General features: G+C 33.1%; 2 protein-coding genes across 4 annotated transcripts; both read right to left on the bottom strand.

Moving 5' to 3' along the window:
• Positions 1-264,775: 264,775 nt before the first annotated feature.
• On the bottom strand, positions 264,776-979,388 carry LOC118183273 (adhesion molecule nephrin-like). Of its 3 annotated transcripts, XM_085818852.1 has the most exons (15): positions 845,840-845,999; positions 823,747-824,011; positions 665,939-665,989; positions 571,385-571,720; positions 526,185-526,295; positions 512,682-512,885; positions 503,142-503,435; positions 471,661-471,951; positions 442,860-443,156; positions 421,311-421,607; positions 383,969-384,100; positions 371,337-371,367; positions 297,124-297,197; positions 293,426-293,541; positions 264,776-264,981 (listed from the first exon to the last, which is right to left on the bottom strand). In XM_085818852.1, the coding sequence occupies exons 2-15, from the start codon at positions 823,784-823,786 to the stop codon at positions 264,943-264,945; spliced, it is 2,313 nt and encodes a 770-aa protein (XP_085674978.1). In that variant the 5' UTR covers positions 823,787-824,011; positions 845,840-845,999; the 3' UTR covers positions 264,776-264,942. The 3 variants fall into 3 exon arrangements, with proteins under 3 accessions (XP_085674978.1, XP_085674977.1, XP_085674979.1); XM_085818851.1 differs by lacking the exons at positions 823,747-824,011; positions 845,840-845,999 and adding an exon at positions 979,022-979,386; XM_085818853.1 differs by lacking the exons at positions 264,776-264,981; positions 293,426-293,541; positions 297,124-297,197; positions 823,747-824,011; positions 845,840-845,999 and adding exons at positions 353,440-353,566; positions 979,022-979,388.
• LOC118200235 (uncharacterized) lies at positions 494,223-497,330 on the bottom strand. Its single transcript, XM_035372176.2, has 2 exons — positions 495,167-497,330; positions 494,223-495,072 (listed from the first exon to the last, which is right to left on the bottom strand). Exons 1-2 carry the CDS (start codon positions 495,281-495,283, stop codon positions 494,719-494,721), a joined length of 471 nt encoding a protein of 156 aa, XP_035228067.2. The 5' UTR covers positions 495,284-497,330; the 3' UTR covers positions 494,223-494,718.
• Positions 979,389-991,262: the final 11,874 nt, after the last annotated feature.

The raw sequence follows: 991,262 nt of genomic DNA, 5'->3' as shown, positions 1-991,262 counted from the left end.
GAAACGAAAGTGCGCTAAGGTATATATTGGCGAGAGAAAGTAAAGCTCGTGTGCAATGCAGAATATTTGATTTTCACCCTAGCTACTTGTACCTGGCCAAAGGTCTAATCCAGTAGTACTTTCTTCTCTATCAGGTACTAAGGCAAAGTATATTCCGGTTTATTTTTCTTATTGCCTCATATAGGTAAGCCTCGTGATTTAGGACTGATGATGATTCTCTGTAAGTTATTCTTTTGAATACTTCAATTTTAATGTCCTTGAACATTATTACTTTTGTTATGCTTAAGTTAAGCAAAATTATCCTATTAAATAAAGATTTCGTAGTTAATCTTTTTGACTTATGATTCTTTAATTCTGTGCTTGAGGAAACGTAACGCCTTCAGTGCTAATGCACAACCAACAAACAATAAAAATGAATTCACGTCTAGTGGTCAAAGATGGTCGTCAACGTATGTTTGTGATGGTTTTTTTCGGGTAGAATTTTTTGCTCGCTGCCATCTCATTCAGCCAATAGCGAGAGAGACACAAAGAATAGCCGTTCATCTTCGTTAGAGCTTAAGATGTCAGGAAACGCACCTCAGGGTGCGGCATCAAAACAATGCAACTCGAAAAGTTTTCCTTATTCTAAGACTCTTTCGGGAGTCACCCAAGAATGATTTATAAGACAGAGAAACTTTTGCTCTCTTCTTTGTCTTCTTTTTTTTTTTTTTTTTTTTTTTTTTTTTTTACGGAAACTAACAAGACGATAAGTACATGGTTTAACAAACAAGAAATTGAATTTTTTTAAAACTGAAATGTACATTTTTAAATTTTCTAAATAATAGTATTTATTGATTTCAGAAAAGGATTTCAAGTTTAATGAAAGTGTTTATGCAGTTTACCAACTAGCAATGTCAATACGAACAAGATTTGAGTAGAAACTTTTCCTTGTGCTTTCGGAGCAAACTGCCGTTGAGTTTTGTTTCAATTAATAACCCATGAAATGGCTGTATTTGCATATTGAATAGTTATTTTCCTGCTTTGCCTGAATGTTAATAAGTCTAGATGGTTACATTAGTAAACAGCTCTTCTGAATTTATGGAATATTTTTCCTAACTGTTAAAGGTATTTATGACATAAAATATCGATAAACCAAATATAGCATAAAGTTCTTTCTCTCTGTTTCATCTCTGTTTACAGAATTTTTATCTTTGTACTATCGGACAATGAATAGACATTTTAACCACATAATCGTGGTTTAGTTAATATAGCAATATATAGAAGTATGCAGTAAACATAGTTTGCCACATTTTTTAACCACATATTCACATGTCATTAACATCGGGGGGATAAAACCTCACGTGTATAATCCGTCATACTAGCGTTATGTATTAATTGCTATTATTTTCAAGCTTAAGTTACTAATTCAGTTTTGATCAGTAATTGAAGCTCTTAATTTTTTTTTTTTGCTTTAGTTGTGTAAAATTGGTCGTAAATTTAAACTGTAACTTTTGTAAATTTTAAATTTAGGTTTGGTTGCTTTAAAAGTTTTCTTAAGTTGTTTAGTTTTTATTTGAGTTTAGGGACTTAAGTTTACTTGGTTTTTGTACTTTTTTGTTTTTGACCCTTAAGGTTGTTTAACTTTTAACTTTAAAGTTTTGTTTTGCTGAACTTTTGATGTGTTAATTTTTTTTACTTAACTTAATTTTTACCCTTCCTTTTATTAAAGTTGTCGAATACATATTTTCTGACTGGTGGTAAGGTAAATCAATAGTAATTGAAACTCAATCTGGTTAATGAGTGTGTATACTTAAAATGCTGCTGAAGAAACAATTTATATAGTGCTGACATTTTTCATGAGTTATATTGTTATGTAATAGTTTAAGTTTTAATGTCCCAAATTCGTTTGTGTTGAATAACTATTCACTAGTTCAGAAAATTTTCTCATCCCAACCGTCGGCTTAGAATTCTTTCTCAGAATCCCTCATCAGAGGAGTACTGCACCCCGAAATTCTTTCGCTCAAGCATGAAAATACATGTAATGTTTGCCCACAGATGTTCACTATCAGCGCTTCGTCAGTTTTACTTCTAACCGGGTCCTCGGCTTCGGTGACATCTCTAGCAGGGCAAGGTTCTACAGCGAGCTATTTATGAGCGGGGAATAGTCGTTGGATAGGAATCTCTCCATGTTGGTTTGTACCTCGAGCGAGGCTAGTTCCCCCCCTTGTTTTCGTCTCCGGAGAGTTGTTGACCCAGCGGATTGGCCTTGGAGGCCGAATGGTTGAACTGCGCTGACTGGCTCTTCTGGTAGACGGGAAACACCTTCCCGTGAAGACCTCTCTGTTTGGGTTGCTGTGCTTGGCTTCCTGCTGATCACCTTCTTGGCCCAATTTTTCAAAAGCCCGGCAGCTATTAAAGTGGCTGCGCTGTTCATATGAAATGAAGAAAATAAAGGAATTTTATCTCATTTTGCTTAACTCGGCAAAAATTTCTCTTTTCCAGCAGCTCTTGGGGTCAGTACTCGGGAGGGTGACCTCCCACGTGATTGGCCTCGACGAACCACGTTAAAAACTTCAAGTGAGGAGGAGCCTAAACTTTTGATGAGGAAAAACAGCTTGACCTCGAGGCTTTCGCCACCAGACCATCCTTCGTCTTCGGACGCGGTGCATAAGATGCACCTTTGATTTTTTAAAAACCTCATGAGCGGCCAATGGCTTACCTGATTTATTGGTAAAAACTCTTTCTATTTGGGACCATTAATTGAAACAGACGATTCAAGATTGCTGAGGGGAGAGACGAAGAAAAGATTTTCAAAAAAGACTTTTTTTTTCTTGACGGAGCTGCAGCGACACGATGATACCTACTTCTATCTTCTGCCTGGCAGAACCCCAAGAGCTTCAGAGAAATAGGTCGGATACCATATGTTAAGACGGATCCATCATCCACTCAGAAATGGCCTATGGAAGGTAGACGTACCGAACCATCCTGATGGAATTGCTGCATTGGGCGGAAAACTGGAGCCAGACCTCGTCGTTGATGTTATCTTTCGTTGATTTTATTTATCGCTTATCTTTTTTTTTCCTTTCAACAGATATGCTGAATGAATAAGGAAACCGATAATTCTCTGCTTAGAGCTAACTACAATGTATTTTCAAGATTTTGTGTGAATAGGTCCATTTTACTCCCTGAAGGTTGTGGGGGCCCTTTCTGACCATGTTTTTAAAGGTATGTTTATTTGCTTTGTGCTCTTCAGCTAAAGTTGTTAACCAGCCACCTCTTAATAACTGTAATGAAAATTGTGAGTATCATGACTCTATCAGCAATGTAACCAAATATCCTTATCGCCATAAATAAACGTTAGTTTGATTTTACCTACCTTGTTTGTAATTATTTTAATTAATTCTTTTACACTGGACCTTAGTCATAGAATAGGTTATAAGTAATCACAACGCAAACTTATTTGTAATTTAGAATTGTTTTATTGTTTATGTTTCACTCTGATATTTACACGTATTGTTATTTAATTTGATTGATACAGAATAGGTTTGTAAAAATGTCTTCTGCTGTTGTACATACCCACACATTTACCTACTACAATATAGGTATTAACATGATTATTCAATTACACAGAAATGATGTTAAGAAGTAAATAATACATTTGTAATATCTTATGTTATATTGTTCTAATTGCTCAATAGTTTAATTATATAACACTAGTAGGTTGAATACAGATAATTTGTCGCAGAGAGATAATGTCATTTACCACTTCTCGTCGTCGAGATGACATCCGGCCTAAGGCTGTGATGCCTAACGGATTAATGTCATCCCGACCCCCCCCAAAGCTGAGAGGTTTCAGATTTTAAATTACATCCAAAGGGGTTTTTGTGTGTTACCTTTACTTATTAAATATCATGTTCTAGCGATATCGCAAAATAATTTTAAAATGAGCATATCTTTAGAATTTCCGATAAAAATGTATGAGCGCTGGAAATAAAAATATTTTTTCCGTCCATTGCTCGCTTTGAAATCATTTAGATTATAAATCAAAAATTCGCTGAAGTGTTACAAATATGAAATCGATAATAACACAAATTCAAATTAGAGCTTCCACATGCCCATATTCTATGGAAGATTACGTTATTCAAGTTTTGATGGCTCTAGGTACCGTTGTTTTATCACAATGCGAGAAACATACATATATTCATACAGATTCTTCATTATTTAATTTTTTTAAATACAATTTTTAAATACAAATTTAATTTGGTGAGAACAATTTAAAAAGTGAAACAACGCTTATCATGAATCAACGCAAAATGCCAAAACGAAATTAATAGTCCTTCTGGGTAAATTACTCCTTTGGACCAAAGAAAGCCACCGGCAGACACACATTTTCTGATTCAAGTGTTGTAAGTTACATACTGTTAAATTACATAAAATATTACATGGTGCACATGCAGACTATTATATTCATAATTCGCAGTGATTGTTTCTAGCATTGTAGATTACACACAATTATGTTACATAAAACATTACATGCTACTCAAATTCGTGCTTCTTTAGGCTTTTGCATTGTTCACAATGGTGTTTCCTGCTACTCTGTTCGTTTAGAATATTACAACATTTAATGTTTGAAGGGAGTATACATACATATATATATATATATATTAAAACAACAAGAAAAAGGGGGAAGAAGAAGAAAATATTATAACAGAGGAAGGGAGAGAGTTTGATTAAGTAATATACTAAAAGGAAATAGCAATAAGAATAGTGAGAAAACATATATATAAAACGTTGAGAGGTAAGTCCTCAAATAAATTCGTTACAGTTTATTGGTCAACCAGTGGTATCTGCAAAGTCATGTATCTACGAATTTTCATCACTGATGTTTATCGCAGTTATCGTATAATTTACAGATTCTAGTATTTATTTGCTCATTATAAGTTAGATCTCTATCTGTACCTAGCAACTAGGGAACATTTATGCTGTCGAGACACCGACTGGCAGTGAACGAGATTCTTTGCCAAATTTGCTAGTATAATTCTGTTTTTTAGAATGGCACTGAGCCATGCTGGCCAGTTTGCATCAACTGGTTCAGTGAGGTGGAAATCTTTAGCTTCCGGACATTCAAAGGTATAATGTTCTGTATCTCCCAACTTGCCACAGTTAAATAGATCTGTTTTACTAATTTGAAAACAATGAAGATAGGTTAGAAAAGGACCATGTTCAGTGAGGAACCACGTTATCCAATTCGTTTTGCCCAGCAAATTTGTCGATACTCTTGGAAATATTTTGAAAGTTCTTCTTCCAGTTAAAGTTGTTTCTTATCTCGTTTGCCATTGCTGCATCAAAGATTGCCATGTAGAGTCTTTGAGGTGACATATCAGCAGTGAGACTTGTGTCTCTTGTGCAAATGTGGAAACAGCCAGTTTCTTCGAACGTATAATAAGCTTCAGTATTCCAGAACACGGTATGGGGTACGGGATGTGGGGTCTTCAGTCTTTTCGCCATGCGAAGTTTTTTCAACGCAACAGGTGCTGACTCGCAGTTGAAATAGAACTTCAACAAACGCACGCTCGGGTAATTATAACATTCTGAAAACGAGTGAGAAATCCTCCTGTATCACAGTTTTTTATTGCAAGATTAATTAGCCCAATTCTGCTGAATCGCTGGCATGTCAGCGCCTCTACCGGTGACATTTTTAACTAATTTTGTTTTGCTGCTAAAAAAAGACTTCCTTGTGAGTCCTTTCTTGCAAACCGCTCTTCTTTATCACAATTTCTTCCTTTTTAATGAATTTATAAAGTTTTAGCTAAATTTTGGCTCTCGCTGTATATAGACATACGTAAAATTAATATAAAATTTAAAACTGAGGAGGGGAGTAGTTAAACAGAAAATAAGTAAATTAAATTAAATTGTAATCAGAGAATATTATATTACAGTGTATCATATTACAGCTTTATAATACAGTACATCGAATAATTTACCATTAAAGTTTTAAATAAATAAATAAATAAAGAGATGAATCAAAAGTAAATAAAAATAAAACTTACAAAAAAGAAATCTAAATGTTCTAAGTTTCAAAATGTACACTGATTCCAGTTTCAAATGTAAAATTATTTTTAGTTAAACATTTCCTATTAGCATACTAGTTTATGAATTATTCTCTTCATCACTTCAAGATATAGAATTTCAAATCATATATTTAACATGAACTTTTATAAATGGCAGTGCCAAATGGTAGGCAAAATGGAAAAATAAAATTGCTGTAATTCTATTTCATCATACATTATCGCACAGTAGAAATCTATGCAATTATTTAATAAAGACTAGATTTAATTATTAAAATACATTTATTTCTCTGTATCTTTTATAATAAACATTGCGAAACCTGTTTTGTGTATTGAAAGTAATAAATACCGTGCAAGAAGTTTCTTTCAAATTGTTCGAAATGCCACTTTGATTGGTGTACATTTTATGTAAATTGGTGTAGCTTTTATGTATTTGCAATTTCGAAGGCGACTGATATAAATATCCCTTCCTTAAAGATTAAAAATATTGTAAATATAATATCTGCTAACTAGTCTAAGTTATGTCTAGCTAGTCTGTTTATCTTATCAGACTGCTAACTAGTCTGTTTATCTTATCAGACTGCTAACTAGTCTGTTTATCTTTAATTTTATTTTGTTTAAAACATGTGTGAAAAGTGAAATAAGAAGTTAAAATATTGCGACGAATCTTAATAAAAAAAATGTGAGATATACAAGAAAGTAAGTTCATTTCCCTGAATAAAAATTAAAATACTCCTCCATTCACCGAGCATATTCATTGTGAACAGCAGTTTAACAATAATAATCTATTAAATATCTCAGAATCAATTGTAAAATTAAAAAAAAAAAATCTATGATAGACTATAGAAGTAAAGGAAACTGAGAATACTCTTAAACAAACAGAAGTGCTAATTACAACCTGTACCTAAGAAATCCAGTTTCACGTCATATAATCGCAACTGTACAACGGTTTTTATAAGCATATTGCTTCAATAAGTTAGTTGTTAACTAAACATAATGTGTTTTATCTACAAAAACTGATTATCAGATTGTTATGGTGTTTTTGAAATTACCTTTAAATTTTTCCAAAGTTACCAAAAGGTACCCTACAAGTTGACCATAACATATAAAATAAACTCAATTCAGCAATAAGATACTAGTAACAATAAGGTTGAAAATTTTGCGTTCTGTTTATTACGAATTAACCCTTAAAATCCATTTGAGTAAAGACTGGTAAAAATCATGAACACACAAAATAAATTTAACCATTGAATGATCTAGAAAGAAGCTTATTTATTTAACTATTAAAGCAAAAGACTGATATATCCATTAGTAAAAAAAATCTAAATATATTCAACAAAAGTTGTACTATTGTTTTCACACATCCAACATTTCTGAGTAATTACTTTTTCTTTTTATGTATAACACCCTTGTAGTTATTATTAAATTTAATATTGCAAAAACTGGTAAAACATACCAAAAAAAATATACTATAAATTTAAGAACAGTACCCTCCCCGGGGAGCAAAAAGATAAAATAAATAAATTTAACAAGTTACACTTTCCACTTCACACCTAATTCTTCAATACAAAAATAATATTTCATAATATTGCACTCAATACCATCATTTAAACACTATTAAAGCTAATTTTTAACCTCTCTCTCTCTATTTTTTTTGATTAATTAAATATGGTTTTACAGGATAAAGATATGTAGTGAGACATTTACACTTTTACAAACAGGTTAGCACTGAGAGCAGCAAGAATGCTCTAATACAGGCACTATTACTAATCAACCCCAGCAATGAGAAATACAAACAAAAATTCAATTAAATAATTCCTGAAAAACATCTTTCACAAAACTATTAAGTTAAGTTACCAAAATTTTAATAAGGCAATAGTTCTTTATTAAATTCAATGCCTTTATTTAATCGATATACCAAGGAAAAATATGATTTCTATAGAGTTAGGATAAAATTATCACTTACAAAAATTTAGGTTCAACAAATTAAATTAATTCAATCTTTTTTTTACTGCAGAAATCTATAATACTTGACTAACCAAGCATAAAACAAAAAAGAAAGGAGAACTTATCTGTAATTGATTAGAAGAAGAGACAACCCAAAAACAAATGTCCATTGAAGCTCATGAGGACTGCTGCTGTTGAAAGAAAAAAAAATGTTCGTCGAATGTATGGAGTCGTTGAATTTCTTGTAAATATTGCAGTTCCGGAATGGGAGATTTATGAAGAACGAAGAGGATCAAACGGCCAAATCAGTTGATCAGTCCCGTCTTGGAGAGACGTAAAGAATTATGATGAACAATTTCTTCAGACAACTTCGGACATCCTCAGAGGGAAACGACGAGTCAACATCTAGGAGATCTCAGGAACATTGGTGGTAAAAATCTTTGTTTTCAATTCAGAGTATAGCGCCAACCAGACGGTTGAGAACTGGGAGCAGTCATCACCCCCCCTTTTTTTTCGTAGATCATGTAAGGATTTAAATTTTTTTATGCACACATGAAAGAAAATAAATTGTTGAAGGAAAATTTTCAATTATTGAAGAGACAAAATGCCAAACCTACGCCCCGCGATCAAGGCGATTAGCCAGGGGACCCGTAGGTCCCACGGGAGTTCCATCCATTTCTCGGCGGAATAGGCTGCCGCCTCGGACCGCATCAGAAAGCAATCCAAAAAGAACAGAAAACGCGTCAAAAAGTGTGCTCGTCCCCCAAAACAACCCGTTAAAAGGGAGGACACTGGACTACCAGTTGGCACAACCCACTCTTCGCCAAAAGTTAAAATAGTTGCAACAACAGCAATCCCTCATGTTAGCAAACTCGCCAAATCCACCACTTTGAAACCTCAACAAAAATTCTATTTCGCCAAAACCTCGCCAAAAATAACCACGCCTTGTGGAAGGGGAATCTGGAATTTCAACAACCCTGCAAGCGGTCCCAACGTAAGAATGCTGAAACTCGCAAAAAGTGACTTTTCAACCGGAAAATGGCATTTCATCCCCCATTACCGAAATGACGAGCAAACGAAAAAAATCTACTAATTAAAGCTCATAACTGAAATGCAATTAAAGTTAGAAAAACGAAAGTTATGTCAAATTAAGGAGCGAATTTTTCTGCAACTAATGATATTAAATACTAAGAAATCAAATTAATTTTTGACATGAGAAACTGAGTTTATTACGTGAAAGAATTCACCTAAATCCATTGTTTGCTTGTACAAGATTGAAGACGCAGTTCGCGTAAACTCGATAAGCCAAGCTATATTACACTAGAATTAATAAGCCAAAAAAGAATATAACCAAACTTGTGTAGTTCAAATTTTGAATAATTACAAATTAAAATTTTTATTTTTATGAATCACTTAAATAAATTAAATTCGCCACACAACATCCCTCAAATTTGGTTCAAAGAGTCACGGCACAAAAAATGTTATGTGCTAAAATTGGTTCGAAGAGTGACGGCACCAAAAATGTTATGTGCTAAAATGGGTTCGAAGAGTCACGACACCAAAAATGTTATGTTGTTTTTGAAATTACCTTTAAATTTTTCCAAAGTTACCAAAAGTTACCTTACAAGTTGACCATAACATATAAAATAAACTCAATTCAGCAATAAGACACTAGTAACAATAAGGTTGAAAATTTCGCGTTGTGTTTATTACGGATTAACCCTTAAAATCCATTTGAGTAAAGACTGGTAAAAATCATGAACACACAAAATAAATTTAACCATTGAATGATCTAGAAAGAAGCTTCTTTATTTAACTATTAAAGCAAAAGACTGATATATCCATTAGTAAAAAAAATCTAAATATATTCAACAAAAGTTGTACTATTGTTTTCACACATCCAACATTTCTGAGTAATTACTTTTTCTTTTTATGTATAACACCCTTGTAGTTATTATTAAATTTAATATTGCAAAAACTGGTAAAACATACCAAAAAAAATATACTATAAATTTAATAACAGTACCCTCCCCGGGGAGCAAAAAGATAAAATAAATAAATTTAACAAGTTACACTTTCCACTTCACACCTAATTCTTCAATACAAAAATAATATTTCATAATATTGCACTCAATACCATCATTTAAACACTACTAAAGCTAGTTCTTAACCTCTCTCTCTCTCTATTTTTTTGATTAATTAAATATGGTTTTACCGGATAAAGATATGTAGTGAGACCTTTACACTTTTACTAACAGGTTAGCACTGAGAGGAGCAAGAATGCTCTAATACAGGCACTATTACTAATCAACCCCAGCAATGAGAAATACAAACAAAAATTCAATTAAATAATTCCTGAAAAACTTCTTTCACAAAACTATTAAGTTATCAAAATTTTAATAAGGCAATAGTTCTTTATTAAATTTAATGCCTTTACTTAATCGATATACCAAGGAAAAATATGATTTCTATAGAGTTAGGATAAAATTATCACTTACAACAATTTAGGTTCAACAAATTAAATTAATTCAATCTTTTTTTTACTGCAGAAATCTATAATACTTGACTAACCAAGCATAAAACAAAAAAGAAAGGAGAACTTATCTGTAATTGATTAGAAGAAGAGACAACCCAAAAACAAATGTCCATTGAAGCTCATGAGGACTGCTGCTGTTGAAAGAAAAAAAAATGTTCGTCGAATGTATGGAGTCGTTGAATTTCTTGTAAATATTGCAGTTCCGGAATGGGAGATTTATGAAGAACGAAGAGGATCAAACGGCCAAATCAGTTGATCAGTCCCGTCTTGGAGAGACGTAAAGAATTATGATGAACAATTTCTTCAGACAACTTCGGACATCCTCAGAGGGAAACGACGAGTCAACATCTAGGAGATCTCAGGAACATTGGTGGTAAAAATCTTTGTTTTCAATTCAGAGTATAGCGCCAACCAGACGGTTGAGAACTGGGAGCAGTCATCACCCCCCCTTTTTTTTCGTAGATCATGTAAGGATTTAAATTTTTTTATGCACACATGAAAGAAAATAAATTGTTGAAGGAAAATTTTCAATTATTGAAGAGACAAAATGCCAAACCTACGCCCCGCGATCAAGGCGATTAGCCAGGGGACCCGTAGGTCCCACGGGAGTTCCATCCATTTCTCGGCGGAATAGGCTGCCGCCTCGGACCGCATCAGAAAGCAATCCAAAAAGAACAGAAAACGCGTCAAAAAGTGTGCTCGTCCCCCAAAACAACCCGTTAAAAGGGAGGACACTGGACTACCAGTTGGCACAACCCACTCTTCGCCAAAAGTTAAAATAGTTGCAACAACAGCAATCCCTCATGTTAGCAAACTCGCCAAATCCACCACTTTGAAACCTCAACAAAAATTCTATTTCGCCAAAACCTCGCCAAAAATAACCACGCCTTGTGGAAGGGGAATCTGGAATTTCAACAACCCTGCAAGCGGTCCCAACGTAAGAATGCTGAAACTCGCAAAAAGTGACTTTTCAACCGGAAAATGGCATTTCATCCCCCATTACCGAAATGACGAGCAAACGAAAAAAATCTACTAATTAAAGCTCATAACTGAAATGCAATTAAAGTTAGAAAAACGAAAGTTATGTCAAATTAAGGAGCGAATTTTTCTGCAACTAATGATATTAAATACTAAGAAATCAAATTAATTTTTGACATGAGAAACTGAGTTTATTACGTGAAAGAATTCACCTAAATCCATTGTTTGCTTGTACAAGATTGAAGACGCAGTTCGCGTAAACTCGATAAGCCAAGCTATATTACACTAGAATTAATAAGCCAAAAAAGAATATAACCAAACTTGTGTAGTTCAAATTTTGAATAATTACAAATTAAAATTTTTATTTTTATGAATCACTTAAATAAATTAAATTCGCCACACAACATCCCTCAAATTTGGTTCAAAGAGTCACGGCACAAAAAATGTTATGTGCTAAAATTGGTTCGAAGAGTGACGGCACCAAAAATGTTATGTGCTAAAATGGGTTCGAAGAGTCACGACACCAAAAATGTTATGTTGTTTTTGAAATTACCTTTAAATTTTTCCAAAGTTACCAAAAGTTACCTTACAAGTTGACCATAACATATAAAATAAACTCAATTCAGCAATAAGACACTAGTAACAATAAGGTTGAAAATTTCGCGTTGTGTTTATTACGGATTAACCCTTAAAATCCATTTGAGTAAAGACTGGTAAAAATCATGAACACACAAAATAAATTTAACCATTGAATGATCTAGAAAGAAGCTTCTTTATTTAACTATTAAAGCAAAAGACTGATATATCCATTAGTAAAAAAAATCTAAATATATTCAACAAAAGTTGTACTATTGTTTTCACACATCCAACATTTCTGAGTAATTACTTTTTCTTTTTATGTATAACACCCTTGTAGTTATTATTAAATTTAATATTGCAAAAACTGGTAAAACATACCAAAAAAAATATACTATAAATTTAATAACAGTACCCTCCCCGGGGAGCAAAAAGATAAAATAAATAAATTTAACAAGTTACACTTTCCACTTCACACCTAATTCTTCAATACAAAAATAATATTTCATAATATTGCACTCAATACCATCATTTAAACACTACTAAAGCTAGTTCTTAACCTCTCTCTCTCTCTATTTTTTTGATTAATTAAATATGGTTTTACCGGATAAAGATATGTAGTGAGACCTTTACACTTTTACTAACAGGTTAGCACTGAGAGGAGCAAGAATGCTCTAATACAGGCACTATTACTAATCAACCCCAGCAATGAGAAATACAAACAAAAATTCAATTAAATAATTCCTGAAAAACTTCTTTCACAAAACTATTAAGTTATCAAAATTTTAATAAGGCAATAGTTCTTTATTAAATTTAATGCCTTTACTTAATCGATATACCAAGGAAAAATATGATTTCTATAGAGTTAGGATAAAATTATCACTTACAACAATTTAGGTTCAACAAATTAAATTAATTCAATCTTTTTTTTACTGCAGAAATCTATAATACTTGACTAACCAAGCATAAAACAAAAAAGAAAGGAGAACTTATCTGTAATTGATTAGAAGAAGAGACAACCCAAAAACAAATGTCCATTGAAGCTCATGAGGACTGCTGCTGTTGAAAGAAAAAAAAATGTTCGTCGAATGTATGGAGTCGTTGAATTTCTTGTAAATATTGCAGTTCCGGAATGGGAGATTTATGAAGAACGAAGAGGATCAAACGGCCAAATCAGTTGATCAGTCCCGTCTTGGAGAGACGTAAAGAATTATGATGAATAATTTCTTCAGATAACTTCGGACATCCTCAGAGGGAAACGAGACTTAACATCTAGGAGATCTCAGGAACATTGGTGGTAAAAATTTTTGTTTTCAATTCAGAGTATAGCGCCAACCAGACGGTTGAGAACTGGGAGCAGTCATCACCTCCCTTTTTTTCGTAGATCATGTAAGGATTTAAATTTTTTTTATGCACACATGAAAGAAAATAAATTGTTGAAGGAAAATTTTCAATTATTGAAGAGACAAAATGCCAAACCTACGCCCCGCGATCAACGCGATTAGCCAGGGGACCCGTAGGTCCCACGGGAGTTCCATCCATTTCTCGGCGGAATAGGCTGCCGCCTCGGACCGCATCAGAAAGCAATCCAAAAAGAACAGAAAACGTGTCAAAAAGTGTGCTCGTCCCCCAAAACAACCCGTTAAAAGGGAGGACGCTGGACTGCTAGTTGGCACAACCCACTCTTCGCCAAAAGTTAAAATAGTTGCAGCAACAGCAATCCCTCATGTTAGCAAACTCGCCAAATCCACCACTTTGAAACCTCAACAAGAATTCTATGTCGCCAAAAATAACCACGCCTTGTGGAAGGGGAATCTGGAATTTCAACAACCCTGCAAGCGGTCCCAACGAAAGAATGCTGAAACTCGCAAAAAGTGACTTTTCAACCGGAAAAAGAGCATTTCATCCCCCATTACCGAAATCACAAGCAAACGAAAAAAACTCTACTAATTAAAGCTCATAACTGAAATGCAATTAAAGTTAGAAAAACGAAAGTTATGTCAAATTTAGGAGCGAATTTTTCTGCAACTAATGATATTAAATACTAAGAAATCAAATTAATTTTTGACATGAGAAACTGAGTTTATTACGTGAAAGAATTCACCTAAATCCATTGTTTGCTTGTACAAGATTGAAGACGCAGTTCGCGTAAACTCGATAAGCCAAGCTATATTACACTAGAATTAATAAGCCAAAAAAGAATATAACCAAACTTGTGTAGTTCAAATTTTGAATAATTACAAATTAAAATTTTTATTTTTATGAATCACTTAAATAAATTAAATTCGCTACACAACATCCCTCAAAATTGGTTCGAAGAGTCACGGCACCAAAAAGGTTATGTGCTAAAATTGGTTCGAAAAGTCACGGTACCAAAAATGTTATGTGCTAAAATGGATTCGAAGAGTCACGGCACCAAAAATGTTATGTTGTTTTTGAAATTACCTTTAAATTTTTCCAAAGTTACCAAAAGGTACCTTACAAGTTGCCCATAACATATAAAATAAACTCAATTCAGCAATAAGATACTAGTAACAATAAGGTTGAAAATTTTGCGTTCTGTTTATTACGAATTAACCCTTAAAATCCATTTGAGTAAAGACTGGTAAAAATCATGAACACACAAAATAAATTTAACCATTGAATGATCTAGAAAGAAGCTTATTTATTTAACTATTAAAGCAAAAGACTGATATATCCATTAGTAAAAAAAATCTAAATATATTCAACAAAAGTTGTACTATTGTTTTCACACATCCAACATTTCTGAGTAATTACTTTTTCTTTTTATGTATAACACCCTTGTAGTTATTATTAAATTTAATATTGCAAAAACTGGTAAAACATACCAAAAAAAATATACTATAAATTTAAGAACAGTACCCTCCCCGGGGAGCAAAAAGATAAAATAAATAAATTTAACAAGTTACACTTTCCACTTCACACCTAATTCTTCAATACAAAAATAATATTTCATAATATTGCACTCAATACCATCATTTAAACACTATTAAAGCTAATTTTTAACCTCTCTCTCTCTATTTTTTTGATTAATTAAATATGGTTTTACAGGATAAAGATATGTAGTGAGACATTTACACTTTTACAAACAGGTTAGCACTGAGAGCAGCAAGAATGCTCTAATACAGGCACTATTACTAATCAACCCCAGCAATGAGAAATACAAACAAAAATTCAATTAAATAATTCCTGAAAAACATCTTTCACAAAACTATTAAGTTAAGTTACCAAAATTTTAATAAGGCAATAGTTCTTTATTAAATTCAATGCCTTTATTTAATCGATATACCAAGGAAAAATATGATTTCTATAGAGTTAGGATAAAATTATCACTTACAAAAATTTAGGTTCAACAAATTAAATTAATTCAATCTTTTTTTTACTGCAGAAATCTATAATACTTGACTAACCAAGCATAAAACAAAAAAGAAAGGAGAACTTATCTGTAATTGATTAGAAGAAGAGACAACCCAAAAACAAATGTCCATTGAAGCTCATGAGGACTGCTGCTGTTGAAAGAAAAAAAAATGTTCGTCGAATGTATGGAGTCGTTGAATTTCTTGTAAATATTGCAGTTCCGGAATGGGAGATTTATGAAGAACGAAGAGGATCAAACGGCCAAATCAGTTGATCAGTCCCGTCTTGGAGAGACGTAAAGAATTATGATGAACAATTTCTTCAGACAACTTCGGACAACCTCAGAGGGAAACGACGAGTCAACATCTAGGAGATCTCAGGAACATTGGTGGTAAAAATCTTTGTTTTCAATTCAGAGTATAGCGCCAACCAGACGGTTGAGAACTGGGAGCAGTCATCACCCCCCCTTTTTTTTCGTAGATCATGTAAGGATTTAAATTTTTTTATGCACACATGAAAGAAAATAAATTGTTGAAGGAAAATTTTCAATTATTGAAGAGACAAAATGCCAAACCTACGCCCCGCGATCAAGGCGATTAGCCAGGGGACCCGTAGGTCCCACGGGAGTTCCATCCATTTCTCGGCGGAATAGGCTGCCGCCTCGGACCGCATCAGAAAGCAATCCAAAAAGAACAGAAAACGCGTCAAAAAGTGTGCTCGTCCCCCAAAACAACCCGTTAAAAGGGAGGACACTGGACTACCAGTTGGCACAACCCACTCTTCGCCAAAAGTTAAAATAGTTGCAACAACAGCAATCCCTCATGTTAGCAAACTCGCCAAATCCACCACTTTGAAACCTCAACAAAAATTCTATTTCGCCAAAACCTCGCCAAAAATAACCACGCCTTGTGGAAGGGGAATCTGGAATTTCAACAACCCTGCAAGCGGTCCCAACGTAAGAATGCTGAAACTCGCAAAAAGTGACTTTTCAACCGGAAAATGGCATTTCATCCCCCATTACCGAAATGACGAGCAAACGAAAAAAATCTACTAATTAAAGCTCATAACTGAAATGCAATTAAAGTTAGAAAAACGAAAGTTATGTCAAATTAAGGAGCGAATTTTTCTGCAACTAATGATATTAAATACTAAGAAATCAAATTAATTTTTGACATGAGAAACTGAGTTTATTACGTGAAAGAATTCACCTAAATCCATTGTTTGCTTGTACAAGATTGAAGACGCAGTTCGCGTAAACTCGATAAGCCAAGCTATATTACACTAGAATTAATAAGCCAAAAAAGAATATAACCAAACTTGTGTAGTTCAAATTTTGAATAATTACAAATTAAAATTTTTATTTTTATGAATCACTTAAATAAATTAAATTCGCTACACAACATCCCTCAAAATTGGTTCGAAGAGTCACGGCACCAAAAAGGTTATGTGCTAAAATTGGTTCGAAAAGTCACGGTACCAAAAATGTTATGTGCTAAAATGGATTCGAAGAGTCACGGCACCAAAAATGTTATGTTGTTTTTGAAATTACCTTTAAATTTTTCCAAAGTTACCAAAAGGTACCTTACAAGTTGCCCATAACATATAAAATAAACTCAATTCAGCAATAAGATACTAGTAACAATAAGGTTGAAAATTTTGCGTTCTGTTTATTACGAATTAACCCTTAAAATCCATTTGAGTAAAGACTGGTAAAAATCATGAACACACAAAATAAATTTAACCATTGAATGATCTAGAAAGAAGCTTATTTATTTAACTATTAAAGCAAAAGACTGATATATCCATTAGTAAAAAAAATCTAAATATATTCAACAAAAGTTGTACTATTGTTTTCACACATCCAACATTTCTGAGTAATTACTTTTTCTTTTTATGTATAACACCCTTGTAGTTATTATTAAATTTAATATTGCAAAAACTGGTAAAACATACCAAAAAAAATATACTATAAATTTAAGAACAGTACCCTCCCCGGGGAGCAAAAAGATAAAATAAATAAATTTAACAAGTTACACTTTCCACTTCACACCTAATTCTTCAATACAAAAATAATATTTCATAATATTGCACTCAATACCATCATTTAAACACTATTAAAGCTAATTTTTAACCTCTCTCTCTCTATTTTTTTGATTAATTAAATATGGTTTTACAGGATAAAGATATGTAGTGAGACATTTACACTTTTACAAACAGGTTAGCACTGAGAGCAGCAAGAATGCTCTAATACAGGCACTATTACTAATCAACCCCAGCAATGAGAAATACAAACAAAAATTCAATTAAATAATTCCTGAAAAACATCTTTCACAAAACTATTAAGTTAAGTTACCAAAATTTTAATAAGGCAATAGTTCTTTATTAAATTCAATGCCTTTATTTAATCGATATACCAAGGAAAAATATGATTTCTATAGAGTTAGGATAAAATTATCACTTACAAAAATTTAGGTTCAACAAATTAAATTAATTCAATCTTTTTTTTACTGCAGAAATCTATAATACTTGACTAACCAAGCATAAAACAAAAAAGAAAGGAGAACTTATCTGTAATTGATTAGAAGAAGAGACAACCCAAAAACAAATGTCCATTGAAGCTCATGAGGACTGCTGCTGTTGAAAGAAAAAAAAATGTTCGTCGAATGTATGGAGTCGTTGAATTTCTTGTAAATATTGCAGTTCCGGAATGGGAGATTTATGAAGAACGAAGAGGATCAAACGGCCAAATCAGTTGATCAGTCCCGTCTTGGAGAGACGTAAAGAATTATGATGAACAATTTCTTCAGACAACTTCGGACATCCTCAGAGGGAAACGACGAGTCAACATCTAGGAGATCTCAGGAACATTGGTGGTAAAAATCTTTGTTTTCAATTCAGAGTATAGCGCCAACCAGACGGTTGAGAACTGGGAGCAGTCATCACCCCCCCTTTTTTTTCGTAGATCATGTAAGGATTTAAATTTTTTTATGCACACATGAAAGAAAATAAATTGTTGAAGGAAAATTTTCAATTATTGAAGAGACAAAATGCCAAACCTACGCCCCGCGATCAAGGCGATTAGCCAGGGGACCCGTAGGTCCCACGGGAGTTCCATCCATTTCTCGGCGGAATAGGCTGCCGCCTCGGACCGCATCAGAAAGCAATCCAAAAAGAACAGAAAACGCGTCAAAAAGTGTGCTCGTCCCCCAAAACAACCCGTTAAAAGGGAGGACACTGGACTACCAGTTGGCACAACCCACTCTTCGCCAAAAGTTAAAATAGTTGCAACAACAGCAATCCCTCATGTTAGCAAACTCGCCAAATCCACCACTTTGAAACCTCAACAAAAATTCTATTTCGCCAAAACCTCGCCAAAAATAACCACGCCTTGTGGAAGGGGAATCTGGAATTTCAACAACCCTGCAAGCGGTCCCAACGTAAGAATGCTGAAACTCGCAAAAAGTGACTTTTCAACCGGAAAATGGCATTTCATCCCCCATTACCGAAATGACGAGCAAACGAAAAAAATCTACTAATTAAAGCTCATAACTGAAATGCAATTAAAGTTAGAAAAACGAAAGTTATGTCAAATTAAGGAGCGAATTTTTCTGCAACTAATGATATTAAATACTAAGAAATCAAATTAATTTTTGACATGAGAAACTGAGTTTATTACGTGAAAGAATTCACCTAAATCCATTGTTTGCTTGTACAAGATTGAAGACGCAGTTCGCGTAAACTCGATAAGCCAAGCTATATTACACTAGAATTAATAAGCCAAAAAAGAACATAACCAAACTTGTGTAGTTCAAATTTTGAATAATTACAAATTAAAATTTTTATTTTTATGAATCACTTAAATAAATTAAATTCGCCACACAACATCCCTCAAATTTGGTTCAAAGAGTCACGGCACAAAAAATGTTATGTGCTAAAATTGGTTCGAAGAGTGACGGCACCAAAAATGTTATGTGCTAAAATGGGTTCGAAGAGTCACGACACCAAAAATGTTATGTTGTTTTTGAAATTACCTTTAAATTTTTCCAAAGTTACCAAAAGTTACCTTACAAGTTGACCATAACATATAAAATAAACTCAATTCAGCAATAAGACACTAGTAACAATAAGGTTGAAAATTTCGCGTTGTGTTTATTACGGATTAACCCTTAAAATCCATTTGAGTAAAGACTGGTAAAAATCATGAACACACAAAATAAATTTAACCATTGAATGATCTAGAAAGAAGCTTCTTTATTTAACTATTAAAGCAAAAGACTGATATATCCATTAGTAAAAAAAATCTAAATATATTCAACAAAAGTTGTACTATTGTTTTCACACATCCAACATTTCTGAGTAATTACTTTTTCTTTTTATGTATAACACCCTTGTAGTTATTATTAAATTTAATATTGCAAAAACTGGTAAAACATACCAAAAAAAATATACTATAAATTTAATAACAGTACCCTCCCCGGGGAGCAAAAAGATAAAATAAATAAATTTAACAAGTTACACTTTCCACTTCACACCTAATTCTTCAATACAAAAATAATATTTCATAATATTGCACTCAATACCATCATTTAAACACTACTAAAGCTAGTTCTTAACCTCTCTCTCTCTCTATTTTTTTGATTAATTAAATATGGTTTTACCGGATAAAGATATGTAGTGAGACCTTTACACTTTTACTAACAGGTTAGCACTGAGAGGAGCAAGAATGCTCTAATACAGGCACTATTACTAATCAACCCCAGCAATGAGAAATACAAACAAAAATTCAATTAAATAATTCCTGAAAAACTTCTTTCACAAAACTATTAAGTTATCAAAATTTTAATAAGGCAATAGTTCTTTATTAAATTTAATGCCTTTACTTAATCGATATACCAAGGAAAAATATGATTTCTATAGAGTTAGGATAAAATTATCACTTACAACAATTTAGGTTCAACAAATTAAATTAATTTAATCTTTTTTTTACTGCAGAAATCTATAATACTTGACTAACCAAGCATAAAACAAAAAAGAAAGGAGAACTTATCTGTAATTGATTAGAAGAAGAGACAACCCAAAAACAAATGTCCATTGAAGCTCATGAGGACTGCTGCTGTTGAAAGAAAAAAAAATGTTCGTCGAATGTATGGAGTCGTTGAATTTCTTGTAAATATTGCAGTTCCGGAATGGGAGATTTATGAAGAACGAAGAGGATCAAACGGCCAAATCAGTTGATCAGTCCCGTCTTGGAGAGACGTAAAGAATTATGATGAACAATTTCTTCAGACAACTTCGGACATCCTCAGAGGGAAACGACGAGTCAACATCTAGGAGATCTCAGGAACATTGGTGGTAAAAATCTTTGTTTTCAATTCAGAGTATAGCGCCAACCAGACGGTTGAGAACTGGGAGCAGTCATCACCCCCCCTTTTTTTTCGTAGATCATGTAAGGATTTAAATTTTTTTATGCACACATGAAAGAAAATAAATTGTTGAAGGAAAATTTTCAATTATTGAAGAGACAAAATGCCAAACCTACGCCCCGCGATCAAGGCGATTAGCCAGGGGACCCGTAGGTCCCACGGGAGTTCCATCCATTTCTCGGCGGAATAGGCTGCCGCCTCGGACCGCATCAGAAAGCAATCCAAAAAGAACAGAAAACGCGTCAAAAAGTGTGCTCGTCCCCCAAAACAACCCGTTAAAAGGGAGGACACTGGACTACCAGTTGGCACAACCCACTCTTCGCCAAAAGTTAAAATAGTTGCAACAACAGCAATCCCTCATGTTAGCAAACTCGCCAAATCCACCACTTTGAAACCTCAACAAAAATTCTATTTCGCCAAAACCTCGCCAAAAATAACCACGCCTTGTGGAAGGGGAATCTGGAATTTCAACAACCCTGCAAGCGGTCCCAACGTAAGAATGCTGAAACTCGCAAAAAGTGACTTTTCAACCGGAAAATGGCATTTCATCCCCCATTACCGAAATGACGAGCAAACGAAAAAAATCTACTAATTAAAGCTCATAACTGAAATGCAATTAAAGTTAGAAAAACGAAAGTTATGTCAAATTAAGGAGCGAATTTTTCTGCAACTAATGATATTAAATACTAAGAAATCAAATTAATTTTTGACATGAGAAACTGAGTTTATTACGTGAAAGAATTCACCTAAATCCATTGTTTGCTTGTACAAGATTGAAGACGCAGTTCGCGTAAACTCGATAAGCCAAGCTATATTACACTAGAATTAATAAGCCAAAAAAGAATATAACCAAACTTGTGTAGTTCAAATTTTGAATAATTACAAATTAAAATTTTTATTTTTATGAATCACTTAAATAAATTAAATTCGCCACACAACATCCCTCAAATTTGGTTCAAAGAGTCACGGCACAAAAAATGTTATGTGCTAAAATTGGTTCGAAGAGTGACGGCACCAAAAATGTTATGTGCTAAAATGGGTTCGAAGAGTCACGACACCAAAAATGTTATGTTGTTTTTGAAATTACCTTTAAATTTTTCCAAAGTTACCAAAAGTTACCTTACAAGTTGACCATAACATATAAAATAAACTCAATTCAGCAATAAGACACTAGTAACAATAAGGTTGAAAATTTCGCGTTGTGTTTATTACGGATTAACCCTTAAAATCCATTTGAGTAAAGACTGGTAAAAATCATGAACACACAAAATAAATTTAACCATTGAATGATCTAGAAAGAAGCTTCTTTATTTAACTATTAAAGCAAAAGACTGATATATCCATTAGTAAAAAAAATCTAAATATATTCAACAAAAGTTGTACTATTGTTTTCACACATCCAACATTTCTGAGTAATTACTTTTTCTTTTTATGTATAACACCCTTGTAGTTATTATTAAATTTAATATTGCAAAAACTGGTAAAACATACCAAAAAAAATATACTATAAATTTAATAACAGTACCCTCCCCGGGGAGCAAAAAGATAAAATAAATAAATTTAACAAGTTACACTTTCCACTTCACACCTAATTCTTCAATACAAAAATAATATTTCATAATATTGCACTCAATACCATCATTTAAACACTACTAAAGCTAGTTCTTAACCTCTCTCTCTCTCTATTTTTTTGATTAATTAAATATGGTTTTACCGGATAAAGATATGTAGTGAGACCTTTACACTTTTACTAACAGGTTAGCACTGAGAGGAGCAAGAATGCTCTAATACAGGCACTATTACTAATCAACCCCAGCAATGAGAAATACAAACAAAAATTCAATTAAATAATTCCTGAAAAACTTCTTTCACAAAACTATTAAGTTATCAAAATTTTAATAAGGCAATAGTTCTTTATTAAATTTAATGCCTTTACTTAATCGATATACCAAGGAAAAATATGATTTCTATAGAGTTAGGATAAAATTATCACTTACAACAATTTAGGTTCAACAAATTAAATTAATTCAACCTTTTTTTTAATGCAGAAATCTATAATACTTGACTAACCAAGCATAAAACAAAAAAGAAAGGAGAACTTATCTGTAATTGATTAGAAGGCAAGACAACCCAAAAACAAATGTCCATTGAAGCTCATGAGGACTGCTGCAGTTGAAAGAAAAAAAAATGTTCGTCGAATGTATGGAGTCGTTGAATTTCTTGTAAATATTGCAGTTCCGGATGGGGAGAATACGAGGAGATTTATGAAGAACGAAGAGGATCAAACGGCCAAATCAGTTGATCAGTCCCGTATTGGAGACACGTAGAGAATTATGATGAATAATTTCTTCAGATAACTTCGGACATCCTCAGAGGGAAACGAGACTTAACATCTAGGAGATCTCAGGAACATTGGTGGTAAAAATTTTTGTTTTCAATTCAGAGTATAGCGCCAACCAGACGGTTGAGAACTGGGAGCAGTCATCACCTCCCTTTTTTTCGTAGATCATGTAAGGATTTAAATTTTTTTTATGCACACATGAAAGAAAATAAATTGTTGAAGGAAAATTTTCAATTATTGAAGAGACAAAATGCCAAACCTACGCCCCGCGATCAACGCGATTAGCCAGGGGACCCGTAGGTCCCACGGGAGTTCCATCCATTTCTCGGCGGAATAGGCTGCCGCCTCGGACCGCATCAGAAAGCAATCCAAAAAGAACAGAAAACGTGTCAAAAAGTGTGCTCGTCCCCCAAAACAACCCGTTAAAAGGGAGGACGCTGGACTGCTAGTTGGCACAACCCACTCTTCGCCAAAAGTTAAAATAGTTGCAGCAACAGCAATCCCTCATGTTAGCAAACTCGCCAAATCCACCACTTTGAAACCTCAACAAGAATTCTATGTCGCCAAAAATAACCACGCCTTGTGGAAGGGGAATCTGGAATTTCAACAACCCTGCAAGCGGTCCCAACGAAAGAATGCTGAAACTCGCAAAAAGTGACTTTTCAACCGGAAAAAGAGCATTTCATCCCCCATTACCGAAATCACAAGCAAACGAAAAAAACTCTACTAATTAAAGCTCATAACTGAAATGCAATTAAAGTTAGAAAAACGAAAGTTATGTCAAATTTAGGAGCGAATTTTTCTGCAACTAATGATATTAAATACTAAGAAATCAAATTAATTTTTGACATGAGAAACTGAGTTTATTACGTGAAAGAATTCACCTAAATCCATTGTTTGCTTGTACAAGATTGAAGACGCAGTTCGCGTAAACTCGATAAGCCAAGCTATATTACACTAGAATTAATAAGCCAAAAAAGAATATAACCAAACTTGTGTAGTTCAAATTTTGAATAATTACAAATTAAAATTTTTATTTTTATGAATCACTTAAATAAATTAAATTCGCCACACAACATCCCTCAAATTTGGTTCAAAGAGTCACGGCACAAAAAATGTTATGTGCTAAAATTGGTTCGAAGAGTGACGGCACCAAAAATGTTATGTGCTAAAATGGGTTCGAAGAGTCACGACACCAAAAATGTTATGTTGTTTTTGAAATTACCTTTAAATTTTTCCAAAGTTACCAAAAGTTACCTTACAAGTTGACCATAACATATAAAATAAACTCAATTCAGCAATAAGACACTAGTAACAATAAGGTTGAAAATTTCGCGTTGTGTTTATTACGGATTAACCCTTAAAATCCATTTGAGTAAAGACTGGTAAAAATCATGAACACACAAAATAAATTTAACCATTGAATGATCTAGAAAGAAGCTTCTTTATTTAACTATTAAAGCAAAAGACTGATATATCCATTAGTAAAAAAAATCTAAATATATTCAACAAAAGTTGTACTATTGTTTTCACACATCCAACATTTCTGAGTAATTACTTTTTCTTTTTATGTATAACACCCTTGTAGTTATTATTAAATTTAATATTGCAAAAACTGGTAAAACATACCAAAAAAAATATACTATAAATTTAATAACAGTACCCTCCCCGGGGAGCAAAAAGATAAAATAAATAAATTTAACAAGTTACACTTTCCACTTCACACCTAATTCTTCAATACAAAAATAATATTTCATAATATTGCACTCAATACCATCATTTAAACACTACTAAAGCTAGTTCTTAACCTCTCTCTCTCTCTATTTTTTTGATTAATTAAATATGGTTTTACCGGATAAAGATATGTAGTGAGACCTTTACACTTTTACTAACAGGTTAGCACTGAGAGGAGCAAGAATGCTCTAATACAGGCACTATTACTAATCAACCCCAGCAATGAGAAATACAAACAAAAATTCAATTAAATAATTCCTGAAAAACTTCTTTCACAAAACTATTAAGTTATCAAAATTTTAATAAGGCAATAGTTCTTTATTAAATTTAATGCCTTTACTTAATCGATATACCAAGGAAAAATATGATTTCTATAGAGTTAGGATAAAATTATCACTTACAACAATTTAGGTTCAACAAATTAAATTAATTCAACCTTTTTTTTAATGCAGAAATCTATAATACTTGACTAACCAAGCATAAAACAAAAAAGAAAGGAGAACTTATCTGTAATTGATTAGAAGGCAAGACAACCCAAAAACAAATGTCCATTGAAGCTCATGAGGACTGCTGCTGTTGAAAGAAAAAAAAATGTTCGTCGAATGTATGGAGTCGTTGAATTTCTTGTAAATATTGCAGTTCCGGAATGGGGAGAATACGAGGAGATTTATGAAGAACGAAGAGGATCAAACGGCCAAATCAGTTGATCAGTCCCGTATTGGAGAGACGTAGAGAATTATGATGAATAATTTCTTCAGATAACTTCGGACATCCTCAGAGGGAAACGAGACTTAACATCTAGGAGATCTCAGGAACATTGGTGGTAAAAATTTTTGTTTTCAATTCAGAGTATAGCGCCAACCAGACGGTTGAGAACTGGGAGCAGTCATCACCTCCCTTTTTTTCGTAGATCATGTAAGGATTTAAATTTTTTTTATGCACACATGAAAGAAAATAAATTGTTGAAGGAAAATTTTCAATTATTGAAGAGACAAAATGCCAAACCTACGCCCCGCGATCAACGCGATTAGCCAGGGGACCCGTAGGTCCCACGGGAGTTCCATCCATTTCTCGGCGGAATAGGCTGCCGCCTCGGACCGCATCAGAAAGCAATCCAAAAAGAACAGAAAACGTGTCAAAAAGTGTGCTCGTCCCCCAAAACAACCCGTTAAAAGGGAGGACGCTGGACTGCTAGTTGGCACAACCCACTCTTCGCCAAAAGTTAAAATAGTTGCAGCAACAGCAATCCCTCATGTTAGCAAACTCGCCAAATCCACCACTTTGAAACCTCAACAAGAATTCTATGTCGCCAAAAATAACCACGCCTTGTGGAAGGGGAATCTGGAATTTCAACAACCCTGCAAGCGGTCCCAACGAAAGAATGCTGAAACTCGCAAAAAGTGACTTTTCAACCGGAAAAAGAGCATTTCATCCCCCATTACCGAAATCACAAGCAAACGAAAAAAACTCTACTAATTAAAGCTCATAACTGAAATGCAATTAAAGTTAGAAAAACGAAAGTTATGTCAAATTTAGGAGCGAATTTTTCTGCAACTAATGATATTAAATACTAAGAAATCAAATTAATTTTTGACATGAGAAACTGAGTTTATTACGTGAAAGAATTCACCTAAATCCATTGTTTGCTTGTACAAGATTGAAGACGCAGTTCGCGTAAACTCGATAAGCCAAGCTATATTACACTAGAATTAATAAGCCAAAAAAGAATATAACCAAACTTGTGTAGTTCAAATTTTGAATAATTACAAATTAAAATTTTTATTTTTATGAATCACTTAAATAAATTAAATTCGCCACACAACATCCCTCAAATTTGGTTCAAAGAGTCACGGCACAAAAAATGTTATGTGCTAAAATTGGTTCGAAGAGTGACGGCACCAAAAATGTTATGTGCTAAAATGGGTTCGAAGAGTCACGACACCAAAAATGTTATGTTGTTTTTGAAATTACCTTTAAATTTTTCCAAAGTTACCAAAAGTTACCTTACAAGTTGACCATAACATATAAAATAAACTCAATTCAGCAATAAAACACTAGTAACAATAAGGTTGAAAATTTCGCGTTGTGTTTATTACGGATTAACCCTTAAAATCCATTTGAGTAAAGACTGGTAAAAATCATGAACACACAAAATAAATTTAACCATTGAATGATCTAGAAAAAAGCTTATTTATTTAACTATTAAAGCAAAAGACTGATATATCCATTAGTAAAAAAAGTCTAAATATATTCAACAATAGTTGTACTATTGTTTTCACACATTCAACATTTCTGAGTAATTACTTTTTCTTTTTATGTATAACACCCTTGTAGTTATTATTAAATTTAATATTGCAAAAACTGGTAAAACATACCAAGAAAAAATTATACTAACCACCAATTATATATACCAACGAAAAAAAAATCTAATTTAAGAACAGTACCCTCCCCGGGGAGCAAAAAGATAAAATAAATAAATTTAACAAGTTACACTTTCCACTTCACACCTAATTGCTCAATACAAAAATAATATTTCATAATATTGCACTCAATACCATCATTTAAACACTATTAAAGCTAATTTTTAACCTCTCTCTCTCTATTTTTTTTGATTAATTAAATATGGTTTTACAGGATAAAGATATGTAGTGAGACATTTACACTTTTACAAACAGGTTAGCACTGAGAGCAGCAAGAATGCTCTAATACAGGCACTATTACTAATCAACCCCAGCAATGAGAAATACAAACAAAAATTCAATTAAATAATTCCTGAAAAACTTCTTTCACAAAACTATTAAGTTAAGTTACCAAAATTTTAATATGGCAATAGTTCTTTATTAAATTCAATGCCTTTATTTAATCGATATACCAAGGAAAAATATGATTTCTATAGAGTTAGGATAAAATTATCACTTACAAAAATTTAGGTTCAACAAATTAAATTAATTCAATCTTTTTTTTACTGCAGAAATCTATAATACTTGACTAACCAAGCATAAAACAAAAAAGAAAGGAGAACTTATCTGTAATTGATTAGAAGACAAGACAACCCAAAAACAAATGTCCATTGAAGCTCATGAGGACTGCTGCTGTTGAAAGAAAAAAAAATGTTCGTCGAATGTATGGAGTCGTTGAATTTCTTGTAAATATTGCAGTTCCGGAATGGGAGATTTATGAAGAACGAAGAGGATCAAACGGCCAAATCAGTTGATCAGTCCCGTCTTGGAGAGACGTAAAGAATTATGATGAACAATTTCTTCAGACAACTTCGGACATCCTCAGAGGGAAACGACGAGTCAACATCTAGGAGATCTCAGGAACATTGGTGGTAAAAATCTTTGTTTTCAATTCAGAGTATAGCGCCAACCAGACGGTTGAGAACTGGGAGCAGTCATCACCCCCCCTTTTTTTTCGTAGATCATGTAAGGATTTAAATTTTTTTATGCACACATGAAAGAAAATAAATTGTTGAAGGAAAATTTTCAATTATTGAAGAGACAAAATGCCAAACCTACGCCCCGCGATCAAGGCGATTAGCCAGGGGACCCGTAGGTCCCACGGGAGTTCCATCCATTTCTCGGCGGAATAGGCTGCCGCCTCGGACCGCATCAGAAAGCAATCCAAAAAGAACAGAAAACGCGTCAAAAAGTGTGCTCGTCCCCCAAAACAACCCGTTAAAAGGGAGGACACTGGACTACCAGTTGGCACAACCCACTCTTCGCCAAAAGTTAAAATAGTTGCAACAACAGCAATCCCTCATGTTAGCAAACTCGCCAAATCCACCACTTTGAAACCTCAACAAAAATTCTATTTCGCCAAAACCTCGCCAAAAATAACCACGCCTTGTGGAAGGGGAATCTGGTATTTCAACAACCCTGCAAGCGGTCCCAACGTAAGAATGCTGAAACTCGCAAAAAGTGACTTTTCAACCGGAAAATGGCATTTCATCCCCCATTACCGAAATGACGAGCAAACGAAAAAAATCTACTAATTAAAGCTAATAACTCAAATGCAATTAAAGTTAGAAAAACGAATGTTATGTCAAATTAAGGAGCTAATTTTTCTGCAACTACTGATATTAAATACGAAGAAACCAAATTAATTTTTGACATGAAAAACTGAGTTTATTACGTGAAAGAATTCACCTAAATCCATTGTTTGCGTGTACAAGATTGAAGACGCAGTTCGCGTAAATTTGAAAAGCCAAACTATATTACACTAGAATTAATAAGCCAAAAAAGAATATAACCAAACTTGTGTAGCTCAAATTTTGAATAATTACAAATTAAAATTTTTATTTTTATGAATCACTTAAATAAATTAAATTCGCTACACAACATCCCTCAAAATTGGTTCGAAGAGTCACGGCACCAAAAAGGTTATGTGCTAAAATTGGTTCGAAAAGTCACGGTACCAAAAATGTTATGTGCTAAAATATATTCGAAGAGTCACGGCACCAAAAATGTTATGTTGTTTTTGAAATTACCTTTAAATTTTTCCAAAGTTACCAAAAGGTACCTTACAAGTTGCCCATAACATATAAAATAAACTCAATTCAGCAATAAGATACTAGTAACAATAAGGCTGAAAATTTTGCGTTCTGTTTATTACGAATTAACCCTTAAAATCCATTTGAGTAAAGACTGGTAAAAATCATGAACACACAAAATAAATTTAACCATTGAATGATCTAGAAAGAAACTTATTTATTTAACTATTAAAGCAAAAGACTGATATATCCATTAGTAAAAAAAAATCTAAATATATTCAAAAAAAGTTGTACTATTGTTTTCACACATCCAACATTTCTGAGTAATTACTTTTTCTTTTTATGTATAACATCCTTGTAGTTATTATTAAATTTAATATTGCAAAAACTGGTAAAACATACCAAAAAAAATATACTATAAATTTAATAACAGTACCCTCCCCGGGGAGCAAAAAGATAAAATAAATAAATTTAACAAGTTACACTTTCCACTTCACACCTAATTCTTTAATACAAAAATAATATTTCATAATATTGCACTCAATACCATCATTTAAACACTACTAAAGCTAGTTCTTAACCTCTCTCTCTATATATTTTTTTGATTAATTAAAAATGGTTTTACCGGATAAAGATATGTAGTGAGACCTTTACACTTTTACTAACAGGTTAGCACTGAGAGGAGCAAGAATGCTCTAATACAGGCACTATTACTAATCAACCCCAGCAATGAGAAATACAAACAAAAATTCAATTAAATAATTCCTGAAAAACTTCTTTCACAAAACTATTAAGTTATCAAAATTTTAATAAGGCAATAGTTCTTTATTAAATTTAATGCCTTTACTTAATCGATATACCAAGGAAAAATATGATTTCTATAGAGTTAGGATAAAATTATCACTTACAACAATTTAGGTTCAACAAATTAAATTAATTCAACCTTTTTTTTAATGCAGAAATCTATAATACTTGACTAACCAAGCATAAAACAAAAAAGAAAGGAGAACTTATCTGTAATTGATTAGAAGGCAAGACAACCCAAAAACAAATGTCCATTGAAGCTCATGAGGACTGCTGCTGTTGAAAGAAAAAAAAATGTTCGTCGAATGTATGGAGTCGTTGAATTTCTTGTAAATATTGCAGTTCCGGATGGGGAGAATACGAGGAGATTTATGAAGAACGAAGAGGATCAAACGGCCAAATCAGTTGATCAGTCCCGTATTGGAGAGACGTAGAGAATTATGATGAATAATTTCTTCAGATAACTTCGGACATCCTCAAAGGGAAACGAGACTTAACATCTAGGAGATCTCAGGAACATTGGTGGTAAAAATTTTTGTTTTCAATTCAGAGTATAGCGCCAACCAGACGGTTGAGAACTGGGAGCAGTCATCACCTCCCTTTTTTTCGTAGATCATGTAAGGATTTAAATTTTTTTTATGCACACATGAAAGAAAATAAATTGTTGAAGGAAAATTTTCAATTATTGAAGAGACAAAATGCCAAACCTACGCCCCGCGATCAACGCGATTAGCCAGGGGACCCGTAGGTCCCACGGGAGTTCCATCCATTTCTCGGCGGAATAGGCTGCCGCCTCGGACCGCATCAGAAAGCAATCCAAAAAGAACAGAAAACGTGTCAAAAAGTGTGCTCGTCCCCCAAAACAACCCGTTAAAAGGGAGGACGCTGGACTGCTAGTTGGCACAACCCACTCTTCGCCAAAAGTTAAAATAGTTGCAGCAACAGCAATCCCTCATGTTAGCAAACTCGCCAAATCCACCACTTTGAAACCTCAACAAGAATTCTATGTCGCCAAAAATAACCACGCCTTGTGGAAGGGGAATCTGGAATTTCAACAACCCTGCAAGCGGTCCCAACGAAAGAATGCTGAAACTCGCAAAAAGTGACTTTTCAACCGGAAAAAGAGCATTTCATCCCCCATTACCGAAATCACAAGCAAACGAAAAAAACTCTACTAATTAAAGCTCATAACTGAAATGCAATTAAAGTTAGAAAAACGAAAGTTATGTCAAATTTAGGAGCGAATTTTTCTGCAACTAATGATATTAAATACTAAGAAATCAAATTAATTTTTGACATGAGAAACTGAGTTTATTACGTGAAAGAATTCACCTAAATCCATTGTTTGCTTGTACAAGATTGAAGACGCAGTTCGCGTAAACTCGATAAGCCAAGCTATATTACACTAGAATTAATAAGCCAAAAAAGAATATAACCAAACTTGTGTAGTTCAAATTTTGAATAATTACAAATTAAAATTTTTATTTTTATGAATCACTTAAATAAATTAAATTCGCCACACAACATCCCTCAAATTTGGTTCAAAGAGTCACGGCACAAAAAATGTTATGTGCTAAAATTGGTTCGAAGAGTGACGGCACCAAAAATGTTATGTGCTAAAATGGGTTCGAAGAGTCACGACACCAAAAATGTTATGTTGTTTTTGAAATTACCTTTAAATTTTTCCAAAGTTACCAAAAGTTACCTTACAAGTTGACCATAACATATAAAATAAACTCAATTCAGCAATAAGACACTAGTAACAATAAGGTTGAAAATTTCGCGTTGTGTTTATTACGGATTAACCCTTAAAATCCATTTGAGTAAAGACTGGTAAAAATCATGAACACACAAAATAAATTTAACCATTGAATGATCTAGAAAAAAGCTTATTTATTTAACTATTAAAGCAAAAGACTGATATATCCATTAGTAAAAAAAGTCTAAATATATTCAACAAAAGTTGTACTATTGTTTTCACACATTCAACATTTCTGAGTAATTACTTTTTCTTTTTATGTATAACACCCTTGTAGTTATTATTAAATTTAATATTGCAAAAACTGGTAAAACATACCAAGAAAAAATTATACTAACCACCAATTATATATACCAACGAAAAAAAAATCTAATTTAAGAACAGTACCCTCCCCGGGGAGCAAAAAGATAAAATAAATAAATTTAACAAGTTACACTTTCCACTTCACACCTAATTGCTCAATACAAAAATAATATTTCATAATATTGCACTCAATACCATCATTTAAACACTACTAAAGCTAGTTCTTAACCTCTCTCTCTATTTTTTTTGATTAATTAAATATGGTTTTACCGGATAAAGATATGTAGTGAGACCTTTACACTTTTACTAACAGGTTAGCACTGAGAGGAGCAAGAATGCTCTAATACAGGCACTATTACTAATCAACCCCAGCAATGAGAAATACAAACAAAAATTCAATTAAATAATTCCTGAAAAACTTCTTTCACAAAACTATTAAGTTATCAAAATTTTAATAAGGCAATAGTTCTTTATTAAATTTAATGCCTTTACTTAATCGATATACCAAGGAAAAATATGATTTCTATAGAGTTAGGATAAAATTATCACTTACAACAATTTAGGTTCAACAAATTAAATTAATTCAACCTTTTTTTAATGCAGAAATCTATAATACTTGACTAACCAAGCATAAAACAAAAAAGAAAGGAGAACTTATCTGTAATTGAGTAGAAGTCAAGACAACCCAAAAACAAATGTCCATTGAAGCTCATGAGGACAGCTGCTGTTGAAAGAAAAAAAAATTGTACGTCGAATGTATGGCGTCGTTGAATTTCTTGTAAATATTGCAGTTCCGGATGGGGAGAATACGAGGAGACTTATGAAGAACGAAGAGGATCAAACGGCCAAATCAGTTGATCAGTCCCATATTGGAGAGACGAGGAGAATTGTGATGAACAAATTCTTCAGTCTACTTCGGACATACCCAGAGGCAAACGGCGAGTCAACATCTAGGAGATCTCAGGAACTTTGGTGGTAAAAAATTTTTGTTTTCAATTCAGAGTATAGCGGCAACCAGACGGTTGAGAACTGGGCGCAGTCATCACCTCCCTTTTTTCGTAGATCATGTAAGGATTTAATTTTTTTTTATGCACACATGAAAGAAAATAAATTGTTGAAGGAAAATTTTCAATTATTGAAGAGACAAAATGCCAAACCTACGCCCCGCGATCAAGGCGATTAGCCAGGGGACCCGTAGGTCCCACGGGAGTTCCATCCATTTCTCGGCGGAATAGGCTGCCGCCTCGGACCGCATCAGGAAGCAATCCAAAAAGAACAGAAAACGCGTCAAAAAGTGTGCTCGTCCCCCAAAACAACCCGTTAAAAGGGAGGACACTGGACTACCAGTTGGCACAACCCACTCTTCGCCAAAAGTTAAAATAGTTGCAACAACAGCAATCCCTCATGTTAGCAAACTCGCCAAATCCACCACTTTGAAACCTCAACAAAAATTCTATTTCGCCAGAACCTCGCCAAAAATAACCACGCCTTGTGGAAGGGGAATCTGGAATTTCAACAACCCTGCAAGCGGTCCCAACGTAAGAATGCTGAAACTCGCTAAAAGTGACTTTTCAACCGGAAAATGGCATTTCATCCCCCATTACCGAAATGACGAGCAAACGAAAAAAAATCTACTAATTAAAGCTAATAACTCAAATGCAATTAAAGTTAGAAAAACGAATGTTATGTCAAATTAAGGAGCTAATTTTTCTGCAACTACTGATATTAAATACGAAGAAACCAAATTAATTTTTGACATGAAAAACTGAGTTTATTACGTGAAAGAATTCACCTAAATCCATTGTTTGCGTGTACAAGATTGAAGACGCAGTTCGCGTAAATTTGAAAAGCCAAACTATATTACACTAGAATTAATAAGCCAAAAAAGAATATAACCAAACTTGTGTAGCTCAAATTTTGAATAATTACAAATTAAAATTTTTATTTTTATGAATCACTTAAATAAATTAAATTCGCTACACAACATCCCTCAAAATTGGTTCGAAGAGTCACGGCACCAAAAAGGTTATGTGCTAAAATTGGTTCGAAAAGTCACGGTACCAAAAATGTTATGTGCTAAAATGGATTCGAAGAGTCACGGCACCAAAAATGTTATGTTGTTTTTGAAATTACCTTTAAATTTTTCCAAAGTTACCAAAAGGTACCTTACAAGTTGCCCATAACATATAAAATAAACTCAATTCAGCAATAAGATACTAGTAACAATAAGGTTGAAAATTTTGCGTTCTGTTTATTACGAATTAACCCTTAAAATCCATTTGAGTAAAGACTGGTAAAAATCATGAACACACAAAATAAATTTAACCATTGAATGATCTAGAAAGAAGCTTATTTATTTAACTATTAAAGCAAAAGACTGATATATCCATTAGTAAAAAAAATCTAAATATATTCAACAAAAGTTGTACTATTGTTTTCACACATCCAACATTTCTGAGTAATTACTTTTTCTTTTTATGTATAACACCCTTGTAGTTATTATTAAATTTAATATTGCAAAAACTGGTAAAACATACCAAAAAAAATATACTATAAATTTAAGAACAGTACCCTCCCCGGGGAGCAAAAAGATAAAATAAATAAATTTAACAAGTTACACTTTCCACTTCACACCTAATTCTTCAATACAAAAATAATATTTCATAATATTGCACTCAATACCATCATTTAAACACTATTAAAGCTAATTTTTAACCTCTCTCTCTCTATTTTTTTTGATTAATTAAATATGGTTTTACAGGATAAAGATATGTAGTGAGACATTTACACTTTTACAAACAGGTTAGCACTGAGAGCAGCAAGAATGCTCTAATACAGGCACTATTACTAATCAACCCCAGCAATGAGAAATACAAACAAAAATTCAATTAAATAATTCCTGAAAAACTTCTTTCACAAAACTATTAAGTTAAGTTACCAAAATTTTAATAAGGCAATAGTTCTTTATTAAATTCAATGCCTTTATTTAATCGATATACCAAGGAAAAATATGATTTCTATAGAGTTAGGATAAAATTATCACTTACAAAAATTTAGGTTCAACAAATTAAATTAATTCAATCTTTTTTTTACTGCAGAAATCTATAATACTTGACTAACCAAGCATAAAACAAAAAAGAAAGGAGAACTTATCTGTAATTGATTAGAAGAAGAGACAACCCAAAAACAAATGTCCATTGAAGCTCATGAGGACTGCTGCTGTTGAAAGAAAAAAAAATGTTCGTCGAATGTATGGAGTCGTTGAATTTCTTGTAAATATTGCAGTTCCGGAATGGGAGATTTATGAAGAACGCAGAGGATCAAACGGCCAAATCAGTTGATCAGTCCCGTCTTGGAGAGACGTAAAGAATTATGATGAACAATTTCTTCAGACAACTTCGGACATCCTCAGAGGGAAACGACGAGTCAACATCTAGGAGATCTCAGGAACATTGGTGGTAAAAATCTTTGTTTTCAATTCAGAGTATAGCGCCAACCAGACGGTTGAGAACTGGGAGCAGTCATCACCCCCCCTTTTTTTTCGTAGATCATGTAAGGATTTAAATTTTTTTATGCACACATGAAAGAAAATAAATTGTTGAAGGAAAATTTTCAATTATTGAAGAGACAAAATGCCAAACCTACGCCCCGCGATCAAGGCGATTAGCCAGGGGACCCGTAGGTCCCACGGGAGTTCCATCCATTTCTCGGCGGAATAGGCTGCCGCCTCGGACCGCATCAGAAAGCAATCCAAAAAGAACAGAAAACGCGTCAAAAAGTGTGCTCGTCCCCCAAAACAACCCGTTAAAAGGGAGGACACTGGACTACCAGTTGGCACAACCCACTCTTCGCCAAAAGTTAAAATAGTTGCAACAACAGCAATCCCTCATGTTAGCAAACTCGCCAAATCCACCACTTTGAAACCTCAACAAAAATTCTATTTCGCCAAAACCTCGCCAAAAATAACCACGCCTTGTGGAAGGGGAATCTGGAATTTCAACAACCCTGCAAGCGGTCCCAACGTAAGAATGCTGAAACTCGCAAAAAGTGACTTTTCAACCGGAAAATGGCATTTCATCCCCCATTACCGAAATGACGAGCAAACGAAAAAAATCTACTAATTAAAGCTAATAACTCAAATGCAATTAAAGTTAGAAAAACGAATGTTATGTCAAATTAAGGAGCTAATTTTTCTGCAACTACTGATATTAAATACGAAGAAACCAAATTAATTTTTGACATGAAAAACTGAGTTTATTACGTGAAAGAATTCACCTAAATCCATTGTTTGCGTGTACAAGATTGAAGACGCAGTTCGCGTAAATTTGAAAAGCCAAACTATATTACACTAGAATTAATAAGCCAAAAAAGAATATAACCAAACTTGTGTAGCTCAAATTTTGAATAATTACAAATTAAAATTTTTATTTTTATGAATCACTTAAATAAATTAAATTCGCTACACAACATCCCTCAAAATTGGTTCGAAGAGTCACGGCACCAAAAAGGTTATGTGCTAAAATTGGTTCGAAAAGTCACGGTACCAAAAATGTTATGTGCTAAAATGGATTCGAAGAGTCACGGCACCAAAAATGTTATGTTGTTTTTGAAATTACCTTTAAATTTTTCCAAAGTTACCAAAAGGTACCTTACAAGTTGCCCATAACATATAAAATAAACTCAATTCAGCAATAAGATACTAGTAACAATAAGGTTGAAAATTTTGCGTTCTGTTTATTACGGATTAACCCTTAAAATCCATTTGAGTAAAGCCTGGTAAAAATCATGAACACACAAAATAAATTTAACCATTGAATGATCTAGAAAGAAACTTATTTATTTAACTATTAAAGCAAAAGACTGATATATCCATTAGTAAAAAAAAATCTAAATATATTCAAAAAAAGTTGTACTATTGTTTTCACACATCCAACATTTCTGAGTAATTACTTTTTCTTTTTATGTATAACATCCTTGTAGTTATTATTAAATTTAATATTGCAAAAACTGGTAAAACATACCAAAAAAAATATACTATAAATTTAATAACAGTACCCTCCCCGGGGAGCAAAAAGATAAAATAAATAAATTTAACAAGTTACACTTTCCACTTCACACCTAATTCTTCAATACAAAAATAATATTTCATAATATTGCACTCAATACCATCATTTAAACACTACTAAAGCTAGTTCTTACCCTCTCTCTCTCTCTATTTTTTTGATTAATTAAATATGGTTTTACCGGATAAAGATATGTAGTGAGACCTTTACACTTTTACTAACAGGTTAGCACTGAGAGGAGCAAGAATGCTCTAATACAGGCACTATTACTAATCAACCCCAGCAATGAGAAATATAAACAAAAATTCAATTAAATAATTCCTGAAAAACTTCTTTCACAAAACTATTAAGTTAAGTTACCAAAATTTTAATAAGGCAATAGTTCTTTATTAAATTCAATGCCTTTATTTAATCGATATACCAAGGAAAAATATGATTTCTATAGAGTTAGGATAAAATTATCACTTACAAAAATTTAGGTTCAACAAATTAAATTAATTCAATCTTTTTTTACTGCAGAAATCTATAATACTTGACTAACCAAGCATAAAACAAAAAAGAAAGGAGAACTTATCTGTAATTGATTAGAAGAAGAGACAACCCCAAAACAAATGTCCATTGAAGCTCATGAGGACTGCTGCTGTTGAAAGAAAAAAAAAATGTTCGTCGAATGTATGGAGTCGTTGAATTTCTTGTAAATATTGCAGTTCCGGAATGGGAGATTTATGAAGAACGAAGAGGATCAAACGGCCAAATCAGTTGATCAGTCCCGTCTTGGAGAGACGTAAAGAATTATGATGAACAATTTCTTCAGACAACTTCGGACATCCTCAGAGGGAAACGACGAGTCAACATCTAGGAGATCTCAGGAACATTGGTGGTAAAAATCTTTGTTTTCAATTCAGAGTATAGCGCCAACCAGACGGTTGAGAACTGGGAGCAGTCATCACCCCCCCTTTTTTTTCGTAGATCATGTAAGGATTTAAATTTTTTTATGCACACATGAAAGAAAATAAATTGTTGAAGGAAAATTTTCAATTATTGAAGAAACAAAATGCCAAACCTACGCCCCGCGATCAAGGCGATTAGCCAGGGGACCCGTAGGTCCCAAGGGAGTTCCATCCATTTCTCGGCGGAATAGGCTGCCGCCTCGGACCGCATCAGAAAGCAATCCAAAAAGAACAGAAAACGCGTCAAAAAGTGTGCTCGTCCCCCAAAACAACCCGTTAAAAGGGAGGACACTGGACTACCAGTTGGCACAACCCACTCTTCGCCAAAAGTTAAAATAGTTGCAACAACAGCAATCCCTCATGTTAGCAAACTCGCCAAATCCACCACTTTGAAACCTCAACAAAAATTCTATTTCGCCAAAACCTCGCCAAAAATAACCACGCCTTGTGGAAGGGGAATCTGGAATTTCAACAACCCTGCAAGCGGTCCCAACGTAAGAATGCTGAAACTCGCAAAAAGTGACTTTTCAACCGGAAAATGGCATTTCATCCCCCATTACCGAAATGACGAGCAAACGAAAAAAATCTACTAATTAAAGCTAATAACTCAAATGCAATTAAAGTTAGAAAAACGAATGTTATGTCAAATTAAGGAGCTAATTTTTCTGCAACTACTGATATTAAATACGAAGAAACCAAATTAATTTTTGACATGAAAAACTGAGTTTATTACGTGAAAGAATTCACCTAAATCCATTGTTTGCGTGTACAAGATTGAAGACGCAGTTCGCGTAAATTTGAAAAGCCAAACTATATTACACTAGAATTAATAAGCCAAAAAAGAATATAACCAAACTTGTGTAGCTCAAATTTTGAATAATTACAAATTAAAATTTTTATTTTTATGAATCACTTAAATAAATTAAATTCGCTACACAACATCCCTCAAAATTGGTTCGAAGAGTCACGGCACCAAAAAGGTTATGTGCTAAAATTGGTTCGAAAAGTCACGGTACCAAAAATGTTATGTGCTAAAATGGATTCGAAGAGTCACGGCACCAAAAATGTTATGTTGTTTTTGAAATTACCTTTAAATTTTTCCAAAGTTACCAAAAGGTACCTTACAAGTTGCCCATAACATATAAAATAAACTCAATTCAGCAATAAGATACTAGTAACAATAAGGTTGAAAATTTTGCGTTCTGTTTATTACGAATTAACCCTTAAAATCCATTTGAGTAAAGCCTGGGAAAAATCATGAACACACAAAATAAATTTAACCATTGAATGATCTAGAAAGAAACTTATTTATTTAACTATTAAAGCAAAAGACTGATATATCCATTAGTAAAAAAAAATCTAAATATATTCAAAAAAAGTTGTACTATTGTTTTCACACATCCAACATTTCTGAGTAATTACTTTTTCTTTTTATGTATAACATCCTTGTAGTTATTATTAAATTTAATATTGCAAAAACTGGTAAAACATACCAAAAAAAATATACTATAAATTTAATAACAGTACCCTCCCCGGGGAGCAAAAAGATAAAATAAATAAATTTAACAAGTTACACTTTCCACTTCACACCTAATTCTTCAATACAAAAATAATATTTCATAATATTGCACTCAATACCATCATTTAAACACTACTAAAGCTAGTTCTTACCCTCTCTCTCTCTCTATTTTTTTGATTAATTAAATATGGTTTTACCGGATAAAGATATGTAGTGAGACCTTTACACTTTTACTAACAGGTTAGCACTGAGAGGAGCAAGAATGCTCTAATACAGGCACTATTACTAATCAACCCCAGCAATGAGAAATATAAACAAAAATTCAATTAAATAATTCCTGAAAAACTTCTTTCACAAAACTATTAAGTTAAGTTACCAAAATTTTAATAAGGCAATAGTTCTTTATTAAATTCAATGCCTTTATTTAATCGATATACCAAGGAAAAATATGATTTCTATAGAGTTAGGATAAAATTATCACTTACAAAAATTTAGGTTCAACAAATTAAATTAATTCAATCTTTTTTTACTGCAGAAATCTATAATACTTGACTAACCAAGCATAAAACAAAAAAGAAAGGAGAACTTATCTGTAATTGATTAGAAGAAGAGACAACCCCAAAACAAATGTCCATTGAAGCTCATGAGGACTGCTGCTGTTGAAAGAAAAAAAAAATGTTCGTCGAATGTATGGAGTCGTTGAATTTCTTGTAAATATTGCAGTTCCGGAATGGGAGATTTATGAAGAACGAAGAGGATCAAACGGCCAAATCAGTTGATCAGTCCCGTCTTGGAGAGACGTAAAGAATTATGATGAACAATTTCTTCAGACAACTTCGGACATCCTCAGAGGGAAACGACGAGTCAACATCTAGGAGATCTCAGGAACATTGGTGGTAAAAATCTTTGTTTTCAATTCAGAGTATAGCGCCAACCAGACGGTTGAGAACTGGGAGCAGTCATCACCCCCCCTTTTTTTTCGTAGATCATGTAAGGATTTAAATTTTTTTATGCACACATGAAAGAAAATAAATTGTTGAAGGAAAATTTTCAATTATTGAAGAAACAAAATGCCAAACCTACGCCCCGCGATCAAGGCGATTAGCCAGGGGACCCGTAGGTCCCAAGGGAGTTCCATCCATTTCTCGGCGGAATAGGCTGCCGCCTCGGACCGCATCAGAAAGCAATCCAAAAAGAACAGAAAACGCGTCAAAAAGTGTGCTCGTCCCCCAAAACAACCCGTTAAAAGGGAGGACACTGGACTACCAGTTGGCACAACCCACTCTTCGCCAAAAGTTAAAATAGTTGCAACAACAGCAATCCCTCATGTTAGCAAACTCGCCAAATCCACCACTTTGAAACCTCAACAAAAATTCTATTTCGCCAAAACCTCGCCAAAAATAACCACGCCTTGTGGAAGGGGAATCTGGAATTTCAACAACCCTGCAAGCGGTCCCAACGTAAGAATGCTGAAACTCGCAAAAAGTGACTTTTCAACCGGAAAATGGCATTTCATCCCCCATTACCGAAATGACGAGCAAACGAAAAAAATCTACTAATTAAAGCTAATAACTCAAATGCAATTAAAGTTAGAAAAACGAATGTTATGTCAAATTAAGGAGCTAATTTTTCTGCAACTACTGATATTAAATACGAAGAAACCAAATTAATTTTTGACATGAAAAACTGAGTTTATTACGTGAAAGAATTCACCTAAATCCATTGTTTGCGTGTACAAGATTGAAGACGCAGTTCGCGTAAATTTGAAAAGCCAAACTATATTACACTAGAATTAATAAGCCAAAAAAGAATATAACCAAACTTGTGTAGCTCAAATTTTGAATAATTACAAATTAAAATTTTTATTTTTATGAATCACTTAAATAAATTAAATTCGCTACACAACATCCCTCAAAATTGGTTCGAAGAGTCACGGCACCAAAAAGGTTATGTGCTAAAATTGGTTCGAAAAGTCACGGTACCAAAAATGTTATGTGCTAAAATGGATTCGAAGAGTCACGGCACCAAAAATGTTATGTTGTTTTTGAAATTACCTTTAAATTTTTCCAAAGTTACCAAAAGGTACCTTACAAGTTGCCCATAACATATAAAATAAACTCAATTCAGCAATAAGATACTAGTAACAATAAGGTTGAAAATTTTGCGTTCTGTTTATTACGGATTAACCCTTAAAATCCATTTGAGTAAAGCCTGGTAAAAATCATGAACACACAAAATAAATTTAACCATTGAATGATCTAGAAAGAAACTTATTTATTTAACTATTAAAGCAAAAGACTGATATATCCATTAGTAAAAAAAAATCTAAATATATTCAAAAAAAGTTGTACTATTGTTTTCACACATCCAACATTTCTGAGTAATTACTTTTTCTTTTTATGTATAACATCCTTGTAGTTATTATTAAATTTAATATTGCAAAAACTGGTAAAACATACCAAAAAAAATATACTATAAATTTAATAACAGTACCCTCCCCGGGGAGCAAAAAGATAAAATAAATAAATTTAACAAGTTACACTTTCCACTTCACACCTAATTCTTCAATACAAAAATAATATTTCATAATATTGCACTCAATACCATCATTTAAACACTACTAAAGCAAGTTCTTAACCTCTCTCTCTCTCTATTTTTTTGATTAATTAAATATGGTTTTACCGGATAAAGATATGTAGTGAGACCTTTACACTTTTACTAACAGGTTAGCACTGAGAGGAGCAAGAATGCTCTAATACAGGCACTATTACTAATCAACCCCAGCAATGAGAAATACAAACAAAAATTCAATTAAATAATTCCTGAAAAACTTCTTTCACAAAACTATTAAGTTATCAAAATTTTAATAAGGCAATAGTTCTTTATTAAATTTAATGCCTTTACTTAATCGATATACCAAGGAAAAATATGATTTCTATAGAGTTAGGATAAAATTATCACTTACAACAATTTAGGTTCAACAAATTAAATTAATTCAACCTTTTTTTTAATGCAGAAATCTATAATACTTGACTAACCAAGCATAAAACAAAAAAGAAAGGAGAACTTATCTGTAATTGATTAGAAGGCAAGACAACCCAAAAACAAATGTCCATTGAAGCTCATGAGGACTGCTGCTGTTGAAAGAAAAAAAAATGTTCGTCGAATGTATGGAGTCGTTGAATTTCTTGTAAATATTGCAGTTCCGGATGGGGAGAATACGAGGAGATTTATGAAGAACGAAGAGGATCAAACGGCCAAATCAGTTGATCAGTCCCGTATTGGAGAGACGTAGAGAATTATGATGAATAATTTCTTCAGATAACTTCGGACATCCTCAGAGGGAAACGAGACTTAACATCTAGGAGATCTCAGGAACATTGGTGGTAAAAATTTTTGTTTTCAATTCAGAGTATAGCGCCAACCAGACGGTTGAGAACTGGGAGCAGTCATCACCCCCCTTTTTTTCGTAGATCATGTAAGGATTTAAATTTTTGTTATGCACACATGAAAGAAAATAAATTGTTGAAGGAAAATTTTCAATTTTTGAAGAGACAAAATGCCAAACCTACGCCCCGCGATCAACGCGATTAGCCAGGGGACCCGTAGGTCCCACGGGAGTTCCATCCATTTCTCGGCGGAATAGGCTGCCGCCTCGGACCGCATCAGAAAGCAATCCAAAAAGAACAGAAAACGTGTCAAAAAGTGTGCTCGTCCCCCAAAACAACCCGTTAAAAGGGAGGACGCTGGACTGCTAGTTGGCACAACCCACTCTTCGCCAAAAGTTAAAATAGTTGCAGCAACAGCAATCCCTCATGTTAGCAAACTCGCCAAATCCACCACTTTGAAACCTCAACAAGAATTCTATGTCGCCAAAAATAACCACGCCTTGTGGAAGGGGAATCTGGAATTTCAACAACCCTGCAAGCGGTCCCAACGAAAGAATGCTGAAACTCGCAAAAAGTGACTTTTCAACCGGAAAAAGAGCATTTCATCCCCCATTACCGAAATCACAAGCAAACGAAAAAAACTCTACTAATTAAAGCTCATAACTGAAATGCAATTAAAGTTAGAAAAACGAAAGTTATGTCAAATTTAGGAGCGAATTTTTCTGCAACTAATGATATTAAATACTAAGAAATCAAATTAATTTTTGACATGAGAAACTGAGTTTATTACGTGAAAGAATTCACCTAAATCCATTGTTTGCTTGTACAAGATTGAAGACGCAGTTCGCGTAAACTCGATAAGCCAAGCTATATTACACTAGAATTAATAAGCCAAAAAAGAATATAACCAAACTTGTGTAGTTCAAATTTTGAATAATTACAAATTAAAATTTTTATTTTTATGAATCACTTAAATAAATTAAATTCGCCACACAACATCCCTCAAATTTGGTTCAAAGAGTCACGGCACAAAAAATGTTATGTGCTAAAATTGGTTCGAAGAGTGACGGCACCAAAAATGTTATGTGCTAAAATGGGTTCGAAGAGTCACGACACCAAAAATGTTATGTTGTTTTTGAAATTACCTTTAAATTTTTCCAAAGTTAACAAAAGTTCCCTTACAAGTTGACCATAACATATAAAATAAACTCAATTCAGCAATAAGACACTAGTAACAATAAGGTTGAAAATTTCGCGTTGTGTTTATTACGGATTAACCCTTAAAATCCATTTGAGTAAAGACTGGTAAAAATCATGAACACACAAAATAAATTTAACCATTGAATGATCTAGAAAAAAGCTTATTTATTTAACTATTAAAGCAAAAGACTGATATATCCATTAGTAAAAAAAGTCTAAATATATTCAACAAAAGTTGTACTATTGTTTTCACACATTCAACATTTCTGAGTAATTACTTTTTCTTTTTATGTATAACACCCTTGTAGTTATTATTAAATTTAATATTGCAAAAACTGGTAAAACATACCAAGAAAAAATTATACTAACCACCAATTATATATACCAACGAAAAAAAAATCTAATTTAAGAACAGTACCCTCCCCGGGGAGCAAAAAGATAAAATAAATAAATTTAACAAGTTACACTTTCCACTTCACACCTAATTGCTCAATACAAAAATAATATTTCATAATATTGCACTCAATACCATCATTTAAACACTACTAAAACTAGTTCTTAACCTCTCTCTCTATTTTTTTTGATTAATTAAATATGGTTTTACCGGATAAAGATATGTAGTGAGACCTTTACACTTTTACTAACAGGTTAGCACTGAGAGGAGCAAGAATGCTCTAATACAGGCACTATTACTAATCAACCCCAGCAATGAGAAATACAAACAAAAATTCAATTAAATAATTCCTGAAAAACTTCTTTCACAAAACTATTAAGTTATCAAAATTTTAATAAGGCAATAGTTCTTTATTAAATTTAATGCCTTTACTTAATCGATATACCAAGGAAAAATATGATTTCTATAGAGTTAGGATAAAATTATCACTTACAACAATTTAGGTTCAACAAATTAAATTAATTCAACCTTTTTTTAATGCAGAAATCTATAATACTTGACTAACCAAGCATAAAACAAAAAAGAAAGGAGAACTTATCTGTAATTGAGTAGAAGTCAAGACAACCCAAAAACAAATGTCCATTGAAGCTCATGAGGACAGCTGCTGTTGAAAGAAAAAAAAATTGTACGTCGAATGTATGGCGTCGTTGAATTTCTTGTAAATATTGCAGTTCCGGATGGGGAGAATACGAGGAGACTTATGAAGAACGAAGAGGATCAAACGGCCAAATCAGTTGATCAGTCCCATATTGGAGAGACGAGGAGAATTATGATGAACAAATTCTTCAGTCTACTTCGGACATACCCAGAGGCTAACGGCGAGTCAACATCTAGGAGATCTCAGGAACTTTGGTGGTAAAAAATTTTTGTTTTCAATTCAGAGTATAGCGGCAACCAGACGGTTGAGAACTGGGCGCAGTCATCACCTCCCTTTTTTCGTAGATCATGTAAGGATTTAATTTTTTTTATGCACACATGAAAGAAAATAAATTGAAGAAGGAAAATTTTGAATTATTGAAGAGACAAAATGCCAAACCTACGCCCCGCGCTCAAGGCGCTTAGCCAGGGAGCCCGTAGGTCCCACGGGAGTTCCATCCATTTCTCGGCGGAATAGGCTGCCGCCTCGGACCGCATCAGAAAGCAATTCAAAAAGAACAGAAGACGTGTCAAAAAGTGTGCTCGTCCCCCAAAACAACCCGTTAAAAGGGAGGACGCTGGACTGCTAGTTGGCACAACCCACTCTTCGCCAAAAGTTAAAATAGTTGCAACGACAGCAATCCCTCATGTTAGCAAACTCACCAAATCCACCACTTTGAAACCTCAACGATAATTCTATGTCGCCAAACCCTCGCCAAAAATAACCACGCCTTGTGAAAATGGAATCTATAATTTCAACAACCCTGCAAGCGGTCCCAACGAAAGAATGGTGAAACTCCCAAAAAGTCACTTTTCAACCGGAAAAAGAGCATTTCATCCCCCATTATCGAAATCACGAGCAAACGAAAAAAACTCTACTAATTAAAGCTCATAACTGAAATGCAATTAAAGTTAGAAAAACGAAAGTTATGTCAAATTAAGGAGCTAATTTTACTGCAACTAATGATATTAAATACTAAGAAATCAAATTAATTTTTGACATGAGAAACTGAGTTTATTACGTGTAAGAATTCACCTAAATCCATTGTTTGCGTGTACAAGATTGAAGACGCAGTTCGCGTAAACTCGATAAGCCAAACTATATTACACTAGAATTAATAAGCCAAAAAAGAATGTGAACAAACTTGTGTAGCTCAAATTTTGTATAATTACAAATTAAAATTTTTATTTTTATGAATCACTTAAATAAATTAAATTTGCTACACAACATCCCTCATAATTGGTTCGAAGAATCACGGCACAAAAAATGTTATGTGCTAAAATTGGTTCGAAGAGTCACGGCACCAAAATTGTCATGTTGTTTTTGAAATTACCTTTAAATTTTTCCAAAGTTACCAAAAGGTACCTTACAATTTGACCATAACATATAAAATAAACTCAATTCAGCAATAAGATACTAGTAACAATAAGGTTGAAAATTTTGCGTTGTGTTTATTACGGATTAACCCTTAAAATCCATTTGAGCAAAGACTGGTAAAAATCATGAACACACAAAATAAATTTAACCATTGAATGATCTAGAAAAAAACATATTTTTCTAGATCATTCAATGGTTAAATTTATTTAACTATTAAAGCAAAAGACTGATATATCCATTAGTAAAAAAAATCTAAATATATTCAACAAAAGTTGTACTATTGTTTTCACACATCCAACATTTCTGAGTAATTACTTTTTCTTTTTATATATAACATCCTTGTAGTTATTATTAAATTTAATATTGCAAAAACTGGTAAAACATACCAAAAAAAATATACTATAAATTTAAGAACAGTACCCTCTCCGGGGAGCAAAAAGATAAAATAAATAAATTTAAGAAGTTACACTTTCCACTTCACACCTAATTCTTCAATACAAAAATAATATTTCATAATATTGCACTCAATACCATCATTTAAACACTATTAAAGCTAATTTTTAACCTCTCTCTCTCTATTTTTTTTGATTAATTAAATATGGTTTTACCGGATAAAGATATGTAGTGACACCTTTACAGTTTTACAAACAGGTTAGTACTGAGAGGAGCAAGAATGCTCTAATAGAGGCACTATTACTAATCAACCTCACCAATGAGAAATACAAACAAAAATTCAATTAAATAATTCCTGATGAACTTCTTTCACAAAACTATTACGTTAAGTTACCAAAATTTTAATAAGGGTATTAGTTCTTTATTAAATTTAATGCCTTTATTTAATCGATATACCAAGGAAAATATGATTTCTATAGAGTTAGGATAAAATTATCACTTACAACAATTTAGGTTCAACAAATTAAATTAATTCAATCTCTTTTTTTTAATGCAGAAATCTATAATACTTGACTAACCAAGCATAAAACAAAAAGGAAAGAAGAACTTATCTGTAATTGAGTAGAAGGCAAGACAACGCAAAAACAAATGTCCATTTAAGCTCATGAGGATTGCTGCTGTCGAAAGAAAAAAATGTTCGTGGAATGTATGGAGTCGTTGAATTTCTTGTAAATATTGCAGTTCCGGAATGTGAGATTTATGAAGAACGAAGAGGATCAAATGGCCAAATCAGTTGATCAGTCCCGTCTTGGAGAGACGTAAAGAATTATGATGAACAATTTCTTCAGACAACTTCGGACATCCTCAGAGGGAAACGACGAGTCAACATCTAGGAGATCTCAGGAACATTGGTGGTAAAAATTTTTGTTTTCAATTCAGAGTATAGCGGCAACCAGACGGTTGAGAACTGGGCGCAGTCATCACCTCCCTTTTTTCGTAGATCATGTAACGATTTAATTTTTTTATGCACACATGAAAGAAAATAAATTGAAGAAGGAAAATTTTCAATTATTGAAGACACAAAATGCCAAACCTACGCTCCGCACTCAAGGCGCTTAGCCAGGGAGCCCGTAGGTCCCACGGGAGTTCCATCCATTTCTCGGCGGAATAGGCTGCCGCCTCGGACCGCATCAGAAAGCAATTCAAAAAGAACAGAAGACGTGTCAAAATGTGTGCTAGTCCCCAAAACAACCCGTTAAAAGGGAGGACGCTGGACTGCCAGTTGGCACAACCCACTCTTCGCCAAAAGTTAAAATATTTGCAACAAGAGCAATCCCTCATGTTAGCAAACTCGCCAAATCCACCACTTTGAAACCTCAACGGAAATTCTATGTCGCCAAACCCTCCCCAAAAATAACCACGCCTTGTGGAAGGGGAATCTGGAATTTCAACAACCCTGCAAGCGGTCCCAACGAAAGAATGCTGAAACTCGCAAAAAGTCACTTTTCAACCGGAAAAAGAGCATTTCATCCCCCATAACCGAAATCACAAGCAAACGAAAAAAACTCTACTAATTAAAGCTCATAACTGAAATGCAATTAAAGTTAGAAAAACGAAAGTTATGTCAAATTAAGGAGCGAATTTTTCTGCAACTAATGATATTAAATACTAAGAAATCAAATTAATTTTTGACATGAGAAACTGAGTTTATTACGTGAAAGAATTCACCTAAATCCATTGTTTGCTTGTACAAGATTGAAGACGCAGTTCGCGTAAACTCGATAAGCCAAACTATATTACACTAGAATTAATAAGCCAAAAAAGAATGTGACCAAACTTGTGTAGCTCAAATTTTGAATAATTACAAATTAAAATTTTTATTTTTATGAATCACTTAAATAAATTAAATTCGCCACACAACATCCCTCAAATTTGGTTCAAAGAGTCACGGCACCAAAAATGTTATGTGCTAAAATTGGTTCGAAGACTGACGGCACCAAAAATGTTATGTGCTAAAATGGGTTCGAAGAGTCACGACACCAAAAATGTTATGTTGTTTTTGAAATTACCTTTAAATTTTTCCAAAGTTACCAAAAGTTACCTTACAAGTTGACCATAACATATAAAATAAACTCAATTCAGCAATAAGACACTAGTAACAATAAGGTTGAAAATTTCGCGTTGTGTTTATTACGGATTAACCCTTAAAATCCATTTGAGTAAAGACTGGTAAAAATCATGAACACACAAAATAAATTTAACCATTGAATGATCTAGAAAAAAGCTTATTTATTTAACTATTAAAGCAAAAGACTGATATATCCATTAGTAAAAAAATCTAAATATATTCAACAAAAGTTGTACTATTGTTTTCACACATTCAACATTTCTGAGTAATTACTTTTTCTTTTTATGTATAACACCCTTGTAGTTATTATTAAATTTAATATTGCAAAAACTGGTAAAACATACCAAGAAAAAATTATACTAACCACCAATTATATATACCAACGAAAAAAAAATCTAATTTAAGAACAGTACCCTCCCCGGGGAGCAAAAAGATAAAATAAATAAATTTAACAAGTTACACTTTCCACTTCACACCTAATTGCTCAATACAAAAATAATATTTCATAATATTGCACTCAATACCATCATTTAAACACTACTAAAGCTAGTTCTTAACCTCTCTCTCTCTCTATTTTTTTTGATTAATTAAATATGGTTTTACCGGATAAAGATATGTAGTGAGACCTTTACACTTTTACTAACAGGTTAGCACTGAGAGGAGCAAGAATGCTCTAATACAGGCACTATTACTAATCAACCCCAGCAATGAGAAATACAAACAAAAATTCAATTAAATAATTCCTGAAAAACTTCTTTCACAAAACTATTAAGTTATCAAAATTTTAATAAGGCAATAGTTCTTTATTAAATTTAATGCCTTTACTTAATCGATATACCGAGGAAAAATATGATTTCTATAGAGTTAGGATAAAATTATCACTTACAAAAATTTAGGTTCAACAAATTAAATTAATTCAATCTTTTTTTTTACTGCAGAAATCTATAATACTTGACTAACCAAGCATAAAACAAAAAAGAAAGGAGAACTTATCTGTAATTGATTAGAAGGCAAGACAACCCAAAAACAAATGTCCATTAAAGCTCATGAGGACTGCTGCTGTTGAAAGAAAAAAAAATGTTCGTCGAATGTATGGAGTCGTTGAATTTCTTGTAAATATTGCAGTTCTGGATGGGGAGAATACGAGGAGATTTATGAAGAACGAAGAGGATCAAACGGCCAAATCAGTTGATCAGTCCCGTATTGGAGAGACGTAGAGAATTATGATGAATAATTTCTTCAGATAACTTCGGACATCCTCAGAGGGAAACGAGACTCAACATCTAGGAGATCTCAGGAACATTGGTGGTAAAAATTTTTGTTTTCAATTCAGAGTATAGCGCCAACCAGACGGTTGAGAACTGGGAGCAGTCATCACCCCCCTTTTTTTCGTAGATCATGTAAGGATTTAAATTTTTTTTATGCACACATGAAAGAAAATAAATTGTTGAAGGAAAATTTTCAATTATTGAAGAGACAAAATGCCAAACGTACGCCCCGCGATCAAGGCGATTAGCCAGGGGACCCGTAGGTCCCACGGGAGTTCCATCCATTTCTCGGCGGAATAGGCTGCCGCCTCAGACCGCATCAGAAAGCAATCCAAAAAGAACAGAAAACGTGTCAAAAAGTGTGCTCGTCCCCCAAAACAACCCGTTAAAAGGGAGGACGCTGGACTGCTAGTTGGCACAACCCACTCTTCGCCAAAAGTTAAAATAGTTGCAACAACAGCAATCCCTCATGTTAGCAAACTCGCCAAATCCACCACTTTGAAACCTCAACAAGAATTCTATGTCGCCAAAAATAACCACTCCTTGTGGAAGGGGAATCTGGAATTTCAACAAACCTGCAAGCGGTCCCAACGAAAGAATGCTGAAACTCGCAAAAAGTGACTTTTCAACCGGAAAAACAGCATTTCATCCGCCATTACCGAAATCACAAGCAAACGAAAAAACTCTACTAATTAAAGCTCATAACTGAAATGCAATTAAAGTTAGAAAAACGAAAGTTATGTCAAATTAAGGAGCGAATTTTTCTGCAACTAATGATATTAAATACTAAGAAATCAAATTAATTTTTGACATGAGAAACTGAGTTTATTACGTGAAAGAATTCACCTAAATCCATTGTTTGCTTGTACAAGATTGAAGACGCAGTTCGCGTAAACTCGATAAGCCAAGCTATATTACACTAGAATTAATAAGCCAAAAAAGAATATAACCAAACTTGTGTAGTTCAAATTTTGAATAATTACAAATTAAAATTTTTATTTTTATGAATCACTTAAATAAATTAAATTCGCCACACAACATCCCTCAAATTTGGTTCAAAGCGTCACGGCACCAAAAATGTTATGTGCTAAAATTGGTTCGAAGAGTGACGGCACCAAAAATGTTATGTGCTAAAATGGGTTCGAAGAGTCACGACACCAAAAATGTTATGTTGTTTTTGAAATTACCTTTAAATTTTTCCAAAGTTAACAAAAGTTACCTTACAAGTTGACCATAACATATAAAATAAACTTAATTCAGCAATAAGACACTAGTAACAATAAGGTTGAAAATTTCGCGTTGTGTTTATTACGGATTAACCCTTAAAATCCATTTGAGTAAAGACTGGTAAAAATCATGAACACACAAAATAAATTTAACCATTGAATGATCTAGAAAAAAGCTTATTTATTTAACTATTAAAGCAAAAGACTGATATATCCATTAGTAAAAAAAGTCTAAATATATTCAACAAATGTTGTACTATTGTTTTCACACATTCAACATTTCTGAGTAATTACTTTTTCTTTTTATGTATAACACCCTTGTAGTTATTATTAAATTTAATATTGCAAAAACTGGTAAAACATACCAAGAAAAAATTATACTAACCACCAATTATATATACCAACGAAAAAAAAAATCTAATTTAAGAACAGTACCCTTCCCGGGGAGCAAAAAGATAAAATAAATAAATTTAACAAGTTACACTTTCCACTTCACACCTAATTGCTCAATACAAAAATAATATTTCATAATATTGCACTCAATACCATCATTTAAACACTACAAAACTAGTTCTTAACCTCTCTCTCTCTCTATTTTTTTGATTAATTAAATATGGTTTTACCGGATAAAGATATGTAGTGAGACCTTTACACTTTTACTAACAGGTTAGCACTGAGAGGAGCAAGAATGCTCTAATACAGGCACTATTACTAATCAACCCCAGCAATGAGAAATACAAACAAAAATTCAATTAAATAATTCCTGAAAAACTTCTTTCACAAAACTATTAAGTTATCAAAATTTGAATAAGGCAATAGTTCTTTATTAAATTTAATGCCTTTACTTAATCGATATACCAAGGAAAAATATGATTTCTATAGAGTTAGGATAAAATTATCACTTACAACAATTTAGGTTCAACAAATTAAATTAATTCAACCTTTTTTTAAATGGAGAAATCTATAATACTTGACTAACCAAGCATAAAACAAAAAAGAAAGGAGAACTTATCTGTAATTGAGTAGAAGTCAAGACAACCCAAAAACAAATGTCCATTGAAGCTCATGAGGACAGCTGCTGTTGAAAGAAAAAAAATTGTACGTCGAATGTATGGCGTCGTTGAATTTCTTGTAAATATTGCAGTTCCGGATGGGGAGAATACGAGGAGACTTATGAAGAACGAAGAGGATCAAACGGCCAAATCAGTTGATCAGTCCCATATTGGAGAGACGAGGAGAATTATGATGAACAAATTCTTCAGTCTACTTCGGACATACCCAGAGGCAAACGGCGAGTCAACATCTAGGAGATCTCAGGAACTTGGGTGGTAAAAAATTTTTGTTTTCAATTCAGAGTATAGCGGCAACCAGACGGTTGAGAACTGGGCGCAGTCATCACCTCCCTTTTTTCGTAGATCATGTAAGGATTTAAATTTTTTTTATGCACACATGAAAGAAAATAAATTGAAGAAGGAAAATTTTGAATTATTGAAGAGACAAAATGCCAAACCTACGCTCCGCGCTCAAGGCGCTTAGCCAGGGAGCCCGTAGGTCCCACGGGAGTTCCATCCATTTCTCGGCGGAATAGGCTGCCGCCTCGGACCGCATCAGAAAGCAATTCAAAAAGAACAGAAGACGTGTCAAAAAGTGTGCTCGTACCCCAAAACAACCCGTTAAAAGGGAGGACGCTGGACTACCAGTTGGCACAACCCACTCTTCGCCAAAAGTTAAAATATTTGCAACAAGAGCAATCCCTCATGTTAGCAAACTCGCCAAATCCACCACTTTGAAACCTCAACGGAAATTCTATGTCGCCAAACCCTCCCCAAAAATAACCACGCCTTGTGGAAGGGGAATCTGGAATTTCAACAACCCTGCAAGCGGTCCCAACGAAAGAATGCTGAAACTCGCAAAAAGTCACTTTTCAACCGGAAAAAGAGCATTTCATCCCCCATAACCGAAATCACAAGCAAACGAAAAAAACTCTACTAATTAAAGCTCATAACTGAAATGCAATTAAAGTTAGAAAAACGAAAGTTATGTCAAATTAAGGAGCGAATTTTTCTGCAACTAATGATATTAAATACTAAGAAATCAAATTAATTTTTGACATGAGAAACTGAGTTTATTACGTGAAAGAATTCACCTAAATCCATTGTTTGCTTGTACAAGATTGAAGACGCAGTTCGCGTAAACTCGATAAGCCAAACTATATTACACTAGAATTAATAAGCCAAAAAAGAATGTGACCAAACTTGTGTAGCTCAAATTTTGAATAATTACAAATTAAAATTTTTATTTTTATGAATCACTTAAATAAATTAAATTCGCCACACAACATCCCTCAAATTTGGTTCAAAGAGTCACGGCACCAAAAATGTTATGTGCTAAAATTGGTTCGAAGACTGACGGCACCAAAAATGTTATGTGCTAAAATGGGTTCGAAGAGTCACGACACCAAAAATGTTATGTTGTTTTTGAAATTACCTTTAAATTTTTCCAAAGTTACCAAAAGTTACCTTACAAGTTGACCATAACATATAAAATAAACTCAATTCAGCAATAAGACACTAGTAACAATAAGGTTGAAAATTTCGCGTTGTGTTTATTACGGATTAACCCTTAAAATCCATTTGAGTAAAGACTGGTAAAAATCATGAACACACAAAATAAATTTAACCATTGAATGATCTAGAAAAAAGCTTATTTATTTAACTATTAAAGCAAAAGACTGATATATCCATTAGTAAAAAAATCTAAATATATTCAACAAAAGTTGTACTATTGTTTTCACACATTCAACATTTCTGAGTAATTACTTTTTCTTTTTATGTATAACACCCTTGTAGTTATTATTAAATTTAATATTGCAAAAACTGGTAAAACATACCAAGAAAAAATTATACTAACCACCAATTATATATACCAACGAAAAAAAAATCTAATTTAAGAACAGTACCCTCCCCGGGGAGCAAAAAGATAAAATAAATAAATTTAACAAGTTACACTTTCCACTTCACACCTAATTGCTCAATACAAAAATAATATTTCATAATATTGCACTCAATACCATCATTTAAACACTACTAAAGCTAGTTCTTAACCTCTCTCTCTCTCTATTTTTTTTGATTAATTAAATATGGTTTTACCGGATAAAGATATGTAGTGAGACCTTTACACTTTTACTAACAGGTTAGCACTGAGAGGAGCAAGAATGCTCTAATACAGGCACTATTACTAATCAACCCCAGCAATGAGAAATACAAACAAAAATTCAATTAAATAATTCCTGAAAAACTTCTTTCACAAAACTATTAAGTTATCAAAATTTTAATAAGGCAATAGTTCTTTATTAAATTTAATGCCTTTACTTAATCGATATACCGAGGAAAAATATGATTTCTATAGAGTTAGGATAAAATTATCACTTACAAAAATTTAGGTTCAACAAATTAAATTAATTCAATCTTTTTTTTTACTGCAGAAATCTATAATACTTGACTAACCAAGCATAAAACAAAAAAGAAAGGAGAACTTATCTGTAATTGATTAGAAGGCAAGACAACCCAAAAACAAATGTCCATTGAAGCTCATGAGGACTGCTGCTGTTGAAAGAAAAAAAAATGTTCGTCGAATGTATGGAGTCGTTGAATTTCTTGTAAATATTGCAGTTCTGGATGGGGAGAATACGAGGAGATTTATGAAGAACGAAGAGGATCAAACGGCCAAATCAGTTGATCAGTCCCGTATTGGAGAGACGTAGAGAATTATGATGAATAATTTCTTCAGATAACTTCGGACATCCTCAGAGGGAAACGAGACTCAACATCTAGGAGATCTCAGGAACATTGGTGGTAAAAATTTTTGTTTTCAATTCAGAGTATAGCGCCAACCAGACGGTTGAGAACTGGGAGCAGTCATCACCCCCCTTTTTTTCGTAGATCATGTAAGGATTTAAATTTTTTTTATGCACACATGAAAGAAAATAAATTGTTGAAGGAAAATTTTCAATTATTGAAGAGACAAAATGCCAAACGTACGCCCCGCGATCAAGGCGATTAGCCAGGGGACCCGTAGGTCCCACGGGAGTTCCATCCATTTCTCGGCGGAATAGGCTGCCGCCTCAGACCGCATCAGAAAGCAATCCAAAAAGAACAGAAAACGTGTCAAAAAGTGTGCTCGTCCCCCAAAACAACCCGTTAAAAGGGAGGACGCTGGACTGCTAGTTGGCACAACCCACTCTTCGCCAAAAGTTAAAATAGTTGCAACAACAGCAATCCCTCATGTTAGCAAACTCGCCAAATCCACCACTTTGAAACCTCAACAAGAATTCTATGTCGCCAAAAATAACCACTCCTTGTGGAAGGGGAATCTGGAATTTCAACAAACCTGCAAGCGGTCCCAACGAAAGAATGCTGAAACTCGCAAAAAGTGACTTTTCAACCGGAAAAACAGCATTTCATCCGCCATTACCGAAATCACAAGCAAACGAAAAAACTCTACTAATTAAAGCTCATAACTGAAATGCAATTAAAGTTAGAAAAACGAAAGTTATGTCAAATTAAGGAGCGAATTTTTCTGCAACTAATGATATTAAATACTAAGAAATCAAATTAATTTTTGACATGAGAAACTGAGTTTATTACGTGAAAGAATTCACCTAAATCCATTGTTTGCTTGTACAAGATTGAAGACGCAGTTCGCGTAAACTCGATAAGCCAAGCTATATTACACTAGAATTAATAAGCCAAAAAAGAATATAACCAAACTTGTGTAGTTCAAATTTTGAATAATTACAAATTAAAATTTTTATTTTTATGAATCACTTAAATAAATTAAATTCGCCACACAACATCCCTCAAATTTGGTTCAAAGCGTCACGGCACCAAAAATGTTATGTGCTAAAATTGGTTCGAAGAGTGACGGCACCAAAAATGTTATGTGCTAAAATGGGTTCGAAGAGTCACGACACCAAAAATGTTATGTTGTTTTTGAAATTACCTTTAAATTTTTCCAAAGTTAACAAAAGTTACCTTACAAGTTGACCATAACATATAAAATAAACTCAATTCAGCAATAAGACACTAGTAACAATAAGGTTGAAAATTTCGCGTTGTGTTTATTACGGATTAACCCTTAAAATCCATTTGAGTAAAGACTGGTAAAAATCATGAACACACAAAATAAATTTAACCATTGAATGATCTAGAAAAAAGCTTATTTATTTAACTATTAAAGCAAAAGACTGATATATCCATTAGTAAAAAAAGTCTAAATATATTCAACAAATGTTGTACTATTGTTTTCACACATTCAACATTTCTGAGTAATTACTTTTTCTTTTTATGTATAACACCCTTGTAGTTATTATTAAATTTAATATTGCAAAAACTGGTAAAACATACCAAGAAAAAATTATACTAACCACCAATTATATATACCAACGAAGAAAAAAATCTAATTTAAGAACAGTACCCTTCCCGGGGAGCAAAAAGATAAAATAAATAAATTTAACAAGTTACACTTTCCACTTCACACCTAATTGCTCAATACAAAAATAATATTTCATAATATTGCACTCAATACCATCATTTAAACACTACAAAACTAGTTCTTAACCTCTCTCTCTCTATTTTTTTTTGATTAATTAAATATGGTTTTACCGGATAAAGATATGTAGTGAGACCTTTACACTTTTACTAACAGGTTAGCACTGAGAGGAGCAAGAATGCTCTAATACAGGCACTATTACTAATCAACCCCAGCAATGAGAAATACAAACAAAAATTCAATTAAATAATTCCTGAAAAACTTCTTTCACAAAACTATTAAGTTATCAAAATTTGAATAAGGCAATAGTTCTTTATTAAATTTAATGCCTTTACTTAATCGATATACCAAGGAAAAATATGATTTCTATAGAGTTAGGATAAAATTATCACTTACAACAATTTAGGTTCAACAAATTAAATTAATTCAACCTTTTTTTAAATGGAGAAATCTATAATACTTGACTAACCAAGCATAAAACAAAAAAGAAAGGAGAACTTATCTGTAATTGAGTAGAAGTCAAGACAACCCAAAAACAAATGTCCATTGAAGCTCATGAGGACAGCTGCTGTTGAAAGAAAAAAAAATTGTACGTCGAATGTATGGCGTCGTTGAATTTCTTGTAAATATTGCAGTTCCGGATGGGGAGAATACGAGGAGACTTATGAAGAACGAAGAGGATCAAACGGCCAAATCAGTTGATCAGTCCCATATTGGAGAGACGAGGAGAATTATGATGAACAAATTCTTCAGTCTACTTCGGACATACCCAGAGGCAAACGGCGAGTCAACATCTAGGAGATCTCAGGAACTTGGGTGGTAAAAAATTTTTGTTTTCAATTCAGAGTATAGCGGCAACCAGACGGTTGAGAACTGGGCGCAGTCATCACCTCCCTTTTTTCGTAGATCATGTAAGGATTTAAATTTTTTTTATGCACACATGAAAGAAAATAAATTGAAGAAGGAAAATTTTGAATTATTGAAGAGACAAAATGCCAAACCTACGCTCCGCGCTCAAGGCGCTTAGCCAGGGAGCCCGTAGGTCCCACGGGAGTTCCATCCATTTCTCGGCGGAATAGGCTGCCGCCTCGGACCGCATCAGAAAGCAATTCAAAAAGAACAGAAGACGTGTCAAAAAGTGTGCTCGTACCCCAAAACAACCCGTTAAAAGGGAGGACGCTGGACTACCAGTTGGCTCAACCCACTCTTCGCCAAAAGTTAAAATAGTTGCAACGACAGCAATCCCTCATGTTAGCAAACTCGCCAAATCCACCACTTTGAAACCTCAACGGAAATTCTATGTCGCCAAACCCTCGCCAAAAATAACCACGCCTTGTGAAAATGGAATCTATAATTTCAACAACCCTGCAAGCGGTCCCAACGAAAGAATGGTGAAACTCCCAAAAAGTGACTTTTCAACCGGAAAAAGAGCATTTCATCCCCCATTATCGAAATCACGAGCAAACGAAAAAAACTCTACTAATTAAAGCTCATAAGTGAAATGCAATTAAAGTTAGAAAAACGAAAGTTATGTCAAATTAAGGAGCTAATTTTACTGCAACTAATGATATTAAATACTAAGAAATCAAATTAATTTTTGACATGAGAAACTGAGTTTATTACGTGAAAGAATTCACCTAAATCCATTGTTTGCGTGTACAAGATTGAAGACGCAGTTCGCGTAAACTCGATAAGCCAAACTATATTACACTAGAATTAATAAGCCAAAAAAGAATGTGACCAAACTTGTGTAGCTCAAATTTTGTATAATTACAAATTAAAATTTTTATTTTTATGAATCACTTAAATAAATTAAATTTGCTACACAACATCCCTCATAATTGGTTCGAAGAATCACTGCACAAAAAATGTTATGTGCTAAAATTGGTTCGAAGAGTCACGGCACCAAAATTGTCATGTTGTTTTTGAAATTACCTTTAAATTTTTCCAAAGTTACCAAAAGGTACCTTACAAGTTGACCATAACATATAAAATAAACTCAATTCAGCAATAAGATACTAGTAACAATAAGGTTGAAAATTTTGCGTTGTGTTTATTACGGATTAACCCTTAAAATCCATTTGAGCAAAGACTGGTAAAAATCATGAACACACAAAATAAATTTAACCATTGAATGATCTAGAAAAAAACTTATTTTTCTAGATCATTCAATGGTTAAATTTATTTAACTATTAAAGCAAAAGACTGATATATCCATTAGTAAAAAAAATCTAAATATATTCAACAAAAGTTGTACTATTGTTTTCACACATCCAACATTTCTGAGTAATTACTTTTTCTTTTTATATATAACATCCTTGTAGTTATTATTAAATTTAATATTGCAAAAACTGGTAAAACATACCAAAAAAAATATACTATAAATTTAAGAACAGTACCCTCCCCGGGGAGCAAAAAGATAAAATAAATAAATTTAACAAGTTACACTTTCCACTTCACACCTAATTCTTCAATACAAAAATAATATTTCATAATATTGCACTCAATACCATCATTTAAACACTATTAAAGCTAATTTTTAACCTCTCTCTCTCTATTTTTTTGATTAATTAAATATGGTTTTACCGGATAAAGATATGTAGTGACACCTTTACAGTTTTACAAACAGGTTAGTACTGAGAGGAGCAAGAATGCTCTAATAGAGGCACTATTACTAATCAACCTCTCCAATGAGAAATACAAACAAAAATTCAATTAAATAATTCCTGATGAACTTCTTTCACAAAACTATTACGTTAAGTTACCAAAATTTTAATAAGGGTATTAGTTCTTTATTAAATTTAATGCCTTTATTTAATCGATATACCAAGGAAAATATGATTTCTATAGAGTTAGGATAAAATTATCACTTACAACAATTTAGGTTCAACAAATTAAATTAATTCAATCTTTTTTTTTTACTGCAGAAATCTATAATACTTGACTAACCAAGCATAAAACAAAAAGGAAAGAAGAACTTATCTGTAATTGAGTAGAAGGCAAGACAACCCAAAAACAAATGTCCATTGAAGCTCATGAGGATTGCTGCTGTCGAAAGAAAAAAATGTTCGTGGAATGTATGGAGTCGTTGAATTTCTTGTAAATATTGCAGTTCCGGAATGGGGAGAATACGAGGAGACTTATGAAGAACGAAGAGGATCAAACGGCCAAATCAGTTGATCAGTCCCATATTGGAGAGACGAGGAGAATTATGATGAACAAATTCTTCAGTCTACTTCCGACATACCCAGAGGCAAACGGCGAGTCAACATCTAGGAGATCTCAGGAACTTTGGTGGTAAAAATTTTTGTTTTCAATTCAGAGTATAGCGGCAACCAGACGGTCGAGAACTGGGCGCAGTCATCACCTCCCTTTTTTTCGTAGATCATGTAACGATTTAATTCTTTTTTATGCACACATGAAAGAAAATAAATTGAAGAAGGAAAATTTTGAATTATTGAAGACACAAAATGCCAAACCTACGCTCCGCACTCAAGGCGCTTAGCCAGGGAGCCCGTAGGTCCCACGGGAGTTCCATCCATTTCTCGGCGGAATAGGCTGCCGCCTCGTACCGCATCAGAAAGCAATCCAAAAAGAACAGAAAACGCGTCAAAAAGTGTGCTCGTCCCCCAAAACAACCCGTTAAAAGGGAGGACACTGGACTGCCAGTTGGCACAACCCACTCTTCGCCAAAAGTTAAAATAGTTGCAACAACAGCAATCCCTCATGTTAGCAAACTCGCCAAATCCACCACATTGAAACCTCAACAAAAATTCTATTTCGCCAAACCCTCGCCAAAAATAACCACGCCTTGTGGAAGGGGAATCTGGAATTTCAACAACCCTGCAAGCGGTCCCAACGTAAGAATGCTGAAACTCGCAAAAAGTGACTTTTCAACCGGAAAATGGCATTTCATCCCCCATTACCGAAATGACGAGCAAACGAAAAAAAATCTACTAATTAAAGCTAATAACTCAAATGCAATTAAAGTTAGAAAAACGAATGTTATGTCAAATTAAGGAGCTTTTTTTTCTGCAACTACTGATATTAAATACGAAGAAACCAAATTAATTTTTGACATGAAAAACTGAGTTTATTACGTGAAAGAATTCACCTAAATCCATTGTTTGCGTGTACAAGATTGAAGACGCAGTTCGCGTAAATTTGAAAAGCCAAACTATATTACACTAGAATTAATAAGCCAAAAAAGAATATAACCAAACTTGTGTAGCTCAAATTTTGAATAATTACAAATTAAAATTTTTATTTTTATGAATCACTTATATAAATTAAATTCGCTACACAACATCCCTCAAAATTGGTTCGAAGAGTCACGGCACCAAAAATGTTATGTGCTAAAATTGGTTCGAAAAGTCACGGTACCAAAAATGTTATGTGCTAAAATGGATTCGAAGAGTCACGACACCAAAAATGTTATGTTGTTTTTGAAATTACCTTTAAATTTTTCCAAAGTTACCAAAAGGTACCTTACAAGTTGCCCATAACATATAAAATAAACTCAATTCAGCAATAAGATACTAGTAACAATAAGGTTGAAAATTTTGCGTTCTGTTTATTACGAATTAACCCTTAAAATCCATTTGAGTAAAGACTGGTAAAAATCATGGACACACAAAATAAATTTAACCATTGAATGATCTAGAAAGAAACTTATTTATTTAACTTTTAAAGCAAAAGACTGATATATCCATTAGTAAAAAAAATCTAAATATATTCAAAAAAAGTTGTACTATTGTTTTCACACATCCAACATTTCTGAGTAATTACTTTTTCTTTTTATGTATAACATCCTTGTAGTTATTATTAAATTTAATATTGCAAAAACTGGTAAAACATACCAAAAAAAATATACTATAAATTTAAGAACAGTACCCTCCCCGGGGAGCAAAAAGATAAAATAAATAAATTTAACAAGTTACACTTTCCACTTCACACCTAATTCTTCAATACAAAAATAATATTTCATAATATTGCACTCAATACCATCATTTAAACACTACTAAAGCTAGTTCTTAACCTCTCTCTCTCTCTATTTTTTTTGATTAATTAAATATGGTTTTTCCGGATAAAGATATGTAGTGAAACCTTTACACTTTTACTAACAGGTTAGCACTGAGAGGAGCAAGAATGCTCTAATACAGGCACTATTACTAATCAACCCCAGCAATGAGAAATACAAACAAAAATTCAATTAAATAATTCCTGAAAAACTTCTTTCACAAAACTATTAAGTTATCAAAATTTTAATAAGGCAATAGTTCTTTATTAAATTTAATGCCTTTACTTAATCGATATACCAAGGAAAAATATGATTTCTATAGAGTTAGGATAAAATTATCACTTACAAAAATTTAGGTTCAACAAATTAAATTAATTCAATCTTTTTTTTACTGCAGAAATCTATAATACTTGACTAACCAAGCATAAAACAAAAAAGAAAGGAGAACTTATCTGTAATTGATTAGAAGACAAGACAACCCAAAAACAAATGTCCATTGAAGCTCATGAGGACTGCTGCTGTTGAAAGAAAAAAAAAATGTTCGTCGAATGTATGGAGTCGTTGAATTTCTTGTAAATATTGCAGTTCCGGATGGGGAGAATACGAGGAGATTTATGAAGAACGAAGAGGATCAAACGGCCAAATCAGTTGATCAGTCCCGTATTGGAGAGACGTAGAGAATTATGATGAATAATTTCTTCAGATAACTTCGGACATCCTCAGAGGGAAACGAGACTCAACATCTAGGAGATCTCAGGAACATTGGTGGTAAAAATTTTTGTTTTCAATTCAGAGTATAGCGCCAACCAGACGGTTGAGAACTGGGAGCAGTCATCACCCCCCTTTTTTTCGTAGATCATGTAAGGATTTAAATTTTTTTTATGCACACATGAAAGAAAATAAATTGTTGAAGGAAAATTTTCAGTTATTGAAGAGACAAAATGCCAAACCTACGCCCCGCGATCAAGGCGATTAGCCAGGGGACCCGTAGGTCCCACGGGAGTTCCATCCATTTCTCGGCGGAATAGGCTGCCGCCTCAGACCGCATCAGAAAGCAATCCAAAAAGAACAGAAAACGTGTCAAAAAGTGTGCTCGTCCCCCAAAACAACCCGTTAAAAGGGAGGACGCTGGACTGCTAGTTGGCACAACCCACTCTTCGCCAAAAGTTAAAATAGTTGCAACAACAGCAATCCCTCATGTTAGCAAACTCGCCAAATCCACCACTTTGAAACCTCAACAAGAATTCTATGTCGCCAAAAATAACCACGCCTTGTGGAAGGGGAATCTGGAATTTCAACAACCCTGCAAGCGGTCCCAACGAAAGAATGCTGAAACTCGCAAAAAGTGACTTTTCAACCAGAAAAAGAGCATTTCATCCGCCATTACCGAAATCACAAGCAAACGAAAAAACTCTACTAATTAAAGCTCATAACTGAAATGCAATTAAAGTTAGAAAAACGAAAGTTATGTCAAATTAAGGAGCGAATTTTTCTGCAACTAATGATATTAAATACTAAGAAATCAAATTAATTTTTGACATGAGAAACTGAGTTTATTACGTGAAAGAATTCACCTAAATCCATTGTTTGCTTGTACAAGATTGAAGACGCAGTTCGCGTAAACTCGATAAGCCAAGCTATATTACACTAGAATTAATAAGCCAAAAAAGAATATAACCAAACTTGTGTAGTTCAAATTTTGAATAATTACAAATTAAAATTTTTATTTTTATGAATCACTTAAATAAATTAAATTCGCCACACAACATCCCTCAAATTTGGTTTAAAGCGTCACGGCACCAAAAATGTTATGTGCTAAAATTGGTTCGAAGAGTGACGGCACCAAAAATGTTATGTGCTAAAATGGGTTCGAAGAGTCACGACACCAAAAATGTTATGTTGTTTTTGAAATTACCTTTAAATTTTTCCAAAGTTAACAAAAGTTACCTTACAAGTTGACCATAACATATAAAATAAACTCAATTCAGCAATAAGACACTAGTAACAATAAGGTTGAAAATTTCGCGTTGTGTTTATTACGGATTAACCCTTAAAATCCATTTGAGTAAAGACTGGTAAAAATCATGAACACACAAAATAAATTTAACCATTGAATGATCTAGAAAAAAGCTTATTTATTTAACTATTAAAGCAAAAGACTGATATATCCATTAGTAAAAAAAGTCTAAATATATTCAACAAATGTTGTACTATTGTTTTCACACATTAAACATTTCTGAGTAATTACTTTTTCTTTTTATGTATAACACCCTTGTAGTTATTATTAAATTTAATATTGCAAAAACTGGTAAAACATACCAAGAAAAAATTATACTAACCACCAATTATATATACCAACGAAAAAAAAAATCTAATTTAAGAACAGTACCCTTCCCGGGGAGCAAAAAGATAAAATAAATAAATTTAACAAGTTACACTTTCCACTTCACACCTAATTGCTCAATACAAAAATAATATTTCATAATATTGCACTCAATACCATCATTTAAACACTACTAAAGCTAGTTCTTAACCTCTCTCTCTCTCTATTTTTTTTGATTAATTAAATATGGTTTTACCGGATAAAGATATGTAGTGAGACCTTTACACTTTTACTAACAGGTTAGCACTGAGAGGAGCAAGAATGCTCTAATACAGGCACTATTACTAATCAACCCCAGCAATGAGAAATACAAACAAAAATTCAATTAAATAATTCCTGAAAAACTTCTTTCACAAAACTATTAAGTTATCAAAATTTGAATAAGGCAATAGTTCTTTATTAAATTTAATGCCTTTACTTAATCGATATACCAAGGAAAAATATGATTTCTATAGAGTTAGGATAAAATTATCACTTACAACAATTTAGGTTCAACAAATTAAATTAATTCAACCTTTTTTTAAATGCAGAAATCTATAATACTTGACTAACCAAGCATAAAACAAAAAAGAAAGGAGAACTTATCTGTAATTGAGTAGAAGTCAAGACAACCCAAAAACAAATGTCCATTGAAGCTCATGAGGACAGCTGCTGTTGAAAGAAAAAAAAATTGTACGTCGAATGTATGGCGTCGTTGAATTTCTTGTAAATATTGCAGTTCCGGATGGGGAGAATACGAGGAGACTTATGAAGAACGAAGAGGATCAAACGGCCAAATCAGTTGATCAGTCCCATATTGGAGAGACGAGGAGAATTATGATGAACAAATTCTTCAGTCTACTTCGGACATACCCAGAGGCAAACGGCGAGTCAACATCTAGGAGATCTCAGGAACTTGGGTGGTAAAAAATTTTTGTTTTCAATTCAGAGTATAGCGGCAACCAGACGGTTGAGAACTGGGCGCAGTCATCACCTCCCTTTTTTCGTAGATCATGTAAGGATTTAAATTTTTTTTATGCACACATGAAAGAAAATAAATTGAAGAAGGAAAATTTTGAATTATTGAAGAGACAAAATGCCAAACCTACGCTCCGCGCTCAAGGCGCTTAGCCAGGGAGCCCGTAGGTCCCACGGGAGTTCCATCCATTTCTCGGCGGAATAGGCTGCCGCCTCGGACCGCATCAGAAAGCAATTCAAAAAGAACAGAAGACATGTCAAAAAGTGTGCTCGTACCCCAAAACAACCCGTTAAAAGGGAGGACGCTGGACTACCAGTTGGCACAACCCACTCTTCGCCAAAAGTTAAAATAGTTGCAACGACAGCAATCCCTCATGTTAGCAAACTCGCCAAATCCACCACTTTGAAACCTCAACGGAAATTCTATGTCGCCAAACCCTCGCCAAAAATAACCACGCCTTGTGAAAATGGAATCTATAATTTCAACAACCCTGCAAGCGGTCCCAACGAAAGAATGGTGAAACTCCCAAAAAGTGACTTTTCAACCGGAAAAAGAGCATTTCATCCCCCATTATCGAAATCACGAGCAAACGAAAAAAACTCTACTAATTAAAGCTCATAACTGAAATGCAATTAAAGTTAGAAAAACGAAAGTTATGTCAAATTAAGGAGCTAATTTTACTGCAACTAATGATATTAAATACTAAGAAATCAAATTAATTTTTGACATGAGAAACTGAGTTTATTACGTGAAAGAATTCACCTAAATCCATTGTTTGCGTGTACAAGATTGAAGACGCAGTTCGCGTAAACTCGATAAGCCAAACTATATTACACTAGAATTAATAAGCCAAAAAAGAATGTGACCAAACTTGTGTAGCTCAAATTTTGTATAATTACAAATTAAAGTTTTTATTTTTATGAATCACTTAAATAAATTAAATTTGCTACACAACATCCCTCATAATTGGTTCGAAGAATCACTGCACAAAAAATGTTATGTGCTAAAATTGGTTCGAAGAGTCACGGCACCAAAATTGTCATGTTGTTTTTGAAATTACCTTTAAATTTTTCCAAAGTTACCAAAAGGTACCTTACAAGTTGACCATAACATATAAAATAAACTCAATTCAGCAATAAGATACTAGTAACAATAAGGTTGAAAATTTTGCGTTGTGTTTATTACGGATTAACCCTTAAAATCCATTTGAGCAAAGACTGGTAAAAATCATGAACACACAAAATAAATTTAACCATTGAATGATCTAGAAAAAAACTTATTTTTCTAGATCATTCAATGGTTAAATTTATTTAACTATTAAAGCAAAAGACTGATATATCCATTAGTAAAAAAAATCTAAATATATTCAACAAAAGTTGTACTATTGTTTTCACACATCCAACATTTCTGAGTAATTACTTTTTCTTTTTATATATAACATCCTTGTAGTTATTATTAAATTTAATATTGCAAAAACTGGTAAAACATACCAAAAAAAAATATACTATAAATTTAAGAACAGTACCCTCCCCGGGGAGCAAAAAGATAAAATAAATAAATTTAACAAGTTACACTTTCCACTTCACACCTAATTCTTCAATACAAAAATAATATTTCATAATATTGCACTCAATACCATCATTTAAACACTATTAAAGCTAATTTTTAACCTCTCTCTCTCTATTTTTTTTGATTAATTAAATATGGTTTTACCGGATAAAGATATGTAGTGACACCTTTACAGTTTTACAAACAGGTTAGTACTGAGAGGAGCAAGAATGCTCTAATAGAGGCACTATTACTAATCAACCTCTCCAATGAGAAATACAAACAAAAATTCAATTAAATAATTCCTGATGAACTTCTTTCACAAAACTATTACGTTAAGTTACCAAAATTTTAATAAGGGTATTAGTTCTTTATTAAATTTAATGCCTTTATTTAATCGATATACCAAGGAAAATATGATTTCTATAGAGTTAGGATAAAATTATCACTTACAACAATTTAGGTTCAACAAATTAAATTAATTCAATCTTTTTTTTTACTGCAGAAATCTATAATACTTGACTAACCAAGCATAAAACAAAAAGGAAAGAAGAACTTATCTGTAATTGAGTAGAAGGCAAGACAACCCAAAAACAAATGTCCATTGAAGCTCATGAGGATTGCTGCTGTCGAAAGAAAAAAATGTTCGTGGAATGTATGGAGTCGTTGAATTTCTTGTAAATATTGCAGTTCCGGAATGGGGAGAATACGAGGAGACTTATGAAGAACGAAGAGGATCAAACGGCCAAATCAGTTGATCAGTCCCATATTGGAGAGACGAGGAGAATTATGATGAACAAATTCTTCAGTCTACTTCGGACATACCCAGAGGCAAACGGCGAGTCAACATCTAGGAGATCTCAGGAACTTTGGTGGTAAAAATTTTTGTTTTCAATTCAGAGTATAGCGGCAACCAGACGGTCGAGAACTGGGCGCAGTCATCACCTCCCTTTTTTTCGTAGATCATGTAACGATTTAATTCTTTTTTATGCACACATGAAAGAAAATAAATTGAAGAAGGAAAATTTTGAATTATTGAAGACACAAAATGCCAAACCTACGCTCCGCACTCAAGGCGCTTAGCCAGGGAGCCCGTAGGTCCCACGGGAGTTCCATCCATTTCTCGGCGGAATAGGCTGCCGCCTCGTACCGCATCAGAAAGCAATCCAAAAAGAACAGAAAACGCGTCAAAAAGTGTGCTCGTCCCCCAAAACAACCCGTTAAAAGGGAGGACACTGGACTGCCAGTTGGCACAACCCACTCTTCGCCAAAAGTTAAAATAGTTGCAACAACAGCAATCCCTCATGTTAGCAAACTCGCCAAATCCACCACATTGAAACCTCAACAAAAATTCTATTTCGCCAAACCCTCGCCAAAAATAACCACGCCTTGTGGAAGGGGAATCTGGAATTTCAACAACCCTGCAAGCGGTCCCAACGTAAGAATGCTGAAACTCGCAAAAAGTGACTTTTCAACCGGAAAATGGCATTTCATCCCCCATTACCGAAATGACGAGCAAACGAAAAAAAATCTACTAATTAAAGCTAATAACTCAAATGCAATTAAAGTTAGAAAAACGAATGTTATGTCAAATTAAGGAGCTTTTTTTTCTGCAACTACTGATATTAAATACGAAGAAACCAAATTAATTTTTGACATGAAAAACTGAGTTTATTACGTGAAAGAATTCACCTAAATCCATTGTTTGCGTGTACAAGATTGAAGACGCAGTTCGCGTAAATTTGAAAAGCCAAACTATATTACACTAGAATTAATAAGCCAAAAAAGAATATAACCAAACTTGTGTAGCTCAAATTTTGAATAATTACAAATTAAAATTTTTATTTTTATGAATCACTTAAATAAATTAAATTCGCTACACAACATCCCTCAAAATTGGTTCGAAGAGTCACGGCACCAAAAATGTTATGTGCTAAAATTGGTTCGAAAAGTCACGGTACCAAAAATGTTATGTGCTAAAATGGATTCGAAGAGTCACGACACCAAAAATGTTATGTTGTTTTTGAAATTACCTTTAAATTTTTCCAAAGTTACCAAAAGGTACCTTACAAGTTGCCCATAACATATAAAATAAACTCAATTCAGCAATAAGATACTAGTAACAATAAGGTTGAAAATTTTGCGTTCTGTTTATTACGAATTAACCCTTAAAATCCATTTGAGTAAAGACTGGTAAAAATCATGAACACACAAAATAAATTTAACCATTGAATGATCTAGAAAGAAACTTATTTATTTAACTTTTAAAGCAAAAGACTGATATATCCATTAGTAAAAAAATCTAAATATATTCAAAAAAAGTTGTACTATTGTTTTCACACATCCAACATTTCTGAGTAATTACTTTTTCTTTTTATGTATAACATCCTTGTAGTTATTATTAAATTTAATATTGCAAAAACTGGTAAAACATACCAAAAAAAATATACTATAAATTTAAGAACAGTACCCTCCCCGGGGAGCAAAAAGATAAAATAAATAAATTTAACAAGTTACACTTTCCACTTCACACCTAATTCTTCAATACAAAAATAATATTTCATAATATTGCACTCAATACCATCATTTAAACACTACTAAAGCTAGTTCTTAACCTCTCTCTCTCTCTATTTTTTTTGATTAATTAAATATGGTTTTTCCGGATAAAGATATGTAGTGATACCTTTACACTTTTACTAACAGGTTAGCACTGAGAGGAGCAAGAATGCTCTAATACAGGCACTATTACTAATCAACCCCAGCAATGAGAAATACAAACAAAAATTCAATTAAATAATTCCTGAAAAACTTCTTTCACAAAACTATTAAGTTATCAAAATTTTAATAAGGCAATAGTTCTTTATTAAATTTAATGCCTTTACTTAATCGATATACCAAGGAAAAATATGATTTCTATAGAGTTAGGATAAAATTATCACTTACAAAAATTTAGGTTCAACAAATTAAATTAATTCAATCTTTTTTTTACTGCAGAAATCTATAATACTTGACTAACCAAGCATAAAACAAAAAAGAAAGGAGAACTTATCTGTAATTGATTAGAAGACAAGACAACCGAAAAACAAATGTCCATTGAAGCTCATGAGGACTGCTGCTGTTGAAAGAAAAAAAAATGTTCGTCGAATGTATGGAGTCGTTGAATTTCTTGTAAATATTGCAGTTCCGGATGGGGAGAATACGAGGAGATTTATGAAGAACGAAGAGGATCAAACGGCCAAATCAGTTGATCAGTCCCGTATTGGAGAGACGTAGAGAATTATGATGAATAATTTCTTCAGATAACTTCGGACATCCTCAGAGGGAAACGAGACTCAACATCTAGGAGATCTCAGGAACATTGGTGGTAAAAATTTTTGTATTCAATTCAGAGTATAGCGCCAACCAGACGGTTGAGAACTGGGAGCAGTCATCACCCCCCTTTTTTTCGTAGATCATGTAAGGATTTAAATTTTTTTTATGCACACATGAAAGAAAATAAATTGTTGAAGGAAAATTTTCAATTATTGAAGAGACAAAATGCCAAACGTACGCCCCGCGATCAAGGCGATTAGCCAGGGGACCCGTAGGTCCCACGGGAGTTCCATCCATTTCTCGGCGGAATAGGCTGCCGCCTCGGACCGCATCAGAAAGCAATCCAAAAAGAACAGAAAACGTGTCAAAAAGTGTGCTCGTCCCCCAAAACAACCCGTTAAAAGGGAGGACGCTGGACTGCTAGTTGGCACAACCCACTCTTCGCCAAAAGTTAAAATAGTTGCAACAACAGCAATCCCTCATGTTAGCAAACTCGCCAAATCCATTACTTTGAAACCTCAACAAGAATTTTATGTCGCCAAAAATAACCACGCCTTGTGGAAGGGGAATCTGGAATTTCATCAACCCTGCAAGCGGTCCCAACGAAAGAATGCTGAAACTCGCAAAAAGTGACTTTTCAACCGGAAAAAGAGCATTTCATCCCCCATTACCGAAATCACAAGCAAACGAAAAAAACTCTACTAATTAAAGCTCATAACTGAAATGCAATTAAAGTTAGAAAAACGAAAGTTATGTCAAATTAAGGAGCGAATTTTTCTGCAACTAATGATATTAAATACTAAGAAATCAAATTAATTTTTGACATGAGAAACTGAGTTTATTACGTGAAAGAATTCACCTAAATCCATTGTTTGCTAGTACAAGATTGAAGACGCAGTTCGCGTAAACTCGATAAGCCAAACTATATTACACTAGAATTAATAAGCCAAAAAAGAATGTGACCAAACTTGTGTAGCTCAAATTTTGAATAATTACAAATTAAAATTTTTATTTTTATGAATCACTTAAATAAATTAAATTCGCCACACAACATCCCTCAAATTTGGTTCAAAGAGTCACGGCACCAAAAATGTTATGTGCTAAAATTGGTTCGAAGAGTGACGGCACCAAAAATGTTATGTGCTAAAATGGGTTCGAAGAGTCACGACACCAAAAATGTTATGTTGTTTTTGAAATTACCTTTAAATTTTTCCAAAGTTACCAAAAGTTACCTTACAAGTTGACCATAACATATAAAATAAACTCAATTCAGCAATAAGACACTAGTAACAATAAGGTTGAAAATTTCGCGTTGTGTTTATTACGGATTAACCCTTAAAATCCATTTGAGAAAAGACTGGTAAAAATCATGAACACACAAAATAAATTTAACCATTGAATGATCTAGAAAAAAGCTTATTTATTTAACTATTAAAGCAAAAGACTGATATATCCATTAGTAAAAAAAGTCTAAATATATTCAACAAAAGTTGTACTATTGTTTTCACACATTCAACATTTCTGAGTAATTACTTTTTCTTTTTATATATAACATCCTTGTAGTTATTATTAAATTTAATATTGCAAAAACTGGTAAAATATACCAAAAAAAATATACTATAAATTTAAGAACAGTACCCTCCCCGGGGAGCAAAAAGATAAAATAAATAAATTTAACAAGTTACACTTTCCACTTCACACCTAATTCTTCAATACAAAAATAATATTTCATAATATTGCACTCAATACCATCATTTAAACACTATTAAAGCTAATTTTTAACCTCTCTCTCTCTATTTTTTTTTGATTAATTAAATATGGTTTTACCGGATAAAGATATGTAGTGACACCTTTACAGTTTTACAAACAGGTTAGTACTGAGAGGAGCAAGAATGCTCTAATAGAGGCACTATTACTAATCAACCTCTCCAATGAGAAATACAAACAAAAATTCAATTAAATAATTCCTGATGAACTTCTTTCACAAAACTATTACGTTAAGTTACCAAAATTTTAATAAGGGTATTAGTTCTTTATTAAATTTAATGCCTTTATTTAATCGATATACCAAGGAAAATATGATTTCTATAGAGTTAGGATAAAATTATCACTTACAACAATTTAGGTTCAACAAATTAAATTAATTCAATCTTTTTTTTACTGCAGAAATCTATAATACTTGACTAACCAAGCATAAAACAAAAAGGAAAGAAGAACTTATCTGTAATTGAGTAGAAGGCAAGACAACCCAAAAACAAATGTCCATTGAAGCTCATGAGGATTGCTGCTGTCGAAAGAAAAAAATGTTCGTGGAATGTATGGAGTCGTTGAATTTCTTGTAAATATTGCAGTTCCGGAATGGGGAGAATACGAGGAGACTTATGAAGAACGAAGAGGATCAAACGGCCAAATCAGTTGATCAGTCCCATATTGGAGAGACGAGGAGAATTATGATGAACAAATTCTTCAGTCTACTTCGGACATACCCAGAGGCAAACGGCGAGTCAACATCTAGGACATCTCAGGAACTTTGGTGGTAAAAATTTTTGTTTTCAATTCAGAGTATAGCGGCAACCAGACGGTCGAGAACTGGGCGCAGTCATCACCTCCCTTTTTTTCGTAGATCATGTAACGATTTAATTCTTTTTTATGCACACATGAAAGAAAATAAATTGAAGAAGGAAAATTTTGAATTATTGAAGACACAAAATGCCAAACCTACGCTCCGCACTCAAGGCGCTTAGCCAGGGAGCCCGTAGGTCCCACGGGAGTTCCATCCATTTCTCGGCGGAATAGGCTGCCGCCTCGTACCGCATCAGAAAGCAATCCAAAAAGAACAGAAAACGCGTCAAAAAGTGTGCTCGTCCCCCAAAACAACCCGTTAAAAGGGAGGACACTGGACTGCCAGTTGGCACAACCCACTCTTCGCCAAAAGTTAAAATAGTTGCAACAACAGCAATCCCTCATGTTAGCAAACTCGCCAAATCCACCACATTGAAACCTCAACAAAAATTCTATTTCGCCAAACCCTCGCCAAAAATAACCACGCCTTGTGGAAGGGGAATCTGGAATTTCAACAACACTGCAAGCGGTCCCAACGTAAGAATGCTGAAACTCGCAAAAAGTGACTTTTCAACCGGAAAATGGCATTTCATCCCCCATTACCGAAATGACGAGCAAACGAAAAAAAATCTACTAATTAAAGCTAATAACTCAAATGCAATTAAAGTTAGAAAAACGAATGTTATGTCAAATTAAGGAGCTTTTTTTTCTGCAACTACTGATATTAAATACGAAGAAACCAAATTAATTTTTGACATGAAAAACTGAGTTTATTACGTGAAAGAATTCACCTAAATCCATTGTTTGCGTGTACAAGATTGAAGACGCAGTTCGCGTAAATTTGAAAAGCCAAACTATAATACACTAGAATTAATAAGCCAAAAAAGAATATAACCAAACTTGTGTAGCTCAAATTTTGAATAATTACAAATTAAAATTTTTATTTTTATGAATCACTTAAATAAATTAAATTCGCTACACAACATCCCTCAAAATTGGTTCGAAGAGTCACGGCACCAAAAATGTTATGTGCTAAAATTGGTTCGAAAAGTCACGGTACCAAAAATGTTATGTGCTAAAATGGATTCGAAGAGTCACGACACCAAAAATGTTATGTTGTTTTTGAAATTACCTTTAAATTTTTCCAAAGTTACCAAAAGGTACCTTACAAGTTGCCCATAACATATAAAATAAACTCAATTCAGCAATAAGATACTAGTAACAATAAGGTTGAAAATTTTGCGTTCTGTTTATTACGAATTAACCCTTAAAATCCATTTGAGTAAAGACTGGTAAAAATCATGAACACACAAAATAAATTTAACCATTGAATGATCTAGAAAGAAACTTATTTATTTAACTTTTAAAGCAAAAGACTGATATATCCATTAGTAAAAAAAATCTAAATATATTCAAAAAAAGTTGTACTATTGTTTTCACACATCCAACATTTCTGAGTAATTACTTTTTCTTTTTATGTATAACATCCTTGTAGTTATTATTAAATTTAATATTGCAAAAACTGGTAAAACATACCAAAAAAAATATACTATAAATTTAAGAACAGTACCCTCCCCGGGGAGCAAAAAGATAAAATAAATAAATTTAACAAGTTACACTTTCCACTTCACACCTAATTCTTCAATACAAAAATAATATTTCATAATATTGCACTCAATACCATCATTTAAACACTACTAAAGCTAGTTCTTAACCTCTCTCTCTCTCTATTTTTTTTGATTAATTAAATATGGTTTTTCCGGATAAAGATATGTAGTGAAACCTTTACACTTTTACTAACAGGTTAGCACTGAGAGGAGCAAGAATGCTCTAATACAGGCACTATTACTAATCAACCCCAGCAATGAGAAATACAAACAAAAATTCAATTAAATAATTCCTGAAAAACTTCTTTCACAAAACTATTAAGTTATCAAAATTTTAATAAGGCAATAGTTCTTTATTAAATTTAATGCCTTTACTTAATCGATATACCAAGGAAAAATATGATTTCTATAGAGTTAGGATAAAATTATCACTTACAAAAATTTAGGTTCAACAAATTAAATTAATTCAATCTTTTTTTTACTGCAGAAATCTATAATACTTGACTAACCAAGCATAAAACAAAAAAGAAAGGAGAACTTATCTGTAATTGATTAGAAGACAAGACAACCCAAAAACAAATGTCCATTGAAGCTCATGAGGACTGCTGCTGTTGAAAGAAAAAAAAAATGTTCGTCGAATGTATGGAGTCGTTGAATTTCTTGTAAATATTGCATTTCCGGATGGGGAGAATACGAGGAGATTTATGAAGAACGAAGAGGATCAAACGGCCAAATCAGTTGATCAGTCCCGTATTGGAGAGACGTAGAGAATTATGATGAATAATTTCTTCAGATAACTTCGGACATCCTCAGAGGGAAACGAGACTCAACATCTAGGAGATCTCAGGAACATTTGTGGTAAAAATTTTTGTATTCAATTCAGAGTATAGCGCCAACCAGACGGTTGAGAACTGGGAGCAGTCATCACCCCCCTTTTTTTCGTAGATCATGTAAGGATTTAAATTTTTTTATGCACACATGAAAGAAAATAAATTGTTGAAGGAAAATTTTCAATTATTGAAGAGACAAAATGCCAAACCTACGCCCCGCGATCAAGGCGATTAGCCAGGGGACCCGTAGGTCCCACGGGAGTTCCATCCATTTCTCGGCGGAATAGGCTGCCGCCTCGGACCGCATCAGAAAGCAATCCAAAAAGAACAGAAAACGTGTCAAAAAGTGTGCTCGTCCCCCAAAACAACCCGTTAAAAGGGAGGACGCTGGACTGCTAGTTGGCACAACCCACTCTTCGCCAAAAGTTATATTAGTTGCAACAACAGCAATCCCTCATGTTAGCAAACTCGCCAAATCCATTACTTTGAAACCTCAACAAGAATTTTATGTCGCCAAAAATAACCACGCCTTGTGGAAGGGGAATCTGGAATTTCATCAACCCTGCAAGCGGTCCCAACGAAAGAATGCTGAAACTCGCAAAAAGTGACTTTTCAACCGGAAAAAGAGCATTTCATCCCCCATTACCGAAATCACAAGCAAACGAAAAAAACTCTACTAATTAAAGCTCATAACTGAAATGCAATTAAAGTTAGAAAAACGAAAGTTATGTCAAATTAAGGAGCGAATTTTTCTGCAACTAATGATATTAAATACTAAGAAATCAAATTAATTTTTGACATGAGAAACTGAGTTTATTACGTGAAAGAATTCACCTAAATCCATTGTTTGCTAGTACAAGATTGAAGACGCAGTTCGCGTAAACTCGATAAGCCAAACTATATTACACTAGAATTAATAAGCCAAAAAAGAATGTGACCAAACTTGTGTAGCTCAAATTTTGAATAATTACAAATTAAAATTTTTATTTTTATGAATCACTTAAATAAATTAAATTCGCCACACAACATCCCTCAAATTTGGTTCAAAGAGTCACGGCACCAAAAATGTTATGTGCTAAAATTGGTTCGAAGAGTGACGGCACCAAAAATGTTATGTGCTAAAATGGGTTCGAAGAGTCACGACACCAAAAATGTTATGTTGTTTTTGAAATTACCTTTAAATTTTTCCAAAGTTACCAAAAGTTACCTTACAAGTTGACCATAACATATAAAATAAACTCAATTCAGCAATAAGACACTAGTAACAATAAGGTTGAAAATTTCGCGTTGTGTTTATTACGGATTAACCCTTAAAATCCATTTGAGAAAAGACTGGTAAAAATCATGAACACACAAAATAAATTTAACCATTGAATGATCTAGAAAGAAACTTATTTATTTAACTATAAAGCAAAAGACTGATATATCCATTAGTCAAAAAAAATCTAAATATATTCAAAAAAAGTTGTACTATTGTTTTCACGCATCCAAAATTTCTGAGTAATTACTTTTTCTTTTTATGTATAACATCCTTGTAGTTATTATTAAATTTAATATTGCAAAAATTGGTAAAACATACCAAAAAAAAATTATACTGACCACCAATTATATATACCAACGAAAAAAAAAATCTAATTTAAGAACAGTACCCTCCCCGGGGAGCAAAAAGATAAAATAAATAAATTTAACAAGTTACACTTTCCACTTCAGACCTAATTGCTCAATACAAAAAAAATATTTCATAATATTGCACTCAATGCCATCATTTAAACACTATTAAAGCTAATTTTTAACCTCTCTTTCTCTATTTTTTTATTAATTAAATATGGTTTTACCGGATAAAGATATGTAGTGACACCTTTACACTTTTACAAACAGGTTAGTACTGAGAGGAGCAAGAATGCTCTAATACAGGCACAATTTCTAATCAACCTCACCAATGAGAAATACAAAAAAAAATTAAATTAAATAATTTCTGAAAAACTTCTTTCACAAAATTATTGAGTTAAGTTACCGAAATTTTAATAAGGCAATAATTATTTATTAAATTTAATGCCTTTATTTAATCGATATACCAAGGAAAAATATGATTTCTATAGAGTTAGGATAAAATTATCACTTACAACAATTTAGGTTCAACAAATTAAATTAATTCAACCTTTTTTTTGTAGAAATCTATAATACTTGACTAACCAAGCATAAAACAAAAAAGAAAGGAGAACTTATCTGTAATTGAGTAGAAGTCAAGACAACCCAAAAACAAATGTCCATTGAAGCTCATGAGGACTGCTGCTGTTGAAAAAAAAAATGTTCGTCGAATGTATGGCGTCGTTGAATTTCTTGTAAATATTGCAGTTCCGGATGGGGAGAATACGAGGAGATTTATGAAGAACGAAGAAGATCAAACGGCCAAATCAGTTGATCAGTCCCGTATTGGAGAGACGAGGAGAATTATGATGAACAAATTCTGCAGACTACTTCGGACATCCTCAGAGGCAAACGGCGAGTCAACATCTAGGACATCTCAGGAACTTTGGTGGTAAAAAAAATTAGTTTTCAATTCAGAGTATAGCGGCAACCAGACGGTTGAGAACTGGGAGCAGTCATCACCCCCCTTTTTTCGTATATCATGTAAGGATTTAAATTTTTTTTATGCACACATGAAAGAAAATAAATTGAAGAAGGAAAATTTTGAATTATTGAAGAGACAAAATGGCAAACCTAGGCTCCGCGCTGAAGGCACTTAGCCAGGGGGCCCTTAGGTCCCACGGGAGTTCCATCCATTTCTCGGCGGAATCCGCTTCCGCCTCGGACCGCATCAGAAAGCAATTCAAAAAAAACAGAAGACGTGTCAAAAAGTGTGCTCGTCCCCCAAAACAACCCGTTAAAAGGGAGGATGCTGGACTGCTAGTTGGCACAACCCACTCTTCGCCAAAAGTTCAAATAGTTGCAACAGCAGCAATTCCTCATGTTAGCAAACTCGCCAAATCCACCACTTGTAAACCTCAAAGGAAATTCTATGTCGCCAAACCCTCGCCAAAAACAACCACTCCTTGTGGAAGGGGAATCTGGAATTTCAAGAACCCTGCAAGCGGTCGCAACGAAAGAATGCTGAAACTCGCAAAAAGTCACTTTTCAACCGGAAAAAGAGCATTTCATCCCCCATTATCGAAATCACGAGCAAACGAAAAAAACTCTACTAATCAAAGCTCATAACTGAAATGTAATTAAAGTTAGAAAAACGAAAGTTATGTCAAATTAGGGAGCTAATTTTACTGCAACTAATGATATTAAATACTAAGAAATCAAATTAATTTTTGACATGAAAAACGGAGTTTATTACGTGATAAAATTCACCTAAATCCATTGTTTGCGTGTACAAGATTGAAGACGCAGTTCGCGTAAACTCGTAAAGCCAAACTATATTACACTAGAATTAATAAGCCAAAAAGTTATATAACCAAACTTGTGTAGCTCAAATTTTGAATAATTACAAATTAAAATTTTTATTTTTATGAATCACTTAAATAAATTAAACTCGCTACACAACAAGATGCATCAGAATTGCTTTGATCGGAACATAAAATAGCAAAGTAAAACATTCGTCAGCAGAAATGAAAATTTTAAGTCGTTGATAAAATGCTATATTTTAAAATTTACTTTTAATTATTTATTAAAAATTTTCCTCTTAAGAGAACTAATATTTAATTTATTAAGTAAAGATTTATTCTTGTAAATTATTGTATTTTATTTCAATTATACTACAATTATAAAAAGTAAAGTTTTCGAATGAAAAGTATCATAAATATTTGATGTTTGAGGAAATAAATTGTTTTACTGCTGAAATGTTGTTAATTTTAAGCATAAATCAGTTTTCTCAGAAAGGAACAATCAGCTTATTTAGTTCTGCTATATACTTTCCTGGTTAATTTATTTAAATTTAATCCTGAAGCAGATTTAATTATACATAGCATTTTCCTGCTAATAATGAGATGAAGAAAACATTCTAACTTCCCATAGCAAAATAACATTTTTAAATTAATAATTCATTTTTTTGCTTTGAAAAGGGTGAAGTGGAAGAGAATTTTAGCGACGAATGGCGGTTGCGTTTTGTTAACACAGAATATATTTTCGAAATGAAAACATTTATTCTAATGTCATACATTTAAACTTGAAAGGAAAGGGAGAATTAATCCGAAAATATTAAACGTTTTTACAGTTAATCCAAGCAAAGACAAAATAACGTAATTCATTTACTTAGTGCGCAGCTTTTATATAGTTTTTAAAAGCATAGCTGCTCAGAAAGCATTCATACTCTTAGCCAGAAAATAAAACAACTGGCTGTCGGAGGACGAGAAAATAAAATGCTCATCCACCGGTTGAGAAAGTTCTGGATCCAACCTCCGTACGTTTATTTGGAGACGCATAAATAATGTAAGCAAAAGTTGAGCTTTTGAAGTTGATCAGTCAATCTCTATCACTTGAAACAACAAATGGAAGAGATACTAATAGAAATAGAGTTTCCAGAGATACTGACAATAGTACCAATGACACACTTCGTTACAAAATAAAAGTTTGGAAAGGGAGCAGAGTCAAATTATAGTAAGATTACCCTACAAGGAGCGGAAGGTTGCTCAAGTCTTATAACTGCCTAAATTGGACCACTGTCAATATTTTAAATAAAGAGCTAAAGACACCACTTTTCGCGACGTTGTGATGCGCCATTGAGTCTCTCATATTGTGTTACGTCGCGAACTGTAGGTGTATTCATGTTTGTTTTAAGTTATCATTAATCCAGTATTTTTATTTGTATTCATTTGTATTTGAAACTGTAAAAAGAGTTTCGTAAATTGTTAAGAGCTTTATTTAGCTGGTTATTCTTGCAACGGTAGATTTTGTAACAGAAACAGGAAACTTTTCTTTTGAGCATTTCGTTGAACGGAAGTGACTTCTGCGTTATGGCTTCTTAGTAACAGTAGAACTGAAGGCAGTTAGTGTGAATGTAGAATTTCTTCGCTGGAGCCCTTACTAATGAGGCAGTTAAGGAAATCGTAAATCGACTTTTTTGTTTTCACTTGCTTTCTCGCTTTGTTATAATGCAATGGTTTTATTTCAGCTTTCCTTCCGAACAGTGGGTGTTCTGTAAGTTTAGGCAATTTGATTCTTATCGTTAGTTTCCGTCGTCAGCATGGAGGTGTCGAGTTGTATTTCCTACGTTTTCCCGAGTACAGATGTACGGTTGTTTTGTCAAATTGTCTTGTTTTTGATTCATTGTGTGGATGTAGTTTTCTGTTAACTGATAAAAGTGAAAGTCTGGGATTGGTGAAATTTAATTTTTTTAAGCCTATGAACTTATGGGGGCGGAGAGACCGAGTTTTCTTGGAAGGTTGCATGAGAGGAGAAGTCATTCAGATTTGAACTTGCAAAGAAGAACGTAGAGGAGAAAGAAATGTGGAGGCTTGACCTCTTGAGGGTCTTGCTCTCGTGGGTTTAGCGGAGTCAGATTTGAAGTGAATGATTTCACAGAAAAGATCGGGGCGCTTGCTCTGTGGCTGGCTTGCCTGCTGCGGGCGGCGTGAACCAGCGGGTGCGGATATGATTTTCTCTCTGCGTTTAGCTGAAGAGAATTTGCTACTGAGATCGTGGGAAGTTTGTTCTGCTGCAAATTTGTCTTACCACCTATGTTTTTATGCTTTGTCGGGCTAGAGGTAGAAAATTTGTGCAATTTGTTTGGTATCCAAAAGGGACATTCCTCAAGTTGTTATTCTAGGAATTTTAGATGCTCGCCGTCTCTCCTTGTAGTTGAAATTACCAGTGTTTCCGGCCGCTATACTACCTGCTTTACGGTCGTGCAGTCTTTGTCGATTCTTCTACCAGTATTACTCCAGAATTCGTGATTGTAGGGACTACTTCATTAGTGTTTTCAACGAGAGGTCATCCTTAGATCCGAAAGAATTGTCTCTTTCCTAAAATGCTGATTTTATGACGTAAGACCAACAGACTTATGACGATGTTTGTTCTAGGAAATAGACTTCCTCAGTGAGTAGAAATTTGGGACTCTCGATAAGAATTATACGGTCCGAAAAATCTGTGAGTGATAATTTAAATTTTCTACCTCTCTATCTTCTCTAATTCCATAGAAGTAATAATCATTTATATTATATACGTAAACCTAGAGGTGATCAGAGAATTTTTTGAGTAAATTACTAGTTATTTTAAGTCTGCTAATGAAGGAGTGTTTGTTTCGCCACCTTAAATTGTGAATTAGAAATTTTAAATTTAATAACTGTGCGCATGTAGTTTTTAATGACATATATGTTATTTTGCCTCGGAAGGATAATGTGGTTGGATACTGATCAGTTTACTTAGTTATCATATGTTTGAATTAATTATGAAATTTAATAAATGTGTTTGTTTAAAATTTTAATTGCATTTTGTTAATTTGTGTGTTTTTACCTTGGTCTACCCAGTCACTCCAATTGTTTGAGCCGGGAGGCCTTGAAGAAACATGGAGCGTATATTTAATTTGTGTTATTGTGTTAGTTATCCTATTTTTGGACTTCACAGCGCTCCTTTTGTAGTAACCATGTATACAATTAATGATTGATTGTGTTTTGGGTTTAATGATAATTGATACTTAGGAGCTAGGATTGAAATTAAGATGACTGATTTTTCATAAGAACTGCTTTGTGTTTAGGGATAGTTCTTCTCTGGTGTTTGAGAGGTTTTGATTTAATGAAAATGAATAAATTGTTCTCAATTTAAAAATTGAAACGATTGAATATGTAGTTTAAGTGCATTTAAGAGATTTTTGTGTTTGAGAGTTACTATTCCTTTTACCCGACCACCAGGGAGATTTATTCCTTCTTAGTTTTTTTCAGGTTAAATTTTATTTAAAGAGTGAGAAGTTAAATTGATTAATATAATTGATCTTTAAGATATGTTTATTTTAAATGTATTAAAGTTAGATCACCAAACAGTTCCTCCACTACACAGTTCAGGTTTAATAAGGGTATCTTTATTATGTTTATTTTTGAGTTAAACTCAAAGTTTAAAACTTTATAAGTTAAAAACCCCAAATTTTCAGCATCGCAACAATTGTTTTCGACTGGTCATCAAAAGTAAACATCTGGTTTCTATAAATGCCGCTAAAAAGTAAGTTTTTACTGCATTCTCTATAATTTTCTTGATACATTATATAACTTTTATAATAAGTATATGACTTGTTGGGGCAAATATGTTTTTGGATATTCATTCTATAGTAACTAAAAAGCTATTTGGTTAAAACCAGCGCCTTATGCACTTATCTTGGGTTGCTTGCATTCGTTGGAAATGCAACTAGTGTAGCATTTTAAATTGCACCAACATCAGGTTCATAACTCGTACCTGGTACGATTTACGATTTATTACAATTTAAGAAATATTTGGGCACAAATTAAGTAACTACCGCAGTTTGGTACTATGTGATATCACGTTCAAGGAAAAACTGTGTTTTAATTTTTCTGTTATAAAGTCAAACAATTTAGAATAGTTGGAAGAAAGAAGAAATGTTTGAGACATTAAGCGAATTGCACAAGAGTAAATGAAGATTTAATGAGAAGTATAGGCAGCATGGAGTTTCTAAACCGACTCTCCGAAGTCAGATTCAAGGATTAAACTCGCTCGTCATATTTGGCAGGCCAAAAGATATGACCGAAGAAATGGAATGAGTGGTGATTAACCATATTCTTACATTAGAAACGTTTTTTAATTGCAACAACTGATCTAAGGAAGTTGGTTTGGCTTGAATTAGCTGAAAAACAAAAATGTCCACTTCGTTCTAACTTGGAAAAATGAATTTCGGGGTAAAAATGATACTACAAGTTTATGAAAACCATTCGTCCTTGTCTTTACGCACTCCACAGGCCAACTCAGTGGCAAGAGCTAGACGTTTAATGAAGAACAAGTTTATGAGTTTATAAATTCATTGATAATTAAGAAGTAATGAGCACAAATTTGTTGCTCATTAAATGTGTAATGCTGATAAAGCTGGTCTTTCGACGGTCCATAAACTATCAAAAATAATTACAGTTAAAAATAAGTTCACAAAAACAAAGGTAAGTGGACTGTAATATCAGTTATTTATTTTACATAACACTTTCAAATAGAAGGAATGCCGTCTACGTGACGACAGAGCACACTTCACTCTTAGCACTGAAGCAATTAAAAAAAAGAGAAAAAAAGAATAGAATACAAATCACATAAGTTATGAGTTGAAAGCTCATTACCATAGCAACCAGAATTGAATCATCAGGCAGCAGCGCCATCTATTGTTACAAAGACACACTAGTAATTCGTTTGGTAACAAAAAGTACTAAACATAGCCCCCAGCCTTGAAGCCTTCTAAGGGTTCAAAAAAAGACAAATAGTTAAAGCATACATAATAACATTAACAAAAATAATTAATTGAAAATATAACTAAAATTAAAGTTCAATAATATGATAAAGTCAATAGTTCATATTAGTCATGATTGGGGATAAGACACAACTTAGTAACAGCTCATTTGAAATCACCAGCGGCAGTATGGATTGTAGCCACCCGAACCTTTTTATCAATACCTGGATGAATTAAGGCAATTCTACCAATTTTCCATTGGTTTGGAGGCAGTTGTTCGTTTTCGATCAGAACTAAATCACCACATTTTAGATTTGGAGACGCGCGAAACCACTTAGCACGTTGTTGAAGTTATGTTAAATATTCTGCACACCATCGTTTCCAAAAATGTTGCACAGTCTGTTGAACTAGAGACCAACGTTTAAGTCTTGAAGATTTCACATTACTCAAGTCAGAATCCGGAATGGCAAGCAAAGGGGCTCCAGTCAGAAAATGACCTGGAGTCAATGCACTAAAGTCGTTTGGATCACTAGACATCGCACAAAGAGGACGGGAATTCATACACGCTTTCCACTTGTGTAAGCACTGTTAAAAATTCCTCGTAAGTTAGAAGTGTGGATCCTAATACTCGTTTAAGATGAAATTTCATGGATTTCACATTAAATTCCCAAAAGCCACCGTAGTGAGGAGATGTCGGAGGATTAAATAACCAAGTTATACCTTCTGAGCTAATGTAGTCACATAATTTACTGTTTTTCTCAATGCGAGCTGCATTTTTATAAATCTCCTTCAGTTCCTTACTAGCACCTTTGAAGTTAGTAGCACAGTCACTCGAAATTTTAGATGGTTTGCCTCGTAGGGCGATAAATCTTTTTAGAGCTGCTGAAAACGTTGAAGTTGATAAATCACTGACTATCTCCAAGTGTACAGCTTTTGTTGAGAAACACACAAAAATGGATACGTAACACTTGAAAGTTTTTGTTCTTCTCCCAACTTGGGACTTAATAGAATATGGACCAGCATAATCAACACCGGTGATTGCAAAAGGTCTTGATGGTTGAACTCTGGGCGAGGGTAAATCACCCATTATCTGGGTCACAGTCTTGCCTCGATTTCTAGGAATCAAGGAATACATCTGTGAATAATCTCTCTCACTACGATTCTCACCGCAAGAATCCAAAACTGCATTCGTAAAGTGCTTATTAATAACTCTTGACTAGCATGCAAATAATTGACATGGTAATGAGTTACGATGAGATTAGTGACATGTCCTTCCTTTGGAAGCAAAATAGGATGTTTGCTATTTTCAATAATGTTTGCATTTTTGAAGCGACCACCTACTCGAATGACGCCTTCTTCATCAAGGAAGGGAGTTAATTGTATTACTCGGCTGCTCACACCTTTTAATTCTCTCGATGTTTTTAAATAAGAGAGCTCTTGAGGAAAATATGACTCTTGGACATTTTTTATCACTCTTTTTGTAGCTAATCGAAGCTCATCGGTTGTCAGAAAACCTCTCAAACGATTTTCGGAGAAGTTTCAACAGTTGTAAATAAATCTTAGGCATAAAGTAACTATACGACGTAATTTTGTCCAAGATGAATACCGTTTAAAAATGTCATTTTCCTTTACCGCACAAGATAATGAAATGCAAGTTTTTCTTTCTTCTCTACGAACTCCTTCATAATCTACATCAGCAAGATGTTCACTGTCAGGACATGGTTCGAAATCTTGTGAATATAACCAATTAGGTCAAATGAACCATCGCTCACACTTCAAAAATTCTGCTGGAAACATTCCTCTTGTACCTGAATCAGCAGGGTTCCGCTTTCCATTGATATGATTCCACCTTACATTAGGAATTGTATTCTGTATTTTAGCAACGCGGTTTGCAACAAGGGGAACCCAACGATATGGTTCTGCAGAAATCCAGGACAGTACAACAGTTGAATCTGTCCAGGCCAAAACTTTACGCATAGGAAACTCTAAATGTTCTAACTCTGATTTAAGCAAATTCACTAACAAAACTGCGGCGCATAACTCTAATCGAGGTAATGATTGCACTTTCAGAGGGGCAACTCTTGTTTTTGATGTTAAGAGTATTACTTTGATGTCCAAATTACGTGACACTGAACGCAAATAAATTGCTGCACAGTAGCCTTTCTCGGAGGCATCACAAAAAGCACAGATATCAATATAGTTCACTTCAGGAATCAAAACAAATCTCGGTATTTTTAATTGTTGAATAAGATGTAAATCATTTCGGAAAATCTTCCATTTGTTAGCAATCTCATCAATAACAGGTTCATCCCACTATAAAGAGTTTCCACATGTCTTGTATCAAGATTTTGACATAAATAATACAAGAAGCAAGCCAACCCAATGGGTCAAATATTTTCGCTAAATCAGAAAGGATATCTCTTTTAGAGTATTTAAACTTTTCACCAGAAATGGATACGGAAAAGTTAAAGTAGTCTTCATGGGGTTCCAATTAATTCTTAAAACTTTGATTGAACTATCGTCTTGAATTTTCATAGCCTCAGAATCATTTCTCAACTCCTGGGGTATATTCTCTAACACTGACAAGTCATTGGATGACCATTTACGCAGAAGAAATCCTCCACGTTCCAACATTTGCAAGAGTTGATTTACTAGATTTTTGCACTCTTCAGTGTTTTGACCACCCACCAAACAATCATCTACAAAAACGTTTTGAAGTACAGCCTTCGAAGCTAAAGGATAGCTATTCTGCTCATCGTATGCAAGTTGGTATAAAGCACGAGTAGCCAAATATGGAGACGAGGCAGCGCCGTATGTGACACTATTAAGTCGAAATTCTTGAATAGGATCACTTGGACTGTCCCGCCAACATATCCTTTGAAGTTTCTATCCTTTGAAGTTTGAAGTTTCTATCCTTTGAAGTTTGAAGTTTCTATCCTCTTCATTAACTATAATTTGTCTAAATAGTTTCATGATATCAGCCGTGACAACTATTGGGTAACATCTGAATTTGACCAAAACTGGAAACAGCTCTTGTTGTATTCTGAGACCTGTCATCAATATGTCGTTAAGAGATAGTCCTGATGAAGACTTACTAGTAGAATTAAATACCCCACGTATTTTACTCGTAGAGCTAGATTCCTTAATTACTGCATGATGTGGCATATAGTATGCCTGACTTGGGGACTCTGAACTACTGATTGGTTCCATGTGCCCGAGATCCAAGTATTCCTTCATGAAATGTTTATACATATCATATGTATCAGGAGATCTTAAAAAATTTCTCTCTAAAGATTTAAATCTTTGTAAAGCAAGATCTTTATAATTACCCAACCTTGAAGGGTTATCTTTAAATGGAAGTTTCACTACATAACGACCATTTTGATCACGGAAGTGTGTTGTTTTAAAGAACTCTTCACATTTTTATCTTCACTTGAAATACGTTTGACTTCAGAAATGGAGTCTAAAGACCAAAATCTTTCAACTAATTCGTTTGTATTCAACTGAAGATTATTCACTGTAAAAGTGTTAGTTAGATTCGAATCATCAGTAATAGTATTCCCGGAAATGATCCAACCCAACTGAGAACAAATTGCAAAGGGTAGTGATTCTCCTCTCTTTATGATGTCTTCCTTAAGCATAGTAAAAAATACATGTACACCTAACAAAATATCTATAGGTTTTCGTTCATAGAACTTAGGATCAGCTAAGACTAGATCGTCAAAATGATTCGCAATTTTAGAAGGAAGCGACCCGTTAGGCACATCTGAAGTTACCCTTGGAATCACGAATGCCTATATTCGAAATCTGGAATTTGACTCAAAGTGCGGGGTAAAAATTAATTCCACTTCTCCACTTGTTACAGTGTTGAACGAACCAAGACACGACACTTCAATTTTTTTGTTAAATCTACCTAACTTTAGTTTTCTGACACACTCTTCACTTATAAAGCTGGCTTCACTGCCACAGTCTAGTAAAGCCCTGCAAGGGATGGCTTTACCATTGGAATCACTAACTTTAATAAGAGCAGTACACAGTAATACACGTTTTGCTTCACATTTAGAATAACTGAATTGTCCTGTACATGTTGTGGCATTTGTAACGACTTCATTCTTTGGTAAAAACACTTCGGCTCTGGGGGAGATTGAGGACGTTTATTTTGGTTTCTCATTTTCACTAGTTTTGATATTTCGATCAAAATGAAGAACAGTATGATGTGGTAACTTACAAAATCATACATTTATGTAAACTACGACAGTTTTTCACTAAATGAGGCTGAGAAGATAAACAATTAAAACAAAGTTTGTGTTTCTTAACAAATTCGATTCTTTTTTGGACACTTAAGTTTAAAAACTTACCACATTTGTGAAGAGAATGATCTTCCTTGCATATTATACAACTGTTTTTACTCGGCACTAAAGGAGTTACTTTGGAATTAGAAAATTTTCTAAAATCTTTAGATTGGTTTCTACTATTCTGAAGGGTTCTAGAGTGGTCTTTCAGAAACTCGAGTAAATTACCTAAAGTACCTAATTCATCTTTTTTCAAAGTTCTTTCCCACCAAAATTTTATGTTTTTATCTAATTTCTCAGTTAACAGATAAACAAAAAGAGCATCAGAAAGATCAGAAACTTCTAGCTTAAGAGTTCTTAAAGAACGCACACATTCATTTACTACATTAACACAATGTAAAATAGCTTGAGCTGAATCAGAAACATTTGGCAAATTAAACATTTTACGGATTAATGCATTAGTTAATTCTCTTTTATTAGAATAACGTTCCTGTAAAAGTTGCAACGCTATATCATAATTATCATCAGAAATAGGAATTGAGTCAATAATAGACAGAGCCTTTTTTTACAAGAAGCCTTTAAATATTGAAACTCCTGACATTTAGAAATATTCGGATTGTTATCTACACTAGCCTTAAAAAGATCATAGAAACTAATCCACTCTTCTATATTTTCTCCTGTAAAGGTAGGAAGTTCTAATTTTGGTAATCGAACGTCAGACGAATTTACTTTTGCTACACTACTTGTTTCGATAACAGAGTCACTGGAAGGTTTCTGTAACTTTTTATTTATAGTTTCCATAATTCATTTAAAGTTTCTTGTATTGTTTGTTGTTCCGTAATGAATGTATCACAATCTCTTTCAGGACACAACAAAAATATTTCCTCATAAATAGAACGAAGCTCACTGTTAAAAGAATTTAGTTTCGTTTCGAACAATTTTACCTCTAAAATTACTGCTTGTTCTAAATTCGAATTTATCTTGCCTTTAAACGTTGTATTGCTTTTTAGAACCTTCTTTTTAGTTAAAACTGGTTTCAAGTCAGCCATTATGAACAACAATAAATATTATACTAACAATTCTAGCAAAAGAAGATGAAATATTGGAACGTACTCACACCAATGTTGAGGTTTCTACGCTACACCATGCCCCGGGTATATTTCACAAATCGAAACTGATTTCACCACAGATGCCACATGCATACTCCACAAATCGAATCGAATGTACACTAAGCTGATTATTAATCCACAAATCGAAAGTGATTTAACTTGCTAATATTTGAATAAATCACATCATATCCAAAGCTCGCTAACTCTTCTCTCCGGCTCGACGGACCAAAAATGTTAAGAATAAGTTCACAAAAACAAAGGTAAGCGGACTGTAATATCTCTTATTTATTTTACATAACACTTTCATATAGAAGGAAGGCCGTCAACGTGACGACACAGCACACTTTACTCTTAGCACTGAAGCAAAAGAATAGAATACAAATCACATAAGTTATGAGTTGAAAGTTCGTTACCATAGCAACCAGAATTGAATCATCAGGCAGCAGCGTCATCTGTTGTTGCAAAGACACAGTAGTAATTCGTTTGGTAACAAAAAATACTAAACAATTACTGTGAAAGGAATGACCAACGTGAGTGAGCTTAGGTTTACAGAAAGGGACCTCACAATGACATGCATATGCTGCATGAAAGCTGCTGGTGTGACGCTTAAATGTTGACATTGAAAAGCATAAGCATGAATGACTGCTTGACACAAGGAGCTCCAACAGGATTTAGGTGCTTTTAAGAATGGGTTGATAACAACAGAACATTTTATTCATGGCACTCACGGTCGGTAATGCCATGCCGACGAAAAATATCGACGCGTTCGCCTAGCACATGAGTATGGCATAATACTGATATTTTTTCCTGAACATACAGCTTACCGTCTTCAACCTTTGAATAGATCTTTTATAAATCGCTTAAAACTACTATAATGAAGCATTATCTGTTTGCTAACAAACAGGTCCGGGCGGCAGTAGGATGAGATAAACTACCGTTTCGAGATTGGCGTTGCATATCCTAAAGCCATTCGTATGGATATCGCTTGCTTTAAGCGGTTTCCGATCTAAAGATTTATGGCCATGCAAGAACACTTATTTCAGGATAAAGAGCTTTTCGCTAATCGATGAAAGTACATTATGCGGTGAATTAGCTCAACATGAGACGTTACCAACTATTGAAATCACTCCAACTGGCACAATTCCCTCTAGGGCCTATCCATCCAGAGGAAACGGTGGCTACTGATGTATTGCTCAACTCGTTTTCTTGATAACCCATCGCATCATCATCTACGTTGAGTCAAAATAAAAAAGAGAGGACTTGAATGTTTTATATCCTATTTCACGTTTGACAGATGTTAGTCAACATTTTCGCAAAGATACGCGCTCATTTATAGGGATAAAATCTTCCCTGCATAAAGTTGAGTTAGAAATGCAATCTAAAAGTCAACGGGCAGTTAAAAGGAAGTCAAAAGTTACAAAAAAGAAATCTGGAAAATTAAAAGCAATTAGCCTTATCCAGATTTCTGGCGAAGACCGTGAAGAAATTAGGATTCAGTACCTGAAACGTGGTAGAATGATCTATACTGATGAGAAAAAATTAAGGACGAGACGGTTTTTTCAGTATAACTTTGTACAAAAGCTTTCCAAATCAACACATTTAATACCGTAAGATCCCCAATACGTAAGGACATGAGTGATGTAAGCAACACTTACTAAAGGAGAAATCGGACGGATAAAAAGAAGATTTATTGAAAAAGTAGCATGGAGCGCAATGCGACTGAAGGCCGAAACATCCCTGTGATGGGTGTCCAGCAAGAAACATCCGGTCTTTGATAGGGGATATAATCTCCCCTGACTGCTAGGCAGGTCTCACAGCGTCTGCCCATGCTGAGAATGAGGATGTCAATGAGTTGTTGAGGCATTGCTGCCCATTGGTCTTGCAGCGCCAATCGAAGCTCCGGAATCGTTACTGGTGGTAAGATACGAGCTGCCAAGCGTCTGCCTAGAAAATTCCATACATGCTCGATGGGATTGAGATCCGGAGATCGTGCCGGACAATCCATACGTTTATTATCCTCACTCTCTAAAAGCTGTTCGGCAGCTACTGTGCAATGACATGGTGCATTGTCGTCCATGAAAAGGAACTGCGGACCCATAGCGCCTCTAAAAAGACGCACATATGGAAGAAGAATCTCGTTACAATAACGGGTCCCGTTGACTGAACCTGCGTCGAAGATGTGAAGGTCTGTACGACTACCAAGCATGATGCCTCCCCAAGCGAGAACACCGCCACCTCCATACCTGTCCCTTTCAATGATGTTCGAGGGATGATTGCGGCTTCCCCGCTCTCTCCAGATGAGTATGCGATGAGAATCGCTACTCAGACTGAATCTGCTCTCATCTGTAAAGAGTACTCGTCCCCATTCATTGTCTCTCCAATTCCGGTGTTCCCGGCACCACAGAGAACGCCTTCTCCGATGGGCAGGCGTTAGAGGTACACACCGTACAGGGCGTCGTGCAAACAGACCACCACCGTGCAGTCTTCTGGCCACGGTAAAACGCGATATCGGTCGTCCAGTCGCCTGTGTCGTGTGTCTAGCGATTTCTCCCACTGTCTTCCGCCTGTTTCTTCTGGACTGTAAGGCAATATGCCGGTCATCTGCGGGTGTGGTTCCTCGTGGACGACCACTACTAAACCCCCGGATAGCTGTTCCTGTAGTTTGAAATTGTCTCCAAAGTCGAGAAACGATGCTGTGAGCAATTCCGAACTCTGCAGCCACACTTGTCACACTGCGGCCTTCCTCCAACTTCCCAATGATTCGACCTCGGTTAAAAGCATCCAGATGTCGTCTAACAGATTGATTATTCGCCATTTCTCGCTGAGGCAGCAACTCGGTGTGATTTAAACTGCTATACGGCATGCAATCTCTTTGCCAGAAATACTGATCTTACACCGACAACATGCTTTATACTACTCAGACACTCCCCCATTACGTCTACCTGCATATCTGCGCATGTGCTACCGTACATCACCTTACTTAATCTCCTGATTGGTCTTTCTGTCCGCTCTGCCTCTTCGTTCAGCTGATATGCTAATTTTTCGACTTCGTCCTTAATTTTTGCACACCAGTGTATATGCTAGTAGGGACAAAAACAAGCCAAACTTATAAAAATATATGGCCGTCCTTCTGGCCTTATATTTTTACTTATAAAAATACATGGCCTTTATTTTCGCAATCAAATTTCGTATTCAAATACTTTCAGCCACAGAATTGATTTAAATGAGGAAAATGCTCATATTTTGCCAATGCCAAGTTTAAAAAAATTATTATTTTCAACAAATAACGAAATCTAACTTTTAATGCGATCTTCCGGTACGACTTATATTTGAGAAAGTTTTGTACTCGTCGTGAAAAATTAAATTATAAGAAGTTTGACTCCTGTACGACAAAAATTGACTGGAACATATAATATCAGAATGTGCAATTTTTGATGTCATATTCAACTTTCTTTGAGGAATCATTTTATTTAGGATAATTCGACGAAATACGTTTAAATGAAATGCATAAAAAATGTGCATAATTTAATAAACCGAACAGGGAAATCATGTGGTGTCCACTTGAGATTTTAATATTTTTAATTTTGTTAAATTTGCATCAGATTCAAATCATTTCTATCTAATCTGAGTCCTAGAAACGTACTGTATAGTCAGTTCTGAAGGATTATTTTCACGTGACATGCAGACGAAAAGGCTGCTTCTGGAAGCACGTTGTGTAGTTTAATCAAGTGAAAGAAAAGCGGAATATCATGAAAATTCTCTTTCATCAATGTTAAAACATAACGAATTTCTGTCCTTTGTGTATGAATAAACCTATTGTTTCTCTTAGTCTTTAACTATATAAGTAAAGTTCTCAGAGAAGTTGCGGAAGAAGAGAAATTTTAAACTATCATCAAATAAACATGGCAAGAAACTGACTTCATAACGTTATACGGTTTCGATAACGCAAACGTAGCTCCCCCCCGGGCCAAAAGAAAGGTTGTGTGACGGTACTGAAGCCTATGTTATAAAGTGGCAGTCAAATAAAACACAAATTAAAATTGGATTAGTGGCTGACACCTTTCTCATATTGCACATGAATTCGAACACGTAGCACCTGATAAAGGTAAAATGCAAATGTGTTCTCAGATCAAGTATTTGACGGTGCAATGGTTATTTGTTGAAGAGAAATATGCCTTTTATAAGTTGAATAGCTTTTGGGACAGATGGCTAGTATTCACATTGTGCTTGGGGAAAACCACAAGTCATCCACAGATCTTCACTATCTGTTATTTCTGTGACTTAGGGAGGGCACATGTTATTTAGTTAGAATATTGTTCAGCCTGGCCCGCCTAGTGAATCTAAATTCACTTTATAGACAAAAATGGGCTGTCGGGATAGAGAGTGCACATGTATACAAAAATAGGTTTAAGACTACTACATTTTGAGCTGTTTGCGGTTTTTGATCGAAAAACAAAGGACATAAATTTGTTTCACCCCAGAGCCATTACGCGTGCTTACATCTTATCGCAACCATATTAGTAGTAGTTACCAATATTCAGAATGTACCACACTCTGGTAACCATGCGCATAACCAATCTTCAGCATAGCAATGTCGCCATTTTCACATGCGTTCTTCTTCTTGTATTCCAAATGTCAATAGTTTTTATAAGAAAACCGTGATATTTTTGCCTTAAACTTAATTTTAAAATATGTATGTGCTTGCAGGATTTGACAGCAATGGAAGAAATTTCGGTAAACTTTCTGCAGGAATACAGAGCTTTGCCTCAAAATCTCTACAGGGAACAACGAAGAGATGCGTTTTGTGGATAGGGAGTTGGTGAGAGGTTTGCGTTATGAGTCTGCCATTTTCTGATGTTTTTTAAAGCGAAAACAGATCGCTGTGCGTTTGGGGAAAGGAATATCGCAAGTGTTTTATTTTTTATGTGTTCATATGTTGATAATGCTTGTCGACTAAGCTAAATATCGATAGTTTGGGAACCTTTTTAAAATGTGTGATGATAATCACTAACTTATACCTGCTGATCGTACTAATCTATAACAACTGCCAAACTACGCCAAGATAGTTGCATTAATACGTAAGTATCCCATTACGAATATTACGTTTTGTATTGCAGATACGATGAATTTGAGAGCATTCCTATCAAGCTAGCTGGAAGAAATTCTTAATATCTTCATCGGATTAATACAACATCTTTTCATAATAACTTAAATGAATAGAAATTTTTTATTTGTGAAATAGGAAATTTTTTAAACTATTTTGTGAAACTGAAAATAATTCATTTTATTAATATTATTACTCTTATAATGCGAGAAAAAACTGTTTGAATTATTGGCTTGTTTCTGTATAAATAAACAATCGTAATTATAGTATAGTATTTCATTTAGGGAATTTTAACTTCATGGCTCGTTCGCTAATTGGAAAGTTTAATGCATAAGCTAGCTATCTAATGACTGATTGTATCAGGATTACAATTCAAAGCCAAATTATCGCCTATTTAGTTAAATATATGTTTTTTTCCCTGATTCAGCCGTTAAAATTGTTTCAGTGGCTGTCTGGATTGAACAGATTGCGGATAAAAAAGGTCTTAATGAGGTCTTACTCGTTTCCACAGCCCCATCATCTAAAATTGCTTAAAAGATTGTAAAGTATTTCTCCCGTCTTCTTAGCGTGGCTTCGTGATGTAGTGGTCTGCACGCTGAGCCGGTATTCCAGAGGTCCGTGGTTAGATTTCCGGCGAAGGCGATTGCTCATTTTTCATCTTGCCTGCTTCAAAAAATTACCTAAAGTTTCTACAGTGGGGAAAGAACTAAAAGGGTGTTGGATGATGATTCTCCTCACCCAAGATTTGGCTACTGAATCCCCTAAAAACCCCAGTCGCCCTTTAAAAGGGGGTGCATATAATGCATTTCTCCCGCCTTCCTAACGTGCCTTCGTGATGTAGTGGTTCTGAACGCTGGGCCGGTATTCCAGAGGTCCGTGGTGCGATTCCGGCTAAGGCGATTGCTCATTTTTCATTTTGCCTGCTTCAAAAAATACCTACTGTCTCTACAAGGCTATTTAATCTTTAAAATTTAAAGTTTTGTTTTTACACAAGTTAGTGTGTTAATTTAATAAGTTTGTTTAACGTTTACGCCTCTTTGTGGTAAAGTTTTAGAAATACATATTTTCTGACTCTGCTGGTAAGGTCGATTTAAGTGCTGAAGAAACATAATTTTAGAAATGATTACTCATTCGTATTTCAACTGTAAAACATTTTTATTGTGTGTGTGTATTTTGATTGAATTGAGTATGTGAAATATTAGTGCTTAAAACAGTACCTATGAATTGTTTAATTATATAATTAGAGTTAATTTTCGAGAATATTTGTTGGAAAGGAATCCATGTTCTCAGAATTTCCGTATCTCGTGCAGACAGCGTCCCTAAATTCCTTTGCCAAGCGATGTGCTGTTTAGAATATTCTGCACCTCTTATTGCAGAGATATTTAGTATGCATTTGTTCTAAGAGGGATGGTTTCTTATGGGGGTGGAGTTTGTGGCTTTCATCCATGTTAGAATCGCACTCTGATGCGAGGCTAGTTTTTTACGCCGCATTTCAGTGGAGGCGTTTCTGACCTCTCGCCATAGCCTTGAGGAGCAGCAATTCAGATCAAGTGATTATCCGCCAACTTTTGGAAGCGGGCGAAGACCTTTCACACGGTGAATCTCTGGTGCGCAATGTGTGGGCTGCCAAAATTCGGTGACCATTGCATCTTCACATATCGTCAAGTTCAAGGTTTCTGCCAATGAAGAAAAAGCAACTGCAGCATTGTTCGAGAGCAAGCGGCAGACTGACATAGAAATTGTGACCGCTAGCTGAGAAGGAAGGGGAGTTCTGAACTGCGTCGTATATCCTTATCAAAGAAAATGGCCTGCAGAACTATTGAAGGTTGCAACCCTCCGGACGGAAGTGCAGTCCAAGGCGGAAAATTGGAGCTCGGCCCTGGCTTCTTAAGTCGACTTATTTATACTTACCCATTTCTTTTATTTTTGTAGATATGCTGAATGCCCGTTTTCCACGAAAGAGGGAAGTCAGTGATACTCTGCCGAAAACACAATGTAATTCACTAGTTCCGTACTCGAAGAGATAATTTCTTATAGTGCAAGTAATGTTGTGGGGCCCCCACGTGTAATAATTTTTAAAGGTATGTCTTTTTGTTTTTTTGTTTCTTTTTCCCGGTTCACTGTATTAACTTGCCACCACCTTTCTTTTCTCTCAAAATGTAATTATGTTCACCTTATTTGTTAACCAAAATAAACGTTAGATGTTTCTCAATATACTTGTTTGTTTAATTTTGAAATATTTTAGAACACTGGGCCATTTTTAACTATTTGAATGGGTTATATTGTTATTCAATTTCACAACGCTATATTTTTGTGTAATAGGGCGACCGTAAAGTAATGTCGTTTCTGCGCATGTCGACAACAACATGCTAAGGGCAGAAGTGGAAGCAAATCCATGTCGAACACTCTTAACCAACCTTGGTCGACCATCCAAGAACATTTAAAGCAGAATGGAAAAATAAGCAAAGCAGGTGTTTGAGTCCGCAATAATCTGTCCGAAAAGAACAAAGCCAAACTATCCGTCACATGCAACGTATTGCTTCAAGGGCACCATACAGAACCACTTTTTGATCGTTGGATTAGTGGAGGCAAAAAAAAAAGTCCTATATGATAATCCAAAACTCAAAAGGCAGTTTTAATAGGGTTGCGAAGGGTTTACATCCCGAAAAGGCGCTTTTGGGTGTTTGATGGAGTATTCGCGGAGTATAATTTTGAATTGCTAACACCTGGAAAAACCGTTAATGTAGACCCTTAGTGTGAACAATTGGATCTAGTGAACGAATCTTTAATCGAAAAATATCTGGCGATTGTCAACGGAAAAGGTGTCATTCTGCAACAGGACAGTGCAAGACGAACACTGAAAAAATATAATGAATTGGGATGGGAGGTACTGCCTCACTCACCATATTCGCCCGCTATCGCACCCTCGGATTTCCATTTATTCCGATCTCTACAACATTTTCTTAGTGACAAAAAATTTGAAAATTTGGATGATGTGTAAAATATCATCTTGAGACATTTTACTCAAAAACCAATTGATTTTTATCGGTCTGGGATTGAAACCGGCATATTAGATGGCAAAAGGTTGATGATAAGGATGGTGATTATATTATTGATTATAAATAAAAACGTGTTCAAATCTATTCGTTTGAATTTAATGTAAGAAAGCGACATTACTTTCCGGTTCCCCTATTATGAATACTGAGTTCTGTTAAATTGAGTTACTTTATATGCGCCTACACCTCACACCTTGTTCAGCGCATTATTGTATTCCCATGATACACTCTAGCTATGTTCTTGAATTGTATTTACACTAGATTTATAACACTCTACAATTTCATAAGTAACTGAAGAATGTTATTGTTAATATATATATCTAATATTGATGAGCTAACAGGAAACGATAATTGGCAAATAAATAGGTTAAGTAGATATGTAAAATGAAATAATACTTAACTAATTACCTAAAAATAAACACTTATAATCAACTTTACTAGCTGGTTTTTAACGAATAGTAGCTGATTAATTACAAATATCTCATTTTCCACTTAGTATGCTTCATTTTAATCAGCCTAATTTACAATATGCGAAACACAATCTAGATAGAAAGAACGCAGTGTATGCTTCCAAAATCGGTAAGGAACATACTCTTTCTCGAAAAAAAAAAACGTAGCATGTGGTTCCAAACTCAAGTCAAATCCAGTTAAATTTAGCTTTTTCTTATATACTTGTGGTCACTTCGAGCTAATAGTTTGCGTGGTTTTCTGAAATGAGCGCTGGTGCATATAGTTACAAGTTACGGGCTCAATGGTGTATCTTTAAATAATCACTGTAGGCCAAAAGAAAGAAATTTTAATGTTTTGTGCATTAACATAAGGCATTAGCATAAGGCGTTTTTAGTGTGATATCCCCTATTTAGCGCTGTTTCAACGAAGAATCATAAGTAAAAACAACGGTGAAATCTTTATTTAAAAATAACATAGTTTTGCTTAATTAACAATCTTCAGAGACATTTAAAATTGAAATCATGAAGAAGAATTTGCATAGATTCATTCGTCATTCGTACATATTTCCAGGCTTATCTGTTTAGGCGATAACTGAAGGAATACTTCCCAAGACGAAAGGCAAAATGTCTGAAAGAAAGAAAAAAACTGAGTGACTGAAGCTCTGTCTGAGGTACAAGGCAGGGTGAATCCTCTCGCTCATTACATATCTTGGTGTACGTTTGAATTCCTCTGACCTGTTTCATTATGCAAAAGAGACATAAATTTATTCTAAAAAAATCAGCATTTTATTTGAATAAATAAGGACACATAGCAAAATAAATAACTGTTAATACCTCAAAGAGAACGCTGATATTTAACCATTTATCCTTAGCGCACGAAATATAAAGTACATTCCAAAAATCACTCACAACGTAAACCTTAAACCGATGTTCAATTGACTCACAGCTGATTAACAACTGAGAACTTCTGCCAGTTGGAGCCGAATTTATATGACATTGTACGGGTTTTTGAAGCTTCGGGAGACAGAAGACCACAAAATGAGCTTCTGCACCATATTGGAGACTTTTCAGCATTGATATTCATTGCGTGAAACTATCTACTATCCACTACACTCTGCAAAAGGTGAGGCCTGCAGCCCTGAGGCATTTATTATTTAAAAAATCTAATTTTACATGCAATTCGTTTTACATACATTTTGCACACAGTGCCATAATAGCTTTTTAAACAATTTAAACCTACAATACGAAAGAGGAAGAAATACAGTCTATGAGTCTTTTGTTGTTAAGTCTTTTGAACTGCATTTAGGCTGCTTTGAGGCATTTACGAGGGTTGAAACTTTAATAGTGGCAACTATTTATTTACAAGGAATACAAAAGTGATTCATGTCACCATGTTTTACAGTCCTTCAATATAGTCGCCAACATTGTGTACAACCCGTTTCCAACGATGTGGAAGTCGCAGAATACCTGTAGCAGCGCCTGTTTTGTTGATAGTTTGAATGGACCGGTCTACTGCCGCAAGAATCTCAGGAACAGATTGGAAGCGAGTGCCACGAAGTGGTTCCTTCATCTTAGGAATAGTCACAAGGGCTTGGATCTAGGGAGTATGGTGGATGGTAAAGCACTTCCCAGCCCCATCGCTTGAACAAATCAGTCACAGCTTGCGCTGCATGCGGCCGAGCATTGTCATGCAAAATGAGAGGAGCCTTCTGCAGAAAGTGTCGCCGTTTTTTTCTCAAAGCTGGTCGGAGATTGTGCTCCGAAAATGAGCAGTAATACTGCGCAGTGACGGTCTGCTGTGGGGGAACGGATGACACCATCACAGTCGTACACGAGAATCACCATAACTTTCACATTGCTGGGGTTCTGACGGAATTTCGAACGTCGTGGTGACGCCATTCGTTTGATTGGCGTTTCAGTTCTGGCTGGTACGATCGGGCCCAAGTCTCATCCAGCGTAATATTACGGTGTAAAAAAGCATCTCCTTCGCGCTCATAGCGCTCCAGGTGGGTTCGGGCAGCATCGTATCGTAGCCATTTCTGCATTTCCGTCAATTGATGTGGAACCCATCGTGAAGCAATTTTTCTCATGTACAGGCGTTCCTTCAGAATGTGCAGCACAGTCGTATGCGCTAATCCCGTTTGTCCGGCCAGCTGACGAATCGTTTGGCGATGATCACTGTCCATTATTGCGGCAACAGCTTGCACACCAGCATCGCTGACCTGGTCGCAGCATGTCTGCCACGTTTTGGCGTCCTTCATTGAATGCTTTCACCCATCTTGCTACGATTCTGTAAGGCAATGCAGATTCCCCGCAAGCCTCTTGAAGCCCTTGATGACACTGTCGTGCTGTACGACCTCTGGCACATTCAATTTTTATCCAACATCGTTGTTCTTGTTTTGAAAACATCCTGACAACACTTATTTTAGACCGCTAGATAATACAAGGATCCGTTCTTCGCGTTGCAACACAAATTATCGCCGAAGACCATAAGGAACGTAGACAGTTATATACAATAGACGTAACCATAAATGTAACTACAAACAAAATAAACCTTAAAACTGTTAATATAAAAGCAAAACAAATAACTAAATAAAGCAATACACAATGTTACAACAATACATAAAAACAACTCTGCAGTCAAACGGATTTTAAATATTTACAGATATTTACAGCAATAGGTATTTAGAAACGACGGTATTTTAGAACATAACTAACTAAGAAGAAGTTGGCATAAAATTAAATTGTTAAGAAATGCTTAAATTTATAAAATTAATATTCTAAAACTTATCGTTTTTAAGTAATTTTTACATATAATAAAAGAAAGAGTTTTGTGTGTCCTTTCGTTTGTCCTGCACGTAAGCTAATGGACCCAGGGCTATGGTGGTACATAGGCGGTATATAGGTGCATCTAGAAAAGATATAGTGCACCTCGAAGCGATTTTTTTTTAAATTTGAATCAGATTTTTTTTATTTAATATTTTCGATTTTATTGCATCATTTTGAATAGTTTTATTCTTTTAAAGATGTGGTTTTGGCGAAAGTTTTTCATTCAATTGCATACTGGACTGCTGACTGTTGAAAATCAGCACTGTTGCCATTTGGAAAAATGAGAGCGATAATTCTGTTCAGTTTTTAAATTTAATATTTTTTTTTGGATACTGGGCGTCTGTTGAGAGAAGACAACGAGAAGTTGGTTAATTTAATTATTAGAATAATTAATATTTGTATTAAGGGATATTGCTTATTTCATTGTAATTTTTTTATATGTAATGCATTTTTGTTTTTAATATTTTTTGGGGGTGAAGTTGTTTTGCAGAGTAAAATTCTGCCCAGTTTTTATATTTAACTTCTTGTGATCCCTTCAGCCATTTTTCGGTACATTTAAATGTCAGACGAAGGTTGCCATTTAAATGTACCGAAAAGTACCGAAAAGCTAGTACTATATATTACAGTCTATAATTCGCGGTTGATAAATTTTGTTTTGCACGTCTTAGCAGCAAAATATTTTAGAGTATTTTTAATGCCATCATATCTGAGCAATCAGGAAATCAAGAGTTATTTAGACTTCAGGTACTTTCGTGGCGCCATGTAATGTTCTTTAAAAGGGGTTTTTTAATGAAAATCAATAAAACTAAATGCAGCTTTTTATGCAAATTAGTGTGCATATTTTGTGCATATATTGTACTTATTCCCATTGCAAAAACAAGTTTAATTCTGTCTGATTTCTGATAAATACCATGCGAGCTGTTGTGTTTTCCATATGAAGAAACAAGAATATATAAGCTGAAAAATAACAGTAGAGATAAGAACTGTGGAAACTATTAGTTTAATTTCTGGTTCCTTATCTTTTCCTGTATTTGTAAAAATAAGTCACTTTTACTTACAACAACTGATCCAAGGCAGATCAGAATAATTTGATTTGATGTCTGGCCACTTATCTATATTAAAATAACCACACTGTTAGCCAAAATGATTGTAGCTTGTATCTTGATTTACTTGTATCTGGTATTCATCGAAAGCACGGAAACTTCATTTAACTTCAGTACACCCATTTAATTATGAAATCCAGATCAAATTCTGAAGCCACATTTAAAAAGGTGATTTTTATATATATATATATATATGTGTAGGCATCATATTTTATCACAATGATGATGGTGATCGCTCACTTTGACTGGTATGTATATTAAAGGTATCGGTAGTTATATATCTATCCCGGAGTATAACATCTTTGCGGCATGAGGTCTTTAAAATACCGTCGAGACGTAAATCCTCTGGAGAGGTTGTGGTAGGAGAAGAGGGTAGGTAGGAGACCGTTAGATATGTTCCTTGGGGATCTCTCCATCAAAATTAGGACGGAAAAGGGAAATGTCGGACTAGCGTTTGTAGAATCATTGGGTGGGTTAGTAGAGGTGAAAATATGCAATATCCTCGCAGACTAGCATTTGGACCTCTCGAATACGCCTCGAGTATGCTTCCAGTTACACCATGAAGGCATGCTGGAAAGGAGGAAGAAAATACCTTATATATTTATATGAAACACAAGCTGTTGTCTAACGAAAGGCGCTTCCTTCTTCTTACACATGGTGAATTCATGGACCTAGCCGGAACGGATTAGGAGGTTAAATTGCAGCAGAAACACATAATTTATGTATATAAAATCATATTAAATAAAATTATCTTCCTAACTTGCACCTTATAATGATGAATCTTTATCATCGTTAAAATACTCTATCTTATGTAAGAACACTTGACCAAATAAAAAGAAATCCGCTGAAGATTAAATGAATCATTTTGAGCAAGAAAGAAGTAAAAAGTGATGACGTAAATAGAAAAATACTTAATTATATTTCCCTGAAGGCATTTTTGAGCAATATTAGCTATATCACTTAATTAAAAAAGTATGTGCAGTCAAATATATATATATAATATTTTTTCACAATATAACTTACACGGCTGCCTTTTTCTCTTCTTTTCAATGATAAAATTCTTCTCGCAATGCTTCAAGTGCAAAAAGTAAATAGAAATTACAGAATGGAGTATAAAAGAAGATTCGTATTTTGTTTTCTGCATTATTTCATTCTGAGCAGATTGTCATTAAAAAGTAGAAGTTCTAATAAAAAAAAGTTAAAAAAATTACATAGATCTATCTTAGCGTCTTCTTCCTGTAGTTTAAATTCAAGAAGACGTGTTTTATAAAAACAAAACGAAAAAAATTTGAAATCATTCTTAACAAAAAATACGAAATTATAAACTTCTTTTAGATTACCGAAAAACGAGGGAAATAGCTTTTTCCCATTAACTCAAATTATCTTTTTTTTTTTTTTTTTTTTTTGCGAGTCGTTCGTCCATATCCAACATGCTCATTATATTTCATAAACAGAAAGAAATCTCCGTTTCCCTTTTTTTCCCAACTGAAAAGCATACTTATATTTTCATTCGAAATGTAAGCACTCAGAAACTAAAATCTGTGCCTTTCTTTCTACCACATAATAAAAACATAAATTGTTGCATGCTTTATAATTTGAGAATTTTGATTTTTCGTAGCTATAATACTTTTGGAATAGTTGTATTAATTAAACCGTTTACACTCAAAAGTCGTTGACAGAAAGTGAGATTAAATTTTAAAATATTTTGCAGGAATATGAGAGGGGAAATTAGAAATTAAATATGGAGAAGAACTCAAAATGGAATTCACACTTTTAAGGTATTTAAACATAAACAGTGAACGTCAGCTAGATATAAGTTAATTTGTTTGTTTAAGCAGGGCTTTACAAATTGGTCGCAAGAGTTTTTAAACAGCATGTAAGTATTCGACTGTAGCAGGTCACAAAACCTACATGCATGAAATTATATGTAATTTGTCATAGAAATATTCCCTAAAATTAAAGTTGCTTTTTAGGGTAACTTTTAACATAATTTAATTAAAACATTGAGGCATTTTAAGGCGACTAAAATTGGAGAAAACCGCTAAGCACTGGTGGTTTGGTGGGTACGATTCCAACGAACAGGCTGCATGGGCGGTTTCATGGCTTTCCTGAAGTAAATGTGAACCAATTTCGCTTACGTGGGGTCTCTGTGAAGACATGCGTGCATTAGCAAATAGCCCTCATGTGTTTTTCGGAGTCTCTGGACATAGCTATACATTCACTAACAAATCGTTTTTAAACGAATATAAAAAGTGTGATATCTTAGCGATTAAAATTGAAATATTTAGTTTCAAAGACGGTCATCACATTTAGAAGTAGTAGACAAATCGAAGAACGAAGTGTTTGCATTTGTACTTAAATAAAAAATAAAATATCCGTTTAGGTAAGTGTTTTCCGATATTGACAGATGATAATTTATATATATATGTAGAATTTGACTTAACTCAGAGAATTGAGAGCACGGATATTTAATATTGGTTTATTTAATAGAAAGAAATACATTAAGAAAAGTAAATGAAGTAAAGATGAAGTTAACGGTATGCAGGATTAACATAATGATGCAGTCCTTTTACACAAACATTCGAGCATAGCTTTAAACAGTATGATAATCTAAAATCATCACAGCTAAAGGCATAACATCAAAAGCACAATCTAAGTTCATAAACTCTTGAAGACGCGTGAGCCGTCTGCTCACGTCTGCCATGTTGCTACTTATGATCTTTTTTCTTATTCTTATTATTTACATTTTAACAACATCGATAAGTGAAATTTTGCTTACCTTTCTTAATGAATATCCACAGGAACGCTTGGAATTCCTTTTCATTTTTATCACACAGAAGCTTTATTTACAGCTATGTACAAGAAATGTATGCTTACATTAGAACATTCATCATGTCTTTTTTGTTGCCACTACATCTATCTCAAAAATCCGCAATGCCGTAAGAAAAATATAACAAGCTAAAAGTAAAAAACGCTGCGCCCTCTCGTGGCCAGCTACATAAACTGTAACATCCTCCCCCTCGATGAACTCTTGGTTCATCAAAGGATTGGATTCTGAAGTTATCTTAAACACTGAATGTTTTTAATGTTCTACAAGTTTAAATGTTCATACATGCAGTGTTCGCAATTTAAGTTCATTGTATTCAGTTCAAAGAGTTCAAGTCATTTCTAATGGGTACAATAACTGCACAGGACGACGAAGATGAGTTCCATTAGCTAAACGGACAGTGGAAGCCCTTATTTTCCCATCTCGCCCTGGATGACACTCCTGTACAACTCCCATCTTCCATAATAATCTTGGTAATTTTTCTTCATGTACTAGAACTACAGAGCCTTTCAAAAGATCTGTTACGGCATTACCTCTCTGAATTTGTTTTACATTTCTAATTTCAAGCAAGTATTCTGTTTTCCATCTTTTCCAAAACTCATCTAATAACCTTAACCGGTATTTATATCGCCTTGTTAAATTTTCTTTAGTTGAATCAGGTTCAAGAATTTTGCCAGATGGTAAGGATGTCAGTCTTCGTCCAACTAGAAAATAAGCTGGCGTCAGCGGTTCTGGTTCTCCAACTTCACTATAAACATACGTCAGTGGACGCGAATTCAATATCGCCTCAATTTCAATTAAAACTGTTTCCAGCTCTTCAAATTTAAGTGAAGCCTTCATGAGTATTTTCTTCAAACATGACTTGATAGATCTAATAAGCCTTTCCCAGAAACCGCCCCACCAAGCCGCCTTCTCGACATTGAATTTCCACTCAATACCTTTATTACCAAAATAATTTGGAACTTCCGTGTCCTTGATGGTATTCCATAGTTTTTGTAAATCCTTGTCTGCTCTTTTGAAGGTTTTTGCATTGTCTGAATATATTATTCGACATACTCCTCTTCTTGAAATAAATCTTCTAAAGGATAGAAGAAAATTGTTTGCTGTTTGGATAGAAACAAGTTCCAGATGCACTGCTCTGGTTACAGCGCATGTATACAGAGCAATATAAGCTTTCCCAGTTTCATCCTTTGTACTTATAGGACCAGCAAAATCAAGTCCTAGAATTTCGAAGGGATTTGCCTCTGTTATTCTTTCAATTGGTAAAGGAGCGATATCCTGACTTAGTGGCTTAGCTTTAAATCTGTAGCAAATCACACACTTGTTAATATTACTCTTTACACGCTGTCGAGCCTTAAGTATCCAAAATTTTTCCCTAATTTGAGTTAAAGTTTCAGCTACACCAGCGTGTGCTTGCATTTCGTGACAATCTTTAATGCTATGATCTGTGAAATGAGACTTCTCAGGTAGTATTGCTGGGTATGTTTGATTATAGCTTAACCCAGCATTTTGAAGCCTTCCTCCTACTCTGAGTATTCCATTTGAGTCTACAAATGGATTTAATGTAAATATTTTCGAACTATGTATGCTTAGTTTCATCTTTAATTTCCTTATTTCTTCTCTAAAATTTTCTTCCTGAGTTTTCTTGATCCAGAAATTCTCTGCTTCATTCATCTCTTCAGCCTTAACCGGTCCAATTCTTCTTAGTTTTGGGTTTTTCAAATTATTGATAAATCTGAAAACATAAGATGTTATTCTATATACTTTTTTTATGTCACTAAAGTTCTCGATAGGAATGATATTTTCAACAATACAGTTTGCTGTTAAAATTTCTTGCTTCTTTCCTTTTCGTTTCTCAGAATTTGTTATTTTATCATCTTCCTTAAAATTTCTCGAAGATCTGGGCCAAACGCTGTTATCTTTGACAAGCCAAGGTGGGCCATACCACCACAGCTCATTTTTTGAAAGGGTTTCTACCTTCTGTCCTCTCGTCAATAAGTCCGATCGATTCTCATGGCTGGGACAATAATTCCACCAATCTGGATGAGTTTTCTCTTGTATTTCTAGACACCTATTTCGTACAAATTGTTTCCATTTTGTCGGATCAGCCTTGACCCAATGTAATACAATTTCTGAATCTGTCCACATATAAATCTTCATTTCTATGTTTTTCAACGAATGTCGGATGTATGTGATGAGTCGAGCTCCTATGACTGCTCCTAAAAGCTCCAGTCGAGGTAACGTAACCCTTTTTATGGGAGCAACTCTTGCTTTGGACATAACAAATGATGTTTTTGTTAACTCATTTTCATTGTATCTCAAATATACAACGGCACCATATCCCTTTTGGCTACTATCTGTAAAACAGTGCAATTGAATATTCGACAGATTTCCTTTTGACAGATTATTGAAATAATGTCTTGGAATTTCAACATTTTTTAATTTAGGAATTTCATTATACCAGGTTTTAAATCGATTCTGCAATCCTTGATCAAGTGGTGCATCCTATTGGTAACCTCTTTGCCAACATTCTTGCATCATCATTTTAGCTGCAACAACAAAGGGAGATATGAAACCGATGGGATCGTATAGTTCGCCCGCAACATGAAGAATCTTCCGTTTTGTTATTTCCTCAGTCGGATCCTTGAGTAATTAATCTTTGATTCGAAATTTCAGTTTATCTGCTTCATGGTTCCAAATATATCCTAACAAAGTGCTATTCATTCCGTCTCCATTAAACTTCGTATTTTCAGCTGCATTCCAAATCGCATGTAATTGGGCGTTATTGCTCCTCCACTTTCTCATATTGAAACTAGCAAGCATCATAATTCTTTTCACGTCTTCATAAATTTCTGCAGCTTCTTCTTCATCATCTGTACCATGAATCAAATCATCTACGTAAAAATTTTCTTCAAGAAGCTGACAGATCTTCGAATATTGTGCTTTCAACTTTCTTGCGTGATGCTTTATAGTTGCTGCTAGTAAAAAGGGGCTATAGGTTGCTCCGAATATTACACGCGTCATTCTTAAATCGTTGCTCCTTTTCCTTTTCCTTTCCTTTTCTTTTTTTTCTTATTCGTTGCTCCTTTTCCTTTGAAGTCCAAAGAAATCTTACTGCATTTCTGTCCTCAGGCTTCAACAGAATTCGTAGAAAAGCAGCTTCGATATCTGCAGCAAATGCTATTTTGTGTTGAGGAAATTTAATTAGCAAATCTAATAATTCAGGGTTTAAATTTGGTCCTGAATGTAAGCAATCATTTAAAGATAGACTGTCATGAGTATGCGAGGAAGCATCAAATACGACCTTTAATTTCGTAGAATCGTGATCTTCTCTGATTACACAATGGTGTGGCAAATAATAGATATTTTCTTCAGAATTCTTCGGAGCCTTTTCAGCTATTCTTTTATTTAGATAATCTTCAATTACCCTTGAATACTTGTCATAAATTTCAGGATTTTTCTTAAACCTTCTAAGTAAACTGTTCCATCTGTTTAAGGCGATGTTATAATTACTACCCATTTTGTTCATATTGTCCTTCCAAGGTAATGAAACTTCATAACGATTGGTTTTATATTCAATAGTTTCTTCAAATCTACGCATAACTTCAGTGTCATTTTCATTTGCTGAATAGTCATGTATTCCAATTGCATCTAAATCCCATAGCCTTTTTAGAGCTGCACTAATTTCCAAATCATGTGGATGTGAAGTATTCTCAACAACATTCATTACCGTAATTCCGGAATGAAGTGTAGAAACATTACTTAATGCTTCAGTTCCGCTTATAGTGTAACCAAATAAGGTTTCAGAGGCAACAAGACCCTTTGATAATCTTTTAACCTTCCCAGTGACTATTTTCTAGTAATAATCATTACTAATTAATACTGATACTTGAGAGTTATGGACACCTATATCTGTAGCATCAGCAAGTCTTATCGAATTTTCCTTGCAATAATTAAGTATTTCCTTTCCTGGTATACAAATAAGAGCTTGATTAATTTCTGGGGTTTCAAGAGCTTCAATTATTATTTTCACAGGTCCACATATATCTTTAAGAATAACCTTAACCTTTTTTAGCCTTTTAACTGTAGGCTCAGTAGAGCCGAAGGTGTAGATCTGAAGTTCTTCTTCCCCCACAACACTTAATTTTAATTGTTTTGATACTTCTGTCAGGATGAAAGATTTATGAGAGGCAGAATCGAAAATGAGTCTTACATTTTTTCTCCTATTCTGACCTAAAGCTATTGCATTTGCAGTTTGCAAATAAACCCTATTTTTGTTATCTCTTTCCGAAATTGACGCCACCACTGTGTCTGTTTTAAGCTCACCTTTATTTTCCCGTTTATTTTCAAATTTATTATCATGTTAAATAGTATTATGCCTTAATGAACATAAATCACAGCGTATATTCGAGCTGCAACGGGCAGATGTATGAGACCTACGAAAGCATAAATAGCATCTGTTAGCCAATTTTAGATTTTTTCTTTTTTCCTCAATTGGAATTGCGCAATTTGAAAAAGAATGTTTCAAAGATTCATTTTCTATCTTCCCACAAAATATACAATCGGCTGTTGATGTATTCGTATTCAACGACGCAACTGCTGGAACAAAATGTTTGTTTTTGAAGGCAGTATGATATTTTTCACTTTTAATAAGGTCTCGGGATTGATGTTTATGTTGTTCGGTTCTAATGTTAAACTCGGAATAGTTTGGCGATGTTTGGAAAAACGTACGCTCTCTGCTTTCAACTTCCTTCTTCAGAAATTCCAAAATGTTAGTCACTGTGGTTTCTGTGTCAGGGGTTAAAGATCGATTAAACTCTAAAACCAATTCGCTAGGAAGTATTCTCATTAACAGTGGGCATAACAAATAGCTGTAAGAATTCGAAGTAACGTTAAGGGAATCAAGGCTTCTAATTTCAATTTCTAAGCTATCATATAAGTTACGTAATGTTTTAATATCATCGATTTTTTTAACTGGCTTTAAATTCAGCAGACGATTCATATGTGCATTTATTAAAATGTCCTTTCTACCAAACCTTTCTTTCAGAATATTTATTGCCTTAGTATAATTTTTGGCAACTAACGGTAATCCCTTTATTGACATTAAAGCTGTGTCCGTTAGTAAAGATGTGAGGTAATTAAATTTGTCTACATCCTTTAAAGCAGAGTTATTATGTATAGCAGATTCGTAATGAGCCCAAAAACTTTGAAATTCACATATTTCGCCTTTAAATTTATTTATGGTTAGTTTCGGAAGTTTAGCGCCATTTGTATTTGTGTTCTCTACCGTATCTATAGTAGCAGAATTAGATGTCAACTCATTTAATTTAACACATTTTCTATTTCTAAATATTCTACTGATCTTCGATTTACACAAGGTAATTTTATTTTTATATTCCAAGCTATCCTGTATTTCAGTTTCGTACTCTTTTTCATCTGTTAGGATAGATTCGATTTCAGAGTTCAATATTAGTATATCGTTTTCATTTTCATTTAAGATGGATATATAATCTTCTAATAAATCAAATTTAATATTATCCGATTCTGTTTCCTTTTCCATTTTAGCTATTAATCTTGTTACTGATGCTCTTAACATTCCTCGCTTCTTTTTTAGTGCTTTTAACTTATCCATCTTAATAATCAATATTCAATCACTAATCGAACAATAATAAATACTTAAATCACAATATATCTAAAGATCACTGTTATCTCGGAATTTCGGCACCATGTGGCAACTTATGATCTTTTTTTTATTCTTATTATTTACATTTAATCACCATCGATAAGTGAAATTTTGCTTACCTTTCTTAATGAATATCCACAGGAACGCTTGGAATTCCTTTTCATTTTTATCACACAGAAGCTTTATTTACAGCTATGTACAAGAAATGTATGCTTACATTAGAACATTCATCATGTTTTTTTTGTTACCACTATATCTATCTCAAAAATCCGCAATGCCGTAAGAAAAATATAACATAAAATAGCTAAAAGTAAAAAACGCTGCGCCCTCTCGTGGCCAGCTACATAAACTGTAACATGCCATCCGCTCTCGACCAGGTCTCAACGCTGTCTGGGATGATTCTTACTGCGCTGGGCTGTGATGGTGACGTCATCTGGTATTCTAGTTCAGCAGTGGATATTGATGACTCCCACAGCTTCGCCCAGCCTGAAGAGGCATCGTTCTCGATGTCTGTTGAATGGACATCACCATCATGTACCTGCAAAAAGAATAAAAAAAAAAAAAAAAAAAAAAAAAAAAAGAGTATCAGGTCCTTAGGTTTTGAGCTGATACAAACATCAAATCAATTTGACCATGGCTTCATATGGTCAGCCGCAGTAGATGTCAAATTCGGTCCTTCATGGCATCCTACTTTCTCGACTTCATATCTGTCATTTGATCGAACAGCTATGATTTTATACGGTCCATGAAACTTAGGTCGTAGTTTCAAACCAGTCCCATATTGAGTTCTTTGAATGGCTACCAAGTCGCCAATCTTGTATAGTTTCGGTTTCTTACGTTTCTTGTTGAGTTGTTTACGATTCTCTTCTTGAATCTTCAAAATGTTGTTTTTCGCATCTTCTCTCATTTCATTACGTTCTTGTATCAATTGCTTTAGATATTCTTCATTCAATATTTCACTAATTCTCAAATCTTCCTTATTCTTCATTTTCGTGCCTATGAGAAGCTCAAACGGTGAATATTTCGTACTTCTCGTAGTCGTACTGTTGATGATTCTCTGAACATCTGGAACATACTTAAACCATTTCGATGAATCTTCATGTGATAATTTTGACAAAACAGGAATCAAAATTCTATGAATTCGCTCAATTTGTCCGTTACCTCTGGGAATACCGGTAGTCATTTTGACATGTTCTATACCTTCTTCAGTACAATACGCTGAAAGTTCTTTCGATGTAAAGGCACTATTTCGATCTGAAATGATTCTGGCTGGATTTCCAAATACAGTCTGTTGTTGCTTCAATTTTGAAATAACTTCTTGCGTAGTTGGTGATTTCACTGGATACAACCAAGTAAATTTCGTAAAAGCGTCGACAACAGTTAGAATGTGTTGATATCTCTTGTTCGTTGATGGAAGAGGTCCAATAAAGTCGATATGATACGTACTCAAGGGAACGTTTGCTTTCGGTACAGGATGAAGAAATCCTTCTGCTTTTCCTTGCTTCTTGTTGTACAGTATATATTCTATACAGTTAGCAATTACTTTTTCAACTTTGCATTTCAGTCTGGGAATACAGAATTCTTGCTCTACAGCATTCACAGTTTTATCTACAGCAAAGTGACCTTTTTTTATGTACCTTCTGTATGATTTCGTTCTGTAAGGATTCCGGCACTACTAGAAGATCTTTACCATTTTCAAATTTGTACAAAATATCATTTCTCACGAAGAATCCATTTTATTCTCCCTTCTCAACTAAATTCTTGATTAATTTCGCATGTTCATCTTCATTCTGTTGTTGTGCTAACCGAATCTTCTCAGTTACATCGGAGGTGTATGATGTCAAAATTAAAGCATTTCTACTTAGAGCATCAGCATGTTTAATTTGGCTTCCTGACCGATGTACAATTTCGTAATCGAATTCTTCAATAAACATTGCCCATCTCGCAATTTTAGGAGTTAAATCTTTCTTATCTAAAGTTTTCTGAAAAGCATTACAATCAGTTACAATTTTGAATTTAGTCCCTAACAAATAGTTTCGAAATTTCTTCAGAGCTCCTATTACCACAAGGGCTTCTAATTCGTAACTACAGAGTTTCTCTTGCTGCGGCGAAGTCTTCTTATTCATATACTGGATTGGGTGATAATTACCATCATCAGACAATTGGAGTAATACCGCACCAAAGCCTTGACTACTAGCATCAGTATGAAGTTCTAATGGATATCCTTGCCTAAATATATGTAGAACAGGTGCCTGAGAGAGAATTTCTTTCAATCTGCAGAAAGCTTCCTGTTGTTCGGATTCGAACTTAAAACCAATACCTTTTCTAAGCAAGTCACTAAGAGGTTTAGTTATTTTAGCATACTGAGGAATGAATTTACGAAAATATCCCGCTAGTCCTAAAAAGCTTTGTAGTTGTTTACAGTTACGCGGTTGTGGAAAGTTTCGAACAGCAACAGTTTTGGAAAGCGATGGTCGAATAGTTCCGTTTTCAATTACATGTCCCAAAAATTCAATTTTACGTTTTAAGAATTGGCACTTTTTGAAATTTATTTGTAATCCATACTCCGAAGCAGTTTTGAGTACTCTTTCTAATTTGTCTAAACATTCAGCTTCATCATTAGCCGGTATGACTATATCATCCATATAAATAATTAGTACACCCTCATTTAACAAGTCACGAAATACAGAATAAATATACCTTTGAAAAACATTTGGACTAATACATAAACCAAAAGGAGCTTTAAGAAATTCATAGATACCATTATGTGTTACAAAGCGGTATATTTGGTGCAATTTTCATCTATGTCTACATGGAAAAAGCCATTTTTCAAATCTAGTGTCGTGAAGACCTTTGACTGCTCTAAACGATCAAGTACTTCCGGAATTAAAGGCAGTGGAAATTTGTCTTTAATAATCTTCTTATTTAATTTCCGATAGTCTATACATAAACGTTTCGAATTATCACGCTTGTTACACAAAACAATAGGCGCCGAATAATTAGAATTTCTAGGCTTTATTATGCCCTCTTTCAACCATTCCTTAATTTGATCGTCAACAATTTTTTGTTCCGCGAAAGACATGTATCTTCTATTTTGACAGACAGGAATATCATCGCATAAATTTATTTGCATCTTGAAGTCAGATTGTCTATTTTTCCGAGGCTGGTACGAATTAATTAAATTACACAGTCTTTCTTTATGTTCTGCATCCGAAATATGCGATAAATCAATCTCGTTGACAGAAATAACATTCACCAGATGTGAAAGGTAATTAAACGTCGAGCTACTTCCACTTTCGGGAATTTTGTTTACATTAACAGAGACGCCAGACGATTGCGAAGGATCATAAACATTCTTCAATGACATAGCAATATTAAAATTTCCCATAACGCAACGAACGTTAGAATTTGGAGATGACTCAGCAGTTATCAAGTTCAGATTACTTTTATTCCGATGAGAAGTTATTTGAAGGCCATTGTCGGTAAAAGAGAAGTTAAACTGATTCAATACATCCAAACCTAATACAATTTGATTACATAATGACTTAACAACATAAATTTTCGTACGAAGTAAAAAACCATCAATTGAAATATCAGAAATAAAAAAGCCGATGGGGTACGTTTGCTTTGATTCAATTCCGTTTAATGTGATATCACTACAATTTAAATTAGGAGAACCAATCTGCTTGTGTAACTCTACGCTGCATATCGTTACATCTGAACCAGTGTCAACTAGACTATCAACTAAATGATTATTTATTTCTACAGTCTTCATAATTCTATCCTTGTCACAAATTCGTTGAATTAAAGCTGCTTGTTTCTCGGGGGTCTGCTCTGGACAGTTCGTTGAATAATGCCCGAACTTCTTACATTTTATACATTTTACACCCTTTGATTTGTTTACACAATGCTTTGAATAATGCCCAAATTCCTAGCAATTAAAACATTTGACCTTATTAACGTTAGATTGATTTCGGTTTGATGACGAAAGCTTACTTCTATCTTTAACTTGAGTGTCTACTTTCGGTTTCGGATTTTTAAACTTATCATTGTCCGATCTCATTTTATCATAAATTTTAAGCCTTTGTTTAAATTCAGTTATTGTTTCGCAACCATATAATATAGTTTTCCTCACTACAGAATCGGGAATACCATCAATAACATATTTAATTAATGAAGCATCTTCAATGTTATCTCGCGAACACATTTCTTTGATTTTCAAAAAATACTCATCTAAGGATTCATTAGGCATTAATTTACGTTTACATAACATTTCATGCAAATCAGCAGAATTAAAAGCTTTACCATATTCAGATTTCAAAAGCTTTTTTAACTTACACCAGTCATTAACTTTAGGTTCACTCTGAATAAATAGTTTCGCTTTACCTTTTAATGAACTTTTAGCAAAAACTAATTTATGCAAATCACTCAATTTCAAAGAATTTATAACATCTTCAAATTCATCAATCCATTTATCAACATTTTCATATGCATTACCAGAAAAAGGATTAACAATACTTTCAATATCAGAAAAACTAAGATGAGGTTTAAAATTATCTTGAATTGGAAGTTGCATACTGTTATTTACTTGAGACTCGTTAAAACCAGGATTGTCTCTTTGATTATCATCAAGCATTACTTTAGAAATTTTATTAATAGTTTCATCTTCAATATCACTAATTTCTTCATGCAAAATATTTTCAAATAATACAGATAAATCACATAGGAAAGAGACAATTCGGGTTACGACTTCCGTTTTTAAACCTTCTGAATTTATGCACAATACATTGCAAACTTTAATTAACTCATTCAAAGTAAAACTATTCTGCACTGCATCTATTTTCTTATTAAATTCTTCAGAATCTGGTTTAAATATAAAGCCAGAAAATTCACGTAATCTTTTCCGGTTATTTCGATCTCCATCAGTATTAAAAATAAGCTTATGCAAACTTTTGATTTCAGAACTTTTACTGTTCTTTAAAGCTGCTTCCAATTCTGGAATTTCTGCTAACTTCATATTGGAAAGAAAGTTTTGTACTCACCCGACAAATGATCGTCGTCAATTGGGTAATCCACACCTTATACGAGTAATCCAAAAAATCGAATAAGTTGTGAGAACAGTTCACTCAGTTCACAGTTCAAAGCACAGTTCTACTACTCGCACATTTTGGAATTCGAGGCCGCACGATTGGTCGCCATATTTTTTTGCAGAATTTGACTTAACTCAGAGAATTGAGAGCACGGATATTTAATATTGGTTTATTTAATAGAAAGAAATAAAATAAGAAAAGTAAATGAAGTAAAGATGAAGTTAACGGTATGCAGGATAAACATAATGATGCAGTCCTTTTACACAAACATTCGAGCATAGCTTTAAACAGTATGATAATCTAAAATCATCACAGCTAAAGGCATAACATCAAAAGCACAATCTAAGTTCATAAACTCTTGAAGACGCGTGAGCCGTCTGCTCACGTCTGCCATCCGCTCTCGACCAGGTCTCAACGCTGTCTGGGATGATTCTTACTGCGCTGGGATGTGATGGTGACGTCATCTGGTATTCTAGTTCAGCATTGGATGTTGATGACTCCCATATATATATATATATATATATATATATATATATATTCGAGAAAAGTATTGAACAATGTAACGTTTATGAAATAAAATATCTACTTCGAGTACTTCTGTGTAAAGTTCCAGAATTGTAAAGTGTTTCCTTTCTGAAAATAGATTTTATCAAGCTCTGTGCGTATTTATTCCATTACAACCCCCTGCGCGCGTAACAGTATCGTATGCTTTTAATCTAACCATGCAATATTATGTAAAGCAATTGTTAAGGTTGAAAAATAAGAAGTATCTAGAGGATCTGCAGTTTAGAGGGCAGAAGTAATTTTTTTTGCTCTAACACTTTTTACATTAAAACAGAGATTTAAGCCAATTATTGGATAGTTAGAACTTCAAGATAACCATTGGGAAATCTCTTCACAAACGATTACGTAGTATAATCATTGCCTCTCTTAGACGTATTAGCAGAGCATAGCTTTACCATTAGCAAGGAATGGTAATAATCTCATTGCATGATAATAAAAGATAGACTGGAACCTCAACCTCAAATAGTTAGTTACTTAAACAGCTCTTTTAATAACATATAAAACGTTACGTTGAAACCTAATACGTTACTCTCCTTTAGAAGAAGTTATGTGCTTTTTTCCCTTATGTTTATGAGGAGAAATTAGAAATGTGATTAAAAGTGTTTTAAGAAGGAAGCATGAAATCTGTTCCGAAGCCCTGGTTTATGTACAGTAAACCCCTAAAGACGTGACTCTTAATGTACATATAACAGCTAGAGCATTAAAAGAGCACAGGAAAACAACATTTAAAGTAAACGATCACACTAAATATTGACAGATGATAATTTATGTATATATATATATATTGTCGAGAAAAGTATTGAACAATGTAACGTTTATCAAATAAAATATCTACTTCGAGTACTTCTTCCTTACGATGCTTCAGTCCCCGATTCGGCCAAGCGATGAAAATCTGTCATTGGTCGAGAATATGCAATCTTTCCTCCAACTAAAGAACAATGCCTCGCCTTTACAGCCTCAGTAACAAATCTTAGTTATCAGAAAGTATTAAGTGCAAGTTAAACTAGATTGTAAAGTGACTCTCTTTGTAAAGCAAGTCCTGCTTGTACATTGAGCTAAATACTTAGGTGGTGGTGTATTTAATTATGGAAAAGCACACTAGGGCTATCTGCCTAAGGGGAGGGATGACTTCTTGGAGGACTTTCTAAGGGGAACTGACTCGTATACACCTAAATACTTAGGACTTTGGTTCAACAGATCATTCACTTGGTGTGTACATATTAACCGTGTACGTGAAACGACATACGTTATCAATCGCAAACTTTTGCAATTACTGTCAAGTGACTCAGGACTCAATTTTGCATATTAGTTGCGTTTAAATGCTATCATTCCCACGATCTTTACTTAGCCTGGGCAAATGCGAAAGAAAAAGAAATGAAAGAAGTTGCAAGTCCTGCAAAACAAGATGTTGCGTATTTACTTATGCCCCTTTTCTCATACGAAATGAAAATGAAAATTTGAACCGTGGTTTGAAAACTGACGCGATAAAGAAATACCTACGCAAGCTTAGTGTGAAATTCTACCACAAGACAACAAGGCTATTGCAAACTTCGTTGTAAATTTAAATTATGAAATCTTAGCAGACGTTTTTTTTTCATTCACTCGTATGCTGAGCATCTTTTACGGTAAGAAGGATTTGTCACCTGACATGCGGTTTCACCCTTCACTTACACACAGCCGAACTGCCTGTTAAAGTTTGAAATACTGAATACTTTCCTTTCGTGTGTTGCTTGATTGGACACCGTCAGCTGCAAGATGACGTTTTCTGACAGTTCGGAATAAATAGGTTGCCAGCCACCTGCTGGATTTCCTACTAATGCTATAGATGACAGCAGATATGTGAGGACGCTCGCTACTACAGAGCCGAAGCGCTTCTTTTCTCAGTCCAAGAAAACCTGCAAGGGACACACTTCACCTACAATTCATTCTACAGCTTCGTAAGGAGTTGAGTAATTTGCTCTGACAAGTAAACCTTCTCTCCTTTGATACCGGTATTCCGGAAACCCATTTATTTTCTGAAAGCTTAATATCACAAGTAGAAAAACTGTGAAGTCTTAGGGGCAGAGGGACAAGCGTTTAGGAGCTATAGAACTCACAAAGTATCATTGAAGTGTGTTTAAATAGACATATTTCCGTAATGGCGTCTCTATTTCTTGTATGTTCATGCATTGTCTTCTTCCGAAGTACCTGATGGTAAAGTCCTACGAAAAGAGCTGGTACCTGAAGGATCCAGCCTCTAGATATTTATTTTTTCAGACACTACATATCTCTTCTTCGTTACATAACGGGCACAATCATTATCGACACACAGAAACATCACGATAGTTTTCGCGATTTGGCATCGCGATAGTTTTCTGCCCCTGCAATCCTTTTCACTATATTAATTCAGTATTACTCGCTTTAAGAACTTGATTAAACATGCTTTTTAAGAGGGCAGATACTTGGACGATGAACCTTAAATGTGAATGGCGCCAAATTATTACTGCTTCGATTCATGACAAATAATGAGGGAGCAAAGTGTGAGGCTATCGCTTTTGTACAATGTGCCCATTAAACTGTCTTTATGCCTGTCTCACTGTTTATTTAATGAATAGTTGATTTTCTCTTGAAATAGATTTTGTTTGAAGTCAATAACAAGTCACATTTCAACATCCCAACGTATAATGTTTCTTTCTTACGAGTTGTTTCTTCCTTCATATTGAGATCCACACCTTCGTACCATATTATTAGGTCATATTTTCCTAAGCTTTAATATCTTTATTTAACTAAACAGACATTAGTTAAATATAGATCATTTGTCTTTTTTTATATTTATGTGACAGAGGAGACTATTTTAGTTGTAAACTCATTTGTATTTGCTTTTAGTTTTAGTGTTATATTTATTGTTATAAAAATTGAAAAGCACATACAGGCAATATATATATTTGTATATATAAATACAAAATGTAAATGTATCTATCTTCCTAAGCAAGCATATTGGTTAACGCATTAAACTCGAGATCGTCAGATGCCAGGATCAAATGTCGCTAACTGTTGTTAATTTTTTCAAAATTTTAATATGTTAAAAATATTTTTTCCTCCCTTTTTTCTCCTCCTTTTTCACCTCCTTTTCTTTCTTCACGTTGATATTCTTTTATATTTTTCCTTAGCATTCCTCCTTTCATTTTTTCATGGATTCTTTTCTTCCTAATTCTGCTCTCCATTTAATTTTTATGATGTGGAGATAATTGGTACTATATCATTGGCACTCACAAAATTAATTCTTGGAACATTTACACACACACTGACGTATTTCTACAATTTCTTTCAGGCATATTCCTAATACTGAAGAAAACGGTTTTAAATATCTTGCTGAAAATCTTATGTTTCTAATATGCAACCAATAGTAATACACCCCTAATCGATGCTCTTAAAATGTAACATGGAAATATAGAATTACATTTTAAAACAAACATCACTAAATTTTAAAACAAAAATCGCAAAACTTACCGATCATTTTGTTAATGATGTTTTTAATGGTTATACATCTAATACTGAAATTTTACAAGTTGAAAAATAAGAAACTACTCAATCTTTTGTACTTAAAAAATCATAATATATAATATGAATCGTTCAATCTACACTCATGTCCATTATTTAAGGATAATTCGGAGTCACGCGGAAATCAAACTCTATACAATGTATTAACAATCATACCAACCATGTAATATTGTTTTTTTGTAAATACTTTTTTTTTGTAATTTGCTTCAGGGATTAAAAAATCGCTAAATGTTTTAATAATATCAAACATATAGCATTTGTTTTGCTCTTTACCTTTTGTTTAATAAATAAGCTTTACAAATAAGTCAAATTTGTTTTGCTTCTAACTCTTCCTTTGCCTGATTTTGCATTATCCTTAATTTATGGACATGAGTGTAAATTAAACGAATTCATAATTATGCACCTGAGATAACACACAAAAGGAATAATAAAATTTGCAGATGCATTGCAATTTAATAATAGAATGTTAGGTGGAATTAAATTACAAATTTATAAATTTTTGACAATGAGCGATGTCTGACCAGTTTCTCGTTCCTTTCTACGAGCAAAGGACCGAAAGTGTACAAAGAAAATTCTGAGCATTATTCTGCGTTCAACGTGGAATCCAGAAAAATTTTGAAAAGGTTTTATAACAAAACCTGATATAGTGCTTGAGTTTGTTGGGAACATGCATAATCTCCTCTGATGTAACATCAACCTCTTTACGTCAATTAAATTAAACCTGTTTTAGCTGCTCTGAAACTTTTAAAAACAAACTGAAAAATTATAATACAATAAAAGCAAAAAGAGTTAAAAAATTCTACTGCAGATTTTTAACAACAGCTCAACAAAGCTTACATTCCTTGAATATATTATCGAAACACTTGATCACAGACTTCAAAATACAACATTGAGACACTGGTTTGTGTAAAAGCCTAAAAAAGACTTCAAAAGATCTTGAATGATATAAATACTTAATTGATCTATGTGAACAAGTGCCTCTCTGCACTGTTGTCTATAAAACATAAAATAAAGTAATGTATTCATCGGTATCTACTTCCATGTTTGTTCATCCTCTCACCTCAAAAGTCCTTGGTATTGGTCTAAACTAGCAGACATGTGGCACGTTCATTGCTCAATGTCATAGTCATTTTGGATTTTCAGGATTGGATTTTATTCTCAGATCTCCAACGAGTGAGAGTACAAAAATATTTCGTTATCATATTACATCTGTATCAAGGAACTTCCGAAGGAGTTGAATTTGATCTTTAGGTCAGTTTTGAAGTAAAGAATACTCACACTTCTTTTACTAATTACGTCACATTTAGATGATATCAGTTTAATTAGGTTTTCGACGATACAGCATTTGATTGTGTAACTAAATTTGCGTTTTCATAATGGGCAGTGCCTGCCAGTGGCATAACAATAAATCATCTGAACAGTGGTAGTTCGATGTTAGTTCAAATCCCAGAGAGGGCTGTCTGTCTGAGAGCTTTAGGGATGTGCAACATTAATGCGAACTACTTTTTTTCTTGTAAAGTCATTCCTCACCTTAGGCAGATAGCCCTTGCTCGACTTGTCAAAATTCATATTATCCAAATTCTCCGCAAAAGATTGCGGTTTACTTCAAAAAGTAAGTTTTACTTTTTGAAGTACTTTTATGAGAAAATGATAGATCCATTTGATGACTCAGTTTAATTTAATTTAATTCCTTTAACTACGCATAAATGAATAAACATTATTATTTGCCATTGTGATATAACTTAAGAGCTTCAATGATGACGCTTCAATTTAATTCAAATGCTTGATAATATTGTCCATATCAAAAGTTAATTCAAACGTATAGTGATATAATATATATATGCAAACATATAGTTTAAATTATTTGAAAATATTTCTAGTTAAGTATTTTACACTTTCTTTATGTGTAAAATATTTACTTTTATTAAAGAAGTATGGAATGTGTAATTCGAATATTGTCCATTAAAATGTAAAACTGTACATTTGCTTCACAGTTTAAAACAAAAATAAATTCACACGAAATTTTATTGCGTTATCATAAAACTACATCTGCAAATAAAAGTTTCATGCCGATCAACTTGAAGAGAAGAAGTTCGACAAAGTTAAGGTGGAATGTCTTAATTTAATACTACTGTGACGAATTCTATGGAAAGGTAGCCAAAAAGATTAAATTGCAGAACTATCTGTTTTCAACTTTTGAAACTATTTTAGCGTTTATATGTTCTATTAATCTTCTTTATTTGTAAATACTAAGTTGTTCTAAATTTCCAGCGCCTTTCATATCGATAAATGTTATATATTATCTCTTCTAGATTTCCTAATTCACTGCTCGTCAGGAAAAGTGCAGTACCATGACGGATTAGAGTGAATGACAGACCAGCTGCCAGGTCATTAGGTTGGGGTACAACACACCTTCGAAGCATAAATGCAAATTTAATGTGTGAGTCATATCTTTAGGACTGCTTCTGAAATGGATAAAATATGCTCTATAGAGAAGAAATTCTCTCTGTGGGGTGAAAGAAGGGCAGGAAGCGTATTCAGTTTGTAAATGTTTTGCGGAATGAGAAAAAACAGGCTTCGGTTACATTTACAGGACAGGCACGTTTCTTAACATGCTTCAGATGTAGCAGCATTTCCAGTATAGCCACTCTTAGAATTTATTTCGGAATCTATTGTTTGGTTTTTGAGAAGGATGAGCCCACTTCCTCTATTCCCTGGGAAAAGATCTTAGAACAAGTGTTTCTACGCTGCACCAAAAGGATTTTCCTATGCATATCCGTAGTAAGTCTAAAGAATGAAAAATATCTTTAATGAGAGATTCTCTGCTTTCCGATTTTATCATACAAATAGTTACAATAGCCATTTCTTTAACAGACATACTACTATTGTCGACAGAAAGGAAAAAGTAATAATTAAGACATGAATTTGACAGCAGAAAGAACTGTGCAGCGATGTGTAAGACAAAAAGAGCAGCAATTAATTTTTGGAACGCTACAGAAAAGATATAGGCTTGGCCGACACTTTCGTTACTGGACTAGAAGCTTTGCTTTAGAGTGTCAGAAGACAAAAGAACAAAAATTCTAGAAAAAAAAGTAAGTTTCTCTATGCGATAAATTCCTTAATGTTCTCGGTGACAAAGTCGTAAAGTAGTGTAATATTCGTAAATCGTCATTAAACATATATCTGTGTCCACATCTGTCAACATTTTCTTTGATACAGTGACGGAACATTACGTTTCGAACAACCCTTGTACGTAAAAATATTTAGAAAGAGGCAGAAAATTTACATTTTTTTAAACAATGGTCGAAAGTACAAACTCAGTTGAAGGGGAAAACTTATCACAATAGTCCAAAGTATTACATAAATCGTCCTCATGGCATGCAGTGCAAAAGTTCTAGAAATAAAGACAGTAACAGCAACTAGGGGACTTAATTGATTAAATATCTTCCTCAGTAGAAAAGTTATTACTATTGCTGATAATAAGGCAAAATTCTTTCATGCGCGAAATACTTTCATAGCAATATAAATAAAGCAAACTACATTAATAATATCATGCATCAAAAATGCAGAATATTTTATTCATGTATTATGTAATGATATTGACCTTGCGAGTGGCAGAGTGGCTAAGATGCTGAATACTGATATTTCGAACCGGGTTCGAACCAAGGCTTCACTCTAGCTGCATGGTTGATTTCAATGGTTTTACCCATGTGTAACATCAATACTACGAGCAAGGTTTCCGAAGAAAGTTCTCAAATAATGTATCCCACCATTTCGAGCCTTTTTTGTTATCTTCAAATAACATATCTAATGCTAAACGAGATCTGTGATAATAATAGTAGTGTGTAATACTACTAGTTAAAAGCATTACTTGAATTTTTTACGATATATTATGCCAGATTACAAAACAAATTAGGACTGATTCTATGTGGCGTGATTTGATGTTAACGAATTTCTCTAAACTCGAAATATGAGAGTTATCTTCTGGCATGAATGAACATCGTCACCCATAATGAAAATTTTGGGTAATGGGACAAGACAAGTGACTGGTAACTTACATCTACTTAATTTTATTCATATTTCCTATCGTTCTCTAATTTGTTTTGCAAATAATGTTAAGAAACGGAGATTCGGGAATATTCTTAGTATAATAAGCAACATGTGTTCGCTAATTGATGTATACTTATTCCAAGTTGCTTGATACTGAGGCACTAGGTTTTCTTTGCACAGATAAGCAATGCCTATCTGTAAGAAATATGTTTGAATATCACTGCTCTTCAAAAATTCGTAAAGTAAATAATACATGCTTACAAATAGACATCGGTTATTTGTAAACATGTATTATTTCGTGTATGGAAAAATCATTTATCTGTAAATACTTATTATACATGTGGCTGGTGCACGAATTCATAAAGGTTTTCTTGTTTCAAATTTGGCCTCGGACAACTTTTAGAAACGTTTGAGAGATATCAAATTGAATAAACTTTGGAGCATTCATGGAAGCATATATTACACAGCTTAACAACATTATCTTATCTCGATAAATTTATAAATTATACATGAATGCACTCATTATTTATATAGTATGTATGCGTTTGTGTCAAATGTTTAATACCAACAAATTTTGTTTTCATTTAAAAATTAGAAAGAGACAGATCACTCCGGGCATTATCTAAAATAAGCACACAATAATCTATTACTAGCATATTCAATACAGCTGATCTTAGATTGATATTGATAATAATGAAAGATAGCTGACGCAAAACATCTTACTGCCCGGTAATAAAACTTTATACCTGATTAAAGAAGTAGGTGAATTTTACGGCAAGGTTTGGTGAAAGAATTAAGGAACTCGTCTTGCGGCCTAATAGTATCTAGTATGCTAAGCGTTACTTATTTCCAGGGAATCAAGAATTTTATTTTATTTTGCTATCCAACTTCCAACACGTAGTTCTGCTTTTTAACTTGGGCTCTTTTAGTTTGCATCTGCAATTACAAACTAAATAGTAATAAAGCTGGTTTAATCAGTGTATTTAGTTTTATAAACAGCTAATGTATTTAGTTTGTGAAAGCAACCTTAGCTTACCGTAGAATTTGAATAAATCTTAATCTACTTCAGAGGCGACTGAACATACTATATCCTTCTACTTCTGCGAACGGGCTGGCTGCATGGGCGTTTTCGTGGTTTCCCCCATGTGTAACGTGTATACGAGCCAGTTTTCCTTAGAAAGTCCTCCACGAAGGCATCCCTCCCTTTAGGCAGATAGCCCTCGTGTGCTTTGCCATAACTGAATAATCTCCCTAATCCCTTCTTCTTCAGTAGAAAAGGTTGTTTCTCTATCCGTAATCTACTCTAAATTAGGATTGCTTTTATGCCTAATTTTAAATATTACATTGATTTTCATTCTAAACTTTTTATATTCTGAGCCCGTTAAGGAAATTTGATGCATTCAATAGATTAGAAGCAATAATAAGATAACGGTTACTATAGATGAGTTACTAGGCAAAATATTCTTCTCAAAGTACCTTGCGTTTTCTAGGAGAAATCAGTTTACCATAGATTTCTAGGTTTAAATATATTTTAATAAATTTTTGATGGAATGACAAACAAGATCCCCTGGTGTTTTCTGCACATTACCCGAGGCAGAACAAATTAGTATAAAAATATTATAGCACTTTCAACATTTGTAACACACTTAACCATTGAAATGCTGACAATTTTTGAGAATGGAAAATGAAACGCGTAATGTTTTAATTCCTAAACAATGAAAGAATCGGCTGACTAAAATTTGTAATAGTATAGTCTTTCCCCCTAACATATCAGCTAAATAAATAAATAAGCGCTCATATTAAAAGAGATAAAGTACTCGCAGAAATGAAGCCCTGCATTTTGCAAATTAAACCTCAGCAATTACCTGTGATTAGTATTATTATCGAAATAATGGGCTAGTTAAGAAGCGGAGAATATTTTCTTATAATCGTTAAAATCACGATGAGTTTAATAAAGGGAATTCATCGCAAGGAAGAACTTTTATGACAATTGAATTAATCTTTAAGCAGCAAATTCTAGGACTCCAAAGGGCTACTATAAATGCAGGTAAAAAAGACGCAAAAAAATTCTTATATATCTCCTCAATTCATCTTAAAAGACTGACGTTAAATTTCATCACACGAGATTATAATTAAGAGACACTAGAGAGAAAAATGATTAAAAGTTGAAGTGGTGATAAAATTTGATTACTTGAAGATTAACAGGATAAATTCTTCGATGTTTCTGCATTTAATACAACTTTAAAATTCTTTAATCAACCGAAATTTGTATGAGAGGGGAACTTCTATGCCGTACGAAATGTATTCAGTTTAAACAGAAATGTGAAACCTTTCGTAAGATCTATTTTAAAACTTGTGCAAAATTCAATAGCATTTAAATTATGAAATTTTAATACCGAGTCGGTTACCGGTGAAATATTTGAAATATTTTAATTTAGCTTATAAATTTAATTATAAGTGAAAATTCCATTAATTTACTCGGCATTATTCGTCTGATGTTATAAGGTATTTCTTCCACTTCCCTAGCGTGCCTTCGTAGTGTAACGGTAGCACGCTGGGCCGGTATTCCAGAGTCCGTGGTTCGATTACCGGCGAATTATTAATATTACATTGGTTGGTTATTTTTCATCTTTTGGAAGGCGGTTGCATGTATTTCATCTTTCCTGCTTCCAATTAACCTAATGACTCTACAATGTTTACATTTAAAGATGATGTAAATGAAGTAGCATATGTACGTGTACAGACTTCACGAACAAAATCTCTCCTGAATCCATTTCAAATCCATTTTACAATTCGTTTTGGAAAAAAGAGTCCTTTATTCTGTCCATACGTACAGATGTCACTCAAGAATATCGTTCAAATAGATTCAAGAGCGGTAGAAATCGTCATTTTCGTTGAAGATATCCGAAATTTTTCGTGATTCAAAATGTTTTGCGATTTTGCTATCTGGCATACAAAATCTTTTTTCTCAATACAATAAAAGCTTTAATGTTCTCAATGACAACGTCGGAAAGTACTATAATGTTCAAAAATCGTTATTAAACAGGTATCTTTGTCCACACCTGTCTCTATTTTCTTTGATACAGTGACAGAACTTTATTTTCTAAACAACCCTGGCAAATAAAAGTATTTCAGATTGAATAGAAAAATTTATTTTTATAAACAATAGCCAAAGGTCTAACCTTATTTGAAGGGTAAATCCTATCACAATAGTCCTAAGTATTACATAAATCGTCCTCATAGTATGCAGTATAGAATTTCTGGAAACAAAGATAGAAACGGCAACTGGGATCGTATTCTATTAAATACCTTTCCTCTGTTATTATTACTGTTGCTGGTGATAAAGCAAAATCCTGGTCATATTCTAAAAGTTTAGTAAAACAATTTTTCTTAACATGTCTGATACGTACGTATATATCCGTCCCGATCATACAGGCTCCGATAATCTGAAAATCCATAAAATACTACGAATTTAAAATTTTAGTGCTAGTAACTGCCTTCGAGAATTTCGAAGCGAAACATTTGATGCTTTAAGGAAAAAAATCTCAATTCTTGTGAACTTTTGCTCTTTAAATTCTGATACTCGCAAAAAAATGTGCTAGAAAAATCATAAATTAAAAAAAAGAGTTCTTGAAATCTTCTCGGATTTCTCCTTGAAATTATTTTACAATTTTTACATTTTGAAATAAAAATGCATATTCCTTATTTTAACCCAGTAAACAAATAGAAATGTTATTGTTAATATTTATTTTCGGTTCATTTTTTATGTATTATTCAGGTGCTCGTTTCATATTTATATTTTATTTTTATATATTATATATTGTTTTAGAAATACAAATGGGTCGCTTGTAATCACGGAATGGGTCACTCGTGACCCGCAGGTCATAGGTTGCCGAAGCCTGTTTTATACTAACTGAAGGTATCCGACCTCGTACAAAAGATGATTTTCGGTCAAAATTTCGATTTTTACTTTATTACATTATCTTAAAGAATACATCTTTGGCTATCAAATACAAGTTTCGGCTTGTTGATAGGTTAATTAGAACTGAAGTTATAAGCATTTTTCTTTAACGGAATAAACCGGAAGTTCCATTATTATGGGCCGGAGGTGAGCGTTTAAATAGATATACCTATTAAGAAACATTATTTATTATCAAGATTTTGTAAATTATAAACCTTCGTACTAAGTTTAGATATTTTGTAATACATTTAAGAATCTGGCGATAGTAATTTCCCTTAATTTCGTAATTAGTTTGGTGCGGAGGATATTGGACGTTGAATGGATGTGTTGCTGCTTTGTCGATTAGCGTTGACAAAGTGCTTGATTTGAAAGCTGTGTCAAATTTTTGCATCATTTGCAACAAAATAAATAGAATAGAATGCAATCTTCAGCACGACATATGTAAAGCGTAACATAATTGTTCTGCAAATTATAAAGAAGCAGCCTCGGGTATGGGAGCAATTTGTGCTTATGCGCTTTTTGAATGACTTATTACATTACGAAAACTGAAGTACACGGAATGTTATGAGGATGGGGATTCTAAGGGGTTTTTAACTGTGAAAGATATATATGGGAAAGGTTCGGTCAAGAAACTGGAATGCATTGGACATGTATAGAAAAGGGTTGGTAGTAGACTACGAAAAGTAAAACTGCATAATTAGGAATTGCAACTAGAAGTAATGTGAAAACTTAATTGAGATGCAGCAGGTTGTACTAGCTGCTCGTTCCATTGTAGTTCTTTGAAGATAATGCTCTCCACAATTAATGAAATGGAATGTGCGATTGCAGAAATCAGGAAAAAATCAGGAAGAAAAAAAAAATCAGGCAAAAATCTCTGGTATATCAACATATATTTTGATTAAACCTACATAGCGAACATTAATGTTTGGAACAAATATAAGTGTTGTGTTATTTAATGATGGATGTATAAGTTTGCTTGAAGTATTTTCAAGGTTAGGTATGTATCCTGAATTTTACACTGAGCAGGGAATTCGAAAACTTGATAAAGTGCAAAATCATGACTCTTGGCGGCATTCCACAAGTTTTACAAAAACCCAAAGAAAAATTTACGCTTTGTTCGAAAGAAAAAGTGCAAAGTGTGTGAAGAAAAAATAAGGTGTCAGTTACAAAGCAGGCGAAGTTTAATTATCAGAGATGCTTCTTTCACTAAGAAATTGTTTTATGAAAACTTTAAACTTGTTTTCTGAAAAATGATTTTTCTGTAAATATTGCCAATAGTAACAGCCATAAGTCAAAATTTTATCGATAAAACTAAATGATGCTTTCTACACATGTCATATAATCTGATGCATGCTCTGAAGTGGAAGATTTTAGAAATATTAATTAGAAGTTGAATTGTTACTTTTTATTTTTAGATTTTGGATGCAATTATAGGAAAATATACAGTAAATACTATACATTTTGACATATTCTCAAAAATATATGAATATTTCTTAATTATTTTGCTTCATTGCATACAAAACAAGTGTAAATATAAATACAAATTAAAAAAACTGCATATTTATATAGAAATTTTTCACCGTGGTTGTTGCCGTAAAGGCAAAATTTAAGGAAAAATTATCCTTTTTTTCATTATTTTTCAAAATTAAAACTACTCAACCTTACGTTTTAAGTTGTTTTCATTAATTAATATGCTTATCTTCAAATTAATATGTTTATAGTTAAAATAAAAACCATTTTTAAAAAAATGGTACCCGAACGAGGTCGGATACCCGAAGTGACTCTCATAAATATCGCCTCTAGTGCAGCCGTTTAAGGGGTTACACAAGGAGGGGGAGGTTAAATACATCTTTAAGGTTAAAAAAATCCCTTTCAATGCTTCAAGAAACTAAAATAAAGACTATTTTCGTATTTTTAAACTTCTATATTGTCACGCCAAATGTTGCTAACTAGGTGATCAAAATTATCTTAAAAAGTCGGTAAGAGGTGATTTTGCCTGTATCTCTGATTCTAACTGAGATATCTTTACAATTCAAACATCAACCGACTCAGAACAAAAATATCTATAATGAGCAGATAACGATTAAAATATAAAATAATTGGTCACAAATTCGATATAAGAATACGCAATGGAATCATTGCGTAACATTTTCTATATAAATAAATAAAAAAAAAAATAGAAAGCACTATAGAAATACATAAAGGCTAAATGACGTTATTAAATAAATTATATTATTACATAAACAAACGTAAAATAAAATAAAACGTAGATATTTAAATAATTTGCAACAATATTGCAGAAATTTTGCTCCAAAATGGAGTCAGGCTCAGCAGTTTAGAATCTCCTATAACAATCTCCTATCTCAAACTTTTGTGATAAGGGGGAAGAAAAAGCATATAAGAAACTAAGAACAGGGAAAAAAATAGTATTCTAGAGAATGTGTCATCAAAAACTGAGTTTTGATGCCGTGTCTGTTAACTGACGAGGTACATGATGAAAAAAGTGTGGAGATTCGCCTAGACAGATTGAAACAAAAAAATTGGTGAAATGTTAGAAAAAGCATAAAAAATCAGCCACTGCTGATTTGCTGCTCTTGAAAAAGTATATTTTGATGTTTGTTCGCTTTGTGGTGTCTATGCAGCGGAAAAGATTTAAAAAAAAGATTTTATTTATTTTTTTTTTCGGACTTGGGATATTTTTATTTGTATTGATTTCACAGCTAAAATAAATGACTCAGAGATAATAGATCATTGAAAAGCAACTGAGTATATTTAAAGAATTGCATTTTGCTTATTTTATTTGGACAATGAAACATTTTTGTTGCTTTATAATATGTTAAAAATGGCTTCCAATATTTTGATTGATAAGCTTCCTTAAAATTATATTGCATAAATAAATCATATACTATGTAAAAAGACATATCGACCCGTTTGATGCTCGAAGTATTTTGATATGCGCATATTAAATAAATTTAACATATGAGTAGTCTTATGTCTATCTCTCACAGCATGCGAGTGTGTTATATACTTTCATTTTTTGAGTTAATTTGAATGGCATGAAACACAATGATATATTGCGGGCATTTTTGTGTTTTATGATGGTCCCATTTTAATAGTCATCTCTTTTGTCTATGTTTATTTAATAAACCCAACTAATATTCTCGTGCATAGATATTCTATTGGCCTATTTTATAATATTCCTTGTTTGTAAAGGATTGATGTTTTTTACTTCCTTGTACGAAGTAAAGGAAGTATTGTAATTTTGAAAAAATTTACATGACAAATTTCAGCGAAACTACCCATTTCGACCACTCTCGAATCTATTTGAACGATGTCTTTGTGTGACATCTACGTATGGACTGAATAAAGCACTGTTTCTGCTAAACCAGATCGTAAAATGGATTTAAAATAGATTCAGAAAGATTTTATCTTGACAAATGTTCGTACGTACGAATGAATCTATCTCGCATAACTCAAAAACGAGTAGCCGTAGAATGTTGGAATTTTGTATATGGAACTGCAATAACATATAGTTGTGCCCCTCTCTTTTTCATTGCAATCGACAGCACCTAACATATATAAATATGTTTGTGTATTCCAAATTTTCTACCCGGCTCGGTGAGCTTAATGTTTTTTTTATATATATTGGTAAATTGAGCCTTTTTTTTCTTTAAAAGTGATTGAATGATTTTTTTAAAGTTTTGATTAATGTTCTTATGCCTTTAATTAATCTGCATGCAATAGTTTTAGAATTATCAACACTTTAGAAGTTTAACTGGCGAGTTAAGCCTAATGACGCTGTCATTTGCTTGCATTTTAAATTCTTAGTAGAAGAGTAGATTAAGTCAGTTTGTTCATCAACTTCAGTGTCTTTCTGCGCAGCAAGATCAACAGTTAACTTTCAGTTTTGTGCACCGGAAAGTTTGTCTTCCTACCCGCTGGCCGGAAATTATTTGTTTTCACGCAGAAACTAATTTTGATTGCAATTTTTTTAAAACTGTTTCTAACTTTATTTGTTGTTTTAGATTTTTCTGTATTTGACAATTTTTGATGAAGATGCTTTGGGTTTTTATGTATTTTTGCCTTGCTGCGAAGTGAGAACGAAATGAAGCAAAAGTTTTTTATTCCCTCAAAAGTTTTGATTTCAATTGAAATCCGATTCCCTAATTCCCTAAAGCATATCTGCCATTGTAAGAATGTATAACAAGTGTTTTTTGACATGACGCAGTTTGGATGATACACTGTAAGCAGTTGAAAGTTTTAGGACAGAAAGGTTAAATATTTAGATTAAAATGAACAACGAAAGGTGCTATTGCCAATTAAAATCAGGAGTTTACTTTACATACTTTTTATCTTACATATATAGGCAGCGAATAAAATAAAAATATCACCTATTGAACATTTTTGTATCACGCAGGTTGCTAGGGAAGGTGCAATTTTAAACTGAAAGTTAAATTAAAGACCTTATGGCGAGTGAGATGACAGATCTCCGGAACTGAAAATTTGGCCTTGTGGATTATAAATGAGCTGCTACTGTAACATAATGCAACTTTACACAAAAGAATGGATAAACTAGCTGAGAGAAATTTCTAATGTCAAAACGGTTACGTTGTATAATTAACTGAGGCAAGCAGTAAACATAATGATCACTGTATAGAGTTTGGTATGTATCGCAGTCGTCCAAACTGTTGGCAGACGTTACGGAATTAATAAGTCTAAAAGCATAACTGGAACTTGAGAAGGGAGTGAAAAACCCTTTTATTTAAATCTAAGAAGACCAGAGGGCACACCTTGTGCTTACAGATCAGCCAAATCTTCAAATCTTCTGGTGATGTAACTTAAAGCAACAGTTAGTCAAATATAAAATTTAAATTAAATAAACTATATTACAAACGCTAAACGCATTAATTTACGCGAAATTAGGTTAAAATCTAACCTGAGTGGAGATTCAATATCGGGGTCTATAATGCAAGGCCGAAGACTAGAAATCTTATCTGAGCTGCAACCTAGTAACGTGGCTTCGAGAGGCCGATCACACTTTATCTTATAATCTGAAGTACTCGTCTTAAATACATGCGAACTAATTTGCATTCTGATGAGAAAAGGGAAGGAAAAAGTGACAGTAAACGTCTAAAGCATAAAATAACTAGCTAATTAACATAAAACATCTTCACAACGTTTTCTAAAATAACAAACTCTAGCTTTTCCCTTTCCTGCTGAAGTTTCAATTATATATGATGAATCTTATTTAAAAATCATGCGTCAATAATATAACCGTTCTTAATAATATAATTTTGACGTATTATAACCGTTATTAACATTATAATTGTGATTATAACCGTCATATAACAACCGTTATTAACATTACAATTTTGACATGATGGTTCTTACCATATTACATTCAGGATACTTTTCAGGATACTTTTAACCGTTATTAACATTATAATTCTGACAAAGTCTTCTAATGTAAAAACTGTTATATTGTATATTTAACCGCGGCACGCAGCAAACAAAATGATCACTGTTGTTAAAATAACAAACTTTAGCTTATTCCTTTACCGTTGAATTATTTTTGCTCTTTAAGCCATTTGAAAGTTTGGAGTCCTCAAAAGAACAAATGCAGGAGGAAAAGAAAGGTTTATTGTTCTGTTCCCAATATGTGTATTTATGCTATGTGCCTAGAGTCCGGAAAATATTTCGAGTTAAATTTAAGTATAAAGAAGCAAGAAATGAAAATTTAAATAAAAGCCTTTGCATCGGAAAAGTTAACTTCCCTTTTGTGTAAACACAATGAAGTTTTACCTTTATAAAAATGAAGAAATAAATTTATGCGGGCAGTGTTTTTAGGATCTCAATTATTACCGAGAACTGAATAATAAATTAGTGGCTTTCTTGAAGCACCTCAAATCGATATCAAAATGCTGGAGGGAGAATCTCTGAATTCTAATTTCTCGCTGTTTGGAATACAAAATCCATTTTTCAGTGATGCAATCAAGGAAGAATTTTATCAGGTTTACAATGCTGAGAACATAAGTTCAGAATAAATTTTTCATCGGCATTTTTGTATCCTGAGATTATTAAAATTTCTGAACCGTTCTTCGTTTGTTTACAAACCGGTTTATATGTAAATTAGATTTTTAAAAATGACAAGCATCTTATCGTTATTTATTGAACAAAACTGTATTTGTCTGAATAATATTTTTCTAAAAGAGTCCAGTATTAGACGAATTGCTAGTACTGAATGCAATTGCGAACTTTATGAGCGATAAAATGCAAATTATCCGTAGTCCTTTTACAAAAATCAATATTTTTATAAATTAGACTTTAATTTAGTATATCTGGTTAAATAAAAATTGGAGAATGAGCGTGATTACAGCTTAAATTAAGTTTAAATAACTTCCATTTAAATCTAAATAAATAAATGAAATTTAACAAAAGAATTTGTGCAATGTAAATAAAAAAATTTTCAATTACAATAAGTAAATTATTCAATCTAAAAAAAGATAAATTTATATCTAAAAATTAAGTTATCTTTAAAAACTTCCATTTGCCGAAGGATGTTTTCATCTGTATTTATAAAGGCTGTACTGATGAAATATTTCATGCAGTGTTACTAATTTTTTTAATTAAACTTGTTTACGATCATGTTATAGAAAATTTATCTACTTCGAGTTCGTTTGGTTTTGTTTCGGTTTATTGAGATTACTTCAAAGCTATCTGCTAAGGGAACGGATGCCTTCGTGGAGAAAATTCTAATGGAAAATGGCCCGTATAACACTTTATACTTGCGATAAACTACGAAAATGCCAAATGCCCATGCAGCCACCCGTCCGCCTGGTATTGAACCCAAGCTAAAACTACCTGTGTTCAGCGACTTTACCGCTCGGCCGCTGGTGGGTCTACTTAGAGTTGATCAATGAGTAATGAAGAATTTCTAGGGCAGATATTTTAATAAATGCAAGACGTGATTCTAATCTGAAATACGTTTATTAATTACATTGTTAATCATAATTAAATTAAACACTTCAAAAGTTCATAATAAATAAATTAAGTAAATAATTACAAAATTTATTATATTAAAATAAACTCATTTTTTTCATACATTAAAAACATTCAGTATGTCCGTACATCCAGATATATTGTAAAGCTGACTGATGTCGCATTTGAAATGAGAACGGTGATTATTACTTCTTTCAATAAGAAAACTATTCTTCATGCTAACATGGAAGCGATTCCATTATTTGCGAGATCACCTCATTTAGAATTTGCCGCAAAGACTATTGCGATAGCATCTCAACCAAACTTTTTCCGATGGCCATCTGTTGTTAGTGTGTCTCAAAAAACACGTCTGAAAAAAAAAAAAAAAAAAAAAAAAAAAACTGGATCCTATCAAGGATACTGCATTTTTTTTTATACTTACCGCTTATTTTCAGGAATTTCGCAACCGTGTCACTGATACTGTAACACTGGTTTACCATAATATATATTGGCCGTGGGAAACACGAGTTATCCCTCAGGCGTCTACCATATTCAGCGAAAGGGCAACTCTAACACAGCAATTTAGACCAAATCATTGATTTTTTATATCTCATAATAGCAACGTTTTCTCAAAATCCTTACCTTCTTTATGTACTTATTAGCAATTAAATTGCAGTTATTTTTATACTTTTTGCCAGCTGATTTTTGAAACCTGAAGTAATGATTTGCAACCCAGAGTTTCTTTACAAGATTTTCTTCCAAAATTTAAGTTACTCTTGGTAATTATTATTATTATTATTATTCCTACTGCAGCTTCAAATATAGCTTTCTATATTACTTCTATAGAAATGGGGTTTTCATCTTTAATTTGTTCCTCAGAGGCTACAAAATGCATTAGATATAATGATAATTTTATATTACAGTTGTTACTGCTTAGCTAGAATAGTAAGAATAATCTGAAGTCAACAATATGAAAATCGCTTTACTATAATTTGTGGGAACATTATTCTAAAAAGTAATCACGCATATGCTGATAGTTACTCAAGACCAAAGATATTTCATCTGACAGTTGAAGTAAAAGACATGCAGCTTTCTGGTAACGGAATCTTGCTTAAGAATTTTTGATTAGCTATTTCTGATCTGTAAACATTACATTTCTTTATGTTTGGATTAAGTTTCTATTAATTTGTTGTATGTCTATTAATGCCAAGGAAGAACTAAGAAACGTGCAATGCTGTTGCATATTCAAGTGATGCAATCCAAAATTGCTCTCAGATTCCGGAAGTGCTGAACTCTATCCTGGATATTTTAATAGAAATAGCCAAATACTTGGAGAATAATCGAATATCAGATCCTGAAAGTTAGTTTAATCTTTATATTACAAACACATAATAACTTTAAAAGCACTTTAGAATATCGGAAACATTATTCCAGTTAGAAAAGATGATAAATTTTACAAAACTGAAGAATTTAATGTGTTGTGAAAGTGCATCTGAAGTAATGATCCTATTCAAAATTATTTTTGGCTTTCCTCAAAATGAAAATTTTGTACTCTCTTTGCTGTAAACATCATAACTTGAAAATGTTAAAGTTGAAATGCCTTAAAATTTCGCAGGTACATTTATATAAAAAAAACAGCAGACTGAACGTCCTATTAAAATTTAATAAATTATTTGTTAATGCGTTTTGCAAGTAAATACTTTGGTACTTGTATTTGGTGCTTTGGTACTTGTATTTTTGTTTTCATTTTATGAAACTGGGAATGGATTAAAAACTTAATTTGTAACACTTGTAAAAAATTCATGTCTGAAAGCAAGAAGGCTAACTTCAAGAGCTGTATTCCTCATAGATAAGTGCGACGCTTAATAGGTATCAACCTGCTGAACTTATAGACCTAAATATAATGCAGAGGGGAGAAAAAAAAAAAAAAAAAAAAAAAAAAAAAGGTATTTTAGCTATACAATCTAAAACTTTACTATTCGCTTCTCCGGACGCGAAGCCATAGTATATAATTACCCGTGGGATACCTGCGAAATGAAGCACTTTGGTTCATATTGATGACTCCCTAGTTTAACATACAAAGATGCATATGGTTGAAAAGATAACTGCATAAACAAAGATGCTTTTGCATTTCATGCGAATCGCGGAAACTCATCTGCAGAACTGGCCACAATGATTTCTTAAAACAAAGTTTCAAAAGCCGTAAGAACCCTTTTTCATGCTAAAATATAGTATGAGGCTACCCATATTACACATTTAAATTTCTCGACTTCAAGGAACAAGGTATTGATCTACTAGATAAGTTTTCATGAAATAGCATTCGCAAGCATAAAAAGTTATATGGTTGTATACATTGTTATTTAATAATATGTTACGGTCTGTTACTCATTTTTACTCAGTAATGCTTTAACTTAGCAATGCCTTTACTAGTAATCGTTCATAATATTTGTTGTTAGGTTTCTAGAAGAAAGAAGCAGGAAAAATGAGCAGTGCTTTTGAAGAGATTCGAACTTCAGACCTCCCGACTGCTGGACGGACGTGCTTCTAATTACACCACGAAGACATAGGGTAAGGAGGAAAAAATACTTATATTATCTCCGACTAAAGAGAGCTCTGGTGAGGCGAGCACCCAATCTCCAAATCCTGGAAACGAATTACGTATACCATATTTTCGAAAATAACGTGCATGTTTTATTCGTAAAATAAATTATTAATTTAGCGGTAAAATTATTTATCAGTATATTTCAATGTTTTATTATTTTTCAATATATTATGTATATTTATTATTAGCCCAAAAGGCATTAGCCCTAATAATTTCGTTTTGGCATTTTGCATCGAATACTTTAAAAGTCTGAATCAGTTTTCAAATTTTTGCAACCAAACATTATTGTCCTGTATTATATTTAAAGAAATTAAATAATGAAGAATCTGCATAAATGTATGCATGTTTCTCGTAATGTGATAAAACAACGGTACCTAGATCCCTAAAATTTTGAATAACATAATCCTCCACCGAATATGGGCATCTGGAAGCCCTAATTTGGAATTTGTTTTATGATCTATTTCATATTTTGTAAAGCATTTATGAGTTTTTGATTTAGAAACTCAACGATTTAAAAGCGAGCAATGGCAACACTTTACAGAAGAAACAAGTGCGCGAGACTGTGTATCGAAAATTCTAAAGATATGCTCTTTTTAAATTATTTTGTGATATTGCTGTTTAATTGAATTACATGATTTAAGTGCTGAAAACATTATATTTAATAAAAAAAGACACAAAACTTTAAAAAAACGCCCCTTTGGGCGTAATATAAAATCTGAAAGCTTTCAGAATTTTTTTGACCTGAATAGCGCTTGTTATTTTAGCTCAATCTGTTTTAAAGTAATATATTTAACAGAAAAAGAATTTTGATCTCGATCTCAGTGTGTGAAGTTACCAGTACTGGAGCTTTAATAGCTCGAAGTATGTTTGTTTTTACACTGTTCTAATCTAAACCTTTTTTTTTGGCACTGATAGCTGGACTGTAGATTAAAAATAGATAAACTTCAGTGAAAAAAACAGCACTAGCATCATGTATAATTTATTGATCCGTCCCCCCTAGGTACCTGGAAACTGTAGTTTATCTATAACAGCGCCTACTTTGTTGACGGCTCAAATGGAGTTCTTTGGAGTCATTAGATGCTTGTCGGAGCAGGAAACATTTAAGCAGCAGTTCCTTCGCCGGGACTTTGAACTTTCGACATGTTTTTCAATTATATTAAGGAGGCATGCGTTAGTTGAAAAGGCAAATTTCTTGCATTCTCCCACACTTAAAAGACGAAAGCGAAGGAAGGGCCTCTGGTAGTGACGATTTGTCGTCCACTAAACGTTCTACTTCGGGAATCACTTGTACGGTCATTTAGAACTTTCGGAAGCCGAGAAACATAAAGGATCAGAATTATCGTTACAGGGTTCGTCTTCGAATTTCCCAATTACTAGCTGGACGTGCTTCCTCGAAGGAACGCGATACGGAGGGAGGAAATACTTTACATTGAACCCATTGAATCTCTAGAAAGAAGTTTCGCTGAGACCCAGTTTTAAAGCGAATAGCACAATTTTTTTTTTTCCATTTTAGGAATGAATTCATAGTCACAGAGGTTTAAGATATAGGGAAAATGGTGAATGGCTCCAATTTTATCAGGCTAATAAACCATTTAAAGCTACTTCGTGTGAGCAACAAATGATGCAACAGCAGCTAAATTGACCAATAACATATGAATTTAGGTTAGGCGGACTAAGCAAGCAAAGCCTATATGACTTTTATGTATTATATACTTATACATATGTATACAAAGAGAGATATCTTCGTGGAGGAACTTCGAAGGAAAAGACCTTGTTTTTACGTTATACGGGGGGGGGGGAGGAAACAAAAATTCTATGCAGCCAGTCTGTGGACCTCAGTGATCAGCGGTTTTACCGCTTGGTCACTGATGGGTATCAATAATACAGAACAAGAAGAAAGAAAAGGAGACAGCATTTACCGATTTTGAGTTAATAAAATGTGAAAAATCAATAAATACCATTGGGGTTATTATTGTTAGAGTTGCGTTCTTTTTAGTTGTTTGTTCTAGCTCATGAACATTTGTAGCCTCCAAGTCCAACATACCTATTAATATTCTACGAAAAGTTTAATGATTAGTAATAACATCATTGATAATATAAATAACGCATTAATAATCAAGAATTATTCTTACTGAATTATTCAGTGCACGATAAAAGGTAAAGAGAGTTAAATATCTATATTCTGCGAATACGGAGTTCTTGGAAGCAGACCAGCACTGAAAAGTTTTCTGTAGCTGAGTGTTTCAGAACATTTCATGGGCTTGCTTTTTGTGGTACACTTTGAGGACTAAATTTCCTATGCCCTTGTAGATTTATTTTATATTCTAATTCCTCTCACATGCTGTGGTTGAAAGCAATAGCAAAGAAAATGAGGAATCATTGATCGATTTCCCTAACATCGAGAAGAATTAGTGAACTCATTTCAGATCTGTAATTTCATTTGGCACTGGTCGTGATGTCAAGAATTTTGTACAGCTGAATATGCGTAGAGAATGCTTACTCCTGTAATATCAGAGCATTCGTCTCACACCTGTAAGTAGGTTCAACGTTTTGACATCTTTCTTTAGACTGCGATTTCTGTAGCAAACACACATAAATGTTCTTATCTTCATTTCGAAAAAAGCATTTTCTGAAGTATAAGAGATCCAGTTTTAGCTCGCATTTACTTTCGCACTTGTAAAAACTCCTTTCTTTAGTAAGGTTACAAAGAACTACGCTACTGCTGTCTCAGTGTCTTTAAGGCTAGGTAATGACATTGGGATTGAATTGAGGTGTGTAAGGTAGAAACAAAATATCGTATCGCCAATATAAAAAATGCACGTTTGCCTTCTCTACAATATTTGTATGAAATTCCTGAATATTTGTATGAACTTAGATTAGTCATCGAAGTGTTTCACAATCTACTGGTAGCATAATGCGAAACTAAAGGACGATGGTCACGTTTGAGTCCATGCCATGCGTGTGGCTACATGTCTCGTCTATTGCATCGGTAGGCTGTGACCTCAATGCGTGGTAGTGTCTGGTTTTGCCCCTTCTTGCTCTGTGGTGCTAGGCGAGTGAACAGTTAATCATTTTCTGCATTCGTGCGGAGGTGCGTGTCCTTGTCACGTCTGTGGTCACCAAGGTAAAGAAACTGACGTTTTCTGTCTTTTGCTGCCGCAGTATAATGGGGCCGCAAGCTAGTTTTGCTGATGCACTGTTGCCTCTGCTGTGCCTTTAAAGGTCGTAAACGAACTTGAGTGTCGAATTTACGACTGCGGCGTTGAAGTCAAATACAGGAGCATTGAGGAAAAAAAAACATATTTCTGCCTCCCTTCCATTATTTGAATCATCCGCTTCTTGTTGCGAGTAATGACTGCTCACTGTTCCCTCCATTCCTCTCAGAATTTAGATATAGTTTTGTATATGAATGTATTGTAATATATTTTGCAGTAATTTACAAACAGAAAATCTTCTTAGTAGAACATAAATTTTATTCTTGTTCACGGTGATAGACAAATTTTATACAATTCTTAAGTGGCAAAAGTTTTATACTACTCCTAGCTGGCAAAATCTTCAGAATCCTAATCTTTTTTTAAAACAATATCTCACGTTACTGAGTAACGGTTTAATACAAATATCGCGTTGCCACTTCAACAATAATTATATTTATTTATTAAATAACAAGATATTACAACCTCTCCCCACTTGCGGTTTTTTTTAAACAACAATATCAGCACAATACAGAATTGAAATACAAGATATAACATAATAAGATACACTGAGGAAGAGAGGAAGGAGCAAAATATTTTTTATCTATACAGAGAAACAAATTATTTAATCAGGCCAGGGAGTACGACTTAATGCGTCTACATTTTTAAGGTTTTTACCACTTCGATGAACGATTGTGTAATTGTAGGGTTGTAGTACTAGTGCCCATCTCATAAGTCGTGGATTTAAACTCACATTATTTTTGAGCCAAACTAAGGGATTGTGATCGGTCATGATGAGGAATTTAGTATGCCCGTCTAATTAACATTGAACTTTCTTTACAGCAAATATTATGGCGGCGCATTCCTTTTCTGTGGTAGAGTACTTTTTTTTCAGTTTCTGTAAACTTCTTACTGAGGTATAATACTGGATGTTCATTGTCTCGTTCATCTTTTTGAGCTGATATGACACCCATACCAGAGTTTGAAGCATCAGTTTGCAAAATAAACTCCTTATTGAAATCAGGTGCATGTAGTATAGGCCTTTGAGACAGTTTCTCATTTAGCTCTTCAAATGCTTTTGTGCACTCTTCTGTCCAATTTATTTTCTTTTCCCTTAAGTTTCTTTTCAAAGTTTCTGTTAAAGGTGCTGTGATAGATGAGAACATGGGAATGTAATGATTATAATATCCCGCTAATCCTAAAAATGCTCTGACTTGACTTTTTGTGGATGGCACTGGAAAATCAAGAATAGCTTTTACTTTCACTTCACTTGGCATTCTTATACCACGACCTACAATATGTCCTAGATATTTTACTCTGTCTTGAACAAATTTACATTTTATTGGTTTAATAGTTAAACCAGCGTCCTTTATTTTGGACAAAACGGCTTTCAGGTGGCTTAGATGTTCTTCCCAGGTGTTTGAAAAGATTGCCACGTCATCTAAATATGAAACAGCAAAGTTTTCACAACCGTGAAGGATTTCGGCCATCATTTTACTAAATGAAAATGGTACATTTTTAAGTCCGAAAGGCATCCGTAGAGGTTTAATGTGCCAAAATTTGTAACAAAAGTGGCTAATCTTTGAGCATTAGGTGTTAAAGGTATTTGCCAGTATCCCTTTGTTAAATCCAAAAGAGTTATATACAGTATTTTGCGCCTGCTACCGTTTCTACTCGTTGTTCGATGTTAGGCAAGGGGAAGAATTGTGTTTTAGTCAGTTTATTCAATTTTCTATAGTCGATACAAAGTCTTGGATCCCTCCCTGCTACTTCTACTAAAATCATAGGAGAAGTGTAATCTGAATCTCTTATTTCAATTATTTTATGCTGAAGTATTTTATCGATTTCTGTTTTTAATATATCCGTTTGTCTAGAAGACATTCTGTATGGTTTACAGTGGATTGGGGTGTTTTCTGTCAATTGAATATCATGCGTTATTAAATGAGATTTTCCATGTTTATTAGAAAAGATTTTTGAAAACTTCAGCAGCATATCATGCAATTCTTGAATCTGTTGTTCATTTAGCTTATCACTTAAGGAACTGTTTTCTTTAATGTTCTCAAATTCGAACAATGTTGGTTCAGAGTCAATTGTTGGGAAATTTTCCTCCGTATCATCAATTTCAGATTGATCTTCTGTAATCATAAGGTTAACCGATTCTCCTCGCCTATGATAAGGCTTTAGCATGTTAACATGGTAGACTTGGTTAAAGTCATTTTTTCCTTCGAAACTAACAACATAATTAGTTTCGGATAATTTCTTCTCAACCTTCCCAGGACCTTTCCATTCAACTGCTAGTCTGTTTGGTTTATTCGTTGATACAACTAATACTAAATCTCCTTCAGAGAATTCTCTTTTGATAGCTCTACGATCGTACCACACTTTTCGTTTGGTTTGCATTTCCAGCATTTTATCTGTAGCCAGCTCTTTGCATCTTTTTAACCGATTTATTATTTGAAAAACGTATTCAACAACATTATTTCCTTCGTCTTCAGGATTCATCCATTGTTCATATAATAATGTTACAGGTGTTCTAAGATTTCGACCATATACTAATTCTGCAGGTGTAAATCCCGTACTCTCGTGCGTTATTGTTCTTAAAGCAAATAAAGCTGCGGGAACTTGCTTCTCCCACTCAGGGGCTGCTTCGATACATAAATCTTTTAAAATTCGTTTGATTGTTCGGTGAAATCTTTGAACAAGGTTGCTCTGCGGATGGTGTACTGAGCTTCTAGTTACTTTTATTCCAAATTTTTCTACAAATTCAATGGCTAGATTGCTGATAAAGGAGGTCCCTTGATCAGTTTGTATTTCTTTCCGGAAACCCATTCTGCTAAATATTTGTAACATGGCTTCAATTACTGAAGTTGTGCCAATATTAGGAACAGGTACAGCATCTGGATATTTTGAAGCTACACTATTGTAATAGCTGTAATTAAATATCTATTGCCCTTCGGTGTTATTGGTACAGGACCACATGCGTCAAAGTTAATTTTTGAAAATACTTCTGCAATAATTGGTACTAAAGTCAAAGGTGCTTTGGCTTTATCATTAGATTTTTCCACTCTTTGACATGGATCGCAAGTTTTAACATATTCTTCTATTTTTTTATAGCAATTAGGCCAATAAAAGTATCTTGTTAATCTATCTTTAGTTTTGACGACGCCTAAATGTCCAGATGTGCTATCATGACATAATGACATAATGATTTGATCCCTATATTTTTCAGGAATAACAATTAATTCCCTTTCATTTCCATTTTTATCTATTTTCCTTTTCACCAACAATCCGTTTTCTTTTACTTTGAAATCATTTGTCTTGCTGGAATTTTCATTTTTATCTTCGTTAAGCAATGACGCTAGATCTCTGCTTTGATGCTGAGATTCAATTAATTCCTTTGAATTAACATTAATCACTTTCTTAATTTCCTTGTCTTCCTCATAAGCTTGCGGTAAAATATCTTTGTGTCAATAAACGTCAGTTCTTCTAGTTTCTCCATTTCGGTTTCTCTATTTCGATCTTCTTCACGAGATCGTTTTGCTTGAGATCGTGTCAAAACTGCATTTGTTTTTTCTAAATTTAAGAATGATTTATTTTTGAACAATTGAGCAGTTTTGTTACCCAATACATATCTGCCTGGATCATTTGTAACAACAGCAGCCTTTGTCTTTATATGACCAAGTTCGCAATTAATTTCAACTTCCGCTAACGGTAGACACACTAAATAGTCATTTAAAAGATATTGTACCCAGACATGTTCTCCAGTCATTTTTGGGTTATCTATGTATTTCCGAGAAATAACATCAACAGTGGCTCCTGTGTCTCGAAGAATAGGCATTTCATGCCCATTAACTAAACCGTTAATTGTATATGTCTCTAACAAATCATCATTCGAAGATATTGTTATGATCATGTTGACACAAGTTACCTTTATTATGCTTCCTTTTGAAATTGAATTTAAAAGATCGTACTTGTACTAAAAATGTATAATTTCTGGCGAGACTTAATTTCTCAAATACGAAATTCACACTAACCAATTGGAGAGAATTATTTAAAAAACTTTGCCAGGTTGGCAAAAAATACTATAATACTACGTCGGGTTGACGTTTTAACTCACTATTCACAAGCCTCGTTAGCTATAACTATATAAACAGCTTTGCCAGTTAGCCAATACAATGGAATTTTACCCACGGCAGTTTAACGACCTTACTATCTATCTCCACGCCTGGTTGGCGATAACAAAAACGATTTTTGCCAGTTTGGCAATACAACTTTTAGAATATACAATCTGTAATACGGCGGAATGATGTTACTATCGGCTAAATCGCAGAATAGGCTGCATCATTCGATGCTGTGTTTACTTCCCTTGCGCGTGGACACGCCTTTTTATGACGTAATATTGGTTACGCCTCTTCTTAAAAACAAGTTCTAAGTATGCTATAGCTTCGTATTTGAAGAAAACTTAAATTATATTTTAACTGAGTTGAAATGGTAGATTTATAATGTTCTGCGCGAGATTTTTTTAAATTATAAATCTACTTTTGTGTGTTGTGTGGTAGTGTTAGCATTTAATGCAACGAATTATCTCTCACAAATCTATTATTAAGATACCAAACGATTGAAAACGATCATTACCAAACGATTGAAAATATTGAATGCATGCGTTAAAAATTATAACGGTAACTTCTGAAAATACAGAAGAGAATTCTTTTGCTTAAAGAATGTTTTTTTAATTGATGAGTGTGTCAAAATCGGTGCTTACTGCAGAATGGATGAGTATCTGAATCTGGATTTTTTTTTTATCAGTTGGATTAAAGAGGTAAAAAGAGCGTTATTGAGTGGTGTATGCAGAAAAGTTTGATTGCAATATCGTATAAGTGCCCAATTTGTGGAACAAATATGAAACTAGTAGAGCGAAAAAACCGTATAGACGGTTTTGAGTGGTGCGCAATGCCGAGTTTGTGCAATACTGGGATTTTTTTTAAGTGAAAATAGATCGATGTGCACATGGGCACATCTAATGCTAATGTGGTGCGCAATGCCGAGCTTGTCCGCGATGCCTAGTTTGTGCAATTCTGAGATTTTTTTAAGTGAAAATAGATCAATGTGGTGCGCAATGCCGAGGTTGTGCGCGATGCCGAGTTTGTGCAATTCTGGGATGTTTTTTTTTAAGTGAATGTTGATCCATGTGTACATGGGCAACGCCAATGTGGTGCGCAATGCCGAGGTTGTGCGCGATGCCGAGTTCGTGCAATTCTGGGATGTTTTTTTAAGTGAAAATAGATCGATGTGCACATGGGCAAAGCCAATGTGGTGCGCAATGCCGATGTTGTGCAATTCTGGGATGTTTTTAAGTGAAAACAGATCGGTGTGCACATGGGCAAAGCCAATGGGGTGCGCAATGCCAAGTTTGTGCAATTCCGGGATGTTTTTTAAGTGAAATTAGATCGATGTGCACATGCGCAAGGCCAATGTGGTGGGCAATGCCGAGTTTGTGCAATTCTCGGATGTTTTTTTAAGTGAAAACTGATTGATGTGCACATGGGCAAAGCCAATAGGGTGCGCAATGCCGAGTTTGTGCAACTCTGGGATGCTTTTAAGTGAAAATAGATCGATGTGCGCATGGCCAAAGTCAATGTGGTGCGCAATGCCGAGTTTGAGCAATTATCTGATTTTTCTTTAAGTGAAAATAGATGGATGAGCACATGGACACCGAGTTTGTGGAATTGTTTGATGTTTTTGGAGCGAATACTGATCTTTATGTAAAAGGGAAAACGAGGTTTTGTGTGATGCCGAGCAGTAATGTAACTTTATTTATGTGCAATGTTTAACATATCGTTTGTGTATTTTAAATTTGTATTGTTGTTTTTATTGTGAATTATATTTAACACATCATTTTTCATTTAAATTGTATTTTTAATTTTTTGGTTTTGATATGTTTATTACTCTTTCCGACTTACGATATATATCAATAGCCCGACGATCTACTCAACAGTATTAAAACTGTCTTGAAGTCATATTTTAATACGTAGTGTTTGGTATCGTAATTTCACTTGATAATATCAGTTCATTGATAATATGTGTGTGTGTATGTATGAAGAGCATTGCTTAGTGTTCCAAGTTTGTAGTATTTATTTTATTATATTATTTTCTTTCATTCTGAGAAGTTAGTTTTTTTTACTTATTAATGCGTAGAATTCTAGTATGCTTACAGAGAATATGGCGTGATTTAGGAATTTTAGAAACTGATATGAAAGTTGTGTAATGATGGTTATATGCAATAAAAATATTCTTTTTTATTATTAATGTAAGGTTTAAAATTTTCAGAAAATAATGAAAATTGTCTAATTATTGGTATGTAAGGAATTATGTCGTTACGTAGCAAGAAGTTAATTTGTAAAAATGATAAAATTGAAATGTTCCACAATATGAATTAAAATTATTTTTTTTATTTGCATAAATGCTTTAATAAAAATCTTTGAAAATATTGAAGCTCTACAAGTATTAGAGACCGCGATGTTGTTTATCGTTCTAATAACTGGTAGAATTCAAGGAGGTTATTCTAACCTTCTTGGTAGAATTCGCTCACTGTATCACGGTAATTTTATATATAAACAATTTATTATACTTATTATCAGTAACGTCTAAGCTTAAATGTTATAAATGTAAATTAAAAATTAAGAATTTGATATTAATTTACAATAATAAATTGTTTATTATTGTTATTTTTAAGAGAAAGTACGCTTAGTGTAAATGCAAGACTGGAGACTCACGGACCTTATAAGAAATAGACTAACCCAAACGGGTTTTCTCCCTCGTCTGAGGCGTTGCCGGTTGTCACCTTGATTACATCAGGAGGAGTAGGGACGACTTGCAGAAATTTAACATTGGTTGCCTATTGCAGCGTGTATAATTGTCAAGAAAAAGTTGGTTGTAGCACCTCATTTCACAAATCAGAATTTCTACATATTTTTATTTTTGAAATTGAGATTGATTTTTAAAAATTTAGCATATTTATCAAGCATAATTAACGTTCCAAATAATTATGAAGCTATTGCATGCTTTCAGGGTAGGATATTTTTTTAGCTTTTCCTATGCCGTAAAGAAATTTGTAACTACTACTTTTAGAAAATAATATTTTAAATCTGAACTAATAGAAAATTTCAAACAAGCAATTTTCTCTTGCAATTTTTGTGCTTTTTATTGTGTAAATAAGTAAAAAATATTAAATCTTTAAAAATGAATTTTAGAAAGTTTTGTTTAAATTTCTAAATTGTGCTGCTTTCTTAAAATTGTAGATAAGTATTACAGCACAATTTCTATAAAGGAATTTTATTTCAATTATATTTCATAATACATCATAATGATAAACACTTTTGACTCCTTAAAAATTTTATATACATTTAATTCTAATATTAAAATTGTATTTAACCGTAACAATTGATTTTGCTTGTATTTTATAGTGCTTATTTTTTTAAATTTATTTTTAGTTCTGCATAAGATATTTTTTTATACTGTTAATTTAATTTATTAGCCCAAAACGGTGGTAGCCAAGAAAGGCTGATAGTTTCGAAGCGGCATTTTGCGCTGTTTTGCTATAAATGTCCATGTCTCCTTGCAAATTGTTGTTACCAAATATTATCGTCCTGTATTATATGAAAAAAAATTAAATAATGAAGAATCTGCATGAATACATGTACGTTTCTTGCACTGTGACAAAAACGACAGTATCTGGAGCCATCAAATTTTAAATAATATAATCCTCCAGTCGAAAATGGGCATCTGGACGGCCAAATTTCGAATTTGTTTTAATCTATTTCATATTTTGTAAAACTTTAACGAATTTTTGATTTACAAGCTCAGCGCGTTCAGAGCGAACACTGTACGGAAAATAACAAGTTTATCTCCAGTGCGGAAATTCGAAAGATATTTTGTTTCCAAATGTATGCGGTTTACGGGCGAAGAGCATGATGTTCAATAAATATAGGTAACACACAAAGCTTTAAAAAAAGTTCCCTTTGGGCGTAATATAAAATCTGAGTTCTTCTACTTTTTATTTTATCTTTTTTTTAACTTCATTACGCTTAGAAAATTTTATGCTCCGAATTTTATGAATAATTAAGTTACTAATCCACTTTAATGTTAATAATTTAATGATCATATAATCAAATAAATATAATCGTTTTGTAATGTTATTATAGTTTGGAAAATCACTGCCTGAAAATGTTCATTAAATTAAAAAAAAAAAAGTTATCAGATCTTGTTTAATTTTAGCTTATTTATTCCAAAGTATCACGTACTATCAATCTTATTTAATTTTACTTTATTTTTACGCAAAATTAAGTTCATAAATTTTGTGCTTAGAGTTTTTATCGTTTTACCAAACTAAAGATGTTTGTACAAGAATTACTCGTGAAAAAAAATGCGCGAAAATGCAGTAAACAGTGCTCTAATGAGATATATTAAATCCTATTTGGAAAAAGCTGTGACTTTCATAATCTCATCACTATAGAATGTATCACATTTAATAATTAAAAAGATTTATGTGATACAAACGCTATAGGTTTCAGTGTTAAAGTAAACCAGATCGTCCCTACTCTTTCTTGCCGACATGTCGGTGACGCGCGCCCCGCCCACTCGGTTAGTCTATTTCTTACAAGGTCCATGTGGAGACTACCGTGAAGTCACAAGCTTAGTCCCACCCATTTATGTACGTCACACAGCTCCTCCTACTGAACTTTGTTGATGCAGCCTATTCTGTGCTTTTACCTTACTATCTATCACACTCCTGGAGGGCGAGAACTAAGAAAACATCTTTGCCAATTCAGCAGTATAATCAAATCACACTACGTCAGTTTGACGTTATTACTTATTTTTCACGCGCCTGCTTAGCAACAAATTCAAAACTCAGCTAGCAGTTCCTTTTTTTTTTTTTATAAACGCCGAGATGGCTTACACATATCAATTTTCAACATAAAATTTCAATACAAATAAAAGTAAAGCATAAATAATAATTTTAAAATACTGCTTTACCACAAATATCAGTTATAAATTTAAGCTGAATATTTTTAGTGTCAGTTATTTTAAACAAAATCTTACACGATAAACTACAATTCTGAAACAAAGTATTAAAATTCACTAAAGTCTTTTTTAAGGAAACCAAAATTTAATCTTATCTTCAGAGACCAGCAATATCCTATTTTTGACAGTTTTTCCTCGGACGCAAATTATAGAAGCACAGAAGATAAACTTTGAATGATCCGCTTCAAATCTGGCTTTAAAACGGCAGACTTCTTACATCCATTTATCCTTGAAATAAACAAACTTGGCAATTTCTATTAGCTTGTTCTACAAAATTCAGTAAACTTCTGAGATTAGGAGACCAGCACCATCGAAATTGATAATTGCACTCCTAATATCCAGTATCTCAGTGGAACCTCTAATTAATTAAGACTGTAATGTATTTTGCAGTAATTTACAAACAGACAATCTTCTTAGTAGAACATAAATTTTATTTCTAGTTCACTGTGATAGACAAATTTTATACAATTCTTAAGTGGCAAAATTTTCATACTACTCCTAGCTGGCAAAATCTTCAGAATCCTAATCTTCTTTTAAAACAATATCTCACGTTACTGAGTAACGGTTTAATACAAATATGGCGTTGCCACTTCAACAATAATTATATTTATTTATTAAATAACAAGATATTACAGTATATTGTTCCAGCGAGTTAATGCAGGAACATTCAGAAAGATCTGCAGGAAATTCCGTGAGATGAAGAAAACTGCGCAGTCAGCAGAAAGTGAATTCTCGATGTAGAGTGCATGTATGCTAGAAAGACTGACACACTTGCACTAAGCGTCAGAATCCTTACAGTAAAGAAATCTTTGCTTATGTAGCTTTAGCACCCATATTAAGAATGTTGAAGTGAAAAGAAAATATAGGGTCACTTTGATTGTTTCTAGTCAAAAAGTATTAATTTATTCTGTTTGCAGTGTTCCTCCCTTTTATCTATTAATTTGGTGTAGAGGAACCTAGTGAACTACTAAGCGAATAATAGCTTATGTCCAGAAACAGAAACGTAAAACTCAAGAAGGGTTAATTATCCTTTTTTGCTCAAACTATTGATGTAGAGACGGTTCCTTTCTCAGGACGTACAACAAAGGCTGCATTTGTGCTTAAACACAAAAAATAAGAAATAAGAACTTAACTAATAACCAACTAAAGAGATTCCGCCGAAGCTATCGTATTTCTAAACTAGTTGGCCCCTAAATATCGAATTAGTTAGCAAAGCTATCAAGGGCCCGTAATACGGCTGAGCATAATAACAGGTTAGAGAGACGAGGTCAAAAAGCAAACGCGCGCTAGTCAGAAACTCTGATTCTCTCTCTCGAAGTCAGTGGAACTTCGCCTTAAACATTACTCCTTCTCATTTGCATCAAACGCGATTCTAAAAACTCATTCTGGTAGGAATGAGTATAATAATAATAAATAACTGTTATAAACTTAGGATAAAACTTACATGTTTAGAAAATTCATATACCCTTCTTTTTTTTAAAAGCTAATTGTATAAAATTATTATCTTTTACGATAGGCGGATAGTAAGAATGCTTCTAGAATTTCTTGTATAATTTTCAATGCAAAGGATTAGTAATAATTCCTGGCTATCACCCAGGAGGTTCGGGTTCAATTCTCGGCATAGGAAGGCAGTTTCCATAGTGTAATAATTTACATACTGAATATCAAATCGGATTGAAAACTGAGTGGAAACATAATGCTTGGTTTTTTTAGTTTTTAAAATTAATAGATTTTCAGTTTTCTAAATCATTTTACACTCAGATTAAGCAGTTATATTCTAATAACTACTTCTAATATGCTGAGGGAAAAAATCTTTTATTAACAAACTAAAGAAAAATACATTGTTTTTTAATATTTCGAAAGGATTTTTTTCTTGGAAGTTTCATTGTAAAGGAAGTATCTTGTAGTAAAAATGAACTGAAACATAAATGTGTCGCATTAAATTCCAATTCCAATAAAGCGTAGCTTAATGAGAACTGTGCGTGCAATTAACGTACTAGCAGGTATCTGAAACTGAAAATATTAGGTTACCATTGAGTTTATGAAGCTTCTATCTGAAGCTCTACCATTTGTTAACGAACTAGCGAACTGCTTAATTAATTGGATTGACTAACGAGCATCTCTTAATTTAGATCAACAATGAACAGCCGAAGAATTCGAAAGTGAGCCAAAGAATGAGATAATGAGCCAGGGGTAGACTGCCCTTTAAAGAAAATCAAACGAAACGAAATAAAATATAACTTTCAAATTACGAAACAAAAACGGTTTTGATGATTATTCTCAGTTCGATGGACATGCACAGAATTATTTGCGATATGATGAATGATCTTTACTTAAAACAGTACACCTGTGCAGATAAATAATCGAAAACATTCATTGTATTTAACTGTAAATGTAATTATAAAACCTGAAAGTATTCTGAAAGACAAATTGGTTTCTTTTATAGTATTAAATTACTTTCACAGAAGTAACTGTCTTGGTTGCTAGTTTATGATAAATAGCAAGCTATAGTATTTATCAAAAATTTTGATCTCTTTCATCTGGAATGAGCTTGTAGAAACGCTGATTTTAGCCAATCATATTGCAGAATTTCAATACGGGGTGGTAATAATTAAAGTAAATTGACCTATTTAGACTTGCGTAGAGCCAGTTCTGGTAGACCTATTTCATTAAAAAGTGGTACATACATTATACAGACCCCGATGAGAAAACAATTACAATAAAATTAATAGCTCAAATTTTACCTGACAGATGGTGCTTTTCATACGGTTACAGCATAAAACATCACGGACGAAAACGTCGAGGATGAAACAACGCAAGGCGAAAACGAAGTGGTACAAAACATAGTGGAAGAAAAGGAAACAAAGAGAAAACATCGCTGTTCTGAAACATCATGGTACAAAATATCGTGGTCGAAAATAAAGCGGTTCGAAAACTTCGCAGTGAAACATCGTCGTCGAAAATAGCGTGGTAAAAAATAAAGTACCTACAAATCACCGCATGACGACAACATCACACATATGCGTTTTTCAGATTTTCAAAATTGTAACTTAATTCCTAACTTTCAAAATTGTAACATAATGAATTGGGAGTGCAAGAAGGAAAGAGGGTGAAAATGTTAACGACACTTCAAGAATAAAAAGAAACAAAATAATATATAGTTTTCACTAACACAAATAACAGATTAACAAACGCGAAAGAAAATAATTTGATGGTTAACTAAGCAATTTGTTATACATCTAACCTCATGCAGTTATTTGTCTTCCTTTTTCTAAAAATTTTAGACTGTATTTTTCAAGAAAAATTATCAGTAAAACTTTATGAAAAATACTAATTTATTAATAACCTTTGTTACAATGTTTTTAAACTACGAGTACGTAACTATACAAATTAAAAATTCTATTAAATGCTATAAGTTGCTTTAAATATTACGATATTTTGTGCCATTATGTTTCAGAACTGCGATGAACTCTTTGCTTTCTTTTCTCCCACGATGTTTTGACCACAACGTTTTTACCTTTTTGGCGGACACCTTTTCATACAATGTAGGAAGAATGTTACGAAAATCTGGTGAGTTTTAAAAAGCCAGTAGTCAGTGTGATAAACTCATTAGAAAAGCCTATGGTACAGCCAGGCAACTCTCTATACTTCTAAACAATTACTCTGGAATGTCTTTCAGCAAAAATAGAAAGATATGTCTGTACATTCTAAAGTCAACTCTATATTGCACATCTGCAAACCTGGACATCAGACTCAAAGGCAGACTTCCACGAACTTAACGAAACACAAGATAATAAGATTTTGAGAACAATTGTAAATGCTCATTACTTGATAGGAAATAAGCTGATCAATAATGACTTGAAAATCGTCCCTGCAGTGCAACTCATTACTAAAAAGGTTTTTCTTCAAAACTCAGCTGTGATGCTACAAAGTTTTCAGAAGTTTTTAGTTACCAAATCATTCCAGATGATGATTTGGTCAGACCATTTGATTCTCAAATACTTAGATATTACAAATGCCGAATTAATTTATTTTCTTCCGCGGTGTGACTTTCATATCTCGTCGCTTTCAATCTGATTGGCACACATGCAAGTAAGAAGAAAATAGTATATCCCACTTTTATTTTGTTGACCGTTCTTGGAGTTTCACCTGCTTCTCGTCAAAGTGACGCGCCTTCAGAGATTTAATAATTTTATCTAGCTTATTAATGCCCTTTTGGGGACCACATAAGCAACTTTATAATCCATATCCGTATAGGTAAAATCACTCTTCGCCATGCTTTCACAGAAGAAAGATCGAGTTTTACTGATCAAATTTTTTTATCAGAAGGACAGCAACCTTTCAACTACACTGCCAGAATACTAAAGCTTGAAAGGCTTATGTAAAGTACCTAAGACGAGGTAAGATATGAAAAAGATGATTACTAAATTTGGAAAGACTGGGGAGTTGTGCTGAGTAAAAGAGGCTGCAAATGGATTTCAAATAAAGTAGTGGAAGAAGTTCCTCTTGCCGTGACGAAAGAGCGTCCGCTTCTCAATAGGCTTCGACAAGTGCTCGAGCGGTAACACGCGATTTGTCCGTCACTTAGTTGACAGTAAGAAAAGTTCTGTAATCAGTTGTAAATTGGTACCCATACAAGATTCGTGTTCTGCAAGAACTGCATCCTGCAGACTCGAACAAACGCACTGATTTTGCTAGCCATCCTTTGACCAGAATAATAGTAGGCAAAGCAGGGTCTTAGAACTTTTTGGGGTCAAACGAGTCGCAGTTTTCCTTACGTCGAACAGTTAACAATCAAACTGTCGCATATGGTGTGCTGCAAGTCCTAACTTTGCGGATGAACGATCTCTGCATCCTGATTACAGTACTGTGTGGCGTTGTTTTACTGCTGACTTCATTTTTGATCTCTATTTCTTCGGACAGAACACTCTTTAAGATTTATAAGGGTGTTCCATTATGGGCACCTCTTACTACAACCTTTTTGAGCAATATGTTGTTCCTGCCTTGCAAGAATGAGAATGTTTAGAAACTACTATCATGCAAGATGGTACAACATCTCACACTGTCGGGCAAGTGAAGACACTACTTATGGTTGCTTTGAAGACGATCAGAAATTTTCGAGACTTTTTCCAACTGCCTTGTTTCTGGACTTGAATGCCTGCATCTTATGCTTGTAGGGATTTCTAAATGATCGTGTCTATAGAGAAAGCATACAGACTTTGTCTGAATTGAAGCATAACATTCCATGTTGCTACAGGTAATCGAGAAACACTTCGGGCTACTATTGAGCACGCGACAGCATACTTGTGTTTGATGCAAATGAATGCACACTCAATAAATGCTGTGATTAAATAAATTTTTGTGTTTCTAATTGGTACTTTTTCTCCTTCATGGCCGACTTCTCAGCTACTGGTCGAAATTGGAATTATTATTTTTGTTGAAGTTTTTTTTTTTCTCAGTGGTATATGTAAAGTATTTACCACGTTTCAACAATATAAGTATCAGAAGTATAGTATGTGTATCAGAATAGGCTCTATATAGGTCTAAATAGGTTAACTTTAATTATAACCAGCTTGCGTATTTTTCATGTACTGTAACGAGAAATTTAAAAATAACTTTTGTATGTACTGAAAAGTAAAATATTTCAAGCTGAGTTGGCAGTATATTTCGAAATAATTTAAATACCAAATGGTATCTGTCGATTAAACGACTAATTACAAGTAACCACAGTGTTTGTCTCATGCAAGACGGAAATCTCATGCCAATGAAATGACAACACATTTTGATTTCGTCAGGAGACTAATTCCCTACCTAAATGAGTATGTACAGTTTCACGTAATGAGAATTTTTTGCCTTAAAATATTTACAATAATTTAGCTTCATTAGGGCTATTTAAATTTTTCTTTAGCTTTAATTAATCATAATTAATTGTTAATTACTATAATTCAGCATTACATATTATAAACGTAGTAAAATAAAAAGCATTTTAAATCCTGTATCTAAAATAATGGTCATAAGCTGTACTAGGTAGATTTTTCTGGACATGTGTTAAACTATTTCCTTAATAAACATATAAAAACATATGCTTTTGAAGATTTTCTCTGTAAATGACTTTTTATCTGGAATCATTTGCAATATTTTACATATAATTATAAGTTGGGATATCGAGAATACTTAACGGAATAAATTGTTATCACCAACCGAAACCTACCGTTTGATTTAACGGAAAAGATTCATTTATTCCCCTGAAATTAATTCTAATGCAGATGCATCAGAAGTAATGTCGGTAATGTGTAAGTTTATTCCATTTCTGAATTACCGTGCTTCCTTCTGCATGAAAGCTATGCTTACAGTCGCCGGAAGCAATGTTCTATTACGCTGTTTGAGACAGAAGCGAAGTCTTTAATCTTCGCATTTACATAGTGTAGGAATAGAACTGCATTGAAGACTTATCATCTTTCGAAGTTTTAGAATGAGGAAGTTCCTAAATATTGGTATTTAACATACCAATATTTAGGACTGTACGGGAATCCTTTATTTCAGACTGTACGGGAATGAATAAATAGGTATCATTATTTTGCAGCAAATAAGTTACTATATCCTGTTCTTGCGTCCTCTCTGATATTTCTAAATGTACACTGAAATTAAGATATTCGGGCTTTAATAAGTTCCTAGATTATTGAATTAAGGAAGATACGGTTCTTGTAAACAAGAGAATTAATTAGATTTAAATTTAAAATAGTTGCTGACTGTGCCATTAGTGTAAAGGGTGTAAGCATATATTAGTTTGATGTTAGATTAATTTAATGTTTAATTGATGTTAGATTAATTAATTAGGCTAATTTTAATGTTTCTTTGAAAGGAATAAAAAGCGTTAATCTGGTAATCCGAAACTCTCGAATTTTCATAAAAGCACGATCTGTTTTTCTAACATAGCCTTGCCAGCATTAATGTTCTTCTGCGCAACATTTTGTAATCTGAATTTGATGATAACAAGCTGCCATTGGGAGATGGAAAATATAGAAGGCCGTGTTTTAGACAAGAGAGAAAGAAATAATGGAACTAGCGATTCATGGTTAGTATGATTCTGTCTCGGTGGGTATCAATTAACCTACAATATTTTCATACTATCACAACCAGTTTACATCTATTCATTTCCGGAGAGGAGTTCTTTTATCGCATTTAGAAATAAATCTTGAAAATCTGCTTAAATATATTTGCACTTCGAACACATTTTCTTTAACTGCACAAAGTTGACAAAATCAGTTTCTTATTTCTATTTCTCATGAAACAGAAGAAATGATTAGTTTTCTTTTTACCCCGGTCAGAAAACAAGCAGGTATTAATGATAGTTTTAAGTGATCTAAAAGAAAGAATGGAGTACATTTGTTTCATTTACTTAAAGTTTAATTAAATATGTTTAATATTCACGTACTTGAATTTAATGATAAGTAATATCTGGTAAAAATAAAAATGCAGATAGAGGTGACTGAAATGAGCACATTCAGTAATGAAATGCATTCGCTAAAAGGGCACAGAGCACTGCTGATCAGAAGATAAAAAGGCGCTGAGCTGACCTAAATTGTGATTCCATATGCAGCGTTTGAGCATATACACTGCTAAACGTACCCGAATCTCACTAGGAATGATAATTCACGACAGCAGAACACTTTCATTTCTCGCTCAATAACATCCTGCTCTATCTCAAAGCACTATTTAGCATACATGTTCCAATGATCAGGCCTATAGAGGTGACATCCTTGGTGCTTGTGTGTGCCCTAGAAGTAGGTGTTAATTTCTTGCCACAGGACGACAAAACGTGACCGCACAGGGTTCGCATCGTGAATGATTATGTCCAGCAAAAATTATTTCAGCGCATGGAGTGGCCAGCTGAATCACCGGACATGAACCCTATCGAATATGTTTGGGATGCTTTAAGAAGACGTATAGTGATTCTCAATTTTCCTCTTCAGACCTTTGCCACATTTGCAACTGCTTTGCAAGGCCAATATCTCTCACTTTCTACGGAACTGATGGACTGCATATTAAAATCATCGCACATCGCTGTATGTGTTGTATTACTACTAGGGAAGATCGTACTCCATGTTGAAGATTTTTTCTTAGACCAAACTGACACATCCGATTTATTCATTTTACACAGATTCCAATTTCTATAACACTACAATTATTTGGTATTTTCTTTTGATATTATTTTATACTTTACTATATGTTTCATACTGTGGGTTAGTTTCATTAAATTCTACATGTAACATTTTGTGTAATCGGAATTTTTTTGAGTTTTCCTTGATTAATGATAACCACTGTATATATATATATATATATATATACAGTAGAATTCTCGGTTTCGAGATACGTAATTGTGCTTATACGCATTATCTTAATTGATTTCATTTGATTTGATCCAATGCTAGAATTTCAATTACATACAGTTCAGTGTTTTTCCATCAAGTCTGAATGATTTGTAGGGTTAGTTCTGGCTGAAGTTATCAATAGTTTTAAAGGATTTGCATCTACTGAGAATGAGACCAAAGAAATCGTAAAAACTGCAAAAGCAGTTGAAGACTAAAGAGGTTCATACATGGAAAGAAGGAGAAATCAAATAATTAATTGACAAATGACTGATGAAGGTATGGAGAATGAAGTTGCTTTAGGATAATGGTTTTATAACACCATCTGACTGTGACAGCAATGGTAACGAAGCAGAAGCAAAATGTTTTTAACTTTCAAGAAGTTTAACGATGTGGAAAAAGCATATGAACTGTCCGAGTTTGTGATTAAGACTGACTCAAATGAAGAAAGAAGACAAAATTTTATGAGAGGCATTAAAAACCTCTGCGCTACTTACGCCATAAATTTTAAAGAGATGCATCATATATTGTACCCCTTAAAATCAACAGCTTTTTTTTAGGAAAATAATTGTATCATGTACGTATTCAACAGCAATAAAAATCTTTTCCATTAACTTTTATCTCGTTTTACCTTTTTAATTACAACAATATTTAGGTTTGCTTAAATTATACACGCTTTCTTAACTTGAGTTACCTTTAACACATTTTTCTCACATAAAAATAACATTTCAAAACGGAATTTTCCATATGTCAGTGTACTAATCCCGTTACTCACGCTTTCGCAAATATTTCCTGCATATAAGGTAAAATTTAGTTTAAAATAAAGTTTTTGAAGTGTGTGATTCCAGATTTAAAGACCATAATCATTATTTCTGGCATATCGAAACGTTCGTACTTGCATAACGGCAGAAGTGAAAGTAACATCTTTATCCAATAGTATTAAAAACCCAAACGTTTAGGAATCAACTGTATAAGAGATAGTATATCCCTTTGCTGAGAAATAAAATAATTAAAAAATTTCTGATTATTTACAGTGACAAAATCTTCTTTGTCGCAACGCCAGCTTTTAGTGGAGGTATTAAGGTAAAAAGCATCAGTACAATATTTGTAAATCTGCGGGACTAGATTCCAAAGTTTAAATGCAAAACAAGCTTCTTCAGTTGCAGAAGTGCAAATGAGTAAAAAGAAGCCTGTGATTTGGCGAAACAGCTAGAGGAAGAACGTCAAGCTACTGGAGCCATGTATTGATAAAAATGGGGAAAAAATAAAAATTAAATTAAAATAAAATAAAATAAAAAACTAAAAAACAATTTCCTTAAAAGCTAAGGGTAAAGATGGATTAGAATTATAAGTGCTAATTAGAGCTGAAAGATTTTTATGAATGTGAAACTCCTTTAGAAAATCTAATTCACAAGCGGAAGATGCTTTTGAATAATTTTATAGTTGCTTAAAAACTGAAAGTGCGATTTTCTGACCAACAGTTAATTTATGTTTCTTTTTTCCTAAATAATGGCTCGTGTTCCTTAGCTCGAAATTGTAAGGCTCTCTTAGTTTCTAGTAAACTATACCACATTGACAAGGAATCTTGTATATACTTGCCCTTAATCTTTATTAAATATAGAGTATATTAATGTTATAAATTTAATTAATTTGAACAAAAACAAATTAAGTGCCAATTAAGTGCCAAATTAAGTGTTGATTTTATACACTCAAACATTAATGCGCTAACTCTAGCCGAAATTGAATGCTAGTGTTATTTTTAGACTTCTAAGGGAAAAATAAATTATTTCATTGCTAAGTAGAACTTTCATGGAGTTTCAACCACAATATTATTTTCTGTTTTAAATTTATTACAAAAGGATAAATTATTAGCATAGTAGAAACATAAAGCTTAAATCATGTTTTAAAAGGATGGAACATTATTTTCTTAAATTGAAACTTTCATGAGATTATGAATGTTTCGTACAGAGTGTTTGAGGACAATCAGAGGAAAAGGCATAAGAATTCCAATTTCAGTAAATAATATACATACATTATCTGTAAATTTCAGTTTTTGAAAGCTTTTTTGAAAAAAAAACTATTTTATTACAGCGTATTTATTGTGAAAAAAGACTAGATAGTATTTGGTCCTAAAGATGTGTCAAGAAGATACATTTACATAAATTTCTGGCATCGTTGAAAACATTCTAGTTATTCTAAATTCCTCTGTTTAATATGCATCAAAGCAAAATAAATGTTACATAAATACAGGAGAAATGTGCTTTATTTTTTTCTTTGGTAATGATATTTCGGAGTAAATGAGCAAAAATTTATCCTTTTGATTGCGACAAAATAGGAGGATATGGAGAAAATATTTTCTTCGGGAGAATTGTTTGAAAACAAAACTTTTTAAGTTAACTGCATACATATTAAAATTCAAGCATACATACATGCTTAAAACGATTTAATTTCTAAACGTGTTTTTCCTACTCGCCATAGAATACGTTATTGTTTTCTACATATATACAGAACAGGATTTATTAAGGCAAGGATATCTTCGTACCAATTAATGCTCTTTGCCTTATTCCATCTTTTACCGAATGCCTTCGAAATCCATATTTATCTATTAACAGAGGCTGTTCACCCCAGGTTCGTTTTCCTGTGACTGAAATAGCTGGATGCAAAAAGGTTTCCTTATTTTCAGGCTTTTATGAAGAATGTAAAAGGAATGAGTCTGACGCGACACTATGTGATGTCTAAGACGTATATCGCAACTAACTCGTAGTCCATTCTGAGCGTGAATGCGCGTAGATTGTGAATTTATGAAACATTTACTCATGTGTCATGAGAAAAAAATGGTGGAGGTTTAACTAAAAGAAAAATGTTAACACTGCCTTATAGCCGTACAACCGCTATCTGTCTCCCTGTGACATCGTTTTGTTTGCTCGGGTAAAAAGAGACATGAAAGAAAAGCCATTCTTGATCGTTAAAACTATTCAAGAGGCCGTATCGAGGAACCTCTGCAATATCCTGGAACGGTTGTTCCTGGAGGTGTACCTGTAACAATAGCAGAAATTGTTGGTAATGCTGTGTGGATTCCTAAGGCGACTATTTAAAAAATAGTAAACATATTTGCTCATACAGATATTTTCAATACATTAATTTCTCCAATATCAGTCTGGTTAGTAAAAAGACAAAAAATAATATGACACCCTGCATAATCACAAATACGAATTTAGTTACTTAGGAAATCCTTTAGGATAGCATGTAGTTACTAAAAGATAGCGTTATTGCAATTCCCCATATCAAAAATTCCATTCCATCTATTACCAACCTATTCGATTCCAGACGAACAAGATGGCTGCATGGGCGTTTTTGTGGTTTTTCCCAAATGTAAAGTGCATGCGAGCCAGTTTCCTTTGAAGTCCTCCACGAACGCATCCCCTCCACTTAGATGGTTAGCTCTTGCTTGCTTTGTCATAATTGAATAAACCAAAACAATCCAACAAATGGCTGAGTGATAAAAACCTCTAAACACTGGCAGCTTAGATCAAATTCAAATCCTGGAAATTGGGCTGGTAATATTCGTGGTATTTTCCCATGAGTAAGGTGAATATGAAGCGGTTTACGACGGAAAAGTTCTTCATAAAGATATTTCACTTCATAGATATATCCCTGGAGTTCCTTCCTATAATCAGTTAAAGTAAAAGAAAAGTATTTCATACCTTTATGTGCGAAATTCTAAAATATTTACGCAAATTTATTTTTGTTGAGCTGCAAATTTAGTACCAATGATAAACTAGAATAAAGCAGTGTTTGTGCTGGAATGGAAACTGGAACCAGACACAGTCCGAAGGCTTTAATAGTTTCATGCAGAATATTCACAATTCTCATTAAGGAAGTGGTAAACTAAATGTTTAGGGAAATAAACGTTATGAGATGGGCAGACCTACACTACAACGGCGGATTCCACGATACTGAAATGTACCCCAACCTATATCGCCAGCTTATATGCATTTCTGAGAAGACATCCTCAAGTCATAGATGTGTAATTCTACGACCTGTTATTACTAAATGTATTTCTGAGGTTATACTATAACATCTGCATTCATAGCAGCAACAATGCATCAATGCCTTTCGCCTCCAAAGCGTCCGTAAGAAAACCCTTTGGTATTCGGCTTATGAATTATGGTTTTATTTGGATCGCTTGATAGGAGAATTCCTGCATGGAGCAGGAATGATCCTGTTAGAGTCCTGCTTGAAGTTATTAAAGCTACTCGTTCGTGTGTAATGATTGACAGTCTTGCTGAAAATATTAATGCACTTGAAAAGAAGGAGATTTAGTCAAAGCTTTTACAACTAATGTAGCAATAAGACACCGTAAAAAGACACCAACAAAGACAAAAATAACACAATAATAACACCTGTAATAAGAACTTTAGTGGTACAGATAAACTATTGCTGCGATTAGATGTTGGTCCAACTGTTTCTTCAGTTAAGATGAATTTCAAACAAAGTCAGATTCTTGTAAAAAGAGTTTTCATAAGGTTAAATCTGAAAGTACGGTCTTTTTTTTTTTTTTTTTTTTTCGTTAAAAAAAATAGACTGATCAAGTACCGATTTTGAGCTGGTTGGTCAGGTTCATAATATACTTTTAATTCATCAAAGTGGTGCTCAATTAGATTGATAACAAAAATCTGTAAACTTGTGTCAAGCCCTTCCATGCTCATGATGTAAAATCATACTGCTCAAGTCTTAACTTGTGAAAGGAGGGTTTATCATATAGATAAATACTTGAACAGAGATTCAACAGCTTCTATAAAATATGCGACACAGAATTGTCAACAATGATATATAAGCTCGGAATTCCAAGATTGTTCCACGAAAACCATGAAGTCCGTTCTAGTCCAAGAGACATAAGCCCACAGAGTGATTAAATGTAATAAATGGCATAACGAAGTAAACCACGTAACATCTGCTGCATTTTGTCAAAAGTAGTCTAAGCGTTTTGTACCCGAAACCTTCGGTAAGCATTGGAGATCATTCATTTGTTCATAGGTAGACATTTTACAGTAATCCATGCATTTCAGCTCCCTGTGAACATCTGATTAGCTGTTCAACTACACTAAGTTAACCGTCATTTGCTTTAAAGGATTTCCGTATTCGCACCTAACAGAAATCAAAACTTCTAGGAAACAGGCAAGAACTCAAACTAAATTAAATTTTTTAATAGATCTGCGTCCTGTAATATAACGAAATTTTAAAAATAATTAACCATCGCTATTTATAAGAGCCCCAAAATTCAAATATTCAGAATTAGATGTTAATTTTAGCTTCTAATTACTCAGGAGCAATTAATATGGTGTCTAGTCCTGAACGCGCTAGCAGAACAGACTCACCAGAAACATATATTGGCAGCAGGCTGCAAGTTGTTCATTGGTGAGCTACAGTTCTCTCTCTAAGCTACAGATTCAATAGCTAATTAAGATCAGTCTAATTTACATTCTAATGGTGACAGCGAAAGAGGTTTAAGAAAGGAATGAACATAAAAATAATATTAGTTAAAATAAACTTTGCAAATCTAGGTTTTACTTCATGGATTAAGAAGCACATGGGCATTTTTTATGGGTTCTAGCAACGGAAGCAAACCAATTTTTACTGACGATTCCTTGCTATAATGACCGACATATATCCGCAGTTTTATGAAGCTATATTATCAAAATATATTACGGTTAATGCTTCATTCCATTTTTGCTCATTCATACACTGAACTTGAATCTTTCAGACACGTATAAACCTTTCAACGGATACGTTTGATGTCTAAATACAAACAGTTTGATAATAATTTTTTAATATGATATAAGCTTATACGATACCTTGCAGAAAACAAACTTGCATTGTTTTAGAGGCAGAGTAAGCCCTAATAATGTGTAATGCTTGATCACATACTTCCATTAAATGGTTAATATACGTAGAATATGGTGTGCTTTAGCAGAGTTTACTTCCCCCCACCATGATATAACCACCCAAGTCGAGCAATGATAATCTGAATTTCAGACCGCATTACGGCCTATTGAAGTTCCGAAATTAAACGTTAGGAATGCTCTCTAGAGCGTCGAAGAGCGTAATTTTGGACGTATGACTGTGTGACCATACGTTACATGTAAATGCTGTGAATGGCGCAACAAACTATGCTGGCTATATTGCCAGTGAGCTCCTAGCATGTTAAACTCGATGTTATATTTTGTATGCGTTATTAGAATGCGGTGGAACGTAAGTGCATTAGGCAAATGTACCTAGCGAGTGTTTTGTATATAACTGCAATATTAAAATTAGCGTAAATGATGACAGAAAAAATTTAAAAGTTTATTTTCATATGCTTCGTATGAACTGTAAACAAATATTATTAAAAAAAACCATTGAAATAACAATTGCAATAAAATATAAATATAAAATATTATTAATCTTTATTAGACCAAATGGGCGTCAGCACGGAAGAGCTTTTAGTCTCAAAACGGCATCTTGCGTCGAACCGCTTTAAATATCCGAATCACTTTTCAGATTGTTGCCACCAAATATATTGCCATGTATTATATTTAAACAAACTGAATAATGAAGAATCTACATGAATGCATGTATGTTTTTCGCACTGTGAAAAAACAGCGGGACCTAGATTCATCAAATTATGAATAGCGTAATCCTCCAACCGAACAAGGGCACCTGGAAGCCCGAATTTGGAATTTCGAAAATTTTTATTGTCTATTTCATATTTTCAAAATTCTAACAAATTTTTGATTAAAAATCTCAACAGTTCCAAAGCAAGCAGTGGCAATATTTTGTAGGGAACAACACATTTTCCTCTCCAGCGCCCGAGACTGCCTTTTGGAAATTCTAAAGATGTGTTGTTTTAAATATTTTTAGGTCAATGGGCCGTTAGTCCAAATACTCTCCAAACTTTAATGTGCCCGTAAATAAAATACTCCCCTTTGGGAGTAATATTAAATCTGAAAGCTTTCAGATATTTGTCTTGTTTCATTTTTATTCGTTTTATTTACATATAGCGGAAAAGCTTTATGCATTGAATGCATTGTGACATAAAGCTGGTACATCAAAAAAATTAGTATCCTTTGTCATTACAAGCTTTAGTTGCATTTGAGTAAATTTATGATCATCAATATCATTCATACAAAGCAGGAACTAGAAGTAATAAATGCTCGTTTTAATTCGTACGAATGCTTATTTACATTAAAATAGATTTATTAACCTTCCTGATATCAACTATTTTACCTTTGCTATGAAAAAATAAAATTTATCCTTATTTTCAAATCTAAAGAGAAATAAACTAACAGGATATTTGGAAATCCTTGGATGATACTTTCCTTTTCAAATATAAAAAACTGTTCTATACTATTATTGTTCAATCCTATGGAAAACAAAAAGACCGTTACTGTAGATTTTAGCTTGAAAATTTGAAAAATCTAAACAGAAGAGAAACACGGCAAAGTAAAACATAAAATTAGACAAAAGAAAAACTCATCAACTTCTGAAAATGAGAGAATCCAGCAACCACGTGAAATAGCGAAGCAGAAACTTTAATGGCGAGAATGAGCAAACAACTTAAACAGACGAGAAACATGCCAAAGTAAAATATAAAAATTATCAAAAATTGCTAATTTTAGCAGTTTGTATTATAAACTCGTATATTTGTAGTTTGAAATACGACAGTCGAACACAACTGATAAATGACCATACATAGTCTGAGAAAGGTTAAATTATAAATATTCATAATTAATACGCGGTCGAAAATCTGTTTCGCTCCATATCCTGTCAGTACTTCTGCCATTATCTTGGTTGCAGACTTCATTAAATTTCGCCAATGGTTTCCGTTGCACTACATTTCGCAATTAGTAAAAGCGATACGAAGTTTCTAGTATTTTTTTATTTTCACCACCTGTCAAACCCTGTATTAAGTTTCGAGACTGATTTAAATCCTTAAGTTTATTTTAAAAACATTCTCTGGGTTTATCTTTTTAGTAAATATTGCGCTTTAAATTTTATGGTTTCATGCTTTCGGTTACTAGATTTTCAAAACAAATGACGCAAAGTGGAATAAGCTCATTTTCACTTACAGTCCATGAGAATCCAAACTTAAGATATTCTTTGTCGTACTTGCGAGTTTTTCTTGTTTGTTTCTTAAGAGGTTCTTTTAGAATTGAAGTTGATTCGTCGTTAATTTCATTATTTTCTGTTAGTTGTTTGCTACTAGTATAATCATTACTTTCTTTCGGTGTAGTAATTACAGATTACTAGCGATCCACAACATATGTTAGGGTTAAAAATTATATTTTATAAAAATAATCAAAATCAGTAGGACTTACTAAAGCACATAAAAACATTTCCTTTAAGAAAAATCGCACAAAAGCTTAAAATACACAGGCGCCTGGAGAAGCCAATAATTACAATATTAACGAAGTAAGTTGTCTCTGTAACGAAGTGGGGTATATTCCTACCGTGTCACACCAGACCATCTCATGTCTCACAAGACTGTCTTAAGTTGACTCATGAGAACGTAGAATTAGGCTCACCTAAGCACGGTGCAGTGCATATCCCCACCAAACTCTTCCCGTAGCTCTGGGGGAACCACATTTGGTGAAACACTGCTCTACATTAATGTTTTCTTGGTGGTGGGATTGTGTTCCCTTCAGTGTAGATGAAATCCGAAAGTTTGGAAGATTTTTAAAGAGATGTAGAAGCATTTTCACGAGTAGTGAAGAAAGACAAAGCCAAGGTATGGAACATGCATAAAATAACATTGTAAGTATACATAATTGAAATTCTTTTAATTATAATGATGGGCATTTGTTTAAGCCAGTCTCGGAAATGCAAGAGATTCGCTCCAGGATGTATCAGTTTTTTACAAGCATCTACCGGTACCTAAAATGAAACTGAAACATTATGCGTGTACGTATTTCGGTATTTTCAAGGAAAAATCAAAATTCAACCCTTTTATTCCATCGTCTGAAAATCAATAGAAAAGAAGATTAATAGCAAGCTACGTGCTTTAATTTAAACTAAATAACTATTAAATTTCAAATAATTATAGACGGATTATTTCTTTTTATTATTAAATAGCCGCCACGCGGCCAGCCTCCGTCTGTCTTTTAAATGCGTCAGAAAAATGTCTAAAGCGAACACCAAACATTAAATTTAAAAACTGCACACAATTTTACTCTGCAGAACAACTTTATTAAAAAACAAACAAAAAAAAAACACAAATTTCATTAAAAATGCATTACCTATAAGAGAAATTACAATGAAACAACAATATCCTTTAATACAAATATTAATTATCCAATTATCCTAATAAATAACTTAACCAACTCCCGATACCTTCTCTCGACAAACGTCTAGTGTCCAAGAGAAACAATAAATTTAAAAATTGCACAAAATTATTGCTGTCATTTTTCCGAGTGGCAACAGTACTGATATCAACAACAACGGCAACAGTCATATATCAGCAACAATGGCTACGTGCCATTGTTGCTGTTGAATTATCGATTTGATGCGATTTCATCAAAAAAGTGTACAATAAAACAAAATTCATTCAAAATATAAAAACATTGCTTCGAGGTGGGCTGGCCCTCGTCTAGATGCACCTATGTACCAAATTTCGTAGCCTTGGATCTATTACGTTATGCACAGCACGAACGAAAGGCACACACACATAGACACACAGACTCTTCTATATATATATATACACTCACTTCCAAAAGTTAAGCACGAACATGTTAAAATAGAAAAAAATCAACAAATACTGCTTTGACTGACATAAAATTTGGCAGGGAAGTAGCATATATATTTATACATAAAACAAAATCAATAATTATATACAGAAATGAAAACAATATTAAATTTTTGTAAGTTATCAGATAATGACATACTGGATGAGACTTAAACATAATTATGGATAAAGTGAAAATAAAAGCATAAAATGAAAAAACGGACATTAATGGGGTATGTAATCCCCCTCATTAGTATACAAAGTTTACAATTTGTGACCATGCTTTCAATTAGGTGGTCAACCACCGCAGAATTAAACAGTCGCCATTCTTCTTGTAGAGCAGTTTTCGGCTCAATAAGAGTGGTTGGAAGTGGGAAACGTGAGGATACAGCACGGCCGAGAGCATCCCAAAGATTTTCAATGGGATTAAGCTCGGGCGAATATGCTGGCCACGCCATACGCGCATTCCCTTCACTCTCCAGGTAGTCATCGACGATGTCAGCTCTATGGGGACGTGCGTTATCGTCCATAAAAACAAAAGTAGGGACAACCGCTTCAGCGTACAATTTCACAATGGGTTCTACGACTTCATCTCGATACCGGACAGCCGTCGAAGAACCCCGTTTAAAGATGTGCAGGTCGGTGCGGTATCCTAATGAAATCCCTGCCCACATCATAATGCATCCGCCTCGGAGTGAGTGATGTTCGGTGATGTTTTGGGACTGATTGCGTGTTCGTTGTTCACGCCATATCCTTATATGTCATATCCTTATCGTCATCTGGCTCTAGAGAAAATCTTAACTCATCAGTAAACATGACATTGCCCTAGTCAGACACATTCCAATTGACATGTTCCCGGCACCACTGTAATCGTGTCCCTCTTGACTGGATGGAAAGAGGAGCACAAACTCGAGGTACCCGGGCGTACAGTCCACTCATATGTAATCTCCGGCGTACATTAGCTGCAGATTTCGCCTTACCAATGGATGCTGTAACTATAGATGTCACACGTGTGGAGGTCGCTCTGCGATTCCGCTTGGCTACAATAGCAATATATCGATCTTCCGCCTGGGTTGTAACCCTTGGGTGACCGGCTACGGGCCTTCGAACAACTGTCTGTGTGGTTTGGAATTGTTTCCATAAACGTGAAATTACAGAATGATGAACGTCGAAGAAAAGAGCAACGTCTGTGATCGACTGTCCTGCTTCAGTGCGCCTCACAGCACGCCAGCGCTCAGAATCTTTCATTCGTCTTCTGGAAGACATAGAAACACGCATGTCTTGAAAACAAATTGTACGAAAGTTTTCAACACCTTCTATCAGCACTTAATTTCAACTTCTGTAACACTACATAAAGCTGTTTTCTTATAAGACTGCCATTTTTGCATATTTCTTGACATGAAAGCGCGATTGGCTGTTACCTAACATATTTGCATACTTCCATCTATCTCTGCAGCGAATTGCATCCTCTAAATTCAGATAGGCCTTTCGGAAATTAGCATTTTTCTCTCCGTGCTTAACTTTTGGGAGTGAGTGTATATAAGATTTGTAACCACAATTGCCAACTGAGGAGCTGTTTTAGAAATAAATACACTTGTAGAATAAAAAGGTAGTGGTTGTATCTCTGATTGTGATATTATGTAGGATATTTCTGTCAAACGAGGAATTTTCCGTTCAATTATATATTAGCTGAAGTGTTTTATGTGTAGAATAGAAATTTATTCCTTATTGTATACGAAAGATAGCTCCCAGTTTAAAACTTCTATAAAATAATGAAATATTCAATTCATTTGGATGTAAAAAAAAGCATAAATTGAAGACACATGTGTCTTGTGAAACCACATGCGAGCAGTTGTAAATGGAAATTTTGAAGCATCTTTCAAACGTTCCATTAATTTCAAACTTAAAGTCAAGTAGATCTTTTTGAAGTTAATGCAATTTTAAATTAAATACCTTGCATAGATTTAAAATATCAGCATTACGAGAAGTTGCGATTAAAAAATGGGTACTTGGTAAGTGGTGACAAATGCTTGTATGGTTTGATGAATTTCCTTACGAATGTCTCTGGCGTTCAGTTTAGCGAATATAACCGAAGCTATACTCATTTCATATTTGTAAAGATGTATGTAGATAATTTTACACTTTAGAACGATTTATTTTAAAATAAATTATATTACACGCAAACAAAGCAGTTGCGTATAATAAGATTTTTGCACTGTAAAATAAAGAAATATAGTTCCTAGTTAGCAGATAATTTATTTATTTTAAAATGATTAAAAATTTGAAAAAATATTTTGGAAAATTAACGAAAAGACAGAGTGAAATAATCAGTCGAGAAATTCATTCACTTAAATCCGAAAGATCTCTTTAATGATCGCTGAAAGAAAGGGAGAACTAGGAGGAAATTATACTCTATTCTTTATAACTAATTTACTCTTAATAGAAGAACTTTAAATAACAGGTTGAAATCAGCTGTTCAGGAGTTCACGAAATTGCATAAAAGCTATTTATTTAATGTACAATAAAAGAATAAGAGTTTTCCATTGATACATGATTCCTAATAGGAGGACTATGAGTCAGAGATCAGTTATGAAAAAGCAGTAGTCTCAATATTCGGCAATAAAGAAATACTTGTATATACGCCGCAAAATGAAAGATTCAAACCGTATCTGATTGTTTAAATGCTAAAAGCACTTTGTATCCAAAATAGTTTTGGAATTTTTAACGAATATTCCTTCACAAAATATGCAAGATGTTTCGCTTTATATATATATAAATAGTATTATGATATTGACTTTAGAAATGATTACAGTTGTAGTTTCTCCTTTTTTCGAGGCAGATACTTTTTATCAGCATACGAAACTTCAGCTTGGGAAATGGACTTTTCTTAGTATAAAATTTTCGATACAACTTTCATCCAGTAATTTAAACTAATCAACAATGAAATAAAACAAAATTCAGTCATTTTAAAGACAAAATGCTTCTTTTCTCATAATTTTATATTCATTTTTCTAATAATAAATATAACCGTTGTAAATTATAATATATCTAATTCAGATATTTTTTATAAACATTATAAATAAGTGTATAATAAAAAATGAGGTTGTAATGAATTATCGCATTCATACAAGCGAATGTTTTCATGATGAAAAATGGTTAATACTTCCAGCTAACAAGCGAAAATTCGGTAATATGAAACTGTCTCTAAACGTCATTGATAACATATGATTTTAATGCCTCGGCTTGGTTAAGTAATATTCAAATTCTCGTTGTCGATATCTATATGAATGTAAAGTCACTTTCAAGGAGCACGAATTAAATTATTATAGATTATAAAGGACCATATCTTAGCCACTTTTACATGTAAATGGGAATGCTGAAGTAATATCTATTTAACAATGAAAACACAATGAAATTGAGGTTTCAATAATATAATATATCATCTTTGGCAATAGAAGCTAGTTAGTGTTATAACACGACAAGATATTCTAGTTATATTATTAAGAAAGATAGACGACGATACGTTTTGTTAGACAGTTGTTTCCATATTGAAACAAATGTGTTCAAAGATCTTTAATGTAGAAAGTGCGGGAATTTAGAATCGTGACTCTTTATTCAAATGTGTTGAAGAGCTTATATGTCAGTAGCAGATAATAATTGAGTTCTTTTTAAATTACAAACCGTTCTTCATTTTTCAATTTGTTCATGGGAATTTCAAAATGAGAAACAGACCCCTCCAAAGATTTTCTTTGCTGAGGTTTTTTACTCTCTCTACAATGTGGGTAAGAAAATGTGGTAAAAATAATAGGAAATCTAATTCTTTTACGATGAAAAGAAAGGTTCGTGCAAATACAAAAAGGAGCCCGTTAATACCATCTGTTTTACGGTAGGACTGCAGTTTTGTTCTTTTACCAAACGGAATGATATTCCGAGATTTTCCTGCGGTTTTGACAGATGTTGGATAAGGAGACAAGAAACCTCTAGGCATTTATAAAAACGTCCAATTTATAGTTCAGCAAACCTTTTTAGATTTTCTTCTACTCTTTCGTGCATTTAATTTTAAAGTCTTTAGAAAGCAATAGGAAAAGCTTCTAACATTGACAGCAGTTTCTATTACAAAATGAAAGAAGTTAGAAATGATTTTAAAAAAAATTAAATTTCTTTAGATGGCCTTTCTCTCCGTAAATTTTTACATAAAATATTTTAGCAATGACATTTTTTTACAAATTCAAATGTTTTGTACGAGTAAATTTATATTGTTTTTCATATTTAAAATATGTAGAGCAAATTAATAAGTTTTTTATTTTTCTCTAAGATATACCTGTTTTTGCATTGCTTTTAAACAAAAATGTGAGCACCCTATATTATTTAGTTTTTTTAAATTTATCACGTTCTCCTTCATTAGGCATTACACTGAAGAGAAGAGATACCCGTGGAGGTCTTTGTAAGAAAACTGGCCCGTGTGTACGTTACACATGGCGAAAAATAGAAAAATGCCCTTGCAGCCGGTACGTCTTACCCTTATCGAACTACCCGTATTCAGCTGCTATTACTGCTATGACGGTGATGAGTCACTCTCCAATATTGTTTTTTGATTTCTGCCATATATTTAACTATTGTTATAAACAGAATGGAATCTGTATTTAAATTTAACAATTAGTACTAAAATAATTTCAATAGAGGGAAACTACTGGCAATGATAGCGAAGTAGCAATCCGAAATGATAAACATGTGAAAAAAACAACAGGTTGGGAGTGTGGCATTTTGTAATCGTTCTATACCCTGCAATAAGACGCATTAAATAGCGTGAGCTTCTTTAATATTCGAAGCCATAGATTGACAAACATAATGTATCCATATATATATATATATATATATATATATATATATATCATATATATATACATACCTATATATATATGTGTACCCCATGTGTGTGTATATATGTGTATGTGTGTGTGTATTGGCCAATGATTGCTACTTCGTGTTACACTGCAATCCTTGTCACAAGAAACGTGACTATACGCCCCTTTTTATTTGGTTCTGTGTTGTATTTTTAGGTAGCTGCTGATAAAGGATGTTGTAAATATTTCCCCAGGTAAATGCTTCTCAGTGGTTCTAAAGTTCATTGTGCCCGTATTCTGTATCGCACTACTTGAGAAAGAGTTTCTGCTGTTCATGCATTTACCTTATCTTACAGCCATATGAAAATTCACTCATACATTTGCGAGTCATTACTGTAGACATGTGCGCCAGTTTAGGCGCTCTGTTACAGGTTTTGCCAGCGATTGCGCAATGCAACATTTTTCATGTAATATTTGTAACATGCTTTGTCACACCTGAATGTTTCAGGGATTATGTTCAGGATTTCAGGGATCCTGAAATCCAATACTCCCTATGAGCTCGTTGTTTAAATTTTATTAAATATAGGAGATAATCCTTGAGCTGTTTAAAAATTTTAAAAAATTAAATTCATTCAATTAAATAGTATATTTAATACGAAATTTAACTAGTAATGAATTTAATTTAAAAATGAAGTTTTCATCTAATACTTAGTATGGAGCACATCCAAATAAAGTGAGTTTAACTTAAAATAAATGCAAACAACGCATCAGTGGATCTTTGAAATAAATACAATGCTTAAATAATTTAGAAATCTTTTATATTAATCTGTTAAATAGTGGTAATTGCTAAAATTAACAATTTAGGTTAGTTACTAGTTGAACAAGATAAGTTTTCAAATAAAAGAGGTTACAAGGTTTAGATTTCCAATAAACCAAAAGTCGTTTTTAGAAAACCATTAGCATATATTTTTTCATACTACATAAGAAATAAACACATGAGGCAATACTTTGCGATGATGGGGTTCCATACAAGTCCTTGATCACAGATAGTTTTAATTATTAAAATTAACATAGAGCGAGATATGCGGATCCTAATCCCGAAAGAGAAAGTTGAAATTTTGTATTAACTTTGGAAATTAATCCGTAGTATTATAAACAGAGGAATAGTCCATGATGAGGCGCACCAGAAGTTCTTCTCAGTGGTTTCATTCTGTCAGAAACTAACCCTCGTATGCAGAGGAAACAGTAGCCTGATCCTAAAAATTACGTTCGAACCGTGAGGAGAGGAAATCTTATCTTTTTCCCGAAATGAGCTAAGCAAGCTCAATTCTTCGTTTCACTTCCAGGCCGAGGTCCCATCCTCCTTCACAACATCGCCTCCTTTTTCCAGTCGCTCGTCTTCTGTCGCATCCATGGAGGTAAGAAAGGAAGGAGTGGCCAACCGGCACTAGAAGTGAAGCTTTGTTTCGAACCTTCGGTCACCAGATGGGGTGTTCTTTGTTTACATTCAGAAGCTCGCTTGACAGTGTTCTGATAGTATTTCGACACACGACGGTTCCATACAAATCGAAAAAGGGACACTTTCACATGAAAGAAACATTCATAGTGTGTTAGATAATAACAATTTGTATAGTTTAGTGACATTTACGCAAAAATCATATCTTGGTTATTTTTCGATAACTAACAACAGCGATTTTGATTATGAATTTGTTTTATAAAATTCTAAGCTGTTGAACTACAAAAATGTAAATTTTAACAAAAATGTTATGCTTAAAGAATGAAAAATACCTTACGGTACCTTTAAAATTGTATACGTCTTTCAATACCCTTGATAGAGTATTCGCGACTTTTATTTTATGTTCCAAACGCAAAAATGTTTTAAATAAAATAAATTTTTTTCACATCCATATATTATTGTAACATGTACCTTTTAAAATTTTTTAGAGGAGAGGTTTTACTGTTGCTCATTTTAAACTCATCATTTTAATTTCATATATCTGAAAAGTAATCCCTTTGGGCTTACACGTTTTACTTATTTGTGTTAATTAAAAATAAAGTATAGTGAATGCACAGAAATTAAAGAATTGCACATGCCGGAAATGAAAAATATGAAATATGTATGGGTATTTATGCATGTGCTTGCAAAAAGCATGTATCTGCCTTTAACAAAATACATAAATATTCATTAAATTATTTATAAATGTATTTGAAATGAAGAATTTATTCATTTATAAACAACTGGGAAGAAATCTAGTTATTAAATGTATCTAATTTATAATGATTATAAATGTTATCTAAATATGTAATAACTTTAATATTGAATTGTAAGCATAAATTGAAATCCTGTTCACAAATACATTATAAAACTATTTAAGCAAGAATAGTTCGTACTGGAAAGCAATCTGTTAAAAGGCATTGTAAAGCATATGCTATGAGATGCGCACTTAAGAAAGTAATAAAGAGTTTTCAAATATGTATTGTTGAAATTAATGGTAAAAAAATCTGATAAGTATAATTAAAAGAATTATTCCCCTTACATTTTATAATAACTCAGTTACAAGTTTAAATAATACTTTAAAAAAAGCATTATTTTATTCCCTTTCAGAAATGTTCAGAGAAAGTTAAATACTATTTAAAGTCTTTCGCTAATTTCTAATAATTCTCTAATTTAAAATGAACCGAATAGAGCATTAATTATAAATTGACTTATATTTTTCGATTTAAAAGATGCCTCGGAAGTCAAAAAATCATGTCATATTTAAGAAAGTATTTTAGGAAGAAGCTCTATAAATAGAAAAGAAATAATGCATAATTTTAATATTAATAATACAATAAACTTTGATCTTAATTTTTGTAACTTAACCGAATAAAAACGAATTACCTTAATTTTTTTTCTAATGTAATTAACGAAAACTTGTGAAAATATTTCATTCAAATTAAACCATTCTGAGAAAACTGTTCTGTGAAAAGTATAGCCTTTAATTCCGTTCAGAATGAAATGCGGTTTTAAAATATGTTGTTTTCATATACTTAGGACTCTGAAGTATTGTAGAAAAAGAAAATATATACATTTATATGTATATTTACGACGTAATTACAAAATATTTACATACGATTGCGTCAAAATCCATTGAACTTAATGGTAAATGACCCAATGTTTTGGTCACCACGTAGGGATCGCCGGTGCTTCAGAGCAGGGTACGGGAGAAACCTGTTTAGGGCTACTCCATCTTACTTCCTACCTTCATGGTCGCATCATATCGCAGAAAAGATAATATTTGGGATCATGACCTCCCAACCATTTCATTTTCTCCTCCTCGTTCTCACATGACCGTTGTTGTTCGTCCACATTTCTCTGTATTCTCTCGGCAATCACTCTAAAGGAGTTTGTTCGTCATTTTGCCCCTATGTCCAACTAATGCAACACGCTTCGTCCAAGGCTCCTCTGTAACAGCGTAGGGCGAATTTGTTTTCCTTAAAAGAGTATCAACTCTCCGTTATCGAAGGTTCTGCATTCACTAGATGGGGATTGCACTTTCTTCCCTTCCCCCAAAATGAAATCTTAAATCATTCTTTGTCTTTCTCTCCCCTTCTAAAATGTTCACTCATGTTCTTTGCATAGCTTCAATTGGGTATTGTAATCCTTATTTGCTTTTACAATTATATGTAAACAATTAGAAATCTGTTCTTCCAATTAAAATTTTTAAATAACTACGAAATTATAAATCTATCTTATAATTAGAAGAAATGACACAACAGCTTTCGGTGAGAAACTAAAGCAATATTGCGCTCACAAAAAGAGGGAGAGAACTAAGAATTACCTGTGATTTATCTAGGAGTCCAGTGGGTTTCTTTAATAGTCATAAAAATTGTACTAGCAAGTGAGAGAAGTCAATGAAATGACAAGTTCAGGTTTAGCGAATAAAAGAAATTTAAATAATGTTGTTATATACTTTATACACATGAATCTCATTAAAAGCAAAATAGCATGATATCCATCATGATATCCTGGATATCCTCAATGATACTTCGCATTTCTGTGAAATTCGTCATGTCTGATACTCTTATTTCTACAAGGCGCTTTCCAAGACTGAAACTTTTATATGCATTTCTGACTCTCAGAAAAGAATTGCAGAAACTCATTTCTGTTAATTTTTTTAAGTTTCGTCTTTGGTAAATCTTCGAAGGTAAAAATCTAATTACAAGACAACGTACTCGATTATATATATCTCTTCCTGTAAAAATTCAAGTGTTACTTCGACCAGGGAAAGCTTCAGCCTCATATAGTGAACATCGTACCTAACACCTTTCCTGTCCTAAATTTATTAATAAGTCGTCGAAAAATGCGCAGGAATTGCGCAAACCATTCCCAAAAATGAAAGTACCAAATGGGCAAACAAAGTAGACATGCACTTCAGGGATTTTGTTAGCTTCTGTTAGCAAATCATCCATTCTGAGTAACAGATAAGTATCTGCAATGGTTCTGGAGTTCAACTTCCGATAAGCTATACACAGTCAGATGGAACCATTAAGTTTAATGACCAACATAGGAGACTGGAATAAGGTGATTCATTCCTCAAAGATAATCTGAACTAGTAAGGAATTTAACTCTATTTTCAACAACTCTTTCTTCGTAGGTGTAATTCTGTGTTCAGGTTCCTGCAGCAGGTAACCTACTTCCAGTCTGGATTAAGTGTTAAATATAAGAAAAGGGATCTCTCTCTGGCTGAAAACGAGATTCATATTCTTCTAATAATGAGCTTAATTTATTTCGTTGTTCAGTCGTCAAATGTTTTCCCTCATCTTCTGCCAACTGCATGGAATCAATTTTTTTCCGGGATTGCAATAAGACTGTCAGGAGACTCTGTTATGTCTGGTGATATTACTTTCTGACATGTTATTACTTTTGGATTCACTTTAGTTTCAGATGGTTCTTTGGTTTAAGCCATATTGTTTCAGTGAATTATTAATAAAATACTAAGTGCCACTCTGGATGTTCATCATTAGTTCCTCAGCATGTAGAAAATCAATTTCAAGTAACGTCCTGTTACCTTTTACTTCTGGCAAAGCAATAAATTTCGTACGGACTACATTCCTTTAATATTACGATTTTCAATCGTAGTCAAAGCTTGTACATTCCATTTCTTGGCATCTGCTAGTACCATCGACGCTTGGCTTAAAGAGTGGATATTGCAGGTAGAGATACACCCTGATGGCCGAGAAAAGAAACAAATGAGTACTGCAAAAGGACTGTGGCAACTCAAGCAGATGACGTTCGGCAGCAGATGTACATCCTTGTAGTTAAACATCGCTTTATTTGTAAATTGGTTTGGTTTTGTTTGGTTTATTTAATTACGGCAAACCACACTACGGCTATCTGCCTAAGGGCGTATATCAAACGGAAATACAGAGTAATTGTCAGAGAGGTTTCTTTAATATGTCAGAAAGGTTATTATATTTGTATATTATTGCATCAAAAATTATTTTTATTAACTGATAGTTAAATTAAACTATCAATAAATCTCTGGATAAACTATTTTTCGTTCAAAATAGAGCGTCAGAATTTCACACGGCGGTCATTCGAAAACAACGTTGTGAAGCATTTGGATATGACTAAGGAGGAGCAAATGCTTTATTTTGATAAGAAATAGAGTTATTTTTTTTAATTTAAGGTAGGAGATAAAGCGTTAAAAATGGAACATTCTGTTTCATACGCCCCTCAGGATAAAGTAAGGAAGGTTTGCTCTAAATTTGAAGGCCCGTTCTTCATTGAGCGAATACGAGTGACAATAGTATACATTAAATCAAAAAAATGGGGAGGTAGTGGATAACTTTGATCAGATAAAACGATATGATGAGCGTGCTAATATGGCCATGTTCAAAGATATTTTGAAGAAACCACCTTCAGGAAGAAGTGAACAACCAGGAGGAGCCCGACAGCACAACAGTAAGCCCATAACAATGAAATTCGAAGTTAGTCAGTGGAGGTTTTTCAGCATTGAACAGTAAAGGAACAGTAAAGCGGTTGGCATCTGCAGTATTTCTCCAACTGATTAGAAATCAACACGAACTTGGGAAATTCCACGGAAAACGAATTTGTCAGAGTATGCAGAATAGAAGCCTCGTCGGCAGTGAGGATTCAGTCGCCGAAGTTGACGAATGAGGATACACTCGCTGAGGATCCAACTCTCCACTTCTGATGTAAAATGCAAACTGAGCAATATTTTTTAAAGTGAAAATCGATTGTAAATATTTCTTGAAATAGCTAATTTTGTAAATGTAATTTTTTGTGGTAACGTGTGTACATTCAAACGCAATTACTTGCATACTTGTAAAAGTTGAATTATTAACTATTGCATGAAATTCTTAAGTGCAAGTTAGCAAGTTAAGATTAGCTTGAAATAAAAGCCAGTAGTATGAATACACGTAGTTAAAGTTAGGCTGTCCAACTAACAGAGGACTTGGCCCCCTTCCCCGTCAACGCTGTACGACGTGTTTTCGCGAGCTCGCTTTTAGCCTTATTATTTTAAGTTAGTTTTGATAGTTTACACAAGAGTTATATAAATTTAAAGTTCTTCAAAAGCTGAGCAATTTGATATACATCTGGAGCGATTCCGTTTATTAGTGGTGGATTAATTAAGTCTTTAAAGCAGAAGTCATTGTTCGTATCGCGACCTCGTGATATTTGCTGAGGGTTACCGTGACCCCGTGAAGTGCCGTTTTGTGGTGTTTACATCTATTAAGATTTTTCTGGCACCAACAGGCATCCAATTTCAATCCTAGTACCATTGGAAAGTGGAAGATATGATCTCTTCATTGATACCAGTGCTGTGATTGTGAAGTGTTTGTGCGATTTATTACAGTGTTTTTATTGTGCGACATAAAAGTGCCATACTTCTGGATTAATCTGTCCTTATCTCCGGTCTAAGTGGGAATATCGACACCATTCTTAGACGATAAGGTAGGCTTTTAGATTACCTTTCTTTTAGTGTATCATTCGTCCTGCTAGCTTAATTAGTGACTGAGCGCCGTAAGATTTAATTGCAATTTCCTGTGTGACCTTGTTCTTTCCCCGGTATCCTCACCCGGCTCGTTTTTACGACACACCTGTGAAGGGTCGGTCCAGCAGGACAGGTCGCCTTTTGAACTTGTCGGACAACTCCTTGTCAAGCTCTTCTAGCGCATGCGCGCATAGTAGAGTGCAGTTGCTAGAAGTCTTGCACGTGCTTTTGTTTACAATTTGAACTTAGCTGCACGGTACTTAGCCAGCCTTTAGTACACCCAAATTTTTAACCATGCTCTAGTTTTTCACTGTGCATTTAACTTTTATTATATTCTATTTATTTTTTTTATTACTTTATCATCATTGTTATAATTTTTATACTTATTTAATTTCATCTTCCTGTAAATTTTTGTTTGTGCTTATTTACTGATAGCCATCTATTGTACTCTGTTTCCATACCTTGTTAAGTTCGTTTAGATTTTATTTCTGTATATGCAATTATTCTGTGTATTGTATACATTGTATGAGAAATAGGCTCTGTGGCTGGTTTCTTCACAGCATTCAGTTCCGTACATTTAGCATTTGTGACGGAAATTAATGAGTTTTCTGTAAATTCCATTCACTTCTCATTTACTTGTCACTTTGTACCCGTGCACGCTAACTGTTGGCAGCGCTTTCATTGCGCGCACTTATATTTAATTGTATTGCCTTAGATTATGTAACTGTACGCTTTTTATTGTAATTCTGCATATTAACTGTCATTGTCTGCATTCATCCTAATTAATTAGACAAGCTTTAATTAGCTATAACTGATTCCCTTATATTTCGCTAAACATAACAACGCTACTTCTCTCTTTTTTCGGCGAATATTCAGTAGACACTTAAATTTTGCAATTTAAATTCAGTTGTCTATACATAGTATATATATAATGTAAGAAAGGCATACTAACTTAACTTAAAAGAAACTTCACATTAAAATAATAACTACTACATGCTGCTATTTTTTTGGTTTATACTATAGTATTATAATAATATGTATAGTGTAGTATTAGTGCTATGGTGTTTAGTATAGATATATAATAATATACATCTGTATGTAACCTCTGTACACGCATTGTAATATTTGGTTTATAATAATAGTATATACATTATAGTATTTGTGCTGTGGTGTGTATTATTATAGTGTATATATTGTAGTATTTGTGCTATATTTTAGTATACATATGTGTTATATTTAGTAATTTCGTGTGACACTCTGTGATTTGTGCCTTTACTTAACACTCTCCTACCTTGCACATGTGCCACTCGGAACTGTGAATCAGCGTAAGTACTCATTACCTGGTGAAAATAAGTGATTAATCACCTAGCGAATTAGTGGCCTATTGACGAACTCTGATCTAGTGACAGTAACACAGATCTTCGCAGTGCTACTTTTCAGTGATTTAGTGTAAATTCGGCTGACAATGATTAATACAGATACCTCTGCAGTTCTAAATACATCCAACCTCGATTCTCTAGTAAATTCCAGTGTCGTGTCTCACGAAGAAAAGATTGAAACATTGCACGCAGAGTGCACTCGTATAGCGCAAGTAAAACGAGGAGGGAAACCTCTGCTTCCCTTATACATACGGAGTAGCTTACTGGAAACACTACAGGCCCTTAAGTCTCTGGCACTAGAAGGTCCCTTCTGTAGGGTATCACCACAAATCAAGGAAGCCTCAACCAATACGGATCACGTGGTTACTAAGAACGCAGAAGTTGCTGTCAACTCAGACACACTGCAAGAAACATCTCATATTTCTTCTCCTCATCCTACCTTTGCTGAAATCCTCAAACAAAGAAGTCCCTCATTAAGACAGACCAAACAGCCCAGCTTGCTGATTGCGCCAAAGAAGAACATTTCACACATTGAGCTAAGAGAAGAATTACGCGCAAAGGCGCCGATTTCTAAACTTCCAGTGGCTGTGGAAAAGATTGTAGTGCACAAGAAGGGCGGCTTCGAGGTGTTCTGTAAATCCTCGGATGACCTCACACTCCTGGAACCACAATTACAAAGAGCGGAAATTCCGGCAGACTTTCAACACCCTGCAAGACGAAAGCCACGTTGTACAGTACACAATGTTGCAGAGGACACGAAGCCAGAGGAACTCGTGGATGAACTCAGTACAGCCACGGCAGCCCCAAGAAACACCTTTAGACCGCTCTTCAAGATCAAGGAACGTAAGGAAAAGAACGTCAAATGGGTCTTTGAATGTGACCCTCATAGCTTCGCAGCAGCTTTCCGAATCAGACATGTATACACAGGATGGCATGCACACACCATCCGCGAATATCTCGGGATCAAGCGCTGCTTTAAATGTCAACAGCTTGGCCACCTACAAGTCTCGTGTCCTTACAAATACCGTACTGTGCAGGTCCCCACCACGTGCGAGACTGTCACGCACGAAAACCAGCATGCATCAATTGTGGGGACGCAAATCTTAAGCACGGAATGCAGTACGATACCAGGCACCCAGCTTACCACCATGCCTGTCCTGAGTATCAGAGAACAGCAAAACGAGTCAGAGATGCCACGGAATATTAACACAGACAATAATGTCAACGCCCAGACGCAAGACACGTCTGTTGGTCATTTCCCTACACGAGCAGATCCAATGACTGATTTCAACATACGACACATTGACCAAAGTGCACTAAAAATAGTTCAGATTAACCAGCAAAGAGCTAGAGCAGCAACGGCGCAAGTCATTCAGTACGCCATGGAAACGGAAACAGACTTCATCTTAGCCCAGGAACCTTACCTTTACGACAACAGAGTGTCCGATTTTCCTCTCTCGTGGACTGTATTTCAGGGCAATACTGCCGAAGGCCCGCGAACGGCAATAATATGCTGCCAACAGAAATGGTCTCCCACCATCGTTCTAGCCTCACGCGATGTAATAACTATAGCTGTAGAGACATTAAACTTCAATGTGCTTATCACGGATGTTTACCTTTCACCATCTGAAGACATGACACACTCCTTGGAACTAATTCAGAGAACTCTTGTACAATATCCCAGTGCGTCACATCTGCTTTCAGGTGACTTTAATGCGCACTCGAAAGTTTGGAACTACCCAAGCACAGACGCAAGAGGGAGAACCATAGAAGATTTCGTGGCCAGCAATGATTTAACTTTGCACAACACTGAAGACAGTCCTCCAACGCATGAAACGGTTCATGGTAGGGGTTGGCCTGATCTGACCTTGACCTCAGCTTCATTGGCCCCATTTATCCAACAATGGACGGTGCAAGACTTACCATCCAACTCTGATCATTTGTATGTTACTTACAATATTTGCCATCCACATACGAGAATGACCCTCAAGCGCTATAAGCTTACAAAGCGAAAGAATGCACAATTCATAAACAAAGTTCGTTTTTCCCTTAGAAGCGCAGAGGAAGATCTCACAGCATGCACTACATCCCAGGACCTGGAGTCGTTCACCAGCTCTCTGATCTCCACAATACAGGACATCTGCAACAGTACGTTTTCCCTGAAGACACGGAAAACGCTGCATATGCCGAACTGGTGGACGAAAGATCTCCGAGCGCAGCGCAGTAAAACACGCGCAATGAGAAGGCGCATGAAAGCAGAATACGACCAGGAAGCTAGGCTGGCACTCAGTATCTCATACCGAAAGGCGCAAGCGGAATTTAAAAGAGCAATTCTTAATGCAAAGCTTGCGTGTTGGAGAAACTTTTGCACTAATAACACTGATATTTATGGTGCGCTATTCAAAATAGCACGAGGTAGTGTCTTTAAACCGCCACAGCTTCGCCTTTTTGACAGTTCACCACCCGAGCAAGAGACTACAAAGGAGGCAGTACTCTCCAAAATCCTGGATGCAGTCTTTCCCAACGACAGTCAGGAGGAATTCACAGAAAATTCTCACCTGGCATACCAGCTCTTCACGACGGCAACTGACGATCCTCCCTTTCAGGATCCGGAAGTCAAAGCTATCATGCGTATTCTGCCCAAGCGAAAAGCACCAGGCCCTGACTCGCTTGATTACAGCATAGTCAAAGCTGTACACAAGGCGAAACCCGGATTCCTTTGCAAGTATTTCAACACATTGCTGGAGCACAGGTATTTTCCAGTGGCATTCAAAACGGGGCAAGTAGTCCTCTTTGCCAAACCTGAGAAGCATCCGAATGACCCTACCTCCTTCCGCCCGATATGCTTGTTGTCGGCAATAGGGAAGGTTTTAGAAAAACTTGCAGTCACCAGACTAAAGCATCACCTCACCCAGAAAACATTCTTGTAGCAGCTACAGTTCGGTTTCAGGGAAAGCATATCAACGGTCCATGCCCTTGATCTTCTTCAGAAAGAAATCACGGAAGCTCGCAGTAACAATCAACACGTAGCAGCACTAAGTTTAGATCTCCAAAGTGCATTTGATTCCCTGTGGTGGCCTGCTGTGCTCGAAGCCCTGCACACAGCTGATATTCCAAACAATCTTTTACAGTTTTTTAAAAGTTACCTCAGCAACAAAAAATTCATCGTTGTGCACGACGGAGGAATCATTACCAGAAAACAGACCAGGGGCTGTCCACAGGGATCATGCGCTGGTCCTGTCCTATTGAACATGACTTTCAATTCGATCTTGTGCACTCAGTGGCCGGAAGGAGCGAAGACATTTGCATTTGCAGATGATGCTACATTGATCGTCAGAAAACACAGCAGGCACGTTCTCGAAGCCCGCTGCAATGACGTTATCTCGCTGTTTGACATGCTCTGCAACCAAAAGAAGCTACGAATCTCGGAGCTGAAGTCGAAATATATAATATTCCATAAACCTGGCCAGACAATTTTTCGCAATCCATGTATTAACCTTAGACAAAAGAGAGTAAAACGAGTGAAAGAACTAAAGCTTCTCGGTTTATTAATCGATGAAAAACTCTCCTGGCTCCCTCATCTGCGACCTCAACGCATTAAAGCTCATAGAATAGCCTCCCTAATAAAGGGCATGCAAGGCTCAGACTGGGGGCTCCGGCCCCACATCCTAAAGATAATATACAGCACAGTGGTAGAAAAAATACTTATCTATGGAGCGGCCATATGGGCACTTCCAATGACTACAAGGAAGCAACAAATTTTGAACAGCGTTCAACGCCCATTTGTTTTGGCCATCACGAGGGCCTACAAGACCACAGCGACTGCAGCAGCCACAGTGCTGGCTGGACTTATTCCACTGCACATACGGGCCCAAATGGAAGCGGTCATCGCAAAAGTTACTCTCCTTAAGCAATCTGCTCAATACCAGAACCTCCATTTCTCACCGGAGGACTTTGAGAACAATCTACAAGTTGCGGAAGTACACCCGGCCCTTTTCTGAAAGAATATCCATGCTTATACAACGATGCTTGAAGACAACAACGATCACTCTAATGCCCTTAAGATTTATACAGATGGCTCCCAGGTGAATGGAACGACAGGCTGTAGCTATACCATCAAACGAAATGGAAGCACCTTAAGGTCTTGGAAAGGCTTTCTGGGCGCAGGCAACTCGGTCTTTCAGGCGGAAGCCGAAGCCATACGCCAGGCAATCCTAGCAGCAAGTCAATTTAGCTACTCCACCGCAGAAATACACACCGACAGCCTGTCAGCAATTCATGCAATTCGGAAACCTTTTCACAGGTCGCCCATCATAGGGCGCATTCAGCAAACCCTGCACCAGTACGAAGGACGCATCCTCATCTTCTGGATTAAAGCACACGCTGGACACCAGGGGAATGAGGAGGCAGATTTACTAGCCAAAGAAGCCGCGAGCAATCTCGATGCGGGACAACTGGCAATAAAATTACCAAAATCCTATGTAAAGAAGGCTGTTCTAAACGCCGCACTCAAGCAATGGCAGGAAGAGTGGAGTTTTATTCCGCAAGGAAGAAGGACCTACGAATTCGCTCACAAAGTCAGCCTTGAGAGACAGATATCTCAGCCACACATCACCAGATTTATAACGGGTCATGGTCCATTCCCCGATTATTTTCTAGAGCGAAGAATAACAAACACCAACATCTGTGTGTGTGGCCAGCCAGGTAGCCCGGACCATTATGTCACCTTCTGCCCACTAACACGAGAGTGGCACATGCCGTTTTACAACACAGATCCAGCCTATAAAAGATTCTTCATTCGCCAACCAGCGGTACTTAAAAAACTCAAAAGTATTATGGACAGACTGCAAGCATTAGGCCAGGACTTGTGTGATTCGGCTTAACCACAACCCTATCCTTTCCACATAACCAACCTTTATATCCAGTGTACCTATGGCAATGTGCTTATGTATCGTGCCTTCATTAATTGTCACTCATTCTTACCTATGTTATTAATTTTCATTCAATATTTCATTAACCACCAGTGCATCTCCAATAATTGTTGCATACCATTACTTTAGTTTTAACTATCTAGATCAACGCACTTTTGTATCCAACGCACATCATTCGTTTAAGTGTACCATCCCTGTCTATGTATGTAAAGCCATGTAGAATAACACAGGATTTTGTGTTATGACTAATCGTCATGTATCGTTTTACTGTACAAGTACCATTTTCAGTGCAACTCCTGTAGTAATGTATCAGTGTTTAAGCGTATCATTTCTACTAATGTCTATATTGCCATGTAGGATAACACACGAGTATGTATAATCATTAATTGTCATTTTTCGCATTAATACACAATTCAGTAAATCAGTTTTATTAATGTATAGGTGTTAAAGGTTTCATTTCTAATAATGTATACATAGCTATGTAGGATAATTTATGTTCATGTATTTTTATCAATCGTCATCTTTCATATTTATCCACAAGTACCATCTTCAGTGTGTCATTTCTAGTATTAATGTTTAAGTGTAGCACTTCTACTAATGTATATATAGCCACGTAGGACGATATGCGATTATGTGTAAATATTAATTGTCATCTCTCGCAATGATGCACAGGCATTACACTCAGTGCAACATTTCTGTCAACTTACAGGTGCATAAAATGTCTTATTTCTATTCATGTACGCATAGCGCAGTAGGATAATACATGATTATGTGTTATCATTACTTGTCATCTTTCGTATTAATGTGAAAATATCATTGTCAGTGTACCATTTCTATTAATGTATAAATGCATCATTTACCATGTTATAAATGTATATTAATGTATAAGTGTATCATTTCTATTACTGTATGTATAGCCACTTAGGATGATACACGATTACGTGTTACCATTATTCTTCATCTATCGTATAATGTATAAGTGTCATTTTCAGTATTTCATTTCCATTAATGTATAAGTGTTTAAGTGTATCATTTGTACTAATATATATGTATAGCCAAGTAAGGTAATACACGAATATGTGTAACCTTTAATTATCATCGTTCACACTGATACACAATTTTCATTCTCAGTGTATCATTTCTGTCAACGTATAGGTGTGTATGTATCATTTTTATTGATGTGTGTATAGTCCAGTAGAATAATGTATGATTATGTGTTTTCATTTATCGCATCATTTGTATGTGTTTATGCATATCATTTCTAGTAGTTTATGTATAGTCACATAGGATGACACACGATTACATGTATTCATTAATTGTCATCTTCTGCATTATTGCGCCAGTTGCGTCAGTGTTTCATTTCTTTTAATGTATAAGTGTTTACTGTTTGCCTATCTCATTAACCCCTTAGACCAATATACATATGTATCCAATGTACCTATACCACCAATGTACCTATGTATGAAACTTTTTATTAATTGTATACTGAAGCATATATATGCACACGCCCTTGTTTGGCCACGTCAATACCACAAATTCTCCATTTATATATTTCCGATGCAGCCCTTTCAGGAAGTCGCCAGGGTTGTGTTGTTCTAAATAGGTGCGGGTACCGGACGACACCCGATTTGTCATATTAAGCCGTCCGGGTGTCCGGGCCCTGCATTCACCTGTCACCTGTCCAACTAACACTAAAGTATAGTAAACTATTTGCTGTAGAAATAATTCTGAAAATTAAAGTTTTCTTTGAGGTCTAATGTGTTCAAGTTATTAACATGTAGCATTTGGGTCAGGTGGGAATGTTGAAATACTTAAACCATTGTCACGCGCTCTGACATACAGGACATTTTCTGAAAGCCAGGCGGAGAATTAAATACTATAAAGTATACGTAGAGTAAAATTTCTGCATGTTAAGTGAATGAGAAAGAACCTTTCGCAATCGAGATATAGTGTCAATTGTATTAATTGTGAAAGCTTAATTCGTAAACTATTTTCCTTCCAGATACCTGGAAGAACAGGTGTTTTATTTTATAAAATGTCAGTTGCTCTATAAAATACGTTTTGTGGTCATCTTCAGTAATTTACATTTTACTTACCTTGTAAGATATTGATTGTAAAAGTTGGCTTAGTTTCAATGTTAGAATTTAGAATCAGACCAAAAGTTCATTAAAGACGTTTGTTCTTTCTACTTAAATTCTGGTAGGGAAAACTGTGGAGTTATTATTATTGTTTTTCATCAGGCGGTTATTTTAAGTTTTGAATCTTTAATGTCACTTTTCGTTTCCCTACCAGAATGTAAATAAGGAAGAAAAAAATAACAGTTAAAGGAGTTTTTTGAGAGTTTAAGTCAGATTCAAGGTCATGCTACTAGGTTAACTAGTTCGGAAAAGATTGTATTATTAGATATGTTTAAATTGCTATGCCGGTAGGAAGTTTTGATCCAACTTCTCGTTAAGTCCTCTGCGTAATTCTTGGCTAATAGTCTTAGTTTAAATTTTAATTTGAAGTTATTGTTACTTTAAGTCATATCTCACACAAGTGGCTGGCTGAACTGTAAGCAGGAATCATACATTTTTGTTCCAGTTCTGACCGTAGTACTGTCCAGAATAACGATAGGATAGCGATAGTTAACGTCTCTTAGGATACTTAATACTAATTTATGCTTCCAAAGCAAGTCAAACATCATAAATTCGTTATCTGTTCATCGATTTTTATGTCTTAAATTATTGGTATATGCCAAAATTTTATCATTTTGAGTTAGCGAATATGACTAAGCATGTATAACTCCTTTAATATTAACGATGGAAAGGATATCTAAATAAAAAAGTCTCATTAAAAGATTTTAAAAAATATGAAGATTTAAATTAGTATTTTAATGCAAACGCTTGGAAATCTTTTTTGTCCTTTACGGTTTGTGATGTTTCAAAGCAGAATGTTTGCCATTAGAGAGAAATGTGTGCTCGAACCCTCAGTGCAAGTGATCCATGAATTAAATGCAGAACTACATCTTAAGTAATTAAAGACATTTATTTATTACTTTAAATGCACAAGTCTTTACGTTAGTTTATAGTGAAAGAATCTCAGAGCATTGTTCTGTAACTGTTTAGCGTTACTATTTCGAAAGTCTGGTTTTAAATGTAAGATTTTATATTTTACATTCTTAATGTCTGCCCAAAAATTCTTAACTAGTAAGAATATTGTACTAGTTTTGGTTAAAATTCTTTCGCTTGTTAAACTGACTCCACTCCACTGAGATTAATTATTTTTAATCTTTTGACTTTTATAATTTAAAATTTTTAAATTCTTTCTTAACTTTTGAAAATTTAACTGTACACAGTTCGAGATAATAGATTGTAATCTAAAGTTTTCACAACGCAATTTTATAATAATTTGTTAAATTTAAAATATGAAGTTATTTCGAAGTCATATGTGTTGATTTCTTTTATACGTCTAATTATAATAATTTAATTTATTAAATGTGCAGTTACATAATATATAAGATGTTATCTTACCACTTAGTTGAACCCAATTCTAAGAACAATTTATGTAAGTTATAAGGTATTTCTGCCTGCTTTTCCCAACGTTTTTGGTGTAACTGGAAGCACAATCGGCCCGTATTCAGGAGGTCCGGAGTTCGAATCCCGGGCAGGGCACTGCAGATTTCTTCAATTTCCTGACTCGGAGAAAAATTATAAATAACTCTGCAGCTGCGCCCGAACTGGAAGGTTGTGGTCAATAGCACGTCACTCCCAGAATTTGGCGACTGTGTCCCCTAATTTCTAGTCGTTCTTTAAAAGGCCCTTTAAAAATTATTTCCTCCCATGTTTCCGCAAGCCTCCGTGGTGTAACTGAAAGCACATTCGACCCGTATTCGGAATCCCTGGAATCCCGGCGAGTGCAATGCACATTTTTTTCACGTTCGTGCATCGATAGAACCTAATTACCCTTTAGAGACATTAGGCTGTTTGGAAGCTAAGATGTGTAAAATGAGCAACGTCTTCGCTGGGAATCGAACCACGGACCTCTGGAATACGTGCCCAGCGTGCAGACCACCACTCCACAAAGGCATGCTAAGAAGGCGGGAGAAATACCTTATAACCCTACAAAGTAAATAATTTATCTGGAAGTCAACTGAAAAGTATACTTTTCCTATAACGTATGGAAACTAATGTCATTGCAGTTGTATTAAGAAACAGAGACTAATGCTACGTGTAAAACTAACAGTTCGTTCGTTTTGGCTGTCATTGATGCAGTTATATGCATAAAACATTTTAACTCCTGATGCTGGAAGGAAAATATTATTTGCGGTCAAATAAAGATATCTGAATTAATTCTAAAAGTATTCTCGATGATATTTTTCTACGGTTAATGTGAAAATTTTTGCATACTTACTTATATTATTAATTTTACAATGGAATTGGTATTGTTTATAAAGAATTTTACTTCTAACGTATTTCCAGTAATTATGATGTAAAGCGGTATGAAATGAGGCACAAGAAACTGTTTATTCATTGAAGTATCATTAATCACAGACTGTAAGAACATTACCAGCTATAAATTGTGCCTTTATTCATCTAATTCACCAGCTTCACCATATTATTACGTGCAGAAGGAAAATGTATGGAAGGTATTAATTTTGCAATATGTGAAACCAAATTCCCACATCTAGAGTTTTAAAAAAGCCGGGTTACACGTACTGTGCTTGAGACCAAATGCAGAGCCAATTCTATGAAGCGATGATTAATGTGGTCTTCCTTCGGCGAATACAAGGCGCTAGTTGTTTGAACATCACGTTACAAGGTGGCTTAAGCAGATAAGCAAATTAAGCTCCGTAGAGGGGGGGGCATTTACTCTCAAATAATCGATCGCTAACCCCTCAAGAACCGCAGGAACACTTGATAAAGAAGCTGAGAAGATATTTTACTAAATATCACTTTAGAAAGCTATACTTAAGAAACATAAATGCTGAGTTTAAGATTGTACGTCATCTCCGTCAGTTATACTTCCTATTCAATAATAAAAATAGGTATGTAAAATGAAATACTACTCTTTAATCAGAGCTTCACGTACATAAATGGTAAAAGAGTGCTTAATGTAATTACCTTTTATAGTCATATAGTATTTATTTAGTACATACAGATGAAATTTGTCATTAATTTAGCAAATACAGATGCAATTGTATATCATTTACTTAAAAAAAATATGGACGAAATTATATAGTGCTTATCCCCCAAGAATTAAAGTCAGAAATATAATTTGTCCGATATTTCTTAAACCACTCTGACAAGATATACTTTGTCAGTGTGGTTTGAGATATATCGGCCACACTAAGAGAGAGTTCAAGTTTCCATCAAGGAACACGAATTTTATGCAAAAAATGGCGAAATTAACAAGTCTTTGACAGCTAATTATAGTTGAAAATTTAACCGTAATTTTATTCAGAATGTTTGCTTTGCTAACGCATTAAATTATTCCGTTGTATTATATATTGTACTATATTGCCCGTCTCTTAAATGAGAGATATATTTCATTTGTTAATAAAAAATCTCAGAATATTTAATTTGTAATAAAGAATTACATAAATTATTTTAAATCAATTGGTGAATTAAAAGATATTGGCCAAAAATTATTCTTGCTTTAACAAACGATGTAGAAAGTGAGATCTTTAAAACAAAAGTTTCATTTTGAGAAATGAATATACTGTTTCTATAACGCCTGATGAAGTTTGATTCTATAGTTAGATGAAACGAAAGATACGCTTCCTAAAGCAAGCTGTTACAATAAATGTATGATTACAAAATCCATATTAGTTAACTAACGTTCAGACAGAAAATTAATAATCCACTTATAAAAAATTAATTTTCTTCTGTTCTGAAATTGAGCTAGAAATGAACATTTTAAAAACGGTTCGCATTAGTTATAAACTAAATGAAATTTTTATTTCAGGATGCATGTAATTTAAAACAAAATAAACATTGTATATAAAATTTAAATATAAAAAAAGTGAATTTATTTTTAATATATGTCTTGAAAACATATTTTTTTCAATTTTTATCAAATAAAGATTAAACATTTTTAATGAAATATGGATGAAATTTTCAGCCAATGCAAAGTACTTATAATAACAAGAAATATCAAAATAACTGAATATTAATTTCAATATTAAAAAATCTTATTGAAAGAGGAGAGCATGAAAATAGCATTTTACAATAAAAATTTAATACAGAAAACAGATATTCTTAAAACTAAATAAAGTCGTAGACTGTTTCTTTACTTTTAATGGAAGAGAACAGCCGTCCACTTAACTCTATTGAATTAATTTTAGTGAACGTTTAAATGCATATTAGGTATAAGACTTTTTTTAAATAAATTTAAAGAAAAAATCAGTAAATGTAATAGAAATGTTTAAAAAAAATATACATATGCAGGTATTTCCGTTTGAAAAGGTGGTTCAAAAGGGTGATTTACACAGGGGGATTCAAAAGCATCTGAACAAAATATATAGATAGGTACAGAAGGACCGCAGCAGATTTTGCAGTGGAATGTGTTAGCGGAATTGGCACTTTGAAGTGTTACAGCTAGCAATTGAACGATAGATAAAAGTTGTTCGCTGTGGTAAATCATCCTTCTTCGTGCGGTATTCAAGTGGTATGTATCGCTACATGAACATAGAGCTCGATGATATGCATTTTATATATGGGAAATTTTATATGCATTTCATATGCTGCGAAAGGAATGGAGCAGTTGCTCAAAGGAGTGACTCGGGAACGGTTCTCTGTATTTGGTTTGAACAGCTACTCCTTTTCAGCAGCAGCATAGATAAAATATTTATAGGTGAGCTCCACTTTCATATAGCAATCGTTTGGTGCACACTGCTCGAAATTTACAATGGGAATGAAGATTTAAGTCAACAGTATGCTTTTACCTACCTGTCAGCAAAGACCTATTCCACTACAGTGCGTTTGCAAATGAGTTGATGAACTTTGCAATTGGAAACAGAACAATATTTGTAATTTTGTTTTGATTATTTTAACTGTATTTTTGTTTTAATGTGTTAGGTGTGCTGCGTTAACCATGAGCCTGATTATTATCGGCCAGGAGGGTTGCAGCTCACTAGTGCATTACATTACCACTACAATACCCCCTTTCCGCGCACATATTCCATTGCAAAATTTGCCTAATTCCGTCTCCTTTACCTGCAAAAATACCTCTTTTACCTGCATTTTTGGAAATATTTTTAATGATCCTATAATCGTAAAATTTCTAATTTGCCGAAAACTTTGCAGAGAATCTGAAATGATTTCAGTGAACCTACTATTGAATTTTAGTTAAATCGGGAGGTTAAATAATCAAATTAATGCGGCATAATGTTTCGTATCATTTATTGTATTTGGTTTAAAATATTAAAATTGCTGCTGGAAATGAAATGGTATTTCAAAAGGATTTTGTTTGTACTGCGCTTTCATAAAATATTATGTAGACATTCAAGAGAGAAAATGGAACGAAATAAAAATGGTAAGACTGCTAAGAAGATGGCAATTTGAAATTAATGAGGAAACAAAAACTTTCCTTCAGGTATTCGCTATTTATAAATACCAGTAAAACACTAAAAGAAAAGTATTAAGAAATTAATATTTTACTTGAAATGAATTTATTTGCGAATATTGCATCTGCGTCGTTTTAATTTTTATTTATATGTCAGTCAGGCTAAAGAAGTAATTTTATAATTATCATTTTATATTGAAATTAAACGTAGCTAAGTATTTTCTTAAAACGCGAACAGTAGTAAACACACATAGAATTAGATTTTCGCATAGAAAACACACAGACACATACAATTAGACACACAAAATTTCGAATTAGGATTTTCCATGTGAAGCTGTTACACTTGTCTAGTTAGATTAGATTATTAGAATTTAGTATATGTTAGAAGTTATTTCGCCGCATGCCATTTTATTTTTATATGGTAACGTTGATAGTATTCCGAATCATCTTCAGAGAAGTCTCAAAAACTTGAAAACGTGACCTCTGAAGATATATTTAATTTTTTTCTGATCAAAATAAATAACTGTGGGAAAATTCAACATGATATCTGTTTTGAAGATGAAATAAGCGATGTCAAGGTGATTTCATTTTTCCAATTTGAAGTCTTTTGTAAATCTTTGTTCCGGTCAGGTAAAAGTTACCTGACGTACCTGTTATTTAACGCTAAAAATAATTTGTATAAATTTCGATAACAGTTAAGTGGACATTAAAAAAAACATGCAACTGTTAACATTAATGCATTTGGTACATTTCAGAAGCCTGTTTTAAGCAGATTGATATTACACGGCCATTAGATTTTTATAACTGAGACTGGAAATTGGCAGATTATTTAATATGATATGGTCAAAGCTATTATCAGTAAAGGAGCTGACATTTGGAAAAAAAATTAATTCCGAAAGTAATAAATTATACTTACGAAATAAAACCAATGAATAGTCGTATCTAATGTTTCCATATCATTTAGTTTATGTATAAGCTAGCTTTTAATGTCTTACACGTAATGAATATCATGAGTTTAAGTTTTAAAGGTTGGTTCTAATAATAAAGTGTAAAAAAGACACCCTGAAAGTAACAAATTTCACAAAATTAACGGTCAGATTTTAAATGTTTTTGAAATGATCGGCATGCTCAATACATCATATGTTGCACAAAAATGTAATAAAATGTACTTCCTATGAAATAACATTCACCCCATTTTTTCTAGCCGTAAACTGCAAATATTAAGATTTAATATATTTTTTGTATAACTTTGCTTGTTATATGTAAGCAGAGTTACTTATAACTTTTAACATTTAAAAAGTTAGAAATTGTCAACCAGTTTTACAATAATTCTCTTTTATGATAAATTTATTCGACGGGAAATCTTTTAAACGGACTTAGTTTATAAAAATTGGACACAGTTATGTGAAAGAGATAAAATTTTCTTCTTATCGATTTTATTTTTCACTTTGGTGCGAAGTGTTTAATGAAAAGGAATAATTTCTAATAAGTTTGAGAATTTCGTGCTCTTTTAAAGACTCAGCCGTTTTTCATTTAATTTTTGAAGTCTCTGTCGATCAATAGATTCCGTTTGATTTTGGAATTCCATTGAAGTCTGGAATTCAGTTTGAAGAGTAAGCAGAAAAGAGGTGCATACATAAAGTGCACGCAAAGAGTGTCGTCATTCATTTCGGCAATCCCGGAAACCATGAATAATGCATTCCTCGTTGAACACTTGTTCCAGTGAAAGGGTTAAAAAAAGAACCTTCTGCTGAGGTAGTCTACCGTTCAAGTCAAAAAGGAAAAAAACATTTTTTTCCCAATAATTCTGAAAGTTCAAAAATTGAACAAGAAAATCAAAATTGACTGGCTGAGTACTAGTTCAAGATTTACACGATGGAAATAAGCTGTAACGTTTAGGGAAATAGGACAAAGTATGTCTGCTAAATGATGGAATTTGAATCTTTGAAATACTATACATCTAAACTAGCGTATCTTTCTAGTTGTCTCATTCAAAATATTCATTAATGGGTATAACACCAATGCAGCTGAGTTTAGATTCAAATTCCTAATAAAGCATTTATTAAGAATAAATCGAACTCCTAGTAAACTGGAAATGGCAGAAAGATACTGGGAGTCGGCGGCATCATTGCTGCACTTAAAATCTGTCTGCATGAAACGTAATAAATAAACGTAACGCACAAAACGTTAAAAAAATGTCCCTTTGGGCGTAATATAAAATCTGAAAACATTCAGATTTCTTTTTTTGGAGGGGGGGAGGTGTAATTTTTTATTTTTATTTTTATTTTTTTTTAATTAAGGAGTGTATTCGGAATAATAAGTAGAAATGAAAAACTGAAAATTTTGATTTCAATAAGCTACAGATGTACATCTTGCACAATAAATAAATAAATAAATAAATAAATAAATAAAAATGGGGCAATTCTATATCAATCCGATCTACTGGGTCTATTGACGAAATTTAACTTGCATATTTTATTTCTCGAAAGTGCGACTTATATACTCGTGCATTAGATTTTTGTGTAGCATTGTTCTAACATAGATATTTTGACAAAAAATCTAATATTTTTTTTTAAAAATAAACAGAAATATTTTTCACATATTTCTGTTCTACAACTCAAATTATACTAAAGCATCAAGTTTTATGAAAATCACACGAGTAGTTTTTTTAAAAACTTAAGTCTCAAAATTTTCGCTTTTCAGTGTTAATTGAATCTGGTATGTATTTATTAATATATCTTTTTATTAAAATTGCTTGATTCCTTGTTTCAAAATTCGAAATTTTATTTAAATCCAAGTTAATTTCGCAGTGTTAGTGATTTGTTTATAAAATTTTTAATTTTTTTTTAAATTTTAGAAATTAAAAAAAAAATTGTATTATAACTTGCCAAATTTTATTAGTATTATTTCTTTATTACAATACTTTTCATGCTTTGAGAAATATAAAACAGATGTTACGTTCATGGCTCGAAGTCCTTTGATTTAGACATAGTTTCTGGGCCTTTTGGATTTGCGTGTCATTAAGTTGCCTCTTCAGGGCTGTGATCAAGTAGTGCTCAGATAAATATACATTAATGATTCAGGAAAATTTGATGCTCAAAGAATGTTTAAAAAGTTCTTTCCAACTGAATAAGAAGGGAAAAATCAGCAAATGATAATGTTGATGACCAGTTTAACACGTTACTTTACATTGGGAAGATAAAATAAACTTTACTGCAAATCAAATGTTGACGCATATGAGAAATTTTATAGCAGAAAATATGCCAGTACCTAGTATGGCTGGAGGGAACACGTCTCAGCAAAAGTGACAGTTCTTCCACATAACTCAATCATGAAGCTGTTAGAAAACGTTGGGTTAGCCAAATATACATTCGTTATTCACATTGATCTGCTATAGCTCCTTATTCATCAGATTATATGAACTATAATGGTGGACAGTGCGAACATTTACACTAAGCAGAATCAAAAAAAGAGGATTAGGCATTCAGTAAATGAAGATACCCGAGATGAACAAATTTATCAATTTTCTATATTATTGAAAACTTCACAAATAGTCACAAACAGATCTGCGATTTCTCTGATCACTCACGTTACAGCTATACCGACGTTAGATATAACTTACGATGTGATTTTTTGCAGATAACAGTATTATCAAAATATACAGCAATTAGTATAATCTATATGTGCTTGCCTTTAACGCCAATCTACAGTTTAATTCTGATCTTTATCAAACTTGTTATGGTTGACCTTCAAAAGAAGAGGAAGGTCACTGGCTATGTAAGATTTCTTAAACCCAGCTATGGAGTCAGCTTTATTTATATACATATATTTTACGCTATTTTAACGAACTTTTGATTAAAAATTCAGAGATTAAAAAGCACTGCGTTGCCACTCTGCAGTGTGTAAGATATATATGTTCCAAATTTAATCAGAAACTCATCATATAAAAAATTGTGTTCCTACTCGGAAAAACGCAATTAGATTAATTATCTGGAATTTAATAAACAAACTTTGCTGTTTAAGAGAAATATGTTGCCGCTCCCCAAATTAAAAATATCTTTAAGTAAGTCATCATACAGTAAACCAATATATATTTAATTTTAATTGCATTAAAATGCTTGTTATTGCTTCACACGCATTTTTTTTTTAAAGTGAATTTGTAATAGTCGTCACAAAACATAACTTTTGATGTGAAATCAATTATGCCAGCAAAACGCAAATTGATTGCTCGAAGCGTGAAAGAAAAAGACATCACGAACTTCAGAAACAAGCGAGCAACCGGAAGCAAAACTGAAGAACGTTCGAGTACGCACTGCTCGATCGAGACGAACACTGAACCTCTGATTTAAATCATGATGCATTCCATTAAAATGCTAATTATGATTACAGTCTTAATCCAAGTGTGATCTTTGGATATGGATAAATTGTGCATATGCGGCACAGCCCTCAAATGTAAGAATGAAGCACCAGGAATGTGATACGCAGGTGGAAAAGTGAAAGTGGCAGTATTAAATTCACAACCAGAATCATTATTGACCTTGCTATCAGGTGACAGGAGACCATCAATAGAGCAGCCACACCATCATTTTGACTTTCAGCTTTTGTGCTGTATTAATGGAAACTATCTACCATCCATTATCAGCGGTATTTATTTGAAATAAAATTTTAAAGTTACAATGGTTGTACATACCTACATATGACATAGGTATAAGGTGACACATGCCAATTGAAACATGAAAAATGCACACACGGGAAAAATTTTGAAACATAATTAAAGCACAAACACTGTATTTCCTTTAAGTAGAATTGCAATGCATGCTGAGTAACAGCTATTAAAATATATTTTTGAAGCTTTACTTAACGAAGGTACACTGCTCAAAAAAAAAAAAAAAAAAAAAAAAAAAAAAATGGGACAGTGCTATATCTCCCGTTCTACTGGGCCGATTGACAAAATTCAAACTGCGTTTTTCATGTCTCGAAAGCGTGACTTAGGATATATATTAGATTTATATATAGCACTATTCTAACATAGGTATTTTGACACAAAATCGGACTTTATCTGAAATAACATACCAATTTTTTTCCATATTTCGATTCTACGACTCAAATTATGCCAGAAAACCAAGTTTTGTAAAAATCGTATGACTAGTTTTTAAAATATTAGCTCTCAAAATTTGAGCTCCTCAATGTTAATTGAATTTGGCAAATATTTATTAATAACTCTTTTTTTATTAAACGTTTTTGATTTTTTCTCTCACATTTCGAAATTTAGGTTCATTCCAAATAAAATTTACCCATTTTTTTGTGTTTTATTTTTTAAATTTCTATTTTTAAATAATTTTTATAAATTTTTCGAAAAACATTTTGAATTATAACCTATAACATTTTTACCATCATCATAAAGTAGGTGTATTTTTAAGCATATCTGCAAAAAATTAGACTTTTTTATTAAAAATTTTCTAAGATATACACGAAATTACATATTTTCGCGTTTTGAAATTTGGCATCTTTTTTTTTGAGCGATAATAACGCCAAATGTGGTCTATGGATTTTTGTTACACTGAATTGCCACAGCTATTTTTAACCTTAAATTTCAAGTAAAATTTTACGGAGAATTAATTATATGAATTTTTTTCCCTCAATAAGGCGTAATAAATATTTATTAATACTATATGAAAATCTCTTTTTTAAATTCTAGATGATATTATTCAAATTTTTAACAATTTTTTTAAATTTCTCTCTTTCTTCCTTTTTTTAAAAAAATAAGAGTACATTTTTCTAAGAGTAAATTTTTACCTTCGGCGTTTTATCGTCTGCTACTTTACTTCGTTTAAATCCAATTGTCTAAAACTGAGAATTTTCGTTTAATGTTTATTTGAATTTTATGACATTAATTGCATAATTTATTTCTAAACAAACTGTTGCTTTTGAAGTGGCTGTATGAGCGGCAGATACTACCATCCATATTTTTAAAGCACAGTATATTTTTATAGAAACATAAGATTTAGAATAATAATTTATATAAGTCAAATTATGATATAAACATGCAACCCTCTAGAGACTGAATTAGTGGAAGTTCAGTGGTTATGTAGAAATGATCTGCAGCTACTTAATGGCTGGATAAGTCAGCAGCTTCTGTAGACAAGTAAGAATAATTATATAAACGACACACAATATTCTGGATTCAATTAACAACGAGAATATAATGTTTATTAAATGAATTAAAGAAGTTTCAACACATGAAAAAACCAACTCATTTTTTATCCTAAAATGTATTTTTGTTCGCAGCGTATTTTCATTATATCCTTAAAATTCAAATTTAGAATGTAATTGTCAAGAACTGAATCCTAATCATCAGTAATATAATAAGTAATCATTACGGTTATTAATAATCCTTCTTATAAAGTAATTGCAAATATTTCAAAAAACTTTCTGTCTGAATGCAAATATTTTTCTATGAAAAATTTTTAATTTTATTTTAATCAAGAGTGCACACGATATTATTTATTTGCACTTCAATTTTTACCGTCAGCTCTAGTAGAAATTACAAATCAATTATATTTAATTAAGGATTGGATTGGATTATTTAATTATGGCAAAGCACACGAGGGCTATAAGCCTAAAGGGAGGGACGACTTCGTGGAAGACTTTCTAAGGTAAACTGGCTCGTATACACGTTACATATGGGGAAAACCACGAAAACGCCCAAGCAGCCAGCCCGTTCGCGGGATTCGAACTTCAGACCGAACTACCAGTGCTCTTTACCGCTCGGCCGCTGGTGGGATATTTAATTAAGGAATGACCATATAAATTTAGAAACAGCGTACCGTAACAGCAATTCAAGTATTGGCGCCGTATCTTTCATGTTACTCCCGATTGGCAAGCTACATGATTTTTAATGAGTATTCGGGTTTTGCTAGTAACTTCATTTGGAAATCGCGCTTAAACTAGGTTAGTTGGTTATTTGAACATAGAAAGAACATGGGAGCTATTTGAATAAGATGCTTTCATACAGAACCTTTGTAAAGAGAACCTAGAAAACTACGAAAACCAACCATGCAGCCTGGATTAGACTTCGCAACAAACAATTAGTATTTAACAATCTTCAAATGCTAGGCAACTGGTGAGGCTCCAATTAAATCTCCAATTTAATATTTTATTTGTAAATATTTAAAATATTGTTGTATACTTAGACACAAAAAGCAGAATTTAAGTTTTCTTAACTCGTTAATAAACTACCAAGCCGTAGTGCAAATTAATATCAATTTCTTTTGCAATAATAGTATTCACTTAATATTCTTGGAATATGAGCTAAAGAAGGAACGTTCTCGGAAGATTAAAGAAGTGTTTAAATCCAGTGATATAAGGTTTGTTTTAGAAGTTCAGGATCAAAACGATTCTGCAATTGCCCCAATAGTTGACTTGTAAATGGCTGTGAATTAAGCAGATGACTTTTAATCTTACGTTTTCAGTCAGACAACGTATTCCAAATGTTTTGTATTGCATGATAATGCATCTTTTCATTATTCAATAACCAGTCGGAGAACCGCTTGTGTTCCGAAAATAAGTATGTGTACTCAATCGTCCTGCATGTTTTTCAAATTTGTCTTCTTGTGATTTTTTTTCTTTCCCCAAAACTAAAGTTGCCTCTCAAAGGAAAGTTTTTTTTATATTGAAGAGACAAAAGGAGTATGACATCTACTTTTAGATGCATGTCAAAAACAAATCTCTACAAGCCTTCTCTTCCATTACATGTTGTGCAGCCAGACAAAAAGTTGCATCAGCGTAAATTCTATAATTTATTTTTATTACACTCTGATTACTTTACTAACATACAGTGAATATATACTAAATATTTTACTTCAGCTTAAGTAATTCGGAATTTTTGACGGAATTGTCGGAACTAGGACTTAGAAGATAAGTCAAATTAAATATTTCGATAACCCAATAAATTCAAGGTCGAATTTCAAAATTTTATTTTCGAAGGAAGGGGAAATTTTTTCAGTTTTGGTCCATTATCCTAAGTATATTTGCTTCGATTCTTTATTTTTCCATAAAAGCGAAAGATTTACGTATGGTATACATATAACGCATAGCTTCAAATGAAAATTTAATAATATACGGAGTGGTTATAATTAAAGTTCCGCATTGAAACGGTCATAAAACGAAAACTACTGGATCAAATGTTATCAAGCTTGGTAATCGTGTAAAGGAGGTCATAGGAATTTATTTTCCGGGAAAAAAAGGAAGTTCCAAACCTCACCACCAGGGAGGAAATGGCGCTGTATACAATATTGTTAAACGAAATATGGGTCGGAATCTAACTTAACCTTTTGTTACACGGGTTTAATATGTTGTATACACTTAAGAAACTTTGAAGTAAGCAAATTAGTATTTAAGGGCGTTAAATTCAATAAACGCTGAGTGCGCCATCTGTGTAAGTGAGAAATTCGTCCGTGGAAACCACGAATTAGCGATTAGAAAATGTGAGATCGCAAATCACTCGCATAAGTCCGTACAATCTGGAAATCATTTTCTTACAGATCGCTAATTTGTAATTTTTGAAGCTTGAATTCGGCCCTAAAACATGAAGATACTGATTCAAAACGCTTTTAATCGATTTGGGCCAAAGAAATCCCTCATGTTATCTATCTAGTTCCATTGCATTCTCCTACTGCATTCGATTGCATAGCAGTCATTCCACACCGTTTAGTGTAGAATAACAGCTACTTTTATAACTGAACCATTTTTCTCTGAAGAGCAGTCGACAGCTGGACCACTGTGATTTCAGCTCACTTAGTCAATGTTAAAATGTTTCGTGATACATGAACTGCAGTAACATGGCATTTTAGATACTACGATTTTTATGCAGGGCTGGGCCCCACCTCACGTGTGTCGCACAGTTACTTAGGCAACATTTCACGAATGAACGTCTTATAGGCCAACACTTCCCCTCTTCTCACCAGTCCTCAACCTCTGTGACTTTTAGCTATGGGGTTTTCTCAAAAGCACTGTTTGTGGTGATAATCTAAACAATTTGGCAGAAATGAAAAATGTGATACACTGACATGTCCGTAACATTCCTCCTGATATGCTAAGAGCTGCTGTTGAGAATGCAGTAACAGGATTTAACTTGCTTTCAGAAAATGCTGGACGCTACATTGAACATGCTTTATAACACGTTTCGGAAAATATTAAACATATTTTAAACAGATGTTTTCGTGTCTTATTTCATTTATCAATCTTGTATACAGCGCCATCTTCCCCCTGGTGGTGAGTTTTTGAACTCTTTTTTTATTTTCCGCGGAAAATAAATTCTCATAACCTCCTTTACACGATTCCCAAGTTTGATAACCTTTGGTACGGTAATTTTCCTTTTATGGCCATTTCAAATTGGAACTTTAATTATAACCACCATGTAAATTAAACTTTAAAAATTTGACAGTTTGGTTCAAGTCCCAGCTTTAAAAAATATATATATAAATATAATCTTTAATATTAATCCTCTTAGAAAGAATGTTTTAAGAAGCTAATTTTTCTCTCGTTATGGATTGTATAAAAAAACATGATCTTTAATATGATTTAGATTGTTTCAGCCGATATAAGAATCGGGTCACTCGGTGGTACAGAATAAACCCTGCTGGACTGTTTTATTTCTTTGTCAATTAGCAAAAATCTTTTAATTAAAATATTTATCCTTTGGACTTCGCTTTAAACTTTATTTATAGTTAAAATGACAAGAAAATGAAAAGCTGTCTTCAGCTGAAACGCAATTCATGTAATTGGATATTTGATATTTTTAAAAATTGACAAGAATGCAAAATTTATGGAAGTCTAACAATCGAAAAATCTTAATTTTCTTGTGTGTGCACTGAAAATAACTGTAGAAGGAAAGAAGAAAATTAGGGAGAAAAGTAAGCAAAAATTTGCAGGGAAATTTGGCTTTCAGACATACCAAGATGTTTCAAAAAGTTGGACGCTTTTGAATATACTTTCAGGATATTTCAAAGAATTTAGGTGTTTAAAGAAAACACACTTGGACGTGTACATCAGCAAATACTATCAATTGAGCTTGTGGTTAACAGAAAAGACAAAAACGATATCATTACAGATTAAAGTGAAGAGCGACTGGTTTTAGACTATATGGTTGTATAAATTTAAATTACGTAATAGAACATCATATCGTATCATAAATTGAGAATCCCATGATTTTCTCATTCGAATTATTTGAAGATTTAGGGATTTATCGAGCATTGTATGTGAATGTCACCTAAAGGCGTTTTTTTTCCTCCTGATGAAACAGCGGCCGAGCGGTAAAGTCGCTGAACACTGGTAGTTCAGTCCGAGGTTCAAATCCCGCGAACGGCCTGGCTGCATGGGCGTTTTCGTGGTTTTCCCCATGTGTAACGTGTATGCGAGCCCGTTTTACTTAGAAAGTCCTCCACGAAGGCATACCTCCCCTTAGGCAGATAGCCCTAGTGTGCTTTGTCATAATTAAATAAACCAAAATCTCTTGATGAAACCAGTCTTTCCTTTCATCTCATACCTTCAAAATGTTTAGCCTCTAAAGACTGATAAAGGCTCTGACCAAATATTGATGAAATGGATTGAATCGGATTATTAACCCATTAACCGCTGGTGTTGCTTTGACGCAACGGTCAAAATAAATGCGTATATAAATCTAACTACCTAAGATATTTTATACCAGCAGATGATTTTGTGTAGGGAATATTATGAGGATTATTTCTGTAAAAAAATATTTGCCTTCAACAATCATTTTGTTTATAATAATTAATCTCATACTTTAAGCAAAATTTAAGCAAAATTTTCGACCGGGTATTTTTGCTGAAAATATTTAACGAAAGATTCGCCGTCTTTATGAGTGATCTATTTTTAGTCAAGGTCTCCGTTTATCAGAACATTACAACAGTCAGGTGTTTAGATTTGTGTTGGGAAGGGATGGAAAACAGGTATTGCGTTGAACGAGGTATCTTACATTAGAAGAAGCCCTTCAAAGATTTTTTGATGAGAAAACATATGGTGATAATGTTAATAATGACCAGAATGAAACTGATATTGTTGTTGTTCCTCCAGAAATTGCAGAGGCTAGTGACGAAGAAGAAAGGAATGGCAATGTTTTAAATAATGATAATGATATTTTACCAAATGATACTGCTGGGGAAGTTGAAATTCACGTAAGAAGTAAGTTTCAGCCTTCTAAAAGCAGTTATAGTCGTACTAAAAAGTTTAAAAAGCAGAGGACTGAAATCTTGAAGTGGATAAAAAAGAAACTGTTAGTTATGGCTCAGTAAAAACATGAAGAAAGAGATAAAAGAGAAATTACAAAAGACAAAACACAAGGTAAAACTAGTGCACAGATTTTCAATTTTCTTTTTCTTTTAGGCATTTGCTCTATTCTCATTGATCAGTGAACAGACAAATATATACACTCAGAAAAAAAAAAAAAAAAAAAAAAAAAAAAACCAGAATTTATTGCATCTGAAGCCTATATGAGAAGATTTATTGGAATATTATTGCTTACAGGATATCATTCTTTACCTCAAGAAAAAAGCTATTGGTCTTTTGATAAGAACATTTCTGTTCCTGTTGTACGAGAATTGATATCACGCTTGCAGTACAGTAATATGAACAGAATTTGCATTTGACATTAGTCAAATTGACAATACTGATAAATTATATGAGGTGAGACCGTATCTAAACTTACTAAATATCACCACTTTTCACTACTGGAAATATAAAGTCTCTTTTAGATTTCAGACGCGAGAATGCAACTCCTATTGAATGCAACTCCTTTTGCAAACTCCTATTGAGAGTGTAGAATTAGCCAGAAATAGATCAGCAGCAGGAAGAACAAAAGACGTTGTTGTAAAGAGTACCATAGCCAGAGTGTTTATAGATGCAAAGTATGTAATGTAAGCTTTACAACATGATTGTAATCAAGCTTTTTATGCTTGAATCTTTCAATTGAAATAATCTGCACTTGTAAAAGAAATACAATGTATATTTTAACATTAAATTAATTACAAGTAAGGTGATTAGTAGATTTATAAAACGTTATACAGCTAAAAAGTAATCCTGCACTCCCCTCAAAAAAACATTACACGAGTACAAGCCTACTCACTAAACATCCGTAGTCTTATTCCGCTGACGTTGCGCGAGCGCAACACTCGCTTTATCCACAGGTAAGAGCATTTTTTTTTAAATTTTCAATGTAAATTTATGTTATAAATGCCTAATTTAATATTTTTTATTATTTTCATGAGAAAAGAAACATTTTTTGTAGTTTTGGCGGTTAATGGGTTAAGTTACGTCAAAGCAGAGCTATCTGCATAAAAGGAAGGATGCCTTTGTGAAGAACTTTCTAAGGGAAACCAGCTGGCATACACGGTACACATGAGAAAATCCACGAAAACTCCCATGCAACCAGCCCGTTTACCGGGATTCGAACCCCGAAGTGAACTACCAGTGTTCAGCGACTTTACCGCTCGGCCGTTTGTGGTCCTTTATGAAATGGAAGACGATAACTTTATTTAAAATGATTGTCAGAAATATCAAGATATTTCGAAAAGTTGATTTTTGCATATAAAAGAGAAGACATATGTCAAGATGCTATCACATCTGTATAAATACCTCTTATTCTACAACTTGCAAAAATAATGCAAGATTTCAGAAATATTGCAAGTGTCTGAAACAGGCTAAATATGGTATAAATAGTTTTTATAAAATAGTTACATTAAGAATTTGGACTGTATTAGTGTAATAATTAAATCATTAATTAAAAAATAATATAAATAATATACGACTCTATTAGATATATTAGTGTAAATGTAAGTATTATGTGATTTTCTAATGTATATTTTCTGTATTTATGATACATTAATTTACAAAAATAATAATGTAAGACTCATAAGACTCTCAGTGCTGATGCATTTGTGTGTAACAAGTTAAAAAAATGAAAGGAAATGTATTAATAAGAGAATTCGCCTTAGTAATTCAACTAAATATGATAAAATGGGAAAAAAAAAAAAAAAAAAAAAAGAAAAAAAAAATTCTTCAATTAGCTCCTTAAAATTATGTTTATTTTAATTCGATGTAACTAGATATACTAATGTAAATATATTGTTTGTATGAAGTACAATGTACAATGAAAGTTTGTATGTATGTTCGAAGTAATTATGTTATTTCAATCTGCCATAATCCAACTTTTGTTAATAGGTTAATTTCTTTGCAATAATTGTATACTATGTCTTTGTAATTGTATATTCAATACGTAAGTCTAATATTAATGTAAAATTACTATGTAAATGTCTTGGTAAGCTAGCATCCGATGCGGGCCATCTAAAAGCCCAGCGGGGTACAGTAGTGCGGCGGAGCAACACCTGTAAAAGTCACTGACGAAGTTCTGGTGCTCCGTCCACTTTTCCCTGTCCCTGTCCCTGCTTTTTAATATACTTGCGGAATGTCTAAAGAAAAAGAGCAAGAATAAAGTAGAATGCCTGAAGAAAAAGAGAAGAAAAAAAAATTTTGGGGGTAAAATTTAGTATTTGTATTGTTTTTTAATTTAAAACTTTTTAATCTTATGATAATTGATTCTTACGATTTCAAAAATAAAATATTTGACTAAAATATGAATAACATTTAAGAAACCAAATGTAGGATAAAATTGTGTAAAGCAATGGGCACTATGATAAAACTGTTTAAAGCAGTGTATGCAAGTCATCCTAAGTTAAAATGTCGGTTATACATCTCTCTTATTTATATATATCTTTTCTGAACGGAACATTGAAAGGCGTGTTAACTGTGCCTTACTGTATTTTCTCTTTTAATATATGCAGTTTTCAAACGCATCGCAGTTTGGGTTACAAAGTATTCCTCCGAAAGAAACGCAATTCAAATAAATAAAATCAAATTCTGGAAAATTTATATTAATAAATATATTTAAAATGCTCAGTTCGAAGGAATAAATAGAAAATTTTAAAACAATTATCCGAAGAGACAATGCAACACAAACAATTAAAATAAAAGTATAAAAATTTAAAAATTACCTAAAATAATAACTATGACAGAAAATATATATAAAGAAAACTATTTGAAAAAAAATAAACCCTGCACCTTTATTTACGCAGTTCGAATAGGTAAATAGAAAATTTTAAAACAGTTGTTCGAAAAAAACCATGCAACTTAAACAATTAAAATGGAATTCGAAAAAGAAAAAATTACTTAAAATAATAAGTTATAATTAAAAATATAATATAAAGAATATTATTTGGAAAAAAGGAACGATGGTGACTTTTTTCCCTCTCACGGAAAAGGAAACTAGGTTGCCATATATTAAGATGTTCGCCAAGTGAACTATTCTTGGCGCGAACTGACAAAAAAGTGGCAACATAAATTTGTGAAATTCTCCGTAAATTTCGCTTCAAAATTTACAAAATTTCATATTTAGGCGTAATTTGAGTCGTAGAATCCAAATATGTAAAAAAATTGGTATGTTATTTCAGAAAAGTCCGATTTTGTGTCAAAATACCTATGTTAGAATAGTGCTGTATATAAATCTAATATATATACTAAGTCGCGCTTTCGAGACATGAAGAACGCAATTTGAATTGTGTCAATCGGCCCAGTAGATCGGGAGATATAGGATTGTCCCATTTTTTTTTTTTTTTTTTTTTTTTTTTTTTTTTTTTTTTTTTGAGCAGTGTACATTCCAGACCTTACAGATCATCCTATCCGATTTAATTATGGCTTGATATTGGATTAAAATGTCATATAAAATACTCATACGAAATAAAAACATGGTTACATTTATAAAATATTATTTGAGAAATCATGAATATTGGAAAAGATTGCGGTTGAGATGTTCGAACAATACTTTCGCTGCCGAAACATAATAAGATCTTTCAAACTTAACGTGTTGAGCACATTTCATAACTTTTCTCTTCTGGGAATCTCGTTTGATGTATATTTATATAAAGTGCCGTTAGGGCAACATTTTTATTGAGCGGGACACATTATGAAATTCGCGGACGAGGCGTAACCTTACCGATACCGATATATGGTGTTGAATAAACGTTATCAAAAGAACAAGAGTTTTACTAATACATTCGTGCTACTAATACATACAAAAACAAGGAACAGACACTAAAGAATAGGTACGAATAAAAAAAGGGGAAATAAAACATACAATTTATATATGAGGTAAAGGATGCATTGCCAAATGCAAATATGCAACCAAAATTAGTATAAAACGCAATTCCGCAAACCACCACAAAGTCTTAAATTCGGGCATTTTGGATCTATGCGTTATTTCTCAAGTAGCGATAGTTCCATTTAATCCGAGATAGCTAAAGTAGGAGCCGAAGACGCCATTTTCAGGATGAAATATGTTAGACGATTGTCGAGATGTTGCAACCTGGTGCAAGACAAACCGCTGTTGCGAGAGAGCTGAATGTACATCGTAGTGCCATCAATAGACTGGAGAATCGTTATCAGAGGGATCAAAACCTCTGTAGAAGACGTGGGTCTGGACACCGCAGGATTACTACAAAGGCAGACGAACGCTTCCTGTTGCTATTTGCCTTACGCCGTAGATCACTATCAGTACTACATCTGGCGTCGTACCTCTCTGTTGTTGCAGGACGGCCCACATCCTGCCAATCTGTGTCGCGTCGATTGCATGAAGGTGGATGTGCGCTCGATGACCTGTGGTTTGTGTTCCTTAGCCCCACCGCATGTCAGAATTAAGACTGAATATCGCAGTTCGACACCAGAATAATGGAACCATGAACGTTTTACGGATAAGTCCCGATTTAACATCTAGAGCTTTCATGAAGAACAATGATATGGCGAGAGTCAGGCCTGGCATAGCAACGAACAGCCGTTAGACCTCTACGTGATTCTCGACGGTACCGTCACAGCTATCCGATATCGCAATGAAATTCCCCACCCTTTTGTGCATTCACTTCGTAATCAGAAAGGTGGGGAGCACTCCAGCAATGTTACCCTCTTGTGCATCCGTTAATCGCTGCATTTGGTACTGACGCGATATTTCTGGACGATAATTCCAGCCCTGTATAGAACTCGTGTGGTGCAGAGTTATCTGGAGAGTGAAAAGCCATTCCACATCTGCCGTGGCTTGCTAAATCACCGGACCTGAATTTCATAGAGCATTGCCGGACCTAAATTCCATACGGCATGTATGGGACATATTGGAATGATGGATAGCAAGTGAAACGAACTTCGACGAGCTTTACTAAGGAATGAGCTCTACTCTTACAACAAGGAATCAACGGCAGTATTTCCAGCTTGCCTCCCTGTATCAAGCATGCATTTCAGCTAGAGGGTATCATACTCGTTATTAGCATAATATTTCCCCTGCACATTCTTCCGAGCCATTTGATCGCAAGGTGATGGACGAAATGCATAAGTTTTTGTATCTATTTTTCTTCATTGTTTGCTATGTAATCTAGTAATGCCACACCAACCTGTTGGAATAATTTCACGCATATCCATTAAATAGTTTCTTTTATTCTATGTCTTACTTTTGTTGCTAATATTTTGAACAGGAGTGTACACGAAGAATCATTATCAAAAGAAAGATTATTATTAACTAGAGTTAGCTACTTAAATTATTATAAAAAATATGTCCACACTTCATTATCGGAAAATATTTTAATGTAAGGTAAGTAATAACTCATGGCATTATGTGCAGTCTTCCATTGAAAATTAATCAGTAAAAATAATATCAAAATATTAATAGAAGAAATTGAGCCTTTGTAATTATCTCTTACATCGTGAAAAATAAATTCTACTTAATTGCTTTCCCAGTCTCAATTAAAATTCTACCTAAAGGAACTTTCAATATGTGTTGCTAAAAGGAAATTTTATTTTTTTTCAGTACAGTGTTTACTTGCGTGTTTCTCCTTAACATTTTAGCATCATATTCTAAAAATTTTCCAATATTCACAGTGTTCTTCAACATGTTCAGAAAGCGAACTTCCTTAAATTTTAAAATGGAATTTCGTCCTAGTAGTGACTGGTTTCGTGTTACTAACAGATACGCTCATGGAATTCGGGTGCATGGGCTTTGATTGATTAAGGAGTAATAACGAAGAGTTTCAAGAAAACCTAATAATATTCTTGATGGCTGAAGAACATTATGCGTATGACGAAGACGATGATAATGGTGACGATGGCGACGTCTTGCAGTCTCAGAGGGAATGAGACTGCAAGACTTCGCCATCGTCACCATTGCCCTCTGCGACTGCAAGACGTCGCCATCGTCACCATTATCATCATCTTCGTCTTTGCACAGTCGCAGAGGGCATTACTTAAGCACTTCAATAATTGGCAGTGCTTAAGTAGTGGATAGTAATAACATGCGATATTCAAGACAAAGAGAAGTATAGAAGAGAAGATATATTATTGATCAATTCAATATTAATGTTACAATGCTTTCTTATTAGATTGCAGGTTATATTAAATAAGTAATATTATGATAGTAATCGCAATTTACTCACGAATAATTTTTATTTGTTTATACTATAAACACATCCTTCGGAAATTAAATTATTCGCATAATTTTCCCCTCTAGATTTTCGTACTATAAAATTAGTAAAAAATGGGGAAAAATACGTGAGTAAATACGCTAAATCTGAAACCATTTTGAATGGTAAAGTTTCTTGCCTGCTAACTGAGATACATTATTCCAAAGAAACTAAAAATTAAGTTTAAGCTCGATCATATCGTATCAAAATAAATCACCATGCAAGCTCTGAATTGAATAGGGTACTTTTTTCGTCCATTTAATTAAATCGAAATAAGCGATTTGTTTATTGTTGGGTTTTGCAGATATTTGAGCAAAAATTAGATGTCTGCCTTTAATTAATTTTGATAAAATATGGATACGGAATCCTATTCTTCAATGAAAACTTTATTAGCAAGTTTTACGATCATTGCTTTTATATGGAAAATATGGATACGGAATCCTATTCTTCAATGAAAACTTTATTAGCAAGTTTTACGATCATTGCTTTTATAAATTATTTTTTTCTTTCTTTCTCTTCCAAAGGGTTGGACCCTTGCTCGAAAGCATTTGTTGGTAATATCTGAATCCATATGTAATTTAGCCATTTCTCCATCGTTATCCAGGTAGTACCTAAACTGATACATACTCTTTCAAAGGGGAAGGAATACGTATATCACATACTATCCTCTATTCGTTGATCACTGGTAGTTCAACCTAGGATCGAATTTTGACTAATGTCTGGCTACATGGTTGTTCTTGTAGTTTTGTTCTGTGAAGCTTGACTCAACACGGTTTCCCTTCAAACTTCCTTCAACAAATCATACGTCCCTGTAGTCAGATAGTTCTGGAGTTGCTTCGCTCTAATGAATCAACATAAGAACACATATTTGCTTCCACGCCTTATGGAGACTAACCCGCATTGTTGGTTTCGAGCTAGCAGTCACCCTCAGATAACCACTGTACCGCCTACGGTGGCTTTATATGAAAGTTTTAGGTAAGATTTATACTAATTAACCTATTATATTATTATTGTATCTGTTCTGTCTCTTCTACTTCTGTCAGCTCATATCAAACAGAATTCTTGAAAGTTAGGAGAAAGCTTTGACAGTCGTTGTGATATTTCTCATCCATCTCTGAGAATTACATTAAGCCGGTGTTAACATTTTTGCCGAGTTGGCTCGTGTATTTAGAATAGTTTGAGTCCAAACTCGATAAGCTCTTGCATTTTTTGTACTTGGTAAGTTTAAAACGTTAATAAAGATGTTATTTCACAACATTAGAGACCATGTTTTGTTAAATAAGTGAGCGGTTTCGTTACAATCTCGATACAAAGCGATTTTATTGTAAAGTAAGATTCCCTTGCTTAAAAGTACATTCAAAAATATTATAAAAAATCTTGCCTTTCGAGGTTTAGGTTTTGCGGGAGAGAAAGATTTAATATGGAATTAAAATGCTGACGAAGGAAGGAATAAGTAACCTTCCTTCGTCATCAGTAATAAGTAACTGTAGTAATAGAATGGGCTTAAGAGTCGTTCGGCAGTCTTACTAGAGAGCATATTTAGGTAAATAAGTGAGTGGCTTTACTACAATCTCAAGCGATTTTATTGTAGAGTAAGATACGCTTGCTAATTAGTATAAGCAAACATATTCAGAAGCAATATTAAGAAAGTTACTGCCCTGTTACAGTTAATTTTTTTTTTCAGCGAATGAATAAAAAATGCTAAATAACAATGAAGAAGTAAGCTAGAATTTGTCTAAAAATTTTCTTTTCATAGAGTTTATTTAACAAACATTCATATCAAGCCTAAATATATTAATTAGAGACATGTTTCTTTCCTTTGATTAAAAAATAATTTCTTTATTTCTATAAATAGGATATATTATACACTCTTGAGCAAATTGAAGAGAATTTGCACATTATATCAAGTTTCTGAAAAATTAATTAACAGATTTTATAAAATTTGGTACGTGTATACATTAATAACAGAGAAAGAGATGTACTGTTCATAAGTTATTTTATGTACGTATGAATATCAGTAAAACTCAAAGTGCAGAGATGTCCAAAATCCGCGTTGTAATATCGAACGGAAAATGAGTCTAAGATGAGATATGGTCCTAATTCACAGCCATACAGATCGACTAGCGTCAAAGCATACTGGGCAGAAAGTAGCTAAGGAGTCCCTGTAGCAGTCGATCTCACAACTCCAGCAAGGCAGTTTACAACACCTGGAAGTTTTTTGGAGGGAAAGGCGAGGTGAAATCGATCGCCTCAAAACGCTTAAGACAACCTTTTTAGAGTTAAGATCAGGTGATTAGGATGGTCAATCCATGCAGAGAATATCCTCACTTTCTAGCTAATTGACAAACAGCTGAGCTCTATGTGGCCGAGCGTTTTCGTCCATTAACAGGAACACAGGAGCAACAGCGCATCTGAAAAGTCGAACATAGCGTTCTAAAATCTCCTGTCTATGCTTCATAGCAGTAGGGGAGCCTTTGTCAAGCACATGCAGGGGTTGCGGCCGTCCAACATAATGCTTACCCAAAGCATTACAACTCCACCCCCGCAATGATCCTTTTCTCTTATGAGGGAGGTATGGTATTCTTCTCTAAGATATTTCCAGATATAGGTACACCGACAATCAGCTACCAGGCAGAATGTCGACTCATCTGTAAAAGGCATGGCGTTCCGTCAGCGTCTGGTCCAAGGTACATGTTGTCTTCACCATGCTAAACGTTCTCCGCTTCGGAGAGCTGGACGCAAACGGCTTGTCTTCTAACATACAGCCCTACTTCATAAGGCGTCGGGCAGCTGTGGACACTGAAACTCAGATCAGATCACAGAGGCAGCATACAGCTTACATGAGAACTGTGAAGCTGTAGCAGTCCTGTGCCTCAGATCTGAAGATGCCAAATAACGATCCTCATTCTCGCTATATATAATATTCGCTATGTGTATATTCGTCACTTTGTCGCTTGTCACTGGTCTGTCTCCAATCTACCAACAGTTCCTCATCTCATTCGGTCATCCATATGTTTGCATATTTATTTGCCGCCATGCAACCTTTGGTTCAATACTTTTCGTAGAAATAGACATAGTTTGTAAATTGTCTTAAATTTGCAGACGAATGTATTTTGACTTCACTAATTAGAGGAAGAAGATGTGTTGTACGTTTTTTTCTGGAGTATGCAAAATTCTTCAAGTAGAATTTTCAAACTGCATCACATAGTGTTATAATTATGCAGCGAAATCTCCTTAGTTTAAAATCGGATATTTCAAATATGAATAGACGTTATGTGAGTTCGATTCTGAATTACACGTAAAAGAACGCCATTTTAAGAATTTTATATATTGGATCCAAAATTCTTAATATTTCATGGTAAACGATATATCAGGCGTGGGGAAGAATAGGTATGCTTGCATATGTAAGCAATAATACATTTATTTTGCAAGAAAACAACATACATTAAGAAACATTCTTTTATAATACACTGGAGATTTATACGATTAAGAAATGTATTTAATATTTCATGGTAAACGATATATCAGGCGTGGGGAAGAATAAGTATGCTTGCATATGTAAGCAATAATACATTTATTTTACAAGAAAACAACAGACATTAAGAAACATTCTTTTATAATACACTGGGGATTTATACGATTAAGAAATGTAAACTCTACGAAGCAGTTCGAGAGTTCTGGATGTTTATTATGAGTCATTTAAAAAGCAATTCTGCAAGTTCAAACTAAAGCTGAAGTTACAAAAAAAATCTCAATAAAAATACACTTAAGAGCCAAATTATTACGAAGACCTACTCAAGTACCGCGTTCCACGAAATGTTGTCCCTGAAATAGCTGCAACCTAGGCTTGTCATGGATAACACAAGTTCTTGGCAGATGACTGGAGACAAGAAACAAGTGTCTAAGCAGCGGTCATGCAAAGTGAATGTATTCCCACATGATGGTGTTTTTAGCTCTGAGTTGCCGTTCCGTGACATCCAGAATGTGCTCTATCGGGCTAAGATTAAGCGAGATAGGTGGCGAAAACATTAATAATAATGTTTATTGTTAATCTTTGTATAATTTGGTTCGAATTCATCCTTATGTTTCTTGAACTACTCCAACATTATTCGAGCCTTGTGACATGCGGCGTCATCTTGCTGGGGAATTAGATTTCAATTTGGGAAGGCAGACGCCATGTAAGGGTGCAACTGATCTGCAATTATGATCGGGCAGTGCGCAGCTTTCTTCGTCTGTTCTACCACAAATAAGGGTGCGAAAGCCGCCCATGAGAGCGTCGCCAAAGCATAATACCGCCATGTAGAGGTGCAACTGCTGTAGAGATGCAACTGTTCACCTGGAAGACAATCACGGAAGACGTTCACGGAAGACGGCGTACCCTGACAGGACTATCGACAGGACTATGAGAAATAATGGTTTATTCAACCAGGCAACTGCTTTTCACTTTATTCATGGTCGAGTCTCTATGTTCCTGGGCCCATTATAGGCGTAGTTTACAATGACGCTTAGTCAACATAAACACGCGAGTGGGACATTTGCTACGCAGACTTATATCCAACATCTGAACTTTATGTTCCGAAACCCTTGCGGTTAGACCTGCACTGTATTGGACTGTCAGCTGAGCCACTATATGGGGCCCCAACTTTGCTGTATCAAGCTGGACCATCTCCGTCCTCTTTTATAACACGTGGACGTCCAACACCTTAGCGTCTACAGCTGGTTTCCCCATCATTTTTCCTCTTTGAATAAATACCAACAACGGCAGATCGTGGGCAACCTACCAGTCGTGCAGTTTTGGGGATATTGTTTCGAGCCTTCGGGCCATTACAATCTAACTTCTATCAAATTCACTTAGATCAACAGCCTTTCCCATCACTCGTAAAAGTAAGTACAAGAGCGATTCCTTGCCTTCTCCAGCAGGAGTTACATACTATTTCTAATTAATTCCGTCTCTTCCACGTCATGCAGATGAGTTCTTTAAAAAGTGTGGGGATGGTTAAAATGTTTTACTTGCTAGTGTATAAGTATTAATAAATTTATTTAGTTCATTAGTTAGTTATTCTCACATTTTTAGTGTGTATGTGCTCTACATTTTTCATCAAAACTACCAATAAAACTTCGTAAATGAGAATATTAAATAATGACTTTCAGTAATTAAGTACATAAATTTAGAATTCGTTTAACTATTATACGCAGGATTAATATTTTAATAATTAATAAGCATTTTCATATATTGAATGCTTCAGTTTCCTTCTTGTGTTCTAGCAAAATATTATTAATTAATCCAAAAATATATAAAATAGAGAGTTCTCATACATTCTTGCACTCACAAATTATTATGCGAATATATATTTACAAGTTTAAAATTCTGAAATTACATGCCTGAGTTACTTTTTATTTATTTATTTATCTTCATTTATGCAGGCTTCTGACCTAAGGTGTATATCAAACAGAATAGTGATACCTGGATATCATTAATTACTTTGTACCACCTGTTAAAGTAATTTTCAAAATTTTGGTCTACATAACAACAGTTAACTCTCAGAAAATGGTAGAACATATCTTGCGGTACTTCAACTCATATTCAGAATCATTATAGCATTATTCTTTTAATAACATTAACAGCCTTGATTCAACGTAAGGATCATGGATTTATTAAACAAAAATTGAATAAAATGTAGAAATTCATTTATGTTATTATTCATTTATTATTTATTAAAATTATGGTATTAAACCCAGTAAAAATATTCTAAATTTTATATCTCCTGTTGCTTAGAAACTATGCAACCAACACACCAGTACAAAAGTAGTAAGGAAGATACTTTCTACTAACTGGAACTTGTGGAAAATCCTCAATAAGACTGTAAGAATTGAGACTCAATAAGACAGTTAATCAGTGAGAGAATTTTCAAGTGATTTGTTTTCACGATGCAAGACAGTCTCATAAAAATATACTTCAGGTCCATATGAGCAAACTGTTATTGATCACACGTTTTATTATGTCTCCAAAGACATGGGAAATGAGTTTATGACGTTAAACTAATTTATAGTATTTAACGGGAGGTTTGTAAGCGACTTATCGCTATGTCTGAGACAAGACAGAAACTTAAGAAGGGTGCAAAATACCTTTGGTTTAAAACTGATTAAGTTGAACAGAAATCAACCAACCACCAGTTACAAATCAACCACCAGTTACAGCCAGGACACAAAGTAGAATTCTAAATTTAAAACTAAATCTAAAGGTCAGGTAGGCAGAGGCTACGCAGAGTAATTTAAACGCGAAAGTTGACTCTTAAGCTTATACCGGCGTGGAAACACTATCGGCAAAAATAAAGCAACACCTTAGACATGATCATAGAACAGGAAACTAGTAACGTGGTTTTTAAGCAAGGATGACACGGTCTGCCTAAAACACATCAAACCCTATCTTAATAACGAGCGAACTAATTTACATTCTGGCAGGAAAACAGAAACAGAGAAGTGAAAGTATAGGTCCAGAACATAAAATAACTGGTTGACTAACATACATAAACCTCACAAATTTCTAAAAAAATTTCGGCCAAGTGATGTGAAGCAAAATTTCGTTGGAGAGGGCGAAAATATTGATTATCCAGTCCCAATCACTCGAATTATGAAAATAGATGAAGATCTTCCTTCGAACAATACATTAATAATGCTTTAAACAAATAACTGATAATTTGGACATGATAAAAATGAGGCAAATGTGGAAAAGTTAAGTGACGACGTAATTGCTCAGATTGAGATAAATATGGTGTTATCAAAAGAAACGATTAGAGATAGAAAAGAAGATAATTCAAGCAAGATGACTTTTCATCACTCTAATGAAGTTTTAGTTAAACACATATGTGCATTCAACAAAAAAATGCGGTAACGGAGAAATATTGAATATTCATATAAGAAATTACTCTTTTTTTTAAAAAAGGGGGGTCTATGAAGCAGAGAACAACTTCTTCTTCGTTTTCTTCTTCTATGCATTAAGTCGAAAGTCTTGATGGAGCTAAGCGAGGTCTTGCTATGTCCAGTAAGAAAAGAAAGAACATACGAAGGGTAAAGACTATATTATTAAAATTCAGTAATTTAACAGAAGGCACTTCCTATGCTTACAAAACCAGCCAGCATTTATGGTGTAACTCAAAAGACAGAATTTCAAATTAAGCTTAAGTCGTAAGTTAACTCAAAGTGTATACAGGAATAATAGCGCGCAAGTTGGTTCAAACCTAAACCAGCGTGACAAGCCCTGTTGGTAAGAATAAAGATAAATCATATCTAAGAATTTCAACTAATAACGTGGTTTTCAGCAAGAGGGACACGCTCTGTCTAAGCAATCTGAAACCTTCCGTTAAATACTATTCCTTTATGCTTCACTTGAATGCACGCGAACTAAAATTTGCATTCTGTCAGAAAAGCGGAAGGGGAGAATGACAACAAAGATACTTAATATAAAATATTTAGATAGCTAAAATAAATAAATATCTGACAAACTTTATTTGAAAAGTCTTCACAAACTGGCTAGAAGCTGCTTCGGAGTTATAATCTTGGAAATTTATGCATATTACGTTGATTGGCGCTATGGTCCTCAATATTTGTTATTCGAAGTGTTCCTTTATAATAATTTTCTAGGATGTTTTCTGATGCTTTATTTGGTGCCAAAAGAGAAAGATTTATGCTCTCTGTGATAGGTGTATATAAGTATTACTAAAAAATTTTAAAATACGATTTGAATAAAATTACATCTTTACAGAATTATATAACGCGAAATTCCGCTCCGGGTATCTTTCAATCAATCCAGTGCCTAATGTGCGAGTATATGGAACAGAAATAAAAGTTAGGACATCAATTTCAAATTACACCAGTATTCTTTCAACTCATCTCATTCATCTTTAAGTTAACATACAACAGCTAATGTGGTCTGTCCTCGCATTTACCTTCAAAATGCTACACGTGCTTCCTGTAGCTGAACGGAAATATCTAGATGGCGGATGCATAATTCAAATGGATAGAGGAGCCATGAATGACGTATCCATTTCATCCTTCCATTATATCTGCCAAGCAACAAGAAGCTTTAGAAATATGCGTGCATATCGATTCTATAATGTCAACACGATTATAAATAAGTGAACTGAGTTTGGAAAGCGTGAAATGTTGCAAATATCAAATGCAAAGTAAGGAAATATCTTGAAGTTGGATACATAAAATATATAAATGAAAGCGGAATTCAAAGCCATTTCAAAAAATAAATTTTTTCTCTTAGGCTATTTCATTTACGTTTAAAGTAACATTTTGATGTGATTGGTAACGCGTTATTTCATGGGAAATATAAAATGCTGTAAATACGTTAGGATTTTTAGTCGCAAAGTACATTGAAGTCACTTATTTTTATCACTATCTAATCAAGAATTTAAAAAAAAAAAAAAAAAAAAAAAAAAAAAAAAAACTTGGGACAATGAATTTATATTTATACACAAAAATGCATTTTTAAAGGTTTTTGAAATTCGTGCTCGATAATATATCAACAAAAAATAAATGTTCTGAAATCAGAGAGTCAGAAAGTCCAGAAATCCACTAAAATGTGAATAGTTCACGTGGAACAAATTTAGTTTTCAAAATTCTGCGTAGGTGTTTTTTTGCAAAAGTACGTTTTCTTTTCTTTTTCTTTTCGCAAAGTGACTGGTTAAATCTTACATCAGTACTACGGTTTCGCGTAAACCTTCATCGATTTGCCTTCCACCACACTTTAAATCATGTCATCCGACTAAACAAAAGTTAGCTTCATTTTATTCCCATGTTTTCCGTGCCCTTCAAGTAAACATTCCTTTGATGAAGAACTAAATTATTTAAAAGCAACAGCTGTTGACAGGGACTTTTCACCCAACATTATTAATCAACCAGTTAAAAATTTCTCATCTCAACACACTAAAAAGCACACTCTTGTTTTAGAAGATTATAAAAATTAAGTTGTCATTCCCTTCTTTCCATCAATTAGCTATAAATTTGCACATATTTTGCAGAAATTTCACTTTGGGGTCGTTTATTCTCCCATCAATAAAATTCCGTTTTCCATACTCAAAAACCCCATTCCGGATATGAATTCCTGGGGTATTTATAGGATTCATTGCCAGTGTGGTTTAATTTACATTGGTCAAACTAACAGAGCCTTAAAATTTCGCGTCAAGGACATGAGGCATATGTTAGAAAAAAGGAAACACAGAAGTCTTCTGTTGCCCAACATTGTTGGTCCGAAAATCACACTTTCAATTTTTTTGCTGCTAAAATTATTCAAAAACATCTTCCATCGGAGAACTGGATTTTAAAGGCATTTCACATTCAAAAAATCTTTCTTTCTAGTTAACGATCCTTATTCCAATCCATCTTTGCCTTCGGCCTTTAAGGAAATTATATTTTAGTTCTAGTTTCATCAACAGAGGGCGCCACTAGCTTATTTTCTGTTCAGGATTTCTTATCTTATCTGATCACTATATCCTATCTTGTTCATTTGCGCTTTTCCAGCTGAATATGGTGGTTAATTAAATCCATCGAAACTAAAGCTGTGAAAATTTGAAAATATAATGCTGATTTTTGTTGTTTGAATTCTGAATTAATTTGAAAGCTGTTTAAGGGCGGTTAAGCCTAATTTTTATATAACATGGCCACATATACGTTTATATTTGAAACAGCAGAATAGTAGATCTGTTGCAAATCTAGAGAGACTAAGTTTCGCAACAATAAAGATAATGCCTTCATTTATTATTGCGAATTAAATCATGCTTAATCGTTTCTGGAATCTTTTCGAGAAAATCAGTGTTTAAGATTTAGTTCGTAATTTTTATATAGATATTTTGATTTTTCATGTATTTTTGCATTGTCGCGAACTGAGAATTGAATTAATTGAATGAGAAATACGGAATCGTCTGTGAAAATCTTTTTCTTTGTTTTGTTTGTTTAATTTCTTTTATACATCGTTCCAGATTTATTATACTATTTGAATAGAACATGTGACAACGATTAGATAATTCTTCAAATGATATAAATTTTGTGCATTCTGAATTATAATATGAACGAAATATAACGCTGTTAAGTGAACCTAGAGCCAGATTGTCTCTATGGTAAACAAATATAGTGCATTTTAAAGAAGGCATTTATTCTATTATGGTTTATGTGTTAACAACGAGTAGATTTAATGTAATCCAATAAGTTTAAATGAAATGCAAGAAAAATGCGTATAATTTAATATTCCGTGCAAGGAAATCATGTGGTGTACAAATCAGATATTTTAGTTCCTTGTACGAAGTAAAAAGAAAGTATTGTAATCCCAAAAAATTTCGGGTATCATATTTGAAAGAAAATATCGATTTTGACCGCTATCGAATGCAATTTAAGTATGTTTTTACGTGACATGTGTACCTAAGGACAGAATAAAGGACTGTTTTTCCCCAAAAAATTGAAAACTGATTTAAAATGGATTTCGAAGACATTTTTTCGTGGCGTCTGTACATATGTCTACGTACGTATCTATGTATCTCGCATAACTCTAAAACGAGTAGCCTAGGAAAGTTGAAATTTTGTATATAGGACTTCTATAACATGTAGATGTGCACCTACTATTTTGGTTGCAATCGGCAGCACCAAAAGTACTATATGAATATATGTATATATATATATATATTCACTCTGTTACTCAGCTCAGTGAGCTCAGTTTCTTTATTCTTATATGTTTGTCAGTTGCGCATTTTTTGCTTTAAAAATGATTGAATTGTGTTTTCTTATCTTCCCGTTAAGGTTTTTTAGTAAATCTGTGTGCAATATTTGTGGAGGTTGCAACAATTTAAAAGTTGTTTAATTGCAGCGAAGCCTAATTATTTTTGCGATGGCGGACATGTTTGTTTACATTTCAAGCTTGGCAAAATCGCGAATTTGTTGCCAATCTAGAGAAACTAAGCTTTGCAACAACAAAGATAACGACTTCTTTTATTATTGCGAATTAAATCACGCTTAATCTTTTCTGGAATTTTTTCGAGGAAATAATTGTTTAAGATTTACTTCGTAATTTTTAATATAGATATTTTGAGTTTCTATGTATTTTTCCTTGTCCGGAAATGTGAACTGAATTAACTGATTGAGAAATACTGAATCGTCTGGGAAAAACTGTTTCGTTTTTGTTTTGTTTGCTTAATTTTTTTTATACATCGTTTTAGATTTATTATAGTATTGGAATAGAACATGTGGCAACGATTAGATAATTTTTCAAATGATATAAATTTATATGCGTGCTGAGTTATAATATGAAAGAAATGTAACGCTGTTAAGTGAAACTAGCGCCACAGTTTCGCTATTGTAAACAAATATAGTGAATTTTGAGGATTGCATTTATTTTATAGTGGTTTATGCGCTATCGGCGAAGTAGATTTAATTCAATACAATAAATTTTAAAAGAAATGGAAGAAAAATGCGTATAATTTAATATTGTGCACAAGGAAGTCATATGTGGTGTATACATAATTTTTTTTATTATTAAAAGGAAAAACATCTGAAAACATTTGGAGCACTTTCCTAGAATAACAATGAATATAAGTTAATTATGATTGCAATACGTAATTTTCTAATAAATATCTCTCATTAATTAAACAATTTTAGATACTTACGTTTTATAGAGATCTAATTATTAAATTTAAATTAGCTGCAGTCAGACAAAAAATATCTCGGATTTTACAATAAACGTAAGAATCTGATTATTATTTGCTTTTTCTGTTAACACTTCTTTTTTCCACTTCTTTCTTCTTTTTTCCACTTCTTTCTTCTGTCTTGCGCAAAAAATTTACGCATGTTAAAACAACTTCATTATTTGGAATTTAAATTATAATTTGTAATTTTTTGCGTAACTTCAATATTCCTCTGATTAAGAAATCATTCGAAAAACTAGAAACCGACTGAATAAACGTTATTTTTAGTCACCGGTACTTGAAACAAATAATATTTTTTATAGCAGGGTTTATTTGTAGAATATTTCAAGCTGGATATTTTTACTGAAAATGATGAAAACGTTCTAAACAGAAACAGAAAATAAAAGCTTCCTCGAAAATACTTAGAGAAAATTTTTAGAAGAAGATTTCATCGGAAAAAGCAAAATTGCATAGAAAAGCTGTTTGCTAAAAGTTTTATAATGCGTTTTTTATTTTCTCTTTGATTCAGTTGATGGCGATATAATCAATGATTCATCAATTTGTTATTTGAATGGAACTGCTTTAGATGTTAAGATTACAGCCATACGCATAACTTCCAACTCCAATGTTACCTTGACATGTTTCTCATGCTCTCGGATTCCAAATTTGCTGTTCAAGTAATTTATTCTTTTGAATCTTCAAAATAAGAAATGCTTGTTCATATTTTAAAATGTCAGCAATTACTAAACAACTTAGCTCAGGACCGTGAAGAAGTTGTCATGCAGTGGATACCATCGTATTGCAGTCTTCATGAAATTGAAAAGGCAGATTCGTTGGCAAAGAAATGAGTCAATATTCTCTAAATAACTGATAACCACATCCCGTTTTACACTGATAAATCTTCCAACAAAAACAAAAAATAAAAAAGGAAAAGTGAAAATATGCATTTAAGCTAATATCAGTATTGCCAAAATGACTTCTCTCTCTTCTCTTTTTTGTACAGCTGTGTGTGCGTAGTGTATGGGTGTAATATGTCCTTGCTTGCGATTATATGTTTTACTTCGTTTTTCTTAGTATTTGTTTACTTTCTTTCCTCCCCCCTCTCTTCAATGCTCTCTCGGTCGCAACCCATTTTTGGCTGCAAAATGGCTAGCTCACACTACACTTGTTTTCGTTTCGCTTCGCTTATTCTTTCTATATGAAATCGTTTCGCTCTTCCGACTGCTTAAATTTTCTTCTTTACTTCTGAAATACATAGATATAGGTCTGATTACTTTTTAAACTGATTTCAAAACTTATGACGAAATCAGTTTGCTTTTCAGTCTAATTTTAAAAGTCATAGTTTCTTTAACATTCACTAAAGTAAAAAATGTGGTACATACTTATAAACCTTTTCACTAGGTACCCTGGAAACATTCTTTCTTTCAGATAAATATGAACAAATGTTGCTAAAAGACTGTCGGTTAAGTGTCCTGTCCTCTAAATGTCCGTGTCTTCTAAATGCAGCTTCGGTTAACTGGCATGTCAACTAAATATCCTGTCCGCAAACTGTTCGTGTCGGCTAAACGTTCTGTCGGCTAACTGTCCGTATCGGCTAAATGTCTGTATCTGCTTAACGTCCTCTCGACTAACTGCTATCAGAGTAAGTGTCTCGTGGGTTGTCGAATAAGTGTGGTGATTGTCGGCTAAGTGTCCGCGACAGGGTTGATTTAGTTAGGGTTGACATTTTTTTTATGTATTCGTGTTAATGCCTGAAAATCTTCCTTTCTTAAGTTGCGAGTTGTGCTAAATTTCGGAGACTCCTTATTTTAGTGAAGTTCGTGCAGTGATGTGACGAATTACGGGAAAGGAAGCGTGGCCAGTTTTTTTCTGACAAATTATAGGAAGGCTCATTTTTTCCCCAGTCTTCTGAAAAACCTCAGCAGTTTGCTTCGAAGGAAAGTCCAGTGGGATGGGCACATCACAAAGATCAATATCTTTTTAAAAAAAGTGTTGAATGAATCGTATTCTTGAAATATCTGGTTTTACAGAGCGCGTTCGGGTGTCTCATTACCACCTCGACCTTTGCATACCTATTCTATTCGTTTTTATTCTCTTACCTCTTCCTCCGTTTAAAATTTGTTCTTTTCGAATCTGGAGAAGAGCTCAATCTGCGTTATCTCCAAAAATTAATAACAATGCATTCAAACAGGGAACTTTTGCAGTGATGTTATTTCTATTACGACAGCGAAGTGTTTATTATGATTCTGTCGTAGAAGACTTTCAAATAATTAATTGTTTATTAATATAAATTTTCTACATGTGGAAAAATTCATTATTTAAAAAAATGAGATTTGAGAAGTTCTTTTCCGGTGAATAAATATATACTATGGAATGAAGTGTGATTTCATGCGATTTCATTCATCTTATAAACTATTTTCACTTTTAAAAATATGTCTTCATTAAAAATTATTTTATATAATTTTCATGAATATGTCTGTACCTTAGGAAGCCCTCAGGAACCTGTCTGTACCCCAGAAAGATTTAGATTTTGCAATAATTATAAAATATAAGTTATCATTATTCGAAATCTAAATTTTGAATGTAGGTTCAGGTACATTTTTTATTGATCCGATTTATTTGTATAAATTAAGACTTAATGCATCCTGGAATTGAATGTAAATATTTTAGTTAATATTTAAATAATGGAAGATTTGTGCATTTAAATTACTGTGCGTAATTTGAAAAAATTTATTTGCCAAATAGCTGTATTATGCATGATTTATGCTTACTAGTAACACTTCTTATTGCGTTACAGATCTGGAAAAATTTAGTATACAGTCTCTTTTGAATATTTACGTAAAATACCTAAGGTTTGTCCTTCAAGTTTTGAAGAATTTTTGAATAGATTAGCTAGACTAAAATGAACATTTCCGGTAATAAATTATATCACTGATATTATATTTTTGGGCAACACTGTCCATGCTTCAAAAGCACAGATAATTTCTTCAGCATCATGAAGATGATGAAGTGAATAATGCTAGCTCCTTCGAAATAAGGTAATCTCCTTTGACAAAAGATATATAAGGGTATTTAATTCCAATTATCCGAGATGTAAAACGAGCAATTAGAATTAAAAAAAAGCAATTAACATTATCCTTCAAAACATTCAAAATCAAGCTGTTGTTTGGAGTAACTGAAATTTTGAATTATCTGTTTTCTAACTAAGGTTTCACTATGTATGTGTAAGTGTTAACACAGACATAGATACTACGATATGTTATGATAACGCATTGCTACTGATGATTTTATCATCCGCGTAGAAGCATATTAAAGATTGTTCAGGTTGTCGTTTACGGGGTGAATGTAGACTTTAGGAAGGTATATCAAATACTAATGAGTGGCATGTTATCTTTTGCTACTTATTACACATATTGAAACTGGATATGATTATTCCATTGCTGTAATCGGGTTATTTTCAAGTCTTATAATTTTTTAACTTCACTATTATCACTTTATGATATGTTGTTGGCTTTTAAAAATATTAAGATATTTCGTTTTGCAAGGAAAGCAAGAAAGCATAAATACTGTGAAATTATGTTTGTTTATTCAATTCATAGCTTTTTATGAGATTTTCTTTAAACGTGTATGCAACAGTACACTTCTTTCATGGCAAGGGCTATATCTGGAAAAAATAAGTGCATACATTGGTCTCAAGACTTGTAATCCAGAATTACAAACACTAAATTGGCAATATTGCGAGGAAAATGGCCAACCGACATGTGAAATATTTCAAAACCCAACTTAGTTACACTTTCTGCCGCTGTAAAATTCCAATTGGATATGTTAGATGGACAACCGTTTGTAAGAAGACGGGTTTCCAAAAGAAGTCACATCTATTATAGGCTATAATTTATATGAAATTGACAAGCCACCTGCTTGTGCTTTGTACAAAATTGACCGTGATTTATGTCCTTAAAACTTGTTGCATAGAAGAAACCTTTTAAACATCTGAAAATAATACAGAGGAAGGGCGAGAAATTTTTCAAACGGTTTTGAAATTCAAATGTTGAAGATATTGCAGCAGCAAGAATCAACTAGAATCAGTTGCATAGATTAGCAGGACTAATTGTGAAAGTTAAACAGAGTCTTCCCCTTAAGCTGCAGAATTCAAACTTTTTCTCTTCTACTACTGAAGAACATGGTGGTGGTACATCAGTACGTTAATTAGTTAAATTAAACATGAATTGATTTCGTCTCTGAAAGTGAGAAATATGTTTGGTTACACAACTTATTAGCTATTACTGCTACATTTGCTATAATATTTTATTGCAAAGAGCATTGTCCCCCCCCCAAAAAAAAGAAGGAGATACGAATTTCTACTGTATTTTAACATAAAATCGTTTCGTATATATAATGCAGTTGTGTCTTTAGATATATGTTTTTATAGTTTTTCCATTAAAATGGAAATTTTAAAGAGAAACTTTCATTTTTGATTTAGATACCACCGCAAATACTGTCGTTATTATTCATAAATTTTTAACTGCAATGGAACAGCAATGCAATAGCATGAAAAGTAAACAAACTCGCTGTTGTTACCAAATAGGGAGATTTCAAATTTACTCCGAGCTCAGTTTTTGAAACTAGATTTTTTGTTGTTTTTTATTAATATATGCTTAATTTCTGTTATACATATACAGCAATTTTGAATGTTATTTAATAATTTGCTGTTAATTAAATTTTAGATGCATAGAGAGCGAAGAAACACTTTTAAAGTAAGAATATACATTTGTTGGAAGAAATGCTTAAGATCTCAGATAGGATATTTTTGAGAATTCTCATAACACAGATCATATTCAAGGATGTATCACCATCAAAAGCAATGTTATTGTGAAAAAAAGAAAAATAATATAGTCATAGCAGTTTTATTTTTAATCCTGGAGCTCTGACTATAACAAAAATAAAGCATTTCCTGATATGAACTAGATACAAAACATGAAACAGAAATTTAGATAAGTTTAAAACATAATTTAATGAATAACAAATGACGAAAATAAAACGAAATTTGCATAATTAAGCCTTAAATTGGCTTATGTAACAGTAATCAAACTAAGCTATGACACTGTGAGCATCCTTCCAGTCTATAGATGACTACCACGATTAATTAACAGTTGCATCTTTATTTTAATGCAAATTATCCAATTATTTCATATGCTTCTCAAGTTATTCAACTACTGCTAGCGTTTTCTTTAGCAAGTAATAAGAGGTAATTATATTTATCAGCTAATCATAAAGAGATATAACATAGTGGTTTTTATTTAGTTATATAATATATATGCGTATTATAATATTGTTACGTTTTTTTTTCTGACACCAGTTGTTACGTTATTTTCTTCCTTCACGTTCGTACGGAGTTCGTGTGGATATGGAGTGAATAACGACGACACTTGATGAAGTATCGAAACACACTTTATTGGCCAGTATTATCAGGACAGCTCCAAAACACTCCAAAACTCCAATAGTCGAAGATCTACTATAAACACGCTGAAACGATCAGCAACACAACCTTCAGGTTATCAGGCTATCACGGTGGAGACTGCAAAGCACCAGATTATAGCTCCCGACTCTGCTCGGTCGTTCTCGGAACTCCAGTAGCGTCGAGATTCTCCACGCTACAACTCGCGATGCACTCAACGACGCACAGAGCACGGCTCTCGACCCTTCGGTTCAGTCGTTCCCGGAGCTCAACACGCTCTCTCGACGATACACTAACCGCGATACGCTAAGAGACCCCTTCGGTGAACTCGACGACCCACACGGCAGTCGTTGGCCAGCAGTTAAATCGATCAACTCCGCAGGGATTGACTCGCTAGACGAGACACCAACTCGATACTAACTGGCAGTCTAGACGAGGCACACACACTGTCGCCCTCTCGACGAGACACAGACTAACTGACTGCAAACCAGCGGCGTTTCTATAGCTTTTGGCTTGTGTTCGAGAACATTCTGGGCTAAACAGTTAAGAATTCGTTCCTGAAGGTTCTCCATTCATCCATAGTATATCGCCAATTTTGTAGCCCAATATCGCCAAATGGGTGATTTCTCGCCAAATGTGGCAACCCTGTCCTACCTTGCCATTTTATGACTGCTTTGCGGGGAAGCCATCTTACCGCGCCTGTACATTTCGTAACAATATTATTAGCCTAAAGGGCGTTAGCCCAGAAGGACTATTAATTTTCGTTTTAACATTTTGTGTTGGGTCGCTATAAATATCGGTTCACTTTTCAAATTGATGCCACTAAATATTAAAGCCCTCTGTTATATTTAAAGAAATTAAATAACGAAGAATCTGCAGAAATGTATGTATGTTTCTCACATTGCGATAAAGCAACGGTGAGTGTATAAACTATTTCTCCCTCCTTTTTAGTCTGCCTTCGTGGTGTAGTGGTCAGCACGCCCGATGCGAATTCGAAAGGTCCATGGTTCGAGTTCCGGCTAGGGCATTGCTCAGTTTCATCAATTCTGCTTTCAAAAACTGCTAATGTCTCTACAGTGGCGCCCAAACTAAAAGGTGGTGAATGATTCTTGTTCACCACCAGGATTTGGCAATTGGGTTCCCTAAAAAACCACACGCCTTTTAAAAGGAGAAATATATAAGGTATTTCTCCCGCCTGCTTAGCATGCCTTTAGCCGCTTCAGTGGTCAGCACGCTCGACGCGAATACGAGAGGTTCATGGATCGAGTCTCGGCGAGGGTATTGCTCATTTGTCATCTCTCCTGCTTCGAAATAACCTGACGTCTCTACACGTAGAGCCATCAAATTTTGAATAACGTAATCTTTCACTGAATATGGAAATTTGGAAGCCCTAATTTAGAATTTGAAATTAGTTTTGTTACCTACTACCAGCTACTCGGCCAGCCTTCGTCTGGCTTTTAAATGTACCTGAAAATGCCTGAAGGGAACATCAAACGTTAAATTCAAAAACTGCGCAGAATTTTGCGCTGCAGAACAACATCAAAAAATAAATAAATAAATATTTTTTTCAAGTTAAAAAATTAAATTCTTACATGTAAGAAAATTACAATGAAGTAAGCAATATCCCTTAATACAAATATTAAATATCCTAATAAATAAAATAAACAACTTCCCGTTGCCTTCTCTCAACAAACGTCCGGTATCCAAGAGAAATATTAAATTTAAGAACTGCACAGAATTATCGCCCTCCTTTTTCCAAATATCAACAAAGCTGAATTTCAACAGACAGCAGTCCAGTATACAATTGAATGAAAAACTGTTTCCCAAACTATATTTTTAAAAGAATGAAACTATTCAAAATGATCTGTTAAAATCAAAAAGATAAAATTAAAAAAAATCTGATTCGAATTTTCAAAAACTCGCTTCGAGGTGGACTGGCTCTTGTCTAGATGCACCTATGTGCCAAATTTCGTAGCCCTGGGTATATTAGCTTAACGCGCAGCATGAACGAAAGGCATTCAGACTCTTTCTATTATTATATGTGGCGATTTCATATTTTGTTGTAAAACTTTAATGAATTTTTGATTAACAAACTCAATGATTTCAAAGCGAGCAATGGCAATATTGTACGGTGCACGGAAAAAAAATTGTATCTCCAGCGCCCGAGACAGTGTATCTGAAATTCTAAATATATGCGCATTTTAAAATTATTTTGCGACATTGCTGTTGAATTGAATTTTATGGTTTAAATGCAAAGAGCATGATATTTAATAAATAAAGGCGGCACACAAAATGATAAAACAACACTGCTTTGGGTGTAATGCAAAATCTGAAAGTTTATTTATTTATTTATTTATTTTTTTATTTGTTCTGTTATTTATAGACATAAAAGAGTTTAGCTCTAAAATCTTACATATTCAGTATTTAAGTGTACAAAACATTACGTGAAAAATAAAATTTTGAAAGAACTTGCAAATTGAAAAACCAATCTGTCCGCCCGATTCAAAATGAATTAAAATGCTATAAAGAGAATTTCTTTAAATTGTGATACTAAGTTTAAGAAAAATGGTTTATTTACATTTATTAAGTAATATTACATAATAAAAAGTCTGAAAGCTTTCAGATTTAAGATTACGCCCAAAGGGGTGTTTTTTTAACGTTTTGTGTGCTACCTTTGTTTATTAAATATCATGCTCTTCGCACTTAAACCATAATATTCCGATCAAGAGCAATATCGCAAAATAATGTTAAATTGAGCATATGTTTGGAGTTTCCGATACACAGTCTCACGCTCAGGAGATAAAAATGTTTTTTTTCTGTACAATGTTCTCATTGCTCGCTTTGAAATCCTTGAATTTGATAATAAAAAATTCGTTAATGTTTTACAAAATATGAAATCGATAATCAAACAAATTTCAAATTTCAAATTAGGGCTTCCAAGTGCCCATATTCAGTGGAAGATTACGTTATTCAAAATGTGATGTCTCTAGGTACCGATGATGCCTCTAGGTACTCTCTATAGGAGAAACATACATACGTTTATGCAGATTCTTCATTATTAAATTTCTTTAAATTCTCTGACACATTAATTCTTTAACACAGGGCTCTATTATTTGGTGGCAACAATTTGAAAAGTGAACCATCACAAATTGACAAAACGAAATTAATAGCTCTTCTGGGCTAACACGGTTTGGGGCAACAAGATTGCGATGTTGAAATTGCAGAATAAACCGAAAGGTATTATTTACGTACCTCGTATTAGAATAGCACCGACATGGATGACGCAGTTTCGACTTTAAACATACTTAATAAATTCAATCACTCTCGGTCTATTTCAACCAAACTGAATACATTTAATAATAAAACATTCACACGTAAACATTTAGTAATAATTCAGAAGTACAGATAAGCATAAAATAATAATTACAACCGTTACAGGCCAGCTACGCTTTTAGCGACCGAATCCTACGAACGACAAATCTCAAAAGCGTGTTGCCAACGCAGGGCAACGAAGAGGTAGAAATTAATTCGATAGGCGTGGCAGTGAACATACTCCCACCCTATCAGGTTTAGTCCTGATACACAGGCAAAGGTGAAAGTTTATTAATTCCTCTCTTGAAAACACCAGTTTTAGTTTTGACAGTGGCTACGCGAGCTAAGCCGTCCTTGCCCGGATGGACATCGATGATACGTCCTATAGGCCAAGTTAGCGGTGGAGATCCATCTTCGATGATAAGAACCACGGTGTCGATTTTTAGATTGGGTCTGTTGTACTGCCACTTGGATCTCTGCTGAGGCGAAGTCAATTATTCCTTTTTCCATCGCTTCCAGAATCCCAGACGTAGATTCTCTACAAGTTCCCACCTATAACTCCTTGTGCGTAAATTCTGATGGGTCTCTGGAAAGGAAGTTAAAGTATCACCTGTAATGAAATGAGAAGGGGTTAAAACATTAATACAGTCAATATCAGTATCGTTCACGTAATTAAGTGGACGTGAATTCAAAATAGCCTCGATCTGGGTAAGTAGCGTTGACAACTCTTCGTAGGTTAAAAGAGTCTCTTTCAATACCCTTCTCAGATGAAATTTCGCTGAGCGAATGCCGCCTTCCCATATTCCTTCGAAGTGGGACGAAGCAGGCGGTATAAAATGCCATTCAATAGATGACTTAGTTAGTTCTCGGGAAACCGATTCTGTTGCATACAAGGAAGACCAAATCTGATTTAGTTCCTGTACTTTTCGGCATGCTCCCACATAATTGGTACCGTTGTCACTGTAAATGTGCCGTGGTGCACCGCGACGTGAAATGAAACGTCTAAGTGCCGCGATAAACGAGTCTGCCGTCAGGTCACTGACTGCTTCTATATGCACAGCTTTAGTCGACAAGCAAACAAACAGAGCTATATAGCCTTTCGTTGGTTTAGAGCCACGACCCTTATTAAATTTCATGGTAATAGGACCAGCGTAATCCACACCAGATGCGTAAAAAAGTCGTTCCAAAGTCACACGATGTTCAGGTAAGTCACCCATCAATTGCGGATTTGAAGCAGCTTTAAATCGATGACATATTAAGCAATGGTTGACACAACTTCATATCAGTTTCTTTCCTCCAATTATCCAGTAAGATTGTCTGATGAGGTGTGATAATAAAGAAGGACCAGCATGAAGGTAAGTAATATGAAGTTCTTTCACTAGTAATTCGCTAAATTTATGTCGAGAAGGAAGTATGGAAGAATGATGTTAAATGCTAAAGATGAATTTCGAAGACGTCCTCCCACCCGTAAGAGACCATCTTTATCTACGAAGGGATATAGAGAACGTAGTTGGCTCTTCTTGGGTAAAGGTTTCTCTTCTTTAATACATTGTAAATCATCTTTGAAATAATGATTCTGAATCCAACGAATAATGAAATTTTCTGCTACTCGAATCTCTAGAAATGTTAGCGGCATAAGGCAGCTGGAGTTAATGCCACTACGTGAAATGTTCTGAGTAACATGATGCTTCTTGCAATTAGTAATAAATGTTTTGCAGTAAGCCAGAATACGAACAATTTTACAACGCGAAGAGTAATGCGAACAAATTAGCTAATAAATCATTCGATTCACGTATATGAGAAATAAAAATAGGATCAGATTTTGTTCGGCCTTTACTTTAGCATCATCTTCAGCTTTTAATTCATATTTAGGCCATTTTTCCTCTTCCTGACGCAACCATGGTAGACCATTCCACCACAAAGTACAATTTGGTAGGAGTTGAGGTTCAATACCACGAGAAGCAATGTCTGCAGGATTCTGTTTAGAGGGAACATGATTCCAATGTTTAATATGTATCACTTCTATGATTTGAGATGTTCTGTTTGCCACAAAAGGTTTCCACTTACGTGGATGAGCTGATAGCCAAGACAAAACTACCTTGGAATCCGTCCACGCAAAGATTTCAAAATCAAACTTCTTTAAAATTTTCAATAGAGATCGCATTAATCTGGTCAACAAATACGCAGCACAGAGTTCTAATCGAGGAATGGATACTTGCTTTATAGGCGCGAATTTAGTCTTTGATACCAAAAGATTAACCTTAACCGTACCATTGCCCCTTTGGCGACAGTAAATGGCTGCTGCATAAGCCTGCGAAGATGCATCAGAAAATCCATGTAGTTGGATAACAATGTCCGTTGTAAGTATGACACATCTCGGAATTTCACAATTATTGATTTGACTGAATGTCTCTTGAAATTTAAACCAATCATCTGAGATATGCTGGGGAACAACTGAATCCCAGTCGTCTTTAACTAACCATAGTTTTTGATAGAATATTTTAATAAATATAGTGCAAGGAGATAAGAGACCTAAAGGATCGAAAATGCGAGCAGATTCTGCTAATATGCGTCTTTTTGTTATAGGTGCGTTGATGTGCAGTGTAGCTTTAAAACTGAAGGTATCAGTAGTTGAATTCCAAAAACGTCCTAAGACTTTCGAACTCGAATTAGGATATATCTCAAAATCAGAATTCAATGAACAATGTTCCTTAAATTTAGTTAAGAATTCTACAGAATTTGAATTCCACTTCCTCAAATCAAAACCACGTGCATGTAAAATTGAAGATATTTTCTTGCAGACAAATACTGCATCATCAACTGTATTTGCACCCGACAATAAGTCGTCCTTATACATATCCTCTTGCGATATACGAGATACATCTGATTCCTCTTTAGACTCCAAAGCTACCTGCTTCAGACATCGAGTTGCTAAAAATGAAGCAGAGGAAAGACCATAAGTAACTGTTTTCAACTTGTACGTGCGCATTTTATCACTGGAATTGTATCGCCAAAGTATCAATTGATAATTCTGATCTCCAGGGGCTACCATCACCTGACGATACATCTTCTGCACATCGGCTGTGAAAACAATTTTAGGAAATCGAAAATTAATCAAAATCTCAAAAATATCTCTTTGTAATTTCGGACCTACCCCTAAAAGAGAATTCAATGATATACCATTTTCAGATTTGCAGGATGCATCAAAAACTACTCTTAATTTTGTCGTTGTGCTAGAAGGTTTAATAACCGCATGATGAGGAAGATAAAACTTTTCTGTATCCGACCTGTTAGATAAATCATCATTAATCACAGTCATATGTCCTAACTGTTCATATTTACGTATGAAATCTTTATACTGTTTTTCAAATTCCGGATTATCTTTGAATTTTCGTTCCATGGAACGCAACCTAGAAATTGCTGCCGGTTTTGAATCACCCAACTTCAAATGCGATTTATAAAATGGAAGTTTTACAACAAATCTCCCATCTGAATTAACAGCATGAGTGTTTTGAAAATGTGATTCACAGAATTGTTCCTCAGGTGTCAGAAATTCCTTCTTCCCAACATCGACAACATCCTCCATTTCCCAGAAACTTTTAAGTTCGTAATCAATATTTATATTATCTTCTAATTTTATGAAGTGTGCATTTGCTGTTTTTGGGCCTTCCATATTATTTCCGACCTTCCCAGCAATCACCCAACCGAAAATTGTATTTTGAGCTACAGGCTCATTTTTCGAACCGTATATTTGGCCACATCTTAAAACTGAGCAAAAATAATCAGCTCCTAAAATCAAATCAGTTTCTCTGGGTTGACAAAATTCGGATCCGCTAACGGAATAGATTTAATGTATTCTATATGCTTTACGTTAATCACTTGTTCCGGCAATGGCAAAGTTAACCTATCCAAAATGTATGCGTTAACATCAATTACTTGATTATTTATCTTTGACCGAACTTTAAAATCAACAGAACCACGAGTTTGGGAAGCTGGCACTCCTACAATTCCACGCAAAAGTAACCTTTGATTTGTTCTTTTTAATCCTAATCTTCGAACAGCTCGTTCAGAAATAAACGAACTTTCACTTCCGGAATCCAGCAATAATTTAATTTCGATAGCTTCGCCACTGGATGAAAATTCGAGTGCGAGAACTGTAGGCAAAATCGCCGAGTTGCAATTTCGAATCGTATTACTTACTTACAACTACCTGACCTTGAACCTCGCATGATTCTTTCGAAATTCTCTCTGGAGTGCTTTCGTTTTCATTTGGCGCTTTTAAATCACCAAGAGCTTTTAAACCTCTGATAACTTCATCGGAAGTATCAGCTAATTGCCGTAAATTAACATTATCAACCTGTGAAATACATTTTTCATCCATAAATGTTTTAATTAACGATTGTACGATTTGTTTCTTTTTATCGTACCTAACGAGCAATTTTGCCCATGCTTCTTCATAAGAATTATTTGATAACGGAATATGTTAAATTATAGAAGCTGGTTCATCAGCAAGTGATCCGATTAAATACTGAAATTTCTGTATATTCGATAAAGAAGTATTATGCGCTGTTGCAACAAACAAATCTTTAAAATTCATCCAGTCATTAAAGTTACCCGAAAAAATAGGAATATTCAACTTAGGTAACTTAAAGTTACTAATATTAGAATTTCCTGTAACATTTGGCACATTAGCCACATTTAATACATCTAATAAATTTTGATACTGAAGTTTCAAACCAAAATACCTCGATTCAAAATCTTCAATTTCTGACTGTTCTTCTGGTAATTGGGCATCAAATTTATCAAAATCTGAATAAATCCTTTCTAAGCGCTCCAGATGCAAAATTACTTCATTTTTAGATAAATTGGAAGAAATAGTATTCTGAAGCCTTGTGAAGGCCGCTTTTGCCCTACCACGCAATCTAATGACAGTAGCTTGATCCATAATAAGTAATCGAAGTATTCAAGTTCAAAATCAAAATCAATACAAAATAGATATAGAACTTCAAGAATCAAATTTAGATGTAAATCGAACTAAAAAATCACTTATCTGTACTTGAACTGCTGACGAATTCCACCTGAATCTCGCCGCCGTGCCTCCAGAATGATGTTTACGTACCTCGTATTAGAATGACGCTGACATGGATGACGCAGTTTCGACTTTAAACATACTTAATAAATTCAGTCACTCTAGGTCTATTTCAACCAAACTGAATACATTTAATAATAAAACATTCACACGTAAACATTTAGTAATAATTCAGAAGTACAGATAAGCATAAAATAATAATTACAACCGTTACAGGCCAGCTACGCTTTTAGCGACCGAATCCTACGAACGACAAATCTCAAAAGCGTGTTGCCAACGCAGGGCAACGAAAAGGCAGAAATTAATTCGATAGGCGTGGCAGTGAACAGGTATTAATTTTATTTTTATCATATAATCAGCGGACAGGATCGATTTCTGTAACTTACATTATTATTATATTTTATTACACTGAGAGAAACTTTGAGGTATATCTCGAAAGCAGGAAACTAATTAACTAGATTCACTTTCGGATAATTAACATTAATTACTGTGATTTTATTCTTGAAGACATATTAGTATCAGCATAAAATATATTGTGCCTATAAGGTTATTTTCTTCCTCCTCTCCGCGTGCCTTCGTGGTTGTAACTGAAAGAACGCTCAACGCTTTCAGTTAGGTAGGTCAGGAGCTCGAGTCCCTGCAACGGTATTGCACATTTTTCACGTCTCCAATATCAACGCGTACTCGGGATGTCCGGATTTCGAATCCTGGCGAAGGCAATGCACATTCTTCACGTTCCAGCACCGATATAACTTAATGACTCTCCATGCCAAAATCAATTCTGTTTTGAGATATATCATGCGATTATAAGAAACAAAAAAGAAAACTTACGGTTATTTTGTTCGGTGGATGGAATTTGGTCTTCAAATCTATAGTTTAAAAAGAATGCCCTATAATTAAATTTGCAGATATATATTTTGAAAATTCAGATAGCTAATTTTCAAAACTATAGAATATGGCTGAAAAATAGTTAAATTTTCAGATATGTGTTTGAAAAATTCAGCTAACTAATTTTAAAAACTGAATATAATATGGTTGAAAAGCAAATGTGATTATGTTCATCTTCGCTCAAGTATTCATCTTCTATTAAATATTTTTCGTGCACAGCACATAAAATATTTTGATAATTTCAAAAATCAGTACGGCATAAAATTTTTAAAATTAAAGAAACTAAATTTAATAATAAATTCTCACTGTAAATTATACAAAATTTATTTCTATATAATTCTCAAAGTTCATCATTCTCTAAGGATAATACATTTCGAAGGTAAAAAGTAAATTGATGAAATTTGCGCTAAGTTCCTTTCACTGTTAATTTAATAACATTTAATCGAAGTTCCTTCCGTTTTGAAATTTTTTCTTTAGACTTCTATGGAGTATATGAGAAGTCCATTAAAGATATGCATTATTTATTTGAAAGCTGTCAAATCGAAACATATTATCACAGTTTAAAAGAAATAATCTCTGAAAATTGCTTCTCTAATTATCAGGTATTCCAAGATGTCTGAGACGACACTATTGATTTAATTTGTCCTCTCATCATATTGGGAAAAAAGACAAACGAATTAAATCTGGTATTTCTGATCAATAAATTAATTCAAGATATGCAATAAATGAGCAAAATGTTTTATCTTCTTATCTTTCCTATTGATCCATTATTTTTTCTAATCGCATCAGCTAGAAGACCTGAAATTACTCAATGAATTGATAAAAATATAAAGCTAGTAGATCCGCTTGACATATCGAAAATTATTTACTGTAAAGCATTTTGAACTTCCAGTTCGTGCTATAAATGAACAAAATGCTTAAGATCAAACACTGGAGGACATTTAAAAAAGAGATTAGAAGCTAAGGTAAATATTTTGAAATGAAGATATAATTTAAAATAATGTTGTTAGAAGTCAGCCTCAGCTGACAACAGTGAGAACTGAAAAGATTTAATGATTTAGTTTTAAACAAATAACAGTATCAGGAAAACTGAAGGACGCTTAAGAGGGGGATATTTTAATTTTTCTTTTAATTAATTTTTATTTAATTTATTTTTATTTAATTTAGCATTCAATTACTACAGGATACTTAAATGAATAATCTGCATGATGAACCTTCAGGATGAAATCATGATGGATAATTATTATGATTGGTAGGACATTGTCCAAAACTGACAAAGATGATTGGTTAATTTTAAAAAGCAAATCTGGGTTATAAAGGTAATACAGATCTTAATGATTCCAATACAAACACTACGTGACTAAATTCTACACTGGCTTCCAAAAGCTAATTACGCAATGCAGATTAGTAATTTTCGAAAGAATATTTGAATTTGAATGGCTGAAAATTACTGCACTGCGTGTCAGAATAGCAGTATGCAAATACCGCATTTCAAAACTCTTCAAACATGCTCTAAATTCATAAATAATTGCTTGTTTGGGACCTTTGTAGGGGCCAGATAGTTAATGTACCGAGGCACTGCAATCTTTGTATATAGCAATGTTACATCCTACGTCACGTGGTAAGACAATATCTGCCAGGTACTGTATGCTGAAGATTTCACGTGAAAGGATTTTAGGCCTGACCAAGTGTTTGTAACCACTAGCATTCCAGTTCAGAAGGAATAACTAGGCAGTATTTGAAATGTTTTGAAGTGTTTTCGTCAGCATTTCAATTGAACTATCTAAAATTGGAGGAATCTCCTGTTAACGTACAAATCCAGATTTGCCTCGAAATAAGGTGATATGCGTGTAAGAGTCTAGATAGAATGAGACACATGAATCAGGCCCAAAATATTATTTAAGATCAATTCTTCAAAGATGGCAATATCATGGTGGGGGTTTGAATTTGTATGGGATATAGCATCCATCTGGTCACCTTCAAAAACTGTTCTGTAACGACTACTCGGCATCGTAATAAAGACCTATACCCTATTATGTATCTCTATAATGCAGCAGGTGGTCCTGATTTCCTCTTTATGGACAATAATGCCTGTGAGCATCGAGCTAATATCGTTAACAAGCACCTAAAGACTAAAGTCATTTCTCGTATGGTGTGGAAATCATATCGCTTTCACCAAAATCTTTAGGTAATTCACATTACCTAACATCACCACTGGAACTGATGTTTACCAGGCAAGAAAGCCCCATCATAAAGTTTAAAACAAGCAATCGCTGAAATCAAACGAGCAGCATCAAACCTTTCTTTCTGCCTATTTCCAACAACTGCCAAAGATCTAACACACCAGAAAGTAACAGAAGTTACTTTCACAGCGGTGACACGACGAAGACAGAAATCCTCACTACCTTCAAGTGCTCCCCTAGCATATTACCAGCTGTCAGAACACGTACTCATCATCAAATCCAAGGACACTAGTCGCACGCCAAACAGCAAACCACAACTCATAGCTAATATCAACTCAATGGAGCTTGGCATTACTATTCCGCAGGTACGGTCCAGCAGTATTCACGAATTACTTGTACCCTGCAAAGAAAAAGGCAGAACTGCAAAAACCAAAAAGAGGAGATAGACGGAATATTTTCTCTCAATTATTTCATCTAACTTAGAAAGTATAGATCGGAAAGTTTCAGTGTGTAAAACCGAGCTGAAGAAAGCCTGGACATCTTCATGTCCTACGCAAAAGAGCATAAACTCTCAGTCTCAGCAGGTAAAACTCAGAACTAGATAAGATGGTATTTGACACTATTGCTGCATATTGTGCTTGAAGGAACTTCAGTGCGAGGCTAAAATTCTGTCCCATTGCATTGAGGCAGAACTTCCATTCTGTGTAGGGTCCACATCCGTTCACCATATGCAGAGCATATTACACAACTTCAGGGGGTAGCGCTTCAAGTTCTTTCAGACTTGGTAGTAAAAAGGGAGACTTTAGACTTTAGACTTGGTAGTAAAAAGGGAGATTAACATCAAATCTGTCATCCGACTTGACGGAACTTGGGATCTCTGGGGTCAGATATAAATACATTCGAATTATAAAAATGCAAACGTCATATACTTTGTCATCCTGCGCACGAAGCGCTCAAGCAAAATATGAGTATTGACCCTTTGGCATGCGCTGAGATAGCAAACGCCATTGACACAGATAGATTCGATATGGAACATGGTACTGGCAGTCGCTTTTCCAATCTGCAGAATAACATAATTCAATAGAAGTGGACACACAGACTTGGATTCCATAATTCAGTTTACTAATTGACACTAATTGCTCTGCATGCAATTTCCTAGGCAATCGGACATTCGTCGAGGGATATGAACTTTAACTCTAACTTTAACTTCACTGAAAGTATCTGAAACAGCGGTATACCTTCCCCCATACGAAGTAGAATACTACAACGCTAATAATAACCTACTCAAGTAAATCGAAACTTATGTCTTGGAATCTTCACATGCTTTCACCACTGTGTGCCGTTTACCCTTAGGAAAGGTTGCAACTTCGGCCATCAGTAGCAAAACATTGACGCGAAACGAAGGAGAAGGAAGGTGCATTAAAATAACAGAACTACTTTTAGTACCATCAAAAGAATGATTGGCATGCCATTTAACAGCATCCAAAAGCAATGAGTCAGCACCAGGCAAAAAATAATTCAGGCATTCGGGCGACCTGCCAATGTCTGAATGGTCGGGCGTTTTAGGCGGCTTCGATGTAAAAGAGTTAATGACTCGGCTCCTAGCCTTCTGGCCATATCGGAGCACATGTAGCAGAAGCCCATTGGTACATGCCATTCGCCACCTAATGTTCCGAATTCCTTCTCCTAACAGGCCAGTCGCATTTGAGTTCCATCCCTCAAAAGTATGAATGGAAATGAACTGACTGATGACCTTATGCAGACTAAGCGGTAGGGGAGGAATTGTGGAACACTTTGTATTTGATTGCCCACAGATTTCAGGATACCACCTTAAAAACCTATTTCCACAAGCTGGTCAGAGTGGGCCGGTAATACTAGCAATAACACATCTGCACAAAATTAAAATTGGCTCAGTCATTTTATATTTCGCTTGCCTACTCAGCCCTGTTAGGCTACATAAATCCAGCTCCAAACACGTACCTTGCGTAAGTTTGTTACAGTAATAGGAAAAATGTAACATACTCCTCTTTCATACTCAACACTGTTACCCATATTCAGCTTTGTACATAGTAACTTTGTATTAATATGTATATTTGTAATTTGAATATTTATTTATCAACGACCCATATATTTAAATGATATGCCCTCCTACATTTGCTTACACCCTAGCTGCAATTTAATTTTCTTTATATAAACACGTGTTGTCTTTTACTGATTACTGAAAGCGATGTGTGTGCTCAAGTCTTCTACAAATAAAAGTTTCATGTCATCTTTAACAAGTTCCAAGCTATATTTGGTCAGGTCAACGGAATTCATCTCATTACCACAGCCCTTTGTCATCTAAACTCCGTACGGCTAACATTCCGGTAAGAGGCCAACTCGAGCGGTGTTTAGTTATTTTGATTTGTTCATTCTCGACTTAAGATTTTCGATAAATTTTCATTATGCCGTAAAGGAGTACTCCGTCAGCTTACGAAAGTTTCGTGTTTTCCACTTGCATTGTTTTTGTATATCATTTAAATCATCTAACCGAGGGTTCGGGATATTTTGTACATTTCGAACAATTGCAATTTTATTACATCCTGTAAAATTATTACATATTTGCAATGAAGGTCCTTGTTGCAAATTCATGCCAGAACCATTGTTACAAATTATCTATCCCAGATTTCTTATCTCAGTATCGCAACGAAATTTTCAGGCTTCGTCATTCGCAAGAGCACAAAGCTTTTCATTCTGTCGCAAATGACGTATTTCGATTGCAGCACCACTAATTTGCATACTGCAGTTTTACTCAGCAATTCTTATTTAATAACATTTTCAAATTTTATGCCAGTTGGCTTATGTTTGAACGAGTTACAGCTATTTTTGTGATTTTTCCTTAATTTTTGGAATCTAGTATACTTTCTCCATAAGTAAAAATGTTTTTAGACAATAAAACAATGCTGCTATAAAAATATGTTTTTTGGAGAGTAAGATTACAATGGGTTGGATATGAATAAAAAAACAAAGAAATATGAAATATTGAATGATTCAATATCAGTGACATATTTAATTCAGGAGAAGCAGACATATTTTATCACGTACTGCCGATAAAACTTATCGAATGCCAGAGAAACGATTAACTGTCATTGCTTCTGAGCTCCTTTGAGAAAAACAAAAACCTCATTGTGTACCTTGGTAGAAAATGATCAATACACAGTAAAGAACTCACATGAATACTATTCAAAAGCTATTATTTAGTCTTAATTAGTTAAATAAATTTATTTAAGTGAAAAATATTTTAATTAATAGGAAAGAATTTTGCAATAATGACAGATATTACCAGTCATTTATTTTTGTCAATTCATTTTCCCGATGACAATATCCATGCCAGTTTTAAATAGCTCGTACATTACTTTGTAATACATTCAATGTTATGATGCACTAAATTATGTTACTTCTGGAAAGTTTCAAAGAACTCCATTTCACTAGCTGAAGAAGTGTTTTGGATAATTCTGGCGAAGGAAAAACTGAATTGGTGGTTTGAAGTCCAGCAATGCTTCCTTTTCTCGTTTATTACAGAATGCGTCTTGGTTAGTTAAACAATAAGCTAAGGAAAATTCATTATTCTCTCTTTTTATTTGTGATGTTGATTTCCGTCTAGTTGCGATGGTTGAATAGCTGAAAGCGCTTGAGTGAAATTAAATCTGCAATTGTCAATGATATTTTTCTTACAGTCAGTATAATTTGACGTGACCTTCACCATCGCAAATTTGAATTTCTTCGCAAATTAGGAAAATAAATTGCATATGTAAAAAATAAATTATAGAGTAAATTATAACTTTGTATAAAAATAAAAAGGAGAACGAAATTTTAAAATAGCTATTGAAAATTCTGAATGACGACAAATTTCCGAAATTAATTTTGTATTGTTTCTGCGTATTTGGAGCCTTGGATGGTAGAAAGAGAAAAATGATAGATAAGTCGCTATATTACCATATGCCATAAGCATGCACTCAGTTAACAGTCCACTCATGTTGGCCAAATAAGGCATAACGTTTATGAGGCAGACCTTATTTATGTCATTTGGTTCCTGTATGATTTTTTTTTTGTTAAACTAATTTCAAATGCTACTGAAGAGGTAAAAAATAATTTGGGCTAAAAAAATTCTCAATCTACAAGGTCTTGATGAGCGTGTGTAAGGTGAGGAAATGGATGAATACCGTTTTTTTTAAAGGCCTCCATGTTTGTTACTTTTAGGCCCTTATAGATTGTATCAGTGTCTACCCTAATTCATTTCTCTCAATCCTATACTATTTCTCACAGCCCTTGAAATGCCTTCTCAACAACATGTTCCAACTTACACAGTACTTGAATTTAGAATTTCAAGCAAACTCCTTATAGTACGTCCCACAAATGTCGAAAGATTGGGCTCAATTGTGTGTAGCGATAGTTAAGTCCCATCGGAATCTGCGATAACGCTGACCTTGGGATACTTTTACCTGTATACCAATTCCATTGGACTTCATTTAATTAGTACCTTTTTTATAGTTAATGCTTAAATTTTTACAGCACTGTTTTAATTGTTTAAAGATCATTTGCATTCATCTAGAACATGACGTTTGTTATAAAGCATTATCTGTGCATTATACACAGTGGTTAATTAGTTAGAAATATAAAGAGTGTTTTAGCCTCAATCATCAGTTTAATAAAGTTCTATGTATTCACTGATAAATTTTTACCCTTAGAATTCCTCAAAGTATACTTAACTTTACAGTGATATAGCAGAAAACAATGCGAGTATTGATTGCATTTGAAATTCTAATATTCAGGACGCTGTCATAAATGTTTCGGTCTGCTACAGTTACTATTTCAAGATAATTTATATTAAAACATATTTTTCGGTAGTTACCATGCGACCAATACAGAATGCTATTTTCAGTTATAAAACTGTTCATTAATCGAAGTTACATTCAACTATAATACTCTTCCATGCCAAAGTTTTCTTTATTGCAAACGTACTTGAGTACATATCATTGGATGCCATGCATGAAAGATCCATGAGATTGGAGAATGAGAAAAAATACAAAACTTTTATTGCAGAAAGACAAAACAGTAATTAACCTCATTAAAATAAGAATTACTATACCGAAACTGGAAATTGAAAATTTAGTCATAGGATAACAACTGCACCAACTCTCTAGCCCTCCAGTATCGACTATATAGATTTTCTCTCTACAAAGATGAACATTTTAGCAAGTGATCTCTGCCTATCTCAAAATTATGGTTGCACAAAGTGCCCAAGGTGCTTTATATATACCAATGCGGTGCAGATGTATAGCGAGACAATCATGTCCGGTCTCCAAACGGAACGCTGCAACTGCAATGGATCTGGGAGAACCCGGGATGTTACGAATTGAATCTCTTCCATTCTTATTTTTAATTTCTTAAAGTCATTTATCATCAAAAGTATTCCTCATAGCATTTTTACTATAGTTTCATTTATGTAAATGGTATATATTATTATTTTATTGAAAAATGTCACTCCCTTTTTCAGCCCAATTGTTGCTAGTTATTCCAACATGAGCCGGGATCCATTATAAAACAACAGTCATCGCTTTTGAGACTAGAAGAAAAGGAGTTCTTCTGCAAGATTCAATAATTTTTTATTCCGTGACACTGCGTGCAGAAATCTCTCGAACTGTTGAATGGAAAAGTAAAAAATAACAATATTTTTGATTGGGATTGTTCTAACGATAATTTGCTCAGTCTTCACAGAATTTTGTGGGAAATAGACCAAGAAAAGAATAGAATGCAAAATGCTCTGATCTCCAACTTTGGGAAGCATTTTCGATTTATCATTATATACGTGAAGCCAATTAATCTTTAGATAGAGGGAGTAAATTGTATCCATAGCAACTGCTTTTAGTTCACCGTCGATTGATAATGACTTCGTTTTAGCATACATCAAATAACATTTAATTCTAATACATCTTAGGCGGACAGGACTTATAGTTTTCAATAGTTCTTCTGTGGGAATATCTAGGAGGGAGTAGTCTGATTTTAGTGTTAAAAGTATCTGGAAAAATTCATTCTGAATCTTCTATCTTCTAGGGCTAGAGATATCATAATATCTACATTACTCTGTCGAAGTAAATATGATTAATTTTTCATGTAGCATTTATTAAAGTTATTTCCTAAATAAATTCTTCCAATGTTTTATTGCCTGCGACGGCAAGCATTGCCTGTATTGGAGTGGTTTTATAGCCCCAGGTTCTCCAAGATTCAGGTCCACATTTTGAAAGACTTCAAGGTTTGAGGTATTTACATTGCTATAATTAATCACAGGACTTCACAGCAATAGCGAATAATGGCTCGATGTATAAATTATATGTTTTATTTAAATTTTCTCTTCCACAACAGCATTTACCCCTGCGAGTCTTTTAATAGCCGTTAGCACTTTTAGAGCTCAACGACGTTATTAGAATGTTTCTGACAAGAGAACATTTTGTCAAATTTTACTCCTAAATAAATAGCTGAATCTTTTCCCAGATGATGTCGATTCAGAGTAAACGTGTGGTATATGGTCTTTTCAAAACTCAGTTCCAATTGATTTTCTGTAGACAATTCACGTAATGCTTGCAGAGCCTGATTGGTTACAGCCGAAAACATCGCGGCAAAAACATCGCGGACGAAAACGTCGTGGAGAAAACAACGCAAGGCAAAAACGTCGTGCTACAAAACATCGTGGGAGAAAACATCGCGGTTCTAAAACATCGTGGTACAAAACATCCTCGTCGAAAATAAAGCGGTTCAAAAACTTCGCAGTTTAAAAACATCGTCGTTGAAAATATCGTGGTAAAAAATAAAGTGTCTACAAATCATCGCATGACGATAACATCGCAGCCATGCTTTTTTTCAGGTTTTAATAATTGTAAATGGATATTCCCATAATAATTTGTGAGCGCAAGATGTGAAGAAGGATAATTTTTACTTTTACATTTTTTTATAAACTAAGAAATTTTTGCTGAGAAAATAAGAAAACTTAAGCATAGAAACTTAATGCAACTTATAAGCACTTAATAGAATTTTAAAGCGACATTGTTAACTAAAAAAGGCCATTAATAAATCATTTTTATAAAGTTTTTATTGATAATTTTTCATGAAAAGTATAATCTATAAGTTGCATTTAATTTTCAATGCTTAAGTTTTCTTCTTACATTTTTAAGCAAAAATTTATTAATTAATAAAAAAATGTGAAAGTAAAAATTATCCTCCTTCACATCTTGTGCTCATAAATCATTATGGGAATATCCATTTACAATTATTAAAACCTGAAAAAGCATGTCTGCGATGTTATAGTCATGTTGTAGACACTTTATATTTTACGACGATATTTTCGCGACGATGTTTTTAAACTGCGAAGTTTTTGAACCGCATTATTTTTGACGACGATGTTTTGTACCATGATGTTTTCTCCCACGAAGTTTTTGCCTTGCGTTGTTTTCTCCGCAACGTTTTCGTCCGCGATGTTTTTGCCGAGATGTTATCGGCGGACACCGCCTGATTAATTCTGGGCACCATTTTATCGGGTATTATGCTTGTGTTCGAGTTATTATGTGTGTATATTGAACCATTATATCTTCTAGGCACTTAAGTCCGTAGTACTAAATCATCACCGGACAGAGCACCTTCAATGTCTAATATTTTATCAGTTCTGTCAGAAATATCATTAATATATGCATAAAAAAGACTTATGCTAATCATATCTCCCTGCGATAAACCACAACATATTTGTTTGTTTTCTGCCAAAGTAGACTGTTCTTTTAATTTAATGTAAATTAAGTAATGCACATAGTTGATTAGTATATATTTCGTTTGGGACTCCCGATTTGGAACGCAGCTGGAGGATACCTATCAGAGTCTCTGTGGCAAAATCATATCATTAGCAAATGGCAAAAGCAGATCCCATTTCCAACGTCGTTCTTTTATTTTAATCGATTTATCTCCTTTAAAAAGAAATAGTCTTCTTCAGAAATTGGAAGAAATAGCTGGCAAAATTTAACTGAAAAATACTTATACAGACAGAAATGATAATTTAGGTACTATCCTTTTAAAGAAGCATGCTGTTTGAACTATTTCAAGAGGCTTAGTTTAATACTTTACTTTATATAGAAAAAGGAACAAAAAATTTCCACAAAGTTTATCAGGACTTGTGTTCCTCTTTACTTGCCTTGGAAACATGAACTGTCCTGACTCAACAGGGAGCTTACTAAAGCTATGTTCAATAAATTGTGAAGAAGACAATACACATAGGAAGGGTATACGAAACCCTTTATTTTTATATCTTTACAGAGATTTCCGGACCTTCGGAATACAGAGACCAACCACTTGTGGTCTGAACAGAAGAATATAAAAAATACTAACTAAAAGCTCTAACTAAAACTAACTTTGGATTAATATACAAGTGCCTAACTTCAAGACTGGCCGTTACTTAACAAAATCCATATGTAGTACAGAGAGCTGCTAAAACTACTATACGTTTAAAATTATCAAGAGGATTAAACCTCTGGCCTTGAAGGCAACCAGCAACAGAGTAAAACTACTATGGAAAGCGGCCTGCTTCTAACAACTCCTTCCTCTCTCTTGCTTGGCAAAAAGCCACAACTTAAGTACTTGGCGTTAGCAAGACAAATTTGCATAAATAAGTTAAAGCTTTAATTCTGGCCGGAAGTAGAAAATAAGAAGTGATAGTAAAGATTTAAAATAAAATAAACGTTAGTAAAACTAAGGATCCTTACATACTTCCCGCCAGAGTTAATTAGTTTGAAACTGAGGTCTAAAACAACTTTGTTGAAAACTTTTAGCTCTAGAATATAACGCGAGGCCAATCTTTCACAAACATTTCTCACTAGAAACTAGAAATTAAAAAAAAAAAAGTCGTTTTTACATTATCAACTCCATGGACAAGATTTTGGATCTGTACTGCATCTATAAACAGGAGTTTCTTAGTTGAAATCTGGTTCTTTCCAGAGATCTGGAAGGAAAACTAGTTTAATGAAATGTTACACAATTAAATGGCAAGTAACATGAATACTTATATTGCTCTTTTAACATTCTTATTTCATTCATGACGTTATTTAATTATCTCCCCGTGCTCTCTGACATGTGTTGCAAAGAAAAACGCCAAATACGAGCGTGTCTATGTACAAGTGTTCAACACTACCGCTTGCAATCAAAACACTAACGTGTTAAAATTCAACATAACAAGACCTCAGAACACACCTTATATTCATCTCTAAACCCTGAGGTACTATTCTGAAAAGTGGCTAACTCTGAAGTGTAGCGTCAGAGAGCCTAATTACATTCATTCAGCCTTTAACACATATTCACAATAATTTGCTCTTTTTACAGTCACACGAATAACGAAAAAATTTTTCTGGCATTAGTCTAATATTTTCACTTTTAACATACCACAGTATTTCTTAACTTTTAAAATAACAGTTCACATTGTATATAAGGACATATTAACATGCCATTAATTTTACGCATTTTAAAACATACATTAGTAGTACATTGTTAATTTCTTTTGTTTTCCAAGCAAGTGCCAATTCTTCTACATTGAAATACTACATTTCAAAAGGCCTTCAGATTAAAACTTCTTTCTTGCCAGAATCTTTTAAATAAAATTTTATACAATAACTTTTACAATTTTCTAAAGGTACCTTTCTCAAAGATTATCAATGCTTTTACAATATTCAAGTGTTTACACATTCCTATTATACATTAATTTTAGTTTTACTCGCGAGTAATTGAAGAACAATACCAAAATAGGTAACAACTCATTTCTCGCCTTTTTGGCGATAAAGTTAGGCCTCACATGAGGTAAAACTTCTTGAATTCTGCCACTTGCAGTAAGAATGAAAAATTAACTTAAGGTTTCAAAGTAACATAAAGTTTTACTTATCTTTGTGATATTCAGACATCCTTTTTTCTGCCCAGGCTTGGAAAGTGACGAAGACTACAGTCTGGTTGATTTTCCGTCTTGTACGGGTTCGCCCTTCTGTTCCTTCCTCCATAAACTTTCTTTTACTTCCAGTTCGGTCACCCTTGAAGACCTTCCTTTTAGCCTCTGCCTGTGGTCTCGGCCGTTTGATGGCAGCTGGTCTTGGCGGAACCGGGACAACTGTCTCTCGTTCTTGCCTGGATCTCGTTGCTGGCTGTTCAAATTTTTCTTGTTTCTTTGCCTCCGCAGCTGGTGTTCCTTCATCAATTCGTCGACATTTGCTGCGTAGACTCCTATCCGATGGGTAGATCTTCCGTTTAGGAGCCGGGTTATAGTTGCAGTCATTTCTCCTGGCTCTCTTTGCATTCGTCGTACTTCTCCCTTCTTCATTCTGGGGGTGGTCGTGCCCTCTCTTTTCTGGTTGGTGGAACGGCTTCTTTTTCTTGTTACCTTCAGTTTTCCAACGGGGGAACTTTCTTTTCAATTTCTCCTGCCTCCTAATGGCTTGCCCTTGTGATTGTCGTTGTTAAACCTCTGGAGCTTGTGCCTGCCGTGCCGGATTCTGCTAAAGATCTCGAAATATTGGCATTTTATTACGATTATAAAATGGTTTTATCTGGTCAATGTTTGCGGAGCATGTTTCACCATTCCTGGCTTTTAACACCCTACAGCCTGAGCTATTTTTCTATGATATATGGTCCTTCAAATCGTGATAAAATTTGGCAGTTTTATCTTCTGGTGCTGAAGAAAGTGAATGCTTAATTTTTAACACTTCATCCCCTACTTTAGAAGTTACTCCCCGTCGTTTCATATCGTAATAGAGCTTCTGTTTTCTTTGTGCTACTTCAGTGTTCTTTTTTGCTTCTTTAATTAACTTTTCTATATTTTAAATTCTGGGGCTCTTTGTTGAACATAAAATAATTTATCTAACGGAGTTATAATCTTTCTGCCTAAAAATAACTCAGCAGGAGTTTTGCCCGTCGTATCATGTTTTGGGGTCCTAAGGGCGAACGCTAATTCATTGACATAGTTATCCCAGCTTTTATGAAACATTTTAACATAAATACGGATAATTTTCACTATATTTCTATTGACCCGTTCCGCTATATTTGATTGCGGCCGATACGGTACCATTTTTAAATGACGTATGCCCAGTTTTTGGCACATGTCTTCAAATATATTACTTACAAATTGAGGACCATTATCCGATATAACTTTTAGGAGCGCCCCGTATTTTAAAATATATTTATTTAAAATAGAATCAGTAACTAATTTCGCGGAGGCACGTTTTAAGGGAACAATTTCGGTCCACTTACTAAAATGATCAACCATCACAAGGAGATACCGACTTTTATTTAACTGACTTTTTGGGAAAGGGATAATTTATAATTATAATTCGATGCCATTTATTTTATTTGGAAATTCGGATTTAATGCTATTTAGAAACCCGGCCGGGCGGAAATTAATATAATTAACTGCTTGACATGTTGGGCAGGACTGGACATACGGCCTTGTTAACTTTTGCTGCTCAAGAAAATAAACTGCTTCGCGTACGCGTTGGATGGTTTTTCGAATACCAGCACGAGAAGCTAAAGGGGAGTCGTGTAACTCCTGCAGTATATTTAATCTAAGACTAGCTGGGATAACAGGCCGAAATTCGTTGTTGGAATTCGTAGTTTTTGTATAAAATAATAGACCATCTATTAGTTCGTAATGGGCCGCCCTATTTCTTATCGCCACAATATCTTGGTGGCTAAAATTTTCAGGATCCTTTAAATACTCATAAATATTTTTAAATTCAGGATCTTTACCCAGTTCGGTTATTACAGTTTCTCGGGAATGAATCGTACATGCTGTGAGCATTGCCACCTTTACAGTATTACCTTCTTCATCTGTTTTTATTCTGGATAGGGCATCTGCTACGATACTTTCCTTTCCGGGTGTGTGCTTGATTACCAGATTATACTCTTGTAACTTGAGTGCCCATCTTATTAACCTTGTCGATAAGTTTTTCTTTGAGTACAATCTAGTTACCGCCGCATGATCAGAATACACTGTTATTGGCGCCCTTCCAAAATAGACTCAACTTTTGCACTGCTAACAGAACTGCAAGTGCCTCTCTCTCAGTCGCGGAATAATTTCTTTGTGTTTGATTTAACCCTTTAACTGCTTAAGGCGTGTTTAAACGTTTTTGGAATTTCTTTAAGAATGCTTAAGACGTCTTTACACGAATTTCAAATCGCACGAAAAATGCTTAAAACGTGTATACACGAAGCCCGAATTTCGCGAAGATTGCTTAAGACGTGTTTAGACGACGCGATCTGGTCTTCCTTCCCCCATCTTTCTGCAGGCGGCTGTCAGTTGACACAAAAGTCTTAATAGGGTGTGAAGTCTCTTTGAAAAGAGCACTTTAGGAAAAAGTCCTTAGAGTGAAGTATCTTTGTCAGACAGCAGGTATGTATTATCTGTGTGCCGACTAAAAGTTTGCGAAAGAAGATAAATCGTTTTACAACTGTTTGCCTTGTGGTACTTTATACAAATGAAAGCCAAACAGGATCCGACGTTGTTATAGTACATTGCCGAATTTTAGTAGAAACAAGAAAAAATAAGAATTGTAACGGAGGACACCTTTATGCCTATATGTTATAGAATCAAATATTTTATTTTTGTATTGAAAAATGATTACAATTTCTGATTCGTCAGGAAAAATATAAAATGTTGGAACCAGCTTTCTTGTTTGCCTTCGTATTTCAAATGCGCGTTATTATAATGTTATATTCTTCTTTTTACATTCTTAAATGTTAAAACTGTGCTTTCAGCATGCCTGAGTTTTGTACTCGTATGTGTGGCTCTATGCTCCGTAGAAATGGCGAACTGACATATAAAAATTATATGAATGTTGAAAGGAAGATATTCTACTGGAAACTTCAACTAAATGGAATAAATGAATACGCCGAAAGAATTTCTAGAAATATTTGTTTTAAAAATTTTATTATTAAGATTTTAAATCCAAAATGTTTTGGAATCTAAAGAAAAAATATGTAATCCTTGAAACATTTTTGGAAAGAAACCTATCGATATAAAATCTCTTAAAATTAATGGAGTGTAAATTAATTAAAACAGTTAGTGTATGGAAGGGTTAGATATACTACGCACAAAAAATTACAGTCAGAAGATCAATTATTTAAAGATATCAATTAATTACATTAAAATAATTTAAAATAAATTAACATCTGTCCAAATGTCAATGCTAACAGCAATAGCACGAATGAAAGTTATTCTTTAAATTCCGAACTTAGTTCATCCGTCGATACGCAATGATTGTGTCTTTGCGATTACTTTTCTTATAGATACTACAAAAGGCCGCCAACGAAGTAGCGGTAAAATCGTTGAATACTAATAGTTTGAAGCGGGTTCAAATCCTGATGAATAAATTTCCTGCATACCAGTTTTAGCGAATGTTTGTTGCGCATGTTTAATGTGAATATGAGACAATTTTAGTTAGCTTTTCATGATGACGTGCCTTGACTACGAGTCCTCGCTCGGGTTGTGTTGTTAAGAGAAGCGATTACAAGAATGTTTAATTATTTTATTTAGTTTGTCATAAGCTAAATAAAATAATTAAACATTCTTGAAATCTCTTCACATTACTGAAATGGCAATAAATTCGAATTATACTATGCTACCACTTTTCCTCTAATTTTGAACTTTTCCGTTATCGGACAGCCCACCAGCGACTGAGCGGAGTCTAACGAAACAACTGGTGGTTCTGTCCGGGGTTCGAATCCCGGCAAACGGGCTGGTTGCCAGGATGATATTCTTAGTTTTCCATATCTGTAACATGTATGCAAGCCAATTTCCGTTAGGCAGTCCTCGAACGAAGGCATCCTTCACCTTAGGCAAATAACCATCGAGTACTTTGCCATAATCAAATAAACCTTTATCCATAACATGCTTCAAATATTTTTATGTTGAAAAGTTCATGCGCCAAAGTTGGCCCCCTTTGAATGAAATATGTTGCTTAATTTTTCTTTGTTTTTTATAACAACAATTTTCTTGTTTTCAGAATCTGAATTATCAATAAAATTCTTTGAATAATATGCGATTTTATTTATTTATTTATTTATTTAATTTTTTTGTTTAATGAAAAATTAATTTAAGCGACAAATCTCTTACATTTAGAAAAATTTTCGATTTCCGAAACGAGTTGCTGTCAAAAGCGCATCTTCTCGTTGCTGCATATATTTATTTAAAGCAAACTGCTTGGCGCGTGTGCTTTTATATTTGAAAAGATTCAGAGAATTTTGAACAGGGAAATAAAGTTATTAATTTTACTGAATTTTGTGGATTTTTTGTGTTTGGAGGTAAAAGTCAAACCATCAGATATGTGATAACCTTAAAATAAGGGTATATATAATCAGGATTTTGAGGCCAGACATTCCCAGCGAAATACATTACGAAAAATTATCTATGTAGAATTAATGTATATTCCGTTTAGTATTTTAATTTATCAGTGTTATTACACATCAATTTATCAGTGTAAGTTATGTCGAGTTTTAGTTGTGTTCGATATAAGAATTTTATTTGTTTTATATAAATCCGATTCGTTTAATAATATTATATTTATTAAATACTATTTATTAGGTTTCCAAATCTGTCAAACCCAGTCAATGGCCTCCTGGCTAAGATATCTGATTATTGCTATTTCGATTCGTATTCAAACCCAAACAAACGGACTGGTTGAATTTTGTTATTTCCCCTATGTGTAACATGAACATGAGTACGTTTTACTTAAATTAGGAAAATATAATAATATATAAATAAAATAAATAAGAAAAATAAGAAATAAAGGAAAATTAATTGTAAGTCGTCCATGGAGACATTCAAAGCCTTCGGCTGATAGATCTCGTTTCCTTTGCCATACTCAAAAAATCTAAAAATTTTTCAAAAACACTAACAGATGCATATAACAAAATAAAATTAAGTAAATGCATATAAGAAAATAAATTAAGTAAATGCATATAAAAAAACTGAAGTAAATGTATATAACGAAAAAAAAAAATGAGGTAAAAACAAATTTTCATTAATTTTTCAATACAGTAGTTTTTAAATTGCTTGTTTTCAAATTTTATTTCATTTTTATGTATGTACTAATATACAGTGTATGTGTGCGAAAGTGTGATTGTTCGGCATATCCATATATATTAATTAAATAAACCTGATTTGAAAATGCATGCACTAACGCGCTATTCTCGTAATTTGAACAACACTAAAGTATTATCTGAGAAAAATATTTATAAGGAAAATTACATTTCGTCTCCTTACTCGGTGCTGTGTAAAAAACTTAAATAAGCTTATTAATTTTTTCTTCTTTATTGAAAACAAATTAGTTTCTTTTCATCTGTATATGAAAAATAACAAAATCTTGCTGTCAGAATGGAAATTCTTAAAAATATAAAACTCGTTTTCTTCGAACAAAAGTTTCTGAGAAATTTCTCTAGGTCAGCAGGTAGTAACAGGACCACTGACTGCTTTGTTTGAAAAACTCGATGAAGTGGATGATTTTACCCCCAAAAGGTTTTTTTTAACAAAGCAGATGCGGTCCAAATGGCTTTGCTGAGAAGCGTTCGTATTTGAATAGCTTGAAGCTTGAAAGCTTGAGTTGGAGGACTTATTGTTTCCGAAGCAATCACTCAAATAGCAATAAAATTTGTTATAGATATTTCTCTCTCTCTGTGAGTTCTTGAAATCTTTTAATGGGTGAAAGTTTATTTTGTTTTACATATATAAGGAAATTGCATGTAAAGCAAACTAATTCAAGGCACATACTGTATGTTAATCATTGTACGTCCCCTCAGCTCTTCGGTTGGGTATTAAGAAAAGAAATTCCTATACTGCATTTGTATTACTTGTATATTGAAAGATTTGAAAAAAAAAAACTTCATATGAAAAGTTTTTCTCCGATGAACGAATACAGCTGAAACATGTTTCTGTCTTCAAGTATATCCACAACACATGAAATAGTATTGTACTCTTTTGTATTCTATTGCCTTTTTATATTACTTCGTGGTAAACTTTTTGTTTCTTAAATTTATCTCTCTCTTTTCTTATAATACACAAGTACTCTTTCAAATATGGCTGACCTATGAACCTAAATTTTTATACTATAAAATTTTATATAAAAATTAGCCGTAATCATTAGACACAGCTTTGTGTATATTATATTCATGAATACATGCTAAAAACCGATTTGAATCTTTTTTTCATTATAGGGTAACATGAGCCAAACAATTTTCGTTAGAAATATACAATTATGCTAACTTGACACATCAGATAGAAAATATTTTATTGTCATCATCGGCTATGATAAAAGATTTTTACGCTTAAGATTTTGGATTATGATAAAGCACACAGGAGGTATTTGTCTAAGGGAAAGGAAGTCTTCGGGTTAGATTTTTTTTTGTGGGAAACAAACTGTTAATTTACAATCAATTGTACTTATGAAAAACCCCTAAACCCCCCATGCAGCCGCTAGAATTTACCGGTCTGAATTTGACTATTTGCATAAAAAACGAGCAAAATAAAATGACACATTGTAAATAGTACATTTTACTGAAATCAAACTTTCTCTGAAAAAGGAAAATTAATTGTAAGGAATAAGATGGATGCATTTAATTAAACGGCGGGCAATAACAGCGCTGATCATATGTTTCGTACAGGAAATCATTTTCTTCGTGTTATCGTATAACGGAAAATATCCACAGATTATATTTTACAGTTTTTAAGAAGTCATGGGTTATCTGCTTTAAGAGAACAGCTTCGTGGGCAATTTTCTAAATAAAATTGGCTTGAATTCACGTTACGCATCGGGAAAATCATAAATACCACAAGCAGCTAACATGTTCGGTTGCCAACAACAAAATACCAACATCCAGGAATCTTATTCACTCAACTATAGTGAACTTAAACTAATGTTTGTATATTATTAGTAGTATTAAAATAACGAAAATATTTATTCTAATAAAAATTTTTGTTTGAATATCCTCCCTAGTAAGGTATTTCCTTTGGTTGGAGATTTGTCAACAATAAATGCTATGTTTAAACAAGACATTTATTTAGAGCATAATGCTTCAAAAATGTATGTTGGGATGCCTAGAAAAAAAAATATTGCCGGGAAATATATCTCCGAAAAAATATTCAATTATTTATATTCTTATGATTAATTATTAAATAATTAATAAAATTTTAATTATTAAATGAAATGCTTATTTATACTTTACCAAATGTACAGCAACACTCTTTCTTTACAAAAATACCATATTGAATAAATTATATTGTAAGCTAATAAGTAACAACATTGCTTTGTTTAATTAAGATACAATAACAAGCCTAACAAACACTAAATTGGAAGTCAAACAACAAAAATCAGTGTTATATTTTCAAATTTTCATACTCTAATTTTCATTATATCTTATCTCGTTCGTTTGCGCTTTTGCAGCTGAAGATGCTGGTTCGAAAAAACCATCGAAACTAGTCCTGTGAAAATTTGAAAATATAACGTTGATTTTTGTTCTTTGACTTCCAAATTAATTGCTTTGTTTGTTATTAATATGTCTCATCTTTCCTATTTCAGATAAAGTTTACTAGTGTTTCTTGGACAGGAAAACAAGAATTTTTAATTTGAATCAATAAATTTATGATACACTGAAAACGGTTTCATGTTATAATTCCCTTTGTGAATGTCTTGAATGTATATGAGAAAGTAAAATGCAAATTTAATATTAATATTACCACCCTTAAAAACACCCAAATATTTCGTTTATTACTCTCTTAAAACTACGTAATAATCAAGGAAAAAAGAAATTATTTAAAATAATCATTAGTTGCCTGCAGATGAAGAATATAGGAAAATGCTGAAGGTTTTAAAGATTTTTAATTAATGACAAAAATACAGAAAATCGGAAATAATACGAAATGTTTCAGCAATATCTCAGAAGGAATAAAAATTGCACCAGATATTTGTCAGAATATAATTTTAGTGATAGCAGTTTAATCAGTCTGCATTGAAATTCCGGTGATAATCAGTGACATACATCTTATTATCTATTTTTAACCTATTCTATCTATTATTCTATATTATTATCTATTTTTAACCTAAGTTGTGACATACAACTTAGGTTAAAAATGCGTAATAATTTAAAATTTAATTGGGTAAATTTTAAAACCAATTTATTTGAAAACTATCAGCTTCGCTGCGAGCCTTCGTTTGGCTTTTAAATGTACCGGAAAAATGGCTGAAGGGAACTCCAAACGTTAAATTTAAAAACTGCGTAGGATTTTACTCTGCAGAACAACTTTATAAAAAAAGTTATTACGTATAACAAAATTACAATGAAATAAGCAATGTCCCTTAATACAAATATTAATTATCCTAATAAATAAATTAACCAAATTCCCTTTGCAAAATCTTAAGAACTCAAATGGTATAAAGGAGGTTAATAACTTTGTTTCCTAAAAAAATCAGTCAAAACTTTTCAATATCTTAAAAACAGTGAAATGAGCAATAAATAAAATAAAGGAATGCAAAAAACAAAAAATTCTGAAAAGCAAAGTATAATTAATGATATTTTATCTTATGTTTTCAAGGGAAAAAATTGCAATGAAATAAGCTATACTTAATACAATATTAATTATCCTAATTAAAAAATTAACCAACTTTCCGTAGAAGAACAAAAATCATGCAAAACTTTTCAATATCTTATAAACAAAAAAATGACATGAAAGCAACTCAACATAAAATTCAGCGCAGAATTTTACTCCACAGAACAACTTTATCAAAAAAAAAAAAAAAAAAAAAATCAATAAAAGAATATTATATTTATTTAAAAATGACAATGAAATATGCCAATCTCTTAAAAACAGTGACATAAGAAATACGATGAAAAATTGCTGCCAAACCCATATTTCTAAAAGAATGAATGAATTCAAAATGATGCGATTTCATCAAAAATCTATCAACAACAATAAGGCAGGAAAATTGTTGCCAAAATCACATTTTTAAAGATGTGAGATGTGAGAAATGTACTCGGAAGCTTCATTTAAAAAATCTTTTAAAAATACAAAATATTATCATTTTTCCAAAATTCTTTTTGGTAAATTTCTCCAAAATTCTTGTAAAAGCATTCGCAAGGATGAAAGTTTAACGTGTCCAAAAATCAAAGAAAAATAAACTGTACATTTTTAAAAGTAAACTTTTTTAGAAAAAATCCCATTGAAAAAGTGTTAAGCTCCCTTTGTTAAATAAATTCGTATTTAATCGATTTATTGAAACACGAAATTTATTTTAAGTGCGTAAAATAGCTAAGTGCCTACGTTTCATGACGATGTGAAAATGGAGTGTGTAGAGTAAAATCTCGCTTTCCTAGAGCCCATTACGTTTCAAAATGACACGATTTCGTCACAAAATATGAAATAAAAAAAATTCGAATTCGAATTTCGAAAAAATCGCTTCGAAGTGCACTGGCTCTTGTGTAGATGTACCTATGTACCAAATTTCGTAGCCGTGGGTCTATTAGCTTACGCGCAGCGCGAACGAAAGACGCACTTTCGAACTGTCAACACAGACAGACTCTTTCTTTTATTATATGTAGAGAAGATATGTAGAGATAAGATTGTTTAAGGGAAGGAAACTTTCAAGTTTCGCAGCTGTATCCTGCGGCATTAAGACGATCTTCAGGGAGAGTCTTGCCTTTTGCAATTCTCTTGAGAGCTCACAGCTACCGAACAATATATAGCAATCAATCTCACTTAGCGGAATCATTGAAGTAAAATTCTGGGAGGGATGGGAAATAACAAAAGAACTGCTTGACAATTTTCAGAGGTTTAGGGTTATTTTCGCGACATTTTACGGGAAGTTCGGTCCAAAACTAGCGACAGTTTCAAAGAGATTCGCAGATAATCACTCGACAGGCTAAGGGTGAAAGTTCTACTAAAAATGCCACGGGCTGCTGATTTTGCGAAAGTACCGCTCCTACCGCATAATCCGAAGCATCCGCTGAAATTTCTAAATTCTCATCATTTTCAGGAAATTTCAAAACAGGGGCTTGCGTTAATGCTTGCTTTAATTTTTCGAAAGCACTATTGGTTTCGGCCGTCCACGAGAATCTTGCCTTTTTCTTTTTTAATTTTAACAATGGTTCAGCAATAGCTGCAAAATCTTTTATAAAGGACCTATAATATGAACAATGTCGTAGAAAAGAAGAGAGCTTCTTCGCCGTATTTGGCGGCGGATACTTTTGCACAGCGATTATTTTTGATTCGTCCGTCTCGTTTCCTTTCTGAGATATTTTGTAACCTATGTATTTTAATTCAGGGGCTGCAAATTTGCACTTTTCGACATTAACTTTTAGACCGGCCTCATTTAATAATGAAAACACCTCTTTTAAATCCTGTACATGTTGGTCCAGATTATCACTAGTAATAATGATATCGTCTAAATAGATAAATGTGGTCTTTCCTAGAACAGGCCTTAGCACAATGTCCATACATCGCTGAAATGTTGCCGGTGCCCCTGAAAGGCCAAACGGCATACGCAAGAATGCATAAGTGCCAGACTTGGTTATAAAAGCAGTCTTAGGCACATCTTCCGGTTTAATCCCTATTTAAAAATAACCAGTCGGTAAGTCTAACGTAGTCATATATTTATTAGAAGTTATGTTCCTTAGAATTTCTTCAATAATAGGTAACGGATGTACTGGATACTTAGTCATGGAGTTTAATTTACGATAGTCAATTGCAAAACGCCACCTTTTCGGATGTGTTACCGGATAGTCATTATTTTTCTTACATAACACAACCGGGCTAGCATAACTACTTGAGATGGGCGTTATAATCTTTTTACGTAGCATATCGGTGATATGCCATTCTATAATTTTTTCTTTATTCTTATAATACCGATATGGTTTGTGGCGAACTGCCAGTGAATCTCCGGTGTCGATACTATGGTTAGTGAATTGAGTAAATCCGGGAATATGACTAAATAACGAATTCACTTACCACTTGTCGAATTTTTTGTTGCTCTCCCTTAGGCAGGTGGTCGAGGTTTAACGTCAGTGGTTCTCTTTTTCCTTCTCGAACTGGTTTCATCGTTAGCTTAAGGGACGCTTCGTTAAAATCCAGCGTTGCTTCTGCCTCTGAAAGAAAATCTATCCCTAAAATGACATGTGCTTGTAAATTTTTTACGATAAAAAACATGATCTTTACTTGCTCGTCCTTGATACGAATATATAATGGTATTTTACCTATGCATTTGCATCTTTCTCCCTGCGCAGCTAACACTGTCGTATTATCCGAATTATATATGCGGTATCTACGGAAATACTTCCTAAAAAAATCTTCTGCCACACAGGAACACTGCGCGCCTGTATCCAGGAGTGCGGTGGCTGGGATGTTGTTCACCAGAACTTCAATCTTTGGAAGAGTCAAATTTTTCACAATAACTGTATTTAACTTGAAGGAAGAGGGGTTTTCTTGGCCTTCTGATTTCCGCACCCTCCCGTCAGCAGAAATCCGTTTTAGTTTAAATTTTCTGTCTTCCTTTCCCTGCCTTCCTTCTTTTTTCGCTGGCCTTCAGACTTTTTTTCTGGCTTACTATTGAACTTCGACGTTCGCCGGTTGTTTTTGGATACTCAGGTTTCTTTGCCCACTGATTCGATTTGCTTCCGTAGCCGTGTTCTTGCCTTTGCTATAGTCTTGGCGCACCAAATTGGCTTCGTTGCTCATACTGGCGTCTTCTTTCAATGTCCGCCGTTCTTCTACTTTGAAACTGGATTGCTAGCTCAAATAACTTTTCCAGTGTAGTCGGATTCCTTAATTCAATTCTTGGGGAACGCCGAGGTTACTTCCCCAAGTACAAGACTTACTTGGGTTACTTCCCCAAGTATGTCTTGTACTTGGGGAAGTAACCTCGGCAAAATCACTTGGATTATCTCAGGATCTGGACGGCTTCCATACAAGAGTTTAAAGAAGTGAATTTTTCTTAAAATAAAGCTTGAGAGATTTTCAATTTGTTTCTGGTATATGCTGAAGAGTTCCACTTCTAATTTGAAACGATTTCTTACTACAGGAAAGGCTTTTACTAAGGCAGTCTTGAAATTTTCGTAAGTATAGGTGGGACTTCCCGCTTGACCCAAGAGGCTTCTGCCTATACATTTGAACCAATTAAGCGCTTGGCTCCTCAAAGCGCTGGTAGCTAAGGTGACTTTCTGAAGTTCATGGACTGGGTACAGCATGAAGTGGTCATCCAATTTTTCCAAAAAACTGGTTACTGGTGAGTTTCCATTAAATGTTGCTTCTGTTTTCATCGATGCGCGCATGGTCTGGACGATGTAACCAAATCCTTCCAGGGCGGCAGCTGGCATTTCTGGATTCCGAGCCGCTTCTGCAGGCACCACAGATTCTTCTTGAAACTCGGCCATGGTTAATCTTCTTCGTTGGGCGCCACTATCAGGCCTTGTGTACCTCTTTACTTGCTTTGGAAACATGAACTGTCCTGACTCGGAACAGGGAGCTTACTAAAGCTATGTTCAATAAACTGTGAAGCAGACAATACTCATAGGAAGGGTATACGAAACCCTTTATTTTTCTATCTTTACAGAGATTTCCGGACCTTCGGAATACAGAGACCAACCACTTGTGGTCTGAACGTAAGAATATACAAAATACTAACTAAAAGCTCTAACTAAAACTAACTTTGGATTAAGATATAAGTGCCTAACTTCAAGATTGGCCGTTATTTAACAAAATCCATATGTAGTACAGAGAGCTGCTAAAACTACGATACGTTTAAAATTATCAAGAGGATTAAACCTCTGGCCTTGAAGGCAACCAGCAACCGAGTAAAACTACTATGGCAAGCGGCCTGCTTCTAATAACTCCTTCCTCTCTCTTGCTTGGCAAAATGTCACAACTTAAGTACTTGGCGTTAGCAAGACAAATTTGCATAAATAATTTAAAGCTTTAATTCTGGCCGGAAGTAGAAAATAAGAAGTGATAGTAAAGATTTAAAATAAAATAAACGTTAGTAAAACTTAGAATCCTTACAAGTTTAAAAAAGTGGACAAGAAAAGCTGGCAGGAGTGAGTAAAACAAGAGATGGCAATATATAAGTATTTTGTATGTTCATTAAAGGCTTTATAATATCGCATGCTTTCCGCTTATTTAAATTTTAAAAAACGTCTCATAAATTCCTCCTATATTTAGCTAAATTTAGATTTTAATCTGCAGCATATAACATACTGGTTTTCTAAGATTAGATAAGGTGATGAAACTTGTATTGCTGTGTCAAAGAAGAAAACTCATTAGAAACTATACATTACAGATTTGAGATTCTATTAAAATGTGTATATAATTTGTGATTTCATCCTTAATAGTTGAAGAGAGATTTAGGAACATATAAAGCAGCCTAAGGGTAAGTTAAGCTAACTAAGACTAAAGCTAGCTAAGTTAATATTATAAACACACTTAAACTGAAAAGACGTGCAAATATGCATCTTTCGTATATGAAACAACTAGGAAAGCCGTTTCTTTTTTCTATATTTATTTCAATAAATGAAAACATTGTAGCATCGCATAAATTAGTGCAAGGTAATAGCTAAGAAATAAAATAATGAGAAATGTATATATACTGAATATTTATTGTAAGAAGGATAGGGGAGGAAAGAGAAAAATTACGATATATATACATAGCATATTTTTTTTCGTAATTAATTTTACGAATATAATGCTATTAGGTACATATTTATTGAATATTTGAGCAAATTTCAAATAAATTAAATTGATTTTTTATTAATAGACATTTATTTTTAGTCCAAAGGGACAATTGGCTTTGAAGGATTATTAATTTCATTTTAGCGTTTTGCGTTGGTTCACTATAAATGTCGGTTCACCTTTCAAATTGTTGCCACCAAAAATTATCACCCTGTGTTATATTAAAAGAAATTAATAATAAAAAATCTCGAATCTCCTTAAATGTATTTATGTTTTTTGCATTGGGATAAAACAACGGTACCTACAGTCATCAAATTTTGAACAACGTAAGCTTCTACCGAATATGGTCATCTAGAAGTCCAAATTTGAAATTTGTTTTCTTATCCATTTCATATTTTGTAACACTTTAACAAATTTTTATTAACAAACTCAACGACTTCAAAGCGAACAATGGCAAAACTGTTATGAAAAAAAAAAAAAAAAAAAAAAAAAAAAAGCATTTTTAGTACCAGCGCGCGAGACTGTGTATCGGGAATTCTAAAGCTTTGCTCATTTTAAGATTAATTTGCGATATTGCTGTTGAATTGAATTATATGGTTTAAGTGCAAAGAACATGATATTTAATAAATAAAGCTAACACACAAAACGTTAAAGAAAACCCCCTTTATAAAATCTAAAAGCTTTCTGATTTTTTTATAATTAAATTAGTTTTAAACGTGTTTAAGTTACATTAATATAAATTAAATAACTAAATATGGCATCCAGTAGCTTGTAAATGTATTATTATTCTAATAATTTCGTATAATACGAATAAAACATTACATAGAATTGAGCGAGTAAGGAATTAATAATTTTCGTAAGTTCTATAAGATATGTCTGAGAAGTAACAAGACTATATGATAAGATGTTAGATAGTATTTCTACAAGATATGTCTGAGAAGTAACAAGACTATATGATAAGATGTTAGATAGTATTTCTACAAGATATGTCTGAGAAGTCTATGATTTCATTAAATGAAAAGAAATTGGATTACGTCAAATTATGTTTAAGTACTTTATGCACGGAATGACGCACTAGCTTTCTTTCAAACATTAATATTTGTGACAATCGCATTCTGTTTCTGAAAAGGTGACTATGAAACATACAACAGACTTAGGAAAAGTACAAAGAGAAATTAGTTATTAGAAACTGGGAAAGATATCGCACAAACTGACAATTCATAATTACTGTTTGTTGAATACAAATTTAAAATGAATATATTATAGTTCCTCAAAGGAATAGTTATGAAATAATTTTCAAGATTTACGTCATAATGACTAAATTAGTTTTGTTCATTTTTCTTATCAATGTACGTTTGAATTTTATTCTTAGTAGAAATGATCCTGGGAGTTATGTTTAAAGCTAAGTTAGTGTAAAAATGTTTCTGTTTCACAAACATTCAAAACGGTATATTCAAACATTTATTTATCATGGATTGTTACAAAAATATTTCTTTACACAATAATTTATATATAGTACAGAAAAGACAATGTTTTACGTTCCACAGAATTCAGACGCTGAAATCTTTCCGGCTGAAACTGCAATTACTGTAACCTGCAGTATAATGTGTGCTTTCATTCATTGATGTTAGTGCAATTTCTGGTTTTCAACATCTGTAAAGATAAGAAATGAAGAAAAATTATTTTTTATGAGGATAAACTAAAATTCATAAACAAAGTAATTAATTTGCTCTGCCTTTGTCCAGTAATAATGATCAGAAAACAAATCTTCAGGTATAATGTGGAATTAGTTTATATGTTGAAAGTTTCGAAGACATTTTGTCATACAGAAATTTTTCAACAACTTGGAAATGAGGCCGTGTTATTTAAAAAGCTTTCTGAGTATAAAGTACCTAAGCCATTAACTGCTGTGAGGTTATTAAAAACTGTGAAAGACTTCTAGGATATAGTGATTGCACTTCATATACTAAGCCTGCAATGGAAAAGTCAGTGGATGTATTGTAGACACATCTTTAGAAAATACATTATTAACAGCAATGATTTGAAAGACATTCCATTTATTTATTATATGTTTATTTTGCTTAAATTGCATTTAAGTTTACTGAATATTAAATAATTTTACAATACGTTAATTAACTTTTCTTTCGTTTTATTTTTCGTTTTCATTCCCTTAACTTCGTTTAGCTAATGGGTTTAGAAATACTGCTTTAAAAAACAAATAAATACTTAATTATTTATCAGTTACTCCAGCAATAAATACCATGCTTTCGTATTCTATCCGGAAATAATCGCTTTAGAACTTCTAACGTAATTATTAATTTAAGAATATTTTAGCAACTAAAAGGATGATATTCAATATCAAGCAATGCTTATTAATTTATCAAGAAATATTGCTTTCCGATCTTCGTAATTTAGTTATCTCTAATAATATTACACAATACTTGTATACGCATACACTATAATCGAATGTTAAAAGTGATATTTATCTTTATTTACTAATTGAATATATCATCCATTTATCTATATGTATTAACTTTCTTAACTTCGTAATGTATACTAACAGAAGTATTTCATTTTAATTCGAATTATTCAGAGGAAGAGTCCTAATTTATTAAATTTGGTGCAACTTAAGTTTGTATTTATGAATATGTGAAATGCATTTGACTAATTAATATTTGTGTTCTAAACAGAAATTAATTTGCTTTCAATGCTATAAATATGTGTATTTTAATATCTTTTAGATGATTCAAGAGGCAGAAACATTTGCGTTTTCTGCAGGAAATTTTCATATTTTCAGTTAAAAATAAATTTATTTTATGTATATTCATAAAATATTCTTTACTCCGACTCTAAAGTTCATGGTCTGCCCACCACACAAAACAGATTTACACCAAGACGTAACCTTTCAAGAAAGTAAGTAAGATGACAAAGTTACAAATATAGCACAAAGAAAGCTCGCATAACCTTCAAAGTCTGAAGTGCTCCTCAAATTCTTTTTGAAGAAGGGTCGATGACCATAGTAATATTTGAGACTTACACTCAGTATCAATAAAGACACTTGACGTTGTTCTTTACTCCATTTTGGACAAGTAAACATGCGTTACTACATTTTGTGAAGGCTGCTTTCCAAGGTAAAATAAAAGTAACTCAGTAAATAATTAATAAAATTCTAATTTAGTTTCAAGTTAGTAACAAGCAGAAAAATGGGCGGCTTTCTTAGAACCAGAAGTGAACAGTTTAGAAATGCAACGCGAATTTAATTGCATTAATAACTCCACCTTCTAGGCCTAATGGTAGGAAAGACAGAAAGCTTTGGACCGCATTTCAATCTTGAAGAAGATATGGCATGTTTGTAGTCCTTTAGTTAGGATGCTGATTGTAGTTCTTTAGTTTGGTATCGATTATTTTTAGTATTTTCCCCTTTCCTTCCGCCTTTCCCCCTTCTGATATATAATATCGATTTATTCTCCACAGTGCTCAAATTGTAAAAATGGCTTAAAAATAGTAATAAATAGGGAAATAATATTCATAAAATTGTAGAGTTGTATAATGTTTGCTCAGAGAGAATCGAAAACAATTAACTGTGCCTCTGACTGGAATTTGAGGCACGGAACTTTAAGTTGCTGATTACACGTGATGTCAGTTACTGTACGAGACCCACGGGGGCAAGGTAATATTTATTCCCTACATTTTACTGCCCTACTTAACCCCTTGGACCAGCGCTGGGAGAACGAAGCGCAGTCATGGGACCGGACCGACTGAAATGGATCGTCGCCACCGGCCCGCGCATTTTCAGCAGTTAAGCCTAATTAAAAAAAAAAAAAAAAAAAAAAAAAAAAAAAAAAAAAAAAAAAAGAATCTTATAAATTCAGCACTTTGATATTATGACTTCAATTTTTTAAGTTGCGTATTTAATGTACTTGTTTTTAATGTGTATTTATATAAAGAATATCGCATTAATAGAAATAAATTAAATAAATTAACTGTAGTGCATTTTGTGAAAAATTTTTAAGTTTTTAAGTAAGGTCTCTTAGCCATGGCTAACTGAATGAAACTGAATATAACCCCGACACATGTCCCAAAACTTCTCCTCAAACCCTGTGTGACATCAGGCTTATATTACATAACTTCCTGTTTTTCTAAATCGAAAACAGCGTCCACTTTGACCGGAAAGTGATCAAGGAAAGATCCCCACTGGCGGGATAACCGTTACTGATCACTTCAATATATACATTATATTTATATAATTACATTATATGTAAAGTAAATACATTATATACCAAAATATAAGCCTGTGTCATTATACATAACGGCCATTCAAGGCATTATATATAATAACCTCTTTCCTGAGAAATGCGAGCAAGACGCATTACGCGTCGAGAAAGCTGGTAGTCTTTCTCCTTCTGTAATAATGTTGTAATGTTACTTTTTAATTAATCAACAAAGCTTATGTTAAGTTTTTAAAAAAAATAGAAAAAAAATCCTAACGAAATAATAAAAACGCCTGTGCCCCTTTAATTCACAGGCGCACTTATAAAGAGCCGCGATTTCCAGTTTGCTTATTTCAATAAATATTTAAAAATCAGAAGCACAAAACAGAAACTAATGCCAGTGCATGAAGGTCAAATGCCGTATGAATCATTCCATGTGAAAACAATAACCACTTAGCTCTATTTAGTGGCTTTTAAAAATTCAAATAAATCGTTCCGTTTTAACGTCACGTACATGCGACGCTGGACTCGTAGGAGCAGAATCGTTGCGTCGCGTATACAGGACGCTGGGCTCGTAGGAGTGAAATCGCTGCGTCGCGTATACTCGACTCTGATCTTGAACGGGTTAAAAAGCGACTGTAGAGAAGACGAGACCCAGATGACCAAATTAGACGAATTATCACCGACCACATTATGGTTCAGGCGCCACTTTAGAAATATTATAATTTTTCAGATCAGCGTTAAACCTGATAAATCAGTTATGCTTTCTCCGAGATTCGAAACTGGAATTTTTCTGATTACAAAGTGGACATACTGATATTTACCAAAGAAAGCAAGCACAGGGAAAAGGATAATTCCTTAGAAAAGCATGTAAATATTTCAAAAGATTGGGAAACAAAATTTATTGAAAAGGGAACAGAATAAGTACTGAATAAAGTAGTTTTACTACTGGAAAAGAATAAGTACTGAATAAAGTAGTTTTGCTACTCGAAAAGAATAAGTACTGAATAAAGTAGTTTTACTACTCGAAAAGAATAAGTACTGAATAAAGTAGTTTTACTACTAGAAAAGAATAAGATTTAAAGATTAGAAAATGTAATTGAATTTTTGAATTTTGATGTTAGAGATATTTTTGTCAAATAAGTGTCTGATTTCATTATTCACTGTATATGGACATACATTAAACTAATTACCATTAGTAAAATTTATACATTTCTGAGAACTTTGAAGAAAGAAATAAGTAATATATAACTTAGGTGATTATTTTTAATGCTAAAATAAAAGGAATTAATCTTCGAATACAGTAGAAATTACTTTTAATAAGTACTGAATGAAGTAGTTTTCCTTTAATAAAGTTTAATCAATTATGCATATACAAGCACGCACATACACACACACACACATATATATATATATGCATACATATATAAAGTTTTCTCAAGTAAAGAGAAAATATTAAAATTGTATATTATTTATTGCTGTTTTCGTGAAAATAATCAGGCTGATGTTTCAAGAATACTTAGCTTTGATACAGTCATCAATAATTAAGTAAATTCGAGTTGTGTTTTGTCTTCCAATACTACTTGAGTGAAATTCGATTTTAAAGATTTAACAAAAATTCAATTTTAAAGATTTAATAACTGCCTAAATAAAATATTAATTCAATTCAAGTCTCAAGTAATTAAAAAAAATTCGGACATGATTCAGAGGTCGCTCTGAGGTAAATTTAATTAATTTTAATTGAGTATTAATTTTTGTTAATGAAAATCCAAATTTGCGAACTTTTACTTAACGTTTTATTTGAATATACAGGGTGAACAGCGCATAAGCCCTGATTTCAAAATTAAATATATCTACAAGAAAGATCGATAGAATTATGCTTTAAACTGTACGTTTATTAGCAAAACTATAAAAATGGTGCACAAAAGTTTAGAAAATTTAGTTACGAAAGTCGTTAACAGATGGCGATCTAATCGCAATGACCTATCAATAGCCTTTAAAAATGGGCTTCAAATTCGAAAATGATCAGAACCATCGCTGTATCCCAAATTTAAACGGGATTCGTCGGAAAAAACGATGCCAGACTCGTCTGAAAAAGATGATCTGATGCTAATGGGATCGTTTTTCTCAGAACTGATCTGATGCCATCAGTGGCTGTGTTGGTGATCCAACATTAGAAGATCACAGTGCAGAAGTTTTACATGAAGTTAATCCTGAGAAAAGGAACTGAAAGTACAGCAGACTGTAGCGAACTGTTGAAGCTGGCAGTGACATATCTGTAGCAACGTTACAGCACAGTGCCAGCTATCGAGATGAAGGCACACTGTGCGTCACCACTATGCAAATCCATCATCCTGTGCTACTTGTATCAATTTGTAAGCCACTGCTAGGCTTGCATTTCGTCTGGCTCTCTTGAGCCCACTGCTTTCACACATGCATCACTGACAACATTTTATGTTTCATATGAACTGATATTTCACAATAAAAATATTTATCTTTACAAGCCACTCGTTTACTGTTGTTCAAGCGGCGTAACGTTTTTGGCCTTTATAATTAAAGAGGTATAATGATTTTGAATGAAAAGGTTAACGCTGGAAAGTAAAGAAATGCTACTTTTAAATATTCTGTGAAAACTCCCTAATTAGTTGGTCAACAAGAGAGTTTAGATAGAGCTGCTCAGTTCACACAATTGAACTATCATAATTAAATTCTCATCATTTAGATAATCATAATCGACTTCGTATTCGCTGCAAATTTCAGTTTCCTCTCATGATTTCTTCATGGTATATTGAAGTTCATAAACCTTCGAGAGTTACGGGTTTAGCCCTTAAATTTCAAAGTTCCTAGAAATGTCATGAATAAATAGTAGTTTGATGATTATAATTAAAAAATGACTCTCTCACTTTGTTCTTTGATCACATTTCTTAAAATATACATCCAACCCAAAATCGGATACATTAAAAGCTGGCGGAAATTTCTACTTGTAATTGATTAAGAAAGTTACCCTTCTGTACGGAATTTTACGTCCATATCGCTGAGAGGAAGAAATTTAAATTTCTGAGATCTGTAAAACGGCAAGACCTGGTTATTTTTAAAATTGCAATTGCTTTTCAAGACGTAGCTTTAAATAAACTTGTTATTTAAAAGTTTGTTTCTCATCCGTGTTCTTGAAATTTAAGTAAGTGGATGGAAATTTAATTAAAGAAGGTAATAATGGCCAGGAATAATTGAAATGCAAATAAGGCTTTATGTTTTTATCAGAAATAATAAGAGCTTTTCTTTAATTACAGCATGATTATCATACGGAGATATCTTTATAATCAGTGTGTATGTAATTATTACTACTATGCTAACAATATTAATCTATAAGATAAATTCCAAACCGGTTAAGAATTTGTGTGTAATGAGCAATCCAAATCTTCAAGAGTGCATTCTGATTATTCATTCCCTTGTGGAACTTCAATTTAGCTAAGTTTACTTATTTTTATATACGTTCGAGGAAACTATTAACTTAAAAAATTATCAAATGTTAAATGAGTTTAATTTGAAATAAAAACTTCGTTTGAAATTTTGATATTCCATTTTCTATTTTAAATTACTCACATAGAATTTCAAGACACTGATACGGTTCGTCGATTTTAGAATAGAGTAAAAACGCGCTGTTGAGAAAACCATTCCAAGACAATTTTCAGAATTTCGCTTGAGCTTTTTTCTTAAGAACTAACTATATTTCAAAATGTTTAGGCAAATATTTTTTTAATTCGAAGATTTACGTCATTTATTCTGAACGTGAAACTGAATATCTCATTTAAAAGTGATTTTATTTAACATTTTACCATAGAAAGCTATCACCACTTACTGAATGAAGACCAAAATAATCCAAAATTCTTATAAATGCTGTCATCTTATAGCTGCATGTCAAGAAGACGAAACCATGTTGACAGATATTTAAAAAATGGTCAGTGTTTTGGTATTTGGATTATCAAACAATGTAAGATAAACTATAATAAATAACTTCCCATACTTCCAAGAAAAATGATATTCATCGTAACTAAATTGCTTAAATAGTTCAAAGTGACTGGAATGAAAATATTATTTATCTATATCAATGATTGTGACAATAAAAGTAAAAGAATGATTAAAAAAGTCTGTAGATAAAATCTTCTGTTCTTAGAGGAATAAATTTGGAATTCGTATTTTTCAGTTTATAAAAATTTCATGGGATATTTTAGAATCAGAATAGAAATTTATTCAGCAAAAACACTTCCTCTTTATCATAATTATTGAACACGTGTTTGCTAAAAACTAAACATTGTGTTCAAACTAAATTTTCGAAACTGTACAAGTCATATACAATCATGTCCATAAATTAAGGATAATTCGGAGTCACACGGAAATCGAACTCTAAAATAAATAAATCCCCTGTAAAATCTTCAAGAATCATATGCAAATTTTAGGAAGTAACCAGATGACACTGATGGTACGTCACAATGACGAGAGTGTGAGAGAGGGATATATAAGGTATACACGCAAAGAAGTCAAATTGTTCGCAGGCACTTTATAAGCATTTCAGTGCAATAACCGAATAGTTATAACACAAATGACGCATTTGGATGATTTTTTACGTGGTAGAATTATCGGCCGTCTGGAATGTGGGCGTACCCAACTGGAAGTATCAGACGAACTTGTAATTGCCCAGAGCGTCATCTCCAGACTTTGGCAACGATTCCAAGATGATGGTAATGTGAGTAGACGTTACAGCACAAGTCGTCCCAGAGTTACAACGCCTAATGAGGACCGGTATTTGGCAGTTACTGCCAAAAGAAACAGGCGGAGCACAGCCTCAGACCTGTCTCGTCAGCTCTCTTCAGCCACTGGTACGACAATTTCAAGGCAGGCCGTGTACATACGCTTAGGGCAGATTGGTTTATATGCTCGTAGACCTGTGAGATTCGTTCCACTTACTGCAACGCACTGTCGCCTGCGGTTAGCCTGGAGTAGAGGGCATGCGTAGTGGACACCGCGACAGTGGGCTTGTGTGATGTTTTCCGACGAGTCCAGGTTTAGCTTGCAGTCTGATTCTCACCGGACGTTCATATCGAGAGCTCCAGGTACCCGTTACCACCAAGAAAACATCATTGAACGACACCGTTACGGTGGTGCAGGAGTGCTCCTTTGGGGTGGAATTATTCTGGGTTCCACAACTGACCTGCATGTTCAAATTGGAACCATGACAAGCCAAATCTATCGGGACGTCATTCTGGAACAACATGTACGTTTGTTTCAGGCCGCCATGGGCACACAATTTGTGTTTATGGATGACATCGCCCGTCCTCACCGTGAAAACATCGTAAGCGAATGCCTTCAATCGGAGGATATCACCCGTATGGACTGCCAGTATTCTCACCAGACTTGAATCCAGTAGAGCACGTGTGGGACATGTTTGTCCGAAGAGTTGCAACCCGTCAACCTCTTCCTACATGTCTACCGAAACTTCGGAGAGCATTGCTTTTTGAGTGGTGTAATATTCCCCAAGATCAGATCGATAATTTGATACTCAGCATGCCTAGGCGTTGTACGGAATGTATTGCATCGTCTGGGAGACATACAATGTATTAACAATCATACCAACCATGTAATATTCGTTTTTTGTAAATAGTTTTTTTATAGTCAAATTAGTCAAATTTGTTTTGCTTCTAACACTTCCTTTGCCTGATTTTGCATTATCCTTAATTTATGGACAGGAGTGTATTATGCAGCAAATTCTACAAGATTGTTAAACACTTTTTCAAACACACAAATGTGTATGATTTAATGGAATTATTATAACTGCATTTATATATTAGTACTTTCTAATATATAAATGCGTTTTTATATAACGCTTCAAAAGGTTTTCAAAAACAAAATATTTTTTCCCTACTTTTCTTGTGCACTGGTGGACGACTGCTAAGGACAGATAACAGTAGCCGCGATAGCAATCGGAAAATGGAAGGGAGGTAAATATCGAAATTAGTATAAGTGCGGGATACAGTAAGACGAGTTGTGCGTGTGCTAAGTTTGGATTGCCTAAGTTGTTCATCACGTGATGAGCTGATAAAGAAGATAAAGGATTTTACGCGTATTGACCTTTGTTCAAAAGTAAAATTTAACGGAAAGAATCAATTGACGAACATGAAATTTTCGATGTGTGTTTCCGACATCAATTAGATTATTGTACGTATGGTCGTATTATTGGCAAGTTTGAAGAAGGGCAAAAAATAACAGTTGTTCGACATCAACTGCAATGTTGTTTTTTGCTTTGTAAATCTTTTCAAATAAATGGAGTGAGTAGCTAATGTCTCGTAGGAGGTCGTATTCTCAGAAAGGTACCTGCAGAAAATAGATACATAGTGTTATCGACAAAAAAGGAACTGGCGCTAGACAGCTGCTGAGGTAACACATCAGTAATTTGCTGCTATTAGCAAGGGAATCGCCCAAAAAATGTAGCCAGACATTTGCATCAAGGAGGACTGTACCCCATCTGACCTTTTGTATGCATTCCATTGTCTAGATGTCATTATTCCGTCCGTTTGCAAAGGTGTCGTCAACATCGCAATTGGAAGGAAGGCGACTGGTTTTGTGTGATATTCATAGATGAAAGTAGGATCAGACGCTTGTCAGATTATGGAATACTGATAAAGCGTGGAAGTGTTACTGCATATAGTCCGGCAAACATACAGTAAAGGGACCCATATCCTTCATGTAGCATCATTGTACGGGCTGAGCTCATGATCAACAGCCGCATGTTGCTTTCGGCTGGGACAATGACTGGTTAACGATGCATAATGATGTTCTGCTACTTCATGTTCGCATATTCCGTGGTACTGTCGATGATAAATTTCTTTTCATGGATGACAACGCAACATGTAATCGAACGGTCGCTGTCCAGAAGTGTCTAGAGAGCGAGGATATTAAACGCATCGTATGCCCAGCACTTTATCCAGATATGAATTAAACTGAAAATGTTTGGGATGCTTTGGGCAGGAGTCCTGCTGGTCGATAATGCTCTCCAACGAACAAGGGTACCCACATCCGTGCACTGACAGAGGAACGGGATAAATTACCATAACAGATGTTGATAATGTTGTGCAAAGTATGACAGGGCGTGTGGAATCGTACATCGTTCTCCATGATGACCATATCCCGAATCGACTTCTTACGCCAGAATGTCTGCGGAAGATAATTGCATTTTTTTCACTTTTACGTTGTAGGTTTCTCCACTGTGTATTTCTAAGTTACACTTGAAAGTGAAGAATCTTAAGAACTAGTAAGCGAATAATCGCTTGAGTTCGTGAGAAAGAAAACAACAAATGAGAAGGGTGAAATAACATTTTATTATTCCAACTAAAGTTTAACAAAACTCCGTCTTGGAGTTGTACAATAAAGCCGACACTTGGGCTTGAACTTAAGAGACTAAGAATTAAACTAAACTAATCTTAAACTAAAAAGAGATATAGCAGAAGCTATCAAAATTCTAACAGAGTTGACCCCTTATCGCTAATTTACTGCGAAGCTATCAAGGGTCTAAAGTACGGCCAAGCGTAATAATAGCTTAAGAGAGAGTAGCCTAAAAAGGCGGACGCATGCTGACCAGAATATCTGGTATCTCTCTGACTAAGGCAGTAGAACTTTCCAAATTTTATGTTTAAGACAATTACCATGTTACAACTTTATGTACTTATAATTCATGTATATTTTTCAAAATTCATTAATAAATGTAGCGGATGGTAGATGGTTCCACCAGTTAAGCAATAAAGCTCAAAAGTCGTAACGGCGATACAGCTGGCTTAACTGATGGTCTCCAGTAGAACTTCGCGGTTAAATTTCGTTCTTCTTAATTAGCATTCAGACGTGATTCGAAAACTACATTTTGGCCGGAAGTGGTAAGTTCAAATTAAGAAGAGATAAGAAAGGAATTTTAACTCAAAATTGTTTTTATAAATAAAATTAACATAATCCTTACAACGTATTGAACACAATATGACCATTCCGTCCCTTGAATACTTTTCAAAAACTTTCTAAATTTCAGAGCACAATAAATTATTGTTATTGTTATGTGCTAGTATTTATAGTAGCCCTTTATTGTTATATCCTTGTGGCTCATTATTTTATTTCACTTACCATTGAAACAAACTTACTCTTTAACGTGCTGTATAGCCGTCTGTGATCTGCTCTTAGCAATTGTTCATCAGTGTATTTACAAAGGTGTTAATTTACATAAGGGTCATACATTTATTGAGCAAAATTATTCATAAGTAGTGAAAATACGCTTAACAAATTATGAAATGTAAAAGTAATATATGTAAAACAAAACATTTGTCGAGCTTTTAACCACTTTTAACCTATTAACTGAGTGCAGTTTAACACACAAAGAGTACTGGAAAATTAAATAAAGGAACAAAATCCTCATTTTTTTGTCCCGCTGTCTAAGCTCTATCCTCAAGAGTGATTAATGACTGAAATAAAAAATTTATTCCGCTAATGAATAGATAGTTTGCAGCTGTAAGATGAAGAGAGCTTAAGAATAAAGTAGTTGTGAGATTAGGCAAATATCGATGTAACAAATTCTGCATTTCATAATGTCTTTTATTGTAAAGCATAGAGCTCAAAGATGGTAGTAATTTGCTGTTCAGAAATTAAATCTGCAACATGTATTTAATTAATTGTTAAATTATTTAATACATACAAATGAAATAAAATTAACAATTTCATTCTAAATATTACTTGATCCCTCTCTTAATGCAATATTTGCAAGATTCTTCACTATTCTCTTATTAAATGATAGCGCCTAGTACGCATTTAATATTGAGAAATGTAATATGATAGCAGTATCCTCTTAACTTGAATTTATAGACTTTTGATTCAAAATTATTTTCCACTAGCATAAGGAAATATCAGCTTTGTCTAAGATAAATTTCTCAGAATTTGAATTGCAGCTTTTTAAGTAAAATTTCATTTCTTCATTATTAACTTCTATGAACTCCGTACGCTTAGATGCATAAAAGTAAATTTTAACTTGCTATCTGCTATTATATTCATTAACTGTACACTCAATATCGGCAGAGAATTTTATTCCGTTGGATTGCATAATCATGAGGCTGATTCTAATCTTCATTTCATTGCCTCTAAGAGCTAGCAGTTGATATGATGCAAAGAACGTCTTTCCTAGACATTAATTGAAATGAAGACAGCTTCTACCGACTGATGATCCATTCTTATTTTCAAGTTTTCAAGATTAGATACTGCTCTACTTTTAATGTAAGCCTACATTATGTCTTAGGAGAACGGCATTTTGTTTGGATAAATGAAACTACTATCTGTGAAGTTTACCTTGCCAATTATTCCTTACCAACTGTACTGCAGTATTACCGTGGTGATTTTGACAAGACGAAATGACGGTTACAAGATGATATATGAAAAATATGAAGTTCGGATGAATGACTTGCTGCAGGGCAAGAGCTGGTGGGGGCGTTACAGCGATCTTGAAGTAGGTTATTATCCTTGAATGGTAAAATCTAGTCAAAACCTTATCTCTAAATAATGCAGCCAGAATTAACTAATCAGTGTTCTGGTTTAACTTAATAACTTACATGCTTCGCATTTGGCGACTGCATAAAGAAACCTTACACAATAAAGGTGTAACATATTTGAGCAAAGAAATAATATTTTGGTTATAGGTTTAGTTTATCCTGGTCTTGTATTTGCTTTATGTAGCATTTTTATATACGTTTTATCAACGCTTTTTACACGTTGGCTTACTGCTAACAACAATTGGGCCCACCAGCGGCCGAGCGGTAAAGTCGCTGAACACTGGGTTCGGTCCGAGGTTCGAATCCCGCGAACGGGCTGGTTGAATGGGCGTTTTCGTGGCTTTCCCCATGTGCAACGTGTATACGAGCCAGTTTTCCTTAGAAAGTCCTCCACGAAGGCATCCCTCCCCTTAGGAAGATAGTCCTCGAGGCTTTGCCGTAATTAAATTAAATAATCTACTGCTAACAACAAGCATACGAGGGGGGAAACTCCTGTAAGATTGTACCTTCTTAGATAACATAAAGTGATTTTAGGAGATAACTTAGACACTAACACAGACGTAAAAGAATACCAGAATAGAAGAAGGCTAAAATAACCCCTTATTAATTTGTCACACTCTTAACATAAAATGCACGCACTTCGTACTTAGATTAACATCCATGACATGCGGTGGAACTTAAGAATAGTTCACTTTAAATTCAAAGATATGGAATAGTGCTGGACTAACAGCTTAATGCTAATGAAGCTGACTCAACAGCCCACCCGGCGATGCACTTTTTAAATGGCCAAAATGCGTACCAGAAATTCCATGTAACAACAATGACAACTCGTAACGTACGCTTGCGCTGGCTGTCAAAATTACGCTCTGAATAAACTACAAGATTCGTCCGTTTAAGTACTCACTTCACTTAACATTAAATTTGCATCCTGGCGAGGAAATGCTAGGGTAAAATGAGAGCTTTAGGAAAGGAGCAACTTAAAATAATTTTTCATGCAAAATAAGGGAAATCCTATACTCCTTGTCACATTATACGAAAATTAGTCAAAGTGAAATGGCTCAAGTATAGCATTTAAGAAGTCATTCAGAGATAGTTGAATATCGGATATTTCAGCTGACTGACAATTAGCACAACATGCACAACGCGACTGGGCGAACTACCTCTCTTCCCTTTCAGCAAAGCTCCGTCTGGAAGGCGACTGCAAAATTAAAGAGATGCTACACCAACATATCGCCCTTAAACAGCCAACAGAAAATTGCCGCCACCGAAATTGAGAAAGCTGAGTCACTATCTGATCACTATGCCTCTCAATTCCGCACAAACAACATCTCCCACCCTCCAACAGAATACTTGGTTAACGGTACACTAACAGAATTCCTCTCAAAGCCACGCACGAACAACATTACACTTGTCAAACCTTCAGAAGTCTACGGCTACATCGAGAGTTGTTGTCAACAAGAGTCCAGGACTGGACAAGATCTCAAATAAGATGATCATGTGTATGGGGATCCTCATGCTACTCAAACTGGTTGCTATCATCAACGACATGCTTCGCCTGGACCACTACCCTACGCCATAGAAGACAGCCATCATAACACCAAAGCCTGGAAAATCACCTACAGAGCCAGCTTCTTACAGACCCATCAGCCTCCTATCTTCGCTCAGCAAGGTAGCCGAACAAATAATTCTCCAGAGAACCCTTGCTTATACTGAGCTTAATAACATCATTATTCCACAGCAGCATGGGTTTCGTAAGAAGCACTCAACTGTCCACCAGCTCTACAGAGTCACTGAAATAATCTCGCAAGGACTTCAGGAACGGCAAACTACAGGTGTCATCTTCCTCGATGTAGCTAAAGCCTTTGATCGGGTTTGGCTGGAGGGTCTTTTGTACAAAATCGTCACCCTGGATTTCCCAGAGTACATCACAGCCATCACCTACTCCTATCTTAAGGATAGACACTTTATCGTTCGTGTGAACAACACACACTCTACCCCACGGGCTATCAGGGCTAGCATCCCGCAAGGGAGCCTCCTTGGGCCCATTTGCTATAATATCTACACGAACAATATCCCACAATCACCAGCACACACCACCCTGGCAATGTACGCCGATGACACGGCAATCCTCTCAAAAAATGCATCTCCTGGCCCGGTTATAAAAACACTCCAAACACACATCCACACACTTCAGTCCTGGCTTAACGCCTGGAAAGTCAAGATCAACGTAGAAAAGTCTGAGGCCATTTGGTTCACAAAAAGGACCAGTATCGATAATAAAGAATGTATTTATATGTACGACACCCCTATTCAGTGTACTAAGCATGCCCGATACATTGGTATTACTTTGGATATGCGACTCACCTAGACCCCACACATTACACAGATTATTGTCAAATTCAGTGGGCGTAAACGAATAATTACCCCCTTAATTGGCCGGAACTCAGTTCTCTCTATAGATAACAAATTGCTCATTTACAAGACCCTTTTGCGTCACATACTCTCTTATGCCTGCCCTGTTTGGAGATATGCGAGTATAACCAATGTAAAGAAGATCCAAATACTACAAAATATAATACTCCGACAAGCGGTGAACTGTCGATGGTTCATTAGAAACACGGCAGTTCACGAGGAGCTTGAGATTCCTACTATTTATGCTTACTTTGCTCTCCTTTCAGAAAAATTTTACAATAACATACCTAATGTCAACAATAGCACCATTCCAGTGCTCAAATATGACTTCAATGCTGTAATAAATAGAAAACGACCGGTCTTTATAACGGTAGCCAACTAATGAAGAACGTTTGGGGGGATAGGGGCATTAATCTGACCTTAACCTTTTGAGGTCGGGGCTTTGGTAGCAGTAAAGGCTACCAAAGGACGGGGAATCTTGAACCGAATGCTTTTCCCCCCTTTAAGAAATCACCTCCTATTTGCAATAGATATTCTTGTGTGTAGTGTAATGGATTCTCAGAGGGGTGCATCTATGTCGCAAAAGGAAGACCTTTGAAAGAGATAAGTGGTTAAAACCACAGGGACGTCAAATTTGACATTTCACCCCACTTTTCAGCCTGGAAAATGGGGGAAAAGACATGGCCACTAAAGTGGACAACCCCGTCGTTTCAAAGAGAGAACTCTATGGCCACAATAATGGCCATCCCGTCTTCGAAAGGTTAAGGGGAACACGTCCCGCTTCAAATAGAAAAGGATGGATGTGTGACGGGCCACTAATGACTTTATAAATATATAGACGATCACATTATGGACAAATTTATAAATAACTATAAAATCATTTGACTCTAATGGCTAAAAGGAAATTATGTGGACCTGCCAAACTGTATCAAATACCTCAGCTATATGAATTGAAACAAAGACATCATAGGTTCTGTCTGCAGATAAAGCTTTGCTTATTTATTCACTGTACCTAGTTCCGCATCATTTCGGGCGGGGTGTTACTCAAGCAATATAGTTCCGTAGTGTACGGAACATAATTTACTTAACAATAAATTGGTTCTTAAAATCTACGCATAAGAATCAGTTAATAGTATAATTCCAAATTAAGTGAAATATTTCGGAGCTATCTTCCTAATTTAGCATTTTGGAATGTTTTATATCTGTATTATTTATATAAATCCTAAACTGCTACAAATTAAGCACTTTTACTGAAAAGCCTATGTTTTTTTATTAGTTACGTTTAACTTTTGTAAACTGATTCTTCCTTTCTCTATACCCGTATGCCAACATATTCTTAAAATGTGCCCTTCATTTTGTTATTTTTGCATCGTGCAAAATTTGTTTGAATATTGTTGGATTTAGATTGCTGTCTTAATGCTAACTGAATCATTTGCGTTCATGTAAATTTAGCCAAATAGTACACTACTCGAACATGAGGTTATCTATGCAAATCGATCTTGTTTTATTACCAAAATGCTTAGTACTGTCTTGTTTTAAAGTTCTTTAGTTGAATAGAATTGCTATGTGCCAGCAGTTTCACATTTGTTTGCATTATTTTGAGTGAAAACAGAAATAAAACCATATGTGTAATTGTGAAGTTTGTAAATAAAAATTAATTTCATTGTTTTGTTTCAGTGAAAGCAGGAAATAGGTGTAAGTGATACTAATAAATATACTTTAGTTTTCAATATAGTCTAAAAGTACTTTAAACTTTTTTTATGAAAATATAAGTGTTAGTTAAAATTTTTTAAATGAATAATCGTTCCGGAACACGAGACACAAAACCATTAAATTACCTCTTCTGCATTACTCTAACTTCTTACTTAGTTTACAGGAAAAAACGACTATCCTGTGACTATCCGTGTGTTTTAAAATCTGAATTAGTCTGGAAATTTGAGACCCTGCTATAACATCTAAAATATTAATTGACATAATTTTTCATGAAGTAAGTAAATAATTTAGTAACGATTTTTTCATCATAAGATTAAAACAAATTCATTTTAATAAATTATATCTGACATTTTTAAATTTGTTCTCTGGGAACTCATCGTTTTCCTACATTTATTAACGATTTTTTCTTCATAAGATTAAAGCAAATTCATTTTAATAAATTGTAACTGATATTTTTAAATTTGTTCTCTGGGAACTCATCGTTTTCCTACATTTTAATGAGAAATCACAAGGACAACAGCAAAATGAATGCTTGGATAAATCTATTACTTTTGTGTACTTTTTGTGCCAATTCATCTTTTTTGAGAAATACATCACGATTAAATAATTAAACTAGCTAATGTGTAGTATTTCAAGAGCAGATTAAAAAACTTAATGACACTGCGATACTGTAAATTAAAAAATAAAAAAAGTCTAATTGCTTTGAAGTATTTTGCCGTGTTTGAAAATATTTCAGAAATTAAGTTAAGTGGGTTCTTAATATTTATGCTAACTGAAACGCATTGTGTAATTTAAGCGAAAATGCTTGCTATTAAAATAATTGTCGATTAAGTTTCACAGAAACACTCCAGTGAATTGGATTGCTTAAGGAAATTTTAAATGTGTTCGTGTGAGTTAATTAAAGCTGTGATGTGTAGGGAAGAAAGCAGTTAGAATGCGAAATATTCTGCAGTTTTTAGACTAGAATGTATTGCATAAAATTATGATTTTAAATATAGATCATGAAAATGTAATGCGTGTTTCAATCTGTGAGATTACGAACGCTATTATTTGAGAAGGAATTTATTTCTTTAAATTGTGTTATAAATTTACAGAGTAAAGCAATGTCTGTATGCCTTTTAAAGGACTATTCAAAAGCGCCTTTTGAATGAAAACGTTACATAACTGAAACTTTAGTTTAAGATATTATATAAATTTTAGTCAAGGAATTTGAGGGGCTTTACTTTATTGTTACATTTCTTCAAACATAATTTTAACATTTTAGTTTTACTTAAATATTTCATTTTCAAAGTTGTAAAAGCTGATATTTTATGACTTTAGCAACAGTATCTTTAATTCAGATATATTTTGCTCTATTCTACCATAAGCTAAATAAGATTTTTTTCAATGCATACACAAGCATAACTGCCGATTTAATATGTTGTTACTTATGGCTTTATTGGAAATATTAGTTCAAACATATAAAATAGCTCAAGTATCACATAAGAACAAGGGTATATAATAAAAAAAGAACAAACATTTAAAGTAAGAACTAGAACAAATGAACATAAGAACAAAAGTAAAAAGTTAAAAATTTAAGCAACAAGGAAAGGAACATAAGAGATATAGCCCTATTAAGAAGTTCATGAACGTTCTGGCATTCCACTATAGTTTGCTTATTTCATCACCTTTCTGACACTCTTTATCTAATTCTGAGTATATAAGAACCTTTATGAACCAGGCATTATGAACCTCTGCATTCATAATGCCCGAATTACAAATATGGCATATACTAGATGGAAGGATGGCAATTTTATTAAGATGATGTGTTATGCAATCGTGGCCTGTTTGCAGTCTGAAGTTTGCCACAGCCTCTTTACAAGGTTTGATAAGACTGTTTTCTAAGTGTCATGAATGTTAGCCCAGGATTTGCCTGTTGATTTTGCTGTCTGGTCATATTTAAGAGTACCCATTAATTTTTCAAAAATATGTTTTTTAAGTGACTCTGTAGGAAGTGGTTTGCTGTCTTGTGTCACAAATATTACTCACTTAGCTAGTGAGTCTGCTTTATCATTATCGTCAGTACCTATATATGAAGGTATCCACTGAAAAACTGTTGTATTTATAAAGAAAGTTCAATGTTTGTCTTATTTCTGAGATAATCTGAGTATCTTTGTCATGATTGATAACTACAGCCTGGATGGCTACTTTGGAATCGACTAGGATAACTGCTTTAGATTAGCAATCAATCTTTACCTTGAGATTTTATACAGCTAGTGAGATTGTAAGGATCTCTGCATCAAAATTCGACATGAAGTACTCCACAGGAGTACATTGGGAAACGAATTTATTGTACACACCAGCCCCAGTGTTATCTTGTATTTTAGAGCCATCAGTGCATTCAGGCTCAGGGTATTGTTCATGTACCATGCATAACGTGTTTGCTTTCCCAAGTCATTAATAGCTAGTTGGTATTTGATATCAGTATATTCAATGGGATTAACCATGACCTTGTCACAATTCATCGGCTTATTTTCATCTGTTTCTTGTAATAATTTCTCACAAGCCTCTAGCTCCTCTAGACATTTGGGTTTTCATGGTACTTGGTTTGCATTCTTTCATCCATTGCTCTCTATGCGGCCTTTAGACTCGAAACAAGATTTTGTGTTTTTCGCTTTAAGATATTGTTTCACTTTTCATTGGAGTCTGTTGTCGTTCAAAAAAGCAAAAGAATTATTCTCCCCTATCCAATTTGTGCGTTTCTTATTGACAAACTAAACTATTTAAAAGCCATAGATAAAATTCTTAAAAATATGAGATTTCACATTTTAACCTGATTTAACCTTAAGTAAAAATGCATTTAATTCGCACTACATTTAATTAAAAATATTAAATATTTTTATAGAATCGCATTCAATTTTTTTTTTACTTTTTAATATATAGAATAAATATAATATTCCCATGTTAGTCTAAATGCATATTCATCTCATATCCAATAAAATGTTTTGCTGCTCTAACTAGGCCATCTCTATCGATAATCTCTATTGATAAACCATGTTAAACTAAAAAGGGTCCTGGGAGATCGTTAAAATCTGAATACTTTCGTATTTTATTAGCCTAAAGGAGAGTTTAACCCATAAGAGTCTTATTAGTCTGTTATTAGTCTGAAAACGGCATTTTGCATCGAATAACTTTTCAAATATTTGAAACCAAATACTATCCCTGTATTATATTTAAAGAAGTTAAATAAAGAAGAACCTGCACGTATGTATGCATGTTTCTAGCCCTGTGATGAAAACAGCGGTACGCAGAGCGATCAATTATGGGTAACGTAGTTCTCCACCTGAACATGAGCACATGGAAGTTTGAATTTTGAATTTCAAATTTATTTTATTACCTATCATATTTTGCAGTACTTAAAGGAATTTTTAATTAGTAAACTCAACGATTTCAAAGAGAGAGTTGGCAACACCATAAGGAAAAAAAAATATCTTCAGTAGACGATATAGTCTATCGAAAATTCTACATATATTCTATTTTTAAATATTTTCAGTCCGAAGGAGCGTTAGCCCAGATGCTTTTAAATCGTGAATGAGTGTGTATAAAAGAAAAAAAAACTGCCACTTTGGGAGTAAAACAAAATCTGAAAGCTTTAAGATTTTTTCTTTCTTATTTTTCTTTCTTTCTTTCTTTCTTTATTATTATTTTTAATGAAGAATCTGCCTTCATCGTTTAGTATCACTTAAATTTTAAGAACTTACTGTGAACAGAAGTGAATCGAGATTAGAGGTATCACAACCATAGCCTAACTGCTTTTATTTAACTAGTTCGAGTAATAATGTTCCGAAAGGCGGTTTGATATCATTTTATAGAACACTTTCAAATATTTTAATGTAGTCATGTTTAAAGATTGCAGTACACTTGCGAAGTTTGGTAAGAAAAGAGAAAGTCACTTTTATATAAAAAAAATGTCAGTCAGTCAGTGACTTCGAATGTGTATTATATTGTTTCATGAATAACGAAATTTTGTGATTTTTTACGTTTTAACAATATTGCCTATTTTGCCGAGACATTCTGTAAACATTTTCGAGATCATCCAAGTATTTTTATTCATTTCATATAATGGCAAAATTTAAATAGGCTACATTACATGTCCGTGGTCGAAAACCATCATAGCGGTGCACTCACTCACTCACTCACTCACAATTGTTATCTGAATTAAATGTAAAATTTGAACTTATCAATTGCATCTGAAGAACATTTATTCATCTGTTCATTAAAAAACTTAATATACACAGATTTATATTTTGAGACCTACACGCACTGAAACCATTTTCGCTTAAAGTACTTCAATCGATGAATGAAATTATTTGAAAGTATATACCAACAACTAACAACGAACTCTTCTTCAGTTATCATCATTTAACTATGAAACAAAATTTTAAATTCATAAGATTTTCAAATTAGAAATATAGGTACGATGATTATGAATGAGAAAGTTAATGAATGGACGATGATTATGAATGAGAAAGTTATTCGGAGATAAATATTAAAGATACGTTAGTCGCAGAACCTCCAAGATGTCCATTGAGATTTTTTACGGTATTTTCTAAACTGAAGCATTTTTAATTTACAGTTAATAAACTTCTTTAGTAAATTCACCCCTTCTATTATTCTCATTGAACAATGATATTGAAGTAACGACATTTAAGCATTAATATCTGCAACTGGTCGGTGACACAGAAGTTATTTTTTAATTTTAAATTTAAAAAAGGAATAGATGAATACAAAGGATTATTTTAGATTATTATTAATTAAAATATGTATTAAATATTATAGATTAAAATTAGGCAACACAACTGTTGAATATTGTGATAGTGATACTTTCAATCTAAATTTGCTTTTTCAGATTATTTCTCGATACCTGAAAGTTTTAAAACAATCCTAAATATTTCTAATATGTGTGAATTATTCGTATATACTTCTAAATTTTCCTAAAAGTTAAGAAAAATTGCGTTTTGTAAACCGATTATATCACCTGTTTAATAGAAGCAGTGCTCAGAGATGGCTTTGGAAGGAATATTTACATCTATGATCGTATAATATAAGCCGTCACATAATGTCTTCAATTTGCTTTCCAGGAAAACGTTGTAGCATGTAATCACCTCACAAGCACTTTCACTTTTCATTTTCTGCGTTTAGCCAAACGGAAAGTGCATTCCACGGATGTTATGTCAGTGTAGTTTCGTTGTGATGCAATAGTAAAATTATCTCAGATAATGGGTAAAAATAACTGTTAAAAACTGTTTTCAGAGATATATGCTTTTTTCTCATTTTGAAAACAAAAATGACTCAATGTGGCGTAGAAATTTTGAATCTCTGTCTAAAGTATTTAATTACAATATTTTCCTTTGTAATGCTTTTCTAGACGGATATCCTGCAAGAGTTATGGGCTTCTGAGAGTGTGTAACAGCAAATTCCCTAAATTAAGTTAAATTATAAGGTATTTCTTCCACCGTCTTAGCATGTCTTCGTGGTGTAGTGATCAGCCCATTCGGCGCGTATTCGAGAAGTCCAAGGTTCGAATCGCAGAGAGGTAATTGCTCATTTTTCATATCTCTTTCTAAATACAGTATTCGTCTCTGCAAAATTAGTGTGTGAATGGTTCGTACTGTATCTGCTCAGCAAATTTGCACCGGAGTAAAAAAATAAGAATTTTGAATAAAATGTGGGGTTTTCTATGAGAGTACATAATATAGTAACTGTCTAGAAGACAGCGAATTTCCTGTTCAGATTTATGACGTAACTACAAGCAATCTCTTTCGATATTTAGTTCTCAACACTGTTTACAAGCATGCTGTGGTAATGACATTAAAATGTAAAATAGAAAATTATAAATAAAAATAATAACATTAACTAAAGTGAAATATTAAATTTAGTGTTGTAAAACGTTTTGCTACCTAAACATATTCCTTAATTATTTTGCAAATAATTGAGACATTTCGTAAACTTTAGCGTTCGTTCTAATATTTAAAAGCTTGTAAAAACGTACATCATTTAAAAGAATATATGTATATATATATAGATAGATAGATATATAGATATATAGGTAATTTATTTCCTAAACAATATTCATTAATTGATTATATTAATATATATATGCGTATATATATAAAGCGAGATAGATAGGTAGACACATAGATATTTACCTCTTCAGCTAATTAAGAAAATGTAAATAAATGATGAAATAACATAAATTTATTGTATCTTTTTCTGTAATCATTTCCAAAAACGTTTTATATAGCTGCATACACAAGTTTCGGGTTTGTGATCTGCTAGCGAAGATTTATTCCACATTTTTAATGTTGTAAAAATTTATTCAAGCAATAATATTTTTAGAAATCTATAAATTGAAGTTGTACTATCCTCGTCGCAGAGGCGTTTCGGATTGGATCATTCGAATTCTTCAAAAATTGAGAAAATATAAGTTCCTTGTAGAAGCGAATGAAACGTGACTCAGCAAGAAAAGCATCACAATAGATCAGTTACTCAATTTCGCTAAGATTTCGCAAGAGTTTCCAATTCCCAGGAGAGATGAATTTGATATCGCAGTGGTAGTCGATTGATTTGAGGAAGCCAGACAATTGCAGGAAAACAAAATATTGTAAGCTTAAAAAGTATTTCTGTTTTTTTTTTTTTTTTTTTTTTTTTTCTATTTCTTTTATATATCTATATTTCAAAACTGTAGCTTGCATTTACATTTCAAAAATATCCCTTAAATTCGCTTTATTTTATATCGATCTCTGAAACACATAAGTTTTCTATTCTTCTTCATCTTCTCAGAAAGAAGAGTATTCGTAAAATTATTTTAGTGTTCGCAACAAAAATAAGAAACTAAAGGCAATAACCAGATCAGCAGGAAGATAAATATATGATGTATCACCATACACAGAAGTAAAACTTGAAATGAAAGAGCATATATTTTGATCCTGCAAATATAATTTTAATTACAGCGAAAGTATGTAATAAAAAATTATAATATCAAAATGATGAGCAAATGAAAATATTTCAAAATATTAGCAATGCTTTAAATTTAAACTATTACAGATTAGATATAGCTTTTGTTTTAAAATTACAGTCATACGATCAGCATTCTGTACAATTAAGATTCAAATAAGAAATCAATATGATACTATCTACATATGCTATATTCGAATGCGACCTCATAAAACCATTATTTATCGCCAAAAATATGAATGAAGAAGCATTTATACATATTATTTTTCATTTCTGAAAATACTCCATTATTCTTTGGCATTATTCCATTTCAGGGGCCGTATAAATATAATTTCATTTTTATACGGTCCCTAAAGATAGAATTACGATAAAAAGTGTGTTTTACCATAATTTTATTTTCACTATCTATTTTTATGGGTCAAAATTGGATTAAATCATATTATTTTTATTTAATCAGATTATTTAGGTTAATTTTGTTCATTAGAAAACTATTTTTGAACGACTTTTGCTAGGATAAACAACTTACTAATCAGATCATTTCTTGTAGAGGAAAGGAATGGTGTTAAATGTTAAAATTTGCATACTTTTACTAGAAAGTGGTTGTCGTTGTGGAAAGCCAAATTTATTTTATTAATTTCCCAAACGGGAATCTTGTGCCTATCACCAGTTTCTCAAGACATATTTAATGGCGCATTTTTGAAAATTTAGGCACAGGATAGCTCTATAAGTACTAAGTTATTTTAATATTAATAATACAATAACTTTTGATCTTAATTTTTGTACCTTAACCGAATAAAATCGAATTACCTTAATTTTTTTTCTGATGTAATTAAAGAAAACTTGTGAAAATATTTCATTCAAATTAAACTATTCTGAGAAAACTGTTCTGCGAAAAGTATAGCATTTAATTCCGTTCAGAATGAAATGTTGTTTAAAAATATGTTGTTTTCACAGGACTCTGAAGTGTTGTAGGAAAAGAAAATATATACATTTATATGTATATTTACGACGTAATTACAAAATATTTACATCTGATCGCGTCAAAACCCATTGAACTTAATTGTACACTGGTGTGCAAAACTTAAGCAACAATGAAAATTTTAATCAGATAACCATGCAGTTGCAGAAAAGGGGTTCTTTCTACCTGTGCAATTTCTACGCAATTCAGTAGAAAGGTAATGCATATGCAAATGTCCGGAAAAAAACATCCCAGGCTACGTGATCGTACGGCAAAACGCGTGTGCTCCACTCGAGATTACCATAAAAGGAAGGACGAAGACGCAATTAAAGACATTCGCTGCAAGTAACAGGTGAAATCTTTCGTGAAATATGGCTAGAAGAAATCATCTGGATGACTTCACGAGTGGAAGAATGATCGGGAAGCTGGAGGAGGAGCGTAGTGTGACCAGTGTGGCTTAAGATTTCGAAGTCAACAATAGTGTCGTTTCGCGGACTTGGAAAGCCTTCCAAACCATAAGGACAGCTATTAGAAAGGTTGGTGGTGGCCGCTTCAGGACAACAACTGCAGCAGATAACCGATATATCGTCCTACAGGCGAAAAGAGCCCAAAACCAGTCAGCAAGCTCCACAGCTCAGCAAATGTGTACAGCAACCGGCGACAAATGTCATGGTTTACTGTGTTCAGACACCTTCACAAAGATAACCTATTCGCCCGCCGTCCTGAACGCTGCGTCCCTTTGAAAGTTGGCCATCGGCCCCACCGTTTAGAGTGGTGCAAGGAGCGCAAAATCTAGGCATCTCATCAATGGAGTCGTGTCCTCCTTACGAATGAGAGTCGTTTTAGTGCCCCAAGCGATTCTCAACGCCAACTTATTTGGGGAGAGGTAAGGATACAGTTTAATCTCAGTAACAACACGGAAAGAGACCATTACGGTGTCCTGGAGATCTAGTCTGGGGAGGCATTATGCTGAACGGGCGGACAGAGCTCCACGTTTTCGACAGAAGTTCTGTAACCGGAGATCGCTATTGTCAGGAGGTGATCCTTCCCTACGTGCGTCTGTTCCGAGGTGCAATTGGACCAGACTTCGTTTTTATGGATGACAATGCACGGCCACACCGAACTCCTGCTGTTCAGAAGCTACTGAAAAGTGAACATATCACTCGAATGGATTGGCCAACGTACTCCCCTGATTTAAATCCCATAGAACATGCGTGGGATGCTTTGGGGAGACGCCTTGAGGCACGATTACATCCTCCGGCGAACACCCAACAACTGAAAAAGATGCTGATTGAGGAATGAGCACTCTCACCTCAAGATCTGTTGGACAATCTGGTGCTGAGTATGGGGAGACGGTGAGAAACAACCATTGCAGTAAGGAAAGGGCATATTCCATACTAAGGAACATCTGCTTGTTGTTCTTCCCTTTATACAGACAATCATATGTAACGATACTATGAGTTCAATAAAGCCTGTTTTTGTTTAATTCCATACTGTATGCATTGCATTCATTTTTACGGAATTATGCTTTCGTCATCGTTTAAATACATAATGCTGTCTGTTATTTCTGAATTTCATGCCTCTCAGATGATATCTCGTGAATTTATGTCAAAAAGAACACCTGTTGCTTAAGTTTTGCACACCAGTGTAAATGACCCTATGTTTTGGTCACCACGTAGGGATCGCCAATGCTTCAGAGCAGGGTACGGGAGAAACCTGTTTAGGGCTACTCCATCTTACTTCCTACCTCCATGGGCCACGCCAGTGGGGAGTACTGCGTCATTCAGTGAACACGTTCAACTGAAGTCTGCCGAAAAAATGGCTAATGTAAAAACCGAACAGCAAATCAGCATCAAATTTCTTGTGAAACTTAATCAGCTCCGGAGGAAACATTTTAAATGTTAGCCGAGGTTTATGGAGATGAAACTTTGTCTCAAGCACGTGTGTTTGAATGGCACTACCGGTTTTCAGGGGAAAGGGACGGTGTGGAAGATGATGAACGTGTTGGGCCGTGGGCGACATGGGGCGCCATCCCCGTTTTAATGGGAAATTGCAAGTTTGGAGCTATGTGGGGGATACGACATCACTTCCACCCAGCACGTTCTACATGACTGAATGGGTTACCAGTGGTCAGACTGTTAGTCAGCACTATTACATTGAAGTACTAAAAATACTTCGTGAAAAAATTACGAAACAAAAGGCCTCAGTTGTGGAGTGATGGATGACTGTTGCACTAGGACAATGCACCCGCTCACTCGGCCCTATCTGTCAAGCAGTTTCTGACCAGCAAAACGGTACTGTTATGGGGCATCCTCCTTATCCACCTAATTTGGCTCCATGCAACATTTTTTAATTTCCTAACGTTAAATCTTAATTAAGGGGAACCCATTTTACTTCAGATGAAGAGGTTCAGGTAAAAGCGGAGAATCTCCTGAAGGGCCTTCCAAAAACCTCGTTCCAGAACTGTCACCAACAATGGCAGCACTGAATGCAGAAGCGTGTGATTGCTGAAAGGAAGTATTTTGATACTTAAGGGAAGTTGATAATGTCACGGAGAACTGCTTCTGTAAGTAGTGTGATTTGTTGGACCAGTCTCGTTTCCTTTTTGTATGTCATACCTTGTATGTTTAACATATATTAAAGAAAATGGAAACTTTAAAATAATATGATACGGTAATACACAACGTTGTAAAGAGCCAAAAAGTAAAACATGACGTATTTACTCAAGTATGTACCTAAGTTTTACCTTGACATATAAAGTATATGTTCACTGTCGAAAATTTCACACTTTTAATATTTTCCAGAAGCGATTCCTTGAATTAACACTCATGTTAATACTTGAAGAATTTTATACCTTTGTTTAATTGTGATAACACACGTAATACCATTGTTTTTTTTTTTTTTTTTTTTTTTTTTTTTTTTTTTTTTCAGCACTAGATATTGTAAACAGTATAATGCAAGATTAACTTGAAGTTTTTTCCGCTCAGACAAACCAGCAACTGAAGATGGTTTTCCGAATAGTTTTTGATTTTTTTATAGTTTAAAATTATTTCATACACAATTTAAAGAAATCTAATGGTTCTTTTCTGTCTGAAGATATTTGTGGTCCCGCGGCTCTTTCGCCGGCTACAAGTGGTACATTTTGCGGTATTTTCTCAGAGTCTGCGCACTTTACGTACTATGAATTTTCTCTCTCTTCTGGTGAATCATTATCACTTTAATATTCACTACCTATTACCCTGATTTTTCGCCTTCGTACATGTCTCATTTCTGTTTTCATCACTGCTTTCCTCCTCTCCATCTTCAAGTAGTCTATGGCACACGTAGTTTCGTTCTTCATCAACAAAAAATCGAACTCATCTGAACTGAATTGATGCCTTCACGGTATTCCATGCTTACTGGGCTATGTAACTTGAAACTAATATTCCTATTTCCCCGACTGTCGAGTTCGAAGTAACGTCGAAGAAATCGAAAAAATGTATTTAAGCCTGGCAGTTGTTTTATACGCATGCATCATTCAATATACTATAAAAAGATATTGTCAATATACCAAACCTAAATAAATATTGTCACCGTTCAAAATATGGCGTCAAATCAAGAGTCATCTCCCGAGATACTGCATCAAATCAAGTGGTGACAGAGCGTCACTTCTCGAGTTACCGCAGTAAATCAAATGGTGACGGACAGTCACTACTCCAGTGCAAAGTGTTAAATAACAGTTATTCCCAGAGGTTATAAAATCAATTGAGATCCTTTCTTTAATACAATTTTTTAACCAGTGGAATGCAGATTTCAGATGGCAAAAAAACAATAGAATTCTTCTTGTAGTATTAATGTCGATGAACGGGCATTAATATTGAAAATAATATCCGATAATTTTGAAAAGTCAAATTGCAAGCCATGCAAAAATTTCTAACCAAAAAAAAATTTAAATGAATGGTAACTGTCTTTGAATTGTAACCTTTGAATTGTATAAAAGAATGTAACCTATTTGGTAATGTCTTTGTTACGGAAGTGTGTTTGAATTTGAGAAAATCAATCTATGTTTTCTCTGACAGCATGAATATACATGCTACATGTTATATCATAATCGCTTCTGGTTTAAATCACAAATCGTTTCTGTTATTATATAAAGGGTGAAACAGAATAGTAGCTATTATGCTAACAAATAACAGAAAATCTAAAACTTCAGATGATTTTAGGTTACGTTCAGCAAATTAAAACCAATAAGAACATACTTCTTCTGTTAGAGCATGGGCCTTGAGGAGGACATCTTCGTATGTTTTTGCATTTCCTTCCATCAAGCTTTCAAACAAGCATTCTGGGGCTGATTTGGGGGTGAGATGAACATAATCTGAAATATAAAATAATGATTCAAAAATTAAATTTATAACTTCAGCATTTAATACTTTGCCGTCAATTTTCCTATTCCTATAATAGTATTAAAATAGTCTGAAATATTCTAGGTCACTAAATTTTAAGAAACGCGTTACAAGATTACAACTTTCTATTTTAACAACTATCACTAAGATACTGCATAGTGTCGGTTCAAAGTATAACTTGGACTTCGCAAGTGTCTTTCTGTAATATAAATTGTAATTCGTGTCCTGTATTTGAAACTGGTAATTTGCGTTAGGATCGGATTATTAATCCTTTTTGGCACAGTGTGTCCGGTCTGGAAACACCTAAAAATTTCCTTCTGTACGCACAAAAAAAAAATTGAATGAAAAATGATTTATAGATTACTATATAAGTTACTCTGAACCTTCTTTATTTATAGTAGATGACAGCTCAACACAAACCAGATATTTTAGCCATGTTTAGTTTTTAAAGAACCTCATTTTTCAAAGAAATCTTCCAGACCTTTTTTAGGGTATAAAAGGAATTGTTTGAAAAGAAATTTCTATGTTCTTTTTTTGACTGTATGCTAATCTCCTTATTCTATATTAGTTTTAAATTTTTACCTTGAAATCTTGCCTAAAATCAAACGGTGAACCCTAGCTGTGCCCAAACCGGGCTAACCGATAATCACCGATAACTGAGAGTTTGTATTCTTCGTTTCTCGCATCTCATCGGTCAGTTCATTGACAACAAAGCTCATTTCAGCGCACTTTTCGAAGCTCCATTCAATCAGTGTGCTGTCTTCGGGTACACCCACAGAAATAAAAGATAAGTGCTATCTTCACAAAATTTTACTTGTGTACTCCTCTAGGCCTAATTAGACTGCCTACCTTTTTTTTTTAATCAAAACTCCAACTTTAAAAGTAGCGTGCCGGAAAGGGTTAAGTGTGAGAGGGGAAGCACAGGCAATCTGTTTAAGCTAGAAATACCTCTGTAGGATACTTTGAAAGAGAAACTATATTGTACTTCCAGTACATATAGGTAAAAGAATAGAGAATTCATCCAAATAGTCAGTTCAGACTCTAAGAATTAAATCAAAGGTGAGGTTTCAGTGCGCCGCTGCATTATAACCTCTTGGTCATTAACTAGATCTTTACAAGCGTTTCTACAGAATGCCAAAAGACTACTAGTAGTGGAAATTTGATGCTTGTTGATTTCGTTTCCAAACGCATGCACTAGTAAATACAAAGAAGATTTTTCTTATAAGTTGCTTAAGCGCTTGGTTTTATAATTTGAAATGATAATTTTATTGCTTTTATTTGTGTGTATATATATAAATATCAAAACGTAATAAACTTTAATATAAAGATAAACTTAAATACATATATCTGAAAACTTAAAATTTATAAATTAATAATAATTAGAAGTAATACATTATACTGTCCTACGAAAATACTCTGAATTGAATTAAAAGTACCAAATTCAAACAAGATTAATATTATTAACTATTCATAATTTAATTATTCACATTTTAATTCTCCAAATTGGCTTTTCAAGGGGCAATAATTTAAAACATTGAAACCTTAATAATTTAGAAGTACTGAACTCACATTTTGTTCCACTTGACCTTATGAGCAAAATTATTAAAAGGATAAATAAATAAAAACTATTTCCATTCAATATTTATATTCAATCTCAAAATGTCAACCGATTTCCTAGACGGGAAATTTGGTGTCAACAACAACAGAATTGCATTATATCATATTGCAATTCCAAAATGTAAAATGCATATAAAATCTCGTTTAAAATATACTTTTAAACGTCTTTAAATTTTTTTAATATAACCTATTTACCGAATGGCCAAGAGACTAAAAAGCAAATTTGTAGAAAAAGACATAGACATTATCTAAAACTTTTAAATTCCACTTCCATATAATATAACATAACTCCCATATGTCTCCATATAAGGCTGTGAGTGTGCATGCATGTAATGAATGCTTCTTTGCAGATAATAATACCTTAGAAGATTATTAAAAAATGTGCGCTTAAAGGAGATCGGCAGCTTTGAAGTTAGATATTAATCGTACTATTTTCTGGTTAAAAATAAAATTAAAAAAAAATGCAACTTTCTGATTGAAAATATCTTTTAACGGAAAGTTTAGCATAGATTTTTGATAGAAAATGTAATGTGCACTTTCTAATGTGAAGTTAAAAACGCACTTTATATTAGACAATCGGAAGCAAACCCATGTTTCAAACATCCCAAGAAATTTAAAAATTACACATAACAATATTTAAAATTTATTTGTCTTTAATGTTATACACTTTTAAAAATGAATAGCTTAATTCTAAATCATGTGCATCCATTTGTACACATAACCCCATCCCTCGAGAGCAACTTTTTTTTTCCCAAAAATCCGCCGTTTCAACTATATGCTTAAATATAATATTGTTCTAAAAATGCATATTTTGCTGCTTATATTGAATGATAATTACAGATATATTACCATAAATTTGAAATAAAAGAAATGCAATAAATGAGTTTCTTTAGGTTGAGAAAGTATTTCATGCAGCATGTACAGAATTAAAATTTGGTAATTTCTCTGCTATCGGGACCGGATTCAGAAATGTTAAGTATGCATGTATGTGTTCATGTATGCATATATATGGACGTATGTATGTATGTGTATACATAAGCATATACTATATGCACATGAAGACATATGCATTTGCATACATGCATACATTTCTGAGTTCGATACTGATAATAGAAGAGTACCGAAAATTTTGGAAATGTTTTAAAAATCTCAGGTTAAAATAAATTTACCAAGAATCTTAAGCTTCAAAAATATGAAAAACATGTAAATACATAAAATTGAGTTAAATATATATATATCACTTGATATCTATTGAAAAGTTTCCTTAAAATAATAATGCGAAATTATCCTCTTAAAACCATATAATGCGTGGCTGTGAAATGTTATTAAAACTATATCTTAAGCAATCAACTGATTTTTACTTATAATGAATGTTATAAGTCAATGTACAATCCTGTCAAACGACAGCCTCCTTCACCATACATTCTTTAGTCAAAGAAAGCAGTAGGTACTCGTCATAGCACACTGCCGCTGCTGATTGCAGCTCTGATGCTGTCTTTCGATTCCAGTAGAGTTGGCACAGGGTTACCTCAAGTATTGAAATACTCTATAAGAAACAATGGAGTCCTTTTTTTTTAAACCGCAGAAAAAGGGAATAATAAAAATAGAATGACAGAATCATTTTTCATAAAATAATATTTCAAAGCGAAAGGAAGATGTTCAGCAGTCCAATTCTTCCATGTTCAATCCGGAAACAAAATGACAGTTCATTAGCCAAGGAATACCATTTTATCTGCCACACATTGATGCATGACAGCCGTTATACTGAGGCAGTCAAAATGCATTATGTAAACTGCTGTACGTTATATATTCATTTTAATTCCTCAGATAATTTAAATGTGATTGTATATGAAATAAATTTTTAATATTTTAGTGTAAACACACACTTGTTTAAAAATAATTAATTTTAATTCATACTAACTAATTTCTCATCTTACCTGTTGAGACTTCTGTGGGATGGAAAATGTAAGGATTGCTATCCTCGAAACTGTGTTTTGTTGACTTCGGAATTCTGTGCAAAAAAAGAGACATATTAAAATGCTGTGTTTAATAAACGTAATATTTATCAGAGTAAAATTAAACTAAAAGAAGTAATTATAAGAGAAAATTTGCCAGACAGGTTACTTTTTGAACTGTTTAATGAGAATGTATATTTTTAATAAATTAAAGATTCTACATTATATACATCTAAGAGTACAAATATTTTAATATTTTATATAACTATTTATTTAAAGTCACTCTCTATAGGAGTTATAATAAAAAAATTCAAATATAAATATTTTGTCGTGTATAATAAAATTTAGGTAAAATCCTAGTGTACGTCTTTGACGTGATTTAGAAAATTGTCGCCAACACCAAAATGACGTGTCTCGAATTTCGCCAAATCTCGTGTGCACTGTATACTATGGTTAAACCTGAAAAACCTTTTTAAAAATGAAAATTTAATATTGTTCGAGATTTGCAAAAACTATCCGTTCTTCTTTGTCTTAATAAACTTCAAGTAGAATAATTTTATAGCTACTATTCAAAATCGTCATGTTTGTTTTATTTTCAGAAATTAGCAGAAATATCCTTCACAGAAAAAAAAAAAAAAAAAAAAATGTTGCAACTTTTACAATGTCAAACTATGAATGAAAGACAGTAGTGGAGGCTTGGTGCTAACAGATGTATGATCCTAACTTCGTTTCACTTACATTTTGCATTACCAGAATAAGGTGAATTTAATTTCTGAATAGCATTTAAATAATTATATTGTTTTTATTCAGATAGAATATGACTTCTCAACATCATACATACATTTCAAACTCATCTGCATAAAGGTAACTGGACGAAGATTTCAAATTGAAGATAAAAATTGAATATTTTGCAGTCGTTACGCTTGCAAAACTAAGCATACAGCAAATATGAATTTCTGGTTGTATAAAAAATACAATTCTACCAACATATGCTGCTACAATATTGTTGCTCTATTATCTAATGTTTTAAGAAACGAAAAGAAGCTGCAGTTTTTTAATAACCGATAAACTTTGTCTTTAGCCTTTTCAGATATAGACCATCGTCAGTTTTGTGCTTTTATTAGTGTATAACTGTGTGCGCTTCGTATTTTGCTTAGGGTACATTGTGTGACAATATACTGAGCCTAAAAATCAAATCCTGCCGGAAAGTCCTTAACTCAGAGCGTGTGTTCAAACTCAAAATGAATATTTAATTTCCATTTTGGATTTGTTTTGCATTCTACTTGAATAATTTCAAGTAGAATACAATTCAAGGTTCAATTTAGGGTTCATATCTTTTGAAATTGCGTTTCTGGCACCAATATGGCATGATGTAAAATAAAAACACCGAATGCAAAGAATTAAGCTTTAGGGAATATCGCGCTCTTCGTAACAGGTAAACTGAAACATCGTGCTCATTTTTTGCCAAGATTCATAACTACGGAATTTTTTACTGCTAACTGGATGCAATAATTTTTTATATTAGAAAAGCATACACGGAGGACTTTTGCCATTTCTTAGAAAGAGGCGGTAGTAGGAAACTTCGCATAGGCTCCTACAAAATCTCACAAAATTACAAGTAAATCTTCGTAGAAGAAAGATTTTCGGTAGAACTTATACATCGACAGTTTTCAGTGCAATGCATGGACCCAGGTGAGTTTCAATGATGTCCGTAAGCAACCATACCTCAAAAGCCTGCTTTTAACAATTCGAATAACTGAATCTTGCGATAATACCGATTTACTGCAAACTTTCATGGTTCCTTAAGGAAAAAAAAAATATATATTTATACTTTATTTACTCCAAAACCATTTACTGTAGCCAGTGCACAGTACTAAGTAGCAAAAATAATAACGAAACTCGTTTTTTTGTAATTTTTTGTAATATGTTTTGTCGCTATTGTATTGACAAAATCATTGTATAGATGTTTAATTTTAATTTCAAAGCGCTGAGATAAATAAAGATTACATATGTGCCTAATAATAAAGACTTTCTAAAAGCAGCTGGCTCATATTCACGTTACACTGGGATAACATTGCTGAGAAAGCTAACCATTCAGCCAGCGACCTTGGCGGTCGTTTTATAATATTTGTTACAGTTAATATGACAGAATTTCTGAATCGGATGTCTCATGAAAGTACATTTCAAATATCTCAGGGAGTGCAGTAATGCTTCTCCTTTTCCCAAACACAGAGAAAGCATTTTAATGCATATGTACCGTTCTCAAGATTAAAAGAACATTCTTGGGTAAGAGTAGTTTAAAATTATCCAGACCATGCTGCAATTGTCGCTGCTGAGTGAAACTCATGAACTGAAATGAACTGAGGACTAAAATAAAACCAGAGAGACTTAGAACGAGGAGAACGAAGGGGAAGCAACCATTGCTGCTTACGCGTTACGTGTTTGTAATTTTATGTGCTGTGAGAACAAAGAATTCAACAACAAAGAATTCTCACAGTGAACACGGTGGCATTATCGATTCTTGAATCGTTATCGTGCCCTACCACGTGTGTCGCAGTGGATAAAAACTGGAAGGACTGGTTTTGTCTCTCTCTTTCTGCCTGTCGTCGTGTTAACGAGTGTGTGGGCCTTAGGGCCACACACACAGCTCTCGCCATCGTCCACGGTAAAACATCATGTAATCGAGCTGATATTCCTTTGCATAAGATGAAGGAGAAAATATGTTCTTGTACGAAGAAAGCTGCATAAATGAGCAATAAGAACTCCAGTAAACTTTACTGGTTATGCTGCGAGGTAAAATGGTTCCTGTGCTGTGATTCCACGTGTATATCCTGATAACTGGAATTTTCGAAGTGACGACCATGTGCGCCAAATTCAAGCACATCTACAAGAAATCTTCTGTTTTCTCTCGCGAATAAGTGCACCGCCTATTAATTAAGCTTCTTGCAAGATGCTGATACGTAGTGTGTCATCGATGCTTTAGGATTAAGAATTACAGTACGAACATATACAGTAAGAAATGAACGCTGTGAGAGTCCCGTAGGACTAACGAGTAGGACATGCTGAAAAGCATTCATGAATGTTGTTTTTGTTTTGTAACGTATATAATCTAGGCTAATCAAGAAAATTTTGTTTTGTGATTTAATAAATGTATATTTAAAAGAGAGCTACTGACTCATGCATGCCTTATTGGGTAAGTCATTTTATTCTTATTAATAAAGATCATGCAATGTACTAACCCCTAAGTTTTAGTTTAACTATTTTACGCGGAATTAATTCGCATTTGATACTCTTAGTATTGTTACTTTGATACGATCACGGCCAACAACACCACATGTGTTTCTATCGTTTAATTTCTTTTAAAACTACTAATAAAGTAAGTTTGTTTTGTGAGAGGAAGCCTCCCATTTTTGGACTGGATTATTTCATTTTAAGCTGGATTTCTTCATATGTTTAGAGGAGTTCTTCAAGCCGCCAACCACGAAGAATACAAAAGGTTAAGTTTACCTTTTAACATATTTTACAGATCTTCTAAAATATTTAATGGCGGCCCCGGGTGGGCGGGTTTGAAGGATTTATTCATTGTATTATTGTACGTTTATTTATAAGCTCTAAAAAAGGAACCTCTAAAGAAATTACGTACTCCTTTAAGAAGTGTTTTTACAAGAATATCTAATAAATCGGAAGATTGTTTAGGAGAACAATCACACGATACAGAAGAAATCGAAATTCTAATGACGCAGTTAGACGAAAAATGGTCGGAGCTCCAGTGGTGAAGTTAAGGAATGGTTGGACGTTTGGGGTCAATTTAAGAAAATTCATGATGATCCAGAAATTTCACCTGAAGAGAAATTTCAATATTTATTTCAAGCCACTGTTGAACGTTCGCTTGCAAGAGATATCGTTGATTCCCCCCCCCGTCGGCTGGCATTTATTACCAAGTGTATCGAATTCGAATGTCTTAAAGCTCAATTCAGAAGAACTCCTCATAGAAGAACTCCTTACAGAGGATCTCCTCATAGAAGTGAGTATATGTGAGAGAATTGTTGAGCTTAGTTTTGAATAATTCCTTGAACGGAAACAAAGCAACACGACTCGCGAAGCTCGTAAAACTGAAACTCATTTGAGAACAGTGGAGACATTAAAAGTCACGTCTGACAAATACGCATGTATTTTATACCCTCTCGTTGAATCTTCCATGCCGGAAGATGGTATTAGAGTAACAAAACGCGTAGAAACAAGCGTAGGTTTACGTGAAACTATTAAATCATGAACTAAACGTACTGCTTTAATGAACTTCCTACAATCCGAAGTAGAGGGCGAAGAGAAAATATAGCTGGCAAAGCAAAGTTTCGGTTTCGAAAGTAAGGTAAAACATTCTACTCCCCCCCGATCTGCTAGTGTCTTTTCGACGCTACAGACACTGCGAAAAATAAACGAACTGTCTGCTTTTTTTGCTGAAAGAGTCGTGATTTACGAGCATGTGAGGCTGCATTAAAATGCAACTAGATGATAGGAAAAACGTATTATCGAAGAAATCATGTGCTTTGCAGAATCGGGCATAGGGCGCGAGACTGTAGGTCTAAAATTATTTGCGAAAACCGCCGCGGCAGCCATTGCAGAGTTATGTGCAATGAAGAAAAATTGAAGGAATGTAAAGAACAAAAGGAAAATACTTCGGAAGTAAAATTGTGATTTGTGAAACAGCGTTAAGTAACAGAATATGTACGTGTAAAGTCACATTGCATGGGAGATTACGAGGCACAAATGGAAAAATAATTCGTGGAAATGGTGCAAATGGAGGAAAAATAATCCGTGCACTCATCGATACAGGCTCCATACGATCTTATTTAACTAAGCATGTCATGAGGGAAATGTAGTGCCAGAAAATATTAAAGAGGAAAATGTTATTCATAATTTATTTGGTGGTAAAGAACATTCTGAGAAACATTTTCGATATCGGGTATACTTAAGCAGTGTAAATGAGAATTACCACTGCAATTTTGAAATCCTTGACCAACAAGAAATTTGTTCAGATATTCCTATTCCGAGACTAGAACCATTTGCTACAGAACTTCTGATAATAGTATTGTTATGACAGATGAACTAATCCTTGGGAAAAATAAATCATCAGAAATTGATCTGTTAATAGGGCCTGTCGTAGCGGATAAACTCTGGCATTTTTCTTGCGGACTGGTGGTTATCGGAACACTGTTATGACGGACATTAATGGGAAGGATACCTCATATTGTAGATACTGATAATAATTCTGCAATGATCGTGACAAATTTACTTGTTAATAATTCCACTTCTGGAACAGAAAGCCCAGCTAAGCCACCATCAAGAGTTTGCACCGCCAAAATTACTTTTGGCAGTTAGATGATGGGAGGGCCCCGATTGGCCGAAGAAAAATCACTAAGAATGGCCAAAATCAAATTTGCTCTATAATCATGAAAATATAACTCATGAAAGAAGGAAAAGCCTAATGATGACTCATTTAAACATAGAAACTGAATGTAATCTTCCATAGAATTTCATCGTACGGAAAACTCATTAGAATAGTCACTTGGATTTTTAGATTTTACTTTAATATAAGATTAGAGTAGTCGTCATGCTCTGTAAATGAAATCAGCGAAGCGGAACTCATCGTCTTGAAAACTGTCCAACGAGAATTTCTTGATGGAATAACTGACCAGCGAATAAAACCTTTTCGTCCAGTACTTGACGAAAAGGGATTGATAAGAGTACGACCATAGATCTTCAGCAGAAAAGATAAGAAACATTTTCGGTTACCAATAATAGTGCCATCAAAGCATGGAATTTTGCATATGCTTATCGCATATAAACATACGGAACTTGGACATTCAGAGTAGCAAATATTAATGAAATACCTTTGAGAAAATTACTGAAGTTTTCAAAGTCACAAAACGATTCGGCAAGTTATCTTTAAATGTGTTCGATGTAGACTATTCACTATGACTCATCCAGAACCGAAAGACACTTTCCTGCTTGAAGATCGAGTAAACGATGCTGCTGTATTTGAAATCACAGGTGTGGATCTCGCAGGGCCACTGTATTTGAAGGATATAACAGAGGTCTGAATAGTTCTATTCATATGCGCCGTGTATCGGGTAGTGCATATGGAACTAATAACATCTTTAATAGCGGAACCTTCCTGCTCTCACTGAGAAGATTTATCTCGTAGCACGCAGAGGGAGACCGACTGTTATTTACTACGATAATGGAAGTAATTTTGTGAAAGCTCACAACAAACAAATTTTAGGCTTCCCTGCCTCGTGTTGTGTAGCGAATTTAATTTAATTAAAGTGATTCATAAAAATCAAAATTTTAATTGGTAATTATTCAAAATTTGAGCTACATAACAAGTTTGGTTATATTTTTTTTGGCTTATTAATTCTAGTGTAATATATTTTGGCTTTCCGAGTTTACGCGAACTGCGTCTTCAATCTTGTACACGCAAACAATGGATAAGTATTTTTTTCTACGTAATAAACTCAGTTTTTCATGTCAAAAATTAATTTGATTTCTTAGTATTTAATATCATTAGTTGCAGAAAAATTAGCTCTTTAATTTGGCATAACTTTCGTTTTTCTAACTTTAATTGCATTTCAGTTATGAGCTTTAATTTCTGAAGCCGGTTGGTACAGCAGTTGTACCAGGAGAATGACTTTCTCAGACGCCGGCATTGGTACAACTGTCGTACCATCCATGCCCTCCCCATTTTAGAGAATCGCCTATCTGTAGACCTCTGGGTGGTCCATTGTCGCTGCTCAGAGTAGCCGCTGGCTACGCATTATTTCCCTCTTCTTATCAGTTTGGCTACATTTTGGCAAAAACTGCAGGTTTCGTCTCGCGCCAATATACTTGAAAATAAGATAGAGGCCATCTCTTTCTCAATCTGTCTCAATTTTAATGCTAATTTTTTTAGTACTGACTTTTGCTATGATTAAAACGTCAGCGATTTTGCACGCTCTTTAAGCTTACCATATTTAATGTTTTTTAATCATAACAAATAAAAATAGATTAATATTTTAGATTTAATGCCCTTCTAGAAAATAGGTAAAACCGCTTTTATCGTTTACTTCTTTTTCATACTTATGAATAATAAGATTTTATTTTGACATTTTTTTGTGGAGTGCATAAAACCCTTAAGAACTGTTAACTCTTTCAAAGTGCTTCTATTATGTAGGCAATTTTGTCTGATTTATCAGGAGATAAATAAGAGACAATTGTATGCATAATAGTTTTTGTGATTTTCATTCATTCAGTGATTGCTTTCAATGATTTTCATTTATTGTAAATTAAATAAAATCAATTTATCTTTAGACCCTCTTTTAGGATGAGATCTGCCAAAAAGTATTTAAATATCAGTAAAGCTCACGTTACTTCTAAATTGAATCAAAACATCAGTTACATTGTATAAAATTTCGGCCAGTTTTATTTGCTGAAATTCTTATACTCCTCAAGAGATAAAGGGAATTCAGACAAGTTAATAAAAAAATATCTTTAAAAAAGGTTGTTATTTTGTCTGTAATAAGGTGTATGTCAACTTACTATTAAATGTATGAAAATTAGGATTGGATTAAGGAAACGCACGCGAACGCTATCTGCTTAAGGGGATGGATGCTTTCGTGTAAACCTTTATAAGAGAAAATTGCTCGCATTTACGTTCCTGGTGGAAAACTCCACATGTAATCAACCCGTTCTTCGGTATTGATTGGATTAATTTTGTTCGCTTACTGAATTACATCAAAGCACACAACAATTACCTGTATAAAGGAAGTTATGCTTTCGCGGAGGACTTTCTAAGAGAAGCTGGCTTGCATTTACGTTACACAAAAACTGTGAATCCAACTATTTAGCCAGGATTCAAACCCAAGTGAGCTACAAGTGTTCAGCCACCTTTACCGCTGTATTGAAGAGCCCGTAAAAATATTGATAAAGAAAAAGTATTGAAATAACCGGTTTAATTTACTAACCTATATTTCTCAATCGACAGTACATAAATTACGCATATGAGGGGGATTATTTATGAATAAATAAACTGTATTGCTCTTTTCTACATTATTTCATATTACGATGGAATTATTGCATTTCAAAGTTATTTCTCATGATTTAATTTTGCTCCGTTCATGGTTTTTGATATTTTCAAAGAGAAAATTCCACACTTTAAATAAAAAAATACACGAGAAGATACTTTATGCAAAATTTGGCGTAAACGGTTTTCAATTTTGCTTTGAAAATATTCCAGGGTAATCGTTTCCATTACTGGAAGAAATAGGAAAAACAGATTTACTACATTGTGTCAACACCCAGTATATCCTTATTCTTTTGAAAACGTGAAAGATTACTCTTTCTAAAATAAATTAGAACATATATTATGTGCAAATAGAATATTCGTTGAAAATGAAATAGACTTCAACCTTTGGATATAACGATGGTTTTAGACGAAATTTCTACCTATGAAAAGAAAATGACGTATAATTAATTCTTCATGAACATTTAAAACTGTTCTCAAAATTCTTTTGATGATTGCATGTATAAGTCAAGGGTTTTTTTCTCTGCTAACATAAACAAAAGCCAATTTTACAAAGAAAAATTCTCGTTAAAGATATACCTTCTTTGCCTGATAGTCCAATGTAATATTTGTTAAAGTTAAATGATTAAACGCAACCAATGTATCTCGGATATTGATTTTTATATTATAATAACAAAATTATCGAAAAAAACAGATTTAAATCTCTGTTATTGTTATGTAAAGCTTTATTATTGCTGTAAGTTCATCTCAAAATCTAATTGTATTCAATCTCATTCTAATCATATAATGGTAATAAATATTATTATTATTATTGTTTCATTAAATTAGTCATTACCATTATTTTATTAATGAAAATATGTTATTAAAAATCGCATTCCAGCCTGCAGACTTAAAAATCTAGTCGGCATTTACTATATTTTGTTAAATTTTTTTCTCGCTTTCTAATTTCTAATACGAAAATACGCGGATATAAATGAAGAGCGAAAACAAAGTTAAAAAATTCACAAATTATTTGCGAGATTGATTAGAAATAGTGAGTGAAATATAAACATTGCATACATTTTGTTCTAAATAAATTGTGCACTGGATATGCATCCAGTACTGCATATTTCTTTATGCACTATTTATTTAGAACTTCATTTAAATGAAAGCAAAATAATCATCGAAAAAATTGCAAATCTAGCAACCCCTCTACTATCGGACGTAAGCGTCCGACAAATTAGTAAATTTTACTTCATCCATGGAGCAGGACTAACGACTGTTCTCATTAGGAAAATGTCAAAGAGGGGGTAAAACTGTTTCGGATCGCGCCGGTCTGAAGGCTATATTATGAGAATTTCGAGCCGGTTTTAGAAGGTTAATTAGTAGATTTTTTCCGTTGTGCATTCTGATTTCTGTTGTGGGGGAAGAAATGCCCTTTTCCGGTAGAATAGTCACTTTTTTCGAGTTTCAGCGTTTCTTTCGTTGGGATTGCTTGCAGGGTTGTTGAAATTCCAAGTTTCCCTTCCCACGAGGAATGGTTTTTTTTTTTTTTTGGCGAGTTTGCTAACATGAGGGAATGCTGTTTTTGCAACTATTTTAAATTTTGGCGAAGAGTGAGTTGTGCCAACTTGGCAGTCTAGCGTCCTCCCTTTTAACGGGTTGTTTTGGGAGACGAGCACACCTTTTGACACATCTTTTGCCTTTTTGAATTGCTTTCTGATGCGGTCCGAGGCGACAGCTGATTCCGCCGGGAAAATGGATGGAACTCCCGTGGGACCTACGGCCCCCTTGGCTAAGCGCCTTGAGCGCGGGCCGTAGGTTTGGCAACTATGTCTTCTTCAATAATTCAAAATTCCTTCTTCAATTTATTTTCTTTCATGTGTGTTTGAGTTTTCAAGAAAAAAAAAGAAAATTTATAGCCTAAAACGATCTATGAAAAATGATGAGTGCTCCCAGTTCTCAACCGTCTGATTGCCGCTATACTCTGAATTGGAAAAAAATTACCAACATTGTTTTTGGGACCTCCTAGATGCTGACTCGTCGTTTCCCTCTGAGAATGTCCGAAGTTGTCTGAACATTTGTTCATCATAATTCTACTCATATCTCCAATCCGGGACTGATTTGGCCGTTTTTGATCCTCAATAGTTCATCGTAATTCTCCTCGTATTCTCCACATCCGGAACTGTAATATTTACAAAAAATTCAATGACTCCATACGAAATTTTTTTTCTCCATTCAACAGCAGCATCCCTCATGTGCTTCAATGGACATTGGTTTTTTGGGTTGTCTTGCATGCTACTCAATTACAGATAAGTTCTCCTTTCTTTTTGTTTAATGCTTGGTTAGTTTATCAGGTTCATTGTTTCTTCTAACCTTCTTCGGAAACATACAATGACCTGACTAGAACAGAGAGCTTACTAAAGCTATGTTCACTAATTGTAGTAAGTAGACAGGATACAGACGAAGGGTATACAAAACCCTTTTATTTTTTTTTCTTTATATACAATGACTTCCGTACTTCGGAATACAATGACCCTCCACTCGGGGTCTAACTTAAAAGATATCAAAATAAAACTAAACTCTAATTTAACTTTAGAATAAGATTGGCCTTATAATAACAGGAAGCGTATGTAGCACAGAGACTGTGAACACTACAATACGTTTAATTTATCAAGAGGATTAAAACCTCTGGCCTGGAAGGCAAAGTAGCAACTGCGTAACTTCTAAGGTAAGCGGCCTGCTTCGAACTCACGGCTTCCTCTCTTCTGCTTGGCAAAAAGGCCACACTTAAATACTTGGCGTTCGCCAGACAACTTTGCATAAACTCCTTCACGCTTATAATTCTGGCCGGAAGTAGAAAATAAGAAGTGATAGTAAAGATTTAAAATAAAATAAACGTTAGTAAAACTTAAGATCCTTACATACTTCCCGCCAGAGTTAATTAGTTTGAAACTGAGGTCTAAAACGACCTTGTTGAAAACTTTTAGCTCTAGAAACTAACGCGAGGCCAACCTTTAACAATCATAACTTAGCTAGAAACTAGAAAATTTTAAAAGAAAGAAATTTGTTACAATAGCAGCTCCCGGAATATACAACAATCTTTTTCTTTTTCATCTGTACTGCATCAAAACAGGAGCTTTATTCAATTCTGGTTCCTTCCAGAGATCTGGAAGGAAAACTAGTTTAATGAAATGTTACAGAATGACATTGCAAATAACATATAGAATATACTTTTCTTAACATTCTTATTTCATTCATGACTATTTTAATTATCTCTCCCCGTGCTCTCTGACATGTGTTGTAAAAACACCAAACACGAATGTGTTCAACACTTCCTCCTACAATCAAAACACTAACGTGTTAAAATTCAACATACGAGACCTCTTAACACACCCTAATTTCAACTCTGGACCCTGAGGTACTATTCTGAAAGTGGCTAACTCTAAAGTGTAGCGTCAGAGAGCCTAACTACATCATTCAACCTTTAACACATATTCACCATGATTTAATCTTTACAGTCACACGAATAACAAATTTTTAACATTACTTTCACTTTTACCATATCACGGTATTTCTAAACATTCAAAATAACAGTTCACATGTATACAAGAACATATCAAGATGCCGTTAATTTTACACATTTGAAAACATACATTAGTAGTACATTGTTAACTTCTATTCTTTTCAAAGCAAGTGCCAATTCTTTCTACATTGAAATAATACTACATTTCAAAAAGTCTTTCAGACTAAAACTTCTTTCTTGTTAGAATGATTTAAATAAAATTTATACAATAACTTTTTACAATATTTAAGTCTTTACACAACGCTATTATACATCAACTTTAGTTTTACGCGCGAGTAATTGAAAAACATAATAAGAAAATCGGTCACAACTCATTTCTCGCCCTTTTGGCGATAAAGGTAGACCTCGCATGAGGTAAAACTTCTTGAAATCTGCCACTTGCAGTAAGAATGAAAGATTAACTTAAGTTTGTAAAGTAACATAAAATTTTACTTATCTTTGTAATATTCAGACATCCTTTTCTGGGCCCAATCTTTAAAGGTGCTGCAGACCGTAGCTTGGTTGATCCTCCTTCTTGTACGGGCTCGCCCTTCAGTGCTTTCCTCTGGAAGCTTCCGTTTTTCACCACTACGGCCACCCTTGAACATCTTCCTTCTGTCCTCTGCTTGTGGTCTTGGCCGTTTGAAGGCAGCTGGTCTTGGTGGAACCAGGAAACTTCTGTCGTGATCCTCTTGGACCTCGTTGTTGGCCGTTCAAATTTTTCTTGTACATTTTCCTCCGCCGCTGATGGCCCTTCCGCAGTTCGGCGACTTTTGCTGCGGAGAGTTCTGTCGGATGAGTCAATCTTCCGTTTCACAGCCGGGTTATAGTTGCCGTCCTTTCTCCCGGTCTTTTCCACATACGTCGTCCTTCTCCCTTCTTCATTCTGGGGGTGTTCGTGAACTCTGTTTTTTGGACGGTGGAACGGCTTCTTTTTCTTTGTACCTTCAATTTTTCTGCGGGGCAATTTTCTTTTCACTTGCTTCTGTCTCTCATTGGCTTGCCCTTGTACTTGTCGTTTTCCCACCTCTGGAACTTGTACCTGCGGTGTCTGCCGTACCGGATCCTGCAAAAGATCTGAAAAGATTTGCATTTTATTACGGTCATAGAATGGTTTTATCTGGTCAATGTTTGCGGAACAGGTTTCACCATTTCTTGCCTTTAACACTACAACAGCGTGAGTTATTTTTTCTATAACATACGGTCCTTCAAAGCGTGGAAAAAATTTGGCAGTTTTATCTTCTGGTGCTGAAGAAAGTGAATGCTTAATTTTTAGTACTTCATCCCCTACTTTATAAGTTACTCCCCGTCGTTTCAAGTCATAATACAATTTTTGTTTTCTTTGTGCTACTTCCGTATTCTTTTTTGCTTCTTTTATTAGTTTTTCTATATCACCCATTTTAAATTCTGGGGCTCTTTGTTGCACGTAAAATAGTTTATCTAACGGTGTTATAACCTTTCTGCCTAGAAATAACTCAGCAGGAGTTTTGCCCGTTGTATCATGTTTTGCGGTCCTAAGGGCGAAAGCAAATTCATTGACATAGTTATCCCAGCTTTTATGAAAATTTTTAACATAACTACGGATAATTTTCACTATATTTCTGTTGACCCGTTCCGCTATATTTGATTGCGGCCGATACGGGACCATTTTTAAATGACGTATGCCCAGTTTTTGGCACATGTCTTCAAATATATTACTTACAAATTGAGGACCATTATCCGATATAACTTTTAGGGGCGCCCCGTATTTTAAAATATATTTATTTAAAATAGAATCGGTAACTAATTTCGCGGAGGCTCGTTTTAAGGGAACAATTTCGGTCCATTTACTAAAATGATCAACTATAACAAGGAGATAGCGACTTTTGTTTAACTGACTTTTTGGGAAAGGGCCCAATAAATCGATGCCGATTATTTCATTTGGAAATTCGGATTTAATACTATTTAGAAACCCGGCCGGGCGGAAATTAATATAATTAACGGCTTGACATGTTGGGCAGGACTGGACATACGCCCTTGTTAACTTTTGCAGTTCAGGAAAGTAGACTGCCTCGCGTACGCGTTGAGTAGTTTTTCGATTACCAGCATGAGAAGCTAAAGGGCTGTCATGGAGCTCTTGCAGGATATTTAATCTAAGACTAGCTGGGATAACAGGTCGAAATTCGTTGTTGGAATTCGTAGTTTTTGTATAAAATAATAGACCATCTATTAGTTCGTAATGGGCCGCCCTATTTCTTATCGCCACAATATCTTGGTGGCTAAAATTTTCAGGATCCTTCAAATACTCATAAATACTTCCAAACTCAGGATCCTTACCCAGTTCGGTTATTACAGTTTCTCGGGAATTTATTGTACACGCTGTCAGCATTGCAACTTTTACGGTATTACCCTGTTCGTCTAATTTAATTCGTGACAGGGCATCTGCTACGATATTTTCCTTTCCGGGGGTATGCTTGATTACCAGATTATATTCTTGCAGCTTGAGTGCCCATCTTATTAACCTTGGGGATAAATTTTTTCCAGAGTACAATCTAGTTACCGCCGCATGATCAGAATATACTGTTATCGGCGCCTTTCCAAAATAGACTCGGAACTTTTGCACTGCTAACAGAACTGCAAGTGCCTCTCTCTCGGTCGGGGAATAGTTTCTTTGTGTTTGATTTAAAGTTCGGCTAAAAAATGCTACTGGCTGCTGATTTTGCGAAAGTACCGCTCCTACCGCATAATCCGAAGCATCCGCTGAAATTTCTAAATTTTCATCCTTTTCAGGAAATTTCAACACAGGGGCTTGCGTTAATGCTTGTTTTAATTTTTCGAAAGCACTATTGGCTTCGGCCGTCCACGAGAATCTTACCTTTTTCCTTTTTAATTTTAACAACGGCTCAGCGATAGCCGCAAAATCTTTTATAAAGGACCTATAATATGAACAAAGTCCTAGAAAAGAAGAGAGCTTCTTTGCCGTGTTTGGAGTCGGATACTTTTGTACAGCGATTATTTTTGATTCATCTGTCTCGATCCCTTTTTGCGATATTTTGTAACCTAAATATTTTAATTCAGGGGCTGCAAATTTGCACTTTTCGACATTAACTTTTAGACCGGCCTCATTTAATAAAGAAAACACCTGTCTTAAATCCTGTACATGTTGGTCTAGATTATCACTAGTAATAATGATATCGTCTAAATAGATAAATGTGGACTTTCCGAGAACAGGTCTTAACACAATGTCCATGCATCGCTGAAATGTTGCTGGGGCGCCTGAAAGGCCAAACGGCATTCGCAAAAATGCATAAGTGCCAGACTTGGTTATAAAAGCAGTCTTAGGCACGTCCTCAGGCCTGATCCCTATTTGAAAATAACCATTCGTTAAGTCTAAAGTTGTCATAAATTTGGTTGATTTTATGTTCCTTAAAATTTCTTCTATAATCGGTAACGGATATACCGGATATTTCGTTATGGAATTTAATTTACGGTAATCAATAGCGAATCTCCACCTTTTTGGATGCTCCAAAGGATAATCATTATTTTTCTTACATAAAACCACCGGACTAGCATAACTACTTGAGATAGGCGTTACGATCTTTTTACGTAGCATATCGGTAATATGCCATTCTATAATTTTTTCCTTATTCTTATCAGACCGGTATGGTTTTTGACGAACCGGCAATGCATCTCCGGTGTCAATACTATGGTTAGTAACCTGGGTAAATCCTGGAATATCACTAAATAAGGAAGCAAATTCACTTTCCACTTGTCGGATTCTATCTTGCTCGTCATTAGGCAGGTGGTCAAGATTTAACCTCGGCGGTTCAACCTTTTCTACACGCACTGGTTTCATCGTCAGCTTAAGAGACGCTTCATTAAAATCCAGTGTAGCTTGTGCGTCTGAAAGAAAGTCTATTCCTAGTATTAAGTGTGCTTGCAAATTCTTTACTATAAAAAACATCACCTTTACTTGTTCGTCCTTGATACGGATGTACAAAGGTACTTTACCTACGCACTTACATTGTTCTCCTTGCGCCGCTAATACTGTTGTATTATCCGCATTATATATGCGGTATTTGCGAAAATACTTTCTAAAAAAGACTTCTGCCACACAGGAACACTGCGCGCCGGTATCCAGGAGTGCGGTGGCCGGGATATTATTTACCAAGACTTCAATCTTCGGAAGAGTTAAATTTTTCACCATTACTGTATTTAACTTGTAGGAAGAGGGGTTTTCGTGGCCTTCGGATTTCCGCACCCTCTCGTCAGCAGAAATCCGTTTTAGTTTAAATTATTTTTTCTTTCGGTGCTTTCCTTCTTTCTCCACTGGCCTTGAGACTTTTTTCCTGGGTTGCTATTGAACTGTCGACGTTCGCTGGCTGTTTTTGAATGCTCGGGTTTCCTTGCCCACTGATTCGCTTTTTCTCCGTAGCCATGTGCTTGAGTTTGCTGTAGTCTTGGCGTACCAAATTGGTTTCGCTGTTGATATTGGCGTCTTCTTTCGACGTCCGCCGTTCTTCTACTTTCAAACTGGATTGCTAGCTCAAATAATTTTTCCAGTGTAGTCGGATTTCTCAATTCAATAAAGTCTTGCACTTGGGGTAGTAGCCTCGGCAAAATCACTTGAATTATTTCAGGATCCGGACGGTTTCCATACAAGAGCTTGAAAACGTGAATTTTTCTTAAAATAAAACTCGAGATGTTTTCCATTCTTTGTTGATATATACTGAAAAGTTCTGTTTCTAATTTCGCACGATCCCTTACAACAGGGAAGGCTTTTAGTAGGGCAGTCTTGAAATTTTCGTAGGTATAGGTGGGACTTCCTGCTTGACCCAAGAGACTTCTGCCGATACATTTGAACCAGTTAAGCGCTTGGCCCCTCAAAGCGCTGGTAGCTAAGGTAACTGTTTGAAACTCGTGCACGGGGTAAAGCATGAAGTGGTCATCCAATTTTTCCAAAAAACTGGTTACCTGTGAGTTTCCATTAAACGTTGCTTCTGGTTTCATCGAAGCGCGCATGGTCTGGACAATATACCCAAATCCTTCCAGGGCGGCAGCTGGCATTTCTGGATTCTGAGCTGTTTCTGCAGGCAGCACAGGTTCTTCTTGAAAGTCGGCCATGGTTATTCTTCGTCGGGCGCCACTATCAGGTTCAATGTTTCTTCTAACCTTCTTCGGAAACATACAATGACCTGACTAGAACAGAGAGCTTACTAAAGCTATGTTCACTAATTGTAGTAAGTAGACAGGATACAGACGAAGGGTATACAAAACCCTTTATTTTTTTTCTTTATATACAATGACTTCCGTACTTCGGAATACAATGACCCTCTACTCGGGGTCTAACTTAAAAGATATCAAAATAAAACTAAACTCTAATTTAACTTTAGAATAAGATTGGCCTTATAATAACAGGAAGCGTATGTAGCACAGAGACTGTGAACACTACAATACGTTTAATTTATCAAGAGGATTAAAACCTCTGGCCTGGAAGGCAAAGTAGCAACTGCGTAACTTCTAAGGTAAGCGGCCTGCTTCGAACTCACGGCTTCCTCTCTTCTGCTTGGCAAAAAGGCCACACTTAAATACTTGGCGTTCGCCAGACAACTTTGCATAAACTCCTTCACGCTTATAATTCTGGCCGGAAGTAGAAAATAAGAAGTGATAGTAAAGATTTAAAATAAAATAAACGTTAGTAAAACTTAAGATCCTTACAAGTTAAGTATTATAGATTTCTGCAGTAAAAAAAAAAAAGAGATTGAATTAATTTAATTTGTTGAACCTTAATTTCTGTAAGTGATAATTTTTTCCTCTCTATAGTAATCATATTTTTCTTCCTTTTAACGGTATATCGATAAAATAAAGGCATTAAATTTAATAAAGAATTATAGCCTTATTAAAATTATTGTAACTTAATAGTTATGAGAATGAAGTTCTTCAGGAATTATTTAATTGAATTTTTGCTTGTATTACTCATTGGTGAGGTTGATTAGTAACAGTGCCTGTGTTAGAGCATTCTTGCTCCTCTCAGGACGAACCTGTTTGTAGAAGTGTAAAGGTGTCACTACATATCTTTATCCGGTAAAACCGTATTTAATTAATCAAAAAAATAGAGGTTAAAAACTAGCAATAATAGTATTTAAATGATGGTATTGGGTGCAATATTATGCAATATTATTTTTGTATTGATCAATTCGGTGTGAAGTGGAAAGTATAACTTGTTAAATTTATTTATTTTTATTATTTTTCTCCCCGGGGAGGGTACTGTTCTTAAATTTTTAGTATGTTTTTTTTGGTATGTTTTACCAGTTTTTGCATTATTAAATTTAATAGTAATTATAAGGATGTTATAAAAAATAATTACTCAGAAATGTTGGATGTGTAAAAACAATAGTACAACTTTTGTTGAATATATTTAGATTTTTTTTAACTAATGGATATATACATAATTTTCTTTAACCCTTAGCCTGTCGAGTGATTTTCTGAGAATCCCTTTAAAACTGTCGCTAGTTTTGGACCGAACTTCCCGTAAAATGTCGCGAAAATAACCCTAAACCTCTGAAAATTGTCAAGCAGTTCTTTTGTTATTTCCCATCCCTCCCAGAATTTTACTTCAATGATTCCGCTAAGTGAGATTGATTACACTAGATATTGTTCGGAAGATATGAGCTCTCAAGAGAATTGCAAAAGGCTAGACTTAAGGGACTTGATGACCGTCTTAAGGGTCAGGGTACAGCTGCGAAACTTAAAAGTTTCCTTCCCTCAAACAATCTTATCTCTACATATCTTCTCTACATATAATAAAAGAAAGAGTCTGTCTGTGTGTGTGCCTTTCGTTCGCGCTGCGCGAAAGCTAATAGACCCACGGCTACGAAATTTGGTACATAGGTACATCTACACAAGAGCCAGTGCACTTCGAAGCGATTTTTTCGAATTCGAATTTTTTTTATTTCACGTTTTGTGACGAAATCGTGTCATTTTGAAACATAATGGGCTATAGGAAAGCGAGATTTTACTCTACACACTCCATTTTTACATCGTCATGAAACGTAGGCACTTAGCTATTTTACGAACTTAAAATAAATTTCATGTTTCAATAAATCGATTAAATACGAATTTATTTAACAAAGGGAGCTTAACACTTTTTCAATGGGATTTTTTCTAAAAAAGTTTACTTTTAAAAATGTACAGTTTATTTTTCTTTGATTTTTGGACACGTTAAACTTTCATCCTTGCGAATGCTTTTACAAGAATTTTGGAGAAATTTACCAAAAAGAATTTTGGAAAAATGATAATATTTTGTATTTTTAAAAGATTTTTTAAATGAAGCTTCCGAGTACACTTCTCACATCTCACATCTTTAAAAATGTGATTTTTTCAACAATTTTCCTGTCTTATTGTTGTTGATAGATTTTTGATGAAATCGCATTATTTTGAATAGTTTCATTCTTTTAGAAATATGGGTTTGGCAACAATTTTTCATCGTATTTCTTATGTCACTGTTTTTAAGAGATTGGTATATTTCATTTTCATTTTTATATAAATATAATATATTTTTATTGATTTTTTTTTATAAAGTTGTTCTGTGGAGTAAAATTCCGCTCGGAATTTTATGTTTTTTGAGTTGCTTTCATGTTATTTTTTTGCTTATTTCCCTGTTTATAAGATATTGAAAAGTTTTGCATGATTTTTGTTCTACGGAAAGTTGGTTAATTTTTTAAATTAGGATAATTAATATTTGTATTAAGAGATATAGCTTATTTCATTGTAATTTTTTCCCTTGAAAACATAAGATAAAATATCATTAATTATACTTTGCTTTTCAGAATTTTTTGTTTTTTGCATTTTTTTTATTTTATTTATTGCTCATTTCACTGTTTTTAAGATATTGAAAAGTTTTGACTGATTTTTTTAGGAAACAAAGTTCTTAACCTTCTTTATACCATTTGAGTTCTTAAGATTTTGCAAAGAGAATTTGGTTAGTTTATTTATTAGGATAATTAATATTTGTATTAAGGAATATTGCTTATTTCATTGTAATTTTGTTATACGTAATAACTTTTTTTATGAAGTTGTTCTGCAGAGTAAAATCCTACGCAGTTCTTAAATTTAACGTTTGGAGTTCCCTTTAGCCATTTTTCCGGTACATTTAAAAGCCAGACGAAGGCTCGCAGCGAAGCTGCTGGTTTTCAAATAAATTGGTTTTAAAATTTACCAGGTTATATTTTAAATCATTACGCATTTTTAACCTAAGTAACATAAATCTATATGTCACTGATTATCACCGGAATTTCAATGCAGACTGATTAAACTGCTATCACTAAAATTATATTCTGACAAATATTTAGTGCAACTTTCATTCCTTCTGAGATATTGCTGAAACATTTCGTATTATTTCCGATTTTGTGTATTTTTGTCATTAATTAAAAATTTTTAAAACCTTCAGCATTTTCCTATATTCTTCAACTGCATGCAACTAATAATTATTTTAAATACTTTCTTTTCTCCTTAATTATTACGTAGTTTTGAGAGAGTAATAAGCGAAACATTTGGGTGTTTTTAAGGGTGATAAAATTAATATTAAATTTGCATTTTACTTTCTCATATACATTCAAGACATTCAGAAAGGGAATTATAACTTGAAACCGTTTTCAGTGTATCATAAATTTATTGATTCAAATTAAAAATTCTTGCTTTCCTGTCCAAGAAACACTAGAAAATTTTATCTGAAATAGGAAAGATGAGACATATTAATAACAAACAAAGCAATTAATTTGGAAGTCAAAGAACAAAAATCAGCGTTATATTTTCAAATTTTTACAGGACTAGTTTCGATGGTTTTACCGAACCATCATCTTCAGCTGCAAAAGCGCAAATGAACGAGATAAGATATAATGAAAATTAGATTGTGAAAATTTGAAAATATAACGCTGATTTTTGTTGTTTGACTTCCAATTTAATGTTTGTTCGGCTTGTTATTGTATCTTAATTAAATAAAGCAATGTTGTTACTTATTAGCTTACAATATAATTTATTCAATATGGTATTTTTGTAAAGAAAGAGTGTTGCTGTACATTTGGTAAAGTAAAAATAAGCATTTCATTTAATAATTATAAAAGTTATTAATTATTTAATAATTAATCATAAGAATATGAATAATTAAATATTTTTTCGGAGATATATTTTCCGGCGATATTTTTTTTCTAGGGATCCCAGCATACATTTTTGAAGCATTATGCTCTAAATAAATGTCTTGTTTGAACATAGCATTTATTGTTGACAAATCTGCAACGAAAGGAAATGCCTTACTAGGGAGGATATTCAAACAAAAATTTTTATTAGAATAAATATTTTCGTTATTTTAATACTACTAATAATATACAAACATTAGTTTAAGTTCACTATAGCTGAGTGAATAAGATTGCTGGATGTTGGTAGTTTGTTGTTGGCAACCGAACAGTTTAGCTGCTTGTGGTCTTTATGATTTTCCCGATGCGTAACGTGAATTCAAGCTAATTTAATTTAGAAAATTGCCCACGAAGGTGTTGTTCTCTTAATGCAGATAACCCATGACTTCTTAAAAACTGTAAAATATAATCTGTGGATATTTTCCGTTATACGATAACACGAAGAAAATGATTTCCTATACGAAACATATGATCAGCGCTGTTATTGCGCGCCGTTTAATTAAATGCATCCATCTTATTCCTTACAATTAATTTTCCTTTTTCAAAGAAAGTTTGATTTCAGTAAAATGTACTATTTACAATGTGTCATTTTATTTTGCTCGTTTTTTATGCAAATAGTCAAATTCAGATAGATATTGCGTAAGTTCAGAAAGCCAACTATTCTCCAAACGGTAAGATAGCTGAGCACCGGTAAATTCTAGCGGCTGCGTGAGAGGCTTAGGGGTTTTTCATAAGTACAATTGATTGTGAATTAACAGTTTGTTTCCCACAAAAAAAATCTACCCTGAAGATTTCCTTTTCCTTAGACAAATACCTCCTGTGTGCTTTATCATAATCCAAAATCTTAAGCGTAAAAATCTTTTATCATAGCCGATGATGACGATAAAATACTTTCTATCTGATGTGTCAAGTTAGTATAATTGTATATTTCTAACGAAAATTGTTTGGCTCATGTTACCCTATAATGAAAAAAAGATTCAAATCGGTTTTTAGCTTAAACAGTATTTTCATTATTAATTATATCACGAATTTTGTCAATAGTATTCTTAGTATTAATTGCAGGCATGTATTCAAGAATGTAATATACACAAAGCTGTGTCTAATGATTACGGCTAATTTTTATATAAAATTTTATAGTATAAAAATTTAGGTTCATAGGTCAGCCATATTTGAAAGAGTACTTGTGTATTATAAGAAAAGAGAGAGAGAAATTTAAGAATGAAAAAATTTACCACGAAGTAATATAAAAATGCACTAGAATACAAAAGAGTACACTAATATTTCATGTGTTGTGGATATACTTGAAGACAGAAACATGTTTCAGCTGTATTCGTTCATCGGAGAAAAACTTTTCATATGAAGCTATTTTTTTTTCAAATCTTTCACTATACAAGTAATACAAAAGCAGTATAGGAATTTCTTTTCTTAATAATCAACCGAAGAGCTGAGGGGACGTACAATGATTAACATACAATGGGTGCCTTGAATTATTTTGCGTTACATGCAGTTTTCTTATATATGTAAAACAAAATAAACCTTCACCCATTCCAAGATTTCAAGAACTCACAGAGAGAGAGAAATATCTATAACAAATTTTATTGCTGTTTGGCTGATTGCTTCGGGAACGTCTTCCAACTCAAGCTTTCAAGCTCCAAGCTATTCAAATACGAACGCTTCTCAGCAAAGCCATTTGGACCGCCTCTGCTTTGCTAAAGAAAACCTTTTGGGGGTAAAATCATCCACTTCATCGGGTTTTTCAAACAAAGCAGTTAGTGCTCCTGTTACTACCTGCTGACCTAGAGAAATTTCTCAGAACCTTTTGTTCGAAAAAAAAACGAGTTTTATATTTTTAAGAATTTCCATTCTGGCAGCAAGATTTTGTTATTTTTCATATATAGATGAAAAGAAACTAATTTGTTTTTAATAAATAAGAAAAAATTAATAAGCTTATTTAAATTTTTTACACAGCACCGAGAAAGGAGACGAAATTTAATTTTCTTTATAAATATTTTTCTCAGACAATACTTTAGTGTTTTTCAAATTACGAGAATAGTGCGTTAGTGCATGCATTTTCAAATCAGATTTATTTAATTAATATATATGGATATGCCGAACAAGCAGACTTTCGCACACATACACTGTATATTAGTACATACATAAAAATGAAATAAAATTCGAAAACAAGCAATTTGAAAACTACTGTATTGAAAAATTATTGAAAATTTGTTTTTACCTCATTTTTTTTTCGTTATATACATTTACTTCAGTTTTTTTATATGCATTTACTTAATTTTATTTTCTTATATGCATTTACTTAATTTTATTTTGTTATATGCATCTGTTAGTCTTTTTGAAAAATTTTTAGATTTTTTGAGTATGGCAAAGGAAACGAGATCTATCAGCCGAAGGCAATGAATGTCTCCATGGACGACTTTCTAAGTAAAACGTACTCATGTTCATGTTACACATAGGGGAAATCACAAAATTCAACCAGTTCGTTTGTTTGGGTTCGAATATGAGTCGAAATAGCGATAATCAGATATCTTAGCCAGGAGACCATTGATTGGGTTTGACAGATTTGGAAACCTAATAAATAGTATTTAATAAATATAATATTATTAAACGAATCGGATTTATATAAACCAAATAAAATTCTTATATCGAACACAACTAAAACTCGATATAACTTACACTGATAAACTGATGTGTAATAACACTGATAAATTAAAATACTAAACGGAATATACATTAATTCTACATAGATAATTTTTTGTAATGTATTTCGCTGGGAATGTCTGGCCGCAAAATCCTGAGTATATATACCCTTATTTTAAGGTTGTCACATATCTGATGGTTTGACTTTTACCTCAAAACACAAAGAATTCACAAAATTCAGTAAAATTAATAACTTTATTTCCCTGTTGAAAATTCTCTGAATCTTTTCAAATATAAAAGCACACGCGCCAAGCAGTTTGCTTTAAATAAATATATGCAGCAACAAGAAGCTGCGCTTTTGATTTCGAAAATCCAAAATGTTTCTAAATGTAAGAGATTTGTCGCTTAAATTAATTTTTCATTAAAAAAAATAGAATCGCGTATTATTAAAAGAATTTTATTGATAATTCAGATTCTGAAAACAAGAACATTGTTGTTATAAAAAACAAAGAAAAAATAAACAACATACTTCATTCAACGGGGGCCAACTTTGGCGCATTAACTTTTCAACATAAAAATATTTGAAGCATGTTATGGATAAAGGTTTATTTGATTATGGCAAAGTACTCGATGGTTATTTGCCTAAGGTGAAGGATGCCTTCGTTCGAGGACTGCCTAACGGAAATTGGCTTGCATACATGTTACAGATATGGAAAACTAAGAATATCATCCTGGCAACCAGCCCGTTTGCCGAGATTCGAACCCCGGACAGAACCACCAGTTGTTTCGTTAGACTCCGCTCAGTCGCTGGTGGGCTGTCCGATAACGGAAAAGTTCAAAATTTCATATTAGAGGAAAAGTGGTAGCATAGTATAATTCGAAGTTATTGTCATTTCAGTAATGTGAAGAGATTTCAAGAATGTTTAATTATTTTATTTAGCTTATGACAAACTAAATAAAATAATTAAACATTCTTGAAATCGCTTCTCTTAACATACTGGTAGTTTGACCTGCATTCAAACCCCCATGAACAAGCTGATCGCATGGGCGTTTTTATGGTTTTGTAGTGCGAGATTGTTTCCCATAGAAAATCTGTCATGAAAGCATACCTTCCCTTAGACAGATCGCCTTCACGTGCTTAATAATCTAACAAGCCAAACCAAACACAACTCGAGCGAGGACTCGTAGTCAAGGCACGTCATCATGAAAAGCTAACTAAAATTGGCTCATATTCACATTAAACATGGGCAGCAAAAATTCGCTAAAACTGGTATGCAGGCAATCCATTCGTCAGGATTTGAACCCGCTTCAAACTATTAGTATTCAACGATTTTACCGCTACTTCGTTGGCGGCCTTTTGTAGTATCTATAAGAAAAGTAATCGCAAAGACACAATCATTGCGTACCGACGGATGAACTAAGTTCGGAATTTAAAGAATAACTTTCATTCGTGCTATTGCTGTTAGCATTGATATTTGGACAGATGTTAATTTATTTTAAATTATTTTAATGTAATTAATTGATATCTTTAAATAATTGATCTTCTGACTGTAATTTTTTGTGCGTAGTATATCTAACCCTTCCGTACACTAACTGTTTTAATTAATTTACATTCCATTAATTTTAAGAGATTTTATATCGATAGGTTTCTTTCCAAAAATGTTTCAAGGATTACATATTTTTTCTTTAGATTCCAAAACATTTTGGATTTAAAATCTTAATAATAAAATTTTTAAAACAAATATTTCTAGAAATTCTTTCGGCGTATTCATTTATTCCATTTAGTTGAAGTTTCGAGTAGAATATCTTCCTTTCAACATTCATATAATTTTTATATGTCAGTTCGCCATTTCTACGGAGCATAGAGCCACACATACGAGTACAAAACTCAGGCATGCTGAAAGCACAGTTTTAACATTTAAGAATGTAAAAAGAAGAATATAACATTATAATAACGCGCATTTGAAATACGAAGGCAAACAAGAAAGCTGGTTGCAACATTTTATATTTTTCCTGACGAATCAGAAATTGTAATCATTTTTCAATACAAAAATAAAATATTTGATTCTATAACATATAGGCATAAAGGTGTCCTCCGTTACAATTCTTATTTTTTCTTGTTTCTACTAAAATTCGGCAATGTACTATAACAACGTCGGATCCTGTTTGGCTTTCATTTGTATAAAGTACCACAAGGCAAACAGTTGTAAAACGATTTATCTTCTTTCGCAAACTTTTAGTCGGCACACAGATAATACATACCTGCTGTCTGACAAAGATACTTCACTCTAAGGACTTTTTCCTAAAGTGCTCTTTTCAAAGAGACTTCACACCCTATTAAGACCTTCGTGTCAACTGACAGCCGCCTGCAGAAAGGTAGGGGAAGGAAGACCAGATCGCGTCGTCTAAACACGTCTTAAGCAATCTTCGCGAAATTCGGGCTTCGTGTATACACGTCTTAAGCATTTTTCGTGAGATTTGAAATTCGTGTAAAGACGTCTTAAGCATTTTTAAAGAATTCCGAAAACCTTTAAACACATCTTAAGCAGTTAAAGGGTTAATAGCAGAAATCTATAATACATAACTAACCAAGCATTAAACAAAAAGAATGGAGAACTTATCTGTAATTGAGTAGCAAGCAAGACAACCCAAAAAAAACCAATGTTCATTGAAGCACATGAGGAATGCTGCTGTTGAATGGAGAAAAAAAAATGTTCGTCGAATGTATGGAGTCATTGAATTTTTTGTAAATATTACAGTTCCGGGTGTGGAGAATACGAGGAGAATTACGATGAACTATTGAGGATCAAAAACGGCCAAATCAGTGAATCAGTCCCGGATTGGAGATATGAGTAGAATTATGATGAACAAATCTTCAGACAACTTCGGACATCCTCAGAGGAAAACGACGAGTCAACATCTAGGAGGTCCCAAAAACAATAGTGGTAATTTATTTTTCCAATTCAGAGTATAGCGGCAATCAGACGGTTGAGAACTGGGAGCACTCATCATTTTTCATAGATCGTTTTAGGCTATAAATTTTCTTTTTTTTTCTTGAAAACTCAAACACACATGAAAGAAAATAAATTGAAGAAGGAATTTTTAATTATTGAAGAAGACATAGTTGCCAAACCTACGGCCCGCGCTCAAGGCGCTTAGCCAAGGGGGCCGTAGGTCCCACGTGAGTTCCATCCATTTTCCCGGCGGAATCGGCTGTCGCCTCGGACCGCATCAGAAAGCAATTCAAAAAGGCAAAAGACGTGTCAAAAGGTGTGCTCGTCCCCCAAAACAACCCGTTAAAAGGGAGGACGCTGGACTGCCAAGTTGGCGCAACTCACTCTTCGCCAAAAGTTAAAATAGTTGCAACAACAGCATTCCCTCATGTTAGCAAACTCGCCAAATCCACCACTTTGAAACCTCAACGGAAATTCTATGTCGCCAACCCCTCGCCAAAAAAACCACGCCTCGTGGAAGGGGAAACTTGGAATTTCAACAACCCTGCAAGCAATTCCAAAGAAAGAAACGCTGAAACTCAAAAAAAGTGACTATACTACCGGAAAAGGGCATTTCTTCCCCCCCCCCAACAGAAATCAGAATGCACAACGGAAAAAATCTACTAATTAAAGCTCATAACTGAAATGCAATTAAAGTTAGAAAAACGAAAGTTATGTCAAATTAAGGAGCTAATTTTTCTGCAACTAATGATATTAAATACTAAGAAATCAAATTAATTTTTGACATGAAAAACTGAGTTTATTACGTGAAAAGTTCACCTAAATCCATTGTTTGTGTGTACAAGATTGAAGACGCAGTTCGCGTAAACTCGGAAAGCCAAAATATATTACACTAGAATTAATAAGCCAAAAAAAATATAACAAAACTAGTTGTGTAGCTCAAATTTTGAATAATTACAAATTAAAATTTTGATTTTTATGAATCACTTTAATTAACTTAAATTCGCTACACAAATGCTGTTTAGGAGATGCAAAAGTTTTGTGATTCTGTGGGAGCAACAAGCGTCGCAAATGCAACTGCAATCCTTCGATAAACACGGGCAGAAGTAAATCCTGCCTCAGTGCTTCTGCTGCAGGGTCACTGCCTCTTTCCACTGGTACAGTTTTGTACGAAAAAGCCTCTATACGTGCTGCAAATTGTCGCACTGACTCGTGTGGTTTCTGAAAAGCCTGAATAAGAGCACGGATGTTAGAGTGCAAATTGTGCCTGAACTAAACCTCTGTTTCAACTCTTTCACGACATAGTCAAGACTGTCTTTTTTCCTTAACCTAGGATTATTCCTAATTAATTCAGCAGCCTCACCTGCCACCTTGACTCTGATCACTGTTAACTTGTATTCATCTGACCAACCCACATGAGTGGCAATGAGATCAATCCTATCTAAGAAGTCATTCAGACTAATTTCCTTGTCTGCACCTGAGAACAGAGGAACAGAATGCAGAGGATCAGAACTGATAGAGCCATTACTCTTGACTCTCCTCCCAGTCTATTGCACTATTACTACCCGCTCTGGCTGCTCGTTTTGACACTTTCTTTGGCATTTTAAACTGCAATCAGCAATTGCCAGTAGTAAAGTACGGTTGCCAGTAGCCAGTAGCAAAAGTAGGGATGTATCCCAATGTGTGATTAACACACGTGCCTTTTAACCTTATGTTGCAAACATACAGTTGCAAAAATGTGAAACAGTAATCCTCAAAATCAATATGTAAAAATGCAATACAAAATTTTGCACAAAAAGAAAATACTTAACTAAACAGGTACTGCGTGAAAATCTTTGTGTTTGGATACAGTAGTTTCAAAGTCCAAATGTGTATCAGTAGTACATATCTGGTATGCAACTTCAAGTAATAAGTATAAAATAAGCACAGTAATACGACCACTGTATAGGCCTGTTACTGTAACTAACTAAAGAGTAGGCTTTCAGTAAAAAGCCTAGACATGTGGAAGAAAACTTTTACATAAATATGCAATAGTACACATGACAATCACCAGTCTCAAGTCAAAATTAAGTTCAATTATAAGAGCAAGCCAAAAGGTGGTGCAAAAATCACAGCACAAAAAAAAATGTTAAGTGCTAAAATGGTTCGAAGAGTCACGGCACCAAAAATGTTATGGCGTTTTTGAATTTACCTTTAATTTTCCAAAGTTACCAAAAGGTACCCTACAGGTTGACCATAACATTTAAAATAAAACTCAATTCAGCAATAAGATACTAGTAACAATAAAGTTGAAAATTTTGCGTTGCGTTTCTTCCGGATTAACCCTTAAATCAATTTGAGTAAAAGACTGGTAAAAATCATGAACACATAAAATAAATTTGACCATTGAATGATCTAGAAAAACTTATTTATTTAACTATTAAAGCAAATTATGTATATATTCATTAGTTAAAAAAATCTAAATATATTCAACAAAAGTTGTACTATTGTTTTTACACATCCAACATTTCTGAGTAATTATTTTTTTATAACATCCTTGTAATTACTCTTAAATTTAATATTGCAAAAACTGGTAAAACATACCAAAAAAAAAATAATTACTCAGAAATTTTGGATGTGTAAAAACAATAGTACAACTTTTGTTGAATATATTTAGATTTTTTAACTAATGGATATATACATAATTTGCTTTAATAGTTAAATAAATAAGTTTTTCTAGATCATTCAATGGTTAAATTTATTTTTTGTGTTCATGATTTTTACCAGTCTGTTACTCAAATTGATTTAAGGATTAATCCGGAAGAAAAAAGAAACACAACACAAAATTTTCATCTTTATTGTTACTAGTATCTTATTGCTGAATTGAGTTTTATTTTAAATGTTATGGTCAACTTGCAGGGTACCTTTTGGTAACTTTGGAAAATTTAAAGGTAAATTCAAAAACGTCATAACACTCGTGAACCCAATCACACAACAGGTCCACTCCCCCTTTGGGCACTTCGTGGAGGTTCAACCTCCACTATTACCCTTCCAAGGGAGCAGCGCACCACCTGGATAAGACACCAGGCAGCACCGGTCGTCAAGTTGCTCCTACCAGTCGCATGGGCGAGCCCGTCGCAGTGGGCCGTTACCCAGCAAAGCGAGGGGAACTAGCCTTCCGGCTACGGTTCCACACCCCTCAGGGCATGCCAGTCCCCGAGGCCGGCTAATAAGTGACCTTTCCCGGGGGCTTCGGAACCACCAAGTTCATAAATTTTATCCCCCGTGGCCGAGACTGCCTAGGTACAGATCCTAGCCGGTAGCTTCGCAGAGTTCTGTACGTCGACCACCGGGGGGTGTGAAAGCTCACAGTAAATTCTCCAAAGTTGACTGGAAAAAAAATAGAAGCTGAATCTACACTGACAAAGATAACATGGAAAATAATTACCCCATCGGCTGCTTGGTGGGGCGGATGGTGGGAGCGATTGATCGGCATGGTTAAACAGATTTTGCGAAGAGTATTAGGTCAAGCTTCTTTAAATTATGAAGAACTGAATAGAGTGTTGTGCGATACTGAATGTCTGATAAATTCAAGACCTTTGACGTACTTGTCTGAAGATGCTAACGACTTAGTTGTTCTCACTCCTACGATGTTTTTTCAGGAGAACAAAGAAATTGAAGTACCAGACATTGATAACATTGATGCTACTTAGTATATGAGTAAAAGTCATCTTTACTTGCAGAGGATACGTGGAGATCTACGAAAACGTTTTCGACTAGAATATCTTGGACATCTAAAACACCCTTATCATTCTGAAAGAATTTACAAACCAATTTCTATTGGAGATATAGTACTCATCAGTTCTGATAACCTGAAGCGTCTGCAATGGCCAATAGCACATGTTGTCGAAATCATACCTGGAAAAGATGGTACTGTGAGAAATGTCCCAAATAGCACATTACTTAACGTTGCAAACTGGTCCGAAAGACTGCAAAATGGTTGTGGTAACTTTACAACGCCATACAACGCAGCAAAAACGTAAGATATTTGCGGTTGCATCTTGGCAATTTATCGACGTTGCTGAAACGTCGTAATGTGACTGCTTTTAGGCTTGGTCGTTGTGCATATTGTTAAGACGCGATTTAATGTAATGTATTCATGACGATTCTGAAAATAAAAAAGCTATATATGTTTCTTATTTATAAACATGATAGTATATTTATAATGTAGGTAGGTCTTGGATATAAATAGAGTTATTATAAAAATCTTTTATGTTTCTAGTAAAACCAGGATAAGGCCTTAATAGCATTAAACACGATGCTGCAATTATTCGTTTAAATGAATAAGGTTCTTTGAAATTGGATTTTTCATTTCAAATGCTTGAGTTACGTAAATTTAATGACATTTGATTCAACTATAGTACAAATGTTTCAGATTTTTGCTATATTGAAGGTAATGCTTTGAAAATTAGTTAATGACATTAATGCTCTTTCAAATGATGTAGTTATTGTTAAAATTTGGTCTATATGAGTCTATTCATAACAATTACAGTTCTGAAAATGAATTCAGAAAACTAATATTCTCCTATTTATGATCATGATGATATATTTTTGACATTGGTAATAAGAAACTTTGGATGTAAATAGAATTATTATCATTTAAGTATTTCTATCATTTAAGTTCTTTTGTAACTACTAATGAAGTAAGTTGGATTTTTGAGATGAAGCCTCTCATTTTAAACTGGATTACTTCTCATTTCTTGAGGAATTCTTCAGGCAAGTGGGAAATCTGTGGTTCAAATACAGATGAGGGCACATGTGTTTGGCCAGATTTTTCTAGTTAAAAAAAGTTGGTAGATTATACATAGGTTCTCAGACTAAAAATTTGGTAGATGATAATTTGGCACCGTGTGGATTTTCTCAATTTGGTCTTCTGCTTCTTCCCAGTTTCTTTTTAAGTGAGTGAGAGTGTTAGATATTATTACAAAACACTCTGCGTTCTGTCGCTATATAAGTAGTTCACATACCGTACTACCATACTAGCATTGGAAGATCTAGAATTCTAATTAGAAAACTGGAGTTTTAATGTTATCTTTTTCGAAATGCCTAACAGTTTGTACAGTCTGTTACCATGAGCAATTGTAACTTTAGTTACTCTTACTACTTCATGAGTTAAGCAATTCATAAAATTAGGTAATGCAGCAATCTTGTATTTGAAGTAAATTTTAGCCAGGACTCGATCAATTTCGAGGCAAACAGGTAAAGGCTCACCTTCATTAGAAGCAAAGAAGTTTGTAACGAAGATCGGTCCGTCGGTTACGTTATGCCACGAATATTGCCAAGTTCGCGGGTAAAGTGCAGAATCGTCCACTTATTTGTTTGGCGCTTTTTACAAAAAGAATTGGATTTTTGTTAATTTTCTTTGACTTTTTACATAAAAATAGGTCGATGTGCACATGGATAAAGTCAAAGCAGTGCGCAATGCCATTTTTCTGCAATTCTGGGATGTTTCCTTTTTAAGTGAAAATAGGTCGATGTGCACATGGATACCGAGTACGTGCAATTCTTAAAAACGCGCCAAACAGTGGGTGATTCTGCACTTTCCACAAGTTCGCTATGCGTCCGGCTCAATAGAAACATTCCTGTAAAGATACTTCAGGTAAGGTATCTTCAAATGAAATTCCCAAGAGAGAAAAATTAATAAATGTAGAAAGAGAGGACTACATTTCCTCCTAGGTTTGAGAAACGAAAACCGTAGAAGTGGAAGGATCGGGATCGTTTCTCTCAGTACTCGCATCAAATTACTATGAATTGTCACCAGAAAAATCGATTTTTTTGTTCTAAGGCTACTCAGGATAGTTCAAAGTAATTTAGGGTGCAATCGCATAAGTACACCCATGAATAGGCGAAAAGCAGCTCGTAACTCAATCTAAGTAGTTTTATACACTCCTTACGATTCTTTTACAGTTCGCTTTATGGCACTTCAATTTTAATTCTTTTTTTTTTTTTTTTTTTTTTTACATTTCTTTCTAATGTTTTATCGAAGAACTATATACGCTGTACAGTTAAATACTTGAGGATAATCAATTGATTTTCGGTTCGCATGTTTCGCAATAAATATATATTTGCGCTACGCTATTAAATTTTTTTGAACACTGAGAGATCACTTTTGGAGTTGTTACGTGTGATGAACTGGCGAATAACAATGTTTCTACATCACATGGGGTTGTGTTAAGCTTGTGGTGGCCTTTCATGAAATTGGACAGTGAAATTATATATGTACGGATCCGTTTAAAGAAAATAATACAAAGTTAAAGCAATTTAAAGTTCAGACTAGCAAAGTCTATAGCCTGTCTATAGCAAAGTCTATTGTTCTGGCAAGCAACAAAGTCCATTTCGCTTTGTCAGGATTAGATCAAGAAATAAAAATTTCACGGTAAATAAAAATTTGTATCAAGAGCCAAGTTCGTACCCTGTGCGTTGCCAAGCAACAAAGTACTTTTCGCTTTGTTAGTTTAAATTACTATATAGTATATTATGTAGTTTTACTATTTTGAATTCTGGTGGATTAGGCACAATGAAGGAGAAAGACGTTTAGTTACATTTACACCAGTAAAGCGAACAAAACGGTAGCGCCATCTATCAGCCGAAACGGTAACGAAAATTTAAAAATTAATTTTAAAAACGTTTAGGAAAACTGAATTTGAGTTAAAGTCATTAACTAAGCAAGATATACGTTCCTCTTTATAACGAGTACTTTAGTTTTAAACACAAATAGGTAAAATTATTGTTTTCTCTCTTATTAAAATGAATTTTTAACACATTCATCTTAATAAAATTTCAAGTAGTAGATATAATAATTTAAAAGAGATAAATTATTAAAAATTACTTTTATTCATTTAAAACATAATCCTTTGGTATCAGATTTTAACTGCATAAGTTTTGATACAGAATAAAATTGTTATCTAACGTATCGTTATAACGTTTATGAGTTTAAATGTGTCTTGTTTTATTTTTCAAATTGCCTTTGGTGTAAAACTGGACATCTTTATGTACCAAAATTTAAGCTGGTAGTTTTTTCAGCATTTAACCCATCGCAAACTGTTTTACCTTTTCTTGCATAACGAACTCGCACAGAGTTAAAAAAGATGTTTCAATGAGATTATTTTCTATATTAATCAAATCAGGGGATTTAGAAAGTTTTTTTGTAAAAAATTAAAGTTTTAACAAGCTAAAATATTCGCATTTGCAAAATAATTAAATAAATAAATTTTTGCTCCCTCGAATTAGTAACAAAATATGCACACTTCCTTTAAAAACTATTAACTTTTTTATTATATAAATTAAGAATATAAATAGTACAACAAAATTTATTCTAGTGAAACCTTTTTTTTTTTTCTGGATGTTTGAATAAAAGAAAAATTTTTCATACAATAGCATCCACATTATATGTTAGAAATTTATTTCAATTATGCTTTTTTTACTAAAAACTTGTTATGGACTTTTAAGTAAAAACTTTCCAAAGCATTTCCCCTTTTTTTATTTCCATTGCATAGCTATATACTCGTAGATATACCATACGTATATACGTTAACTTAGATGTTGGAGACGGCTGCTGCAGACAGAGGATTACATAACGTTTCGGCGAAGGTCAACAGAAGGAGCGCCGCATCTGATTGGACTATTTTTATTATACTTTTTTTTCCCTTTAATTGCGAACTAGGCGGGGAAATTCCCTTTGCAATCAGTTATATGTATGCACTTAATAGAGTAATGTAACGTTTTCAGCTTGCGTGAGATATCCATATTAAATCTTTATATTAATAATCCCTGCTGTGATTATTTAATTTGTAATCTGCACGTTGTAGCCCTAAGAGTTGCAACATAGTAAATTTGGCGTCCGCGACAGGATATTTTTGATGAAATATGGATATAAAAGTTTTGAAAGCAAAACGAAAGTCGCTGAGAACAGCTTTTACGGTATGCTGCAACGATAAAGCTCAGAAGATCGAAAACAAAAGTTTAGGAAGGGACGAAGTCAATACATTGTTTCGGCAGATTCAAAACAAATTCTCACGTTTGGAAACAACTCAAGAAGAAGTTTCGAATTTGTTGTTGAATGATGATGCCCTTCAAGATGAATATTCTGAAGATTTTTTGAAAGCAGAAGAATACCGTGACAAATTCTGCTTGATCTGTTCGCTGTTAGAAAATGCAAAGAAGGCAAATTCGGTTACAGAAGGAACAAAAACCGAGCAAAAAAGGAAATTCAAGCTTCCGAAACTTGAATTGCGAAAATTTAGTGGAGAACCGAAAGACTTTCTTGGTTCTTGGTCCCAGTTTGAGAAAATTCACAACGACCTCTCCATTGTCGATGAAGATAAATTTCAATATCTTTTACAATGTGTGGTAGCAGATTCTAAAGCGTCAAGACTCGTAACCAGTTTTCTGCCAACTAAAGAAAACTATTCAAAGGTGATCGCACAACTTAAAGAACGCTTCAGGAGAGATGAACTTTTGGTTCAGATTTATGTACGAGATCTACATTCCATAGTAATGAAAAATGATACTGGTAGATTTAGCTGAACTTTATGATTTACTTGAGAGCAAGCTTAGGGCGCTGGACAGCCTCGGTAGAACTAAGGAAAAATTTGCAGAATTTTTAGAGCCACTTGTTGAGTCCTGTTTACCAGAGACTGTTCTTCGTGCGTGGGAAAGAAGCCGCTCCATGGAAGATACTGCGTCACAGCAAGATAGTGCGCGTTCGTTGGATAAACTTTTGGGCTTTCTTCGAAATGAAGTGCAAAGTGAGGAAATGATTAAGCTCGCTCGTACCGGGTTGGGAGCTTCACGTTCTGCACATTCGCGTCCCCATTGTGATCATCCGGGTTACTGTACAGCTGCTGCCTTGGTAAATGTTCAAGACAATACAGGTAGGCGAAATTTACGTAGTATGTTTTATGAGAAATCCCACAATTCTGCCGAATGTTTTTCTGCTCGCAAAATGTCTTTAGAAGACAAACGAAAACTTTTGGTGCAAAAGCGCGCCTGTTTTCGCTGCTTACGAGTTGGACATAGTTTACGGGCATGCAAAAATAAAGTTAAATGTTTAACATGTGATAGATTTCACTATACCATTATGTGCGCAAATGGGGAACCTGTAAAGCCAAATGAAACTGACAGTACTGTTATTTCAAGTAATGCATTGTCTAATCAGTCAACTGTTAATGAAAAAGTGTATTTGCAAACACTTGTTTTAAAAATAGTATTTGAGGGTAGACAACTTACAGTTCGTACGATTTTGGACAGTGGTTCTCAGAAATCTTATCTTTCAGAAAGGGTTATCGCGTTTTTGCAACTGCGTCCTAAATCGAAACAAACCATTATACACGGTTTGTTTGGGGGGAGAGAGACAAGTCCTCATTCCCATTTAGTGTTTGATGTTAATTTAAGAAATTTTGAGGGCACTTATGACCATAACTTGAGGTACTTTCTCAGAACAAAATATGTGAATGTGTTCCAAAAGTAGTTGATCCCAATACCCTAAAAGAATTAAAAGAAAGAAATATTACCTTGTCTGACTTGCAAGCTAAAGAATATGATATTGAGTTGCTTTTAGGAGCAGATGCATGCCATTGGGGACATTATTACTGGCAGTTCTCTGAAACTGAACTCTGGTTTAACTGTAGTTGGGACTAAATTCGGATACACTAAGATTGGTAAAGTAAACAGCTTACCTAAAGAACCTACTTCAGCTACTATTCCAGCATTACTACAAAATAATTTGTGCAATAATGTAGTTTCGTTGCATTGTGCTAATCTTAGCTTAACTGAACTCTGGAATTTAGATGCCATTGGCATAACAGATCCAACTGAAGATGTTAAACGTAAACTTGCTGACTCTGACACCGTTAAGCAATTTAAAGAGAATTTAAATGTTCTTCCTGATGGCCGATACGAATTGCCACTACCCTTTAAATTTGAAATTCTGTTACCGAACAATAAGTCTATGACTTTTAAAAGGCATCAAAGAATGTGTCACCGAATTAATGAGGAAAATAAGTTAGATGAATATTTAAGGAATGGGAAGACCTTAAAGTAACAGAAAAGGTTCCTGAAACTGAAATTGATAATTTGAGTTATTATTTGCCCCACAGACCTCTTATAAAGCATATTAGCCAGACAATGAAGGTAAGGCCGGTGTTCGACGCTTCAGCCCGAGAGAGAAATCAGCCATCCCTTAACGACTGTTTAGATAGAGGGCCTAACTTAATTGAACTCATACCTGATATAATTGACAGGCTTATTCTGTTGGTTTATCATCTGACATAGAAAAAGCATTTCTTCAGCTGAGTATTATCCCAGAACATAGAGATTATTTGAGGTTTTTTCTTCCAACTCTTGAAGAACCTATGATTTACAGACACTGCAGAGTGGTGTTCGGCGTTTGTTCATCTCCGTTCCAACTCTCTGCATCGATAGAGCATCTCTTGGATAATTCCCCTGCCGAGTTTGACGATGTGACCCAAAAATTAAAGCATTCGTTTTATGTTGACAATTGTGTCACTGGGGTTCACGATATCAAACAGCAAGAAAATTTTATAGTTAAGGCTACGGAAGTAATGGCTCGGGGATGCTTTAACCTACAGAGTTGGGAAAGTAATGTTTCAGGTCATTGTATTTCCCGTAGTTCAGGTATAACTTCTCTTCTTGGAATCTTATGGGATTTGAATAACGATACATTAAAATGTAATCTTAGCTATTCAATGAATAATGAGATAAGTAAACGTAATATTTTGGCTATGGTACATAAAATTTTTGATCCGCAGAGTTTTACTAAGTTACTATTACAGGAAGCTTGGACTATGAAATTAAAATGGGATGATCCCTTACCAGAAAACATTCAGAAAACGTTTCAGAAGTGGCAGGATGAAATTAAATATCTTGAGAAAATTAGTATTCCACGATATGTAGATATAAATGAGAATTCAGAGCTGCATCTATTCGTTGATGCATGTAAGAGCTCCTATGGTGCATGTGTTTGCATTAGAACTGTGACGCCCGTGGGAGTCAAAATTCGATTGATCAGAGCCAAATCCAGGGTAGGCCGTTAAAATCTCTGACAATACCTCGGTTAGAATTGATGGCCTGTTGCATTGGCGCGAGACTGGTTCACTCAGTATACGCTGCCTTAGACTTGCCTGATTTGAAAATTATTGCATGGAGTGATTCTATGGTAGCGCTCTGGTGGATTAAGAACCGTGGTCATTGTTCAGTTTTCGTTGCAAATAGGGTAAAAGAGATAAACAGTCTGATTCCTTCTCAGTGTTGGCGCTATGTACCAGGTTATTTAAACCCGGCAGATATGCTTGAAAGAGGCTGGTGGGAGAGTTTAGTTCGTGTAGTAAAGGAACTGTTGAGAAGGACACTCGGTAACGCGGTTCTTACAACCGAGGAGTTGTACACAGTATTGTGTTACTGCGAGTCAATAATTAACTCTAGACCTCTTACCTATGTGTCGGAAAATCCCGATGATTTAATCCCACTTTCCCCAGCCATGTTTCTCATCGAGAATCGTAGCTTAGGTGTTCCTGATGTTGATTTCTGCGATTCGAAAAGTCTTCGAAAAAGGGCTAGACATCGCCAAAAACTGCTTAATGATTTAAGGCATAGATTTAGGAAAGAATATTTAGGCCTTCTGGTCCAAAATAAGAAGAATCTATCGTCAGAGCTACGGTTGGGTGAAATTGTCCGAATAGGAGATGACATCAAAAAACGGATGCATTGGCCTTTAGCTAAGGTCATTCGACTAATTCCTGGGAAAGATGGCAAGGTGAGAACTGTAGAACTAAAGACTCAAGCTGGTACGCTCCTTCGTCCCATTCAGCGAGTCTTTTCATTGGAAGTGCAATTAACGGACAAACCCACTGATCCCATAAACGATAACTCCTTTAATAATCCTATTTCTTCTATTTCTAGTGATGAGCATTTAGATTCTAATGACTCTAGTAACATCCTGCAAGGTGCTAAAGTGTCAAGATTTGGACGTGTGATCAAGATGCCTCAGAAATTGGATCTCTTCGACCAGGTACTGTATGTCTTTCAGCCAACCTGAAGTCGATTCAAAGAGGGGGAGAATGTTGGAGACGGCCGCTGCAGACAGACGATTACATAACGGTTCGGCGAAGGTCAACAGAAGGAGCGCCGCATCTGATTGGACTATTTTTATTCTTCTTTTTTTTCCTTTAATTGCGAACTAAGCGGGGAAATTCCCTTTTCAATCAGTTATATGTATGCACTGATAGTATGGGTAGCAAGCTTCGAGAGAGTGAAGGTCGTATTTTTTGAGCTTCGCCGATTCAGTCTATAACTACGGAAATAATTATCCTGCAGTCTTAAAAGTAGTTGATTTAGATAACAGAAGCATCAAGGATTACGGTGATACAAGATTTTCGGCTGTATGACAATTAGGCATTTAATTACGGAATTTTCAAGATTTTACTAATTGTGTTAGCATTACAGTGCCATTTCCACCGTCCTGACCAGCTTTGTGGACCGCTACAAAACAACTGCACGTCGGATCAGCTCATTTTTAATACCATTGAATAGCCCAGGTTTTTCACTTTAATTTGGAATAAATTTAACGTTATTTGGTTAAGTAGTAATTTAAATATGAATTAATTATTGTTTTCAAATAGTGTATTTGAAGCAGCTTCAACGCTAGCGACCGTTAGAATACCGTTGGGTGATTCACCACCCAAAGGAATTCGCATCCGGCTGAAAAAGGAGGTAGTGGCCTAATTACCACCATCTGCCTAATTAGACTCCTAATTACTGGATCAACTTAATTCCAACAGCAAACGTCCTTTCTACTAATAAGAAGTAAAAGTTCCAAATTTCATAAAATTCGACCAATTAGAACCAAAGTTACTAATTTGCGGTATTAATTATTGGACTTACAAAAATTCAAGAAGTTAGTATGAAAAACTGAAGAAGATAAGCGTCTAATATATCCACAGAAGATAAGCGTTCAAGTGCAGTGTGAGTTGTGTTTGTGCAAGTGCTATTCTGGTTCATTAGTGCTAATTGGATTACTGTTCCTGCTTTACAGATGAAAAGCAGAGAAGATAGCAGCCAAGGTAGGACAGCCTGACATTATAATTAATTTAGTAATCGCAGATTAACCAACAGGTTGGCTTCAGCCAATACTTGACACTATTTACTACTCAAAATAGGTGTCTAGTATCCTCAGGTTTTACACCGGAAACTCGATTAATTATAAAAGTGTTTATGTAAATATGTGTTAATTAATGATGTATTGTTACTCACATGCTGATTAATTACCGCTAAATTTTTCATAACTTCGCACAAATTGTGCGATTTTAATAATTCTCAAATTGCCTAGAAGGCTCTTGTTACCCATCCCATTGACTTGATTGTGTATTTAAGTATAGTGCTTAAATTGGTAATTGGGTTAATTACCGGTATAGTCTTATAGCACTCTTGTATTTTATAATTTTATAGGCTTCTGTATAGACAGCGGCACTTTAATTGTACTCTAGGTCCCCGGCACCTTTGAACAATGCTAATTGCAATTAATCTAATTACCATATTTTAAGTCTTTAATTATTGATTTAATTAAGTTATATATAATTTGTATACATTTCACTGCTAATTTGATTAATTTCCTTTATACAACTTAAAAGGCTTCTTCAAATGTTTATTAGTAAGTGTAAATTAGTGTGCAATGTAGTGCTAGTAGTGACTGTGTTCAATTCAGTGATCAGCGAATTGGGCAAAATAGTGTAACGCGAACTTTCCAGTTTTTATTGTAACGAATTTCTAGTACCACTGAATAGACTCTTTACAATAACTGCCATCACGGTGCTCCCTTCAAATCATGCCACGTCCTTCGGCCCTTACAACTGACGGAGAATCATCTGACACACAAAGTACCTTAGACGCTTCTAAGAAATTGGCTTCAGATCTGCCTTACGTAGAAAAGATTTCCATTTTTTACGAAGACATCCGACAGGTAACGACCACTAAAAGAAACGCCAAATTCCTCTTACCAACTGAACTCCGTGCTCGCCTCCTAGACTCTCTGGCCGCATTACAAACGCTAGCCATAAAAGGACCAGACTTTATACCAAAAACTGCCAAAGTCGATACCGGAGTCAATACCTCAACCGTGCTTTGTTGCGAATTAGCACATTCTCAGCAACATCCGACTTCGGAACAGCATTCTCAACAGGCCTAAACACCACCACCAACTGCCAGCCGACCGACATTTGCTGATATCGTCAGAAAAACAAAGACACAAAGCCTTTTCATACGGCCGAAACCCGACATTACAGAAGCGGAACTAAGAACGCAGCTCAACGCCAAAGTACCCCTCATGAAGATTCAGGTTGGAATAGACAAGATTATCAGAAGTAACAAAGGCGGCATTGAAGTAATCCGTAACACCAGCGACGATGCCACACCTCTCGAGCAACACATGAAGCAAAAAGAAATCCCGGCGGAAATCAGTAGACCCCGGAAGCGCAAGCCAAGATGTGCAATTAACGACCTGCCAGAGTCTACAAAACCCGAGGAAGTGCTTGAGGAAATCAGCGCTGCTACAAACATGCCCAATAACACCTTCAAGCCCCTCCACCGTCTCAGAGAACGACGTAAAGGAAAAGTCAAGTGGGTATTCAAATGTGAGCCCACAAGTTTTAGTGCCATCATGCAGCAAAGGAAGATCTTCTTGGGATGGCAGTCCCACAAAGTCACAGAGTACTCTGGCATCAAGAGATGCTACAGATGTCAGCAGTACGGGCATACGCAGGCAGACTGCAAAAGCCAAAAGCAATACTGTTCATTCTGCGCTGGAGAACATGGGGTTTGGGAATGCGATGCACATCAACCGCAGTGCATTAACTGCGGGGACGCAAACTCACGCTATGGATCAAGACATAATTTTACCCACTCAGCCTACCACCCCGACTGTCCGCAGTACCAGCGAAGAGTGCAGACCATCAAAGACAGTACAGAGTACTAGAAGCCTGCCAGCGCCTTTAATGCGCTCAACAGCAACCTCACGTCCCGACGAAAGTTTCCAAAAAATAAATACGGCTAATATAGCACAGAGCCCAATTGCATTCCTACAGATAAATTTACAGAGGGCACAAGCAGCGACAAATAGAGCAGTAGCATTTGCCATCGAGCACAGTATCGACTTCATTCTAGCACAAGAACCGTACACACGAAATGGCCAAGCAGTGGGATTCCCACTTAAATGGACGATATATCAGCAGCAAGAGAAGACGCAACCGCCCCGCGCTATCCTAGTATGTTGTCAACCTAACTGGACTCCTCTGATTATTGAGCAGCAAAGAGACTTAAGTGCAGTCCTTCTTCAAGCCAGCAACTTCTCCCTTCTTCTCATTCCGCAATATGCTTCCCCAGCTGAGGATTTAGAAACCACGATTGAACTAGCACAGTCAGTTCTCCAACGAACCAAGCTGTCAAACGTCATCATAGCTGGAGGTTACAACGCTCATCATACCAACTGGGGCTACAACAGTACCGACACCAGAGGAAGACAACTTGAGGATTTCATATCAACACATAATCTCATTCTCCATAATTCCATAGATTCTCCACCAACCTTTGACAGAATTTTTGCTGTTGGCTGGCCGGATTTGACCCTCTCTACTGTGCCGATAGCACAGCATGTGCAGGACTGGAAGGTAGATGAAGCTGATAGCTTATCAGACCACAAATTTATCACCTTCAAAATCAATAGCCTACCACAAATAGAAATTATTAAACGTTATAACAAGCTATCAAATAAGAAGCGACAGTTCTCTCGGAAAATTGATCAAAGATTAAGCAATCTAACCCCAGTCCTAAAAAATGCCAATACACAAAGTGATATGGAATCGCTAACCGACGACATCATGAAAATTCTTCATGACACCTGCGAAGAGCTCTTACCAACAAGATCCAAAAAGAAATTAAACGCCACTAACTGGTGGAATACGGAGCTCACCATCCAACGGAAAAAATGCCGTGCGCTCAGACGCAGATTAAAGCACGAACGGCGTAATGAAATCCAGAGCACTACCCTACCTATCTTTCAAAGAGAGCGAGCATTATATAAACGACTAATAATCAAGGCCAAGATCCATTCCTGGCAAAAATTTTGTACTGAAACGGAAGGAATTTACGGGCTGCACCACAAAATAGCCACTAACAAGCTCTTTAAACCCGTGCGTCTTCAATTCATGCCATCAGAGCAATCACTAATTACGGAAGAATCCACCAAAAATACTCTAGAAAATATCCTGGACCATGTCTTTAGTCAAGATGACAATTCTGACGACTCGGAATATCATAAACCTCTACGCAGTAACAAATCTACTTCGTCTATTGTAGACGATCCAGACTTCACCATGCAGGAAGTTTTACAAGTTCTGAAACTCCTTCCCAATAACAAGGCACCGGGACCAGACGGGATAAGCTATCAAATCATCAAAACAGCAATAAGAGCATCTTTGCCACTTTTTATAGCCTTCTTTAATAAGCTGCTACAAACAGGTACATTCCCAAAAGCATTCAAGGTCGGCCAGGTCGTATTATTCCTAAAAAAGGATTGCGACCCTTCAGATCCATCCTCGTACCGACCGATCTGCTTACTTTCGGCTCTCGGAAAAGTATATGAGAAGCTTCTAATGAATCGCTTACGACACCACTTAGAAAGAGGCCAATATCTACACCCCAAGCAATATGGATTTCGAACAGGGTCATCAACACTGCATGCACTCCACGATATACATTCAGCTATACACGATAATCGCAACCACGGCTATCATACTGCACTAATCAGTATAGACCTGAAAAGTGCATTTGATATGCTGTGGTGGCCCTCAATTTTAGAAGCACTCAGAACAGTTCAATGTCCACGCAATATTTTCCTTACTTTGCGACATTACCTAACGGACCGTTGTCTTCTAATAGTGCACGACAGTGGGATTATCAAGCGTACCCAAACCAGAGGATGTCCACAGGGGTCCTGTGCAGGCCCCCATTTGTGGAACACAACCTTCAACTCAGTCCTGAAATTCACACTGCCAACGTATTCCTCCATATTCGCATATGCAGACGATGTTGCTCTACTTGTCCGAGGACGTACTAGAGCAGAATTGGAGGCCAACTCAAACGAAGTTTCCAATCTATTCTACCAGCAATGCAACAGACAAAAACTCCAAGTAGCAGAGCACAAATGTCAAATTCTACTAATCGCAAAGAAGGGAGTATCACTGACTAGAAGACCGACAATCCGCATCAACAATCGTCGAATTAAAATTGTCCGTGTCCTGAGATACCTCGGTCTATACATAGATGAAAAACTGACATGGATGCCGCACATACTTAATTTAAGGAAGCGTACAGCAACCATAGCACAGCATTTCAGAATGCAACGCGGATTTCATTGGGGGATTAATTCTCACATACAAAAAGCGTTATATCTTACTGTCGTCGAGAAGATGGTGTCCTATGGAGCGGCCATTTGGGCCTTCCCTATGCAGGGAAGGAAAATCCGGCACCTGTCTGCACTACAGAGGCCCTTCCTACTCTCAATTACAAGAGCCTTCAGGACATCTACTGATGCACTAAACATCTTGGCAGGAGTGCTACCACTTCTTCTACGCATAGAAGAAGAAGCAGTGACACAACAGGTTCAGCAGTTAAGACTTTCACTTACTTATGATTACGTTACCTTCTCTCAAGAACAGTTTGAAGATAAGACCTCACAACTTCATATACACCCAGCAATCAAGGGTATTGGAATTCACCTCACGAAGAACCCAGCATATGTGGCACCATCCGGCTACATCTCCATCTACACAGATGGTTCTCGTATTGACGAAAAGGTAGGCAGCGCCTTTGTCGTGCTCAGTGAACAACAACAACCCCTTCACCAATGGCAGATGCAGCTCAGCACTGAAAACAGCGTTTTCCAAAGTGAAGCACTCGCCATTCACGAGGCCATACGCTATCTAACGAATAATAAAATCTCCAAAGCCTTAATACATACAGATAGCCTGTCTTCTATGCAAGCAATTGCCAATTCAGAACATACCTCCCCGCAAATAGCAGGCATTCAAAAACGTCTACGTGAAAATGCTCACAATCATTACGTCATAAAATGGATTAAAGCGCACACAGGTATTTATGGCAATGAACTTGCAGACGGCCTGGCAAAAGACGCCGCCACTGGGAACAACATTACTACAGTACAGATCCCATGGCCTACCTCATATCTAAAAAGACCTTACGGCAAATTATTTGCAATAAATGGCAGCAGGAGTGGACAAACAGCTTAACCGGCAGAAGAACTTTTTACTTCAAGCCAAAAGTAGATTTACAAAGACTTATCGCCAGTCCCCTCTTGGTACGTTACATATCCGGTCATGGCCCCTTCCCACAGTACTATCATCGACACGCTATCACCAGCACTGACGAATGCATCTGTGGCGAAGAGGGCACAGCAGACCATTACATCACTGCATGTCCCCTTACAGAGGATCACCATATTGCCATTCCTATAACGGATAGGCAGGCCTTCTGCAGGTTCCTCGTTAAGCATAAGCCAACAATACACCAAATCACTGCCGTCATGTCAAAGCTAATGACACTTGGCACAGAATTGTGTCAAACTGCTTAATGTAACTTATGGTGTCAAGTATCATAGTGACTACTACATAGGAATCACAAATTTATGCATGTACTATGCCTATTTTTCACATCAGACTATTTATATACAGACTGCAACACAATCTGCAGATTACCTTTCCTTGTGCAATTAGTAATGTTACAAAATTTCAACATAGTGACTTTTTCTGCATGTATATTACATGAAAATAATATAACCTGCATTATATAATGTGTGTAGTATGTGAAATGCATGTTTGTAATATGCACTATGTAAAACTTGGCACAGAATTGTAAGAAACTGCTTAATGTATCTATCAGTAATTGTAAACTGTACTATTTAATGTGTGTAATATGTACCATGCTAATATTATTATAATATGTACCATGCTAATATAATTGTAAACTGTAAATGCGTGTAATATATACCATGCTAATATTCTAAGTAATTGTAATCTGTAAATGTGTGTAATATGTACCATGTCTCAATAATTGTGTGTAATATGTACCATGTCTCAGTAATTGTGTGTAATATGTACCATGTATCAGTAATTGTGTGTAATATGTACCATGTCTCAGTAATTGTGTGTAATATGTACCATGTCTCAGTAATTGTGTGTAATATGTACCATGCTAACACTCTCAGTACTTAAACTTAAGCACTATTCAATCTCTCACTAAATGTTAAATGTACTATGAAATGTGTGTTATATGTACCATGCAAGTATTAATTAATATTATTAACTATTAATGAACTTCTTAGTAAATGTAATCAGTCTTATGTAATGTATGTACTATCTATCATGCAAGTCTGTAAATAATAATGAATGCATAATGTTAACCTAAGTACCTAATTAAATATGATTACGTAAATATGAACTCAACGGATGCAACGTACCTTAAACATAAGTTATATTCAATTTCCAGGTAAACGCAATATGTAGTATGTAATGTGCAAAATATATACCATGCAATATGAATGTTTATGTATCATACAAGCCTGGATTTGCAAGTCTGAACTTATTAAGTACTTTAAAGACAAGTATTCATCAATCACTCAATAAATGTAAACTGTACTATAATAAGCAAGTAATATGCACCATGCAAGTATTAATTAATATCATTAACTATTAATTAATTTCTTAGTAAATGCAATCAATATTATGTAATGTGTGTACTATGTACCATGCAAGTCTGTAAACAATAATGAATGCATAATTATGTTTAATTAATATTAAAATATTGAACCTTGCGGATGCAACGTACCTTAAACATAAGTAAAAACAATTTCTGAGTAAATGCAATATATAGTATGTAACGTGTGAGAATATGTACCATGCAATATGAATGTATATGCATCAAGCATCAAGCAAGTTTGGATAGGGTATAGAACATATAATAGTCATGCAAGTCAGAATATTGTAATAGGTAAATGCAATTCTGCAAGTCTGAACATAACGAAATTAAGTACTATTTAATTTCTCAGTAATTGTAATCTGTACTATTTAATGTGTGCAACATGTACCATGGTAATATTATTGTAATATGTAACGTGCTAATATTCTCAGCAATTGTATTTTTTTTTTTTTTGTAACTGTAAATTGTAAATGTGTGTAATATGTACCATGCAAATATACCCCATGTCTCAGCAATTGTGTGTAATATGTACCATGTCAATATTCACAGTACTATTTAATGTGTATAATATGTACCATTCTAATTAATTAGCATGCACTATTTAATGTGTGTAATATGTACCAATGTGTGTAATATGTACCAATGTGTGTAATATGTACTATGCAAACTGTAAATAATAATTAATGCGTAAAGCCAACCTATGTGTTAACCTAACAACCCAACTATACATACTTATAGTAAGAATTGAATCAAACAGGCGTAAAGTACCTTAAACATAAATATTAAGTACCCTAAACAAAAGTATTAATCAATCTGTCAGTAAATGTAAACTGCATTATGTGTATGATATGTACCATGCAAGTATTAATTAATATTATTAATTAATAATTAAATTCTTAGAAATGTAATTTGTATTATGTAATGCGTGAACTATGTACAATGCAAGTCTTCTCAGTAAATATAAGCTGTACTATGTAATGTGTATAATATGCACCATGCAAACCTGTAAACAATAATGAATGCGTAGTGTTAAACTATGTGTTAACCTAAATACCTAAGATGTAAAGTACCTTTAACATACGTATTAATCAATCTCTCTGTGTGTAATATGTACCATGCAAGTCTGTAAATAATAATGAATGCATAGAGTTAACCTAAGTATCTAATCATGTATAATTAACGTAAATATTGAAACTTACGGATGCAAAGAACCTTAAACATAAGTCATATTCAATTTCCCAGTAAATGTAATGTGTAATATGAAATGTGTGAAATATGTACCATGCAATATGAACGTAAATGCACCATGCAAGTATGAATAAGCAAGTCCGAATATGGTACGGCATGTGTAATAGTCGTGCAAGTCAGAGTATGGCAATATGTACCATGCAAGTCTGAATGGGTAGCGATAACCTAAGTACCTAATTATGTCATTCTAGATAAGGGCGGGCGTGGTGCTCATACCAATTAACCGTAACGGTAGAGGGATGGTGCCCACGTCCTCCGTCACTCACTCACTATATGTATGCACTAAAATGTTGCTTACTAGACCCAGCTAGCGAGTGTTAGAGCTTTTTGAGCTCCGCGTTTTCCGCCTTTAGATCTGGCAATATTCATCGGAGAAGTATAAAAGTAGTTGTTCTGTGTAGCCTAGAGCCTAAGCATTACGCGGATACCAAGTTTACATGGATATGACCAGTGGTTTGTGAATTATGAATTTTCAAAGAATATAGAAAATCACTACATTGTTCTGCGCCATTTTCTGTGCTACCGCTAGCTTTATCACCCAGTCGAGACGCCGTTGTCCATCGCAGAGGACAATTTCTTACACCATCAGAAAGAGCAACTTCCCAGCATTACCACAAAAGTTGTTTCATTGGAATTGAATAAGTGGATGATTTTTTATCAAATTTTAAAAATTTTTTGAAACTCTTAAGTTAGCATATTTTGCACGTCAAGAAAACCAGTTCAAAGCAGCGACCCTTGGGAGCAATCGTCCCCCCCCCACGGGCAGGAGAACCAGTTCAAAGGAGCGTACGTTGGAAGCAATCGTCCCTCCCACCACGGGCAGGAGAAAATAGTCAAGGTCATTCAAGTGTAAGCGGGCATTCTTTAACAAGCCATTAATTAATAACCAATCAGTTCCCTTGACTCGGGACCAACACTAATCCTCCTAACATCCGCTCGCGGATACAGGATTCTAAATTTGGAGACAATCGACCCTTTAGTTCCGGAGTTAGTATTTTTTGAGTTAATTATTTGGACTTAGATTTTCGTCATCTGTGTGCGAAAAGTGCTGTGTCAACAGTGAGTACCGTGTGTGTTAATAATGCCACTCCCTTTCACCTAACAGAAACGGGAAGAAGGACTGAGGATTATTAGCACAATTTGCTAATCAAGCGACTAATTGGAGTAGCTCGTCGGGACCCTTGGATTTGGAATCCTCACTCGATAAGGATCACGGATATTTTAAAAATCGAAATTTTTGAACGAATACAACTAGAGATATTAACTTTGTGTTATTCCGGACTAGAATTTACATCTTCCAGTGATTTGCATAATTAAGTGTTGTGTGACTATAATCCGGATTACGCAGTTCCGCAGCAGCATCCCGTACAGAAAGCACAGATAAGATAATAACGGCCAAGGTAGGCTTTCTCTACAACAATTAAGTATCTAATTATTTTCCGAGTTTAGCTATATAATTGATTTAATTTTCCGCCGGATATAATCAATTACATAATAGGACAAGTACTCTTTTTGTTAGCTACTTCAAAGACTAAGCTACAGGTTCCTATTTAATTAATGTAATTAATTTTCCTAATTTTAAAATTTAAATTGTGTGTTGCTCTGCTTCGATGGTGCAGTAGCATTGAGTAAGAAGCATATGCTAAGCTAATTGACAGATTTTTGCTAAGTAGCGCAGATAAGTTTTTAATTGTGTATTTAATTACCTGCTATTAGCAACTTTATTTTGATATTTCACAACATTGTGGTATTTATTTTGTGTTCAGTCCGCATATCGTGACATCTAAGCAAACTGTAGTCTGATAGGTGCCATAGATTAATTAATGTATGTGAAGTTAATTACCTGTAATTAACAAATCTTCACGTTACCTGTTTCAGTGGTCTTAATTTTGAGTGTATTTATTGACATAGTTGTTTCACTGTTGAACAACTGTGTATTAATATTGAATAACGAATTTAATTGACATACAGTCAGTTCCCGTTAATTTGTGCACAGAGTGATATATGCAATTGTTTAACAAGTGCTTAGTGAATTTAATTAGCATCTATAGTTAGTATTTGATAATTGTGTGCAAGTGATATATGTGACATCATTAACAAGTGCTAAGGAAGTTTTAATTGATATATACAATTAACTATTTATGACTTGTGCACAGTGTGACACATGTTATTTATGTAATTTTTTTAATGAGTGTTCTTATTTTGACATAGGCAGTTAGTGTTGATTTATCGTGCACAAAGTGATTTTCATGATTTATTAAACAACTGTCAAGTTATCTTAATGGTGTATACAGATAGTTCTTGATTAATTGTGCACAGAGTGACATATGTTATCTATTTGACCAATAATAAGTGCATTGCGATTCTTCGCATTAAAGTGCCTTAGTGAAAGTGAAAACAATGTTTAGGGCATCGCGTTTAGCTGTTAAAAGTGCCTTAGTGAAAGTGTCATCAGTAATTAGTGCATAGTGTCTACTCACATAAGAGTGCTCTAGTGAAAGTGTCATCGCATCGTGTTTATTCGCAAAAGTGCATTAAGCTACACCAAGTGTTTTTAGTGAATTTTTCTCAGCGTAAAGCGGATCGTGCGATACTAAAGTGACATGACACACCCCTCAGTGTTGCCAGAGAACACGGACACCCAAAATCTACAAGAGCCACTGGATACAAATGCGCTGACAACCTCGGAATTGACCCACGAAGACCGAGTTAAAGCCCTTGTCAAAGACATCTGGCAGATCACTGCCACTTACAGAAGGGGAAGGCATCTTCTTCCGCAGGATCTCCGAGATCGGGTCCAGCAATCTCTAAGTATCCTACAGGGCTTAGCAATTGAGGGTGAAGACTTTAAGCCCAAGCCAGTTACTGCAGAGATAGGTGTGAATATGTCCACTTTTGTTTGCTGCAGCCAGCTGCACACGCCGCCCACGGCAGCACAAAGTGAACCTCAGCAAAGAGCCACTCCTCCAGTTCCAGAGGCATTTGCTGGTGCACAGGACACAACGCCAAGGTCGTTTGCAGAGGTCGTCAAGCTAACGCAGAAACCCAGCCTAATCCTAAAACCTTCTGCGCAAAAGAACAAAGCACAACTGAGAAAAGAGCTACAAGAGAAGGCGCCTCTCAGCAAGTTGCAAGTAGCAGTGGAAAGGATTTCCACCACAGCAAAGGAGAGATAGAGGTCTATTGCAAGACAGCGAAGGACGTCGACAACTTAGAAGAGGCATTGCAGAAAGCCAACATCGATGCCAGCCTACGCAGACGACAACGAAGGAAACCGCGTTGCACAATTCACAACGTCTCAGACTCCGTTAAACCGGAGGATCTCATCGACGAATTGGCAACGACAACAAGCATTTCAACCAAAAATGTCAAGGCCCTTTTCAAGCTCAGAGAGAGAAATCCAATGCGTGTTAAATGGGTCCTGGAATGCGACCCCTCCTGTATCCAGGCAGTCCTTCGAACTAGAAGAATCTACATCGGATGGCACGCACATAAAATTACAGAGTACTTGGGAATACGCCGATGCTACAAGTGCCAACAGCTCGGCCACACACAAGACCAATGTACCTGCAAAAAGGAATTCTGTGCTTACTGCACCGGACCTCATCACACCAGCAAATGTAAAGCCGAACTTCCAGAATGCATTAACTGTCGGGATGCAAATGAAAGACACGGAGCTAGGTATGACTGCAGGCACTAGGCATACGCAGCGGAGTATCCAGAGTACCAACGTGCAGCGGCCTATATCAGAAGTATTACCCAGTACTGATAATAGCATCATATCACAAAACAGCGGAAGCCAGTCAAAAACTGATGTACTTGTCAACCGAGAGACTATAGCAGAAGAAACACCGGTGATAATACTACAAATCAATATGCAGCGCGCCAGAGCGGCAGTCGCTCAAACAATACAATATGCAATCGAAAAGAACATAGATATAATCCTTGGCCAAGAGCCTTATGTTAGAGAGGGGATGGCAGTAGGTTTCCCGGTAAAATGGACGGTATTTCAGAAAATAGATAAAGATAATGGACCAAAAGCAATTTTAGTATGTTGCAGGCCGGACTGGTCGCCGGTTATCATTACAGCGGAACAAGACAACATTGCAGTACTCCTGGAAGTTCATTCACTTACTTTGGCCATCCCTTCGAGCTACTCGCCACCGACAATGGAAATTGGGCCCACTGCAAGGTTCATGGAGCAAGTTTTACACAAGATAAAGATTCCATACGTACTTTTCGGGGGAGATTATAACGCCCATAATACTACCTGGGGCTATCGTGCCACGGACACAAAGGGCAGAGAACTGGAGGACTTCCTTAGCTCGAAAAATCTTGTTATCCACAATACCGCAGAAGCGCCACCCTCCTTCGACAGAATCTTCGCTCGGGGCTGGCCCGATCTCACTATTACGTCTTTGCAAGCAGCGTTCTTACTGACAGATTGGAAAGTAGATGATCAAGAAAGTCTAAGTGATCACAAATTTATAACTTACTCTCTGCGGCAGTCGACATCTATCACTAAAATTAAAAGGTACAATCTCCCAGGTAGAAAGCTCCTTATCTTCACTAGGAAGGTTAAAAGGCACCTGGAAACTCTTGAACCGGCGCTACAGCATGCAGACACAATGGCAGACTTGGAGAATTTCTCCATCAGGCTACAGAACACCCTACAATTAGTTTGTGACCAAAATCTCCCCAAGAAAAAAACCTCAGAAGATAAAGGAAATGCACTGGTGGACGGGCGCATTACAGAAGCAACAGCGTAAATGCAGGGCTTTGCGAAGGAGATTGAAGTACGAGAGGCGGCTAGAGATCACCTCGGACACACTCACCATTTTTCAAAGAGAGTGAGCAAAATACAAAAGGATGATCATCCAGGTCAAAGTAACATCTTGGAGAGAGTTCTGTTCCAATACAAAAGATATATACGGGCTGCATCACAAGATAGCAACGGGAAAGGTGTTCAAGCCTTCGCAGCTTCAAATCCCGTCATCACTGGATAGCAGCCAAAGCTACACGACTGACACTTTGAATGTAGTTTTAAATACTGTGTTCAGTCAGGACGATGCAGAGCAAGACACCGCCGAACAAGCTGCCCTTCGAGCAGATACAAATAGTGTAGACACAGAAGCAGATCCGGAATTCACGCTTCAAGAACTGCAGAGAGTGCTGGCAAGTCTGCCGCGAAAGAAAGCCCCCGCGACTGACGGCATGGACTACACAATCGTGAAAGCTACCATAAAGGCATACCCTACATTCTTCGTAAGCTATTTCAATAAGCTTCTGTCAGTAGGACCTTTTCCAACACCATATAAAATAGGGCAAGTGGTATTATTCCTCAAGAAAAACAGAGATCCTTCAGAAGCCTCATCATTCAGACCCATCTGCCTTTTGTCGGCGATGGGGAAGGAGTTGGAGAAGCTAATCATCAACAGACTGCGCCACCACTTGCATCTCAACGGTTATCTCAGCAGCAGCCAATATGGCTTCAGGACTGGTTCATCGACGGTGCATGCCCTCCATAATATAAAGGAGGCAATTCTGGAAAATAGACACAGCGGCCACCACACGGCTATGGTCAGCATAGACCTAAAGAATGCTTTCGATACGCTGTGGTGGCCGGCTATCAAGCAGGCATTACGAAGGGCCAATTGCCCAAGCAACATATATAGTATAATAAGCAACTACCTGCTGGATCGGAAGCTATTAGCGGTGCATAATGCAGGCATTATCGAAAAGGTGCAAACTAGAGGATGTCCGCAAGGATCGTGCGCCGGGCCGCATTTATGGAACTTAACGTTCAATGAAGTACTGACAGCGACGTGGCCGGCGCACACTAAAATCATTGCATACGCGGATGACGCGGCGCTTATCGTAAAGGGTACCACGCGAGAAAAATTACAGAAAAATTGCAATGAAGTTTGCGCGATCTTTCATGACCAGTGTACCAAACTTAAGCTCACAATTGCAGACCATAAGTCAAAAGTCCTTTTAATTCCGAAAAAAGGAGGATCCTTAGTAAGACGAACCACCATAAAGATTAACAACCAACGCCTGCAGATAGTGGACCAGCTAAGATATTTAGGGATCACTTTTGATCATAAGATGACCTGGATCCCTCACGTGCAGTATCTCAAACTCCGGACGGCAGCCATAGCCAAACAAATGAAACTCTTTTATGGTCACAAATGGGGGCTTAACCCCCATATTCAAAAGGTATTGTACACTACAGTCATCGAGAAGATAGTGACGATAGTATGGGCCTACCCAATGCAAGGAAGGAAGGTCAGACATCTTAACAGCATACAACGACCATTCGCATTGGGAATCACACGGGCCTACCGCACCACCTCCACCGATGCCATTAACGTACTTGCTGGTCTCCTTCCCCTGCACATCCGGGTTGAGGAGGAGGCAGCACGCCAACACATTTTGCAACTTAAGAAGGCAGTTACTTTTGACGATGAAACGTACTACCCGGATGAGTACGAAACAAACTTCTGCCCTCTTGACGTCCACCCGGCAGAGAAAGGCAGAGGGATATTTATCTCAATTAATCCCACTGCAACTCATCACTCAAGGAAAATGACCATCTATACAGACGGGTCTAGATTGGACGAAAGAGTGGGATGCGCCTATGTCGCCACGAAACAAGACAACGCAATCGAGAAATGGAAGGGACAGTTAAGACAACATAACAGTGTCTTTCAAAGCGAAGCAGTGGCAATTGCACAAGCGATTCGCTACCTGCACTCGCACCAGCATAGCTATGTCACCATTAAAACGGACAGCTTTTCATCGTTATATGCCATTTGGAATGCTGATCATCCCTCGGAGATTATACAGGGAATCCAGAGAGATCTTAGAAGTAACCCCCAGTACCGCACAAAATTAGAGTGGATAAAGGCTCATGTTGGCCACTATGGCAATGAACTTGCCGACCAACTCGCCAAAGAGGCAACAACTGACCCGCCTGATGCACCAATTATCATCCCATGGCCGCATTCGTATTTAAAGAAGACACTACGCCTAAGGGCTACTGGCATGTGGCAGAACGAATGGGACCAAAGCACCACAGGGAGAAGGACCCACTACTTCATCGGCTATGTGGACACTAGCCGAAATGTAGCGAACGCACAGTTGGTAAGGTTCATTTCCCGGCATGGGCCCTACCCGGAATATTTCTTCAAGCGTGGCATAAGTCACACAAGTCAATGTGCATGCGGCGACTCAGGCTCACCAGAGCACTATCTAACGTCATGCCCATTAACAGAAGGACTGCATAACAATCTCCCTGAAACAAATCGCCAGCCGTTCTGTAAATATATGATAAAACAGCGGCACTTTATTAAAAAGCTGGTACAGTTGATGGACAGACTGTCCGACTTAGATACAGACTTGTGTCAGCCATAGAACAACCCAGCATGTAAAAACAACTTAAGCATTTTAAAAAGGACATGTATTGCAATGTAGGAAAACTGTCATTCAAGTGAATTGTAAGAAACTATAATGTAGACTAGAAACTCACAGTATAAAGACTGCCTGTATTCATACCTGGAAAGTCAGTTGCATTTAACAATGTGCATGTACTGTGTAAATAAATTTCGGCAAATTATACCGTAAGACCATATATAATGAACCGATATATAATGTAGGCATAACGAATGTATGAAAGTGCATATTTCCGTAAGCAAAGTAATGTAAGGGAGTGTAATATATGTAAATATTTTTGTGTATCAGTAAGCTATGTATAAGTAAGTTATGCAATTTAAAGTAATGCAATATAAATGCAGAAATGTCTAATAAAAATGCATGGGTAACATATATGTTTTGTATTATGAATAAGGGATATAGGATGTCTAAAGGATGTCTAACGCAAAGCAATGTATGTATTGGAATGTCTATTTCATGTACTGGAAAATTATGCAATAAGTACCCAAATAACATGTAATGTAAGTAACCTGTAAGACTATTATGTTTGTAAATATTTGTATCTAAAAAATTAATCAGAATGTATCTGCATGTATCTATATGCAACTGCAAGTATATGTAACCTAAGGTTAAGCAGTGTAGGTAAAATTAAGTAATATGTGAAGCAGGCGTGCCAGACTATGTATGTATATAAAAATAATGTAACGCAAGGCACATGTAATATTGGCATATGTAACTGTACATGCAAACTGTATTTATATGCAATCTACAAGTAATGTAGGTATATTTATTGAAATGTACAGCTAAAAACTGTAACTGTACACAAAAGTAATCCAACACAATGTAAGATTAATGTAATTCAGGTAATGCATATGCATTGTATGCCGGAAATGAGAGACAAAGTCATTATGTAACTCTGTAAATCACGTTATCCATAGAATATGTTAACCAGCAAACAAGAATGTAATACTAAATATTAACAGCCCTTGTATGGCCATGTAATTGCTCTTTTGAAAGACTCAAGGTTCAACTCTAGATATTGGTGGACGTGGCGCTACACCAATTAACCGACGGTAAAGGGGTGGTGCCCACGTCCCCCGTCGCATGTCGCATATATGTATGCACTTAATAGAGTAATGTAACGTTTTCAGCTTATGTGAGATATCCATATTAAATCTTTATATTAATAATCCCTGCTGTGATTATTTAATTTGTAACCTGCACGTTGCATCCCTGAGAGTTGCAACATTAGAGTTACTTTTTTTCATTGTTTGACTATTAAAAGATTTAAGCTATTATTATTAAGCTTGACTATTAAAAGATTATTCAGATAGAGATTCTATTCAGGGTGGATGGTAACGAGTGGCAAAATGATGCACAGCACGTGAGCAGCCGAATTTAAGGGCGGCGAAATGATTAAATGATTATCAACATATTTATATTTCTGTAAAAAAAGGCGGACAATTTTTATATGCACTTGGGCGGCCGTAGGTCTAGGATCGGCACTGATTCCACTTCCTGTTTCGGTCTCGGTCTCGACCTGTCAAAATTAAACATGTTGGAATAACTGCAATCAAAAATGAAAAATGATTGTAAATTGCATTTTCAAAAGGAATTAGAAATATTTACTACTCAAGCAGCTAAATATAAATCATATTTGAAACAGATATAAAATATGAGCATTTAGCAGTTAGGATTCTAAATAGTCTTCCTAAATCCATTTAAAATTAAGGTTAGGGTCATGTAGTAGCTTTAGAGCATTATACGCAAATGCTGTAGATTAAGTAGACATATCAAAACTAATTTTTTCGCAAAAGGCGAGAAGAAACAAAATAATATGGAGTTCAAAAGATCTCATGAGACTGATAGATAATGCGTTAGATATCGACTACTTTTATTCATTTATTGTTATTAATAAAAAAACTCCACAAGCGGCCATTAGTACCTGAAATATTTAGGCTGCTTGCTAAGAAATAATATTTTGGCTGTACATGAACTTAAATATATTGCAAATAAAGAATATATTGGCCAAATCAGGCGTCACTAGAAAAAAACTGAAACGCCGCTGGTTAGCGGTAAACGTTCTAAAGGTATAACAAGCCAACAGCTACTTTTTGATATAAAGCGTTACAAAAAAATGAAAGTCATTGCAAGTTAATTGATGTTACTTTATCAATACTCAAGAGATTTTAAAACATCTAATCACGTAATGAGAACAAGTTTCATGCTTTATGCAAAAGCAACATGAGAAGGAAGAAGAAAGATAGAAAAACATTTATCCGTTTATTTTTAGGTTTTAAACGCGTGGTAGTAAAATTAAACGTGAAGTTCAGAAAATGCAACTCATACAGTGACAATGAAATTGTTTTTACTTTCCGGAAAAATAAGTAAGCGATGTTAATATAGACAATTTTAGAACAGAAATTTGAAATCCTTTATGTTATAAATAGAAGATTTTGATTATAACATACACTAAATAACTAGCTGAGGACACTAAATAACTAGCTGTCGAGCTGAGGATACGTCAGGATTGGAGCAGATGTTAAAGCATCCTTTAAGTTGTTAAATGCATCTCGCATTCTTTTGTCCACAAGAACTTTTGCTTACTCTCTGTCAGCTTGTGAAGGGGTCTTGCGATGGAAGAAAAGTCCTTCCCGAATCTCCTATAGTAGGTGCAAAGCCCTAGGAAGCTTCTCAGCTGATGGACATTTTCGGGACGTTTCCAGGATTTAACGGCTGACACCTTTTCAGGATCCGTGCACACACCTTCTGTAGAGATGACATGTCCCAGGTAAGTCACTTCCTTTCTGAACAATTTGCATTTAGCGGGACTCAGCTTTAGATTCTGAAGCACCTTTCTAAGATTTTCTAGATGCTCTTCAAAACTCTTTCCGACGATGATGATATCGTCCAGGTATATCAGACAGGCTTCATAGGTAAGTCCTTTCAAAACAGTCTCCATGAGGCGTTCGAATGTTGCCGGAGCATTACACAGTCCAAACGGCATCACCTTGAATTGCCAAAGCCCTTGTCCCGTAGTAAATGCCGTCTTTTCTCGGTCATCAGGGTGTATTTCTACCTGCCAATACCCACTCTTTAAATCAAGCGTTGAGAACCACTTGCTTCCAGAAAGAGTGTCTAGAATGTCGTCAATTCTAGGAAGAGGGTAACTGTCTTTCTTCGTAACCTCATTCAACCGGCGATAGTCAACGCAAAATCTTGTTGAGCCGTCTTTCTTTCTGACGAGAACGATGGGAGATGCCCATGGACTTGCTGAAAGCTCGATGACATCGCCTTCTTCCATATCTTTTAACAATGTTCGCACCTCTTCCTGTTTAGCAAACGGTAGACGCCTTGGATGTTGCTTGATAGGGGGATGATCGCCGGTATCTATTCTATGTTGTGTCAAACTAGTTCGACCCACGTCAGAAGACAAGCGGGAGAAAACAACTTGAAGATCTTTAATAATGCGATCGGCAGCATTCTTCTCTTCATCGTTTAATTGCGCATTCTGAAGTAACTCTGATGTAATGCTTTCTGAAGGCATGGCTTCTTGGATGTTACTCTTTCTTTCAACGGTGGTTACTGGAGTACATGTTGCAACCACTTCACCTTTCTTAATAACTCTCGCCTTCTCAGTTACATTGGCGACTCTCACCGGGATAACCGTTCTGGATAGGTCGACGAGTGTTGAGGCTACTAGTACTCCGTTTGGGCTATTACAGTTATCTGGATATTCTATGATGCCGTAGCGGAAATTTCTATTTTCGGCTATGGATCCAGGAAGTAAAAACTCGGTTCTTGCGGGAATTGTGATATCATCTTGAGCTATAATTTTGTGGATAGATTTCACTCCATCATTAATTCCGAATAGGGCTATGTCCTCAGATGTAGAACGCAATTCGTTATTTTTAAAGTCCAAGGAAAAATTGTATTTCCTTAGAAAGTCCAATCCGAGTATGCAAGAATCAGTGATCTCTGCTACATATGCCGTGTGATGGTAAGCGGAACTTCCAAACGTGATGTTAACGTTTATTTTTCCATCGATGTCGATCTTCTCACCGGACACGGTCTGGAGTGTAACGCAGGGCAGCGTCCAGATAAGTTTGTTTCCCAGTTGTTGAGCCAAATCTTTTCGGATGATGGTAACGTTGGCTCCTGTATCTATCGCCATATTGCACGGAACTCCATTAATATGTCCTATTATGAAAAGTCCATTACTGCCGCCTCTCACTGCAGAAATCTGAAGCGCTTTAAACGGGGGCTTTTCATTATCTGGCAACCTCCGCCCCGCGAGATGGCCACTAATTAGTTTCCCTGCTGCTTGTTAGAAGCGGTCTTAACATCCGTACCCTGGGGTGTTTTGCAGTTTCGTCGTATGTGTCCTTCAGCACCGCAGTTCCAGTTAACGGTCGGTTTCTTCTCACCAATATTCCGTCTCAAGGCGTTCAGTTGTCTAGTTAAATCGTCTAGACGAGCGGTGACTTGATCCCCTGGCTCCTGGACTTGAGCAGCTCTGACTGGGTGGCGGTCTCGACGAGTGGCTTGCTGGGCTGCCTCAAATTTCATGGCGTACACTAGAGCACTTTTTAAATCTTTTACATCCGCCATTCGTAGAGCTTTCTGTATTTCAGTATCTGGGATGCCGTCGATAAAGTATTGCAAGGACAGGATTTCCCTTGTTTCTGTCGGGCATTCTGAAAAGGCGAGATGGGGCAGCCTTTCAACATCCGTGGCGAGCTCCTGAAGTGTTTCGGTAGGCTTTTGTTGACGAGATTTTAATTGGAGCCTGCTGTAGTCTTTTAAATACTTCTCCCCATAGCGCAACTCCAAGGCGCCGGACAGAGCTTCGAAATCTAGTCTTTGGTTTTCAGGAAGCGTCTGCAGGATATCCGCTGCGTCTGCTATCAGCGAAGCGGCGAGATGACAGGCCTTAGTTTGGGAATCCCATCCATTCGCATCCGCCACTATAGAAAATTGTGTTTTTTACACCTGCCAGGTGGTCTTCCCATCATAAGTGGATAACTTCAGAGAGGGACGAGCAGGCATGGGTAAAAATTTAAAACCATCACTATTGTTCCCTGCCGTCGCTACGAATTTCTTTAAAATATCCACTTCTTTGGCTACTGCAGAAACCCTATCATCAATTTGTTGTTCGATTTGGTGTTGGACGGCACAAACACTTCCTTCCATATGTTCTTTTACAGAAGAAACTCTTTCTTCTATTTCTTCTTTCACCGAAGAAACTCTTTCTTCAATTTGTTCTTTTACGGAAGAAACTTTTTCTTCAATTTGTCCAACTTTATTTTCAACTGTGTCAATTCTGCCTTCCATAGCTTCAAATTTATTTTCTATTATGCAGGTAATTTCTCTTTTTATTTCTTCTTGACCAGCTTGAACGGCTTTCATTTCGTCCTTAACGGATTCCTGCCCCAATTTCATTTCCTCCCTAACAGATCTCATCTCTCCTTTAACGGAATCTTCCATCTTATCCTGACCAGCATCCATCTTTTCTTTCATTTCTGCTTTAAATGCAGCAAAAGCACTGATGAGCTGTCTCAATTGCTCCTTCATCGCTCTTGTTATTGGCATTCAAATCCCACTTCTGACACCAAAAATTGTTGTGTGCGTACGGGTTCGTTATGAAATGAATGCACAAGTCCGATGCAAAATGAACAAAAATTTATTATTATCACAACAAAAATGCTTAAATCTTCTCAAATTATCATGCAGTATTACAATACCTCACAGTAGTTTTCTAAACAACAACAAACTAAGCAACTACTACAAACTGAGATGTTTTCTTCCTTTTATAAATTTTTAAAATCACGCGCTAGAATTTTCCAGTACTTTCTCGAAATCAAAAAGCGATATTTATTTATTTAATGCACGCGGTCTTGTATTTTCAATTTTCCGGGGCTTAGCTTTCTTTTAATATTCGTCACGCGCTGCACTGCGCGAGAAATAAAACCATTTAATTTATAATTGAACTAACATTAGCTTTTTAAATACCAAATTCGTAACAATATTTTCTGCAAGTACCCAATCTATCTTACCTTGGAAAGAACACATTTTAATATTCTTCGTCAAAACCCAGACACTTATCTCCAGAGCTAAATGAAGAGTCACTTAAAACTCCTTCTAAATCAGCATCTGATCCTACATGCAACAAATTATCCTCTTTATCATCCAATGCATTACTCATGTTACACTTCTTAAATGATTTAACCACTGTCTCTTTTTTCACAGCATCCCATGAAGCTTTGACCCATTCACAAACTTCCGACATGCTAAGCCTCTTTCTTCTTTCTGGTGGTGTAACCTCAAAATTTGAAGATTACGTCCAGCTATTCCACTTCCTCCTTTATAAATCGCTTAAATGGTTTATTAATGCAAATATCTAAAGGTTGAAGCTGACTTGTTAGATCGCCTGGAGTTAGAGCTAACTGAGCTTTCAATTCTTTGAGTTTATTTTTAGCATCTTCTGTTCTGTGAAATTCTGTTCTTCGGCCAAAAATAACGCGGACGAAAACGTCACTGAGAAAACAACACGAGGCAAAAACGCGATCGTAGGAGAAAAGAAAGCAACGAGAAAACATCGTGGTATAAAACATCGTCGCCGAAAATGAAACTGTTCAAAGCATTTGCAGTTTTAAAACCGCGAGAAGAATATAGTGGTAAAAATAGACCACCTACAAATCATTGCATTGAAACAAAGGAAGATTCAATTTTTACTGAAACGATATCAGATTAACAAATTGGAAGAAAATAATTTTTCTATTTAATAATTAATTAAACAATTTTAATATAGGTAGCATTAAGCAGTTATTCACCTTCCTTTTTCTAATATTTTTAAACCAGATTTTTCATGAAAAAATTTCCATTATAATTCCATAAAATAGATTAATTAAATAATGACATTTAATAGTAATTTACATCAGTTTAAAATTCTGTTAACTACTAAGGATTAATTGTCTTCTCAGTTTCTATTTTTGAATGTTTAATTTTCCTTAAAGCCCGATATATCTGTCATTTCATCGTCATGCGATGATTTATAGGTAGTACTTTATTTTTTACCATGATACATTTTTTGGATGATATTTTAAAACTGCTATGTTTTTTAATGGCTTTTATCCACGACGATGTTTTATACTATATATACGATGTTTTGGAGCTGCGAAGTTTTCTCCTTCCTTTCTTTTCTTCCACGATGTTTTGTACGACGATGGTTTGCTTTGTTTTCTCCTGTATCCGTTTAAAACGCGTATGAAAGAAAGAGCTAGAAATTTCGTTGGCCAATCTAAAGTGGTGATAATTTAATCCCCCCCCCACATAACTCATTTTAGCATGGAATGCTTTGAAGGATTTCATTATTTTCAGTCTTAATCAACACGCGAATACAGAATTTCGTAGAAAGGCTGACAGAAAACAAATGTTCACTAAACTAAAAAAGTAAAACAAATTTCTCTTTCAAAATGTATCAAGGCATTTTTTAGCAGGTAATTAATAGTGATGTATTTAAACACGTATTTTACTTAAACGTTTTCTTCTTTTAGTGTACAGATAAAAAAAAAATATTCTAGATACCATAATCAGAGATCCAGAATTATCAAACTGTATCAGATATCCAGATGCAGTATCGAAACTATTACTAATTTCCAAAATTTTAAGATTTCCATTATTTCATTACTTTATGAATTCATATTGCGCTGAGGCAAGCATAAAAAGAGACATCCTCCGTGTTCCATAAAAAATACTTTCCTCAAATCCCTTTTCGCTCAATATTAATTCAGATTTATTTATTTTTATAAATTTGCATAAAACACACTCGAAGAGCTCATTAAATATTCAGTTGATAAAAAATGGAGAAAGTAACGATTGCATTCATTTCAAATATAATTACATTTTTATCGTAAAACCATACATAATAAAGATGTGTGAATTTCTGCATTAGATTCCTCGAGATGATGACGATGATGACGATCGGTCAGATTTTGATGAAGATATATATTCATGCATTTCAAAACTTTCAGTCTAACGAGTGATTCTTACTTAAAGTTTCACATCTTTTCCTTCCACTTTTTAATTTAACGCTATTAAGAACATCAGACCATAACGCAGCCTGAAATATACGATATTCGCATCGAATACAGGGAAACATGCAAGTGTAAGTAGATCTGTTTATGAATTCCTGAGACATACTTCTAGGCCTCAGTTTCCCTTCTAGTGTACTGATCAGCTAGCACAGCAGAAAGATATAGCGCCTGTAAGCTTTAAATACGTTAAAGATTTTCTAGTTATCAATAAATTGTGTTTATTAACAATCTTTTTGACGCTTAACGTCTAAAAGCTAATGTGTTCCTGTTATTAACAGTACCCTCCTGGGTCTAGGTGTTGTGGCCTGAAAAGACCCTGAAGGCTGTATTTCGGAATGCTCTGAAGCTGAATAAAATTTTAAGTTTGACTTCTCATGATTGTGTTTTACAATTAATAACTGAAATTTTGACTATATATCATCAGCTTTATAGAAGCCTATTCTTTTTAGTAGTAAAGAGGTAAGTTATGGCTTGCTAAAAATAAGGACCCCATTCATTTTATCGTAAAGATTATTATATAGAATTCAAGATGGTACTGTAACATATACATACCTCTGACACACATGTGCTTAATGAGAAGAACTTCCTGTTTTTGTTCAGACTAATCGTTGGCTAGGACTTTGAGGAAATGTGTTGCGGAAATTCCCTGGTGCGGTTTCCGGGCATAAGGGACTTAGTAATTACCCCATTCCAGGTATTTCCGATAAGACTTTTAACAAAACGAAAGAGAGGATCTTTTGTGTAAACTTTTTATGTAGTGAAAGACTCGGAAGAAGACGCAAATCCAGCGCGGTGGCTGCATCCAGCGGCCATTGTGGAAATTATGGTTGTAATGGTTGATTATATTATTTAATAGTAATCAAGAGATTCTTATTAAGTTTCTAAAATAAGTATTTAAAAGACAACTGCTCTTTTCTTTCACCCAACACGGGTGTTCAGATGTCACAGTACGCAGATACTTTTCATAATAATTGAAAACCAGAAATTTCCAGTAAAATTCCAGTTATTGGAACTGCATCAGTCATATAGGACAATTAATCTGCAACAATATTTAAAATTGATCCTATTACGATATTCAAATAATCTTAAAATCGGTGATTGGAACAATACAAAAAGACAAAAATGCACGGTTTATATTTTAAAGAAATTATTAATTTAATTCAGATTGCTACATTTATTTGAAAGTATTTAATATTTTTAAATTTCGGGTTGTCAAGAAATTAACTTCATTTTTTAGTGGGAATTTAAACTAAATTTCTACATGCAAACAACGAACTTTAATCCATCAAATATCTTCCAGTCTTTCCGACGACCTTTTGCCATCTTTTCTGGAAACATCATGATTCCGTGCTAACATAATTTCTGATCTTTATCAGTAAAAACTTCAACTAAGTGCAATCTGAGGTCATCGTTATCATGGAAATTTTTATCATTTAAGAAGTTTTGTAAATTTCGAAATAAATTATAAGGTATTTCTCCCGCCTTCCTAGCGTGCCTTCGTGGTGCAGTGGTTCTGCACGCTGGGCCGGTATTTCACAGTTCCGTGGTTCGATTTCTGGTGAAGGCGGTTACTAATTTTTCAGTATCTCTTGCTTCCAATTAACGTAATGTCTCTACAGTGGCGCCCGAACTAAAAAAGGCTGTTGGATGAGGATTCTTCACACCCAGGATTTGACGAATGGGTCCCCTAAAAACCCCCGACGCCGTTTGAAAGGGAGAGTATATATAAGGTATTTATCCCACCTTCCTAGCCTGCCTTCGTGGTGTAGTGGTTCTGTACGCTGGGCCGGTATTCCAGAGGTCCATGGTTCAATTCCCGGCGAAGGCGATTGCTCATTTCTCATCTTGCCTGCTTCCAAAGATATACCTAATGTCTACAGTGGCGCCCGAACTAAAAGGGTGTTGAATGATGTTTCTCCTCACCCAGGATTTGGCGACTGGGTCCCCTAAAAACCCCAGTAGCCCTTTAAAAAGGGGAGTATATAAGGTATTTCTCCCGCCTTCCTAGCGTGCCGGCGTGGTGTAGTCGTTCTGCACGCTGGGCCGGTATTCCAGAGGTCCGACATATAACTATAAATATTCCAGAGGTCCATAAACTCGACATATCTCTTTGTGAGCTTCAGGCGCCTTCTCGTCTTTAAGCTAATAAAAAACTAAAATATGCAAAAAATGTTTATTTTTGCAACTCGTGTTAAAACTGATCGTAAACTAATAGTTGTGAATAAACATACATAGAATGCTTTCCCACACCAACCTAAAAGTGCCAGGTGCCCAATCTCAGAAGATAAAAATTAAAACATTGATTGAAGAATAAGAAAATTAACATAACTCTATCTATTTATGCAAATCGAAATTACTTTCTCACCGACCCAATGAAATAAAAATTTTGCTAGCTAATCAGCATGTCCTACTCAATCTACTGAGTATAACTGCGGTACCATCTCCATGATGAGATATTGGTTGAAGTGCGAAATGGGAATCCAAAAATAATACGCATTATTATGATTAATCATATTACAAAACACAGAAAAGTATTAATTGAAGGAAAAGTAGTCTAAATATAGAAGGCAGTACCTGTGACTATGGAATGATTCCCAAAATATGCAATAAACTACAGGCCTGTGTATAGTACTCAATTGCAGTTCCATGAATGTTGATAGGCTACATATTTGCTTAACATTGTCGATAAATTTACTTGCCTTTGACGATTCTATAAATTAATTAAGGACATTTTGCAAAAAAACAATATTACCTTATCAATGCTATTTAAATTCTAGAAAGAGTTTACATTTTAAAATAAAATTAAACTTAAAAATAACTCACTTAAATAATTTCTCTTAATCTAAATAGAAAAAAAAAAAAAAAAAAAAGGATTCGGGTAATGAGTTTTCATAATTTGAGTTGCACAAACTTGAATAATGTCAAAATGTTTTCTGCTACAAATTGGAGGTCACAGTATGAAAATAAATAATTTGCTTTGGCTCAGACAACTAAACCATTTTTTTTTCTAAAATAAAACAACTTGTGCATGACATAAGTTAAAATTATGTATCCTTTCATAAAAAAAAGCAGAGGTTCGAATCCCTCGAACGGGCTGGCTGCATGGGTGTTTTCGTGGTTTTCTCCATGTGTAATGTGTATACGAGCCAGTTTCCCTTAGAAAGTCTTCCACGAAAGCATCCCTCCCTTTAGGCAGATAGCTCTCGAGGTTTTACCGCAATTAAATAACTTAACATAACCATAAAAAAGCAACTAGTTAGATCTGAAGTATATATTTTATGCAGTTTACTAGTAAACAAACGAAAATTTTCAGTGTCAATTAGAGCAAATAAGCCCCAAACTGTCAACTTCTCCCTGACTGTAGTATTATTAGAGCTCAGTTCAGATTTATTGAAGTATTATTATAATGAACGAAGTAGAAATTCCTGTGCTTCTCGTGGAAGTGACAGTGCTTGTTCGAAAGAAACAAGGTGGTCTCAGCACAGATCTGCCTACATCTGCGACAGAAATGAAGGAAAAGTCATGAATGATATTTTACAAATGCTCACTTGAATGAAACTTTCTCCGTATTAAACGTTTCAAGCAAATTCTCAGCTGTAAAAGATGTAATACTGAAATTTATGTTATAACGATTCATAAAATTCTTCTCCAATACTGTTTTGAGTATATATGAGAAACCCACAGATCCGATCTCTAAAATTTAAGGTAAAGAAACGCATGAGATATGTCAAAGAATAAGAAGGAGAAAGATAAGATGTTCATTAGACCATGTGATTGTTAGGATAAGAACTACAACTTTTTCCTTAGGAGGCTAAAATTACTGCTTGCATTATCGCCTCTCAGATTGAATTTCTTAGAAATTTCCAAACATTTTTGCATACCTATCTCATTAATGACTCAATTTCCATTTTACTCCTGTCAAGGGAATGGCAAAAACTTGCTCATAGCTCCTTTTCTTTCATTCTATCCAGCACAATGTCTTCTACGTGAAGGAATATGATTTCTACTGCATTTCGCCTGACAGCAAATTGCATTCTACCGCAGTACGCGAGTAGCTCCAATTCTTTTCTGCATTCTTTCATTAATTTCTATGTTTAATTCCTTAATTTATTTACAAGATATTTACTCGAAAAAGTGTTTTTTAATATTTTTTCTATGTTTTAAGTAACATGAAAGTTAGACTACATCAGCCTTCATAAGTCAGAGAGGCAACATAGTTCATGTAATTCGTCCACATGCAATTTTATCACAATGCTACAAAGAATAAATATATAAAAATGCAACTTCTATATTCCGGAGATTAGAAAAATGACAAATTGCATTTGTTAGACACAAAAATTAAATAGACAAAGAAAAAAACATATTTTTCCAGAATATCGCTATTAGCTTTGATAAAATTAATAGCACGAAAAAATAGTTAAAAAAAAGCGCTTTCACACTAACTTAAAAATTTCTCGAATAATTTCATTTCTTAAAAATTTTATCAGAAGTGACAAATTACGCAGAACCATTGTTTAATTTTAATATTAATTTAAAAAATGCCGATCATTATAGCTTTCGCTACCCTGTTAAAATATATTTCCTTGATACGCTATGTCTTTTGATTGATGTTGTGACTTCCTGTTATGGTGTTAACAATTTGCCATTCTTTTAGTAAGCATAATTTTCTCTAGGCACGTTTCGCCAGTTATAAATGAATAACCCTTTGCGAATAAACAGGATACTTTCAGTACGACATGGGGAAAACTAAAGCTTAAATCAGATATGATAAGCATTTTAATTTTATGTTCTAAGCTGCTCAGCAAGCTTATTATTATATTATTATAACCAAGACTAAATTTCTACAAATAAAAATGTAAAAATAATCCTCCTTATAATTAATGTAGGATATTTTGTAGAGGACGATATACGTGAATATTTCAACTGTTAGCCGAAGATACTGTTTAATTATCTCACGTACGCATTGCGTTTAGATGCAATCCGGGATTTAGGCAAAGTGTGAAAAAGATTCTGATAAGGCTATTATATAAAGAACGCGCATTTCTCTAAAATACAAATGATATTCTGAAAAGTGAGAGTGCCAGTACAAACAATTATTCAAAATGCGTAAAAAAAATTAAAGCTGTACAAAACAAAATTTATGCCTTTCTTATTAAAGGAAACAAAATTTTCATCAAAAAATAAGAAATTAAAGTTAACCTTCTTGTTGCAACATGGTAACCATTCTGAATTACATTTCGTTATATTTTTCATGCAAAGAGATTTCATATTTTGGCACTTTGTTTTACACATACATTTGGCCGCTTCACTGGACTGAGCAATTGCAAATGACCATTTCGTCGTCAGGAGTATCTTCAATTCTAAGCAAGTTCTTCGGGCATAACGTGAATGGTGATCTCGCATATACTTGTTTTAAAATTCCTTCAGAAGTTCCAAGTCGGTAGAAAACAACCTCTGTCCCACTTATTTTACAACTGCCAGTATGTTGCGGAAATCACCTCGCCCCTTGTGGACATCAGGAATAGAAAATCGCCCAGTAGTTCCCAAAAAAAACAGCGTGATTTTTTTTTCAGAATTTAATTTCATTTTTTGACTTGTATTTGTAGATTGATTTTAGAATTTATTTTACCTTCAATAGCATTTTCAGTTTTGAAACAGAGATTGTACAAAGTATTTATTTCATCATTTAACCATACAAAATTTCCAATTCACCATTCAGGTGACAGAAAAGCAAATATCTTTGATAAATACGTAATTATCATGTTGGTTTTATCCACTATCGACTACAATCTCATTCGATACAAATCGTATCGTATTATTCGAAACGAATCGCAGATGTATTTCATACTTTGTCCCGTTTCTCATTTGGCATTCTATAGAATGACTAGAAAATGTGTGAAATATGAATCGTTTCATACTTTTACTTCAGAGGACTTTTAAATTTCAAAATAACGTTTTTTTATTTACACAAGATAGTTTTTTAGTTATGCATACATTTTACATTGTTACCATGAATCAGAAGTTTCTAAATCACGCGCTGAAAGAACTAGGAAGAAACTTACACGATTGAGACAAAAATATGCTATTACATACGGTAAGCATATTTCTTAAGTGCACATCTATACAGCCACCGAGGGAGTGGTTTCTAGAATGAACCAATGGGCTTCCAGTAATATTTCTGTCATTTCGCATGACCTTTGCCGTGCTTTGAGAAAGATGGCTGAAAATGATTTGTCATGCAATTTCCTGTATTAATTTTAAAAGTAATTGAAGCATTGTGGATGTCTTGTGAAAATTTTTACTACGAATTTAAATCAAATATAAGCACAATTATACATGTAAGTAGTAGAAGGGTAAGCAATTTTTATTGCAGTCTGTATGAAAAAGATGTTCTATAAAAACAGTCAAAGCACTGTTTTATTCAATGTGAATTTTCCTAATTTGCATTCACACCTGTTAAGTGTGTTGAATTTCACATTAATAACGGTTCATATTTTGGCTGTACAAGAAATTCTCTTCGCCACGAATATTTTTAATTTATTGATATGTAACTTTTACTGTCATCAATAGGTATATTAAGATGGCTCACAATATATATTTCGAATCTTACGCTTTCAGAAACAAAGGAATGCAAGCATTGAGATAAAAAAATACTACATTCATTGTAACACTTCCAGTTGTTTTCAGCTCTAAAATCTGTACACGTGAATTCCCGTAATCCACAAGTGTTAGTAAACGCATAATATTCGAGTCTAATTGTATCTTGAGTCATTTTCTCGATATAAAGAGCGATGATATGCCACGAAAGTGAAATGTTGATGATTAAATAAACTTATGAAATGAATGCATTATGAGAATTTCTAATAAAATTGTAGCATACGTATATAATATTACGTCATACATATATAACTGCGAAACAAGTGCAAAATAAAACGTAAACAACAACATGCGCCCAATATCGACAGTAAATTCAGGTAACAAGAGCAATAGAAGCTCATTGGTCCATTGTTAAACCCCTCCCTCAGTGGCGATACTTATGTGCGTGAATTGTGCATACGATAATATTTACAAAGTTTACACTTAAAAAAATATAATTTTTATTGAATTCATATGATTGTTTCTGGAAGTTTATCACATGGTTTAGATGTCTAAGAACCAATATTCTGAACTTGATCATCAGAATAATTTTACACATTTTATGCACTTAAAATTTACTCATTAAAAGGAAGATAAAAAGCTAGCATTTAATAATAACGGTCCAGCAAAATTATCCATTAGAGATAGCTATGTTAAAGTTAACAAGTAATTCATTGTTATCTACTAAGTTATAGAAATCGCAGTTTTTTGAAGTTTGTAACCAAGCAAAGTGTAAAAGTTATGAGAAGGCAATGGCAGTTTCGGCTGTCAGAAGTTTGACATAGAAGAGGAAAAAATGCCAAAAGTGAAAGTATTCAGCTTATCTATCTCTTCCTGTTAATTTATAGGAGACGCTATTGAAAAACAGAGGAGTTTCACTATTTTATTTTGAAAAATAAAATAGTGAAACTGTTTACCCAAAACTCCACCTGGTGAAAAATTGATGTATGTTACTGAAACAATTACGTTGTCGGATAACGGTGGTACTCAATCTTGCGTTGAAAAATTGAAGGCCATGACCCGGCGTAGTGTTACGCACGAGATAATATTTATTTTCCAGTCTGTGATTAATTGGATTCAATTCTGGATGCCCGATAATTCTTTCCTCAGGGAGAATAATTTTTTATTCAAAATTTTTCATCGAAAGAAACGTATTTATTTGCTGCGCATTTCTCTGCTTGGCTTAGAATAAGTGTTCGTATTTTTTTTTTTCTTGAAATAGGGATTTATTCAAATTCAGTTAATTGCATGGCTAAATTACATATTCCTTTCCACTCGTTATTGCTGAAGCTCTTTTACCGAAAGTGATGTATGGAATGAAAAGAAATGCCCTTTGGAATTTCATATTATTCTTGTGTTCGGCTCGCGTATAAGGGTTTTTGAAAAATTAGATTTACTTTGGATCCTCAGGGAATAATTTAAAATTATATATGATTTCCCAAAATGGTTCTTTATGCTGTAGCAAATGAATTTCGAGGTTTAAGAAAAGATATTAATATATTTTTCTTTCCTTTAAAACAAATTTCACGGGTGTTGTGCTCTTTTGAATAATTTTCTGAAGCTGTTTTTTGCAAGAAGTTAATATCACTTTAATTCGGCTTGAAAGTAAAATAAAATTATTTTATTAATTATCAAGTAACGTTTTAAAATTAATTCCGGAACTAAAAGATTTAGTTAATATCAAAGAAAATTTGCTTAACTTTTCGTGTTTTCACCTTTATTACTAATTTCGTATATTATTTTGAAATTGCATAAATATTTGATATAAATACAATTTTTAATATGAAATGGATGACCTTGATTATGACAAAGAACTAACTTGTGTTCTAACAGGAGACTAAAGCTGCAAAGTTTCGTAAGTTTGAATTGTTCAAATAAATCATGTGTTATATTTGGTTTGGTTTATTTGATAAGCAACAAAAGCTATTTGACTTAAGGTAAGAGATGCTTTCGTGAAGAAGGTTCTATGAAAAATAAGTTCTAAGGTTACATGGGAAAAAAATACTAAAACACCAAAGTAGCCAAGCCCGTTTCCCGGAATTAGAATCACATTTGGAACAAGAAACTTTCAAATATTTTATTGTTTTTATTACCCGGATGTCGATGTACTTAAAAAATAAGATGTAGGTATGTACCAATAACCCACGCGAATTCTGTCTGGCATAAAAAGACAATAAAACGAGACCAAAAAATCCAACTCTTTATCAGTGCCTTAATGATACGGAACTTGCAGTCAGCACTTTGTCGGGCAACATCTGCACTACATTCGCTTATAAATTATTAAAAAGACTCCTCATGGTATAATTACAATGTCACATTTACAGCTAATATTTACTAACTTTTGGAATCAGTTTTCGAGTACTTAATTTAAGGCTTATATTTTGGAAAAAATTAAATTTTTCGCCTATTTGATGCATGATTTGCCCACTGTACACACTTTGTCCACATTTAGAGGAATACTGGAGTTATCTTCACTGTAATATAATACTAATTGAAAGTTTTATATGCCATTAAAATTTAAAATATGACTAATATTCATCTATTATTCATTTATGAAATAATGCATGAATTCAAAATATGTGAAGATGTTTTATAAAATGTGTGTTTTATAAATTCCCCTTTCGTCTGCTCGAATTATAAATGATTGAAAAGTACAGTTAAGACTGAGAGATCCATAGCACGAATCCGGCGATAAAACAGTAAATTTTCCGTTCTTTTTAATTTATTTACTTTTTGCAGTTTCGATATGTTTTATGATTTTCTACAGTTTACTCTCGACTAAACGATGGATGATAACTCTTAGCCTATTGGAAATAGTAAATTAGGTCTCGTCCGTCTCCCCAGTCACCTTTTAAAATGGATGGATGGATTATTATGGCAAAGCACACGAGGGCTATCTGCCTAAAAGGAGGGATGCCTTCGTGGAGGACTTTCTAAGGGAAACTGGCTCGTATACACATTACACATGGGTACAACCATGAAAACTCCCATGCAGCCAGCCCGTTTGAGGGATTCGAACCTCGGACCGAACTACCAGTGTTCAGCGTTTTTACCGCTCGGCCGCTGGTGCTTTTAAAATGGATGAAAATGTAAAGAATCATTGCAATCATTCATGGCCTTCTCGTATTGCTGGGAGTTAGCATATCCATTTAACATTAGAAGAAACATGGTTCGAATCCCAGCGAAGGCACAATTAATTTTTCTTGTTTCATGGTCAGAAATAGTGAATGGTACATTCAAGAAAAAATTTATCTCTGTTAGCGTAAATGCAAATATAAAACATTATATGTATAATGTTTTCTAATTTGCACTGGGATCCAAAAAAATTTACCTAATGAACATTTACAGAGTTTCAAAAACGATCGATCTTTTCCCTGTCTAAGCTAGAAGAATACATTTATATATTTCTTTTATCGCCTATTTTTTTACATCACTTTAACTAATATAATTTAAATCACTTTTTAAGTTATCGCTGTAGGAAACGATATTTAAAGATGTAACCAGCAAAAACATTTCGGATCGATAACTAGGGTATAAAATTTTAATTCTGTATAAAATATGCATAAAAAATTTATGTTAATTTTTTTACATCTTTGTACTTTTAATCTTTTTTAAACCTCTCTAAATAATAGTATTTTTTGTAATCTTTTAATCACAACAACGGGAAATAAACCATTAGAAAAGCTTAACAAATCTGTAATGAGGAGCCTGAAAGAACTAAATTTATTTATATTTAATCTTGCTATATTTATTTATAACGTTCCTTCAAATTCTAATAATATCGTTAAATCAAAATTTATTTTGGAGACAAAATAAAATTTTAAGATCTCTCTGTGTGCATTTGTGCTTTATCATATTTGGAATTTTTGTCAGGCTATCCAGCGATTGAAGGCACGTTGTAAAAACTAGTATGAGTTGGTCTTTTACTGGAACACTCAGTTAAATATCTCATATGCAGTTTTTTGTGCTTCTTGCACCACATTTTGTCTCCTAAGCAAAGTAATGACTAGTGGCAATATCCTATCATACAACTACAACATTACTTTTTAATAAAGAACAAAAGGCAATTCTTTCCCATGCGTAGCCTTAGGGTAAACTTTTAAAATTTGAGTATCTGACAAATGAAAATTAATTAGGTGGTCTAACTTAAAACCGGTTGTAGTTTTTATACATTTTGTTCTATGTTATTACAGAGTGCTTCTAATATTTTAATGGCTAATCAGAAAATAAGAATTCGATTAATGTTGCAGATTCTTTACATTACTTGAAAAACAACATTTTAGTGCTGAAAGTATTACAGATTAACAACGAGGAATAGCTGTATGAATGCGAATAAATTTGCTGGACGATTTAGCGGATTTTACGCACTTTGCTTGCGAGCGGGCAAATGAATGAAAGAATGAATAAATACTTATTATTCGTTTTTAGCTTGTCTGTCTTTATGTTGCCGGACACTATTTAGCATTGCTTTAAATATTATACTATATAGTAAATAGCATTTAAAATAATATGCGACACTTAAAATGTATCTTTACTGTGCTTCTTTATAATATAAAAATTTAATAACTTCATACTTACTTTTCTGCCATTTCTGTACTGACTGTCGGCGCTAGAAAAAAATAAAAAGCAATTAATAGTGAATTCTCCTTAAGTTAAATAAAGTACTAGATTGATACGTTATTATTTAGAGAAAAAGATCAGAAAATATGTCGCAATTTATATAACTAAAGAACAATCATAGCAGTAGAGTTACCTAATAAAATACAATTACTATGATACACTCCTACAGATCAAAAGCTAAAATAATAAAACATCTATAATATTTTGATGTTTTAGTTTAATTTATATAACTTTACCACGTCAGATCATTGCAAGTGCTTTACTTTAAGTCCTACAAGGATACATTTTGGACGATAATTACGTTACTCAAAGTAAACTAAAATAAAATGAAGGACAGATGTTAAAGATCTATAGCAACAAGATTCAGCGCAAGTTCAGCGAAAAAATGACTGGTGATGACTGGTAACGGAGATCGAAGACACTTGATGTCTCAACAACAACAAGAATGCCGTTCTAGGAGTTCAGGTATTTTAAGTTTTGCATAGCTAATGGTTTTTGTATTGGTCGCAAAAGTACATTTTATAATTCTATAAGCAAACCAAAGAATGGCATCTTTGGTTTGCTCATAGAACTATAAAATAAAATATGTATACTTATATCATTAAACTAAACATAACATGCAGCTTAATATACAACATGAACTTACAATATGTACCTACGCATGACAAACAACATATACATGAATATAAACATACAACATAAAGGTATACATGTAAAGAAAGGTAAAAAATAAGTAAAAAAATGTAGACTACATTGCTGATTTGTATATTGTATATTGTATAGCTATTAGTTTATAATTAAAAGTTTTTAATAGGTTTTAGAATGTTTATAGGTTCGTTAGTTAATAGCGTTCTGTTGACGTAAGCATTGTCACTGCTGAGAAAGTTCAGAATATTATAGAGACATAAATAAATAATAAAATAAAATAAAATAAAATACGTTATGAGATAATGATTATTTTAATTTAGCTTGCCTGACATATATCTTGCCCTTCGATGCTTTTATGTTGTAACTTCTAAAAATGTTATTAATTGCTATACAATTTTTATTATAAGTTTTTTTTTTTCATGCTGTGTCGCAGTTGCTTGATTTGCGCAGATGACGGAGTCTCCAATAGGTAGTGTGAGTTTTAATGCTTCGGAGAAACTCCAATTCCACAAACGCAGATGTTCGTTTCTGAGACATTGAACCTATGGAAGTATACAGGCGTTGGACTATGACCTGTTATAAAATGACTATGCAGACACACGATAACAATAGACAAAATAAATTTAGCGTCATCTGTTGGTTACTGGCGTTGTTTTCTCTTTTCATAGCTGGAAATAACTGGAACATTCTCAAATTTCTTGTGTCTTAGTTCGAAAAGAGATGGATGAACCTCCCCGGAACCGATTCAAAGAACCGATTCACTTTACTGATCGGCGCTCCGGCGAAACCGGAACTACAGTTCTTTAACAACTGACCGAGAGCTGTTGTTGGGAATGTAAACACTAGCATTGTTTCCTTTATTATTTTTCAGAAACGTCTCTATTTTTTTATGTGTGTATGTGTGCTATGTATGTACATACGTGTCCTTTCTGTTTGCTTTTGTTTCCTTTAGCATTTAAAAAACAAAACATTAAATAACCGACGCGTCTTAGGGAAACTGACCATCCCTGTTTGCAAACGGCTGAAGCTATTTTTTCCCATCTGGCAGTCAAGGATCTGTTTGAAGTACGTAGATTATAGGAACTAGTAGCTTCGGATTCCCAGTTGTCAGCGCTCCAGCGCTCATCTACGCTTCTGTTGAGATGTGAGGAGGTGCCTTGTCTTGCATGAAAGTCACTGTATCGCTTTCTCCTGAAGCAGTTTATATCGCTTTCTTCTGCAGCAGTTGCAAGTAGCGTTTTCCAATAATTGCACATAGGTCTGCCAGCCAGCTTTTGCCCAGCTTCTCTCCTCAAAGATAAAAGTACAAGAAAAAGAGAAAGGCAGAATTGTGGGGTACTTGTAGTACCTATAGTGATACTGAAACCAAGAAAATAAGTCTTAAATTATTCTCGAAGAAAATAAAATTATGTCATGATTATCAACAAACTGTGGTTTCCAAGCATATATTATGTATCCTATTTATATGCTAGCTACATCTCTCTAAAGTATCTGCAAAATGATTACTTATATAATAAAAATACTACAAATAAGCAAACGAAAATATGCAAAATATAAAGACATTTTGCGATGGAGCAGTATTTTGCAACTTTCTAAGATTTTAAAACGCTGTTTTCCAAGTCCTCAGACGATGGATCCTTGGAAGAAAATATAGAATAATTAATAAATGCAGAATATTAATTTGGGTACATATATATGGTTTTATACGCTATTTTTAGAATATTTACTGTTATGGGTTTTCATTAAAGGCTACATAGTAAACTTTCATAAAATTGTTTATATACGACAAAATACGGAAATCGTGGGCTAACCCACATTTGTTTCAAATTTTCCAAATATAAAAGTTTGCTTTAAATCTGAATTATGCTCGTCGTAAGCAGAAAGAAAAAAAAAAAAAAAAAAAAAAAAAAACACGCAGGTGTTTTGCTCATACTTTCAGCACATGAAAAGCTTTAAATTTAGGTCGTTCTTGCTATGCCCATGAAACGAATATTTGGCATAAATCTGGTCAGGTATAAAGTTTTCAATATTTTCTGAAGATATATATATATTAAGTCTTCAACGACATTTGTTTGACGGATAGCAGATCTGGGTCCTTCGGGATCGTGATTATCCTCCCTCTCATCGCTGCTGCTCTAGCCGCGGATCTGGCTCTTGCGGACTCTCGATTGTTTGCTCTTCTCGCTTCCTCGGAGCCGTTAATTTGAGTTCAATGTCGATTCTTTGAATACTGTGTCAAAGTATATAAATAATACATTATACTTTTATTTATTTACTAATTTTACTAACGTCTTGTAATCAAGACCTGTGAATTTCTCTTTAATCATTTTTAGAATTAGTATAAATTTATAAGCATAAATTTTTCCATCTAATATGTTTTTTGAAGGTTGCAGAACAAAATGTGAACCTTGCCGAATAGAAGAAACCCGAGTGATATTTGGTATCATTTTGTCAAATTAGATAAAAACAAGGAAAATGTCGGTATTGTCAGCGGGCAATTTCCTGTTCTTTGGCATCTGCCTCCAATCTAAAAATTTATTTTTAACTGTGCTTCGTAGTAGCAACAAAATATCATTTATAGTAATAAACCTATGTAATCTTTAACATAAGTGAATTTAGTTTGAATTTTTTCTAACTTCTAGCATTTTTGTATCCCATAATTTTATTCTGGGATACAAAAGTGTTGTTCTATGCAAAGGTTTGTTTTAGGTATGTAACTACCATTGTTCTATGTAGAAAGGTTTGTTTTAGGGAATCTCAAAAGCACAGTTGAAAGAAATCAGTTCACTGAGTGAACGGTGTGGTTGAGTTGATTGTAATAATCCGAGTCCTTGTTTAATTCTTTCCGCCATTTTTGTACACTGCTCTTGATCCCTCCCAGTTCCGAGCGCATTCATCTAGGTCATTGTCAGTGAGCGGTGAATCTGTATAAAGAACTGATTCACTTCAGAGAGCGAACGGTTCCGATCGGATCCCTATAGCGATTTTGTCCATCTCTAGTATCGAGTGAAAGCATGCATTCCCTTCGCCATTTTGACTCCTTTGTACTAGAAGTTGGTTGCTTCTATTTAACCTTCGAAACTACTACTGTAAATTAATGCAAATTACGCTGATTCTTGTTGCCGTTGTACCTTTAACAATTAGGTTATTTGATTAACGCAGAGCAAGCTATCGGTGCATTATAAGATTTTAAAAGTAAATGATCTATATTTATGTTCCACATATCAAAAACTCTCATCCATTTTCTCCTCTAAAATGTAAATCCTTGATGAGGCCTAATGGCTCGCATTCTGCGATTTTAGATACTGCAACACTGCTGCAGTTAAAATAATTGAAGGAAAGTTTTATAGAAAATTGCATGTATTTTCAGTAAGACCTGAAAGAAATGTTTAAAATGGCAATCTCTAGAATATTATAGAAACATTCCTATGAACATTACCTTCAATATTTAGTGGGATATTCAGTTGAATAAAAAAAGTTATAATGATGATCGAAATTTCTTCATATCAGTTAAATAACTGTTATGTCAGAAACTAGTAAACAGAAATACTGGTGTTGAAAAGGAATGTTTTATCATCTTAAAAATACGAATCAACAATAAAAAATACATGAAAAGAAAGGAAATTTTTCCTTGCATTTTAAAATATCACGTTAAGAATAAATTACTGAGAAACTGTTGAGACGACTCCGTTTTTTATTTTCTTTGAAATGAGCGCATTGCTACTTACTTTTCCTTTTTCTTATCTACATTGTATATCGAATGTGATATTTCCTGACGTTTTCTTCTGTTATATGAAGAATTCAAAATTATATAAACACGCTCTTCCTTTTCGCTGCTTTTCTTTAAATACAGAAAAAAAAGTCTTACTTTAAGCATATTCTTTCAGAAAATAATGTAGCAGGCTTTATATTTTATATTCGATTAAAATATTTGGTGTTTCTTATAGTTCCAATATTCAGAGACATTCCCAAATATGCATTTGGTATTGAAAGTTTCTGAGAATTTACACTTTTCTGTATATTACATAGAATTTAATATAATATTAAATAATTTACAGAATAAAATTATAAGGAATTTAATTACATTATAATAAATTTCTATTTATCTAAACTTCAATAAATATTAAGAAGAAAATTTTAAAATTCGTACTCATATATTTTGTTTTCAATCACATATTTTACGTTTTCGAGCATTACACTGATACAACTAAATAATTGCATTATAGTTATTTTTTATCATTTTTGCATTAAACTCTAGCCTTTACATAATATAAAAAATATTCGAATGTAAGAAACATTAAAACACGACAAATATTATGGATTTAATTAAGAACTTTATGTTTTTTTTTCATATTAACGAAATGCCTCATTTTTAATTTCCTTTTTAATCTATTAGGTCCGTAAAAATTGTAATACTAAATAAAAGTATAGCTAGACACTAAAGTCTTTAAAATACCAACAGTGAAACAAAAAAATAAATGCAAATATTAAGAAATCATTATCTAGAATTTACAAAATTTTATGATTTACTCATCATTAAAATAACTTGCTTCTCATAAACAAAGAACAATAATCATTAACTCGGTATTTATTTGAAATTTTAGTAGTCCAATTAAATTTATTTACACATGCAATAGATTTTAAAAATTATATTCTATGAACAAGTAATATGAAGCATGTTTTACATGTTTTTATGGAATCTGTAATAAATAGGATGTTTCTATAAATTTCATTTCCTTTTAGGCAGAAAATGAAGATATTAAAAGTAATTGAGATAAATGAGTGCGATTTTTTGCATTGTTAAGAATTGTTTCTACTGTTTGAGGAAAATGAAATAGTTTTACTGAATGTTTTAAGGTATGCTTAATGCACGCTATGCTTAATGCACAGCAATTTTTTAGAGATAATTAGTGAGGTTTTCATTTTCAATTTCAATTTATAAAAACAGATAAAATTTCTTTTTCCTTTTGTTCTACTCTATATTTATACATAGATACAGCTTAACCTCTGAAGATGAAACATCTCACATGTTAGGCCTGGAGAACAGTTCTTAATATAAAAGGTAAACATCCGCTCGAGTGTTTCAGATAGCATAATTATTTAGTCAACTATTATGTCTTTTATACTCTATTTGATGTACTTGTGGGCCACTAGAGGTCGAGCGGTAAAGACCGCTGAAAACTGATAGTTTAACATAGAACAGAATCCCGGGTAAGGAGCGGGCTGCATGGGTGTTTTCGTGGTTTTCCCCATGTATGTAAATATCTTTGTCTCCTGGAAGGTCTTCGTTATTACTGCTTTAGCGATCAGAGCCCATGCACCCAAATCTATAAAAAAATCAGTTGGTAAGACGAAAACGAACACTACGTTTACGAATCCATTTTTTTTTAAATTTAGGGAACCTCGCTTTATGAATAACTTAGTTAATGAAAACCGTTTTATGAATACTCTCCCAAAAAGATTATAAATTCGCAATCGTTGATGACAAAAATATGGATTACATCAAAGTCAAAAATAATTAACTAAAAATAAAAATAAATAAAAATAACTAATAAAAATCACTAATAAAATAAAATTACAACAAAGTCACTAAATGCTTTTTACTTATTTATTTATTTTTCCTTCTTCACTTCAAATGCATCTAAAATAGATTATTTTCCCCTTTTATTTTGTAAAAGAAATACAACCTTTTATAGCATTTTATATGTTTTGATCAAAAGAATTTATATATATATACAAATAATTGGTAAATTTTTAAAAAGGAATAAAATTACAAAACTATATTCTGTGACAGGATAAACTCAGTTATTTGAATGCTAAGCCTTGGATGAACGCGATTACAAATTTAAAAGAATTAGTTTTTACTTGTCTACAATACATAAGAACCAACGCAAACGTGACAAAACGAAATGTTTGCTAGAATAAATTACTTTCAAACATATAAGAAGAACAATTAAAAAAACGAAATTTGCTTGAATTAGTAGGATTAATTACTTCCTCTTTGCAAAAAATGTTTCGCTCTAACGGTCACTGGATGGTGTCCTCATTTGTCAGAATTTACACGCTAATGCAGCAGAGAGATTATTTTTGCTATTATTGTACGGATTGCTAGCGTATTAACTACATTAATATTTTTGGAAATACAATTTAATATTATTAATTTAATATTTACTTGGAAGTGAATTGTTTCTAAATTTTTGGCAATTAAGACTAAATTTTTACTATGAAATATAACGTAATATTTCACATTTTTAGGATTTTTCGTACAAATAATAGTAATAATACTAATACTAATAACAATAATGATAAAAATAAAGCAGTTTTCAGTGATATGACGGCTATTATCGCTAAACATTTTCTAAGCCAATGAAACTTTCTAAACATTTTAAAAAGGTTCACAATTTTTCAATCAACTTCAGATGAAAAATGTATTAAAACTGGACTATATCACCAAAAAGACTGAAAATGAATCTATTATTGAGACATGTTTGGTAAGAAAACGTTTGCTTCCAACTTTTTCTCTTTCTAGCGGGAAAGACCTGATTCAGATTCATTAAAGAAAATGCTACTACTAAATCGAATGTAGACGTTTTCAGTTTTTATTAAGACAATAATCATGCGGTTTCATTGTTTATTCGGATACGGAATGTATGGCTATAACAATAGAGCAATTTATGAACTGGACATAAAATACAAAGCACAATGCTTTTCGTTTCAGCATTTCATATCTCCTGCTTCAAATTAACCTAATCTCTAAACAAGGTGACCTAGTAACACTGCTCACCATTTAAGCAATCAAGGCATTTCAGGGGGATTTCGAAGTAAAAACAGTTATGGTCTAAAAGAAATAGACAGTTTTGAAATTTACCGTAGGGAGCAAAGGTATACGGAGAGCACTGGATGTCATTTTCAATCATAAAGGATTAGTGAGAAAAAGCACGTCAAAAAGCCGGTGTTGCAAATCCGAATATGTTCATTCAACCAGATTCACAATGATAAATAACAGAGAAAATATAGTACTAGTAATAATGCAGAACAGTTTCAATGTTAGAAGAAAGCTTTGCGAATACAACCATTGCTTTTGTACAATAAAGTGATGAAAATTTCAAATTGGCTTCCAGAGCAAGCTATGAAGATTTAAAAGATACGCTGTTGAATATATGATGTCCTTTTAGGAAAAATATCTAAAAAATAAAAGTAAATACTTTTAAGAAATATTAAATAATTGTTTTTATCAAACCTTTAGATCGTTTTTTGTTAAAAGTTCATTAGAGTGTTTTTACTGCGCAGCATAACAAAATCCTTGATATTTAAACGTTGATAACACAATATACCACTGACTTGTTCACGATTTGACGATGAAAAATTAACTTATTAAACGGTAAAACTAAGTGCTCTTACTTCTTCAAGAATGTCAAGTTTGAAACTAAAAGTTTTCTGATGTTTATGGATAATGGATTTTGTCTTAATAAACCTTTTGTATGGGTATGATTATTTTGAAAACATGTATTTTAAGAGATTAAAGTTATTTAAGACACTTATTGAAAACCTTTTCAATTATGCTTTGCAAACATGAATTTCAAAATATTGTTATTCATGCAATCTTTCGCATAAAATGATATTGCAATGCAACAGGCAAAATTGGCAATGCAACAGGCTGTTGGAAATAGGTAGCTACGCTCTTTACTTCTTTAAATCTTTTCTCGAAATGTGAACATTCGGTTCGAAACTTTTCAAAATAAGGCAGTAATTTTTTTTATTTATATTCTGTCGATGGAGAATTTTCTAAATAAAATATCTAACTCCTTATCTGGTCAAAGTAAAATAAAATTCAATCAGAAAATATTCATTTGTTTTAAAAATTAATGTATAAAACTTTCCATTCCGTTGCAGTGGAGTCGTTTTTTAGATCTGGCTTACCGCTTGTTAATTTAAGACTTAGCCGGGTCTGGTGGCCCCCCCCCCATCTTTTCCGTTAGATATTTTAATGACCATGATAGCCAATAGAAGTCAGCTGTGAAGTGCGTGTTCATCTGGATTGTTGCTGTTTGTGAGTTTCGAACTTTAAATCATTTGACCTCCAGCCTAGCGCTTTACTGGTCATTCCAAAGTAGCTGTCATACAGGGGGGGAAGACAATTAGCCTGCCATTCGTAAACGACTTTCGCAGCGTCCCCGCACCTTATATCAAAGTATCTAATAATGTAGACCCGCGGTCGCCAACCGGTGGTCCGTAAATAAAATTCTGATGGCCAGCAGAAAAATTAGGATATAATTTATGCTTTCTTTACGGACATTTTTCACTTTTTTCAGATTAAAATATATATATATATATATATATAATATACCCATAATGATTGAGAAAAAGCAAGCGAATATTTTGCATTTCTTTAGTAAAACTAAAGATAGAATAACTAATGAAAATAGCATTACTTCATTTAACAGAGACTCGGTCAAGGAATCAAAGCATTCATATTCCTCGTCACTTGCAGACAGCATTAGAAAGAACGTTCAAACTGGAGACGAAAAAATAAATAAATAAAAGAAATAACAAGAATATTGATTTGGGGTACTTAAAAATTGAATGTATTCCAGAAACTGTTATATACAATGTCATTAAAATTGATTTAATCGGCCTTTTGGTATTATCTGTTCTCAGAGTTTTTCTAATGTTGCCATGAAACCTTCAAAATTCGAAAGACACTTGAAATCAAAGCAACCAGATTTAGCTAAGATTCTACTTGAATATTTTCAAAAAATGCGTGAAAATATGCAAAAGTAATTAGGTACCATAAAAATATGGTTACTTAAGATAAGTGCCTATCAAAGGCTTTTTATCTGATAGCACTTCAAAATAGCGAAAATCGAAAGGCCATATACGATCGGAGAAGAATTTTTCATTTCAAGCTTTGCATATTGTAAGCCTGTGAAGAGGTTTTTGGAAAAGAACTGTGCGCAAACTGAAAGTAATAAGTCTGCTAACACTGTTATCCCCAGAACTGAAGAAATGACTGAACATGACTGGTCATCGCTCAGGAGTTGTTGCAAAGGAGAAAAATGTTGTCCGCTCAGGAGTTGTTGCAAAGGAGAAAAATGTTGTCATCCAGACTTTCTTTTACAAACTGCATTAACATCATAAATGAATTTCGACACAAAGCGTTTCATTCTCGACTATTTGAAACACTCTGTGAAGAAATGGGTTCCCAGTATACTCACCTTCTGCTTCTTGACACTGAGGTGGGATGTATTTCGAGGGGCAAAATACTGATTCGACTCTTCGTCCTGCATGAAGAAATCAAATTATTTTTTAGCAGTAAAATAATCCAGAATTTCAAGAACTCCTGTCCGCCGATGAGTGAGTAGTCAAGCTTGCATACTTGGCAGATGTTTTTCCTCTGTTAACCGAACTAAATTTAGGCTTGGACAACTTAAGCACGTGTTTACGGTACGAGTAAAATATATGTTTTCAAAAACCATATCACTGTGGCAGATGCTGTACAAGGAAATCTACAAATGTTTATAATTTTAATGAAAATATGGAAGAGTAGGATCTCAACCAGCAAGTGGTGTCCATTATTCAGCAGCACTTATAGTCACTGAAAGAATATTTTGGGTTTTAGCACCTAAAGCAAGAAGATCCTAGGCACGGAAATAAGTGGATAATAGATCCATTTTCAGCAAACACTGAAGATAGCAAATTAAAAATGATTGAAAACGAAAGCCAGATTGATCTGTCTTGAAAGACAGTTTAAAATTTAAATTCCAGTCATCTTTATCAGGACCTCATTTTTGTCTCTTAATAAAAAATGAATACCCATCCCTGAGAGTATAAAAGCAATGGAAATTTTAATTCAGTTTTCAACGACATATTTGTGCGAAAAGACATTTTCATCTGTAACAGCAGTTAATACTCAGTACTCCGTTTGATAAGCGTGGCTCTTCGTCTTGTAGTGATATCACTAGAAACAAAAATCCACAAACTGATTTCAAAGAAAGAGAAAAAACATCACACTAGAAAAGTATAATACTTAAATAAGCCTAAGTTTCTCATTTAAAAAAAATTACTCTGTAACTTTAATGGCTGCATTTCACATTAATAAAATAAAAGTTTTCTGATATTTATTATATAAATGTATTGACCTTTTGTTTCTAAATTCATATCAATGGTCCGCCAAATAAGAAGTTATACATTTAGTGGTACATGAAGTTCTATAGGTTCGTGATCGCTAATATAGACAATGGATACTTTTAAGAGACAAATTAAACATTTAATACTGGAAAGAGAGAACCATTATTTAGTACATATGAGCTGGAATGTATATTACATAATTTGGAAGTATTATTCTCCAATGGGGAAAACGTTCCTTTTTAATTCTTTCTAAATTTTCTCCAAAATTTCTTGTTATCCATCAGCATGGATACATGAACTAACTTTGTATATTTTCCGTTGTTTAGAGTTAATAAATACTATCCGCTATTTCTTGATCTTCTTTGTAATTCTGCTACCCCCGCAGAGAAGTAACCAGAAGGCAGTAAGGTAGAAACTCTATACATAATCCACACTATTAACAAATTCCGTCAAGGCTTCATGACTACAATCGTTTATGATTAGAAAATTTCCCATTTTTGTAAAATAAGATCTGAAAAAATCTTATGTGTACACCAAATGATTTCCTTGTAAGGAATACTAAATTATACGCATTTTCTTGCATTTCATTTAAACTTATTGGATTGAATTAAGTCTACTTCGTTGATAGCGCATAAAGAACAATAGAATAATTGCCCTCTTTAAAATGCGCTATTTTTGTTTACCATAGTGACACTCTGGCTCTAGGTTCACTTAACAGCGTTATATTTCGTTCATATTATAATTCAGAATGCACAAAATTTACATCATTTGAAGAAATAACTAATCGTTGCCACATGTTCTGTTCAAATACTATAATAAATCTAGAACGATGTATAAGAGATTGATCAACAAAACAAAAAAGAAACAGTTTTTCACAGACGATTTAATATTTCCCATTCAATTAATTCAGTTCTCACTTCGGGACAAGCAAAAATGCATAAAAACTCAAAATATCTATATTAAAAATTACGAAGTAAATCTTAAACACTTACTTCCTCGAAAAAATTCTAGGAAGGATTAAGCATGATTTAATTCGCAATAATAAATGAAGGCGTTAACTTTGTTGTTGCGAAGCTTAGTCTCTCTAGATTGGCAACAAATCTACTATTCTTCTGTTTCAAATGTAAACAAATATGTCAGCCATGCTATTTAAAAATTAGGCTTAACCGCACTTAAACAGCTTTTAAATTGTTGATACAAATATTGCTTGCAGATTTACTAAAGGCTTAAAAACCTTAACCGGAAGATAAGAACAACATAATACAATCATTTTAAAGCAAAAATTGCACAATTTGCAAACATATAAGAGTAAAGAAACTGAGATCGCTGAGCCGGGTAACCGATTGGATATATGTATGAATACATTTATATACGTTATGTGCGACCGATTGCAACCACAATACGAGGTGAACATCTACATGTTATAGCAGTCCTATACACAAAATCTCAACGTTCTGAGGTTTTGAGTTATGCGAGATACGTACGTACAGACGGCACGAAAAATTATCTTCAGAATTTATTTTAAAGCAGCTTTATAACTTTTTTGGAGGAAAAGAGTCTTTTACTCTGTCCTTGCGTACAGATGTCACCAAAAAACATCGTTAAATTGCATTCGATAGCGGTGAAAATGGATATTTTCGTTGAAATATGCTGCCTGAAACATTTCGCAACTGCAATACTTCCTTTTTACTTCGTACAAGGAAGTAAAAAAGAATCTATAATGCTAAATTTTTCAAAATGGAACAAAAAAAGGAGGAAATGCTTTTCTTCTCCTTTCTAAGTAACATGAAAATGCCAATAAAGAAAACACGTACCTTCATGTGACACATTTTCTGCTTTGTTTCTGAGCACGGCAACTGCTGCTGCAACTGCTAGTAAGGCCAAGGTCCCAAGTGTAGCTAAACACACTAATACGACCGCACTCACCATTCCTCCATTTTCATCGTCTATGGGGTGGTAAAAATGAGCTATTGTTATTTCATTATATATACAATTCAAACAAAAGCATTATTCTTCGTTATAATGATTATTCAGAGAACGATAAAATTTATAAGAATTAAACATATTATAATGTTTTAGTATGGTTCCTATACATTAATAAAAGTGTTTCACATAATCTCGTGGTAGAAAATAAAAGTTCCTTTAGAACCTAAACAGCAGAGTTTCAAAAGTAATGCATAAAAGTTAAAAATTCTAATAAAGAGAGAGAGAAGGACCTTTTTTTTTAACAGACGTACAGAAAATTTAGCGATTATTTCCAGAAAATATCGTTCATTGCCTTCTGTTGATACGGAAATCTGCATGAATTTTTCTATGGATTTAAGCATACCTTGAAATTTTATGAGTATAATTAAGTCTTCGCCATTATTTATAAGTGCATCGTTTTGTGCTATGAAAGAATTATGAAATATTATTTATCATTTTCACGGCTATAGAAATTTATTTAAATAACTTACATTTTGATTTTAGACAGAAAGTATTCCATATATTAATATGGCTCGCAAACTAGAAAAACAAAATATTTAATATTTAATTTTATGATGTGAAGTTTATACCTCTGTTCACGAACAGCTGTTCGGATTTGCATAACTAATAAGGAAACATTAATTAAAAATTAGAGAAATTTCGGTAAGCTCATTTGTTTCCTCTATTCTATTATTTTGCTCACAACACTGGAATTTTCAAATTCCACATTGTAAAATTTTGTCGTTGCTTTCTTTTACTCGAATAATTTATTAATACAGATTTAATATTTTAGCATATTTATTTTAGTACCATACACTGATTTAAAAAAGTAAGTAATGAAAGTAATAAAACACATGATGATTTTTTGGTCATACTAGAAAAACTATGAAAATATCCTTTTCCACACGCCGAATTTTCTTTAACTATATACATTACTCTTAAATATTAACTATGTTATAAGAATTTTATATTCTTTAATTACTTTTCAGATTTTTCTACTTTTGATTTTGATAATGAAATTTGTGCTTTTTTGTCATTTTGTGTAGTATTTTTTTAAAATTGTTTTAAATCTTAATTTTAATAGCTACAATTATATTACCTTTTTTTTTACAGTTTTGTATTTTTCTTCAAAACATATTCTTAGGTTTAAAGAAAATATGATTTTCGAATCTTTTCATATTCTGTAAGGTACGAGCTATAAAATTTTTAATTAAGAAAATCCTATTTTGTAGATAATTAAAGAAAAATCAATGAAAATCTTAATATTTTCTTTCAACATTTTTCATTAATTACAAAATGGAATTTAAAAAATACATAGTTGAAGAGAAGAGAAGCTTAAGAGATATTGAAATTCAAAAACATGTAATGAATGAAGTTAATGCAATTTTATTACAAATTAGAATTACTAATAAAAACACAAGACAAGACCTAATTGAATTATTCTCGTATAAGAATTAATTAAATTATTCAAGAAACTATCGAACAAGAATAAAATTAATGTTTATGTATAAAATTAACGTTTAAAGAGGTTTTGTCGTTACGTTCTTGTTAATTATTTACAAGAAAAAAACATCAAAAGCTCTCAGTGTGGAATTTGAAAACTCCTAGTTACATGATCTAAACAAAGATGACTTAGGTAAACAGATACAAATCTAAAATGACCTAAATCAACATAAAATATAGTGCACTTTTTGAATTTTTATAATTTTATTATTTAGTTATATAATAAAGTTCGCATTATATGAGCCCTGTAAAAGATGTAAATCCGTCAAAAAAGTGAAACATAAGTAGATAAATAAATTCCCGGTTCTTTTATTTCTTTTGGGTAAAATTATTATTTGATGTCGGAAGACTGCAAAACGCGGGAAGTATAAAAAGAGCTTTGGTATTTCAATCCAGATTCAAAAAACCAGAGACATTGAAGCTTAAATTGCAAGAACAGTCTGAAAGGACTGCATATAGTTCAATCAATTCTGTGTATTTTACCATATACTTTAACCAATTCTATGTATATTTTTCTTTCAAGTTCTTTGTCTACATATTCGATAATAAGTAAGATATTTTTCCTGCATCTTCATATTCATAAAGCTCTTTTAACTCGTCTCCTCCACATCGCCTTGCCCCAAAAAGAACTTTTATTTACAAATGTGATTTTTTTTTCCTTTCGATTGGTTCTCTCTTGCGTAAACCCTTTCATCTCGTATTTCTGTTTCTCATAAATCCATGTTCTGATAGGTAAGCAGAAATTGCTAATATGCTAATATGAAAATCAAAAATCTGGATTCGAACCCTGAGAAAGTTTAACAATTTACAATAATTTATCTTTCGCATTCACAAACGTCTATCTTCTTAATTTACGACATTAATTTAAATCAGAGTCTTCAGGACGCAATCAAAATTCTATTAGCTTAGATTTTTTTATGTTTATTATTGTTTCTTGAACAAATGGCGCTATGTTCATTTTTGCTTTGCAACGCCTGTTGATATGCGTAAATCTCCGACTTTATTTTATTTACTTATTTATTGAATCCTGTGGAAGAAAATATATACTGAATCGTCATCTATATCGGCAGAAATTGATCCAAAATATATGAAGGCTTGCTTCCTCGCTTGCTTAAATTCTCTTCCTTAATGTTGTAACCCAGGCAGTATTTTTTCTTACGAGATGGTCTCATGAGTTGGTCGAAATTCCCTGTGAATCCAAAATCGAAAATACCCGAAGTATTAAAAACTTTATTTTTATAAATTTTTGAAAATAGAAATTAGGGTGTGTTAAAAACCTTAATTTCATTTATTTACAAAAAACCGTTCTTTGCTAGCAGCCATGAATGAGGAAGAGAAAAGTTTTATTCGAATGATCTGCTATCAAAATGAAAAAGGAAAAAATAAATATTGTTAGATGATTAATTACTAAAAAGAGGATAAAATTACAAATTTCCACAGCTGTGAAAAGTACTAATAAACTTATTTAAAATGTGTTAGCAATAATCATGTAAGTCTCATGGAAAGAAAAAAGTGAAAATTATTCCTTCGTGAAGAACTTGTAACATTTTAAGATCAATATTATCAAGGCCTTTTTCGAGGATTTTTCATTTAGGCGAAGATAGCAAACTAATTAACTTATAGCTCTGATGCGCAATTCCACAGGCCAAAAGTTAGTGAAATTTCCATAGTTTTAATTACAATGCATTATATATAGAACAAATGATACCATAAAAGAGATTGTTTAAAAGAGGTTAGAAAAATAAAGTATAACTGCAGTAAAAAGCTTTTTACGTGGTTTTAAATAAACTAGAAAACCAAAATGTTTTTCACTATTAAATATAATATACTTTTTAAACTACTCTAATGTTTAGTCATATGTGACTAAATCATGAGAGATCCATGTATGAATTTATTAGTGCATTAAATGAATTTAAATTAGCAGCGCAGCTTAAAGATACAGAGATACAATAGACAGGGATTATTACATTCTTTTCGCTTAAATTTCTTTTTTACGATTTTGATTTAAAATTCAACACTACCATCAGGCCACAAAATTTACATTTGATAGCAAAGAATGTTAAGATAGTCAAAAATGTCTTTTATTATATTTTACTGCCTCTAAGTAAAAACCTGTGACTTCAGTTTTCAATATATATTTAATTGCTTATCTTCTAATTTATAGAACACATTAAAGAAATAAAAAGAAGAAGAATACCTGTGCATGAATGAAGGAAATTATTCTTTCTAATTAGCGTAGCAACGAACTACTAGTGACTCCAATTTCGTTTTCAAAGTCTTCCCATCTATCAACTAGTGTAAGATTCCATTCAATTCATTTAAATTTCTGTACGATTTAAAATTCCAAACGTTAGAAATGCCGAAAAGGTGTATACATATTTGTGTAAAACTCGGAACTGAGCGATGGTCAGTTTGACCGTGAAAGAAGAATCTGAGAAAAAGATTCTGAAGACGAAATTTTATTGATTTTTGAAAACATCCAGTACCAAATACCGTACGCATAAAAATATTCCAGAAAGTTGAATAAAGAGAAGAAACTTAAACATTTATTTCGAAATTTTTCCCAACAAATTAAGCTGAAGAATTACAATCAACAAAGAAACAAAGAGGAAAACCAAGTTAATTAAAAAACATGTAATGAAAAGATCTGAACAAACGCTCATTGAACTTAACTGACTATGAAAAAACTCATTTTGGTTATTTGAGGGAAGAGCTATAAGTAAAGGAATGAATCACACACTAGAAAACATTTTATAAAAAATGGTAATTATATTACACAAGAGCAAAACAACATTACCCAGGGAGCCAGCCCATTCAACCGCTGTAAATAATAGTCAGAACGAACTAACGCCATTTTTGATACTTCATCGGATTAGCTACTGGTCGATGATTTTGAGGAAATATGAGCTTAAAAATACTGCAGTGCAGATGAAAATACTCTGTTTCACAAGACACGCTTAGTAAAAGAAGCTGAAATATCAAACAACTCCGTGTTCGGTTTTCAAAAAACGTGTGTCACCGTCCTATTGGGGATGCTTACTTAAGGAACAACGGTAACTGAAAAAAAAAAAAAAAAAAAAAAAAAAAAAAACGTGATAATGAGTTGTTCCAAAAGAATAAAACATTTTCGGGTTTCACAATAGAACATAAAAAGCTAGGATGACAAGAAGATTCTCAAAATGGTTTTTCCTTTGATTTCCAGATTACTTTTGCCTTTGAAACTGAACGTCACAAAGAAAAAAAATTGGAAATTGAAGTGATTTCTCTTCAATGATAGCAAGACATGATAATCAACTATCCGTGTGCAGCATAAATTGTTTTTTACGTACCATCCATGACATAAATCATATTATCTTTGAATAATAACTTTATCAAAAATATTAAAATACAGAAAGTTATTGATGCAAAAAGGCAACAATGAGACTTAAATTTTGGCATTAAAGAATACAGGAAAAACCGATATGCTTCATACAGTTAAGGTTTTTTTTAAACGATGAGTGAAAGTGCATAAAGGAAAAACCGCAAGCAAATAACTTAGGAACTGGAAGTTTCTTATTTTGCAATGGTAATAACGCAAAATGAGAATCTAATAAGCTGGGAAAAATTGTAGAGATTCAGGAGCATGGATTGATGATATTTGTCGTGGCAGTTCGGAAAATATTGTCAAGGCCGCAATTAAAATTGTATATTTAACATACAATCTGCAACGAAAAACTGTGATACTTATAATAATAGCTAATAATATATGGATTTGTAAGACAACAATGAAAAGATAATGAAGTTGATCTGTATTTAAAGCCTTTACCATTAAATAAAGCAAAAGTTTACAGTTGCTTTAAACTCTTAAGTGAAATTAAAGAAAGAAACTACAAGTGTTTCGATACTTGGAAGTTTATTTCAAATAATTCTTCTTCTTTAAAAAAGTAAGATGTATATAAAAAAACTGAAAGTTTTCAGATTTTATATTACGCTCAAAGGGCCGATTTCTTCATCTATTCACACATACACGTTTCGAGAGCATTTTGGCTAACGCCGCTTTGGGCTAAAAAATGTTTAAAAACCTCATGTCTTTACAATTTCCGGTAGATTATCTGGCGCGCTAGAGATAAAACTATTTTATTCCGTACCGTGTGTTGCCACTTCTCGCTTTGAAATCGTTGAGTGTCTTAGTTAAAAATGTGAAATAGATAATAAAACAAATTCAAAATTCAAGATTTGGGGTTCCAGGTACCCATATACGGGTAGAGGACTACGCTAATCAAAATTGGATGGCTCACCGTTGTTTTTTGACAATGCGAGAAATAGCCATACATTCATGCAGTTTTCCATTATTTAATTTCTTTAAATATAATATAGGGCAATAATATTTGGTGGCAACAATTTACAAAGTTATTCAGATGTTTATAGTGATTCGACGCAAATTGCCGTTTCGAGACTAATAGCCCTTCTGGGGCTATTAAGGGCTTCTGGGCTCCTTAATGGGCTAACGCGGGCTAATAATGTAATTTTTACATTTCCGATATTAGAGTTGATAATTTAAATGCATAAATTTTGGAACATGTATACATGAAAAAGGAATAAAAAGCTAAAATCCCTCCAAAAATGCAATTGTATTAAAAGTACAACTCATGGAGTCCATAAATTTCGATTAAACATTCATAAAATCGGACATCACACGAAACGCCATACTATCCTAACTAAGCATTTAACATCGTATATTCAGTTCGCATACTTTACATCATTATGTGTGCGTACTTATAATTAAAATAATGAAATTTGAAAGGTGAGATAAAATATTATTATTATGTCAATATTCTTAGGCGGTTTGGCAAATGGTTGTTCCTAATGTAAAAAAAAAAAAAAAAAAAAAAAAAAAAAAAAAAAAAAAAAAAAATAGATTGTTAAATATACAAATTTTAAGAAAAGGATATCTTTGTTTATAATAAACTTCATAATTATTCATTCTTGTTGCTGATTGTTTCAACTTATTTGTTGTATATTTTTGTCGAGTGTAAACCTGTGTTACGAACCGAAACATTGTTATTCGCCAGTATTACGCAGGACAGTTCCGAAGACACGTTTACAATCGTCGAAAAAATACGATAAACACGCTGAAAAAAAAATCAGCAACGTAGCCTTCAGGCTATAACGCTAAAGGCAAAGCACTAAGGTACAGCTCTCGACGCGGTCGATCGTTCTCAAGCTAATCTCTGAGATCAAGACAATTTCTCCGTAATGTATAACTTTAACCTATCTTCTAGAAAACCACTAAAATTGCATTCTAGAATGTTCTTGTTCTGTGTAAGGCATATCGCCAAATGGGCGATGTTCTTGTTCTGTGTAAGGCATATCGCCAAATGGACGATGTTCTTGTTCTGTGTAAGGCATATCGCCAAATGGGCGAAATCTGACAACCCTGCCTTTCAATGCCACTTTCTGGCAGTCCTAAGCTTGCCTGCTTTGCGGAGAGCCAATATCGCGTAGCCGCTGGGCATTTCACAACAATACAACCTACCTTCCAGAAAATTGCTAAGAATGCATTATCGAATGTTCTTGTCGGGCTGGCTGCATGGGTGTTTTCGTGGTTTTCCTCATGTGTAACGTGTATACGAGCCAGTTTCCCTTAAAAAGTCCTCCACGAAGGCATCCCTCCCTTAAGGCAGATAGCCCTCGAGTGCTTTGCCGTAATCTAATAAACCAAACTAAACCGAATGTTCTTGCTCTGTTTTAAGGTATGTCACCAAATATCGCCAAATGGATGTAATCTGACAATCCTGCCTTTCACTGCCACTTCCGGCAGTGCAGCTTAAGCCTGCTTTGGGACCTAAGCTATCCTGCTTTGCGGGAAACTAATCTCACCGCGGTATTTCACAATAATACGATATTATCCAAGCAACGTTTCCTTGATAGGCAGAAACATGCACTGTTATACAATTTAAAAAAGTGGTTTAAATACTCTGTAACGCATTTACATTCTGGTGAGGAAAAGCAGAAGTTATAGCAAATGTCTAAATAATAAAAAAACTGGTTAGTTAACAAATAATAACCCTATAGATTTTGATTGCATTATTGTTACCAGACAGTTATAAAGGGAATCATTATCAGACTATATTTGTTTTGTGAGGCGGAAGAACTCAAGACTGTGTTTTTAAGGCTATCTTTTTTTAACGTGAATCGCAGAACTTAGACCATCCGATATTATTCTCACTAGAAAAGGTAAAGGTGTATGAGTGATACTGTAGAGACATTAGGATTTTTTGGAAGCAAAATAGATTGAAAAATTAGGAACAACTTTGCCGGGAATCGAACCACGGACCTCTGGAATACGCGCCCAGCGTGCAGACCATCACACCACGAAGGCAAGCCAAGAAGGCCGGAAAAATACCATCTAATATTGCGAATAGAATGCTTCACAACGCATAGCGAATCTTTTGGAATAACTCTTTAGCGATGGGGGCTAGTGACGTGAAATTGTGCACGCATGTGCGGGGGGTACAAAACCTATTTATATATTTTGGTTAATACCGAAAAAAAATTTGTTTTCGCCAAAATGTATCGGTGCTCAATCAAAGAGAGTGTCTTTTTTGTCAGGACCTTTTAACTTTGTGACTAAAAAACTGCCGAAATACTCAGAAAATGGTCCTAGTGCTTTTAAAAATAGTCCAAAGCCATCTTCAAATATGTTAAGATCATTAATTGCCAAGACTGAACAAACAGCTTCAACCTCTCGACTAAGATGCTATTGAAAAAAGACTGAACTTCACCAACATCACCGATCACAAAATGATTAACACTGCTTCCAACAGTTCTAATATCGTTTTTTTCAATGAACCAAACTCTGCTTGGATGGCTACATCAGTCCAAACTGTCCAAACTTGAAAAAAAAAAAAAAAAAAAAAAAACTGCACTTCACCAACATCACGTGCGAAATGATCGACACTGCTTTCAAAAGATCTGATATCGTTTTTTTCGATGACCCACACTTCTGGTTGGATGGCGACATCAGTCGCCAAAATATAGGATTTGGGACAACGAGAAGTCAGAATTTGCGTTGTCCATCCCTTTCATCAAAAACGTTCCTTGTCTGATGTAGTTTTTGGTCTGACGGCATTTTGGGGTCGTACGTTGTGTCCAGAGAGTGAATTCTGATCACTATCTCAGCCCACTTTCAATAGACATCCTGGACTTATTCAGCAGTCAGTCAGTCATGTCATCGCAAGAGACTTACCGAATAGTTTTGGTAATGGATGTTTTTGGCCCCATATAGCCCTGACTTTTTACTACTAAACTTATTTTTACGGGGTATGTTAAAAATCATCGAAACCCATAAAAGAGCTGAAAACAGTGATGGCAAGTGTAATAAAGTTGATTTCAACATTCCAACTCAAAATGGTTCTCGCGAATATCGAGTAGAGGATTGATTTTGTTAGATGGCAAACATTCAGAGAAAAATATTTTTTAATTCCATTTAATATAATGTTTAAATCCTGAAAATATGAGAGGGGAAAAATCTTCTTCCATTTAAAAATTATTCGATGTTTTCTTTCTCTATACCCTGTGAGTTACCCTCTATTACTAGGCCTTAAGCGGGATTCGATCCCACACTTTCGAGTTCGGCCTAGTGGTAAGGCCATGTTAATTGTTCCGGCCATGGCAACCCAAAATAGAATTGCAAATTAGGCAAGGAACCAACCTTATACTGATTAGGTTTTTGCTTAAGTTTCAAAATCTACCCTCATCTTAAGCTGCAGATTTGACTAATTTTAAAACTGTTCAACGATATTTAACTAAATACGATCCACTGGATTAGTATATACGTATATTGTAGAAGGATATCTTTTCTGTAGTAAGTATAAATTATTAGTTTGAATAGAAATCTGAAGAAATAAGTTACTCCAAACAGCAATGACAGGTGAAAATAATCCCAAAGAGAAACACAGAATATGTGAATTTGTGTACACAAATAATAAAATTTCCCCGCAATACTAGCTATTCGTTTCCCAAGTCGATATATCTAACCAAAGTTTCTGTGTTTATTTTTTTCGATGTGCTTAAATTTATCTATTTTTTGTGTATTTTGCATCCAAACACATGCAGAAAGCTAACATTTTCTCTTACACTCTTGAATATATTCAAAATATATTGGATTTGGTCTTTCTAAGTCTTTTACATTTCACGATATAGTAAATTGTAAGAAAGAGATCATGATATTCTTTAAACAGTTTCAGTGTTTCATTTTTGAAAGAATAAATTCGAGGTTCTGTGAAAAGGAGAATCCTTCCGTGCGTGCTCAAATTCAACGAAGTGAAAGAAAGTAGGATGAAATATAAGCGCCTAGGCATTTACAGGTACTATTGAACTATTTTTATTCGTATATAAATATGATTGAAAATATGAAGTTTAGTATACTTTTGTTAGCAATTCGTTTAATAACTCCTTTTATATTCAAAATTTTTCATATTTAATGTAGGAGGAAATGCAATACTATTTGAGGAAAAGCTATAAAATATTGAAAATATAAAAAGGGAAACAATCTTGAAACAAAAATTTTACCAAAATGTAATAAATATTTTGCCATAAACAATTTCGAAGCTTTTATCCGATTTTAACAGCATTCAATAAAATTACTACTACTGGAGAACTAACTATGTATAATATTTATAAAAATATCTAACTTTAATCAGTAGGTTTTTTACCCTTTGAAATTTAAAGATACATTTAAAATTTTTAAAGTAATGTTGGGCACTAAATATTTAATCGCACTTTAAAAAATAAACAAAAGAATTTAGGTTGTTACAAAGATAAAGGAAATGTAAACATGGAACATTTTTTTTTTTTTTATCATCTCACTGATATCGTCTGGACAATTTAATAGTCGTAGCAGGCCGCAACAGGTCATTCGAGAGATCTGGATTCAATTTCTGGATGAATTATTAACTGCTGTCTTTTATTTTTGTTAATTTGTACTATTTAGCAGAATGCTATTTGACATTACTTTGTTCAATTTAAACTAGCGAGAAAAGCATTTGTAAAAGTTTTCGAATCTTGGTTCTGCTGCTATATATTATGAATGTCTATGCTAATTCTAATCAAAGCTCTAACAGCATTTATTTATTTATTATTTACTTTATTTAATGCACTAAAAAGATGTGCTAATTTTACATAATATGTAGTGTCCTGTCCTGGCAAAATTGTTATATGAGAGGAAATGAAAAAAAAATATTAGAAGCATATCTTGAAGTTTGTTAACATTACGTGAATCACAAAAACTTTAATTTATCATCCACGCATCTAAGCGCATAGCTGATTTTCAGAATGTCGTTATTTGGCAAAGCATTAAACGTTTGATGTAATTTCGAAATTTATACAATCTGTCGTTAATTATCAAATCGAACGATTTAAATGTCATAAACGCATATCTTAATAATTTAAATCTACATGTTATTCTTTTATAACGTAAAAGTTAAATGCATTTGAGTTAAAAATATCCAACTGATAATTTGTATAAAAATGTGTCTCTTTTTATAATTATTATAAGTCATTTACAACACTATACGTTAGGTAATGTGTGCAGATTCATTTTTCTAAACTGATATGATGTTTTACTATTTTTAATTCTAAATATTTTAAATTGTGTTTGAAATTTTTAATGGCAAAATTTTCTTTGAGATAATAGAGTTTAATCTGAAGGTTTTAGGTTTTAGTTATGTGTTTTCTTACGTTTTTATGTAGTTCTCCTGTTCTTATACCTATCTGCGTGTAAAGATAAGAAAACGTTTTACCCGTTAACGTTCTTTAAACAGTAAAGTCGTCTTCTTTAAATATTGAATGAAATTCTTTTCTTTGCATTTTTATATCACATATCTATTTAAAATCTTTTTTTACGAAAGCCCGTTTCTGGGGTATAACAATGTGAAACAAAGCCATGAATGAAATATAGTTAAAATACTTTAATAAAATTAAAATATAAAAAAATTGAAAGCTTTCAGAGTTTACATTACGCACCTGAGGGGCGTTTTTTTAACGTTTTGTGTGTTACCTTTATTTACTAAATATCCTGTTGCAAAGTATTTCTCCCGCTTTCCTAATCCCTTCATGGTGTAGTGGTTCTGCACGCTGGGCCGGTATTTCAGAGGTTCGTGGTTCGATTCTCGAGAAAGGCGATTGCTCATTTTTCATCTTGCCTGCTTCCAAAAAATACCTAATGACTCTAGAGTGGAGCCCGAAATAAAAGCGTGTTGGATGATGATTTTCCTCACCCACGATTTGGCGTTTGGGTCCCCTAAAAACCCTAGTCTTCCATTAAAAGGGGGAGTACATAAGGTATTTCTCCCACCTTCCTAGCATGCCTTCGTGGTGTAGTGGTTCTGCACGCTGGGCCGTTATTCCAGATGTCCGTGTTTCGATTCCCCGCGAAGGTGATTGCTCATTTTTTTTCTTGCCGACTTCCAAAAAATACCCAATGTCTCTACAATGTTCTTCTCACTTAAACCATCAAATTCAGTTCAACATCAGTATCGCAAGATAATTTTAAAATGAGCATATTCTTAGAATTTCCGATACACAGTCTGTTGCGCTGGAGATAAAAAGGTTTCTTGTTTTTGTACAGTGTTGTCAATTCTCGCTCTGGAATCGTTGAGTTTGTTAATCAAAAATTCCTTAAAGGTATACAAAATATGAAATATATAATAAAACCAATTCGAAATTCCAAATTAGGGCTTTAAGATGCTCTTATTCGGGTGGAAACGTATAATATTCGAAATTTGATGGCTCCAGGTGCCGTTGTTTTTTCATAATGTGAGAAACATACATACATTTATGCAGATTTTTCATTATTGAATTTCTTTAAATATAATACAGGGCTTTAATATTTGGTGGCAACAATTTGAAAAGTGAACCGACATTTGTAGTGAATAAACGCAAAATGACAAAACGAAATTAATAGTCCTTCTGGGCAATTTGCCCCTTTGGACTATTAAAAAAAACCTCATGCATTCTACAGGTCTCTTTGATACAAAATACTTTTAAATCAAATTCTGTTGTCTATGTTCGGTATGTAACAGCTTTAGTGATGAAATGTACTTTATACATACATATATCTGTATCTTTGGTAAATGAAAGGAAATTGATTGCTGATTCGATCGCTTCTAATTGGTCTGGCGCAAAGACGTATGCATTGGATTCCCAGAGGATGAGAGAAACTCGCAAATGATACGGATAAAGCCGAATATTCAATACAGAGGAATATTTGGTTTCACTCAGGAAAGCAATCGAGGAGAAACTGATTTGAAGACCCATTTCGCATTCTTCGCACAAACAAGCGTCGTAAATGGATCGAATTAGAGGCATCCTTTCAGATGCAGTTAAGCCTCAATCGATAAAATATGGAGCTATTCACGATCCATAGCACTAGATACGAGATATTAAATTCTCGTATGTTCTTGTATCTAAATTGAAACAAACTAAATTTGGTTTTAGAAATATTTCTATGTTTACGGAAACTTAAGACCGAAGAACTTAGCTTTTGAGTGGTTAAGTTAAAAATATTCTATAGCTTTCGACTTTGAGAGTTATTCTTTTTTTGAAGGGAATCAGGCATAACTTTAACTTTTCATGTCCCATTTAAAATCGGAGCTTAGTATTAATGTTATAAATAAATAAATAAAATGCAACAAAACTGAGAAAACAAAACAAAAAAAAAAAAATGGATTGAAAAATTAAATTGTATAAAATTCTAAACTAAGAACGAATTTTGAAAGACAGTCTGGAGATTTTAGAAAGAAAAACTATATTCAAGATGCAGGTAAATAATTTTAAAAGATTTGAAATTTCTTTAACTGTAGGGAAAAATTAATGTCGAGAGCAGTGTGATTGATAACTTTATCTCCGTTACTGCAAATGCACATCGCATTTGGAACTAGATCACTTCGCTTTAAATGAGTATTAAAATACCGTATCAAAAGAAAATTCAAAATTAAAACTGAGTGTTTTTTTACCTGTGTAAAATCCAAAAAAAAAAAAATCACTTCGCTTTAAATGAGTATTAAAATACCGTATCAAAAGAAAATTCAAAATTAAAACTGAGTGTTTTTTTACCTGTGTAAAATCCAAAAAAAAAAATCACTTCGCTTTAAATGAGTATTAAAATACCGTATCAAAAGAAAATTCAAAATTAAAACTGAGTGTTTTTTTACCTGTGTAAAATCCAAAAAAAAAAAAATCACTTCGCTTTAAATGAGTATTAAAATACCGTATCAAAAGAAAATTCAAAATTAAAACTGAGTGTTTTTTTACCTGTGTAAAATCCAAAAAAAAAAAATCACTTCGCTTTAAATGAGTATTAAAATACCGTATCAAAAGAAAATTCAAAATTAAAACTGAGTGTTTTTTTACCTGTGTAAAATCAAAAAAAAAAAAAATCACTTCGCTTTAAATGAGTATTAAAATACCGTATCAAAAGAAAATTCAAAATTAAAACTGAGTGTTTTTTTACCTGTGTAAAATCCAAAAAAAAAAAAATCACTTCGCTTTAAATGAGTATTAAAATACCGTATCAAAAGAAAATTCAAAATTAAAACTGAGTGTTTTTTTACCTGTGTAAAATCCAAAAAAAAAAAAAAATCACTTCGCTTTAAATGAGTATTAAAATACCGTATCAAAAGAAAATTCAAAATTAAAACTGAGTGTTTTTTTACCTGTGTAAAATCCAAAAAAAAAAAATCACTTCGCTTTAAATGAGTATTAAAATACCGTATCAAAAGAAAATTCAAAATTAAAACTGAGTGTTTTTTTACCTGTGTAAAATCCAAAAAAAAAAAATCACTTCGCTTTAAATGAGTATTAAAATACCGTATCAAAAGAAAATTCAAAATTAAAACTGAGTGTTTTTTTACCTGTGTAAAATCCAAAAAAAAAAATCACTTCGCTTTAAATGAGTATTAAAATACCGTATCAAAAGAAAATTCAAAATTAAAACTGAGTGTTTTTTTACCTGTGTAAAATCCAAAAAAAAAAAAAAATCACTTCGCTTTAAATGAGTATTAAAATACCGTATCAAAAGAAAATTCAAAATTAAAACTGAGTGTTTTTTTACCTGTGTAAAATCCAAAAAAAAAATCACTTCGCTTTAAATGAGTATTAAAATACCGTATCAAAAGAAAATTCAAAATTAAAACTGAGTGTTTTTTTACCTGTGTAAAATCCAAAAAAAAAAAAAAAATCACTTCGCTTTAAATGAGTATTAAAATACCGTATCAAAAGAAAATTCAAAATTAAAACTGAGTGTTTTTTTACCTGTGTAAAATCCAAAAAAAAAAAAATCACTTCGCTTTAAATGAGTATTAAAATACCGTATCAAAAGAAAATTCAAAATTAAAACTGAGTGTTTTTTTACCTGTGTAAAATCAAAAAAAAAAAAATCACTTCGCTTTAAATGAGTATTAAAATACCGTATCAAAAGAAAATTCAAAATTAAAACTGAGTGTTTTTTTACCTGTGTAAAATCCAAAAAAAAAAAATCACTTCGCTTTAAATGAGTATTAAAATACCGTATCAAAAGAAAATTCAAAATTAAAACTGAGTGTTTTTTTACCTGTGTAAAATCAAAAAAAAAAAAAATCACTTCGCTTTAAATGAGTATTAAAATACCGTATCAAAAGAAAATTCAAAATTAAAACTGAGTGTTTTTTTACCTGTGTAAAATCCAAAAAAAAAAAAATCACTTCGCTTTAAATGAGTATTAAAATACCGTATCAAAAGAAAATTCAAAATTAAAACTGAGTGTTTTTTTACCTGTGTAAAATCCAAAAAAAAAAAAAAATCACTTCGCTTTAAATGAGTATTAAAATACCGTATCAAAAGAAAATTCAAAATTAAAACTGAGTGTTTTTTTACCTGTGTAAAATCCAAAAAAAAAAAATCACTTCGCTTTAAATGAGTATTAAAATACCGTATCAAAAGAAAATTCAAAATTAAAACTGAGTGTTTTTTTACCTGTGTAAAATCCAAAAAAAAAAAATCACTTCGCTTTAAATGAGTATTAAAATACCGTATCAAAAGAAAATTCAAAATTAAAACTGAGTGTTTTTTTACCTGTGTAAAATCCAAAAAAAAAAATCACTTCGCTTTAAATGAGTATTAAAATACCGTATCAAAAGAAAATTCAAAATTAAAACTGAGTGTTTTTTTACCTGTGTAAAATCCAAAAAAAAAAAAAAATCACTTCGCTTTAAATGAGTATTAAAATACCGTATCAAAAGAAAATTCAAAATTAAAACTGAGTGTTTTTTTACCTGTGTAAAATCCAAAAAAAAAATCACTTCGCTTTAAATGAGTATTAAAATACCGTATCAAAAGAAAATTCAAAATTAAAACTGAGTGTTTTTTTACCTGTGTAAAATCCAAAAAAAAAAAAAAAATCACTTCGCTTTAAATGAGTATTAAAATACCGTATCAAAAGAAAATTCAAAATTAAAACTGAGTGTTTTTTTACCTGTGTAAAATCCAAAAAAAAAAAATCACTTCGCTTTAAATGAGTATTAAAATACCGTATCAAAAGAAAATTCAAAATTAAAACTGAGTGTTTTTTTACCTGTGTAAAATCAAAAAAAAAAAAATCACTTCGCTTTAAATGAGTATTAAAATACCGTATCAAAAGAAAATTCAAAATTAAAACTGAGTGTTTTTTTACCTGTGTAAAATCCAAAAAAAAAAAAATCACTTCGCTTTAAATGAGTATTAAAATACCGTATCAAAAGAAAATTCAAAATTAAAACTGAGTGTTTTTTTACCTGTGTAAAATCCAAAAAAAAAAAAAAATCACTTCGCTTTAAATGAGTATTAAAATACCGTATCAAAAGAAAATTCAAAATTAAAACTGAGTGTTTTTTTACCTGTGTAAAATCCAAAAAAAAAAAATCACTTCGCTTTAAATGAGTATTAAAATACCGTATCAAAAGAAAATTCAAAATTAAAACTGAGTGTTTTTTTACCTGTGTAAAATCCAAAAAAAAAAAATCACTTCGCTTTAAATGAGTATTAAAATACCGTATCAAAAGAAAATTCAAAATTAAAACTGAGTGTTTTTTTACCTGTGTAAAATCCAAAAAAAAAATCACTTCGCTTTAAATGAGTATTAAAATACCGTATCAAAAGAAAATTCAAAATTAAAACTGAGTGTTTTTTTACCTGTGTAAAATCCAAAAAAAAAAAAAAATCACTTCGCTTTAAATGAGTATTAAAATACCGTATCAAAAGAAAATTCAAAATTAAAACTGAGTGTTTTTTTACCTGTGTAAAATCCAAAAAAAAAATCACTTCGCTTTAAATGAGTATTAAAATACCGTATCAAAAGAAAATTCAAAATTAAAACTGAGTGTTTTTTTACCTGTGTAAAATCCAAAAAAAAAAAAAAAATCACTTCGCTTTAAATGAGTATTAAAATACCGTATCAAAAGAAAATTCAAAATTAAAACTGAGTGTTTTTTTACCTGTGTAAAATCCAAAAAAAAAAAAATCACTTCGCTTTAAATGAGTATTAAAATACCGTATCAAAAGAAAATTCAAAATTAAAACTGAGTGTTTTTTTACCTGTGTAAAATCCAAAAAAAAAAAAATCACTTCGCTTTAAATGAGTATTGAAATACCGTATCAAAAGAAAATTCAAAATTAAAACTGAGTGTTTTTTTACCTGTGTAAAATCCAAAAAAAAAAATTACTTCGCTTTAAATGAGTATTAAAATACCGTATCAAAAGAAAATTCAAAATTAAAACTGAGTGTTTTTTTACCTGTGTAAAATCCAAAAAAAAAAAAAAAAGTATTCCCTATCCTAAATGCTAATAGTATGTGTCCTGTAAACTCATTTCCAGTGAGAATCTGTAAGGTTCAGGTTTAAATCAACATTAAGATTCATTCCTAATTTTTCTAATATATCAGTTTTCTTGTTCTTGAATTTACACAGCTCAAACTGAGCTAAATAAATTTGATGTCAAGCTCTTGCTTGCTTTGATTAGTTGCTTGAACTTGAATAGCTATTTTAATGAAGAAACCATATATCAAAAATATTATGCAAAACAACTTGCTCTTAATTATGCAAAGAATTATTTAATTACTCTTTCATAAGTGGATATAAAAAATATAAAGAATTTGTTAAAGTATGAATAAAATAAATTTAAAAAAAATAAGAAAATTTAAAAAAAATATAAAATCTGAGAGGTTTCAGATTTTAAATTATGTTCAAAGGGACGATTTTTTTAACATTTTGTGTGTTACCTTTATTTATTAAATATCATGTTCTACGCAATTAAAACATAAAATTCAGTTCGAGAGCAATATCCGAAAATAATTTTAAAATGATCATATCTTTAGAATTTCCGATACACAGTCTCGCACACTGGGGATAATTTTTCCCCCTGTACAACGTTGTCATTGCTCGCTTTGAAATCGTTTAGTTTGTTAATCTAAAATTCGTTAAAGTTTTACAAAATATGAAATCGATAATCTTTCAAGCAGAACTACATGCAATTCGAGTGGCAATAGAATACTCAATCGATAACAATATACAAAAATCAATATTTTCTCAGATAGTCAATTAGCAATATTAGCTCTACAAAATCCGAAACATACATCGGAAACAATTCAAGATATTTTTATCAAAATTATCTACTATCCTGAAATATCACCACACATTTATTGGATAAAGGCTCACATCAGAGTTCTTGGTAACGAAGAAGCTGATTCAGCAGGCAAATCAGCTACTATCAACAATAATATCCTCCAAAAACATTTCCTGGCGGAAATCATATCTCAAGAAATATCTATATAAAACCAGCCTACAAATGTGAGAAGAAGAATAGACAACAATAAATACAGGAAGACAATTTCATCAAATAGCACCTCATGTAAATGATACACGTACAATGGTCAATCGTTAACCTCTTTTTAACTGAACATGGGCCATATCTCACATACTTCTTCAGAATAAACATCTCACACTCTGAGCAATGTGTATGTGGGAATAAAGGTGATCCAATCCATTATATTACTGAATGTCCATTAACAGTAAACTTATATTAAATTGCCTAATTCAAATATCAATGCCTTTCTTCCTTTTCCAATTAACAACAAACATTTAAAAACGAAAATAGAAAATACAATCAAATATTTATCTTCAATAGGCAAAACTCCATGTGAACACTAAGCTACTTAATATCAAAATTCATTTTTACAGCTGGAATTCATCTAGAATTGCATAATTATTTTAAAAACAAATCCATGCAATAATAATGATATAGCAAAAAAGGGGAAAGAAGAGGAAGAAGATATGGATTCATATAATAAACTGCAGCTCAAGGAACTATTATGAACTAATATGACTGTCGGTCTGCTATTATTATACCTAATATAACTGTTATAATTATATCTAATAAATATGATACCAATCAAAATGTCAATGCACTATTATATACTATTTTAAATACTAACTTTAGAAACTATACGTGATCATATCTATAAATCTGCTAATTATGAAACCAATAATGCTGACAATGAACTATTATGAACTTATTGCAAATACTAATGTCAATGATCTATTATAATTATTTTTGTTGTGTAAAAAAGCAAAAATTTTGCCTATGAACTATTAAGAATTATTTACCAATATCCTATAAATGAACTAATATCAACTATATACAAACTATATCTAAGTTATATGGTAAGGAACTATTTTTGAGCTGTATGCCAATATATTACTTTGAACTTTACAATTATAAAATTGTAAAGTTTTTGAACTATTACAATTATAAAATATTAGGAATTATACATCACTGAATTATTCATTATAGATCTTTTGAATATATATATACTGCGTTATATTTGAATATATATATTGAACTACCTTACTGAACTAAATTGAACACTAAATTGTACTATACTTATTAATTCAAATTCTCAAAACTATATTATCTATTTATAACTAGTAAAATTATAGTGCATTGATTGCATCAAATGCTATTATACTAAATATATATGTATTGCTACCACCAAGACCAAATCGTACAAGTCGAAACTGGATATGTATCCAAAGCACGTAAGTGCGATTTCACTATCTGTAAAATGCTATATACATTTTTGTATATATTTTCGAAATTTTAATAAATGCTCGAGGTCCGATTGGGAGTCCCAGGGTTCACAGGAGGTCTCGGTGTAGGATGAAACAAATATCTCGCGTCACAACGGCTCGGTGGACCCTGTGATCTTCTACTTTTCATTGTAGTAAACATTGGGTGTACCACTACACTTCCACCTGAACCTGAACCTGACGACTTTAGGGAATTTCCTACCGTTGCTTCGGTATTTCGCCCCTTTCAAGTTCCAAACGCCCACCATTAGTTACTGAAAATTTTTAAAATCACAATTCGCATATCACGTTTTCAGTATCATCACAAACCACTTTCAAAAACTGATAATCCCTTTTAAATTGATCGCAAAACACACAATGTCTGTTTGGAATTTTGGTGATTAAATTAATTTAGTGCATAGAACAAAATAACTGCAAATGCCTACTCGTAATTTGACCTGAACTTAGATAGAACATGCGCAACAATAACATGGACAATAGGGTTGGCTAATTGAAATAAAATATCTAAAAAAATGAAATAAAAGTATCCTGCATCTATCTGGCTACACGCGGTTATAAATTTAGAGAAAAAATATTTGGATAAAAAAATAAAACATTTAAATTCTTTAGGTCACATGCTAGATTTGGGGGGGGGACATCTAGATAACATTAGAAGTACTCATATATAGATATATATATTTAGATTGGCAACAGTGCATAAAACAGAAGAGATATTTTAATCTCGAAATCGCCGTTTTCCTTGAGGCTACTTTAAGCCTTCCTTCTCGAATATTCGTCACTTTTAAAATTTTACCAAATAACCGAGGTAATATGACAATCTGATCGAGATACAAAAACCAAATCTTCAAACTGGTACAGTACCGATTTAAGCGGGGCATCCGTATGTCTAAACATATTAATACAGGGTATCAGTTAAAAGACGGATATCTACTTCAAGCCTATTGCTCAAAAAGAACCTTCGTGTTTCAAAAGCACTGTAGTTGAGTAGATTAGTGACATTTAAGCAAATCTAATTTCATTTAATGTTTAAATAGATGAGATTATTAATTTATATTTACTAAATTATTGCATTAAATTGTTGTATAATTCCTTGGGCATTAAATCTTCTTTCTTAATTTATTTTAAATTTCTATACATACGTGATGAAATTTTCTTGTTTGGCAATAACCAATATAAGATTTATGCGTTAAAAGAAATTATATCGTAAATCCTACAAAGACAGAGAGAATTCCGGATTTATCTAAAAGTCCATAAAAATAGAATAAACCCATTTCCTTTATAAGAGAAAATACTCGAATAAAAGTGAAGAAAATAATACTTTTAAGGACAATTTTTATAGGTTTTCTGTCGCCGCACTTCATGATTTATGATGACTTAGACTACTGTAACCAGATATTAAAATAAATAAGAATAAGAGCGGCAAAAGATCAAATTTTATGTGTTAATTCAATGATAATGTTGCCTATATAGCTTTTTACATTGAGGGCAAAGCTGAAAAACTAATTACAATGATTCATACCAATGAGTTGAAATACTGAAATTTACATCTTAGAAAATCAATTTTGAATGAAATTATAATGTCTCAAAATACTCCCAAATACAATATTTTTATTAGCTTTTAACATGACCTTACTGAAAAATTAAGACATTCTCATTACTATCAAATACGTATTCTTAATAAAAGGTTAATAATAAAATAATGAAACGAAAGTTCCAGCTAACTCAGGTGTATTTTAAGTTTCTGGCTCGCCTTTATATTGTGGGAATGCTGTTAAATTTTGAATGCATGATGTTATAACTATGAATGAGGGATTGCTAAATTCGTGAATAATGGATGTGTGTCTTAACACTTGTTTAGTGCAAGTTTAAAGGTACGTTTCGTAGACATCGTGTGCTTGTTTTATTATCCTTGAGAAATATGGTAATCTTTCAGAGACGATAGAGTTTTGATTTCCGAACCACACAGAAATTAAAAGCTGGTAATGTACAAACATAAATCAAATGATTATATCTCATATATTGCATTCTTTGGTGTTTCGCCGGCTCCGGAACAAAGAAGTAGTAGTTCTGGTACCTCAGCTAGTAATGCTTCTCACCTGGGATATAAAACATTGTTGTATGGCTATAGATAATTGGCATCCTATAACGCGATTAAGCGAATATCACTTGTAGCTGCTTCGGACAGACGAATACTTTTGAAAGTGCTGTGCTATCTGATAATGCTTCTAGAAAGTATTAGCTATGCTCAATTGAAATATACAAGGACAACGAAAGCTAATGAAGGAGAAGTCAAAATTTATAGCTGATGCATTTCTTAGGAACAGGGTTGAAAATGCGCTAGTTGTATTCGTGTCTGCGTAAATGATGCTGGGATAGTGATGGATGACAACACTTCATTTGTATCAAACGTTCAACATCATGACAATAAACATACAATTTTTGCCTGCTGTCTGTTCCATCAAAAAATACTAGCAGCCAGATCATTATTACTAGATTTGCGTTTCTATCTGTCATTTGGCTGTAAATAATTGGTATCCTATAGCTTGATTAAGCGAATCCCACTTGCAGTTGTTTCGAGCAGACGGAACTTTCTGAATTCAGAAGAGACAGCATATGTGTGTTATTTAGTCAGGAAGTGGTGTGCAATCTGACGCTTCTATCATTCTTATCTATTGTCTTAGTAAACACCATGTTTTTCTTTGGTAAGGTTTGTAACAGCAGGATAGTGTAGCTCTTGTCCATCATGCACGAATGATACTGATTTAATGGACAATCTATTAATTTTTGGAGAGATCACGGATTTAGTGATTATCTGATTTAAACTCATTTGAGCTATTATGTGGATCTAGATTTAATTAATATTTTTCAATGTCATTCAAAATATAAGCCTGTTAACGAACAGCCGCAGATGAACAGTCTGATCTTCCTTCACAACTTCAAGACGCTGTTGACTTGATGAAATGTCTATCATTCTTTGGTATTCAGACCCAATTTTTCGTTAGGTGTACTTAAATCTGTTGAAAATTCCTTTTATTTTTAAAAGGTCATAAATATGCATTATATAGACTATAAAGATAATATATATTCAAGATATTTGTTACAAAATTTATGGGAAAATTTATATGTAAAGGCTTTGCCCTTACATATAAATGACTATATTTAAGGATACTAGGACAAACGTAACACATTTAAAAATACCAGGGAAAATACAACAGATGTAAATTTCGAAATAATTTATCAGATAGGGTTAGGATCCTTATATTTGTTGCTTCAATAATTGAAAGAACAAAGCATTTTTACTTACCTATAATTGCTAAATTTCTTCCTGATTTGCATCATTTGTAAACAAAATACTGAAGTAAAATCTTTGATGTTCAGAAGTCAATTTTCTCAGGTAATAGCATAAAGCTAAATTTATAAACTGTACTATTCGCAGAAAAGCTGTAAACAAGGGTGTTTGTGTAGGAAAATAGAAAACTACCTATTATTGCAAAATTTTCAAGCAATAGGATATTACATTTGCAAATTTAATCAATCATCGAGCCTAATGTTATACAAAATTAATTTTACTAGCATGCTGTGATATTCTTTTATCATATCAGAGAACTATTTTATTGCATTAACAGTTTAGCAAGATAACACACCAATTTGCCCTTAAAAATACAGCAAAATATAACTTTAGATTAACTTAAATTTTAGTATAAATGCTACCTATGTTACAAGAGAATATGATAAAAATCTTTGCTATTTATATTCTACTATCTCTACTACTAAAATATATGTTCTTTACACTAGAAAGAGTAAATTCATTCTTATTCGTTTAGTTGATTAATTAAAAAAATTCTTTTCTTCAAGTCAGTTGTTCAGTCTGCTCAGAACCTTCAAGGTATAGCAAGACAACAACGAGTGTTATGAAAACAACGAAACACGTAGTGTGCAACGGCATTATTGGTATTTTTCCCTTGCACTCCAGCCTGAAGCAAAATGATTCTAGTTAAAATTTGTCCTCGGATATTTGTAGGATGATACATGATATCTCAGAGCCAAACAACCGTCTTATATTTAGAATATTTTATGTATTGTGCAAACTTAGCGAACAAAGACCAAGATTTATTCATACTGGGAAACACACGGAATGCTAAGACAGGACTACAATTTTCAGGTTATTGCAGTTCCAGGGAATGTCTCTTTGCTTTATTGGTTTAGAAAGTACTGAAAACAAGAATGAAGAATACAATTTCATTTATGTCTTTTCAAATCGTTCTGGTAGTCACCAAATCATCTGATAAACACATTCCTTGCACACAGTGTTTACAAATTCGCCTTATATAGAGTTTTAAAATTAATTTAAACTTTTTATGATAACTATGCATTATGTACTTTAGAATGACTTAGTAGTATTTGAATCATTGCTTGGTGTTCCACTAGGCAACATATTAAATCGTTTAATTATAATTACTCTCTGCCAAGAATTATAGAATCTAAAAGCATTTAAATTCAGTAGCGAATTTGAAATTATGCATTCATAGTGTTAAAAGAACAGTTTGTATGCGTATTTCTAAATATATGAGAGTGATTTCACAATGCTCAGATGTTATCCAATTTATGCAGTATTAATACAATAACTAGAGAATTTGAGAAAGAATTCGAATTTAAGTGCTCTCCTTGAAAAGTAGTTGAATATAACTTAGGAAAGTCTTTTTAGACTTTAAAAACTTATCTCTCTCTTTACATTTTCACATTCAGATGAAAGAAATTTAGGAAACAAATGTTATAAAGAAACTATTCGTATTGTTTTCCAAAGTAGAAAGAGAGAATTTGAATTACCGGCTTGGACAGAAGCGAAAAAGAGAGAGAGAGAGATTTTTTTTATTTCCTTCTCAAAATTTTATTCTCAATTTAGAATTCTGAGTTTTTAACATTTTAATTAAATTTGTTTACGTTGCTCCCATCTTATACTGTATTATTATGTTTAATGTACCAATTTTACCTTTATTTATTACATTAATATCATCACAGACTTATGTAAACATTGTCGTTTAACTTTGCGAAACACTAATCCCAAATGAAGGAAAAACAGCTTGTGATGTATATGTATGTTTTTCTAAAAGAAATAATAATATAAATTTTACAAAAGAATGCCAGAGCTAATAGAATTAACTTTTTGTTAGTAATTAACAATGAAAATTTAATATCATCCATATTTCAAGGCCATGTTGTATACTGTAATTAACTGGGAACGGAAAAACTGAAACCATTAAAGTTATGCAAGATATAAGTATTTTTGAATATTGGTTTGAAAAAGATTTGTTAATACCAATACTAAAACCAAAACATGTTTGTTAGTTTCATTAACGTGAACTTTTCTGTTATCGAACAGACATCATCTTTTATACATTTTACTCAAACGCACTTTCATTATGGAAACAAATAAGGTATTCAAAAATGCATTAAAAAAGGTGAGCCAGAAAAGAAACAAATTATGAATATTTACAAAATATATTTCTAAAACTATTTGTTTCTCTGTTAGTATTCAAAAAAATCTGAAATCTCCAAATTACAGTCCAATACCTATATCTATAATTATCGAGAAAAACATTAAAAACTGGTAAAAACAATTAAAAGCTCACGAAGGATACAAATACACACTTCATTTGTTTTCTGAAGTATGTAATAGCTCCTTTAGACAACTAATAAAAATAAATTTTAACTGTTGAATAAAATTAAAACTCGAAATCAATTTTAGTTTAAAAGCTTTGGTTTCTTTTTTTTTTCATTTTTTAACAAAAAATCGAATAAATGCAAAATATGACGATATTAAAAGCACATATAAAATTGTGAGGGGAAATATACACCTTGTCTACAAGAATCCTTATCCGACCTATGTTTTTCCGACCTTCATCATATACTTATAAAAATATTTCATGTGATAAAAGTATTTATGTTTTGGCATATTTAAAACTAAAGAAATTTAACTTCTTATACGGTGTGGTGGTGTAGTGTATTTAATTACGGCAAAGCACACTAGGGCTATCTGCCAAAGGGGAGGGATGCCTTTCGTGGAGGACTTTCTAAGGGAAACTAGCTCGTATACACGTTACACATGGGGAAAACGACGAAAACACCCATGCAGCCAGCCCGTTCGCGGGTTTCGAACCTCGGACCGAACTACCAGTGTTCAGCGACTTTACCGCTCGGCCACTGGTGGGCCTAACTTCTTATACGTTCCTTCTATCACTATATTTACACTCTCAAGCCAAAATATTTTGAAAATCACCACATTTTTTAGAACTCGTCCGGATGAGGTTCAGGGCACGTGATTAAGTGGGAATGGTATGAACTGCTGCTGTGGAAGATAAGGAATCTTTCTTGCACCAGTAGGGAAAAAGGCTGCTGATCTAAGCGAATTTGATGCGGGTCAGATTGTAATGTCCAGAAGACTCGGAATATCTTCGATAGTGCACGTGACAGTAGACTCCAAAGTGTTAGACTCCACGCGTCGTCAAAGAAAAACGACGTTGGAAACTGTCCCGATTAGTACAGCAAAATGGGTGCCAGACAGTGGCTTAGGTGACAGCCCAATACAATGCAGGTCCAAGTGCAAGGTTATTTAAACACACTGTTCAGCGAACACTGCTGTATATGGGACAACAGACATTCCCATCACGTGCAAATGCGAAATTCACTTTTTAATTTCTGTATGGCCTTTGAATATGATCTCTGATTTTAAATATCAGATATCTCGGCTCATTTTTGTAACAAAGAAGTCAGACGTTTTGCCTTTTCTTAATAACGATTACATATTGACTTCTTCAAATTCCAAAATGCAAACACAAAAAAGAAAAAAAAAAAAACTGCATCATTTAAAACATTTTTGTGAGTGGAATAATATGTATACAACCAGCGGTTGCAAAAATAAAGGCGCATATATATATGTGTGTATGTGTGAAGTGTTATATAATATATGATAAGACTACGTTATTAGATGAAATACGATGACTTGGTGAGAGTTACAACGGATTGGCGTTGGAGAGGACTGCATCACAACTTGAAGACTTTGCTGCGTAGTTAGCAAGATGACACTCGAATAATACATATAACGGTAAATTCCAAACATAATTTTATTTCTTGGAAAACTCACATTATCACTGTGTGTGCGCTATGCATCTTAAACAACTGACGAATTTAGAAAAATAAACTATGAAGCTAACGGGAATGCAAAGCAGCGACACGAAGTAAGAGAAAAGATGAAGAGAAGAAAAGGGAGTTACAATGTAATTAAGCTTTTATACGAATTACATTTCAGATCATATGACACTTTAATGTACAGGATTTGGAAATTCAGATTGCATCAGTAAGTGCGAATCAGAACTGCAGGGAGGAAAATTTAGAATGAAACGAAAGTTAAAAGGTTATTAATTTATTATTTGAAAGCTAGATTTTATATTTTACACACACACATATATATATATATGTATAGTTCCCTCATGCGTGTTAATTCAGCCTTTATTTTACATATTTATTGATTTATATACATATTACCCAAATATATATATAGAAAATATATATACAAATATATATATAAAAATTACAATAAATACGTGAGTGAAAAATTTCGCTTGTTGCCATGTGTCTGTTCATAAACTACACTTTCCTTTCACTTAAACATTCGAGTAGATAAGAAATTACGACAAAGTTGTGTTTTCAGAGTTTTCTTCATTTCCAACGAGAATACAAGCCAGTGTTGCTTAGGAAAGCTTCTCTCCTAGGAACGCTATAGAATCATTAGGTTGTTTTGAAACAAGAAATGTGAAAAATGAGAAATGCTTTCGCCTTGATTCGAACCTTGGCCTCTCGAGCACGCGTTGTGTATACGAGACATGCTGGAAGGAGAGAGAAAATACTTCATATTCACCACTTTTTAAAGGAAGAATATGGATTAGGAACCCAGTCGCCATATCCTGGTGGTTACAAGTTATGTTCCACCACCTTTTTTAGTTCGGGCACCACTGATGAGTTATTAGGTTATTTAGAAGCAGGAGACATGAAAAAGAAGCAATTCCTCGCTGGAACGGGAATCTGGACCTATCGAATACGCGTCGAATGTACCACTATTACATCACGAGGACATGCCGGAAGGAGGGAGAAAATACCTTGCGTACTCTCCATTTTAAAGCACGACAGGCAATTAGGGGACCCAGTTGCGAAATCCTGGTGGTAACGAATTAATTTCTACTACCTTATTAGTTCGGGCAGCACTGCTGAGTCATTCGGACATTTTAAAACAGGACAAATGAGCACTGCTCTCGCCATGACTCGAATCTGGACCTTTCGAAGTGTGCTACTGTTACACCATGAAGGCATGCTGGAAGGAGGTAGAAGATAATTTATAAGACAACTAACTATCGCAAAACCACATTCGAAGTACTAAATAATAATACCCACTGCTTCTGACAAAATGCATAAAGCTTTTGTTTTGGGTCACAAATTGATCTCCTTCACAATCTGAGAGAGTAATGTTTCTAAGAAGATGATTTATCTAAAATCAAAAGTAATAAGAGTCTTTCAACACCTTTTTGGGAAACTGCTATCCTATAATTTCAGAGAAAAGCAGCATAGGATTATATTCACATTTCGCAAAGCACTTTGATGCCAAATTTATTGTTATTTACTTAATATTTTCTTCGACCTAATAATAAATTCGATAAAAGAAAATTATTAAGAGTTATTGTCGAGGGAGTAAGAATTCAAACATCTCTAGTGATAGGTAAACTCAGGATAAAGGAACGTTTTCATTCGAATTCGATAAGAAATTTGCTGAAAAAGACGAATTTAGTATTAATAGAGTGCTTCATTAAATAGCCTGAAGGCCCCCCCAAAAAATTCAGAAAATACTAATATAAATCTGAAACAAATTACGTAAAATATCTTTTAAATAATAAGGATTACCTTAGTATCTAGAATTTACATCGACCATTAAGTTTGATGTCTCGAATATTTCTGATGAAAACCCTTTGCAAATGTCCGGTTTAAACTGAATTTACTGATTCTTGTCAATATCATAACCGAATGAAAGTAAACAGCTTGCTTTATATAGGTGAAGGTCAAAGTTTAAGTTCCTAAAAAAAAAAAAAAAAAAAAAAAAAACTACACCTCTGCTATGAATTACTCTTAACAAACATTTGAATTCAAAAGCTGACATGTATCTTTGCTTAACTCACCTCAGAAACAATTAGAGAGGTAAAACAGAGCAAAGTATAATATTACTAATATAAACATTGCGAAAACCTTCGCATGGAACAGAAACTGAGCTCATGTAATGTGAGAGCAATATAAATTTGTAGGGAGAAAATAATGACTTGTTAACTGAAGGAAATGTTATTTTGAATCTCAAATTTAAAACTTTAATAAAAATAAGAAAGATTGGAAGCAAATTTAGGTTTTAATGGAAGGCTAATTCCCACGATAGGAATGAAGTAATAATTAATGGACCATTTCAAGCTGGGCAAGTGAAAACAATACTGGAAAATAATAAACATATGTTGAAACTATCTCAGAAGGATTAATACGTGATGTTTCAATTTACAATACTGATGAAAAAGGGTTATTGATTACATTTATACAGAGTTAGATTTTACATATACCTCTTATATTACTTGTTTTCATGGTAGAATTTCATGCATACGCGGTAAGTAAGAGAATCCAAACAAATCGTGAAAAATGAAAAAACCATTAGCGGCAAAAGAATTTTAAGATATGGAAGAAGGAGATGTCAAAAAGTATTCGGAAGTAACCGATCGAGAAATGATGAATGAATAACTGGGTGATCTTCTAACACCCTGCAACAGTGACTCTTGCGATACTGAAGAAGAACTTTTAAATTACATGAAGTTATACAATTGCCGAAAACGCGCACAGTGGCTGCACACTTACGCAATGGATTTTAACCCAAATGAAGAGAAAAGAGAGCACTTCACCATGAAAAACTTTCCTTCGATTGCCTTGAAAACTTTTAAAGTGTTGTGGCAGTCATTGTTCCAAGCAGTTTTGTTCCAAGCAAAAAGCTTTTTCAAAAAATCATTATGTCAAATAACTGCTTATTAAGCAGTAACAAAACGCATTTCAATTAAAAATTGTTCCTCTTTTTGCAACCACATGTAAGTTTTTTTTAATTGAACATGCTTTTTTTAATTTTAGTTATAGCCGTGTTCAGTGAGGGGTTAATTGAGCTGCAGCTCTTCCCGAAACTGAAGTTTCAGCTGATAAATAGAATATAGTTACTAAACATAGGTTTTAGGTAAAAATCACAATAGCCCCGCCACCCGAAATTAAATCCTAACTATAGCGGTAAAATGAATTACACTAAACACATTTTTCTCCATACAAAAGTAACTTCTAGGAACATAATTTTCCCGTTAAAAGATCTAAAGATCCTACCAGACGAACAGCGAGTTATCGCGAAGTCTTAATCAATTCACATCGAGAAGTCTCAAAGCAATTGACAAAATATAGAAAGAAGGTTTAAGTAATATTTTTTTTATCTTAATATAAATGATCAGGCACAATCTCCTGCTACAGACAAAACATCCACTACTTATGGGTCTAAATTTGAATAAAAAACTAAACAAATTGAACGTTGATAACGTAGTCAAAGACGACACATAAAATAGACTAAACATAAGCTAGCTCAGATGTTTTATTGGCCCGTATTTAAAACATCGGCTAACGAGAATGCTAAAGCTGGAATATCTCTCTTAAACAGAGCTGGTGAAAATTCTTACAACACAACGCGATTGTCAAAAGAGCCCTCAGATTAAATGCACACAAAGCTGATTTGCATTCTGGTGCGGAATACGAAAAGAAGTTAAGACTTCACTCATAATAACTGGTTAGTTAACAAAGCATACTTTGCACATTAATGGCCTAAGGTCAGCGTTCGGCAAACTAAAAAAGAGTTAGCTTAAAGAAGTTCTTCACTTAAAGAAAACTAAGTAAACGTACTGCATAATTAGTTAAATTATCCAAAAATTTTCATTTTTCTTATTGCATGGAATTATAAATATCTAGCGATCATTAAAAATACAAAATTATTTCCGTTGGAACTCAGAATAATAAAACAACGTAGAGTAAACCTTTATTTGAAAACATACAGGAATATGCTTAGCTCAATACACACTGCTAAAACATTTTTAGGCTAACTCTATTTTCAATATACCTAATATAGTATTTCTCAATACCTAATAATAATACTTAATACCTAATATCTGTTTTCAAAATACCTAATACCTTCAAAATACCTTTCAAAATATCTAATCGCATAAAATAAGCAACTTAACATATAAAATTAAGCCAATCAAACACATAACGTTTATAGAGAAAGAATTAGAAATTTGTAATTCACTATTATTAACCAAGAAGTAACTGCATAGTTTTAGTTCATAATGAGAACGACAATGGAGATTTTCCCTCTCCTATATCATTCGAGCTTTTGTCTCAAATAGACTTAACAATACAGATTTTAAGCACTTCCAAATTGGACCTCAATATTTTAAAAAATCTGTTCACAAAGAAATGAAACTTTTGTTTAGTACGTAGTTAAAAACAGTTTCACCGTATACGTTTTAAATGAAGTTAGGATAAAAATTTGATATTTTTCATACCTTATTTCTAAGAATGTCTAATATTGCTCATAGTAAAATCGTAAAATTAATAGAAACCATTTCATAATTCTATTTTTTTTTTAAATTTCTGCGAAAATATTTCTCTACTTTCAAAATAAAAGATTATTAAATTAAATGCTCGACTGATTAAATCTCAGAAGCACAGCAAAAAACAATTCCTTCCAGCTTAAACCTAAGTAGATATTAATGTTTTCTAAAAAATTAGAAAACTAGATGTTGTTTTCAATAACTTTAAATAAATATTTTTTTAAAAAAATAGCTTATTAATTTTAATGTAATGGTCTTAAATTTCAGTAACAAAAACACTCTTACAATAATAACAGAAGTTACTAATTTTTCTCTCGAAAAGACGTCTTCAGTAAATAATCTCAGATTTGCTGAACAAATGCGCAATTAATAAGGTTAGGTTAAATGTTTCTCTGTATCGTTTTTAGAAGAAATTTTACTAAACTTATGCAAGAGAAAATTTGCTTATTATTAACAGTAATATGCATTTGTAATATTAGTGATTATATAAGAAAAATAATATTAATAAAAAATTCACTTAATGGAAATATCGCAGACTATTTTTTAATTAGTAAAAAATCTAATATACCATTTTTACCATTTTGAAACATCATTAATACGCTTCACAATCCTAATTTTTAAATTACTGATTTTCTTATTTCTGTTAATAACAGAAATATATGATAGCCCCCAACTTTAATTTGATCTTCCTTTGTTTTACCCTATAGCATTTCCAATAATATACGCTGCTGGCGATTAAGATTGCAACACCATGAAGGAAAGAAGATACAAAAAAGTTATTTTTGTACTTAACAGTATGGTGATAAAATGACTGAAATTGTAAGAAAATTTAGGGGTTTACAGGGGTGCGAAGTTAGTCGAAACATATGCCACCCTAGGCATTTAAAACGGCCCTTCCCTGCTTAGGCATGGAGTCGATCTGCGAATGGATGACAGAAACGGACAAGTCATTCCTTGCGGCTTTCAAATCTATGCCAAAGTTCATCAATCATATTAGCTGAGGAAGGGTGGCGTGCCTCTCAGCAACCCATGACGAGATGTTTTCAATTGGTGACAGATCTGGAGAGACCCGTGACAGATCTGCAGGTCAAGGCAGCAATCGAATACGCTGCGTATTGACGAAGGTCAGAACACAACGTGCAGCATGCAGTCTTGCATTATCTTGTAGGAAGATGGCGTTTGGCAGGCCTCGAAGATAGGGCACAAATACTGAACGTGAGATATCACAAATATACCAGTCTGCGTTCAAATTACCTTCGATACGAACTAGAGACGTGCATGTCGTGCACCTAATGGCTGCCCAAACTATTACATCAGGTGTAGGACCCCAAGCCGATAACAAATGCAAGCAGACAGCGTGTGGTCTCCTCAGAACCTCCAGACACGTAAACGGCCATCAGAATACTGCACGAAGAACCGAGACTCATCTGAAAAGACGAGATTGTGCCACTCCTGTATCCAGCTTTATCGTTCGGTGCACCAGAGTCACCGTCTCTCTTTATGCTGTATTGTAATGGGAAGCCGAGGTAATGGTTCTATTGCTGATAGTCCATGCTGCTACAAACATCGACGAACCGTACAAGCGGATAATAGGCGTGTTGCAAGCATGCCCATTTCCTGACTAATTGTCCGTCATGTGGTTGTACGGTTTTTCAGGGCTGACTTCACAATATGTATGCTCTCTCCGGCGTTAATCATAGGAGGGCATTGAGATCCTACATGACGTTCAATATGACCCTCAGCAATCCATTGATTCCATATTCGGATGACAGTGGTTGGATGTTGACTAGTGCGACGGGCGATATCACGGAACAATAAGCCACAATCTCGATAGGCAACGATCCTGCCTGTATTGCATTCCGATACTTGCTGGTTTGAGGTATAACACGATATTCTGAGCAAACTCCGACCTTACAAAGCGCTTTCCAAATAAGAAATCCACTATACAACTTTTCTTTTATGCAGATCTTCAGATGTCATTTCCCCCTTCTGCGTCGTCTAAATGAGCTGAAATACTATACATTTGCATATCCCATCCTCTTTATCCTTTCATATGATTTTGACTTTCGTCTGATCTCTCCTTCCTTGCGTTGCAATTTTAATTCCATTATGTTTTACATTTCATGAGGCAAAAAAAAGAAGATCATAATCCTCGTAAAACATGAGGATGAATCAAAATGCATAGTTTTAGAAACCTTCGTATGGGAGATACTTGGACTACTGTTATTAAAATGTCAAAGTACATAACCATTGGACTTTTAAACCATAGGCTAAATTTGTTTCAAATGTTTCCACTTATATACCGGTCGTTAAAAACTTAAATTTTTGAACGTATTAAAATTACAATTACATCAGATGTATTCTGAATTTCAATATGAATCCTACGTAACTTGCAAGTAAGATAGAAAAACACAGTAAAAACGTCTTATGTGTACACCAGATCACTTCCTTAAACGAAATATTAAATTATACGCATTTTTTCTGCATTTCATTTAAACGTATTTCCTTGAATTTCATTGGCGATTTCTCATTCAATTAATTCGTTTCTCACTTCGCCACAAGGCAGAAATACATAAAACTACAAATATCTGTATTAAAAATCGAAAGATATAGAAAAACATAAAACACCAAATACAGCTAAAACAATTTGAAAAACAGAATTTACAATAAAAATTACAGCTTCTACGCAAACACAAGATATTCGGCCAATGGGCAAGAAGGCAGAGTTTTCGTTGCATAAAAACTGAAAGTTTATTTTTGGTCTCACTCGTCAAAAAGATAGTAAAGGCGTTGAAAGACTTAATTTGTGGTGGACGCTATGCTAAGTCAATATGTGGGATAATTTAATAAATTAAATCATAATTCCAGAATGGATTAAGCATATTTTAATTCGCAATAATAAAAGAAGATGTTACTTTGTTGTAACGAAGCTTAGTTTCTCTAAATTGGCAACAAATCCACTATTCTAAGTTTCAAATGTAAGAAAACATGGGTGGTATGGTAAACAAATTAGGCTTAGTCGCACATAAACAACTTTTTATTTGTTTATAATTCTACAATTATAACATGCAGTTTAACTAAAGGAATAAAAACCTTAACCAGAAGATAAGAACAACATAATTCCCTCATTTTTAAAGCAAAAAATGCACAATTTATAAACATGTAAGAATAAACAAACTGAACTTACCGAGCCGAGTAAAAGATTGAATATATATGTAAGATATAACAAAATATGATAGCTGTTTTTAAAAAATAATTGGCGACCTCAAAATTAACGTTATAAATTTGGTGATCTCGCCCTGGGTTCATTTTTTCTCACAGGTTCCAGATTTTTGTATGTTACGTAACGTTTTAATGCAGATGCCTCTTGCCCAATCAAATTACGTGTAAACCAAAACCCTGAGCTGAAACTTTTCCACTCCCAACCTTCTTCCTCTGAAGTGCTATCACACTCTTCTCTCTTTTCGCATAAGCTCTCCTGCTGGCAAGACGTTTTTCATCTATGCTGCTGCCGCCTACTTGCTTAAGACGACGTCGTACTTCAAAATGGAACTTATTATTTTCGAATATAATTAGGAAACATCTTGTATGCAAAAGGATGGTTTGATATACGTAAAAAAATAAAGATTGTGATTCTTCAAGATCCGTTGTGCTAAATGTATCATCATGCTTTTCCACTCAGCCACCTTTAAGCCACTACGGTCTTCTCAGCCATCCACGCAGTATAGTAAGCTGTTGAAGTTTCAGTGTCTTCAGCTACGCATTTAAAAATTATTACACACACACACACACACACACATATATATATATATATATTTACTTTTGGTGCGACCGATTGCAACCAAAAAAGGGAGGCGCACATCTACATGTTATAACAGTCCCACATACAAAATTTCAACGTTCTGACGCTATTCGTTGAGTTATGCGAGATATATGCAGACGTATGAACGTAACGAAAACAAATCTCTTTTAAATCCATTTTAAATCAGTTTTATAATTCCCCCGTTTTGGGAAAAACAGTTCTTTGTTCTGTCCTTATACAAAGATGTTACGCAAAAACATCGTTAATTTGTATTCTATAGCTGTCAAAATGAGTATATTCGTTGAAATATGGTACCCGGAATTTTTTATGATTAGAATACTTCCTTTACTTCGTACCCAAGGAAGCAAAAACTGAGATCCTTCTTTCTTGCTGTAGAACTTGGCAACATAATGCATAAAAATAAACTGCATATAATATAGAGTTTCGAAATGTGGTACCCAAAATTTCCAAACAATATAAAGTATGTGCGAAACACAAATTTCTGTGGTTAGAATATTTTATTTAAATGCTGCGATTATGTCATATTTCTTCATATTAATTAGAACATAGATGAAAGAGCTTTGAGGCAGGATTAGCTCTAAATTTTACCGACAGGAAAATATATAGTGTTTTGCGAAAATAAATATCATATATTTACTTCTCATAGAAGAGAAAATTGTTTTTAAATTAAAATTTTATTTGTTGCCTTACCACAGATGGCAGGTAACATTAATTCATTTTATGTAATTAAAGTTTTAGCGAAGCAAAAATAGCATGATAGAAGACAATAGCTTAGGAGATAAAAGCGGTAACTGAGTTTGACAAATTTCAGTTAGATAAAAGTTAATTTTAACTAGCAGGTAAACCTTGCTGAACACTAATTCGATATTCGAGATAACCAGCGCGATTGAGTGAAGCAGCTTTAAGATTAAATATTTGATTAATTTACGCAATTTTTTTTAATATCGAGTGAAATAATTTGCCGTTATTCTGAAGTGATAAATATATTTTTAATCCGTAAATATTGTTAAACGTTAAGAAAAGGTATAGTTATTGCATCTCTAGAGAAAACTCGATATTCATGTTACATACTCGGAATTTTTAATAAAATGTTATATTCATTTTAAATAACAGATTAGTACTGAGAATTAATTTGCTTTAGTTTCAATATTCCATAAATATAGCATCAGATAAACTTTAAAACTTATGTAAAGTACGTCATGCTAAATTCTTTTCAATTTAATTCTTTCCACAAGCAGTTTTTGAAATTTATTTATACTTTTGGTCTATCTGAATTCAAAATGATATTATTCTGATAAATTTTAATTGATGTAAAATTTTATAGAATTTTTTGAGTAATGAAGTACAGATTTCATCAAACATAAACATCAGATCTCTTAGAGAGCTAAACTGTAACTTCTCAAACCTGAGAAAGGAAAAAAAAGGTTCTATCGGACATAAAAATTATTATGTACAATATTTTGTTTCCTTGTAATTAAGTAATTCATTTAGCAGTATTGTAGGAGATGTATGGACTTCAGGCTATTCAATTTATATCAACATCCGTTATATTTATTTTAAAATGCACCTGTTTTAAAGGATAAGTAAACTATGGAGGAACTGTCGAAAATATCGTATTTAAACTGCAGTTTCTAAAAGGTTATTAAGTGTAAACATGAAACAATAAAATTAAAATCTTTGATGCAAATGAAATGTGTAAGTTAATCAGTGCTGAAGTTGTCTAAGTTTCACAGGGCTGTGTTTAGCTTTCCCGTGATACACTTTCAGGATATTTTCCATAATTCTTAAATTCGAATTGTTTTATGATTATCAACAGCTTACAAGTTCTAACGTGTATTAAAATGATTTCTTTCTGCAGAAGGATTGCATTGATACTTTCAAAAAGTTATCGAGACAGGAACAGATTTTTTCAAAATTTAACTAGAATAGATTTGCTGTACTTTATTTTAATAAAACTTTATTTTATTTTCTAAAACATAGCAAATCCCAGATGCATAAATAAAACGCTTATTTTGCTTACCCTCTTTCCTTTCTGAAGAAACCATTGTAGATGCAGTAAGTGCAACTGTTTCACTTCGACCTTTAGAGCTGGATGTGTACAAAGCGAGTATGAAAGTGGATCCTGATGGCAAACCATGAGCAGTAAAGGTTGGCTCTTCTTTGGATGTGAGATTAAAAAGCATTTTCTTTCCTTTTGTGTTGTAAATCTCGAGATGGTACAGTTGCTGCTTAAGAATCTCGCTGGATTCACAAGTCACAGTGAGGGAATTTAGTGTTTGATTTATGATCGTGCAATTTAACAAAGGAGGAGATGGTCCTGAAAGAGAAATAATTCTGATTAGATTTTGTCTAATGAATAGGTTTTAACGAATTACGTGTTTATATTTAGTGAAAAAGAAATGCTTGGAAAGAATATTTCATCGTTTAAATAATATAAACAGTACGTTATCATTCATTTTAGAATTTTAATTTATTCAGTTTGAATAAGAATCAAATTACATTTGAGTTTTCAATAGCCATGTTAAAGAAACGTAACATTTTTAGCAAATGTGACAGCCTTTTTAATAAACATGAAATATCTTTAATTGAAGTAAAATGATTGTTTGCAAATATGAAATTTTTAACTTTTAATTTAGATGCAGCTCCTGTTAATTACATTAGCAAAATAATACCTTGACTCCGAAAATTTCAGTGTATGTTTAATATGAGGATCGAAACTTAGTGGTGAACTATTTTTTGTACATTACTGTTTCATATGACCATTGTTGTAGAAAGTTTTTTGATGTTATGCAAAAACTATTAGCCAGTTTGGAGACAAACCAACATATTGGGAAAATTTCGTCTTATAAATTACTTCTTTCAAGTTCGTTTTCATGAAAAGCATTTAGAGTAAGAAATTCATCTAGTGTTATAACCATTTCACATAAACACAACCTAAGACTAAATACAGCTATGTCACATTCTATTTCTTATGAATATGCAAAATGAAAATATTCCATAGATATTCCTACGCTATCCGTATTTCTGTTACTGAATCTCATTTTTCACTAGGAACTTCGTTTTGTATCGAATATGCACTTTCTTCTTATACATAAACCTTAAATGGCTATATATATGTATGTATATATGCATGTAAATATGTCGTGTATGTATCTTCTGGTCTTCTGGAGTTTCTTATACTTATGTTTTAGCCCTGAGAGGTTCAAAAACTATTGGGTAAGCGCGAAGTATCACAAGAGGAATACTTCTCGAAAACACTGAAGGCTATATTGATCTGTGAAGTGCCCTACATGTTCTGGTTTTTCTTCTTCTGAGACAGAGAGAAATCCACACTGACATTAAACATAAAGGGAAGATAAATTTATGGAAATTAGGCTTTCTGTATATTTACGAAACGTGCGTAACAGTTTTCATTTTTCTGTTCTTTTAAGAAGTGAATATGTCATATTATTATTACAAAAAATTAATAAAGCAAATTAGTCAACTTTAAAGGAGATGATATTATACACATTTATTTCAGAATAAGAAAGAAAAATTCAAAATGATCTTCTTAAGAGAAAAATGTTGATTAAGACTTACAGTAAAACATACCAATTTTAATTTCTAAATATGTCATTCAAAAATTATAAATATAAACAAATTAAATCCGCTTAAAATAACAAATAAGACAAAAATATGTTTAAAAAAATTATAGAAAAAGACTAAGGTTGTCTCTTTTTCCTTACAACTTATCACTTTATCTCTACGTTGGAGATGAATTTTGTTTCAAATATGGAGTTTATTTCAAGAAATGTTTCAAGTCGGTTTTAGAGGTGAAAATATGCATTAATTTCCCTGTTGTTTCTCCCTTTTGTTTTTCTTTATTTTTGGAGATGATCAGTTAAAATTTACCATTTCATTTTTGTCTTAAGTTTCATTTTCATTACTGAAACTACTATGCTAGTGCTTGGATCCACTTAGTAAAAAAAATGTATAGTTTATTGATTGTTACGTTTTGCACATATGCATAGCTGCAATACACTGACAATTTCTCTTTTCTTATGGCTTTGATCTTTACAATGTACTTACTCATTAGTTACTTGAGCAAAGCTACTCTTTTTTCATATTCCAAGTTTATTTACCTTAAAATATTTTTTCGTCAAGATTTTTATATTGATTCTTCATTTTCTTCTAAAATTTAGATTAATTATCTTTTTCGAAGTAATTACTGATTTTACTTAGTATTTAATGTATAATTTTTTAAATTATAAAACACATATCTTTCCCGAGACTTGTTGGAAAAAGTTTCACATAAAGATGGATTTTTGAAACGTCTTTAATTTTTGTTTTTTTTTACTATTTTGAGCATTAGTTCTGTTAGATTTAAATGATTTTTCATTTATTTGATTAGCTTTTTCTTTTTCAGTTCATCCATACGTCATTTCGAAATGTGGCTCTATTAGTTATTTTTTCGGCTGCCTCTTAACTAAAGTAAAGAATTATCAACATTATTTTATTTATTGTATTATTCTTCTTTTGTATCAATTAACTTCTTTTTAGGACTGACTTTCTAAGTTTATGTTTCAATTTCTTTCTTAATTTGCGTTTTCTTTATTTTGCTTTTGCTAGATATGTTTCCTATCTTTTTCTTGCATGCGTTACGAATTTTGTGTATATGTAAATATTTATAATGAAATTATGCGTAAATTATAGCATTTGTTGTATAATATAACATGAAAGATCTCAGAAATGGAAAGCACTGCCGAAAAAATAAGACTACAAGGGTACCCCATTTAACGTTAAAGTAAATGGCTCGTCAAATTGGCGAGATAACTTCAAGAGCACAGTGGTTTTGGCGACAATTGTTGTAGGAAAATTTGGCCAGAAATCGCCGAAAGTTGCCGAACTTAGCCACCTTTCGGCGACATTTTTGTTCGATCTTTATTTAACTGTAACTCTATATGAATTCCTATAATTCTGGGAAGTTGGAGGTGGAAATTTCTCGCATGACGAGGGAAAACTGTACGACACTGGAAAGAGCTTTACTTCTTAGTTTTAGTTCAGAGTTCAACTCAGAGTATTGAGAGATCGCTGTGCTATCTTAAGGGGATAGTACACCTTTAAAATGATCAAAAAATCGATTTTTTGAATTTTATTGTATTTGGTAGAGCATTTTGTTTTGAATAAATTGATACTATACTTTTACATCTCCGATAATTATTTGTCGAGTTATAAAGGAAAATATGAACCTCACTTATGGTTTTTGATTGAAATGCCCTGAGTCAGCCGCCATGGCAGTTTATTTACATTTTGAAGTCACATCGCACTCATCCTAACTTTGGCGTTGCATGCAAAGCCTTATTTTTTAAAAATCTACTTAATTGCCGAAGCAGAGAACCATGTAAAACATGCACTACAACGCCTACTTTCTCTCGGTTTGTTTACATCGTGTTTTGCTACGTTAGTTATACTGCGATTTGGTTTTAATCCGATTTTTGTGTTGCTCGCAATTGTGATTGAATTTTCATCGAATATATATTATTTAACTGTGCTCTTTACAGTGTTTTGTAATAATTACTGGAATTCAGTTTTTTAATTCCTTGTCTTTATTTCTGCTTTTTGATGGATAAGTTAAAAGAACGTGCTTCAGGACAGCATCCAAAAAAAACGTAATTTTTATGGCAACAAATACACAAATGTCAATGAGACTAAAATGTCTGACGGTGTTAGCTCCTCGTCTAAAATGTTGAACAGTGGTTGCATTAATAATAGTTTTAGTGCAATACAGAGTTTGGGATACATAATAATAGCAATTGATATTTTATTTTCTGAAACTTCAAGTATTTTGTTTTGCAAAGTATGTGGCTCAGACATAAATATATTTGTAACTCTAAATCATGGATTATCATCTGTGTTCACGATTGAATGTGTGGGTTGTAAAAAACTGAATTCTTTCAGAAATTGTCCTATGATGGGAGCAAAATCAAATGTTCCTGAAATAAACAGGAGGTTTATTTATGCTATGAGATGTATTGGCCAAGGTCTGTCTGGAATGAAGAATTTCTGTGGTGCAATTGATTTGCCCCCACCTGTCCAGAAATGTGCATACCATAAATCATTGAAAAATATTGTCCGTTGTGTGAAAGACGTTGCTTAGTTATCAATGTTAAATGCTGCAAAGCAAGAAATTGAAATGACAGTACAATCACAGCTTACCATCAGTGGTGACGGATCGTGGAAAACTCGAGGTCACTCGTCGAAAATTGGAATAACTAGTATAACTTGTATTGAAACTGGAAAAGTACTAGATCTTAAAGTATTGTTTTCGTACTGTAAAGAGTGTGAATGGGGTAAAAAAAAATAAATGCTAAAGAATTTGAGATTTGGAAAAGGAGCCATGATATTGACTGTGCGAAAAATCATTTTGGATCAGCTGGGAAAATGAAAGTTGTTGGTATGTTACGAATATTTTCTCGTTCTGAACAAAGGTTTAACGCTAAGTACATAAACTACACCGGGGATGGTGATATTAAAACATTTCTTGAACTTAAAAAGGCGATATTTATGGGCCTTATATTGAATTAAATAAAGTAGAATGTGTAGGTCAGGTATAGAAAAGAATGGGAAATAGATTACGAGAACTGAAGCACTCTATGAGAGGAAAAAGGCTGGAGAATGGTAAATCATTGGGTGGGAAAGGGCGTTTAACCGATAAATTTATTGATCAAGTAACTATGTATTATGGACCAGCTATACGAAGTAACAAAGACTGCCTTATGGATATGCGGAAAGCTATCTGGGCGATTTATTACCATAAGCGTTCAACTGATGATGAGCCACTCCATGATTTTTGACAAAATGAAGTGTGTCTTCGTGCAAGTACCAAAAAGCCAAAGCAACTAGAAAATTGAAAGATTTAAACATAAAAATGTAATAGCAGCCCCAGTAATGGACAGTAAGAAAATTTTTAAAGACTTGTCAAAACCCACTTTACTTAAACGTTGCCTTGGTGGTCGAACACAGAATCCCAATGAATCCCTCAATTCTGTTATATGGAAATTCTGTCCAAAGACAAGTAGTTCAAGCAAAGCAATTGCTGATATAGCTTCAAATGAAGCAGTTGTAGGATTTAACGAAGGAAGAGAAGACTGCAAATCATGGAATGTTTAGCTTTTCGAGTGAGACAAAATTCTCTAGAAGCAGCAAAATAGTGTGGGTAAAATCCTAGTATACGGTGCAGCCTTGACGCGATTTTGAAAATTATTGCCAACACCAAAATGACCGGCTTAATGTACTCATCGTATATGTCCCGTTTTCTGCTCATCATAAAGTCGCCAAAAGTAGCCAAATCCCTTGTGCACCGAATGCTAGGATTAAAGTGTGATTTGCAACGAATAGAGGAAACCGAAAAAAATTATTCAGAACTGAATTTGTCTATTCGGAAAATCAGACATTTACGTAACACTTCACAATTAGAAACAATTAAACAACAGGAAGGTGTTGTACATGAAAGCGGAAAATTTTGAATACAATTGTTTATATGAAAATTTTATAGAATATATATAAATTTTATGTCACATAAAATTTTACCTTATTTGAGATTCTTGTCACAAGCATTATGGGGAGGTAAGTTTTGCAATATGGTAAATAATATTAATTACTTCTGTTACTATTGTAATGATGAGTATCTTACATCTTAAGATTACGTTTAATGATTTTTGCTGTTTGATTGTGTATTTTATGCCATTTTATTAATTGTTTTATTTTCACCTAAATAAATATCAAAAGATACTATTTTAAGTATTAAGTTTTCATGCCAAAAGTGGTTTTATTGTTATATGATTGAAATTTATGTTCCAAAAGTAAAAATTAACTTTAAAGAGCTTTTTCTCAAAACGCTGCTTTTTAGACTTGCGCGCAGGATATCTATGAAACCGCTTAAGATACGGCATTGAAATTTACAGCACAAATAAATATCAAGACAATAATTAAAATAGTCTCTACTTATAAAACTACGTTAAATAAAAAAAATTCAGTAAAATTTTACGCAAAAAATTTACAAAAATATTTTTTTTTTTAAAAATTAAAGCTCAATTTTGTATTTCAAATTCGAACTAATTAAAAAATTTTACTTCACATGAACAATTAAATCAATAGCTTTAATTTGGCGTTAATTTTCTGCAGATTAGGGCGAATTTATGCAAGTTATCCTGCGCGCAAGGAAGCAGTGTAATTAAAGACTTCAATTGTTGGAGTCTTATAAAAATATTTTTTTTTAATTATTAAACTTTATTTCAAATCCACTAGATATTTTTCCAGGCTTATTAATGTCTCATCTAATAGCCCTGAAAAAATATGAAACTAGGCACAACAGTTAGAGTTTTAAAAATTGTGTAGTATATGCTAAATATTTCGTATTTTCTCTTCGTTAAAGGTGTACAGTCCCCTTAATGCATTTGAGGCTTTTTATGCTACCTTGTGCTTCACATTCTTATTAGTTTGAAGTGGTAATAGCTGATTGTATTTTGTCATACTGAGACGAGCTGAACGAGCATGTTTTTGGAAAAAAATCCGGAATGTAAAGGGTGTTACGAATCCGTACGTATGAGTAACAACGTAACAACAGACATGAGTGTATGCAAAATAAAAAGTAGGAAGGATACATACTAAATTTAACTGGCAGTAAGTAGTCGTTTGTTTTCTATTTTAATTTGGTTAATTTACCTTCCCATCTTAAGGATAGTAACTGATTATAATAATTTTCTCGAAACTGTATCATTTTAAAAATAATCCATTTCATATAATTCTTACAAAATGCTAATAACGCTAACAACATTTACGTAAAGCTTCATCCAATAGTAATTTCAAAATTGCAAACCAAAACTTATTAATTATGATAGCAAGGAAGCTAAACAAAAATAAAATCACTCATCACCAAATTTTCATCTTCAATACATCTCATTCCTGGTTTTCCTTGCTATTCTGCGAATATGTTGTTGAAATCTCACTTCCATCAACTGGATCGATATAACGATATAGAAAAGCACACATATACCCAAGAATAAGCGCGCAAATTGTGTCCATTCCAATGTGTAATTTATACTAATTATATGCTTCTCAAGAACTGAAGAATAAAGAAAATTTAAATTGGCCACTACGACTCGCGGTTGATCTATAGATTATGGTAACTTGGCGATTTTTTGGCGAAAATTTGGCGACCAAATCTCCTACAGCAACCCTCTATTTTTTTTTCCCGCCGCCATTTTATCTTCACGAAGTAAATACATGTTTCTTTTCTTTTTATCTACTGAACACTTCTTCCAACAATCTACTAGCCGAATTACACTTATGCTAGAAATTTTATCTAACAAAACTGCTTAATCATGACAAATATTCACTGCAAAATTGGGAAAAAGTGCACAATACCATAATCCTTACGCGTTTTCCAAAATAACACATACACATAAACCATGTACACGTCGACTTATTTTTACTTAAAAAAATATCCCAGAATTACACAAAAATGGCATTGCGCACACTCTTCACTATATCCATGTACACTGCTTTTTTCTCATAAATTAGAAAAATTTCACGAAAATACATGACAATTTTCTGAATCTTTAAACCCGTTAAAAAGAACATATATGAAATTACCTAATAACGAAAAAGTATATACCCTTTCCAAATATGAACATTTCCACATATAAAATAAATAAAATATCCAAAAACTTTTACCTCTAAATTATCTATTATATTATAAATGTCACCAACGAATTCATACCGCAAACATTACAAATACTTAGTGTCAAATATTTAAATTATTTCCATGCACGTTTACTTCAACTAAAACGTATACCAAATTCCTACAAACATAACATTCACAAAATAACTATCATTTAAATAAAATATCACTAAACCATGTACACGTCGACTTATTTTTCCTTAAAAAAAATCCCAGAATTGCACAAAAATGGCATTGCGCACACTCTTCACTATATCCATGTACACTGCTTTTTTCTCATAAATTAGAAAAATTTCACGAAAATACATGACAATTTTCTCAATCTTTAAACCCGGTAAAAAGAACATATATGAAATTACCTGATCGCGAAAAAGTATATACCCTTTCCAAATATGAACATTTCCACATATAAAATGAATAAAATATTAAAAAACTTTTACCTCTAAATCATCTGTTATATTATAAACGTCACCAACGAATTCATACCGCAAGCATTACAAATACTTTGTGTCAAATATTTAAATTATTTCCATGCACGTTTACTTCAAGTAAAAAGTATAACAAATTCCTACAAACATAAAATTCACAAAATAACTATCATTTAAATAAAATATCACTAAACCATGTACACGTCGACTTATTTTTACTTAAAAAAAATCCCAGAATTGCACAAAAATGGCATTGAGCACACTCTTCACCATATCCATGTACACTGCTTTTTTCTCATAAATTAGAAAAATTTCACGAAAATGCATGACAATTTTCTGAATCTTTAAACCCGTTAAAAAGAACATATATGAAATTACCTAATAACGAAAAAGTATATACCCTTTCCAAATATGAACATTTCCACATATAAAATAAATAAAATATCCAAAAACTTTTACCTCTAAATTATCTATTATATTATAAATGTCACCAACGAATTCATACCGCAAACATTACAAATACTTAGTGTCAAATATTTAAATTATTTCCATGCACGTTTACTTCAACTAAAACGTATACCAAATTCCTACAAACATAACATTCACAAAATAACTATCATTTAAATAAAATATCACTAAACCATGTACACGTCGACTTATTTTTCCTTAAAAAAAATCCCAGAATTGCACAAAAATGGCATTGCGCACACTCTTCACTATATCCATGTACACTGCTTTTTTCTCATAAATTAGAAAAATTTCACGAAAATACATGACAATTTTCTCAATCTTTAAACCCGGTAAAAAGAACATATATGAAATTACCTGATCGCGAAAAAGTATATACCCTTTCCAAATATGAACATTTCCACATATAAAATGAATAAAATATTAAAAAACTTTTACCTCTAAATCATCTGTTATATTATAAACGTCACCAACGAATTCATACCGCAACCATTACAAATACTTAGTGTCAAATATTTAAATTATTTCCATGCACGTTTACTTCAACTAAAACGTATTCCTACAAACTAAACTCCTACAAACATAAAATTCACAAAATAACTATCATTTAATTAAAATATAATTAAATTCAAAAAAAACTACTTAAAATATAAATAAGCACATACATTTAATTAATAAAAATTAGCTTACAATCCTAATTACTTTAAACTAAATCATTGCTAATAACAATTTTCCCAATAATACGAAATTACTTTACTTCCACCTTACATTTAGAACAATGCATAAAAATAATATCCTCAAATAATTAAAAATACTAACTTACCTAATCTTCTTCAGAATCTTGCTTACATGGTGGATACACTTTTATTATGGATTCAATAGAATTATTGAACGATTTTTTCTGCGAATTTTTCCTCCACACTTCCTCAGCTAAATAAAAAGCAAAATTCTCTTTATCACAATGCCTCGGAATGGCACTTTTTATAGCACTCCACGTGCCCTCTATTGTATTGGTATGTGCACCTGTTTCCGGATCTTTAAAATAATATTTGTGGTTCACAGCAAGATGTTTAAAACCTTCATCTTCCAAACATTCATACGATTTCCAGCAATCTGAAATAATTATAGTACCCGGTAGAATATATTCTTTTATAAAACTTAATAAACAATCTTTACTTCTATTTCGCACAACCTTAAAAAAAACATTTATTACTACCCCTTTCAATGTCACCAAACACCCATTTTCCTTCCACTCTCCTACCTCTCTGATACTTCCGCTTCCCAAACTTACTCTCATCAATTTCCACAATAACATTCATACCACCAAGCATACCCATATCATTTTCGCAAAATTCCACGCACACTTCCCTACAAAAAGAATTCCAATCAGCTGCAGTCCTACTGCTAATTTCTAAATCCGAAATCCAATAGTCAACTGGCAATCTATTCACCCAATAATAAGAAATCAATAAAATCTCACCAATACTCAAACGACTTTCAGCAAACCACGTACCCTTCCTTACACTCCGTTTCACAAAATGTCCATTTTCACCAGATTTCTTGCACCGCCATTCAAACTTATCAGTAATATTCTTCCTTTCACACAATCTCATTTCATTTCCACATTTTGGACATTCATACTTATCCGCAATTAAACCTACACTCATGCACCATTCAACCAATTCTTTTGAATTATCACACAAACGCATTAAAAATCTAGAATTCACTTTAGACAGCGCCATACAATCCCAAAATTATTCAACCCTACTTCTCACAACACACAATGAAGCTTGATACAAAATAACATACAGCCACAGATATTTTTCCAAATTCCTCCCCCCTTTTCCGATTAAAGAACCGTAATTCGTCCATTAATATCACATGACATATCCCATGATCTCTCATTTCCCTCACATAAAATAATGCGTAATCGGAACTGAGTACTGCTCACATTATTACTAAAGTCCCAGGTAGTAACCTTTATCATCTCCAAAATGTCGCCAAACTACCAGTTACCATATTCTAAAGATCAGCCCGACTCTCATTCCTTATCATCACTCCAAAAACCATGTTTCTAACTGATTCGCATCATCACTACACTCTAAATTAGTACTCACATATGGCTGTATATGTAAATAATTTAGAAATTCATCGTGAAAATTTTTAAAAATAATTTCATTTTAGTTTTATATATTTTAAATTAATTATTTAAATTTTTGGTAAGATTGGTCAACTTATTGCAGTATAAGAACTAAGTAAAACTACTCTGGACAGTTGCAATTCGTGTAAGTGTTTTAATAATTGTTTTCCTATTAGGGTCAATGTTGTAACCACTTTACAACGGAAACGGTGAAAACAAAAACCGAGGAACAACAGTTACGATAACAGACAGTGATTATAATGAAACAGATAATGACAACCTGACTTCAATTAATGAATATTTTAACAAGATGTGTCAAATTACTTAAATACATATATTGCATTTTAAATAAGACTTATATCTTTATTATGTTCTAAAACCGCTTAGCATGTAATGTTACTTAATTTAAAAAATTACATAAAGGAATGCAATTTTTAAATTAAGCATCAGTAAGGAAGAATGTAAACACTGGGAATTAAACTTTCCATAATAAATGTTATGAAATGAAAGTAATTCTAAGTTAATTCGTACATCAGCGAACGTACTCTTTTTTATGACGTTGCCACACCCACCAGTCTATTTGACTCTAATATTTACGTTAGTTTCTCAGTAAGATATGGACATTTTACACAAAACATTATACCTAAGACCGGTTTAGGCATACTTTTGAAAACATTTTTAAGAATCGTTATATATTATTTCTTTCAAAAGTCTATTTTCAAAGCGAGAGAACTAATTTTAACTTAGCTTTAATTTTGAATACCTTTTTTTTTTAACATTCATTCGTTTTTTAACATTTGGAAATATTTAAACGTTTAATATATACAATTAACGATATTTGGTTTGCAGGAAAGTGTTTAAATAACAGTTAATTGAATATTTTGAATCATGTTTATATTCGGAAATTCTGAGCAGAAAAGGGCTTTAACTTTCACTATTTGAGCATTCATATTAAACTGGCAGAATTTTCTTCACCGAAATAATTTTTATCACTTCTTTTTGTAAAAACAAATAATAGCATTTAAGGAATGAACGGGTTTAGCATAATAATTTATCGTATTCTTCATAAGCATGAAGCCTTTCGATCAGAATTCTTTGGACACTTTTGACATCGAAGACGAGCAGCTGGAGATTTCTTCTGAAATTTCACTGTTCTGTCATCTGATAAATTTAGAATCCTTTCACAATTTCTTTTAATGCTCGCTGGTATATTTGTGTTTTGTGATATATCAATAAGATTCTGCTGTACTAAGCCAACAAGTTCCCTCAAATAATTTCTTCGTGACAAATAATTGGCTTCATTTTTGAAGTTATAGATAATATAAGGATTACAGAGTGAAAAAATGTTTACGACATATTTCGCTTGTTTGCTCTTGATGTATTGGCGAAACTGGCATGTTCGGAGAAACGATTCTAGTTTTTCATCAATAGTACAAGGATCAGAAATGCAATGCACTTTTTTAAAAATTATTAATTTTTTTTTCAAAAACACTTTTTATTGGAGTTAATCTATCAAATTATTTTTTCACTTGAAAACTGTGTTGTCTTCGACTGTGTATGCCATTCATTCATTCCCTAATAAAAGCAAATTTTAAATTACAAATTCGAACAGTATCTCCGATTTAAAATGTAGGTTTTTTAAATTTCTGTTGCTTATATGAATTTGTATAAACAGCTCGGTTAATTTTATCAGATAATTGAATAAGTTTCATTTTTACAGCTCAATCACTTGAATAGTTATAATTTTTAACTAATTTATCTATCATGTCTATTAGCTGTTAGTTCTATTTGTATTCAAATAATTTCTTTTGTTTTCATTTAAAGTCTCATTAAAACTTTCGACCATAACAGTTATAATTTCAGCACTTTCTATATAACTCCAACGGATATTATTATATTTAAACAACTGCTGAGTATTTTTATTGATGAACTCTGTAACGTTATCTGTCTGAATCCTCATGGAATTCGCTCTTTAAAAGTTGTTCTAAACGTGCTTGTTTCTTCTTCTCCTGTTTTTCTAGCTAAGAGGATAGATAACCCATGCATATTTACTAAAACAATTAGTTACAGTAAATAATTTATTCCTCCATTACATTTACTAAAGAGCTTTAAAAATAATAAATTTTGCTTGTCATTAATCGTCAAATCTAGGAACATATAGTCATCTCCCTCTAAAATTTCTAATGCGGTGCTTGTATTTTATATAAACAGCTTTTTAATGTAAAAAGCATTTCTTTTCGTGTTGAGGTAGTTTGGGTTTCCTCTGCAGATTTTTCACGCGACAATATATTTTTTCTCAGTTGTAATATATATCTTTTCAATTTTTTCTTTTTCTTTTGACAAGATGTTTGAGCTGAAAAAGTACTTTTCTATGAGACGCAAACATCGCAAATATCTTTAGTGCCGGGTTTTGGCTTTAGAAACTGTTTTACCCAAAATTCTAGCTTTCAACTTACATTTAAACAGTACCCCATTCCAAACGTCTATTTTTGGTTATATAATAGGTCTAACGATCTCTCTCTATTCTTTCACGCATTGTGAGATTTCGAATGATATCTCAGTCTTCTCATATTTTTATTAATCATATTTTATTTAATCATATTTTTATCCCAAACATGGTTTCTAGTCTTGGTATGCATATCTTTTAAGTAACATATTATTTCGGGTTTTGTATATACGTAAATAATTTTACTGAAATTTTATGTAAATTGTAGCATGCCTTGTACCGTGTAACACGAAAGGAATTACATGAGTCCCAAGAATTGCCGGATAAACAGGGTTACAAAGTCTATTTAACATTGAGATAAACAGCTGGCGACGGTTTTTGTGAATTTTTGTTCCCAAACTTCGACTAACCATAGGAGGCGCTTGCTGACATGTCTCTTAATGCGTATTCGCGGACGCCCCGTCCTAACCAGTGCAGTTTTTAACATATGAGACCCTTCACCGAAAATATTTCTGTACTTTAAGCCCTTGTACTTAAGTTCATTGAGAAATTCCCTTAACCTTTTATTGATGTGATAGAGAACGTTCGTACATTTAAAATAAAAGGGAATTAGAGGGTATTAAAAACTTTCTGACGTTTCATTTGAATAAAGACTCAAATGTTAGTTTCTTAGAAAATAACAGGCGCTACGGTATGTGCTGTGTTATGAAACTGTTTGGATCGGAAACAGTTTCGAAAGTAAGTAATCCCGAATTCATATTAGCTTTACAAAACAGAATAAACGAAAGGCAAAGAGAATGCATAAAAAATATTTTAAAGGGAATGTACTAAAATTGTGAATTTCGAACAAAATGATCGAAGGTAATTTAAAATACGAGAAAGCTTTTGTGGAGTTTTACTTCAGATGTACTGCCCACATAAATGAAAAAAATTCAAGAACGGTGTTATTAATTTAGATCCATCTATAGGGTCCTGAACCAATTGGTTTGTTATTGTAAAAATCCGAATTATACATTTATTATTTTTTTGAGTGTTTTCATTCTTTTCGTGACTACATGTAGTTAAAAACATTCTTGAAATTAGTAAAATACCTCAAAATATCAAGAAAAATAATATATAATGACAGCTTCATACAAAAACCTTTATCTATTAACTTCCGCTTTGTACAACATCAAATATATAGTCAAGATGATAAAAAATCGATCTGTAAAATGTTTCAAATTATTCTTTTACTTAAACACCTCAACTGATTCCAAAGAGAAACTTCTTCTATGAGAATGAAGTATTTGGTTTTAATTTCAAAAGCTAGACCGAAGAATTCACGGTTGAATTTGCTCATACGCTTCAAATTAAAAAGGTAGCACTCCAGTGATTCACCATGCTTGGTCCTTTGTACAATATGAGTGAAAATTGCAAAAATAATATCTTTAAATACTTTGGCGGATTTCAGTGCTTCAAATTGGAAATAACATAGTTACAGACCTTGAACGATTATTTTAAAAACTCGGAAGAAAAATTATATAAATAGGGACCATATAATCAGCTTGGTATCCTACGAGATAGACAATAATGTACTATCAAATTATTGAACGGATAAAAATATATTTATCTGTAAATAAACTGCGCAAAGTATTAGGATTTGCCAGGGGAGCTTTAATCGATAATAAGACGTCGGTGGTTATTCTTTCGTATACAAACAAAAAACTTACCACCGGGCACTGCAATTGTATAAACGTTTCATAAGCATATAATTTTAAAAAATTACGATAAACTGTAAAGAATATTACCATGAAAAATATAAATCAAAAGAATGAGTTATTAAACATGAAAATAAAGAATTTGAATATAATTTAATATTTGAATCTGAAAATAAGGAAAGGGGATACCTGAAAAAATTTACAATTTATTGTTAACGATTTATTTTATAAATTGAATTGCCTCAGATATTATAGAAAGAATAAAAGAATCCAAGGAAGAGGGGCTTTTTAAAGATAATCTTACCGATAACTGGCAGTTAAGTATTAGAAAAAACTAAATCTGTTTTTTCACGGTAAATGGAGAGATATATTCTGTATGATAGGTAAAGGTTTAAAAATATATAAGCCATATTTTATAATTAAGACACAATAACACGCCGAATAAATACTGATTCAGAAGTCAAACAACAAAAATCAGCGTTAATCACAAAATTTATGGTATATGTAATAATTTTGTGAATTAACGCTGATTTTTGTTGTTTGACTTCTGAACCATATTTTATAATTAAATAAACGGAAGAGACTAATGATATGATAAATACGATTTATTCTTACAATCGAGATATTATATTGTATTAATAATTCGTAATCGGATTATGAATATGAAAATAAATCGAAAACAACAAAATGTTGATTACAAGAATAAAAACGAAAACGCAGAATTTTTGCTCAAGAATTCAGATATTTCTTTTTCTGTTTTCAGATGGTTTTCTTTGTCAAAAGTTTAAAACTGTAAAATCAGACGGTTCTTCTATAAGGAATTATTATGCAACATTTGTTAATGTATTGGATTTGGTTAGCGATAAGTGTTTAAAAATAAGAGACACTACCATTGAGAAAAATCATCAAAATTATGCTGTCATGTTCAAACCTGAATTAAAAAAAAATTACGATCGATTATTTGATTTCTGTGACTACCAATGCGCTTTTCTAGAAAAATAAATCCGATCATGCAGACACTCATTCTTTAAGTTATTCTAGAATTGATGAATAATAAAAAAACGATATTAGACGTTACAAAAAAAAGTAAAACTGAATAAAACATAAAGATTCAATTTTTACGAAATACAGACAAGTTGCAAATGTTTATAGATGCTTGAAACATATATTTAAATCCTTCAATGAATACAAAAGGGATATTACAGGTTTTAAAGATGAAATGAGTTTGAAAAGGCTGAAGATGTGAATATGCTATAGACAACTGATAATAACGACCATAAAATAGATATAAAAGAAATAAGTTTGATGATTTCACTTGCTACTTTCACAAACGTGCTATAAAAGAAATAAGTTTGATGGTTTCACTTGCTATTTTTGCGGAAATAAACATCTCAGATTTAAAAAAAAATCAAATAACCATTTTAAAATAATGTGGAATGAGTTTACAATTGAAAGATCAAACCCACTGATAAACATTTATGGTATATGTAAAGTTAAATCATTATAGTATCATTACTCGGCTACAATTTAAATAAAAAAAAAAAATTCACTCACAGGGTGAAGTTCATACATTCAACGCCTATGCCATCATCGACTGATTAATATGGAGTGCTGATAGTTCAACAGATCGTCCTACTCATTGCGTTGACCATTCGAAGAGATCGAGAATGCCATCATCGACGGATTAATACGGAGTTTTAGATAGTTCAACAGCTAGTCCAACTGCTTTTAAATCAGGAACGCTAACGCTACAACAAAATCTGTATTAAGGTAACCTCGAGAATGTCAAATTAAAGTTCTTGGGAAAATATAACGAAGCAGCAGCAAAGCTATATTTTGCATAAGCACTTAGTCTCAATTTGCGCAAAATTCTCATCAGCTGAAAGCCGATAGAAATTCAAGACCGTCGCCCGCTGGTACACGGCATTCGCGAGAGCAAGACCCGCAAGGGGTCAAGCCCCCACTCCTCTTCTTACTCTTAGCTTGAAAGAATCAGGAAACAGAATCAGAATGAACTCTAGCCTGGTGCAAGCACCCAGGAAAACTCGGTTTCTCCGCCTCTGTGAGTTCATAGGCTTTCACAAAAATCATAAAATTAAATCTTACCAATCCCGGAATTTTATGTTATCTAAATTGAGAAAATGACACACCCATGACGAATCAAACACCAGAAAATCTGACAATGCAATCCGAAAAACATTTGCACACATAACGTGAGAAAAAGAAGTAGACCCCCCAACTAACAAGCGAAACTAGCTTTTACGAGCACCAATTATCTAACTTAGTACACCTCCCACTGTCTTGAAGTAAGAAGACTGCAAACTTTAACAAAGCGATTTCCGTTTCCCACGCAAAGAGTTAAAAGGGCGACACACGACTCCCAACTGCCTCCATTGTTGGAAAAGGCCATAAACCAGATGTGTGTCCTCGCCACCGTCTCTCGCCTTTGTCACAATTCCAACTCAAGAATAATGAGTAAAATAAAACCTTAAGAGCTTAAGAATACTTTTTTTCCAGATTAAAATACACATGAATACAAATAAAAATATTAGAATAATAATAACTTAAAACACATATTAAAAATTGAAATTCTCGACATAACATCATCATGAGACGAAGTTTTAAGTGTCTTTGTGATCCCCTATGCGATCTGTAAAATTAACATGGTTTCTGCCTACATTTAAATGGAACCGTCTTTGGGAAAATGAAACATGTTTATCTTTATTAAATGATAGCGTATTTTCAGTTTAATAAACGAACAGAGAAAGGCAGTTTTAGACTGACAAGCGATAGAAATTACGACATCGAAAGTAAAATTAAAGATAATTTGGATGCAAAGGAGAGAGGAATTGGAAACTTTAAAAGATCCCACTGAAGCAAAAGATTTTAATTATAAGGGGTACTTCGAGGAAACAATAAATGTGATTATTGAAAAGGATGATAATGTTGTACAATACTATGCAGAAGGGATTTATGTTTCTTCTCCTATATGATTAATAGATGATAGAATTATGACATGGAAGATAAAATTTTATCCAATTGCACAGATCCTGTAAAGGACCAATATGTCGCAACGGAACATTTAGTTTATGAAACGATGGTTCCATTTTATGCAAGTTATTGAAATAACAACTAAAATAAGCAACAACTGCTTATTTGATTACTTTTAAACGTCAGAAAAACTGACATTTCTACAACATCGCAAAATTTTTAAATAATAACATTTTATGCAATGATTTAGGATTTCATTAAATTTTAAACAAAATTTCATTATTTATAGAATTGTTTGAACCAGGTCTTGTATATCAGTTATGATAATATTGCATTTCGCATATATACGGAATTTCCAAAAGAAACTTTCTTTTAGCAAAGGTTAAAGTCGGTGAGCATTTGGATATGAGACTGAAAACAGAGCAAGAAATAACTATTCAACCATATTTACAGATTCAAAAAATAGAATGGAGACATATCCTTCTGTAACACCTTTTAATTTTATTCTTATATTTTCATATTCTACTATGTCTATAAAAATAATATATATGTAGAGAGAGAGACTAAGAAATATAAATTTTGTAAAATAATACAACTGTGGATAATGTTTATCAGACCGGTAAATATTATCTTTTCAATTGTAAAAATTGTGATTCCATGATTAAATACACAAGAATTAAGTGTTAATGAGGAAAAATATACATATGAACGGACAGACATTTTAGAAGCACCAAATATGAAATTTACGTTTTCTAAAATATTAGTATATAAATCGAGTTAAAAAATAATACAGTAAAACAACTGTATGCTTGCTTATTGGGAGCAAATGATATTCATAACTTTTTAAAAGCTTAAATATGATTTAATTAATCATATATTTCAAACGAAAAGATCTTTTGGAAACCCATTACAATCATAAACTTTAAAAAAAACTACGTAATTCCTGAAGTGAACATGATATCGATAAATATCGAAATTCTCATTATTAATAAGAGGTTGTTATCAGATTAATAAGAAGTCAAATAGATACACATCAAACATTTCTACGTGGCAAGTGTTCAAGATATTTTTATTCAAAAGAAGACTTTAGAGTTTTATAAACCACTTATTATTTACAGAGAAGCTGAGAAACTTCATAAATTTGTTAACTAATAATGTTCGAGAAACTGAAAAATTTATTGATGAGAAAACGAAAAAATATAAAACTTTAGGAACATAGTAGACTGTAATGAAGAGTATTATAAAAAGTACAAAAGTTTTTCATAAATGTTAAAATTAATGATACTTGGTGCTTGAAATGATAAAAGGAAAGTTATAGATTATTGGCAGATTTAACCGAAAAATATCGAGGACCAGCTTATAATATTTGCTGTTTAAAATAGCGAATTCTTTATTATATTCCTATAACAATTCATAAATTAGCAGGACAAGATATGTATTTGCTTCTAAAAGAACATGAATGAGATAAAACTAGTACTGAAATTATTCCATATATCGGAAAAAATATATATTGTTTAGTGAAGAATCTCGGAAGAGTGAAAATGAGGTTTGTAGATTCATTTAAATTTATACCACCCAGCACTTGTAATTTATTCCAACATCTTAAGTTGGAAATGTGTAGAAAAATTTTAACATTTTATTCTGTGAAAAACCAAGTCTTATTACACTAAAAGGTATAACTGTATGGAGTGTAAACAGAGATATAAAGAAACAAAACTGCCATCTCAAAATTTAGATGATAAATAAAATTATAATATATTAAAGAAAAATTTGATAATATATTAAATGAAAACAAATATACTAATGAAGAATAAAAGAAAGCCAGAAATCTGTAATGAATTTGAGAATGAAAACTTAGGTTAATATACATATTTGTATTTAAAAACGGATGTGTTGATACTGCCAGATATCTTGACAACTTCAAAGATGTATCCCTAAAAACATATGATTTAGATCTCGTATGATACTTTACAGTACCTCAGGATTTGCTTGGGAAGCAATGCTAAGCATCACAAATGTTGAATTGGAATTACTGAATGATTATGACATGATTTTTAATGTTAGAAAAAAAAGGACGAGAGCAGGTGCAGCTCAATGATGTAATAAATGTGGGAAAGAAAATAATAAATGTATGAAAAATAAACCATTTAGTTAGTCAGTCTATGTATATACTATTAATTTAAAAATTAGTTGCCATTAATTTAGAAAAAATTCAATTTTAATAACGTGCCCTGATTCGATATTAATGTTGTTCTTAATTTCGCCATGTTTTCAAATCATCGTGTCGTTATTTCTCTTTTTATATAAAGCAAAACAAAACAAAAAAAAAAAAAAAGGGGGGGGCGGAAATTTTTTAATACCTCATTTTTGAAGCATTTTAGTTTTAAAATCTGAATCTCGTTCAAATTGTTCTCGGTCGATTATTAATGTTTTGTGATACACAATCTATTCTCATCATATTTATTATTAGAAATTATTAGAAAAAAAAATAATCTCCAGTTTGAAAACTTAAGCGCATAAATAAAAGGAGTATTTCAAAAACTATAAATATTGCTAATTTATATATTTTTAACTTCTTTATTTGTTTAATAAGCTTTCATGTGAGAAAAATGACGTTTCCTTTCTGTTAAGGGCCCACCAGCCGCCGAGCGGTAAAGTCGCTGGACACTGGTATTTCGGTTCGCTCCTCGAATTCCGGCAAACGGTCTGGCTGAATAGGCGTTTTTATCTGTTTCCTCGTGTGTAACGTGTACGCTAGGCAGTTCATTTAAAAAGTTTTCCACGAAGGCATCCCTCCGGTTAGGCAGATTGCCCTCGCGTGCTTTTCCGTAACAAATAAACCGATTTTTTTTGTTATCCTTTAGTTGTCCTCGTGCGATAATTTTATAACTACTGGAATTAGTATTTAACTACTATGACAAATAAATTCATTCAAGACTATATAAGAATTTCTGCATTTTTTGCTACATAATAGTAATAAATCAAGTAAGATTTTCAAAATTATAAGAATCGGATATATTTAATTAATTTTGTACATTTAAATAATTATGTATTTTATCAGAGATTTAATAATTTTTATTTATTTATCAGCAATTTATGTGTTTTATCAGGGATATTAAATTTTAGCTATTTTTACGAAAATTAAATAAATTGCCTTAATTCTGGAAAACATATTACTCGGTAAAATGTCTTATTTCTGAACAATAACTTAAAATCCGATAAAATTATTTCACTTATTTAAGTAACTAATAATATTGTTGCATTTAGATAAACCTGTATCCGGAAGTAAATTTTTTGTGCCCGTCTATTTGTACAAATTATGAAGCCAATGTATCACTGAAAGATATAAAGAACGGCCCTATAAAATTTATATTATTGCACTGATACAGTAAAACACATTTGCGTAGAATAAACGCGATGATAGAAATTTCTGCGAACATTATTTTGATTAATACTAAGAAACACCTCGGCCAAGAAAGTGAAGATTATTATAAGAAGAAACATTTTTATCAATGTGGGCGTCCTCTTATTCGATTCATCTGCTTTTCTTTTCTGATTGCATGAAAGGTAAAAGGTACATTGACGGAAATTCCGGTTATCGGATAAGCACATCTCCGCAGAGGAGCTGAGGAATGCAATTTCGATTAATCAAAGGTTGGGGCGCATCTAAGACATTACCTGTAGGAACGACGTTGAATACACAAGGTTCTCTCATATCTCCGATGGAGTTCTTCGCGTGACAGTACACGAATCCGTAATCCATCTTTGTCGTGGGCTGATATTCGATGACGCTTCTTGCTCCTCCGGCTGTTTCGACCACCGAAGCTCCTCCTAATTCCCTGACCACGCTGCCATTCAGAGTCCACCTGAAGGACACTTTCTCAGGATCTGCGTCCACTGAACAAGAGATGTTACTCTTTCCTTGGTAGACAATGGGATAAATCCGTTGCTGACGGGAAGCACATACTGGAGAGTCTATGGAATATAAATGCATTTTATCATGATCATGGACGACGATTCAATTTTTGAGTAAATAAAAGTTTTGAGCGTAAAATAAGTAGCCAATAATAAAAGCAAAACTAGGACCTTTTATTAAATAAATGAATAATTATAGCTACCGTCTTAAAAAAATTATTAGCTGACAAAATCATAAGCTGAGTTTTAAAATGTTTTAAACAAGGGAAAATCCTGGAGAATATGTAAAATGCAAAAATAATGTTACATCCTTGTGTTACAGCTGGTTCAATTACTTTTATTCAAACTAAGCAACTACACAAATGCGTGAAAAAATATGCAGAAAGTTCTAAGATAACATTAAAATTGAAAGAGAAAGTAAAATCACGTATTCGATTCAACACAGATTAATTAAAATTTGTTATGAATAGTTACTTGTACGTTAAGCACAAAGCTGTTCAATTGCACAAGGAATAAATATTGTTTAAAACAAGTTTAAAGTCGTTAAGAAAGTTTAAAATAAGTAAAAATAAACTTCTAGTTTATTGGAACGTTTCATTTGTGGAAATGTTGATATTGACCAATAAAAGTGTAACGAATTCGCATATATCTCATGAAGTACTAAGCGTTTCAACAATGAAGAATTTGTTTTCAAATCTTTCTTTATACTTCTTGAAATACTATATATGCTTCTTGAGCACGCCCTCGTTGCATAATCGCGTAAATATGCACATAAACGTGAGTATCGTAAAAATAATATCCACACATCTGCAATTGAAATATCGGATCATACATAAAATATTCTAGTAAATAGCAATAAAAATATACTGTGCTGAAGCTTTCATACTATGTTAATTATTACTATGTTAATTATGAAAATCTATGTTATGTTTCATACTATGTTAATTATGAAAATTTAAATGCCTAGGTTTCCATTAAACTACAAAAAAGAAAAAAACCAAAATATTATTAAACTACAGAATCTTTATATTTTCAAATCATAACATTTATAGTACATTAAAATATGATGCTAAATAATAAATCTCTAAATATGATTGCGTTTATTACCTATAGTCGATTGGAATTAAATATCTGCCATTTGCAAAGTTAAACGAATAGTTTCAGATTTTCGTAAAATGAATGAAACAATCAGAATTCAAAGTAAAAATTAGAAATTTGAGAAATAGTTATTGTTACAGGCAATCAAAAGTAAATCTAGCAGAATACATTTAATTTTAGTTTTAATGTTGCGTAATTTGGACTAAATCCAGATCCATTTGATTAAAATTTCAATAAAGGTTTTTCTCTCCATAATACTAATATCAAGTTTTTCGCAGTCATATTTCAGTTTATACAAGTTGATGAAATTTCTATAATTTTGCACTTGGCTTAAAATGTTGCTATTTTTACCTTAAATTTGAATTGCTCTCAAATGCAGAATTTGTCGCATTAATAAGTTTTACACCTCAGAAAAATTTTAGAAAATTGATTTTTAATTCAAATTTCATAAATGGAGAAATTTCCACAGTAAATATTTAAAATATTTGTCTTTATGATATTCAGTCAACTCAGAATGCGAAATAAAGTATTATGTACTGACTTTATGAAATTCATATTTTAAAGCAAAAAATAAGCTTCAATGCAATGGAACCTCTTTAACGTTTATTGAATTTTGATGATAAAATGCAAATATTAAAACACATATTTTTGAGTTATACTGTCTTTGCAAACTAAAAGCTTCGAAGTACTTTCGAGCATTAAACTTTGGCATTCATATATAATCCAGATCTCTTTGTTGAAGTTTCTTACCAACATGACAAATTAATATACAGGAGTTTCCTCACTATTCCTTATTTCTTACGTTTAATACCACTTCCAATAGGAGAGCTTTTAATAAGCATAAAATAACCTTCAACATTTATTCTTCTTAGAACTCGTTCACAAAGGAGAATAGGTTACTGAATGTGAACAGTAAAAACCGTATATGCCTGTAAAGTACAATATTTCTAGAATTTTTTGTTAAGGTGAAGTGTTTTGCCCCTCAAAATGAAAAATATAATTTTCCTCAGTCAAGGATTATTTTGTTACTTTCTTGAAAAAAAAAAAAAAAAAAAAAAAAAAATGCGTTACAATATTTCTGGATAAAAGTAGTTTTATCAATTACGTTTGCTCTCCGAAATATGTAGGATATAAAATCTTTAATATAAGCAGTTGTCGGTGGATTTGCCTTTCTATTATCTTACTGAATGGAAAATCTGATTAAAGGAATTACTTCACTTCATAATGAATTAACGATTTGTAAGATATAGTCTTAACCAATTAAAATCAATAATATTCATTCATCCGTTCACTATTAATTTATTTATTGACGAATAATGAACTACAGAGCTACAACACAGTCTCTTAAATTAATTTCCATTTTTTCTCTTAGGATAAAATTTCCTGATATATATATTTGCCTCATTGCACGTACGGTTAGCATAATCACATACTGTTGCACATTTTTAGCTAAGACAGTTTATACAACTCTAAAATATGCATTTTAAATAAAGCCTCCATGATCGATATAGGGGTTAGTGTTGTTGGCTGTCGTATCATTGGGGTCGAGCCCGAATTCTGGTGAGAGATTGGAAGTAAGCTCATAATATCTGCGTGGCAGGTGGAACTCCAATCTGGCGACAGAACACAGCAAGGTCTTTGCCCTAAGGCGAAGAATGCAAGCTTGCAAGTAACGCACAGAAAGAGCGACACTTTCTCTAAAATTTCGAAAGAACAACGCTTTCCACAAAACGCAGATCGCGAAAGCCAAGTTTTCATCTTTGAAAGAGTACTACACGAGCATTAAGATCAAACTTGGAAGCCAGGTCATAAAGATGTGGGAAAGAAAGCTCACACAGCACAGCTCAATTTTTCAGGCTGGGTTAGTTGCATTAAAAGCTGCACTTGCCTACATTGGCTAATATCTATACAATATTTACACAGACTCTTCCTCTAGCCTACAGCCAATCCAAAACACATAGTGTAAAAGTACACTCGTCAGGATCATATAAAATCTCCTAATAAATATATCACGCAACCGTAAACCCAAACTTCAGTACATACCTGCCCGCACAGGAATATTTAATAATGAAACTGCAAATGCTACAATCGAGACAGCAGCAGATCCGCATACTCACACTTGGTGTGTTGCAAACATCTGTGGACAACAGTGAATATTACCAGGAGAGTCCACTGATTTTTTACAAAAATAAATCAGTTTCAAGAAATGGCTCGTCTCACTTTATTCAATTTCTAACAGGCTATTAGATTCACTTTAGGCGACGTAAAAATGAGCAGTGCTTATGCGGGGCGGCAGAAGGTCCAAATCACTTTGCGTTCGTTTGCAGGAGAGACTGCAGAACTTCACCTTAGACAGCTAGCAGAGGATCAAACCGTGCATGGGCTGAAGTTATGCTTTGAAATTCTTATGCGACTGCATCCGTAACGTGCATAGAATGTAAAACTGGCTGGAGTAATTTTCAGCTGCCATCCTCGAAGCCACCACAGCCACTATAAGTTCTATACTCGGGTTTAGTATATATTAACGTTTCCTTTCTCTTCTATTTATTTTTATTTGCTTTTGTCTTATTTTTGTGTTCTTAGTTTTTAATATGTGTGTATATATATGCACATTAATTATCTTTTAATTTATGTCTTGCGCTTTAATCAGAACCTTGAATAATATCGTACATTGCTTTCGTTAATGTATTATTTTATCTTTTTATATCAGGCACTCTGTTAAATGTTTATTGTCACACTCAATGCACTCCGTAGCTGATTCTACCAAGTAGATCAATTTACCTAAGTCTTACTTTACTTGTTAAATTCGTTAGTTAGGATCTGGACGCAGCCAGGCCCAGCAAGTGAATGTAAATTCATTTTATATGAAAATGGGCTGCACCCGATAGAGCATTAAGAGCGAGGGGGAAAGAAAGAAAAAAATATAATGAAAAAAAGCAAATTCAAATATATAATCACAAGCAAAGACATATCACATCCACACACAATACAAAAAAATGGTAAATAGCACTAAATTTAATTCTTATCCTATCCATCTTATTCTTTATAATTTTCATAATATCTTATGCGGTTTCATATTTTTCTTAGACTAATGATCACGTTCGCTGGTACATTCAAAATCGTTTCGGAGACCAGCAATGAATTCACATGATTCAAGAAAATGCATATTATTACCCACTACATTTCAAACTTTACGGAATGGATTGCCCTGGACACCAAATCTTGATAAATCTTGTGGGAAGCTGCTATGGCTCGTAACAAGCTGATTGAAGTCGATATCGTTCATAACCTCCATGTTTTCCACACTTTAAAAAAAGTAAGAATTTTCATTTCTGTTACACTTCATGCAGCATATATTCCAAGATTCCGGTATATTTTTAAACATGATGTAAATAGCCTTTTGTCTTGCACCTGGAACATTGATCTCATAATCACCCACAGCATATGTTGCCTAATTGACTAAAGAATGCGCCTTGTCGTTTCCAGAAAGCAGCTATGTGCCTTGATCCATTAAATACAAAGTCGTTGTTTTCCTTAAATTTTACATACAAATCCTTAATGTCACCGAAGGCTTGATTACAGTTATCCGGGCCGTAAAGAACCTGAAGCGCAGAAAGACAATCAGAATATATATAAAATATATGTTCAATTTTAAATTTCTGTATATTTATCTTAAGGGCATAACAATGGCCTGTACTTCAGCCTGAATTTCTGAATTATACATCTGCAATTTAATCTCTGTATTAGTTACCTCTACACTATAAAAGCAGCAACAAAAGCTGCGCCTATGCACTCTCCACACCCGGAGCTATCATTTTAAATGCCAAATTCATGGAGCTCGTGGGAGTCTTAAGAAAGGAATTGATATTCTATGTACGGTGTTAATCAATTCTAACTTAAATGTCCCGAATGCAACTCTAACTAAAGAATCTACAAGGGATTGGATCTTAACAAAAATATGTCATAAAATTACTGAAAGAGCAACGAGAAGGACGGAAAGCCAGCAAATAGGCAAGCAACCTCCGCTGATGTATTATTAAATAGTCTCGTAATAAACACCATCCAGTCCCTCTGTATAGAATTTAGTTTCAATCGTAATCTTAATAATTCTGCCGCTCTAAACTCCCGGGCTCCGATATCATGCATTGCATTGGGAATAATTACATTTCTATAAATCTCCCGATGGAAAACTTTTCAAAGTAAGGGCGTCTAGCGAAAATTTCTTTTGTATTCGTTTAAAGTCATATCTGTTCTTAACTGATGAAATTAAAATGTTCAGAAACGTTCAGTTTGTTGTCCAAGATAACACCCAAATAAGTCAAATTAGAAACAAATTTTATTTTAAGATCTTTATATTTTTAATTTGGTTTTCGTATTTGTTTTCCTCCTCTGCGAAAAAGAGAGCATTTGTCTCCTCAAAATTACAGGTAAGTAGCTCCACGTCTCCACCAAAATAACAACAACTTCCTGAGGTTTTTCCTTTCGTTTCTCCATAGAAGAATCGAACATGTAAATCATAATATCATCAGAGTCTATAACAGTACCAATCAGAATCTATAGGAGGAGACTGAGTTATCAGTTTATTTATAATAACTTTCAACAACAGTGGAGAGCTACAGAGGTCATCCTTTCCTAGAGTCCAAATAAGTCATACAAGATTCAGATGACTTAGTAAAAGAAATTGATCTGTTGTGAAAAACGCCTTTCAGTAATTGAAAACCTTCCAGCTAAATGTTTAGATCAAGCAATTGTTTCAAGAGGAACACCAGCAAACACTGTCAAAAACTTTACTGATATCAAATGAAATTAATACAACGTGACTGTGACTTTTATTTTATCCACATCAAATAAATCATTTACCACATCAAATAAATAATAAAAAATAAATATAATAATAAAAGTTTACCACATCAAATAAATCATTGTCGGTCGGGCGCCCCTTAACAAACCCATGTTGTCTGCTGGAAAGTTTTTCATTACCAATCACAAAACGACCAGATTCTAACAAATTGGTTAGACAGAAGCTTATCAAGGATTTTTCGAAAAATGTTTAGTACATATGTAAATCTAAGTTAATGTTCTCCTCTGGAATAAGGGCAACTCGACCGACTTGTCCAAATGTGTGGAAAACTCTAAATTTCCTGCATGTATTGTATAAAGTTATAAATAAATCTCTTTACATATAATAAAAGAAAGAGTCTGTCTGTGTGTCTTTCGTTCGCGCTGCGCGTTAGCTAATAGACCTACGGCTACGAAATTTGGTACACTGCTCAAAAAAAAAAAAAAAAAAAATGGGACAGTGCTATATCTTCCGTTCTACAGAGCCGATTGACAAAATTCAAACTGCGTTTTTCATGTCTCGAAAGCGCGACTTAGGATATATATTAGATTTATATATAGCACTATTCTAACATAGGTATTTTGACACAAAATCGGACTTTTTCTGAAATAACATACCAATTTTTTTCCATATTTCGATTCTAAGACTCACATTATGCCAGAATACCAAGTTTTGTAAAAATCGTACGACTAGTTTTTAAAATATTAGATTTCAAACGTTTAGCTCCTCAATGTTAATTGAATTTGGCAAATATTTATTAATATCTCTTTTTTTATTAAACTTTTTTGATTTTTTCTCTCACATTTCGAAATTTAGGTTCATTCCAAGTAAAATTTACCCATTTTTTGTGTTTTATTTTTTAAATTTCTATTTTTAAATAATTTTTATAAATTTTTCGAAAAAAATTTTGAATTATAACCTATAAAATTTTTACCATCATCATAAAGTAGGTGTATTTTTAAGCATATCTGCAAAAAATTAGACTTTTTTATTAAAAATTTTCTAAGATATACACGAATTTACATATTTTCGCGTTTTGAAATTTGGCGTCTTTTTTTTGAGCGATAATAACGCCAAATGTGGTCTACGGATTTTTGTTACACTGAATTGCCACAGCTATTTTTAACCTTAAATTTCAAGTAAAATTTTACGAAGAATTAATTATATGAAATATTTTTCCTCAATAAGGCGTAATAAATATTTATTAATACTATATGAAAAGCTATTTTTTTAAAATTATAGATGATATTATTCAAATTTTAACAATGCCTTTTAATTTCTCTCTTTCTTCCTTTTTTTTAAAAAAAATAAGAGTACATTTTTCTAAGAGTAAATTTTTACCTTCGTTTTATCGTCTGCTACTTTACTTCGTTTAAATCGAATTGTCTAAAACTGAGAATTTTCGTTTAATGTTTATTTGAATTTTATGAAAATATTTTATGACATCAACTGCATAATTTATTTCTAAACAAACTGTTGCTTTTGAAGTGGCTGAAAAAGCGGCAGATACTATCATCCATATTTTTAAAGCACAGTATATTTTTATAGAAACATAAGATTTAGAATAATCATTTATATAAGTCAAATTATGATATAAACATACAACCATCAAGAGACTGAATTAGTGGAAGTTCAATGGTTATGTAGAAATGATTTGCAGCTACTTAATGGCTGGATAAGTCAGCAGCTTCTGTGGACAAGTAGAAATAATTATATAAACGACACACAACATTCTGGATCCAATTAACAACGAGGATACGATGTTTATTAAATGAATTTAAGAAGTTTTAAAACATAAAAAATCAACTCATTTTTATCCTAAAATGAATTTTTTGCGTAGCGTATTTTCATTATATCCTTAAAATTCTAATTTAGAATGTAATTGTCAAGAACTGAATCCTAATCATCAATAATATAATAAGTAATTATTACGGTTATTAATAAATCCTTCTTATAAGTAATTGCAAATATTTCAAAAAACTTTATGTCTGAATGCAAATATTTTTCTACGCAATTTTTTTTATTTTATATTAATCAAGATTGCACACGATATTATTTATTTGCACTTCAATTTTTACCGTCAGCTCTAGTAGAAGTTACAAATCAATTATATTTAATTGAGGATTGGATTGGATTATTTAATTATGGCAAAGCACACGAGGGCTATCTGCCTAAAGGGAGGGATGCCTTCGTGGAGGACTTTCTAAGGGAAACTGGCTCGTATACACGTTACACATGGAGAAAACCACGAAACCGCCCATGCAGCCAGCCCGTTCGCAGAATTCGAACCTCAGACCGAATTACCAGTCCTCAGCGTCTTTACCGCTCGGCTGCTGGTGGGCTATTTAATTAAGGAATGGCCATCTAAATTTAGAAACAGCGTACCGTAACAACAATTCAATTATTGGCGCCGTATCTTTCATGTTACTCCCGATTGGCAAGCTACATGATTTTTAATGAGTATTCGGGTTTTGCTAGTAACTTCATTTGGAAATCGCGCTTAAACTAGGTTAGTTGGTTATTTGAACATAGAAAGAACATGGGAGCTATTTGGTTAAGATGCTTTCATAGTGAACCTTTGTAGAGAGAACCTAAAAAACTACGAAAACCAACCATGCAGCCTGGGTTAGACTTCGCAACAAACAATTAGTATTTAACAATCTTCAAATGCTAGGCAACTGGTGAGGCTCCAATTAAATCTCCAAATTAATTTGTAAGTATTTAAAATATTGTTGTATACTTAGACACAAAAAGCAGAATTTAAGTTTTGTTAACTCGTTAGTAAACTACCAAGCCGTAGTGCAAATGGATATTCAGTTTCTTTTGCAATAATTGTATTCACTTAATATTCTTGGAATATGAGCTAAGGAAGGAACGTTCTCGGAAGATTAGAGAAGTGTTTAAATCCAGTGATATAATGTTTGTCTTAGAAGCTCAGGATTAAAACGATTCTGCAATTGCCCCAGTAGTTGACTTGTAAATGGCTGTGAATTAAGCAGATGACTTTTAATCTTACGTTTTCAGTCAGACAACGTATTCCAAATGTTTTGTATTGCATGCTAATGCATATTTTCATTATTCAATAACCAGTCGGAGAACCGCTTGTGTTCCGAAAATAAGTATGTGTATTCAATCGTCCTGCATGTTTTTCAAATTTGTCTTCTTGTGGTTTTTTTTCTTTCCCAAAAACTAAAGTTGCCTCTCAAAGAAAAGTTTTTTGATATTGAAGAGGCAAAAGGAGTATGACATCTACTTTTAGAGGCATGTCAAAAACAGATCTCTACAAGCCTTCTCTTCCATTACATGTTGTGCAGTCAGACAAAAAAATGCATCAGCGTAAATTCTATAATCTATTTTTATTACACTCTGATTACTTTATTAACATACAGTGAATATATGCTAAATCTTTTACTTCAGCTTAAGTAATTCGGAATTTTTGACGGAATTGTTGTCGGAACTAGGACTTAGAAGAAGATAAGTAGTCAAATTAAATATTTCGATAACCCAATAAGTTCAAGGTCGAATTTCAATATTTTATTTTCGAAGGGAGGGGAAATTTTTTCAATTTTGGTCCATTATCCTAAGTATATTTGCTTCGATTCTTTATGTTTCCATAAAAGCGAAAAATTTACGTTTGGTATACATATAACGCATAGCTTCAAATGAAAATTTAATAATATACGGAATGGTTATAATTAAAGTTCCACATTGAAACGGTCATGAAACGAAAACTACTGGATCAAATGTTATCAAACCTGGTAATCGTGTAAAGGAGGTCATAGGAATTTATTTTCCGCGAAAAAAAGGAAGTTCCATACTTCACCACCAGGGGGGAAAAGGCGCTGTATGCAATATTTTTAAACGAAATATGGGTCGGAATCTAACTTAACCTTTTGTTACACGGGTTTAATATGTTGTATACCCTTAAGAAAATTTGAAGTAAGCAAATTACCATTTAAAGGCGTTAAATTCGATAATCGTCGAGTGCGCCATCCGTGTAAGTGAGAAATTCGTCTGTGGAAACCACGAATTAGCGATTAGAAAATGTGAGATCACAAATCACTCGCACAAGTGCGTACAATCAGGAAATCGTTTTCTTACAGATCGCTAATTTGTAATTTTTGAAGCCTGAATTCGGCCCTAAAACATGAAGATACTGATTCAAAACGCTTTTAATCGATTTGGGCCAAAGAAATCCCTCATGTTATCTATCTAGTTCCATTGCATTCTCCTACTGCATTCGATTGCATAGCAGTCATTCCACACCGTTTAGTTTTGAATGACAGCTAGTTTTATAACTGAACCATTTTTCTCTGAAGAGCAGTCGACAGCTGGACCACTGTGATTGCCGCTCACTTAGAGTCAATGTTAAAATGTTTCGTGATAAATGAACTGCAGTAACGTGGCATTTTAGATGCTACGATTTTTATGCAGGGCTGGGCCCCACCTCACGTGTGTCGCACAGTTACTTAGGCAACATTTCACGAATGAACGTCTTATAGGCCAACATTTCCCCTCTTCCCACCAGACCTCAACCTCTGTGACTTTTAGCTATGGGGTTTTCTCAAAAGCACTGTTTATGGTGATAATCTAAACAATTTGGCAGAAATGAAAAATGTGATACACTGACATGTTCGTACCATTCCTCCTGATATGCTAAGAGCTGCTGTTTATGCAGTAACAGGATTTAACTTGCTTTCGGAAATTGCTGGACGCTACATTGAACACGCTTTGTAACACGTTTCGGAAAATATTCAACACATTTTAAACAGATATTTTCGTGTCTTATTTCACTTGTATACACCGCAATTTTTCCCCTGGTGGTGAGTTTTTGAACTCTTTTTTTTTTCTTGCGGAAAATAAATTCCCATAACCTCCTTTACACGATTCCCAAGTTTGATAACATTTGGTACGGTAGTTTTCCTTTTATGACCATTTCAAATTGGAACTTTAATTATAACCACCATGTAAATTAAACATTAAAAATTTTGCAGTTTGGTTCAAGTCCCAGCTTTAAAAATATATATATAAATATAATCTTTTATATTAATTCTCTTATAAAGAATGTTTTAAGAAGCTAATTTTTCTCTCGCGTTATAGATTGTATAAAAAAACATGATCTTTAATATGATTTAGATTGTTTCAGCCGATATAAAATCGGGTTACTCGGTGGTAGAGAATAAACCCTACTGGACTGTTTTATTTCTTTGTCATTTAGCAAAAATCTTAATATATTTAATATATTAAAATATTTATCCTTTGGATTTCGCATTAAACTTTATTTATAGTTAAAATGACTAAAAAATGTAAAGCTGTCTTCAGCTGAAACGCAATTCATGTAATTGATATTTTAAGAAATTGACAAGAATGCAAAATTTATGGAAGTCTAGCAATAGAAAAATCTTAATTTTCTTGCGTGTGCACTGAAAATAACTGTAGAAGAAAAGAAGAAAATTAGAGAGAAAAGTAAGCAAAAATTTGCAGGGAAATTTGGCTGTCAGACATACCAAGATGTTTCAAAAAGTTGGATGCTTTTGAATATACTTTCAGGATACTTCAAAGAATTTAGGTGTTCAAAGAAAAAACACTTGGACGTGTACACCAGCAAATACCATCAATTGAGCTTGTGGTTAACAGAAAAGACAAAAACGATATCATTGCAGATTAAAGTAATGAGCGACTATATGGTTGTATAAATTTAAATTACGTTATAGAACATCATATCGTATCATAAATGGAGAATCCCATGATTTTCTCATTCGAATTATTTGAAGATTCAGGAGTTTATCCAGTGATGTATGTGGATGTCACCTAAAGATATGTTTTTTTCCTCCTGATGAAACAGCGGCCGAGCGATAAAGTCGCTGAACGCTGGTAGTTCTGTCCGAGGTCCGAATCCCGCGAATGGGCTGGCTGCATGGGCATTTTCGTAGTTTTCCCCATGTGTAACGTGTATGCGAGCCAGTTTCCCTTAGAAAGTCCTCCACGAAGGCATCCCTCCCCCTTAGGCAGATAGCCCTAGTGTGCTTTGTCATAATTAAATAAACCAAAACCTCTTGATAAAGCCAGTCTTTCCTTTCATCTCATACCTTCAAAATGTTTAGCCTCTAAAGACTGATAAAGGCTCTGACCAAATATTGATGAAATGGATTGAATTGAATTATTAAGTTACGTCAAAGCAGGGCTATCTGCCTAAAAGAAAGGATGCCTTTGTGAAGAACTTTCTAAAGGAAATCAGCTGGCATACAGGGTCCACATGAGAAAATCCACCAAAACGCCCATGCAACCAGCCCGTTTACCGGGATTCGAACCCCGGAGTGAACTATCAGTGTTCAGCGACTTTACCTCTCGGCCGTTTGTGGGCCTTTATGAAATGGAAGGCGATAACTTTATTTAAAATGATTGTCAGAAATATCAAGATATTTCGAAAATTTGAATGCTTTTTAATATACATGCGGAATGCCTAAAGAAAAAGAGCAAGAATAAAGTAGAATGCCTGAAGAAAAAGAGAAGAAAAAATAAATTTTACGGTAAAATTTAGTATTTGTATTTTTTTTTTTTAATTTAAAACTTTTTAATATTATGATATTTGATTCTTACGATTTCAAAAATAAAATATTTGACTAAAATATGAATAACATTTAAGAAGCCACATGTAGGATAAAATTGTGTAAAGCAATGGGCACAATGATAAAACTGTTTAAAGCAATGTGCAAGTCATCCTAAGTTAAAATGTCGCAATCCTAAGTTAAATTTCTCTCTTATTTATATATATCTTTTCTGAACGGAACATTGAAAGGCGTGTTAACTGTGCTTTACTGTATTTTCTCTTTTAATATATGCAGTTTTCAAACGCATCGTAGTCTGGGTTACAAAGTATTCCTCCGAAAGAAACGCAATTCAAATAAATAAAATCAAATTCTGGAAAATTTATATTAATAAATATATTTAAAATGCTCAATTCGAAGGAATAAATAGAAAATTTTAAAACAATTATCTGAAGAGACAATGCAACACAAACAATTAAAATAAAAGTTAAGAATTTAAAAATTACCTAAAATAATAACTATGACAAAAATATATATAAAGAAAACTATTTGAAAAAAATAAAATAAAATAAACGCTGCACCTTTATTTACGCAGTTCGAATAGGTAAGTAGAAATTTTTAAAACAGTTATTCGAAAAAAATCATGCAACTAAAACAATTAAAATGAAATTCGAAAAAGAAAAAATTACTTAAAATAATAAGTTATAACCAAAAATATAATATAAAGAATATTATTTGGAAAAAAGGAACGATGGTGACTTTTTTTCCTCTCACGGGAAAGGAATCTAGGTTGCCATATATTAAGAAGTTCGCCAAGTTAACTATACTTGGCGCAAACTGACAAAAAAGTGCCAACATAAATTTGTGAATTTCTCCGTAAATTTCGCTCCAAATTTTACAAAATTTCATATTTAGGCGTAATTGGAGTCGTAGAATCGAAATATGTAAAAACATTGGTATGTTATTTCAGAAAAAAGTCCGATTTTGTGTAAAAATACCTATGTTAGATTAGTGCTATATATAAATCTAATATATATCCTAAGTCGCGCTTTCGAGACATGAAAAACGCAATTTGAATTTTGTCAATCGGCCCAGTAGATCGGGAGATATAGGACTGTCCCATTTTTATTTTTGAGCAGTGTACATAGGTGCATCTAGACAAGAGCCAGTGCACCTCGAAACGATTTTTTCGAAATCTGAATTCGAATTTTTTTTATTTTATGTTTTGTGACGAAATCACGTCATTTTGAGACATAATGGGCTATAGGAAAGCGAGATTTTACTCTACACACTCCATTTTCACATCGTCATGAAACGCTATTTTACGAAGTTAAAATAAATTTCGTGTTTCAATAAATCGATTAAATACGAATTTATTTAACAAAGGGAGCTTAACACCTTTTCAACGGGATTTTTTGAAAAAAAGTTTATTTTAAAAAATGTACAGTTTATTTTTCTTTGATTTTTGGACACGTTAAACTTTCATCCTTGCGACTGCTTTTCGAAAAAGATTTATAAAAATGATAATATTTTGTATTTAAAAAAAAAATTAAATAAAACTTCCGAGTACACTTCTCACATCTCCCATCTTTAAAAATGTGATTTTGGCAACACTTTTCCTTTCTTATTGTTGTTGATAGATTTTTTATGAAATCGCATCATTTTGAATAGTTTCATTCTTTTAGAAATATGGGTTTTGCAACAATTTTTCATCGTATTTCTTATGTCACTGTTTGTAAGAGATTGGCATATTTCATTGTCATTTTTTTATATATATAATGCATTTTTATTGACTTTTTTTTGATAAAGTTGTTCTGCAGAGTAAAATTCTGCGCAGAATTTTTTGTTTTTTGAGTTTCTTTCATGTTATTTTTTGCTTATTTCGCTATTTGTAAGATACTGAAACGTTTTGCATGATTTTTGTTTCTTCAACGGAAAGTTGGTTAATTTTTTATTAGGATAATTAATATTTGTATTAAGGCATATAGCTTATTTCATTGTAATTTTTTTCTCTTGAAAATATAAGATAAAATATCATTAATTATACTTTGCTTTTCAGTATATTTTTGTATTCTTTTATGTTATTTATTGCTCATTTCACTGTCTTTAAGATATTGAAAAGTTTTGAGTAATTTTTTTAGGAAACAAAGTTCTTAACCCACTTTATACCATTTGAGTTAAGATTTTGCAAAGGGAAGTTGGTTAATTTATTTATTAGGATAATTAATATTTGTATTAAGGGATATTGTTTATTTCATTGTAATTTTGTTACGCGTAATAACATTTTTTATGAAGTTGTTCTGCAGAGTAAAATTCTACGCAGTTTTTAAATTTAACGTTTGGTGTTCCTTTCACCCATTTTTCCGGTACATTAAAAAGCCAGACGAAGGCTGGCAGCGAAGCTGCTAGTTAAGGTATAAATTAAATAAACATTTTACAACAGCCACCTAAACGCCGTCAAATAGTGGTGTACAAGTAAGCTTTAAATTATAAATAAGAGATTCAATTTCATTAAGCACAAAGTGTCTCCCGGGAGCATTGCAAATTTTCATCGTTAAAAGTATCTAAATCTCCTTTTTCATCCTCATGAGAAAAGTTCATGGCTTCCATAATTATTTCTCCAGAGAAAACAGCAGAAGCTTTTCTCTGAAATTTTTTAAGTCTACAATACAATGCTCTCTTTTTAAATTTATTGAAAGCAATCTGATAAATTCCCTCATAACAATGCCTGTTTTTGAGGAAGAGCTGAATTTATACATTCTTTTTTTATCCTTTAGGGTGCCATTTCCCTTTTACAAATGAGTCTTCTTACGAGCTTTATATCTTCATGTAAGGCTTTAACTTGAGTTCTTTTCATTAAGACTCTGATTCTTCTTTTGTAACTCTCAAGAGATGGATTCCACTAGTTAACCTGTCTCATATTAACCTTTTCGATTTTCAAATACTTATTCATAACATTAATAAGGAAATTAACTCATGTGCATTGTTTTAATTATACCTCCTGTACAGCCGCTTCCCCCGACCCTTAACCGTAGGGCCCAGATAATAGGCTTTCCTCCTCCAGAGGACAGCAATAACAGCTTAAACATAACTATAGACCTATTGCCTTCATAGGGGTGCATAACGCAGGGCCACATAATCTTATTTAGTTGTTGCTAAGATTCAGTTTTTGTCAAAAGTTTAAATATGCCCATACAGTTGTTAAATGGCAAAAATAAAGTAAGTAGTTTTATTAAAATTATTCATAACAATTATGAGAGTTTGTTGTCCAAATACATAAAATTTAAAATTTAAATATTCTTTAAAATTATTTTAATTACTTCCTAATGTTGCGCGCTTCCAACCTGCACGCAACAATAGTGGTGACTGCTATGAACTGGAAAGTATACGAAGTCTTGAGAAGGGTTTAAATCACTTTTTATTCAACTTTAGAAATTACAGATGCGTGCTTTTGACGCTCACAAACTACGCCGACCCGGCGGTAAAATAAAAATAAGAAACTAAAAATGAATAATAACAAGTGTCTACCTACGAGGCTCTCTAAACGTAACTAACCTAACCGCGTTCTAAGATACCGCTGATAATTCAGCAAACTTCTGAATATTACGTTGAAACATTTAACTATCTACCGAGGCAAGCACACAGGCCGAAACGCGTGGTTCTTCAATTTCTAACTAGCCACCACCACGCTCGTGAAGCCAGAAAGCACACTTTCGAACTCGTTTCCCTTCTATTTAACTCAGAATACTTCCGCTGACAATTTTGAATACTTTGCGCGTTCTACTAAAATTTACATACTCTGGCATTGGCAATTCCAGGGGAAAGTAAGGCTTGACAGGAAAGATAGTTTAAACTTAAAATAAATGTTAGTTAAAATAAATATAAACCCTACAACTTTAATATTACTTCAGCGGAATCGACTTACTGACACCTGATCTAAACCCTCAGTAAGCATTCTAGACACAAAGTAATACCAACAAATTATAAAAGCAGCTAAAATATTTATTGATAATTCAACTTGAAGTTACAACTAAGGAGATTTAGATACTTTCCGGCGCTTCGGTCAGAGAATAAAAAAAGACTCTCGTTTACAAATCAAAGTTTAAAGACTAAAACCTTGTTTCTATGCTAATGCGTATTCTCACGCAAATACACCGACGAGACATCAACACACCCCTCCAAAATGTTGAATAAGTATCAGCAGTTGCATCAGCATTAAAGACCTCTATAAGCTGAAGCTCTCACTTCTATCTAAAGTTTAGATTCTTGCATGTTGTTTAAAATAGCATAATTTACATTTGCTGAATGACTATTTCAAATAATACAAGTGAAGGAAATATTCACCATAAAAAGCAACATGTTAATTAAAATAAACTTTAAGCGGGGTTCAAGTGAAAGGTTAAGATTCCATCTTTTCGAAACAATATCTGTCCCCAGTCAAAACTACATTTATTAAAATCCGTGCCTTATTTTGGAAACCTTTAAAACAAGAAATATGTGTTTAGTATTAATATTTAATGGAAGGAAGTTCATACTATTCTTTTAAAACACACAATAAAAATGTAATGAACATTTTTATAATACTTTTATTTCACTCAAATACTACAAATTATTATCTATAAATTAAACATAATTTTTTAAAAAAAATTTCTCTGTAATTTAAAACAGGAATAAGATTCTAATGAGTCTTCAATTCAAGGGTGAAGAGAAGTATTGCACTTTTCCTTGCAGAATCATTGCAAGATTATTTAAAGTGATCATAATATTTTATTTCGAAACTGTAGGCATAATGATGTATCAAAGACGTGAAAAAGAAGGAAAACTGCTGACATTTTAATTTTAATGATTTTAATTGCCTTTTTTAGCTCTGCTATGATGCTATCAACCGACGATCAAATTTAGCAAAGCACACTGGATATCTTAAACCTACATCTAGATCAGGTATTCCCAACCTTTTTCTTGCTTCAAACTCCCCCTTCAAAACACTGCTTTTCTCCATCGACCTTCTTTATATTTTGCTCTATATTATAGAACATACAGCATAATCGTAACGGCGGAAGGGGCCAGAAGTTAGCTTGCATTATTTTTGTCAAATATAAAGATTACACTTGCATTTTTAACGGCCAGTAAGTGTACCCTCACATTTTTAACAGTCGGCCCTTCCCTTAACAAATTTAACGGCCGGTAAGAATAAAAGAATGAGTGCAGATTTTAGTGTGGTTCATTAGTCTTACTTTCTTCGTAATTTTTTATTGTGTTTTCTTGTCATCCTGAGTTTTACTTTTTATATTTAGTCATTAGTTATTGCTTAAAATTTAAAAAAAAAATATTATTAATTTATATATTAAATATTTTTTGCGTTTTCTCCATTATATAATTTTTTTATGTTTTCTTCTATACCTCGTAATATGGTTTTATATGAATAAACAATTAGGTATCAGTTTTATTCACAATTCGTTTAATCAGTGAGATCTTGACTATTCCGAATAATTCCCGATACATATTAGGCTATCGACCCCCAGTCGACCCCTTGATTTTCACAGAGCCCCTATAAAATTTCTAGACTCAATTGGGAAACCCTGATCTAGAGGATGAAGCTGCATGATACGAGATCCTGTGACATATTAAATAATTAAGCTTGCTGCAAGTAAATTCACATAACAAGGGTTTTTCATTAAACAGCAATATTATCAGCATATTTATAATATTCTAAAATTCTAAGGTTTTTCTTATTCATATGTATGTATTCTTGATGAATATGATTTTAATACCCGGTAAATACGCAAGAGATTGTTTTCATCTGAAAAGTGGTTCAACGACTTGTACATCTTATACGACTAGTATTAAAATTTTCTGGCAGTACGACTCTACTTAGGACATAGAGGTAACGTACAGACCTATGGGATTAAATCACTCAATAATATAATTCTAATTGCTCAAACACTAGCACTAATTAACATTACAAATCACTAGATTTGTTTGTTTACTTTTTATTTCATGCAAAGTAAACATTAGTTATAAAACATTTCGTTAAAAAATCGACTATTATTAATCATTTATGAATTAAAAATTAAAACATAGCGAATAACACGTAGCGACTTAAAAAAATTCAGTTCACAATACTTTAAAAGGAAAACATTTAATTAGACCTTATAAGCTTGTTCCTTGTTTACAAGTCGTGATATATCAGACTGTGATTTGCTGAAAGATGGCCTTACTTCTAATTAGTTTCGGTATTTAGAGTTTGGATAAAGAAATAAGGAAAATCACACCTCGCACATATTAAGCATGTTTCTGCTTCAGTTTCGTATCAGCCTTTTACGGAGATGATTAAATAGTGAGCAGCAATTTTACTCATCTCGCATCAGTTTTAAAGCGTAATTGCTTTTTTAAAATATTCTAAAAGTTACAAAGTAAATATTTACACTCTGAAAAATTCAATTGTGGATCAGAAAAGGGTTCCAAAAAATGGATTTAAAATTTGCAGAGAAAAGTAAAATTCCGGTTCATACAAATAAATGTACCGATTCAAAGAAAGTTACTAATTTGAGCATTGAACTAGATTCTCTAATATTTAGAAAATAAGTTGTTTGGAGTTTGTAACCAAGTTACTGAGCGACTTTTATGACTGGGGATAAAAAGTTACCCATTGTTTGCACTAATGCTTCAGAATCATTTGCATATGCTTAATACAAGTATATCAAAGCAGGGAAAAATTAAATTTTCTGTTTTATATCATTTATATAAAAAACCTAACTAGCATAAAGATATATAAATTGCATTCTTTAATCACATTTTTCGAATTAAGAAAAGGAAAAACAGCTCTGTTCACTGCCTTTTGTATGTATAATATTTTGAAAAGGTGATTACTTTCTGTGATTTATCATCTTCTATTTTTAAAACTACATAAAATATTAAAACTTAATAAAACATATGAAATGTTAAAATTGCTATTCAAGACGTTTGAAATTTAGTCTTTCGTAGACTTGTTTTGACGTCACTTTATATTAATTCATAAAGCATTAACATAGAAAAATTAAAATTTTTGGACGATTTAATTTTAATGGAATACAAGAATGTAAAATGTTTTGAAAATAACACCTAAATCGTGGATTCCGTTTTAAATAATTTTTGGGAGTAGAAGCAAGATTTTTGATTTGCAGATAAATAATCTTCAGATCCAGGGAAAACACTTCGTGCCAACATTTCACATCTATCTATAAAATAAATAAACGCTATTAGAGAAAACATTTCGACCGAATACACTTGTCAAAAAATTACATTTGTTTAGGAAATACCCTCCAGAAACACCAAAAATAAGTAAAAAAAAATGATACGCTAAATAGCGTGCTTGGAAGGTATGTGCTTGGAAGGTATGTAGAAAATGTAAAATATACTCCATACGAGTAGTAAAACAAAACTACAACTAATTGAAATTATATGTTTATTGTTCCAAACTTGGAGATTAACTTAATTCATTTCTTAATGTTTTATGTTTTATCTACTAATAACGGTCGCGTTATGAGCAAAACATATGTATATATGTAATGATATATATTTCTGATCACGCAAATGTATACATAAATATATATTACCTGTAGTTTTGAGTATAAATGTGCGTGTTCATTTTCATTAGAATCCAAGCAATTCATATTGAAAAACCATCACATCTGCTGAAAATACTTAGCTCATTTATAAAATTGAATATAGGAATGCTTACTTACAAAGCGGGAAGTAATTCTAGAAATCAGACACGTAGGATAAACATTGTTCTGTTTCGAACTGCCGTGACATTTTAAGCGCAGCCGTGTGTACTTGAACATCTGCTGCTTTTACTTGTGGTAAATTAAAATCACGCGACTGCATTCCGTGGAAAGAGATTTTAAATTTCCTTAGATGGAAGAACATAGCACTTTACACCAAGAGTTTTAATAAAAAGTTCCTATTGATTATGGTTTTATTTAAATAAAGGTGCATTTACACATTAAATGATTGACAGTATACGATATCTATACTCATTTTTACAAGCTCTACATTTCAAGTTTAACGTTTTCTCATTTAAATATTTCATATTTCTACAATAATTCCCCCCCAAGCACCATTCTGTATTTGAAGAAGAATGCTGCTTTCCGTCCGAAAGTTTGGCCAAACTTGACGCAAGCAGAGTTCTTCAGTAAAGTTATTTTACACACTGTTAACTGAAGAGATATAACCCATTATATATCAGCATAATTCCAAGACAATTAATCGTACTAATTTGGTATAAATAAAATGGAAACGAAAAGTTCGAGAATTTGATTGCGAGAAGAACATAGCAATTTTCACGATTTCTATCTTTCCATGGGTACCAATTTTCAGTGTTATTTTCTTGATGTTAAAATAGTGATATATTATAGCATTTTCCCATACCTGTTCCAGTGGTGTAAGTCATCGTTTCTCAAATTGTGGTTCGCGGATCACGAAGAGATCCTCGAAACCTGCCCTTGTGGTCTCCTAAGTTTGAAAATGTGCCATGTCGTAACGGAAATTAAAAGATTTTACATCATTTCTTGCTGATAACATGCTGCTAATTAAATTGGCATGTCTTTATCAAAACTCAATATATTCTCTTAACTAAATGAATTAATTCGCTATCAGCCATGCGAAATGAAAGGGGTTTAAAGGGGGAACTTATTTTATGGATTAGTTGTGTAAAATAAGAAATTTTTCACAGTTTTCCACCCTTTTCCAATCATTTTAGTGGAAAATTATATCTTTGTTAGAGAAGAAGTATGAATATCGTATATTCTCATCTCGAAACAATAAGGTCACAATTTGAAACTAATTTTTCCGGTTGAAACTACTATAACATCTCTTTAAAGATTATTGATCCTTTTTATTGAGATTTTCAAAATAACTCAGAGTATGAAAGAAAACAGTTAACTGAACTGTTATTGAAAATTAAATTCCAAGCAAAAGGTCTGTCTATTTGTGGATCTCATCACTAGTGAAAACCGAGTATAGTAAACTGTGCTTTAAAATTACAGTCCGTTTTGCTTCAAAGTATCTGTGTAAGAAATGAGTGTTCTTTACAAACTCGAATAAAAACAACAGTCAAAACCCGACTTCATACATGAAGTGATAAAATTACTTTTAATTAACTGCAATTTAAAAATACAGGGTGATCAGCGAATAAGCCCTGATTTCAAAATTAAATATCTCTACAACAAAGATCGATAGAATTATGCGGTAAACAGTACCTTTATTAGCAAAACTGTGAAAATGGTGTACAGAAGTTTATAAAATTTAGTTATGAAAATCGTTAACAGATGTCGCTCTAATCGCAATGACCTATCAATAGCCTTTAAAATGTGCTTCGAAGTCGAAAGTGATCAGTACAATTGTTGGCTAATGAAAAGAGTCTAGCGTAGAAAGTGAAATAATGTATTCTATTAAACAACGTGTTTTTTTTGGTTGTGGAATTTCACTAATTAGAACACAGTCCTACGGCAACACGTTGCAGTTTTCAAAACCGATTCAATGTTCCAGTTGAACCCGATGCAAAAACCATTCGCATGCTCTTTGCGAAATTCGAATTGACTGGCAGCGTTGCTGATGATCGAAAGGGAAATGTTGAAACTAGAGTCACTCCTGAAAATGCAGCCAAAGTTTCTGGATTGTTCAGAAAAATCCTAGGAAAAGCATCCAACGGATTGCATCAGAGACAGTTTTGAAGTACACGAGCACACAAAAAATATTAAAAAATAGCTTACGGCTATTTTTATACAAAATCCAAAGTCATCAGGCCATACCCATGAAAGCTGTGCAACAAAGGGTTGACTTTGCGAATCAGATCCTAACAATGATCGACAACGACAGATTTGATGTTAGCTGTATCTGGTTCACAGATGAGGCACATTTTCATTTGAATGGAATCGTTAATAAACAACACTGGAGATTTTGAGGTTCCGAAAATCCTCATTTGTGTGAAGAGAAAGCACTGCATCCGCCTAAAGTTATGGCATGGACTGCAGTATGCGCCAGAGGCATTATCGGACCCTTTTTTTTACGAGAAACGATAACTACTGAACGTTACGTTAGAATTTTGGAACAATTTGTCAGCACTCAACTAGCGCTGGAGGATCGACCAGGTTACGACTGATTCCTGCAAGATGAAGCTCGACCACATCGAACAAATAAAGTTTTTCATTTTCTTCATGAATACTTTGGGAATAGAGTAATTGCGTCAGATTATCCTCAATTTACTGACACAAGAATAGCTTGACCTCCATATTCTCCTGATCTGAGTCCTTGTGACTTCTTTCTGCGGGGCGCATTGAAAAACGCTGTCTATCGAAAAAAATCCTGCTTCTCTAGATGAGCTTGAATCGTTGATTGGTGTTGCATGTGATTCCATTTCCCTCGAGACATTGCAAGACGCGATGTCAAATTTCATTGTTCGTTAACGCCACCTCATTGATTCGAACGGTGAACATTTTGGAAAAATTTTATTTTGTCTGCAAAGGCTGCTTCACTTTATTTTTTTTTTTTATTAATTTTTTGACACCTCTCAGAGAAAGAGTTTTCAGCGAAGAGCGACATCTGTTAACGATTTTCGTAACTAAATTTTGTAAACTTTTGTACACCAATTTTACAGCTTTGCTAATAAACGTACAATTTACCGCATAATTCTATCGATTTTTGTTGTAGAGATATTTAATTTTGAAATCAGGGCTTATTTTCTGATCACTCTGTATAAATACACTGTTAATAACATATGATAAAACATTACTTAGGAACGGGGCAATATTAAGGTGCTGCGCAGACTCTAATTTATAAAAATTGTCACCATTAGCAACTAATCTGAGATACCTTGGAACATGTCCAGCTGGCATTTGAAAAATATATAGTTCTAATCCTGCTTAGGCACAGTTCATGTTTTATGGTTTCGAAACGCATAAAGGCCTGTACAGTGGCACCTGAGCTAAAAATATGTCTGATACCATTTCATCAACATTTGGATTTGTTTACCTGTCTCACTTGCTTCTCCTTTGTTAATTTAAGTGCCTCTTTAATTATTGAACAAAATGAAACATTATAGCATTCTTCCATACGCGCTGTCATGGTGCACATCTAGCCGGCAGCTGGAAGATCCGTAGTTTAAATTCTGTGGACAGCAAGCACAGTTGATTTTTCAAGTTTTTGGGCTCAAACGATTTAATGGTATTCACAATGTCTTCATCTAAAGCCTGTTTAGATGATATAGGTAACTCCAATGCAAAAGATGTTACCTTAAAGACAATGCCGGCAGTAAGAAGATATTACAATAGCTGTTAAGGACAGTACTATTCTATAAATGATGTAGTAATTAATTACGCCAAACGGCATTTTCTTGATAGAACGGGTAGGACAAGGATTTTTTTATTATTTCAATGTTGTTTATGGAATTAAAGGAAATGCTATAAAACACATACGTAGTACATCAACAGAATATAAAAGCTTGAGATCTAAGAACATGCTTTGCTCAGATTTCGCCCTCTACGCATATTCCATATGATGGTACATGCCTTCGAAATATGCTTAAGATTCTAAATTTCTTCAGGTACTTCAAAATTCTTAGAGCATTTCGTTCTAGTAAAATTCTGATTTTTTAAAATGTTATAAAAATGGTACTCTTTAAAATGGGATTTCATTTTAGAAAAAAAAAAAAAAAAAAAAAAAAAAAAAAAAAAAAAAGCTTTTTGGAAGAGAGCAATCCTAGGCATTGAGCTAACAGGCTTTCTTACTCGTCGCTTTTCGGACACGTTCTTCATAGAAGCTGGTAACAGCTATACAGAATTAAACAAAGAAATGTATTTAAACGTCCATAGTTTAATGGACTCAAATTGAGATATATTAGTAACCATGGCCATTAATTATTTAATAAATTTACGAGATTGGTTGATAAAATGTAAGCATAAAACATAGCGACTGTAAACAATTAAAATAGTTTTCTCGTCAATCATGCTCTGTTCGATAATTTATGTGAAATATTGAAAATAAAATAAAATGGATGTTTTGGATTTATGTTTTTGGAGTTTTAAGACACAGCGTAGTTCTAACTGCGCGTGAACTTTATTCCTGCCGGCTCAAATAGTTGTAATTATTTGGGTTTAGGTTGAAATTTGATTTTGACACCCCGGTTAGAATTACTAAGGCAACTTCGAGTATATTATATTGTTGTAAAAAGTGTGAGTTATGAATAAAAGACAAAGAGTTGTTTTTTCCAGAATGGCAACAGAAAGAGACCGTGAATTATGAATAAAAGAAAAAGAGTTGTGCTTTTACGGAATGGCAACATCAGAAGAAAAAAATTTTCTAAAGATCGTATATAAAATTTGCACTTGTAGTTTTATTAAGATGGAAGAGTTATATGTTTGTGCTTAAATATGTTTATATGTTTGTTAAAATATGTTTGTTAAAATTTTTATTAATACTATCAAAGATGGAGTTTTATTGATAGGAATCGAATTTTCACTTCATTGAAACAAAGTGCGGGAAGATGAATTTTATTTGAGTGTGGAATGAAAAGGAACTAGGGAGTTTACTAAAAGTTTACTAAAGCTGAGCTGGAGCTCATGTTATTAACAGAGAGATGTGCGTTTACGTTCTAGATTTCTATTTAAATAAAAAATTTTTAAAACCATGACTTGTAGTTACTTCAGGCACCGTGATATATTGCTTCACGCCTCATGGGAATTGTTGGCTCCAAATCAAATAAAATCTTATAATGTTTCCATAGAAAGATATAGCGCCGTCAAATTATTTAATGGCGTGATTTTAATATAGCATCGTCAAACTACTTAGAGATGATTCTCCTAAATACAAATTTGGTTTTATGAGATGCAAAACTGCATAGTTATAAAAAGTCTTAACTTTGCTATCATCGCATTTTATCCTTATTGCAATTAGAAAATAGCTCGGATGCTCCGCAAATTTAGCTTTTAAGTTATTTCGTACTTATCAGGACAATTCTTTGTTTCAGTCTTAGAAATTCCTTCTCTATATTTGATTATTGTTATGATTATTATGAATCTATAGCTTTTTCTTGTCAGTGTATCCTGACACGATAAACTATAAAAGAGCTTTAACATTTTGCTTCAAATAAATTGAATTGAGTGCTCGAATAAAGAGAAATAAACAAATGTTTTGCAACTATTAAATTTTTGTTACAAATAAGCGACAACTTTAGTCTTAATTCTCTGATAGTTATTCTCAAACCTTCTTCATCTGGCGAACTGGATATCAGATCACGGTCACAAAATTTTACCTTCTTCAGAAATGATATTAATCTCAGTCACTGATCTTCCAATCCTTTTAAAATGCTAATATGATTAAATTTTCATATTTCATTTTCTTTTCCTTCCACAAATGGTGCCAAATTTCTTTATTCCGCGCGCTGGTTGTTTTATAAAGTTTCTTTGACTTCTCACATTTCTGCAATTTGTTCTCCGTCGTAAAAAGAACGACATGAGACAGTTCATCCTTGAAGTTGATAAAGTTTTATTGAAAACCTATTGCAGTCTAATGTTAAGTTTGATTTCTGGCCTAAATATAGTAAGTCTAAATGTGTGATAAAATTGTTCTACAGATAAGAAATAACCTTTATTTTTTACTGTTTCATACAATCATGCAAATACAATAGAAATGGGAACTAGTATCTGGAAAAAAAAAAAAAAACTAAATTATAACCACTTGTCCTACGAAGTAAATGCAATACTGTATGCTTTAGAGACATACCTACTATGTTACAATACTTAAATATTTATTTCTAGAAACACTCTAATAGGAAATAACGGCATACCTAATATTAAGGCTGTCGAGTTAGCCCTAATAATGCACTATAAAATGTGTCCTAAATAACGTCTAATATTTAAATTTAAGTTTTAAGTATTCTAAGAAAAGGAGATGTCAATCACAGTTTAATTATAGTAACGTTAGCATGGTTTCAGTATTAAATATTTAAATTCTTTTGCGGAACCTATTTTCTTAAAATATGTTTAATGGGCCTCGCTCTCCAGTTTTAATTAAAATACTGAATCCATTAAAAGACATAAGCGTAAGACAGGGCAAGTAACATATTTTAAAATTCAATTAGGATAATTATAAGGAATTTCTTGACAAGAGATAAAGAGATCTAAATTATTTACACCCAACCTACCACTTACGCTCAGCTTATATATTCATTTGAACGCAATTATAGCGACAGTCAAAGGGCGAATGTAATGTTGATGGTGAAGCGTCATGTTGCTTTAGCTGAAGTGATTATTGAAGGAGATTTTAAACTGAGAGTGCCCATGTAATAAGTTATTAAAATATAAATCTTTTACTGCCAATTTAATCCAAATGTAATTGAAAACTCATTAAACCATTTAAATGAAGAAGTTATTTATCTTCTAATTATAAATTTTTAGAGTAAAATTTTCGTAAACATTTGATATAAATATCATGTTAAAAATCTTTTATAAAAAGAAATTTAAATTTTTCGTACTTTCAGAACAGATAAAACTAATGCAATATTAATTTAAATACGATAACTGCTGTTATTAATTTATAAACAAGCCTTTTTATTTGTTTTATATTTTATTCTTTAGAATAAAGGTTTAAAATTACCGCTTTGGAAGTACAATATAAATGTAGTGATGAAAGTCTTTGAGAAAACCGTCTGCAAGAACTTTGATGTAACTAAGACAAATTAAAATAAAAATGCGTTAATTCAGGAAAAAATACTGCTACTAAGTTTCTATTAATCTGCATTACGCAGTTATGTATAATTTCAGCCTTTACTATAAATTCTCCTTTCTGCTTTCCAACCAGAATTATAACTGAGTTTTGAAATATTTAAGATGAGGTTTGGGGATTGTAGTTCCTTTCAATTTTTAGTTCCTTTTTTTTTAAATTATGTAGTTCCTTTCAGACGCAGCGATAATTCGCTTAACGTCTGTTTTGAGTTTGATATTTTTATACCATCCTTTAATTATTCATTACAAAAAGAATTTGTATTTTTATAGACCGATAAATTCTTATCTTACATTACATCAGTGAATAATATTACTATGAAAAATATCATAAACTAAAGAAATTTTACTTCATTTAAAATCACAAATGTAAACGAATTACACAATTTCCAATTTTGTAATTCTCCTCTATTGGAAATCGTTTGTGGATTTCAAGTACAGTATCTAGTGAATTTTTAAAGATAACTTATATAGAAATTGTAAAGAATATTCGTATTCTTTCGTGATATATGTAAATAACACGTCCAGCTATCATTGAAATAACCATTATTCGAATCCCATCTAGTGAACAATCGATAATATTTCTTAGCTTCAAAACATTTAACAGTCTCTACAGTGACACTCGAACTAAAGTGTGGTCAACTGGGATTGAAACTTCTCCCCAGTAGCCCTTTAAGTGCAGGGAAAGTGAAAGGAATTATTGAAAGAGGCTTGCGGTCAGTCTTTAGTGATACACAGGTAGTTCTATCGCACTACCGTTGTGCAAGAATATGGTTTATTTGATTACAGAAAAGCTGTCGAGTGCTATCTGCCTAAGGGGAGCAATGCCTTCGTAGATATGTTTCTAAGGGAAACTGAATAAGATACACATATTGAAGGAAAACCACTAAAACGCCCATGCAGCCAGCCTGTTCGAATCCTAGATGTTGATATAAAAAGTGGAGAAATTTTGCTGTAATGCAAATTATTTTTCACATCAGTTACCTTTTAATGTTTTATTGATATGATATAATCTACTTTTTAATATACAAAAGAAACAGGGAAAAATATCAAAAAAGAAAAATAAATTCAGAAGAAACGGGGAAAAAGATTAAAAAAAAAAGAAAAATAAATTCATAGGTAAACAAATTAGGAATTCTTACAGGATCAAGATTAGAATTAAAACAAGGGCATTTTTTAATTACAACTACACTACTGGGTTTACAACTACACTAACGTGAAAGTAAATATTTCAACATTTACCTCTTTTCTTTCTACTGCTCCACTCCTCTCTAAAACAAACACTATACTTATGTATAATTCACACATGGGGGGATACTTACGTTGTATTCTCAGAAAGACTTCTTCGCTCTTGCCTCTACCTCGACTGTTGGTTGCCACGCACTGGTAAGTGCCTCTGTTTCTGCGGCTCACGTTGTGCAGAAGGAGGGAATGATTTTTAACTATGATGCCGTTGAGAGGTTCATGCACCAAACTGCGGGACTGGAATTTCCATCGTACTTCTGAAATGGTTGGATTGGCCTGAATGTTACATTCGAAGTAAACGTCACTGCCTTCTCTTATATGCTCGTACTGTAAGCTAGCACCAAATACCAAAGTAAGCTGTGGAGGATCTGGAAATAAATGTAGTTAATAATAATAAATCAATGAATTAGCAAGACATACTGCGCGGAGCAATTGCATATATTCAATTACATACTGCAATAGAGATTAAAAGACGTAAATTATTTATTAGATTACTCAATGAATACGATTAACATTACATCAATTATTTTAATTATAAATCATTTGCTAAATTCTACGCATTTAGAAATTGACATTAACATTTCATATTTCATACCATTCCCGTTTACAGAATAAGTATAGTAATTCTGAAAGAAAATATCTCTAGATGTTAAGTAATATGTTCCTTGTTGGAACATCTCCGTTAAGGTCGCCCATATACCTACAGTAATGGATTTATTTCCTTAATTAAAAACAATGTACACTATACGTTAAGCTGATCAGCGGAGTTTAGTCAACATGAATCTTACTTAATAGCCGATATTCAGTAAAGACAATAATTATGTTCATTACAAATTTTGAATTTAAACTTTTTCCGCGTTTTCACATCAAGAAATTCAATAATCAAAAGGAACCAAAACATTTAAATCCTATAAGGTAATAAGTAAATTGTTTTAACTCTGTTCATTGAAATTATTTTAATATGATAACAAAAGCAGATGCTACGTTAAATTAAAAATTTTATGGGAGTTAATTGTTAAATATAAAAAGATAAGTGCTTTCGGAACTTTGTTTTAAACGACTATGCATCACTTTTAAACAATTATAAAAGCAATTTTCTTCACCTTAGAATGTATCATACAATATATATTTATCTTACAAGTGTAACTAAAGATAAGAATTTAAATCCCATTTTCGAAATTAAAAATGTAGGTAAAGCTGCATTGCAAATTGACTTCTTTTTAACAACATATACTTCAGCGCTACTATGCTTTATGTTCAGCATGATATATAGCTCATTAGGTACTGTTTTTGTTCATGTTTGTTATGTTTACAGAACCTCTTCACGTAAGAAATTTATGCAATTATTAAAAGTAATTAAAGGAATTACGCTGAAATAGAAATTTTATTTTAAATTCAAGACACAATATATATATATATATATATAATTCATGACTTAATTGTGATAAGAATCAGTGGGGTTTGTATACGTAATATACCAATTAACAGATATATGAGATGTAAATTTTATTAAAATACTTTACATTGTAAAACGGTTTCTCTCTCCTTTCAAGTATGCCTTCATGTTGTAATTGGAAGCACATTCGGGAGTATTCGAGAGGTCTAGGGTTCGAGTACCGGAGAAGTGACTGCATATTTTTCACGTAGAAACCTAATGACTCTACAGTGGGGCCCGAAATAAAAAGGTGGTGGACGATAATTCGTCACCACAGGATTTGGTGACTGGGGACCCTCATATGTCCATTCGTTTTTTATAAAGGTTGAATATACGAATTATTTTCTTTCTCCTTTCCTGTAGGCCTTTGTGGTGTGATTCGAAACACACTCGACGCATATTTGAGAGTTCCGAAGTTCGAATCCCAATAAGGGCATTGCACATCTTTCACGATCTACATAATCCAATTAATACTCTACAACGTCGGTTTTTGATTATTTGTATTACGCTCATTGTAATATCTTATACATTTTAATATCTTTCTTTTTTGTTTGCATTTTGATCAAACGCATTGTTTGTTTATTCAAAGAGTCATAGTTTTAAGTATTTATTTCATTTTTATTGTACTTGTTGCCTGATAGCTGGTAGAAGACACAAAATAAGCAATGCAATAAATTATTCTTTTACGAGGTAAACAATTCGAACATAAAAAGTTTCAAAATTTTACTTAATTGGTTAATGCATTGTGTTTTACATCAGAACCCAAAACTTTTATATCAGAACTTTTCCCAGAACTTGAAATTTATGAATGAATTTCGATTTTGAGTTTTTTTTTCGATTAGAATTTTTTCATTTTTAAATAAATTTTTTGCAAAGGGTGAGCCAATAAAAGCGTCGTATTCAACATGCCCAATAAAATACTTTTTCAAAATATAAAATATTCTTACGTACTTGTAACAGCTAAATGTTCCGATTCAAGAATAAAAACTAATGCTTGCCATATACTCGAAATCCTTATTCTCTTCCTCACATATCTGCCTATCGAGGTGATTAATAACGCATTACGTTTCCTCTTTAAGTTCCTTTATTTTTACCCTTCAAGTTCGGATTCTTTGGGACTTACAATAACACTGTCATGCACAACATTCATGTTTTCAATAAACCGGCTCGATCGAGAAAATGGTGATTTAATGTCTGTTGTCGAACCTGTGTCCTCAAATTTCTTGACTTCAAAAGATCGCACGGAGCTTCCTTTAACAGTTTGTACATAACACTCATTCTCAACTTTCACCCTCGAAGCTTGCTGTTTTTTTTTTTTTTTTTTTTTCTTTAGTTCCCCAAATCGACTAAGCTGCGAAATGAACTGACAGTAGTAAAATGCCAGTCCTCTCATGTCAAATCATTTTCGGCGTTCGTAAATCGGAGCCAGTAATAAGCATGTAAAAATATTTTCTGTTTCAAAAAGATAAATGACATTTGTGGGCATACTAACACTGAAACTTTTGCTGGGATACCCTACACTTCACAGATATTTGATTGATATAATTCTTAAATTTTACATATTTATTTATTTATATTTCAGACGTTAAATGTTTTACTCCATTATAGAATAGTTATAAATTTTTCAAAATTGTTTCAGAACAAATTTTATGTACAGTTTTATAAATTTACAGCCCTGTTTATTTCATTTATTAAGTCTTTATCGAGCTCAGTATTTTATTATAAGCAATATTTTTAAAAGAAAACAAAATGTATTTAGTTCTATGCCAAAAGAAAGTATCTGCGTTTTCCTTGTTTCTGCTGTAAGTATTTTATAGAATTTTAAATCAGACAGATATATACGTTCTGAGAAGAATATAACATAATTACCAAATATGTATTATCAAACTCGCCATTTTTTCAAAACCAAACAATTGATTACTTCTTAAGCAAATTCTTTCCTAGGCAGCAAACAATGTCCATTAGTAGACATGATTTTAAATAAAAATGGTAAAATTGATTGATCAAATATGAAAACGTTTGTTAATTTATGCAAATATTTAAAGCGTTTACTATTTCTGATTTAATGTTTATATTCGTCTGCATGTAATCTCGACAAACCCAGTTACATAACTCTCTACAGCAGATTTGCTAAAACGAAAACAGAAATTCAGCAGCATTTTTTAAATTCAGCAGCATTCCGCTTTAGGCAGAAAATAAGAAAATATAATAAATCTTTTGTAAATATAGTGTAACGTAACTGTAACAAATAAATGTAGAAAAAATATTTTCTTTTATTATTCCGAATATCGCTTCAGCATTGGTTCGCGACCTATGCAAACTAAAATATATTCCTTGCAGGCATTGAAAGGAAAAGTAGAACCAACGGCGTTGTATGCAAGAAAGCTATTTCTTTGTCATACAGCTTTCCATATGAAGTCAAGGAAAAATAAATATTTTTTGAAGTATATACAATAAGCAGACATAAGCAGGCATGAATAGGCTGCGAAGTTACACTGGTGTTACAGTGCTGTTTCAGAAACAGAAACGAGTTTCTATGTTTTCTAACACCTGATTTTTTAAAACAAAGCTGTCAACTTTGTTATTTCTGTATTGCCTTAGTTTTATATACAAATATGTAAACTAAGGCTGCTTGTCATTGTAAAATTTTGTTATTTATGATAAAGTAGCACTATATCTAGTATATACACATATATATAAAGCACTATACGTAAAGTAGCATATATATATATATATGTTATTTAAATGTTAATGTACCAATATTTTCTTTTAAAATCTTTTTATGTTACAAATGCGAAGAAAAATGGAGAAGCATTTCTAGAATCCAGGAATATCCGAGTGATAGATGAAAGACTCTAAGTCCATTGTATACGAGGGCATGATTACATATAGATATAATGAAAGGCTATATATCGTTTCTCCTTTGGCATATGCGGGATGTAACTGGAAGCATATCCGGCTAGGAACTGGAAAAGTGGTGGTTCAAATCTCGGTGAGGGAATAGATGTCTTTTTTCCTGTTAAATTTAATATTTCTGCTCTGACGCTTGCCTGAAATGTGGTGAATAATAATTCGTCACCACACGAATTTGGCTGACTAAATCTCACTTTTTTAAACCTTGCCATCATTTAAATACGAAAGAATAAACTGTATTACTCCCATGAGTGCTGTCGTGGTGTAATTAATAACACGTTCTGTTTTGCAATTATGGTAATGAAGTATTCATTTGTGAATGAATTTAATTGAGCAATTCCTAAGGTGGCTGTGTCAAGCATTTCGATTTGTCTTAAATTATTTAAACATCTTCATTCTAACTGTCAAAGTTAGAAAGTCAAAATAATATTTAAGAGCAGCATTTTAATCAAATTCTGAAAATCTCGAATACAAAATTGAGAAAAGGAAAATAACTTTATTACGTAAAAGTACCTATGCATAATAATTTTGCGTTTGCATGGAGTTTGTTTTCGATTAAGTTTATTTATTGCAAAGTGACGACCGTTACTGCATAGTTTTGTCACATAAATTTGCCATGATCATACCAGCAAACTCCTTCCTAATCTAATAGAAATCATATCACTGAGCATATTCCCATCCGCACTATATATCAGTATAGGAGTCTGCTCATCTTTCTCAAATTTCTAGCGCTATTTACAGTATCAATATAGTAATGTATAGTAATTGAAGATACTACACAATCTGATATGAATTTCAACTGCAATTGAGCCTCCAGATTAGTAATCATTACATGCATACTACACAAACAGAAATGGATGGAAAGGAGCAATGTTAATGTAATTAGCATAACAGAGTTCTTATTTCAAGTCTGCATCTTTGGAAATACTTTTCTTGATAGTCAGTTTTATTTACGAGCTCTTTGGAAATTATTCAAAAACTGTCCTCTTTTTTCTGCTTTAAAAGTGTAATGATTGCGTAAACATTTAGATGTAGTTCATTAATTGACTAACTGAAAGAGATTACAGAGATCAAGGTCGTTTCCTAAGTTATTCACGTATGTAAGTTATTACACTACATGTTACTTTGCATAACTAATTACTGGTATTTCGACCTGGCTTCAAACCGTACAGAAGGAACTGACTGTAGAGAAGGCAAATGTAAGTCAATTTTCCTCAGAACGTTCTTCACGAATCCCTCCCTTAAGCAGATTCCTCTCATATGCTTTCTCATTTCAAATAACGTGACTTAAATTACTTTATAAAAATTCATGTAGTTGTGAAAAAATTTTAAGTTTTCGAGAGCAAAAGTAATTTTGAGTTATATTTATGTGTATATCTGAAATATTTTACAAAGACACATAATTAAAAATTTCTTTATTCCCAAGAGTTTCCGACATTCGTTTAGAGCAGTAGTTCTTAACCGGGGTTGCCCGCACCCATGGGAGTGCGGGAGAAGCCTCCACCTAACCATAAAAATTATTAAATACCATTTATTACTAAATTTCTTATAATAAAATATTTGAAATCTGCAATAGTGTCCCCAATATTGAAGCTCATAAATATTGGTAGCACCTAGCTCACTTATCGGCAAAAGACACAAGAAAGAGCCGGTGCCGATGGGAGTATACACTACGCTACGAAAAGACATGAAACGCTACAAACGAACGCAAACAGGCAGCTAGGTGACATAGAAAAGAAAAAAAAAACTTTGTGTGAATACAAGAGGAGGACGTTATCCCAGCTTGCGCATGCGCTGAGTTCAATATGTGCTACTTTAATGGAATACGGTGTTAGGTTGAGTCAACTATTGTGTCTGCGACATGTGCATTGTGTATTCTGACTTGTCCAGAAACCTCTTGAGACTAATACATTCTTAATTGCCCGTTCAAGCCGAGTAGGATTCAATGATATTACAAACGTAGGAACATTATATATATTATATTACATTATTTTTAAATAAATAAATCGATTATAGTGAACCCCACTATGTCAAAAAAAAAAAACGACAATGGAACGATAAGTATGCCGGTTATGGATTTACCTGCACAACCGAAAAAGATGGCACGCAACGACCGCAATGCATCTTGTGTTCCAAGATATTTTCAAACAGCAATCTCAAACCATCAAAGTTATTAGAGCATGTCAACAATCTGCATGGTGGCGAAAAAGCGCATAGCATGAACAGCTTGAAATCAAAGAAGGCTCGATTTGATACCAATGGAACTATCCTAAAATTGTGCGGACCAGCAATTCAAAAAACCTTTATTAGAAGCGTCATATCAAGTGGAATATTTATGTGACCTCACACGATCGCTGAAAAGTTGATTAAACCTTCTGCTTTAATTATTACTAAAACAGTTTTAGATTCGGAAGCACATAAAGAAATCCAACAGATTCCATTATCGAATAATATTATAAGATCGCGATTACAAGATCTCAGTGAAGATATTTTAATGCAAGTAATTGAAGACATAAAAATCAGTCCACTAAAAATAAGCATGCAACTGGATGAGTCAACTGATGTTGATAATTGTAGCTAACTTTTGGTATTTGTCAGGTATGTGAAGGAAAAAGAGGTGATAGAAGTATTTCTATTTTGTGAGCCACTGGAGGTGAATACGAAAGGAACTGATGTTTTCAATCGCATCAAAGATTTTGTTACTAAATATGAATTACCAATGAATGTGATTGGCTCAATATGCACTGATGGAGCCCCAGCAATGTTAGGCAAAAATTCAGGATTATTTTCACACATGAAAAGAGAATTACCGGAAGTTATAATAACGCAATGCATGTTGCATCGTCATACACTTGCGTCGAAAGCATTGCCAGAAAGTTTAAAACAACATCTATCTACAGCAGTAAATGTAGTAAAATACATCCGAGGGCGAGCGCTTAATCATCGCATTTTTCATGCATTTTGAGAAGAAATCGGTGCTGATCATACCGTGCTCCTATATCACACCGAAATACGATGCTTATCTAAGGGTCGCATACTTAACAGAGTTTTTGAATTGCATGAGGAAATTATTCAATTACTGACTAGTCAAAACTGTTATTTAGTAAAAGATTTTGAGAGTAAATGTGCATACTTAGCAGACATATTTAGCCATTTAAATGAATTGAATCTATCAATGCAAGGATTTGGTATAAATATAATAATATCTAGTGAAAAATTATCTTCATTTATCGAAAAATTAGAAATTTGGATACGTCGAGTAGAAAAGGGGAATTTTGCAAACTTTCCCTTGCTTAATTCTGTTATTGCGAAAAATGAAGAGAATACAATTATACCCGACATTGTAAGATTCGACGATTGAGCGAATCATTCAATGGATATTTTTCTACCGGAAATATTACCAAAACTCAGAGATAGATACTGCATCCATTTCTACTTGACTTAAATTTGATGGATGATAGTGATCTGAAAAAAGATCAACTTATTGAAATGCGAGCAAGTGGATGTGTTCAAATGGAATTCGAACAATTAGAATTGCAACAATTCTGGTGTTCATAGTTACAGAGTTTTCCAGAGTTGGCGAACGGAGCACTGCAGTTACTCTTACCCTTTGCTACCACCTACTTGTGCGAAATGGGATTTTCATCGCTTTTGCATATAAAAACTAAAGCGAGAAATCGCTTAAATGCAAGTGATTGACTTACGCGTATGTCTTTAGAAAAAGGAACTTCGCTTCGCCAGTATAATAATGAACAAACAACAGACTAGTCATTAATAAAAATAATATTGTTTTGTATTTATATAAAATGTACAATATTATTCAATAAACAATAACTTTCGCAAAAATGTATTTTTCTCGACTAAAAGAATTAAAACACAATTTTCAATGGTGTGCGGAGATATATTTTCATATTCAATGGGGTGCGACTCGCTAGAAAGGTTAAGAAACACATTTAGAACTATTAGATTCTGGCAGCTCTATCTAAATATTATTATCTCGGCGTTCGCATTCTCTCGCAGCCGATTGCTTTAAACAAATGTTCCACTAAAGCTAAGTTGAGGCAGCTTATAGCTTAGTTATACTTATGCTATGCCTATATACTTGTACTACGTTTAAATTTATGTATCTGTTGTTGACGAAATCACCTCACCCAAAGTAGAGGTTTATCTGTAATACAAATCATACGATATTACAGTTCGATTTAATTAAAAGGCTGTATTAACCTTCGCAAGTTTATACCGTAGTATTTTCAGACGTAGCGATTGCTCGCTAACTCTCTAGTAGGGTAGTAGTACTTAAATTCAAGTATCAACTGACTTGAAACCTTACAAGGTATTAAAGTATATCACTTTAAAATCATATAATTAACTAAGTAAAGTAGATTCTTGATATACTTGTAATATGGCAGTTAGTAGAAGAAGAATATAGCAAATTTAAACATATAAAATTATGCTTTTATGTATTATTATGGGCTTTATTATGGGTATTTGATGACTCTCAAAGCATAGTCTTTTCTTAAGAGCTAAATGCAACAAGAAATCGCTTGAAAAATGTTCAGTCAATAAAAAATGACGAAACTATTTACAACAACATAGGATTGGTGACAGCGTTGGTGTAGCAGATGCAATTCCATCCATAATATTTATATGCCGAATAAAAGGAAATATTCAAAGCTGAAGTCAATACTCGAAACGTATTTTTGGTAATATTAAGTAGCATAACTACTTGAGATGGGCGTTATGATCTTTTTACGTAGCATATCGGTAATATGCCATTCTATAATTTTTTCCTTATTCTTATCATACCGGTATGGTTTTTGACGAACTGGCATTGCATCTCCGGTGTCAATACTATGGTTAGTAACCTGAGTAAATCCTGGAATATCACTAAATAACGAAGCAAATTCACTCACCACTTGTCGGATTCTTCCCTGCTCGTCATTAGAGAGGTGGTCAAGTTTTAACATCGGCGGTTCAGCGTTTTCTGTACGAACTGGTTTCATTGTCAGCTTAAGGGACGCTTCATTAAAATCCAGCGTAGCTTGTGCTTCTGAAAGAAAATCTATTCCTAAAATTATATGTGCTTGCAGATTCTTTACTATAAAAAACATCACCTTTACTTGTTCGTCCTTGATACGGATATACAACGGTACTTTACCTACGCACTCACATTTTTCTCCTTGCGCCGCTAACACTGTCGTATTATCCGAATTATATATGCGGTATTTGCGAAAATACTTCCTAAAAAAATCTTCTGCCACACAGGAACACTGCGCGCCTGTATCCAGGAGTGCGGTGGCTGGGATATTATTCACCAAGACTTCAATCTTCGGAAGAGTCAGATTTTTCACCATTACTGTATTTAACTTGTAGGAAGAGGGGTTTTCTTGGCCTTCGGATTTCCGCACCCTCCCGTCAGCAGAAATCCGTTGTAGTTTAAATTATTTTTCCTTTCCGTGCTTTCCTTCTTTTTCCACTGGCCTTGAGACTTTTTTCCTGGGTTGCTATTGAACTGTCGACGTTCGCCGGCTGTTTTTGAATGCTCGGGTTTCCTTGCCCACTGATTCGCGTTTTCTCCGTAGCCGTGTGCTTGAGTTTGCTGTAGTCTTGGCGTACCAAATTGGTTTCGCTGTTGATATTGACGTCTTCTTTCGACGTCCGCCGTTCTTCTACTTTCAAACTGGATTGCGAGCTCAAATAACTTTTCCAGTGTAGTCGGATTTCTTAATTCAATAAAGTCTTGCACTTGGGGCAGTAACCTCGGCAAAATCACTTGAATTATTTCAGGATCCGGACGGTTTGCATACAAGAGTTTGAAAACGTGAATTTTTCTTAAAATAAAGCTCGAGAGGTTTTCGATTCTTTGTTGATATATACTGAAAAGTTCCGTTTCTAATTTCGCACGATCCCTTACAACAGGGAAGGCTCTTAGTAGGGCAGTCTTGAAATTTTCCTAAGTATAGGTGAGACTTCCTGCTTGACCCAAGAGACTTCTGCCTATACATTTGAACCAATTAGGCGCTTGGCCCCTCAAAGCGCTGGTAGCTAAGGTAACTTTTTTAAACTCGTGCACGGGGTAGAGCATGAAGTGGTCATTCAATTTTTCCAAAAAACTGGTTACCGGTGAGTTTCCATTAAATTTTGCTTCTGGTTTCATCGAAGCGCGCATGGTCTGGACGATGTAACCAAATCCTTCCAGGGCGGCAGCTGGCATTTCTGGATTCTGAACCGTTTCTGCAGGCAGCACAGGTTCTTCTTGAAACTCGGCCATGGTTATTCTTCTTCATTGGGCGCCACTATCAGGTTCAATGTTCCTTCTTACCTTCTTCGGGAACATACAAGGACCTGACTCGGAACAGAGAGCTTACTAAAGCTATGTTCACTAATTGTGGTAAGTAGACAGGATACACATGAAGGGTATACAAAACCCTTTATTTTTCTCTATATACAATAACTTCCGTACTTCGGAATACACTGACCCGCTACTTGGGGTCTAACGTAAAAGTATAAAATAAAACTAAACTGTAATTTAACTTTAAACTAATAAACGTGGAAGATTGGCCTTATATTAACAGGAAGCGTATGTAGTACAGAGAACTGTGAACACTACAATACGTTTTAAAATTTATCAAGAGGATTAAAACCTCTGGCCTGGAAGGCAAACAGCAACTGCGTAACTTCTAAGGTAAGCGGCCTGCTTCGAACACACTGCTTCCTCTCTCTCGCTTGGCAAAAAGCCACAACTTAAATACTTGGCGTTCGCCAGACAACTTTGCATAAAAACCTTAACGCTTATAATTCTGGCCGGAAGTAGAAAATAAGAAGTGATAGTAAAGATTTAAAATAAAAATAAACGTTAGTAAAACTTAAGATCCTTACAATGTCTTATAAAAATGCATGGTGAATTTTTGAATTAGTCTAAATTTTAAGATTATATTTTATGCATATTCACGCATAGAATCCATGAATGTATGCAGTTCGCTTCGATGTTAAAAAATATACCTTATAGAAATTAAATGCATAGTGATATTTTAGTTTACTTAAAATTGTTAGATTAATTTCTTATTTTATGTATGCAATTCGTTAAAACTTTCACTTTAAAAAATTTTTATTTTTAGAATACTTTAACTTTTTAGATTTTATTTACATGTATGCTCGAAGGCAATTTGTTTCTGTTAAAAATATAATTTGCAAAAAGTTAACATTCAGGCATATTGTATTTCTGATCATTTAGATGTTAAAACTTTAACTTGTAAAACTGAATTCATGACGAATTTTTTAGATTGCGTTAAATTTTATGCATAATTGCATGCATGTATGTGGTTCGCTTCGATGTTAAAATATGACTTGTAAAAAAATGCATGATGAATTTTTATTTTTAGATTCATTTTATGCATGCATGCACACAATTCGTTAAAATGTTATAAATTCACAGGGAATTTTTAGATGATTATGTATATTATTCGTTTCGATGTTAAAAACTTATTTCTAAAGGGTTCGATTTTGGAATTTAAGGGAAAATGTTTGTGTTTCTGTATTTAAGGTGGTCTATAAAGGAAAGGAGAGGTCTCAGCGGATCAATTTGTGGCTTCACGATGGACATTACGATGTGATCAAATCTCTAAAAGAGTTTTATGCCAGCAAATACTACTGCACAGCATGTGAAAAGCCGTATGATCATCCGGAAAGCCATAGATGTGCCAATGCCTGTCCCATATGTCTGAGGACCGACTGTGCTCCAGGCGTACCCCGAACGATGTCAGGATTGCGACCGTCTGTGCCGATCGGATGCCTGCTTTGAAGCACACAAAGCCGTCACTGGAAACCAAGAGTTTTCGCTTTGCGATAGAGTAAGTATTTTTGAAAATTTATCTTAATGACTAAAGTTATTTATCATATAAGTTTCTCCAAATGGTTGTGTTTTAAAAAAAATAATTGTCGTTACAGGTATACCAATGCAGGGAATGCTGCCAAGTGATCCGGAGGCGGGATTGCTGTAAAGAGTTGCATAAGTGCGGAACCATCAAATGTCCGTCTTGCGGCCAGTTTGTCGTGGCTGCTGAGCACCGCTGTTATTTGCGACGTGTTGCTCCGAAGAAGAAGTCCGAGGATAAGCTTATCTTCTTTGACTTCGAAACGGACCAGTCTTCGGGGGAGCACCTCGTAAATTTCGCGGTGGCTCAGTATGCCGACGGCACAGAGAAGGTGTTTTGTTTCCGGGACACATGGCATGCCAAGATTTCTGGCTGTTCTCCACAGAGCACAAGGGGTACACCGCCTTGGCTCATAACATGAAAGGGTAAGATAAAATAGTATAGTTTGCATGCTTTAAGCATGACTATTTTTTCAATATTATTCATAATGTTTTTTTTTTTTTACTTACAGGTTCGACGGACAGTTCGTGATGGCCTGGCTCCTGAAGCAAGGCACAGCGCCGGAGGTGATTCCTAACGGTCTATGATCATGTGTTTAAGATATCCTAGTCTGAACATTCGGGTCATAGACTCGTTAATTTTTCTACCGATGGCGTTGGCCAAGCTACCGGGATGCTTCGGTCTCACGGAATTAAAAAAGGGATACTTTCCCCATATTTTCAACTCCCGAGAAAACCAGAGTTATGTCGGAGCGCTGCCTGAGGCACGGTACTACAGCCCGGACACCATGAGTAGTCCAGCCCGAAAGGCATTTCTATCCTGGCACGAAGAACACAAGGGGGATGTATTTAACTTCCAAGCAGAGATGCTGGCCTATTGCAGGTATATTTTTTCCCTCCTTTATTCTTATTTATTTAAGATTTTGTTTTATTCTTATATTTTATATTTCGTATTTTTAACATTTTTTCTTTTAACAGATCAGACGTGGGCATTCTTCATCGCTGTTGCCTGGAGTTTCGAGCCCAGTTTTTTAATGTGGCGGGTGTGGATCCATTCCAGTAAGTTATTTTCTAATTTATTTTATACAATAAGGATCATGTTTACAGTTATGTTCTTATAGAATAATCATGCTCATGAAGTTGTTTTTTTTTCTTTTCAGATACGTGACCATTGCGTCAGCCTGTATGGCAATGTATCGGAGTGGCCACATTCAGCCCGACACGATTGCCATGGTGCCCACACACTGCTACGTCAACTCCACGAATTACAGCCCTGATTCGATCCGGCGGTTGGACTTTGTTGCTGCTTCGGAAGGCATTGTCATTCAACATGCGTTGAACGGTTCCGGAGAGCACAGAATCGCCGGAATCTCGGTAGACGGTTTCTGCCAAGAAACTGAAACCGTCTATCAGTTTCAGGTAAGAAAATATAACCATTTCTTTTTCTATGTGATTCTTTTTTAATGAGTTTACACTTTTAATGTTAATTTACATGAACCCTATTAATATATTTGTATTATTTTAGGGCTGTTTCTTCTATGGGTGTAGTTTATGCTACGATGGTGATATCATACATCCGCTAAAAGGAGTTTCCATGGCAACGTTAAGAGAAAAGACAGAAGAGACGACAAGAAAGCTTCGCACTCAGGGTTTCCACGTAATAGGAATGTGGGAGCATGAGTTTCAGAAAGAAAAAGAGGAAAATTCAGATCTCCAAGCTTTCCTGGATCAACACCATCTGAGGGACAGGCTCCATCCTCGCGAGTCAGTTTTTGGAGGAAGGACCAATGCCTTCAAATTGTTCCACGAGGGAGACGCAAAATATGTGGATTTTACTTCACTCTATCCATGGGTTCGTACTTTTTATTATTTAAAAAATGTTTACTTAAACTTTTCTAAATTTTCTGTATATTTTTATGATGTGTTTTTTCTGACTTTTTTGTTTTCATTCACAGGTGAACAAGTATTGGGTCTACCCTGTGGGACATCCAACAATCATCACGGAAAGCTTTGGAGATGTGGAAGATTATTTTGGAATTATCCAATGCCGAGTGATTTCTCCACGGAATCTGTATCTTCCGGTACTGCCCTATCGGTGCCGGAAGAAGCTGATGTTCCCCCTGTGTCGGACTTGAACCCTTCTTCAACTGCAGACTCCGTGTACCCACACAGACGACGAGCGAGCTCTTGTCGGAACGTGGGTAACGGAGGAAGTCAAACTGGCGAAAAAGAAAGGCTACCGCATCACACATTTAAGTACTCAAAGAATATTTTAATCTTTATTTAGTTTCAGAGGTTACTTTTAAATTTTTTTTATAACTGACATTTATTTTTTATTTTCTAGATTTACGAAGTGTAGCATTTCCAGGCATCGTCTACTTCTCTGTTTCGTTCCTACATTGATCTGTTTCTGAAGATCAAGCAGGAAAGTAGCGGATGGCCTTCGGAGTGTGTGACGGAAGAAGCCAGACATTCGCCAATATGAAGAAAGAGAGCCAATATGAAGTTGGAGGCCGAAAAAATATCGAAAAACCCTGGGCGTCGCCAAGTTAGCCCTGAGCAGTTTCTGGGGCAGGTAAGATGATTTCTTTTGTACCTATTTTTTATAAATATTTTTAATTTTTTGTGATTTATGATAGTTTTTTTTTCACTCAGATGGGGTATGAACAAAGCCCAACTGACCTATATCCACACGGTGCCAGACTTCAATAAGATGTTGGCGTATTCTACTAAAAAAGTAAGTTTCCGAAGTTAAGTTCGAATTTATTCATCTGTAAACTCAATGTGTTTCAAACTGTTAACTTATGACTATTTTGAACTGTTACCTCATCACTCTTCTATTTTTTAGATCAAAGATGTCTTTCTTCCCACGCCTGAGGTGGCTGCCATTTCCTGGGAATCTGCGAAGGAGTTTGTGCCGCAGGATGCCTCTACCAACATTTTCCTAGCGACCTTCACAACAGCTTGGGCTCGTCTCAAACTGTATAGTGAAATGGAGAAGTTGGGTAGAGATTTCCTGTACCACGACACAGACTCCATCATCTATGCCTCGAATGGCCGCAATGATCCCCCCTTGGGCAACTTCCTGGGTGAATTTACGGATGAACTGGAGGGTGATGTCATCAAAACCTTTGTCACTGGTAAGGACCTTTAAAAAATTTCTTTATTTAACATGTACCAAAAATCTTGAAAGTTTTTCTGTTATGTCTTTTTCTCACCATGTTTTATTTTTTTTTTCAGGAGGTCCGAAAAACTATGCGTACCAGACGGCCATGGGAAAACCTGCTGCAAAGTCAGAGGATTTTCTCTGAACTTTCGAAATTCCCAGTTACTGAACTTTGAAGCCATCAAAAATCTGGTATGTAGTCTGGACCAAAAGGATATCATAGCTCTGCACAACCCCTCCAAAATCACCCGTGAACCAAAAAGAAGAAAGGTCATCAATAAAGCAGAAACAAGACTATACAAAATTGTGCTCGACAAACGAGTGATACAGAAAGACTTGAGCACCTTACCATTTGGATTTTAAAAGAAAGACTATTTTAACTATATTATAATATATACTAACTATATTATAATGGCTTGTACAAAAAAAATGTTTGCATGTAATATATACATTATGATACATCCAGTATCTGTAAATGAACGTAAAATAAAATAGAAGTTTGAATGATAAAATAGTGGTGTTTTTTCTTTTTTCCTTTGGAAAAGATGCCATGAAAGGTAAGTTTTTTTTAAATATTTTTTTAGAAAATAATGGTTATGATTATGTATATATTAGTTTAATCAGAAAAAAAATGATTTTATATATTAACTTCATCAAAGAAAAACATAACACAAATAATCACAAATTAACTTTTATTATGAACATTTCATTACAATTTCAGCCATAGTTTCGAAGAGGATTTTCTTTTAGGTTTAGCATACATCATTTTTACATTCATTAAATGTTTGTTTTTCACAAAGTCTTGAGGAAAGTTATTCACATTCAGTACATTTTTAAACTGTTCAAAGGCAATAGGTCTTTCAGTTCTATTTCTCAACAGAAAGTTTATCAAGTGAACAATGTTGGACCCAGAAAACACATGACCGTCCAGAATCAGTTCTTTATTGTGTGTCCAGGATATCTGATGTTCTTTTAGGAAATCCATTATTTTCTGTGCCTTTCTTTTCTGTTTCACAGAAACAGTCTGCAAAATTTCCTTTTCTACATCTGTCTCAGAACATTGTTCAGACGGTTGTTTTTCAGACGCATTAACATGAGGAAACGTAACATACTTTTGCAGAACCTGGATGTACAATTTGGATTTTTCTTCATCGTCCATTTTCTTTTTTAAGATGTTTAGAATTTGGGTATCTAAATCACTCAAATGTTCATCTTCAAACTGGTGCATACGATCTAGCGGTACCAAGACAAATTTCTTACTGTGTTTCATGGAGAAGAGAGGATAAGACACTGACTGCTGCAGGAATCAGGAAAGATAGAAAACCGTCACCTTTTTGAACCAAAAGACATATTTTCTTAAAAAGAGGTACTTTTTTGTCCGCTAATTTTCTTAAAGTTCTTTTAAAAGGGGTGAGTCGATTTTTGACGCGTTTGGTGATGGGTACGGTTCCTTTCAGAAGATTTAAAACACACTCACAAACTGATTTGATGAGATGATTCGGACACTTTTTCAGTACAGCTGCTTTTATTCACTTTTTCCAAATAGTTTTAGATAATCCACATCCTTCAGATGAGACATTCTGATGACAAATGAGCTCTTTTTCTTGCACACTTTCTTTTATATAGATACAAATGCAGCCGCTTTGGTTAAAGCACAGCAATTAAATCCTTTGGCATGAATCGAACATGTTAAAGAACTTTTCTTTTTTAAATTCTCTATCTTAGGACAGTCTAGATTTATGATGTCTCTACATAATACATTTTCTAAAAATAATTTCTTTTCTAATCCTTTCACGTATATGACAGAATAAATAGATGACAAATATTGCAAAATAATACGAAGATGAGTATAAGGTAAAACATCCTCACTCCAATTCACATGATGACGATTTTTTGTGACCCAAGCAAAACACTTTTGCTGAGATCGTGATAATGTTTTCCAAGGCTGAGGGGGTAAAAATGACCAGCAACTGTGATATCCTTCATGCACGGAGTAAAAAGCTAATTCTTTAACAATGTAACAATGAGGCATCCACTGAAAACCTTCGAAATCGATCACGATGGGAGAAGACATGTTAGCCATTCGACGTCTCAAACTGAAATGAACTATCGGGGCTGGTAGACATAGTATTTAAACCTAGGAAAGATGCCTGTGCGAAAGCGAAGCGTTTCACTTGTTTCAGGTCGTAAATCAATCAACAAGTAGCTAAATGGAGTTGAAGTAGCATCCTGAAAAATTTCTTGAAAGGCCTTTACTTTTCCGGGGAACATTTGTCTAGCTAAATGCATGATTTGACTTTTATCTCTAGGATTTTTGTATAAGACAAGATAATGGGAATTTAAATGAATATTTCTCATCTCCTTGCCTTGGTGAAAAAGATTTTGTGTTATAAAAACGACTGAAAGGTTTCGGTGGTGACTTCCTTTTGTAAAAAGTTTGCTTAAGCGGGTATCACTTGCTACTTCAGACATCAAAAGGTCTATGATAATTAAAGCATTTTGGAGAGTCTGCAGGTTAGATGGTAATCCTTCTTCAAAATTTACATTTTTCATGGAATTAGAAAGAGGTTGATAACTTTCGTAGCAATAAATAATATTGGTCGGCATGGGATGAAACATTTTATGATCTATCAATTTCTTCACAAAAACCGTTTTACCCGAACCGGTAGGTCCGCTCAGAAGACAAGTAGAAGGATGTACGAACTTGGGCAGTTCCATTTTTGGAAATGACAGCATGTTAAGAAAACACTGACTTTTATACTTCACCGAAAATCCTTTTGCATAAAACATTTATTGATTTTGTTTAAATAAGTGTAGAAACAAGAAACACAAGAGACATTTTTACAACTTTATTTTTTAAAAATCATGTTTACACCATATCTTTTTTTGACAAATTGAAATATTTTGAAATCACGATTCTTCCCATCTAAGGGTGATACAATGAGTTCCATACAGAGTCCTTGACAGCGTTTAATAATAAAATAAATACAATAATGTCCACATACATTAGAAGTTAAACTCTGAAGTGAAATCTTGTTCCAGCAAACATGACAATATTTCTTAACAAAGGATGTGATATCTTTTCCATATACTTCAGGCGGGAGTCCATAAGAGTAAAAAAATTCCAGAGTCTGTTTGTCTGCAATGTAGACAGCTAGCCAATGAGTTCCTTTTTCATCATGTTTATCAGTATTGAGCACCAGTGCACAGGGAAAACTTTGAATCGCAGGTATTTTATCACAAGGAAAAACACCCGCATAATATCTCAAAGAAATAGGATCTCGAGATAAGATTTGATGAATCTGTGAGGAATTCATCAGTTTCCAAAATCGTATAGAATATTTCGAGCTTTATTGATTTCTATCAAATTTTCAAATTCAGCGTACACTAATAATGGAACAGTTTGTTGTAAGGGAATCCCAAATTTTATTTCTAATCTTAAGTTGCTGTGTCGAACTAGATTTAAATGAGAGCCATCACAAAGGTCAGGTGAAAGGTCGAAGCGAAATAAGGAATATCCTTTTGAAAATTCTGATCTTGAAAGGTAAAGTCCTCTGTCGTCTGCATTCATAAATAAATTCTGATAAGCTCGTATGAAATGATTTTTGTCAAAATTAGGCTGAAGAGGATTATGAGGTACTGGTTGCCCGTCCACATAAACGCCGATAAAGTTCATATTATAATACTTGAATTCAAAAGGAGACTTTTTATAGTTTCCGTTAAAGGCATCATTATCGACACATGCCACCACAATACGATTAGGCATTTGACCTATGAAAATATTGTCTTGAATAAAACTCATATTTCCCGTTGGAATGGAATAGGCTTTGCAGAGCACTATATTAATGGCATATTTGGCTGTCGATTTTTCTAGGCTTTTGACATGTCCTAGCACAAAACCCGGACTGACACTTTGCGTACAAACAATGAAGCTTGTTCGAGTAAAACTTTAAATTCACCTTCGCCCAATAAACAAAATTCTGGTTTGCTGCGTATGAGTTTAATTTTCATATCTACCATATTCAGCAAACGTCTTTCCTGATGAAACATATCCAAGTGCAATCGACCAATCATATCGACCGAGGCACTGAGTTTAAACAATTCTGCTCATTGGTTGAATCCTTCATTCGGCTGAGTGTCTTGAATATCAAAAACGTTCATACGTCCTGCTGTATCTTTAAAAAACAATTCTGATGACAGTTGAGACGTTTTCGTATCAAAACCCTGATTCAATAATTTTTCTATCATGGATTTGTAAGGATACGTGTTATTACTGGTGGAAACGAGTCTTTCATTTAAGCTAATATCCACTTGAGAAAACATAGAATGTAAAAAAAGATTGACAGGTCCCACTTTACTTTCAGCCGTGATTGGCTTGCCATCATATTTTAAAATTTTCACTTTGACGTAGAGTTGTGTCTGTGATAAGTCTAGGTAGTCATCTTCGCTTCCAGAAACATTGAACTCGACAGGACTTCCTTCCGATACATTGGCTAATGGATGAAATTCAACCCACTGACCTTTTTCGATAACTGTTTGTGTGGGAGGTAACGAAAATAAATCCAATTCGGATTTTGCGCATTCCGGAGAATCTTTTAACAGAAAAGTCATTATGAGTCAAAAATATCACGTCGTTGCACCTTCCTGACTTTAGACGAAATGAAGTGTTTGGGGATTTTGCGCTTCCTTTTAAACCTTCCGTGACCAATCATCTCGTCTGCTTTCTGAACTGCTTTCCTCGCTAATTTTTTGCCAGCTTCTTTAGATCTGGGTTTGAAGGAGACTTTAAAATTTTCTCCCGACAGTACGTCATTTGCAATTTGTGTTCCAGTCCGCAAAGCTTCTTTTCCAACTGTTTTGGCTCCACTCATCAAAAAAGGCATAGCACTACGAAACAGCAAAAAAACCACCAATACCATAACCTTTCTGTAAAATGGTTCCTTGATAGTAAGGTAATCCATTTCCAGTTTGAGCTAAATAATAATCTTCAAATTTTTTCGTGCAACACGTATAAGGCACCCGCATATTTGATGCTTCTAATCTTGCATACACAATCCAAATGAAATCAATTTGCAGGTGAAGGCTTCTTTTATAGAATTTGTCTCAGACGAAAATGCAACACAAGAAATACTTTGCCTTTTTCGAATGGTACTAAATCTCCAGAGTGAAGTCTTATGTCAATATGTACAGTCTGGAAATGTTGATGGATAACTGGCAAGTAAAAGGGCCGGTGGTAATGAGCATTTATGATGTCTCCGTCATTTCCTTCTACGGTGACAATTTTTAACAACGGGCTTGTACATCTCCCACAATTTGAGGCTCTACGAGATCGCAATACACATACATGACAGGAAAATATACTTTTTGATCCTTTTGTAAAAAGGACTTTGTTTCAATCCTTTGTAAACACCCGGCTCGAAGCCTAGAAGTTCAGCTAATCCTTCGTGAAGAATGACTTTGCAGTTTTCGTCGGTCTTAATGGTCACTTTTTTCGTGACAGGATGATAACTGAATTCAATCTTATTTTTATGGGAAGGTATTTTCATGGCTTTTAATAAATCTGGTATCGTTTCATAACATGCTGGAGGCACTCTTCGACCTTCCAATTTTCCATCACCCAAATCAAATCCAAATAAATTATTGTCCATTCGGACATTATACCATGTGGGAGGGTAAATAAAGTCCACAAGAGATAACTCCCACTGACTATTTAAATCCATCGGAGTAGGAAGCTGAGTTGAAAATTGTGATATTTTGTTGTCTGGAAAAAACCTCATGGAGCTGTCGCTGATCAGTGTGATAAAGAAAGACATGTTTCGTTCAAATGACAGATAAGCAGAATGTACGGGTCTTTTATACACTTCTCACATCATCCCCCCAAGCATTGAAGCTTTCGGGGTACCCCTGAAATTTCACAAAATATTCTATTTTCCCGCGACGTTTCCTCTTTTTTAAAACTTTTTCTACGGGATAATAACCAGAGTCCGAAACCTTTTGAAATTCTTGTTTGTAAAAAGTTCCTTGTATAACTTCTCCTGCTAGATCTTTCAGTTTATAGACAACAGGAATCCGTCGAATAATTTTATAGATTGTAAAAATTTCTCGTGTCCAGTTTTGTTCGTATCCTTTCTCAAAGAGCATTTTTTCTCGGCTGATGCGTACCGTGTCTCCAATCATTAAATCTCAAGAAATAGGGTTTTGTATTGGTTGCTGACCATACAGCGTTTTCCAAGTTTTTTCTTGATTTTGTAATGTAACGGATACAGGTTCTGTCTTAATACTGCGATGCCATGTATGGTTATAACAGGATATCAATTTGTCAATCACATCAATGTACTTTCGTGTATTCATTTCGGTAAAGTATTTCCACATTTTTGTTTTTAGAGCTCGATTAAATCAAATCGTTCTACTACAGAAGCTTTGGTTGTATTATGTGTCGTGAAAAAGCGAACGTTTCTCTTTTTCAAAAATTTTGAACTTGTTTATTGGTAAACTCTTTCCCTGCATCTGTTTGTAATGATTCGGGTGTACGTTCCGAAAATATCTTTTCAAAAGTGGATTGGATGGACACAGATGTTTTATCTTTGAGAGGGATAGCCCAAGCGTATTTCGAAAGGATGTCTATACAGGTCAGCAAATATTTATATCCATCATTAAAAGACGCCAGGGATTGCATATCCACTAAATCAGATTGAAATTGCTCGTTTAAGCCTCCTACGATGACTCTGTTCCTGGGAAACTTGTGCCTCAAAGGCTTGTGAAAAGTATAAGAATCCTTGGTTTGCAACCATTTATGGATGTCTTTTGTTTTTACGCGACATTTTAAAGCACGATGCAAAGCAGCAACACCCCCGAAACTTGCGGGGACCTGTGGATCCCGATAGGTCTGAGACAGAGCAGCGTTCATTGCAACAGTTGTTATGATCTAAACGTACACAGATATTCATTTATATAAATTTAACTAGAACAGAAAAAAATACCCTAGTTTCACCTATATAAAGATTTTAGAAAATAGGCCTAAAAAACAAGAGAGAGAAAATGAATGTTACTTAACATCTCAAAGGTTGAACAAGTAATGATATATATGTTTAAGAACAATCATATGTATATTCTATAAAAATCAATAGGTTTGTATTCAATAGATATTTTTTAAAATTTATGTAAGTAATCATTACAGATTAATTCTTTTAAATAAGGTCTGAACCTGGAGACAGTCATGAGATCATTGTAAAATAAAATAACATTTATTGAGCATCCTAATTATTTTACAAATATTCATAGTATTCAATACCTAAGACACCATTAGTAGTACAAAATGTGTTTCTTACTTCATCGAGTACATGGTTTAAACACACAGATTTTAAAAAGTCCTTGGTAATGTAGTGAGCAGGTTTCACTAACATTAAATAGGGTTCTTCACCCCAAATGCTTCCATAAAATTGTCTGGCGATGTCAACAGCATTGAATCTCAGAGCAATGGCATTCACAGTTTCTGTTTTATGAACAAGTTCTTCACAGTCTTTCAGCTGGTGATATTTCAGTTCGTCTTATTGATTAAGAAGTTCTTCAAGTGACGTCTTTAGAATGGTTTGAAGTCGCGCTCTTCCCATAGAAATGTCAAAAGATTGGGGCAGATTTTCCTCTCTGACAGGTTCGTCGGATACGCTTTCGTAGGCTTCACAAAAGTTCATGCTTTGATAAACGAGGTTGGTGACAATATCGCTAATACGGCTAAAGTTGGACATCAGTTATTCCCACTGCGTCGTTGTAATGCTGAGACTACTTTTTTCATTTCCTTGAGCAGAAATTTGTTTCAGAGTGAAGTGGGAATCTTTATACGTGACAACAAAATTCTTGGGCAATTCCAGATTTAGTGTCAGCAGGTCTGGTTCTTCCACTGTCATGTTGGTTGCGAGAACATTCAAACACCACGGCTCAAAGTTCACTCCTCGTCTTGTCGGATAGTAAACTTTACCATATTTGGCATACTCTCGGATGTGCACAGTCACTTTTCCCTTGTAAATGCTGGGTCCCACAAAGACATTGTCTCCCATGTGAGTGAGCTCCTCTGGAATAGCCTCTTCGGTGAAGAGTCCTTTGCGCTGAAAAAAAATTAAATCAGTTAGTATATAACACATAAAAATGGGGATACATACAATATCAACTTTAATATATAAGCTTTTCGCAAATACGTACTTTTTTCTCGAAATGGGATGTTTCTTCTGCTTTTCTTTTGATACAAGAGCTAGCTGATTCATTGGGAACGTCTAGGGTGCGGTCTTCATGGTTCAACACTTTATCGTTCAAAGGCATAGGTTCTTTCTCAAATAGTTTTTCCACCTGAAAAAAAGTAAAGACAAATTAAGCACATATTGCAAATTCAACTATTTTTAAAGATTAAAAAATCTAAAAAATGGTATATTTCAAAAAGTTACTCACCTCTCTGTGGTTTCGTGCCTGATCCATTCGAAGCAGTGAAGAATGATTGTCTAAGCAAAAGCAGGTACGTACACTCAGGGCGACAGGCAGGAAAGTTGCTCGGGATAACCTTATATCGGGTAGGAACTCTATTTCATCTGAACGGTGATTGGTTAAGAAACGGTGAGGTCATATTTCAAAGAATCTGATTTGTTCACAGAAAAGTATCCATACACCTTAGCGGAGGCATACAAAGGTGTGATACGGCAGACGCCATTTTGTAAAACAACATGTCCCAACAAGAAATGGATGATGTCATTCCAAACACGTGGTTCAAGAGTTCGTTGCCACAAAACCTAAAAATATATATTCGATGCCACACCATAAAAACGGAACTCAACACGATCACGTCATCCCATCCATCTACATCACTTCCGGTTATCACGTGATCCAAGATGGCACTGGTGTCGTCACTTCCGGGGAAATTCAAAATGGCGGAGGCCACGCCCCCATTGCGTCAACCATTGTTCTATTACCTCATGGCGGCATCCTTTGGGCTCCCGGTTACGGGCGCTTACTACTGGTGTCTCATGAAACAATGCGCTGGCGCGCTAATATAGTTTTAGGCTGAAACAGATCTGGAAGCACAGAAACGATATTCTTTCTGTGCTACAGTTATCAGAATAATGACATTCAATTCCCTTGGATATCGTTTTGAAAATTATTATTTAAATTTCTTCCTTATTAAACACCCCTCTAAATTTCTTTTAACTACTAGAAATGACTAAAACAGCATCAGAAATCTTTTTATACATTTCACTACATTAATTTTGTATATTTCAGTATATTTTTTTATATTTCACTACATACTTTAATGCTTTAATAATCACTACAATATATATTTGCATTATAGAGATTATTTGAGTTTTCGAAGCAAGAAGCGTGAAAAGCCAGTTATACTCTAACCGCGACTGATCCGAACGAAGCATTTTCTAATTCTTAGCTGGATTTTGTTAATTACTTGCAGCATGACAGCACGTCGGGGAAATAAGAAAATTCCTTTTGATATATTTTACTTTCTTTTACGTTACTTTAATTTTAAATCTTATAATTGTTTAGCCAATGTTTAGGATGAATCGAATTATTTATTGCCAATCTATCAGATTTATCAAATAATATTTTTCATCCCTTATGGAATTAAACAGTTCAACACGTAGTAATAAAATGAGAATTCACTACTCCAGACTAAATGAAAGCTCTGAACATTTATTTATGCAATGCTATAATTCCTCTTTGCTGCCGTTAATCATCAAGCCCTTACACTAGGCTACAATTTCTGTTACTTAAATCTCTTTCTTGCAGTTCATTCGTTTTACCTAAAAAAGCACCTTTCCAAAGAATTTATATATTCTAGAACTTCTGAAGTTTATTTCTAACTAATTAACTTTTAACTAACGATTTATGATTTGCTAAAATAATTAGAAAGTTTAAAATAACAGATGAATATTTTCTATAGCAACTGAGATTTTCTAGAATACAAAACTCATTTAAGAGAGATTTTAAACATCCATCATAAATTAATTTCAGTATTTTAGTTTTTTCGAAGATTCTTTTATCTCCTGCAATGTGGAAACAACCCCTGTCTTCAACATTTCGGCTTATATACAAAACGTTATTTAATCAGGTTTGTAAATTTACTGTCATGTGATCGAAAAATTGCGTATGATCATTAATTCATGCAAGACGAGCTCAATTCCATTGGGTTATGTTACATTGCCCTGACAGGAGTTAAAATTGATTTATTCTATAATTTATACATCCGTTGTTAAACATACAGCTTGTCACTTTAACTGTCTTTATGCGGTGTTATCCTTGATTATTTAGTAGCGTAATTTAAATAGTTCTGTTTCGTAGTTTTATTAAAAGTCACTGATTATTTACAAGCAAAGTTGTAAGCATTTTCGGGTCTTAATGTCTTAATACATGTATTAGTTATTCCTCGGATGTGCTTTCCATCGTACATTATAATCCAACATTATAAGAGAAAATTTTGCTTTAAAATATTAAAAATCTTTCGATCATTTTTAACCATTCAATAGCCCAAAACTGAATTCTTCGATATATTCATAATTAAATTATTCTACAAATTCAGTTCTGACTTCAGTAAATTTGTATTCAAAATTCAGTGATAAAATTAAGCATTCAATAACCTTTAAGTAGTGGACCAGATGTGTGTAAATTTTGAAATTCTGAACTTAAGTCGGTTACGTTGATTGAATCATTATTCATGGCTACAATATGATTAAACAGTTCATGAGTTCGTCTTGCTATTTGCTGTAATGGAGCGGAAGATTTTCTAATCATTTTTTTATAGAAGATATATAGCTTTCAAATTTAAATGCACTGTAATTATCTAACGGCCCAAACATTTTTACATCTTCGCAAATATGCAGTAGGCCGTGAACATTATGAGCAATATACTGTTTTTCCTAATAAAGCCCAAAATTTACTACGAAGCGTTTTCATAGAGACTGTGCGTATTCATCAATTGCCGTCTGATTCTGTATTTTGCATAAGACTCTAATCGAAATATGAAGTAGTAAAAAATTATTATGTAGCTTTTTGTTAAATTAAAAAAAAAATAAGTGTGCTAGTGTACAGTAAAAATTGACGGTATTCTGTAGCTTTCCAATGTTTCAATTCTTTTAGAGTTGGTTCCTTGGTTTTCTTGCAAATTCAATTGGTACATAAGGCTTTAAAAACTGGTCATTAAAAAAAAAAAATAGTTAAACATTTTTATGTGGTAATCATGCTTGTAAGGTGCCTCCGCCTATGCTAATAGTAATAATTTTTTGTACTACTCCTAAGCACACAAGGAACATAATATCTAACGGAATATTTATTAGTCCTATATTTGGAATATTCCTTAAAATGGGATAATCGTTTTGGTAATCGTCATCAGTCAGTTCTTCTTGAGACATAAAAGTTCATATTTCGAATCACAGTTTGAAATGGAACTTAAAGAATATTTGCTAGCGCGAAAATTCGACACAGTCCTTTTTCATTATTAAATACTACTTCATCTTCTGACGAATCCGATAATATACGTTGATTTATTCTGCTGTAAATCCGTCTTTTAGATATCTGAGATAATTTTTTTTTTAGTTCTGATCATTTTTGTAGAATAAAGGAAGCATTTAGAAACTTACTTTTCACACTCTGTCAATGTAACGCTTGCAAGCGTCAGCAAGTCACTTTGTAACTGAAAGAGAATTTGGAACGACGGCTATTAACGTTTAGCAGAATAGCTGAATTCTGGAAATCAGAAAGTAAGTACGTGTATTTTCCACTTTGTGGGGTTCTTCAAGGATATCACAATTACGGAGCAATTAAAACCGTTGGGGGCGTTCTACGTCCTCTGTTGTGAAGGGATGTTTCCCTTGTAGGGGGATACAAAAGAAGGGAAGGTCTGACACATAAATCTGCCATGTTAACAAAAGAGAAATCTTCTTGGGGCATCGGCTACAGAAAAAGTGCTCAGAGGTGTTACATTCTGAGCGGAGCTCGGTTTCTCAAAAGCAAAGAAAATTTGAGAAGCAGTTTTGCGAACAATGATAATGATGATCAAAACTTTAAGATTTTCAACTTCAATTGTTATTTATAGTATAAAATAAAGTAATAAAACTGCTGAGTTTAAAGAACGCGTTTAATTTAAAAATTAAATCATTTTAATTTAAAGTTTGAACATCTATTTAATCCGTTATCTAATTTTGAGTTTTCATAACAACATTTAACTTTGTGTTATATACCTTGAAGAAACGTGTTTACTGCATTTTCTGGATGTTACAAATAAATTAATAAAACAGCAATTATTGTTAAATTATGAGGAGTCATGTAGCATTGTCGGCATAACGTATAAGACTGCAGAGCGCTGGATATATTTTTTTCGCGCTTTGTTTAGCAAAGACCAAATATTTGTATGGTTAAAGAGGTAGCAAAGTGAGGTTTGAGGGGAGTAAGAACTTAATGTTAGTTCTTGGCATTCTGAAACCTTATTTTCCTATTACAGAGAGGTAAAAAATAAGTTACTTCTTACCTCAGTCGCTTTGAAAGACTAATTCTCATTATTAAAGGACTTACCAGAAAATGAACAAAGAAACTGCAATGAATTTTTTAGCCCAATAAAATTATTCTTCTGTTTATAAATTCAAATTAAAGCAAGTTACACCTCGTACAGACTAGTTTTTAACTGCGTCTGTAAACTAAAATTTCGCTTGTTAAAAAAAAAAAAAAATATTGTTACTTATTACTGCACAGCACTAAACATCATTCATTACTAATGTAATAGTGTGACAGATAAAAAAGTATTTTTTTCTTTTGCAGTTTCAAAGTATAGTTATTTCTATGCTAAGAACTATCGATGAATTTAATAGAATACTTTTATAACTTGATATTTCTGATTAGTGCCTCAGAGAAGGGTACACAAGTGACTGATTGCCGTACAGAAGGTCTCAAGTTCGAATGCCATATAAGGCATGGATGTGCATCCATGCCTTATCTGTTCATAGGATAAATGTCTTCGTAAAAGATTTTCTGAGTTAACCTGTAACGTAAATAATATTTGTGTTCAAAGATATTAGAAAAGTATCTAAAATAATGTTTACAAAATATATTATGTTGCAATTAGAATTTAATCGTAAACACACTTTCAATATGAAACTCAAAACGAATGAAAACACGTGCCTATAATTTGTAAGAAAGTTCTCTGATCAATAGGCACTATGAAACAACAACAAACATTTAAAAATATTATTACTTAATACTTACAGCCAACATATACAAGACGAAATCCAGTGTAAGCATAACAATTAAATTTTCTTATGCAGAATTGGTAATCCATAAAGTAAGATTTCGATTCTTATAACATGAGTGCGTGTGGTACAAGGTTAGTTTAATATTTTCAGATATGAGCTTCCATAAAAAGTAAGTACTGAAGATATCTGAGAAACAACATCCTCAGGAGATCTACATATATCCCGGGACATTACGACTTGAACAGGACATCCTTAAGATGTTGATTTACGAAGTCCTCAGGATATCTGAAAATCAACATCCTGAAAGGATCTTCATATATCCCGGGACATTGAGACTTGAATAGGATATCCTCAGGATGTTGACTTAAGAAGTCCTCAGGATATCTGAGAAACAACATCCTCAGGATATCCTAACTGCTTCCCGGGACATTGCGACTTAAATAGGATATCCTGAGGATGTCTTGTGTTATGGGGGCATATATATATATATATAAACTACAAAAATTGTTGCGTAGATAATTGTCTGATCGCGTTATAAAAAAAACTAGGTGAATTATTTTCGGATTTAAGAAAATCTTAATTTTATTTGATTCTGAATTATTTATTTTAATGCTTTAATTTCGAGGAAAAACAGATGCTTCTAAGAATATTATTTAGTTTCAAAGAATATTATTTATTTTCCTTTTATTTGCAATTTTTGGCCAAGCTTTGATTCATTGTGAAAAGAAGCAGGGAAGGGAGGTGATTTTGCTAAGTTATGACTTCGCGGGTTGTTTTGTCCTTTAGAATGTTCTAGAAGAAATTTCTTTTGTGCAATTGACCTTTAGGATAGGAAGTACGTGACAGAGGTGTCAGAGGTTGCCACTTAATTTTCAATGTAAGTCATTCTGGTTTTGGCAATCGGCGGTCAGGTCATTGGCTAAGTAAAGAGGGGCGCGCATGCGTGATCAACCTAATTTCTTCATTCGGGGAAAGAAACGCAAATTTTGTCCAAATTAAGGGGACGATAAATGAAGGCATTGTGGGAGCCCATGTTTGTGAAGGAGACGAGAAGAATTCGCGTTTGAATCACTTTTGGACTGACTTTCCGACGGTGAAATACTGTACTTGGAGTTCTGGTGATGAATAAAGAAAGGTAGTTCGTCTTCCAGTTGTGCCTACGGCGGGGAACGTCAGTTATACTAACCGGCCGCGGTTTTCGCAAAAATGCGAGGGAGAAAGAAAAAAAACTGTTGAGTGAATGAAAAAAAATTAACAGAGACTTTGCTCTATACATGTATCGGCAAAACCAAGGACGATGTCCTCTGAACTTCGATTTTAAAACGGAAGGAATTAGGTTAGCTTGGACTGAAGAAAAATCTGCCTCAGCGTTCGTTCTCTAAAAATAATACCTAGCTTCATAGTCTACGATTTTCCTTTTGGAGCTGAGAGTCTATGCGAACAGCCATGCTGGGCAAGTGGCTCTCTTGCCTTCCAGAGTGAAAACGTTTCGTCTGTGGAAACCAGTTACCCGGCCGCGTGTTTCGCCAAAAAGCGAGAATGAACTATGCCAAGGCAAGACGATGTCCTCTGGACTTCGACTTGTAACCGAGGGGCAGTGCCGTTCGTCGAAAGCATAGAATTAAGATACGAGTTCTCCACTTCAAGATACCTAAGATAAGTCCTTTTCTACGTTTGATGTATTCGTATGAATTTTAAGTGAAGTTCCAGAAACTTCCTTGGAATTTTAAAACTAACATTGAATCTTTAACTTTATTCTAAATGGCTAAAAATTGTTCCACTTTTTTCCCTTCTTAATTTACCGAAACAAACTGGAAATTCTTGATAAGTAACTGTGGTGTAAAAATATAGTTTGTTTTTGTGAAATTATCCATAGTGTAGATGTTGAATTTCAGATAATGTGTTTTTTTTAACATCTTAGAAATTACAGCAGTAGTTCAAATTAAATTGAGTCATAAAGTAGATTTGCAAATCATTGATTTATATCTGAAAATGATATAAATTGAAGAATTCACATGTGTAACTAAAATAAGAAAATTGAATATCAGTTACCTAGGATGTGAAATTTAATTTTAATTGTTGAGGAATTTGAATAAACTTGTATTTTAATCTGGAACCCTATTTCTTATGTTTTCTTTATATCTATTTATGTGTTTTCTTATATGTATATTGATTTTACATCTTGTTTATACGATCCTCTCACGGCACGGTCCCTGATGCATTTACACAACGCAATGCACATAATTTCACTTATACGATCACAAAAAAATATAGAAATTAACTAAATTCTTAAGAGTTTATTTTCAGGTTGATATTTAGTTAGTTACGGCTTCAGCAATATCTGTTTCTGCATCAGTTTTCTCCCTAAGAGGAAGTAGAAACAGAAGAAAATGTTTTAAAGGACGAAAATATTCATGTCTTAGCAATGTCAAATTTAAAAAAAAAAATAAAAAAAAAAAAAATAAAAAAAAATAAAAATAAATAAAAAAAAAAAAAAAATTGAGAACTAACGAAATCTAACTTTTAATGCGGTCTCCCAGTTCCTATACTTGTATTTGTGAACGTTTCATACCCGTTATTAATGAATTAACTCTAGTTGAATGCAGTTCATTCTTAAAAAGATTAAGTATGTCTCAACGGTATGTCTTCAAAAATTTAAACTACTTTGAAAATTAGATGAAGGTGGCGAAGGTATTTAAACCGTAAATTTACAGGAATTTTCTGTAGTACGAGTAATTTTCTGAATTGAATTCAGATACATATTTTTAAAGACACCATTTGAACAGTGTTAGAAAGCATTTCTTAATTTGTATATTTTCCGAAAATAATGAATTTAATCACTTTTATTCAGTGAAAATCCCTATTAATAAAAATAACGCTTTTAAATAATATACATTATCAAAGTTTTAATTACATATTTCTGGAAAGTAATTACTCACATTGGACATTGAGAATGAGGCTGTCTTTTAAGGCACTGTCTGGAAGATGTGGGTTTTGAGCTTTGCATGTCAGCTTTCTGGCATTATCATCAGCTGATACTATGAAACTGAGACTGCTCACTGATATGCTGCCATAAACATTATGTATGGCCAAAAGTGTGACATTCTCTGCTCCTTTAGTCCAATATATCACAGCAGGAGGTTTGGAGCCTTCACTCTGACAGTTTACTTCTAAGTTGTCACCAACTTTCAGGACACCAGGTGCCATTGTGATCTGAACGCTCGTTGGCTTCACTGAAAATAAAGCGCAAATGTTATCAACTGAACAAATGTTATCCATTGCAAACAATGATGAATACTATATTCTTGATTTTTTAGAGAAAATATATTTTATGGAATAAAATTAGCAGAAACGAATAGGACCGTTAACCAAGAGCTGGTAAATAAGAGTTCATGAAAACAAGTTTTATTTTTAAGCACAAATTTTTAGGTTAGTTCTAGAAATATTCATACCTTTATGTTTTAAAAATAATTAAACTCTTAAGGCATCATAAGAAATTGTGATTCGAAAAATCATTTTTTTGACCATTTATTGATTCTGTGTAACCTTTTCAATACTCTCTAAAATACCCAAAATACCCCCCCCCCATTAACTGAATACTTGCATTTTAAATTATTAATATTTTGAATACTTGTACAGGTGATAAACACAGCAATAAATGACAAATTGCACGAAAATGGTATCCTCCTAAATGTGTTCATTTTTTATGCAGAAATTTGTTTCGGAATAAATATCAATTAATCACTTTAGTCATTTCAGACGTTTAGTGTTTTTTGACGGAAGACATATTAAATTCCAATTCGCGCTGTATTTTGATATATTGTAAAAGCATGCATCAGATTATGATAAAAATCATTCTGAAGTAATATGATGGTGCTTCATTTTGAAGTAAAGTGAATGATCCTATGGCCGTAATCTCATAAATTTACAATGAAAAGTTTTTGAAACAAGTTGAGCGAAACACATTTTGAGACAGAGGGGTTTAAAGTTTCTTTCGCTGTAAAAATATTCCCAATTGTAATTTTATAATAGCAACTAACATTTTCAGTTATTGTACTATAGTTTAAGCTCTTTTCCATCTATTTTAAATGAAGTTAATTGAAAGCTACGCATGCTTAATGCAAGCAGGATGAAATTGCTTGAACACAAAGGATATGTGTTCTCAAGAAAATGAGTGTCAAATATCTCTTAATACATTTATTTACATACGCGAGCTATAATCACAGCCAATTATAACATCTGATAGTTTTATGTTTTTAATCATATGCCCCAAAATAAATATCATATTTTCACTTAGCTTAGCTTAATGGCGCTGAAATGTTGAAAATATAATGCATATATATAATAATAGGTCCTAATAAGAAAACTTTCCATGTAACCATTTACCCTGGTGTGCAAAAATTAAGGACGAGACGGTTTTTTCAATACAACTTTGCACAAAAGCTTTCCAAATCAACACATTTAATACCGTAAGATCATCAATACGTAAGGACATGAGTAATGTAAGCAATACATACTAAAAGAGAAATCATAGGGATAAAAAGAAGCTTTATTGAAAAAGTAGCATGGAACGCAATGCGTCTGAAGGCCGAAACATCCCTGTGATGGGTGTCCAGCAAGAAACATCCGGTCTCTAATAGGGGATATGATCTCCCCTGACTGCTAGGCAGGTTTCACAGCGTCTGCCCATGCTGAGAATGAGGGTGCCAATGAGCTGTTGAGGCATTGCTGCACATTCGTCTTGCAGCGCCAATCGGCGCTCCGGAATCGTTACTGGTGGTAAGGTACGAGCTGTCAAGCGTCTGCCTAGAAAATCACATACATGCTCGATGGGATTGAGATCCGGAGATCGTGCCGGCCAATCCATACGTTCAATATCCTCACTCTCTAAGAGCTGTTCGGCAGCTACTGTGCGATGACATGGTGCATTGTCGTCCATGAAAAGGAACTGCGGACTCATAGCGCCTCTAAAAAGACGCACATATGGAAGAAGAATATCGTTACAATAACGGGTCCCGTTGACTGAACCTGCGTCGAAGATGTGAAAGTTTGTACGACTACCAAGCATGATGCCTCCCCAAACGAGAACACCGCCACCTCCATACCTGTCCCTTTCAATGCTGTTCGAGGGATGATTGCGGCTTCCCCGCTCTCTCCAGATGAGTATGCGATGAGAATCGCTACTCAGACTGAATCTGCTCTCATCTGTAAAGAGTACTCGTCCCCATTCATTGTCTCTCCAATTCCGGTGTTCCCGGCACCACAGAGAACGCCTTCTCCGATGGGCAGGCGTTAGAGGTACACACCGTACAGGGCGTCGTGCAAACAGACCACCACCGTGCAGTCTTCTGGTCACGGTAAAACGCGATATCGGTCGTCCAGTCGCCTGTGTCGTGTGTCTAGCGATTTCTCCCGCTGTCTGCCGCCTGTTTCTTCTGGCCTGTAAGGCAATATACCGGTCATCTGCGGGTGTGGTTCCTCGTGGACGACCACTACTAAACTCCCGGATGCGTATTGGCAGACCGCACATTGAGTTGAACAGTGTTAAACGAATGTCGCCTACTGCGCATGCCCAGAAAACAATTTGGCGTAATTACTATGTTGGCGCGATTTGAAAAGAAGATAAATACGGTATATGGTAGATGTATCGCCATCTAATTTTAAACAAATCTTGCGTTTAAATCCTCGTAGAGTAAAATGTAAATTAATTACTGTGTTAAAATACTATTTTTTGCTGTACTGCTCAAACAACTAGAAAGCTGAAATTATTACGAAGTAATGTGAAACAGTGTTTACATTCAAAATGTAAAATATACTTATGAAATTCTGCACATTCCTCTGGAACTGTACAAATTTTCGTTCAGAAAGAGACTGAAATTGAGGATATATTAGTTGAAAATTTATTCATTATACTTTTAAGCAATAAAAACAATTCAGGATTTAACATACGTTCCGTTCGTACATACATAAAGAAACTCCGAGGAATATAACAAGTGCTTGCAAATAACACTGAAGAAATTTTACAATTCCTTAATGCTAGTTATTAAATTCTTTGAAATGAGAAAATAAAAGCGCGAATGTACGCTAACAAACTAAGCGAGATACTCCAGTTTACAATTACTGAATTATGACATGTAAACAAATTACATTTTAATAACGAATTATTACGAACATATGTTAACAAATATTAAATGCACTGTTATTGACAAATTAAAATGAAACATATATTAGAAAAATAAGCAAGTGTAATTGGTATGGACGTTAAAATAAATAATAAGCAAAGTTCCACAACATTGCAGTTTTAACCATCACTCGACAGCCATGGAGATCACGAATAAGCTAACGTAGGGTTGGTTAGTCGCCAATATTTCTCCCCGCGCCAAAGGTACACCATCAAGCATGCGCAGTAAGCGAAATTCGCTTAACACTGTTCAACTCAATGTGCGGTCTGCCATTACGCCCCCCGGATAGCTGTTCCTGTAGTTTGAAATTGTCTCCAAAGTCGTGAAACGATGCTGTGAGCAATTCCGAACTCTGCAGCCACACTTGTCACACTGCGGCCTTCCTCCAACTTTCCAATGATTCGACCTCGGGTAAAAGCATCCAGATGTCGTCTAACAGATTGATTATTCGCCATTTCTCGCTGAGGCAGCAACTCGGTGTGATTTTAACTGCTATACGGCGTGCAATCTCTTTGCCAGAAATACTGATCTTACACCGACAACATGCTTTATACTACTCAGACACTCTCCCATTACGTCTACCTGCATCTCTGCGCATGTGCTACCGTACATCACCTTACTTAATCTCCTGATTGGTCTTTCTGTCTGCTCTGCCTCTTCGTTCAGCTGATATGCTAATTTTTCGACTTCGTCCTTAATTTTTGCACACCAGTGTATTATAAGAAAACTTTCCATATCCAAGGAACACCAATTTAAAAATATCAAAGAATTTTTTTAGAATTTAAATTAGTATATTAAATAATTTAAACTATTTCAACAATTTGTTTAAAAATCTGCTCATAAAAATCTTTAATCCCAAAAATACAAAAAAAAAAAAAAAAAAAAAAAAAAAAAATTAAATATTGAAAAAGTAGCTATTTTAATTATCTTTGAATTGATATATATATATATATATATATATATGCATACAGATATACATATACATATATATATAGGGTGATTCTAAATTGTTTTTACAAATTAAGAGGTGTGATAGTACCCATCCAGACAAGCAATAATTACCATAGAACATAGGGTCGCGTTCCACTCTGGCAAGCAGAAAAGAGGAATATCAGATTTCCAACCTGAACTTAAAACCGTGTTGGGAAAGAGAATAAACGAAATCAAAAGTTAAACAATCTGATTTATTGTTTAGTGAAAAACTCGCAGAAAGTGCTCAAAATGCTGACCACGCGTGTCGTTGCACAGTTGACATCAGCGAAGGAACGACTGGCGCATCCTCTCGAAGATCCCCGGTGTCGTGTTAATTTTATCTGGGGCAACAACGATTCTCTCCACCAGATCTTCAGGTTCCACACGGTTTTCGTACACTTCTGGCCTCCCGGAAGATAACATCCAGTGGGTTGAGGTCCGTTGAGCATGGTGGCCAAGCCACAGGTCCACCACGTCCGATCCATTGTGCGGAATATGTGGCATTCAAAAAGTTACTGACCTTGACGGAAAAATGTGCTGGGGCTCCATCATGCTTAAGCCACATGTCTCTCTGGATGGGAGCGCAACAGGCTGCAATAAACTGGGAAGCACCTGTCCCAAGAAGATACGCTATGTTGCGCCAGTCAAACGGTCTGGCATGATGTAATGGCCTACCAAGTAATAACCTAGGATATCTGCTCAGACGTTCACGGAAATTTTCTGCTGGTGTTAATGAGGGATAATGCAATGGGGATTGCTGTCAAACCAAACGTTTGATAGTGCACGTTCAAAATGCCTTCTCTACTGAATGTTGCCTCATCACTAAATAATATTAATGCAGAAAGTCGTGAATCATTATTCCTCCTTCCAAGCATTCACTGCACAAAGTCTGCCCGGCACGGATAATTATATATGTTCAAGGACTGCACTTTTTTGCACGTGTTAGGGGTGCATGCATTCCTCGTGTAAATTACGCCACACCATTAGCTGAGAAATACCCATTTCGTATGCCACCGCTCTCGTACTTGTGAATGGAGCTGCTTCAAATCTAGTCAAAACTTGCTCGTCCATTTCTGGTGTTCGTGCATTTCGCGAACCTTCTTCATTGCTTTTTGAGATGGAAAAAGAATAGGGTTCTCGCAGACTTCGATCAACACTGGAAAAGGTTGGATGACTTGGAATCCGACGAGTTGAGAAACAACCGTTCGTACAATCTTCGTGCCTCGCGTCCGTTCCCTTTGCTTCACCGCATGTGAGATGATAATCTGCCAATTCCTCGTACGTGTACTCCGCCATAGCATTCACGAAACGTTTCGGACGATGTTATCAAGGTAGCTTGAAGCTATGTTGTTGTGCCGTTTACAAAGACATCGGTTTGCTCTAATTGGCTTTCTCCGGTGCCAACTAAGAGCAAAAGTATGCTTCATCTCAGTGCGAATTTGCATACAGTTAATTATTGATAATCGTATGAGGTAGTCTCTTTGTTCTTCTTCGATACGTTTCTTCTTTCCTCTTTTCTGCCTCTCAGAATGGAGTGCGATCCTATTTTCTATGGTAATTATTGCTCGTCTGGATGGGTACTATGTTATCAAGTTTGTATCCCTTAATTTGTAAAAACAATTTAGAATTACCATGTATATATATATATATGTATGTATGTATTTGTTTTACATACATATAGATATAAATGAATGTGTGTATATATACATATAGCTATACATGAATAAACAAAAAGTAAAAAGCTGTTCAAACCCTAATCCAGTTGCGCCCTGAAAATAGCAGCAATTGTTGGTAATTATGTAAAATAAATAACACGTTAAAAATTTACTCCGCATTCATTTCGGAATAAACCATATGCAAAAGAAAAAAAAAATTATAAACACTTGACAAACTGCAAGAAAGTCTTTCAGGATTTACAATACAGGTAATTCCATGATTTTTTTACTTTTACAAACTATTCATTTTTACTCCACAAACAGAAGCTTTTTCTAATTTTTTTATTACTTTCAATCAGTTTAAAGTTCATAAAATTCATAGTTAACTAAAATTCCTTACTCAGAACATTTTGGGCGTAGTAACAGTATTTTGCTAAAAAGCTCGAATATATATGTTTCTTTTATTTTAAAACTTTTGCTACTTTAATGCTACAGATTTTAAAAACTAAACCTTTAATTTGAAAATTTACATATATATTGGATTGCTTATATTTCCATGTTTTGTTTGATGAGTCATTCGATTCAAAATGACATTTTTATGTTTCTTTACATTTGTTTATGGTTTTAATGCTATATGTTTGCAAACTTTTACATTGCTTACTTTAGACTGTAGGCGCTAGCCTGATAGAGACATGCATTACTTTGATTGTTTTTTAAGCTTTAAACTTTAATTTGTTTCTTTACTGATTCAAAAATAGGCTGATTTATCAACTGCTTTCACTGAACCACCCTCCTGATGAAGATGCAGTGAAAGATGTAAAGTTCTTAGTTCATTTTTGGTTTTGGCATGTTTTGCATCCTTTTTCTTGTAATTTGCCACAGTGCTTCTGGTTTTTGATTTTCGCATATGATTTATTCCATATTGCATATGGGATGGATTTTAAATATTATAACTATTTAGATTATATATATATTCCTATATTTTTCGATTGCTCCAAAAATGGAAGTTTACTCGCATTCTCCACGATATTTTGTCTCGAAAATATGCAAGGAAAACTTTTATCTTCAGCTGTCAAGTTAACCAAGTTTAAAATCAATGCATAAAAATGCGGTATAATTAAGTCAATAATAAATGATTCGCAAATAATCAATCAAGCATATTCAATCATTCACTTTTATGAACAATTTTAATTTTAATTATGAAACAACTTTATATATTGTAACAATATCTCACAATTTAAACACTTCAGCTTCCGAAATTGGGTTTTTACTCTGCAAAAGGGAGTGATGTTATTACGAATATAATTTTAATTCAACGTTGTTCTTTAATCTCACGTTTCCAAATAAAATTTAAGCTTTGAAGATGATTTTTAAGAGATTTATGACTTTTCCTAGAAAAACATGGAGCTTTATCTCCTTTCATTTCACGAAACAAAAGGACAGAAATAAGTAAAACGCATTTCTTTGTGTGAAATGTAATTTGTTTTCTTTCCCAGTTTATGAAGAACAGAATTCAGAAAGAAATAAATCTAATTTTTAGAAAAGTTTCCTCAAAAAACTTATTATATTATATATTTATAAATTATGTAAAACATGTTGTAGACCAATAAAGAATTGAAATTCCGCATAAGGAATATATTAAAATGGATAAAATACCATTGCAAAATACTTTAATGTAAAAATTATAGACTACTTGATAAATTACATTTGTTAGTATTTAAAATACGTATAGGAAATGCTACCTTCCAAAAAAAAAAAAAAAAAAAAAAAAAAACTTTATAATTTAGATATGTTTATTTCTTCGGAATAGTAAAATATATTCATGCATTTAAGACGAAATACGAAACATTATTTCGAAAAATAAAAATAAAGAGGACTTTCATAAAGTACATTCGATAGTGATCATAAAAAAATATAAAATGAGATACAGCCTACACAAAGTGTAATAAAATGTTTTAAACATCTACTGAATTTACAATATGTAACGCCTCAAACGCACTAACTTCCCCTTCTTCTAAAATACTTGGGTAAATATAAAATGTGAATGTTAATAGTAAATCGAATTTTTTGAAAGTCTTATACAGATAGTAAAATAGTAGCACAAAGTACTAGCAAAACGTGAGTTTAATATACTACTTGTTTCAGACTTGATTTTTAAATCATTACTTATATTCTATACTGGAATTTTACTGCTATTTAAATTTAAATATTAACATGACAATAATTTAGTTATTATCTTTTTAATATAATTATGAAAGAAAGCATTTCCTTTTTGTGATCTTCCCCTTACACTACTCAAACGCAAACAACAGATTCTCATGCAAAAATGCACGAAATATCCCACATTTTCAGTTCTATTCCTAGGAATTACGCTTATCTTGATAAATAAAATAAGACAAACAACTGTTTCTCTGCACTCGAAGCTAAAAATTGTTCCTTAGATTCAGTCAAATTAAAAAATAATCCTCTGTTGCACAATACAGAACATAGATGTAAAATCTATGAACTACAGATCTCTTATTTTTAAACATTAAAAATATTATTAGTTGTTTTCCTCTCACATTTTATTACCTAAAAGTGTCCTGGATTAAAACCTGTTGCAGATGTATTGTGAAATTAACTATCTCGTTATCGAGCATTTAAATTTAGATAATTTGGGATCGAGCGATTAAAAGATCGATTTTATATCCTCTTCACTGAACCCAAAGCAACTGAACTGCATTTATAATAATCGTGTAGAGCAGCAGCGGTTCTCAACCTTTTGACTAAAACATACCCATCTAAACAAAATTTGAAAACCTTTAGTACCGCCACTACAATGTACTACTACCACCACCACTCTTGAAGAAAGCTCATAGATCGCATAAATTTACGACTGTTAGAGAAAAGACTCAATCAAGATATTGGGGATTTAATTTTTAAATTTAATAGTTAAAATTACTTTGCTTCTTTTGCATACAACCTATTTTCCTCTTACGTACCAGCGGTTGAGAACCTCTGGTGTAGAGTATACTTCATCCTATAATTATGAATATCTCTTTTCTACTCATTTAGAATAGTAACATATTTTCTCTTAGGTATAAGTACACAGTACGTATCATAATTACTGAAACGCATTCATTTTTCCATTCGGCTTTTAGCGCTAATACAATTTCCTCGACTCAGAGTTCTCTCGGCATTTAATAAAAGTAATATAGCAATTAAAAGAGATGGCATTTAAATAGAAAGCCCATTTCACTACAGTTATTGCATGGGCATTTCTGTTATAGGTAATTGCAATAATTATCAGAAGATCATGTTTATGCTTTAATCAATTTTTGAAATTAAAAAAGTAATGTTGTGATGTCAGATTATTGAAGTTTATTATTAGAACGCATCTATTTGATTTCAAATTCGCATCTGTAAAAAAAATGGAATATGTATTACTGCTTCATTATGTGAAAAGGAAATATATCCTGCCTTACTAAAACATGAAGTAATGTCCAACATCTTTCATTTATCTTATATAGTTTAAAAATAAGTATAAATAATGCATATACATAATAATGCTACCTTAATACACACAAATAAAATAAAAACATAAATTATTTTTCTTTAATTCATTTTAATGAAATTTTTGTTCATTAATTATCGTCTTTTACAAAATATTCCAGCCTACTCACATACTCACAGTTCATGTCTATTGTCACAGAAGCATAAACGGCCGCTGTGGCGTTGTTATTGTGGGCTTGACAGATGAGAACACTTAATAAATCTTCTCTTCTTAAACGCTCAAATATAAGTTCATTCTTCACGCTCCCAACTTCATCCATAATTATTTTACCCTGGAGAATATTATGGCCTTTCCTCCATATCACATAAGGTTTGGGGCGACCTGAAATACATCCATGCAATTGCTTTAAAATCAACCGCACTTTCTTTTTTTTTTTAGAAATTATGCTTTAAACTAATGCAAAATGATCACATAGGATTAATTAATGATAAATTTTAAAAAATAATTATTTTATATTAAACAGCATTATTCATTAATTGGTTCTTGAATTAAAATAATGCACAGTTAAGTAACTCGAAAACTCGAGTTTATATTTAATACAAAACTTCATCTTCAAGATATCTGCAAATAAAGAAAAATGTGCTTACGGCTTTTGCTATATCATTGTGATTACTGTAATTTAAATTCGTCCTTTCATACAAATTATTATTAAATAGAATCCGTTTTATATTTGAAGGCAAGGATGGGTGATATTATCGATATTTCCAAAGACCTCTTTACAGGTAACTAACGATGCTAATAATCCCCTCTTTCCATATGTATGAAAAAAGGGAAAAAAACCCTATTTCCCAGTTTCATGCTTCATATCATTCTGAAATATTAAAAACAAATATCTTTATTTGTTACATCAAAATGTTTTTTAAAACAAGATTAAAATGTGTCAGACTTATAAATACACCTATTTCGTATTTATTTCATAATACGGTAAAAATTTTATTGATATTTAAAAATTTTAGGTATTAAAAATTTTATTTAGATATTTAAAATTTAGAGGTATTTACAACATTATAACAACATTATATATAAACATATCAAAAAGCGCATTTTCGCGAAGATTTGCTGTTTTGTGACACCTTTTAGGAGCTCCTTTATTGTACATTCTTTTTAAGTTATGCGAATGTGATATAAAAAAGATAGCACATTTTCGTGAAGATCTGCTGTTTTGTGACACTTTTTAGGAGCTCCTTTATTGTACATTGTGTTTAAGTTATGCGAAAGTGATACCAATAACAGTATTCAACAGTATATAACTGTAACCATTTAATTGACGTATTAACGTTGTATAGACGTTCTTTATTAAATGTTCGTGACGCGTTATATGAAATTATCATTAACAGCGGTATTGCACGTCTAAAATGTCTAAAATTATTCGTGAATGTCTAAAATTATAGAATTGTAACATATAGACGTGGTTTAAAACGTTTAGATAGGATTTTATGTGGACGTTCTTTATAAAATCTTCTTTAGATGTTACATGGGGGTGTTATTAACAACGGTATCTGACATGCTATCGGTGTTAGAACTGTAACATATAGACGTGATTAAGCGTGGTTCAAATGAATGTTCCCAACACGTTTGAAAACTTTTAAATTGAAATTTATGTAAACGTTATGATGCTAGCTGGGAAATGTGAAGTATTAAAGATACGACAATGATTATACTTACACATAATTTAGTCTTGTATTTTTTGGTCATGGACAATAGGATATATCCGTTGTTGTTATTGTATGATATGAAAAAGAGCGGTTAATAAAATAATGATGAATTATTTAAAAGTGAGGAAAAAAATGACATAAGTGAACTTAATCTCCATATAAAAATGCGATTTCACAATATATACAGCATAATTACAAAGTAATCATTTGATGTAATCTCAAAATAATTATATATTTGAAAGCTTTTTTTCAATGCACGTCAATGTAATAATGAACTGAGAAACCGTTACTTCTTCTAGCGAAAGGATTAAGCATTGGTTTTAATTTTACAGAAACTATCACACATGTCTTTCTTTTTGAAACAACAATGACAATTGTTTCATACCATGTTCTATCAAATATTTTGATTAAATTAAATAGAATAACGCATATATTTAGTAAATAACTTGTCTGGCAGGCTGACATTGCAATATTTCTTACCATTTATTTTATCTAAATATTTGAACATTTTTTTTTCAATTGAAATTAATTTAATGAATGTGCCTATTCTATGAGTAACTGTCAACTCTTAGGATAAAAATTGTAAGTCTGAATTAACAGCTAAAAGTGAATGTTTTCAAAAATAATGTCAATATTATTCAGCCCTTTATTTAGATTACATTACTAAATTAAATTATTATAGTTATACATTTTTAATTGCTTTAAAGAAGTCTGAAAACTGAATGCTAGAGACAGTGTTAATTTATTTATTGTTTACGCATTTATCGAATCTTTATTTTGTTCTCATTTATCATCTTGACGTCTTAAAACACAATCGTCAGCAAAATTATGAAACCTTACAAAGTATTGCTCTTTCTACGAAAGCAATTGTACCAGAGGTACTAATTTTGCTGCCGAAGAATTATTCAAATATTCAAAATCGAATAAGTGAGCGTACACATGCGTGCATATGGAGATGTGTATGAAGGGGATATAAGCCCACTAGCGTGTTTCGGCAATTCATGTGCTCGTAATCAGTCACGACATTCGCCTTGCTTCTCGCAAAAGGTGGATAGATTTTATAAGATACCAGGTAAAATGAGTAGCTTCTAACGTTTAAATGATGGAATGAAATGCAGAAATGACAGTAGAGGAAGGCCAGTCAAAAGCGCAGGTGGCTACAAAATTCAGTGTAATGTCCGGTGTCATCTGCAATTTGGGGAAACGATTTCAGAACACAGTATATCCAAATCAAGATGACCTAAACAAGGTCGTCCAAGATGCACAACAGCGAATGAGGATTGTTATTTAGAACTTTCAGCACTAAAACACAGGACTGCTACGGCTTCATAGATCTCACGTGGGCTATATGCTGCCACTAGAGTCTGAGTTTCACAATCTACAGTTGTCCAAAGCTTCATGAGATTGGGCTATGTTCCACAAGACCTATCATTTGCGTCCTGCTCACTCTAGGACACAAAACAGAGCGGTTAACGTGGTGTAGACAACATCCGGCTTAGATCAGACTTTAGTGGAGCACCAGGCGTTTTACAGATGAGTCTCAGGCATTATGTTGGAAGGACACAACTCCTGCATTTGTTTAACAAAGACCTTGAGACTGTTTTGAGGTATAGAGAGATATTAAGGCCTTATGTTTAACTTTTCAGGAGTACACATTTGGTCCTGATTTCCCGTTAATGGAAGACAACGCTCGTCCAGATAGGGCTCAAATGATCGGCGATTAACCTGGAAAGGGTGTATATTCGTCGTATGGACTGGCCAGCCAGAATTTCTATCTTTAGCCGTGCAAAGCATATCTGGGACTCTCTTTGGAGGGCAGTATCATCTCCACATCCCCCTTGGAGAATCATCCTGGAGTTTACAGCTACCTTGCTATTGGAGTGAGATCGATTGGGACGCCTCAACTGCATCCTGTTTAGCATGCCTTCACGCTGCAAGACCTCTCTGGCTTTTAGAGAGGCTCATAACCCATATTAGATTCATTTTCAGTTCGATATCAGAATGTAGATTTCGTGCATGCCAGAACTATAGCCTTTAATGATAATCATGCGAACATTAAATGACTTTTCAATTATACATCTGTTTTCTGCTATAAATCTTTATTCATTAAAAATTTCATTTAAGGGAGCTCATACACCTTAAAAACCCTTAAGATGTTCGAATGTGTCACTGTTTCATAAATTGGGATTTGTGTTACCACAAATATTTTTATAATTTAATCTGTTTTGTGACAAAATGTTTTATGCGTTCACGTCATTTTTCCACATTGCGCGCACAGTTTAAAACTTTGTTGTATAATTAAATTCCATATTTAATATATACCTTTTATAAAATTTGGAAACTACTGTGAACCAAAATCCTAAGAGTTTCATGTTAAATTTTTATTCTATTTGGAGTTGAGTTTATAAAATGTATTTCATTAAAAAATGTCTTTTATCATGCGCGCAAAGTGAAAACATGATGTGAACGCATAAAAAAATTTGTCACAAAGCAGATTAACTTATAAAAATATTTGTGGCAACACAAAATTTCTGGTTACTAATTTATAAAGCAGCTATATTATGTAGTCAGCTGTACAGAGTTGGAAGTAATTGTGTAGAGACATTATGTATTTCTTTTGTAAGCAGTCAAGATGAAAAATTAGTAATCGCCTTCGCCGGTAATCAAACCACGGACCTCTGGAATACCGGCCCAGCGTGCAGAACCACTATACCACGAAGGCGAGCTAGGAAGGGGGGAGAAATACCTTATATACTCCCCCTTTTAAAATGCGACAGGTATTTTTAGGGGACCCAATCGCCAAATTCTGCGTGTGGAGAATTATCATCCAACACCCTTTTAGTTCGAGTGCCACTGTAGAGACATTAGGTATTTCTTTTGTAAGCAGGCAAGATGAAAAATTAGCAATCGCCTTCACCAGGAATCGAATCCCGGACTTCTGGAATACCAGCCCACCACGAAGGCGCGCTAGGAAGGCGGGAGAAATACTTTATAATTGCTTTGAAAATAAATAAAATATCCTAATTCTTGCAACAGTCACATATTCGAAGATCTTAAGGATTTTAAGGTGTATGAGCCCTCTTAAAATTTGTCTATTAGTTTTTCAGAAACTCCACGTAATATGCAAATTCTCTTCATTCTGCTCCTGAGTCTATAAACCCAATTTAACAATGCTTTAGCTTGTTATTATTTTTTAAACTAGGTCCGAATTTTTTTATTCTACATAAATCAAAGACATTTTTTGCGATATTTTTATTTAAGTCTTTCTGCTACATGAAAACTACGGCGAATTCTATTTTTTTATTATGTAATAATCAGAACTACCTAAAAATGGTACTTCTGAATAATTATTCATATAAATGGGTGCATTAATGATTTAAGTGATGCATTATTACTTTATCTAGTAAACGTTGCATAAATGCATTTTAGTGCGTTTCGTAGTATAGGTTTCTGTCTCGTTGCAGCACAGTCTCTGTATTGTGATACAAGACACTTCCGATAGCGAAATTGCTTTAGATAACTGTTAAATAAATGGAGAATATTTGAAGTTATCTTCCTCTCCTTGAGGCAAAATCAAGGGCGAAATTCTCCGATTAATTACCTACATACAGTAAGTTTGACAAACCCTTATACATACTCCTAGAATAATTATTTCTGATACAAGCAGGTGTTTAATTATATCTGGAAGAAATGTGTTTTTAAAATTTGGATTAAATTTTAAGAAATGCGTTGCATTTAATTACCCAAACACATTATTCCTTAAAACAATCTCTAGTTAGATTAACCCTGTACTTGAATATATAGAGTTGATGCAAAAATCGCTGATATGTTCATTGACAAAGTGTTTGACCACTTCGAAAAGCAATGTATAAGAAGCTGCGAATTTTTCAGTGACTTTAATCTACTATTGTTAACATGATATGTTTTTCCTAAAGCTGTGAGTTTAAATAATTTTGATTTTATTATGAAATACCTCTTTTCCAAATCTCAGGTGATCGTTGCCGCTAGTTGAGTTATAAGGTATTTTTCCAGCCTTCTTGGCATGTCTTCGTGTGTGGTGATCGGCACGCTGGGCGCGTATTCCGCAGTTCGATTCCTGGCGAAAGCTTTGCTAATTTTTCATTTTGCCTGCTTCCAAAAAAATCCTAATGACTCTACAAAGTTGTTATTCTAAAACTGGAACTGATATAGGAAGTTCCCTATGTGAGAAAAAATTTCTGTTACTTTTCCAAAGTTTTCAGCTAAATCATGCGGGATTTCAAAAGTAACGCATCTCTGGAGGTTCTAGAATATAATTTTCGGAAATTCTTAATGACCTGTATCTTGTTTGAATTACTCCATGAATACTATTGCGGTTTAGCGGAAATGCTATATTTCAGAAGTCAAAAATACGGAACAAGTATCGTCATAATGTCAAAGTATTACGATATTAAACATGCATTTAAGTACTTATTTAAGCATTGGTTAGGTCTTAGTAGACTCCATTATTTCATGCTTCGTTTCGATGTTAGGTGATATGCAGTAATTTCTCATGAAAAGCATAATTGTCTGAAGCGGTTGGTAGTCCAGGGACAGAGCTGTAGAAACGCTGAACACTAATATTTCCAACCTGGGTTCAAATCAAGGCGAACGGGCTGGCTGTATAAGCCTTTTTATAGTTTTCCTCATGTGTAACGTATATACAAGCCAGATTTCCTTAGAAAGTCCTCCACCAAGACATCCCTCCCATTAGGCATATAGCCCTAGTGTGCTTTGCCATAATAAATGAAACCAAATCAAACCTGAAGCATTTGGTAGCTATGTGTCAGAAAAAAGGGAAAACATTTCTTTGACTTATTAACGAAACCTGAACTCACTAGTTTTACGTCACACGCGCGAATTTAAAGATACTCTGGAACCAGAATTTTCAAGATATGGTCATATTTTTTAGTACTTGCATCTATCACAGTTTAGCGATCCACTTAGCCATTGATGGGGAAAAGGAATGTGTAGTGCAATTAAAGAAGCTGCTGGGAAAAGTTGCAACAGAATGCAACTGGGAAAAGTTGGAAGTTACAAGCATGTGCATTCCTGAAGCGGGAAGGAAATCCAAGCTGTCGTTTCTTCGAAAGGAGAAAAGAAATAAAATGTCTTGTCCCTAGAATCATTACATCTTTCATCTTTTCGAAAATAATATTAAAAAAAATCTTAAAATTTTAAGCTTAAAATTTTATATTATGCCCAAAGAGGCGTTTTTCATTTACATACACATACACGTTTCAAGAGCATTTGAGCTAATGTCCCTTTGGGCTAAAAATATTAAAAAAAAAAAAAAAAAATATATATATATATCTTTAGACATTCCGATAAGCAGTCTCGCTCCCTGGAGATAAATTTTTTAAATTCCTTACAGTGTTGCCATTGCAGACCTTTGAAATCATAGAGTTTATTAAACAAAAACTCTTTAATTCAATAAAAAATCATTAAATTTTATAAATTATGAAATAAATATTAAAAAAATATGTAATTCCATTCTTTGAAAACATTGAATATTTTTAATTGACAGATCATTAATTAAATGCATTTTTATTATTTAAGTCAATTCGATTCAAAAGTAAGAAACGAATTATCTTATGAAATGCATTTATTGCTTTTAAATATCTTAGCTTGTTAATCCAAAGATAGATTCAGTTTGAATGATAAATATCTTACAATTTGTCAAATGGCAGCAGAACTTGAACAAAAAGTGAAACAATGCATTTAAGAACATGAAACTACGAAGATAGATATTTCTGGAAAATGCTGTTATATGAAAAATAATACATACAAGGTAAATATTTCTTATTTAATAGGTAAAAAACAAAAGCAAATTTGATACAACAAAATTTTATCAGAGCACGAACGGATGAAGACGTTATGAAGTAAATGAAGTAAGAATAGAACACATTAAATAAGAGATTTTTGAAAAGTTTCCGATAGACTATAACCGATGATGGTTTTGCTTTAGGAATGTAATTATAGAGCAAAATTTCGCGCGTTAAAACGAACATTTTTTGAGGTTTGCTACTAAATCCAATAAAGGTTTGGTTCTGTTCCATTTTCCATTTTATTGTATTAAATAGTTTTAAGTGTAATATCTAAAAATAACTTCTAGAACCAAAGTAACTGCTTGAAAAATTGTAATAGATAATCTGATGATGGGAGTGAGCCCGGCAACAATTATGATGCGAGTTATAAAATAACAATAGAACAATATCAGGCTACACTATTTATTTTTAAAAGAGAAAAATAAATGAAACATAAAATAAAATTTTTACAATTTAGGGATTAGCAAATGGATGCAAAGACATAAAAGACATTACATAAAAGAGTACATAATATTTGAAACTGGCAAGTTCAATAAGAAATCTTTAAGAATTACTAACATGTTTTCCATTTACATATAAATCATCATTTGTAAATGTGATGTTGTCTGTAATATGTTAATACATGCAATTTTAAAAAAAATAAGTCGGTAGAAGGCTTCATTTTGAAAGATAAAGAGACTTTTGTGCTTTTAATAAAAGCAGTCTTTGTGTGGAATATATATATATATATAAAATATCTTGAAAATAAATATAAAAATCTCAGAATTCAGTGTTTAAAAAACTAATACGCTTTAATGTTAAAGTTCGTTCTTCCCTAATTTAACTGATCTGCATTCAAATTGAGAGATTTAGGAATTTTCGGAAAATAATATTTAACGTTAAACGAATACTCGAATTTAATAAGCGCTCGTAAAAACTATTTATTCAGAACATTAATGCTTCTAATTATAGCAAACTTGATTTCTTTTGTACGTTTTACTAGAATGAAAACATTTCCTCAATCGAAGCACGTTTTGCAGTTTCTATCAATAAAAATTGTGAATTTACGGAAGAAGTGGAGAATAAAATTTCGCTCCTTTACAAATAATAGACGGAGCAGTATTCTTATTTAAATAAAACATAATATTCTTTAATAAAATATTGGACCTAAAAAGTTAAAATATCTTGTATTTTTAAAGCTGCCAAACTTTGTTCGGACCATTGTTGATTTTGAATTATAATTCAGTTGCCTGCAGCTTTCAGCGAAAGGTTTCCTTTCTTTTCATCCCCCATGATACTTCAGTTAATCATCAGAATACGTTTTAAGCAATAACTTTAACCCCAATCACACGTCATTGAAATTTCCCTTTAATTGATCATAAGTTATTATGCTAAATATGTATCGAAATTTAATATAAAATTAGAAAACCGCTAAGATAATTATGAAATTTTCAACAAGAAATATAAGTCATTCAAGATTAAAATTCTGAAATTGGTAATATTTAAAACTTTCTGTTCAATGAAAAAAAGGAAATAAAAACAATTAAAGGGAAGGATGAAGAGGAGTAATGACAATGAGATGTGCTTATTAAATAGGATCAGAGTTTTGATGAAAGTGAAGAGGTTCGAAATTGACTCATTGAGGTTGCGTCAAAATAGTTTTGGCAGAAAGATAATTAAATCTGCATATTGAGGGGATTAATAATGAATAGCAATGCCAGTTTTATCACCTTTACGTCTTTGGAAAAGAAATTATGAATATCTCATTAAAAATTTAGGGACATACTATAAAACGCAGTAATAAAATGCACTTGAAAATTTCGGAAAATTTGTAATATGAAATAATATTTAAAGCTATATTTTCGTTCTGCATTAAAGCTATATTTCATTGTTGTTCTGCTGGAAGAGACAATTCCAAATGGGGGACCGTACCGAAGGACCTGGGTTCGAACTCCAGAGAAAGCATAGATGTCTGTGAGTGTATAATGTCCCTGCAACATAAAGTCACTCTGAATACGCAGCAAGACAAATGTCCTCTCAAGAGGTTGGTGGTTGGGGAATAGGGGTGGGAGACCTCAGATCCGCCCCCCTGGTGTGCCCTTCTTCAAAACTGGGGTGTGCAACTGAGCAAAGTCGTACTGCCTGTCACTTGCATGGTGCCTAAGGCTCTTGGCAACGACAAGTGCAATCTTGCCTCCTTGCCATGACGAAATTCCTGTTCTTGCTCTGATACCAAACAAGCGAGACAAGTTAAAACATCCTGTAATATCTTGTTATTTAATAAATAAATATAATTATTGTTGAAGTGGCAACGCCATATTTATATCAAACTGTTACTCAGCAACGAGAGATATTGTTTTAAAAAGATTGAGTATTCTGAAGATTTTACAGCTAGGAGTAGGATGAAAATTTTGCCACTTAAGAATTGTATAAAATTTGTCTATCACCGAGAACTAGAAATAAAATTTATGTTCTACTAAGAAGATTGTCTGTTTTGTAAATTACTGCAAAATACATTACAGTCTTAATAAATTGGAGGTTTCACCGAGATATTGGAAATTAGGAGTGCAATTATCAGTTTCGATGGTGCAGGTCTCCTAATCTCAGAAGTTTACTGAATTTTGTAGAACAAGCTTGCTAATAGAAATTGCCAAGTTTGTTTATTTCAAGGATAAATGGATGTAAGAAGTCTGCCGTTTTAAAGCCAGATTTGAAGCGGATCATTCAAAGTTTATCTTCTGTGCTTCTGTAACTTGCGTCCGAGCAAAAACTGTCAAAAGTAGGATATTGCTGATCTCTGAAGATAAGATTAACTATTGGTTTTCTTAAAAAAGCTTTTATTGAATTTTAATACTTTGTTTCAGAATTATAGTTTATCGTGTAAGATTTTGTTTAAAATAATTGACACTAAAAATATTCAGCTTAAATTTATAATTGATATTGGTGGTAAAGAAGTATTTTAGAATTATTATTTATGCTTTACTTTTATTTGTATTGAATTTTTATGTTAATAATTGATATGTGGAAGCCATACCGCGGTTTATAAAAAAAAAAAAAAAAAAAAAAAAAAAAACTGCTAGCTGAGTTTTTGAATTTGTTGCCAAGCAGGCGCGTGAAAATAAGTAATAACGTCAAACTGACGTAGTGTGATTTAATTATACTGCAGAATTGGCAAAAGTTTTTTTCTTAGTTCTCGCCATCCAGGTGTGGTAGATAGTAACGTCATCCCGACGTATTACAGATTGTATATTCTAAAAGTTGAATTGCCAAACTGGCAAAAATTGTTTTTGTTATCGCCAACGAGGCGTGGAAATAGATAGTAAAATCGTCAAACTGACGTGGGTAATTGCCTAACTGGCAAAGGTGTTTATATAGTTATAGCTAACGAGGCTTGTGAATAGTGAGTTAAAACGTCAACCCGACGTAGTATTATATTTTGTGCCAACCTGGCAAAGTTGTTTAAATAATTCTCTCTAATTGGTTAGTGTGAATTTCGAAGAGAAATTAAGTCTCTCCAAAAATTATATATTTTTAATACGAGCTTTTAGATTGTATTTCAAAAAGAAGCCTATTAAAAATAACTTGTGTCAACATGTCATTCTTAGCTAGGAGTAAAAACCAGGATTTAAAAGTACTAGCAGAAGAGTTAGGTTTAACCGTGAAACCTGAATTTAAGATTGCTCAGTTGCATAAACTGATTACTGAAAGTCCCGATTATGATGAGAAATTTACTCGAGAACTACTGGCTGCAATTAGAGAAGAAAGGGAACGAAAAGAAGAATGCGAAAGAGAAGAAAGAGAAAGAGAAAAAGAACGCCAAAGAGAAGAAAGAGAAAAAGAACGCGAAAGAGAAGAAAGAGAAAGAAGAGAAGAACGCGAAAGGGAGGAAAGAGAAAGGGAAAGAAAAGAAGAGCGTGAAAGAGAAGAGCGAATTAGAGCCTTTGAGCTACAGAAACTTCAGTTGGAAGCAATGGCTGCAACAGCACAGCCGGTAGAAACTACGCAGTTACCTGAGCAGCCTTAAAAAATCAGAATTCACGATTTCATGCCACGTTTCAACCCTAAAGAAGATGAAATAAGTTTATTTCTGGTGTTATTTGAGCGTCAAGCTAAAATAATGAATATAGCTGCTGAAAATCAAGTGACTCAACTTATTTCATTGCTGCCTCCCGACATTGTTCAGCTTATTGCTAGAGAACCAGAAGAGGACGCGAAAAAGTATGAATATGTAAAAACTTTAGTGTTACAACGATTTAAATTAAGTGCGGAAAAATTTCGACAACTATTTAATAAACACCAAAAATCTACTGAAAGTACTTGGTATGATTTCTACTATGAATTAAAGAATTATTTAGAAGGATGGTTTAACGGATTAAACATTAGTAGTAACTTTTGAACAGCTAAAAGATCTCATGCTGGTTGATGAAATAAAATAGCGTACCTCTCCTGATTTCAAAGAACATTTTATGGATCAATGGACAACCATCATTTCACCTACTGAAATAGTTGATGAAATTGAAGGTGCTGTTTTGTAAATTACTGCAAAATACATTACAATCCATAAATTAAGTGAAATTTTATACTGGTTGGGTTAATGTGCATCTTCCTACTAGTTAACAAATGCACAAAAGATGTTTAAAATAGATAGATTTTTAATAGCTTAGATCTATTTATATATGGATTCGGATGAACTAAAGTTAACTTATGCATTTTGGCCGTGTAGTTAAAAAATTATTTAAAACCTATCTTTTACAAATGTGAAGACACTAACATGATGAAAACATTTCGTGGTATGTTTTGTAGATAGAATATTTAATATTAGATCATTTAAAATTAGAGTTTTATAAATAACAGACACGCCAGAGCTTAAAACGGTAAGATGGTTATAAACACTGAGAATATTCTCTAAAACTTTAATTGATACCATATTTACACACAAGTTTGTTAATGATTAGGAAATAGAATTCTGACTAAGAAAAGGTAAACTGAAAGCTTTAGAATCTTATCATTGAGAGCTGTGAAAGGTACTGATAAATTTTCTCGTAACATTCTAGAAAATATATCATTATTGTTTTGTTATTATTCATATATTTCATCAACTTGGATTAGCAGTAATAATTTTCTTAGATTCTCAAGACTGCTGTTATCATAGATAAAACTTGGAAATTTTTACAGAGAATCTAAATAAACTTAAAGACAATATAACTAATCTATGTCAGTAAATAGCAACTGCGAAAGGTGATGAAGTAAGACCAGAAATTAACGATAGGGCAAAGAGTTTATTTAAAATAAACATTTGAAGTTTTAATAATATATTTACGCAGTGCTATGAAAAGGTATTTTTGTGATTGCAACATCAAAATTTTAATTAGTTTCAGAAGTAAGTCATTTTTTTCTTTCTCTTCATAGACATGGAATTTAGTAGAATATTTTACCATCTGAGTGAATTTAAATAATATTTACAAACTGTAATCAAATATTCATAAATATGTTTGCCAAATTTCATAACAATTTGGAACAGGTTGTGAAATTATTATAGAAGTTTTGAGTCCTTTCGCAATTTCAGCACAATATTTTGTGCAACTTTTGGCGATGGAGGAAACTCATCATTAAATTATATCTGATGTCAACTCGTTTTTACCTCAGTGCGACTGATAGGTTTTCTATTAATCTAACATAAAATTCAAGAGATAAAAGAAAAAGCTTCGGCGTGACTTTCGCAGATAGTTTGTGATGATTTGTCTTAATTAATAAGACGAAAACAATAACTGTATGAATGAATCCGCTTTAAAACTCAGGGGAGCTCGTTTACTGAACAAATTAAGAAAAATTACGCGAATATGTTTTTTTAATTCTTAGAACCTGTCTCTAAAACAAGGAAATGAGGTGATTTTAGCATTATTTCAATTTAATAACGTTACGCCTCTTTTATGTTAATTCCGTAAGTATTATGCGAGTAACTACGATGCGTGAATTATAAAATTATTTAAAAAATAATTTGTTAGAAATTTAAGAAAAGGAAAATTTACATTTCCTGCTTACATTGATGAAGAGCAGTATGTAAGAACAAATAAATGAATAAATTAATTATTAAGAAGAATCGTTTTTTCTATATAATGCTTTTATCATTTTTATCTTACCTCCTACTGCCTCACATATGAGAATGAGTTTTTCTCCTTCAGTGAAAGGTCCTATAATACCTGAATAAGTTACATTTGATTCACCTTTTATCAACACTTTCTTCACAGGCACTACAAAAATAAGAAAATCATATTAAGTAATTACTTTTTATAATGCAAGAAAATTCCAAAAAATCACATTAAACTATAAAAGAAACAATACGTAAAATATATTAAAGATATTACTTGTTTGTAATATGCTAAATACTATGCTGCATAATTAAGACACAATAACACGCCGAACAAATACTAATTCAGAAGTCAAACAACAAATATCAGCTTTATATTTTCAAATTTTCATAGGACTAGTTTCGATGTTTTTTTTTTTTTTTTTTTTTTTTTTTTTATGTGAAACGCCTCTAGAAAATCCAAGTCTCCAATGGAAGATGTTTCTTGAATAATTTTGGCAGCTAAAAAAATAATTTTGGCAGCTAAAAATTTGATTTTCGGACCAACAATGTTGGGCAACAGAAGACCCCTGTGTTTCCTTTTTTCTAACATATCCCTCATGTTCCTTGACGCGAAATTTTAACTCTCTCCTAGTTTGGACAATGTAAATTAAACCATATTGGCAAGGAATCCTATAAATGTCCCAGGAATTCATATCCGGAATGGGGTCCTTGAGTATGGAACTCGGAATTTTATTGATGAGAGAATAAACGACCCGAAAGTTAAATTTCTGCTAAATATGTGCAACGTTATAGCTAATTGATGGAAAGAAGGGAGATAAAGAAGCTAATTGATGGAAAGAAGAGAATAAAGATAATTTAAATAAAGTTCTTTCAACAATGAATTCTATTGATCCTGCTATTCAGTTCACTTTTGAATTGCAATTCTTTTCCGTTCCTCGACATTCTGATCACAAGTAACACATCCAACTTCAGTACTACGGTTTACCGTAAACCTTCATCAGTTTGCCTTCCACCACACTTTAAATCATGTCATCCTACTAAACAAAAGTTAGTTTCATTTTATTCCTATGTCTTCCGTGCTCTTCAAGTTTGCTCCTCCAATCTATCCCTTGATGAAGAACTAAATTATTTAAATGCAATAGCTATTGGCAGGGGCTTTTCACCCAACATTATTAATCAAGCAGTTAAAAAATTATCATCTCAACACATTAAAAGTCACATCCTTGTTTTAGGACATTATAAAAATTCTGTTGTCATTCCCTTTTTTCCATCAATTAGCTATAAAGTTGCACATATTTTGCAGAAATTTAACTTTGGGGTCATTTATTCTCCCATCAATAAAATTCCGAGTTCCATACTCAAGGACCCATTCCGGATATGAATTTTTGGGGTATTTATAGGATTCCTTGCCAGTGTGGTTTAATTTACATTGGCCAAACTAAAAGAGCCTTAAAATTTCGCGTCAAAGAACACGAGGCATATGTTAGGAAACGGAAAACACAGACGTCTTCTGTTACCCAACATTGTTGGTCCGAAAGTCACACTTTCAATTTTTCTGCTGCCAAAATTATTCAAAAAAAAAAACATCTTCCATTGGAGAACTTGGATTTTCTAGAGGCATTTCACATAAAAAAAATCTTTCTCTTCTAGTTAACGATCCTAATTCCAATCCATCTTTGCCTCCAGCCTCTAAAGAAATTATATTTTAGTTCTGGTTTCATCAACAGATGGCGCCAATTGCTTATGCTTGTCCAGGCTTTCTTATCTTATCTAATCATTATCTTATCATTATATCCTATCTGATTCATTTGCGCTTTTTCAGCTGAAGATGGTGGTTCTTTAAAACCATCGAAACTAGTCCTGTGAAAATTTGAGAATATAACGCTGATGTTTGTTGTTTGACTTCTGAATTAGTATTTTGCCGCATGTTAAGCAACAATTTGAGCAGAATAACATTTTAACGATGAGATGTAAATGATATTAAATGCATTTAAGTATAACCAAAAAGATCACTACATTTAAGTACTTAGGCACATTTTTGCCCTCAAAAGTGTACCTTTTTGAAATCTAAACTGATTTTATAGAAAATTACTAAACATGATCTTAAGCACCAAAGTAAATTACATTTCCTGGTGTTTTTCCCTTCTTATTTTACGTTACGTTTCATAAAATTTCATACAAGATGAAGTTTGTTTTATGAAGAGGGGGTTAGCAGCGCTATATCGTTAATACTTCCAATAAGGTTTCGCAGGCGAAGTCTTCTACAGTTAAGAAATTATTAAACTGATGATTTCTGAAAGCTCATAAAATTGTTGGCCACTCTTAAAACAACAAATAATTTAAGTGAATCTCTAAAAAGAAGAAAATTTTGCAATTTCTGATATGGACTGAATCAATTTTTTGAATATGAAAACAAGTTCCAATAGCCTTGAAGTAAGGCATTCATGAGAAAGATCAATATCATGTGCAATTCTAGATTCAAAGCAATCAAAGTTAATTGCACAATAATATTTTGGCAAGAAAGAATATTATTGCAAGCTTGCTTGAAGGAATCTGAATATGGGTATGGAAATTTAACAGTCTACATTCATGCCCAGAAAACTCAGTTAGTTAGTTTATCAGGACCTATATTTCTCCTTATTGCCTTTAAAAACATAACTGGAGTCCTGAGTAAGAACAGGGAGTTTACTTCAAACTATGTTCGTGCATGTGTAGGAGACACGGCACAAATAGGAAGGGTTTAATTACCCTTTATTCTTCGCAGTTTATAACTGTTCCCGCACTTCGGGATACAAAGACCAGGACTTATAGTCTGAAACGTAAAAATAAGAACTACAAACTAACTAAATTAAATAAGAACTAAACGCAAATGCTTTACAAAGATTAGTAACGCGAACATTAACCTTTTAAACTTTACGTATGTAGTAAGCAGAATGCTTGAAATTACAATACGTCTTCAAGTATCAAAGAGAACTATGTTCTAACCTTAAACGCAGACAGCAACTAGCGCGCGGGAGTTAAAGGTAGCGAAAAGTCTGTCTCTTTCTTCTGATTAAAAGAAACAACTTAAATATTGAACAGTCTGCAAGCTCAATTTGCATAACCAAACCTCTGTTCGCGTTTTTTCTGACCGGAAATGGAAATAAGAGAGAGTAGCAAAGTTTTAAAATAAGATAAACGTTAGTTGAATATAAAACCCTTACATTTTAGGCTTTTTTAATCTGCTTAACGTCCGTTTTTATCAGAGACCAAGCGACGTAGTAATCTGTTTTAGCAATATTTTGACGCATAATACACTGGTGTGCAAAACTTAAGCAACAATGTAAATTTTAATCAGATAGCCATGAAATTGTAGAAAAGGGGTTCTTGCGTTCAGTACAATGAATACAGAATTAAGTAGAAAGGTCATGCGTATGCAAATGTCAAGAAAAACGTTCACAGGCTACGTGAGCGTACGCAAAACGCGTACGGTCGGCGCGCTCAACTCGAGATTACCATAAAAGGAAGAATGGTGATGCAATTAAGGACATTCTCTGCAAGTGCAAAGAGTTCTTTCGTGAAATATGGCTAGAAGAAATGATCTGGATGACTTCACACATGGAAGAATGATCGAAAATCTGGAGTAGGAGCGAAGTGTGACCAGTATAGCTGAAGAGTTCAGAATCAACAAAGTGGCGTTTCACGCGCTTAGAGAGCCTTCAGAAATGCCATAGGTAAAACTGTTAAAAAGGTCGGTGGTGGCCGTCACAGGAAATCTACTGCAGCAAATAACCGATATATAGTCTTGCAGACGAAAAGAGTCCGAAACCCGCCGTCCTGAACGCTGCCTCCCGTTGAAAGATGGCCACCGACGCCATCGTTTACCGTGGTGCAGAGAGCACAAAAACTGGACAACTAATCAATGGAGTCGAGTCCTCTTTACGGATGAGAGTCGGTTAAGTACCAGAAGCGATTCTCAACGCGTTTTAATTTGGAAAGAGGTCGGGACCCGGTTTTATCCCAGTAACATCAAGGAAAGACACCGTAACGGTGGTCCTGGAGTTCTTGTCTGGGGAGGCATTATGCTGAACGGGCGAACTGAGCTCCGCGTTTTCGACAGAGGGTCTGTAACCGGGAATCGCTATCGTCAGGAGGTGATCCATCCCCATGTGCATCTGTTCCGAGGTGCCATTGGAGCAGATTTCGTTTTTATGGATGACAATGCACGGCCACACCGGACTCTTGCTGTTCAGAAGCTACTGAAAAGTGAAGATATCACTCAAATGGATTGGCCAGCGTGCTCCCTTGATTTAAACCCCATAGAACATGTGTGGGATGCTTTGGGGAGACGCTTGTGACACAATTACATCCTCCGGGAACACCCAACAATTGAAACAGATGCTGATTGAGGAATGGGCACTCTTACCCCAAGATCTGTTGGAGAATCTGGTGCTGAGTATGCAGAGACTGTTCGAAGCAACCACTGCAGTAAGGGGAGGGCATATTCCATACTAAGGAACACCTGCTTGTTGTTCTTCCTCTTGTACAGACAATCATGTGTAACGATACTATGAGTTCAATAAAGTCTGTTTTCGTTTGATTCCATACTGTATGCATTATATTCATTTTTAGAAAAATTATGCTTTCGTCATTGTTTGAATACAAAATGCTGTCTCTTAATTCTGAATTTCATGTCTCTGAGATGATTTCTCGTGGAGTTATGCCAAAAAGAACACCTGTTGCTTAAATTTTGCACACCAGTGTAGTTTGACGTAAAGTCAAAATCTCGAATTTTATCACAAAAATGAGACTTAATATATTTTTACTATTTTGTTCTAGACTAGAACATTTCTTAAAAGAGACAAATACAAAATATAGATACATATAAGTAATTGTCAAAATATTACAGTGGTACATAAATTAAAGTACGAAACAACCATAAACGCATCAAAACCTACAGAGAGTGTCATACCACGTCTACAGATAGGATCACAAATAGAACTGTGTTGAAAATTATTTATTCAATGTAAAAATACGTAGAAGCTATTTCAGTGAGCCAATCAACAGAAAAAAATTTCAAGATTAATTTCGATGGTGATATCTTTGTGATTCTTTCTCCTGTTATGGTATGTTGCCTTCTACAGCGAAAAGTTTAGTTAAACATTTCGTTTCCCAAAGATGTTCAAATTTTCACAAACATTGGACCATCTTGCATGTCATGATATATCTAAAAATCTATCATGATATATAATAATCTATCATGATATATATAAAAATGAAATGGAAGTGAAAGTCGAGAATTCGTAACAGATTTGCTTACAGACGGGAAAAAAATTCTGAAAATCAAATTCTCACAAAAATTGGTGCAAATGTGAATAAAAATATTACACTCTTGTCATAAATCAGAAGGTGATCTTAGATTTTTCATAAAACTGTGTTTCATTGATGAAACCTATAATTATTAGTTATTAGATTACGATAGGATCATATTCTGAGTTTCTGAAATAATGTGTGTATTTTTTATCATTCACTTATTTCTTCTATAAAGAAGGTAATATATTGTTAACTTAATCCTTTTTTCTAGTACTGTGACAGGATTCGTTTAAAGAAGTATTCTAAATTTAATTTTAGAAAATTAATACTTCCTCTACAAATATAATATAACAGTGCTGAATATCGTCATTTTACTTAAGGGATGCCTTGTTAAAAGAAGCTAGCGCAGTTAATTTCTTCTCTAAATCATGGATGCATGTATGTAATCATTTATTTTAGTTACTTTTCAGTTTTACACGGCTTTCAGGTAGCCAAGCGTTTAAAATTTTTTTATAGATCTCATGACAACATTAGTCACGATAAGAAGATACATCAGGATATCATCAAGGACTGCTCAATTTATCATGTCTCTGTTGCATACACGTATTATGCATAATAATTAGTGATTATTTTTTAAAGGAAGATAATTAAAATTATGAACTTTAAAATATTAGACGCGGATTTTCCGCATTCATGAAATATTTCCTTAAAATAACCCTAATTAAAATTTTATTAGCAGTTAAAAGAAAACAAAAAAATGACCGATTATCTCTAAGTAATTTTTTGATAGAATGCCTTTATGTTGAAAGATTTGCATAGGTAAAATGAAGACGAAAGCCTCTGAAGGATTTTTATATTGTCTAAGCATTTCATCTTTTATTAAATGGAAGTATTCACTTGTGTAAAATTCGGGTGAGCCTTATTTTTCTGATTTGATTAAAATTTAATAAAATAACACCTTTTATTACAAATTTACAAAAATATTTTTTAGCTTAAATTATTACTCATTTTATTATGCATTTTTAATAGCGCAGATTTTACTTTCCACATTATATCACAGGTTTTTTTAATTGATGCATTACGCTTTGTTCCATTCATCATCCTAAACTAACGTGATTATTAATTATATGATTTCGCCGTTTCCCGGATCCGACATAATCTAAGCAAATTTAGGAAAATCGAAAATTAGCAAATTTAGGAAATTATAGTAAATTATGACGTCAGTTTGATTTTTAAGCTGAAACGTCCAAAAATAATTTTCGCTGATAGCATTTCACGTCTTTAATAGGTTTTATAGGCAGGTAATACTAATCTGCTTGCCCTTCATAACTCTCTGGCAAATTGGTTTCCATGTTTTAGTTGAAGACTGTTGTTCTGCTAGTAGGATTCAGGTAACGCCTGGTATGGCGATTTGAAATCGGGCTCTATTTGGTATATATTCTGTATGTACGTAAAATAAGTAGACATCCTGGATATAAAATTCAGAATGCATCCAATGCTGCTCAGAAGGATGTTAAAAATTAAAAGATGAACAAGTTTATAACCAGTGTGATGTCTTCAGAGGAAATGGTTTTGGAATGAGAACACAACAAAGGCTATTTGATAGGATCATTATTTATTATCATTGTTCGATTAGCCAGCACAAAACTGGATAGTAGATAACTTGATAGCATAAAAAGTCAATCCTATTATTTTATCTGCACATTTCAGATATTAACAAGTTCTTTGTACGGAAGTTGCTTACTCGGTCGGAACAATAAAAATCCTTTACATAAAATTGCGGGAAATTCCACTGCTCACCTACATTAAAGATGAAATAGGAAAAATATGTTTGCTGATTACTCATTTTTTTACAAATGTCCAATGGTGTGTGTATTTATATTAATTGTCCGCAACTGTATGCAAAACTGGACTTCTGTACGAAATTTGTAAATAACGTGAACAACTACGTATTGTGCAATGAATGCATGACAGAATTCAGGTGCATCTGAAGACTGTTTCCTGCGATTGCCAGCTTGATGAATCTATCAATCGACAAAAGAATTTGAATTAAATTTTCAGTATTCAAGAGGAACTACGATCAGCCATTGTAATAGATATTCACTGAGTAGGACTTTGTAGAGTCATTAGGTTATTTTGAAGCAGGAAGGGGGAAAAATGTGCAATGCCCTCTCAGGGACTTGAACCTTGATCTCTCGAATATGGGCTGAGTTACCTTTACACCACGAATTGCATGCTGGAAAGGGGGAAAAACAAATCTTGTAACATTTTGCTATGAAACTAATAATTCATGTTTCAATCTCTCCATCTCTCAAAGAAATCCGTTTAAAGGCATGTAATCGTCATGTTCAATGGAGCCAAGACAAGATATTTATATACGCTTTATTTTAATCCGCTTTATTATAATTAATTTAATAATTTATTTTACCTAAACTGACGCTTTTTGCTTGGGAGGGAGAAAAAGATACGAACTTTGCTTCCTCTCGTTCACAAAAAATCTTTCTTTCATCGAAGAGTTTTCATGGTTTGAAAGAGCATTCAGACGTCCATATCCAGCTTCATATTTTGGAGGATTCTGTAACTAGTCATAGGTATGTACACAAAGTCCTGGAAAATCACGCAATGTTGCTTGCTTAAATATTTTACTAACACGCAATAGACTTGAGCTTCTTTGGTGTCAAAGTACTTAGAAACAGAAGGTATCACTCATATGACTTGGCCAACTTGCTCTCCAGATATCAACCAACTGAATTAAGGTGACTTATGCCACCTAAAATTTGATAAGTAAACGCCTACCTCGACCTTTTACAATGTAAATGTACACTTTCAGAAAGGTTGCATGTAATGCCACAAGAGTTGATAAAATAAAGGACACACTGAGGTGAAAAGGGCGACGACGTGTTTTCGCGAGCTCCCGTTTTTACTGTTTTTTCCCTAGGATATAATAATTGCATCACAGCGAAAATAATATCATCGGCTAGCTCCTCACAAGCTGCGCATTTTGATATAAAAATTTATGAGAATCCGCCTATTAGTGCCTTAATATCAAGCATATTAAAAGGGGAGTCATTGTTTGTCTCGCGACCTCCGACCCCTATTGTGGAATGCGGATTTTGGAGCGAAGTGCGGATTTGCAGTGTTTACTTCCAAAGCGATATCTCCGGATCTAATAGGCATCCAACTTCAATCTAAGTACCATCGAAAAGTGAAAGACCTGCTCTTTTCAACCATACCACTGCCGTGCCGTGTATGTGAGGTGTTTGTGCAATTTACTACAGTGTGTTAATTCTGTGATGTTTTAGTGCTAATTTTTGGATTAATACACCTGCATCTTCGGCCTGAGTTGTAATATCGGTACCATTCCTGGACAGCAAGGTAGGCCATAAAATTGTCTTTAATTTGATACCTCACTTGTCTTAATAGCACAATTAGTAGCTGAGTGTCATCCGTTTTAATTACATATCTTCTGTGTGACCTTGCACTTTCCCCAGCACCACAGACCTGACTTGATTTTTAGTCGTAGGGGCGCAGGGTCGGACCAAGGAGGTTAGAATAGACGGAGGGAAGGTTCAACTCAAACGGTGAAGCTTAGCGGCCATGTTCCTGTTATCGCTGTGACTTGTGCAAGGAAGTCTGTAATTATAATATTTTTTTTTATTTTTTTTTATTTTTATTTTTTTTTAAGCATGTCAGCTTGTGTTGTATATGGATGCACAAACAGATTTTTGAAAAAGATTCCTGGGATTACTTTTCACGCATAAGTATTGATTTTCTTTTCTTTTTCTTTTTTTCTTTTTTATGTAATTTGATAACTACCGTAAAAAATATCACAATGTCATGTTGTTTTCTTTCCAGATGTAAAAAAGGGGACTTAATAATAATCAAAATATGTTAAATACATTTTAATGTTTCTGTTTATAGCTGGTATCTTTTTGTTCCTTAACATACAATGATGTATGCTAGGATTTAAACTGTATAATTTGAACATTTTAGGTAATTCGTTTGATAATTTTCATGAAAAGTAAGACACCAATTGTTACTATTTTTATGAATTTTAAAGGTGTTAAATAAAGTAATGCTTTTCTTTATGTATTAATTATTATTCAGTTTAAAATTTTTGAACTGTTAAGAATATAATTTGTGCATTTGATCAAGATAAACTTACTTTTCTGTTGTTAAAATGTTTTTGCATAAATTTACAAATTTGTGGGCAGTATAGCGATAAAAGTAAGTAAAATATTTACACAACTGAACATGTGGAAAGATGTATCCAAAAATATAGGTATATTTCTCTAATTTAGCTTAATTCAAGGCAATTTTTTTTAGATTCATAAATATGAAATGCGCATAAACTGAAATCACTGAATTCACATAAATCTGTTTTATTTTATTAATATTTATTTTCTTGCTGTTATAAGGTTGTTAGTTGTGAAAAGAGTCTCAAACTTTCATTTAAAAAAAATGCAACCTGTGACTATTTTTTTAGATAATTATCTGATTTTAATTTCAGGTTAAATATATTTTAAATGATTCTTTAATAAATTACAATATTGTGAATAAAGCACAAATATCACTTCTTAAAGGAAAAACTGGAAAGTACACCCAACAGGTTGCTAATAAAACCTAAACAAATTCTATTTTTAAGGCTTTAATGTTATGCACATGCATTTAGATTTCGAACTATTTCTTAATGATTTTCTGTACGTAGTAAATTACGGATATTATCTTTATTACTTTGAAACAAAAAACTAACAATAGCGAAGTATTTCATTATAAATTTTACATATTTTTAGTGGAAAATACATGCACGGAACAGCTTAAAAACACGTATGTTTCACTGCCGTAATGCAATGTTTTGAAGTTACAAACATGAACGCCGCTTGTTCCGTGGAGTTTCATTCTCCGATAGTGGAGGAAACTGCGAACCCTCCCTCGTTATATTCTAACCTCCTTGGGTCGGACCAGCAGGACAGGTCACTTATCGCGGTTGTCTGACGACTTCCTGTCACCCTTCTAGAGCGCATGCGCGTCTAGTCTAGTGGAGTGTGGTTGACAGTCGCCCTGCACGTGTGTTTGTTTACGTTTAGTACTTTGCTGTTTTGAGTGTAGCTCGCCACCAGTGTCCCTTTTGATACGTTTCTGTTGTTTACGATTGACATTCTAGCGACTTTATCTACGCACTTATCATTCCCACTATCCCACTGTTACGTGGATGTTTTTCTAATTGTTAATTGTTCTTTATTTATTTATTATTATTACTATTTTTTTTATTTTTATTTTACCGTTGCTTTATGAGTACCTATTCTAATATTAATAACTATTAATATTGCTGCTAGTTTCATATCTCTGTGTGTAAATCCTTTGTATTGTGCACTGTGTTTATGATTTGTAATAACTCCCACAAATGTGTTATATAATTCTTAATCTCTGAAATTCTGTTTCGTATTAAGGTTATGCAAAAACTTTCACTTGTTTTTATTATATCTGTTATATTGGCCACATTTCCTTCAATTACGATTGTTTTATATGCTATTTATAACTGTTTTATTATCCTCATATCCTTCACTCACGATTGTTTTATATGCTTCCGTTCAGTGATTTTGTGGCTAGGAGTATTATCTTTGTTACTATTGCCTAGAACTGTTATGGTGTAAAAATTAGCATTATTTTACATTTTACATTTTATTTTACATTTTAATACATTTTACATTTTATTTTACATTTTAATACATTTTACATTTTTAAATAACTCTCAGCACATTCAGATTTTAATGCCAAAAGTATTTCTGTGTGTAACGCTTTCTTACGCACTTGATTCTGTAGTGTTTTTCACGTGCTCCTTATGCGCACTGCTTTAGTAATATCTCATTTTAGTTATTATTAAGTTGACCGTATATTTCTCTGTGTTTCCCTGCGGTTTCACTCACTATAGCATCGTACTCATTGACCCTTGATACTCAGTTTTGTACTTATTACTCTGTGACACCTTTATGTGCCAACGACCCCACTGTTTATTTCCCGTTATCTTGTACCAATGGCCAATGCAAATGCAAAGGATTTAGCCCCTGCCTCATCATCCTCCTCAGTAGTGTCGGAGTCAACATCGCGGGCACCTCCAATTTACTCATATGAAATAACTACTAATTAGTAAGGTTACGGTGTGATACAGTGCATGAATTGCGATTTCGTGTTGCATTGTCAAAGTTTTACAGTACATCACAGAAATACTTAGTGTTCGTGAACTTAAGCAATTTTTGAATAGTGTTCCAACGCACTCCTTCCGCGAGTAATTAGTAAAATTAGAGAGTACTGCTTCTTTTTACGCCATGCCCCGCTCTTCTGTGTTACCAACAGAAATAGATAATACGGGTGCTCAAGGCCCTGTTGACCCTACTGCAGTACTAACTGCGGACTTGACACACGAGGAGAGAGTTGCAACCCTTTACGAGGACATTAGACAGGCTGCTACAGCCTTCAGGAGTAATAAATTCTGTCTGTCTAAAGACCTTAGAGACCGACTTCAAGCCTCTTTAGATGCTCTTAAGGAATTAGCGTTAAAAGGTCCCGCATACAAGTCGAGTCCAGACAAAGCAGACGTTGGCACGAACACCTCTACTTTCGTCTGCTGCCAAGCGGTACATACGCAGCCACCCCTATCTCCAACTCAACAGGTCAATAGTGAAAGATTACCACTGCCCGGAACAGCCAACTTTCCTCCGTCGTTTGCTGAAGTCCTCCGGAAGACAAATAAGCCGAGCCTAGTTATCAAACCCCTCTCCAAGAAACCAGTAGGTGAACTCAGGAAAATATTACAGGAGAAACTTCCACTTTCTAAAATCCCAGCAACAGTAGAACGTATTTCGCCCACATCACAAGGAGGCCTAAAGGTTTTCTGCCAAACCTCAAAAGATATCGAAGAACTTCAAGTCCATATCCAAAAAGCACAGCTAGATGTCGATGTCCAACAACGCAAAAGACGCCGCCCCAGATGCGCGGTCCACAATGTCCCAGAAAACGTGGCACCAGAAGAACTCATCACTGAAATTAGTTCGACTGCAGGAGTTTCCGCCAAAGAATTTAAGGCCCTTTTCAGGCTACGAGAAAGGAGACCCAACAGGGTCAAATGGGTATTTGAATGTTCTTCAGAAGGATTTGCCGCAGCCATTCGCATCAAAAGAGTGTTCACCGCCTGGCAGTCGCACAGCATCACGGAGTTCTTGGGCATCAGAAGATGCTATAAATGCCAGCAGTTTGGCCATGCCCAAGACTCCTGCCACTCCAAGAAGTTCTATTGTGCTTACTGCTCCGGACACCACCCCACAAAGGAGTGCACGGCGGAAATCCCTTCCTGCATTAACTGTGGGGATTCCAACTGTCGCTTTGGAACGAAAATTAACTTCCAGCACCCCGCTTTTGCCACGGACTGTCCAATTTATCAACGAACGGTTGCCAACGTCCGAGGTAACATCGACTACTAGAACAGCATGCGCGCATACCACCCAAGTCCAACAGGACATCCCCGTGCCCGCACAAGAGGTAGACAACGCAGGAACGGTAATGTTAAGAACATCAGAAGCAGCAGGCAAAAATACCGGAGATGCACAACAGTTGTATAACGGCTCTGATATAAATAACGAGTTAATTCGAAGGGATGCCCCTATAAAATTCCTTCAGATTAATCTACAACACGCGCGGGCAGCGGTTGCACAGTCCATCCAGTATGCGTTAGATAACAGTATTGACATCATAATTGCTCAAGAACCTTACACCAGGAACGGGGCAGCAGTCGGTTTTCCGATTCAGTGGACAGTGATTCAAAAACCAAGCCAGGAACATCCGCCCAGGACGATAATAGTCTGTTGCAATCCTGAATGTTCACCAACAGTTGCTGCATTGGAACAGGATAACGTAGCGATCTTACTAGAGGTCCTATCTATGTCCCTCACTGTAACCTCTAATTACTCGCCACCCACGGCAGATATCGGTACAACAACCGGATTCCTAAATAGGATTATTTACCAGCACAGGCTACCAGACATGATAATTGCAGGGGATTTTAATGCCCACAATACAGCCTGGGGATATCGGGCAACCGATAGCAAAGGACAAGCAATGGAGGACTTTATCTCTTCTAACAACCTTGTTCTCCAAAACACAACAGAAGCACCTCCTTCTTTTGACAGAGTATTCGCACAGGGGTGGCCAGACCTCACTTTGACTACCCCAACCACTGCCCCCTTCCTCCAGGACTGGAAGGTAGTAGATGAAGAGAGCCTAAGCGACCATAAGTATATAACCTTTACACTCGCAAAGCATACTATCGTTTCGAAAATCCGTCGATATAACCTTCCAGGACGGAAGATTAAGACATTCGCCAAGAAATTAAAGAGCAGCTAATATTTTTGGAGCCAACGCTACAGCCACTGACTACAGCGGATGAGCTTGAGGATTTCACGACCAAACTACAAACGTCAATACAAAATATCTGCAACCAATGCCTCCCTGTTCGAAAGCCCAAAAAGCTACAGGGAATAAACTGGTGGTCAAGCTCACTAAGAACTCAGCAGTCTAAATGCAGAGCACTCCGGAGGAGATTAAAAAGCGAGCGAAGACTGGGAACACAGTCTGACACCCTGACTATCTACCAAAAGGAACGGGCGACATATAAACGAATGATAATTCAAGCCAAAATTGCCTCTTGGCGTGAGTTCTGTACGCATACCAAGGAGATTTATGGCATCCACCACAAAATCGCCACAGCTAAAATCTTCAAACCGACGCAGCTACAAATACCTTCTTCCCAGACTACTGCGCAAAGCCACACAGAAGAAACCATAAGGGCAATTCTTAACCAGGCATTTAGTCAGGATGATGCTCAACACGACACAGAGCAGCAAGCCAATCTACGCTTGGTTTCAAATTCACTGGACACTGACGCGGACCTAGATATAACAATCACCGAGCTTAAGAACATTTTACGTATCCTTCCAAAGAAAAAAGCCCCCGGACCAGACGGGGTCGATTATGCAATAGTCAAGATTATAATCCAAGCACATCCAATGTTTTTTGTTGCCTTTTTCAATAAATTATTACTCACAGGGACTTTCCCCAAAGCTTATAAAATTGGACAAGTCATTCTCTTCCTACAGAGAAATAGGAACCCCGATGATTTAACAGCCTATAGGCCCATTTGCCTATTGTCGGCCATGGGTAAAATCCTAGAGAAGATAATCATGAGCAGACTGCAACACCATCTGCACAGGACCAATTTTCTGAGCCCCAAACAATACGGCTTCCGTCCAGGAATCTCTACTATCCATGCTCTCACTAACATCCGAGATGCAATTTTAGAAAATCGAAATAGCGGCCACCATACAGCCTTGGTCAGTGTCGATCTTAAGAGTGCTTTCGACACTTTATGGTGGCCAGCTATAAAAAGTGCACTCAGAAAGTCTAATTGCCCCAGCAACATATATTCTATACTATGCAACTACCTAAAGGACAGGCGACTCTTAGCCGTCCACAATGCTGGAATCTTGGATATGGTACAAACAAGAGGATGTCCACATGGAACATAACGTTTAATGAAGTGCTCTCTGCCGCATGGCCCGCGCACACCCAAATCTTCGCCTATGCTGATGACGCTGCAATGGTCGTCAAGGGACGGACTAGGGACGTTCTCCAGACAAACTGTAACGAAGTGTGTCACATCTTTTATGTCAGGTGCACCAATCTTAAACTGCAAATAGCAGATCATAAATCTAAAATCCTCTTGATCCCTAAGAAAGGCGGATCACTTGCAAGACGCCCTACGATCAAACTAAATGGGCAGAGCATTAAAATTGTGAATACCTTGAAATATCTGGGTGTCACTTTTGATACTAAAATGACGTGGATCCCCCACATTCAAGATCTCAAGCTAAGAACCAGTGCTATAGTTAAGCAAATGCGCCAGTTTTATGGTTATAAGTGGGGACTCAATCCACACATACAAAAAGTGTTATATACGACAGTAGTGGAAAAGATAGCTACATACGCAGCAGCAGTTTGGTGCCACCCAATGCAGGGCAGGAAGATTAAACATCTTTATACCATACAACGGTCCTTCGCATTGGGCATTACAAGGGCCTACCGTACAACCTCATCGGATGCTCTTAATGTATTAGCTGGTCTACTCCCACTACACATACGAGTTGAAGAAGAGGCGGCCAGACAGATTATACTGCAACTCAAAAAGCCAACTGTGCTTGATGAGGAATACTTCCATACGGAAGAATATGAAGTCATTGATCGACCACTGCATGTCCACCCAGCGAGCAAAGGCACTGGTGTCAAAGTCACCATCAACCCGTCTACAACTAATTCCCCAACACTATTTAACCTACGCTAAATATAAGGTTGTTTTTTACGGTTTTGACTATTTAACATCTTCACCGACGGCTCCAAAATCGATGAAAAAGCGGGATGCTCATACATAGTCATGCGACATGATACAATTCAAGCAAGATGGAAGGCACAACTGCGGCAGCATAACAGTGTTTTTCAAGGAGAAGCGATAGCAATTGCCCAAGCAGTTAACTATTTGCTCTCCTCTAACATCCATAATGCCACCATCAAAACCGACAGTTTGTCGTCGTTGCATGCCATCATGAACCCCAACCATGTCAGTAAAATAATACAGGGCATTCAAGCAAATCTGCGCCAATGCAACCTGCACATCAAGCTTGAATGGATCAAAGCACATGCGGGTCATCTCGGAAACGAGATGGCGGACCAACTTGCCAAAGAAGCGGCGTTAGGCCCGACAGACTTGCAGTTCAATATCCCATGGCCGGTCACATTTCTAAAGAAGTCACTACGACTTAAAGCCATTGGCAAGTGGCAACAAGAATGGGATGACAGTACCACTGGAAGACGTGTCCACTACCACATCAGCTATGTGGACACAGAACGGAACATTGCCAATACACAGCTGGTTAGGTACATTTCGGGACATGGACCTTTTCCTGTATACTTCTACCGATTTGGCATCTGTTCCTCAGATCAATGTACGTGTGGACACACAGGCTGCCCGGAGCACTACCTAACTTCTTGTCCACTCACAGAGGGACAACATGTTCCTATACCAACGACTAACAGACAGTCATTTGTAACTAACAGACATTCATTAAGCGCCACTTAATCCAAAAAATTGGACGTATGATGGATAAGCTGGAGACCTAAACACAGACTTATGCCAAATATAGCAGTCCGCGCAGCCTAAGCACACTTGCATATACTCAATGCAATATGAACTGCATAACGTTACAACAGTTACAGTGAAATTTGTAATGAATGGACGCCTAAACTCTGCGTCTGATTTTACACCCAATATGCAAACCACATAGGCACATGTAATATTAAAACGCAATAGTATCTGTAAGTTTGTTCCAAATGTAATCTGCAAATTGCAAACTGTGCGTATGTGTGTCTAAGACAAAATGTGCTATACTACAGTTCAAATGTATTGATGTAACTCCAACATAGTAAGCGAAGCTATAATGTAACCAGTGTTCAAGTCATTGATTTATATGTAATGTGTGTTTACTGTAAATATAGTGTCTAAACTATTGACTGTACTCAGTATATGTTTTTTTATATTTATGATATTTGTGTATGTTTTTTATATTTTAGCATGGTTTCTTCATATAACTGTCCAATGGTTTATTGTACCGATTTTATGTAACATATGCTTACTGTACCCATGATATCAGGGACTGTATTCTGTATTGTAGCATGCTCCCACATGTCGTTATCCTATGCAATTTTGTGTAACTGTCTTCGATGCTTTACCCCTGTATGTATATAACCATGTTCCATAGCATATTCTAACACGCACCTGTGAGGCGCAGTAAGTGAAGTTTTAACGCAACCAGAGTTTCAGTCCTTGATATATATATATATATAATGTTTGTTTAATGTAGACAAACTTAGTCATTGATTTTCATGTAATGTATGCGTAATGTATATATGATATCAGTGTTTGTATTTTATATTTAAGCATGTCTCTACATATGACTGTATCATGCATTAATATGTAATTGTTTTTCATGTTTTACCCCTGCATGTACATGGCTATGTACCATGGAATATTTTAACATGCTCCAGAGTAGCGCAATAGCATCTGAGTCTTTGATATATGTCAGGTTAATGTAAACATAGTATCTCAGTCACTAATTTTTATGTAACATATGTTTAGTGCTTATATAATATTGTTTCCATAATCGTTATGTAACTCTCCACAAGTTTCATCCCTGCATGTAAATAACTATGTACATAGATTATTTTAACGTGCCCCTGTGTGGTGCAGTTAAGTGAAGATTTAATGCAACCAGTGCCTTCATTTTTTGATATTTAGGCTACGCCTTTTTAATGTAGATATAGTATTTTAGACATTAAACTTCATGTAACGTGTGTGTAATGTATCTAGATGTTTCCATGTAATGTATATGTAATGTATCTATGATATCTGTGTTTGTATCTTATAATTCAGCATGTCTCCACATATGATTGTCTTATGCATTATTATCTAACTGTTTTCTATGCCTCACTTACCCCTGCACATATATAACCTTGTACCATAGAATACGTTAATATGTGGCTGTGTAGCGCAATAAGTGAAGCTTAAAGCTCAACGTCTGAGTCTGTGATATCCATACAATGTCTGTCCAATGTAAACATAGTATCCAAGTCATTAATGTTTACGTAACAAAAGTTTAATGTATTTAGGATATTGGGTGTTAATAATTGTTAAGTAACTTTTTCCATGTTTTACCCCTGCATGTAAATAACTATGTACCATAGAATATTTTAACGCGCCCCTGTGTGGAGTAGTAAGTGAAATTTTAATGCAACTAGTGCCTCAGTCCTTGATATTTAGGTAATGTTTGATTAATGTAGGTATAATAGTATGTTAGTTATTGATTTTTATGTAACATATGTTTAATGTATCTATGATATCTGTGTTGGTATGTTATATTTCAGCATATCTCCACATATAATTGTTTTATGCATTATCATCTTACTGTTTCCATATCCTACCCCTGCATGCATATAACCTTGTACAGTAGAACATTTTATCTTACGCCAGTCAGGCGCAATAAGTGAAATCTAATGCACCTAGGCGTCCGAGTCCTTGATATTTATATTGACACTGGTGGACGTGGCACTACACCAATTAACCATATGGTAAAGGGGTGGTGCCCACGTCCTCCGTCGCATGTCGCATGTCGCAAGAGTTGATAAAAAATTTGGTAAATGTTATAAAATAAAGGTGTGAAGTCTGCATTTCTCTCATAGGTAGTCATATAGCATATTAAAGAAAATTTTTAGAAAAGGGGGAGCAATCATTTTCCCATTATTTTTCAGTTTCCATAACTATGGCTTTAAATTCAGTATTTTGAGATTAATGAATAAGTAAACTTGGCACTTTAATTTAACTATTCCTGTATATGTTACTTACTTGTGTACAAGATTTTAGTCTTGTTTTAAAGACGTTTAAATTTTGTGAATATTTCTTTATATTTTCTTTAAATTGCACGAATAGTATACGAAAAATATGCGACAAATTTTCAAGGTTTTTAAGAGAGGTAGTATGATGGAACATAAAATGGCCTTAATTCGTTGGACTATGGAGAACAAATTCTGAAAAGCATGTAGTGTAGGTCTAGCAGTTCAGTACTGGCATTTAAGAAGAGGGATAAAGAAACTGCTATCCCACTTTAAAATCGAATATATATTTATGACAAAATCTGAAAAGGCTCTTCTTTCCTGACTTAAATCTTACTATATGTTATATATAGAGATATTATAACTAAAGTGATTCTACTCACACTTATGTAGAATCTGTTCTTATTGATATATTTCATTAAAAATTGGTATATACGTTATATGGACGATGGGGATAGAGGGCACTGAACCAAAATAATAATTTGAACTGCGACCATTAGATACCTCTTTCATACGTTGTAGAAGGAATTTTACTCAAATTAGGAACTCTCTAAAATACCAAGATTTAGTAGCGTAAAACTGTGCTTCACCATGTCTTTAAAGAAGAAATCTTTAGGAAAAATATCAGAGCAGACGGTTGGGTGTACTTCCAAGAAGAAGACGGAGGAAGATTTCAGTTGAAACTATGGAAGTAATCACTGTTGTTGCGGTTCACACAGCCTCTTGTTCTCTATATTTTTATAAGTGCTTGAGAGGTCTCCTGATTTTTCTATCCCTCGGTCTACGATACGAAGTTTCTGTTATTCATTTAGTATGGTAGCTATACAAAATCCAAATGATACAAAAGCTACATACACAGAAGAGCCATTACATTATGACCACACCCTATTAACCCACATTACATCACTGTCCTAAATATAGGACAACACAAGTGAATTTCATTAAATGGAAAAGAAAGGTAAACAAATAGACAAAATTTGGCATAACTCCCTTGAAATAGACGTAAGTTTCATATGCAGGCTAAAAAAATAACCCTTTAAAAGGATTTATTTTTGAGCCGTTATTTAGACTTAAAATCTATATTTTCCTAAGCAGATGTATACATTTCTATTAGTAGATTTATAGCACTATTTATAAAAATACAAATATCCATGAAAAAATATCTTTTTCTGGTATTTTGTTTGCATTTTATATTTGTCCTGGACAACGGTCCGATCCCCAACTGGTTTTCACTCATCACTCCCCCAATTCATAGATCACATTCTTTCAAACCAGTTTTGAACTTATTCACACAATGACATTAGTGTGATATAAGGAAGGATTCGGGAACAGATTTTCCTGGAATGTTCTTTGGGTAGTTTTTGTATTCCATTACAAAAGTAAAATATCACACAACCTCCTAAATAGGATTTTCTGACTAAAAGAAGGTTCATTCATGTGATGTTTCATTAGAAATAGTAGTAGCAGGGGTACGTTTGTATAAAATAAACATTTTAAATGCAAATTAGCCTGGAAAGTTTCTTTTTTTTCTTTGGATCTTAAGAGTTCCACTGCGGGCATTCTCAGCTGTGATGTCAGATGAAATCTTTCTATAGAACTGCACGTGCGCTTGTTCTTTTGTGAGAAATAAACCGCAGTATTTTTTCCTAAAGTAGATCAGTTACTTCTCTGTTTATTAATTGACTGAAATTTTCAACTGAATTTCTATCTCTTAAAGATCAATGTTTTTAAAATGCAAGAAAATTTCTAATAGCTCTAGGGAATCTTGGATGCACGAATTCTCTCTCTGATGAAGAAAGTGACGAGCTTGAAGTGGTTATTATTTCCTCTGAACCTGATTCAGTTAGTGATGAAGAACAGATAAGTAATTCTGCCACAAACTGTAACATAACAGTTGTAAATCTGAAATATATAATAATATCGCAGGAACTATAGAAGTTTTATCAAAACACAATGAAGAACCTAATTTTGATGTTAAAGCCTCTGTTAAGTTAGAATATAGCGCCACCTATTATGGATAGGGAGAGAAACTCTCACTTGGCCATCTGGATTCGGCTAAGCAACATGCCAGAGCATGTATTAGATCTGAATAGTTAATTACTGTAAATAAATTAGTTAGTTCTTTTGCTATACAGTCCACTTATTAGTTTAGAATCACAGTACATGGTCCGTCGAGCCGGAGAAGTGAACAAAATGCTGGCATTCGATAGAAACAAAACTTCGTTAAAAGCGAAACTAACTAGGTTAGAAAATGTAGTGAAGGAATATGATGATAGTTCGAATAAGAATGAAATTCAAATAAAGTATAGATCGCTACAAAGCATTCAAATGGATATTAGAAATTTGAGGATTAGAAATTTCGAAAGCGTTGATGAAAAAGATGTCACAGACATCGATGAAGAAATCGCCGAAATGGAAGAAAGAACGGAAGTTCTAAAGGTAAGAATTATGGAAATTCTATCATCTATAGCACATTCTGAAAATGAAAATGATTGTAGTAAATTTGATCCTAAAGTACAAATACGTTTGCCAGAATTACCAATTCCTAAGTTTTCTGGTAAATATACCGAATGGAATAATTTTAAGCTTCAATTCGAAAACATCATAGCGAATAACACGCAATTAACTGAAGTTCAGAAACTCTACTATTTAAAGGCTGCATTAACTGATGAAGCAAAAAATCTTGAAACTGTTGATGATACTTTTAATTCTCTATTTAAAGCTCTTCAGGATAGGTATGAAAATAAAAGAATATTAATTGAGACGCATATAAAGTCAATAATGGATTTACGTACTTTAACATTCGAATCGTCTAAAGGAATAAGATATGTAATAGATAATGTTACTAAAAACGTTAGGGCTTTGAATGTTTTAAAATATACGAAAAATAATTTATCGGATATTCTGTTATTAAATATCGTACTTCAGAAACTACATTTCGAAACGCGCAAACAATTTGAACTAAGCATTAATGCTACGGAAGTTCCTACGTTTGATGAATTAATTTCGTTTTTAGAGAAAAGATGTCAGTTATTGGATAACATTAACCGTAGTATTAATAAAATGAAATATCCGTTAGAAAAAAGTTCGAAATCAAAGGCTCTGGATGGTTAAAACCGATAGTGTTTCGATTTGTGTTATATGCAAAAATAATAATCATCCACTGCATAAATGTGATTCATTTTTGAAATTAAATCCAAATCAAAGATATGAAATAGTTAAAACCCATAAATTGTGTATAAACTGTCTCAGTAACGAGCATTTAATCGCAAAATGCAATTCTAAGTTCAGATGTTCGGAATGCCATAAAAAACACCATTCATTAATACATCGCCTGCTCAGGAAAGGCGCCATCGAACATAAGTTAGACAAAACAAAAGCGGAAGCAACGAGTGACGAAATTATAAACAAGAACGCAGATGTCTCTAATAAAAATCAATCAAGTTGTCTTTTGACACGCAGAAAAAACGTCTTATTGGCGACTGCAATAATATATATTTGCAATTCCGAAGGAAAAAGAATCCCAGTTCGCGCAATACTTGATAACGGCAGCATGAGTTGTTTCCTGTGTGAAGGAGTTGCTAATTTGTTATTTTTAAAGAAAGAAAGAATTTATGCATCTGTATCCGGAATTAATGAGAACGTTATGAATATTAATTATCAACTAGATGAACAGATTTCGAATAAGGATTTAACATATGTAAGATCAGTTAATTGCTTGGTTATTTCTAAAATAACCAATGTAACTCCATCAAGGTGTTTAGATGTGCAGTCATTAAATATTCCCATTGATATTGAATTAGCGGATCCGCAATTTGGAACACCTAACAAAATAGATATGTTACTAGGGGCCGAATTGTTCTTTGAGATTTTAAAAGAAGGAAAATTTCAATTAGAAAATCAACCGTTGATATTTCAAGAAACAGTTTTTGGATATATCGCGTCTGGTGCATGCAAGAGTGACTCAGAAGTAAATTATTGTGGTTTAGTTCTAAATAGTGAAGAAAAAGTTGAAGAAATTTTGCAAAGATTTTGGGAAGTTGAATCCATTGAAAATATCGAGGATGCTTTGAGTGAAGAAGAAAAATACTGTGAAGAACATTTCAAGCGTACTCACTATAGACAAAATGATGGAAGATACGTAGTTCACGTACCCATAAGGGAAGGTATAGAATTAGGAGAATCGAAAACGCTGGCTGAGAAAAGATTGCATCAAGTGTGGAATCGACTAGAAAGCGATTCGAAGATGAAAACATTATATAAGAATTTTATTAAAGAATATAAGGATCTAAATCACATGGAAGAAGTTCAAGAAATTGAAACATCGACTTGCAGTTATCTTAGTCATCATGGAGTTTATCGGCTAGAGAAAGCCTCTACCAAGCTTCGCGTTGTGTTTAATGCATCCGCGGCTACTAGCAATGGAAAGTCACTGAACTCAATATTTGAAAGGGCGAATACCTCAAGACGATTTATTTTCTATTATTATTAGATTTCGAAAGTACAACTATGCATTAGGAGCTTATGTTCAGAAGATGTACAGACAAATACTTATTGAACCATCTGAACGAAACCTGCAGTTGATCTTGTGGAAGGAATCAGTTGGTAGTCCTGTGCAGACTTACCGTCTAAGGACTGTAACATACGGAACAGCAAGTGCACCATTCTTTGCAACAAGGGTCCTGAAGCAGTTAGCAATGGATGAAGCGACAGACTTTCCTCATGCCTCAAGAGCCATACTGAAGGACTGTTACGTGGACGACATTATCACTGGAGCTAATACGATGCAAGAAGCCAAGGAGTTGCAGACACAGTTAACCTGTCTTCTAGAACGTGGTGGAATGCAGTTACACAAATGGTGTTCAAATAATCAAGAACTATTGAAGAATAAAGAAAGTGCAACTCAGGATTACTCTTTTCAAGTTACGGATAAGCCTCAGATTACAAAGGCCTTAGGAACGTCATGGAATACGTCTACAGACTGTTTTTCTTACGATTTAAAGATACCTGACTTTGAAGAAACAGGCACGAAAAGAGATGTCTTATCAACGATAGGTCGCCTCTTTGATCCGTTAGGTTTAATTGGACCTGTTACGACAAAGGCTAAAATATTTCTACAGAAACTTTGGCTTCTAAAATTAAATTGGAATACACCTCTTCCTAAAAATAACTTTGAAGAATGGAAGGAATTTCTGCATAGTCTAAAAATAGTCAACGATTATCGCATCCCCAGATTTGTTCTAACCAATGGATTACAACAAATAGAAATTATAGGATTCTGTGATGCTAGTCAGAAAGCCTATGGTGCTGCAATTTATGTGAAATGTATGTCATCTTCAAATGAATGTTCATCAAGACTTCTGTGCAGCAAGTCTCGTGTGTCACCTCTGAAGTCAATTACCATTCCTCGTTTGGAACTTTGTGGTGCAGTTCTGTTGGTAAAACTAATGAAAAGAATACTAGAGGCCATTTAGCTGCCTATAGTGAAGGTATATTACTTCACTGATTCGTCAATAGTGTTATCATGGATTAAGAAGGAACCTTATCAACTAAAGACATTTGTTGCTAATAGAGTATCTGTTATTCGAAGCATGACTGCTGTTCATGAGTGGTACCATATTAGCACTCACAATAATCCAGCTGATTTGATATAACGTGGAGCTGAACCTAAAGATCTTCTTCATAATGATTTATGGTGGTATGGACCAACTTTCTTGACTAAGGAGAGGTTTTTGACTAATCCTTGTGAATTAATTTCATCTGATATGGATAATGTGGAATACGTCAAAGAACTCAAACTTAAGGATAATGACTCAGTTAATCTAAATGTGAACTCTAATTCCCTTGTTTTAGATCATATTCTTAACATTAGTAATAACTATATTCGTATTATTCGTGTGTTAAGTTTTGTTTGTAGATTTATAGCCAATTGTAAGGGGAAATTCAATAGGTTCTCTAACTGTTAAGGACTTGGATGACGCTGAGAAAATCATAATCAGGTATGTACAGTTACAGCATTTTAGCAAAGATATTCTATCTTTAAAAAATAAGAATTGTGTTTCTTCCAAAAGTAAGTTAAAATTTGTATGTCCATTTTTAGATAATGATTCTCTTTTGAGAGTAGGAGGCAGACTTGCCAATAGTAATCTTAATTACAATCAAACGTTTCCTTATGTAATGCCAAAGGTTCATATATTTACTAGATTAATTTTTCAGTATTACCATGTTAAATATTTACATCTTGGTGCTCAAGCACTATTGCATCAGGTTCGTAGTAAATTTTGGGTTATTAATGGTCGAGATGTAGCTCGAAAGGTTGTACATGAATGTGTAACATGTTTTAAGATTAAACCAATTGTATGTGAACAACTTATGGGAAATTTACCTGGTGAAAGAGTTAACCCAGGGTTTGTATTTAATACTTGTGGACTCGACTTTTCTGGTCCATTCCTCATCAAGTATAAAAATCAGAGAAAGGGTAATTATGCAAAAGTGTACGTTGCTAGATTCATTTGTTTATCTACTAAAGCAATACATTTAGAGGTAGTAACTGATTTAAACACAGATTCATTACTTGCTACTATTAAAAGATTTATTGCTAGACGTGGAAAATGTAATACCATAATGTCAGATAACGGTACTAATATGGTTGGTGCAAAATCAGAACTGAAAAAATCGCATAGTTTAGTTTTTAAATCTAATTCTGATATAGCAGATTTCTTAACATCTGAAGGTATAAATTGGTAACTAATTCCACCTAGAGCACCAAATTTCGGTGGTTTATGGGAAGCAGGTATTAAGTCATTTAAATACCATCTTCAGCGTACAATCAGCAGTTATAAATTAACTTTAGAAGAATTTTGGACTGTTGTCACACAGATTGAAGGTATTCTCAATTCTCGTCCAATTTTACCTTTATCAACAGATGCAAATGACTTTGAAGCCTTAACGCCAGGTCATTTTTTAATTGGACGTTCCATTACTTCATATCCTGAACCAGATTTGTCTCATCTTACAGATAATAGACTTTCTAAATGGCAAGTTATTACCAAGTTCATTCAAGTTATTTGGAAACGTTGGCAAACTGATTATTTAAATCATCTACAACAACGCACCAAATGGTTTATTAATAAAGAAAATTTAAAAGCAGGTATGTTAGTTGTGTTAAAGGAAGATAATCTTCCTCCATTTAAATGGTCTTTAGCTAGAATTCTAGAAGTTTTACCTGGTAAAGATAATAAGGCCAGAGTTGTTAAAGTGAAAACATCAAATGGTGTGTATATTCGATGTATTAGTAAAATTTGTTTATTACCTATCCAGGATAATAATGCTTAGTTTACATTATTATGTTCTTATTGAAAATTGTGCTTTACATTAAAATGGAATTGTTTAAAGAATAAGTTCGATTGTAGCATAGTGAATGTTTATGTTCTTAAAATGTTACATTATTTTATATTATATTCATGATGAAAGATTATCTATTAGCTTTCATATTGTATTGTAGAATTAGTTTTCTTGATTTGTTAAATTGTATGTTTGTTTGTAATTTACATGTTGAAATTTGTAATTTCAACGGGCGGCGGCATGTTAAGGTAGAATATAGCGCCACCTATTGGATAGGGAGAGAAACTCTCACTTGGCCATCTGGATTCGGCTAAGCAACATGCCAGAGCATGTATTAGATCTGAATAGTTAATTACTGTAAATAAATTAGTTAGTTCTTTTGCTATACAGTCCACTTATTAGTTTAGAATCACAGTACAGCCTCTAAGTAGAAAAAATAGGAACCCCATTTCATGCTTTCACCAAGCTGTATTTCTTTTCAAGACTATCTAAATATTCTAAATGTGGTGTCAGGAAACATCAAGTTGAGCTTTTCACATGATGAAGTCATGATATCACATACAGTTGTAGAGACTAACCGGTACGCAGAAAAATTCAAGAGAGACGCCAGAGACGATGCCAATTAAAAACATGCAATAGAAAACCTACAACTATTTGCGAATTATACAGTATTGACTTTGTATTGACTGTTTTCCTAGTTTTCATTTCTAATTGCCTCTTGAGCAAATAAGCAACATTTTTGTAAAATTAGTAGTGTATTGTACCGTTGTCCTATTAATAGGACAGCCTGTAACTTAATAAAATCCAAATAATATCTGAAAAATATTATATACCTTACTACCACATTATAATGATATCGCTAAAGTGTTACATTGGAAACGGAGAGTAATCTAATATGGGTTAAGAACATATAGGACCGTCTATAACCCCTAGAACTGGTAGCATCTAGCGTGGCATTGACTCTAGAAGGTGGTGATACGTAGTCTGAGGTATCTGGTACCAAGCGCTCACCAATTTGTTCTGCGATTCCCACACATTGCGTGGGGGTAGTGTGGCAGGACGAATTGTTTTCCAGGTGGGACTAAAAGTGCTCTATTGGATTAATGTCAGGTGAATTTGGTAGCCAAGACATGATTTGGAAGTCACTGGAATGGTCCTCGAACCACTCCCTGACGAATCGACCTTTATGACTTAGTTCATTATCCTGTTGGCAAACACCATTCCCCGCCGAAAATACTGTTGTCATGAATGGGTGAACCTGATCTGCACCAATGTTTACGTAGCGCACATACGTAGCACATGGGGATTGTGGATCCTCCATGAAAACATTCTCTACACCATAATACCCCCACCACAGGCTTGTTTCTCTCCAACTGTGCATCCGGGAGACAAGGTTTCTTTTGGAAATCGGCGTATCACATGTTCGTACCAGAAAACGTGATTCGTCAGACCATGCAATTTATTCTAATGTCCAGTTCCGATACTTCTTGGCTCATTGCAGCTGGCAATGGCCCAACGTCAGTGTAGACACATGCTTCGGCCTCCGGCTGCGTAGGCCTATACGCAGCAATGTACGCTGCACAGTGTGTTGAGATAGGCTCTCTAGGTCGCCACTATTTCGGCTGTTGTAGCTCTTCGGTCAAGGCGAACAATGCGTAGCAATCTCCGCTCTCCTCTGGAATCAATACATTGTCCCCGACAAACTGCTGCCCGGCGACTTGTTGTTTCACCATCCATACACCACTTCTGATATGAGCTCACACCAAGTGTACGTGAAAGAGCCCACTAAAAACGCGGTTTCTGATATTGATGTTCCCAGTAGACGAGCCGTAACGATTTGATCTTTATCGAAGTCTGATAAATCAGCTCTTTTCCCATTATGTCGCTAATCCCATTATGTTTGGAAAGACAATGCATAGCCGCTTTATATACTCTAAAATCAGGCGCAAATCAGTGGGTTTGTTCCTGGGCTCGTCCATTGTGTTAATGGAGTGTGGTCATAATGTAATGGCTCTTCGGTGTATATGTATGTGGGAAAGAGGTGATCCGCTACACTGCTTATTCAATTTCTCAATAATAGAAATTTTATACTTAAAAAGACCCAAAGAAAGTCCAAATTCCTTCATAGGCTATGCAATGAAAAACAGACACCCCCCCAAAAAAATAGACATAATAATAATAGAAACCTAGCGACAAACGAAGAAGAACTATATGCACTCAGGCAATCTAAACATCCCCAACACCTATAACATCAGCTTAAACATAAAAAATAATTATAAATAACTTGATATAATCATAATATAATTTATATGACAATAAAATTTTAACTAATTAAAGAAGAATTATGAAATGTTTAACTACATTAATTAATACAAAAAATATAATTATTGAAACCATAGTTAAATATAATGTAATCATATATTACAAATGCAATCAGCTGTCATTTTAAGTAAAGAATTATTTATTTGTATACATTTTGTATTTCAATAGAATTATGTATTTGTATAACATTTTAAATTTTGTATTTCAAAATAGCAACTTGGGCAAATGAAAGAGGTGCCTTTGACGGTGGCAGGGCCTTCAGTGCGTGTGTGAACTGAATGTCCCTGTAGGATCTAGTAAACCTTGCGGATATTGGCCCTATAGAGCGCTGGTGTATCTGGATAGGTAGCAAATGAAGTTGAATGATCTTTCTGGTAAATACATGGGTTCTTCCTACTTTTTCTTGTACCTGTTACAAAAGCTGCAATCTCAAGACCCACTCAAAGACGCACTGATTTTGCTTGTTTAATTTCGATGAGGATAGTCCTTTACACGACCTGATCTTTGAATATTTTGGGCTTAGATGAGGCGCATTCTGCGGTTGACTCCCAAAGCCTCATAACTGTCGCATATAGCATACTATTAAACGCAATGCTTTTGCGTGAGCAGATTGTGCATTCTGATTTCCCTACTGTAGGGTATAGGTTTACTACTGACGTCAACCTTCGTGGATTGTGTTTAAGAAGAGTGCTTCCCAAGGCTCCAAAATGTGCATCGTCATAAGTATCAGTTCTTTCGAACTTCTGCTGCAGCAGGTAATTCCTGCTTTACAGGAATAAGAATGTTTAGTGATTAAGATAGTCATGCAAAGATGTTACAACACCTCTAATTGGTGTACAAGAGGTGGAGTTGCTTTATGGTGACTTTTAAGTAGGGTAATTTTGAGAAGTTTTCTTAATTCTTGACCACATTATTCTCCGAACTTGAGCACCTACGACTTCTAGTTCTGAATATTCTTGAAGAATCGGACGTATGGTGTAGGTATACTGACTTTGCCAGAGCTGAAAGTAAACACAAGACATGTTTTAGGAATTTCGAAACAAACTCTTCTGCGCTACACTTGGAAAGGCAATAATGCGTTTTGAACATGCATTTAACGAAGACGAATTGCACATTGAACAAATGCTGTGATTACGTATAACTTTAGGATTCCAGTCTCTGTTTCTGGTTCTTTGCGCTCCATGTTTTCACCTGGTAGTCTAAATTTAAGCTATTATGCTTTTCATTTTCCCCCCATGGTTCATCTGATGCAGTCGCATACATTGGTATCAAACTGGGAGCCATAAGGCCCCCAAATTATTGTAGGCCACTCGCAAATATATTTCATGTAAGTAAGTTGGCATTATCATGACAAGTATTTGAAGAAAAAAATTAAGATTTAAATGATTTGTACTCTGGTTTTACATTATTTTCATTACCACAAACGAAAATAATCATGATCGTTTATCGTACAAAAAATGTACAGATTGCCTCAGAAAATCTACAAATGAAGGTGATTAATTTACACTGTGTTATAATTCTTATTCAGAGGTTTAAAATAAAAATTTCATTAACGTTTATTCACATTTGTCAAAAGATAAATATCTTCAGTTACGAAATTTTACAATATGAGTAATAGCTTAGTTTGGGAGCACATTAACATGTGGACAGTTTATTTTTCCGTGACTATAAACAATCAGTCTGATGATGAATATCTAAAGTTCGTGAAGATGGCACTTTCTAGTAATTTTTCATCTTTTTCATTTTCATATAAAATTGTTGTTTCTTTCATATGCTTGATAATCCCTGAAGGTTTTGTACCAGTTATGGATGGTAAGTCTGATAACATTTCTCGTTAGAAAACTCATAGGAGAGCTATTTCATGCATTACCGTTGCTGTCTAATTTATCTCTGAAATATTTCTTTGTTCTACAGATAGATATAAATATTTGAATTTATTGTTCAATGTATTAACATTTATCAAAACAGCGTTTAAAAAATACGATAATTATCAATGATTTACGTCGAAACAAAAATAAAACTAATTTGTACCTACAGGAACAATTATATGATAGATATTTTTTACTGCAGTACCATCTCAATATTTTAGTTGACGTTCGTTATAATTGCTTGCTATAGTAATCGTTCCAGTAAGAACAGCTTAAAGGGCCTCATCAATTGAGATGGTATGAAATTCGCTTTCGCAACAGCGACCACTCATTATAAAGTGTTTTCGCTTCAGATGTAAAGGTTGATTATAATGAGAGTCGACTGAACTTCGAAAACTATTATCCATATAACAGGATAATAATCAACATAACATGTTTGTCGAAAATTCTAAAAATTACTCTAAAAATTCTAAAGATATGATCTTTTTAAATATTTTGCGTTACTGTTGTTGAATTGAATTTTATGGTTTAAGTGCGGAGAACTGATATTTTAAAACTAAAGCTAATACGCAAAACGTTAAAAAAAGAACCTTTGGGCGTAATGTAAAATCTGAAATGTTTAATTTTTTTTTTTTTCAGTTTATTTCTCTTTAAGTTTGAAACTCAGGTTTTCTTCGAACTTCTTAGAGAATCACATTTCAAATTAAATTTTGTATAGACGATTTAGTAATTGAGAGGAACGTTATTAAATCACACCACTACGCTATTAACATCTATAAATAAATTTTATAAGCAGATACATTTTGTCATTCTATTAGAATAATAAAATGTGTCAGTAGCTAAACCTAAGAGATATGAAAGTCTAAACGGCTCTTGAAATTGAATTGGTACACTTGTGAGCACTCTCAGGTTTTCTTATATAATATTTATGATATGTTAATTGATGAGAACTGATTTAAGAGGTACCTGAATATTTAAACGGATTTAATGCTTCAATATCAATCAGTTTCTCTCAGCTTCATGAGAGAAAGTTTAATCACTTTAAGTAAACCTTTCGTAAGTTTATGCTCCAGAATATATAGGATTATGTTTAAGGTATCTTAAAAAGTAAAAATAAAACGGAGAAAGAGTATCCAGATTTTTAATTAATTTCCAGAATAACACTAACTTGATTGAAATATCACGAGATCCAATGCTTTCCACATTTACGAAGGATGCAGTAATATATTTTTAGGTATAATAACTAGGATGTATATCGTTAAATTAAAGAGAAGTGTTCTGCTGGATTCAAAATATATTGGAATAATCACCTAAAGGAAATGAAATTGATTTTGGAGAGCTAATTCTTTGCTGTCTTAATTTTTCAACAGCAGGGTTGGTCTTCGAAAAAGCGACTTAATATAATAAGCAAAGTGATCTGAAAATCTTTACGCAAATTTTAATAGGGTGTAGAAATGACAAATCAAACTAATATAATTAACAATGTCTGCAGGCAATTTTCTTCAGGCGTTGTTGACGCAATTTTAGGTTAAAATATTGTTATAACTTAAATGAAAGACACAAACTGAGAATAGGATTTTTATGTACAACCCTCTGTTTGTTGCATTGTACGTCGTCCCAGGTGCCGAAATGGAATTTGCTGCTGTTATGTTGAATGGCTTCTGTATTCTGAAAGTAACTACGCTGTCTTCGCAGGGCTATCGATGGCTAAAAAGTATTATACTAATGGGATTGTATTTTGCTGTAGAATTCTAAGTTCTCATAGTTAAGCAGACAGGAAATGTTTTATGCTTCAAATTATTTGCCTTTGGGACAGGGACGTGTAAATTCCTGCTTCAGTAGCTGACTCGCCCTCGCGAGTCTACTTCTTTTTTGGTGGAAATTGATTCGATGACAAATTTACCCAACCATTTCATATATATTTATACATCTTTACTCTAGCACACACAACTCTGGCTCAACTTCACTAATCCTCCGCAACCGGTCTTCCGAGTCCCTCCTCACAAGTGTTTCAATGACGAAGAAAAGGAAAGTTCTTCAAATATGTTTCGTTAACACCATTTTAATGGGAACTTTACTCTGACATTCTGATTTATAATTATTTCATGAAAAAATTTAATCACATCTTAATGGAAAGAAAGAAAATCCTCACGCTTTGAAAAAAAAAAACGCTGTAAAAGAAGAGTCTAAAAAGGGAAAAAGGGTACGTTCTGACCGCAAAAAATACCTGACCCAAAAGTTCACATGTAAACACGGTCATTAAAAAACTTATAACAATGCAAAAGATAGGGCATTAAATTGCAGAATAGCTCTTTGACATTTCAGTGATGTATTTTATACATCCTCAAACTAATTTTTTTCCTTATTTGTGAATCACACACCTTGTACGTGATCCTATACAAGACATATACTTCTGAGACTTTGGTCCGGTTTATGCATCTGTTTATGTCCGGTTATGACTTCATCTCTAATGTTCCTTTCCTTATTGTTTAAATTTTTTAACTTTTTACTTTTGTTCCCATGTTTATTTATTATTACTTTATAAATGTTTGTTCTATTTTATTCTTTATCATTGTTCTTGTGTGACACTTGAGCTGTTTTATATGTTTAGTTTGATCTTTCCAATAAAGCCGTATGTACAACAACAACATGATAAAGTAACCACCGTTTCCGGCCTTGGTAGTGGCCAACGGCGTTAACGGCTAGTGCTCGCCATTGAAAATTAAAATAAATAAAAAATTAAGTGATAAAATGTGCATGAACATTGAATTTCATCTTTCGAGCGAAAATTTCATTGATTTAAATATACAGAACTGGTCGAGCGTTATATCTATTCTGAGAAAGATTACTCTAACTTAGCAAGAAATTAAAACTTAGAACAAGTTGAAGGTATGCGTATAACTAAGAGAAGAACATCATTAAATTAGTACGTATGAAGAATTCACGAAATTTCCCAGTTGAGTGAGGGAAAAAATTCAAACAATTTTTTTAATTGAAAATATTGGAATAGAGATTGGAAACAGTTTTAACTGCTTAGAGAACAGCGTGAGATAAAAAGCAATATCTTCAATGTTCAAATGTACTACAATACTAGCAAAAAGAACTGACGGTGAATTAATAACATTAGAACAATATTTCAGCAATACGTTGATTATATACAGATATCATTTATTTCTTTTCAGCCCTCAGTAGTGTTGTGGCCGCCCCTCGTTAGTATCATCATGGTAAATCTGCAACTGTTTGTTTATTTGCATCTTAACACATTTCATAGCAGATTTATCATATGGAAACGAAACGACAAATCCTTTTGTATGTAAAAATGTGAGCATTTATGATAAACCTAACTTTTTAAATTCCCTTTACATTTGCAAGCTACGGAATTTGGCTAGTAGTGTTTCCAATTATTTTACAAAAATCTTTCTTGTCTCATTACTAAAAACAGTACACGAATAATCGCACCACTGAACACCAATACTTCAAAATCAAACTATGTCTTCAAACTGAAATATGAGACTGACCTTCGTATGAAATTCTATTAATTGTTTATCAAGCAATATTAGGTAAGAAGCCAGTATCAATAACAATAACAGCCGAATAAATTTATTTAGAATAAGTAGTGAATTGGGAGGAAGAATTAGTGAGGGAAAAAATGGTAGGAACCAAAGGACGAATATTGTATTTAAGTGTGTGAAATATACAGATCGTAAAAATTAGAAGTCAGAGAATGCTTACGTTGCTTCAAAATATCAGTACTGCATTAAATTTGCATAATGAAGAGGCCAATAAAGCATCAAAGGGTTAAAAATCGGATTTGAGTGATTGTGTAATGAGAATCACGAATAGTAATATGTGAGTAAGATCATTTTTATTGTTACCGAAAACAGCAAACATGCCAATAATAAAACAAGTACAACGCGTATGTAAATAATTTAAATTTTAAAAAGGAATTGCAAATAAGTTTTTGGAAAACTGAAAGAATTTCAAATGGGCAACTCTTTTGTTTATATTGATTGTGTTGTGGAGCAAGAATGTGCTAATCTTAAAAAAGAGGTTTAGCAAAATAAATCAATTCCTTTATTCCGGTACACGATAAATGGAATTCTTTTGAAGTTAGCTGCAAGGCATTTTTGTTTGGATTCTGCTAAAAAGTGAAGAACAATTCGTGAAGAATAATTTTGCATCAAATGAAGCCACGTTAGAAATAAATAAAAGCAAGGAAAAGTTTATGGATAAATTCAAGAGAAGTTCTTGCAGTGAGAATGTTTTTGGCAGAGAAAAGGTAAAATCCGGTTATCAAATGTTTGTCTAGTGGGCATGAAGTAATGTCTAAATATATCTATAGAGCCATCCGGAATATTATTTTAAGGGGCTTTGGAGAAAATAAGTATTCTAATAAACTTATTAAGAATAAAGAATTTTTTTAATAACTGAGTTAAAAGGAAATAAGATACTCCAGAGATCTTATGTCTAGAACAAGATTTTTTAAAATTTTTAGTAAATTATCATTTTGGCTTCTTTTTATATGCCAATAATAAATTTCACACAATGTGCTTGAATTTCAGCCTTGCATGCACATGTGATCTCAATTAAAATTGAATTTCATAGAGAAGAGAACTATAATCAGAGTTCTCTAAATTTCATTAAATTCACATTATTTCATAAACGGTCTGTAATAAGCTGCTTCTTGATGGTAATATTAAGTCGTTCCGATGCTTACTGATGTTAAGAGGTATTGATTGCTAAGTTCAAGAAGTCTCCATCAAATTGTTGAATCAAGAACTGTGCTTCGTGGACTTTTGTGTTTTCAGTACTTCTAATTTGCTTTCAAATATAAAGCAAACGTTTCGTTTGAAGCAAATGTTTTTTGGAAAGGCTTATAAAATATCTTGCGGTTGCAATACATCTTCCAAAACGAGAATGTGAAATTGTTCTTCATTAAGTTTCCTTTTTTGTAGCTAGCCCACAAATTACAGAAGGTCTTTATTTTAATAAGATAAATTTATTAAAATTCATGGAAATAACTTAAATTATGTCATAAAGTAACGGCTTTGTGAAAGACATTGGGAAATAAAACCAGGATTAGATATTCTCTCTCTCTCTGGTCTTAAGGAATAACTTTGTCATTCTTTTCAATAAATCCTCAAAATGACCTTTTTGCGTACTGATAACATAAATATCTGTTCAGTATGGGAAGTGTCGCATCTGTTCAAGCTCAAAAATTATTTCTTTTAGGTCTTACCAGTTGATGTACCAAACCTGAAACAGGAAGTAGTTTTCCATTTCTCAACTAATCACCATTAGGCACCTTCATTTTCAATAATTTGTCTCGAAACTAGTGTTCTTGGTGAATGAAAGTTGTTTCCACTTTCCATGGTGTAATTATAAAAGATACATTTAATCATTAAAGATAATAAATAAATAAAATGCTTAAAAAACAAGCAATTATAAGCATTTAAAAAAGATGAAATATTACGTTAACAAACGAATAACTACTACTAAACTATTTCTTACTATTTTCTGCAGCATTTCAGCAGTAAAAGGCATGCATTTTGTAGCATGTAATTATGAAATTTTTACAATTTCGAAAAAGGATTATAATTATATACTTCATTCCATATAAATAAATCCTGTTGCTGATTACAAATGTAAATTCTAGTAGTTGTAACATGTAAATATATCTTTTACCCCTCACAAGCAAATACAAAAGCATACCATAGTGTTAATATTCTTATTCGTTTACCTCATTTTATATAATAATTATGTTTTTAGTTACAAAATGGACAAAAACTCCATTTTGTAATTTGTTGTTCTCTTTTTAATAATTGCAAGTTTAACTTAAAAATCTTTATGTTAGACACAGTTATTTTACTTAACGTTTCCCAGCGCATAAATCCTAATAAGGTTTTCTAAAACCATGTAACTAATGATGATATTAAAGAATAAAGGGAGTTGTTGTCTTTTTAATATAAGAGTGTTCAGTGTCATGAAAAGCCTTTAAAAATGAATTAAGGATAAATTATAGAGGCGCCAAACATAAGACTAGAGGGCCGTAACCGCAAATAATGGTTGTTGCAGTACTTCAGGGTTTGAACAGATCACAGGTTTCCAATACCAGAATTAGCCTTTGGTCATAGCAGTTTTTCCCTATAGGTAAAATAAAATAAAAATTTTAACTCACAACAGCTCCTCTATTTTTTAATTTGGTTATTTTATGTTTTTATCCTAAAAATAATAGCATGTTTGTAATAAATCTGTCTGAACTGCATCATTTAAAACTTAAACTTTCCTACGTGATTATTCATAACATTAATATCACAGGTACTTTCATAACGTTTCAGCTAATGAAGATGTCAAAATTCACAAATTAAAGCTTTTAGCAGCCAACCAGTTGAAAGTGAAACAAAACTGAATCAGTCATAACCAGATTTTTCGTACTGCTTTTTCTTTTTTTTTTTTTTTTTCCTTTGTAACTTACAAGAATGTCATCACTTCTCCTGTTTAACTGAAAAATGATTAGTACTAGCTGTATATGGTGTAAATGTATTTTAGAAATCATGACCATGTCTTGAGCTGGTTCAGCCATGTACGTCTGTTTTGAACATTGTTTGGTCAAGAAATAAAATGTGTTCACCTAGCCATCATAACTGCTACTTCAATTATGTACTTACGTTATCAACAAATAAATTGTTATATACATATATACATACACGTATAAAATATATAAATTCTTATGCCAGTTACATGCTTCCGTATATTATTGCATAGCATACAACATTAATAAAAAATCTTTGCAATACCGTGAATAACTGCAGAAAAATAAAATAAATATGTAATAAATAAATAATAACAAAGCTTATGTGGTTCGAGTGAACAATAAGATAAACTGAATTTAGTGCTTCCGATTTAGCTACGTCTACGTTGGGGTAAAGAAATTCACTTTCACTGCGTCAAGAGGATAACCTTGTAAGAATTCTGATTAAGATAAATGATGCCGAAAAGATTAAAAGAAATAATCTGATCAATTTCATTGATTTGGAGGTGAAAGTAATTGCGGTATTTAAAGAAACTTATCAAATTAAACGCACTGTAAAACTAACAAAGAAAAAACTTTTTAACCCTTTTCGGCACGCTACCTTTTAAAGTTGGAATTTAGGCAGTTTATTTAGGCCTAGAGGAAAAAAACAAGTAAAATTTTGTAAAGATTGCACTTATCGTTTTAATTCTGTGAGTGTGCCCGAAGCGGGCACACTGATTGAATAGAGATTCGAAAAGAGTGATGAAAGGAGTATTGCTGGGAAACGAGTAAAAGAGTAAGAGATTTTGCCTACTATTGAAAAACACTAGATTCTGAATACCATAGCAGATTTTGCATTACCCAGAGTGTACCAGGTGGCGATCTGCTCGACACCCCCCTAAAAACTCATTTTTGGTTATATGATGATTACATACTTATGAATGGATAAAAAGTAACTTGGGTATATGATATTTATGTTATTCACATTTCATATTTACACTTTAGTCTATTTTTTTCATCGCGGTATTTTTCGAAGAAAGTAACACAACCTTTGAAAACGCACAACCCAATATAGCACGTTTTGCACATGTGCTTGGATCGTTTCAGATTCACTATCTGAAAGCAATTCGTGTAGCACTTTCAGTGCTTAGAAATGGTCAGCCCTCTCCGATCCGTTTGGAAAATAATTAAAAATCCGAAAAAATAAACTAATAATATATCTACAATAACTATTAAAAGTAGAGATAAGACAACTTCTTTGAACCAAAGCAAAAGAGAAAAAGAGAACTGTTCTAGTGAAAAACAGAACAGCCAGCTGATAAAATTATGCCTGACTTTCAGAAAATCATCCAACAATTTCTTAGTTAATAACCAAACCTTCCCCCCCCACAAAAAAAAGAAAGAAAGAAGAAAGAGAAAAACAGGAAATGAAACACAGATGGGGACCCACCTTTCTATGTTAATGAGCTTCAGAGAAACAAAGATACAGCTGCCTCTCAGTGACCTAGACTCGCAATGAGCTCAATATGGGAACACCTCGGTTCGCCGTTCAATTTTAGGCAAGATTTCAAGGTAAAAATTTAAAACTAATATATAATAAGAAGATTAGCATACATCCAAAATAATAACATAGAAATTTCCTTTCAAACAATTCCTTTTATACCCTAAAAAAATCTGGACGGTTTCTTTGAAAATTGAGGGTCTTAAAAAAACTAAACATAGCCAAAATATATGGACTGGTTTGTGTTGAACTGCCATCTACTATAAATAAAGAAGGTTCAGAGTAACCTATAGTAACCTTTCATTCAATTTTTCTGTGAGTACAGGAGGAAATTTTTAGGTGTGCCCAGATAGATCACACCGTGCCGCAAAGAGTTAAACTAAGACACATATCCGTTTTCAAAATATACCATTCTCTTGCATATAATTCTTTTGTCTGTATAATATCATTGACATTTATATCGTGGTTCACTGATTAACAGCGATTGTTCACTTTCCTAACAAATATAAGTGAATAACAAAGAAGAAAGCATGTTAGTGTGAAATTCCTTACACATTAAATCTCTCTATATACATATATATATATATACAGAATTAAAAGTGGTCAAACGGTTTCTCATGTATAATGCAAGACATTAGGTGATCTGCCAGAGAATCAAGAGCTTTGAGTAAAGTGATTATCTGAGTGGATTTCTGCGATAGGATGATTTATTTCAGTATATGCAGGCTGAAAGTAGTTTGTAATGGCTTCGAAGTATCATTTCAAAAAATCTGTGAAGTAACGTATCACCGGCCGTTTAGAAGCAGGTTGACAATTTTGGAAGTGTTAAAAGGTGTCAATTTACAAAACCACCATTCGCTAGAGAAGTAATTTTAGAAATCTGGAACTGTTCTAAGATGCGTGTTCAAGGTCCTAAACAATTGCTTCTTAGGATTGGTAATAACTGCATGTCGTAACAGAAATCTTGGCTCAGTAGCTACATTCAAAGCTTGTAACGTCCATTGGTACTTTTGTATCAAAGTGCATACAGAAGGCTTAATGAAAAAGAACTCTATGCCAGAAAACCAAGGATATGTATTTCACTCTCTTTACAACAAAAGAGGGATCCTTATTTTATTTGTTGCAAAGCATATCAAAACTAGAGTGTGAAAAACCAAGAGTCGAAATTTAATTTAACATCGAATTAACGAAATATTCCTTCGAGCACTATGGAATAGCACCCTTTTCATAATGAAAGTATGATTGTGCGGGAAAGAATAATGATCAATCGACTTACTCCTCTACACATTTCGACAGCGGACCTATGACCGACCAGAAATATCGGGACGAAGTCTTAGAGACTTATGTAAACTTATCAGAAGTGCATATGGATGAAATTTTGTATTAATGCACAATAACACAATAATGCATGCCAATATCGAGAAAACTTCGTTGTCGAAGTCCTTGAAGACATTGAGTAAGTACCATGGACAGCAAAATCTTCTGATCTTAACCCAATAGAAGACTTACGGACTACCTTGGAAGAGCAGTTACAGAGAGACATCCTCCTCCTACAGTTGTAAACGCTTTGAAGACTCATTGCTGGTGGAGTGGAATTTACTTCTCCAAAATGCGGTTAACAGCGTTATTGCCAGCATTGAAACGCATTTCGACATGTAAGTACAAGTCAAAGAAAATAATATTCTATATTAAATCCATAAGACTTTATTTTTTGAGTTATTCTGTTTTTTCTGAACTCTCCTTGTAACATGTTCTTACCATTTTTATTCTTTCATGTTACAGTTTTATATCAAATGCAGAACTCTTAAATTTTAACTTTGCATTAACAAATTATGACATTATATATAATTCCACACAAATTTCTAAAATTATAATTCATAGTTTCTAAGAGACCCGTTTTTTGCCATCTAAAGATAATTTTGGACACGACTGTAGTTAACATTTTATTTCGGACAGGATAGGCCAGGTCAGGTTGTTGCACATTTGACACCACATATTCAACCACAGACGAACCTTTCCATTTTGTGGAAATTACTGAGCGCCGCTTGAGATAACCACTGACCTTACTTTGTTGTAAAATGTTTAGTGTTAATAGTCATCCTGGCAGAACGGATTATTTATTTCGTATAAAAACATAAATATTAACTGGGCATACAAGGTTTGTGTGTAAGCATAGATATGTTAATTATAGATATTGTCTTGTACAAGTTACATCTGATAGTTAGATATAATCATGACAGTTATGTGCACATTTAAACATTATCTGAATTCATAGTTACAATACTGTTCTTATATAATCAAAAACTTGTGATTCAGTTACGCATTGACTGGATTTTCTACGTCATTTTTAACTGCTTTGCAACATTATTTCTTCATTTTTTAACTGAGTTACAACATTATTATTATATGTTAGAAGTTGACGACAGAATTCTTGAATCTACCGATCAGCGCTACTAGTCCGGCCTGATGTGAAACGTCTGTATGATTATTACCTGGATGTATTGTGTCGAGTCGAGACATAGTGGAATCGTTATGATCATGATTGGCTCCAGTATAAAAAGGCCATTCTAGAAGCCAAGTTGTACAGCTGGAGGGCGTTTTGCACAAACAATAAAAATCCCTATGCGGTATTGCATAAAATCGCAACGAATAAGGTCTTTGCCCCTCTAATTCACAAGGTCTACATAGACGGCACCAATAATCCGCAACCGACAGAGGAGCACAGGAGCACTATCGCGGCCACACTCACCAAGATTCTTGATGCAGTCTTTCAAGACGACAATACATTGGATGCTTCCAATCCAGAACATCCAGCTTATCTTCTACACTCCACAACAGAAGATGACGTGTCATTCACGCAGCCTGAAGTCTGCGCTGATTTGCGAAATCTACCGAGAAACAAAGCCCCAGGGCCCGATTCGTTAGACTACAACATTGTCAAGGCGATGCATCAGGCAAAACCAAAGTTTCTTAAAAATTTTTACAATAAATTGCTCCAACTGCGTTATTTTCCCAAGCCCTTTAAGACAGAGCAAGTTATTCTTTTCCAAAAGTAAGAAACGGACCCTAACGATCCAGCCTCATTCCGGCCCATCTGTCTGCTGCCCGCCATAGGGAAAATTTATGAGAAACTTTTAGTTCAGAGAATAAAGCAGTACTTGGAGATTAAGGGTGAGATCACGGACTCTCAGTATGGTTTTCGAGAGCAGCGCTCAACTATCCAAGCTCTTAGTGCCATACAAAAGGGAATCTATGACGCGTATGACTAACAACCATGTAGCCGTACTCAGTCTGGATCTGAAAAGTACGTTCGATTCCCTGTGGTGGCCAGCAATCCTGGAAGCACTTCACGACGCTCAGATCCCTGATAATCTACTGCAGGTGTGCAAATGTTATCTCTCTGATCGCACTCTTGTAACAGTGCATGACGGATGAGTTGTTGAGAGAAAGCAGACCAGGGGTTGCCCTCAGGGTTCATGTGCAGGTCCTGACCTATGGAATGCAACTTTTAATTCCATTCTCAAAGCACTGTGGCCAACCAACACCAAGGTGATTGCTTTTGCTGATGATGCGACATTTATCATCAGAGGCAAATCGAGAGACCAGCTGGAAAGTAACAGTAATGAGACCATAGCAAAATTTGTACGGCTCTGTGAAGGCAAGAAACTCACCATCTCGGAACAAAAGTCAAAGTATTTGATCGTACACAAACCAGGTCAAACTCTTGCAAGAAATCCAGTTTTGAAACTAAAGGGCCGTACAATCAAACGAACTCGGGAACTAAAACTGCTGGGGCTTATAATTGATGAAAAGCTCTCCTGGCTGCCTCATCTCAGAGCAGTCCGCGCGAGGACACACGCATTTGCAAATACCTTAAAGAGGCTTCAAGGCTCAGACTGGGGTCTTAGAACACATATCCTAAAAATCCTCTATCCGTCCGTCGTGCAAAAAATGGCCCTCTATGGAGCGGCAATCTGGACAATTCCAATGAACGAAAGGAAAAGGAAATTGCTTAGTAGTATACAACGCCCCTTGGCTCTGGCTATTACAAAAGGATACCGTACAACATCGACAGCGGCAGCCACAATACTGGCGGGACTTTTGCCATTACATATTAGAGCAGCACAAGAAGCAGCAGTAATGACTGTTCTCCAATTACATCTCTATACTACTTTTGGACCGTTATGCTATAACCCAGAGGAGTATGAAACAAAACGTCTCATAAATGCAACCCATCCTTCACACCATGGAAAAGGGGTTGTAGCACCCACCACCTCTCAGCACAGCCTCCATGAAAAAATAAGGCCAGTAAATATCATCCATTCGTCTAACTACGGAAAAGGAGTCTCGGCCCACACATCATGGAAAGATGACTCTGACATAAAGGATCATTATTACGTTTATACGGATGGTTCAAAAGTTGACGGACAAGTAGGCTGTGGCCTTATAGTAACTAAGAACAAGGAAACGCTGATAACATGGAAAGGTCATATGGGACAGAATAATTCAGTTTTCCAGGCTGAAGCAATTGCGATTCGTAAAGCTATCGAGTTAACAAGCCCCCCAGTAGGATCCACTATTAATATTCTTACAGACAGCCTCTCGGTCATATATGCCTTACGAAATCCCAGACATCCTTCTCCTATCATAGCGGAGATTCAGGACACGCTGAAGGAGCGTTCGTCGACAATGAATATCCTCATATCTTGGATAAAGGCACATGCCGGCATTCAAGGTAATGAGGAAGCCGACAGGCTAGCAAAAGAAGCAGCTCACAATATAGATGCACAATGCGTAATTACCAAACTCCCGTGGTCTCACCTTAAAAAAGTGACAAGGACAGCAGCTCAGCACCAGTGGCAATGGGAATGGGACTCTACCGAACAAAGCAGGAAGACCTATGAATATTACTATAAAGTTTCGCTCGATCGTCTCGAGTCATCCCCACAAATAACGAGATTTGTGACGGGTCACGGGCTTTTCCCCTCCTATTACTATGAGAGAGGAATTGCAAATACCGAAAGTTGTGTCTGTGGAGCCATTGGTAAACCAGACCATTACTTGACCCAATGCCCTCTAACCGCACAGTGGCATGTGCAGCTTCCGGAACAGGCAACTTCTCATAAGCCGTTATCTGATCAAACAACCAGCATTTCGCATCAAAATATGCAAGATAATGCAGAAACTGGAGGAATTGGGAACATATTTGTGCAGTGTGGAGTAGTTCCCTGTCAATTTCTCTTCTATCTTTTTATTTATTTATTTATTATTATTATTATTTTTATTTTTATTGTATATATTATGAAACATGTATGTATTACGGCCCACTGTATATATTCTGAAACATGTATGTACTATGGCCAATGAAAATTATTATGAACTATATGTATGTATTATGTAAGAGGCTCAATATATTATGTACTATGTAAGCATGTATATGTATGAACTACGTATGTAAGCATGTATATGTATGAACCATGTAAGCAAGTATTATGAAAGATCTATGTATTATGAACTACTTGTATATAAGCATGTACTATGAACTATGTAAGCATGTATACAGGACCAATGTATGCCCTTATAGGCCCCATGAGGTGTTGCCCCGGATAGTTGCGGAACCTGGACTAGACCCGAATAGTCTTATTAAGCCGCACGGGTGTCCAGATTCTGCTCTCAACTCAACTCAACTCATGTGTGAGATTATCACAGAAGGTCCTCTTCTGCCGTATGAGTATCTACAATTTATGATGAAGATAATTTTGTAATTTCTCTCCTAGGCTACAAACTATGTCAGAATCTAAATGCTATTAAGCGTTCAGTTGTAGCCAGAAATAAACAAATTTATAATACTTTACACACAAACATATATATTTTTATTTATGCTTCGAAAAAAATTAATAAATGAGAGAAAGAGACAGGTTGTCAGTATTTATTATCAAGTTTTGTTTCGCTTGGAAAGATTTCTCTGAATATTTAGAAAGATTTTCATAATTTTGTTTAAAATCTTTAGTTTAAATTAACGTGATCAATTAAACGTGTTAGAAATATTTGAAATGAATATCAGTCTGGAAATGCAATGCTTAACTGTCAGTCTATTTGAATTACTAGAACTAGTGCCAAACTTAAATATCAGTTTAATTTTTTCTTTGATTATTATTATTGTTTATGTATATTTTGATAAATATTTAGTAAGAATTTTTTTTATTTTGAATTTAAAAATATTCTTTTTGTTAAAAATAAATCTGGCTTGTCAGCGATTTTAAGATTGGGCACTGGGCCTGTATGCTGTTGAAGCTTGAGCCACTAGTGTATCCAACGAAAAGTGCTTCACTCATGAAAGGTTGGTAGTATCGTTACTAAAATATTTTAAATTACAGTAACAATACTTTGTGTTTTTATTGTTTATATTTTGTCACAATTAAATTTCGAACAAATGTCAAGAGCGTTAGGAATAGATTCTCTCTATTCTATAAATACGTCGCATAATAGATGTTGTTATTATCATTCAGTTGGTTCCTACAACATGACTAAATTTATGCATCACCTTAGAGTTTCAACAACATTTATAAGAAATCAAGAAAGCTAGGATATAAATGTTGAAACCAAAGTTAATAATATAATTTATTAACTAGAAAATATCATTCGAAAAATGAAGAAATAAATAAATCTTAAAACTTGCTTTACTATTTAAAACTTGCTTTGATAGGAAACTGAATCATTTAATAAAATTAACAATTAAGTAACTTCAAGAGTTACTTAATTTGACAGCTGATAAAAATTTTATACATTTTCTAGAAGTACGAAAGAAGCTTAACATAGAATTCAGTCATCTGAAATTTAAGCAACAGGATTCGTAACACGGAATCACTGTTCCATAGAATGCATCCTAAATCTGAAGGAAATTACACAAATCTGCTTACCGATTACGTTGAGTTTGACCAAACGGTTTAATGTTCTACCCCTTTTATAATCGATCCTGCATCTGTACTCTCCTTCATCGTCTTCTTCGACCGGATCTAATTTCAAATGAGCGGATCCCCATTTACTGGCATTGAAATAGGCTCTAGAACCCAACACGTGGCTGGAGAAGTGCTTAGCTTCATTAGGCACACTCCTCGAATCAACTGTATAGATGGGATTCGGCAGGTCCAGCCTGTACCATAGCACTAAAGATATGGAATCATCACTGGAAGGAGGGCTGAGATTACAAGGCAAGAAAACCGTAGAACCTATCACGGCGTGTAGTTCCGGGTATTCTGCAAGAATAGAATGCAAAATCAGTATAATATATTTTAACAACCTGACATTCAATAAATGAAAGTATCACAATATAAATGCATAATTTATCTTACAAAGCCCTTTTTTCAACTGTAGGTTATGAATAAAGGTTGTGTTTTAATCAAATTTATATAATTATACTTTACATAATAGATGAATATGATTTATTGAAAAATCAAGTGTTGTAAGAGGTGCTATATATAATACTGGTTTAAAAAGTAATTTGGAGTCATTAAGCATGAGTATTATTGAAAGTTTATAAGCTATTAAATATATATTGTTTTTTTATCCACATTGAAGACACCAAAATTGCATTTTAAAATCTTTGACTACTTGAAAATAGCAATGAAACTGTATGCCTTTTATCACAATATCCAATGCATTAAAAGTTTTATCGTACAAAGTTATAAATTCGTCAAAAGCAAAATCAACACCCATGAATATTTTTTGTCCTATATACTAGCCTTTATATCCAGAACTGTAACTATGTACAGTAAATAAAATGCTCTGCCGACAACTTATATTGAACCTAAGGCAGTTAGTTATGAAATGCATTAGATAGCTAAATCTAAAAATCCGCAGTAAATGTTTTAATATCATTTAAACTGAAATCAAAAGGTAATTATGAAAATAAACTGATTTTGGAATAAAACACTTTGTGTAAAATATCCTACATTTCGAAAGCTTTCTGAAAAATAGATATTATATTGCAGAACAGGGAACTGAATCGTATTTTAAAGTCTTTTCGACAAAATACGCAAAAATATAATAAGGAAATAAAATGTTCTGGAAGTATTTTTATACTCTCACGATAATATTTTACACATAATAAGAAGTATCTACTTTTACTATGATGTAATTAGGGTAACAAATAATAGAAACGATGACATTAATGTATGTAAAATACTTACAGAAAAATGAAAACTCAATAGAGATAGCAAAATGTATTTTTTAAGATTTTTTGCGTTTGGATATCAGACAACTGTCATAAATTCCAAAACATTTTATTCGGTTATTTATCACATCGCTTTCATATTGTAATATTTTACACACAAGTAAAATAAAACGAAATCGATTTCAAGTATTGAACTCTGAATATTTTACTCAAAGTCTTAAAAATTTGATTTTTTTTAGATTCCAAAACTTCTTTCCATTTATTAAATCTTAGATATAAGAATCCTTTAATATATAATGAGTCCATTCCAATATAATATTTCTGATGATTTCTTTAAAATTTTATGCACCACATTACGTCCAATTCCTCTTCGACTTTTGATGAAAAGAATATTTTCGTTTACGTTTCTGTGGAAATCCATATTGCGACTTAAAGACTAGTTTGCCTTTAGAGGTAGGAAAAAAAGTATTTTTTCCTTTTAACTTCATTTCTTGAGACCATATCGCTGAAGCGTACAAATCCCCAAAATGGATTTTGTCCTAAATCATATTACGATTCGTATCTCTTATGTGAGCTGAAACTTCTCTGCTCGGGTTTCAGTTTCTTTCTCTATATATAAACCGACATTTTGAAAAGAAAAAAAAAAAAAAAAAAAGCATGACTTATCGCAGTTAATCTGCGTCTCCCACGAAATAGTTGCAACTAGGGACAGAAGTAGATTCTGAGATAAGGTAAAATCAGGAATGCGAGTTTTCTAGTCTTTCTTTACAGAAAAAAAATGTATTTTCGTTATACACGAAGAATGAAAAAACGAAAGAGAGAATGAGAGATAGTAAAAATTCATTCCTTATATTATAAAGATAGAAGCTTGAGAATTTAATAATTTCTTTCTTGATTGTTGCGGAGATTACTTTCGTCGCTTGTAAATCATGGGATACGAAAGACCTTTTTTAATGAGAATCGAAGAATGGGTGACGTCTCTTCAATAAAATGTGATAACAGTAATGCTCGTGTTTATGAAAGTTCTTTTTAAAGAAAGAAACGTTTAAATTGAATATCATGAAAGTTCACTGAATATTGTGTATTTATGCATATATAGAGATGGAAAACTTGAATCAAGCTACGACGCGAAAGGCGTCACTCCAGATATATCAAGTACTAGTAACAATTATAATCTATATTTAGTTCAGCACAGTTTTGTTTTCGTATGAACAAAACTTACATGAGGCATTTTATTTTACAATATTTTTGTATTAATTCAATCAGTTATAATTCCTTAAGTGTTATGGCGTTAATAAGGATTTCTCCATATGCGTATTTTTATGAGACATTATTATCGGCAACTTATATTCTGATATCACACAGAAAATTAAGATAGACAAAATGCAGTTAAAATTATATTTTGCTTGCGTAAGTTTGGTTTATTTGATTACGGCAAGATAACTGGAAGGCTATCTGGCTATGGGAAAGGACGCCTTTGCGGAGGAATTTCTAAGGGATACTGGCTCGTATGACTAGCTACATTTGGGGGAAAACATGAAAACAACCATGAAGATAGCACGTTCTCGGGATTCGTACCTTAGGCCGAACTACCAGTGTTCAGCCACTTGACGCTCGGCATTTGCTTGCTTAGTCTATACAATATATACATTTTAAGTCTTCTATTGTAAGGTACAATCATTAATAAGGGTGAATGAAATGACAATAGCTCATTGACGGATATTAAATTAAAGTAAATTTAATATGTTTCACGCGTTTTAATTTATTTTATGGCGATCTTCCTAACAATGCATAATGTTTTATTTTAAATCCAACCTAGCAACACCTATACCTTTTTTTTAGAATCTACACACTGTGTTTACATAGTTTAAGACTGAAAGTTTTCGGTCACTTGCAGTGGACCTGTGAAATATTAACTCATATAGTCGTAGCATAGAAAAGACTCAAATTAAAATTTTCATTGGGCTTTTTTAAAATATAAAATGTTCTATGCATTTGAAATCTGTCTGAAATTGTCCAGAGATACTCAAAACATATTTGATTGCACAAGGTCATTTTTTCTAAATATGGAATTGAACATCTTAATTTGCTTTCTGAAGCAAGAGACGTGGAAAATGGGCATTTTCCTTCCCGGAACTCGAACCTTGGACCTCTCGAATACATTTCGAGTGTGTTTCTAATTACACCCCGAAGGCATGGTTTGGATTGGTTTATTTAATTACGGCAAAGCACACTAGGGCTATCTGCCTAAGGGGAATGCCTTCGGGGAGGACTTTCTATGGGAAACTGGCTCGTATACACGTTACACATAGGGAAACCACGAAAACGCCCATTCAGCCAGCCCGTTCGGCGAAATCGAACCTCAGACCGCGACAGTGGCCGCTGGTGTGCCCCTAGGCATGGAGAAAGAAGGGAGGAAATACCTTATATATTTCCCCTTTTAAAGAGCAACTCGGAATGATGGGAACCAATCGCTAAATCCTGGTTGTGACTATTTATCCTCCATCACCTTTTAGTTCGAGTACCAGTGTAAAGTCTTTTTTTTTTTTTTTTTTTTTTAAAGCAGGAGACATAAAATATATGCAGTTCTTTCGCCAGAACTCAAACCCTGGACTTCCCGAATGTGCATTGATTGTGCTTCCAAGTGCACCATGAATACATGAGAAAAAAAAAAAAAAAACCCTTACAAATTATTATACCACAGGATTTTGGTCAACAGGATTTTGATACCATATGCATTTGTTTATTGAATATTTTGAATATTTTTCTATTATAAAGTATTTTTTAAGTTTTTAGAGCATTCTGAGTACTTGTAGGGCAATTTATGTGGACATTTTAGAGGATTTTGAGGAATATTCCAGTAATCAAAATGAAAAATAATCTTAACCCTGAAGTTACACTGTTTCAATTCCTTTGAACCAATTTTTACTAGGCAGGCATGTCCTATCTACTGAAAACTGATAACCTATTCTGTTTGTCCTGTTTATCGCGACAGGCTTAAGGTATGAGTGTCACTTCTAAGAATTTTTCCATACCGGCATTTTTTAACTCTTTAAGAATTTTTGTGCAGAGGGGGAAATGTTATTCCACAGACACATTCTTAGAATTGCATACTCAGTACTTTTACTCAGTTCAGAGTATTTTTTAAGCTAAATTTCATTCAAACATCTGTGCGTGTTGATGCAATCATGGGATACGATAGATATTCTTTTAATGAGAATCGAAAGGTTGGTGACGCTTTTTAACTTCAATTAAATGTGATAACAGTGCTATTCATATTTAGAAAGTTATTTTCAAACTAGAAATGTTTAAACTGAGTATCATTTAAACATCATTAAACATTAGGGATTTATGCAAATATAGCGATGGAAAACTTGAATGAGCTTAGGCAACATTTTAGAAACGACCAATGGCAAAGTTTTAAATACTGTATTTGCTAAAATCAATTCTGGTCTCTAAAGCCTGTAACTTTCAAACTATGCGGAAAATATCCCTCATCTTGAAAAGAGAAGCAGACACTTTTAAGGCTAGAGAGGCGTTATCGATATGATTTTTCAAGTATGCTCTATTAGCTTCAGGAAATCTCCAGTTTCTCATGCTCTAAAACCTTATATATTCACATCAAAAGTTCTTTTACTTTTAAAAGCATCAAGAAGCACTAAATAATTTAGTGGAAGGGTAATAAGTTCGCGTGATATTGAAATTTTGGAAGAAAAAATAAAATTCAAGTGACATATATATATATATGCACTTGTTTGTGTTTCAATACATTGCCAGTTTTTGTTAATTATATCATTTTTATATTATTTTTGGTTGAATTTTATTTGTGAGGACCATTTTTCCATTTTATGTGCATTTTGTGGTCATTTTAAAGGGCATTTTGAGTGAATGTCGTCAAAATCCGAACCCCAATTATTCATACAGAAATTCTCACACTCTTAAAAATTTTCATTATTCTTTTGTTATTTAAATGCAGAATTTTTTATATCCTTCAGTGTAATATTTCAGAGATATTCGATGGCGAATTAAATACAGTAATAATCTTTTCACAGATTATTATGAAAAGTAAATTAATATATTTATCAAATTCATTGAACGGATAAAAAGTAGACATTACTGTATCCGCAAATTATGTTTCTGTATCAAACAAAATAGTTTCGTATATATTATTACTGCATACTGGTATACTGAGAATAATAATTACGGATGAATCTGGTACTTTTGCCTGTCGATATGTTAAAAAGTGTTTATTAATTAGAAATTTTGCTTTACATATACCGTACCAAAAAGTAAATCTCTTAAAAAAGTCGCTTAAGGCGAACACACGACGAACAAAATTTTGTTCCAGGAAGACTGCATTCAGAAATATTTTGTCCTGCAAAACCCTGCAGGATACATTGTATTCTTTAAACGCAAACAACCCAAGTAACACTGTTTGACAGTCGCAGTCATCGTGTCAACAATGAACTTCAGTCTTGTCAACAATGAACAACAATTGCAATTCTGTGTTCAGACATGCATTTTTACTCTTTGAAAGTTAACCAGTAAGCCTGATGTTAATCTTGAATAATACTAAATTAATCAGGTTCGCTCTACTGAAATATGGAAATGGAAACGACAACTTAGAGCAATAAAATAGCTTGATTCAATATAAGCTATTGCCGCATCCTAGAAATAAGTGTCATCACAACACATAGAGATGTATTTTACAAGAGCCTGGATGCATAAAGAAGTTAAACCTGTTGAAAGGTTAGATGGTGACAAGTATATTACTTCACCTGCAAAATAGAATATTCATCCAGACGTTGCGAAACCTTATCTCATTTTTGAAGAGCTTGTTAGCGCAGATGACTAGTTAGCGCAGATGCCGAGTGTGTTCCAGTGAAGTCTGATGTACAAGCAGATGTGACTGCGGTGCAAGAGATTTCATCAGAAGAAAATGGGCTCTAACAATACAGAAGGCATGAGTGCAGTTTCCATGAGATTACCAAGCATTTTTATTCCCATCTCCGACAGCGCAATGTACAGGAATGTTTCATCAGAAAATGATCAATGAGTACGTACAGTAATTAATGTAGTACTGTAGTGTTTTCTATTACTGCGTGTGTGCCAATATACTGTAAATGAAAATATGTAGAAAAAATATTAAAAACAAAAATTTGACTATCCGATAACACTAATTCTTTTAACATGAACTCTTGATTTTTCGGTCCCTTGAGATTCGTATTAACGGGGGTTTACTGTAATTATAGTTTCAGACTCGACTAATCACAGTGCCGAAAGTGGTTTCAGATAATGTGCCACCTCATATTGAGAAATCTAGTAATTTGTAACATTTACATGGAATCAATGCTTAGGATTAAAGACTATATTACTTCCTTCGAACACTTGGCAAATAGCTAAAAAATGCATCCAAAAGATTTATGCCTCGGGTACTATCAGAATTGAATGGTCTAACTTTTGTAAATTGATAAATGCGTTATATTATGCCACAATTGACTGTTAATATTTAAAATATAATTTTTCTGTCAAAGTAACATGCATAACGTCTTACGAACTAAGGATGGTGCAAATTGTGCCGTTTTAGATAGTTACAACCACGTTTTTCTTCAACTTAATAGAATCAGCTAGTTTTACGTGATATTCATAGTTTTTTATGTAAAATGCAAAAAACGAGCTTATTTTTCTTAAAATATTTTCCCAAAGCTTCCGCGTTTGAAAGAGCAAGCCGATATCTAGTGTTTTGTCTGAAATAAGAAGCTACGAACAAACGCATTCACTTTCAAGTTCGAAAAGATTCAGAACTAAGCCTCATCATTTTCATGATTTAGTTAAAATAACCTGTTCTTACCGATTTGCAGTTAGTTAATATTAAATTAAAATCCACAGTATTTTAAAAAAGATTTACGAATAAATATTTCTTCTAGAATAGTTTATTACAGTTTAAAAATGATGAATCATAGGTTCATAGGCTTCATGGGGTTTGCTGTATAGAAAGAACCTATGTAATGAAATGAAGATAAAAGGGAGAACAACAGCTTCAATTTGCAGAACTACCCTTGTATCGAAAAGTGAAACTAAATCCTTTCGCAATTTTCAGCCGGACAAGGAGAGTAACTTTTAGAATCTGATAAGATCTCAATTATTTTAGACACAAAGTGGAAGTTTTATCGTTTCTATGAAGAGAAATTAGATATTCCGTTACTATACTTTTCGGATCGAAAAGTGTCTTGAGATAGATTTTAATTAAAAATTTCAAATCCAAAATATGATTGCCTTGAGATATAGTTGTATACGGCAGCCGAAAATTTATGTCACTGATATGACAGATAATTTTTTATCACTTTTTTGTTTGGTAGTTTGTCAGGATAATCTTTATTCTTATTCGTATCTTAACTGGTAGGGTTAATTATCACTCTACTGCGACATTTTGATTTCTAAAGGTGACGCATAACAGTTTATGTTCCACATGCCTAATTAAGAGGTATAGCGTGATGAACATTTTCATCGTGCGGAAAACCTTTTTCTATCCTTTTTCTTATTTATTTATTTCTGAAATTGTAATAGTGGACAAGCGAGATTTTAATTGAAGAGATATTTAGCAGTGCAAACTTTACGAAACACATTGTGCGAGTACTTACGAGAGAGAAATATTATTTATTTCAATCCATTTCAAGAACTGAGAGGAGGAAAGATTGTATCTTTTACAAATTTCTGTTTTCTACATAATATTAGTGAAATTGTAATAAGGGACAAACGAGATTTTATTGAAGAGATATTTAGCAGTGCAAATCTTTCGAAACTCATTGTACGAGTACTTACGAGAGAGAAATATTACTTATTTTAATCCATTTCAAAAACTGAAAGGAGGAAAGATTGTATCTTTCACAAATTTCTTTTTTTTTTTTTTTTACACAATATTAGTCAGTTTCAATCTGAGAATGCAGTCCTTTTTATGTGGCTCTCCAAACTTTATCTAAAAATGGATTTCAATAGGAAGAGCAATTTGAGAAGAAGCAAAGGAAAATTCATAAATGCTAGTCGCGTTCAGTTTGCTACCAACTTCTTTGCAAAATTATTTGAGTCTTTCTTACAGAAGTAAAATTGCTGGAAGTATATTTGTGGATTGCAAAACAGTAAGATGTACTCAGGCTGTTTAAGGTACTTATCATTTATTTTGCTTTTAACATTACTAGAAACTATTCAATAAAACGTTTTTTCGAAGAACAGCATTTCTGTACGAAGCTCTTTAGTTGAAAACGGAACTTTAAGAGAGTTAAATATTAAATATCCAATTTCCCTTTAAGTGAATAATTTATTTTTCATAAGCGTCTGGTATGTGAAAATATGAACCGAGCACTGGGAGGAAGTATTGGTCTTTTCTTTCATTTTTCCACGATAAAGTAAATTACAGTATACTTAAGGCTCTGACATTTCTTTCCCGTTAGCAACTTAAAATGGAGAAGAAATAATGTGATGTGGATACGACATGACTTCCTTGCACAGACTATTAAATTATACCATTTTTGTAGCATTTCATCTAAACTTATTTCCTCAAATTTCATTAGAAATATATTTCTCATTCAATTAATTCAGTTCTCACTCAGCGACAATGCAAAAATACGTAAGTTCAAAATATCTTCATTAAAAATTGTAAAATACAGGAAAACATGAAACACCAAATGCAGTTAAAAGCAGTCGTTACGAAACAGTGCCTTCTGAATTCATTTTAAATCCCTTTTTGCAATCCGTTTTGGGAAAAAGAGTCCTTTATTCTTTCCGTACGTACAACAATGACATAGCAGGAAAAAGAACATTGTTCAAATGAATTCGAGAGAAGTCAAAATGGTTATTTTCGTTGAAATATGATACCCGAAATTTTCGCAATTACAATACTTCCTTTATTTCGTACAAGGAAGTAAAAATGCTGTTCCTAATTTTCAAATTAAAAGTATGGATATTTTTCTCTCAAAACTAATAGAAAAATTTAAACTGAGCAATAAAATTTCCGAAGAGAGATTTCTGAAAAATATTGTCTCTGAGAGGAATTTCTGCTAAATTATTTATACATTTGAAATCCATCTATTTATATTATACACCTGTTTTCAGAAAAGATTAAAATTAAAATCAGTATCGTTAGAAACATGTAAGTAAGGTCCTAAAATACAATTCCAGAAAATACATTCCGAAAATACAATTGAGAACTTATCCAGTTAGATGACTTTAGCCATATAATACAAAATTTAGTAAAACTGTTTGGGGAAAATATTGAAATGAAATGATTCTGAAATTGAGCTTAATTGATGTTAAGCTTAGAATATGAATGCCTAAAATACGTGACTACATTCCACCAGTTATGGAATGCGTTCTCTTTCTTTCATTCAAATTTAATAATTTAATTTAATTTCAATAGAATTATCGTGACAGATCATCGCAAAACTATAGTATTAGATACAGTTCATTATGTTCCATTTCATCTGACGTTAAATGCCTTATTGCAAAACATTGTAGTTATCATATTAGGAAATGTTGGTTGTGCATTAGCACTGAAGGCGTAATGAATACGTTTCCTCAAGCACAGAATTAAAGAATCATAAGTCAAAAGATTAACTACGAATTCTTTATTTTATAAAATAGGATTGAAGTATTCAAAAGAATAACCTACATAGAATCATCATCAGTACTAAATATCATCAGGCTTACCTATATTAGGCAATAAGAAAAATAAACAGGAACATACTTTGCCATCTTACCTGAAAGAGAAGAAAGTACTACTGGATTAGACCTTTGGCCAGGTACAAGTAGCTAGGGTGAAAATCAAATATACTGCATTGCACACGAGCTTTACTTTCTCCCGCCAATATATACCTTGGCGCACTTCGTTTTGTATGCCTTTCGAGTTTCATTATGCAAAATACCTAAATTTATGCTAACATTGCCCTTGTTTTGCTAATGAAACTCATACCAATTGTAATTCATTCCTGCAAAACTGAAATTTAGCTTTAGGAATTGGTTTAGTCATAATATCAGCAACCATTTCCTCTGTTGAAAGATAAGCAAGTTTTACTATTCCTTTGTTATTCAAGTCGCGTATATGATGAACTTTTGTATCAATATGTTTAGTGCGTGAACTGAATTTTTCAGATTCTACAAGTCTTATAGTAGACTGATTATCTTCAAATACCTTTATCGGTAGAGTTTGGGGTAGATTGAAATCTTCTGTTAATTTTAATAGCCATAATAGTTCTTGCGTAGCTTGCGATAGTGCAACATATACAGCTTCTGCTTAGGATGTGAGTTGAAGCTGTGATATCTGGTCTTGTGATAGACGATATATACAAAAGACTTCCAATAGCTTGACGAAATTTATCATTTGAAGTTAGGAGATTTTCTTCCTTGTTTAGGTTATAATAGTTCGTTTCCATTGGTGTGCTAGCGTGTTTCGCTTCTTCAAGTTGAAATTGCTTAACAAGTTGATTTATTTTATTTTTCTGTGATAAGAGATAACTTCCATCTTCCTTGCGATTTATTTCCATGCCTAAGAAATATTTAGCTTCACCAAGATGCGTTATTTGGTAACGTTTCTTTAAATCATTAATTGTTTGAAGAATTAATCCTTCTTCTGTAGAACTTATTAGGATGTCATCAACATACACTATTAAATTAATTCTTTTATCACGAACCACTTTTGTGAAAAGACACGGATCTGCTTTGCTTTGACTGAACCCCAGATTCTTCAGTGTATTTTCAATTTCTGTATTCCAGCACCTAGCTGCTTGTTTGAGACCATGAATCGACTTCTGTAATTTACAAACTTTATGTCTTTCTTCCGGAAGCACAAATCCTTCTGGTTGTTCCATATATATTTCTTCATTTAAGTTGCCGTACAAAAAAGCTGTTTTAACATCTAGTTGATGTACCTTGGCATTATTATACGCTGCCCATGCTAAGAAAACTCTTATCGTAGTGTGTTTCACTACTGGTGAAAAAGTTTCATCATAATCACTGCCGTATTTTTGAGTAAATCCTTTGGCTACTAAGCGTGCTTTGTATTTTATATTTTTACCAGTTTCATCATATTTTGTCTTAAACACCCATTTGCAAGTTTTCCTAGTGGTAATTCTGTAAGTTTATAGATTAATTATTATTTATATTTTCCATACTGCATGTTTTCCTAGTGGTAATTCTGTAAGTTTATAGATTAATTATTATTTATATTTTCCATACTGCATGTTTTCCTAGTGGTAATTCTGTAAGTTTATAGGTTTCATTTTCTTTTAGAGAATGTATTTCTTCTTGCATAGCCTTGATCCAAGCTTCTTGTTCACGTTTTGGTAAGTTTAGAATTTCTACATAGCTTTCTGGATCTTTAATTTTGAGTAAGATTGATTCTTCGTCTTCTGCTTTATAAGAGAATCTTCCCGGTGGGACCCCTTTGGTTGATCTGCTAGAAACTCTTCTTTCTACATTTTCTTCACATTTAATTAACTCTTCGGAACTTTTTGAATCTTCTGTAAAATCATCGCCAAGAGATGTTTCTTCATTATTTTCTTCATCTTCTTGCGAGTTATTGAAGTGAATTAATTCTAAATCTTCAGCATTATTTTGTGCAAGTTTGTCAGGTAAAGACGCGTTTTCTGAAAATTTAACAGTTCTACTTACTATTATTTTTCTTCCACCTACATAAATCCTGTATCCCTTACTTCGTAAATCGTATCCTACGAATATTCCTTCTTCGGCTCTGTTGTCGATTTAACGCCGTTTTTGTTTGTTCACATAATAAAATGCTGTACAGCCAAATACTCGTAAGTGACTTAAGTTTGGTTTTCTACCATTCCACAATTCATATGGTGTTCTGTCTGTGGCTTTAGTTGGTAACCTATTTTGAAGATATGCAGCAGTAGCTGCTGCTTCAGCCCAGAATCCTTTCGGTAATTTAGAGTTTATTAGCATAGCTTTTGTCATTTCTATTAAAGAGCGATTTTTCCTTTCTGCGACGCCGTTCTGTGCCGGACAATAAGGAACCGAAGTTTGGTGAAAAATGCCGAGTTTCTTTAAATAATTTTCAGTACTTTCGTTACAGTATTCTGTACCGTTGTTGGATCTGAGAACCTTTATTTTCTTTTTAAATTTATTTGTTGTCGATGCAACATACTGTTTAAGTTTGTCGAATACTTCATCTTTTGAAGTAATAAAATAAATTTGAGTATAACGCGAATAGTCATCAATGAAAGTTACGAAATATCTTTTCCCTCCTAAGCTGTTGACTTCAATTGGCCCACACACATCTGTGTGCACTAAATCCAGTGGATTTTTAGATCTAAAACTAGTTTTCGGATAAGGTGTTTCAGTTAGTTTCGCTTTTACACAAGTAGAACATTCCACACTATGAGTGCATTTGCCAAGTTTAATGCCGTCTGCCAAATCATTTTTCTCAAGTGTTTTTATGGCATCTATATTTCTGTGGCCTAATCTTTGATGCCATTTTAGTATACAGTTCGTATTTGAACATGAAACATTATTAGCCAAGTATGCTTTCTCATCAATTGGGTTTACGATCAATTTATATAAACCTTGCTGAGCGTTGCCGTCGGCTACGAGTATATTGTTACGCTTTATGTAACACTTATTACTATCGAATGTAACAATGCAACCTTTATTGGTAACAGATTGAACAGAAAGTAAATTACTACCTAAACCTGGTACATACAATATATTTTCCAATTTTATTTGTGTAACCTGACCCTTTAAGTTTTGAACTTTAAAATAACCTTCACCAATACCATAAGAATTTAATTTAGCACCATTGGCTACAGTTACTATTTGGTTATTAGAGCCATTTAACTGAGAGAAAAAATTCTTATAACTTGTCATATGAGTTGAGGCTCCCGAGTCGATAACCCATTCTTGCGTTTGCGTGTTTTCATGTTTATTTTCCACATTTAGAACTTGATTAATCTGAATCTGTGTATTTTCAGTTTCAATACTTTTAAAATACTTATTTTCTTTAAGTTTTGTTATGTTTTCTACACTTTGCGTATTTGGCATGCATTATTTTTATAATTTTTAGAATAATTTCTTACTTTACTATTATTTACATCTGTTTTCGGGGAAGTTCTAGCGTTGCGTTTTAAATGAAAACAGTCATTTATCGTATGGTTATTTCTCTTACAATAAGTACAAAATCGTGTAACATACTTTGGTTTATTTTCGCTTTTACTTTTTAAAGCAACTGAATCGTGCTTTTGAACTTTCTTAGTTTCCACACGTCTACAATACTCATCTATTAGTTTGTTTTTAACACATTCTAGCGACAATTCAGCTTCCGATTTACTTTCTATTGCAGTTATTAAGGAGTTGTATGAATTTGGTAAAGAACATAGTAGTATTGCTATTAAGTTATTTTCTTTAATTTCTTCACCTATACTACGCAGCTTTTCAGCCAACTTTAGTACTCCTTTGATATGTTCCTGCATTTTAGAACTTTCATTATATCTAATGGAATATAGTTTTCTAAGAAGAAATAACTTATTTGTTAAATTTACACGTTCATGGACACATTTCAACTTCTGCCAAACTTCTTTTGAAGATTTACTATGTAAAACATGGATAATTTGCGAATCCGAAATGTTTAGACATATTAAAGCTTTAGCTTTACGATCATTCTTTAACCAAATATCAGTATCAGTTTCCGGTTTTTCTTCGAATACAACATCATCTAAACTTTCTTTTATTAGAAGTTGTTTTATTTTAAATTTCCACACTGAATAATTTTCATCTGTTAATTTTTCTATACAAATTGATTCTTTTAGAATAGACATTATTACTTGTTACAATTATTCTTATAAACTTTGTAACTAGTTTTTTTTCAACAAAGAGTTTTAACACTTTATGCCCCTGGAATCTTACAACATTACAAAATTTCAATTTCTCAGTCTCATAATCTTTTGTTGGTTGTGCATTAGCACTGAAGGCGTAATGAGTACGTTTCCTCAAGCACAGAATTAAAGAATCATAAGTCAAAAGATTAACTGCGAATTCTTTATTTTATAAAATAGGATAATTCTGCTTAACTTAAGCATAACAATAAAGTAATAATCTTCACAGACATTAAAATTGAAGTATTCAAAAGAATAACCTACATAGAATCATCATCAGTACTAAATATCATCAGGCTTACCTATATTAGGCAATAAGAGAAATAAACAGGAACATACTTTGCCATCGTACCTGAAAGAGAAGAAAGTACTACTGGATTAGGCCTTTGGCCAGGTATAAGTAGCTAGGGTGAAAATCAAATATACTGCATTGCACACGAGCTTTACTTTCTCTCGCCAATATATACCTTGGCGCACGTTCGTTTTGTATGCCTTTCGAGTTTCATTATGCAAAATACCTAAATTTATGCTAACAGGAAACATTTAACCCTTAACGTCTTATCAATTATTATCACTTAACTTATCAATTAACTTCTTATCACTGATATTTTTCAAGTTTCAAAAGTAGAAAAGATGAATTCTAAAAATATTGAGAAATTCTTATTTCAGTTTTATTTTGCATTATCAAGCTATTATTAACTGAATTTTCGATTTCAAAGGACATTAATTAATTATTAAATTCTTTCGAATGTTTTAGAAAGGTACAGATTAGAAATGAAAAGCTATAAAGTTCATTTTGTTTCTAGTGAACAGAAAACTACGATAGAGTTATTATTAAGTGCCATTTGATTTTCGAATTTCTACATAGATTGATCGGTTACTTCAAGAGAACGTAAAACTGCTAAATGAATTTTTAAAAAATGAATATTATAGCTGAAATTAATCTGTTTTCATAAACAAAAGCGGTAAATATTCAATAACAAAAAAAAAAAAATCAACTAAGATCTTTCTCCTTTGCTATGGCTTATCAATGTCAGCAGAATAAAAATGTATCTTTACTTAGCATACTGCATTTCTGAACAGAAATTTATTATCGATTTCATATTTTGTAAAACTTTGACGGACTTTTGATTAACAAACTCAACGATTTAAAAACGAGCAAAGGCAACACTCTACGGGGGGGGGGGGACTTTTTATCTCCAGCGCGCGAAACGGTGTATCGGAAACTCTACGCTCATTTTAAAACTATTTTGCGACATTGCTGTTGAAGCGAATTTTATGGACTAAGTGCAAAGAACATGGCATTTAATAAATAAAGGTAACACACAAAACATTAAAAAACGCCCCTTAGGACGTAGTTTAAAATCTGAAATCTTTCCGGTTTTTTTATTACTTTTTTAAACAGCTACCTTGTAGTAATGAACTAATATGTTATTTATGAATTATGCGTAAATTTATAACTAAATTTTAAATAGTAATATTCCTAAATACTTTTATGGAAAACCTACATATGATATACAAGTTACTTTATATGAAATGTGCGCAAATAATACCAAACTTGAATTTATTTTATAACAAAAGGAAATTTTCTTTCTCCATAATATCCCAACCACGCATAGACTAAAAACTAAGATAACTGAATTCGATGTTATCATGGTAAAACTAGTAACTGTAGCATTTTACATTTTATGATGAGTTTTCTTCAAACTGAACTCTTTTCTTTCATACTTATGTGTATATACGTGTGTCTACATAAAGAGTATGAGAACACAGCCTTGAGCTAATATTCTAAAAGTAGTTTGGATTTAGAAATATGTTTTAATAATTGTATTGAGTTCAAAGTCAAGAAATATGTTTATTGCTTCTAAATTTGTCCTGTTTGTTAGAAAACATATAGGCTTGTAATTTGGGAGCTGTATTGGTATTTTTCAGCACTATGAATAGGCTATAACTTGCACTGCAAGCGAATAAGCAGATGTTAAGAGGTGTGCCATCACTAACACACTTAAAATTTAGCGTTTCATTATCATAATCACACTAATTTGCTTCAATACATTTTTAAAATAGCATTTCGCCTACACAGGTTTCAAGTTCTATTTCGATTTCCCATTATTAATTTTTTAGGGCTCAATATATTTTGCATCAAAATATGTTTAAGCAGTTTAATGCTTTGCTCTAAAAATGCTGGACACAGACTAAGAGCCCTTTACATATTCCCTGTTATTTGGTGATGTTGAATGAAAGCATTCAGTGAGCTGCTAGTTTGCATAGATTGTGGCTCAAATGGCGGATTTGGCTTACACCCAGAAATGGAAAGAATCGATCATGTAAACACGAGCTTAAATGAGTTTTGTATCAAATATCTTTCCTTCCGTTTGATATAGAGTTTCTTATTAAAATAAATTGACATTTTAACTTAAAAGTGTTAAAGGTACTGAATTAAAGGGTATTGAATTTCGCTTTCAATTATGTAAGTACTGTCAGCGTTAAATTTCTATACGAAGTGTATAAATTAGGATTTATTTATTTTTTAAATACACATGCACCGGAAGTTCTATTCATTATCTGTATCTTGAATGATGAATTTTATCTCTCGTGAATTTTTACAATTCATTTCGAGGCTTTAGGAAATTTTGTGCGAATCCAGAAATCTCAAGATTATCCTTAAATTTCGGATGATTTTTACAATTTTTTAATTTCCTTTTGAGCTTTTATATTATTTTTAGCTAAACTAATCGGTATAGTAGTGCGCGTTGCTGGCTGCCATATCGTTGCGCTTGCTTTCGAATTCCAGAGAAGGCTTAGGTGTTTTAAATGTACAATTTCTTTTCGACATTGGAGCACTTAATTTATATGGCGAGTCGACAGTCTTCTCGAATAGTTGGGTAGCAGGGAAAGAGAGATGGGCGATATTTGGGTCTGTTTCCCGTGGGAGGGGTTAAAAATTGTGATGGAACTTGGAAAATGCTATTACCAGCCGAAGACTCAAGCCAACGACAAGCGCAGTCTGAACGCTCCTCAACATGATAAAAGTTTTGTTCTGCTGGTTGTGTCAAATAAGTGAGATAAATCATAGCAGCGTATTAGTTTTAACATTTAACATATATTTCCCGTAAATGTTTTCAATAATGTTAAAGTTATTTTCTACGAGAATACTTGCCAGGAATTATCTCTTTGTTTTATATGCAAACTAGAAATTTGTCTTAACAGTATTCCCCCTCAATTGCGAATATTTTTAGATATACAGTATTGTGTACATGCTGATGTAAAGCTATTTTATACAGAAAATGATGCTGCGTTTTTAAATGTTTCTCGTAAGAAAAAGATTACAAAAAGGGCAGCATCGAACAAGAAATTATTAGGGAAATTGGTATTATAATACTGAGCGTCATTAGATGTTGCCAGGACACAAAATTCGTTTATGATTTTTGACATTGGAGCTTCCTTACGGAAATATTAAAAATGAAATATCTATTACGTAATTTCAGCCCAGTAAAAACATCTACCAGTATTCAAAACGGTGCAGAGTATTTCGCTATATTAAGAACTCTGTAGACGTGTACTCTTAAGCCGAAACCACTTAGAGTGTTTATTATGTTGGCTTGCTTTATTTAATTACAATAAAGCTTGCCAGAACCTGCATAAGGATGCCTTTGTGAAAGACATTTTGCAAGAAGTACTGGCTCGTATCCGCGTTAAACAGGTAGAAAACCAAGAAAATGCTCTAGGAAAAAGCTCGTACGCCTACAATCTAACGCAGGTTGGATTAGCATTTTCAGCGACTTTACCGCTTGGGCGCAGTGGGCTGGGAGATTCTTGTTGAAGATAATCGTATTTACGATGTATTTTGCGGCAGTTATTCTGATAAACACGAATAAATAAAAAATGACATAAATTAAGTGTTGAATGTCATCTAGTCATCACTGTATTATTTTCATATGCTTTACAAAACGTAATATCATTAGTAGTGAACGATGACCTAAATTCAAGAAACGTACCTAGGTCTCGTTGCAGTAGTTTGAGCTGTTGATCGAACACTTTCCAGGGTCACCGTCTCCAAAGCAGCCCATTCTTTATGAACAATGCTTGGATAATTTTATTTACGATATAGGTATTCATCAGTCAATCGAAAATGTGCTAATTGCCATATGTTTGGAAAATCAGTCTACATATACTTTAGCAACTACTTTAATTGAACAATGAGAATTTCTGTAAATAATGTGCTTTTCCTAAGGGATTAGTGAATTGTTCCATATTGTTAATTTCCTTTTAGACTGCATTGGAAGCATTAAAGAGGTTTAAAGAGAGACATGATAACTATGGGGTATTCTGAACAGACTTTCTTGAACAAGAATTTTGTGGTGGAATGGAAATTAGCATACGTATTTCTTATTAACGGTAGTGTCAGCATTTCCAAATGTTTTCTGTGGGTCACTTTAGTTTGGGTGGGTGTTCCCCATTAATGGACCTCTAATGGAAAGATACTGTATTTCTGAATGCTGTCGAAATTTTCGGCTAAGTAAACAAGAAGTTCCTAAAATTTCCTTTTGCCTTCTCCAAACACAGTTTCACGATCAGTTGGAAACCTGTAATCCGATTTCTTCGCAGAATTGAGCCTCAAATGTTATACTGGGTGCGGGGCATCCTCATTATGGGTTACATCCATGAATGGCGTCATCACCTTTAAATGGTCAGGAAAATTCTCATTTGGTGTATATATGAACCTTATTAATTAAAGCATTATTTTTCATCTTTTTTAATGATATAAGTATTATATTAATGAACAAGCCTCTATGAAAATAGAGACTAAAATAATTAATTGCGCAAATTCAGCAAAATATTTTGTTTAATTACAGTTCTTCATAAAAGTTTTATTAAACACCTGTGCCACTCAAAAGTTTAGGAATGTTGCTAGTAGGCAAGAGATAAATCTTCAGCTAAAGCTGAGTATTTATGTTTCCTATTTAACCTAAAGGTTAAAAAATAATTAAATATTTAATTACAACGCAATGTGTAGGAGGATTATTCGCCTCCGCTAAGGATTTCGAAAGGGAAACGATACTCATTGTATTATCGCAATCACCCTAATAGAAATCGCCAGATTTCCAGAATGTGCCAAATTCTGGAAAAGAAGTTTATAACAGTCCCTCAGTTCAGCAAGGTGTGTAGAAGGATTACTCGCTTCCGTTAAGGATTTCGAAAAGGAAACGGTATTCACATAGTATCACAACCACCCTAATAGAAATCCCCAAATTTCCAGAATGTGTCAAATTCTAGCAACCACGCTGATAATAAACCTTAGAACCACCAGCATCGAGCGGCAAAATCGCTGAATACTGGTAGAATTCCAGACTAACCAGACGATTCCAGACGAACGGATAGCCTGGCGTCCGTTCGTCCGGAATCGAAGTCCATACAAAGTCCTCCACGATGACATCCCTCCACTTAAGCCGATAAACGTCACGTGCTTTGCCATAATTAAATAACCCGAACCAACCAACCATAACAATCCTGCAGTTCAGTAAGTTCACCATTTTCGTACCCTCTTTTTGTTTTATCCGAAGTTTCAACTCTTTTTACGGATAAATCCAGATATATTTTTCCTTCAACACTCAATTTTAAAATATAGCTTGTGAAATTTGTTGTCAGTGGAGGGACTGAGTTAAAATTTCTACAGGAATAAAGTATGTTGCGGTAAAATCGCTAAAGAGAATTATGATGAGATACGTTTGGTAGATAATTTGTACACATTGCCGAGTTTGTGAAGTTTTATGAATTTTTTTAAATCGCTGTGTGCATGGAAAGAAGAACAGCGTAAAATTTAGAGCAGGATTTTGCTAAAAGTATAAATGTTTCATTTTTAATGCATCATATAGTTCTTATTTAATACTTAAAATTTGTATTTAAAAGTTTTAAAGTGTGTTTCCTTTTGATATGTTGATAATGCTTGCCTTTACAATGAATATCAATGGAGCACGATTTTTTTAGCAAGTAGCAAAAATCGTTAACGTGCACTATAGAAAATCGTCAGCGTGTGCCAAGGTGGTTGAGTTAATACGTAAGTACCAGCGCAACTTTCATCAAACATAAGGAAAAGCTGGAAGAATACTCCGTAAAGCCATCTCTTTAAGCCACTGAAAATGAGATCTGAGTTGTAAGGTAAATTGATGGGACTGATCGTTTACTGACAATTAAACAAACTAGGGTTATAAGACCAAGCAAAATTTTATCAAAATGACACTCAAATTTTACTCAAGAGTTCTATGGAATATGGAATCTAGGAACTATGCACTTATGCTTTCATATTACTTATCCCTCAGAATTTTGGATCAGCAGCATTTAAATGCTTCTAATCTTCAATGATATTATATAATCCCAAAATCCATGCCTTATTTGTAATTTTAACCCAAGTCAACTTCTGGCATAAAAGAAAGTGCCATATGATATGAACAATCGGAATGGTTGATCATTTTAACATTTTTTAATGCAGGCTGTTTGGTTAAACAATTTCAGAAAAAAAGAAAGAAATGAAACACTTCTTTTACTTATATTTGGGCCAGCATAATATATATTTTAATTCATAAATAAATCATACAATTTTGCAGCTAAAATTAATATTGCGTGAATGACGAAATATGGATACCGAGACATGCAGATCTGAGTCTTTAAATAAACAAATGCGAGACCTTCTTACATAAAATTTCAAATGCTGTTTAAATTATCTGAAAAGAAAATAGTATTGTAGAACTAAAGAATTTTTTTCCGAAATATAGTTTTAAGTAGAATGCTAAAAGTTTGCTATATGAATTTCAACAGACATGAGTTTCAGACTAGACATCGTATGAAGAAAATCACTTGGTAACTGAAAAGCCTAGAACCAGACGATATGAGTTTTAAGAGAAGCATTCTTTGAAAGAAGCACATGAGTGCTTCGAAGAAGATAACAAGTATAACGGAGCTTTCAAAAGAATTAACAGGATATTAAGAATGCTAATAAAGCCAGACAAGAAATAATTATGCTATTGTGTATGACTTCTTTTTACAGAAGATTAACTTACGGTCTTCATATATGAGAACGGAGACGTGTAATAAATATTTTATATGTACTATATGCGTAATGTATACTTTTAAGTGCATAAGACATCTTCGAAAGACGGTCGTTTATTTTTATGTAGAAACGTTTTGAAGATTATTAATAACAATGCTCTACTACTTTTCTATAACATAAAACAGTTTAATTTCATTACAGATGAACCTATCATATAGTACTGAATTTTTAGAGGAAAGTACAAGCACATTCTTACAGAAGGCACTAGATGAACAAAGTTAAATAACATTTAAAAAATATTTCGAACAAGTTGTGGAGACATTAGGTATTTTTTAGAAGCAGAGAAGATGAAAAATTCGCAACGCCTTCCCCGAGAATCGAACCGCGGACTTCTCAATTACGTGCTGAGTGCGCAGACCACTACACCACGAAGGCTCGTTAAGAAGGCGAAGTTATAAAGTTATAAAATTAACTTATAAAGTTATCAAAAACAAAGAAAAGATAAGGTAGAAATTCAGGTAATATATATTTTGCCTGAAATATTTTCCAAAACTCAAGATAAAGTACTTACTTCTAAAAAACTTACTTCACCTTTCTTGGAGAATAAAATTAAATGAGTATATTATTGTTTAATTAAAAATTAAGTCATGAATAAATATAATTAAATTTATTTTCCGAGATCCATTTAAGAATGTCTGGGATCTATGTACAGCGTTCTTTTGGACCTTAATATTCCCTTACAGTGTTATATTAAAGAAAAAATGAGTTATGAGTTATAAGGAGACTCTTTTTTTGACAAATATCCAAGATGTTATGCAATAATTAATTATTGGATGCCTTTTAGTTCAGAATTGGGATATTCACACGCAACATGCTTGTATATCAAACAATTCTAATAAGTTACAAAGTATTATTAATTTTTATTATGATTTTCCTTTTCCAAAGGTCCATATTATGTATATAACAAGTTTAAAAATAGGTCTACCACAAGCGGCTTTATAGATGTCTAAATAAGATAGTTTTAACTATAACCACCCTGTTCATGTATAGGATTTTAAGGTGTATTTAATTTAATTATGGCAAAGCACACGAGGGCTATCTGCCTAAGGGGAGGGATGCCTTTCGTGGAGGACTTTCTAAGGGAAACTGGCTCGTATACACGTTACACATGGGGAAAACCACGAAAACGCCCATGCAGCCAGCCCGTTCGCGGGATTCGAACCTCGGACCGAACTACCAGTGTTCAGCGACTTTACCGCTCGGCCGCTGGTGGGCCTATAGGATTTTAAGAAAGATTACTCAGTTAAATAGTTTACAGGATATAGACATATGGTTATTAAATTATTAAGTTCATCAAAAAGTCAAGAATTTAGATTACGGTTGGGTTACTTTGCACATTTAAGTTTAAAATTAAATTTAGAAAATATAAATTTTGGGAATTTTCATAAGAAAATTTCCATTTAGTAAGCTATCCTTAAGGTTATTTATCTTCACTTTTAAAAACCTTGTACTACAATACGGAAAAATATACACAAAAAAAGAAGAATCAATGATTTTGGAACACGATCAAAGAAAGAATCAAGGATTTTGAGAACAGATATGCCTCAAATTGAGGTAACCTTTAAGAATTAGTTGACAGGATTTAATTCATACAGAAACATTTTAATAATAATCACCAGGGCATCAAAGTTTGTGATTAGTATATTGATGTATTTATTGCTCACTAGTTGTAGTAAACTGTCTACCAGAACAGCGTTCATATTCGACGGATTATCTGTCTATCTTTAAACAATTTACATCATTAAAAATTTCTTGTTTTTGATAAGTGTTATCCTCAAAGACATTCTACAGAATTTCAAATTCTGTAGCAGAAATTCTAATTTTTCGTTGTATTACAATCACGATTTTAAGAAATCTCCAAAGCACAACTTTTTTATTCATTAAAAAGAAATTTATTTGCAAACGATTTAAAAAATTGAAATAATCGAGTGTCGCTAGTTGTTGATAAAAGTGACTTAATTTTGATTTAAATTATTCTTTCTGTGTATTTTTGTACTAGTCTTAGACAGTACATGAAACATATGTAATTCTTTAATTTGCAGTATTATTGTGAATATAATTAGCCATTGACTGCTAATAAAATTAATTTATTTCATATGCTTTTTAATTTAATGAATATGAAATTTACTACGTAAATCCTCGGTTTGGATCTGTTTCGATCATGTGTTCAACCTTTACGATGCTCTATAGATTAGTTAGTTAAAATATTCACTTACTTTAAATTCTTAATATTCCGAATTTCTTAAGGTAATTGTACGAATTTATTGATACTTCTCTTCATTTTATGTGACCTAATTTTAATTTATATTTAGATTTTTTTATATTCAGAATTTTCCCCAGAGCAATATTAATTTATCTAGTTTTAAGTGTTAGTTGTTGAAGAGGAAACACTTTTCATGCTTGCGTTGGAGCCATTCAATTACCTAACTTCGCAAATAACTTAATAAGCGCAAGACTGCGAAATTAAATTTTCTCGACTGCAATAATTGTAAAAAGTAAAGTTGGCTTAATATGAATTTCCATTAAATATTATGCAATAAAAACTGAAATTAGCTTAAAGCTATTTTGAAATGAAATACGTAAGCCCATAAAATTTTATTGCTTATCTGTTGAATTCATTTATAGTTAATGTATTAGCAATAGTGCTAGTTAAATTTCATCTTTATATCATTAATACTTAAATCCTAAAAATAAAATCCAGCATCTGAAAAATCGTTCTCCTTACAATTTGTTATCTCCGCTAAATTTTCCTTATTTCTTTTTTCTAAATCTTTCTTTAGCAACCAGCTAGAGATTGAATTAAGTCTTATTTTCGTTTACGAATCATATTAGCTATAACTTAAGTGCCATATAGCAATTTCAACAGACAAAATTAAATATTACTACAAACTTGCTAATTAATAACTCATATACTCTAAACTACAGAAATTAAGCATATACTACAAAAGTTACATTAAAAATTCGCATGCCATACATTGACTTATAGAAAATTACAAATAATTAGTTCTGATGCTATTTTGTGATACACGTCTTGCCGGAACAAGAACTGTCATCTATAACGCATGATTACCTAGTAACACATTAATACAGTCTCATAAATGAATATGCTATACCTTGAATATTTAGAACGTTCTCTAATAATTTCATGTCTATTAGTAATAATAATATCTACACCTTCCGATTCCAATATTATCTGCGGGCCAATATTAGGTTGATTTATGTACAATTACAGGCAACTTACATTTGGATATTGTTTTGAGCTTTCAACTTCTCATAATATTCGTGTAATTTGATGACAGTGTGGAAGACAACCTACCCAAGCACCTAAAAACGAAATACATCAGGCGCATCTATGAAGTGTGTACAGAAAGTTATCGGAGATTCTGAATATCTCTGAGATCGGGTTCGCGACTCTTGTGTAATTTGGCAGATAATTGGGATAAACTTTAACTAAACATCTCCATCAATAGTATATCATTGGAATTGCAAAGATCGGATTCAACTATCCTCATTTCTTTTAAAAAGATGAAATCATTCCCAGTCACAATAAAGAATCGAAATTTCTAATTTTCACCTTCAAAAGAACAGGTATCACACAGAAATCAAGAGGCTAGGGAACGAAAACAAAAATTTCATGTTCTCTGTTCTAAATATGAAATAAAGATCGTTCCTGTCTAAATAGATCTGATATCCTAGCTAAAGTTTACTCACAAACTCAATGTTCGATATCTAAAATTTTCTGTTACTAAAAAATTAAAAATTTAAAAAAAACTGTTACTAAAAATAGTACGATGAAACACGAAAGGTAAATTAAATTAATTATCAAATAAGAATTGTAAGATGCAAAAGTTTCCATAAAAGTTAAATACAATGTTAATACAAATATGAAATAAGAATAACAGAAACAAGTAAAAATGATATAAATTAAATTATTGTATAATTTTCAGTACATTGGTAAAATATTATAAATTTCTATAAAATGCCTTTATGAAATTTGATAGTACACGGTATTTCTCCCGCCTTTCTAGCGAGCCTTCGTGGTGTAGTGGTTCTGCACGCTAGGCCGGTATTCCAGAGGTCCGTATATCGATTCCCGGCGAAGGCAATTGCTTATTTTTCATTTACTTGCTTCCAAAAAAAAGTACCTAATGTCTCTACAATAGTCAGGAACGAAGATCCGTTTTAAACTGTCTTAAAAAGTGAAATTTATGCCATGTCCCTTGGCAGAATATTTATTATTTCTGTTGGGAGAATTAGACAAAAGACTATCCTGTGCATGGCATCCTCCGATAAGTGTTCGGAAATGCAAGCGCACCTCGAATTCTTGAGAAAATATCTTGAAATGGTAGTATGGTTATTTATTGATTGATTAAAGGAGAAATCTAAGAAATGATATTTAGCAATTTTGGGACACCTTATGAACGAAAGTATAAGTTTTTCCTTCAGAACCACCTTCGACCATTTTCTCTCCATTTTCAGGAAACATGATGTTTGGGAATTGACAATAATAGTAAAATCAGAAAACTTGTACTGATTTTACTATGATTGTATGCAGACCCTCATATGAGTAAATATGTTCAAATAGTTGTATAATTTAAAGATTATCCAATGAGCTGCTTCCTAATAAAATTGTAGTAGCTGTGAGTTTTCAGATGTTCGGTCTGTGCTCTCATTCTGAATGCCACGTCACTGCAAAACACTAATACCTAACATCATCTCAGTTCCGATTACTTAGTCGCACAACAGAATAATTGCTCACGCACGTACAGTGACGTTAGTTCTAATTCTCATCTGATTTACACCAAGTTCTCATGATAGGTTTCAAGATATCATGGAGGACCTACCAGATTTCGAATTTTGAAGCTTCCATATTTTGCGTTCATTTCGTTTCCTTAATGGAACATCTATCAAACGTTCCTTGACTTATTTCACTTGTAGCATTAAAATTTTTCAGATACTTGATTCAAAAATTTACATTAAATGTCTTAATTGTCAGAAGAGAACTTCATCTGCGAAGTTTTCTGTTCATTTGCTGGTAGTCGGATTTCCCAGCAAAAAATATTATTAGTGTTGCTAGTTGCAAGCATATATATTTAAATATTCAACAATTATTTTATTTTTATGGTATATTTCGAAATTTAATCTCTATAGTATTAATTACAATAGAATTAGTTAAAATATATAATGCTATTTAATAACTGTCAAATATTTATCTTGTTTTACCTTTTGAGGCTTTCATATCAAGCAATTTTAGAAACAATAAATATTTCCTCTATATGTCTTATTACTATAATCTCAGATTTTCTGGCCTTAACTACTTTAAAGTTAATATGATTTCAGTAGTAACTAAAATATATTTATTAATTGTATTCGAGTGGTAATTAAGACGCGTTCAGAAATTGAAAAATGATTAGTTTGAAATAAATAAACGTTCTCATTATGTCCTGTGACTGGTGTGTCTAAATTTTTATTCCAATTTTTAGCCTATATATATACCTTTATATACATAAATAAGCTAAATAATATAAATTTAAACCTATTTATATATATATATGTATATATATGTATAAAGATATATATCTAGGTTTGTCTGAATTTCAATAAGATTTCTCTAAAATTTCTCTAAAATTGTCTGAATTTCAATAAGATTTCTCTATTCAATAAGATTTCTCTAAAAACACATCTGCAAGTGACAATAATAATTTTTACATCAATTTTCCATAGTTTTCTCACATACTACTGATCTTCAGTTTGTATAAAAAAGTGTTTTGACAGGCTTGCTGTGCAGCACCTACTGAAAATTTTAGGATTTTCTTTGTGATGCCAGGAAATACATTACATTTCATTGGTGCCTTTTGTTTAAAAAGCCTAAATGTATATTTATTTATTTTTCGGTTTTATTTTGATTCCATTTTCAGAAGCTTTGTTTACTAGTCAAAATGGAATTTGATTACTGCGTGTTACGATATACTACTTTCTCATTTTTTTTTTTAAAGAAAAAAGCATTTTCCATAGAATGCACGAATATTTTTTTTTATCTGACTACTAAACAAAACTTGCTGAAAAAGGAATTACGTTTTAAAAGTTTGGAATTTAAGAAAGAGTTAAGTTTTTAAAATTAATCATCTCATCCCTAACACATGAAACAACAAGGAAACTTCTTTAAACAATTTACACGGAAACTTTTAGCTGTTGTTTCCCTTGGTATTTTTATAGCTGATAAACGCCATGCCTATGGAAATTATTTTAGATCTGTAGGTAAAATAATATGTGATTTCGAATGAATACTTAACTAGTTCTATGACAGCGATTTTTAGGAAATGCTCTGATGAATGCAAGGTTGCCTTAAATTTTTCTGAATGAAATAGGCCCTTAATCATCTCTGAATCAACGATACTTTTAACTGAACGCCCAAGTAAATGTCACCTAGTGTCAGATTTGGACACAACAAGCCAACATAAACATGCTTCGAGTATTAGAAATTATTAATCCATTCTGATGCTAATTAGGATCTCTAAGACTCTCTTGCAATAAAATTAGTATTCTCATGTATGACAAGAAATCGTGCGAATTATAATTCTCAGTAACTGAGGACACAATCAAGCATCATGCAAAGAGTTAAAAATGTCTCCCTCCGCAAAACTGCTTCTAATTTTCAATTCATTTCTCAGTTTTTAAATATTATTGTTGTGCAGTTGTTTTGTTTTGTTGACTTCTTGAAATCACCATTCCTAAAAGAAAAATTATGATTTCGGCAATCATATTTAAATAGAAGTAACCGAATAAAGAAAAGAAATGAAATACCTTTATAAACGATTTTCGAGATGGTTTGCATTGATTATTTGCTTGTATTTCATTAAATTCCAACAACTTTACTTCTAGCAACAAAAAACATTAAAAGAAATCTAAATAGAAACGAACGAGAGCAGTTTAGTAAATGAGGAGGAAAAATATATGTACGTGCTGTGGAAATAAATAAACTTAATGATGGAAATAAAATCATAATAGAAAACAAAGCCAAGTGAAGTGGTCTTCTTAATTATTAGACGAAAATTTTTGTACTCATAGGAGAACATATCGCTCCTTATGTAATTTTCTCTTAGTTCACTTCATTCCCTTGATACGGAAATTGCAGAATAAACTAGAAGAATGTAGTTAAATTTGACAAAATGGACGTAGTAAATAATTCCTAATAATAAATTTTTCTCCTGGGAATTTCTTTTTCTGACATTATTACAGGGAAGAAAGTCTTCTGGCTTTGAAGAAAATTATTATTCTAAATTAATTTCATGCCTTAAAGAGTATTTGTATTTAAAAATCGTTGTATTCGATATTAATTTATAATTGCTGCATTCGGAAAGCTATGTTAATAAAGTAACTAACTTTATTTTTATAATGTATGCGGAGCTTATGTTTATTTTAGGAACTATTTTTATAATTTAAACGTTTCTATTTAATCTGCTAAAATAGCAGAACACATATTTAATTAACTTAATGAAGTTACAAATCAGAGTAATATTGAAATTAGTTTGCATAGTAATTTAAGCAGGTCATTTAGTCATAATAAGAGGCCCGACTCCAAATTGCCTCTCAAAATGCATAGGGTAGTTTGTTTCGAAACCAGAACCTTATGTAGCGCTGATTAAATTTACTAATTCAAGATATTAATTAATTAGAATATTCATTTAACTTTTACTTGTACATTAAAACGCATTTGTAAAATAAAATATTTCTTACGGAGGTATTTTAGCATAATTTAAATTATATTGATAATTTCTGTAGCATACCAAATAAATTACTTTATAGAGAATGATTAAGACAAAATGTAAAATTATTACATCTTTTAAATGATTACATCTGATACGTTTGAAAAAATATTGATTTCTAAGTTGCATTTCTCAGTTTAACTGACGAATCAAATGAATGTAATCTATCTCTACAGTACGGATCTCTTTCTACAGCTCCTGCAAAAACTGATACAAAATGATAAAATTGAGTTTTGCTATATATGTTATTTTTATTGTCTGTTGAAAGATTTTCAGTATTTTGCTGCAAGTAATTTTGACTATTTATACATTAAAGTGACGAAAATTCTTATAATCAATTAGATAAAAAGCAATTGAATAGTGATTAAGAATAGTATAATTTGATGAAAACCTTCTTTTTCAAATAATCTTTCGATTTCAAAATAATGTTACTTCGTTTATCTAAGAAATATGAAAGTACAATTTGAGACTGTTTTGAAGATTTTAAACATAGAGTAAAGGTATCTTACTTTCATAGATATTTCTTTTCGAATCTTAATGTTTCACTAGAGAAAGTCAAAATCATCGTCAAAATCACCTGTGCCAGAAATTTGAAACGAAAGCCTGATGAGAATAATCTGAAATCCTCTCTTGTATCTTCTCTTGTTTGTTCCTCTTTGAGAAGTTCAACAAACAGGGCTATAAAATGGAATACAGATATGACGGGTAAGGATTTCTACACGAAAACCCGTAAAGAGAAAAAAACAACTGCTAGCAGAATTTTTTTCTCTTTAAAAATTGTTATGTGGGAATTTGAAGCATTTTTATTCCTACCGGCATGTAGGGGTTATCATTCAAAATTTTACAACTAAAGACCAGAAAATAAGACTCTGTTCCTTATAATTTTTAAAAGTCTATATTACTCAACATTAAATGTATCCGTCTTACAGCATAAAAAGAAAGAAGGAAGATGAAATGCATAACGAAACATAAATCTGGAGAAAATATTATTAGTATATGAAATTTTAAAGCTACTTATCCTATTATTGTATCTCTTTAGACAGACATTTTAAGTTTTTGAATCAAAGATACACTATAATGTTCTGATGAAAATAATCTTAAATGCCCCTCCAGTTCTTGATCACGTACTACGGCAAAGTGTTAGTATCTGCCGTACAGATTTTAGCCAGCTATTATCTTATTAGGAGCAATATAAATACTTTTGTCATCAAGCATGCTAAAAAAATCCGATCTAGAGCAAACATGAAATGTACTGAATTTAACAAAAAATAGAAATTTTTGAATAACAGTTACAAAATATTTAGAAAGCGAAATATAACAAAACAAATCCAAATACTCGTGTGACCGAAAAACCAAACGAAAAAAAAAAAAAAAAGTTATATTTTGAGAGAGACATAAAGCTTTGAAAGTTTTGAATTTAATGAGAAGAAAATGATGTCTATGCTCTAGGAATTAATTTAACTAGTGCGATTTATCACACAGATGATGGTTATACATTTTAGACCGATTTTTGGACCATTTATTTAATGTTTAAAACATAAAAACGTATTTTTTTAAATATTAGATCTGATAGCTTTTTTGGGGGGGACAAAATGTCGGTTTTATGATCTTACTGTAATCTGTGTGTTGCCTGTAACGCAAAACTTCCACGGTACTAATTTTCATTCCTCTTTCGCGATTTTCCAAAGTCTATCAATAGTGATGGGTTTGCTCTTAAAAAGGGCTCTTTTCAAAAGACCAAAGGCACAATAGCCCCCATACGTGAAACGTCAGGGAATTTGCAGAAATACGTTAAAAGGTATATATTCAATATCTGTATCAGTCTTCATGTTTTCAAGAAATGCAGCGGTACTTTTACAAATAGGACTTATTGCTTAATGAAATTTGCCTCTTTGAAAGTCGTTTCGGTTAAAGAAATTGAATACCTTCTTTAAATATTTAAAGACTCTACTTTCAACTTCAGTTAAATTAAAAGTAATAAAAAGCAATATTAATAAAAAGCTATAATAAACCACTGAAATATATAATTACTGAAATGTACCTTTTTTTTTCAGCTCCGAAGGGTCTATTAGTCTCAAAATTGAAATTTGCGTCAGTTCGCTATAAACGATCAAATATCATCACCCTGTATTATTTTCAAAGAAATTAAATAAAAAAGAATTTGCAAGTATGAGTGTATTATCCTCATACTGTGAAAAAAAGTACCTAGAGCCATCAAATTCTGAATAACGTAGTCCTCCACCCCTACACATAAACATGGAAGCTCAAATTTTAAATTTTGAATTTATTTTATTATATTTCATATTTTGTAAAACTTTAATTAATTTTTTATTAAAAATACGGTTGGAAGCAAGCAGTGGTAATGCTTATTGGTATAAAGCATTTTTATCTCCGTGTGTGAAAGATATAGAGATTGTATATCGTATGTTCTTAAATATTTTCGGATTTTGATGTTGAATGCGGCTTAAGTGTAAGAACATAAATTTAATAAATAAAGTAAACACTCGAAACATTAATAATAAAAAGACAAAAATGTCTGTTTGTCTTTTTGGTAAGAAAACCGAATATTGATACTATGAACAAAGAAAAAAAATTATGGCAAAATTTGACACTTCATTGAGAATTAAACATATGCTGCAGTGCAGCTTTTAAAAATTTTGTGATTTGACAGCTGAAATATATGTGGCGTAAGTACGAAGAAAAGTGGCTTAAGAATAAAGCTAAAGAGACAAAAAAAAAAAAAAAAAAAAATGTTGTTAGCAGGAATGAATGCAATAGCAGACTGGCAGACTGCAGGCTCAGCGATCGCGTAAAAGACTTTAACAAATATTTTTGGGCAAGCGTTAAATTCTGAAACCTTTCAGATTTTTTTTATTTGGAAAAAATAATAATTCAAATATAAATAGAAACAGCCGAAGTTGAATTCGGGTAGAAGAAAGGAAATAACAGATTTGGAGTAGTATAGAAAGAATATTTTGAAAAGAGGAAACTTAATAGGAAATGAGATAAACTTAAAAAGGAAACAAATTCAAGAAGAAAATCTGAATTCTTTTTCAGATGTAAGCACATGTACTATCTCTAAAGAGCTGTATACACAGAAAAAAATAGAACCTGTTCGTTATGACGGAGTCATTCCAGAATATTTGCTTTGAGTAATATAAGCTATGTTAAAAGCTAAAGAAGGTATTTAAAGCACTTAAAGGTAAATAAAGATCGCATTTAAAGAAAGAATTTATGTTTTCGGTATTAACCCGGCATTACTTGAGCAAAGTATGAGATACCCACCTCCCTGAACTTTTTTATGTTTCTTCCTAACCTTTTTTGGGAAATGGGTAAGTCTCCATATAGCTGACTCTAAGATCCTAACATTGAAGGAGAGGAAACCTGGGGACGAATTCTCAAAATGTTCTTTAGATATCGCCTCGACAGGTATATTACACCTTGCGTGAGTATTTGTGTTATAGTTCTGATTATGCGAATAAGCTTTCAAATTGTTCTTCCGATATGGCGCGTTATTGCAGCTATGATGAAGAAATGCGATATTTGTGAAATTTATTGGATGATTTTTAGATGAATAATTATCGCTTGAACCATAAGAAAAATAAAAGATAAATTCCTCCTATGTTTTTTGAATTCAAAGAAGAAGGAGATTTACTCCTCCATGTTTGGTTTCCAAAAAGACACAATAATTTTCTCACATACACCCAAGAAAAATGAAAATGTTCTTCTAATTTCAACTATGCATAATGATGATGCAATAGGATCATCTACAGGAGAATTGAAAAAAAAAACTGAAATAATAACTTTCTACAATTTATCCAAAATTACTGCCACACATTCAACGGCTAGGATATCTAATCGTTGTCATATGCCAATATGTATTGTACTGTTGAAAGTTGCTTCAATAAATGCGCGAATTTTTTTGTTACGTTGCAAGAAACCACCTACCGAACATGAAATGCAGAGATCATTTTTGAAATATTTGGGATTTTAACTTGCAGAAGAATACAAGAAAAATAGAAGCCAACAAGAGATACTTCCATAAAATTTAAAAGGAAAACTAGGATTCAATAGGGACATCGCACCACCTACAAAAAAGGGCAAAGTAATATCTCAGAGATGCGCTGAATATCCTAATAGAAAAGACAGAAAAACTAAATTTATTTCTGAAAGTCGTGACAAACATATATAACATGTATTTGCAGAAATATGCAAAATAAATATAAATTACATGATTAACTAGTTTTACAACTGTAGTATTCCTTTTACCTTTCGTGCATAGATTTTTATGGTAGAAAATATAATGAAACACTCTTGGGTATGACATACCCTATTCGAGTAACACTGTTCGTTTTTCTCACGTGGGTAATGCAGGGTTAAATAATATTTTTACAAACAGCTGGTTTAAATTTGACACGAAATTGCGATCAAACGCGAAGACGGATATAGAAAAATAGGATAAATGTGCTTGACATAATCTTCTTTTCTTTTCCTATATTTTATAACTGAGTAGTTTATTAGTATTCCTTTCTATATTCTTCATGCTTAATTATATCCTTTATGCTCTTACTCATTCGTTGCACACATTTTTCAGCTTCAGAGGTGGGAATGTTATTTTATTCTTCCTCCCCTTTGCGCATTAAGTCCATTTAGTCATGAAGGTGCGTTTGCAAATCCATTTTTCACGTTTTTAGCCGAAATGCACCACAGTATTAAGGTCTCATGAGGGTGAAACGTAGGCAAGCATCTAAGAACACGAGACAGCAAGTATCGTTTAGTAGTCAAAGCAGTGAGCAAATACAGGGTGGTTATAATTAAAGTGACCCTGTTTAGTGCCCTGTAGAACCCGTTCTGCCTATCGGATTTTGATGAAACTTAGTATATACGCTATATGGACAATGGCGAAAGGATTTCTGCAATAAAATATAGTTCACATTTTGACCAGCAGATGGCAGTTTTAAAAATTTCTTATGCAAATTAGTCAACGTATAGGAGCTTGCAGTCCAAAAGTCAAAAAAATCATTTTGCGTGCCTTTGTCATCGTTAACCTTTAACTACTGTGACTTAAATTGTCGCATAACTACTGTGAGCTGTCTCTCAGACCGCTTCTGCTAAAAACAAAATAAGATATTGATTTTTTTTCTTATTTGAATAAATATTATTTAATTTCATATATTTAACCTTTTCATGAAGATATAAAGCCATTTTTATACTTAAATCAATTCATTAAAATAAAGTATATACTGTGATAATAATTCCTTCGCTTACGTAACTGAATGGAAGAAGTAAGTTTTAAAATTCAACTTTTTTATTTTGCATTAAAATTTGCGATAAGAATGCTTTAATAAGAATATAGAAAATTAATTTTTATTTTAAAAATTATAATTCGAGCTGCATTTTATACATACTTTTCTACTACTTTGTAGACACACAGATTCTTTGCATGCTATATATTTGTAAGCTGTTTTTCTTTTTTTCTTCTCGGGACAAATATAGCTAGTTCTTTTTTTTATCTCATTTATCGTCTTCAATCGCAATGTTTCCTTCATCATCATTTATTCCGAAAACTCTTCTTATTGTAAGTTTGAGTTCTTTATGTAAAAATGATGAAGTTATCCTCCGTTTTACATGAGACTGCACCAATTGAATTGCTAATGAAACTTTTCGTTTCATTTTCGGAGCCAATGGGATAAGATTGAAATAATACGAATGCATTTTTTGCACAGATAATCCAAGTTTCTGAAGAATATTACCATAGGTCAACGTCGGGTTCGACGAGCAGTTGAATAGATTGAACGAAGAATAATATTGTGACTACGAGTTCACAAACACCCTTGTTGGGCTCTTGAATAGACCATTTTAATTCATTTTTTCCAATAAAAAGATCTCTTGTAGAAGGAGAACATGAATTTTCATTTTCAATGGCAGATATTTCTGATATTGTGTCGTGGTCGCTCTCAATAATTTCATCATGGGAACTTTCATCAGAGAACTCTAAATTAGACCAATTTCGAACTATGTATTACATTTGGTCATAGGTAAGATATTTAGAACGTTTTCTGCACGCATTTGAAGCCATTTAAAGAATATTTATAAAAATTCGAAATATGTAACAACAACGAAAAGTGAACTTTATCGGCCGAAATTTGAATCGTATCTGCTGTGATCGGTCCCACAGACCGCTGAGGGGGAAAAATTAATAAAAGTGAAAGAAGAAATAGAGCTACCCAAATGCAACTTGGTATGTGACCTTGGACAACTGCTTTAGGAAGGTACTAGGAATGGCAATTAATTATTCTAAGGGGTGGAAGCATTTAATGGAAAATGTCTCGCGGTCTGAGAGACTGCTCACAGCAGTTAAAGGTTAATCATGGCCTTACAGAAGAAAGATTGAGCTTTACTAATAAAACTGTTTTATCGAAACGGCAGCAATAACTTAGCTGCTTTGTGTGAATATCGTCGTTTAGAGGGATTGCGAAAAGGGGCCATGTCGAAGAATGGCTTGAAGAAGATGATTATGAAATTTGAAGAGACTCGAGACTTGTGGGCTGCCAGGAAAAAGGCGGAAGCCGGTTGCGAATGAAACTGTCAAAGAAGTCGCTACTTCTATGGTTGAAAGAGCTTCCAGTTTCCGCTGTTCTTCAGCAAGTGCTCGATCGGTGTAAAATGAGTTGGCGACTTCCTGGTCGGCAGTACGAAAACTTCTGTGATCCATTTTAAAATGGTATCCGTATAAGATCCAACTGGTGCAAATGCTACAACCTCAAGGCCACCAAACAAGGTGTGAATTTGCTTGCTGATTTTGGGCGAGAAAAGGATGTTGATGACGCTTGTAAAATTCTATCGTCAGATGAGGCGCACTTTACTTTAGGCGTAGCGGTGGATAATCAAAATTGCCGGCATATGTGGTGCTTCACCTCCTAATGTCCTGCACCAACAACCACTGCATTCTGATTATGTGACTGCATGGTTTGGATTTATTTAAAAAGTGAGAGATTCTCTTTGAAACTGTCACTCTTCAAGGTTCTAAAACGTGCTCTGTCACGACTGCACGGCACAGTGAACTCCTCTGACAGCAAGTCAGTCCTGCTTTACAGGAACGGCAATGTTTGCAGACCACTATCTTCGAGCGCCAAGTCAAAGAACTGCTTCGTGCTAACTTTGACGAGAGTCGTCTAATATCCAGAGCTTCTCCGGATGTCTGGCCTCCTTGTTCACCCGACTTAAATCCCTATGATTTCTAGCTGTGGGGTTCTTAAAAGACCGTGTATATGGAGGAGGAATTAGGACATTATCTGAGCCAGCATATCACACCATCTTGCTGAAATCCCTTGAGAGTTACATGGCGCTAGCGTTGAACCCTCTATAATGCGCTTTCAACACGTAATTGATGTCAATGGAGCACACATTGAGCACATTCCGTAATTGAATAATATAATGATTTTGACAGATTTTTTGTTCTTCATTAGGCGCCACAATTCCCCCTGATGGTCAAAATGTGAACTACGTTTTATTGAAGAATTCGTTTTCTCATGGTCCATATGTTATGCATTAATAGTTATTAATTTCAAGCTTTAAGTTAAGTGTTCTTATTTCAGTTTTAATCAGTAATTGAAGTTATTAATTTTTGCTTTAGTTTGTTTAAAGTTCGTTGTATGTTTAAACTGTAACTTGGTAAACCTTAAATTTAAGTTTGGTTGATTTATTTTTTTTTTTTATGTGGAGTTGATTAACTTTAATTGAGTTAGGGACTTAAAGTTTTACTTGGATTTTGTACTTGTTTGTTTTGACCTTTAAGGTTGTTTAACTTTTAACTTTTTTTAATGTCTTGTTGCACTTTTGGTGTGTTAATTTTAATTTTATTAAGGTAGGCTAATTTTTACCCCCTCCTTCTATTAAAGTTTCTCGAATTCATATTTTCTGACTGGTGGTAAGTTCAATCTATTTGGGAAAAAAAAAAAAAAAAAAAAAAAAAAACTCAATCTTGAAAATGTTTTATCTTTTTTATTTCTTCTGAAGAAACAATTTTTTCTTATGTGTGTATTACATTTTTTAAGTGAACTTAATGGTTAAAATAATAGTTAAATTTACAGTACTAAATTTGTTAATTGTGAGCTTGTTCAGTAATTTTTTTCCGGTCCAAAAATTGTCGGCTTGGCACTCGCTTTTCAGAAGAAATCTTTATCTGGGAATAGCTGCGCCCCGAATTCCTTTGCCAAGTAGTTACCATCTAAAAAAATTGCTCGCTATAGTAGATTGAGACACTGAGGCGAGGCTAGTTCCCCCGCCATTATTTCAGCAGAGGGGTATTTGACCTCGCGCAGTGAACTTGGAAGGCTGCACTTTTGGACAGCGGGCTAAGTCAATTTCTGGTAGCCAGGAAAGTCTTTCCCTTGAAGATTTCTCTGTTTCTTTTTTGGGAGCTGCCATGCTCGGAGATTTTTTTATTCTCATTCTTCGCCAAGATTTCAAGATCTCGCCACTGCATAGTCAGAACATCAAAATCGAGACAACGCTGTGAGCGCGATACCAAGGCAACTTCAGAACCATCAGGCAAAAGGAACTGCTGGAAAAGATCCTGCCGGACGCTGGAGGAGAACCGTCTACTAACTGAATACCTTGGAGAGTTAGAGCTGCTGAATGGTAGACGTGGACCAGTGCTGAATCTAACGCTGACTCTTCCTGAAATAAGAATGGCGAGTAGAGACAAGAAGTACTGGAACCTGATAGAAGGAAGCTACCGAACGGTGGAGAGCCTGGCCGCCGTTTTTTTATACTTACGTTTCCTTTGCTTTTACAGATATCTCATCTGGCATGTCGCATCCGGCAACCTGCACAAAGCAGAGTATGATTGTAAAGAACTCCAATATTCTAAAATTTTAGTAGAGGTGGGCCCTATCCTCGACTTGTGAAGTTTTATATATGTTAAAGGTATGATTTCTTTTTATAGTTGTTGATCCATCTAATTTCTGTAACTTAGTTGACCAGCCGCCACCCATTTAAAATTGTAACCTTAAACTTTTGATGCCACAAAATAAACGTTAGATTGTTTATTTACTTATGGGTTTTAATTTTAGTTAAGGTTTTAACACTGGACTAGCTAAAATTTTTGGATGGGTTATTGTTCATGTATTGTAACACAACGCAAACCAAACCAAAAATGGTTACACTTATTTAAAAATTTTTAATTGTTATATTATTTGTGCAGACCTCGGTTCTTGCATATTATACTATCATGAAATACTTCTCTGAGAAATGTAGAGCAGATAAGCATATTTTACACATTTACCATTCAATATTTTCATAATTACACTCAGTGTTATGGATAATATTTACACAGTGATGTTGACTAGTGCACAAAATGTTAAATGAATTATGTTATATTGTTCTATACTTAATGCAGAACACATATAACATGTATACCGAATTTTATCAAAATTCAATAAGTAGAATAGGTTCTGGAAGGGTCGGAATAGGGTCACTTTGATTACAAAGTATTCTTTGTAATTAGTACCCTGTATTCTTTTGGCCATTATCATTTACGAAAGGACTTAAATGTTTCATTTTGCTGTGATATAGGATGTTTATAAATATTTCTTTGTTAAGGTACACACATCTATCTGCAATTTTGTAAATTTACTGGAAATTTAAAATTATTTTTGGAATCTTTTATCTTATATTATGACTCCATCTTATTCCTCTTTAAATGGCAGGATAGAACTGTTTGTTTTCAAGTACTCCGCAAAGCGGAAATGTAGTGAACAATTAGTTAAATTTTAGACTAAATTGTAGATAATAAAAAAATGTCAAGTAAAATCCTTGCTTTTATTGTGCCAGATAATCTTTCCAATGCTGAAACATATGTTAGCTTTCTTGTTGTTAGTGTCTGAAAAATATTTTAATGTCTAATTTAAGGATGCTTATTATACGTTAATTCACCAAAATAACCAGATTACTTTTAAAATACATTTTTTAAAACGTTTGCTGTGCTCCTGCATGTAACACCAATAGTGCTAAATTCACGTGCGAAATATTTAATTATTATCATAATCCAAACAGGACTTGGCAAATCATCACTTGAATTAAATTAGAGAATTTCTTCATGTCTTTCTTACAAATGTCGTCAACACATTTTATGAAAATTAAATTAATAAAAACAAAAACTGAAAGCGTCGATGAACATGTCAAAGTTCTAGTTACTCTAAAATCCATATCCACAGTGTACACAATCAAGGAACATTAGATTCATTTGTTACATCCATTTCCATCAAAAAGAATTTACTCGTATGAATATAATTCTTGTGGTATTAAACCAAGAAATTTGAGTCATATTATTAAAGATGCATTATTTTTATTTTCTCACGAAAGGGTATTTTTTGTCATCGCCAGTGTTTATTTTTTACATGGTAAGAAAAGGGCAGCCGCTTTTTTACACATGTTCTGAATCACCTCTTTCATGGTAAATTTTCTTTCATCTTCACTGCTTACTCTTGTTTTTCGATAATCCACTTGCTATCTCAAGTAAGAGCAATCTTCTTACAGCAGGTTTTCATTCACTGATTTTTGGGGGCAAAAAATGCCTACTTTATATGTAAGGAGCGTGAGGCGAATGAACCCTCTCTCCTCCACACCTTTCTTCACGTCTGATGAAAAACGTACTAGACAGGAATTTTTACTCGTGGTGTAAAGCGATAACGATAAAAATAATCTAAATTTGAGGTTTATTATCACAGTTACTCATAAAAATCCCTGTCACTAAACACAACGCTTTATGAATAATCACTAATGTGTATGTTTGGGCTTGTAAACTTTAAACCCAAGTAGTGACAGAATGAATTCTTCAAACTCTTGTCCAATTATAATTTTTAAAAATCCCGTGGGATGAAATTCACGGGGCTCATATTGTACTTTTCTTATAATCAAAATCTTCGAAAAGGCTTTTTGTCAATTTATCGAAATTATTTTACCTATAATTTATTTTACAGTCAGGATATCTGTGTATTAACTGAAATCGCACGTACCACTAATATGCCCAACACCGTGGGGGACGAGCAGAATACCTTTTAAGGCATGGATTTCTTTTAAGCACTTAATTGTAAAAATCTAAATTTCAGGCTAAACACTGAGAGATTAATTAATTTGCAGGCTTGGTTGTCACGAAAGTTCCAGAATATTGCGACATTTTCATCTTACTTGCAACAAATTTATTTGTGCCATTCTTCATGTATGGTAAATTTATTTCTTCTGCAATGTCTAAAGGAATGAATTTCGGATTTATCTTGCTTTTATCATTCTATTTTCTATTTGTCTCTGAAAATAAATATACTTCCACCTTCTTTATCCTTTCTGAAATTTTCCGGGTCAGGGTAGTTTTCTTAATGTAATATATTTAAAGATTTGTACGCATGTGTTTTATAAGAAAATCCTTTGAAATAGTTTAAATTGTTAACCTTATTTAATCTAACTTAAAAATATGTCTTTTACGTCTAAATTTTTGAAGTTGAAAATGGACAAATTTTCTTACTTTTGAGGGTGAGAAGAAATTAAACACACACATTTGCATCATTTTAAAAATCTCTTCTACACAGCTGCACACACTCTAACTCTTTTTTATAAGCATGGCTTTAATTTTCGAAATATAAATTTAAACAAATCAAAAATTATAATACAATATTGGAATTCTTACATTTACAAATTTTATATGAGGATTACGTTGCACTCTAGTACGGGAATGAATGAAAACTACATCTGTATGTCCCCAAAAAGATTTCAAAATGTTCGCAGGTAATTTCTAGGTTAACATAGTAATCTACTTTAAGCACGAAGGTTAAAGACTTGCATAATATAATTGCTAAAATAGAATCCATTTCAAACAACAAAAGTATTCCTATATTGTATAAACTAGAATATAATTCTGTAATATTTTGTAAGCAATTTTTGTATTCCCTTATGCCTGATCTTGTGGTGTTAAGCGATCAAAGCGTCTAGTTCGTAATTCTGTAGACTTCCGTGTTTGAATCCCTGCAGGTTCTGCAGTTAATTTTTCCCTTCTCCTATTTTGGATTAGATTTTTGAATTTATTTAAAAGTAAAGATTTCATTTTATTAGTACAAATAACTTTTGTTTTATTTACCTCATGGCAAAACGGCCTCTGACTTTGCGCGGTGTAATCTGAAATTTTCAGAAAAGCAGTTTTTTTTTTATTTGTTTGTTTTGGAAGAATATCAATTTGCCCTTAGAATGAGTTATATAAAAGTGATGAAGCATAATTTTTAATTTAAATATTAATAATCAAGGTCATAAATTATAGAAATTTAAATATATTAATTTGATGGTAAACGTCTGAAATCTAGACTGACTCTATCTGAAGTCTTTAGAACATACGCTATTTTTTTAGGGAAAACATTAGTCCATATCTTGATATAATTAAAATATATTGCACATGAAAACTGCGAAGTATAAATTTTCATTAAGATGCCAATGGCTAGTGTTATGAATTATGGGAACAAATCCAAATATTACAATTTTTTTTTTTTTTTCTAAAACCTATGCTTAATCCATCTTGTAGATCTTGTTACATCTATTTGTCCCTAAATGTGTACAACCTGAATACTGTTGCAGTTTATAATTAGAATTTCAGTAAACTTGATGCACTATTCATTTACTATTGTCAGGTTTATAGAAAATCAGTTATTTTGTTTAAACTGATCTATAATTTTTGGCATGTTTTGCTATGGCACTTCTGAACATCTGGTGCGCATATTTACCTTAATTAATGTATTCATCTACTCTGCAATTCCATGCATCTAATTTCAGAAAATTACTAAAAATGTAATTTCAAACTAAATTATTATTACTCTTATTACTTCTGTGAGTTATAAGTCCCGTTTTCAAAAGAAATTTTAATTATCTCATCAAAGATAATTTGCATTAAATAGTATCTAATTCGCAATACATTCATTTTGGAAAAAAAAAAGTATTTGTACACTTGTTTTCCTCTAGTATTGCGATTAGAGTGTGTGGATTATTAGGTAAAAATCTGAATAAAAAGCATTAATTTAAATAAATTTTTATAGGTCCCCGCCTCTGAGCCACTTTTTATATGTCCCCGCCTATGAAAGGTTAATGAAGATCTTGCCATTATTAATGTACCAATTTCTTCATTTCCTAGAAATTAAAATTAAATTAGTTTATATTTTTTTTAGTTTATACTTTGTCTTCTACCTCTTTATGTCCAGCTTTTCCATGTTTTAATTTACATATGCGCATAAACAAATTGCCAATTTTTTTTCAGATTCCTGATTTCAGTGTTTATAGACATTCTATCTCCATGAATGTTCACTTTACGTATTTTAGCTTAGCAGAATGCTTTACGTTCGTAAAACGGAGAAAAGCAAGTGTCAGTTTTATCGTAATCTGTAGCTTTGAAATTGTGCATGAAATAATAAATTATTCGCTTTAATTAAATTTAAATCACGTATTTTGTGTTTACATTATAATGCTTTATAAAATTTCTGCTTCTTTTCTTCATCATGAATAAACAAATACGAATTACCATAAGGATGTCCAGCTCCATATTTAACATTTGTGTAACATCGATTCTGTAACAGGTCTAACGGAACTGTGAATAAAACTGCAATTCTGAAGTAGGTCCCATTTCCAGCCATGTGCGTGTTTCTCCGCTTTCAATTTCGTTACAACTCGATACTGCATTGCATCCATGCTCCACTTCTATTAAGATATGTAAATTCAGAGCACCTCTTAGAATTTATGCATAAATTAGCGAGGCAGATAAGAGCAACAGACAGCTGTATCTGATAAGCCTGCATATGAATTCCATTTATCATTCTCCAGTATGTTAAAGGTCCCGCTTTGTCCACAGATTAAGCACCAAGTGTGGAAATTGTTTGGATAATAATTTCGTAATCTTCTATATGACTCCATTTATTCAAACCATCTTTTTTAAATATACTGATATAATGTAATTTGACTTTTGGGTTACTAGAAACTTGAAATTCATTGTTCATTTGAATGGTATAAATCTGAGTTTTATATACGTTTTGTCACTTATGATGTATATATTCAGACAAATGAAAACTGTATTTTATGTTTCATTCATTGATTTCATAAATTTGCGTACCAGTGCACCAGTGCTTTGGTTCATAATCGTAAGAGAAACTTCTTAGTGTACAGTCTAATAAATTTTAGGAGCAGAAAACAGAAAATTCATCTGTGCTTTAGCTTGGGTTCAGATTTCTGACATTCTAATGCTAACTTGATATGTTACCTTTTTCATGAGACTTTGTTCAGGGAAATTCCTTGTATTATTCTAATTTTAAGAGCAGTACTACCTGATTACTAATCAGGCCTAATTACTAATCAGGCCAAGGTATCTAAGCTCCAGGAACCTCCTGAAACTGCTCATACGCTTGTTTGTCTCGAATAAAATAAGCACTGAGCACAAGAACGAACACTGGAAGCTTGTTTAAGGCGTTCTGTTCATAAGCATCCAAATTGTCTTTGTTTGGCCTTACGAACAGAATTCTAACTTGGCAAGTTACCGTCCACCATATTTTCGATTTTGATGTTTCAGTGAAAACAAGCAATAAATTCTTCGGATCAGGAAACATTGAAGTCAACTGTATTTTTTCCAGAATTCGAACCACGAACTTTCCATTGCTATCTGGATTTGCAACTGCATGCAGCACGAGAGCGAATATGATATTTTCTTGCATTAGTTGCACTTATAACTACTTTGAGAGTTTAGTTACACAAACAGTCAAATCGAAGAATCCTGAAAAGGATTCAGGATTTAAAATGTCGATTTTTCGCGCCTTTACAATAAATGTATAGCATCATTATTGCAACTTAAATTTTATTTTTGCAAATATACCATCGCGGGGACCTTGAAGATCACATTGAATTTGTGCTCCTATAAGCTCTTAAAACAAAGACATTTTTTGTTCTGGAAAGAATTTAGTATTCCCTATGTTTATCCCTTTATAAACTCCCGGCCATGATCCTTTGCTTAGAATAGCAGACCTTTATGAGCTGAAGTGAAGAACTAGTCTCATTTTCAGAAAATTCAGGTCTCAGATTGGAGTGTGAAACTATCAAGTCAAAAACCTATATACAACAACCTAAAAGAAGAAATTGGTCATATATGCAGTAAAGGCTTGGGCACAATTGAGAGAATTGAAAGCGCTGTTCCATAAGAGTATACAACAAATATTTCTTCTCAATATATCGAGAATATATATAGCTACTTCTACCTTTACACTGCAAGCATTCACAGGAACAATGTTTCTGAATAGAAAACCATAATTTGAAGCATTAAACAATCTTGCAATTTATTATCCTGACTAACGCCTTCAGTTACAAAACCAAGGAGATCCTATTTCATTTGTAATTAATCTCAAAACTAACTCTCACATATAGCTATCAGCAAGATGTTCATATCTCTACCATATTGACAATAACGGTTGATTCGCAAGTAGAAGATAATGTTGGCTATACATATATGCACAGGAGATGTGAATGGAAAGGGCATTTAACGAATGAACGCAGTATATTATAGTATATGGAGGTAACTACCGCACTGAATCAATAAAATGTAGAACAGGACAAGCAGATAAATTTGGAAAAGAAGCTGCAGAAGATACATCATCAATAAACAGCGACATGCAATACGTATGGTAACCAAGAATTTATCTCACTACCAATCTTCAACACATAGCAATGGCACTATAGTATAAAAGGGAATAACTTTCAATATATTTCCAAATTGCGATGTCAATAGACTAATAGCTACTTTATAAATAAACTAAATTTTAGCAATCCATGGGCAGTTTTCTACCTAGTCTTACTCAAGCATTTCATCAAGAGATACTCGCAATTGCGGTGAACTGGTCTGCATTATCTTATCTTAATAAAGTATCCGATAACAAAAGACTTTCATATTAAATAATACATAATTCCATGAAAAATTTCCATCCTAATAAAATGGAAAGAGCACAAAAGAAAAATCATGAAAACAATGTTTATGGTAGTAAACGTAGCCACAGATTTATGTCATCTATGATGAAGAATTTTTTCATGTAAAGAAAACTTCCAGAGCAGAAGATTTCCCCTTTTGTCTCAAATTTCGCAAGAATAAAACGCAGTGAATCATTAAATCACAAGCCTTCATTTTACAAGTTCTTCTATAAATGTTCATACAAGTAATTATCATAAGCACCTCATAGTCAAAAACAAAAAGGCCGCACATATATTATGAATTAATTCTTGCAAATCTGTTAAGACACTGATACTAAGGACTATTTCTCTTATGAAAAGGCGTTTGACTCACAGAAAGTTGCAGCACCTGCAGAAAGTTGCAGTGTTACCATTTGACTGCAGTGGCACCACAATGCACTGGTGACATTAACTGCTGTCAGTTATTAACAACTTTTTGTTATAAACCTGCCCCTTCTGTACTTTCATCTGAGAGATATCTGAAAAATTGTAAATAATCTGAGATGTTGCTAAACTATTTTTCTCCAAGTTATGTCGAGATAATGAACGTAAAAATTTAAAACTGATGTACTATATTTTCTAAATTGTTTTCGTTTTTCTTAATTAAATATTCATGTAATTTAAAAAGTACTATTTTTAAATATTTTTCCATTAAATGCCAGTTTAAATTTTCACTTTAATAAAAAATATTTATAAAATAAAATTGCTCAGCATTTTTTTTTTCCTTTTTCATTTCTTTTTTTTTTTTTTTTCATTTCATTATTTGTCTTTCCATTATTATATTACTATTATTCATTATTTGCATTATTTCTTTATTTGCATTTCATTATTTGTATTTTCATTATTATATTATTATTATTCAATGTTTCATTATTTGCAGTTCGGATTTCATTTGCATTTCTTTTCTTTTCCTATTTTGCCTTATTCGTGTGTAAAAGATTCGAGATTAGAGGCTCAAGAAATATAAAAGATTTTTATGATTCGGATTCGAGAAAATTTCTGACTTATCCCACCTCTAATTTCTGTCACTTTGAAATGTCAGTTGCCTTTCCTAATGAACGTGTATCACAAATGTGGATATAATTCAGTTACCATGAAATTGATTAATAATTTACCATGTAATTGATTTATAACTGAATTACAATGCTATTGCATATATTAGTAATTAATTTATAATTTAACTAATAACAACGTAATTTCAATTAATTATAATTATAGTGTAATTCCGGCTACAATTACAATATAACTGAAATTACAATTAAAAAATTAATTAATTAAAGCAATTACAATGTAATTGTAATTACAAAACATTCAATTACAGTTGGCTTAATCACAATGAATTATATTAAAAATCATGCAACGTTACTGTAATTGCATTTAATTCCATGACAAAATAATTATAATTGCAATTAATTCAACCAGAAAGTAATTGAAAAAATTATAATTACAATTACATCATAATAATAACTCCTATAAAACTATAACTGCAATTATAATTAACTGTATGCGTCTTAAGTAGAATTACAGTATAATTATCATTAAACTAATTAGATTTCAAAATTTATTACTGTTGACGGAGACGCATTATGTTTAATTATGACATACAATATTGTCCTTAGTAAAAAAAGTTTTTTAAAAACAATTCTATTTCGGAAATTGACAAACTAGGTGAATGGAAATAATCTAGAAACATCCCTCAACAAGCATTTCCAAAATATAAGATCTTTATTAAGCTTCCACGTGTCCTCGAGCACAGTAGCTTCTCAGAATGTTTTCATTCTGCAAAATATATGATCATTACTTTATCATCAGAATTTTAAAATTTAATTCGTCTCTTTTAGAGACATTATGTTAATTGGAAAAGCCGCAAAGATGAAAAATGAGCAATCACCTTCGCCGGGTATCGAACCACGGACCTTTGGATATCGAGCCAGTGTGCAGAACCACAACACCACGAAGGCACGCTAGGAAGGCGGGAGAAATACCTTATACTCTTAATGACCAAACAAAGTTGGTAATTCAATGTAATTAGTTTGTGGTTAAAGTACAATCCGTGCAAGTATAATTGCAATTATATGACAATGTCGTTTAAACTGAAATTATAATTGCAAAAACAAATACATTTTTGGATCAGCAGTAATCGAATACATATTTTTGTAATAGTGGTAGTTTGATTCAGGTTCAAATTTCAGTGAACAATCTGGATATTTGAGTATCTGCGTGTTTTTCCTTATGTGTAACATGGATACAAAACAGTTTCCTTCAGAAAATCCTCTGTAAGGGCAAGAAGCAAGACACTTGTAGCAAAACTTACTTTAGTATTTTATTGAAAGAAAACTTTGCATTTAATAAAGCTCAATTCTTAGTACAATTTCTGCTAGTTGGAGTTCACACAATAATTAAGCACATGGCTCAGATAGAAAATACAACTAGTTTTCTATCGGCAGCTATATACGGAGGCACTTGATATTATAATCGTTTATTTCTGCCTAAAATTACAGAAATCTGTTAGCCCAAATTAGCCACGTGTTGTAAAATAACACATTTTAATTATTTATTTAAAATGTGGGTTAAGTTGATAAAAGCCTAATTCATAATTCATTCCATGACTGCAAGCTCGCGCTCGCATAATTATTAAGCGGTAAGGTTTTCGATAGAATATAAGGCCATTTTTGTGGCAGAAATACCCATCAGTTGTATAGCAATAAATTGCTGATCGCTGATAATTCAACATGGGTTCGAAACTCAGCGAACGAGCTGGCTGCATGGGAGTTTTCGTGGCTCTCTTCACGTGTAATATAAATATGATAAAGATTTTCTTAGAAAGTCCTCCACAACGATATTTCCCCAATCAGGCAGCTAACATTTGTGTGTATTACCATAATCCATATAACCTAACCTTCTGCCGACAACAGTCACTTACAGGCACTTAATAATATTATGCTAATTTATTCCTAAAGTAAACCGTGAAGTCATGCGGGTGCATGCATCTGCAAATAAATAACGTCTTTTAAACATTTATTTGAAATATGTGCCACATTTATTAAAACTCGTATTCAATGCCTTTTTTTAAAAATTTTAGAGCACACAGCAATTAAGCTGAATGATTATGAATTAGAGAAAGTTTTCTACCAGATAAAATGTATCAACATGAACTAATGTAAAATTTCTGTGAATATGTAAAATTCAGTTTACACACACAAAATCCTAAAACACATATGTAGTGTGATTATGAATAGAATGTGCTTAGTATTTTAATATAAAAATGTATTTTTGATGGTGTATGAAATATATATTTACGTAAGATAAGGATTTTTTTTTCATCCCGAAACTAACTTTAATAAAATAACTTATAATTTCATTCGCGATAAGGAAACGCTCTAGCAGAATTAAAAGACTAAATTGTAGCAAATATCTCATCTTAACATCTCCCAGCAAAGAATTTTCGGGCATAGTAATTGAGTTTACAAATTATTTCACATCATCGCTAGTTGAATTTATGTTTGTTGTGGGTTCTTAAATAGAGTTACAGGACAAAGCAGTCAGGGACAGAAAATGGCATAAGTATATAAATTTAACATAGTAGCTAATTAGCAAGAAGCATTGAGGATGAATTTTTGAAGCTGTTGTTTTACTAGAAAGAAGAACATTCAATTTTTTAAATGGTCAAAGCGAAATCAAACTAATCTCCTATTAAAATGAACAATACATGAAAGTAATTTTATTATGAAATATCTAGAATTTGTGTTTTGATCGATAAAGACTTACCTTTACCAGATATCCTAATACAACAGAGCCTGACTTATTCGTAGGGGTTTAATGAAACTTGTTTCAGATAACATACGATCAGGAAACATGGTTGCAGACAACATATACTTAGCAACGGAAAAGTCCTTTTTGCTTTCTGTGTGTATAATTTTGGATAATAATTGTGTTTTTTGTTTCAATTCGCTTAAAGTTTTAAATTTGCCTTTTAAAATATTCCGTTGCTTTAAGTTACTTGGTATAAAGCCCATAATATTGTTGCGTACTTACGGGTTGGAAATAGAAATACTGCACAAGTCCGATAAAAGGTTAATAAAATTTATTCTTATCGAAAGAAATTTAACCGAAGGCTGGAATTTTCCTTAGAGATATAGATACAATATCACAATATCACGCGGTATAATCAGTAGCTATACTCAAAACTACGAAAATGTTAAATAGAACGCAATCCACAACGCAGAAAGAACTAATCCGATCAACAATAACAACAGCAGCTAAAACAATTCAGCTGAGTGTTACAGCCGAAAACATCGCGGACAAAAATTTCGCGGAGAAAACAACGAAGTTTTTTAAACGCTTTTTTTTATTTTCGATGACGATGTTTTGTACCACGATGTTTTAGAACTGCGATGTTTTCTCTTTGCTTTCTTTTCTCCCCCGATGTTTTGTACCACAACGTTTTCGCCTTTCGTTGTTTTCTCCGCGACGGTTTCTTCCGCGATGTTTTCTTCCGCGATGTTTTCGGCAGACACCGAGTTAAGATGCTCTCTCCCTCTTTCTGCTTTTTTTAATATTTTTATAGCTTTTTTAAATCGGCCGCGCAAGATAGTGTAGCGATTTCTGGAAAGCAAAAAGAGTAGAGTACGGTTACAGTTAACCTAGTAGTCAATTACATTTTTGAAATTAAATATAAATTACAGAGATAAACGTTTAGTCATTATTAAATGCACGTTCTTTTGTATTTTTACTTTTCCGGCATAGCTTTCTCTTAAAATTCGCCTTGCGTGTTGCATTACAGGGAGAAATAAAACAATTTTAATTCTAATTTTAATAACAACATAAATACAATCTACAAAATGCTAAATACAAAATTCATAGCAATATGCATTTGGGATAATAAAAAGTTTTAAAACGCTATATTTCTACAACTAACATTTTTAATCTCGAAACCAGATTTCCTTAGGCGGTACTAATAAAATGTCTGAAGAAAATTAAAACTTTCTTTGGTTTAAATGTATCAGCTTCTAAAAAATACTTTTCCTGGTAAGCATAAAAACGGCTCAGTTCTAAAAGTTAAATTACTTTCGGAAAATTTGTTCTGGTATGTGCTTGAATACTGTTGGTAATTCAACGATAAATTTCTATATGCAAAAAAAAGTAGTAAAAATTAATTAGGATTTACTGAAATGTTTAATAGTTTTATCAAACACCTAATCATTCTGTTTTGAATATTTTATTTCTTTTTAGAAAAATTTTAGATCAATGTAATTTTTATTAGATGTAATCTTTCAATGAATCTTCTTGAATGATTTTGAATGTTATTATTTCTCAGACAATTTGCTGCTTTTATAAACGTCCACTTCAAGCATATATTTACTTCAAAATTATAACACAATGAAAAAATAAAATATTAATATAAAAAACTAACATGATCTGGAGTCAGTAATCAGTTACTGTTTCTTCGAATTCAATAAATTAATGACTTTAGTTAAGCTAGTTTTCGGTCAAGCGAAATTCAACCACGAGATCGCTTTTAGGGAATATATTACACCGATATTCAATAAAACTCTTTTTTTTTAATTCCATCCTATTTTACAGGCTGACATTATTCAGAAGCTATGCTTAGTTTAACATTCTTCAGCTTTCTGCAGAATCCTTTAAGCTTTTTCAGTTTAAGTTTAGGTTTCATCATAATCCTTTAAGAAACGAAATACATTCCTCTAATGTGGTTTTGCTGTCCAGCGATCAGAATATTTAGTAAATGGACATTATGAGTTCAGTCCCTGACGAGACCACAGTTGATACTTGACAATTTTAACAGCCTAATACTTTTGCAACTGTATCCGAAAAGTCTGAAAATATTTTTTGGTTTACACAAGGAATGCGTCTGCGTGCGGAACATTTGTAGTTAATATTTAAAAACCCGCCTACAGACTAAATATTTGCAATTAATCGATAAACCATTGTTATATCAATAAATAAATAATAATGATAAATACTATAAATAAATAAATGGATAATAAAGTTGTCATAAGACGAGCTTCGTTCGTCAGGCGGGCGGGTCTGCGTCATAAAGAAACTAAATGGATAATAAAGTAAAAGTTAACACTGGAAGCTCCAAGCTTTCTCTCAAACTAGAAGCACCAACGGCAATCGAATTGACTTCTCAGTGAACTAAATGTCAGAAATGCAAAATGTTTTACTAATGTTAAATTAATGTAATATTTAATCGCCCTTAGTTATATCTGTTTTAGGACTTTTTTAAGTAACAACCTGTTATTTTTATAAAAATTTGCTGCTGGCTTTTTAAATATCCTCTTACCCTTAATAAAACGTGTTTTATAGCTTTTTGCAATTTTTATACAACACAACTTTTGCAACTTTTTGTGCATTTTCCACACCAATAATACACACATATTTTACTCAAATTACTTGTTTTCTTTTTAAAATTCCGATAGGATGAATATTTTTGCCCAAGAATTGTTCGTCCGTGCTCTCTTCGGAATCACTAGAACTATTTTGGCCACGTTTTCGAGATGCTCGTAATCCATAACATCATCAATAATACGTTTTTCATCATCGGATTAATTTTCAGATTTTTTCTACAAAAGTTGTACAATTTCTTCTGGACTCAGATATCGCGGTCTTCTAGCTCACATTATAGTACGCTTGAAAGAATGAAATGCCAAGAAACATAAACTGACTCAACAACTGCAAACTAATGACCATAGCATTTCGCCCTAAAGGAGTAGACTGTTGACAGGGAGGAGAGGAAGTATTTCCTGTTGTAAATAATCACTGAATCAAAGGAATATGTTGGGGAGATGTTTTTGCAAGAAAAGATGTTTTCTGAGTGAAATAACAAAACGAATCCAGCCAGTTTCACTAGCAGTCAATATGACTGCTCGTGGCGCTTGTAGATTTAACTAATAATATCTTGCTTCGTTTTAATTTCAGTCGATTTAATATGAGTGAGTACCAATAATTTTCAAGGCTATTTTAGGAAAATCTAGAAAACTGTGACTTCTTAAGATAAAAATATTTTTAGGAATACAAGATGAAATGGTGAAAACTGTCAAAATGACTGCTCTTGCGTTTCTAGTGTTAAAAACTTATGCTTAAGAAACCCACTCTTAATATAACTAGAAGCTAATAAATCATTTGTGCATGCTAAGTAAAATTTTATTGAAAGGATACAGTAGACAAGTGTATTGATTATAATTCATCAATCAGTTAAATTATATTTTAGGAGCAAAAATATATATTTTGAATTTGAAGATATCTTCAACAGCTTTAAACTACTATTGTTTGAATTTTCTTTTAATAATAGCTAAGCATTTGATTGAGTTTCTTTCGCCCTTTTTTTCTTCTCTTAAACTTTAAATAAAGGTTTGATATTAGTTAGAAAATTGTACGGCCCTAAAATTAAGTTTTCATTCAAAAGGAGTTTTTTATAAGCTTAGAAAAATGGTTCTTCTCATTGGTTAACATTGATTACTCTAGCATCTAGCATAGGCTAATACCGATAACTAAATCAGTTCTTGAAAAAACTTACATTAACTCATTAAAATGTGTGTTATATGAGAAAACACGTAATATTTTATTCAATTGCGTTAATTTAAAGTACCTTGTATCGAATTTACGTACTAAGTTTGTTCTTGAATATTTATTCAACTTTTTTCCCAAAGAATTTTATCTACAGCGACATACATTCAATTTGCTAAAAGGTGGACTTCTGCGAAAACGGTAGTAGTTAGTAACTAGCTAGTGTAATAAATTAACCTTCCTTTGAGTATCGGAATTTCCATCAGGTCATTTTCATATAGCTATAAAATACAGTGCTCGTCAACTCATCATAAAATGTAATTTGTCGAGTGGATATCACCTCTTTAACCCAGTAGCACTATCTTAGGGTGTGAATGTATGTGATTAAATTCGCAATTTCTGTATAATGTTATAATGTTGAGGTCTTGTTGCCAGCAAATTGATTGAAAGACTTGCACTTAATTGCTGGCAAAAGCATAGTTGATTCTTCAAGATAGTTTTCTTTAAGAAAACATATTGTTATGAATGTTAAACATATATAGATGATTTTAGAACATAAAAATGTAGAGAAATGATGCTTTGCCAGAAAAGACAAAATGCAGGGGTAAGTCCATTTAACATTGAATAAATGGTTGTCTCGTTAATTTGGCAAGATATCGCCAAGCCAGCAACTATTTTGGCGACTAATTCTTGTACTTTGTACCGAAATTTGACCAGAAACCACTAAAAGACGCCAAACGTGGCGACTATTTGACGACATTTTGGTTCGGTCTCTGTATCACTATAATAGGTATTGTGACAAAATAACTGTAATTGATTTTATACGTACCTGTAATTTCATCCGGTTCTCATATGACTTTCAATAATTTCGAGAAGCAGAAAGTACTATAAATTTCTCATCGGCCAAGAGGAAATTCTGTAAGACAGACGAGAGCATCAGTTTCGAAGCTGTTGTTGTGACTTGTTAGTTGTTTAGTTCATCGTACTGATATATCTCCGGCTTAGCTTAGCTCTTTATATGCGCTTTGCATTGCGCTGTATTTCATGTTTATAGTAGTTTGAAGTGTAACTACTGATTGTACTCTGTGATAGTGTGAAGATTTTGTACGACTATTTTTGTAGAAAGTTCCAGGACACTGAAGTGCTTATTGCTGAAGGGCTTATTGCGATAAAATAAATTTTATCAATCAATCATCAGATCTGTGTGCATTCAATTTATTACGAACCCATACGCACGGAATACTATAATTGTATAATATTACATCTACAAAATGCATAATTACATTTTATAGCTCTTCACAGCAATTTACTAAGCATTTCCATCCCCAGTCACTTGAATTTTAATTTGTAAATTATAATTTTCCTTTTCATTATTGTTAAATAAATGCATATCGAATTTTTAATGAAAGAGCTACTACCAGTTCCTGAAATCTTCACTGCACTTCTCATGCATCCACGCATTGACGCTTATGACGTAAACTGAAGAACGAAACGCATATCGCCGGTAAAAAATTGGTCCAAATGGAGACGCAAGTGAAGACTGCGTTTTGCCAACAAAATTCTGTTGGATTAAAAATTCATGTGGCTCCCACAGGAAACCACAGAGTGTTTTATCTGTAATTTCGGAATATGCTAAAGGAACTGTTCATAATTTTTATTAATTAATGTATTTTTATTAATAGACGTTAATTATTGTTTTGAAATTAAATTTAGTTTTGATATTAAGCAATTGTTAAAAAAATTAATAAAAATATAAAATTAAAAATTATTGCAAGCACTGGTAAATTGTAAGGCATATTAATGTTAATGAAAGTATTTTAAAGCGCATAAATATGACAACGGTATATTTTGAAAGCCATGAACCTTACAACAAAGGATTTTATGTTTCTTTCTAATATTCTTTTGCTTAATTTCCTTGTTCTTGCTTTATAAACGTTTGTTTATTATACCTTTTCAGTTCATGTAAAAAATCTAAAGTATCTTCTTATGTCAGTTTTAATACTATTTCTTTTCTATCAATATAACAATAACATTAAAGTATTATAATGCTAACAATTTTAAAAGCTCATTAGAACAATATATTTTCTCGCAGAGGCAAATCAGAAAACGAACGATTTTTTAATGCACCTGGTCCTTGATAATTATGCTCTTTCATGTTTTCATGCTTTTATTTCTCCTAGAGGTGTAGAAAATTCTTCCCAGTCTATCCGGAGACAGATGAAACTGCCGTCCAACGAAAACATGCGCATGGGTAATATATGGACCCGACACCAAAAGATATTATGGCTATCTTAGGACCAAATGCGACTGCAGAACGAACCAGAGGTGTTCATTAAATAGGGACATTTCTGATTTATTTTGATACGAATATCTCTACACGCTCCGAAATGTAACGGAGAGGCGTAACCGGACTCGGACATCTGATTCTGAAAACAGGATAGAGACTGAACTCCTTGTCCAGACTGAGATTTTTTGGAATCCTACCTCTTCCCCAATCATGGGTACATAGAATGAAACAACTCCAGTGACGACTTTCGGAATTAAATTCATTGAATAATTTTTCCTCCTGTTCTTAATGATCAGTTTTAACTTGCTTTTAATTAGACTAGAAGAGAAACACGCTAATGTGACAATCAAAATCGTAAAAAACTACCTTATATTTAATGTAGGTATAATGAAACACTCAATCGATTTCGAGGGCAGCTAAAGGTCCCTCCTCATCAGGAGAAAGAAATACATAGAAAGAAGAAAATAGGAGAAGGAGTCACAGAAACACGTAGTGCTTATCAGCACTGCACGTGGTTATAACTAGATTTTTAATCAGAGTTGCACTGGCCGCCTACTTTTACTGAGCCAGGCTGTCTGATCAAGCATAAAGAAATATTAGCGAAGTTAAAATAGGGAGCGAGGGGCAAATGCACATTACGCTCAAAATCTGAACTTCAAATAATGGAAAGCAACCACTGAACGGATTTTTATACCCTCTGGTAGTACCAAGCGCAAGGAGGTAACGCCATCTATCGGCAAAAATAATGAATTAAGATAGTAGAATTTTAAAGGAGGAAGAACTGGATTGGACGTCAAATCATTAACTAAACTTACTAAATCTTTGTGAATGTGAAAAGCCTCAAGAAAATCCAATTCGCCTATGGAAGAAGCCTTTTGGATGATTTTTGCAGACCCAAAATCAAAATTATGGTTAAAAGTCCAGCTATGATACGCTATTGAAGACTTGTTAATTTCACCTTTTTTGACATAAAATTCATGTTCCTTGATACGAAATTTCAACGCTCTTTTTGTTTGGCCAATATATCTTAAACCACACTGACATGATATACTATAAATTCCCCAAGAATTCAAGACAGAAACGCAATCTTTTAGAATCGAAGGGTGAATTTTATTAATAGGGGAGAAACCGACTTGAAAATTGAATTTCTGGAGAATCCGTGCAATTTTATAGCTAACAGAAGGATAAAATGGAAGCACGACAAGGTCATTAGTATTATTTCTAACAGTGGAATGTCTTCTTTGATGGGAATCTGAAAATTTTTTAACGGCTTTATCAATAATCACGGGAGAAAATCCACGGTCAATCGCAACTGCTCTCAAATAATTAAGTTCATTGGTAAGCAAAGATTCAGAGGAACAAACTTTTAGCGCGCGGAAAACATAATAGTAAGAAGAAGCCATTTTTTGCTTAACAGGGTGGCATGACTTGGCATGGGGTGGTAAACAAACTGCAAAGGGTTTACGGTACACAGTGGTGCTGAAATCGGTTTCATTGCGGATTATAAGAATATCGAGGAAGGGGAGGGAATTGTTGGATTCAATTTCAAGAGTGAATTGGATGGCTGGATCAATTGAATTCATAATAGATAGAATCTCGGATAAATCCTCTTTATAACCGTCAAAAAGTGCGAAAGTGTCGTCAACATACCGAATCCAAAGACTAAAAGATAATTTATCAAATAATTTCATCTCAAAATAGTGCATATAAATGTCAGCAAGTACCGGACTGAGAGGATTACCCATAGCCAGTCCTTCAACTTGACGAAAATATGCATTTTGGAAAACAAAGTGGGTTTGACTTAGAGAAACTTTAGTAAGCGAAACCAACTCATTAATTTCAGTATGTGTGAAGTGAAATTCCCGAAGCCTAGTTTCAAGACAATTTAGTGCTCCTTCGACCGGAACATTAGTAAACAATGATTTGACATCAAATGAAACCATAATGGAACGAAGTGGGGAAATATTTTTAAGTTTATCAATGACTTCAACAGAATTTTTTACAGTGTGAATATTGTTAGCAAGTAGAGGAGAAAATCTGGAAACTAAATATTTGGCCAAAGGATATGAAGCAGTACCTATGTTGGAAACAATTGGTCGAAAAGGAATACCGGTTTTGTGGACTTTTGGAAGAGCATAAAGTCTAGCGCAATTAGTAATAGGCGGAATAAGTGATTTCTTCAACTGAGTTGGCAGAGTGTGGGAAGATTTAATAGCACTTTTTACTTTCTTGAGGTCCGAAGTTGAAGGATCTTTAGGGATCGAGCAGTATGGGCCTTCATTTATCAATTTAGAGACTCCAGTAATATATGTGTGTTTGTCCATAACAACGATCTGTCCGCCCTTATCAGCTTTAGAGATAATGATATTAGTATCAGAATGAATTTCACGTAAGATCTCATTTAATTATTTGAGAGCAGTTGCGATTGACCGTGGATTTTCTCCCGTGATTATTGATAAAGCCGTCAAAAATTTTTCAGATTCCCATCAAAGAAAACATTCCACTGTTAGAAATAATATTAATGACCTTGTCGTGCTTCCATTTTATCCTTCTGTTAGCTATAAAATTGCACGGATTCTCCAGAAATTCAATTTTCAAGTCGGTTTCTCCCCTATTAATAAAATTCACCCTTCGATTCTAAAAGATTGCGTTTCTGTCTTGAATTCTTGGGGAATTTATAGTATATCATGTCAGTGTGGTTTAAGATATATTGGCCAACCAAAAAGAGCGTTGAAGTTTCGTATCAAGGAACATGAATCTTATGTCAAAAAAGGCGAAATTAACAAGTCTTCAATAGCGTATCATAGCTGGACTTTTAACCATAATTTTAATTTTGGATCTGCAAAAATCATCCAAAAGGCTTCTTCCATAGGCGAAATGGATTTTCTTGAGGCTTTTCACATTCACAAAGATTTAGTAAGTTTAGTTAATGATTTGAAGTCCAATCCAGTCCTTCCTAATGCCTTTAAAATTCTACTATCTTAATTCATTATTTTTGCCGATAGATGGCGTTACCTCCTTGCGCTTGGTACTACCAGAGGGTATAAAAATCCGTTCAGTGGTTGCTTTCCATTATTTGAAGTTCAGATTTTGAGCGTAATGTGCATTTGCCCCTCGCTCCCTATTTTAACTTCGCTAATATTTCTTTATGCTTGATCAGACAGCCTGGCTCAGTAAAAGTAGGCGGCCAGTGCAACTCTGATTAAAAATCTAGTTATAACCACGTGCAGTGCTGATAAGCACTACGTGTTTCTGTGTCTCCTTCTCCTATTTTCTTCTTTCTATGTATTTCTTTCTCCTGATGAGGAGGGACCTTTAGCTGCCCTCGAAATCGATTGAGTGTTTCATTATACCTACGCTAAATATAAGGTTGTTTTTTACGATTTTGATTGCTTTTAATTATTTTAAATTTTGTGTACTCCAGCTAGAAAAATTTTAAGCGATTTTCAAAGACAAAAAAAAAAAAAAAAATAAGGACAAAGAAATCTTGGCACAATCAGCACAAAGCATTTTTTGAAGCCTTTACTTAAACATTTTTGCCGATTTTAATACTGATTTGCTTTGGTTGCTCGCATTCAGCCGCATATTCATGTTTTCCTTGCTGTTAACCTTGATAAATCGATAGTGATTTTGGATGGACGGACGCTCTTACTACTTTAAACTTTCAGTTATTTTTTTAGCTAAAGAATGGGCATTTTCGAACTGTTTAACCAAACATAATTTAGCTCCTAAATTCGTATCCAGAGGAATATTCATTTACATCATCGATCGTTACAGATTGCTATACTTAATGAATTTATTTAAAAAAAATCTTGTGACAAACTACACTTTTCTAATAATAAACGTAACTGATATAGAAAACAATATTTCTGAAAGCATATGTTGAAATTTTGACAACAGTTTATTTTTTGTGGAGCTGAAAAGGGGAAAAAAGTTATATCTTGATTGAAATATATTTGAATTACTAGATTTTACGCTGAAGACACTCAACTATGCATCATGATGTTGATGATCATACTTTTTATAATGCCAATCAAATGACTTCGCCAGTATTTAAAAAACATCCTGGAACATAAGGATTACATTTAGAGTTTTATTTTGATTGAGAAACAGCTCTTCTTTGCTTTTCGGTGCAGTGTTAACAGAATTTCGTAATAATCAGAACATACACCTTTTTACTTCAGAACTGCAAAGACGTGAAGTTTGTTCATTATTGAATTATGCATATTTATAGCTAATGCTTCATTTCCTAACTTCGCAGATAGAAATTAATGCCACGAAGAAATGTTAAGTTGAATATTTTGTGGATGACTTGACATTTATTCAATTTATTTATTCTATAAGTTTCATAACTTGTTTCTAAATTGATTGTAGCATGCAGAAATTTAAGGGGTTGTAAACTTCTTATTTTATCGATCACAGGTGCAAATTAACATAAAATTAGCGTTCTTGCTAGTAAGTAGTTACGTCATTTACAAGTACTCTGGAAACATTTGCAGCACAGTTCTTAATTTTGATCTTAAAGAAGAAATGCCACTGAATTGCCTTTGTTGCTTACATATGATTTAACATTCTTAACAATTATAAAATTGAAATTAATTAGCATAAATGGGAAAAGATGTTCCAAAATATATATTAGGCTAAAAGATGTAGATTTCAAGGCCCTAGTTAGTGGTATTATAGGACAGTAGATTCTAGATACTATACATTGTTGTGGGAAAATCCTCATAGGCAGACACAAAATTACATTTCTAACTTTCAATAAAATAGAAAAAAATATTTTCGAAAGGAGGATCTTACATTCCTGAAATACAAAAGAAACGTCTAGTTTACAAAATGACACTTGGAACGGGAACATTTGGAAAATAAAAAACATAAATTTATGTTTAGAAACAAAGAGAAAAGAAAATAAAAATACTGATGTTCTACTGTCAATCCGATTTCTTCCTTAGTAGAAGATATGAATGCATTTAAATGTAAAATCATTATGTATCAGTAGAATAAATTCTATGTTTTGCTGTGAATAGCACACTTTCAGAAAGCCTTAAATAGTTGATGCGATATGTTTTCTCTGGTAGCTAATATTTTTGTTTGATTTTACGACCTAGGACAGCAATCATTCGCTATTTATAGAAAGGAGAAAAGTATTAATGTAGAAAAGAATATAAAAAATAAAAATCTGAAAGGTTTCAGATTTAAAATTACGTCCAAATGAGCGTTTTTTAACATTTTGTTCGTTACCTATATTAAATATCGCGTTCTTCGCACTTAAACCATTAAATTCAGTTCCAAAGCAATATCGCAAAACAGTTTTAAATTGAGGATGTCTTTAGAAATTCTGATACAGAGTCTCGCGCGCTGGAGATAAAAATGTTTTTTCTGTACAACGTTGCCATTGCTCGCTTTAAAATCCTTGAGTTTGTTAATCAAAAATTCGTTAAAGTTTTACAAAATATGAGAACGATAATAAAACAAATTCCAGATTTCAAATTTGGGCTACCACATGCACATATTCGCAGTAGAATTAGGTCATTCAAAATTCGATGGCTCTATGTACGTTGTTTTATCACAATGCGTGAAATGTACATTTATGCAGATTTTTCATTATTTAATTTCTTCAGACATAATGCAGGACTCTAACATATGATGGCAACAGTTTGAAAAGTGAAACAGATATTTATAGTGAACCAACGCCAAATCGCAAAACGAAAACCAAAGTCCTTCAGGGACAAATCCCATTTGGACTAATAAAAAGATATTTTCATCAAATTTAGTACCCAAATGCATCGAATATTATGAAAAACAAATGTTTGTACTGCATTTATTTATATTATTGTTTTTTCATATGTGATGAAAATAATTATTAATTATTGGGATTATTATTGGGATGTTTGTTTTTAAATATGATGAAGTTGATTATTATTTTTATTATATTTATAATATCTAATTACACGATTATTTTATATCTGTTTTATTTTCTATAATTTTAGCATTTGATGCTTAATTATTAATGATTGTTACATTTACTTAACTTCATCTTGCTACCCTTTACATCTAAACATACTTATTCAGCTGTATATACAGGGGGTCATAATATTCTGGCTTGAGTATCACATAGAATTATGTCAGTGTAATTTTAGTTTGCTTATTTAACAGTTGATAAATTTGAGTATTTACAGAAATGAACTATGTATCCAATAGACCATCTTATGCTGCGTTGTGCTGTAAACACGATGTAATAGTGTTTATGATATGTTGCAGAACATACGGGAGTTATCTTCTAAAAGAGACGCCCTCCACATTCTCGCGCAATGCTTCATTTATCCTGTACCGACGATGAGGAAATATGCGATTTGATTATTCCCCCGTATGATTTGTCTGGTATTAAAAGGTGTTCATCTTCAGTGGAGATGTTAAAAAAAAAACAAACCCAATCCAGGGGCTTGGAATTTGTTCATTAAGGAAATTACACATCAAAACTGCAAAATGTGCTGGGGCTCAATTCTGCTGTAAGAACGCACAGTCCATGATTCATTTCTCCTTCAGGTATTCACATATTAGCGAAAATGACTACAGTTCGAACATAAAACCAGCGTTGCCAGTATCACAAAAGCCATTACCACAATACTGTAACTAAACTAACACATACATTTTACTCCTGCGATATTAAAACGTAGGGGTATTTAACAGTTTTATAAAACGTCAGTTTAAAAGCAATTGCAACTATACTGCATACATATCACAGTAGCTATTTAACTGGACAGGTGTTATACTCTTCAAGTGTTAGAAATATAAGCCATTATTAACCACTTCACCGTTTGCCCCGATAGAGTATCGTAAGTTTGAAATGTTTATTTAACCGTCAGCGACGGCAGACTATCGTCGAGGTGAAATTTGGCATGAACCGTGACCCCCGAGAGAGATTCGACGCTTCTTATTTTTCCTAACCCTCAGTACCAGTCGAAAAGTAAAAGAAGTGATTGATGGCTTAATTGACCAGACTCACTCCACAGATTGTACCTGAAAAGCAAACGACGGGGGATCGCTTTTTCCGAGGGAATAATCCCCCTTAACACAGATTTCGAGAGATGCACAACAATTCACACACCTTCCCATTAACTGACAAACAAGTCTGAAGGTTTTAAATGCTATCCTTTCAAATCCGAACGTGGCCTTTTTTTTTTTTTTTTTTTTTTTTTTTGAGTACATACACTGTATACTCTGAACTCTTTCTGAAGTAATAAGAATTTCGCATAGAAATAATTCCCTTACCCCTTCATGATTAACTTAGTATAAATAAAATATTTTCTGTTTTAATTTTGATTCCTTGAAGAATTTTTTTTTTAACTTTTTGAATGTAGAGAAATGAATTCACTTTGAAAATGTACCACTTTTTCATGTTATTTGGCTGTTTTTTAGTTGAAGTGATTGTATTCGCTTTTGTTTTATTTTATTACTGTGAGAAGTAAAGGAAGTTTATAAGCGCGAAAATTTTTGGGGTTCATATTTCATCGGAAATATCCATTTTGCCCGTTCCCAAATCCATTTTCACAATCCTTTTCCAACTGTGCGTACGGACAGAATAAAGAAGTCATTTTTTCTTAAATGGGTAGTTAAACAGTAAAATAGATTCAAAATAGATTTTTTTTCCTGACATCTGTATGGTACGTACATACGTATGTATGTATCTCGCATAACTCAAAAACGATTAGTCCTATAACAATGAAATTTTGTATGTTGGGCAGCTATAACATCTAGTTGTGCACTTTTCTTTTTTATTGCAATCGGCAGTACCAAAGATATATATATATATATATATATATATATATATATACTGCCCCTTACCAGCTTAAATGTTTTTACACGGCTTTTATTTTATTTTCTCAATCTTTGGTGGTAGTCATGTATATCCAATTATGAAAGTATTATAAATGATGAAAATATGCATGTTTTGACAATGTCAAATTAAAAGAAAAAAAAATTATTTGGATAAATATTGAAATCTATCTTTCAATGTGTTCTTCAGGTTCCCATGCCTATTTAGGCTAGTTCTGTACTCGTTATGAAATAAAAAAAAAAAAAAAAGTTACAAGAAGCTTGACATCTGCACGACAAAAATTTCCCGGGATATTCAGTGCTATTTTTCGTCTCATTTTCAACTTGCATGAGGGATCGGTTAATTAGAATAATTCGAGAAAATAAGTTTAAATGAAACGCAGAAAAAATTTGTATGATGTAAATAAGTCGTCTTGTGGTGTTCACATCAGTTTTTTTTTTTTTTTTTTTTTATTCTTCTTTTTGTTCATTCCCCAAAGTATTTCGGTTTGGTTTAGATGTATACGGCAAAGCATTCGAGGGCTATCTGCATAAGAGGAGGGATGCCTTCGTAGAGGCCTTTGTAAGGGAAACTGGCTCGTATACATGTTACAAATCGGAAAACAACGAAAGCGCCCATGCAGCCAGCCTCTCCGCAGGGATTCGAACCCCAGACCAAACTACCAGTTTTCAGCGAGTTTACCGCTCAGTTGCTGGTGGGCTCACAAAAATAAACGAGATGTTTTCATTTTTTGGTCAAAAGTTTAACTTATTTTTGGAAAGAATAAATCTTAATTTATTCTTCTTTGTTTATTATTTCAGAAAAAAAAAAAAAAATAGTTGGAAAATTTGTAGGGAGGGAACTAAAATGACTACTTCTTGTATCCATAATAATAAAAAAAAAAATTTTTTTTAATCCTTCTGGAGCGTCTAAGTCTTCTTTATTAGGACTACAGCAAAGAGTGGTTAAGATCTCTTGAGAAGAGAAATAAGAGGGCAGAGGATTAATATAAAAGTGATAAATAAGTACATAAGTACAATTAAATAATTAAAAATAGAATAAAGAAATATAAACAAAAAGATGTCTAACAGCAAATAAACTCATATTAAAATTAATAATCCCAGAATAAGAATAAAATCGAAAGATTAGAATCTTTTTGCTTGTGGAAAAGCAAAAAGTAAAAAGAAAAATTCTTGCATCTGCTAAAAACAGGCTCTGGTCGCTTTTCAAATCAGGTTGCACAAGCTATCGTTTTAGTTTGATTTCCACAAGACTTCTAATCACTTGATGTTATCCACAATCTGGGATTATCATTTTGCATGTTATTTTATTTGCTCTTTTTTTAATACATATTAGACTTTTTTTTAATCTAAATTTATTAGCCCAAAAGAGCTATTAGTCTCGTTTCGGAATTTTTGCTTTGAATCACTTTATTGCGTCGAATCACTTTAGATGACCGTTTCACTTTTCAGATTGTTGCCGCAAAATATGCTATTTCTTTGCATCATTTTTAATATTTAGTTTTCTTAGTAAGATGGCTTGCAAAACATTTTTTTCTTTTTATTACTAAATTTTCTTATGTTAAATTTTTTAAATAATTTTTTCGAATTGTGTTGCCACTGTTTTCAAATCGTTGAGTTTGCTAGTCGGAAATGAATTAGAGTTTTACGAAATATGAAAAAAAGATAATAATAAAATAAAAAAACAAATTCGAAATTCAAAATTCGTGCTTTCGGGTGCACATGTTCGCGTGAAGGATTACTTTATTCAAAATTTCATAGCTCTGTGTAGCATCGTTTTTTTCACAGTCTATGCAGATTTTTCATTATTTAATTTCTTTAAATATAATGCAGGGAGATAGCATATTTTGTGGCAACAATTTGAAAAGTGATACAGACAGAAAAATGACACAACGCAAATTTTCAATGGCGATGGTAAAACTGAGACTAATAGCCCTTTTGGGCTAAAAAAAAAAAAAAAAAAAAAAAAAAAAAATCTGAAAGTTTTAAGATTTTAACGGTCAACTAACGGATTTGATAGCGTATCTTAACACTCTCACTGAGTCCTTAGTCTCTATTGCACTCATTCCTGCTAACCCATTTTTGTTTGTATTCTTAGCTTTAATATTAAGTATCGCTTTCATCGCGCATACAGTTCAACAGCAAAATCACAACTTTTTTAAAAGCAGCCTATTTTTTGAATTCCCGATGCAGTTTTAAATGCTGCAATATATTTTTCTATTTTATTCAGTCTTTTCTCATTTCATAATACCAATCCTCAGTTTTCTTAATAAGATGGCTTAGAGAACTTTTCTTTTTTGTTTCTTTTTATTACTAAGTTTTCGTATGGGAATTTTATTTATTAAATATAAACTTTCGCTACATAAAATTCTATTCAGCAGCAAAATGACAAAATATTTGATAATGAAAGAGAAATATCTTATTTTTTTTCCGAATGGCAACAGTCTCGCGAGTCGGAGATAAAAAATGTTTTATTTGGAATAGTGTTGCCACTGCTCGCTTTCCGATCTTTGAGACTGTTAACTAATAATTAATTAAAGTATTACAAAATATGAAAAAATAATAAAACAAATTCGAAATTAAAATTTGTGCTTTCAGGTGTACATGTTCGCATGAAAATTACATTATTCAAAATTTGACGGTTGTATCTACCATCATTTTTTCACAATACATGCAGATTCTTCATTATTTAATTTCTTTAAAAATAATGCAAGGCGATAACATACTTGGTGGGAACAATTTAAAAATGATTCAGACATTTAAAGTGACAGGACGAAAAATCCCGATATGAGATTAATAGCGCTTTTGGGCTAATAATTAAATGTATGAAAATATATGAGAAGTAATTCGAGCGTGTTTTATTACAGTGCATTAAGAAAAATAGTAGCAAAACATTATTTATAGCTATTTCAAATAAGCAAATATACTGATTTTTGCTTTAATTAACAAAGCTTTTATTTCACAATCAAAAATGGCATTTGCATTTGAATAACTTTCAATCGATTTTACTCTTCTTACTAATTATCAGATGCAAATCGAAAAGTCCTAAAATGCATAGCATTAGATGAGACGGATGCGAGTTTTTAACACGTTTTATCATCACATCATTACCCCGAATACACACACACACATTTATATATATATATATATATATATATATATTATATAAGATATTAAGATATTTTATTTATTTTTATGTAAGATTTTTAATTTAGGAATATTTCGTACGAATATAGTTTTATTATTTATAAAATGATGTATGATATATTACACTTTAAAATTATTCCTATATTTAAAATAATTATAAAAACAGATTTCCTGGGACGACATAGCTTGGTCTTAAATGGTAGTGTGGTCAAAGCTGATAATATCTCCTCTACGAGGTACCAGCTTTTGTGTTCGATGGTCGCCTTTATGGGGTTGTCACTGACGTCCTTGAGTGTGACAAGTACGGGGTTCAGGTTCATTTCAATAGAATTTCTCAATAAACCTCACAGGTAGTGGAAGGGGGAAGGAAATATTTCTCTCGTTAACTGAGCTAAATTTCAGACACAAAATGTTTACCTTTGGAAGAGAAAAATGGTACAAAATATAGAAGTTTTGCTTGCCGGTGAAGTGGTTAAAAATATGTTATTATAGACATTGTTTACGCTGGTCAAACGGACACAGGTCAATACATTTCTATCTTTTAAAACTGCTCAACTTATACATTAGTTAACAAGCATTGAATTTTTTGGATTGATTATTTAATTACGGAAAAGAACACGAGGGATATCTGCCGAAATTCAGGGATGCCTTCGTGGAGGACTTTCTAAGGGAAACTGGCTCGTATACATGTTACACATGGGCAAAACCACGAAAACGCTCATCCAGCAGCCCGTTTGCGGGATTCGAACCTCGGACCGAACTACCAGCGTTCAGCGTCTTTACCGCTCGGCCGCTGGTGAGCGCAAATTTTTGGAAGATTGGAAACTTTCAAAGCAGTATTTCGCACCCTTATTATCTAAGGCTACGAAGATGATATTATGTAACTTTTCAAAGAAGTTTTCTTTTGGCAGGTAGGTAAAGCGAAATTAATGCAAATCCAACTTCCTTTCAACTTCACTCACGTTTTCTGCGATACGATTCACTCATGAGAAAACTTGTATATCTTCAGAAATAAGTCAAACTTTTCATATTCATCAGGTTACAACTTATGATAAATTTCAGGCATCGATTCATGAATATTTTATAAAATGCGCATTTCACGTTCAAAGAATCCATAAAATAGGTAATAGCAAGATAGATCATCAGCTTGATGACAGCTGGGATTTCAAATCAATTGTATATTCAATGCCAAATCAATGTACCCAACATTGAGTATAACTGAAATAAATATAACAATCAGGGAACTTTTCTCATCTTATAAAAATAAGTGAGTGTATTAATTGGCGAGGAATGCCCATTTCCATAATTAAAATAAAATTAGACTTTGTCGTATTCTAATTAATTAAAATCGATATAAAAGAAAACAGATTTCGTTTGAAAATTCCTTTGATATAGCAAGAAAGAATCGTTCATGTAATCAAACATGAAATCATTACATCAAAATGTAAGTATGCTATTTTCATAAAAATGCTTTAGCATAATATATTTCTTTCAGATATTTAAATCTTATGTAGTTTCCAAGTTTTGCTCCAGAAAAAGAGAAGTATAAGAGAATAAATTTGAAAACTCTCTCATCTTACGATGTAATAAAACAAGCTATTTCGCAAGTCATCTCATATCTTCAAATATATCATGGACAATTTTAAAGCAAGACGTCCCTCATTTAATGAAGATTACATTTTCCCCCATTTTATTTGCTTTTAAACATATAAGGGGTTATGTTTGTTTCTTGCTATATCCATTAGAGTTATAGATAAAAACATTTCCGAATTATTCCTCACATGCTGTTTGTTCTAGTTAACAAACATTGTATATTATTATTTTCATAAGAATTCATGATTCATGTTTCTTAAAATATTTTAGAACAGACAATTTTAGTATAATTTCGAGGGAGAAAGAACACAATATTAAAACTTTAATATATCTCCGCTTCAGAATCGCAGACTTCAGAATTGGTATTCATTGCATGTCATTTACGATAGATCAATGATTTGGGCTTTGTTTATAAATTGAACACTATGTTTCTCTATGTGGAAATATCCTCTCACCCTGATTTCTCTCTTATCAATGTAAGAATAAGACTGCGGAATAATTTATAATACAATCTCTTTTGAGTCTGATTCTGAGCTGTTTCAGTGGTAAATGGGCATGTTAACTTCAAAATTGTAGCTGGTTGTCTTCTACCCAACGAGTTTTATTTCTACACCTCACGCGACTCTGACCACTCTCTGCGGCATCAAATGACAGGAAGTACTACTGCGCTCAGACTATTGTCGGAGCATGAAGCGAAAATGTCCATCTATTATACTCCAGAAAAGACATTAGCGAAATTTTCTACCTTAAGATATACGTTTAGCGGCTGGTAAAATAATTTTACTATTTGTATGAACAAAATTTAATTTTCGATAACAATGCATAGCCTTTGTACTGTAGAGTCGTTAGGTTTTTTTGAAGCAGGACAGCTGAAAAATGTGCAGTGCCCTCGCCGGGGATCGAATCCCTGGATCTCTCTAATGCGTGTCGAGTATGCTTTAAATTACACCACGAAGGCATGGGGAAAGGAGAGAGAAAATATCTTATAGTATAAATAAACCTGTTCTGTTAATGTTGTTCCTGGTATGTTGTATTCTGCTTTTTTGTATTTTTTCCCTTTTTTCTCTTATATACATATTTTATGACTTTTGCGGTTCTAATATTTTATTATTTAACAAATAACTATATTTATTATTGGAGTGGCAAAGCCATATTTGTGTCATGTAACCGTTGCTCAGCGATGTAAGAAATGGTTAAAAAATGTTATTCTAAAAGTTTTACAAGTTAGTAGAAGTATGAAAAATTTTTAACTAAAAGACTGTATTCAAATTATATATCTCCGTAAACTAAAAATAAAGTTTATGTTTTACTAAGAGGATCAGCTGTTATTTTGTTAAATACCGCAAAATACGTTACACGACAAAGAGATGGCATCCTGTAGCTTGAAAAGCTGACTTGACGAAAACTGAGGTTATTTCTGGTATCAGAGAACAAAAGCTAGTCAAAACGATGTGACTGATCTAAGACAACGGAAGTTTTCTTACTCAGTGTAATTACATATTAAAATGGAAATCTTTTGTGAAAAAGACTGCTTATGTAGACTGTCAGTACTGATGTATGAAAAAGTAATATGACTTTATACAGTCTAAGGAAAATGCATCATATTTAAAGATTTATTATTTTTTGCGTTTAAAATACAAAAGACAAACATAAGGGCAGACCTTAAAAACTTCACACTAGCCTAAGGTAAGCTGAAAAAATGGAAGGAAGGCTTTGTGTAGGACATTTTAAGGAAAGAGTAATCGCATTAGTAGTCTATAATCACCGGACAGAGAAATTGACGTTCCTCAAAAGAGTCATGGCCTAGGGATCCACCATTTGGATTTAGCTGGAAGTGACATAGATGTATCAGAGTGACGTTATATCGGACAGATTTATGTTTGTGGCAACTAGGATTATTTCTTTTAATTCTCATATTTTGTGGCAGGACGATTTTTATTTCAGTTTTCCATTTTTTAATGGTAAAGACACGAGTTTCGGAAAACATCATTTCTAAATTAATTTTTTAATTAACTAATCTGTAATTTATTTTAATTGAAAATATCATTAATTAATATTTATTCGTTTTAATTGATGCATTATTATTTTATTTAATAACAATCCATCTCCAAGATGGCATCCCTATCTTGGAGGACCAGTTGGAACACGCTTGGGCATAAGCAACACATTCAAAATATTCTAACTTGCTCTACCGTTTTACGTCTTTGGGACATCTGCCATGGCGAAGGAATACATTCTTAACCATTTGGCGGGCGCTGGGACGCCAGGCGTCCCACCTTTTTCTATCAGTTTTTATATTCCAGATGAAAGCTGAAAAATTCCATTTGAAATACGTTCAATTACGCCGTTTAGTTCTCTAAATGTGTAACATATGGAAGTACTAGTATCCATTCATGGAAATAATGTAAAATAAAAATCCTTTGCAAGTCTGATTTTGAAGCAGGTCTTTTTCTTAATCTCTCATGCAATTTAAATCGTCTGAACAACAAATTTTGGTGGAAGGTTTCCTTTTCTAACAAAAATTATTATTTGAATTCATATATATTAAGTAAAAATATTTGAAATTAAAAGATGGCACAAATACGTCCCACCGCGCATCTCGTAATTGCTGCTACTAGACGGCAGCACCGTTCATATATTTTAATATTCAAGTATCATGTTCATTTTATATGTTAATAATGCAAATTTATATATTTTTAATAAATTGCAATAATGTTAAAACTTGAAAAATATTTAGTATTTTTTCCGAAAGAAATGAAAATATAACTCTGTAACATGGAATCTCATTGAATACTGAATGGATATGTAAGCGTGATTCACCATAGAAAAATATCCTAAGCAGAGGAAATAGAGGTGAAATTTAAATAAACATGACAGCCTTCTAAATATGTTCTTTTTCAAACCTGTAACAAATAAAGCACTGGAGTGAAAAGCTTCTCTGTTTCAAATCTGTTATGAAATCATTAAAAATATCAAAAAAGTCGTAGAGATAATGAATTTTTTAAATTATATAAATTTTTTGTAAAAAATATTTTTTATTTAGCGAATATGATCAATATTTTCTAGATAATTATTCAAAAACTTTTTTTATACCTTGAATTTTTATTTGGTTACTAAAACTAGCATTTTAGATAAGCATGTTAGGAGAATTTATGCTCAGGCAAAGATGCCATTTTATTGCTCTAAATGCGCGTCGGGACAAGCGGTACATCAACACGTCATGCATTACATTAAAAGGTCTACTTTTTTTTTTTTTTTCATCAAACAACATTGTATTAGGGGCTACATAATCTATGTGTAAAGTTATATTTTCAAAAAAAAAAAAGAATAAATAAATAAATAAATAAATAAATAAAAAATATGCACCGAACCTCAAAAGTTTAAAGATAAATCAGCTTATCGATATTAACATCATTTCTGATTTAACCAAAGAGTGTTTTTATTTCTTACAAGTACTCTTACAGAAGAAAGTTAGAAATTTACAGCAGAATCACGTAATTTATGAATTTCACGAAATTTCCAGCAGAATCACGTGTTAATTTTATTTATATCTTGATTAAATATGAAACTAAGGAATATTAATTACGAAAAAAAGTAGCTCATGGGTATATAAAGAAAGCTATATTCACTGTGTCGAATGTTTATCAATTCTGATCTTGTGAATAGGTTAGCAGTTTGTCTATATTCAGTTCTTTTCCAGATCACCATCACTTTATGATTTTCCCTTAGATATTGAACCAGAGGCCTGCAAACATTTTTACTAGTGGGACATATTTCAGAAATATTCAGCTAAGTCTTCAGATTAACTTTATATGAACGCAAGCTAGACATAATATTGTCTTGCAGTGATGTTACAGATAAGTATACGTTATAGTAATACATTTTCTCGACCTATGTTTGCTCAGAAATTAAGATAACTGAACATAATATTAATTCATTTTCCATCTTTTTTATGTCATTTCGCACATTAAGTTTACAATAAATAAATAAAATCACGGACTATTTTTTTTATATTGCGTATTTCAGAAATTATATGTAATAGTATACGCATTAATAGTATATGTAATACACTTCTGGATCTATGTTTTCTTAGAAATTAAGATAACTGAACATAATTATAATTCATTCTCCATCATTGTGTAGCCATTTCGCCCTTTAAGTTTCACTATTTTACAACAAAAAAAAAAAAAAAAAAAAAAGTCAAAATTTTGAGATTTTTATTTTAATGAAAGCTAGGGATGAAGTATGCTACTTTTTTATGACGTGGGTTACACGTGGTTAGAAAGCTAGTATAATTAACGCGTAAATGTGCTTTTTTACGATTAATGAAGTAAAATCGCAAAAACGACAGATCTTTCAACATTTAAAAAGAGCTTATTGTTGGTGCCCGTTTAGCAGGGGCCTTGATTTCGAAGACAGCAAATCTCACTGGGTTCTTAAAAGTAGCCATATGAGCGTTGGAATCAAAACTCACAGTCCTTTCTCTAGAGGGCGTAACTGCAGTTCCAGCACAGTTTTCCAAGACAGTGATCGGCGTCGTCTACAACGAATTGTATAGTAGAATAGGGACTCTACTATGCTACAACTGACACAGATAATCAACCAAGGCTCTTCCTTATATATATCCTCTTGAATTATGTGCAGATAATTGCAAAGGATAGGAATGCATAATCAGGTGTCTGTGGAAAATCACTCATTTCTGCCCGACATGCAAGAATTCGTTTGCGGTGGTGTCGGGAAAGAAGACACTGGACATTTGAGGACTGGAAACAAGTACTGTGATTAGATGAATTACGCTACACCTTATTTTGCACTGATGGAAGACATCAATTGCGCAAGAACCCTGTGAATCCATCTTGTTTTACTTGGACTGTGAAAGGCCTGGCGAGAGTATCATGATATGGGGCATCTTCTGCTGGCATGGAAGGGGTGTCCTGATGTTCCTCGAGGGTAAACAAACAGCCTTGAGATATCTAGATATACTGGCAGATCAAGTGCACTCTGCAATGTCGCATTTTTACCCTAATGGTGACGGATACTTCATGAACGATAATGCAACTGTACATCGTGCCAGAAGTATTCAAAAATGGTTCGCTGAACATCAGTATGACTTCCAACACCCTCCCTGGTAACCGCATAGCCCGGATCTTAACCCCATAGAAAATTAGTGGGATATGGTGGAAAGACGCATTCGATAGCACTATCCTCTTCCATCTAATTTACAAGATCTAAAAAGCTGCATAGCCAATGCATGGTATTTTCTGGACGTTAATGCACTCCAAAAGCATGTAGGATCGATGCCTAAGCGAATCAGAGCAGTTAGCTGTGCGAAAGGTGGTCCAATAAAGTATTGATCTGGGGTTTCTAATTCATTGGTCGGTCTGTGTATATTAATTTAAGAATTCGAAATGTGAAGGGTGGAACGTTACAATTACCATTTTAAGCTTTATATATACTAATGTTTGTAAATAATAAAAAGAAAAAAGTAGTTAATAAAAAAACTACTTACAATATAAAAAATAATGTTTCAGTTTATTTCAAAAATTATAACATGGTACGAATTTTACTGCCATACTCGAGAATAGAATAAGGTGCTTTTTTACATGTTACTACTGCGAAAAAGTGCTCTAATAATTTTTTTTTGAATTAAAATTATAATAGAAGTAATGTACTAATACGTTCCTTTAACTTCCAAAATTTTAAATACATTCTCATACATCGATTATCTTAATTTACGTTTTAAAAACATTTGTTGTTTTAGCTCTTATTCTTTAAAAAGTTCAAGACGTTTTTAGAGGAATTGGACCTACATTTCACCTTGCATCCTGTGAACCAGCTGCAAAAGGTGACCATCGCTACGACAGCCTTAAAATGTCAAGCGCTCAACTGGTTTAAGAGCATACAGAAGTTCTTGTTGGGTGACCCAGCATAGGAATTGAATAACTGAGAAAATTTCAAGTCTGCATTACTAAAAGCATTTCCAGGCGTTAAAGATCGTGCGAAGCTTGAATAAAAATTGTACAGTAAATACCAAGGTGGTTTCGAGGATTTGACGGAGTTCATTTTAAGAAAAGTTCATATTTTTAATCTATTATACGGGAAAAGGCCCGATAATGAAGTTATTGAAGTAATTCTACCGCGTCTTCTACCGTCAGAGCAAGATTTCCTCGAAGGGCGTAATCCTCAAACATTAGAAGTTCTATTTCAGCTTGCAGTGAAATTCCAAAGTAGTAGAAACTCGGAGAAAGCGCGTGCAAGTCAGTTTGGCCAGTACTCAAGATTTACTCCGCAAAGAAAACCGCAAGTTCAGCAGATAAAGCAAAGGGTGGCGGAAAGAAAAATCAACGAAAAGAGGCAACAGGTAACCAGAATTTAAACGCAAACCGGTGATCGAGAAGGGGCAACGGTCACCTAGTGGGAAGGAAGACCCCTCAAATTCGTTTAAATACGGTGGTGGTACAAAATCTAGCTATGCCGGAGGTACAGATTCTGGTAAATAATTTACCAACCACTGCACTCCTGAACACAGGGGCACAATGTTCATTCCTCTCTGAAGATTATTTTAGAAAGCACTTTCGTCGTTACAGACTGTTTAAAGCCACGGGACAGAAAGTGATTGCTGCCCAAGGCAAACAGTGCGTATGTTTGGGGAAAACCGCACTGCATGTTCAAATTAAAAACGAGGTGTTAAAAGTTAATTTTCTTTTCCGTGGTCTATTTTTTACGCGCATCCGGCGCAAATCTTAATTTTCAGAATTCTACGTTTCAGGTGCACATGGACCCTGTAGAAGAAGATGAAGTTTCCCTGCTAGAATTGCACCTAAAACCATCTAAAGCCTGAAGAGAAAAGGAAGATTGAAGGACTGGTAAGGAAATTTTATTCTTTGTTTAACGACAAACCTGGTTTTTGTCAGGTAATTAATCATTCCATAGATACTGGGAATGCCCCTCCAGTCCGGTCAAAACCTTACCGGTACGATAAAGTAAAAGAACAAATTTTGGAAACTCATATAAAAACTATATTAAAGAATAAAATAATTGTACCAAGCACGAGCCCTTACGCAAGTCCGGTGGTCCTTTGTAGAAAAAAGAACGGGCTACCGCCTGAACACCCTGACGCGTATAGGTTTCCAGTTGATTATCGTAAGTTTAATAGTATAACAAAATATCCCACGTATCCCCTACCAATAACTGACGAAATAATTAGAAAAATTCGCTCAACGAAGTTCATGACAACCCTAGATTTGACTTCCGGTTACTTTCAAATCGCCGTTAAGCCGGAGGATGTCGAAAAGACTGAGTTCATTACAAAATCAGGCGTCTATGCCTTCTTAAGAATGCCCTTTGGTTTAAGCGGAGCTCCAGCTACGTTCCAAAAAGCTATGGACATAGTCTTGAAGTCAGTTTTAGGTAAAACTACAACTATTTATCTTGACGATATCATATTTACCAGCGAAACATTTGAAACATTTGGAATAACTTTTTGCCGTTCTTAACGAGGCCGGTTTCAAAATAAATGCAAGAAAATGCAAGTTCGCGGCAAAGGAATTGCGATACCTGGGGAACAAAATTTCTAATAAGGGCATAAGGACTGATGATTCAAAAATTAAATCAATTAAAAGTTATCCTCCCCCAAATACGGCTAAGAAATTGTCTTTAATTTTGGGCTTATGTTCCTATTATAGAATGTTTATAAAGGACTTTGCGAAAAGAGTTGAGCCTCTTCTAGTGCTAAAAAGAAAGTAAAGTAGATTTTCTTGGACAGCCGAGGCGAACACCGCTTTTGAACAACTAAAGAATGCCCTTATCAATGCCCCAGTCCTTAAATTCCCGGAAGGCGAACAAGGTCTAGAAATTTCAGCGGAGGCATCCGATTATTCAGTTGGAGCGGTGCTCTCCCAAAGTGGGCAACCTATAGCTCTTTTTTTTCGAAAACCTTGAATGCTACTCAGAGAAACTATTCCGCTACTGAGCGACAAATGCTCACTGTTTTATTAGTAGTTCAGAAGTTTCGTGTCTACTTCGGAAGTTCACCGATAACGGTCTACTCAGATCATGCGGCAGTCGGTCGCTTGTATTCAGGAAACAATTTATCGCCTCGCTTGATACGGTGGACTTTAAAATTACAAGAATTTAATTTAATCATAAAACACACACCGGGAAGGGATAACGTAGTCGCTGATGCACTTTCACAAATAAAAATTGATGAAGAGGGAAACACAATCAAGTGTGCTATGCTCACTTCAAGAGTTATTGAGTCCCGTGAAACTATAGTCGAAGACTTGAAAAAGGACCCTGAATTTAAAGATATTTAAGCATACCTGGAAGACCCTGAAAACTTTCAACATATAGATTTAACGGCTATTCGCAATAGGGCACAGCACTACGAAATAATCGACAAATTGTTATTTTATACAAAGGTAACAAATGAAATCAGGAATACCGACCAGTAATCCGAGTGAGTCTACGTTTAACCCATTAGCCGCTGGTGTTGCGTTGACGCAACGGTCAAAATAAATGTGTATATAAATATTACTACCTAAGATATTTTATACCAGCAGATGATTTTGTGTAGGGAATATTATGAATATTATTTCTGTAAAAAAATATTTGCCTTCAACCATCATTTTGTTTATAATAATTAATCTCATAGTTTAAGCAAAATTTAAGCAAAGTTTTCGACCGGGTATTTTTGCTGAAAATATTTAACGAAAGAATAGCCGTCTTTATGAGTGATCTATTTTTAGTCAAGGTCACCGTTTATCAGAACATTACATCAGTCAGATGTTCATATTTGTGTTAGGAAACAAAGGAAAACAGGTATTGCGTTGACGCAACATCAGCAAGAAACGGGCAGTCAATCTCCTTTTTTCCTCATTCCTTTCGATGTTCTGGTTGTTTAAAAATGCCTAGAACGAGGTATCTTACATTAGAAGCCCTTCAAAGATTTTTTGATGAAGAAACAAATGATGATAATGTTAATAATTATCAGAATGAAACTGATATTTTTGTTTTTCCCCCAGAAATTGCAGAAACTAGTGACGAAGAAGAAAGAAATGGCAATGTTTTAAATAATGATAATGATATTTTACCAAATAATTTATATAATGATAATGATATTTTACCAAATGATACTGTTGGGGAAGTTGAAATTTACGTAAGAAGTAAGTTTCATCCTTCTAAAAGCAGTTATAGTCATACTAAGAAGTTTAAAAGGCAGAAGATTGAAATCTTGAAGTGGATAAAAAGAACATGAAGAAAGAGATAGAAGAGAAATTATAAAAGACAAAATACAAGGTAAAACTAGTGCACAGATTTTCGATTTTCGTTTTGGTTTAGACATTTATTCTCTTCTCGTTGAACAGATAAATATATACGCTCAGAAAAAAAAATACCAGAATTTATTGCATCTGAAGCCTATATGAGAAGATTTTATTGGAATATTATTGTTTACAGGATATTATTCTTTACCTCAAGAAAAATATATTGGTCTTTTTATAAGGACATTTTTGTTACTGTTGTACGAGAATCGATATCACGTTTGCAGTACAGGAATATGAAGCAGAATTTGCATTTGACAATAGTCAAATTGACAATACTGATAAATTATATGAGGTGAGACCGTATCTAAACTTACTAAATATCACCACTTTTTACTACTGGAAATATAAAGTCTCTTTTAGATTTCAGACGCGAGAATGCATTATTCCTTTTGAAAACTCCTATTGAGATTGTAGAATTAGCCAGAAATAGATCAGCAACAGGAAGTAATGTAGCTTTACATCATGATCGTAATCAAGCTTTTCATGCTTGAATCTTTCAATTGAAATAATCTATATTTGTGAAAAAAAAATACAATGTATATTTTAGTATTAAATTAATTACAAGTAAAGTGATTTGTAGATATATAAAACGTTATACAGCTAAAAAGTAATCCTACACTCAACTCAAAAGAAACATTGCACGAGAACAATTCTACTCGCTAAACATTCGTCGTCTTATTCCGCTGACGTTGCGCGAACGCAACACTCGCGTTTTCCACAGGTAAAAGCATTTTTTTTTTATTTTGAATGTAAATTTATGTTATAAATTTTTAATTTAATATTTTTTACTATTTTCATTAGAAAAGAAACATTCCTTGTAGTTTTGGCGGTTAATTGGTTAAGTATCTTAGAGGAGTTGCACGATCTAGCATCTGCTGGACATTTCGGAATACTAAAAATACTCAAGAGGGTACTTAAATGGTTTATTTTCCGCAGTTACAGAGAGTGTTTACGGCGTATGTTAAGTCGTGCCATATGTGCCAGTTAATAAACGATGTTAATTACAGGCCGGCTGGGTATTTAAAAAACATAAAGAACACTTTTCCAAATGAAATAGTTGGCATAGATTTGCTCAGACCCTACCTTAGGACAAAAATAAATAAAAACAGATATATTTTAACAATCGTTGACCATTTTTCAAAATGGGTAGAAATAGTCCCTCTTAACGAGCTTCAGCTAAAATAGGCGCAGATTCGTTCTTAAAGAAATATATTTTAAAATACGGGGCCACACTAAAAGTTATATCAGAAAACGGAAAACAGTTTGTGAGTAGTATATTTAAAAATTTGTGCACATGACTTGGCATACGCCATCTAAAAATGGTACCATATAGACCACAGTCGAATATAGCAGAAGGCGTAAATAAGAATATTGTAAAAATTATAATGGGATATGTGAAAAATTTTCATGACCGCTGGGACAGCTGTGTCAATTAGTTAGGTTTTGCCTTGAGAAACGCAAAGCACGATACTACGCAGAAGACCCCCGCGGAGTTATTTTTAGGAAGAAAAATCATAACGCCTTTGGATAAGTTGTTCTTTGTACAACAGGACAAGAAGAATTCAAGTTAAAAGACATTCAGAAAATTTTCAACGAAGCAATTAAAAGCTCTGATATAGCAAGAGAAAAACACAAAGTCTATTACGATAGAAATAGAAGGAAACTAGAATATAAAGTTGGACAAAAAGTTCTTAAGTTGAAATATTCGTTATCATCTGCAGCCGAAAACAGAGTTGCGAAGTTTGAGCCCAGGTTTGAGCGGCCGTACATGGTGAAAAGAATAAGAGAAGCCACGTTCTATATAAAGGTCGAAAATGGCCAACAACTGGTTGCAAATATTGACCAGATCAAGCCGTACTACAGCCGTAATGATTTTAAAGTATTACAGAATTTATTATAGGATCCTGGAAGTGAGCAGAGAAGCTCGACAGCTCAAGAGCACAGCTGGGGTCTATCAACACAAAAAAGGAGGCAGAGCCAGCAAACTTCTACCAGGGGAATCCATTCCGGTAATGCTACAAGCTCACAAAAAAGAAGGAATTTAGCACCGACAGATCAACGAGTCAGAACCGAAGATTCTGCGAAAACTCAAGCACCACCGACTATGAGAGGGAGGACTGCTGACAAGGTTCCAGTAAAGGAGAAAAATCAACGACGAATGGAAACTAGACGTAAACCCCAGTTCCTAGCAGCAACAACTACAAGGGAGGCCCAACGAAGTCTAGAATGGAGACCGAAGTGCCAGAAAAGACGTGTAGAGACAACCGTGCCTGACAAACAAGTTAGAAGCGCCAAGAGAAGATTAAAAGACCCTGAAGGCCGGATATTCCCACCGGAGCTAAAAAGGAAATTGGCATTCCAGAACCCGCAAACCTTCCGAAAGAGTTCCAGATTCCTAGACAAGGTGCAGAAAAGGAAAAGATCGGAAGTAAACGGCGCGGAACATCAAAGTTCGGGAAGAAGATTGGAGGTCATCAGGTTCCCGACGTTCGAGCAATTCTGCCACATCAGAATGCAGGAATACAGAAAAAGATAAGTGAAAATTTCTTTGCTTATTTTTCTTTGAAGTTAAAATTATATCATCTTGTTCTAAGCTGCTAAAGATGTTTAGAAAAGTTAAATCGCAGATAGCGAAAGATTGATTGTAAATGTTCGTAATCATAGATTTTTATGTTAGCAATTTGGCGAGAAGCTACTAGCGTTAAATACTTTTGTTAAGAACTCGCAAGTTGCGAGAAGTAAATTGTGAATAAGTTTAGTCGGAAGACGCTTAGAATACTAAAATATGTTAGCGTAAAGTTAAGATTTCGTCTAAAGATGGTAAAATTGTAATTAAGCAACTATGACTGTCGATATAAAGTGAATTCAAAATTGATGTGTAAATATTTAAATGTCCATGTTCATGTAGAAATGTTTAATCTTTGTGTTTAAATATCGCAAAGTTAAAATTGTACAAAAGATAAATTTTGGCCTTTGTGTATTTGAATTGTGAAAGAATTGAATGTTAGTACATATATGTGTGTTTAATGTTAGGCTCTCCAGTTAACACGTTTAAAAGTAAATATAAGCTTTCGCTTTCTACAATTAGGAAAGAGTTTTCGTGTAGGGAGTCTTGTAAGGTCTAGTGTGTCAAATTTAACAAAGTTAGATGTTGTGTAGCGGTAGTTTTGTTCGCGGTAATACAAAATAAAAGACCATAAGTACATTTCAGTACATTTGCTGGAGAACATGGGGGAAATAAAACTGTAGTAAGAATGAAAGTGCATGAGAGCCAAATGAGGAAATAAAAGCGTAAATTTAGGATTTAAAGAAAAGCTTTGTAAAATTCCTTACTAATGACATTTTCTTCCAGAAATGTTGTGTAGATAATTCTCTGATCGCGTTATAATAACTAGGTGAATGATTTTCTGATTTAAGAAAATCTTAATTTTATTTGATTCTGAATTATTTATTTTAATGCTTAATTTTGGGAAAAAGAGATGCTTCTGGGAATTTATTTAGTTTCAAAGAATATTATTTATTTTCCTTTTATTTGCAATTTTTGTCCAAGCTTTGATTCATTGTGAAAAGAAGCAGGGAAAGGAGGCGATTTTGCTAAGTCATGCTTTCGCGCGCTTTTGTCCTTTAGAATGTTCTAGAAGAAATTTCTTTGTGTAATTGGCCTTAGGACAGGAAGTACGTGACAGAACGGTCAGAGGTTGCAACTTAATCTTCGATTTAAGTCATTCAGGTTTGGCGATCGGGGGGGTCCGGTTGTTGGCTAACTGAAGAAGGGCGCGCATGCGCGATGAGTCTTATTTCTTCATTCAGGGGTTGAAACGCAAATTTTGTCTAGATTAAGGGGCGATAATTGAAGCCATTGTGGGAGCCCGTGTTTGTGAAAGAGACGAAGAAAATTGGAGTTTGAATCACTTACTTTGTGGACTTACGCTTAAGACTTTTACTTTTGGAACTTGCTCTTGGGTTGATCAATAGAAAGGAGGAGATATAATTTACGTCGTAAGATGTGTTTTCCGGCGGGGAGCGGCAAATATGCTCCCCGGCCGAGCTTTGGCTAAAAGGCGAGATTGAAGATGGGCGAGTTTTACTGAAATGTTTAAAGACACTTTTGGCCGGACTTTCGAAGGTGTGGTGTGAGAGTTAAGTTTCTGGTGATGAATAAAGGAGGATAGTTACTCATCCAGTTGTGCTTCCGACAGTGAACGGCAGTTATGCTCTCCGGCCGCTGATTTGCTTTATGCCATTATCTTAAAACCGAGGACAAGGTCTTTCGGTCTTGTATACAAAAATATCTCGCTTCATAGTCTATGATGTCTAGTTGGAGCGGTAATTCCAAGCAGACAGCCGTGCGGAGCAGCAGTTCTCTTGCTTTCCAGAGTGAAAATTCTTCGTCGTTAGAAAAACCAGTTACCGGCCGTGTGTTTCGCCAATAGTGCCAGGACAGGACGATGTCCTCTGAAACTTCGATTTATAACCGAGGCACAGTGCCGTTCGTCGACAGCTTGATATTAGGATACGAGTTCTCCGCTTCAAGATGTCTAGCCAAGATAAGTACTTCTTCTGTGTTTGACATATGCCTGAATTTTTAGTAAGGTTCCAGAAACTTCCTTGGAATTTAAAACCAACTTTGAATCTTTAAATTAATTCTAAAGGACTAAATTGCCTCCCTTTTCCCCTTCTCCCTTCTTAATTTACCGAGACAAACCTGAAAGTCCTCATATGAAATAGGATGTAAAATATAATTTGTTTGTGTAATCATCCTTAGAACAGATGTTGAATTGCAGATAATATGTTTCTTTTAACGTCTTAGAAATTACTGCACGGGTTCATGTTAAATTAAAAGAGTCATGTAGTAGATTTGCAAATCATTGATTTAAATGTAACTAAAATAAGAAACCTGTAACTAAAATAAGAAAATTGAGTCTCTGATTAGGATAAGATTTAATTTTAATTGTTGAGGAATTTGAATAAACTTGTATTTTAATCTGGAAACCTATTACTTATGTTTTCTTTATATCTTTTATGTGTTTTTCTTATATATATATATATTGATTTTACATCTTGTTTATTCGATCCTCTCACGGCGCAGTCCCGGATGCTTAATACACAGCGCAAATTTGTACTTATCTTCATTTATACGATCACTAAAAATGTAGAAATTAGCTAACTCTTAATAGTTTAGTTCTCAGTTGATATTTAGTTAGTTACGGTTTCACCTGTCTGTTTCTGCATTAGTTTCCTCCCTAAGAGAAAGTAGTAACACAGCATTGGTGCCCTGATTCGCACGGCAAAGTATAGAAATAGAACATTGGTGTGACTTTAACAGAAATGGAAGGATCAAGACCTGCCATAGTTGTAGCAAAATAAAGTGTCTATTCATGAAGATGTATGTCAAGATATATGTCCAGAACTGAGGAATTGTAAAATTTTATTTTTCCTAGCTTTAGTTTAGCTTTTAGAATTGCTGTAAAGTTGGCCCTAAAAACGGAACTTTAAAGTCATTTAGTTAATTCAACAGTTTGAAGTGTGTAGTTAACATAAGTTTTTCAGACTTTAAACTCTTACACAAGGTCGTTTTTAGACCTTATTTTTCGAGTATTTCTAAGTCTAGTCGAAAGATATGTAAGGATTATGTTAATTTTATTAACATTTAAATTTTAAGTTAAAGTTCCTCTCTTGTCAAATTCTTAACTTCAACTTACTACTTCCGGCCAGAACGTAGTTTTGGAATCCTGCTGAATATTTAATGAGGAAGAGCGGTATTTAAAGCACGAAGTTACTTACAGAGTCAGAGAGAATCAGAGAGTTTCTGATTTACGCGCGTCTGCCTTTTGGCCACACTGTCTCTCAAAGCTGTTATTACGCTCGGCCGTACTCAGACCCTTGCTAAGCTTCGTAATCAAATAAGTTAAGGGGACAACTCGATTTGAATCTTGATAGCTTCGGCTATATTTCTTTAGATAATCTTAGTTTTAGTTTAATTATTAGTCTCTTACGTTCAAGCCCAAGTGTCGGCTTTGATTGTACACTCCGACGCGGAGTTTTGTTAAATCTTATTGGAATAATAAACGGTTAGTTACCCTTGTATATTTTTGTTTCTTGACATCCGCAGCACTAACACTAGCCGGCATCCCTCCCCTTTATCACAGAGCCACGCAGGAAGCAGCGACCACCAGGATACTACAACTCAGACAAGATGCCACCTTTAATGGACACACCTTCAGCCCCACCTCCTACGAACACCTAAGGCATCACAGCAGACAACATCCAGGTGACAAAGGAAAAGGAGTCATCATCAGCATCCCAAAAGCTCCCTCTTCAAATATCACAAGCGCTTATCCTGTCTACTATACGGACGGCTCTAAGCAGGACGCAGGAGTCGGCAGCGCCTTCCTTCTTACCCACCATAATGAAGTCATCACAAGCTGGAAGGGCCATCTCCAACTACATAATAGCATCTTCCAAGCTGAGGCACTCGCCATCCTGAAGGCCATAGCCCACGCTGCACGCTTCAAATACCGCTCACCCATAATCTGCACTGACAGCCACTCAACACTACATGCCATAAAATATCACAGACATACATCACCAATCATCAAATACATTCAAAGTCTACTGCAGCAGCATCGTTCCAACCCAGCAAGACTCATATGGGTGAAGGTCCATGTGGGTCTTGCTGACAATGAAGCTGTAGATGCCCTAGCCAACGAGGCAGCCACCAACCATGAGGTCATAGAAGTGAATCTACCAGCTCCATCCTCCTACCTCAAGTCACAGCTCACACGAGCAACCATTACAGCCTGGCAATGCGACTGGGACAGCTGCGACACGGGGCGTCGCGCTCACATTTTTCTACCAAAAGTCTCAACTAGCCGACTCTGCTCCATACCGTCGCTTACCAGGTTTATAACAGGGCATGGGCCCTTTCCCACGTACTACCACAGACATGGCATATCCACCACAGACATCTGCATATGCGGACAAGAAGGCAACCCTAACCACTACCTGTTCGCATGCCCTCTTACCTCGGCCATGCACCTTCCAGAGCTTACCACCGATCTCGATGCCTTTCTCCGTTTCACGGTTAAAAACCGTGCAGTGGTGAATAAAATTTGCCAAATGGTTAACTACCTAGCCACACATTTTCAAGATGTCTGTCACCCGACTTAAAACGTCCATCGCCGTTCTTCACAGAAGTCCTCAACCGCAGTATACTGAGTGCCTGTGGTAACTGAGCTACGCTAACTGTGCTACGCTAATTGTGCTATAATCTGTGCAACAAACGTGCATAACGGACCTAGCGCATCATATGTTAAAATTTTTTAAGCATGATATATGTCACGCATGTTTATATCCCTGTTTATTACATATGTGCACTATGTATAGTAATTTAAGTGTTGGGGTATAGTGTTTTGTATCTTAAGCGCATGCGTTTTGTTCATCTGTGTATTTTGTTTTCAGCATTGCGTTATATGTGTTTATCACAGCATATTTATTTTATGTGTATGTCCAATGTGTATCGCACTATATGCATCTGTCACTGAATAAGTATTTGCCTCAATGGCAGCACTGAATGTACATTACTATTGCTTCTGTACTGCGCTCGTAATATACTCATGTCTCCGAATTATAACTTATGTTTCACGCATATCGTCTCCTGCATATCTGCATTTTGCTTCTTGTACCTTTTGTATATTTTGCGCATATGAGTACTGCACTACAGTATATGTGTATATGTAATTATTATTGTAAATTGCAAGATTGCAATAATTGCCAGACTGCAATTTATCACCAGATTGAAATGTGCGCCTGTGTACGAAATAACCAAACTTTGGAAATTGCCATTTGATTTGTAATTATGCTATTGCAACAACACTGTGCGCGGAAAATGCTTATATTTGATTTTAATACGTAATGTGTACATTGTAATGTTTAATTATGTGTAATTATGTTTACTTGGGTGTTTTAATTATGTTGATGTAATGTTTAATTATGAGTATGATGAAATTTGCGTAATGTGTTTTAATGCGCAATGTATGTAACATGTTTATATCTCTGTTACTTATGTGCAATGGGTATAGAATTTTATGTGTCGGTGTATAGTGTTTTGTATATTAAGCACACGCGTTTTGTATATCTGTGTATTGCGATTTGCAATTGTGCATGAGTCTTGCTTTACATATGCTTATCACAGCATATTGTATTTTATGTATGTCTAATACGTATCGCATCATATGTACACCCTGTACAAGTACTTGCCTCTATGGCGGCATTGCTCGTACACTACTATTGCTGCTGTACTGAGCGCGTAAATGCTAATGCATTAATTTATTACTTATGCGTCATGCATATCATTTCCTGCGTTTTGTACTTTTAGTATCTTTTGTGCTTATGAGTATTGCACTACATTTGCTTATTATTGCACTTTATATCATTGTATATTGCATTACTTCTATTGCACATCGTATTACCTCTATGGCTGCACTGATTGTACACTATTATTGCTACTGCACTGTGCGCGTAATATGCTAATATCTCCGATTATTACATATGTGTCCTGCGTAAAGTGTTCTGTGTATTTGTGTATTGCATTATTTAAATTATATGCATATGAATTCTGCACTATATGTGATTATTACTGTATTACTGTATATTATATTACCTCCGCTGCATATTGCATTGCATCCTGTGTCCTACGTACTGCATCCCATGTATCTGTGTACTGCGTCTGGTATCAATTGTGCATATGAGTACAGCATAATATGTGTTTATTATTGCACTTTGTATTATTGTATATTGTATTACCTCTATTGCATATTGTATTACCTCTACAGCCACATTGATTGTACACTACTATCGCTACTGCATCGCGCGCGTTAACATGCTAATATCTCAGATTATCACTCATGTGTCCTGCGTAATGCGTACTGTGCACATGTGCACTGCGTTACGTATCTTCTGAGCATGTGAGTATTGCATTATATGCGTTTATTATTGCATATTGTGTCACTGTACGTTGTATTACCTCAATTGCATATTGTATTGTGTATTGTATTAAGTGTTTAAGTGTTTTTGTGTACCTTCTCAAGTGTCTTTAAGTTTTTAGGTGTCTACGTGTCTGAAGCGTCTTAGGTGTTTGAATGTTATAGGTGTTTTTAATATTCATGTATTCTTTTTATTTGTTATACAATGATATAAAGTGCAATAATAAGCAAATGTAATGCAATACTCATAAGCACAAAAGATACAAAAGGTACAAAACGCAGGAAATGATATGCATGACGCATAAGTAATAAATTAAGGCATTAGCATTTACGCGCGCAGTACAGCAGCAATAGTAGTGTACGAGCAATGCCGCCATAGAGACAAGTACTTGTACAAGGTGTACATATGATGCGATACGTATTAGACATACATAATATTTATTTATTTATTTATGTGCACATTTCATGTGTGTTTATGCTCTGTTTAATGTACAAACAAGACTACCCCCACCCACAAATGTACATCAAATTTCAATGTAGCCCAATTTCGCTCTTGTATGGCCATGTTTAATCTGAATGGAATATCAATAAGCTCCAGCTGCGGCCTTGTGCGGCTCCAGGGAGTTGTTGCATCTGGATAGTGGAAGGCGCGGGATAAATGCCTGCTTACCCCTGTTAAACACCAGGCGTCCCCGTCCTCCGTCACCTGTCACCTGTCACACAAACTTATGCGATTATTCGCTATCTAGTTCTTAAGACTAGTCACTTTCTACAGTAACTGAGATTTACACAGTGAAAGTCTTACAAATTGAATAAAAGTTTTCATGAACGATAGCCATGCATATTATGACTTCGAACAAAAGTAATTAAAAAAGTAAATTTTATCTCAAGTAAACATAAATTGTAATTTAGAAATGTTAAATTTTTAGATTTTAATTTTAATGAAATTAAGATTTAATTTTTCTTAGAAGCTGATTATTTCACCATATACTTCTTTAGGCGTAATATCTAATCAATTGTCTGTGCTTTGGGTGGGTTAAGAATCTGTATGAATCCAATTCGAATTCTGAATATTGAGATATTGCATTTTTCTCTAAAAGTCCTTCAAAGTAGCTAAATTGATTAGCTAAACATTTCTCCACAGAATGAGGCTGTACAAATTGAAATTTAATGTATTTTTAACCAAACAAGAAACGCGATTAAAATTAGCAAATTCTGAAACCTATTTTATGTGATTCATTTCTGAAACTGAAAACATGAGCCTAAAATAATTGTTTCAATGTATATTTAATTGGAGAACCATGCTGAAATCGTTTATAAATGTTAACTTATGGAACTTGAAGGTAATAATTTAAATTCTTCACTCTACTCAAGACATTCAGTACCCAGCTAGATAATATATTTTACACACTGCTAAAATGTGTTTAAATTTATCCATGGAAATTAAATGTTATAATGGCGAACAAAATTACCTAAACTGCAATTGCCAGCGCAGTGAAACGTTTCAAGGAATAAAAGGAAATAAAATAAGAAGATGGTTTCTTCATAATAGACCATAAACCACGTTTTAATTTGCTATGTTACTATGTAAGGCAATTTTTCTATAAACGCATGGGTATATTTTATCTCAAGCATTGGTATATTTTACCTTCGCTGACTTACAAACACAAATAAACACAAATATATATTTTATTTAATATAATAACACGGCAGATGCATATTTTTTACAGTGCTAAAAATATTACATTTTTCTTTAAATAAACAATTCTAGAGTGCTGTTAAAATTTTGATAAACTTCATTTAAAGAGACCGTTCAAGATCAAATTTCCACAAGTGGCTTTTTTCAATAAATTTTTTTCGGTATGACATTTCACAGAGTTTATTCTATTTTCAGGATAAATATTCTCCACCATTTAAGATGGAAGCTTTGCTTTTGCAAGTAAATTTTGTTTTAGTTCTTTTCATTTCTAATGTTCTGTTATTTTTACTCTTTTTTATACATTCATTTCGATGGCATACATTTTTAGCAAATTCATACAGCTACATAGGAGTTGTCTGGTGGAATATTCTTTTGAACCATTGTTCAAAATTCTTGGATTCTTAAAATATCGTTTAAAAATGCACTTCGATATGTAGTCTTAAGGGAAGAGGAAATTTATTCCGTAGATATCAAGTACGATGACTAAAGAATATGACAAAGAAGTTTCAAACTAAAAGCCAATTTAGGTAAACAGTCTTAAAAAAAGCTGAAGATGTAATTGAAATGTTTCCTCCAAATACGTTTAAATATTTAACTCCTCCTAAATGTTACTCCTAAATTATTATATAATAAATCGCGAAATTTTAAGTTATAAATTCCTGCATTCTTATTTCAAATTTTAAAATTTGAATAGGTAAATATAATAAATAAAGTAAAAGTTAGTAAAAATTAATACCCATAAAATAAGGAAACTTACATTTTAAATAAATAGTATCTGAAAATTTGAAAGGAAAATCATTAGTTTGGATAAGAATAAACATTCTCAATATATTTAATAATAAAAGGTACAAGGTAATCAGCATAAATATCCTTAGGATGTTAATATCCTCAAATTGATCTTATTATTTTTTGAGGCAGTACGAGTTGAAAATTAAAATAGGGTATTTTATCCTACAGGGAAATTAAAAGTTAAAGAATATTTCTAAAATGACATAAATTAAATATTAATTACGCGGACCTCCACAAGCAACTATATATTATGTATAGTATATACAGGGATCAACAACTTGCAAAGCCGACAATTTTTCAAAGTTTGTATTGGGTACAGAGACGACTAGCAATCACGTAGGAATGCAGGAACGCAAATGCCGTAGTTGAGAACTATGGAGCAAAAAAGCAGAGAAAGAGAAAAGAAACAGCAACGCATTAATGGGACATACAACATTTTATTGAAATGTTGTACTACAACAGGTGTTCGAAATTACGGCCAGAGGTCGCCAGGCAGGCCTGACAGCGGCGCATGGAATTCCTTATGTTCTGGAAAATACCTACTGGCAGTCTTGCAGTAGAGGGCTCTGAATGAAAGGTTACGTAAAGCGACCTACAGGAAGTCGTCAAATGCGATTAGTTTATCGAGGTAGTAGAATGAACGTGTATTCAAATTATGAACTGATCGACGCGCTGATCGTGTATGGAGCTGCGGATTGTAAAGGGCAAACGCCTCTCGGCGGTTGTTACAGAAACGTTGTCCGAACAGGCGTACTCCACATCCCACGACCTCCGCAAGTGTGAAGAGAAGGTTACGTGAGAGTGGTTGTTTAACGAGAGATAAAAGAAATCGACAGCGAACGAAGAGGACACCTGGCAATGAGAAGGCGATGTTACGTCTGGCAGAAGACAATCCAAATACGAAAACTCGAGCGATATCCCAACAAGTGGTGTTATCTCAATTCATTGTCTGAAGGACACTCGCTGCAAACCAAATAAACGTGTATAATCTTCATCGCGTCTCTATATAAAGAGCTCCAGAAGGGAGGGAAAGTCATTTTTAGGTTCAATAGATCTGAACAGAAAATGTATGTTCCTTAAAATCGCAGATATAAATAAGAAAGCTATCATGATCATGACTTTTCTATTTTTACTTTTTGCATCTGTTTCTCGTCCTTGTGACAGCATAACAAATTCTCTTGTAAATACACTCATGTGCATAAATTAAGGATAATGCAAAATCAGGCAAAGGAAGAGTTAGAAGCAAAACAAATTTGACTTATTTGTAAAGCTTATTTATTAAACAAAAGGTAAAGAGCCAAAAAAGATGCTATATGTTGGATATTTTAAAAAATAAATTAGAGAACTTTTCTCCCTGGAGCAAATTACAAAAAATAAATAAATAAATAAATAAATAAATAAAATAAACTATTTACAAAAAACTAATATTACATGGTTGGTATGACTGTTAATACATTGTATGTCTCCCAGACGATGCAATACAGTCCGTACAACGCCTACGCATGCTGAGTATCAAATTATCGATCTAATCTTGGAGGATATTACACCACTCAAAAAGCAATGCTCTCCGAAGTTCCGGTAGACATGTAGGAGGAGATTTACGGGCTGCAATTCGTCGGCCAAGCATGTCTCACACGTGCTGTACTGGATTCAAGTCCGGTGAGAATGCTGGCCAGTCCATACGGGTGATATCCTCCGATTGAAGGCATTCGCTTACGATGTTTGCACGGTGAGGACGGGCGTTGCCATCCATAAACACAAATTGTGCGCCCATGGCGCCCCGAAACAAACGTACATGTTGTTCCAGAATGACGTCCCGATAGATTTGGCTTGTCATGGTTCCAATTTGAACATGCAGGTCAGTTCTGGAACCCAGAATAATTCCACCCCAAACGAGCACTCCTGCACCACCGTAACGGTGTCGTTCAATGATGTTTTCTTGGTGGTAACCGGTACCTGGAGCTCTCCATATGAAAGTCCGGTGAGAATCAGGCTGCAAGCTAAACCTGGACTCGTCGGAAAATATCACACAAGCCCACTGTTGCAGTGTCCACAATGCATGCTCTCCACTCCAGGCTAACCGCAGGCAACAGCGAGTTGCAGTACGCAGAACGCATCTGATAGGTCTACAAGCATATAGACCAATCTGCCCTAAGCGTCTGTACAAGGTCTGCCTTGAAATTGTCGTACCAGTGGCTGAAGAGAAAAACGTACATGTTGTACATGACCAGACAGGTCTGAGGCTGTGCTCTGCCTGTTTCTTTTGGCAGTAACTGCCAAATACCGGTCCTCATTCGGCGTTGTAACTCTGGGCGACCTGTGCTGTAACGTCTACTCACATTACCATCATCTTGGAATCGTCGCCAAAGCCTGGAGATGACACTCTGAGCAATTCCAAGTTCGTCTGATACTTTCAGTTGGGTACGCCCTCATTCCAGACGGCCGATAATTCTACCACGTAAAACCTCACCCAATAGTTATGACACCATTAGTTATCTTAAGGTGTCATAACTATACGATTATTGCACTGAAATGTTTATAAAGCGCCTGCGAACAATTTTACTTTTTTGCCTGTATTCCTTATATATCACTCTCGTCATTGTGACGTATCATCGGTGTCATCTGGTTACTTCCTGAAATTTGCACATGATTCTTGAAGATGTGTGTAGTGATTTTAAAGGTGATATATTTATTTTAGAGTTCGATTTCCGTGTGACTCCGAATTATCCTTAATTTATGGACATGAGTGTATTATTACCGTAAGATTTAGTACAAGAAAAATGAAAAGAAAAATACTTTTTTATTTTATGTACTATTTTATAAGCGAAACATTTATGCACATGCAATATTATACGCGTTATTTAAGCATAAAGAATAATTTTTAATTTCGGAATTACAAAAAATAGAAAAATCTGAAAACTTTTAGATCTTATATTATACACAAAGCGGCCTTTTTTCATTTACACATACATACATGTTTCGAGAACATTCCGGCTACTATTCCTTTGGGCTACAAATATTTAAAAACAACCTATTTTTAGAATTTCCGATAGACGGTCTAGCGCGCTGGAGAGGAAAATGATTATTTTTCCATACAGTGGTGCCATTGCTCTCTTTGAAATCTTTGTTTGTTTGTTTATGTCAATACGGAAAAATTTCTTGGGCTATCTTCCTAAGGGGATGGATGCTTTCGTGGAAGACGTTCGAAACAAAAATCCTCGGATACACGTTACACGAATGCGAAAACCACAAAATCGCCCATGCAACCAGCCCGTTCATGAGATTCGAAACTCGGACCGAACTACCAATGTTCAGTGACTTTACCCCTCTGCCGTTGGTGAGCTTCGGAAGCAGTGAGTTTGTTAATAAAAAATTCGTTGAAGTTTTATAAAATTTGAATTACATAATAAAATATTTAAAAGCAGTGTATCTTTAGAATTTCCCACAATCAGTCTTCGCTGGAGATAAAAATGCTTTTTCCCATACAGTGTTGCCATTGTTGGGTTTGAAATCACTGAATTTGTTAATCAAAAATTCGTTAAAACTTTACAAATTACGAAATACACAATAAAACAACTTCGAAATTCAAAATTCGGGCTTTCAGTTGTACATATTCTACTTGACGACTACGCTATGAAAACTTTGATGGCTTTAGGTACCGTTGTTTCTTCACAATGAGAAAAAACATGCATACATTTATGCAAATTATTCATTATTTAATTTCTTGAAATATAATACAGGTCGATAATATTTGTTGGCACCTGTTTTAAAAGTTTTTGAGGTTTTTATAGTGATTGAAAGCAAAATCTCGTTTTGATACTAATAGCCCTTTAGGGTTAACGCTCCTTTGGGCTAATTATTTCAATGTAAGAACACATTATACAAATGCATATATCATTATAAATAACTTTTTTTTTCCGTTTTTAACGTTTGCACAATTTAGAGCCACCTAAACGGTATGGTGGTTAGCGTCGCTTATTGTCGTGCCGAAGTTCCTGCGTTCGAATTCCGAAAAGGAATGGATGTTTGTAAATGTATAATGTCTGTGCGGCATGGTGGCACTCTAAATATGCATCGAGCCAAAAGTTCTCTCGTTTGGTTTGGTGGAAGGAGAGAGAGGTTGGAGACCCTCAGACTCGTCTCCCTGAAGTGCTCTCTATCAAAAATGGGGGGGGGGCGGAACTGAGCTCTTTCACCTGAATGATGTTCAAGGCTGTTGTTGCAAACGGCAGGCGTAATGTAGCGCTCCTTGCCACGAGGAATTTCGTAGGTTTGGCCTGACTACGTCAGAGAAGTGTGCATAAGTAACAACAACAACACAAAATTTAGAATACTACGATTGCAAACATAGTTGTATTAGATCAATGTAAATATATAATTAAGAATGGACATAACTATTATAAACATGATACATATAAATGCATTTTATCGAAATGGAACATAACTTTATTCAATTTTATTATTTTTTGCGTTTTAAAATATTAACAAAAGAAGAGAACAAACCATTTATGTGTGCAAGTTCCCATGATGCATCCTAAACACGTACTGCATAACAATAGAGTTAAACATTTTGGCAGATATCGCAAAGGTTTCCACCTACGCATTTTTGAAATGTCCCTTTTTTGCATAGTTTTCATTTCAGTGACAGGAATCATTCGGATGAAACTTCTCATTTCCCATTTTCGATAATCCAATTTCAGAGTAATTTCTTACGCAACATTTTAAAATTTGATTTGGATCAGCAGAGGTTCTTTCACTGGCAAATCGCTTTTTTTTGCAACAGGCTGTCTCTTTTCTGCTATGTTACCAAAATACTGCAATAAACCCGAAATATCCTAATTGAATTTTTTCAGATTTTCCCAATGTCTCCTAAATTACCATCTCCTTTTCTTTGGTGAAATGTGACTACTTTCAAAGAATATATTTTCAGTATTTCTCCGTAGATCAATTAAATTATCGTTCTAATCTATGTTCGAATTTCTACTAGTGACTACATTGATGTTTGTCGCACAAAATACAAACAGTTTATTATTTTTATTCATGAGAAACTTGGACAGTTTCCAATGCTTAAGGTGTAGGTTTTACACGGGTAAGGTAATACATCGATTTAGTATTAATTTCTAAAACTGCGCCATTCGTTTATAAAAAACCTTGTATATTAAATGAGAATAATATTCTTCCTTTCTTATTTACTTTTAAACTTTGATTTATTCTATTAATATTTGTGAACATTGTAATCTACTACATACTCTGTGCACTTGAATTTATTCGACAATTTTATAGAACGAATATGCTTTGTGCTGAATTTTCTTTATGTTATATAAATAAACGTACACAAATTAAAAAGAAATTAATTTTGTTATTCCCAAGAAAGAGAATTAGCTGTCCAAATAATCGGAGCTCCGAATAGCTGCAGACCGGATAATTACTAGAATCTCAGATTACTGGAGTTATATTCAGCTGTTAGAGTTACATGATGTTTATCGAACATACGAAAATATTAAAGTAAAATGCTAAACGAAAAGACGTTGTATAAATTGACCGACGTTGTAAAAATAATAAAACGTTGTAAAAAGAAAGTCGTTGTAAAAATAATAAAACCGAAACCCGAATCAATTTTTGATTATCTTTTAAATATATTATAAGTTATTTTCTCAATCCTTTCCTCATGCCTTCCTGGTATAGTTGTAAGGATACTCGACGTGAATTTGAAAGATCCAGTATTTCATGTCTCCTTCAAAATAACCTTATGACTCTACAATACATTAAAATCGCTTTTATAATTTTACATTATTTTATTGAATTTGCAGTCTTCGCGATTAACCGCATCATCTATTAAAATAAGTATCAGCTTGCATATAAGTCGACTTAACGAAAATTTTAGAAACTAAAAGTATATATGCTTAATAAATGTAAAAGAAAAATTTATGTTTCAAATACTCTACCAATAAAAAAAGAATGATTATTATTAGTATTATATATCAATATATATTAGTATAAAGTGTTTCATTAGAGCTTTGCACTCCTTATGCCAAGAACGTACTTTTTCTGTAAAATGGCAAAAGGCTTTCACATATTTATTGCATTAAATTTCTGAAATTTCAACTGTTTCATCACTAACATAGATATAATTCCATGTATGTCAGTAGAAAGAAACTGCAATATTTTTTTTAAAAGTAATCATTTTGTAATTTATTTGGTTTTATTGTATTTCTATATATTTCCTCATATGTTAATATAACATTTGCATTTCAGAATTCAACGATTTTCTTATCATTAATTCTTTAGGAAACATAAATGCAAGTTAAAAACACTTAATATTGAAAATAACAACAAACTAAACTCACCAGTTGTGTCATCTAGACTGTTTACAGGTTTTATTTTGATACCAGGAATACCTGTTAAGAGAAAATTAAATAATTACTGATATGAAATAAAGTGCAAATCGCTCTTATAATAATATTATATATAATTTTTCTAATATAGCAACTGAAAAATGACTTGTGATTTCTTACGCGTGATTTTTAGATTCCTCTGTGTAATTAATATACGCATTTGGATACATGATTCTCTTCATGCATTCTCAGGAATCCTAGTATGGGCGCAGCCAGACATACATGTGCTAAACTTATGAACGAAGCTACATTTGCACGTCATTAAGTGTAAATACTGGAGTAAGTGCGAATATACGTGAAAAGAAATGCAAAAAATCTGCCAGTCAATAAAGACGCACGAATGAATGCAGGAGGAACTATGCCATTTCTCAGAGAATGATTCCATAGTTTATTCATGGAAGAAGCGTACGGCGTAAATGAGAAAAAGATTTATATTACATTCCTGCTGCCCAAAATACCTGTAGAATTAAATATGAGAAATACAAAGATGAACTTTTATTTATTTTTAGTACGTCAAAATCTAACACTGAAATTATTCACCGTTAAAATAATGCAAGCCTTAGAAAGAGTTATAAAATCGTATTCATATAGGAAAAAAACTCTTTTCATTCAGTATAACTGGTTTTATTTGCGTTTTCATGTAATACATATTACCCATTAAATGGCACTCAGTATGCTAACATAAATATGATATATCTGTCGTCGCTCGCGTGCAACAATTGCTGCTCATTTAATATGCTATACTCTCAGACAGTTTGCAAATAAAATCGTTTGTTGCAACCCATCATGCCTATTCAACCGCTGGCATAGTGTAGCTTTCAACCGTTGGCATTTTTGTTTCTATGTTTCCATGTAAGTGATCTTTTTTTCCATGTAATCACAAGCATGTTTCATTGTAGATGTACGCATAATGTGCCCACCTGGTATGTTCCATAACGGATGGTAAACCTAAAAGAGATTATGACAGGCCTGACCTCATCAACGAATCATTCGCCAGCTAATTCCTATTCCACTATAAGCAATGAAGCAGTTCTCGTGTGTGGGCCCTATGTTGTGTCTTGAAACTCTTCAGCTACACGTCGTTCCAAGCATATTCTATTATCATATATACTGAGCTAGGAGTTGGATTCGTCACTGAAGACAAAATCTCTATTTACTTCACAATCCCTGTTGGCTTGGCCCCAGCGAAGTTTCTCAGGCCTACTTGTGGAGTGAATTGTATCAGATGTAGACATGGAGCTCAGCTGCGCGGATACGTAGAAGAACACTGCTGCCAAATGTCCGGGTCTATATAAAAAAGATTTGCTCATGGTATCCAAAGAAGATGCACAAGAATTCAGAACCTTTGCATGGGAAAAGTGATGATCACGCTTGTTTGTTCGAGTTGAATAGTTTGGCCAACTGAAGGGGATCAATTTCATGTTCTTTGTATCTCAGATATATGGAGATGAAACAGTATTGACATGAAGCTTTACTTCATGGGATATACGCTAATTTACCAACAACGCCTGAAACGACCATTCGTTGAAGAACTTTTCTAATGCAAACTTTCTCGTATACACATTACATGTGGGAAAAACCACGAAAACGCCCATGCAACCGTTCGACGGGGTTCGAATCCAGGACCGAACCACTAGAGCTCAGCGACTTTACCGCTCCGCCGCTGGTGGGCCTACATATTGTAGTATTTCAGAGGCACACAGCGGGCGTAGGATAAACTAAAAGACGCAAGATGCATTCTAAAACTTATACTAAAAATTAAAAAGAAATCTATCATAAAGAAAGAAAGAAAATTTTATTGGCAAATGTTTCAAGCGGAAATAATTGTCATAATCCGATCCTAATATTAAACCGCATGTGATGTGTGTTAATATGTAAATACTGAAAGTATACCAAAAAATTATTACCATATAAAGAAAAGCTAAACGCATTCAATCGAAAATAAACTTTGTATTAAACACAGAAGAACAGATAATAGGAAATATAAAATATAAATTTAAAAGAAATAAAAAATAGTATATAAAAGCTTAGTAGAAAATTTTAAAATAGGATACCTGTTTATTTAATGTTCTGTTGTTCGGCAACAAAATCTCACAGGAAGCAATTATTTGGGGAGCAAATTTCAATTCTAATAATAAATTGCAGTATTTTCTTTGGATAACATAAAGAGGCAGTAGCGATTATACTTGTTTACATGTCTTTTTATCCCAAAAGGCCCAATTTGTTGTGCACTTACCTTTGCTAACATTTTCTTTTAAAGCATGTCCTGAGGGCATATGACATTTTTATAACTTCGTTATGGATATCCGTTTTTATTCAGCAAGTTGTTTCAAACGCAACAGAAAGCTAAGATTCTACCATCCATTTTCTTTCTGTAGTGTATTAACACACTTGTTCTTCTGCTCACACAGATGTTTGAGACACATTAAATGCTTTAAATGTTTTCTTAATGAAAATAAGATGACTTCATCGAATCATTTAAATGTAACGTATATTACCTCCAAATATTCTGTATTATATATTTATCATACGTAGGTACGGGTTTGTAATGAATTAAATGCCCACATAGCCACTGATAGTTTGATAATTTTTTATTAAATAAATAAATAAGTAAATAAAAATCTTAAAGATTTTAGATATAAACAATCGTTCAAAATGGTTTGTTTAGATTTTTTAAGCTCCCTTCGAGCTCGCAGTTTACCAGTCTCCTGTAGCACACTCCTGTTAACTCCCCGCTTTCTTTAGCTATATTATTAGCTTATATTGGTTTTTATTATTAATCACCGTTTCGTTCACACTTACGGAATATAAGATTCAACAGTAAAATCACAATTTTTTTAAAAAAACATAGCTGCATATGTTAAACTTCCCAACGCGATGTCAAGTTCTGCGATAAAATTTTTCTGTATTTAATAATCTTTTCTCAATTCATCAAATCAAAGTTCAGTGTCTTAGCGAAATTTTTTTGTCTTTTAAGTATTAATATTTTGTGTGTTAGCTCTAATAAATATCCCTTCCTACAAAATATTCTTCACCCATACTCCACATAAAATTCATTTGAATAGCAAAATTCCAAAATATTTAAAAACAACATATTTTAGAATTTCCCATGAACAGTTTTGAGAGTTAGAGATAAAAGTGTTTTATTCTGTGAAGTGTTACCACGGCTTCCTTTCAAATCGTTGAGTTTTTTAATGAAAAATTCATTAAAGTTTTACAAAATATGAAATACATAATAAAACACATACGAAATTCAAATTTTGGGCTTCCGGCTTCATAGTTTTGAGTGGAGGAATGCAATTCAAATTTTTAGGGTCTTAATACCATCGTTCCATTATGCGAGAAAGATGCATACATACTTACATATTTTGCCTCACTTAATTCCTTTAAAAACAATGCAGTTCCGTTTATAGTGAACCTACGCAAAATGTCATTTCGAGACTAAGAACCCAACAAAAAAGTAATCGCACGATTCTTCCTAGTATGGCAGAGCACAATCGGTAGTTACCATTTCAAACTACTAAGAACGTTAAACACAACCCAATGCTAAGCGTATCTAAAAGGGAAGCTTGTAGGAAGACTTCTCAGTACCCAAATGAAAATTTGGATGCTTGGTTGTATATATTGGTGCTCAGCAGATATTATTCCTGCTCAAATTGAAAACCCATGTTCTCTTCAGATTTATAGAGTTTTCACCCGTCCATTAAGGAATTTCTAATGCCTTAGATTTCTCGAAATTGCTGCAAGGCATGCACAGTTACAGTTACATGAGATCTAATACAGCAGTTACGTATGGATTGGGTGAAAATGCCTCCAAATTTTCGTCAAGCAACAGAAACACATTAATTGGACACAAAACATTTTATTGAAAGCTTGTACTACAACAGGTGTTCAAAATTACGACCAGAAATCGTTAGGCTGACCTGATAGTGTCACTGCATAGAATTGCTTTCGTTCTAGAAGATTCCTGGCATGTCACATACCCTTCCGGCGGTACAGATATTCTAGTGATGAGTTTTTCAACTGAATGAACGGTCGTCTCGTATACCAAACTCTTCACCTGACTCCAGAAGAAGTTCATGCATGATAGGTCCGATGACCTGGTAGGCCAATTAACAGCGCCACCAGGACTTATCCACCTCTGCCCAAATGAATTGGCGGCGTCAACGGACAGCAATAGTGCAATGTGGAGGAGTCCCCGACATGTTGGTACCACAGGGAGTAGCGAAACGACTGATGAATATATGTTGCGTCAAGAAGTTCGGGCATGACTTGTTGCAAGAAGATAAGGTATGCCCTGCCGTTCAAAAGACTTCCAAAAATCTACGTGAGGAGTTCAGCCAGGTAGTCTCCAAGAATGCTGGCCTAAACATTGACCGAGAAACGCTCTTGGGCTGAAAGTAGTTGCGCACGATGACGGTTCGCCAAAGCCTACGCATGCGCCTTATGCTGATTGAAGGCTCCTTCACGTGTGAAGTATGCTTCAACTATGAACAATACGGACGCAGAAAATGCACTATCTGTAACACTCTGTTGCAGGAACCTTGTAGAAAACGTTCTCCGGAGTGGATAATCCTCAGGCTGTAATAACTGGTCGCGATGACGATGGTATGCCCTCATTTGATTTGCAGCAAATACCCTCCAGACGATGAATTGATATAAACCCAATTGTTGGTCTATCGCTCGAATACTCGTAGTTGGATTGTCTTCTGCCGGACCTACGACTGCCTTCTCATTGTCAAGTCTCTCTTCGTTCGCTGTCGTTTCATTTTATCTATCGTTAAATAATCAGTCTCACGTAACCTTCTGTTCACACTCGCGAAGGTCGTGTGATGTGGAGCAGGCCTGTTCGGATAACGTTGCTGTAACAACCGCTGAGTGGCGTTTGTCAGTTACAGTCTGCAGCTCCATACGTTACAAGCATGTGGGCCAGTTCATCATTTGAATACGCGTTCATCGTATCACCTTGGTTAACTAATCGCAAATGACGACTTCCGCTGTTTACGCAACCTTCCATTCAGCGCCTTCTCTCGCAAGACTGCTAAGAGGTATCTGAGAACGTAAGGAATCTTCTGCAGCACCGCTGTCAAGCCTGCTTGATACTTCTGGTCGTAATTTCGAACCCCTGTTGTTGTTTCGAACACTATTTAATAAAGTGTTTTCTATTCCATTAATGTCTTGCTCTTTCTGTCCTTTTTCTGTGCTTCTCTGTACCATAGCTCTCAACTACTGCATTTGCAACGCAGTATTCGTATGTGATTTCGAGTCGTCTCTGTACCTTTTACACACTTTGCAAGTTTGTCGGTCTAGTAGCGAATCACCCTGTATAATATACAGACCTATAACTATATATCTCTCTGTATATATATATATATATATATCTCTATATATATATATATATAGAGAGAGAGAGAGAGAGAGAGAGTATATATATATATATACAGTACACGCACACACATATATATACAGTATAAACATATATATAAAAGTCAAATATTATTATAAAGATCCTGGAAAGTTTCAGAAACAATTTAATTGTAAATTTAGATTAAGAAAATAGTATTTAGCTAATAAAATATTTTAAACTAAGTGTTAAATGCATTGTATTATTTAAAGATGAAATCAAAATTTAAAAAAATATTAATAATGTTTCAAAACACATGAAAATCTGCAGTTGGAAACTGAATTTTCATGCCAGGTTGTCATTGTTTGAAACATTGAAATTGAACAACTAAAGAATCTCGGAGTCCTTCATAAAAGTATTTATACCCTATTTCAAAAATTTAACAATGTATCTCAACGCTATTTCAGTGTTCAAAAACACTTTAAAAATACAGTTAAATATTAAAATTATACAAAAAGAACTGAAATTGTACATTACTGTAAAAAATGAAATTAAAAAATTATTGATTTAAAATTGCGTCATTGTGGAGTTAAATTAAAAGTACTATGACCAAATTATACTAAAAGACTGATTTCGACTTCTGTATTATTCAAGAAACAATGTTTGACATTTTGGCTAAAAGTATTTCAATGAAACTGTTATTGTTCGCAAACAACGCAATAAAAAAAAGTATTTTATTTTACACTCGTTTCAAAATAAATGGTGTGGTATTAATCCTGAACACATAAAAAAGTTAATAGAAAAATAAAAATTAAAAAAAAAATGAGACTCCTTTAAATGGAGCAAAATTTATATACATATATATGCGTGTATACAAATAGATGAGCACTAAGGCTACAGAAACTACTATATTAATTTATATACATATATATGCGTGTATACAAATAGATGTGCACTAAGACTACAGAAACTACTATATAAATTTTAGGGCAGCGTATGAAAATTATCAACTTGTATATTTTGACTATTATACATCAAATATCTCCAGAATCTGAATAACGATTTTTGTCGATCGTTTTCAATTAACATCATGGTTCAACGATTATGTGCAAGACATATTTAGTTGTGGTATTTTTTTAAATGCCTTGTTTACAACGATAATCTGAATTGATATTAACGCGGCTTTTACGTTTCATCGTTTTCAGTTTTACTGAAAGCATGACGAATTTGCAGGTTAAACCAATACTCCCATATTTCGACAATTTTTTAATTTTTTGCGTTGCTTTTCCTTATTTCCCTATTTTGGGGAGTAAAAATAAGGAATGTTATAAAGTAAGTATTCTCTCCTTGAAATTTGAAAAATCGAATTTCCGCTAAGCATGCAGTGGCAATAAAACTTGTTGCCAAAACTCATTTATTGTATTTATTTCGGATACGCTGCATTTCATCCCTAACTGGTAAAGGTAATTTCTAGTATTAAATATATTTATTCGTAAATCTTATGTACGTTATACAATCAGTAACAGCTGATTAATTAAGTAAGCTCTTTAAAGATGAAAATATGGTAGCATATTAAAAGCTTTCTGTTATTCAATGCATATAGTAAAGCAAAACTTTCATCTTTTGTTAAACTAAGATAAGCTTCCTTCTGTCCTATAAATTAAAGGATTACAAAGGTTAAATTCTCTTTAAATCATTCAAGTGGGTCATTATGGAGCAAAATTTCTCCTAGTGATAATCCAGCTCAAAGGATTTGCAAATATTTTAAAATGGAGGACTGCTCTGCTCTTTTCTAAATAATGTATTGAATAATTCGATTTAATATAAGGTCTCTTAATTTAGGCATACTTTTACTCCTTTCTTTCACAGATTATTTTAAAATCCATCTGAACACTCTATGAAAATCTTATTAAATACGAAGCCACCAGATATTTTGTTTAATCACTTATCATCAGAAAGATAACTCACGGATAATCCTAATGATAAAGTTTTCTGAGGAGCTTAAAGTTTATAATTAATTAGATGTTAATTAAAATACTACATTAACAGATAGATACCATTATTTTCGGTACTTGAGGAAAATTTATAAGCAACTTTTGCGAAACTTCTGGATAATCCTATCTCAGATTTCGACAAACAGTGAGCAGGTAAAGTGTTCCTTCATTTCAGCGGATTGAGGGTAGAAAACGTAGGATGTAATTAAGAAATCAAGTCAGTCAAAGTAATGGATTTCCATTTAGAGATGGAAAATAATTCCAAAGTCCTCTAATTCCCTCAAACATTTAAATTAATTTATAAAATTTCTTTTCTCTTACCTTCGGTCTGAAATAAAATGTAAGAAAATAATTTAAATGTTATCTTGTATTTAAGTGTAAAATTACAAAATGTTATCTTCTATTTAAGGGTAAAATTACAAACATGAATCCTTCTTAGGCAAAATAAAAACTGAGTTTCAATATATTTAATTTATTTTAGGCCCATTTAATCTTAATAATAAGTATTTTAGTAAACGTACATACACATACACACAAATTTGGTATATATATATATATATATATATATATATGTGTATGTACCAAATTTGGAAACATCTGGTTAATTAAGCCCAGTTATACCCAATTTCAACCTAATTATATTTAATAATTATTATTTTAACAGCCGTCTCTCTCTCTCTCTCTATATATATATACCGCTATTTTACGTATAATTGGACTATAATTAATCTATATCTATAGATTAGTTATAGTCCAAATAATTTAATTTATTATCAAAAAATGTTTCAATTGCCGTATATATAATTGTAATGCCCAAGGCCCCGTTGCGAGAAAGAAAGAAAGAGCCAAAAAAAAAAAAAAAAAAAAAAAAAAAAAATGAGAACTGAGAAGACAGAGCGATGATTCACTAACGATTTCCAGTCTTCGCGAAAGGGTCGAGGATTATGAAGGTTAGTACGACACGTGGGTGTTCGGGGTCTTTTCTTGAGGGAGAAGAAAAAGACAAAGAAGACTCTAACCCGAGACACTAGAAAAGACCGATCAGACGTTTTGGAACATAGAGCATATCAGGTATTGTTTTGCAGGCAAGTAACGGAGATGAGCCTGTATCTCGAATTTTTCAATTATAATCATTTGTTCTGTTATGCAATCCGTCGCCAATGATATTTAAATAAAGATTTCATTAAATTTATTTGTTATCAATAATTTTGAGAATGATGCTGCATTTCCAACATCATGGGATAACGATTAGTCAAATTTACACAGCACAGTGCAATTCTACACATATTCCAGTTCTTATCGTGATCGTTCTTGACATCGAAAAAAAGAAGATACGACTGAGGTGTATCCTTAGAACAATAATATTTTAAGATGGCATTATTCTCGACATTTGAGGAAAATTAATAAGCGACGTTCCTCACAACAATAATGTTATAACATTGCATTATTCTTGATATTTGAGGAAAGTTAATATGCAACTTTTGAGTAACATTTGATTTCCTATCTCAGATTTTGAGAGTATTTATTCGGATTGATGGTAGCAAATTTAGGGTGTAAATAAAAAGTTAAGTCAGAATGATGAATTTCTATTTAGATATGAAAAATAATTCTAGATTCCTCTTATTCCTCATAAATTTATCAGATTTAAATTATCTTACCTTTGATCTAAGATAAAACTGTAAGGAAAAACATTAAGTGCTATCTTCTGTTTAAGGATAAATTAACAAACATATAACCTGCGTAGTCAAAATTAAAACTGAATTTCAGTATACTTAATTTATTTTAACTCCAGTTATGCTTAGTAATTAATGTTTTATTTGTCTCTTAAGCATTAAATTTTCATTACAACCAGTTTAATTACAATCAATTTAATCTTTTGAATTACGAAATTAGCTCTCACTGATATAAAACTTTTAACAGTTTATATAAATTATTTTTCGTACTGCTAGTACAAGATTCACCTAATTTGATTTATGAAAGGAAAAGCATTCTAAGAAACATTCTGTGAGTCAACATCACATTTAAAGCATAAAAGGAATAATATTAATCTGTTTAGGAATCTGCTATTTTAAGCATTATGCAGAGCTAAACGATACCATGCCTCAAAGAATGAAAGCAAAAAGGAAAATCGATATGGATAAAAATAAATGCATGTACAGTTACATCTTTCAAACCTAGAAACCTAATCAGAAATTATTACAAATTCTGACAGAGATTGTAGTGTTTTGTACCATCGAGGAATTCAATATGGGAAGAATACTTTTGAAAACGATGCAGAAGGGAGAGACCCAATACCCTCGTTTAATATCAAACTCTGATTTGCCATGATGTTCTGACAAATGATTAATTTTTACAGTCTCTATACCTGCCTTTGCTTTAATTGTTGACTTTGTGTGAATCTGAAAGTATTGATGTGATATTGTACAATGTATGACTCTCACGTTTTCTATATTTTTATTATTTCTCTTGGAATTTCTTATTTCTAATTCTTTCTTATATCTAATGAAACATCTCTCTAAACTGTCCAAAACTTAGGACTCTTTCATGATTGAAACCAATTTCTTCTGCATCCATAGCACAAAACTAATGTCAAACAATACATTATCTCAGAACCCTTAATATTAAGACGAAAATATTTCTTTAAATTCTACTTTATAACCAAAACCACACTAATTTTTACTTTTGGTTAAAACTATAGTAGTGCCTGATAGTAAATTTCCATTATGTAGAGGATAGTAATATATCTCTATCTTTCCTTGTGTATTTGATAATATACTATATTAACACTGTGTGTTACAAAAATTATGTATTTTTATTAGTAAATATTTTCGGCAACAGAGAAATTCATTTTTTTTGTCCTATGCCTAGAGGGGTTTACTTGATATGCTAAAAGTTAAATAGTTCATAATCTTAACAGACGTAAACGAATTATCGTTTGTCTGAGAGTAACTACAAAAACCTGGAAAGGTTTAAAATAAATATTTTTATTTTTACATGAGATTTGAACACAAATGCATGCTCTTGTGCTAACAAACTCATGGCGATGCATCAAAAATAACAGTTAAACATTAATTTAAAATGTAGAATAGTAGTTGTAGTAATTTTGAGCATAAAACCCAGAGGAAAGTGATCATCCTACTTGTTAGTAACGCTCATGCAAGTTTTATTTACATATAATACAGTGGTTTATAACTATAATTATTAGGCACGCGCATTCATTGTTAGCTTGAACACATTTGTTCTTTCAATGCTAAAGTTGAGTTATCGAATAACTCCAGAGAGAGGACGCTCAGAGCGCCACATGTCGGTAGGCGCTATCAATTCATAGTGTTGCTTTTTTTTTCTGATACCAGTTGTTACGTTATTTTCTTCCTTCACGTTCGTACGGAGTTTATTTGGATTTGGAGTGAATAACGACGACAGTACTTGATGGAATACCGAAACACACTTTATTTACCAATATTAATCAGGAAAGCTCCAAAACACTTTTACAGTCATCGAAGATCTACTATAAACACTGGAACTATAAGCGACACAGCCTTCACACTGTCAGGCTATAACGGTGGAGACAGCTTCATTGAAAATCACCAGAGTACAGCTACCGACTCTGCTCGGTCTTTCTCGGAACTCCACACCACTCTCGAGACTCTCCATGCTACAACTCGCGATGCACTCGACGACAAACACAGAGCACAGCTCCCGACACTTCGGTTCAGTCGTTCCCGAAGCTTAACACACTGTCTTGACGATGCACTAACCGCGATACACTAAGAGACTCTTCGATGCACTCGACGACCCACTTGGCACTCGCTGCCCGACTGTCAACTCGATCGACTCCGCACGGACTGACTAAGTCAAGACTAACTATCTCGCACTTCAGACCAGGCACACACGCTGACTGCGGACCAGCAGGGTTTGCATAGCTTTCGGCTTGTGTTCGAGAACATTCTGGGCTAAACCGGTAAGAAGTCGTTCTAGAAGGTTCTGTATCCGTCCATGGCGTATCGCGAATTTTGTCGCCAAATGTCTCCAAATGGGCGATTTCTCGCCAAATATGGCAACTTTGTCTTCTCTTGCCATTTCATGGCAACCATAAAATTGCTTTGCGGGGAAGCTACCTAACCGCTCCTTGACATTTTGTAACAATAGCAATAGTCAAAGACTATACAATAAAACTTAAATCTAAGCCGGCTCTTAATTTTTAACCGCCGTGTTGAATTCAAATGTCGCGAGCTTAATGCGAAGCCGAATAATTACAAGCTTATCACTGTCAGGAGATAACGTACCGTGTCACAAAAGGCAGAAACATTCTCTGTCTTGTAATCTACAAACCTCTGCTTAAATACTATCTAACTGATTTGCATTTTTGTGAATAAATGGAAAATAAAATTTGTAACAAAGGCTGAAAATACAAGTCTGTCCTGAAAGTAATTCCAAAAATTAATTTTTTAAAGAAAATTATTGAACCGATTTGTACAACTACTCAATATTCTTCGAAATACATCCCTCCTGCTTTAACACACCTGTTCTAACGCGATTTCCATGCTTTTTGCGCGTGCTGAAAGTTCGTCATAGGACGCCCTTCAGTAACCTCGTTGTAGCCGCCTTAATGTTCTTAAGGGTCCCCAAATGCTGTCCTCTGAGGAATTTTTTTAATCTTCGGGGGCAAACAGAAGTCGGACGGGGGCAAATGCTTCAGAAGCAACGCAAAAATCTCCGACGGCATTTTCTCAGGTTTGAAACAAATTTTATCGCGTATCGCTGTTCGAGATTTTTTTCAATCTTTTCGACCAAGCACTCTCACAAGGGTTCACTGAAACAGGCACTGTGACTGTCCAGGAGCTCAGAGCCGACTGGCGCTGGTCGCGCTGTGTTCCTAAGACTCCACCCACCCTTCCGTGCAAGCGGTAACGCTGGGCGACGGTTAGTCACAGCAGCAGAAAATTACTTTCGGGATATACCTTGTATATGGATAGTTTCGAATAATAACCTTCCATGTCTAGTATTTAAATTATGAACAACAATCAGTTCATCATCGTCATTTCATGTTAATTCAAGATCTGGAGGCTATCTATTACACCTTTTTAAAACATTTAAGCAAGGTTAAGGAAAGAAATCAATGAAAAACTTTGATTAGAAAGAAACTTTAAGAACCGAAAACAAAAGATTGCTATTTCGGCGGAAACAAATATTCTCTGATCTGAAATGGAAATGCAAGTTTCCATTACAGATCAAATAAATATGACATGGTAATTTGTGGTAAGTAATGTGAAGTAAAAAATAATTTACTTTAATTATCTTCAATAAAATAAGGAATAGCGTGGAAGGCAAGTTGTAACATAGGCGTATTGCATTTATTTAGAGCATATACTGATAGGGAAATAGTTGGATTTCTTTCTAAGGGTATACTTGTTTGTTCACAAACAACCTAAACTGAATATAAAATACAAAATCTCCAAAAATAATTTTTATATAACATTAAAACTATAACATTAACTATAACATTAACATTTTTATTTAATACCTGCCAGCTTCAACTGATTTGAGCAGCATAATACAGTGACAAGATACTGGATATTAATTTGCAATTTTTTCTGTGTAATTTGTGATTTTTCTCCTTCTTTATGTAAGGAACTAAAAACGCTGTATTTGTAATTTTATCACATTTGTTTGACTTAAAAGCCGACCTCAAAGTAATTTTCTAAATATTTACTCATTAAATGATGTAAGTAATTGTAATATATATATATATATATATAAAAGATTGAATTAAATTAAATATATTAATAAATCGCCAAATTCTTGCGCAAAGGCTGTAAAGTAATGAAATAATAATTTTCTCAAATGAATAAGATAGTTCCAAGCTCCAAACGATAAGATAGTTCCACCCAAATGAATGTTCCACAGACCAAAATGGCAAACCTGCTTCACCAAAGTAAAAGCAATCTAAACGGAAATGTGCTTCAGACAAGACCAGGCTCCAAATACTTCTCTCGGAGTTTCCACCATTCTTTGCTATCGATGAATCTTTTTGGGTGGAAAATACGACTTAAAAGTTGAGTAAAATCCGGTATCTAACTCTTTGGTTAAATTAATTACCGTAAGGTACGGATTTTTCCGGCTCCTTTCGGGTCGATGATCTGCTTGAAAGAAGAGTTACGGATCATGCGAGCCACCAAATGAAATATTCCCTTCGTAGCAGCTACAACTCGGAATGAGGGTAGGGGATGGAAATGCGGCTGTTAAATCATGTGGGAAAATGGTATGGCCTCGAGGCTCAAATATCAGGACATGCAACCAATGAAGTAAATTAAATCATTAATTCTTTGTTGTGGTAGGCATAGAAAAGAAGTTGTGTTTTGCTAAGTGAAGGGAGCTTAGGCAATTTCTTAACGATTCTTGGGAAAGGGATAGGAAGAATCCGATAAAATTTACGTACACTTCAAGAGGCGCATTTACATTCAAAGGTACTTTTTTATTAAGATATTTGTCTGAAATAATATAATGCGTTTAATCAGTTACAAGGAACAAGTACTGCGTATAATTTTTTGGTGTATAGTAGCGCCACTTTTCGTGCATTTGAAAAGCATTTTTATTTTAGTTTATAATAATATGTTGCGTTAATGTGTAAGAATATTTTTACATTGTTTATATTTAACTGCTTTAAGTTTTCCTTTATGTTTTTGATTATTTGAGAAATATTTGAAGCATATGCATTTTTATTGATGTTTGCAATGATATTCTGCTACTCCTCTTAGAATTAATTAACAGTAAACAATTTTCTAGTCATGAAGTATTTACGAGTTATCTTCTTAAAACTCGTTTAAAGACATCCGTAAATTTAAGGATTTCACTTTTTAATACTTATACTTTTTTTTTGCAGCCTTCATTAGCAAATTTTTAGATTGAAACCAGAAATACAGAAATGTAATTTTTATTACTTGTTCATTGAAACTTGACTATTCATTGATCAATAATAGCTAACTTCTAGATTGAAACCAGAAGTACAAAAAAGTAATTTTTATTACTTGTGCATTGAAACTTGAATATTCATCGATCAATAATGTTAGACGTTAAATTATAATGTTATAATCAATCCACTTCAAAAATTATGCATGCTTGCTCTTTTTTTAAGGAGGATTAACAATATACATAATTCTGCAGAAGCTCTCAAATAGGCTAGTATAAAAAATCAATCTCCTAAATTTAGAATTACTCTATCATTTACTAGCTTAGATAGGAACAATGCTCATTAGTAACTTCAAGCAATAATGACAATATGATGAGTGTACTTAAAAATTTTCTGTATTTGCTTTAAAATACCTCATGTAAATTAAAGCAAAATGTTTAGAGACTATTTAATCAAAATAGAGTCTCAGAAAGTGAATTTTGATATACTGCACATAATAAAAATTGTAATTATCCCATACATTGTCTGCAAAAACAGTGTGTCCATAGTTACCCTGTTATTGGGATAAGCATGTTTTTTATTGAGACATTCTAAGATTGGTAGGTGTGAACCAATTTCATGGCCACTCCGTTCTCCGAACGTCACACCCCTCCACTTGTTCTTCTGAAAATACAGGAAGAACAGAGTTTATGTTGCAGAGATTTGCAACATCGATGAATTTAAAAATCGACTCACCACAGCGATTGCAACTGCGCAAATCTTGAATAACATCTGGAGGGAAATCGAGAAACACTTTATAATATCCGAGACACAAATTGTGCTTATGTTGAAGTGTATTAATATAAAATTCTCTGAAGTGCTTAATCAAATTTAGTCAGTCTTTTTTCAATATCTTTTATTCTGTATTAGTCAAAACGTATTTTTTTACCGATGAATAAATTGCGAACACCCTGTATATTAATTGAATAGGCTGTTCAAATGATTTCACCGTTTGGAAACATACCGATTGGCCATCAGACGGTTTTATGCCTCATTCGGCCCATTTATAAGGAAATTTCATTCTTAAATTGCGCCATTTCCTTTTCTATAATAACAAAAATCTGATGTGGACCCACTTCACTTCCTTGTATGACCCATTAAAAGATAAAAAAAAATTTTTGCTACATTTCATTTAAACTTATTTTCTCGAATTTCATTAAATATATATTTCTCATTCACTTCAGTTCTCACTTTGCTGCTAGACATATATAAAAACTCAAAAATTAAGGAAAAAGAAATTAAAATTAATATAAAACTAAGGAACGTAATATGCTTTGTAATCTAATAAAAATATCTTTTCAAAATTCATGCAAAATTTTATATCACGAATAATAAAGCATATTTGTTTACATTTAAAACTTAGCAGAATAGTGGATTTATTGCCCATCGAGAGAAACTAAGCTTCGCAACAACAAAATAACGTCTTCTTTTAATATTGCAAATTAAACCATGCTTAATCCATTCTGGAATTATCATTTAAGTTATTAAATTATCCCATATATTGACTCAGCATAGCGTCCACTACAAAATAAGTCATTTTCTACGCCTTCAGTGCCTTTGTGGCGAGTGAAACCAAAAGTAAACATTCAGCATGAGCACTCCTGTGCCCTTAAGCGCCTTCAGCAGAAACTTCAAATATGGGTAAAAGCATATTTTAAATTCTAAATGCCTATTGGATCCTGATGACCAATGACCAATGTTATAAAATGAATGAGATGTAACGATGTTAAGTGAACTTAGCGCCAGAGAGTTACTATGGTAAATAAACATAATGAGTTTTAAAAAGCGCATTTATTCTGCTGTGGTTTGTGCGCTATCGACGAAGTAGATTTAATTCATTTCAATAAGTTTAAATGAAATGCAAGGGAAAATGCGTATAATTTAATATTCCGTACAAGGAAGTCATATAGTGTAGACATCAAATTTGTTAATATACTCTTCATTCAACTAAATTCAGTTCTGACGGAAAGATTTTAAATCAATCGAATGCAAACAATCTATGATTTTAATGATTTAAATTAATCGAAATGTAAGCAATACATGATTTTAATGATCTTATTTTGATAATCTATTTTAATGGTTAAATCTTGCTGAATTTATTTTAGAAACATTTAGCGCACATTAAGTTAATTATTAAGTACTACTGTGATAAATAATTTTTTTGGCGTACTATTATCAAAAGCGCCTTATGATGCATGTAGTAAACTTGTAAATGAATTTTGTATGGAGAATTATTTAATTTAAACATGATAAATTAGGTTTCATATGAAAAGTCACTGAGCATTTTATAAGTTTTAAATAAAACATTATTTTTTTAAAATCTTTTATTACTTGTTAATTTACAGTTTCACAAATATTGGCCATAGAGGTGGTTGTCTGTGGAGAAGGTAGCCACTGATAAATAATTGCTCTTTTTTATTGCAAGGCAAAATCCTAAACTAAAAAACAATAAAGACAATGTATCTCGATGAAATGAATGATTTATCCTTCCCCATGATACAATTTAGTGTTCGGTGGCATCAAATCTGTCAGTAATGTATATCAGATTCAGAGTTTGAAAAATCCCATTTACATACAGTTACGAAGGAAAAGAAAGATAAAATAAACACTACAGATGCTCTCAGACTCAGTCCACAGGGGGAAAATGATACATTCAAAGTAGGCTAACGTCAGTCTGGCTGAAGCAATCAACTGAGTGCCTAAAAGAGAAAGCTAAATTCCACAATAAACTGTTCAGTGCCGTAAATATGGGGAAAGTTAACAAAGAAAAGTACCTTCGTTAAATAAATCTTCAGAATCAATATATGCTTGGTAGATGCATCTAAAGTCTAGTGAAAGAAACCATTGCTTTCCTGAATTAGGTTTTAATTTCTTGAATATCATTTACCAAAACCTTAAAATGTATTATTTTATAAAATTCTATAAAACAGTGATGAAAGCGGAGATAAGATAATGCATTTATCATCGAAGCTATATTTTTAATCAGATTTATACGTCAAATATGCGGGAATTAATTTTTCGTGCTATAAAAATTTATTAAACTTTTTTGTTACACTGATGTTGAACCTTCATTAAAATAGCCATTTTGTTTTCCAATTTACACTGGTTTATAGTTTGATAACAGTTTGTAAACAATGATTATAGACTGCTATATTTCATTCAAACAAATTCAAAATTGGTAATTTTTAGCTATGTAACCAAATCCAGATTTGCCAGTGAGCCAAGCTTTTATCATCACTCGAACTTGTGCGTCTTAAGTTTTGCCAAGTACTATTTCCATTTTCTTAATAGTTTCAGAATTTATACCAAGTTTCAGAAATTAGATATTATCGGATATTTCGATTTACTGTCGTTTTAAAATAAGGAAGCCCACTGCAACTCTAAATAAACATTTTAAATTTTAATCATAAATTTGATTTGAATAAAATATTTAAATTTTTTCTAAATAAAAACAAAGTAAATTTTTGGATCAATGGAAATATATCAAACCCGTATCAAATTTGGCTTTCTCCTAAAAGTGATTTTTAATTTTTAAATGATAACATTAGAGACTGATTAATATTTTTTTAAAAAAATTTTTCTTTTATTTAAATATTTTTCCTTATTTAAATGACTCAATTTTTAAACAAATCATTTTTGCATTGATAATTTTCAAATTAAATGCGATATTGATCAATGCATTTGTTTCTAAATCGTATTTGTATTAAATAGACAATTTTATTTACATTTAAGTTATTTTTTGCCAGATATAGAAAAAATACAAGTGTTTACTAGTGTACACGGAAAGTAATATATCATCAAATACATATAAACCATAGAAAATGTGATATTCGTTAATACATGCATATCTATACTGCCTATAAATTCGCAAACTAGCATTTATTACTTGCTAAAGATTTTCAGTTACTTAAAACTAGACTCGAGCTGGACACTGGACTACTGTTTTGAGTTGTGTGATCTCAGTTAATATTTCTTTTGCTTCAAAATATTTTCCGAACTTTATTATAACAGCAATGAAAGTGAAATGAAATCCAGTATTTTCGCAATCGGAAATATACACATTTTCATTATTTTTAAAAGTATTTTAGAATTCAGATATTATTTCTGGCATACAAGCATTTGACCACGTACGTATGAGAATGCAAAATATAAATGTCGGCTCTCATAAATTTTGTGAAACGTATGTATTACATGAAACGGAGAGGCTATATCGATATTCAGTTTTGACTCGTACTATATTAAGAAGCTTGGTGAAACGCTTTCAGTTACTGCAAGCAAACTTATGAATTATTTCGTTCTAAATGTAAATTTTGACAGAACTTTAAAAGAAAATTTATTAGTAGGGTAAGATCAGGTTTTGGGGAAGATTAATTTTTTCTAATCTAGATAGTCTGTAATTTTTGGATTATTTCGTGGCGCATATTCATACTGCACGTGAGAAAAAAATACGCCGTGTGTAGTTTGCAAAGTATTGTGTTACTCTGCCTTGTTGAAAGAACATTTACAACTTAACACTCTTTCCTACAGACTGCTTTTAAGAAATCTCCAATGAAATGATCTTAAATCGAGATTTTCTCCTCACTTCATTCAGGAAATTAACTTTTGAAAATAACTTTTGTTAAATAAATTTGTAATCCATTTAGGTGAGTAATTATGTTCTCTTTGACTATGTTTACAAGTTCTGGTATGACGTTGTAAAGTGTCTCAAATATTTTTTGCTCAAAGTGGTATAATACTTGGTCCCAAAATCTCTCAATGCTTGATCATGGAATCCTTTTTAACTGATTTCTATACTTCTAAATTTATTCATTTTTGAAATTATATCAGATAATTATGCTAGTCTTTGAAGACATTTTTTGTTGCTTAATTCCAGGCTTTAAGAAATAGGGAATCAGCAAATACGTGCACCGTATACCAAATCAGAGTAATCAAAATTGTATCACTTCTGTGCAAAAATCTCCGTTTTAATCGTTTATACAATTTTATGCAAATATATTTTCATATTTAACAACTTAAAAATAAAGCTAATTTAAAACCGAATCCCACACTTAAACTGTTCTGAATATCATAGTTTTATATAAAGATTGTCGTAATAAAGTTATCATAGTCGTATATAAAGATTGTCGTAATAAATCATAACCGAATTGATGATTCGCTCAACACTAAAATAGTGGTAATTATTTTAAATAATTTACTAAAAATAGTGGAAATTACGTCACACGGTGATAAACATGGACTTTATAAGAAATAGACCAACCCAAATGGCTTTTCTCCCTCTTCTGACGAATTCCCGGCTGTCACCTTGACCACGATAAAAATTTAGCGTATTTATCAAGCATAATTAAAATTTCAAATAATTATAAAGCTGTTGCATGCTTTCAGATCTGGCTATTTTTTTAGCTTTTCCTATGCTGTAAGGAAATTTGTAACTGTTTCTTTTAGAAAATAATATTTTTAATCTGAACTAATAGAAAATTTCAAACAAAGAATTTTCTCTTATAATTTTTATTGGTGTAAATAAGTAAAAAATACTAATATACACAAAAGAAATTTTGTTGAAAGTTTTTGCTTAAAATTCTAAGTTGTGCTATTTTTTTAAGATTATAGGTGAATATTATAGCATATTTTTATAAAGGAGTTATATTTCAATTATATTTCAGAATACATCGTAGTGATAAACACTTTTAAAACCTTAATAATTTTATACATTTAATTCTAATGTCAAAATTGTAAACTGTAATAATTGATTGTGCTAACATTTTATAGTGATTATTTTTGAAAATTTAATTCTAGTTCTGCATAAGATTTTTTTATTTACTCTGAATTTAATTTATTAGCCTAAAAGGGCGATACCCCAGAAAGGCTATTAGTTTCGAAACGGCATTTTGCGCTGTTTCATTATAAACATCCGTTTCACTTTGCAAATTGTTGCCGACAAATATTATCGCCTTGTATTATATTTAAAGAAATTTAATAATGAATAATCTGCATGAATACATGTATGTTTCTCGCACTGTGAAAAAATGACGGTATCTAGGCCCATCAAATTTTAAATAACGTAATTCTCTACCCGAGCAGCGAATTTCGAATTTGTTTAAATCCATTTCATATTTTGTAAAACTTTAACGAAATTTTGATTAAGAAACTCAACGAGTTCAAAGCGAGCAATGGCAGCACTGTATGGAAAATAACATTTTTATCTCCAGGGCGGAAATTCTAAAGATATGCTGTTTTCAAATATTTTGTTATACTGCTGTTGAATTGAATTTTGTGTGGTTTACGTGGGAAGAAAATGATATTCAATAAATAGAGGTAACAAGCGTTACAAAACGTCCGTTTGAGCGTAACATAAAATCTGAGTGCTTCCAGATTTTATTTATTTATTTTCATTACACTGAGAAAGGTTTATACTCTGAATTTTATGAATAATTAAAATAAATAATCATCTTATGATGTTAATAATTAATCATATGATGAAATGAACGATCGTCTTGTAATGTTATAATAATTTTAAAAACTATTGCCTGAAAATTCTCGTAAAATTAAATATATATATATATATATCACATTTTGTTTAATTTTCTTTATTTGCTTCAAAGCTTCATGTACTATCATTCTTATTTAATTTTACTTTATTTGTACTCAAACGTAAGTTCATAAATTTTATGTTTAGAGTTTTTACTGTTTTACCAAAGCAAAGATGTTTATACAAGAATTACGCTTGAAAAGAATGCGCAAAATGCAGTAAAAAGTGCTTTAAAGAGATATATTATACCTTATTTGAAAAAAACTGTCGCTTTCATAACCTCGTCACTTATACAACGCATCAAATTTAATAATTAAAAACAATTACGTAATTCAAACACCATAGGTTTCAATGTTTCAAAGTAAACCAGATCGTCCCTACTCTTTCTTGCGGACATGTGCGTGACGCGCGCCCCGCCCACTGGCTTAGTCTATCTCTTACAAGGTCTATGGTGATAAACGAGGGAAATAATGGCTATATGCTAGGAAGCAAGAAATATGAGAGGTCGGGGGCTCTTTAATAATAACTACTTTTCTGGATATTTCGGTCAGTAATGATTATATAGGTAATCATCTCAGTTGCTTATATTTTATTTAATAAGAATTCTAAACTTTCTGAATAGTTTTCTTTTTATCAGCAATTGTTAACGCTTTTTGCTAATGTCCGCCATTAATTGTTACACTTCCGCGTACCAATGATATTATGGCGTATCTTCAAAAGTACGGAACCGCAGGTTAGTTTACGTTATGTTTTTTGAAAATGGCAAAGCATGTATGGGCTGCATGTTTAGGAAGAGGGTCGCTTGGTGGAGGGATTTTTAAAGCAACTTTCTATCACTCGCATTCACGTTACGCATGGAGAAATCCACGAAAACAAACCATGCAATCTTTTCTTGTGGTACCGAACTTCAAGTATTCAGCGGTCTAATCACTCAGCTACTAGTGGGGCAATTCGCACATGTTAAGGTTCCCTGAGTTAAACCAATCGTAATAATAGTAACAATAATAATAATAATAATAACAAAAATAGAAGTTTCCGAAATATCAAAATGCATCTACTTGTCTTTCCTCAAATACAGCTGGAGGAATGTTTAATACTTTAGGAATAAAGGATTTTTTTTTTATATTTTTGCAACAAGTTATGTTAAAAGAAAACATTTTTAAATAAAAAAGAAATATTAATGCCAAGCGGTAAGAAGTAAGCAACATAAATTCAGAGCGAGAAAAGTAATTGAACATTTAGTATTCGGAAGGAACGCTTAGTTAATTATTTATTAATCGAATCCAATTTTATTTTTTAACAAGCCTTAGACTTAAAAAGGCAATAACTTCGTTGCTGAACGGACGCTTGCGTGTAATTGAAATGAGTGGAATTTGTGAGTCTACAATTTACGTTTCCCCTGTCTGAAGAAGTTAATTAAATATTTACGTAAAAACTAGTTTTCCACTTTCATTAACAAGGTAAATCTTTTTTAACATTTATGTACCAAAAAAATAAGAAAAGGAACAAGGTGAAATTTTGGGAAAGGCAATGGTCTACTTTGAGTCTGGCTTGGGTATTAGTTAAATAATTATTCAAAGAAACAGTTCTTCCAGCTATTAAACTGATTAGCATAAATTTCTACCCTTATTTGTTGCTCTATTGTAAAAGCTACGTAAGCACTGAATGCAGTTATGTTTGGCTGTAAATCTCTTTCTTGCTCATTTAACTAATCTGTTTCTACATTAATTTAATTTATTTTCTGTATTTACATAAGAATTATTTTCTGTTTAACGCAAACCGATTTTTTTCCAAAACATTTAATGGAAATTCTTTTTCTAGTGAATTGTGTGCAATATTTTTTCTAATATAATGATAAAAAAGGGGATATAATGTGTGGAATATTTCATATTTGGGTCCTGCAAATACGAAGTTTAAAAAAAAGAAATTTTCGCGGTAAGTTAAATTACATTTAAGTTCATAATATTTATTAAAAGTTTTTAAACAAAAAGTAATTCTTTTGCGCTGTTTAATACAACGTAGTATTTAGATAACGCCATATATATATTAAAAAAAGCTATTGCAGAATTTTTTGGCAAAATTTAAAGTTAATGAATGTAATTTTCATGTTTGTTCAGAACATATACCTTTAAGTATAGAAATTTTATATTATAGTCTGTTTCCGAAGAAAGTATTTCATTTTCTGTCCTTAACGTGTCCATATATTAAAAAAAAAGCCTAAAAGAAACTCTTCGTTATTTTATAAAGATTATGTATAAAACATCGTTAAATTACATAAAAATCATTAAATTTCCCTGCAGGAAATGTTAAAAAAAAACAAATTTGTTTCCTCAGAACAGAACCCGAAATTTCTACTTTGCTAGCTGTTTTTGATGGCTAATCTGCCATGAGGACATGGGGAGGGGGCACATCTTAAGGAATCAAACCACATTCTCCTCAACTAAAGCACGCCTGAGACACACGGATACTCAGTCAGAGCAAAATTTGTCCATCGTATAGTCTACAAATAATTATAGAACTATAATAGTTTTGTACTTTTCAATTAATGGCTCGCCACTTGTAATTTTGCTCCAAAGGGCCAAATACGTTAACTTTTAATTTCACTTCGGAAGTAGCTATGTGATCACATCATTACGAATAAGCGGGGAGAATTAACATAGATTCAGCAATTTCGCTATCAAGATCTGATTTTTTGCATAAAGAATCAATATGGGTTACGCGATTTGTGAACTCCCAAATGACGAACAATTGCAAATAAATTCCATGCTAAGACAAATGTGCCATACATCCGTAGTAAAAAACATGTTTTCGGAAAACCACAAAATGAAGCTGTATTTTATGATTACAGATGATCAAAATGACCCTTCAGCCAAACATTGCATCACAAAAGAAGGATTTACTAAGCAGACAGATTATTAGAGTATTTTTCTAATAACGATATAGTTTACCCACATAATTTTAGTGTTAAAATGTTAGGTCGGCAAAATACTATCGACTACAACTAGAAATGTACCCCTGTATAGCTGTGGACTGGAATAGTTATATGCCATCTCATTTGTAATTTTTTTGTCTTTTCTTCGTGCTCTAGATATATTTTAGATTTAATAAAATAGTCATTCTTTTCACAATGGTATATCTATATTATGAGCCGCAATTAGCATCTCTAATGATGAAATGCGAGAAATAATCTCAAAACTCAGTTGTTTGCTTTTTACCTCCTTGTATGAAACAAAGAAAGTATTGTAATCGCAAAACTTATCGGGTATCATATGTCAAGGAAAATATACATTTTGACCTCTCTGGAATCCATTTGAACGATGTTCCTGCCAAACAACTGAACGTGCGGAGAGAATAAAGAACTCTTTTTTTCCGAAACGAATTGTAAATTGGATTTAAATTGATTCAAAACGAATTTTTCCGTGGCGTCAATGTATCTCGCAAAGCTCAAAAATGAGTAGCCTATGAACGTTAAAATTTTGTATATGAGACATCTATAACATGTAATCGTCCACCTCCTTTCTTTGTTGCGATCGGCTGCACCAAACATATATATATATATATATATATATATATGTAAGATAAAAAATATGAATGTGTAAGATTAAAAATATGAATGTGTAAGATTAAAAATATGAATGTGTAAGATTAAAAATATGAAAGCAAACTTCTAAATTTAATTCACTATAACCTCTTTTATTTTTTTATTTCATTTAGGAACTTCATCTATTTGTTCTAAAAATAGCGCTGTAAGTCTAAACTGCGTTATTAAAATTAATCAAGCGATCTTACGTAATCCTAAATGCAGATGCCACTTGACCAATCACCAAGTTGTAAACCAAAACTAAAAACTTAAACTTTTGACTCCTTCCCTTCTATCTGCAGGTATGAACTGATGCGTCACTTTTGCTTGTGCTTTCCTCTTTGCCAGATGCTTTACTGCAATCATGCATAAGCTGGTATATTCGCTTCTGTGGCAATAATATCAAAAATTGTAAATGTTCCTTAATAGGCACGAGTAGAGTGTCAAGTAATTGTGAGCACAAATCTGAATTTAAATAAAAGAAAGAATTTAATCCGGCTCGACTGCTTCTTCTTCAAAATGGATGGACGCTCTAAGCATCAAGTATCTATGCAGTTAGTATTTCTACGCATCTACGACTCAGTGTTCTATGTTCAATGCCTCCGAAATTATTCTATCATTACATTCTTCGGCCAGTTCTAATTATGAAAAATTCTACACGAGTTTGTTAAGCTATGTTCACAGTGAATCATGGGAAAAGTCGTGTTTCACAGAAAATTTTAATGCAAGTTTGTACCACGTTCACAATCAAATCAAATCATTAATGTCTTGTAATCGAACCACATTTTCATTACACACACACACACACACACACATATATATATATATATATGTATGTATATATGTATGTATATATGTATGTATATATATAATTTGTTACCCGGCTCCGTGAACTCAGATTTTTTTTTTATTCTTATGTATTGGTAAATTGTGTATTTTGTGCTGTAAAAGTGATTGAATTATGTTAGTCTTATGTTCCAGTTCAGATTTTTATGTCTTTTTAACCTGCATACAATAGTTGCAGAATTATCAACGGCTTAAAAGTTGTTTCAATGATATTAAGACGAATGAGGGAACCATTTGTGTACATTTGAAACTCTTAGCAGAATAATGAATGAAGTCAGTCTGTGTTCCAACTACATCGTCTTTTTGCAGAGTAGGATCAAAAGAAAACTGAATTTTGTGCGCCGAAAAATATTTCTTCCTGCCCTCTGCCCAAAAGGCTTGCCTTTTGCATAGAAACTCTAACTTTACACCAGAGTACCTGCTGAAACAGCTTATCTCCATCGAAAAGTGTCAACTCTCGAGCTTAGTCCTAAAATAGCAGTGCAGATGCTAAAATAGTTCAAATTAATTAAAACTTCTAAACTAATGATAAGGAAAAAACATAAGATTTTTAGATCGAAGAGACTGCAACTCTGCCAAGTTGCTTAATAGAGTAAATGCAAACAAGGTATCACAATTAAAGCCAAGAATGATTCAAAAGAGCAGCATAACGAATTATAGAAAATGTAATCATATTTAAATAACAAATAACAAAATAAAAATAAAAATACAGAAACAAGTTTAAATACCAAATATCAACAAGAACCGCTACAGAGTAAATACCTCGAGTATACACTGTAGAGACATTAGGTTATTTCGAAGCAGAAGATATGAAAAAGTGCAATGCCGTCGCCGCAACTCGAACCACGGACGAAGAATTCGCGTTGAGCGTGGTGACCACTACGCCATGAAGGCTGAATAAATACTTTATTTATCACGAAGTACTTAAATTAAACTACTAGTAAAAAAGTCTTCTACTGAATATATCTTCAAAAATATTTATCAACACAAAGATATTGGATATTTGTCTATTGGAGTTGGGGCTGCCTTGATTTCTTCAAGTCTTCCCGAAATAACTTTATTAATGTCAGTGATGGAATATTCTGTAAATGATATCTTAATTTCGGCAAATACCGTAAATATATCAACAATGGTAGCAGCAATGTTCTATGAACGATTTTTATTTTTCTTCAATTAGGTTCTCCTCCGGACTTGAAATGTATTTGACGGAACTTCTTCCGCAACATTCGGTACCTGTTTTGCCGCAGCGTCATCACGTGGTCCTGAGTTTTGAGGTTTACCTGAAGGTTTTTTTCTGGTAAATGGAAGGGTTCCGAGGGCATTTCGAAAAACTGGCTGCGTGTTCGCCACCACAATTTCAACAAGTGAACTTTTGAACCCACTTAGTCTGGCAGTCACAACTTTTGTGTCGCGCTGCACGTTTTACGCAACGCGATACGAGTTTGGACTCGTACGAAGAATTGTAAAAAAACTGGTAATTGTGGCACTACGCCTAGCTACCTTTGAACTTGCATGGTTCTTCTGATACAATAAAGTATTAAATTTGCAAAATCATAAATGTTTAGAGCCTTACTCATTTACCAGCTGCACTTGAAGTAACTCGGATCCTAAGTTTAATCATCTGGGTAACCTTTAGGATGTTACATCTTTCCTTGGGAAATTCCTCCTTGATCTCGTCAACTGAATAACTAGAGGGTAAACCCTGACAAATACCTTCAAGGCTTTAACTTTTTTCTGTTTTTTTCTGGAAGATATATTCAGTTATAATGCTAAACATTATTTTGAGGTAAGTAAGTATTTGTGTTCCGATGATCGTCAGTGTTGGTGGGGATAACTTTAAGAAACTCTCCGGAGATGCTATTAGTAATCCGAGAGGAGGTAATAGTAGCGTTATACATTCTTCGCCTGAGTCGGCACTACATAGACTGGAAAACCAACAAATAGCCCCTATATCAGGCAAGCAGTGGATCTAACCCAAAGACCCCTTGAGAGGTAAGATAACGTCTTAAGATCGAGTGTCCGGGGCTCCAATAGCGGATTTTTATAAATTTCTCTTTATTCTCCACATTTGAACGGGGCCCAAGGGGCTACAATTTTACTCGAGTATCTCCCGGCGGGCACATGTAACTTCCAAGCTCATGATTTTATGTCTCCGTGGCGGACACTGCCTAGACACAGACCCTACATACTCAGAAATATATTCGCAGTCCGAATCACTAACCATGTCCATAATAATGCATTTAAAAATCCATATAATCCAAGAGGAGGAAATCACCCTCAATAGAAAGCACGAGGTCGGGCGCGGGGACAAGCACCTTCACGTACCGCGATAAGAATTCTAACAAAGAGCACAGTAGAAGCGCACATTCAGTGGCACAAATCCAATTGAAGACTCCTTCTTTTTTATATATTTTAACTGCATTTAGTGGTTTAGGTTTTTCTGAATTTTACAATTTTAGTGAAACTGATTTGAATTTTTATGTATTTTTTCCTTGCCACAAATTAAGAACTGAATTATTTGAATAAGAAACATATCACTGATGAAATTCAAGGAAATACGTTTAAATGAAATGCAATAAAAATGTGTACAAATAGGCTGTACAAGGAAGTCAAGTGATGCCCATATCTAATTTTTTTTCTTTAATGACACTTTGTTATTATATGCTAAATACTGTATTGTAAGAAACAACTCACGCAGGACTTCATGGTACTTCTCAGCTTTTGAGTAAAGTGGTAATTCAAATCGAAACTCCAGAGAAAATAATCTCAGAAATTTTTATTTATCGTTTCACTATTTGCAATTCATTCTTAGTTTTTGGTCTCTACATTTTATATAATTTTAATTATTCATTGGAAATTACGTTATATATTTTTTCTATTGGTGTCTCATCTTTGACAGAAACACGGTTAAAAACATTTTCTGCTCTTGAATGGGGTATGTCTCTTTTAAGAGGGGGTTAGATTTTCTTGGAAATTTGCAAGTAAATTATTACTATTTTTCTCGTTGGTTAAAGAGAGTCCAAGATAAGTGTTTTGTTGGATACATATTAATTCAGAGTTAAATCGAGTCTATAATTAATTTAGAGGCGATCCGTTGTTTACAGAACAGAGGTTTTAAAAGTTCTTGCACAAAAGCCAAGGGGTGATTTTTCTACCGTAAAGAAATATAATAAAAGAAAAAAAGGAGGTAAATTACAGTCTCAACGTGATTTGTGAGCTGCGGGGACCAGATCAAGTTGCATGGGGTTTTCTTCATGATATGTGTCAGCGATTATGATGAAGGAACTGCGTTTGGGCCTGCGTTTTCCCGGACAAACTTCTTCTCGAATATTTTGGTTTATCGCTGATATTTTTGAAGAATTTCATAAATGCTTATGCTTCGCTGTACATAAAAATAATAATAAGCAGTTTCATTGTCTAATTGAAAATGTTGCTTGCAGTTGTCCCAAAATTGAACTTCTAGGTGTAGGAAAGAAACCAAAGTAAGAAATGTTACATCTAACAAGTTTTCGACTCCCGACATTTCTGTTTCCGAATTCCCATGTTCTTCTTGAGAACATAGTGATCAGTTCAAGTGTATTAGATGCCACAGATCCTATTTACGAAGATCTGAAAAATAACGTGATTATCGTCAAGGAGAATTTCTGACGAGGACCTTCAGTTTCATTTATGGACTCCTGTGTGATCTGAACCTGAGAGTTATTTATTTTCTTTGCTTTTTTATTATTTGATTTTGAAGGTTTGAAAGGTTAATTTCTGAAAAATGATCAGGTTTTTTTTAATGTGAAATGTAGTCTGAAATGTTGCTTGTTATTAGTTAATAATTTAGGAAATGAGTTCTTTATATATAATTGTTATAAACTATGCTTAAATAAAGTTAATAATAAACTGTAAAATGTTGGAAGCTAAATTATTTTCTATATTATTTGGGAGTGAAATTTTTATGTCCCTCAATTTCCGTTTTAGATTTGAGTATTTAAATTTTCAGAAAACTTTTGTAAAAGACTGCTTACGTGGAGACTGGATCCAATTATCCCAGCTACCTTAATATATGCTTATCTTTCATTAATAAATGTGTTTATCTGTAATTTTGGCTTGTGTTTATTTTAGTGGTCTATTAACGTCCTCCATGTGATCCTTATGGAAAATATGGATTCTTAAAACGTACCTGGGAGATTTTGTTGAGGCAGGGTAGTTGGGAATTAATTCAATTGTATTGGAACTGTAAGATTATGTTTATTAAATTTATTTTAACTGGTAATAGATTCTTCTTGTGTGGTTAATCCTTCCCTGATGTTTTGGGTGTTCTGCGTTTATATTTAAATAAAATGAGTTTGCGGATATCTCTAGAGCTTAGAAATTGTTGTACTGAGAATACTTAGAAATTGTTGTACTGCTTTCAGAAAAGACAGAGGATATAGTTTTATTTTAATGAGAAATAGTATTTGAAGAATTTGATAGTGAATTGTACTTTTTTTACTGAAAAATACATTTTATTTTACATCAAAACACCAGAGAGGATATTATCTTATTTCTGTCTAAAGATATTGGCTAAACTGGTTTGAGCTTTGAAATAATATAATTTATTTTAAAATGTTGATAATTTATGTAGTTTCAGTGTCCGGCACCAATTTTTCAGTGTTCTAAGTATTTCACCTATAAGGTTCAAGTTAAATATTTGCCTAAAACAACATACAAAATTTAACTTTCTTTCTTTTTTCTACGTAACAGGGGTAAATACATACATTACTCAACTAACATTTTAACCGGAACATTTAATGAAGATTACCAACGATTTTTACCAATTGTGAAAATGGACTATAGAAGCCTGAATATTTACAGGAAGTCTGTCACAACAAAGAAAAAATAAAATAGGATCAATATTTATAACACCGTACAGTTTTTGATAACAACTTACACGTTATTTGTCTTTTGTTGTCATGGCCGCCTCGTCAGCGTTTTTTTTTTTTTTTTTTTTTTTCAATAAAGTGTTTCTTCGAACGGTGTGCAGTGTCATCTGTCGGTTATGAAAGATGACATCCCAAATTTAATATATGAGATTTATGTAGTGATACAGTTATTGACATGGATGTGATTAATTTGTTAAATATTTCTATATTGGAATATGAAATACATTATTTAGAGGAGTGTTATAATGTTAATGTGAATAACGGTCGAATTCATAATAGTGACTTTAAAACTCAAATAGATTCCTTTGAGTCAGCAGTCCGAGATCACAAGCCGGTTGTTAATACCTTGAATTTCCAGAGGATAAGAATGATAAACCTTCCTAGAATCCAGGCTTGACAACCAGTATTTCTATATCTATTGTTAAAAAATAAATAAGCTTAAACAAAGTTCTAAAATGAATGCTGAAACAAGAAATAGTCAAAAATGTTTTAAACGCACGAAAGCATTTAAACTGGTAAAGGAAAACTATAACAAGAAAATCACTAGAAAAGAAACTAGTAAAACCTCTAAAATTCGTTACAAAAAGAAAGAAGTAAAGAAACGAGCTTTTCGGAGGAGTTTCTTTATGACGAAATAAGAGAAAACGTAAGAGCTGCTAGAAGCGTCTGTCTATAAAATTTACATAGTAAAGCAAAAGGAGAAGGAAATGTTCCGACAGAAACCTACGAGATCAGCCCATTTCAATAAATTTTGGTAGTCAAATTAACTAAAAACCAGCAAGGTTAAATGAAGAAATGCGTTTTAATTGGAGGAAATTATTAGTCAAGGATTTTATGCGAATGTAAAAAGTGAAAAATCATGATTTAAATTACCGAAGGAGCTCATTTTGGGAAAAAAGAAACTTGCTTTTAACCATTTAGTAAAGCATACGTTTAAGAACTTTTTTATGTAACAAATAATAAATGTAGCTTGCAGATTTTATTCAATGGCAGGTGCTTGCCTATTCAGCATTGCCATTAATAGGCCAGAAATGGTGGCCATTTTATTTTGGGCGACCTGATAGACGGCCACCGTTATGAGGGGACGAACAGTTAGGAACCGTTATGAAGGGACGAAGAGTTATAACCAACTATATTTCTCAAACTCTGTACATGTTAAACTGAAATTTGAAATTGTTCCCCTCTCCCGCTTTGCATCCATCTTCCATCCCAGCAACACTGACTTGCCCAGCACTTTATATGCACCTCCAGCACTCGTTTTGAACACAAAATGCACTAAAATGTGTTATGTTGACTTTAGAAGAAGTGAAACGCATCATTTTTTCCCCCTTCGTCAAAAGTAGCCCTGGAAACCTGCAATCCAGGAACTTTTGTAGCAAATTTAATTCTGTCAGCGGGGCTACCTGGTCCATATGCTAACTGGCCCAGTGGATCAACTGCTCCGCCGTCGATGGAAATAACAGTTTTAGCGATGCCTTCTCTTGGATTCGAACGCTGATCCTTTGGTACCCCAGTAGGCTCCCTAACTGGGCGCAAATGTGGCTCCTACACATTGGCTCTAGACAGTGGTGGGCACGGTGCAATACCGATTAACCATTATGGTAAAGGGACAGTGCCCGTGCTCCTCTTTACCTTTACCTATACCTATATCTTCGAGGCGCAATGTAGCTTACAAATAAAAGTAAAAAAAAAATATAAAACTTGTTACTGATTTCACCAGGCCGCTTTGCTGGTAATTTATTAATATTTACTGGTGAATTCAGATACTAAGAATTACCAATCACATTGACCGAAGCCTGCCAATGTTGTGAATGTGCATATATTCATAAACTGTCTTTGTCTTTACACACACACACACACACACACACACACATATATATATATATATATAGATATATATATATATATTTACAAGTAAATAGTATATCTAAATGCATATTTATATAAGCAAGTGTACATGCATTTATTTTTACAAAAAAATATTCCATTTAATATATTTTTATTTGCAAGAATAAGTTTCTATATCACTAATTTTAAGTAAATGTGAAAGCCAAATCTTCAGTTAATCGAAATCACAAGGAAATGTAATGAAAAGGAATAAGTAAAATAGTTTTAAAACTTCACTGCTATTGAACCTAGTTTCAAATAAAAGGACAAAGAATGCCGTATTTGTAATTATTATACTCAGATCCGGTAAAGAATTGTGAAAAGTTTTCCATATAAAACAAAATTAAACATAAATGATACCAAGTTGTTTAAAAAAAGAAGAAAAATGTAAAAATATGTATGTATATATATATATATATAGTTTTAGATATATTTTGCACATTTCTATTCATTAAACTTAAACTTTGTTTGATAACAGAACTTCCGTGCGACTGATTATCATGTTAATAGTATCTAATTGCGGAAAGTTTATCATAATTATTTCTACATCTATAATTTGATTCTGAAAATACTGCGGACACTTTCCTTGCTGAAAATAAAATCAGATTTTATTATTTAATCATTTGTTGCTTTATGTGTAAGGTCGAATTAATTAATTTCCTGAAAAGCTTTCTTTATTTTATTTTCCAAGGAAAAGATAATTCTTACATTTTTCTGCTACTGACGGCAAAATCTAATCAAAAAATAAGCAGGAAATACAGAAACCTGAGGCGACATGCAATTGGTTTATGACTTCAGATCACAGGGGAAAGATGAAGGGAAAAAAATCTAAGATATAGACAGCTCGCATAGAATGAAACGTTTTACCCACTGTAGATGACATATCTGTCGACACGAACAAGTGATATTTAATCTTTCCCAGACAAAACCAATGTTTGCTCTCTCATACGAATGTTAGGGTTAGGAAATGAAAAAGCATTGTCTTCGCTATCTGTGGTTATCTTTTGGACTGTATAAGAACGAATTTAACCATGGAATGAAATTCCCTCATCTATTTCTCTCCAAATACGCCCGTGCATCTCAGGTTCTCCGTTTATCTTATACAAACATGCATTCTACAATTTTTCTTACGCAATGAGACATATATGTCGTTACAAATTTTTGTTAATGCTTGTCCCTTTTTTTTTTTTTTTTTTTTTTTTTTTTTTGTGTGTGTGTGTAATTTTATTTCTATGCATTTCTAGTTATTTTGCGTGTATTTTGTTTAATAACTGTATGCTGTTTTTGTTTAATTTAATATCTGGTCAGTTTTTTGATTTGTAAGTGTACTTATTGTGTCTATAATAATGTAATTCTTGTAATTCTGAAATTACTGACGTTTGAATTTTAAGTATAATTCGAGTAAACTGGAGATGTAAGAAGGAAACCTTTTACTGTGGTTTTTTCCCATCTTGAAAATAGTTTTAAAAACACAGTTTCAGAGCCGCAAGAGGATTTATTTCAAAGCTTCTCGAAATACTTTCTTAATCCTATAAGCAAACGGCTGCGAAGGATATTCAATAAATTAGTTACTTTTGAGTCTTCTATTGTTCTGCTTGAAAGCATCAAGCTCCTTAGTTACTGCTTTAGAGTTTGCTCTGTCAATGACTTTGGTGAACTTAAATATTAACGAGAATTTCACCTTATATTCAGTTTTCTGTTTGGATAATTTATAGCTTATAAACGTGATATACGAGTCCTAACAGATCTCGACAGAGATTCAGATTTTCCTGGCAATCTTGCTTTTTTATTTCAGCCGACCCGTAGCATGTAACTATATACATAATTTATAAATTCGCTATGCTTCACATTTTTAACAATTGCTAAGATAAGTTAATGTAGTAAAACTATCGAACATATTAATGCATGTTATATTATACGTTTCATTATAAAAGTATTACAGAAAGCGTTATTTCCAAGCTCTGAAAGTGAAGTATCTAAAATTGGAAACAAATTAGTTCTAAAGGCCATATCGAAAACTGTACAAACTTATCAGAAATCGAAGGTCTTATTTCTTGATTTTTTTAACCATATACCACTTAAATTTAATTTTGTTCGTTTAATCTTCGAAAAATGGAGAATCATGTGTGATCTGGGATATTTTGTTTCAAATGAAGGATTTCTAAGACTTCGATAATGCCATTACAAAAGTAAGCAAACGTACACAGAATCAATGTGTATTTCTTAGTCTTACTTTTAGCCAGGTGAAAGTTAATTTGTTTATGCACTTATTTTGTTAATATAATTAATATTAAAATGTGGCGCTAAAGACCTAAGCAATATATTATTCGTTAATATTTATATATTTATTTATTTTACTTCAACAGTAATTTTACCTAATCGAATTTTAATTGCACACAAATGAATTATGTATTTAATTTTGCGGAATTATTTTTATTTGCTTACTTTTATTACAGCAAACATGAAAAGAGTTTTCTGTTTAGTTTAAATTAAAAAATAGCTCCTTGTTCTGTTTTAAATTGAATATAAGTAGCTGATATTTTTCGACAACTATTAAAAATAATTTAATATAACAATAATAAAAAATAACAATAATAATAATAATAGTAAAAAAACAATTTAATATAATAATATATTATTAGTTATTATGATATTTATTTTTTACCTTTTAAACAAACTATTTTTATTGCTAAATTAAATAAAGTAATTAAGTAAATTTTAAATATTTTTATTACTAAAGTAAATAAAGTAATTAAAGTAAATTTTAAATAAAGTACTTTTATTACTTAATTTTATAAAAAATATTTTGTAGTTTGTATAAAGACTTTATTTTTTTAATTGTGCTTTCATTGCTGTAACAAATATGATTGGTGCAATAACAGAATCGCTTCGCCTACCTTCCAGTGCATATGCATTTTGCCTATAGAAAAAGGCAATAAAATTATCCAGGTTCTTTTTAACATCAGGGTAGGCAGTGGTTCCAGTCAATCCAGATGTTTGGATTTCCACTATACTAGTCAAATAAGCATGTACTCTATATTATACATAGGTTATTACAACTAGATTCATCCATAACGCTACACATGTAATAGACAATGCAGTACTTATTTTACAATATGTGGGGAAATAAATTCGAAAATAAAACATTTTTCGGAATGCTGAGGATTGAAATCCTATTGCTAATAAATAAACTATTCTCACATGTATGTTCCCCTGACATTACTTCTTTATTTGGTAATTTTTGAAAATCAGCGTCTTTAATCCGCTATCTTCCTGTCAGAATCACCCTGTCTTTAATCAGCTAACCCATGTGCTAATTAAATTTCAAATATTTGACCTCCCCTGAATGACTACATTGAAGGCTAGAATTAACAAAGCTAAGATGTCTATTACTTATTGCTATTTGCCGGTAATGATTAGATGGTCTACCGTGTTGCATGCAAATATAAAAATTGTCAAAAAAGGGCATATGGTTTAAGCCTTAATTGACCATTATTAAAATTCTACTTATCAGATTTCGAGAACAACCAGTCTGGATGCGGTTTCCGGCCAATTCTAAGATTTTTCCTGCACAGCCAGATCTAGTAGTTACAAACACCAAGACGGATCTTCAAGAAAAACGATGAGTTGAGGTTTACCTTTGATGTTAATTTTTTTGATATATCTGAACTATTGTTTAGATCTATCTGAACTACGTATATGGACTATTTGAAATATATACATGAACATTTTGAAATATGAACTATTTGGACTATTTATGCATGAACTATTTGAACTGTATATTTGCAAAATTTTCAAATTTGGACTATATATATCAGTTACATAAACATAATATTTTATTTACTGACTTTGATCTATAGATTTTGTGCTATATGTATAAATTATGGACTTTGAACTGTGGATTTTGAAAATAGGCTTTGAACTATGGACTTTGTTGGAACTATAAACTACTCTCATTACTACTATTTCTTTTCGTCGCATATTATGTTGAAAATTCCGTATATATTTTAAGGAGTTATGCCATATATTATGTTTAAAATTTTTGTATTTACATTCAAAATTCTTTACATTTATTATTATGTTATTTTATGCATTATGCCCCAAATTTTTGTATTACATTTCAAACTATGTATCATTCCAAATTATGTATTCATTCCAAATTATGTACCTATTTTTTTAATATCAATAACCGGCTGGGGTCACGTAGTGGGAAGACAGCACTAAACCATTTAACCAAATGGTAAAGGTGTGCTGTCCGTCTTCCCCGTTCCTAAATCCTAACCTTTGCTGATATTTTAAAGTTTCTTGCTCAGCAAGTTTTAATTTGACAGAATATATGTGGCATGATTCGAAAGAAAGACAGGAGAGGTATCTAACTTAGATTAGATCTTAGCAAAATATAGATCAATTGTCACGAAATGCTTAAACTTTGTAATGCTTTAATTATCTCAAACATTTGTTTTCATTTTATGCAAAGCAAAACAAACAAAGTAGATATTTTCTTACTTAAAATCTAGAAAATATGAGAGTTTTAAAATTTGTAGAAAACTAATTTTTTTAGTACTGCTGAACTTCCTTAATCATATTTTAAAATAAACAAACTAATTATTAAAACATCAGTGATGATAAAAGTCTGGAAGTTAACAATTTGCATTTAGTTTAGATCGAGAATTTCGCAATAACTTTGAGTTTGTTGTTAAAATTAATTTCCTAATGCATCCCTTTAAAAGAACATCATTTCTATAGATTTTTCATTATTAAAACAACAAGGTTTGATATTGTAAAGCAAATATAATGGTCTATTTATTCTGATAAATAGATAAGATTTATTCTGATAAATGGTAAGCTTGGAAAGTATTACAAATATAATCTTTTTTTTTTGTCAGTCTTCAATGTTTAATTTTAATTATTTTCACATTATTCGATATCATGAAACAGGTATTAAGAAAACTGTTTTTGTCATATTTCGTATTGATACGTAATGTGCTTGTATGAAAAGAAAGAGTATGGTTCGTTTTATATATTAATTTATTCGTGACCCTTGCACATCAGATTGATTTAATTCAATCATTATTTCTACATTATGAAAACAGATTCACGCAACCGTCTGCTACTGAAATAGTATTCTGTTGGTTGCACTGATGCTCAAATGACTGTCAAAACGAGTTTCAATTTTATGGAAAATATGTAATATAAAGTGTTTCATGTATTCAGCTTTTAAGTTTTTCAACTGTTCAGGGTTTAAATGAATTATATGAAGAAATAAAATAAATGTTTTCATTTCCGTCATTCATTGATTTTTTTTGGGGGGGGGTATGAGGGACACAGGAGGATAACAGCAAAATGACTGGAAAAAGAAATCAAACGTGACTCTAAAATTTTCTAAAAGTTCCCAAACTATAATGATGTGATTCTGCAAATTATTCATTTAAAGCAACTTAAACATGGCACGTTGTCCTGAAAAATTCTAAATCAAATCCTTAGAAAACACAATAATAGTATATTTTAAAGGTATACAATGGTATGGAATTAAATAATATGATTTCATAATTACATTCCAATGGGAATTATGTATAAATATTGGTTTGAAAATATTTCATATATACTCACCGGGTCGGTACTTAATCATTTTATTCAACAATAAACATATCAAGGCGAACGATATGAACCATAATTTAATCTCTCTGAAATGATATCTTAAATAAAGAAGTAAGATATATTCTATAATTAGCATTTAATCGAGATCGTGATTAACTTCCCCAAATATTTAAATAGTAAGTATATTAATAGCTTAACTAAATCTTGTGAAATTAAACTGATTCTGGAAATTATACAAACGGTATTATTTGGCGTGCATTCAAATTTACAAAAAGCGTTTCCAGATCTTTTGCTTAAAGCTCTGTTAGTTTATTCAATACAATGTTTTCCTTAATTAAACAACATTTAATGATGAAAGGGATAAATAACTGTTTTTGACTGCTTTTTGGATCTGTCAAATAAAATATGTATAAAATAAGGACAAAAGCCCAAAAAAAAAGTATAATGAAAAGGGGGATTCTTTCATAATTCACTATAGTAACTTCAACTCATTAAGCCCCTATTCATTAATGTAGGCATTTCCAGTGGCCGGACCCTTGCTGGTTCAGTATTCGTCCAGTACAGCGGTACCATCGGATAATTATTTGGCCATCATCCATAATATTGTGTAACCTGATCCACATCACATGGATCAAAGGATATTACATTTGCGAAACAGAGAAGACACCGAATGTACTGTCGAGCTTTACATAGGAGACGAACTCATTCCCTTGGTTTCCTATTAGCAGTTAGTCTCTTTTAACCGCTATACAACTAGGGAATGGGTTAGATATATCTTCAGTATATACAAATAAATGACAGGAAAAATATTGGTAAAATTTTTTAAGCAGTTTTGAAGTTGTTGCGTTTATTAGGAATGGATTAAGTTTGACAAGTTGCAGATGTAAATGCACACACATACGTGGATAACGTATATCAATAATTAGGTAGAAAATGAAGTCCTCGAATAGAAAAAGATTTTGATTTTGCATCTAAAGCAGTGTTTACCAAAGTGTGATACGCGTAACCTCAGGGATACGGGAAGAGTTTGGCGGGAATAAATGTTGTACCGAAGTTTGGTGGGGATATGCACAGCACCGTGCTTAGCTGCGCCTAATTCTACGTTCTCATGAGTCAAGTCAGTCTTGTGAGGCGTGAGATGGTCCTGTGTGACACGGCTAGAATCATGGAGGTAAGAAAGGAAGGAGTGGCCAAATCGGCATTAGAAGTGAAGCATTGCTTCGAAGCTTAGGTCACCAGATGGGGTGTTTTTTGTTTACATTCAGAAGCTCGCTTGACAGCGCTCTGATAGTATTTCCACACCCAAATGCTCTATACAAATCGAAAAACAGGACACATCCGCATAAAAGAAACATTTCTACTATGATGGATAATAGCAATTTGTACAGTTTATCGACATTTACGCAAAAATCACATCTTGGTTATTTTTCGATAACTAACAGCGATTTTGTTTATGAATTTGTTTTATAAAATTCTAAGCTGTTGAACTATAAAAATATAGATTTTAGCAAAAAACTTATGCTTAAAAAATCAAAAAAACCTCACCGTACCTTTAAAATTGTATACATTTTTTCTATACCCTTAATGCAGTATTCGCTACTTTTATTTTATCTTCCAGACGCCAAAATGTTTTAAATAAAACAAATTTTTTTCACATGCACATATTACTGTAACATGTACTTTTTTAAATTAGTGTAAATTACTTTACTCGAAAAGCATGGTGAATGCACAGAAATTAAAGATTTTCACATGACGGAAATGAAAAATATGAAATATGAATGGGTATTAATACATTTGCTTCCAAAAAGCATGTATCTGCCTTTAACAAAATACGTAAATATTTAATAAATTATTAATAAACGTATTTGAAATGAAGGATTTATTCATTCATAAATAACTGTGAAAGTTACTGTGAAGAAATCTAATTATTAAATGTACCTAAATTTATAATAATTATAAATATTATCTAAATATATAATAACCTTAACATTGAATTGTAAACATAAATTGAAATCCTGTTGACAAGTACGTTATAAAACTATTTAAGCAAGAATTATTCGTACTGGAAAGCAATCTGTTAAAAGGTATTGTAAAGCAATTTCTATGAGATGCGTATTTAAGAAAGTAATAAAGAAGAGTTTTGGAATATGTATTGTTGAAATTAAGGGTAAAAAAATCTAATAAGTATAGTTAAAAGAATTATTCCCCTTACATTTTATAATAAGTCAGTTACAGTTTTAAATAATATTTAAAAAAATAATCCTTACTTTATTCCCTTTCAGAAATATTCAGAGAAAGTTAAGTACTATTTAATGTAATTCGCTATTAAATTAAAAGGTGCTCTAATTTGAAGCGGACAGAATAGAGCATTAATTATAAACTGCCTTATAGTTTTCGATTTAAAAGATGCCTTAGAAGCTAAAAAATCATGTCATATTTGAGAAAATATTTTAGGAAGAAGCTCTATAAATAGAAAAGAAATAATGCATAATTTTAATAATACAGTAAACTTTGATCTTAATTTTTGTAATCCTTAACCGAATCAAATCGAATTACCTTATTTTTTTTTCTAATGTAAATAACGAAAATTTGTGAACATATTTCAAACTAAACCATTCTGAGCAAACTGTTCTGTGAAAAGTATAGCATTTTATTCTGTTCAGAATGAAATGTTGTTTAAAAATATATTCTTTTCATATACTTAGGATTCTGAAGTATTGTAGAAAAAGAAAATATATACATTTATATGCATATTTACGACGTAATTACAAAATATTTACATCCAATCGTATCAAAACCCATTGAACTCAATGGTAAATTAGGCTGCTTTTTCAGATATTGTAGAAATTAAGTCGAATAAAAAGGAACAGACTCTTAGATGTGGAACCGCATCTCAAATTAAAATTAACAACCAGGGAATCAAATTATGATGATCTCAGTACAGACAATTTCATCTTTCTCATTAATCCAAATAAATGTTATTTATAATATAAATTTTATTTATATTTTATTATGAATAATTTTATTCCTCTCTTCTTATTATTTTGTGTATTTCAGAAAAAAAAAAGAAATATATTTTGATTGTTATTAAAATACATCCAATTTTTTTGACGAGGGGTACTTAGAGTTACAAAAATTATAGAAAGGGTACACATATGTCAAAAGTTTGGGAAACACTGATCTAAAGGAAAGATCTAAAGATCTTGGCATCAGACCATTCTCGAAAATAGTAAATTTTATTCAAAATCTACGCCTGCCTAAGTTTGTCTATTTTTTATTTTTAATCTTAAATTTCATATTCTCTTGTTTCTCTTCTATTTAGATAAATGTAGGTCTGGTAACAAACATGAACTTGTTTACATCAAAATGAGTCAAAATCTATTTCAATACCCTTGACATCTTAAAGCATTAAGATGCATTTCAGCTTTTTTAGCTTATGTTTAAGCTGAAATGATTTAGATTGCATAATAGAATTTTAGTAGTAAGTGCGCTTGAGCGAGCCATTTCATAAACTTTTCTCTTATCTGAGAGCTTTGTTGTTTCTAAGAATTTGTCTGGTTTCGTTTACACTCCCTGAAACGTTTTATAGGTAACTTAAAGTTTAAACAGAAGAGGTAAAATTTCATATGTGCTGGAAAATGTCTATTTTTAAGGTAATATACTTGTCAACTCTGCGTAGAAGTCTGTTTGAGGAATCATAGCTTTGTCTTAGAACCTTTCAGAAGATGATCTATCGTGATTGAATAAGATAATAATGTGTAAGAACTTCTGTAAAAAAGTATCGCATATTTAAACTTACTCATGGTTTTGTAAAATTTCTGTGATAATTTAGAATCGAGCAATTATTCTTATTTTTTGTTTTTGTAACACGTAAAATATTTGAATTAAAATATTTAATATTTCATGCGAGCTTTAGATAAAATAATTACATATCATCGCTGAAGAAATTTATATAGCAGACTGCTTGAACTTGTGAAAGTTTTGAAATCATGATTTATAGGTATTATAAAAAAGGGAAGAAAATCAACAGGAGTGTTTGAAAATGCAGAATTTGAAAATATGTTTTATCGAGATTTAGAAAATCGTCATCTTTCATATTACTCTGCTGTTGTATACTCCAGTGAGCCAACCACTACGCTGATAAAATTTGGCGACATTTTTAAATTTTGCGCTCACTTAAAATTTTTTTAGGCTTCAGCTTTTGTCAGATTTCTCCGAAACTCCAACTGTTTGCAATTAACATGCAGATTTTGTTTCCGCTTTCCCTTGAAATTATTTAGATCAGTTTAGGAAGTTTCACATTGTCGAAATCACTCAAATAATTTTTCTTTTTCGAATAAAATTTTGACTTCCTTTATTAACATTAGGACTTTTCCTGGAATATTTTCTCTCTTATTGGTTGATTTCTAACTCTAATTGATACGAAAAGTAGTTTTCCTTTCGGCTTGCGTTGTGTCTTATTCTCAAATATATTTGGTATTATTTCCACTTCAGTATTGTTCCCAAATTTGATGATCAAAAATATTTTTCTCATGTTTTCCTCTATTTAAAACGAAATTAAGTCAAACAGCTCATAATGGTAGAGAAAATTGTTGAAATATTAAGCACTTTACTTAAAAATACATAAATTGCTGCTTCTTCTGTTCAAAGAGGGTAAATTTATAACGATTCGTTGGTATCTAATCATACAGCACCGTAGCCACTGGAAACTAAAACGCATATCCTTTCAAATGCGGTTAATGTAACAGAATATTGAAAGCCGCAGTTCTCAGGGCAGAACTGTATGAAATGTGAACAGAAGTGATCACTCATTGACGTTCTTGTATTTAACCACGACAGTGCTGAGCATACCGTTGCGATGAGTTCCCTTTTAAAGTGTATATTACATGTTATTATTTAAAATATAAACTAAGACATCTTCGTTCACATTCTTTAATTTATATAATCTTCTCTTCAGATTTTCCTTTTCTTCAGTCTAAATTGCTTCAAAATGTCCTCAACGGCGTTGAGTTTCATTCTTTTGAAAACCATAAAAAACATCTTGATAAAATTTTAAGCATTCTTGATATGAAACATATATCACTCAATAAAACTATCAACTATCTCTATATTATTTTCGTATTATTTAATAAAAAATTGTCATTCTTAAACCACAGAAGCTTCCAGATGACCCAGTAGTTTAAACCAAGACCTACTTAACACAAAGGCAATTGGTTCTTAACCGGTGGTAAGCAAGAGTACGTAAAATATTTTTAACTACTAAATTCAAAAACATGAATTCAAAAACATAAAAAAAAGAAAAAGAAAAATTGATAAACATGGCCTATGATCGAACTCTAACTGAAGATTTCAAAAATAACACACTTGTTAACTTTTGACTTAACCGAAAAAGAGAATTTAAAGGCATTTCAAATAAATCTATTAAATTTTTATTGCTTTTTGCACAGCCTATTTGTGTGAACAAGGATTTTCTTCCATGTTATATTGGAAAAATAAATACAGAACAGCATTAAAAGTGCATCCTAATTTATTGTTAAAACTAAGTGAAAAAAGACCAAACAGACATAAAAAAATTAGCTCTCTTAAACAGATACAAATTTCGCACTAAATATTAGAATTAAGTTATTATACTTATCTTTAATTTTGATAGTAAAAATGTTAATCAATTTTTAATTTAATATTTTTATGTGTGCAAATTTAATATAAATAACCAATAGTTTGTACAAATGACAAATTTCTTTTTTAATATTTCTATTGCGAATCTGAAAAATAATTACTGCAAAATGTAGCAGTGGTACTAAAGTTTCTTATTTTTTATCTAGATGGTACGCGTTAGTCGAATGGTTGATAAACGCTGGCATAGTCCATCCTTCATTTAGTCAATTCATAAACCGACAGCATTTCCCAAAGCGCACCACAGGAGCAATTTATACATACATCCCAACTGTCTTTATGGATCGAATCCTCATGTTCTTTTAAATCTTGTGGCCAGTTTCTACTAAGCATTATACCTCTTAGAACGACGCGAATCTAGAAGTTATCTCTAATGAAAAGCACTACTGGGTTATTGAAATTCCTATAGCGTCAAATAATGCCTTTTCAGTAACACTGTATGTGACATCCTATTTATTCCTAAAAACATTCTTCGGATTTCAATAGAACATCGGAAAGTGTCTTAAAAATAAAAAAAGTAGCATTTTAAAACTGTTTTCAGTATATTTTGAGATGAGTAATTGCTACGTAATATATTTTGATCATATTAAAGGGTTAATTAATTATAATTGATTATAAAATGTTATTAATAATGCTATTAATTCAAAACTAAGTTTAATATTAAGTAATAACAAGTAGAGTTTTTCAAGCTTCATTAGTTCTTACGTTTTTCTTCAATACTTTATTCTAGGGCTTCTTAAACGCTTTTCATTCGCTACCCCTTTTTATCACTGAGATCTGTTTCGGAATCCCAGGACCTCATATTGACGAAAATTTTGTTGGACACTTTAAGCATTGCGCAAATCCGACACACGCGTGAGTGAAACTGTCATTTTTTTTTACTTGTACTGTAATATACTATTGCAGTTTTAGGTCATTAAGTTTAATATCTAATTTTGAGACGTAGAACAACGTGAAAATTTTAAGTAACTATAGGACGAAATGACAGCGTCACGTGCAAAGAAAGTAAAATGAACTTTTATATTATAAAAAGAATGCGTCGATAAGTTTTAGTTTTTTTTTCTGTGTTATCTTTATTTATTTTCAGATAAATTGTGTTAAAATTTGGTAATTGTAAAATTATTATAGTAAGTTAAAGAAATATCAAAACTGCTAAAAGTTTTGGCGACTCCCTGCTGCAGGTCCCGCGACCCAGTTTAAGAAACTCTGCTTTATTCAAATCACGGTTAATTGTACACGCATTGTATTATTATTATTTATAATTCCATGTCTTCTGTAAAATTCTCCAGCAGAAGTACAGCTAATCTGATATTCATCGCTTACATTTGCCAATATTAATTCACCTGAAAATAATAAAAAGTGATTGAATTATAACAATTCTCTTCACATAAAATTTCCTCTGTATTAGTAGAAATGATGTATGATTTTGACGAACATCTGAGACAGTCTATTTTTCATATACGTGTTCAAATTAAATTTTCAGGCAAACACGGGAAGTGCGATTTGAATATATTGCTGCAACTGTTTGAAAACAAGTCTCTCTCAGAGACGGGAATGTTGAACAATCACCATAAATCTTGACCGCGGACTTTTTTTAGGAGAGAAAAGGGGAATTTTGGAGAATCTCTTTGTCGAATCTTCATGCTCCACTGATATTTTGAACCGTAATTTTCCTCCTTGCCGTTGAAGTGATTTATCACTACTAGATTCTGGACTTGTATTAGTGAAATTATTTTTATCTGCAGACATTTCAATCTAGAGCTATTTATATTAATGACAGAATGGAATTTTAAGACTCATACTGCCAACAAAGCGATTTAAATAGAATCTTAATAAACTATTTATTGAGAACTATATATGAGATTTATAGTTTAGAAGGAAACTAGAAATCTGTACTTACTTTTAACGAATATGCAAGATAAGGAATAAGCAAGATAAAATTTTAAATTTTAATTTGTAACTGCCTTTAACTTTTCTTTTAAACTGCATAATTTCCCTATTATGTTCTGAAAATAGTAATATATTTACAACAAATCTACCTCAGGCGCTACATTTCAAAATTAATCATTGTTATATGATTCAAAAGCAACACTAATGATGCTTGCTCTTAGAAAATGGACTGCATCTAATTTAAATACGTATGTCTGTATTTATGCGATGCAGAAAAGATGATTACGTATATAAATGTTGATATATACATAGATTCAAAATGAAGAACAAAATTGGCAGCTGATGAAGATTTAATATTCAAATTTTTATCAACTGACATTTGCGGCCATAAATAAAAAGGAAAATTAATCGTGTCTGTTTTCAGAATATTCATATTTTTGAGAGCTTTGCAGTAGAAAGAGAAGTAGCATGTAGCAGTCTAACTAAGTCGAGGATCAGAAAGTTTCATGCGTTAGTCAAAAGAATCGTAGGGTTAAATTCTGTTTCTTATTTTCGCTTTCGATAAATTTTGATTCGCTGATTGATAAAATTCTAAAACTTTTATTGTTATATAAGGTATTTCGTCTGCCTTCTTAGCATGCCTTCATGCGTGGTGGTCTGCAAGCTGGGCGCGTATTCCAGAGGTCCGCGGTTCGCTTCCTGGCGAAGGCGTTGCTAATTTTTCATCCTGCCTGCTTCCAAAAATATATCTTATGTAACAACAGTCTAAACAACGATTCGCAGCCGGTGGTACGCGTATCGCTGGTGGTTCGCAAGAGAAAAACGAGGTGATACGCAAAGAAACAAACTATTTTCAGCTATTAAATTTAAAAATTAAATACTCCAACATCTTGTTTAAGTTCTTTCTCTAAAACTCGTAAATTATGCGATCTGAGCTTTGTTCAAGGTAATTAGCCGCTCATAGATTTTAGCGTAATAATCAGTTTTTATTTTCACAGATATTCTTTCAGCCATCGATTAAAATTTGTCAAAAATGATATTTTTAAAAGGAGTAATAGAAATGAATGCTTTAATATCAGGAAATAAAAATATATTCGTATAAAAAGATAATAGTATCTCATTAACTCTTTTAGAGTTGATCGATTTATTAGCATGTCTACACTTTATACGGCCACAATTTCCCGGCTAATATTGCTCCGTTTTCAATAGAATCATTTTTTATGTCAAATTGCTGTCTCTAATAGCAAGTATTTTGTCTTCTCGTTGCTTTGTATTCCTTACTTTTTCACGCGATTTGAGAAATCGTCGTTTGTTTTGGAAGAAATCGTAATATATTGTGCTTGAATATTTGCGAAAAAAATAATAAAACAAACCCTAAGTTTCCAAAATGAAAACAATGACTAGGATTAACTAAGCGAAAAATTGACGATTCACATGGGGGGGAGATCCAAGACAATCTATAAGCTCTAAAAATATGGAAAACAAAAGAGATTTTTAATAAAAAATGTAATGGAATTATTAATCATTTGGGCTTACTTGGAATGGAGATGAAATGGTTCCTCAACCTCAATGTGTTGTTTGCGGTGAACTATTATCCAATCAAGTACGAAATTATCGTTTCTTAAAAGACATCTTAAATCTAAGCATGCCAGTTTAAAGGATACATTTGAAGAATATCTTAAAAGAAAATTATCAGAGCTCAGAAATAGTAAAAAGTAATAAAAGGCTTTGTTACTTCAAGTAAAAAAGCTATGGTAGCTAGTTACCTAGTAAGCCTAAGAATTGCCAAGAATGAGAAGGCTCACATTATTGGAGAAAACCTTATATACAGGAACTAAATATATCGTTTTAATGATATTCAAAGAAAAAGCGGCTAATAAGCTCAATAATGTTGCGTTATCAAACGATACAGTTCTGTCAAGACTTCATGGAATGGCCAATTCCTTAAAAGAGACACTTATTCAAAAAATAAAACACATTGAGTATTTCGCATTGCAATTGGATGAAAGCACTGGTATAATTGAACTTTCTTCAGTAATTAATTTACATACGTTTTGAAGAAGATAAACGAATTGCCGAAGAGTATTTATTTTGTGAACCTCTTCATGATAGAGCAGCTGCAAATGAAATTTTCAAAGTAATTGACAATTTTATGTCTCAGAATGCTATTCTCTGGAATACGTGTATTACCATGTGCATTGACGGAGCTCGGGGTTAATAGGAAAACATTCCGGTATTATTTCTCAAATAAATAAAAAAGGTCGCACCTGAAACTAAATTTACTCACTATTCCATTCATCGTGAAGCTTTAGTAGCCAAAACAAAAACCCGAAAATAGTTTTGAATCAAGTTGTGAAAATTGTTAATTTTAGTAAAAGCCGAGGTTTAAATTCAAGAATATTTTCGATTTTATGCCAAGAGGGGGCAGTGAATATAAAACGCTTTTGTTACAATTCGAAGTGAGGTGGTTATCCAGAGTTAAAATTTTAAATCTTTTTTTTTTTTTTTTTTTTTTTTTTTTTTTTTTGAACTTAGATCCGATATTCAAATTTTCCTCTGTGATTCAAAATTTTAATTGCAAAACTATTTATTTAGTGAATTATGGTTGGCGCATTCGGCATATTTAGCTGATATTTTTGAAACGTTAAATGAATTAAATTTGGATCTACAAGGGTAAAGTGCTAATTTGTTTACCATTAGAGATAAAATAAATGCAATGATAAAAAAACTCAAGCTAATAATCAAAGAATGGGATAATAATATTTTAAGAAACCACTTTTAGAAAGTTTTCTAACTGAAAATAATTTGGAAATAAAAGAAGAATTAGCATCCGATATTAAAAATAATTGTTTTTCATTGATTAATAATTTCAATATGTATTTTCCCGAGAATTATGGAAAAAAAAATTGGATAAGAAATAGTTTTTTCAAATGGACCTGAAATTTTTTCTCATGAAGAAAATTAACTATTGACAGAAATCTCTTGTGACTGGACTCTAATTGAAGATTTCAAAAATAACACACTTGCTAACTTTTGGGTGCATAGATTTTCAGCGGAAAAAAAAAAATTTAAGGCTATTCAAATAAAGGCATTAAATTTTTCCTGCCCTTTTGCACAACCTATTTGTGCAAACAAGGATTTTCTTCCTTGTTTTATTTGAAAAATAAATACAGATCAAAATTAATAGTAAATCCTAATTTATGGTTAAAACTAAGTGAAATAAGACACGAAACAATGAAATTGATATCTTTTTATTAGGTCCAAATTTCTCACTAAATTTTAGAATTAAAGTAATCTAACTTAAAATTTGATATTTAAAATGTTAACTAATTATTAATCTGATATTTTTATGTGCACATATTTAATGCATATAGCCAATAGGTTGTGAAAATATATTTCTTGTCATATTTCTATTGAGAAATTGAAAAATAAGGATTATAAAATGCAGTGGTGTTACTAAAGTTTTACAATTTTTTTGTTTAAATGGTACGCTTTTTTCAAAAGATTGAGAACCGCTGGTCTAAAACCTTATGCAAGTTATTTTTATCGGTGAGTTATGTAAAAGTCTCATGATGTGGATCAATCAGGAAAGACGCAGTCCAAAAAAGTTTATTACAATAAATCTATTTTTAATAATTACTGTTTTTAGAATAATATGGAGAAATACCCAAATTAAAATATAGAGTTAAGAAGCTGTTTCTAATTAAAGTTAGAATTTTTAATTTCGATTTAAATATTTTCTATCATGTAATATACGCATATATATATAACTAAAAAAAACATTTCATATACCATTATCTCCAAGAAGCAGAATTAAAACCATAAACCATATATATATATAGCTTCCCCGCAAAATGGCGTTAGGGTTGCCAGAGAGTGACAAGAAACGGCAGAGTTGGAAGATTTGGCGCAAAATCACCCATCTGAGAACATTTGGGAACTAAACTGACGATATGCCTAGACGGAGCGCGAACAATCTAGAACGAATTCTTATCGCTTTTCCCCAGAATATTCTTGAAGTCAGTTCGGAAGCTATATAAACCCTGATTTTACATGGAGTAGCAGTGTATCGTGAGAGTATGTTGAGTTCAGTAGTAGAGTCTCGAGCTGCGGGAGCGACAGAACCGAGATGGGTGCTGTACTTTAGTGCTTTGCCGTGGAGCTGTCTTCCTTGTTATAACCTGATAGCCTGAAGGCTGTACTGCCGATTGTTTCAGTGTGTTCATCGTAGATTTTGGATGGCTGTAAACGTGTCTTTCGAACTCTCCTGTGTAAATATTGACAATAAACTGTGTCTTTGATATATATATATATATGACGTTTGGATGTAGATGATAATCTAAATTCGAATTAGACAACTGCATATATAAACGAATGACACTTCGAAGACAGATACTGTCTTTGAACACATTTTCATTTGGTAATTAAACTGGTTTACTAATCTTTTTACTGCAGTAATTTTGCAGATGATGATACCAATTACTTCGTAAACACGGCCATGATTAAATTTTAGATTGATGTGCCTCGCCTTCGAATATGATGCGTAAGAGCCGGCTACAAACTGCAAAACCATAAGTAACTGCATAATCACTACATAGCTTTATTTTCATGAAGAATATTTTATTAGAAAATATATCTTGGCAGGGTAAGAGTGAGTAGAAATGTGAAAGCACACTTCAGAAGGGCCTATGTTTAAAATCGGAATCCTTTGTTTAAGTTTGAACGGCGATTGGCCAAGAGTTCTACATAGTTGAGATGTCATAATGCAGGTTAATGTTTCAGTGGCGCAGTTTAGAAAAGGTGATAACGAATTTTATAATAGAGAGGGTTCAGTAACCAAGACTTACGAAAAATATTTTATTGTAGGAAAATATTGCACTTTAAATCTTGTAATTTTAAAATTACTAAGACTTCTAAATTGTAATGCTTAGAAGATTACTGGAATAAATTACTACTTAACATTTAAAAAATCGAAATTAAATAAATTTAACATTTCGGAAGCCATTACACATAATGAATATATTACCCGCTTTTTTTTCTAACTTTTCTTACAATACTCCCCAAATCAGAAATCAAACATAAGTCGTTTCTAGTATTATTTCATACGCATTAAATTTTACCGAAGGATGTAAGTTTAATGATCAAATCTTGTAATTAAAATGAAATATAACTATTTCAGTTTCTAAAGCTATGCTTAAAGCGGTTAAAAGATTGATGGATCATTTTAACTAATGCGATGGGAACAAGCTTTCATGAATTTTTAAGCAGATTATTGCGAAGGAGAAAGGCGTATGCTTGCTCGCATGAGCAGGAGAATGCATGTGTGAGAACGATTTTCACTTCTCTTATTTACATTTATAAACTTCTAGTTTCGATGAGTCACACGTGACATGATATATTGCGGGTACACCAGACCTCCATTAACTAAATGAAAACGCAGATTAAAATACAGGATTATTAATCGGCTGCCCAGTAAACTTATGTTACTACACGACTCTTCTTTCAGTATTTGGAAAATAAAGTTTATAACTTAGACGCATGTTTTATGTCTCATCACTATGAGTCATGTTTCTCAATTCTTTAGATGGAGAATTTTCTGTTTAACGTGTTTCAGGAAAAAAGAAAGAAGGATAAAAACTCAAAATATCTTATATAATAATATAAATTAATAAAAAGTATATATATTTAAAAAAAAATGAAATTTAAAGTTATGCTAGCATTTTTTCTCTTTCTACTGTTCTTGGTTAGTTAGGAATCCTATAAAGATTGATTAATAACGGGAATACATAATGCTCACATAATGCCTTAGGGAACTCGATCGAAGAGAGGTTATAATGCTGCCCAGCTCACCTGAAAATTTTGCTATTGTTGTGAATCAGCTGTATGATAGCAACATCAAAACAACCCGACGACATTCATCGTGACAAGGAGTGCAAGATTACAGTGTAGTTGGCAATAGCCTTGAGCACCATACAGGTTACTGTACGACTTTGGTCATTTCAGCCCCTATTTTGATGGAGAGTATCCCTTGTTAACGGGAGAGGGTCTCCAAGCATTTAATTTTATCTAGAAATTATTTCTTTGGGTATTTTTTAAATATTGTGCGATTCCTACCAGGAGGGTCAAAACATTAGGGATATGAACGGGAGATGCATGCGTCGAACTTTTTTCTTAATGGGAAGCAAGCCATGGGGTGTCAGCAGCGAACGTGCATTTCGAAGGAGACTTCTTAGGAGTGAAGGTCTGAAATTCTCGAGGGGAAAGATTTAAAAATTATTTCATTATATCAGGTAAACGAGAGCGGCAGCTTTTCAAAAAAAGGTTTCATTTAGAGCACGGCGACACTTACTATTTAATGGTCCTTAGACTGAACAGAAAAGAAATGAACAAACAAATTTCTGCTAGTCTTATTATTTTCTTGAGTTGAGTTGAGTTGAGTTGAGAGCAGAATCTGGACACCCGTGCGGCTTACTAAGACTATTCGGGCCTAGTCCAGGTTCCGCAACTATCCGGGGCAACACCTCATGGGGTCTATAAGGGCATACATTGGTCCTGTATACATGCTTACATAGTTCATAACATATGCTTATAGTTACATAGTTCATAATATATGCTTACATAGTTCACAGTACATGCTTATATACAAGTAGTTCATAATACATACATCTTTCATAATACTTGCTTACATACATCTTTCATAATACTTGCTTACATAGTTCATACATATACATGCTTACATAGTTCATACATATACATGCTTACATAGTTCATACATATACATGCTTACATAGTACATAGTGGCTTACATAGTTCATACTTGCTTACATAGTTCATAATATATTGAGCCTGTTACATAATACATACATAGTTCATAATAATTTTCATTAGTCATAGTACATACATGTTTCATAATATATTGAACCTGTTACATAATACATAGTGGCTTACATAGCTCATACTTGCTTACATAGTTCATAATATATTGAGCCTGTTACATAATACATACATAGTTCATAATAATTTTCATTGGTCATAGTACATTTTCATAATATATTGAGTCTGTTACATAATACATACATAGTTCATAATAATTTTCATTGGCCATAGTACTCGTACATACATGTTTCATAATATATACAGTGGGCCGTAATACATACATGTTTCATAATATATACAGTGGGCCGTAATACATACATGTTTCATAATATATACAATAAAAATAAAGAATAATAATAATAATAATAATAAAATAATAATAATAATAATAATAATAATAATAATAATAATAATAATAATAATAATAAATAAATAAATAAATAAATAAATAAATAAATAAAAGATAGAAGAGAGAGAGAAGAGAGATTGACAGGGAACTACTCCACACTGCACAAATCTGTTCCCAATTCCTCCAGTTTCTGCATTATCTTGCATATTTTGATGCGAAATGCTGGCTGTTTGATCAGATAACGCTTATGAGAAGTTGCCTGTTCCGGAAGCTGCACATGCCACTGTGCGGTTAGAGGGCATCGGGTCAAGTAATGGTCTGGTTTTGTTGTGTAGCGAATTTAATTTAATTAAGTGATTCATAAAAATCAAAATTTTAATTTGTAATTATTCAAAATTTGAGCTACACAAGTTTGGTTATATTCTTTTTGGGCCTATTAATTCTAGTGTAATATATTTTGGCTTTCCGAGTTTACGCGAACTGCGTCTTCAATCTTGTACACGCAAACAATGGATAAGTATTTCTTTCTACGTAATAAACTCAGTTTTTCATGTCAAAAATTAATTTGATTTCTTAGTATTTAATATCATTAGTTGCAGAAAAATTAGCTCTTTAATTTGGCATAACTTTCGTTTTTCTAACTTTAATTGCATTTCAGTTATGAGCTTTAATTAGTAGATTTTTCTTCGTTTCGCTTGTGATTTAGTTAAAGGGGGATGAAATGCCTTCTTTCCGGTTGAAAAATCACATTTTGCGAGTTTTCAGCGTTCTTTCGTTGGGACCCTTGCAGGGTTGTTGAAATTCCTAATTTCCCCCGGTCACAGGTGGTTTTTTTTTTGGCGAGGGTTTGGCGACATAGATTTTCCGTTGAGGTTTCAAAGTAGTGGTTTTGGCGAGTTTGATAACATGAGGGTATGCTGTTGTTGCAACTATTTTAACTTTCGGCGAAGAATGGGTTGCGCCAACTTGGCAGTCCGGCGCTCTCCCTTTTAACGGTTTGTTTTGTGGGACGAGGTGACGTTTTGCACTTTTTGACACTTCTATTGCCCTTTGAATTGGCCGGAGGCGACAGCTGACTCCGACGAAGAAAATGGAGCTTCGCCCCGATAGACCTACGGGCCTCTTGGCTAAGCGCATTGAGCGCGGGCCGTAGGTATGTGCATCTATGTCTTCGAAAAAAAAAATCGAAATTCTTTCATCAGTTTTTTTTTGTTGTGTGTGTTTGAGTATCTCAAGAAAATATACAGAATTAAATTTCTAGAAAAATGATGCGTGCTCCCAGCGCACCCATATGATTCGTCGCTTCACTCGGAAACAGAGCGTTAATTTACAACCGTTGCTTTTGGAACCTGTAGAATTTGATTCCTCATTTCCCGCTGAAGATGTCAGAGAATTGGTTTGAAAGTTAGTTCCTGTTAATTTCTTCGTATCTCCATATCCGGAACTGTATTTCACTTAACTTGCCGTATTGGAACCTCATTTGTTCATCCTAAAATCTACTAGAACTTCTAGGCTACCGTAATGTCTCCATACAATTCGACGAACTTTTTTTTTCCTTCAACAGGCTGCCAGCATTCCTCATGAGCTTCAAAGGATTTTTTTTTTTTGTTGTTGTTTGATTTCCCTCTGCTCATCGAACAGATAAGTTCTTTTCTTTTTTTTTTTTGGTTAATTCTTGGTTAGTTAAATATTATAGATTTTTGCAGTTAAAATGATTGAATTAACTTAATTTGTTGAACCTCAAATTTTTGTAGTTGATAACTTTATCCTAACTCTATAGAAATCATTTTTCTTTGGTGTACCAATTAAGCAAAAGCATTAAATTGAATAAAGATTATAACCTTATTGAAATTATTGTAACTTAACTTAATGGTTAAGAAAATTAAGTTCTTCAGGAAATTATTTAAATGAATTTTTTTAATTACTCATTGGGGAGGATGATTTGTAATAGTGCTTGTATTAGAGCATTCTTGCTTCTCTCAGGACGAACTTGTTTGTAGAAGAGTAAATGTGTCATTACTTATCTTTATCCGGTTAAACCATATTTAATTAATCAAAGGAAAAAAAATTAAATAATAAAAATTATTATGTGCAATAATAGTATTTAAATGATGATATTGAGTGCAATATTAAGCAATATTTTTTGTTGTATTGATGAATTCTGTGTGAAGTGGAAAGTGTAACTTGTTAAATTTATTTTTTTTTATTATTTTCTCCCCGGGGAGTGTAGTGTTCTGAAATTTATAGTTTATTTTGGTATGTTTTACCAGATTTGCAATATTAAATTTAATAGTAATTACAAGGATGTTAAAAAAATAATTACTCAGAGATGTTGGATGTGTTAAACAATAGTTCAAATTTTGTTGATTATAATTTGATTTTTTTGAATCACTTAATTAAATTAAATTCGCTACACAACAGTTTACCAATGCCTCCACAGACACAACTTTCGGTATTTGCAATTCCTCTCTCATAGTAATAGGAGGGGAAAGGCCCGTGCCCCATCACAAATCTCGTTATTTGTGGGGATGACTCGAGACGATCGAGCGAAACTTTATGGTAATATTCATAGGTCTTCCTGCTTTGTTCGGTAGAGTCCCATTCCCATTGCCACTGGTGCTGAGCTGCTGCCTTTGTCACTTTTTTAAGGTGAAACTACGGGAGTTCGGTAATTACGCATTGTGCATCGATATTGTGAGCTGCTTCTTTTGTTAGCCTATCGGCTTCCACATTACCTTGAATGCCGGCATGTGCCTTTATCCAAGATATGAGGATATTCAGTGTCGATGAACGCTCCTTCAGCGTGTCCTGAATCTTCGCTATGATAGGAGAAGGATGTCTGGGATTTCGTAAGGCATATATGACCGAAAGGCTGTCTGTAAGAATATTAACAGTGGATCCTACTGGGGGCTTGTTAACTCGACAGCTTTACGAATCGCAATTGCATCAGCCTGGAAAACTGAATTATTCTGTCCCATATGACCTTTCCATGTTATCAGCGTTTCCTTGTTCTTAGTTACTATAAGGCCACAGCCTACTTCTCCGTCAAATTTTGAACCATCCGTATAAACATAATATTGAACCTTTATGCCAGAGTCATATTTCCATGATGTGTGGGCCGAGACTCCTTTTCCGTAGTTAGACGAATGGATGACATTTACTGGCCTTATTTTTTCATGGAGGCTGTGCTGAGAGGTGGTGTGTGCTAGAACCCCTTTTCCGTCGTGTGAAGGATGGGTTGCATTTATGAGACGTTTTGTTTCATACTCCTCTGGATCATAGCATAGCGGTCCAAAAGTAGTGCAGAGATGTAATTGGAGATCAGTCGTTACTGCTGCTTCTTGTGCTGCTCTAATATGTAATGGCAAATGTCCCGCCAGTATTGTGGCTGCCGCTGTCGATGTTGTACGGTATCCTTTTGTAATAGCCAGAGCAAATGGCGCTGTATACTACTGAGCAATTTCCTTTTCCTTTCGTTCATTGGAGTTGCCCAGATTGCCGCTCCATAGAGGGCCATTTTTTCCACGACGGACTGATAGAGGATTTTTAGGATATGTGGTCTAAGGCCCCAGTCTGAGCCTTGAAGCCTCCTTAAGGTAAATGCAATTGCGTGTGTCCTCGCGCGGACTGCTCTGAGATGAGGCAGCCAGGAGAGATTTTCATCGATTATAAGCCCCATCAGTTTCAGTTCCCGAGTTCGTTTGATTGTACGGCCCTTTAGTTTCAAAACTAGATTTCTAGCAAGAGTTTGACCTGGTTTGTTTACGATCAAATACTTTGACTTTTGCTCCGAGATGGTGAGTTTCTTGCCTTCACAGAGCCGTACAAATTGTGCTATGGTCTCATTACTGTTACTTTCCAGCTGGTCTCTCGATTTGCCTCTGATGATAAATGTTGCGTCATCAGCAAAAGCAATCACCTTTGTGTGGGTTGGCCACAGTGCTTTGAGAATGGAATTAAAAGTTGCATTCCATTGGTCAGGACCTGCACATGAACCTTGAGGGCAGCCCCTGGTCTGCTTTCTCTCAACAACTCCTCCGTCATGCACTGCTACAAGAGTGCGATCAGAGAGATAACTTTTGCACACATGCAGCATATTATCAGGGATCTGTGCGTCGTGAAGTGCCCCCAGGATTGCTGGCCACCACAGGGAATCGAACGCACTTTTCTGATCCAGACTGAGTACGGCTACATGGTTGTTAGAGTCATACGCGTCATAGATTTCCTTTTGTATGGCACTAAGAGCTTGGATAGTTGAGCGCTGCTCTCGAAAACCATACTGAGAGTCCGTGATCTCACCCTTAATCTCCAAGTAGTGCTTTATTCTCTGAACTAAAAGTTTCTCATAAATTTTCCCTGTGGCGGGCAGGAGACAGATGGGCCGGAATGAGGCCGGATCGTTCGGGTTCTTTTCTTTCTTTTGGAAAAGAATAACTTGCCCTCTCTTAAAGGGCTTGGGAAAATAACGTAGATGGAGCAATTTATTTAAAAATTTTTAAGAAATGTTGGTTTTGCCTGATGCATTGCCTTGACTATATTATAGTGTAACGAATCGGGCTCTGAGGCTTTGTTCCTCGGTAGATTTCGCAAAACAGCGCAGACTTCAGGCTGCGTGAATGGCACGTCATCTTCTGTTGTGGAGTGTAGAAGATAAGGTGGATGTTCTGGATCGGAAGCATCCAATTTATTGTCGTCTTGAAAGACTGCATCAAGAATCTTGGTGAGTGTTGCCGCAATAGTTTTCCTGTGCTCCTCTGTCGGTTGCGGATTATTGGTGCCGTCTATGTAGACCTTGTGAATTAGAGGGGCAAAGACCTTATTCGTTGCGATTTTATGCAATACCCCATAGGGATTTTTATTGTTTGTGCAAAACGCCCTCCAGCTGTACAGCTTTGCTTCTAGAATGGCCTTTTTATACTGGACTTGTGCTTTTTTGTAGATAATACTTAGTTCTTCTTGGTGTTCTGATTTATGCTCCGACTTCATCTTTCTGCGAAGAACTCGGGTTTTACTGCTTTGTATTCTGAGGCTTTTAGTCCACCAGTTGGCAACATAGTGTACCTTTGGAGATTTGATCTGGAAAGTAGAATCACAAATGGCCTGAAGCTCTTTAATTAGGATACTATTGAAGTTATCAACATCATCTGTATTGTGGCAGTGTTCTAAATTTTGTTCTGCACGTGTGAGTGTACTGCGGGACTTTTGGCTGAAGAGCTTTAGCGTCCTTCGCTTGAGTTTGTACCTCTTAATTGAGAATTTTTTATTATGGTGTCCTATGCTGTACTTAATGTATTTATGGTTCGAGTTAGACGGGGTATCATCAACCATTCAGGAATGCAATTTTGATGTAAAGGCCGCTGCTGTTAAGGTTAAATCTGGCCAACCCTGTCCGTGAATTGTTTCATATGTGGGTTGACTGCCTGGAACATTATGCAGGACGAGATCGTTACCGGCAATGAAGTCCTCTACCTGTCGTCCTCGAGCGTCAGTATCTGAGTAACCCCATAGTTCCGAGAGGGCGTTGAAATCGCCCGCTAGTAGATGGTGTGCTTTTGGATACGCTTTCAGGGTTTCTTGATGCTGATCAAGTGAGGCTTGCACGTCTGCTGTAGGAGGAATATAAACGTTAGTAATTAGTAGGTTCAGTCCTATTGATTATTTTCTTGAGAATCTTTTTTGAGAATTGGTCCTATTGATTATTTTCTTGAGAAACATTGTGTCAATAAGCGAAATTAGTCGGAGAAATCACCTGGTGATCGAGTTTTGAAAATACTCTAGTCACCTATTCTTGAAGCGCTGTAGAAAAATATGTGCGGTGCCTAATTTTAACCGCTACTTCATTATAATTGGTTTGGAACTGATTGGTTTGCAGACTGTAATTGATCAATTAAGTTCAAGTGAGGAATGGTTACATCATAACATCATACATGGATTTTAGTTAATAATTAAGTATAAAGATTGTAGAGACATTAGGATTTTTTTGAAGTTGGAGGCACAAGAACTGTGCAATGTCCTCGCCGGGACTCAAACCTCGGACCTCTACATATGCGCCGATTGTGCTGGACATTACACCACGAAGACCCCCTTTTAAAAGGCGACTGGGGATTAGGGGACCCAATTGCCAAATCCTGGTGTAGCGTCAGCAGGGTATAGCGACAGATTATTGGCATATGGCTCCGACTGATGATGTGCGGTTATCCCAGCTTTGTGTCCTGTTTTCGAAGTAATACAAGCTATTGTTACGAACTAATATTTAGCGTGATGGAGTGAACAACTTCACTTTGAGGATAATAACGTACATTATTAAAAACTGGTTAAATGTATTCATTTCCTACCAGCTTTTCCATTCACCTCTTCTTCGTCTGTAGAGTTGACTATGCAAATAAAAAAATTTTAATGTCTGCATATATTAAAGAATGTTCTTTAAAGATTGGGATAAAGTCCTGGTGTCGCCATATGTGAGTTTATTAGGAGTTTAATATGTTAACGTGGTAATTAGGAATATGTATAAAAATTAACATTTCCACAGTTATGATTCTGTATATGTATGCGTTTTCTGTCCACTACTGTATAATTAAGGAAATTTTGTGTTATGTGAAAGAGCGTGGGTTAATTATTTGTGCTTGTATTTGAATGTGTCAAAATGTTCATTTGAAAGTGTGATTAAAATTTTGTATTTTGCCAGCTTTTGTTTTTAATTACTGAGCCACCTTTATAAAATCCTACCCAAGAGTGATACCAATGAACATTTAAAAGTTTATTTCAAACTGCATAAAAAGAGAAAAAAATAAGTTCCTTAATTTAAAATAATAGTCACCCATTAAAAAATTATGCATGTTTAGTGATGGAAGAAATTTGTATTTTCTATGAAATCACAATATAAATAAGGACTGGAAGTATAAGAAAACACACCAGATAAGAACCTTATAAGGTATTTCTCCCGCTTTCTTAGCGTGCCTTTGTGGTGTAGTGGTTCTGCACGCTGGGCCGGTATTCCAGAGGTCAGTGGTTCGTTCCCAGCGAAAGCGTTTGCTCATTTTTTCATCTTGCCTGCTTCAAAAAATATCCTAATGTCTCTACAACCTTAATGCTTAAATCTTATTTTGTACAGTGTCCACTTTGGATGCATGGGGGTAAGTGGAAGCAGATGGTATCTTATGACATTGGATAAGGGTTAAACGATCACAGTCAGGCATAGTTATTAATGATTGTAGGTCTTTGAGCCATAGGTGCATTGAAAATATGTCGCGATACCCTGAAAGGTTTCTTCGGATTACATCTCTTGAGTGCCGTAGATCAAAACTGGATCAAGTTTAGACGATACACTGTCATCGTGCGTTTCTCCTTATTTAAATTCCAAACATTTTAACATGTGAGTTCTATTAACGTACGAATCCTACTGTTCGATTAATCGTATCAGGAAACTCCTAAACAATTAACTAGTTTGTTGCAAAGGAAGGCTTGTTTTAATTAAATCAAGTTATGTTTTAATGGCTCACTTAAGAGTTTATATTTTTATCTCTATACTTATTTATTTGCACATATTGAACTAACTCTGCTTTAAAATTTTTCATGATGAATACTGGTTCTTATTAAACAGAAATATTGAAATGACATTAAACAAAAGCAAATTTTGTTTTATTTAGCTCTGTTAAAATCATTACGTAAACCTTATTGTATGTGATGTTCAGATGATTCATCACAAAAAAATTTAATCAGATACATATGCGATACAGGTAAAATTGTGAAATGACTACTTTGAAATTAAAGACATAAGAAGTACATTCTTTAAAAACAATTGATATTTTGTCAGTATCCTTTATGGAAAAATGAATGTAGATCAAATATATAACTTGGATTTGCTTAAAATAGCCAGACATATTTTGAAAGCTTCGTAAATGTCTTTTCAACAAAACAAAAGAAGGAAAATCCAAATAGTTTGAAGTTTCGTTTCAAAATATTGATCATAATAAAATTTGTTGATTTGGGTTTTTTTAATTAGACGAAGCACACCAAGGTTATTTGCCTAAAGGCAGGGATGCCTTCGTCCAGAATTTTCTAAGGGAAACTGACTCGTATACACATTAGATATGGGGAAAACACCGAAAAGGTCCATCCAGCCTGCCCGTTCCCCAGGCCAGTAGCATGCAGACCATGCAGCCAGCCAGCCCGGACTAAACTACCAGTGTTCAGCGCTCGGCCACTGGTCGGCCACAAAATTTTGTTAAAAGCTATTAAATTCAATTAAGGGATTTGTAGAGTCATTAGGTTATTTTGAAGCAGGAAACGTGAAAGATGTATAGCGACCTCTCCGACACTCGAAACCCAGATCTTCCGAACGCACGTCGAGTTTACTTCCAGTTACACCACGAATATGCATGAGGAAAGGAATGAGAAAATGCATTACGCAATCACACTTTCAAAGGGCAATTGGGGATGAGGGGATCCAATCTCCAAATACTGGTAGTGACGAATTATCGCCCACCACCTTTCAGGTCGGGGGGGGACAATGTAGAATCATTACATTATTTACAAGCAGGAGACATGAAAAATGTGCAATGCCTTCGCCGGCACTCGAACCCTGGATCATTCGAATGCGTGTAGTGTGTACTTCCAGTAAGCATGAAGACATGCGAAAAGGAAAAATACCTTACAGATTTTACATTTTTCTTTCGTCAACAAGAACTAAAATAGCAGCAGAAAGGTAAACATAACCGATATACAGAAAACATATTTACTTTACGAAAATATATTTATCATCCGCAAGATATATATGAGAAACTATCATATTTAAAATGTATTTTGCTTTTCATTATTTATTGCCAAAAAGGTCTTTTAATTTTTTTTTTCTGAATTTAAAGTCTCTTTCTTATTAGAAATTGTGTTTTTGTATTTTATGATCCTGCAGCAATTTCAATGATTTTTATTCCATATGCAGAATTTTACCTTGGAAAAGGAAACTTTTTGATTAACTTAAAATGCATTAAATCAATTTAGATGGAAAAAACTTAACTATTCAATATATATATATATAATATTAAAAAAGTGAAATAATATCTCACCGAATTTTTTCAAATACGAAGAATGAAAAATATATTGAAAGAAATAATATATGTCCTTTTTGACTTTCAATAAGTATTTGCATTTCCTCTTTGTTTTCATGAATGGACGATATAGAAAATTCTACGACAATAACGGAAAAGAAAGGAAGAAAAGGAAAAATGCGCACTGCCCATTTTTCGATAAATGGACTTGCAGTCTACATACCGCTAAAAATATATTCAAGAAAATATGGAATCTCAGGACTTTTACAACTTTTCTTCAACCTCTTCTTCATATTAAGGTTCAAAGAATGATTTCTTTCTTTCTTTTCCACACAAAATCTATATAATACATTTTGAAGCAACTGCATAAAATATGGCATGCTATTGTAAGGAGCTCATCTCTCTCTCTCTTTTAAAATATTATCTTTAATTTTTTAAATCAGAATAAAACAATAAAACTAATTTGGTTTTTGATCTTTTTGAATCCAAAGTAACGCAAGTGCCAAAATGTGATTTCTTATCAGTGAAAAATAGGAAATAAACATGTAGAAATCTTCAGCATGCACAAAACAATGGTGAAACATTTTTCAAAAATAAAAAATCTGTCTCTGAAGTAACATGGGCTATAACATATCCCAACTGCTACGTGAACTGCCTAAGTTCCCTATACATTCATTGCCATGCTTTAATTATGAGCTGAAGTGCATGAATTAACGGATCACAAAATTTTTGAATGGAAATTCAATAATTTTGAATTGCTTCTGTCTACAACCCAACCGGTCCAGTAACAAAATAGCACAATTGAAAAACACTTGCAGAAATCTGTGAAAATGGTGAAAGAGCCCGCATATTTGTAGCGTATAATCGTTCCATTTGGTTTAAGACTGAAGTATCAATCAATTTCTTTACGTGTCTGGGGACTGTTTGGCTAGTCACACCTGCTTCAAGGAATACAGATTTTTTTTTTTTTTTTTGGTATTATTCGATTAGTTCTTCAGAATGAAGATGGTTAAGAATGAAAATATATTTTTAATTCTTAATTAATCAGGATACATAGAAGTACATTAAAGAAGATACTTTAATAATTATGCACTTTTTAGTGTTTGAGATTTCAAAATCGGTGACATACAGATACTCTAAAAGATTAGTTAGATAGGGTTATTTGATTAAAGTGCCTAAGGGCTATCTGCCTAATCAGACGGATATCTTCATGGATGGATTTGTAAAAGAAAGTGCCTCCTATTTATATTAAACATTTGAAAATATGCGAAAAGCCTCATCTAAGCGGCCAAATCACAGAGATGGACAGATCGAATTACCAGCTTTTAGTTTCTTAACACCTCAAGTTTGGGAAGCTCCGTAAATGATGAACACTAGTAGATATGATATCACACAGCGTGTGAAGTACAGCTTGCTGTTTCGTATAGTATTTAATTGAAATGATAAAAAATTACACATACTTTCGGAATTTTTTCAAATAATAGTCATTTTTTGTGTAATATTTTTTTAATGTTACGTACATATTGTTTTACACAAGAGATTCACCGACGTTAGTTTTGTCAGATGTATGGTTGATGCATTGCCTACACATTACAGCAAACTATCGTGACCATCTGTTCAATAACATTATCAGAACCCTCTTCGAACGTTTTCACTTACTTTAGTCACTGCAATAAAAGTATATTATTCTAATTAAATTATATAGCCTTCACGTTCGTATATTTCGCCAAGTACTCTTTTGTATTTTTTTCCGTAATATTTCAGGGGCAAAAAGATTTCAGTTATACTCGGTAATTTTACTTCTTATAACATGGTTTCGGATAATTTTTGTTGAATGAACTTATTCTACTTAAGTTAAGGAAACTATATTTTTAACCATGAATTAATATCAAGATCTTTAACTTCATTCCACATCGAAATAATGAAATTCATTTCTTGGATAACCGTAAATTTTTAAAGCAATATTTCATCTTCTTGAAGTATAGCTTTTCGAAACACGATGCACAGCTAATCATACACAGGTAATCCGGAATTACGATTGGTGTTATGAAACACACTCTAACACATAATTTAGGTACCCCTTTATAGATATATTGCATTAAAACATTTCCTGAAAAAAAAAAAATACTATTCAGAAAATCTTCAAACTGAGTGGTCTATTTAAGTCAGGCAGTGAAATCGCTTTTACAAACTTATGTGTTGTTAAAATAAGGGATACCGAGTTGTCGGTATAAATCAAATCAATCTCTACTTTTAAACTTAAAGGTGAAAAAAGACTGAATTAAACCAAAAAGTTAATTTTCACATTTTTGCAGGCAGTTCCTATATTTGTCATCTGTAAGTTTAAAAATGGATGGATATTTTAGCAGATTTTTTCGTAGCTCTTTATCGAATAAAAATTAGTTTGATAGCTCGTTAAAACTGGTTATTGGATTTAAAAAGCACACTTCTATTTATGACACCCTTAATTAAGATGTATTGCCAGAAATTTTTCGTATATTGTACGACGTATATTATCGAATAAAATTGTATCCTGAAAACTATGTAAAGCTATCCAAACAAATGACCTTCTAGCATATATACTGAAGGAGATAAATGAAATTTAATATTTAAAATATACTACTGCACGCTTTCAAATTCTTAAATGAAGCTATAACAGTCCTACTATTTTCAAAGTTATGTGACTCGCAATTCTTGACATAAGCTTAAATCATTTTTCTTTTAAAAACAGCATTTTGTCAATATAAATCATTAAGAAAACTTGCGTTGGCGATATTTTGATTACAGACATTGCCAGTAAATGACGGGAAAATTTATTCTACGTGTAATTTGAGTAACTATGAAGCATTATATTTTTTATTATTATTAAAGCAAATACTGCTTTTCTAAAAATTCTTATAATTCAGAATATTTACTGTTATATCTCCGTAAAATATTCTATTTTGAATACGTCGACTTATTGTTCTGCTTAGCAAGATTTTATTGATAAGAAGCTGTTTATCAGAACTAAGTAAACAATTAGCATTTTAACAACAGTTAGGTTTCTCGTTTGAAGGTTTCAAATGAATTTCGATTAGTTGAGCAAAACTCTTAAATGTACTTACTTTTCGTTTCAATGATTATTAATTTCTTATGAAATATGTTTACACTTTGAAATTATTATGTAATGAAAATATCAGTTTCTAAAGTTATATTTTTATTAAGCTGTCCTTTAAAGTGACTAATAAGTAAAGATACTTACTTCTTTTAATTAAAGTTAAATCGTCATTCCCAAAATTTACCTACTGAAAGTTTATTTAAAAGCAATTGGTATCTATAATAAAACAAGAGACTGAGCATTTTTCATGCAAACATACACTGCTCTTACAGGATTCAGCAGAAGGGCTTTAATTGAAAAGTCATAAGCTCTCATTAATCTCTAAGAGAAAATATCAAGAAAATAAAACAAAATATATTTACAGGAAACATAAAGAATTCCAATAGTATTCAACCTATTTCAATATACACTCTATAACAAAAAAATCGATACATCAAGAAGGAGTTGTCCGATGCACACAAAACTTAATGAATAGAAATATACAGAATAGAAAATGATTATAATTTCAGAACAGTTGAATGATTATTTAAGAGTTGCATAGTTACAAATTAAAGAGCTCAATAAGATGTTGACCCACCTCTAGCCTGTATGCAAGCTGCCACACGACGTGGCATAGACTGATAAAGCTCCCGGATGGTCTCCTGTGGTATTTCTTGCCAAATTTGCTCCAATTGTAAGACTAAGTCATCAATATTCCTTGGTAGATGCAGTCAACTTCCCATCATATTCCAGACATGCTTGATGGGAGAGAGATTTAGCGATCTGGCTGGCCAAGGAAGTATTTGACAAACTGTGAGACAGCTCATAGCAACGCGTGCCGTATGTGGTCTGGCATTATCTTGCTGAAAAATAAGGCCAGGGTACTACAAAAAGAACGGTAGTAAAAGTAAAACAGGTCTCAGAATGTCGTCGCTGTGCTGTACGTGTGCTTCTAATGAAGACCAAGGGGGTCCGGCTATCAAGGGCAATAGCACCCCAGACTATAACTCCTGGTTGAGGGCCTGTGAGACTTGCAATAGTGAAAGCAGAATTGTCACGCTGCTCTCAGCGTCTCCAGGCACGTATTCGATGGCCGTCACGACACAGCTGGAAGCGGGATTCGTCGCTAAAGACTATACGTCCCCAGTCAGCATCATTCCAGCCTGATTGAGCCAAGCACCACTATAAACTGGCTCGACAGTGTGCAGATCTCAGTGGCATGTGGCGTAACTGTCGGTACGTGCTTAGATTTCGTGTGTACACACGTGTGTGGGTCGCACATCTGATGGTTGATAGCGATGAATCAGGCGCTGTGACAGCTGATCTGACAATCACTCAGTCCTCCCCATATGATGTGGCCCTAGGTCGACCGTTACCACCATGACGCTGAAATCTCCCATTCCTGCTAGCATCATATGAGCCTCATCGCTTCGACTCATATGATGAGCGATTCTCCGATTTGCGCAACCTGCGTCCAATGATACAACCTCTTTCAAACTCTGTCAGTTGCTCGTAATGAGCTCCAGTCCTGGTTACGAGGCATTTTTAAGTCGTTGAAAGGTAACATAAATCGCAATGCAACAGAAATTTTAACAACTCAAGAATAACTTTTTATAGATATTTGCTGGATACGCAGTTCCGATGCGCTGGAGATCGCACTATTCATTCGTTGGACACCAAATTTTAATCATTAGTATATTTGGTCAAAAACTTTATGCATGCGAAATTTCAAAGCAATCGGATGATTGCTTCTTTGTGCGTCAATTTTTATAGAAAGTATTTAGTGAATATATTTATTGTATTTTGATCTTCGTTCATTACATTACTGATATTTGCTCTCACTTTGTATTTTATTCATATATTATGTAAATGTGTTTCACTTCATAGCCATCCGTTATGTACTATTACAAATTCTGTGCACATACAAGTAATTTTAGTGAAATTATATGTAAGTTATAATATCTCTCATCGAATCGAATATTAATCCATCGATAGAATATTAAGTCCATCGAATATTAAATTAAATGGTTGCGAGATAAAGCGAAGCTGGCGTTGGTTTTGTAGATAAATTTGTCTCGAAATCTCAAAATAGACTCCAAACTTGACGACTATTTGATAACATTTTTTCCGATCCCTGTGTAACTGTAAGTAATCCAATCTCTACGTAACTGCAACTGTATCCGGCCCTATGTGACTAGCTGTATATGTCTTATAGCAATTTCCAGAAATCGAAGGTACAGGAAATTTCTCGGTGAACAGGAAAAAATTTACATAAGACCGGAGAAAGCATCAGTTTTTAGTTTTAGTTCAAGAAACTGTGTTTAGATTATTGAAAGATCACCGGCCGACCTTTCGTTTCGCATTGGCCTGTGTTCAACATTCTTAGTAGTTTGAAGTGGCAGCTACTGATTGTAGTCTGTCATACTGAAAAGATTCATATGAGTACTTTTGTAAAGTTTCAGAACAGTAAAATGTTTTAGGAAAAATAAATTTTATCAAGCAATCATCGGTGTGCATTCAATCCATTACGAACTCATACACACGCATCAGTATGGTTTCGTGATAGATGGTGAGGCAATCTGTTCAGGTAGCGCCGTAGGTTCCACCAGTTAGCTTCGAACTGCGAACCTGACATTTAGAGATAAATTGCCTTAAAAGCTGGACTAAAAGCAGGAACTAGATCTAGAATACTGACAAGGAGCTGGCGTTTTCGAATGAAAGACACATCACAACTTAAATGCTTGAATAATTCATCAATATTAAAGTAAATTTTCTTTTAGGCAAAACAAATTGTCCTCACATTCGTAATGCTCTTAACGCTTAGCTTTATATACTTTTATTTCAGAGTTTGAAAGCAAAAAATATCATTTTAGTTCCAAGTAGTTTTCTAATTTTGTAGTCACGAAATTTTGAAATTTTCTCATAAAATAATTTGATTAGATTATATTATGAATGATAATAAATGGTAAAAAATATTAACAAAATTTTCTTAAGCCTAAATGATATAATAGTATTATATAAAAAATACGATATTCTAAATTACAGTAATTATTCTCTTTACGGTTGTTACATACATGATAGTTAAATAAATTCATACAAATTACAAAATTTGTTCCCAATTCAAGGAAAACATGGTTCCATTTTCCGAGTACCTTATGCTATACCCATTTCATAAAACGCATGTAATTAATTATTTAATTAAGTTTAGGTGTTAAAACATTAACCATTTATTGAATAAAAAATTAATAACGTAAAAATATACAAAACAAAATCCTATATGATTTCAATAAAATTCAGTAGTATCGCTTACTCAAGCATATTCCGTTATAAAATTTTCTAAATATATATCTGCTTGAATTCCTCGGAGCTCAGTATAGCTATCATCTGTTTACCAATCGTTTTTGAATTCTCTTTTATCTTCAATATATTTGCTTGTCCAAATGTCTGTTTACTAGGCAAACCAAAATATTGGACTGGGAGATGAACAACCCACAGGGGAAAAGGGAGAAAGAAAAAGAGATCAATGACAGACTCTATACTGGGACTGTCTGCAAAATTCAGAATTTTAAAAGGCAGCATAGATAATTTTCCGGTTTCTATAAATCTGAAGAAGGAGACAGGCTGGACACTAGCTTATTTCTATTCAATGTTGAATATAAAACTTTCAAAAGTAAGCTTACATTAATGTGAAATTTTAAGGTGCTTATGAAGCTGCAATAATGCATATTCAAGCTGTTTAGGGAAAGTAGTTAAAAATATTTCACTTAAGTATTGGATGTAATTACAGCTATAAAAATTTGTCCAAATTAGGCAAAAAACTTTTTGTGGAAATTTTCAAAAAGGTAGCTAAAATACTACATTTAAAAATTTGACCTAATTACAGCTACAAACATTGGCCCAAATTAGGCAAAATATTTTATGAGAAAGGCTTCAAACTCGGTATACATTATTTTTAAATTAAAAAAACTTAATGTATGTCGTCTCGTCGCAGCAAAGCTAAAAGCTTTATTAAAAATGTCCATTATGTTTCAACGCATTAAATGTAAATTATTCCGTACCTTTCTATTTACAATTTGGTGAGATAATTTATATTTTCTCGACACCAGCTTTGAAGAAATTAACAGATATAATTGAAGGAAAATATGCAAATGTGTACTTTAACATCATATTAAAAAAATCTAGATTGACATAGATTTTGAATAAGGGTCTAACAATTTCGAATGTATAACACATAAACAATATATTTTTAGGAGAAGAAAAAGTGTAAAGTAATGTATTTGCAGGTAAATCAGTGGGTTTGGAGGAATGAACAGAACAAGAGTGTTTTGCTATCCGCAAACATTTTCAGGTCTTTTATTTCATAATTATTCTCCTCAACAGATGGCACTATCTTTGTTTTCCTCACACACTGTGATTGTTGATTTGTCCACCTTTGCAATTTATTCTCCATCCTGGAGGAGAGAGACCTATATACTATATCTGATCGTCTTTGCAATCGACTGAGTTTCATTCAAAATATAGGAAAATCTAACTCCCAACCCTCCTGTTTTTAAAAAATAATGCTGTTTTACTGAAGAGAAAACATTAATAATCATACCAGTCATTTTATTTTTTGTACTTCCCTCTTACTGACATTTTAAGGAGAAAGAGAGATAGGCAATATTTCAATTGAGCCGAAAATTTGCTTGAAAATGATCTACATGTGTAGTCATTTGGTCATTTTTCTATGCTAGAGATGTGAAAAATGTGCCAAGCCCTACCCGGGACTCGAACCCTGGACTTCTCGAATACGCGTCGGGTATGCGTTCCATTACAACATGAAAGCATGCGGAAAGGAGGGAAAAATACCTTATAAGTGAATAAATTTATTTTTAATGCCTTTGTGAATTTTGGACGTAATGGTGCGACAACTGATGCTTAAAAGTAAGAAATACTACTAAATAATTTTCTAATTGGGTATTTTGCTATACCGAGAACTAATGAAAAATTAAATTTTGAATTTTCAAAACAGTTCTTAAACCTCGCTGATGTTCATTTTGCAAAATATTCTAGCTTATTAGAAACCTGCCTGCAACTGAAAATGCATGCCTGGAATCAATAAAGGAAAGGAACCTTGCGAAAAGCTTCCACAAACACGATGTATGCATATTATTATTCAATTATATTCTATCGTATCATTTAAGCTACTTAATATATGGTAGTTCCTGCTCACTGTTATTCTTGAAATTGAATTATCGGTATTTTACGAAATGAAATTCCACATTTGTTTTACAAAAAATAAGTATAAATCTTTAAGATACAATACCATTGCAGCATCTAATGTTAGTCTGACTTACAGAATATATTTGCTTCTGTGTAGTATGCCCTGATATTTATAGCACATAAATTCAACTAAATTCTGCCTTAATTTTTGCATGCATTTTATTTCCTATTTTTTCTTGAACAGCAAGTGTATTGTGACAGAAAATCCATATAAGTATGATTTATTGCTTTGCGTGTGTTGATCAATATACAACAATTCTTGGAAATTTAACACTAAAAATGTAAGTGTAGATAAAAAAAAAGTATAATAAATTGCATTCTTAATCATAAATCCAATGCATATGAATAAATTATTAAAAAAAACTATGAATTCAGCAATATCGTTTTAAATAATATTAAAATCTTTATTCAATGGTTAACTGAAACTTATTTATTGACATAAATTGGCGCTATGACGTAATTTGCCTCCTCGTAAATTTAAATTATCGTAAGAATTATTTATCTGCAGTTTATCAAATTAATTTATGTCTGTTTTGAACATTTTTCACTTCAGCCAAAAGTGCACAAAACTAATTTCTTGCACAATAATTATTACAAGCGTAATACTTTAGGATCTATTTGTGACATAAAATAGCGGATAATACACGTAAAACTAATATATGCATAATTTCTGATAACTCATTAATGGAAAATTACTTTTGCACATACTTCTTTACAGGAAATAAGATAAATGTTTTTTTTTTTTTTTTTTTTTTTTTTAAATTTAATTTGTAACTTAAATGTTGGCACAAATTCAAACGGCCGGCTGTTAATGAGCTGATTCTCATTAGCAAATCGATATTAATATTTTACTCCATATTTTAGTTTTGACTCCATATTTGAAATTCTACTTTCAGTCTACTTATTTACGTTAATGTATTACATAATATCCGGAGAAGAAGATTAATTGCTTGTATGCTATAGACTAGAAGTAAGTTTTAACTAGGCTTTTGCGATAAAAATGATTTATAGCTTGGAAAGTAATATTTTACGATTTAATTGACAAGAATCCGATTGAAGTAATTAGTTGGCTGTTAGTTTATCAATGGTTTCGAGATAAGATGCGCACTTATCTCTGGAACACATCTCTATGATATGAATCTATGCAACACCAAATAAATTGTCATCTGAAAAACAACTAATATTCAACAACATTCTCCGAACTTTGAAGATATGATAATTATTATTTTCGGATTATCAGTATTTTCCCCTAAAAATACTGATGTTCATTAATACAAGAACGTGCAATTAGGTATCATATACGATAAAGTAGTCTTTGCATATCAGTACTAATTCGGGGTGTGGTAAAATGGTTTGTTAGCAGTACTTCAGCAGATGAAAAGGAAAAATAATAGAAAGAAGTCAAAATGCAGAAATTTGATTTAACGATAACACACGAAATCTATACTTTAATATAGGAAAATAAATCTAAGTTTAGTATCATATTATCATAGGACAAAGGCTCATACAATTATTTCTTATTATCATAGGGAAAATTAATATTTAGGTGGTAAGTTCTTGCTTATACTGTATATACAGAGCTTCAGTGTGTAAAAACAAAAGTAAAATTTCATTAAAACTTTATTGCCAAAAAACTGCAGATTAGAAACTAAAACTTTCAAAGTAGAGAAAATGTCTCACCCTACTTGTGAGAATATAGTTGACAGCAAACTATCTGATCTGCAGATCTTCAGCAAATATTAATAGAGGTTAAAAATGCAAAGATTTTCTGACACAAATTTCGGCTCAGAATTTAAAACTTCTAAGTGACAATAGTCTCCACAGTTACATGTGCGATTTTAGTTAATATATTTAAGTTGCGCAAAGAATTTGAGACTTATTTATCATGAAGTATTCAAGAAAACGTCAAATGTTACGTATACAAGCTTCGGCTACAAATCGTTCGTCTCTGCTCAATTAACGTTTTAACAAGGAATCAAATCACTCACAGCTCTGAACCAGACAAAAGTTATTTAAAGCTATGCATTACTTCAAACGTTTGCTGAGTAGCTAAATAAACTGTTATGAATTCGTTTTGGCATATCGATGATTTGTAAATCCGTCCTCTCTAAATAATAGTCATATTCTATCTAAATTTAATATGAGTTCTGATAAAATTAAAAAAAAAAATAGGAGACAAATATCAATATATTTACACAAACCTAATTTTTCCTGATGAATAAATTTTCTTGCTTGTTATAAATACTAAAATCTTTATTAAGGAAGTACTAATTAATAATATTGCACTTTCAAAAATTAGGATTCAAAAATAAAATATTGAAATACATATAAGATTCTTCGGAGCATTATATATCCGAAGCTTTTACCTTCTCATAATAAAATCTTTTTATTAAAAGCTTGGGAAAAAAGAAGGTATTCAGAAGAAAGGAAGTTGTTAAATCTAAAACTTCCAAAATTCGCAACTATGAAATAACGGTCACATTAGAAAGAATCACATCTCTCCTGAAACAGTATTCACAAACAGATAGGCCCTTTTACTTCCTTGTACGACATAAAGTAATAATAAAAATGGATTTTTTTGTGACGTCTGTACGTAAGTATGCATACGTATATCGCATACTCAAAAATGATTAGCCGAAGAATGTTTAAAATTTTATATATGGGATTGCTATGACACCTATATGTGCATATACCATTTTTTTGGCAACCGTCTTTATTTTCGCAATCGTTGGTTGAAGTTATAGATTTACAGCTGCAACAGTGTTTTAAATCTCGAAAATATTGATATTTTTTCAATGTCAAATTCAGAAAAAATATTTTTTGGATAAATAACGAAACCTAAGATTTAATGTGATATCCCGGTTCCTATACTTAGTATATTTTGGAAAGTTTTGTACTCGTTTCAAAAAAAATATACCACACGAAGTTTCACTTCTGTACGAAAAATTGACTGAATTTGAAAATTTTCAGTTTTTATTGTCATTTTCAACTTGCCTGTAGGAATAAGATAATTAAGTTATAATAATTCAAGTAAACACGTTTAAGTGCATCAAAAATTGTGAATAATATAAGAAGCCGCACAAGAAAGGTAACTAGTGTCCACATCAGAGTTTTTAATATTCAAAAATATACTCTTCGTCTGCCAAAAAAAATTATCAGCGTATCCGAGTTGCTGTCAGAAGGAGACAATGCATAATACTGCTACTAATAATACCAATGAAAGTTATTAATATCAGATATGTGGTCCGTATCACTTTTGCATCTAAATTACTTTCCAAATTGTTCTCACCAAATGTTATCACGATGTATTTTTAAAAAAGTAAGTTATGAAATTCTGTATCTATGTATGCATGTTCTTCGCATTGTGGGAAAACACCGGCGCCTAGAACCTCATATCCTTAATACACCTAGTCCTGCAACCAAACATGGATATCTTCAAAACGAATTTTGAATTTCTAGGGCTTTTTTTTGGGGGGGGGGTTACTGCGCCTTTTGTATATATCTAACGAATTTTTATTTAAAAAACTGAACCGTGAAAGGGAGAAAACAAACAATGTTCGGAATGAAACCCATTTATCTCCAGCTTGTCAGAGCTTTTCCATTCCGCAAAATTTAAGATATTTAACTTTCAGCTTTCATCCATAGATTCGGCTATTTGAAAGCAATGTGCTACCACTCCCTCGAATGCAATATTGCCATTCCATAAAGCGTAAGATAATTAACTTCATAAATTATCTTACTAAATTAATCGTTCTTTTACTGCGTAGCAAATGATATGACTTAAAAGCAAGAAACTCAGCTTTTAGAGATATTTTTCTACTTTTTAATCTGATTGATTTAAATAAAAATGCTTTTGAATCCTGAGATGTCTAATTAGAAATATTACACACCTTTTTATGAAATGAAGCTAGCTTGTCTCATTAAAATCATTATACAGTTTGGGCTTTTTTTATGATATCGCTTTTACTCAGCTGGCCGCTTGAGTGGCTGATTTTCAGAGAATATTTAAAAAAATGTATGTTAACCCTTAACACTATTGTAAATTCTAAATATATTCTGTTCTTAAATATTTTGTGATTTTGGTCTGGATTTTATGTGAGTGAGGCCAATTTTATCTGAGTGAATCCAGGAGTGAGTCCGAGAGCAGATAGGTAGCCTGCCATTCTCAGCGAGAACATAAGATACACATGAACAAATCCTCTGGCATGAGGTTAAATGTTGACACTTTCCAGATTGCCTTTCTTTCGTTTTTCCTATAGTATCAAAAATTAAACTGGGCAAAGGCAAACGAAATATAAAAGTTTGCTCGAATAAAACTGGTATGCATCCACTTCAAATTTATTAGTCTTTGGTTATAATGATATTTAGTCCCGTTATTCCCCAACATCAGGGACTGTACCAGACTGACATTTTACTTAGAATTATTTTTATTGAACTTTCTCTCACCTTTTGTGACAGAGTATGAATGTTTTGTATAAGTAGGTGTCTCAGCTCCAAGCAACGAGTTTTAATAGTTTCCATTAATAATAATAGTTTTAATAGTTTTAATAGTTTAACAGAAAAAATTAAGATTTTTTAGTTTGTTTTGGTTTCTCCTGTAATTTTTTTAGAGTCGGTCAAATCAAAGTACACGTAAAAAACATACATATTTTGTTATAATAACTTGACATGTGATAAGGATAGTTTTAAGCAGAGTAAAAATCCTTTCCTTATTTCAATATAATGGATATTGAATCTTGTAGGAAGAACAAAGCTAAATTTTCAGAATGAACAAAATACTTTTATTTGAATTTTAAAACAGAACCAAAAAAATAAATGCTGCAGCACTTAACTATCAAAATTTTAAACTCTTAACTACTACAGTTAAAACTCTTACAACTCTTAAAATACTAAAATCTTAAACTCAACTTAAAATACTAAAAACTTCCAAACAAAAATATATCAAAAAAATCTTCCGAATCCCTTCTTGTTGCCCCACCGTAAAATGCAAGTCCTTATCCTATTATTTATATTTCACGTTCTCTTTAAATCATGATCTTTACAAGTCATGATCTTTACAAGTCACGATCTTTACAAGTCATGATCTTTACAAGTCACGATCTTTACAAGTCAGGATCTTTATAAGTCATGATCTTTACAAGTCCCCCCACAAGAAGCACATTCGTCACCGTAGAGACAATGCTGCTCAGAGTTCATTGGGAGAGAAAGAGTTTACTGCTAACCTTGACAAAGCATCAGCATTCCCGTGTGAACTTCCTTTGCGGTATGTCACAGTCATGTTATACCGTTGTAATGCTAAGGCCCAACGAGACAGTTTAGCACCATGAGGGGCGCTTTGGGTCAAGTAGGTGAGGGGATTGTGATCAGACACAATCTGCACTTTGGCACCGAAAATCCATGTGTCAAATTTTTTCAAGGCTTCGATGACACAAAATGCTTCTCGTTCGATGGTTGATCATCGTTGTTGACAGGGCGTTAGTTTCTTGATGAAAAATGCTATGGGCATTTCTTTGCCAGGTTCGTCGTTTTTAGCTAAACACGCTCCAATTGCGAAAGCAGATGCATCCGTATAGAGTTGAAAGGGCTTGCTGGTGGCCAGAGTATGCAGAGATGGCATTTTAATCAACTCTTCTTTAAGTTTGTTGAAAGCTGCTTCTTTTTCAGAGTCCCATGGAATATTATTTGGAACACTCTTCTTTGTAAGGTTTGTTAGAGGTAAAACAATCTCAGAAAAAATTTGGGATATAATCCCTACAGTAGCTTGCTAGCCCTAAATGACTTCTGACTTCTTTTTTAGTGGTAGGCTTAAACAGATTTCTGATGACTTCTACCTTCTCAGGATCTGGAGAGTTAGTGCCAGAACCTAGAAACTTCACGTGACTCTTTCCGAAATCACACTTTTCTAGATTTGCAGTTAGACCTGCGTTTCTCAGTGTCTGAAATACTTGGTCGATGTGATAGAGGTGGCCATCCCAAGTTTCAGAAAATATTGCCACATCATCAATATATGAACGGCAGTAGTTCTTATGGTTTGCAAGCACCTTATCCATCGATTTTTGGAAGGTACTTCCAGCATTTTTCACACCGAAAGGGAGAACTTTCCATTGGTAATGGCCGGAATGAGTGATAAATGCTGTGTAGGGTTTAGCTTCTTCTTTCTTAGGAATTTGCCAATATCCCTTGGTTAAATCGAGAACTGTTATGAATTTGGCTTTCCCTATTTCGAATAGTAAATCTTTAGCAATCTTCATCGGATAGGCGTCCGGAACTGTGAAACTATTTAAAAGCCTGAAGTCTATGCACAGTCTAACGCCGCCATTCTTTTCTGCAACACATACTATGAGATGTGCCCAGTCACTGTCACTGGGTTCTATAAGATCCCATTCTAACAGTTCTTTAACTTGACGATCGACTTCCTCTTGAAGTGAAACAGGAACACGGTAGGGTCTTCATCTTTTTGGATTACATTCTTCTGTAACCTTGATGTCATGACCATCAACATTGACTTGACCAGGTTTGCTACTGAGAACATCTACATAAGATTTTAGTACTTTAAATAGTCCTTCCCGTTGGTAATATTTTAAGTCGCCTTTCAAATTTTGTAAATGGGTCCAGATATCATCAGCAGATTTATTCATAAGATCTGCTAGTGCATAGTGGATATCTCCAAACTCTTCATCTTGGTCAAAAATGATACTAACGTGATCTACACGAGCAATATAAGGCCTTAACTTATTTATATGGAGTTCTCTAATACTTCTGTTTACCATTTCGATTTTGGCAGAGTGTGGCCTGGTAAGTTTGATCACGGTAGCTGATCCTTGCCACGTGTTTACAAATTTATGTGATGATGATAGCATTAACACGAGGACTTTGTCCCCAACATTGAAAGTCTTCTTGAGAACGTAAATTGTATCTTGAAATGTACTCTTCTTGAGATATTTTTAATTTGCTGATGCAATGTCATGAGCTTTTCTTAATTTTTCTAAAGATAATTTTCTAACAATTTAATTTCTTGTAGATAATTTTCAATTGAACGGGAAGCTGTAACTGGAATGCTACGTTCACCTGTTCATATCTCTTTCAGCAAAGATAATGGTCCTGGTGGTATTCTTCCATATACCATCTGGAAGGGAGGCAAACCAGTGGTGCTATGTGGCACTTCTCTCTAGGCAAACAGGAGATAAGGAAGATTCAAATCTCAGTTTCTGCCATGTTCTTGGATATTTTTGTTCATCATCTCTTTTAAGGTTCTATTCCAACGCTCGACAGCACCCATACTCTCGGGTTGTCCTGGAGTGGAGAATCGTAGAGACACACCAAGTAAGTTCTCAAAGGCTCGGGTGAGTTGAAATTAGTTCCCCGGTCAGAACAAATCACTTTTGGAAATCCAGCTTGAGTAAAAAGCCTCATCAAAACGTTGCATGTTGTTTTCGCACTTATGTCTTTGACGGGGGTGGCTTCTGCCCATCTGGTGCATAGGTCAACTGCACATATCACAAACCGATGACTTCACCTGGATGGGGGTTCTAATGGCCCGATACAATCCACGCTCCATACTTCAAAGGGTGTTTCCGGAATTCTTTACAACTTTCACAGAATTTTTTAATATCTTGCTTAATAGTAGGCCAAAAGAATGAGTACTTGATTCATTGAATTGTCTTTTTCTCACCGAGGTGGCCGGCAAGAGGGATTTCTTGTGCTATTCTTAGGACTTCCCTTCTTTTTTTTAAAGGTAACACAACTTGCTTAATGTTTTCACCACAGATATATTCAGAATGAAGTAATATGCCATCATCGAAAGTATATGAATTTTGATTTTTATTTGCCCATTCAAAGCATTTTTTCAGAGTTTCGTATTGTTCTTGATGTGTCTTGAATTCTAGTCTTACTCTGTTCGTTGTTTTCAGAGACTCTGTTTTCTTGGGAAATCTGATTAACAACAGCCAAATTTGTAGTATTGTCTTCAACTGGTGAGGGTTCATCATCTGTCTCCTTGTACTCTAAGGGGGATGCATCCCAATGACGATCACTGCTCCAAAGTTCAATATTTCCACAGAGCGTTTCATAAGCTGAAAGACTCAATAGCAAGTCACTAGCTTTTTTGAACTAGCTTTTTTGAAACAGCACACGTAAAGGACACTCTACCGTGAAAATCATCGTCAATTTGCATCTAGAAAATCTTTAGTGAAGTAATTTCGTTTTCACCAAAAGCAGAAGATATCTCTATTTTACTTTCTTCTTCGCAAGGTATGTTGTCAAGCAATTTTTCGCGGACTACTGAAATTTGTGCTCCCGTGTCTACGATTCCATTTTGAATAATATCTCCATATTTAACTTTGACAAGTTTTAATTCATCTATGTTTCTAGACGTGTCCACTGATTTTGAGACAGGAATAGAGATCTTGGCAGTTAGCACTTCTGTTTTTTCTTTTTCTGGAAGGGGTGCTTGTGTTTGTATTAAGTAGTTTTGTGCTGTTACAGGAGCACTTCTTGGTATCCGATTTTTGGTACATAACTTAGATGTATGACCTTCTTTTCCACAATTATAGCAAGTTAGTTTGAAACTAGGCTTTTGTGGGTCGTTACTCTAACGAGATGGGTACACTCTTGGCGTTTTCTCAGCGGACAGCGATTTATTTCTGAAAGCTCTTTCTGGAAGTGGAGAACGAGGCTACCATTTTTCATTAGTTCTGTCTGTTGATGGATTACCACCAGTCCGTTTTGAGATATTACGAACACTGTCATATTCGTCAAGTTTATCAGCTAATTTGGTTGGAGAAACGAAATTCGCCCAGTCGTCAAGAAGATGGTCTCTTACTTCATAGGGTACTCTTTTCTTAATTTGGTCAGTAATAATCAAGTCTTTTAACGCGGCAAAATTTGTGATTTCAAGACCATTGATCCATTCTTCAAAATAACTTGTAATTTCGTAGCGAAAATCTCTCCATGATTTTTCAGCGCTCTTTTGGTGCATCACAAATTTTTTTCTGAAGCTTTCAGGATTTAATTTAAATCTCTTCAATAAAATGGCCTTAATGTACTCATAAGCTTCAAAATTTTCTTCTGATTCCCTACCAGTTAATTGAATGATTTCAGATGGCATTAAAGTCAATAAACATGAAACTTAATCTTTAGGATCAATCTTTGTCCTTTTAGCTTGTCTGTAAAATAAGGATAAACAAATCACAATATCATTGTGTCTTAAATTGAATTTGGGAATAAGCTTAATTAAATCAAAATTATGATGTCCATTTTCATTTGTTGGTGGAGTTTGTGTTAGTCGAACACGAGATTCAATTTCGAGTTTCCTCAATTCAAACTCCATTTGCTCTCTTTTCTGCTGTGCTTCTAATTCTTCTTTCCTTCGTTGTTCCTCAATCTCTTCTTTCCTTCGCTGTTTCTCAATCTCTTCTTTCTCCTTCCTTCGCTGTTCCTCTTCTTTTCTTTTCCTCTCTTCAACAATCGTTAAAAACACTTCTTTAGCAAATGCTTCATCATATGTATCACTTTGAATTATTTCATTTTTTATCGCCACGATTTTCATACTTGGATCTACTTGAATTTCTAATTCAGCAGCTAAGACCAGCAAATCCTCTTTTTTCCCACGTCCCATAAAAGCCATGTCTGGATTTTAAATAAACCTTATTCTTTGCAAATTTAATAAAAAAAACTAATTTCTTTTTAATGCGTCCTTCAATTTATCCTTAACATTAGTTAAAGTATGAACTCCCTGATTGCGGTTTTCTCTTTCGTTGGGGAAACAAAAAAACAACAACAAAAAAAAATCGTTTATATGTGTAACACTGTAGCAGCTGGCTGACGCCAAGGACTGATTTCTGATCATATTCACTCAATAGACTCTTAGTTTTATAAAAAGCATTTTTTTTTCTTTTTCTATTTAAATATAATTCACAATGAATTTAATTTTATTCGGCACGAAAATCAATCAGTGGAATCAATACTTAATGTGTTGTTCACCTACTCTGGCGACTCAAACGAAATTACATTTGAACACTGGCGTATTCATTACTTTGACAAGTAAATAAACTAAGATTCCATGACGGAAACAATAATTAACTTTTCATAATCTTAACTAATTATTTTATTTCTACAAGGTAAATTGAGTTCTCACCTGAGTTATTTTGGCTCGTAATTATATGCGGGGAAACCCCGATCATACCGGCTGCGCCAGTAAAAATCCTTATCTTATTTCAATATAATGGATATTGAATCTTGTAGGAAGAATAAAGCTAAATTTTCAGAATGAACAAAATACTTTTATTTGAATTTTAAAACATAACAAAAAAAATAAATGCTGCAGCTCTTAATTATCAAAATTTTAAACTCTTAACTACTACAGTTAAAACTCCTACAACTCTTAAAATACTAAAATCTTAAACTCTCCAAACAAGCATATATCAAAAAAATCTTCCGAATCACTTCTTGTTGCCCCACCGTAAAATGCAAGTCCTTATCCTATTATTTATATTTCACGTTCTCCTTAAGTCACGATCTTTACAAGTCATGATCTTTACAAGTCACGATCTTTACAAGTCATGATCTTTACAAGTCATGATCTTTACAAGGAGTGTGAGCTAATTCCACCAACTCGAATTTATCTCATAACTATTACATAATAAGACCAGATTTGATGTGCTTTTAGAGCAAAGAAAGAGCAAGAGTATAGGTAATAAACCTCGTATAAATGTGGTAAATATTTATGCTACGTAGTTTAAATCAGAATATTTTATATTAGAAAAGACGTAATACGTTATTCATTTTGCTAAGTTAAATTTTGAAGGCAAATTATCATAATTAGGCGGATATATCTAACTTAACGGTTATGAAACGTCAATAAAAAAGGCGTTCCGTTATCTCTCTATCGAAGTTTCTGTATAGATAGCCATATGAGTAACTTATATATGTATGTTTGTGTATATATGCATATATATGTTATGCATGTGTATATATATACACATATATATGCAATTTTACTTATATATATATATGCAATTTTGGTTATACAAAATAATAAAAAAAATAATTATTTGTGTAAATAATGTTTTCGACATGTGTCTAAGGCATGGAAAAATAGTGTTCAGATAATGGTAGAACGATAGGCACAATATAAACATTTGGAAAATATTACATTAAATGAAATCTTGTAATCATGGAATATTATTTATGATACTATGGAGAATCATTATTTCAATTCAATCAGTTTCAAAGAAAGAAAAAAATACCGTATTTGCTGACGCAAAAAAAGCAATTTTTTTCTTTAAAAATAGGTCTGAAATACTGGGTGTGTCTTAGATGTCGATACTGCATCTTATAAGTCGATACTCAGTTTTTGATTACATTCATTACTCGAAATTTCCTCTACTCAGAGTTACGGGATTCCTTGTAAAGTGTGGGAATATTACAGTTACGTAGAGTTCAGTGAATGCGCCTCCGCTGTCATGGGCGAACACAGCTGGGTTCGTTTAAATTTTCCAATTTTTGTGAACGACTGTTAAGTGTGTGAAAGTTCTACTGTTCAGTTTTCTTAAACTTATTGTCAAGCTATGGCTCAAAAACAGCGTCGGCATTGCTATAACATAGCATACAAGCTAAGCGTGATTGCGTATGCTAAAGAACATGGAAACAGGGTTGCAGAGAGGCATTTCGGGCCACCACCAACTGAGAAAATGATAAGAACTTATTGGAATCAAGAAGAGAATCTAAAACAAACTCATAGATTGGGCATTTGCAGAAAGTATTACTTTGTATTTATATTAATTTATATTTAAAATACTGTACATTCATTATAATAATCAGTAATAAAATTTTATCCTTCAAAAATGTGTATGAAAAAGGGGGTACGTCTTATAGACCGCTATATCTTATAAGCCGACAAATACGGTATTTCTTCAAATACTCACATCAAATAATTTCGATTCATGTTACTCTAATCATTTAAGACGCATACAAAAATATCCGTAGAAACATATAAAAGCGCATAAAAATAACGAAAAGGGATATCTGAATGGATTTTTGTTTTCCGTTTTTATTAAAATAGAAAACATAATGAGAAGTCAATTTAAGCCGAAAAATGAGAGAATCATGCTTCAACTATTCGAGATGAGAATAAAAGTCGGAAGCAGATAATCAATCGCAATACAGAAAAATAAAAATAAAAAATCTTAATAAACTGAACAAAAAAAATTCTGAAAAAGGAACAAAATAAAAGTGCCACTGTTTCAAATTAGACATATCTACCTCTTGTTATAAACAAAACAATATTAATTAAAAACTGAAAAGCAATTATTAAAACAAAATATTTTAGAAGTAAACCAGGATTTTAAGATCAATTCCTTATTTCAAATATATAATCCATCGAAATGTGTAAGTTTCTAGCTTATATTTATGGGGTGAGACTTCATAAGTGTGCTTTTGACGTAAGCTTTTAAAGTATCTGCGAATCTGATCTACAGAGAAGAGAAATGAGTTCTGCTTTAATTTGTAATTTCTTCCCTTGACAGTTTCAAATGTCCTTTGCTGCTCTATTTATGGATAATATGTAATTTTTAATCATATAAAATAACTGTTAAATTTCTCTCCAGTTTGGAGCGCGAGGAAATTATTTCGATTTGAGTATTTTAATAAATTGATTTATTATCAGGATTTATAATAAATTGTAAGATTAATTATCAAGTACTTTTATTTATTTATTTATAGCTCCATGCATGCAGAGCTTACATATAACTCCAATTTAGCATGGTCATTATCTCCTAAAAGTACCATATTATGCCAGTTTTTGTTATATGAAACTAAAAAACTTGTTGAATCATTTGAAATATGGAAAACGAAGAATGAGCAGTGCCTTCGCCTGAACTCAAACCAGGACCTCTCGAATACGCGCTGAGTGTGCTCAAATCCTGGTGGTGAGAAAACATCATCCACCACATTTTTAGTTCAGGCGCCACTGTAAAACATTTTTTTTTTAGAAAGGCATGCAGAAAGGAGGGACAATACACCTTATTAATTAATAAAAAATAAATAATTAGGCTACAAAATTTTAAGAAATTATACAGTTTTTATTTATTTGAGTGAAATTAATCATCAAAGCAAAATTGACTAAAAGTATGAAATATTAGTATTTCATAATATTATCTCGGGCTCTGAGCGAAAGAGCTTCTAAAGGCACTTCTTTCTTGGTTTTCTCCAAGTACGACTTCAATATGAAAACGTTTCCCGTAAAATGTCTTTTACGAAGGTATTCTTCGCTAAGGAAATAACAGTCGCAATATTTTGTCTTAACTAATATTAATCTATTAACTCATCATCTGAATTTTCATAGCATTTTCTTGAGTCTATGGCAGGAAAACTTTATGAATTTTGTTCCATGAAATTATCAACTTGTGATGTTCTATTTTAAAATGTTCTCTTATTTCAGACAAAGAATCTTCATTTAAAATAATGCAATTTCACTTGTTCGAATAAGTATTCCATATTTCGATATTACTTGCTTGCCTCCTAAATATTGACCTCAAGATGATTTGTTTAAATTAAGTTGTATTTTAATATAATTTGATGCTGAGGTATCTGTAAATCTATTCTACATATTTGGTAATGGCGCTTTTCTCGATGCTTGATCGAAGACAGTTACAGAGAAATCCTTTCATGGGAATGCACCTTAGTCCAGGGATTCATAAGAAATGGAAAGCGGAAGAAAAATGTGGTGATCAGGAAGAAAAGGAAGAACGTGTATCCATCCAGTGAAGAGATGACGCAATGATGACGTGAGAGATGAAAGAAACGGCACGGTGGCTTGTATAGTTGGGTATTTTAAAGAAATAAGTAACTATATAATCTAGATAGTCATTAAGCTAGCGTTTAAGATAATAAATCAAGCATAGAAAAGTAAAATTTATACATACGTATATATATATATATGTACATGTGATTCATGATCATATATGTTTGTGGAATTATGGTGTTGAACTTAAGTAATTAGAATTAAGTTTTTCTTTATTTTTGAGGTCTTTTGTCAGCCATTGTTTTTCACCTTTTGAACATGTATTAGGACAAAAAGCAAGTCACAGTAGCTGTGCTATCATAAGATTTTATTTAATGCTGGAAATGTCTTAGAGAGAAATGCTTTGTATGAATGCAGAACACATGAAAAGAATTTTATAATTTCAATTAAATAAATTGTAATTATCTGAAATTATGTTTACCTGAACATTGCTCTTTCTAAATAAATATAAGCTTACTGTAAATCTCTATATTTTATTTAAATATTTGGTTAGCTTAAATAACACGAAAGGAGAGAGCAGTACAACATCTATAGTTAAAATAAAAGCCTTAAATTTATTTAGAAACTTTTCTACGACATATCGGCTATATTAAAATGTTGATAAACTACTGTCGTACGAATTTTATTTTAAAAAGTAATTACTTACTTTCCTTTTACTCTCTCTTTACAGTATTAAGACCTGTATAAAATGAATTTTATTGGTTTATTTAGGTATTCATCATGACTTTAGATAAATACAAAATATTTTCATTGCTCAGTTGTGTCGTAAAATGGGCGTTTTGTGTAGAGCTTTGACGAAGTAGAAGTATGGTTAATATTTAAATGAGAAATATAGGTTAATATCAGACCTGTAAATGGAAATACAAATGACCCTCACTTGCCTTTGTATCACTGTTACATGCTACGCTTATCAACAATTATAGGAATAACCACAATGAATTAACATGCAAATGTTAATTTATTGTGGCCGCTTCAAGCGATAATTCTTACAGGCAGAAAAGAAACTGTGGCAGAGAAGAAGAAAAAAGAGGTCATATTGGAAGCCTTCTTTACACAAGCGAAATATGGTAAATTAAAAATTGCTGAGAATAAAATGACTAAACAAACAAACTCAATTTGAACTAACAAACTCACAACTAACTGATTGCTCCTCTCTGCTTTTTACAGGACTTTCGAGAGAAAATGAAATTTTTGTTAAACATATATGAGATCAAATTGATTGAAAGTGTGTTTATTAAATTAAATCTCTCAAAATGATCAACAATAAAACTAATAAATGTTATCATGTGCTTAATAAGTTTCAATATAGAAAAACATTACAACTACATTTCAATTTAGGCCGCTACTGTGCCAGAAACATCTGTCGTAACATTTGAAACTGCTTGAGCGATTCTGTACTTGATGTTATAAAGATCACAAACTCTTTTACTGCAAAATCAATATTTAAACAAGTCTCATAACAACTCTAGTGGGATAATATCAGTACTTATTGCAAGACATTAATATTTCTAACATTCAGCCATCATGGAAATCAGCGACTCAACCAATTTTCTACTTGATTCGTGAAATGCGGCATTATTTTATCTTCTGGAGAGTAGATTTGATATTCAGCGTCTGTCATTCCCATTTGCTCGATTTTAGGGAAAATGTATGTATCATATCCATAGATTTATAATTGATGTGAGTTTTAACAAAGAAAAAATGACTGAATATTTTGTTAATCTAAGCCGCACCGGACATTAGTGGAGAATATGCAGTAAGTTACTATAGCATTTTCAGTTTGTCAGAGATCCAAATTTGATAATTGTCGCGATTTGCGCAGTCTTTTACATGGAACATAACGTCATAAAGTAAGACGAAATTGTTTGGGATATTATTGTTACTATAGCATGCTAAGCAGGCTAAGTATGCATTAAGGTGGTGTATAAAAGGGCAAAATTCAAAATTTCCTTTTTAAATTTTATTATTTCCTTAACCAAAAAATGGTTCTATTCGATGTTTAAAAAAAAAAAAAAAAAAAAAAATTTGCAGTTCAATCGCTCGTCATCTTCAGGTTACACATGAGTTAAAAAAATCAGTGTTACTGTTTATGACAATATCAAAATGTTTTTAATAATATTTTAAAAATAATTTTTTTTCCTGACCCAGCATATGATTATAATTGGCAAAAAAATGCCATTAAAAAGTTTCCGCTTAACCAGTTGCCATATTCAGGTTCCACGAGAGAATCAAAAAAACTCATCTTTGTGTTGAACGTCATCATAAGTTCATTCCGTGACTTGATTCGACAGCGTATGAATCCATCCCTGGCTTCTGCACTACATGTTGCCTGTGATGCCTCTGTCACCAGTCTCACATGCTTCTCTGCTACTAGAGAATGAAAGGGAGCTTTCCTATTTCAAAGTGAGAACCGCTTCAATCCATCTTTGTCGCTGAGGCTCAATGTAGCCGGTGGTTCCAAGGGATTCTCCTAGCGAATCATCTCAAAATACTTCTCTGCTTTGAAATTCAAGAAGGCTTGAAGCTACTATCTTGATATGTTATAAAAGTTGATGTGCCATCCTGCTTTGATATAAAGAAAATCTCGTGCGAAACACATGGCACACGTCATATTCATGGAATGATCTAGAAAAACTTAATTTGAAATTGAATAAGGGAAGCACAAATTGTTATATTTTCCCCTTCCAGTCCTTAGTCTAAAATACTGAAAGCAAAAATCAAAACGTATTTTTCTCAGGCGAAGTTCACAAATATCTGCTCGTTCATCTTCCAGCATCACCAACAGGATGTTTTCAGAGTGAACAAAAAAAAAAACAGTTCCTCTGAATAATTTCATGAACGATTGCCTTAACATTTTCTGGCCCGAATGAGTTTTCTAGATACTTTCATGAATATGACGTGCTCCATTGTGTTGCGCATAAGATTTTCTTTATTTCAAATCATGATGGCACATGAACTTTTATAACATATTCAGATAGTAGCTTCAAGCTTTCTGTTAGTTCGGCGGTTGATACCTAAAGGCGATGAATTCTGCTGGCTGTAGTGAGGTATCTTGAGTGGGTCATCTTCACAAGACTCCTCTTTGTTACGTCTGAAGTGCACTCCTCCCTGATGATACTGCTTACAAATATCAAGGAGATATTTTTGGTCAGTACTTAGGCATTTTTTGTCAATTTCGGATAGATCAACGGAGGAATGTATTCAAAGGTTGTCATGAGTTTTCCTATTGTTCCAGAAAACTGGTGCATCCCAAATGTATTTTCATCAATCTTCTGGATAAGATGACTAAGAGGGAGTTCACTTGTGGGCAACAAACACACCAATGCATCTTATAATCAGCAAAGAGACCAAGAATTCTAATTACGTTATTTACCTTCCTAGTGTTGACGCTGTTTCTATCATTCTGACAGCAACTAGTTTCAAAAGTTCAATCCCTTTCTGTGTAACAATGTTGATGATGCTTTGTGTAATATCTGCACTTGACCCAGAATCCAGATGTAAATTTCCTATATAAACATAATCAGGTTCCGACAAATGAACAAAATGCTTCTCCTTAGCTGTAGTCCTGTAAAAAGAATTTCCCTTCTCATTCACTATAGACCGGACTCATTCACTGTCCTTTCTCCCATCAAAGTAGATGCCATACAAAGACTGTATTATTGGTGTAGCGGTTGACTATTATTGATGTAGAACCGTAGCTTACGGCGTTGAGCTTTTCTTCCAAATTCATGAAATGTCACAGGAAAATATTTCGGTAACGTCTTCGATTGACGGCTCTTTCTTATCCCTTTCCACAATAACTCATTTCTGGCTCAAAGGAAATGTTTCATTAGATAATTATACGTGGGTAAACTGTCTCTTTCAGTGGTACGGGAGTTCTAAAAACATTACAATATGATACACTTCTAGTTGACGTCATATTAGTCCAACATAAGCAATGACTAATATAGTAGGATTCACAAAACACACCGCACAACTAACTAATTAACAATAAGAAAGTCGTTGAAAGATCATGGAAGCCACAAAATTGCTTACTACAAGCTAGAACCGACAGTCAGGTTTGAACCCTTCTAGCCATCTAGTTGTATATTTTGGCATTAAATTTGGTATTTTGATGCGGGAAACAATTTCTCGCACTAATAGTGTCGTTTTTGACAAAGCAGTTCACGAAAAAAACATAAAACCATTAAACATGTCAGTAGAGATATTCACTTGAGGTGTGAAACCTCAAGATGTCAATCATTTGGGCTGAAATTTGAACACCATTCGTTCTAGCCCTTTTGTAACAATGTAATAATTCAGGCGATATGAATTAAAAAAAGGTTTTTCGCTCTACCACAGTATGCATATAACTGCCTGGTCGTTATATTATTAGGTAGTATTATTTAGATTATGCGAAGGCCGGAGATGCCTTATTCGAGAATCTTATAAAGAAACCGCCTCATAATTATGTTACACATGGGTAAGAAAAGGAAAGTTTCCATGCAGCTAGCCCATTCGGCGAAATTTGAACCTGGGTCGAACTAAGCAATATTCAGCAATTTTATAATTTTCAGCTGAATATTCGATTGAATGGGTGAGTTGAATTCAATGGGGAAATAATCGCAATTTCTTGCAGATGGTGATATATTCAATTCACTTAGGAAAACTCATTTCTTAATAAAGGTATGAAATGTATCTTTCAGTGTAGGAACTCAAAACTTTTAAATTGTTTCAACATTGTTTTCTGTTATTTTCGAATACGCAATAAATTCCGTCTTGTGTACGAAAGAAACATGAGAAGTATGTTTAATGACCGAATTAAGCAAAAAAATATTTTAATTGAGTTTTATATAACGCATATTTCACAGATCTCAAGAACAAGTACCATTCATCCTTCGACATGTTATATATATAGCACATTATTCAAATCGACAGGATTACAATATAACCTTGTAGGAAAATCAGCCTTTACAACATTGAAAATATTCATTCTGAATACTCTCAACATGTTGTCGAAATTATGATACATTATTAAATGACACTATCGGGGTTACATAGATATATTTTTTTAGCATTATGAAGGGACAACAAGCTCATAAAAGATAGCAACAATAAGAGACTGATGTTGCATTTCAAAGACCCGATACGCTTATGAATTATTTTTATGAGTCCAACGAGAATTATAAGTATCGGAATAATAAAGTAATTGAACACCGGCACATAAAGTAAAAAGGTTACACATTAAAGGCGGCATACAACGCATAAAAATACTATAATATTCTCAGAAATGTACAACATATGAGATACTTATATAAATTACAATAATCTATTTGTAGCTTAGGCAAAGAGTATTAACCATGGAACTAGATTTTTATAATACGCAGCTAGGTAGCATCATAATAAGAGTACAAATATCTGAACTATAACGACAATGATCCCAGTGAAGAGCGATATGTTTCGTTCTTTTGTATCTCTTACTCAAATATGATGCCTCGAAATCAATTTAATAAATACATTCGTCACTCTCAGCAATCATTCTGCCATTTCTGAAATATTGTCAAAGAACACCAAAGAACTAAAAAGGAAACTTCATACACAAAGAAATAGATTATTGTTTGTTCTTGGCCTTTTCTGGCACAGAAGATTAATTTTCTTTTATTTTTTGTTTACTTTCCTTGACGGTTTTTGTAATTATTTAGTAATTTATATCAATGAATTTAATTAAAAGCTAAAAACAGCTCTAGCGAATTAAATCAAGTTAAAAATTTTATAACATAGGAACATAATCAACTTAAAACTTTCCTAACATACCAGAGTATCTTCATGTTTTTACTTTAAACATAATTAATAAATTAATCTTCTAATTACAAACTATTGTTCATTCTATAGCCTTCTTGTTCTGCCATGCTATCAATCAAGTACAATGGACTTAACTGCAGAACGAAGCAATTGAACAGATCGCACTTTAAAAATAGGAAATTTCCCAGATGGAGAATCGATTCCGCTTAGAGGAATAGGCGGACTCGTAGTCGTATAAGTAGCTGTAACTCTTGACGCAGCTTTGAAAGTCATCTTTTATGAGCCAACGACATCCACTGATAGAATTGGGTCTGTTCGAAATTTTCAAACTACTCATAGCAAATTGCCACTCTCTTTAATTGTCTCCTATTGTCAATATATTTAATTGAGTGGACAGTAATTATGAAAAGTCCTGCGTTTCACTTACAAATATGTTTTAAATACGAATCGAGAATGAAGGCTATATATCTAGATGCTTTTTATCATTCACAGTAAAAATAAAAAATTGATGAAATGTATGATGAAAATCAATATTAATATGTGAAATAGTATTATGAAAATTAATATTAATATATGAAATAGTATGATGAAACTTAATATTACTATTGTCTAAATTTAGGAGTATTTCCAAATGACAACTGCAAATACGCCTGCATTTTAACATGCACTTGCAATTGCCATTTACAAATTAATAGAATTATGAATTATCATAAAAATCTCATGTTGTTAACTTTCAACTAAATAAAAATATCTGAAAGCTTTCAGACTTTATATCAGGCCAATTTGTTTTTTTTTTTTTTTCTTTTACAGACACATACAAGTTTCGAAAGCATTTGGGCTAACGCCACTTTAGCCTAAAAATATTTAAAACAACACACTTTTAGAATCTCGCTCGAGGTAAAAATGTTTTATTCCATACAGTGCTGTCACCTCTTGCTTTGAAATCGCTGGTTTTTTTTAATGAAAAATTCGTTAAAGTTTTACAAAATATGAAATAGATAATAAAACAAATTCTAAATTCATTTAACGTAGCCGCAAGTAGTATGTATCCTGGTCAACTAGTGTGCCAATCTTCGACTAGATGAGCTTTATATCGGAAGAAATGGGCAGGCGAAGGCATCAGTGTGATCTGGTAGGCAATGAAATATTTTCGATCTCTGAGTACCACATGTGGTCGTCATAATCTTAGTGCCATCTTAGTCCATCTTAGTGCCGCAATGGAGATTCATCTAAAAAGACAATGTCGTATTTCCGCGGGGGCGCGTGTTGTCTGCGTCTTGCGTTCCATTTACATTGAAGCGGCATATGTCTGCGATGTAGTGCCGTAAATTTCGTAAAAATGTTAATCGCATCAATGGATGCTTTATAACGATTCTTGTCCTCCGCAGAGAACACTGAGTTTAAACCCTGCCACCGTTTACTATATATTAGACCCTAATTCATGAAATATGATCTAGATGACCATATGCCATCCGACATTGCCATGCGCGTATGACTGCATGGCATGCACACAGCATGTATTAACTTGACGATTCTGGTGTTATCATTCCCTCCAGTCACTCGCCCTTTTACTAGCGCCCTACATCCCTCACTGTGGCTTGGCTTAGTGCTGTACGTGTATCAGTTTCTCAACAGGATAAGCCTTTATCTATTATATCCTACAAATATTTCCTTGCCCCAAACTCAGACAGTTGCTGAAAAAACAATCTTTTTCTGCCATTCCTTAAATGCTGAGCATATGCAAGCTTTCCACGCAGGGAAAGAGCAGCACGAAAACACACTGTTTTAGAAGTTAAAACAGCTTAGCGCTCTCTTTTTATAATTTTTCTGATTGGCGTTAACACTGTCACACAGGCTGTTTATATACGATGATGCGTGAATATACAGTGGATCATAAAACATGGAGAAAACGTCAGTAAAATTCCGTTTTTCGTGTCTCGGAGCACTACTTAGGAAAAGTAGTGTTAGAAAAGCACGTACCATTGTTCTAACATGAGAATATTAAGACAACATCGGACTTTTTCTGAAGTGAAATTCTGTATGTTTTATACAGTTCATTTCTAACCCTAAGTGCTAAATTTAGTAAAAGTCTTTCCCAAAACGTATTTGTTTCTCCCCCTACCCCTACAATAAGCACTTAAAATTTTAGTTAAAGTTATGTTTGTGGTGAATTTTACTTACTAGAAAGATAAAGGTTTGTTAAAAGGAAAGAAAACTGCTGACAAATTAGCACAATATCCACAATAATTTGCAGCGAGATAGGTCTTGCAAATGCATATTTTAAAAGGGCCTTTTGTTCGAATATGAAAATTTCAAAGAAGTGCTTCATCTATATAATTTTTTTCTAATTTGGTCAAATTCTCATGTGTTAATTTTCTGAAGCAAAATGAAGAACGCTAATGTTTCATTGAAATTTTTCCCTTTATTGTCATGATAAAAGTACATGCGCAGATTTTATGCTATGTTCTATGCTCCTATTAAACTGCAAATATGCGGACATTTAATACACAGATATAGTATAAAATATGCAGTACACAGAAAATATTAATAGTTTTATTTAAAAATAAAATTTGTCACTTGTAGGGAATACATCAAAATACACGCTATTACTCCCAGGTATATATGTTACCGGCAATGTATGAAACGCCGGCATTCTTTAGAATCCGTAGGTATTTCAAAAATGCCTGGTAAGCATGAAACATGGGAAATATTATATATTTTTTCTCACGCATTATATGTAATACTTAGGCATTCTATAGGACAAATGCTATATAAGCACAAAAGTTTATGATAAGATTGTTACTTAAAAGACGTGCTTTTCTCAAAATTACAAATGCTCTTTGAAAGAATAACGAATTGTGTGTTTTGAAACTTTTATTTTAAATACGTAAAGAAAAATGAACGTTATACAAAACAAAACTTTTGCCTTTCTTATTAAAGAAAAATATGAATAAATAATATGAAATTTAAATTAATATACGTGTTGTAATAATGTAGGCTTGAATGATATTTTAATTGCACCTGATTACTTTTTTCATTCAAAGATATTTCATATTTTAGCCCGTTGTCTTAAGCAAATATTTGACGAATCCTTGACCGCTTCTACGGAGCTGACCCATTGTAACTGTCTGAAGAGGAATTTCGCGGTAAGTTCTTAGAACATAGAGTGAATTATGATCTCGCATACAGTTGTTTTAAAATTCCTTTCGAATTTCGAAGTCTGTAGAAACCGTCCTCTAACACACTAATTACAACTGTCAGTATATTGCTCGAATCACCTTGCTATTGTCGATGCCAGAAATAGGTTTGGTTTATTGAAGATGGCATTTATAGGCTATCTGCTTAAGGAGAGGGTTGCCTTCACGGAGGAATTTCTAAAGGAAAGTGGTTCGTGTACACCTTATATATGGGAAAAACACGGAAGTGCATATGTAGTTAGCTCGTTCTCCATGTCAAAGCTACCAGTGTTCAGCGACTTTATCGCTCGACCGCTGTTGAGCTCCGTCAAAATAGGAATTCGTATAGTAGTTCCCAGATAAGGAGGAGTAAATTTCTGCTTTTCCAACATCATTTTAAATTTTATGGTTATTTCAGACTTGCCCTATTTGTCATTTGTAATTGTGTACAATGCCTAAGAAATGTCTGAAATGTTAATCGTTTTATATATTACCGGCCAGTTTTCGACATTCTATAAAATGCCTATGTATTCTATAGTATGCAGGGATATTTTGTGTGGTTTGAAAATATGGTTATCGCTTATATCCAATACAAGTATTAACAAGTCGAAGAAGTGTTATTGTGGATGTAAAAAATAACTGTATTTGTTACAAAAAGGGACCGAAACAAAAAAGCATGGTGATATCAATCGACGTGACGAAACTATTGTAGAAAGAGCGTTTTAACAAACTGCTGCAACTGTTGCTTTAATATGTTTACGATACAAAATGAAAATATAAATATTTAATGTTGAATAAATTATAATTAAAAATATTAAAAAAATATCAAAAAATCTTATGAATATTATTCCCGGTTCTTTTAGTTGTAACTGGAAGTGCAGGCCACTTCATAGCTGAATATGGAAGGGTATTTTAAACTCCTTATAGAATGACTTCATGTAACGAATTCATCGTCATTTCACTCGTAGATCGTTTCCGTATATTCATTCAACTACACATATAAACAATTTTTCAATCTCATGGTTAACTGTTATTTTCCCTAGAAAGTTGTGAAATTTAATGATTGGGACTTTTTCTTTAAAATTAACGAGGAAAAAAAAGAACATAATTCGTTATCAGAATGATTTTTTACCAAACCTAATTTTGTCGATATACTATATAGCCTAACACAAAAAATACGAAAACATCATCTCCTTAATTAAATGTAAATATTTTCTTTTCCTACAATACACTTTTAAATGTTAACACTTTTCGATACTGAACTGTTTTTGAGAGGTGTTTTACACTTTCCATGTGGAAAGAAAAAGTTGTTAATTTAGCAATAGCATAATCTGCATTTTGTCACTTAATAAAACTGGCTGAAGCGTATTATACACAGCAGAACGTTAACAATTTCATCTTAACTTAATAATAAAGGAAAATGCTATATAGAATGCTGCGTTTTCTATCAAACAAAAATGTTAAACATCGAAGTCAAGTATTTTTAAATAATATTTGTCACTTATTATTATACACTCGTGAATATCTCTGTTATTCTTGACTGAAGCAGTATAAAGTAAAATATGTTTTATCATGAAATGAAATTGAAGCTGATTTTTTGAAGAGGACATTTAAAAACCTTGTAAATCAAAATATTTTATCCTTTCGTTTAGAATACATATTTAGTATTAAATAACCGCAATAGAATATTTTCTTGACAGCAAAATTGTAAAGCGTAAGATGGTTACGATGGACATCGGTGATTTATTCCCAACTACGTACATGTTTACTTCATCTACCAAACGGATGGAACGCATTCTTGTTGTTAAATAAAATTTCATTACTTTTCAACAGGCTAAAGTATTAATAAAGTATTTTTAGTAGATACAGCAAATTCGATGGATCATATTAATTTATTGCAATCAGTTATAGTTTCAAATAACTTCGGCTAAAAACAAATAGAAAGGAACTCATTCATAGTTTAGATGATAGAAAAGACAGCAGTGATGCAAGGGCAAGTCTCCTTTCCATTTGGTAAACAGTATCATATTTTTGAAATATTATGTTGCATTGATTTAAATTGTTATGCTTCGCTTATATTTTGTACGTTAATATCATTGAGATGTATGAACTAATTAATTATGGCCTTTGGAAATTAATTTTTTATAGTCTTATATATATATATACATAGTAATAATCTCCTGTAAACATCATTAGCCAGTTCCATATTCTTGGACGTATACCAAATGAGCATTTTCAATAAGAAAAAAAGATTAAAAAATTGTTCCGATCTCATAAAAGTTCTATTTTTATCATTAAACGTTGTTTAATACCGTCTTTGTTTTTCAAAGTTGTACTTGGCATACGTTATGCAACAGACAAGCCTGAGGTGCGTATGCCTCTTTTACACTTTTCAGAAATCTATTTTTTTTTTTTTTTTTTTTGTCTCCATGTTGATCCTAACAATTTTATTCATCCCTTGATTCTTCTAATTAACTTTCCTAAAACTCATTGTCAATGAATTAAAAACCATTATTGCAAAAAAACGCAAAATCACTTGAAGATTCGAAGTCGTATCGTGGGTTGTTTACTGAATCGTAGCAATAAACATGCTGACGCTCGTGGGCATTAGTAGCATTGTATCGAAAGTGGCAAACAAGTGTAGCGTGCGCATTCGACACCCATCAAGCTCGTGTTGAATACTAAAAAACTATCGCACATCAAACAAAGATTTTCGCATCGAAACATGTTTTATACTAAGTTGGAAGCAAGTCAGAGCGATATATCCACGTACCACTATATATTTATATATATGTAGGCAAAAAGATAGATAGATAGATTCACAAACATATCAACAAAGATATGTATATATATATATACTCGCCGAGTGTGCTACCCTTAAATATATAAACAAAAACGTATGTACATATAAGTTTAGAAATTTCAAAATTAAGATTTGCAATAGTTAAAGTGGTGCTGTACGATATAAAAACCGTTTCATTAATAAAGAGATTATAAGGCATATTCTCCCTCTTTTCTCCATGCCTTCATGGTGCAGCAGTATCACACCAGGCGCGTATTCGAGAGGTCCAGGTAAGTGTCCCTGCGAGAGCATTGCTCATCTTCATATGTCCTGCTTTAAAATAACCTAATTACTCCCGAGTGGCCCCCGAATTAATAAAAGTCCCCTAATCCAGAGTCGCTCTTTAAACGAATTAGGTATTTTCTCCTTCCCATCTGCACGCCTTCTTGGAGTAAGGGTAGCACACTCGACGAGTATTCTAGAGGTCCAGGTTCCAGCCAGGCGAGGGTAGTGCTCATTTTTCATCGTTAAAAAAATACCTAACGTCTGTACAAGATAACAATAAAATCAAAATAGGTGGCCAGCTATCTAACAGGAAGAATATAAATCAAAAGTGAAACATAAACAAAAACAAATCAACTCAATAAGTGAATATAAAAATATTGTTAATATCGTAAGCAAATATTTGAAATTTCTTTGGTCGTTTTCAAGGACCAGTTAATTTTTTTTTTAATTTTAAAATTTGCAAATATAACGCTGATTTTTGTTGTTTGACTTCTAAATTTATTTCACTGTTTACTTTGCAACAATAGTGCTAAATCCACTTGTTCCCGTTAAATTAAGACCGTAATAAAGAATAATAAATTTTTAAATACCCGAGTTATTGAAAAGCTAAAATAATTCAGTAAAAGCTTAAATTATTTTCCTATTTTATTTTAATTTGGTATAAACCTGCGTATGATTAAAGATGAGAAAAATTATATCTAAATACATTAAATTAACTTAACATTAGGTTATGCATAACAATCAAGAAAATAGTTTCGCCTTTTATGCATCAACAAAAGCAATTCATATTCCGAAGGAAAATACCTTTTTGAAACATTTTACTCTAGTAAAAACTATTTAGAAATCCCTAGTCATTTTACATAGCCGTTAAGAATACGTTTGTCCAAATTACATTTTGGTATTATTTTACCATGGAGAATTATTTTGCTATTTCTTAACAGTATTTTTTAGAGATATCAAAAGGCTTCGTAGTAAAAAGAAGAATTTAAATTAACTTCTAATTTTACGGCTGACAAGGCTACTTAATTTCATCCATCTCATCAGCTGTAAGCTTTTTGTAGAAGCAATTTTAAGGAACATAACTTCAAGTAATTTATAAGCAATGCATTTTAATTTCATACTTTATTATGATTCGGAGAAAAACTATTTAAAAGAAGCTTATGTTGATTCCATATCATACCTTTTTTATAACAATGCATTAGTTTATCTCCATTTTTTAAGACCTTGATAAATTTGATGTGCGCATAAACCCTGAAACAAATTTACTTCATGGTTTGTGATGCACTTAACACTCTTACATTGGAAAACTGTTTTACATAAATTACTGCTTGAGAAACTAGGTCAGAAATATTTTTATTTACTATTAATTAAAAATGAAAAACTGACAGAAAAACTTTCACCCCTTAATGCACTCATCCGTGTTGTCTCGGGAGTACAGAAATAAATTATTTCCACGTATCCGAGTAAATACGTTCCAGAATTATCCCCCCCACACACACACACAGATATGAAGACAAGAAAATATATCAAAGAATTTTTTTTTTTTTAATGTTAAGTTAAAATTGAAATTTTAATGGTGCATTAAAGTGCTAAACTAAAGAACACGTGTGAGAAGTAATGACAAAAAATAATCTTGATGTTTGAGAAATTTAATTAAGAATTTCTAAATGCATGGATAAAACTAACCATTTTTAAACATGGAAACTAATAATGATTTATTCGTGCTGACAATCTTTGGAATAATTCGCAGGCCATAGTCTTTTTCAATATTGCTTTTGCTTGGACATAAGGGCTACATCTGAATGAACTTCGGTTATATGCCATCATATTTCGTTTTGGGGCAATAATTTGTGTAACAAAGTATCTAAGGGCCTCAGTTACATTCGATCGACTAAAGGTACGGCCGAAAAAAGAACACATGCGATTACCTAAATGCTTACATTCAACAAAAATGTCACTGGGTGGTGGCTCTTTGACAGAAAAAGATAAAGTGTACCGTGTTAAGCAGTGTATGGTTCTGTGCTTGTAAACGTGTTTGAGTAAAACTGTTCTATTTTTACTGCTTCTTCCGAAAGCGCCCAGGAGCTGCAAATTTACGAACAGGATGTCGGAAATTTCTCATTTGTGCAGGGAGCAGATGGTTGTCCGAGCTTCATGAATGTAACTTAGTTGAGTCTAAAAAGGAGTGGTATGTTGTCGATTTATTGTCTTTTTGTGCAAATATTTATTTCAGTTGAAGTGTATGGAGGCCAAAACGATCGATGATCGGCTGTCATTAACAAGTATTCTCAATCCGGAGAAGTCTTGACTTGCACAGCATCTTATTACTTCATGAGATATTCAGTAATGAAATTATAAGAAGTACATAATGCTTATAAATCAAAATGCATTTATGAATAAACTACTGATGACAATCAAGCTACGGGGTGGAAATTAAGGGGAAAACTTACGCTGAGAAATTCAATATTATGTTCATTTAATGAAATGAGGTTATCAATGAAGTTAATCTGTTAAGTTAAAATAACACGCCGCATAATTATTATTGGAGAAGTCAAACAACAAGAGTTAGCGTAATATTACACTTATTCTTGTTTTTTGACTTCTATAATAATTAATAAAAGTTATTTTCAATTATTAAAAATTTTAATTCGACATTGAATTGCATTTTTCATCAAAAAGAACAACAACAAAAAAATGTGCAATACGTGCGAATTCGTAATGGACATATAATTTACCCTCATGACAATTCTAAAGCCCTTGTTTTCTAATCACTTTTAAGCTTATCGGTTATTAAATTGTGTTGAATTGAATTACAGTTATTTTGGTAATAGGTGTGTAGTTAACAATATGTGTCACAAAATGACATTCTTTTTCATGCTCACAGGTTGAATAAAAGAAATAGTCAAAAGAAAAGTGTAAGGATATTAATTGCAGTTAAGTTGTTAACACCAGCAACACATACTATGGGATAAACAACTAACAGATTGCATGTAGTATTGAAATGTCGAGGTGGTGTTGGTGAATTTAATTACGGCAAAGCACACGAGGGCTATCTGCCTAAAGGGAGGGATGCCTTCGTGGAGGACTTTCTAAGGGAAACTGGGAACATGAGTTACACATGGGGAAAACCACGAAAACACGAATGCAGCCAGCCCGTTCGCGGGATTCGAACCTCGGACCGAACTACCAGTGTTCAGCGACTTTACCGCTCGCCCGCTGGTGGGCCACTGAAATGTTGAACAGCGCTTGGATTTTTATTGCACACCTTCGTCCGAAATACTGAAAAAATTTCTTTTTTCCTTTATTATTAGCTCCATGCTTACATTATGAAATGTTAAGAGGACTGAGTACGTACTGGTCTCTTAACATCTTAGCTTAGTAAGACTTAACTGGCATTCTTATTGTAAACATACACATTAATAAAATGAAAATTTCATTTTAAATTCAATAAAAGTTCACATTTAAACATTTCAATAAGTTTCATTTCTTTAAAATCTTTTCGACAGTTAATTTAATTTTAAATTTTAGTGAATGAAATTATACATGAAGTTTTGTAAAAAAAAATATTTATATTATGTAATTCAAAATATGGTGTATTTATAAATGTGTGTATGTATTTATAATAATAAAATACAGAATTAATAAACTCCAGCGTTTAGGGAGCTTAGACTGAAATATTTATGAATTTTACAAAATAAAAACTACTGGAATATAAAACAATTACTGTAAAGGAAAAAATTTGATTTTGAAAAACTAGTAAAATAATATTTAGCAATTAAATCAAAGTATTAGTAAATGATACCTAAAAAATAATCTTAACAAAAAGTATCACAGTTTATAAAAAATCTGAAAGGTTTCAGATTTTCAAAAAGTATAACAGTTTATAAAAAATCTGAAAGGTTTCAGATTTTAAATTACGTCCAAAGGGTTTTTTTAACGTTTTGTCTGTTACCTTTGTTTATTAACTATCATGTTATTCGCGCTTAAACCATACATTTCAGTTAATAGCAATGTTGCACAATAATTTTAAAATGAGCCTGTCTTTAGAATGTCTGATACACATTTCCGCGCGCTGGAGATAAAAAGGTTTTTTCCTCCCCCGTAGATTGTGGACATTGCTCGCTTTTAAATCGTTGAGTTTGTTACTCAAGAATTCGTTAACGTTTTACAAAATATGAAATCGATAATCAAACCAATTTCCTATTTGGGCTTCCACATGCCCATATTCGCAGTAGGATTTCATCATTCAAAATTCGATGGCTCTATATACCGTTGTTTTATCGCAATGCGAGAAATATACACACGTTTATGCAGATTTTTCATTATTTAATTTCTTCAAATATAATGCAGGACTCTAACATTTGGTGGCGACAGTTTGAAAAGTGAAACGGACATTTATAGTGATTCAATGCAAAATCGCAAAACGAAAACAGTAGTCCTTCAGGGACAAAGTCCTTTTGGACTAAAACACGAAAGACCAACTGTAAATTAATTATTCATCGCTTAATGTTTCAATTAGAGACTTCAGATGTACTTAACTAACATTAAACAAGAACAGTTGAAGAGTTCTGAATACATATTTCGTCCTTCTGTCTCAGTATATACGCACATAAAATAAAGCAGCACGCATTATTGTTGGTTATATAGCAATTGAACATTATCCTCAGTCAAGTTTTACGGGGAAAATTCATCTAAAACCAAATGTAAATAAGAAAAAGCCTGCAATCTCCATCTCACTTATTGACTATTAGGACGTGACCCTTATAAGTAGTATAAGTGAGTGTGAATCAGCTAGTTCGGTTACATCACGGTTCCGAACATTTGTTAGCTCAACTGAGGATGTTGGGAATTAAGTGCGAATGAGGCTTTATAGATTCGTAAACTAACCATGATAATAATAAAATAAAATATTGCCTTGTTTTCGATTATTGAGTGCTATCCAAAAAGCAATCGAAAATTTCCGAAAACTTTCGTTCAACGCACTTGAGTCTTATTTCCATATCTTTTCCGGAAAGCTTTATTAAAAATTGTTCAAAGATTTTTTATAGATAGATAGTAAATCTTTTGCATGTTCAAGGCTCCACATTATTAGAAATGATCATATGAAGTCATGCTATATTTGAGAAGATACATATCAAAATTAAATTACATTCGGAAAGAGGTGGGCGTTACAAATATACTTTTCTCTTGGAAAATGAGAATTTTGGATATATTATGCTTCTCAGACGTTCCAAAACCTTACTCTGTGTTATATTTTCGTAACCTTTTTCATGTATTTCATACGTGTTTAGATTTTACAGATATTTTAAGCCGAAAATTACTAAAACTTCAAAAAAAGCAAAAAGCATAATAGTTATTTAAAATTTCATTTAAGCTTATTATGATATGATATTCTAAAAAGCAAATGTAAGTATTAAACATTTGTTTTAAGGGGCGGGGCGCTTTATTTAACAGCCATTAGCCTTGCGCCGCTACAAGGGCTGTAAGTAGTGACCATTTCATTATGAAGCACTTAATAGGTGTCCACCGTTGCTTCTGATAAAGGAGACGGATAGTTACAACCACGGCTTCTCCGGGATGGGAACCCAGGCCCATCGTTACGGCAGTCGAGGTCACTAACCAATATACCGCCTGAGCGGCGTATTAAGCATATATACTTTAGTAAAAAACTTTTCAAAAATACATTGATTTCAATGGTGACCATATTTGAACGCTACAAACGCATATAATTAGGCAGTATACAGAGTATGTTTTGAATTGGAAATTGATATATAATTTCTCATTATGTGAACTGAAATAGAACTGATATATTATTAGCAGCTATATATATATTTTAGTAGTAAAAATATCTTTACTAATACTCTGATTTCAACGGAGATCGTTTTTGAATGAGAAAAAAGCACATAATTAGGCAATATATATAGAGTATATATTGAATTAGGAAATTGATATATAGTTTCTTATTATGTAAAAGGAAACAAAACTCATAGATCTACAATGAATGCCTAACTTACAATCAGCATTTCTTGGAACAAACGTGTCAGATCTATCATACTTCAAGAACTTTCATTGCTATTCTTAAATACTGTAAATTCTAAGCTGATCCCACTTGCTGCATGCTTCATTTAAGATGGTTTATAACTTATTATAAATGCATAGGACTTCTATAGATTTATGCACGTCTTTTAACTCCTAATTAAGAATAATGTAAAAAGCTTGTATACTTTGAAAATAATCTTTTTCTTGATGCTTTGCACAAAAATCGTTATTTTTAAATTGCAGCTTTCCTTCCTACATTTTTAGCAATGTTTCATATATAACAATTTTATTAAATACATTTGTCATAGACATTCCCTTTAGAACAATAAAGCTTTTCTTTTGATCACACATATTATTCAAATAATAATAGATTTTTCGCTTATATTGCTTATATTATTTACATAATTTATAATTTTATATTACTTTCGCTGTTTGTGGCAATATAATTAAACTGTTAATAAAATACTACTTTTATTTGCTGTTTTATTTTTCTCACCATATTTGTCTAAACATAATACGATATTTAACAATCAAATAGGTATGCAATATTTAAATTCAAATATCTTCGTGATATCAACAGACTCTGCGAACTGGTAATTTCATTTAAAATTGTTCATTATATAATTAAATAATATTAACACTTCATACAAGTTTAAAATTACATATTACATTTAAGGTATAAATAATCCTAAAATGAATACTTCAATATTGCTATATCTTACAATTACAAGTAGTTATTTCAGTGATAACGTCGTAATTAATTGCGCAGATACTATCTTCCACAACATGGCATTTATTTATAGTATCTGATTTAGTCCGAACTTTTGTGTTGTGGCTAACATATTTTGCATAAATTCCTTATATTTGTATTAATTTTAATACTATTTTATACGCTCATATTATTTTTACTCCTTCGAATTAATTTATATCCAGTGTGCTTAATGCAGCATTTTTTTTTTTTTTTTTTTTTTTTTTTGTCCTAAAAATTAGTAATTTGTGAGTTGGATTACTATAAAATTCCTGTCACAGTAGAGGTTCAGAATTTCTCCAACATAGTACAATACATTTGTTTTTCGACTTTTCATTTTATAGTTGCTTATAATACATCAATCTTTGCAATTATTTCCTTGCATTACTGGCAAGAAATACTGAAGGTTAGCGTAAAGAAAGAATGAACGCTGACGATGACGATGACAACGGTGAAGATGTTGACGACTTTCAAGCTGTAGCAATAGTTACGGCAGCACTAAATTATTTAATGCTTAGAGGAGTAGCAATGGGCAACAGTAAGGGCTGGGCGAAATTCAAGATACATGGAAGTAGAAATTGAGATACCTTATCAGCTATTGTAATTTAAATATTACTATGTATTCTTATTAAATGCAGGTTTCTTTTTTTAAAAAAATAATATTATGATAATTACCTATAGTTTGTCCGTGAATACTTTTGGTTTGTTGTATTTTTACAATAACCGCGTATTTCGGAAGCTAAATTATTCTCATAACGCTCCCCTTTTTATTTTTGTGCTATAAAATTTAATAAAAAGAAGGGGAAAAATACTCTAGTAGATACGGTATACTTCTTACTTTTGTCGTTGAAGGAGAAAGCGGTTTATGAATTGCTGAGGGATATTTAAGTTATTCGTTTGAGTTGTATACCATTTGATTAATTTGCGGTTTTGCAGCTGAAGATGATGGTTCGGTAAAACCATCAAAACTAGTCCTGTGAAAATTTTGTAGGTATAACGCTGATTTTTATTGTTTAACTTTTAAATTAGTAAAATTTATTTGTATAGCATAATAACAGCATAACGTTATTAGGAAAGCAAAATAATAATAATTATTAAAATCGACTTAATTTAAGGCTTCAAAAATTGAAGTTTATATGTAACAAATTTAAGCGGCATATATACCCCCACTACACAGCTGAAAGCTGTGCAAGACTCTGCGCCTCTAGAAATTCAAGTACTGTGCCGTCAGAATCTAAATCATGTATTCGAATAGTTCGAAATATGTCGAGATATAAATTAAGTCAGAGCTCTTTAGTATTACGGCGCATAAAGGGAGTGCTTCTAAGAGCCAGAAACATCAGTGCAACATATAGGCTTAGTATTGGAAAGATGATGAGATCCTTTTCATCACTTGATCTCCGTCGACGTCCTTGGTATATATATAGTAAATATTTCGCAGATGTATTGAAATTCAAACTTAAACCTTCTACATACATGTATTTTTTCATACCTGTCAAATTGTTTAAAATAAACTGGAGCTACTTATTAGTAGAGAGCCTCGCATTGTTGTTATAGCGTTTGTTTCGTCAGCATCTTTGGTTACGCCTTTAGTATTCCAATTACAAATATTATAATTATGAATTCATTTACACTGAAATGGATTTTTCCAAAATGCCAAACCAAAAGGTGAATTTACTATTAAAAATATGTTAGCTTGCTCTGCCAAAATAGTCTTTTCTATGATTCTCAAAAAAAAAAAAAAATAACACTTATTTCACAGTAATTTTGTTTGTATGTGATATTAAGTAAAGAAATCTATTATTACCTTCATATTACCATTCACTTCCTGGTTTTATACATTTTTTTTATTTCAATAAATAAATTTTACAGTCTTAATTTTTTTAAATGTTGTGTATTTATCTCAGGTTTTGCAGCTGAATATTTCTCTAAATACGTTGTGAAGATTTAATCTTCGGTTAAGATCAAAAGATTTCTTAAGACACTGGTGTCCGAAATGAGTATGAAGTCATATTAATTCTTTTAAATCCAAAAGTTTGAAATGATTTTAGAATAATATATAAAGAAATGACCAATCTAACTTATTAGGCTTATGACACCTAATTGTAATTAGTATTCACATTAATTGAAGCAGTATAGCTGAAATTGTACACCACATTTCCTAATGATTTCCTAATGATAACATGAGATGTTATTTCTGTTTGTTTTCTTAATTCCTTGTACGAAGTAAAAAGGAAGTATTGTAATCGCGAAAAGCTTCAGGCAGCATATTTCAACAAAAATATCCACTTTGACCGCTTGGAATGCAATTTAAGGATGTTTTTGCGTGATATCTGTAGGTAAACACAGAATAAAAGACACTTTTCCTCAAAAAAAATTGAAAAAAAACTGCTTTAAAATGAATTCTGAAGAGAATTTTTCGTGGCGTTTGTACGAACGAACGTACGTATCTCGCATAACTCAAAAACGAGTAGCCTCAGAAGTAGATAGAAAATGGGGGTTCTGCATCAGGAGGGTCAGAGGGTCAGGGGGCGTGGTCAATGACGTCACACAGAGGGCGGAGCCAAAGGCAACGTCATCACACTAGGAGGCGTGGTCACGAGTGGGGTTGAGTTGTTCGTAGATTGCTGATTGAGTTGTAGACCTCCTGCTTCTCATTTAAAGTTAGTTTTTTAAAATTGGCAACGGGATCATGGCGTCCTATAGGGACGAAAAAAGAAAATAATCTATTTAGGAATTGCTCATGGCGTCCTCTAGGGACGAAAAAAGAAAATAATCTATTTTAGAAGTTTCTTTTAAAAAAAAATGTTCTATTATTCAAAATTTAGAATTGAACCCTGAAACAAAATATCTCACCAGCTCAGTAGTTTGAAGATTTTAACCACTAAGCTGACGGGATACATTTAGATTTAGGTAAAAATGCCTATATAAGAAAATGGAATTTGAATCAGCTCATCAATTTATTCTGATACGTTTATCCTTTCTAGTTTTAGATGAAACTTTAACTTATTTCTCAGGTTTTCGGTTCATAATAGCATATTCATTTACTGTCATATTTTTCAAATACTTAACGTTTTTTTTTCAAAAACTTAACGTTTCTAATTTATTTGTAATATTTTATTTAATTTCCACGCTCTATTTTTTTTTCATACCTTTCATAAATTTCAGCATACCCTGATTTTTAACTTATATATTATATTTCACAAACGTTTCCGCACATGTTGTTTATTTGTTACATTACTTAATTTTAGATGCAATTTCACACTTTTTTTAACGTTATAATGTTCAATATATTCTGAATTTTAACTTCATTTATTTTTTTAAACCATTCTAGTATTCTATACACACTTTAACTTAGTGGATTGAAATTCTATTTAAAAAGAAACGTTTATTTTTCGTGATCTTAGTTCTTTTACTAAATATTCTACAGAATTTCTAATTTCTTTCACATGTTCAACAATATCTTCTTTACATTACCGAATATTTTTTTTTAAAAACTTAAGTCTATAACTGTTAATTGCTTTTCTTGCGTTCATGATTTCCCTACTGTGTTTATATTTAAAGTTTAACTTATTTATTATAATGTTTTTATTTCTGTCTCATCACTCGTAATTCCAACATTTTATCCCTTTTTATTCATTTTAATGATATGGATTGTATTCATTTACTCCATATTCAAATATTTCCTTACAATTTTTAAAATACTTGTTTTATTCTCCGATCATAATAGATTATTTACAGGTTTTACTCAGAAATATCCATTCACAACTTTACAGTTTAAAATCATTTATATCTAAATGTATTTCTTTCTCATACAGTTTTATGGTCTTCAAAGTGTTTAACATCATGTTTAGTTTTAAATTACGATTACCTTAAAGTGCGTTGATAATTTTCATTTCTAATTTTACAACCACATTCAGTGTTTCATCCACACATACCAAAATATTTCTTACGTCTTCTGATATTTAGTCTAGGTCATATTTCACTACTTCAAATGAATTTGCACTGCTCACACTATTATTTTTTCATGTTTTAGAGACACTGACTATACTAATTTTATTACTTTTCCTACACTAATTGCATCTATGTCAACACTTATGATAAACTAACAATTGTTTTGCATCACATGCATAAAGAAATTCCTAAAACCAACTTTTTCAATATCGTACTCAAATTACTGTCACCCAGATGGGAATTACCAATATTCTTTGGTTTTACTCTGTTACATCTTTTTAAATTTTAACATCTTACTTTTAATTCTAACATACATCTTTTGAACAGTTTTTTCTTTTAATGATACCCTTACCTTATTTGTTCAAATTAATTCTTTAATTCACCTTCTTTACTACCTTTCAGTACCTTCATAATTCACTATGCAAACGCAATGTCTTTCACCGACATTCTGTTTCATAATACTACAAGTGTCCTTAATTGACAAAAAGCGAATTATTTCTCATTTCAAAATAGAACTACTATATTTTTGCACAAACATTACCTTTATCCATTCAAGACACCCCTTAACCTGTAACTGACGTAGCGATACAAAAGGAGACTCTTATCATATTCTCTTTCGACATTTGAGGTTTCTAGAACTTCTTTGGCAAGTATATCAATACCATCAGAAAATATACTTAACATTTTTACCCGATTTAAAGGCAACATATTGTTATAAGAATGGTTTTAGTTAAATTTATAAGACAAATAAACACATTTTTTGCTAAATAAGCATAAACATTTAGATTCAGAATATTTCTTTTTAATCAGATGCAAGACTTGAATTTCATTCATGATACGGATTGTCTCTTGATTTTTTTTGTTTACCTTACACTATTAACGAAACAGAAATAAAAACTACGATACACCTGCTGTTCCTAAGAAAAGAAACTTATATATTATATATTATATATTTCTGGAAATGTAAATGCTTTTAGTGTTTTCTTTCAATAACGTTGATTTTCATTACTTTACTAATTTCAATAAATCTCTTTTTAGCTAATATGAATGAAAGATTGTCAAAAATGTGACACAGTATAACTCTTACGAACATACGTACCTTTACCAGCATATAGATATTACCGATTGAAATGAAGAAAGATACAGATATTTTACTCCAATCTACATTAAATTAAAAAAAATATTTAAACTTTCATACATTCCAAAGAATAAACGAAAACTCAATAGATATTGTCATGTTTGTATATATGAGATAAAAGTTTTATGAATGGTATTTAAAGTAATGTTTAGAACTTCATAAAAGCGAACATTCACTATGTTAATACACATATCATCAGATATTTACATTAAACAATGTAATATTAATCATTACTTTAAAGTTTAATTGTCTTACAATTGAATAATTAACTGAAACGTTAGAGAGAAAGAGGTTCATATCTTGCACTATTTAATTCACATGGAACAAATTTTCCCATCAACCACATTGAACCACGTTTATTAAATTCGCCAAAGCTCTTTTACTTCTGCATTTTCACACTCACGACATATGTTAAATGTAACTATTGATTACCATTTCAAACACCGATATCTTACCTCAGTGTAACACTACATCATAACTCATTTTTTCCCTACTAACTACAATTTTATATATTCAAGAAGTACATCTAAGACATGATCATTTTCTGTGTTCTAGAAAATTGATTCAATTGCGAACATACTATTAAGACTTGCGATTTTAGAAGACTTGCATGTATTAACGATGTCAACGTTTCTTCGTTTTTGTAAGATTCGCATCAAATCATGTCGCATTCGAATGTGGTGTAAGAGATCACTTTTTCTTTTAAATACTTGTAAACAATGGATGCAATTTATAAGAAGAGAAGTATCATGCTGTTTCAAAACATCATCATCAGCATATTTCTGTTTCTTTTGACACCGGCAAAATTAAAAAATTCTGTTTTACTTGAAAAAATGTCCGAACATTCAATACGATGTAAACTTTCATATAGTTTTAAATTCTTATGCTCACTAAATATCTTTTATCATGATTTACTCTTAAAAGTAACTTTATAAGTTTTCATATCCTTTTTACATGAAAAGAATGTAATTGAATGTAATGAATTGTGATTATTCACTACAAAATTCTAAGACGAGAAGCTTCGCGACTTTTCAAACTATAAACTTAAATTTCTTAGGACATACACTACATCTGATGTTTCTTTCATGAGATTTCAAATATATCTTCAGATTACTCGTATTCAAGAAACCTCGCAAATATATCACATAAATAAAACTTTTGCGAATAATCGCTTCATAAACTCTTAACTCTTAAACAGGAGTGAATCACTTGAATCATATACTGCATTGTAAACATATAATACTTAAAAAAAATTGTTATAAAAAATAAAAATACATTCATTTCACCAAGAAGCTTTTTTATTTAAATACATTTATTTATTTCCAAAGAACAAGTTTCTGTATTATACATAAAATATACTTAGAATTTTCTTTCATTAGTTAATATTAAATTAACAGCAATATCCATTTACTGACATTTGATATACATGTTTGCTTTAAAATTAAAACTAAAATTTCAATATATTTCTATTAAAAAAACATAAGGAAAAAAAATAGTCATAACATCAACCAAAGACAGAAATTCAAATAGAATAGTTGTACTTATATCAATGCATTTTTATAATCTTCATAACATTTCGATTCAAAAAACCTATCACATATCACAAAATAAATGAACAATTTTTTTCTGCCTTAAAGAATCTCTTATATTTATAAGAATAATACATAAAAATATATCTTCACCAATATATTTAATTCTGTCATCAACACTTATTATAATGCAATCATGTCTTGTTTGTGAAGGATGATTTACAATGCAACCTTCTCATTTAAATAGTTTTTTAATCACTGAATTTAATTCAGTTTTGATAGAGTTTATGAGTTCTTTAAAACGTTCATCATCATCACTTGCCATATCCGAACAATTGTTTTTACATTTGATTTGCAACGGTAAAATAATTTCAAAAATACTTTTATATAAAGTATTAGATACATCAGGAATAATTTCTTTCAATTTCTTTTAAAATATCACAGTTTACTTTTAGGTATGTAAGTTTTAGTTTAAAAGAATTTTCATCTTGTTTAAAAACTTGTTGAAAAATACATTCACCTTCTTTGTTGAAAACTACCAACTCATTATTGCAAATGATGCTGGCACTCGTATTGACAAGATTAAATTCATATATTTTTGAGAAAAATTCTTGCCATGTTGCAGGAGTTACAACAATACCGCGTGTAGTAGGGTATAATATTTTATTTTGTTCCACACATTCACGTAGATGAATGTTCATTCTGTTTTCAAACTGATTTATGGACACAAAATATCCCCAACTAAGAGTCCACTGTGTAATCAACTTCGAACATTCTTTTTTCTGTTCTCGATTATTCGGCATAAAGATATTTTCAGGAACAGATTTCATATAGTGGGCAAACCAGTCATCCTCTGGAAGTTCATCCTCATTATCTTCCAAGCGTCGTTTTTTAATTTTCGAAATTTTTATGTTTCGGAATGTCATACTAATTCTAGGATCTTTAACGTCAGGTTTAGAGAGTATTCCGTGCATCCAAAATTGATTCGTTGGGGGTTTCATTACAAGGAGAGTTCCATGAGTTAAGTCCACGCTTCGAGATGTGAAATTTCGCCTGGTAAATACCATTTGACGTTTTACACCTAAACTGATGATAGGTATATCACTTTCAGGTTCGAGACAAGTTTCATTGTCTTTATGCGTTGAAAATTTCGCCACTCCGTCAGGATAATAGTTCAATAAAGCAAAATTATATTTTTTGCAAGTTATCGTTTCAACATAATCTTTTACATTTAGAAGAGTTTGAGTCCATGGTTCTGCACAAATGCTCGTTCCAGAGAATTCGTAACTAAGTCCTTCATCACCAAAACCGAGTACTTTTCTTCGTGGAACATACTGAGTCCCATTAATTTAAAACTAATATTTTTAAAATCATAATTTGATAGTTCATTTAGCAAAATATCAGCTTCATTTCGTGAATAAAATTCTTCGTATAATTCCACATTTAACTCTGTATCACATATATTCCTCATATTCGCTTTTGAATCTAACGACAATTCTGAATGATATAGAAATACGTAACATTCTTAAATAGCAAAAATTATCTAAAAAATACATTAACGAAATGATTTCATCAACACTTATCGTAATACAGTCTTGTCATGTCTTGTTTGTGAAGCCAGTCTTTCCGGCGTCATGTGTGTAAAAATAATCATGATAGGATAGTGGAAAAGAGTTATAGTGTCCTAATGTTGTTATTCTGAACTTCGATATTACATATATGCATAAGGAGAATCTTATAAGCATCATCCACTTATCATGATAGAGTAATGGAAAATTTCTAAAACTCTGATAATCATATGCGAAAGAATGTATTATCTTAAGGTTGTTGTTGCTATTCTAAATTTGACAATACATACAGAAGTGAAAGATAATCCTTACTAACCGCTGCACGTTATCATGATAATGTGAAGTCTACAGCGCTTAGTAAGGATCTTCCTTCACTTCTGTACGTTTTGTCAAACTTGGAATAGCCACAACAACCTTAAGATAATACATTCTTTCGCGTATGATTATCAGAGTTTTAGAAATTTTCCATTACTCTATCATGATAAGTGGATGATGCTTATAAGATTCTCCTTATGCATATATGTAATATCGAAGTTCAGAATAACAACATTAGGACACTATAACTCTTTCCCACTATCCTATCATGATTATTTTTACACATATGACGCCGGAAAGACTGGCTTCACAAAAAAGACATCACAAGAATGTATTACGATAAGTGTTGATGAAATCATTTCGTTAATGTATTTTTTAGATAATTTTTGCTATTTAAGAATGCTACGTATTTCTATATCATTCAGAATTGTCGTTAGATTCAAAAGCGAATATGAGGAATATATGTGATACAGAGTTAAATGTGGAATTATACGAAGAATTTTATTCACGAAATGAAGCTGATATTTTGCTAGATGAACTATCAAATTATGATTTTAAAAATATTAGTTTTAAATTAATGGGACTCAGTATGTTCCACGAAGAAAAGTACTCGGTTTTGGTGATGAAGGACTTAGTTACGAATTCTCTGGAACGAGCATTTGTGCAGAACCATGGACTCAAACTCTTCTACATGTAAAAGATTATGTTGAAACGATAACTGGCAAAAAATATAATTTTGCTTTATTGAACTATTATCCTGACGGAGTGGCGAAATTTTCAACGCATAAAGACAATGAAACTTGTCTCGAACCTGAAAGTGATATACCTATCATCAGTTTAGGTGTAAAACGTCAAATGGTATTTACCAGGCGAAATTCACTTTTCGAAGCGTGGACTTAACTCATGGAACTCTCCTTGTAATAAAACCCCCAACGAATCAATTTTGGATGCACGGAATACCCTCTCAACCTGACGTTAAATACCCTAGAATTAGTATGACATTCCGAAACATAAAAATTTCGAAAATTAAAAAACGACGCTTGGAAGATAATGAGGATGAACTTCCAGAGGATGACTGGTTTGCCAACTATATGAAATCTGTTCCTGAAAATATCTTCATGCCGAATAATCGAGAACAGAAAAAAGAAAGTTCGAAGTTGATTGTACAGTAGACTCTTGGTTGGGGATATTTTGTGTCCATAAATCAGTTTGAAAACAGAATGAACATTCATCTACGTGAATGTGTGGAACAAAATAAAATATTATACCCTATTACACGCGGTGTTGTTATAACTCCTGCAACATGGCAAGAATTTTCCTCAAAAATATATGAATTTAATCTTGTCTATACGAGTGCCAGCATCATTTGCAATAATGAGTTGGTAGTTTTCAACAAAGAAGGTGAGTGTATTTTTCAACATATTTTTAAACAAGATGAAAATTCTTTTAAACTAAAACCTACATACCTAAAAGTAAACTGTGATATTTAAAAAAAAATGAAAGAAATTATTCCTGATGTATCTAATACTTTATATAAAAGTATTTTTGAAATTATTTTACCGTTGCAAATCAAATGTAAAAACAATTGTTAGGATATGGCAAGTGATGATGATGAACGTTTTAAAGAACTCATAAACTCTATCAAAACTGAATTAAATTCAGTGATTAAAAAACTATTTAAATGAGAAGGTTGCATTGTAAATCATCCTTCACAAACAAGTCATGATTGCATTATAATAAGTGTTGATGACGGAATTAAATATATTGGTGAAGATATATTTTTATGTATTAATTTTAAAAATATAAGAGATTCTTTAAGGCAGAAAAATAATGTTCATTTATTTTGTGATAGGTTTTTTGAATCGAAATGTTATGAAGATTATAAGAATGCATTGATATAAGTACAGCTATTCTATTTAAATTTCTGTCTTTGGTTGATGTTATGACTATTTTTTTTCCTTATGTTTTTTAATAGAAATATATTGAAATTTTAGTTTTAATTTTAAAGCAAACATGTATATCAAATGTCAGTAAATGGATATTGCTGTTAATTTAATATTAACTAATGAAAGAAAATTCTAAGTATATTTTATGTATAATACATAAACTTCTTCTTTGGAAATAAATAAATGTATTTAAATAAAAAATCTTCTTGGTAAAATGAATGTATTTTTATTTTTTATAACAATTTTTTTTAAGTATTATATGTTTACAATGCAGTATATGATTCAAGAGATTCACTCCTGTTGAAGATTTAAGAGTTTATGAAGCGATTATTCGCTGAAGTCTTACTTATGTGATATATTTGCGAGGTTTCTTGAATACGAGTCATCTGAAGAGATATTTGAAATCTCATGAAAGAAACATCAGATGTAGTGTATGTCCTAAGAAATTTAAGTTTATAGTTTGAAAAGTCGCGAATCTTCTCGTCTTAGAATTTTGTAGTGAATAATCGCAAGTTCTTTTCATGTAACAAGATATGAAAACTTATACTTTTAAGAGTAATTAATAAGTTACTTTTAAGAGTAAATCATGATAAAAGATATTTATTGAGCATAAGAATTTAAAACTATGTGAAACTTTACTTCGTATTGAATTTTCGGACATTTTTTCAAGTAAAACAGAATTTTTTAATTTTGCCGGTGTCAAAAGAAACAGAAATATGCTGATGATGATGTTTTGAAACAGCATGATACTTCTCTTCTAATAAATTGCATCCATTGTTTACAAGTACTTAAAGGAAAAAGTGATCTCTTACACCACATTCGAATGCGACATGGTTTGATGCGAATCTTACAAAAACGAAGAAACGTTGACATCGTTAATACATGCAAGTCTTCTAAAATCGCAAGTCTTAATAGTATGTTCGCAATTGGATCAATTTTCTTGAACATAGAAAATGATCATGTCTTAGATGTACTTCTTGAATATATAAAATCGTAGTTATTAGGGAAAAAATGAGTTATGATGTGGTGTTACACTGAGTTAAGATATTGGTGTTAGAAATGGTAATCAATAGTTACATTTAAAATGTGTCGTGATTGTGAAAATGCAGAAATAAAGAGCTTTGGCGAATTTAATAAACGTGGTTCAATGTGGTTGATGGGAAAATTTGTTCCATGTGAATTAAATAGTGCAAGATATGAACCTCTTTCTCTCTAACGTTTCAGTTAATTATTCAATTGTAAGACAATTAAACTTTAAAGTAATGTTTAATATTACATTGATTAATGTAAACAACTGATGATATGTGTATTAACATAGTGAATGATCGCTTTTATGAAGTTCTAAACGTTACTTTAAATACCATTCATAAAACTTTTATCTCATATATACAAACATGACAATATCTATTGAGTTTTCGTTTATTCATTGGAATGTATGAAAGTTTAAATATTTTTTAAATTTAATGTAGATTGGAGTAAAATATCTGTATCTTTCTTCATTTCAATCGGTAATATCTATATGCTGGTAAAGGTACGTATGTTCGTAAGAGTTGTACTGTGTCACATTTTTGACAATCTTTCATTCATATTAGCTAAAAAGAGAATTATTGAAATTGGTAAAGTAATGAAAATCAACGTTATTGAAAGAAAACTCTAAAAGCATTTAAATTTCCAGAAATATATCAAAGTTCCTTTTCTTGAAAACAGCAGGTGTATCGTAGTTTTTATTTCTATTTCGTTAATAGTGTAAGGTAAACAAAAAAAATCAAGAGACAATCCGTATCATGAATGAAATTCAAGTCTTGCATCTGATTAAAAAGAAATATTCTGAATCTAAATGTTTATGCTTATTTAGCAAAAAATGTGTTTATTTGTCTTATAAATTTAACTAAAACCATTCTTATAACAGTATGTTGCCTTTAAACCGGGTAAAAATGTTAAGTTTATTTTCTGATGGTATTGATATACTTGCCAAAGAAGTTCTAGAAACCTCAAATGTCGAAAGAGCATATGATAAGATTCTCCTTTCCTATCGCTACGTCAGTTGCAGGTTAAGGGGTGTCTTGAATGGATAAAGGTAATGTTTGTGAAAAAATACAGTAGTTCTATTTTGAAATGAGAAATAATTCGCTTTTTGTCAATTAAGGACACTTGTAGTATTATCAAACAGAATGTCAGTGAAAGACATTGCGTTTGCGTAGTGAATTATGAAGGTACTGAAAGATAGTAAAGAAGGTGAATTAAAGAATTAATTTGAACAAATAAGGTAAGGGTATCACTAAAAGAAAAAACTGTTCAAAAGATGTATGTCAGAATTAAAAGTAAGATGTTAAAATTTAAAAAGATGTAACAAAGTAAAACCAAAGAATATTGGTGATTCCCATCTGGGAAACAGTAATTTGAGTACGTTATTGAAAAAGTTGGCTTTAAGAACTTCTTAATGCATGTGATGCAAAACAATTGTTAGTTTATCATGAGTGTTGACATAGATGCAATTAGTGTAGGAAAAATAATAAAATTAGTATAGTCAGTGTCTCTAAAACATGAAAAAATAATAGTGTGAGCAGTGCAAATTCATTTGAAGTAGTGAAATATGACCTAGACTAAATATCAGAAGATGTAAGAAATATTCTGGTATGTGTGGATGAAACACTGAATGTGGTTGTAAAATTAGATATGAAAATTATCAACACACTTAAAAGTAATCGGAATTTAAAACTAAACATGATGTTAGACACTTTGAAGACGATAAAACTATATGAGAAAGAAATATATTTAGATATAAATGGTTTTAAACTGTAAAGTTGTGAATGGATATTTCTGAGTAAAACCTGTAGATGATCTATTATGATCGGAGAATAAAACAAGTATTTTAAAAATTGTAAGGAAATGTTTGAATATGGAGTAAATGAATACAATCCATATCATTAAAATGAATAAAAAGGGATAAAATGTTGGAATTACCAGTGATGAGACAGAAATAAAAACATTATAATAAATAAGTTAAACTAGAATTAAATATAAACACAGAAGGGAGATCATGAACGTAAGAAAAGCAATTAACAGTTATAGACTTAAGTTTTTTTTTAAAAAAAATTCGGTAATGTAAAGAAGATATTGTTGGACATGTGAAAGAAATTAGAAATTCTGTAGAATATTTAGTAAAAGAACTAAGATCACGAAAAATAAACGTTTCTTTTTAAATAGAATTTCAAACCACTAAGTTAAGTGTATAGAATACTAGAATGGTTTAAAAAAAGTAAATGAAGTTAAAATTTAGAATATATTGAACATTATAACGTTAAAAAAAGTGTGAAATTGCATCTAAAATTAAGTAATGTAACAAATAAACAACATGTGCGGAAACGATTGTGAAATATAATATATAAGTTAATCAGGGTATGCTGAAATTTATGAAAGGTATGAAAAAAATAGAGTGTGGAAATTAAGTAAAATATTACAAATAAATTAGAAACGTTAAGTATTTGAAAAAAACGTTAAGTATTTGAAAAATATGACAGTAAATGAATATGTTATTATGAACAGAAAACCTGAGAAATAAGTTAAAGTTTCATCTAAAACTAGAAAGGATAAACGTATCAGAATAAATTGATGAGCTGATTCAAATTCCATTTTCTTATATAGGCATTTTTACCTAAATCTAAATGTACCCCGTCAGCATAGTGGTTAAAATCTTCCAACTACTGAGCTGGTGAGATATTTTGTTTCAGGGTTCAATTCTAAATTTTGAATAATAGAACATTTTTTTTAAAAGAAACTTCTAAAATAGATTATTTTCTTTTTTTGTCCCTAGAGGACTCCATGAGCAATTCCTAAATAGATTATTTTCTTTTTTCGTCCTTAGAGGACGCCATGACCCCGTTGTCAATTTTAAAAAACTAACTTTAAATGAAAAGCAGGACGTCTACAACTCAATCAGCAATCTACGAACAACTCAACTCCACTCGTGACCACGCCTCCTAGTGCGATGACGTTGCCTTTGGCCCCGCCCTCTGTGTGACGTCATTGACCATGCCCCCTGACCCTCTGACCCTCCTGATGCAGAACCCCCATTTTCTATCTACTCTCAGAACGTCGAAATTTTGTATATAGACTACTATAACATGTAGATGTGCACCTCGTATTTTGGCTGCAATCGGCCACGCCAAGCGTATATAAATATATTTATAAATATATCCACTCTGTTACCCGGCTGAGTGATCTCAGTTTCTTTACTTTTATATGTCTGTAAATTGTACATTTTTTCCTTTAAAAATGATTGAATTATGTTGTTTTTATCTTCCGGTTAAAGATTTTATGCCTTTAGTAAATATGTATGCAATATTTTTAGAGTTATCTACAGTTTTAAAAGTGTTTAAGTGCCGCTAAGCCTAATTTGATGGCGGCCATTGCTCTTGTTTACATTTGAAACAGCTGAGTAGCGGATTTGTTGCCAATCTAGAGAAACTTAGCTTCGCAACAACAAAGATAACGCCTTCATTTATTATTTAAATCATGCTTAATCCTTTCTGGAATTTTTTCGAGGAAATAAGCGTTTAAGATTTACTTCGTAATTTTTAATACAGATATTTCGAGTTTTTATGTATTTTTGCCTTGTCGCGAAGTGAAAACTGAATTAATTAAATGAGAAATTTTCAATCGTTTGTGAAAAACTGTTTCTTTTTTGTTTTGTTTGCTTAATTTCTTTTATACATAGTTCTAGCTTTATTATAGTATTTGATTAGAACATGTGGGAACGATTAGATAATTATTTAAATGATATAAATTTTGTGCATTCTGAGTTATAATATGAACGAAATATAGTACTGTTAAGTAAACCTAGCGCCAGCAAAGTGAATTTTAAAGAATGCATTCATTCTATTGTGGTTTATGCGCTGTCGGCGAAGTAGGTTTAATGCAATCTAATAAGTTTAAATGAAATGCAAGAAAAAATGCGTATAATTTAATATTCCGTACAAGGAAGTCATGTGGTGTACACATCAGATTTTTTAGTTTGACACAATTATTTTTTCGTAATGACACAATTATTTTTTGCATAAACTGAAATAAGTTGTAAAATATAATTAGTATCTACCATTTTAGTAAAATAACAAGATTTTTGAAGAATTCGAAGGAAATTTCTCAAAAGTATCACGTGTCAATGCTGTGTTTAATACAATAAATCTATATAATTAGCATCAAGGAAATCCTAAACTATGAAATGTAGTAAATAGAGTATTTAATATAATGCTTAAAACAGAGTCAAGGTAAAAAAAAAAAAATCTAGCACAAAACTAGCTTGCATTTTTGTAAAAAACTGGCGACTGATTTATCCCATAAACTTAAGAATAAATAAACCAACTGCAGACAGCTACGAGGTCGAGTTAAAATGAATTTAAGCCAAATTACATCGAATTCCTTAGATAATTTTTAAAGAATTATGAAAAAAAAATCAATTTAACTTATCTGTAAACTCATTCTAATGCAAGATGTCCGAAAACTTCTTCAGGTAATTATTAAAGAAGCTTTATTCTCGTCCATATGTAGAGAAACGGAAAAGAAATAAATGTCGTTTTAACAAAAGATGGAGGGACAGGCAGAGAAAGAGAAAAGAAAAAATGTGTTTAATATTATATGCTAAGCATGTGAATTGATGCCAAAAAAAGAAACTTTTTTTGGAAGGAGAAAGATTCTTTTGAGGCCACATCTTTGAGTCAAATTACAGTCAATGTCAATAAAAAGAAAATGCTACAAAAAGTATAAAATATATAAATGATATGAAAAAGCGTGGACAAAATTATGCTTTTATTAACTGAAAATAAATTAATCAAATATACCAATGGAATGATGATAAACTATATATTATATTTTGATAAAATATGGTTTATTGTACAAAACAGTAGTTATTATTGTCGTTCTTTTTCTGGCTCATTAGTGGCCGAAAAGTAAAATCGTTGGCCATTGCTAGTTGAACCTGAATTTAAATTCCAGCAAATAAGCTGCCTTCAGGGCAGTTTTGCTTACGTGTAACATGAATGCGAAACAGTACCGCTTATAAACGCCTCCAGAAAAGCATCCACACTTTAGACAAATAGCTGTTATGTCATCTTCTGTGATCCAAATAATGTAGTCCTCTTGCCAACTTACTGAAATTAATATCAAAGGTTATATCTACGAAAGTTGTAAATGTTTGAAATTAACATTTAAACGAACCTCTTAGAACTCTTTAGAATGCTTAGTTCTTTAGCAACTGCCTAGTTACCATATGTACGGACAGTCAATCATAAATGGCTTATGTTACATAAGTCATTTGAGCACTGCCATCTGCATTCGCAGTAATTTTTAGCAATTCAAGTTTAAGGATTCTTTGGAAAATTGCTAATTTGTTTTGCGCGCTGAATTTTTGGAAACAAGTCTTTATTGCAAGGAGATGCGTTGGTAAATATAGCAACTGCCTACAAAGTTAACATTCATTTCAAAGCGCCCTTCTGCGAAACGCTTCTGGAAAAATAACTAGTTCCCATAATACCAGATGATTTAAGAGAACGGGATAGAATGTCAATATAAAATTTCAAACACATTTGTAAAAAACTTTGGGGGGGAGCGAAAGAAGGAAACATGAAGATCGTATACGTTTATAATATACGAGTATAAAATGGGAATAGCTCAAGTGACAAAGTAAACGCATATTTATCAGCATTCGGCACCAAACAGAAACTAGTTAACGTATTCATTTAAGTACAAAAAAATCTATTTAAATTACTAGCAGGAAACAAGTACACAGGTGGAGGTGGAAAAGATAATATTGAATGTAATACACATCTGGTCACAAAAATTACTCATGAGAAAAATGCTAAGTTATAATTAACTCTATGAGCACGAAAGTAAGCGATGAATAACAAGGAAAATACTATTCATTTGCAATACATAATTATTCGACAAAATAAATAAATAAAAATAAAAAATAGATAAAAATATAAATAAAAGTCTTAGCTAACACATTCTCTCACCCTTGCTTACCGAAGTTGATGGATTCCTCGAATTTACAACAGCAGTATATTGTTGAACTTATTACATACACCTCAGCGCCAAAGTTTGTCAGATTTCTTAAACTTCTCTGTCATTCTCGCAATCAAATCTCAGCTGCAAAATACACGCAGTTTCTCAGAGTTTCAACTATTTTGACAATGCAATGAATTAAAGTTATACCAGAAAACTTTAGTTAATGATTAATGAATATTTCTGTATAAAACGCAAGGTAATGTAAAAATGTTGGAACTGGGAAATCTTCCTAAGAATAAATTGTCTGCCATCCTTAAAAGGCATTTCAGACTGCATGTGAAATTCTAGAAACTAGATATCAGTTATACTGCTTCAAACAAGCAATAAACTTCTTGTTGGTAAATTAAAAGACATATGCAAAGATTTCACATGCAACGTTGGAAGATAGATAAGTAGCACGAGAATGGAATTCAAGCCCATAACACGAAAAATCCTTAAGAAGACGAATTCTTAGAAAATCTAACTAAAAACTCTTTGACCTATTAAAATATTTTAGACATATGTTAATATAATACGATATAAAATAGTATTTGAATATAATGGAAATATTTGAATTTGAGTTATAAATCTCACTTACCAACTTTTTCCATAAGTTGCGTGTAACATACACAACTTAATGTCTGAATACTCCCTCGTATTATATATTAAAGAAACGGATGCGAATGAAGTAAAATTTGTATGCACTCGACAAAAAAGGGGAATAAATATTGTAAAATTAAATTAGAATTTTGTCTCCACTATATAACAATTCTACTGCATTTATAATAGTTAATTTTCCTTAAAAGAAATATCTTTCTGTTCGCAAAAGATTTATGACTATAGGTTCTTGGTAGCAAAAAAGAGTCGGATGGGCATATTAATTAGCTGTGTAAAGCGGAATGTAGTGTTACTGAATGATTACAACTCACATCGAATTCACCTTAACCCCATTTTCAGTTGCAAATTAACATGCTACTAAATTTTCCTAATATATTGATGTTATGCTCATTAACGGCTGAACTAATATAGCTGCTGAACACTGGTAGCTTATCCTGGCTTCGAATTGAAGAGTACAGGCTGCTTGCATAGGCATTTTCGTGTTTTTCACCATTGTTATTAAATTTGAAAGAATGTCAACAATGTAAGTACGAAAATATATATGACGTATCTTTGCAAATGATCAATACTATTAGTGTTTAGAACTAAATTATTAGTATTATCTAGAATCTAGTATTTCTCCTGTCACATGAAACTCCTGTCTTTACGCAAACGCAGTATGAGGCAGACTAAAATGTTCAGGGTAACTTCCCCTGACCGTCACAATGCAGCTTATACTGTTGGATGAAGAGTATTAAGATCAGATAGATAGGAGGAAAATGCACTCATATATAACCTCACTGCACTCATAAAGCTGCAATAATAACCAGCTTCCTCTAGTACAGTGATATGGGCCACTGAGAATTGTTAATATGACAATCTCTCGTCAGAAGCAATCAGTGTAAAATATGATGTACACTACTATAGCAAATAGAGTACTTGAGGAAAAAGAGTTCTAGACATCAGCTGCATTCTAAATTTCTAATCAATTCAATTATAATTTTTGGGATATTTCGAAAATTAAATCTGGTTCGCGACATCAATAACAAGAAATAAACGAATAAGTTGTGAACATATTAGTAACTCTGGAATTTGAATGGTAAAATGATGCTTCATTTATCAGAAACACATTACTTAAAAACATTTATTTTTACTATTATAAATCACCTTTAATAATACAAGTCATATTTTACTCATCTTAAAATATAAAGTAGCTTCTATTTACTAATTACGTACGTTTAAAAATAGCGATAAAAAATATTTTATAGCTGATTTTTTATCCAGTTTATTCGTAGACCAGTTTCTAAACAATCGCACAAAGTAAACAACGTGTATTTCTGTGTGCAAATGTATAATTTGTTTGTAATGTGCAATTTTGTTCATTATTTAAGAGCTCTTAATTTATTTATCTGTCGTATAAAGTTGTTTATTTAAGTATGTCTTATATAACTAAGTTATGTACTGTATAATTACGTTATGTCTTATTTAATCACATACAATGTTCAGAATCTATGTTGAATTGTCAAGAATAATGTTCAGCGTAATATGTTGCAAAGGATATATAGTGTGTTAAGTGCAGCATTGAGATGCAAATTTCCCTTAATTACAGTGCAATGATCAACGAAATGCTTATTATGAAAAGTTTAGCATAGTGTGTATGTGTAGCAATGTGTTAGCATGCGATGTAGCCAGGACAATAGATTAATAGAGTATTCCGCATGGCAGAAAAATCTATATTTTGCCCTTTTATGGCCATGTACATTGCCCTTGTATTGTTTTCGGAGTGTAGCTTCAGATAATTGCTGAATCCGGATGACACCCGAATAGTCTATGTAAGCCGTCTGGGTGTCCGGACCTGCTCTCACCTGTCACCCGTTCAGTTTTCTTAAATTTGGTGGCTAGTTATGACTCAAAAATGACGTTGTCATTGTTATAGCATAGCATACAAGCTACGTATGATTGCGTATGCTAAAGAACATGAAAACAGGGCTGCACAGCGGCATTTCGGGCCACCCACAACAGAGAAAATGAGAAGAACTTGGCAGAATCAGGAACAGCATCTAAGAAAAGCAACTCATAGTAAACATAATGTACGAAGGGGAACTGCACAATGGCCTGAATTTGAGGCAGAACTGAATACTTGGATTTTAGACCACAGAAAAGCAGGATTTTCAGTCTCCACAAAAATGATTATTCGAAAGCCACCCTTCTATAAGGAATCTGTTATCCTTAACGCTGAGAGGGTTAAGCGAAAGCGATAGCGACTAATAGAGAGATTACCGATTTTACGGGATCAACATTATGGTGTTCAAGATTTATGAGCAGAAACCAGCTATGTATGCCGGATAAAGCAAAAATATCGCAAAAGATGCATAAAACGCATAAGATGAATATGAAGAAAAAACTACTGAATTTGATCGACTCGTCATTAATGCACGAAAATGAGAAATTTTTGAACTCGCGCAAATAGAAACGTGGACGAGGTTCATCTAACTTTTGATGTGCCCTAAACAAAACTGTAGATTCCAAACGTACAAATGGTGTTACTATTAAAACTTCAAGGCACGACAAAACTCACTACATGCTGTTTTACCCTGCTATGCTGAAGGGACAAAATTGCCTCCCACTATTGATTTATAGAAGGAAGACACCAAGCAAAGAAAACTTGCCTAAAGGAGTGTTTATATATGTTCACCCAAAAGGCTGGATGGATAGAGGAGGAATGACTTTATGGATAAATAAAATCTGGTCTAGGGGCCCTAGCAGACTGTTGAAGGAACTTGTCCTATTAGTATGGGATAAGTTTCATTTTCATAGAAGAGGAAATGTTAAAAATAAACTAAAAGAATTGAAAACTCAATTAGCTGCAATTCCAGGAAACCTAACTAGTCAGCTTTAACCTTTAGATGTCTGCATTAATAAATATATGAAGGATTTATAATGGAGAAGTGGAACAGCTGGATGCAATCTTTATATTTTGAAGTTACACCATCAGGAAGAAGGAAGAGGCCTAGCATTTCGCAAGTTTGTGAATGCGTCAAAACTTCACGGGATACTGTGAAAACCGAGACAGTGGTTAAATAATTTAAGAAGTGTGGCGTTAGTATTACACTGGATGGTACAGAGTACAGTTTGTTGTACGGGACTCAGATGCTGAATTAGAAGATGTTTTAAGTGACTCTTCATTTAGTTCTGGAGATGAGTGTCTGGGTTTTGACAAAGAAGATTAAAAGGTGTTCTTTCCCAGATAGATTGAGCACGTGTAGAAAATATAACTTGTATTTGTTTTACTTTATACTTAAAATACTCTAAGTTTATTATAATGATCATTAATAAATTTTTATCTTTCAAAAGTATGTATAAAGAAGGAGGTGCGTCTTATAGGCCAATGTGTCTTATCCGCCGGCAAATACGATATTTTACAGCACCCTCTGGCAAGTAGCGTTCTATATCCCGATATACAGAAAAGATAACATGAGCTTATCGCATCAAATTACTGCAGCAGTTAAATGGAAGATAAAATTTATCTTCAGGAAAAAAAAAATTATCGACTAAGAGATTATATCTCTTACCTTAATCGCATTACTTAAATGAAAAAATTATATTCTAATACGAATATATTTAACAGATGGATTAATTAAATGTAAAAAAAGGTTACACAGTAAAGGCTGTTGCGCTAAATTTGATAATAGTTGAATAACATCCACTTCTCCTAGAAATTTATTAGAAATTAAAATCATTTTGCTTTAAACACATACTAGTTATTTTTTAATTAATGCAAACAGTAAGATAATTCTTTAATAAACTGTGAATTTTATCTACATGCTCATTTACGCATTTTATTCTGGTAGCAAAACTAATTAGAATAATTCTTTTCGCTTCATAAAATGTGCTATCTGGAAATAGAAAAGGAAATGATCCAATAAGATGTCTACTAATGAATTAAAGTATAAATTTAAATCCTTAAAATACTTTATTTTACAACTGAAACTAAGCATATACACTGTTGTGATAATAGTATAAATTCAACCAATAATAAATAAAAATTGAAAAACAAAATATATTGATACTTGACCTGAGCAAAAACATGTTATTTTCTTTCAATTTAATCATGTAATACCGATCGAAACATTCAGACTAGAGAAGATTAAAAACAGAAAAAAGCAGTGGCATAAATTTGCCACCAACCAAGTTTTCTTTCAAAACTTATATAGTTGAAACAATTCCTTCCATCGACGTGTCATGAAGTTTTTGGAAGGACATTTTCAATCATTTTTTTTATTGGCCACAGGGCGTGAAGACCACTCTTCACTAAGTGACCTACCTACGCCTTGGAAGAATAGGGTATTCTTACTAGTATATCTCCTTTTTACCTAAGTCCCTTGTCCTCTCGTATACTGAGCTACTTCGTCTCTAACAGCCTCATTAGTGTCTTTCTTACATCCGGCACATAAAAAAGTAAAGTCCGGAAGTGAAAGATGGCGAAAGGGGGGGGGGGAGACAGTGAAAGAAAAAAAAAAAGGCTCGTCACAACCCGCTCTCACAATTGTTGGGCTATTAGGACTCGCCGGGCAATTTGGCCGAGGCCGGATACCTTTTTATTTCGGCAGTAAGGAGGTAATTTATTATTGGCTATTTGTCGAACAGCATAGAAAAAGGTTACATGAGCTCTATAGGTGGAGAACCCTCTTCGATTCTCTTCGAAACTGAAAGTCCACTCTGGACAAGAACTTTTAGATAACAAAGAAACGAAATATTTATTTTCATATGTTAAGTAAACTTATTATTTTTTCCTTAAGATTCATAACATGTTTTTTTCACAGCACTAGACAGAAGAAATGCTTATTTTTATGGGTGCTTCATCAGGTTTAATTTCAATCGCATGCATACGACTATCGTGTATTGGAGCTCCTTTACCAGTTTATACATTGCAATTATTTGCATGTTAAGTTAGTTAAAGGTTCGGGTTTGTACTTATAGATAAATATGATTCTTTCTAACATTATAATGAAGTCGTGCAAGATAAATATCATTATTATTCTTTTTATTGTAATTTTAATTATTTAATTCAAAAAAAAGGACAGTTTTAAAAAGAATAATCATACTGTACAAGTTTGGTGCTTTGGTCCTTGTTTTCATTTAATATATCCAGAAATGGAGTGTTTACCGTTCTAGATTCTGTTTAGAGGATTGCATATATATTTTGCACTCTGTTAGTTTTTCTATTTATATGCATGACAGAGCTTTCTTATGAAAGTTACACAAAGATCCATTCGTAATTTGCACATGAATTAAGATCATTGGTTAAGTTAAAAATACAAATAATATGTAGGGAAAACATTGTGGAGTAATGGTATGCTAATTACTGATTAAATATATATTCAGAAATTAATAAAATACATAATTACTTTTTTTTAAAACTGAATGATAGTCTGATAATAGTTGTTTTATTATTTCGAAATACTATATACATGAAAATGTTTTTAAAAAATATTATAAATAATATCGTCTGTTGTAAATAACTAATGTAGTTTATACTTCTGGTATTGTATTTATATATACAAATGAACAATAACTAATAAAATGTATTAGATGTTTATTAAAATACACTTGTAAGAAATATTCAAGTACTTTTCAAAATGAAACGTTATTTTATGTGTCTAATAACGTTCACACATCTCATTCGATACTCAGTAACATGACGTAAATTTGATATTTCGCTCGTTATTTAAAATAAAATTACATTTACAAAAAAAAAAAAAAAAAAAAAAAAAAAAAAATCTGAAAGCTTTCAGATTTTACATTATGTCCAAAGGGGCGTTTTTTAACGTTTTGTGAGTTACCTTTGTTTATACACTATCATGTTTTTCGCACTTAAACCATAAAATTTAATTCAAAAACAATATCGCAAAGTAATTTTAAAATGAGCATATGTTTAGAATTCCCAATACAGAGTCTAGCGCGCTTGAGATAAAAATGTTTTTGTTTTCGCACAATGTTGCCATTCCTCGCTTTGAAATCGTTGAGTTTATTAATCAAAAATTCTTTGTCTGACGAAATATGAAATAGACAATAAAACAAATTCCAAATCAGGGATTCCAGATGCCCATATTCGGTTTAGGATTACGTTATTCAAAATTTGATGGCTCTACGTACCGTTGTTTTTATCACAATACGAGAAACATACATACATTTATGCAGATTCTTCATTATTTACGAGTAATTTCTTTAAATATAATACAGGGCTGTAATATTTGGTGGCAACAGCTTGAAAAATGAATCAACGCATAATGCCAAAACGAAATAATAGCCCTTCTGGTTTAACACGCCCTTTGGTCTAAAAAAAAAACAGATTTATATAAAAATGACTTTCAGAATGACTTTATTGTGAAATGTAAGATGTAAAGCATACCTGACACCAAAAAATGTCGATTTTATTTTTGATTCAATTGAATTGGATCACCCAGAATGATTTTCATATTCTTAATTATATTTGAAAAGAAGTAATAGTTATATGAATTATTCATCGCTAGACAATGAATCTTCAAGAGTTCGGTAATTTTACATTAGCCAAACTGAGTAATTATCGTAGAAACAAACTTTATTAAAAATTAATGAAATATCTTTTGAATTCTTACTGAAACATGGAGGCCAACCTTAAATTGAAAACAGTTCAGGTTTATGGGTATTCTCATTCATGCAGCCCGTCTACAAAAAAATTACTCATACAAGCTTAATTATTGAAAAAAAAGATCTTCAGCGAAATAATGAATTTATACAGAATAAAATTTCAGATAATAATTTTATCTGAAATTAACTGAAACAAGCAGAGTTAAAATGTTTAAAAATTCTATTCTATGTTTTACAATGTTCAGTGACATTTTCTTAGAGAAATCGAAATTTAAACTATTTAAATGATCTTATTGAATTGTTTCAAACACAATTTCACTTATAATGTCAGTTGTTCAAAGAAAAAAAAATGAATATTTCCTAAATCCAAAACAAAATGTTGCTAAAATTCCATTTCTACTTTCACATAGTCATAAGGCGTCTAACTCTTTATCTATAAAATAAGACACCACCCCTCTATAATATAAGGTAGTGTTATAAATGGTCAAAATATAAATTTCATTGTTCTATGAATGTTTAGTTATTTAAAGTTATCAAAATAGTTTTCATCATTAATGTGCCAAGATGTATACAGTTTTGCCAATTAGTAAATTCACATGCATAATTAATCCTAAATATCCTTTCTGTATAACTTAGTGAAAGTTACGTTACCTGGAACTTCCGAATATTTGAAATTTTATTTCTCACATATTTTTCCCTTTCGGCCTCTCGAAGTTTCACTATATGTATTTCATGAAGCATATTTATTAATATTAAATATAATTATTAGGTAAAATGCAAATAACGTTTGCTTCTTCGTTGCATGCTCATTGTATTTTAACATTATAATAACAATGTTTTAGCATCCTCACTAACAAAATAATATAATATATGTCATGCAAATGTAAAATAATGAAATGCATTTTTAATTAAAGAGATAAAAAGTATAAGATGCTACTAAATATTAACCAGTGGAAAAAAAGTAACCTGTAATTCTATCTTTAGGGCTTTTACGCAAAAGTGAGTGTGAATAAATGGGTTCACCATTATAGCTTTATTTACCCCAGGTTTTATCCTCAGTTCTAAGTCTGCAATCGGGGGATTCCTTCTTCCTTAGGGAATAGCATTACTCTTTCGGACCCGAGTTTAACATTGTGAGGGAGTAATTGCTATGCGAAGGATTAATTTCAGGGTGATACTAAGAATTGAAAATGGGATGTAAGTTCCTAAAGAGGATTTTATGTGCAACATAAGATTTTGAATTATTTAGTAATAGCTTTAGAAGATAATGTAAAGAAACTCGCTATGAAAATCTTTGTTTACTGGAATTTTTATAATTAAATTTGTGCGAAGCAAATGCATATTTCTGCCGTACATCTTAGAATTAAGCTGCCATTTAATTAGAAATGGAAACGAGAAACGATTCTGAGCTTTAAATGAAATGTGTGATAGTACGTTCATTTCAGCTTCATTTTTGCTGCATAAGTATTATTTATTCGTGCATTTGTTTCTGCGAATTTATTATTTAAATAATTTAATTAATTAAATCTGTAGTTCAATAAAATGACATTGTCATTCCTTTGGATTTCATTACAATTGAAGCTTTATCTTTTGTGCTTTAAAAACAGATTCGATTTGCTGTCTCATATACGTGAAAATAGTATTTTAATAAATTATTACGAATGTAAAATCTTATATCGTTATATAAATCAGAGTTGTTTAAAATATCTAGGATTAGTCACAACTCAAAAACATCGCGGATAAATACGTCGTGGAGAAAACAACGCAACGCGAAAACATCGTGGTACAAAACATCGTGGGAGAAAAGAAGGCAAAGAGATACCATCGCAGTTCTAAAACATCAAGGTACAAATTATTGTCATCGAAAATAAAATGGTTCAAAAACTTCGTAGTTTAAAAACATCGTCATTGAAAATATCGGGGGCAAAAAATAAAACACCTACAAATCATCGCATGACAATAACATCGCACACATGCGTTTTTCAGATTTTATAAGTTGTAAATGCATATTCGCATAAAATATTTGGAAGTGCAAGAAATATTAACGACACTTTAAGATAAACGGAAATAAAACAAGGTATAATTTTCACCTAAACAATAACAGATTAACAAACATGAAATAAAGTAATTTGATAATTAACTAAGCAATTTTTATGGAGCTAACATCATGCAGTTATTTAGTAATGTTTGCTTATTTTTACAGAAATGTTAAAAAAAAAAGCTAGCTAAGATAATGACTACGTAAACAGTTCAAGAATTTCATAATAAAAATAATCAGTAAAATGATGTCTTAAACATGCTCATTTATTTATTTCAAAACAGCAATAAGGCCCTTATTATTTTAATTCACATTAAAAAATAGTGATTAATTGCCTATGAATTAATTTTATATCCAAACAATATTATTTTACTTCGCTGTGTGTAATTTTACCTCAGATGTATTAAAGCTAGAAATATTGAAGTTGTCATTTTACCCGCAATGGAAATTAAATTGTTGGTTCTTTTTAATTTTTTTTAAAAAATATTTTGATATTGTTTGACTTTTGATCAATATGTAACAAGACAAAAATTAATCCATTTTCCTATTTAGAATGATTATGTTTCTTTATATAACTTTATATAGAACAACGGCTAATGGTCATTTTGACTGTTCTTCCCTGTTTAGTAGAGGGCTTAAATCTGCTTGGGGTAGCAGCAACATGACGCCATTTGTTTGGGTTCCCTTTTTATTTTCATACCACGAGTTATTTAAAAGCTAGTTGGAACAAACGTGGAACGCCAACTTCCCGAATTAATAATGTCTCAAAAAGGTTCCATGTTTCTCCTCTGAATGCTTTAGTAAGTTCTTAACTTTGTTCTGTGTGGCACAGAGCTCTCCTTTTCGCTTTTAATTCGAGAAGGCGATCGTGGTCCAAAATAAAGACAAAGGCATGGAAAAAGCCATAGTTTAATAAGAAAATGAAAATAAAATACATCCCAAGTAGCACACGACGTTACAAACTGGCCCCGAGATATCCTGGTCGTGATAACTTTTACGACGTCTTTACAACATTGCGAACACGCAAAATATTTGCCGTTGCATCTTGGCAATTTGTCGCTGAAACGTCATGATATAGCCGCTTTCAGTCGTTTTAGCATTTTTTTCAGTTCATCAGCATTACTTTTAAAATGAAAAGAGACTAAATCTGCCCTTTCAAAAATCTAAAGTCCGCATAAGATTTACTTTGCAATGTTTCATTTATTTCATCTAAATATATTAATCTAAGGTAGATTCATCTAATGAAATGTAAATTTAATATAAATACTTTTGATTTCTTAAATTTAATTAGTACTAAAATATATGCTAAATATTTGTTTAAAATTTTGTTAAAATAATTAATACTTAAAATATTTTTATAAATATTGTAGCAAAATATTTAAAATTTAAACTAATGTATAAAATAAGTTATTAAGTTATGCATTTTATATATTTTAAAAAAATCATGTTTCTGAAATCTATGCAAATCACATGTTAGCAATTACTTCACTACTGAAATATGATTTTATTTATTTATTTTTTTTGGAAGTAAGGACGAATTTATTTGAATTAATATGGTGACAGAACGGAAAAATTAATGGAAAAAGAGAAGAAATATTAACACTTTTCATGGAAAACAACAACATTAATGGATTTGATAAATTACTAATAAATGTTGGTATGAAAATTAGAGAAACTGTACATTGCTCTTCAACCGGTGACATTCCATATACATTATTTACTTTACTGGATGCTTAATAAGCGGACGTCTCGAGGTTTTACTCGCTTTGGCTAGCTGACAAATTCGAAATTCAAGTTCGAAGAATTTAACTGTGCAGTTACTTGAAAGCTAGACTTACTAGCTGAGTGGCGAACAGCGGTAAACGAAACGGAAAGATTCCAGCGGTTCTTTCAAGCAATTTGCTAAAGGTGCAATCTGTAAGGCATTTGAAAAGACTGGCTTTATGTGTGAAATTAAATCAAGCAATGTCTGATATAAATAATATTGTTTATATTAAAGGTAAATATCAATATCACTGTCAATTAAAGAACGCACTCTGAATCTTCTCTTTGTTCTGTCCCTATCTACTTATTTCAACTGCCTTCAGCGAGTGAAATTCCATTGCTATGAGCTCCTGTTTGGAAGCCTCTGAATTGAGAAGAAATCATCGTGGGAATGCTGAATTTATGCTTATTTTGTGTGTGAATAGCTGCTCTATAAGAAATGCTACAATGCTAATCGTGAATCTAGTGTTCGTGTTCTCTGTAGTCTATAGCTGTCTGTGGAATATAGTATTCGTGAAATAGTGTCTCTGTGGTTCGTGAAATAGTGTCTCTGTGGCTCGTAAAATAGTGTCTGTCTCCAATCACTGTGGTTCCAGCGGTGCAATATTTGGATACCCTTATTAGCTTGTGCTTCGGTTATAACGTCCTAAGTGCTATATCGCATATAATTCATATTAATCGATTACTGTGTTCATACTGAAAAGTTGGCTCTCGGAATAATTCATATAAAACCAAAAATAACTTGCAACGGTAAGCCACTTTCTGGTTTTGCTGAAAATGCAATCAATATAGAAGCAACAAAAATTCAAGCTGTTATGGTATGTTCATTATTTTCAAAATACAAAGAAATTATTGGACTGGTACCAGTACTTAATATGACTGCTGAAGATGAATTAGATATATGTATAATATAAGTAATTAATTAATTATTAAAATTAATAATAACGCACATTCTAAAGTATATTGTATTGTGTATGCAGAAAGGGTTAATGATTTTAAGCAGTGTATGAAATGTATGGTCGAAAACCTAATGTTAAGGAAACATTACCATTTCTATGAAATATAGTAATTTATAATCAGTATGTGATATTTAATTGTGTAACATTAAAAAACACTAAATATTTTTATTGATTGCAAATTGCAGTTTTATTACTTTCGTTTAGTATCTATTCTCCAAACACTGTGTAATTCGCGTTTTTTACTTCCTTGTACGAAGTAAAAAGAAAGCATTGTAATCGCGAAAAGTTTCAGGCAGCACATGTCAACGAAAATATCCATTTTGACCGCTAGCGAATGCAATTTAACGATGTTTTTGCGTGATATCTGTACGTAAGGACAGAATAAAAGACTCTTTTCCTCAAAAAAAAAAAAAAAAAAAAAAAACTAAGAAACTGCTTTAAAATGAATTCTGAAGAGAATTTTTCGTGGCGTCTGTACGAACGAACGTACGTATCTCGCATAACTCAAAAACGAGTAGCCTCAGAACGTTGAAACTTTGTATATAGGACTGCTATAACATGTAGATGTGCACCTCGTATTTTGGTTGCAATCAGACCCACCAAACTTATATATATATATATCCAATCTGTTACCCGGCTCAGTGATCTCAGTTTCATTACTCTTATATGTTTGCAAATTTTACATTTTTTGCTTTAAAAATAATTGAATTATGTTGTTCTTATCTTCCGGTTAAGGTTTTTATACCTTTAGTAAATCTGTAGGCAATATTTTTAGAATTATCAACAATTTTAAAGTTGTTTAAGTTTCGCTAAGCCTAATAATTTTTTAGATGGCGGCCATTGCTTGTTTACATTTGAAACAGCAGGATAGTGGATTTGTTGCTAGTTTAGAGAAACTTAGCTTCACAACAACAAAGATAAACGCCTTCATTTATTATTACGAATTAAATCATGCTTAATCTTGTCTGGAATTTTTTCGAGGAAATAAGTGTTTAAGATTTACTTCGTAATTTTTAATACAGATATTTTGAGTTTTTATGTATTTTTTCCTTGTCGTGAAGTGAGAACTCAATGAATTGAATGAGAAATACTCAATCGTCTGTGAAAAACTGTTTCCTTTTTGTTTTGGTTGCTTAATTTCTTTTATACATCGTTCTAGCTTTATTATAGTATTTGAATAGAACATGGGGCAACGATTAGATAATTCTTTAAATGATATGCATTTTGTGCATTCTGAGTTATAATCTGAACGAAATATAATACTGTTAACTGAGCCTAGCGCCAGACTGTCGCTATGGTAAACAAATAGAGTGAATTTTAAAGAATGCATTTATTCTATTGGGTTTATGCGCTGTCAGCGAAGTAGATTTAATTCAATCCAATAAGTTTAAATGAAATGCAAGAACAAGTGCGTATAATTTAATACTCCGTACAAGGAAGTCATGTGGTGTACACATCAGACTTTTTAAATATTGCCATTGTGTATGTTTATTAGATTATTTCAATAAATGAATGTTGGAAATCAGGTTTTATTTTTTATTAAATTTAAATATATTCTATTGCCGTTATGTATGTTTATTAGATTATCTCAGTAAATTAATGTTGGAAATTAGGTTTTATTTTTTGTTAAATTGAAGTATATTCTATTTTCTTCGCTTACGTTCATGTACTTGTGATAACAAAGAAATTCATAATAAATGAAAACAAAAAGTTTCATCGTGTGCTATTTAACGAAGAACTTACTTTATTTCTGTACAGTAACAAGAGGAAAGTCATTGATTATAAAAAAGTGCATGAAATAATCATTGTAATCTATCACTATTCTAAAATGTAAGAAATTAAAAATAAGTAATTACATTAACATATGATCGAAAGAAATGGTGTTAAGAAACATCAGCATTACTAGTAAATACTGCAATCCATAATTATTGCACTTTTAATTGCTTACTATTTAAAAAACACAAATATTTTTTTATTAACTGGAAATTTTAGTGCTGTTGCCTTCCTTCTGCTATTTATACTTTCAAAAACTACTAGTTCATGTTTTTTTCTTAAATAGTACTGTCATGTATGTTGTTTGTTAGGTTATTATTTCATTTTAGATATGAATATGGGAAGTTATTCGATTTATTAACTACTTTATACTGTCTTTCATTTGCATATCTTGGAGATATAGAAGTTAATGGTTATATATATATATTTACTGTGAAACGCGAATAAATTTATAATTGAGTTCAGGTAAAATACTGATTATGTTACCTTAAGAACCGCTTCCTAATGTATCATGAGAGGGGCGATTTTTCAATGTCTCTGAGATTTAACAGAAATAAATGTGATAATGCTGTTATCAGAAACGCTAATTTGTTTTACCCACATATATATCTTTACTTTTATTTATGTCTAATTGAGTTTTATTTACTTAAAACCTGCTATTAATATTATATATTTATAATAGCTACTTTCATAATTACTCTCATTTAAGGGGAAAAAAATGATGGAATCTGAAATATTCGTAAGTTAGAATTTAAGTTATTTAAAAATATAGTTTAAATTACTGAAAATAATTAAGGCTATTATTAATTTTGCATATTTAGTCTAAAGAGGAAAAATGTTATTATCTTCTGGTTTGCAGGAAATGATAAAATATTTAAACTTTTGATAAATACAAGGAATACAATATTTTAAAAAAGAACAAAACGATATTAATTAGTAAGCTTATTTTTCTGCATATATCAATATGTAACACAAGGACACAATAATGACATTTTCACAACTGTTGCACAAAGGTGGAATTTTGCGAACATTTAGGCGTCTTTAAGACGTCGTGATACAATGCTTTCACAACCAAAATATCACCAGCGAAAGACACAATAACGACTTCTATGAGACAAAACCTCATCTGCAAAGACGTAATATTGCAACCGTTGCAAAGACGTAATAAAGACGTCTTTGCAACGGTTGCAAAACCGTGGAGTTTCGCGGACATCTGGACGTCTTAAAGACGGCATATTGCAATGACATCCGCGCGGAGTTTGAAACATCGTTGTGCTAGTTGGGATGTTTCGAAAATTAATAAATAAATAAATAAAAAACGAAAAAATAGCAAATGGTGTTACAATGCGGAAAAAAATAATCCATCAGATTTGTTTTGAAGAATTCGTCTTCAAAATGTTTTGCGAGAAGCATGTGGGCCAACTAAATTTGCTGAGAGAAAAATAATTAATGGGATCACGAGTAGCAAATGGAGATTTTTTAGCAAGAAAGAACTTTCCGCAGAAGCCGAGACATATCAGAATTCGGGTTAGCTTATCGCTTCATAAGATAGATGCTATTATTGCTCTGTTACATCTTCCTGTCACTTCGGCTGCCAAAGGACTTTTTTTTGACATTATGGCTTAAAGCTTGGGCCCCAAATTTATAGTGAAACAATGTCTTGGGTCGCAGTGTCACAGTCTTGCAAATAATAAAATATTTGCGCTTGTACTTTAAGTCAATTACTAGATCGCAAAGATTACAAACTGATCCACTTGCTCTTGCTTCAGAGGCATGCGTTACTTTTATTGAGAATTATGTGTTGTTCTACAAACTATGTGAAAAATGTTACAATTGATGAACAATTGTTACCTACAAAAGCAAAATGCCATTTTGTTGAGAATATGCCGCACAACCCGACAAATTCGGCTTAAAATTTTGGCCTTTAGCAGATGTAACAAGAAAATCTTCGTAAATGGATATCCTTAATTAGAAAAAGATGAAAGCAGAAGAGTTGATAAAACTATTGAGAAGCATGCCGTTTATCGGTTAATTGAGCTTTTTATAACACCATTAGGAAACATTAACACGGACTATTTCTTTGCATCAAAAAAATATCTTTCACTTAAGTTCATTTCATCCAACTCAAGTTGCATCAAATGAGAAAAAACACTGTGAGATTTTACAGTGCAATCAAATATGGAACAGATATTACGGATCAAATGTCACGACAGTATTCCGTCAAATCTTCGAGACGCCAATGGCCAATACATATGTATTTTAACTCCTACTTTATTAATGATAAATGCATGAATTATCTGTAAAGAGACTGCTGGCAATGTAAACATTAATGGTCTAATTTTATTTCAGACGTCGGTGAAGAGCTGCAAAAAAATTACGTTTCCTCAATGCAGAATGCTCTTGCTCTCAAGAAAAGCCTAAAAGATGTTATTTCTGTAAATAAGCGTAAACAATATCAAATTAACTAATATAAGGAAAATAAAATTGTAAATGTTTATGCAAGGTGAAGTAGATATTTGCTTAGGCCTTGTATTGGTAATATAAGTAATTTATTTCAATTTAAATACCTTATCAAAACTGGAAAATGAATTGTGCAAGGTAAAAATTAATATTGACTATTTATGTTGTAAAAGACAAATTGCTGTCATGCATTTCTGTAAAATAAGAGGTAAATTTAAAAGGTGGTTTTTTGAAGATTTTTAACACTGGAACAAAAATTAATTTAATAAACTAATTTTTAACGTATTTCATTAAAAATTTCAAAAATGCTAAATTTATGTTTTCGTTAACTAACTCGAGATCAAAACGATCACCCACCGTAATTAGAGGCAAACCGAAAATGCCGTAATGATAGTTTTAAGAGTTTAAAAACATATCATTACGGCATTTTCGTAATGATATGTTTTAACTATTGTCTAATAGATATAATTTTCTTTTCTCATTTTTGCTGCCCAGTACCTCAGCATAATTCATCTGGTTTAAAATTAATTAAAATGAATCTCAAACTGGTCTTATTTGGAAATAAGACTCAAATTTTACTTTCCTCTGTTAATTGCATTAACAATGCCCATGTTCTTTCTAATGCTTAAACAATTATAAAATATTAGTTTTAAGCATTTCAGCGTTATTTTTATCGATCGATGTAACTACGCTTGTGATTGTAACTACGCTTGATAACTACGCAAGAGCATTTTATTCTGCCTTTTCATTTCTATATAAATGTCGATGTGTTTTTGACTTTTCTTAATTTTACATCTTACTATGCAGACAATAAGGAAATAAACCATTTCCTGCATTCATTCTCCTTTCCATTATTTCTTTTTTACTCTTTCAGCTGCAAAATTCAAATTGCCTTTCATATAGTCAAGTATATATATATCTTACACTAATTTACTCATTTCTTTTGAAGTAAAATTTTAGACGAAACGCAGAGCGATCGCAAACATCCCGAGATAAAAGCAAAAACATTCTCTACACCCGCATTCTTTATTCTCAAAAGTTGCCGCTTCGCTGCCCTTCAGTTCTTCCACCTCATCCATCTAAATGCATCAACGTCATGCATTACGCGGAAGAATATTTTTTGGAATGAATTAAAACTTAATAAACAGTCTCTCGCTTCCATGTTGTGGGCTCTCTGTTTTGAGTGAACTTCGCTTTTGAATACAGGTGGGGGTGAGCATGAGGCACGGAAAATAAAGTTTATGGCTTGTTGAGTTTCTAGTCAACTTAAAATGGAGTGAAACGACAAGATTAAATTAAATGTAACTTTCATGTAGACCAAGATAAAGGTAAGAAAAATTTAGATTGTTTCTCTTTTTCAGATATCTACTTTTTTCCTCCCACAGCTACTGGTTGCTAGTTTATTCCGTGCCGTATTTTATTTTGTACAGAATATATGCATAGTGTGTTCTTATGAAACGGGTTCATAGAAGTAAAGACGATGAATTTCTCATAGACTAGACATATAGCAAGAATTACTCATTTTATTTTAAAAGTGTTTTTGAATGTACAGGAAAACCCAAGAAGCGGTTAACATTTAAATATTTTCAACTTTAGTAAATTTAAAATCATGGTCATGTAGTTGGAAAAAAAATATAAAATCATACTGCTTTTTTTTTTAAGAATTTCATTTTGAACGCACGTTAAACAATAGTATGTCCACAAACTAAAAGTTGTAATTAATCACAGGGGATCCTGAGCCTTAATGTGGGCTTATAACCGCTCCTGATACTATAAATGATGGTGGACTCACGCTATCAACGAGAGTATTGTGCCCTCAGGGGTGTCCGTGACACTTAGCCGACAAGACACTTAAACGACACAAGTTAGGCGACAGGACATTTACTCGACACGGACACTTAGCCGACAGGTCATTTAGCCGACACGACATTTAGCCGACAGGTCAGTTAGCCGACGACACGGACAGAGCCGAGACATTTAGCCGACACGGAGAGTAGCCGTCAAGGACACTTAGCCGACACAGAGAGTTAGCCGTCAGGACATTTAGATACGGGACGTTTAGCTGTCAAGACATTTAATCAACAACTTCATAAGTTCAACAGGTCGTTAAGCCGACAGTTACGTTTAGCTGACACGTACCCAATAATTATTTAAACTTACTATCAATTACCAAATTTCTCGATTTCTCCATAAGTTCAATATTTAAGTCATTTTTTCACCCATCAGTTAATTTTTCGATTCTTAAAGATCCCATATATTTTGCTACGGACTTGGTATTTAAATACTAATCTTAGTAGAATTATAAATTAAACTATTTTACTCCACATTAAGGGCAGCGCGTGACGAATATTAAAGGAAAGCTAAGTTGGAAAATTAAAAATACAAGAGCACGTGCATTTAACATTTAATAAAAAAATATATCTTTTTGATTTCGAGAAAATACCAGAAAAAGCTTATATAAGCGGCATGAAAACATCTCAGTTAGTTAGCCAAAATATAAAAATACCATAAAATTATAAAATTAAAAAATACAAAAAAGTTTAAAACCAAAAAACTTCGAAAAAAAAATCAAACTTGATTTTTCCTATCCCTAACTTTCTCGAGCTAATGTGGCTCCCTCTGTGCCCATCATGATAACTATTTTGCATTTTTCCTATTTCTGCTCACTACTTAGATATTTTTATGATGTGGAAGTACACGGTTTTGAACCATAAGCACTCTGTAATTTATAATCATTGTCATTCAGTTAGTTAGCCAGTTAGTTGTTGTTTTAAGAGTTTGTTTAGAAAACTGTTCTTGTTGATTGTAACGAATTCGCGGATTAGCTTTCTTTAGCTGTTTTGAATTAAGTTCTGTTGGTTTGAGTAGTTAAAAGATAACTACTGTGAGATATTGTAAAACTGTGGGAATATCTGATGAAATTTAAGCATTTTGTTACATTTGTTTTGATAATCTTATGTAATTTAGCAAAGTTTGATATATACTGTGTTGTTAGGTATATATTGGCCAAATTGAAAAAGCATTGAAATTTCTAGTCAGAGAATATGAATTAATTGTCGAAAGAAAAGAAAGAATTGTTTTTAGCTAAGTACGATGGTCAGTTAGTTACATATTAATATGGGATCTGCAAAAATTGTCGGCTCATGCAAACATGAGAGGTTCGCTAACCCGCGAGTGATCTCTAACCCGGAATAATGCGGTGCCGGTTTTCGAATCTGTGCGAATTCCAAATAATTCTTTAGAGAAATGAACACAAAGTCACAGTTCATAATGAAATGGACAGCGCGTGTAACAAAGTCTGATAAAGAACGAAAACACATAAAGAGTCCGATCGAGAGTAACACCTGAAGCTGCCAGCCGTTGAAGTAGAAGAGTAAGTGCGCAAAAACATAGCCGTGATTACAAAGCAATTAATGACAGAGTAGCTAATATTGACAGTAAAAGAAATGCCTCATTTGCCAAGAACAGTTTCTGGATGAGCATTTGAGTGTACGGTACTGATACATAACAATTAAAATACGTTGAAAGACAATATAAACATGAACAGAAATAAATACATAACAACAATAGTGAGAGTGCACAAAACAAAAATTAATTCAGGTGACGTAGTACCGCAAGTGACCTTTTGCGATATTTTTCCTTTCGTAGTCCTAATTCAATACAATAATTGTGCTGTTTTGCACTTTTGGGATTTTCATAAAGAATTTTTCAGCAATTTTCAGCCATGTACAGCTGAATTTCAGGAATATAAAGTTCGCAGTGAATTGTCATGTTCCTAAGCAAACATTGTCCCCAAAGCTTCTTCATTTAAAAAACTGGGTTCCTTTGAACACTTTCGCATAATTAGTAATTTTTCTTGTGTACTTAATTATATTCAGCTAAGTGCACTTAATTATATTCAGCCTGTCGGCTAAGTGTTCTTGTCTGTTAAGTGTCCTTGTCGGCTAAATGGCCTGTCGGCTAACTGGTGGCGGTTAAGTGTCCTGTAAGTGGTTGTCGGCTAAGTGTCTGCAATCGCCTTCAGGGGGGTAGCCAGAAAAATCCTTCAGTGGAGGCCAGGTGATGAACGGGTTAGGTTGTATGAGACCCTTATTCTGTAGAAACGTAAAATTGTATGCTATTTTTATGTGTAACTTAGTCCTTGTAATGAATTATTGTTACACAATGTAGGGCACATTTATGACAACATTTAACACGATTCCCGATAGGCTTTTAAATCTGTTCAAATAAACATTAAATCCACCAATTTATGAACTCAGTTTATGAAATGCCTTGAATATCCGTTTCAGTTACCTCATAGGAATTGCATTTTGCTCTATCAATTAATTTTTCTAGTTACAAAGTTCCAATCAAGAATCATCACCAAACAATAAACGATTCTTTTAAACGTGAAAGCTCTCTTCGATGGAATCTATTTACCAAGCTCAGATACAATTCAAAATTCTTTCAAATGACGATGCACAGTTGATGATGAGGACCTTTCCTGTCAACTCTTGAACAACTGCCTAATGATTCCTTTCAATTGTAGCTTTCATCGTTATCAAAAATGTCGATGCGCCTAAAGCGGCCGGCAATTATCAAAGCTGATGCCTTCTTGTTTACATTTCGAGAACCATCGTTGCGCTAATCAATATTTGAAATATTTTTACTACAAATTTGCTCCACAGTTTTTATGGTTTTATGCGCTGTTGCGTTTTTATTCTCGTAAAGCATGATGTGTTTGACACACTCTTCTGTTTCTGTCATTTTATCATTTCCATGAAATACAATCAAAACAAGAAACTAATATCTGCGTGTTTGAAACCCAGAGTTTATTTGAATGAAGCTCGCTTTGCTCAGTAGTATTTATACATCGAGAAAATCACTTGGTTACAACATGTTTTGATGTCTGGAAAATGGCACTTCTTGTAGAATGATCTGATGATGTTTTGCTATTTGTTCCGTTTCCGCTGTAAAATATATTAACTTCTGATAAAGGAAAACAATTATCAGTCGGCTTGAAATTGAAACAATTTAATTGACAGTAAAAGAAATGCCATCTATCTAAAGGCTTACATCTATCTAAAGTTTACATCTATCTAAAGGTTGCTGCATAACTTTCTATTATAATTTCGTGTCTTTCTTATTTAGAACTGAATATTTTACTTTCTTTCACTCACAAACAAAATCAATGATTCTGTGTTATTCACGGTACGGAACAGATTACACTGTAAGTGTGAATCTGAGTTAAGTGAACACCACAGACAAACATAAAAATGAAAATAAATAAAATGAATTTAATAACACAAAATGAAAAATAAAGTTTTAGATTCCCTTTCTTTATTTAATCTTTCGATTTTAGTAGATTTTCGAGCTTTTGAGGAGATTCAGACGTCTTTATGTATGCTATTTACTCTCTCTTTCTCAGTGTCATATTACGCGTTGCCAGTCTCTAAGAGCTCGTCAAAGATCTATGAATAAGAGAGTCGTAGTGAAGTTTAATGCTCATAAAACAGAGTTTACAAGATAGAAGCTCCAAGTCTGTTAGTTTGTCAGATCGAAATTTTAGCAGTTTTAATCTCGAAAATCTCAACTCATCCCTTCACGATACGTCAGAGATGATAGTATTCCCACTGCAAAAGCGCTTCCATCATAACTTTAAACTCAAGTACTGGTAAAGAAAGGTGCTGGAAGTCATTCCGAGGATAGAATTTTCCAGAATATGTTTTTCACAATTATTTAACTATATCATTTTTCACAATTATTTAACTATACCATTTTTCACAATTATTTAACTATACCATTTTTCACAATTATTTAACTATACTATATATTTAATTGTACCATTTAACCATTCACTAAGAGAAATTATTCTTTTCTTAATTTGTTTTGTCTGCCGATTAAATAGTTATCCATCGAGAGGTTAGAAATTAAGCATAAATGATGTGCTGTAAATAAAATTTCGCGTTCCGAGAGTGTTTGAGAAATGACTGAAGACTATAATTATTTAACTGTTAATTGCTGGTTAAGTTGGAAAATCATATTTCTAACTTTTTGCTTCTAAAGTTCTTCAAAGACCTTATCTTATTGTCTAATTAAATTTACTGGAAGCTTTACAGATCCATAATAACTTCTCGTTTCATTTAATGATCCGAATTCGATTAATAGTTTATTTTAAATAGCAAAATTATTCATATCTTTTCCTCTATTTTTATCAGTAGAAAGCACTAAGTATTCCCTTTTTACTATTATATTTTTGTTTTCCTCGGAAATCTTCTCGAATAGTTTCATTTCATGATTGTAGGTAGCACACGTATGGTCCCATTATCAAACAAGAAGTCAAAGGACGATTAAAAACCTCGAAACACTTTCTGCCAGGTTTGTTTATCTTAAGTGAACTCCCATTCTAGCTCTCTTTTCTCTTTTATTTCACATATATTTTTGCATTATTTTGAACACATTATTATATACAGTTAAAATCTGCATAATAATTGAAAACTTCTTCATTAGTATAATAAATCCAGGATTAAAAAATACAGATTTCACAAAAAAGAGCACACGCTCATGACAACAGCGTATGAAATTCAAAATCAAAACGTGGTTTCGAAACCAAAAAATTTTAATACATGGTATTAGAAACGCCTTAAATGTTATATTTCCACAACCTCCATTTATTGTCTACGTCGATACTGTGCAGTTCTTAATTCCAGATAGAATATATTTTATCTTTTCATCACTCGGTTAATCTTGTTTCGCATGCATAAATTTTAATAATCATACGTATAAGGAACTCATATCGCAAAGCTAATTGTGTTTTCTCTTCAAAACCTGATTAACAACTTATCAGTAATTAGCTTTCGTAAAAGGAAATAAATGCACTTGAGCAAACACATCCACGTCATTCTAGAATTACTATCAGTTCTTTTCTGTAACAAAGGACGAAGCTAGTCTTTATTTCTGCTGCAGAAATGAACTGCTAACAAAGCAAGAAAGAATCCATTTAGTCTTAAAGTAACGATGGATTTTTTTTTTAAAATATAAAAAGATAAAGTATTTTAAAGTGCTATAAAAATTGTTCTTAAAACCTAGGCTGTTTATTTGTTATTATCAATTTTTGTAAATCTCTCCGAAAGAATCTACTTAATTTACAGTTTAAGTCTTAAATTTAATTAGCCAAACGAGTAATTAGTACGTGTAAAATGTGAAAGTGTAGAGCATTTTAATTTGACGCAGCAACATCCTCCATTCGATTTAATGGAATAGATAAAACTAAGCATACATTTAAATTATTTTGGATAGTTAATTTATTTAACACTCTTTCAGAATTTTACTAGTTTCGTTTCTGTCAGTAACTGCGGTAAAAAGAAGAAAATGGGAATAACACAGTATGAAGTCAGCAATACGATTTCGGCTTTATTTATTAACTCTCTTGATGGCTCGGTAATTATTCCTAATCAAACAATTACTCCAGTGGCTAAGTTGTTAAAGATACAAAAAAAAAAAAAAAAAAATAAGGCAGTTGCTCGCGTTCTGTTTCCCATGGCTGAATGTATTGAGGGCATGTGATTTCTTTGTTAAAGCCATGTGAAAAATAAATCAAACCAATGTTCAGTGGATAAGACAGCAGAGCAATGGTTGCCCCATCCGGAGAAACAAGCAATTTAGAGTTCGAATATCGGCAAACTAGCTGATTGCAATCTGTTCCTTGAGCTGGCTGTATAGCTTCGTCAATACGAGCCAGTTTCCTTTAGAAGGTTCTCATTGGAAGTATCTCTCCTCTTAGGCACATAGCACTGGTATAAATACTTCCTCAACGAGATAATCAACCAACCTTTAAAATTATTCAGCGAAAAAAATTCTTCTCTTTAGTAGATAGCCTTCTTGCGCTTTGTCTTAATGCGTTTAATCTTAAAATTTTCAATCGATTAATGGCAGTAATTTTGCAGATAAATATGCTGAAGAATTTTAGGAATTTATAACATTTTAATAATTTGTTAAAATTGTGGACCTTCGGTGAAACATTAATAAATGACTTTTTGAATAAAGATAAATAAGCTTGTTTGCAGAATTCAATGTCTGATGTTAGTATTAAGAGCAACAATTATTCAGAGAAATTTTAGAAAACAAATATAACAATGGTAACAAATGCAGTTCTAAAACAAATATAATACATTAATTGAAATACTTTACAGATAATACCAAAATAACAAAATGAATAAAAATCGCGGCTCAAGGGCAAAGTAGAGCTCTCAAATCTGTATTCGAAAGTAAAAAAAAAATCTGTCTAATTTATATTATTTCTGCATAACTATGTAATATTTAAACCACAGGAAATACTGAAATATATACTGAAACATAAATACTGAATAAAAATATAGCAAATACTGAAATATAAATATCTGAAAGCTTTCAGATTTTATATCACGTCCAAAGGGGCGTTTTTTAACGTTTTGTGCGCTACCTTTGTTTTCTAAATATCATGTTCCTCGCACTTAAACCATGAAATTCATTTCAACGGTAGTATCACAAAATATTTAAAGACAACATGTGTTTAGAATTTCCGATACATATTCTGGCGCTGTAGAGATAATTTTATTTTCATACAGTGTTGTCATTGTTTACTTTGAAATCGTTCAGTTTGTTAATCACAAATTCCTTAAAGTTTTACAAAATATGAAATAGATAAAAAACCAAGTTAAAACGTCAAACTTTAGGCTTTCAAATGCCCATGTTAAGGTAAAGAATTGCGTTATTCAAAATCTGATGTCTCTATCATACATTTATGCATATTCTTCATCATTTAATTTCTTTAAATATAATTCAGGGCTCTAATATTTGGTGGCAACAATTTGAAAAGTGAAACGCCATTTTATAGTGGACGAAGCAAAATATTAAAAAGAAATTAATAGCCCTGCTAAGCATATTGACTCTTTGAACTAATTAATTTACAAAAGAGACAAATGTTTGAAGATTTTTATATATGTAATATGTATGAAAGTGTAATGTATATAAAAGAAAAAAAAATTAAAAAAGTGCCAAATAACGATTAACTTAGTCAATATTATTAAATAATGTCCTTTAAAAACTGCAATGAAGTGACATTTATTTGTTTTAATATTAATAAATCGTCAAGTTTTAATACGGTCTGACGTGAAACTAAAATAAAAATTACTATAAAAATAAGCAGTATAAAAAATTCTCCAAGTAAGGAACCAGGAAAGGTTTTGCGTAAATTAAAGCAATGTACAAAATAAATATTAAATACATTCCAAACCAAAGAAAGGTACAATTGCTGAAACACCTTAAAAATTAAAATCAAGAGCAACTATTGTAAATCAACAAATGTAACTATTGCTAACGCAAAAGCAACTATTGTAAACCAAATTAAATGTACTTCAAGTCAAAATGTTTTAGGAAACCAATTTAATTATAGAAATGTACTAAAACAATATGTAAGATTTTCAATTAATGTAACAATAATTAACGCAGTAAAGTTTTGAATTTGAGGGAAAAGAGGAAAAATATATAAAAAACAAAAAGTTTATAACATAAAATAGAAAAAAGGAATAATACGTAATTAAATAAAAAAATAAAATAATTTCGTAATTAAATAAAAAAAATTAAATAGCAGTATGCCTAAGGCACTGTTTAAATATTAAGGTAATAGAAAGGAAGTTTGATTAAATGGATATAATAAAAAGCAGTAGCTGAGTTGAGGAATAAAAAAAATTGAGCAGGTAAAAAAAGAAAACGTGGGAAATTGTAAACTTTGTTTTAAAAATATAAAATTAATAGAAATTAATTTCATATTATAATTACAAGAAAATTAATTTTAAAAGATTAAAAATTGATGTTTAAAAATAATTTTTAATTTTTTAAACAAATATATAATATATAATAAATACAAACAAATATATAATAAATATATAAATTTTTATATTGCTAAAAATAATTTTAGTAATATAAAAATTAATTTTTAATATTACTGTTTAAGCTGGGAAAGAAATTTAAAATTTAAATTTTACAAGAACTGTTTAAGTAAGTTAATTTTATGTGAAAACGCAGCGGCTGAACGGTAAAGTCGCTGAACACTGGTAGTTCGGTCCGAGGTTCGAATCTCGCGAACGGGCTGGCTGCATGGGCATTTTCGTGGTTTTCCCTATGTGTAACGAGCCAGTTTCCTTTAGAAAGTCCTCCACGAAGGCATCCCTCCCCTCAGGCAGATAGCCCTCGTGTGCTTTGCCATAATTAAATACACCACACCACACCATTTATGTGAAAACGTTTAATAAATTTAAGTGTACATTGAAGGAAATTTTATCTGAGTAATGGGAAAGAGATAAATTTGTTTAAAGACAAAAAGTAAGAGAAAAAAAAAATGTCTTCATCTATTTGAATCACGATAGGAGTGAAATGGAAATTGCCATTCTTTAGCAAGAGAGATATAGTGTAAATATTTACAATCCTGTTGTAAATATCCTTGTAAATATTTACATATTTACAAGGATATTTCCAACTGATAGGCATCCAGTTAGCTCATCTCCGAATTTGGTAGTAAAGCTTGTCAGAAGTAAAATTTAAAAAATAATGAATTGTAACTAACTAATGTGTAACTTTTGAAGTAGTTAACAAAACTAAGAATAATATGATGATTAATACGCGTTAGTTTAATTCAGAAACGTGGCTCTGTTCAAAATTCTTTGGCTGCTCTAAAAATTACATATTAAGCCGTTTTAATTTTACTACAATCTCAAACACTTTCACTTTTTTAACTTCATACCTGAGCAAGCTTATTGACTTCTTCATACTTGAGCAAGGTTATTGACTTCTTCATACTTGAGCAAGGTTATTGACTTCTTCATACTTCAGCAAGGCTATTGACTGCTATTATTTCCAATTATTCACAATTCTCTTCTATCATTTTTTTTTTTTTTCTAAACAACATCCTTGGAAATTTCACGAAGAAGAACCACATGGTGAATAACTTTATTAAGATTTTCTTTTGTTTTCCATATTTCTTTCAAATAAATTTGATTGAATTTAGTAGTTCAGTTCAGTTCTTTGCATATTTAAATATTATTCCTTTCTTCCAATTGAGGTTACAAGTTTTACATTTTTTATTTTCTTTCCGTCAAACTGTGAATTTAAAAATACTTAAATACTATTTTAATAAATTTACTCTAAACAAATTTGTTTCCTCAAAAAAAAATCGCTTCAAATGTATTTACTTTTGATTTACAGTTGTTGCTTTTGAATTTACAAAATATTTTAGCAATTCTGTGGATTTGCTTAGTTTTTATTTAGCACATTCCTTCTAAATTATGCTGTGGTTATTCTGTTTCTTACTTCACAAGTTCTTTTTTTATATTGTTAATTTTTTAGTAATTTTTGTTTTGGGGGCATATTCAAGCACGTTATTATCTTGATGATTAATAAAATTTTAAAAAATTACTTTATTGTACATTTAAGACTTAACAAATTTAATTAAATTATTTTTTATGTGGTACTTCTTTCTGAATTATTTCAAGAATTCCTATCTAGGATCTAACTCAGAAACGTGGCTCCGTTTAAAATTCTTCAGCTGCTCCTTGAGAATGACCAAAGAATTTTCAACAATTATTTTTTATATAAGTTTCTTATACGAGTATTAATTTCATTATGTTAGTTTCTTTAAGTTATTTTTATTACTGTTTTTGTAGTTTGTTCTTCCTAAGAGATACTTAAATCCTTAATTTTTATTTAATTATTATATCTTGATTATTTAATTAATTTCGCAGCATACTCCTTGACTTTAACAATTTAGTAGCTTAATTTGAAATTTCTCAACTATACTAAAGAATATATATATACTAAAGAATAGTCATAATGAAGCAGTAACAAATTGAAAAAGAAAAGAGACGAATCTGCGCTGAAGCTGCTAGATCCTAATAAATTGACAATGAAGTTAAGTTGGAACGTAAATTAAATATAAATTTAGATCCAAAAATGTAAAACTCTACCCGTTTCTCTCTCCTCGGTTTTTGTAACTATTTCCCGGAGAGAGAAATCGGTAGACCGTTATATTTTTGGAACTAAATTTATATTTAAGTTCCGACTTAACTTCATAATCAATATATATACAGGTGCACTGAGCAAATAATAATAATAATAATAATAATAATAAATAAAAATAAAATTAAAAAAAAATTGTGAGGCAGAGTTCTATCTCTCCAGTTCTAATGGCCGATTGACGAAATTCAAATTGCATTTTCATGTCTCGAAAGTGCGACTTAGGATATGTATTAGATTTATATATAGCATGCATTGTTCTAACATAGGTATTTTGACACAAAATCGGACTTTTTCTGAAATAACATACCAGTTTTTTCCATATTTCGATTCTACGTCTCAAATTATGCCTAGGTGTTAAACTTTTGTAATTTTTAGTGGGAAATTTATGGAGAAATTTAAAAATTTATCTCGACGCATTTTTTTTAGTTTGCGCCAAAAAGTAATTCACTTGTCGAACTTCTTAATTTTATAACAACCTATTTTCCTCTCCCTTTTGTCATTGAATACGAGTGAAAAAAGGCATCATTCATACTTTCAAATAATTTTCACAAAGTGCCTAAACCACATTTGGCGTTATGATCGCTTATGGCAAATATGAAAAATTTCAAAACGCGCCAGTATGTAAATTTATGTATAGCTTAGGAAATCTCTAATTTTTTGCAGGCATGCTTAGAAATACATCTACTTTAAGTGGTGGTAAGAATTTTATAGGTTATAATTCACATTTTTTTTTATAAAAATTATTTAAAAATACAAATTTTAAAAACAAATCATAAAAATATGGGCGAATTTTATTGAAATGAAACTATATTTCGAAATGTGAAAGAAGAATCAAGAATGTTTAATAAAAAAGAGGTATTAATAAATATATACCAAATTCAATTAACATTCCGATACTAAAATTTTGAGAGCTAATTTCTTAAAAACATGTCGTGCGATTTTTACAAAACCTGGCAATTTGGCATAATTTGCGTCGTAGACTCGAAATATGGAAAACGATTGGCATTTTATTTCAGAAAAAGTCCTATTTTGTATGAAAATAAATATATTAGAACAATGCTGTATATAAATCTAATATACATGTATATCCTATGTCGCGCTTTCGAGAGAAGAAAATTGAATTTAAATTTCGTTTGTCGGCACAGAAAAATGGGGGATATAAATCTGTCCCTTTTTCCCCCGCAGTGTACATAACACATATGTACATGCATATTTATCTGGGCATGTGGTTATGTTTAGGTATTTTATATTTGAACAATTTATTTTTGAGTAAGGCATAAATTACCGGCATGTTATTTTTTTTTACTTTATTTCATACATACATACAAGAAAAAATGATTATCTTCGAAAATGAAATTCCTGTCTGAATTTATAAATTTTATAATTAACAGATCCAACTAGTCTGTTTCTTTTTAATGAAACATAAAGAACAAATTACTTCAATCAAAGCATTCCTTAAGTAAAAAAACTGTAATTTGCATTTTTAACACAGTTTAATAACATTAAAAACAAATTATTACTGTAATTGAAATTTTGTAATAAAATCTTTTCATACGTACAAATTTATGCCATAAAATAAATAGAAATTGCAGTATATTCAAATTACCTTTTGAACAATAAATCTTTTTTTATGGGAATTACTATTTAAACTCTAATGGTCATGGCAAAATTTAATCATGGTTTTAATTTCCACTCAAAACATGTATTATTTTATATTATTATGCACTTTTCTAAGGTGAACAGAATGTATGCTATTATTCGATGTATGTAAATAAATTTTTTACGCTCTTAATGTCGTAAATCCTAATTCATATCATAGATTTTTTAAATAGCTTAAGAATAATTTTTTTTTTTTTTTTTTAAATTTCTGGAATACTAAATAATTCTTTTAACTGAAATCATTTTTCATTTTGATACTAATGATAAACACAAAATTTTACTTTTTTCTTGCATACAAATGAATGATATTTTATTTAATGAATAACGACGCATAGATTAGTTTGATGAAATGAAAAGGAAATATTGGATTGAGAATGAACAAAGAAAATATTCCAACTGTTTAATGTGACTGAAATGGAATATGTTTTGGCTTTTATGAACATTTTCCAAAAATAAGCTTTGTGTTTAGAAATAAAGTATTAAAAATATATTTTTAATTTTTTAAGTTTAATAAATAAGACTTTTAAGTTGAACATTAAGGTTTTTTGTAATTATCTGTTTTAATAATTAAACACATTCTCCTGAATGTAAAATAAGATCCTCAGGAAAATATTTGGAAAGAGCAATAATTTCTAGATTGGTTCATTAAGCAAATTTAGGTTCAATTTTAAAACGATTTTGCTTTGAATTTTCTGAAGAGCATATAAAAAACATACATTTTAATAAATGCCAACATTTATTTAATTAATATAAATATTGCAAGCTAAATCAGTAAGAAGATTACATTTAATCATACATTTATTGCTGTGTCACCGGTGTAATTTGTAATATGATTTCCAATTTCAAGGGATTATCATCCATCTTTCCCTAATTTAATAATCCAAGTTTATTACTGTTGTTTTGTTCTTTTACAAAAGTGTACTCTATTTTGACTTTTTTTCTTTGAATGCCTGTTAAAGATATCATGATTTTTTATTATAGGTTTCTCTCACTGTACAATGTTTCGAATTAAAATCAAATGTACCTTTAAGATATCATAAGTTTGTTTTTGTTTTTATATTTCATGGAACGATGGTTGCAAGAGCCTCAAAGAGATTAGACTTCTACTTTTCCACCCAATCTTTGAAGGAGGGCACCCCAGGGGATGGTCAGAGTGTCCCTCTCCCCTACTATCAAACAGGGAGGTAAGAAAGGAAGGAGTGGCCAACCGGCACTAGAAGTGAAGCACTGCTTCGAAGCTTCGGTCACCAGGTGGGGTGTTCTTTGTTTACATTCAGAAGCTCGCTTGACAGTGTTCTGATAGTATTTCGACATACGACAGTTCCATACAAAACGAAAAAGGGACACTTTCACATGAAAGAAACATTCATAGTGCTATAGAGTGTAGCAATTTGTATAGTTTAGTGACATTTGCGCAAAAATCACATCTTGGTTATTTTTCGATAACTAACAACAGCGATTTTGATTATGAATTTGTTTTATAAAATTATAAGCTGTTGAACTATAAAAATATAAATTTTAACAAAAATGTTATGCTTAAAGAATGAAAAATACCTTACGGTACCTTTAAAATTGTATACGTCTTTCGATACCCTTGATAGAGTAGTCGCTACTTTTATTTTATGTTCCAAACGCCAAAATGTTTTAAACAAAATATTTTTTTTTTCATATCCATATATTATTGTAACATGTACCTTTTAAAATTTTTTAGAGGAGAGACTTTACTGTTGTTCATTTTAAACTCATCATTTTAATTTTATATATCTGAAAAATAATCCTTTTGAGCTTACACGTTTTACTAATTTGGGTTAATTAAAAATAAAATATAGTGAATGCACAGAAATTAAAGATTTGCACGAAAAATATGAAATATGTATGGGTATTTATGCATATGCTTGCAAAAGGCATGCATCTGCCTTTAACAAAATACATAAATATTCATTAAATTATTTATAAATGTATTTGAAATGAAGAATTTATTCATTTATAAACAACTGTGAATAAATCTAATTATTAAATGTATCTAATTTATAATGATTATAAATGTTATCTAAATATATAATAGCCTTAATATTGAATTGTAAACACAAATTGAAATCCTGTTGACAAATACGTTATAAAACTATCTAAGCAAGAATTGTTCGTACTGGAAAGCAATCTGTTAAAAGGCATTGTATAGCAAATGCTATGAGATGCGCACTTAAGAAAGTAATAAAGAGTTTTGGAATATGTATTGTTGAAACTAATGGTAAAAAAATCTGATAAGTATAATTAAAAGAATTATTCCCCTTACATTTTATAATAACACAATTACAAGTTTTAAATAATACTTTAAAAAATCCTTATTTTATTCCCTTTCAGAAATGTTCTGAGAAAGTTAAGTGTTATTTAAAGTATTTCGCTAATTTTTAATAATTCTCTAATTTAAAATGAACCGAATAGAGCATTAATTATAAATTGACTTAAATTTTTCGATTTAAAAGATGCCTCAGAAGCCAAAAAATCATGTCATATTTAAGAAAGTATTTTAGGAAGAAGCTGTATAAATAAAAAAGAAATAATGCACAATTTTAATATTAATAATACGATAAACTTTCATCTTAATTTTTGTACCTTAACCAAATAAAATCGAATTACCTTAATTTTTTTTCTAATGTAATTAACGAAAACTTGTGAAAATATTTCATTCAAATTAAACCATTCTGAGAAATCTGTTCTGCGAAAAATATAGCATTTAATTCCGTTCAGAATGAAATGGTGTTTAAAAATATGTTGTTTTCATATACTTAGGATTCTGAAGTGTTATAGAAAAAGGAAATATATACATTTATATATATATTTACGACATAATTACAAAATATTTACATCCGATCGCGTCAAAGCCCATTGAACTTAATGGTGAATAACCCAATGTTTTGGTCACCACGTAGGGATCGCCGGTGCTTCAGAGCAGGGTACGGAAGAATCATGTTTAAGGCTACTCCATCTTACTTCGTACCTCCATGCCATCAAGCCTCATAATAAGACGAATATTGTCTGTAAGCTACGCTCGTCTCTGACCTAAGGAAAGACTTAAGATAGCGGAAAGGCGACATTCGTCTCGTAGAAAGTTGAATTTTTGTGATTCGCTGATTAACATTGATCAGTGAGTTATATAGCTCTCTCTGTATATATATATATATATATAGAGAGAGAGAGAGAGATATATGTAGTGAGTTACGTGTACAGTATATGCCTGCATCGTAGTTGCACAATAGCTATTGGCTGTTTTTGAGGACATAAGGAAATAAAAAATTGAAAAGAAACAAAAAAAAAAAAAAAAACGCTGTCAGGAGACTATACTTTCTTGCGGAACACCATGCTCCTAATCTTCAAGAAATGCAAGTGAACAAATGCCCGGATGCTTAGAACATTTTCTTGAACCTCACTAAAAAAGAGACGAACTGTATTCTGGAATTTATATTCTTATTATTACAACATCTGTACCATTTAATACAATTATCGCTCAATGCTTCAAATACATTTTATATCAAAGTCATAGCTGCGTACATAGGTGATGGAGTATCCATACAACCATACCGCGTTTAAAATTATGCCCAATATTTTATGAAACATATGGAATTGGCCTTATAGTATGATCCTTATATCCATTATATATTATGAGCATTCTATTCATTATGCATTTTGAGCATTATGTTCTAAAACAGGCTTTGCGTTAAGATCATTTTGACAAGTGCAGAATTGATTTATGAGTACATTTAAAATATATTAGCTTGAGCTACGACATTCTGCAGGTTGACTGAACTTTATGCGATACTTTTATCCAAAATAGATTACATGTGGTCATTTTAGCAGCACGTCGTTTCGTATGAGAAACAGTCAGGCTACTTTTTACTAAAGAGAAGACGAAAAAAAAAAAAAAAAAAAAAAAACAATAGTTTTCACGTTTCTACCTACTAATTTCGATAATTATGTTATTTGTGAATATCTTTAAAATTTATTTCCATTAAACAACATAATTTTCACCTCAGTCATGAACAAAAATTCATTAAGATATATATCCATGCCTAGTTACAAAAGTAAATAAACAAGTACATTAATAGATAAAATAATCATTTTAATAGTGCATTTACCATTAGAAAGATACAATATATAACTCCAAAGGCAGCATAAAAGCTAAATAAACCCGGAGCTTATCTGGATATTAGGAAAAATCTGCATAATTGGTTTATCTTTTTTTAGAAGCCAAATTTGTATTTATGAGGCACAGAAGTGGCAGAATTTTACTTTTTCCCTTACACATTTTATTAAACAAAGGCTTTGCTGTTAAAGTTAACATATATTTATGAAAACCAAACGCATATTTCTCGATATAATTAAACAAAGTAATTATTTTCATTTATCATAGCTCACCAGTATTTCTTTATTCTAGTAGTAAGCTAAGAATGTTAAGATCATAACCCATTATTATTTCACCTGAAACGAAACAAGTGAATAAAAAAATTCTGAATTTGATTTTATTTGAAATATATTAAACTTATAATGACAAACTGCATTCTATATGCTTAAAAGTAAACCTGCAAATCCACTTTATTAATTCCTGGTCAAACGTTTATTATTTTCGTTGTTTTAAAATGTAAAGTACTTAAATTTCTAAAGTATTGCTCAGCTTTTTTAAAAATGTGCATTATATCATATAGTCTAAGAAAAAATAATATATTGCAGTAAATTAATGCAAGCCTGATAGCCTTACGCTTAGAAGAGAGCCCCACATTTCAGTAATTGTATATTCCGACTCTGCAATGCATATAAGTACTGAACTGACGTTAATGAAGCTAGAAAAGCGTACGATGAAAATTAATATTACTCTTTTCTAAATGTAGGAGTATTTCTAGAAGACAGTAGCAAAATATCCCTGCATTTCAACAAGTATTTTTAATTGCCGTTTGCAAACGAATAAAATTAAAAGAGTATCATAAAAATCTCATGTTATTAACTTTCAAATAATTGTGAAAATTTTCTGGCATAGTACTATAAACTCAGTAGTAACCATTCAGATTTATATATTCTGAGAATGCTAAGAATATAACTGTAATATAGAATAATATTTTTAACACTTTTCTGGAGCATTTTGTGCTTCCTTTTCGGTAAGCTACTCAATTTCAGATAATTCTTCTCAGTATATAAAAAATATAATGCAAAACTTTAAGGCAATTCAACAAAGAATACTAATATTTGAAATTTTGTTCAAGATATAATGTTTTAATGTTTGATATTTCTGCTCCCAGTATACTAATATTCCAGATATTCATTAAAAATCAGTATTTTCAGCTAAATAAATAGGCAGTGAAAACGTCAGAAGAAAGATTTTGAGACGTATGCATTTAAAACTCGCTATTTCAGTATTACTTTTACTTTTCAATATTGCTTTTACTGGTAAACTCGGTTTAAATTAAGCAAAGTTTGGTTAAGTAGGATTTAAGTCTACTGCATATTCTTCCCAATATATTTTTCAGTTACCTTTGGTTTTGTAAAACGTGTGCGCTTTCATAATCCCAAAAGTGTTTGAAGAATCTAAAAATCTCAGATATTAAAACCAATATGAATCACTTGTCAAAGAAAGTCATGCGGCAAAACTTAATGAACAGTAATTTTATTTGCTAATTTGCGTTATTTTGTGTTACATAAAACAGGAAATCTCAATTGGAATCAGAAAGAAGCTAAAGCGAAAAAACAAAAACTTTCTAAAACAGTCTAAACTAAAATTTTGCTATCGTCTCTCTCAATTAAAATCCTTCAATTATAGTTGTGGGATTTTTCTCATTTGTATGAGAGTAATATCAGAAAGAGCCCACGGAATTCGACGTCGCAAGGAGTGCAAGATTGCGCCTGTCTTTGGTAAGAGCCTTGATCACAATACAGGTGATAATACGACTTTGTTACATTCCGCCGGCATTTAAAGGAAAGCACAACCACGGGGATAGGTCCTAGGGCCTCCCACCTCTCTTTCCTTACCTTCAACCTCTCGTGAGGACTTTCGGCTTGCCGTATATTTAGAGCGCATTTATGTCGCACAGTTGCTATACATTTATACGCACAGATACGCACAGATATAAACATTCATGCTTTCTTCGGGATTTGAACCCGGGACCTTCGGCAAGGCAGTTAGCATCGCTAACCACTATCACGATTGGGAGGCTCCTTTAGTTGTATCAGCAAAATGACTATGATTTCAATAAAGGATAGCTTCTCCAAAGGTTTATTACTTTGTTACAAAAAACCGTGGGATGTAAAACTGCTTTTCTACAGAATTAGACTTCAATCTTCTTACATGCCATATTTAATGCTATAAGCATTTATAATGCCCCATATTTTGAACCAAGTACTTAAACTAAATTAAACTTCATTTTGTATAATCATGTTTTTCTTTTAAATCAGAAACACATAAATGAAGACATATATCTAAAAGCAAAGCTTATAAACATTTATGACAAAACAACATATGTCTTCCAAGATATTTTTTCGGATACTCTAATATATGTCATATTTTATTTGTATTTTTATTCTGACTGATTAGAATTAATTTTATTTTATTCGTACTTTTGGTATGGAATTTTTAATATTTTCCACTTCAGAAGATAAAAAGGAAAAACAAGACAAAACAAGTAAAAAAAATGAAGATACCTTTAAACTGCTAGAAAATATGCATTATGTTGTTTAATGAATGATGTATCATGTCTAAAATATCAAGACGAAGAACAGTGATACCAAAAATTTGCATCAGCTATGGATGCTTATGAAATCAGAACGAATAAACTGACTGAGAGCTACAGTTACAACTTTGGATACATCCCCTTTTCATTTCATATTATACGGAAAATTCACGAGTCTAACAAAAACCTGAATGGCAGGTGGAAGTTGTATAGCTAATAAATCATAGTTCAAAGTTCCTGCATTTACTAGCGTTTCAAGACTGAGCTCCAGATGATTAAAAATTCCTCATTTAAATGCGGGGACAAAAGCCGTTTCCCAAACAACAGGAAGACGCGTATGCGTACCGATGAAAAGTGGGTTCAATAAACAATGAACTGCGGATATCGCATTCCGTACTGTGATTTAGGAGGTAATGAGACAATGGTTGAGACTGTTCCCTAGGATCAGAACAATAACAGCGATGTGAACGAAAAAACAAATAATGTTATAATAAACATTAAAACTCAGAGAAGCACTGCTAGATAAATTTGTTACTTGAATGAATAAGAGTTTAGTTCAGCTTTCTTAGCAATCTGTTTTGATTCAGACTGGCGTAGTTCTCAGTTTAATATTATAAATAAAAATTGCATTTTTGTTTTCCTGGGGTGTAAATAATGAAAGAATTAGGAGGACCTCATTTCTTATACGATATTCTATTGAAACGCAATTGTTAGCTATTATTAAGTATAAATAAAATGCACTTTCTTCTCAGAGAACAGTGAAGAAAAACTTACTTTTTTTTTAATTATGTTGTGAGAAATTATACGGCAAGGTAAAAAGAAAATCTTTATTCAGAAAGACTGACTCACACTGACTGAGTAGATGTGGAAAAGATTCGATAGGCTTCAAAGTGTACTGAACCGTGTATAAGAAATGAAATTCCATCATATTAGTATTTCTAATATCATTGGAAAATTCTGCTGTAACCAAATGTACTTTTAACCTAATGTACGTTTAACCACCGTATGGAAGAACTGAGAAAATCGAGCATATGTGTAATTTAAAGCAAAACTTACCAGTTTTGCTTTAAATTATTGTAATGTCTTCCTCTCTATGTTAGGAGCCTTAATAAATTTCAAACCTGTTATGAGAAAAGAAAAACATAAGTCATCGAAACTTTTGCTTCTTTCAAGAAGATATCACCACCTTAAATGAATAATAGATGAGACTTTCCCGATGGATACACTTACCTAGATGAGACTTTTCCGATGGATACACTTCTAAAGGCATGTTTTAATTTTTAAAACATTCATTTAAAGAACATTCAGCTGTTATGTTAATTATAGAAACATTCAAATTAAAAAAAATACGTAAGCAAATATTATTTAATAATCTGCCTCCTTTACGAATGTCTTTCTCGGGTAATTCTCGACGCGTACCCAGCATACTCGACGCGTGTTTCAGAGGTACAGGGTTGTGTCTCGACGAGAGCATTTTTGCATTTTTTCATGTCTTCTGTAAAAAAAAAAAAAAAAAAAAAAAAAAATGACTCTCAATTTAAAATAAAATATGCTACTCAAACGATATTAAAGCGTAAATTACTAGCATAAACCATTGCTATTAAAATGCTGTTATTAATGTATTCAGAACAACTTGTAAAAATATACAGAAATGAAAATATAATGAAATCTCTGAATAAATCCTTAAAATTTCTGAAATCACGATGCTTTCAGGCTTTAGGAACTGCATAGTTAGCCCAAAGTGGCGATAGCCCCCAAGTCTCAAAACGGCATACTGTTGCATTTTACTAAAAATGGAGAATCAATTTTTAAATTGTTACCACCAAATATCATCGTATTAAAGAAATTAAATAGTTAAGAACCTGCATGAATGTATTTATGTTTCTCACATTGTGAAAAAAACGACAGTACCTAGAGCCATCAAATTTTGAATAACGTAATCCTCCACCTGAACATGGGCACCTGGATGCCCGAATTCTGAATTCCGTATTAGTTTTACTACCTATTATATATTTTGCAAAACTTTAACGAAGGTTTTATTTAAAAACTCAAAAATTTCAAAGCGAACAGTAGCAACACTTTAAGGAATATAATATTTTTATCTCCAGCGAGCGAGAACGTCTGTCGGAATTCTAAATATATGTTGTTTTTAAATATTCTTTATATTGCTGTTTTATTGAATTTTTTACATGGTTTAAGTGCGAAGGCCATGATGTTTAATAAAAAAAAGATAGCACACAAAACATTAAAAAATATCCCTTTGGGCGTAATATAAAATTTGAAAGTTTTCGGATTTTATTTTTTTTTTTTTAATCTTTTTGACTTTTATAATTTTTTAGATATTCGGAATATATTTATTTTAAGTTTCGATTGAAAGAGCTTAATTTTATTTAGTTTCACCTGATTCTTTTTTCTAAAATGAGTGTATTAGAAGTATCATACCCTTTATTTTTTTCGAAAACTGTCCAGTTTACCATGGAAACAATAGCGTCGTAAATATGGCAGTAGCTTATTTAGAATAGAAATCCCACAGCACAGGATATTCTTATATGTTGGTAAATTGAGCGTTTTTTGTTTTAAAAAATGATTGAATTATGTTGTTCTTATTGTTCCGGTTAAGATTTTTTTGCCTTTAGTTAATCTTCATGCAATAGTTGTAGAATTGTCAACAATTTAAAAGTTGTTTAAAAGCTACTAAGCCTAACGAAGCCGCCATTTGTTTGTATCTGAAACTCTCAGTAGAATAGTGAATTAAGTTAGTTTCTGCCTCTTCAATGTTTTGCCGAGTGGGACCAAATGTAAACATTGTTTTGTGTAACAAAACATGTCTTCTTGCCCGCTGGACCAATTCGTTATTTTTGCGTAGCAACTCTGATTTTATTTTAAAAACTGTTTTCTTTAACTGTTTTAATTTTACTTGATGCTTTATATTTTTATGTATTTTAGAATTTTTAATGAAGATGTTTTAAGTTTTTATGTATTTTTACCTTGCCACGAAGTGAAAACTGAATCACTTGAATGAGAAATGTATTTCTGATGAAATTCAAGGGAATACGTTTAATTGAAATGCGGCAAAAACTGTGTAGAATTTAATAAGCCGTAATAAGAAGTTATGTGGTATCCACATCAGCTTTTTCCTATCATGTTAACCTATAGAAAACACCTCTGTACCTTTAGTAGGAATATAGAAAAAATACTTTGGTGAGTTGAAATTGATAAGTCTTAAGTCGATCTTCAAAGATATCTTCGGATGAAAGCTCCGTTCCACTGTAAGCCTACACTACTCAAAAGAGATACGTTTGCAACAACATGTAAACTCCATTTTTAATCAAGAGGAGCATTTGATGAAGGGAAAGACGTCCTTCTAACTTTATCTGTAGCTTTAAGACTCCTACATGGACGATGTTCTGACAGTGCTTCAGCCGGTCACAGGACAAAACAGGACGAAAATGTCTCGGGGTAAAAGAGCAAGGTAGAAACGTCTTCGTACAAAACATCGTTGGAGAAAAGAAAGTAAGGGAAAGCATTGAAGTTATAAAAAGATCGTGGTACAAAACTTGGGCTTTGAAAAAATAAAAGCTGTTCCAAAACCGAGCAGTTTAAAAACTAACTGCTCGGTTTAGCGGAGCGAACTTATAGCACCATTGAAAGAGAACTAGCGACCATTATTTATGGACTGAAGAAACTAAATCATTACTTCGACCGACAAAAATTCAAGATCCAGACAGATCATAATCCGTTGACTTTTTTAAACAAAATAATAAATAAATTCTCGTTTGGCTCTCTGGGCATTGTGTCTCCAGCAGTACAACATTGAAATTGTTCATAGGCCAGGCAAATTAGACGGTAATGCAGATGGCTTGAGTCGTGCCCTAGTCTAGTGACTGAATATCACTAGTGGATACAATGTAAGGTAAAAATTAGTGAAAATGATTTTTGTAGCGTTTTGGAATTATATTTGTGTAGATTCAAAATTGTTTGCATTGTGTGTTTCATTTTCAAAAATTGTTAGAATTAAATGTTTTATCTTAATTATTTGCATTTTGTAATATTTGAGGAATGTTCTTTGTATGAGGCAGATATTAGGAGTAGTTTAAATTTTTTGTTGTATTTTTGCGTTTATGTTATCTAGAAATAAGTGCAGAGTAATGCAACTGGCTTCTCTATTATCACTTAAATGGTTAATTATCACTTAATGGTGTTTCGAAAGCAGTGAAAAGTATTTAGAATACTTCCTCCCATAGTCTAGGAAAAATCCTTTTATGAGGGAAGTAGTTGTGATAAGGTTGCATAAAGGAAGAAGAAACTGAAGATTAATAAGGACAAAGACGTCTCGAGAGCATAAGATGAATGTTGTTATTATTTAACTTCCGAATACGTTTTCAATAGTTTTTAAGTTGAATTAATTGTTTAAAAATAATATTGATATGTTGGCATTGTTTCAAACTTAGGCTCGAGAGCCACGTATTGCCCTCGCACGTAAACTGTAGATATATTTGAATTTGTTTTAAAAAAGGAAAATAGATAAGTTTTTTCTTGTGGATTGTGTATAGCCTTTTATTTTGGACATTCAATAAAATTTTCATATGCGGAGTTCCATCATTAGAGTTTTCATCGGAGTTCAACACCATACCGTTGAAGCATTAACACCACACCACAACACACACATATCCCTTAACGATCGGATAATTTTCAAGAAAATTGTCATAAACGCGCCTATTTTTTTAATTGAAGAAAATTGTACAGAAATAAATGTATGTACAATATATGCATACATTTTCAATATCTGGATTTTTTTTAGATTGAAATTTTTAATATATAATTATTTAGGAAAAGCCAACATCCAGGTTTATTTTGACTGAATGTTGCTTTTCCAGTAAGCCAGGAAAATTTCAGAAATATGTGTTTTAAACATTAAAAGATAATTTTATTAAACTTATGCATAATATAAACAAAGCTTAGTAATTTTTTCTTGTGTGATACATTTCAAAGCATGAGATGCAAAGGCCAACGTCACAATTTGGAGAGTAATACCGAGTTTCCTTCCTACATCTCTTACTGTTTTCATCTCTTCTGGAACAACAAACTTTGCATTCTCTTAATGATTACCATTTTTTATCAGTTGGGGGTATATGTCTAATAAAATGTCTTTCAATCAAACGGTTTAAATTATCCTCCAAGCTTGGCCGGCCTCTTAAAGGAATTTTAAAAAAATAATTTTACGCTTCAAATTTAATCTTTTGCACATTCTTTATTTTTCTTACACACACACACACACACACACACACACACATATATATATATATATATATATATATATATACATACATATGTACAAATAATCATTCGATGGTTGTGAATTATGACTTTGATTATTATCTTTCTATTATTTTCAAAATTCTATAAATAGATTTTAAAATTTTGTAAAGAGAATTTATACAAATATTTTGTAATATGTTTATAAATACTGACATGCATTGAGAAGTACAGGAGCTTGTATGCTTCTAGATATTTTAAAAATTTTATGTTTATTCGCATTTAATTTTATTTAAAATTACTCTACATGCTTTCTCCGCCATTTAGACCTGTACATTTCATCAGTGCTAATTATGTACTTCTGCTGGTTTATGTTTTTAATTACTAGTTTTTATGGAAAATTGACCTACAGTTCTATTTTCGTGTATTGTTTTTATAGGGATTGTGTGTATGGATACCCGCTGTATGTACGATTCTGTGTATGGATACTCTGCTATGGTATAATTCTATTGGTTTTGTTTATGAGTTTTTGTCTACTGTTTTTTGCAGCGATTTTGACAAGAGGTACCTTTATTGGTCTGTAGATATTTGTGTACTGGTTTTTACAGGGATTTTGCCTATGGTTACCGATATAGGTGTATGGATTTTTCCTAAGATTTGGCCTACTCGTATCCGTACAGTTGTACGGGTTTCTGTTTATAGGTTAATACGGGGATTTACCCTATGGGTACCCGTACAGTTATACGGGTTGCTGTTTATGGGCTTTTACGGGGATTTGGCCTACAGGTACCCGTAGAGTTGCATGGGTTTTTTTTCTATGGGTTTTTACGGGGGTTTGGCCTATGGGTACCAGTATAGGCCAATTCCCCTTAAAAAAATTGTATGCGTTTCTACGGGGAATTTTTAGCAGGGATAACTAGCATTAATTTTCTACTTTTTTTTTAGTTTTTGAATGCTTAACTTTCTTTTTTATATTTTCAGAATAAAATATTCTCTAATTTATAAATATAAAATATAAAAATATTCCTCATTCCTTCTTGCACTCTCAGCTTTTTATGCGAATGTGCATTTTCAAATTTAAAGCCTGAAAATTGCATGTCTCTGTTGATGCGATGCATGTCTCCGTCGTCTCTGTCTTGTTGAACGGGACCAGGACTATTCCTTATGGCAATCCATTCTAAGTGGCTCTCTCATTTTTCAACCCTCCAATTTCTCTGGACGAAGTAGGTGATTTTCCTCGTGAGATGTATGAATTTATCGCCTCGCCGTTTTCGTGTCCTTGTGATGCGGATTAGCCAGGTGTCGTAAAGCTGGTTTTAAGGAAAAGGTTCCCTTTCACTTCAAGATGACTCCATTACTTAATATACTTAGTAACTTTTAACTAATGAACTGTAAACTCGTCTTCTTCCCGCAGTCCTTTTAATAATTTCAACTCAGAGTTCCTTCTAATCGAGAATGCGAATTATTTTAATTTTGAAATTATTACTAGACTAGTTGTTAAACTCCTTGCTTAGAAGCAAAAAAAAAAAAAAAAAAAAAAAATGAGTATTGCTCTTTACACAATTTCCTTAAGAGTTTTGTTTTGAATGATACATAGGTATGGTTCATGATAATTTTTTTGTGGCCCCAGAAATTTCATTAAATTAATGTGAAAGTATACTAAGTAAATTAATGGAAATTCCTTTGACTTGAAAATACCTAATAAACTCAGAATTAAGTTTGAATTTGTATATTATGTTCTCATTTATGAATTATTTTTGTCTTGTTAACCGATCCTCTCACAGCACAGTCCCGGATTTCAAAATCACAACGCAAAAATCAATCTTCCTCTTAAGTACGATCACTCAAAATGTTGAAACTAACTAGCCCTTAAGAGTTTATTTTCAGCTTGTTAGTTATTTAGTTAGTTACGGTTTCACCTGTCTGTTTCTGTGTCGGTATTTTCCTTTAGATACTGATATAGAAACATTACACTCATGTCACCATATTTGCCGGTAAATTTAAGGGTAAGCCGTGAGTCAGCACTACTTGTTTCTTGGTTTCCCTAAAAGGGTCAAAAGAATTATTGCTTGACTGTCAGCGCTTGACTTGAAGAAACTGCTGTTTAGTTTAAACTGAAAGTGTCTAGTTTAAACTAAAAAGAAACTGCTTTATTGTACATAATTACTCCGAAGAAAGGATCGTGTTCTTATAGATATAGATAGATGTCCTATATCCTACAGATATAGATATATATCCTTTAGATATAGATAGAAATGGTAATATAGAAATGTTCCTGGGCATACAATGATTTCCAAAACAAAAAAACAAAACAAAACAAAAAAAAAAAAAAAAAAAAAAACAGACAAATGCACTCCTGTGAGAGAGCCATGCTGTTAGTGGTTTTGATATTGACTTGCTAGTAAACAGTGAATTGTTGCTTCTGGGTCAGATTGGGGCTAAAGAATTTACAAGAATAATCTTATTGTGCCTGTGAGATGCTCTTTGTAGAAGGATTTTCTGAAAAGCTATTTAGTTGATGCCAACAGCCGCTTCACAGCAACGTTCCATGACATGCGTAAGCACAAGTATCAGTACTTAGGGACCTGCCAAAAAGATTCAAGTACTCTCCCCAAAATTTTTCTCTCATCGTTTTGTCACTTGCTGTTTTTTTATGTTTGTCATGTTTTAAAAGTATATTAACCGGGCAAATATTTGAAATTACTGAAACAATCTTTAACAAAAATAAAGTGGTAGTTTCACAAAATTCCAAAGCAAATTTATTACTTCGGAGAAATATACTGATACTGGGTTGAGTTTACAGCAGCAGAACATAACTATTCTGAAGATCTTAGAATATAGTAAAAAGTTTCCTTCCTTATAAAGAAAGCAATTTAGCAAATAAAACTTTGTATAATGGATACATTACTGTTATTTGAAACCTTATTTTCATATTCTGAAATTTACGAGTTTTGAGTCTTAATAATTTGCAGAGGTTTTATTTTTTTTTTAATTTTCAACTAAAATTTCTAGACTGAGAACTGATATTATTTATGATAATTGGAAATTAAAATTTATGAAATTATAAAATGTTACTAAAATATCTTTAATAAAACTTATATTACTAAACTAAAACAGACAATACTAATTATGATTTGACATACAAAATTTGGGCTTTAAAGTCCTGTGTTTCACAATGGTTTAGAAAAAAATATGCTGAAATTTTATAACTTGAATATATAAATTTAAAAATAAATAAGTAATTTGTATTTAATAATAATGAGAAAATGAAAGACAAAAAAATACTTTACGATTATTTGTTTATATAAACACATGTTAATAATATGACGCAATACTTATTTTTGTCTCATGAAATCTAGAAACGAAATATCCTTACATTAATTTTATTTTTATTTTATGGCCCATATTGTTACCTTGGGGCTCTAAAGTTTATTATTGAAGGCAACCAGACAGATTATTTCTTCTTTGATATCATGGCAAAAAGCGAACATTTTAAATTTTATTTGAATAAATTACATAGGATTTTAATATTTTTAATTGTATCTATAATTTTAGATTTCAATTTAATTAGAGTATAATTAGTTTCAATCACTTTTAAAATAAATTTTACAATTAAAATTTTAGGTACATGGCAAAAATTATTAAACCTCAGGGAAAGATAAGTATTCCTTTATTATCAATTTAACCACTCATTATCCAAATTTCAAAACTTTTTATTACATTAAAATCACAGCTTTCAATACTGAATTAATTTGCTCTGTATTTTTTTACTCTTATTACTTTGAAAGGAATTCATGCAACTATTTTTCTCAAGTCACGCTAGTAATTCCCAAGTGGTAACGAAGGCTCAGTTTTATCGATTTTAAGCTTCTGGTGCCTTAATGACTTCCTACACTAATTAGAAAACAATTTTTAAAATCCTTAAATTCATTATTAAAGTGCAAATGATGAGCCCTTTTGTTATTTCCACTTGAGTTAATTGGAAATCACAAATTCTTTATTATGAACTTTTATGCTTTATTATGACTATTTATCGTTCCAAATTTGAATAAAGTATCCTCCAATATGCATGTCTAGTTATTTGATTTTTGACCAGCACAAGAAGAAAGTCCTTACGTCTTAAATTGTTCTTGAACATTTTCTGAATTTATTGAAAAAATTCTTTGTGCAAATATGATTTCTTTCCATTGATATGAAGTAAAATTCGAGAACAAGTGCAAATATGAATATTCTTAAAATTTATTCCAGTGGTTGGATTTCGTTCTGTTGAAAGTTTTGAATGATTTCCTGTTAAGAAGTGAAGATGATGAAATGACTTGGAATTTAGAAACTTTTCATGTCATTCAGAAAAATTCGAAATATGCTTTTTGTGTCCTTAAACTGCAATTAAGGGAAAACAGTAGAAATTTTTTAGAGAGATTCAGTTCTGCGAATGCAAGGAAACAGTGATTGTCTGCATTTTTTAAACTATACAAAATTAAACTTTAGAATAATTTTTATCTTATGTTAATATTTGATGATTCTTGAGATAATCTGAAATTTGTTTTACATCTAATGGTTCAATGTGACTAATCATATATAGAGTTTCCTTCAAATAACAACAAAATTTGTTTACAACAAAAATCTAACAATAATTAAATAGTTATGGACATATTATCAGGCTCTCGGTCTTCCTCGTCCTACACCTTTAGCATCCTGCCTGCCTTTGGCTATTGGATCGTGGACAGTACCTCTAGCCAAATGTCCCAGGAATTATAGATTAACTTGTACATAATACTCTTGCTTCTTCATGAAGATGCCTGTGTGAGAGTTCTACAGATGTATCAAAAATCCTCCATGATTAATGACCATATAATACTTACTGTAACCAGTCCTAAGTGAAACTAAAATTGGTAGTATTTGCTTTACGTTCATTTATATCAATTCAATATTTTTTATGCAACTGAGAGCTGTTAAGTTTTTTTTTTTTTTTTTCTTCTCGGGACTTAAGTCTAAACGTTACAATCGCAGACGAAAACATTCTTATCACTGAGTCATCAAAACATCTCACTCACCTTATTTCATAACAGTCACGATGTAAAGATTTCTTTGCAATTCTCACGATGACAATGCACTCATTTTCCTAACATTCCAGATGAGATGAACAACCGCTTCTAAAGTGTTTTACGTCAGATAAGGTCACTGCCGAAATTTTGCATCATAGTGGTATCCAACATGATGCATTCTGATGTGCAGCTACACGTTATGATCTTTAAGATTAAGAAATTGGTAAAGAATTCCATTTTTATGCATCCATTCTTAGGTCTTACGATGCATTTTAATACTTTAGCATCAGCTTTCAGGACAGTAAAGCTCAGGACTAGAGTATTTAATTATCTATATGTAGCCTACACATTTACAGATTCAAATCAAATAAAGATTTAAGAGAAGCCCCGAGTAACGTCTAGATGTTATTTTTTCTGCAGCATTTGAAGAAAAGATAATGTTTGCTTTCCGACACGCTGAGCTATTGAACGAAAACATCAGTTTGATCTGTGTATGGCAAACACGCCATTTCATTTTGAATAATGTTCATGAAAGCCTCTACTACGTTAGAAATTTCTATTAAATCACCTAATATTATGCGATAATTTGCATTATTAAGTTTTCATTTATTGATCGTCTCATGTTTTCCTGATATCCCTTGTAATGTTTTATGCTTAATCCTATATTTATGTATATTGTTTATATTTCATGGTTTGTTATCAAAGAGCTGCAATTAGTAATTGTAGGTGTGTCACACCTGCTGCTTCCACGTAATTAAACAAAAATGCAAATACTTTTGTCATATAAAACTTGCTTTCAAACTTTGAAACTGAAAGTATATGTAAAGAACTTTTCTCTTTAACCTTCAGCATGAAATGTTTCATATTTAGCTGGTTTCAGTGCAGCATCATTTTAACACCATGAGCAAAAGTTTCCTTTTTTTTATTTTTTTTTATTTTTTTAACAGCATTTTTAAATAATGTTACTTTTACTTAAATTTCGCAATTCATAGTTTCAGTTTTATTTGAAAACATTTTTAAGTAATTATAATTGATCATAAATGTAGTCTAATATATGTACTCCGCTGTCACACGTACAATGAACTATTACTGTCGTTATATGTATTAGTGTTATATGAGAAACAATTAAAATTGTAATAATTCTTAATATATTTTTAAAAGCTACCTTTAAAATATATTCTTCATATGGCAATTTATCAATATTGTCTGACACTCTCATTAGTACAGCGATTAACTGCGTCAACTGCCATAGCGTTGGGCCAGGCTCGAATTTCGGATATGACATTATTGTTTGTAATGTGAAGCAAGGAGGCAATTTATATACTCCGAGGGAAATTTTCATAACATTCATGGCATTATAAGAGAGATAGAAGATCTTTGGATCCGTCTCTAAGAATATTCTTCGGCGTTGTGTTAAATCCAAATTTCAGCAAGTTTTAGGTACTCAAGATCTTGGCCAACAGTAGACGGTTTCTACCTGCTAGCTATGATGAATACACGAACCTGATAGATATATTTTTAAATCAGGAGGATAAGTAACAACATAATTAAATATTTGACACGTACAAAATTTTTTAAAAGTATTAAATAAGTGGCCTTTAGTACCTATTCAAACAAAAAATTCATGTTTAGGGAGGTGTGGCGGAATAAGATGAATAAATGAATGGAAAGTACTCTTCCTTTTCCCTGGAAAGTGTCCGCTAATGAATATGAAAAATTTTATAATTTTATATTATTAAAAATGTGAATAGGTAAGAGACCTTCGCAAAGAACAGGACTATTGTACTCTATTGTTCTTATGAAAGAAACTGGAAGAAATAAAAATAAATGTATATATATATATTACTATTCTTATTATTTGCATATGATTCACTGGTTCCACTCTTCATACTTTTGCGTATAGGTTTTCGTAGTGGAGTTTGTGTAGTCCGCGTAATACATAGAATAATCCATAAAGAAATCACAAGGATATTCTTTTCTTCCTATCTAAAGGAGTAGCTTTTGGAAATTATTTACTTTATTTCCTCTCGTCATTCTGAATGTAAAAATGAGGGGAGAAAAATTATTTTAGACAATATACAGTAAAATTAAAATAATCACTGAAGGTAGAGTAAAACGACATCCTATCGTCAAAAAAAATAAAAAAATAAATGAATGCAGTTACTATTTGGATGCAGTAAAAATGAATTGTTCGTTACACAAATGCTAGTATAAATGCTGAATTAGCATCAGAATAAAATGACGGAATACAGTACATGGTGGCAGTTAAGACATAAATATTTGACATGTACTTAGCGTAAAACTTTATCTTTCTTAGAAAACGTAAGATAACGATAATCCTCAAACAAATGTGAAACTCCTTTACTTGATACAAAATAGTTTCTCTTCTAATCAATTAATAAATTTAATTTTATCGGTTTTCTTAAAAATATAAATATTGAATTTAAATTCAACAAGAAGCATAACTTTTCTTTGCTGTCAAATGTGTAAAACTGAATATGGAAAGTTAACTAAATCCTTAGGTCAGAGATTTAAGAAAACTATGTAAAAAATTCAATCAATTTAAAATTTTGAAATATTATACATATGCGTAAATTGGGAAAATAAAAATTGCAACATTATTAAGCTGAAAAGATTTACTGAACGGATAGTTGCCGTATTATACTGAGAAATGTGAAAGGTTCTAAAGCTTATGAATTTAATTTAATGGATGGAAAAGCAAAAAGCAAAACAGAATAAAACAGAATGTAGTCTATTTCACGTAGAAGCATAGGTGAGATGCAGACTTGGGTGTGCAAAACTGGAGATGTGCATATTCAAAATAATTTTTCTTCTGCACTGTAGGGAAAAATAAACATCATCTTGTCATGGCGTCGTTCATTTAAAACCACGTATCGAACCTTCATAGATGTCACGGCTTTTGAATGTCCTTGCTCGGATTCCCGTTAGTGGTACCATTGACCTGATATTTGTGTCATAATCCGGATACAAGTATTCGAGACAATTATAACCAGTGAGCGATTTTTCGTTAATATTGACCAGACTGAAGCTAATAATAGTTCTCTGTCTCATTCCATTATTCAAAAAAAATTGCGAATAATCATATCAACTGAAATCAGTCAGTCTTGTGATTTTGTTAATGCGAAAAACAACTTTATTAGACAAATTTTACAGATTCCTAAACTATCATTTTTCACTTCTTAAGTTAATTATAATTAGCACAAAATTACACAATCACCATACGTCTGCTCATATTTGTCCGTTATCTGTTTTCAGCGTCCTTGTTTTCGCGAGATATTTTAGTAAAAAATAATATCAAAAAAAGTTTCTCGTGGACCATACAAAATCAGATAAAACATGCGGGCCTATACAAATGAGAAAATGAGAGTAGATTATCCATGATGAAAAATGTTACGCAATGATTTCTAGATGTTTAACTTTGATCTCAAAGGAACTTCTTCTTTAAGCAATCCCTTGAAGTTTCTATTACATTTACCCTTACAAATATTATAAGTGATAGTAGTTTTTAAAATAATTATAAAACTTTATTTCCTTATTTAAAAATATATTCATAAATTCAACTATGGATGCCTGTATAGAAATAAATGAAAATAAGTAACCAAAGATAAAAAGAACGAAAAAACATTACTACATAGGAATGTACACTAATACATCAATAGATATGGACAACTTTATGGACGATATTCAGAATCTCGCAAGCTTCAAATTTTCTAAATAAATTTTACAAAAACCACTAGATGCTTTTATTGTATTTACTGTTTCCCAAATTATGCATAAATTTAGTTTTTAAAATATTAATGATATTTATATTTGCATTATTAATGGTATTTATATTTGCGTTATTACGTATGTTCAGAGCTTTAATTTTCGACACCAGTATAGAAAAGAATGAAAATAATCAACCAAATAAAAGCTAAAAATAAATGGGTATAGTGGCCTCTGTTATATCACTGGCGGCATAGTATACTACTAAGAGTAGATTTGCGGAACATAACAGATTATTTATCGCAATGAATTCTTGAATTACCACTATTAAGATACATTTTTCTGTATATCATGCGACAAGAGTCTGCGTTGCTTAGATAATTTACTCATTTATAACACTGGTTTAATTGAAGTTATGATATATTTAACTATCTTTTTCAGAGAATGTCTTTACCATAGGGAGTTCAGGGAGTTCATGTATATGAAAGCATCTTATATGCAAGCTTTACATTTTCTTGTAAAAACGTTTGGAAGGTGAAGAGACTTTATTTAAAGAGCTATGAAAAACGCATTAAATCACAACCAGTTTTTTTATCGTCAATTAATCAGCATAGTTTTAAAACAAAAAAGTTAACGCATACATTATTACAAATGTTCCTGTTTCTAATGTGTTTTAATTTTAGTTTGAAAGAGGTGAAATATAATTGGCTGAGTTAGTTATCAGTGCCTTTTTCAAAATCACCGAAATCAGTACGACTAATTCCCATATAGACTGATTCTCACATTTATCACATCTCAGTTTCTCCAATTTATTTATGTTCGTATCTGTAAGTCTGTACTAGAGCAACCAAAATATATGAGCTGCTTCGGAACTGAAAGCATCTATAAAATTTGATACCTTCGCAATTCCAATTGACGCTATCAATAGGGATGTTTGAAGTGTTGATTGCGAAAGATTGCGAAAGATCTCTGAAATTGATGGCAGATATGCAGAAAACATGTTGCAAAATAAATGGCAGATGGTATTGATTGGGATAAGATTGGATGAGATTTCTATGCCCCTTTTCACTCACTAAGAGTACGTACACAATTAAACCTGTAAGATATATTTCGCATGTAGTTATTCAAGCTAATTGTGGTGTTGCTTAATTAACTTTTCACTTTGTTATATGCATGCGAAGTCTAAAAATTATAATTTTAACCGACAAATTATACTTCTTAGTAAAATGGTTTTCATATGAACCTTTATGAACTTCAATACACAAAATTTAATATGCGCAAAACTGATGAGTGAGTTTCAGTGACACAAAAGGTTTAATTCATCAACTTTTGTAAATATTATGGCTTCATACATTTTTGGTTTAGAATCATATTACAACTCAAACTACATTATTTTGTAAATCTGTATTCTGTTATTCAGCAATCAAATGCGGCTAATTCTGTAATTCCTCACTCTTAACAATAAAATTCGGCAGTTTTCTGGAAATACAAAATGCTTAAGACACCTTCGAAGAGGAATGAATAATGCATTTACGTGTCTTCATACATTTTTGGTTTAGAATCATATTACAACTCAAACTACATTATTTTGTAAGTCTGTATTCTGTTATTCAGCAATCAAATGCGGCTAATTCTGTAATTCCTCACTTTTAACAATAAAATTCGGCAGTTTTCTGGAAATACAAAATGTTTAAGACACCTTCGAAGAGGAATGAATAATGCATTTACATATATTAAAGGAATGAAAAGTAAGAAAATATTATTGAAAAAAACATAGAAAAAGGGTTGTAGAAGTGTTACTATTTTACGGCATTAACCAATTATTTTTAATTTCGGCCTCACTATAATTTATTTCCGTTTCCTCCCCAAAAATATGAAAGAGTTAGAGAGTATTTAAGCTGAGGATTTGTCGTTTTGAGATAGAACGAGTTCCTGCCTCTCGAAGCTACGTTTCTTAGATTTGCCAACTGTGATAAGATTGTAATTGTTTGGATTTGCGTTATATCTGGTGTTATAGCAATTGTTACGCCTAAAAAACGTTCCGAGTCAACTTACATTTAAAATAATTGTGTAGGTTTGACTACTAGTCTACATTTTAAATTTTGAATTTTATTGTTAATTTAAATTGCATCACTACAAATGGTGGCTGATTCTGTGATATCTGTCATAAAAGAGATTGCTTTAAACCTTTTTATGTTCTGTAGCTCATTTCAGACACAATGATAATTCGCTCTATATCTGTTAAAAGTTTGGATCGAGTTTATGCTGTCAAAGTCAAACTCTATAGTGTTAAGAAAATATCCCGCTTTGATTAGGGAATATTAAAATATAATGTTATGGTTCAATAAAATATTATAATTTTTAATTATGACAATCAGTAATAATTAGACATTATTGATTTAGAATATCAATAATAATTAATAGTTTTTTAATCATAATAATTAGAGACACAATTCAGCTAGTATGTGAAACGTGAGAAAACTGGTAGTTTGTCTCATGTTCGGTTTCCGAAAAATGTGCTGTTTGGATGGGCTTTTAATGGTCATCTCCTGCCATGTACGCACGTGCAAATGTCCCTTTAGAGGGGCATCCATAAACGTATTCAGCAGTAACCATTATAGGGATGTGCATAACCGATTAGCCAACTATTCAACACATTTTGGAAAAATTTGTAAATATATAAATATAATTCCACCGGTAAATAATCGGCTTACTGTTATTGTAAGGTTTTAGTAACTCACGATGCTTGAGAAAAGAAAACCAAATTAACTTAATGCCTTAATTTATTAAATTGATCTGTACTGAATAATTAAACTCAGTTAAACGTTTCCCCTTAAGAAGTGGACAGTGTTTGATACGACAAAAACCTGCATGTTAATGTCCAGCATTTTAAAATTCCTCCCAAATCTGTCTACCTAATCAACATTCCAAACATGCAGCGGGTATAGTGTTAAATTTATTTATCCTAAGATGACAGTCACTTTGAATCAAAGAACTAATTTAAAATATTTAAATGCAACGTACCTCATTCTGTTATTTGTCTCGAAAAGCTACGCATCTGGAAAGAGAATATTTTCTGAGTTAAATTGCGGAATTCCTTTTCTTTTTGTTTTTACGGTTAAACAAATCCGTTTTATTACTAAAGGGCTGAAGACTGATATTTAATTTGAAGATTAAAGGAAAGTTGATTATAATGTTAAAACTAAGCATATTTTTCTTCATTTCTGAATGTAAAACTTTATATATATAAGATCCAGATGAAAAATGTCAATTGGACAATATAATGATTCTTTTAGGTATTTCCGTAGCAACAGAATTTTGAATTTTCGCAAGACATTGCCTTAGTTTTATCGGTGCTCAAGGTTTGATTGCAATAATTCGCCTTTTTTTTTTTTTTGAGAAATTTAATTTTAGAACCATTTTATTTCAGAGAATCTTGGTTCGTTATCCGCTAACCGGAAGAAATGCGAAGTTGGTCTTTCATCCCCCTCTCAGATAAGGGGTGAAAAAAGGAAAATAAATTATTTTTTAAAATGATTACAGTAAAATTAAATTATAAATATGAAAGATATTTTAACCAGGTTTGAAGAATACTTTTTATGCATACGGAATAATCTTTATACTCATAAACCTCGAATATCCATGTCGAGTCAGGAAATATAATTCTTGCACTCATATAAAACTAATCATTAAAACCAAAATAAGATGATAACAGATGAGCCTTTTCTCTTCAGTATTATAATTTCGGCTTCATCAATTGGCCAATCAGCAAAGACTCAACTTCCAGATCTCCCAATGACTCAATAAGATGAATTTATAATATACGGCACATTATATTCCTATGAGTTTTATATTTATTACATTTTTCTTATTTATGTCTTAAGTTAGTAATAATATAGTACATAATGGTATATTTTATTATTCGATCTATTACATTTTTTGTCTGAGATCACTAATACTTTCCTTTGCATATTTAAATCTATTTCTAGGAAAATGCAACTGATTTTGCACAGAACGATTCTTATTTTGGCAATTTATGGTCTATAAATTTAAATACTAGCATCGTATTTCGCAACAAATAAACGAAATTATCCACTCACTTCTACATTATAGCAAAAGTTCATAATTCTGAACTTTTAGAGCTGAAGAAATCTTAAAGGTATTTCTGGTTGGTGCAAGATCGTTCAGTTTTTCACCTTTTAAAACTTGTGAAGACACGTTATTGAGAAGTTTGGCAAGTATGGTAGATGAGGCATTTGATGGCGAAGTCGTTAGTACTAATAAAGAATCTAGTTAGATCAATTTAAGGATGAGGAAAAAGGCAATAAAACTTTTCGACTATGAAAGCAAATAAAACAAATAAGGAATTTAAAAAAAATGTCCGTTTCTTTAATCGGATTTTCTAAATTTTCTTACATTTATTATATTAATTCAGCAATAAATATTCTTAGAAAACTTGAAATTCTTAGAAATTCTTGTAAATTGTAATTAGTTCTAAATAAAAGTTCCATAAAGGTAATGCAGTGCTTTAACATGAATTAAGCTGCTGAATAATCATTATTCTAGTTAGCTTATCTAAACAGAGAAGAGACTATTTTTTTAAATGCAACCATCATATTACTAAAAAGATTTTTTTTTTCTTTTCTTCCGAATCACTGAATTCATTTTGCTGGTATTTTAAATTTTAGTCACTGAATAGGGAAGTAATGTATACATCAGTATGTGCACATTTAAAAAATAACACCCTAACTAAAGATTTTACACTTAACATTTACAAATTAGCACATGAAAAGATTATTTTTCTTTTATTATGCATGAAACTAATTATTGACCCTTATCAAGTATAGTCTTGTGCAAAATATTATGATATTTTATTTCTATATTAAGGTCTGCATACTCAAAATTAGGGAAAACAGCAACCTTCTTCTTTCGATTTCAAGGGCTATCAGACACAGGTCCTGCTTCTTTCAGCAGCCAAAACGTGTCTGAGAAAAGGGAGCAGTGACTACTGTATTATTAAATTAATTGGAAAAAAATGGGCGCCTGTATAAAAAAATCGATTTATCTAATTAATTATCAAACGTATCAGTCATTATTTTTATACATTTTTAATAGTTTTAAATCATAGCTCATTTAAAAAAAGCAACTAATTTTTTTTTTTTTTTTTTTTTTTTTTTTACTTTTCTACTCCTTCCGCAATGAGACTTCAGCCCAACTTCTAAAGGGTGGTGATTTCGGATTTTTGCATTTTCAAATTCTCTACACTTTTATCTTTCTAAAATACCATTCTTTAATCTCTATTAAAATTATAACTGTAAAAAATCTAGTTCTAATTTGTCATCGAATGCTTTGAAAAATGAGGATTTTTACATAAAAATGCGTTTTACTGCAAACGTGATTGTTTTTATACTCGATGCATCTTTTCTCAGGAACTACTTCTCACAGGTATCTAAAATGTTTATGGCGTATTTATTCGGTTTCCTAAAATTTACTAAAATGAGCTTTAACTAAAACTAAGGAAAACAACTTTTAAAATTTTTTTGTGGGAGAAAAGTGCTGAATTTTACTATGCCTAACAAAATATTCTGTAAATTACTCTAAGATTCAGAATGTTTCAAAAGCTCATTTCAATATAATCAGATAGGTATAATTTAATTACACAAATAATTTCTAGCGTGTATCTACAGCAGATTTTTAGAAAAATTATATCGAAAACGGCCAATTTAACATTATCGGTTTAGGGTTTGCTGATACCCCTTAAAGATAAATCTGATAAGTAATACATCTAGGTTCCTGATGAATTACTTTGCATCTAAAAACTTCAGATTCGGAAAAGATCTAGAAACTAAGGGATTATGGCAAAATCTACTGAAGCATTGCAGTCTTTGATAAAAGGAATGCTGAAAAGAATCCAGGCATTATGAAAAGCCAAATAACTTCATATTAAGTTGTAGGGTTTATATTTATTTTAACTAACATTTATTTTAAGTTTAAGCTATCTTTCCTGTCAAGCCTTTACTTTCCATTAGAATTGCCAATGCCAGAGTACGTAAATTTTAGTAGAACGCGCAGAGTATTCAAATTTTAGCAGAGGTAATTTGAGTTTAAATAGAAGGGAAACGAGATTATAAGTGTGCTTCTTGAATCGCGAGCGTGAAGGTTGCTAGGTAGAAATTTAAGAACCGCGCGTTTCGGCCTGTGTGCCTATCTCGGCAGTTCATTGAATCTTTCAGCTTCTTAATCAGTAAGTTTGCTGAATCTCAGCTGTATCTTAGAACGCGGTTAAGTTAGTTACGATTATATAGCCTCGTAGGTAGTGATCTCGTTATTTATTCATCCTGTCATTTATTTTTAGATGCATTTTTGTCTTTTTTGTTAACCCGCCGGGTCGGCGTAGTTTGTGAACGTCAAGTGAACGCAACTGTGATTTTTAAAGTGGAATAAAAAGGGATTTAAACCTTTCTTGCGAGTTTGTGTAATTTACAGTTCAAAGCAGTCACTACTACTGTTGCTGACAAGTTGGGGCCTCGCAACATTATAAAGTACTGAAATTTTTAATATTGCTTGAAATGTAATTCATTTGGAAATATCATTAACTGTAGTAGCATACAAGAAAAACCTTCTTCATTATAGCAATACATACTTTAGCAATAAATATTTCAGAAATCCGTAATATTTTGCACGAAACTGTATTAAAATTCCAAATATGCAAACAGACTAGACGGGCTAACGGCTACCTGGACGGACATTCGGACTGACGCCAAAACCTTACTATAACAAACTCCAAATAATTCTTTTATTTATTTATTTATTTATTTATTTATTTATTTATTTATTTATTTATTTTGTCTAAATTCCTTTACTCTTCAGAAAGTCATTTCTGAGTAAATTCGTTTACTCTTCTTCGTAAGTAGAGTAAATTCGTTTACTCTTCTTCACGTGGGCATAAAAGGCAATGAAGAAGCGGACACCCTGGCAAAAGAAGCGGCAAAGGAAGTCTCAAGTACAGAACTGTCAGAAAAATTACCTAGGTCTCATCTCAAAAAGACCACTCTAAAACAACTGATAGACAGATGGCAAGCGAGATGGGAGACAGCGGATACAGGAAGGAGAACAAATATGTCCTTCCCGAAAACAACGCTAGAATTAAATTGCAATAGTGGTAGTCAGACACAGATTTATACAGGTCATGGCCCGTTCCTGACCTATCTGCATAGATTCAGTCTGAGTGACACAGAAAGATATCAATGTGGAGAGATGGGGGAATCCAGACCATTACGTCTTTCACTGCACAAACACGGCACAATACCATATAAGAAAGCCAACAAGCTTACTGACCACAATGAGCGGCAAATATGAGAACAAACAAAACAACACATAAAAGGCTACAAGCAGTAATCAGCCATTGTCAAAGAAAATATTCTCTAATACGACGATAATTGTCTCCAAACAGAAATAATCAAGTGCTTAGCGCTCTGAATCCTAAAATGTACAAGTCAAACTATATCAATCTGTTAATTATGCGGGGCACACACCTCGGACTTCTCAGCCCAAGACTAACTTAGCTAATTAGAACTATGGCAACAACCTGCCTATATTCTTTAAAAATTTTACTTTTGCAATTAATGTACAGGTCTAGGAATCGCAAGACCAGATTGAGCCACTAAAATCTTCAACGGCAATGAATTTTGCCTACACTTACTAATCGCGTATTTAAATTACAAGTTTGTGATAAGTAGGTTCAAGAAGGGCAAGGTCAACTTATATTATCACCTCAAGTTTGTGAATGCTATTATTATTAGTAAGGCATTTTTGCTTTCTTAATTTTAATAAATATTCAATTTTTTATGTAAATTTTAGGGAAGAGATATCTGTATTTATATGATCAACTGTATGTTTGAATCTCTCCCTAATGATCAGCATTAAGTGCTTAATTATGTTTTTTATAAATTATGTGCATGTTCTAAGGTGATAAAAGTAACTATGGAATTAATGTAGGTAAGGTTCGCTTTGTAATTATGTATCAGCATTATGCATTCAAGTGTTTGGAATCAGATATCAATTTTACTCAGTATGGTGCTGTATTTTTCTGTTTATGTTCACTTTAACGTACTCAAGTCTGTATTTACTACTTCTCTGCATATACTATGAAGGTCAGTTCTTACTTAACTAGGATTTAGACTACATAGCATTACTTAATGATCAGTTTTATGTATTATATTCATCAGTTTCAGTTTTAGGTTTCAGGTAGTATGTATCCATTTGTAAGTGTTATGTATGCAGGTATTAGGGATCAGCTTTCTGTATTTCTGTACTCAGTATCATGTTAGTTTTTCACTTTAATATTCAGTTTTGTACTTATGTATGTATTATCCTGTCTGCAAGTACTACAAAAGAAAATGTAGATGCATGGTTCAATTTGTAAAACAACTCCAGTTTAAGTTTGAGCAAAGAACTAAATTATGCAGGAATTTGTTATCTTAGTGATAACAGGTATACAATCTTTTAAATGTTTTTACATAAGAGTCAGGCACAAGGAAAGTAATCTGCGTTACGTTTGGGTTCGTATTTTAACGCAGTTAAATTACGTTTGTGATTTTTTTAAAGTTTACTATGTGCAATAATTTAATAGGTTACATCTTTCCTCCATGCAGGACCAACGACTGTACAAAAGCTCCATAAATATATGACAGTTGTGTCAGGATTAGCATCCGCGTGTAGACATTTAGCAAGTCCAGAAAATCCAAGGCAGTTAATTTTTCAGGCAGTCTCCTCCTTTCTTTACTTTATCTAACACAAGTGTCTGTCTATTCTAAATGCGATTCTTAACAATCATTTGATTGCTTCTTTGTTTAATTTTAAGTAATTCCTAACAGAATACTCTTTCCCCGAACAATAACATCCAAGCTTGCATGTAGACTTTATGAGACTCTTAGCCGTCTATTCGGCTGCGTTCTCGGAGCAGGGTGGAGCAGAAAGTAGATGGTTTCTGCTAGGAAGAAAACACACTGTGAGGTTAAGGCCAGATCAGTGGTCTTTCTTGGTGGCGCTCACTCACTCACTCTTCAGTAAAAGAAGAAATTGTTTACTTATCCTTATTTTATTTCTAAAAAGATCATAAAGTTTAAGCGTAATGTTTTCTTTCTTTAAAACCGAATACCAAACGTGTTGGTTTAGACGAAAACAGTAAAGTTACATACAATCCAGATAATTGGAGTTCTAGTGTATTAATAAAAATTATAATAATAAAGAGATTAAATAAGTATAATTATAGTAAAGTATGATAGTGCACTTACTTCAGATCAACTGAAATGCGGCAGAAATCTTGCACCGATGAAATCCATTGTTAAAATGAAAAACTGACGTTCTATGGACGACTTGATTGCTGCTTTCTTTTAGCAGTGGATAAAAACATTCCTGGTTCCGGGAACCCAGTGAAAGAGAAATGAGCGTAGGGAAAAATTTGTTTCGTCATAAAAGAAAGTGACTGCAGGTGAGCATTTGCCTCCACAATGTCTTTAAAAGCCAAAGATCCGGGTTCTTTGCTAAAAGCTATTTTGAGCAAGGTCATACGACGCGGGAATTCTCAACATTTCGATTCGCATGCAAGCTATAGAGTAAAACGTAGAATTCCTGAAAATGAGTAATCTACCTTCTGAATAGTATAATTCTGCAGACAGAAGAAAAATTGCTCTCAGAGCGCTTCGAAGAAAAACTTAGGAAAATAAATTAAAAGATTACTTTCCATGCGTACCTAATGGGCATAAACTTTGATTACAATTAACGATCCCATGCATATCTCTTTGGTTTACATTAAACTATTGTTCAGGAAGTTAAACATTTTAGAGTATCTTCTGTTCTATTTATTATTTTATTCCTCGATATGAAAGATTGGATAGTCTTGTACCAATTTAATTGCCAACATTTGCAAATAAAATAAGGCGAATAGTGTACCAAATTCAGTAAGTACACAAACTTAATACACAGCTTATTTCAGGTAAATGGGTAATGAGATTTTCATAAAAGAAATTAAATTGTGTAATCGTATGTGTTGACATGAATAAAAATGACAGATTTGATGTAAGAAAATAAATAAGTTATTTTGAAGATCCATAAATCAAGAAAATATATTTGTTTTCAAAAATGTATATAAAAGTTTAGCTCACTTGTTAAAATCCCTTGAAAAAATTTAGCCTCATATATGAATGCTAGAATATTTATAAAGTAATTTAAATTTATATAAAACATCAAAATTGTTTTCAAATTCATAGAAGTTTTTAACCAGAGGAAAATTGATTTTATACGTAAAGACGATTTAAACGCAGAAATAATTTTGATAGCACATTAAAATGCTGTTGCAAAAATATTTGCATACCCTTTCTTCATGTTCGTGGGAAAAGGAAAACAAAGTGAAATGCCAGAAATACACTAAATAATTTAAATTAATAAACTTCATTTTCAATCTTTTTAGAATTTGTATAATATCCCTAGAAGGGACGAATGAAATATGCCAAAAAGGCAGTAGATTTTATTCAGTATATCGGATCCGTATAATATCCGTAAAAGTGACGAATGAAATATAGCATAATAGCGGTAGTTTTTTTCCAATTACATTCGAATTCGTATAATTTTCGTTAGAATAACAATAAAGACCCAACAGTATCTTCAGCTATTTTTATTCGTAAAAATTTCGTAAACGTAACGTGCAAAAAATACACCCTTATTTCACCAAAATTATACGTATATTTTTGGAGACGTGCTGCCTGGGAAATGTTTTTTATTGCCGCAGAGTACCCACATCTCGATAAAAGCAATAGGATAAAGAAAATAATTATTTATAGTGCGCAAAAGAAGCTCCGAACAAATTTAATAGACGTTTTTATCATCAGGCAACTTATATAAAGCCTGTCTAGTTCAAGTTGTATGATGCCTATGAATTTCTTTAATTTTACATCTGTTTTAAGTGATCGAGAATTATGGAATGACTCGTGTATGGCTTCCACTGTTTTGGATTTTTTAACTGTTTTAACCGACGAAATATAGATAGATGACTCATACATGGGCTCCATGTTCTTTGGTTGTTCTAGGTGTTTTAAGTGATCAAGAGCTGCAGCTTAAAATGCTTTTATTTCCGTTTTTGAATGAGTACATTAAACATTATTTGAAGGTATATTGTATGTATGCAGTCATTGTGTTTATTCTATGCATGCCTTTTTATAGTGTCTATTAGATGTGTTATACGGTTAAGTTAGATATTTTTATAATTTTCTTTTTTAATTTCAGTTTTAGACTTTAAGGCTTTTTATCTCTCTTTTTTTTTTCTTTTTTTTTTTTTTTCACTAACAATGACTTTTCACATTATTATTTTATAATTCTCAGTTTAGTTTCTTCCACCGAGATTTGCTTTAAGTACCATTGTTCACCCAAAGAATTTTTTTTTTTTCATTCACCAAATATTTTGCTTTTGAGGCATTTGCTTTTACAAGTCCGATAGGGTTTCTTTTTCTTTTATCTTTCTCCAATGTTTTCGTTTGTCTGATTTCGTTTTGCCTGTACTTGGAAAGTGAACGGATTCTTTTCCTACTTCGCTCAGTTTTTTTTTTTTTTTTTTTTTTTTTTTTTTTTTTTCTCATTGATTTGCAGTATACGTTAAATTTTTTTGACTCGCAAATAGAAGACTTCACTTAAGCTGAAGAAATAAAGTTCATTTGTTTGTTTGTTTCTTTGTCACTTAAACTATTACAGAAAGCATGTTGGAAAATCAAAAAAAAAAAAAAAAAAAAATTCTTTACACAATTTTTGTGTGTTTTTCTCCTTAATGGCACTATTTAAGCAACAAAGCGAATTAACGTTCTTAAAGATAGGATACTACGTTTGTTTCCGGAAACAATAAGGATTTAAGAGTAATTCCTTTCTTACAGCGAAAGAAGTAATTTTATGTAGCAGAGTTAGTTGTTAGGTTATGCTGAAAATTCAAGATGTTTCATGGATTTTATTTAAGTATTTCGAATGAAATATTTTTAGGTCTAAAAATTAAATTAAATAGCGGTGAAATTAAACTAATTTGCTAAATAATTTTAGTAACATTCATTGGTAAAATTTAAAAATTAACACAAATCTTGTATACATATCTCCAGGAATTAAATTAAACATCATATTTTCTGCTTGTGAATAGTTTGTGACAGCATGTAGTCATTCAGTGAAGAAAGAGAAAAACACCTCACTGACTCTTCCTTAAGGCTCTTCCGAATATCCTATTTTTATTACATCCACAGCGTAGGACTTGGAAATAATACTAAGGTAACATATCCTTCCACATTTACATTAAACTTCTAGATTCCAGCGCAAAGAAAATGAAGTTCGCCGAGGGATCATGGCCTTTCCTTTATCATGCCTAACTGAAAGTTTCAAATTTATAAACTTTTAAGACGAATTATGCCCTACAGTCATTTTCATATACCAAAAATCAAAAGCGCTTTGATTGTGTGAAACATTTCTAAGTGCTGAGCAAAACATTGATCAATACCCCCCCCCATTTAACATTTGCAAAGTAAAACAATAAATTGTCTTCATAACACATAGGTCCACACTCAATGTTCCATTTAGTAACATCTAGCATAACATAGTGGAATGCCAATATATAGTTGTTTCTTTACTCATTGGCTATTCGATTATTTATTAAGAAAAGCAGTGTTTACCATAGATAAGGCTACTGCTTTAAAACTCAAACATAACTCAGGATATAGCTCACACTCTAATAAGGGATACGTTTTGCCTACTATTTTGCGGAAGATTGTTCTCTTCCCAGATGTAAGTGTGTGTGTGATTATAGCAAAGCCTCGAGGGCTATCTGCCTAAGGGGAGGGATGCCTTCGTGGAGGACTTTCTAAGGGGAACTGGCTCGTATATACGTTACACATGGGGAAAACCACGAAAAATTCCAGATGTAAGAATAGAGGCATTTGTCATCTTAATAAATATAAAGCTTTAAGGCGTGCCTTATTTTGAAGTTGTTCAGTGTACTGCGAAAAACATACAAACTTAATGAGAAAACTTTCATGCGAAACATATTGTTGACGGTGAACTAGTTAGAAGACTTTCAAAACAATACTATATAAAAAGAGAAAATATTGGCATGCTAAACATGACTCAACACGAAACATACAAAATCTAAATTAATTAGGCAAAATTAAACATTTTAAATGCAGAATACGTAAAGCATACATAATGAAAATATAACACTGAATTGCTAAATTTAACATTTAAAAGGTGTAGGCTTGTCATGACAGCTGGCTTTTTCACACACTATTATGTTTCATATTTTAATTTATTAAAGTAATATTTTATTTGCGTACGTCCTCTATCTCTTTTACCAGAATGGCAGTCTCGACATTAGTGTACGAAGAGCAATTATTTGAATGCGTGGAATAGTCTTTACACTAATTATATTACTGATATATTGTAAAAGTTTAATCTTAATTGAATATAATTGTTATTTATAAATTACAATTATTTTAATAGCTTGATTCAACTTATATTAAAAAAATCTGAAGTGGACCCCGCATACCTTCCTTGTCCAACCCAGTAAATTATAAAAGTTTTTTGCTTCAATTCATTTAAACTTATTTTCTCGAATTATTATAACTTCATAAACAGAGCTTCACTTAAGGGTAATTGAAAATCCAGATAAAAATTACAAATTTGCATTAAATAATCCCGCTCTGCTTTTACCGTGGGGAGACGAAGTTCTTGGATTTTTATTTTTCATAACGAGTACAAAACTTTCCGAAACATAAGTATAGGAAATTTGAGACCGTATTAAAAGAAAGCTTTCGTTATTTGTCAAAAATTATTATTTTCTAAAATCTGATAATGCCAAAACATTAATATTTTTGCCATTTATGAGACTTCTATATTTGGAAGTGTATGACTACGACTAACGATTGTGGTGAAAACAAAGGCCGGGTAAGTGTTTTTAAGCAGGGTAAGTCGGTGGGTAAGAAAGTATGTACTCACGGAAAAATATCTTTTGAATCCATTTTAAATTTTAAAACCCGTTTTAGAAAGAAAAGAGTCATTTATTCTGGGCGTACATACAGACGTCACGCATTAAAATTGTTCAAATGGATTCGGGAATGATCAAAATTGCATATTTCGGCTAAAATTTATACCCGAAGTACAGTATTTTTTTTATTTCTTTCAAGGAAGTAAGAAAAACATTCTAGTAGCATTTAATTTTAGATATTAACTTAAAATATCGGAATAGATAATAAATTAGAATTACCTACATTTTCTGTTAAAATAATGTTAAGTGACGTAAGCAGGAGCTAAAACATAAGCTAATACCGACTAAATGACTTTTTCTTCTAAACCTACGATGAACATACATAATATCATCAAAAGGAGCAAACACAGGCGTATATTAGTAATATGAGCATCTATACAACAAATGTAAATTGTGTGCCCAAATTATGGACTGTCGACATCGCCTATAAATTTTGGTTGCTCATTATTTGGCTAATAAAACTACTCTTTTAGTCATGTTAAATAATAGTTTAAATTAAAAATATCCATCAATATGCTAATTTAATAATAATCGGGCTAGTCAAAATCATGATGAACCCGTCATCTTGATTTAATAAATTACTGAAGGAATTCCAAATTGAATTAATTTTCATCATGAATGCTTCGTTAGTAAACAGATTCTAATCTTGATTATCCTTTTGCAGCATAACATCAGTTATAATAAATGGCTGTTAAGGATTCTGATGCTTAGATGCAAGCAAATTAAAAATGCTTTTGAACATCTGCGATCCTATGCTTCGGAACAACCGCTCTTTATCGACAGATTTACTTAAAACAATTACAACGTGTTTGTTTTTAATGACACTCTTACAATAAAATATTTAAAGGTACGAACCGAGATTGAATTTTATTTGGTCAGGTTGTAATAGACCAGCGGCATTCAGTACCGAAAAACCATCATAACTTTGCGCTTCGTTTTGGAAGTAATTACAGACCCTTTCAAGCCTTCGTGATGTTGATCATCTTAAAATGATCTTTTGTAGCACATTTGCTGGAACAAAATGTGTTTTGTAGAGTCATTAGTTTTTTGTACCGCAGAAGAAAACCTGAAAAATGTGCAACTCCTTCGTCGAGATTCGAACTCGTTGAGAGCTTCCGATACTAGCCGGATAGGCTTTCCAATTACACCACGAAGGCGCATGGTAAAGAAGGAGAAAATATCATATAATGTAAAAGATTTATTAAGCGAGATAATCTAAGCGATTATACATTCTTTTAATTTCAGAAATAATAGTTATGTAAATAATTTGCCGTTAGCTCTGCTTTTTTTTTTTTTTTTTTTTTTAAATCCGTGAATTGAAAATTATTATTATTTGGTTTCTATTCGATTCCTGTGACATTTAAATCTTTTTCATTCTTAATGACTACCGAATGTTCGTAATCCTTAAGTTTACTGGAAATGCAATTTATGTCGTATGAGTCAGCCTCCTCTCTAGAGAAGAACTGCGTTCTATGCTATTTCTGAAATTTGATACTTCTTCTTTCTTTATGACCAAAGAATATTCAGAATCCTTAATTTTATACGAAATACAATTTGTGCTGTATTAACTGGCCTCTTGTCCAGAGAAGAACTGTGTTCTGTTCGATTTCTCACATTTAATACTTCTTCATTTTCTTTGACAGCCGAATATTAGGAATCCTTAAGTTTACCCGAAACACAGTTTATGCCGTACGAATTTTCCTCCTCTCCAGAGAAGAACTGTTTCTGTTCGATTCCTGACATTTAATGCTTCTTCATTCTTTATAACCGCCGAATATTCCGAATGCTTATGTTTATCCGAAATACAATACTGTATAAAAGGGCATCCTCTCGAGAGAAAAATTCTGTTCTTTTTTATTCCTATGACATTTAATGTTTTTCCTTTTCTTATGACCATCGAATATTCGGAATCCTTATCTTTATCCGAAACGGAATTTATGCCTTATAAGCTGGCCTCTAACTGGCTCCAAACTTCGTAAGAAGTTTGTCGGGTGGTTTCTACATTCTGCAAGAAGAGAGGCTGTGCTATTACTATGCTGCTGGAGTTGTGAAAAAGCGTAATAATCGGTATCATGATCTGCTACGGCATAACATGTACAATACGTAAACGTGTACATAATTATATCATGGAAGATGCTAGATTTTATTCATAAAATTCAGATACTTCAACTGAGTCTGTATATTATTTCTGTTGATCTTACGAATGATTAACAATGCCATTTCTACTTCCTCAGTGCTGTAATATGCACTTTTGAAGTTAAATTCTCATTTTCTCTTATCAGTGTGACTAAGGGATAAGTGACGTAATTTATGGCCGAAAGAGCAAACAGAATCGGTGTAGTTGTCAGGAGTTTTCAGGTCCACTGATGATCCGTAAAATTTCTAATACTTCTGAAAATGCCGAATCATTTAATTTTGGCCGTGATCCAATATGAGCTGAAAACTCTAAAATTACAAAGCCATTAATCCATACATAAACCCAACTTAAATCCAAAGTCGTTATGTTTGTCCTTTTACTGGGCAAGCAATGATGAAATAATATATATTCTCTTAAAAAATTCCAAAGTTCTGATACCTAACAGAGCAAGATGTAGCTAATATTCCCTGGAAATCCTTATCCCATGATTAGGATTGCTTTATAAAAGATAACAGCTTTTTAAATGTAATCTATTTTCACTCAAAATCTCCTTTCCTTAAAGGGTCATCCAGGGGCAAACTTGCTCATCTCGTTCCTCACGAGCAGTATTTGAAGTTTCCGAAATATTTATTACCTTGGGAATGAAACATTAAAAATTTAAATATCAATTGCTTTAAAAATTCTTTAATTATTGTTTTAATCTTAAGAGCTATGGCTCTGTAGGTAATTCTCTTGTTCACTCTTGAAAGATAAAAGAACTACCAATTTCCGTTGCATAATTATTTCTTTTTTCTTCTATCTCATATTTTCCTTCAGGATTGATTTTTAGGTTTATGCTTCATGTTTTTTTTATTTTTGCTATCTTCGTGTTAGGTAGCTTGCCAACTTTTAGTAGGTTTATAGCCTATTTAATTGTAATCTAACTCTCTCTCTCTTTATGCCCTGATGAGCACTACTTATTTCATGACAAAAAAAAAAAAAAAATTATAAACTCACATAGATAAGTTAGCGCAAGACATGTACTCACGCTTAACCAAATTCTTAACGAAGCATTATTTTACTTCGTTAAGAATATTGCATTGCAGGAATTTTCATAAAGCGCTGACAGCAAGCTAACATACGAGAGAAACGGAAAAGAAATGATAAATATCAATGTTAAAAGCCCAGTTATGACTCATTCAGTTTAAGATCGACTGCAGTTTGATCGGTTGATCAGGTTTTAGCTCTCAGGTTTTAATATTATGATTAGCTGTATCGTTATACGTGTATTTAACCTCATTAGCATTGTTTAAGAATCATGTGAGGAAAAACATTTGAAATGACGCAGTTTAAAAAGTCTTATTATAAGCATATTGTATTTTTTAAAAAGGGAAATAATCATCTTGTACAGGGAGAGCTAAAGGACTATTGCAATTACTGGCTTTAATATGTCCGAATTAATTTACAATATGTATGCATAATGCAATATAAATGAAAATAAATGAAAATCCGTCCCATATTAAATTCGAAGCAAATCATACGTAAAAAACAAATAACAAGAAGCACATAGATAAACGGCATGGTATGCGTATAAAAATGTGAAAACTAGCAATGAAAAGTAAAACATAAGCTTACAGCTTTCCCTTCATCGTCATTAGAGGGTTTGTGCAACGAAAGAAATAAGAACATCAGCCTTTTTCTACCAACAAAGAGACAAATTAAATTTTAATACTTAAATTAATGAATAAATCTGTGTCTTTATTAATCCAACCCCAACAGGCCGTGTTAACTAGTGCAAAAATTTGCAAAGTTATAGCAACAAAATGATAAATTAGCTTACTAAAAATTTAAGAATTTTCTTTTTTAAACTCTAAGCTGACCGAGACAAAAAAAGAACCATGAAAATACAAGTAATCCAAGGCATGAACAAATAATAACGTATGCAAATTTGAAACCATATAGTCTGGAGTGAAGCAATGTTTTTGAAAATTTGTTCTATAAAAATAACAAACAAGCGAAAACGCTTAATAATCTAATAAAAATATTTTCCATTTAAGAGGACTGAGTCAAAAATATAAAGCATATAAACAGAATCAAAGCAACACGTAAAAATAATAATAACTAATGAAAATTTGATCCAAAAGACATAATAATAAAAGGAAAAAAGAAGAGTTAGTTCTTAAAATCTGTAACAATAGATCAACAAATGTTTTGAAATGAAAAAATATTAATTCGGCATAGCAAATGGTTATTTTTTAGGTCTAAAAAGTTCTAAGAAATGAAATAAGTTTAACTACAAATTTCAAACTGATTAAAAATAACAATAGGAATTAAAAAAAAAGTAATGCATCATTAAATATAATGCAATAAAAATGAAACATTTGTAAAACGAAAAAGAAAAAAAAAAAAAAAAAAAAAAAAAAAACATTGAATTAGCCCTTTTTGGTTTTGTAATCCACATAATTCGATGTAAGTTTCAAAATTCGATTTAAATTTTAAACTTTAGTTTGGCTCAAAGCCCACCAGCGGCCGAGCGGTAAAGTCGCTGAACACTAGTAGTTCGGTCCGAGGTTCGAATCCCGCCAACGGACTGGATGCATGGTTGTTTTCGTGGTTTTCCCCATGTGTAACGTGTATATCCCTTAAAATGTCTTTCACGAAGGCATTCCTTTCCTTAGGCAGATAGCCCTCGAGGCTTTGCCATAATCACACACACACATTAATTTGGCCCACTAGCGGCCAAGTGGTAAGAGCTGGTGAGGCCTGGTAGTTGGATCTCGGGGTTTTAATCCCGGAGAAATGGCTGGATGCATGGTCGTTTTCGTGATTTTACTCGTGTGTAACGTAGCTTCGAACCAATTTCCCTTAAAATGTCCTCTACGGTGCATCCTCTCTTTCCATGTAATGCCAAGTGTCGGAGCACGTCATAAATAAATAAAATAATTAACTCTAACTTGTGTCTTTGTTGCTTTAGGAACCGGCTGATGTGTTTACTTCTTTCGTTGCACCATCCTCTTGAAGAAAAGGCAGCGAAATATGTAAATTTGTTTTTTCCATTTAATTTTTGGTTTTAGCATTTTTTTGCATATAATTTGAACCGAACTGAATATAGAATGGATTTTAATCAAAATTTTAACTTATTCTAATTTATTTAGGCTTATTACTACAACTTTCTGCATCTGTGAACACGCAATTGGTTTTGAACTGCATTTTACATTGCAATAATTATTTTTTTTTTTAAATTTTCATTGACTAAAGTAATTATGCATGTATCTGCACGATTAACATTACGCAAAAATGGCATGCATTAATAAATTCTGAAATAACGCGTTTCAGAGATATTTGTTTTTAAGATGGAAAGAGGGAATATTTAAATTAAAAGCGAGTTAGGAGATTATTGATCATTAAAGTTAGAATTTTCCTCTTCATGTTTTATCTTACGTATACGTATATATTTAATTTAGTTGATAAACTTGTTTTATGGATGCAGTACGATTGTTTATTATTTAACAATACTTATCGAAATATTCTGACATTTAATGACATATGTTGCTAAGAAAGATTACAATTTTAATACACAATATAAAATTTTTACCAGTTCATGTCGGCACATATTAGATATAGATGTTTTAACCTTCTGCAGCGTATGCGCTGTATTGCCTTCGAAACTGAATTCGTGATCTTTACATATTCAACGCTTAATTCAGACTGTTCCATTTTAATATATGTTTAGAATAAATAGCTGAAACATTTTATTCATGTCTTAGCACAATATATGCATATTATCGGATTATATAACATATGTGTGTTAAAAAATAGAAAAAGACTATTTCAATTGAAGGTAAACTAAGTGGTTAATCCCATGAGAATATGTTACTGCTGAGCAATGTCTAGATTGGTCAATTGGACAAATCAAACGTTATCTGCCTATTACGCACTGCATGTATTCAGTAAATGACAGATCCGAAAATCAGATCGGTTCCCTCTGATTGGTTGTTAAGAGCCAATCAGAGGAAGATGAGTGAAATGACCAACTACACAGTCATATCCAGTAACTATGGTGAGTTTGGGCATATATTCTAGATTTATCGTTCCCATCACGCAAACTACGGTTCGAGTCCTAGTTACTAATCTTAGATTCTACATGAGAGTTCTATATTGCAGATTATTTAATATCTACTAGGAACAACTCAGCACCTCTCATTCAACAACTTTACATACAGCAAATTTCATAGAATAATGCAAGAATACCTGTCCATTTCAATTACATATAAAATGCTTAAGACTGTGTGCATTTTTTACAATCTTTCGTTTATTTTATATTTATAAATGATATCAAATTTATGGCATTTAATTTTAAGAGCGAGATTGACCAGTATTTTTTATGCTCAGAACATGGGCAATTCTTTACCAGCAATATACGTGAAATGCAACATGATTTAATATATTTTTATTCTGTTTTCGATCTAAATGATAATAAAAAATAAATATTATCTCCAATAATTCAAGGTATTTGAAGAGTCAGTAACTTTTATTCTATTGAAGTAATTCCGATATGAGGGAAAACCTGTACAAGTATTAAGGAGGAGCGATATCGTTTATGACGAGACTACTCATATTGAAAACGTTTGCACTAGTTTCATTTCATGTTCCCATAGTTTTTCTCATGGTAACTTTGCAGAATATTTAATTGAAATTTACCTTTAGAGCAATTTGTTAAAGCATTTTAATGTTGGCTTTACCAAACATTTCTTATTGGTAGATACTTGCTGGTTTTCTTCTTTGCTGGATAAGATTCGTACTTTTGTCAATTGTGAAAACAGATTGGTCATTATGAAGCTAAACATGATGCAGATTAATAGAACAGTTCCTCCTTAAAATGTTGAATTAAATTTCATTTACGTAAAGACCTATAATGTTAATTAAATTAGGAGCAGCCGCTAATAATAGAACATTTTTTATTTTAACCCATTAACGGGCAGATGTTTCTGAAACAGTTTTTTTTTTTTTTTTTTTTTTTTTTTTTTCAAATATAGTTTCTGGGTTGCTTGTAGAAAACATTAGTGCATTAAATTTTATGTTATTGAAAACAAATATATTCTATTAATTGATTTACAAATCAGTCCCCCATTGAGGATCACGACACGTTATATGTGAATAATTGCATACGAGTAATTTTGGTACAAGGGCCATGCGGTAATATATTCTACGAGTAATCCAACATCACATATTACACATTGTTTCCGAACATTTTCTTTACAAACCGAACATTTCCTCTGTTTTTCCATCTCATGTTCTTTCTAAATAATTTCCTTCAGATTTTTTTTTCTCATTTCTTCTGGTCCGCTTTTCTGTGGACCTCCACTGTACGGCGGTCTTCCACTATTTTTCGGGTCAGATAGAGAATGTATATTCAGATAGAACTTTTCAACTACTCTTCTGAAATTTAATGTATTTCTTTTTCATTAGCAATGCAGTATATTGTATGAAAATTTACTAGTGCCGTATTTAATGCACTAGTAAATTAATAATAGGAAATAATAGGTTAAAATAGGAAAACAATATTTCTTAACTTTGCTTTGTATTCTATATTTTTTGCACTGCAATTTTTAAACCTGTCAATACCATCTCTGTTGTTATTTTAATTTACAACGGTATTATACTGCGGAATCATCACCTGTTTTCTCTCAGCTCTACACCATCTTTGCACATGTCTTAGAGGTAAAACTTCCAGATGAATTAGCAGCATAATAACATTTTTGTTATGTTTCCAAACATGGCCAAATATTCTATTTATGTCATCACATCTGTAATCAAAAGCACCACGAAATTATTTCTTTACTTCTTTATCTATTTTTGTAAGGCACTTATTCATCCTGTTACCTGTTATACTCGTATTTTACCGTTCCTGTCGCAGGTATACTTCTTTGTTTTAGATTTTTCATCAAATTAAAATTTGTGAAAAAAATTATCGAAATAAAAACAAGGTTCTTCTGGTTTGTCTACGATTGCTGAATTACCGACATGCCTAATCCATACGAATATTTTCCTGAACTACTGATTAGCTGACCTTCATATATTTCAGCAATGTATAGTAGTATTCAGTCAACATACAACACATTGCCCATTCCTTGCAACCAATGTTAATAGGCTTGCCTCTAATGAAATGGTTTAGATAATGCTGATTATAATAACGCACCTTTTGTTTATTGGAACTCATATTATATGAAAATACCTCAAAGTGCATAAATCTTTTATTTAGCTCTTCCAAAATTTGTAGTATGTTGAATAACCTCTCTTTTTTTCCCATTTATTATCGGTATATTTATATTGTTGTGTGCGTACGGGTTCGTTATGAAATGAATGCACATGTCCGATGAAAAATGAACAAAAATTTATTATTATCACAACAGAAATGCTTAAATTTTCTCAAATTATCATGCAGTATCACAATATCTCACAGTAGTTATCTTTTAACTACTTAAATGTACAATAGAACGTAATTCAAAACAGCTAAAGAACGCTAATCCGCGAATTCGCTATAATCAACAACGGCAGTTTTCTAAACAACAACAAACTAAGCAACTACTACAAACTGAGATGTTTTCCTCCTTTTATAAGATTTTAAAATCACGCGCTAGAATTTTCCAGTACTTTCTCGAAATCAAAAAGAGATATTTATTTATTTAACGCACGCGCTCTTGTATTTTTAATTTTTCCGGCTTAGCTTTCTTTTAATATTCGTCACGCGCTGTACTGCGCGAGAAATAAAACCATTTAATTTATAATTGAACTAACATTAGCTTTTTTTTAAATACCAAATTCGTAACACTGCCCCCTTCCCAAGGACTGCACGTCCCGGGCAGTACAATCCCTGGACAGGAAGCTAAACTTACAACTGTGGCATAAATGCAACTGAGGCATAAACATTACATTACAATATCAAACAATATAAACAATAAATGCAATAACTAACTTAAACAAATCAAATGCTATCAAATACTAAATACAAAACAAATACTAAATACAAATCAAATACTAAATGCAAATCAAATACTAAATACAAATCAAATACTAAATACACATTTATAAACAAAAAGGACCATGGTCTGATACTATTTACAATTATTTACATTACGTACTATGGCCATAGTAATAAGCTAACCTGTCGTAAGAGTTCGAAGACTCACGGATCCGAACCACGACGTCATTCGTGTTCAGCACTGTATATGGACCATCCGAAGGTGACTGTAATTTAGGACTCAGTCCTTTTCGTTGAATTGGGTTCCACAACCACACCTTGTCTCCTTTGTTGGATCTATGTCTAGTAGCTCTTGTGTCGCATCTGGTCTTCACTTTCTCCGTCGCCAAGTTGACTCGCTTTCGTGCAGAACGGTGCATCCCCTCAAACCGGGCCTGGGCATCTTGGATGTGTTCCTCAGACGATGAAGGCGCATCCGTAGGGCGACTAAACAGGCGGTCGCAAGGCAGACGAAGGTCTCGACCGAAGAGCTTCTGGGATGGAGAATAGCTGGTAGTCTTGCGTTTCTTTTCGACCCTGGTATGATTTCGGCAGCTTCCCGAGCTCGATCTTTCGGACAAGGCGTCGACATTTCCAGGCGAGGATCCCTTTTGAGGAAGGATAGTCATGCCATCAGATGCTGAAAGCAGCTTATTGTTTTTGAAATCTAAGGAAAAATTGTATTTCCTTAAAAAGTCCAATCCGAGTATGCATGGATCTGTAATATCCGCCACATATGCCGTGTGATGGTAGGCAGCACTTCCAAACGTGATGTTCACGTTTAACTTCCCAGTTATGTCGATCTTGTCACCAGACGCAGTCTGAAGGGTAACACAGGATGGCGTCCAAATAAGTTTATCTTTAAACTGTTCAGCTAAATCTTTCCTAATGATGGTAACATTAGCTCCTGTGTCAATGATCATATTGCAAGGAACTCCATCGATATTCCCATTAATGGACAGTCCGTTACTGTTGCCACTCACTGTATAAATTTTAAGCGCTTTAAAACAAGGTTTTTCATTATCTGGCAACCTCCGTTCCTTGATATGGTCACTAATTTGTTTACTGCGTCGTTGCTGAGAAATGGTCTTGTTTTCCGTACCTCGGGGTGTTTTGCAGTTTCTTCGTATGTGGCCTTCAACTCTGCAGTTCCAGCACTTTAGAACCAGTTTCTTTTCACTTCTGTTCCATCTCAAGCCACTGACTTGTCTGGTAAAATCATCTGCTTTATATTCCGTACCCTGGAGCGTTCTGCAATTCCGTCTTAGGTGACCTTCACTACCACATCTCCAACACCTTGGAGCCACTTTCTTCTCGCTCCTACTTCGTATCAAAGCTTCGACTTGTCTGGATAAATCATCTAAACGAGCCATCAATTGGTCCCCTGGGTCGTGGACTCGCACAGCTCTGACTGGGTAGCGATCTCTAAGAGTTGCTTGCTGGGCTGCCTCCAATTTCATGGCGTACAACAGAGCGCTTTTTATATATCTTTTACATTTGCCATTCGAAGAGCTTTTTGTATTTCAGGATCCCGGATGCCGTCGATAAAATATTGCAGCGACAGGATTTCTCTTGTTTCTGTCGGGCACTCCGAAAAGGCGTGATGTGACAGCCTTTCAACATCCGTGGCGAGCTCCTGAAGTGTTTCGGTGGGCCTCTGCTGACGGGATTTTAGTTGAAGCCTGCTGTAGACTTTCAAACACTTTTCACCAAAGCGCAGTTCCAATGCGCCGGATAGAGTTTAGTCTAGTCTCTGGTTTTCGGGAAGCGTCTTGAGGATATCCGCTGCGTCTGCTCTCAGAGAAGCGGCGAAATGACAGGCCTTAGCTTGGGAATCCCATCCATTCGCATCCGCAACGATAGAAAATTGTGTCCTATACACCTGCCAGGAGGTCTTCCCATCATATGTAGATAGTTTCAGAACGGAACGAGCAGGCATCGATAAAAATTTGAAACCTTCAGAATTGTTTCCTACCGTCGCTATGCACTTCTTTAGGCTGTCAACTTCTTTGGCGACGGCAGCGGAAACCCTATCATCAATTTGTTGTTCGACGGCAGAAACTCTCTCTTCTATATGTTCTTTTACAGAAGAAATTATTTCTTCTACTTGTTCTTTTACGGAAGAAACTCTCTCTTCTATTTGTCCAACTTTAGTTTCAACCGCGTCTATTCTGCCTTCCATAGCCTCAAATTTATTTTCTATTACGCAGGTAATTTCTCTTTTCATTTCGTCCTGACCTGCTTTCATCTCATTTTTAAGAGATTTCATCTCTTCCTTAACGGATTCCTGGCCCAATTTCATTTCTTCTTTAAATGGCAAAGGCTGATATTAAATGCCTTAATTGCTCTTCCATCGCTCTTGTTATTGGCATTCAAATCCCACTTCTGACACCAAAAATTGTTGTGTGCGTACGGGTTCGTTATGAAATGAATGCACAAGTCCGATGAAAAATGAACAAAAATTTATTATTATCACAACAGAAATGCTTAAATTTTCTCAAATTATCATGCAGAATCACAATATCTCACAGTAGTTATCTTTTAACTACTTAAATGTACAATAGAACGTAATTCAAAACAGCTAAAGAACGCTAATCCGCGAATTCGCTATAATCAACAACGGCAGTTTTCTAAACAACTACAAACTGAGATGTTTTCCTCCTTTTATAAGATTTTAAAATCACGCGCTAGAATTTTCCAGTACTTTCTCGAAATCAAAAAGAGATATTTATTTATTTAACGCACGCGCTCTTGTATTTTTAATTTTTCCGGCTTAGCTTTCTTTTAATATTCGTCACGCGCTGCACTGCGCGAGAAATAAAACCATTTAATTTATAATTGAACTAACATTAGCTTCTTTTTAAATACCAAATTCGTAACAATATTGTAAACAAAACTTATTAACTTTACTTCATGATAACGACTTTTTGTCCTAAATGTTTTGCAATTCCAATATTTATGTGTTCGTTTTATGACGAATACATATGCTCTTGAGGTAAAAAATCATCTACAGTTAACAATAAAAATTTCAAAATGTTTCTGAAATAGTCTCAAGACAACGTCAAATGGGGACGATTGTTCTGAGCTCCTCACTTTTTTGTACGATACGGTTTACTAAGATATCTGTGAAGAACGTTTCAAAAAACTTCTAGTAGTTTTTTACTCTTCGTTCTTTCTATCATGTTTATCTTACGTTGGTTACATACTCCTTCTCCATGACTAGGCATGCTGCGCAACTTTTGTTTATTGGAACTCATATTATATGAAAATACCTCAAAGTGCATAAATCTTTTATTTAGCTCTTCCAAAATTTGTAGTATGTTGAATAACCTCTCTTTTTTTCCCATTTATTATCGATATATTTATATTGTAAACAAAACTTATTAACTTTACTTCATGTTAACGACTTTTTGTCCTAAATGTTTTGCAATTCCAATATTTATGTCTTCGTTTTATGACGAATACATATGCTCTTGAGGTAAAAAATCATCTACAGTTAACAATAAAAATTTCAAAATGTTTCTGAAATAGTCTCAAGACAACGTCAAATGGGGACGATTATTCTGAGCTCCTCACGTTTTTCTACCATACGGTTTACTAAGATATCTGTGAAGAACGTTTCAAAAAACTTCTAGTAGTTTTTTACTTTTCGTTCTTTCTATCATGTTTATCTTACGTTGGTTACATACTCCTTCTCCATGACTAGGCATGCTGAGTAATGCAGGCTTTGTACTGCTCTTCGATATGGGTTCTCCTTTTCAGATTCCTCTTCCTTTGGAATTATAACCTCTTCATTACATCTCCGTCCGTGAATTTCCAATGAATCTGGAACGCCTTGTGGAATAGTATCCTCAAGTAAGTTGTCCTCTGTATCTTCCGAATCGTCAAAATCATCAGCTGTATCTGGTGGTAAATCAACTATGTCGATAGCACCATCAAGGGCTTCATCATCTAACAAATCAAGGTCATTGTCTCAATACATTTTCAAGTTCTCTTAGCGTTCGAAATTTGTTTCGACTCTTGAGTATCCAAATTGAATAAATCAAAAAATATTTGTACGAATACAAATTATACTAGTAAAGTCATTTATGAAAATGCAACCATGTAATTGAAACAAGATCTACAGATGAAGCAACATAATTTGTCATGGGATCTTAGCACAGCGTTCATGACCTAAAAATTGTTAACATTATTTTGCTTAATGGATGAAAAGAATTAGTGACGCCAACATAATCGTTAAGAACAGGTATATTTCCACATCACCGCTCGAAACATCTGGTAGCAGCAGGTAACTGGACTGAAATAAGAAGTAACAGGAATGAAAAGAGAAATCCTATTTGTATTGTAAATACCAATTTTGTTTTACACTACAGTAGCCATGAGACCCAAATGGGGAATATTGAATTTTGCAAGTGGTCCAGCTGTAGAGTAAACAATTTGCTCAATCTCGATTGCGTGCTCAGAACACATACGCACATAACCTACTATATAAGAAACAACATTTCATTTTTAATATCAATTATCAGATATTCATTTAACAAACAGGTGGTTGTGAAAAGGCGTCATTTAGAAGCTAACGTTTTAAACAAATGTTATTCATATACATATATATATATATATATTAATATATTCATATACATATATAATATATATATATATATATTAAAATCAAACTAAAACTTTAAACTGATATACATTAATTTATGATTAAGCGCATAACTAAAAATAAAAATTAGAAGGAGAGTAACATTACAAACTCTCTTCATCCTCAAATTGATTCCTAAGGTAGGAAATGGGTTTTGGGAATATATGTTTGGTCAAAGTGATAGACTCTTCATTTAAATTTTAGTTTCACAATTATTGCTATCCTTCTTGAAAATTAGGCCCACCAGCTGCCGAAAGGTAAAATAGCTGAACACTGGTAGTTCAGTCGGAAGTTCGAATCCCGTGAACGGGCTGCATGGGCACTTTCGTGGTTATTCTTATGTGTAATGTGCATACGAGCCAGTTTCCCTTAGAGTCCTCCATCCCTCCCCTTAGGCAGAGAACCTTCGATTGCTTTGCCATAATCAAATAATTCAAACAAAAACAAACCGTCTTGAAAACTGTATAATGAATGTCAAAAGATTCATTTAAAATCTTTACTACTTAAAAATATTCAGTTTAATTCTGTAATTAATTTTCGCCTGCCTTTTGTTTTGTAAAATAATATTTTATTTGAATACAAAATCGACGTAATTAAATTATAACTCCAAAAAGGTTAAGAGCTTCATTTCAAATTTCTAATGCCATCACATTAACAGGTCAATCAAAATGGCTCGCATTAATTTGTCACTGGATAATTCTTTCTAATCTTAACTTATTCTGACGTCTTTTTTTTTTTTTTTTTCCTATTTATTTTGCATTTATATCAAGATAATGTTCTCATTTTCTCATCAATTTAATATTAAGTATAAAAACTGTAATCCGTTCAGTCATAAAACTCCGTCAATTTAACCATGCGTAGCAAATCTTTCCAATTCATTACTGCTTAGCAGTTCTGTTGGTTACGATTAAATTTACTGTTTTTTAAAGAATAATTCTGAATATACTATGTATGCACCCTGAAATCAAATTCGTAGAATATTTTCATCGATTCAGTAATATTGATATCCACCTTTGTTCGCAAATCATTTAAATTTTTTACGTTATGCTCAGTGTATATTCCATATGCATTCTGCATCGCAATAAAGTAATACCTCGAAATAATCTACATGAAAAAGATGCAAAGTTTCAAATTCCTGATAACTTAACATTTTTTCAAACTACTAAAACTGAATGTTTCCTCTATCGCTAAAATGAATTGTAGTGCTGAAATTATAAATCAAGGGAAAAAAAAAAGTTATTTTTACGAACAATGAAATTTATTCTACTAACTGAATTTGGATATTTACAGAACAAAACAAAGCATTGAATTCTAGTATATTAATGATTAAATACAATTCTGTTGGATCTAAAATTAAGAATAATACACAAATATAGCTGCTACATGATTACATAAAAATGCATTTTTATTAAAAGCTGACATTACATATATAATTCTAGACAATGGACTAGCCTATTCTAGACAATATAGTAGACTATTATAGACAATATACATGTCTCTGTAGAATTTAGAAATAAAAGGCAGGAGAACCAACAACCTTTGCATCTTTAAATTCTGTAAAGAGATAAATATCTCGGAAGAAATATGTTCATGAAGTACTTTCTATGATCGTGATACGAAGCAGAACACGTTCGCTGTCTTCTATTTCCACGTCTTTTCGAAACCCCTCTGGTAAAATTGGGTAAATAATTGTAAAAAAGGAAACAGAGAGAATACTCCAAACATTACTTATCACGAAGTACTTTAATATTTTTATGGCTTTCAATTGTAAAAGTGTATAATATTTTATGATGGTTTAAGAGCGTTAAGTGCAATTATCTACATTCTTATCGAATCTTTCCCTTCGTTGGATCAGTTCCAAGAAATGGCCCATTTCATATTTGGACTTCATATTCGCAGTCCTGCTTGATGATATTAGATCATATCTGATAACGCCCAATTAAAAACAGAAACGCTATGTTCGCAGTCCTGCTTGATGATATTAGATCATATCTGATAACGCCCAATTAAAAACAGAAACGCTATGTTTTATAGTGGTCATAAGTAATGCAATTTGCAAGCTCAAAATTTATAATTTGAGAGTTATCGCAATGAATTTTTTCTTATAGAAAGACGAAGAATTTTTTTCTTATGTTGTTGCTAAAGTAATGTATTTGTATCATATTGGGAATTATGTTAGATCTTAAGTCAATATTATCATTAAAATTACAATTAAAACTTGATTTTGAAATGCTTCTGCAGTTGTCATTATTAAAAACCTTCAAGCATCTGCTGAAGTAACGTTATAAGTAAGGTAACTATCCAAACTTTCGTGCCTGGCAAGTAGAGAAATCTACTCAACACAAACTAGTAAACAATACAGATTTGAAAAAACTGATTGAAGTATACATTTTATTAAAAACATAATAAAACCTTATAACATTTAAGAGGAAATTCTAGCATTTATTCTGCAAGGATGTGTTTGATACTTTCCAACGTAGGTAACTTGCCCCAAATATGTTTCCATGCACTGTTGTTTGAAGTATACCACCGGATTTATTAGATGTAAAGCTAATTTGTAATGGTTTTGAAAAGAAAAACTATAGTGATAGTATTCTGGGACCAAAACTTCTTCAAAGCTACATTATTTTTATGTGAAATTTTTCGCATACAATTTTTGAGTGTCCTTTATGACTACACAAACTCACTCGTGATAAAATTCATCAACAGAATCTATATGCATGGGATCTTCATTTAAATTCATGCTTTCAGTTCAAAGGACACCATATGGACTGAAATTACGAACAAAAGAGAAATTGTAACTTTGGTTTTTTGCAATTCAAAAATCTGCGATAGAACAAACCTACTATATTACTAGCACCTTCAGACCTTTTATACCATAAACAATGTTATTCCTCAAATAAACATTCAGCGAATTAAGAAAAGCTCAGAACATATTATTTAACCAAACATTTCAATTTACTGCACAAAATCAGCATTAATGATATGAGTTCAAACACTAAATTAGCTGCCTCCCCAAGCCCTGTTAATTCTTCCTGAAAATAAAGCATAGTAAGATGGAGAAACTTAGGCGCAACACGTAAGCATTCTAACAAATATCTTTTCTCATAAAAATCTGATTAAGAACAAACAGTTACTAACATTGAAGATATACTTCTGACAGTAGAAATCACTTCACGTGGAAAGACTTGATATAGTGACATGTATTCCAAACTTAACCGTACATCAATATGGCTAATTTTAACTTCCAAAGGCAGTTGTGAGCTTACTCAAATATAACTGAAATAAGTTAATTTAGTGAAAACATTTAAAATCTCTGAAGTTACATTCGCTCACCCTCAGAAGAGAAGTCATAGCTGCCATTCCAGCATTTAATATCTCGTGAGACTGAGACTGGATAAATATAGCAGACTGAGATTGGATAGACTTAATTACCTCCGTTAGTTGGTGGACAGCTCCAGATTTTACTTATTATCAATAAAAATAAAAATGCTATAAGTCTTTCAAAGTTATAGCAAATGTAAATTACGCAAAACGCAGTTTTTATTTGCAAAAATATAAAGATAAATATATTTTCATAGAAACTACCGATATTCTTGAAAGATGGATCTGTATTTTAAAAAAAGATCATCGAAGGATTATATGGTAGGATCTTCAAAGTTACGTAACTCGTAAACGGCACGTTCTCCTTTGTTTGTTCATGAAAGTGGAGTGCCGTCAGTGAATTAGAGGAAATAGGCTAGTACCCTAATATCTTATAAAAATAACTTCAAGTAAAATTTTATTTAACATCCAAAAGCAATACAGAACGTTATTTTACCTTTTCCTAAAAGCGGGCCATCTGAGTATCCTATGAAGTTCTTGCAAATACATTCGGACTGCGTCTCCTGTACGTGATGAAGAAATCTTTATCTTTTACACGTTTCCATAGCTGCCTCTTATTAGCTGTTAACTATAGCAATAGATCATACGAGATTTTAACTTAATTTACATAAATATAAGCGAAGTTATTTTAACTTTTAGTGCTATATTTTATTTCTTGTATATCATGAAGATCTCAAAGTAAAGCATACTAGTTCAGTATTCTCGAATTCAAAATCTGGAGATGGAAGTGGTAAAAATATACGAGTCCCCATACTAAGAGATAAGAGAAAACATGCTCCATAAAGCAGCTTTATAACATCACATAGATCAGAAGTCAATATCACAATTCTATGATTTCGATCATCTGATACCATATCTTTTGTAATTATTATGTTTCTAAAGAAACATTAAATAATCACAAAATGTAGATTTACCTCATATATTATCATTTGTAGAGACATAAGATATCCGCTATTTCAGAACGGAATACTATCTAGTTTCAAGATAATATGCAGTATGAAAGATATTCTATTTTCTTTGCCTTGCGTTCTTTTTGAGAAACATTTTTCATTAAATAAATATTTTTATTACACTAATCAGATTAAAATCATATTTATTTATAACAGTATAATTACTTTCATTTCCTCTCTTAATTTCCTTTTTCCAGATTTACCACAACATATTATATATATTATTGTACCCAGTACTCTTTGTATTCAAAATACAGTAAACCTTGTGGCGATTCTAAGGCAACTGAATCAAAAGGGCAGCATTATTTCTGGAAACATAAATAAGTCACTGGTACCGAAACTCATCCACTACTACCATCTGCTTCGAAACATAAAGGCGGACGTCCTTACACACGATTGTAATTGCTTTTCTACAACTAGTTCATTTTAGTGAAACCCACCACACGCCACTGATTCGTAGGCAATGTTTTGCTTATAGTTGGTGATTGCCAACGTTACGGATTTTATTTTAGATAACCCTGTCTGTAATTTTGCTTTCTACACTTATATGAAGTCATAAATCGTTTAATCTAAGCTGAATCAAATCTGGCTTAAGGTCTAAAATACTATCAGGCAAAGTTACTAACATCGATCTAATCCTGAATAAAGTGAAATAAAATAATATAGTTTAAAAACCATTATGTTAATTACGATTTCATTGTTCAAAATATGAAATTGTAATTAAATGAAAAGTATGACTAATAATGTAATTAAACAGCACCGTTTAAACCATATATATACACCGTACATAACGTGATACATATATCAACACCGTTTAAACCATATTTTAATTACCTTAAATTTTAAAGTCAATGAAGAAACTAAGTGTTGATGTAATTACTGAGATTTCATGTAGTTATATCTATATAGTTGAAGTAAAATGTAAATTATGATGTAAATGTTTCAAACGAATAATCTAATAAAATATATAAGTTCTAATTGAAAAAGACGCAATAAACTATGCTCCTGTTATATAGAGAATAGTCAAGCATGCTTATAACAAAATAAAAACATAGAGTTAATTTATGACGATTTTAATTTTCTTAATTAAAGTTCCCGAATAACTTCTCATGACCTTCGTTGAAAAATGACGTTCTAACACCTAAAAAAGCTCTTAAGGTAAAGAGTTTTCAGATTCCGAGAACTAGTATTATACTGCTAAAAAAATAACCTAACTTTTTCTTTTAATTCTAAACTCGTTCCGTTTAAAAAAAGGTGGACCTTTAAAAGTAGCAAATGAAACAGCAAACAGATTTTTGTTGCATTTCATTCTTTAGAACTGCTGCACTTTATGAAAAGTAGGAGCTGCTCGTTTCAATTTTTCCTTTGTCATTAACTTAAAAACCTTGTTAAGGAAGAAATTTATTTCTGATGTTTTTTGAATGTGTACATTTATAACCGTAAGAGACGGAAAAGAAAGCGGTTGAAGATTTTATTTCATAAACATTGATCAGAGACATGCACTTCTAAAGCCTTTCAGAATAAGGTAAATAATAATTATAAAAGTAGTTCCAGCAATTTGGAAAGGAACATACGGAAATAACTTATTTTTCGTATGTTTCCATGCGAGTAAAAACTCTAACTAATAAAATATTATTTACCCTTCAACGGCATATGTCTAGTCTCAGTACGTAAATTTGGTGGATGTACAGAGGCTGTTCACACATTTTTTAGACGATGTATATTGTATTCACAAAACTAAATTACATAAAATTCTTGTGTTTTAAATGTTCTATTTGACATCCCTTATTCTGAACTATCTTTCGACACCGCAATTTCCAGGATAATAATGCCTTTTGAAGTGGCAGAAGAGGTATTCTATCTCATTCCTCCCGAACAGCTTTCCAGAGTCCTGTTAGGGTTTTGGGACAACATTTGGATAATGCAGTTTCTAAAAGTCCGAAAGCACAAAATCAGTGAAGGGAATGGCCTTGATACCAGTTTTTTGTTCCATTTCTTTTAGAAAATTTACAGTGGATTTTGATGTGTGACTGCTAGATTTGTCCTGATGGAGTCTCACAGACTGATGGCACTGTGGGTAAAGCGATGGTATTTCATTCAAAAAAATTGCAAACTTATTCAGAAAAATTGCCAAACATTTGAAATTGTTAATTTCAAAGCCGTAAGTGCTTTGTATTAGCTGAGAAATACTTGGCGACAGAGCAGAATCTTGGCTAATAGCCTTGATACCAGTTTTTTGTTCCATTTCTTTTAGAAAATTTACAGTGGATTTTGATGTGTGACTGCTAGATTTGTTCTGATGCTCCACCAGAATTGGCGCTGAAATATATTCTGTGAGAAACTTTATTTTTGTGGTACATTCGAAGTTGCGATTCATATGTTACGCTGTAAGGTGAAACCTAGCGCCAGAGAGTCGCTATGGAAAATAAATGTATTGAAAGTTTGAGTGTGTTATTTCTGTGTAATCCGTGTGGTGTTATTTTATTGTGATATATAGCTATCGAAGGGAAATAGAATAACTCAATGCAATCTCAGAAATAGCTGCACTAGTAGAAAGCACAATTATTTCTTAATAATATAAGACTATTATTTAAACATCAATGTAATATTTTATTTTAAATCTTATAATAGAAATAAGCATCATTAAGGTTGTTTCAAAATTAAATGAAAGAACCCTCGCCCGTTCTTTTAAACGTCGGAAACAGATAGCTGTAAGTTCAGTGAAAAGAACTTTAATCAGTCTCTTTAAATTTTTTTAATAAGAAACATTTTGCTAAAGCAAATAAAGTAATGCATGTTTTAGACGAATATCATGCGAAAATTGGAAACATTTTTTTTTTTTTTTTTACAAAATTACGTGAGCATACATTTTGGAGATGTACAAGTTTGGGAGAACTTTAAGACAATTATCTATAATATATGATCAATTCTCAGCGATATACCACTCTTCTACTATCTAATCACTAAATGAGAGACATTTTTACATAATTTTTTAACTGTTATCTTTCTTTTCAATGTGGAATTTATAATTTAATATTAATAATGGCTTGTGAATTCAATATTAATAATGGTTGTCTTCAATTTTGAAATACAATTTGGTATAGGACAATTACATTAAATATGGAGTATCATCTCACCTAGACGCAATACAAAACATGTGTGATGCTGTCAGTTATACAGTCTATCAGTTTTGTGGGAAGTGAGAGCCATTGCTCTTGCAAAACAGTTGCAAGCGTGGCAAGCGTCTGAAGAGGAGGATTGAGAGTAGCTATACGTCTTCCTAAAGCAGGGTTCTCAAAATAAAGATATAACACCAGAAAGCGGCAGGAGTAAACAGCTACCTTAGCAAGGTAAGAAACGCTGAAATAAGTTTCTTTTATTTTCTATACGAAATCCCTTATAGCAAACGTTCTTAATGTAAGTTTAGTCTGAGCTCTAAATAAATGGTTTCTCTATCATATTCGGAGAAAAATTTAAGCAAGAAATTACTGAAAGCATTTATGTCATTTCCAGACAGGAATTATTTGGATAGGCTCTTTAAATGTGAATCGAAGAACCACCCAGTGGATTCCCTTATATAGAATCGTATTGTCTTCAAACTTTCCAAATTTGCATCGTTCTTAAATGTATCGAACGTGTTGCTATTCCAGGCATAAAAATTCTTAATAAGATACAAAATGGTAAAAATAAAATTGTGAAATAAGAAAAGGCTTTATTTAATTTTTCATCTCAGCCGTGAATAAGAAAAAATGCCTAAAATTCAAATTAAATAATATTAATAAATTTGTCAATGTGTTACTAAATGCTTAGAGAATCGATGTTTATTTGATCACTTAAACTGAAATTGCCTTTGTTATTATTTTGTTTCGTCGAATTATTTGAAAAATGTATTTCCTGCATGTTCTGTAAGTGTTTTGTGTCCTCGCAAAATTCAATTCCAGTTTTTATAAACTTAAAAAGTTGTCTTTAACTAATTAAAATGAAACACATACACCGAAACTGCTTTTCGTTCCCGGCACTCCGCCAAGTTTTGTTTTTTGCGTAGTATATATGCAATAAAATAAGCTAAAAATGTGTCCACTGGTTTCATTAGCTTCATTAAGATAAAAAATTGTTTTCACAGCAAACCAAACATGTTTTAAATCTATATTCTAGGAGAATATTACATTTAGCTCACAAATTAAGAATGAAAAAAAAATCATACATTTGCCTTAACGTGTAATTAAACTTTAAATTTAGACAAAACAGAAACTTTGTATTTGGTATAGATTTTACCTGAGTTTCCGTTATTTTCATTTAAAACCTGCGCCAAACACAAGGTCGTTGTTTTGTCTGATTTTAAGATTTATTTTCTCTTGCTTCTCATCCCTTTTTATATAATTAAATTTTATCAATCTTGTGATTCATGAGGTTATTTTTCTGTCTTTTTTTGCCGGTAACAAAATTATAAGCGGACTTTTAGAACATATTCCTTACACCAGTAGTCCAGCTGTACTTCTATCTCAACAAATTCAAGTTATGGATTCTAACTGTTGATACAGAAATGGGCGGCTGTTTACTTTTTTACACGAACATGCAGCCTCTGTCATTATAATATAGAGCTAGATAAGGCTTTCCTACAATACCTAAATGTTAATTTGTCTTCCTGTTTGAATAAGGATGCCATGATAATATTGTCTTAATAACACGGAGGTAAATGTGCTCGCCTGAAAGCTTTGAAGTAAAAGCAAAATACGTTTGCTAATGGGTGATCACTTTCTGTCCTTAAATTATGTATTGTATCAACTACGTCGCTAAATGCACCACGATCTAATTTGGATTAAATTTACAGTTTTCATTATTGTTATCATTCATTCGTATCCAGGTATACAGTCATTGTGTTCCAGTTTCATATTCATGGAAATAAAATTTATATTATTCTTTAGATCATGAACAAGACTGATACACATTGTCCAAAAAATTGGGACAACTGTGACTTTATACTTACTTTTATACTTTATACTGGAAACTGTCGCCCAATATATGTCGCTTTATTGGGCTGATTCATGAACTTGTGTTTTTCATGATCTCAAAAAGGCGACTTGGATATATATTAGATTAATATACAGCATTGTTCTAAAGTCGGCATTCTGACACAAAATCGAACTTTTCCTGAAATGACATACCAATATTTTTCCATATATTGATTCTTTGACTCAAAATTTGCCAAAGTGCCAAGTTTCGTAAAAATCGCGTGAGCAATTAAAAAAAAAATAGCTCTCAAAATTTAGATCCTTCATCATCCGTCTGGCGCGTTATAACCTTTAAGGTTATGTGCCGTGAAAAAATATAACCTAACCCCAAAATTTTAGCTCCTCAATGTTAACTGAATTCTGTCTATAGTATGTCGATGTAAGTAAATTAATTTTCCTTTTTCGGTTTAGATTCTGCTTTGATTAAATTTGAATCTTTAGACGCTTCAAAGAAATTAAGAATTAATTTTATTATGTTACTAATATCTTCTTATTAAATTTACTTGATTCCTTGTTTGAAAATTCGAAATTTACCTTCAATCCATAATTAATAATTTCTGATTTGTGTTTTTAAAAATTTGTATTTTTTAGTAATTTTTATAATTTTTGGGAAAACATTTGAATTGTAATTTATAAAATTTTTACCATCATATTGTGGTATTATTACCACATCATACTACTGGCTCGTTTTAAAATTTGGCATATTCATTACAAGCGATAATAACTCCCAATGTGCTTTACTCCCTTTGTTAGAATTAATTAAAAGAATAAAAGATACACCTTCTTTTCTAATCGTGCACAATGAAAAAACGGGAAAGAATATAGGTTGCTATAAATTAAGAATATCGCCAAGTGAATTATTAAAAAAAAACAGCACTAAGAATAACAGGTCAGTTGAGGAGACAGGTCGATTGAGCGAGACGGAATTATCAAACAGGTCAATTGAACGATACACATTATGGTGCTAAGATAAGAATGATCGAGATAAGATAGAATATATAAAATTAAATGCTTTTTCGAGACCTTTTGGGTTACAAATATTTGAAAATAGCATATGTTCAGAATTTCCTATAGACAGCCTGATGCACTGGAGATAAAAATATTTTATTCTGTAAAGTGTGTTGCCAGTTCGAAATTCAAGATTCGGACCTCCAGGTGCCCATATTCACGTGAAAGACTACGTTATTCAAATAAACTACGTTATGGTTGATTCAAAATGATTTATTACCGTTGTTTTTTCACAAAGCGAGAAACGTACGTATATTCGCAAAATCTCTTCAGTATTTAATTTCTTATATATAATAATCTGTAAATATAAAACAGGGTGATAATGTTTGGTTACAACAATTTGGAAAGTGATACAGTTCAGTCACTGGATGCAAAATGCCGTTTCGAGGCTAACATCACTTCTGGATTAATGGCCCGTTGAGCTAAAAAGGAAGTAAAAGTTTTATTCTACTATCAACCCTACCGAATATGGATATGTAAAAAAAATTAACGTTTCTTTCTTTTTTTTTTTTTTTTTTTTTTTTTCTGATTTTGATTATATTTGAAATTTTAAACGTTTGAATGAATTTAAGAATGCCTTAATCAAAAGAATTTATGCTGAAAAGTAACATAGTGATATTAAATGACTTTAGAACTTGCATTTATCTACAGCTGGTGAGCATGCCCCATTTTATTTCCACTTATTTGTTTTAAACTACCCTAAACTAATTTGCATTATGCAAATATTAGAGAAGGCACTGTAAGATGGTGTCCTTTACTTATTGCTCATTCAAAAACATATAAATAAGTGAATCATAACAAAGATTTATTTATTTATATATTTCTTCGTCCGTAATTAACATTTTCTCATTGTTGTTGATATAAAGTCGTAAAAGTGCCAAGGGATAACAAAGAATAATCGAGCTCCGTCTCGATTTCTTTTCTCAGATTAATAACTTCGATATTCGATCACATTCCCCCCATTTACACACAAGGCATTATGGCTTTTTTCGTTAAGTGACCATAAAAGCTAACCTTGCGGTTCAGGTTTTGTCACTCCAGCCACTCCTTTCCAGACAGGTACATTAGCGCCATCTGTCATCGCGAAATGGTGATCTTGATCAAGAAAGAAAAGATCGAGAACCGAGTTGTTGGGTTCCTGATTTAATACTTGTTCCCCGGCAGGTTTTTGTTTTTGTCGCTGTTCTTTGTTTGCTATTGCTTCCATTATTCAAGCTTCAACAATTAGTTCCTTAGAGAGTCTTGAAGACAGTAGAAAAGATACTGCTTTATCTTGTGGGAGCAAATGAAGGAATTTTTAGTGTAACACATATTTGGTTTTATAACTCAACAAGAATAAAACGAACATCAGAGAACATTGTATTAGTGTACGAAAAGATGCATTCGTATATGTGATAGCTTGGCAAAGGAAATATTTATTTATATTTTAATTTTTATAAATCAAAAGGACATAAAATTTCTGAAATGTCTAATGTCTAAAACATTTTTCTAATCTCTAAATCACCTGACGCGCCATAATCATCTCTGGTTTTTGCGCCATAATCTCTCAATCACTCACTAAATCACCTGAATTATATTTCACTAGATTAATTATTCAGGTTACCGTTATTTCATAAACTAAACGTAACGAAAGCTGAACGTTTATAATCTGGAAGATATGATATTTATTGGAGTTACGAAGCTACCATTTAGATATAATAAATAGTTAATAATATTCTACGGACTTCATTCAAGTTTACAACATAAGTTCATTAAAGATTAAATTAAGAAAGAATTTGAAAGGCCTTATATTATATATTTCCGCTACAGAATTTATCTTTAGCTCTTCTATGTATTGTTGCTTGTATGGAAAATAAAAACTGATGATGGAGTTCTTAAGCAACAAGAGATTGCATTGGTCTCTATTAGTTTTTCCTCCTTCCATTACTTACTGTTATTGTACGTTAAATATTTTGGTACTCTTCCAACTCAAATCATTTATGATCAGAACATAAACAGAAGAAAAAACCCGATCTTTGACAATTGAAACAATTTTTAATGTAATTTGTCATTGTAGCATTTGGCAATAGAGTTGGATTCATATAATGGTATATTCAGAAAAAAGGATGCTTACATGTTGTTTTCAAGTTATTTTAAAGGAAACAACTTTTCTTTTTGAAATGAATGAATTCATATAATATTAATGTGATATAATGTAGCCTGTAACTGTAAGAATATGTAGTTTGTTTTATTTTTGCTTCAAAAGAAAAGTAGAAACCGAATTTATAAAATATCTGATGTCCATTTCAAAGTTGGAATTCAAAATTAGGCTTCACATAATTGACATTTTGAATTTTATTCTGAAAAAGAAAGGTTTATACAGGTTATTTAATTGATTAATAATAAAGGGATTGTATTCTGAATATAGGGTACGTTTGCTGTCGATGGGTTGGCTCCTTCGTTGAGCCACCTCCATTATTTTATAATTATTTCATAGTAGGCGCTTTTTAGTATATTACATGAAGCTTAAAAACCGCCATCTTGAGAGGGAGCTGATACACTCTCAAACAAGGTTGCTTTACAAGGAGATAAGATTTTTGTACTTTTCTTTTAATTTATCAATGTAAAGGAAATATAGATATCAGTGAGACGTTATTAGCGTTTTAGTTGCCACTAAAGCATCACGGTCCAATTTGGTTAACATTTAAATCTGTGGTCAGACAGCGTTATTTGGCTGTATTAACGATGGTTGTTTGCTTTCTTGTAACCGAAATCACGGACGTATTACATACCGAGTGCTAGTTTCCTTCAATGAGCCATCCTGCGTTGCTATGAATGGACTGGTGTCCCAACCATGGAAACCATATCGAGGCTAATAGTTTGTAACTTTTTCAAGTTGAAGAATAAAATATCCCTCTATCTGATTTAGTAAAAAGCTATCAGCAGTGATTAAATCTATAATTAGTTAATGATCTCATGTTTTTTAGAAAAATAATTATAGGCTATCAGCCTAATTTTAATCTAAGCAGGAGTGTCCCTAATTCGTGTGTAAAATTAACCTTTTGAAGACGGGATGGCCATTATAGTGGACATAGAGTCATCTCTTTGAAAAGATGGGGTTGTCCACTTTAGTGGCCATGTCTTTTTCCCCCATTTTCCAGGCTGAAAAGTGAGGTGAAATGTCAAATTTGACGTCCCTAGGTTTTAACCACTTTATCTCTTCCTAAGGTCTTCCCTTTGCGACATAGATGCACCCCTCTGAGAATCTATTAAACTACACACAAGAATCTTTGTTGCAAATAGGAGGTGATTTGTTAAAGAGGGGAACGCATTCGGTTCAAGATTCCCTGTCCTTTGGTAGCTTTTACTGCTACCAAAGCCCCGGCCTCAAAAAGTTAATATTTTACTGAAATTATCTTAGTGCTTGTCATTACTTATCGCGTAATTTATGCCTATTTGTGTTTTAAAATCGTATTTGGCAAAAAATAGAGTAAGGAACATATATAGTGTGGGAATTAAATCAGAAAACTAACAAGGTCAATTGTAGGGTAGAGCAATTTTCATTGTTGTTCTTATCAAGAACTTTCAACAATGCACACTTAATGAGTCTTTCTAACAGGTTAGCCAACAGAAGCCAGACATATTACATTTATGATATACGTTACATATTTTTGTAATCTTTGTGCTTTTCTCTCGTACATCTCTGATTTTGGATGTTAACCTTATGAAACCGGGGTTGCCGCTGTGAAAAGACGACTCCAAACTTCTAGACAGGAGAAGACAGTTAAAGGCTGAACTTTCATTGCTTTCAGTACATTGCTTATCATTTCCAACGAGAATTCGTCGGTCTGTGCTATCTGTTGTGATGACCTCAAGAAAGACATAATTCAGTATCTATCGTGTATAGTGGGATTTCATGAGAAGTGTGCTGGTCTCACAAAGGAGAATAATTTATGTTATTGCAAAAATTGCAACTGAAGTCATCAATAACGAATAATAGATACCGTAATTTGTGTAAGATTTATAGCCTAATATTAATAGCAGGATTAATAATTATTTTATGTTATTCAAAATTTTCAAGTTGTGGAGTTCCACCCTTTATCTAACGGCTAAATGGGTAGAAACTTCGTGAACAGATAAGCGAAAAATCGCTTTAGTTCAAGAACAAAGTCGTAAATTCAAGAAGGGTTAACTACCCTGTAGAGCCATTAGGTTAATTGGAAAAGCCGGAGAGATGGAAAATGAGCAATCGCCTTCGCCGAGAATCAACACATAGGCAATGCGTAAAATGCATAAACAAAGAGTACATAAAAAAGATACATACACATAGTCACTTAAGGCACAAAAAGACAAATGGAGTACATGAAGTCACATGAAAGATGGAGCACAAGGCTAGTGTAGGGCAGTTCTGTTGTATATAAATACAGGTACATATTGAATGATAAATAATGAGTTCATGAATACTCATGTGTGTAGAAGAGTGCAGCTAGATTGCTAAGGCGCTGATTATTGTAACTTCGCTAAGAACATGGAGAAAAAAACACATTAAAATAGCAGGAGAATGTTGTAACACTAATTATTGGGCAGAGCCCCAGCAATTAGTGCACCGTGAGGCACACAAGCGTTCACTAACACTGCATAAGAAAATGCTCGTTCACAGGCTGTTGAAGGGATTACACATGTATCATTACGGAGGCATAACACATCTCACTAAGATGTCATGTACTTGCGAATTGTTAGTATTGCCATTTTAAATTGGTGGGCATGGGAGCTTAAACACACAGTTGTGATGAACCCCAGATATTGTAAAATCGATTGGACTAGTCTTAGAGATATCGTCAGTACACCAGAGCGTCATTTTAGCATGGTAGGCAACGGTTTGTGTCCAATCCCACGATGGTGTTCTTGATGCTGGAGATTGAATTAACCGCTCCTTTATGCGTTATAAGGAACTGGGGATAGGCGTTCCTATTATTTGTAGGTAGCGGAAGATGGTCTGCAGCCGTGAAAGGACATCCAAATACGTAATGGTCTGGTGACCCTTCTTATCCAAAGACACAGACATCGGTATTTGAGATGCCATAGCAATTGTAATAACTTGGAAACGGGCCGTGAACCGTGATGAAGTAGGTGAGAGGTGCTACGGCAAAGAGTCGGTCGGTAGAAACTTTCGAGAGGTAGGTGAAAGTCCGTTTGGCTGTCTCGCATTCGGTCCACTCTCGTTGCCATTGGTGCATTCCTTGCTCTCGTAGGAGGACCTTTATATAAGAGGAGGCCGCAGGTACGGTTATGGCTTGGGTTGTCGGGTTCGAAATTGCATCTTTGGCCAACGTGTCAACAGCCTCGTTGCCCTCATTATTCGCATGGGCTTTAACCCAGACTAGATTGAGATGGTAATGAGGGTGTTGCATAAGGAGATATTGGAGACTGAGTATTAGCGGTGAGACATGATGACGGTTCTCAAGTGCAAGTTCTCAAGTGAAAGGCTATCGGTATAGATATTTGCTCGTGAGATCTGGTAATCTATGAGATTTTGCACTGCTGCCGTAATTCCCAGTACTTCCGCCTGGAAGATGGTATTGTGAGTGCAAAGTTGTCCTTGCCAGTCGTATACAATTTTGTCATCTCATAATGCACAAAAGCACTGCCTACACCATTCTCCTGCTTTGATCCGTCTGTGTAGATCTGGTCCCCAATCCGTGGTGCGTGTGTCGAGGTGTGAGTCTGTTGCTTGTCAATTTTCATGTTGATTCCACTTCTTCTGAGAGCTGGATGGGTATGAATAGAAGTGGAAGGACGTTCGAACTGGACTGGACTGTAGCTGGTATTTGCGAGAGTTGCATCTTTGCCTAGGTGGATCAGTTTAGTGAGAGTTGCATCCATCTCTGCTTTTATATGGAGTGGCAATATGACGACTAGAACTGTTGCTACACTGGCGGTTGTGCGATAGGCTTTGCTTAATTGCAGGGCAAAGGGGCGTTGCATTGTTATAACTTGTCTGATCTTGCGAGTTCCCATTGGCTGCTACCAGATCACTGCAGCGTATAAAGCTATTTTTTCTACAACTGTGAGGTATAGCACCTTTTGGATATGAGAAATTTTGGCCCCAGTTGCGACCTTGAAATTGTCTTGCTATGCGGGCGATAATTGACGCCTTGTTTCTCGTTTCCATGATATACGAAATCCAGGTGAGACCTTGGTCCCATATTACACCTAAATAATTGAGATTCCGCACAATTTTGATGATTCTGCCTAGGAGTTTGATGCATGGACGACGCGTTGGATTGGTACCTCGTCTGGGAATTATTATTGCTGACGATTTTCCTAAGGAGGTCGTGAGCTTTAGTTTGTTGCATGAGGTGGTAAATAAGACGCAGGTCTGTGTGCTGTTGCGTTCCAGTTCTTTTCTGATTCTTACGAGCAGGGCTAAGTCGTCTGCATAAGCAGTGATACTTGTATGCTGTGGCCAGTTGGTTTCAAGGACTGAATTGAAGGTGAGGTTCCAGAATGGCGGTCCCACACAGGATTCCTTCATGTGTAGTATGAACATTAATAGTTATATTAACATGTACAAAACTGTAAACTTGTTAAATTTGACAATTTTAAAGATCATTTTGTAAAAGTGGCCCATCGATAACAATCTTCCCCTAATCGAATGCGTTAAAATGTATTAGACAAGATTTACCTTGCGCATAAAAAGCCACAAAAATCTCTTACTGCCATAATTTTTTTTATCACAAGGAAAGTAACCTGGATCAAAATCGTAACAGCATCGTATTTCGACTATTCGATCATTGTTGAGCATGAGATTTATTATTATTAATAAACTGATCATTGCAAGATCCGCGAGGACTATCTGCCTGAAGAGGAAGACGCGGTCGCGATGGAGTTTCTAAGGAAAATTAGCTTTTTCATATCTTACACTTGAGAAAACACAAAATTAACCACACAACTAGCCTTTCGTTGGTTTTACCACTAGGATTAATTCAAACCCCACTTTTGTAGGGTTTAAATTACCATTAATGTGTTTTTTCCTAGAAACTGAGTTTATGGCACATTTGCTTTGCGTTTCCTTTCAGATGTTTAGATTAATGTGACCAATGCAACTGGCTCTTCACCTCTATGGAAAATTGTGTCACACTATTTTTTTTATCCGCAAACAGTGTGGAAACAAAATGTGAACTAGGTTGCTTATCAAGAAGTCGTAAGAAGAATCATGTGACGTAAGAAGAATCATGGAATCCTAACCTTGAAATTATGTGACGGAGAAAAACCGATTTTTTCCTATACAGACAAAATAAATACATACAAAATAGCCCAGTATTTTTTACTAGTCTCCTTGTTTAAAAGAAATTGTAAAGTATTTTTCATAATTGTGGATATTTCAAAATTTTATACCAGATATGAATTTCGGCTTTGACATTTTACAGTAATAAAGATAAAAAATCGAAAAAATGGACGACTTTCGAAAATTCACCCAAACTTCAGAAATTAAGTTAAAATTTTCATACAAGTTTAATTTAAAAGATTTTTTTTTCTTTGCTATATTTGATGGTGCAGAGAATAATATTTTTAGAATCTTTAGATTATGCGGTAAATACTGTGATTGAACTAAATAGAAGCCTGTAACAAGGGGGCCTATAACAACATATATTCGTTGGTTTAATGCGAGTTACTTAAAGAGGAGATCTGTAAAGGCAAAATCCATGCCTCATGACCCAGCTCAAAGCGATAACAATCTCTGTAAACGCATTTATATCAAGCCTAATGCAATATATCTCAGCAATGTTTCACTTTTGTCAACGGCAGCATTGCATGTGGATGCAAAAACTATATTAAATTATAATTGCATGTTTCTTTATACTTTTTGAATATAAAATTAAATTTGTGTAAATATTTTAGCTACAAATCATCAGTAAGTTTTCGCACAGGGGAGAAAGAAAGAAAGCGTTCGCTGAGTTAATCTATAAATAGTCGCAAACGCATGGTATATTTATATATAAAAATTGTAATGTTTTAAATGCGTACGCGTAAGATAACATATTCCGTAATTACATTTTGATGCTTTTCAATGACGTCAAGTTTGTTTTACAAAATATATGGCAATTCACACATAACTCTATTATTGTTTCTAAATATCAATATTATAATCAGTTAAGCTCCTAAGCTAGTCTCATGTAAATGTCTTTTTAAAAATTAGATAAATCAAAATCAGAAGCAAAAACTCCTAAACATCTGCAAGAGCCGTCCTCTATTTCGTATCTGTGAATATTTAAACAGAGAAGATTAATAAAACAAGTTAGGAAAACATCCAAATGTAATTTTATAATTCAAAAGCAATGAGATTAGAAGTAAAATAACATCATTAAAAGAGAGTTTATTGTTGCTGCAGGTAATTTAAATAAGGATGCCATTATGAGAAAGCTAGAAAAATATATTCAGCAGCTGCTGGAAAGAAAGTAAAACACATTTTTTTTTACATATAAAAGCTTTTCTCGAACCTTCCATGTTCTGCCATAAAATGTTTATTTTATATGTTTTTGATGAGAAAAGTGTATGTTCTACACCTTTCGTATAATTATCTTTCCTATAATTAATAATTTTATTTATAATTGTATAGATAATACTCAAAAAGCAAAACGGAGTGTGAAAAAAATAAACAAGAAAAGAACGCAGAATTTTACTTAGATGGAAAGTAGCAGATATCGGAATAAATTTGCATAAAATAATATTTATCGATTTTCACCATACATATATAACATAATTTTGGATTTTTGCAAAAATATATGTTACAATATTAGGGATTTTACAATGTACATACATACATGCAAATGCTAAATACAAATATCTAATCGTATATATATTTCTCTTAATGCATGCAAATACATATTTATACATAGGAACATATAAAATAACGAAAGAACAAAGCAGATAGTGCATTAAAAACTTTCCAAACCTATGTCTGCGATAATGCACTTTCTCGAATGTTACCGGATATTTTCTGAAATTCTTGCAACATTCTCTTTATACATCAATGTAAGATTTTTGTATAGAAATGATTTTGTAACAGGCAACAAAAAATGATATTTTTTCAGGTTCTGATAAGATTAAATTCATGTAACATCAAATCTGATTCTTTCTTCAGAGCCACAAGCTTGACGTCACTGCATTTGTGAAGACTGCTTCAAGGACCTAAAATGAGTTTAAGAAACAGGAAACGTAAAAACTAAGTTTCTCACTCGTTCATAAATTTCCCAAGGGATTCCTCATCACGATCTACGATAGCATTGGAAAGGGGGGGAATGAAAAGATTATTTCGTATGGATTATTTTTCTCGACTGACGTGAATTTCGAACTACTAGTATTCGTAACGCAGTGCTAAAAAGATGCATGCACATACAAGAAAACGAGTAAGAAGAGATTAAATTTGTGCTTTTAAAAGTTATTCTTTTTCAATACTCATAAATTTGCTGCAGATAAAAAGTTGTAATTAGATTAATGAATATAATAAATGTAAAAGAACTTGATAACACTTAAAGTTCCCACATTCAAATAGGTAATCTTTCCCACATTCAAATAGGTACGGAAAAAATGATAAAATTTTGCAGATAAACTGAACATAGGAAGACGTATGACTGGAAAATTTAAATGGGTAAATGCAAACGATTCAAAGAACCAGAGGTAATATTTTGCTTAAAGGTGTAGCTCTATAGTAAAGTATATTTAAAGATATAGTAAAGTATATTTAAAGAAATACTTAATAAATAAATCAGCACAGATCTTTAAAAAAAAACTCATTCTTAAAATGACAGTAGAACTAAAAACGAAACAATAATACGAAAATTGGATAAGTCCCTCCCAAAAGCAAACTAAAAGCAATGGCGCTTTCTAGTGGGAAAATTATGTTCATTACTTATCAGTGGACATTTGTATAAGTTACCTCATGCAAGCATTTTTTGTCGTAAATGTTTGAATTAAAGAATTAAAGTAACAGTTTTGACGGATTCAAACTATTTTTATTTTTTTAAGTTGAATTTGTAAAAGTTCAATGACACAATGAACAATTTTAAAGCACATCTGTGTTTTAGAACTAAATTAAAATAGAGTCGTTCATTAAGGGAAAGCGCAAAGCTGCCATCCAATGATTTTAGTATTTATTTGTATTTGGGGTATATATGTATCAGAAACAAACTGGTTTTCAGTAATTAAGACACAATAACACGCCGAATAAATACTAATTCAGAAGTCAAACAACAAAAATCAGCGTTATATTTACAAAATTTTCACAGGACTAGTTTCGATGGTTTTACCGAACCACCATCTTCAGCTGCAAAACCGCAAATTCCAAACCGCAAACCATTTGCGGTTTTGCAGCTGAAGATGGTGGTTCGGTAAAACAATCGAAACTAGTCCTGTGAAAATTTTGTAAATATAACGCTGATTTTTGTTGTTTGACTTCTGAATTGGTTTTCAGTAATTTGGAACCCACGATTATTTTTAGCTCTTCAGTATTAAATTAGAGTTTTGCATTTGCTGTCAATGAAAAAGTAGTAAAAATTAAATTGAGATTTTAAGATAATAATTAAGATGTTGGTAGGGAAAGTGAAACTAGGAAACATAAATTCTACGACTGAAACAAAGAACCAAAAAAAAAAAAAAAAAATACAGCAGTTTCGAATGACCCGCTGAAGCAAGCAGTGCTCCATCCTTATATATGTAAATGAGGTACCTATATTGGTTCTTTTACCAGCCTATTTACATTTCTGTGTTCACGCGTTTCTTATACGGTTTTATACGTGGTAGCAAAGTACTGCCTTGTAGTAAGACAATTTTTGCACATTACTGAACTGTTTTTTAACTCGTCATAGAGAGATTTTAGTCATGTTGTAAGGTATATTTTAATTTTATGACAGTTATTTTAATTTCAAAGTCTCTTTCCTATCAGTTCTTGTTTCCACTTATAACTCCCTACCAGAATTTGTTTTTAGAATCGCGTTTAATTTAAATCAGTTGGAAGAAGCATTTAAGAAAGTTTCAACTTACTTCGAGAGAGAGAGCTAGAAACTCTGAGTAGCGCTCGTTTGCCTTCGGGCTTGAAGCTGTTACGCTTGGCCGTATAATACGTGCCTTTTGATATTCGCCGGCTAGTTTAATTTAAAGGCGTTAGATACTTGTGTTTAACTTTGGGTAAGTCTCCCTTAGTTAGCTATTGTTTAGTTTCTTATTTCTTATTCAGAGTTAAAGCCCGAGTGGACGCTTTCTTATGAGCCCGAGAAAGGGACCGATCGTTATTCTTATTTGAGTGAAATAAAGGGTAGTTTAACCTTTCTTGAGTCTACATCTTTGAATTCAGAAATAAGTCCCTAAACAGTTCATTAGGCTCCTCATCTTAAACAAAAGGACTGAGGGACTGTACAATGTTTAAGACTAAAAATAATCAAAAATGTAATTATTAATACTTCGTTACAGCTGACAGCTATAATAGCCATTCCGAAGCGACTTCAGGAGCATTTATATGTTTCATTATTTTTTTCTTAAATATGAATGAATTATAAATGTGGCAAACGTAAGACAAAACTGCATCAAAAAATGTTATAAAGCTATAAATAATAAAGTAGTATAAATATTAATATCACTTACATCTTAATTCAAACTCACCTAACTGGTAATACTTAGAAGGAAAACTGGAAAATAACACTGCGTAAAACTTATTTTCTTTATTAATGCTTTAGAATATAAACAATAACAAAATTCCAATTTGTATATTTAATTTTTCATTTCCAAATTGTTAAAAAGGAATTAATAACTTAAGCTTATTTAGCTTTCATTACTACTCCTGGTGTATGCATCTGCCGAATGAAAATGGCACAGAGAAAAAATAACAAGATGAAAATATCTCACAAAGTTAACATACTAGGCTGGGGTTCTAAAACAACATAGTTCTAAAACAACTCAATACAAAATATCGTTTCCTAAAGTAAAGCTGCAGAAAAGTTTCGTAATATTAAAGCATCACTTTGTAGAACATCTTGGTGAGAAATAAAGCACCTGCAAAACATTTAGTGACAAAAAATCGCAGAAATACAAGTTTTAACTTCTCATTTCTGTATTCCTCATCAGAATGCATTGAACTTTAAGATGGAGCGTATTTCTGACATCTCGTGCACGCTACATGTTAGCCGCCATATTTTGCAATTAATCGGCTTTGCACTTTCCCGCTGCCGACATTTTATTCTGACTATCGGATATAGTAGTGAGACATCTTCTGATATAGTTATTAAATTTGTAGTCTTTGAATACTATTTCAATGTTAATTTCATTGTTTAACTTAAATTAGCAAGCTAGCAATTATCTGAACTAGCACAAAAGAGTGTCTTTGTGTTCTAAATTTTATTTAAATAAAATGGTTAATTATAATATTCTCACCACTTTAGAAATAGTGATAATTTGTTTCACGCTTGTTAGAGTTATTTGACTAATTAGCATTACAAAATCAGGTGAAAACCTTCCACGTCAAAGACGTTCAGCATTTAGTGAAACTCTTTTTACCAGTGCGATCTTTTTTTTTAATGTAGTGAAGCTTTTATCAGATAACTCACAATACGAGAGGATTTTATCTGTGGTGATAATCGTCTTAGATACGTGCTGTTTAATAAGGATGATTTATGTTCCCAATCAGTCGCACTGGTTAATGGTCACTACTAGAAACTTCCATGTATTTTATTTGAAAATATAATTATAAAAACAGTTTTTCCCGTTATGTATTAATGGTGTAGATTGAAATTACTTATCCTTATCCTTCACTTCTCTGTTTATTTCACTTCCCTGTTTACTATACATCACTAATTTTAATTCATGATTTCCATATTTTTAAGCAATTCTATAATAAATAAATGAATAATTACAAAAGAAACTTGTTTCAGTGTCAACATTTATTAATAATTTCTGATATATTGGATGACTTCAAAGGTTGTCATTTTATGGAAATATTCGCCGCTATACAGTTTGCTTTAAACTGAGAGGGATTCAACAAAGCACTTTTTTAATGACTGATAGCTTGATTACCTGTCATTCACATTCTTCCATTCGTAACTTATTGACTAGTTTATAGTCTAATAACTGTGGACTTGATTAGCAGGGTATGTAAAATATTCTAATATCTTCGGAAAGTGTGAGTGATCGTTTTAGAGCGGGTTTATTATGCTCGAAATAACATTGCAACAAAAAAGAATGTTAAAAAATTTATGAACCTCTTTATACGCAAGAAATATTATTTTCTGCTAGGTTTGTGTCGTTCTATGACTTGTAGTTGCTTTATTTTCCACTACTATCCTATATACGATTATAATTTCAAACTGCGAAATTTGGTCACTAATCTATTTCTTACAACCGCTAAATTTTAGAACTGCAAAGTTTTTCGCTACTTTTTTTAACCGCAATATTTTATATAATGACTTTTTCATCTTTCTTTACTTTATCCGTGTGGATTAAATCCACGTATAAGCAATAATTTCACCGGTAACACTAGTAAACAATGTTATTTTCATCGTTTGGGGAAAATTTAGAAAGGCACATAATAATTTTTCTGTTTCTTTTTTGAGAAGAGGAGAAATGTTTAAACAAAATGCAAACTAATGCGGCAAAAATTACTAATATACTAAACATTCTACAATCACTATTCATTCTAATAGTAATGTAGTTTAACAATAAATATAGATTTCAATACAAATACTATGAAAACACAATTTCTCTACTTTCATTTCTATTTTAATATTTAACTGATATCTTATCTTTATTATCTCACAAAATTATTTTAGCTAGTTAAAATTATTCAAAAATGATTTTAGCAAAGAACAACATTATAAACATGAAAATATGTATCATCAGTAGCTTATAATGATAATTAACAGATGATTAAAAAGTAACAAAACATTGTAAGTAGTAAAAAATTGCACAGAAGTAACCAAACCTATTTTCGTTCATTTAAAGTATGTATTGGTTCATGTTTATAATTCCATTAATATAATGAGGTCAGTACGATAACCTGATGTGAATTAATGGAATAGTTACCCAAAGAGCTTTAAGTAACTCATTTATTAAAAGCAATATGCATTAGCACTTTTAGCCTTATATTTAACACCACTCGGGATATGAGAAGTCTGATGCAACTAGTTAGACATGTACTATTACAGGTAAAAGGATTAATTAATTCAAGCTTGGGTTGTTAAGAATTTCGATGATAAATCATTTTGACGAGCAGTTGCATTTCAGCTTAAGTTTAGTCTCTGTGGGTTGATAATCAGCGTCTCCCACCCATTCCATATTCAGACTCCCAATTAATCCTCTATTCATTTATCTAAATAGGCATGCATCAAAGACTTTTGGCATGAATATTTACCTTTAACTACATAATAGAAAGATTAGGACTATTAGTCAAAATACCTGAATTTTATGATGGGCAAAACAATATCATCCGGCTAACTAATAAAGCGACATTCATTTCTTGCTTTTGTAATCAATAATCCAACTTTTATTATCAGAACTATTAAAATGAAACAAAATGAAATACTAAGTATTAATTTTAATTACAGTAAAGCACTGTGATACATCTTTCAAGATCGTAAAATAATCTGTAATAATTTAGATATTTACTATAACTTCTTCCTCCCGTAATCCTCACCATAATGAAAACTATCTTTGAGACCATATAAGTTAAGAATTTTTAATCCTTTAATTTAGAGACAGAGAGACCCTTTGGTACTCACATCGCGCTGTTAGAATTCCTCGTCAGCTGTCTCTACAAGTGTTCTTCTGTCTTTGGCATTTTCCTTCTGGCCAGTTGCTTTCAACTAACGCTCCGTTTCAATTATTAAACCCGCTTATAGCTTATTTTACTGAATATGCATTCTTAGAGTTCTTATGTTATCAGGGTTTGAATTTACTATCTGTTATTTTTTTAATTTAAACATCCTCGAATGGTAGTTTTTGTGTGCAGCACAAGTTCTGCCTTCTGTTTTCAGTGCAATTATAAACAAAAAGGATATTTAAGCCTTTTCAAGACTTCATGATAAGACTTCAGCCGTAGTCATAACTCGCTAACTTATTTAATAGGATCTGTAGGACTTAACTTCCTTTTCCAGATAAACAGCAGCTCCATAAACGAGAACGTATTGTAGAGTCATTAGGATTTTTTTCGAAGCAGGACATGTGACAAATGAGCAATGCAATCGCTGGGAATCGAACCACGGATCTCCGGAGTACGCACCCAGCGTTTAGACCTGTACACTACGAAGGCATGCTAAGAAGGCGGGAGAAATACGTTATAGTATAATGGAAAGTTAAGTTTAAGAAAATGATACTCATTATTTAGTTGTAAAATTTTGATGATGCTATGTAGGATTCTGCTTGTATGGAAGCTTAACTCGGTGATCTTTAGATCTTACGAGATTGATAAGCGATTCAACATTGTATTCTGAATTAAGATGAAAATTTCTTAAGAACGTCTAAAATAACCTTTTTGAAGTTAAAATAAAACTGAAAGTTTGAAATCAAGTTACATACTACAGACAAACCTGGAACAATTAAAATTTCGTTTTTAAAGTAAACTAGTTATTTGAAGACGGAGTAAACTTTGGCCGAGCTGGCGACAATACCTAACTGCAAAGAAGGTTGCTAGAAGCTCTAACACTAAGCAATACAAACCTTCTACTTAAATACTTTGCAATCAATAACCGATTAGTTGAAAACTATGTAAAGAAGATTTTATAAAAAAAGGTTCAAATAATAATAACTGGTTATTAAACATAAAATCTTACAACTGTAGAGACATTAGGTATTTTTTGAAATCAGGAGAGATGAAAAATGAGCAACGCCTTCGCCGAGAATCGAACCGCCGACCTCTGTAATACGCGGCCAGCGTGCAGAGCACCACATCACGAAGGCGGGATAAATACGTTATATATTCCCTCTTTTTTAAAGGGCGACTGGGGTTTCTAGGGGACCCATTCGTGAAATTCTGGGTGTGAAGAATCATCATACAAGACCCTTTTAGGTCGAGCGCCACTGTAGAGACATTAGGTATTTTTTGAAAGCAGAAGAGATGAAAAATGAGCAACGCCTTCACCGGGAATCGAACCGCGAACCTCTAGAATACGCGCCCAGCTTGCAGACCACCACACCACGAAGGAATACCAAAAAGGCGGGAGAAATACCTTATACAACTATTGTATCATTCATATTATAGAAATTAAATTTTATCAACTTTCCTTTATTTGGTTAGAAATGCTATCTTAAAAAAATAAAAATATTTGCACTTTTTAAATTGTAAGAATTCAAAATTATATAATAATTTATGAAAAAATATTAAACGTCACACTTTTATTTTGGATTGATATTTTGAATAAATAATGCATTTTACTCTAAAAGTTTTTACACCTTCAGATTATAATTTTTCTTAAAGAAAAAATTATCTAAGAGTCATTTTATATAGTGTATACTGTTAAATTTTAAGCCTTAAGCAAAGCACTAAGAAAGCAAAGGATAAATGAGTGCCCAGTTAAAATCGCGTTTACCAAATAGAATACTAATGAAGCTTCTCACGTGAGTAAAACTACCTGTTTAGCAGACTCTTTTATCTGATTTAAAAGAACAGTTAGCCCTGTTCCTTCCATCAGTCGGATATGGACTTCTGGCCGTTCCGAAATATTTCTCATCTCCCTCTCTGGGTTACAGCCCCAAAACATCGCGGCAAAAACATCGCGGACGAAAACAACGCAAGGAGAAAACATCGTAGTACAAAACATTATGGGAGAAAACAAAGCAAAGAGAAAAAAAAATATCTCAGGTCCAAAATATCGTGGTAGAAAATAAAGGAGTTCAAAACCTTCGCGGTTTAAAAACATCGTCGTCGAAAATATCGTCAAATCGCATAGTAACATTATGTAACTGACTTTCGTTATAACTAACAAATTGACATCATAAAAATGATTGCACACTATACATAAAAATGTTAACGAAACTTTAACACAAAACAATATGTAATTTTCATTAAAATAATATCAGATTAACAAATGTGAAAGAAAATAATTTGATCATTAACTTTTTCATGAAAATTTATCAGTTTATAAAAAAAGCTTAATTTATTAATGACCTTTGTTAATTAACTATATAAATTTAAAATTCTACTAAGCTTTCTAAGTTTCAATAATTTTCTACTTATTTCCAATTTTTAAATGCTTAATTTTCCTTCTCATTTTTTCAGCAAAAATTTATTAATTAGTTCAAATATATGAAATATAGGAGTAAAAGAATCCTACTTTCTTTCTTGTGCTCTATGATCTTTATAAGAACATGCATTTATAAATTTTAAATCCTGAAAACGCATGTGTGCAATGTTATCGCCATCCGATGATTTGTAGGTACATTATTTTTTACCACGATATTTTTGACGGCGATGTTTTTAAACAGCGAAGTTTTTGAACCGCTTTATTGTCGCCCACGATATTTTGCACACGATGTTTCAGAGATGCGAGGTTTTCTCCCACGATGTTTTGTATAACGACGTTATCTCCTTGCGTTGTTTTCTCCGCGACGCTTTCTTCCGCGATGTTTTCGGCGGACACCCCCTCTCTCATATTCCGATGTAAATTGTTGAATATTACCGAAAGAAAGAAATTATATTCGCAAAAATTATTTGAGCTGCGAAAAGTTAACATCAAAGCTTCAGTATGCAAAAAAGGTGTAATCGAAATATTGCTTCATAAAAAGGAAACATTTTATTAAAACAAGTTGAGGAACACATTTAAAACTGCACACAAGTATAGAAAAGTATAAACGAGAATAAAGGATAGTCATTTGTGTGGCGTTACGGGCGTGATCGCCAAAAGTGACGATACTAAGAATATCAAATACAAATTAATTTTGCGTAAATACTTAAACTAAAATTTAGTGTTTAGTACATTGCATAATCATTACTAAATAGATTAACAAGACTTACCCAATGATGCATGCATGAACCGAATATTTTCTTTTTTCAATCTCATATTTATTTCATCGAACATATTTTCTGGATTAAATAAGGCACATTTATCACACACATATAAAATACTAAAATATCATAACTTAGATACACACAATGCGATAACTCAAATGGAATGTTCGTGGAGTGCCGAAGCGTGACTATTCGCGCAATCCTGTCCCATCGAATAATTTTGCGGTTGAAAAGTTGTCATATTCATTTTCGTATTATCGCGCTGTCTGGTTACACACTTGTAAGCTCTTCTTTTTTTTTTTTTTCCATTCATATTATTTTTACACACTTAACATCACGTGGTGACACATCGCTGGTCAAGCACATCTTGAAGTCGAACAGTTATTTATATTCTGCTTGAGCGTTTATTTTATGTTATTCACGTCAGCCGGACTTAGTGAGTCTCAAATCAAACACTCTACTTTAGGTACTGGATCTCTTCATTCTGCTTCTTTCTCTGCAAAATATGACGACATTCCACGTGCAAAACTAGACAGGAACAAATGGCGACTGCTGAGTGTGTGTGGCTCGAAGGCCCACACACTCGCTAACACGACATCAGGCAGCAAGAGGGGAAAGAGGAAAAAAGAGCGAGACAAACCAGTCCTTCCAGTTTTTATACCTTTCGACGCACGTGCTCGCGCGTAATAACGATACAAGAATCGATGTAGCCACAATGTTCTCACATTCCCTCCGGCCGAAGAAAAAAAAAATGTCCCATCACTGGACAAATGAAATCCCTCTCTGCTGGACACACTTGAACTTTCGTCTGCATTACATACACATTTCACACCAATCTTTACATCATTTGCAAAGGCACTGCACTTTATCATTTCGTTGGCACTCCATACATTCCTCATTCTATGAACACAGTTGAGCTTTCGTATGCACTATCACACATATTTCACGTTAATATTTCACATTGCTTGGAAAAAAAAAGCATTTTAAACATTTTGTGATATATATTTTTTACATTAGTATTATTCTTTTACGTACTCATGCATGTCTACTCTTTCCTAAAATATCACCACAGATGCGATTCCAGGCAATGAAAATTTGGCACTTACGACACATAATTTACAATTCACATATGATTAAATATCCAATCAATCACTTAAACTAAGAACATTTGCATTATCAATTTTGATGGAACTCCTCTTAACCATTGTTTACCTTATGTTATTCTTTACATTTTAGAATCACATTCACTATTTCATTACATAGCTACTTTTATCATTTCATCACATTCATTTTACATATACATTTCATATACCAATATGTCATGACATTGTTACAAGCTACATTTGTATTAGATCCACTACTAAATTACATACCTTCAATTTGATTCAGCAGTAAGACAAGGAGATTTGAACCACACTCTTTTTTTTTTTTTTTTTTTTTTTTTTTTTATTTTTGAATCTGCTACCTAGTAATCAATGAGACCCTGCATAGTTCAATTCAATTCTGGTATATGGACCAGCCAACTCTACCAAAAATCGTGCAATTAGCGCTTTATTACACTAAATTGACCCATACCACACACGATCATCATTCATTATTTAGCTTATACGCATGCTACATTCTTATCATAACCACAATTTCTTTACACTTTTTTTTTTTTTTGAATTGCTGATCTACAATTAACAATTGTGTTACACTCCTAATCCTCATTTTGTGTTGAATCTACTCTTGAAGGCTTTTGTAAAAACAATTTACTTACGTGAACTTTAGTGGTTTTATTATCTAATTGTATTATATAATTATCATTTCGTAGCTTTTTAATGATCTCATATGGCCCCTTGTATTTTGGATGTAGCACCCTTCGATCAGTAAATTCCTGCATAAAAACTTTATCCCCCAATTTCAATTCTGGAATTTTTCTGCCTTTCAAATATTTTTTTGCACAATTAAAGTATTCATCCTCATTTAATTTTACTTGTTGCTTATCTCTACTCAATTGTTCCTTTATTCTTTTGGAATATTCCTGGAAATCTTCTGCTAATTTAAGAGGATCATTGCTATCTATGGGAGTATTTAATGTTCTACCGAAAAATAGTTCTGCTGGGGAAAATTGAGTTACAGAATATTTAGCATTATTATAATACAGTTTAAACATCAGTACTTTTTGTGGCCTTTCAAATATTTTGTTTGATATTGCTGCAATTGATTCTTTCATTACTCTGTGAACTCTTTCAATCAACCCATTGGACTGTGGATAATAAATTGAACTTTTTCTGTGTTCTATTTTAAGCGATTTTAAAAATTGAGTAAATTCTGTGGAACAAAAATAGGAACCGTTGTCTGATAACAAAATTTTTGGAATGCCAAATCTGGCAAAATAATCATTTAAAGATTTTATGATGGATTGAGAAGTGCAGTTGTTTAACGGAACTGTTTCCAAATATCTGGAATAATGATCAATGATAGTGAGTACATAAAACTTATTATCTATGGATCTTGGCAGTTTACCAACTATGTCTATAGCTATCATCTCTCCAGGAGCAAAATCTTTCTTAGGAATTAGACGTGGCAGAGTGTTGTGAGGTCTAGACTTATTTTGTAAGCAATCTGAACAATTGTCTACAAAACTTTTCGTATCGCTGTACATACCTTTCCAATAATACTTTGCCTTTACAAACTCATATGTCTTTTGAATACCAAAGTGAGGTGCATGAACTGTCTATAATACATCTTTAATTAATGCCTTAGGAATTAGAATTTTATTCTGGATACTTCTGTCTTTCTTTCTCATATTTACAGGTTTTAATTTTATCATTACTACATCTGTATGACTATCAATAAAATATTGTTCTACACTTTCTTTGTGGTTATCCTGTAATTTTTTTTATAATTGATTTTATGTCTGGATCACTTTGCTGTTTACTAATTATGTTTTGAATAGACAAATTATCATTGGTCTTAAATATATTTACATTGTTTATCACTACTTCCTCTGAAACTCTTGACAAATAGTCTGCTGGGTTTTTTAAACCAGGAATATGATCCATCGTGTATTGAAATTCCTGTAAATATAACAACCAGCGTGCTACAATATCTGGCTGTTTGTCAAGACTAATATGGAAAGCCAGAGGTTTAGCATCCGTTAATATTATAATTTTTTTCCCATTCAGATGTTCGTGAAATTGCTTTACTGATCTGAAGATTGCATAACGTTCTCTCCTAATTGAAGGATATCTAGCCTCAGTAAGTGTTAAAATTTTTGAGTAAAATTGTACTGGGACAAACTTATCATCATTTTTTTGCATTAATATGCCACAAATGGCTGATCTAGAAGCATCGGTTACTAAATATAAAGGTTTATCATTTTCTATGTTTTTTATTGTGGGCTTTTCTAAAATTAATTCTTGTATTTTATCTAATGCATTTTGGCATCTCTCGTTCCACACGAATGGTATATTCTTTCTTGTTAAATTTACTATTGGCTTGACGATTTCTGCATAATTAAAAATTAAGTGTCGAAAATAATTTACCATGCCTATGAATGTTTGAACCTCTTTCACATTTCTTGGCCTAGGAAATTTGGCTACTTTCTGAATATTCTCCTCTGAAGGATCAAAACCATTCTTATTAACCGAAAAACCTAAATACGTAATCTCTTGTTTACATAGCTGCAATTTGGCTGGGTCTAATGTTAAATTAATTTTTTTTTAACTTGTCAAACACCTTTTGTAAAATAATTACTAGTTCATTTATACTGTTAGCTGCAACAATTATGTCATCTAGAAAATATTGTAAATTTGGACCCTGCAATTCACCTAAACATTTTGATATTAGAGTATGGAAATAAGCAGATGAATTTTTTGCACCAATAGGTAACCGAGTTGGTTGAAAATTGCCAAGTTCCGTGCAAAAGGCTAATTTTTCTTTATCTTTCTGATCTAACTTTATTTGAAAAAATGCTGACTTAAGATCTAGCACACAATAATAACTTTTACCTGCTATATTATGCAAAATATCTGAAATCTTAGGTAGACATATTTGATATGATTCAGTTATGCAATTTAACAATCTATAATCTACTGCCATTCTAAATTTTAATTTGCTAGGATCAGTATTAGGTGGTGCTTTCTTTTTGACAAAAATTACTGGAAAACTGTAACTCGATGTCGATGGCTCTATAATACCTGCTTCTAACAATTTGGCTATCTCCTCTTGGGCATATTTTTTAGCAATGCGAGGAATAGTGTATGGTCTAGTTTGAATTGGAAAGTTATGTAATAAATTAAATTGTGGCACGACAGCATCAGTCTCACCCAGAGTGGTGTAAGATTTTGAAAACACAGCTGAATTTTTCATGAGCATTTCAATCATCTTTTTTTTTTTTTTTTTTTTGTTCTGCTTCTAAATGACTTAAATCAAAATCATCTGGGCTTAATTCCTCCTTTCTTAATTGTTTAATTTATTTTAAAGTTATATGGTTAATCTGCAAATTTTGTTGCTCTCTAGGTTTTTCAAATTCTTTTTCTTCGACTTTATATACCTTACCAATCTTTTCACCCTTTCCTAGAATAATTGCGGCATTGGAATTGTTTTCAATTATGGTGAATATATATTGCCTGTCACTTATCTCATGAATTGAATCAGTCACACCTATCTTGCCCACTTTTCGCCTGTCTGGTGAGAACATTATTTGCTTTTCTTTCTGCATATTAATTGGAATGCTTAACTTTACTATCTCTGCTGTATTTGGCGCAATTCTGGTATTCAATACTACTCTTACAATACCCGACTCCTCTGGTCTACTATTCTTGTCTACCTTTTTTGCATTAATATTAGTACAATTTTTTCTTTTGTCCAAAAGATCAAAATATGTGTTATCAATGATTAACTGACTTTTATCTGCATCTATAAGTATCTTATTTTTTTGAATGAAATCATACCCTAAAATCATTTGATAATTTGTGTTCCAATTATGTTGTGTAACAAAAAATTGGTTGGCAAGCCATTTATTTCCTAAACGAAATTTTAAGTTTACAGCAGATAAATATGGGATAGTAGCATTATTTAGTGTATGTTTTCTTACAGATCTGCTTACGTAATGAATCTTTGTATAATTTTTTATTACTTGCAAGGTGTCTGGCTGTATTAAGCTTAAATTTGCACCTGTATCTTGTAATGCTTCTACCACAAAGTCGCCAAATTTGATTTCTATTACTGGTAATTCTGTGATACTATTAGTCTGGCAAGAAGCTACCAATTTTTGTTCATTACTTTAATTTTGTGTCGGAATCTTTCATGTGTATTCGGCCTATTTCAGTTCCTTATTTTCTTAATTTTGTCTTGTTTCCCCATTTGAATTGATATTACCATTTTCACATATCTATTTTTTATCATTAAATTATTTCACATTAGCAGGAAACAGTCATATGGAATTCTATATATATATATATATAATATATATATATATATTTTTTTTTTTCTTTACATATGCAATTTTCAACTTTTTCTTAATGATTCATATCAGATAAACACAAAATTCATAATCTTATCCAATCATTACTAATATTCACCTATTTGATATCAGACATCATCACAAAATTCAGAATATTTAAGCAATTATCAAACTGGAATCACATGTGTAGTTATATTTTTAGGCATAAGCATAAAATGGTTCTCTACCTGAAATGAAACAGTTAAAACTTAATTTCCTTTTTTTTTTTTTTTTTTTTTTTTTTTTGGTCACGGCACTAAAATGTGCCTTTATTATTATCATCCTGGTCACGGCACCATAAATGTGGTGTTACGGGCGTAATCGCCAAAAGTGACGATACTAAGAACATCAAATACAAATTAATTTTGCGTAAATACTTAAACTAAAATTTAGTGTTTAGTACATTGCATAATCATTACTAAATAGATTAACAAGACTTACCCAATGATGCATGCATGAGCCGAATATTTTCTTTTTTCAATCTCATATTTATTTTATCGAACATATTTTCTGGATTAAATAAGGCACATTTATCACACACATATAAAATACTAAAATATCATAACTTAGATACACACAATGCGATAACTCAAATGGAATGTTCGTGGAGTGCCGAAGCGTGACTATTCGCGCAATCCTGTCCCATCGAATAATTTTGCGGTTGAAAAGTTGTCATATTCATTTTCGTATTATCGCGCTGTCTGGTTACACACTTGTAAGCTCTTCTTTTTTTTTTACATTCATATTATTTTTACACACTTAACATCACGTGGTGACACATCGCTGGTCAAGCACATCTTGAAGTCGAACAGTTATTTATATTCTGCTTGAGCGTTTATTTTATGTTATTCACATCAGCCGGACTTAGTGAGTCTCAAATCAAACACTCTACTTTAGGTACTGGATCTCTTCATTCTGCTTCTTTCTGTGCAAAATATGACGACATTCCACGTGCAAAACTAGACAGGAACAAATGGCGACTGCTGAGTGTGTGTGGCTCGAAGGCCCACACACTCGCTAACACGACGTCAGGCAGCAAGAGGGGAAAGAGGAAAAAGAGCGAGACAAACCAGTCCTTCCAGTTTTTATACCTTTCGACGCACGTGCTCGCGCGTGATAACGATACAAGAATCGATGTAGCCACAATGTTCTCACAATTTGCATCATGATTATTCAGTTATAATAAACAACTGCACCTTAATTTCCCAAAATACTTGAAATGAATTAACATTAATTTTGATACTGGGATAAAATAACTGTTTAAAGAAAAACATTTTCTATGGATGTAAGTCCACAATGTGATTTCAAAGTGATTAATTGCAAAGGAAGTCTGAAAACACAACAGAAAATTTCCTATAATTGAACTGTTACGGCACAATTCAAACCACAGGAACCTCCTTTCCCCATTTATTAAGTTCTTTCCACTGCCACTCATTTTGCCATCAGACATATCCAAACCTGAAATGAGAAATTGCCATTGCTTTCCGTATTATATTTACAGGTCCACGTGAGTAAGCAACATTCTCAGGACCAGCATGAGAGGATTTATTCCTCGTCATTCAACCTAGTGTCGTACCTTTGACAATTAAATTAATAATGCCCTTTACCTGTCATTTAAAGTAGTTCGTCTTAAAGCTCTAGAAAGGAATATCGTTTCTTCGGTTCATATCTTCAGAGACAGTTTAAGCAAAATCAAATTTTCGTAAAAGGTTTAAATTAAATCTTTCGAAAGCATTTGGGCCAATACCGCTTCATGTCTTTAGAATTTCCGATAGATAGGCTCGTGTGCTGGAGATAAAAATATTTTATTTATTGTGCTGATACTGTTCGCTTTGACATCACTGATATTTTTAATTCGCCAAATTTAAAAAAATAAGAAATAAATAATTAATCAAATTCGAAATTCAAGATTCGGGCTTCTAGATGCCCATTTTCGGGTGGAAGACTATGTTATTCAGAGTTTGATGGCTCTGTTATTCAAAATGCAAGAAACACACATACATTCATGCAGATTCTTCATTATTTAATTTCTTTAAATATAATCCAGGGAGACAGTACTGACAGGGAGACAAATTGAAAAGTGATAGAGCCATTTATAAAGATTCGACGCAAAATGCCCTTTCGAGACTAATAGTCTTTATAGGCTAATGCCCATTTGTGTTCATAAAGGAGTGTTGGAACACAAAATTCTTCAAAAAATTTTTATTTCGGATTTTTACATTTTCAATTTCTCTACGCTTTTATCTTTCTAAAAATACGATTATTTAATCTCTATGAAAATTAGAACTGTAAAAAAATCTAGTTTAAATTTGTGATCTAATGCTTTGATGAATGAGGATTTTGTCATAAAAACGCGTTTTTCTCGAAACGTGATTTTTCTATATTCGATGTACCTTTTCTCAGTAACTACTGCTTATAGGTATCTAAAATTTTTATGGCTTATTTATTAGGTTTTCTAATATTTACTGAAATGAGCTTTTTTTGATAAACTCAGAAACAGAAATTAAAAAAAAAAAAAAAAAAAAAAAGTGTGAGAAAAGTGTTAAATTTTACTATGCCTAACAAAACATTCTGTAAATTACTCTAAAATTCAAAGCGTTTCAAAAGCTCATTTCAGATAATCAGATACTTTAATTACACAAAAAATTTCAAGCGTGTATCTACAGCAGATTTTGAGAAAAGGTACATCGAAAATGGCCAGTTTAACATTGTCGGTATAGCGGTTTCTGATACCCATAAATATACACTGCTAGCCACCGTAAATGCAACACCCTGAAGGTAGCATGCAAATAACATGAAATTTACAACATGCATTAGCGGAGGTGAGATATGTAAATGATTAGAATTTCACCGCAGACGCACAACACGCGCGCCTGTGGCGCCACTCTATTTAAGGTTTGGAGTTTTCGAAGATTTCAAGTTCAGCAATGGCGTTTGTCTTGTGGGTTTTTCAAAAAAAAAAAAAAAAAAAAAAAAAAAAAAAAAGATCAATTATGCCTCTTAGTAAACAGTGATCATCGTTTGATCAAGTATCCGAGTTCGACAGAGGAAGGATAGTGTAACTGACTTTCGTTATAACTAACAAATTGACATCATAAAAATGATTGCACACTATACATAAAAATGTTAACGAAACTTTAACACAAAACAATATGTAATTTTCATTAAAATAATATCAGATTAACAAATGTGAAAGAAAATAATTTGATCATTAACTTTTTCATGAAAATTTATCAGTTTATAAAAAAAGCTTAATTTATTAATGACCTTTGTTAATTAACTATATAAATTTAAAATTCTACTAAGCTTTCTAAGTTTCAATAATTTTCTACTTATTTCCAATTTTTAAATGCTTAATTTTCCTTCTCATTTTTTCAGCAAAAATTTATTAATTAGTTCAAATATATGAAATATAGGAGTAAAAGAATCCTACTTTCTTTCTTGTGCTCTATGATCTTTATAAGAACATGCATTTATAAATTTTAAATCCTGAAAACGCATGTGTGCAATGTTATCGCCATCCGATGATTTGTAGGTACATTATTTTTTACCACGATATTTTTGACGGCGATGTTTTTAAACAGCGAAGTTTTTGAACCGCTTTATTGTCGCCCACGATATTTTGCACACGATGTTTCAGAGATGCGAGGTTTTCTCCCACGATGTTTTGTATAACGACGTTATCTCCTTGCGTTGTTTTCTCCGCGACGCTTTCTTCCGCGATGTTTTCGGCGGACACCCCCTCTCTCATATTCCGATGTAAATTGTTGAATATTACCGAAAGAAAGAAATTATATTCGCAAAAATTATTTGAGCTGCGAAAAGTTAACATCAAAGCTTCAGTATGCAAAAAAGGTGTAATCGAAATATTGCTTCATAAAAAGGAAACATTTTATTAAAACAAGTTGAGGAACACATTTAAAACTGCACACAAGTATAGAAAAGTATAAACGAGAATAAAGGATAGTCATTTGTGTGGCGTAACGGGCGTGATCGCCAAAAGTGACGATACTAAGAATATCAAATACAAATTAATTTTGCGTAAATACTTAAACTAAAATTTAGTGTTTAGTACATTGCATAATCATTACTAAATAGATTAACAAGACTTACCCAATGATGCATGCATGAACCGAATATTTTCTTTTTTCAATCTCATATTTATTTCATCGAACATATTTTCTGGATTAAATAAGGCACATTTATCACACACATATAAAATACTAAAATATCATAACTTAGATACACACAATGCGATAACTCAAATGGAATGTTCGTGGAGTGCCGAAGCGTGACTATTCGCGCAATCCTGTCCCATCGAATAATTTTGCGGTTGAAAAGTTGTCATATTCATTTTCGTATTATCGCGCTGTCTGGTTACACACTTGTAAGCTCTTCTTTTTTTTTTTTCCATTCATATTATTTTTACACACTTAACATCACGTGGTGACACATCGCTGGTCAAGCACATCTTGAAGTCGAACAGCGTTTGTCTTGCGGGTTTTTCAAAAAAAAAAAAAAAAAAAAAAAAAAAAAAAAAAAAGATCAATTATGCCTCTTAGTAAACAGTGATCATCGTTTGATCAACACCGGGGGACGGTGTTTTGGTTTGAAAGACATGGGTGGCTCTAGGACCCTTAACTGTGGTAGAACAGACCATGAAAACTTCGGATTATCTGAGCATAATTGCGGACAGTTGCAACCTTACATGGCGTCTGTCTTCTCAATTGAGATGGAATCTTTCAGCAGGACAACGTCCCATGTCACAAAGCTCGAATTGTGTTGGACTGGTTTGAATAGTTTAAGGATGGATTTCAATTAATGCCCAAGCCACCTAACTCTCTAGATTGTAACCCGATAGTGCGCATTTGGGATGTCATGGAGCAGCAGCTCAGAGGTCAAACTTCACCATGTCGAATCATCTCAACTTTGCGTTACTGCTATTTAGACATTAGTTACAACGTGCTTTCAGTCATCTGCGGAGAACTTGTGGCATCCATGACAATGTAATTTTTGGTCATAATGTTTCGACTCTTTTTTTTTAGAAACGTAAAGGGTTTTTCAGTTATAATATACAGTTTAAGACGCATTTAAACTAAGTATAATTGCTGCAATTTTTAAACAGTAATCTGATTCATCATTGATTCAATAATCTGTATTCTGATAAACCCTAATCCTCATTCATTGATGAAGTATCTTGATAAAAAGGAAAAAATTAATCTATAAAATGATAGTGCTTTTCTTTGCTGTATTTCTTTGCAGTATCAAAGATACTGGGTTTATGAGGTGTAATGATTTTAGTAAATCATGCAGGGCCTTTTTTTTTTTCAAACAAATACACTTATTAAAAGCTTATTCCCAGACCGAGGTACAATCACGTTCTCCTAGCTTCGTATTCAGCGGAAGCGCAGTTTCAACAACCGTCGGTGCAATATGAAGAAGGTTGGTTTGGTTTGGTTTATTTAATTATGGGCAAAGCACGCAACGACTATCTGCCTAAAAATTGGAAGCTGGAAATGTGAACTATGTTTATGCAGCAACTGTGTTTATACTGCAGCTATGTTCATACTGGAAGTGTGAAATTAAATGCAGAGCTCTACATATCCAATTTTATGCGGTAGCAGCATCATAGTACAGAGTTAATAATTTTAGGGAGAATATATGAAGACATTATAATTCTTGTCGATGCAAATATCCCGTACTCACTAGTTGTCTTTTAAATAGGGAATGATACAAGGAATTTTCTCCTTCCTTGCCGCCTGGCATTTTAATGCAGTTAGAAGCACGTTCGTCTGATAGTCGAGAGATATGAAACTCGAACGTCTGCCAGGGCTTTGCTAATTTTTATTATTTCCTTCCCTGAAATAAGCCTAGTGATTTCACATGTGCAATGGTTGCAAATAAAAATAAGTTTTCAATGTATACTTCTATTTTTGTATGTCAATTAGTGCTGATTTAAAGCAGATTTTCATTAAAATTTGTGTTCTTCACTTCATTTCCAAATTTAGATTTAATGCTCTTCTCCTAATCATCACTCAGGCCATCAGCGGTCGAGCGGTAAAGTCGCTGAACACTGGTAGTTCCGACGTGGGTTCTATTCCAGGCGAACGTGCTGGCTGCATGGGCGTTTTCGTGTAACGTGTATAACACGCGCTGAGCTTAAAGCCCATGGCAGTGAGTCATGCACTATCTTTGCCAACCTCTGCGAAGAGCTAAAACTCAAAATATCCACCACAAAGTCCACTGCTATCATCTTTCCAAGAAAGGGTACAAATCCAACACGTAGCCCATGTATCAAACTACAAGACCGCAATATTAAGGTCGTAAAAACTTTAAGATACCTTGGGGTAATATGGGACCCAGGTCTGACTTGGCTTTCGCATATCCAGGCACAAAAGATTAAAACATCTGCAATTGCCAGGAGATCACGACAATTCCAAGGCCGGAACTGGGGACGGAATCCCCACATTCAAAAGGTACTTTATAAAACTGTAGCTGAGAAGGTGGCACTCTATGCGGCAGCTATATGGGCACAACCCATGACCGCAAGCAAGGTTAAGCAACTCCTATCACTACAGCGCCCATTCGCCATAGGCTTATGCAGAGCCTACCGCACCACTGCAACTTATGCAGCACTCACCTTGGCAGGCATCATACCACTTCATATCCAAGCGGAGCTAGAGGCCACATATACTAAAATAATACATCTACAGAAAGACGCAACCTTTGCAGGCACCTTATATAGCCCTGCAAATTACGAACATCCATGTACTCCTCTCCACACGCACCCAGCACACAAGGGACTTGGCATTCACACTATCCTTAAACCGTCCCGAAGTCAACCAGAAGGAAACCCTGATATGCACGCGTTCTACACAGATGGCTCGAAAACTGCTGAGGGTGTAGGTAGTGCCTTTATATACTACAGGCAAGGCCATGCTGCACACCATTGGAAAGGGTACCTCAATCCAAATAATAGCAATTTTTCAAGCAGAAGTAGTTGCCATAACAGCTGCCATTGAATACGTGGCGCTCAACAACATCACACATGTGCAGCTTTATACAGACAGTATGTCGACACTGCTTGCTCTTGACAAACATAGTCACGCCTCCCCGCTGATCATACGACTGCAGCATATCCTAAAAGATAATCGGCACGCACATGTTCACCTAGTATGGATTAAAGCCCATGCAGGTAACATGGGTAATGAGACAGCGGATGAACTCGCTAAAGAGGCTGCTTCGAACCAAAATGCCAGACCGATATCAGTATCAGCACCACCATCTTTCCTCAAAAGTCAACTGCGAAATGTCGTTATCCAGTGGTGGCAAAGAGAATGGGATCAGGGCGACACGGGAAGGAGATCGCATAGCTTCTTGCCAAAAGTAACCACGGAGCGCCTTATGGCACTTGCTCCCCTTACCAACTTCATTACTGGTCATGGTCCCTTTCCGGATTACTTCTACCGACGCACCATCTCAACCACGGATCGCTGTGTTTGCGGGGTGAGGGGTCACCGGACCATTATATCTTTCAGTGCCCACTCACGGAACAGTTCCACTTCCCGATACCAGCCAATATCTCAGCATTTCACAAGTTCCTAGCCAAAAACAGAGCTGCCATAAATAAAATCTGCAAAATAATAACCACCATTGCAGCATATGGCCAGGACCTCTGTCAACCAGAGTAATAGGCCTTACATGCATTACTTGCACTGACATATGCACTCTAATGCTCTACTATCTAATCTCTGACTGCATAGGGAGCAGAAGAAAATTGAACACCATTTTTAGGTGTTGAAATTTCTTCTTTTGTTATAACCTATTAAGTGTTTTTTTTTTTTTTTTTTTTTTTTTATCGTGCCTGTATGTTAATTCAAATGTACTTCAAATGCCAGATGTTAAACAGTTGCCCCTGTTAACCTCTGTTAAACTTCAGGCGTCCCCGCCCTCCGTCACCTGTAACGTGTATACGAACCAGCTTTCCTTAAAAAATTCTTCACGAAGACATCCCTTCCCTAAGGCAAATAGTCCTAGTGTGCTTTGCCGTAATCTCAATAAATAAACTAAATAATTACTCATATTCCTTGGTTTCAAAATCATTTAATTATAATTTTGTAAAATGCAATATACAAGTCTTCTTTCGAATCGTGTGACATCTTGTTGTATGCTATATTAAATATATATATCTTACGTAATTCTATTGTATTTTATTCATTAAACAATTCAAATTCTATATAATAAATCAGCCTTATTATATTGCATGAGTTTTATATAATTTTATTAAGGAATGTATAGTTTGAGTTAAATACTACATCATACAAAAGTCATCGGTTTGCCATTATATGCTCTCGAATAGGTGTCAGCTAAAAAAGGAAAATTATTTATGAAACAGAGGAATTCAGTAAGTCCAAAGCTGAAAGCGCTGATAAGTTTGCATATAAAAAATACCAGTCTTCTTACAAAGACAACGAGAAGTGACACAGATATATACACAATCTGGCTAATATAATTAATTCTTTACGCAGATTGAAAGAACACACTTAATATACTTTGAAAAGGGTATGCTTTCTATACGTACATTAAGAAGTGATTTATACCATAATCTTCTTAATAAAATGGGTAAATAAGTACGGTAAAACGGATTTAAGAAACTAAATACGAGAAAAAGTAGAGGCCATATAAATGAGAATTTAAATTTACGGAAAACAAATTCAAGCTCTGAAAGGGAAAGACGCATAATCTATTCTTAACCATTAAGATGTCTTCTTATTTCCAAAGCACCCTGTTCACTTCCACGCCTATCGAATTAATTTCTATCTTTTCGTTGCCCTGCGTTGGCAACACGCGTTTCAGATTTGTCGTTCGTAGAATTCAGTCGCTAAAAGCGTAGCTGGCCTGTAACGGTTGTAATTCTTATTTTAAAGCTTATCTGTACTCCTGAATTATTACTAAATGTTTACGTGTGAATGTTATATTATTAAATGTATTGAGTTTGATTTAAATAGACTTAGAGTCGTTGAATTTATTAAGTATATTTAAAGTCGAAACTACGTCATCCATGTCGGCGCCATTCTAATACGAGGAACGTAAACAAATTTCTGGAGGCACGGCGGCGAGATGGAGAATTCGTCAGCAGTTCAAGTACAGATAAGTGCTTTTTATTTCGATTTACATCTGAATTTGATTCTTGAAGTTTTATATCTATTTTGTATTGATTTTGATTTTGAATACTTCGATTACTTATTATGGATCAAGCTACTCTCATTAGATTGCGTGGTAGGGCAAAAGCGGCCTTTAGAAAGCTTCAGAATACTATTTCTTCCGATTTATCTAAAAATGAAGTAATTTTGCATCTGGAGCGCTTGGAAAGGGTTTTTTCAGATTTTGATAAATTTGATGCCCAATTACCAGAAGAACAGTCAGAAATTGAAGATTTTGAATGGAAGTATTTTAGTTTGAAACTTCAGTATCAAAATTTATTAGAGGTATTGAATGTGGCTAATGTGCCAAATGTTCCAGGGAATTCTAATATTAGTAACTTTAAGTTACCTAAGTTGAATATCCCTATTTTTTCGGGTAAATTTAATGACTGGATGAATTTTAAAGATTTGTTTGTTGCAACAGTGCATAATACTTCTTTATCGAATATACATAAATTTCAGTATTTAATCAGATCACTTGCTGATGAACCAGCTTCTATAATTGAACATATTCCGTTATCAAATAATTCTTATGAAGAAGCATGGGCAAAATTGCTCGCTAGGTACGATAAAAAGAAACAAATCGTACAATCGTTAATTAAGACATTTCTGTATCAAAAATGTATTACACAGGTTGATAATGTTAATTTACGGCAATTAGCTGATACTTCCAATGAAGTTATCAGAGGTTTAAAAGCTCTTGGTGGTGAAGCAACTTCTAGGGATCCATGGTTAATATTTATGTTGCTTCAAAAGGTAGATTCAGAAACTCGAAAGTTATGGGCACAGAAAACAGCGGAAGATGATTTTCCTACATTGGAATCATTTTTTGAATTTTTAAATTTAAGGTGTTCTTATCTCAAAATTATCATAAATAAAGAAGCAGAAGCTAAAGTCGTTCATAAAAATAGTAATGTTAGTTCTAAAACGTTACAGAATTCTAAATTTAGTTATACTAAATGTTCGAAATGTAACGCACTTCATGCGTTATATAAATGTGTTAAATTTAAGAATTTGGATGTTACTGCTAGAAAGAACTTTGTGAAAAAACGAGGATTGTGTTTTTTATGTTTAAATTCACATCTAATAAAAAACTGTAATTCACAGTTAAAATGTAATTTGTGTAATTCAAAAACGCATAATAGTTTGTTGCATGAATATATTAAAGCTAACAACGTACAGCTTTTAAAAGCGCCAAATGAAAACAAAAGCACTCCTGAGAGAATTTCGAATGAATAATGCGAGGGTCAAAGTCAGGTGGTTAGTAATACGATTCAAAATTGCAACTCGGTGATTTTGCTTACGGTTCTCGCACTCGCATTTTCGTCCAGTGGCAAAACTATCGAAGTTAAATTATTACTGGATTCCGGAAGTGAAAGTTCGTTTATTTCTGAACGAGCTGTTCGAAGATTAGGATTAAAAAGAACAAATTAAAGGTTACTTTTGCGTGGAAATGGCGGAGTGCCAGCTTCCAAAACTCGTAGTTCTGTTGATTTTAAAATTAAATCAGGGTTAAGTAATGGAATAATTGATGCTAACGCATACATTTTGGATAGATTAACTTTGCCATTGCCGGAACAAGTGATTAACGTAAAGCATATAGAATGCATTAAATCTATTCCGTTAGCGGATCCGAATTTTGCTCAAACCAAAGAAATTGATTTGATTTTAGGAGCTGATTATTTTTTTTTCCGTTTTAAGATGTGGCCAAATATATGGTTCAGAAAATGAGCCTGTAGCTCGAAATACAATTTTCGGTTGGGTGATTGCTGGGAAGGTCGGAAATAATATGGAAGACCCAAAAACAGCAAATTCACACTTCATAAAGCTAGAAGATAATATAATATTGATTACGAACTTAAGCGTTTCTGGAAAATGGAGGATATTGTCGATGTTGGGAAGAAGGAATTTCTGACACCTGAGGAACAATTTTGTGAATCACATTTTCAAAACACTTATTCTGTTAATGCAGATGGGCGATTTGTGGTAAAACTTCCATTCTATAAATCGCATTTGAAGTTGGGTGATTCAAAACCGGCAGCAATTTCCAGGTTGCGTTCCATGGAACGAAAACTCTAAGATAATCCGGAATTTGAGAAACAGTATAAAGATTTTATACATGAATATGAACAGTTAGGGCATATGACTGTGATTAATGATGATTTAGCTAACAGATCGAATATAGAAAAGTTTTATCTTCCTCATCATGCGGTCATTAAACCTTCTAGCACAACGACAAAATTAAGAGTAGTTTTTGATGCATCCTGTAAATCTGAAAATGGTATATCATTGAATTCTCTTTTAGGGGTAGGTCTGAAATTACAAAGAGATATTTTTGAGATTTTGATTAATTTTCGATTTCCTAAAATTGTTTTCACAGCCTATGTGGAGAAGATGTATCGTCAGGTGCTGATAGCCCCTGAAGATCAGAATTATCAATTGATACTTTGGCGATACAATTCCAGTGATGCAATGCGTACGTACAAGTTGAAAACAATTACGTATGGTCTTTCCTCTGCTTCATTTTAGCAACTCGATGTCTGAAGCAGATAGCTTTAGATTCTAAAGAGGAATCAGATGTATCTCGTATATTGCAAGGGAATATGTATATGGACGACTTATTGTCGGGTGCAAATACAGTTGATGATGCAGTATCTGTCTGCAAGAAAATATCTTCAATTTTACATGCATGTGGTTTTTCTCACGTGGTGATTTCAGGAAGTGGAATTAAATTCTGTAGAATTCTTAACCCATTAGCCGCTGGTGTTGCGTTTACGCAACGGTCAAAATAAATGCGTATATAAATGTAACTACCTAAGATATTTTATACCAGCAGATGATTTTGTATAGGGAATACTATGAAGATTATTTCTGTAAAAAAATATTTGCCTTCAACAATCATTTTGTTTATAATAATTAATCTCATACTTTAAGCAAAATTTTCGACCGGGTATTTTTGCTGAAAATATTTAACGAAAGAATTGCCGTCTTTATAAGAGATCTATTTTTAGTCAAGGTCACCGTTTATCAGAACATTACACCAGTCAGATATTTATATTTGTGTTGGGAAGAAATGGAAAACAGGTGTTGAGTTGACGCAACGTCAGCAGGAAACGGGTAGTCAATCTCCATTTTCACTCATTCCTTTCGATATTCTGGTTCATGTTCTGGTTGTTTAAAAATGCCTAGAACGAGGTACCTTACATTAGAAGAAGCCCTTCAAAGATTTTTTGATGAAGAAACAGATGATGATAATGTTAATAATGACCAGAATGAAACTGATAGTGTTGTTGTTCCCCAGAAATTGCAGAAACTAGTGACGAAGAAGAAAGGAATGGCAATGTTTTAAATAATGATAATGATTAATTTACCAAATGATACTGCTGAGGAAATTAAAATTCACGTAAGAAGTAAGTTTCAGCCTTCTAAAAGCAGTTATAGTCATACTAAAAAGATTAAAAAGCTGAAGACTGAGATCTTGAAGTGGATAAAAAAGGAACTGTTAGTTATGTCTCAGGAAGAACATGAAGAAAGAGATAGAAGAGAAATTATAAAAGACAAAACACAAGGTAAAACTAGTGCACAAATTTTCGATTTTCTTTTTGGTTTAGACATTTACTCTCTTCTCGTTGAACAGACAAATATATACGCTCAGAAGAAAAAAAAAAAAAAAAAACAGAATTTATTGCATCTGAAGCCTAAATGAGAAGATTTATTGGAATATTATTGCTTACAGGATATCATTCTTTACCTCAAGAAAAAATGTATTAGTCTTTTGATAAGGACATTTCTGTTCTTGTTGTACGAGAATTGATATGACGTTTGCAGTACAGGAATATGAAGCATAATTTGCATTTGACAATAGTCAAATTGACAATATTGATAAATTATATGAGGTTAGACCGTATCTAAACTTACTAAATATCACCACTTTTTACAACTAAAAATATAAAGTCTCTTTTAGATTCCAGACGCGAGAATGCATTATTCCTTTTGAAAACTCCTATTGAGAGTGTAGAATTAGCCAGAAATAGATCAGCAACAGGAAGAACTAGTAAATTCAACATTCAAAAAACCATTACATGAAGATGGTAGACATTTTATCGTAAAGTCCGTTGATAACAAAAACTTTGTTGTAAAGAGTGCCATAGCCAGACTGTTTATAGATGCGAAGTATGTAATGTAGCTTTACATCATGATTGTAATGAAGCTTTTCATGCTTGAATCTTTCAATTGAAATAATCTGCACTTGTAAAAGAAATATAATGTGTATTTTAACATTAAATTAATTACAAGTAAGGTGATTAGTAGATTTATAAAACGTTATACAGCTAAAAAGTAATCCTGCACTCCCCTCAAAAAAACATTACACGAGTACAAGCCTACTCACTAAACATCCGTAGTCTTATTACGCTGACGTTGCGCAAACGCAACACTCTCTTTCTCCACAGGTAGGAGCATTTTTTTTTTATTTTCAATGTAAATTTTTTATGTTATAAATCCTTAATTTAATATTTTTTTATTATTTTCATGAGAAAAGAAACATTCCTTGTAGTTTTGGCGGTTAATGGGTTAACTGAATTTAAGGAACATTGTTCATTGACTTCTGATTTTGAGATATCTCCTAATTCGAGTTCGAAAGTCTTAGGACTTTTTTGGAATTCAACTACTGATACCTTTAGTTTTAAAGCTACAATACACATCAACGCACCTATAACAAAGAGACGCATATTGGCAGAATCTGCTCGCATTTTCGATCCTTTAGGTATCTTATCTCCATGCACTATATTGATTAAAATATTCTATCAAAAACTATGGTTAGTTAAAGGCGAGTGGGATTCAGTTGTTCCCTAGCATATCTCAGATGATTGGTTTAAATTTCAAGAGACATTCAGTCAAATCAATAATTGTGAAATTCCGAGATGTGTCATACTTATAACGGACAGTGTTATCCAACTACATGGATTTTCTGATGCATCTTCGCAGGCTTATGCAGCAGCCATTTACTGTCGCCAAAGGGGCAATGGTACGGTTAAGGTTAATCTTTTGGTATCAAAGACTAAAGTCGCGCCTATAAAGCAAGGATCCATTCTTCGATTAGAACTCTGTGCTGCGTATTTGTTGACCAGATTAATGCGATCTCTATTGAACATTTTAAAGAAGTTTGATTTCGAAATCTATGCGTGGACGGATTCCAAAGTAATTCTGTCTTGGCTATCAGCTCATCCACGTAAGTGAAAAAATTCTGTGGCAAACAGAACATCTCAAATCATAGAAGTGATACCTATTAAACATTGGAATCATGTTCCCTCTAAACAGAATCCTGCAGACATTGCTTCTCGTGGTATTGAACCTCAACTCCTACCAAATTGTACTTTGTGGTGGAATGGTCCATCATGGTTGCGTCAGGAAGTGGGAAAATGGCCTAAATATGAATTAAAATCTGAAGATGTTACTGAAGTAAAGGTTGAACAAATATTTGATCCTATTTTTATTTCTCATATAAGTGAATCGAATGATTTATTAGCTATTTAGTTCGAGCATTATTCTTCGCGTTGTAAAATTGTTCGTATTCTGGTTTACAGTCAAAGATTAATTACTAATTGAAAGAAGCATCTTGTTACTCAGAACATTTCACGTAGTAGCATTAACTCCAGCTGCCTTATGCCGCTAACATTTCTAGAGATTCGAGTAGCAGAAAAGTTCATTATTCGTTGGATTCAGGATCATTATTTCAAAGATGATTTACAATGTATTAAGGGAGATAAAACTTTACCCAAGAAGAGCCAACTACGTTCTCTATATCCATTCGTAGATAAAGATAGTCTCTTACGGGTTCATCTTTAGCATTAGTCTCTTCGAAATTCATCTTTAGCATTTAACATCAAACATTCTGTCATACTTCCTTCTCGACATAAATTTAGCGAATTACTAGTGAAAGAACTTCTTATTACTTACCTTCATGCTGGTCCTTCTTTATTATCACTCCTCATCAGGCAATCTTACTGGATAATTGGAGGAAAAAGACTGATACGCGGTTGAGTCAACCATTGCTTAATATGACATCGATTTAAAGCTGCTTCAAATCCGCAATTGATGGGTGACTTACCTGAACATCGTGTGACTCTGGAACGACCTTTTTACGCATCTGGTGTAGATTACACTGGTCCTCTTACCATGAAATTTAATAAGTGTCGTGGCTCTAAAACAACGAAAGGCTATATAGCTCTGTTTTTTTGATTGTCGACTAAAGCTGTGCATATAGAAGCAGTCAGTGACCTGACGGCAGACTCGTTTATCGCGGCACTTAGACGTTTCATTTCACGTCACGGTGCACCACGCACATTTACAGTGACAACGGTACCAATTTTGTGGGAGAATGCCGAAAACTACAAGAACTAAATCAGATTTGGTCTTCCTTGTATGCAACAGAATCGGTTTCCCGAGAACTAACTAAGTCATCTATTGAATGGCATTTTATATCGCCTGATTCGCTCCACTTCGGAGGAATATGGGAAGCCGGCATTCGCTCAGCGAAATTGCATCTGAGAAGAGTATTGAAAGATACTCTTTTAACTCTCAGCACCCGCGCTCCCTTTCGCTGCGTTAGTAACCGCGCGCGACAATTTTCACCCCGAGGTTTCATTGTCCACATTTCATGTTAAATATAATGAACGAGCACAGTTTATTGCTTGGATTGAAACTAGAAATTCTAATTTTGCATGATATTAGTTTAATATGTTTAATTTTAAGTGTATTTTAAAACATATGACTTAATTTAAGGTCTTGCACATCATCGGTATTCGAAAGAAAATTTTAAAATGCATAAATGCACATTACTTTTTATTTACCTACACAGTCAAATTTTAACTAAAAAATAAATTCCCTTGATTTTATTATTTAATCTAATTAAATTATTCCATTTAATTTTTAATTATATTATAATGCAATTTATCAATCCATCCCTTTCAAAATTAAGTACAGTAATACAATTTATCATTTTAACCCTTTCGAAATTAACTTCAGTAACACAATTTATCATTTCATCTCTATCAAAATTAAGTACAGTAACACAATAACTGAAAAACATACCTTTAATTATTCAGAATCTTTACTTTTGAAACAATCTTCACATAAGATATTTACATGTTTCTTACAAATTAATTTGTTACATTCTAAACAAGATATAAATGTTTTCCAGTCGTCTTTTCTTGAACAAATATCACATCGTCCGCAGCTTCTCTTTTGAAACTTTTTTGGTTCATTAGTTACATCTACTCCAGCCAACCTCTTCACTCCAGTTTTTAGTGCAATGTGTAGATATGTGACCTTTGATCGAATTACTGCATATTCTTTTACAAGGGCTAATGATAATTCCTTCAAGAAATCCCTTCGTTTCATATTACTCTGCTCATGGTTAGAGTTGTGTATTATGAATGCATTAATTCCGGCAATATTCATTAGTCCAAAAAATATTGTAAGCGGCCAACGTCGGCATCTTCTTGAAACTGAATATATTCCACATAATTCGTCTACAGTATCAACACCACCTTTAGTCATATTGTAGAACATTATTATTTCGGGTTTGTTCTGATCGCCTGAATCTGGATCAATTTTGTTGTCATCATGCATAAATGACAATACCAGGACCGATGCATTTTTTTGGAACATACGATGTTAAAGTAAGTTTCTTATTTTTGAAGCCAAATAGTGAAGAGTGTACAGGTCTACCTTTATGAGGCAAAAATTCTAACGGAATTTCTCTTTTATTTTTTCGAAGTGTACCGAAGGAAGTAAGTTTATAATTGTGTAATAAATCAGTCGCTAAAGGAACACTCATAAACCAATTATCCATTGTTATGTTCCTACATGTTCCTTTTATAGGCGAAATGATTCTTTTGACGACATCAGATGGCGTATTTGATTGCCTGTAAGGTCCGATAGGCTGTTGTCCGGCATAAATTTCTAAATTATATGTGTAAAACGTGCGATAATCGTATAAAGCAAAAATTTTAATACCATACTTAGCTGGCTTATTTCTCATGTATTGCCTGAATTGACACCTTCCTCTAAATGTTTCAAGTTTTTCATCAACTGTGCAATATTCTGAGATAGAGTACAGTTTCTGTATGTTCTTCAAGAACTTTTCAAAAATGTCCCTAATAGATGCGAGTCTATCAGTTTCTTTTCTTTGTGATCGCGAATTTATATTATCGAATCGAATGCATCTCAAAAGAAAATGGAAACGATTGAGTGTCATTGTATTTCTAAAAATAGTAACTCCAAAACCATCAGTAGACCACAAGTCTTTTGCGTTCAGGTGCGCTGCGCTCAAAACACCAGCATAGTATAACAATTCAAACAAAGCCTTCAGTTCCGCTACATTTGTTTCAAAAGCATCTCTTTTTCTGGAAAATGTATCTTTTATTGTTGAAATATAAATATTAGTATAGTTGACCAAATCTCCTAGAATATCATCATCCAAAATTTGAAGTAAACAATCAACTGGAGTTTTTAAATTTCGATATTGTTTTTTTATACCAGGTAAATGGGTTACAATGTTTTTCGACGGAGTCCGAACATTTTTGAAAGGCAATACTTTAGACCATTTTGTTCCATCTTTTCCTACATAGAAATTTTCGGATGAGACAGAAGACCTGACACATAAATCATTCATATCATATTCTTGTTCAGAATCTGTATTGTGGTCACTTTCTGATATATTATCATGCTCTGATTCAAAATCTTCTATTTCACTATCTGTTTCAACACTCGCAAGCAGAGCCCGCAGTCTCTCTTGTTCACGTTCGTACGCACTCATTTCGACTGAAGTAGTGAATACAAGTAGAGAGTAGCTACCGTCCCACAGCTCTCTATTTGTAAATAATCTAGCCATTCAGACATCGTGGGAAAAATTCCTTTCAACCACGCCTTTATGAACTCAACCCTGAAAGGTAACGGAAATACCAGAACAGTCACGCACGGCATTTCTTCATTCTTAGTAAAAATATAGGAGTGGGGTGGGAAATGTCCCGTTGCGGGCGCTGACGGGTTAACCTACGAAGAGTTGTCAACGCTACTTACCCAGATCGAGGCTATTTTGAATTCACGTCTACTTACTTACTTGAACGATTCTGATATTGACTCTATTAATGTTTTAACCCCTTCTCATTTTATTACAGGTGATACTTTGACTTCCTTTCCAGAGACACATCAGTCTGTTCGCACAAGGAGTTATAGGTGGGAACTTGTACAGAATCTAAGACACGGATTTTCGAATCGATGGAAAAGGGAATATTTGATATCTCTTCAGCAGAGATCCAGGTGGCAGCACACCAAACAAAACCTGAAGATCGACACGGTGGTTCTTGTCATCGAAGATGGATCTCCACCTCTAGCTTGGCCTATAGGACGGATCGTCGATGTCCATACGGGCAAGGATTCGCGTAGCTGCAGTCAAAACGAAAACTGGTATCTTTAAAAGACCAATTAATAGACTTTCACCTTTGCCTGTGTATCAGGGCTAAACCTGATAGGGTGGGACTATGTTCACTTCCACGCCTATCGAATTAATTTCTAACTTTTCGTTGCCCTGCGTTGGCAACACGCTTTTGAGATTTGTCGTTCGTAGAATTCGGTGGCTAGAAGCGTAGCTGGACTGTAACGGTTGTAATTCTTATTTTAAAGCTTATCTGTACTCCTGAATTATTACTAAACGTTTACGTGTGAATGTTATATTATTAAATGTATTGAGTTTGATTTAAATAGACTAAGAGACGTTGATTTTATTAATTATATTTAAAGTCGAAACTGCGTCATCCATGGCGGCGCCATTCTAATACGAGGAACGTAAACACACCCTTTTGTGAGCAAATTTGAAATGTTTCTCAATAAAACTTTGAGATATGGTAGCAAAATCGTTCCGAGCACTTTATTTAATCGAAGAATGGCCATTTTTGCAGTGCTTTTGCTATATTTGTACGCATCTTGTGAAAACAATTATGCAATATTTGACTTTCTGTAAGTGGGAGTATGAATATGACACAGTCTGTAGTAATGTAAATTCATTAAAAATATCTGTAAATTTATCAATATTTAGTACAGAAATTATGAATGTAAAATGTTTGCTGACGATAAGAAAATGTAACTACAAGCATGCAGTAATTTCCAGTTACTCCATGGAATTTTCATTGCATAAATGTAATATGATATAAACCATACCATATATAATAATGTAATATGATATAAACCATATCATATTACATTGCACTGGGAGTTTTATTGTTTAAATAAAATAATTTCCTTATTTTCCTTTTCCGTGTCCAGGACACAGGACTTGCAAATCAGAATGAACTCAAACACTGTATTAACATTTATTGATGTTCTGTTTTCTTTCCGACGTTTTAAAGATGATGTTTAGGCATTTATAGATACATTCACTATTAATATTCTATATAATTTTGCAGAATATGGCGAATTCATATTCGGTTTGAAGTAGAATATCACCTACTTTATGCCGACCATGAAAGAAACGAATGTGAATATTGACTGAAAGATAAGAATCTTCTTTAAACTTGAAAAAAAATTAGAATGCAATCAAAGTACGTTCAAATACCAAAAGAATTTAAAAAAATACATGTTTCTAAAAAAACAAACCTTTCTATTTTTCTAGACTATTATATAAACAGATCGAATTTTCCGTCATGAAGAAGCAGGGTATGCTTTTACTTTTGCAGAAAGTAGTTATTTAAGATTACTTTCTTTCCCATGCATTAATATATTTAGGGTTCAAAGTATAAATACGCGTTTGTATATTATCTTATCACCCAGTATAATTCAAAATCTGAATGCAAAAGCAACGGTAAGTTAAAAATGCAAAAAAATTTCATCGACTTCATTTCCTTATTAAAATTGAATATCTAATGTGAAATTTATTTCCTGACCTTTCCCTGAGAAGAAGGTATTATCTATATAATTCCGAAAATAAAACTCGCCAGGTGAAAAGGTAAATCATAGAATTTAACCCCTTATTTCCCCTTATAATAACACAAAAAGAGGTCTTTTTCGCGACAAATGTTATTCTTTATTTCCTCTCGATCTCTTTTAAGTGATTTCTTTATTTCAATTCAAATTGTACTGGATATAGTCTGTTGTATTCATATCTGAAAAACAAATTCAACATAATTTAATTTCCTTTACCCAAGTTAATTTGCTTAAGTGCATTAAGAGCTTAAATAAACCTGAAGGAAAGAAAAAAATCTTGCTGCGAGATACTGACAATTATTCTTCTTTTCAATTTGCCTGTCATTTTATAAATTCCTGAAATCTGAAACTAATGCATTTAAATAAAAATATTTTTGTATATTCTAAACAGCCGTTATGTTGTTATGTGTGATATCTCTTTCGGGGACATTTGTTGCAATTTCAACAAGACTTCAAGTGCATCATTAGCCTGAACATTAATTTATCTTTATTTTTCAGTGCTTCTGCCTCACTATGGTTATGATAGCATATTTCTAGTTACCTTAAAATAGAAAACGTTTAACACACCTTAAGCGGATTTACATACATAGTTAATATTTCACTCTAATAATCTCCTCACTATATTGTGGTGGGCAATAATTCATTAAAACTGAAATTTGGTGAACTAAGTTTCTTAGTTTTTCTCAGTGGTCCTCAGTGGAAACCTGATAATTATTATCTCAGTGCGCATGGGAGAAGAACTGGATTCTACTAGGAGTGCTGACGTGGTGTAAATTTTTAACACGTCCTGTTATCAAATAAAATATCAATGAATATGTATCTGGTCAATTAATATTTTCCATTTACTTTGCTTTGAACTACTCACGACTTCCTACATGATTAACGAGATAGAATTTTGGATAATTTTGAATAAATATTTCGTTATAAGTTATATTATATTCAGTTACCTCATTATGATAATCTATTGGCTAGATCAACTAATACAGGTTGCTTAGAATATACAATTGAAGTGCAATAAGGAAATTTTATCGAAGTTACTTTATTATATGTAATAATCATACTATATGTAATAAATACAGGCTTTAACACTTGTTCTCGATTAGTTCCCTACAACTTTATCCTCTTTGAGCAAAGAGTAAAAATTATTATTTTCCCTGGATTAAATCATTTGAATAAAAAGCAGTTATTGGGATATCTGAATGAAAACCATTTCAGTTCCACTCTGTTAGTTCATTTCTTTGATTTACAAATTTTACATATTTTTATATCCTGCAATATACCAAAGAAATACGCAGAACTAACTTTCACGTAGTAATATGAATTTAAAATAATCACATAAAGCAAAACTGGAAAGCGTATTATAACTTTACGTTTCTCGACAAACGTCTAACATTCTCAAATACTTCGTAGTCGCTTTGAAGTTAAATAAATATCTTTTTTATGTTAAATATTACAGAATAAATGAGTAGTGACTGAAAATAAGAAAAGAAAAAAAAGAGGAAAGTGGAACTTCGAGAAGAGGCGAGAAAAAATTACCAAACATCCATTATTTTTTAGAACATCGCTTATCCATTCTACCTTTGTTTATTTCTTTAATAAATTCCCCTTTACCGTGCATCTTCTCTTAATATAGATCTGTATGCTTCGCTGAATTTGTACAACTGTTGAAATTATACTTTTATGAAAAGCTTTATATAAAAAATATTAAAAGATCTCTGACAAGGCTTAAAAAATTATATCGATGTAACACGTTTTGGAGGAATATTTTTACGCATATTGCTTACACATGTGTAAAAAATGTCAGAATTACTTTATCTAAACGAAAAATGCAGATCGTCTATGCGAAGCTTTAAATTAGTTACGCATAAATGTATGTTTAATGTGGTTAGCGTTAACGTTTAACCCACCACTGTTTTGAAAAAAGAACCACTTTCATTCCCTTCTCAGTGCAGCCTTTCGCAGTAATGCAGTATGGAGAATTTGAAATTTATTTTTAATATATTTGGACGAGTTAAAATAAGCTGATATTTTTATTGGGTTGATAAATTTATATAATGATGATAAACGTACAATTCAATTCATTCAAAAATTTGCTAAATATTATAATTAAATCTATAACCTTAACTGTGCTCAAAGCAGTAATATGCAGTGATGAAATTCATGTTTTTAGAACACTAGTTATTAAATGTTCGTAAGCAAATTTAAAATTTGAAAATAGATTACGCACATTAAAGGTGAACTTAACATTGAAACTCAGATAATTTTATCCACTAAATTATTTCTTTGCTTCAAAAATTGGATTAAATATTTTGTTTGAAAAATATAAACATATTGTTGTATTTGCAAAATGCGACACCACAAAGAGAATATCCAATATATTTTAAATTTGCATCATTCGTAGCTTTTCGCAAGATATACAAATGATTAATATTGGAGCAGTCAAAAGCAAATCATCTGAGCCCGTAACGCTATTTGGACGCGCTGTAAAATGTAAAACGAGTAGGTAGTTTTAAGTACTGAAATTGTATGTTTTCTGTCTCTTTCTCTGTGTGAGAAACTTTAATATGCTTTACGCTCTGGGAGCGTAAGGTTCGAGAAAATTCCTGATTTAAAATGAAGGACAATTATAACTAATGCAAGTTATAGTAATCATTTCGAGAAATCTGTATTCGTATTAGATAAAACTAAGTCATCGTGATTCAAATATGGAATCTGTGGAAGAAGGACATAAACTGATCAATTCAGAGAAAGAATTGTAGTAGCATCGTTACATCACCGAAGTAAAAGACAGACATCATGTTGTATTCAACGTAGTGACGAATCGGAAGGCAGCATCAAGAACACTAAGGCATGAAATGGGATCAGCTTCATAACAACCAATATCAATGAACCATTTGATGTTATTTTCAGAAAAGAGAAAGCTTTGCAAGGTATCTATTGTTGTATGATTATCGTTGAATCTTTACCAATAATGTATGCAGTTGAAATAGCGATTTGAGCTTTAAGCATGGATACATAAATGTTACGACATTTTCTTTTCGGATAAATTTAGATCCTGCCTGCAAAACAAAGAATTCGTGTCAGAACACCGCGATGTCTGATATTATAATTCTTATGCACTGCCTTGACAGTTCGTTCTTGGGCCGCATAGTTTGAGGTGTCATTGGAGTTCACTCCTCGCTCGCCTATTATGCATTTTCGGCATAATAACCGATAAATATCTTGAATTCTGAAGCCTGTTGACATTCTCTACATTCAAGGCTTGCCCACGATCATGTTACCTTTGGCCCGCTTGTTCTGTCGATACATCTCTCATCGAAGATGTCTGGTCGATGACTGGCAAATAAGTCGTCCAGCATCATCACTGGTAGGCTACGCTGGATAAAGTTTGGCAACGTGGGCAAATTGCATGCACCGTAATACCACAAACAAACAGCTTCATTTTCCAGCAGACACGGGGCTGTAATTGTAATCAGCTTTTCTTCTTTTCATATTTTTGTCCACTATGTATAGATTTTTTATCTTTTGTTTTGCAAGCTATGTCATCCCGAAGTTCACCACTGTAGTCATAAAGCTGAAATAATTTTCTGCAAGTGCGATATATATTACTCAATTGCATTCTATAAAGTTTACATATAGTTAATAACTTTCTATCTCCTCGATGCAAGAAATGAAGTTTATTTCAATTTTCTCTTTTAACATCATTCCATTAAATATTTACAGTTGCAGTAATTTTTAGACACAAGTTATGAGTTGGGATATTCATTACTCTTATTTCCAACGCTGTATTTATTTTAAGAATATAATGAATATGGGAATACTTAGCAGCAAATATAAATAATAAAATGTCTCCAAGCAATAAATTCAAATATGTCTAGATAATGAATTACAAAGTAACAGAGAATCTCATATAAATTCAATGATTTTTCCTACTTGAGAGTTTGATTATAAGCATCCTCATTCTTTCTAGATTTTCTCATAAAATGCAGCTTAACACCAAAAAAGCATATTAAATAGAAACCAAATTATAAAGATCTTTTATAAACTTAGTGAAAGCATAAAAATATAAATATGTTTTATTGAAATTAATGAAGAATTCTAATATCGTTCTTAAAATTTCTCAACACAGGCTAGTTAAATTATATTATCTAATAAATGAATGAATTATATTAATATTTTTAATTGGTCAGTGATTTTGTTCGCAATTTAATGTTAATATTAAAATATTAAAATTCTTAGATTGCGTTAAAAAATAATTATTCTTTCAAACTAAACGGACTTAGAGTAATTTCTGGGATATCTGTGATACAGTATAACTATAAAATCGTTAAACATTCGAAAATCCAACATACCTTACTGCAAAATTTCTAATTATTCTGGCTAGGAGACTTTTAGCATTCATTTGCAGCAAGCTTTTACGATACATAAAGAATGCATTTTTAAATATATCAAGAGTATATTTAAAAATTTGAGTATTACAATATAAAAAATACGTTGAAAATGAACATGCTTTAAGTACATTTGCATCTTTTACTGATAATTTTTAAATCCAAAGAAACAAGTATGGGATAATGAAGTAAAATAAATACGTAATTCAAATTAAAATACGTAAATTTTAAAGAAATGCAAATGTTTAATAGATTTGGGATTTAACAAAACAACTATAATTACTTATGACTACACTTATTATGAAGGATGTTTCTGAATAAAAGATACAAAATAGAAAGTGTTTTAAATGTTGGATGGTATGTATTCCAAATATGGTTAACGTAATAACTTAATAACTTCTAAAGTAGAAGCGAACTAATTAAAACCATTAAGATGTAGCAAAACAAAAATAGTGAATTATGTCCCACACTTCCTCTAAAAGCTGTTTTTCGAATAAATGTTGCAATTTGTATAGTGCTTTAACAGTGAGCAACGGATATTAATGGCAAGAACTATTTATTTAAATTAAATTTTATTCTGACTTGGTTTAGGTTAAAAATAGATTCAGTAGAATCCAAGTACTTCAACTCTCAGCAAGTCCGACATTTCAAACTTTTCTTATAACTTAGTTGCTGTAAGGCATTGTGCTGAGGAGAAGGAAATATTTAACTGGATTCTGGTAAGAGGTTGCCCCCTTAGTTAACACATTTCGGCTACATTTCAATGAAATGTTTTTTATTCTGCATTTTACAAGAACAGGAAATGCTTGACATTATTTTTTTTTAAAAATGGTTATTAATTTTTTACATATAAATGATCTATTCCTTCGAGGCTAGCAAGTTAAGAAAATGCAAGCACAGTCTGCCAAACATTGAAATGTTCTAAATGTGCGGAAGATAACTCAGAAAATGTGTATCATATTCTGACGTTCGAACGCAGATAGAATTTCATTGATTCCTTAGCGTTCTAAATACTACACAAACATAAAGGAATCTTTCAATGTAATACTGAAAATGGTATATCTTTAATAAAATGTAAAAATAAACTTTTATACAAGAATCTTCCAATCGTATTTAAAACCAAATTGATATTAAGCAAGTGTAAGGTGTTTATGTATTTTAAAGTATTTTTTTAAAACTCATATCCCTGTATTATTCGACATAAATTGTTTTCTCTGTCTGTGATCTATCGCCATTATGGAGGCTTTCATTAATTCTGTTTCAAAGAAAAAAACAGTTTGTATTAAATGCTTTCAAAAACGTATAGAGTAATTAAGCTTTTTTGTCTCCATTCCTATTCATCTTTCATTAAATTAACAAAATTGATGAATGTTTCAATTTTGGAAGTTGGAATTCTTATTGCCAGGAAAATATGAAAACACTCGTAAATTATTCCTTTTTGAAGGTTTATTTCACATTTAAACTTTACTCAAAATTCTTAATGTTAATTTCTGTAATGCAGTTATCCTAAATCTTTATGTAGCTATTCTCTAACGATGTTTGTTTCTAAAAATGCCGTGTTATTCGATATTTGATTGCATAGCCTAGTTTTATTTTATAGTGATTTCAAAAGCTGGTATATAAAGTGTATATAAGTTACATTTACATTCTTTGAATGCAATGTAGTATATATATATATATCAAATAAATTAGCTATGTTGTAATAAGTGTAGTGTTATTGTTATGTAACGTTTTATTACGAAACAGTTTATCACATTCTACAAGAAATTTTATCTAAATGAATTTTGACAGTAGACATGAATCTGCACGAAACATCTGTTGTACAATATTTATAACACGTTTTTAAAATTTGAGTCATTCAGCTACTGCGCTAAAATTAATTTACTGTATAAGCACTAACAGCAGTAATAGCACCATTTTGACCGACAGTTTGACTGCCAAATTTAAATAAATAGCTTAATCAAAATTGTACTTTTCATTTACATAGGTGGGAGAAATCAGTCTCATAGAATATTGACCACTTTACTTATTAGATGTTCTATACATCACATTTTATGCGGACTTTAAATTAAAGAGAATTTTGTGTTATACAACAGTCCCTCTTATGGTCACAGAGGTAATACGCGCATTTAAGCAAACCTTCCATAAACTGAATTTCGATACAAATATAGTATTGCATTTGCAATGACAGTTGAGTGGAAGGAATTATGTCCACTCATTTTTTCATAAATTATTTATTCATCGCAAGCTTATTTTGATTTCAGTTCTTAAAGGAAATTTTCTTTATAGAACCACCGTTTAAAGGGAACCGCTCTTGGTAATTATTACACAATGTTTATTATGATAAGAACGATGGCCACTTATTTAATATTTCAACTGTTCAAAAAGGAATTTCACAAATCTGTTCCTTTATTTAGACATTTTAGTTAAATTCCTATTTTCAACTTCAAAAAATGAAATTGTTAAGGAGAAATCTATTTTTCTAATAAAAACTCCTCATTTTAATTTACTGCATCCCTTGGCAAATACAATCTATATACTTCCAAGTTCATTTGGAATATTTATAATGAGTACTAAAGATGGCGACATTGATAATTGTTATGTTCGAGTATTAATGTTCCAAGACCTTTCATTAATATTTTGCGAAGAGCTGTATCACCTTGACCTGTGACAGAAAGAGAAATGAGTATAAATAAAGTAATGATTAATTAAGATCTGTTAAAATTGGTAACAATTTTCACAAAAGCAATGCGATAAAATTGTCTTCTTGATCTTGAGTCGGACATAGGAAAAGGAAGAGAGATTGGATCTAGAACATTTTTTAACTACAAATCAATTCTCAAGTTATCAAGCAATCTGTCGCTTCCTCACGGAAGAATAGAGTAATTGATGTTAGTCACGTGAAAGTAAAACAATTAGCTGAGTATGGTGCGATTTAAGGAGATACTGTTAAAACGAAAGCTACAGTAATATTCGTAATCTTTAAGTAGTATTTCAATATATATATATATATATACAGAGAAATGTTTTTGGTAAATTTAAGACAATCATATTGTGTACAAATTTAAATAAGAATAATTCTATTCTCTATAGAAAGTAAATAAAATAGTTCTTACCCGTATTTATATCTACATTTCTTCTGTTACTGACAAGTGCAAAATGCCTGTTGAGTACATGCAAAAAATGAAGGATCTATGTGACCACTTTCTGTCTGATATACTGTGTGCGCACATTAGTCCTTCCCAGACTTTTATTTTCGTAACTGCTATTTGTAAATATGAAATTCCAGTTACAAAATTGTTTCGAATGACCCAAATATTTATGTTTTAGAATTTTTTAATTTAAAAGGGTCCGTTTTAAAAAGTGTAGGAAGAGTAATATTTTTGTACATTATGTTTGTCAATATACTTATATTTAGGAAAATGTTTATAAAAAAGGGTCCGTTTTATAAAGTGTAGGAAGAGTAATATTTTTGTACATTATGTTTGTCAATATACTTATATTTATGAAAACGAATACACATTACTAAAAAATTAAAGCGTTTGATTTCTGTATGTAGAAAATTGTTTGAGTTATTTCACATTTCAAAGCTGATGATCCTATTCATGCCTCGCACAGAAACGGAATAGCGAAATGCTTGCATTTGTCCATAACTGAAGTATAAGTTTAAGAAAAATAAATAAAATAAATAAAACGGAACTTTTCAAAATTTATATATTATATTAAAGGGGCGTTTTTTAACGTTTTATGTATTACCCTTATTTATTAAATATCATTTTCTTCGCACTTAAATGACACAAGACTCAATTCCACAGCAATATCACAATTTATTTATTTAAAAATATCTTATCTTCAGAATTTCCGATAGAAGACCTCGCGAGCTGGAGGTAAAACCGTATTTTTCAGTACAATGTCACCACTGGTCGCTTTGAAATCATTGAGTTTGTTAACCAAAACTAATTAACGTTTTATAAAACATGAAATAGATAATAAAACAAATTCGAAATTAAAATTTCGAGCTACCAAGTGCCCATGTTCGGGTGGAGGATTATGTCATTCAAAATTTGATGGCTCTAGGTACCGTCGTTTTTTCACAATGCGATAAACATATATACATTCAAGCAGATGTTTCATTATTTAATTTCTTTAACTGTACTACAGGGCGATAATACTTGGTGGCTCACTTTGAAAAGTGAGTCAGACCTTTCGAGTGAATCAATGCAAAGTGCCGTTTCGAGACTAATAACCCTTCTGGGATGACGCCCCTCAGGGCTGAAAAATCTGATGATTATAGATTAATTCAAGAGCATTTCTATGCAGATTTTCTTAAAAAGCTTTAAACACTCTAATTTCTTTGAATCATAGTTTCCTGGTGTAGAAAAACACAAGCAGGTTTCCCCTACTGGCACATAAAAACTCGTAACATTATTTGCATCAATAAAAATTTTAAAATATTTCTAGTTTCAAGAATTTTTGTTACTGATCTGAAACTGGTTTGATACTAGTCGTAGGGTAATAAAACTTCATGAGACCGTGACTAACCTATTTCGAACCTTTAAGAACTTGTAAATGACTTGTGAAGAATTTCGTTCTGTCCACCAACACATGTTTTGAAATTAAATATACTGGTCTCCAAAAATTAAGAAAAAAAAAACATAAAAATAGCGATACATCTTAAAAAGTAAGCCAATTTGAATATGTTATCGAATAAGAATTGCTCAGTAAAATTGCTGGAATAAAATTAGTTGCCCTGAAGTCGGAATAAGTTATCTACGAGGAGTATAAAATTTTTCGATTAAGAGCAAGACTGCAAACCTGCAAGGCTGCCCTGCGATCTAAAGGCAGCCAATGAACAAGCTGTCTCCGCGCAAACTCCCCATTGGTGCGTGTGAGTCACGTGATCTGCTTTCCTGCACATTGCGATAATAGACTTTTCACACATGCTCATTCATGATCTACTGCTAGCTGTAGCAAAAGGTTACACGTCTTTTGATGGTAAAGCATGGCTACCACGACTCTCCTCCACATCGTTTTTCCGTCCTCGCGGATCATCACATTGTCACGAGTCAAGCGCCGTTAAAAGCAGTGCTTCAGTATAATGTCGCTCTTCGCGCGATAAACCACTGTTAATTCATTATGGCATATTTGATAGTAAGCTTGCAAATTTCACTGTGATACAGAGATAAGAAATTTGGGGATAGCCAATTTGTAACAATGACTACAGGCATGATTTGACCAAAGAGCTGGTCGGGAGTCTAGAAGCAGGACAACAGGACAAAGTCAGACAGAAGTGGTCAGACGGCTGAATGTGAGTGCTTCTGTGGTTCATGAACTTTGACAACAATTTCTAGCCATCGACTCGTCATCCAGGAGATTCAACAAAGGACGGTCAATCGCTATGGCGAGCGCTGATGAACGATATTTGGTTTATGTGCACTAAGTAATAGAACTTCTGACTCAACTCAGAACCTCTCTCGCTGCAGCCATTGGAAGGTTAATGTCAACATCAACCGAGTGTAGAAGGCTTCAAGAAGAGGTTTGCATACGAGGTGACAAAACATTTGTGTGCCACTCACATCACGTCATGGAATGTTCGAGGTGGGCACGTCAACATGTCCACTGGAGAACGGATTAATGGAGGCCTGGTCTTTTTACCGACTAGTCTACCTTTAGCTACCAAAGCGACAATAAACGTTATTTGATTTATAGGGAACCTAGAACTTATTATCATCCATGAAACGTCCGTGAAAAAGATGTATACGGATGAAGCACTGTGTTTTGGGTGGTATCCCTTTGGTTGGATGTGCAGACCTTCATATCTTTCCACGTGGAACCATGAATGCTCAGGCCTTCACAGATGGCATCTTTGATGCTTATGTGTGCCGTTATGCAGGGGCAATATGTGATAATCTCTTGCTACAGGTCGACAATGCTACACCGCACAGGGCTCGTATCGTGGATGATGATCTTCATCAGCAAACAATTTAGGGTAGGGAGTGGCCAGCTCGATCACAGAACCTGAATCCTATCGAGCATGTTTGTGATGCTTTAGAAAGATGTATACCTGCTCTTAATTCTCCTCATCAGACCCTTGCCACGCTTCCAAGTGTTTTGCAATGACAATGGCTCTCACTCCCTACGGAACTCATAGACTGCATAATTGACAGCATCGCCCACATGTGTTTGTATTGCTTCTAGGGGATATCATATTGAAGGTAATTTTTCGTACCAAACTGACACATTCAATTTGTTAATTTTATACATATGCTATTTTTAACACCATAATTGTCTGATAATTTCTTTTCATATTATTTTATAACTTCTATATTTTGTATACTATGGATCAGTTTCATTAAATTCTACATGTGACGTTTTGAGTAATTGTCATTTTTGTGATTTCTCCTTAGCAAAGCTAGTATTAGATGATTGTTCACATTTATACATATAGTGAGTAAATATCCATTCTGAAGAAATACATACCAGATAATGACAATCAAATCATTTTAATCTTCTTTCTTTCCCCACTCAGTTATTTTTGTTTGAATTTACATAATTATGTATTTTTGTATTTACATTAATGCTACTCATTTCCACACTTGAAAAAAAAAACACATTTCCATACTTGGAATTTATTGTTTTCGAAATAATATGTTCTCGGCAACTAGGCAAAAACTTTAGAAAATTAAGAATACGTTGCGCTGTTTAAGGAAAGAATGACTTCTTTTGCATGTCTTCCTTGTACAACCTATTAAATTATATACACATTTTGCTGCACTGCATTTAAACATAATTCCTCGGATTCGCATTAGAGATACGTTTCTCATTCAATCAATTCAGTTCCCAAATTGCAGTCAGGGAAAAATACATAAAAACTCAAAACACTGTAAATTATAGAATAATCTATAATACGAAATATAGTTGAAAATAGTTATGCTTTTCAATTAAAATTAGACTCTTTAAACCAAAATTAGCAATTCAACGGTCAAAAACATAAATATTCTTTTGTGCACATTTAAATTTAACTTTGTTCCTTCTGTGCAAAAAGTCACTGAAGCTGGTGTACCAGTTGACTTAATTCACCCAGGAACTACAAGTTTCAGATGTAAGCCAATAGCCAACAGATTAGGTCTAACGAAACTTACACTTTTAAATCGTTGATAATTCTACAACTATTACAAACAGATTAAGTAACGGCATAAAAAACGTAATCGGAACATAAGAACAGTATAATTCATTTACTTTTACAGTAAAAATGCACAATTTACTAACATAGAAGAATTAAAAAAAAAAAAAAAGGAAAAAGGAAAAACAGAGCTTCCCGAGCCGGGTAAGACTGTGGGTGTATATACTATATACGTTTGGTTCAGCCATTGTAACAAAAGCGTTAGGTGCACAACTAGATGTTATAGCAGTATGTTTTCAAGTTACGCAAGATACGTACGTACACACGTCACGAAAAAATCCTTTCTGAATCCATTTTAAATCCATACTACAATCTGTTTTGAAGAAAAAAAACAGTTTTTTATTCTGTCCGTACGTACAGACGTCACTCAAAAAATTGGTCAATTGGATTCAAAAGCGGTGAAAATGAAAATATTCATTGTAATCTAATATCCGAAATTTTTCACGATTACGTTATTTCATACAAGGAAGTAAAAATGGTGCCAAAAAAAAGTTACCGTTTCTATTTGGAAAATTTAATTTTTATTTAGACACCCATAACAAGAAAGGACAGATTGTTACTCCGGAAAAACAATAACTGAACATTTCTATTTTATATTGTTATTATTCAATTTAGTTCATGCATATCAACCGCTGAAGCGGCTAGTCGCCTAAAATAGCTACCATAAAAAAGACAAAAATAGATAACAACTTTTAATCAGTTATTGTGTGTGTGTGTGTGTGTGTGATTATGGCAAAGCCTCGAGGGCTATCTGCCTAAGGGGAGGGATGCCTTCGTGGAGGACTTTATAAGGGAAACTGACTCGTATACACGTTACACATGGGGTAAACCACGAAAACACCCATGCAGCCAGCCCGTTCGCGGGATTCGAACCTCGGACCGAACTACCAGTGTTCAGCGACTTTACCGCTCAGCCGCCTAATCAGTTATTGTAACTTCAAGGCTAGTAATTAATAATATGAGAGATGGAAAACTACATTTATTGTTTTTAAATAATTTAATACTTTACACATTAGTAGATAAATTAAAATTTAAAGTAAAACTAAAGAGCTTATTATTTGAATGATACGTGACTCTTACGTAATTCTAATGATGTAAATGGAACGAAAACTCAAACAGCCAATAATAATTTTACAGAAGTATTAACTATCCAATCAAAATGCATTGAGAACCAAAACTAACTCAGTCTGAATTAAGATTTCACCCTTATTATAACGCACTTGCTTCCTATGCTTTAGCTCAACTGGACTGCAGACTGTCTGCTCCTATCTCACTGCAAATTTATCTAATTAATAAAAGTTTTGGAATAGGTACATTTAATATGCCTTGTTTGTGGCTACAACATGTTTACTAATATAAAGTTATATTAAAAATACTTTCACTGCCAAATTTCTTATTTATCGTGGATCAGCGTTTCATCATTCTACGACATCAAAATTCTAGCACTTCATTACGGATTCAACCGCCTACATTCTACTACGGAATCTATTACGTATACATATATATATATACACTGGTTTTCATAAATTAAGGAAAAATCACAAAAATCACGATACTGAAAAAGTTACATGTAGAATTTTATGAAACTTACGCACAATATACAACACATTAATAAGGTATCAAATAACATAAAAATAAATTACCAGACAATTATGGTAGTATAGAAATTAGCACATGTATAAAATGAACAAATCGAAGGTGTCAGTTTTCTATAGGAAAAGTACCTTCAATATGGAATATGGTCTCCTTTAGAAGCAATATACCACATACAGCGATGCGTGATGCTTTCAATTATGCGGTCTATCAGTTCCATAGGAAGCGAGAACCATTGCTCTTGCACAGCAGTTGCAAGCGCGGACAGGGTCTGAGGGGGCGGGTTGAAAGCAGCTAGACGTCTCTCTAAAGCATCCCAAACGTGCTCGATAGGATTTAAGTCCTGGAATGGAGCTGACCACTTCATGCGCATAATTGTTTCCTGTTGAAGATAATCATCTACGATGCGAGCCCTGTACGGTCTTGCGTTATCGTACTGTAACAGGAAAGCATCACCTATTGCCCCGGCACATGGGCGCACATAAGCACCAAGGATGTCATCTCTATAAACTGGAACATTCACGGTTTCCGTTGGAAAGACATGGGGATCTGTGCGTTCACTCAAAGAGAGGTCACTCCAAACACAGACACTGCCTTTTCAGTATCCATCTGTTAACGGATGTTTGACAGATGATACGGGTTCCAGGTACTCTCCATATCAAATAACGCCTACCATCGGTTTCTAGACTAAATCTGGACTCATCCGTAAAGAGAACAGCCCTCCACTGATCAGGCGTCCAGTGGACATGTTGTCGTGCCTACTGCAAACGGTCCCTCATATGGCGCGACCTCATATGGCACGCAAATGGTTGTTCACCTCGCATACAGACCACTTTCGTGAAGCCTTCTACGGACAGTTGACGTTGACACTAACCTTCCGGTGGCTGCAGCAAGGGAGGATCTAAGAAGAGTCGGAGTAGCGATTCTATTCCTGAGTGCACATAATGTCAAATATCGGTCATCGGCGCTCGTCGTAGCAATTGGCCGTCTTTGTCTGAACCTCCTAGGTGCCGAATCTGCGATTTGAAATTGCCTCCAAAGTCTATGAACTACAGAAGGACTCACATTTAGCCATCTGGCCACTTCTGTTTGACTTTATTCTGCCTCTAGTTTCCCAATGGCTTTCCATCGTAGTTCTGCAGGCAAATGATGCCTCGAGGTCATTGTTACGAATTGGCTATCTCAGATTTCTGATGTCACTATCACAGTGCAACATGTGGGTTTCCTCTTAAACATGGACTTTTTTTTATCCTCACAGATGACGTACTCAGAGTGCAGTGCCACTAATTTGCATTTTGCAGTTTTACACAGCTACTCTTACTTGGCAACATTTCCATATTTTCACGGTTTGCCTTATTTTTGAGGGAGTTATCGCTATTTTTGTGATTTTTCCTTAATTTATGATAACCAGTGTATATATATGTATAATAAATTGTCATTAGCGAGAATACGTCAGTTATAATTTACTGTCATAATGACTGGGTAGTTGGGATGGATTGCAAAAATTTGCGCGAGGGATGTCTGCCCCAAAACAGCAATAACTTCACTGAATACGTTTTAAGCACAACCAGCTCATATTTACTTTACGGAGCTGCTTTTTCAGGCAGCTCGTTCATAGGATTTGAACTACTAGTTTTCAACGACTTTCACATTTGGCTACCGCCTGTTATAAAGAAGGGTACTTATTTGAATCTTTTTTCACAATGAAACGAAACATTATATCGTGTATTAAAATTTATTTTTTAACATTCTTTTAATAGTTAGTCTTTTTAATGAGCATCATCTTTACAATATTGGTAATATCACAAGATATATAGTTGTTTAGCTTTAGTGTAACTTGGAGGCATATCTTTTCAAGTAGATAATTATATAAGAATTTTTTACTTTACAAATTCAAACTGAAACCTTTCACCAAAAAATATAAAAGGGATGCCTTTTATGCAGAATAAGCAGTTTAAATTGTAATAATATGCGAATGTCAAGTCAACACTTAGTGTGAACTAGATTTGAAAAATCTTCTTTGCATCTTCTTTGTTTGCAACGAGTTTGCTTGTTGTGAAAGATTCAAATATCTCAGATTTTAAGTTCGAAACATGTTTTTGTCTTGAACGTACCGAGAGTCAACACATAGGCGTTGATCCCCAGGATAGGGTCCTACTTAGCAGCGCGGTGCTGGTTATCGGCCATTCTTCAATCTTCAAGAGTAATTAATTCTGATTACCGATTCTCTACACAAATGATGCTCATTTGATAAGCGAGATCGTGCAAAGTCCTGCGTTTTAAATTATATAAAAACTGTATGGAATGCACTTTTGCAAAACTTATTGCTTTTATAATGAAAACTTTAAACATTTCGTAACTATACCAAAGCTTTTCAGAAACCGATGATGCCGATTTATTTCCTTAAATAGGTGTACTCAAGTAATCAAGTTGTCAGTTGCAAAATTTTGGGGAGTAATACAACTTATATGAAAACGGTTTAAAAACTACTATTTAGACTGTCCGATATCTATAAAAATATCATTTTATAGTTCCCTTGCGTAGAATATGTCAAATCGGTTCATTTTTAACTTCTAAATTCAACTTTCCTTGAAACATTTTCTGACATAGGCATCATTCACAAATTTGAGGAGAGTGCTACAGATTTACACGCTAATGCTGAATTCAACCGCAATTAATGTGTAATCACCAAAACGAGAAATTTTCAGTTTTATTGCTCTTTTTGTATTTTAGGAAAAATCAAGACATATCTTAGATATTATAGAATTTTACTGACAAGTAAAATCTTAAAGAGATGCAAGCGAATCAATTTGTTTATAAATATCTTAATAAAATTATAATTTAAAGATATGGAATATTTTTTGAAGTATTATTAATATATTATCATATCAATCGTCTCGTCAATCGTCTTGGATAGTACTAACTCATTTATTTAAATATCAGATTTTATATTTTCCTAACCATTTCGTTCCAAATACTGAAATATTTTTATAGAATCATCTTGTTCATTTTGAGGAATTTTGCACTTATATGCATGTGCCTAAACATAATATTTAAACATAATATATCATATAAGATACTTTCGCAAACATTTTGAACCCAAAAATGATTGTAATGGCATATGATTTAGATATCTTGTACAGGAAGGTATACTTAAATGTACTTAGAATAGACATTTTCTTAAGTTTTCGGAACCATTATAAATTTTGCAATATTTTCATAGAATTTTCCTTGATTGTTTTGAAAAATATTTCACTTGTAAGTATATGGCTTAAATAATATAAAAAACAACTGCAGGTACTTTCTCAAAAGCCTTATGCACAAAAATTATTATTATGAGACAGTATATAGTTAACGTGTCGTATAAGAAAGCATATTAGACTGTTATTAACAAAATTATGAAATATAATATTAGGAATAATTATTCATCAAAACGGTTACGAGCATTAAATTATAATAAAAATAGCTACATTTCTAATTGTGCTTTTATTAAATCTGACAAATTATGTATGTAGTAAATTATTCTTCTCGTTACATACACATTCTCTGCCAAAAGAATAACTCTTGTTATCTTTAATGAAATCTATTGTAGTTAGAGAAATATAATTTGTGTTTCAGAAAATAAATATGTGTATATATGAACGTATACTTGACATTAATTGTCAAAGTTAATATCAACATAATTAGATTTAATTTTGCATATTACATGTACTGATCATTTTATAGAGTTGAAAAGCAATCTAATTTATTTTAACAATTTAATGTTGAAAAAAACGATTAATTTATGTAAATGTTTGTTTAGGCTATAGCGATTCACATACTCTGTATGTGTTTATAGATTACTAATATATGCTTATCGTTAATTAGACAAAAAAAAAATGCTTTTGCTCTCAACTGGTTTGCAAGAATTTGAAAAAAAAAAAAAAAAAGTTACTGCTCTTTAATTGTTCTGTACCACACAAATCATACTTTGAAAAACCGTCTTGCGTATATAAACAAGTTCAACAAAACAAAAAACAAAATACAAAATGTTTTTATGTTTATATAAACAAAGAAAACGGTTTTTTGAAGTATGATTTGTGGGGGACTGAAAAATTAAAGAGCAGTAACTCATTTTTTTTTTCAAATTCTCAAAAATTTTAATAAGCCTGCATTCGCGTTTGCTCACAGCTATGAAATAATACAATAATTCGTTGCATAATTCTTATGAATATTTTATCTTTATTGCTAAGAAAAAAGTCTTCCAAGTCCATTTGCTTTATGCTAAAAATAATGATTGAAAATTCAATTTCTTATGCTAATTGAAATAATTCATTTACACCAAGAACGCTTAAAGGACAGAAAGGTTTTTCCATGGAATGCAATATTTTCTGCATCAATAACACAAAAGCAGAAAATATGAGATGCAGCCAATGTTTAAAGTCTCCTGTTTAAGGATACGGCCACATACTCTGAATCCTTTTGACTGCAAATGTTGCAATAAAGAGAAGAGAGTTCTGAATATTATTAAAGTTTCAAAGTCTAAAAAGCATTTTAGAATATGCTTTTATTCCCACGTCTGGAGTATAAATATTATCTGAAAGTTATATATGTGGTTCACCGGCCTGATGCGCAATAAATATATTTTTCAAACATCTGCGTTACTTCTAGCCTGGTTCAAAAATGTTTGTGCAACATCATTAATTTTACTCTTTTACTACAGCAGAAAATATGCTGAATATTTCATGCACCTGTTAGAATCTCAACATAACATGCACCGCATCACACGAAGGGAGGGAACCTAAGCTATACATGCAGATTTCTCTGAATTTTGGCTGTTTTCCAGAGTTTCATTAGTTAGTCTTTATAGGAGATTTTATTTTGTTTTGAAAATTGCTTCAGTAATAAATAAAATTTGTAATTTCTCTTAGCTTTCAAGCATAAAATAACTGTGTTTAAATCACTTTATTGGATTTTCTCATCATTTATTTTCTTGTTACCAGGTTTTGGTGAGTATGCATGAAAAGTTCGAATTATAGTTTTTTCCCCGTTTCCCGATTAAAACATAATAGAAGTTAGTATTGAGGAATTACACTTGCAAAATATTAAAGAATTACTTAAATGGATGTAGTATTGACAAAAAATAAACTACTTTAGCTAAAGTATTATTTTCGGTAAAACTGTGGAAACTAGTCCCGTGAAGATTTCAAATATAACGCTGATTTTTATTGTTTGACTTCTAAATTAATAGCTATTAATTGCGTTATTTTTGCCATTACTTGCATTTGTTTTTAGAGCAAATTAAATGAGAAGTAAAAAAAAATTAAAAATCATGCTTACATTTCCATCTATCTGAATTCGAGACCTTCTTTAAATTCACGTCTTACAGCTGGAAATAAAGACTTGTTCAAAATTCTTAAATTACTTATTTAATGTATAATTCATTTCCTGATGCTTTAGAAGTGCATGTGAATATGAAACTTTCTTTCAGTTTACAGTTTTATCTATGGGTAAATACGAAAACATTGGAATAATTCAAATAAACTGATGAATTATTTTTAGCAAGAAACAGGATACTAGATTTCAGATTAAAAAACAAAACTAATAATTTCGGTAATGCAAAAAGAAGAGAGAAATTTGTTCTTTGTGAGCTCATTTTATTTAATAGGTTAAAAATCATTAAAACCATTCATGAAATTAACTATTTTCTTGCTAAAAGGACAACAAAATGTGAAATTCAATGAAATAATACACAGCTAAAGAAATGATAAATAAAGGAATACTGTAGTGGCAGTCGCCCAAGGGATGTTTCAAATATTTATTTGCTTCGATGAATGTCATTTCTTAAAGAATAAAAAGTTATTATGCTGTAGTAACTAAATATAAAATGCGAAGCATTATAGATTTAAGTAAATTATTGCGCTTAGATTTTTTTTAACTGAAGTTATTCCCATTCATTATCAAATTTAAGCGAACATTTTTACTATGTACTTAATTTTTTACATTAGAAGAAGTATTTATTGATGACAAAACTAATTGCTATGAAAGTAATAAATAATAAAAATTAATAAAGAGAAAGAAAGTAAATCTGAACGAATTTAGATTTGAATGTCGTATTAAAGGATTTGTTAAGCTTTTTCACGCTCCTGCTGAGCATCGCAGATTGCCAGTCTGCTTTTGGACTCACTCCTGCTAGTACTTTTTTAAATCTTTTTAGCTTTGTTATTAAGTATCACTTTCCATGCATTTACGCCACAAAATGTAAGAGCAAAGTACAAAATATTTAAAAAATTCCGATAGTATTTTAGGGTATACGATATGTTTTTGTATAGTCGCTGTATTATTTCTTTGAAAATTAGCTGTTCCGACGGCCAACCGCCAAAAAGAGTTAGCATGATTAAAAATGTGTATACGAATTTAATGAATATAGTAACATTTCATAAAAAATTTAATGTTTAATATTTAAATTTTTAATTTAGACGTAACATGATTTAAATGCATTTTTATTTAAATCAGTTAGATTCAAAAGTAGAATAAATACACCTATGAAATGCGTTTATTTCTTTTTAGTAACTTAGTTTAACTTAGTTATATGCTGGTGCGTTACAATTAATTGTGATGGTGGTTAGACATTGATTGAAAGCAATGTGTTACGCAGTGGCATTACATTGCTTTCAATCAGCAAAAATTGTGGATTAATAATGAACGATAAATATTTTGTATTTTGCCGACTGGTGACAGGCTGGCGTTCCAGAGATAGAAATGTTTCATTTCAAACACTATTGGCACTTCTGGCTTTTAAATTGATGAGTTTGTTAGGCAAGAATCCATTAAAATTGTGCAAAAATGCAATAAATAAAACAAAGAAATTCAAAAATCTGAATTCATACTTCGAAGTGCCCATGTTCAGGTGGAAGGTTATGAGTATTAAAAAATTCGGTAGTTCTAGGTGCCGAACTGTTCCCCGTCGATTTTCCACAATGCGAGGAACTTGCATACGCACCTACAGATTCTTGATTATTTATTAAAAAAAAAAAAAAAAAAAAAACATTTAGTCGCAGAAATCTGAAAAGTGAATCGGACACAAAAGTGAGTTTCAAGATTATTAGCACATCAGGTGTTAATAATTAGAAAATAGCTAAAAATAGAATGAAAATGTTTCGTAAACCTTAACTGAAACCATTACACAAGTATAAAATTATTTCTCAGAAAAATCAATCGAATTGGTTTCCTTTGTAACCTTTCTCATTCCGTGATATTAAAAATAAATTTATCATCAAAAGTTCAATTAAAACTTCTCGAAACCAAATAATTATTTTTAAGAATGCTGCATTCCTGAGAAGCATACTTCAGGGAGAATTTGCGGACACCATGTATTTATCGGAATCTCCCGTTGTTCAAAATTTAAAAAAATTAACATTAAAGGAATTCTCCCGTTGCAAATCCATAATGAGGGAAAAAGCTTACCTCGCAAAGGAAATAACACTACTCGAATGAAGACTTAGCGACAAAGGAAAATTAGTGTTTAGTTTCGGAAGAAAAGCTTCTTATATGCTTGTCACCAAGTGTTCTCATTATCTTCTTTGTTATCATACTATCATTCGCAGAACTCATAATTATCAAGTGTTCCCGTGTTAAGAAAATAATAAAGGTATATCTGAGGAAACTTTGAAATTGATGGTGCCTTTTAGAAAACAGCATCCAATCAATGAAGCTGGAATTTTTCAATAGTGTTAGCAGTCTAGAAAATGTATCCAATCCCTTATCATCTTATTGAATAATTTAGAAACTTATCATCTAGAGCCTTAATTCATAAAAAAGGCTGAAGAAGATCTCTTAAAAATATCGCTAATTTGATAAATATTTTCTTTTCTCAATTTTAATTCTCGCAGAAAATGTAGGGTTATTATAAGAAAAGTATTATTCTTTATGTATAAAAGTACATTGTGAAAATGTATTAAACTACTACTTACTACTAAATCTATGTTATAGTCATAAATAGCGTATTCAGATATTATGCCATTTTACAAATAAAATAAAATAGTTTTTATAAAAGGAAAGAAACATAAATTATTTCAATAACTATCAACTTTAATGAATTCCATTTCAAGATTCCGAGAATAACAAACAAATTATATAATAATCAAAGTGCTTCATATGTGAAATGTTATTCATCTGCGAACCACAAATTTTAGAGTTAATTGAGAAATAAAGCCATGAAGAGCCTGAAATCGTCAAATATAAAAGAAAATGATAAAACGCTACACCGAATTGTTTGAAAAAAAGAAGATAGTCTAGAATATATCTTTAAATACGTAATTTACTTATTTTTATTATAATTATTTATCAGAATTAGGTTAGATAAATTGGTTGCATTCTAATTTAAACGAAAATAATTTTAATTTGGAATTTCTGATTTCTAAATGGAGAGTTAAGGATTTTTATTTAATTAAGATGTAACGGCAAAAAGGGAATTTAAAATTTATAATTTTAAAATTCTCCCAAAGCTTTGATAATATTAAAAAATGTTTGTATATTTCCACTTGATTTTAAGAAAATTTGTTGCTTTTCTTAAATATAGTTTTTCTCCACTGGTTATTGTTTGAAGATAATTAATTGAATACTTTTATATGGTTCGTACATTGATAAAAGGGATTACATCCCTCAAGTGATCATTTGCTAAATTTCGTAACTGACTTTTTGCGTCATCTACGTAATAGTGTTTTTATCTAATTTTTCAAATTTTTGTTAAGCTCTTTATCCCTCCTCTTTTTTAAGATACAGAGCTTTTGTCTATGACTAACCTGTACTTACACTATCAGAAAAAAAATAATTCGAGAAAGGACTTCTGTGTCAAATGATTAAGAAATATATTAAATATTGAATTATAAAAATATTATATATGCTATATATTTTGCTTCTAAACGTTGTTAGTCTCTGCGGGGTAAAAATATTTTCCTTAAACCTCTATTTTTTAGCTTTTCTTACAAATCTGAACGCTTGGCTTTCTGTGGTTTCGGTAACAGTTGTGGTTCGATGACTCGGAGTTTTATAGTTTACTGAATAGTTTGCTAAATGTTTCCATTGTGTAGTCGTTGCAATTGTGATTTATTGATTCTTTGACTGCAAGGACAATAGACATGATGGATTCAGTGTTTTAGATAGGCTATGCCCTCGTCATTTTGGCTACTGTTGATAATCCCCTCTGATTTTCAGCTTGATGCTTAGATCCTTTATTGATACACTGGCTTTCAATAGTAGCGCGTTCCCTTTTCTTACTATTTCATCAGAGAATAATATAAAGATCCTGTCTTTTGGAAAATTCGTAAGATGACGATCATCTGAAGGGACCAGCTTGTGTGTGGCCAAAGAAGTCATAGGAACGTGGCTCGTTTGCAAGTTAGCGCACAATGTAGAGGTTGGATTTATTTCCAGATACCTGACATTCGAGACTAAGTCACGCAACCAAAAGGTTGCGAAACAATTAAAACAACTTTTAAGAAAGCTTAAAAGAAAGGAGGAAATATGGCTGCGTCTGATTGGTGCCATGTCCTACGAGAGGCCGGAAAACGACTTGAGAATGACAACAGGTCCACGTCTGGAACATTGGACTTTTCTGGCTTATTGTTTCATTATTCTTAGAGTTTCAAAACAGGGTACCTTTGCGTCCATATTTTGTCGACAATTTCCCAGGATGTGAGGCTGATTGTGGTTTCTAACACCAAGAAAGAAATACCTTCGGCCCACAAGCGACTTTAATCCGGTTTCCCTTAAAATGTTAACTATCCCTGAATATCCAATCTTTTCTATATCTCTTTGTTATGAAAAAATTCAATTCTCTTTCAAAATATTTAATAAACAAACGTTAATTAAAATTATTTTCATAAATGCACAATCCAGTGTGAACCTGATTTTTTTTTCTGCTGTGAATACTAGCAGAGTTATTTATAAATCTTAGCCTGGCAACTCAGGAAAACTGTATATTGAACAGTATAGAAAATACTTGTATATCGCTATCTGTTGTTACTTATGCTCAATTGTTTGAGAGTAATATCAAGCCCACGAAATTCTTCGTGGTAAGGAGCCCGTAAGATACGCCTGTTGTTGGCAAACATCATTGAGCACCTTACAGGTGGCAGGACAATTTTGCTCCCCAATTTTGATGAAGAACAACCCGAGAGGGACGGGTCCGAGGGTCTCTTATCCCTCTACTCTTCCACCGAACCACACGAGAGGACTTTCCGCTCGAGGCACATTTAGAGTGCCGCCGTGCTGCACCGACACTATACATTTACAAACATCCATGCCTTCTCCGAGATTCGAACCCAGGCTGTTTGGCTAACAACCAGGCAGTCAGCGACGCTAACAGCTATACCGGCTGAGCGGCATATCAGTATCTAAGTCTTAGTTTTGATGCTCACTGATTTTAACTAAAAATTTATGAAAAAGTTGTATTAAAAAATGTGAGAATAATTTTATCAAGTAATTAAATTTTCTGCAAACTATTCATTATATACTTATACATATAATTGTCATGTCAAGGTTTAAGAATTTTTCGTTTTTGTTTTTGAATAAAGAATTTTTTGTAGGCGTCATTTTAGGATGTAATTTCAGGTGCATTGTAATTAAATGTTTTTGTAATAAAAGTGCCAAACTGCCGACAACTCTGTGAAAGGCTTATGTGCAAACTATAGTAGTAGAGTATGTTGACTTTTAAATCCCAACATGTAAGTTGTTTTTAATCTTAATAATCTAATTTAAATTCCATATATATATATATTTCTCTCTCTCTTTCTATATATATTATATACATATCTCTCACTCTCTCTCTCTATATATATATATACAGTGGTGGCCAAAATTGTGGACACTTTTGGAAATTTTTATGTTTTTGAACTTTGTATGTTTATAGAAAACATTACGTTTCACAAAATGCAAACTTGTATATATCATTTTAAAGAGAGTTTATTACTGAATTCAATACAAAACACAAAATTCAATTATTTGCAATACAAAAAACGTTAAACGGTAATAGTTATCTATATACATTAGATAGTGATGATTGCAGTAAGTTATCAGTACATACTAGGGTACCCTTTATTTTTTATTACAGCTTCACATCGACGTTTCATTGAGCTTACAGGAGTTCTAAGCTCTTTTTTCGTTATTACATGATGCCAGGAAACAATTATAGCCTCAATTAGTTCCCTTTTATTTGATGGGCGACTCATTCGGACAAGAGTTTTCAAACGGTGCCACAAATTTTCGATAAGATTGAGGTCAGGACTGTTTCCTGGCCATGACAACAATTTAATGATATTTGTACAAAACCACTCTTTCGATATTTTGGCCGTGTGGCAAGAAGCAGAATCCTGCTGAAAAATAAACGATGCGTTGTTGGGAAAGAGATCTCTGACGGAAGGTAGAAGTTTTGGTTCTAGAATAGTGTCAATGTATTTTCTGGCATTCAGAGTCCCATCGATGACATGAAGGCGGCCAATACAATCTGCTGACATGCATGACCAAATCATAACACTAACTGGGTTCTTCACAGTTGCTTGAATGCAGTCAGGATGTAGCTCTTCTCCTATTCTACGTCTTGCATATTTTCGCCCATCACTACCGAATAACGATATCTTAGTTTCATCACTCCATATAACTTGTGACCACTGATCATCTGTCCAATTAATGTGTTCCTTTGCCCACTGTAGTCTTTTTTTTTTTTTTTTTTTTTTTTTTTTTCGTTGCTGAAAATTAAGATAAGGCTTTTTTCGTGGAATTCTACCTCTCAGTCCAACATTTGTTAATCTTCTCCTGATTGTTCTTGAACTGACAGAAACACCAGCATCATTCAGATCACTTCTGGTGGCCGCTGATGACATTTTTCTATCTTGGAGACATAGTCTTTTTATTCTTCTGTCATCAATAGATGTGCTGCACCTTTTTCGGCCTTTTCCTTCTTTGTTTTTTATTGAATTTGTCTCCTGATATCGTAAACAAAACTTTCGGACTCCAGATGTAGTCACTGAACCACCCACCTGTCTTGCAATTTCCGCATAGGAAAGACCACTTTCTCGCAACACAATAATATTACATCTCTTTTTAGGTGTGCAATCTACTCTTTTATTTGGTGGCATTGCTTCTTGACTAAATATTAAAAATTTTTACAAGAATTCCTACTTGTAATTGCAGTGTATTGCAGTGTATTGCAGTGTAAGAAACAGGTCCTCCTTCTACAGAGCAAAGCAAAATAATGAATTTTTTCAAGTGTAAACACGATGTCAGCTTCTATTGGCAGTTACTAACATTTGATTGGTTCTCAGAACAAGAGCAGTGATTGGCCAGGAAAGCTAGATATTACAAACCCCTTCATAACTGTGTTTTTTATTTATATTAAAGTACATATAACTTTTTTGTATTGCAAATAATTGAATTTTGTGTTTTGTATTGAATTCAGTAATAAATTCTCTTTAAAATGATATATACGAGTTTGCATTTTCCGAAACGTAACATTTTCTATAAGCATACAAAGTTCAAAAACATAAAAATTTCCAAAAGTGTCCACAATTTTGGCCACCACTGTATATACATATTTCTGTGTGTGTATATATATATATATATGTAAATATGTGTAACAAAACTGGTCCACTGTTGAAATAAATACTGCGCTACTATTATAATAAGATGACTTCCTGAGAGTTGCAACGGTCTGGCTTGGAGAGGACTGCGACTTTGCTTCGTAGTTAGCAAGTTGAAAGTACACGAAGAGAAAAGTTTTGGTTGGAGTAAAAAAATGTCAGTTTCCAATTATTACGTCATCAGCGATCAGCAAGTTGTGGAAAATTAAATGATCTAGAAATGACATAATTCAGAGAAGTTATTTAAATTTTTAGAACCGAGAGGGAGAATTAAAGTTTTACTTTTCGTTTAAATTATAATTTTGATTTGCATATTTTTATCTTACACACACACACACACACACACATATATATATATATATATATATATATATATATATATATTCTTGAAAAACAAGTAGTACGAAAAGAACAGAATATAAAGCAAGATAGGCTTGGCTGTGCAAATACAAATTAATGTGTGCGTAATATTTAAAATTATGAAAAATGCTGACTCGTATTAATTTGACAGTGTGTATTACAATCGATTGTGAAGGTCATTATGTTAATAATAGAATTTGTAATAAAGCTTTTCTATAGTGTTCCATCTATATATTGCATTCTTAACAAGCTGAAGTTCAAAATTGAAGCACAATAATCAGACTGATAATTATTGGTCAAAGATCGATTAACATTCCGTTCACACATCTATACATATATACATATATCTACGAATATTTTCAGCTGATTCCAAACTGTCGAACATTTTTTAATAGCTCCAATGAATAGGGCATTCTGCAAGACGATGACTCAGGAATTAGAATCTTGATTTTAAGTATGGAAGCAGTTAGTCATTTTGCTGGTCAATGTGGTTTAAGGGCATCTATGTCATATAAAGATAACGAGAACATTACGCAACCGCCATATATTTGGTTTGAGATTTCGTAGTAGTTACTGGTAAGCGACTAGCCCTAGGTACCGCTACGAATGCACAAAAGTTCATCTCTACTTTTCAGTAACTTAAGTTTACTTAAGTTACTGAAAAGTAGAGATGTTTACTTAAGTAACTTAAGTTTACTTAAGTTACTGAAAAGAATCTATCTTGGTTGTGGAGCTCGGTGCGGTTGTTCTCCATGATTCCTCGCCAAACAAATAAACCGCATCCACAAAAATATTGTCGTTCTCGGATATACGATGGCAAGGTTAGTATCTAAAACTCTTTTCAAATGAAAGCACATTTAAAATCACTACGTAAACTGAGTTTGGCCTACTTGGCTCTACTGACGATGTAAACAACAGACAAAATCTTCAATGCTCCGTTCTGGAAAGTGAAGAAAGGGGAAAGCAACGAATATATTGCCCTACGTCTAAAGACCATAAGCATGAGAATTTTAATAATCATCAGATCTGATTTTTCAAGTACCAGCTATTAGAGATCCTTAGTTAAATGTCGTGCTGGTTCACAAAGTTTTCTTTACATCCACTGTGACAAATATCAGTATCCAAATGTTTCAGTTACCTTCGGGAAACTTAGACCACTGTGATGTCATTTTAAAAGTTATTTTCCAAGGCATCCATTTTAAACCGTGTAGTCTTTCTATGCGTTCATACAGACAATTCGCAAATAAACTGCCGTAGTTATTTCGCGTTATGCATTATTTCTCAACAATGATCAAAAAACAGCTGACAACTTATTTTCCTCATATTCTTTAAATACTTTTGTAGTTCGAATTATCATTCTCATATTTGGATGGGTCTGCAAAATTTTTTATAGCTTTTTTATCCTTTATATAGCTTCATGTTTTTAGCACTTAAAAAACTAAAGAAATATTAGTATATGGTTAAATTTGAAAGATTTCAGGAGGATTTCACTGTACTTATATGTATCACTGGCCTAGACGCTGTTATAATGAAGATTTAGAGAGAGTGTCTTTATTCTGGCCAACAAGAGCGGAGTCGATTTTTACCATTGGTTTTGTATAAATCTTTGATAAAGTCTGCTGCCTATGTACCAGTCTACTTATCTTAGATATTGGATTTCTTTTCCCACCTGTAGTGAAGATATATTAGAGAAACTAATGAATGAAATTTAATGTAGGAACGTTGGCTTTTTAGTAACAATTATTTGAATTTAATAATTCAGATTACAGTAGGATAGGAAATCAACTAAATTCCATTAAATGCATTCTAATTTCTGATAACATAACTTAAATTTTGTGATGACTGAAACTGACCAACGGTATATCAGAATCTTTCTTAGTCCATTTTACATTTTTATATCATTCTTTTATTTGGACTATTTTAAATTCATGCCTTTAATGTTTCTTGCGATTTTAAATCAGTTAATTAAAATTAAAAGTATTTGTGCAGAAGTTTTTCTTCTGACTAATATTTTGATTGATAATAAAGTTCCTAGGAAGTTTATAAATTATTTTCTCGGAAAGGATGCCATAAGCTACGAGCTATAGTCTTTAGTTACATAATAAGTGTTGTGTTTTAAACCGAGAGAAGAACAGACGCGATGAGTAATTAAAAACTGAAGTGAATTGCATTTTATTATATATTTACCTGCATTTTCCACTATGGATAAGAAGTCCCTATTCTTTTCCATATAACGCTACAGCAGCCGTTGTAATGCAAGGATAGTCTACAGCCATCATTCTATTTTCATTTTGAATTACTTAACAGACAGTCAGTTTTAAACATAATTCAATTTTCAGTTTTATTACTATTTAAGCCGCGCCATTTGCAATCTTTTCCCCCAAAACACGAACGTAATATGCAGTCGAAGATTTAGGCACATTAAAAAGTGTTTTGGCTGTTTGGTATCCGCGATCGTATTATGCTCAATGAACAAAGGATTCAAATTGTTAGAGAACTGAGGTATATGGGTTTTATTTTTGCTGAAAAGATGACTTGGATACCTCACATAATTGATCTCATGACCCGAACATCGGTAATTGCTCGACGGTTGAAGCAGCTACAGCGGCATAAATGGGGTCTTAACCCACATATTCAGAAGATTTTATTCAAAACAGTTGTGGAAAAGATTATTACGTATGCAGCAGCTGTGCGGGCATTTATTATGCAGGGCTGTAAAATTAGACATCTGTCAGCAATCTAGAGACCCTTTGCCCTAGACATAACTCGTGCTTATCGCACAACAGCATCTAATGCAATCAATGTTTTAGCGGGATTACTACCTCTCCACTTACGAGTTGAAGAAGAGCCTGTCAGGCAACTCATCAAACACTTACGACGACCAGCTTCCTTCTCTGATGAATATTTCCTTCCAGGAAGAGTATGAAATAACGGCTCCTGATTTTCGTACCCATCCATCAGTTAAAGTCGTTGGTATTCGCATCCAAGTCCAGCCAAATACTACAGCTCTGCCTTCTCAAATGGAAATTTATACAGACAGCTCGGAAATTAACGAAAACACAGGCAGAGCGTTTGCTGTTTTGCCGGATCATATAGTTACACATCATCTAAGCTTCCCCCATCAGCTTAAACTTGAGTGGATCAAAGCCCATGTTGACATTACGGAAATGAAATTTCAGACAGTCTAGCCAAAGAGACTTCCAGAGAAACTGCATACAGTCTAGCTTCCGGCAATGCAGATACTCAAGTCAATATCCCATGGCCTATTTCTTATCTAAAGAAATGACTGATATTGGAGGCCATTGGACGATGGCAAGAGGAATGGGACCAGGGCTCAACCGGTCGACGAACGCATTATCACATAGCGTATGTGGACACTGACCGTATCATTTCCAACCCTCAGCTCGCCCGATTTATCACTGGCCATGGTCCATTTCTGCAATATTTTGCAAAACGCGGACTCAGCCATACTGAGTTCTGCTGCTGCGGAGATATTGGGTCCCCAGAGCCTTACCTGACCACTTGCCCATTGACAACTGATTTTCATATTCAGCTGCCAAGTACCAACAGGAGGCTTTCTGCAAATTTATCATAAATCAGATATATCTGATTACAAAGGTTGTCAAATTAATGGACAATTTGTCTGCGTTGGAGATGGACTTATGTCAGACAGCGTAAATTCTCCTGCTGCCATAAACTTATGTTCCGTATGGATTATATGCAAATTTGTATCAGTAATATAACAGTCTTACATCAGCAAAGTATAGTACCAGTATTAATCAGTATTCAGTCAGTATTAATACCAGTAAAGTATTGTATCAGTACTGTAACAGTTAAATCTTGCATATATTTGTGTCAGCAATGTAACAGTCGTACATGCCTGTTCATATTTCATCAGTAATGCACAAGTAATGTAACAGTAGAACATTAATCTGTGATATTTTAATTCGCAATATTTTGAGTCTCTGTAACGTATTAATTTGTGCATTTACTTACCGATTTATGTAAAATCATTCCCATTTAATCATTATCAATAAGCCGTGTTATATCAATGAATCAGTTCTGTAGCAGTATTAATCAGTGTTAGTATCAGTATCAGTATTATATCAGCCTTTTATCAGTTCTGCATCTGTCATATTTGCATCAGTAATGTATCAGTAATGCATATTGAATATTAATCTGTAACTCTGTAACATGTTATTTTGTATGTCTTGTCGTGCACGTTGAATACGTTTCAGGTGGCATTATGCATTTTGAAGGGGTGCTATAGATAGTGGTGGACGAGTTGCTATATTGATTAACTGTTTGGTAAAGGGATAGTGCCCAGGTCCTCCGTTCTCTCTCTCCACTGATTGGTTTCTGCTTATTTGTTTCTTTTTAATTCCACACAGCAAAAACGTTTCTCAGAAAGCGGAGCACGAATTTTGAATATATATGTTATTAAAGTGGTGCAGCGTGCTGCGAAATCAAGAAAAATTAAATTATGAAGTCTGTCTGCTTCCCCGATATATAGTATATATAAAATAAAAACATAAATATTTAAAAAAATTACAAACAAAAAAATTTACAAAAATTAAATATTAAAAAATAAACAGTACAAACTTGAAAATTATTGTTGAAAATTCCTTGGTATTTTTCAAAGTGCAGCCGAATTTTCAACTGAGCTACTTTTCTGAATTAATATATCTATACGGTTTTTAAAAGTGGCAATGTTTCACAAATTAGAGAATGTAAAAAAAGTTAAAATAATGAAAGTGTTTCTTAAATAGAATAAAGTAAATTAAAAAAATATATTTTATAATCATCAAGATCTAACTAACTTCAATAATTATAATTTTAATTTTTTAAAAATATTTTTTTGTAGGAGCGTCCTACCATTCTTTATTTAATCTTGATTTTTGATTTAACTTTTATTTCTTAGTTGTATACATAAATATGTGTATACGTATGTATATTAGCCATTTTGTGATTTCCTGTAAATAATTTACAAATCTAAAATATATGTGTTCAAGTATATATGTATATATTTGAATTAAAATCAAAAGCATGCGTATGATAAGCTGGTTTCGGTATTTATTATTATTTTAAAGTCGTAGGTTTAATCATTGAAAAATATAAACACATATTAGAAATCATAAATCGTTAGTATCAGTGGTATACAAAGCTTCTATTTTTTACGACTGGTGACATGGGAAATTTCACTAACATTTCTAGCATAATGTACTCACGTTTCATATATTAACTCCAAACATATTCCATTCTTTCCTCGATTTCAGGAAGTTAAAATCACATTCTATACCTTGATTTTTACATAATTTTATTCAACGATAAATTGCTCTTTATGCAGTCATTTAGGTGTTACGTTGTATTGAATGTAATGTCACGGGTTTCTTTACAGTCCTATGTAAGCTATGTTTTCTCGCATACAAATTAATAGTAATTACTACTTTACTTGATATATTTTGGCTTAGAATTGTTTGAGATGAACACGTAATTTTTACAATCTGGAAGAAAGCTATGAATAGCATAACGCCGCAAAAATATTTATCGTTTACCACAAATATCTGCCCAAAATGACAATGAAAAAAGAATGAATGCCGACAAATAAGCTTCATAGTGTGGCATGGACTTCATATTTGAGAAATGTAGTGAGTCATTAAGTGTGTTGGAACAGTTTTACTACAACATATCTTATTCTTCTTTTAAATGCAAGTATTACAATGGGAGAAAACGGGTAATAGTGTATATAACTAACAAAAAGGAGAAAGCAGCCAATCGATGAATAAGATGATTTATGGGTGTCTTCCTTTTGCTGTTATTCAAAGGAAAAATACAGAATAAACAAAAATGAAGAAATGAAAAACCTCAAGTTTAAATTATTTCAACATTTTCTCATAAGTGGATTGTTGTAACTCAGTAATGACAGCCGAATTTTTAAAAGCATTTTAGTTATTTGATAAGATTGCAATGTTTATTTTGGACTTTTAACTAGTTTAAATTATGTCTCATTCTGTTCTGCCTTTTAAATTTCTGCCCTATAATAGAAAATAGACACAAGAAAGACATGCAATACCTGTATTCATGCTTATAAATATTTAGGTAGGTACAAGATGTAGATATAAATATTTAGGTAGGTACAAGATGCAGATATAAATATTTAGGTAGGTACAAGATGTAGATTTTTGTAGGTACAAGATGAGAGACTTATTTGCAACTGATTTGGCTTTGGCTTTATTAATTTTGCAAAGCTTTCGAGAACTATTTGTCTAAGCAGCCAGCTTGTTTGCTCCTTGCAGCCAGCTCGTTTGTCGTGATTCGCTGTTTCAGATCTAATCATTAGTATCAGTTTCTGTATCTTCCTGGCCGAATAGTGGTTGATAAGGTCGTTGAACACCGAGTTGTGGGATCGAAAACTGGCTAAGGGACACATTGCATATCTGTAATCTTCTCCGTGGGTAATATGAATTCGAGTCATGTGACAGGATTAAGAGTTTACATTTGATAATCTCTCAAAGCAGCATCCCTCTCCTTACATACAGAGCCCTCGAGTATTCTTTCATATTTAATTAAACTTAATCATGTACTATCCTGGTAAAATTTTAGTTTCGTTTGGGTTGAGTTTAAGAGAGCTGAATGTATAACTATGTTCTCGTTAAATCATACTTACAGGGAGAATTTACTCAGAGCCAACAATCACTCCATGATAAAAATTGAAATATTAGTTTATTTGCTGCTGCACTGCAAGGATCATTATATAATTTAATTTTAGTTCGTAATGATAATTGTAATTTAATGAAATTATTATTGATTTTAATTAAAACTGAATTTACTTTCTTTTGGGATTTACCTGGTAACGAAATTGAACTATTATAACATGCAAACAATGACGTTCTAGTGTTTTACTAGCAAGCAGTTAGAAACTAATCTGACATCCTGAGTCTGGCTAGAAGTTACAAGATTATCTAAATTCCACAAAAGAATTCAATTTTGAAAAATTATTTATATTTCAGTCAAACTCAAGGACTTTGTAAACTACTCCGACTGCTGCAAAACATGTAAGAAAAATTAGCCATTAAAACATAAAATTCTTGCAAACTTAATGAAGAGATTAGAATTTGTTTCAGTGGAAAAAAAATAATAATTACAAATAGCTTCACCAGAGGTTGTTTTACTTTGAAAACCTGTAGTAAAAATGTAAATCTTTTGTCGACATCATACAGCTACTGTTATAAAACCTAGAAACATTCGAGGAGACTTTGTTTCCGATGTACTTGTTGGTAAAAATGACAATCAGTTTATGAGATCGGGCTTTGTTTGTAAAATTGTTTTACCAAAACATTAATATTGTAGCAGCTGCTTTACGGAAATTTAAGACGTTGAAAGAGATTCTAAGAGGTCCAATGAATGTTAAAATCTTTTTGAAAATGATAATTTTTCAAAAGAAATTTGAAGAAATAGAAAGATTTTCTGTTCGTATTGTAAGAGGGAAAAATCGTGTTTCTACAGAAGCAGTACAGGAGGTTGCGCTTCAGGTCGTAGAAGACACAGCTGCAAGTGTTCAGGGTAGCGCCATTGTCTGGCGTATAGTAAAAACGCTGGATAGACTACGTTTAACTGTCCGTAGGATCTTGCGGAGTATCCTCCGACATTATCCTTGCAAACTTTAAATAGTGGAGTGTTTGCTTCCACCTCTCTGAGGTCGATTCAGAATGGCCTTTTAATATCATCTGGATACACGAAGCGCATTTTCGTTTCGACGGTGCAGTGGATACTCACAACTGTCGAATTTGGGAATCAGAAAATTCACGCCCTGTCTTAGAGCTTCCATTGCATTTACCAAAAGTGACGGTATGCTGGGAATTTTCTGCATCATTTATTTTCGGCCCATACTTTTTCGAGGAGTTAAGATCCAAGGGTTCATTGGAACGCTAGATCATCGGGCAGCAATTTGCATCACTGTTAGAGAACGAATTTGATTCGTCTCTGGAAGCACGAACAGTCTTTATGAAGGATGGAACTTCTCCACACATTGTGCAGTGTGTTGCAAATATTTCCAAATCTCGCTTTACAGAAGGACGTGTCATCAGCCATCACTTTCATTATGTGGCCTTCCCGATCCCCAGACCTCAGTCCATGCGATTTTTGATTTTGGGCACATTTGAAACATCTGGTAAGCCGTGGAGAACCAAGAACTTTACCTGATGCTAAACATTTCACGCAATATACTCAGCATTTCCCAGCATACACTTTGTATATGCTGGGATTGTATATGATGTATGTAGAGTGGAACATGCCATCTTGCAATTTCAGATGGTAGCTGAAAAGGATAACTACCAGTGAATGTGAATTTATAATATTTATGGAAGATATTCTTTTGAAACAAAATTCGTAAAATTGTAAAACTATTGTAAAGGCGCTAAATGTATAATTTATTAATATAATGCCTCGCTGGTAACGATAGTTGTAACTTATTATTTTTTCCCTGATGAAAGAAATTCTCATCTCTTCATTAAGTCCGTTACAAAATTTCACAATTTTCTGATCACTGCATTCGCTTGCAGGCAGCTTTGAAATAGGGTTCTTTAATTATAGACATCCTTCATATCGCGAATAATAAAAGCATGGGACGCTTAAATTACAAAATCTCTTAATTTTATTGCATTGTCAAATGGATAAATCATTACCTTTTCAATTTGTCACGGAGGCGTATGTGATGGTAATTAGCATATGTGATGCCGGAAAAGCTATTTTTAGAGTTATCTGCATTTATGAAGCTGAAAACTGTTAAAATAAGGTTGTTAGCATTGCAATAAGTTATAAGGTATGAAAAGAAAAATATTTAATTCCTTAATTAGCTAGCTAAGATATCGTTGTGTCCGCAAAACACGTGATACTTATGAACATGAGATGAGATGTGTGAGCTAAGAAAGGAAACATTTAATTAAGAGACATATCCGGAACCAAAGAAGCCAGATGTAAATAAATGATGACCACCAAAATTTTACACGTGAATTATTTTATTCTCTTAGTTTTAAGCATCACTATTTCTAGAATAAATATTAAAGGGATATAAATGTTATTTTGCCAGATCAATACAATTGCTCACGCTGATTTTTACACATATTTCTCACCAGATCTGCAGAAGGTTGAACTCACCCGCGACATAACGAATATTCTTTACCGCTGTAGAACACTTCGGAACAAGTTAATCACAGCCCATCCGTTCAAAAAAAAAATGATTCTGAGAAGATAAAGCTGCGAAACATTTTTGTAGAGAGCTAGTAGAAACCAGAAGAAGGTTTATTTTTTTGAAATACTAGAAGAAACACGTATTCGCCAACACTTATACGATGAGCCACGATGTCGAAGCAATCTTTATTGTTTATCTCGTCAACCAGTAGAGAAAAAGTGCAGCTATCTTATATGAACCTGGAGTTTCCAAATTTTAAAATTCATCAGCAAGTTGAATTAGTAGCTCACTAAATTCCGCTTGGCTTTCCCAAGAAAAAGAAGGAAAAAAAAACTTTAACATGGCGGCAGAAAAGCAAGAAGCAAATGCCCGTCCTTCGTCTATGAAACTCCAGTCCAAAAGAGGGAGAAAACCGATTGTTGAAGTTCTTTCAAGAGGGTTGTCTTCATTCGATGACGATTAAAAAGAAGACTTACGGATTGATGAATGAATGTTTTGTCTCCTTGAATGAAATATTAGAATCTCCATATATCGGGATTTTATTTAGATGAAAGTTAGATTTTCTTTTTAATTCCTTTAATTGCTTTTGTTCTTAAAACTTTGCTATTTTTTACAGGTGATACACACTTATTGATTTTTAGTTATAGTTTCAGTAAAACTTCTGGTTAAAATTTAGCACTTGTCTGTGCAATTTGAATCTAGTTAGACTTCGATTATTTTGTAAAATACATAATTAATTCTTTCCAAAGAGTGATATATATATATAGTTTCAACTAGATAATTTATCTAAGTCAAACCTCCCAATCTAACATATATTTTCAAAAAAACATGACTTTTTATACATGGTACCCAAGAGTTTAGATTCTACGCAACAAAATATTATTAAAACTCCATGAAAATTATACGGGTAATTTAGTAGTTATTTCACTTCGAAAAAGACTGCCGGTTTTCAATTTAACAGCAAAATAGTTTGCTTTGAACAATTTCTATTTATGCTTTCCTTGTTCAGACCCTTGATTTTTAAATTTTTAATGAATCCTCACGTAGAGAATTCTATCGGATTTTTATATTCTGGTTCTATTATTTTACATTTTTAATTTCCTTTTTATTACTATTAAAATACAGTAATTTTTAACCCATACGCTTAAAAAGTAATTAAGAGATTATAGAATTATCTGAAAGGTAGTTTTAGAAAAACCAAATACCAAATATTACCTTAAAACCAAATACGTTTTCAAAAAAAAAAATTGTTATTTAGCAGCATATGCCACATCAATGATAAGGAAACTAAAGTTAGTTCCCGATTAATGCCCTTCAATAAAGGGTGCCCATGACAAGTATTATTTAAAGAAAAGAAAATACTTTAAAAACGCAACGAATGTTTTCTTTAAAATTTACTATCGAGATCTTAGTGTATTATTATTCATAGATCATTTATTTATGTATTCTCGGTTGTTAAAAAATGTTCTATTGCTCTACATCCATGCATATATATGTATATACATACAAGTATGGATGTAGAAAGTATGGAACTCGTACTGTGAAAAACGACAGCATCTACAACCATCAAATCTTGAACGCCTTCACCTGAACATCCATATCTCAAAGCCCGAATTTTGACTCTTGAATATGATTTTTGTTTATTTTGTGTTTTGCGAGATTTTAACGAAATTATATCTAAGGATGCAGAGATTTAAAATGAATGAATTGCTGCTAGACGCAGCGTAAAATAGTTTTGTATTAAATTTTATCAGAAAACTCATATATTTAAAAGAAATGTGTTACCGCTACTGAAAATGAAATAACATTTACCTCCTTATTAATCACCCCGTGTAAATTAGTTTCTGCAAATAGTGCAGTGACTTATCTTTTGACACGTCATGAACATTTTGTGGCATATGTATTTCGTTTTGGGCTAGATAACACAGACCGTTGCATGTGTGGCTTACCGGATACATTAGACAATTACTTGTTTCAGTGTCAATTAACCAAAGATCTATATTTTTGTCCCTATACAACAAACAATGCTCGTGAATGGTTTTAGCAGATTCTGAAGAATAAACCTCTTCACCATAAGCTATAAACTCTAATGAACAATCTTATTATAAAAAGCGACAATCTCAAAGCAGTAAAATTCTAATTTTTATTTATAAGTTTTACCTATTAATGTTATTAACGTAAGTAACAGTCACAAAAGTAGATGATAATCTTAACGATGAATAGTTTTATTTTTGTATCATTATTTTATTACTTTTTTTTAATAAAAACCTCTAAATGAGCAGAAAAAGCTGAAAGTCTTTTAGACGGAACTGCTGCTCATACTGTGGTTTCCTATCTTACAAACACCAGTTTACTGCCATTACACAAAATATAAAATCTTTAAAGTTTCCTTCGACTCTCATCTGTCTGCTATCGATTAACACACTAAGAGCTTTAATGTCGATAAACTTAGTTCCTAAACTCTATTATTATTAAAGGAACCCTTGGAATTACACTAGTTCGACTCATTAAACGATTTCTATGCGTACTTTTTGTAATGCCTGGTTGGCTTGCCGAGTAAGCGGTTTGTACATGAAATAATGCACGTATAATAATACCAGGCTAGGAGTAAACTTATGTCTCAAATCGATTTCAACACTTAGGTGGCCATCTCTGAACGCGATTAGTGTTTCAAATGGAAAAAAACATAAAATAATTGACTTCCAATGTGAAAATTTCAGATTTCAGTCCGAAATTGAAAGAAATTTTTCAAGTCATAACAAAGAAAAATTAAAATATAAAAATGTTGAATCCGAACGCAGCATAAAATAAGGGAACTTTAAATGTAGAAGTATAGAAGGGACAATTAAATTATGTTCCTCCTTTTGCTTAATGTGTAAGATTTGTGTTCTATATTTAGTGATTAGTACCAGCAAAACGACGATCTCGTTTTTTGAAAGTTTTTCTTAATATTTTTTTACTAACATTATAAATTAGATAAGCAGAAAACAGTTGACTAGTAAATATGTGATACTTCTGAGTGCTAGCTCACATCAGATTTATAACGCATATTATGGAAATTTGGAGAGGAAAATACTTTTTGCGACTTTCCTTTTTCGAAAGGAAACGACAGATATATTTGAATTTTCGTAACATTCCTCACGCTCTTTAATATGTATCTTTTTTCTCATTTAAATAATTTCAGCAACATACAGTACGTAATCGTATAACATGATGGTATGCCTTTTACATTGTTAGCCCAAAGGGCGTTAGCCCAAAAGGGCTATTAATTTCAATTTGGCATTTTGCGTTGATTCGCTTTTCAAACTCTTGCCACCAAATATCACAGCCCTGTATTATAGTTACATAAATTAAATAATGAAGAATATGCATAAATGTATGCACGTTTCTCGCATTGTGATAAAACAACAGTACCTAGAACCATCAAATTTTGAATAACGTAATCCTCCACTGCATATGGGCATCTGGAAGCCCTAATTTGGATTTTGGAATTTGTTTTATTATTTCGAGGAATGGCAACACTGTAACGGAAAAAACACTTTTAACTCTAGCGCTCGAGACTGTGTTTCGGAGATTCTAAATATATGCTCATTTTAAAATTATTTTATTATATTGCTGTTGAACTGAATTTTATGGTTTTAGTGCGAAGTACATAATAAATAAAGGTAACCCATAAAAAGTTAAAAAAAAAAAAAAAAAAAAAAACGCCCCTTTGGGAGTAATGTAAAATCTTAAATTTAGTATGATTCTGTAAAAGGAATTATATAAAAAAAAAAAAAAAAAAAAAAAAACGAAAGCTTTCAGGTATTACATTACGCCCAGAAGGCCTTTTCTAACATTCTGTGTGTTACCTTTATTTATTAAACATCATGTTCTTCCCACTTTACTTATAAAATTCAGTTCAACAGCAATATCGCAAAATAATTTTAAAACGAGCATATCTTTAGAATTTCCGAAACACAGTCGCGCGCTGGAGATAAAAATATTTTTTTTTTTTTTTTGTACAGTGTTGCCATTACTCACTTTCAAATCGTTCAGTTTGTTAAATCAAAAATTCTTTAATGTCTGACAAAATATTAAGTAGATAATAAAAAAATATTCCAAATTCCAAATTAGGGCTTCCAGATACGCATATTCGCTAAAGGATTACTTTGTTCAAAATTTGATGGCTCTAGGTATCGTTGTTTCATCACGGTGCATACATTTATGCAGATTCTTCATTATTCAATTTCTTTAAATATAATTCAGGGCTGTAATAGTTGGTGGCAACAATTTGAAAAGTGAAACAACGCAGAAAGTGAATCGAAGCAAAATGCCAAAACGAAATTAATAGCCCTTCTTGGCTAACGCCCTTTGGGTTAATAATAATTGTATAATGTGGTATTTATAAGTAGAAATAACACATTCGCTATTCTTATTATTTACATTTCTGTCTGATGCTAAATTTGATCGTAAAACACTGCAGAAATTTGTGGCAGCGCAAAAAAATGGAAAGACTGTCTCAGGTTAGTCAAGATTAGGCCTCTTCGATACGGCATCCCAGAATTTCGAAACAAGAGTCGGTATAGGACAAGACAAAGGGTAAAAATGAGTATGTCCGGTGGTCACAAAGCCAAGGCCTGATCGCGCGCCGTGCTGTTGGATAAAGTTACTAATCTCCGTTCCGGTTCGGTTCAGGAAATCGGAGAATCATAATTACTTCACCTAAAAACATAATCTTTTCCATACAAGGCCATACAAGAGCCATACAAGGGGTAATTATAAAATAGTGTAACAGACCAGGATAGCGTTAAACTAATTATTTATAAAAAACTAATCTAAGCGCGTCTGTCTGTTTGTTTGCTTGCTTGTGGCATTATCTACTGCAGAACGGCGGGGTTTGTATTTTGAGAGAGGTACCCCACTCGGATTCCAAAAGTTCGTGTAAGCCATTTCGACCATTCTGATCTTGAGACGATTTTAATCAGCCGAGGTAATTAAAAACTTTGAAAACGCTAATTTTAGCACTCATTTTTCCGAGTTTCAACAGTTTCCAGCACCGAAGACAAAATTCTGCCTTTATTTATAAAAGTGTTGCCAGTGTTCGCTTTCAAATCGTAGATTTTATTCATAGAAAACTTAGAAATTTTACAAAACATGGAATAAAAATAGCATTTCCAAATATAAAATATATTATTGTTATTATACAAATTAATACTGTGACGTTGAAGAAAGCAAGCGATTACATGTGACGTCATTGTAAGCCGAAAATCTTTCGTTAATGTCAGCATTTTAAATAAATAGATGCTGTTGGCAACTTGTTTGATTTGGTTTAGGGTAACTGACACGATATGTTATTGGCACGTTAAGTTCTTTTATTGATATTGAGAAAAAGGTGTTATATTACATTAAATTTAAATCATGACGTCATAAATATTAACCTAAAGTGTCAAATGTTTTCGTTTCCTGGTTTGGCAGCAAAAAATTATTTACGAATTGATTGTTGTCTCATATCATTTACATTGAAATTTTTCATACATTTTCGTTTCAGGTGTACATAGAACTTATAACTTTTGCTTTGGCCTCAGCCCGCTAGTATGCTATAATATCAGATTTTATCACTTATATTTAGAAAGCATTTTCAATACATTTATTGACGAATATGAAATTCCAAACTATTTTTCTAGAAGTGAAACATTAAGAATGATTTAAACAAAAGAAAAGACACTACTGAGAACCATTGGCAAAATTAGAGTATATACTTATACATCTATATTTAATACTTTGAATAAGCAAACAAAAAATAATAGTAATTGCGGGAAAGCTATCACTGTAGTATGGGTTGCTGACAATTTTAATAGATAATTAGATAGATATACTTTACTACAATAACAAAATAGTGGTATATTAGTAAAAATGTTAAAAATCATATAAAAGAAAAGATAAAACTTGCATGTTTACAGGAAATTCACATTGGCAAGCATCAATAATGAATATGGATTCTACTATAGAGTATTCCTGCTTCTTAGTCAAATGAGAAACATAGTACATTGAATTCTATTAAAACATTACATACATTTATGCCTTTCATGTATATATATCACTTCTGATTTATTGCGATCAGATGGTGTCTGACGTAACTACTAGAATATTTCCCTTTAATTAGTTGTTCGCTCATGGATATTTCCAGCATAGCTTAAAGTGCGATCATTCGGCACATTTTCTACTACAACGGTGGAAAGGAATTTCACATGTTAAAGCAATGGGCTGTAAGAATATTGGAAATGAACGTTTGCACGATCGAAATTTCGCTTTAAAGGTAGAATATCTAAGGTATTTCCTACTGATATTCGCGTTTTAAGTTTACCCTCAAATTGTAGTAAAAACGTGCCACTGCTAATATTCTTCGCTTTACATATTTAATTTCATTTTTCTGCCAGATTGCCTAGAAGAACTTCATTCGATATAGTATCAGAATTTTTTCCTTGTGTGTCGGTAAAATCCTTTTTAGGTTTGTTTGTTTGTCTAATTAATTTCCTTAAAATCTGCATTAATTTGGATTTAGGTGAAGGGCATACGGCCTCTAAACAATCTAATCCTTTAAAATCTGTGATATACATATATGCCAGAATATCTGAAATTGTATGAATACTTTATAATTTTTCCCCATTCTTGCAATGCGATATGTTTTCACATTCGTGAGTTTGGTGGTTTTTGAAATAGAATTTGTGTTCGTGACAGTAAAAACGTAATGCATTTATTCATTATATTTAAACATCCAAGAATATCCACTTATTAAAACACGTTCCTACACTTTTCATTAGAAGGTTTTTGAAATATTAATTAATTACTTTTAATTTTACTGTCTAAATGATAAAACGTTTAAATCAGTTTAAATGTTATTAGCAAACTTTTTAAAACCGTGGTACTTATAAATGTGTTTTTTAACTGCCCCCACAGTATGTGATTTTGAGCACGGACGTTACGTCTGGTTTTAGTCACCTCTGGCTCGATTAAGTGGGAATAAATTATTATTGTGTTTCATCAGCAATCAGTGTGGGAACATTTTAAATAATCAATTAGATTCTGCTTTTTCCTTTGACCCAGATTTTCATTACTACTGATTTGTACAACGGTAATGTGCAATATGATTGTCATTTCCAAGAATTTTCCATAAGGAAAATAAATTTGTATCCATATAAGATAATTTTTACAAAATAATGCGCAGCGCAACATATAATTATATTTGTTAGAACATAACCAGACACAGTAAGTATTCGCAAATTTTGTTTTATGCTATTCTATTTATGTAATATATTGTAAATTATTTAGCGCCTAAATAAACTGCTAAAAATAAACTGCCTAAATAAACTGCCACAAAACTGCTAAAAATATACGAAGTGATTCTGAAAAGTTCGGTGAATGGTTACGTATGTTAAAATCTGCATTATGTAATACGAGGTGCCTGCGCACACGCACAGAGTGACATATGAATAAGTGCCTTTATCATGCAAATCACCGAAGTGAAGCAGTGGTGCTACAAGCAAGCTAATAGAGTCAGATTGAGAAGGCGTGTCAATTCAAAATCGGGCAATGCGTTAACATGAAGATTTGCTACAAACTATGGAAACCAATGACATAGATCTATGGACTGTTAGTGTAAGTGTAAGGTATTGAAGCAGTGAGTACAAATTGCGTGCTTGAGTGGCTTAAACAATTTAGAGACGGAAAGGATGGTGTCGAGGATAAGTTGCGTTCGGTTCGAATGGGAACAAGCACAATTCCGGACAATATCGAACGAGTGCGACGGATACTTATGGATGAACGGCGGCTGCCTTTGAGAACGGTAGCCGAAGATTTGCAGGTGAGCAAAGACAGTGCTATTACGTTTGTTCATCAGCATTTGAAGAAGCCGAATATTTGTGTCCGATTTGTACCTCACACGCTCACAGATGAGCAGAAACAAACTCGGATGCACACGTCTGGAGATTTCATAGACATGTCTGACCGGTATCCGCAGTTTTTTGAAACCGTCATTACAGTCATTCATCGTCGTTCCCGCATTCCCAAAAAAGACAGCTAAAAAAGTCCAAGATTAAGACGATAATGATCGTCTTTTCCGACCGCAAGGATTTTATTCATCATGAAATTCTACTCAAGGTTCAAACAATCAACAAAAAGACTAGGAAGTTTTGAAACGGCTGCTGAAGTAACGTACCCGGACATAATTGGACCAAAGTGGATGGTGGAATTTCCTCCACGACACCTTCCCGTTCACATATGCGATCCGCGCTCTTAACGTTCTCGCTTAAAGTGACTGTTCTTTAAAACATTTTGTTTGTAACTCTTATTTCGTTTGTTTTCTGATACAATTAACCGAATTTTTCAGACGCACCATGTATATGTATCTAATACTTTCATCTCTCATTTTTTAGAATACAGCAAACTCTGCTAAATAGCAGAAACTTCAGTCTAATGTTGTTAAACGTTTGGTCATAAGATACCACTTATTAAGAATATATGATTCAAATTTTTATGGGCTTCAATAAAAGGAATTTTCAAGGTGAATTATTCAAACATATTTTTAATAGGATGGCAATTTCCTCGATAAATAAAATTTTCTTTAAATGAATGCAGAAGTTGACAAACACAGCTCTATATACAAGAGTTTTAAATTTAGGTGTTCCTTTGTTTTTTCGATTCTCTCGTTTAATGATATGTAGGGTTCCACCCTTTTATCTAACAACTAAATGCGGAGGAGCCTAGTGAACAGCGAAGAAAATAATCGCTTAAGTTCAGGAACGAAGACGTAAACTCGAGAAGGGTTAATTACCCTTTATTGCTCAAAATAACAGTTAACAGATGACCCCTTTCCCAGGGCGTACAGTAAAACCTCGATTTGGCCTTGAACTCAAAATAATAAGAAATAAGACATAACTAAGGCTTATCTAAAGAGATATAGCCGAAGCTATCAAATTTATTAGTAGTTGGCCCCTAAATATAGAATTAGTAGGGAGAGCTATTAAGGGCCTGTAATATGGCCGAGCGTTGTAACAGCTTAGAGAGACGTAGCCAAAAGGCAAACGCGCGCTAGTCAGAAACTCTGAGGCTCTCTTTTGAAGTCAGTGGAACTTTGACTTAAATATTACTCTTACTTATTTGCATTAAACGTGATTCTACAAACACATTTTGGTAGGAAATTGTAAGCTGAAATTAGGATGGACAAGAAATAAGCTTAAAACAACTTGTTAAAAACTTAGGACAAACCTTACAGTTAATGAAGCATAATTTGAAATGCAGTGACTCAAATTACCAATTGCAGAAATGGCTAAATTTAAAGCTTTTTATTTAATGCCTTTTAATTTTCTTCCATCAAAATGCCTGTAATTTTGTCATTATGGAAAGCGATTTAAGTGGCACAAATTTCGATTACTTTCCTTTAGCAGCGATCTCAAATTTTTAGTAGCAGAAACACTGATAATTGGATTTTAATTCAATAAAACATAATTTTATACTGCGAATGAACCTGCTATTTGCCCTATATCGAAAAGTGCTTTAAGTCCCAAAATTTCGTCATTTTTATTTTCTTTAGCAGTGATTTCAATTTTACATTCTTAGTAATTGTTAAAATTCGAAATTTTTGTTTGTAATAATTTCCAGTATCATAAATATTGTTGTTCTTGTATTATGAGAAAATTGTTCAAGACACAAATTTCGACACTCCCCCTTTAAGTCCAGTTTTTCTATGTGAAAGATGGGTGGACCAGCACTGCAATCGGTGCGTCCTATTTTTGGGAGCAGAAGGCGGCAGAATGTGTGAAATTAAAGTAATGCACCTGACGGCGAAAGCCTTAGTGACCATTTTGAGAATTGCTTTACCTTTCCTAAAAGATCTTAAACTCAGTAATGAGTAGTTTATTAACTGGGATTTTAGTAGAAGAAACTTTGAACAAAACTTATATTTGGCATATTTTCAGTGAATTTTATTAGTGAACAATTGTTATACAACAAAAGCCCATCTTCTTCCTCTCATAAACAGTACCACGCTTCTTCAACTAAGCATTAGGTGTATATTTAATAATAAAAGTATCTTTAAAACATGTTCTAGCGTCTGTTCTAAAGTATTTAGCGTCAAAACTATCTTTGAAGATATATGACGAATATAATTTGAAGAAGTATCCCAAACACCAGACCTTGGAATAAATGCATATATTCTCGAAGGAGCACGTATGATCTGTTCATGTAACCAAAGATGCATCAACGTTTTCTAAGCAAATGCATTATATTTCTTAGAATAAACTTATGGGCGATCCATAAAGATTCCATGTCATGAATGTACCTGGATTTATGATTTATTTTTACCTGTAGTGAAACATTTGGGAAATTTTTAAATATTCAAGTTTGAGGAATATTAAAATTTTCTTTCCGGACATGAAGAAATGTTTTGCAAATACTGGATTTTCTCAGAGGAGACGGGTGATTTAAGAGAACTTTCATGATGATGATTCATGAACCTGATCCCCTCTTGAAAGCCGATCAATTTTTCCTTTATTCTGAAGCATAACATTAGGACGTGTATCTCGAAATATATAATATGCATTATCCAGAAAATTGTTTACACTATTAAGATGGAATTTCAAGAAAAGCATAAAAAAAGTGAAATTCCTAGTGCGCATTTTTTGAAATACCAAACATAAATTTATATACTAGTAATAGGTTACTGTTGTTGTTGTTGCCTTGTCCATGAATTTCATAGACGAATTGTTGCCAGAGCTTCAACGAGGTTGGACTTCAACTTCCACCTTAGTTTTGGGTTGAGAGACAGCAGTTTTGAGTTTTGCGTTGAGGGAGAGCACCCCGGAGGTGGTGGTCCGAGGATCTTCTACACCTCACCCCTTCCACCAAACAATACGCGAGGACTTTCGGCTCGTCGTATATTTAGAATGTCCCCATGCCGCTAAGATATTATACATTTAAAACAACCATGATATATACGGGATTCGAGCCCTGGCCCTTATATACCGCAGTAGGCTTTCCTAACCACTGAACCATCTGGGCGTAGCTATATTAGGTAGTGATGCATATATATAAAAGATGATTATAAAAACATTTAATTAATCTCCCGGTAGTGTGATAATTAAGCAAACTTTCAATTTCGAACTAAAAGAATATAATTTGGTATCCTGCGATTTCCAACATCCTTTATTGTTAAACTATAATGGAAGGTATGGTGTCAAAAGCACTGGGAACCATATTTAGATTTTCTGCAAATATTTGCAAATTTTTCAGTGTGATGTGCTTTGCATGACATGTGTACGCTAGTCTGACACGGTCGGTACTGATATTAAACAGTATAAGATACTCCAACGCAGCACGTAGAACAATATCCTAGTGACGAATGACGTAAGAATCAAGGAAGGTAATACCTAAACTTTCTTGGTACATGGTTACCACTATTCAATGAGTGGCGCCCCGGCACAGATGAACCAAAAAACGTTCTCAGATTCTTTGTTTTATAGTCACATACATAAAGCTTTGTAAAAATACAAGACAGTTCTTACGAAAACAAATTAAATAATAATCCCTGATACACATACATAACTTCATTGATTTCTACTGCTTAGAAACATTGCAAAAACCACGTGTTCATTAAAACGTGTTTGGAATTGCACATTTTAGCAACCGGTTTTCGTCTAATGTATAATAATGTTATTGACGTCTTCGTACCTCATACTGAAAGTTAATTTTGAGTGCAATGTTTTGCAGTTTGCAAATTCCATCCTCAGTTTTTCTTTCTGTATTTCAAAATTTCAGAGATTTTTTATTATCCAGAACATTATTTCAACAATACAATTAGAAAGAATTTTAACGCATGTTATTTTTACTTGATTCTCTAATAAGTGAGTTTTTGCTACTATTGCATTTATATTTTGGATTTCATCGCATGTGAATGAACTGATAAGTTCCCCTGCAGAATTCACTGCATTCGATTCACTTAATGGACTGCTAATTTTCATTGTGTTATCAGAATTAAATTCACGGTTAGTTTCTTTACTCAAATTTGAAAAACGTACTTGCTGTAAATAGTCATTTATATTGATATTATTATTGTAAATCTTAAAATTCGTAAATATTCTTATAAATATGAAATATTTTATCTCGTTTTCTGAGTCACATAATGAACTTAGTAGTTCCCATCTGTGGTATTTATTCAGTACTTAATTTATTGATAATCTGGTCATTCCATGACAGCTATTATATCTTATCAGGAATTAAAAACAGAGTTTCATAAAATTCATGTAATAATGAAAACATTATAAGCGATTTCTCAAATGTTTTGTGGCGATGTCTTTTCTTATTGCAGAATACATGCTTTAGCGCCTTTCATTATTGTGCGTCCGCAATGAATTCCTAATGATAATTGCAACTCATTAAAAATTTCACTATTTACGTGATTCCATATTTAATGATCAGATAAAGGTGATGATGACGATGCCTTAAAATATAAGACCCCGTTCAACTATTGTTGCTTTTTAATAAAATATAGTCACTGTGAAAATCACGTGTCCGCCAGTAACGAATTTTCGAAACTTTTTTTAGCAATTGCTGTTAAAATGAAATATAATGGTTTTTTTCTTCGTCGTACTTTGTAATAAATTTTTGGGAACGCCCTTTTTTGCCAGCGTGTGGGTGTCTTTCTGTACAAGTCTGTCTTATGGTTCTGACTCTTTGGATTATTTTTGCATTGAAATGTATAACAATAAGCAGTAAATATTTAAACGAATACTTTAACACAACTACAGTAACTTATACATTTATAAGAATTTCTTATTTTAGAGGCTGAAATTTTAGATTACGATATTAAATTTCGACTGTTATTTATATGTATTATTACTTGTGCTATTATAATTAACTAGTCAATTAATTTTAGTAACAAATATTATTTCCTCCTACATAAAAACTTACTTCAAGGTATATTTAATCATATTTCTGTAAGTACAAGAAAAACTCTATGTCCAATATATACTTGTCCAAATATTCTATGCGCTAACGCCATTTCTCTGAGCATCAAATATCCAACTGCCCTCTGTAACCTGTTCCTCTTAAGCAATATAAATTTATGAACCATAAACTAGAACTTTATAAATTACGTTGCTGGTATATAGATGCTATCACTGCCGTTAATAATTACGATAAAAGTGATAAAAACAACATCGAAGCAAATTATCTTGAACTACAAATTTATAATCTCGAAAATATTACCTTTTTGATAAAAAAAAATGGCTTTTCAGTTTCAAAACAAGTAACTAATTAGAAATCAAGTGACCCCAAAAATAATATTGCTAACACTATTATTAATCAAAAAATAATAAAAATTGTAATAAGAGTCAAGATTTTTATAAAAAGCGGAATTTAGTAATTAAAATGCTAAAATTTAACAAAATTCCACATAATTTCATAAAAAAAGACTTTTAGCTAGACTACAGTTCTCAATATCGAAATTAGTTTCATCATCAGACTGCCATTTCTCATTATACGCTACACCTAAGCCATTATGGCGTTATAGTCTGTAACATTTCTTAATAGATAACATTTCTTAACGCAGTTGAGTAGCCTTTTTTTTTTTTTTTTTTTTTTCAAAATTCTTACTTATTTTTAATTTACATTAGACTTTCTAATAATTGAATTCTTGCATTAGTTTCAATTTAGATTACAGGGTCTCATAATTTTATGTCTCTTTTATTAATTAAATGGGTCTACTTCATCTTAGTTAGAAGCTCTTAACATACCTATTTTAACATAATTCGTATCGAAATTTTTTTCATCTTTCTTACATCCTCCCATTATTTGAAATGTAATTAAATGCAGCTCACGAAATAAGGCATAAAACGTAATATGAATAGGTATTAAAAGCAAAACCGATATAACAAAATGACGCCTACGACATACAGAAGAAATATTTATTGAAGTAATCGGAAACTAGTGTTCTCGGTCAAAACCGTAAAAAACAACCTTATATTTAGCGTAGGTATAATGAAACACTCAATCGATTTCGAGGGCAGCTAAAGGTCCCTCCTCATCAGGAGAAAGAAATACATAGAAAGAAGAAAATAGGAATCACAGAAACACGTGGTGCTTATCAGCACTGCACGTCGTTATAACTAGATTTTTAATCAGAGTTGCACTGGCCGCCTACTTTTACTGAGCCAGGCTGTCTGATCAAGCATAAAGAAATATTAGCGAAGTTAAAATAGGGAGCGAGGGGCAAATGCACATTACGCTCAAAATCTGAACTTCAGATAATGGAAAGCAACCACTGAACGGATTTTTATACCCTCTGGTAGTACCAAGTGCGAGGAGGTAACGCCATCTATCGGCAAAAATAATTGAATTAAGACAGTAGAATTTTAAAGGCATTAGGAAGGACTGGATTGGACTTCAAATCATTAACTAAACTTTCTAAATCTTTGTGAATGTGAAAAGCCTCAAGAAAATCCAATTCGCCTATGGAAGAAGCCTTTTGGATGATTTTTGCAGACCCAAAATCAAAATTATGGTTAAAAGTCCAGCTATGATATGCTATTGAAGACTTGTTAATTTCCCCTTTTTTGACATAAGATTCATGTTCCTTGATACGAAACTTCAACGCTCTTTTTGGTTAGCCAATATATCTTAAACCACACTGACATGATATACTATAAATTCCCCAAGAATTCAAGACAGAAACGCAATCTTTTAGAATCGAAGGGTGAATTTTATTAATAGGGGAGAAACCGACTTGAAAATTGAATTTCTGGAGAATCCGTGCAATTTTATAGCTAACAGAAGGATAAAATGGAAGCACGACAAGGTCATTGATATTATTTCTAACAGTGGAATGTCTTCTTTGATGGGAATCTGAAAATTTTTTGACGGCTTTATCAATAATCACGGGAGAAAATCCACGGTCAATCGCAACTGCTCTCAAATAATTAAGTTCATTGGTAAGCAAAGATTCAGAGGAACAAACTTTTAGCGCGCGGAAAACATAATAGTAAAAAGAAGCCATTTTTTGCTTAACAAGGTGGCATGACTTGGCATGGGGTGGTAAACAAACTGCAAAGGGTTCACGGTACACAGTGGTGCTAAAATCGGTTTCATTGCGGATTATAAGAATATCGAGGAAGGGGAGGGAATTGTTGGATTCAATTTCAAGAGTGAATTGGATGGCTGGATCAATTGAATTCATAATAGATAGAATCTCGGATAAATCCTCTTTATAACCGTCAAAAAGTGCGAAAGTGTCGTCAACATACCGAATCCAAAGACGAAAAGATAGTTTATCAAATAATTTCATCTCAAAATAGTGCATATAAATGTCAGCAAGTACCGGACTGAGAGGATTACCCATAGCCAATCCTTCAACTTGACGAAAATATGCATTTTGGAAAACAAAGTGGGTTTGACTTAGAGAAACTTTAGTAAGCGAAACCAACTCATTAATTTCAGTATGTGTGAAGTGAAATTCCCGAAGCCTAGTTTCAAGACAATTTAGTGCTCCTTCGACCGGAACATTAGTAAACAATGATTTGACATCAAATGAAACCATAATGGAACGAAGTGGGGAAATATTTTTAAGTTTATCAATGACTTCAACAGAATTTTTTACAGTGTGAATATTGTTAGCAAGTAGAGGAGAAAATCTGGAAACTAAATATTTGGCCAAAGGATATGAAGCAGTACCTATGTTGGAAACAATTGGTCGAAAAGGAATACCGGTTTTGTGGACTTTTGGAAGAGCATAAAGTCTAGCGCAATTAGTAATAGGCGGAATAAGTGATTTCTTCAACTGAGTTGGCAGAATGTGGGAAGATTTAATAGCACTTTTTACTTTCATGAGGTCCGAAATTGAAGGATCTTTAGGGATCGAGCAGTATGGGCCTTCATTTATCAATTTAGAGACTCCAGTAATATATATGTGTTTGTCCATAACAACGATCTGTCCGCCCTTATCAGCTTTAGAGATAATGATATTAGTATCAGAATTACTTTCACGTAAGATCTCATTTTCCTTTTTGCTAAGATTAGAACCCAAAGATTTATTGTTAAAATTAACGTTATGAGTAATTAGGTGGCGGATTGTATCCTTCTGCGTTTCCGAAATTTTGGAGAATTTAAAGGCTTTCTCTATAGGGGCGATGATTTGAGGAATTGAAGGTTTAGATGTCTTTGAAAAGTTGAAATTATATTTTAATACTTTTAACTGATCCTCCGAAAGATTCCTATTGGAGATATTAACGATGGAGTTAACGTTTACAGTGGGAAGATCAGCTAGATAATTGGGACTATCCGACAGGTGTGTGAGTTTTTGGAATTTAGAAATGAGCACATTTTTATGCCGTTGACAAACGGTATCGGTTCTAGACCAGGATGTATGTTCAAATGAGGAAACATTTTCAGTGGAATTAGCAATTTTTAAATGGAGGTAACTCATGAAACTTCGGACCTCATGAAAGTAAAAAGTGCTATTAAATCTTCCCACATTCTGCCAACTCAGTTGAAGAAATCACTTATTCCGCCTATTACTAATTGCGCTAGACTTTATGCTCTTCCAAAAGTCCACAAAACCGGTATTCCTTTTCGACCAATTGTTTCCAACATAGGTACTGCTTCATATCCTTTGGCCAAATATTTAGTTTCCAGATTTTCTCCTCTACTTGATAACAATATTCACACTGTAAAAAATTCTGTTGAAGTCATTGATAAACTTAAAAATATTTCCCCACTTCGTTCCATTATGGTTTCATTTGATGTCAAATCATTGTTTACTAATGTTCCGGTCGAAGGAGCACTAAATTGTCTTGAAACTAGGCTTCGGGAATTTCACTTCACACATACTGAAATTAATGAGTTGGTTTCGCTTACTAAAGTTTCTCTAAGTCAAACCCACTTTGTTTTCCAAAATGCATATTTTCGTCAAGTTGAAGGATTGGCTATGGGTAATCCTCTCAGTCCGGTACTTGCTGACATTTATATGCACTATTTTGAGATGAAATTATTTGATAAATTATCTTTTCGTCTTTGGATTCGGTATGTTGACGACACTTTCGCACTTTTTGACGGTTATAAAGAGGATTTATCCGAGATTCTATCTATTATGAATTCAATTGATCCAGCCATCCAATTCACTCTTGAAATTGAATCCAACAATTCCCTCCCCTTCCTCGATATTCTTATAATCCGCAATGAAACCGATTTTAGCACCACTGTGTACCGTAAACCCTCTGCAGTTTGTTTACCACCCCATGCCAAGTCATGCCACCCTGTTAAGCAAAAAATGGCTTCTTTTTACTATTATGTTTTCCGCGCGCTAAAAGTTTGTTCCTCTGAATCTTTGGTTACCAATGAACTTAATTATTTGAGAGCAGTTGCGATTGACCGTGGATTTTCTCCCGTGATTATTGATAAAGCCGTCAAAAAATTTTCAGATTCCCATCAAAGAAGACATTCCACTGTTAGAAATAATATCAATGACCTTGTCGTGCTTCCATTTTATCCTTCTGTTAGCTATAAAATTGCACGGATTCTCCAGAAATTCAATTCTCAAGTCGGTTTCTCCCCTATTAATAAAATTCACCCTTCGATTCTAAAAGATTGCGTTTCTGTCTTGAATTCTTGGGGAATTTATAGTATATCATGTCAGTGTGGTTTAAGATATATTGGCCAACCAAAAAGAGCGTTGAAGTTTCGTATCAAGGAACATGAATCTTATGTCAAAAAAGGGGAAATTAACAAGTCTTCAATAGCGTATCATAGCTGGACTTTTAACCATAATTTTGATTTTGGGTCTGCAAAAATCATCCAAAAGGCTTCTTCCATAGGCGAATTGGATTTTCTTGAGGCTTTTCACATTCACAAAGATTTAGAAAGTTTAGTTAATGATTTGAAGTCCAATCCAGTCCTTCCTAATGCCTTTAAAATTCTACTGTCTTAATTCAATTATTTTTGCCGATAGATGGCGTTACCTCCTCGCACTTGGTACTACCAGAGGGTATAAAAATCCGTTCAGTGGTTGCTTTCCATTATTTGAAGTTCAGATTTTGAGCGTAATGTGCATTTGCCCCTCGCTGCCTATTTTAACTTCGCTAATATTTCTTTATGCTTGATCAGACAGCCTGGCTCAGTAAAAGTAGGCGGCCAGTGCAACTCTGATTAAAAATCTAGTTATAACGACGTGCAGTGCTGATAAGCACCACGTGTTTCTGTGATTCCTATTTTCTTCTTTGTATGTATTTTTTTCTCTTGATGAGGAGGGACCTTTAGCTGCCCTCGAAATCGATTGAGTGTTTCATTATACCTACGCTAAATATAAGGTTGTTTTTTACGGTTTTGATTGTCACATTAGCGTGTTTCTCTTCTAGTCTAGTGTTCTCGGATTTGCAAAACAAATGGAATTTAATGGATAAAGAGAAAGACAAACATCTGCGAATAATTAAATTTTGTATCAATTCAGTTTGACAGGTTTTTCGCTTAAATCGAAAAAAGGAGTGGGAATTTATTACTTGCTTTATCTTATATAAAAAACTCGAAATATTACAGTAACTTAATTGCTCAAACTATTACATTTTTAGTTCAAAAGGGCAATTTGCCCTGAAGGACTATTATTTTCGTTTTGGAATTTTACCGTTGGTTCACTATAAATGTCCGAGTCACTTTTTAAACTATCGTCACTAAATATTATAGCCCTATATTATATTTAAACAATTAAATAATGAAGAATCTGCATAAATGTATATATGTTTCTTGCATTGTGATAAAACAACGGTACCTGGAGCCATCTAATTTTGAATAACGTAGGTTTCCATCCTAATATGGGGCCCACTAGCGACCGAGCGGTAAAGTCGCTGAACCTTGGTAGTTTGGTCCGAGGTTCGAATCCCGCGAACGGGCTGGCTGCAGGGCGCCTTCGTAGTTTTCCGCGTGTGTAAAGTGTATACGAGCCCGTTTCCTTTAGAAAGCCCTCAACGAAGGTATTATTCCCTTAGACTAGAGTGTGCTTTACCGTGATTAAATAAACCAAACCAAACCATCCGATTATGGGCATCTGGAAGCCCAAATTTGTAATTTGTTTTATTTATCTATTTCATATTTTTAAAACTTTGATGATTAACAAACTCAGCGATTTAAAAGTGAAGAAGGCAACGCTCAACAAACAACAACAACAAAAAAAAAAGCACTTTTTATCTTCAGCTCGCGAAACTGTGTGTCAGAAATTCTAAAGGTATGCTCATTTTAAAATTATTTTGCGATATTGCAGTTGAACTGAATTTTATGGCTTAAATGCCAAGATCATGATATTTAATAATTAAAGGTAATACATAAAACGTTCCTTTGGACGTAATTTAAAATCTGAAAAATTTCAGATAATAAATAAAAAATAAATAATAAAATTTCAGATTTTACTCGATCTATATATTTATAGATTCCAATCATATGTCATAAAAGTGCATTAAACGTGAGTGCCCATTTTTAATAAGGAGGTAAACAAAATACTAAATTTAACTTGCGCCTAGTCTCTAACCGCGTATTTTAATTTGGGCATTACGTTTTCCATCCTAAAATTAGTAACTGCTAGTAATGAATTGCTCTAAGCTGCTGCGTTATTTAAAAATTAGTCTGTGTTATATGATGGGTATTTCCACTTACCATTACAAAGCTGCAGTAACTACTTATTGATTGACGCTTAGTCATTTCAAGTTAATCCCTGTCGTACGATACTTATATAAAGCTCATGACGCAGATAGTTACCTAACTCTTCAGGCAATAATTAATTTAAATTTACTACACGAAACCTTGGCATTAACCAACTGTTAAATAAAACTAATAAAGAAATCTTTCGTTTAGCTGAACTGTAATAAACTAAATAAAAACTAAACCATTAGGAACCAAGCTTTCATCTTGAGCACGTAGTATTCTTTTTCTCATTTCGCTACTGCCAAAATACTGATTCAAATATACTAAAAAAATCTATATGGACCTATACGGTACCTATGTATTTCTTGAAAAACTTGCATGCTTATTGCGCCTTATTTGTCTATTATTTATTTGTCTATTTTTACTTAAAAGATATTTATTAAGAAAAATAGACAAATATTAGAACAGCCATACCTTCAACTATATTTTATGCATCTACACGTCTTCAAGGTCTAAAATACGGAATCAGGTACATAATGTAAACTGTCTTTGACAAAGCAAGGCATAACGCTCCAATTGTAACTCTTCATTGTATAATGTAATTGCCAATGTATAGGCTACACTAGGTAAAGGTGTACGTGGTGCTGTACTGATTAACCCAAATGATAAAGGGACAAGGCCCACGTACTCATCGCTTACAATCATCATGCACAATTTGCAGAATAACAAGAGTTTAGAGTGTTATGCTCTTTGGAAACAATCCTGATCTCTCGTCTTCTTCTACTGATGTTTTTCCGATCTTTGACTGCGTGCGCCACTCAAAATACCTTGAACTATTCATTGCAGCATGGCCGTATACTTGCTGAATGATGTCAAGAGTCTTTGTGGGGTATTTGCTAGTTTTACATATAATTTCACGTTCGCTTGTTCTTTTAGCTTACTGTCCATGATAAAATCACAGATATTGTAACGCATGTGGTCAGAATAGCACTATCTGGACAACTCTTGATGTACAGAGGACGATGTCTCTTGGCACATTGACTTGTGAAGATCGGTCTTCTCTGTGCCTGCGCCATGTGTTCTCGGACTGCTATCGAGCTACGTTTAGCATGTTACAGATATAGTCTTGATAACACTTTGTTTTTTGTTTTTTCTTTTTTTAATTACAGCATAGAATATATTTGATTTCGTCCCTTTCCATAAAAATTAAATATTTTCCCAATTTTATCAACACCCAAAGAAAGAAATAACTGATTTTTCAAACGAAATTCTGCGAAATGATTTCATAAGAGTGCGGTGAAACCCCTGATGGAGCATCATGGTATTCAGCGATTGAGATCTCACATTTACAAAAGCTATGGCTTGTAGCAAAGTAAATTTGTAATTATCTTTTTGCTGCTTAGAAATGTTTTGATAATTCTAATTGATCAAAATACACTCAGTACCTAAGTAGAGGCCATCGTCGAGTGTGGTACATTGTAAATCCGAAGAATTCTTAAACCCAATTTATAAGCCAGTTTTAGCCATTTGTATCATGATTTCTCCCTCTAAAAAACTTCAAATCTTTTGCATACCGAAGTTTTTAAATACACTCATTTCCGAAATTTGTTACACATTTGCGTATAGCTTAGATGTCAAACTTTAGTGGTTCCATAAATAATTCTTTTTACAAGAATAAGGGAAATAAGGAATGAAATCTGATACGTTTTGTTTGTGATAAGAGCGACGATATTCTTGCAGTTATTTACAAAAACTGATAATTTAAGACTAGGAAATTCAATTCTGATTATTAATAACGCGATTACAAATGTGACGCGAAACCGTTTTACAGACCAGTTCGTCGTAGTTTTGAACAAAGAAGAAAGTTTCTGTTCTGTAATTCAATAACGTAAAAAATTCTAAACTGGACCAAAATTATAAATATTTGGAAACCGATCTCCATCTCCCTGAAAGCTAATTTATATGCATTGAGTACTTTTTTCTCATCACTGCCATTTTTAACATAGGTAATGTGATGTGATGTATTTAATTATGGCAAAGCACACTAGGGCTATCTGCCTAAGGGGAGGGATGCCTTTCGTGGAGGACTTTCTAAGGGAAACTGGCTCGTATACACGTTACACATGGGGAAAACCACGAAAACGCCCATGCAGCCAGCCCGTTCGCGGGATTCGAACCTCGGACCGAACTACCAGTGTTCAGCGACTTTACCGCTCGGCCGCTGGTGGGCTTTAACATAGGTAAAATATAGTCATTGAGCTCACACGATTTAAAAATACTTTGATTTGATAAATTGCCCTCCCGCATTCTTTTAAATGTTGAGATAGAACTTACCTCAGTGCAGCTAAGAAATAAATATTTTGCGTTACAAAATACTTTATGGACGTATATTCACATTTTATTACGTGATTAACACATTCAGTTAAGCATCTAACACTAAAATGTAATTTTTTTTTATTATCTGGAAAACGATATCGAATTCCTCAGTATTAAAAAATTGAAATATGGCTTCTAGCAAAATACAAACCTGAGACTCCAGTATCTATGAATATTCGAAACAGTGTATAATTTTCTGTGGATTACGGGCTCGGTAGCATCGCAACTGATAATTCATCATCGCTTGTTTTACTAAATTCTTTTCCATATAACTCATGTGTAGATAAGTCACTTAAATTTTACTTTCAAATACAAATTTCAAGCGAAAATAACGTTTCATTCAATCTATAAGAAATATAGGTCGTGTAAGCGGCCAATTTAGAATTTTTTGTTTCATGTGTCTCAGTCCAAACACGGCTTGCTTCAAAAGATTTTCTACAAGAACGATTATATATAAAGTGAGAAACTAAAGTCGTCTACTAATATGACATCTAATAATTCTTATTTTATTTTATTTAAGTTTATTTAAGTTTATTATATTTAGAAAATATTATTACTAATAATATTATTATATAAATTTTCTACTAAATAGTATTAAAATAAATTGATGTTGGAATTTAATTGGTATCATAATGCATGGTAAAGGATATAATATATTTTAAAATTTTAGGAATGTTAGAATATTTATATTAATACATTATTACTTAATAAATTGAATGTAAGACAATTAAGTAGCAGTGAGAAAAAAATGGAAAAGTAGCTTTATCGAGAAAGTCACTGAATATTTGGCGAAAATATGCCAGTCTTATATATATATTTGCAAGGATTGGAGTAACTTTAAGGACAAAACGATCATCTGCCTCAGAAGGGATGTCTTTGCAGAACAAGTGGTTCATAATCACGTTTCTAGCAGTTTCCCAGACTCCATGCTTAATCAAATGAACAGATGTTTACAATATCATATTAAGTAACACAACATGGCATGGAGTGAAAAAATGCAGATATTAGGTTTGCAGTGAGATTGCATTTGACAAACATGTGTAATTTAATAGTAATATATAATAATTGAAGCAGTAATGAAGTTATTTTATCAAACGCAGATAAAAAACATCATAAAAACATAATCTGTCGCTATACTGGAGGCAGTAATCTATTTAAAATATAACTTTAAAATATTTATCTTGCATATAATAAGTTTCATTTTTTAAAGCATTGTTCAAATAATATCTGCTCGTTTCTTGGCGGGAAATAGAAAATATATGAAAGCATGGATTTAAGATACAACTTAAGACTTTTTTTCGACGCGTGTAAAAAGCATTTGCTCTGCATACTTTAAAATCAGGAAAATTTAAGTTGGAAAGAAGAACTGGAAAAATTTTAAGATATTCTCCATAGAAATTTCCAAACATCATTCGGAACCTTAATCATTAAAATTTTTATAATTTCATGAACAATAGTGCAGCTAATATTATTTTAAAACAATCAAGAATAACACGTTATTAACGTAGATGGAAATATACGTATAAGTAACATCATAACGAATAATAATTACAAAATAATTGATAATACAGCATTTCAAGGAGCTCGAAAATAGAGGAATACTTTCTAAATACAATACATTAACTTGTGCTAAATGATGCAATGCATTTTATCATTAGAACATGTATAGCATTGTTTATTTTAAAAAGGTAAATATCCATGTCTAGTATATTATATCTCACATTCTTAACGTAATGTTTTCACATGCTATTATCATTCCACAGCTATTTTAAAATACCGGCGCATTGTGTAATACTAGATATAATATTTACTAGTTAACCTGATTATAGCTTTCTCTAAATTCTCCCGTAAAAGATGCAAACTTTTAAATAATGATCCTCACAAGAAAAAAAAATCGAAATATTACCGGTATTGTAAAAACCTGAAATCATCTGTCATGCAGTATTAAATGTATAATTCTCATCCTCTTATTTAATGAACAGGTGTTTAAAATAGGACATATAATTAGTGACCTGGTTAAACAATGGGGATCAGAGAATACATTTAGACATTAATTTGGAATGCGACTTATTGCTATGAGATAGTTAGCCAAATCAAAATATTTTACAATCATTCTCCAAAACTGCAAGAATTTTAAAATAAGAAATATGTGTTTATAATTAAGAAACAGCAGCAAAAAACATATGTTCGTGGTTTATATGTTTCAAACGTCTGTAATATTTAGTCACTTAAAAGTAAAATAGGTCTTTATTTTTTAATCTGTTATTTTTTGTATTTATTTAACATTTTTGGTAAAGTATGATTTGTAAAAATTGATTACATTTAACGTAAAGAATTTAATTTACAAAAATACAGACTTAAATCAAAACAAATTAAAATAGTAAACTGTGAACTAAAATTATTCAAAGAAAAATAAGAATTTTATAAGGAAACGAAAATAATATTTACGGATTTACTGAACTTCTTAATATTTAAATTCGAAATCAAAATTTAAAAATTTTTTGTTACTTTTTAATCATTAAAAACAACGCAGTTCTTTATATCAATAATCTTTTATAAATTTATTGACGAAATTTTCAGCCTCTGACATCAAACGTTTCAATATTTTTCATGCATGCATTTTGAAAATATATTAAATATAACTATTTGAAATACTGATTTAAGGTTTTTGTTATTTTTAAAAATGACCAATGAAACCCTGCATTGATAAAAATTCGAAAAATATCAATTAAGTTCCAAGATTTAAAATAATGTACTACTCTCACTTTTATGTATTTTTATATATTTGTGCTTAATATTTTATGCATGCTTTAATACTTTGAATTTAAATAACAAATTCAAATGTACGAATTTAATGCGCATTTAGATATTTTAATTTTATATAATAATAGAAATATCTAAACAGATTTTTTAAAGTATTCAAAATATTTCTTATGCTTCGTAAAAAAAAATAATTTTGCTTTTGTAAATACTCCATGTGAAATAAAAGGCAGTGAGCTTATGCATTTATTTTAGTTTCGAAAGGAAAGCCACGTTTTGTTTTTATTTTATTTAATTTTTAAAGATTTGAAGAAACTCTAGAAAAATTATAATTTTTTTGGACTGAAGTGTAACGTTTATTAAATAACTGAAACCTCAGCTAGAAAATTTCAAGAATTACGCAAGCACCACTCGAAACTTTACAGATCCCCACAGATATTTACACAGATATCATTATTAAATACCCATCAGACTGAACAGAATGAGCTGTCACAGGAATCACAAATACTTACCAGCTTTTGCAGCGGCGGTACACAAATCCAGTTTAAACCAAAATAGAACCATCCAATTCAATATCATTCCGATATTTTTTTTAAACAGGTGTTAAAATACCTTCTTTATCCACATCAAAGGCCACCCAGTTTCCATTAAGGTTTTAGCTTACAGAAACCATGTGAGGTTTCAGCATTTATATGAAGGAAAAATCAATTCTTTTGTGTAAATAAATTCACCCACACAGATAAAATGTTTAGAGAAAAACAATTGTTATTTTTGTTAACAGAGTGTTTCTGAAAGTGTTTATTTTGATGTCTCTGATATAGCAGTTCAGCTAAAACGTCTGAAGTTAAATTTAACTGCCACCCTTACTTCAAATCGTGCGGTTCCATCAGCGAACAGCAGAATACTGAACGAGATGCTGAGGTTACAGGGAAGTTACTTTCCTGATGAAAGGAATCGCCAATTTAAGAAGAGTCGCCAACGGACGACTTTTCATCGCCAAAAATATTACATCTGATTTATCTGCTCGTCGCTCAATGACAGAGCGTGTCAATTGAGAATCTTTAGTGAATGAATTTTCAACTCACCTTATTTTAAAATATTTGTATAAATTCGGGCTTGACAGTAAAAGGCATGCTGAGAGGATTAAAAATTTGTTTATGAGTCGAAGTAAGGAGAAACTCCGATAAAAATACACTGCGGAGGGTATTTCTTTCTTAAATCTTTTAGGGATTTCATCACTTAAGTAGATCACGTGGAGAATGCACATTTGAAATTAAGAATAGGTACGAGAAAAAAGAATTATTGTAAATTATTTCTATCAGGATTCAGTGTATACATTCCAAATTAGTAAAACCATTCTACTTAAATACTTGACGAACAAGTATCTCTGTTTCCTCTTTTTTTTTTTTTTTTTTTTTTATTTAGACCATTAGCGGCCGAGCGGTAAAATCGCTGAGCACTGGTAATTCGACTTGGATGAAATTGTCGGCAAATTCTCGGATAGGCTGCATGAGAGTTTTATGGCTTTTCTCATGCACATGTGAATGTTAGTAAATTTTTGATAAAAACGTCATCCGCAGTAGTATTCATCCCTTTAAGCTGATGGATTTCGTATATATTACCGTAATATAATCCAGTCCAAATTATTACTGAATGAAGATTTATTTATTAAATTAGAGAAACGTAGAGTAGAATTAAAAGAGCAATGCCTTTACAGAGTTTTTTTAAAAGGAAAAAAAACTGGCTAGTATGCACTTTGAAGAGAAAAGGAAACAGCAAAAACTATGAAAATGTTCATGCAGCCAGCTAATTCCGCTGGGACTCGAACCTGGGTCTACAAAATTTGGCTGCGTTCGTTCCCGTCAGTTATAGGACTATTTGGAACGTAAACCACATAAAAGATATTTGCCTAAGGATAATTTTGTGACCTATGAGCCAAACCGTCTAATACTTTGACTAGCTATATCTGAGGGAAGTCACCTTTTCACACATGCAAACCAGGCCATTCACTGAAATTCAAATCTCAGTACAACTGTCAAAACCCATTTTTCCTAACAACTCAGCCGTTGTTATGCTACTGATTTCATGATAACGAGACGGTTAGGTTATTTGAATATGACAAGGTACACAAATACTTAAGGGAATTGATGCCTTCATGGAAGACTTCTGAAGGTAAGTTGCTCGAAGTCATATTACACTTAGGGTAAACTACAAGAAATAAATCTTTGCAGGCAGCCCATTTGCTTGAGCGTGAATCCGGGTCGATCTACTAGAATTCAATGGCCTTAAACACTCACTATTGGTGGGGCCTTATACACTCGTTATCATAAATTAAGGAAAAATCACAAAAATAGCGATAACTCCCTCAAACATAAGCCAAAACATGTAAAATTTAAATATGTTGCCAAGTAAGAGTAGCTGAGTGAAACTCCAATACGCAAATTAGTGGCACTGCACTCTGAGTACGTCATCTGTGAGGATAAAAAAAAGTCCATGTTTAAGAGCAAACCCACATGTTGCACTGTGATAGTGACATCAGAAATCTGAGATAGCCAATTCGTAACAATGACCTCGAGGCATCATTTGCCTGCAGAACTACGATGGAAAGCCATTGGGAAACTAGAGGCAGAATAAAGTCAAACAGAAGTGGCCAGATGGCTAAATGTGAGTCCTTCTGTAGTTCATAGACTTTGGAGGCAATTTCAAATCGCAGATTCGGCGCCTAGGAGGTTCAGACAAGGACGGTCAATTGCTACGACGAGCGCTGATGACCGATATTTGACATTATGTGCACTCAGGAATAGAAACGCTACACCGACTCTTCTTAGATCCTCCCTTGCTGCAAGCACCAGAAGTACTGTACGTCAACTGTACCAACGTCAACTGTACGTAGAAAGCGTCACGAAGGTGGTATGTATGCGAGGCGAACAACCATTTCCGTGCTGCTCAAGACACGCCGTAGGAGGGACCGTTTGCAGTAGGCACGACAACATGTCCACTGGACGCCTGAGCAGTGGAGGGCTATTCTCTTTACGAATGAGTCCATGTTTAGTCTAGAACGCGATAGTAGGCATTATTTGATATGGAGAGAACCTGGAACCCGTTATCATCCGTCAAAACATCCGTGAAAGAGAAAGAGTGAGTTTTTTGGCACAAAAACCAATGATGATTATTATGCGCCTCCGTGAAAGAGATGCATACGGAAGTGGCAGTGCCTGTGTTTGGGGTGGCATCTCTTTGGGTGGACGCACAGACCTCCCTGCTTTTCCAAGGAGAACCATGAATGCTCATGTTTATAAAGATGACATCCTTGATGCTTATGTGCGTCCATATGCCGGGGGAATAGGTGATACTTTCCTGTTACAGGACGACAATGCAAGACCACACAGGGCTCGTATCGTATATGATTATCTTCAACACGAAACAATTATGCGCATGGAGTGGCCAGCTCGATCCCCGAGCTTGAAACCTATCGAGCACGTTTGAGATGCTTTAGGGAGACTTTTAGCTGCTCACAATCCGCCCCCTTAGACCCTTACCGGGATTGCAACTTCTTCGGCTCTCGCTTCCTGTGGAACTGATAGACCGCATAATTGAAAGCATCACAGATCGCTGAATGTGCTGCATTGCTTCTAGAGGCAATGCAGCACCTTTCCTGTCCTGTCCTGCTTCTAGAGGCGATTATATTCCATATTGAAGGTACTTTTACTATAGCAAACTGACATCTTTGATTTGTTAATTTTATATATGTTCTAATTTCTATGCTACCATAATTGTCTGGTAATTTCTTTTTATGTTATTTGATACCTTACTATGTGTTGAATATTGTGGGTAAGTTTCATAAAATTCTACATGTAACTTTTTCAGTAATCGTAATTTTTGTGATTTTTCCTTAATTTATGATAACCAGTGTAATAGGGACGAAGTTGAAACCAGGACTCAACGTCATTTTTATTATTGAAATAATATTATACACTTTGCCAAATGAATAATTCTCAGTGCATTCATCAGTGGCCGAAATGTAAAACTCGCTGACATTGACAGCTCAAAATTCTTGCGAACGGGGTAGTTACATCAAAATTTTTATGTTTCTTGTCATGTGAAAAGTAAATACCGGTTACTCGCCCTCAAAAGATCAGCCTCGCGGAGGCATCTTTATTTTTAGATAGATCTTGAATGTTTGTTATAATCTAAATAATCTTAATCTCACCTAAGAAGGTAAATTTTTATTATTTCATTGAATTTATTTTCTTCGCATTAACATTAGCAAACGTATATGATTTACGTTTCCAGGTGTAAATTGCTGAGCTATCCATTCTGTGATTGCAGTAATTAATAGTCCAGATCAAAGAAATAAGTGAAGTTAAAATCTGTGTGAAGATATGACATCTGTAATGATGTAGTCAAAGTCATTTTTAATAGCATTACATTGCTTAAAATAATGAACATTTGAATTAAAATATGAATATAACTGATTCAGCTTTGATATAAGGTAATTTTATTCTGATAATGTAAGATACTCTTTCTTCGGGTATATTCAGTTTTTAAGCTTTAAATAAAAATTGAAATAATTGGTGAACTATTAAGTGCTTTTAATTAAAAAAGCCGTTTTTAATATCTGTTTAATTATCATATTATAACTATCCCTAACTAAGCTCGAAATCATACCTATGACAGATACCTTAATAACACTTATTCATCGAGGACTACAACTTTAAATATTTCTTTTAGTAAGACTAAGAATAATCGACGTTTTAAGAATAAAATTTAATAAATGAAAATCCTATTTCCTATCGTACAAATAGCCAAATATAATTATGACACTGCTGAATATTTATAACTTATTATATTTATTATTTATAATTATTTATAATTTATTTATAACAATTTTAATTTATTTTAATTAATTTACAACAATTAATTCATGATGCGTGCTGCAAGTCTGCACAGTTATTTTATGGTGTATACTTTAAATTATGTATATTTAGTTTTATATGCTGCATATTTCTTTGCATAGTACTGCATAATTTTTCCTTACTTTAAGGTACTTCCAATGCTGCATCTTCTTCCTTAAATCTACCGATAAACTTAATTTACCAACCAGCAACCGAGTGAATAACAAGTGAGAGTTAATGCTGCGACCTGGTTTTATGCCGCAGCAATTGGTGTGGCCCTCGATATACTATACTGGATTCCAAAATGCAAATTAACAATTTTAGAAAATGTAGTTGGATTTAAGTGGCTGAAAATCACTTCGGATGCAGATAGCAGTATGCTAATATCCTGTGATACAGTCTGTTATCATTAACTGCTCATGTAAATTCTGATACGAAGTGTCTATAACTTTCGTAAGAAACGTTTTAATGATATTCATATTTCTATGACTGAACGAAGATGAATGACAGATCGTGAACGCAGGCGGGCTGTCGAACGCTTTGATGCAGGACAGTCAATCAAAGATTTTGCTCTTTTATTTTCTTAGATCACTCGATAATTTCTCGAATGAGGAAACAATTCGAAACAAGTCAAAAGATAGTCCGGAGTCTTGTGTCTAGTTTACCAAAAATTACCACCCCTTCGAAAAATCGGTATATTATTGTGGAATCTATGAGCAGCCTCCAAGCTTTTATATCCCTGGTTGCAACGTCAATTGGTAATACAATAGCAACATCTTGTTTGTGGAAGAGTCCATGTTTGCCCTGGAATTAGATGAAAAGCATAATCTGAAAGAAACAAAGATAATCATAATCTGAATATGCAAGTATAATTGGAAGGGTCTGAAGAGAACGAGATACAAGGGATACGGTTCAAACCATTATTGAACATCACGATTCAGAGATGAAGCATCACAGTGTCGGATAAAATTTCATTGAGCTATTACATCAAGCTGAGCATCTTTAGACGTTTCTGTAACGCCTGCTAGGTATCGGGATGTAAGAAGCTATCCCGATACCTAGCAGGTACCAACCTACAAGTCACTATGAAATTCTACGCTACAGCAGTTGGTCATGAGTTTTAGATCTATTACCTGTATTTTGCATATTCTACTTTAAGCAACGCATGCAGAATAATCTGATACTCTGCCCTTGTATGACCATATAATGTCTTGAATTTGGAGTGTAGCTTTAGACAGTTGCGGGATCCAAGCAATACCCGATTAGTCTATGCAAGCCGCTTAGGTGTCCGGACCTGCTCTTCACCTGTCACCTGACAGTAGTCCCCATGGAGCCAACATCACTAACAACGATTCACACAGACAGAACATTTATAGTAGAAGGTGGCTGCCGTATTCTCTAGACCTCAGTCCCACTGAAAATATTCAAAATTTGACTGCTATCTGGTTTACAATTTCCAGCCAGTATGCGATATTTGGCATGTCGCCTAATTTATTGCTAACATCTGCAGTGGTTGATTACCTCAGGGGAAGCATGAACAATCATGGTAAAGTTGTGTGTTAGACAGTCACAAAAATCTTTATTGATATAAAATTTACTTGTTCGCTTTTAGCTTTAAACATCAATTCGTTAATGACTCAAATTTGTCATAATATAATTTATAAAAATCATATTGCTTTCCTTTTTGGACGTAATGCTTGTTTTCAGGCATGCATAATTGTAAGAGCAAGCTTTCACACTGCAACTTCGATGAAATATTCTTCATCGCTCGGCGCGAATGCATAAAGTCTGAACGAACCGGTTTTTCGCTGCTATTCTACGAGAGACAAGGCGCTTCGCCTCGTTCCCATTGCCACTTTTGTTTCGTACCTTGTGAGCAGTGAAGGTGAGAAGTCTTCAGATTCCAAATTTTTCTGCAAAATTATCCTGTAGTTTGTGATGCAATAGTATGTAAAATTAAAACCCTACAGAACTATCATCAGTTAACATTACAAGAAAATAGCTTCATTCATGAAAAGACAATGTGTTCTAAACAACGTGTTCGACTGGTATTGTCTCTTTGTCGCCATGTGATGTTGTGTTGAATTCATAAGGTAAAATGTTGAGCAACTTCTTCGTGTTTGTAGAATATTAAACTATGTGATTTAAAGAACGATTGCTTCCACGTAATTTTGCAGTACGTACATTGTGTCGATGTTACCGTGAAAGACCGAAATTGGAGAACGTCGACTTTCACCGGAGAATATCAACATTCACCAAATGCGTTGGTGAAAGATCGAATATTGCATTACATTCGTGTACATTCGGACCCTCACCGGTGTATGTCGACTGTTAAATATTTGCATAGTCGCCTGTAGTAACGGTAACCGCCGGCAATAAAAGGAGGTGCTTTCCTTAGTGGCACCGCAGTTCCTTTTAGTTTGAGCCAGAATAGACCTGCCCGGGGAGAAGCCAGGGGATGAGAGATTCCGATTTCCGCCCTGTTCCGGTTCCTGTCTTGTTGCGGATCCAGTCCTGTTCCGGTTCCCGTCTTGTTCCAGTCCAGTTCCGGTCCTGATCCAGTCCTATTTCCAGTTCCAGCGTGGCCGTTTAAGTCCAAAACACGTAGGAGCGGATGTCTGAATTCAGCGGAATGGAGATATACGCCGAAAGGGCTAGATGGATTCTGTCTTTTAAAGGAAAGTGTTCTTCACCGTGCCGGCATAGCTGTTACTTTAAAGCACTTTGAATGTTTTCCACCCAAGATGTTAAGTTTTTGTTTGTGATGTTAAGTTTACATCATTTTTGAAGTTGCAGTTGAATAAACCTTTAAGTTTTAGAGAAGGTTTTTGTGTTCTTCAGAAAATTTTAGATTCGAAGTCAGATATATCACGTAAGATTTAACGGAAAAATCAACATTTGGCGCCAAGCGACAGGACATTTGTCTGCAAGATAAGCGACTTTTTTTATTTTTGAATCATGGAAGCCTTAAAATTAGCAAGAACTCAATATAGAAGACTATTCAGTAAAGCTTGTAATGAATTTGACAATGAAGAAACTAAATTTAATCAGGAAGAAAAATTAATTAAAATAAAAGTTATTTTCGAGAAAGCTAAAGTTTTGTTTGATACTGAAATGAAATTACGAGAATTAATGTTTAAAGAAATTACAGATGAGACTTTACTTATTAAAGAAATAGATGAACATGAATTATATTTTGATAGGCGGAGACTTCTGGAAAGTAAAGTAAAAGATCTTACTTCTGGAACCCCGAATGTAACTTTAATTGATCCGTCCTTTATTCAGAATAAAATGTTACATTATCCGAAGATTAAATTGCCCATCTTTGACGGTAACGTGAAGAAATGGCTAGGATTTTGGGGGCAATTCCAAAAGATTGATAAAGATCCTACATTAGATAATAATGATAAATTTGCTTATTTAGCACAGGCTATGGAGAAGAATTCTCCTGCAGAGGAAATAGTTAAAAGCTTTCCGCCAACTGGCGATAGTTACAAGAGCGCAATCGAAGCATTGCAAACGCGTTTTGGTAACAAAGAATTACTAACGGAGATTTATATTCGTGATTTGCTAACCCTTGTTATTCAAAAACAAGGTACACACTCTTTGCGGAAACTATACGATGAACTGGAATCTAATCTAAGAGCCTTAGAGATATTGGGAATAAATAGAGGCAAATATTGCGCGATATTGTATCCATTGGTAGAATCAGCATTGCCGAATGAAGTCTTAAAAACCTGGGAGAGACTTAGGTTTTCGCGTAAAGGATCAGAAAGTTTAACCGGCGAAAACGCCGAGTTAAGAGAAAGGGAATCTGACCTTGAGCGCCTTTTATGTTTCTTGCGCGGTGAAGTTGAAAGTGAGGAAAGAATTTCTTTAGCAGCTAAATCTTTCAATGATTTCGATCGATTGGCTAACGGTAATAAGAAAGGAAATTCTGGTTTAAAGATAAGAGAACCTCGCTTAAAACCTACGGCAGCTGAACTGTTTACTTCTTCTAATGAAGCTAGAAAAGGCTGCATATTTTGTTCCAGTATAAATCATGGTTCTGCGGAATGTTTTCAGGCGCGTAACTTATCGTTGTCGGAAAGAGAAGTTTTGGTCCAAAGGACACGCTCTTGTTATCTGTGTCTGAAATCTGGACATTCTGTCAGGAGGTGTAGATTAAAAACAGTTTGTTTTACATGCGGCAAAAGGCATCATATTTTTCTATGTAAGGGCCATTCACAAATCAGTGAGACAAGGGCAACGGAACAGCCTCCAAATCAGGCTGAAACACTCGCCAACATTTCTTCTAGGTCTCCTAAAGTTTTGCTGCAAACAATAAGAGTAATAATTAAAGGATATAAAAAATTTCGTTCGGCTCGAGCTATAATTGATACTGGTTCTCAAAGGTCATATATTCTACAAAGCGCAGCTCAAGATATGGGTTATAGGTATACGGTGAAGGAATGCCTTAGCCACGCATTATTTGGCGGTACAACGACCAGTTTGTGTGAACATAAAGTTTACAAAATTCATTTATCTAGTACGTCTGGCTCGTACAGTTGTAATTTTGATGCGTTAAGTCAGCCTTTTATTTGTAATAGTATACCTTCTATTGGACAAGGAATATGGCTTAAAGAGCTAGCTGACTGTGGAATAAGTTTAACAGATCGTTTAGAAGGACCTATAGAAATTTTAATAGGAGCCGATGTTGCAGGACGATTATTAACAGGGAATCGTAAACAAATTTCAAACGGTCTTGTAGCTATTGAGACAAAGTTAGGATGGACGGTTATGGGAAAAACCGGGGAGTTGAATAGTGAAGGTTCAACATTCTTAGTTACATCAATGTTGAATAAAGAGGCTTGTATTTCTGATTTATGGGCCCTCGACTCGCTTGGTATTACGGACCCATCCGAACAAAAGAGTAAATTGGAATTGTATGAGGCTACCAGGCAACATTTTCTTGATACTGTAAAAATAGAAGATGACCGCTTTGTAGTGTCTTTGCCTTGGTTGGAAGGGCACCCTTCCCTGTCGGATAATTTTGAGTTATCGCTTAAAAGGTTGCATGGTACGATTAGGCAACTTGAAATCGATAATCTTCGCCAAGAGTATGAAAATATATTCCAAGAATGGCTCAAAGAGGGCATAATAGAGGAAGTACCCGTAAATGAATTAGATTTACCCCATCATTATTTGCCACATAGACACGTTGTTAAGGAACATAGTACTACGAAGTTACGGCCAGTATTTGACGCTTCGTCTAAAGCAAAGGGTTCTCCGAGTCTCAACGATTGTCTTGAAAAGGGATTAAACCTTATTTCATTTATTCCTACAATCTTAAATAGATTTCGCCAAGAAAAAATAGGGGTGATTTCTGATATTCGTAAGGCCTTTCTACAAATTGGCCTAAATTTTAGTGACAGAAACTTCCTCCGATTTCTTTGGATAAAGGGTGAAGATGGCTTGAAGCATTTTCGTCATTGTCGAGTCGTATTTGGTGTAACTAGTAGTCCATTTTTACTTGGAGCTGTTATTCAATATCACTTAAATTCAATTTTGGAGAAAAATGATGCAGATGAAAAATATCCTTCCAACATTATTGTTAAATTAATGAATAGTTTCTATGTTGATAACTGTGTAACAAGTGTTGGAAGTTAAGATGAATTACAGCGCTTCATGAAAGTAGCTTCAGATGTTATGGCAGAACGAAAATTTGAATTACGGGGTTGGGAATATACCGACTGTAGTTTAGAAACAGAAACTATTGCGAATGTATTAGGTTTGTTATGGGAAAGACAAGGCGATACTCTTCAAATAAATGTTGCTAATTTACAAAATCTTTGTTTCGAGAGAGTTACGAAAAGAAGTATTTTGGCAATAGCCCATAAAGTATTTGATCCCATCGGTATAACATGTCCAGTTCTTATATTACCTAAGATGTTATTACAGCGTACATGGGAAACAAAAGTAAAATGGGACGAAGAAGTTAACACCGAAATTAAAAGTAAATTTTTGAAATGGGTAAAAGACATTTCTCTTTTGAAAAACATTAAAATTCCAAGGTGGATACGATATCAGCCAAAACAGTGTTCAATCCATGTTTTTTCTGACGCCAGTCAAGCAGCGTATGCGGCAGTAGTTTTTATTCGTGTAGAAGAACCTGAATCAGTTAAAGTCCAGTTGCTTCAGGCTAGGTCTAGAGTTTCCCCTTGTGGTAAAAAGGAAACTACTATTGTAAGATTAGAATTGTTAGCAGCAACTATTGCATCTCGTCTTGCTGCAGACGTTCTAAAAGACTTTGAGGCCAGAAGTATATTTTTCTGGACAGATTCAACTACTGTCCTTGCATGGATAAAAAGGGAAGAACAATGGGGGACATTTGTAGAAAATAGAGTACAGGAAATAAGGCTTTTGACACGTGTGGAGGATTGGAGGCATATACCTGGTCACTTTAACCCTGCAGATCTTCCAAGTAGAGGTTGTTCAGTTCGCCAACTCTCCCGGTCAAAATGGTGGGAGGGTCCGAGCTGGCTTTTAAAATCCCAAGAAAATTGGCCGAATGCCGAATTTATAACTGAGGAAGCGGAAATAGCCAGCGAGAAAAAAAAGGCAGTGGTTTCATTTCTAGTGTCTACTGAAAGGTTTAGTTTGAGTGAGCGATTTTCTAGCTATCGAAAAACAGTTAGAGTTGTTGGTTGGATTCAACGATTTTTCTTTAATTGCAGAAATAAGAAAAAAAAGGAAAGGTGAACTCACTGTTGATGAAATTGATTTTGCAGAAAAGGTTATTATTCGCTTGATTCAATCGGAATCGTTTCAGGATATAGAAGACGCACGCTTACGAACTCTTAGTCCATTTTATGATGCGGGAATTCTAAGAATTAAAACTGGTGCGTTTCGAAGAGATGACACGTTAGAGTTTAGAACACCTATAATATTACCAGGAGAACATCCATTAGTTAGGAATTTAATTATGGAAGAACATAAAAAGAAAGGACATGCAGGTGTACAATATATACTGAATCCCTTAAGGGAAAGGTTTTGGTTGTTATCTGGCAGAAGAACGGTGCGTTCTGTTTTGAGTAAATGCATTACTTGCAAGAGATATTCTGCTGCACCTGTTGACCACATATCAGCCCCACCGCCAATAGAGCGAGTAAATGATTCAGCAGTATTTCAAGTAACGGGTATAGACCTTTGTGGTCCTTTATTATTGAGAAACAAAGAAAAGGCATGGATTTGTGTTTTTACATGCGCCGTTTATAGAGCGGTCCATTTGGAGTTGCTGACTTCTCTATCTACAGAAGTGTTTCTTCAGGCTTTTCATCGGTTCGTGTCACGAAGAGGTAAACCCACAACTGTGTACAGTGATAATGGAACTAATTTTGTAGGAGCTTCAAATGCATTTAAATTAATAGATTTTGAACAAATTAATCGGCAGGCAGCCAATGAGCGGATAACATGGAAATTTATTCCCCCTGGTGCTCCATGGTGGGGTGGTTGGTGGGAACGTCTGATCGGAATGATGAAGCAAGTCCTTAAAAAAGTTCTTAAACATGCTTGTTTAAATTATGAAGAAATGTACACGATACTGTGTGACTGTGAAGCGATTCTTAATGACCGACCGTTGACAGTAATTCCTTCCGATCCTGAATTTAAAGCTTTAACTCCTGCTGACTTTTTAAAAGAAATTAGAACTAGTAGTTTGCGGGATATAAAATACGGTATTAAATCAAGTAATTTACAAAGAAGATTTCAGTATATTCAAACTGTACGAGAAGCATTTAAAAATAGATTTCGTAAAGAATATTTGGGAATTCTCAAGGTTTCGCATAAAAGAGCTGAAAGGAAAGTTACTATTAAATTA

Source organism: Stegodyphus dumicola, chromosome 6 (assembly GCF_044657685.1).
Source record: "Stegodyphus dumicola isolate Sdum_Otavi_A_Nest chromosome 6, ASM4465768v1".
NCBI lineage: Eukaryota > Metazoa > Arthropoda > Arachnida > Araneae > Eresidae > Stegodyphus > Stegodyphus dumicola.
This window is presented reverse-complemented; position numbering and strand designations above follow the sequence as displayed.

What these genes read in the sequence shown, in the direction of transcription:
- LOC118183273 (XM_085818851.1), bottom strand. Translation starts at nt 979,088, where the DNA reads ATGATATTGAATTGGATGGTTCTATTTTGGTTTAAACTGGATTTGTGT. An exon ending in GGTCAAACTCAACGTAATCG is followed by an intron (nt 526,296 to 571,384) that starts GTAAGCAGATTT and finishes TTATTTTTGTAG; the next exon opens with TGCCTGTGAAGAAAGTGTTG. An exon ending in ATTCAACGTCGTTCCTACAG is followed by an intron (nt 421,608 to 442,859) that starts GTAATGTCTTAG and finishes TTTCTCTTTCAG; the next exon opens with GACCATCTCCTCCTTTGTTA.
- LOC118200235 (XM_035372176.2), bottom strand. Translation starts at nt 495,283, where the DNA reads ATGCCTTTGAACGATAAAGTGTTGAACCATGAAGACCGCACCCTAGAC. An exon ending in CATCCCATTTCGAGAAAAAA is followed by an intron (nt 495,073 to 495,166) that starts GTACGTATTTGC and finishes ATTTTTTTTCAG; the next exon opens with CGCAAAGGACTCTTCACCGA.